Source organism: Aotus nancymaae, unplaced genomic scaffold (assembly GCF_030222135.1).
Source record: "Aotus nancymaae isolate 86718 unplaced genomic scaffold, 86718_ANA_hifiasm-v0.15.2.pri h1tg000051l, whole genome shotgun sequence".
Taxonomy (NCBI): domain Eukaryota; kingdom Metazoa; phylum Chordata; class Mammalia; order Primates; family Aotidae; genus Aotus; species Aotus nancymaae.
Genome location: NW_026988465.1, coordinates 2,420,283 through 3,551,190, shown reverse-complemented (window position 1 = coordinate 3,551,190; position 1,130,908 = coordinate 2,420,283). Strand labels below are relative to the sequence as shown.

At 42.2% G+C, this 1,130,908-nt stretch overlaps 6 protein-coding genes, 1 long non-coding RNA gene and 3 pseudogenes across 16 annotated transcripts; 5 read left to right on the top strand and 5 right to left on the bottom strand.

Annotated features, from left to right (window-relative positions):
* Window positions 1–107,013: 107,013 nt before the first annotated feature.
* Window positions 107,014–116,165, top strand: NRN1 (neuritin 1). Of its 3 annotated transcripts, none has more exons than XM_021672669.2 (3): window positions 107,014–107,512; window positions 111,721–111,865; window positions 114,963–116,165. In XM_021672669.2, the coding sequence occupies exons 1-3, from the start codon at window positions 107,458–107,460 to the stop codon at window positions 115,189–115,191; spliced, it is 429 nt and encodes a 142-aa protein (XP_021528344.1). In that variant the 5' UTR covers window positions 107,014–107,457; the 3' UTR covers window positions 115,192–116,165. The 3 variants fall into 3 exon arrangements, with proteins under 3 accessions (XP_021528344.1, XP_021528345.1, XP_021528343.1); XM_021672670.2 differs by lacking the exon at window positions 107,014–107,512 and adding an exon at window positions 111,087–111,397; XM_021672668.2 differs by lacking the exon at window positions 107,014–107,512 and adding an exon at window positions 111,089–111,540.
* A 23,368-nt stretch (window positions 116,166–139,533) lies between these two features.
* LOC135269213 (pyruvate kinase PKM-like) lies at window positions 139,534–141,554 on the bottom strand (annotated as a pseudogene).
* A 173,855-nt stretch (window positions 141,555–315,409) lies between these two features.
* LOC105708684 (large ribosomal subunit protein eL34-like) lies at window positions 315,410–315,763 on the top strand (annotated as a pseudogene).
* Window positions 315,764–331,573: 15,810 nt separating this feature from the next.
* On the bottom strand, window positions 331,574–843,819 carry FARS2 (phenylalanyl-tRNA synthetase 2, mitochondrial). Of its 6 annotated transcripts, none has more exons than XM_064362954.1 (9): window positions 843,596–843,819; window positions 799,781–799,871; window positions 792,380–792,459; window positions 730,907–731,539; window positions 695,260–695,419; window positions 672,509–672,640; window positions 556,869–557,029; window positions 485,245–485,396; window positions 331,574–331,871 (listed from the first exon to the last, which is right to left on the bottom strand). In XM_064362954.1, the coding sequence occupies exons 4-9, from the start codon at window positions 731,516–731,518 to the stop codon at window positions 331,733–331,735; spliced, it is 1,356 nt and encodes a 451-aa protein (XP_064219024.1). In that variant the 5' UTR covers window positions 731,519–731,539; window positions 792,380–792,459; window positions 799,781–799,871; window positions 843,596–843,819; the 3' UTR covers window positions 331,574–331,732. The 6 variants fall into 6 exon arrangements, with proteins under 6 accessions (XP_064219024.1, XP_064219025.1, XP_064219023.1 ...); XM_064362955.1 differs by having other exon boundaries at window positions 799,785–799,871; XM_064362953.1 differs by lacking the exon at window positions 792,380–792,459.
* On the top strand, window positions 488,390–489,342 carry LOC105708720 (heterogeneous nuclear ribonucleoprotein A1-like; annotated as a pseudogene).
* Window positions 793,016–793,556, bottom strand: LOC110568667 (peptidyl-prolyl cis-trans isomerase A-like). The gene has a single exon (XM_021672667.2). It carries the CDS (start codon window positions 793,539–793,541, stop codon window positions 793,071–793,073), a length of 471 nt encoding a protein of 156 aa, XP_021528342.2. The 5' UTR covers window positions 793,542–793,556; the 3' UTR covers window positions 793,016–793,070.
* Window positions 843,820–844,300: 481 nt separating the features above from the next.
* On the top strand, window positions 844,301–1,011,444 carry LYRM4 (LYR motif containing 4). 2 transcript variants are annotated; one of them, XM_064362950.1, is made up of 6 exons: window positions 844,301–844,601; window positions 887,422–887,542; window positions 994,091–995,023; window positions 995,534–995,729; window positions 1,005,081–1,005,422; window positions 1,010,558–1,011,444. In XM_064362950.1, the coding sequence occupies exons 1-3, from the start codon at window positions 844,516–844,518 to the stop codon at window positions 994,157–994,159; spliced, it is 276 nt and encodes a 91-aa protein (XP_064219020.1). In that variant the 5' UTR covers window positions 844,301–844,515; the 3' UTR covers window positions 994,160–995,023; window positions 995,534–995,729; window positions 1,005,081–1,005,422; window positions 1,010,558–1,011,444. The 2 variants fall into 2 exon arrangements, with proteins under 2 accessions (XP_064219020.1, XP_012295758.3); XM_012440335.3 differs by lacking the exons at window positions 994,091–995,023; window positions 995,534–995,729; window positions 1,005,081–1,005,422; window positions 1,010,558–1,011,444 and adding an exon at window positions 961,409–961,492.
* On the bottom strand, window positions 850,994–859,161 carry LOC105708728 (uncharacterized). The gene is made up of 3 exons (XR_001105376.2): window positions 858,924–859,161; window positions 858,722–858,780; window positions 850,994–852,091 (listed from the first exon to the last, which is right to left on the bottom strand). It is a non-coding gene; the product is annotated as an uncharacterized LOC105708728 (long non-coding RNA).
* A 4,768-nt stretch (window positions 1,011,445–1,016,212) lies between the features above and the next one.
* PPP1R3G (protein phosphatase 1 regulatory subunit 3G) lies at window positions 1,016,213–1,018,221 on the bottom strand. Its single transcript, XM_012440336.2, has one exon. The coding sequence runs from the start codon at window positions 1,018,074–1,018,076 to the stop codon at window positions 1,016,997–1,016,999; it is 1,080 nt and encodes a 359-aa protein (XP_012295759.2). The 5' UTR covers window positions 1,018,077–1,018,221; the 3' UTR covers window positions 1,016,213–1,016,996.
* A 91,282-nt stretch (window positions 1,018,222–1,109,503) lies between these two features.
* RPP40 (ribonuclease P/MRP subunit p40) lies at window positions 1,109,504–1,118,599 on the top strand. 2 transcript variants are annotated; one of them, XM_021672648.2, is made up of 8 exons: window positions 1,109,504–1,109,660; window positions 1,110,984–1,111,128; window positions 1,112,400–1,112,468; window positions 1,114,017–1,114,112; window positions 1,114,841–1,114,966; window positions 1,117,240–1,117,438; window positions 1,117,567–1,117,701; window positions 1,118,366–1,118,599. In XM_021672648.2, exons 1-8 carry the CDS (start codon window positions 1,109,538–1,109,540, stop codon window positions 1,118,562–1,118,564), a joined length of 1,092 nt encoding a protein of 363 aa, XP_021528323.2. In that variant the 5' UTR covers window positions 1,109,504–1,109,537; the 3' UTR covers window positions 1,118,565–1,118,599. The 2 variants fall into 2 exon arrangements, with proteins under 2 accessions (XP_021528323.2, XP_021528324.2); XM_021672649.2 differs by lacking the exon at window positions 1,109,504–1,109,660 and adding an exon at window positions 1,109,824–1,109,946.
* The last annotated feature ends 12,309 nt before the right edge of the window (window positions 1,118,600–1,130,908 follow it).

Genomic DNA, 1,130,908 nt, shown 5'->3' with positions numbered 1-1,130,908 from the left:
TAAGGTCATGCTCACATCTGTCTTTGAGGCAAAATTATCTGACCCAATACCTAAAAGAAGTGCTTCCGGAGACATTCCTTCTCACCTTAGGACAAGTGTTCTCACCACCCCAACACAATCCTTTCTACATAAGAATGAAGAAGAAAAACAAAAAGCTTTCTGGTGTGTCTGTAAGAAATCATTTTGTTGAAAGAAACAAATAAATGAGAAACAAAGTACCTCAGTTGCATCAGGAAAAGGGACAGGGAATTGTGTTCACCTCAGTTGCCAGGAATTATACTCAACGTTTCTAGCTCTAAAGACAATGGACATTTTTTAAAGATACTTGGTAAACTAGCTGCTGATACTGTTCATGAACTCCCAGTCATTTTCAGACTCATCATTGTTCTAGGACTTACATAATTATCTAAGTAATATTTCAACAGTCCCAAAACTAACATAAGGGGTCCTAATGAGTATTTCCTATTCGTAAACAGCATGCACCTATAAACGAAGAGGATTCTTTCCTCTTCTCTCTGATTTGAGCAAGTTTAGACAGTGGGAAGGTACAGTATGAAAAATACATTACCACCAGATTTAGAATTTGTTATGAAGGTGGCAGATTTTAAATGACCATAAAATGATTGTCACTCTTTCCATTGAGAGATGGGACCCACAATCCCTCTCCCACCCTTGATTTTAGGTGCGCTGTGACTGCTTTGATTGAAGGAATGTGTTAAAAACAATGCTGCCAGTTCTCAGCTCCAAGCCTTGGAAAACTGGCAGCTTCCACTTATTGTCTCTCGATATCCTCTTCATAGAAGGCCTCAGCTTATCCGTAAAGGCTCAACTACTCTGAGACTGCCGTGCTGGAGAAGCCACATGAATACACACTTCAACCCTCCTCTGAGCTCAGCCTTCCAGAGACCTCTGCCAAGGCACCAGACCTGATAACGAGGCTACTGGGGGAAGCAGCAAAGGGTAAAGAACTTACAGAGTCCCTACAAGTCTGGTTACGTCTTAGCACTACGAAGAGGTTTCACGTTCTTGAGCACAATGTTTATGGTAACGGAGCCTAGGTCACCCTGCACTGGAACATGAGGCATGAGGAAGTTTGCCTCTCCAGAGGCCTCCCACAGTTTGCAGGGGTTTGTTGTTCCCAGTTTATAGGTTACTCATAACCAATGTATGTAGGCACTCCGTAAGTCCTTTCTCATTTGCTGCTTCCCCTAACATCTTGGCCTCTCCAGATCAGCCCATCCACCAGCTGGGTATCACCAAGTGACCTGAATCAATGTCACTTAAGAATCACCCTGCTCAGCCTTGCCCAAATTCCTGTTCCACCAAATGATGAGATATGATTAAAAACAGTTGGTTTTAAATTTTTAATTGATACATAACATATGTACATATTTATGGGGTTACATGCATAGCATGTGTAATGATCAAGTCAGGACTTTTAGGATATCTACCACCATGAGCAGTTATCATTTTTATGTGTTGGGAATATTTCATGTACTCACTTCAAGCTATTTTGAAATGTGCAATTCGTAGTTGTTAACTGTTATTTTAAGCCAGTAGGTTTGAGGTCGTTGGTAATGCAGTAAAAAATTACCAGAACATGAAGCCTAACAGTCTCAGGAAAGAGAGCAATTTACTGGTTAACACTATTCTTTGCTTCAAGGAAATGCTTAGTGTTTTTGAACTTTATCTGTTCTTTCTGAAAACTATGTACAGGTATGCAGTTTGTGGTCTCTCAGAAGACTTCACATGTCAGGAGACCTGATGTGCACTCCCAAGCATCATAGTTTAAGCATTGCCATTTCCTTGAACTCTTCTTGCTAAACTGTGCTTTTTGTGGGCCTTTCACCATCCTTATCTCAATCAAGATTTGGTTAGACGCCATGAAGAATAACCTGAAAATGAGAGAGAAAGCACAGTGATGAAAGATGAAGTTCCTCTTTCACAAAAAACCTGGGAACTGAGGCCTTCCCGTGGAGAACCATGAGGAGATAGCAGATTCCCTGCCTGCCCCATGAACCCAGCCTGCCTGCGAGCTGAAGTGCTTAGGAATGCCCAGTCTGGTCATGAGCACCCATCCATCAAATGTCTTGATTTTCACACAGATTTATACTGACATAGCTCAAACTATTTGAAACAAAATAGAATAAAGTAATTTACTTTTATGTTAGTTATACCTAACCCCAAAATTTGCAGCCACTGGAATAAGTAAACCCAATAAAGGCCTGGAACCAAGTGTTTCTGGTTAAAGGTGAGTGAGAAACCCACTAAGAGTGCAGGAAGTCAGTTGCACTTTGCCATGGATGACAGCAGTGACCCAAGATCAGTCTTGCCTTCCAGCAATGTGTCCTCAGCCCTCACCGGTGGCCACAATGGCCAGCCATTCTCCTGCCCAGACTCTTTCTACAAGGACAATTTGTGCCACAGCTGGGACCCCACGTTTTTTGTGTAAACCCCTTCATCAGAGCACTGCCCAAGACCCACAGAAGGCCCATGTCTAGGTGGTCTCCCGAGGTCCCTTACAGAATGTACTGGGAGTGCTTCTCTCTGGCAAATCTTCATTGTTCATTGTTCTTTCCTGCTAATCAGCGTGACACAGCCCTCGGAAAGGGGAAGGGCATTTGATTTGCCATTCCATACCATTTTCCTCAGAAGAAAGATTCCTAAACTTCACACAGGATGTCCTTCTATTGTGAACCATAGCATTTAATGTGTTTTTTTAATGTTTTCCTATCACAATGACGTTTTTATTTTCCTACTTTTAATAACATTTTATTATTCACTGTTTCTTTACAGTTTCAGCCGCTAACCCCATATGGCTAATGTTACCCACATTCCAAATTTGAACATCTATATCTTCCAGGGACTTTCAGGTGACAAATATACACAACCACTAAAGATCTTCCTACCCAAACCAAGCCTATCGAGGCTGAAGCGCCCATGCATTGGCCTGCTACTTCCAAATTTGCTTTTATGTACATTACTTTTCTTATAGACACAAGGCTAAGCTCATATGTTTCTGTTGTCTTGGCTTATAGCCCCAGTAGAGGAATCTGCCTTTTATGCTGATATTAAAAAGAAATGCTGGGTATCTTCAATAATATTCCAATTAGCTTTATCAAGTACAGAATGCTAAAAACTCATATAGATGAACAAAATATTATTACTGACACAAAATTGAAGAATAGATATAATACAATAAAACCTCTCTCTATGATGAAAAACAATAGACTTCGGTGACATCTTCACTAGCAATAGTAACCAGAAAATGAAGGCTATTCACTGGGAAAGTTAAGCTTAAAAAAAGAGAAAAGCCCAAGCTCACTTAAATCACCTAAATATAAAAGCATTCTACTTCTACCATTTCTTTTCTTTAATCCTGATTTCTCCTAAAAGTCTAATTTAAGGATAACCATGGTATCCACACATTCTAAGTACAGATAAAATAATAAAATATAATGAAGTACTGACTGTGTCTTGCTTTTTACAAATTAACATAGCAGATAATTTTTTTATGAAAAAATAATTTGATTAAACATCAGCATGATAACAAATAGTAATGCCGAGCGGCACTTATTCAAAACATGTACACACAACTATAACGTGAATGGTATGCTACAGTTCTTACCGTAGAAGGAAAAACACTGCTATTTGACTTTACCAGATAATTAGATATCCAAAAGATTATGATCACTGTTATTCTTATTAGTAGTAGTATTATTGCCAATAAAGTATGCCATTAAAACACCATGGCATACTTCATCCTGTGCTAAATTGACAGGCAGCAAAGAATCCTGCTGAAATAGTGAAATAAAAGTTGGCCTTGGACACTGCTGGTAAAGTACAAATTGGTGCAACCCCCTTGGCAATCTATTTAGCATTATCTGCTAAATCTGAACAAAGGCTATGACCCAGTAATTCTACTCCCAGTTATATTTCCAACAGAAATATGCTGGAATAAAATGGACAAATAAACCGTGGCATATTTACAATTAAATAACATACAGCAATGAGAATCTTAAAAATATATAATAAGATAAATATCTCCGTAAAATACAGTACTACATAAAATATTATAATACAAAAAAACTGCAGCCTAACATTGAAAGAAAGAAACCAGACACTAAAAAGTACATGTCATAACATGATTCTATTTATTTAGAGTTCAAAAATAGGTAAAACTCATATATAAGGTCAGAAGTCAGGTGGAAGAGGGACTCAAGGGACCCAAGAAAAGCTCCTGGGAGACTGGAAGTATTCCATCTCTTGATCTGGGTGTTGTAAAACTTCATTGAAATAACATTCAGGCTGGGTGCAGTGGCTCACACTATAATCCCAGCACTTTGGGAGGCCAAGGCAGGGGTATTATTTGAGGTTAGCAGTTCAAGACCAGCCTGACGAACATGGTAAAAATTAGTCTCTACTAAAAATACAAAAATTAGCCATCCATGGTGGTGCATGCCTGTAATCCCAGCTGCTTGAGAGACTGAGGCAAGAGAATTGCATAAACCCAGGAGGTTGAGGTTGCAGTGAGCCATGATCATGCCTGAGCAATGAGAGACTCCATTTCAAGAAAAAAAAAAAAAATACACATTTATTATTATATTCATTATTTATTGCTGTTGGGACATATTACCCCAAAACTTAGCTGCTTGAAATAATAGCTATATCTCACAGTTTTGTAGGTCAGGAATCCAGGCATGACTTAGCTGGGTCCTCTGGCTCATGGTTGCTCACAAGACTGCCATCAGCTAGCCAGAGCTGTAATCTTATCTGAAGGATCAACTGTGACATGATCTGCTTTCAAGCTTGTTCACAGGTTCCACACAGACTGGTAGACTGAGGGCCTTGGTTCTTTGATAGCCATTGGTGAGCGGTCACTCTCAGGTTTTTGCCATGCAAGTCTTTCTGCAGGGTAGCTCACCTCGTGACATTTGGTTTTCATCATGGTGAGAAATCAAGACAGCAAGATAAGGCAGGCGAGAGAAGATAAAATCTTTTTGTAGCCTAATCTCAGAAGTAATAGCCCATCATTTCTGTTGTATTTCATCTACTAAAAGTGAGTCACTGAGTCCAGCCCACAGTCAAAAGCAGGGAACTGTATAAGGGCATGGATATTAGGAGGCAGGGATCGTTGGGGACCATCTTAGTTATGCTTCAATAACAGTGACAGAAGAAAATTATTCTTAGAATTCCCAAGATAAAGCCACAGGGCCTGGCTATACAAGCTTTTTTTTTTTTTTTTTTTTTGTTTCATATCGTTGTTCTTCCTTGGCTTAAGAAGCTGTCCATGAATATTTGTTGAGTCCTATTTCATTTTCTTGGGGCTTTTCCCTCTTTAACATCAAGCTTCAGGATTTACTTCTTGACAGACCACTGTCTGACCAGACCCAAATGAGCTGCTTTGGCCTGCTAGTCGAAAGCTTAAGTTCCCTAGCTCAAAAAGCAGTATCTGGATGCCAGAGAGGGAGGAGCTGCTGTTCTCACTTTAGTAGCATATTATAGATACAGCTTGGAAAATGACTTGGAAAACCAACATTCTTCATCATTGATATTTGCCCATCTCAATTGTCATTTGCTTCAGTGTACATAAAAATAAGTAAATAAAGCAGAGATCGTATGGCAGACCACATGTTAGCACACGGAAAATAACACCCTCTATGCCTAACGTCGATTATCCCTTTCACCTCTGTTGTGCCTTGGCATGGCTTCCCTGACAATTTCCACCAAATGTTGAAAGAAGCTGTAGTATCTGGCTGACCCATCACGATGATTTCCTTTGCCAGTAATGACTAACGGTCCCGAATGACAAAAATAGAGCCTATTTAGGCAAGCATCTACTTTTCGTAGGAGCTCCGCGGTTCTGGCGTACACATTGCTACCTGGTACAAAATAAGCATGTGTTGAATGAATGAATTATCCCAATGGCCACCTAATGGAGTAGGGGATAACGGTGACTCTCCCTGGTGCTCCATAGTTCAGGCTCTTGTTGGTTACTCCCATTCAGGAATTTTTTATGACATCAAAATCCCAAAGCCCTTTTTCTTCAGGTGGTTTGTTTCCTTTTACACCGCACTGGGGCCTTAGCATCCAATTCCAAACAATATCAAAGACAACAGATGTCAAGATAAAATGAGAAGCAGAACTTCACTATTGAGCATAGCTCATCTGAACATATCCCATTGTCTATCTGCTCCCCTCTGGACACAAATCGTTCTAACCTGAATGATTATCCTACCAAGTTTCCCAACAACCTACCTCCCATTTTCCCATGTGGAAGACAATAATCAGAAAACCAGAAACAGTTATTTTCTCTTTCCTGTAGTACCACCAAAGTAGCTTTAAACAACTCTGCAGGAAACATTCAATCACTCAGAGCGCCTTTCATTACTGGGATTGGAGTTCAGGATGAGGTTAGGTTTTAGAAAGTTAGAGATAAAGATACAGAAAAAGAGAGAAGTTGAACTTTGGTTTTCTATCTCAAAACCCAGCACCATGTGCTGACCTTCCCACAAATGCAGTTTCCAGCCACTCAAGGTAGCAATCCCCAACTCTGGCAATCCCCAAGCAGAAGTTAAGACCCAGCTTATCTGGCAGAAATGGTTTCGTGAGGGTTTCTAAACTAGACAAGAGAATGAAAAAGATGGTTACTAAAGTCACTTCCAAGTCTAAGAAGCTATTATTCTAAGAGTCTTTATTTGATATCACACCTAATATTTTTCCCATCAACAGTCTGAGCTGAAACATGCGTCGTGCCATTCAGACTTTCCTGTGACCAAGGTGGCTATTGTGGGTCTTGTTCACAGTGTGGGTCCACAAACAAGCATTTTGTTACCTTACCCAGGTGAGAACTTAACCCACAACTTGAGCCCCATCATTATGCCCTTGTAGCCAACGGTTTTTATCAGATAAAGACAATATGGTCTTGGAGTACCAATAATGAAATATGGCAAAAGTAGCAAAAAGAAAGAGAGACTTCTAATGTATTAGCTGGATTCCCAGACTTTTTCCCACAACACCTGATGACTAATTTTAAATAATAATTGCCTTTCGATTAACAGCCACGGGATGCCAGTAAAAGCAGGAAAAATAAAGGCCTGGAAGCAAACTGATGTTGAGGACTGGACGATTAACAATAATCCAGGCTCCAGAAATGACCGTTAATTATATCAACTGGTTGAGGGAGGTATTTTCAAGAAACACTGCATATGTATTGGAAGCACAAATTTATGGAAAATACATGGGGTACTCGGTGTTGCATAGACCCATTCCTGGCTAAGCACTACCTAGAATTTAACAAGCTTTGAGATAGCTGGAAATGAGAAGACAAGGCTGGGAGAAAATGCTGTCAGGAGCAAAACAGCTAAATGATGTGCCATGAGTCGGAGGCTCCCCTCTATCAAAGTTAGCTGAGACTGGAGCTCCTCTTGAAACATGGGAAGTGTTAGAATCCTCTAAGCAGGAAGGGTGGGCAGGAATGATTACCACAATTAAGTATTTAGGCTCAACAGGGGATGACACTATGTAATAGACAGTGCATTTGATTAAAGGAGGTACTAAAATGTTCCCTACTTTACAGCTCCACATTCAATTAATATTGCTACACCTTTTTTCTCCCCTCTGGAAAAAAAAATAGTACTTAACCAATGAACTGATTATCTGGCCTTGGTCCTAGGGGAACATGTTTCTTTTACTCTGTCCACCAGGAGGCGGTAAAGAGTCTCCTCTAGTGGAGGAGCTGAGCCTTCAGCCCACACAGTCTATAATCCTACTTAAGGTCATAGAAAATTAGGATTGTCTGTTCTGACATTATGCATTAGGCATAAAGAATAAGGCATTAAGGGCTGGTGATCTAATTACCACTTGCTGTGCCCTTCATCTTCACAGAGCCCAGGAAATATCAGCACTGCTCAGAAAGAGTACTTGTTCAGATTTCTTCTTGTATCTGTCTCTGTTTCCCTTGAAGTAGTTTTCTGGGAAAGAGAAAGCCTGTAATAAAACCAGATATACACATGTCTTAATTAGAATGGAAGATGGATGTTTATTATTTCCAAATACTTAGTACTTTACAGCATAAGAACTCTGGTCTCTGCAAAATCTGAATTAAAAGAAATAATGCTACTAACAAAAGAAATTTCTTATGTTTCAGAAGACTTGTACCAATACCCATATCTCATTATATTAAATGCATTGGCATGAAGTTCTAAGAAAGAGTGTGAGGGGCTGAAGGGACTGGGAACTGGTAAGGTGGCTCTCTGCAGACAAGCTGGCCTGGCACACCATCACTTGATGCTCTTTTCACAGACTTCTCAGATTTGCAGTAGCTCTCCCCTGCCTTCTACTGGCCCTCAGCGAGGGTTCTCAGCATCTTTGTCTTCCCTGCACATCTCCTCTTTACTTTGGATCATTTGCATGTGCATGTGAAAAATGTTAGATTCCATAATTCCAGGAAAAGACAATAAAAGCAGAGCAGTCTGGCTCTGGCTGATCCTTAAATGAACCCAAATTAAAATCTGGGTAGCCAAGTGTGGTGGCATTCACATGTAATCCCAGATACTTGGGAAGCTGAGTCAGGAGGATCACTTGAGCCAGGAGTTCAACACCAGCCTGGGCAACATAAAGAGATACCACCTCAAAAAAACAAAACAAAACAAAACAAAAAAACTGAACAGTGTTGAGAACAAAAGCAGTATCAAATATGGAGTTTACCGAAAGTATTCTAGATTTGGATGTTAAGAGGCTTAAGATACTCTCCAGAACATTGGAATGGGCAAAGACTTCTTGAGCAGTGTCCCATAGGCACAGGCAACCAAAGCAAAAAGGGGAAAATGGGATCACATCAAGTTAAAAAGCTTCTTCACAGCAAAAGAAACAATCAAAAAAGTGAAGAGACACACAGAGTGGGAGAAAACATTTGCAAACTACCCATCTGACATGGGACTAATAATAAGAATATATAAGGAGCTCAATCAACTCCATAAGAAAAAATACAATAATCTGATTTAAAAATTGGCAAAAGATCTGAATAGACATTTCTCAAAAGATGATCTACAAATGGCAGATATATGAAAAGATGCTCAACGTCAGTGATCATCAAAGAAACACAAACCGAAACTACAATGAGATATCATCTCACCCCAGTTAAAATGGCTTCTATCCACAAAACAGGCAATAACAAAATCTGACAAGGACATGGAGAAAAGGGAACCCGTAGTACAACCACTGTGGAGTACAGTTTAGAGGTTCCTCACAAAAACTAAAAACAGGGCTACCACATGATCCAGCAATTCCACTCCTAGGCATAGACCCCAAAGAAAGGAAATCGGTATATCAAAGAGATATCTGCACTCTCACGTTCATGGCAGCACTGTTTACAATAGCCAAGATTCAGAAGCAACCTAAGTGTCCATCGACTGACAAACAGATAAAGGAAATATAGTCCATATACACAATGGAGTACCATGTAGCCATAAAATAGAATGAGATTCAGTCACTTGTAACAACATAGATGGAACGAGAAGTCATTACGTTAAGTGAAATAAACCAGGCTCAGAAAGACAAGCATCACATGTTCTCACTTATCTGTGGATGCTAAAAGTTCAAATAATTGAACTGATGGAGATACAGAACAGAAGGTGGTTACCAGAGGTTGGGAAGCATAGTCAGGGAGAAGGGGCAGGAGAAAGAATGCTTAATGGGTACAAAAAAAAAAAACAGAATAAATAAGACCTAGTATCTGATAGAACAACAAGGCAACTAGAGTAAAAAATAATTTAATTGTACATTTTTAAATCAGTAAAAGAATATAGTTGGGTTGTTTGAAACACAAAGAATAAATGCTTGAGGTGATGGATACTCTATTTATCCTGGTATGATTATTATGCATTGCATGCCTTTATCAAAATACCTCATGTAGCCCATAAGTATATACTCCTACTATGTATCCACAAAAACAAAACAAATTAAAAGGAGACCTTAAGATAAACACAATACCCTCTCTCTCTCTCTTTCTCTCAACATGCACTTGTTTTTAGCTAGACCTATTTTCACTGACTTTTATGATAATTTCCCTTTAATTCTATCACATTTAAGTCTGTTTCTTATATTTGAAGAGAAAGGAAAGACATAGAAACTTAAAATATATAAATGTATATATAAACAATATAAACTTATAAACTATATAAACTTAAATAATAAAAATCTTCTTGATTATTTATGATCTTTTGATGGTCTAGGCAGTTTATAAACCCACACTGATTATTTCATTGCGTGTTAGTTGTTGAAACACAGAATCACTGTAGTCTTAAAATGCCAATTTATTACAGCTGCTCTTTGGTTAATATTCATCTCAAAAAGATAGATTGCCATTAGACACCAAGGGTTGCAAATTAAAAATTTACTTCCCGATTTGCAAAATAAATTATTTTTCTTATTTAATTACCTAAGCCAGGTTTAATGTACCATTTTATAAGTCCATTTAGATAAGATTAGCTAATCCATGATTCGTATAACTTCTGTGTTTTTCCATTTCACCCATATAATGCTTTACTTGTAGTAAGTTCTCAAGTAAATGTAAGTTGAATTTAATCTCATTTTCACTTACCGGAGAGATTCATAATCCACATTGAAAAGACTGCTTAAACTCTCCTTTACACTGAACTAAAAGAGTACCTCTAGTTTTTACTACTTCTTTGCATTTCTCCCAAAATCTATAAACTTATTGAGAATGAAAACTGTTTAAGGTCCAAGACTCAGGGCATCACAAAATCACAGGGCCCAGGACATATAAGTTGAGGGTCAAATGCACTCCAAGGCTCCAAAGATGTGTGTGTAACAGAGACCCCACTTCAGCCATTGCTCAGGAAGATGAGCCATGACACTACGAGCTCATGCACCAGGGCCCCTCACCTGCACTGTCCCCTTCTAAAGCCCTGAAGGAGGCCTGGCATTGTTCTGACATGGTCATAACTATTTTTAAATTCTTAAAAAGGAAGATAGTTTCACCATAGTCAGTTAAATTATTGGTTTTCCACCAAGCCCACTTCTCTTTGCATTCGATGGCATTAGATTACACACACATTCTGGGGATCCAGATAAGGGAAGGATATATTGGGGATAGATTCACTGTGTATTTAGTTGAATATACTTCTGTGGTTCATCACCTCTCTGGTGTATAGTGAAGTTACTGCTAGCTGCCTCAGCCTAAGGATGACTTCCAGGAATACTGCCATCTCATATTGACAAAAGTTCAGGGCCAAAGATCTACTATGGCACAGGTGAGTGTGACCTATGGTGTCCAGCACTGGATGTATGTGGAAGAAATAAGGTATAATATGCAGAGAGCTGAAAGCTAATCTGTGTAAGCTTGTAAACTAAGGATTCGGTTCTGATGAATACCAACTCAAAATGAAAGAACTCTTTTGGCACATGTATACTAAATAATACTGCATGTATAGTTTTAAACACATAATGTGACTATTTTATGAGAAAAGTGTAAAATACAGTTATGAAAAATCTTGCATTTAAGCGTACAAGCCATAGCATCAGCATGTGAGTTTGCATTTGCATCCTAGCGTATCAGACCACATCTTAGCAGTTTGTGGCACCTAATCCAAATGAAGTCTGGTAGTTCCAGATGAAATATCATGAAACTTCCCACTGATGCAGTGAAAACAAGCTAAAACAAAATGTTCCAGTGACAAACTCCTACACATATTCATCAATAAGTCAAATGTATGATGTAATAGTAATCTGATTATGCAATTACACAACATTAAGTATAACATGGCAGTAATTTTAAAATGCATTTAAATTGCTCTTGCTCGTGTCTTAATGTCAGAGAAATTTTGAGCTATATTCAAAATTCTACACTATACTACAATTCAAATGTGACTGAAAGGAAGATTCCTAATAGGAGCCAAAATGTAAACTAAAAGGAGACTTGCAGAAATTTCAAAATGTGAAAAGTGTTCTTCAAGCATTTCTTCCTGCCTTTCTGTTTGCTGTCTACTTCAACTTGTCTTTTCTTCTGGAATGGTTCAGGGAAAATATCATTAAGTGAGGCCAAATGGGGTGGCGAATTGGGGTGAACCAGGTACCTAGGGTGGCAGATGGTGACAGTACAACATGGGCTGTCAGAACCTGAACAGGAGGAGGAAGAGGTTCCTATGGGATGGCATGATGGACGCAGCCCTGGAAAACAGTATCAGCACCCAAGCAGGATGAGGAGGGATCTTTACAGGGAACTGGCATCAGCCCAACACAGATTGTTGGAGACAGAGCAAGGTGAAGAAGGTGTCCATGTAATGAGAGGGTGGTGAAATCTGAAGCCTGGCACAGGCCAGTGGAACCATGCTAGGTGGGGAGGGTGGCATGACGTGGCTGTGGAAGCACCAAGACAAGCAAGAAAGGCAGCCCCATTGCACGCTGGTGGTGGCCCAGGACAGGGTATTAGAGCCCAAGCTGGGAGCAGAAAGTATCTTTGCAGTGGGAGAAAGTGGGGGTCAGTACTGGTGACTGAGTAAGTATATTTAAGACAGTTACAAATAGGAAAAGGGAAAAAACAAGAATGATCTCTGTAGTATTGAACTAAAATTGGAAGTTCTGATGTGAATTCACAACTTTCCATATATAGATAGATATGAAAATAAATATAAACATGTGTATTTATGTATGTACCTATGTACCTAATTCCCCCACTAAGTCTACTGTTACTGACACCCAATCACTAAGAGCACACCTTAAACACACTGTGGATGCTAAATGCATTTCCCAGAAAAGATACCAACACTCCTTGAAGAAAAGGCCGATTTCAAGGCAGGGCAGGGAAAGTACAAGATGAGCCTGGATTATTTTATGGCAGAAAGTGATGAAGGGCTCAAAGAATAATAGGGACATGACAAAAGACCTGATACAGTTTCAGCATCTGATAACAATGATAGTGATAGATTGTAACTCATTGAGTAAGCTAGGAGTCCTTGGAATTACACATACACACATACACACATACATATATACACACACAAACAGATAGATAGAAGTGTTTGACTTACACCAAGTAATAAATATAGAAGAAAAAATTGAATTAGAAAATAACGATTTAGCAATCATCATAGTAATAATTAATTTAGTCAAGAAACACCAATGATACTAAAACTAGTGTGTGAAAGTTTTATGACAAAGGGGATATTTTTTAAAAGTCTTGAAAAATTTCCCCACAAAACATATATTAATTGGAAAAGAGAAAACGGTAACTTAGCAGTGCAGAAACCTGGCAGACATCACCTTGATCAAATGATCAAAGTTAACATCACCGATAATAGAACAAATCCAAATCATGTGTCACCTAATATAATGCAATGAGAAAAGAACAACAATGCTCCTGTGATGTTCCTGCCACAGAATCATAACCTGAACAGAGTCATAAAGAAACATCAGGAAAACCTAAATTAAGAAACACTTTACAGAAGCAGGGAAAGGTTCAAGATGGCTGACTAGACACAGCTTGTACACTCCTCCTCCACTGAGAGGAACTAAAATAGCAAGTAGGTATTCACACCTAAAATAGATTGTCTGGGAGAGACACTGGGATTCAACACAGAAGTGAAGGGAAGCACCGACCACTAATAAGGAGAGAGAAACAACAATTCCTGCTCGGCTAGGGTTGGCAAGGGGCAAGAGAAGCTCTCAGACATAGGATAGGGTAAGAGAGAGACTTCCAGGGCTTCCCATTACCGCCATGGACTTTTAAAATCTTAGCTACAGGAGAATTTCTCAATCCATGTGGACTCAAGACTAATATAGGGAGCTTCCTAGAGATTGCACAGAGGCATTGCTCAGAGAGAAAACTCACACAGAATCCCACAGGCATCCAAAACCTGAACAGCTACAGCTTGGTGCCATTCTAGGAGCCAAGCTCCCAAAGGAATATGTCCTGCCCTGGGGCAATGCCATTGTTTCTGCTGCTTCCACCAGGCCAAGAAGAAAGGAGGAAGCCAGGCACTATCATGCACCCCATGGCAAATCCTGCTGCTGCCACTGCTGTGGGCCACTGTGGGATGTATTGGTCCATTTTGCATTGCTATAAAGGAACACTTGACACTGGATAATTTATAAAGAAAAGAGGCTTGTCTCACAGTTCTGTAGGCCATATATAAGCACAGCACCAACATCTGCTTGGCTTCTGATGAGGCCTCAAAGAGCTTTTACTCATGACAGAAGGTGAAAGGGGAGCAGGTGTGTCACATGGTGAGAGAGGATGCAAGAGATAGAGAGAGGAGGAGGTTTCAGACTATTTTTCACAACCAGATCTCATGGTAACTGATGGAGTGAAAACTCACTCATTACTGCTTGGCTTCTGGTGAGGCCTTGAGGAGCTTTTACTCATGACAGATGGTGAAGGGTGAGCAGGTGTGTCACATGGTGAGACAGCATGCAAAAGATACAGAGACGATGAGGTTTCAGACTATTTTTCACAACCAGATCTCATGGAAACTCAGAGTGAAAATTCATTTATTAGTGCTGGGACAGCACCAAGTCATTCATGAGGGATCCACCCCCATGAACCAAAAATCTCTCACTAGGCCCCACCTCCAACACTGGGGATCACATTTCGACATGAGATTTAGAGGAGACAAATATCCAATCCACATTATTCTGCCCCTGCTTCCCCAACAAATTTCATGTCCTCCTCACAGAACAATACACAATTATCCCTTCCCAATAGTCCCCAAAACGCATAACTTGTTCCAGCATCAGCTCAAAAATTCAAAGTCCAAAGTGACATCTGAGACTCAAGGCAAGTTTCCTACAGCTGTGATGCATGAAATCAAATAGAAGTTATTTTCTTCCAAGATACAAAGTTGGTACAGGCATTGGGTAAACATTCTCATTACAAATGGGAGAAATTGGCAAAAAAGAAAGGGGTTACAGCCTCCATGCAAGTCTGAAACCCAGCAGAATGGACATTAAACTGTAAAGCTCCAAAATAATCTCCCTTGAGACTCCATGTCCTGCATCATAGACACACTAGTATGTTGAGTGGGCTTCCAAAACCTTGGGAAGATCTGCCCCTGTAGCTTTGTTGGGTGCAGTCCTCATGGCTGCTCTCACAGATTGGAGTCAAATGTCTTTGGCTTTTCCAGGCTCAGGGTGCAAACTGCCAGTGGCTATACCATTTAGGTGTCTTGAGTGCAGTGACCTCATTCCCACAGCTCCACCAGGCTGGGAATCACCCAGCCCAGTCTACAGACACCATTGGTACTTTAACACTCTTCCCAGGGACTGAGGTTGAGTTGACACAACCTACTAACACCACCATAGCTGGCCCCCACCTACACATGCCACCAGCAGGCCAGGGACTGGCCTACCAAACCTGTCACAGCCACTGCACATCAGCAGGGACCACTTGGTTTTCAGTGAGTTGCTGTACCACTGCTACTGCCACCACTCACATCATACCAGCTGCTCAGGGACCTGAGAAGCCACACTCACATCCAGCTCGCTGCTGCCACTTTCGGTATCCAAGCAAGCTATCTAGAGGCCCAAGATTCAGTCCTCTTGGACCCTCTAACACTGGGGATAGCATAAGCAGCCCTAGAGCCCAAGAACAAGCAAGTTTGTCCCACTACTGCCAAAACTGGAGCCTAAAGACTAGCCTAACTGGCATCCTATTCCCCAGAAAAATTTCACCACATCCTCCACTAGTAACCACACTCTAAACCACTGTGGAAAACACAGAAATCACTGACATTATTTATAGATGAATAAATCATACAGAGAACACACTAAAGCATGCACTCAAAATTAAAATAATCTTATTGAAACAACAACATACATACATCTTCAGGAAAAAGTCCTCCCCTACAAAAGCAATTTCAAAAAGTTCTAAGAAACTATGACTATAGTAGATGCGCAGATATCAACATATAAACACAGGAAACATAAAAAAGAAATACGACACCACCAAAGGAACACAATAATTCTCAAGCAATAGATCCCAACCAAAAAAAAATTTCATGAAATACCAGATCAATAATTCAAAATATTGATTTTAAAGAAACTCAGTGAGATACAAGGGAATTCTGAAAAGCAATACACAGAAATCAGAAAAACAATTTAGAAGATGAACAAGAAACTTATTTAAGAGATAGATATTTTTAAAAGACATGAAACAAATTCTGGGACTGAATAATTTTTTGAATGAAACACAAAATGCATTCAAAAGGTTTAACAACAGACCAGATCAAGGAGAAGAATCTCAGAACTTGAAGGCAGGTCTTTGAAATAATCCAGTCAGAGATAAAGAAAAAGAATTTACAAAATGAGCAAAGCCTTTGTGATACATGGAACAAGATAAAGTGACCAAATGTTCTAATTATTTGTATTCCCAATGGTGAAGAGAAAATGAAAGGATCAGAAAACCTATTAACAAAATAATTGATGAAAACTCCCAAATCTAAGATAAAGAGAAGATCCTAAAAACAGCAATTGAAAAATGTCTAGTCACCTATAAATGGAATGCTGTAAGACTAACAGCAAATTTCTCAGTAGAAACATTAGGGCCAGAAGAGAATGGAATGATATATTCAAAGTGCTTAAAGAGAATAATTGTTAGCCTAGAACACTACATCCTGCAGAATTATCCTTCACAAATGAAGGAGAAATAAAGTATTTTCCAAATAAGAAAATTCTAAGGAAATTTGTATCACTAGATCAACCCTACAAGAAGTGTTCATGGAAGTCCTAAACCTGGAAGTGAAAGAACATTTACCAGCATGAAAACACATAAAATTCAAAACTCACTGAAGAAGCAATTACACAAAGGAAAAAAAGAAAGAACTCAAAAAAAGACAGAAGTCAGAGAGAGATTCAAGATGGCTGATCACTAGCAGCTCGGGCTCGTAGTTCCCAGTGAAAGTGCAGAGAACGAGAGGACGCCACACTTTCAGACGAATATTTGTTGCTCACAGACCAGGAGATTCCCAGCAGAGGAGCCCCATGGGTCACCAGGGCGACTCTTGTGGCCGGCGCGGCAGTTTTGCTGGTGCCTTAGCACGCCAGTTTTTGGTGCAGAGTCCGGAGATTCCTGGGCAGAAAAGCACCATCAATCTTAACACCGCTATTTGGCCAGCGCAGTGGATTGCTCAGATGTTGGCGCTGGAAATCAACAAGTTGGACGTCTGCTCAGAGACCTAGTTAGAAAGTCGGTAATCACAAAGACAACAGACGGATAAATATATAATGAAGGGAAGAAATCAGCGTAAAAAGGCAGAGAATACTCAAAATCAGAATGCCTCTCCCTCTACAGGGGATTGCAATTCCTCATCAGTAACGGAACAAGGCTTAATAGATTACGAGTGTGTTCCAATAACAGAAGCAGGCTTCAAAACGTGGGTGATAAGAAACTTCTGTGAATTAAAAGAACTTGTTCTAACCCAATGCAAAGAAACTAAGAACCTTGAAAAAAGGTTTGACGAAATGTTAACGAGAATGGACAATTTAGAGAGGAATATAAGTGAATTGATGGAGTTGAAAAACACAACACGAGAACTTTGCGAAGTATGCACAAGTTTAAACAGTCGAATTGATCAAGTAGAAGAAAGGATATCAGAAGTCGAGAACCAGCTTAGTGAAATGAAACAAGAAGACAAGATTGGAGAAAAAAGGATGAAAAGGAATGAGCAAAGTCTCCAGGAAATATGGGACTATGTGAAAAGACCTAATTTACGTTTGATAGGTGTACCTGAATGTGATGAAGAGAATGAATCCAAGCTGGAAAATACTCTTCAGGATATCATTCAGGAAAACTTTCCCAACATGGCAAGGCAGGGTAATATTCAACTCCAGGTAATACAGAGAACACCACAAAGATATTCTTCAAGAAGACCAACCCCAAGGCACATAATTGCCAGATTTATTAGGGTTGAAATGAAGGAGAAAATACTAAGGGCAGCCAGAGAGAAAGGTCAGGTTACCCATAAAGGGAAACCTATCAGACTTACAGCAGATCTCTCAGCAGAAACCCTGCAAGCCAGAAAAGAGTGGGGACCAATATTTAACATCTTTAAAGAAAAGAACTTTCAACCCAGAATTTCCTATCCAGCCAAACTAAGCTTTATAATCGAAGGAAAAATTAAATCCTTTGCGAACAAACAAGTACTTAGAGACTTCACCACCACCAGGCCTGCTTTACAAGAGCTTCTGAAAGAAGCACTATACATATAAAGGAACAACCAATATCAGCCTTTCCAAAAATATATCAAAAAGAAAAGAACATTAACACAACAAAAAAATTACACTAACTAATGGGAAAAACAGCCAGCTAGCATCAAATGCCAGTATTAAAGTTACATATATTCTAATCAGATAAAAAGCCAAAATCCATTGGTATGCTGCATCCAGATCCACCTCACATGCAACGATACACAAAGACTCAAAACAAAGAGAAGGAGGAAGATTTATCAACCAATCAGAGAGTAAAAATAAACAAATAAATAAAAAGCAGGAGATGCAATTCTCGCCTCTGATAAAGTAGACTTTAAAGCAACAAAGAGCAAAAGAGGCAAAGAAGGACATTACATAATGGCAAAAGGCTCAATGTAACAAGAAGAGCTAACGATTTTATAGATCAATGAGACAGAAAATTAACAAGGACATCCAGGACTTGAACTCAGACCCGGAACAAGTAAACTTAATAAACATTTATAGAACTCTCCACTTCAAATACATAAAACATACATTACCACCTCACACCTATTCCATAAGTGACTACATAATTGGAAGTAAATCACTCCTCAGTAATCGCATAGTATTTCATAGGTTTAAATGAAATATTGGTTGGCTGCTCGTTTGTTATTTTCTTCCCTTATTCCTTCCTGTTTACATCAAGTATAATTATTGGTATAAAAGAGGTTTTCAATACCCATTACTAAACTGCATTCTAGCCTGGGCAAGAAAGCAATACTTCCATTCTCTCTCTCTCTTTCTCTTCCTTTTTCCTCCTCTTCTTTATTCTTTTTCTTTCTTTCTTTCTTTTAAAAAAAAAAAAGACAGAAGTCAATCAAACCACTATGGCAAACAATAAGAGAAAAATAAAAGAACAAAGATATATAAGACAACCAGAAAACAATTAATATGACAGGAACAAAGCTTCATATATTAATAATGACCTAGAAGATAAACAGATTACACTCTCCATTTAAACGATATAGAATGATTGAATGGATTTTAAAACAATTTAACTCATGCTGCTTACAAGAAACTCAACAGTAATGACATACATAGACTGAAAGTAAAGGGGTAGAAAAAGATATTTCATGCAAATAAAATCCAAAATTAGGTAGGAGTGGCTATACTTATATCAGATAAAACAGACTTTTAAATCAAAAACGTCAAAAAAGACAAAGAAAATCACTGTCTAATGATAAAGGGATCAGATCATCAAGATGATATAACAATTCTAGATTATATACACCCAACACTAGAGTGCCCAGATTCATAAAGTAAATGTTACTATGTCTTAAGAGAGACATAGCAACACAATAACAGTGGAGGACTTCAACACTCCCCTCTCATCATTAGACAGGTTATCTAGACAAAAAAATCAATGAAGAAACATTGGATTTAATCTAGATTTTAGAGCAAGTGGACCAAATAGACATTCACAGAACATTCTATCCAACAGCTGTGTAATATACATTCTTTTCATCAGAACATGGAACATTCTCCAATATCAACCATATGTTAGGCCACAAAACAGTCTCAACAAATTTTTAAAAACTGAAATCGTATTAAGTGAACTTCTCAGATTACAGTGAAATAAAACTACAAATCAATAACAAGAGAAACTTTGGAAACTATAGAAACACATGCAAATTAAACAACGTTCTTCTGAGTGACCGCTGGGTTAAGAAAAAAATTAAGATGAATATCAAAAAATTCTTAAAACATTTGGAAACAGAAACACCACATACCACAACACAAGACAGCAAAAGCAGTGTTAAGAGAGAAGTTTACAGGAATAAATGCTATATTAGTCCGTTTTTATGCTGCTGATAAAGATATACTGAGACTGGAAAGAAAAAGAGGTTTAAGTGGATTTACAGTTCTATATGGCTGGGGAGGCCTCAGCATCATGATGGGAGGCAAAAGGCACTTATTAAATGGCAGTAGCAAGAGAAAATAAGGAGGAAGCAAAAGTAGGAACCCCTGATAAACCCATCAGATCTCATGAAACTTATTTACTATCATGAGAATAACGTGGGAAAGACCAGCCCCCATGATGAAATTATGTCCCCCTGGGCCCCTCCCACAACACATGGACATTCTGAGAGATACAATTCAAGTGGAGACTTGGGTGTGGACACAGCCAAACCATATCAAATTCCTATATTAAAAAGTATAAAAATTACAAATTAACAATCTAATAATGTACCTCAAAAAATGGGAAAAGCAAGAATATACCAAACCTTAAATTAGTAGAAGAAAATAAATAAAGATCAGAGCATAGCTAAATGAAACAGAGACTTTAAAATAATATAAAGGATCAATAAAATGAAAAGTTGGTTATTCAAAAAGATAAATGAAATTGACAAACTACTAGCTGTACCAATTAAGAAAAGAAGACAGAAGACTCAAACAAACAAAATCAGAAATGAATAAGGAGACATCACACTGACACCACAGAAATTTCAAAAATCATCAGAGACTGTTACAAAAACTGTAGGCTGACAAACTGGAAAATCTATAGAAAATGGATCAATTTCTGGAAACACACAACAAACCATCAAATCAAGAAGAAACAGAAAACCTGAAGTAACCAATAATGAGTAGTGAGAGTGAATCAGCAATAAGAATTTTTTTAACAAATAAAAGCCCAGGACCAGATGAATTCACAGCTGAATTTTATCAAATGTACAACGAAGAACTAATACCAATCCTCCTGAAACTATTCAAAAAAATCAAAGAGGAAGGAATTCTCCCTAACTCATTCTATGATCCCAATATCAAACTCATATCAAAACCAGCCACATATACAACAACAACAAAAAACTACAGGCAAATTTTTTGATAAACATATATGCAAACATTCTCAATAAAATACTAGCAAACTGAATCTAACAGTACGTCGAAAAGATAATACACCACGACCAAGTAGGATTTATCCCAGGGATGCAAATACAGTTCAATATGAAAATCAATAAACGTGATACATCACATTAACAGAATGATTATCTCAGTACAGATAATCATATGGTTTTTGTCCTTCATTCTGTTGATAGGAGAAGGATTTGATGGAATTCAACATTCCCTCATAATAAAAACTCCCAACAAACAAGGCATAGAAGGAACATGACTCAAAACAAAAAAGACCATGTAAGACAGAGTCACTACTAACATCATACTGAATGAGGAAAAGTTGAAAGTCTTTCCTCTATGAACTAGAACAGAATAGGTTGAACTCCTATTCACCATGATACTAGAAGTCTTAGCCAGAGCAATCAAGCAAGAGAAAAAACTAAAAGGCATCCAAATTGGAAAAGAGGAGGCCAAATTGTTCCTTTCTGCTGATGATATAATCTTATATCTAGAAAAACCTACAGATTTCACCAAAAAGCTTTTAGATTTGATAAATGAATTTAGGAAAGTTACCAAACACAAAACCAAGATACAAAAATCAGTAGCATTTCTATACATCAATAATGATCTAGTCTGGAAAAAATAAAAACTGCAATCCCATTTATGATAACTATAATACAAAAAATTAAAAGCCTAGAAATAAATTTAACCAAGGAGGCGAAAGTTCTCTATAAGGAAAACCATAGAACACTGATAAAAGAAACTGAAGATGACACAAACAAATGAAATAAACATCCCATGTTCAACTATCAGAAGAGATAATATCATTAAAATGACCATATTGCTCAAAGCAATCTATGGATTTAATGCAATCTCTATCAAAATACCTTCATTCTTCACAGAATTAGAGAAAAACAATCCTAAAATTCATACAAAACCCAAATATCCAAAGCAATCCTGAGCGAAAAGAACAAAGATGGAGACATCACATTAACCAACTTACACATATATTACAAAGCTCTAGTAACCAAACGGTATGGTATTGGTATAAAAATAGACAAATAGACCAAAGAAACAAAATCAATAACTTAGGGAAAAAGCCACATATTTACAGTCAACTGATCTTCATCAAAGCTAACAAAAACTTACATTGGAGAAAGGATACCCTCTCCAATAAATGTTGCCAGAAAAATTGAATAACCACATGCAGAAAAATAAAAGTGAACCACATCTCTCACCACATCCTAAAATCAACTCAAAACAGATTAAAGACAAACATAAAACCAAAAACCATAAAAATACTAGAAGAAAACCTGGAAAAACTCTCCTGGACATTGGTCTAGACAAAAAATTTACGGTTAAGATCTCAAAAGCACAGGCAATGAAAACAAAAAGAGAGTTATGAAACTTAGTTAAATTAAAAAGCTTCTGCATAGCAAAACAAATAGCATGGAGAAGAGACAACCTGTTAGATGGGAAAAAACATTTGCAAACTATTCATTTGAGAGGGGACTAATATCCAGAATATGCAAGGAACTCAAACAACTAAACAGAAAAAAAAACACACAAGTAAACTTACTACATACAAATGGGAAACAGGTATTAGTCCTATTATTAAAAAGACAAAAAATAACACATGCTGGCAAGTATGTATGAGGGGAAAAGGGAACTTTTATAAACAGTTTGTGGTAATGTAAGCCATTATGGAAAAGAGTATGAAAATTCCTAAAGAAAAAAAAATACCATTAGATCCAGCAATCCCACTACTGAATATGTACTCAAAGAAAAGAAAATTAATATATCAAAGGGATACCTGCACATGTGTATATTGCAGCACTATTTACAAGAGCAAAATATAGAATTAGTACAAGTGTCCATCAATAAATTGGACAAATAAAATGTGCATAAATTGGATACATAAAATGTGGTATATATACAGCATGAAATACTATTTAACAATAAAAACAAATAAAATCATGTCATTTGCAGCAATACGGATGGAACTGACTGTATTTACCTTAAATAAAATAAGTTAGACATAAAAAGACAAATATTGCATGTTCTCGTTTATATGTGTGAGCTAAAAATATTTAATCACATGGAGATAGAGAGTGAAAAGATAGATAACAGAGACTGGTGAGGGTGAGGGGGGCTGGAGAGAGACTAAAAAGAAGTGGGTTAAAGAGTATAAACATATAGTTAAACAGCAGGAATACATTCAATGTTTGATAGCAGAGTAAGGTGACAATAGTTAACAAAAATGCATTGTACTCAGATAAAAAACGGTCTAAATACCCTGACTTGATCACTACAAATTATATACATGCAAAAAAATTCACATGTATCCTATAAATTTGTACAAACAAAAAAGGGGGGAAAAAGAAACACTTTACAAAATAGCTGTTTTGTAATCTTCAAAAGTGTCAAGATCATGGAAGCTAAGGAGAGACTGAGGAACTGTTTGAGGTTGAAGGACTCTGAAGACATGATTATTTCACCATAAAGAACATTGTTGGGACCTTGCTGAAATGTGAATGGAGTCTTAGGATTGGAAGTTAATGATATTAATAAATAAATTAATATGGAGAATTAATTTTCTGATGTTGATGATTCTGTTATAGGTATGTAGATGAATGCCATTGTTCAAAGGAAATGTACTCTAAAGTACACAGGCAGTGATGGAATATCTTGTCAGCAACTTACACTGAAATTGTTTAGAATGAAAGGTGTTTGTACGGGTACTTTCAACTTTTCTTTATGTTTGAAATGATGTCAAAATAAAAAGGCAAATATCAAAACTTGTTAATGTTATCACAACGGAAAATAAACCCTGTAATAGTCAACATCAGAAATACTTTTAAAAGACCAGGCATGGTGGCTCACGCTTGTAATACCAGCACTTTGGGAGGCCAAGGCAGGTGGATCACGAGGTCAAGAGATCAAGACCATCCTGGCAAACGTTGTTAAACCCCTATCTACTAAAAATACAAAAAATTAGCTGGGCGTGGTGGCATGCACCTGTACTCCCAGCTACTCAGGAGGCTAAGCCAGGAGAATTGCTTGATCCCAGGAGGTGGAGGTGGCAGTGAGCTGAGATCATGCCACTGCACTCCGGCCTGGCAACAGAGTGAGACTCCATCTTAAAAAAACAAAACAGGATAGTAAAAAATATGGATAATGAAAATGACAACAGAAAAAATAAAGACAATTATGAGAACTTGTACACTCTCAGCCAGGAAGCAACAATTTAAAAAATTAAGATACGTAAAAATCAGGAAAAAGGATGAAAGTAATAATTTACACAATTTTACAGTGCACAGAACATGCAAAAAAGTCAACCACAGCTTCATTTGATGAATTTGTTTTTAAATTTCTATTTGTACTCTGATTTTTCCTTATGACATGTATACTAAGACATAATTTTAATCAACTTTCTTTAGTAAAAGACAGTTTGGTTTTAAAAACTGTGACCCTAAAAATGTTTATGGAGAATCAATTATCATAGTCAATGAATTATTAAAAGTTCTTTCTCAGATATATATTTTAATGATAAAAGTTCAATTTTTAAACTATTATGAAATCTTGGCTACCCTATTACAAAACCCCAAAACACACAATCATCAGATATTCCAAGGTTCAAATGAAGGTAAAAATGTTAAGGGCAGCCAGAAAGAAAGGTCAGGTCACCTAAAAATGGAAGCCCATCACACCAACAGATCTCTCAGCAGAAACCCTAAAAGCCAGAAGAGAGTGAGAGCCAATATTTAACATTCTTAAAGAAAAGAATTTTCAACCCAGAATTTCATATCCAGCCAAACTAAGTTTCATAAGTGAAGGAGAAATAAAATCTTTTCCAGACAAATGAATGCTAAGGGATTTTATCACCACCAGGCCTACTTAGCAAGAGCTCCTTAAGGAAGTACTAAATATGGAAAAGAAAAACCAGTACCAGCCACTGCAAAAATGCACCAAAATATAAACACCAATACCACTATGAAGAAACTGCATCGACTAGTGTGCAAAATAACCAGCTAGCATCATGATGACAGGATCAAATACATACATAACAATATTAACTTTAAATGTAAATGGGCTAAATGCCTCAATTAAAAGATACAGACTAGCAAATTGGATAGAGTCAAGACCTATCAGTTTGCTGTATTCAGGAGATCCATCTCATGTGCAAAGACATAGATAGGCTCAAAATAAAGGGTTGGAGGAAGATTTACCAAGTAAATGGAAAGAAAAAAAAAAAGCAGAGATTGCAATCCTAGTCTCTGATAAAACAGACTTTAAATCAACAAAGATCAAAAAAAGGCAAAGAAGGGCATTAAATAATCATAAAGGGATCAATGCAACAGGAAGCACTAACTACCCTAAATATATATGCACTCAATATACAGGAGCACTCAGATTCATAAAACAAGTTCTTAGAGACCTATAAAGAGACTTAGACTCCCATACAATAATAGTGGGAGACTTTAATACCCCACTGTCAATATTAGACAGATCAATGAGACAGAAAATTAACAAAGATATTTACAACTTGAACTCACCTCTGGAACAAGTGAACCTCATAGACATCTACAGAACTCTTCACCCCAAATCAACAGAATATACATTTTTCTCAGTGCCACATGACACTTATTCTAAAATCAGCCACATAATTGAAAGTAAAACACTCCTCAGCAAATGCAAAAGAACTAAAATTATAACAAACAGTCTCTTAGACCACAGTGCAACAAAATTAGAACTCAGGATTAAGAAAGTCACTCAAAAATCATACAACTACATGGAAACTGAACAACCTGCTTCTGAATGAATCCTGGGTAAATAACAAAATTAAGGCAGAAATCTAGATGTTCTTTGAAACCAATGAGAACAAAGAGAAGACATAGCAGAATCTCTGGGACACAAGTAAAGCAGTGTTAAGAGGGAAATTTATGACACTAAATACCCACATCAGAAAACTGGAAAGATCTCAAATTGACACCTTAACATTACAATTAAAAGAACTAGAGAAGCAAAAGCAAACAAATTCAAAAGCTAGCAGAAAACAAAAAATAACTAAGATTAGAGCAGATCTGAAGGAGATACAGACACAAAAACCCCTTCAAAGAATTAATGAATCAGGAGCTGGTTTTTTGAAAAAATTAACAAAACAGATAGACTGCTGGTAGACTAATAAAGAAGGAAAGAGAAGAAGCAAATAGACACAATAAAAAAATGGTAAAAGGGATGTCACCACTGATCCCACAGAAATGCAGCTACCATCAGAGAATACTAAAAACACTTCTATGCAAATAAGCTAGAAAATCTAGAAGACATTGACAAATTACTGGACACATACACTCTCCCATGACTAAAGCAGAAAGAAGCTGAATTTCTGAATAGACAAATAACAAGTTCTGAAATTGAGGCAGTAATTAACAGCGTACCAAACAAAAAAATCTCAGAAGCAGATGGATTCACAGCTGAATTCTACCAGAAGTACAAAGAGCTGGTACCATTCTTTCTGAAACTATTCCAAACAATTGAAAAGAAGGTACTCTTCCCTAACTCACTTTATGAGGCCAGTATCATCCTGATACCAAAACCTGACAGAGACACACACACAAAAGAACCTTCAGGCCAATATCCCTGATGAACACTGATGTGAAAATCCTCAGCGAAATACTGATGAACTGAATCCAGCAGCACATTAAAAAGCTTATCCACCATGATCAAGTTGGCTTCATCCATGGGATGAAGACTGGTTCAATATACACAAATCAATAAATGTATTCCATCACATAAACAGAAACAATAACAAAAAACACACGATTATCTCAACAGAAGCAGAAAAGGCCTTTGACAAAATTCAATATCCCTTCATGTTAAAAACTCTAAATAAGCTAGGTACTGATGGAACTTATCTCAAAATAATAAGAGCTATTTATGACAAACTCATTGCCAATATAATACTGAATGGGCAAAAACTGGAAACATTGCCTTTGAAAACTGGCATAAGACAAAGATGCCCTCTCTCACCACTCATATTCACCACAGTATTGGAAGTTCTGGCTAGAGCAATCAGGCAAAAGAAAGAAATAAAGCATAATCAAACAGGAAGAGAGGAAGTCAAATTGTTTCTGTTTGCAGATGCCATGATTCTATATTTAGAAAACACTGCTGTCTCAGCCCAAAATCTCCTTAATCTGATAAGCGACTTCAGCAAAGTCTCAGGATACAAAATTAATGTGCAAAAATGACAAGCATTCCTATATGCCAATAACAGACAGAGAGCCAAATCATGAGCGAAGTCCCATTCAGAATTGCTACAAAAAGAATAAAATACCTAGGAATACAACTAACAAAGGACGTGAAGGACCTCTTCAAGGAGAACTACAAATCACTGCTCAAGGAAATAAGAGAGGACACAAACAGATGGAGAAACATTCCATGTGCATGGTTAGGAAGACTCTACATTGTGAAAATGGCCATACTGCCCACAATGCTATCCCCATCAAGCTACCATTGACCTTCTTCACAGAACTGGAAAAAATCAATTTAAACTTCATATGGAACCAAAAGAGAGCTGGCATAGCCACGACAATTCTAAGCAAAAAGAACAAAGCTGGAGGCACCAGGCTACCTGACTTTAAACTATACTATAAGGCTGCAGTATTCAAAACAACATGGTACTGGTACCAAAACAGAGATATAGACCAATGGAATAGAACAGAGGCCTCAGAAGTAATGCCACACACCTACAACCATCTGTTCTTTGACCAACCTGACAAAAACAAACAATGGGGAAAGGATTCCCTGTTTAATAAATGGTGTTGGGAAAACTGGCTAGCCGTGTGCTTCTGGACCCCTTCCTGACACCTTATACAAAAATTAACTCCAGATGGATTAAAGATTTAAACATAAGACCTAACACCATAAAAACCCTAGGAGAAAACCTAGGCAATACCATTCAGGACACGCATAGGCAAGGACTTCAACCATTGTGGAAGACAATGTGGCGATTCCTCAAGGATCTAGAACTAGAAATACCATTTGTTTTTTGAAAACATTAATAAAATAAATAGGCCATTAACTAAAGAAGAAAAGAGAGAAGATCCAAAGAACTGCAAGCAGAAATGATAAAGAGGCTGTTCCCACTCACCCCACACAAATACAAATAACCATCAGAGGCATCTATGAACACCTCTATGCACACAAACTAGAAAACCTAGAAAAGATGAATAAATTCCTGGACACATACACCCTTTCAAGACTGAACCAGGCAGAAATTGATTCCCTGAACATACCAATAACGAACTCTGAAGTTGAATCAGTAATAAATAGCCTACGAATCAAAAAAAAAAAAAAAAGTCTAGGACAAGATAAATTCACAGCTGAATTCTTCCAGACATACAAAGAAGAGCTGGCACCATTCCTGCTGAAATTATTTCCAAAAATTGAGGTGGAAGGACTCCTCCCCAACTCATTCTATGAGGCCACATCATCCTGATATCAAAACCTGGCAGAAACACAACAAAAAAAGAAAACTTTGGTCCAGTACCCTTGATGAACATTTAGGCATAAATCTTCACCAAAATATTTGCAAACCAAATCCAGCAACACATCAACAAGCTAATCCACCACGATCAAGTAGGGTTTATCCCTTAGATGCAAGGTTGGTTCAACATGAGCCAATCAATAAATGTGATTCATCACATAAACAGAACTAAAGACAAAAATCACATGATTATCTCAATAGATGCAGAAATGCTTTTGATACAATTCAACATCCTTTCATGTTAAAACCTCTCAATAAACTAGGTATTGAAGGAACATAATTCAAAATAATAAGAGCCATCTATTACACAGTCACCATGATACTAAATGGGCAAAAGCTAGAATAATTGCCATTGAAAACTGGCACAAGACATCTCTCATCTCTCTTACTTAACATAGTATTGGAAGTCCTAGCCAAGGCAATCAGGCAAGAGAAAGAAATAAAGGCAACTAAATACGAAGAGAGGAAGTCAAACTATTTCTCTTTGCAGGTGACATAATTTTGTATCTAGAAAACCCATAGTCTCAGTTGAAAATCTTCTTGAGCTAATAAATAATGTCAGCAAAGTTTCAGGATACAAAATCAATGTACAAAAATCACTAGCATTTCTATACACCAACAATAGCCAAGCCCAAGAGCCAAGTCAGGAATGCAGTCCCATTCACAATTGCCACAAAAAGAATAAGAACCTAGAGTACAGCTAATCAGGGAGGTGAAAGATCTCTACAATGAAAATTATAAAATTCTACTCAAAGAAATCAGAGATGACACAAACAAATAGAAAAGCATTCCATGCTCATGGATAGGAAGAATCAATATTGTTAAAATTGTTTAAATGGCCATACTTCCCAAACCAATTTATTGATTTAATGCTATTCTTATCAAACTACTGATGACTTTTTTTTTTTTAGGTGGAGTCTCACTCTGTCACCCAGGCTGGAGTGCAGTGGCAGGGTCTCAGGTTACCGCAACTTCCATCTCCCAGATTCAAGCAATTCTCCTGCCTCAGCCTCCCGAGTAGCTGGGATTACAGGTGCCTGCCATCACATCCAGCTATTTTTTGTATTTTCAGTAGAGATGAGTTTCACCATGTTGGCCAGGCTGGTCTCAAACGTCTGACCTCAGGTAATCTGCCCACCTTGGCCTCCCAAAGTACTGGGATTACAGGCGTGAGCCACTGCACTAGGCCCCAGTGATATTCTTCACAGATCTAGAAAAGCTATTTTAAAATTCATATGGAACCAAAAAGGAGCTCTAATAATTAAAGCAATCCTAAGCAAAAGGATTAAAACTGGAGGCATCACATTATTTGACTTCGAATTATGTTACTATATTCCTCTCTTCCTATTTGGGTGACTATTTGGGTAAAGTAACCAAATCCGTATGGTACTGGTACAAAAACAGACACACAGACCAATGGAACAGAATAGAAAGTCCAGAAATAAGGCTGCACTTCTATGACCATCTGGTCTTTCACAAAGCTGACAAAAACAAGCAATGGGTAAAGGACTTCCTATTTCATAAGTGGTTCTGGGAAAACTGGCTAGCCATATGCAGAAGATAGTAACTAGACCCCTTCCATACATCATATACAAACATCAACTAAAGATGGATTAAAGACAATATTTTAAAAATATGAAATTCCTGGAAGACAACCTAGGCTGTACCATCCTGGACATAGGAACTAGTAAAGATTTCATGACAAAAACACCAAAAGAAATTGAAACAAAAGCAAAAATTGACAAATGGAATCTAATTCAAATTAAGAGCTTCTGCACAGCAAAAAAAAAAAAAAACTATCAACAGAGTAAACAGACAGACTACAGAATGGGAGAAAATATTTGCAGACTATGTATTTGACAAAAGTCTGATATCCAGCATCTATAAGGAACTTAAATGAATTTACAAAAAAAATAAACCACTAAAACATGGGAAAAGGACATGAACACATGAACAGACACTTTTCAAAAGAAAACATACATATGGCCAATAAGCACATGAAAAAAAGCTCAATACCACTGATAATTAGAGAAATGCAAATCAAAACCACATTGAGATAACACTTTTACACTATTGGTGGGAGTGCAAATTAGTTTAACCGTTGTGGAAGACAATGTGGCTATTCCTGAAGGACCTAGAATTAGAAATTCCATTTGACCCAGCAATCCCATTACTGGGTATACATCCAAAGGATTATAAATCGCTCTATTATAAAAACACATGCACACGTATGTTCATTGCAGCACTGTTTACGATAGCAAAGACCTGGAACCAACCCAAATGCCCATCAATGATAGACTGGACATGGAAAATATGGCACATATACACCATGGAATATTATGCAGCCATAAAAAAGAATGAGTTCTTGTCCTTTGTAGGGACATGGATGAATCTGGAAACCATCATTCTCAGCAAACTGACATAAGAACAGAATGTCAAACACCACAAGTTCTCACTCATAGGTGGGTGTTGAACAATGAGAACACATGGACCCAGGGAGGGGAGCATCACACCCTGGGTTTTGTTGTGGGGTGAGGGGAGTAGGGATTCGACAGTGCAGGTTAGGGGAGTTGAAGAGGGCTAACATGGTGATAAATGCCGGATATAGGTGATGAGCAGGATGGAGGCAGCAAACCACATTGCCATGTATGTAGCTACGCAACAATCCTGCATGTTCTGCACATGTACCCAAGAACCTAAAGTGCAATAAAATACATATATTAAAAAAAAGAAGTCCTTCTGTGTACCAGACATTGTTCCAGACCCACTTAGGGATAAAGCAGGTAACTCAATGGGCAGAAAGCCCTGCCCTCATGTAGATTACTTGAATATATGCTTATTAAATGTCTGCCTCATAAAAAAAAAAAAGAGAGATGAAGCTTGATTTTTATCCTAGATTCTTTCACCCCATCACATTTGGATAACGGGGAAATACTGCATTAGTACCAGACTTTGTCTATCCTTATGGAACATCATGTTCATTTATTATTTTCATTTTCACCTTCTAACTTGTATAGAATATACGCAATACAAATTTGGAGGCTTATTTGTTTGTTTTTGGTGTGTTAATCCACAAAGTGGTCAACCAGCCATGCAACCTTGTCCTTTTCATCAGAGGACTGACTCATGCTTGCCTGTGGATAACTGCCTCATACTGAAGAAACTTCTTTCTGTATAACTTACACATTCATCAAGGTATGGAATAATAACCCAAGAACCATTGAAGTAAAAATTTTAAAAAATAAATGGAGTATTTCCTCACCTCAGAAAATCCTTATTTCCCTTCAAAGTGAACCCTTGCCTTTACCCATACTCATAGGAAGCAAAAATATTTCTGTTTTTTACCAACATAGATTAGTTTCACCTATCTTTGAATTTCACTTAAATGGAATCATACTATGTGTCTGATATTTTTTGCTCAGCAAAATGATTTTGAGATTCATTCATGTTGTTGCATATACATGTATTAATAGTTTGTTCCTTTTTATTGCTGAGAGTTATTCCTTGTATGAATGTAACCACAATTTGCTTATTTGTTCTCATCTTGAGAACATTCCCTCCCAACCACCCAGTTTTATTGCTGTTATGAAGAAAGTTGCTATTGACGTTTATGTACAACCCTTTTTACATACATATATTTTTTATTTCTCTTGGGTAAATACCTAGAAGTAGAATTGCTGGTTCATAGGATATATATATATATATATATATATATATATATATATATATATATATACTGAACACTAGGATTTATCTCCCTGTGGTCTTTGTGGTTGGTAACTTTAGGATGGGGTCTCTGAGATGATGTCCTTTTTGTTGATGATGAAGTTATTTCTTTGTTTTTTAGGTTTCCTCCTAACAGGCAGGCCCCTCTGCTGTAGGACTGCTGGAGGTCCACTCCAGACCCTGCTTGCCTGGGGATCACCTGCAGTGGCTGCAGAACGGTAAGGGTTGCTGCCAGTTTCTTCTTCTGTTATCTTTGTCCCAGAAGGATACCCTCCAGATGTCAGCCTGAGCTCTCCTTTATAAGGTGTCACTTTGGATATATGGGGGTTGGGAGTGCTTGAGGAGACAGTCTGTCCCTTATAGGAGCTGAAGTGCTGAGCTGTGAGTGCCATTGTTCCATTCAGAGCTGCTGGGCAGGTATGTTTATGTCTGCTGCAGCGGAACTCATAACTGCCTTTTTTCCCAGGTGCTCTGTCCTGGAAAGGTGGGGCTTTATTTATAAGTTCCTGATATGCTGCTGCCTTTTTTCAGAGCTGCCCTGCCCAGCAAGGAGGTAGCCTAGTCACAGTCTGCCAGCAGAGGCATTGCTGAGCTGCTGTGGGCTCTGCCCAGCTGCTGTGTGAACTTCCTTTCAGTTTTGTTTATAGATTTATAGTTAGAACTGCCTTGATAATGATGGTCTGGCTCAGTAATGGCAGATTGCCTCTGTAATAGCAGACTGCCTCGGTAATGGCGGACGCCCTTCCCCACACACAGCTGGACTGTCCCAGGTCCAGCTGTCCTTGCTGTGAGACTCTCAATCCAGAGCATTTCAGATTGCTGGTGTTTGTGGGGGTGGGATCCTCCAAGCCAGATCACCTGGCTCCGTGTTTCAGCCCCCTCTTTTTAAATTGAGTGGGTGGCTCTGTCTCCCAGGTATTCCAGGCACCAGTTGAAATGGCTACACAGATTTGTGTGAGTTTATGTGTGGAGACATGCTGCACTAGCTGAAACAGGCATGCTGGAAACTTGTGGTGCTTTTCAGCCAGGAATCTCCTGGTCTGTGGGCGGTAACTCGTTTGGAAATGCAGCGATCACTCACCCTCTGCCTTGTTCTCACTGGTGACTGCACTCCAGAGCTGTTCCTATTGGGCCATCTTGGATCCCTCCAGCTCAAGCTTCATCTCTTAACAGGCCCTGATCATGTACCAGATGGGAATATTTAAAATATACCCAGAAACACAACCTCTCAATGATAGTGGATTTTAGCACAGGAAGGCTGATGCTGACATTTCTATACTTTCATTTTCTGTGATTCAATGAGCTACTTTGACATTACTCCTGGTTAATAACAGTTATCCAGATGCTTTGATTCTCTTTCTCACTCTGTGTACCATTTAGCTGCCCATCAGTGACTTGCAATTCTATTAGTGACAAATCAATTTTATTCACAAACTATCAAGGTCAACTTTCACAAACACTGTAGTCACAGCCACAAAACAACTGTTAAGACAGAGCACAGTTGAGGGAGCAATTAATTTATTCCCATCTCATGGCTTGACTGGCCCCCAATAGGGTGATGTGATACACTTGCTCTTTCAATACATTACATCATTACCTCCTCTGTGCCAGAGCACCAGCCACAGGGCAGTGATCAAAGCAGACAAAATATCTGCCCTCATGATGCATAGATTCTGGTTGAGGGAGACAGGTAATAAACAATTTAGTTAAATAACAGTGTGGTAGGTATTGTAATTTTAGATGAACTTGGCAAGGAAGGTCTCAGCAAATAGGAGACAAGTGAGTAAATACCTGAAGAGGATGTGAGCCATGTACATCTCTTGGGTAAACATTTTCCAAACTAAGGAATAGCAAGAGCAACATTTGGAGGCAGAAGAGTATCTGCCACATTCAAAGAACAGCAGGAAAGCCAGGTGGCTGGAGCAGAGGTGACTAAGTGGGAAATTCTGGAAACTGAAGTCAAAAAGCTGTGTAGACTTTATCACATAGGGCTTTAGAGCTATTCCAAGTGGTCTTTACTGTGAAGTGGAAGCTACCAGAGGCTTTTGGGTATGTATGAGTCATGTGACCTGACTTTGATTTTAACATAATCACTCCAGCTGCTCTGTTGACAATGACCAAAGGAGGTCAAGGGCAGACATAGGAAGGCCAGTGAAGTCCACATTAAATGCAGTGAGGTTTGACTAGATATTTATTTCCCCCAGCCTCTGGTCCTCAAGTTTATACATCTAAGCTATTAGCAGAAAAGAAAGAGCAAAGCAACTCAAAACAAATTTATCTAATTTATCTCATTTTTGGGGCAACAAATCATGAAAATTTTTGAGGGGCAAGTAAAGAGAGAAAATATTAAGAAGTGTTCTCCTTCACCATTCTTTCTATCTCTTTTTAGCCGAGCTTTCCATGCTCACCTAAACTGGCGGTATTTTCGTCTTTGATATGACGTTTGAGGTGAAGGAATGAATCTGTGATTTGGTGGTACTCCTGCTGGCCTTCTATCAATCTGTGAATTCAAAAGGAAAGAAAAGTTTCCTAAGAAGGACCAAAGAGAGTTAGGAAAGGTGAGTTATAAAGTGGGAGAGATAATCCTAGAGGGATGTACAAGGGTGAAAGAAAATCCTATGACTTGATCTTGTTAGGAAGCTGACCTAGAAAGACCGGGCTTTGTAAGAAGCCTTGATCATGAGTTACAAAGAAGGGAACATACAAAAATCCTGGAAAGGTTTTCAACCTCAACATTATCACTGTGAGGGACCCTTCATAGTCAGATCTCGAATTTTGGGGAATTAAAGCACAGAAGGTACCATCATAGTTCCACCACTGTGAACTTGCTGAACAGCGTAAGCAGTTCATTTTTCACAGAGAGCTTTACACACACAGGAGAATTTCCTCCAACTAGAAAATAGTTGCGATAACTGTTTCTCTTTATTAGCTATGGAGGGCATGTCTATCACCGCTAGTGCATAAGCCAGGGCATGGTCACCAACAGCAGTTCAAAAACCTATCGTAAGTGGATTATAGGGGTTGGACAGAAATATAAAGTAGCATTGAGTGTGTTAGACGCTGGCATGAGGCTGTGAAGAAGGTGCAGAAAACACTCTCCTCTAGATTCATTGTTTCACTCAGCATAATCAGGGTTGAGGGAGGAAGCACTCAAACTGGAAGCGGTGAGGTTTTTCTCTTTTCCTGGATCACATTCAACTACAGGGGGTATTGGTCGTTTTCTGTGGTCCTCAAGAGCTGAACTGGGCAAAGTTGATGTCCATCATCTGAGCTCCTCACTCACACTGGGACAGTCATTTTGTGCTATGAACATTACACATTGTTGGTCATTGATTTGGGCATTTTTCAGGTGTAGAACAAAAGCCCCTTGGTTCACAAAATGGCTCCAAATGTTGTTATCAGACTTTCCAAATGTTTCCAGCACTTCAAATCCAAAGTTATTACTATTGATTTTGAAAGGCATTGATTACAATTTCTCCAGAACTCTAGGTTTGTTTCTTTGAGAAGAAAGCATTGTTTCATGGCAAAAGAAAAAAAAAAACTGATTGTGTTTTTAGATGCTTTCACTTGATGAGTCAACTTCTCCCCATTTTTCAAAGTATTCATTTGTCTGTTTGAGGGTAAGAAATTACTTATATATCCAAATGCAGCAAGGACTGGTGGTTTCTATCTAGCCATGGCCCCTCAGAAAGTGACTATTCACCCTCCTTTAGTGGAGATGAGTTCCTGTAATTTTTTCTTGCCTTGGTATCTACTTTGAATATAGGTTTAACTTTCTTACACCAGAAGACCTTAGTCACCATGGACACAGTTTCCAGTTCTCCACCTCCTCCAGTTCCTCAGTGATCAATTCAAATATCTGCCCCAAACAACCACCTCCTTGTGGCCACCTACCTATGGGTCAGCTAGATACAGCCCACTTGACTCACCCCACTGGCCCATACACCCCACGTGGACTGTGCAGAACTGCTGTGGTGATCACCCCTCAGTCGCAGTGTGACTCCATGGAACTCATGTCTGCTGGTTGTAAACCCACCGATTAGCACTCCCCATAGGGAATCTGCTTGGGTAGCACCCTGGAGCCCAATAAAGGCTTTGGCCCACAAGTCCCTTACTATCTCTTGATCCCCACCTGTTAGTTGAGTGTGTCCAGGATGGCTTCCCCCTTTCCTTGGTCCTGGGAGGCATGCTGCCCTGTGCTCTCTGGGGCCTGTAAGTAATATACTGCTCCTGGTATTTCATGTGTTTTATTGAGCTGCCTCCTCTGTGTCTCACCTGACTGACACACTCAAATCTAACTTCCTACCCAGTTAGGGCTCTCCTGAAGAGTGGTTATGTTGGTAAGAATAAGCTGGACACAGGTCAGACAAGGACACAAGGGTATCTGCCAATCTGACCAAGTTTCCTGTGAGAGAGACACCTGGTCACAGATCAGACACTTGGGCCAGGATAAAGAAGTACCCCATGAAAGACACACTGTAAACACCCATGATCAAATCCCATAGAGTCCCATCAGGGTGGGGCTAGAGTTTATAACCACTCTACAGAGAGAGCTCAAGACCAAATTAGAGGAAAAACAACACCCCCTTATTTTTCTCTTGCCAAGAAAGGGTGCTAAGGAATTAGGTCCCAATTTTACTCTGATTTCACTCGTGTTCTCTGCCATCCAGAGTCAACTCCAGGTTGATTTTTCCTCTTACGGATTTGCTAAAAGCAAAACAACTACCTCAGCCATCCAAACATGAAATTTACTACTCATTACCAAAAAGGCACTAGTTACAAAAAGGAAACTTATCACCAAAGGCCCATGGTGGTCTTGGTCTGCACTACCTTACTGTGATGGTTGCACTGCTGTTGAGAGAACTCCGAGACTCAGGTTTGAACGTTGAACAGACACACTAATTCATGCCCACTTCTTTCTAAAACTCTAACCATTCATTTGGTTGGGTCAGTTTTATAGTTTCTACAAATTTGCAAAGCTTTCATTTAAAAAAAAATCCCTGGTCATTTATTCATTTGACAATCAGGTATGGGACACAATTTCTATTCTTATTACCAGTAAGCTAGCAGGAGGTGCGAATGTAAACTATTTTCTGTTAGGGCAAACATTCCTATAGAGGTTGCTGTTCTTCCCACATTGACTAGTGTCAGAAGCATGCACTGGAGGCCCCTAAAGTAATCATCCAAAGGATGGGAGGGTCTAAAACAGCCTTGTCTAATAGAAACATAATGCAAGCCACACATGATTTGGGAGACTCTAGTATTCACATTAAAAACAAATAAAAAGAAACTGATAAAAATCATGCTATTAATATATCTTAAATTACCACACACTTAGTGAATTAAAACAGGACAAATGTATTATCTGGAGTCCAAAATGGTTCTCACTGGGCTAAAATCAAGGCATCGATAGGGCTGTGTTCTTTTCTGGAGATTCTAGAGGAGAACCTGTTTTCTCGCCTTTTCCAGCCTACAGAGGCTGCCCGCATTCCTTTGCTTGTATTCAAAGCCAGCAATGGCTGGTGGAGTCTTTCTTAGATCACATCACTTTGACGCTGACTCCTCTGGCTCTCTCTTCCACATTTAAGACCCTTTTGATGACATCGGGCCCACCAAGATAATCTAGGATGATTTTATTTAAAGTTAACTGATTAGCAACCTTAATTCCATCTGCAACCTGCATTCTCTTTTGCCATGTAACAAAATATACTCACAGGTTCTGGAGATTAGGACATGTACATTACAGGGAGAGGGGTCTCATTCTGCCTACCACAGTCAATATAAAACTTATTAATAGGGCTGGGTGTGGTGGCTCACGCCTGTAATCCCAGCACTTTGGGAAGCCGAGGCAGGTGGATCACGAGGTCAAGGGATTGAGACCATCTCGGTCAACATGGTGAAACCCCGTCTCTACTAAAAATACAGAAAATTAGCTGGGCATGGTGGCGCGTGCCTGTAATCCCAGCTACTCAGGAGGCTGAGGCAGGAGAATTGCCTGAACCCAGGAGGCGGAGGTTGCGGTGAGCCGAGATCGCGCCATTGCACTCCAGCCTGGGTAACAAGAGCGAAACTCCGTCTCAAAAAAAAAAAAAAAATTATTAATAAAATATTATTTGGGGTTCTTCTCACTTGTCTTCAAAGTCTTCAAAATTCTGTGTGTATTTTGCACTTAGAGCACATCTCAATTTCAATGACAGTCACATTTCAAGGACTCAATAGCCATACGTGGCTAGTAGCTACCGAAATGGATAGCAGAGGTTTACAGCAAGGGTTCTGACCTTGGGCTGCACATTGGAATCCTCTCTGGAGGAGCTTTTTAAAACCCTGATTCTCAACCCATATACTGTTCCAAAGAAGTCAGAACTTAGGCACCAGTAATTTTTTAAAGCTCCTCAAATGATTCCAATGTGTAGCCAATACTGAGACCCTTCAGGGTAGGGCAAGAATAAATCTCGTTCTTTCCATGCAGTTGGGACATTTCTTGCCCCCCCCCACCAACTTTCTCTTTCAAGATTCAGAGCCATTTCTCTGGTGTCAAAGGCTTAGTGGTTGTGCCATGCTAGGCATTTAAAATGGTAGGTGCTCTGTGTGTGTGTGTGTACAAAGGTATGGGCATTTAGCTTTCAGCATTCGAACACATAATACTCAATGTAAATTCTGAGCCTTCTGACTGGCTCTGAGAGCCATTCACTCATAACTTCTCATTCACCAGATATTTAGTAACTACCTGCTGTGTACCAGGAAATACACCAGAACATTCTGGCTTCTTCTGTCCATGGTTAATGGGAGAAGCTGCTATGGAAGAGCTGTAGGGTCAAAATTTTTATCCCATGCTGCCTGATGACTCTTCTGGGGACACAGACACACACACACACAAACACACAAATGCTTATTTTTAATAACACTGGATAGGCATTGCTGCAGTTAGATCTGAGCAAATCCATTCTATTCCAGAAAAACAACTCAGGATAAACTCATTTTCCAAGAGAAACTGTGACATCTTAACAGTGACTTTGCTGACAAGTCCTAATGATACGATGGTCCTTGAACCCTGAAACACCAAACTTCCTGGCAGCCTCCTGCAAACCTTTCCTGTCACCTGCTTACCTTTCCTTTCTGCCACATTTTTCTCTCTGCTTTGCATATTCCTGGGTCTCTCCTCTTTCTTGTGAAGATGGTCCCCCACAACCTGGTCTGCCTGCCTTCTACTCTCCTGCTTTCTTAGGTCACTAGATTATGTCTGTTACCCACATTCTCAGTTCCACTTCAACCGTCCCCTTCTGAAATTTAGTACAAATTCCACCAAATGCTCGCTACCAGAATGCTCCTCCTAAATAGAAAACCCTTCTCCCTCTCTTTCTTCTTTCCACACTTATTACACACAGAATAAAATCTAAGGTCTTTAACATCCTCCACAATGTGACCCAATTCCCTTTACACTTTCCTCTCCCACTTCCTATCCCCATGTAGAGTCCGTTGGCCAACTAGACTCTGTTATTCCTTGGAGAGAAGAGATTCTGCACTTTGCCCAGGTGGAGCTGACTTCCTTCACGTCATGAGTAGACATTTTACCCTCATTTCCTGGCTCCTCTCAACAACTCTCATAGGACCTTCCTACACTAATCCATCTGAGGATGCAATCTGATTGGTGTCTTTCAGTCTGTGTCTTGACCTCTGTATTAGTCAGTGTTTCCAGAGAAGCACAACCACTAGGATGTGTATGTGTATACGGAGAGAAAGAGAAATTTATTTTAAGGAATTGGTTCCCATGATTATGGAAGCTGGGAATTTTAAAATCTGCAGAGTAGGCAGGTGGGGTGAAGACCCAGGGAAGAGCCAATGCTGCCGTTCAAGTTTGAAGGCTATCTACTGACAGAATCCCCTCTTCTTCCTGGAAGGTCAGTCTTTTGTTCTATTCAGGCCTTCAACTGATTGGATGAGGCCCACCCACGATATAGAAGGCAATGTACTTTACTTAGTCTACTAATTTAAATGTTAATCTCATCCAAAAACACATTTTCACAGAAACATTAATAATGTTTAAGCAAATATCTGGGTACCATAGACAAGTTGACACATAAATTAACCATCACAACCTCTGAGTACCGGAGGGCAAAGACTATTACTTTTTCCCCACTGCACCCCCATCTAATTGCCCCACCACAGTGCCATGATGGCTTACTCATGGAAGGCCCTCAGTAAACATGGGATGAATCGAGTCCAATCAAAACATATGCAGAGGCCCTGACTGTGAAGGAAAGCCAGCATTCTGTCACCCAGACTAGATTCGTGAGGTGCTGTCCTTCTGCCAAACTTGCCTTGCCTTTGAGGTTTTCTCCTCTCTCCAGACTGCATTTGCCTATAAGTAATACAAAATAAATATTTTTTAATCTCAAATCAAAGTAACTACCCACATTCAAAATCTCCTTGATCCTAATGAAAATCTCAAATCACAACTTGGGCACCTCAGAATGTCCAAATATGCCCTTGGCTAAGCAAACTTAAGGATACAAGAGAGAAAGCCAGTAAAACTAGGGCTAGTTTGCTAAGCTGGCAACTTGTGCAGGGTTGAGATCCCCTCTTGACTTACCCATGGAGCAGATCAAGGCCCAGGACAGCACACAAATGTATATACAAAAGCTCAAAACACAGAGGTCTCAGTGAAAAAAATAAGGAAGTAGGGGACTCCCCCCAGCCCACCACATCCTGACACTTCTGCTCTGCAGGGAAGAGCTGAATAAGCAGTTGGCCTGCCGGCCAGAAAGCTCTGGGGGATTGCAGCCGAGGAGGGGAGGAGAGGCAGACACTGCCAGACTGCCCAGCTGAGGAGTGTCTTATGGGAAGTGATGGAGCTCAGAAAGGCTCATTTCCTTGTTTTCTCTTCCACTAAGACTCATACGGTTTCATAATGGCGTTTTAAGCTAGCTGTTAATGTTGGTAATGTAGTTTGGGAAAAAGCAAAAAGACCTAATTATAAGAATCAATACATTATGTGAAGAGAAAACAAAAGCCTCTATTAAATATGAAGCAGGGCTTCAGTTCCAACCAGGACAAGGCCAAACAAGGAAACTGAAACCACTGTGCAAGACTGAAGTGAGTGGGAGAGAAAGAAGTTGGTTTGAAGCTTGTTTATTCCTCCTTCCTGTTGCAAATGCTGCAGCTTCACTGGGCAAATTAGATCAGCTGAGTGGTTTCAGGCCCATCCAGCACAAAGCATATGATAAGTCCTTTGTAAATAATTGTTGAATTAGTTAATGAACAAGTGAATGAATAGATTAGTTGATGACAGCCCTGCCCTCCTTATTTCTTTTAGGCGGTAGTATCAGTGTGGTCCCCAGATCAGCAGCATCTGCATCACCAAGGAACTCTTCATAGGGAAAGGTCCCCCTCACCAAAACATTAGGGGTGAGGCTCAGCACTCTGTGTTTTACTAAGCCCTGCTAGTAACTCTGATGCATGCTGAAAGTTCAAGAACCTCTGCTTTAGGCAACACTCAGGTTTCAACAGAAAATCTACCATTCAAGAACAACACATTTTTAGCACTACAGGATGAATCTGGCACATTCCCTGCCCTCAAGGAGTCTTTTGCAACCATTTCTCTTTTTAAATATTTTTTTTATTTCAATAGCTTTTTGTGTGCAAGTGATTTTTGGTTACATGGATGAATTGGTGAAGTCTGAGATTTTAATGCACCTGTCCCCCAAGTGGAGTACGTCAAAACCAATATGTATTTTTTTATCCCTCATCCCCACTCACTCTCCCTGTTCTGAGTCTCCAGTGTCCATTTTATCACTCTGCATGCCTTTGTGTACCCACAGCTGAGCTCCCACGTTTAAGCAAGAACATATGGTATGTGGTTTTCCATCCCTGAGTTACTTCACTTAGAATAGTGGCCTCCAGCTCCATCCCAGTTGCTACAAAAGACTTTATTTTGTTCTTTTTTATGGCTCAGTGGTATTCCAAGGTGTATATATACCACATTTTCTTTAGCCACTCATTAGTCAATAGGCACAGAGACTGCTTCCGTATCTTTGCAATTGTGAATTAATTTGCAACCATTTCTTTGGTACTAGTGGCACTTACAAGGTTCAATCAGAAATCTTTCCTCCCACTGTCCCTTCAAAGATAGCTCAAACCCAACTGTGGTCTAGGGTTTTCCTGTTCCCTGGATGAGAGCTCCTGCAGAACTGATTCTTCCTCCAGACCCCCACAAAGATAATAATAAGGTTTGGGTCTATTTTAGTTTATCAAGTTGAGTGTCAAAATCACCCACGACCATATTCGTAATCTCTCCTTCCCTCCAGCTCTGTTTTGCTTCATAGAGAAAGTCAGTAAGGAAAGATGGGAACAGTCACCTTCTCCTTTGCCAGCCAAGTTCTCCTATATCCCTCTTTCTCCAATCACCAAGCTGTCTCTGGTTCTCCAGAGGTAGAGATGTGGGTAGGGATGTAAAGGGAAGAGTGAGAAAGATCTTACGAAGCAGGATAGATGTGATGGCTACCCTCACTGAATCCTCACTCTTCAACCCCTTCATATGGACTATGCCTGGAAACTTGTGATTTTTCACTCACCCCTAATACCTGCCAGGATACTTCCATTTTGAAGTCATCTCACTCCTACAGGCCATTTTCTTGTGTGGAATCACAGACTCTTTGGGGCCCACCTTCTCTGAAATGATGTTCACATCCACACTAGTCACCTCTGTTCATCCCAAAGCCTGGCAAGTGTCATCCAGCATAGTCTTTAACTTTCCAGAGATATAAACAGACATTAACCTCCGGGTCCTATGTACCCAGAAGACCAAAGTCAATTCCCCCTGATTCCTGCCACAGCCCTCCAACATCTCTCTTTGAAGGAACCCTCTTGGTGATTTCTAACCTCCTTCTCTGACTTCTTAGCTTTCAGTTATATGGCCTGCAAGGTAGGTGATGTGTGAACACTGACAAAACTTATTTCCAGAAATCACCTTGGTCAAACTCACACAAGTGTTGTATTAGTTAGCTCAGGCTGTCAAAACAAAATACCACAGACTGGGAGGCTTAAACAAATATTTATTGCTCAGAGTTCTAGAGGCTGTAAAGTCCAAGCTCAAGGTAGTAGCAGATTCAGTGTCTGGTAACAGCCCACTTCCTGGTTCATACACTGCTGTCTTCTTGATGTGTCTTCAAATAGAGGAGAGAGGAAGCAACCTGTCTTGGGACTCGTGTAAGGACACTCATCCCATTCATGAAAACTCTACCTTCAGGGCCTCATGTAATCCTAACCACCTCCCAAAGACTCCGCCTCCTAATACCATCACATTAGGAAGTAGAGTTTTCACATGTGAATCTGGGGAACACAAGCATTCAGTCCATAACAGATATTCTCATGCCTCACTTTTAAAAGTGTGGTTGATTGACATGTAGGCCTGTGGGATCTCAGAAATTGAGCCTGTTCGATCTTAACATCCTTATATACTACACCCATAAATAACTAATACTTATATGGTGCTTCCCTGTTAATAAAGTGCTTCCTGATGTGATAAGATACATAATGGCTTTAATGGAAATGGAGAGGATCCATATGAAACAAAGAGATGTTTAGAGTTTAGAATTTTTTAAAGTGAGAAAGAGCACTTTCATCTGGGGGTACTGAGTCACCATTAATAGATATTCATAGCAATTCAGAATTTGTTCAAATTCATTCAGAAAAGACTCTCTTCATGAAACTTCAATAACTAAGCCTTCAGGATAACTTAGCCACTCAGACGGGCCACTGGTCTTCCATGAACTCCCTGCCTCTCGCAATCTCTCTGAGATTCCTGATCCCACCCCTTCACCTCTCCTGTAATGCTTTTCAAAATCTAGAATTTACCAAGATCCTGTTTGAGACTTTCTTAAAATAGACACCAGTTGCCAAACCATCACTTTGGAGAATCTGTACTGAGACGGAAGTGAGGAAACCACATCATGCTTCCCAGCTGGGAGCTGGACACACATGGCCCATGGGCAACCTATAACATTCCGACTTTCATGTCCTGACCACACCTCAGACCCAGCCAGGTCTAAACTCCTGTGTAACAGAAAAACCATGGTGCTAAGGTTTAAATGTTTGTGTTCCTTCCAAAATTTATGTTGAAACTTAACGGCTAATCTAAAAGAATTAAGAGGTGGGGTCTTCAGGAGGTGATTAGGTCATGAGAGTAGAGCCCTAATGAATGGGATTAGGTACCCTTAAAAAGGCCTTGACAGAGGAAGCTTGTCCCTTTTGCCTTTCCACTTTCTGTCATGTGAGGACACAGCATTTCTCACCTTTGGAAATTGCAGCCTTCATGGCACCATCTTGAAAGCAGAGACTGGACTCTCACCAGACAAAAAACCTGTTGGCCCCTTAATCTTGGACTTCCCAGCCTCCAAAACTATGAGCAAAAAATTTCTGTTCTTTGTAAATTACCCGGTCTGTTATTTGTTATAACAGTACAAGGAGACTAAGACACCTGGGGATTTCATCTGTTCCCAAGATCTCACCTCTTTCCTGTACCATCCCAGAGAGCACAGCTAATGGCCTCATATTGATTGAGTTCAAATAAAATTTCTGACTTGACCAGAATTTAGAACCTGGTTCTGTGGACCCTGAGGAAGATCATCTGCACATCTTCACTTCAGGTGTCTTGCCTGTGAATCCATCTCTAATGTGCCATGATTCTGTGATCTAGCAGACAGCCACAGAAACTAATGCAGCCCTTGTATACTTAACCAGAGATTTCAAATACTGATAAAGCTTGCCCCTCACTGCCCAAGCCCTGGCCAAGAAAACATTAAGTATTCAGGAAAACGCATAAAGCTAATTGCTGAACAGCACTCCAGCATTGCACTCTCCTTAAGGGGCCAGTAAATGGAACATGTGAATAATTTTACAGCACAAATAAAATCGCCTCCAACTGTATAGTATGTATTCTCCACGATGCTCATAAACAGGTTGACTGTACCTCCCACATCTTCTTTACTACTCACTCACTACTTCCCTGTAACTGTTTTGAATGCCTGGAATGGCCGACAGTAACTTCTTAATTCCAAAAGTTTGACATTTTCCTGGGGCTTTATGGCTCTCTCTCCTGTACTCATTCACCCTACTTCACTCCATGGAGGTTCTCTTTTCTCTTGACTAACTTGTCTGATGCCCTTCTTTGCTCTCCAGCCACCTAAATACCATTTCCTGTACATTTCGTTCTCTGCTGTCTTCTTTCCCCATCATGCCCCAGACCCTCTACTTAGAGAACATCCTCTTCCAGAGCTGTGTCACCAGTGCCAGCCTCTCACCTGAGCTCCAGTCCAAATGTTGTAAGCTCCTGATAGGTACTTGCACTTGAATGATCTTTTGGCTGCCTGGCATATGATGCCTTTTCCTATTTTGAGAGACTAAAAGATCGAAGAAGCTTTGATGGGATACAAAGGTTGTGCCCCACTATAAATAAGCTGAAAAAGCCAGATACTCACTTTCCCAGCCACCCCTGCAGCTAGGCATGCCCATAGGGCCAATGCCCCTCTGGTGCACCTGTCTCTTGTGTCAGGAGCTCATAATCCAAGGAAGCAGGGACCCAGAAGCCTGACAGTAAAGGTGACCGCAGCATTGGCCATGGATGTCAGGAGGTCTGACCACGGTGTCCAGGGCTCAGAGGCAGCTTCCAGGGAAGAAGTCTTGATTTGGAGCATTATTTCAAGGTGGGAAGCTCTAAGTCCAGTTTGTGCATTTCCTGAAGACTCTGAAAATGACTCAATCTTCTTTTAAAATGTTCTTTTGCCTCTTAAATCAGAGTTGGTGTTGATTGCTTCCAACTAAGAATCCTAACTGATACAATTTCTTATCCATCATCTCAAATTCAACTTGACTAAAATTGAATTCTGTTTTTCCCCTAAAACCTGTTATTTATTGTAACTTTCCTTTTCTTTCCAATGACATCATCTTCCCAGTCACCAAGACTGTAACTTTAGAGTTATCTTTAACTTTCTCCACTCTCTTTCCCCCAAACATCCGTTCAAGCAGCAGATGCTGCCGGCTTTGCCGTGATAATGCCTTCCTCATTCATGTCTTCTTTTTTTGTTTGTCTGGCCACAACCCTATTCTTCTAATTTAATCTAACTTTAGCATTATACTAATGTGGAAAGCAGCATTCTCACTGGTCTCCCTCCCTTTGAGTTTTCCACCTTTCATTCTAAGTGAGTCACTTGAAATGTCCATATCACTATTTTTCACTGTATTAGTTCCTGCTCGAAATCTTATATATGGCTCCCTAATTCCACAGAGTAAATTCCAAACAGTTTGGCATCACCCAGAGGCCAACTGGCCCTTTATCCATGGGTTCTTCCTTCCACACTAGCTGTCTTTATTTTTATCCCACATCAAACTACATGAGCTTAGCTTCTCTTTGGGTTTCCCCAAACAAACCAAACATTGCAAAGTGTCAGTGACCAACTAAGACTTTGAATATTTCTCAGGAGATATGGAATAGTAGTTCACATTGCACACCCCTATGCAAAGGGGAAATTTGTACCCAATGCCATGGAGCCATCAGGTGTGTGTGTGTGTGTGTGTGTGTGTGTGTGTGTGTCTGTGTGTGTGTCTATGTACGTTTCCCTATCTGACCATTTCTCCACCTAATATCATCTTACCAGGCTTATATCCTGTCGGTGATTCTCTGTCTCCTGCTCAGTGTCCAAAGCGAGACAGCTCTACTAAGGCAGCAATGCACAGTGTCTATGAGCCTAGCTTCACGAGCCAGCTGGAAGGATTTAAACCTCACTTCAGCTATTTACTAACCAGGTGACCTCAGGCACGTTGCTTACCTCCTTGCTCTCTGTTTGCCTCTCTGTGTTGATTTGCTCATCAGCAAGATGAGAATAATGACAGAACCACCTTGTTAGGGTCGTTTTGAGGATTAAATGGGTAGATGGATGTAAAGTGCTTAGAATACAGCCTGGCACTGTACACGTTTATTGCCAATGCCCCTGAACTTCCCAGTTGCATGAGCCAAATGTCCTATCTTTGCTCAAGCAAATCTGAATTAGCTTCCTGTCCCCTTGCCATAAAAGACCCTACCATAAAAAAAAATAAAGATTATAAAAGACATAAAAGACACAACCACACGAAGAAGGTTTTGTTTTCCTCATTTTCACAGTGAGTTAGTGGAGCTAGGTAGTACTCTTTAGAGTTTAGTATTTTTAGGTTTTGGCCTCCAGTGCCATTTTAACCATAGGAAATCGGAAAACATGTATTTTATGATTAAAATAAATATTTTACCCCTTAGGTTTTCTGAACTACCCTTAAATAGTATAGTTCACTCAAATTTCTGGTCCATTTACTTTTTTCTTAAATAACAGTTTAGCTATAAAATATTTTTAACATGTAGAAAAGAACTAAAAATAACAGACATCTTGGGTTTATTTCTAAAAGTCTTACAGTTTGTTTTTCAGGGTAAGTCTTTAAGCCACTAAGAATTTGTTTTTTGTGTGTAGGAAGAGGTAGGAATCTAATTGCATCTTTTTCCGTGGAAGTAACCAATTATAGCTGTATTAAATAATCTATCATTCTCCTAATGATTTGAAATACCATCTTTATCATTTATTAAGTTCCCAGATATTTATGAGCCAGTTTCTAGATTCTTTATTCTGTCTCATTATTTGTCTATTCCTCTGCCGTTCCCTCCCACAATTGTACATGTTAATTATTACAGCTGTATTTATCTCTTATACCTCCCTTCTTCTTCAAATGATACTATTTCTGCTTTCACTTTGATCACTGCAGCTACCAATTTTTACTGGGTTTTGGCCCTTTACTGTTCTATATAAATTTTACTTTTATTTTTTTAATTTTTAATTTTTGTGAGTACATACTAGGTATATATATTTATGGAATACAGGAGATGTTTTGATACAGGTATGCAATGCATAATAACCGCATCATGGAAAATGGGATATTCATCCCCTTAAGCATTTATCCTTTCTGTTACAAACAATTGAATTCTATTCTTTCAGTTATTTTTAAATGTACAATTAAATTATTATTGGTTATAGTCACCCTATTATGCTATCAAACACTAGGCCTTATTCACTCACTCAATTTTCTGTACCCAGTAACCATCTCCACCTCCCCCCAGTCCCCAACTACCCTTTCTAGCTTCTGGAAACCATTCTTCTACTCTCTATATCCATGGGTTCAATTGTTTTCATTTTTAGATCCCACAAATAAGAAAGAACATGCCATTTTTGTCTTTTTGTGCCTGGCTCATTTCACTTAACATAATGATCTCCGGTTCCATCCATGCTGTTGCAAGTGACTGAATCTCATTCTTTTTATGGCTGAATACTACTCCATTGTGTATAAGTACCACATTTTCTCTTAGATCACTTCCAAATCTTGGATGTTGTGAACAGTGTTACAACAAACATGGGTGTGCAGTGTATCTCTTCAATATACTGATTTCCTTTCTCTTGAGTATACACCGAGGAGTGGAATTGCTGGATTTTATGATAACCCTATTTTTAGTTTCTTGAGCTCTAAACTGTTCTCCAAAGTGATTGTGCTAATTTACGTCCCCACTAACAGTGTACAAGGATTCCCTTTTCTCTACCTCCTCGCCAGCATTTGTTACTGCCTGTCTTTTGCATACGAGCTGTGCTAACTGGGGTGAGATGACATCTCACTGTAGTTTGGATTTCCATTTCTCTGATGATCAGTGATGTTGAGCACCTTTTCATAGGTCTTTTTGCCATTTGTATGTCTTTTTTTGAGAAAGGTTTATTCAAATTTTTTGCCTATTTTTAATTGGATTATTGAATTTTTTCCTGTAGAGTTGTTTGAACTCCTTATTTATTCTGATTACTAATCCCTTGTCAAATGAGTAGTTTGAAAATATTTTCTCCCATTCTGTGATTGTCTCCTGACTTTGTTGGTTGTATCCTTTTCTGTACAGAAGCTTTGTAACTTGATGTAATCCCATTTGTCTGTTTTTGCTTTGACTTCCTGTGCCTGTGGGGTATTACTCAATAAATCTTTGCCGAGACTAGTGTCTTGGAGATTTCTCCAATGTTTTCTTGCAGTAGTTTCATAGTTTGAGCTCTTAGAGTTAAGTATTTAATAGATTTTGATTTTACTTTAGGTCTTTGATTTTTACATTAGGTCTTTTCACATAATCCCATATTTCTTGGAGGCTTTGTTCATTTCTTTTCACTCTTTTTTCTCTAATCTTGCCTTCTCATTTTATTTCATTGAGTTGATCTTCAATTTCTGATATCCTTTCTTCTGCTTGGTCGATTTGGCTATTGAAACTTGTATATGCTTCATGGAGTTCTCATGCTGTGTTTTTCAGCTCCATCAAGTCATTTATGTTCTTCCCTAAGCTGGTCATTCTAGTTAGCGTTTTGTCTAACCTGTTTTCAAGGTTTTTAGTTTCTTTGCATTGGGTTAGAACATGTTCCTTTAGCTCAGAGAAGTTTGTTATTATCCACCTTCTGAAGCCTGCTTCTGTCAATTCATCAAACTCATTCTCCATCCAGTTTTGTTCCCTTGCTGGTGATGAGTTGTGATCCCTTGGAGGAGCAGAGGCATTCTGGTCTTTGAATTCATCCTTTTTGCACTGGCTTCTTCCCATCATCATGGATTTATCTACCTTTGATCTTTGAAGTTGGTGATTTCAGATGGGGACTCTGAGTGGATGTCCTTTCTGTTGATATTGAAGCTATTTCTTTTTGTCTTTTAGTTTTCCTTCTAACAGTCAGGTCCCTCTGCTGTAGGATTGCTGGAGGTCCACACCAGACCTTGCTTGCCTGGGAATCACCTGTGGGGGTTGCAGAACAGCAAGGAGTGCTGCCTGATTTTTCCTCTGGTAGCTTCATCCTGGAAGGGTACCCACCAGGTGTCAGCCAGAGCTTTCCTGTATGAGGCATCTTTTTGGTTATACAGAAGTCAGGGAGTTGTTTTAGGAGGCAGTCTGTCCTTTGTCTGCCTGTAGAGGCACTGCTGGGCTGTCACGGACTCAGTCCAGCTGCTGTGTAAGCTTCCTCTGGCTTTTGTTTACATAGATAGGTTTAAACCTGCCTCAGCAATGCAGACGCCCTTCCCCCCACCGAGCTCGACCATCCTGTGTCAAGCTCAAACTGATGTGCTGGCCATGAAACTCTCAAGCAAGATAGCTTAGTTTGCTAGTCTTTGTGGGGGTGGGACCCACCCAGCCATATCACCTGTCTCCCTGCTTTCAGCTCCCCCACTTTCTGGGGAGTGGATAGCTCCATCCTGCAGGCACTCTTGGTGCTAGTCAAAACGTCCGCCCAGATCTATGCCAACAACCTGTGGTGCCAGTGGGAGCTGTCACTCAGATCTGTGCTGGTAACTCGCAGTGCTTTTCAGCCCAGAAGAGAGCTCCTGGTCTGTGGATTGCAGAATCCATGGGAGAAGTGCAGTATCTGAACCGGAGTGCCAGGGGTGGTGGGGAAGTCCCTGATCCTCAGTTCAGTTGCACTTCCTGGGCTTCCTGGGTGAGGCAGTGTCCTGGCCTGCCTTGGTTTGCCCTGCTTGGGCTGCACCCACTGTCCAGTCCCATTGAAATGAACCTGGTACCTCCACTGGAAATGTGGAGATCACTCATCTTCTGTGTCTCTCTCACTGAGAACTGTGCTCTGGAGCTGTTCCTATTTGGCCATCTTGGCGGCATCCTTGGCTTATTTCCTTAATGTAATTTACTGAATACAGTACTGAAAAGTAAAAAACAGAATGATTGTATGGGTACTCGAAGTACAGTTTCTACTGAAAATGCCTCACTTTTACACCACCATGAAGTCAAAAAAACACTAAGTCAAACTATTGTAAGTTGATGATTGTACTCAACAGCATTATATGACTGACTACCAGGTTAGATAGTGTAGCTATATTAATCATGTTTTCTTATTTTCTGTATTCTTTTTCAATACATAATAATTGTACATATTTGGGGATAGCAGAATAATGGTTTCCAGAGGCTGGAAAGGGTAAGGGGAAGAGGGGAATAAAGAGAGGATCGTTAATGGGCACAAACCTACAGTCAGATAGAAACAATAAATCCTGGAGTTTGGTAACATTGTAGGGTAATTCTAATTAATACGACTTTCTGCATTGTTGATGTTTTGACATCTGAGACCTCAGTGACTCTGAAGACTAGCTAATCTCTAGAGAAAGTAAAGGACTTGCCTGCGAACACATCTATTAGATGCAAACAAACCAATTCAGAACCCATACTTCCACTTCTTTCTTTTGTGGCTATCAAGTTTGGGTCACTGATCCCTATGCCCTAATCACTCCAGAACCAGGCACCTGACAACTAGAAACAGCACCTACGGCCTAGAGCCCAGGGAAATTATTTAAGTTATTCCACCATAATCCTGCTTAGCCTGCTTACCTTGTCTTCTCCAACTCTTCCCATGAAAACCACAGTAGTAAAGAGTCACACTCACCCCCGCCAGCTCACACCACCTCAGTGCTTCCCCATGTGGCCTGCATAACTTATCGTGCCTCCTGTTTCTAGAGCACTCTAACCATAATAAAAACTTCTTCCTTCACAGCAAACATGTTCATGTCTGCATGTCTTTCATATCTGATTAAAACAAATCCCAGGTATCATTAAAATAGCAGCTCTAAACACCCATATGTAGATATTGTTATTTCTCAATTTCACTATTTCATTTAAAAAATTCCTGGAGGTGCAATTTCTGGACAAGGGACATACGAATTATTGCATTTTTTATTTATTGCCAAGTTGGGCTCCAGAAATTTGTGTTAATTTAAACTTCCACAGCAGTGACTGGTGGATCATCTCTCCATGATCATGCCCTTTAATTGGGAGACAGAACAGAAAGCAACTCAAGTACCATTGGAAAACAAAATTTCATAGCCAGGACATATGACTTAAGTTACATTTTATATTATATTTTCCCTAATTAAAAATTAATGCATTCACGATTCATTGAAAATATTAACAAAGAATAAATCAGTTATAGTCCAACAACCCAGAGATACCTGCTGTTAATGTTCGTGTTTCTGTCTTTCCAGATTTGTGTCCTATCCTTTACTTATATTTAAATAAAAATGCTGTTATGCCATTAAAAAACTCAAATTATGAACAAGTAAATGCACAACACAGGTATGAAAGAGATTAAAAATTTTAATAGAACACAATGTACAAATCTGTGAAAAATATTAAGATCACAACAAAATAGACCATTTTGTGCAAAAGTAGAAGCTGCCAAAATTGCTTGTGAAGAAGTTGCAACTGGCATGAATTTTAGTAACTTTGGGAAAATAGGAGAAAAAGAAGTATCTCCCCCAAAGGTCCCAGGTTTGGAATGTTTTACAAATTACTTTCTCAAACTTTTAGAATATATATTCTATATATATATATATATATATATATATATATATAGAATATATATATAGAATATATATATATATATATTTATATATATATATATATTTATATATATATATATTTATATATATATATATAAATATATATATATATATATTCTATATATTTATATATATATATATATAAATATATATATATTTTTATATATATATATTTATATATATATTTATATATATAAATATATATATAAATATATATATATTTATATATATATATATTTATATATATATTTATATATATATATTTATATATTTATATATAAATATATATATATTTATATATAAATATTTATATATTTATATATTTATATATAAATATATATATATTTATATATATATATTTATATATATAAAATATTTATATATTTATATATAAATATATATATATTTATATATATAAATATATATTATATATATATTTATATATATATATATTTATATATATATATTTATATATATATTTATATATTCTATATATATATATCTATATATATATATATATATATAGAATATATATATATAGAATATATAAAATTATATATATAATATATAAAATTCCCAACCTATGTAAACAGTTTTGAAACTCAGAAAATGAAGAAGATAAGTCAAAAGGTTTCAAAAGCAAAAGACTTAAGAAGCTATAAATAAACTTTGAATGTGGACTGTGTCACTATTATCCTCCTTATGTATGTGCTGTCACTGTTATTCTACACAATTTACTAATGAAGATGTCATAGATGGTTGAGCTTATTCTCTCAAAATCCCATTCTATCTGTTAGGTTGATAGTTTTTTTTTTTTTAACTCTTTCTAACAGCCTACCTCTCAGTCTTGAGGACTGAGTACTACTCAGATATAAACTTGGCTTTCAAAGGCAGTCTACTCTTTGCAGGCTATAATAGGTGTGTCACACAGCATACTGGCACATATGGCTTTTGTTGGAAGATAAATTGGGTCAAATTTATGTTCATTCCCAAAACCTTCTATGCTGTATCTCCCATCATAGTAAAACTTTAGTGACAATTTTTTTACTTGTTTTCAAAAGCTCAGGGTATATAGTTAAAATATTCAGTTTAATCTATTCAAGAATGACTAATCAAGATTATTGAGTATTTTTCTATTACTTCTCTTTTTAAGAAAAAGGAATTGTTTTATAAAATTTCCCATGCACTAATGATTTAGTTTACTTATATGACAATTGCCTGGAGAACGAGATTGCTTATCTCCTTTTCAATGTCATTTGTGTAACTCAAATATTATTTGCACCTAGTAGGTAAAATGTAGCATCAGTGCTTCACAGAACCAATTATCTTAAAATGTCTATCATAAGAAATAATTACATTCTACTGACTTAAAATCATTTATAAATGCCCATTGATGATGGCCCGGAGAAAGAAAATATGGTACATATACATCATGGAATGTTATCCTGCCACAAAAGGAATGAGATCATGTCCTTTGCAGGGACATGGATGGAGCTGGAAGCCATTATCCTTAGCAAACTAACACAGGAACAGAAAACCAAACACCACATGTTCTCATTTATAAGTGGGAACTGATTGATGAGAACACATGAACACACGGCAGGGAACAACACACACTGGGGCCTGTTGGTGGAATGGGTGGGAAGAAGGAGAGGATCAGGAAGAATTGCTAATGGATGCTGGGCTTAATACCCAGGTGATGGGTTGATCTGCACAGCAAGCCACCATGGCACATGTTTACCTATGTAATGAACCTGTACATCTTGCACATGCACCCCAAAACTTAGAATAAAAGTTAAGGGGAAAAAAATCATTCATTATGCTAGACAGAATTATAGTCTTTTCTGAAAGATACATTGTCTCTGAGTATTAGAAGGGAAAATATAATAATGGATGAAATTATTTACGTCTCCAAAAAATTCTAAAAGGTTAGATTGCTTTTATTTCAAAAGCTTTTTCATAAAGTTAATATCCTATCTTGAAATTTTTAAATAATCTTATCTTTTATGCATATAACAAATGCTTAGTCTATTAATGGTTTGATGTTATAACTTATGCTCTTTGAAATCAAGAGATGAAAGTCATTTAGCAGAGCAGATTTTTATTATATTTTATTATTTTTGCATATAATGCTGTAATGACCACTTCTGCTAAGAATTTTTTGAGACACCAAAAATGAAATATAAAAATAAGAAGGTATACTGAAGAGCTAAGCAGCATTCTTCTTTGTGTTTTTCTACCTAACAATAAATTTGGAGATCATCCTATGCCAGTACATATGCCTACTCGTTCTTTTTAATGACTACTCAGTATTACTTCATAGCATGGAGTGGTCATTAATGAACACTCATAGTTTTTCACTATTATAAATAATGCATCAGTGAACAAAAAGATATGCATATATTTTTACATGTGTGTATTTCTGCCAAATAAATTTCTAGAAGTAGAATCACTGATTCAAAGAACATATAGATTTCTGTTTTGATAGATACTGCCAAATGTTTTGTAATAAAGCCATATAAAGGTAAATAATATAAAAGCTCAGTAAAATATAAGAAACATCATATTAGGTTTGTTGCTAAACTAGCCAAAAAAGTAAGGAACTTCAAAGAAAAATATGTGAAAGTGAGAGCCATAGATGAAAAGGGCACCCAAACAGATTTTTGCTGTGGTAAAACTCTAGGGACCTTCAAACAACCTCTAGTGATCTTATAACTCTTTTTTTAGAGCTACATGGACCACAGGTAAAAGCCAGGGCCCAACCAAATAGAAAATCCCCCACATAAAGCTAGAACCCTCAAGGGCCTAGAAATTCACTATACAGGTGAACAAGAGATAAGCCCTCAGCTGGAAACTTTCTTCTCTTGATTCTTATACTTGATAGAAGGCAAAACAAATTACCCTGAGAATTTGTAACAAGTTTGTCCTCATATAGGTTTGGGTCCCAGGTTCACACTACCTGTACAACCCTAAAAACTGTCAAGTGGATTATTTAATTTACCATAGTTTAGGATAATGAGTGCCCCCAGAGAGCTAGCAGAAAGACATGAAAATCCTCTGTGAAAGACTGTAACCTCAAGGCAGGTCTCAAAGCATTTCCAAAGGTAAAATTTCAAGGAAATTAATTTGTGTTCAACATCATTCATCAGAAACACACTTGGAGAATAAGCACCATGAGTGACAGCCAGCAGAAAAAAAAAGACATCAAACTCAAAATCACAAATACCTCTGAGCATAAAATTAGTATGTTCAATATGTAACAAGAAATAAAATTGAGTCTTAAAATAGGAGCAAGAAATATAAAATCTTAATAACAACCAAAGACTTGAAAAATAGTGCAGTAGAACAACTAGAAATATAAAATTCAAGTATGACTAAAACAAAAGCATAGATATAGCTGAAAATAGAGCTACTGAACTGGAAGTGGTCCAAGGAACCACTTCCAGAGTGCACTCTGTGAAGACTAAGAGATAAAAAATAAATATAGATATTAAGAGATACAGAGGATAAAATTATAAGATCTATCTTACAACCAGTTGAAATTCTAGCAGAGATAAAAGATTGATACTTAGACCAATATTCACAGAAATTATAACTGAGAATTTTCCAGAATTGTTGAAAGACTCTAAGTTTCATATTTAAAATGATTAAATAATCTTAAGCTGGATAAATAAAAAGAAATGGACATCTAGGCACGTTGTTGTGAAACTACAGGACATCAAAGACAAAGAGAAGATTGTAGAAGCAGCTGAAGAAAAAAGGACAGTTTACTTACAAAGAAAGATAGCTGGACCCATGGATGGTAGAACACAGTGGAAAGACATTTTTGAGTCAACCTAAAATTCCATGTGCAAACTTATAATTATATACCCACTGAAACTGTCAAGAGTAAGAGTGATGGAACTTTTACTCTGGATATTAGTACATCCAGAATCTACAAAGAACTCAAACAAATCAGCAAGAAAAAAGAAACAAACAATTACACCAAAAAGTAGCCTAAGAACATCAGTAGATAATTCCCAAAAGAAGACAAAATAATGGCCAACAAGCATATGGAAAATGTTCACTAATTATCAGGGAACTGCAAATCAAAACTATAATGCGATACCACCTCACTCCTGCAAGAATGGCCATAATCAAGACATCAAAAAAGAATAGATGTTGGCATGGATGCAGTGAAAGGGGAACACTTTTACACTGTTTGTAGGAATGTAAACTAGTACAACCACTATAGAAAACAGTGTGGAGACCACCTAAAAAATTAAAAGTAGGCCGAGCACTGTGACTCACACCTGTAATCCCAACATTTTGGGAGGCCGAAGCAGGCAGATCACGAGGTCAAGAGATGGAGACCATCCTGGCCAACATGGTGAAACCCTGTCTCTAATAAAAATACAAAAATTAGTTGGGCACGGTGGCACGTGCCTGTAGTCCTTGCCACTTGGGAGGCTGAGGCAGGAGAATCACTTGAACCCAGAAGGCAGAGGTTGCAGTGAGCTGAGATCACACCACTGCACTCCAGCCTGGTGACAGAGTGATACTCTGTCTCAAATTTATATAAATAAATAAAATTAAAAGTAGATCTACCATTTGATTCAGCAATCCCACTACTAGGTATCTACCAAGAGGAAAATAAGTCATTCTACGAAAAAGATACTTGCACACACATATTTATAGCAGCACAATTTGTAATTGCAAAAATATGGAATCAGCCCAAAATCCCATAAATCAATAAGTGAATAAACAAAATGTGGTATACATGTACCATAGAATACTACTCGGCCATAAATAGGAATGAAATAATGGCATTTACAGCAACCTGGATGGAATGGAGACTATTATTCTAAGTGAAGTAACTCAGGAATGGAAAACCAAACATCGTATGTTCTCATTCACATGTGGTAGCTAAGAGGACGCAAAGGCATAAAAATGATACATTGAACTTTGGGGACTCGGGGGAAAGGGTGGAAGGTGGTGAGGGTTAAAAAACCAAAATCTCAGAAATCACCGCTAAATAACTTATTCATATAACCAAATACCACCTGCTTCCCAAAAACCTATGGAAATAAAAAAAAATTAAAACAAAAAACCAAACAACCTTTCAGCCCCAACAGCCAAATGTAATGGAAGGATCTTGTTTGGATTCTTACTATACTACTCCCATAAAAATTAAACTTTTATTAAAAGCGAAATGGTAAATGATACTAAGAAAACATTAATTTTTGTCTACAGTCATACCACCCTGAACACGCCCGATCTCGTCTGATCTCGGAAGCTAAGCAGGGTCGGGCCTGCTTGGTACTTGGATGGGAGAAAACATTAATTTTTTAGGTGTAAATAATGGCATTGCAGACATAAGAAAGTGTTAATCGTTTTTAAAGATGCTTACTGAAGTATGTAAAGATGAGATGCCAATGGGATTTGCTTTAAAATATTTCAGCAAAGAAACTGAAGGGTTAGAAACAAATGTTGCAAAATTGTGATACTTGTTAAATCTGGGTGACAGGAATATGAAAGGTTATTCTATTACTCTATTTTTGTGCGTGTTTAAAATTTTTCATAATAATTTTCTTTAATTTCAACCTCACTTGTCTTCCAAGAAGCATCTCAGTTTCCATGTAATTGCATGTAAACAGATGCCCAGGCAAGGCTTGCTTACCTAGATTGAGTTCCATTCACCTCCTTGTGTAGTCTAGCCAAGATCCAACACAAAAAATAACATTTCAACAAACACACTGATCCCTAAATCTTTGCTCACCTTATTATGATAAGTTTACTGAAGAGTAATTTATAAGGTACATTATTTTTCAGAAAAGTAAAGCCAGGTACATTCCATCCAGTGACAGACAAGATGCCCTTTTCACCACATCCTTGCCAACGTGGGGTTGTCATTTCTTTTTATAAAACCTCTTATAGGGGCAGTGCAGAAAGATAAACAGGATTTGGTCTGGCCCAGCCAAGGGGAAAGGATGTCCAAGGCAGCAGAACAGCCTTAGCAAAGGCACAGAGGTGGAAAACCAGCTCATTCATTTAATACATATTTATTTGCCCAGAGCCTCTATAATTAAATGAATATTAGTGATATTAGCAGTTAAAGATGTCGTAGTAGCTGATTGAGCCTTTCTTCTTGATAAAGAAGAACTGAAAGGGAACTGCTTTTAAGTTAACATGAAAGGAGGCATGAAAATTATTCTTCTGCAGACTTTCTGGACTAGCTGCAATCTTGTGGAGGCCAGCCTGCCTCTTCTCCCTCACTTCCAGGCCTTCTGCACGGCACCCTGATTAGAATCTAAAACTTTAGAACTATACGGAGACGGATGACATCCAACACGTTCCTTTATCTTGTTACCCTTTCAGAAAGTGTCACGGTTTAAAGTCCTTAGTGCAGCAGCAGATTCTCTAACAGGAATTAATAAGCTCTTCCAGAAGAATTAAAAAAGCAAGCTCCCTTTTAATAGAGGCAGAGAAGGACACATTCACTTTTCAAGTGGGCTGAAATTCCAAAAACTTCCATAATTAGATCCCATTCTCCAGAAGTCATCATGTTTACCATGAGGAAAGTAATGCCTGTTCCAGGTTAATTGGGCAAAAAGGATGTTTCCCTTCTGTAGTCACTGCAGGCAAATTAACCCTGCATTGCAAAGCCTCATTGCTCTGTGTTAGGTTTAAAGCCGGATTTCTCAGCTCTAACGAACTGTTTTGCTGTGTTTAATACTCAGTTGCTCCGACTTGCTTGTCTGCGGGGTGTATTTGAACATGAAGGATTGGGAAGGTGGAACAGCAGGCGACGATCCCCGACGCCAGGAGCGCGAGCCAGGGCGGGAAGGGTCTTCCCACAGCCACATCGCACCCGGAGGCTTTCTAGAGGGCCGTTTGAAATCGACGGACCGCGTGGGGACTGAAGCAGGACCACTGCCGCAGAAGCAGGTTTCCCCGCACTGCGCACCCAGGCGCCTGGGAGGTGCCCGGAGCCCTGGACGCCGAAACTCTCGCCTCACGCCGCAAGCTGACCTTCCCGGGCGACCCCAGCTGGGTGCTTGGGGCAGGCACAACAGAAAACAACTTCAAATCGGAATTCTGGATTCTGGGATTTGAGCTATCAAAGTCCTTTTCAAGAAATTCATATTCCTCTTGGAGAGGGAAAAATGCAGCAATACCTCGCCTGAAAAGCCACAGTCTTCAAAAGCAATGTTGCTTTTAAAAAAAAATAATCCCTGCTTTGCTTACTCCACACGTGTGTTGATACAGACTGATAAATATATAACAATGGGTAGGTAGTGGCATCACCTTTATATGCTCTATCACATGTAATCTCTCATCCTTTGAGATTATTACCATCTCTCGTCCTTTGGGGAAGATAAAAGGTAAATTTCCAAAGGAGTTTTAAATAGGCAAATAGACTATATTGCGTTATAGTAATATAATATAGGGCATATTTAATACTATGTAATATACAGATAAACGTATGCATAAGGACAGAGATACAGTGCCCTCTACTGGATCAAAGTGAATTTGATGAACCTCGCCTTTGAAATAGTTAATTTAACACCCTTTAAGTGGCTATCAACACCAGAATATAAGCCTTAACACCAGATGATCTTCACATCAGGTGATTCTTCTCTGGTTTGCACTAGTAGCAAGCAAAATGCCCTCCCAGTCGTCCGTGTTTAACAGGATTATTCAAATTCACTCCACAAATATACTGTCTGGGGTCTTAGGAGGACGGTGCACACACAAAGTAAAGGGACATTTGACTGATTAATTTGTTGGAAACATCTGAGTAATACAGACTCTGCAGTTCCCAAACTGAAAATAAACTTTCTGTATTGTGTGCTATCTGAGCAAATCAGAGGTAATTTTTAAAAACAGGAATTCAAGCACGGTATCCATACTCAAAAAGTTGAGCAATTCAAAACATCAGGCAAGTTGAGAAGTATTGGCTTAAAAGCAGCATTACAGAGATGACTTAAATAATACAGGAATTATCATCCTGAATAATTTGTTCTTAAGTAATACAAAACTTCCATAGGAAATACACATATGCTCCCAAATAAGCTGGTAATCAAAGCTCTTAGGTAGATTCCCAACATTTTGAAATCTAGTCCGTTACTAGGGATTCTGTGGAATAGAAAATGATTTTAAATGATAGGAAAAGGCAATTTAACAATATTAATAGTTTCCAAAATGCCACAGACTTCAGTGTAATGTGTATGTGACACTGAAGGACAGAGGGAAAATGGCTACCATTGCACTCTAAGAGTCTTCTCTGCTGTAGCACTGAAAATGTCAGTGCTTCATTTTCCTAAGGAGACTTTGCCTTTCCCTTGTGCTGATCTGCATCTCATCTCCTGGCCAGTAAGTACAAAGACCCACTATGTTGACCTTCCACAAATTTTTAGAAACTGCACAAAGTTTATTATAGAAGTTCCAACACAGCCAAAGTAAGCCAGCTGGGAAATCAGATGCCTGTCTCCTTGATGCACGAAATTCAAAAAGATGTCAGACTGATTGCAATCTCATCCCCACCTCTGCTGCAAAGAAACACGGAAGAGGAATCTTCTAGAGCCTCTCAGCCATCCCTGTTATTAACATGGAACCTTGTGGATCATCCCTGGCTAAAGAAACATGGCTGGAGGTGAGGCCCACCCCCTCTGCCCGAGTTTCCCAGTGGAGGCTCAGGCAGTAATATGGGGTATTTTAGCTCTACAATTCAACCATTGTGTGAAAATGTTGACTCTCCCCTGGAGTTCTCTCCCATCCAAGGTAGAATATAGTGAGGAAAAGCCACCAACCCCTCCCTGAGCAGTGGTTCTCATAGTGTAGTAAATACAGGAACCCCCTATGAGCTGTGGAAAACCTGGAGTCCACACCTGCTCCCTGAGATTCTGGTGCAGCAGGTCTGGAAAAGGGCCCAAGAATCTGCATTTTAACAAGCCACCAGCATCATCTGGTGCAGGTGATCCATGGACCACACTTTAGAAACTGCCTGAAGAAGTGATGAAGCATATTTGGCCAAATACACTGACATCTTAAGACCTTCTTTTTATAAGCATCCATCTTTTAATGAGATCCTCATGGAATAGAAACTCCTTTGTACTGATTTCTGTCCTTGCCTAAACAGTATTATAATAAATGTAGCTATTACTTTGAAATTCAACCAGATGACAGTATAGAGGATCTTCTGCCAGTGTAGACACCCCTGAGACACTTTGTGATCCCAGCCTAGCCCCTGCCATGCTTTTTATTTTCTCCATCGCTCCAGGATTGGATTTTCTGCTCCTGTCTTAAAAGGACCTTCACTGATTCTTTCCAACCAGACTCTTCTCCCTGCAGCATTGCAGAATATGCAGTCTCATTGCTTCCCCCTCCTAGCCTGTCTCAAGAAGTGCACAAGACATTTGAAGCCGTATTATAAACAGTGAGGAAAAGACAAGGGGAAAATAAATATGAACAGAGAATTAGAAAAATCCCACAGTCTTATGCAAAAGTTACTCCCAGTTTCCCTTTTAGCAACTATTGACTCTACAGTGATAATGCCTACTTTATTCCTTCTCTCCATGTTTCTTTTCTTTCTTCTTTCCTTCCTTACTTTTTCTTACCTCTCTCTCTTTCTCCCTTGCACAAACTTGCACTGGGCATAATGCATAGTGGGCCCAATGGTACAATCCACACACAGTCAGCAGTGAGTCAAAGCTCTACAAAGCACCAAACATGGAGGCTGCCAGGTGAGATTTTACTAAGGCTATTATGAGAAGAGTCTGGGAGAAGAGTTGGCTGAGAAGATTGTGGGGAAAATGAATTCCCAACAGTGGAGAGAACTGCCACATGCAAACCACAGAGAAATCAAACATGTCACATTCTGGAAACCCAGTAGTTCAACAGAGTTGGAACACAGAGTACATTGGAGAATGCTGGAAGTGACACTGGAATGGCAGGCAGGGTCAGCTCCTGAAGGGCCATGTGGGCCCCAGTCATGAGTGGGGATTTAGAAGATAAGCCATATGTAGATGATCATCTGATGGCTTTTCCTAGCCTACACAGTTGGCACTTTTGTAAATATAACAATTTAAGGTCCATGTCAAATGAGGGAGGAGGGAGTTAGTAATAATCATACCAGGATTAGAGGCAGAAACTTGGGCTGTCTTGGGGCAAACCCAGATGACCACTCTAGCCATAGGGTGTGGAGGCTTGGTGATCAGGTTCCTTGATTCATGTCTTCCTTCTCTTAGTGAGAAAGTCTTCGTGTTGAGGATTTCATCCACTTTAGCAGCTAATACCATAGGGAAAACTACTTCAGGGCAAAACCTTGAAGCGCTGTCTTCGAGTTCTTTTTTCCTCACAAGGAAAGGCTCTCCTAGGCATTTTCTTGATTTGAAAGATAGTAGTTTCTTGAATGGAAGGTTGGAATCTTCCAATAAATGATTGATGATACTGACCACTATGTGAATTCCTTAATCAGTCCTTATTTTTTTAATTCTTCAATACTGAACAAGAGAGCTTGAGTCCCTACAAGATTTTAAAGATGCAAGGTATGTGACTTCTTAAATACTAAGAATGCCTTATATGTTTTTGAAGATTGTCTGCATTTTATATTAAGACAGAGTTCTTCAATAGACTGCATTAACTTGGGAATCTAACAGTACTCTACTAATGTGATCAATATCATAATGACGGTCTGGCTCCTAAATTATTTTAAGGAGCCAGTGAGAGGAATGGGTTAGTTCTCAGATCTGCTTCCCTTGGCTGGTGGGGCTGCAGACGCTGTCTGCATCCTTCCTGGGCTGGAAGAGTGCATATGACCTTCCAGCTGCCACATGGACTCAGTCATTTTTCTGCTCACGAACAACAAGAAAAAAATCACAAACAAGTGTTTGGTATCGCTCTAGGGTTTAGAATGAAATATCTTTATCCAAGGACTAAAGAGTTTCAGTGGCAGACATATTGTGATGTTATTTCCCTTTCAAAGCTCTTAATCCTTTTTTCCCAGTGAGGCAGATGTGTACTAAATGAACATTAGCCGGGTCCCACGCAGGGCCACGTCAAGGAGGAGTTCAGCTCTGGTAATGAGAAAATACAACCTCCTCTGGGTTTCTCTACAAAGGTCACTTTGTCCTGCTCTGACAAATCATTTTCGTGCAGCCAATTATAAGAGGTGCTCTAGAACCACGATTCACAAACTGGAGATTGTGTTAGTTTGCTTTCGCTAGGCCTGTGGTGGAACCAGAGATTCAACATTTCTAACAAGCTTATGGATGATGCCAACGCCGCAGATCCACAAAACACACTTGTGAGTCCCAAGGGTCTCAAATATATTCAGAAACAAAAACAGCAGTGTTTCTGAGATTTTTTCAGTGGTGACAGACATCAATCCAGAAACATTAAGATGTTTAAGTGGTCGAGAATATCTGAGATGTGTGGTTCTTTCTCTGCATGCAGGGTCTGTTAGAACCAGATAAGGGTTACGAATCATCACAATTTCTTACACAATTGTTTGGGCAAACCGTACTTTGGATCCTCAGGTAACACAGGGCTCTACCTCTGGTGTTTCTGTTGCTCATATTCTGTAGGTCTCTCCCATTCTACGGTGCCCATTCTCCTTTCCCTTTTTTTTCCCCATCCCTCCCCTCAAGCTGACTTCCCACCTTCATGCACATCAAGTACTTCTCAATCTTATTCCTCAATTCCCTTTCCCCTAAAAAAATTCTTTCAGGAGAAAACTCTGACCAATTCATCTTCATATGCACAATCACAGCTTAATGAGGTGTCAACCTAAGCTAAAAGAATGGCTGTCTAGAGGCAGAACTCCAAATACTAGCCAGGGGTGAGAAAATAACACACAGAAGGATTACAGTCTTTCCAGCAATGGTCTGGATCCATCCCAGTGTACTTGAGTCTACATCCAGACCCCCCCATGGCCCTGTATCCCTCAGCCCCACCCTAGACAGAGCCTCTGTCCCCATAGTGGTCCTATACCCTGACGTAGGGCCACCACAGCCTACAAAGGCCCCTGGCCAACACCTCAAGGTTGGTTTTATGCAGGCATCTGATGCCTAGTGGGGTATTGCATTCTTGTTATTTAATTCAAATTATCTAAATGGGAATTTCTAATCTCAAATTTATTTATTCATATTAACAGAGGCAATGGATGGAACTAGAAAACCCCCAAGAGAAATCTTCTCACTGCTATAGAACATCAGATTCTGCTACAGCCGAAGGTAGGAGAGCCGTCTGTGTATTTCTCATTGTCAGGTGCGTTACTTCTGCCAAATGTCAGCAAGTGAGAAGCGGGAACAGATAGCAGACCTCGATTTCCTCACCTCTTCCCTCTCTCTGTGTCCTCGGGAGCACCCCTACCTCCTAGCCCGACAGAAACATACAATGGTTCTTGAATCATCCGGGCTGGATTTCTGGGGTTCAACCTGTGGGCCTGGGTCACCGGGGCCTCACCAGAAAAAGCAATTGCTATAGGTTGCTCAATCTACCCACCATGTCATTTATGAGATAAAGGAAATATTGAATTAAGATACCAGGACTATGAAGCCAGATGCCCAGCCGGTGAAAGACTAGTAATGAGAAAACAGAGCTGACCTCTTCCAGCAGAGCTAGGAAATGGCAGGGGAATGTAAGAAGCAGCCGCTCACTTTTGGCAGCTGCGGTGAAGGGCAATGTTATGGAATGTCAAAAAGTGGCATATTTCACTGCTGCTCCTCCACTGGCCTTTAATGATTCAGGAGCAGAACCATCTTTAACGACACTTGGTGTTCTGTCTGGTTTAAAGGCAAATAAAATGTCCTCATTTTAGCAGCCTTTCCAGAGAAGGCAAATTTGAAAAACTGGAGAGAAAAGGATCATGATCAGAATCTGCCTTTCTCATGCACCACTTGAATACCGGCGTTACCTGGGAGGATCATGGGCACGCTCCTCTCCTCCACCTTTGCCTATGAAGCGATATTCTACTTTGCTTTGAGAACCTCCACTGAAATATATTCAGATCCCATTTCTACCTTGGTATCTAAATACTCTAAATAATATGGATCATAATTTGAGGATATTATAGTAAGTCAAAACGGAGAGAATTTTTACAACCATCTAGGAACTTGTTCATTCAACCATGAACAAACCTCATTGTCATCATTGTGGCTTATTCACTTAAATAAGCTCTGTCCTTAAAAGTGTCTTCACCACAAAAGTCATTAAATGTGGTGTATGAAAACGTTTTCTCATAGTACGGCTCTATCTGTGTACATAGCATGACTAAACAGGAGGATGTGATGGTTATTGTATTTGATCAAACTCAAAGTAAATCAACTAATATTGTTAAATAAGTCAACACAAATATTGCAACTTGTAACTGTTACTGAAGGTTCGCCAGAGCTAGGTTCAACAGAAGAATCTCAAAGTTCCTTTAGTTGACAGCATTTCTGTTATTATAGCACTGCATATCATGTGTCATGCACAATGGATTATGTTATACAAAATCCATGATTTTCACCCAAGATGCTGAGATTTTGAGGCACTTGGCTTGTCGATATCAATTCTGAGGTGCATCACATAAAATTTATCACATTAGACTAATAAAGTACTTGAGCTTTTAAGTAATTCGCCTTTTATTTTGCCCACATGTATGTTAAAGCAAATTCAAAATTACTTCTAATATGTCACCACTGTCATTCACATTCCTTCCGAATTGTTGTCTTGAGAGAGAAAGAAGGAGAGAAAAGTGATCATGGAGAAATGACTATTGAGTCAATTCTGTGCATAATCAATGAGAAACAATTATAAACGCCATCAATTGCATTTAAATGGGCTCCTGTGACTACACAGGGGATCTCCTACAGTGTTCCAAGCCGATATATTCCAAAGGTAAGCCAGCTGTGGAGCTGTTTTTTTTTTTAAAGATGGAGTTTCACCATATTGGTCAGGCTGGTCTCGAACTCCTGACCTCAGGTGATCCACCCACCTCAGCCTCCCAAAGTGCTGGGATTACAGGCGTGAGTCACCGCGCCTGGCGGAGCTGTTCTTATAGGCATCCACTCTGAGGAAGAGTTAGACCACGGACCGCGGAAGACATCTACTCCAGCTGAGCAGAGGGAAGGGAGAGACACCCACCAGGAAGTCTGGCTATTATCCACATAATTGCTGGCTGAAACTACACAATCTTCCCAAACTAATCAATGTAGATTTTAACTGTAAGGATACACACACAAAATAAAATATTTGAGTAAGCTGAATAATTGGCTCCCACCAAAATGAAATTAAAGCCGAAAAGGACAGAACTTCTTAAATATTCCACTTTGAATCCTCAGTGAGATTCGAGAAGTTTGGGAAGGCAAAACCGAATCAGCAAAGGAACAATATGAGAACAAGAAAGAACTCTCAGGAATAAAAAATAAAATAAAAAACAGATGGTAGGATTTTTCCAGCTAGAAAAATTCATAGGAGTTAGCTGGAAAACTTTTAAAAACCATACATTTTGGTAAGTTGTTGAGTTAAGAGATAATTTTAGAGTTCTTTAATCTTCCTGAATCCTCCATAAAAACAAAAAATAGGATCCCAAAACCAAAAATCCACAGATAGCATCTACAACAAAATGAGAGGAGATGACATTCCCAAGATCTTCAAACAGGAACAGGTGGGGACAAATACAGACAGCCACAAGATCCACATGGTATTAGCAGTCCTGCAGAAGCAAGCAGAGGGAGATAATATGGTGTCTGTCAGCCTTGAGAATGGAAGAGCCTCACAATCACCAAGAACTTCACATTCAGGCAAACTGACCTTCAAACAGGAAGTCTGCAGAGAAGCTACTATGGACGTGCACGAACTCAGAGAATGTTTCCATGAGCCCTTCTTGGAAATCCACAGGAGAACAAGCTACAACCAACCAAAATGACTAGAGAGACCTTGATAATAGGACTGGAAGGAACACAGGGAACAGAAGAGCATGTTAAATGACACCACTGAATTCAAATAGAAAAAAATGGAATATGGGGAACTCTAGAGAAAAAAAGACCTGAGTTCTTCAACAATAACAATAAGCAAAAAAAGGGAGGATGAGCCTGTAGGTTAAAAAATGTTTATGAAACATCAAATAATTACAATGCATGGAATTTATTTATATTTTTATTTAAAGGAACTGCTAAAAAATAATTTAAAGATATTTGGGAAATGTGAACCCTGGATATTTAATGAAATGAAAGGATTGTTGTTAGTATTACTTAAAAGTGTTAGAATGGTATTATAGGTATGCTTTTTAAGAAAGAGTCCACGTCTTTTAGAAATCTATACTGAAATATATCTAGTTATTGCTTCAAAATAACTTGGAGTTGGTGGGAGACATGCACAGGACATAGATGGTGTGGGCCTGGCTTCAGGGTGATGGGTGCTGGACTGGGTGGTTGGAGCACGGAGATTTATCATATCTTCCCTTAGTTCTATGTATGTTTGGAATTTTCTACAATAAAAGCTAAAACAAAACAAAAATAGATAAATTTCTAAAATCAGTAGCAAACTTTATTCCAGAAAGAATCAATTAGATATACTGAGGAGAAAAAGAGGCAACAACAAAAAAAAAAAATACGTAAAATACCTAGAAATTAACTTTAAAAATGTAAAAGATGTAAAGAAAAAAAGGAAATTACAAAACTTGACAGAAAATCATAGACGAGTTTAATCACTAGAGACAGCATTTGATGCTCCAAATGGAAAGCCAATATTTGAAGATATTTATCCACAAGTTTATCTATACATGTAGTGCAATGTCAATCAACATTTTAACAAGTTTTTTTGAACTTGATTAATTAGTTATAAAGTTCACTCATAAAGTAAAAGATAAGAAGATGAAGAAATATTTGAAAATATAATAATAAAGAAATGTTTGAAAATAATTAAGAAGAAGGGTATTTGCCTCATCTGTTAACAAAATACACTAAAATACTACTGGTGAGATTTAAACAGTACAGTACTGTTCTGGCCCAGACAAATCAATCAATAGAACATAATAGAGATTTTTTTGGAAACTGCCATGGGTGTTTATAAAAATTTATTATAGGGTAAAATGGCATTTCAAATCAATGGGGAAAAGGTGGATTATCCAAGAAGCACCACAGAGACAACTGGATCGCTATTTTTTAAAAAATGAATGTTTGATTCAACCTTTGTGAAAACAGTTGCCAGACTGATTATATACATAAATGTAAAAATTGAAACTATCGAAATATAAGAAATATGAGTAGTTATTTTTTAACATTTAAAAAGTACAAAGCATTCTTATCAAGATATTCTACAGCTATAGAGAGTGATAAAGATCACAATGTTCTGAAATAGAAAGAACTCCAAAATATGCTATTAAACGAAAAACACCAAGGTATAGAATGTGTGTATAGTCTTTGACCTTTTATGTATATAAAAAGGGGAAAAATAGACATCAATATTTATATTGGTGTCTGTACACAAAAGTAAACTCTGGAAAGTGCATAAGCCACTAGCAATAGTGGTATCTGTCACCATTGACTGAGGGGGCACAGGAACTGAATGGATGGGCACAGGGGTAGGAACGAGATTTTCCATTCCAAAACTCTTGTGTTCGTTTTTCAATTTTTGAATTATATGAATGCAATGCTCACTTTAAAAGTTAGAAAAATAAATTTGAGTTTAAAAAACTAAAACGTTTTTCCTATAACAGATATCATAAACGAATTGAATGGAATAGACAAATGAGAGTACGGGGAACTATTTATCACCTGGATGACAGACTTAAACTTCTTACTATACATAAAGCTGTTTAAACTAAAGAAAGGAAAAAAATAAAACATCAGAATAGAAAAGCAAGAAATATATATAAATAAATAATTTACTCCTCATCCCCAAAAAAACAACCCCCAAAATGCTTAAGGCCTTAGAGAAATTCAAAGTCAAATAACACATATTTTTGCCTTTCAAATCAGCAAGATTGGTAATATCTAACATTGGTGAGGATGCAAGCAAAACGGCACTTCACACAAGTGGTGGTGGTGGGGATAGAGATTGGTGTTATCTGCTCCAATACCTTTGACCCCACCATCTCTGCTAAACTGCTTCTGCTAAAGTTGGTAATGACTCCCACATCACTAATTCAGGACCACTTCTCAGTATGTGTCCTGCTTGCCACACCTTTCTTGCTTTGGCTTACATGACCCCATAGTTCCATTCATTTATTAGTTAAAAATATATGTTCCTGACCAGGCGTGGTGGCTCACGCCTATAATCCCATCACTTGGGGAGGCCAAGGTGGGCAGATGACGAAGTCAACAGATCTAGACCATCCTGGACAACATGGTGAAACCTCGTCTCTAGTAAAAATGCAAAAATTAGCCGGGTATGGTGGCATGCACCTGTAGTCCCAGCTACTCGGGAGGCTGAGGCAAAAAATTGCTTGAACCCAGGAGGTGAAGATTGCAGTGACTGGAGATGGCACCACTGCACTCCAGCCTGGCAACTGAGTGAGACTCCATCTCAAAAATATACACATATATATACATACATTATGTGTACGTATATATGTGTGTGTGTGTGCGCATATATATATATATATATATATATATATATATATATATATAATTATTTTTTTTTTCCTGGAATTGTGCTAAGCCTTAGAGGTAAAATAGTGAGTAAAAACAAACCTGATCCCTAACCACAGGGAGCTTGCAAGTCTACAGTTTTCCCTCTCTCTGGCTTCTCTTTCTTAGCCTCCCTCATTTGCCTCCACCCAGCCTTTAAGTCCTGGAGTTCCTCCAAGGCCCAGGCCCATTCTCATTTAGTCTCTCTATGAGGGGGGATCACTGCCTTAGCCTGCACCACCAATTTGCATCTAATACACCACTGAGCTGTACTCCAGAGTGGAACGTATTCGCTTTGATATTCCACAGGCGCTGCCAATTCAAGAATCAAAGTGGATTATAGTGTCATTGCCTTTCCCAGCAAGATTCCCCATCATTTCCTCACTCAGCAAACAAATCCCTCTTTAGTCCACCATACCTTCCAGAACCTTCCAAGTCATTCTCCACACCTTTCTCTTCCCCACACTCATGACCAGCCAATAGTCAGGTGGTTTCTATTCCATCTTTTAAATATATCTTGAATCCATCCACTAGTCTCCACCTCCACTACCACCTCCCTGGTCTAAGCTTCCATCTGTTTTTGCAATGGAAATGGTGATGTCTTTGGGTTGTTCCTCAAACTTACTCTTGTCCCCTTTCCATCTATTCATCACACTGCAGCCATCATGGTCCTTTTGATACAAATATGGTCATATCACTTCTCGGATTAAAGTCTTCCCAGGATTTCCTATTGATCTTAGGATCAAGTCCACAGTAACCAGGCCCTGCACTAGGTGTCCCCTGACTGCCTTAATGGTTTCCTATGAAACTTTTCCACTTGGCAGTGAATAGACAGATGTGGTAGACCTGTGTGCATGGGAATGGAGGGATATCCATGCTGTATTATTATGTTGTAAAAGGTTACAGGGTGATCACATTTTAAGTATATAGATATGTTTTAAAATTTATCTATATATAATTTTTATATATAGATATATATCTATATATAATTTTTATATATAGATATATATCTATATAAAATTTATGTATAATTTTATATATAGATATCTGTATAAATATATAGATATATAGATAAATTTTAAGACATATCTATATACTTAAAAATGTGATCGCCTGGAGAGAAAGATGGCCGAATAGGAACAGCTCTGGATTGCAGTTCCCAGCAAAAAGGCAGAGGGTGAGTGATCACAGCATTTCCAAATGAATTTTTACTGCCCACAGACCAAGAGATTCCCGTGCAAAAAAGCACCACAAGCCTCTAGTGCAGCTGTTTCAGCAGGTGCAATGGGTCTCCACACAAAACCTCACACAAATCTGGGCACCATTTCAACTGGCAACTGGAACCCCTGGGAGACAGAGTTGCCCATTCAACTGAAAAAAATGGGGGCTAAAACAGGGAGCCAGGCAATCTGGCTCGGCTGGTCCCACCCCCACAAAGACCAGCAATCTGAAACACTCTGGACTGAGAGTTTCGCAGCAAGCACAGGTAGACCCGGGATGGTCGAGCTCTGTTGGGGGAAGGGCATCTGCCATTACTGAGGCAGTCTGCCATTACTGAGGCAGTCCACCATTAAGGCAGTCCGCCATTACTGAGGCAGTCCAACATTAAAGAGAGAGTCTGCCATTACTGAGGCAGACTGCCATTACTGAGGCAGTTCTAACTACACCCCTATAAACAAAACTTCAAGGAAGTTCACACAGCAGCTGGGCAGAGCCCAAGGCAGCTCAGTAACACCTCTGCTGGCAGACTGTGAATAGGCTACCTCCTCACTGGACAGGGCATCTCTGAAAAAAGGCAGAAGCACGACAGGAACTTATTAATGAAGTCCCACCTTCCCAGGACAGAGCACCTGCGGAAAAAAAGGTAGTTATGAGTTCCACTGCAGCAGACTTTAACATACCTGCCCAGCAACTCTGAAAGGAACAACAGAGCTCACAGCTCAGCACTTGAGCTCCTATAAGCGACACACTGTTTCCTCAAGCAGCTCCCCAACCCCTGTACATCCAGAGACACCTCATAAAGGAAAGCTCATGCTGACATCTTGTGGGTATCCTTCTGGGACAAAGATAACAAAAGAAGAAACTGGCAGCAACCCTTATTGTTCTGCAGCCACTGCAGGTGATCCCCAGGCAAGCAGCATCTGGAGTGGACCTCCAGCAGTCCTACAGCAGAGGGGCCTGACTGGTAGAAGGAAAACTAAGAAACAGAAAGAAATAACTTCATCATCAACAAAAAGGACGTCCAGAGACCCCATCTGAAAGTCACCAACTACAAAGGCCACAGGTATATAAATCCACAAAGATGGGAAGAAACCAGCACAAAAAGGATGCAAATACCCAAAACCAGAACACCTCTCCTCCTCCAAGGCATCACAACTCCTCAACAGCAAGGGAACAAGGCTGGATGGAGAATGAGTCTGAAGAATTGACAGAAACAGGCTCCAGAAGATGGGTAATAACAAACATCTCTGAGATAAAGGAACATATTCTAACACAATGCAAAGAAACTAAGAACCTTGAAAAAAGGTTTGACAAAATGCTAATGAGAATAAGCAGCTTAGAGAGGAATATAAATTAACTGATGCAACTGAAAAACACAACACAAGAACTTCAGGAAGCATACACAAGTTTCAATAGCTGAATCGACCAAGCAGAAGAAAGGATATCAGAGATTGAAGATCAACTCAATGAAATAAAACCAGAAGGCAAGATTAGAGAAAAAAGAGTAAAAAGAAATGAACAAAGCCTCCAAGAACTATGGGATTATGTGAAAAGACCCAATCTACGATTGATAGGTGTACCTGAATGTGATGGAGAGAATGAATCCAAGTTGGAAAACACTCTTCAGGATATTATCCAGCAGAACTTCCCCAACTTAGCAAAGCAGGCCAATATTCAAGTCCAGGAAATACAGAGAACACCACAAAGATATTCCTCAAGAAGAGCAACCCCAAGGCACATAATCATCAGATTCACTAGGGTTGAAATGAAGGGAAAAATACTAAGGGCAGCCAGAGAGAAAGGTCGGTTTACCCACAAAGGGAAGCCCACCAGACTCACAGTGGATCTCTCAGCAGAAACCCTACAAACCAGAAGAGAGTGGGGGCCAATATTCAACATCTTTAAAGAAAGGAACTTTCAACCTAGAATTTCATATCCAGCCAAACTAAGCTTCGTAAGTGGAGGAGAAATAAAATCCTTTATGAAAAAGCAATTGCTCAGAGATTTCATCACCACCAGGCCTGCTTTACAAGAACTCCTGAAAAAAGCACGAAACATAGAAAGGAACAACCAATAGCAGCCACTCCAAAAGCATACCAAATGGTAAAGAGCATTGACACAATGAAGAAACTGAGTCAACTAATGGGCAAAACAACCAGCTAGCATCAAAATGGCAGGATCAAATTCACACACAACAGTATTAACCTTAAATGTGAATGGGCTAAATGTCCCAATCAAAAGACACAGACTGGCTAATTGGTTAAAAAGTCAAAACCCATTGGTTTGCTGTATTCAGGAAACCCACCTCACATGCAGGATATGCATAAGCTCAAAATAAAGGGATGGAGGAAGATTTACCAAGCAAATGGAGAGCAAAACAAAAAGCAGCAGTTGCAATCCTAGTCTCTGATAAAATACAGTTTAAACCAAGAAAGATCAGAGACAAAGAAGGGCATTGCATAATGGTAAAAGGATCAATGCAACAAGAAGAGTTAACAATCCTAAATATATATGCACCCAATACAGGAGCACCCAGATACATAAAGCAAGTTCTTAATGACCTGCAAGAGACTTAGACTCCCACACAACTATAGTGGGAGACTTTAACACTCCACTGTCAATATTAGACAGATTAACGAGACAGAAAATTAACAAGGATATCCAGGACTTGAACTCAGACCTGGACCAAGCAAATCTAATAGACATTTACAAAACCCTCCACCTCAAATCCACAGAATATACTTTGATCTCAGCACCACATCACACCTACTCTAAAATTGACCACATAATTGGAAGTAAATCACTCCTCAGCAAATGCAACAGAATGGAAATCATAAGAAACGGTCTCTCAGACCACAGTGCAATCAAATTAGAATTCAGAATTCAAAAACTAACTCAGAACCACACAACTTCATGGAAACTGAACAAATGGCTCTTGAATGTTGACTGGATAAACAATGAAATAAAGGCAGAAATAAAGATGTTCTTCGAAACCAACGTGAACGAAGGCACATTGTACCAGAATCTCTGGGACACATTTAAAGCAATGTCTAGAGGAAAATTTACAGCAATAAATGCCCACATGAGAAGCAAGGAAAGATCTTAAATCAACACCCTATCATCAAAATTGAAATAGTTAGAGGAGCAAGATCAAAAATACTCAAAACCTAGCAGAAGACAAGAAAAAACTAAGATCAGAGCAGAACTGAAGGAGATAGAGACACAAAAAATCCTTCATAAAATGAATAAATCCAGGAGCTGGTTTTTTGAAAAGATCAACAAAATAGACCACTAGCAAAATTAATAAAAAAGAAGAGAGAGAATAATCAAATAGATGCAATAAAAAACAATAAAGGGGACATCACCACAGATTCCACAGAAATACAAACTACCATCAGAAATTACTACAAACAACTCTATGCACATAAACCAGTAAGCCTGGAAGAAATGTATAAATTCCTGGACACTTGCACCCTCTCAAGCCTAAACGAGGAAGAAGTCAAATCTCTGAATAGACCAATAGCAAGGACTGAAGTTGAGGCAGTAATTAATAGCCTACCAACCAAAAAAAGCCCAGGTCCAGATGGGTTCACAGCCAAATTCTACCAGACATACCAAGAGGAGCTGGTACCACTCCTTCTGAAACTATTCCAAACAATCCAAAAAGAGGAAATTCTTCCCAAATCATTTTATGAGACCAACATCATCCTGATACCAAAACCCAGCAGAGACTCAACAAAAAAAGAAAACTTCAGGCCAATATCCATGATGAACATAGATGCAAAAATCTTCAATAACTGGCAAACTGATTACAACAGCACATCAAAAAGTTTATCCATCACGATCAAGTAGGTTTCATCCCAGGGATGCAAGGCTGGTTCAACATACACAAGTCTATAAACATAATTCACCACATAAACAGAACCAAAGACAAAGATCACATGATTATCTCAATAGATGCAGAGAAGACCTTCAAAAAAATTCAACAGCCCTTTATGCTAAACACTCTGAATAAACTAGATATTGACAGAACATATCTCAAAATAACGAAAGCTATTTATGACAAACCCACAGCCAATATCATACTGAATGGGCAAAAACTGGTAACATTCCCTTTGAAATACGGCACTAGACAAGGATGCCCTCTCTCACCACTCCTATTTAATATAGAATTGGAAGTTCTAGCCAGAGCAATCAGGCAAGAAAAAGAAATAAAGGCTATTCAATTAGGAAAAGAGGAAGTCAAATTGTCTCTATTTGCAGACAACATGATTATATATCTAGAAGATCCCATCGTCTCAGCCCAAAATCTCCTGAAACAAATAAGCAACTTCAGCAAAGTCTCAGGATACAAAATCAATGTACAGAAATCACAAGCATTCCTATACACCAATAACAGAAAGAGAGCTAAATCAAGAATGAACTGTCATTCACAATTGCCACAAAGAGAATAAAATACCTAGGAATATAACTAACAAAGGATATAAAGGACCTCTTCAAGGAGAACTACAAACCACTGCTCAAGGTAATAAGAGAGGACACAAGCAGATGGAAAAACATTCCATGCTCATGGTTAGGAAGAATCAATATCATGAAAATGGCCATACTGCCCGAAGTAATTTATAGATTCAACACTATCCCCATGAAACTACCAATGACATTCTTCACAGACATGGAAAAAAACCACCTTAAACTTCATATGGAACCAAAAGAGAGCCCACATAGTCAAGTCAATTCTAAGCAAAAAGAACAAAGCTGGAGGCATCACGCTTCCTGACTTCAAACTATACTACAAGGCTACAGTAACCAAAACAGCATGTTACTGGTACCGAGACAGAGGTATAGACCAATGGAACAGAACAGAGGCCTCAGAGGAAATGCCACACATCTACGACCATCTAATCTTTGACAAACCTGACAAAAACAAGCAATGGGGAAAGCATTCCCTGTTTAATAAATGGTGTTGGGAAAACTGGCTAGCCATGTGCAGAAAGCAGAAACTGGACCCCTTCCTGACACCTTACACTAAAATTAACTCCAGATGGATTAAAGACTTAAACATAAGACCTAACACTATAAAAACCCTAGAAGAAAACCTAGGCAAAACCATTCAGGACATAGACATAGGCAAGGACTTCATGACTAAAACACAAAAAGCATTGGCAACAAAAGCCAAAATAGACAAATGGGATCTAATTAAACTCCAGAGCTTCTGCACAGCAAAAGAAACAATCGTTAGAGTGAACTGGCAACCAACAGAATGGGAAAAAATTTTTGCAATCTACCCATCTGTCAAAGGACTTATATCCAGAATCTACAAAGAACTAAAACAGATTTATAAGAAAAACACAAACAACCCCATTCAAAAGTGGGCGAAGAATATGAACAGACACTTTTCAAAAGAAGACATATATAGGGCCAACAAACATGAAAAAATGCTCATCATCACTGGTTATTAGAGAAATGCAAATCAAAACTACATTGAGATACCATCTCACCCCAGTTAGAAAGGCGATCATGAAAAAATCTGGAGACAGATGCTGGAGAGGATGTGGAGAAATAGGAACACTTCTACACTGTTGGTGGGAGTGTAAATTAGTTCAACCATTGTAGAAGACAGTGTGGCGATTCCTCAAGGACCTAGAAATAGAAATCCATTTGACCCAGCAATCCCATTACTGGGTATATATCCAAAGGATTATAAATCATTCTATTATAAAGACATATGCACATGCATGTTCACTGCAGCACTGTTTACAATAGCAAGACTTAAAAACAACCCAAATGCCCATCGATGATAGACTGGACAGGCAAAATATGGCACATATACACCATGGAATACTATGCAGCCATAAAAAACGATGGGTTTGTGTCCTTCGTAGGGACATGGATGAACCCAGAAACCATCATTCTCAGCAAACTGACACAAGAACAGAAAATCAAACACCACATGTTCTCACTCATAGATGGGTGTTGAACAATGAGAACACACGGACACAGGGAGGGGAGTATCATACACTGAGTTCTGTTGGGGGGAGACTAGGGGAGGGACAGTGAGGGGTAGGAAGTTGGGGAGGATAACATGGGGAGTAATGCCAGATATAGGTGATGGGGATGGAGGCAGCAAACCACATTGCCATGTATGTACCTATGCAACAATCCTGCATGTTCTTCACATGTACCCGAGAACCTAGAGTGCAATAAAAAAATATATACATATATTTTAAATAATGCAATCACCCTGTAATCTACTATATATGTATATATACCTACCATATGTATATATATAACCAGATAGATAGATAGCTGGAATGAGGGCCTCTAGTATTTATAGTGTTTTATTTGTAGAGTGTGATCATGTGTGGGAGAAGTCAACTTTTTCCATTTTATACTTTGCCTTTAGATTATACAATACACATGTATGACTTTATAATAAAAACATAAGGACATTTAATTCCATGTAAAATTTTCTCTGGGAATGATGCATTTTTATAGTGTTTCTGAGTTGTGATTTTATAGTTAATTCTGCTTTATTTCTTAGTTGACCTAAGTAAGGATGCACCAGTAGCTGAAGAAGTGTGATTGATAGGCACATCCAGGGCTTCAGTGCACACAGGTAAGAAGGATGCTACCAGCGTGCTGCTGAGCGCATCCCAACCGTCATTTCAAAGTCAAAGGTAGAAAAAATGATTATCAAATGAAATCAGCAATAATATTATTCATAGTAATAAGAGTATGTTGAAAACCAATAAATCTGGATGTTGTGATTTTTGTATGAGATAAGTTTTATTTGTGTTCATTATTTAACAGCACATGCTTTCTAGCTGGTTAATATTACTTATGGAGTGACAGTCTGGAAGCATCGTCTCTTTTTATAAGTTCAATCATTTTTTTGAAATTGGATAAGTCATATTTTCTTTGTAGAAGGACAAGTTTGGAGACCTCCAAAAGGGCTGATTCATTACTCACATGCTTATAAAATATATTTTATGAATACCATAAAAATTGTAATGTTATTTGCTCTACTTCTCTGCAACATTTTGTGGGGATTCATCAAAATTCAGAAATATGCATGACAATGTGTGGTGCATGAGAATACCAGCCCTCACGTGTACAGAAGCAGGACAGAAGAAAGGCTCAGAACCGCTGCTGGTCCCACAGAGGTGAGAGCTATACATTTGGCATCACACACAGCCTTAGTCCCCGCTCCATTGCTGGGTTCTCCAGCTCCCGTCCTCCATCAAAATATAGTTGTAATGCCAACATTGCTAGACCAAAGCTCTTACTTCAAAGGTCCTCAAATCAAACACATATGAGGTGACTACGGACATAGGGGGGTTGTGCCCTCCACTTAACCTCAATCAGGAATCGTGTTGGAGCAGCTCCCTATAGATACACTGGAAAACACTCCACGGCTGTTTCCTGTTCCAGTCTGATATCACTACTACTTGTCATCTGTCTGAGTATCTGCAGTGATGGCAATGACTCTCCTGATTGAAAATTACCACAAATACTAAGTAATATGACTCCTTTAGGAAGGGCACAGTGTCATTTTTAAAAGTCTCTGCCTGCCAGTATTAAAAAGAAGTTCATGAAATAAACTTAACGCATTAAGCACTGTGTTTTCTCACAGCTGTATCACTTCTCAGCTAGAATTCCATTCCCTCTGAAAATGTCACAGGCAATTGTTTTGCTACCAACACAATCTATTTTCCATCTCCTCCAGCTGCTTATGGCTCTTGAGAGAGAATTTCACGGGAGAAGATACTTGTGGGTTTTATTTCCATGTTTGTTATTTTTAAAAAATGAGGCCATTTCAAGTGGTAATGGTGGAGGGGGGTCTGTTTGTTTGTTTCAGGTTTACTTATTTATTGGTTGCTACTTTATTATTTCTGTTAGCTCCCCTTTGACACACAAGATTTGCGTGTATTGGAGTCAGCGCTCTGAGTCTGTGCCCACTCTGTGGGGTGCGGGGACCCCAATCAGCAGTACCCTGAACGCAATGCAAATGAGTGTCCTTCAGAGTTAGGATTCGATCTACACCAGAACCATTCGAGATTCCGTTTCTCTCTTCCTTAGTCTTCCCTCCCTTGCCTGGCTCCACTCTTTGGTGGTGGTCTCTAAATGCTCTCAAGTATTTTGGTCATTGACATAGGCTGCGAGAGAGCAGGTGGCTCCTGAAAGTCATTGTAGCATACACATAGTTGAGGGGCCACCATGCCATGTGTCACAGCCCCTGCCTCTGCACTGGATCCACCCATAGGGTTGTATGCACCCCAACCAACTTGACCACACACATCCCCCAGGTGGTCTTTGTTGGCAAAATATCCAGTCTCCTCAGGGATGGATGATTAAAAATCCCAATTCTGAACTTCTTCCACATTTCCTTACCTCTAAAATACATTAGTCTCTCCCAGGACTGAAATCTAAAATCAGCATCCTCGACTCCCAGAGGTGTTCATAACAGGGCCCAAAACACACACCACTCCTTCTACCCCAGGCTACTTCCAGCTTTGTGTTGGCAGTATGGACTCTTATCAGCATAGGGTTGCCATAAGTGATCCTAGAATACCCAGAACCAGCCCAGAGTATGGGAGTGTGGGTAAGGATATCAGTTGTCACTGTGCACTTCCCCTCTCGTATCTGGGGCTGTGGTAATACAGAACAGCCTGTTCCCTTACACTTAGAGGATAGGAGAAAACACAACCTTTACGTACCTCTGAGCTGTCCACCTGGCTCATTCAGATCCTGACCAGTGTAGACAGCTTAGCAACAGCCCCTCGGTCTTTCCATCTCAAGGGCACAGGGGAGGGGCTGTTACATGGTTTTAAAAATGTGTGGCCACTGCATTTCTCAGTCATCGGTTTCTCCACCTGGGAAGTAAAACAGGGAAATTAGAATGAATGGTCTTTAACATCATTCCAGCACCAACCTTATAGACAATATCTGGGTGGTGACGGTGGATGTGATGCAGATCCACTTCTGGAAACCTCCTGGGCATTGTGCAAACTGATCAAACCGGCTCTTTGCGTCTTGAATCCCAGCTCTCCGTTACAACGTGGTAACAAGTGAACAATCTCTATTATTAGAATTTTTTTTTTTTGCTGCGTATCTCTAATGCTAACTTAACAGATGTTCATACTTTCCGTCTTGAAGCATTGCAAAATCTTGATATTGTCAGAGGGAAAAATACATTTGGTTTCGTTTTTGACAAACTTGAACATAGTGTTTGGAAAATCGGTTCTATCATTTCCCTCCCTATCTTATGAAAACATTATATTCTAACCATCCTGGAAAACGATTTAACACAAATAAGTTAACCTGTACTTCTGTCAGTGATACAAAGAGAACATTCTGGCACTCTGGACTTAAGTTTTTAAGGCAACATTTTGTTAATGTTAATTATCTTAGCAAATGTCAAGAATTATTAAACATTCATTGGAAACGTATGTTGATCCTTTTCTAGAAACTGGTAAGTCTTGGTAAGTTTAATAATCTTCACATAGGAAATACTGAAATATGACCTGTCTTTTCCAAATGTGAACAAAGTACAAAAAAAAGGAGGAAACTGCCAGAGGTTATAGTGGGTCTGAAGACTCAGGTCTTCACTAAAAAAAAACTGTAGAAAGGCCTTCATGTTACCCCATATGTGTGCATTGATGGAAGGCTGAGACATGCAGCCCCCATATTGACAGCTCCACAGTCCTATCAAGCTGATCTGGCTTTAGTAAGCATGATTCCAGATGGGTCAGGCTTCTGCACTCCTGTATCAGTCAGTCATTGGCTACAGCAGACTACCTGACTGAGAGGGTGGGTCTAGCCTCCCAATGTCTGTGAACAGGAGGCTCCTGTTAATAGAGGGGAAATCTCCAAAAAGCTACAGCTGTGTGCTTCCTGTAGCCAACATTCACAGCAGCTGCGGGTTGGAGGAACCTGCCCAGCGAAGGTGATGTGGGCAGGGCACCAGCAGCATCTACTCCACAGCTGTAGCCTAAGACAATTTCTGGTGCTAGGGGAAGAGAGAGGCAGTCATCCCCAAAGCCAAATCACACATTATACTCAGGACGATGGGAGACCCTGAACACTTCCCGATTTGAAATTTTCAGAGGGCATTTTTTTAAGCCTAGACAAGGAAAGTAACGATAATTGACACCCTCCAAAACTGCCAAATTCATCCATCGGTTTATTGATTCAGAAAATACGTATTGAATGCCTCATATTTGCTAGGCTAGACTCTGGAGCTACATGGATAAAGAAGCAATGTGCCTGGCCTTAAGTTGCTCACTATGTAGTGATGAGGACAGGCATTTGGACAGATGATGGTTGAGTTAAGGGTAGAGACATGGGAACACCTACAGAGAATTGTTGCCTTATTTTGAGTTACTCTGTTCCAAGTGCTAGAGATGTAAACATACACACTATCTCGTTTAATTGCCGCAATGCCCCTTTCAGATAAGCTCTGTTAACCTCTAAAGCATATGAGACAACTGAGGTAACAAGTCCAAGATCACACAGCTGGTAAGTGATAGGTTCAGTTTTCCAATTCATGACTGACTCCCAAGCCCACGCTTCTGACTACACATCTGCTCTGACACATTAAGCTGTGAGGGCAGAGAGAAGAAATAGGAAAGGAACCTCCTAATTATTTAACCTATAAACCCCAAATTTGGGGATTTAATTGGGAGGAGAAAATGGGATGATTTCTGGGATTGATCGAATACCGAAAACCTCATGTTTATCTGCATTCTAAGCAATCGGCATGTTTTATGAGCAATCTGATGAACTGTTACACTATGGTCTTGAAAAAGAAAAATAAGGTCATGTGTCAATCTGGTATGTCTTGTCTGCTGAAGCAAGGTAAAACTCTTATGTACATTTTTTCCTAAAATAAGGGATATATATTATCACTGTGGCTATCAAAGTGTCTGTGAGTGCAGAATTGTTCATTATTTATATAGCAACATAAATGCATGCAGCAATTTACTATACATAGCACCTGCTGAACAAACAACTCCCTGACTCCCTGCCCCAAAGAGCTGAGAAGAGTATAACCGAGAACAGTACAATGAAGGAAAAACATAATCAAGACAAAGGGAAGGCAGTTTGTGGTCTTTATGGCCAGAAAGTTTCCTACAACAGATATCATTTTGTGTCTGAAGTATTCAATGAGGAGACTCTATACATTGTATTTGTGAAATATGGTTTCACCTAATCAGATCTATCATTTTTATGTGCTTCAGGAAACCAATGAAACTATGGCTTGAAATCATCTCTTTGGGAATCAAAGTTGAAAAAACGTCAGTGGTTTAGGAGAGAGTTGAGAGAGTTTAGCAAAGACAAAATAGGATGTACGAATTAATATAGAACTTGTCATGACTTAGCAGGAAGTTGCCTGAAAGGTTATTGGAGTGCTGTTTGTCTTATAGAAGTGCGTTTCTGAGTAAAGTAAAGTTGACATCCAAAGTCAATAAAGATATACAGAGAAAGGACCGTATGCAAATAATTTACTTCAATCTCTGGCCACAGATTTAATCCCCCTGGTATACACAAGTCACAAATGTGGCTTGTGATTTATGAGGGGAAATGGGTAAAAGTGTGATTTGAAGGACAGAAGTCATCACTATTTTGGAAAAGTTATACAGATTAGCTTTTATGATGATGGTGATGATGAATCAGATTAGCTAGTGTTGGTGAGTTGTTTTAAACCAACACCTCCTAGGTTATAGACATTCTTTAAAATGGTATGAATGTATCATCAAAATACTCATTGGCCAAGTAATAGAGTAGGTGGCCATATAACTTATTTTCTAAGCCAAGACACTACAAAGGCACTATTAATAATCACCCCACCCCACCATATGAGTAAACCATGATGATTTTAGGTAAACGTGGACATGCGGTTACCCTAAATATTTGTAAGCTGTGTACCAAGTGAGGAAATTGGTCAGGCTACCAAGAAAAAAATCTATGAAGGATGAATCCTGTTTGTCCATCTCCAGCCTTAAAAAAGTCAGTTACCCTCCAGGAAGGAGGATAAATACAAAACTGCACTCCACAGAGCTTACTGGACAGCAGCTGGAATTAGATTGCAGACAAGATTGAAGAGTGAGTTTGTCCTTATCACCTACTGCATTTCTTAACCAGTTGAACTGACTTCAGAGAAGCTTTGAAGAAAAAAATGAGGAATCTTTAAGATGTGTGTGAAAACTACAACATAAAGGGCATGTGTGGCAATATTTCTGGCTTATTGTTTAGGAAAATATGACCTAGTGAATGTGAGTCAGCATTTATCCACCCAGCAACTCTCTTCACTCTATAGAAGAAGATAATGGACTTATTAAAATGTAGACCAGGGGCCGGGCATGGTGGCTCATGCCTGTAATCCCAGCACTTTGGGAGGCCAAGGCAGGTGAATCACAAGGTCAGGAGTTCGAGACCAGCCTGGCTGGCATGGTGAAATCTTGTCTCTACTAAAAATACAAAAAATTAGCCCAGCATGGTGGCACTCACCTGTAGTCCCAGCTTCTTGGGAGGCTGACGCAAGAGAATTGATTGAACCCGGCAGGTAGAGGTTGCAGTGAGACGAGATCATGCCACTGCACTCCAGCCTGGGTGACAGAGTGAGACTCCATCTCAAAAAAAAAAAAAAAAAAAAAAGTAGACCAGGTTTTCTCAGCCTTGACACTGTTGACATTTTGCACTAAATAGTTCTTTACTATGGGTGGCGGGGGCTGTCCTGTGCATTGTAGGATGCTTAGCAGGTCATTGGCTTCTACCCACTACATGCCAGTAGCACCCTCCCCTCAGTTTTGACAACCAAAATGTTTCCAGACATTTCCAAGTATTCTCTGCAGGGCAAAATTATCCTTAGTTGAGAACCACTGGTACAGACCATGATCCTTTTTTGCCATTTCAACCACTACCAACTTAGTGTAGCCCCTGAAGGTCTACAAGTCCCTTGCCTTTTTCAGTTCAGAGGGATCTCAGAGGAAATAAATCTTCTCTTCCACATGTTTGTTAAAGCATGTGTAACATCCCTGGCAGGCAATCACCTAGATTCTGCTTGGCTCTTCCAACATCAGGCAGTTCACTTCCTCAGGAGAGAAGCTATCCCATAGTCCGGCATTTTGAACATGAGATAGTTCATTAATGCCGAACTGAAATCAGCTTCACTGATTCCCCCTCTCATACTAACTTTACAAAGAAAGTGCTATAGAAGGTCTCTCCTCCCTATTTCACCACACAGCCCTTCTAATATTTGGAATCTCCTTTCTTCCAGAGAAGCTTCTCTATTGTCTTCCACAATATCTCCCTTTAACAATCCTCCAGCTTTTTTTCTGTCTCAGAACTTTCCCAATAATGAAAACAATGATAGTGAAGAAGCTGATGATGGTGGTTGTGGTAACAATGGTGATGGAGGTGATGATGATGGTGATGGTAATGATTATTATGATTGTGGTGATGTTGGTGATAATGATAATGGTGATGATGATGATGGTGGTGGTAATGATGGTGATGATGAAGGTGATGATGATGATAATGGTGATGGTGGTGGTGGTGATAATGATGGTGGTGATGATAATGATGATGATGTTGATGGTGGTGATGATAGTGGTGGTGATGATGTTAGTCACCGTTTATTGAGTTTCTTCTATGTGCTATATGCTCTATATCCATCACAATGCAATCCAATGTACCAAGCATACAAACTACACCAAACAAAACCGGTGAATTAATCTATCTAATAAAGCACTGCCATCGAGTGACTGCCTCCTTCATGACTCTACCCTGGCTCTCTGCCATACAGTCTTTTTCCAGGGGTTTCAATCCCTTCTTGAGTGTCTCCACTTTTGAAAGCCAACAGATGACTTCCACTATTAAATCACTATTAAGTGAAAAATAGATTCCCATTTTTCCCCTTTGAGGGGTTCCAATGCTCTGCCAAGTCTCTTCACTGTCCCCCATCCTCATGAACATTCTGCCACAGAAAAATAAACCCATATTCCCTGATCCTTCTTTCCCTGGAATGCCCTCCAACTGCCTCTACACCCACTCAAATCTTCCTCCTTCTCAGCCAGGTCCAGGGTCTCCCTAATTTGCCTCCATTTACTCACATTTTCAAGTTCCTCTTTGTGCCAAGCACTGTGCTGTACACTGAGGCACAACCTTGTAGCTCCTCTCTCAGATAACTTGTGACAGAGATGAGATTTACTCATCAATGAGAGTTCCCAGCCTCCCTCCTCCCACTTCCATCCCACTCAGAACAACTTTGTCTGCCAGTTCGGATACTTCTCCTTCCTCACCTTCCAAAGAGCGTCTTTGCCAAGCTGGCTTCAGGGGCTTTGTAATGCAGAATTAAGAGAATGTATAGAGGAAAGAGAAGAGACAACAGAAGACACATGATTTTTAAAAAACATCATTAAGAGAGGCAAAAGAGACAAAGTAAGAGTTGTGGGTTGGGTGTCAGTGAAGTTAGGGTTGTTATATTTGAAAAGCTTCGGAGCAGCTACAGCTATCAGGGGTCCTTGGAGAAGAGAGAATAAACTTCTGAAGAGTGGTGTTGTAGGTTAAAAATTAGATCCCCTTTAATGATCTTGAGCCCCAAGAAACATTTCTAATTACTTTTGTTTATTAGATTTTGCTCTTTTGAATGCAACAGCATAAAAAAAAACCTGAGCTATGTGGTCTTCAGGTTATGTTTATGTTATAATTATATTTATCATCTAAACTGAGTTACTCTTGAGAATAAAAGGGGAAACTATTAAAGGTTTTTCTGGGATAACAGGCATAAACTGGGACTGTGCTGGGAAAACCAGGATAACCAGCCACCAGCTTATAATCATAATAAAATGTGGTAAGTAGAGGAGTGGACGTGCCCAGGACATCTCTGAGGCTCAGAGAATGAGCATCTCACTCAGCGGGTGGTAAGAGAGATGAGAAAAAGTTCTGAAGAAGAAAAATCTTTCCACCTCTATGGGCCTACAGTGTGCTTTCTCTTTTCTAAATTAAACAACCCATATCACCTGTTAAAAAACTACACTGTAATCTATCTCATGTTACCTGTTATTTTTTTCTAGAGTGTCGACAAAGGGTTAAGAAAAGGAAAACGACAGCCTTTTAAAGAATCAAAAAGGAAAGAACATCATTCTTTTATATCTCTCACAATGTTGGGCAGTGTGGGAGATACAAAAAAAAAAAAACAATAAATACATGTTGCTTGAGCAATTTTGTTTCCCTAAACCAACCAAAATACGCATCCATTTTCCAATTATTTTGTAATGGCCTTTGAGCAAGTGCTCAGTAGTGGGGCAATAGTATAATGTCAGTGCTTTCAGGCAAGCAGGAAAGCATTTCTGTTTTTGATTAATGGAGAGGAAAGTGAACTAGAGTCTCATTTACCAGGCTTTGCCAACATCCCAAATCGTCACTTAACCGTCCAACACATTTATACACCTACGTTGCCAAGTAGAGGTAAACACTATTTGTCTTCAGCTGTGAAAAAGAAAAATGCTCATTACACTCACCGTCACTTTCCTCCCTCACCCCCAATGTGCTGCTCCAATATTCGTTGAGTAAAGGATTTCCAACACTGTTCTGTAATCAGCAGGGAGGGTCCAAGAGAAAATCCACACTATCTCTTGTTCAGTTACATTCACTGTGATGTGGAAGCTCAGAAAGCAGGGATTCCATGCTTAGCAGCCCATCTGAGGCAGCAAATTTCTGGCTGGGGTAGGGAGAACCTTGCTGCAAAATGTTATCTTTGGATCCTCTAGAGTACAGAGGGAGTGGTGAATATTGGGAAAGACCAATGACATGCTGTAGTAAGTGCCTAGACTTCAGACAGGAATGCTGCAGGCAGGGAAGGGAACTAAACTATGGTGACCCAAAATGAGTCTTTTGATTTAGATATCAAGCCAATCCGGACTTCTTGCCAATCGGGACAAGAATGTTCTCCAGTTCTTCTGAATCTGAGATAGAACCTCTGCTGATTGGTCAGCTTTGCTATAACGTTGTTTATAACCTATTGCTTAAGACGTATTTCTAGGATGCAACCAGTTTTCCTGACAGCTGACATTTGTTTATTTACCTCTGCATATATATAATATGATAGAACTTTGACATTATATTAAAGGAGGGAAGAAAGAAAAGGTGTTTCATATGGTCAGGTTGAAAAGGCATTGTCAACAGTTCATTGTATTTCATAGAATGGCAGAAACCTGAGTAAACTACTGGTCAAATCATATCACCCTCACCTTCTCCCCATTTTATTCCTTGAGTTTCCTAAGGCACGTCAATAAGACAGATCCCACTTTCCAACACAAATATCATTGAGGAGTTCTACTTTAACGGACAATGAAATGTAGATATTAAAAAAACTACTACTTTTCCATCAAAATGCCGTCGTTACCACCACTGAAGGGGATTACAAATGGCACCTCGAGGTAAGGCTCAGTTCATGGCTCAGTCACTAGTTGTAACTAGTAACTATCTGCTGTAGGCTTTTGGTACATTTTATCCTGTTTTGTGGTTTAACGGCAAACAGTTGGGCCAAAGGATACAGGAAGTTAAAGCTCAATAAAGATCCGGGAGTCGAAACAGTCATCTGTCCTTTTATTTTGCTGCTAATTAATATTTCATTGTTGTTTAGGGAGCACGTCAGTGGAAATAGCCATTTCCTTCCTGTGATCGTCCTAGTAATGGTGGTTACTTCTTAAAGAACAGAAACAAGAATTCCCTTTTAGCTGCTCGCCTGTGAATAAAGCCTCACTTACACATCCAGCCAGTATGCTTCTAAAAGACTAGGTGTAAGATTTTCACTTTAGCTAAGTAATACATCTAAAGAAATAAACATTAGACTTTGAGCAAACTTTGCTAAGACATTTGTTCCCATAGCTAAAGTTTTCTGCAATTTATAGTTCCTCGTCATTTCATAATTTAGATATCAGTTTATGGGGAATATATCCAAATTAATTTTCTAGTGCACCTATAATTACTAAAATGCCTCATCTTTCCAAATCAAGGAAATACCCGCTTTCCTAGTATTTCCCATTTTTTCCAGCAATACTAGGAAATGCCTAGTTTCCTACAAAGCTTAAAATTCCCTAAACTAGAGTTGAATATGAGCTTTATTTCTTAGAATATCATCATGTTTGTGAGGATCCCCCAAAAATGTATTATATATTTTTCTGCTTTCTTAAACAGAATATAATGTGTATATAATACTCTCCTCGGTTATTGGAAAGGCTGCCAACACTTTACTACAGGTAGTTCTGGGGAGAAGGACTAAAATGAAGTGAGAGACCAACTGCATTCAAAACTTGAACCCTTCCGTGGAAATCACAGAGTCCACCTTTGGGATTTATTATACCCCTTCTCATTCAAGTTTATAAAGTCTCTGGAGAGAAAGACATTTATTGCAAATCAAAAACACCCATCCACTGCCACACAAGCTCACAAAAGGAGTATGTAGAGGAGTCACCAAGGAAAACCACTCCGCTTATTATAATTAGGCAGACGAGCAAGCCCAACCCCCCAGAGGAACCAGGCAGCTACAGTAAGATAAATAAGGGAAGTGCTTGTGTGTAGAGCAAGAGGGAGAGCTGAGGTACTGGAGAGCACGTTGTCCTTCTAAAGGGGGAAGCTGCTGCTCACCTCAGGCTCAGCCAAGCAAGATTGCAGGCCCCTTGCTGCCAACTTTTCTGGTTTTACAAGAGCAGCTAGGAGTCTAGATTTTTGTGTGACAAGTCCCTGTTATTTGAATACTAGACAGAATAAACAAAAGCTGTCTCAGCTCAAAGGTGAACTGGGGGCTGTCTTTTGTCAACACCTAGTGAAAGGCGTCGGACTCAAGCTCTTAGGTAAACACCATTGAGTTCTTGTGAGTGAAACTGATCAACTGAGTGAAGCCACGTGCAAGCCCCAAAACTTCCATTTGGTGCACCTGGACCAAAATTTACGTTAGAAATATGGATATCAATCCCAATCAGTCCAATCAGTCCTGTGGGTCCAGCCTCCTAATGTCTCAGCATCCATCCACTTCTTTCCATTTCCACAACTACCATCGTCCTTAGATGAGAGAAGACATTCATTCCAAATCGCAAATGCTCAAAGACCCATCCCCTACCACCCAAGCTCACAAAAAGAATATGCACCTGCCACCTCTACAGCTTCCTGCACGGTTGCCCCACGACCCACTCAGTCCATGCTCCCCAGAGCTATCCATTGCTGCAGACCTGTCTCTACCCTTGTGTGATACTGGCCTCCTTTGAAATCCTTACACTTTGAAACGCCATCACTCCTAGAATAAGCTTGAAACCTGTAAAGTGAGGTGCAAGGCCCTGCTTCTGTGCCACCTGGTCTTGTCCCTGTCTCCCCTTTGCTATCCGTCCTCTTCACTGGCTGGGCTCTTTCAGACTCTCACATGTGACAAGCTCCTTCCCACCACAATTCCCTGTCACAGGTTTTGTCTTTTCTTGGAATGTCCTTCTCTTGGCTCTTTGCCCATTTGTCACTTTTTTCCTTCATGTCTCAAGGTAAATATTATCTCCTTGGAGAAAACATCTACGATCTCCATAGTTCACCTCTGAGTCTACCTGGTTCCTCTGGCAGGGGTGGGGTTAAGTTTGTTCATCTGTCTAATTATTATAAGCAGAGTGGTTTTCCTTGGTGATGCCTCTGCCTACTCCTCTTGTGAGCTTGTGTGGCAGTGGATGGGTGTTTGAGTATTTGAGACTTGCAGTAAATTGTGTCCCTCAAAATGATACGTTAAAGTCCAAACCCCAGTACCTGTGAATGTGATTTTATTTGGAAATAGGGTCTTTGCAGATGATTAAGTTAAGATGACTTTATTAACGTGGGACCTATTCCAATGTGACATACAAAGTGGGAATTTGGACACACAGACACACACACAGGAGGAACACAATGTGAACATGAACGCAAAGATGGGGGTGATGCGAATATCAAAGACTGCCAGCAGTCACCAGAAGCCAGAGAGGGACATGGGACGGAGTGCTCCTCACAGCCCTCAGAAGGAAAGGACACTGCCGACATCTTGATTTTAGACTTCCAGCCTCCAGAACAGTAAGAGAATGTCTGTTGCTTAAGCCACCCAGTTAGTGGTACATTGTTAAGGCGAGTCTTACGAAACTGGCACAACCAGCCAATCTAAAGTAGGTTCCTCCTGTTAGTACTTCTTTCTCAGACTTTGAGAAGTCATGAGTACCTGTCACAGTTCGTATTACTCATTGGCTTGTTTACCTGTGTCAAATACTTTTCCCCTACCAGGCTGTAAGAGGCACAAGATCAGAAACCATGCTCATTTTGTTCACGTCCGTATTCCTGGACAGCACCAGTCCTGCAGGGATGCTCAGTAGCAGCTGGTTTTATTCTATCAATTGTGCTTTAATATTTCACACTCCTTTTGGCTTTTGAGATGTCTGGGCAAAACGACATAGTCCCAGGTTGCTGGCCTGATACTTACTAGTCCTTCTGCGCTCCCAGAATCATGGAACTGTAGTGCTAGAGAGACCACAGAAATCATTTAACTACCCACCACCGCCAGCCCCTACTGGTTTTTCAGATGAAAAATTGTGCCTTCTCCATGTGCCACCAGCTGTCACTTCTTCCAGCTGTCAGTCACTCCTGCTGCTGGACAGCAGCCCTGTATTGGTTCCGGCTGCTGAGCCTGAGGGTCTGGAGGTGGCTTCCCCTCACCTGCAGAAGAAAGCACATGGCTCTGTCACTATTAGCTGCTCAGTGGCATTTATGCTTTATTAGAATAATGGAATTTTATGCCCTGAGGAGTCCTTTGATATCATCTGAGAAACATCATCCCCTCATTTAATGGAGTAAGGAAAGTCTCAAGTCATATATACTTTAAAAGTAGTAAGACTGTGGCTGCACGCAGTGACTGATGTCTGTAACCCCAGAATTTTGGGAAGATGAGGCAGGAGGATCACTTGAGCCCAGGAGTTCGAGACCAACCTGGACAACATGGTGAAATCCCATCTCTACAAAAACTACAAAAATTAGCAGGGTGTGGTGGTGCATGCCTGTGGTCTCAGCTACTTAGGAAGGTGAGGCAGGAGGATTGTTTGAGCCCCAGAGGCAGAGGTTGCAAGGAGCCAAAATCACACCACTGTACTCAATCCTGGTTGATAGAGTAAGACCCTATCTCAAAATAAATAAGTAAAGTTTTTTTTTTTTAAAGTAACAAGATTGAGCCGGGCTTGATGGCTCATGCCTGTAATCCCAGTACTTTGGGAGGCCACAGTGGGAGAATTACTTGAGCCCAGAAGTTCAAGACCAGCCTAAGCAGCATAACAAGACACCATCTCTACAAAAAAATAAATGTTTTAAGTAGTCAGGCATGGTGGCACTCACCCATAATCCCAGCTACTTGGGAAGCTGAGGCAGGAGGGTCACTTATGAACTGTGATTGTGCCACTGTACTCCAGCTTGAGAGACAGAACAAGATCCTGCAAGAAAGAAAAGGAAAGAAAGAAAGAGAGAAAGCAAGAAAGAAAGAAAAGAAAGAAAGATTGCTGTAAATTACCCACTTCACTCCTCTCAAGTTCTCCAGATATTCCTGAGCATTTCTCAAAGGTCTGCCTCCAGTGGGCCAGGAACACACCCCTCAGACTCCTCAGTTCAAATGCCACCTGGGGCTGACTATGCTGGGTGGCCCTAGCACAGCTCTATTCTTGTGCCTCTTCTGTTTCCTTCTGTTGACCTCTCATCTACTTACCCCAAACGTGGAACCTCATTCTTCACAATACAGTTGGTGCTGGACTGTAAACTGGTAGTGAGACTTTCCCAAAGGTGCAGGAACAATAGAAAGGAAATACAACATAGCAAACAACATACAACTGCTACCCCCGTCCACAGCTGTTCAAGGTCCTGCCTGGCCACAGCCTGCCTTCCCGTGGTCAGAGAAGCTTACGGGTCTCTATCACCAGTGGGGGAACTTCAGGCATCCCCTGGCCTCAAAGTCTCAGCCCAGTGGACCTCTGGCCACAGAGAAGGCAGAAAGCCCTTCCTTTAGCTCAGCCTAAGGCCTACCTCACTTTCTGCTCCAAGATGAATGCCTCCAAAAACTTTCACTCCTTTTAAGGAAGCACCACCCCGACCCTCCATGGTGTCATCTGTATGCGGGTGCTCCAGCTGCCATAATAAAGTGCCACAAACAGAGTGACTTTAAAAATAGAAATGTATCATCTCACAATGCTGGAGGCTAGAAGTTCAAGGTCAAGGTGTTGTCAGGATTGGTTCCTTCTGAGGGTTGGAGGGAGAATCTATTCCTGGCATCTGTGCTAGATTCTGGAGGTTCGTCAGAAGTCTTTGGCATTTATTGGCATAGAATACATCACTCCAATCCCGACTCCATTGACATGTGGCTGTCTTCCATCTGTCTTCCATCTCTCTTCCCTCTGTGCATATCTGTGTCTGTGTCCAAACTTCCCCTTCTTAGAAGCACCAGTCTTATTGAATCAGGACCCACCTAATGACCTCATTTTAACTTTACATCCTCTGTAAAGACTCAATTTCCAAATAAGATCACATTCTGAGGTACTGGTGGTAAGGACTTCAGCATATCCTTTTGAGGAGACAATTCAACCCGTAATCCCCTCTAACCCCAGCAAGAGAATCACACCATAGTCTTATATCTATCTATTTCTCAAAGTTTGAGTTACTCATTTTGAAATAGTACCTCAGCAACCACCCAGCCCTGATTCCACTGCTTCAAGCTCATTCAAATTTCTTGTTCAGCGCTCCCTCAAAAAACTTTGAAGCCCAGGTTCACCCAGGGTTACATGTTTCACACACATACATACACATGAAATGCTTTGAACAGTGTGTGACTATGTGACATTGAACAGTGATGGTGTGTATCACGGTGTGGGGTGCTGATCGCCTTTTCCTTTGCCCACGTTTTTGAACAGCAGAGGACACATATGCACAATACACTGAACAGGAGACAAAGAAGAGCTTCATCAATCCAGACAAACACTCAGCACCTCATAGCAAACTGCTAATAAAACCTGGATTAGGGAGGCGGTGGCTTAAGCCTGAGGTCTAAGTGGGTCTCCCTCTTCCCACTCCAAATAAATCTTGGAATTAACATACCACAACCATCTGTCTCTAGAGAAAGACAGAGAGAGATGAGCAGGTTGCAGAGTGGATTCCAAGTTTATGTACACAGCAAGTTTTCCACAGGCGCAATATAGGCCAACCTCAGGAGGCACCTGGAAACACAAAGAAGACCATCACCCAGCCTAAGAACTCACCGGTAGCACAGTGAGTGACCTGACCCACTTGGGTGAAATGACTTGAAAATACCAAGCTTCGAGCAACCAGCAGGGAATTGAACAGCCGAGAGACCAAAAGTGTTGCACTAATGCTTCCCTGAGTGAGGAGACTACAGTGGTCTAAAAACTGAAGCCTGAGGATACAGAGAAGGTTTACTGTCATCTCAGTTCCACCTACAATACATGCCACCTACCATGAGCTCTTTCAACTCAACATCACACTTTCCCGACAACCCCCATTTGGTAACATCTTTAGTAAGGAACCTAACGCCTGGAGACAGCATATAATTGGACCGTGTTTCAGAACCAATACATTTAGGGAGGAAGCCAAAGCTGAATCCCACATTGGGCTGCCTGACTCCAAGCTGTGACCCACAGTGTGATCATTTCCATTTTGTGTTAATGAATGATTCATAATGATCAGGAATTCGTTGGTTGCGAACTGTGTGGTTGAATTTTCCGTTATTTTCAGGGCTAGACAGATTAACTTCCAAAAGTTTATTACCAGGAGACTCTGGAAAGAAAGGAAATTTATCCAAAAAGTTTTTGTAAAGATTGTACTGGAGCCCAGCCTCACACCAGGGACAGGGCTGGAGCCAGAACGCCCTTGTGGTGGCTGCCTCCACGCAAGCCAAGCTTTCTTTCCAGCTTCACAAAATAATTGTTGGCATTTGTGGCCAGGTTAACCTCAGAATAAGGGTTATCTCAGAGTTTCAGCAGCATAGGTTCCAAAAGATATAATGACAGTTTTCAGAATTATAGTTGGGAAATGTATATATATTTAAAAGGATTTAATTCAAAAGGATGAATCAGTTGAACTTATTTTTTAAAAAATCACAGAAAACCTTAAGAGCAGGAAAGATGACACCAAACCAGCTGTCAGAAGTGGTTCTCTTTCCTTTGTATGGCCACAGGGTCTTGATGGCAAGTGAAGCTTTCAGTCCCTAATGACAAATAGCCACTTTGTAAATGCCACTTTTAAATCTTCTAGGAGTAAAATAAAATGATAGAATCAAACTATCTTCCATTGAAGCAAAGAAAGAAGAGTTGCTGAATTTAATAAATTTCCTGAAAACTGATAATGTCATTCAGCAGGTAAAATAACTAGGAAAGATGAATGTGGAAACCTGTAGGCTCTCATCTCTGCAAGTGAGAGGGCTGCCTGCAAGGTAGAGGCTGAGCCACCTGCAATGAGATGGTGGGAAATGCTGAGCTGAGGGAGCCACGGTCATCTAAAGGTTGGGAATAAGCATCGTTGTGCAGTACACTTGCACTGGGTGAGGGTTTTTCAGGGTTTCAAATTTTTTTAAGGAACACTGTTCTCATCCTGCATGGGCAAGGGATATCCTGGGGAGTTCAGGGTAATTTCGTGGTAAATATTATTGGACTCAACCACCCAAATGCCTTTATCTCAGATGTTAGGGTACTACTCTTTCCCTACCAAAGTCCTAACTTGGACATAGGAGACTGATCAAGCCTATGCATCCATTCTGCTAGCTCTGGTTCCTTAAAATTAAATCCTGGGCCTCATTTTCAGCACAATCTAAAATAAAACCGGTGAATATAAGGGTATCTTTAAGTCTTAACCATCCAGTATGGTAGCCACTAGCCACCACGTGTCTAATGAAATCTTGAAATGTGGCTATTCAGAACTGCCATATGCCAGAAGTGTAAAGTACATGCTGGTCTTAAAAACTCAGTACCAAAAAGGTAACAGCACTTATTAATGAGTCTTTATATTTGCTACATATTGAAATAGTAATTTTGATATATTGGGTTAAATTAAATACATTATTGGAATTAATCTCACCTGTATCTTTTTTACTTTTCACTTTGTGGCTACTAGAAAATGTAAAATTACATATGTGGTTCATATTCTATTTCCATGGGGACAGCACTGCTTTAAATGCTTTGTGGGGCTTCCAGGCCTAGAGAAAACAGTTGGCTAGGCTGAGATTTTTTTCCTTTCTTACGGATTCTGAAGCTGTACAAAGTCAGTCAATTCTAATTTGCATCTGTCAAAACACATAGAACTTCATAGCACCAAGAATGAACCTTAATGTATGCAAATTTTTAAAAATCATTTAAGAGGTCAAAGAATCCCAAGACAGAATGCGGAATATGACAAAAGAGTCTAATTATCTTACAAATGTATGAAACAACCTCACTGAAGGGGGTGAGGGGAAAAGGTGCTGACCAGAGTGACTTTGAACTGAGTGGAGTTTGTAAGACTAAAGGCAAAAGGAACTGCACGGAAGCACTTTACTTACCCAAAAAGTTGTTTCCCATAGTGGGACAGGTTAACAATTCTGAAATCACTATACATGTGTACTGGAACTGAACAATTAAGTAAATGGGCGGCAGACAGCAGGAGCCAGGTTTCCCAGTGTTCAAGTCGGGGGTTATAGAGCAGCAAGGCAAGGGGAGGGGAATAGAATGATCCTCATGCGATGGGTCAGAGCTGGAGACATCAGTATGAACTCTCGTTCAACTTAATACAAATATAGATGGTTACATAGTGGACATTGATGAAACTGTGTAGATACACATGTATTTTTTAACATATTTCTTTGCTCAGTCAGCTGAGAGTGCCTAGAAGCAACAATACTTCAGCAGCAATGAGCACATTTGGTGCCCAGATTCTGGTTTCTAATACCATTTTCCAATAAAAGGAAAGACAGCTCCTTGGAGAAATAGCTGATTTTAGGCCTGGAGTAGAAAATGTATATGATAAATACAGAGAATTCTGTCATGACAGAAAGCAAACAAGTGCTGCAATAAAAGATAAAGGTTCATAATTATGGGGTATGTCAAAGGGATATGAAGGCCAACTGAAAGAGCTCCCAATGGCCAAAGCTGGAACAATTCGAGCAATAAAATAAATAAAACAGTATTGGATTATAACTCAAATCATAAAGTATCAGTGAGTCCATACCGATATAAATAAATGATTGAATGAATAAATGAATAAGGGATAAGAGACAAATATCCTATGCAGAAGAATTTCCCCAAAAATTATGTAGTTATTCTGAAGGATATGGAGCTTAACTCCCCTACTCCATAAGTGAGGGCTGTGCACAGTGACTTTCTTTCAAAGAATACAGGATGAGAAGGGGCCAGAAAGAGTAAGTTTACAGTGGAGAAACCTAGCAAACACTGCCTCAGGCAGATAATCAAGTTTCACATGAACAGTCATAAACCATTTCTTAGTCAACTCAGGCTGCAATAACCAAATACCGTAGAATGGGTAGCTTAAACAACAGAAATCTATTTCTCAGAATCCTCCAGATGCAAAGGCCAAGATTAAGCTAGCAGCAGGACAGGTTTGGTTTTGAGATGCAGCTGATGTCTCATTGTATACTCACATGACCTCTTCTTTCCGTGTGCACAGGGAGAGACAGCAAGCTCTCTGGTGTCTCTTCTTATCTGGGACCTTATAAGGGTACTAATTCCATCATAAAGGCCTCATTCCCCCTAGTTATCTGCCAAGGAATTATCTCCAAATATCATCACATTAGGGGTTGGGCTTCAATATATGAATTTTGGGAGGGACATAAACATTCAATTTATAACAGTCATGATGATAGCATCCCCTTGATATGTGATGAGAATGGCACTTAACCTCTACAATCTTCTTTCCAAAAATGCATAATCACAGTCTAGTTATGACAAAAACATAAGACAAATGTCCACTGAAGGACTTAGTATAAAATACCTGACTAATACTCCTCAAAACTCCAAGGTCATTAAACACAAAGTCTGAGAAACAGCCACAGCCAAAAGTATCCTCAAGAGACAAGTAAATATAATGTGGTATCTTGGGTGGGAATCTAGAACAGGAAAACACTGCCAGTAACAGCACAGGAAATCTGAGTAAGTATGAGATTTACTAATTCTAAAAATATACCGCTGGGCACAGTGGCTCACACCTGTAATCCCAGCACTTTGGGAGGCCAAGGTGGGCAGATCACCTGAGGTCAGGAGTTCGAGACCAGCCTGATCAACATGGAGAAACCCCATTTCTACTAAAAAGACAAGATTAGCCAAGTGTGGTGGTCCATGCCTGTAATCCCAGCTACTCAGGAGTCTGAGGCAGGAGAATTGATTGAAACTGGGAGGTGGAGGTTGCAGTAAGCCAAGGTCGTGCCATTGCACTCCAGCCTGGGCAACAAGAGTGGAACTCCATCTATATCTATCTATCTATCTATCTATCTATCTATCTATCTACCTATCTATCTATCTCTCTCTCTATATATATATATATCAGTCACAATAGCCAAAATACAGGACTTATTTAAGTGTCTATCAAGAGAAGAATGGATAATGAAAATATTGTGTGCGTGTATGTGTGCATATATAATGGAATATTATACCGCCTTAAAAAGGAAGAAAATCCTGCCGTTTGTGACAAGATGGTTATACCTGGAGACATTGCACTAAGTGAAACGAGTCAAATACTTCATGTTCTCATTTATATGTGACCTCTATGAGGTCAAACTCACAGAAGCAGAGAGTAGAATGATGGCTGGCAGGGGCTGCCGTGGAAGGGAATGGGGTGACCATGTTGGTCAAAATGTACAAAATTTCAGTTATGCAAAATGAGCAAGTTCTGGAGGCCTAATGTGCAGCATGGTGACTATACAGTTAATGATGTTATATTGTTTTCTTGGCATTTGCTAAGAGAGGAGATCTTAAATGCCCTCACCACAAAAAAAGATAACCAAGTGAAGTGGTGAATATGTTAACTAGTTTGATTGGGGTAAATAATTTTATAATGTGTACCTGCATTAAAACATTGCATCATACACAACAAATATCTATAGTTTTTGTCAATCATACCTCAATAAAGCTGGTGAAAAATAAAATAAAACTAGAACTGAAAACAAATACAATAAGAAAGTCTAGTATGTGTGTAATTGGAAAAGAAGCAATAATTGAAGCGCTAATGGCATTAAACCAGTGACTCAAAATGTCTTAAGGACCCCAAACAGATAAATTATTTTTAAAAATTCACACCAACCAGATGCAGTGGCTCCACCTGTAATCCCAGCTACTTGGGAGGCTGAGGCAGGTGGATTGCTTGAGCTCAGGGCTATGATCCAGTGCACAGCCTGGGTGACAGAGTAAGACCTCATTTCTAAAAAAAAATTTAAAAATAAAAATTAATTTTAAAAGTTCCTCATCAAGCACATCATGATAAAATAGCTGGAAACAGCAAATGGAAAAAATTGTGAATGTACCTACATAATAAAGACTAATTGTCTTCAAAAGAATAACAATTAGAAATGATAATTTCTCGACAGAAAAAAACAGACAACAGATACTGAGATATTTTTAAGTGCTGAAAGAAACTGACAACCTAGAATCATGTACTATGAAGGATATTTGAGGAAAATATCATTCAAGGATAACAGTAAAATAAAACCACATTTATACAAACAACAGAAATAATTTGTTATTTGAAAACCTTCAGTAGATTAAAATGGACCCAGATGGAAGCTCTGAGATGCAAGAAGGAATGAACAAAAATAAAAGGTAAATATGTAGGTAAATATGAATGAATACTAAACGTATAAAACAATAATAACAATGCCCTGTTAGGTCTTAAATGTACAAAGAAGTAAAATGCACAAAAATGATAGTATATAAACTAGAATAGACAGCAAATGAAGTTATAGTTTAAAAAATTCTTGCATTGTCCAACAACAGAGTAATACATACTAGTCTCTGATAAATTTAAAGTGCGTGCTGTAATTTATAGGGTACCTCAAACCTAGTAAAAGAGTACATAGCTTCCAGGATAATAGAGGGAGGAAACGAAATATGAAAAGATAATGAGCCCAAAAACAAGCAATGGAGAAGATGAAAAAGAAACAGAACAGATGAGACAAATAGAAAGTACATGATGAGATGATAGATTTAGATCTAAATATATTGGTAGTTAGATATAAACACTAAGTGCTACAATTCAAAGGCAAAGATTGTCTGACTGTTTTTTGTTTGTTTGTTTTCTGGTTTTTGCTTGTTTGTTTGTTTTTTAAGACAGAGTCTCACTCTGTCTTCCAGGCTGCAGTGCAGTAGCACAATCTCGCCTCACTGTAACTTTCACCGTCTGGCTTCAAGCAATTCTCATGTCTCAGCCTCCTGAGTAGCTGAGATTACAGGCCTGCACCACCACATTCAGCTAATTTTTGTATTTTTAGTAGAGATGAGTTTTTGCCATGTTGGCCACGCTGGTCTCAAACCCCTGACCTCAAGTGATCCACATGCCCCAGCCTCCCAAAGTGCTAGGATTACAGGCATGAGCCACTGCGTCTGGCCCTGACTGAATTTTTTTTGAAGGATGTGCTGTTTACAAGAAATATCTAAAATAAAAGGATACAGATAGTTTGTAAGTAAAAAGATGGAGAAAGATATATCACACAAACACTCTGCCCTCCCCCAAAAACTTGGATAGTTATATTATTAGAAAAAAGTAGACTTTAAGGCAAAAAGCAATCATAAAGATAGAAACTTAATAATAGAAGGTTAGATTCAAGAGGAAGTTATAGAATTCTAAATTTGTAGTCACCTAATATGAAGCAAAAGTTAACCAAACTAAAAGAAAAAATAGACAAATCCAAAATCATTATATTTTCGATAAAGCTCTCAGTAACTGATAAAGTGAATACATAAGAAGTCAGTATAGATATGGAATATTTGAAAATACAATCAGAAAACTTAGCATAATAATATTCAAAGAATACTAAAACCAAAAATTACAGAATATATATATATTTTAAAATACACCAAAAAATTTTCCCAAAAAATTGTTGAAACTATGCAACATATAGTTTCTAACTACATTTCAGCTTAGCTATAAATTAGTATCAAAAAGATAACCAGAATATTACAGTCCTGGAGAAGTGAGCTGCTGGCCCCAACCCCAAGGTCGATCCTGAAGAAACTAGAGAGAAAACTGTGAGAATCCTTGAGGTGACACGGGAGTGTTATAGTGTGTGGTCATTGGGTAGTGGCTTTGACCAATAGAAAAAAGTATCCATATAACCTCAGTTTTATAATATCTTTTGCAGATGTAGAAATAAAGAGGTATGTGGCGGGGATAGGAACATGTGTGTACATATACATGTTTGTATTCCTGCCTCTATCTTCTGAGAGGACTCAGAGCAATGACACTGGTAACAATGAGCACTTCCAGGGCCTAGACCTTGGTTTTGAAACTTTTGGAGAAATGACCCAGGGCTAAGTCAGGATAAAATGAGCCTAGAGTATCTTTTTGCTTCAAAAAGTGAGAATTCTCAATGAATGATCAGGATATACCAAAAGAACACAGAAAGCAGCTGAGAGGGCTCCTACTGGCTAAATAGGGAAAAATATAAGCATCAAAATAATAAGAATGAACCACAGCACATTTAATAAAATAGAAATCCATGATTTTATACTGATACAAAGAAAGAAAGAAAGAAATTAACAAAGAAAGCTCTTCCTTACAGTCAAATGCCAAATAACACATTTAAAAGAAATGAGGAACCACCATTTGGAAACCACTATAGATGTGATTGATTCACACAGGAGTGGTGAGTGGATGCCAAGGCTGTAGGGTGGGAAGTTGGTGAGGGCTAGGATATCTGCATAATCCCAGAACACTTCCAAATACAATTACAAAATGGGGAAACTGAATTTAAGGAAGAGAAACTTGGCAGACACCAAATCAAGTCAGCATCACCTGTGGTGGAACAGATCAACGTGTTGACATTATTCAACCCAATGAGATGCTTCGTCTCTGAGGCAATCCCCACACCCCTCCCCGCCTGATTTGCAGGGTCTGAGGATTTTTCCTCATGATCATGAGGAGAAATCAGATGGACCATGGTAATGTCATCCTAGAATGCCAGCCCTGCACTCCCTGAAAACATCCAGGACATGAAAGACTGGGATATATTGTGATTTTTGAATGTTAAACCAGTTTTGACCATACTCCTAGAATAAATCATATATGCTTTTTCTTCTGTTAAATTTATTTTAGGGAGGACGTGTGTGTGTGTGTGTGTGTGTGTGTGTGTGTGTTCTTTAAAACAAAATTGGTATGGGAACTTCTTAAGTTCCTGAGACCAATTTTTGTAAGTTTGTAATTTGCTCTTTCATTTTCTTTAATGTATTACTTTACAGACAAAACTTTTTCATTAATTCTGATCAAATTTATCGGCCTTTTTCAATTCACCCTTTTTAAAAGTTTTAAAAATATTCACCTAAGTGCTTCACTTCATATTTCAAAGCTTTATTTTGGATATTTAGGTCCTTAATCCACCTGGAGTTGACTTTTTTTTTTTCAAATGATTTATTTTGAAATGACTTTCAACCTAAAGAAAAAATGCTGGAAGGATACAAAGAAACTGCATACCCCTTTACCTATTCACCAGTTAGTAACATTTTGCTCATGTATTCCAATGCTGTTTATTTATTCCCATTAGCAATATTCCTTTTTCTGAATGTTTTGAGAGCAAGCAACAGGTATGATGTCTCATCACTCTAAAAATTCCAGTATGGGTAGCCCCCAAACAAAGACACTTTCTTCTGTAATCAGCATACAATTCTCCAATCAGGAAATCAACATTAGTGCAAAACTAATGCCTAACTCACAGACCTCATTCAAATTTTGCTAACAGTTGCAACAATATCTCTGTCCTTTCTTGTTTGGAATCTTATACAGGAATATAGGTTGCATTTAGTTGTTATGCCCCTTCCAGTTGTTTCAGTGTGAGTGGAGACCACATAGACTTAACCTTTGTCATAAATCAATGAATTGTGCATGCTTGCTTTGTGCATTTTTCTGTGTGTATATTTCATAATAAAAATATTGATTTTTTAAAAAATAAAGTGTTTATTTTTAAGACAAAATTTAATCACACCTCTACATTTCAAATATAGCATTTGCTGCTGGAATTCAAATCTCTGCATTAAAATCCAATTCAATTTTTTTTTTTTTTTTTTGAGACAGAGTCTTCCCTGTTGCTTAGGCTGGAGTGCAGTGGCATGATTCTCAGCTCACTGCAACCTCCACCTCCTGGGTTCAAGTGATTCCCCTGTCTCAGACTCCTGAGTAGCTGGGATTACAGGTGCCCACCACCACACCTGGCTAATTTTTGTATTTTTTGTAGAGATGGGGTTTTGTCATGTTGGCCAGGCTGGTCTTGCACTCCTGAGTTCAGGTGATCCTTGGCCTTGGCCTCCCAAAATGATGGGATTACAATCCTGACCACAGCACCCAGCCAGCAAAGCCTTGAAGTCTCAACTAATTTTGTAAACAGTCTCAAGACTAGAGTGAAAAAATCACCTTACCAAGTAGCAGATGCAAGGGTAGACCCAGGCCTCTCAAAGTGGATTTTTATTAGGACCCCTACCAATGTATATGTCTCCACAAAAATCTCCTTCCTCTCCTAATCCATATGATTGTTTAAATATGGTATAGTTCTATCATTTTAATGAAGAGTTATGTACATATAAATTCACATTTTGATTAAAGGTTTTAGTTGAAGATATTAAAATGGCTGACTAAATTTATGAGAGCTATGTATTGCTAGACCAATCTATTCTAATAGAGCAGCGGATTTTCTTTTATGGCGTTTTGCTCTTGTTGCCCAGGCTGGAGTACAATGGTGCAGCGATCTCGGCTCACTGCAACCTCCACCTCCCAGGTTCAAGCCATTCTCCTGCCTCAGCCTCCCGAGGAGCTGGGATTACAGGCGCCCACCACCACGCCCAGCTAATTTTTTGTATTTTTAGTAGAGATGGGGTTTCACCATGTTGGCCAGGCTGGTCTCGAACTCCACACCTCAGGTGATACCCACCTCGGCCTCCCAAAATGTTGGGATTATAGATGTGAGTCACTGCGCCAGGCCGCGGATTTTTTTTCCGATCTAGAAGGCAGAGATGGAATTTCCTAGTGGCCTCGACAACTGCTTTTGCAAATAATTTCAAAGGATTATTTGTCGAGAAGGCAGCTCTGGAAAGCCTACCTATGATGGATTCACAGCAGGAGCTGGAGATTGAGTTAGCATACTGCTCAGCCAGACTAGGGCTGTAGCGGCATGAACTGAGAAAGGAAGCTGGTGCCCACCAGGCTTAAAATTAGACATAGTCTCTTTCCGGCCGTTCTAAGGATAAGGAGTTCTGCATACTTATTGCCTTAATTACGCAGACTTACTTTTGGGGTTACTTTGGCTCAATTCAACATGCAGACCCAAACAGCACCAGTGACTTTTTCCCTCTCCCGAACTGTATTTGTTTCTTTAAACAAAATTGCTTATCAAAAGGAAATATGTTCTTTGCAAGAAGTTGGCTTATAACAAGCACTCTTGCACGGATTTCAGAGTTTGTGCATTTCCACTCCTAATCCCAATCACAGAATTCTAGAAAATCTCTAGTTTCCAAGATTTCAAAGGTGAAAACAGCCTTGGAAATTACTTCATAGTCCACTCTCCTTCATTTTCCAGAGAGGTGTGGGGGTCATTCTGTGAGCTGGGTTTCCCCTGCCCTTTTTCACTGCTGTTCCCACTGCATCTTCAACTTCAAATATGATGTGAGATGAGCTTTTCACATTAGTAAAAGAGGGAAAGTTCTCCAAAGCCACCTCCAACCATGGATGCTACCCTCAGTGTTCCCAGTCAGCGTGCGTTGACACACATGGATTGCAATATCCTTTAATTAAAGAACTAGGAAGAATCAACCCTGCATGGAGCCTTGACTGCAGAACGACCTGTAATTTAAAAGATAAGAAATGTTTTAAAAAGAAAATATCATGAGCATCTATCTACCCGGAAAATCATTTATGTAGAGTACTAAGCCTGCTCGCCTCTCTCTTCTTCACTTTAAAAAAGACTAATGCCCATGAGGGGAGGTTGGGACCCCTGGGGAGGAAAGTGAAGCGAGAAAAAAGTCAGCAGTGTTCCCTCCCCGGGTGGCGCGGTGCGGCGCAGCCGAGTCCCAGGGGCAAGACCTGGACTCGCCAGGGGCGCGGCGCGGGCGGCTGTGCGCACGCGCAGGGGTTCACCCGGCTTCATTGAGGCCCTCAGCCCTGCCTCCTCCTCCACATCCCCAGCCCCCACGCTCAGGGTTATAGGGGAGAGGTTGGAGAGGATCCCAGGGCACCCTTAGATAACGGTGTTGTGAGGATCCCGAGTGGGTAAGCAGGAGAAAGGCAAGGACGTTTAGGGCAAAAAACCTTAAGCCACCCCCAAGCCTGTGCTCAGCACGGGTCTGAGAGAGGAGGAGGGGACCCTCAGCTGGTGGCCATGTCCAGGAAAGCTGGGCCGGCCCCACGCGCAACCCCGAGGGGGAGCGGAGCCGTGGGCGGGGCCGCGTGGCAATCCCCCCGAGGCTCCGCCCCTTGGAAAGCCTCCCGCCCTGCCATTGGAAGATGTCGAGGGCGGGGCCAAGAAACGCCCCCCTCTCACCACCAGCCCCCGCCCCGCCCCCGTCCGCCCACGTTTTCGGCTCTTCCCGTAGCCTCCGAGCGCGGGTAAAGGAAACACCCGGGGCCGCCACCCTGTCCCTGGACGCCGGAAGGCGAGCCCCCCAACAGCCCCGCCCGCAAACCGGTGACATCACCAGGGGCGGGGCGACGTGGCTCCACCCCCAGAGCCAGTGCAGCTGCACTGGAGTCTGCGGCTCCCGTGGGACATGGGTAAGGGGCCGCACATTGCAGACACCTCACGTCACCTAGTGCTGCAGTAGGACCCCCGCGACTCCCCCTCAGCCCCTCAGTCTCCACAGCCTGTCCTACCCCCGTTATTTTGCACCTTTCTCCCCCTTTCTCTTTCTGTGCATCTCCAAATGTCTGAGTATGGGGACAGCAAGATTGGCCCAAGAGGGCACGCTGCCTAGAGAAGCAAAGTCAACGCTTCTCCTTAATCCGTCTGCATTTCTACAGTTTGACAGTTTGACGTCCTCTAGTGAAGTTTGGCAAAATTTGGGGGGTCGTTTTTATTTTTTTCTCTCCACAGGTTTAAGGATTAAAGGTGGCAATGCTTTCTTTAGCATTTTATTAAAGAGGCTACAATTTAGCCTTTTTAAATTTCTTCTAGGTGCAGAAGAAGGAAAAAAAAACACAGTTTAACGGCTTTTAGAAAGGAAATAGCCCTGTTAATTTTTCGGTTTTGACTTAAGCTGTAGTCGATAGCACCTTGCACCCAGCACAAACCCAGCTGCAGAAGCATTTTGTTGCAGCGTAGGCTACACTTACACAGTGTCTGTACCCGAGCATCAAACGACATTGCAGGTGTGTGTGAGTCCGGGTATGCGTGTGCGTACGTGATGTACGTATGTGCGTGTGGGTTCGTGTGTGTGTAGCCCAACAAATAACCCCAAGAGGCGCATCAAGATTAGAAAGAAGTCCGCACACTAGCGCTTGCCTTGGAAATTTCCTAAAGCGCTGAGAGTTGGTAAATCACTAGTATCCAAAAATGTCTTATCAGAGGCTCCTTCCCCGGTACCCTACTCGCCCCCCAAAACAGGTGTCGCTGTGTCCAGTGAAGCGGACTGTGGCCCGCTGGGGCGTCGGAGGTGGTGAAATTCACAGAGGGCCTGCGGTGTATATTTCTGGGGCCCCACGTGTGCAGACCAAACCCCCGGGGCCTGGGCGTGTGCGCACGCTCGCGTGCCTTATGTGAGGGCGGGTATGGGGGCGCTCGGCGCGGCTGGCGGGCGTGCGTGTGTGTGTGTGTGTGTGCGCGCGCGCTTGTGCGGGGGGCCGGGCTGTGTGCTCACGCGCTCCAGGCTGCGCCCAGAGCTCAGCTGCTGGGTTGGAGGAAAAGAGGGTAGGCAAGCGCAGGGGGCGGGCGGCCGAGGAGGGCTTTCGAATTAATCGAGTCAGCTTAGCTGTTTTTCCCTCTCTGGCTGCTTTAAGCGCCCCCCCGCGCCTGCATTGGAGAGAGAGGGCTGGATTCTTTGTGGTGCTGATGGAGGAGGGGGAGCAGGTTGAAACAATCGAGTGGGCGCGCCAGGACTCCCCAGCTCCTGGCGGGGAAAGGAGGGGGAGCCCCTTGCTCTGCGCAGGGAGGGGGCGGGGTTGGGGGGCCCCCGGAACGAGGAAGAGGCAGGGGTGACCGCGAGAGTGGGGAAGTGGTCACCCTCGAGAGGCAAGATTTCGTTCAGATCGCACATTAATTGGAGATATCTGATTAATTTCAGCTTCTGATGACTATAAATGGCGATTCTCTACCAAGGTGTCTTATATTAAAAAAAAAAATCATTCCGTGTCATCCCCCACGTCAGGCCTGCTCGTGGGCGTGAGGCTGTACTTCCTCCGCCCCCTCCTAATGGAGTGAACCATTCCCAGCTCTTCCCCCCACCCTCAGCCTCTCTCTCTCTCTCTCTCTTTCTCTCTCTCTCTCTTTCTGTCTCTTCCTCGCTCCCTCTCTTTCTCTCCTCCCTCTGCCTTCCCCGTGCATAAAGTCTCTGTCGCTCCCGGAACTTGTTGGCAATGCCTATTTTTCGGCTTTCCCCCGCGTTCTCTAAACTAACTATTTAAAGGTCTGCGGTCGCAAATGGTTTGACTAAACGTAGGATGGGACTTAAGTTGAACGGCAGATATATTTCACTGATCCTCGCGGTGCAAATAGGTAAGTGGCCGCTCAGCCTGGCTGGAGGCTGGAGGCGGGAGGCAATCTGCCCGGCCCGAGGCTCGGAGGGGGACCGGCGGGCCCGCGGCCGCCCCAGGGTGCGGAGAAGCCGGTAAACCCCTGAGGGTGGGGGCATCAGCTCCTGGGGACTTGGGCGTCCCAGTTCGTTTTTCCTAAAGCTATAGATTCCAAATGTTCACCAGGAAATGTGTGCAGCCGGACGTTTTCTGGACAGGGGTTTTCCCCCTTTTTTCCAAAGCACACATCCATTTTTGTTTCCCTTTCTAGGTTTAGACCAGGTTTGGTGCGCTCTGGGGCAATGTACTGGCCCCTGCCATACTGCAAGATACTATTTTGAAGGGTCGAAAGGTGAATGCAGGAACAAAATGGCTAGGCAGCCAGATCTGGAAAGTTTATGTGCAGAAAGCAAAGATATTCCAGGGCTCAGACTGCTGCATTTAGAACTTTGTCATTCTCCCGCCCCTCCTCCCTCACCCCCCTCCCCCCTTATCCTAGCTGCAGCGTTTGCACGGGCACCGCAGACCCGGCTGGTGGGCAAATCGAGAGTGATAGGAAACTCCAGACCATATATTTTAATATGCTTACCATTTAAGAGGATGAATTCAGCCAAATATACGTGGATATACTTTTCTAGACGCATTTGTCTGCTACTTTACACATTGATATCTGTATTTTATGTATAGGAAAGGGTTAAGAAGTGTTTGCAATATGTCATGTCGCTGTTCGTTATTTTTGTTTGTTTGAGGTTGGTTGTGGGAGGATTTATTTAGTCCCCATTTTATGTTAAGGAATGTTGAGTCGTTGTTACACTGTCAAGGGTCTTTTTAAAGTTCACATTTTTTCCACCCAGAATGAAGAAAAGATATAGGAGAGGGCACTAGAAAATCCCCCTTCTCTGACGCTGGGCCAGAACATTAATTAACGTGGCCTAAAAGTGAAAGTGAAGCAGGTTATTAATAGAATGGACAAGAGGAGGGAAAAAAAGAAACTCCTGAAACAGAATTGTTACCTCCTAGCAGTTCAGGTTGTGGCATTCTTTGCAGACAAATCCTTGCAGTACTCAGGGGAGGGGGTGCTTTAGGTAATTGGTTTGGGGCAAGAAAGGAGAATGCATAACATGTTTTTTCTGTAAGAAATGTGGAGAAAACAAGGTTTGGAGTTCTCAGGGCATTAAAATGGATTCTTTGCAGTGGGGTTTTATGCAACTGACATGATTTTGAGTATCTGATTTTCTTTTGCAGAAACATAATAAGGATTTTAGAGAGTGTGAATGCAGGATGTTGGTGTTTTCCTTTAATTCTAAAAAATGACAGTGCTTTAAATATGGTTATTTTGCATCTTTGACAATAGTGAAAAGAGCTTGCTATAAATAATATTTCTAATGGCAGCAAATTTCTTAAATGTTGGAAATAAGTGAATGTGGCATTTTGCAATAAACCTTTTAGTTTTTAGAGAGCAGGAGACAGAGTTGTTTTTGAGACAGAAATTTTAATCAGAGAAGATTTGGGACTCTGTTTTCCCTGTAGGAAATAACCTTACTTTGAGAGGTTTGGAGAAAAGAAAAAAAAAAAAAAAAAAAGACGGTGGTCTTGCCTGAGGACTGCGTTTTGAACACATTAACCTCGATTCGAAAATGACTATTTGCTGGCTGTGGAATTGAAATTGAGCGTATTTGTTCCCGAATGTCTGCCCTTTCCTGCACCAGAGCCTGGGTCTTTATTAATTCATGTCTGGGAGCTGTCCCAAATCATTGACATTTGGCAAGAAATGTGGGGGTTGGGGAGGGGCGGGGAGGTAGAAGAGTGTGATGAACGCGAAAGGAGATGCAGCCGGAGGAAGTTCGGAATGAATGAAAGGTCAAACGAATGAATGAACGGATGGAAACTGCATAGGAAGGGGACGGCAGAGAGGACAGGGAAGGAGCCAGGGTCACCGGCCAGAACCTCATCTAAGCGGGGTTTTGGAAGGACAGCGAGGGACACAGGACTGCGACCTACTGGCACGCGTGCGCCTGCAAAATCCGTCCCGCGCGCAGCCTCCCGGCCTCCCAGAGAAGGCTAGAATCCAAGGAGTCACAGTTGCAAAAGACAGAAATGTTCACGACTTCTTATTTTACACACGCACACACTCACACATGCGCGGTGTGCAGGGTCTTCTCCAGCAGCGCCTGGGAAGATAACGTGACGAGAGCGCTCCCGCCCCCGGCGAGCCCCAATGCCCCTTAAAAAAGTCAATGCATTGTAGGGGCTTCTTTCGCCACTGAGTTTTTGGGGTGTAGGTAAGGAGTGAGGAGAGACGTGGACAAGGAGATTGGACTTTATTTTATTTCGTTTCTTCGCATCAAAGCTGTATTTGTGACATGCGTTATAGAGGAAGATGTGTGGGGTGTATTTCCATTTCGAACGAGTTCTCTTATAACAAAGATTCGTTTATTCTTAAGATTTTACTTCAGTGTTTGATTTGTTAGTATTGTCGTCGCAAGGGTATTTAATTTTCGGTGTAAGGTGAACTGGGAGGTTTAAGAAGGGTTTACGTATCTGCCCCAGCGGAGGTCGAAGTTAACCTTGGTCCCTTCCCCAGCGCTTCCCGTTCCGGATTAAAAAGCGCAAGGCCCGCCTCGCTCTTCCTGCAGCAATCTGCAAACGGTACGCTCTCGCAGGCTGCTACGGGTTCGGTCACCTTCCTCTTCGGCGCCTGGCCCGGCGATCGGTGACAGGCGGCCGCGTGGGGGACCGGGGGAGTGAGGTGTCCGGTCCTCCCGGGACACATTCACACACAGGCGCAGCCGCCAGAACGCTGCGGAGGACCAGGCCGGCGCCCAGGGTCGTGGGCGCCAGTGCGGATTTCGATTCTGAGATGTACCCCTCTTTCCCCGCCCTAACGGGGTAGATCTGTGCTTCTCTGGCGCCCTCCCCGCGCCAGGGGTGCTTTGGGCCGCTAGGTACTCAGCCTCCAACCGGGTTCGTCGGCCTCAGGGTGGGAAGAGAAGGCCACCGCCGCGCGCCCACAGCCTGGAGCCAGTTTCTCCAGTCCGGCACCTCGGGGTTTGGCCGCCCTGAGGCCAAGGGCTGGGACCTTCGTGCGGCCAGCGTTTCCTCCTCCGCCGCCGCCCCCGCTCAGCTTTTATCCCTGCCCCCTCTCTGCCGGTAGCCCTGAGCTGGGGCCGGGAGCCCAGGCGGCGGCGAGCTTGCTCTCAGCAGCGAGGCTGGGACCTGGAAAAGAACAGCCTCTCCAGGCTGCTGTCCCGAGTGGAGACGGGCTTTTCGGCGGCAGGGTGGGTTATTAAGGGTGTGTGGGGAGCTGAGTGGCGGACAGAGGAGGAGGAGAGGAGCTCGAGACTCGTGGATTTGGCCTTTGCGGAGGTGACCCGGGCAGACTCCTCCGTGACCCCGCCCGGCCTCGGGCATTGTCCACTCCAGACCACTCGTCACCCGTGCCTAGTCTCAGGACGCCTAGACTGCCCTCTTTCCAGTGGGGCGGGAGAGGGTGCATCCGAGGGTCTCACTCGGAATACAGAGTCCACGGTAGGCAATCGGTTTTATAATGAATCCATTCCGGTGACTGCTGGTGGCTTCCTGGGACTCTATTCGTTCATTCATTCAGCAGTGTTTGCTGAGCGCCCACCAAGGACCCAGCGCCAAGCTTGAGGCTTATTCTGTTGATGTGGCGTTGGGTTCAGCTGCGTGACCCCACGCCCTGCCGTCTCCCCACCCCGTTCTCGCCCCCGCACGCTGCAGCCCAGACCCCTTCTGTCACCTCAAAATGGAAGATCGCTTTGCGAGAGCTGTGACAAGGGCTTGCTGGGGAAGTGTTGGGAGATGAAGGAGGGAGTGAGGAGAAAGAGAAATAAAAGAGATGAAGGAGGTGAGAAGAGGGGGCGATGGAAACAGAAAAAGATATGGAGCGAGATGCGGGAGCGAGCTGAAGGAAAGAAATGGACTCACCTACCTCCCACCCACCCACACCTGCTCACACACTGACAATCTGCACTAGACGCGGCGCTGCAGGTCGGGCATTCCTGGGTTAAGTCTTTTATTCACCTTTATCACTGGCGCGCCCGGAGGCTGGGCGTTGGGGGAGGCCGCCCTTAGTGAGGAGGCCGCGGGGAGCCTGGGTTGCCAAGGCGGGCAGTGGGGCGACAGGGCGGAGTCGTGGCGCTGCTGACCCGTGTTCCCTCCTCCCTGCAGCGTATCTGGTGCAGGCCGTGAGAGCAGCAGGCAAGTGCGATGCGGTCTTCAAGGGCTTTTCGGACTGTTTGCTCAAGCTGGGCGACAGCATGGCCAACTACCCGCAGGGCCTGGACGACAAGACGAACATCAAGACCGTGTGCACGTAAGTGTCCTCTCTGGCCGGCTGGCTTCGATTTAGGGGGCGCTGCTGAGGTCAGAGAGTGCCTAGCCTCCCCGCCTGCGCTCAGCGTTCAGCGCCAGAGCGAATCCGAATCCGAATCCGCTCCCTCTTGCCTTCTGGCTCCCTGCTCCAGGCCTAGGACTAGGCCCCCGGGTTAGAACCTGCACTTCCCAAGGGAGTCCCACAGCCCAATGTGTGATATAGAGGAGGATCCTTCAATATAGACTCACTCCCAGCTCTACACGGCCTCATGGGGGTGCACAGAGGTATGCAAGTCCAACTTGCTGGGACCCAGGGCAAGGGGCATGGAGAGTTGCCAGCAGTTCTTGGTGCTGCAAAATCTCTCTGCCTTGAAGTAATCTTTGTCATTCTTTCCTCTTGTGTGAAAGAGTGACCTGCCACGTACTTTATGAAGAACATTTGGCTTGGATTTGAGGAGTGTTTGGGGTAATACTATATTTGCCTGAAGGGAAAGTTACTCATCTCTTCTGTTCATTTCCCTTGATAAACCCCCCTCTAATACACATAAAGGAAATGATGGTACAGCAAGAAAACACAGGTCTCCCTTCCCTTTTCTAGGAGAGAAGCAGAAACAATATCTTATTGTGTGCCAGTGACTTTATCCAAAAAGAGTAAGTCCAGGTGATGGTCCAGTGACAGTCGCTGTTGAGTTTATAGCAGATTCCAAGGTTTGCGATAGCCACCCTCCTTGTTTCCCTTGCCCCTTTGCATATCTGCAAAGGCTCCCCAGACCTGGACAGTTTCAAAGGTAAAGAGAGATGGGTAGGAGTTCCTAGCCAGGCCCACTGGTGTTTTCTCAAAGCTTGGCTGGAAAGCACTGCTCCCACTGGCAGTAAGGTAACCAGCAGAGCCCTGGTGCAGTGGACCTGCAGCAATTTAGCTGCTGCAGACCTTAGAAATGGCCCCAGCCTCTGCAACACACATTCTTTTATTTTGCAGAAATCAGCTATGTTCCCCCAACCCCAACAAAAACTCTTCCAATAAAGGCAAGGCAAGTTGTGTCCTTTATTCCCTGAGGTTAGAGTGACCATTTTCTATGCCATCATTTGTATACTATGAAGTCTTTCCTCTCTCCCGAACTGGGGCAAAGGGGACTGGTGGAAGGAGGGATGTTTGTTTAGGCTTTGATAAATTAAATGGGTTCCAATTTGGCTACTCTCTTTCCTAAATGCCCCAGTGCCTACTAGTAGCCAAAACAGCTAAGTGCCTAGTCTTTCCTATCCTGAAAGTGACAAAGGCATTTAATTCTAAAAATCTGGTGATGGATAAGAATCTATCTATAAGGATAACAAAAGGTTGCTCATAGAGCAGCTCTCAAATCCTCTGTCAATTGCTGGAACTTGTTTATTCCAAGCTATTTTAATTTTTAAGCAGAACTTTGGTCTTGGAAAACAGGAAAGTGAGAACTCCTCCCTGAGGTCACAGGCCACAGCTAGGTCCTGGCTCTACTCAGTTGGGGGAGCTGCTTGCTGAACACCTAGCCGAAGCCCACCTATGCCCAACCCCAGGTGGAGTCTGTCCTTCTCTACCAGGTCCCTCAGCACCCTGTCCCCATCTGGGCATGCATAAAGAAAAGAGCAATTTAGGCATCCTTTGCCAGGTGCAATTCCACAGATGCTCTACAGGAGAGCTCTCCTCTCTGGGCCTCTTGATGTCCAAATTTTGCTGTTTCTTACAAGTTCAGAAACCTGGAAACCGTATGCCACAGCCCCTCCAGTCCTCATAAATCAACACAGTGCCTGCCTTCAACGTGCTTACAGTCCAGGCAGCCAGCAGAAGGAAGAGAGAGGAGAAAATACAACCTAACTCTGTGGAGGGCAGGGGCCAGCCCGGAGTTACAGAGAGGCACAGATCGACCCAGCTCTGAAAGGAGACAGCGCCCCAGTAATCGATCACGGGTTGGAATTATATTTAGTCTCAGGATCTATTTTGGTTTTCGGAAGAAAGGGGGACAATCAAAAGGGACAGGTTGGATGAAGGTTGTGGGGGCGGGTCTAGGAGCTGAGCCTGGGAGGAGGAAGTGGTTGAGTTAGGCGCCGGGCTCCGGGAACTGACAGCAAGAGGCGGACCGAGTGTGGTGGTGGGGGGAGGGGGGCCGGGTCCTCGAGGGTTAGCTGCGGTGGCACCAGGCCCTACCCGCAGTTCCAGCATTGGGGGCTGGCGCCCTAAAGGCTGTGGGGAGGAAGCCCCAGGGCGCCCAAGCTCACGAAAAAGATTGCTGAGGTTGAAAGAGGAGGGACCCAACTCTCAGGACTGGGGCACTGGGATTTGCAAGAGCAGATGAAGGCTACGAAGCAGGGCCCAGGTGCCCGGCCACTAACACTCACCGACCCCGGGGAGGAGGGAGGCAAGCAAGAATCTCCAGGCCGAAACAGAGCCGGGGGACTGTGGAGACCAGAGGAGGAGAAAGAGGAAGTGAGCAACACAAGAGAGGAAAGCAGACGGAATGGAAAAGGAAAGAAAGGGAAAATCAGGAGAACGGAAAACAAAAGGAAGAGGTAGTGGGTGGAAGGAGACAATGAGGGCGAAGGCGAGAGTACCGCGGCGTGGAGAAGGAGGGAGACAGAAGGGGCTAGGGGGAGGAGAATGTAAGAAGCCCCGAGGGGAGGGCGGTGCTCAGAGGTAGTAACCCGTATTGCAAGCTAAGAGGCATTAATGGGCGGCAGCTTGCGAGGCTTAGCACTGTTTTCCTAGCTTTCCCCTAGGAGGGCGAGCAATCTGTTTGCGGAGGCCGAGGTGCCAGCGCGCCGCAGCGGGTGCACGACCCGGCTCCCGGCTGCCGGGTCCTCTCCAGGCATCTGGAAGGGAAAACCAGGCAGGAGGGGGCGCCCCCCCACCAACACACAGCCCTGCTTTAGACAGCAGCTTCTGGGGTGGGCGGAGGTCCCGTGAGTCCAGACCTCTCGCAGCCCAGGGGCCGGGGCGGTGAAGAGGAGGTAGGGAGGGGACACCCCGGGAAGTTTGCCGGGCCGCGAGCGGGGAGGCGCTGGGGCGCAGGCCCGGGGTCCTCCAGGCTCCCCAAGTGAACCTACTTCTGTTTTGTTCTGTTCCTCACCAGATACTGGGAGGATTTCCATAGCTGCACGGTCACAGCCCTTACGGATTGCCAGGAAGGGGCGAAAGATATGTGGGATAAACTGAGAAAAGAATCCAAAAACCTCAACATCCAAGGCAGCTTATTCGAACTCTGCGGCAGCGGCAACGGGGCGGCGGGGTCCCTGCTCCCGGCGCTCCCCGTGCTCCTGGTGTCTCTCTCGGCAGCTTTAGCGACCTGGCTTTCCTTCTGAGCGCGGGGCCAGCTCCCCCTGCGCGCCCACCCACACTCACTCCATGATCCCGGAAATCGAGAGGAAGATCCATTCGTTCTTTGGGGACGTTGTGATTCTCTGTGATGCTGAAAACATTCATATAGGATTGTGGGAAATCCTGATTCTCTTTTTCATTTCGTTTGATTTCTTGTGTTTTATTTGCCAAATGTTCCCAATCAGTGAGCAAGCAAGCACAGTCAAAACCGGACCTCAGCTTTAGTCCGTCTTCACACACAGATAAGAAAACGGCAAACCCACCCCATGTTTTAATTTTATTATTATTAAATTTTTTTTGTTTGGCAAAAGAATCTCAGGAACGGCCCTGGGCCACCTACTATAATCATGCTAGTACCATGAAAAATGATGGGCTCCTCCTAACAGGAAGGTGAGGAGAGGAGAAGGCCAGGGGAATGAATTCAAGAGAGATGTCCACGGGCGAAGCATACGGTGAATAATTCACGCTCACGTCGTTCTTCCACAGTATCTTGTTTTGATCGTTTCCACTGCACATTTCTCCTCAAGAAAAGCGAAAGGACAGACTGTTGGCTTTGCGTTTGAAGGATAGGAGGGAGAGAGGGAAGGGGCTGAGGAAATCTCGGGGGTAAGAGTAAAGGCTTCCAGAAGACATGCTGCTATGGTCACTGAGGGGTTAGCTTTATCTGCTGTTATTGATGCATCCGTCCAAGTCCACTGCCTTTATTTTCCCTCCTCCCTCTTGTTTTAGCTGTTACACACACAGTAATACCTGAATATCCAACGGTATAGATCACAAGGGGGGGGGATGTTAAATGTTAATCTAAAATATAGCTAAAAAAGATTTTGACATAAAAGAGCCTTGATTTTAAAAAAAGAGAGAGATGTAATTTAAAAAGTTTATTATAAATTAAATTCAGCAAAAAACCAGATTTGCTACAAAGTATAGAGAAATATAAAATAAAAGTTATTGTTTGAAATGGGGGTGTCGTTTGTTTCCTACCCCAACCCTGCTTTCTTGGCCCAGTTCTCGGGGTACCTGAAGGGACATATGTTTCCAGGTGATAAGCTCACCTGTTCAGGAAGCCGCTGGACAACTGCCACCTTCAAGCAGACCCTCCTCACTTAACGCCACTTGACCACTTCTCCGAAATCCTACTTTCTTTAAAAAAAGAAAAGAAAAGAAAAGAAAGAAATGAAAGCTGTTTTCAAATTAATCAATTACAAAGCAGAGACTAATTGAGGTTTAGAGGAATTGGGCTTGCTCACACAGGCAGACAATGCCAGTGGCCGGCCGGCTGCCCCTGCCTCAGGCGGATCGGAGCCCTAACCACGATCCTAGCAGGCCTGGCCCTAACCACGATTCGCCTCTTCCTCTGCGGTGGCCAGAGGCAGCTTGCAAAGGAACCGCCATTAAGGGCTCCAGCAGAGGGGCCGAGAGGCTGTGTTCCCTGGCAGGGATCAGGCGAATCCTTTCATAATTAATAAGACAGCTCGGCTGAAACGGCGAGGAAACGGGCCCTATTGATCAGGCAGAAGGGCTGCTTCCACCTCTCCTATTTATAGGCCCCGCATGGCCTCACGGAGAAGTAAAGATTCCAGAGTAAACAGGGGCAGAGGCGACCCCGGTCCGGGGGCTGCAGGCCTGGAGTGTGCGTGTGGTGGTGGTGGCGGGGGGGTGCGGAGGGGAGAACTATGTGTAGGTCTCTGGGTTCAGAGAAATCGAAATCTGATTTCTTGGAGAAGGTGGCTGTCGGAGGAAGTTGCAGGACCTCCAGAGGTGTGTGGGGGAGGGAGGAGAATGGAGGGAGACCGAGGAGGCTGCAGCAGGTTCCCGCACGGAGAAGCCCGCAGCCCGCCGGGGGGAGGGTGCACCCGGGTTCTGAAATGCAATGTGTAAACAATCGCTAGTGTAACAGTTCATAAATCAAACACAGTGGGTCGCAGCCCAATCTGCATTCCCCCCACGGATTGAATTCCAGCAACACATGGGTCCCTGAGCCCGGAGCGCTGGAAGCTGCGCCGATTCTTAATGGCAGCATATATTACGACCGCGCGCTCACGCACGCGCCGCGCGGGCCACTCCGGGGAATCGTTTCGCCCGCTACCCTCCACCCAGTTCCCTCCTCCGTCGATCCCGGGTTCTCAGTCAAAACCAAAGCTGACCCGCGCTACCTGCGCGGGGTGGTCACCCACCAGCAAACGCTCGGGGTTTTGGAAAATAGCTGCATTTTGTTGGTTTCGTTTCAATGGTTATTTTCGGTCTGCATATAAATAGGATGATTCTAACCGGAGTTCAACCCCTGGAATTCAAATTAGAATGTCTGTGCCTATCTTAAATACGAATCTATTTAATGAGGAGGAGGAGAACCAGGATAAAGAGGGAGGATCTTCTCCATTTTTGCCTTCACAGCACTCCGCTCCTAACAGTATCTTTTCTTCTGCAAATTGGGGGCAAACGAGTGCTCACAACTAAGCCCATTGCTTATCAAAATAAAAGGCAAGAGCCCTTCTGCTCCGACTTTGGGGAGAAGGGAGACCCCGAAGACCCACAGACGACGCCTCTCCAGTAGCTGCGAGGGCCTCCTCAGAAATCAATCTCCTGCAAGATCTGGGAAGAGGCGAGGCTGAGGGAGGGACAGAAGGGACGAAGGGGCGGGGACTGGGAGCGCGGGCTCTTTTGCTCTCCTAACAGGGTTCTTCTCTAGGAACCCCGGGCTCCTACTGCGGTTCCAACTGCTTCCCAGGCGGGGCCGCCCTAGAGAAAGGGCGTCCTATCCCCTCCCCCAGCCGCTCCACGCCCTTCCAAGCACTCACGCCTCGGAGTCCCAGATCACCCTGGGATTCTCCAAAACTGGTCGTCCTGTCTGGGGCTCCCTCGCCTGTCCCAAGCCGAGGACCACGCTCACGTGCGCATGGAGACATCCCCGGGAACTCAAGGCCGCAGTCTTGGAAACGCAGGCTTCCGCAACTGGCGCGTTGTGATTCTTGTGGTGATTGTTTAGCTTATTATCGCGCCGTCTTCGACTATAATTTGCTGTTTAATCATGATGACATCTCCATATGTTCGTTGATGTTATCGTTTTTAAGCAGCAAAGCGGCTAGCCTTGTTGGCAGTTCGGGGAGGTGACATTAATTAACCAGGGCGAGCATGCCCCATTGATGAGGCGGTGGGAGTATTGGGAGTGGGACGGAGTGGGCTTCAGGCACGGAGGACATCGTCATACCTACCTCCTCCCCACGTGGAAGCAGCCTTTCCGTGTCTTCACACCTCCCGTGGCTCTCCAAGTGGCCCACTCAGGCTGGCTTCGAGACTTTGAGGAGCTGTTGGGATTAGAGAAGGACCTCTTCATCATATCCCCTGATCGAGTAGGTTCAAGGCAGGGTAGTTCACTTGAGTGTAATGTCTGACCGTCCTTATTGTGAACATGTCAGGCGAGTTCCAGAGCCCACCCTGGGCCCAAGGAACTCCAAGGCCAGTGGGAAGGGAAATAGGAGGGAGGGAGGAAACTGGCAAGAGAAAAAGGACTCTAGCGTGGAAAATGGGGGACACGGGGAGAAACGAGAGGGAAAAAAGATTCCGAAGTAGGGTTACAGGGGAAGAGAGGTGGGCGATCATCTGAAACACAGAAGGAGAAGATGGAGAAAGTTGGAGATGGAGATAGAGCCCTGGGCGAGCGCTAAGGGACAAAGATGATTTGGGGACTTATTTTCTTTCAGGCCCTCAGAGAAGCAAATGAGCACAAGAACCTCAACACAGATTCTCCTTCTGCGGATCCAGAGAGCTTTCCACTGTAATCGGAACCCCAGAGGGCCAGGACCGCAGGGAACCTGCTGCCTTGGTGCTGGACGGACCAAGCCAGAGCGCTGGCAGTAGCGCCAGGCCCCAGCCCTCTCTCGGAGCCCACCCCAGGAAATCTGATAAGCCAGGCAAAGATGGAGCCAGAGATTTCCCCCTTGCCTAATTCTCCCTCAAATACCAGGAAAGTACTCAACCATTCTCTCCCTGCCACCCCTACTTTTCCCTCCAATACACGAGCTCAAGCTCTGAAGCGCTGGCGGCCGGTCCTCCGGCACTGTCACCGCCCCGACCCAGGGAGGGGCACGCGAGGGAAGGATTCCTGGCCTCTCAGAACACCTACCAAGGGAAATCCAACCGGTGATCTCCTCCCCATCGAGCACCGCCACCCACGACCCCCATCCCCGCTCCAGACGTAAAAGCCAGGTGGTGGGCGGGGGTGGGAGGGGTGGGGGCGGGAATGGAAAGGAGCGGCTGAGGACGCCAGCTGCGGGGCTCCGAAGGCACCCCCACCACGCCCTCAAACCCCTAAGTCACTCACTGTACCTCCCTAGGCCAGGGAGTTTGGGAACTTTGTAATTCTGTAGCTTGTGGTTTCCGCCACCAACCCCTCCATCACCAGAGAGAACAGTAGAGAAAAAACCCACAGGGACCCCTTTTTTAGGTTAACGCCTGGGCAGCCTCTGCTCCCAAACCCGAAAGCCGGTGGGAGGAAAGTGAACCCAGCCCTGCCCAGCCCCGGGAGAGAGGAACCTCAGCTCGGCGCCCACCGAACTCTGGCAATCCCAGCAGGCGCACAGAGAAGGCGCTTTCACCTCGCTCCAGCCCTACGTGGTGAGGGGAGGAGAGTGTAATACTTCTGTCCAGATTTGTAATATTTCCGTCCAGATTTGCGCCCTGGAAGGACACAGCCTTTAGTGTGGCTTCCAAGAGCCAGGACTTCGGAGCTGGAAGACTCCTGTTCCCACCTGCATGACCATGGGCCGGTTACTGAACCCCGCTATACCTCAGTTTCCTCCTCTGTAAAATGGGGATAATCATACCTACCTCATAGGAGTGTACCTTGTATCAGTGAGACGGAACGGGTAAAGCTCTTTCGGACAACAGTGCCAGTTGCCTCCTGCTGGGTGTTATTAATTTAATTTCCTCAGGTGAATCTGACCGAATTCTTCAAAATAACCTTGAGAACTTCACTCCACTAATACTTTGGGGGCAGTTATTCTTTATGGTAAAATGTTTTAAATTCCTCTTGCTACAGGCTACTACCCAGCGCTCCACCATCCTCTCTGGCCTTCTCAAAGGATGCTCTAGATAAGCTCTTGGAGTTAAAATAGCCAGGTGGCTCAACAGTGACTGTGCCGCCCCCAGACTCTGCTCCACCCCACCCCGCTTCAGAGCCCAGACCAGACCCCTTGGCTTTTGCTTTCTGCAAACCCCCAGCTGGAGTCTTCAGGTTCTCCCTGCAAGTGATTCCTCCTATCTTCCTTGACAGTGTCTCTTCCTCACCACCGCCCAACCATTTATATTAAATTTCTCTCCCAACATTAAAAAAGATAATAAAGTTACAGTAAATAATGAAGCAATTCAAGGGAGAAAAAAAATTCTTCCCTCCACTAATAAATGGCAGCAGGTTGGTGTACGTTCTTCCGTGCTTTTTCCCATGCTGCTATAGACAATGTACACACATACACACACGGAGGGTGGCTTTGAGCTTTTGTTTTGTTTCATTTTTGCAAAATTGTAATATGTGCTTCTCTGCAACAAATTCCTCAAGAGGAATTGTTAAATACTTCCTTTTAAATGGTTATATAATTCCTTCTATTGATGGATATTTAAGTTTTTCAAGATTTTTTGGTACTGTACAAATATTGTGTTCATAAATATTTCTGTTCAAAGAACATTTTGTACTAGTATTTTAAATTCTTCAATATGATAGGTTTGCTCAAGTTGGATTGCTGGGCAGAAAGGTACATATGTGTGCTTTTAATCTGAGAAATGTTCGTTTACTTTCTCAAAGGATGCAGTTTCCCTGCATCCTCATCAACACTGTATGCTAACACTTTTTTGCTTTTCTTGTCAACCCAGTAAGTAAACCTTGCTGCCCTGGAAGGTCAGGCTTTCCCGCCATCTGCATTAGGTTCCTTGGGTCCCTCTCAGCCCCTGATCACCACCAGAGTGTCCTCCTGCACTGGCGTGGAAGGGCCCACTGGACTTTGGGCCCCCTCCGCAGGAGCAGCGACAAGGGCTGCACAGGGAGTGATTTTTGTGCAAAGTCAGGGATAATTAGTCCTGGAAAACCCTGGCTTCCGCTGGCTAATCTAATCAAAATGCCCTGGGGAGTTTAGGGCTTGGACCACACTGGGCTGGCTCAGTCAGTGATTGTGAACCGGCAGAAGTGGGGCTCAGCTACGTGTCTCCCCACTGCTCCTGCAGCTTCCGTTGGGACACTCAGCCTGAGCCAGCTATACCCCAAGGCTGCGATCCCCTGGCCTGTCTGCAGTGGAGGGCCAGCGGTGGAAGGAGGCAGCAAAGGAAAATAAAACAGCAGCCACAGAAGAGGGTGCAAAGATGACAGCTGAACTTCTCTTCTCCCACCCAGAGTGCCCGGGAGGCTTCTACCGGCAGGATTCAATGCAGGGAGAGCAACAAGGAAGGCTGAACCATCTGGGGGGATTCAGTGCACAGAGATCCAGATAGCACCGTCTCTTCTCTCTCACCACTCCCACCCCACCCCATTTCCTCTAACTTTTTAAAAACTTTAACTTTCATTGAGCACTTACTGCATGCTAGGTGTTATGGTAAAGCTTTGCAAACATCATCCCATCTCGTTTGCAATTTCTGTAAGAGGACTAAATTATCCCCATTTTACAGATGAGGAGCTGAGGTTTAGAGAGAGGTTAGTTAGTAACTTGCCCAAGACCAGCAAGTAGCGAGAGAGAGAGAGAGAGAGAGAGAGAGAGAGAGAGAGAGAGAGAGAGAGAGAGAGAGATATGACATTTGAATGCTAATCTGTTTTGGGAACCTGTTTTAAGAGATCACTTCGCTTTGCTTGTTCTATTACTATTTTGAGGCAAAAGAGAGAGTAACACAAAGAAAAACTCAACAACAAAGAAATTTAAGTCCTGTGGTAAGCAGAAAAAGAGCCTTGCAAAAATGTCTGTGACTCAGTCTCTGGAACCTGTTAATAAGTTAGTTAATGTGGTAAAAGAGAATTAAGGTTGCAGGTGGAATTTGACTGCAAAATCAGCTGACATTAAAATACAGAGATTATCCTGGATTGTCCCTAGTGACCAATGTAATCACAAAGGTCTTTAAAAGTAGAAGAGGAAGAAAGAAGAGATCAGAGTCCTGTGATAGGAAGACTCAACCCACCCTTGCTGGCTTTGAAGACAGAAGGAAGAGGCCGGAAACCAAGGAATTTGGTCAGCCTCTAGAAACCGACAAAAGCAGAAAACCTGATTCCTCCCTAGTGTCTTCAGAAGGAAATGTGATTTTAGCCCGGTGAAACCCATGTCAGACTTCTGACCTTCAGAAATAACTGCAAGATAATAAAATCATATTATTTAAGCCAGCAAATTTGTGGTAATTTGTTAAAACTGCAAATAGAAAACTAGTACAAGTCATTATATGCACTGTACCAATTTAGTTCAGGGAATACATCACATCCGGAGAGGCCTGGGAGTTCAGGATGTACATGTACTGGGGATTTCTCAGGGCCCTTCTTTATCCATGAGTGTATTCAGGGGAGGTGGCAGCTTCATTTCAGCCTGGGGCGATGGTGTTTGTCAGAAAAAGAAGACACTGCAGAATAAATTTCTAAGGACAAAAACAAACAGACAAAACACACACACACACACACACACACACACACCTTGTGTTGATTTTTCACGATGTCTCAGCATAGAATTATTTTGTTATTTTTCACATTTGTTGTGCCTCTTTTAGCTGCAAGAGCTTCCTATTTGCATTCTTTCTCTCCAGTAATTTAATAGACTTGCAGTTCTATTAAAGGAGTTCTTGGTTTCTGTAACCATCACAGGCCTGCCCAGATATGAAAAGTTCATTGTCACAGTGATCGATGACTTGAGATACATTCATGAAAAATCTATCACCAGGTAGTTATTCTCTTGATAAATCACAGCGACTAATATTAGCTACATACCTCATCACCTGGACAAATTGCATGTTGGATTGCTTTTAATGGGGGTGGCATTTCCAACCTTGTACATTTCCCAGGGCACAGAAGGAACGGGTCTAGCCTCTATGGAACGCCTGGAATGAATCCCTTGCTGTGGATGTGGTAAGAAGGGAGAAACACAGAAAGACACCAAGCCAGATAAACCTGAGGCAGCCACTGCCTTTCACATGGAGAGACACTCCTTAAAATAGTCCAAGTCCCTGGTAAAGAGGAGAAGGGAGAAAAGGACGGATTTGTCCATCCTTGATTTATTAATCAAGTCACAAATTGCTTTGTTTACATTAAGACACCACCATGGGAGTCTCTTCTTGATTAAGAAAGAAGCAACACCAAGCAAGCAAGCTCGAGGGGTTGCCAGGCTGGATAATTAAATTCAGCGCACCTTCCTGACCCGGTTGCCGCAGACTGCAGTGCCTGGGCCTGCTCAGCCTTTCCATTTCCTGGGAGGGTCAGCTGAGCTTTAGCAAGTGACTATAAAAAATGGCTCTCCTAGTCCTTAAAGTCCTCTACTTGCTTCCTCAGGCTGTCACCTGAAACAAGTTGGATTGTGCTCTCCCTGAGTCAGGGAGAGAAATCCCAAGCAAAGTGGGTCATTTAACTCTGGCCAGAGTTACAACAACAGAGCTTACAACAAGCAACTTTGAAGCGGGTAAAGAGCATCAGAGCCCATGGGAGGCACATCCATCAACTCCAGTCCAGAGGTATGATAGTCCAGCCATGCGGTGGCCAGGCCTCCGGGAGGCTTCTAAACTCTCAGCCGGCCGGGCAGTCATGTTGGTATCACCACACCCTTTGTGCAGAGTGTTTTCCTGTGTAACCATTTTTCTCCCATCCTCTTGTAATATTTTCTGCTCTTTGGAGCATAACATGGGGAAAATTGCATTTCCTCACTTGCTTTGTTTATAGGGATTGTTGTATATTGTTTCTTATTTCTGAATTGCCCTTGGACACTTTTATAGACAGCAGAAAAAATGCCTCCGACTCTGCTCAAATCTTTATCTTCAGTAGTCACTGTAAATTCAGACCCAAAATGTGCTCGTGTGTACCCACTTATACCGATATTCATAATTATATATTCTCTAATTGAGATATTTTCTGAGACACAAACACACACACACACACACACACACACACACACACACACACACTGCATTTGCAAACCTGATCTTATTCCTTCTGATTGGCTCTCGGACTTCATCTTTTATCTTTTCCAGGTTTTTGCCATTTTGTGTTTCATTCTCCACATGCTCCTACCCCTGAGCTTACAAACACACTCAAATCTCTCATAGACTAAAAGAAAACCCCCTTCCCTGTCCATCCTTTTCTGCACTCAGCCATTTTTCCAGCAAATTCCTAAAACAGTGCCCAGCCCAAGGCAGATACTCAGCAGATATTGGGGGGATACATGAATGAGATCCTCTCCTTCCCCTCTTTGCCAGCTTCCTCCTGGCTGGCCTCCAGCCTGTGGCCTCCAGAGCCAGGTTCTTCCCTACCAACAGCAGACACTCCGCTCTCATTGGCCTCCTCCTTTTCCCCTATGTGCATCTTACCCTTTAAAAGCTATTTTATGTATTCTATTTTAAAATTTCCACCACGTGTCCACACTCACTATGGGAAAATTAGAAACTGCAGGTGACTCAAAGAGGAAAAAATTTAAATAGTCATAATTTCTTCAACCAGAGACACACATTTTGGTCTCGGTGTCTCTGGTATTAATTCTCCCGTTTCTACATGGGTGTGAAAATGTCATTTCCCTCCTTTAAGAATCTTCATTTCCTTTTCATTGCTGAATCATTGCTGAGTGACTCTAATGCCCTGTGTGGCACCAAAGACTCACCAGGGTCTGGTTCCATCTCATCTTGCCAGCCTCCTCCCCATCCACAGTCCTCTGTGTTTCCCACCCATGCACTGCAGCCACACCGACTTCCTTGTTACTCCTTCGACTGAGATATCCCTTCCTCTGTTCCATGGCTTTGCTCATTTAATTCTTCCAGGCTAAAATAGATTGCACTTCCACCCCGGTGCCTCCCACTCACCTGTGCATGTCCTGTTCCTTCACGACCCTTCTCAGGCTCAACCTTGCGTGAACCCTTCTCTGATTCCCTGGTCAGAATTATTGGGATGCCCCTCAATAACTCCTTGTGGTTCTTAATTTTGTATCACAATTAGATGACTGCAGATCCATTTTGTCTTTAAACCATAAGTTCCTTGAGGTCAGGGACTATGTCTCACCCATCTTTGAACCTCCCACAGTATTTGCAACTGTGCCTGGCACAGATGATTATTGAGTAAAGAACATTTCCAGTCCTTACCTCCTCACACATATGTAGTTGCATGTTCTAACTTTAAAATAAATAAAGGTGTTGCTAATGCCAACGCTTCTCTGGGCTACCTCTTGCTAATGCCTTTTCTCCCTTAGAAACTCCTCCTCGGCAGCCTGGGTGTGTATTCCTGGTGAGTGGAGGCATAAAATTGTTGGCTGCATTTCATGGAGTACCTACCTACCAATGTAGGTACATCCAGAGTAATGCTGATAAGAGGGAATGAAAAAATGATGGCTAAAACAAAAGGGAAAGAGAAAAGAAGCAACTGAATACATCCTGTTCATGCCTTTCAGAACAACTGGCTCAGCACTTCATTAGCTTGTTATATTTTCTCATAGGCTACAGGGAAACATGAAAGACTCATGTTCCTCTCTTCATTCCTTCTCTCTCATTCAAGGAACTCTTGAAATCTATAACTTTCCTGCTCCCTTGTTGGAAAAGGAGAGTTTCCCATGTTTCATCTTCACCTGGACTATGTGCTCATCACCTAATGCATACACAGTGACTGTGCACGTGCGAGCCAGCCTCCAAAAGGGCTTCCAGTGAACTTGACTCCTGGTATATGTTCCTGCATGGAGTCACTTTGCACAATGAATCAGGGCTGGCCTTGTGTGACCAATAGAATATGAATAAAGTAATGACATTTGACTTCCAAGGATAAATCATAAAAGGTATTGCGGCTTCCTCCTTGGTCTCTTGGATTACTTTCTTTGGGAGAAGCCAGCTGCCATGTTATGAGGCATTCAAGCAGCCTTGTAGAGAAGCCCACATAGAAAGGAGCTGAGACCTCCTGCCAACAGCCAGCACTGACTTGCCAGCTTCAGGAGTGAGCCATTTTGAAAAGTAGGTCCTCCAAGTCCAGTCAAAACTTTAGACGACTGCAGCCCTAGCTGATATCGAACTGTAATTTCATGGAGACCCTGAGCCAAGACCATCCAACCAAGCTGTTCTGAAATTCTTTACCCACAGAAACCATGAGAAATAATAAATGATTGCTGTTTAAGCCACTGTCTAAGGATAATTTGTTGTGCAGCAACAGATAACTAATAAAGTGCATCTGGCATAGTCTTTCATTTTAATCTGTAATATTTGTTCACTTGTCCCTATGTGTTCATGTGAGTTTTGATAGGTTTTGTTTGTAAGTTTTTTGTTGTTGTTGTCATTTTTTGAGACAGAGCCATGCTCTGTCACCCAGGCTGCAGTGCAGACATGATCTCGGCTCACTGCAACCTCCACCTCCTGGGTTTAAGCGATTCTCCCACCTCAGCTTCCCGAGTGGCTGGAACTACAGATGTGCGCCACCACACTTAGCTATTTTTTTAAGTTTTTTGTAGAGACAGGGGTCTGCCTATGTTGCCCAGGCTGATCTCTAACCCCTGGTCTCAAGTGATTCTCCTGCCATGGCCTCCCAAAGCCGTGGGATTACAGTCTTGAGCCACACTGTACCCAGCCTTTAAGATTTTTTAAAACAAAGATTTTAGAGATTTCGGTCATTTTGTATAGCAAATAGCAAACTTCTTTGAGCATCTAAAGTCTTTAAACAATGATTCCTGTCAATCTGGAAGTGGTTTAGGAAAATAGCTGTAAATATACAAACAGGAGAAGAGTGATAAAGAGAAGTAATGCTACTCAAAGACCAGTAGGGAACCACAGCAGTGATTAAGTCTGAAAAGAGTAAATGGGAAAATGGCAACCACGACAGGGCCATTATGACACTATGCTGCCTTTGCACAGCTGGAGACACCCCCAGAAGCTGAAGGGAGAAACCTCTTTTCAACTTTCCTCCCACCTTTCAATTTCCTGCCAGAGCCTCCCATTGGCAGAAGTTAACAGGAAGCAGTAGGCAAAGGATTCTGGGAAGTGTAGTTTTCAGGCCTCCTGTCCCGGCAATAAAGAAAGGATATATTAATAGATAGGGTAACATGGAGCTGAGCTCAAAACACATTCTTTGTCACCGGAAAAAATAACAGACATAATGAAAATTAAAATGGATATGTTTGAAGGGGCTCTACTCAAAAATGAAGTAGACAACCTGAGTGATTAGAGAAAGAAGAACTCAGATGCTCCCACATTCATCTTCCAAGATATATCCCAGGAGCCGGCCAAAAGACTGGGAATCCTAAATTCCCAGTCTTTTATAGACCTCTAAATTCTTCAAGTGAGATCCCACAATAGAGTCCTTTTCAGTATTTGTAGTAGACCACCCCTATTAGGAAGAGCTAACACACTGGACACATGAGGGGTCAGGTGCTGTTCTAACTGCTTTTTACTTAAATAATTTAGCTCATCAACACCTCCATGATGTTGGTCCTATTGTGATCCATTTTTCAGGTGAGCAAGCTCAGTCCTAGTGAAGTTAAGTCACAGAGATGGTTTCAGAGTCAGGTCCCAATATGGTAGTCTGGCTTCAGAGGCCATGTGTTTAACCATTGCGTTATCCTGCCTCTCACTTATTGAACCTATGCCCAAAGGTTATTTAAAAAGATTAACAATACAAAAAGCAACGAAATAACAGGCACTATAGAAACCCAACCCCTGAGCTACAGGGCCAACCTAAGACTCAGCTTGTCCAAATGTTGACTGACAGACAACCCGTTAATTCTTTAGGAAAAACCACCATTTTATTAAACTATCTGGTGCTCTTTTTCTGAAATTCTGGAAGACCCTTCTGAATCTTGAAATACCCCTCTCCAACCAAGTGTGGAGGAGGGTTAGTAACCAGTACTCAAGAAGGACTCGTGCATGCGAGAGCCATGTGCATGGGCAGTGATGACGGTCCATGCAAAACACTAAAACTAGGGTGTAGTTTCCCACTACCCAGTACCCAGGCTGAACACATGAAAACGATCATTTCCATAAGCTTGCCTAGCTTTTCCTTTTGATGGTGAGACACAGTGGGAAAAGATTGGTTCTTTAAAAATTTCATTCCAGTGTCTTTGACAACTTTATTTTTTATGTTTGGGGGATTTATCTCGTTTTTTAAACAGCAGGTGATTTGCACCATTTTGAAAAAATCAGTGCCTTTCTCATTATAGCTTGAGAAAGACTAGGCTAAAGCGCTAAAGACAGGAGCCCGGGGGGCAGAATGTATCATGTAGTAGCACCGGACTCTTGTATCAGTTACCTTGTTTTCTGAAGGTGCTGTTTCATTCTTGGAAGTCTCCAAGTTGGGCCTGCCTATTAGGTTTCAAAAGGAGAAGGACAGTAGTGGCATGTATGGCTTTTCAAATATTTTTGATGGCAGATCTGCAGTATCCAGGTCTTGCTGAGCCAAATACCAGAAGCACTGATGCTTCTTGACCACCACCTTCCAGTGAAGTGGGGAAGGGCTGTGCTCCACTTGGTCCAGAGTAGTCAGCTGGGTGCTGGGTAGCACTGTACAAGGCTACCCAAAGTGAGTCAAATTCCTGTCCTCTTGGGGGTGCATCTGAAACAGAGAACACTGACATGGGAACATAAAGAATGACATAGCTGTAATTATTTAAGCTTAATATAAGACACTGGTTTCCATGTAGTTTATAGAAATAATGTTCATTGTTTTACAGTCATCCCACCTACAGACTTACATAATAACCCAATCAGCATTCCCTTTGCTACATTTTCCCTTGTTCATGGCCACAGGAGAAAAATTGGGATTCCCCTAAGTAAAAATAAAAAAAGACCTATTATTTTGATGACTATGGCCTCTGCATGGTTGTGCATGAAAGGGTGAAGAAAAAGAAATTATTACACAATAGCCTTTCTCAAAATGAATGGCTTATTTTAAATAATGCGTTTTCCTTGGCAAGTTCAGAGCTACTACAAAACAAGCATCACTACTGAAGCCTCACACGCCCAGCAGGAACGAGGCATCTTCTCTCGCTCAAGGGTCCTGCCCACTGTGAGCTCTTCCCTCCTCACCTCCAATGCAGAGAGATGGGTAATTCCAAAGCTCATATATACACCAGAGTCAGCTTTTTAGGTTTTCTCCCTCTCCCTTTGGGGTCTTTTTGTAACACAGCTGCCCACATGAAGAGAAGAAAGTCAGCACCAAGCTGATGGACTCCAAGAGATCACAGATACAGACAGTGGGTTCTGAGTAGGTACAACATTACAAAACAGGGTGAAAACTATCAAGCACAGGTGGGTGTCTGCTACTGAGAGGGGCTGCAAAGAGCTGAGAGAGCCCATCAGGGTAAAGATCATCATTTGCTCTTTCTGTCATGTGTCTCTCCCTACTGGATCCAAGGCCTGCCTTTTTCTCTTACCCCACTGTTTACCTGCCTTGTTTGCCCCACACTCATTCAACCTTCATGCTTTTGAACTCATATTTCCTCTGCCTCTCCCCAGAACCTTTGCATGGAAGGCTCCCTCCTGCCATTTTGTTTCAACCTCAATTATATCTCTTTGGAGATACCTTCTCTGACCTTTCACTGTAAAGTGATAGCCACTTTCTCTCGAAACCCTCTCAGCAAACAGGTACTATCACATTGCCTGATTTTGTTTCATTTACAGCATTTGACACTTGCACAACTAAAAAAAAAATCGCCGTTTAACATTGCTGCATACTCTAAGTTTTGATGTCCTAGGCAAAGCTTGGCCCTAGGCCTTGGACAGACAGACTCTTCCGTGCAGTTTTCTGTCTACTGAAGGTCTGAGTGGTCACCTCCAGCCTCTCCCCAGCGCCCCTCTGCATTTGCATCACTACAGTTCAACATCCAGATTTTGTCTCCACCATTCAGCTCACATCATGGTGTCTTTTGCTCTTAACAGTAAGCAGACCTCAATATAGGACCAAGAAGCAAGTGCTGAGCGCCTGCTGAGGACCTCATGTGGCTGACCTCCACCATCCAGAAGAGCAGAAAGTAAGCTGATACAAACCACCTTCTTCACAGCCTGCGGAGGGGCGCAGGAACCTGTGACTGCATGAGCAAATGTTGCCACAGGGCTCTGTGTGGAGTGTGACTGGGGGTGTGTGGATCCACAGCAAAAGGAATCAAGAGGCAAACTTTGCCTGTGATGGCAACACCATTCAGGTTTCCCACTTCTATCTTGGGGGTTGACTTGCTCCAGTTGGAAAGCAGCTTCCCTGAGTTCTTTTCCTGCCCTTTCTCCCCCAGGAAGCTGAGGAGAGGAGGAAAATGAAGTCTCTGATGCAGGGCTAAGGTTAGACAGAAAACATAAGAACAAGGAGGAAAAAAAGCCCTCTAAAACTCTTGGGCAAGGATATTAAAGGACAGAATATATATTTCTAGGGTCCCTAATTGCCATTCGGAACATTTTTCCCCATACACCAGTGTTTCTCAACAAGAGGTAATTGTGCTCCGCAGGAGACATTTGGTAATGTCGGGAGACAGTTTTCCCTGTTACATCTGAGGAGGGAGTGGCACTGGTATCCCTGAGTATAGGCCAAGTGTGCTGCCACACATCCTATAATGCACAGGACAGCTCCTGCCACAAAGAATTGTCTGTCCCAAAACGTCAATAGTGCAAAAGCTGATAAACTATGCCACAGACCAATGATGTATTTGGTAATTTTGTTTAGCAACTCAACCATAGTGGGTTAAACAGGTTTTGAAGATTTACTTTATTAATTAATTTATTTTGACAAGGTCCCCCTCTGTCACCCAGGTTAGGATGCAGTGGCACAACATGGCTCACTGCAGCCTCGAACTCCCAGGCTCAAGTGATCCTCCCACCTCAGCCTCCTGAGTAGCTTGGACTACAGGCATGTACCACCACACCTGGCTGATTTTAAAAAATTTTATAGAGATGATTTCTTGCTATGTTGCCCGGGCTGGTCTCAAACTCTTGTGCTCAAGCAATCCTCCCACCTCGGCCTCCCAAAACACGAGAATTATAGGCATAAGTCACGGCACCCTGCCAATATTGACTTTAATTTCTTGCTCATGTCTCCACTAGATAATGTCTTTTAAGCTTCACTTGGTCAAATAATAGCAATTACATGGCTCACACATAGCAGGTACATACATCACTTTGTTCATTTCTTTCACAGCACCAAGCACAAAGTGGAACAACCTTTTAAATTTGTTTAATTAAAAGCTTTCTGCCCCAAATATGATATAAGCTCCTATAATATTGCTTGATCTAGAGTAGACACTCAATAAATATTTCCTGAATGAATGAATTCCGACAGTTGGCTACTGCTTGTTTCTTCTTATAGGCAGAGACCATCTCTCATGTATGTGTCTATAGCTACAGCACCTAGCCCAGATTTTTGCGGATACAGGAAACTCAACAACTAATCTCTGAATCCATGAATCAAGGCATGTGAATGAATAAATGAATTAATTAATACATAAATGAATGGGCAAATAGTACTAATGTTTCTATAGCCACTGAAAAATTAATAAGCATGCATGCTACTATAGAGGATATTTCAGAACTGGTGAGTTTAAGGGCCTTGTTCTATGCTCCAGCTTCTCCTCTGTAGAACTTTCTTCCCGGGAGTCAGGTGAAGAGGACAGATTGAGTGCTAGAGACAGTGGTTTTCAGCAGAACTCTGAACCTAAGCCGAGGAAGTGATGACTCCTTTCCCTTCCTAACAACTTTCTAAGAATGTTTTGGCCTTCTGCCACCAAAGGATGAATGCTGCAAGTGTAAGTTAGTAATACGTTGAGTGTGATGATTCAAATGGCTCAAAGAAGGCAAAAAAAGTCTTTGTTCCACAGTTCTCTTTCATGTTCGTTCCTATAAATAGCATGTTGAGTTTTAAGAGCTGCTAGATTTTATAAACTTCTTTTCCAGAGTGATTTATTAGTGTCAGGCATTATTATCATCCTGTAATTCCAAACTCCTCTCCTGTGGGCAGTAATTTAGCTTTAGTTTTTTCTCTGTGATAAACCTTTGCATGATTAGCGAGTCTTTAATTAGGGATCATAGTTACCTCGGAAGTCTCCGCAAAGAAACAGCCAACAACTTCAGGTTAAGAGACTAAACACAAGAGGGAAGCCAATTTTGCAAAGTGTCCCAATAATGTCTCTCATAGAACTTTTTTTCCCTGAGCCAGGACCCAATACAGTATCATGCATTGCATGTAGCTGTCATGCCTCTTTAATCTCCTTTGATCTCCAACAGCTGATAAGGGAAACTTTGCAGCAAGTATCTACTAAAAAATATTTACACTCTTCAGATACATCAGCTTGGTTAATTGGAAAGCTGTTAATAATTGTTTTGGTACATAAAATTAAGAGTTTCCATAAAAATCAATAATACAGTATTTTATAATAATATTTGTATCAACTGACTACAGTATTTCAACATGCAAAGCACATAAAGAAACTTTTCACCCTGAATTACGTCTAGAATACTTGCCTATATTTGAAAGTGATGGAAAATCAGTGAGTAAATATTCCCCTATTCTCTTTCTTGAGTGGACAATTCTGAGACACGTTCTACACATTTTATAAGGAGGTCCTGGCAGCATTGAGATGCATTTGCTCATAAAGGTGTCAGTCTTAGTCTGTATGAGCTGTTATGACAAATACGCCACAGCCTGGGTGGCCAGCATAGTCAGGTTCTGGTGAATGCTCACTTTCCTAATTCTAAGACAACGTTCTTGTTATGTCCTCACATGGCAGAAGGCGAAGAAGTGAGAGAGAGACCTAGGGTCCCATTTATAAGGACACTAATCATTTTCATGAGGGCCCCACCCTCATAACCTAATCACCTTGCAAAGGCCCCACCTCCTAAGATTATCACTTTGGGGGTCAAGATTTCAACACATAAATTTAGGGGAGCACAAACATCCAGTCCATAACAGTGACCAAATTAAGAACTCATGCTTGCAAAGATCCAGGAAGGAAGAGTAAAAAAATCAGTTAAAAGAAAAATATGATAGGATAGTTGAAAGACATTGAAAATTGAAAGACATTCACTCATGGGAACTCCAGAAGGAGAGAACAAAGAAAATAGGGGAAGTAATTGAAGAAATAAAATAAAATTTCCCAACTGAAGAAAAGCATCAGTTGTCAGATTGAAAGAGCCTGCTGGGTGACATCTCCAGAGAGAAGAAAGCCAGTTACCTACAAATAAAAGAGAAAAAAAATGGCATTGCACTTCTCCTGGCAACACAGACGTTAGAAAACTCTGTGGGAACCATGGCAATGGTCCAATGTGTTGGTGGTGAAGCACTGTTGTTGCTATTGTTTTGTTCTGTTTTGTTTTTGAGATGGGGTTTTGCTATATCATCTAGGCTGGTCTTGAACTTCCTGCCTTAAATGATCCTCCCATCTCAGCCCTTTCGTGCATTTCCTTCTTGGACAGAGCTGTGTTTTCAATTTTCTCTCCCTGATTGTTGTAGCCAACTGGAATTATCTCAAGCTCTGCTTTTCTATTCCAGGCCCCTATACCAGGACGCCTCTGCAGGGAAGGAAGTTTGCTTGCTTTAGAGTGTAGTTCTGGAATCAAACACATGTGTTGTGTGTATAAACCAGGAGACAGAAGAGAGATGGTTTCTGGACTGTCTCAGCAGAAACTTTGCTCCACGGCCCCTTCTCTTCTTATTCCATTTGATCTCTCTGACTTTGGAATTTCCCGGACTGGCCTTTCACTTAAGGGTGTGTTGGGATGTAGTGTTCTGGGATGAGGAGCCTGTTTTCAGTCTCCTCCCATTCATTTTCTGTCTTCTTTCCAGGAATGTCTCGAATTTTCTGGTCTTTTAATGGTGGTTTCATTTCATGTTTTCCTCAAATGTTGTAAAGTTATTCTTTCTAAAATACAGCTTTTTTATTTTAATAGATTCAGGATTGGAGGGAAGGCGAAAGACTGCACTGTTTGTCAACTTGATCTAATATCATTCATGTATGTGTGTATCTGTTTTATATTATTTTATATTTTTACTTTATGTACTATAGAAAAATTACATTGTGAAATATATATTAATAAATTACATTGTATATGTTATTTTATAATCTCCTTTTCACTTGGCATTATACTTTTAACACTTCCCTATAGAAAGACTTCATTAAATTTTTCTCAAATGTAAAGGACAACACCATGGGTAAATTTAACACATAACCAGAAATAGGACACTAAATTTAGGAGATGTTAATTAACTAAATTGAAAAATGTGTGATATATTCTTTTTTTTCTTTAATGCCAGATCTTAAAACATTTGGCTCTTATTCAACCAAAAAATTGCTCAGATTATCAATGTATTTGTTAATTCAGTTGTTTTGAAGTCCAGTTGTCTTAGTTTAATGGCCAGATGTATGCAAAAATCCAGAGATATAAGAGCAACATTTATTCTGGTTGGGCATATTTTTTAAATTTGGCTATACTCATAACGTGAAGGGAAGATGCAAAGAAATTGCACAAACATCTCTGTTAGAAAATGTCTGTATGGAAAAATCAGAATACAAGGACTCTGTATAAATTTGAAAGCCCAGGGAAATGAAATAGAAGGCAAGTGAGAAAACTTTCTCCTTTCCTGGAGACTTTTTCCCCCCACTCTGAAAAAACAGAAAAAAATTATAATCTGGACCCTCTCCAAAAGACCCAGAACAAAAGGAAATAAACATATACAACAAGGCAAAGCAACTTACATTATGCTTGGTGACTCTCAGAAAATAAGAGAGTGCAAGGAATAAAATAATGACATTGAGACTGCATGTAAAACTCAGTGGGGAAGGATAATAACGTTCTTTGAGGGTTTACTAAAATATAAAGGAATTCTCTAAGAAATGGCAATCACTGAAGCTCTTAAATATCAGAAGCATAAGGCTAGAGACTTTACAAGAATATCTTTTTGATTCACAGAGGAGCTCACTCAAAGTTCTAAAGAAAATCTCTAGCACATCGCCCCACCTCAATCAATGAGTATCTTTGAGGTAGGCAGAATAATGGACCCACAGATATGTCTATTTTTTTTCTTTTTTTTTTTTAGACAGAGTCTCACTCTGTTGCCCAGTGTTGGAGTGCAGTGGTGTGATCTTGGCTCACTGCAACCTCTGCCTCCCAGGTTCAAGCGATTCTCCTGCCTCAGCCTTCCAAGTAGCTGGAATTACAGGTGCATGCCACCACACCCGGCTAATTTTTGTATTTTTAGTAGAGATGGGTTTTCACCATCTTGGTCAGGCTGGTCTTGAATTCCTGACCTCATGATCTGCCTGCCTCGGCCTCCCAAAGTGCTGGGATTACAGGCATGAGCCACCACGCCAGGCCAATATGTCTACTTTCTAACCCCCAGAATATGATACTTTCCATGGTAAAGGGACTTTGCAGATGTGATTAAGAGTTAAATATTTTAAAATAGGGAGTGTATCTGGATTATCCAGGTGGACTCAATATAATCACACAAGTCCTTAAAAGTGGAGAACCTTTCCCAGCTGCAAGTAAAGAGATGAGAGAGACTCACAGCACGAGAGGAACTCAACTCACCATTGCAGGCTTGGAAGATGGAGGGAGAGGCCATAAGCCAAGAAATGCAGGTGCCTTCAGAAGCTAGGAATGGCCCTCCACTGACAACTAGGAAGGAACCGAATTCTGCCAACAACCCAAATTAGCAGGAAATGGATTTTCCCCAGACCCTCCAGAAACATAGCCTATTGACACTTGGTTTTAGTCAAAGAAACCCATGTTGGTCTGCTGACTTACAGAACTGTGAGAGGATACATTGGTGTTGCTGAAGCCTCTAAGTTGTTAGCAATTTGTAATGGCAGCAAAAGAAGCCACTAAGTTGTTAGTAATTTGTAATGGCAGCAAAAGGAGTTCGACTTTGATCTGCTGTTCTCTGCCAAGTAGGCCCAGATTAAATGAAATATTTGAAACTTGGATTTCTACATATAACTAGAAATGTTTTAAAGTAAAAACATCATTTAAAACTGGAGAAGTTTAATCGTGAGCCAACTCATGCTGTTGCAGCTTTGTAAGAGTCAAGATCCAAAGGCGGAAGTGGAGGGTGAGGGTGGTGATCGCAGAGGAGGGCCTCTCTCTGCTCATGGGAATTTGCAGCAATCTTGTGTCTGAATGTTCCTCCTCCAGACGTGTCTGCAGCATGCCTTCTGCCCACACAGAGGCTATATTCCACTCCTCTTTTGTGGGAAGACTCAATTTTAAAATGGAAGCTCTTCCGAAAATAGAGTCCCATTGGATCTGCAGCTTGGATGTCATGACATTCCCTGAGTACTACTCACTGTGTAACTGTTTCACTTTTGTTGGATGAAACGAACCATATAAATTCCAAAAAGCTTCATTTCATTTTTCTTAGACTTTCAATCCTTTCCTGTGTTCTTCAGTGTTCTGCCTGGCCTAAAGTAGGAAATATTAAATTATCTAACTTCAGCAGTTGGAAGCTGCATTTGTAAATATTTTGATTAGCAAGTTTGTTAGACATTGGGTGGATAGCCTAACTTCTAAATTTAACGTTTCCATTTTTTAAAAAAAACAAAGCTGTGACTGAAAATTATACCCATGCTGTGTGTGCAGATCACATACAGCAGACACAGGTCTGTGCAGATTCAGCACAGTAGTTAGGTAGATAAAGAAGTTTTGGTAAAACAGAATACGTCCATGTCACACAGGGTTTGCCATAGTCACTGAGCTTGGCTGCGACTATTAGCTTCTTTCTTCCCACCTATCTTCCTTATTTCCTTTTCCCCTCTTTTGTTCATTAGATATTTATTGAGTCTCCTCCATCTCATGCACTATGTTAGTGCTAGAAATTCAGTGATTAGAAAAGCATGTAGGGTTCCTATACTAATGGGGCTTAGAATCTAAGCGGTCAATCAGACTTTAAATAATAGCACCAATGTATATAAATCCACTGAAATAAAAGTGCTTAAGGACAGTATGAAGCAGGGAGCCTAGAACTGCTCTGGAAGGTCAGAAAAGCTCCCTAAGGGAAGTAGCCCTAAGCTACACTGTGAAGGATAAGGGGGAGCCAACTAGGAACCAGCAGCTCATGCAAAGTCCTGAAGAGGGAGGACCATATCAAAGATGTCACTATCTAGGACCAGTGGTGTGGACGTGAGAAGAATTTACTAAGACAGTTGTGGGTAAAGAAAGGCAGATTTATTAGAGAAAGTATGAAAATGAGTTGTAAGGGGACAATGAGCTGTTAGGAAGAGAGGTGCTAACTGCAAAGAGACAAAGGCTTGCTGGGGACTTTAGTGAACAGTACTTGTGCTGTGTGCCGAAGAGGGCTTTGTGCGGTACTGATAATGCCAAGGTGGCAGGGAACTAACTTGCATTTTTCTATCAGGCAAGGGTCTGATGATAACTGGGTGCAGGAAGATAGTGAGTTATTTGCACAGGAAGGCTACGTGTCCTGGATCATGAAGAAAGTCAGGCACAACTTATCTGCTTTTTCTTTTCCATTTATTTATTTATTTATTTATTTATTTATTTATTTTGATGGAGTTTTGGTCTTGTTACCCAGGCTAGAGTGCAATGGCGCAATCTCAGCTCACTGCAACCTCCACCTCCCAGGTTCCAGTGATTCTCCTGCTTCAGCCTCCCAAGTACCTGGGATTACAGGTGCATGCCAGCACGCCCAGCCAATTTTTTTTTTTTTTTTTTTTTTAAGTAGAGACAGGGTTTCACCATGTTGGTCAGGCTGGTCTCGAACTCCTGACTGCAGGTGATCCACACACCTCAGCCTCTCAAAGTGCTGGAATTACATGTGTGAACTACCATGCCCAGTCCAATCTGCTTTTTCTTTTTTTTTCCCCTTAGTCTTGCCATCCCGACTCCTTTTCCCTAATTAGGATGCCACAAAAGATTTCCATCATTATCCAAAAAGAAAAGGGAAAACCTTGAAGAGTTTTAAATATAGAAAAGAGAGAGTCAGGTTTTTGAATTTTTAAAAAATCTTTGTGGAGGCAGAAAACAGGCGAGGGAGGGGTAGGGGAAGCAAGAGTGGATTGGGTGAGAAATAGTGGCCTGTGGCTGTAGGACAGAGTGAAGCGTGGGTGGGGAGCGTCCAGACTCCCTCCTACGTCTGGTCTGAACAATGGATGAATTCACCTGTGACATCATTAGGTCTAGGACTTTTTGTAGAGATTTTCTTTCTTTTTTAGAGATACAGTCTCTCTCACTATGTTGTCCAGGCTGACTTCAAACTCCTAGGCTCAAGTGATTCTCCCACCTCAGCCTCCTGACTAGCTGGGACTTCAGGTGTGCACCACAACTCCTGGCTGTCTGGAGATTTTTGATTATTGATTCAATCTCCTTACGAGTCATAGGTCTGTTCAGATTTTCCATGTCTTCATGGTTTAGTCTTGGTAGGTTTTACGTTTCTAGGAATTTTTCCATTTCATCTAACATATCCAATTCATTGGTGTACAGTTGCTCACAGTGCTCTCTTACGATCTTTTTTATTTCAGTAAATCTGTAGTCATTGTCTTTTCTCTCTCTCTCTTTCTTTCTTTCTCTTTCTTTCTTTCTTTCTTTCATTCTTCTTTTTCTTTGGCTGTTGTTTATTGACATACAGCTATGCTCTCTAGCCACGGGCCCAGAGATGACTGCAGTAGTAGGGGAGATGGAAGGTGGAGGGTCGAGTGTTTGCTGCAGGACAGCTGAGTGGAGGGTGGGGACAGGTGTCAGTGAAAAAGGCCCAGGGGGTTGGGAAAGCAAGTAAGGGCCAGGGCCAGAGTCTGCTTAAACTGGAACTACTGTCCCATGCCCTAAGTCCCCTAACTCTTGGTGGCTGTTTCCTGACCCCAGGCCAGGGTTGGGAGTCCTCTGGGCATCCATTTTCTACAGGAACTGAACAGAGTACACACAGGAAAGGAAGCTGTCACCCTCTTGCCATATGCTTCGGTGGCCTCCATTCTGCATTCCTCCTTCTTCCCTTGCTTGGGTGGGGCCACATGATGGGCAGCTAAACTCTGGGCTGTCACACCAGAGCAGGCTCTAAAAACAGCTATGTTTCAGTGAGGCATAAATCTTCCTCCCTGGTGTCCCAGCCTACCAGTGCCACATTACAACCCAGAGTGAGCTCTATAAGCATTGCTGGCCTAATGGAGGGGTTGGGGAAGGCAGTGGACAGGGGCTGGAGGAAGGGCTGTGGGGTCTATCACATTCTATCACAGCACAGGAACAACACGCATGGTGTTGGTGAAGCCAGAGCCAGGGTGTCACCAGGTCAGCACAATGACCACATCTTCCTTCTTGAAGAAGCCTCGGGCCTTACCAACATTCATGGCCAAGTTCACCCAGAGGTCCACATCCTCAGCCGGGGCCTCCTGGACCGGGTCCTTACACAGCACAGGGAAGATGCCATGGTACGGGTGGACCTGGTGAGCTGTCTGGAGATTCCATGTCACAGAAATCATGGGGGTGCATGGGCAGTATCTGGCTACCTGGTGGGCATACCTGCAGACTTGATAAGGAAGATTAGGGCCCCACTGCAGCACTTGAAGGAGGCCTCCATGGCACCCATGGCAGTGGCTTCTGTGGGGTCGCTGGTAATGGGTGCCAGATGGCAGAGCTCCTCAAATAATTGCAAGTGGTAGATGGTGGCCTCTGCCTCACAGGCAGTCAGGTGCTGCATGTGCACCACCTCCAGAGGATCGTCCCCATTGGCTGTCTCCAGATAGCATGATGCAGTCAGCTCCCTCCAGAACTGCACTGGCCACACCACTGCCCTCAGCCCGGGTGCGATGGAGCTGCTGCTGCTGCTGCTTTTTTTTTTTTTTTTTACGGCAGAGTTTTGCTCTTGTTACCCAGGCTGGAGTGCAATGGTGCAATCTCGGCTCCCAGGTTCAAGCAATTCTCCTGCCTCAGACTCCCAGGTAGCTGGGATTACAGGCATGTGACACCATGCCTGGCTAATTTTGTAACTTTATTAGAGACAGGGTTTCTCCATGTTGGTCAGGCTGGTCTCAAACTCCCAACCTCAGGTGATCCACCTGCCTCAGCCTCCCAAAGTGCTGGGATTACAGGTGTGAGCCACCGTGCCCAGCCAGGGTAGAGCTTCTTGATCATGTCCTCCAGCATCAGAGTGGCAAGATGACAGGCTTCTTAGCTTGGTTGTACCACGAAATCATCATTGTCTGAGCAAGGAAGACCTTCTCTGCTGGAATCTCATCTCAGGAATCCCATCACTGGCCATAATCCCATCACTGGCCATAATCCCATCACTGGCCTCCAGGATTTCATCAAACCTCCAACCTCCTTCATGATTCTCAATTTTGTTGATTATCTTGATGCTCCTTCCTTTCTCTCCCAGGACCTTCCTAATTCATGGACATCAGATGTCTTGCAGATGAATGACGTGAACGTCATATTGACATCTTGCTTGACCCCTAACTTCAGGTCCTGGATGTCCTTCTCTGACATGTCAGGCAGGTCTATGACAGCCCCGGGAAGGTCCACACCCTTCTTGCTGCCCAGGGAGCAACCATTTTCCACCTCCATCACCAGAAATTCAGCATCCATCATCCGTGTAGGTCTTGCTGCCCACCTCCACCACTTTGCAGATGTTCTTGTATTCCAGCCACAGGATGTTCTTGTTACACTTTTCCATGTAGGCGTTATCCAGTGTGAACTTGAGAGGGGCTCCCTTCTTCAGCTCCACCTCTGCAGTGCTGCTGCCCTTGAGAAGCCCAGTTGGGATCTCAGGTCCTTTAGTGTCCAGAACCACAGCAATGGGCTGGTAGAGGATGGAGGAGAAAGCACAGCTTTCCGTGACTGTGTGCACATTCTTGATGGCCTCCACATGATACTTGTGAGTTTCATGAGAGTTCAGATGAGCCACATTCATTCCAGACTTAATCGTCTTCTTCAGCATCTCTAATGATGGGGAAGCTGGGCCTATGGTCCAGATGATGCCAGTGCTCCAGGCTGTGATGGGTGGCAATTCAGTGGCCAGTCAGCACATGCGCTCCAGGAATGTGTCAGCCATGGCTGCATGCGGCTGCTAAGTCTGAATGAAGACCATCCCAGCTTCACTATGGGGCTTCAACATGACTCCTGAGGTCCTCCAGTGCTGACAGACTTGGGCTACGCTCCAAACCCAGAGAGAGGTCAGGAGCCCAGGATGCACAGCTGCTGTGCCTACTTTCATTTCTAATTTTAGAAATTTGAGTGGTCTCTCTTTTTTTCTTAATTCACCCAGCTAAAGGTTTGTCAATTATGTAAATCTTTTCAAATAACCAACTTTTGATTTTGTTGATATTTTTGTATTATTTTTCTATTTTCTAGTTCATTTATCTCTGCTCTAGTCTTTCTTAAGGAAAATGTATTTTTAAGACATAAATTAGCTTTCTTTATTGTTAGTTACTAACTTTGAAAGTTTTATTCTGCACATGGTAACATTGTACAAAATTATTTTTAAAAATTTCAGTCTCCACAAATGCTTGCATTCGAAAATCATCTTGTTCTTCATCTCTAAATCCTTATCCAATTGGAATCTATTTTATTATTTTTACTTTTTTAAACTCTTATTTCATTTTATTAGAGATTCAGGGTTTACATGTGCAGTTTTGTTACCTGGATATGTTGCATAATGCTGGGATTTGGAATTCTGGTGAACCCACCACCCAAAAAGTACATGGTACTCTACAGGCATTTGGAAATATATTTTTAATGAGAGAGATAATAACACATGTTATGCTAATGTCAGTGATCCCAAAGAGAAGAAAAATTAATAATGTAGCAAAAGGATTTCTGGAAGAATGTTTTTGGTTTGCCAGAGGAGGTGTCGTTTAGTGTGAAGTAGTAGGATGGCTTTGATAACAGCATCGATGGGAAATCTGAGGTCCTGGGTGGGAAGGCAGAGCAAATAGGTGAAGATAGGTGAGCCAATGTTGGGGCAACTACTGCTGCAAGAGAATCATCACTTCTCTGTGCCCTCATTATCTCTATAGCTATACTCTGGGGTGGGATAGAAAAGAAAGAGAATGGAAGACAGAGATTGGCTCTATTATTTCTCCAGCTGGAAAATCTGGGATGTGCCCAGCAGTCCATAATGGAGCATGGGCCAAGGTTGTGGGGTGGTGCACATTCATGAAGGACATGATTTCCAAATGGCGTCATGAGATGGTCATTGTGTGAGTGTGTGTGAAAGGTGCTAAGTGTCAAACCTAAACATTTGAAATACATGACAGTATGTGCTCTTTATTATTTAAAAAATATTATTTAGAGCTCTCAGACACAAGAACTAACTTAGATGTCTCATCCTCCGATAGGTCCTGCCTGTCTTACACGCTACCTTGATTGTCTTTCTCACATGAATTATACTGAACGATGACTAAAGTTTAGCTGGTTCTTTACTGGCTTGTCTTGTAAAGGTTCCAAAGCTGTGTAGGACTGTCACAGAATGGGGCTGCAGCATGTGCCTTCAGCCTACCTACCTCACTCCCCTACATCATGAAAGGAGAGGACTCACCACTGTTTAACACATTTCTCTACCCTCTGCATTTCTTGTGGGTAATACTCAGATCTGGTGGCTTGATTAGCTTCAAATTCCATCTAGATGGTGCTAGCCATGTGTATTTTGTGACATCTGGGATACATCATGTCTGCCAGTTCCACTGTTCTACTTCCAGTGGGCTAAGGTTGAACAGTGGGTTCATGGATACCTATCTATCAGCAAAGTCTCCATTAACCTTTGCTGCATGGTTTCAATAGCCATTGATGATCATTCCTGATGCTATTATTTTAATGAGTTGCAAACTGGTAATTTTCTAACATTCCTCCTCCATTATCGATTGTGATTTTTCCATAAATAAAAGCTTTTCCTCATCAGCTATTTGGTTGCCCTAAAAAAATGAATGCAGGAAAAACAGGATGGATGTTTTATTCTTTTCTGTCATTTATCAATCTTCAGAATAATGAGTTGGTGCCCAAGCAACTCCCAAAGGTAGTTAACCAATGAGTTATATGTTATGGTTTTTGTGAGAGGATGGAATGGTGTATTATTATAAACTCATGGATTTTTTTTTTTTTTTTTTGAGATGGAGTTTCGCTCTTGTTACCCAGGCTGGAGTGCAATGGCACGATCTCGGCTCACTGCAATCTCCACCTCCTGGGTTCAGGCAATTATCCTACCTCAACCTCCTGAGTAGCTGGGATTACAGGCACATGCCACCATGCCCAGCTAATTTTTTTTTGTATTAGTAGAGACAGGGTTTCACCATGTTGACCAAGATGGTCTCGATCTCTTGACCTTGTGATCCACCCACCTTGGCCTCCCAAAGTGCTGGGATTACAGGCTTGAGCCACCGCACCCGGCCAGATTTTTTATATGCTTGACATTTTCCAATTCATGTCAGCCATTTTTCTTTTTTTATCCAAATTGTCCATCTTTAGTCAGTGAGTATAATTTCAATTTGATGTGTGTGTCATTTCAACATAAGCCCAAAATCTGATCTTTGACTTCTTCTTTTCTTTCTCAATTTATGCATTTCTTGCCCTAGAACTGGAAATGGCTATGTTTCTAAGGAACCTAGTTCCTTTTCATGAAAGGTATATAAAATCCACAATCTGAGTGCCTGCAAAGTCTTCCAACTTGTTTTCTAGGTTCTGCTCAACCCTTCACAGATCTACCATAAGTAGCATTGCCAGACGAAACTTCCTGGACCCCTGGTGGGATAGATCATCCTGCCGTTAAATACCTTTCAGTGAACTTTGGGGACCAAGAGAATACAAGTCATTCACATCAGCCAAGACATTTCTGCACCCAGCCCTACTTTTGTCTCTCATGGCAGCTTTGCGGGAATGCTTGGATACAGCCAGGCAGCCCTGGCTCCTGGAGAAGTTCATGGCCACCCCATTCATGTCATTGTTGGGGCTAAGCCAGAGTCAAGGGAGTGAGTAGGGTGTGGGACACAAAGCACCAGGGTTAGTCCCATCTCTGTCATTTGCAAGCTGGGTGATTTGAGTTCATTATTTCCCCCTCAGTGCCTACAGGCTCCTTATTTACAGAAAAGGAGAGGAAAACACCAATCTCACAGGGTCATTGTGAAGATTAAGTGGGACCTACATACAGCACCCAACCCAGGACACTAAAAGACAATAAATAAGTTTCCTGCCCTTTCCCATATCACTTATCCTCAGTTATATAATCAGATGGTTCAGAATCTAAAAATTCTGAGTTCTTCCTAAAGTGCTGCAGCTATTTTTACCTGTCCTTTCACAAAAGGTTACAGTCCTGTCCTGTTGTCGGGGAGAGGGCAGCCCTGAGTCACTTCCTCCCTCCCTGTGCTGGTCCTTCTGTGCCGAGCTGGACCAAGGCCAGGCTGCTCACCGAGAGCTGCCCAGGCCACGAGGGCTTATGCTCGCTGACATTCAGGAAGGGTTTCTGTAAAACCACAGGCTTTGCAGGAGACTGGGCTGATCTCCCGAACTTCCTGAATTGGTCATGCACTTTTACTTCGGTGTCATCCTCTTTCTGAAATGGATCAACGTTTCTCCCAAAGTCAGCAATAACTAGCAGGTGGTTGATATTCAGATTTGAGGCTGATTGTCTTCGGACTTCAAACAAGTGATAAGACTCTTGCCTTTGAAAGATAAAAATGAATGTATAGCTGTGACCCACAGCTTGACAGCACATCGGGATGACCAGAAGAGCTTAAAAATACTGATACCTGCATCTCACTCCAGAGACTCTGACATGATTGGTCTGGGGTGTGGCCTGGGCATTGGGGTATTTTATAAACACCCCCAGGTGATTCTAATGAGCGCTGAAAGGTGAGAACAGAAAAAAGTAAGTGCAGTTACTTAGGTAAGTGCAGTTTCCCTGCCCCCAAGCAGGTGTTTTATTAGCTGGGGAACCACAAAGTTGGCCTTTCTCTGGCTTCCAGTACTCTCCCTGTGTCATGCCTACAGGTGAGTCAAGAGATGGAAGAAACTGCCAAGTTATGAAAGGTTTGTGAGCCATGCCAAAGGGTGATCCATTTCAGAAAGAGGATGTCAGGGAAGTGAAAGTGCATGACCAATTCAGGAAGTGGGAAGTCAGCCCAGTCTAGCTCTTGCTAAAACCCTTGTCAAAGAGTTTTCATCAGAATGGCAAGTTGGTCAGGTTTGCATTGTGGGAAACATTGCCTGGCAGCACTGAGGAGAATGAATCTGAGTGGGGATGGTCACAGGAGGCCAGGAGACCCCTGAGGTCCCAGCAGGAAGATAAGAACCTGAAAAAAGGCAGGCACCAGAGCAGAAGGCCAGGGCCTGTAGCACAAGAAAGAGGGGGCTTCTCCTCCCACTGTGCTGGCTCAGGACTCTCGGCCTGTCTGTGCTGAACCCATTCTCCCGGTTGCCTTGTGATTTGCTGGACTTTCATATAAAGGCCTCAGTGTCTCCACTGAGTTTTTCCTTCCTCATAATAATGACTCACATTAATTATGCTTTTGCTGTGGGCCAGCCACCCCCTCAGAACATCTCACTTTACCAATAAGAAAGCTGAAGCTTAGAGAGGTTAAGTGATTTGCCCAAGGTCACACAGCCAGTAGGAGGTGAAGCCGGATACAGAGGCTGGTTTCTGACTGATAAACTACCCATGTCCACTTCTACCTATGGCGCTTCTGTGCTCCTCCCCTGGCTGAAGCCAACTCCTTTTGAACCGAGCCTGAGAACCTGCTGCACCCACAGGCTCTATCTAACTTTCTATCCTGGGGCTTCCTGGTCAGCCTGCCCTTGGAGTCTTGGTGCCCACCAGGAGGAGAGGGTCCAGCTTGTGGTTCCATTGACTGGATTGACCCACCTTTTAAAATAGTTCTAATTTACATTATTTCAACTCCTATTTCCTCATAACTAAAAAGGCCCCTGTCCCTTAAGTTTCTCACATGCTAAAGTACTGAAACTCCATGAATTCATTTTTTTTTTAGAGAAAGTTTTTTAAAATAGTATTTGTAAAGAACTTAACCTTTGTGAATGGGTCAGAGTTACAGGTTTAGATGTGCATAGTTTAGAAGTTCCTGGGTTAAGACTTTGAGTTCAGGTTCCCAGTTCACCTAGAAAAATCCAGAAGGTATAGGGGGAAGTAGAGAAGGGTTACACTTTAAGAATTTCTGTGTCAACACTGTTGGAAATGCAGCCTGGAATTATACCCACAATAGTTAGAACCAACATCTTAAGAAGGCTCTGTCAGTTCCCAATGGTACCATTTACTTAATCCATATTATACTTTTGAGCTATGATTAACAGTGAGTGAGTGCACACTATATGGCAATGCTGTGTTAGTACCTTACATAGATTATCTCTCATTATGATATCCCCATTACATAGATGAGGAAACTGATGCTCCCAGAGGCTAAATAACTTGCCAAACTTTCCAAGTTAATATGTTATAGGGGCCTGGCACGGTGGCTAATGCCTATAATCTCAGCACTTTGGGAGGCTGAGGTGTGTGGATCACTTAAGGTCAGGAGTTCAAGACCAGCCTAGCCAATATGGTGAGACCCAGTATCTACTAAAAATACAAAACAGCCGGGGGTGGTGGCATGCGCCTGTGATCCTAGCTACTTGGGAGGCTGAGGCAGGAGAATCACTTGAACCCAGGAAGCAGAGGTTGCAGTGAGCGGAGATCATGCCATTGCACTCCAACCTGGGTGTCACAGCGAGACTCCATCTAAAAAAAAAAAAAAAACCCTCACATGTACCCCCAAACCTAAAATAAAAGTTAAAAAAATAGAAAAATCACAAAAAAAGAAAAATAAACTGTACTTGAAAGTAGACCTGTCTAACCCAAACACCATGCTCTTAACCATATCTATATTGTTAAGACTCTCAATAACAAATTATAGTCTAATTTGTATGTTAATGTCCACCACTTCACACATTGTTTTGTTTTTGTATATTTGACAGGTTTTCCCTATAGATAGCATTGTAATATTTCTGTTAACTTTATTTTTTGTAAAATGACATCACTGGTATGTTTCAAATAGGTTTTCAGTCAGTGACAGCTAATGAGCAAAGGAGCAACGATTAGAGAATCACTTCTTCTTGGGATCTTGAGAAGAAATGATTCTCTAATCATGCTATGGCTTTGTCATCACTATGTCCATGGCTATGTCTTTGCTTATTGTGTAGTGCAGCAGGGATGCTGGCCACCTGCACAACCCATGACCAACTGAGGGTTCATTCAGCCTTCAACTTGTTGTGGGGCATGAGAAAAGTTTTCTCTCCCGGCCTCGGTTTCTTGCTCTGAAATATAAGATGCTTTGCAGCACCAACCTATGGCTTTCTCTGGCCAGCTGCTGGCAGTACACTAGCAACTCTCTGAAGAGTCGTCCGGTTCCATGATTTTACAGCTTTGTTGCTGGTTACAGCAGTAGCCTCTTTTAAAACAGGAACCCATCTATATTATGCAGAACCTGTGTTTCCCAGTCTATGACAATCACTAGCATCAACCTCTTGTTAATAAAAATAAAGTAACACTCAATTCAATAAGGGGTTACTGACAAAACAAAATCAGCAGAACTCAGGCATTTCTGACCACTGGAGACTTTACTGATCACCCCAAAAAGCCAGGCAACTTTGAGGAGGCCCAAGCACATTCAGCCTTGGACTGCCAGCACCTGACTCTCCCATCCATCACAGGGCCTTGCAGGAGCCACCTGCTGGCAGTATTGTTCTCCATATGCAGTGGAGTGTATTTTTAATTTTAGAAATTCCAATCTCATGACCAGTTTGAAAGAGACTTTGGTGCCTCTTTTAGGAAAGCTAAGAATTATTTGGTGACACGGGTAGTTTCTTCAACTCAATTAGAGGAGGAGAATTTTTCTGTGCTAGTTGCGTGAGTATGGCAATTCCAAGCCTTTGGTAACAGAACTGTGAACTCCTCTGCTACACTGGGAGCTCCCCTGTGGGTAGGACCCATACGCAAATTTGCCAGGCACAGGGCAGGTACAAATCTGTGCTTGTTGAGTAAATGAGTAAATGGTGAATGGTTGAATTCCAGAACCCAAAAGACCTTTGGATTCAAATTTCTTAGCTTTATAAGAACCACTATATAAGAATCACTGAATTTACTTGGAGGCTATATGTATATACATACATATATATGTGTATATATTTCTCTTATTTATGTTACAAACACACTGTATACATTTTATAGATTCTTCTTATACTGAAGAGGGTGGGATGAGAATAATTGTTTAATATTTATTGATGTTTTCCAGTATGACTTATGATTAGAGAATATGGCTTTCTTTGGAATAAAATGGTATGTGAACAAAGGCAAGAAACCATATGGGAGGGAAATAAATGCCAGCACAATTTTCCTTCCTCATTTAGGTAGAACTGAAGAGTCTTTTCAGGTTCTACCATACAGAAGAGACTTGTAAAAACTTCAGCGGGGTATTCTGTTGGGTTCCGTTGACATAATAACCCCAGCAAATATTTTAAAAGATATAGTATTCTAGAAAAATAATCTCTTAACTATGAGCATGAGCCTTTACTTAGATAAATGAATATAAAATGGATCAACTGGTGCCAAGCAAGTCTTAAAATTCATGTAATTATCTGGATAATATCTTAAAAGTCACCCCCTGTCTTGGTCAGTATAGTGTGACCTGTGAGATTATGTGTCTCTCCCACTGGGTAGACAAAATTAGTATATTTTAACATAGTAAGTATCATGTTAGGCAGAGTGTGGCGTGGTGGTGGTGGCTGTTTGGAAGTTTAAATGTGGGAAAGGGGTGTGATGGATTTTCTGCATGGTCTGTGTAAACCCAGCATCCTCCCTGACCCCTGCCGCACCGTATTCTGCATTGCTGGAGCAAAGTCTGCAATTTCTTTTCCCAACGTGGTTCAGAGTTAGGGCTTCCCAATGAAAAGTGGAAGAAAATAAATCTGTCATGCAGATGAGATAATTTGCTGTTGTTTTTGGGGGATCTCCCCCCAAGAACCACATACTGCAGATAAGCAGCTGAAATTTTACGATTGTTTTCATCTTCCATTTTTCATCTCTAGTTAAATTTACACAGCATGGAGGTGTCTTTAAGAATGAACAAACTTTTTAAAAAGCCACAAACAAACTGAGAAATATACATGATCATTCATTTGGCACAATCTTCTAAAATTTCACACTTCAAGGAAAAGCAAAATTAGTATAATACACTTCTTAAATTGCTTGCTTGCTAACTGTAAGTGAGGCAGTGCAAGAGGAAGGAGATTGTAGCTTTCAACAGATGTGACAAGGCAACCCTCCCAAGGGTTTTAGTGAATGGAGTGATGCTGACAGATGCCAAACCTACTGACCCAGCCCTGATGGCTCCTCGGTGGGGGGCCTGAACTGTCTAACCCATGGTGTCCCCTTTGCATACTACACCCAGACTGTGGGTGGTCAAGGAAAATATTTCAGCCACTAAATTTTTCCACTGACTTTTTGCTGCCCAAGTGGAATGTCAGTGGTAAGCTATCCTGTTCAATACTTATTTGAGATAAATAGTTCTTTAACATAAAGCTCTCTTCTTTCTATGGGGGTAGAGATCGGGTTATAGCATTGTTGTTATGGTTACACACTCCTTCCTTGAGTTCAGATAGTGCCTCTTAGTAGCCAAGAGAACTCTATATATGTGAGCCTGATACTCCGCTCAATCTGAAGGAAGGGAGTGAGAAATGTCCCAGCCAGTTTCCTATTGTCCGGGTCAAGGGAGGAACATGAGGCCCCTGTGATGTGGCTCCCACAGGTGCCCTGGCATCGCTTGGCCCCATGCGACCCCACTTGTCCTTGCTCCCATTGTCTCCCCAGGTCTTGCATGATGCAGTACAGTGTGGCTAAGAGCATGGGACAGCTTGCGTCTGTGTCCCTGCCTCAACATCCATTAGTTGAGGAAACATGGGCACGTACTGAATTCATTTAGGCTGGATCCTCTCATTTTCAGAACAGAAGCAGTAATAGCACCTATTCTATAAGATTACAGTGATAATTAAATCAGGTAATCCTATAAAGAGTCAAGCACGGTTCCTGACACATATGTTCTTAGTTAATTTCAGCCACCGAAATATACTGGTAATTACTATTATGAAGGGAAGATGCCATAGAGTGTAGGTGTAGGGGGCTCCTTGGTGTAGGGGGCTTTGAGTAGAGTAAACTACAAAATAGACAGTTCCTCTTCCACCATGTCACCCTTACATCAGCCCCCAGAGGATTCAGATAAGACAGCGGGGTACTGGAGGATGTGGTGTCCTACATCCTGACCACCCCTCACAAGGCTCTGAGGGCCTTCTCACACCTGCCAGGCCTAGCAGAGTGCCCCGCCAGTGTGGTGGCATGGAGCTGGCTGAGAACTGACTCCTGGAGGAGTGGGACAGTGAGGCGATAAACATATCCAGCTTCCAGGGAATGATTTTGACATCTTATTTCAGATCTGATGAAGCTGCCCCAGGCTCCCCCAGGCTGCTGTCTTTCGTGGTTTGACACACACATCTGTCATTGGGTACATGCCATTTGGGGCGGCAGAGTGAGAGGCAGGGCCATGTCACCACGAGCCACACAGCAGCACCATCTCTGAAGCCACCACATGGAACAGCACATGCATGACATGCCTCTCGTTTCTGGGATGTGTCCAGTGCCTGCCCCCACCCCCATTGGGGTTTGGAAGAGATGCATCTGCTGCACTACTCTGCTCCAAAATGCACGTCTTCGAGGCTTCCTCGCTCCTTTAAAACAGCACTGGAAGGACTGAGGTCATGTGGCTTACGGGCAGGTTTCTTACAGTTCGGTTTGGAGAATCTCACCGTGGGAGCCCTACTCTACCTAAGGAAGAATGGCTCCTGCCTTCCCTGACCCTTAGCTTCACTTTCTCAAACTGATTGTAAGTTGTATTCACTCACCTTTTCATTCCAGGTGGAGGGACTAGGTGTTGTGATAAATGTCAGGTCACACAACCTGCCCTGAGGGAACTGATGGTGGGTCAGAGGGGCCCCCCGGGGGCAGCGAGCTGCAACGTCCTATAGTGCATATTATCATCCAGCGATGGAGTGGAAAGGGGCAGAAAGGATAGGGAAGGACCTAGATCTTCCTAATGGAACTAGGGGTGGGGGGCGGATTATCCAGGAACTGACATATAAGAAGGTTCTAGAAGGAATTCCCCAGGGGGACAAAAAGCATGCTAGGTGTGAATAGGAGAAAAGATGCTTCAACCTGAGAGAAGAGCACAAGAAAGCCAGGGACACGAGAAGCTGGGCAGGACACAGATCCCAGGAGATTCTTAGGTGTGGCTAGGATGTAGGGTGTGAAGAAGGGATGAAATGTACAAGACTGGCAGAGCCAAAATAGTGATGATCTTTAGATACTTCGAATAATGCATTTAGGGAACTTTGTGAAATAGTCCTCTGTATAGGATGGTATCCCCAGAATCTACCTGTAAAACCAGTCAGTTGCCCCAATTTCAGACAGCATCAGGGAGAACGAAGAACAGGAAAAAGTAATGGAAGTACCCCTTCCTTTAAGATTAACTTTTTGCTGCCTTGGATGAAAGTCAAAGGTAAATCAACCTAGAAATGCTTTTACTTAGATTAAAAACTCAACTGCTCATTTTAATGAAAGGAAAAAGTAAAGCCAGAAGAGCGAAGTGCCTTACTCAAGTTAGCAGGAAGGCGCAGACATAAACCCAAGTTATCTAGTTTCCAGTCCAATCCAACACATTCCTTCATAACATGTTAAAAATAGAAGATAAGCTGCCGTAGGGAGGTTCGTGTTATACCTGAGGAAACAGAGACATTTCTATGAGTCAAGTGAAGGCATGAAGACTTAAAGTTTCCAATGACAGAGGCACAACTTGAATTCAGAACTCGAAACCGCTAACCCTAAAGGATGTTGAAGCATTTCTTCTCCTATTTACACCGGCTTGTTTTTTGTTTTTTTCTTTTGTTTTTTTTTTTTTTGTGTGTGTTTTGTTTTCCTCCACCTGGGGAATTCCCTAGAACCTTCTCACATGTCAGTTCCCGGATCATCCTTTCTTGACACCCCACCTTCCCAGTTCCATTAGGAAGATCTAGGTCCTTCCTTATCCTTCCTCCCGCCTTCCACTCCATCGCTGGATCATGATTCAGAGCACATCTAATTGACTACACAAATTCCTTACTCCTGTCACAGCAGGGGAAGCAGCTCTCCTTGGAAGTGGTGACTGGCACCACCTTTGTTAGAGAAGGAGTGCATCATTCTATAGAAGCTTAGGGAGGTCATGGGAGGTGATTTGTCCTGCAAAACTTGCTACCCCAGGCTTAGAGGACCCTTTCTAAAGCATTTGCTGGAGACTAGGACCTGAGAATTGTGACTCTGTGGAACCCTTCCCAGCCTTCTTCCCAAAGCCCAGCAGTCTCCCATTTATTCAGTACCCAGGTACCACATTCTATGCTAGCCCAGTGTTAGGAACTCCTTGCAAGCAGACCACTCGTCCTGGGGAGTAAAACAAATGCAGAGAGTCACTTTCTGGATCCCAAGCTCTCTACCTGCAATGTGAGAGCAGTTTGGAGGAAAAAGCTGAATTCTTCCCAGCCAGGCACAGACAGACAGGTTGTCACCTGCCTCCGGTGACCCATACTTTCTTTTCCGGCAGCTGAGTTTAAAGCTCTTAGGCATCTTGTCCCTGTGTGGTTTTGGCTTTCTGCTTTGGTCTCTAAGCTGTCACAGTTTGGCTTTGGTAACTGAGGGGGACATCTCATATCTCAGAGACACAGCAGGGCTGTGTAGCCTGGCCAGCCTCACCACAAAGCCATTTCTCTTATGCAAGCTCCTCAAAGCCCCTTCGCAGTCCACGGTAGGGTCACTAGGAACCAATGAATGTGCTTGGCCAAGCTCTCGAAAAGAAAAAGCACACAAAAAGGAGGAAAGGATGGAGAATATGAAGGCAGAGAAAGTGGAGAGAGGTACATACAGAGAACAATAGCGTGTATCAGGTGTCACTAAAAAAAAAATCGATTCACATATTTGACTGTTCATGGCTTCAGCACACAGGTATTGATAGTGTGCCTGCAGTGTGCCCACAGACGTCCCCAATTGACCTAGGTTTGCTGCCCGGTTTAGAATCACGCAGACTCAAGTCCTGTCATTGAGGAGAAAGAGAATCTAGAAAGCCAAATCTTCCAAAATGCCAACACTGAGCAATTCTGGCTGGCTGTTCACATCAAGGAACTTCTCCTCTCTCCTCTCCACAGCGCAAGTCACTTTGCTTTGCCTGCGCATGTCTCAGGACGCCTCCCCCATCCCTGTGGAGCGTGTGTGAGGCATCTCGCTACACATTTACAAGGGGGAAGCAACTTCCAGAATTACCCTGTTATTTTCTAAATAAGTTTTTAATTTTGGAACAATTTTATATTTTCAGAAAAGTTGCAAAGATAGTACAGAGAGTTTCCGTGTATCTCTCACCCAGTTTCCCCAGTGGAACATCTTAAATTTCCATTACGCTGGTGCTTTACTATTATCGAAACTCCAGACTTTATTTGGATTTCCCTAGTTTTCCCCCTAAATAGTTATTTTTTTTCTGTTCCGGGATCTTATCCAGGATCCCACATTGCATTTAGCAGAATTTTGTTTTGAGGCTCACGTACGCTTAGAGAAAATTACTCGAAGTAAATGAGGGCATTTTTAAGTGTTCAGAACTTGGACTAATAGTAATTCCAAAGGATGAGTCACATTTCCCCTTTGTTTTGTGTCTGTACGCAAAATTTAAATAATTAACTCAGCAAACAATTATTTGTTAAAGAAAGCTTTAAATTAGTTTTTCTGTTTTTGGGGTTTTTTTTTTAAGTTGCAAAACCCATTTTTTACTCCTGTCTCCCCTTCATCCAGAAACGGCAGCAACTAACTCTTCTGACTGGATGCACAGAGATTTCCCCACAGGGCCAGAATTCCAGCTCTTTGGAGTTTGTGAGCCCCAGGGAGGATGACAGCAGAGTTCATTTTCCCTAAGGGTGTGATAGAAGGTTCTGCCCTCTAACAAATGAGCAACGCGGCCCCCTAGAAACTCACACGGAAGTTGTGAGGTTGAAGATGCGACAGATTCCTCATCAAGAGCTCAAGGCTATAGATCCACACAGTATTGTTAGCATTTGTGTGACATCTTTCCAAGAAGAAGTTCTAGCACGGGGTGGCCACAGTCCTGTTTAGAGTTGGGCCTGCCCGAGGACTCCCAGCTGGTGTGCCGAAGGGTCTCGAAGCAGGTTAGGGTGGAGAGGCTCACACACCTGTCACTTCTCTTCTAATGAACTCTGCTAATTCCTGTCAGATAGCATTCAGCTGACTCATTTTTGCTACAAATTCTGCTTTTGCCCTTGTGAACTAATATATCAGCTTATTTGTCTATTTAACAAGGGGGAGGTTTTTGTGTGTCTGTTTGTTGTTGTGTTGTTTTGTTTTGTTTTGTTTTTGAGACGGAGTCTCACTCTGTCACCTGGAGTGCAGTGGCACAATCTCGGCTCACTGCAACCTCCATCTCCCGGGTTCGAGCGATTCTCCTCCTGCCTCAGCCTCCCGAGTAGCTGGGACTACAGGCACGAGCCATCACACCTGGCTAATTTTTTGTATTTTTAGTAGAGACGGGTTTTCACCATGTTAGCCAGGATGGTCTCAATCGCCTGACCTCAGGTGATCTACCTGCCTCGGCCTCCCAAAGTGCTGGGATTACAGGCGTGAGCCACCGTGCCCAGCCAACAAGGGAGAGGTTTTTAAGGGTGATGGCAAAGAGTGTTGCCATTCATATTGTTATTCATATTATTGCTCAAGTATTGAGTGATTTGACACATAGCCCATGCTTAACAACACTTGCTCTTTGGTAAGTGTCTGAGATGAATGAAACCTTAGAAGAGCACCAAACTCAGAAGAACTACTTTGGAAAACACTTTGTGTTTTTTTGGCTGTGAGCAGGTGTGAGATAGGCAGACAACGGAGAGAAGGGGCAGAAAGGAGGCCATTCACTTCCCACGGATGTCGTCAGATGTTCAGAATCTGGGCATCTTTCTTGGATTCCTTTGGGAGGCACCTTTACCTGTGCACTTCTGTATCTGATTCACAAATTCCTTGAAGAGAAAAACATAATCTCAGGAAAATTATCTTTAGAAATTTTAACACCATTTTGTCATTTTTTCCATAGCATAATACAAAAAATGATTTTAAGCTATTAGTAAAAAATATTTTTGTAAATGCCCAGTGATTTTTACTACAATTTAAAAATTATTCTGTCTTTCCTCATTTAATAAGAAACTTTCTGCACTTCCTTCTTTAAATGAATTATGCAATTATGTGTTAACAAATAAACTATGAAATTATCTGCATTATGATTGTTTTTAGTCTGAATTGATATTAACATATATTGCAATTTGCATCTACAGCACGAAAGTAGACAAAATTGATTTATTTATATAATTTTATTGTTTTGTTTCCAAATGAAAAGAAAAGAGAAAGGATTATGGATTACCATTTATAAGTTCTTTGCCACAAATAATGCATTGCAGGGTGGATAGTAAACGTCTATACAAATAAGATTGTGTTTATTGGGTTGTCTGCTCTTGCATCACATGCAAATAACTGGATGGATTTTCAGCAAATATTGAGGGTGTGTTTGAGATAACATGACCTGAAATATAAGAACCACTAACAGAGGCAGATATTCTCCCAAGCAGCAGAGACAAGTCAAGTTAGAGGATGCCGTGACACCAGGCAGAAGTAACATGTTGTACACACTAGGGTGGACTGGACTGGAAAATAGAAAAGCAATGATTTTTAGATATAAGCCCCAAATTAAAAATCAATGGAACAAATGCACCCAGTTGCTAAAGTTAATTTGTGGTGGAGCTACTTCTCACCTGAGGAACTCAGTGCAGCTCTTGGGTAATCAGCAGCAGGGACTTATTTATTTCATGATTTAATACGCTGCTGTGCAGTGTGAGGAAGCCCAGCCAGACCCCAATAAGTGAAAAGCCAAACTGGATAAGATCATCACTTACACAGTGGTGGGTGGGGAGGGATAACATGGGGAGAAATGCCAGGTATACTATGCACCAAAAGTAAAATAAAAATAAAGAAAAGTAAAAGAGTAAAATAAATAAAAACAAAAAACATTATACATTTCAAAAAAAAAAAGATCATCACTTAGGTGTTTTCTGTTTCATTTTGGTATATTTCTCAATGTGTTGTAAAGAATTTTGATAAGATGAATACAACTTTAGACCTAATATAGATTCTCGTGAGGCACATTTGCAGAATGAATATAATTTTTTCTGTTCTTCATTAATTTGCTGTATTTCTTCATTAGTTTCTTATGCTTTTTGATTAACCCATGGCCACTGTGTGAATAACTGAACAATGTTTGGGTAAGATTACAAGCAAGTGATACCGCACAATGGTCAAAAATCTCAGGGCAACTGGACGTATTAGCCAAGCCATAAACCGACAGCTGGAGTTGTGAGCAAGTTTTCTGATCTTGACCAGTCACGCAAGTTCACTGGAGATGTCCTCAGGCTTTTGCATGGCTTCATTCACAATGGATTTACATATTTATTTGAATAAGAAATACATTTCATATGTTCAAACATTGGAAAATAAGAGGCATATTGTAAAATGTTTTCTTATCCTATAGCGCAGTTCCCCTCCCTAAAGACAACTGTTGCAATTGCTTGGTCTTCTGCCAGAGATATATTATGCAAATATAATAAATGTGTATATGTATAAATACGTATATTTATTACTTATTTATTTTTCTTAATGATACATCTTGAAAACAATCCATATCAGTACAAAATGAGATGCATCATTCTCTTTAATGCCTGCAATTCCATTCCAATATATGTATGCACCATAATGTATTACGTTCTTCCCTCTGGATGGACATTTAGGTTGTCTCCAATCTCTTGCTATTACAAGCAATACTCTAATAATAAATTGCTTTATACATGGTTAATTTCTCATATTTTTAAGTACATATATGAGATTAATTTCTAGTACTGGCAATACAAATCACACAATCATCTCAATAGATGCAGAAAAAGTATTTAACAAAATTTAACATCTTTTCATGATTTAAAAAAAAAAACCTCTCAACAAATCAGGTGTAGAAGGAATGTGTCTCAACAAATAAAGGCCATGTAAGACAAACCCACAGCTAATATCATCATATTCAATGGAAAAGAGATGAAAGCTTTTCCTCTAAAATCAGGAATAAGGCAAGGGTGCCCACTCTTGCCACTCCTATTCAGCATAGTACTGGAAGTCCTGGCCAGAGCAATTAGACAAGAAAAAGAAATAAAAGGACTCCAAATTAGAAATTGTTTCTGTTTACAGATGACGTGATACTAAATATAGAAAACTTTAAAGACTCTATCAAAATAACTTTTTTAAAAATGTAATTTTATTCTTTTAGAGACAGTGTCTTGCTCTGTAGCCTAGGTTGGAGTGCAGTGGTATGATCATAGCTTACTGCAGCCTCAAAATTCTGTGGTCAAGTGATCCTCCCACTTCAACCTCCCAAGTGGTTAGGATTACAGGTGCAAGTCACCATATAGAGCAAAAACAACAACAACAACAAAAAAAGCAACAAAACAAAAACCTTTAAACCTAGTAAACAAATTCAGTAAAGTTGCAGGATACAAAATCAACATACAAATATCAATTATAGTTCTATACACTAAGAAAAAATTATCCAAAAATTTAAGAAAATGATTATATTTACAATAACAGCAAAACGAATAAAATATTTAGGAATAAATTGAAACAAGGAGTTGAAAGATCTGCACCTTGAAAACTATAAAATATTGTAGAAGACACAAATAAATGAAAAGAAATTCTGTATTCATGAATTCAAAGAATTAAAGTTTTTAAATGTCCATACAACCCAAAGCAATTTACAGATTCAACACAATCTCTATCAAAATTCCAATGACATTTTTCACAGCAATAGAAAAAAAAACCCTAAAATTTGTATGGAACCACAGATAACCCTAAAAACAAAAGCAATTTTGAGATAGAACAGAGCTGAAAGTGTCATACTCCCTGATTTCAAACTATATTACAAAGCTATAGTAATCAAAACAATGTAGTACTGGCATAAAAACAGACATACAGACCAATGGAAAAAATAGAGGGCCCAGAAATAAAGTCACATGTATGTGGTCAACTAATCTTTGACAAGTATGCCAAGAATACACAATGGGGAAAGGCAAGACTTTTCAATAAATGTTGTTGGGAATACTGGACATCAACACTTAAGAAAATAAAATAAAATTAGATGCTTGTCTTACATTATATAAAAATTAACTCAAAATAAATTAAAGACTTAACTGCAAGATCTGAAATGGTAAAACTCTTGGAAGAAAACAGAAAAAAACGTTTTTGACATTGGTTATAGCAATGATTTTTTGGAAGTGACACCAAAAGCACAGGAAATGAAAGCAAAAATAAACAAGTAGGACTACATCAAACTAAAAGGCTTGTCAGCAGAGGAAGCCATCAACAAAATGAAAAGGCAGCCTACAGAATGGGAGAAAAATTTGCAAACCATGTGTTAATTCATTTAGTCTTCACGGTAACACTGAGGTAGGCACTAGTGTTATTTCTCCTTTGCAGATGAGGAAATTGAGGCTCAACAAGATTGCTCACGTAGTGAGCAACAGAGCTGGGATTTGACTTCAGATTCTACCACTCTGAGAGAATTAAAGGATAAAGACAAAATGTCCCGTGTCTGGGAAGCATGAGTTAGACAGGGGCCCATCTCAGTATGTGGGTAGCTGGGAGGTGGGTGCCCCCTGGCCAGATGAAAAGAGAGTGGATTGGCAGATAGATGGATTTGAATACACTTTTCCTTACAGGTTTAGTAGATCCTGATCTTCAACCTACAGGTGAAGCACCTGGCCTCGTGGTCTAGCAATTTGTACTGGTGTAATTCCAATTGTGCACAGAACAAAACACTCGAAAGTTGCTGTATTTTGTTTCATCTGCCAGCATCTAAGAGGCGAAGAGTCAGGCATTATTTCCCCAGCCAGGGATCTTATTACTTAGGTGGCTCCCCATTGTTGGGTGGCTTGAACATCCTGTCCTACTTTCCCAGGGCTTTAGAGATTAAAGAGACTGCTGGAATTAGAACTCACCTACTCCAGGTATTTTAAAGAATGTTTGATAACAAAACAAACTATCCATAATGCTCATTATCATTCATTTACATCAGGAAAACTTTTAAAATGTGGGCAGGGGTAGACATGAATGACCAAATTATCCTAGAATTGATTAAAAAATACAACTAGATCCAGTACCTTATCAGTGATTTGATCACTGCTGTTCCAGTTTACCAGCAAACGTTTTAAAAGCAGAATTTATTCTTCAAAAACAATTTGTAACAGTACTGTCCAGTTTGTTAAAATAACTTCAGAGTTCCTTAAATATTTGGCTAAAATTATGGGTGCCCCCATCCAGGAGAGCAGCTTGCTGGTAAGAAGAGCCCAGAAGCAATGGGTACTTCAGTGGTGGGAGTGGGGAGGGAAATGGGGCAGAGACCAAGGGAGTTAGAAGAAAGATAACTGGATGTGGACCATGTCAGGGAAATGTGTGGTAGGTATTTCCCCTAAAGGATCCTCCTATAGATCCACACTATGTACCACAAAAAATCAGTATTTGGATGTCTGCTACATGAAGACATTGGCTGTAATGCCATTTAAGTAAGATATACCCGTCCCTTTCCTTGTCTTTATCAGCCTCAGCCCAATATTCTGGAAAACCCAGAGTCCCAAAAGAGAAGGTCTTTGCAGGCAGTCAGACAATGCACTCCACCAACTCCACTCTAAGATCAGACCAATGGCTTTCCCAAACTCTGAAATCATTATGCCGAAGCATTGCTAGGTCTTAGGGAAAGGAAACTGGAATTTGGTTTAAGATTGGAGTTTTAACCTGAATGGGTTTCTGATAACATAATTTTATTAAATAGTAATGGATTCTGCCCACTTTGTCAATATAAGGAAGGAAAAGGATATTTAGCATAGTTTAGTTGGAGAAGCAATAAAAGAAAACCTCCATTCATGTTTCAGACCTCTTCATAAACACATTGTGAGTGTGAGAATTGCAATGACAGAAAGACAGAAGGGTGTCGTGAGAGCGGCGCCCTGCCTAGGAAGTAGTGTGAAGGCCCAGAGACAGGGCTGCAGCTGATAGAGCAGCATGTAAAGACTGGAGTAGGTTAGGGGAGACGTAGTGAGAGGTGTTAGCAGGGGATTCAGGGACTAGATCACAAAGGACCGTGTAAGCCTTGGTAGGGTAGCTGGACATTATTTTGAAGGAAACGGGAAGTTGTAGAAGTGTTATAAAGCTGGGGGGCAGGCGAGGGGAGAAGCAAGATGCAACATGGATTGGATGAGGCAGAGTGGAGGCTGTTGCACTAATCTAAGCAAGAGATGCTGATGAACTAGCCCAGGATGATTGGCAATAAAAACGAAGTGCATTGGAAGGATTGAGATCAATGTGAGAAGTAGATCAGCACAATGATTAGTGAATGGTTGGATGGATGGTGGAGCAGATGAAGTAGGGGATTATGGAGAGGATAACACCTAGATTCTACTTTTCTGATCTGGACTTGATGGTGCAGGTGAGCCCACAGTAGCCTGTCTGAAAGTAGACCAATTGCTTAACTTAGACCCTCTAAATGTTGTCTAGTTCTCCAAAGACTTTAAAATACCTTCCACCCACAATATTGACTGGAATGCTCAAACCCCAGCTAAGCAAGCCAATTAGGGACCAATTAAAGGGCCAAAAGCCTAATTTATTATGAGAAGGAGTATATAAATTAGCTGCTACTAGAATAATGCTGCATAATAGAGCCCTCCCAAACTCTAATGTGGATCAAACCAACTGGCCCACATTATCATAAATCAGGTAGCACTGCTCACATGGTGGCTGTAGAAATTTTGGACATAACGTCTGGAAAGAAATAATGAGTCCCTGTAGGGCAAGCCTTGCAACCTCTAACTTATACAATGATGGAAATTTTCAAATTTCCCAAACTTTTAAGAATGTTCTTAAAAGAACATTCATTTATTCTCCTTGATCTGTGTGTTGATTGGGGCAGATCACGTACACTGGGCTTCATGGGGCACATTGCTTCAACTGTGGGTCTGGCTGGGTTTGTCTGGGTGACTCTAGTCCATATAGCATTTATTCTGAGCTAAAGAAGTAGTAGTTCCTTATGGAAAGTAAGTCTCACAGAGATGGCAGAACCAGGAGAACACAGCCAATCACCCAAGTGCTTTTCAAGCCTTTGCTCACATCACATCATTAACATTATATTGGTTAAAGCAAATCCTAAGGCTAAGACCAAAGTTCAGGGGCAGGGAAGTATAAATGCGAAGGTGCAGTGGAAGTGAAGATTTCTGGGTAATATCTGATCTACTACAAGGACATAATAGAAGTGTTTTCTCCTCCTACATAACTCCACAGGGTGCATTATCATAGGTTGTGAAGTTAGACAGAAAGAATAAACCTCCTACAACAAGCACAATTGCTGTGAGATGAAGCAATATTCGAACTCAATCGAGTGTAGAAAGAAATTCCAACTCCACTGAAAATTTCCATCATTGTATAAGTTAAAGTTTGCAAGGCTTGCCCTACAAGGACTCATTATTTCTTTCCAAATGTTATGTCCAAAGTTTCTACAGCCGCCGTCAGGTGAACAGTGCTACCTGATTATGATAATGTGGTCCAGGTGGTTAAGCATGCAAATCACAGAGAGACCAGACACAAAACACATAATTCAGTCATTCATGAATTTTTCACCAGAGTATAACTTTTGATTCAAACAACAGCATACATATTTAACCTCTTGCTGTGTAGAAGTGATCTTGTATTTAGCTTCAACTGTTATCAATCACTAGGTAACGTAACTTTGGTTTTAACTTCCATACTCGAGGTTAGAAAGTTCAGGGATGCACACAAGACTGTGAGGGTTTGGCCCGGGCACGGAGGCTTTAGAGAAGTTTTATCATAAAAGCCTTTGCTAATGTCTTGCATTTGCAATTCCCTCCTGTCTTCAGTGGTAAGAACCCCGTTCCCTTCGTCCTATCGTATTCATGAAAATTTCCATGCCCTCAGGACAACATTTTTAAAAAGTTTTAGGTGTGTGGCTGACCTCTTAAAGTAGGTGAAATTTCAAATCAAAATCCAGTTTCCTGGCTTTTCTTGGACTGTCAGATCTGGCCATTCCAACCCTGTATTTGTAGGTTATGATGACTGGCTGGGGTCTTGCTGTGCTGCCCTCTGCAGGTTGGGCATGAATTTTCCAGTCCAGCCCCTGGGCCTCTGCTTACGTGGCTGGAGGCACTTAGTCACCATCCTGCCTTCCATCTTTGCACTACCTTTGCATGAATGATGGCCTCACTCTACGCTGTGTAATTGTTGTCTGTGCACAGCTTCCTCTCTGCCACGAGAAGTGAAATTGATGCGTCTCTCCCTTCCATCTCTGTAGCAGCTCATTCCATATATCCTCATAGGTGAGAAGACTGCGCTCTGTGTCAGCATAAAAGCCTATGGTGGCTGCTTTTCAACCAGAAAAATATCTCCCTGGCCACCATCCAGCCACCTTCCCATCCACTTTTCTTTGTGGCTTCTAATTCTCAGTTTATTTCAAATTATTTTGCATACCACACTCAAGCCTCTAAAGATTATTCTCTACCCTAGCTTCTCCAGTTTACATTAAATGATTTCTTAAAGTGGTATGTTTTCTTTAGAAGACATTTGGAAAACCACAATTTTTAAGCAAAATTATACAGTGATTTTTTTCACACCTACTTCACAAGTTTTTTTTTTTAATTCTCTCTCTCTGAAAATGTCTAGAGTTTCCTACTGAATATGGAAGGGCCTACAATCCCCATGGTGACCCTTCTTGGTTTCTTCAAGCTGTAAAAATTTTTAAGTCTTCTTTTAATTAATTTTCCAAAACATTCCAACTCTCTACCCAAGGATTTCAAGGTGGATTCAATAACAATCATAAATATAAGAGCAGCACATCTCAGCTGCTAACAAAATTCTCTCTTAATCACAAAGTGAAAGACCAAATCAATATAATTTCAAGGGAGAATAAAACAGATAGCAAAAGGTTAGCATTCTGCCTTGCCTAGAAATGGAGGTTTTTTTTTTTCTGAGTTGCTGTGAAAGAAAGTACATGTGTTTGTGGTCTCAGCTTGTCCATTGTTACATCATCAAGAGAGCTCATGAGTAAATCAAAGACGGTTCCAGAAGCCCACTGAGAATCCCACTGATACAGAAGCCCCGAGACTCCTCCTCGGCAGAGGCACAATTCAAGAAGAATAGACTTAATCTAGCTGCTTAGACACATCCCATACTCCTGAAGAATCTATTTCTGGCTCTAGGCTTCATTATAAATGTCAGGACACAGTGTAGTAATGGTTACAGAGGCATCTTCATTATAAGTCCCTCTTCCTAGACACTTGCAGTTTTTTGAATAAATTACCCTTTGGGAACAAAATTTCTCCTCAGCATAAAGGTAAATTTGTATGGAAAGCTTGACAAAATCCAGGTTATCTTTTCCATTTGGTGGGCAACGCTGACAACGTAAAGGCATTGAACGATGCTTTACACTAAAGGATGAGGCAACCTGTTTGGGTGGTCTCAGCATTTGCAGTCTCATTGTTTGATTTTATACTCACTACAAAAGAAGAGGTTCTGAGACAGTGGAGGGAAAAGAGAGAGGGTCTACCTCTGTTACTCTGATACATAGTCATTGTCCTTCCTTCTTTCTTGGGCTGGAGGCTGGGCCACTGCTGTAGTTTGGTTTTTTTGACCTGTCCAAATGTCATGCTGAAGTTTGATCCCCAGTGTTGGGGGTGGGACCTAGTGAGAGGGGTCATGATTCGATGAATGCCCTGCCTGGTGGAGGTGGAGTCTTACTTTGTTAGCACCCGAGAGAGAGAGACAGCTGGTTGTTGAAAAGAGCATGGTACTTCCTCTCTTCTCTTGCTTTCAATCTCTCCATGTGTCCTCTGCACACTCCAGTTCCCCTTCGCCTTCTGCCATGGGTGGAAACAGCCTGAGCCCTCACCAGAAGCTGTTATTATGGGGATCACTCCGCCAGTGTAGAGACCCCTCCGTGTCTCCACCATGACGGAGTTAGAGCCCGGACATATTCTCCCCACACTGAGGGCAGTCGAGCTGAGGAAAAAAGAAGGAAGTGATAGAGGCCTGAGTTTGCAGAAGCCTATTCTTGATCCACTGAGCTAATGGCATGTCTGGGTGAGGCCTGCATGGCTATTTACGAGACTATTGTCTCTTGAAGTTCCCATTCTGGGCTGGTTTTATGACTCTGTTTACCTGCATTCACTAAATCCCGTGTTCACTCACATGTTACTAGAAAAATGCTACCCCTCAAATTATTGCTCGCCTTGATGTTATTTACTGTAACTGTAGTCATTGATAAGAGGATAAGAATCTTAATAGGATTAGAATCGTTTGTTTGTTTTGGGTTCAGCAATCTTTAGATAAACCTGTATGCTACCCCCTCCCATACTTACTTTGTAATTTTCTGTTCCCTCCTGATAAAACTTTTGTAATGGGACCTACGTCAGTCACTGTATGAAAAAACGTATATAAGCATCTGTGCACAAAAAAATAAATTGCTGATCTGAGCATAGCTCTTATCAGACCTCCAGACCCATTTCTTTCTCTATCTCTCTTTTCCTCCACGCACTCTCTCTTCCAGGTATTAGGACCCTCTTGCTGGTCAAGAGATCCCTGGCAGACATGCCGATCTCACGGACCCCAATAAGTTTTTGGTGCCATGCTTCTTGTACAGCCTGCAGAACCATAAGCCAAATAAACTCCTTTTCTTTAGAAATTACCCAGTCTCAAGTATTGTTTCATAGCCACACAGATTAAAACAGCTGCTAAGATCAAAGGTCATTTTCTATAGGGCCAGAGTTAGAGAAGGAAATCTTCTGCTTTTACAGGTAGCAGGGGATGCTCAGGGCAGAAAGGTTAGCTAAGTGAAAGTGTGAGGGAAGAAAAGCTGAGTTCAAATACCAACTCCAGGAGAGTGACAAGTAAAGATCAACAGTCTGGAGTCAAGAGTTTGGTTTTATTGGAATGAAATTGGAACAAAACTGGTGAAGTGTTGATTGGGAAGGAGGGGCTGCCTTGAGCCATCATCTCAGCTTGTCAGTAGGTGGAGAGTTTAATGATGCTTCCCAAAAGGGTCCCCAGCAATGGGAAGGAGGTAGAAAACTAAGGTGATGATCTCATAGACCTGTTTCCATGACCCCACCATGTTAGCTGGAAATGCAAATGACTGGACATCAATGCTATCAATATAACCTTAACATCTTATCAGTCCCAAGAGTCAAAACTCAGAGTAGGTGTTTGGGTTTGGAGACCTGTGTAATTGAATGGTTATTCAATTACTTTGTAGTTTTTGGTTTTGAGTAGCAAACCCTGAATTCTCTGCAAAATCTAAACAATCAGTAACTGTGATTGCCCTATATAAATCATGCTGAATGCTTGGAATTAATAAATATTTTTAGTAAAAACTTGAATGTTTGAAAAATCCTGGGCTGTATCTTACTCCTCCCCACTGAGTGGGTGCAGAGAGATGGTCTGCAATAGCTCTCCCTTGACATCACCCACAGCTGCTGTATGTGAAGGGCCTCCTTACAGCCAAAAGATAAAAATTTCTCCTTTCACCCTGGAGGCTCTAATTTCTTCTGTATTCTGTCTCCTGCCTTCCCTGCATGTGTGGGTGAATGGTAAATGCCTCTGACATGTTTGAATAGACCTGTGTTAGGAATGAACCTCCAAGGCTTTTAAAAACCACCCACTGACCAAGTAAAAGTTGTCTTTCTCACCCTGATAGAGATTTTCCAACTTTTTAATAAGGTATCAAGGTGGAAAATGGGATGTACATTGAGCCACCACACTAGTAATGAACATCGAAGGATTTTTTTCCTGGCACATTTATAGCCCAAATAGACCCTTCAGATCCCCAAGCATTCTGTAAAAGTTGACTTATTGGATCTTTGCAATCCTTGCAGGATGTGGAGAAGGCAGCCCCCACTAAGGCTCTGCCTCTCCAGGGTCCAAGTACAGTTAGAAGAAAATTCCACAGCTGAACTAAACTCAAACAATGATAACTGAGCACCTTGCCAAAGAAGCAAAGAAAAGGATTAGTTGGGCAAATACTCCCATAATTACACTAGAAATCCTCTTTAAAACAGGGATCATTGGAACCATATTCTTGTGAGAAAAGGATAATAAGATTGATGGAAACATTTAGATTCTTCTTACATTAAAATTCTATCTAGAACAATCCAGGGTAGAAAATAATTTGATTATTTTCTCAAAGCAATAACATATATATTACTTTCTGCTTCAGTATCAAGTCACTGAAGATTTCTGTAGCTGTGATGGCCTGTGCCTGTATCCTGGGAGGATAGTGACATTACTGGGCTATATTAATAAGGGTGTGGATACTCACAGCTCTTTCCAGCTGTCAGTCAGTGCTCAAGCTGAAGAGTGAAGTTTTTTCAAGGACTGAGGCCCTCAGCACCCTAGAGCAACTCCTATCCAAATAGCACCAGCACTGTCATTCCACATCAGGAGACTACTATTTTTCTCTGATTCCTCCACAACAGAGCAGCTCCTCCTGTCACTCTGGTGTTCTTACCAGTCTGAACATTGAGTTCATTGGCCTATGAACTTTAGTCATGCTCCCGGAATACCTATGCTTTCTGCTACTCTGAGGCCAACTCTTAAGGACTGAGCTCAGTTATCTGTCCTCGAATCTTTCCTGCTCCAACTCTTGTTCCCCTTTTCTGCTAACTGTGGCTTCATCTTGCCTTATTGCCTTGTTTTTCTGTTATGGAGTGAAATTTGCTGAATATAAGCCAGCCCAGCTAGCCTTAGTCTTGCCAGGTGACTGAGCACACAGTCCAGGGAAGGAGAATATGAGCATCCTGTGTCTATGGCTATAATTCCAAGAGCTGGAGCCTAGGAGTTGGAAAGAATGGTCTGGCCAGAGACTTTCCCTGTCTCTCACCATGTGGAAGGGGTTCAGGACTCTACACAAGTCTCTCTTGGTTCCTGACTAGCACTTCTGTTCCCTTGCTGGAATGGCCATGACGCTCTGACTGGTTCTAAAAAACTCTTGGAGGACAGATGCTGCTTAAGTCAAACCCCAGAGAAAAAAGCCCCTGTGACTGCATCCAAATCAGTTTCATTTTTTACCTTACCTCACAGCACATAGGAACAGAAGAAGTCAAAGGTCCTTAGTCTTAATTGCATTCAATGAACTTTTGCTGAGCCTATCTATGTCACAAACAGTCAATAATTAGTACTTGGGCTAGGTGGTGTCTAAGGAGTGTTCAGGAAGAGAGGATTCAAACATGACTAACTCATGGTGGCTGCCTTTGTGAAGCTTACTGTGGGCTTGAGGTAACCTCATAAATAGCTAAGTGCAATATAAGTCAGATTATTACGGCTAGTACAACAAAAATGTCATGGGTCACAGGAATGGAAGAAATCTACCTTAATTGGGTGGACTACAAAGTGCTCCTTAGAGGAAACATCGTTTTAAGTGGATGCTGAAAAATGAAGGGAATATAATAGGTAGAGATGGAAGTGGAGGGAAACAGGTGAGTGACATTTAGGACCAAAAAGGCAAGTTATGTAGGCTCCAACGGGGTATTCTTACGGCTGAAATCACGGGCTGGTAAAGGAAGAGAAGTGGCAAGAAGTGAAGACAGGAGGCCGGGTGCGGTGGCTCATGCCTATAATCCCAGCACTTTGGGAGGCCGAGGCGGGCGAATCAACAGGTCAAGAGATCGAGACCATCCCGGTCAACATGGTGAAACCCCGTCTCTACTAAAAATACAAAAAAATTAGCTGGGCATGGTGGCGCGTGCCTGTAATCCCAGCTACTCAGGAGGCTGAGGCAGGAGAATTGCCTGAACCCAGGAGGCGGAGATTGCGGTGAGCTGAGATCGTGCCATTGCACTCCAGCCTGGGTAACAAGAGCGAAACTCCATCCCAAAAAAAAAAGAAGCGAAGACAGGAAGAAGGGCTGGAGTCTACAAGTGGACAATCTTGTTGAGAGAGGGTCCTCTGGCTGTAAACCAGACTACCTGTCCTCACACAAATGCTTATGACCCTCAGTTTCCCTCACTGTTTGAGACAAAATCTTGACCTGACAATTGTCCCATGTTTTGAGGCTGGTGTAAAAGTAATTGCAGTTTTTGCATTGTTGAAGTTTGCCATTTGATATTGGAATGTAGTCTTAAATAAATGTGGTTATGTCATATATCATTTTAATGTGCACTTCTCACTTCATGTTTTTTGCTAATGACTTATTTCTTGCTGTTTATTTTATATTTATTTTAGACTATGGAAATAATGTTAGACAAACAGCAAATTGGAGTGATTTTCTTATTTGAGTTCAAAATGGGTCATAAAGCAGCAAAGAGAACTCACAACATCAAATTGCATCAAATCGCAACAACAACAATGTATTTGGCCTAGGAACTGCTAATGGATGTACAGTGCAGTGATGGTTCAAGAAGTTTTGCAAAGGAGATGAGAGCCTTGAAGATGAGGAACATAGTGGTCAGTGCTCAGCAATCAGAAGTTGACAACAATTAAGAGCAGTCATCAAAGCTAATCTTCTTACAACTATGGGAGAAATTGCCAAAGAACTCAACATCAATCATTCTGTGGTCTTTTGGCATTTGAAGCAAATTGGAAAGGTGAAAAAGCTTCATAAGTGGGTGCCTCATGACCTGAGTGAAAATCAAAAAAGTTTTTTTTTTTTTTTTTGAGACAGAATCTCACTCTGTCACCCAGGCTGGAGTGCAGAGTCACGATCTTGGCTCACTGCAACCTCTGCCTCCCAGTTCAAGCAATTCACCTGCCTCAGCCTCCCGAGTACCTGGGACTACAGGCATGTGCCACCATGCCTGACTAATTTTTGTATTTTTTAGTAGAAACGGGGTTTCATCATATTGGACAGGCTGATCTCAAACTCCTGACCTCATGATCAGCCCACCTGAAAAAGTTGTTGTTTTAAAGTGTCATCTTCTCTTATTCTATACAACAACAGAGAACCATTTCTCAATTGGATTGCGATATGCGATGAAAAGTGGATTTTATATGACAACCAGTGATGACCAGCTCAGTGGTTGGACTGAGAAGAAGCTCCAAAGCACTTTGCGAAGCCAAACTTGCACCAAAAAAAGGTCATGGCCACTATTTGGTGGTCTGCTGCCAATCTGATCTGCTATTGCTTTCTGAATCCTGGCAAAACCATTACATCCGAGACATATGCTCAGCAAATCAATGAGATGCACTGAAAACTACAACACCTGCAGCCAACATTGGTCAACAGAAGGAGCCGATTCTTTTCCACAGCAACACCTGACAACACATCACACAACCAACACTTCAAAAGTTGAGCAAATTGGGCTATGAAGTTTTGCCTCATTCACCATATTCACCTGACCTCTTCTCCAGCAACTACCACTTCCTCAAGCACCTCAACAACTTCTTTCAGGAAAAACACTTTCAAAAACCAGCAGAATGTAGAAAATGCTTTCCAAGAGTTCACCAAATCCTGAAGGATGGATTTTTTATGCTACAGGAATAAAGAAACATTTCTCATTGGCAAAAATGTGTTGATTGTAATGGTTTCTATTTTTACTAATAAAGATGTGCTTGGGCCTAGTTATAATGATTTAAAATTCATGGTCCAAAACTACAATTACTTTTGCACCAACCCAATACTAATTCGCCTAATCTATTCTTGATCTCCCTTCCTTATCCGAAAGTGAGAGCTGCACACTTTTTCCCTTCTTCTCCTCAAACACTTGTACTTTATATTTTAAAGTAATTAAAAATAATAGGAAAATGAATTTCCTTTCCCTTATTTATTCCATTTAAAGCACTCCACATATCTTTGTGTGGATCAAAGCTTCTTTCTGTTATCATCTTCCTTCTGCCTTAAGAGCTTCCTTTAATATTTCTTGCATGGTAGGCCTTCTGGCAATGAATCTCAGTTTTGGTTTGTAGGAGAGAGTCTTTATTTTTCCTGCATTTTTGGAAGATATTTTCACTGGGCATGGAATTTTGATGTTGTTCCATTGCCTTTGGTTTTCATGATTTCTGTCAAGAAGTCTGCTGTGTTCCTCCATAGATAATGTCTCCGTTTCCCCCTCAAGATTTTCCCTTTGTATTTCATTTTCAGTAAGTTCAATTTGATATGCCTAAGTGTGTGGGTGTTTTCTGAGCTTCATGGATCTGGGGTTTGTTGTCTCTCATCAATATTGGAAAATTCTTGGCCTTGGCTTCTCTCCTTGTTTATTGTATTGAACTATCTTTGGTTCCAGATGCTCTAAGAAATTTGGTTCCTGACCCTCTTTTAGATCTCGGCAAATGGAGCCAGTTTTCAGTCTGCATTGACCTGAGCCCTCAAAAGGGTAGCAGATACATGTAAGCAGCTAGAACTTTATTTTGTTGAAAGTATGAAAGCCACGGAAGATTTTTGAGTAGGAGAGAAACTCACAACTGTATTTTGAGAGGACATAACTTTTAGCAAAGAAAAATGGACTTACATTGGTAGAGACCGAAAGCATGGAGAATAATTAAGATACTGGTGCATGTGTCTAGGTAAAAAGGGAATCATAAAAAAATGGGCAATAAGCACCTCTGGGAGAGATTTTGCAGGGGTATATTTCTAACAGAATTTTCCAAATTATGGTTACTACTAACCACAGTTATGCAGACTACTAACAGAAATGCTGGTAAGTTTGATATTTTTTTTGAAAATTCTGCAGTTGATGAAGTTAAACAGGTTTCTAAATTGCAGAACTTTTCAAAGCATTTAATATGATAATGTACTCTGAAAAATCTCAAAAAGAGAGATATAACTTGTAGTGTTTCCCAAACTTATTGTCCAAAGACTACTGTTCATGGAATGCCTCCAATAACATCTCCTGTGTTTCATGGAGCATCAGTTTGAAATACTGCTCAACAAAACTGCAAATGTTTGAATGCAGTATTAAAGAGTTAGAGATAAGGGTGAAGGAGAGAGAGGAAGGTGTTGACCACAACTCTGAGGTTTTCATCCTGAGTAATTAACTGGAAGGGGATGTCAAAACTGAGATAGGAACATGAGAGGAGTAGCAGGCTTGGAGCAAAAATGAGAAATTCACTTTGGGGCATGAAAACATAGATGCTGGAAAGGAGAATGGTTCTTTGATATTTCCTATAAGAGTATTTCATCTCTGCATAGGAAATTTCCAACTTAATAAAAAATAAACCTTATATCCTCTAAGGCCATTAACTAGAGAAAAAATCTGTCCACAGAGAGAAGACCGATTTCCAAACACTTGGTTATGATCTCCTAAAATTTATTTCCCATTGAACCTCTCCATATTACTGCAACCACCATCATGATGGCCTTTGAGAAGGAAGCTGCTCACTTTTGTAAGTAAACCCCAACCCAAATGAGAAAACACGACCTTCTCATCAATGCCCAATAGCATGGCTGAGACAAAGCTGGAATTTTACTAAAGACTTTGACTAGGAAAAGGCATGTAGTCACAAGAGATTAATATATGCCCTACAAATTATTACGTTCTCATCTTCCATTTGGGACCTAATCAGTTTTCCCTCCTTTCATCTCCTATGAAGGCCATCACTACTTCCCTCTCTGAGGGGCAACCTGAAAGGTAAGTCTCCAAGTCCAAAGTCTTGACTCTGATGGTGAGTATGTAACAGTATTTGCCGGACACATATCAGGTGCCTTATTGACACACTCACTAAATACTGTTGAGTCAACCAAATTTTGTTTAGAGAAAAGCAGGGGTCTTTTTTCCTGCTCCCAGAGTCTTGTTTTCTCCATTCTCGTTTTCTGAATAAGGACAAGACTTGTCTTCATGTGACTGGCAGTAGGAATAGCTACCACTCCCCATTTGGGAGAAAATATAAGCTTGTCCTTGTAAGCCTCAGTATGACAACCACATCAGGATACAAAGCTTGTCCTTGTAAGCCTCAGTATGACAACCACATCAGGATACAAAACACAACACAAATTACAAAATGCCAAACACAGTAACCTCAACCTGAATATATCCAGTCGTCCTGTGTAGGGAGAAGGTAGTTCTGTTGCATGAAAGGTATGCTACTGCAAGAGAATGAATTCAACCTTGAAGAGAATGAAGCGTGGTGAGGTAGAGGAGAAGGAAGAGTGATTTGAGTGCCGCTGGCCTTCTGCAGGTATTTGGGACCAAGTATGATGAGATCCAGGGACATTAATCACACTTGTCAGTTTCCTTCTTCACGGATATGTCCAATCAAGATTGGTACATATTAAAAAAGGAACCAGGTGACATGTGGCATCCCTGTTTAGAAGGAGGTTTAGGAGAATGAGGCCTCAAACAGTGCGTCCTTATGTGACTGTGTGTAAATCTAAAATCCTGGATGAGTAACTCCTTGGAAGCAGTTGGAAGCAGCCACCAAATTTATCTGGCTTCTTTTGAGTATTTCTTGGCCCTCTCCTTCACGTAGAGGTTGCTATCTGGCAGCCCATGTCTGAATCATGCCCTCCGAGAGCTCTTCTATGGTTGGAAAGGTGTTTTGTCTTTACTTCAATTAGTTTCCAAACTTTAATAAGCCAGAGTTCACACAAAAATTCAGATTTCTAACTTCTCATGAAAAACCAGAAGGTAGGGCAGCACTGGACCTGCAGTTCATTATCAACCAGATCGATGGAATGCCTGCCCCTTCGTCAGGCCACCAGAGCCCTTCCTGGCCTACTGCACTCTTACAACTCTAGTGTTCACACAAGGACTGGCTGGTTCAGACAAGGACTGGCTGAGGGTGCAGTCATCACTTCAGAAGTGGGCTACACATGTGAAATCCACCTGTAGCTTCAGGAGTTCATGAGGAATTCTGCAAGGAACAGACTACTTCTCGGAACTGCTCTCCTAGTATTTTTAGCAAAGTATGCCAGATAGATTCTTGGCTTTCTGCATTCAAAGAAAGCTGTTCTTTAGCTATGTGTTTCCTTTTGTTTACTTCTATTTACTATTTGGGTAAATTCTACATAAGGCAAAAATCATTTCCCTATGATGCCCTTTGAGACAGCACCAACGTTCCAAGGCATTTGGCTGACTGTGGCTGGCTCTAGTCTGGTCCCCAGTGAATTTAGGAATGTAATTTAATGACTCATTTTTCAATCTCACCAGCAGTGTGAAGGTGAGTTGGAGGGAAAATGAAGCCAGGCAGGACCACTGGGACCTTTAGGCTGGAGCTCAGCAGTTTACAGGGGAGGCCACTTCCTGTGGGCTTAAAAAGTCAGGGTCTACGGAGCTATAGAGAGGAACAGAATGAGTTGGCTCAAACATGGTGAGAAACATGGGAGGGAGCACGAAGTAGTAGGAAACTTCAAGGAGAAAAACACAGAACCAGTCAGGAGAGGGACTCTTTGGGGAAACATTCTGCAGTAAGATTTTCTTCCTCCACTTCTCCTCCTCCTCCTCCTCCTCCTTCTTCTTCTTCCTATTCTTTTTGAGATGGAGTCTCACCCTGTTGTCCAGGCTGGAGTGCAATGGCGCAATCTCTGCCTCCTGGATTCAAGCTCACTGCAACTTCCACTTCCTGGGTTCAAGCAGTTCTCCTGCCTCAGCCTCCCAAGTAGCTGGGATTATAGGCATGAGCCACTACACCCAGCCAGTAAGACTTTCTTATAGCAGAAGTTGCACATTGGCCATCCATGGATTGAACTTGGTTTACAGATGTGTCATAGTTGGCCTGTACAATGTTTGTTTTAATTTTGAGCAAATAAGGTTTTACAATATTTGAAAATTTATATTTCTAGTTTTTCTTAGGGAAAAAAATAAACAGGCCTATAACTCTAGCACTTTGGGAGATTGAGGCAATTGGATCGCTTGTGCCCAGGAATTCAAGACCAGCCTGGGCAACATGGCGAAACCCCATCTCTACAAAAAAAAAATTTTTTAATTAGCTGGGCATGGTGGCATGCACCTGTAGTCTCAGTTGCTAGGGAGGCTTAGGTGGAAGGATCATTTGAGCCCAGGAGGTTGAGATTGCAGTGAGCTGTGATCACACCATTGCATTCCAGTCTGGGTGACAGAGCAAGACCTTAACTCAAAAAGAGAAAAGAAAAAACAAGGAAGATGTTTGCAACACTAGGCAGGCATTCCCACATGGCAACCTGCTGCAGCTCAGCAAATCCTGACCCCTCGCAAGCTGATCTTCACACAGCCCCACTACACGTATGATGCCTGTGAACATGCTTGTGCCTGGTGCCCCTCATCAGGCATCACTGGCCTGCTCCAGGTAAGCATTTGGGTTGAGACCTACGCTTCATGACATAGAAAAGTTGAAAGTCAACTGAACCATGGCTAATCCTGGTTAAGCCATTTATTATCTTGTGGCCTTAGGCAAGGCACCTCCACACACCTGCATCATAGTTTTCATCTGCAAAATGGGAAGCTTGTGTAGAAGAACCCTAAGGTCCTTCCCAGCTCTAACAATTATGATTCACACATGCATAAAACCAGAAGGAAACAATATTATTTTAAGATTTTAATTATTGATTATTTTAAAATATTTAATACTATTAAAACATTACTAATGATTATTTTTAAAATATTTAAATATTATTAAAATGAATGTAGGCTGAATTTGCCTTCTAAGGTGAAGAAAGGGTATGGACATAATTGTATCAGAGGGTAATAACACTCTAAGCAGAGACTGGTGAAAGAGGGGTGGGGGTCCTGGAGCACTGATTGTGTAAAGGGAAGCTCAGAGCCCAGCTTGGGTATAGAATTTGGAGACAGCTGAGCTTTTTTAAGTTAAATAAATAAATAAAAATAAAACTAGGAGAAATTCAGTTTGCAGAACTGGCTGGGTATTTCAACAAAGGAAATGCCCAACATTCAATTCTCAGTTGTCTGTGTGTGGGGTTACATTCCATCCAGCTGCCTACCCTATGGGAGAGGCTTTATTTGATAGGAAGTTTGTGGGGAATCCAGGGAGGAGCTGTGGCTACCTGGGTCCTTGTAGTATCATATGGCACTGCCCACCCACATTGGGAGGCAAGCCACAAGTGGAGCTCCCCCAGAGGATGCGGAGCAGACCATGAGGTGAGGAAGGCAAGAGCCCACCCGACCCCACCAACCCCCACCCCTGTGGAGTCTGGGAAGAACTCAGGGCTCCCTCTGCAGGTGGGGTGGGATTGGAGCCTGTTCATTTGAATATTGAAGGATGGGCTCCTCTGCTAAAGCCTGGAATGTCTCCTGAGAGCAGATGGCCCTACTCCTTCCATGGACTGCCATTTCTGATGGAAACAGAACAAAACCGAACAGCCAGGGCACAGTGGCGAGTGACTGCTCATCCCCTTGGACACAGAGGTGGAAAGCAGACAGGCACTGCCTTGTTTGCTTGGGGGAATGATGAAGGGAAGACTCCCAGCAGCTTGGCTGTAAATGCATTGCTAACCTTCCTTCTCAGGTGGTCCCCTACTGGTGTAGCCCTCGAGGAGCTCTGAAGAGCACACAGAGGGGTGTGTGTCCCAGGGACACCAGGCAGGGCAGTGCCATCCCTCTCCTCCCTTTACAAAACACCAGCCTCACCCACACAAACACTGGCTGATAGGCCTTCTTAAGCATTTTTTAATTGTCCAAAGGGAAGAGGTTAGTTATGGGACATGTGTGTGTTCTGTTGCTACACCCTCATTTTCACACACTGACTCCTGCCAGTCTTAGGCCTTAATCCCCAGGGGCAGGACCAATGTCCTTTCCAGATAAATTGTGAATGTGCCCAGAGGTACAAGCAGAGCAGACCTGCGGGGCCAGGAGGGTGCAACAAGGCACCCTGCCATGAGGTGTGCAGTGGATGGGTGCTGCCTGCTAGCTGCCTGCAGGAGTTATAATTGCCTCTCGGGAAGCTAAGGTCCTCTCGTTGTGCAGCCTCACTCTTCCCCCACCCAGTTTCTTCCCAGCTCTGTGACCTGGGCAATGACCTAAAGCATTTTGGTGCAGCTGTCTATTTCCAGGCCACTCCCCAGAAAAGAGAGAATAGTTCTGATCAGACTTATTCATTCATTCAAACGAATATCTCTTGTAAGATGTGAACATGAACGATACAGTCTCTTTTCATATTAAACTTACAATCTTGCAGATATTAAATGACTAATTTACCATTTATTACAGCTATTATTAGTGATATAAGAAGCTACCAGAATGTGAGAGAACTTATAAAAAGATGGTCTGTCCTGATTTAAGACATCAGCAAAGCCTGCTCTTAATGATGATGCTTTTCATTAAGTCTCAGATGTCACCAAATGTAAGACACACAATTATTGTATGTAACACTAAGAAAAAAAACGCTTCCAATTAAATATGACAAGAGGCTGTCTTAGGACTTAGAACATTCATTTTTACCTTTAATTTGACATATTTTTATTAAATATCATTTCATGCATAATTAAGAGGGAAAATATAAGCAAAATTGGTTCTTAAGGAATTCCTAGAATTTCTTTACATTCAGAATCCATTTCGTCCTAATCACTTTTAATGCAGAATGGTTAATGTCTAGGCTTTTCCCCACAATATCATTCCCTGAGCCATTAAGAGCATTGATGATATGGTATTTCTTAAAAGAGTCTATAAAAGAACTAAAAGCTATTGGTACTTTGCTCTTAAGCCAAATTTGCAATTATGTAGAGCTAACCTATTTTTGACTCCTGCTTGGGGAATGTTACCACACAGATTGGATCCTACCCCACTCCCACCCCCCGCCACTCACACACCACAACCTTTTGTTTCCTAGGAGTTAAAAGACTGCTCCATGTGGTCTCCAGGACTTGCTGCCAAGCTGCTAACCCCATCCTGCAAGTTTTGACGCTGCTGCTGCTGCTGTGTGCACAGGTAGACGGCCGTGTCCCAGCAGCCAACAGTCCATGCCAACGTATGCACCCTAACTTCAGAGATAAAATGAGGAAAACACGCTTTAAAACCAATAAGACATAGTCATATCTTAGATAAGATCTAATGGATGAGCAAAAACTAGCCAAGCCAAGTATTCTGAACCGAGAAAGAGCACTTGTGATGGTTTCAAGGTGGGAGAAACGGTAGTGTGTCCAGGAGATTAAAAATGCCGGGTGGCTGGTCCTCAGAAATTGAGATGAGGCAACGAGGGATGAAGTTAGCTGGTCAGTAGGTCCTTATAAATGGTGTCAGGGATGTGGAATTTCATCCTGAAAGCAGTAAGAGTCCTTTGAAACGTTTTCCACAGGAAGTGGACATGAGAGGGTGAGTGATGGGTGCAACGAAGAGATATTTAAAAGATCTCTCCATTTAGAGTCTGGAGAATGCAGTGGGTGGGGTGAAACTGGATGGTGAAAGAGCCGGCACAGGCCATCACAACCTCCTGAGTGAGCCTGGCAGCTTTACAACTGGACTTTGTGGCTGGGTTTGTGATTGACTGGATGAAGGGTGGAGAGAGGAACAGAGGAGGTAAGGATGATTCTCAGGCTACTTCTTGGCTGCAGCCGCCATTCCCCAAGTCAGGAAGCACTACAGCAGGACCAGGTTTGGAGGTGTGAATAGCATTGGTTTATTTTGTCCAATTTCATCTGGTGTACCCCTGAGACATCCAATAGATGTCATGTAGTCAGAAGGATAGACAAGTCTAGAGCTCAGAGCATGCATCTGGGCAGAAGGAGTCAATCTGAGAGTCACCAGAGTATGCCTGGTAACCGAAGCCACGGGTGTGGATGTGATTGCTTAGGAAGAGGATGTAGAGTGAGGCACGAAAAGGGCCCAAGGCTGCATCTGAGGAACTGCAACATTTGAAGTTGTGTGGAGGAAGATGAGCTGTCAAAGGAGCAGAGAGAATCAGAAGGAGGAAGAAGTAAAACCAGGGGAGTTCACCATTGAGGCCAACGGGTGAGTGTTGGCTCTGATGTCTCCCCTAGTAGCTCCTTAGAACTTGGGCACCCCAGAGAACTGCCTCCAGAGTGTGGCTTCCTTTATATTTCTACAGTGCCTTTAGCGTTTGGCTCCTTTGGAAGGCGTTCTGCTTCTAATGAGCTCGATTTCATTTGCTTTGACGTGGAATATACACCTACTCATCACCTCTCCATTTGGGCAACTTTCACCCAGCTCTCAGCAAGCTCATTAATTAGGGTCCTGGTTATAAAACTACTGAATGCTCCTGAGGAGAGAGAAAGAAGAGAGATAGAAAGGTTAGGAGGGTAAAGAAAAAATAGAAAGGCCGGCGTTTATTGGGCACCTCCTCTGTACTATTTCTTATGCTTATCTATTCTATGCAAAACAGTGCAAGTGAGTGTCACTATGTTCACTTTATAGATGGCAACAGCCTCAGAGACGTTGAATAATTTGAACAAAGTCACATAGATAGCACACTGTTTATACAGAATCAGGGCTGCAACTTATATCCACGTACTTGAAAAACATTTTTCAAGAGGCAGTCCCTTGTAGGAGACCCACGTGTGCTTGGGAAATGCAAGCATGTCCGTGAAGCAAAATGGCTACAGAAGAGGAAGTTTTCAGTGTAAAACAGAGATGGTAATAGTTGATAACAGAAGTCTAAACATGAGCCTGATGAATGACCCCCATGAATAAATTTGCTCGCTTTTCCTTGTTTAATTATATTGGCGGGTTAAAACTATGTGTGGTGTGATAGATTTATCGGTGGCAATTACAAGTGAGAAGTGTCCTCCAATGGGCATATTTTAATGGGAACAGCATTTGGGAGAGTTAGCGGGGACAAGCCTATTTATTTCTCTGCCTCACTTGTTAGCTCCTCTCGGCTCAGTAGGAAACGGCCGCCTAGAGTGGCCCAGATTCCCTTCAGAATAACCATGGTCCTCATAATTCTCATTAAGGTGCCACTGGGGTAGAGTCTGGGGAAGGAGGAGGGGCTGTTTGAGGGCCCGACAAGCTGTAACCATCCCTCTCCGTTATTTGGCAGCAATTCTTCTTTGTGCTAAATAGCCTGGAGAATAACAAATGTTCCTTAAATCAGCCCAAGTGTGCTAATTCCTGTCTTTCTGGCCCACTAGACAGGGTGGCAAGGTGTGAATAGAGAAAGTGGTTGTGATCCATGAGGCTGCTTCTGGGCTTTGATCATGCCTGCAGGGCAGAGGGCAAGGACAGGGGGTGGAGCTTTGCCATGTTGCTTTTCATGCAGATAATCATTATTGGGAGCCTCCTCTTGACCCTCAAAGAGAGTATCTGTGACTTGGGAGCTTAGTTCTGCAGCAACATACAGGGCAAGGGTGCTGCCAATCCCCAAAACACCATTTTAGATTGTGGCACCTTGACACCACATAATTAAGGGGGCTGAAACTACAAACTGACATATTTGAAGACTCTCTTTTACTGTGTTAAATACAGACTCCTTTGGTGAAACTTTCCAGGCGGAAGTGAGGATATAGAATAAAACAGAGATGAGAATCACTTGAAATGTGTCTGATACCCACCTGGGACATTCCAGGGGGTGTTTCTACCCTTCTTACCCCTCTTTCTCCTTCCAACAGATATAGAGGTAAACACCAACAGGAGTTAATGAAGAGGAGAAGCTGCTCACCCCATAGATGGAGCTGTAGCCAAAAGATCATGATCGTGTTTCCTTTTTGCAAAACAACTTGGAAACTCGAGGAGGTTTCTTAGGTCATGAACCCTCTTAGAGTTAGATGGAGCCATATGATGTATTCTTGTATTCTTACCCATGGTAAGCCAGCAGATATAATATGTTCCTGCCAGACTAAGCCAGCTAAGAGTGGATGTGACTTTTTAGTCTCTCACTGCCTTAAACAGTGTCTTCATAGGGTCTTTGCTGGCTAGCTGACGTCAGGGTCTCCAAGAGGACACACAATGAAGATGGTAGTGCCTCATCATGAAAGGAGCTTGGATCCTTGAATGACTGCATGGAACAGAGCCCACTGACCAGACTGAACTGTGACAAAAGCAAGCAGTAAATTTTTGTTGCAACAAATCACTGAGATTTTGAGGTTAGTCTGTTTCTGCTGTCAGCATTACTTCTTCTAATATAGTTGCACACTAAAGTTATGATTTTTGCAGTAAACACCTTCTTTGTCATATCCTGAATCTAACAGTTTTACCAAAATCAGGGTTGGTTTTATTGTTGTTGGGATTTAGTTTTTAATGAATGTACCAAGGGCAAAGCATTTTGTATTATTATTAATGGACTATCAATAAAAAAGCTCATACTAATAACAACTTGGTAATTAATCATTCAAAAGAGAAAACCGGATATCCATGGACTGCTGTTTGTGTCATCCAAGTAAGATTGTAGAGGTTTGTTTCAAAAGGCTGCTAACATTTTAGGATAACAACAACAAATGCTCCTTGTTTTCTCTTGAGTCTCTCTGTTTTCAGTTCTTGAGTTATCTAACATTCTGTATCAACTCTTTGGAATGTGGCCCCATGTGTCCTTTTCTGCTAAAATGTCATGAGCTGCCTTTCAAGATTCAGCATTTCCCAAACTTGGCACCAAAAGACTATGACTGTATTCATGTAACACAATTGTCCTCTTTTCCCCAAAGTCAGATTTCTGATTCTCTTCCCTTGAGTCCAGAAAATGTCTTTCCATCACTACTTCTATCTTATTTTGAGTTTGTGGGCTTGAAAGTGATATCATGGAAACCAACAAGGAATTAGTAATCAGAGGAGGTGAAAACACAGACACCAGTCTCCAAGGCATCTCTGCCTCAGTGGCTTTATTCAGTACCCCTCCTGTCCCTGAAATGCCTTCCTCATTCTTCCAAACCTCTCTATCCTCCTAATGCTTCAAGGCTTGAATCACAAATTCCCTCTTAAGGCTTAAAGAATTTCCCACAAGGACTCTAATATGTTAAAATTTCAAGGAGCACAAGACCATGTTTGGTTTGTCCTGCATTATTTCCCATCATCTAGCATAGTGCCTGGCATTTGTCAGACACTTACAAAGTATTTAGTGCATGAGTTGATTACTTTGAGTGGATGCATTTTGGTCCCTTAGCTTATCTCAAGAAAATGTGAATGATCTTAAAGCATGGAAAGAAAGATAAATCCATTCACTTTCTTCTCAAAACACATATTGTCTATACCACATAATTCAGCAACTAATTACATTTAATGCTCATTTTGATGGTACACAGAAATCAGTAATTGTGGCCATGTAATCATGACATTTCTAACTCAACTGACTTATTAGGGCTGAGAAGAGGTAGGTTTATAATTGCAAATGACAGGACATACAACAGCCTCCCCGCAAACATGAAAAGTGGATAATTGTTTTTGCATTAATGAGCACTGAGATATAGAAACCTTCTCATTTTTTTTCTTGTTTTTATTTCAACGGCAATCTCCACTGATCTGATGACATTTGTTCCACAAGGCATTCTATGGAAAGCATACACATTTAGTATGACAGGAAGAATAATGGCCCCAGAGATGTCCACGTTCAAATCCTGATACCTAATCCATGTCCTAATCTCAGACCTCAGACCTAATAACCAGATCTGTGAATATGTTCTGTGACATGGTAGGTGGAAATGGAGGTTGCAGATTGAATTAAGTTTGCTCATCAGCTGGCCTTAAACAGGGAAATTATCCTGGATCATTCCACTGGGCTCAGTGTCATCACAAGGTCCTTAAACGTAGGAGAGGCAGGCAGGGAACTCAGTGTCAGAGTGATGTGATGTGAGAAAGACTCCACCAGCCGTTCCTGACTTCGAAGGTGAAAGAGGGACCACGAGCCAAGGAATGTGGGCAGCCTCTAGGAGCCAAAAACACAAGACACTAGATTCTCCCCTAGAGCTTCCAGAAGGAATGCAGTCCTCCTGACTCCTTGATTGTAGCCCATTGAGGCCCATTTTGGACCTCTGACCTCCAGAACTGTAAAATGATAAATCTGTGTTGTTTTAAGCCACTGAGTCTAGGGTAATTTGTTACAGCAGTCATAGGAAACTGACACACTGCAGAGACCAAGTGAAATAGAGAAAAAGGGATGTTGGTGCACTTTAAAAAAAAATTAAAATAAAAGCCTTTATTCCTTATTGTATCCACTTGGAGTTTTGTTTTCTTTTGTTCTGTCTAATCATTCCTCCCTAGCAGAGATTCAGACTTACGCCTTTTTAGTATTCCACACAAAGTGATACCATACAGTAGAAGATGGCCAGCAAACAAGGACAGGTTAAAAATATATGGTGGATAACAGTGAACATGTTCACATACTCAAGCTGCACTCAACTGGTGTTTTGCCAGCAATTTTTTGGTGGTAAATTGAAGGAAAAGCTCACAACATGGAATAAAATTGTCATATAAACAAGGCTCTCTTGTTTGCAGCTGGTCTGGGGGTCCCAGACCCCAGTGGCAGGAGAGACAAGGCTGGTATAGAAAGAGCCCCTGACAAGGCATCCCATTAGCTTTTAGCTCTTCGCCCCCTGGTCTTTAGCAGAGCTGGTAACAGCCAACAGCGTCTGACAGATTTGAGTTTCTGCTCATCTCCTTTTCTGTTTGCAAGGGACGTATCTATGAACAGAGGAACACCAGAAGATGGGCAGGAGAGGGAGAAGGGAAAGCGGCAATGAGCCTGGGCTATTTTAAGACTTTGGTAATTGGTCCTGGAATGGTCAAGAATAGGCATGTATTTTATATAATATTTACACTTAAAAGAGATTATTTTCCAAAGAGAGAAATAATTATTAGCAAATTCAGCATTTCATAGATATTGAAAAAGAATCACTTGTCTTTCCCAAGCATTAATTCACAAGCCCAAGCCTTTTTCTGAAATAAAAGCTGGATGCAAGTCAAACACATTTATAAACATTTGTCTGTTAATAACTTTAAATATCAGCTACCAAATAGAATCATTGTAGGAATTAACTGAATGGGTATTCGTAAAGTAAGTGGAATGATGCCAGGCACATGGTAACTAACATGAGCGTCACAGATCATCATGGTTAAATCAGAGTAAACCATCTTACATAGAACTCTCATACAAAAATAGAACACGGTTCTCTCCATCTACGCAATAACACGCCAGAGCTTAAAGAACAATCTGATGAGTCCAAGTTGAGTTTCTGCAGGTTCCCAGCCCAAGAGAAGGAAAAGCAGCTAAGTGGAGACCCTCATAGATGTGGGGCAGCACCAAGGACAGCAGCACTGAGTGGTCACCGGTCCAGACAGCTTCACTGAGCAGCCCAGCCTGGGCACTAGTGGTGTCACATCAGGAAGTTGCAAGGCTGTGGTGAGAACCCCCCATGCCTCTGTCAGCACATTCTGCATAGTCAAGGCCTGCTCCAACCCTGCTAAAAATCTGCTGGTTGAATGCGTGAACTATCTGGACAAGCCACACACACAGAGACACACACACAGAGACACACACACACACACACACACACAGCTCTGAGCCTCCATTTCCCATTCTATACAATAAAATGAATGGACTTCAACAATCTCTAGAGACCATCCCAGTGCCTTCCTGCTAATTTCTGTAATGAATGCTCTGAAAGATCATTGAAAAATAATAGGGGAATATGCATTTACAAAACAAAAGCAAGCTAAAACAAGGTCACCAGCATCTGTTCCTCTTTCATTGCCTTTCATTTAGACTTGCAGACTTTAGGGGACACCACTTGATAATAAGCTATGTATTAAGGAAAATAGTTATGATTATTTTAAGTCAGTTTCTCCAGGAACAGCTCTGAGGTAGAGATTTCCACACAGGAAGTATGTCATGGTGTGGTCTCAGGCTCCACACCAGAGGGGGAGTAAAGCAAGCAGTTAGAGAGGGAGGAGTTGAACGCCTTGAGGGGCAGCCTTGCAAAGGCCACAGTTAATTCCACAGAGAGTTCCAGCATAGTCCTTCAGAGCTGTCCCTGCCCCAGGCAAGCAGGCTGTGCCTTCACATTCCTCTACCCCTGCTCCCACTGGCCAATCATTGACCAATCATTTGATCTGGCTCCCACTGAAAAGGAGGAGAAGTGGCCCTGGGGGAGGTAGCTATCTGTGGTTGAGGACAGTTCCCAGAAAGGGATCCTGCCACCTAGCCACAGAAGCTGGATGAGTAAGAGCCACAGTCCTTGTGTTAGTTATCTGTGACTGAGAAACAAATTACCACGATCTTAGCAGCTTAAAATAACTCACATTTACTGTCTTACAGTGTTCAGGGGTCATGTCTTAGCTGGGTCCTCTGCTCAGTGTCCTACAACGCAGTGATCAAGGCGTCCCTAGGGATGCATTTTCATCTGGAGCTTGACTGGGGAAGAATCCACTTCCAAGATCATCTGGGTTGGTGGAAGAACTCATTTCATTGCAGCCACATGACTGATGGCTGTTGCCTGGAGGACACCCACAGTTCCTAGAGGTCACTCAGTGTTCCTTGCCATGTGGGCTTCTCTGACATGGCCACTTATTTCATCAAGGACAGTCTCTCACCTCAGGGAGAGCTAGTCCTTCTTTCAGAGATGTTCACTTGATTAACTCATTCTCACCCTTTTGATGAACTCAAAACCAATGGGTTTGAAACCTAAATTATATCTGCAAAACCCCTTTACCTTTGCTAATTCTACTTCATTTCTTGGGGTGCTCCCTGAAAACCAACAGAGGCAGTTTCAGGGCTGCTGCATGGGTAGGAGACAACAGTAACCAAATCTGTCACTATTGATAGAAAAGTCACAATTGGGTGGGAGGTAGCATAGCCCTCTGCACGTAGTGGGACTCCACAAATGCCTCTTAAATGAAATTTGTTGAGACTGAGAGCTGTGTTTTATGCTACATGGGAGATGCTGGTCTTTCCAATCTGAATCTTCGGCTGAGTGTCTAACTACACGTAAGTGACCAGACTGTCAGGGAAAATAATAGCCAAGTTTGACTGCCTATAAAATTCAGCAGGAAAGTGTTTCCTTTGTCAAGTGAAGATAGCAAGAGAACTCAGAAAAAAATCTTCCCTAGAGTATAAAAATTTACTTTTATAAAAAATTATTGGTATGTAGGTTACATTTACAAGCTTTTATTTTTTATAGAAACAGAGTAGAGGGAAATATAAAAATTGATCTGAAGATGTGAGACAGAAGCTACAGGAACCCCAAACTCCCAGTGAGAGTGATTGGTCCTGGCATGTAAATGTAGGGGCCAACTTCAGCCATCGAACCTGCATGGCTGATTGACAGACCAAAATAGAGAAAATTGTTTCGGGGGAGGAAGGGAACTATATGCTTAATTCTTTATGTATCTCATTGTCAGTTAATGCTTCAGGGTAGGTACAACATCTGCCTACTCATCCTCATTTTATAGACAAGGAAACAGTCTTTGCCTTCACATGGTTCAGAGCCTCCAGTGGGAGGCAGATGAGGGAGAGGCCATGGCTGCTTAGTGTGATCACTGCTTGGAGAGAGAGCACACAGGGGCGATGGGGGCAGAGGAGGGCACCTAAGTTAGGGCACCTGAGTTAGGGCACCTAACTCAGGTTCAGGGAAAGGCTTCCTAACAGAAGAGTCTGAGCTGACTCCCTGTCTTTGCCATCACGGGGCAGTGTGGAGAACAGGGAACGGAAGGGAAGCCTGAGCCTTCTCCTTTGTAGTTTTGCCTGGAACCTAGATCCACCAACTCTTGTTTCTCAAGAGCCTACAAACTGAAAATCACTTGTGTCTTATGTGGAAAAGGATTGCTTTTGGCTAGTTCGACTCAAATACAAACACATGGGAAGAGGCTGGACAGACAGACAGACAGATGGATGTATGTTACACAGCTGTTCAGAAGCCCTGCTGAGGAACGCAAGTTACATTCCTTCCCTTTGTTGGTGGTAGTTTATTCCAAATATGGTTTCTAACAACTCAGATTTCTTGGATGGGTTTTGGAAGATCAAGCCCAAGCTCTCTGAAGTGAAGGATGAATATGTCCTCTCTCCCTTTCCTTCCTAGCATATTTCTCCTCTCAGTTAGGTGTCTTTGTTCCCTCATCTGGAGACCTGACCCACTCTTAGAGTTAAGAAGCTACATAATTAGAGCAACCGTATCATTTATCATCCAACCTGGGGATAATTTTGAGAGTGAAAGGGAGCATGAATAATAATTACTCCAAGACAACAGGCATACGTTGGAGACACCCTGGGCAAACCAGGCCATGGGGTCATCCTACCCATATGGACGCAGCCCTGTTAATGCTAATGCAATGCAGAGCAGAAACCAGACTCTTCAGCATTATCAGCTGCTTCCATTGCTGGGGCATAAAGAGGGAGGTGATGCTGCTTTCTTCTTGCTTGAATTTCTTCTTGCTCATAATGTCACTATCCCTTGTCTGAAAATAACACTACTGAGTAGGACTTTAGATCCCTTGTGTATAAAGGAGAGAGGAGCAGATAATACAATTAAGTTTGTTGAATGCCAATATTTTAAGACATTTGGCAATATCTCTTTTTAGAATGTACACTTTTAGACTAGGCGCAGTGGCTCATGCCTGTAATTCCAGCACTCTGGGAGGCTGAAGCAGACAAATCTCTGGAGCCCAGGAGTTTGAGACCAGCCTGAGTAAGATGGTGAAATCCTGTCTCTACAAAAAAGGCAAAAAGTAGCTGGGCATGGTTGTGCGTGGGTGTAATCCAAGCTACCAGGGAGGCTGAGGTGGGAGGATCACCTGAGCCCAAAGAAGTCAAGTCTGCAAAGAGCCATGATTTCATCGGAGAGGAGAGGAGCAGAGAGGAGAGGAGAGGGGAGGCTCTCTCTTACCCTGTCTAAAAATCCTCCTGCTCTATCCTAGAAATGAGAAAAAAAGATTTTGTACAGTTTGACACAGTGGTTGCTGAAGTCACGGCACAGAGAATTAGACTGATGAGTTTTGCAGTGAAACTAGTAAAAACTGCCATGGAATGGATGAGAGTCATCCATCTGTAGAAGAAACACATCCAAAAATACGGCTGTAAAATGAGTGACCGAGGAGGCCTAGGACACGCAGAAATCTGACCCGAGGACCAGGGATACCTTCTGCCAAGAATGAAACCAATGAAAAAAAAGCAGTAAGCTTATCAATTCAATTATTATATCTGAAGACAGAATGTCTTAATCAAAGGAGGGCTGTTTACATAGAGTATACGCATGTGGTGGTGCTTATCCATCAAGGCCCAGAGAGGAGAGGACTGAATCTTTCAGCATGGAGTATCATGACTACAAAAGTGGTTTTCTTTATTAAGAGACAAGGAAGGCCCCTCAGAGTTTGGTATGGCTTGAGTGAAAGAAATTCCCTTCTCTACTTCACCCCCCAAAAAATCCCTCCTCAACAACCCCCTTCCCTGTGTTTTAATTCTACATTTTTCAAGAGAACTTCTGCATGTCCCCCACAAGACCGAGATTCTTTGATTTTCTAAATCCACTGATTATTAATTAACAGTATCTTGTTTGTAAACTTCACTACCAATGGTCATATTCTGCATCTGTAACTTTCCTAAAACATTCAGAAGATTAAAGATGGCAGTTTCAAAATCTGCTTATATATAAAGTATCGCAGAAAAATTCTCACATTAATTTAAATTGTTAGACTCTAAATATAGTATCCTATGTTCTGAGTGTTTGAATTCCCCCAAAATTCATATATTAAGACCTAATGGTTTTAGGAGCTGCGGCCCTTGGAAAGTGATTAGGTCATGAGGCTGGAGCCTTGTGAATGGGATTAGTGCCCTTATAAGAGGCACGAGAGAGACTCCTCACCTCTTCCACTACATGGGGGACACAGCTAGAAGGCACTGTCTGTGGGCCAGGAAGCGAGCCCTCACCAAACACAGAATCTGTCTTGATCCTGAACTTACTAGCCTCCAGAACTATGAGAAATAAATTTCTGTTATGCAAAACTACCCAGTTTACGGTATTTTGTTAAAGCAGCCTGAACAGACTGAGACACAGTAGAAAGAAAAATACTGGTAATATAATGTTATTGGATTTAAAATGTATGCCAGTTTAACCAAACTTTCTAGTCCTGGGAGAACCAGCTAGTAGGGTCTGGATAATATTTGACAAATGATATAAAGTTGTCAGCATCATTTTCTGATTACCAAGACAGGATTCATAAGGTATCAATAAATTGTAAGCTCTCTATGGTTCAAGAACTGACTCTCAACTCAACAGGACCATAATTTTAATCTGGTGACTGTATTTGAGTTGAATGGGATCAAGAAACCTAACATTAGCTGAACTTATGAAGGACCAATATAGAAACCAAAATGATTATTCATTCGGAAGGGATGGTCCTTCTTTCCAGTAACAGGAACCTATGTCTTATCCTGTCAGTCTTGTATGAAGCCTTTTTTTTTTTCTATTTTCAGACAACTTCCACACATTATTTCTTCTACTTGCCAGAGGGAAACAATCAGGGTGACCAATGCTTGTGTGCTCCCTAAGTTATTTCTTCTCCAGGCTAAATATTCACAACTCCTTCAATCCTTTCATTTTATATGATTTTCAGGTCTTTTCATTTGCTGGCAAGCCTTTTCTAGAGTTACTCCACTTCTCAATGTCTTTCTGAAAATGTGATTCTCAGAACTAAACATGATATTTACGTGTAGTCTGACCAGTAAAGAATAGAGAATGACCATATCTTCTTTTGACTTGTCCAATGAAAGTAGCTCAAGTCTGTATGACTAAGAACTCCACCTATTTTTGTATATGTGTGTGTTAATTCAACTTTATATTGTGAGATAATTATAGATTTGCATGCAGTTGTAGGAAATAATACAGAGAGATCCTGTGCAGCCATTATCTACTTTTCCCCAGTGGCTTGTCATCTTGCAAAACTATAGTATGATATCGCAGTTAGGCATTTTTGTAGTCAAGAAACAAGACATTTCTTCACCACAAGGATCCTTCATTGCTATGGCTCAAAATTTAATTGCTAATGTAATAATATTAATAAGTCAGACCTTTAAGAGGTGATTAGGCCACTAGAGCTCTGCCCTCATTAATGGATTAATGTTGTTTTTGCTGGAGTGCATTAATTATCACGGGAGTGGATTTGTGATAAAAAGGATGAGTTTGGCCTAATAACTTCTCTTTCTCACGTGCTTACTTCCATCTTACACTTTCTGTTATGAGATGACCCTTGCCAGATGCTGGCACCATGCTCTTGGACTTCCCAGCCTCTACAGCTATGAATCAAATAAATCTTTTTTCTTTGTAAATTACTCAGTCTGCGTTTTCTGTTATAACAGCAGAAAATGGACTAAGACACTCATGTTGCTCTTTTATAGCTATATCCATTTTCTTTCTACCCATACCCTCCCCCATTTAATCTCTGGTAATCAAAAAGTTGTTCTCTATTTTGTAATGTTATAATTTCAAGAATGTTGTATAAATGGAATCACATCATGGTAGCCTTTGTGATTGACTTTTTTCACTCAGTGTAATTCTCTAGAGATTCATTCAAGTTATGTTCATCAATAGTTACATTTCTTTTTATTGCTGAGTAGTACTCCACCTAATGGATATAGCACAGTTTGTTTAACCATTCAGCTATTGAATGACAACTGGGTTGTTTTCAGTTTTTGGCTTTGAGTAATAGAATTGCCATAAAAATCTGTGTTTGGGTGTCTGTGTGAACGTAAGTGTTCATTTTTCTAGAACAAATGCTCAGATGTGCAATTACTGGGTTATATGGCAGTTGCATGTTTAATTTTGAAAGACACTTCCAAACTGTTTCCTGGAATAATTTCCAACTACTTTTCATCAAGACCTGTAATCAAGTCTGATGTGCCTCAGTCTGAAACCATAAGGTGTTTGTTTCTGTGTGCTTATGCTTGTATATCTTTAAGTTTGGACTCAAATGCAAAATATAATATTTATCTCACTTAAATGCTAGTTTGTTAATTTCAACCCCATAGCCAGTCAAAGTCTTCTGATCCTTAATATCTAATTTCTCTCATCTAACATATTGACTAGCCTTTTTGACTTCATTTTATCTGTACATTTTGTAACTCTTTTTATTAAAACTCTCTTCATTCAAAGATTGAGAAAAAGTTTGTACAGGGCAAAACCTCAGAGCATACTGCTGGAGTCAAATTCACCAATTACAATATCAGCTACCATGCATTTTACTTCCTGTCCATAAAAATTAAGTCAGCAAAATTTGCAAAGGATTTGTACGATTCACATCTTCATTTACATAGATTTTCCATTTCTATCAGTTTAAGCACTTCATTTTAAAAAGAGAAAAATCTAAGTTCTTAGATCACACTATTTCACTGTGAGCATGGTTTACTTCTTGCCGATAGATATTTTTTCCTCTCAATCAATAGACTGAACACATTAGCAAAACACCTTTAGCATGGGGGCTTACTCTTTTAACCAAAAGCTGCAATACTCATTTAGGGCACAAAGATTTTGGAAACATTATGATGGTGGTGATGATGATGGTGTGGTAATGATGATAATGGTGATAGTGGTGGTGATGATGATGGTGTGGTGATGATGATAATGGTGGTGGTGGTGGTGGTGGTAATGGTGACGGTGGCATTGGTAATGGATCACAGCTAATATTAGCAGCATGCTTATTATGTGCCAGACACTGCTGAGAACAGTGAGGTTCTATTTCATTTGTATAGTTATATCTATTTTCTAATAATCATACTCATAGGGATTAGGAATATGGATGTTCTCTTCAGATTCAACGTATAGCTGCCATCCCATTGCCCCCAAAAGAACTTCAAGACACTAGTGAAAAAGACAATTGAATAAAATAAAATCAAAGTAAAAAACATTTTTGTTTAACTACCTAATACTTTTAGACACAAGGGGGCTTGAGAAGTAGTCTGATTACCTTAATTTCAATCATTATGTACTTAGATCATTTCATATCTGTGTACCTTTTAATTTTAGCTCACAAAAATCACAATTTTAAGTAAGTAAAATTAAAATCCAAATTTCAATAAGTAAATAAATGATTTTTATTTGACGAAAAGTTGTTTTAGTTTTCTTCTTATTTTCAAGAAAAACAGTAAGTTTGTGACATGTGATACAAGAAAAAATATGCAATTCAAACAAATAATTATAGAATTCAAAGAAAAAATAGGGCATAATGTGATTTACAGTGTTAAGAGGATGGGGGAAACAGGCTACATTACACTTCAAAGATTTATAATTACAATTTTTCCAACGTAATTGTTTTATTATTAAAGAGCAAAAAAAAAAGTTAATAAAAGCTTTAAAAATGTTGAAGATCACCCTGACTTAAGAATCACTTGGTGCCGATTTAAACAGCCGCGGAAGGTGCAACCCTGCACTGTGCTAGAGGAGAGATGCAGTAAAAAGGAAGCTATTCTGCTCACGTGGAGGCACACAACCTTAGTTATAAGCAAGAGCTCATTCTGCCTCACACTATAATGATATTCCAGAATCAGACAGAGGAGTCAGTCCCAAAATGGGATTTCTTAAAAAACAAATCAGATGTTGAAGGAAGTCTTGGTTGAAACATTCATTTACTTTGTTAAATCCAAAGAGTATTGAGTTGCAGCCATATAGACTAAACCAATTGTTACCCAGGAAGCATTGTGCTATTTGTTTAATATGTAACTTCAAAGCAATTGAAACCAGTAAGTCAGTTTGAGCACAAAACAGTTACTGAGAGATAAGGGGATTCTAATGGTCGAAAGCTTAAACGCTGGTAAGGTGGCAGGGCTTTCCTGGTTGATTTATTATCACACTGAAGAGTAGTTACTACTCATGTGACCTTGGCTGACTTTCAGATAGCATGTCTGAGACTAAGTTACCTGGAAAAAATGGTAGTTAAAATACCTGCCTCAGAGGGTATGGAAGAAAAGCTCCTATTCTAGTATCTTGTGTAGTAGGCAGAGAGTGTGCAAATTGTTGTTTCTTTTGGTTATTTTTTGTATTAGGATAATGACTATTATTTATTGAGCGTTTATGATGTACCAAGGATAAGTCCTATCTTACTATCCTATCAAATCCTCATAACTTCATGAGGAAAACACCTTTCTTTTTTTTTTTTTTTTTTTTTTTTTTTGACACAGAGTCTCACTCTGTCGCCAGGTTCCAGGCTGAAGTGCAGTGGCGCAATCTCGGCTCACTGCAATCTCTGCCTCCTGGGCTCAAGCAATTCTCCTGCCTCAGCCTCCTGAGTAGCTGAGACTACAGGCGCACGCCACCACGTCCAGCTAATTTTTGTATTTTTTAGTAGAGACGGGGTTTCACCATGTTGGTCAGGCTGGTCTAGATCTCTTGACCTCGTGATCCGCCCACCTCGACCTCCCAAAGTGCTGTGATTGCAGACGTGAGCCCCCGCGCCCAGCTGGAAAACACCTTTCTATTAATTCATTTTGCTGATGAGGAAACTAAGGCATGGAAGCTAAGTGTATGTGCCTAGATCACCAATTAAAGGGACGTTGAGCCCAGATGTGAAGTCAATCAGTGAGCTGGCAGAAATCAAGGACCTGCTCATCACACTGTATGGTGCTAATTAAACAACAAAATCCTGAAAATAAGAAAACTGGGATATTCTGACTTGGGCACTAGCTTCCCTGATTTCAGGCTGAATGAACTTGGGCTTCTCTAAACCCATATTTCCTTTATTTTAGTAAACAAATATTATAGTATATCATATTATATTATATTAACCCATAGTAGGTGTTTCAGGAAACACGTTTTTTTAAATTTTGACACAGACCCTATTCTAAACAGCAGTCATTCTACCCAGAATGACTCTGCCAGGCACTGGTCTGAGCACTGAGGATACATCAGATAATCTCTGCCTTTATGGATCTCCTGTTTTCCTAAAATAAAAATAAAGCCACACAGCTTTGTTGAGACATAATTTATATATCCTAAAATTTACCTAAGTGCATGATTCAGTGATTTTTAGTATATTTAGAGTTGTGCAAGCATCATCATAATCTAAGTTTAAAACAACCTCATCACCCCAAAAAGAAGCTTCATATTCATTAGCAGTTATTCCACATTTCTCCTTCCCCAGCCCTAAACAACCACTAATCTACTTTCTCTTTCTACAGATTTGTTATTGTGAAGACTCCGCATAATGGAACCATATAAACAGGGAGTGTTTTTTGTCTGGCTTTTTCACATTGCTTAACATTTTCAGTCATGTATCAATGATTTCTTCATCTTAAGCCCAAATTATATTCCATTGTATGAGCATACCACATTTTCTTTATCTTTCCATCGGTTGATAGAACTTCAGTTTATTTCCCATTTTGGGCTACTCCATATAATGTGGCTATACATTAAGTATATATTTGTGTATGAGTTTTTGTGTAGACATGTTTTTCTCTTTGAAGTAGAAATCCTAGGAGTAGAATTGGTGGGTCACATAGTAACTCTTTAACATTTTAAGGAACTTTCAAACTTTTAAAATGTGGCTGTACCATTTTACAATCTTACCAACAGTGCATGACGGTTTCAATTTTTCGACATCCTAATCAACACTTGCATTGTGTATCTTTTTGATGATGGCCAAAGCAATATTCCACTGTGGTTTTGATTTGCATTTCTCTAAGAACTCATGATGTGCCCCTTTTTCATGTGCTTATTGACCATTTATGTATGTTCTTTGGAGAAATATGTATTCAAATATTTTATCCTTTTTTTATTTGAATTATCTTCTTATTGAGGTGTGGGTGTTCTTTTTGTTTTTGTTTGTTTGTTGAGATGGACTTTTGCTCTTGTTTCCCTGGCTGGAGTACAACAGTGTGACCTTGGCTCACTGCAACCTCCACCTCTGGGATTCAAGCAATTCTCCTGCCTCAGCCTCCCGAGGAGCTGGAATTACAGGCATGCGCCACCACACCTGGCTAATTTTGTATTTTTAGTAGAGATGGGGTTTCACCATATTGGTCAAGCTGATCTCAAACTCCTGACCTCAGGTGATCTGCCCACCTTGGCCTACCAAAGTGCTGGGATTATAGGTATGAGCCACTGTGTCTGGCCATCTTTTTGTATTCTTGATAAAAGTCTTTTGTAAGATATATGATTTTTAAGTATTTTCTCCAGTTCCAGGGAGTATCTTTCCACTTTCTTGATGGTGGTGTTTGAAACACAAAAGTTGAAAATTTTATAATTGATGTATTTACTTATAAATTGTGACAAAATGTACACAATATGAAGTTTACTGTTCTAACCATTTTAAAGCATATAGTTCAATGGCATTACATACATTCTTGTTATGCAATCACCCATCTCCAGAACTTTCATCATCGTCCATAACTTAACTTCTTAATTTCCACTCTTGCCAGTCCCTGGAAACTACCATTCTACTTCTGTCTCTATGAATTTAACTACTCTAGGTACCTCATATGAGTAGAATCATACAGTACTTGTCCTTTTGTGACTGGACTGCTTCACATGGCATAATGTCCTCAAGGATCACCAATGTGGTGATATGTGTTCTCACAACTTTATTCCTTTCTAAGACTGAACAATACTATATAGAATGTATATACCAAGTTTGGTTTATTCATTCATCCACTGATGGGAAATTTTCTAGTTTTGATAAAGACTAATTTATCTATTTGTTTTCTTGCATTTTTCATGCTTTTGGTATAATATCTAAAAAATCATTGCCTAACCCCCAAATCATGAAGACTTACTCCTATGTTTTCTTCTAGGAGTTTTACAATTTTAACTCTTACATTTAGGTCTATAATCCACTTCAAGTTAATTTTTACATTTTTATACATTTTACCAGTTACCAGTTATCTATAATATAACAACTAGTTCGGAATTTTATGTATTAAATTCTCTCTTTTTGGACTTGCACTACATGAAAGAGCAATTTGTTTAAGAATTGCTTTTTGGACAACTAGCAGACAAGTAGCACTCTGTAATTGTCCCAGATTTCTGCCTGTAAGTAATTTTCACTTCATGCCACAGAGAGAGAAAGGACCCAGCAGAATTCAGTGCTCTCACTGAGTTGGGGAGACAGAGATAGATGCTTGGAGATCCTGAAGAAACTGGAGTTTGCAGAGCAGAGTACAAGCAGGAAGGAGCCACACAAAGAAAGAAGTCTACAAATATACATAAAAGTCTCCTTTAGTCTCTGGCTTTATATTATTCTGGGCATGCGTAGGGTGAAACTCCATGAGGCCAGGCAAAGAACAAGTGACAGGGAGCTATAAAATGAATAATTCTCTGGACTAAGAATTGTTCAAGTTCTAATCAGTCTAAGTGGAGAAAACTATTTGAATACCTGGGGCATTCAGGATCTACCCCAGAAATGTCAAACTTTAGTAGTAGGGCTACATTCCCCCTAGAGTAAATGCTTCTCTAGTTATACCCTAATAAAGTTTGAAAACAAGTCCTGAAAGGATCCAGCTCACCTGCAAGTAACTTAACTGCTTGCCAAAACAAACTTCAACACTCTCTAAAGAAGACAATATATACAGATTCAACACTATCCCCACCAAGCTACCAATGACCTTCTTCACAGAACTGGAAAAAACCACCTTAAACTTCATATGGAACCAAAAGAGAGCCCGCATAGCCAAATCAATTCTAAGCAAAAAGAACAAAGCGGGAAGCATCACACTACTGGACATCAAACTATACTACAAGGCAACAGTAATCAAAACAGCATGGTACTGGTACCAAAACAGAGATATAGACCAATGGAACAGAACAGAGGTCTCAGAGGCAACATGACATATCTACAACCATCCGATCTTTGACAAACCTGACATAAACAAGCAATGGGGAAAGGATTCCCTGTTTAATAAGTGGTGTTGGGAAAACTGGCTAGCCATATGCAGAAAGCAGAAACTGGACCCCTTCCTGACACTTTACACTAAAATTAACTCCACATGGATTAAATACTTGAACATAAGACCTAACACCATAAAAACCCTAGAAGAAAACCTAGGCAAAACCATTCAGGACATAGGCATAGGCAAGGACTTCATGACCAAAACACCAAAAGCATTGGCAACAAAAGCCAAAATAGACAAATGGGACCTAATCAAACTCCACAGCTTCTGCACGGCAAAAGAAACAGTCATTAGAGTGAATCAGCAACAACAGAATGGGAAAAAATTTTTGCAGCTCACCCATCTGACAAAGGGCTGATATCCAGAATTTACAATGAACTAAAACAGATGTACAAGAAAAAAACAAACAAGCCCATTCATAAGTAGATGAAGGATATGAACAGATACTTTACAAAAGAAGACATACATGAGGCCAACAAACATATAAAAAAATGTTCATCATCACTGGTCATTAGAGAAATGCAAATCAAAACTGCATTGAGATACCATCTCACACCAATTAGAATGGCGATCATTAAAAAATCTGGAGACAACAGATGCTGGAGAGGATGTGGAGAAATAGGAACACTTTTACACTGTTGGTGGGAGTGTAAATTAGTTCAACCATTGTGGAAGACAGTGTGGCGATTCCTCAAGGACCTAGAAATAGAAATTCCATTTGACCCAGCAATCCCATTACTGGGTATATATCCAAAGGATTATAAATCGTTCTACTATAAGGACACATGCACACGAATGTTCATTGCAGCACAGTTTACAATAGCAAAGACCTGGAACCAACCCAAATGCCCATCAATGATAGACTGGACAGGGAAAATGTGGCACATATACACCATGGAATATTATGCAGCCATCAAAAATGATGAGTTCGCGTCCTTTGTAGGGACATGGATGAACCTGGAAACCATCATTGTCAGTAAACTGACACAAGAACACAAAATCAAACACCGCATGTTCTCACTCACAGACGGGTGTTGAACAATGAGAACACATGGACACAGGGAGGGGAGCACTATACACTGGAGTCTGTTGGGGGGAAATAGGGGAGGGACAGCGGGGTGGGGAGGTGGGGAGAGATAGCATGGGGAGAAATGCCACATATAGGTGAAGGGGAGGAAGGCAGCAAATCACACTGCCACGTATGCACCTATGCAACAATCTTGCATGTTCTTCAAATGTACCCCAAAACCTAAAATGAAATTAAAAAAAAAAAAGAAGAAGACAATATATCAGGAGAAAAAATTAGTCAACAGAAACCATGTTACTCCAGATCCTTGAGAAACTGACACCAAAATGAGATTAAATGTGCAAAGAGTTTATTAGGAGAAACACCCGTGTGCAAGAAAATGCGGAAAGAGCCAGATAAGGGTGAGATTGCTGCTGAGAGAGAGAGAGAACAAAGCCTTCTTGACCATAAAATATCATATTGTCTAATGCATGTATAATTGGAGCCCCAAAGAGAGAGGGAGAGTCAGAACAAACATCTGAAAAATGAATGGCTGAAATTTATTCAAATTTGAGGAAAACTATAAATCCACAGAACCAAGAAGCACAACCCCCAATCAAGAAGTCATTTTTAAAACACTACACCAAACACATCAGAATCAAATATCTGAAAAACAATGAAAAAGAGACAAGTTTAAAAGGAGCCAAGTAAAGAAGATACATTATATACAAGAGAACAAAGATAAAAATTGAAACAGCAACAGGTATGGTAGGACAGGCATGTAGTCCCAGACACTCAGGAGGCCGAGGCAGGAGATTGCTTGAATCCAGGAGTTCTGGGCTGTTATGCACTATGCCCACCAGGTGTCTGCACTAAATTCAGCATTACTATGGTGATCTTCTGGCCATGGGAGACTACCAGGTTGCCCAAAGACAAATGAACTGGCCCAGGTTGAAAACGAGCAGGTCAAAACCCCATGCTGATCAGCAGTGGTATTGCACCTGTGAATGAATAGCCAACTGAATTTCAGCCTGGGCTACATAGCAAGACCTTCTTCTCTAAAATAAATAAATAGATATTTTATAATTAAAGCAGGCTTTTTGTCAGAGATTATACAGATCAGAAGACAAAGGAATGACATCTTCACAGTTCTGACAGAAAGAAAATCTATCAAACTACAATTCTAAATCTAGTGAAAATATTTTTCAAAAATACAAACAAAATAAAGATTTTTTTCAGACAAACAAAAAAACTGAGAGGCTGTCACCAGCAGACCTACGCTACAAAAATATTAAAGGAAATTTCATATCAAGAAAAGGAAGTTTCCAGAGCGAAGAAAAATTATTTCAGCGGAAACTTGCATCTACACAAAGAAGAGTGCCAAAAATGGAAAATGTGGGTAAAAGAAAAGACTTCTTTGTGTGTTGTTAGGTTTCTTTAAACTCTCTCTATTGATGTAATTGATGCAGTTTCTGTCTCCTTACTAAACTCAGACTGATACAGCAGCCTGTTTCTTTTTCTCTAACCTATCCCATCAGCTCAGAGGGATTTACAAACCACATCACATCAGTCATATCCCTCTCTTCTGATGGCTTCCAGTATTCTTTAAAAGAATGAAAAACCTACAAAAATAAACTACTTTGTATTGATTACCTATTATAACCCAAGCACTGCTGTTCTTCCAGCATTATCCTTAAGTCTTCAATCTCCTTACCTTTTCTGATCTGACCCATGCCAGCCTCTCTAGCTTCACTGCTACCCCTGTCTGCTTCCTGTCCTCTACCTCACACCAGCCTGTTAGGTGTCTCAAACACCTGAAGTTAGTTTCCACTCCAGGATCCTTTTATACTGGCTCATTCTTCCATGGAACATTCTTTCTCAATATATTTGACACTTCTTTTTATTGATGGGATCTCTGCTTGAATATCATTCTGGGAGAGTTTCTCAACCTTCCTATCAAAATTAGCCACCCCCTTGTTTCTCCCCACCCTTAACACCACCACCATTCCCCTTCCTTTCTATTTCCCTGCTCAATGGTTTTCAAAATGTCACTACTGGGAAGTAAATTATTCATTTACGTTCCCATTAGGTCTTTAGGTTCTCTGGTAGGCTGGATGATGGCTCCTCAAAGATGTCCACTTTCTAATCCCTCTAACCTGCAAATACACTGTCATACAGAACAAAAAGACATGACAGATTAAGTTAAAGATCTTGAGATGATGTGATTATCCTAGATTATTTAGATGAGCCCAATGTCATCACATGGGTCTTTATAAGAGGGAGGCAGCAGGGCCACATTCACAGAAAGTGACATGACAGTGAAAGCAGAGGGACGTAAAAAGCGATGTGGTGCTGGAAGCAGGGCTGGAGCAGGAAATGGAGAGATGCACTTTGAAGACAGAGGAAGAAGCCGTGTGCCAAGGACTGCAGGTGGCTTCTAGAAACTGGAAAAAGAAGAAAATTGATTCTCTCCTCAAACCTTCAAAAGAAACTAGCACAGCATACATACCTTGACTTCTGCTGAGTGAGACTAATTTTGGTCTTCTGGGCTTCAGAACTATAAGATAACAAATATGTGTTGTTTTAAGCCATTATGTTTGTGACAATTTGTTACAGCAACAATAGTAATCTCATACAAGTTTCTACTCAAGGACAGAAGGTCCTTAAAGGAGTCACATTATCTTTATTTGTTTGATATCCTGTATCTAATATCATCAAATCAATCATATTTACTCCTCCTTTGAAATATAGCCCAAATCCAATGATTTCTCAAGGTCTCGGACGCTAAGACCATAGTCCAAGCTACTGTTTTCTTTCACTGGGAGTACTGCAAGACCTCCTTCTCCTAATTGGTCCTCGTGCATCTACTCTTGATGCCTAAAGTCTGGGGTCCACAGAGAAACCAGAGGAATCTTCTTTAAATATAAGTCGTGAAATCAGAGATTCCTGCTGAAAACTATGGCTTTTCTTATCACTCCAAGAAGAATCCAGAGTCCCTACTGGGGCTTCCGGTCCTGGGATTCCTCTCTGACCTCATCCCCAGGCATTCCACCTTATGCTCTCACAGTAAGGCAGCTCATGAATATTTGATGGATACATGACAGATTGGGAGTTCCAAGGAGGCATTTCATGAATAACACATTTCATGAATATTTGGTGGATATTTAACAGAACGGGAGTTCCGAGGAGAGGGAGGCCCATGATGGTCAAAAGCAGTCAGGAAGGATCCATGGAGGAAGCAGGGTCTGAATAATTTTTAGTATGTGGATGAGAGAAGAAAAAGAGAAAGAGACATTCTAGGCAGTGAAAATGACCTGGATAAAGGCGTAATTTCACGGAAAACAACCACCTCCCTGTGTGTCCCATGTGCCAGGCCAGTGACGGCCTTTGACTCTTCTCAACTCTCTGAAAGTCACCTCTGTCCCCTTGTGCTGTGATAGTCAGGACTGGAACCAACATAAAGGTGTGACAAGAATTGTACATAGTAAGTGCTCCATGTCACAGCTTCCAAGTGTTAAACTTTTATGACATGTTTTTATGTGAATAAATATAAAAATTTTCACTAGAAACAGGCCTAAATTGTTCTTTCCTGTCAAGTCATATTAAAGCAGGATATGTGTGTCCCCTCTCCTAAGCCCCAAGATTGTTGTGTCATATTCATCTTGCTCTGCTCACAATACAGCATACTGTGACATATATTGGTGAACAATTTTTGGTTTAATGAATGAAGGCCCAGCTTTTGGTTCTTTAGAATTCCTAGATGTTTTACTGTTATGTCATAAAAATAAGTGTGATGGTTCCCAGAACTTTAAGAGACCGAGGAGGGCAGATCACCTGAGGTCGAGAGTTCGAGACCAGCCTGACTAACACAGAGAAACCCTATCTCTACTAAAAATACAAAATTAGCTGGGCCTGGTGGTGCATGCCTATAATCCCAGCTACTCCAGAGACTGAGACAGGAGAATCACTTGAACCTGGGAGGCGGAGGTTGTGATGAGCCGAGATCGCTCCATTGCACTCCAGCCTGGGCAACAAGAGTGAAACTCCATCTCAAAAAAAATAAAAATAAAAATGAACTGAACACACACACATAAACACAACTTCAAGATGTTCTGCTGTAGTATGTATTATGACAAAGTATTAAGGACTAAGAATATGAACCAGCTGTATCAGGACTCATGGAAGTGCGCCAATAACAAAATAGCAGCGGCAACGTTTGTTAGGAATTCTGCTAAATGCATTCCATGCAATTTCTCACTTAATCTATAAGGACTTTATCTTGAGGGAGATAGTATTGTTAATTCCATTCTATAGATAAGAAAATAGCAGCTAAAAGAAGGTACATGACTTATGTAAGATTGTAAGTGGCACAAGCAGGATTTGAATCTAGGACTGTGCTTCCAAGTGACCTCAGCTGATTAAAGTATGATTAGGCATTTTGACCAGATGCCCATGAAAGTGTCTCTGTTCCAGGGTTTCACGGGATGGAGTGGGACTCAGCAGACATGTTTGTTTAAATGCAGATCACTGGGCCACTCTCCCAAAGATTTTCATTCAGTAGTACTGTCATGAGACCCAGGAATCTGCCTTGAAGATTCACATGCATCCCTGTACTGCTCGGTGAATAGAGTAGGGAGTTCTTCTTTTTAATTCAACTATACAAATGGAAACAGCACCTTGTGGATGGACAAGAGTGAGATTGACTCAGAAAAACCCAAAACCAGAAAGATCAATTTGTGTCCCCACCAATGATCTCAGCTGAGCAGTTCTGCAGGAGGCCAGCTTAATTAAACTACAACACGATGGGAAAAGCTAAATGGCTGAAGAAAAATTACCATCATATCTTCTTTCTACCTAGTGTTTACTGTACGGTACTAAAAGAAATCATGGCTTTCTCAACCTCTTTAAAGCAGAGCCTGGAGCTGGGCATAACAGCAGGTGCTGTTGAGGTCAAGACAAGCACAGGGATGACATTAATTGGTGTGAACAATTTTCTTGGGTGATCTGGGCTAACCAGCCCAGTATTTGGGGATCAAACATGTAGGCTTTAGGGTTTGACCAACCCAAATTTCATTTCTGGCTTCCTGAACAATCAGCTGCACTGCCTTAAGCTGCTCAGCCTCCGTTTCTCCATACTTAGGATGAGGATTCTAATAGAACCCACTTCATGAAGTGAGTATTCAATTCGAGAATGTCTGCAATGCGCTAATTCCTGGTACGCAGGACGTGCTCAACAAGTGGTCAGTTTGATTATCATAGTTATCATCTTCAATTTCTTTTTTGCCTTAGTTACCCAAGTGATTTTGCTTATATAAAAAGAGTCATTATTAGGACTTCTTTTTTCTATTAACGTTTCCTGGAATGCATCCAGTGTTCCCCGCTATAATACATTCAGTGTTCCATTTATGAGAAGTGACCTTCAGATCTCAGCCCTGATGTGACAACTGAGCTCTTCAAGTGGTTCGTCTGTCCATACCACCACGTGCCTAATGCCACTTCACTTAAGGCCTATGGCTCGCTTTGGGTGGTGTTAGAGACTTTCCTTACCCTAGCTGTATGCTGAGTGTGCAAAGGATAGTATACACTCAAGAAAAATTTGTTGAGTGTGAATTCATACATAGAGCCCTATATTTCAGGACTTACATAGAGGCTCTGTGATCACCATAATAGGAGATACATACGCAAGTGGGAATTTTTTTTCTTCCCAACTCTTATTTTAGGTTCAAGGGTACATATGCAGGTTTGTTTCATGGGTAAATTGCGTGTTGCAAGGATTTGGTGTACAGATAATTTTGTCTCACAGGCAATCAGCATAATACCCAATAGGTAGTTTTTCTATCCTCATCCTCCTCCCACTCTTTACCCTCAAGTAGGCCCCAGTGTTTGTTGTTCCCTTCTTTATGTCCATGTGTTCTCAATGTTTAGCTCCCACTTGTAAATGAGAACATATGGCATTTGGTTTTCTGTCTCTACATTGGTTTCCTCAGCATCCGGGCCTCCAGCTCCATCCATGTTGCTTCAAAGGACATGATCGCATTCTTTTTCATGGCTGTATAGTATTCCATGGTGCAAGTGTACCACATTTTCTTTATCCAGTCCTCTGTTGATGGGCATCTTGGTTGATTTCATGTCTTTGCTACTATGAACAGTTGTGTGATGAACACATGCATGCATGTGTCTTAGCAAGTGGATTTCATTGGAACTTGATCGTCATAACTCTATAGAAATGATAGTAATGTTTATGCAGAATAAGAATAATTTGTGTCAAGATAAAGTCTGAACAAAATTGGGTCTTGGATAAAATTTTTCCAAAACTATTTAAAATGTATTCCCTGATGTCGGGTCACCTACTCAGATGTCAACAGGAGAAATGAGAGATTGGGCTTGTTGGTCTCTACCTACTGGCCTTGGCTGCTACTCTGGTGCAGTATTTTCCTAGAGCTTGAGATTCCTGATAATATATTATTACCTTCCAGATGTCTCATAAAAGTAAAAAATGATTTTATGAAGAAACTCGAGACTTCATCAGCCTTTTGAATTGGCACCAAAGTTCTTTTAGCCACTGCCATCTTTATAAGGGAAGGTCACATAAGATGCAACCTTCTGAGTGGCCCCAATGTGACAGTGTTAAGAGTATGGGCTCTGAAATCCGGCTGTAGTTTTCATCACCTGTGTGAGCCTGGGCAATTCACTTAATTTCCAGCACCTCAGTTTCCTCAGCTGCAAAATTTGATGAATGAATGTAACATACTTACATATTGCATAATGTTTGCTGTTATTCCCTGGCAGTGTGATACCTGTCTCCATCAGCCGTGGTCCAGTTCCAGGAAGAGGAAACCACGTCAGCTATTTTTAAGAAAAGAAAATATAATGCATTGGAAGGGCTGGAGGGAGAACTCCAGGAGACAGGCTTGGAACTGCTGAGCTCAAGAGCAAGAGGCCACAGCTGAGATGTAAAGATCAGGAAGTGAGTGTTGCCACCACCAGGAAGCCGAGGACCAGACAGAGCTGCGTTGGTCACCACAGCCACAAGAATGCCTTTCAGATCCATGAAGACAAGGCTGAACATGCTGCACAGGCCCCTCCCTAGCACCTATTTATTAGCAAGAGCTGCCATGTGAGCATAGACATGGCTCCCGCCTCATTTCTGCCTCTTGAGCCTCATGGGTATGTGTGGCATCCAGCATCTGTGATGGCCCCGATGGTCCCTGCCTCCGGGTGTCCACAGCTTTTTGTAGCCTCCTCCCACATGGTACCAGTGATGGTCTGTGTGAGTAACAGAATACAGCAGAAGTGATGGTGTGCCACTTATAAGACTGGGTTACAGAAGACGCTGTGACTTCTATCTTAGTTAGGCACTCATATTCTTTCTCTCTCATGTCTTTTGTTCTGGGGAAACCGGTTGCCTTGGTCTTGAGGACACTCAGGCGGCCCTGGGGAGAAGCCCACGTGGTGAGGAACTGAGGCCTCCTGCCAACAACCGTGTGAGCGAGCGTGGAGGCAGCTCCTCCAGCTGACAGCTGACTACAGCCTCGTGAGAGGCCCTGGGCCAGAACCACCCAGCTAAGCTGCTCCCAGACAGCTGATCTGCAGAACCAGGGGAGAGAAGAAATGTTTACTACAGTGAGCAGCTGAGTTCTGGAGCAATTTGTTACTCAGCAATAGATAAATAATACAGCATCTAACTGGGAAGACTTAATTCACCTCCCAATCCTAGCAGCAGGGAACGTGAGGCATAGATTTCAGCCTTCGAGCGCTGCAGTGCAGAGCAGCCCATGAGGAGGAGGGGCTGGCTGCTGAATGGCCTAATCCACAGAACGTGCCACACCATTTCCTACCAGGGAGGCTGACGTGGATAGTGTTTTTAAGAAGCAAGGGATCTGATAACCAACATATTCCAGAGAACTCCCTCTTGCCAGAATCTCGTCCGCCTTTATTCACCACTACGAATGAAGCCCTTCTTTTTTTATGATGATTGGCATTCCCCAACAGTTTGTATCTTTCCCTCGATGACACAGGGAGAACAGAATTCTTTCTGTATCACACAGAGCTTTGACAAAGAATGTCTCAGGATTTTCTGCTAAGCAGAACCCTTTCCCTTACAATGAAGTGTAAATACTGTGGCAACATAAAGAAACCTGAGCAAGACAGCAGCTTGGCACCCGAAGCCCTGCTTGGAGGCTAGTCACAGACCCATTGGACCCGACCCACTTTGGCTATTGTTGAACAATTATTGAGCAGTTTGAGCGACCCTCTGGGGTGAAGAGAAGTCTAAAGGGATCCAAATTACCCTCTTTAAAGGGGAAGTTGTTTTCCTTGGTGAGTCTCAAAAATATGCGAAGGAAAAAGTCTGTGCCTTATAAAAGCTAATGCATGGTCTTTGCAGGGTCCCACTCCAGGAAGTAAGTGAGGCAGGTGCTAGTTGCAGCAACAGAGACATTTATTTGAGCCTTTGTTTTCCAGAAGCCATGAGAGCCATTTAACAGAGAAAAGGTGTACGGGGACTGGTCCTCGGCTTGGGAGGCCAAGGCAGGGCTCTGTATGGAGGCAGGGAAGCAGATAATTCTCAGATGGTTAGTGGGGGCATCATCAGTAGCTTTTCTCTGAGAAATCAGCGGAAGGGGCAAGAGACTGTGAAAATGTCCCAGGGTAGATGCTGTCCATCAGTGAGGTCCTGAACAGTCAATGATTTATTAAGTGACCTTTAGAAGGGTTAAGCAGGGTGACAAGTGCATTTAATTTGCACTTAGGACTTGTGTTTCTTTAAACATGGAGTATTATTAGAAAAATCTTTTTTATATAAAAACTATATGGTTTGGGAAAAGTAACGTAAATATTATATAATTTTCTGACTCTTAGATTTTTTTTTTATAACTACAAAAAGCTTAACCCAAATCTACCCTGGACACAGTTATCAGTTTATCAGTTGGTTCTCCATCCCTAACTCCTGTGTGTTCTGACTTCATTTAATCCATGCCCACATACGTCAACACTCTAAATGGATGCTTGGACTCGGAGTTTTGAATTGCTGAGCATCAGCTAGTGAGCAAACACTCTGAGACGTTCTGTGCTGGGCTTCTGCCTGTTCCGTTTCTGCAGTGTCGCTATCCTTAGGTTTCACACAGGGCCATTTCATTGTACTTGAACCCCATTCTGTCTTAAAGCTGGTGGAAAGTGGAAAAGTTAGTTACTGGCCTCCTAAACTTAACATATTTATGACAAAGATGAAGATTATTAAGTGGCTCCAAAGTAGTGAATCCTGATCTTTAATAAGACACTTACTGTGCTTAATCAGATCGATCCTGTGTTCAATTTGAATTCAAATAACAATATTGGAGAAGATTATTCAAAGACAATATATAAAAAGCAGGCATGGTTGGAGAATTATAATTTTTTGATTTTTGAAAAAGAAACATGATTTATAAAGTATAACATTGTTCAACTCTCAGAACAACAGGAATACCTTATATATAAACACTAAGACCAACAGGCAGACAACAACTCTCCAGAGACAGTTTGTTCACTGCTGTGGCACAAATCGAACTCCTCTGATGCTTTTCAGAGTTGAGAACCATCACTGAGATTAAAAATTATAATTTAGAGCAGACCTCAATGCATGATCATCAAGATGTCAAGCAAACAACAAGCCTGAGCTCTGCTGACCTCCCTGTCTGTCTGTCTGTCTCTCTCTCTCTCTCTCTGCCTCTCTTTCTCTCTCTCTCCCCCTCTCCCCACCTTCCTCTCTCTCTCTCCCTTTTAAAAATGTCAAACATCAGGCCAGCGCTGTGGCTCAGGCCTATAATCCCAGCACTTTGGGAGGCCAAGGTGGGTGGATCATGAGGTCAAGAGATCAAGACCATCCTGGTCAACATGGTGAAACCCTGTCTCTACTAGAAATACAAAAATTAGCTGGACAAGGTGGCATGCCTGTAGTCCCAGCTACTCGGGAGGCTGAGGCAGGAGAATTGGTTGAACCCAGGAGATGGAGGTTGCAGTGAGCCGAGATCACACCACTGCACTCCAGCCTGGTGACAGAGAGAGACTCTATCTCAAAAAAAAAAAAAGTAAAACATCTACTTCTTCAATTACACATATACTCATAGATATGGACTAGCTGGAGATGGAGACATTCACATAGACATAGACATTGGTGTACATATAAACATACATGTATATACAGTAAAGTCTTCTGCTCACCTTCTTCCATTCCAATCAGGGAAGTTATTTAATTAATGAAATTTTGGAAGCTGTTTAATGATAGAACAATGGGCCAGGTGTGGTGGCTCATGTCCATAATCCTAGAACTTTGGGAAGCTGAGACGGGCCGATCACTTGAGGTCAGGAGTTCGAAACCACCTTGGTTAACATGGTGAAACCCCATCTCTACTAAATGTATTTTAAAAATTAGCTGGGCATGGCGGCAGGTGCCTGTAATCTCAGCTACTTGGGAGGCTGAGACAGGGAGAATCGCTTGAACCCAGGAGGCGGAAGTTGCAGTGAGCCGAGATTGCACCATTGCCCTGCAGCCTGGGCAACGAGAGCAAAACTCCATCTTGGGGGGAAAAAACCCACAAATGATAGACCAATGTAGCTTGTGGGTGGGAATAGGGAAATAATATTGCAAGCATGGTCTGGAGCAATGCTTTGTCTATGATAGACACAAGCATATGTCTCTTTCTTGGCTCTGTTGAAGACTGCATTGGCATGTCTAAGATCTGCACACAGCTGGAAGACAACCGAAGAACACAGGTCTTTTAGAAATTCGAGAGGCCTTAGAGACTGATACAGCCTGCCCTCTCCCTGTCTCCCATTAGCTCTTGTTTTAATAATAATGGAAACTCAGCGTTTTTGCCCTTTGATGTGGAATTCTTGCTATGGTAATCTTGATTAAGGCAAGGATGCTATGCACACATGGTTTAATGTACAAAGATGTTCCTCTTGGCCTCATTTATGATGGCAAACAAGGAAGATAAAAAGTAAACAACCCAAGAGTCTCCAGTAGATTCGTAGCTAAGAAAATTAGGATGCTCCTGAATCATTCATGTTATTTTAGGTGCTTCAGACCGGTGGGAATAGGGGGGTTATATTAAAATGTCCTTGGGGTTGTAGGTGTAACAACGAAGAACAGGAGCTGAACTTGGCCAGGCCCCAGGAGAACAGGAGCTGGTCCAAGGCAGTCCCAGGGGCTTTAGGGGCATGAAACGAAGGCTCATCGCCATACTGTTCTGTCATTAATGAGTACCAGCGACTCCTTCCCTGTCTGTTCTGATCCCAACTTCCTCAATAATGACTTCCTTATCTACCGCCTGCAATCTCCTCTCTCCATCTCACAGCTTCTGCTTTTCATGACAGTTTTAACTGATTTATGCTGTTCATCGTTTTTGGTTCCTTATGACTTTGACTCGCTGTGCCCAATCATGACGCCACCGATATTTCATTTAAACTTTAACTCTCATTGGTAAATATCAGGTTTCATGTCTCCATTTAATATTTCTAAGTTAACAGTCCAGTGAGTATTACCCCCCACTGTGAGGGCTGAGCCTCTAGGTGCCAGTACTTACCATAGCGTTCTGCTAAGCCTGTGGGTTGCCTGCCCTTCTGTGAAACATCCCTAGGGAGGGATGGTGTTTCTTATTAAAGAAACATCACTACATATCAAACGTCTTCAATATAAACTGTGGCTGAGAAGCTTCCTTTGTAAGGTACGCTAGGCATGTGCAGGCACCATAATTAACATCTCTAGTGTACAAACTAATACAGAAATACAAAGGCATGACAGTTGCCCACATGTACTTCTAGTAGTGAGTAAATTTATACAACTTTTCTAGGGGGTAATTTGGCAGTATATATCAAATGACTTGAATGTTCAAAAACTTTGCCCCATAATTCTGTTTCTAAGGTCTTATCCCAAGGAAAGAATCAGAGATGAACACAAAGTTCTAGATGTAAGGATCTTCATTAGAAAATTATTTATAGTAGAAAAGATATTTTAGAAGGAGATGAATTAAGCTATGTTTATATATACATTATATATACACACACATGCAATAGAGTTAAGATTTTTATTTTTATAGATTTAGGGGTGTGTGTCAAGCAGTTTTAATACATGGATACACTGCATAATGGTGAGGTCGGTGTTGTTAGTGTAAGCATTATTTTAATAGTGTACATTGCACCCATTGGGTAATTTCTCATCCTTCACCTCCCTCCCACCCTCCAACCCTTCTGAGTCTTCAATGTGTATTATCACTCTATAGGTCCATGTTTAGCTCCCACCTATAAGTGAGAACATGTGGTATTTGACTTTCTGTTTAATTATTTCACTTAAGGTAATGGCATCTAGTCCCATCCATGTTATAAAAGACAAAATTTCATTTTTTATGGCTGAGTAGTATTCCATGGTATGAATGTGTGTGTGTAGTATTCCATGGTATGTGTATGTGTATACACATATATGTGTGTTTGTGTATGCGTGTGTGTATATATATATATTTGTATATGTACATACATGTTTTCTTTATTCAATCATCCATTGATGAGCATTTAGGTTGATTCCATATCTTTATATGCAATAGAATATTATCCAGGTATTAAAGTGGTGGTATACGGTATAGACAAATATGTCAGAGGGATGTTCAAGCTATAAGGTGAAAAACTAGATTGAAACAATAACATTTAGGATATTAGAAAACATTCCCCAATTTTATTTATAAACACATACACAGTAAAACTGCAGAGCTATGCCACAAAATTTTAGTTGTGGTTATTTCTAAAGAGAGAGATAATGATTAATTTTATAAAATGTTCTGTTATGACTAGCCATTTTTTTAATCAGAAAGAATTTATCTTTAACATCAGTGTTTATTAGGAGTTTGTGATAATGCTGATTTCACAATGTAAAGTGAAAATGAGAACACACAATTAAACATTGTACATAGTTACCACTATATTAAGTGGGGCAAAAATGCAAGAAACACGTTTCAGGGTGGAGACATGTATCTCTGGGTGCTGAGACTGCAAAAGACTCTCTTTTTTCTACATTACCATATTTTCTATAATTCTCTGAAATGGGCATATGTTAATTTAAATTTTTTTTAATGTAAAGAAATTTGAGGATCAGACAGATTAAAGGCTTTATCCGAAGCCACAGCTATTAGTAGACAGGCTGGGATAAGAAAGCAGGTAATCTGATCAGATTGTAGTGGATACTGTAGTATGTTACCCAGAATTCCTCCAGGAATGAATGACTTATTCCTTCAGCTTTGAAAGTACTGCCAGATGACAGCCCCCAGATGTCAAAGCATCTAAGCTACAATGAGCCTCTTTGCTCAACAAAGTTACTCGCCGTTTTTAGGGTGGCTCACACCCAATGATGGAGGGTCACAAAGGACTCCAGCAGGGATGGCACCAATGGTCTTTCTAGCTCTAGAGCTCCCGGGGGTGGGAGGCAGTCAGCTGGGGCCTTAGTTGGAGCTGCATCATAACTTGACTTCTTTCTCTGCCCAATTCTGCCTCCTTCCTCCTGCTTCCCCAGGTATGACTCTCCAGAACGCTCCCTACTAAACATCTTGCATGATATTCTCCATCTCAGAGTCTGCCTCTCAGGGCACCCATGTGACAGTTGGTGCCAGACATCGTCCGAGAAAGCAGACCTAAGATAGGATACTGGAGCTGGCCTCCTACCAGCAGACTGATGATGAAAACCCCATTGCTAGTGGGTAGTGGAGGCCAGACAGCTCCTGGCCCAAGATGAAAGGACAATTGTTGGAACTTCCACTAGTGGTGAGACAGGATGGCACATCAGTGGTAGGGAATACATTAGCTGGTGCAATGCAGCAGGCATCTGAGAAATATGAGGGAAATTGTTGCTATTATATAAGGACAACAGAATTGGGTAGCTACTACTGAAATTGACTGACTTCTGGAAAAAGAAAACAAAAAGCTGAGTGTGATTAACCAGCATAAAAGATAGTTTTGAAAGTCAGAGGGCCTTCTTAGAAGCCTATAAAGAAGCTGACATCTTCTGTAAGTGGGAGGGCAGGGAAGGCTGTAAACCAGACAACTTAATCTGAAGAGCAGCCAAGTTTCAGAGAGGGTTACATTTTTAACAAGGTGAGCTTGCTGGGCCAGGGCTCTGCGTGGGACAGAACGGGACCCTGATACACACGATGACAGCATCCAGGTGGATGTTGCTGAAGACCCTGAAGGCCCAGATTAGGCTGACCCCTCTGAACTTACAGAAGTGGACCCTCCCTACCAACCCCTTCTTGAAGACGGTACAGATGCCTCTCCCAGAAAGCATGTGCCCCTGCCTCCGGATCCAACCCCCCTTGCTGACTGGACACAAGTCCTAGAACTAGGGGTGAGTCACAGCATAACCCAGCCAGGGCCATGCTGGGCCCGAAAAGGGGTAAAGAGACTGTGCCTTGAAGGAGCTGCAGTGCCCAGCCAGTTGGTGCAGCAGGACAGGAAGGGTATGGGTGGGCTGGGTCCTGAGGGTGCTGGATGGGAGGCAGAGCATGAGGCTTGGAACATGGTCCTTGGCTTATGGGGTAACAGCTACCGAGGAAATGCTATTGATTTGGAAATAATCAATAGTGGAAAATGCCAAGTAAATGTTATTGATTTGGGTGTACTCTTTCTGGATTCAGGATGGAACACCTAGGTAAGAACCCCAGGAGATGGCATAGACATGCTACGAGGATGTTCCCAAATATCAGGGAGATAGTGACAGCTGCCCTGGGTGAGGCAGATATGCCAGAAATCAGCAGCTTAGGGTGGAGGAAGGGAAGAAAGGCTCAGAGGAATGTGCACGCTCAAGTGTATGTGCTCCACAAGGCTGGGAAACCCAGCAGAGAGATGCATCCCATGGAGAAGCCCAGGGATGCAGTGTTCACCAAGGTCTAAGGGATGCACTGGGGGGAGGGCACCAGCTTCACTCAGGAGGCCGTTGGTGGCTCTGCAGGAGATGCTGCCCAGAGCTGGGCTCACTGATGGGTAGAGGGGCTCTGAAGCAACCAAGGATATGATGCCATCCGTGTGGGGCAATCATCACAGCGAGTGGCAAGAAGCTGGGGCCTGACCCACAGGGAGTGAGGGAAAGCATTTATAAGACACAGTGCCCCGAGGGGCAAAATAAATGGGCAGTCACTAAGGATAGCATCACATCTGTGCAATCAAAGAAATCAGGCGGGGGTGGACTGGAGGCCAAGAGCTGTGCCCGCAAAACCATCCTTTCTGATCGAGAGTTTGGATCCAGAACCCACTGACTGAAGGAGAGTCTGGGTTCCCAGAAGGAAGGGAGGGACGGCAGGAGCAGGCAGGGCAGTGCCTGCAGTACCATGGCAAGTAAACATGGTAATGATTCACCCAGTCTTCCTCAAAGGGACATTTACTTGGATAACTGTATACTGGGGAAAGGCAAGTGCCCAGACATTTTGAAGTCCGCTGGACACAGAGCCTAAGCTGACATCATGGAGACACAAAGCAATGCTGCCCCCACCCTAGATTCAGAACAAACAGGGACCATGTAATAAATGGAGCCTTGGCCCAGGTCCACTCATAGTGAATCCACTGGACCCACAGACCCCTTCCGGCAGTAATTTCCCTGGTCCCTGAATGTACACTTGGGATAGACAGAGTTCACAGGTGTCCAGCACCCACACTGGGTCCTTGGCCTGTGGGGTAAGAGCTACCATAGTGGAAAAGTCAACTGGAAGCCTCTGAACCTACTGCCCCTCTGCCAGCCCACAAGCACCTAGGGGCTGGCAAACATCTGTACAGGGTCAGATCGCAGTTATTTTAGGCTTTTCAAGCAAGAAGCAACATCTTCAACTCCTCGAGCAACCGCCCTTCTCCCCCAAAAGGCTAATCATCTTTTTTATATTTAAAAATGTAAAAATCTTTCTTAGTTCACAGACTGTAGACATTATGGTGTGGTCTCGGCAGAGTTCCTCATTCTTAGAGGAGGCCTGGAATGTCCAAGGGGACTGTGAGGTGTCTCAGGAAGCAGAAGTGGAATGTAATTTTCCTTTGGGTAAGGAAGTTCCTAAGGACTGTAGATTGTCGAATTCTGGGCACATATGAGGTTTATTGACTTTTTTTCAAAACTAAGAAACTAGTTCCAAACAGAATAAACTTCCATCAAACATTTTTAGCTTGAGAGTCTGGCTCCCCCACTACATTGCATGCAAAGTTCTGTGTGTGTGTGTGTGTGTGTGTGTGTGTGTGTGTGTGTGTGTGCATGCGCGCGTGCACATATTTCTCTGCAAAGGGGACCAAGCATCACTTTCTTCACACATTCAAAGATTCTGCAAGAACCACCAGTGTGGAGTGCCGTGCCTGACCACAGCCCAGGCTCCAGGCCTGCTGGCTGGAGGACTGATGCTGCCTGGCTTCCCTGGTGAGAACTCGCCATCAACAAAAGGCCCCTGGGCTGCCACCAGTTCCAGAGGGGCTTCGGGTGTCTGAGAAATGCAGGGGAAAAGCTGCCCTAATCGATAGGCTGAATGGTTCAATAACTCATTTTGCTGCTGAGGCAGTAAAATAAATAAATAAGAACCTAGCTGGAAGTTGAAACTGTCCGTGTTCAGTGCTTCTCAGAGGCCAAGTTGATGGGCTTTAATAGCTTCGGTCGGCGCAGAACACAGGCAGACTGTCCCAGCAGTGTGCCCTCGGTTTCCTAGGTAACTAAACTTGAAATAAGATGATGGCTCAAACTGGGTACCAAATCAATTTGTTGGAGGTACAAATGTGGGGAAGGCAAACTTCACATAAAACCACAGACTGCAGCATCCACACCGATGATCGTGTCAGCACGTGGGTATCCACCACTCATTTACCTTCCACCCTGCCTCACCAGCCCCTTCCTCCCAACCCCAGAGTCAAAAAAAAAATCCACAAGTTCCAATTGTGCTGTCATGATCAATAGGATGCTTCTTTCCAGGCTGCCTGTCAGGGGAGGATGGGATGAAAAGAGCCAGAGAAAGCTGTGTATGGGCAAAGCTCTTTTGTGTTACAAGACTTAGCAGTGGGGCTCTGCCTAAAGCAAGGATCTGAGAACTGCTGTGCAAATCTAGGGTGTGAAGAGATTGCTCCAGTGCTTTCTCCTTAGGGAAGAAAATCCCCAAGTACTGCAGTTGGCCGACCAGCAGTTCTCAGCCTTCACCTGGCTTCGGTATCAGGGAATTACACCACTGGCCACTTTGGCTCCATCAAGGATAGATCCTTCCCTGGTGTCTTGCACACTCCAATCCTAACACCCATCACACTATATTGTAATTGATTAACAATTCTCTGTGCCATCTATTCAGCTAACACTGTACGTAGCAAATGGCAACAGCTCACAGCATGTTTGGTGAATGAATGAACTTCGATGGAGACAGTGGTGAGAAATCCCTTGGCTCATGCAGAATCCTTAAGGTTTGAATCCTCTTGTCACATCCTCCTCCTCACCTCAAGTCCTTACTTCCCAAACTTACGAAGGACAGCAACACCCCCTTCCATCCCTATACCCATAGGACCCCAAGGGAAAATCATTCCCCCCAAGTCTGACACATAACTGGCACTTAATCAATGCTTGCCAATTAAGCTGCATTGATTATCATGCAAAGTGATCTCACATTATTTTAGCACCAGCTTTGGGCTTCCACCCTTTTATTGTCAATTTAATAATTCAAGACGCTGTTATTGAGTGTATCAGTCAGGATAGGCGGGCATCAGCAAACCTTCTCTCTACAGAGCCAAATAGTATAATTTTCTGCTTTCCAGACCATGCAACATCTGTCACAACTGTTCATTGCTGTTATTGCTGTATGAAAGCAGGTGTAGACAATATGTGAGTGAATGAGTGTGGCTGTGTCCCAATAAAACTTTATTTACAAAAACAAGTGAAGGACCATATTAGATCTATGGACCATAGTTTGCCAACCCATAAGCTAGGATAAGCTATAGCCACAAACACCACCAGCATCTCAGAGGCTGAACACAATGAGACGTTATTTCTCCCTCATGCGACATGCCCATCATGGGTTGGTGGTGGGGAGGGAGCTTTTCTCCACAAAGTTACCACAGCACCTTATGATAGAGACATCTCTACGTGAGGTTTCAGTGTCCCTCATGGCAGGAAAGGGGAGAGTCAATAAGGCAAGTTCTGGGAAACAAATGCCTTAGCCCAGAAGGGACACACATCACTTCCACGCTCAGGTCATGGTCTAGAACGCATCACCTGACCCTGCCTAAATTCAAGGAACCGTAATCTGAAATTGGAAGAGAACTGAACATTGGCAAATTAAGAATTAAGTCATGTCTACAATGTTGACCATCAGTCATGAGCAAAGCCCTGATCAGGAAAAGAAAGTAGCTAAGAGGAGACCCCTGTTTGATAGGCAGGTGTCCAGCCCAGTGGTCAAGACAGACACACCTGCAGAAAGAGCTGCTGCGAGGCAAGTGGGTTAGGAGGGTAAGGGTCTATACCCACCTTAGCCATAGACTCCATGACCGATCCTAAGCATGACAATAAGGATAAGCACACAACAAGGATATCAGGCAAGAAGCCCAATTCTTTGTGCATTCCATAGGAGTGAAAATTTGGATGACTCGTGATTGGGCACCCACACTTCCAAACTATTTCTAGATTGAGGGATATTGGGCCTATTGGGGATGGAGTGAGAAAGAGCAGAGAGAAAAAGCAAACACAGCCTTCCATGGGTAAAGTAACAATGTAAAATTTTAAAATAATTTCCTGGAAAATGGCAGAAGCCTATCAAGGACGGATGTTCCTTCCTCTCAAGCAACTTTTATGCCACATTAGCAGCAGACAGCAGCGGATCCTCATTTTTACCACACAACTGGGACTTTGGGAGGAAAATGCCGGTCAAATTCACTTACAAAGTAGGAAAAGCTTGGAATTTGAAAAGCCTGGAGAGAGCCTGGCAGTGAACAGTAAAGAAAAGAGACACATGCATGTGACCCATTGTGCCCTCGTCCAGCTCTGCCTGCAAGCTTGGCATGGCCTGAGAGCCCCTGGCCAGCCTGATACAAAGAGAACTCACAGGTCAGACGTTGGCGCAGGACTTAGGGGAATGGTTTACCTGCTTAATGAAACAATCCATTCTGTCAGTTCCCAAGAATACTTACCTTCACCCCAGAGACTTCCAAGAATTAATTAATACTAAATGGTTGTCAGGCCCTTTGCCAATATTAAGGATTTGTTTAATCTGAAAGGCCAGAGTGAGCACAAATAGAAGAGTTGGGCTTTATTTTATAAATACTCCATCTGACGACAAGCAAAGTGACCTTACCAAGTGGAAATACAAGGAAGAGAGGCCTTCCTACCAAAGAGTGCCACAGACGGCAGGCAGTATGTGAGAAAGTTCTATACCTTCTAACCAATTTTGCTGTAAACCTAAAACTGCTCTTAAAAATAGTCTATTACCAAAAAAAAAAAAAAAAAAAAAAGACTGCAAATTCTTTGACATTCTTCCCATCAAGAGTTTGGGTGGAGGGAGAGATCTGTATCCCCTCCTGTTAAATCTGGGTGAGCTTGAGACTGTGAGACTCCAGGGCTAGCTCCAGAAAGGCAATGCTGCTTCCTCTTTGTTTGCTGGGACACTTGCCTTCAGAGCCTTAAACCACAGTGTAAGAAGTCTGACTGCTCTGAGGCCACCATACTATGTAGAAGCCCAGGCCACCTGGAGAGGCCAAGTACGGGTGTTCCAGTTGCAGCCTCAGCTGAGGTCCCAGCTGACAGCCAGCATCATCTACTGGACACATGGATGCCTCCAGGTGATTCCAGCCATACTGTACATGCACCCAGTCGAGACCCCAGACATGGTGGAGCACAGCCAAGCTATCCCTGATGTGTTCTATTCAAATTCCTGATCCACAGAATTTGGGAGCATAATGAAACAGTTGCTTTATGCCAATAAGGTCATAGTGTTTTGCTGCACATTGATAGTAACTTAAACGTGAGGGCTGCATAGAGTCATGATAACAGGATATTCCAAAACCCATCTGCCTGACTCCCCATTTACCACCTCTGCAACCTGGTGCAAGGTATTTCAACTCTTGTGCCTCAGTTTTCTCACTGGTAAATTGTAGATACTATTAGTGCCTACCTCATTTGGGTTACTGTGACAAAAGTGATTCAGAAAGTGCTTAGAACACTGCCTGGTACCCAGTAAACTCTCCATAAAGATTCGCTATTTCTATTCCAAAGCCTCTCCTGACCACAGCAGCCCATGGTGGCATATTGTCTTATTCAATCCCTCATCGACCACCACTCATCTCTCCCCGGAGATGACTCCCGGGTTATCTAAGCGTATCTTTTCTCCCTGGCTTGACTGCTGGGTTCTTCAGGGCAGGGAACAGGATGCATCTGGTATCTCAACAGCTCTAGGCACAGAGCTTTGCACAGAAAGGATGGATGTTCTAAAGTATATGTTGAAGAAGAAAATCACAAGGCACAGACAGGCATGTGCTGTCTCTCATTGGTTCAGTGCCAACAACAGATTGGGAGGGCTAGTAACTCTCCATCCTCAGTGTGCTCGGCCCAAGACAATTCTCCTCCCTGGCACTTTTCTCTTACATTCTTCATCGGCTCTCTTATGTTCCAGTCTTTTGGGAAGATTTCGATTTAATGAGTTTCTTTCACCCTCAATGTCAAAAGTACCTTGTTGCATTTCCTGATAAACAGTTGTTTGGACATATGGAAGTTCCTGGCATGTCATATGGAAATTGACGTGGGTATGGGAAATAGTCAGTACCTTAACCTGCTGGCGTGAGAGTACCTGGATGCAGGCATTTTTTAAAGTAAATTGGCCTTTAAAAATGTATCCCCTACTCTGAGAATTTGTTCTAATGAAATAAGTTGTATGTGCAAGAAAGGTTTAGTGGATGGATGCATAGTTCACTAAAGCATTACCTAAAATAGTAAAGAAAAATTAAATACATCGATGCCCAACATCAGGGCTGGTTAAATATACCATGATTTATCCAAGTGTGGCATCCTATTCCTTCATTCGGAAAGTGTTTGTTAAGTGCTTACTCTGTACCATGCACCATTCTGGAAATGAGAGAAATGCAGTGGACACAACAGACAGGAATCCTTCCCTTGTGCAGCCTGCACGCTGGTGGGAAATAAAAGCCACAAATGCAACACACTTTTCATAGAAGTGCAATATGTGCTATGTAGGAGGGTGTTGTCGGGCTGTGGAGAAACATAAACCAGGGCAGGAGATGGAGAATGTGGTGGGGAGGGGTTGTGGGGGAGTAAGAAACTATTAAGTAGGGCAGTCAGGTAAGACCTCATTCAAAAGGTGACATTACGTAAAAATCTGAAGAAGGCAAGGGAGTGAGCTGTGCAGAAGAGAGCAAGCTGTGGGTGGAGGGTGTTTTAGAGTGTCGTAGAAAATAGCTAATGCACGGCCCTAAGACTGAAGCACATTCAAGAAGTAGCAATGAAGGCACCACAGCTGACGTGGAGCAAGGGGGAAAAGGCAGTAGGTAAGGGGCAGCCACATGGTACGGGCCTAGTGGACCCTACTGAGGGCTTCAGAGTTCCCTCTGAGCAAGGGGTACCGGCCGAGGGACAGAGAAGGCTGAGGAGGGACAAGATCTGACCAAGGTTTCAAAAGATCCATGGCTACCATGCTGAAGACAGACATCAAGTAACAGGGTCAGAAAGGAAGAGACCTGCCAGGAAGCTCTTGCAATATTCCAAGCATAAGTTAAAGGTGTTCTGGACTAGGGTTGAACCAGCGGCCAACTTCCAGCTGTATTCCAGAGGCAGCGCCAACAGGATTTGCTGCCATATTGGATACAGGATGTGACGAAAGAACAGAAAGAAGAATCGGCCATTCTGAAGGATGCGCAGGACAAAATTCAGTGACATGAGAAAATATTCAGAATATATTTCCAAATGGAAAAGCATGTTATAAAACAGTGTTTTCAAAATGATTCTATTTTTGGAAAGAAAATTACGTATGTAGGAAAATACATACAACTGAGAGGGACCTGAAGGATATCCACTGAAATGCAAATAGTCCTTTCTTCTGGAGTAGGATTGTCAGTGGTTTTTATTTTCTTCTCTTGCCTATATTTAATTTCTACTTTTCCCAACATGAATATGCATTGCTTTTTAACTAAGAAAAATAATTCGTTTAAATGCGATCTCCCTCCCCACCTTCCTAAACCTAGGTTTGTCAAAATGAGACTCTTTTGAGGTCACTTTATGATTTTCTCTGTTGGATATTCCTGAGAGGATTTCTCTGTTTTCCTGATAGTAATTATGGCTACTTATTACCTTAAAGCTCCAAATTATGAAGGCAGTTAACATTCAGAAATCTTCACTTTATTTCCCAAAAACAATCCCAGATAGAAGGGAGTTTGTCAGTCATGCACTAGAGGTAAACAGATGCATGGGAAAGTTTTAGGGTCATATTTAAGTTTTCAGTTCATACCAGATCATTAAACATAAGTGAAGTACCCATCCCAGTACCAAGGATGGCTGTGGATGCTGACTGGAGGCATGACTCCACCTTGCTGTTGAGAACCTGTCTCTTGCTTTGTTAGGAGAGGCAAGACGCATGTGTGTGAAACATGAGGAAGTATATCATGTAGCTCAGACCATCCACGTGACAGGTGGGAGGAGAAAAGATGAGAGCGTGTGCTGGGATATTCAGGTGCAGCTGCTGGGAGGTTTTGAGAGCTGACCCAATACTAAAGGAAAGAAGGGAAGGATGAGGACGGCCACAAAGAAGAGAGGAGGGCATTCCAAGTTACATAAAGGGGTTGTGGCTTTCTGCAGCTATTCAGTAAATACTGACAGCTTCTTTGGAGAAATCCTCTCAGGAACATCCAAGCTTCCTTTTTATATGAGGTCCATGGAGACTCTCACCAAGTTCTCTTTGTTCACGGAAATTTTCCTGTCTACCTAAAATAAAAATCTACTAATCTTTCTCTTCTCTTAAATGAACACTTAAAAATGAAACCTTTAAATTATGTGCATGGTATTCATGTGTTTAAGAAATGAATTTCTTTAGCATGATAATTTTAACATTGCCAATTTCACAGTTAATGACTAAATAAATGGCTCCTACTTTTGGGTTTGGTAAATATTTCTCTCTCCATTATCATTTATTCTCTTGTGGGAGCCATAGACTGCATCATAAACTCAGCACAGAGAATTGTTTTAAGTTTATTTTATGCAATATTTAGTAGAAACTCCCTATAACATCCATTTGGGGAGATAATGGATTTCTTTCCTCTTCTAGAAAGGCCGTACTTCTACTACAGTCATAAAATGAGTATCGTATACACTCCAGACCTGGGTCTACCCAAGTTCTCAAATTGCACAGATGTAGAAACAGGCACAAGGACAATGCTCTGCCATTGTGTAAACATCCAGCCCAATGCTCTGCCATTGTGTAAACATCCAGCCCAATGCTCTGCCACTGTGTAAACATCCAGTCTTTGTTATCACCTTCACCGTAGAATAGAGATACCTGCTGTATGAGACTGAATACCTGGTGCCCCCTGCAAGTCTGCATGGATGCATATGTTTGGGAATTAGCAGGGTAAACTGAGTCTGTGACCAGTAACCCAGCAGGCATGACACAGGCTCACAGAGGCATCAGGTTCAGATATTTCTCCTTTTGTGACAACAGTGGCAGCGACATCAGAAGATAACCCATGGAGTGCCAAGGTGTGCCTGCTGCATACCAGAGGCGTTACCGCATGCTCCGAGGCAGGCAAGGACTTGGTCACCAACGCTGAGTTGTACCTGGTGAGAATGTTGCGACTTCCCCCTTCCCCTACCACACACAGCCTCTCCAGCCAGTTTCCCCCTCCTTGGAATTTTTTTTTTTCAAAAATACCTATCACCATCTGTATTAGTCAGGGTTTTTCAGAGAAACAGAACCAATGGATATATATACATATACATATATATATACACACACACATATATATATACACACATATATCTCCTATTGGTTGTATATGTCCTATTGGTTGTATATGTATATATCCATGCATCTTTTGGCATTACCTATGTATCCTAAGTTTGCTTCTGCATATATATATATATATATAGAGAGAGAGAGAGAGAGAGACAGAGAGACAGAGAGAGAGAGAGAAAATAAGATTTATTATTGGAATTGGCTCACGTGATTATGGAGGCCAAGTAGTCCCATGATATGACATCTGTAAGCTTGAGACCCAGGAAAGCCAATTCAGTCTGAATCTGAAGTCCTCAGAACCAGAAAAGAGAGAAATAATTCACTTTTCCTCCACCTTTTTGGGCTCTCAATGAATTGGGTGATACCTGCCCACATTGGTGAAAGCAAATCTTCTACCAGTTCTACCAATTCAAATGCTAATCTCTTCCAGAAACACCCTCACAGACACACCCAAATATAATGTCTTATCAACTATCTGGGCACCCCTTAACCCAGTCAATTTTACCTGTGACGTTAACCATGACACCATCTAATTTATGTAATATTTACTTCTATTAGCTTGCTTAAAGTGTGGCTGTCTCCCTCTTTTAAATGCAAACTCCACGGGAACAGGGGCTCTTGACTTTTTCCCCAGTTGCTAGCACACTATCTATAACTCAACAAATAATGAAGAATGAATGGTCCCGCAGCACCCTACGAAAGCACCAAGAACACAGTACTCAGTAAATAATTGCTGAATGAATAAGGGTTAACACATTTTATCTCATTTAAGCCTACATGTAGACATCATTATCCCAATTTTATAGACAAGAAAACTGAGACTCAAAGGGATTCAGTAGTTTGCTCAGGGTCATGCGTGGTTAACAGTGGAGAGAGAAGGCACAGCTACTTCTATTTCATGCCAAAGCTCTTACACTAATGCTAGATTGCTTGAGATTGCTTAATGTAGCATTTGGAAACAGATCCACTGAGAATGCATAGATTTATTGATATCTACATGTATCTTTAAATACAACTTGTAAACACTGGCAGCCTGGAGGATAAAAAAGTAATCTGGTCCGGTTCTCTTTTGTCATTATCTATTTATCCTGTTTGCTTCTGCATCATCAAAGTGTATTAAGCAAATATTTATTAAGCATTTATTATGTGTCAAGCACAGGATATACTAGTGAACACAAACTGTGTTTTCTTCTGTTCCAGAATCTTGACTCCTTACATTTCATTTGCCTTGGCAGCCTTCAAACCCAATTTTCTTCTCTACAGTCCTGTGAAATTCTGGGGAATTTTGCTTGGTTTCTCTGTGCCTTCGTTGAGGTTCTCTGCTCTGTGGAGAGCCTCACCTGGCGCCATCTTAGGAATCACCAAATGCCTCAAGAGAAAAAGTACTGAAGAAAATCTGGCTCACATCGACATTTCCCCTTCTCTCTGAGATGTTGGTCCCACAAGTCTAACTGCCTTGGTATCTGTCTACGCCTCCTCCAAGGGCTTTTTTGTATTGTATTCAGCTGTTCTAGTTATTTTTGGTAAAAGGGCTTGTCTGTTTCTCTGATATGAGTTAGACCATAATAGTCAGAGGCAGATACCTTCTGTTTCTCTTTAATTTTCAATAACATGGTCATATTTGCCCTTGCACATTTGAGCATTTCGGTATACAGCTGAGGGGGCTCACGCTCGCATAGTCTTTTCCATAGTCATGCAACCTCGTATTCACCTTTCCTTCACTGTTCTTCATGGCTCTGGCTACACTGATTACCTTTCTCCCCCTGACCAGTACCCACCTAAACCATGATCCCTAATCTTTTTTTATGTGTGTGTGAGATGGAGTCTCACTCTGTTGTCCAGGCTGGAGTGCAGTGGAGTGATCTCAGTCTCCTGGGTTCAAGTGATTCTCCTGCCTCAGCCTCCTGAGTAGCTGGAATTACAGATGTGCACCATCACACCCAGCTGATTTTGTATTTTTAGTAGAGGTAGCATTTCACCATGTTGATCAGGCTGATCTCGAACTCCTGACCTCGTGATCTGCCCGCCTTGGCCTCCCTAAGTGCTTGGATTACAGGCATGAGCCACCGCGCCCAGCCTTATCCCCTAATCTTAACCATCAAATCCCCGCATCCCTCTTGGCTTTAAATGAATGGTTATGCTGAGCTTCTGCTGCTGCCAAAGGAAATTGACTCTTGCCACCAAAAGGTGTTGTCTTACCACCCACTTCTGACAAGCATGGCAGAGGACACTGTGGAAGAAACTTACATAATCTATAGATACCATAGACACCAAATGCTTCAGTTAGAGCTTAATATCATTGCCACTCCCACTGAGATGAGTCTGAGAACACTGAACCCTAGGATTTCCCTGATCTCTGGGGCAACGGAAGCAGCCCTCTCTCCCTTGATGGAAGAAAGCAGCCTCCCATTACCTGGGTACCACAGGAAGTCCTCACCTGAGAAGACTGCTTACAAGATGATTCTTGTCCCTCACAAGATGCATCCTTACATCCCCTCATTGCCTCCAGCCCACTAGTTAAGATCCATTATCTGCAAAACCCCAGAGATAGAAATGAAGTTTCATTGCAAAAGCAGTTGATGAAAACTATTCACCAAGTATTTGGTGACTGGTTTACTCATCAAGAATTGAAGGGCCTAATACTTGCCAGCAGAAGTCAGAGAAACACATATGGGGGTGGATCTTGAGAGTGTTGGGCCAGGAGGTATGACTATTACACATAAGAGTGACTAGGGAAGGTCTACTGACACTCTCCTGTAACTCACTGTTCTCAAAAGGACAATTGTGCCTATCCTAATAATGCAAGTCAGAGGTTTCTTGAAGCTGGGCACAATGACAGCCTACAGTCAACGAGGGAAAGATGCCATATTTGCCATAACATGGTATTGGGGAAGGATTCAGACGGTCCAGGGAGGGTTTATTATGCAAGACCAGGGGCCCTGATCTTGTTCCCTGTGAGGCCCAGAGGACATGCCCTTTATACAAAAATGAGAAACTCACTGGTGAGGGGCCACCAGCATTGTTGGGAATCTCACTGGTGATCATCTTCCATGGGTCTATAGTTCACAGTAGGAAATGCTGCCACAGAACTGACCTCTCTAATATTGCTGAAGATGAAGATATTTTGGAGTAGCGGAGGCCAGGCAGTAGCATTCAGCCATCAGAGTGAATAAGACCACCACAAAGTGAATATGGCTACCGTATGGCAGCAAGGCCAAGGTGGCAACCAGGGTCTTGTACCCACAGGGATCTGTAGCAATAGACCAGGGTATTTCTAGAGGAAAGATAGATGAGTACCCACTGAGAATATTTCTTAACTTGTGTAACCAGAAAAAAATATTAAGAGAAGATAAGCTGAAATCTGATGCATCCTGCCAAGAGGAAAAATGATAATCCCTCACCTAGCTCCCAGATTTGAGTCCATTCTCAGGCCCCTGGCCTAGTGATTGAAGGGGAGGCTGAGTCCCCTTGAGAAGAAAAAAACCCCTGCAATGCCACAAACCTTCCCCCAAAGGGACCTGTGTAACTTTACACTAAGAAAACAGAAATATACAGATTTTTCAGGGTACATAGGGTCTAATCTTACAATGACATCAGTAGAACATGAAATGCCATGATAACAGCCAGTTAGAATGGGAAATTATGGAGACAGGTAATAAATGGCATTCTTGTCAAGGCAGGCTCAACAGTGATGATGAGGGTCTTAGGACTCACCTGCTGTTGCTTCCTCAGTTCCAGTATGCTTAATTGAAAAGGACAGACTTAGCAGCTGGTAGAGCCCTCATTTTTTGTTTTCCTGACCTGTGAAATAAGAACCAGGAAGGAAAAAACAAATGGAAACCCAGAAAGTGGCCATTCCCATCTAAGATAGCAAATCAAAGCCATACCCTATTCCAGTGGAATGGCTGAGATTGATGCCACTCTCAAGAACTTAGCAAATGCAGAGGTGGTCATCCCCATCATATCCCAGTTCAATCCATCTACATGGTCTCTGCAAAAACCAGATGGATTTTCGTGAATAACAGCAGGATACCAAAACATTACCTAAGTTGTAGTCCCAATTGTATGTAGCTGCTGAATTGGATGTGGTATCTTTACTGGAACAGATCAGCACAGCCTTCGGTACCTGGGTTGTGGCTATTCATCTGGCAAACAAGTGATCTTCAAACCTCCTCAGGAAGGATGGTCAAGATCAGTTCTGTTTTACTAAGAAAGGATATGAGTACACATTCACTGTCTTTCTCCAAGGCTATATGTATTCTCTTGCTCTCTGTCACCTTGGCATATCATGCTGGTATACTATGTTGTTGGCATTATGCTAATTGGACTTGGTGAACAGGAAGTGGCCAGTACACTGGAGGTCATAGTAAAATACATGAAGGTAAAACCTAAGTCATTTGCAGTATCAAAGTCCTGCCATGTTGGTGAAGATTTTAGGAGTCTCATGGTTTGTAGCATCCTAAGGTAAACAATTAACCCTATGAAAAGGTACGTGGTTTGGTGGGCCACTTTGGATTTTTGGAGGCAGCCAATATTGCACTTGAGATTATTTCTTTGACTCGTTTCTTGGGTCATTAGAAATCTACCAGTTTTGAGTGGAACCCAAAGCATAAGAAAACTGCAGAAATTCTAGGCTTCAGTACAACATACTCTGCTGTTGAGGCCATATAATTCAACAGATCCAACAGTGCTAGGGGTATCCATGGTAGAAAAGGATGCTGTAGAAAATCTTGGACAAGCCCTAATAATAGATTTGTGGTGCAGAGCGAGTAGGGTTCTGGAGAAGGGCATGTCTACTCCATTCAAGAGACTATTTATTGTTTAATTATTCACCACTCAAAAAACCAGCTTCTGATGTGGTAATGGGTCAAGAGAGACCAAGCACCTGAAAGTGGGTCATCAAGTGATTATATGATAGGAGTTTCCTGTTACGAGCTGGATATTGTCAGATCCAACAAGTTGATAAGGTATGATGGAAATGGTATATTCAGAACCAGGTCTGAGCAAGTCCAGAGGGTATAGGGTGGCCCAGGGCCCCATGTCACCTGCTTTTGCTGTCCTGACACCTCTCTCAGCTCACAAATATGGGGGCAGGAGTGAGGGAACTCCATGATTCACTGATGAAGGAGGAACAGCACAGCTCATTCTTGGTTCATGGATGGATTGGTTCACATAATTAATGCTGGCTAACAGTGGATAGCTGTCAACACTACAATTCAACTCAATGGTGGCCCTAAAGCACAGTGATGAGGAGTAGAGCTGTGAGCAGTATGCTCGTTTGTCCACTTTGCATGGCAGGAGAAATGGTATGAGATAAAGATAGACGTGGACTTCCGTGTAGTGGCAAATAACTTGGCTGCTTGGTCTGGGGTTTAGAAGGGGCAAGTTCAGATGATCAGAGACAAAGTGGCCTGGGAAGAAGTATGTAGGTGAACTGTTGGAAGTGGCCACAAAATTTGCAGATCTTTGTGTCTCACATCAATGCCACCGGGAAGATTTGGCACAGATGGGACACTCACTAAGCAGGTAGATGGGAGGAACTGGCTAGCAGATGTCAGTCATCCTCTGTCTTCAGCCACCCCAATGCTTATACACTAGATCCTTGAATGGAGTGGCCATAGTGGCAGGGAAGGCCATTATTCAAGGCCTCATCAGCCCGGACTCCTTTTCACCAAGACAGTTGGTAAATTTATTACTTATTTATTACCAAATAAATAAATTTATTAGATCAAACCACTTCCACCTAGAGGGGCCAGAGTTCATCTTTGCCAGAGTTTAGCTCTATTCTGAATATGAGTTTGCCTTCCCTTCTCTGCTGCAGTGCCTCTGAGAGCACCACTATCCACAGATGTGCAGGGCACCTGGCATACTGACATGAAATCCTGCAGACATCACCACTGTCAGTGGAACCTGTTTCACTGTGAGGGAGGCATAAGAGCAAGTGCAGGACCATAGGATCTACCATCCTACCACATACCACACCCTTGAAAGAGGCTCCCTGACAGTTCCTTTTAAAGGCTTAGCTAAGCTACTTGAGGGACAACATCCTATAGGTTGGAGGTACTTCCTCTAAGATGCAAGGTGTGTATTGAACTGACCATTGCATGAAACTACGTCCTCAATGGCTGGAATACATGAGTCTGTGAACCAAGGGGTGGAAGTAGGATTAACCTCTCTCACCATACTCTGAGTGACCCACTTTGGGAATTTGAACTTCTCTTTCCTGCAGTTACTGACCCTGTGAGATTAGAAGTCTTGTCCTCCTAGAAAAGAAATGTTTCCAGTAGAGAATATAGCAATGGTTCCACTAAACCTAAAGCTGTGAAAGCCATCAGGTCACTTTGGGCTCATGTTTATAGACCAACAGGCAGAGAAGGGAGTTTCTGCCTTGGCAGGCCACTCAGCCATGCTGATCCACAGTGGGAGCTGCTGCTACGTAACGGAGGCAGGAGTGAGTATATGAGTAATGGGGTATTACTTGGTGCATCTCTTGGTTTTCCAAGGCCAGTAATAGTGGAGAGACTGCACAACCAGGAGCTAGCAATGGAAGCACACTAAAGGGCTTGACCTGCTCACCAAGTTACTGGGTTACTTTACCTGGTAAACAACCTAAATCACATAGGCACCACTAAGAGTAGGGGAAATCTAAAATGGGTAATAGAGAAGGGACACGAGGAATTAATTACAGCCTCAGAACTGGCTGTATCCACTGGTACTTTGGCATGGGACATGTACTTTATGTTGCCCAGGCTGGCCTCGAACTCCTGGGCTCAAGCGATCCTCCCACCTCAGCCTCTGGAGGAGCTGGGACTATAGGCACACGCCACCATACTCAGCAGGACATATACCTTTAAAAGTGTGGAATCTGCTGTCACCTTGAGAACATACTAACTGGGTTGACTTAATGTAGGGAGTGGGTAAATCTGGGCAGGGCAAGGTAGACTGCAGGAGATGCTTGGGATGCCTCACACCATGTCATGCCCTTTGCCCCTCTCTGATTTCAGCCATAGTAGCAGTGGGTAGTTCCATGCAAACTCACGCTCAAGCCAATTTTGCTTTCTGCTTCAGGGCCTTCTCAAAAGACCTCTCAGTTGGTCCAGGCTCAACACAGCAGGGGCAGTACTCTAGCAGTGGGAGATAGGAGCCTGCGGATAAATGCTCCCACCTCCCATCACTCAGATGAGCAACACCAAGAGGCTTCCTGTACCCTTCTCAGAGGCCACAGCAGGATGAACCCCCCATTGCACACAGCAGCCATCTCAACAATGCACCATTCTATTAGTGTCTCTTCTTCCCTGTCTCACCCTCCCTGCTCTCTCACTCCTGCCTCCTGGATTTGCCTCCCACTTAAAGTAACTGCTCCCAAGTCCTGCCTCATGTTCTACTTTCAGGAGTTCCCAAATTAAGGCAATAGCTGCACCTGCAAAAGAAGAGGCTACTTGTTAATATGTGACATAATCTAGAAAAGCAAGATTCCACCCAAAGTCAGAGAATAATTCAGAAGAGTAAGGTGGGTGTGGGTATATTACATGTATGGGGGGCATTTGATAACTTCAACCTGCCAAGTGCAATTCATTCATTAAGCCAGTAATGTAGGGCTTTAGAGCTGACAATGTGAGATATAATATACAAAAGCTTAGAAAGGCATAGGGAGACATCTGTCTTTTTCCTTTGTTTTGAGAGTATGTGCTTGCATCAGCTGTGTGTGTGTGTGTGTGTGTGTGTGTGTGTGTGTGTGTGTAGCACTCCATCCATACAGAAGAACCTGGCTATTTGAACCACCTCACTAGGGGAAGATAGCCTAGTTACAAGCCAAAGACTCAAGATGTAAAAAGCCTCTGGAGTGAATACATAGGCTGATAAACCTAAACATATGTGGTAACTGCAGAAATAGGTCCTTTTTCATTCATAGAAGGGGAGAAGTTGCATATATTAATCATGTCTGCTCCTGGCCACACTTTCAGGAACCACTTGCATGCCTATGAAACATCAATGTTCCGTGAAACACAGTTGGAAAGCCTGAGCTAATCTCTCCCCTTTCTTCTAGAATATCTCCACTCGTCATCTCTAACAGACGGGACCCCTCCACTTTGCTAGGATATCCCAGAGGATACCAGAGCAGAATTTTCTGTTAAGATATTGCAGTGCTGCACCACTTTGACACAGATGAATATTGCCTTAATGCTTTCTCATTGCAGCTCAATTCTCATTCCTCTTGTCCTAATCTCACTGGGAACAGTAAGAAGCTGCCATCATTTTATGTTACACTTTTACATACCTTAAGGTTATTAATGATTAATGAGAATTAAAGGTAGTTGAGAATATATAAAGCATTTCTTATTTGCAGTTTTTCACTCAGTTTGGTATGTAGACTGTGTATATCAAATAGATGTACAGACTGTGCTACAATATTTTTTCTCTTATTGGTAAGGACTAAATCAGTCTCCCCTTCCCCTGCAAGAAAGAGATGTTGAAATCTTAACTCTCAGTACCTCAGAGTTGACTTCATTAGGAAACAGGGTTGTTACAAATGTATACTTAAATTAAGATGATGTCATACTAGAGTAGGGTGGACCCTGGTCCAGCATGACTGATGTCCTTACAGAAAGGCACCCACGTGAAAACAGAGACACACACAGGGAGAATGCCATGTGAAACAGAGGCAGAGACTGAGGTTATGCAGCTGCAAGCCAAGAACTGCCAGAGATTGCCCACAAACCACCCGAAAAGCTAGCAAGGAATCCCCTACAGGTTTCAGAGGGAGTACGGCCATGCCAACACCTTGATTTTGCACTTCCAGCCTCCAGAACTGTGAGAAAGTAAATTTCTGTTGTTTTAAGCCACCCAATTTGAAGTACTTTCATTATGGCAACCCTAAGAAACTAATACATTTATAGAAACTATTTATCTTTGATCAAGTACCTAAGATGTATCGATCAGGATAAAAGTTTGTCTCCATGTTTCACCCATGTTCTCCCTTTTTGAGGGACTTCGATAGTTTCTGAATTAAGAGACTAGTATATGTCAATTTTGGATGGATTTAATTATAATTTGTAAATGAGCAGCACTACCTCCAAAAAAGATCTGTCCTATATCCGTGTGGGACTCAAAGAGGTACTGAACTGAAACTCACTACCTCTGCTGGCCTTGATAGATACACAATCCTAAGAATAGCAGACAATTATTCTAAAATTAAAATAATCACTAAAGCTGGGTGACAGAATGCCTTTATGTGGGGCCTCCACAGGCCTGGCTATGCCAGATTTAATTAAGGGGTTTTATTTGCATCAATAAATTATTATCCAAGGTAAAATAAAAGTTACTCCATTTGTTCACACTCAATTTCTTTTAGGTATACAATTAGTAGTTTAAGTCTATTGCAAAATAATTCAGCCAAGAAATCAATTTTAGCACCTACAAAAAAGCCCAACCAGGCTATAATTACAGTCTTCCAAATGCTAATTGCATACAGTTTTGGATGGGAAATATACATATATCTATATCTCATCTTACTGTTTACCACCAAAAAATTATACTTGCATAAAACATGGGGAAATTATCTACATTATTTATGATTCTCAAAAGGTTAGGATGCTCCTTTTAAAGCGCCTTTGGATTGGCTCGTATTAGTAATCAATTGTCTTCTTTGGCTGTATTTGTACCTCTTATTCTTCTTTTGCAGTCAAAAGCTAAAATGGGTTGGCAAAGAGCTCCAAGTCATCAGGGACCAGAAATAAAAGTAGGACCTGGGACCTCAGGAAGAGTCTGGGCAACACTGGGACTTCAGTTGTATGGAGTGTCAGTTTTCTTGGCTGGACAGCCAATTCTCAAGGATCTCATCCACAAGAAGAAAGGTCATGAGTTAGGGAATGCCCCCCACCCTCCCGCCCACCCAGTGGAGTAATTGGTGAAAACAAAGTTTGTTTCTAAATAGAAAGTTAGATACATGCTCCAGGTAGTCCATAGGGTGACATACTTGATGAAGAACAATGAGAAGTAAGATAACACTTAACAGGTTGTTCTGAGAATTTTAATGTTCTACAGATCATTCTGTGTCTAAAAATGATGGGTAAATCCTTTGGAGCAATTTAACACAAAAGCAGTGCACATTTGAGTTGGATTTTGTTATTTTGACAATATTATCTCACTCTCTGACAAAAACCACACTCACTATGACAATGATGTCTTGCATTTGTATGGCCAGTCACAGTTTATGAAGGTCCAACACATACTTCCTGGGAGGTATATTTGCAAGTGATTAGTACTGTCGTGCTATTTCATAGTCAAAGAGGAAAGTGGGTGCGTTGAAAAAGAACTGAAGATTGGAGAAATTGGGTCATTCAACCAAGGCCCCACAGCTACTCCAGTACCACATTCTGTCATTATGCATGTTTGACATTTGCCTTTCAAAAGCAATGATGAATATCACAACCAATATAAGTGCATTATTTTCTTTAATGTAAAGGGTTGTTTTGTATATTATTCACTGTACCATACAGTGCCTTCTTTCCTGGACTGCAGAGAGAAACTTCTTAATGTCTTAACACCATAAAGAACTGCTCTTCTGAGCACTGGAGCAGTTACCCATTCACGTAGCACATTATCTCTCTAGATAAATGGATATATTTCCTTCTGGATCACCTTTACTTGTAATGACACCTACATGTCTCTCCAGGGTGCCCCGGTTTGAAAGGAGAGAGTAGGGATTCATTCAGAGATGAATATGGGAAAGCTAGGTGGAATGGGTAATAATGAGGAGAAGAAGGTGTCAGCTTCCCCTGACACTAACCACTGATTGGCTCACTCATGGTGATTTCACGTGACTTTCACGCTAAATTTGAAGAGAGATGGTGATGAATGCAGTGTGCCCAGAATAGGAATGGTGAGTAGTTGGGAAAGAATTCTTATGAGAAACTGTTGAAGGAACTGGGAACTATTTACTCTGGATTGGAGAAGTCTCAGGAGACATGATACCTGCATTCTTTTATGTGGAGAGCCAACATATAGAGAGGCAGGGGAAAGTTTCTGGCAGAAGCATGGGGCCTAGTGAGATCGCTGGGAAAAGACCACAAGGAAGGAAAGTTCATCTCAATTTAAGAAAAGGTGTTCTAACAATTACAGTGACAAACAACGGTCAGAGTGTCTTGTGGAGCTTTCCATTCTTGACTGGAAGTACACAAGCAATGACTAGACATCTGTAAAAAGAGCACCATATGAGAGTTTTAGCCAAGTGGCCCCGAGGTCTCATCCAACCCTAAATGCTGATGATTCTAAGAATAAGTACTGCTTGGCTCCCTGGTTTCACTGTTCCTTGACGTTCGCTAGAGACCACTCTACAGGGCACCTACAGTGATCTCAGGACCACACTATAGCATCATTCCTTGAGTTTGTTCCTTTGACTCTTGCTCCTTGCCTCTGAAAAGTAATGCCAAACCCTGAATAAACATTTAAGGATCTATAGAATATATCACATTAAACAGTGAAATATTAAAAGCAACTCCTTTAAAATCAAATAAAGCAAAAATGTTTGCCAGTGCCATTTATAGTAAACATTCTACTGAAGGTTCCTACATTGTGCAACAAGACAAGAAAAAGAAATAAAAAGCATAAGAACTACAAATTTAAAAACAAAACTGGCATTATTTCCAGATAATATGATTGTCTATCCCAGAAAAAATTCCAATAAATCAGATTAGTAAAGTTTCTAGATATAAATTAAATATTCAAAAGTCAACTGCATATCTATATACCAGTAATTAATGGTTAAAAATAAAAATTAAAAAACACTACTCATAAACGCAACTAAAACACAAAATACTTAGCAATAAATATAACAAAATATTAAAGGACTTTTAGACAAATATTTAAATTCTCTCAATAATGCCTGGTGGAAGCATAAATTGTTTTAATCGCTAGAAAAATAGCATTATCTAATAAGGTTAAACATATGCATTTTCTATGATTTAGCAATTCTATTCTCAGGAATATATCACAGAAAAATACATTTTCATGTGTGCTAAAATATACATACAGAAATCCTCATATCAGAATTGTAATAGCAAAACTTGAAAGCAATGTCCATCAAATGGCCATCAATAAAATGGATAAATATATTACAGCATAAATAATATTAATAGTGATGATGATGACAAAGGGGGTGAGAGAAAACTTTGGGAGGTGATAGATGTGTCTATGACCTTGATGGTGGTGATGGTTTCCCAGGTGTATACGTATCCTCAAAATCCAGTTATATATATTAAATATGTACAACTTTGTAACATTTCAATACTATCTCAATAAAGTGGTTTTAAAATATAGAGACAGCAAATTTATTCAATGAAATACTACACAGTTATGAAAACAAATGAATCACAGCTACATGCTCTAGAATATATTAATCTCAGATGTAAAATATGGAATGAAAGAAGCAAAGAAATAAAGAACACATATGGTATTCAAAAAAGCAAGACTAGATGGTTATTTGAACATACATATGTATGTGATAAAACTACAATGAAAAGCATGAGTTGATTAAAGCAAAATTTAGGATAGTGGTGAATTTTTGTGGGGATACAGAGGAACTTCACTGGGAAAGAGCTTCAGGTACCTTCAAAGGTATTGATGATGCACTATTTATTAGGTTGGGAGGTGGGTACATAAGTGTTTGATTTATTATTATTATGTTTATATATATATATATTCTTGCATTTTAGGTTCTGGGGCACATGTAAAGAACATGCAGGATTGTTGTACAGGTACATACATGGCAATGTGTTTTGCTGCCTCCATCCCCATCACCTATATCTGGCATTTCTCCCCATGTTATCCCTCCCCAGCTCCCTACCCCTCACTGTCCCTCCCTTAGTCCCCCTACCACAGACCTCAGTGTGTGATGCTCCCCTCCTTGTGTCCTTGTGTTCTCATTGTTCAACACCCTCCTATGAGTGAGAACATGTGGTGCTTGCTTCTCTGTTCCTGTGTCAGTTTGCTGAGACTGATGGTTTCCAGGTTCATCCATGTCCTTACAAAGGGCACAAACTCATCGTTTTTTATGGCTGCATAGTATTCCATGGTATATATGTGCCACATTTTCCCTGTCCAGTCTATCGTCGATGGGCATTTGGGTTTGTTCCAAGTCTTTGCTATGTAAACAGTGCTGCAATAAATATACCTGTGCATGTGTCCTTAGAATGATTTATAATCCTTTGGATATATACTCAGTAATGGGATTGCTGAGTCAAATGGAATTTTTATTTCTAGATCCCTGAGGAGTCACCACACTGTCTTCCACAATGGTTGAACTAATTTACACTCCGACCAACAATGCAAAAGTGTTCCTATTTCTCCACATCCTCTCCAGCATCTGTTGTCTCCAGATTTTTTAATGATGGCCATTGTAATGGCATGAGATGGTATCTCAATGTAGTTTTGATTTGCATTTCTCTAATGACCAGTGATGATTAGCATTTTTTCATATGTTTGTTGGCCTCATATGTGTCTTCTTTTGAAAAGTATATGTTTATATCCTTTGCCCACTTTTGAATGGGTTTGTTTGGTTTTTTCTTGTAAATCTGTTTTAGTTCTTTGTAGATTTTGGATATAGGTCCTTTGTCAGATGGGTAGATTGCAAATATTTTTTCCCATTCTGTTGGTTGCTGGTTCACTCTAATGATTGTTTCTTTTGCAGTGCAGAAGCTCTGGAGTTTAATTAGATCTCATTTGTGTATTTTGGCTTTTGTTGCCAATGCTTTTGGTGTTTTAGTCATGAAGTCCTTGCCTATGCCTATGTCCTGAATGGTTTTGCCTAGGTTTTCTTCTAGGGTTTTTATAGTGTTAGGTCTTGTGTTTAAGTCTTTAATCCATCTGGAGTTAATTTTAGTGTAAGGTGTCAGGAAGGGGTCCAGTTTCTGCTTTCTGCACATGACTAGCCAGTTTTGCCAACACCATTTGTTAAACAGGGAATCCTTTCCCCATTGCTTGTTTATGTCAGGTTTGTCAAAGATCAGATGGTTGTAGATGTGTGGCATCGCCTCTGAGGCCTCTGTTCTGTTCCATTGGTCTATATCTCTGTTTTGGTACCAGTACCATGCTGTTTTGATTACTGTAGCCTTGTAGTAGAGTTTGAAGTCCGGTAGTGTGATGCCTCCCGCTTTGTTCTTTTTGCTTAGAATTGACTTGGCTATGCGGGCTCTCTTTTGGTTCCATATGAAGTTTAAGGTGGTTTTTTCCAGTTCTGTGAATAAGGTCATTGGTAGCTTGATGGGGATAGCAATGAATCTATAAATTACTTTGGGCAATATGACCATATTCACGATATTGATTCTTTCTAACCATGAGGATGAAATGTTTCTCCATCTGTTTGTGTCCTCTTATTTTGTTGAGCAGTGGTTTGTAGTTCTCCTTGAAGAAGTCCTTTACATTCTTTGTTGTATTCCTAGGTATTTTATTCTCTTTGTGGCAATTGTGAATGGCAGTTCGTTCTTGATTTGGCTCTCTTTAAGTCTGTTATTGGTGTATAGGAATGCTTGTGATTTTTGCTCATTGAGTTTGAATCCTGAGACTTTGCTGAAGTTGCTTATCAGTTTAAGGAGATCTTGGGCCAAGATGATAGGGTCTTCTAAATATACAAATGTGTCATCTGCAAATAGAGACAATTTGACTTCCTCCTTTCCTAATTGAATACCTTTATTTCTTTTTCTTGCCTGATTGCTCTGGCTAGAACTTCCAATACTATATTGAATAGGAGTGAGAGAGGGCATCCTTGTCTACTGCCAGATTTCAAAAGGAATGCTTCCAGTTTTTGCCCATTCAGTATGATATTGGTTGTGGGTTTGTCATAAATAGCTTTTATTATTTTGAGATATGTTCCATTGATACCTAGTTTATTGAGAGTTTTTAGCATAAAGGGCTGTTGAATTTTTTTGAAGGCCTTCTCTGCATCTATTGAGACAATCATGTGGTTTTTGTCTTTGGTTCTGTTTATGTGGTGAATTACATTTATAGACTTGCATATGTTGAACCAACCTTGCATCCCTGGGATGAAGCTTACTTGATCATGATGGATAAGCTTTTTGATGTGCTGTTGTAATCGGTTTGCCAGTATTTTATTGAGGATTTTTGCATCTATGTTCAACATGGATATTGTCCTGAAGTTTTCTTTTCTTGTTGAGTCTTTGCCGGGTTTTGGTATCAGGATGATGTTGGTCTCATAAAATGATTTGGGAAAGATTCCCTCTTTTTGGATTGTTTGGAATAGTTTCAGAAGAAGAAGTACCAGCTCCTCTTGGTATGTCTGGTAGAATTTGGCTGTGAACCCATCTGGACCTGGGCTTTTTTTGGTTGGTAAGCTATTAATTGCTGCCTCAACTTTAACCCTTGTTATTGGTCTATTGAGGGATTCGACTTCTTCCTGGTTTAGGCTTGGGAGGATGCAAGTGTTCCAGGTTTACTGGTTTATGTGCATAGAGTTATTTGTAGTGATCTCTGATGGTGGTTTGTATTTCTGTGGAATCTGTGGTGATGTCCCCTTTATCGTTTTTTATTGCATCTATTTGATTCTTCTCTCTCTTCTTTTTTATTGATCTGGCTAGTGGTCTGTCTATTTTGTTGATCTTTTCATAAAACCAGCTCCTGGATTTATTCATTTTTTGAAGAGTTTTTTGTGTCTCTACCTCCTTCAGTTCTGCTCTGATCTTAGTTATTTCTTGTCTTCTGCTAGCTTTTGAGTTTTTTTGATCTTGCTCCTCTAGCTCTTCCAATTTTGATGATAGGGTGTTGATTTTAGATCTTTCCTTGCTTCTCATGTGGGCATTTATTGCTATAAATTTTCCTCTAGATACTGCTTTAATTGTGTCTCAGAGATTCTGGTAAGTTGTGTCTTCATTCTCATTGGTTTCAAAGAACATCTTTATTTCTGCCTTCATTTCATTGTTTATCCAGTCAACATTCAAGAGCCAGTTATTCAGTTTCCATGAAGTTGTGCGGTTCTGAGTTAGTTTCTGAATTCTGAGTTCTAATTTGATTTCATTGTGGTCTGAGAGACTGTTTGTTATGGTTTCCGTTCTTTTGCATTTGCTGAGGAGTGATTTACTTCCAATTATGTGGTCAGTTTTAGAGTAGGTATGATGTGGTGCTGAGAAGAATGTATGTATTCTGTGGATTTGGGCTGGAGAGTTCTATAAATGTCTATTAGGTTTGCTTGGTCCAGGTCTGAGTTCATAAAGGAGAGCTCAGGCTGACATCAGGCGGGTGTCCTTGTGGGACAAAGATAACAGAAGAAGAAACTGGCAGCAACCCTTACTGTTCTGCAGCCGCTACAATCTATGTCTTATATTTAATAATACTGTATGGTCTAGAAAGGCCTCAGGTAGAATCTAGATAGTATTACCACAGTGATATCACTGGTTTTAGTTAATGGTCAAATCGAGGAATTATTTGCAAAACAGCAAAATAATTAGAATGTTCATAATATGTCATAAGCCAATACCTCAGCTTATGTGTGGGCTACATATAAACTTCTCAAGATTCTTGGTTGTAAACAACAGGAACCAAAGAGTTTCTCAGATATCTGTGAAGTAACTCATGTATCTGGGGGTAAGCTAAGCCTGGAGACCCAGGGTTGAAAACCAGGCTGATGGAAGCTTGTGACGGCCACGTCCCAGGAATCGATCAGTTGCCACCATAGCTGTGAACCCTGAGCTGCCCCTGTGTCCTCACACCCTTACTCTAGATAAAAGTCTCTTATGGGCTTAAGTCACATGTCTGTTTTTGCTGCCAGGATTCTGTATGAGCAAATATCTAATTTTTTAAATTTCTGGATTATATAAACTTAGGAAGAGAATTCAAGTGATAGGCACTGCAGATGGATGGGTGAAGAAATGAATGAATGAATGAATGAATGTGGAGAGGAAGGGAGGCATGAGAGAGCAAGGAGGAAGGAAGGCTAAAAATTATCTGCAGTGCTTGTTAACAATTCTGCCTTCTGAACTTACAAAACTACTGAATCTTAATTTCTGAAGTTGGCAGGAAGAGGAAGTTCAACAGAAACTGTCTGTGTTTTTAACCTGCACCCAGGTGATGTTTTAAAATTTGAGAATTACTGGCATAAATAATGCAGATCCACAAATCAGAAAGTGTTACTCTTTTTGTGCGTTTCAGTGACAGGGATTGACTTTGCTATTTGAAGGTTTGGGGCATGTCCTGAAAGAATTATAAATGTCTTTTCTTCCTAATCATCTCTTGACCAATTTATGGTCTCTAAGTGCATTTCTTAAAGTTTCATAGCAGCTATTTCAATTTAAGAATAAACAATGTTAGGATCTGAATACTTAGAGTCCCAAGAAAATATTACCTGTGTATCCAAATAAATAATATCTGTCACTTAAATAGCAATATCTATATGCCAGGCAATGTTCTAAGGATTTTACATCTCTTATCTGATTTAATCACCCAACAAACTCTATGAAGAGTTTCCAGATGATGAAACAGAAGCAGCAAGATATTAAATATTTCATCCCAGCTAATGACTGAAGTGGCTGATTTGAATGTAGATAATCTGTTCCAGGGTCTTGATCATGATTTAATAACCATCTCAGTAAATATGGTTTGATTGGACAAAAGTTTTAAAATTCTCCTATTGATCATAAATAATCAAAATAAAAATAGGAGAAAATTTAAAAATAAAGATGGATAACCACTAAAATGATCTCTTCTTAATTTGGTCTTGGTGAATCTGTTTTGACTGTCTCTGCTCTAAGTGACTAAACAGCATGTTAGCAAGTTTTCTAGACACTAAGTTCATATGAATTCACCAAGTTTATCTGGTTTGATTGTTTCTCTCTTTTTTTAAAAAAAAAAAAAAGCTTTTTGGCCAGGTGCAGATGCCTGTAATTCCAGCACTTTGCGAGGCTGAGGCAGGAGGATTACTTGAGATCAGGAGTTCAAGACCAACCTGGCCAACATGGTGAAACCTCATCTCTACTAAAAATACAAAAAAAATTAGCCTAGGCCTGGTGGCACATGCCTGTAATCCTAGCTACTCAGGAGGCTGAAGTGGGAGAATTGCTTGAGCCTGGGAGGTGGAGGTTACAGTGAGCCGAGATCACAACACTGCCTTCCAAACTGGGTGACAGAGTGAGATTCTATCTCAAAATAAACAATAAAAGTCGTATTGAGATACAAATTGTAATAAACTGCACATGTTTGATGTATACAATTTGGTGAGTTCGAACACATGCATATACCCATGAAATCATTACCATATATTCAAGGCAATGGACATATCCATCACCTCCAAAAGCTTCCTTGGGTCCCTTTGTTTTTTTGTTTTTTTGTTTTTTGTGGTAAGAACATTTAACACATGATCTACCTTCTTAAAAAAAAATTTAAGTGCAAATAATATATTCTTGTTGATTATAAGCACTATGCAACAACATATCTTTATAACTAATTCATCTTACATAACTAAAACTTTATACTTCAAATAATTCCCTATTTCTTTCTCCCCTATCTCCTAGGAACTATATTCTCTGCTTCTGTGAGTTTGACTATTTTAGGCACCTCATGTCAGTGGAATCATGAAATATTTGTCCTTCTGTGACTGGCTTATTTCACTAACATCATGCCCTCAAAAGTCATTCATGTTGTCACATATTTTAGAATTTCCTTCTTTTTAAAAACTGGGTAATATTCCATTGTACATATATACCACATTTTCTTTATCCATTCATCTATCAATGAACATTTAGGTTGTTTCCATGACTTGGCTATTGTGACTGGTATTTCAAAGAACATCGGACACAGATATCGTGTTGAGATCCTGATTTCAATGTTGGGAGGTTTATACACAGAAGTGGGATTGCTGAGTCATAAGGTAATTCTATGTGATTTTTTTTTTTTGAGGATACCATTTTCCACAGCAGCTACCCTATTTTGCATGCCCACTGACAGTGCAGAAGGGTTCCACTTCCTCCACATCCTCGCAAGTGATTGCTCGTTGTCTTACTGCACAGCCAGCCTCTACTCATCTTCAGTGAGCTCCAGCTCATCGTTAGTAAGCAGCTTCACCTTTTGGAGCTGCATCTTAGCTTACATCTTTATAGTGCAGCTCTCTCCTGGAGAAGCGTAAGGCAAACCTTTCTTAGCTGCTCTTCCTGATTTGTATCATTTCTATAATCCAACTGTTAAGGATTCATCCTAGGTTAAATGTAGTTGATTCTCTTAAAACAGGAATTTAAATCAAATTGAGTATTTTTTCACATATCCTACGTATAAGATAATTATAAACAGAAATGTGCTATGTCCTCAAGAGTCATTCGTGTTGTCACGTATTATGGAATTTCCTTCTTTAGATGTAAGTTTCCTTAAATGTATGCTAAGATGCAGGGTCAGAACAGGCACAAGTGAGAAAGCAGGCATCCTGATGGAATGATATGGCTGCAAGAGCTCATTCGAGAGCCCACTGAGCACTTCCTACATGCTCCACATAGAGGTCATCTGGGAAAAATAGGACATGGCTCCTGCCTGCAGTGGCACCTATCACAGTTAGGCAAACAACGCCAGCTATTGCAATGGAACTAAAGCAGATCGTATATGCTAAAGAGTGAAACTGAATATTCCCATAAACAGATGGGAAAAAACGTGGGCTGGATGACAGAAGTGCTGGGTGATTCACACATAACTGGTTGAACAAACATATCCAACGAGGCCTATTAATGAACAAATGTCAACAGACAGTGGGCTCTCTATTGGCTCTACCCTCACTGCAGAATTGTCAGACATTTTGATAAATGATTTGGAAAAGAAGAGTAACAGTATAATTGATCAAGTCTGTGATATCGTGAAACTGGAAGTGATAGTAAACACACCGAATGATAGAACCTGAATCTTAGAAGCCTGCAGTGTTGGTTTCATCTGCCAGCATGGTCCTGGGGGTGGTGTGTCTCAACAAAGGGAGCAGACACACCTCTTCTGACCAGCACTGCACTGACCACACCTATGGCGGGCCTTCTAGGGCAACTCACTCAAAGGGGGGATTTTAAATTAGATCAGATTCTGGGAAGACTGACCAGGAGAACGTGCCTTGAGACTAATGTAACCGAGGGGAGAATAGGCAATCTAGCATGGGGAGGACAGCCTATGGTCTCACAGATGTCATTTCCATATGTTTAAAAAAAATAGACGTGAAATAGGACTTCAACTTATTTGATGTCATTCCACAAGGCTGAACCTCACAGATTTTGATTTTATAGCATAAGCCTTCCAAGAGAAAGAAAAGGAATATTGATTTAGAACCTATCCACTGCCAGAAACTGTACTTAGCATTTTATATCCTACTTCTAGAATCAAATAAGATATAAATTACTATCCCATTTTATATACTATTCCATTTATCTATTGCTGAATAACAAACTACTACAAAACTTAGTAACTTAAGACAACAATTGATTATTCTTATACCTCACCATTTTGTGGGCCACGAATATGAACAGGATGGAGGAAGAACAGCTTATCTCTGTCCCATGGTATCTGGAGCCTCCTCTGGAATGTCTTGGCTATTTAAGTAACTCTCTCTCTTTCTCCACTCAACCTCTTCACCTGTGGGCTTCCTCACAACATGGTGGACTCAGGGTAGAACTTCTTAGTAGCTTAGGGCTCTAGAAGAGTGAAGCAGACGATGCCACTCCTCATAGGTCTAGGCCTGGAACCGGAGCAGCATCATTTCCTCTTTGCTCCACTGGTTGCGGTAGTCATAGGGCCAGCCCACATTCAAGAAGAGGGAATAAAAACAACATCAAAATGATTCGTGACCATTTTTAATTCATCACACAGATGAGAAAGTACAGGAAGGTGGGAAGTGGCAGAGCCAGGACTCAAACTACATCTGACTAATTGTTATTTCCTTTCCTCCTCTCATTATCCTCAGTAATGCATCCCTGTATGTGGGCTCTACGGTCACCTCTAAAATGACTTTAAACTGCGTGTGTTTATCCCCAGCCTTGCTGCTAAGCTCCAGGCCTCTATCTCCAATGGAAACTGTACATCTCCATTTGAATTTCCTGGAGCCCAGACTCAGCAGGATGAGACAAGAATTCAGAACTCATCACAGGTCCTATCTCCATCCCAGTCTAGGCAAACCAGCAGCTCACCAGTCACACTGCCTACATCCCCTCCAGCCACCTACCATGCTCCCCATACCCAGCCATACTGCCTGCCGCTCCTCCAAAGCCTCTCCACAGACACCATCTCCCTAGAAAGACCATTCAATCAAATATTGCTGATATTGCTGTATCTGTTTATTTGCTTATTTAATTATCTGTTTCTCCTACTAGAACAATGCTATTCAATAGAAATATAATTTGAGCCACATCTGTAATTTTGCATTTTATAGTAGCCACATTTAAAAGGGCAAAGGAAATAGGTGAAATTAATTTTAAGAATTTATTTCACTTAATCATGTGTATTGCTTCATTTTCACACTGCTATAAAGATAGTACCTAGACTGGGTAATTTATGAAGAAAAAAGATTTAATTGGCTCATAGTTAGGCATGGCTGGGGAGGCCTCAGGAAACTTGCAATCGTGGCAGAAGGGGAAGGGGAAGCAAGGCACGTCTTACATGGTGGTAGGCAATGGAGCGCAGGGGAAAATGCTGCTTCTAAACCGTCAGATCGCATGAGAACTCCCTCATTATCATGAGAACGGCATGGGGAAAACTGCCCCCCATGATCCAATCACCTCCCACCTGCTTCCTCCCTCAACATGTGAGGATTCCAATTCTAGATGAGATTTAGGTGCAGACAGAGCACCAAACCATGTCACTATGATATCCAGAATACTATTATTTCAACATGGAGTCACTATGAAAAATCGTGAATGAGATACTTTACATTTTTTGGTCTAAATTTTGAAATCTGATGTGTATTTTGCACTTGGTTTACCTCTCGTTCAGATGCCACATGTGCTAGTGGTTTCCATCTTGGACAGCACAGCTCTAAACTAGAAGCTCTCTGAGGATGTGGGCTTTGTTCTCTTAGTTCACCTCTCTCTTTGAGGCACCCTGAACAGTGCCTAACCCTTAGAAAATGTTTACTTACTGCATGCATGCAGGAATGCAATGAACGAAATGCATCCCTTGCTTTTGATTCTCCCTTCCTCCTGACCTCACAGTGGCAGGAGCCTCCTACCTCTCAAGCATCAATAGGTGTGGCAAGGAGCTGCTCCTTTCTGGCTTGAGGTGCTCCTCCCACACCACCGGTTTCTGTCTTGAGCCTGTTTCCACCGATGAGAGGCCTCAGAATAAGGCTTGTCTGGTGGCCCCAACCAATGGACATCTGCCTCTTCCCATCGCTTCCCACAGCATGAACATGTGTGACTCCAGTTCTCTCTCCTCACCCCCGTTCTGCCCTCCCACTGATCTCTACCCCTCACCCTTCATCCTGAGGTCCAGAGCAGAGTCCCTGAGAGCTTGCAGGTCTTTCATGTACTGAGGTTGAAGAATGCTGACCTCTGACCTCTCACTTTTTGAATGAGAAAACCTAGGGTCGGAGGCCTGCCTAGTTTGAATCTGTGCCTACCTTGATTCTGAGGCTCTTTGAGGGCCCCCAACCTGCGTGTCTGTCCACTGTTTCTGGGACAACCTGGTGCCAGCTTGCAGTCTGGCTCTTGGCCTTGAATGATAGTTCCAGTCTTTGCATCCCTAGATGTCATGTCTTGGGGTGGCACAGAGCACTCCACTGGCTTGGAGCTCCCCAACGAAACTTTTTGACAGCTTCACTGAGATATAGTTTATATACCATACAATTCACCCTGTTAAAGTGTACAATTCAGTGGATTTAACCATATTCACAGATATGTACAACCATCTTCACAGTCAATTTTCATATCACCCCAAAAAGAAATCTTTTAGCCACTCCTCTATCCTCTCCCGCAGGCCCTGGCAACCATGAACCCACTCTTCATTTCTATGGATTTGCCTATTCTGGATATTTCATATGAATAAAATCATATAATATGTGGTCTTTTGTGACTGGCTTCTATTACATAGTGTAATGTTATCAAGGTTCGTCCAGGTTGTAGCATGCGTCAACCTCGCTCCTTTGTGTGGATAATACCCCATTGTGTGGATAGACCAATTCACCCACTGATGGACATTTGGGTTTCTCCTGCCTTGTGGCTATTACGAATAACGTTGTTGAGAACATTCATGTAACCCCTCCACTGATTCTTCCTGCATCTTGCTGCCAAGTGACTCTTCAGCAAGCATTGAAAAGCAGTTCAGTCCACTGTTCCTAACGTCTGCCATATTGGTCCTGGCACTGGAGGCCCTTCATCACTGGGACCTTCTCCACTCCCCTATCTGGCTGCAGAGAGTCAGTGGAGGGTCATGGTCAAGGTTGGGGTCTGAAAGCCAGGGCCTCACCTCCCAGCTCAGCCAGACACAAGGCCAGCCCAGGATCAGGGCTGGGAAGAACGGCAAGTACTCACTTTGGTTTACTGTCAACATGGCAAGGACATGAGTGCTCCTTAGGGCTGCCCTCTGCTCCTCTCAGAGACATACCCCAGGCTCAGAGAGGCAGCCAGCCTGGCTGAGTGAGCCATTGCTGGGTGAAAGGAGCAGGGCCCACCACCCCCTCATACCATTTTAGACTGGGGAAGGGGCCACAGCAGCTCTCAGGGGTCCACTACCTTAGCACGGCAGTCACACCCTCTGTATTGTCTCTTACTACCTCACCAGGTACCACCATGGTGACTTTAGACAACTTATTTAACCTCTCTGTGCCTCTGTCTGCTCTCCTGAAAATGGGGATAGTAATAATACCAACCATATAGCATTCTTTTTTTTTTTTTTTTTTTTGACAGAGTTTTGCTCGTTACCCAGGCTGGAGTGCAATGGCGCGATCTCAGCTCACCGCAACCTCCGCCTCCTGGGTTCAGGCAATTCTCCTGCCTCAGCCTCCTGAGTAGCTGGGATTACAGGCACGCGCCACCATGCCCAGCTAATTTTTTGTATTTTTAGTAGACACGGGGTTTCACCATGTTGAGCAGGATGGTCTTGATCTCTTGACCTTGTGATCCACCCTCCTCGGCCTCCCAAAGTGCTGGGATTACAGGCGTGAGCCACCGCGCCCCACATAGCATTCTTGAAAATGCATGCCTGACTGCTTAAACCCAGCCAGAACAAGGAAAGCTACATGTATGTTAGCGATTCTTTCTTCCCAAATCAAACACTTTGTTGTAGTGAGATTTATCTCCTCCCCATGGTCCTCTCTTCACACCTGATATCTGGATTCTCTCTCTGCTGGTCTAAGGTCTGGCTATTTGTATTAGTTTCCTATTGTCACTGCAACCAATTGTAACAAACTCTGTGGCTTAAAACAACGTGTTTTGTCTCTTGGGATTCTGGAGGTCAGAAGTCCAAATGAGTCTCACTGGGTAAACTTCGGGTGCCGGCAAAGCCATGTTCCTTTCTAGGGGCTCTGGGAAAGAATTTGGCCTTTTCCAGCTTCTCCCCTCAACTCCACATTCTCCCTTCAACGCACCAGTTCACTATTTTACAAAGTTGAGTGCAGTTCACGACAGACTCCTCTTCCTGTTAAATCAGCAATCGTTTTTACTGATTTAAATCTGTCCCGATCACTAGAATCAGTTCAACTTTGTTTATCTTTGGCAGTACCCTTCGTCCATCCTCCAAGCCAGCAATGGCCTGCAGAATCCTTCTCCCATCACATCAGCCCACCTCTCTGAGTCTGTTTCAGTGTCCTCTCTGACCCTCCCTCCTGCTGCTTCTTCCATTTGTGAGGACCCTTGTGATGTCATTGGGTCCCCAGATAATCCAGGATTATCTCCCAATCTCAAAGTCAGCTGATTAGCAACCTCAAACCCATCTGCAACCTAATTCCTCCTTGCCAAATAATGTAAGATCTTCAGAGGTCTAGGAATCAGATGAGGACATATTTGGGGACTATTATTCTGCATGTCACACTATTCTCTTTTTCCCCAACATTATTGAGGTATCGTCAATAATTAAAAATTATATATATTTAAGATGTACAACTCAACTTTAATATATGTATACCCTGTGAACTGGTCACCACAATCAAGCTAATTAATGTGTTCCTCACCTCACATCATTATCATTTTTTTATGCAGTGAGAACACTTGCAATCTACCTTCTTAGCAAATTTCAGGTCTGCAGTATTGTTAACTGCAGTCTCATTGTTTTACGTAGGTCTCCAGACCTTATTCACCTTATATAACAGACCTCGCTCACACCCTTTGACCAACATCTTCCCATATCCCTCCCCATCAGCCTCCAGCAACCAGTATTCTACTTCCTGTTTCTATGAGTTTGACATTTTTGGATTTCAGGTTTATGTTGTCATAAATAGCAGAATTCCCTTCTTTTTAAAGTCAGAATATGTTTCATTGCATATGTATATACAACATCTTCTTTTTCAATTCAACCGACAATGGACATTTCAGTTATTTCTGTATCTTGGCTATTGTGATTAATACTGCAATGAACAGATATCTCTTTAAGATACTGATTTCATTTCCTTTGGATATAGACTTCACAATGGGATTGCTGATCACATGGTGCTTCTATTTTTCCCTTTTTTGAGAAACTGCCATATTGTTTTCCATGACGGCTGCACCAATTTACATTCCCATCGACCATGGACAGGGTTTTCTTTGTTCCACATCCTCACCAACATTTGTTATCGCTTGTCGTTCTAATAACAGCCATCCTAACAGATGTGAAGTGACATCTCATCGTGGTTTTGATGATCACTTCCCTGATGATTAGTGATGCTGAACATCTTTTCCTATACCTGTTAGTCATTTGTATGTCTTTTTGGGAAAAATGTCTACTCAACTCCTCTGTCTACCTTTTAATCAAGTTCTGTTTTTTCTGTTGAGTTGTATGAGTTACTCACATTGTGGACATTAACCCCCTATCAGATAGATGTATGGTTTGCAAACTATTTTCCCCCATTCCATAGGTTGCTTTTGTTGTTGTTGTTGACTATCTCTTTTGCAGAAACTTTTTGATGTAGTCTCACTTGTTCCTTTGTGCTTTTGGTTTCACATCTAAACCATCATTGCTAAGACCAATGTCATGAAGCTTTTCCCCTGTGTTTTCTGCTGGGAGTTTTACAGTTTCAAGGCTATTTTTTATTTTTTATTTTTTATTTTTGAGACGGAGTTTCGCTCTTGTTACTCAGGCTGGAGTGCAATAGCGCGATCTCGGCTCACTGCAACCTCTGCCTCCTGGGTTCAGGCAATTCTCCTGCCTCAGCCTCCTGAGTAGCTGGGATTACAGGCATGAGCCACCATGCCCAGGTAATATTTTGTATTTTTAGTAAAGACGGGGTTTCACCATGTTGACCAGGATGGTCTCAATCTCTTGACCTCGTGATCCACCCGTCTCAGCCTCCCAAAGTGCTGGGATTACAGGCGTGAGCCACCGCGCCTGGCCCTCAGGGCTATATTTAAGTCTCTTTGACTTGATCTTTGTGTGTGGTGTAAGATGAAGATACAGTTTCATTTTCTTGCATAGGGTTATCCAGTTTTTTCAACACCGCTTATTGAAGAGGCTCTCTTTTCCCCGTTGTGTATTCTTAGCACTTTTGTTGAAGATTTGTTGACCGTACATGTGTGAGTTTATTTCTGGGCTTTCCGTTCTTTCCATTGTTCCATGTGTCTGTTTTAATACCAGCACATGTTATTTTGGTTACTATAACTTTGTAATATATTTTGAAATCAGAGATGATCCCCCCAGCTTTGTTCTTCCTGCTCAAGATTGCTTTGGCTACTCTGGGTCTTTTGTAGTTCCATATGGTTTTTTTTTTTTTGAGACAGAGCCTTGCTCTCTCACCCAGGCTGGCATGCAGTGGTGCAATCTCAGCTCACTGCAACCTCTGCCTCCCAGGTTCAAGCTATTCTCCTGCCTGAGCCTCCCGAGTAGCGGAGATTACAGGTACCTCTCACCATGCCCAGCTAATTTTTCTATTTTTAGTAGAGGAGGGGTTTCACCATGTGGGCCAGGCTGATCTCGAACTCCTGACATCAAGTGATCTGCCCGCCTTAGCCTCCCAAAATGCTGGAATTAGAAGCAAGAACCACTGTGCACAGTCATATACGAATTTTAGGGTAGTTTTTTTTTTCTATTTCTGTAAAGGACATCATTGATAGGGATTGCTTTGCATCTGTAACTCAGGTTGCGTAGTTTAGACATTTTAACAATATTAATTATTTCAGTCAACATAGATATCTTTCCACTTATCTGTATCTTCTTTAACTTCCTTCATCATTGTTATAATTATCAGTATGCAAGCGTTTCATCTCTTTGGTTAAATTTATATTTAAGTACTCTCTTCTTTTTGTCGCTATTGTGAATGGGGTTATTTTATTGATTTCTTTGTCAGATAGTTAACCGTTTGTGCATAGAAATGCACCTGATTTGCATATATTGATTTTGTATCCTGCAACTTTACTGAATGTGTTTATTAGCTCTAATAGCTTTTTGGTTGAGTCTTTAGGGGTTTCTGTGTATATAATCATATCATCCTCAAATAGGGATAATTTTACTTTCTTTTTCTCGTCTCATTGTTCTGGCTATGACTTCTAACACTATGTTGAATAGAAGTGGTCATCGTGGACATCCTTGCCTTGTGCCTGATCTTAGTGGGAAAGCTTTCCATTTTTCCCCTTTGAGTTTGATGTTAGCTGCTATCACACTATCTGTTTTTTATTATACTTTAAGTCCTGGGGTACATGTGCAGAACGTGCCAGTTTGTTACACAGATATACATGTGCTGTGATGCTTTGCTGCACCCATCAACCCATCATCTACATTAGGTATTTCTCCTAATGCTATCCCTCCCCAATCCCCCCACCCTCTGACAGGCCCCAGTGTGTGATGTTCCTCTCCCTGTGTCCATGTGTTCTCATTGCTCAACTCCCACTTATGAGTGAGAACATTCGGTGTTTGGTTTTCTGTTCTTGTATTAGTTTGCTAAGAATGATGGTTTCCAGCTTCATCCATGTCCCCGAAACCGAAAAGGATACGAACTCATCTTTTTTTATGGCTGCATAGTATTCCTTGGTGTATATGTGCCACATTTTCTTTTTTTTTTTTTCTTTAGGCTTTAAACTATATGTATTAGGCATTTATACTGATGATATTTAGTGTATACTTGACATCTTTCTTTTATTATTATTATAATACTTTAAGTTCTAAGGTACATGTGCAGAGCATGCAGGTTTGTTACATAGGTTTACACATGCCATGGTGGTTTGCTGCATCCATCACCCTGTCGTCTATATTAGGTATTTCTCCTAATGCTATCCCTCCCCTATACCCCAACCCTCTGCTATCTCTTCCCAACCCCCGCCCCTGCTCTCTTGACAGGCCCTGGTGTGTGATGTTCCACTCCTTGTGTCCATGTGTTCTCATTATTCAACACCACTTATGAGGGAGAACATACAATGTTTGGTTTTCTGTTCTTGTGTCAGTTTGCTGAGAATGATGGTTTCCAGCTTTATCCATGTCTCTGCAAAGGACATGAACTCATCCTTTTTTATGGCTGCATAGTATTCTACAGTGTATATGTGCCACATTTTCTTTATCCAGTCTATCATTGATGGGCATTTGGGTTGGTTCCAAGTCTTTCCTATTGTGAACAGTGCCACAATAAACATACGTGTGCCTGTGTCTTTATAGTAGAATGATTCTAATCCTTTGGGTATATACCCAGTAATGGGATTGCTGAGTCAAATGGTATTTCTATTTCTAGATTCTTGAGGAATCACCATACTATTTTCCACAATGGTTGAACTAATTTACACTCCCACCAACAGTGTAAAAATGTTTCTATTTCTCCACATCCTCTCCAGCATCTGTTTATCACACTATCTTTTAATGTTCACCTCTGGTTCCCCTTTGTCATAGCATCTTCCCAAATGACCCAGACATCAGGCCCCTTTTTTAAATGTTCATAAAATTCATCATCTGTAAACTTCATTTGACACATCTTTTATGTCATCATGTATTGTTCCTAAGTGAAACGTGAAGTCTGAAAAGGTGTGGACCACATCTTGCCATCTGGGAGTAGACAGCATGAGCAGAGCAAAAAGCCAGGATCAGAAGCCAGAAGGCTGTGCTTCAGTCCCACCCAGATGGGGGAGGGACATCAGGCAAGTTCCTGAACTTCTATGACCTTCATTTTCTTCATAAAATGTGTTAAATCCACAACTCTAATCCTAGCCATTGTAAAAATAAAAATAAAACAACATAACAATAAAAAACAAACAATTACAAATGGGCAAAGAGGTTAAATAGACATCTCTCCAAAGTTGATATGCAAATAACCAATAAGAACATGAAAAGATGCCCGACATCACCAATCATAAGGGAAATACAAATGCAGACTACAATGAGATACCTATTCACACCCATTAGAATGACTATCATGAAAAAAGAAAGAAAGAAAGAAAGAACCAAAAAGAAAACCCGGAAAATAACAAGTGTGGACAAGGACGTGGAGAAATTGGAACATTTTCACATTGCTGGTGGGTATGTAAAATAGTAAAATGATGAAGCTACTGTGGGAAAAAATTACAGCAATTCCTCAAAAAAATTAAATGGAATTACCATACGATCCAGCAATCCTACTTCTGGAAATATACCTCCTGAAATTGAAAGCAGGATCTCAGGCAGATATTTGTACACTCATGTTCAAAGTTGCAGGATTCACAATAGCCAAAAGACGGAAGCAACCCAAATGTCCATCACTGGCTGAATAAACAAAATGTGGTCTAGCCGTAAAATGGAATATTAATCAGCCTTGAAAGGGAAGGCAATTCCAATGTATGCTACCACAGAGATGGCCCTTGAGAACATTATGCTCAGTGAAATAAGCCAGTCACAAAAGGACAAATACTCCATGATCTCACTTATAGGAGGCACCTGAAGTAGTGAAATTCATAGAGACAGAAAGTAGAATGTTGGTTGCCGGGAGCTGGCGGGAAGCGGGAATAGGAAGTTATTGTCTCATGAGGGCAGAGTTTCAGTCTGGGAAGAGGAAAAAACTCTGAAGATGGATGGTGGTGATGGCTGCACCATACTGTGAAAGTACTTAATGTCCTTGAACTGTGCACTTAACATGGTTAAATGGTAAATTTTATGTTATGTGTATTTTGCAACAAAAACCCACTTATACAATACAAGGTGACATTATTCCTGATGTTTTCTTTACCTCTCCCCCTCATACGCCCACCCCTACTGCTGCGCAGATTCCAGATCCCAACGAACACTTGCTAAACCAATGCTGTCTGGACAGAACACACCCACCCCTCCTCCTCCCCTGCCCATCTGCAGACGTGTGTCATTGGCCAACTTACCTGAATAGATCTTTTAAACCAAACCAGTCTAAATAGTTTTAATGTGACAAAACATAAAAAGGGATGCAGAAAGCAAGGGAGAGAGAGAGACGACTGTGCCTCGTGCATTCGTGGATTTGTATTTATACTCCAATGATCTTGTTATTTTTAAAGTCTGCTAAAGCTGGTTCCACCTGCTGGTTACTTTTGGTGCCCCAAATCTGTGTGTGCGTTCTCCATATGCTTGGAGTCAGCGTACACGAGCTGTTTGTCCCCCAGCTGGCTTTACACAGTGGAAGAGGCACACACAGAATCGGCAGCACGTAGGACGGAGAGCCCAAAATCCCACACCGAGCAGCACTCTGTGTGTGCAGGAGCTGAGGGAAGCAGTAAGACCTAATAACCTCACCCGTTTTCCTAATTGCTTTCTTCTCCTCACAAAAGAACCACACCAGCAGCTCTGGTGGCCCTCAGGGAAATCTCTGCTTGTTATGAGACTGGTGGGCAATCCTTTCATCACTGTGAAATGCTGGCAGTTTGTGTCAACAAATCCAATTTCAGTCAATCAATAGGCACCCTGCCTCACAGCTCTGTCCCAGTTGGGCAGAGCTGCACAGCTGGCCTCCCCCCTCCCAACCGCTGCCCATACCCTGGAGCCCTGGCAGCAAGAGCCACTGCTGCCCGTGGGGTGGGAGAATGCCCAGGCAGCCAGGTCAGACTGGATGTGGCAGACAGCAATTGACAAGGTCGGTTCCCTCACCAGAGAGTTGCAGGCCACTGGAAACACTGTGGTGTACAGGGTAGAAGAACCAGCTTTGTGCAGATGGACTTGGGTACAGGTCTGATTCTGCAACTTTGGACTGTATGGCTTTGAACTTCAAGGCAGGTTCTTCACCTCTTTGAACTCTAGCTTCCTTAGTTATAAAGCAGGGATGTTACTACTGCCTGCTACAGGAGTGTTAGGAAAAGTGTTATAATGCATCCAATGCATTTTGTCCACTCCCTGGCACACAGTAAAGAAAGAGAAAGAAAGACTGTGTGTGTGTGTGTGTGTGTGTGTGTCACTGTGATCTGCCAAGTCTTACAAGCCAAATAGGGCAATAAATGGGAACTACTGTGGATTCTACAATCATCATTAGCATCAGCATCAGTATTATTGTCAGGTTGAGGATTGCACAGAAAACAGCCTAGAACCAGCCTACGTGGTTCTACCAATACAGGATGAGAACGTTCGACCTCCGCTAAGCAGCGTTGTTCACCGGATGGTCACCAACATTTGCAAAAATAAATACTATAGTGTCTTCATCAGAGGGCTGCCACTGGCCACAAAGGGCATTTCCAGGTAGAAGTGCCTCAGGAGGTTTGCTATGTTGCTTGGCCCAGAATCCGATGGGGAAAGAGCCCAGTAGTGGCTCCTTGAGATTTCTGCATTCTCTGGAAGCCAGAAAAAGCAACAACCTCCCAGCAAAGGAGCTCTCTTACTTGTAGGGGAGATCACAGCTTTGTAGATAGACAGCTATTTCCCTTTGGGTGCCAGAGGTCCCTGCTGGACAACAAAGAGTTAAACCCAAATCTATTTCTTGCCAGTAACTGTCACACCTAATAGATTGGGATGAGATACCACTGCATTAGTGTGTGAATTTCCCCAGATGAAGGCAGCAGCAAAGCCCTTCAGAACAAGCCACAGAAGGACAGAAACAAACTCATCAGGAAATGCACAGCTTCACACAAGATCCAGGGGCTTCTGACATGGGAGGAACACAAAATTTTTAACTGACCAAGGATGCAAACATTCTCCCCAGCAAGAAATGTTTAGAAGTACCCTGGGGTGCATTTTGTGGTTGCTGTTACTGCTGCTGCTGTTTTGTATAATTGGGAAGGGAAAGAGAATAATTAGAGGTGAGGTTTTCAGACACAGAATGCCCTAGTATTTATTGACTTTCCACTCTGAGGCAGGCACTTTGAGAGGCCCTTCCACATTTATTATTTCATTGCATTTGTCATGATAACCCTGCATGGCAGGAATATTTACCCTTTTTGTCCGATGTGGATGTTGACGCCCAGATAGAACTAAAAAGCTCTGGGACCTGGCATACAGCAGGTGCTCAGTAAGGAGAGACTGGCAGATATTTGGCCAGGGTCACAAGTCAAGAGAAGAGATTCAAATGCAGATCCTAAAACTCCAGACCACCCCTCTTTGCTCTCTCCCTACCTGCTTGCTCAGTGCAGGAGACTAGGAGAACCCTAGGCAAGGATGCGTTTAGACTCATAATAGAAAGTTCCATGGGGGGAAAATGTTTTTTCCACGAGAATCTGCCCTCAAATAGTAGCCATACTTCTCCATACAGCCCAGAGACAGATCCTTCTGAACTTTCAAGCCAGTCTTAAGTCTTTAGGGGAGAGATTCAAAGATTCTAAATTTCTTTTTAAAATTAGAAAGACCTCCAGAGCAGCAGAATATGAATCATGTCTGTTATAAATTACAGTTGGGTCTTTATTGTGCAGCAGGGGGTCCTCAGTGGTACCCACATCCTTTCTGAAATTGATCTTATTGGGATAACAATGGTCAAAAAGGAAAAGAAAAGCAAATAGTCATGCATGTTTGGAAGACCTGGGACTGAGACATGCAAGTGTGGTGGGAAGTTTCACTGCTCTTGGAAATTTAATTGCTGGGTGGAAACAGACATAGAAATCTGGATTCCAACCAGACTTGCGCTCTATGCTAGCATATCAAACTGCCTGCTGGGATCCCTACACGCATGTCCGAAAGGCAGACAAAACTCAACATGCCTAAAAGCAAATGAATTGTTTGATGCTTCACCAGGCTCACCACCACAAAAGGGGAAATCATCTACATTCTCTGCTTTCATTGGTGACATCAGCATCCCCTTAAGTCTCTCAAACTAGACACTTGGGATTCTCCCTAGGTTTTCCCTCTTCCGTATTGCTCTGTTAATGTGCTATTCAATTCTCCTCTTCCCACCATCACTGTCCCTTTGTATCTTTCTTCTGCTGTTATATGCCAACCCTTAATCGGCCTCTGATTGCAGTCTCACTCTCCTCTACCCACTACTGGTTTCAGGAGATTTTTCTAAAATCCAAATTTGACCTTGGCACTCTCCTGCTTAGCATCTTCAATCACCCACCAGCACTGATGGTTTTAAAGCCCAAACTCTTTAGCATGGTGTGAAAACCACATAATCCTCAGAGATGAATGCATTGTGCCTGCCTCCAAAGTACATGCAGTCTTGTTAAATATGTCAACTTAGCAAGGTCATGTGTGTTCATTTGCTATGGCTGCTACATAAAATACCACAGACTTGGTGGCATAAACAACAGAATTTTATTTTCTCACAGTTCTGGAGGCTGGAAGCCCAAGATCAAGGTGCTGGCAGGGTTGGTGTCCCCAAAGGCCTCTCTCCTGGGCTTGCCACCTCTTGCTTCCCCTTCAATCACATGGTCTTTTTGTGCACATGTGCCCTAGTGCCCCTCTGTGTCTGAATCTCCTTTTCTTATAAGTAAGGACGCAAGTCAGCTTGGATTTGGGCCCACCCTGAAAGCCTCATTTTAACTTTATTATTATCATTATTATTATTATTATTATTATTATTATTATTATTATTTTGAGACGGAGTCTTGCTCTGTTTCCAGGCTGACATTCAGTAGAGCAATCTCAGCTCACTGCAACCTCCGCCTCCTGGGTCCAAGAGATTCTCCTGCCTCAGCCTCCCAAGTAGCTGGGACTACAGGTGTGCACCACCACGCCCAGCTAATTTTTGTATTTTTTAGAAATACAAAATCAGAAATGGGGTTTCACCATGTTGGTCAGGATGGTCTCGATCTCTCGACCTCATGATCCACCCACCTCGGCCTCCCAAAGTGTTGGGATTATGGGTGTGAGCCACTGCGCTGGGCCCACTTAATTCTTCTTCTACAACCCTATCTCCAAATGCAGTTATATTCTAAGTTATCGGGGGTTCGGGCTTCAACATGTGAATTTGGGGGAGACAAAAGTTAGTCCATAACAGCCAAGGCAACCAGATTTTGCTCAATCACTAATCTAGATGTTGCTGTGAAGATTTTTTTTTTAATGTGATTAACATTTAAATCAGTAAACTCTGAGTAAAGCAGATGACCCTTTATAATGCAGGTGGGTCTCATTCAATCAATAGAAGGCTTTAAGAGAAAATACTGAGGTCCCCTGAAGAAGTGGGAATTCTGCCTCCAAATTGCCTTCAGACTTGAGCTGCAACATCAGCTCTTCTCTGGGTCTGCAGATTTTGGACTTGCCAGTCCCACAATCACAATCACACGAGCTATTTTCTTAACTCTGTGTGTGTGTGTGTGTGTGTGTGTGTGTGTATGTAGCATATACATACCATATATGCATACATAAACATATGTATTTCCTGTTGTTGGTCCTGCTGCTTTGGAGAGCCTTGACTAACAAAACCATCAGACCCAGGCTACTCCATCCTGTGGCTCCACAATCCTTAATGTGTTACCTCTGGGTCAGAGCTGGCTGCTTGAGTGCCAGATATGGTGGCTCCATTCCAGACAGCTGGAGAGAGGAAGGGACCTAAAAAGACATATTCCCTCATTTAGAGACACTTCCTGGAAGTAGAACATGAACATCTCATTGGCCAAAACTTAGTCACATCTAGTTGCAAGGTAATTGGGAACACAGTCTTGATTCCAGAAGCCATGCGCCCAGCTAAAAATCAGGAGGCTTTATATCACGGTAGAAAGAGGGAATGGAGATGGCGCTGCACCACGAGACAGTATCTGTTACAAATACAAAATGATGGGAGAGCATCGCAATGAGCATTTTAGAAGTTAAGGGGACATTAATGAGGGCAGGGTACGGCAGAAAGGGCTGCACAGTGCAAGGGGACCCGGGCTGACTTTGAAGGCGGGGCTACTCCGCGCAAGCACGAGAACACGTGAGCACCCTTGCCCCGGAGTGAGCATCAACACCGTGATCACGGTTATCACCTGGGAGGTCTCCTGACCAGGATCCAGGCAGTGAGGCTGCCCTGGAGGCAGGCTCGCTCCGCCACAGGCGTGCGGGAAGCAGCGGCCGAGCCGAGGACAGCGGGGCCGGCAGGCGACCAGGCCTCGGGCCAAGGGCACGCGACCCCCTGCGCCTCGTGGCTGCTCCCCCAAGCCTGAGACGCGTGGGCACCGGCGGGGGCGGGGCCCGGGAGCCGCAGCCATCGCCTCAGGGCACGCCAGCCAATGGGCGGCCTCGCCGATGCCGTAATGCCCCAACGCGGCGTTTCATTGGCCAGCTCTCTTTCAGGCTCCAACTATTTATTAGATTTTTTTTTTTTTTTTAAGAAATTGCAAATAGGCCTAAACAAAATCCAGAGGACAGGGAAGGGACGCCTGAGCACAGATGGGTGGGAGAACACGCCCGAAGTGCAGCGTTGGCAGGAGAAGCCCGGTCTGTGAGCCCCGAGGCGGAGATGGCTCCCCAAGCCCGGGGCAGACACGAGAGCCCGCCCCTCCCTCTCCCGCACCTGCTGACCTTTGGGGTCAGCAGAGGAAGGTCCCCCGCTGTTCGTGTTTTGTTCTTACTGTTTTACAATACACATTTCGTACTGCAGGGTCGCTCAGAGCCTTTAACACACCGGAGTGTACTGTGTAGCTACAACAGGGACAGGCAGATTTGGAGGAAGCAGCAATTCCCAAAAGCCAACCTCTGAACCTTTCATTCCCAGAACGCACAGAGAGCAGCACAGGTCCAGCGTTCCGCAGAACACGCCCTAGAAAATGCCCGCCAGGATCCCCAGCTGGGCAGGATTGCTCTGAGAGCCTCCTCACTCGGGCTGTTCTCCCTCCCACACATTCACCTTGGGGGCCAGGCTCCGGTTAATTAGAGAATTGTGACACAGCAAGGCAAGAGCAGCTGTCCCTTGTCACCTTAGGCCCCAACTGAGGGTGGGAGATGGGGTTTGGGGATGGGAAACCTGTCTCTGCCTCCCTACCTCCCGTTTGCACCACAGAGCTGGATCCCAGGTGGCCAGATCCCCTCCAATCAACAATGATTGAGGACCTTCATAGCGCCGGCTCCTCAGGTACTGGAGACAGATTCTGCCCTGAAGGTGCTCCCTGGACTAAGAAACAGAGAAATAAGCAGGTCATTGCAATACAGTGTGCTGGGTACAAGAGTCAATGTAATGTCAGATATGGGAATGACTCAAAAGAAGGGAATGATCTTGTTTGGGGGAGGTGGACGAGCAGGAGGGGCTGTGGCAGAAGGGGCTCAGAGAGGATAAAGACAAAAGTCTGTGTTCGAGATTGTCAAATGAAAACCACACACAGTCTAGGGGCTTCAGAAATGTTCTCATCTCAGGGAATCGGGTGTGGGATCTGGGAATCAGGCTCTTGTTCTCACGGGACAAGAGCGATCCTGGAAGTGAAATTAATGCCCGGTGCTTCTGGAGAGGCTGAGGGATCCTGGGCTGGTGCAGCCTCTTCCTGGTATTAATACTGCAGCTCCCAGATTCTACTTGAAACCATACAGACAGCTTTACTCAGGGGCCAGCAAGTTCCTCAGCCCCAAGCAGTGGTAGGCAAAATGCATGGTGGTGGCACAGTGTCTTTGCAGTGGTGGCACAAGGCTGAAGTGGTAAGAGGCTGGGAGCAAGATGGAGCAGACAAGGTGAAAGGAGAGAAAAGGAGAGGGCAGTTTGCTGCAGTCGCAGTGCCCTGGGGATCAGTAACTTTGCATTCTGGCCCTAGCCCCACTTATTACTGCCTGTGTGACCTTGGGCCAGTCATCTGTGCTCTGGGCCAGCTCCCTTAGCTATAAAATGAGGTGCAGAGAAAAGCTGTGATCTCTACAGCCCCCTCCTCAAGTGGCATGATCACTCTCTTTTCTGGAAGGTCCCTTACCAACTGCAGCAGCTACCACTATGAAAAGCAGTGGGCAGGTGGGTGCAGATGGCATAGTGGTGCTGATAGGGCTGGGTGGGGGTGCCAGCACCCCAGGATGACTTAAAAGTGGTGCAGGTTGAAGCCCTCCCTCCCTCCTTCCTTCCACCTCCTGCCTGCTGAGCCCCCCAGGACCCAGCAGCTAATGTTATCTCCTCAAATGCCCCATAATGGCCCTGCAGATGCGTCTGCAGGCTCCGCCTCTCTCTGCTGGCAGAAGGCTGTGAGTTCAGAGGAAAACGAGCTCCCTGCTCTGGGGAAGGTGAAGTCAGGCTCCTGAGTCAGCCTAGGACAGTGGCAGGACTTCAGCTTCCTCTGGACAAGGGGCCTGTGCAGCAGACCCCACCCGGTACCTTTCCCCACGGAACCTACGCAGAAGCACAAGGTCCTTTGCTCCTCATTTGATACAGTGTCCTCTCTCGTGGTTGTTTTCAAACTGTGTTGAGCTAAGAAGCCTTTCTTTAAATGAAAGGTGATATGGAAGCCTAAACAACCCATTATCCAATAACGATTTCTTGAAATAAGTGTATGTCAAGTGCAGTGTTGAGAACCGGGTACATGTCAGTGGCCCAAACAGGCTTGATCTCTGCCTTCATAGAGCTTGGTTTAGTAGGCAAATCCAGTCATAAATGAGTAAATATTTACTGACTCTTCATTGTGATCAGTGTCATGAAGGAAAAAAAATGTGGGATGGCCTTTTGGTTGCATGATGAGGAATGATTTCCAGGTCAGAAAGGGATGTTTCTGCACACAGCAGTACTGTCAATGTGAAATCTGGGGCTGGGACCAGGTCAGAGTTTTGGATGACTGATGACAGCCAGGAGGACAAGACATCCTCCACACACAGGTGGGACAGTGAGCCCCTGCTTGGGGGCTTGTACTGGCCTTCCCCACAATGTAAGCCAAGGCATCAGCTCCCACCCACACCCCAAGAGACCTGCAGCAAACCAGGCTGCATTTCAACAACAAGCAGAAAGCACAGAGGTTTACACACAATCTAAATATATTGACCGTTTGAAGATGCTGAGCTCCATACAAGAACATCACCAAACTTAACAAAAGAAAAATCTTATAACTCAAGGAACCAACCTAATAGTCTAATCAGAACAGAAACTTAAAATCTGTATACTTAGTATCTTGGAGAGATGTGGGTGGGTATCTATATGTCAAATGAGAGAAGATCGTTACACATCAACAGCTGGCAATTATGAAAAGAAACAGTGAAATTCCTGGGAATGAAAAATATCAGTATTCAAAAATCTTTCAGGCTATAGTGAGGAGAATGAATTGCAAGGAGGTAAGACACATTTTAGCCAGGTAAGAGATGATCGTGGCTTTGGCCAGGGTGGAGGCAGATGAAAAGGAGAAGAGTAGATGGATTCAAAATACAGTTTGAAGAGTTGGCAGGACTTGCTGACCTCCTCAGCATCCGAGTGTGAGGATGCAGGGGAGGGAGCCCTCAGGGATGACGTCTGGAATGAACATGGACACACCCTGGTTAAAGATGCTCAGGGATTGTAATGCATGCATGGCCCCCTGAAGAGACTGCAAAGGCCTCTTTACTCCTCTCCCTGCATCAAAATGAGGTAACCCTACCATTACACAATCCTCAAACTGCACCCCTTGAGGCTTTCTTCTCTTCCTGTTCTTTACAGACACCCAGAGGACTTGAAAGCAAGAGGCAAGCTGCATCCAGCACTGAAGGACCACTCTATCCCTCTCTGATGTCTTCAGGGAGAGTCTGGCTGGTGAGGGAGGGAAATGTGACTATTGCAAGTTGGGTTCCCTTGAAAGCAGACCCTAAGATGGAGTTTTTTGTGCAGAATGCTGATTAAGGGGTCAATACCTGTGTAAGGAGGAGGAAGCAATATGCAGAAACAGAAATTGAGCCAAGGTCAAAGACAGCCTTGGTGAGCCCCACGGGAGCAAGGCTTGGGAGCTCAAAAGGCCCTTCAGAGTTGTTTTAAGTTGGTCTGAGATGGCCAGATCTTTATGCGTCCACATCAATCAGTTATTAGATTTGGGCTCCATGGGCAGGGGTGTGACATCAGCAAGGCTGCTCCCTGAAGCCCAGGCTCTGTGTGCTAGCAGCACTCTGCACTGCTGAGACTACAAGTCGTCATTGAGGGGGATCTGGGTGGCACTTTACAGTGTTCGCCATAGTGCCTGAGGCCAAGGTAGCCTCTCAAGTGACTTGAGGTACAGCCTTGTACATACCATGTTGTACCTTGTATGTGCCTGCTCCGAGGTCATTACTGAACATTCTCTCCAACCATTGGGGGAAATCAGAAGTTCAGAAGCAAGGACAGACCTAATTAAAACCAAAGAGGCCATATATTAAGGTAGAAGAGTAAGGAATGGCTTTATATTAATACATAGTCAGCAGAAAGCTGAAAACACCTCACCTGTGGCAGACTGCATCCTCTAAGAAGAATGTTTGGAAATTTATATTCTGCAGTTCAGATTCTACCAGTTCACAACATAAATATCCTGTTGAGAAAAGCAAGTCTCACTCAGTTGATAAATATAACCCTCTTGCTGCTTTCATTTCAGTTTTGAGATGACCTGGCTGGCAGTGGGCTGAGCCAGTCTCTCAGAATGCTTTGAAGCACTGGATGCAGGCTGATGAGCTGCCATAAATGTCTTTGAGTCCCCGCAGTGCCCAGGGACTGCCTATCATACCAAAGTCTGCCTGTGTGATCTTTTAATTTGTGAATGTAAAAACTGAGGTGAGAGGCAAGTGCTGATGTTCTCAAAGACCCGTCTCAGCTATTCGGTTCAAATAGGGCTCAGAATCTTCAAAATTCTGCTTCTTCAGCTAACCTCCTATCTCAGGCTGGTTCCCCAGAAGCATCCCAGAGAAAAGGATTTGTGAGAAAGTGATGTATTGGGCAGCGTCCCCTGCAGGGAAGTGAAGAAGCAAGACAGGGAGAAGAAAGCCAAGCAAGGGTGCAATGTCGGGCAAGTCCCCATGCTCACAGGGTGCCTGGTCCTCCCACAGAAAATGACTGGAGACCAAGAGCCCCTCCCTCCATTGGATAAGGGCCATCTCAGAGGGATGCATGTTTCTAGGTACCCCCCACTCTCTCTGTACGCAGGCAAAGTAGACTCCAGAAGCATGAGAGTAGCCCTCTCGCAAAGAAGCATGGGTTCTAGATGCCAGGAGTAAAAGCAAATTGGAGCCAAGGGGCATGAAAATGGGAAAGGGACGCAAGGAAGTGGAGTAGTGCATCCACCGTGAGTAAGTCCCACAGTCACTGGGTCAGCACCTGCTGTGTCCAACACCGTGCTAGGTATCGTGGAGAGGAGAGAAGTTACTAGACTTCCCCACTCGTGTCCTTAGTGGACTATCGTCTCTTCCCTGGACACCTCACACTGGCATTTAAGGTTCATAAGCTCTCAGAAATGGCTTCCTGGAATTATGGCCATGAACACAGTGAACTATTAGGGCCCATAGTTACATCCGGAAGATGACTGCCGTTTTAATACACAGTATTAGCAACAATAACAGCATAATGTAGCAGAGACTAGCTTGATGCTCATCACATCTCTACCTGGGCACATAGCAAAGTTTTCTATTTCAGCTCCCACCCCGAATCTCGGGCCCTGTATCTCAACAACGAAAGGCTTCCAAGCCAAGTCAAAGCAGCCACAACTTTCCAGCAAAGACTTAAAGATCCTGCGTTGAAGACGGTGGCACCTCAAAATGCAAGGGCAGTATCCTTGATTCCTCAGGTGACCAGAGAGACACTGATCAGGATCGCCAACACTACGCTCTGTGTTAGTGAGAAACAAACTTGTGTTAAGCCATCATGATTTTATAGTTGTCAGCAGTTAGCTTGCTCTAATAGGATGAACACTAATAAACAGAGTGGTAACAACCTGCTGGGTAGTGCCATTATTCTCACTTTGTTTGTGAGGAAATTGAGGCTCAAAATGGTCAGAAAGCTGCAGATGGCAGAGCTGGTATTTTCAGTGTATTTTTTAATCCCTGTCCTGTGCTCCTCTGTCATGTAAACCTTGTGTGAATATGTTTGATGCTTTAATGGAGCAAAGAGGAGAACATTAAAATACTGGGCTTCTTGAGTGGGATATGGAGTGAGGAGGAGGAACAGAGAAAGTGAAGCTCCACACGTCAGAAGCCAAGCTTGGGGCACTCCACAATTTTGCTAAAGACTTCCCTACCTGCTCATATCTGGTCTGTTCTCCAGTATCTTCACTGTGTTTAAGTTGTTTCTTTGTCACATTTTGCTCATTTTTCTTGTGTGATTCTATCAACTACTTGCTACCAAGGAGAAGAAATAAGATGATAAAAGGGGTATCCCCCAAATCCCCAAGACTGTGAGAGTATGCACATAACCCTCAAATTCAAGAAGAGAAAGCAGAGAACTTCTGTTTAACATGGACACGCTAGTTGCCTTCCCCTCTGCCATCCCCCTATTTCCTTGTTAATAGAACTCTGATTTTGTTCATCTTATTCCAAGTTACCAACTCCCTCAGGGAAGGCTGGGCTGCTCTCTTACCCAGGAATGAGAGTTCATGGTTGAAGTCGGATAGGATGGAATGATTTCCCCTGCCAAATGATTCATTCAGGCATGGGATGCAATTTTGGCCAAGGGAGATAAAAGTGAAATCTGCTGATGGGGCTTTTGGGAAGGTTTTTCTTGCTCAAAAAACAAACAAAAGCCACAAGATAAGAATGTTTGCTTTTCTGCCTTTGAACTTGGCCTCTATGTGTTATTCCTGAAACCAAAGCATCTTGGGTCCTTTAAGAGAGCAGCCTATGAGGATAAGCCAGACACTGGGGGCAGCAGAGTAGAAAAATGGAAATAACCTGGATCTTTAAGATGCTGGTGAGCTGGTGAATTAATCAACCCTGGAACCGCCATCCCCCCGGACCTCTTACTTTGTGAGATAACAAACCACCTAATTGTTCCAGTTAAGATGAATTAGGGTTTCTATTACTTGCAGCCAAATGCATTCCAAATGACTCAGCTAATATTTTGTTCCATGTTCTTTGAGAAGAGCAGAGAAAGAGTTTCTAACTACCACCACCCCTTTCTTAGTGGCCCAGTCCACTTTCTAGGTAGACTCTTAGCTTATACCACCTACTCTGATTTGTAATTAACTCTTTCTCAATTCTCTTACTCATAGATTCCCCTAATCTTTTTTTTTTCTTTTGAGACAGAGTTTCGCTCTTGTTACCCAGGCTGGAGTGCAATGGCGCAATCTCGGCTCACCGCAACCTCCACATCCTGGGTTCAAGCAATTCTTCTGCCTCAGCCTCCCAAGTAGCTGGGATTACAGGCACGCGCCACTGTGCCCGGCTAATTTTTTGTATATTTAGTAGAGACAGGGTTTCACCATGTTGACCAGGATGGTCTTGATCTCTTGACCTCATGATCCACCTTCCTCGGCCTCCCAAAGTGCTTGGATTATAGGCATGAGCCACCTTGCCCGGCTGATTCCACTAATCTTAATCCCCACAGGTTAGAGAGAGCTCTGCTGAATTCCAGCATAACAAATTCTTGCATTTACCCTCCTTCTTCCATTGGCCATCTGCCTATTCTTATGGTTGTAAGCAGGAGAAAGATGTTGAAAACCATGAGTCCTGACAGTGCTTAGTCAAGAGAGGGCAAATGTTTTCTTGGGTTTCCATATGTCAGTAATTGAAAAGAAAATGGGGAATAAAGCTCAGTTTTACTAACGTTAATTAATTCACACAAGGTCACATTTTACATCATTTTAATTAACTTTCATTGAATTCACGTTCAAAAGGAGAGGCAAAAAAAATGTTCATTAATATAAGAAATGAGGACCCTAGGAATAACAGCATTGGATAGAAAATTGGAAATTTTTCCCTTCTCCTCTGATGCATGGTGGAGTTTGTGAATTCCTAACTCTTCTCCCACATATCCGCTTCATGGATGATAGGAAGAAATAGACTTGAAGGCGTTAACTCTTTCTGGAAGCCTTTCCCAAGACTTCTCACCCCTGCCTGTCCTCTTCCTCAGCCACTGGTTAGGTCCCCCATCCCTGCTAACACCCTGAAAACTTCCACCTCACAGCCACTACATTATCTTGAAATTAACTATTTACTTCTTCATTTCCTCCACAATTCTGTGAGCTTCCTGAGGGGAAGACCTTGTGCTATTTATTTATCTTCTAGCATGATACTGGCATACTGTAGGTACTTAAGTTTATTGAATGAATGAAAGCCAAGAAAACTTTTCCTTGGTTTCATTTAAATTTCACGAAGGACAATTATGTTTATAATGCTATATTGCATTGTGTAAAATGGAAATTAAAGAGGAAATTCCTTTGATAGCAGCACCCAAGGGCTGCATATGGCAGGGTAGCTGGCAGAACATGCTGGTGGCTGGGCCATTCTCTGAAATGTGGACGTAGGATTTGAGTGCTAGTCCTTGTGCCTCACACCTAGAATAATGGAGGAGTCTTAAAGTGTGTCTGGTAGCACATCTACATTCTTCTGGGTGGCTTCTAGAGATACTTCTGTTCCATGTTTTGGCTTTTCAGATGTACGCAAATTAAGCAAAGGCATTCTCTTGGCTAAGCTAGCAATGATTCTCTAGATACTTGCTCATCTAACTTGTAAATCCCCACCACTTATTTGTTATTTGTCAGCAATCCCCTGTTAGATGAAATCTCATTTCACTAGTGCTTCTTGAGCACATTGATGTGTCCAGTTATGAAACAAGCCCAACTGCGGAACTGTAAGTCTTCCTTTGGTTAACTCATTTATCTCTTTCCTCATTGTCTATCAGCCACTTAATTCACTGTCCTCCTTGTTCCAACACACCATATGGAATGACCTTGCCCACCCCCATTTGCCGCACCAGCATGAAATAAACTGGAGGAAAAAGCAGTAGGCTTCTCATCTTTCAAGAGGGTGCTTTGTATCTGGGAACATTTGGGGCTGAATTTCCCCACTGTTGAAATTTGTAAGTATGTATACAGTGACCTGCTTCTAAGAAACCCAGTATTCAGATTTCTAAATGTAGACTCAAACATTATTCATAGGACAAAAAAGTTCTCCAATTTCAAAGGAGTTATCCTCCTAAAATTCCTACAAATCAACAGGAATAAGAATATCCATATAGAAAAATGTACAAAGCATTTGAATAGGCATTTTCTTTACAAGGTTAGGGGATCTAACCTTTAAATTCCAATAAACATAGAATATGCAACATTTCATTATTCATCAGGAAAATACAAGTTAAAGCCATAATCTAATGCCAGTAGACCTCCACCATAATAGTTAAAATGGAAAACAGAAAACAGTAAGTGTTGTCAGGAATGTGAAGCAACTGGAACTCCTACACACTGCTGTCAAGATGCTGAATTGTTACTGCTGTAGAAACCTATTTGACAATATCCATACAACTGAGTATGAATATAACCTCGACTCAAAGACTCCACTCTTAGGCATATGCCCAACAGAAACGTACATATACATTCACCAAAACACATGTACTAGGATATGCATAGCAGCACTGTTTGTTATAGAATAAAACTGGTAGTTCTACAAATGCTAATTAATGGTAGGCTGGATATCAAGAAATTGTGATATATTCACACAATGGAATATTTTACAGCAATGAACACAAATTTGCAACTACATACAATAACACGGATGAAATTTACAAACACAAAGTTAAGCAAAAGAAGACAGACACAAAAAAGCATAAACCATATAAATCCTCTTAAACCAAGTAAAACCTGGCAAAATTAATCCATGTTATTAGAAGCCATGATGGTGGTTATCCTGAGGGGGTGAATGACTGGAGGAAATGTAGCAGTTTAGATCATATTCTGTTTCTTGATCTAGACTGGTTACATAGGTAAGTTCAGTTTGTGCACTTTTGGGCATGTGCATTATAGATCAACAAAAAGAGCTTTTCAAAAAATATGTAATTCAATTTATAAAATGCCCATGCCATGTGGAACTTTCTAGAAACATATTTGCTGTCCAGAGTGAAATGTATCACCTAAGTCCCAATGGAGGGGGTATTGTCCCTCCCACTATTTTGACTCATTTATTAATTCTGGAAGGACAGGAACTTGAGTTAAGTGTTAGGGAATACTTTGTATACACATGGCATTGGATCCTGCATTTTGGGGTGTCATTTCTAATTGCTCCAAGTCCACGCACTCAAATTGAGAACCAGAGGACAGGGAACGTTTTATGTTTTCCAGTTTCTTCAAGCCACCCGTTTCTCAATGCCCAGCTGACCAAAGGATTCTTCAAAGGAACACAGCCCTGGGCTGGAGCAAAGGACTCCTTACTCCTCTAACTCAGTCATGGAAAAGGCTCTAAGGCAGGTTCCCTGTCCCTTGTAAAGAGAGCATTTATTACACCCTGGGAGCTCATGGGAAGCATCTCAGTTCACCCCCACACACTCTGTAACCTAAGCCCATTTTACTGAGGAAGAAATTGGAAGGCATTCCCCAAAGGGCCGCATCCCTGGGAAGTGACGAGTTGGCATCAGGAGCCAGCCAGCCTCCGCTGGCACAGATACTGCCCAGCATTTTCTGGAGAAGGCCTTCCTGCGATTTTAGTGTTCATAAGTGGCTGCCTTTCTCCTGCAAGTAACCACCTGGGCTTCTGCTGTCCTTGTCCAGCCACCAGTGGGTAGCTCTGATGTCCCCTCCTCCATCCCAGAGCCCAAGACAATGTATCAGGACTCACTTGCTGGTGGTGCTGGCTCTCCCTAGACCCCGGCAGAGCTCAAGACAGCCTCACCAGACTCTGAATCTGCCTGCTCTTTCTCTGCCAGGAAAGAAGGAAAGCCCCTGGAGCTTTGCTGGCTTTTCTGTGCCAGGTAGAGCCCAGAAGCTGCCCTGATCAGCATCTGCGAGGATCTGCTCAGGGCATGCAGCCCCTGCAGACACTCTCGGGGCTGCCCTGGTTAAAGACGATGGCTGGCCTTCTGAATTTTCCCCAGGCAGCCGGATTGCAGGCTCCACATCACAGCCCAGCTGGTCACAGCTCTCCATCTATTGATCACACCCGCTTAGCACTGCAGACATAATGCTGCTTGGTCGTATTCCGGGGAAGGCACAGTGCTATCAGGGGATGTGATTACATCTCAGCTTGGTGAAATGAGCGGCTGGCCCCGACCTCAGCCCAGCAGCCTTGTTTCTTCCAGGCCTGCTCAGCCCCACAGGTGGCATCTAAACTGGCATGTCGTAGGTGAGGGTGGGAAGAACATGAGTCACTGTGCCCAGGGTCCCAGTCCCCAGACCCCAGTGTTTAGCCAACCTCCAGTGACAGATTTCTGCACTACCTGCTTCCCTGGGCCTGGGGAAGAGAAACTGCTGCATGATCTCAGCAAGAATCGCAGGTTCAGTTTGGCCAGGACCTTCCAGGTCATCTGGTTGGTGTACATTTATCAATGAGGAAACAAGCCCAGAGAAGTTAAGTGACTTGTCCAAGGTCACACAGCCGTGTAGGTAGAAGTATGAGGAAATCCAGGCTTCGTAATTCAACAACCGCCCCCAACACATAACATTTCAGGTTTCTTTGAAATCACGGAATCCCTTTCAGCCCTGGATAGATGACTACAGGTTGTACTTTCAAGAGTGTCTGCTGATCTGTTTCCACGGGGAAGGCTGGAAAGATCTGTAAAAGGACCCTTCAAGGATGATGAATTTTAAAGGACAGAACATCCTAGTTGCTGGCAGAAGGTCGCTTGCAGAAAAACAGGAACTCAGCTTGTGTTTGGGCAACAGTGGCGGGGAGGCAAGGGAACCCTTTTCTAGTGGTGTCCTAAAGAGCTGCGCGGGTCGGTAGCTGACTACCGCTGGGTATCAGGACGCCCAAGGTCCTTCTAGGGGAGGGGCAGCAATTGCTGGCTTCTCCCGGCATCTCTGACAGCAGCACTGGCATTCAGCTCATCTTCCTGCTCTGCTCAGTGTTTCATTGGAACCTGAGAAAATCCATCGTCTCTCCTGGAAGCTCGGCACGTGAAATAACTGAGGCAGTGACAGCAGGCATCACCTATGTGAGGAGCCGCAGCGCAGCCTCTGCAGACACGTGCAGGACTGAAAGTGGTCAGAGCAGGGTCCCACGCTGGCTCATGTCCTTCTGGAGCTGGCATCCACACAGTTCCCTCCTGTCCTCCCATCAGCCCCAAGCAGGGCCCATGTACCTGATCCCTCAGCTGTCATCTTCACTCTGTTTTCTAGTTCCTTCACCGTGAAGATTCTCTTCAGGACAGGGCACAGGTTTCTCTTCAGCCACAGTGTCTGGCTGGGCCTGAAGCACATGGCCCCTCTGTGTCTGTGGAGATAAATTCGTGGGGGCGGGGTCACAGGAGGCCAGAGAGGGAGCTAGGAACTAGAAGAACTCTGGGGAAGGCATGCGGTTGGATGTCCTCGGGCTCAGCAAGTCTCCATTTGCTCTTCAGGGTTGTTCTCACCTTTCTGCATCTCCCACTAGAGCCCAGCCCGTTACCTGGCTTCATTTGACCTTGTCTGCCCTCACCTGCCCTCACTCAGTCTCACTTGACCTCATGTGCCTCACCTGTCCTCACCTGCTCTCACCTGGTCTCATCTGCCCTCACCTGCCCTCCCCTAGCCTCATCTGCCCTCACCTGCCCTCACCTAGTCTCATCTGCCCTCACCTGCCCTCACCTATCTTCATCTGCCCTCATCTGCCCTCCCCTAGCCTCATCTGCCCTCATCTGCCCTCACCTAGCCTCATCTGCCCTCACCTGCCCTCACCTAGTCTCATCTGCCCTCACCTAGCCTCATCTACCCTCACCTAGCCTCATCTGCCCTCATCTGCCCTCACCTAGCCTCATCTACCCTCACCTAGCCTCATCTGCCCTCATCTGCCCTCACCTAGCCTCATCTGCCCTCACCTGCCCTCACCTAGCCTCATCTACCCTCACCTAGCCTCATCTGCCCTCACCTGCCCTCACCTAGCCTCATCTGCCCTCACCTGCCCTCATCTAGCCTCATCTGCCCTCACCTGCCCTCACCTGCCCTCACCTAGCCTCATCTGCCCTCACCTGCCCTCACCTGCCCTCACCTAGCCTCATCTACCCTCACCTAGCCTCATCTGCCCTCACCTGCCCTCACCTAGCCTCATCTGCCCTCACCTGCCCTCATCTAGCCTCATCTGCCCTCACCTGCCCTCACCTGCCCTCACCTAGCCTCATCTACCCTCACCTAGCCTCATCTGCCCTCACCTGCCCTCACCTAGCCTCATCTGCCCTCACCTGCCCTCATCTAGCCTCATCTGCCCTCACCTGCCCTCACCTGCCCTCACCTAGCCTCATCTACCCTCACCTAGCCTCATCTGCCCTCACCTAGCCTCATCTGCCCTCACCTAGTCTCATCTGCCCTCACCTGCCCTCACCTAGCCTCATCTGCCCTCACCTGCCCTCACCTGCCCTCACCTAGCCTCATCTACCCTCACCTAGCCTCATCTGCCCTCACCTGCCCTCACCTAGCCTCATCTGCCCTCACCTGCCCTCATCTAGCCTCATCTGCCCTCACCTGCCCTCACCTGCCCTCACCTAGCCTCATCTGCCCTCACCTGCCCTCACCTGCCCTCACCTAGCCTCATCTACCCTCACCTAGCCTCATCTGCCCTCACCTGCCCTCATCTAGCCTCATCTGCCCTCACCTGCCCTCACCTGCCCTCACCTAGCCTCATCTACCCTCACCTAGCCTCATCTGCCCTCACCTAGCCTCATCTGCCCTCACCTAGCCTCATCTGCCCTCACCTGCCCTCATCTAGCCTCATCTGCCCTCACCTGCCCTCACCTGCCCTCACCTAGCCTCATCTGCCCTCACCTGCCCTCACCTGCCCTCACCTAGCCTCATCTGCCCTCACCTAGCCTCATCTGCCCTCACCTGCCCTCACCTAGTCTTATCTGCCCTCACCTAGCCTCATCTACCCTCACCTAGCCTCATCTGCCCTCACCTGCCCTCACCTAGCCTCATCTGCCCTCACCTGCCCTCACCTGCCCTCACCTAGCCTCATCTACCCTCACCTAGCCTCATCTGCCCTCACCTAGCCTCATCTGCCCTCACCTAGTCTCATCTGCCCTCACCTGTCCTCACCTAGCCTCATCTGCCCTCATCTAGTCTCACCTGCCTCACTTGCCCAGGGAGCTCCCAATCAATATCCAATCCCCCAAGTAGGACCCTGCATTATTCTCCAATTTTCTCTCCTCCCCCTCCCTTCCCTACCCCCATTCTCCCGGCATGTGCCCACTCTTGAGGACCTGTGAGGTAACTGACTAGGTATGTAGACCCAGTACTGAATACATGTACAGGTGACAGCAGTGGCCGGTGACTTTGACAACATGCACATTCCCAGCACCTTCCAAAAGTGTACATCTGTCCATGTTCCAACTCTGGCCAGCCTCCTTGCCCCTGTGGACCCATTTCCACATGAGAGTACTAGATCTCTTGTAACAAGAAAATCCATGCCTCCACCCCACTCCAAAGACAGTGCTATGACTTTTAGAAGAAAATACTCTATTGGTGACAGAGAGTCAGGGCTCTGAAGACAAAACAGATCTGAGCCCTGGCTCTGCCTACCCCTCACTGCCTGTCCTCTGACTCTCGGTTTTCTCATCTGTGTTATGAGGTGATCATGATGTCAACCTCACGGTTTGTGTGAAGGACTGAGTGAAATCATACCTAGGAAGCAGTGGCCCTGAGCTACATCAATAAATGGAACCAAATGTTTGCCTCTCTTCAACCTGTGAGCAGGTAGGGCATGTTCTATCATCAAAGAAATAAGACGTGCAAATGGAAGCCCCAGGAGTGGCCCGTCTGGAGGCAGAGGGAGCTCAAGCCGTACCAAGAAAGGAACGAGGATGCCTCCAGTCCCACCTCCTCAGCATCCCCATTTCTATTCTGTCAGCCTCGGTTCTTCTTTGGTAGGTTTAGAAGATTCAGAGAGGGAGGCGTTATCGTTATGGCTCACATAGACCTGGCTGCATGCACAAATTCCAAAATAAAGTCATTCCTCAGAGTTTGCCCTAACCATCATTTTCTAGGTGAAGAAGCCAGGCCCAGAGAGGTGAAGTGACTGCCTGGGGTCACACGGGTGCGTAACAGCCTGTTCCCTCCATGCCCAGCTCTGTGCCCCGGGGCGCTGTCCCTCTTTGGATTCAGAGACCTTTTCTCCAGCTTGTTCTTGTCTCATTCTTTTGCAGAATCCTGGAATCAGGGAAGCTCTGGGACCTTGTAGTCCAAGGCTCCTCTGGGGGCAAGAAACCTCTCTGGAGCCCCACCCGATACAAGCTTCTCCTGCCTTCTCTCAAGTTGATGGCTTCACCGGGCCAAGCCTTGTCCCAATTTCCCACAGCTCTGATTGTCCAGTGACTGTCCTTTTCCTCAAGCCTAAAAGGGTCCCCCTGTCAATTCTACCCAGTAGCACTGGGGCTTGGAAGAGGCCCCAGAGAGGGCAATGGTCAGAACAGGTGGGACCAGGGTTTAGCTCATCTTGGGTGCACACAGCCCAGCGAGGGAATATCCAGACCTTGTGGACGACGTATCCAAGAAGCTCCTACTGCAGCACAGCAAAGCCAACCTTCCCAAATGGCCCCAGTGGCGCAGAATCACAGCCAACCAATCCCTCTCCCCTTACAACTGTGTCAACTATGTTGAGTTCATCCCCAAACTCTAGCTCTAGAGTTTCCAAGGCGGGACAGAGTGTGCTAGCCTCCAGCTGGAGTTTATGTCGCAGGTATCCGATTGCGCCTCTATTAAATCCAGCCTGGAATAATCATCCTGTGTCTCAGCCCTAGAGGCGAGGACGGCACAGCTACAAATCCCTAGAGGATTTTCCTCACCAAAGCTTACAGGAGAATATGCATTCAAGGCTGCTCAAAGAGCAGGTGGCTGCTGCTGCTGTTGTTTCCTTTCTTTCTTTTCTTTCTTTTTCTTTTTTTTTTTTTTAGAGGCAGAGTCTTGCTCTGTCCAGGCTGGAGTGCAGTGGCACAATCTCAGCCCACTGCCACTTCCGTCTCCTGGGTTCAAGTGATTCTCCTGCCTCAGCCTCCTGAGTAGCTGGGATTGCAGGCGCCTGCCACCACACCCGACTAATTTTTGTATTTTACTGGAGCGGAGTTTCACCATGTTGGCCAGGCTGGTCTGGAACTCCTGATCTCCAGTGACCCGCCCGCCTCGGCCTCCCAAAGTGCTGGCATTACAGGCGTGAGCCACCGCGCCCGGCCGCCTGCTGTTGTTGGACAATGTTAAGTGTTCTCAGGGATCCAACTCTGGTTTTTAGGAAACAAACACAAATATTTATTTTTCACAGCAGCCAATATTTATTTCTTTTATAAGTTCACATTCACAACCATTTTCCCACTATAAAATTGGCACACATTTGAAAAGCATAGTACATAAAGCCGATGAGGATATTAGAAGATAAACACTCTCATTCACTAACGCTGTGAATGTAAACAAGAGCAAACTTTTTGGAAAGCAATGGCAAAATGTATTCAGAGTTTAAAGCATCTATTCAGAGTTTAAAGCATTTAATGTATTCAGAGTTTAAAGCTCGATTCTATAGGTGCACTAAAACAAAGGAAAAAAAAAAAAGAAAGAAAGTGCAACCCCTGCCCCCACCCAAATCAAAGAACCAACAGGAGCCTTTTCAGGCCTCAAGTGAAGCAAGGCACCCGTCTCAGTGCTGAGAAATCCCCGCTGATAAGAAAATGGGAAGCGGGTCACAGCATTCACGCTGCGCTCAAGGGGGTCCCCCAGCGCGAACTCAGGCTGCCCTCCCAGACTGGGCCTGACAGATAAGGAGCACTCATAAGTCATAGTGGTTATTATCACTTCAGGGGTCCCTAACATCTCAGTGAACCCCCAAGGTCGGGGAAACTGAGAAACAATGAATGTGGCCCCAAAGCCTGTGAGAGGCCACGTGTGGGCCCAGAGCCTCCCTGTCACCTCAGAAACCAGGGAGCCCACAGGTCGAGCAGGGACTTCGGCAGGGCCCCGTCTAGTGGACCGCAAGTCACCCTGTCACTCAGCAACCATACCCCAGCCCCAGGTGGCAGAGGAGGGCAGCCCCGGGTGGGGGGCAGCCAGGCCACCGAGGCTCCTCAGCGCTTAGCCCCTCACATGATCCCAAAGTCACTTCACCCACAAGCACTCCTTGGCCCCAAGTCCTCTGTCCTCAGCTTCTCTGCTGGGCTCATTTCAGGTGTTTTTTTTTCCTTCTCATTTTCTTGCTCCCTCTGAGAGGCTAATGTTCTAACAAAGATGTGCTGCTGGAACGAGGCATTAATTTCAATAGTCACTTAAAAGCAATTGCCTGGGAAATATCTCATTTTCCCATTAAACGCCACAGAGGAGAAGCCTCTGGTGACTCTTCTCTCCCGCTCCCAGGCCTCTCCTCCTCTGTTCTCTACGCCCTCCCTGATTCCAACAACTTATTACAACCTGGACACTATTTCCACTCCCTGCTCTAAAATGCTGCCCTGGGCAAATAGATGAGCCCACTTGGCCTCTGGCCAGCACATGCCCCACAGGTAACTTACTCTGTGGAAATCAAGCTGGGACGGACAGGGTGTCTTTTTGGGAGCAGAGGCAGGTGGCTCAGCTCGGTTCTCTGGGCTGGGGGCAGGGGTAGGCAGGAGGGGCAGGCGGGCCCCGAGGTCTCCTTTTGAGGGTGGAATGTAGCCTATGGAAGGGATGTGTCTCCAGGTCCTCCCTGGCCTTGCAAGACATCCCCACAGCCCCTCTCAGGGGAAGCTGGGATCAGGGGTCAGAGCCTGGCACACATGTCACTGTTGAATTGAAAAAGTTGATTGAGCAAGAGTAGGGGTCTCAGTCCTCCCCAGGCTCCCCTGCTTCTCCCTGGGGTGCCCAGGCCCTGACCACCCTCAAGCAAGGCAGGCTGTCCTCTTGCACTCTCTTACCTTGATGAGCTGTCATCTGACCTCCATCAAAAAAAATTCATGATAACCTTCTCCTAGGATTGTTAATAATAATAATTATTATATGTATAACAATTAATAATATAATTCATATATAATTATATATAATAATGCAATTATATATTAATACATAATAAAATTAATAATTATTAAAAATAAGAGCTGTTTGAAAGCCTTTTGACATGAGACAGACATCTCCAGCTCTGTTTCATCAATACTGGTCAGTCTCTGTATGCAGAGGTACCATTATCACCACCACAGTCCCCAGTTTACAGAGGAATGTGGCCCAGAAAGGCTCCATAATGTCCCCAAAGCCACACAGTTGAGCCCTAAGGACCTGACCCTAGATTTGCTCAGCCCAGGGGTCCGGATGCTTGATCTCACAGCTGGTCTGTCCATGTAGCTTGCAACACTCAGGAAGTCCCTCTCCAGGGAGAGAGCTCTGAGCCCTGGCAGTGAGGAGCTCTCTGTGAACAGAGGACCCACCCTGCAACCTCCACACCATTCCACAGCTGCTGGCACTGTGCCCACTTCTAAGCTTAACCCTGAATGATAAAAGAGACCAGAAGCCAACAGCTTTATGTATGTTACTTATGAGTCTCAGAACAAACTCACAGAAAAATCTTATTCCCACTTGACAAACAAGAAGTTGAGGATCAGAGAGGTTAACTCAAATGGCAAGGTCTCATTTGAGTTAAGCTCTCTGAAAAACAGGTTTGTAGGCCCCTGCTCTTGTCACCAGACTCCGGACTCTGCAGCTTTGATGTTTTTGTTCTCTTCCTCCCTGTTTTTATTGAGGGCTTTTGAGGTGCCCTCCTTCTCCATCTCCTCCTTTTTCATTCTTTTCTCCTTCTCCTTTTTTCTTCCTCCTTCTCCTCTTCTTCTCCTCCTCCTTCTTCTCCTCCTCCTTCTCCTCCTCCTTCTTCTCCTCCTCCTCCTCCTCCTTCTCCTCCTCCTTCTTCTCCTCCTCCTTCTCCTCCTCCTTCTTCTTCTCCTCCTCCTTCTCCTCCTCCTCCTTCTCCTCCTCCTCCTTCTCCTCCTCCTCCTCCTTCTCCTCCTCCTCCTTCTCCTCCTCCTTCTTCTCCTCCTCCTTCTCCTCCTCCTTCTCCTCCTCCTCCTCCTTCTCCTCCTCCTCCTTCTCCTCCTCCTTCTTCTCCTCCTTCTCCTCCTCCTCCTCCTTCTCCTCCTCCTCCTTCTTCTCCTCCTCCTTCTCCTCCTCCTCCTTCTCTTTCTTCTTCTCCTCCTCCTCCTCCTTCTCCTCCTCCTCCTTCTCCTCCTCCTCCTTCTCCTCCTCCTCCTTCTCCTCCTCCTCCTTCTTCTCCTCCTCCTTCTCCTCCTCCTCCTTCTTCTCCTCCTCCTCCTTCTTCTTCTCCTCCTCCTTCTCCTCCTCCTCCTTCTCCTCCTCCTCCTTCTCCTCCTCCTCCTTCTTCTCCTCCTCCTCCTTCTTCTCCTCCTCCTCCTCCTTCTCCTCCTCCTCCTTCTCCTCCTCCTCCTTCTCCTCCTCCTCCTTCTCCTCCTCCTCCTTCTTCTTCTCCTCCTCCTTCTCCTCCTCCTCCTTCTCCTCCTCCTCCTTCTCCTCCTCCTCCTTCTTCTCCTCCTCCTCCTTCTTCTCCTCCTCCTCCTCCTTCTCCTCCTCCTCCTTCTCCTCCTCCTCCTTCTCCTCCTCCTCCTTCTCCTCCTCCTCCTTCTTCTCCTCCTCCTCCTCCTTCTCCTCCTCCTCCTTCTCCTCCTCCTCCTTCTCCTCCTCCTCCTTCTTCTCCTCCTCCTCCTCCTTCTCCTCCTCCTCCTTCTCCTCCTCCTCCTTCTCCTTCTCCTCCTTCTTCTTCTCCTCCTCCTTCTCCTCCTCCTTCTCCTTCCTCTTCTTTTTCTAATTTAAGAGATGGGGTCCTGCTCTGTCACCCTAGCTGCAGTGCAATGGCTTGATCACATCTCACTGCAGCCTCAACCTCCCAGGCTTAAGCAATCCTCCCACCTCAGCCTCCAGAGTAGCTAGGAATACAGGCATACATCACCATAACTAGCTAATTTTTAATTTTTTTGTAGAGACAGGGTCTCTTTGTGTTACCCAAGCTGGTCTTGAACTCCAGGAATCAAGTGATCTGCTCCCCCTCAGCCTCCCAAAGTGTTAGGATTACAGGAGGGAGCCACTGTGCCCAGCCAAGTCACCCTTCTTGAACTTTGATTCACCAAGCTCTTTGGTCCAGTTTTACACAAGTGTGAACTTAGAGAGGCATGTGCTTGTGATTCCTTTGTTCACACACAACCAAGTTGGCACAAGGACGTGAAACAGAGAGAGGCCTCAGTGTCTTTGGCCAAGCCCACAGAAGGCCACCTAAGCAGGCTGGATGCTGCCCAGGGCTGGGCCACAGCGTGTCCTTTGCAAGTCGGCCAGCTCAGCTCCCAAACCGCATACACACACAAAGACATCTTTCACCCTAGGAGTAGCCCCACAGCGCAGAGGAGCCATGCAGTTGCTAATGGCTGCTCGGGTTTGTCTGATCTGTCTGGAGTCAGGCACAGCCTCTAGGGGCCTCTGGCCCAGGTTGCATCTTCCCTACAGAGCAGAACATCAAAGCGCAGTTAAGAAAACCCCAAGAAGGCAGTGAGTTTCCTCCCTTGAGTTTCTGGGGTGGACTTCCAGCAGAGTTTTTGGAGAATTGACTGTTGCAGTCAAACAATGTGTCTGGCAAGAAGCGAGACTTCCTCCCTTCCTGCTGCCTGGCTCAGGGTGCTGCGGCCTCACTTCCGGAGGTGGGAAGAAAGGACTGTAGAGTCCGCCATCTAAGGGATCCCTGGGAGCCCACGGCAGCCAGAGAACTACACTCACTGGAGAATTCCAGGTTCTCTACGGCCTCTTGTTGCTGCCAGTGCTTGTGTGGTTTGAGATGGGTAATGCAGCAGTCTCCTGCAGCCAGCCCAGGGCTGGGCAGCATGGGGCCAGGTAGTTAGTGTAGGAGAGAGAGCCCAGGCTTGCAACCTTTTTTTTCTTTTTTTCTTTTTTTTGAGACAGAGTCCTGCTCTATTGCCCAGGCTGGAGTGCAGTGGCATATTCAACCCCTGCTTCCCTGGTTCAAGTGATTCTCCTGCCTCAACCTCCTGAGTAGTTGGGACTACAGGCACGTGCCACCATGCCTGGCTAATTTTTGTATTTTTGGTAGAGATGGGGTTTTGTCATGTTGGCCAGGCTGTTCTCAAACTCCTGTCCTCAAGTAAATGTGCCCTCCTTGGCCTCCCAAAGTGCTGGGATTACAAGCATGAGCCACCGCACCCAGCCTAGGCAAACTTGAAGAAGTTACTTAGCTTCTCTGAGCCTCAATTTCCTCATCTGTATAATGGAAGCAATAGTGTCTGTTTTGCAGAGCTAGTATGACCAGTAAATGAGAATCCTCATGAGGGCCTGGAAAGACAGTGTCATAATGCAGGTGGTTCTGCTACTACCAGTGACCAATATTTGTTGAGCATGGACCACAGACTAAGTTCTGTGCTGAGTGTTTTATATTAATTGTCCCATTTAGTCCTCCTAAAAATCTAATGAGATATGACTATCCCCAGATTACAAATAAGAAAACTGAGACTCAAAAAGGCCAGTAAGTGAGCCCAGATAACTGCACAAGGATAGCAGAGAGCGAGCAACGGTAGCCGAAGCCGTGGGCTCACACCATGCTCTGCCTGCCTCTGAAGCCCATGGCACAGTTGGTGGGTGCTATCTGAACTCAATGGACGTGCCTGTTGTTTTGAAGTTGGGGTCTACGGCCATACCACCCTGAAAGTGCCTGATCTCGTCTGAAGTTGAGGATAGGCATCATCTTTCATTTCAAAATGAAGGCACTGAGGCATTGAGAGGTTAAGTCACACACAGCCAGCAAGTGGCAGAGAGTGAAAGGAACCAGCATTGATGAGCGTCTAATGTCTGCCAAACACTGTGCTTACTTCAAGATCGTGTGACCTGCTGGGTAGTTTTGGGAGATGTTGGAGTTTCATTTACTTCCCACACTGCCCTGTAAGAGAAGGTCTTATTAGTATTAGCCTCATTTTACAGAGAAGGGAACTGAAGCTCCATGCATATAATTAGACTCTGAAGGCTGTTGATGGATGGGGAAGGAGAGGGTCCCTCTCTGCCTTTAAGGAATGTGTGGACAGTTATGATTCTGGCCTGAAAGTGACACAGAGGGGGCTCTGTTCCTATCCCACATACCTGCCCCACCCCCAGAACCTCATGGACCTCACCAGGGGAGGCTCCCAGCTTCCCAACAGAGGAAGGCATCACTTCAGAAACAGCTGTCCCCTCAGGCCTTCTGTAGGTGGCCAGTGGGGTCTAAGCATCTGTGGCCTTCACTCACCCTTCTCCATTCCCCTCGTCCTCCCTGTGCCCCTGTAATGCCCACTGAACCACTGGAGAGCCCCCATAGAGAGCAATCAGCAGCAGGGCGCACAGCCAGCCTCCCGACGGTACTTTCCCGCACTCTCAGGTCTAGTCAAAGCTGGCTTCCTACAGAAATGCACAGGGGACTGAGATCACAGTAGAGTGGGTCTGGAAGCATCCTGGGGAACAAACAATGCTGCAAGGGACGACGGAGGCCACCCACGGCAAGCCGCCCCTTCCGGCCCCCGGGGAGCCCTGGGGTGGACCCTGGTCACTATCTTGAACATGAGACTCCAGTCTTTTTGCTCACTTCCAATATCAGCAAAATAAATTTGAGCATATATTTCACAATGTGAAGGTTTATTGATTTATAAATTCTAAAAATGTGCTGCTGAGCTAATAAATGCATCACAAAGCAAACATAAAAGTTTATATTTTACTCGGATGAGAGGAAATCTTAACTAGAATTTCTGATATCTTCTTCCTACACCCCCAGCATTTTGTGGTGTGCTCCCTTTGTGGTGCAGAGGCTGCAGGGCCTGGTACTGTGCTCGGGCCTGGCTGCAACGGAGCACTCCCCTTCCCTGCAAGAGGCCATCGAGCAAGGCGTTTGGCACAGGCTTTGGGGTCAGACAGAAGTGAGTTCTGATCTGAGCTCTGCCTCTGAGGAGCAGTGTGGCCTGGGGCATGACTTACCTCCTGGAACCTCCGTTTCCGCATCACCAAGCCGGGGAGATAATCTTCCTGTGCAGATGTGATGAGATGACCGCAGGGACACAGCACAGCGCGTGCCACAGAGGAGGTGGTGTTCAGTCCACAGTCCTAATACTCCTGCTTGCCAACAAGCTCTGCATTCCCACCCATGCCAGGGAGGTCGGTAGGCGGCCTGGGTGCCTGAAGGCCAGTCCTGAGGATGAAGCCTAATGAAGCCTAAATGGAGAAAATGGATGACTTGGGAGAAATGTCCCCACAGCTCCCCCTGGGCTCTGGGCATGGCCTTTCCCATGAGTGGGAAGTCATTTTCCTATGGCTCCAGGTAGAATTCCACACTTTTTTTCTGGTAAAAAGAAACATACATACACAATTTGGATTTCATCCCTTTTCTGTCATCCTCCCCGTTCTACTTACACATGCTTGTGAGTCCCTTTGGTAACCCAGAAAGCACAGTAGAGCCAGCATAATCATTCTGCAGCGGTAGAAACCTATTTTTGGCCTGGAATAGCCCCATGGACAGGAGACCTGTACTGTTCCCCATCAAGGGGACTCCCCATCCTATGCCACTGATCACGACTCACACGGCCCTCATGAGGCCACCAAAGAGACAGGATACCCCCCAAGCCACAGCTGCAGCCCTGAGAGGGAAACGCATGAGCTCCCCACCTGGAGGCAGCCTCCTGAACGAGTGATGTGTTGCTCCGCCATCAAGTTGTCAGAGTCATTCATCTGGAGCAGAATGGAGGAAGCCACTGTTGACCACTTCGCCCACGCCCAGAGTTTCTCTGAGGCACTTCTGTGGCCCGGGACAGAATGTTTCTGTGAACAGCAGTCCATGGCCAGGCAACCACAGAAACATCTCCCATGGAAGACCTGCATTAAAAGGGCCACCAAATTAAACTCCCACTTCACACTTTGGGGGAAGTGGTAAGTAATGGGGGATGCAGAGAGAATGGGCCTACAGGTGGAGGAGGACTGCAGTGCTTCTCTGGGAGGGGCAGCCTGCTCTCCTGAGAACCAAGCCACTGCTCCCTCCAACATCCCTACCCAGAGGACTCTGAGCTTTATGTGCAAGTATCAGCTTCCACTGCAGCAGCAGCAGCAGGCACGTTGTTGGAGAGCCCAGCTGGGTTCAAGGACTCTTGCCTGGTGCAAACCTGAATTGCAAAGACCATGGTTCTGGGGGCTGGGATCGATGATCCCACATTACCCATGCGCCCTAGTTATTCCCTCCCACACCTCTTGCCTGCCCTCCCCGCCTCTCCCCCTCAGCAGTAAAGGTGCTCATAGTGGTCATCAGTGTCCTTACAGAACATTTAGCTCAAAGTTGCATAATCTTTAACTTTCCCCTGGCCCCAGCCTGTCGGTCTCCACACCAGCCACTATGAGGCCAGGATGAATTCATTTGCAGAGGACAAGCACAAAACCTCCGGTAGAGAACAAATGCAATGTACCATAGTAAATGAGAGCAGCTTAAAAAAAAAAAAGCACAAAATCCATTGGGGACCCCGTTGCCATAGGAACTGGCATTACAGCTTGCTTCCGATAATTAATGGAGGGTTTTGCTATTACTGTATTCTTGAAACTTCGCTTTCCCCTGTGCTGCACTGCAGAATGCAGCATCCTCTCCCCATTCATAAATATTTCATGACCACCGGCTGCTGCGTTTCATCACCGCGGATAGCACTCGGCCTCATCCACCCCTTGCCAAATTCATGTTGTCTTGTCAGAGAGCAACTTCCATTTCTTCCTCTTTCTTCTGCAGTCTTCACGTATCTGGTTTGAAGTTCTTTACGTTCCCAAACCCAGAAGGGTAGCTTTCATTGTGGCTTTGTCTTCAGACGCTGGACATCTCCTTCCTGTGTCTGTCTTATTTTCCTAAAGGTCCCGTGGGCCTCCCCCAGGGGAGTTGGTTCTCCTCAGGCCCTGCTGCCCTCTGCACATCTGCTTTGATGGAGTCCTGAGAGGATACTGGGCTTTTGAATTCTGGTGCTGCAATGTGCTGGCTGAGCCTCTGTTCCCTCATGGTTAAAGAGTGATGCCACCTGCCCCGCAGGGTTGGAGAGAGAGAGCCAGATAAGATACAACACATGTAAAGTACCCGTCCCCTCATGGGTGGGCTCAAATGGCCACAGTGGCTGCTGGTGTTGGTTTGTTCTATTATATGTCTTGTTTTTGTCTAGATAAAATAAAATCTGTAACTTTTTTTTAACTGATAAAATTGTATATATTTGTGTGTGCAGCATGATATTTTGACATGTAGCTAATTAACCTGCGCATTACCTCGCATACTTTTTTTGTGATGAGAACACATAAAATCTACTCTTAGCGATTTTCAAGTATACAACATATTGTTAACTATAGTCACCACGTTGTGCAAAGATGTCTTGAACATCTCCCTCCTGTCTAAATGAAAATTTTAATTTTTGATCAATATCCCTCCAAGCCCCCCAACCCCCTGCTCCCTGGCAACCACCATCCTAGTCTATGTTTTTATGAGTTTGACATTTTTTAGATTCCCCATATAACTGGGATCATGCTGTATTTGGCTTTCAATGCCTGGCTTATTTCATTTACCTAATGTCATCCAGTTTCATTCACGTTGCAAAGGACAGGATTTCCTTCTTTTTAGATGCTGAATAGTATTACATTGTATCTATACATCATATTTTCTTTATCCATTCATCCACTGATAGATACTCCCTATCTTGGCTACTGTGAAGAATGCTGCAAAGAGCATGGGAGTGCAGGTATCTCTTTCATGCTGATTTCATTTCCTTTGGACACATACCCAGTAGTAGGATTGCTGGATCATATGGAAGCTCTATATTTAATTTTTTGCAGAACCTCCATATTGTTTCCCATAATGGCTGCACTAACTTATATTCCCACCAAACGTGCAAGGGTTTGCTTTTCTCCACATCCTCAGCCATCCTAACAGGTGTGAGGTGCTATCTTATTGTGGTTTTCATTTGCATTTCTATGATGATTGATGACGATTTTTTCATACACCTATTGGCCATTTGTACGTCTTCTCTTGAGAAACATCTATTCAGGTCCTGTGTCCATTTGTTAATTGATTTGCAGACGTTTCTTGACTTACGATGGGGTTATGTCCCAGTAAACTCACTGTTGGTTGATAATGCCATAAGTCAAAAGCGTTTTTAGGCCAGGCAAAGTTGGCTCATGCCTGTAATCCCAGCACTTTGGGAGGCCGAGGCAGGCAGATCACTTGAGCTCAGGAGTTAAAGACCAGCCTGGGCAATGTAGCGAAATCCCATCTCTACTAAAAATATAAAAATTAGCTGGGCATAGTGGAACATGCCTGTGGTCCCAGCTACTCAGGAGGCTGAGGTGGGAGGATCCCTAGAACCCAGGAGGTGGAGGTTGCAGTGAGCCAAGATGGAGCCACTGCACTTCAGCCAGGGTGACAGAGCAAGACCCTGTCTCAAAATAAATAAATATTAAAATTAAAAAGTATATTTAATGCACCTAATCTACCTACATCATAGCTTAGCCTAGCCTACCTTAAGTGTGCTCAGAACTTAGCCTACGGTTGGGCAAAGTCATCTAACACAAAGCCTATTTTATAATAATGTGTTGAATATCTCATGTAATTTATTGAATACTGTACTGAAAGTGAAAAACAGAATGGTTGCATGGGAATGGAAGTATGGTTTCTACTGAATGCATGTCACTTTCATATCATCATAAAGTTGAAAAGTCATAAATGGAAACTAAGTGGGGGACTGTCTGGATTTGTTTCCTTGCCATTCAGTTGCGTTGCTGTTGCTTTGACTTAAAAAAAGTTTCTTTCTCCTTGCTGCCCTAGTGGAGGGACAAGCCAGACACCACATTCAAGCTCTGTGCCCGCAATGATTCCTAGGAAGGCTCTTCACAGGAACATGGAGAGAGGCCTTGCCCTAGTCCTGAAGACACTGAGCTGTGGACAGTGCTATTTAAAGATGATAGGGATGACCGGGCATGGTGGCTCACCCCTGTAACCTCAGCACTTTGGGAGGCCGAGGTGGGTGGATCACCTGAGGTCAGGAGTTCGAGGTCAGCCTGGCCAACATGGTGAAAACCCATCTGTACTAAAAATACAAAAAATAGCCAGGTGTGGTGGTGGGCTCCTGTGATCCCAGCTACTCAGGAGGCTGAAGCAGGAGAATCACTTGAACTCAGGAGGCGGAGGTTGCAGTGAGCTGAGATTGTACCATGGCACTTGGGCAAAAAGAGTGAAACTCCATCTCAAAAAAAAAAAAAAAGGTGACAGGGACAAGTCCTGAGCCAGAGGGAACGGCAGGTTGATTCATGTGCATTTAGTGCAGAAACAGTGCTCAGCATCACCTTCTCCCCAGGACTCAGAGCCTGGCGCTCCCCTTTCGGGCTTCCCCTAAGGGTGCTTCAAGGCTCAGTTAGTGAAGATCAGTGAGCCTCGCTCTGAGAAGAGGCACTGATGGTGGGGGTGGAACCGAGCCTTCTGCTCTCCTGCTGAGGGAGCAGCATCTGATAGGACGTCTGGTGACTTGAAGCCCGGTGCTTCTGTGGGGTCTCGAGACCCGGCCTGTGGGTGATTCGGGGAAACTTCCCCCTGACTCTGGGCTTGTTTCCTTCCACCTCCCACAAGAACAGAAACAAGCCATGCTGTTGCTCACCACCAGACTCATCCAGCAAGGCTTGAGGGCTGTGATAACAGGGGAAGAGTCCTCCCACAGCACCTCCTCAGCAGCCCTGAACACCATTGGTCCATGGTCAGTTTCTCTCGCAGAGCACAGGGCCTAGGTAGATGCATACAGTGGGCCCAGGGGCCACAGCCAGGCAAGGTGGATTCAAGGATGAGATGAGCCAGAGGGGTCAAAACTAGAGAGACTGAATCCTGACATGAAGTCTCAGGAAGTTCAGAGCAGAAGACAGAAGACCTGCCAAGAGGGTTGGAAACTGAGATTTCCACTTGAAACGAGGAGCTGGAAGCAGAAAGCGAGGTGGGATTGAGCACAGAAAGTTCAGTCAATGGGCAGGGATGCAGGGATGCTTCATTGTCTCCGCTAAGGGGCTACAGAGGGTCAGGCTAGTTAAAGGCACGAATGTGGAGTGACCTCAACCACTGAGGCTGCATTTCTCTTACTGCCTTGAGCTCCTCCTTCAAATCCAGCCCTAGTCACACATGCTGACTTGGTAGTTGTCACTGAGCTCCAGAAACCTCCCACTCAGGTCCTCCCATCATAGCAGCGGTGGCCAATAGAGACGCTGTTCCCTGTCCCTAGACTCCCCAAGCTGCCTCCAGGAGTTCGGGACCCTCTTTGACAGCGCTTCCAGCTTTCTATGCAGACTGAGGAGGAAGCTGACCTGAGATTCACTGCTCGCTCCAGAAGCCCCAAGAGCACTAGTGCCATCTGACATTGACCAATGAGGCCAGGGACCTCAGTGCAGCCTCATCCGCCTGCCCCTGGGGACATTTGCTGGAATTCTCTGCTGCTCTGATTCTTCCAAACCCTGCCTGCGGGGGTGTTCATACCATTCTCAAGGAACCTGGGCTGCTGAGTACCTATGCACAGGCCCTGGGGGAAGGACCCTTTGCAGGGCCCGTGTGTGGGAGCCTCTCCTGTAGGTTCTCTCTCTCGGCCTCCTGCCCTGTTCTGATTTCTGGGACACAAATTCAAACCCCTGCTCACACTCATCACTACTTCCTTCCCTGTTCATCTTTTTAATATTATCTTGCAATAAAATATGCATGATATAAAATGTACCATCTTAGCCACTTTGAAGGATATAGCTCAGTGGTACATCCACGTTGTTATGCAGCTATCACCACCACTCAGCTCCAGGACTTTTTCACTCTCCCAAACTGAAACCCTGTACCCATTAAACACTAACGCCCCATTCCTCCCTTCTTCTCATCCCTGGCAACCACCATGTCACTCCTGTCTATGAATTTCAAAATGGTGGGTGCCTCACGTGAATGGAATCTGAGAATTTGTCTTTTTGTGCCTGGCATGTTTCACTGTGTGTAATGTTCTCATGGGTCATCCATGTGGCAGCATGTGGCAGAATTCCCTTCCTCTTTAAGGCTGCATCATCTTCCATTATCTGGAGAGAACACATTTTGTTTATTCATTCGTCCTTCAATGGACATGTGGGTTGCTTCCTTCTCTAGGCTATTGTGAGTAATGCTGGCAGGCACATAGGTGTACAAATATCTGTTTGGGCCCCTGCTTTCAATTCTTTTGGTTGCATACCCAGAGGTGGGATTGCTGGATCACATGATAATTCTATTTTTATTTTTTTGAGAAACCTCAGTACTGTTTTCCACGGTGGTTTTACCATTTTACATTCCCACTGACCACGCATGAGGGTTCCAGTTTCTCCATGTCTTCAATACTTGTTATTTCATGTTTATTTTTAGCTATGGCCATTCTAATGGGTGCAAGGTGGTATCTCATTATAATTTTGATTTGCATATTTGTAATGATTATCAAAGTTAAGCCCCTTTTCATGTGCTTAATGGCTATCTGTCTCCTTCGAAGAATGTCTGTTCAAGTCCTCTGTCTGCTTTTTAATTGGGACGTTTGTGTTTTCCTTGTTGACCTTTTGGAGTCGCTGCTTATTTTAAAGCTCTTTGTGGTAGGCATCCTCATGAATGAGCCCTAACAACCCTCGGCCACTCACCTTTGAGAGTCCCTTTGGAGTCTGACCTCTGCAGCCACGTCTCCTTAATCGTGCTCATCTCAACTGCTTTGTTGCAAACTTCTCTGGGTCTCTTCCTTTGCAGCAGGAGTAAGAAGCAAATCGTAGTTTCCGGTCTGGGCTCCCAGTGGTTCCCTTTGCACAGGACAAGTGAGGCGTTATTCCCCGGACCTCCCCTCCTGCTGGAGTCCCAGCAGGATCCTGGGTCAATGACCTCTGAAAACCTTCCATGGAGTTCCTCTTACGCCTCTTCCTGGGTCAGAGCAGAGAGCTCAGCGCCAAACATTTCATAATGACCGCTTCAAAGATTCTGCACCACACGCGCTTTGGGGATGTTCCAGGGGCAGAGAAAGGAAGCGTGCACTGGAAGTGTTATCTCGCTTCATTACCGCCTTCATAAAGATGGAGTACTTACCTGCCAGGTGGTACAGTGTTCAGTGCTAGAATGCATGTGAGTATCTACGACGCGCTGCCCACCGGGACAAATCCTGGTTCCCAAGGCCTTCCTTGAGTGACTTAGCTCATTTCTGGAATGCCACTTTCTAGCTCCAGGGAGACTCTCTGGACAGTCAAAGCAACAAAAGGCAGAGAAAACAGAAAGAAAGTAGACGGAGGGGAGGAAGAAATGGAAGAGCAACAGGCTCCTTTTTTACTCTCAGACTTCCTCCTCTCTCCCACTCAGAGCCCCACACTTGTTTGCTTAGAAGTCGCCTGCTCGGCTGCCCTGAGACTTGCTTTTCACTTGGGTCTGAATTCAGTGGCTCCAAGCTCCACTCGGGCAGAGGGAAGTCTGGGAGAGCCCAAATGCTTAGGGTCTGACGTTCAAGATGATTTTCCCCAACACTGGGACATCTGATATATCTGTAGGTTAGCTCCTCATCTGGGAGCAGCTGCCTCTCAAGGGAAGACATCTGCCCTTCAGAGCCAGCCTGGGGAGGGGGAGGAGAGAAGACAGAGGGAGGGGAGGAGAAGGAGAGAGCAGGGAGGGCAAGGACACAACACAGGTGGGAGGAACAAGGTGCAGGAGCGTAGGGAAACACTTGACGCCATTGGGAGAGCAGCTACAGTGCGTCGCACACAAGCCGCATCTGAAGACTGAAAGGCTGGCCCCAACCAATCTTGTGAAATAGGGATGCTGCTTCTAGAACTGCTGCCCCCCCACCCCCTGTCATCTGCAGAAAATAAGGCTCAACTTGTGGCCTTTAGGACTCTGCAAGTTTCTCAGAAGTGCCTGAGCCACCAGGTTGTCAAGCAGGGGATGTTGTATGGGGGGCCTGACCCTCCAGCCACTATCCAAGGAGAGCTGCTTAGTTTATATCTGTTCCTTGTATATTAAAAATATGTTCTGGGGCCGGGCGCGGTGGCTCACGCCTGTAATCCCAGCACTTTGGGAGGCCGAGGCGGGTGGATCACGAGGTCAAGAGATCGAGACCATCCTGGTCAACATGGTGAAACCCCATCTCTACTAAAAATACAAAACATTACCTGGGCATGGTGGCACGTGCCCGTAATCCCAGCTACTCAGGAGGCTGAGGCAGGAGAATTGTCTGAACCCAGGAGATGGAGGTTGCAGTGAGCCGAGATTGTGCCATTGTACTCTAGCCTGGGTAACAAGAGCGAAACTCCGTCTCAAAAAAAAAAAAAAACAAAAAAAATTGTTGCCCCTGGGAGCTGGGAGAAGTTGGAATTGATTGGAATGGCCAAGGTAGCCTGGCTGGGCCCAGGGATGCTGAAATTCATTAAAAGGAGATTTTCTGGGGCCTGCTGTTAGTCAAAGGGACTCAAAAAGGGCAGATGTTAACTTCATATAGAAACTCTCTAGAAAAATGAAATTTATTTTTCTAGGAATGGAAATAGAAATGTTTCATAGGCCAGGTGCAGTGGCTCACACCTGAAATCTCAGCACTCTAGGAGGCCAAGGTGGTAGGATCACTTGAGCCCAGGAGTTTGAGACCAGCCTTGGCAATATAGGGAAACCCCATCTCTACAAAAAAATTTAAAAATTAGCTGGGCATCTGTAATCCCAGCACTTTAGAAGGCCGAGGCAGGTAGATCACAAGGTCAGGAGTTTGAGACCATGACAGTGAGCTGAGATCCCATCACTGCACTCCAGCCTGGGCAACAGAGCAAGAATCCATCTCAAAAAATAAATAAATAAATAAATAAAAATAAAATAGTTAGTTGGGTGTGATGGCATGTGCCTGTATTTCCAGCTACTTGAGAGGCTGACTCAAGAGAATCACTTGGGCCCTTGGGTTCAGGGCTGCAGTGAGTCATGATCACACACCACTGCACTCCAGCCTGTGCAGCAGAGTGAGACTCTCTCTCTCTCTCTCTCTGTCTCTCTCTATGTGTGTGTGTGTGTATATATATATATATATATATATATATTTATTTATTTATATATACACACACATATATACATATATATAAATTTTTTAAAAGAAATGTTTTATAAAACATAACAAATACTTGGTCATTTAGCCATTTTCCTGGTCCTCTCAAAGTCTAAATGTCTCTTGGTAGAGAAGCTGACTAGAAATCTGCAGAAACTCGAATCTGGTGTCAGCCTCTGAATTGCTGATTCTCAACACCGGCTGCATTTTAGGACCTCCCAATGGGTTGGTTAACACTTTGTCCAAGCCCCACCCTCACCGGGTCTGGTTTAACTGGCCGGGGTGGGGCAGACACAGAAATTTGTTAAATGCTTACCAGATGGGTAAGCCTGGGTTGAGCGCCATCAAGGCAAAGTGAAAGTTGTATAACTTCTAGCAGCCACGCCCCTTATTTATGCAAAGGAGTTGAGAACTTACGGATGTTTAGAGCCACTTTATTCATATTTGCTAAAACTTGGAAACAACCAAGATATCCTTCAGTAGGTGAGGGGATAAACCGGGGTACATGCAGACGATGGCATATTACTTAGCGCCAAAGAGATTTGAGCTGCAAAGCCATGAAAAGGCATGGGGGAACCTTACATGCATATTACTTAGTGAAAGAAGCCAATCTGAAAAGGCTGCATGCTGTATGATTCCAATGGTATAACATTCTGGAAAAGGTGAAACCATGAAGAGAGTAACAAGATCAGTGGTTGCCCAGGGGAAAGCGGGAGAGAGGGATGAATTGGTAGAGTACAGAGGATTTGCAGGGCAGTGAGACTACTCTGATACTATAACGATGGATACATGTCATAATGCATTTGTCAGAACCCATAAAATGCACAACACAGAGAGTGAACTATAAGGCAAACCTTGGACTCTGGGTGATAGAGACGTGTCAATGTTGAATTGAAGCAAACACGCCACTCTGCTGGGGGATGTTGCGTGTGTAGGGTGGAGGTACATGGGATATCTCTGTACTCTGCTCAATTTTTCTGTGAACCTACAACTGCTCAGGAAATGAAGTCTGTTTTTAAAAGAAAAGAGCTTTGGCTCTCTTCTCCCCATCCGACAAACAGCCCCATCTGCTCATGCAGTGTCAGCCTCATCCAGGATACAATGGTGAAAGTCTGAGTAAATGGATTTGGCCATATTGGATACCTGCTCACCGGGGCAGCTTTTAACTCTGGCAAAATGGGCATTGTCATCATCAGTGATCTCTTCATTGGCCTCAACTCCATGTTCTACATGTTCCAGTATATTTCATGGCACGTCCAATGGCACAGTCAAGGAAAGAGAACAGGAAGCTTGTCATCAATGGGAAGCCAATCTCCACCCTCTAGGAGCAAGATCTCGCCAACATCAAATGAGGCAGCTCTGGTGCTGAATATGGTGCAGAGCCCAGTGGCATCTTCAGCACCACGGAGAAGACTGGGGCTCAGTTGAAGTATCTAGAACTCTTGTCATCCCTGCCCCTCATGCTCTTGTGCAGATTCCCCCATGTTTGTAATGGGTGTGAACCATGAGAAGCATGAATTCTCTTCTTGAGATTGTCAGCAATTCCTCCTGCACCATCAACTGTTTGGCACCCTCGGCTAAGGCCATCTATTTCTACAGCCCAGGTCACTACTGCTACCCAAAGACTGTGGACAGCCCCTTGGAGAAACTTCAGCGTGACTGTGGCAGAACACTATCCCTGTATCTACTGGTGTGGCCCAGGCTATGGGCAAGGTCATCCTTGAGCCAGATGAGAGGCTCACAGGTATGGCCATTCCCACCCATAATATGTTGGTCGTGGCTCTCATCTGCCATTTGCAGAAAGCTGGCAAATATGATGGCATGAGAAGATGGTGACAAAGTTATTGGAGGGCCCCCTCAAGGGCATCCTGAGCTACACTGAGGACAAAGTTTTTTCCTCTGACTTTAAGAGTGTCACCTGCGCTCTTCTACCTTCAATGCCAGGACTAGCATTACCTTCATGGCCACTTTGTCAGGCTCCATTCCTGGCATGGCAGTGAATTTGGCAGCAGCAACAGGGTGGTGAATCCTATGGTCCACATGGCCTCCAAGGAGTAAGACCCCCAGACCACCAGCCCCATCAAGAGAACGAGAGGAAGAGTGAACTCCCAGCTGCTGGGGAGTCATCTCCCCATTCAGACTCCCCCAAGTCAGTTTCCATTCCAGATTCCTGGAGGAAGGACAGGGGCTTAGGGAGCTCCATCGATGAAGTACACCATCCCCAGCCAAAAGGAAAAGGTCACATAACTTAACATGGGCAAGAGTCCTCTCACATGATGCATGGTATTGAGTGTTTGATTAGTGGAACAGAAGAGTGGTGCAGTTTCTAAAGTTTATAATCGTGTGTATATTGAGAAAAGTGAAATCATTACAGTTGCTCATTAGCTGTGATGCTATGGTGTCTTTTGATGGAAGTGCTGCCATAAGCTTTTCCCTCTGGCCAATCCCCAAGACCAGGCTGCTGCAGAAGGACTTTCGAGAAGAATAAGACTCCAAAGACATTGAGGATCCCCCAGTTCAAAGGAGCCCTCCCTAGCTCAAGGTTGCTTAGAATTCCAGCCCTCTTGTTCCAGGCTTTATGGGGCTGGTGTTCCTGGGAGTGTCCGTATCACAGTGTGAGTAGCTATACATCTAGTGGGATTGTGTTGCACCTGTTCCTAAGAGCAGGTGTGACAGGAAACAGCAGGACGAAGGACAGCATACAGGCACGTAGGGGTGAGAAGGCACTGGCACATCCCTCCCACCTGGGGGTGGGGCTCGCTGTAGGAGAGGCATGGTCTCCAGGGGACCCCTCCCTTCATCAGTGTGCAGGATGCTCAGTGGGTCCTGAATGTTACAGTCAAACCCTAGCCAGGGCCCCTGCCACCTGAGGCAGAGGCTGGGTGTGTGGGAATGGAGTTCCCATAGCCCACCGGCAAACTCTTTAGGATCACACACATCTTAAGGGCAAAGGAAAAGAATCCATGCCAAAATCCATGCTAGCCTGTGTCCCTCTCTTCTCAAAACTGCTTTGGGAGTTTTAGTTCTTGGAGAAATCACACTCTTCGAGTCCAATTTTAAGACTTTCTACATATTCCTTGTGAACGAGGATGTGCACTTCTCAAGCCTGAACAGTTTCTAAAAAAGCCACAGTTGGTCATTCCAGAAGCAGTGTCAGAAAAGTGAGTGGTCTTCCTGGAAGTCCAAGGGGTGACACACCCCTGCAGGGGTTCATTCTATGCATAGCACATTTAAGTCAAAGCTCCCCACACACCGAGTTCAAAGGAGCAAGCTCGGGGATATTTTGCAGATTAGCAGAGGGTTCCCATGATGTGGGCAACTCTCACTCACATCCTTGGAGACATCAGCAGGGCTGGCTGGGACACAGGCTGCAGCTTGTGCTGGAAGTGATATTCACTCTCCGAAGGAAACCTGGACTGCTTTTCACTTTGAGAATGTTGGAATGTGGTGGAAAGAGCTGCTGGTCCACAGTCTGGGTATAACCCTATGGTCGAATCTTCATCTCAGAGTGAATGCAAATGCCCTGTGGTGCCTACCATCCTGGAGAGTGTGAGGATCAGAGGAGGTGCTTTGGAAACACCTTGAAACTGTACAGAGCTTTCTGGATATAAGAGCTTGATACTGCCTGATCTTCCAGTGGCCCTTTGGGAAGAAATGAGATCAGTGTTGAACCCACTGCAACTCTCAGAGAAGTCAAGACACAGGGTAAATTGTAGAGGTCACTTGTGCCTGTCCCGCATATCATAGATACAATCATTCTTTTGGGTTGCATGATGCAGGTCTCCATGGCTTCCAAAACAATGAATCCTCCAAGGTCAAATATATTTTTAGATTTCTCATCAGAGTTCTTTGAGAAAGGGAAACTTTGTTTTCAGTGTCTCTTTTTTGCAGAGGACAATTAATACTACTGATAAAATTGCTGGTTCTGTGCGTAGACCAGTGATGCTAGGATCACATGACCTGCAGCCCTTTGAGTTGCTGGAAGCTGCTGCCTTCCTGAGGGAGCCTAGCACACCGGGGCTGTGCAGGAGGAAAGAGGGAGCCCATGGGTGCGGGGTCACATTGTGAAGGGCCAGCCAACCCCTTGGATGGTCCTGGCTCCCCTGAAGACACATGATAACAACGCCCCTTGTAAATAGGCTCCTCCAGCTCAGGCAGTTGACAGTTTCAAGAAATCCGCTAGAAGAAACAGGCAGAGTTGTGATGCTGGCAAAGTTCTAGGGCTTTTTTTTTCTTCCTCGTTTTAACTGTTAAAATTTATCTCCGACATTGCACAAACGAATGAAATCAACAGCCTCTTATCAGATCCCAAATCTGTCAGCCAATGTCTACCAGCCGCTTGGAGCCAAAAGCCTCTTAGCACATGTGTGACTTGAGCTGAGAAGGGACCGGGACAAGAGCGCAGGCAGCTTGGTTCTGGCACCCTCGTTCCCAAACATTTGCTCATTTAGAGCCCAGGAGGCAGCAGTGCCTCCACTGCCTCCGATCTCGGTTCTGTGGGCTTCCAGACAGGGTTCAAGTACCTCCCTGACAAGCCTTCATCTCTTTCTTCAGTCACCAACCACTACCCATGGCCGTAGGGGCCGGTGGCCAAATTCTAAGCTGTCCTCCTAGCCTTTCGTGCATGCCTAGGTCTCCATGGAGTGGAAAGAGTTAGAGGTACTGCTGTGAAGCCACAGTTGCCTTGAGTGGCTTAGGCTGAACCAGGTAGAGAAAGAAGCCCAGCCAAGAAAGAAAGAAAAGAAGCCCCAGGAGTTTCTGATCCTAGATAGGTCCCGGTGTGTGTCTCTCCAAGACATGTCTGTTCCCATGACATGTGAAGGAAAGAGAAATGACACTTACATTAAGTCTTAACGTTAAGACTTAACCTTAGAGTTCATTTGGGTTAATCTGTCTATATATTCCTGGGGTCGGCACATGAAAACTACCAATATTAATAAGTATCATGCATTGGGCATCTCCCATATGCTGGACACTTTTTAGACAGGCATAGCTGATTTTATTGCACTTCGCTTTATTGTGCTTTGCAGAGATTCAATTTCTTACAAATTGAAGGTTTATGGCAACATGGCATCCAGCAAGTCTACAGGGGCTCACTTCCTGTCTCTCTCTCTCCTTAAGCCTCCCTATTCCCTGAGACACAACAATATTGAAATTAGGCCAGTTAATAATCCTACAATGGCCTCTAAGTATTCAAGTGAAAGAAAAAGTGGTATGTCTCTCAACTTTAATCAAAAGCTAGAAGTGATTAAGCTTAGTGAGGAAGGCATGTTGAAAGTCAAGAGAGGCTGAAACCTAGCCCTCTTGTGCCAAACAGCCAGGTTGCAAATGCAAAGAAAAAGTTCTTGAAAAAAATTAAAAGTGCTTCTGCAGTGAACACACAAATGATAAGAAAGTAAAACAGCCTTATTGCTGATACGGAGAAAGTTCGAGTGATGTGGATGGAAGGTACAACCAACCACAACATTCCTTTAAGCCAAAGCCTAATCCAGAGCAAGGCCCTAATGCTTTAGTTCTATGGAGGCTGAGAGAGATAAGGAAGCTGCAGAAGAGAAGCTGGAACCTAGTAGAGGCTGGTTCATGAGGTTTAAGGAGAGAAGCCACCTCCATAACATCAAAGTACAAGGCAAGGCAGTGCTCCAGATCTTGCCAAGATCATTGATGAAGGTCAGTACACTAAACACCAGATTTTTCATGTAGATAAAAGAGCCTTCTATTGGAAGAAAATGCCACCTAAGACTTTCATAGCTAGAAAGGAGAAGTCAATGCCTGGCTTCAGAGTTTCAAAGGACAAGCTGACTCTCTTGTCAGGGGCCAATGCAGCTGGTGTCTTGAAGTTGGAGCCAGCGATCATGTAACATTTTAGAGCACTTAATAAACATGCTAAATCTAATCTGCCTGTGCTTTTAAATGGAATAACAAAGACTCGGTGTCAGGACATCTGTTTACAATATGATTTACTGAATATTTAAAATCCATTGTTGAGACCCTCTGCTCAGAAAAAGAAGATTCCTTCAAAATATGACTGCTCATTGAGCAATGGGTCATCTAGGAGCTCTGACATAGATGCACAAGGAGATGAATGTTTCCATGCCTGCTAACACAGCCTCCATCCTGTAGCCCAGGAATCAAGGAGTTATTTTGACTTTCAATTCTTATTATTTAAAAAATGAATTTGTAAGGACATAGCTTCCACAGATAGTGATTCCTCTGATGGATCTGGACAAAAGAAATTAAAACCTTCTGAGAAGAATTCACCATTCTAGGTGCCATTAAGGAATATTCATGATTTATGGGAGGAGGTCAAATACCATCATTAACAGGAGTTTGGAAGAAGTCAATTCCAGCCCTGGATGACTTCAAGAGGCTCAACTGAGATTTTAATCAATGTAGCAGAGGAAGTCACTGCAGATGTGGTGGAAATAGCAAGAGAACTATAAGTAAAGAGCCTTAAGATATGACTGAATTGCTGCAATCTCATGCTAAAGCTTGAATGGGTGAGGGGTTGCTTTATATGAATGAGTGAAGAAAGTGGTTTCTTGAGAATCTACTCCTGGTAAAGATGCCATGAACATTGTTGAAATGACAACAAAGGATGTAGAATGTTACATTGACTCAGTTGATACAGCAGTGGCAGGGTTTGAGAGAATTAACTCTAATTTTGAAAGAAGTTCTACTCTGGGTGAAATGCTATCAAACAGCATCTCCAGCTATAGAGAAATCTTTCGTGAAAGGAAGAGTCCATTGCTGAGGCAAACTTCACTGTTGTCTTATTTTAAGAGATTGCCACAGCCACCCCAACATTTGGCAACCACCACCCTGATCAGTTAGCAGCCATCTGCATTGAAGCAAGACCCTCCACCAGCAAAAAGATTATGACTCACTGAAGGTTCAGATGAAGTCTAAGACGTCACCAGCACCTGCTTGTCTTCACCCTTAGCAGACAAGGCTGCCTCTGAGGAAAACACAACACATTGGTGTGTCTGGGCCATTCAGACCCCACATCAGACAGACACACAGATGGCCCAATGAGAGGCACAGACCCAGTGGGGAGGCCTGGTGGACAGCACAGGAGAGCTCAGCCAGCCACGTTTATTGATCTCTTATTGCAACCCCATCTCCATGCTACACCCTGAAAAGGTTTGAGAAGAGACAGAGGCAGACGATCCGAACTTAGCTCCAGTTAGTGAGTGTAGCTCCAGCCCGAGGGCAAAAGAAGACCCGTGTCCCCGCTCAGAGGTCAGGCACAAGCAAGAGTTCCCTCTCACTTAGCCTCTTTGTTCTACTTAGGCTTTCAGTTAATTGCACCAGGCCCACCCACATTGGGGCGAGCCCTCTGCTTTCTTCAGTCTACTGATTCCAGTGTTAACCTCATCCGAAACTTCCCTCACAGACAGGCCAGAATAATGTTTGACCCAATAACTGGCACCCAGTAGCCCAGCCAAGTTGACATGTTAAATTAGCCATCACAGCTGGGCGCAGTGACTCACACCTGTAATCCCAGTACTTTGGGGCCAAGGAGGGTGGATTATGAGGTCAGGAGACCAAGACCATCCTAGCCAACATGGTGAAACCCTGTCTCTACTAAAAATACAAAAATTACCTGGGCATGGTGTTGCACTCCTGTAGTCCCAGCTACTCAGGAGGCTGAGGCAGGAGAATCACTTGAACCCAGGAGGTGGAGGTTGCAGTGAGCCAAGATCAAGCCACTGCACTCCAGCCTGTCAACAGAGTGAGACTCTGTCTCAAAAAAAACAAACAACAACAGAAAAGTAACCATCACACTATCTTAATGTTTCACAGTCTCCTGGAGCTTAAAATGTCAGATACTAACCACAGTACCTTCCCCCATTCTCAGCCACAGAACCCTGCAGACTCTGCCTTCTACAACACCTCTCAAACCCATGCCCACCTCCCAGCTCCACCATGCCTGGCTTGCTTTGGGTCCCAGGACATACCTGAGTTCCAGCCACTGCCTGTGTGACCTCAAGCCAGCAGCATTTACTCCCTGCACTTTTCCCCACATGACACCTTTCTGTCTCTCTGGTGTCAGGCTCTTGCCTAAAATGAAATTCCCACTCATGAGCCTGTCACAGAGGCCTGCCTGAGCCCTGGCCTGCCCCTCCAGTCCCGTTTTATCTGCCGGCCCAGGGGCCACCTGCAGTTCTGACCACCTCTGGCTTCTTTATATTTCTATACTGCACCTTCTTTCCCCTCTCTCTGCCTCCTCCCCTGACTAACCCCAGTCCTACCAAACACTCACAACCATCTGGACTGAACTCACCACACACATCCCACAGGTGTTCCTTCTCCTTCACCCCTTCATCCCTTTTCAAATATTACCACCCTTCATAGCATCAAATGGATCCCATCGCATGTACCTGCACACATCCAGAAATGCATTCACAGAGCACTGCATGAAGCTCCATGCACTGATGGCTCGGGAGGCCTCCCTACTGGTTTTGACCTATGATGTAGTTCATGCCCTTGGGTGGAGGACACTTTGCAAAAGACACAGCCTCCAACCCTGCATATCCAGTCACCATCACAAGGCTGGGAGTGTGCGGAACAGGGGGTCTTCATTCATTATTCATAGCCTCATGAACTTCAGGGAACACAGGAAGCATTATCCCCAGGAGGGTTGCTCTTTCTTTCCTTCATTCATTCAATAAACATATTTGGAAAGCATATTCCATGACTAACACTGTGCCAGACACTGGAGATAATAAAGAAAATAGCACTCGGCCTATAATTGGGAGTCTGGATACATGATACAGAAATGCAGCTGGCAATGCAGGGAATAAGAGGACTAGCACAGTGGCGCATGGCAGCTTCCTATCATTTTCTGGGCACAGAAACTGCTGATGGAAGGAAAGAAGGGGAAAGAGGAAGAATGAGAGGACAGAAGGAAGGAAAGAAGGAAGAGGAAAAAACAAAGGATAGGAGGAAGGGAGGAAGGCTTCTGCAAAAAAAATTGAAATCAAATTTTTGACATTCCTTTTATTTGCCTTTTTTGAAACAAAATGACATTTGCCAGACACCAGCTTCCTGGCCCATGTCCTGGCTCCTGGTATCCAGCTGACAGCAGTGTGAGCCTTCTGTGAGGTCCTTCCATGCCCTCTGATCTGAGTTCCTGAAAGCAGCGAGCCACTCAGGAATTGCTGTCCCTCAGGCCAGCTGGCTGGTGACGGGCTTTTGAAGACTCTGCTCTCTGTCTTGCTGGAAGAGCTCCCCAGGGGCCACCAGGAGCCAGGTGATCACCAGACCTTCCCACCAGAGATCACCCCTGGCAGGTGCAAGGCCTTTGCAGGGATGTTCTGTGGTCTCCAGTATGCTGGCGAGCATCAGCTTATCTGGGCTTAGTCTTCTTGCTCTATTGCTCCTGTCTCTGTTTTTCTTCTTTTTACTGATGCCCCATTTCCATCTTTGAAGAGGACCTTGTAAAATCTAAGCTCTGCACAAACCTCCAGGGGTTGTTAGGGATGTTGGAGAAGGGCTGTGTGTTGGCCACTTGGTTGGATTTTACATCTCTTGGACTTGAATACTTATAATTCAAATTTGAGTCTCTGTCAATGTAACTCTTATACATTTTCCTTTTAAAGATTTCTTTTCCCAAAGTCTAGGGTATATGTACTCAGCACCATGAATCTGTTCTGAAATTTGCCTTTCTGCCAAGATTCTTACACGATTTATCTTCATAGATCAACAATAAATCCAAATCGGAGTTCCCTTTATTACTTCATCTTTTTGCTTTTCAGTTCATAACTAATTCAATATTTATTTGGAAATATTGTGAAATATTTAAAATGTATACAATGCATATAGAATAATTCAATGAACTCCTGTGCATCCACCATCCAATGGAAGAAATAAAACATTACCAGTACATTAGAAGCTCTCTGGGTACCCAGTCCCAGGGTGCATATTGACCTCCCCACAAACAGATAAACACTACCATGAAATTAGAGTTTATAATCATCATGCTTTTCTTTATACCTTTAGTACATATGCTTGTGTCTCTACATAGTTTGTAGTGTATTAAGCTGTTCTTACATTGATATAAAGAAATACCTGAGACTGGATAATTTATAAGAAAAGCAGTTAATTGGTTCATAGTTCTCCAGGCTATACAGGAAGCACAGTGCCAACATCTGTTTCTGGGGAGGCTTCAGGAAGCTTGTAATCATAGCAGAAGACAAAGGGGGAGCAAGAGTGGCAGGGGAGATGCCACACTTTTTAAACAACCAGATCTCATGAGAGCTCAATCACTAGCACGAGAATAGCATCAAGCCATGAGGAATCTATCCCCATGACCGAAACACCACCCACCAGGCCCCACCTCCAGCACCAGTGATTACATTTCAACAAGAGATTCTGGTGGGGACAAATAGCCAAACTATGTCATTCAGCCTCTGGCCCCCCTACAAATCTCATGCCCTTCTTACATTGTAAAATACAATCAGGCCTTCTCAGTTGTCCCACAAAATCTTAACTCATTTTGTATTAACTCAAAAGTTCCAAGTCCAAAGTCCAAAGTCTCATCTAGAATGTGTTCCTTTCACCTCTGAGCCTACAAAATCAAAACAAGTTATTTACTTCCAAGATACAATGAGGGTACAGACATCAGGTAAATACTCCCATCTCAAAAGGGAGAAGTCAGCCAAAAGAAAGGAGTTGCAGGTTCCATGCAAATTCAGAACCTACGAGGGCAGTCACTAAGTCTTAAAGCTTCAAAATAATCTCTTTTGACTACATGTCCCACATTCTGGGCACATGGTATGTTGGGTGGTCTCCCAAGGCACTGAGGAGCTTTGCCCCTGTGGCTTTGCTGGGTTCAGCCCCTGAAGCTGCTCGCACAGTTTATTGAGTGCCTGCCACTTTTCCATGTGCAGGATGCAAACTGCCAGTGGATTCTGGGATCTGAAGGATGGTGGCTCCCTTTACCCACAGCTCCACTAGGCAGTGCCCCAGTGGGGACTCTGTGTGAGGGCTCTAATCCCACAATTCCCCTCTGCACTACCCTAGTAGAGTATCTCCATGAAGGCTCTGCTCCTGCAGCAGGCTTCTGCCTGAGCACTCATGCTTTTCCATACATCCTCTGAAATCTAGGTGGAATCTGCCAAGCCTCCTTCACTCTTGCACTCTGTGTGGCGGCAGGCACACATAGAAGCTGCCAAAGCTTATGACTTGCATTCTCTTGCACTCTGTGTGGCTGCAGGCACACATGGAAGCTGCCAAAGCTTATGACTTGCATTCTCCCAAGTGGCAGCTCAAGCTGTACCTGGGGTCCTCTGAGCTGAGGCTGAAGCTGGGGTGGCCTGAAGGTGAGAAGCAGTGTACTGAGGATGCTCAAGGAAGAGAGGCCCTGGACCTGGCCCACAAAACCATTCAGTCCTCTTGGGTCTCTGGGCCTGTGATGGGAGGAGCTGCCTCAGAGACTTCTGGAAAGCCCTGGAGGCCTTTTTCTTATTGTCTTGGATATTAGCACTTGACTCCCTTTTAGTTATGCAAATATCTCTAGCAAGTGATTTTTCCACAGCTTGCTTGAGTTCCTCCCCTGTAAACAGACTTTTCTTTGGTACCACATGGCCAGGTGGCACATTTTCCAAACTTGTATTCTTTGTTTCATTAAGTTCCAACTTTAGGGCATTTCTTTGCTCCCACATCTGAGCATAGGTCATTAGAAGCAACCAAGTCACATCTCAAATGCTTTGCTGCTTAGAAATTTCTTCTGCCACATACCTGAAATTATCACTCTTAAGTTCAAACTTCCACAGATCCCTGGGGCATGGACATAATGCAGCCTAGTTCTTTGTTAAGGCGTAACACTCATGTCCTTTGCTCCAGTTCCAAACAAGTTCCTCACTTCCATCTCAGACCTTGGCAGCCTGGACTTCACTGTCTTTATCACTATCAGCATTTTGCTCACAACCATTTACCCAGTCTCTAAGAAGCTGTGAATTTTCCCTCATCTTCCTGTCTTCCTCTGAGCCCTCCAAACTCTTCCAACCTCTGCATGTTACCCAGTTCCAAAGCTGCTTCCACATCATCAGGTATATTGATAGTAATGCCCCACTCCTTGGTACCAATTTTCTGTATTAGGCAATTCTTGCATTGCTATAAATAAATACCTGAGACTGTGTAATTTATTAGAAAAGAGGTTTAATTGGCTCATGGTTCTTCAGGTTATACAGGAAGTCTAGTGCCAACCTCTGCTTCTGGGGAGGCCTCAGGAAGCTTACGATCATGACAAAAGGCAAAGGAGGAGCAAGCGCGGCAGGGGAGGTGCCACACTTTTAAAAAGCCAGATCTCATGAGAATTCAGTGACTAAAATAAGAAGAGCATCAAGCCAGGAGAGATCCACCCCACTGACCCAAACATCTCTCAGCAGGCCTTACCTCCAGGATGGGGGATTGCATTTGCTATTAGTCTGTTTTCTTACTGCTGTAAAGAACTGTCTGAGACTGGTCAATTTATAAAGGAAAGAAGTTTAATTCACTCATAGTTCAGCATGGCTGGGAAGGCTTCAGGAAACTTACAATCATGGCAGAAGGCAAAGAGGAAGCAAGGTACCTTCATCACAAGGCAGCAGGAAGGAGAAGTGCAGAGCGAAGGGGGAAGAGCCCCTTATAAAAATATCAGATCCTGTGAGAACTCCCGCACTAGCACAAGAACAGGTGGGGGAAACTGTCCCCATGATTCAATTGCCTCCACCTGATCTCTCCCTTGACACGTGGGGATTATGGAGATTGAAATTCAAGATGAGATTTGGGTGGGGGAAAAAGCCTAACTATATTACATTTCAACGAGACATTTCAGTGGGTACAAAGATTTCAACTATATTCTATAGTATTGTCTTTTATGTTTTTACTTGTTAGAAATAAGTCTTGATATATGTATTCTTCTGCAACTTTTCGTACTCAACACCACATTTTTCAGATTTATGCATGTTAATATACATAACACTAGCTCATGCTTTCACTGCTGCAGACTACTCTCTCATATGACCGTATCATACTTCATGTATCTATTAATAATATTCTACAGATGAACATTTAAGATGTTTTCAGTTTGCTGTTGGGGTTTTCTTTTGTAATTCAAAGGATGTTGCTACAAACATTCTTTGATTGTCTTTGCATCTGAAAAAAGCTCAATGTGGTCATGATGTACTTTTATTTTTATAAGTTACTCTATTTGACCTGAAACTTTACATAGGGATTTGCAGTCATGGGTGGCAGGTAACCTTTTCCAAGAGTCAGGAACCTCCTTGAAAGGTCACATATAATTCAAGGGTGGGTGTCATGACCAGCCTGTCATGCCTGTTCCTAGTCCCCAACCCAATCCTCTCTGTGCTCCCATCCCACTCAAAGACAATCTCCACCCCTAGCCGTGGAGCCCTGCCTATGTTTGCTCACATCTGAAACAGCCCTCCCCTCCCCAGCTGGGTCACTGCCACGTTGCTGTGCCTGCCCCTCCTCCTGTGTCTGTGTCTCAGTCATCTGCTGCAAAGCCCATATCTACCCAGTGCCTATGTTCACATCTCCACCCTGAGGGTGGCTGGAGAACATGTTTCCTACACAGCCAGGTGCTGCTGCTCATGTGCTGTGGAGTCTGGCTGCCTGGGATGCCCCCTCCTTAAAGGCTCTGCAGAGATGCTTGCTAGCCACGGAGCCTCCTTGCAAGTTGTTCTTGAACACCTGAGCCCTTCCTGGTGTCCAGCGGGCACTATAGCTTCCTCTCTAGAATGCAGCTTTGCCTGGGCACAGAGAGAACCAGCTTGGGATGCTCTTGGGCAAGGGTATTGGGGGTTCTCTAGCCTTTTGCTTCTACTGTTCATGCTTCTAAAATAAACAGGACTTGATCATAAAGAGAGAGACAGAGAACGAGGGCGAGAGAGATCAATTTGGGAGAGAGAGGGGTCCCACCTTATTGAGAGATGCTGGAACACCTGGATGAGAAGTACACTTTCTTTAAGTGGACACAAGGATTTGCAAGAAGAATAAGCTGGCAGAGTACTATTTTAAGATATTAATATGAGAGAAAGAGAGAGAGAGAGAGAGAGAGAGAGAGAAGCTATGTGCTTAATGTTATAAATAGGGCCTGCAACCAATTAAACTCACTTGTGACTTCCTTATTTTGTAAGAAACCTGAAACACTTGGGGAAAGGGAATTCATGGAGCACCTTGATGAAACCTAAAGGAAGAAAGAAGCATGCAGTCTTAAAAAAAATGCTTCTGCCACACACACCCCCATCCAAGCCCAGGCATGCCCTCAGAGAGGTCAACAAACTCCAGGAAGGAAATGGCCACACAGGGGGTCCAGATGGATGGGGCCATAGACACATGCACAGGACTTCCTTGCCTCTGGTGTGATATGGAAACGACAGTCACCAGACATCCCAGCCTCATCCTGTGTGTACTGATGACCGCAGACCAAACGGATGCCCCCGGAGGCCAACAGTACTTTGCTAAACCTCATCATTGTAGCACAATGCTAAGGAAGCGGGGAACCCCCCAGGAACAACCATCATTATCTGCCTGAATAGAAGTCCAGAGTTAGAAAATGTAAAAGGTATATATTTTTGCACATCCAGTTTGTGGGTTACGTGTCAGGCACCATTAGATGGTAAACTCTACCATTCTGTCTTGTTAGCCCAAAGCTGTAAAGAGGCTGTTATTGCAAACTAGTGACAACACACTTGGTAGAAAGTGGCAACATCCTGAATCCTGGTCTTGCAAAGACATACCCAAGCAACAGCAGCGACCCACCTCGGGACCCAGTCCTCAGCCTCTGTGAGGCTGGCTTTTAAAGCTGAGAAAAGCCAGTGGGAATGTAGAAATTCAGTGGGAAGAAAACCATGAAGGCTTCTGAGCACTCTGTGAGTAGCTAGGAGCAACGTGTTCCCAGGTCCTCAAAGCTCCACAGTAATAAGTCTGGCAGCTGTGGAGTCATGCTGGGGATGGAGCATACAAGCTTGAGACTCCTTGTTCTTACTTTCTACAAGGCCATAATAATCATCCTATTAGGCCTCAGCGCATTTCCCACAGGGGCCCCGGTGGGCTTGTGTGGCAGCGACATTTGACACAACCATCATTATTTTTTGGATGCATATGGAAGACACTGGTTGTTCTGTTTCATTAAAGAAACATGGAAATAAATTCATCTCAGAGAAAAGATCAAACCCTGAAGTCACACAGAAAAAAAGAATGGACCAGAATGTTCTCTGTGTTGCGCTAGGTCCTGATTCCTGAGGTTAACAGTTAAATTGTCTTTTAAAGCCATTTTCTTTCTTCTCCCTATTTTGAACTAATTCTATCCAACCATCTAACTCAGATTCAGGACTGTTAACCTGGAAAAGAGGGAAAAGCAGAGGTCTCCTTGGTAACTATGTCTGTACGCGGGCTGGAGCTGCTGCCTCCGGTGGATCTGAGCAGAGTGCTTCTGAATCACTCTTGTTGCTCAGCGCTCAGCAGCTTTGCCTGGGGGCATCGAGAAAGGTTTAGAAACATGAGCACCAAACACCCCTGTGTTCAGAGGACCATCTATGCCTGAGTGACACAGCCTCTGCTTCTCCCTCTGGATTTTAGAATTTGCTCCTATCTGTTGCAAATCTCTTTCTTTCTACTTTATCCTCAAATCTCTACTTCGATCATCAGAAACATTTTTTAAAAATAAAATAGCACCCTTTGACTCAGAAATTCCCACCTGGGAATCTAGCCCAAACAAATTAATCCATAAGATAATAAAAGCTGCATGCATGAAGATGTTCATTGCAGCATTTTTTATACCTGTGACAAACAGAGACATCTGTTTGTAAATGTAAAAAGCAAAATGACGAGAAGATGATTATGTGAATTGTGAAACTTCCAGGCAGGATATTATGATGCAATCAACAAAAGTGTAACTAACACTATGTGGCAACAGAGAACAACACGTCTTACAATCTCAAGTTTTAAAAGAATACACGATTATAGTAAGTAAAAAGTATATACACAAAGCACCAGAAAGGAATGCACAAAATAACACCAGTAATGCTAGGTGAGTAGCTGTAAACATGAATCTCTTCTGATGTATAATTGATAAAATAAATAGCACCCTGAGCTTCCTCAAATATAAACCGAATGTCATAATTATTTAGAAAAATCTAGCTATTCTTACGATTCATTTTAACTAAGCCTGTTAGGTACTGGGCCAAGTGAATCAGAAAAGATTGAAAGTTGAGTCTTTTCAAATTTGAAGAAGGATTTCTTTTCACCAAAGCAGTAAAATTGCTCTTTTTTTCTACCCTCATTTTGTTTTAGTTTCTCTGAGTTAAGTGCTAATTTTTATTATTGATCTTTTTAAATGCTGCTTTCCATGCAAACTTTAGATCTTTAGGTAACTATTTTCCAATTAACCCTCTTATCCTGGATGCATCAAGCTGGTCCTTCTCTCTCACCACTGTAGGCTCAGAAAATCATTGCATGTTAGCTGGGCATGATGGCCTGAACCTGTAGTCTGAGCTACTGGGAAGGCTGAGGTGGGGAGGATCACTTGAGTCCAGGGTTTTCAGGCTATAGCGCAAGATGATTGTGCCTCTGAATAACCACTGAACTCCAGCCTGGGCAACATAGCAAGACCCTATCTCTTAAACGTTAACTGATTAATTAAAATTAAAAGAAAATTATTGCATGTCAGAACTGTAAAGGACACAGCCGGGCACTGTGGCCCATGCATGTAATCCCAGTACTTTGGGAGGCCAAGGTGGGTAGATCATCTGAGGTTAGGATTTTGAGACAAGCCTGGGCAACATGATGAAACTCTGTCTCTACTAAAAATACAAAAATTAGCCAGGCGTGGTGGTGGGTGCCTGTAATCCTAGCTACTCAGGAGGCTAAGGCAGGAAAATTGGAGAATCGCTTGAACCCGGGAGGTGAAGGTTGCAGTGAGCCAAGATCAGACCACTGCGCTCCAGCCTAGGTGGCAGAGTAAGACTCTGTCTCCATTAAAAAAGAAAAAAGAACTGTAAACTGTAAAAGATGCTGGAATTCTTCTGTTCAAGGTTTCTCAAACTAGGGTCAGTTGGAGGCAGGAAGGTATATAGCTTTGTTGTTACATAGCTCTTCAATTTACTTTGGATTGATACTTTTACAATAGCTATAAGCGTAAGGCATTTGCAATGGACTGAATGTTTGTGTACCCCCAAAATTCATGTGTTAAAATCCTAACCCCCAAGGTGATGGTATTAAGAGGTGGAACCTTTGGGAGGTGATTAAGTCATGATGGGAGAGCCCTCATAATAGGGTTAATGCTTGTGATGGCTGACTTTGGGTGTCACCTTGACTGAATTAAGGAATTCTCAGAAAGCTGATAAATAAAGCCTGATTTAGTCTGAGTGCTTCAGCAGGCACTGAGCTATTCCTCCTCTGCTGAAAGGGACACCCAGCTGCTTTTACTTTGGACTAGAGTGTTTCCTGAGGAGACTAGCTTGTGGGTCAATGGACTAAGTGTGGGGAAATCTGCCTTCAATGCAGGCAGGTACCAGCCAACCAGCTGGGGGCCTGGATGGAACAAAAAGGCAGAACGGCAAAGTTCTCTAGCTCTCTTTCCCAGAGCTGAGGTGCCTTCTTCTCCTGCCCTTGGACATCGGAAACTCCAGGTTCTCCAGCCTTTGGACTCTGGACCTCACACCAGCAAGCAGTGCCAGCTGGGGAAAGCCACAGGCACACAGCTCCAACCCCTGAGAGCGGCTGGGTGGGCTGAGCCATGGGGATGGGACTGCCCAGAACCCAGTCATGCTGGAACCCTGATCGCAGACTTCCAGCCTCTAGAATAGTAAGAAATAAAAATTTCTGTTGCTCGTCAGCCACCTGGTGTATGGTAATTGGTTTCAGTAGCTTGAACTGACTAAGACAGCATTTATACTTAATTGTGTAATTACATATATTTAAGTATCACTACAATAGAAATATTTTTATTCGGTTAACACTGGGGAGGGGCATGAGAATTTTTTTTCTTTATAAGAGGCCAGTCCTTGGTAAGTCTCCACCTGCCTTCACGTGATAAGGACTCTGAGTCTGAGGCAGAAGAATGACTGGGCTCTGCTCTCTCTGGGCTAGGAAGACTAAAACCTGTTCAGTATGTGTCTTAGGCTGTTTTGTGCTCTCATAACAGAACACCAGAGACTGAGTATTTTACAAAGAAAAGAAATTTATTTCTCACAGTTCTGGAGTCTGGGAAGTCCAATGTCAAGGTGCTGGTATCTAGGGAGGGCCTCCTTGCTGTGTCCTCCCATGGTTGAAAGCATCACATGGTAGGGGAAAGGGAGAGAGAGGGAGAGAGGGGAAGAGAGCCAGACTTATCCTCTTATCAGGAACACACTTTTTGAGATAATTAACCCACCCCCCTGAAAATGGCATTAATCCATCCACAAAGGCAGAGCCCTCATGACATAATCAGCTCTTAAAGGTCCCACCTTCAACACCATTGCCCTGGGGATTAAGTTCCCAACACATAAACTCTGGGGAACACATTCAAGCCATAGCTATGTACTTAACTATCCCATACAGGATTTAGAAGTTCCGGCTGGCATTGGCCTGTCAGACTCTTCATCACAGGTCTGCGAGCTCAATGGTGGTTTCAGCTTCCCCGAACCATCTTTATAGTCATGATAAAATGTGTATATCCCACCCAGAACTGTCCTCTGAGCTTCAGATTTGCATTTTGAGGCATGTACTCAACACCTACTCTTGAACATCTCAAACATAACACACACAAGAACCTAAGTCCTCCTCTTCCCACAGACAAGGACACCCTCTGAAATGGTTAGGCTGTGTCCCTACCCAAATCCCAACTTGAATTCTGTTTCACAGAATTCTCATGTTTTGTGAGAGGGACCCAGGGAGAAGTAATTGAATCATGGGGGCTGGTCTTTCCCATGCTATTCTTGTGATGGTGAATAATTCTCATGAGATCTGATGGGTTTATCAGGGGTTTCTGCTTTCGCTTCTTCCTCATTTTCTCTTGCCACTGCCGGTAAGAAGTACCTTTTGCCTTCCACCATGATTCTGAGGCCTCTCTAACCATGTAAAACTGTAAGCCCAATTAAACCTCTTTTTCTTCTTAGTCTCAGGTATGTCTTTATCAGCATGAAAATGGACTAATACAGTAAACTGGTACCAGTAGAGTGGGGCGTTGCTGAAAAGATAACCCTAAAATGTGGAAGCAACTTTGGATCTGGGTAATAGTCAGAGGGTTGGAACAATTTGGAGGGCTCAGAAGAAGACAGGAAAATCAAAGTTTGGAACCTCCTAGAGACTTGTTGAATGGCTTTGGCAAAAAAGCTGATAGTGATATGAACAATAAGGTCCAGGCTGAGGTGGTCTCAGATGGAGAGAGGAAGTTGTTGGGAACTGGAGCAAAAGCAACTTTTGTTGCGTTTAAGCAAAGAGGCTGGCAGCATTCTGCCCCTACCCTAGAGATTTGTGAAACTTTGAACTTGAGAGAGATGATTTAGGGGATCTGGCAGAGGAAATTTCAAAAGTATTTTGAAGCAAAGCATTCAAAAGGTGACTTGGGTGCTGTTAAAGGCATTCTGTGTTAAAACTAAAACAGAGGATAAAAGTTCAGAAAACTTGCAGCCTGATGATGCAATAGAAAAGAGTAACCCATTCTCTGAGGAGAAATTCAAGCCACCTGCAGAAATTTGCATAAATTAGCAAGGAGTCTAATGTTAATCCCCGAGACCATGGGGAAAATGTATCCAGGACATGTCAGAGACCTTCACAGCAGCCCCTCCGATCACAGGCCTGGAAGCCCAGGAGGAAAAAGTGGTTTCATGAGCTGGCCCCAGGGTGCCTGTGCTGTGTGCAGCCTAGGGACCTGGTGCCCTGTGTCCCAGCCTCTCCAGCTGTGCTGAAAGGGGCCAATGTAGAGCTTGAGTTGTGGCTTCAGAGGGTGGAAGCCCCAAGCCTTGGCAGCTTCCATGTGGTGTTGAGCCTTCAGGTGTACAGAATTCAAGAACTGAGGTTTGGGAACCTCTGCCTAGATTTCAGAAGATGCATGGCAATGCCTGGATGTCCAGGCAAAAATTTGCTGCAGGGATGGGGCCCTTATGGAGAACCTCCACTAGGGCAGTGTGGAAGGGAAATGTGGGGTTGGAGCCCTCACACAGAGTCCCTTCTGGGGAATGCCTAGTGGAGCTGTGAGAAGAGGGCCACCATCCTCCAGACCCCAGAATGACAGATCCACTGACAGCTTGCACCATTGGCCTGGAAAACCTGCAGACACTCAATGCCAGCCTGTGAAAGCAGCCAGGAGGGAGGCTGTACTTTGCAAAGCCACAGGGTTGGAGCTGCCCAAGACCATGGGAATCCACCTCTTGCATCAGCGTGACCTGGATGTGAAACCTGGCGACAAAGGAGGGCATTTTGGAGCTTTAAAATTTGACTGCCCTCCTGGATTTTGAACTTGCATAGGGCTGGTAACCACTTTGTTTTAGCCAATTTCTCCATTTGGAATGGCTGTATTTATCCAATACCTGTGCTCACATTGTATCTAGGAAGTAACTAACTTGCTTTTGATTTTACAGGCTCATAGGTGGAAGGGACTTGCCTTGTCTCAGATGAGATTTTGGACTGTGGATTTTTGGGTTAATGCTGAAATGAATTAAGACTTTGGAGGACTGTTGGGAAGGCATGACTGGTTTTGAAATGGGAAGACATGAGATTTGGAGGGGCCAGGGGTAAAATGATATGGTTTGGCTGTTTCCCCCCAAAATCCTGAACTTGAATTGTATCTTCCAGAATTCCCACGTGTTGTGGGAGGGACCCAAAAGGAGGTAATTGAATCATGGGGGCCTGTCCTTCCCATGCTATTCTCATGATGGTGACTAAGTCTCACAAGACCTGATAGGTTTACCTGGGGTTTCTGCTTTTGTGTCTTCCTAATTTTCTCTTGCTGCTCCCATCTTTCACCTACTGCCATCATTCTGAAGCCTCCCCAGCCATGTGGAACTGTAAGTCCAATTAAACCTCTTTTTCTTCCCAGTCTTAGGTATGTCTTTATCACAGCAGCATGAAACAGACTAATACACCCTCCTTGGCCAAACCTGAGTCAGACCCTGCTCAGCCCTCTTCTAGGATTAGGCCTTATCCTCAGCCTGCCAAGCCCAGGTTGGTAAGACTCTCCCCACTCTTGATGCCTTACCAAGTTCCTTTAGGTAATTTTCTGCCCAGTGCCCCTCACCCTGCCTATTGGCCATAAGTCCCTGGCTGCCCCTGTTGCATTTGGAGTTGAGTTCAGTCTCCTTCCCTATTGCAATAGTCTGGAATAAACTCTTCCTGGCCTGTTAAACTCTGCCCAGTATAATTTTTCTTTATAACATCACCTCCATACCTACCCCCAAAACTCATGCACCTCCAGCTTTTTCTGCCAAACACCCAGATGCATGGACCCTAAAACCCGGGTGCCATACTTGCTGCCACCCTCCCCTTTTCTTTGCATCCAATCAACCCATCTCAACTCTGTCCACTTCTCCCTCCCTAGTCCCAGTCACCCTTACCTCCCGCCCACACAACTACAGCCTCTTCCAGTTGGGTCTCCCACATCCACTTTTCTCCCCTTGAATCCATTCACACAAAGCTGCAAGAGTGAACTGCTTAGATGACAAATCAGACAATGGCTCGCTCTTCTTCAGACCTTCCAAGGGCTTCCCATTTCTCTGAGATTGAAATCCAGACTCCTCTCCTGACTGCAAGGCCATTCTCCCCAGCCTCATTGCGTTGCCTCTCCCTGGTCCCTCTGCTCCAGGGGCCACACTGATGGGTCTTCTGTTTCTTAATCACCCATTTCTGCCTCATCTTGGGCCTTTGTTCTGGCTCTGCCCTTGGTCAGGATGATGTCTTCCTCTCATGTGGCCTCTTCTGATCCTCTGGGTCTCAGCTTCAATGTCGACCTTCAGAGACACTCTCCTGACCAATACCTTTAAAGTTCAACCCCTGCCACTCTGGCTCAGGCCTATGCTCATTTTCTTCATAGTCCCCACTACAACTGTACATAGTTATTTGCTTTCGTGTTTTCCTCCCACTGGCATATAAGTATAAGCAACATGAAGGCAGGGCTGTGACATCCTTGTTGACAGTGACATCACCTTCACTTGTCTAGGACTGCACCCAACATGTGGTAAACTCTCAATCGAAATACCCTGAATGACCTAAGTTAACCTTGAGTTGGCATTGACCTTTCCCGTAAGCTCTTCATTCACAGAACAGTCCTCTGCAGACCAGGGGGTGGCTTTCCTGATGGGCCCCACAGTATTGCCTACTCCAGGCAAGCTCCTGCCCTCCACCTTGGCACAGCCAAATGCAGACTGGCTTGTGGTAGGGAAATACATATTATCCATGTTAGCCTCAAAGTAGCATTGAGTGTTTTTACATTTTAGGTCTCAAAGTGGCGGGGGTCCCATGATATAACATTGGACATTGTGTGGGCCATGGGCAGATGAGCTTGCACCAGAGCCCATGGCAACCATGAGTTCTGAGAAGCTGAAATGCACATGTGGGAAATTTGATGCTTCTTCAAAACAACAGAATTTCTGTATTTCCATCAAAGAAGGCCAGTAGAAGTAAAATTAGGCATAAAAAGGGAGGTTGGGGTTTTATTTGTATATTTGTTTTTTTCTTTTCAGCTTGTAATTAAGCCGTCAGGTAATGTTTTACTGAAAGTGGAAGTGGCTGCTGTATGGTTCTTCTGGTGCCTGGGGTTTCCTGCTCAGGCTTCCCTTCCAGACCCCACAGGAGACAGGAGGAAGCTGCTCAGGAAATTCTCATCTCATCAAAGCACAGCCTCACCCTCTTTAGGTCGAGCAGTTTCAAAGCATGGACATATCAGACCGATTAAAGCGGACAAGGGCCGAGTGAAGTCCTGGAATAGGTGAGAAGGGACACAGCTCTGGTAGACACCCAGTGACTTGTCTAGGAAGCAGCAGGTGAAGTACAGGAGCATGAAGACACTCTTTTCTGACGGCTTCCACATCCCAGGTAAGTTGGGAATGGAAGTCAGCTCCCCTCGAGTGAGAGCAGGAGGAAGGAGCATTGGAGGCTCCAGGACAGAGGAGTATGAGCTGGTACCTAGGAAAGGGAGGGGCCAGATGATTAATAAACTGCAGTGGGATCAACCGGCAATAATTAGGGGCCACTGAGGTTCAGTCACCGATGCAGAATGACACCCATTGGCATTGGTTGGGCATTTTCTCCACGCTGTTTGGGTTTACACGTGTGGATGGGTGGGGAGATGCAGACACCAGGGGAGGGATTTTTCCAGGCAAGCATGAGGGCGACAGGCAGGCAACTGAGTTGTAAATATTTGCCAGAAACTGATTAAAATGATGGAGTCTGGCTTTACAGTTTCAGGTTTTATGTTTAAGTTTTTAATCTATTTTGAGAAAACATAGGGAAAAAGCTTCTTGGTATTAGCCTTGGTAATGATTTTTTAGACATGACCCCAAAAGCACAGGCAACAAAAGCCAGCACAGAAACTAAAAACCTTCTGCACAGCAAAGGAGACAACAGAGTGGAGAGACAACCTGAGCGAGATAAGACATGTGAAAACCATACATCCTATATAGGATTAACGTTCAAAAATACATGGGGAGCTCAAACAAGTCAACAGCAAGAAGCAAATAACTTGATCAAAAAAGGACAAAAATCCTAAATGGACATTTCTTAAATGACCATACAAATGACCAACAGGTTTATGGAAAAATGCTCAGTATCACTAATCACTGGGGAACTACAAATTAAAATGAGATTTCACCTCACACCTTGAGAAAGGCTGTTATCCAAAAGAACAAAGGCAGGTGTTGGTGAGGATGTGTAGACAGAGGAATCCTTGTACTGTTGGGGGAATGTAAGTTAGAACAGCCATTATGGAAAATAATTTAGAGGTTCCTCAAAAAACGAAAGATAGAACTACCATGTGATCCAGCAATCAATCCCACTACTGGGAATATACCGAAAGGAATGAAATCAGTATCTCGAAGAAATATCTGCACTCCCACCTTTGTTGCATCAGTATTCACAGTAGTCAAGACATGCAGTCAACCTCTAAGTGTCCACTGATGGATAAATGGATAAAGAAAATATCGTATATGCACACTTGTAATATACTTCACATCCTCACTAACACAACAGAATACTATTCAGCTTAAAAAACAAAACAAAAACATGATCTTACTCATATGTGGAGTGTAAAAAGGTTGAACTTTTTAGAGGCAGAGAGGAGGATAGTGGTTACCAGGGCCCGCGGGTGAGAGGAATGGGGAAATGTTGGTCAAAGGGCGTAAAGTTTCAGTTACACGGGAGGAGTGAGCTCTGGAGACCTGTTGTACATCATGGTGGGTATAGTCAATAACAATGTGTTGTGTTCTTAAAAATCACTAAGAGAGCAGATCTCAAATGTTCCTCCCACAAAACATAACAGGTATGTGGGGTGATGGATGTGTTAATCGGCTTAATTGTGGTAATTATTTCGCAATGTATATGCGTATCAAAACATCATATTGTTCACCATAAATATATACATTGTTTGTCAATTACACTTCAATAAAGCTGAGGAAAAAGAGAGTTCATTCAAATTAATGCCACATTAAAATTCACCTCACTATGTAATTTTTAAATGATGAAATATAGGGTCTTTTCATTATAAGTTCTTTTGTGCCATTTGATTGGTTACCATGTCCATGATTGCTAATTTTTTTTTTTTTTTTTCACAGAGTCTCCCTCTGTCACCCAGGTTGGAATGCAATGGTGTGATATTGGCTCACTACAACTTCTGCTCCAGGATTCATGTGATTCTTCTGCCTCAGCCTCCCGAGTAGCTGGGATTACAAGTGCCCATCACCATGTACAGCTGATTTTTGTATTTTTAGTAGAGATGGGGTTTCTCCATGTTGGCCAGGCTGGTCTCGAACACCTGACCTCAAGTGATCCACCTGCCTCAGCCTCCAAAAGCGCTGGGATGATAGGCATGAGCCACCCCACCTGACCATGATTGCTAATATTTTTAAGTAGAAAAAAATCATAAAGCAGATGCTGGTCAGATTAAGAATGAACCTGTCCTAAGAAATAGTGCACGGAAGCATGTGAAAGTTTATCCTGCATGTTTGCCTCCTGGGGCAAGGGAGTCACCAGGACACAGGATGTGAGGAGCACCCCTATATCTCCAGCACCTCTGAATGGGCTTTCTTGTCAGAGTTTGGGACCAGGGCACAGCTTCCATTCTCCCTAAGATAGAGTCCCCTCTACTCTTTGTTAGGTGAATATGAGTTAATATACCAAGGACAGGCAGGAGTAGAGACTGTCCATCTGTTACGGGATGGGTTGTGTGCCCCCAAATTCACTGTTGAAGTTCTGATCTTCTGAAGTCTTTACAGGGGTGGTTAAATGAAAAAGAGGCCATTACGGTGTGTCCTAATCTAAAATCATTAGTGTGCATGCGTATGTTCATTGCAGCACTGTTCATAATAGGAAAGACATGTAGTCAACCTAAACGCTTGATGGTAGACCAGGTAAAGAAAATCTGGTACACATACACCATGGAATACTATGCAGCCATAAGAAAAACAACATCAGGTCCTTCGCAGGAACATGGATGGAGCTGTAAGCCATTATCCCCAGCAAACTAACACAGGAACAGAAAACCAAACACCACATGTTCTCACTTGTAAGTGGGAGCTAAATGACGAGAACACATGGACACACAGAGGGGAATAACACACTCTGGGGCCTAACAGAGAGTGGAGGGTGGAAGGGAGAGGATCAGCAAAAATGACTAATGGGTACTAGGCTTAATACCTGGGGGAGGAAATAATCTGTACAACAAACACCCATGACACAAGTTTACCTGTGTGACAAACCTGCATCTGTACCCCTGAACTTAAAAAAGAAGTTGAAAAAGGGGCAATGAGGACACAGACATGTAGAGAGGGAAGACTGCAAGCCAGGAAGAGAGGCTGCAGGAGAAACCAAACCTGACACTTGGATCCTGGACTTCCAGCCTCCAGAACTATGCGACAATAACCTTCTGCTGTGCATGCCCCAGTGCGTGCGACATCCTTACACCAACCCCGGCAAACGAATACATCATCCAGACTAGGTAGGCCATTTTCCTAAAATATTACTAAACTATGTCAAATATTTAAACACTGTTTTATAAAATACAAGCTGAAGTGTTTGAACCACGTTTCCTCATTTGCACATTTATGCGCCAGTGAATTGCTGGTTGACATATTCATAGGTTTAAGCATATGGCATCTGGTTCATTTCATATATGTTTGGTTTCATCACACTGAATCCTGTTGTCACTTATATTAAAGTCCCCAAAAGACCTCTTCATGAAATGTTAAGGAGAGATCATGAAATAATGAAATCAGATAAATAAATAACTGAATCCAATGAATCCAACCAAAATTAAAAGTTGTCCTATTAGGGTCGAGTTCGTACTATTTTGAGTAATAGTAACATATTATGGAATGAGGCACAAACAAGATGCATTCCTAATTATATGTGTCTGTGTGTGTGTGTGTGTGTGTGTGTGTGTGTGTGTGTGTGTTGATGCATAAACTCTGGACCAAAAAAAGTTCTTTAAGAAACGCTATTTCTTAAAGAACTATTTGAAGGCACTGGAAAGAGGATACGAGCAGGCAGAAACTGGAAGAGCGTCCATTCGTAAGAGATGAGCATTTGTGTGACTTTCCGCTGGGGCTGATGTAGAAAGTACAGTCTCTCTCACCACCTTGAGGGCTCAACGGATGGAAGAGGGCTTCCTAAATGGCTGGAAAATGAGGGGGGAAACACCAGATTGAAAGGAACAAGGGAACTCTTCCGGGGACGTTGTCTGCAGGTGCTCAGAATGGTCCAGCGTTTGATATACCAAAGTAGGCTTTCCTACAATACAACCTGTCACAAAACCAAGCTGTCCCAAACCCCTGGCAATAGAATTGTCTACATTTATACCAAGAAGTTTGGGAAAACACCAAAATCTGCCTGTGGTGTCTGTCCAGGCAGACTTCGAGGGGTTTGTGCTGTAAGACTTCAAGTTCTTACGAGATTGTCCAAAACAAAGAAACATGTCAGCTGGGCCTATGGTGGTTCCATGTGAGCTAAATGTGTTCGTGACATGATCAAGCGTGCTTTCCTTATCGAGGAGCAGAAAATCATTGTGAAAGTGCTGAAGGCACAAGCACAGAGTCAGAAAGCTAAATAAAAAATGAAACTTCTTTGAGTAATGAAAATGAAAAGACTTTAAAAAAATGGAGCAAAGGAGGGAGCCATAAAACCCGTGTATAATTTCCCCCAGGTCTTCCACTGATCTCTTAGCTGTGCCTGAGTGGGAGACAGTCCAGGGAAACTTCCAGAAGGAGCCAGTTGGAGTGCTGAGGAGACAAGGGAGGAACCAGAAAATAATATGTAGTAAATCTCAAAGGGCTGGCATTTTGGGGAGCATGTTCTCTCACCACAGTGAAATGAAACTAGAAATTGACATCTTGAAAATCTCCAAAAAACTATAATGGGCATTACTGAGCAATGGATGAGCTTTGATTATGGGCTGAGGATTAAGGTAATAATATTGTATCAGTGTTAAGTCTCCAGATTTTGATAATTACACTGTGGTCATGTACAAGATGGTCTTTGTTTCTGGGGAATACACACTGGAGTATTTGGAGGTCAAATGGCACAGTCTGTGAGGGGAGGGAGAGGGAGAGGGAGGGGAGGGGAAGGAAGAGAGAGGAGTGAAAAAGCAAATGGCATAAAATGTTAAACAATTGTTGAATCTGGGTAAATAGTATATGGGAGTTCCTTGAACTATATTTGCCACTTTTGTAAAATTTTTAAATTATATCAAAATTTACCCTTTTAAAAAAAAATAAACCCTAATTCGCATCCTATTTTGCTTCTATTTTCTTCTGGAATTGTCTGTATTGGAGATTAGAGGCAAGACGGTCCATAGCGCCTCACCCCAACCCCGGGCTGGGAGGGGCTGTGAATGGTACCGTGGGGACCGTGCCCAAACAGCAGACAGGGGCTTTGTCACTAGCGCAGAGGGCAGACCAGGTCCCCACGGCCCCTCAACCTACTCCTGAGCACCATCTCACCATTACTGGGTTTCTAAGTGGGTGACAGCAAGGTCCTTGTGCTAAACTGCAAAGCACATCACAGAAGCCAGAGGCAAGGATTAGTGTCCGCTAGACAAACAACCAGCTGCTATTATCATTTGTTCAAAGTTTAGAAACCGCTAGACAGGAAAGGTGAGACAGCAGTTGTCTCTGAATAGTGAGTTTTGGTGTGGTGGCGGTGGTGGGGGACGTTTGGAGGAGGTTGAGGAGGGGAGGGAGAGTTGCCGCCCACAAAGAACCCTTTAGAGAGCAATACTGACATCGTGATCTGGCCCTGTCTCAGCGTTTCCTGCGCATCCCCCATGAACCAGACTCCCCAGACAGATTCTCTTCTGTCTTTGAAACAGGCATTAACTCTGCACACGCTGGTGGTCCTGAAGCGCCTCTCTGCTGCCTTCCTGTGTTTGGGAGAATTCCCCCTCCTGTGTCTCGGTGGGAGAAGATAAGAATGCCAGGGACTTGCTTCCTCAGCCTTCCTCGCAGTGTAGGGTGGGATGTGAGGCAGCCAGTCAGATGCGTTTGCCCAGAGTCCCAGGGACCCCCAAGGCCCTCTCTCGGGCAGCTGACACAGCTGCAGGCCATGGAGACCCTGGGTTGGCAGTGCAGGTACAGCACCCAGCAACTGGGACCCTCAGCACCCTCGGCGGCTGCAGCAACAGCGTCCCTGAGGACCGGTCACAGGCGTGGTTCCCACGCACCCAGCCGCTCTGCTACTCACCGGACGTCACGTGTACAATCCAGTGACATTAAACACTTTCTCAGCGTTGTGCAGCCATCACCACTTTCTAGTTCTAGCACTTCATCACTCAAGTGGAAACCCCATGAAGCAGTCGCTCTCATTCCCCCCTTCCCCTCACCGTCCCTTGCGACCACTAGTGCATTCTGTCCCCATGAATTCGCCCTTTCTGGATGTTTGATGTGAACGGAATCTTACGTTATGTGGTCTGACTTCTCTCCTTGAATGTTTTCAAGGCTCATGCATGTTGTAGCATGTATCAGAGCTTCAGTCCTTTCTACAGCCAAACCATATCCCGTTGCATGGATATATTACACTTTGTTTACCCATTCATTTGTTGATGGACAGTGGGTTGTGTCCAGCTTTTGGCGATGGTGAATAGAGTGGCTATGAATATTCATGTACTAGCTTTTGTTTGGAGATCTATTTTCCATTCTTTCCAGTATGGACCTAGGAATGGAATTGCTAGGTCATGTATTGATTCTACGTTTGACTTGTGTAGGAACTGCCGAGCTATTTTTCCTAGTACTTTTTTTAATACATTATTTTCTGCTTAATATAAGCAGAGTTTATTTCTGTTGCTGGCAACCAGGAACCCGGACTGATATCTTATTCCCACCTTAGTGATGGGAAATCTGAGGCTCAGGGAAGGCTGAGTGGTTAGTCCAAAGCTCCTGGCTGGATCCAGGCCTCAGATCCCTTAACAGTTTGCTGATGAGACTCTAGGACAGTGAGAGTCCCTTTGCATCTCACCTCCTGCATAAATAATACGATGCGGTGGTTCCCAACAGGGGTCCCTGGAGGCCAAGGGCGCCATGAATTATTGACCAGGGTCTGGGAGCTATTTTGAATATTTCACTAAGTGTAATGGAAAGCCTCCACTTACGCACAATGAAGCTGTTCAGGCTATCTAAAATGTCAAGTTTCTTTGCTTTTGGCAGAAATTAAATCAACCCAGGGTAGTAATAAGGGTTACTACCTGCTGATCAGAGACTCTGGCTGGCAGTTATGTATATCTTTGATTAATTTTAAAAATGGGAAAATGAATAAATTATTACTTAATAAATGGAGTTGTTTGGTGAATTAAAATCTTTTAAAATATGGAGTCCATGGGGAGAGAAATCAGATATGAGTGTCTTGGTGATAAGAAGGCCATCAAAGAACTCATTGAGAATACGTCCTTGGCTGGCACCTGGGGCTCTGGGTCTGAGGGTCTTGATTCTGCCACTGACAGCTCAGACCTTGTGCCAGTGACCACGGGTGTCCCCTTCTCTGCCACGGAGGGGCTGATTTGCCGTTGCTAAGCTTCCTTCCAGCTGTGGTGTCCTGTGATTCTAACCCACCTATGAAGGGAGGCAGCAATGAAGAGGGGAGATAATTCATTTTTTTCTAGATGGCCGAGCTGCCTGCAGGACACAGCAGTGACCAGAGATGGGAGATCCTGCAAACACCTGGTCTCTCTCCAGACCTCTTCTCCTGCTGTATCCTCTGGCTTGCAGATGGCCACTTTCCTTCACCCCTTACCTCTGCCCTCACCCACGTCCCACCAGGCCGTTGCCAGGCCCTTTCTATCTCTGGAGGTCTGTCCTCTGGATCAATACCTCTCTGTCCCCAGGCTGTCTCCCACCCACACGGTCCCCAGCCGGGCTCTGAGCCTCAGGCTAGGCTCCTGACCATTCACCACCTGCTTTCCTGGCTGGCATCACAGAACCCCAATATCTTTGTTTCCTCTTTGCTAACAGTGGAGTGGTCACATCACACCTTACTTGGTGCAAGGTAAGGTGTCGGGAAGCAGCCATGTCACCTGCCTGCCTGGCACGCCTCTCACCATCCTTCCTAAAGCCTGTACCAGCCGCAGGGAGCCTCCCGGATGGCTGGGCTGTTCCCGGCCTCCAAGCCTTTGGGTCATCCCTAATTGCTTTCTTGACATTTAGCTTGAAAGAGTGACAAAGTGACATTTTAACTCCCGGTGACACATACTGGTCCTGATGACAAATACAGTCAGCCCCAGTGGACTTCTGTGTGATTTTGAACCTGCCCCTCCACCTCTCTGGGTGCTAAATATACTCATTACCTGAAGGAACATTTACCATCTACCTAACCATGAGTTACAGACATAAAGAAATTAACATTTGTAAAGAGCCTAAGAACATTCAAAGGAATGGCACCCCGTGGTGAGTAAACAGCTCCGTGAAGTGCAGCTCTGGAGGGCAATCTTGCCTGTCGTGAATATCAATGTCTTTGACCCATGAACCCACAAACAGGCATTCACCAGTCAAAAACAATGGTTTGGGAGCTCCTGCAGCTCATGCCCTGTGTGGGCATCAGACCTGAGATCACTGTGTAATGGGTCTACTCACTATCTACCTGGAGATACGGCCAGATCCCGCAGTGGGAGGGCTCAGTCTCGAAGAGTGCTCCTCAGCCCTCAGACACCAGTCGCAGGTCCAGGCCTCCAGCACTTCTGACCCATTGGCTTCAAGTTGGGGTTCGCACGACTCCCACTTTGTGTTTCATTAATTTGCTGAGCGACTCACAGAACTGAGGAAACACGTTCACCAGTTTACTTTAAAGTATATTGCAAAGGATACAGATAAAGGGAGGCGCAGGACGAGGTATGGGGGAAGGTGCCCAGAGCTTCTGTGCCCAGGCCACCCTCCAGGAGCCACTATGGGTTCAGGTATCCGGAAGCTCGCAGACACCGTCCTTGTGGGTTTTTATGGAGGCTCCAATGCACAGGTATGCTTGACCATGTGGAAATGTGACTGGACAGGAAGCACGTGACCTAAACCCAGCAAGGCCCACCTGCTCAGACTTTTCTTGGCCTCTCTAAGCAGCATTCCTTCCTCTAGAGTATGGGGCAGGATCTTCTGTGGAATGAGGGTTTTGTTTTTTGTTTTTTTTTTAACAGAGTCTTGCTCTGTTGCCCAGACTGGAGTGCAAAGGCATGATCTTTGCTCACTGCAAACTCCCGCCACCTCTGTTCAGGGGTTCTCCTGCCTCAGCCTCCTGAGTAGCTGGGACTACAGGCATGCACCACCACATCCTGCTATTTTTTTTTGTATTTTTAGTAGAAACGGGGTTTCACCATGTTGTTTGGGCTGGTCTCAAACTCCTGATCTCGTGATCCGCCTGCCTCGTCCTCCCAAAGTGCTGGGATTACAGGCATGAGCCACCGCGCCCGGCCTAATGAGGGTTGTTTGATCCACAAACAGAGTAGCATCCCATCATGAGCAGGTGAAAGAAAAACAGGAGAAGGTCAGAGAGAGAGATTCTGTTTCCCGAGTCCTAAAGCACCCCAGCATTCTAACAAGGAATGTGGGCGTTGGCAGCCAGGAACCTGGAGGAAAACCGATATGCATATCCTGTACCACAGGCCTTCTGCGATGCGACGTGTTTTCCAGACACTTCCCAGACCTCACAATCCCTTCAGCCTTCCTTTCATTGTCAACTTCTTGGGCCTGACGCTAGCAGCTTTTGCACACACTGTGCCGTTTAATTCTTACATCAGCCCAGTGTCCCAGCCTGCAGGTGTGGCTCAGGGAGCTTAGTGGGTGCTCAAAAACACTGTATTTGAACTTGAACTGCCTGACTCCAAAGTCCAAACTCTTCACTACTTTGCTAGTCTTCCTGTGTTCAACTTGAAAATGTGCTTGAGGCGACCCTATTAACCAGTGTTTCTCAGGTCTGTTGCCCACACAGGCACGCACTGCCAGAGCTCAGGGTCCCTCTCCTGGCCTGGAGTCAGTCCCCAACAAACCCCAGTGAGAGCCTGCTGGGGGTGCAGGCATGGAAAAGCCCAGGCCTCGGGGTGCTCTGTCCCAGGCTGGAACAGCACAGCTGAACCACGTCAGAGCCAGTCAGCCCCGAGGCTGGCTTGTTTAGCTTTCTCTCTCCCGGGGTGCCAGTCTGTAGGGGACAGAGAAGCTCTGTGAGCTCGTTGTCCCTGTGCTATTAAAAAGCCCTGCAGACGGTGCTGCCTGGGCGTGGGGGTGATTAAGGCACAGTGACAGCAGGTTGGCCTGCTGCCCTGGCCGGGAGCAGTGCTTTGCCAGGCATTGTTTCCCTCATCAAACGGGGAGGAACAGGTGGCTGGGCCCAAAGCGCTTCCCTCCGAAGTCTGAATTAATCCCAGAGCAGCCTTCTCCAGGTGGGCTGGTCAGGAGACAGGTGCATAGGGGACGGAGCGGGGAGGGAAGAAGTCAGACGGAGGATAAGAGGAAGGAAGGGAGAGAGGGAAGGAGGAAGTTCCCTTGTGCTTTGTAGGGTGGGGGATGAGAGAGGAAGGCATTGAAGATGTTACTCTTATCCAGGCTTCCTTGGGACCATCAGGATTTCCTTTGCCTGGGTCCTGACGACTTGTGACTGGCTAAGGGGGCACTGCGAAATCCCCTCTCAGAACCACATGCAGCTGCCTCATCAGAGCAGGGAATGTGGACCCGCTGGGCACAGGCGGCCAACGGTGGCCATATGCTTCCTCCTCCTCCCCATTGAATAGCAAATTCTTGGGGAATCCAGAAGACATTCTTACCTCCAAGTGCCTGGGAGCATTTGAGATCGGCTCCTCCTCTCGTCCCAGCTGTCACTGCCCTTCTGTCTCTTGTGCCCTCCAGTGCCAAGGTCATGGGCTGGCAGAACATGTCGTCTGGACCCTCTGTGCATGGACAGGCCCTCCGCAGCTGACTTGACCTGAATTCGGAGCCGACAGGCTGGGACACCCCTGAGTCTCGGCCAGCTCACAGGCTCTCAGCTCAGTGTGTCTCTCCAGCGGCTGCCAGAACACTCGGGGGCATCCTGGTCACATGAAGGCTGAGCATCTCCTGGGGACGCTGAACTTGAAGGCCCCCCTCAGCCTGAACACACCGTGAGCCCCCAGTTTACTACCTGTGGTCACTCTCACAGGTAGGCACAGGGGGAGCCATCTGGGAGGGGGGCATGGTCCCTCTCTCTTGGGCACTGCATTAGATTCCTAGAGCTGCCATAACAAAGCATCTTGAGCTGCGTGGCAAAACCATAGCAACAGTTCTGGAGTCACGAAGTCTGAAATCAAGGTGTCAGCAGGACCGGGTTTCCCTCTGAAACCTATAGGGAAGGAGCCTTCCTTCTTCCAGCTTCAGGGAGTTTGCTGGCAATATTTACGTTCCTTGGCTCATAGATGCTCCACTCCAATCTCTGCCTCCATTGTCACGTGGTGTTCTCCGGGTGTCTCTGTCTTCATATGGTCATCTTCTTATAAGGACACCAGCCACACTGGATCAGGGCCCAGCCTACTCCAGCATGGCCTCACCTTCACTAATGACATCTGCAAAGACCCTGTCTCCAAACAGTCACCCCCTGAGGTGCTAGGGGTCAGGACTTCAACGTTTCCCTTTTGGGAGACACACAATTCAACTCATAACTGGGGCTCTCAAGGATCCAAGGGTGAAAGTTCCTTCCTCATTTCTTGTGTAGTCTACTGGTTAAGCGTTAATGGTGAGCAGCTCAGTCTTGCATGCTCTGAAAGGAACACACTGCTGTTGCTCCCCTGAGCACATGGGTTGCCTGGGGCCTTGCTAAAGGCAGATTCAGACTCAGCTGGTCTGGGGAGGGGCCCAAGACTCTGCGTTTCTAATAAGCACCCAAGTGATGCCCACGCCGCTGGTCAGTGAACCACACTTAAATAGCAAGGAGCTAGCCCACGAAGCCTTCCCAAGAAGTCAGGCCCCCGCTGTCCCTGGGGAGAGGTGGAGGGCTGCAAGGTTCAAGTGCCAGAAGGAGGAAGCAGAGCGCTTCAGTTTAACAGTCAACAGAAAACGGTTTCCCTAGTACAAGAGCATGGTCAAATCTGCTCCAAGGCCCCAGGCTGGGAGCTGCCAGCTAAATTCTCCGTGGCCAAATCTTTGGAAGGGAGTGAAGGATGGCTGAGCTGCCAGGCTCAGGGGAGGCCCTCCACTTCTGCCTGCTTCCACCTTTGTCCCAATTCAATCAAATCCCACGCTTTTATTTCTCCTGGGAAATACTTTAGAAACGGGATTTTTCTGGGTCATGTGGTAAATGTATGCTTAACTTTTTAAAATAACTTTTTATTAGGTATAATTCACCTACCATAAAAGTCACCCTTTTCTAAAGTGTACGATTCAGTGGCATTTAGTAGATTCGCAGAGCTGGGCAACCGTCACCACTGTCTAATTCCAGGACACTTCCCCAACGTGGGCTTTTAAGAAAAATGCTAATTTACTTGTAACATTGTCTTGGGAGAAACGAAGAGCTCCCATGCCTTAGCTCCTTTTGGCCTCACTACAATCCCATGAGTATGATTAGTACCCTCATTTGCCGAGTGGGGAAACCAAGTCACAGAGCTCTGGGAACTGCTCAAAGTCTCCCAGCTGGTCAGTGGCAGAGCCGCAGGTCATGTCTGATGCCAAGGCATCTAACTCACAGCAGGGCTTTTGTTTCCTCCCAGGTGGGGGGTTAGGTGTGTTATCCAGGAGGTGAGGGGCGTTGTGGGGTAGAGTCAGGTCCTTGATTAAGGGCGGGTGCTGGTCTCACCCCATCTAAGTGGAATAAGGCAGACAGCGGGGCTGGCGGCCTGAGAGCAGCAGGGAGAGGCTCATGGAGACTGATTCCCCTGGGTGGGAGAGGGGTTTTCTGCTAGGACGCCATGGGCAGCTGCCTGGCTTTGCTGTGTGGTCACTGAATGGGAGGTGGACTCAGGAAGTGCTCATTCCCACCCTGCTGCTCTAGTCAAGGGACCCCACGCTCAGCACTGGGGTCTCACCCTTTCCCTTGCCCCTCTGTGCTGCTGAGTCCACCCTATCCGTTCCCAGGATGCTGCCCTCCTCCAAGGCAGCATCCAAGGAAACCACCAGCTGCTGGGGCCTCATAGCCCCATCCTTTGCAGGCCTGGCTTGCACCCTGGACACCTCCAGCTCCACCCTGCGGCTTCATCCCTGTGGCTGTCACTCTCCTGGAGAGAGCTCCATGCCCGGTGCTCCATCAACTCAAGGCTGACCTTGTCCCCAGAGCCCTTTCAGACCCACTTCTCTGCCCATCTCTTCTGGAAGCTCTGCTCCCTCGGCTGTAAGCTGCCATATCCACTTAGGAGCTGCGCTGTTCATTTGGTTGTGAGATGTAGCGAGTCATTTTCTTCTTCTATTGTGGCATAATTTGCATACAGCAAAAGGCATACATCTTGAAGTCTAGAGTTTGATGAGTTTGGACAAATGCATTCATCTGTGTAACCCACACTCCTATGAAGATGAGAATATTTTTGGTCGGGTGTGGAAGTTCATGCCTGTAATCCTAACACTTTGGGAGGCTGAGGGAGAATTGCTGGAAGCCAGGAGTTTGAGAGCAGTGTGGGCAACATAGTAAGACCCCCTGTTTCTAGGAAAAAAAAAAAAAATAGAAAGAATTGCTATTTGGGAATCTGGGCAGCTTAGGCAAAAAAAAAAAAAAAAGATAGAAAACATTTCCCATCACCTGAAAACTTCTCTTGTTCCCCTTTACAGTAAGTCTCTTTCCAGCCCCAGACAATCTCTGATGTGTTTTTTGTCACTAGAGATTAGTTTCGTCTCTTCTGTAACTTGGTAAGTGCATTTCCCTGATGACAAATAACGTGGAGCCTCTTTTTATTTTACTGGCCATCTGTAGACTTTTTTATTAAGTGTTTTTTCAAGTCTGCCTATTTTTTCAAAATGAATTTTAAAAACGTTATTATCAAGTTGTAGGAATTCTTTGTATATTCTGGATATAAGTCAAATATATGTGTTTCAAATATTTTTTCCCAATCTGTGCTTTGCCTATTCATTTTCTCAATAATGTATTTCAAAAAGCAGAAGTTTTAAATCTTGAAAAAGTTCAGTTATCTCTTTTTGGGTATTAGTGTTTTCTGTGTCCTTTCTAAAATGTCGTCGTCTATCAAAGGTCAAAAAGACGGTCCCGTGTCTTTTTCTTTAAGCCATGTAGTAAGTTTTTGGCTCCGACTCGAATTGATTTTCTCTCCTTATAGGAATAACTTGTGGCTCCAGCACCATTTGTTGAAACGGCCTTCCTTTCTCCATAGGACTGCTCTGGCATCCTGGTTACTTCTTATTAATAATAAAGTAGAGATGACTTCAAATGATTCACTCTTGGTACATTAACGGCTCTTTAAAAATAGATTTCAAAGTTTCCTTTATACTAATGTCAAGCTCATGTGTGTGCATTGTAAGATCTTTTCTTTCTTTTTTTTTTTTTTTGAGACAGAGTCTCCCTCTTGTTGCCAGGCTGGAGTGCAATGGTGTGATCTCGGTTTACCATAACCTCCTCCTCCCGAGTTCAAGCGATTCTCCTGCCTCAGCCTTCAGAGTAGTTGGGCTAACAGGCATGTGCCACCACACCTGGCTAATTTTGTATTTTTGGTAGAGATGGAGTTTCTCCATGTTGGTCAGGCTGGTCTTGAACTCCTGGCCTCAGATGATCCACCTGCCTCGGCCTCCCAAAGTGCTGGGATTACAGGTGTGAGCCACTGCACCCAGCCAAGTCCTTTCTTAATTGGGAGAGCAGGGGCAAGTCGTGCTCTCTACACAGCTGCGGGTGCACCTGTCTCCTGCACATGAGTTTCCAGTAGCCGAGGGTGCAGCAGGGACCACGGCCCGGGAAGTGTTCCTTGGGATAGTGTTAACACACTGATTTCCTTTTCAAATGGATCCTTGTGTTTAAGCAGTCTCAAGAGCCCACCTTGCTTTCTCCTGTTGAACTCAACATTCTCTCCGTTGTTTTGCATGTGAGAGCATGCCACGTCCTTCCTAGGGCTTAGATCCAGAATAGACAAAGACACACTTCACTTGCGGAGGGAAGGCTATGAAGGGCAACGCACTGTTCATATTCATAGCGTTCCCATCTGCCTTCCATGCTTGGCAGGCACATGGCATGGAGGAAAGGCTGTGGGCTTTAGTCTCATGGAGAAGGGGCCTTAAATTCCATCTCCAAAACCCACGAATTGAGGACTCAGGCCTGGTCCTCGGGCCTCATGTTCTCAACTCCCATATGTTCTCATATGTCCCAAGTAGACATATGGTGGCTACCTTTGGCAGAGTTTTTGTGAGGTTAAAACGAGATGCATGAAGTTTTACACACACGATTTCCCTACTCCTTGCTGAGCCATTCACACTAGGGTGAGAGATTATAACCTCCGTTTTAGGATTGAGGAAATGCAGGCTCAGGGATGTTCGTGACTCCTCGGTGGCGGAGCTGGGTTTAGATCCCCAGTGTGGCCTTGGGCTTGGTCCAGGGCTCCGAGGAGCATTCCTACCCCACTGTCCTCCTGAGTGCAGCCACTGAGCTCAGAAAGGGGCTAGAGAAAGGGCCAGGGCAGGATGGTCTCATCCACATTGCTGGAATCTCCTGTGGCCCCTGCCTTTGAATTCGGCACTGGCTGTGTCTTTTTTGTTTGTTCATTTGCTTTTTCGACTTTCTAAGCAATGAGGCATTCCTGGGTACAGGAGCCCCTTAGCCTGAGTCAGCATACTCTGGAGTGATTGCTGAGGTCAGAAATAAGCCCATTCCCTCCCTCCTACTGGCCCAGCTCCTGGGTGCTAAGATACATCCTCCTGGGGACACCATCACCTTGTAGGGTCCGAAGATTGTTCAGTTCAGAGTTTCCTCTGTCCCTCGGGACATTTGATTTACCTTCCTGAAGTCACTGTGGTTGCAAGTGTAAGGCTATTGACCACTTTGAATATCTGAGGATAAAGTGGGGCTTCTAATGGTTTTGATATAGAACTCACAGCTGGTCCCAAGGGCCCATGCCCCGGTAAACTAGCATCTTACAAAAGGGTCCCATGGCCTGTTTGTGGCTACCACTGTTGTCTTGGAAGTTGAAGCCCATGCAGTGGATGTCAGCACCACGGTGGTGGCCCACCTGCTTTCACCCTGGTCCGGAGTGAATCCCTAGCCCCGGCTGTAGGTGTGCCTGGGCAAGTGCACAGGGGAGTACGAGGCAAGGACACGACCGCAGACTTGGATGTGAGGCCTTCTTCAATTCTGACTTTGCAATGGTTCCTTGAACACGTGAACCTCTCACTTGGAGAACGGGGAGCATGGGGGCCTGCTGGAGGGGGTGGAATGAGACCATGCATGTGGACTCCACCAGGGCTGGGCCTTGTCTGCCCTGCTCATGGCTCTATCTCTCACACATAAGACAGCAGCTCCACTCTCTGGGGCTGAGACTGTGGGGTGCTGCACCTGCTCACCACAAATGTCAGCTGCTGTGATCCCTGTTAACATCCCTGTTAACGTGACGGTAGTGCCCCGCCTACCTGCAGACGGGGAGAGCACAGACAGCCCTGGCCAGGAGCCACTAAATGCTCCTCAAGTCATCACGGCCAGTGGGCAGTGTGGAGAGCTCCCGCCGCGAGAACCGAGAACACACATGTGCCCCCTGGGGAGTCTGGGTAAGCATTCGAAGGGGCATATGGGGCATTCGAAGGCCACCATACGAAGTTCACTCACCTGCTTTTCCTATATATGAAAAAATAGAACTTCCAGAGCTGAGGGGCTTCCTTTCCCATTGCTTGGCTGCCTGACCACCAGTCACCACTGGGAGCATCGGGCCCCTGTGGAGCTTTGCTGACTTGTTCAGGACCTGGACACAGCCAGGAGCAGAGCAACCTGGGGAGGGGACAAAGACACACATGGCTGTTGAGACTGCACGGCCCTCTGCTCTACGTGAGGCTCCGCTGGTCACAGAATTTATGATCACGACATTCCCAATTGCTAGTGCCTGCTGGCCCCAGTCTTGCCAGCGTCTTCAGAAGCCTATCATAGGGACAGCTAACACATGTGCTGGAAGGATCCTTGGTCCTCAGCTCCAGGACGTGGGCTTTTAGACCATCCTTACAAGGAGGGAAACTCTATGTAAGGTTGTCCTCTCATGTCACTGTGTCTCGAAGCACCAGACAACAGGACTGTAGGGAAACTTCTCCAAAAGGCCACAGAGTTGCAAGTCAAGCTCCAGGGCCCTTTAGAAAGGCCTCTCCAGCATTTTCCGAGGTGCTGCAGCCCCAGCCTGGCCCAGCCTGAGCCCCGTGGGCGCCTTCCACCTAAAGACACCCTCAGGATCTCTGCTTCAATGTGGTGTTTGGAAAAATGCTCTGGAAACCCCTGTTTGAGACCCAGCTCTACAGTACTTCACTGTTACTGTGCCCCTGGGAAAGTCGCTTTGTCCCTTTGTGCTTCAGTGTCCTCGAGTACAGACCGGGGGGACTAGATGCCCTGTGGGATCTGTTCTGGTTTGGATGGCTCCTGCTTCCATCTTTTTCTCCCCGAATAATGATCAGAGCAGCACCTCTTCTTGGTGGCTTGTCAGGTGCTGGGTTCTGCGGCGAGGGCAGTGCACGAAGTCTCACGCTGCCCTCACCACAGGCTCTGCAGCAGGCGCTATTATCATCCCCATCTGACAAAGGAGGAAACTGGGCCTCCCGGGGAGGGTCACAGCCATCATGCTGGCATTGGTCACCATGCTGCCCTTCCTATGGGAATCATGTGTTTCTTGAACTGCAAAGTGACTTCATCTAATGGATTAATTTACCTTTTTTCCCCTCTTTCATTATTTATTCTCCTGTGGGAGTCACATGAAAAAGTCAAGAGCTGGATGTCCCCTTGGCTCCCTGCTGGTAGGGAAGGCTCACTTCTGGCACAAGTGCTAGTCAGTCAGAGTGGACCCCGAGGGGGTCTGCACAAGCCCCCGTAGAAACAGAACGAAGGTCTAGGGAGCGGTAAAGAGACACAGGCCCTATGGTCAACCCACTAATGTTTACACAATTTTTTTTTTGAGACAGGGTCTTGCTTTGTTGCTCAGGCTGGAGTGCAATGGCATAATCATGGCTCACTGTAGCCTCAACCTCCTGGGCACAAGTAATCCTCCCACATCGGCCTCCCAAGTAGCTGGGACTACAGGGGCATGCCACCATGTCCAGCTGGTTTTTCAAATTTTTTTGTAAAGACGGGGTCTCACTATGTTGTCCAGGCTCTAGACAGACATTCTTAATGTGGAGGCCGTGGACGTCAGTGTGAGGTCTGCCACCTCCTGCATACGCACCCTAAGTCACAGACAAGGGAAGAGGCCTCAAGAAGTCACGGCTTAAGTCATGGCCAACTCCTGTGACTTCTCCAGGCCTCTGTTCCCTCACTTGTAAGATTTAAATAACAGTCGATCCCACCTCATGGAGTGTTGAGGGAAATGTTCAAGAAAGGCCTCTGTGAACCCTTTGGAATGTCAGCAATGTCAGCCCTACTCCAGGTCCTTAGTATAGGGTTTGGCACAAATATAGCGTCACATAACGATGTTTCAGTCAACAACGGATGGCATAGGGGATAGTAATAATACAGTATTTTTACTGTAACTTTTCAGTTTAGAGATACAAATAAAATTTGTTACAAGTGCCTACAATATTCCGCACAGTAACATGCTGTATTACTCCGTTCTTGCATTGCTATGAAGAAATACATGAGACTGGGTGATTTATAGAGAAAAGACTGGCTCACAGTTCAGGCTGTACAGGAAGCCTAGTGGCTTCTGCTTCTGGGGAGGTCTCAGGGAGCTTTTACTCATAGAGGAAGGCAAAGAGGGGGAAGGCGTCTTTCACATGGCAGGAGCAGAACCAAGAGGGTGGCAGGGAGGGAGGGACTACACATTTTTAAACAACTGGATCTCATGAGAACTCACTATCATGGGAACAGCACCGAGCATATGGTGCTAAACCATTCATGAGAAGTGGATCTCCGTGATCTAATCACCTCCCACGGGGCCCCTCCTCCAACACTGGGGCTTACATTTAATCATGAGATTTGGGTGGGGACACAGATCCAGACCATCCCACACGCTGTGCAGGTCTGCAGCCTCTGGCAGTAGGCTATGCCGTGTAGCCTAGGGGTGTAGTGTGCTATACTGTTTAGGTTTGTATCAGTAGACACCGTGATGTTTGTACAACGACGAAATCACCTATAATGCATTTCTCGGAATGTTTCACTGTTCTTAAGTGACATGTGACTGTATTTGACAAATACTGCTCAGATTCTGGGTCCCAGGACAGCATCATGGTTTTGCATTTTATACACCTAGCTTGCTTTCTTAAAGAACTTTAATAAGTGCCTAACCAGTCATGGGGATGAAGGGACATCTTGAAGTGCTGAATCAGAAATGGCCTGCCAGCAAATGCTACTGAAGAGGAAATCACCGATCACATTGTGCCTTCCCACTCAGATCCATCCACCTGAGGAATTGTACCCGTGGGCCCTAAAGCCCCAGACAGTGGTTTGGTTCCAGGATTGGGTGTGGGACCTGGGGTATGGCTTCCTTAATTCTCTTTCAAATCCAAGGGAAGAGTCCTAATTAATCACATGGTAAGACGACATTAAAGCTGTTCCTTCCCTTAGGAAAGCAGCTGCCCACCCCCATGCCGCTAGCTGATAATGGCCACTCCTCATCAAATATTTATCCCAGCACCTGCAGTCCTCCATCAGCCTCCAGCATCATGCCAGGGATGGAAGCTGATTATTAAAACTGGTCATGAATGAGGCAGGCAGACTACAAAGTGCCTGGGATGGAAAGGGGGGAACATCAAAGCCCCATATTCTTCCTTAAAGGTCGCCTTCTGGAAGGGGAGCCTTCCTGCTGGGAAAACTTGAAGGGAGTTTGAGGACCTGGCCCCTCTGTGTGCCTCCAAGACTCTGGGGCAGCTCTTGCCCCTTCCGTTCCTCTCCAGTGGGGCAGAAGGCAGCTAAGCCCAAGTCCTGGGGCCAGAGGCCTGACTCCAAGCCATAGGTTTATGAAAAGCAAATAGATATGCTGCCCTGGCTCAAAGATGCAACTCCCTTCACTTTCAGGGGGAGACCTGGCATTTCATTAGTGCCCTCTTTGAAGGCTGCCCTTTTCAAAACTGAAAAAGAAGAGAAGAGAGGAAGGAATGGAAGCTGATTCAAAAAGCTTCCTGTATTGTATCTGGAATTTCTGATGTCCCTCTGTGTGGCTTCATTCATTACATGGGTGGAGGAGCCTGTCAGGCAAGAAATCATGCCTGGTGCTTAATGGAACCCAGGGACCAATTAACCATACTGAGCACCAATGCCAGCGGGCAAAGCACTTCTAAAAGGAATAGGAAAAGACCTTCCCCCTTTCCCCAAATAAAAGACAAATGCTATGTCAACAGCTTTTCAAGAGTGATCTTTTATTTTCTGAAAGTCCTAAAACTGATCCATTTATCGAAAGATGATTGACGCCCCAGTTCAAAAACCGTATCTTTTTCTCTTTCAGCAAATCCTGGAGCCCCAAGAGGGCTTCAGCCTGGGTGAAGTGGCGACATCAGAACCTGCCCTCCACGCCCAACAGCTGGACTGCGGCCTCCTGCACAGCCTGATGGATGTGCCTGACCTCTTTCTGGGACAGAGTCCGTTCCATGTGGCGGTAGGTGATGCGGTAGCAGTGGCTGGTCCTGTGCGTCCTACAGAGTGGGGAAGAGAACACAGGGGAGTGAGGGATGAGGCTGGTCTTGTGCATCCCAGAGACAGGAAGAGAACACAGATGAGTGTGGGATGGACGAGGCTGTGCCTGCAGGAGCAGTGTGGCTCGCCCAGCCACATCTCCCCAGCTGCAGTGGAGAACCGAGGTTGGGATCCAGGTACCACTTACTGCTAACAATCTGCATCTTTCACAGGGGGAGGAGGTGATAGTCAGGGAGACATCAGCTTGACTAATGGAGACTGCTGGTTTCGCCTGGACTGGATGTATCAAAGTCCCCTGGGAGGGAAGCTGACAAATTTGATTTCCTAATACACCCTGGAGATCTGCATTCAGCAGGTGGGAGGTGGGGCCTGCGCTTTTGAGCCTGTCCCAGGTGCTCCACGTGATTCCAACAAGCAGACAGTGTCAGGGGTCAACCCAAGTGTGCCGCCTCCTTTTTCATGTCATGGAAGGTAATTGTGTTTGTGAAGCACACTGCAGTATCAGCAAGGCTCGAGGCAAGGCTGACGGACTTACTCCCTCAGCACCCCCTGTCGGCTGTCCAGGAAGCATACAGGCCATATATGCCGCGTATGTGCTGTGCAGACAATGACTTTAGTCTCTTCTTTACTACATTGGTGTTGACTTGGCTTGCATGGAACAGCTGAGTAATTCTGGAATACACGGAGACGACAGCAGTAGGTCCTTCTATTTGGATGGCGGATGATAAGACACACTGGTCAGTTGATCTCATCAGAAAGACCCCGAGGCCACAAACTGGCGGATTACCTGAGGTCAGGAGTTAGAGACCAGCCTGGCCAACACAGTGAAACCCTGTCTCTACTAAAAATACAAAAAAGTAGCCGGGCGTGGTGGCAGGCACCTGTAATCCCAGCTACTTGGGAGGCTGAGGCAGGAGAATCACTTGAATCTAGGAGACGGAGGTTACAGTGAGCCAAGATTGCGCCACTGCACTCCAGCCCAGGCGACAGTGAGAGACTCCAAAAAAAAAAAGTTAATTTTATGTTATGTAAAATTTTCCTCAATTAAGAAAACAAAAACTAGGAAATCTGGTTTCAGAGCCCAACTATTAACTGTCACCCTCTTCCTTTAATCCCATCATCCTCTAAGAAGTGACAAGATTTGCAAGCTATGGAGAAGGGTAATTTAATTGTTCTGTTAAAAAAAAAAAAAAGATGGAATGAGCCCATGCTCCTCTCTTGCTCTGCCCTTCCACCAACAGAGGGCACAGCTGGAGAGGAAGAATGATGTGAGTGGGGTGGGCTATGCCTGGGGCACAGATGCTTTAATGTCTTTCCTGCTTATAGCGGCAGGAAAGGTGGTCTGGGAAGCCAGACAGCTGGCTGGGGAAATGAGAGGGCTGCCAGGGGAAGGAAGGAAGGGTAAGGGTATGGGGCCGGGGTGGGCACCATGGCGTTGCCATCGCCCTCCCCCAACTCATCAGGCACATTCATCAGGACAAGAAACCTGCCCCAAAGGAGAGAACAGGCTGCACTGACTACCTGGAGTTTTAGAAGCAAATAAAAGTTCTCTTTTATGTACGTCACAGCTTCTACTCATAGGCAAAGTAAATGAGATTGCCCATTACTGAGTCTGAGAGGTCAAATTCCATTATAAGGAGTTTGAAGAGAGATTTTTAAAAAAAGTTTTTTGGTGCTGCAATTTCATTGCATTGGGGTATTGGCTTAAATGAGTTGGTCCCTGGATACAGCTTGAATTTTAAAAATATTTTGGTATAGGAATCTTAGAATGTTTGAACCTGCAGGGCTTCCACTGTCACCAGTTTATTCATAGATTCCTTTAGTCATTCGACAAGCAGCATGTTCCAGTCACTGGGCTGGACACAGATAAGCACATGAAGGGGAGCCAGGATCTGCCCTCAACCAGCTCACATCCCGGAGTTAGCAGCCTGCTGAGGTCCTGCAGCAATCCAGGAGCCGGCGGAGCAGAGGACCGTTCCCCAGTACGTCAATGACAGCAGGAGGGGCTGGTACTTGCGTGGCAGTAACGTCAGCCACGCCCCACATGGAACCTCATGTTCTCCCAAGATTTGCTCTTCAGCACATAATTTTTCCCACCTTGGTACCTCCCTAAGAACACTGACATGTGCTGTTTGTCTAGTACAGTGCAGCACTACAGGGCCCACCAGAAGCCTTCAGATTATCCTCCCTGCTAGGAGCTTACCTCCCGAGAGGGGCGAACAGAATATAACACAGCCCAGCAAACAGAATATAAGACAGTCATTGGCAGGTGATGAACGAAATCACGGTACATGCTGTGCCCAGGGCCCACCTCTTCCACTCTCCCACTGCTGCCCATCAGCTCCCCTTCTGAGAGATTCAGCCTGGCTCTTCAAACTGGAAACATGACTCGAACTTCTCCTGAAACTTACTTTCACTTGGATCCTGGTCCCTGCTCCAGGGTGACTGCCACCTAACTCGACCATCCTAGACAAGAGCAGCAGCTTGTGTGAAGCTGACAGCCAGGGCCAGAGGGGCAGCCCCACATGGGCCGACGGGAGAGCTGGGCTGGACGGCAGAATGCAACAGCAGGGAGGGCATGGCGTGCTTTGATGCCACCTCCTACCAGAGCCCTTAGACCAAAGACAAGGATGTATGGGTGCTGAGTATAGTCAAGTCTGGATCAGTCTCTCTTCTTCCTTTAAACCCAATGTTCTCTAAGAAGTGACAAGGTTTGCCAGCTAAGGAGAAGGGTAATTTCTTTTAATTGTTCTGTTTAAAAAAAGATGGAATGAGCCAATGTTCCTCTCTGGCTCTGCCCTTCCACCAACAGGTGAAGGATTCTCAAAATGATAAATTCTCACGACTATAAATGTTTAAAAGGGGTCCCTCGCCAGTGCTTTCTTGTTTTTGTATTTTTTTTTCCTGATCGACTTAAGTGATACAACTAATAAGTATCGAAAATACCGCCAAGAGTGTCACCGCTCCAGTTCAAAGTGCGCCAAGAGAAGATTTCCCAAAGAACTCGGCTCTCAAGCCTCGCTGGAAAGCTGGAACAAGGGGTCAGAGTGCTAGCGAGGGTTGGAGTTCCTCTATCATACAACCACTTGGTTTACTCTGGCAACCAAACAGGATCTGAACTCGAAATAAAACCTTTCCAGGGGATCCAGCCAAATCCCAGCTCCTGCAACATCCACAATAGTCTGCTTCTCCATCTGTGACAGAGCAGCGACTTCATGTTCTTGGATGGTGCGCTCGACACCTCCCAGAATAGCTCACATATGACCAGCAGTCACTGCAGCTGCCATCTATTCATGCAGGGATTACTCAACGGGAGAGAAGATGCTGTCACGGGGCAGCTTCCATTTTCAGAGTAACAAACACTGGGTTTCCCCGGCTCACTCCTCATCTGTCTCCTGCTTGTCTGATGCAGAAGCTCAGTCTGGAGTTGCCCACGTCAGAGGCACAGTGCTTGGTTGCGAGGGTCAATATACGCAAGGCTTCCACGGGCAGGGCTGGACTCAGGCAAGAGGCACAGCATGACAGGAGGAGGAGGAGGAGGAGGAGGAGGAGGAAGTGGGGATGAGTTCCATGGCCTCTCCTGAAAATAGAGAACTCAATGGGCATGGTAGAGTGGAGAACCAGACTTTGCAGCTAGAGAAACCAGGTTCTAATTCCTGCCCTGCTCTTTGCTATCTGTGCGACTCTGGGCAGTTTACATAACCCTCCTTGCCTCAGTGACCCCATCTGCAGACTGAGGTGAACAACACTTGGTTTCCAGGGTTAGAGAGGACTGAATGAGGGGGCACGTAGAGTGTTAGTACAGAGCCAGCCGCCCATCGTAGGCGCTCAGTACCTACTCATCGGCCCATATTCCTCCTTTACTCCTGTGGCTTATTGGCGAGTACAATCAAACTGCGGGGTTGAGGGACTTGTATTTCCTGTGTTTCTTTTACCCTTCTCTGAACTAGGACTATGACTTTGGACTGAGGATGGGAAGAGATTCTTTCCCATGGAGCACGGATGCATTAGTTAGCTTTGGCTGCAACAGTGAAGTGAGGTGTGGAAGTCAGGGAAGGTGATAAATTATTGCCCAGATGAAATAAGTGGTCTGGAAACTAAGTGAATCATTTTTCCCCTTTACCCCTTCTCTATGTTTAAAGAAAACCAAAAGAGAAGAGAAGAAGAAATTCAGACCATAAGACTTATGGCCTTCCTAATGAACTGCTCTGGGCTTAATGCAAGAAGAGGACACGGGCCTGGGAGGCAGGAGGCCGGGGTGCCAGCCTAAGCACCCGTGATGAATGACTGTGTGAGTCTGGGAGAGTCATTTAGCGTCCACTGGCCTCATTTTCGCCCCCAATGACAGGGCTGGAATAAATGGGCTCTGAGACTCCTTCTAGCTCTAGAATCCCAAGAGTCAGCTCAGAAGACAGAAGAGATCCTTTTATTTTTATTTATTTATTTTTTTGAGACATGGTCTCACTCTGCCACCCACGCTGGAGTGCAGTGGCACAGTGGCACAATCACGGCTCACTGCAGCCTTGACCTTCTGGACTTAAGCGATCCTTCCACCTCAGCTTCTCCCAATAGGGGGGAACCACAGGTGTGCACCACCATGCCTGGTTAAGTTTTTGATTTTTTTGTAGAGACAGGGTCTCGCTACATTGCCCAGGCCAATCTCAAACTCCTAGGCTTAAGCAATCCTCCAGGATTCCCAGAACCTGCACAGGAAGAAGGGGCAAGGCTAGGATGGGCCCGTGATCTGAGTGATGAGAGCCAGAGGGAAGCGTGCTGGCCTAATGAGGGCTGAGGGCAGCGTGGCAGGGCCCATTGAGAAAGCCACCGTGCAGATGAGGGGGCTCCAGCAGTAACAATGCTCTGGACACCTCTCTGCCCCCTCCATCTATTCCCTTTGTTATTTTGCAAATACCATACACGCACTCCCCACAGCTAAGAGGTTCTCCTCGTTCTCAGAACAGTCTGTCCTGGGCCCGATGCTCCTGTGGGGCCGTTCCGAACGGTGCCTCCCCCAGCTCCCAGCCAGCGAACACCAGTGTTGCTGCTCCGGGCTGCTGCTGCTGGGTCTGTGAGTTCTTCCCATAGGGGTTTCTGTTCCTCAGAGTCAGTCACAAGAAACCAGCCCAGATGGTTCCTCTGACAGTTACTGCCTTGGGAAAGACAACTCTAATCCAGGCCTTGACGGAGGCAAGGCCAGAGGCAGAGAGAGAGAGGGCCTCCCCCGCCGGGCCCAGCTCCTAGCCAGTGCACGTTGGCAATGTAAGAGTTCCTTAGAGACACGCGTTTTGCAGGCAAGAAATACTTTTTAACATCAAATACTCGCCAAGTCCTCAGGGATGTTTCAAAACACCCCCAGGTTTTTATTCTCATCACTCCCTGTGACTTCTCCAGGTACTTCCCAGTGAGTGTGTCCCGCCAAACACCGCCTGGGGGATGTGGCCGAGCTCCTTGGTCCTTGCACACCTGTATATATGAAAATAACTGCTCTGGGGAAACCTAATGGAATCTCTCATGGAGAGGCTTGGGATGCAGACTAGCCTAGCTCTATCACTTCTCAGTTACAGAGTCTTGGGCCAGTTCTTAATTTCTAGTCCAGGTTCTCCTTCTAAAATACAGATCACGAACTGACAGAGTTTTTGAAGGAATTGAATGAAAAAGATGTATAGGTAAAGTGTTTAGTGTTGTTCAGGCTAACGGTTAACACTGGTATTATTATCGCGCCTCTACTTTGGCCCACACAAAAAGACCTGAATGGCCTTAGACAGATTATCTGAGTTTCAACTTCTTCCTCTGCACTGATGGATCACTGATATGATGCATGCTACAACATACATGAGCCCTAAACACACGATGCTTAGTGTGATTATTACTAGAAACAGAAGTTGGCAACCCACATTATATTGAAAAACAAAACAAAACGGACTCACTGGTGTGCACACGGCAGGGTGGCTGCAGTGAGTCTCATGTGATTGGTTCCGGCCCTCCCCGGATGGAGCATCTCCATGATTTCATTAGCTTAGCAACGAACATAACTTGCACTGTATACAAATGATCTTTTTTCTTTCAGATCCTCCCCTCACAATGCTATGGCAGGATTTGGCCATATTTAACACATTCTTTTCAACTGTTTCATTATCTTCTAAGCCATCCTCTTACATTTTGAACATGAAGTAATGTCTCATTTTGCACAGATTTCCAAAGCCCTGTGCTTTTCGTTTGTGTGGAAAATTTGGAAGAGATTTTATTTTTCTCTCTGGCTTAGTCTGCAGATCCAAAGTCAACAGAGCTAACTTTAACTCTGTACTGTTACAAGGCAGCCTCCCAATCGTGTCGACACTTTGGTGGATGAGTCAGGTTACAGAACAGAAGATTTGTGGCAGGTGAAGTGCTCCATTTCCAACTCAAGCAACTGATTAGCTCTTACTTGTTCTGTACTGAAATGGACATTGCGGCTCACACAAACAGGTGGACAAACTGCTTGATCAATACATAAATATTCATGGAGTGGCTGTTCTGTGCATGACACAGTGCCAGGGTGGGGGGAAGACGTATCTCAAAAGTTACAGAAAGAAGGATTAGGCTATATTACAATCCACACGGGGTGAAGACATTCATACATGAAAAGACAGTCAATAGGATGAAGCCATTAATACTAAATGCTAAATTAATGACATGGACCATAGACAACTTGGAGGTCAGCAAAGACTGGCAGAGGAGATAGGATTTGGTCTGGATGTTAAAGCACAAGTTGAATTTTGACAGGTGGAGAGCAAGGAGTGCAGTCCAGCTGGCAAAACATCACCAGAGGTACTGGTGGCAAGGGGCATTCATTGTATTACTTCCCCTTCCATTTCAACAAAGATTTGCTGAGTGTATGTTCCAGGTACAAATGGCCCAATAGGGACCTCGTCAGAGGGCGCATGATCTACTGGGAGAGGACAGGCTGTGTACAATCAGAGTAGGAAGCTGGCTTTGGCCATGGCAATGTCCACAAAGTGGTTCACTCTGCCCAGGAGCGATCAGAGCGGTTTCACGGACTGGTGCCAAGTGAACTGGCAATGGAAGGATGGGACGTGACTTTGCCACATGGGTAGGTGTTACAGAGGAAAAGCTCTTTCTGCACAGGGAACAGACAGAATTGTGAGCATGCATAGACCAGTCCAAGGAGAAGCAAATAGTTCAGAGCAGCTGGTCTGTGTGTACAGAGAGTAGAAGACAGAAACGGGGTGGGATGCTGCAGGGCGGGGTGGGTTCACAGAGGAGGGTCTTATATTTCTGTTTGAGAAGAACCCATCAAAAATCCATCATTGAGCAAGCAACAGGAACAACTGGGTGCAGGATCAGGTCCTGAAAAGACTCCTCTGAAAGGCTGGGATGACCGAACTCTAAACGGCTTCACTGCATACAGAGGCTGGCCTCCTGTTCACTTCAAGTCTCATTCCTGGCAAATCAGAATGGACTACTGAGATGTTAAATAAAGGGCTTGGACCATAAACAAGTTGGAGGTCAGAAAAGACAGGCAGAGGATATGAGAGTACCATGTCACCCATATGGTATTAACAGCCGCCTATGGAAGGAGTGCACTGCAGCATCACCCTCAACCCCCATTATTCATGAGTAGAAGTCCCTATGACTGTGATATGTTGTAAAACTTTTATTTCTTTAGTGACTAATGGAAGAAATAGGTTAATTACTTTAAGACTCAGTGTCAGTTAATTATGAAAGAATTATACAAATTTATATACATTTCCAATGACACTGTTATTTCACAAATACCTTTGAGGAGAACTCTGGGTTTAATTAATTGCACCATCTCTTGACAAACAATGAGAGATTGAAGGGAAGACGGACAAAACAGGGATTTGGCTGGCAGGATGAGCCTCCTGCATCTATAATATTCTAGGCTGGAATACAGCAGTGATATTCTGATTAAATATTCATTATACAAGTAACATGTTCATGAAGTCACAGAGTCCAAGGTCAGGCACCTGAGGGGTCTTCTGGTCCTTGCTTGAGCTCTGCAAGGCCTTATGTTGGACCCTTCTGGGGCAGCTGATTCCATGCTCTGACAGCGCGGGCTGAGAGGGAGCTCTCCTTATACTGAGCTGACGAGTGAGTCCTGTGTTTCTCCTCACTGGCCCTGGATTCACTCCAGTCCTTCTCCTCCATGACAGCCCTTCAAAGTCCTCTACTCATTATTGGCAGCAAAACAGCATGACAGCCCTAGCTAGGAAACGCCAGGACCACTGGTGGTCAGAGTGGGAAGGGACCCTGGAGGCAGCACATAGGATGTTTGCCATCATCCACCCAATTAATTTATTCATTCAGCAAATGAATGCTGACCACCTGCCATATGCCATGTATTCTGCTAGGTACTGGGGACCTAATTGAGATGTGGGTCACCTTCTGCAGAAGTCTAACTTGAAGATCCTGACTCAACAACGGATGAATGAATGACTCTCACACCATTACAATGATTCAAGAGGCCTAGGGATGGCCATTGGCTGCTTTCAGAGGGCGAAACACAACCAATCGCCCAAAACCCTCTGTCTGTCCACGTATTTTCATAACAGAGGTTCTAAGTCAACACACTCCTGGAAAATTAACATGGTTAAAAGAGTGGCTTTACGAATGATAAAAGCTTTAGGCTTCAGGCCCAGAGTAAACACTATTAACAAATAATTTCCCTTTGATTTCCCCCTGAGAGGGCCACCGAGCACAAAATTCACAAGAATAAACAGAGTAGAGGCAAAAGGATGTGGGGTAAACAGACTTAACTGGGAAAGCCTTGTCCCTATTTTCTCCCCAACTTAATGGATTGGCCGGCCGCCTTCAGCCTGCCCCAATAAAACCACTCAGCCTTCAAAAGGTTTGAGACTACTATAACTTTCCCTAAATATTTTCTGTAATATTTGCCAACCACCTCAAGTGAATTCCAACACCTAATGGTGGAATAAAACAAAACAAAACAAATAAGACATGACTTGTAGAGGCGACAGAGTAGCATAGAAGACAGGCGTCAGTTAAAGAATTACAAGAAATGTAAATTACACAGTGCTAAAGCTTATGGAGGAAAGGTACATGGTGCCATGAGGCTACATGAAAGGGCTATTAAAGGTCAAGGAGTGTTCCCTGTGGAAGTACCAACAAGCTAAGGCCCAACACAGCGTAGAAACCGACAGGGTGAAAGGAAGTGAGAGTGGGTGGTGGACAGTCCCAGACACAGGGGATGGTGCATATAAAGGCTCTGTTATCTGAGTTCAAGTTCCTATTCTCCTCCTCTGAGCTATAGGATTAGGTAGATGGCTTACCTTCTCTACGTATGAGTTTTCTCATCTATAACATGGAGAAAACAGTCTGCCTGTCATGTCAGGCAGGGAAGCATGGTCAAGCTCAGCTTGGAGCACCACCATCTCAGGGTCTCCTAGCTTAGATCTTTTTTTATCTAACGAAACAGAACCCCGATCTCTCTGCCCTTCATATTTGTACCCCCTAAATTACACTGGATGCAGCATAGCTCAAAGCAGAGCTGCCCTAGCTGAAGGGGCAAGAGGATCTCACATACTGGCCTCTGTCCCACTCAATGCAGCCCTCCCCATCTGCTCCTCAGAACCCCTAAGGCTCAGGGGACAACTTTAAATCAACTCTGTCTTTTATAATAGGAGGAAGCAAAGCTTCCAGAGACAGTGATTTGCCCAAATTCATCTCAGAATTTACGAATCCAAGCGAAATTTGTTGAAGATATGATGGGAACTCATTTGGGGGAATACATTCTTCTAAGGAGAGAGAAATCCTTGCTCTGCAGAGCATAAAGGCAGCAAGATAAGCAGAAAACAGTTTGAGGAGGCCAGACACTGGATTCTCGGCGTAGAGCTCCTCTTTGTATGAGAAGTGACTTGGTGTGAGTCCCTTCACGGCTCTAAGCCTAGATATCCCTGTTTTATAGTAGGGATTCCAGCTGCCTCACAGTGTTATCCAAAGTGGATAGGTTTTTAAGGTACTTTATAATTATAAATGACTATTTCAATTTATCACCATAAAAGGGAGACTTCATTTTTGCAAATGGCCCAGCAACATTTAGAGCCAAAACTGGTGAGAAAAAGTAATCTGATTGATTAATATTCCATATGTCAAAAGAAGGCATAACTATAAAGTAGCAAGATATGATTCCTGATGTGGCTTATTATTGGGTCTATAAAAATTCTTAAAAAAAGAAAAAAGGGAGAATTGGCTACATTACAGGCCTTCAAGATGGACCACATGGAAGGTGTAGTGTTTGTCTGAAAGTTTTCTCCATGTTATAGATGAGAAAACTTCAGAAGTTGCTAGAATGTTTGTGCTTACTACTTTATAGCTGTATCACAGTTACGGCACAGGTCTCGTGGATTCATTTTTACCTTCTAGAGAGGAACGTGATTACCCTATGACACCTCTTCACCTGAAGAGCTAATATGACAAACTGATGGAAACGCATCCTAGAACCACGTACTTCTATACGAAAACAACTTTTAAATTCTAAATATGCATAAGACTAAAGAAAGCTCTGGGCCTTGCCATCACACAGGGTTTGTAAAATTGAAGACATTTTGTTAATAGTAACCGAAGCAACAGTAGGGGCAATGAACAACTATAAAATCACGCAGCTTCCAGAGCCACGTGATCTCACTGGCTGTGATCGGCACAGCCATCCTGAGAGGCGGACACTGTCACCTCCTTTTGCAGAGCAGGGAGCAGGCCCAGAGAGATAAAGTGACTTAGTGAAGGCCACAGCTAAGATATGGCCTGGCTGGGGCTGGGCTCACTTCCTTGTCCTTAAACTCTGCTCATCTTTCATCCAAGCACATTCTGTTCAGCTTATTAGTGTCCACACAGTCATCATCAACTGCCCTCAAACAGTTACTGTTCACTAATTAAATTCCAGGATGCTTCTGGAATAGGACTATGACTTTAATTAGAAAAAGAAAAAAAATGATTTCATTGGCAGAACAGTATAAGGAGTAAAAAGGAAGAAAAGGTGAGAGAAGAAAGAAAAATATTTTAAAGGGAAGAATGATCTATTTTGTATTAAATTCTAGGTATTTTAATGCATCGCATTTTATCCTCCTAATAGAAAAAAGATGAATAAATTAAAAAGTCAGAATGAGGAAACATACAAGGTGGATGGAGCCAGGAAGGCAGACCTGGAAAACACGGAACACAGATTTGCAGGTCATGAGTTGAACTAGTCGAGATATCAACTTGGTTTAGAACTTGCAACCAAAACAGAAGGAAAGCTCCATCCATTTCGTGGTTTGACTTGCCCCAGAGGAGATGACACCACAGTTCTTTAGGAAAGCAAAACGTATCCCACATAAAATTCTAAAATAATTTTTTAGGTGAGGCTTGATACAGAGAAGTTTATGATTAATCATAGCTGTGATTTACGGGTCACTTAGCATGTCACCGAGGCACTGAGTTGAATCTATATATATTATCTAATTTTTACTACAATCCTGTCATAATGGAAATTATTTCCACAACTTTGCAGGTGAGAAAATCATAATTCAGAGAAGTTAAAAGTGACTTGTCCAAGGTCACCCAAATATTAGGTGACAGAGGTGGGATTCCAATTTAGGCATGCAACTGCCTCCAAAGCTATGTTCTTAATCCTGGCTAGGAAACATCGTCTGATGTTTGTGGCCAGTGTCCCAGCTATATCCCACTTCAAAGCACCAGCAGGTTTCATAAGGCTGATCCCTTGATGAAACTTGAGGGAACAGCCTTAAAATGTACTTCCACGAAAAAGTAATTTTGCTTGGGGCAAGGGGGTTGGGTTGGGTTCAAGAGCACAGTTTTTTATTTTAGAGGTCTGGCTATCTTTGCTACTTGGATAAATCCATGGACTCTCCAGGTCTCAATAAAACAGAATTGATGCTATTTGTTCCTAACTACTCCATCAGTTAGGAAAAATTGAAGCCATGAGAGTGAAGCATTGTCAGCAACGTGGAACAAGTAAGTACTAATAAAGTAAAAGTCAGAGTCAATAAACACTTTCAAAATAATATTGAGTTGCAGTTGTCCATTTCCAAACTTTGTGAAAAGAAGTGTTCTATTCTTGGTATTTTCTTACTTCAAAAGAAAAAAAAAAAGATGTCAGGCTTACACTCCTGGTGCACTGGAGAGAAACAAAATAAACTTTCGCAAGTTGAAGTCTGTCTATTATGAATACTTAGGCAAAATTTACTAAGACTGTCTATGGGGGCCGGGTGCGGTGGCTCAAGCCTGTAATCCCAGCACTTTGGGAGGCCGAGGCGGGTGGATCACGAGGTCAAGAGATCGAGACCATCCTGGCCAACATGGTGAAACCCTGTCTCTACTAAAAATACAAAAATTAGCTTGGCATGGTGGTGTGTGTCTGTAGTTCCAGCTACTCGGGAGGCTGAGGCAGGAGAATTGCTTGAACCCAGGAGATGGAGGTTGCAGTAAGCCGAGATAGTGCCACTGCACTCCAGCCTGGCACCTGATGACACAGTGAGACTCTTGTCTCAAAAAAAAAAAAAAAAAAGACTGTCCATGGGTTAATTTCAAAGGCAAAATGTCAAGAGACTTCAATTACGGGCCTAGGGGGATTGTGAAATGCTATTATGCCTTGAAGAAGCTACTGGTGTTGCCCAACATTTTTAGGCCCCGTTGCTTCGTGCTGAGTTTTTTACTGGGCAAATAAATGAGTGCAGGTTGGGCAGAGTGTGTGTTTTGGACAGATTGCTGAAACCGATGATCAAAGAGTATGTCTGTCTCTTTCTTTACCACAATTTTTCCTATGTATGACAGTTTATAATAAGATAGTATGACTTAGAAGTTTCTAGAGCAATGCAGAATAAGATAAACTAAAGATTCTACTGCCACATATACCTAGACATGCTGAATAACATATGATATTTTTTGACTCTGTGTCCCTACTTAAATCTCATGTTGAATTGTAATGCCTCAGTGTTGGGAGAGGAATCTGGTGGGAGGTGATTGGATTATGGAACGAATTTCCTCCTTGCTGATCTTGTGCTAGTGAGTTCTCACGAGATTTGGTTGTTTGAAAGTGCATAGCACTTCCCCCTTTGCTCACTCTCTCTTCTGCTCTGCCATGGTAAGACGTGTTTGCTTACCCTTTCACCATGATTGTAAGTTTACTGATGCCTCCCAGCCATGCTTCCTGTGAAGCCTGCAGAACGGGGGGAGAAATGCCAGATATAGGTGAAGGGGAGGAAGGCAGCAAATCACACTGCCACGTGTGTACCTATGCAACAATCTTGCATGTTCTTCACATGTACCCTAAAACCTAAAATACAAAAAAAAAAGAACTGTGAATCAATTAAACCTCTTTTCTTCATAAATTACCCAATCTCAGGTAGTTCTTTACAGCAGTGTGAGAACGAACTAATACAACATGTAAGAGCAGTGACTTTCTAAAAAAGTAGGTAGCTGAGGAGATAATAAGAAAGCAAGGGAAAGAAATCTCCAGGCGCAAAAAGTAAATCACAGAAACCACAGCAGGAAGTGCCCAATGCTGCAGCTACCTGGAGCAGTGAAGGTATCCGTTATTGTAACCTAGAGTTTCGATTTTAACCTTCACCTGAGAATGAAGGCTTTGACCCACATGAACCAAGAAGTTGGAACTGAGACTCCTGCCCGACGTGGATACCCTAAAGAGTTGCCATCTTGATGTAACGACAGACTAAGGAAAACAAAACAAAACGAAAAACATCCTTGGCACAGATTGGCAAAAAGGAATCTTGTCTCTGTCTAGATTTGAAGAACACGGAGAAAAAGCCTACCTTGAAAATTAAAATTCCAGGTCTGTGTCTCATATGGATTGAGAGTTCAAAGTGTACAGTGACCCTCAAGCTGAGAAATTAACATAAAACTGGTCTTGGGAAGGTGCTGAGGAAAAGGCTGACCACAGGGGATTGCCTCAGGATATGCTCCAATGAACAGAGCCTCAAGGCCCCAAATTACAGAACACATGAAGAAATAACCCATTATGTGCTCAACATAAAAGACAGGAAGATTAGTATCCCACGGATTTCAGATACAAGAACAATCTAAAAAGTATTTAAATGACTGAAAATGAATTTAATGTTGTTTAAGAATGTTTAAAATGCTTAAAGACATAAAAGAACCACACGAAAGAGCATAATGAAAAAAGAATAGGAGGTCTGAAAAAGACTTACATAAAAATGTATGGCAATAAAAATATAATTTAAAAATGAGTCACAGAGTTAAATGACAAATTAGACACAGCTGAATGGAAAATGAGTAAATTGGAAGACAAATTTGAGGAACTGTTTGCAATACTGTACAGGGAAGGACAGAAATGGAAAATATAAAAAAGATTAAGAAACATATAGGATAGAATATGAGTATCAGAAGAATATAAAGAGAACAAAAAGAGTCAATATCTAAAGAGACAATGACTGAGAAGTTTCCAGAACTAATGAACTCTTCAGACTCAGGAAGCACAGTAAGTCCTAAATGGGATTCATTTTTAAAAATCTGTATGTCACATTGTAATAAAACTGCAGAACATCCAAGATGAAGAGATGACCCTGAAAATAACTAGAGAAGAAAAACAGAATTTACAGAGCAACAGCAAAGAAATAGCTTTCTCAGTAGTTACAAAGAGTTCAGGAGCTAATGGAATAATGCTAAGAAAGTGTCAACCTATAACAATTATACCCAGCTAAGCTGTTTTTCTAGAATAATGGCAAACTAAAAACATTTTCAGACAGAGTGAAACAAAATGAAAAGGGCTGAAATCTCACATACCTTTGATGAAAGACCTAAGAGGGGTATATTTCAGAAGGAAAAGAATTTTCAAAAAGAAAGTGTATGTGAGAAGCTAGCAACAACATGATGGTTCAGATCACAACCTATGGAAACTAGGTTTACCCTTTGACAAGACTGTTTTAAAGCTATGGTTTCGGATGTCCCAGTGTTCCAGAGATACTCTCAATGGTTTTGGCAGAGTTGCCGTAAATAGCTCAGGAGAAGTGATCTCCTGTCCTGGCCATCACAACCAGTCCCAGGCTTTCCAGAGAACCTGACTATTCCCTGGAACACGGTGTGAAGCAAAACAGCAGAAGGGCTGACAGCGCAGGCTCTGAAGGCACACAGACCGGCTCTCAGTGCATACCACGCTATTTCACTGGGGCAAGTTACTGAATCCCTCTAATCCTCAGTTTCAACACCTTTAAGTCAGACAGATATAAGTGTATGAGATTCTAACACAGTGCCTGGAACAAAATGAATACTCAATAAAAGATAGCAGTTACTATCATAATTATCAGTATTACAAGCTTTGTCCATTAGTTTAATGAGCAACACACATATTATTTAGATTAATCAAAAGTTATGTGTCCCTGGAGTTACTTAAAAAGAAAAAAGTAAGAGTATTGATGTTAACTAAAATTTCAGTGCCATGTATTAGACACTATACAGGCAATCTCATATTATCCCTGGCCTGTGAGCACTTCCAGCTGGATGTGACATGTAGGCATGTCCTCTGTCAATACCACCACAGTGCTGGACTGCCACTTTTCATTAAAACAATGACAAGTTTTAATGGCCGGCGAGTCTCTATTTGAAAGACTATGTTGACCATATTTGATTAGGAGGATATATCCCGCTTGGTTTTGTCTTTTAAAAACCACTCTCTGCAGCAACCTCTGGTCATTGGAAAAATCAAAACAGAGCAGAGAGAGAAGATAGATGTGCTGTTCCCTTTCAACAGATAGAACAAAGGCATGATATGTCTATGCATGTTACATGGGGAGGTGATGGGTGGCAAAAGAGAGGCTAGCTTACTGACAGCTCTGTGCCACAGCTGATCATTTCTACAATCCATTAAAAGACACTCATTCACGGTAGCCTCCAGGTACAGAAACTGGCCTATTCCAATGACAAAAGCAGCAACTCACAAATGCAGGCAAGTGTCCAAGGAGAAAGCTGCAGAGGGATCTGATATCTTGTTGGCAGGCATGGAGCAGCGCTCTATAGCTGGAACAGAGGTTTAAACATAAATTCTGAGTCCTAGAGCAAAAAGTGTCCAAGAGGGCACCCTTTTTCTTTATTACCTATCAAATAAATTGATGTTCAAAGTACAGCACCCCCTGGCCACCATCTTTCTTCAAAGTTTGCAGTAGTGGCTTTGATTCATAATGTTTTTACACAACACATGTTCTCACTCTCTCTGTCCTCTCTCACCTTCTCGCTGCCTCATTGCCCTCAAATCAAGAATGAAGGGACTTTTAGGTGCCTAAAACAAGAGTTTCCAGTGTTTTGGGCAATTTCATATGGCTAGCTCATATACTTCTCAGACTCTCTTATGGAGCATTACGCTTACAGTAACAACCAGGAAACTGACTGCTGGGAGGGTTGTGACTTGCTGCTTTGCCCTGCTGGATAAGGCAGAGTCAGCAGGGTCCTCTCTGGGAAGGACACCACACTATCCCTTCCTAAGACGCATCTGGGCAAGAGATCTAGGGGGGTCTTAGGGAGAGTAAGGCGTGGGGTGTCAGGAGGTTTGGGTTCCTGACGTGGGCCTTCTTACCACCCACCTGTGTAGTCCCAAGCCAAGTGTCTTCCATCCCTGGGCTCCAGCTCCTTCATCAGGGCTAGATGACCACTAAGATCTCTTTTTGGCTCCTCAGCTCTAAAAATCTCCAAGGGCTTCCTAGCACTTCTGTGTCAATCTCCGGTGAGGACAGAAAAAAAAGCTGGGATTCAGGGAAAAGCCACGTTTCTTACTCATCGTGGAACCCAATATCTGCCCTGTTCCACTCTGGCAGTGATCCTTGCTGTTAGCATAGAAGCGAATCAGGGGCTGGGAGATCTGGCTGTCTGTGGCGTTTGAAGTGAGACTTTGCTATAGCCATTCTGAGTAAGTAGATACAAAGCTGCTAATTGGATTCGGCAAGTTGCTGAGTCACTGTCGTGTAAGATCAAGTTGCTCTGTGCTGATGATGAGGCCCATCCTGTCAGCAGCTGAGAACATTTTCTTTGTGATTAAAAAGAACAGGAGTGTGCAAAGACACATCATGAATTAGGTTTCACAATTTACCATGAGTAATTAAAATCTAACAGACCGCAATTAGACAACATCCACCAGAACCTTATTTGCCATTAGTCTTTTAATTAAATACGTCCCATGACTTAGCTCTAATTCTGCACAGATTTCTGATGGGGGAGGGGGAGAAACAGAGCGCTGGGCCCCCTGATGTATTGGTTATGACAACTTCCTGGAGGAGGAGGGTAGGGAGGAAGCTCGAGCGTTTTGTATAAATCACTTACCTTTCCCTTCTCAGGATCTTTGCATAGCACAACAGAGATATAAAGTGAGCCTGGCCCTTCACTAAACCACCACCGGGCACATGACGCATCCCAGGACACCCCATGAAGAGGGGCCAGGGCAGAGCTGGTTGGGGACTTTGATTTTTTAATCTTCCAGCAGTGAGGAATTGAGAAGTGGGTGAAATGTGTCATTATGCCGTTAAAAAGAAATGTTTAACAGGGCACTCAGGCACAAACTGGGGGTGGAAAAATCATTTTTAAATGGAAGAAACTGAGAGTCCTTTTTTGTGATCTCATTGGCTTATCATGAGGGAGGAATGACAGTGCTTGGCATATCCACGGTCACTGTGTGGAATCAGAGCAATGGAACAAGGGCATGGAGGGAGTTGTCTTCCTGTGCACAGAGGGTCGGGGGGTGCTCCAGGCTAGCACAGGCTTCCACCAGGCCCACCTCTGGCACTAGAATTGGGCAGAAAAGTATTTACTCATCTGCCTCCTTTGGAGTTGGGCATGGAAAGGGAGGAGATACTCTACTCTAGAAGCTTGGAAAGGATCTATATTGCATTCAATTTACGGACTGTCTTTTAAAGGATTCCTCACCAGAATGAATGCAGGTGAGGACAGAGTTAAGGGCAGTTTACGTAATGGCTCATTTTTAAGCTCGCTTTCTGCCCAATAGAAAAATGTTGTCTATTGCTTGCTGAGAATTAATGCATTTGTATTATTTCAACAACCATCAAGTGCCTAGGACAATAGAACCCGAACCCAAGGCTAGAAGATGCCATTTGCTTGATAAAGTAAAAGTAGATGGAAAGACCAGACTTAGCCTGAATCCATTCATTGGCCACTCTTGGCTTTCCTCCCAAGACTGACAAACTGCAGAGGTTCAACTTAAATGATTTCCTACTGTAATTAAAAGCACTTGAGGGAAGAGTCCTTACAGAGAGTTATGTTCCAAAACATCATCTGTAAGACTGAGTTTGGGCCTAGAATGCGTCGTACAGCTCAGAAAAAGCATTGAACAGTATATGGTGTTAGGATTCCAGCCCAGCCCCCACCACAAAACCCACCAAACTTACTCTATTACGAAGTTCACCTTAGCATGGGAAAATGGAGCATCAAGTTCTAGGTTGAGTCAATTGGGTGTCTAGCAGAACAACATCAACAACGATGGTGGGGAAAGACTTAGAAATCCTAAAAGAATGGGTTGACTAGGAGAGATGATTAGAGATGAATGGGGAAGTTGAAAGAGAGCCTATTAATAGTCATCTTTAAAAATATTCTAGCCTTTCTTCCCAGGCAGAAATCAGAAGCCACCAAGAAACTCTTTCAAAGTCCTGCCACCAAAATTACAACTCCCCCGACCCCCTGCATTCACACCAATCCTGCTCTTTCTCTTCTGTCCTGAGTCTAACCCCGCCACGGCGATCTGCGTTCCACTGCCTTTGACTTCTCAGGGGCTTTGTCTACTTCCTCCTGCAGCTGCAACCCCTTTCACCTGGAACCCTTCTCTTCCCTCCGACCAGCCAAACTCCAGCCCATGTAAAAGAAATTCACTCCTGACTGGGCCTCCTCTCTGGTCATCTTTTTTATTTCTTGCTTCTCCTCAACCAAGCTTCCCGAAAATATCTCCATTGTCCAGCCCACTGCAATCTTGTCTGATCAAGCGTACAAGATGGAACTGAAGGCCAGTTTATGCGTCTGGTACAGGGCTGGGTCTGTGTCCCAGGAGAGAAGGGCGTGTGGTCATCACTCCCAGGAGGGCATGTTCTTCCCCTTCCTCTACATCCAACCCCACTCCAACCTTCCATGTCATGAATTCCCACTCATTCCTCAGGTTTCTGCTTGGAAGGTCCTCCCTGGAAAAGATGTCCCTGCCCCACTCTTTTAGGTAGTCCCCTGGCTTTGCTGTGCCATTGTGTCATGATGATCTGACACTTGTCTTTTCCCCTAGCACCAGCCCTACTAACTGAGAGGGCAGGGACTCTGCCTTTTCCACTTTCACTTGCATCTCCAGTGCCCAGCATGATGGTTGGCCCACGGGAGGGGCTCCACAGATACCTGGTGAATGGCAAATGAACACACTTCCTCACTGGGTGGAATGCCTGTAACTCCCCACAGGCCCAATATCCTCAGCCTCCCAAGGGCTGCTCCACTCGGCCAGCTGGAGCACCTTCATGGCGGCAGGGAGTGGAGGCAGTGCACAGATGTGGGCCTGGAGTGCTTTTGTTCTCTCATTAGCAACAAGCATGCCTTCCCCAGCAACAAGCCTTCCTCCCCAGGGGAGAAAATCGGCCTGGTAGCCTGCCAATGACTGCGCCTAGGTTATAGCTTTAGGAGGGGAGGATAAATCTCTTCATGGCCTTTTTACTTCATAAACTGTAAACATGCCAGAAGGAAGAATTTTTCATGCTGAGAATGATCCTTGAAGGGAAAACACCTTTCACAGGGGCCTTGAGCACAGAAGGCACCGGCCATGGCCTGAGCCCTGAGCACAGCATGGTTGGTCTTCTTAAGGACCCCCTGTATCTGCCCACCTGAGTCAGTGCCAGTACCAAGAGGAGCTGGCAGCAGGAGATGACACAGAAGCCCCTGGCTGGCCTCCACTGCCACTGGCACCTTCTGCCCAGGCCCCCAGCAGGGTCTGTTTCTGGTCCTCTCCACCCTGACTGCAGCCCTCCTCCAATCCCCACCACAGCTGGTGAGATCTTTTAAAAACATAAATCTGATCATGTCACACCCTGCTTAAAATGCTTAGCCGGGCTGCCTGGCTCCGGCCACTTCCTTACTCTGTTGCCCTGCCTCACTCCTGCAACTGGAGCCCCACAGACCTTTGGCATGCTCTTGGAGGCATTTTCACAGGCTCCTCCCACTCCCGGACATGGAACCTTCCCTTGGGGAGGGCCAGTATGAGGGGAGGGGAGGAGGAGACTGGCTCAGGCCCCTTTTGGACCAGCTCATCTTCTGGCTTGCAAGGCCATCCCTTCAGAGTTGCAATAGAGATGATTTCAGGGAAGGCAGGCTAGGGAGCCTGACTGTGGCTAATAAATCAAGCCATAGCCTCTCATTTCATCATATCAGTAATGAAGCTATATTTGATCTTCACCTGATTCCTGTCTGTACTCTTAATGACATCTGAACTCAGTGAAGGAAGACGGGTGCCATTTCTCGATCCCCCTCAAAACACCAACAAACCCAATCTTTTACAGTTGCAGGCTCACATATACAAATTAGAAAGCAAAGCGGCAAGCATCCACAGCGTTCGCCCACAGGCAGCACTTAATTTGTATTGGCCGAAAGAGTGAATGGAAAGTATTCAGAACTGGCTGGCAATAGCTGAACTAACTTATTTTTGGTTACTGCTCCAGGCTTTGTCAATGACTACTAGTGTGTCTTTGAAGGAGTTACTCAACCTCTCTTGGCCCCAGCCATGCTATTAGGACAAAATAATATACTGTATGTAATATACTAAGCAATTGTCTGGTATACACTGGTAATCAATGTTAATTCTTTATTTTATCAGTTTTTACCCTTATCCCTGACTTGCCTGTGGCCATGATGGCTGGCTATACTCATGCCTGGGCCTCACCATTCTTGGGAAGAAAAAATGGCCAAGCACATTAGCTTTGAGGCTCGAGAGTCCCAAAGCTTTTGAGGTTATTTTCCTTCCACATTTTCTGCATTGAAGTTGGCTGTGCCCTTTGTAGCAAACATGCCATCTTTTCCACTAGATATGAGTCCCCAAGACACACTTATTTCTAGTTTTTGCTCAGAATGAGAGGTGTCATTTTCTTCATTGGCCAACCACAAAAAAAGGGGGTCCAGGTACCAGTGGAAAAGGGTGAAGGGGAGAAGGCCCAAGCCCCAGGAGGCAGAGATTCCTGCTCCCACAGCAGGGATAGTGATGGGAAGCTGAGAGGAGAAGTGACAGTGGGAGGGAGGGGTGAGGGAAGGAGAGAGGGGTAGCAGTGGGAATTTTCTTGGGATGAGGTTTGAACTGGGTTTGGAGGCAGATTTTGAGCAATATTATTTGTTAAAGCTATTTCAGATGAACTGCTGATCTCAAGAAATGGTCCAGGATGAAACATGGAATGTTTCAGAAAGGAGTGAGCTTAGAATCAGAGAAAATGTAGGCTTTGGATATAGATTTTAAGATCAATTGATCTCTGAAATCAATAATTTTGAAAAAAGACATCTTGGGAATATAAAAATGGGTTGACAACTCAATATATATCAGCAACCAATAGGAAAAGATTATTTAGCAATGAAGTGAAGGCTTTCAGGTGACTGTATGCCACCTCTCTCCTTCCAACTCTCAAGACTGCATGTGCAATTTCAGCAAGTGACTGAAACCTCTGATCCTCACCGCAGGGGCTGCTGGGTGCCTCTCAGGCATCCATTCACTTCCACCCATTGTGGTGTCCAGCCTCCAAGACAGTGCCCAACAACTCCTGCCATCTGGCACTCATTCCTGGCATGAGCCCCTCCCACATCATACTGGGTTGGCCTGTGAGGCCAACAGCATATGGCAGACAGGACAGGGTGTCACTTACTTCACACCATGCATCTAACCCAGAAGCAAATCCTACAGGCTCTGTCTCCAAAACATATCCTGCATCTGAGCACCTCTTACCACCTCATCTACCATCCAATCGCCACCGTCTCTTGCCTAGATTTTTGCGATGGTCTAACTGGGCTCCCTGCCTCCACACTTGCCTCCTTACAGCAGCCAAAGTCATGCTGCTAAATCCACCTGAAAATCTTCTAGCACCTTCCCACTTCCTCCAGAGTACAGGCCATCCTTTCAATGCCTATAGGCCCATGTGATCTGGCTCCCGCCTGTTCTTCCTGACCCTATCTCCTACAATGCCCATCATGGACCCTGCTCTAACTGCTGTGGCCTCTCTTTGCTGGTATTCACGGTACCACTGCCTATTTCTCAAACTTGGGGCACGCTGCTGCCATAACCTTTGCAACCGCTGTTCCCTCTGTCTAGAATGCTCTTCCCAGTGTCCACCTGGCCCACTCCTGCATGTCTTTTTTCAGTTGTCACCATCTCTGCAAAGCCTTCCCTGTCCCATTTAGAAGTGCACAGGCTCCCCCATCACAATCTTAAGGTCCTACATATGTTCCCCATTTATTTTATGATCTGCCTTTCCCCACTTGTCAGCTGTACATGCACAGAGCTTTGTCCTTAGTTTTGTTCTGTTCTGTTGTCTTTGAGCCTGGCAAACAGCAAAGGTTTAATAAATATTAGCAGATATTAATACTGATCACTACTAGTGATGTGCACAGTTCCGAGGCAACAAGGATGAATAAGACCTGACTCTTGCCCTAAGGAAGCTCAGCCCCCACCCCCACCTCTGCCCACTCTCCACCCTGCTTCCTCCAGACAGAGCCCGCAGTCTCACCAGCCAAATCCTGCTGCCACCTGGAGGCTGGGACACTATTCACCAAAGCCCTCGGCCCAAGGAGATGCTGCTTGCAAAGAATTTTGGTTTGAAAAAACTAAGAGCACCCTGTCACCCTGCTTAGCTGGGGGACTCTGAGTGGCAGGACCTCAACGACAAGGGGGACAGAATGCTGCTGTCTGGATTGCACTCAAAGTGCAAATGAATGCATGGCAAGCAGACAAAAACCTGCCATTGTCAAACACATAAAGCAGATACAATCCAGACGGAAGAACAGCGCACACACACAGATACATGCTTTTTAAAATCCCCCCTTCCATGCACCTTCTAAGGACCACTTGGCCATCATGTCACTGTCTTTGTTCATGAGGGCAGGCTCTGACTGCTCCTAGTGGAAAGCCCGCCTGGCTTTGGGCTGGTCTCAGCAGTGTGAAAAGATAATTATCTGCTGGCTGCCTGGAAATGTAAGTTATCAAACAGATTACCTTAGTAATTAAAATAATGAAAAGAATCATCAGGACTAGAAGATATTTTTTATCTTTTTAATTGAAGACTCTAAAGAAGGGTTAAAATATGAACTGGAGAGGAACATCCTTATTAATCCTTATTAATCTATCTCATAATTACAGGCACACAGTTGGAGGCCTGTTGCTTCCTCACAGGCTTTTAGGGTTCCTTCCAATGGTGGCTTCCCCAGGGTTCTCTTCCTACTCTGTACCATACAGGGTCACAGAGGGCTCATTCTGATATAAAGATGGCTGTAAAGACCTATCGATTGGCTGGCTGTGGTGGCTTATGCCTGTAATCCTGGCACTTTGGGAGACTGAGGCGGGAGGATGACTTGAGCCCAGGAGTTTGAGACCAGCCTGGGCAACATAGTAAGACCCCATATCTACAAAAAATACAAAAATTAGCCACGCGTGGGGGTTTATGCCTTGTAGTCCCAGATACTTAGGAGGCTCAGGTGGGAGGATCACTTGAGCACAGGAGGCAGAGGCTGCAGTGAGCCAATATCGCACCACTGCACTCCAGCCTGGGTGACAGAGTGAGGCCCTGACTCAAAATAAAAAAATAAAAAGACCCATTGATTTATTTATTCTCTTATTTTGCAGCAAATGGACATTATGCAAACAGACCTTTTGATTACACTGTCTTTGAAAAGAGCTAATAAAGAATCAATTACAAGAGATGTACACAAACAGAAATTGGTATTTGTCTATGCAGGATATCTCCTGGAAAATAAAAAGATCATTAAAGCACAGACACACACAGTGAAGTGTGTCTGTTTAAGATGGCCCACCTCAAACGTTAGTGTGCTCTGGCTGGCACAAGGTCATGGGTGGCATGACAATCATCCCTTCTAATGGCCTTGGAAACCACTCTCTAACTTTGGACTTCCAGGAAATCACTTTAGGGGCCATTTTCCCTGAGACTTTGGCATCGTGAGAGTTAGAAAGTAGAACAGGGCTAATAATAGCTTCATTGCTGCTATAGCCCTAACTCAGTCAGTTTTATTCTGTTATTGGCTCTTTTCTAGGATAGCATTTTGTAGGCATATTTGTGGATGTTCGTTGTGGCATGAATGGTATAGTCTAGGGTATAAACACCATTACTTTTCCTAAAAAGTGCCAAATGCTACAGGTACAGGTAATGTTGTGACCAGGCCAGGATTATCGTCTCGATTTCCTTTGCCACCAACATTTAACTGCCGAATCTAAACAGCTCTTGACTAGGGCATTATTTTTATAACTGTCAATTACATTGTATTTATTTTTTATGCACTTTTATGCATGTGTGTTATATCTAGCCATAAAAAGGACGCAAAGATTTAATGTGCTGCCTCCTGTTATGTTTCTGAGGTTATGTGCCAATCACGGGATTGCCCTGAGCTTTGAGGAGTGTTGCAGAAGCCTCTAAACACTTGCCCTGTGCTCTGGCCTTTATCCATTATGGCTCAAGGGCAGAGCCATAGTGGGTTTCCTCCTGCTTCCCCGAAAGTGAGTGCCTTCCTGATGATAAGCTGGTGAGGACGTGGAAACACATGGAAACTGCTGGGCAGAAGAGGCAGACCTGGGAATCAGAGAGAACTGGGTTTACATCCCAGCTCTGCTACTTAGCCCTGTGATCTGGAAAGGTAAACTAACCCCACAAAGCCCCTGCTTCCTCACCTACAAAGGGAGACTTCATGGGACTTATCTCAGAGGATTGTAGTAATGGGTAATTTGCCCACATGCTGATTGTTACCAATATGAACATACTGTTGGTTGCGGGTAACAGAAGTTCCAATCCAAACAGCTCTAGAGAATGCAGAACTAGGTTGGACTGAATCTGATTCATTAGGAGGAGGACAGGGTTGTCCGACCACAGTGGTTCTGGCTTGGTCTCTCCACCCCTGTTCACCTTTGCTGTCTTATTTGCGGCAGCTTCATCCCTAGGTCTGTAACAGGTCCAGCTGCTCATCCTCCCCAAACTTCTCTCTCAAGAGTAAGGCAACACTCCCAGAGGTCCTCAGCTGTTGCACACCTTCCCTTCACAATTCACTGTTCTCAGTTGGGTTATCCCCTGTTCCTAAACCAATCGTGTCCCACAGGCAGAACCTGCACTGATTGGCTTAGACCTGGCGAGAAAGCCGGGGTCAATGCCCCAAAGGGCCGAGCTGCTATATAAGAGGTAAGAGGGGAAGGACGTTGAGGAGGAACGTACAGTGAGTGCGACACACACATATGTGATTAGCGCTCAATGAATGGAAACTATTACTGCATAAGAGCGTAAATAACAAGACAGTTATTAAATGCCTGTTGATAGAATACCTTTGTTTTTAACTTCCTCCAAGGAGAGTGAAACGACTGACTTTAAACTCAGCATGTTCTCAGTGAAAATGCTTTCCAAGCCTCCATTCATCTTCTCTCTCCTCCAGCTCCTCCAGACAGTGGTGTCTACCAACAATGTGCTCCCTTATGAGGCCACCCTAACATGAAAACAACTTCAGTGCCACTGTGAGCCTTCAACAACAGCATTTGAAGGAACATGGTTTTGTTCTAAGCCAGGCTTGTTACTGATCAAATGCTAGCATGAAACTTTCATAAGGTTATTATAGAGCATGGCTTTCACCTTCTAATATTCAAGCTGTTCTGTACAGTTGCAAAGGGATAACAAAACTAGGAAGCACTCCTGTAAATCAATACAAACACTGTGGCCTTTCAGCCGCTGTCAGAAAGGTGAGATAAGGTCTTGGCCTCATCTGTTGCCATCCAGAGCTCATAGCCAGTGCCCCCACAACAGGGTGGGCTGTGGATTCCAGTCTGGCTGGGGTGGATGAGAGGCGATTTCCAATGTGGTCATTTGAAGGATGTAAGTCACTAACTCAAGGCTGTTCCATCAAGAGAATTTTAGAGATGAGAAAAGTGAAAGGTTCAAAAGGGAGCTAAAGTTGCCATAATAAGAAATTGGCATCCCTAAATGTTCTCAAGAGAGCTTGAGATGACAGTTGTGAGAAATTTTCAAAATTCGAATATCTGGATATGGTCTACAAGGCAAAATTGATAATGTCATTGATTTTTTGGGCCCATACCTCCTGCCCCTGCCCTGTGAGCCTTGTATACACCCCACTCCACCCCCACACAAACACATGCACTCCTGGAGGTAGATTGCTGGCCATCAGGAAGCACAAACATTCTCTCAGGAGTACTGGGACCCCATTTCCTGGCAGGGCTGTGGACACTTGCTCCTTTCCGCCTAGATCCAATAATTCCTTCAATACTATGCTTTTTAAAAAAAAAAAAATTCCTATTTAAAGAAACTTCCATGGGACAGAAAGTTTACCAGTTCAGAACAATGTCACCTGATTTTTCCCTGTTTGCAATACCCTCAAACATACCTTCTTTTCTTCAGACACTCAAAAAGCAAGAGGCAAACAGAAGAGTGGAAGTGGTGGGGTCGTGGGAGGGTAGGAAAATGCAAACAACCAACCACACCAAGAAAACAAAATGACAAACTGCCAGATAAAAAAATAAGAGGAAACTTTGTACAAAAAAAAAAAAAAGTCTCCAATTCTTCTAAAAGCTTTCTACTAGCGAAATTCTCATTGAAGTCAGTGCTTAGAAGGTACTCCAGATAATGGGGAAAAAAATACTGTGTGCTTAGTAAAGAATACTAGAATTCTTCAGAATTGCCATCCCTTTCCCCGCCCTCATCCTGTAGACTGACTTTGTTCTTTTGTAGAAACTGTTTCGAATGAAAGGGATATGAAATATGGGAAGAGAAGCCATGTAGAGAAAAAGTTTCAAAATAAGAGATGGCAGGAAAGTGTGACGACTAAAAGGAAAATTGTGGGAACGTGAAACCTGCACCCCAAATTAGATGTGTGGGGCACGAGATGCCAGCTGCATGTGAGCATCTTGGTAACCAAATAATAGGAAAGAATGTGGGAGCAGGTAATCCTGGGGAAGGGTTGCAAGGAAACTCTGGAGAAAAAGCTGAGTCCAAGGTATCCATTCATCTTAGAATTGAGACTCTGGTCTCTTTCCCAAGGCCAGATCTACAGAGAAACTTTCTGTCTTGGGCAGAATAGATGGGGGAGACATCAGAGACGGAGACTGAGGAAACATCCCAGGAGTCTGCTGACACAGGGAGCCTGATAACTAAAGAGAAGTCCCTCAGCACAGCCAGGCCAGGAGGCTGTTGTGCAGGCCTGGCTGCTGGTGCATAGTCACAGGGGTTGTAGACCCCATGGGGGTGCCCTGTGGAAGCAAAGGTGCAGGAGTGAGCAGGGCTCACTGGCAACATCAGCTGAATCATACCCAGGAGAGGCTCCCCCGGCTGCTGGGCATTCCAGTCCTGTACATAATGTGGATGAATCAACAGGAGACCTGGAACCACTAACAGAACATAGAGAAGGGCAGGGAAAGACACGGCGTCATAGGCAAAGCTGCTACATGACAAACGCTCTCCATCCCCATAGCATCCACACACCCTGTGCCTTTCCCATGCAGTTAGCATTGGGTAACTCTGTTCAACTGTGGACCCAGTGCACAGAGTCAGCTGGAAGAACAAAAGCTAAAAATGTGAATCTTACTAGTACTTGGTTAAACCCATCCTCCTCAAACTTAAAGTGACTGTTGGTTTTAACAAGAATTAGTGCACCAACACTCGGGATGCTTTAAGATCTGGATGTGCACAACTATCTCGGGATGCAGAGGCTGGTGTGGGAGGAAGGGCAGGCATTTCCCGAGAGCTCCTGGGGGGGTCCTGTCATGGTCTGTGAGAGCATTGACTTGTTTGAACAGTGTGGCGGTCAGAAGTGAGTCCATTTTCTCTTTAGTAGATCCAGTAGGCTGTCGCGCATATTTTGCCTCATTGAGGCTCCTGGTAAGGAGAACAGGCCATGAAGGCAGAGTGTGCCAGCAGTTATCTTCTCAAAGGCCCTGGTCTACAAAAGACGGAGTCTGGGAACGAAGTGCAACACGGATCCTGGAGCGCCGAAGTCTCTAGCAGTGGTGCTATTCCCCACAGGTTACAGACTAACGAGCTGTGTCCCTGCCTTCAATTTCCTGGATGTGTGCTTGCTTACTGGGGATAAAAGGCAGGTATCCAGGAGGGTTTCTCTTTGCACAGGTGAAGCACAGTGAAGCTGCTCATTCTTACTGCAGGTAATCGGTGAGCAATCGGAAAACACAGCATCTGGAAATGGGGGCTTTTGCGGCTGCATGACAAGCCTGGGAGGGAGGTTTGTAAATATCCGCAGTGGGGTTGCTGAAACCAAGCTGATGGATTTTGCTTTTCATTTAAAAAAAAAACAAAAAAACAAAAAAACAAAACTCGCTTGGTACTTTATTTTGATTAGGAACAACCCTTGCACAGGCTGTGTATCCACAGGCTTAAGAAATCTTTACTATTTACTTAACTCATTTGGAAAAATTAAAATGGCCTCAAAGGTCACGGGTATTTCAAAAAACCATTAAGGCAGGATCCTCTACAATGAGGCTCCCAAAAAACTTATTTAGAGCAGTTTCCTTTTTAGTAACAGCTGAAACCTTCTTGTGTGTATTTTATCATGCCGTAGATGGAAAGGCTTTGAAGGGTCCTAACCCACTATAGGAGGGGACCCATCATAAGTCTGGAGGAGACGCTCTAGACTTCCAGGACACGTTCCCTACCAGCATACAGATGCCACTGTATGGAGGGGCTCTGACCTGTTCTTCCCTTTGGACTAAAACCATGCAGTGGTCAGAAGCATGGACTCTGGGGCCCTTTAAACCTTGGTTTGAGTCCTGCCTTTGCTAAATGACCTTGAGGTGTTAATTTTTCTAATCCATAATTGCTTTGCCTGTATAATTGGGTCAGCAACAGTATCTATCCAGTAGAGTTATTGATGGGATTAAATCAGATGATGCAAGCACTGTGTTTAGTGGGGTTGCAGGGACACGACAGGCTCCAAGAGGACAGGGGTGTGGATGTAGACCGAGCTCGCCTCCCCTGCCTTTGCTCACAAAGGCCGGGTGACCATGTGGTAGGACCAGGTGCCGTCCTGCCTGATCTACCGTTCTGGGTAGGGGAACCCCTCACCCACTGTCCTCCTGGATCCAAAGCAAGGACTACAGAAGGAGATTAAGGAAGATGATTTTCTAACACTCCAGAATTTTGCTGTAAGAAGCAAAGTGGTCACTGCTAGCCTAAGAAACATATATTTGTCTTGTAGACATTTCCCAGGGAGCTGGTCCCACCTCCTACACACAGGCCCTTGGGCACCTGAGGGCCCGGGCCACAATTCCTCCCCTTAAACCATTTTTAATTAATTTTAAACATAAGAAACAACCTGCTGCTTTCTTTTGTTTTTTATTATTGCTTCCCAGGGAATAACTGGTCAAACAACTTTGCCAAAGTTGGAAATGGCTGTGCTAGAAGTTAGGATTTTGGATTGTATTTTTATTTTTGAGACAGAGTCTCGCTCTGTCACCAGGCTGGAGTGCAGTGGCGCGATCTCGGCTCACTGCAACCTCCGCCTCCCGGGGTTCAAGGGATTCTCCTGCCTCAGCCCCCTGAGTAGCTGGGACCACAGGTGCACACCATCACACCAGCTAATTTTAGTATTTTTAGTAGAGACAGGGTTTCATCATGTTGGCCAGGATGGTCTCAATCTCTTGTGATCTTCCCGCTTTGGCCTCCCAAAGTGCTGAGATTACAGGCATGAGCCTGTAAAAAAAATTTTTAGAGAGGGGGTCTTATTACGTTGCACAGGCTGGTCTTGAACTCCTGGTCTTAAGCAGTCCTCCTACCTGGGATTACAGGCATGAGCCACTGCACCTGGCCAGGATTCTTGATTTTTGATACACGCAACAACTTGGATGAATCCCAAGGGCATACTATGTTGAGGGAGAAAGGCCCATCTCCAAAGGTCATATACAGTATGACTCCATGTACATAATATTCTTAAAGGGACAAAATTATAGAGATGGAAAACAGATTAGTGGTTGCCAGAGGGTAGTGATGGTGGGGGTCAGGAGAGCAGGTGTGACAAAGGTTAGCACAAGGGTGATCCTTTTCATGACAGAATGCTGCATGACTGATGCCTGTTCTCACAAGTCATTGCTCAGGCTGTGCAGGCTGTTAAATGTGATGAATGTAACCCCTAAGTGTTCCAAGATTTTGTCTTGAATTCTAGAAAATGAAAAAAACCAACAACAATACACACACAACTCTTTGATTAAAGTTTTATGCTTTCAGGAGTCTTGAAACTTGCATTTTTGTCCCCGTAAATGTAGGGTCTGTGTTAAGTTTTTTGATTTTAACTGTTGGAAAGAAATCTGTGACTAGCTTCGTGACTTGTAACCAACTCTTCTTGCTGTTACCATATGGTGTTTCCTTTAATAAAAACATTTTACAGAAATAATGATTAAAAAAATTACTTTAAGCTTTTATAAAAGTGAGATGTTTCTGGCAATAAAAACATCCCTTATAATTATGTGGATAGCTTTGTACCCAGAAAACAGGAAAAACTCTGTTCTCCTTGCTGTTTTACTTCTAAGAAATGATGATGCTTTCTGTGTGTCATTCATCTTTGAACATATTGTGAATCTCTTACTCATTGACCTCACTTTGGATTGTAGTAATGTACACTCAAAGAACCTGTTCTATTCATGTATCTTTTAGGGTTCTATTTCCTCTGACTGTTTGCAATAGAGCAACATATTCAATCTCTTCAGAGCTCTGGCGTACTGTGTCACTTCTGATGAGGGCAGCTGGATTTAACAGGAGAAAACTGACACATGTTAAAAATTCTAGAAGTGGCTGGGTTTGGTGCTCATCCCTGTAATCCCAACACTTTGGGAGGCCAAGGCAGGAGGATTGCCTGAGTCTGGAGTTTGAGACCAGGCCTGGGCAACATAGTGAGACCCTATCTCTATAAAAAAAATTAAAAATGAGCTGGGTGTGGAGGTGCACATCTCTAGTCCCAAGCACTCAGAAAGCTGAAGTGGGAGGATCACGTGAGCCCAAGAGTTCAAGATTACAGTGAGCCACGACTGCACCACTGCACTCCAGCCTGGGTGGCAGAGCAAGACACGGTCTCTAAACAACAACAACAAATAATTCTGGAGTTACGCAGGCCAGAGCAACTGCTAATGGTGCCATGAGGAATCTGGGCTCTTCTTTCTGTTCCACCATTCGTAGGAAGCAAGCCACTGTCTTCATGGGTTGCAAGATGGCTGCTCCCTCTCTGGTCCTCCTATCAGCAATGCGCAGAGAGATGGAAGATGGGATACATGGAAAAAGGCCAAAGGGGTATGCCAGACAAAAAGTCCTCAGAAAACCTCACCCAGAAACTTCTGTTTATTTTCACTGGCCAGAACTAGGTCACATGACCACCTCTAGGCCAGAAATGGGGAAGTTATGCATGTGGGCTAGGTCAGCCGACCAATACCACCTGTCACTCACACTATTCCAGAAAGCAGGGAGGGAGCTCACTTGCCTTCTCATAGGATCTTCTTTCTTTTTTTTGAGATGTAGTCTTGCTCTGTCACCCAGGCTGGAGTGCAGTGGCAAGATCTTGGCTCACTGCAACCTCTGCCTCCAGGGTTCAGGCAATTCTCCTGCCTCAGCCTCTTGAGTAGCTGGGATTACAGGTGCATGCCACCATGCCCAACTAATTTTTGCATTTTTAGTAGAGATGGGGTTTCACCGTGTTGGCCAGGCTGGTCTCAAACTCCTGACCTCGTGATCCACCCACCTCTGCTTCCCAAAGTGCTGGGATTACAGGCGTGAGCCACCATGATCTTATTCCTAAAGGCTATTCTATTTCTTGTTTCTCCCACTGCCTTTCAGAATCCCTTTTGAGTGGCTCTGAGTGTATTTCTGTGAGGTTTTGACGGCTCGATTTTACTTTTGATGGAAGTAACTGTGTGGTCTCCCTTCATGGAAGCTCATCTGTGTTGCTAATATATGGTACCTACGAAGTCTGATTTCATTTGCTTACATTAATTCACAGGACAAAGGGAAAGTAGAGTAAATTTAAATAAATGTTTTCATCCAAAATAATCTGGCTTAGTGTGGAGGGTGGGTGGAAGAGAGCAAACTCACATGCTCATGGGGATGGTGGGGACAGAAGAGAGATGAGTGAGATGTGATGCAAATCATTCCACATTACAGCAGCTGAGCAGTAAACTGACTTGCCATGTACTTAACCATCACTCTTAGATGACTGTCCCTTCTGGATTCGACAAAGGGGTATTCTAGCACCTATATGGTTTAAATTGATGCAAGAGTTGAATTCATGCTGGTCTATATTTAAAGATCTGCAGCCATTTCTATGATAAATAGCCAGGGGTACATGCAATTTTTTAAAAAATCCCTTTAAGTTAAACTGGGAAAAAAAAGTTTCTAGCTTATGTTTTTAAACTATTATCAGTTGGGCTTTTTGCAGTTGAATATAATCCAAAAAATAACCAGGTGATGTGTCTTAGAATAAATGTGGACTTAACCTTCTTCTGAAGGGCTGCCTGCCTATTGAGCTGGTCTTTTTAGAGGCAACAGTTGTGAGGAGGAGGAGGGTGAGAATTCTCTCAGCTCTCCAGAGATGAGAACGTGCCACCTGTGAGGGCAAGGCTCCAGACGTGGACCCCAGAGATCGCCACCTCCTGGTGTTCCTGTCTTGTGTGGTCCCTCATACACTGGATCAGGGTCGGTCTGTGTGTTCAAGAGAATATGGCAGAAGTGATGGTGTGTCACTTCCAAGGCCAGGCTACACAACACATGTGGCCTCTCCCTGCTCTTGGGCCACTCTCTGGGGAATCCAGCTGCAATGCTGCCCTGTGGAGGAACCTAGGTGGTGAGGAGCTGAGATCTCTGACCTACAGCCAGGGAGGAACTGAACCTTTCCTGGCACAGCCAACTGACTGAGCTTGGAAGGGGGTCCTCCAGCCCCCGCTGAGCCTTCAGATCCCTGCAGCACCAGCTGACGTCTTGGCTGCAACCCCGTGAGAAATCCACAGCCAGAATCAACCTGCCAAGCCCCTCTGTTTTGGGGGGTAATTCATTTTGCAGCAACAGATAACTCATCTAATATCCTTCCCACTTCCTAAATTGTTGAAGCCAGCTTTTCAATCTTCTTGAGAATAGTTTCCTAAAGGAAGGGCATCAGTGGCTAACAGGACACTCTTAACTTCCTTATGATTTTTGGTGAGTCAGCCATGGCACAGCAAGAAGCATGGTGCCACAGAGAGGTCCAGGTCCACAGGGGGTGCTTGATAGCCTGGGGATGAATGAATACAGCTCCCAGTGAATTTGAAGGGTTAGAACATTACCACTGTTGACCATGGTTATTAACAGTAAATATTCAGAGCTTCACAAAGGCCTTTCAGACTTCATAGTGTTCTATTAGTGGGTGAAAGATAAAGAATTCCTGGGAGAAAACAGCCAGGACTGTATGGTATACTATTAACTGTAACCTCAGTGACCACTTATGTGCTGACACTTCACATCTTTCTTTCATCTGATCCTCACAACAGCCCCAAGAGAAACGGAGGCCCTGAGAGGTCAAGTACCCAGGGAGCAAGGAGCGATGGAGTGGATGGAGTCGGGAGTGGGCCTGAAGTTGTCTTCCTCCAAAGCTCCAAGCCCTTAGTCACCAGGTATCCCGCATTTTCCTTGGTCCAGTCCACTAGTGTGACCTGGTGGGCGATACACACCAAGGGAAGGATCACAGGAAAATGATGTGGAAATAGCAGTTGACAGAATCAGAGAATCTGGAATCGAATTACAGTTCTGCTACTTATTAGCTCTGCGGCCTCGAGTAAGTTACTTAACCTCTCTGAGTCATTCATACATAGATTAGATTGCATAGATTTAAATTCTATTATAAATGTATAATAAATGTAGCCGGGGTACATAGAGTAAAAAAGCCCTTGCAGCTAAATTGAAAATTAAAGTTTCTAGCCTTTGTTTAAAAATTAATAACTAATAATTTTTTCTGCATTTTAATATAATCCACAAAATGATGAGGCGACACATCTTGCAATAAATATGGAGTGAATATCTTCTAGAAAACTGCTTAATTTATTGGGTTGGTCTTTTTACATGCAACAGTTATGGGGAGAAAAAGAATTAAATACCTATAGCTAGATATAGTATACTACACTAACAGTTTTTTTTTGTTTGTTTGTTTGTTTGTTTATTTTGAGACAGAGTCTTACTCTGTTGCCAGGCTGGAGTGCAATGGTGTGATCTTGGCTCACTGCAACCTCCGCCTCCCGGGTTCAAGCATTTCTCCTGCCTCAGCTTTCTGAGTAGCTCAGATTACAGGTGCTTGCCACCATGCCCAGCTAATTTTTTTGTATTTTTAGTAGAGACAGGGTTTCACTGTGTTGGCCAGGCTGGTCTTGAACTCTTGACCTCATGATCCGCCCACCTCAGCCTCCCAAAGTGTTGGGATTACAGGCGTGAGCCACCACGTCCAGCCTATACTAACAGTTTGTATCTGTGCGACAGACAGATATGGTTTCTATCTACATTATAGATAGATACAGATTCTATCTATAGTATAGTATACTATATCTAGTATTCTATCTATCCATCCATCCATCCATCCATCCATCCATCCATCAGCCACCTATCTTTCCCTCTTATTTACAGAGCTCTCCAGGCTCTAATGACCTATCCTCATTTTGTGTCAATTTCCTTATGTATAAGATGAGCATAATATAAATGCATATATCAAAGGGTTATGAAGAAGATTCCGTAAGAAAATTTATATAAGGCATTTAAACTATTATCTGGCCATATTAAGTGCTATGGAAGTGTTCCCTGTTGTCACCACCATCATCTCCTTGCTCCCCCTCTACAGAGAGGGATTCTGATCTGATGGGTAAGATTCTGGGTCCAGTTGGCTCTAAACTGGAGAGCACAAGCTTGCCATGTGTTGAAACGGTGCCCACAGATGCATGGCCCCTCCTGACACCCTCTTCTTGCTTTATCTCACAGTGGAAAGACTGGAGGCCCAAGACCTGCTTCTTTCTCCCATGTGCTTGAAGTCCTGAAGAGGACTAGCTCTTTTTCCCATGGGACAAGAGCTGTCCTCGGCTTCCTTTCTAGGATAATGGGGATTCCGGATCACAGGCTCTTGTGCTCCAGTGGTAAGACCCTGAGTGCTGGTCTGTGGGGGGCAGGAAGAGGTCTCTTTGGTCTTTAGGACGGGGCTTCTGCTCCGGTCTAGCTTTCTAGAAGTCTCTTAAGAACGATATGGGGCTCTATTTCCATCTGCCACTGGAACTTGCCAAGAAGTGATGGCCACTGTCCACAGCGGGTTTTGGCAATTCCAAGTCCCTTAGCTGTTACACCAATTTAGCACTCTTGAATCCCTTGATTACTTTTTACAACAGCAGTGGTGATTATTATAATAGCAGGTGTTTCCTGTGGACGCATCATGCACTAGACATTCACATATCCATTCATTTAATTCTAACAACAACTCCAATGGCAAGGCTATTCCAATCCCCACTCCATACATGTAGAAAATGAAGCCCAGAAAGGCTAGCGATTTCACAGGGTGACCCAGCAAAGAACTAGGCTGGGACCAAAACTCAGGTCTCTCTCACTTCAGAGCCAATGTCCCCCAAGGTCAGAGGGACCTATCAGTGTGTGGCAGATATGGGATCTCTGATCTGATTTCATGACACTGAGGAAAAACCGGATAGGCAGGTACAGCACGGACTCCACAGTGTTGCCAATACTCAGCTTCGGGCTACTAGTCTTTACATGTTCTTGAGGAAAGGCAGTTAAAGACTGGGGAGTCAGTGTGATTAAAATTAGGGCAAGGCAGTGGAGAGGAGAGGAAACAAACAAAACATAAACCCAGGTGGGTGGATCACAAGGTCAAGAGATCGAGACCATCCTGGTCAACATGGTGAAACCCCGTCTCTACTTAAAATACAAAAAATTAGCTAGGCATGGTGGCACGTGCCTGTAATCCCAGCTACTCAGGAGGCTGAGGCAGGAGAATTGCCTGAATCCAGGAGGCGGAGGTTGCGGTGAGCCGAGATCGCGACATTGCACTCCAGCCAGGGTAACAAGAGTGAAACTCCATCTCAAAAATAAAAAAAATAAAAAAAAATAAACCCACTTGGGGCCAGGAAATGTTTTTGGTAGTTTGGAAAGAGGGTCAGTAGTTAGGATGGGAAAAAGTCACATCTCTTTAGAGCAAAACTTCTTTTTCCTGATCCGTGGTACTGCATGGATTAAAGTAAATGGGCCACGTGACCTCCTGGTGTAATTTGAAGTGATTCAGGACACTCTCCACGCGTAACTGACAGAACTCCAATTTCCTGTTGAAAACCAAATCCCATTTTCACTTGTGGGTATTCCATTCATCTTTGCTTTTTTGGTTTTTTAATTACACAGTATAAAGTGCTACTGTGATTTCCTCCCGTGTCATGACGCCAGTATTCATCAAGAAGGTTTAAATTCTACACAGCAATTGCTTCTCTTCGAAAATCTGATTTCAATCCCCGCAGGGGCAGAAGGGTAGGATTTTTTGACCCTGAGGTTAATTATCTGCAAATAAGTTAAAATCATACAAAACCTTTCCTGGGAAAAGGGAATCCAAGCCCAACCCCTCACTTGACCCGTCTTGCCATTGGTGGCGGTGTGGAAGGTGAGGTCGGGTGGGCGCCCCCTAGCTGGGGGACGTGAGGGCAGGACTGTCTCCAATGGTTGCATTTTCAGAGCCTAGCACAGTCTGCGGCACGAAGGAAGAATTCGGTAACTGTGGAAGGGATGCGAAGTGAAGGCAGAGTGGATAGAAGAACAGGCTTTGAATCATTTCTGATTTTTTTGAAGGATATGAAAAGGTCCTATTTCTGGAGGAAAAAATTAAGAGGGAAGTGAACAGGAGACTCGCTCGGAGCTGCCCAGGGGCTGGTGGCTGGGGCTGAAGGAGCCCGACTGACCCATAGCAGGAAAGCTTGATGCGTCCGGGGATTCGGGCTCTTGCTCCCAGGCTCTGCCCCTCCGCACCGTGCTGCTTTCCTCTCTCCTCACTCAGAATGTCCACTCTTCTTTCCAGCTTCTCTAATTCTCTCTTGACGGGCCCTGCAATCATTTCATTCATGGTCATTTATTCATTTGCTAAATGCAATCTGTGTGGTCTGATATTGAAAGCTGGGGGAATGGGTTGGAAGGGAGAGGCGCTACAGAGATAAGAACCACGAGAGCTAATAGGTGTTGTGTGCTTGCTACGTGCCAGGCCCGACAGCGAGGCTTTCCCAAGCCTTCGCCTGTCTAATCCTCGCTGCCTCCCCAGGAGGCTGGACACACCGGGGTCCCAGCCCTCCACAGAGGGCTGGCGTGTGCACCGCCATATCACTGACACATACTTCTCTCATTCATGACACTCCTGTTTCCTGCTGCTAGCGCCATTTGTTGACACTGTCACTTCCAAGGACTGTTCACTCACTTTTGTGTCCCCAGCATCTAGCATAGTGGCTGGTACATGGTAAGTACTGAGCAATGTTTGCTGTGTTATTTAAGTGACTTTCAATCCAACCAGAAAGGACACTCACATAAAAAGAACACAAAACCATGCATGAGGAGCTTCGGGAACAGCTGTCTCAGTGTTGGGGGTGGCAGGACCTTGGGGGGAGCACAGGAGATAGGGAGGCAGAGAGTGTGGGGGCCAGGTGCGGCTCTACAGGGAGGCTCTCCTAGCTTGGGCTACATGAGGGTCTCATACAGCCAGGCCCATGCAGCCCAGATGAAACACGAGAGAATAAATCATATTAGGGCACTGAGATGGGAAAGGGTCCCAGCCATGGCTAGCAAATGTTGAGGACCCCAGAGGGACCAAGGGGTCCTATTTTTCTGATCTTCCTTTTAATGAGAAAGGATGTTGGAGAAGATAGACAGAGATCAAACAGTGTGCCCCAAAGTGAAAGAGACGTAGGTTTAGGTGGAATTTCATTGCAAAGGGACTTTGAGCTCCAAGTACATGATACACCCTGGCTTCTGCCCTGCCACGACATGATGTTACTCATAGAGGAGTATGTGGGAGATCAAAGGGTACAACAGAATAAAACTGTTCATTAAAAACCACACTCCTGTGTGTGACGAGTGCTCAAAGAATGGCGCCCATGGCTTCTAAGCCAAGGGGCAGGAGCCCAGGACATGAGTGCAGAAGCAGGAGGCATGGAGTGAATCTGGGGAGCGAGAGGGTTGGGGAGCGAGAGGGTTGAGGATCTGGGGTCACAGTCTCTGAGGGCGCCAAGGAGACAGCCCTGTAGAGGAGGAGAGTCTTGGGGGCTATATGGAGAGAGAGGACAGCTGAAAACAAAGAGGAGGAAGAAGGAAAAGAAGAAGGCGCAGGAAAGAGATGGGAGAGAGGAAAGAAGGAAAAACAGGAGGGAGGCTTGTCTTCCTCTGAGTGGTAGTCCCTGGGGTCTGTCCAGTACACTCAGTCTCATTTCCCCACTTTCTTTATGCCTCTTTTAAAAAGCCCAACTTCCAGTTTCTCTGAAATGACCAATGCGTGTCACTTGGTCCGATCTCACTCCTCAGATCAGCTGACTGTCCTGAGAATCATCAGGGCAGGCTGTATGGTGGGCATGCACACACATGCTCCAGGCCTCAGATCAGCTGACTGTCCTGAGAATCATCAGGGCAGGCTGTATGGTGGACACGCACACACATGCTCCAGGCCTCAGATCAGCTGACTGTCCTGAGAATCATCAGGGCAGGCTGTATGGTGGACACGCACACACATGCTCCAGGCCTCAGATCAGCTGACTGTCCTGAGAATCATCAGGGCAGGCTGTATGGTGGACATGCACACACATGCTCCAGGCCTCAGATCAGCTGACTGTCCTGAGAATCATCAGGGCAGGCTGTATGGTGGACATGCACACATATGCTCCAGGCCTCAGCGTTTTCTCCAGACAAACGAGCATGTCGTCATCAGGGCTGTTAATGCTTTCAGACCAGCAGCGTGGGTCTGTGTCCCAGCTCTACCGCTTGGTAGCTGTGTGACATTGGGCAAGTTACTCAACCTTGCTGTGTTCCAGTTGCCTCATCTCTAAAAGACCATCCAAGGCTGAAAGGATTAACTGAGTTAATCCATATAAAGCTCTCAGAACAGTGCTTGAAACATAAGCACACAGTAGAATTGGCAATTATCACTGCAGTGATTAGGGGGGATAAGATTACTACTACCAAAAGAACCATTTAATAAGAGTGAATAAGTGAAGACGTTGCTCATGACCTCTAAAAGATTGCCAACCCTTGTGTAATCTGTCCTTTGTGATTGATGAATATTTTGCTCCTCTTAGAAGGAGGCTTAATTCCTCTCTACTGGCCCTGTGCTCGGACATATTAACTGATGATGGTGAATTACTGCCTTGTGACATATCTTTGGAAAATAAATCTAAGAAAAGCAGTTCTAGTTGTAAAAAAAAAAAACTCTGTAATGTAAAAAATCCTTTTTCTACATAAACAGATCTAGGACTGGGTTAAATGATCTTCCTTACGACCAAAACATTTTCCTCTCTCTTTTCCATTCTTCCTTCCATCTGGTCTCAAAAAAGCAGCATCTATCTTCTTCCCAAGTATCTTCCCCCAACTATTTAGTGCCTCAGATCTTATCCTGCTTGCGTGGTAATTATCTCTTCTACCCTCAATTAATCAATCTCATGCTCTTTCTCTCTCTCTCTCTCTCCATGAAAAAGGCTCAGTTTGAGTATATTTACCTCCCAAGGCACTACTGTCCCAGAGTGGATATTGGGCAGCTCAGCTAGGTGGACAGATGGACAGATCAATGGGTAAACAGATAGGTGAATAAATGAACAATTATTAAACATTTAATAAACAGACTGGCACATGTGGGCTGCCTCGGTGTGATTCCTGTAGACCCGTGGTCCTTATCTGAAGGGAATTTTGGTCCCCAGAGGACACTGCACAATGACTGAAGATATTTGTGGTTGTCACAACTGGGGTCAGGGGGTTGCTCCTGGCATCCAGTCAGCAGAGGCCAGGGATGCTGTTAAACACCCTACAATGCCCAGGTCAGCCCCATGATAAAGAATCATCTGGTTTGAAACGTCCATACGGTTTCGAAAGGCTGCTCTTGGGAGGCAGGCAGGCGTTTTTAGGGTAAGTGAAGGAGCACAGGAGTCATTTTACACTTGAAAATATGTGCCTTGAAAGCAAACAAACAAAAAACAAAAACGAAGCAGAGAAGCCTGTGCTTAAAAAAATGAGGGCACAGGTACTTGTGGGTAACCCACACGTCCATCCTTGAAGGGGAAAGAAGGCGCTCGAGAAAGGCAGAAGCAGTCCTCTGAGTACAGAGGAGGACAAAGTATTGCAAAATAGCCTAAAAATTTTCCAAGAGAAAAATACAATGAGCATAAACCTCATCTTTGGAAAATACTTCTGGCCGGGTGCGGGCTGCTTTTTCTAGGCAGGCTCCCTAGCCTCTAAGGTGTGTGTCTACTCTGCTGCCTTTGCCCATTTTCCCCAGTGATCCCACTCCAGTGTCCTCAGCCCCTGCTCTCTGGGATGTCCATGCGCCCCGCCCCCCTCCCCTAGGGCAGGCTCCGAGCCTCGACTCTGCTCTACCCGTGGGAGGGTTGGGACAGTCACAGGGCCTAACTGGACATCTCTAGAGACTGATGATGCTCTGGGGACACCTCATTCATTAGCACAAGCTACTCATTGCCCTTACCTCGACAAGAAGGTGAGTCAATACACACTCAAGACCAACTCCAAACACCAGCTGCCCAGGGCCTGGATCTTTCCTGCAGCAGGGAGATTGATTCCGCCTGGGACGAAATGCCTGCTTTGCTTAAGTGCCCTTTTCAGTTAAGTTGTGAAAAATGGAAATAACAGCCATCTGCAGTATGAGTGAGCACTGCAGATGCTGAAAACCTTCGGAATCTCCCACCGGTTTCCCAGGGAGTGGGCGTCCTGGCAGACTTCAGCAAAGGCCACTGTCAAGAGCACACCAGCCAGTGCCGGGGACGAGGAATATCCCTCTCCTTCTACCACCTTCACAAGTCAGTGGAAGGTCAGCGGTGATCTCAGGCAGGGTTTCGGGGGCAGGCAGTCCCTGCAACGTAGGGTTGCCGGGGGAGGCCAGTGCAGTGGCTGAGAGTGGAGAGTTTCACCCAAACCCGCAGCACAAAGCCAGTGAGTACCTGGTTATTTTCTGAAGAAACCCAACCACGGGAGGCTCAAGCTGGGCCTTCTGGTACTCTAAACCTAGCCTCCATTTCTTTCCTCCAGCTAGGCTTTCTTGAAGTGGAGGGAGCTGGGTCTACTGAGCCTTGCTTTATGATTTAAACCAATTTGCTGCCAGTTATAGCTATCCACGGCACACAATGTGTTTTTCCTGTCACTTACTGCAGGCAGAGAATCATGTGAGTGTGTTCTCAGCTTTGCCAACAGCAAAAATCATTTTGAAGAAGGCATCCTTTTTCCATGAGTAGAATTATTCCCCATACCTCCTCACCCCCTCCCTGTCATGAATAAACAGTCATTTTAGCGTTAGCAAACCTCACTTCAGAAACAGGCACAACAAAACAAAAAACAAAAGCAATAAAGCTTTAATGCTCTAAAATCCATAACTCCCCTCCAAATGTCACTGAACGAAAGCGCTCGAGCCCCTTCTAAGCACATTAGCAAGCCAAACCAGTCCATTCCCAGCTATTAGACTATTTTGACACAAACCCCAATTATTGGGTGGAATTGCAGGACTGGCCTAATTCCTCCATTTAAGCTTCTCATGAAACTATCCCTGTGATGGGAAACCCTGGCTACCATTTGAGATGAACTAAGGATGCAGACACTGTTGATGAAACATTAATGACCAATTTGCAAATGTTCTTGGACCCCGTTAGTTTATCAAGGGGCCATCAAGGCGGCATCCACCCATCTCTCACTGTATTCTTTCAATTATTTAGCACCCATTAAGTTCCCACGGTGGTAAGCTAAGCTCCCAGGGACCTTTCACCCCAACACTGCCCCTCTAACAGCTTCATTCACCTGGTGGCCCTCCCAGCTGCACGGGCGAATCAACCTTTGCCTTCAGACAGGAAGCGCGTTTAGAAATCAGTCTGCTGGTATCCCTTGCATTACATTTCCAAGTGCTGGGGACACATGGCAATGAGCAGAATGTAACAGAAGCTCGAGGAAGTGTTTTGAGCTGCCCCAGTGCACTGGAAGAAAACGCACCTGAAAATGTCATCCTTGTGGCACTCCAGTCTATGAACTCCTCAGACCCACATTATCTGGACTTAACTAATTAATTGGGGCATGTATTAAATATGTATGGGTGCCACAATGGCCCAAGCACAGCTTCAGTGGGAGGACAGAGATACAGTATCAGCTGCAGGGAGGGCTGAGCAGCCTGCGGACTCACAGAGCCAAGTCCTGACCACACAGAGACTGCTGAATGCACTTTCTTCAGTTACTCGAAACCCACTACCGTAGCATTTTTGGTCTTTACTTAAACAGAAAGTCTCTAACCCAGCCTTTCCTCCATTCTGGCCACTCAGCACCCTGCCTCTGAAAAGCGTAACAAGTATAAATGACACCACTGCCACAGAGAAAGTAGCAGGTGCTGTGAGACAGGCACAAACATGTGTTCCAGGAGCCCAGGGGAGGAGGGAAAATTCTGTGCAGAAGAACGAGCTCCAACCTCATAGGGGAGGCTGCATTTGAACCACCTGAACCACTGAATAAAACTAGTGATGAGAGAACAACCCCCTCCCATGCCCACCCCTACAGCAGCCGCCGCCGTTACTGTTGACGGAGCAGCTCTCTGGGTGCCACGCACTGGCAGTCACACTTTTCCTACTAGGAACAGCCCAGTGAAGAAGGTAGGTACTGCAGTGGCATTGCTCCTTTACGGAGCATGAACGTGAAGCTTGAGGAAGCCAAGTATCTTACCCAAGGCCATACCATTTGCAGTTGACAGTGGTAAGGAGGGAATTTGAACTGTGCTTGTTTTAACCAAGACCATCACTGTGAAAGCCTAAGGACGCTACTTTCATCTCCTGTCCAGTTACCCAGGAAGGGCCCTGATCTGAGGAAGCACTGTCTGTGAGGAGGGGAAGGGCCCACTGTCTGTGGCGCAGGAGCCACTGGCTGGGAATTTCCATTCCTAGAGACAACGGTGCCTCCTGGGGCTTAGAGAGGGCAGAGGGGCTCTGCGGACCACAGGCAGCTCTTTAAGAACTGACATCCCCCACCCTCTGGAGCCTCCCATCTATGCTAAAACAAAAGCTGCTCTGCAGTTGTGGTCTCTGAGGCATAGGGATCCTGGGCATATGCTCCTTCTTTTATTTTTTCTACTTAAAAACATCGCTAAGACAACTGCAGAAACATTACATGAAAACAATCGACGCGCGCCTGCGCTGCCCATCTCAACACGAGCGCCATTGTTGGTCTGCGTTTCTTTATGGCCCTTGCTCATGTGCATCTGTGTTTTCATATCGTGAGGACCATCATGCATGTGCGGTTTCAGGCTTTATTTCATTTATCATCGTTGCCTAAATATTTGCCCATGCGGCTGTAGTCTTCATTCTTAGCATCATACTGGAGGGCTCCAGCCATCAGCTAGGAGCCCCCTGGCACTGGGCCTGCCGGTGAGGGAGTGAGGCACTGGAAATTCCTTCCCCAAGTCTACACGTGGGCAAGATGGCCTCAAACATGCATGTGTGCATTGTACTTCCGATGAGGGGCTTCTGGAGGTGATTAATCCCAAGTGAGGATTAAAAAAAAAGATTATAAAAAAAAAAAAAAGAGCCAGGTTTCTATTTATGTGAGTGAACACAGTGCAGGTGCCATTTGAGGAAGGTGGCAGCACACCTAGTCTTTTAAAGTCAGCCCCCTGGTGTGCCCTACTGTGAACGACACCCACTAACCCAAATTCACCCACCTCCTTCCAATGCATGTTCCGACGATGATGACGACAATGATGGTAATTATAATACCAGCTTACCCCTATTTATTTATTTAGAGGCAGAGTCTTGCTTTGTTGCCCAGGCTAGAGTGCAGTGGCACCATCTCAACTCACTGAAACCTCTGTATTATTTAGTGAAGACGGTGTTTCGCCATGTTGGCATGGCTGGTCTCAAACTCCTGAGCTCAACTGATACACCCACCTTGGCCTCTGAAAGTTCTGGGATGACAGGTTTGAGCCACCGCACCCAGCTCCAGCTCACCTTTTTAATGCATTTTTCTACAGCTAGGCATGGCTCCAAAAATGTTATATGCATCAACTCATTTGATCCTCTAAGTACACACCACTATTATTCCTGTTTTACAGATATGGAAACTGAGGCACAGAGAGGCCAGGTAATACTTCCCACTGCTAGTGGCTGCAGAGGCCATGCTTGGAACCATTTTATAATAACTGCCTCAAAACTCAGATCTAATTTCCCTCCCTCATCAAAGCTCTTCTCACCTGATGATCATCAAATTCAGTTCCATATTCTTAGCCTGGCACTTAACGCCTCGCACAACCTGCTTCCAAAGCTCCTTTCCAATTTTCTCCCCACGGATATCCTTCAGCTTCCTCCATGCACCACAGTGCCCATGTTTAGAGTCATCATGCCATCCCCCAAACAGGCTATGAATTTGGTAAACACTAACCCTCTGTTTCATCTAAAGACAGCTGCTCAGCACTGTGGTGTGTGCTCCGCATCATCCAGAGAAAATTTCATGGAAATCCCATGGCCTTTAAGTCGGCCATTGCAAAATACCGTCCCTTAGCCAAAACACATAGCTGACTGTTTTCCAAGTGTGGTAACACAGTAATAGCGAGAGAATTCATTTTATCTTTAGAATTTTGTGTGATTATTTGTCTAATGGCATCTGACCCCCTACATTTTAGTCTCCTGGAAGGAAAGATCTGTGTTTGTCCTGTCTGCTGCCTAGCATGGTACAGGGCACAGAGTAGACCTAATATAAATTTTGAAAAGGGGCAGATGTATTTCATGTTACTGTGGAGACCTGAATTAGGATTGATCTGTGGACATTATGGGGCAGATTATGGCTCAATGTAAAGAAGAGTTCCCTAATTATAAAGAGTTGTCCTGAAGTACAGTTGGCTGCTATGCACGAAGGTTGAGGGGAGGTGAATGGAGTCTGTGTCGGGGAGGACATAGAAGCCTCAAGATCCTTCCTCGAGGGAAATTCTGAGCCCTGGCTGGTCCCAGTAGAGCATCAGGCTCTGGCGCTGTCTCCTGCCAGGCATGGTCATGAGAGGAGTCCTCCTCCGCCCTTGTTCACTAGTTGTGGCCTCTTTTTGTGCCCTGGGGGCTCCATTCCTTGGCTGTGGGCCACCCTGGGGACTCAGAGCTGGCTCTGGCCACCTCATGGGCACAGGCAATAATGAGACTCAGGCCACAATGGCATCACTATGGTCATAGATATTTCCTGATGCCCACAAAGGGAAGGGATGGCTCCAGCAATGGAGTCCTCTGTCATTTCCTGCATGCAAACATTCTGCTTACTCCTTATCCCTGCTAGCTCCTCTCCATCCTGGAACCCAGAGTCATCCAGCTCCTCTTGAATCCAGCAGGGAGGGCAAGGGTGGCTGCCCTCCCAGGCCTCTAATGGCTGACAGCCCTGTGCCAACCCTTCTGTAGGAAAAGCATCTAACTGTGGAAGCTGCCTAATTGGTCAGATTCTAAGACCCATCAGAGAAGTGAAATTATGCAGTGTGGAGAAAAGTGCACTGAAATTTAAAACCCTTGCCTGGAGCGGCCTCCCGTGTAACCCACTGGGGCGGCCCTTCCTTTCCCACCGAGCCCACTCTTTCTCTGACAGCCCATACGCAGTGGCAGCCCAGCATGGCCACCGCTCCACAGGGCTCTGCAGGGCGTTTCCGCTGTCCTGGGGGAGTGTGCCTGTCACTAACAAGGCCCCTCACAACAGACACCGCCTGCTGTGGCCGCTTCAAAATTCATTTCAAGGCACACTTTGGCCCAAAGCCCTGAAGCCTCTTTTCAGGAAGAAACCACAGAGCCTCCCAATTTCATTTTGTTTTCTTACTGCTTGTTCAAAGAACAATCATATAAGATAAAAATACCATCCCCAGGCAAAGAGAATTTAATTCAAACATTCTTGAGAACAGATTCAACAACCTTTTCCTCACAAGCAAAACAAAAACAAACCTGCTTCATTCTTGGTTTTCCCTAGTTACATAAAGAAAGGAAAAATGGATAGAAGTAGGCAGTGTATACAGGAGAGAGAATTTCCACCTGCGCAGGAAACGTGACTGAGAGGCTTTAACAGCGGTTTTCAGCCATTGTCTTATTCAATGTTCTCAACAAGCCTATGAGCGGGTCCCACAACTGTTCCACATCACAGATGAAGAAGATGAAGACACTGTGGCCTGGAGGGGCTGCAGTGTGTCTAAAGGTGGGCAGTTGGTCCTGCGCAAAGCCGAGTTTTGAATCCAGCGATCTTTTCCCACGACCCACGATGCTACACTTGATATTTGCATAACTAGGGTTGAACAAGCTAGAAAGTGAATTTCTGGAGTATAAAGAAATGAAATATATAGATATTCACCTTGTTACTTTTCTACCCTTATTCTCTTTTTACATCAAACCCAGGGGAACGTACTTGGGTCTGTCACGATCTGTGGCTCCTGATACGCTCGTGAGTGGCCCATTTGTGGCCTGTCACCTTCACTCACTCACCAGTACTTAGTAAGATCACAAACACCCACAAAACACCACTCACACACAGAACCGGAACTCGGATGAGGACCTCTGTCCATCTGTGAAGGCTTCCCCAACTCGTCCTCCTTCCTGCCCTCTCTCAGGAAATCTCTGTTCTGAACCCTTGTTTATTGCTCCCTTGACTTTCTTTGTAGAGAGCTTTATCACAGTTCTGAGATTTTAATAAGTTGTTCTTTGTTTTATAAATAAATATCATGCTGTACGTATCCTTTTGAGATTTTCTTTTTCACTTGTATTTACAACTTTACAACTAGGGGTTAGAGTTTCAAACCCAGTTGTGGCCTCCCAGAGAAGGACGGAGGTGGAAGTGGGGTGAAGGGAGACCTCCTGAGGCTACAAGGTGGACACCACCCTTCACCTTGGTTCACACCCCTCCAAGGGCATCCTCATTGCACTTAGAGTAAAATCCAGCTCCCACCTTGGTGCCTCAGGCCTGATCAGTGTAGCCCTTGATGGCCTCGCTGACCTTTTCTCCCTGCCCCCACTTCCTCCTCCTAACTGTGCTCAGCACCGGGGTTCTCCTGCTGTCCCTGGAACATTCCTTGTGAGCTCTTGTGGACGAGCCTGGACTGGCTATCCCAGTTGACCTGCTCTTAAGTTTCAGCTTAAACGTCACTGCCTCTGCAGCCTTTCATGGCCCTCCAACGAGAAATAGCCCCTCAGTCACAGTGCACTGCTTTATTTTGGTTACAGCATCCCTGATGTATTTTATTATCTGTCCTCCTCCTTTATAAGAAAAAAGTCTAGTGGAGAGTTTTAAAAGAGTGTTCTGCAGACCTGGCGGCGGGGGTGGGTCTCCAAACCCCCTTCAGGGATTCGTAAGGTCAAAACATTTTCATACTATTAAGACTTTATTTTCCCTTTTCACTGTATGGACGCTTACACCTTTATCACAAAAGCAACAGTAGCTATAACTGTGGGTGCCTTAGCCAGGATCAAGGTAGTGGTACCAGCTTTTACTGGCAGTCACTGCGTTTTTTACCATCTCACACTTGTAGGGAAAAAAGCAATAATTTCCTTCATCCATTAAAGCTGGAAAAAAGGAGAATATTTAAAAAGCCCTTAAAAAGCACTAAAAATTATTATCTTTATTAAGTCTCAACTCTTGAGTATGCCTTTTTCATATTCTGTGTGACTCAGTGGAAAACACACACAGAGAACCCATGGTACACACTGAAGCACAAGGTTTCTCAAGAAAATGTGCATCTGAGATTCAACTGTGAGCTGAACCAGCAACTCTTTTTCATGGAACATTATTTTTACATGAAAGGAGTACTGACAGACCAATGATGGCAGAGACAATAAATACAGGGAGGCTGCCACTTCAAGAACTGACAGTATTTTGAGCCAATGATAAATTCAAGCAAATCTGGAAAATTCTCAATGTTGGAAAATGTGTCTCCATATTTCCCTGATAGGACTGGTGATGATATTAATGAATGTGGTTATTTTGATCTTAGATAATAAAATGTGTCAGCGCTTAAAGGAGTTACATAACTTAGTGAACCAATATTTCTAACTGAATGATGCATGATTTCACACAATCATGTACGAGTAAATGATCCATTCAAAATTGCAAGATGGACTAATGGATTTCACTGTAACAAGTGAAAAATTATTATCAATCATTGATATCATTTCGATTTCACAACGCAGCTAACTTTTACAAAACTACTACTTGTCCAGTTTTGGTAGAAAGTCAAAGAAGATTAGCCATGATATTTTCAAAAGGCTATTAACACACTTTTCCCCTTTCTAACAAAACATCTGTGGTAAGGTTGAATTTTCATCATATAGTTCAAACGAAACATCTTAGTGCATGAGACTGAATACAGAAGCTGATATAAGAAGGTAGCTGTCTTCTTAGACCAGACCCAAAAAAGATTTGCAAAAACATAAATAAATGCCATTCTTTTCATAACAACTTTTATAGTTATTTTTCATAAGATTATGTTAACATGCAATGTTTTTTATTATTGATATGTTTAAATAAATTAATAAAATCTTTAAAAATGTTTTACTTAAAACATTTAAACTTTTTTATAAAGAGACAGGTTTCACTATGTACCCCAGGCTGGAGTGTAGTGGCATGATCATAGCTCACTGCAGCCTCGACTTCCTAGGCTCAAGCAATCCTTCCACCTCAGCCTCCTGAGTGGCTGGGACTAAGGGCACGTGCTACCATGCTCAGCTAATTAAAAAAAATTTTTTTTTTTATAGAGATGGGGGTCTTGCTATGTTGACTAGGCTGGTCTTGAACTCCTAGCCTCAAACAATCCTTCTGCCTCCATCTCCCAAAGTGCTGGGGTTATAGGCATGAGATACTACGTCCAGCCAAAACATTTAAACATTGATATATAGTTTTAATTTTTAATATGGTCAATATCAGTAGATATAACCCCATATAAACTGAAGCTCTCTGGGGTCCTCAATAATTTTTAAGAATGTAAAGGGGATCTTGAGGCTATTTAAATTTCATAGTCTTGAGACTACTATGAACGTAAAGAGGATCTGGAAAACTAGTAGTCTGAGAATGCTGCTGTGGTGCCTAGTACATGCTAGGTACTCAGTAAATGCTGAATGAATACTGTAAAGACACAGTCTCTTTAATATTTGTCTGCCTTCTGAAGCTTCTCTTTCAAAACATCTCCAATTAGCACCTAGAAAACTGATTTGTTTGTTTTACTTTCTTGTGAGCCATAATGCTTTAACCATGGCTCATACCTGTTTGAGCAGTGCTACTTAGATGAAGACCCAATCATGAGGGTATGTAAGCCCCGGAACTCACAAGTTACCCTCAGAATCATTACAAACGTCTCTAGCTATTTTTTATCCTTTCCTTTTTCTTAAGTGCCGATATCAAGATAAAAATCTAAAACTAGTTTGCAATGTACTTAATGTAACTTTTTATTCTAACTATTGGTATTGCAGCAGTGTTTTTTTTTTACTGTTGAGCATTGTGAATGCAGGGTGATGTAGCTACACCGAATACTAAGCAGGAGCCTAGCTACCACTTAAACAGCAGTTTTTAATAGGAAAGCACATGCCAAGTTTAAAAAGTGACTCTCAAGTGTCCTTCTGGAAGACAACAGACATTGTGGTTACAACAGTTTCTGCGGTGTAATAGAGAGAGCCCACAACCGTTTGTCTCACACTAAACGGAAGCCACATTAGAAGCTGTCTCATGTTTAAGCAAACACTATGCTTTACAAGATTATTTTTGAATGGGCTACAATATATAAAATCAACTATAACATTTCAGATGAGCTGAATGATGCTACAGAACCTCAACTTGGAATTACCTTGTCTTGGTAAGATGTACATTCTCTCTGTTAGTGCCACATCAATGACAAACTAGTGACAGCCACAGCCCTTGGCTGCCACATCCCTTGAACTTCTACTAAAGTCCACATAAAGCTCATCTTTGTGTGAGGCCTGAGAGAACTAAGGCCTCATGAGGGGACTCAGTGTGCACTCGCCACTGCCTTGCTTGAGTTTTCTGAAAAAAGGTCTCCCACTTCCAAAATCCCATGTTAGCATCTAAGTGCTATATTTCTGCTACAGCAGGCAGCCCTCTCCTCTCCCTTCCCCTCCTTCCCTCCCTTCCCCTCCCTCCCTCTCTTCTCTTTTCCTCTCCCTCCCCTCCCTTCCTCTCCTCCCCTTCCTCCCCTCCTTCTCTCCCTCCCTCCCTCCCTTCCTTCCTTCCTCTTTCTTTCCTCCTTTTTTTCTTTCTTTTTTTTTTTTGAGACAGGGTCTTGCCTCACTCTGTCACCCAGGCTGCAGTGCAGTGGTGTGATCACAGCTCACTGCAGCCTTGAACATCCAGGCTCAAGCAATCCTCCCACCTCAGCCTCCTAAGTAGCTGAGAACATAGGTATGTGCCTCCAGGTTCAGCTAATTTTAAATTTTTTTATAGAGGGGGATCTCGCGTTGTTGCCAGACTGGTCTTGAACTCCTGGGCTCAAGCCGTCCTCTGTCTGAGCCTCCCAAAGTGCTGGGATTATAGGTATGAGCCACTGCACCCAGTCAGGCAGGCTTTACTTCAGATGAGCATAACTAAATCACTAGAAGAGGGAGTGAGGTGAGAGGCGAATCTCGGATCCTGACTATGATATGAATTATGATTTGTTTTGCGTAAGCTGCAAGCACTCAGGCTCAAAGTGAGATAAGAAACATTCCTGCCATCTTCCATAGGAAGACTGGGGCGACACAGTGACTCAGAAGAACCAAAGAATCAGTATTAATTCTAGATAACATTTCTCTAGAATATTCTAGATAACATTTCCCTGTTTTGCAACACGCCCAACCTGAATTTAATACACTAGGATTAAATAAAAGCATTTTATTTTCGAATTGAAAATACGAAGTCACACAGCCTTGGGCTGACAGTCAGATTTCACGGGCTGAGCAGGAACAGGCCCGATCTCCCATTAGCTACTCCGTTAGTCAAGAACTGGAGCTGCAAATTGGGAGGGAAAAGGGCCACATATTTTCTGGTTCAGTTAGGTAAAAGAGGCTTTGGTTTAAAAACTAATGAGCTTGCATTCTGAATTGCCAGCCTTGAGCTTGATATTTCAAATGTGTCTTGTATGTATCTGTAAGTAAACCTGTTTCACCTGGTTTACTGTTCAACATGGCATCGTCGGAAAACAGGGAAGTTGAAAAGCCATCCGCAAAAATGCTGCCAACACTTGTAACACAGGAAATCTTCAAAGAGGGTATACAGTAACAAGTACTTGACAGTCATTCACTTACTCGACAATTACTTAGCGAGATCCTAACATGGGTCCAGTTGGGGGTGGGGAGGCAACGAGAACTAGCAAGACAGACCTAGGGCCTGCCCTTGGGAAGTTTTCAGTCTAGCATGGAAGGGTAAGTAAATTATTACATAATTAATACAAAAATAAAATGGCCCTTTAATAGCTGATACCAGGGTGCAGTGGCTCACAACTGAAATCCTAGCACTTTGGGAGGCTGAGGCAGGAGGATCTCTTGAGGTCAGGAACTGAAGATCAGCCTGGCCAACATACAAAATACAAAATATAAAAATTAGCTGGGCATGGTAGCACACACCTGTAATTCCATTACTCGGGATGCTGAGGCACAAGAATCACTTAAACCTGGGAGATGGAGGTTGCAGTGAGAAGAGATTGTGCCACTGCACTCCAGTCTGGGCAAGAGAGTGAGACTCCCTAACAAAAGAAAAACAGCTGATTCCTTCTCATTTTCATGCCTTTGTAATATGAGGGAACTAGGGTATGGTAGAAAAAGCACTGTTGCATTCTTAGGAGGCATTTACTAGAGTTATGAGGAAAGCCAGCTCCCTGATGGATAATGGACTTACAGTGCTCATCAATGGCTGTGGAATGGATTAAGTAAAAAGCTGATGGGGGAATTTTATAAGTATATATACTCAGTCAACAACACCTGAATCTATTGACCAATCTCAATAGCATGAAAGGAGAGACAGAGGGAAGTAAGTATAGACACCACTCATGAAGTAGTGTTTCTAAAACCCGAACCAAATGAACTTAAATCTGATCAAGCCTGTAGATTCAGCTACTAGTTTTCAGGAAATACAGAGGATAGAAGAACATGTCAAATGACACCATGGGGTGGCAACTGGCAAAATTCCCAACATGGGAAACTGCACAGGGCCAACAACCCAGTTTCTTCAAAAACAACAGAATGACCACAGAGGGGGTTGTGAGATACACACACACACACACACACACACACACATATGTGTTTCTATGTATGGTTTTTGGCTCATAACTCCCATATCCTTTGTTACACTACTTTGTTACAGTGTTGGGATACTTTAGGCCTCAGAAACAGTCCTCTTTCTGACCTTCTCCTACCCTCTTTCCCCCTGCTCCTTTTTCTTCACAAGGCAGGACTCTAATCTTCCCCCACATTTCTCTGATCTACCTTGTCTGACTATAGGTCATAAGTCCCCCATTTCTTAAGCGGCCCTGCCTCATCCCAGGAGGATAGAATGCTGCACAGAGAGACCAAGAAGAATCTGAAGAGACAAGGCTTGCTGGGTTCCCCACTCAGTCTATTAGTATTAGATCATACTCATTTTGTCCAGTCATATATCTACATGGTTGTCCATGTAATCAAACATGCCTATCCAATGACGTCTCCATACAAGCTTTAGAAGAACTGTGTATAGAGAGCCTCCAGATAGCTGAGCATGTGGAGGCTCTTGGAGGGTCGTGCACCCAGGGAGGGCATGGAAGCTCCATTCCCCTTCTCCCATATTTTGCGCTCTGCACTTCTTCATCTGTATTCTTTGTAATATCCTTCATAATAAACCAGTAGATGTCAGTACATGTTTCTGAGTTTTGCTAGCTGCCCTAGCAAATTAATCAAACCCAAGGAGGGAGTCATGGGTTCCCTGAATTATAGCCAGCTGAGGCTTGTGAAGCCATCTTAAGTGGAAGTAGTCTGGTGAGACTAAGCCCTCAACCTGTGGGGTCTCCAGGTAGACAGTGTCAGAACTGAATTAGAGGACACCCACTGGTGTCTGCTGCAGAACTTGATTGCTTGCTTGCTGGCAGGGAGAAATCCCTGCACATTTGGCCACAGAAGTCTTCTGTGTTGGTTGTTGTGGAGCGAGAGCAGAGGAACAACATTTTGGGATTTTTCTTTTGTTTTTTCTAGCTTAGGGGAATGGGGAGGGAGGACCCCTCCCACTGAGCTAGAAAAAAACAAACAAGATCCCCAAGACAAATATTAACCAAATGTTAAGTGTGGGCCTTGTCTGGATCTAGATTCAACCAATTAATTTTCTAAGTATGAAACAAACATGGAAAACAAGAAAATCCAAGCACTCTGTATGTAATAATTAAAGACCTTTCTTCAGGTAGTGATAGCCATATTGCAGTTATGTTCTTTAAAAGTGTCTTTATCCTGTTATAGGTATAGTATACGAGTATTTATAAATGAAATGACATCCCGGATTAGCTTCAGAAGAATAGCTGGAAAAACAAACACAGGAAAAATGCTCAATATTACTGACCATAAGGGAAATGCAAGTCAAAATTAGAATGAGGTGACACTTTGTACCCACTAGGATGGCTACAATAAAATCAGAGATAATAACAAATGTTGGCAAGGATGTGGAGAAATTTGAACCCTCATACACTCTAGTGCGAATATGCAAAGGTGTGGCCACTTTGGAAACCAGTTTGGTAATTCCTTATATGGTTAAACACAGAGTTATCATGTGTAACTCAGGAATTGCACTCCTAGGTGTACAGCCAAGAGAAATTAAAATGAGTCTACAGAAAAACATACATAAATGTTCACAGCAGCATTATAAATAGCCAAAATGTGGAAGAGGGCCAAATGTCCATCACATGATGAATGGATAACTATGGCATATTCATGCAATAAACTACTATGCTGCAATAAAAAGAAATGACATATTGACACACGCTATAATATAAATGAATCTTGACATCATTATGCTGAGTAAAAGAAACTACTCACAGGAGACCACATATTATATTATTTCTTATAGATGAATGTCCAGAATAGGTAAATTATAGAAGCAGAAAGTTGATCAGGGGTTTCCCAGGGCTGTGGTATCAGGAACAAGGAGACTAGGGGCAGTGGCGGGGAGAGGGTGGTGATTGCTAAGGGGTCTTGGGTTTCTTTTGTGGGTAATGAAAACATGTAAAAGTCAACCGTGGTGATGAATGCACAACTCTGTGACTATACTAAAAGCCAGGGAATTGTATACTTTGAAAAAAGCATGCTGGGGAGGGTGTGGGTCAGGGTACAGGTAAAATATAACATGCCATGTGTTGAAAGTTTTTAAATGTGTAGCTCTATCATCAGACCCTTGGGTCAAATCCTCACTTTCAAAATTATGAGCTCTGTGACTCTGGGGAAGATATTTAAACAGTTTGAACCTTGGTTCCCTCAAATGTAACATGAGGATAATTACATAGGTGTGCAAAGTTAAATGAGGTTGATATATTTAAGGAACATAGAACAGTGTCCTGCACATGTAAAATGTTCACTGGACATCAAGTTGTATTTTTTCCTTATTTTTGAAACGAAGTCTCTCTCACCCAGGCTGGAGTGCAGTGGTGCAATCTCAGCTCACTGCAACCTCCGCCTCCCGGGTTCAAGCAATTCTCTCATCTCAGCCTCCCTGGCAGCTGGCATTACAGGTGCCCACCACTACACCCAGCTAATTTTTGTATTTTCAGTAGACACAGTGTTTCACTATGTTGGCCAGACTGGTCTCGAACTCCTGACTTCAGGTGATCCGCCCACCTCAGCCTCTCAAAATGCTGGGATGACAGGTGTGAGCCACTGTGTCGGGCCAGACAGGCCAGTTACTCTCATCTGCTTGTCCTTGGGTCAGCTCTTTCAGGAGTGCCCATTGCTTCAGCATCTCCCTCAGAAACCACAGTAGCTAGGGACACTTAGTAGGGGCTCACAAAGTCTTTCTTTGTTCGCTCTGACCTTCTTAGTTTTTATGATGCTCCTTACCAAGGCATTATCTTCAAAAGGTTATGTTTTTTGTGACTTAGTAAGTTTGTTTGCTCATTGATTTTGGGCTACGGATGAAAATGTAGGAGCAGCAACAAGAGACGGAAGAAGGAGGCCAACTGAGCCACAGTCATGGACTCTGTGCCAGAGAGCCTGACTTCCCCACCCCAGGGCCACATGTGGGGATGGCAAAGGATAATAAATCCCATGGATTGTCCTTCCAGACCTTTTCCATTGGTGATGCCGTAAGAAGATTGGCTCAACCTGGAGGCAGCTGCGTGCTGTTGCTGACATGACCAGACCTACCCACTCTCCTTTGGATCCTAACAACGCCGCCTGCCTGGGTCTTCGCTCTTGCAACCCAATGATGGCCTCCTAAATTAGCAAAGTGCTTTGTTTCCTTGTCAATAACAAAGGCTCTCTTTGAACCTCATCAGTGAAACGATGATAAATATTTTATAAATGGCACTCTGAAAGCGCAGCACGACACACGCACACTCACACGCAATGGCGTGTTTAGATGCTCACATGTGCTCTCTGCACAGGGCTGCAGCATTTTCTCCCCTTCAAGTTTGCTCCCAAACAGATTTTTTTGTTAAATTTTTATTTAGTTGTACCGTATATATCAACTGCACAAGGCAATCAGCCAAAGAGAGATTTAAACATATGGACTAAATTTCACGTCTTTGGAAAACATGGTACAGCAAGACAGCAATATGCTCTTCCACTCTGCTCTCTGGGGCTGCCATTTGGCTGGGGAGGGGCCATACTACACCTGGGCCAGATCATCCTCGGACTCCTGGTCAAAGCACCACCCTCAGGTCTGCGACGGCCTGTGCAGATATGCAAAGGCCCCTGTGAAAGCTGAGCGGTACTGCTTAGCGGTGTTCTTCGCACCTTGAACAACGCTCACTCACATGCAAGACCTGCCCGTGGACATACCAGCATTAGCAAAGCAATCCATAGTCCTCGATTTCTGTGGGTGTCGGCATTTGCTATGCTACAAGGGAAACGGATTGTCATTTACAGTGAAAAATAAAGGTGGTGTTAATTACATTTATTTTCCTAAGCGTCGACGTCTCTAGACCTCTATTCCTTTTGTAAGGTGAGCAAGTATGTTCTACAAACGAATGAGCTAGAAATAAACTTCATTTTACTGTTAGAATATCCAGAACTCACACATTTTTAAGCATTTGCCAAAACAAGTAGTGATTTTACAATTTACTTGCATAAGCTCTTTGTATTTCTCTGGTTTGGAAATTGAAACAGAACTGCGTACTATATTACTTTGCCCAAATACAACATCGACACTGATGTTTTACAACCAAAATGCTACCACCTCTGGGTGGTACATACACAGAGTGTAACCTCACATACACTGTGTATAACTTGGCTTCTTCCCTGTCAAATGTATCCATTTCCAGGTAAAGTTAAAGAGGATAAAAGTTTAAAGACAATCACAAATCAGCAGCTCAGCCATAACGCCAAATTGCCAGGATCATTAAAGGCTTGTGATTGCACACTGGAGGCAAAGGTCAGGATAAGCTAGGGCTCACACTGGACATTGTAATAGGGCTCTTTCTCTTACTTCCAGAAAGTTTATCAGATGGAAGGATCACAATGGTGACAGTGAGAGTTCTACAGGTACGCTTTTTGTAAACTCCCTCTTAGATACAGATAGGTACGTCTACTGCGTGAGCTTCAGGACTAAGCATTAGGAACAGGTTCCTCTGTGCACACCTGACTGTGTGTCTCTGTGACCGCAGCAGCTGCAGAGCAGTGATCTGGCAGAGTGAGTGCAGGAGCCCTCCCTAGGCTGATCCGTTCAGGATTACAAAGCAAGGAGGACAAGGACCAGGACAGGTGGGCAGGGAGCCGGAAGACGGGCAGGTGCTACAGCAGAAAGACTGCGGGCTTTCCAGTCAGACGTGCCTTCGTTGGAAGCTTGGCTCTGCCGCTTTCCAGCTTTACGAGTTGGGGAGTGAATTCAATTCTCCTAGCCCTACGTGTCTCACTTGAGAAACAGGAACAGTCTACATTTCAGAGTGGCTGAGGAGATGGAAAGTGAACAGCAGGTGCATGGTAGGGGGTAATGGTGATTGTAAAAGGTGGGGGCAGAGCCGTGGAGGTCCATGCCAGGAACCCAGCCCTACCTACTCCCTCATAGACACCTGCCTCTTGCAAGAGCCTGGGGAAACCAGAAGGGTCCTGGACGGGCTGACTGCTTATCTCAAGGGATAGCTCAAGCTGAAGGCATTGAGTGGCCTGATTTATTTTTGTAATGAAGTAACTCAGGATTTTACATCTAAATTCATTATATTCTTTGAACTCTATGGAGCCACTAACATCACTTGTGATGTCAGGAAGGGCTGTAATAGTGAGGACGGGAAGGAAAGGAGGGAAAGAAGAAGGGAGAGATAGCTACTTGTTGCCCAGCCTGGAGTGCAGTGACATGATCTTGGCTTACAGCAATCTATTCTCATGCCTCAGCCTCCCAGGTAGCTGGGATTATAGGCATGCGCCACCACGCCCAGCTAATTTTTGTATTTTTAGTAGAAACCGGAGTTTCTCCATGTTGGCCAGGCTGGTCTTGAACTCCTGACCTCAGGTGATCTGCCCACCTCAGCCTCCCAAAGTGCTGGGATTACAGGTGTGAGCCACTGCGCCCAGCCGGTCCCTTTTTAATACTTAAAATAATCCGGTAAAGTGAACACCTTAAAAAAATTTATTATCTTTGTTTTAGATATTTATTACCTTTGTTTTAAATATTATGTAATTAAGTTTATATAATTACTTTTTAATAAACTTTTTATTTTAGAAGCTTTAGATTTACTGAAAAATTGGAAAGATACTACAGAGTCCCCATATTCCCCCCACCCAGGTTCCCCTGATATTAACATCACACATTAGCCTGGTACAGGAGTACATTAGTCACAAGGAGTGAACCAACGTTGCTACATTACTTTCACCAACATCCATACTCAGATTTCCTTCCTTTCCCCTGCTGTCCTCTTCCTGTCCAGGATCCCACAATACATTTAGTTGTCATGCCTCCTCAGGCTCTCTTGGCTGTGACACTTTCTCAGACTTCTCTTGTTCTGAGTGGCATTGACTATTTTGAGGAGCATTGGTCAGGAATGTTGCACAATGTCCCTCAACTGAGATATGTCTGATTTTTTTCTTTCATGATCAGACCAGGGTTATCAGATTTTTTTTGGTGGAAGATCACAGAGGCTGAGTACCATTCTCATCACACCATATCAAGGGTACATACTATCAGTATGGCTTCACTCTTGATGTTGGCTTTGATCATGCGGTGGAAGTAGTGGTTGTCAGCTTCCTCCACTGTGAAGTTACTCTGTTTTCTCCCTTTCCAACCCATCCTCTCTGGAAGGAAGCTGCTATGTACAGCCCACACCCAAGAGTGGAGAGTTACATTACACCTCATTGAGGGAAGAGTACGAATTACTTAGAATTCCTCTGCATGGGGGATTTCTTCATTCATTCATTCAGCATTCATTTATATCAGTATGGATTTTTGTTTTGTACTTTGTGTTATAATCCAACACTCTATTTGTTTATTTTGTTTCTTACATGCTTCAGCTCTGGCTGTTGGGACTCTTTCAGTTGGCTCCTGTTCCCCTTTGACATTTCCCTATCCCCCAATATTGTGGCCTTTTTTCAGCACTTTCTTATTTTCTGCCATTATGAGATAATTGTATTATACGATATTACATTGATTAATGGCTCATATATTTCCTGGCCCGGTCCTAGAATCAATCACTTCTCCAAGACTTGCAGACTTGCTTTTAAGCTATTAGCAGCTTACAATCCAGGGTTGTTTGCTCGCTACCACTGCAGTAATACCCTTCTGAGTATCGTATCCAAAGTTCATCCTCCCATGGCTGCTGGGAGCACAAACTATTCCCTGCTGCACATAAGCTCAGAGATTTTTCTGGCTGTCCTTTCTGGAGTTCTTCCCACAGCTGCCATGTGAGCCTCTAAGCTCACACACATGTGTTGATCAGTGTCCATCTGAGGACTAGGGGATCCTCTCTGGAACTCCAGAGCTCTCTCTCTGGGCAGCTCTTATCTGTCTGGCACTCTTCCTTGAGAATTACAGCTGCTTCAGTGTCCCAGATTCCTATCTCTGTCTCATGAATTTAGAGACTTCTGGGCTTTGTGTGGGGTCCCCTCCCTGTGCTGTGGCCTAGGAAGCCCCCCGAGGCAGTGATCGGGGGAAGCTGCCGGGCTCACCTCCATTGCTCACCCTCTCAGGGACCACTGTCCTGTACTACTCTATGTTCAATGTCTGAAAACCCTTGTTGCATTTATTTTGCCTAGTTTTTAGTTGTTTAAGATGGGAAGGTAAGTCCAGTCCTTGTCCTTGTGACTCTATCTTAACCTGAGTAGAACTTCTTCTTTTTTTTTTTAGATGGAGTCTCACTCTGTCGCCCAGGCTGAAGTAAAGTGGTGCGATCTTGGCTCACTGCAACCTCTACCTCACAGGTTTAAGCAATTCTCCTGACTCAGTCTCCCGAGTAGCTGGAACTACAGGCATGTGCCACCATGCTTAGCTAATTTTTTGTATTTTTAGTAGAGATGGGGTTTCACCATGTTGGCCAGGATAGTCTTGATCTCTTGACTTTATGATCCACCCTTCTGGGCCTCCCAAAGTGCTAGGATTACAGGCGTGAGCTACTGTGCCTGGCCCTGAGTAGAACTTCTAATTGACTCCAACATTTAACACACAAAGGGTCCCATTTCGCCATGAGATTGACTTTCCTGGGATGCTAAATAGTCAATGACCTGCAGTGAATCACCTGACCAGGGGAGGGACACAGCCTGGACCCTGCAGCTTTGTACAGCGGCACTCATCTGTCTCTGTCACATATGAGGTTGCTGGTTGTGCAAAATGGGAATGGATTAGACTGAGAGGCTCTGAAAGCCAGAGGCCTTCCTACTTGCTCTACAGGACCATCAGAAGGTGGCTGCAGGGAGGGCTGCTGGGCAGGTCCAACCACTCTTCTCAGGAGACAAGGGCCTGTAGGCGAGCAGCCACCACAGGTTTTATATGAAAATGGCCCACAGAAGTGATATGTGGGGTGGCACAAGTAGTCTCAAGAGCCCAGGAGAATGATGGGTTTCACAGGAGTTCCCCTCATCCTGGGAGAGCTAAGAAGTGCTGGTTAATATGAGCACTCACCAAGAGCTTGAAAACCCACTTGGCTAACAAGGTTGGAAGGTGCAGGATAGGCCTGCGAATGCCCCCTGGGCCTCTGCACAGCATCTTTCCTTCAGCTCCACTACATCAGAATCACACACACACACCCCCCACAGGACTCCCCCCACATGCACACGCACACACATACCCACACACACACCCCCTCTTGGAACAACAGGGGACCATCGTTTTCTTCTTGGTCTCAATTTCATTGTCTTCAGATCTTAGAAACTTTCTGAAACAGTGAGGCAGGCTTTAAAGATCTGCAAACAAATCTTTTTTTTTTTTTTTTAAATCCAGAAACCTTATACCAAGGCAAAGAATGCTTTGCAAAGGAAATTTTCTTCAAGCAACTCACTGTGTACATCAGAGTTCCTACAATTGGGAGATTTATCTGTAGTTTGCAACAAGAACCACAAAGCCATCTTTAAGTGAGTTAATGAGACCATATTCTCCGTCCTCCTTCAACCAGCTGTGAGGGCAGGTGCAGCTGGAACGGAAAAGCTGCCAAGGAGTGGCACTGCCCTCCTCTGCTGAGGCCCACCTGCCAGCCCTCCACTGTCCTGAGGGCGAGGTCCACTCTCAGCATCTATGGCCTCACCCCCACTTTTGGTCTCATTTCACACCTCCTACCAACCACACCTTCTGGCCCACCCAAAGCAAGAAAGCCCTTAGAGAAATGAAAATGTTTCTTCTCATTAAAAAAGACTTCTAATTAGTGAAGCAACTATAAATGACCATGGAACTCCTTGTTTCAGACATTGAGATTTTTCAAGACCTGTTTACTGTCATTCACAAGGGAGGAAGTGCCCCATTAAGATAGATGAGGTTTTAGAGTTAACATATTCATCTTTAAGAAGGGAAAAGGTTTGAGTGATTTGGGAAGCTGAGGCAGGATGACCACTTGAGGCTAGGATTTCAAGACCAGCCTGGACAACATAGTGAGCTCCCATCTCTACAAAAAATAATTTAAAAATTAGCTGGGTGCGGTGGTGCGTGCCTGTAGTCCCAGCTACTCGCGAGGCTGAGGTGGGAGGATAGTTTGAGCCCAGGAGGTCATAGCTACAGTGAGCTATGATAGGGCCACTGTACTCCAGCCTGGGCAACAGAGCAAAACCCTGTCTCTAAAAACCATAAAGTGGGGGAAGGGTATAGAGAGTGTAAAAGGATGTGGGGGGATTGCCATGAGCTCAGCTTCAGCAGGAAGCCTGCTTTGAGTGGTCTGACCAGAGGTTTTACACTCCGCTGGCACTCACAGATCTCTGCTGGATGAAACTGAAGTGGTTTCCATGACTGAGCCCCCTTTTCAGCTCATTCCCTTCAGGACACCTGCCTGGGGCCATAGCTGTGGATTCTCACACCCTAGGGGACCACAGGACAAACTGGAGCTCACTGACCACATAGGACTTCCTGAGTAACGGTGTGAGCTGGCCAGTGACACGCCCCCTTGGGTCTCATATCCTGATAAGAAAGTCAAATGAGGCCAGAACAAAGAAAAAATAAAAAGTCACCCAATGCAAGATTTAGGCTCAACCCATTAAGGAAATCCCATCTCCTGGACAAATCTAAGGAATGAAAATTTCTCACAAAATTAAGCTGCTACTTCCTACAATGACTAGTCATTACCTCCAGGACAATGTTGGTACAAAGCTCTGCTACCCGGCCCTTCTACCACCCAGACAGTTCACTGTTCTGCAATCACACCATGATTCTGAGGCCCACACGTTTTCATTCTACCCACAGCAGCCCTCTGATCTGCTCCACCTGAGGAACTTCCTGCTTATTCTCCAAGGTTCAATTCCAATGCTCCCTTCCCTGCAAGGCAGTCCCTAAGATCCCACGATATTTGCCATGGCCATAAGGAATTAGTAGCCAAGCCGTTCTTCCCTGGGCTCCCACGGCTGAACCCCACTAAGTGTTCAACTCCTGCGTTCTGTTTTGGACTGTCAGGCCCCTGATGGCAGGGCCTGTGCTTCATCCTGTCAGGGCCCTGAGATGGGGCTCTGGGAGGTGTGTGCCGGGGGATGGGCACTTGGAGGGAAGGACATGGCTGTTCCATCTTGGCAGAGTAGAGTTTCAGGATTTTCAAATTAGACTGGCATGTGCACTCTGATTCGCCCTTTCCCTCCTGGGGAGGCAGAAAAAACATTATTCATGGTCCACTCACAAGGACTTGAGTATTGGAAAATGTGAAACGAGAGGGAGCCTGATGCTGCCCGGAGGCCTAAACTAGCCCCACAGAGAGCTGGGTTCTAGTCTGGGCTTTTCTCCAGAGTATTCTGGGTGACTGTGAGTGTCTGTGGGCCTGGGCTGCAAGGAATTATCTACATTCTCTCTGATCTAGTTGCAATCGTCTACGCCTCCCTTAGGCCATGTGTTCCTAAGTGGTGAAGCCTGAACTACCATCAAGGTTGTCAGATGCTTAGTGGCTTGTGAAAGATCTTGGTGCCATTTCATTCTTGGGTGAATTTGTTTGTCAAACACATAATACTGGAATAATGGCTGGTCCTCAACTCCTCATGAGAAGCTGTTTTTATGAGTGAAACCTACATTGCCAGGATGGCTTGGGGTAGGTCCATGCTGCTAATTGCAGGCAGGGATCAGTGGGAAACTGCACAGATGTATTCATGTCTTTCAGCAAATATGGCAACAAGATGATGATACCCAACAGGTCTCTAATAAAGAAATGCAGGAAAAGCACACACAGAAGAATAGAAGTGAGTGAGAACAAGCAAGTGCTGATGGGTTCTGTGCTGACTGTGCCGCTGTTAAAACAAAAACAAAATATTTTGGTTCATCAAGGCGTGCTGGAGAAAGCTGAGCTGCTTCTGCTGAGGCTCTGTCACAGCTCTGCTGACTGTGATGTGGAAACCACGGGAGCCCCATCAACGGATGGAAAGATGGCAATTTCTCAGACTGCATCAAAGTCTCACAAAGCCTTGTCTGAATGCCGTCCTGAGTGTTTCATTCAGCAACATTTGGTGTATCTCAAGGCTGAAGCTGTAGCAACAGGATTAATAGAAGGAGGAGTTGCTGAATGCATTTCTCAGTCCATACAGAAAGAGCAACAACACAGAAAGTTAAAACATGGCCAGTGATTTGCAGCTGGCTTGCTCGGGGTAGCAGCCAAAGGCTTCCTTCAAAAGCTAAATATAGTCTTCCTTGTAGGAAACCCAACAGTCTATGTAGTCACAAGTTTAAAAGAATCTTCCCTGGGCTACTGTCAGGACTTGCAGGCAGGGTAAGTAGCATGTGCCCGCCAGGCCCAGTGAGCCTCCAGTCTGTAAGAAGTCAGCAATGCTGCCACAGAACGGGGAGGGGCCATGGAGTAACAGAGGCAGCACCAGCCAACTTTAACTTTAGAACTACTGACTACCAGCATATATGTAGGAGGGGCATGGTGGTGATCAAGACACATCCCTGCCCCTCAGAGAGCTGACATCTAACACAGGAGTCCCCAAGCCCTGGGCTGTGGACCAGTATCTACCTGTGTCCTGTTAGGAACTGGCTGCACAGCAGGCGGTGAGCAGTGGGTGAGTGAGCATGACCACCTGAGCTCTGCCTCCTGTCAGATCAGTGGCAGCATTAGATTCTCACAGGAGCAAGAACCCTATTATGAACTGGGCAGGCAAGGAATCTAGGTTGTGTGCTCCTTATGAGAATCTGATGCCTGTTTCATCCTGAAGCCATCCCTACCCACTCTGTCCATGGAAAAATTGTCTTCCACGAAACTGGTCCCTCTGTGCTAAAATGGTTGGGGACTACTGCTCTAACAGAGGAAGCAAAACAAGTATGTCAGCCAGGTGCAGTGGCTCATGCCTGTAATCCCAGCACTTTGGGAGGCCAAGGTGGGCGGATCACGAGGTCAGAAGTTCAAGACCACCCTGGCCAACATGGTGAAACCCCATCTCTATTAAAAAATACAATTAACTGGGCACGATGGTGCATGCCAGCAATTCTAGCTACTCAGGAGGCTGAGGCAGGAGAATTGCTTGAACTGGGACCCGGGAGGTGGAGGTTGCAGTGAGCTGAGATCTCACCACTGCATTCCAGCCTGGGCTACAGAGCGAGTCTCTGTCTCAAAAAACAAAACAAACCAAAACAAATATGTCACTGCTGAACACAGAGGACTAAGATAACCTTCACCAATGAGGAGAAAACGGCAAAGTGAGATTGAGGTTCAGAGGAGGTACTGAGCACAGGCGACTGGGAAAGAAGGGGTGGCTTTGTGTGTGTGCGGTTGCATTGGAGATGGGCAAGGAAAGATGGGCATGAGCTGAAAAGTGGAGATGGGGAGACATGGGGGATGAGCTAAGGGATGGGTGCATAGAGGTGTTCAAGAAATGGGAACATTCCAAATGGCTCAAGCAGAGACTATGCATGTAGGTAAACAAAAGAAATAACATTGGAAATACGATGGGACCAAACGGGCGGTAAGCCACAGTCAGGCCCCTGGGTTCCAGTGGGTGCAATGGGGAAGCACTGTGCCCTCTTTAGCAGCCAGGCGTCAAGGCTGCCATCAAAGGGGCTGGCTGGACAGCAAGTTCAGGGTGAACTAAGATAAGGAGGCAGGCACAGGAAACCAGTTACCAGCAGTCATTGAGCGCCTCTTCAGACCCCCAACCCACCTGTGTAAAGAGCCACACTCTGTGGCTTGAGCAGAAAGCAGAGCAGGCCATCTGCCAAATTGCGCACCAGAACTGCTCTTCACGGTGCATGCAACTCACGTGGCACGGCCTCCATGCTGTCACTTAGCAGAGGAATTTTGCCAGCAGCTCACTCTGCTTTTCCTCTAAGCACGAAGTCAGGAAGAAAACATATGGATTTTCTAATATTTCACTACCTGGGACTATTAAAAGATGGCAATTTCATGGTTCGAACTATATTTTCGATTTACTTTATAGCTTATTGGGTCAGACGGTAACTCGGACCAACTTTTACAACTATTCATGGTACTGCCACAATTTTGGTCATTTCTCCACCTTTAATGACAAAATGTAGCATTTCCGTAACAAAGTACATTATTTTAATTTATTCTGGAAAAACATGATAGTTTTAGAGAGGTGGCAGTGTTTAACGTTAATAATTTCAATAACTGTGATAATGACAGCGCATGTCACGTGTGCACAGGCATGTCACATGTGTTACCTCATTTATGCCTCACAACGACTCTGAAGTAAGTTCTATTATCATCTCCATTTACAGAGGAGGAAACTATTTAACAGAATTTCATAACAGACAACTACCTAAGGCCAGAGTTCAGTGCGTCCCCAGTGCAAAGAAGCTCAAATTTTAGATGTTCCTTATTACACTTCCTATTTGTATTTTCCTTTTTTGGTGCTTTTATAAAATCATCACACTTGTAGATTCACAATCCACAGGCACAGTAGAAGCTTATTACCACTTATTATATGACTTGAGTTCTAGGATTTATGCATTATTTCCACTTTTTTTGGACGTCAGTGAACTACCTTGAACTGATCCAACCATTGTTGAAAAGGTAAATCTAGCCTATGCATATATTAACACATGAATGAGACAAAATACAGTTGCAGAGGATTACTCTCTTTTAATTAACTGTTAGCTGAAAAGTGACGGAGACAGTCCTTGTAGCATATGGGTAATATACTACATCATTACTCTCAGCTGGATGTTTATATTCCCCCCAAATTCACATTAAAATCCTAACCCCCAAGGTGACGGTATTAGGAGGTGGGGCCTTTGGGAAGTGATTAGGTCAGGAGAGCACGGCCCTCATGAAGGGATTAGTGCCCTTATAAAAGGGGCCCTGGAGAGCTCCCTTACCCCTGTGACATGTGAAAATGCAGCAAGAAGACAGACAACCATCTTTGAGCCAAGAGGTGGGCCCTCACAGACACCGAATCTGTTGGTGCCTTGACCTTGGCCTTCCCGGCCTCCAGAACTGTGAGGATTACGTTTCTGTTGTCCCAGTTTATGGTGCTTTATTACAGCAGCCAGCATAGACTAAGACGATCATCATGAGAAGTAAGCTGACCAGCGCCGGCGTCTCACCCCATCTCCACCCCCACAGGAAGGAGAACCCAGCATTCTGTTTCTAAAGCTCACTAAAGGGAGGAGGTGACACAGGAAGAAGGAAGAGGGAGGAAGGAGCTCAGAGAGGGAGAAGAAACAGCTGGATCAAGGGCAGTTTAGGAGGCACGAGCCGGGAAGGCAGCAGAGGTTGGAGGATCCTAAGAGAAGGGGAAGCCAGGAACCCAGGCCTGCGCAGCATTTTCCAAGGGTGTCAGGCCCTCTATGGGAGAGCTGGGATACAGGGTAGACTGAATATCAAGAGCTGGAGCTTCTGGGGCCCTAATGAAAAGCCCCTGTGTTCAGCTTTGCACAGAAGCAGAGACGCTGTCTGCCTTTAAGAGACTTTCAGGCCACGAAGGCAGGTTGAGAGCACCTTTTCCCAAATGTCTCCAAGGCCTTCCTCAAATCTGGTCTGTGTGTGGGTGGAGGGAGGAAGAGGTAGTGTGAAGTGGATGAAATTAAATTTAGACAAATAGAAGGTGGCAACATTTCTCACACCCAGAGTTGTGGGATAAAATGCATACTGCATATAAATCTGTTGCTAAGAATACAATGGGATAGCTACAAAAATCACAATTGATCTTATATTTCATATTTCCTCTAAAATTATTAAGCTGTCAGCAGACCCACTAGTTAGCCCACAGAGACCACTAGGGACCCACAAACCTTATTTTCTAAAATAATGTACTAGATATTAAGCAACACGTGGGCCGGGGCTTTTTAGCACCCAGTGGATAGCAAGCAGACAGTAAGAAGGCACTGAACAGGCGGACGGTGTTTGGTTCCAGTTGTTACGTTCGTGACTTTAGAATCACAACAGTGTGAAAATATCCCATCCCTGGGGCTACCAGAGGTTCATCATTCTTTGGAATGAAAACCTATCCCTCCACAAGGCTTGACAGCTGTATTTGCTTTGGACAAATGTCTGAATTTTACTTAATGAGGATTAAAAAGGATAATTTGTTTCTATGAAAAGTTTTGCCTATGGAAGTTTTTGAGCTTGAAAATTTCAGACCTAGTTTCACTTTGAAGCAGAAGGATCCCATAACATTGAAAAACCGATATCCATAAAACCAAAGCAGTGCCTGTGGGAGTTCTGCCAAAGTCCCTTCAGATGAAATTCCTGGTGTCCCCGAGGGTGAACACAGTGACATCCCAGGGGGTACAGGCAAGACAAGTCCCCCCAAGACCCTGTCCAGGAGCCCTCCAGCCTGGGCCTCCCCGCTCATTCTCTTAGCCCTAAACGTCTGAGGACATGTCAGAACATAAAAGGGAGAGGAAAAGCTAAATACAATTTTAGTTAGCTCTAAAACCCAAATAATCAGAATCTTTGGATGAGTTTTATTTTGCTGCCTTATTTCATTTTTAGAAGACATGAGATGAGTGTTTTTACAAAAATAAAACGAAAACTCCCTAAATACGACTTAGGGACAGTTCCGATCTAGCCCGGAGCTCTTATACCTTTTAAAGTTTTACAGTAAGAACTGATCTACACTAATCCATTAAATCAGTGAATTGACTTTCTACCAAATTCTGGAAACATTATGGATTACAGCCCATTAGAAAAACATTTTAATTATCCAAGAAAAATTAAAGCTATATTGTATATATTTTAAACAGGGCAAAAAGTACGCATATCACTTATAGAAGGTTAAGAAGAATAAAAAGTAGAAATTTAATTTACTTTTTTTAAACATTGAAGAAAAATGTTACTAGAAATCTGGTTGAGTATATATAGTTTGCTAAAGGAACACTTTGAAATACTTCGCTTTCTGGTATCCTAGTTAAAAAGCACAAAACAATTTCTAACAGTGAGAAAAATACTATAAGGTGTTTTTTTCCTTGCTGTTGCTCATTAGCTTACTCTGAATGAAACATTTAAAAAAGATACATGCCATTGGCTTTCAAAGTCCTAGCTTTTGGGATACCTTTTAGAAGCTACACTAAAATTTCAATTTGGTTGAGGGGAAACGTCAAGAACAGCAGTATAATAAAACAGAAGTCAGAAGGAGGCTTGACAAAGTGAAAACATTGCCAATATAAATTCGAAAATGGCAGGAGAACACATGTGTAAGTATGCTGCTGTATTCTGTATCTGGCAAGCCACTCATCTATTTCCTACCTATGCTATTACTCCCAAGATCTATTTTAATATTTACTGTATGTGTTAATAAAAATGAGAAATGAAAAGCATCAGACGTCAACCACATGCCACGAGCAGCCCATTAAAGCACAAACAACTTACTAATAAAAAGTTCTTATAAGAATACAGAGAATTCCAATTAGCCTTTTTATTTACTAACACTGTCTTAGAGTCAACATACAGTTAACCGCTTCCTGCTTTTAATTTAGTTCATCTTAATGACTGTTTCTCTGCATCACTACTGTTCGTTTAGGGATGAAGATGGGGATAATGAAAAACAAAAGTCCTGCCAGCACTAACATTGTCGGGCCTTGATATCAGCACTTAAAAACAACTGTTTGTGAGAGAGAACCTGGTATCTGGCTCCTGATGATTCAGTACAATCTTCTATTCTGCACCCAGAGTCACTGTTGTGTGTGAGTGCTTGGTCCCAATAAGAGCCCAGCACAGAGGTGCCAGAGCACCCTTTCCTATTCACGTTCATATGGACATAACGGGACGCCTGAGCTGTGTGCTCCCCTAGTGACACATGCCCTATGCCTCCAGGCTGTGCAGAGGCAGTGTGCAGTGGCAGCCCTGAGGGAGAGGTGATTTATGGTGGCTCAGGCAGACACCACTAATACCGGCTTTTCATGTATTTGACCAACAGCCTTTGCAGAGATGCGCACACAGGGCCCTAACTCTCCAGGGCTGCTGCGGGCAGAGCCCGGTAATCCCCGTGACTTAGTGGATCCTGTGCCTCCCAAGACTGGCGCCCACGGTGACGGCACACTTGTCACAGCCGGCAGGCCATTTGTCTGCTGCAGGTCACCAAATCCCACAGATCCTTCTGGACCCTTTGCAGCAGGCTTTTCATACCTTGAATCTTATTTAATGTTCACATGAAAAAGCAACCGCTGCTTGCTGCGCTCATAAAAGTCTTGTTGGAAATTAACACCTCGCGTGAATAAAAACATCAAATAAAGTATTTATCTGAGGTCGTTTGGGAAAACTAGTCCCGTGGATAAGGGTTTTACAACAACAGGCGCTGTCATGACAGAGGAGTGCTCCCCAAAACGACGGAGCTGCCGGTGCACAGCAGAGCACAGCCCACGTGTGTGACCTCATTCCATTAGGAAAGGTAATAAAGAGGCCAAGGATCCTGATTTCCGTCTCCAAAGCCAGGTGTCTCTCAAACGTGTGTCACTGATCACCAGTGGAGGTGAGGCAGTGAGAGTAACGGAAAGCTGTTGTCACTGCTACTGCAATATATAGAGTTTTAAAAGCTCCTCCGTTTATAACCCTCAAAGTTAACTCAATGAAACAAGCAAATTCTTCCAATTATCTATCGTATTTTTGATGTTCAAGAAGACTAGAACAAAAAAGATACATAGTACCACAGTAAGCTGTCATCTGGAGGAATCAAGTCTTACATTTTATTAATCAGGAAAACTAAATGTACAATTGAGTAAATGCATGTATTTGTGCCTCCGTGACTTGTAGTCATTTTCAATGAAAAATTTAGATGCAATCATTCTAGGCCCACTCCAGTCATGAGAAGGTGACTGGTGACTTCCGGTAATAGGCTAAAACACATTATATAAAAGCATAGAGTGTTTGGGGATTGGAGGTCAGTCTGATATAGTTAGAGTGAAAGATGACACAGGCAGGTTTGGGAGCCACACTACGGGTGGCGGGGAGTGTCACTCGAGTTCCCAAACACCAGTGGTTCTCGAATTCTCACCTACGATAGTCACCTGAGAGCTTTAAAAGATCTTGGTGCAAGGCCCCATTCCAGACCTGGGAACTGGTAATTGGCAGTTTTTAAAACTTTCTAGATAATTCAACTGTGCTGCCAAATTTAAGACCCAATACTATGCATAAGTGCTTTTCAAACTTTAATGTTTGAAATCTCGACCAGTCTGGCCAGGCTGGTGAAACCCTGTCTCTGCTAAAAATACAAAAACATTAGCTGGGCCTGGTGGCACATGCCCGTAATCCCAGTACTCGGGAGGCTGAGGCAGGGGCATTGCTTGAACCTGGCAGGCAGAGGTTGCAGTGAGCCGAGATCGTGCCACTGCACTCCAGCCTGGGCGACAGAGCGAGACTCCATCTCAAAAAAAAAAAAGAGAAACCTCCTGTGATCCTGTTAAGATGCAGACTCTGATTCTGCAGGTCTGGGGTGGGGCCTGAGAGGCTGTATTTTAGCAAGACCCCAGCTGATGTTGATACCACTGGTCTATGGACAAGTTTGAGTTGCAAAACTGTAGAGAATGGGAAACCTCCAAACATTTCTGTGTGTGGGAGTGATGTAACCAAAGTTGAACTCTGCAAAGAGGAATCAAGCATGCCTTAGCAGAAGTAAACTTAAAGGAGAAGGAATGAGGTAGGAGGCCATTAAAGAAGTTAATGAGGGAGAACAAAAGATGGGTTTGGAGAAGTCTGAATGATTCCTGGTAGCAGGCTCCCTGTGGAAAAGTAACCCTATCAAATTCAACGCCACTCTACAGGGGGTTGTGGCTATGGGGTGGGCTACCCTATAACCTGCAGTCTACTTTGATATAGGGTCCTTCCCAGCAGTCTGAGTTACCCGCACAGCACAGCGCCTCTGACTTCTGCTCCATGGGGAAAAGACTTAGGAACTTTCCCTCTGCTTCCAGGTACCTGGGGGAATCGCCTGTGCCCGCCCCTTAGCAGTTGGAGGGGCACGCATCTGCCCTTAGCAGCTGGCAGAGCACGCAGGTGGTGTGGCTTCATTCCCTGCAGCCCTGCAGCCCCAGGAACAGTCAACAGAGTAGATCCCCTACAGACCTGTGTGTGAGGTTGATGCAGACAGCACCCCACCCACACATGGTCAGAGTGAGAAACACACTTCTGTTGGGTGAATTCACAGAGATTCTCAAGTTATTTGTCACTGCAACACAAGCCTGGCCGACCCTGACTGATATACTAATCAGCTGGTCCCACACCCTGTGGGCCAGTTCCAGGAACCTGGCAGAGGTGACCTGAGGCCTGGCGAGCCTGCTGGAGAACTGCCCGGATTGCATATATGGGGAATATTGCTTGAGGATCTTGATCCTAATAGCTCACCTAACCTCCAGGACCACTGGCAAAACTTGGCAAGACCCCACTAGTAGAAGGATTACCTCAGCTCCCCAAGCTTTCCTTGTGATATATAGTTTGGATACTTGTCCCTGCCCAAATCTCAGGCTGAACTGTAATCCCCAGTGCTGAAGGTGGGGCCTGGTGGGAAGTGTTTGGATCATAGGGTGGATCCGTCATGGCTCAGCGCTGTCTTTGGGATAGTGAGTTCTCATGAGTTTTGATGTGTGTGGCACCTCCCTCCCCCTACTCTCTCTCACTTGCTCCTGTTTTGCCATGTGACATGACTGCTGCCCCTTGGTATTCCACCCATGATTGTAAGCTTCCTGTGGTCTCCCTAGAAGCCGAGCAGATGTCGGCATCAGGCTTCCTACACAGCCTGCAGAAATGAGAGCCAATTAAACCTCTTTCTCTATAAATTATCTAGTCTCAGGTATTTCTTTATAGCATGCCTGATTACAGCCTAATCAACTTGTAAGTAAGATATTTCCAAAATCAGTGCTCTTGGGCAAACTGGTGCTTTGCCTTTCTTCCCTCGCCTCCCATATCACAGTGAGTGAGAATCGGATGTCGTTATTTGGCTTTCACTTCTGCTGTCTACTTCAACCTATGCTCCATTTTCTACATTGAGTTCTAACTAAAGAGCATGACACAATCTGTTGTTAAGAAAATTCAAATAATATTGGATTTTTTAATTAAAAAAATAAGTGTTGCTTTTAAGTTGAGGATTTAGCTTGATATTCTTTTCAGACTTCTCACTTCATACCAAACCAAAGACAGTTCAGAGGGCTCTAATGTCACTTGGCTAAAATTCATCCTGAAATGAGATATTTGAAGTCTGCAAATGAATGTAAAACAGCTTCTGTGTGAACAAGGTATTAAAATGATGACCTGAAACTACTTCAAAGGTGAATCATCAATTTTAGTTCTATCTCATGATTTTGCCTTTGTTTGTTGAAAGCCATACATATTTCTCAAGTGAATAATGAGCAATGCACCAGAAAAATATGCTTCTTGCATCAGACAGGATCAGGAAGCGGAAAGAGTATTGTATTGGATACTTGTTTATTTATTCATTTATTTTTTGAGGCAGAGTTTTGCTCTTGTTGCCCATGCTGGAGTGCAGTGGCGCAATCTCGGCTTACTGCAACCTCCACATCCCGGGTTCAAGGGATTCTCCTGCCTCAGCCTCCTGAGTAGCTGGGATTACAGGTGCATGCCACCACACCCAGCTAATTTTTTGTATTTTTAGTAGAGATGGGGTTTCATCATGTTGGCCAGGCTGGTCTCGAACTTCTGACCTCAGGTGATCCACTCACCTCAGCCTCCAGAAGTGCAGGGATTATAGGCATGAGCCATTGCGCTCGGCTGGATACTTGTTATTTTTAAATTGAATTAATGAAAAAGTTGGACCCCATTTTTTTCTTTGTAAAATGAAGGAGTTTAGAAGTCCTTCATCTCCAAAGTTTTATGCAATGATGGTTTAAGATTCCCTTCAGTGGTGGTTGTGACTCCATCTTGTCTGGAAATCTGAGTATTTTTCAAAAGAATTCTCAGATTCTCTTATACGTTGTCAAATTCTCCAGCCGTTGTCTATTTCCTTTACTGCTTATATAACTCAATTTAAAAAAGTTAAAAGTCATTCTAATCAATCATCAGTTCGGCCATCAATTTGCTCTCTTTGCTTAGACATAATTTTTAAAAAAATATGTACTTTAAGTTCTGGGGTACATGTGCAGAACATGCAGGTTTGTTACATAGTTATACATGTACCATGGTGGTTTGCTGCACCCATCACCCTGTCATCTACATTAGGTATTTCTTCTAATGCTATCCCTCCCCTCACCCCCCACCCCTAGAAAGGCCCCAGTGTGTGATATTCCCCTCCCTGTGTTCATGTGTTCTCATCGTTCGACTCCCAATTATAAGTGAGAACATGCGATGTTTGGTTTTCTGTTCCTGTGTTAGTTTGCTGAGAATGATGGTTTCCAGCTTCATCCATGTCCCTGCAAAGGACATGAACTCATTCTTTTTTATGGCTGCATAGTATTCCATGGTGTTTATGTGCCACATTTTCTTTATCCAGTCTATCATTAATGGGTATTTGGGTTGGTTTCAAGTCTTTGCTGTTGTGAACAGTGCCGTAATAAACATATGTGTGCATGTGTCTTTATAATAGAATGATTTATAATCCTTTGGGTATATACCCAGTAATGGGATTGCTGGATCAAATGGAATTTCTATTTCTAGATCCTTGAGGAATCGCCACACTGTCTTCCACAATGATTGAACTAATTTACACTTCCACCAATAGTGTAAAAGTGTTCCTATTTCTCTGCATCCTCTCCAGCATCTGTTGTCTTCTGATCTTTTAATGATTGCCATGCTAACTGGTGTGAGATGGTATTTCAATGTGGTTTTGATTTGCATTTCTCTAATGACCAGTGATGATGAGCTTTTTTTCATATGTTTGTTGGCTGCATAAATGTCTCCTTCTGAGAAGTGTGCTTAGACATAATCTTGTAGTTGTTATCTGTATTTAAATTTGCATCCTGTTAAAAATAAAGTCCATGTGAGCTTACTGGTATTTTCTAAATGTTGACAATGAAAGCATCACTTTGGTAAATAGAAAAAAGAAGGTATTAACATATACATGAGATCGGACAAGATTTCAGAAAGTGTCTTTCCAAAAAAACAATTTTCTCCTATGTCTGCTAGGCTGAAAAACTAACCTAGCTAAAGAAACTCAGTCCCAAGAGGTTGTAGTTGGTTTTGCTCAAATTTTTTATTATCTTTACTGCTGATTAAGTCATTGATATCTGTTCTCTATGGTTGGGTAAATTCTATCTGTCAACATGAGATGATTTACTTTTGCTGCTTCCTGCAAACAGGGCCCTAATGAATGAATGTCTTCCACACTGTATTTTTAGAAATTAGCATTTTATTGTAAAAAATGATATATGTTCATAGTAAAAAATTTAAATTGTATGCATAGGAACTGGGAAATAGACAATATCGCCAATTTCAGTCCTCAGTTGCAGAGATAATAATTGTTAACGATTTCCTTTGTTTCTTTATAGATATTTGCTATGCACAAAAGTCTACATGTTTATACAAACAGAAAATGGAATAATGTATAGAATATGGTATACCTTAGTTCTTTCAATGTATCTTTATCTTCTTTACTTAATGGTGACTAGAACACTTCATAATGGCTACCTAGAGGGGGAATACCTATTGTGGAATATTTAATTTCATATCTCTACTTGCTGCACAGGAAATCCAGAGAAAAAAATAAAAGGAAACAAAATATATGTGCCATGCGCTATTAAAAAAATCTTAGCTGGGCAACACTTAATGAGACAAGCCGTATGAAGTGCTAAAATAAAAAACAAGATTCAAGTAAAAAAACAATAATAATAACGGCTACTAGTATTGGATACTATAAACATTCTACAATTTATTTAATCAGTCTTCTGTTGATGAAGTTTCTGCATTATATGCAACATTGCAATGAATACAGCAGCACCCAGATCTTTGAATACCTATAATAAAATATTTGTGGAATAAATAAATGTTGAGTCAAAGAGTATGTGCCTTTTCAGTTTTAATATAGAGTTGTACTGACTGGCGTGTCCACAGATAATGCAGATGGATAGTACCTGTTGTTCTGCACACTTGACAGCACTGAAAATTATGCACTTCTAAAATCTTTGTCAAACCTACAGGTGAAAATGTAATTTGCAGCAAGTAATTTGTATTTCTCTAATCATGAGTGAGGCTGAGCATCCTGTCCAATGTTCACAGAGGTCTGTACGTCTCATGCTCACTGACCGTTAAGGGTTCTTTGTTATATTTTAGAAATCGGCCTTTTATCCCAGCCTAGCAGTCTCCTTCCCCACCCCACTCGTTTGTTACACATCCCCAATCCAATTTTTTGGTATAGTTTGTTGAGCAGAAGCCTAAAATTTTTATGTGGCTAAATTAATCACTCTTTTCCTTTATGGCTTCTGAGTTTCCCATTAGATTTGCTTTTCCAAGAAAGGAAGACCTGCTTCTAATTTAATCTCTATAATCGGCTGAGAGAAGTTGGAGAGGCTGGGTCCATTACCTACATACGGTGTGACCTTCTACAAGTTACTCATCCTCCCAGAACTTCAATTTCCTCATCTGTAAAACTGGGATAATAATAGCTCCTTTAAAGGATTATTGTCAAGAGCAAATAAAATAATGTAGTTACAACTGAGTGCACAGCACATAGGAAGTGTTCAGTAAGTGGTGGCTTTACTTCCCTGAGATTTTAAACACCATCATGACGTAACAGCTCCAGCAAATGAGTCACAGACCTGTGGTAAATTCCTGTTTCTCTGGAAGGCAGAGAGAGCACTGGGAACGACAGTGTGCCACCCATGGGCCGGTTGCTGGCTTGCTGTGGCACTGCCGCAAACGCTGCTGTTGTGTAATTTCCTACGAAACAGGATTAATTCCTACCATGGCTCTTAAGTTCCTTTGGGATCAAAGAGATGTTTCGATCATTCTAGGATTTGAGCTTACTGAAGAGGCTCAGGACAAATGGCAGCGAAGGCTATGTGGATACAGTTTGTAGATAAGCACAACGTCATCACCTTAACTTCCATGAGAATGAAAAGAAGAAATTGCTCAAGAAAAAAACAGAATTGAGACAAGAAATAAAAGTATAAAAAGCTTACTTGGCATTTATATCTATCTGTCTTTTTCTTTTAGAGATGGGGTCTTGCTCTGTCATCCGGGTTGTAGTGCAATGGTGTGATCATAGCTCACTGCACCCTTGAACTCTTCCAGGGCTCAAACGATCCTCACACTTCAGCCTCCCCAGTGGCTAGGACTACAGTCGTGTGCCACCAAGTCTGGCTAATTTTCTTTTTCTTTCTTTTTTTTTTTTTTTTTGTAGAGGTCGGGGGGTCTCACTATGTTGCCAGGCTGCCTTGAACTCCTGGCCTGAAGCAATCCTCCTGCCTTGGCCTCCAAAGGGCTGGGATTATAGGCATGAGCCACTGTGCCTGGCCGTTACATGGCATTTCACTTAAGAGTCCCTCTCTGTCAAATGAGAACTTATAAGCACTATACATTGCCGAGTCCTTTAGAACATAGAGAGAAATACATACATACACCTGGTTGAAGGTCATGCTGAATATTCACACTTGGTCTCTGATCCGATTCTATTTATCATGGCTAAATAGGTAAAAAAATATAAAATATAAAAATTCCTTCAAAGAACTCAATTATTTAAAAAGCTTCTTACTTTAACAGAGAATAGAGTCAAACTTTAACCAATTTTTATAGGAAACAATCTACTTTCCCCCAAATTTTGAATCAATGTAACCTTCTATTATTCAGGAAAAAAGCCTAGATGGAAGGCATCATGATGTAATTGATCAGAGCGGCAATAGCTTTTTTGGTTGAATTTCAATTTCCAAATAGCTAGAAAACACTCCTGTTGGCTATCTGTTGTTAACTTAGCGTCAGGACTACTGCTCAGTTACCCTTAGCTACTAGAAGAAAAGCTAAGGATTAGCTATATTCCTATTAACAAGTTTTCAGAGGTGTTTTTGCCAGAGAACTTGACTTGTTTATTTCTTAGAGAAACCTCTACATAGAGCACAGCACAATCTCTCAAATACAGCAGCAACGCTATCTCCCATCTTCCATGATCTTCCAGGGTGGCTTTGACAATTGTCCCTTTGAGAGGCACAGGCTATGTCCTCTTGCCTTGAAAATGGCAATGGTGGGCTTTTCTGACTGTTCCCGCTAGTAGAGCAGTGGAAGTGATGCTATGTGACTTCTGAGGCTAGGTGACAAAGACAGCATAGCTGACGCACACACTGCTGACGCACACACTGGCTACCACATAAGGAAGCTAACAATTCGGGAGGCCACTGTGAGGAATACCAGGCCGCTTGGAGAGGTCAAATGTTCTCCAGCCAACACCCCAGCAAGTCCCAGCAGACAGCCAGTGTCCAATGCCACATGTGTAAGTAAAGATGCCTCATCCCAGCCCAGCCAAGCAGTCACTCCCAGTCTGTGAGTCTTCCTGGACAAGGCCCCGGCATCACAGAATGGAGACAAGGACACATGAGCGTAATAAAATCAGTGCTTTATGTCACAAAGTTTTGAGACGGTTTGGTACATGGCAATAGATAACTAGAGTTTCACTCTAGGTTTACTTGAAAACAGGCCACCTTGTAACTGCTAAGGATAAATGATTCCCCAAAGCACTGCAAAACTTCTGCAGAACAATGCAAATGCATTAGCCGCCTTGCCCATCAATATCCTGCTCAACAGCTACACTTTGGGAAGCGGTTGTTTCTCTCTCCCTCCCTACATCAAAGCTAAGCAATGGATTCCCCATAAGTCATCAGCCTGCTCCAGGATTAGCGGAGAGGGGGCAGATCTGGTGAGGGTTTTCTGAAAATAAAGTAAAATATTTAGATCATTTTGCAACTTGCTTTTCAGATGCCACATTTTTCTCTTTTATCTGTTCCAGCTGACAACGTGTGACAGTTGTCTCTCTGGTTGTTTAACCTTAAAACCATTTATCCTGAGATCATTAAAGATGAATGTCAGGCTGGATTTGCTATGTGTAAAGTAAACTAACAGGATGTTACTATGCCAGAAGAGAATAATAATAACTTATTGTTAATATTTGTTTTACGAAACAGATGAAATACAAATTCCCTAATACAGAGTCTAACACGAAACAATGGGATGGGGAAGGGGAAATATGATATTGACTAACCTGAATCTAAAAGGATTCCCGTTTCTAGTGGGGGAGAAAAAGGAGGAGGGTGGGATAAAGAGCCGGAGTACTACCTCTGAAGCTTGGAAGGGTTGGCAGCAACTTGGTGGGCTTGGTGACAGCACCCCTGATTTGGCTTTTGTGACATCTTTTAAACATCTGGACCAACATACAAGGATATGAATGCAAAACGGCGACACACACACATCATATCCCATGTGTTCACAGGCCACAAATTCAATACAGTACTTATTACAGACATTTTCAGGCCAGCATCTATTATAGATTTTTATGCATTATAGAAATAATTTTGTATTCCTCTGCTAACGTTGGTTAACATAAAAAGATTAAAATTTTTAACCATTAAGCAGTATATTTTTTTAAGCCCATTAGTTTTTGCATATTTTCCTTCAACCTAAAGTTTTTAAAATTCCTACGATCAAAGTCAGTTCTGAGTATGACTTTACATTGTCCAGCCCAGTGTGTGGTGCGGAGTGAGTACACCACAAAACATACTGACTAAATAGGTTTTGATGGACGGAAAAGGAAACCCAAGGCCAACGCAGTGAATTTATGGTTTGCCAAAGGATGCACCAAGGGCTAGTTATTACTTTGGCAGCTAAGGTTGAGATAAATTTTAAACAGCCTAAGAAGTTCATAGAAAGAAAGACTGTTATCAACCACAATATCAAACCTGCATGACTTCTGCAGACATTGATTGAGTACTCACTATGGCCCAGGCAGTGTGCTAAGAACTGCAGGGGAAACAGAGATGAAAGCCCATCGTCCAGCAGTCTTTCTCGGGTGTGCTTCTGGGTGCTGTAAATTCAACTCTGGCCTCATTTTCACCCTTCACAGGGGAATCCTGAGGCAGTAGGATCTGAATATCTTCCCGAGTGGTCTTGCGGGAAGACTATTCTAAAGTTATTCAATCTAAATAATGCCATTTAAAAATTACAGTCTTCATTCTTCTTGCTAATACAAGGAGAGTTTTCTCACCTTAAGCTTGGAGGAAATATTGTCAAGAAACTAGACTTGAACAGGAAGAGGCCCAACATGGGACTCTTCTACGAAGCCTTTGAGTGTGACCTCAGCTGTGGTCCCGGGTGAGGCCTATGGCAGCTGGTCCAAGAGAGGGTGTAGCAGGTTCCCCTTACCCCAGTGTCCAGCCCCCTAGGCCTAAAGCCAAAGCCTCGTACACTGTATTGACTCCAGGTAGAATTTAAAATGCCTTCTCCAGCCCAGAGTCACTCTGGATTAAACTGCTCCCTAACCCGAGTTCGGCCTACTCTGTGCAGGAGAGTCGGCCAGGTCCTGGGGATACCCCTCATTCACTGCAGTCACATAGTAGGGCAGTCACTTCAGGACTAAAGCCACCCTGGTGCAATAGTGACTTGCAGGGTGTCGCAAACAGGCCTAACTGCTCACCTCTGTTGCCATGACTTAGGATGGATTGGAAGGTTGGACAGGGCAGTTTTGAAGTCAGCCACTGGATCTCCAGACCCAAATTTCAACACTTCAGTGTGAAGAGACCCAGAGGAAAGCAAGGGGGAATCTCAGCTCCTGTACCTGGCTCAGCAATAATGAATCCTTTATGAAAAACCAACTATATGTACAAGGGGAAAATTTTTTCCTTAAAATGGCAGATGTGAAGAAACTATTGATTGGTTCTGTCCCCGCAAAACAGGAACCCTTCCCTTTTGCTCGCATTCTGCTGGCGACTGGTTCTGTCTCTTCCGGGGCTAGCCATGAAGAGCCTCCTGCCTCTAAGTGACCACCCCACACACTGACATCATGAGCCTCCATGGGTTCTATGGTGTTTAGGGTGAAGGATTCTGAGTTTCTTTACTTCAAGAAGCAAAATTATAAAGAAAATTGCTCTCTGGCTCCACTTAACCTTTTTCCCCTTGATTGCTAAAGGGGAAGGCATACACGTTCTTCCCTGGCTGGTGAATGGGTAATTTGAACGACTTCAGAAGTTTAAATAGAGTGCTGGGAGTCACCGAAAGCTGTCTTAATAGAGTCCTTTCACAGACAAAATAGAATTAGGCTCCTGTTAGCAAGAAAAACATCTGATGGCTGGGATTAGCTCCCTAAATTGTCCTTTCAAAATCCATTCCGCCTCACCATTCAGTGTGTAACAAGTCTCCTTTAGGTGACAGGTACTGGGAATTTTGAGATGGTAATTAGGAGAGGGAAAGAAGCTTCCTGATTGGAGGCACTAAGTGCTTGAAGGATGAAGCTGGCTCCTTGTTGCAGTTGTTCATTTCTATGGCTGGCTCACTCTAGGGTAAAGGTGATGGGAATATCCCTTGGAAACAAAGCGTAGCGTGTGCTAACGTAGGAGGGCAGTGATCATGAAAACAAACGAATCACCTTGGTTGGCAGGAATCCTCAGAGAATGACGTGCGAGTTGAATTTTCCGGATCCTCAGGGATTCATAAGGACATCCCTTGGTATCACTCTTGAAGGGACTCTTTCTCAGTGGTAGTTCCGCATACCAGTGCACAGGGCTGGGCAGGTGACGGGTGTGTGGCGGAACTAGGCAAGGGGCTGGGGACGTGTCCAAGGGCTTTATTATTAACACAGTAGGCCCATCAGGGATGGCATTCTGAGGACCCAGGCTGTGACTGTAAACACAGAGCTCATGCACAGGAATCCAGATAACAATGATGACACTGTTATGTGCCTGAATTTGGCTTTAAGTGGCTGACAAAGCTCTGAAAGGCAGGCTGGGCAAGTATATAAGAAACTACATTTTGAGAGGCAAAGTGATACTCTCTCTATAAAACTGCTATTTTGAGCAAAGACTTGGAACCAACCCAAATGCCCATCAATGATAGACTGGATAAAGAAAATGTGACACATATACACCATGGAATACTATGCAGCCATAAAAAAGAATGAATTCATGTCCTTTCTGGGGACATGGATGAAGCTAGAAACCATCATTCTCAGCAATCTAACAAAGGAACAGAAAACCCAACACTGCATGTTCTCACTCATAAGTGTGAGTTGAACAATGAGAACACATGGACACAGGGAGGGGAACATCACACACTGGGGCTTGTTGGGTGGTGGGGGGCAAGGTGAGGGAGAGCATTAGGACAAATACCTAATGCACGTGAGGCTTAAAACCTAGATGATGGGTTGATGGGTGCAGCAAACCACCATGGCACAGGTATACCTATACAAAAAACATGCAGTTCTGCACATGTATCACGGAACTTAAAACAACAACAACAAAAAAAAAAAAAAAAACTGCTCTTTTGCAGCAGAGGAGGACCAGACTCATGTTTCCCAGCTCCTAGGCTGATGGATTCTCCCATATCCCTAGAAATCCTTTTCCTGCCCTGAAGATATGGCCATGGAATTCTGGGAGTGAGCAGCAGTTCTCAGACTAACTTAGCACACTGGAATCAAAGCTAGGCAAATGTTCACTCAGGAATAATAAAACCTATTCCTTCTTCCTCCCAGAAAATGACATCACTATTCACCTGCCACTCAGTCCCAAACCCAGGACGTGTCCTTGTCTCCCGGCTTTTCCTAACACCCCACACAGCATGACCTATGCATTCAGTCTTCAGAGCAGAGACTGACTCCCATCATTTCCGTGCCCGCCCTCCCAGTCCAGGCCACCTGGACGGCTGAAAGCCTCTAACAGCACTCTGCTACCTGTTTCTTCGACAGTCTGTTCTCTCAAGAAGTCAGATCACATGCCAAATGAGTAAATCTGTCCCACCCCTTAAAGCTCTCCATCTCACTTAGAACAGAGCCTTTGTTGTGGCCCATACAAACCTACACTTCCCAGCCCCTGCTTCCCTCTCTAAATGCATTTCCTCTCACAGCCATGCCAAACTCAGCTCTGCCTCAGTGCCTTTGCATGTGCTGTTCCCGCCGCCTCCCCAGCCTTTTCATGGTTTGCTCCTTCACTTCCCTGCTTTCTCAGAGGAGTCTTCCCTGATTCTCCTTAAAATGAGTTACTGCTTTTCACTTATATAGTTTAGTGTCTGTCTTCCCCAATGCCTGGAAGCTCCATGAGGGCAGAGCCTTGTCATTCTGGTCCCTGTGTATCAGCCACAGCTGAACAGGACCTGGCTGACAGTAGGGCTCAGAATCTATTGAGTGCATGGATAAAAGAACGACATGCGAGGCAAGGAGGAAAACCCCATCTGCTCACTGAGGACTGAACAGACATAGTGGAGTCCAGCAATGTACATTTTACATAAATTAAGTGTGGAAAAGAATGACAGATTCAGTGTTCCCTTTGGATAGAGCCAGGCTGCCCATAGTAAGATCTTTGTAAATGAATTCCATTACCCCTACTTTATACTTCTTTACAACTTAACATGTTATTAAACTATGTTAAAAAATACACAGGTCTTGCATAGTGTCTGGCAGACGGTGAAAGTTCAATATTTATTGCCAAATTTACAAAATTTCTCATCTGCCATTAAATTTTCATTTTCCCCTGCTTCCTCTATTTCTTTTCAATACAAAAGTATAGTTTTACATTGTTGTAACTATATATAGATATTAATTTGTTTCCTGTATTTATTTGGTAACACCTTTGACGCTGCAACCTAGTTATTGTCATTTTTAACAGCTAAGTAATATTCCATCCAGTTGACGTACTATAATTTGCTTTTGCAGTCTTCTGCTTTGGGCATTCAGCTACTAAAAGCTCACTAAGAGTAGAAATGCTAAACAAATGGAGGTAGCGTTGGAAACGTCCTTTTAGCAGAACCAAAACCACATGCTGACCATGGCAGAGTAAAATAGCATGCTGGTCTATCGCCCAGCAGCCTGAATTCCCACTCTTTACCGCATTAGTTTATTAGAGCAAACTGTAGGTTGCTGATAGCAAGCTCTAAATCACTTCACAAATTATTGATGAAAGAATGACTTCAAGGCCGGGCGCGGTGGCTCAAGCCTGTAATCCCAGCACTTTGGGAGGCCGAGGCGGGTGGATCACGAGGTCAAGAGATCGAGACCTCCTGGTCAACATGGTGAAACCCCGTCTCTACTAATACAAAAAATTAGCTGGGCATGGTGGCGCGTGCCTGTAATCTCAGCTACTCAGGAGGCTGAGGCAGGAGAATTGCCTGAACCCAGGAGGCGGAGGTTGCGGTGAGCCAAGATCGCACCATTGCACTCCAGCCTGGGTAACAAGAGTGAAACTCCATCCCAAAAAAAAAAAAAAAAAAAAAAAAGAATGACTTCAAGCACCAAACAAATGTAGCCACCGGCCTCAGGAAAAGCACCAAAAGAGGGCGGGAGCCAGAGCAGGAAGGGAAGGGGGAGAAGCGACAGCTGTAAGGAAGCTGAGAAGACTTCAATAAAGGCCCCTGCTAGAGCCTGTTTTATTTCTTTGATCTCTCGAGAAAACAGTCAGCGTTTGTTAGCAGATGGATCAGTCAAAGTCAGAAAGGGAAGAAACGGCTTGTACATCTTGGGATTTCCCCATCTTTCGTTGTTAAAATGCTTCATAAGCTGCTGCAAAGGAGTGTTTTTCTTCTTTTTCCATTTTTTAAGTAATTTATTTCCCCCTGTACACAAATGAAATACTCATTGAAAATAATTGGGGAACTACGGGAAGGCATAAAGAAAGTAAAAATCACCCTGTAGTCCTGTGAGCCACGGATAACCATCGTGAAAAATGGATTTGCTCTCTCGCTCTCCCTCACGGACATAACATACATACTTACAAAATGTGAACCAGATCACATATTCTTTTCTTTACCTTTTAAGTCTATTGTTATATTGTGAACTTTTTTCAAAGGTGTGCAACTCTTCTTTAAAACATTTTAAATATCTGCAAAATAGTTCTTTGTCCAGATGAATAAAGTATATTGTATTTGTTTCTTAATAGGTAACATTCAGGTTGTTTCCAAGTTTTCAATCTAATAAAGAATAATGCAGACATCTTTGAACCTTTCTCAGATAAATCCTGTAGCACAGATTGTTAAAAAGCAGAATTACCAGATCAAGGGGATGGGCACTTCCAGGCTGATTTGTGTTGACAAAATACACTCTGGGAGATTGACACTCAACCCAGGCTTCTATGACAGCAATTATGTCACTATTTTCTCATCGGAGGCAGGTATTACAGTTTTTATATTTTTAACTGTAGATGAAAGATGGAATCATTATTTTAAATCACATTTCTTTGATCACAGGTGAGGTAAAACTTTTAAATTTTGTTTTCTGGCTGTAAGTGTAGATAAACTGTTTAGTAAACTGTTTTTATTGAGCTGCTGCTGCTCATTTTTCTATTAGAACAAAATTTTTGTCACTGACTGTTGGAGCTACTATAACATTACTTTATAGAAGTAAAAAAAAAAAAAAAGACAACGTATGTACTTTTTGCAGAACAACAAAAGATGTCCATGGAAACAAAATTAGAAGGAAATACACCAAAATGTTGGCCATGTGTTATGGATTAGGCGGTGGGACTGTGGATACTCGCTGAATCTTCTAGAAGCAGCCTAATCAAAAGGTAACAATATAGCATCTTCTATATACACCTCATGTGGTGCTGATGACAGGACAGATGGGGCAGCTGTATGGGAAATACAGGGAAGACTGATTTTCCTTTTAATTCTAATTGATCACTATTCTCCTTTAACATTTTCCCTATGTCCACGTGTGTTTTTTATAGAGATGCCTGCCAGAAATCCTTTTCTTGTTGACCCCGTGGATAAACAAGGGCAGGTGACAGCTGTCCAAGCTGGTGGTGTGGATGCTTATGCCTAACCCATGGGTATTCTGACCACCAGCTGCAGTTGTGTTTTCCTGGTTATGTGTCTCAGTGTTGGTTGGGAACCTCTACTGAAGTACAACCTTGCTCACATCCGCACAATGTCCAAGCACACCCAGGTGCTCTGAGCACAAACACTGTTTCTAATGCCTTCACCAACACCCTAACAGCATCAGAGCTACACTACGGTCTGTTGAAATCAAATAATCATTAAAATAACGTGATTATGTAGCAGGAAGGAAAGATTGCTATGAACACATACATGGCTATCACGGTTTCCATATTGGGTTGGAGGATGAAATTCAACTTTAGAGGGAGAACAACTCTTTAGGAAAACACTTTGATGAATTTTTTTATTATGAAAAGTAACGCCCTCAGGAACTGGGAAGTAAAATGGAAAGTAAAAGGATCTCCCTCTAGGGTGTTGTTATGAAGGAAATGTGTGTTTTGGGGGGTTCCTAAGTCAAGACAAAAAGGCAGGAGTTTTGGGAGGACCCAGCACTCAGGAGAAACCAGTAAAGGATAGAAGCTTTTCTAAAGAGATGGCTGCTTCCTGGTGTTAATCTATTCACAGGGCAAGGATGGAGAGTAAGAGATTCTTTATGGTGGTGAATCGCTGATAAACTGTCAAAACTGCAACATGGAAATTCAATTTTAATAGTTTCCTCTCCATTATTTCTTTTGAAAGTCATTGTACTGTTTAGGGGACCCTGGAAAAAGAGAGAGGTAAGACCATTAGTATTGTGGACATGGTAACAACCCAGGGAGTGTTGACAAGGGGATGATGGAGGAGGGTCTTTAAGCCAGAATTTAGAGCTGAAGGAGACAGGAGGACATAAATATCCCCAGGCAGTCTGCAAAAACACTCACCAGGGCAGGCCAGTGCAGTAGGGCTTAATGTTTTTACTTGGATTTTAAAGGGAAAGGTAGGAGGCTGGTGACCCCAGGGCACATTTTGGTCACAGTTATGTTCCAAAGGCTGGTATCACTCATTTTGAGGACCAAGTTTTAATGTCGTGCACAGCTAAGGTCTCTCGGGATATAGAGGGTATCGCCCCTAAAAAGCACAGCCTGAAGCAAGAAGCATTAGAAACTGAGAGGCTTGCTTTGTCACCTCTGTTTTCTGGCCTTCAACGGAAGGTCAATTGCAGCATGTCATCTCTTCCCCAGCAAAAAAATTTGTGAGACTATTTCCTAAGGACAAGCCTCTGGCAGATGTTCCTAGAGCTTAGCTTCCTATTCCGGCCACAAATCAATGTGTTTCAGTCATTCCTTCTGATCCAAGGGGCGCCACTTCTGGATCAAGGCAAGACTGCAGCCTAATTCACCAGGTTATAAAACAGACAGTGGGGAAAATCTCCATGAAGCATGCAGCAGGTATTTCCACACTTGGTCATGTTGTAGAACTTTCAGAGAAGTTCTTGGGAAATTTAGAGAGCTCGTTCCGAAACTTTGGAGAAAGAGGGGCTGAAAAGAGAAAATGAATTATTTATCATATTCTCTCTGTAACTCATAGACTTTAAAGAGCACATGCCAGGGTCTTGCCCTCCTAGCTTCCATACCACTCAGCCAGATAGGTCCCTTTTTGGCACTTCTGAAGAATGTGGGAATGACATAGGATTGAAGCTCCAGAGGCCAATGAGAGTACAAGCAGCCCTCATATTACAAAGGGTGGCTGTGTGTGGAAAGAGATGAATCTCTTCTCTGAGAGATTATTTACTTAGAAAGTAAGAGGGTATCTGCAGTAGCGGTTGAAGGCACAGCACTGACAAGACAGACTATAAGAGCATGTCCTCTCTGATGTGAACTTAGTGCCTCTGAAAGATGCCAAGGCCTGAGGGGCAAATCCCGGCTGACAAGTACACCCTTCCAGGAGACCAAAACGTCTCTTCAAGGCACCAGCTCAGATTTCCTATCTCCCTTCCATCCACCTTTCCTCCCAAGTCTACAAAGAATGGCAAGCTTCAAGCGTTGATGGGAAATATTCTTTAAAACATGGACATCTGCTAGTTCTACAAGTTTTGTCTGCTTATCAGATCTCCGGGAACTTGGGTGAGCTGTGGTAAGGGGAAGGGACATGAGAGGCTAGAAACGCAGGCACCTTTTAGAGGATGGTTCTTTGAGAAAGAGATTGTGACGAACTGTTTATCTGTTGGCTTCCCTCATGAGATTTCTCACTGAATTCCCCATTTCTATGACTGCCTCCCAGACTCTTCCTTTGGCTCAGCTCAAAGCCTTGGAGGCTTCGATGCCTTGATCTCTCCTGATTTTCTCTTAGTTTTATCTCTCTGTTTTCCATATCCATCCATTTCTTGCAATTTTCAAAGATGCCATTTAAATCCACACTTTCATTGCTGCCATCTGCATTAGCGGATTGCCTGACAGACTGACTCACTCAATCATTCATTCCTTACCCATTTCCTGCAGTCCTCCTTGGTGCTGGGTATAAGACATAATTCCTACCCTCAGGAATTTCACAATCAAGTCAGCAAACAGACAAGTGAACATTTCAAGTAGCTGCGCACACACACTGTTATACAAGCTCACAGGGAAGAACAGTGACTCTGGCGTTTGACTCTTTGACTACAGACCCTTGCTTGGCTCTGCGTGGGCTAGGCACTCACTCCTCTCTGTCCTACTCATTAAAGGCAGGATAATTTCCCAAAGCATCATCGCAAGGCCACTGTCACTAACAGGGACTTACCTGTGGCACTGGTTCCCGCACAGGTATCTTGGTTCTGATTGTTAGAAAGTATTTGGAGCAAACACCTAAATGCTCTACTGCCAGAGAAGTCTAACCAGAGGAATTTGATGATGCTGGCTCATTGCCGAGTTCTTTAACCAATATTACAGTGCGAGGGGCGAGGCAGAGGCAGGGGCCTTTGTACCTTGCCAGAGAGGACAGCCAGAAGAAGTAACTTAGAAGTGAGCTAGGAGGAGATAAAAGAAAGCAGAATACAAACCTTACCTACTTTACGGTTCCTTTTCAGACCAGGCCTTTTTAATTATGGCTGCTTTGATTCTCAGTATTTATACCATGTCCATATAAAAAGAAAGCGAGACACATGGTTTGATAAAGAATTTATTCTGATTCACCAATTTATATGAAAGTTAATCATCTTTGGTTATACAAAAATTAATCATCTTTGGTTTGTTTTAAATTAAAAAATAACATTTCATGAAATTAATTGGGAATAATTTCAGATGTGTGGGCACTTTAAATATACATATGCCTCTGAATTGAGATCGATTTTTAAAAACCATTGTTTCCAACGGTAATAACCATCTCCTGGTTGTTCCAGGAATGACTATACTCTGTGGTTTTCTCAAATGGAATTTTCTTTGTACTAGGTAAATATTGAGACAACATTTAAGTTGGCTCAAGTCTGTCTATATTGACTGCAGAAAGCAGCAAATATCGTGGGACAATAGCAGAATGAGAGAGGGAATCTGGCAGTCATAAGATGAGGCATACACTTCAGATTGACTAGCAAGATTTTCTCCTACTAACAGAATAAAAGCACACACTAAGTCCTAGTAAATTTGGGAGCATTTAATAGATAATTAAACAAAATGAAAGTCTTACATTCAGAAATATGACTTCAAATATAATTCTTTTAACTGCTGTGAAAACTTTCTATAAAAATCCTATTTGCGATCATTTAATATATTATCATAAGGCATGGGGCATACAGTCCACCTTCACGTGACATTGTGAATGTCCCTATGGCTAGCTCTGCTCTGTGCAATAGTTTTATTAGAATGTTATTGAGAATTAAAGCAGATCCCAAACTTGGACACCACAGGAATGTGCAATAAAATATATTGTTAGTTTTATAATTTAAAAATAGAAGATTACACAAATCTGAATTTCCAAATATGTATCCAGTCTAATATGTGTATTGTTTGTATTTAACGAATACAAAATCCAACTGAAGGCCAAGCCTAATCTGAGAATGTGGGAGGAAAAGAGAAGAATCAGATAAATGAAATCATCAATAAAAGACAAGAGCAGAATCCCTTCATTCATCTCATGCTTGGTTCAAGTGTGTTTCCTTTATGACTGGAGCTGACATCTTTAAGGGTCCTTAAGAAAAGCTTCTTGCATACATAAATGAGCTGTACTAAATTAAGCCTTTTTTTAAAGTGTATATTTGTTTATTTCTTTGTTTTTTCATGTATTTAGTATTTTCTTTTTTAAAACATTTTATTTTATTTATTTTTTTATTGTATTTGGGCTCTGGGGTACATGTGCACATCCTGCATCGTGCAGGATTGTTGCACAAGTACATACATGCCATGGTGTTTTGCAGTCTCCATCCTCCCCCACCAACCCCCCGTCACCTACATCAGGCATTTCTCTCCCGGTGTTATTATCCCTTCCCATCCTCCCCACTCCCCTGCTGTCCCTCCCCTCCCCTCCCCTCCACTTCCCCACCTAGCCCAGTGAGTGTTGTTCCCTTCCCTGTGCCCAAGTGTTCTCATTGTTCATCACCCGCCTATGAGTGAAAACATGTGGTGTTTGGTTTTCTGTTCTTGGGTCAGTTTGCTGAGAATGATGGTTTCTAGATTCATGCATGTCTCTACAAAGGACATGAACTCGTCGTTTTTTTATGGCTGCCTAGTATTCCATGGTGTATATGTGCCACATTTTCCTCGTCTAGTCTATCATTGATGGGAATTTGGGTTGGTTCCAGGTCTTTACTATCGTAAATAGTGCTGCAACGAACATATGTGTGCATGTGTCTTTAACAATTTACAATCCTTTGGGTATATACCCAGTAATGGGATTGCTGGGTCAAATGGAATTCCTATTTCTAGATCCTTGAGGAATCACCACACTGTCTTCCATAATGGTTGAATAAATTAAGCCTTTCTGTCACAAACTTAAGTCAGGTTGTTATGACTGCCATTTTACTATTTTTTTTTTTTAAATATGAGCCTAACCAAATTTAGTAGTAGTTATCTTTATTTGAATATATACTTTGAGTGCTTCCTTCATTCAGGAAAAAAGTGAAATTTCTCTCAGATGAGAAAAAAAAAAGGATTTTCACTTTAGGTTCAATGCAGCATATGCCATGATTATGACCAAGATATTGTTCAACAGGTAGGTAAGGTGAGTAGGAAAACAAATTCTGTGATATGCAAAAGATAAAGAAATATAACTTCCTACTGGATATGTTAGCCAATAGAAAACATAATGAAAACAATGTATCTTCTGTAGGTTATTATAAATTAGTCTGGGTTTATTTTTACTTATCTCTGAAATTTTTACTGAATTTGGCAAAGATCAGCTCTCCCAGGCACTTATGTGGAACTTCTCTTTATGTTTTCTAAGCTCCTCTTTCAAAATGAGATATTGAGAAACTTGGAGACACAAATCTCAAAGACATACTGTATAATTACTTGGTAATGTTCTTACTATACTTGTTCTGTGATTTATCCTAGCTGAATAGGATTCTTTTAACACTGTATTTGGTACATGTGGAATGGCAAATAATATATTTCATGACTAAATGAAGAGTGACTGCAGACAATATGCACTGATACCGAAGTGCACATATAGACGTATAAGGCTTTCTCACTTCAACAATTCTGATGAGTTTCCAGTGAAAAGAAGTCTATTTTCTCTGTCTCCTGAAATTCTCTGTCACTCCTCTCCAGGCTTCTTCTTTTGAACAGAGCACATAGACTAGGATACATGACAATCAAGTCCCTGTACTAACTGATAGCATGCATGTGGTTACCAGCTACACATCACCCTGTGTGTGTGTGCATGTGTGTCTGTGTATGTATGTCTTTGTGTGTGTCCATCTGCAAATATAATGCATTTTTATTGACTCATGAGGTAAATATATGCAACTTTATCAAACACCTTCTTCACCAAGTATTTATTGACCACCTATGTTGTGACAGACTGTATTTTTATCTCTTTCCCCCAAAAAAATGCAGATTAGAAAAGATTTTCTATTAGTTTCCCATAGTAATTGGGAAATCTTGGTAGAAAGTACAGAGTATGACCAGTAGTAAAAAGGAAACTGGGCTCTGGTCCCAGCCTGGTCACCACCAGCTTCTTGTGACTCTGAGAACTTCCGCTTGTGTTGGTCTCTATGGTTTCATTGGTATAATGAAGGAACTAGACCAGACAATCTCTTTAAAAAATCCCTCCAAGTACAAAATGCCACAGTTCCAAATATGGAAGTATTTTATAATGTTGGTAACGGGCAAAAATAGTACTTCCCCCAGAAGAACGAAATGATATTGATCTCATTTAGGTTATAGGCATTCCTATGTGAGAAGAAGGCAAATATCACACCTCCACCCACCCCCTCAAGAATCTGAGAGCCTAGGCAAAGAGAAATCAGGCATTCACAGAAGTGCTGTGAAAAAAAAACAAATTTGAATGACCACAAACATTTTGAAAATGTAACATGATATAAAATACAAACAGCAAATCATTGCTCCTTGTCTACACTTGCCGGGAAATAAGAATCCCCAAATTCCAGTCTACTGCCTCTGCGTGGGTCTACACTTGCCGGGAAATAAGAATCCCCAAATTCCAATCTACTGCCTCTGCGTGGGTCTGCCAAGGGTCCGACCCCCAGTGGCCTTTCCAGTGCGTTCAACTAGAACCAACATCTGACCAGCAAGTCTTTCTCTTAATATTCCTGTCAAAAATATCCTTAACAGGACGTTAACTTTAGAAGAATGTCGATAAATTAAGAAAGTTGGCAGTTTGGGCTGTTACCAATATTAGGCTTACAGGCAAAGAAAATAAATGGTGTGAATCTATCAAGATGCAACAATTTCTCTGATATGTGACATCTGCTTTCCTGTTTCTTTTTCTTTCCTTTTTTTTTTTTTTTTAACGAGAATGCACTAACTGAAAATCATTTTTAAACTGACAAAAAAGAGGACATATCCTCAGGGCAAATGGTTTCTAAGTCAGTGTTTGAATATAATGTACATAAACCTTTGGCTGGCTCAGCGAACACGGATAACTTTCGCGTTAATGTTCTGGCTAGTATTTGGTTGGGCTGAAAGAAGTCTTCCACACACACAATACATTCTTATAGATTCAGAAGTTTAAATAAGCAAATAAGTAAAATGATTAAAGGATGCCACAAACCTACCACCCAGAGAGGAACACATTTAACATATTGTGTAACTGTCTAGTCTCCTAAGATGTACCGATGTATTATATACATTATATATTTATATGTATATTCATATCTCAAATCCAGCTCACACTCCAGACACACCAAGGTGTCCCAAGAGCTATGGCGATCATTATGCTGGCACTCCTGTGTGTAAATCTGTGTACTAAGGCACCCTGTTTGGAAAGCTCAACTCTACACTTCCTTAAGTTTGAGTTTATCAGAAACAAGCATCATCGGCATGGCAGCAAAGAAGCTTCATTTCTTGGAAAGTCCCCATGTTTCTTATACCTGTCCCTCACTTCCACAGAGCTGGTATGAGTTCAACTTGCCTAAGTTTAGCTGAAGTCTGCACAAATGATGGGGAGCATAGAATTTTCTCATTGCCCAAGTCCGGTTAAAAAAATAAAACCATTGTAATTGTATCCTTGCTAACCCAGATCTCTTCCTGCTTCCTCAGACACTTGCACCAGAATGGACAGACCCAAATTTGTGGCCTTATTACTGTGGTGCCCTAGGAAGGGAATGAAAGAATGTTTTCCTGAATGAGTCTTTCTGATGGCAGAAGTCGGGAAGCAGGTGCTGGGGGCAGGGCCCGTTCACTTCAGCTCCATGAACACAGGCACCATGCACAGCAAAACCAGATGTGGCTTCTGCCCTCCAGGCGCAAACTGGTGTGGAAACTGACACATACATGCTTATAATCAACATGGGAAGCAGAGAGCGCTTCTTTAATTGGTTTGTACTTCCCCAAGTTCCTTCAGGATAGGGACTGCATATTCAATCATGCGCCTTTCCTCAATGGGAAGCACGGTTTGGGGCGCAGAGAAGGCGTTGGGGGTCTCTTGGTTGGGAGACTGACTTGAAGCTAAGCTGCAAAGGAAGAGGAGATAAATTCCCTCTACAGCCCCCAAGGTCTTTGGTTATGTTAATTACTCCTACCTTCCCCTAACAAATGGCTAGGGATCCTGCATGTCACAGCAAGAGGGCCCAGAGGGCGCATTAATTGCAGTGGCCCATCTCATCCTATTACTCTCACTGTGCAAAGGTGTTTCTAATCCAAAGGCAAAATACAGTGTCTCCAAACTCCAGGGAAAGAAGAGAGAGGAACACATGTTGTCAGTGGCAACCAAACTTAGCTTCATCATGAATCACTGTGGCCTCATTCTGACAGGTCCAGTTGCAGCCTAGCCCCAGATCGCACCAAGCAGTGACTCAGCTACAATGAAACTTCAGATGCTATTTTTAAGGGGGGCTTGCAAGTGGAAGGAGGGAGGTGTAGAAATGCTTTATTTATTTTTTTTTTTCTGAATTTTCATAGCCTCAACTAAATCTTTACTTTGAGACCAGAATTCTGAAAAAGTTAACCTGCCCCTGAAGTTATGTAACCCATAGTTTACTTTTTATATCACAGCTTGCCCATTAAAGTCACAAGCCATTTCCGTGGCCAAGATTTGTTTGAGTAAAATTGAGAAGGAGAGTTTTCAGAAGGGTCCGGGCCCACAGGAAGGGTCTAGTGCCGTGGGAGGAACACTGGCTTGAGAGGCAGATGGTTCTGCAGCCTGTAAGCTGTGTCACTGCAGGACTGAACAGCCAGAATGTGGCCAGAGGATACTGAAACTGAGGTGGCTGTCCCAGAAGGAGTCTCAGGGCAGGCCACCATGGGCACAGGTGGGTGTGCCTATCCTGCTGGCTCTGCGCTTTGGATTGGTGAAGACACCGCAGTGAAGCTGCTTTAGATTCCACAGACTTCAATGCTGTCTTCTTTTTCCTCTTGCCTTCCCACTGAAGGGGCTTTGCTGTTCCCACGGCTACCGACTGATTCCTGTGTTCATTTACTCATCCTTCTCGGGACTTTTTCCAACTGCTACCTTCTCTTGAGCAATTAGCACAGTGCACATATTTCCAGAGCAGAGATATGGTATTTTTGTGGAAAAGTAGGACAATGTCTTCCTCAAATGCACGTTCCTCACGATGATCGGAATTGTGTTTCCTCTCCTGGCATGGTCCCTGTCTTCTGGGGAACAGTCCACCTACAGTGATTCTTGGCTTTTGTGCTTAGACACAAGCGATGGCTCAGAAGCCTCACCTCCCAGTGCTGTTGTGATTTCTCCTGGAGGTGTCCCCATAATGTCTTTGGTAGAGCAAGCCATCCAGCTCAGAAGAGCTCTTGTGAGGCAAAATCTATTCTAATAACTCTTCAGTGGCAACATCTTTAAAGGTTAAACCATCCTCTGTAAATATGTGCTTGGTTCTTGGAATAAGTCCTTTCCTATTTTTCCCAGAGCTAAGTCTTCCGGGCTGGAAGGCTGAGGAAGAAATAATGCCCAAATTGGCCATACAGTGTTGAGTGGAAGTGGGGCATGAGAGCAGGGAGCCTCACCATCTGCTGATAAATTCATTCATATCACAGTGACCCTGAACACCTTAGTTCTTTCTGTAATACCAGGAAGTTCCAGCAGAATCAGAGAGAACTGAGCAGAGCCCAGCTCAGCGCTGAGACTTCCTCTTGCTACACCACATTAATCCTATGCCCGAAGAGCTCATTAGCCAATCACTTTCATGAACAAACCCATCCAGCTCTGGGGACAGGAAGAGCAGAGACAGAGTGGGAGTAACTCTTACGTCATGCTCTGAAAGCTCGGCTGTGAAGCCTCATTTTCCTGAGGTACTCATGGACACTGCAACTTCCTCCTCCTCAGCTGCTGGCCAGCAACAGGCCCTAAATTAGTTGAATTTAACTATAATAAACATGCTGCAAATGAATTATATTTAACTCTAACAGCCACCTCAGGGTTTGTCTGGAGATGAAATAATTTTAGCTTATGCTATCATAAGTCCCCCAACTAAGGCAGAAAGTAATTACCTAAGGATTTACTGCAATGAGTTCACTGACACTCATTATTCATTATAGTGTGTGAACATTCCAGTCTTTTACACAGTCAGGCATAGACTTCACACTGCTGAATACGTAGTCTTGAGTGAGCACAACAGGGATGCTAAAAATTCAAAGCTACCTGATTTCAGTCTTAAGAATTAGTAATAACTATGAAGAGCCCCAGTTGAAACTTTACACCATCAGTAGCACTGGGCGTGCTAAGAAATTGAGCTTTTGGAGCGACGACGCTGCATGGCAATACTTAAAAAGTATGCTGGTTTGGGGCCGGGCACGGTGGCTCACATCGGTAATCCTAGCACTTTGGGAGGCCTAGGCAGGCGTATTGCCTGAGCTCGGGAGTTCAAGACCAGCCTGGGTAACACGGTGAAACCGTGTCTCTACTAAAACACAAAAAATTAGCCAGGCATGGTGGCGTGCACCTGTATTTCCAGCTACTTGGAAGGCTGAGGCAGGAGAATTGCTTGAACCCAGGAGGTGGAGGTTGCAGTGAGCTGAGATTGTGCCACTGCACTCCATACTACAGCCTGGGCAATGGAGTGAGACTCCATCCCCAAAGGAAAAAAAAAGGGTGTGCTTATTTAAAAAAAAATGTAATTGGGCTTCAGTGCTGTGCATGCTAATGAGAACTCATGTTTCTCTATCCATTAAAGTAGGACCCTCCTCAGAAGTATTTGGCTGGGGAAGAGCTTGTGTTTCTAAAAGTGCGTACAAGTAATAACTTGCCCAAAATGCCATTCCTTATAAAATATTATGATATTCAGACAGAGGTGGGCAGATCACGAGGTCAGGAGTTCCAGACCAGCGTGGCCAACATAGTAAAACCCTGTCTCTACTAAAAATACAAAAAATTAGCTGGGCGTGGTGGTGGGTGCCTATAATCCCAGCTACTTGAGAGGTTGAGGCAGGAGAACTGCTTGAACCTGGGAGGCGGAGGTTGCAGTGAGCCGAGATCCCGACACATTACTCCAGCCCAGGTGACAGTGTGAGACTTGTCTCAAAAAAAAAAAAATTATGACATTCTACATTTCATTTACTCTGAATAATCTTGCCAATAAAAAATTCTCATTTATCTAGTCACCCCTCGTGAGCTACTGTGTGTCAGCTGTGGACCAAGTACTGTAAGAAGAAGAACAATAAGACATGGTCTCTACTCTCTAGAAGCTAAAAGTTCAGTAGGGGACATGTTAGGATTCACTCGGGGTGACTGGCAAAATATTAGGGAAAGTTATGGATTGGTCCCAAACGTTTTGGAAGGCCGCATGGTTTTATTGGACAGGCTGAAGGCAGCTGGTTCATTTACATTATGCTTAGGGAAATCCAAGTTTACCTTTTCATTGCTAAGAAAGGTATGAATTTGCCCTCTGAAAGCAGCCACGACCATCCCTAGCCCACTTGAATCACTGAAATAGGCGTGAGAGTGCATTTATTCATCCATTGTTGAGTCAGGGTTTGCAGGACAGACCTCCACAGGTGGTGACTGATATATCAGGTGGCGACCCTGATGTGATCAAGGTCTCAGGGGCACAGGCTTGGAAGTAAATAATTTCATGAAATGTGATATCCACAGTGATCAGAGGGTATACTGCCCATTGAATATGCATTATCTAGTCAGCATTCATGTAAGTTGTCTGGGTGGAGAAATCTAAATATGACTTGATCAAGGGCCAAAGCAACTCTAGCCAGCGTTGGCCACTGAATGTCCTCTGTATACGTGTGCATTTTGGGCATAAGCACCCATGCCTGGCTGCATATATCATTAATACACTGCTGTTAACTTCTATAGAACTGTTTATATCTTGCCTCATTCTATGAAAATTTTAAGGAGGCCTACCAAAGAAAATATATAATAATGTTTGAATATGAATAAAAATAAGAATCAATATAAGAAATGGGATGTTACTGACACTTTTCTCAAGTCAGACTCCATTCTGCCCCCTTCTTCCCCACTCCCATTCATAGGTCATGAGCCATGCACACAGCTAAAGGGATCTGAAGGTGTGGGGTGAGAGGGAGGCAGAAGGTGTGCTTCATCCAGCTCAGCCTCTTCTCCTCCTTCACCAGCTCCTCCACTAAGCCCAACTCCGGACAAGGCACTGGGTGCTCTCGCAGGTGAGAATGTGGTGCCAGCAGCCACTGTGCTTCACTCTCTGACTCTCAGGATCTCTGTTTGACATCAGGAGGCCAGGTGACTAGCAGAGCAGGATTCGCGAGCTCTTGACTTGGGCCTAGAATACCCCGAACAGCATCAAAGCCCTCTCCTGACACACTGCAGTACGATGCGGGAAAATATGAGCAAGTTCAGGAGGACCGAGATCGGCGAAAAGAACAACATGACAGCAAGCTCTGGGGGCTGCCGCATACGGCGGCTCTCCCCAGCACAGAGAAGGAAAATGGTCAGCTACAAAATGCTTAAGGTTACATTTACCCCTATCTTGAGGCATGCTAAGTCTTGGCGCTTAATTTTTAAATTAAATTTTTAAATTAATTCCCACAAAAGGTTTTATAGGCAGCGGGGGAGGGGGGTGCTGAGTGATAGGAATGGATAAAACCCTCAACAAGCTTACCATGGGACCTGCAGCAGCAACTTTCTCTGGCTGTTTCTTAGGATCTGTTGATGAAAGCCGAGGGCACAATGTTCAAGTGCTGAACACAGAAGGCAATGGCATAGGAGGCCAGGATAACACGTCTGCTTGGTGTCAAGGAATGGCTCCTATCTTCCCATTCCAGGAATACTTAGGAGAAAGGGAATCAACATCTGTTTGTTTTTTTCCAGGGACTGCACTAGGTACCTTATATTGATTATTAAAATATAACAATGGAAGCAACTGTGCATTATTATCATCATTACAAGTGGTTAAAGCCCTTGAGACCTAGAGAAGTTAAGAAACTTGCTCAAGTAGGACCAGGTGTGGTGGCTCACGCTTGTAATCCCAGTACTTTGGAAGGTTGAGGTGGGGAGATCACCTGAGGTCAGGAGTTCGAGACCAGCCTGGCCAACATGGTGAAACTCCATCTCTACTAAAATACAAAAAAATTAGCCAGGCATGGTGGTGGGCACCTGTAATCCCAGCTCCTTGGGAAGCTGAGGCAGGAGAATCACTTGAACCTGGGAGGTGGGGGTTGTAGTGAGCCGAAATGGCACCATTGCACTCCAGCTTGGGTGATAAGAACAAAACTCTGTCTCAAAGAAAGCAAGAAAGAAAGCAAGCAAGAAAGAAAGAAAGAAAAGTTAATTTGCTCAAGGTAACATAGCAATGAAGAGGTAAAACTTGGATTCAAACTTGGATATTCTTTTAAAGCCATCCATTTTTTGCCTCGGCTGTTTCTACATAAAGAATAATAAATGTTTTGTCTGAACCAAACAGTGAAAAACATCTAAACCTCCATTCATTTAATTGAATTAAGTTCAGGAATTCACTTTCCCTCTGGTTTCTCTGGCTATCTGACCAGTGGACCAGCCATTTCAGTATCACATGGGCATGCATGGGTAACTCTAACAGTGTGCCGGGTGTCCAGCACTCATTCCCAAGCTTGAATTGGTACAGTACCAGTCACATGAGCTGCTGCTGTCCAACAGTACGAGAATGACAGTAAATTAAATATTTGCTCATGTGGCTGCTTATAAAATACATATAAAACAGAAAATAAACCTCACATTATAAGCAAGTCATCACCATTTATAAGTAAAATTCAACGTAGCTGAAGCGGCTAAACCCCACATCATCCCTTGAGGGAAGGAAGCTTCTCATCTGTTTTCAAACTTAAAAACCTCTCATCTGTTTTCAGACCTACTGTTTATTGTCGGTATCCACAGACTTCTTACAGAGCCGAGCAGAGGAATGATAAAGAGAACCCCTCTGATGGCGGGCATTAAAGGAACGTGGGCTACAACACAGTAGAGCAGGAGATTGTGGAAAAGCTCGGCAGCTCAGGAAACCCACACACCACATACAAAATCCCACATCCATGTTAGAAAGCGTTTCTCTTGCTCTAAGAGTTGATCACCAGCAGCCAGAATATTTTTTGAGGAAATAGCACCTGTCTTTTTCAACCCACTAAAGTTAAGATGTAAATGCAGCCAGAAAGAAATGTAAATTAACTGTTGCTGATACCTTTGCCTGGCTGGGTCTCCATTTCCCGCTCTGTAAAGTAACAGATTTGGAAAGATTGTTCTAAGGGCTTATCCAGCTCCAATGTTCTAGAATTCTATAGGTTTAGCTGGCTGGTTCCATGTTTGGGACCAATAGTGGTTTTCTTAAGGGGTTATCTTTAATGTCAAGTGACATCATACTTTTCCCCCAAGTTTTCATTTTGATGAATATATATATATATATATATATATATATTTTTTTTTTTTTTTTTTTTTTTTTTTTGAGATGGAGTCTCACTGTGTCACCCAGGCTGGAGTGCAGTGGCACAATCTCAGCTCACTGAAACTTCTGTCTCCCAGGTTCAAACGATTATTCTGTCTCAGCCTCCCAAGTAGCTGGGATTACCCCTGGTTGAATATAATCTTTATTTTTACTTTTTAATTTAACTTTCATTTTAAGTTCAGGGGTACATAAGCAAGTTTGTCATATAGGTAAACTTGTGTCATGGGAGTCTGGTATTCAGATTATTTTGTCACCCAGGTATTAAGCCTAGTACCCATTAGTTATTTTTCCTGATCCTCTCCCTCTTTCCACCCTCCACTCTCCAGTAGACCCCAGTATGTGCTGTTCCCCGCTATGTGACCACGTGTTTGCAACACTTAGCTCCCACTTGTGAGAACATTCCATATTTGGTTTTCTCTTCCTGTATTAGTTTGCTAAGTATAATGTCCTCCAGCTCCACCTGTGTTTTTGCAAAGGACGTGATCACATTCTTTTGTATAGTTGCATAGTATTCCATGGTATATATGTACCACATTTTCTTTATCTAGTGTACCATTGATGGGCATTTAGATTGATTCCATGTCTTTGCTATGTTGAATAGCGCTGCAATGAATACACATGTGCATGGCATCTTTTTACTTATTTATTTGAGACAAAGTCTCACTCTGTCTTCCAGGCTGGAGTACAGTGGTGCAATCTCAGCTCACTGCAACCTCCACATCCTAGGTTCAAGCAATTCTCCTGCCTCAGTTTCCCATGTAGCTGGGCTTACAGGGACCCACCACCATGTCCGGCTAATTTTTTTTTGTATTTTTCGTAGAGACGAGGTTTCATCATGTTAGCCAGGCTAATTTCAAACTCCTGACCTGAGGTGATTCACCCACCTCGGCCTCCCAAAGTGCTGGGATTACAGGTGTGAGCCACCATGTCTGGTCGGTGTCTTTATAATAGAACAATTTATATTCCTTTGGGTATATACCCAGTAATGTGATTGCTGGGTCAAATGTTAGTTCTGTTTGTAGGTCTCTGAGGAATCGCCACACTGTGTTCCACAGTGATGGAACTAATTTACATTTGGATATGATCTTAATCACATTTTAATTATTTTGTCCGTCTTTGTCTCTAGGCCCGGTATACAGCAAAAGTATCATGTACTATTTATTAAAATAGCACTGCTGTCTCTCCTTGCAACTGGAAAGTCTCCTGGAACACCAGGCACTGTATAGTTCTTGTATAGTCAGGCTGGCTGCTCTCCTGATTTGAACTCCTGGTTTGGGGGGCAAGTAGGTGGCATTTCTTTCAACTCAAAGCAAATTCAGGGACCTGCAGTGGTCACTAACCAGCAAGTGTTTACTGAGCATATTTCTATGTCTTGCTCTGTATAAAAAGCAAAACAAACAATCAATACTGGTGACTCTTAGTTGTGTTCCTTTTAATTAGGAAATAAATATTCTAAGTTAGTCGAAGGAGTTACTGGATTCTTGTTTACACGGCCCATCATTCCTGGCACTAAGCACTGCACACAAGAAGTACCCAGTATTTTGGGTTGAGTTCAATGAACTGATAAATACCATAGTCTTTTCAAGTGCAGCACCCTAGACCTGTTATGGCTATGAATCTTCCCTTCCCCCTTCCAGATCCTACCATGGAGCCAGAGGTACTTCCCTTCCCTGAGTGTCTTCAATGCCAGTGCCTGTGCAATTAGAGCCATCTCTCCAAACCCTTGACATTCAGCCACATCGCTAACTCCTTCCACTCAAGGAAGGGCAAAATTGTCCTAAAAAGGAAGCAGAAAGCTCTCGCCTCCTGCCAAGAAGCTGCCCAATAGTTGACTAGTAACTGGCTTCTCACTTACCAATTTGAGTCCTTCCAGGGTCTGTTTTGTGAAAGAATTAAAAAGGGAATACTATACGGTTAAACCTCAAAGGAATTAGTTAAAAAAAATTTCCATTATCTTTTCAAATGGCTAAATGCATCCTATATTACCTTTTCAAATGGCTAAATGCAGTCCCCTATGTTTCCAGACATTGTTTAGATTGTACTTTTCTCGATCCCAGGTCACTAAAATGCCTGCTCTGGGATATGTGGTTCTGGCTCAGACAATCTGGTATGAGGGGGAAACAGATATGATGGAAACATAAAGCTTACTACTTTATCATCAAGCAGTTAGCAATCACCTCATCCACACACACCCAGGCCTCTGTGTCTCTTTAACAGTCTCCTCTCAAATTCCTCTGGAGTCTGTGAGACCACATTTTCGAGAAATGCTTCCTGTTTTGAAGATGGAGCTGCATGGTGACCCCCGCACGCCTGCCCGGTCAGCACTCCCCAGCATTCTTGCAGCTGTGCGTCATGTGCTTCACAACACTGAAGGCTGCCCGCCTCAGCCAGCTCTGGAGAGAGCCCACACAACCACGGCCCCTATTCACCCACCCATGGACCATGCTGCTTGTCGGCGGAGGCTCCGGATGTCAAGGCAGAGTAAGCCATCAGCCAACACCTTGACCGGATGTCAAGTCTCGAGTAAGCCATCAGTCAACAGCTCACCTGAGGTGAGCATCCTCAGGACAGTAGTCTCATGTGACCGCCCAGCTCTACTTAAACATATTCAGTCCCTTCACAGCCTGTCCTTAGAAAGCTCTTTGTGAGGAGCTGAAATCAACCTTTGATAACTTTCTTCCCACTGGTCTCTGTTTTGCCCTGAAGCAGCGAGTATACTCCCTTTTCTCTTTAAAACAACACATAAAACAAACAAAAAAACCCTCAGCATCATTATATATGGAAGGATACAGGAAACCAGATGAAAAGAACTGGCAGGACCAAAATCATAAAAATAAAGTATCTTTGTGAACAAGTTAAGGAGGAGTAACAAGACATCTAATCTCTTATCTGTCCAACTGCACTTGAGCTACTAAATGACAGAATCATAGGAGTCTTCAGAGATCACAGTCATATGCCTACACTGAGGAAGGGTCTATGTTGATGCTCTTAAGGCACAGAGAGGACCAGGATGAGATCCATCCTCAACATCTCATGTCCTACTAAGACAGACAGACCAGTCTAGAGGTAAGCATAACACAACGTCCACTCCTTATTCAAAGAACTTACAGTCATGGAATTATAGGATACTTTGTGCTTTTGAGATGATGCTTTTAATGGATTAATTATTCATTTGAAACAGAAGTGGAGGAAACCAAGGGAAGTCAGTATTGAGGTCTGCATATAACCTGCGAAATCACTGGTACAAGACCAAGCTGACTCTGGGCCAGAGATCCATGCCCAGGCCTGGAAGGCAGCTCCCTGGGTGACAGGCAAAGGCCTGGGCTCCCCCGGCAGGACCCTCGGTATAACACTGGCTGCCTTGAGAGCATTTTCTAAGTGGAGATGAGTCAAGGGGGTCCACTTGACTCTCAGTCACTTGGATAGTCTTTGACTTCCTAGCCCTTTCTCTTCTCTCCAGCACAGGGGAGTTCCTATTTTCAGCATAAAATTAGCATAGAGATGAAACCATTTCAGGGAGCATAGAATGAATTGACACAGGAGACATTAAGTTTTGCATTTCTAAAATGAAAAAGTTTTTCTTTTTCTTTAAAGCCCAAAGCTGCCACTTAATTTATGTTCAGATTGTACTTTCACTGCAGAGTTGCTAAGAGTGGGATGCTACTCAGGAGGGCTGAGGGGGCCAGGGGGCCACAGGTCTGAGCTGTGAACACAGCCATCTACTGTGGAGACATTTAAGCACCTGCAGGCCATGGCCCTGGTCAGCGTACATTCATCCTTCTGCCTGCAGTAAAGACACCTGTGCGGCTCAGGAGCGCATAGTAGTGGTGAGTACATCTTCCCCCGAGATCTACAGAGCAGGACCTGGTCCCGCTCACCTCCATGTCTGTCTCTGGCTCCCTCATATCATTTCAAAGACATCTTCCTTGTTCTTTTGGACAGGATTTCTCTTCATCTCTCTTCCCACTGGAAAAATGATTCTAAATAGCTGGACTGGGACGAATGACAAATCTGCCGTGGAGCCCGCGCCACCCCTTCTTCCACACCAACTTTTGTCTTTTTTTAGTTTTTCTCACATCTCTCCTCTCCGCTCTTTTAAGCTCTCAAGTCCTCTCCATTTTTTCTTTAGTGGATTGCTTCTGATCTCATCGAAAAGCATTCTCTGAGTCATTAACAATACGAGGCACTGAAGAAAGCTGTCTGCTGGTGGCCCCAAAGGCAGCCCCTGCCCAGTGTCAACGTCAGGGCTTTTCAATTAAGGGAGCAGAGAACAGCTTTGAATAATGCTGGATCTTTACGGCAAATGATTCCATCCAAACAGATTTTAGGAAGAATTTTTTTTGAAAGTTCAATTATCTGATCCCACTGCTAAATGTTTAAAACAGCTGAAAAGGAAAGTGGTTTTATTTGTGCCAAGCTGGATAAGATACTCCCTACATCGAGGAGCCATTCAGTACTCAGGGGGGGCTTGTTTTTTTAGTGCAAAGGGAATGGATATTGATTATTACATATATGGGAAATGAGATGTAAACATTCATCTGCTAATTAAAATCTTATTACCACGAACCATATTATTTTAGACAGTGTGAAAAACTGGACATAGAATCACCTACCTTTAGAGTTGTGTGTGACTAAAACAAAAAGAGTTTCCCAAATGAAACTGCAGCACGTGGAGGCAGCAGAAGGTAACAGGCTCCCAAAGCACCATCGCTGCATATGAGATGTTATCATAGAATTTATTAAGTACTTACTATACATCAGGCGCAAGAGCCTTATGCAAACTAATTTAATCCTTACAATAATCACATGAGCCGGGGAGTATTATGTCTGCTTTATAGTGAAGTAAACTGGGGCACAAAGAAATTATAACCTGCCAAGGTCATACATGGCCAGAAAATAGCTGGACCAGCATTCAAACCCAGGGGATCTGATCTGAGAATCTTCCCTCTTGACCACAGCACATACCAATTCTACATTGCTAGCTTCTCAATGAAGGGCCTAAAAATTGACTAATTGGCGTAACTTTCTAAGATAATTATAGTTTTGATAAATAACTGAAAGTAGAAGTACGTCTCTTTACACACATTTGGATGAATCTAGAGACAGCTGTCCCTGAGTTAGTTCAAATGGTAAAGCCAGCAAGAGGAGTGGCCTTGGTGGGTAATGCCTTCTTCTGGGGTTTCATCCAGAGAAGGATCAGGGAAGGCTCATTCCAAATGCAAGCGGCAATCTGACACTCTGGAAGCCAGCAGTGTGGGTGACTATTTCCACGATGCTGTTTAGGTGAGTTTAAATATAGCACAGAGGTGTTATGAGAATGATTGTCAGATTTCATGAATTACATTCTGCTATTCATGGGGAAGTCCCTGTAAAACTAAAGTAATAACATGCATGCAGAACTGTAATAATAATGTTGTCTGCAATGCACTGCAAGGATGGGAAAATACAACAAATGAATAAAGCAGTTTGTAATAAGGAAGCTGACAAAGAAAAAAAGAAGACTGAAAAAAACCTACTTTCTGAATTTAAAAATACGTTAGGTAGAAAACCCATGGTTAAAAAGGCCATAAACATTACAGTGGCCTAGATCCATGTCAAAGACAAGCCCAAGATGAAAATCTAAGCAAAACAACAGAAAACATTTTTCCTCTTCTTTTTCATTCAATGTCAAATATGCTTTTGTCCAGTCTAAGGTCAACCCTGCTCACCCTCCTCCAGCGTGGGGTCCCACGATCTCGTACCTTCTGAGGAACGCTGTGGCACGAGAATCTCTCCTCTGTCTGTCTCTCTCTCTCTCTCACATAGTTAGCTCTCCTACTCTACTGGATCCTTTTTACTGACTCTTAAACATTCTGAAGTTTATTATACCTTCACGAAACTTCCCTTACCACACACAACCTTTCCAAGCACAGCCCTGTCTCTCTCTTTTTTGAGCTGTCTACTTACTGTCTCCATTTCTTCCCCTCCCACTTTGTTTTCAACCCACTGTAATCTTGCTTCTGGCCCCCTGAGGGATCATTTCTCCCTCTAGTCACCAGTGACCCCTGTTGCTAAATACAATGGCTTTTTGTTGATCATGTCATTGGCTTTTCAGTGATGTTGGCTACTTACGCCATCTTGAAACCTACTACCCCTGGCTTCCAGAACTCACACACCCTTGCTCTTCCTCACTCCCTGGCTCCCTCATGTTCCAGGAAGAACTGCTGTCTACCCGGTCACTAAGGGCTCTAGTTCCTTAAGACTCATGCAAAGCCCCTTGCTCTTCTCACTCCGTGCTTCCTAGTCCACCTTCTCCATACCTTCCTTCAGTCACAAATATATTCTCAATGAAGATCACTCACACCTTTATATGCCCATCTCTGTTTCCTGTAAGCTCCAGACTGTTTCAGACTACCTGTGCAATGTGTTTGCTTCAGTGTCTCCAGTAAACCTCAAGATCAATGTGTTCAAACCTAAATCTCAACCAGTTGTGTCCTTAACAACAATGGCAGCATCACGCATCTGGTTCCATAATCAGCATCATCCCTCGTCCCTCGTGTTCAACCAAGTAGCAAGTTGTGGAAGTTTGGTTTTTATTTATTTTGGGATCTGATGACTTATCTCCATCCCCTTGCCATAACCTCAGTTAGAGCAATTTGTTGCTTGTGTAGCTGTGCATAAGCAGATTTGGTTTTGAATACCAAATCTGATCGCATGAGATTTCTCGCTTAAAACCTTCTAGGGGCTTCCTATTGCTCTTGGTAAAGTAAGAGATCCCTACATGGTCTTAAAGGCCCAGTGTGGTCTGGCCTTAGTCCCACTTCAGCCTCATCACCATGTCCCCCCACTTTTCTAGCCACACTGGCCTTCTTTCTGGGACTCTGATCCACAGATTTCTTCCTGCCAGGGAGCTTTGCTTAGGCAGCTCTTGGCTTTCAATGCTCTTCTCTCCCCGGCCTCACACTCAACCTTGACTCCACTGCTTACTGTTCCTTTTTTTTTTTTTCTTCTGAGACAGGGTCTCACTCTTTTGCCCAGGCTGGAGTACAGTGGTGCAATTATGCCTCACTGCAGCCCTTGATCTCCTGGGCTCAAGTAATCCTCCCACCTCAGCCTCCCCAGGCTGTGGGAGCAAAGTCTGCTCGCTGCTTTGAAAGCATCATGTTGCAGATGCTGATTTCAGCTGTCACTCATATCTACGTGTGTGATTGTTCCACAAAAGTTCATTTCCTCTCTAGTCTACACTATTGCTCTTTGAGAACATCAGCCGTGTCTGCCTTTGTTTTCCACAGTGACTGCAGGCTTAGAAAATAGTGAACATTCAACTGAATAAACACATGAACGAATAAATGAAGGGAGCAAGCAGATTGTGAGCCAGAGAGTGCAGGATTGGTGGACGGTATTCTCTTTGTACTCCATCATGGAGCACAAGGCTAGACCCACCTCCTCTAAGCAGTAACACAGGTGGGACACATTCTCCAACTTAAGAAAGAAAGTGAAAGAGGGAGGGGAAAGGAAGGTAGTAAAGCGGGCTTCCCAACCTACTTTAAAATGTAAATGCCCCAAATAAGGAGGTACATTGTAAAGTTTCTTCCAACAACTAACACATGAAATATCTGTGAAAACCTCTTTAGGCAGAATGAAACTGTGTCTTCCATGTACCTTGTCATGTTTATATTACAGTCCTTTAACACATGTTTGTACTTTGTTCTTTATATGCTTGTCTCCTTCAACTAGACTATAAATTACTCGAAGACAAGGACCATGATTTTTCTCCACTAGTATGTAGCATTTAAGTGACTCTGGCATCCAGCATGGCTCAGGAACTCCTAAGTGTTTTTTGATGAATGACTTATAGATAGAAAAATAAATGAATAAAAAAATGGAGAGACAGGCATCATAAACATAAGCTCCCCACTTTACAATCATGTGGATGGATAAGAAGCTGAAACTGTATCTACCAAAGGCATTCCAGTGCAGGGGAACAAGCAATGGACTGAGAATCAGAAGATAATTATCTGCTCACCTGAGTGTCACCTCACTGTACTGTGAGTTCTTCAAGGGACGGCAGGGCCTTTTTATTTGTCCTTGTGCAGAGTGAACGTGAGCTCTCTTCTCATCCCCCTTAATGTAGTTACCAAATGAATTAAAGTCTAGCCCAAGCCTCTGCACTAACGACCGGGGTTAGACTTGGCTGCCTTGTCTCTCTGGACTGAAAATGAGACAATAGCACTAGATGATCTCCAGGATCTTTCTCTCAGCTCTAACATTTGATGAATCCGCAATTAACCATGTGAACAAGCAGAGAAAAGCTGGGGACAGCCAGGGCTTAAGCAGTTGCACTAATCCCAGTGAGTCACATATAACTTTGAAAAACCTTCCATATTGTGAATCAGATGAGGTACTGCTAAGAAGGGTCATGGTAAAGGAAAAGCTGTAGTCCAGTACGGGCACTGGGCATAAAAGTCTCCCTATACATAACAAAACACTATCAGGAACAACTGTAAAACACAGGGGTGAACATTCGTGTTGGGAAACCTGGCAGCTAAGGAGATAGTAATTCAAATGAATATAAGCAGAATTTGAAATTGGATATGAGCATATATCAAATCTTTGTATTTCCAGGGTCTGTGGAAAGGATATTAAGGCACTTGACACAAATTTATAATTACTTAATAACTTGTGTTATTGGGGTGGGGAGGGGCGATGCTTAATTTCTCCTAGAATTTGTCTCCTTGAAAATTTATATGGCAGAAATCCAGTCATACATTTTGCTAACCATCTTTCTAATCCTAGAAAAGATTAGTTATTTGATGAAAAATTCTTGTAAACTTCCCTCTAGTTTATAAAACATAAATGCCGTCATAGCTGTGACAATAAAATGCTGTGCCATATACATTCGCTAAACAGACAACGTATGAGTAGTTATGTAGTTAGGGTACACATGTGTATGCCGGAGTGTACACTTGGGACTAGAAGGGTACATTTGAATACCCCAATGGTCACCCCCTTGAGGTAGCCACATTGTTGGAGTTTAGCTACTGGAGATAAAAAATCTTTGAAAGATGATTTGCTACTGCTTCCAATCTCTACTAAGTAATAACAATAATAACTTCATAATAGTAACAACCACCAATGTATATTGAGGAATTATTTTGTGCCAGACACTGTTCTAAGTGCTTTTAATATGTTATATTATTTCTAAACTTCACAACACATATGAGGAAGGCATTGTTTATGACTATTCTCCATTTCATAGAAGAGGAAATTGAAATTGAGTAACCTTCTAACCAACATGGCTGGTGAGTGGTAGAATCAAAATTTGAATCCAGGCAATCCGCTTTTAAGCCTCCACTCGTAACGATGACTCAGAACTGCTCCTTTATAAACCATTGACCATAATATAAATTTTTATTGAAAACTGAGAGTTAGAAAATTGAGAGTTAGAAAATTGAACATCAATTTTTGAAAATGACTCTGTCCTCCCTTTCATATTCTCTGCTTTTAAGAACCGTTAATGCAGCCCAGGTTTTGTGTAGCTAAATGCATATAAATCCCCCTGGAGCACTTATAAACCAAGGCCCCTGTGAAGCCAGAACCTCATTTAGCCAGGGCAGAGGATGCCAGAACAACAGACCCCCAGGACCAGTTTCATAGTCACTGCCTTCCCGCATCTTAAGAGTGGAAACCTCTGTGTTCCGTAATAAGTGGACTTCAGTGAGCTTGTAACGGGAGGGCAAATATTTAAATGATTTCCCACATCTGATCTTCCATGCCACTTCCTATTCTAAGCTTGATTGGTCAATCTAATCAGTGCAGCAAAGTAGGAGATGCCTTCATTGCAATGAGCAATCTTTCATCTGGGTTTGTCCAGAGGGATTTAAACTCATAGGTCCTTGTTTAGATAAAGGCTTCCATCTTGAAAGATACAGGGATCAGTCTTCTGAACTGAGGGGGCTGGAAGCTGAACAATAATAAAGGGCACTTTCCATTATGTTTTTTTAAAAAAATACACATCCCACAAAAAGAGGATAAAGAGATAATAATTGAAAAGAATTCTCAAGGGCTTTATACACATTTTCACATATTATGATATGCATTATATGTATACATACACAATATACATATATGCATTACCTAAGGATACATAAATTATACAATATTTTAGTATCTGTAAAATATCTGCATATTATTAAAGTATCTGTCAAATAAAGATCAAAAGCCAATCATGTCACACCCACTGGAACACCAAGTTATATACAGTATGGTTGGCTGTTGACAGGTTTTTCATTCTCATTGGGACACACACACGGATGCTTAAAACAGCTGTGTCAAAGAACAAGGTTGGCCAGGCACAGTGGTTCATGCCTGTAATCCCAGCACTTTGGGAGGCCGAGATGGGTGATCACTTGAGGTCAGGAGTTTAAGACCAGCCTGGCCAACATGGTGAAACCCCGTCTCTGCTATAAATATAAAAATTAGCTGGGCGTGGTGGCGGGTGCCTGTAGTTCCAGCTACTCAGGAGGCTGAGGCAGGAGAATCTCTTGAACCCGAGAGACGGAGGGTGCCGTGAGCCAAGATCGCGCCACTGCACTCCAGCCTGGGTGACAGAATGAGACTCCATCTCAAAAACCAGTCCCCCACAAAACAAACAAAAACAAATAAAAAACAAAGAACAGGGCTAAGTAGAAACATGATGGAGAATCGAGAGTTTGTTTAATGTCACTGCTCTGGGGGGTGGCAAGAGTCAGAGGGTAGGTAAAAGGGAAGTAGGCCCTGGACCTCAAGCACATTACTCACTCAGCTTATTTCTTCTCCTGTACAAGCACTTCCAATTCTAGGCTACCTGGCTGAGCCTGTGTGGCAGATGAGAGATCGGAGCCAGCTACAGCTGATGTGTGTGAGAGGGGGTCAACAGCAAAGCCAGTGACGTGTTGGGACAGACAGGAGCTCTGGAGTGGGGGATAAAGAAGGCAGGAAGCCACAACAAAGACGGCGGCAACAGCAACAACAGAGGGACCATCCTCTTCCTGGCCTTCTATTGTACTTGGAGATGAAAGGAGAGTTTCCAAGTAAAATGGAGATACTGGTAGAGTGTTACTGGTTTCCTAGGATGATATCCAACACACCTGGAGTTCAAGTCCAGTTTTCAGAGTGATAATCCACACTCACTGCAAAGACAACTTAATCATTTCCCAGCTGGTTTAAAGAACTGAGAGAAATTGTCTAACATTTATTACTTTACAACAAGGAAGTGAGGTATGTATCTTAAAAACCTGGTTCAGGCCTGGCGCAGTGGCTCATGCCTGTAATCCCAGCACTTTGGGAGGCCAAGGCAGGAGGATCATCAGGTCAAGAGATTGAGACCATCCTGGCCAACACGGTGAAACCCCATCTCTACTAAAAAATACACACATTAGCTGGGCGTGGTGGCGCGCACCTGTAGTCCCAGCTACTAGGGAGGCTGAGGCAGGAGAATTGCTTGAACTCAGGAGGCGGAGAATGCAGTGAGCCGAGATTGTGCCACTGTACTCCAGCCTGGCGCCTGGCGACAGAGCAAAACTCTGTGTCAAAACAAAAAAAACAAAACAAAAAAAACCTGGTTCATAAATACTCAGAGACAGAGAGAGGGAAAGGAAACAGCCAACTGATTTTTAAAAATGTTTAATTAGCTCCTGTGGTAGGCAAAAGAATGGTCCTCCAAAGACATCTGCCTCCAATTCCCTGGAACCTGAGAAAATATTACCTTGCATGGCAAAAAGGACTTTGCAACCATGCTTAAGTTAAGAATCGTAAGATGGGGAGATGTGTACTGTCTGGGTGGACACAATGTAATTACAGGAGTCCTTATAAGAGGAAGGCAGAAGGGCCAGAGTCAGGGGAGATGTGAGGAAGGGGCCACAGGCCAAAGGATGCAGGAGCCGCTAGATGCAGGAAATGGGGGTAAATCCATGGATCTTCCCCTAAAGACTCCAAAAGGTGCCAGGCCAGCCAACATGTCATTTCAGCCCAGTGAAAACTGATTTCAGGCATCTGATCTGCACCTATAAAATGATCAGTGTGTGGTGTTTTAAGCCACTATGTTTGTGGTAATTTGTTGGAGCAGTGATAGGAAACGTGCACAGCTATTCAGTGCAGTGAAGGGTGGGATTCTGGACAAAATGAATGAAAAAAAAAATCAATCAAGCTAAAAAGGATTATTGCTCAACACCAACGAAAGAGGTTTCTCTGACCACAAGCTGGAAGCTCAAGCTCTACAGGGTTTAAGGAAGATAAAATTTGGCTAGAAATTTTTTCTCAAGGAGAGAAAAGCATATATGGTAGACCCTTGAAAAGCATGGGAGCTGGGGACACTAACCCCTCACACAGTCAAAAATTCACATGTAACTTTTGACTCCCCTGAAACATAACTACTCATAGCCTACTTCCGGCCAGGAGCTTTGCCAACAGCGCAAATGGTTGATTAACGCATATTTTGTATGTTCTATGTATTCTATACTATACTCTCATAATCAAGTAAGCTAGAGAAAAGTAAATGCTACTAAGAAAATATACATTTACAATTAACTAAGTAGAAATGGATTATCATAAAGGTCCTCATCCTTGTCATCTTCACATTGAGATGGCTGAGGAGGAGGAGGAAGACGAGGGGTTGGTCTTGCTGTCTCAGGGGTGGCAGAGGCAGAAGAAAATCCACGTATAGGTGGGCCCATGAAGTTCAAACTTGTTCGAGGGTCAACCATAATTACAGGAGAACCACTTCCCAACAGGACAGATGTGGAAACCACACACTGACGGGTCTCAGGCACAGTGGTGCATGGGACTCCTGACATACACAGGGAATATGCAAATACCGCCAACACAGTCTTTGCAAGGCCTGGAATCCACCCTCGCAGAGTGATAGGGCTTTGGGACGTAAAGCTTTTCGGTGTTATGCTCATCCTTGTTGAACATTCAGTTAAGCCTAAGGGGAAGGGCAGTAGCCTAACAATAGAGGCAACTAATGCCGTCCAAGCTATTATTCACAAAGGATGCATCAGTCTGACAACATCTTTCTTTTGGAATAAATACTTTAAACATCAACTCCAGGAAAACATTTTTAAGTTCTGATTTAATCTCTCTAAGATGATTATCAGCTAATACCGTAACAGAGATATTGGGGAAGAGTCATCCAACCCCACAGTCTGCCAGGAGGAAATCCATGGATGTGGTAGGTAGGGTGGTCCAGAAAGGATGTTATGTTCCATCAAAGCAGACCCACCGTAACCTATGACCCAGCTGGGATGGGGCAGCCCTGCTTTCCACAGAAGGTCTCTGCTCCTGCTGCTCCCCTGTGGACTTAGAGCCCTAATGTGACTGGGATTCCATGGTCAAAAGATCAGAACAGAAGCTTCTGAGAAATAGTGCTCATTCCACTAGCGATGTCCTGATGCTGTCAGAAAACTCAGGGTGCCACCAAAACTATACTTACACACAGCACCCATGCCAATCAAACTCCAAGACCACCAAGGACTGCCCAGCCTTGCTGAAGGTTAATGTCACACGTGCATTACACAGGAAACCTCTGAATCTTCACAGAAACCAAGGTAGAGTCAGAGCAGGGAGAGGCAGCCTACCCTTTTCCACTATCCTTTTCTGTGTACTCCATGAAGGTGAGCTTTGTTCTGGTGCATCCCCAGGGTCCAGAGGAGCATCACAGGCACTCACAATTGTTGAATGGGTAAATAAATCAATGAATGAAGGTTGGGGATGTGTTATTATATAATTCCAATGGTGCAAATCCCTAAGGCTCAACTCACCTCTATCTCTTCCTGATCCCTGAAATGTCTTCCCTGAGATGTCTTCCCCTCCGATCCCCCAGGAGGGGCCTGCTTGTTCCTCTCCTATGCCACTCTTGTCAGACTTATGTTGTGGTCAGTTAGTTCTTAGGATTTTCCTTTCCAAAATAAAATGCAAAAAGCTAAGAACTGAGCCTGCTTTACTCGTTAGATCCACTGCAGCCAGCCCAATGCCTTCCATGTAGTAGGTGCACAATAAATACTTGTGGGTCTGAATTGGTAAAACATTTTTTCTTCAGTTCTTTTTGGAGCAATAGGGTTTGCAGAGAAAAGCTCACTTGTATTACTGAGCAGAAGATTACAGTAAATCAGTGTAGTGTTTTTGTTAAAATCAGGTTCATAACTACCTTGTAGTAAGAAGAACTGCTATAAAATAATAAGATGATACTTCAGTAAGAGGATCTAGGTTCATTAATGTCTGATGTTCTGCCAGAAATGAAAAGCATTTTTAAATCAATTTATCAATATATAAACACTTAATATTAATGTAGATATATATGCATATATGTATGACTAGATTTACTAATTAATAGGCTTTCCCTGTCTTTGAGGTAAGAAGAGATAAAAATAAAGTGGCATATTGTATTGAACAAATGGCATATGGCATGCTTTATAAATACACACACTTTGTCTCTCTCTCCTGCATACACACAAACCCCAAACTCTGCCTTTCAAGATACTGGCCTCTTGCCCTAGTTGGAGGTGGCTGAAAGGAAACCCTCACTGCCTTACAGACTGTCTGGGGCAGCTCCCCCATTACCCGCAGCCAGGAGGGCACCTTTGCTAGCACCTCGGACGCAGTCAGACACTGTCACTGCCCCTTTCCATGGCCACGGGAGGTGCTCTACCCACGTTAGTGACGCCCCACATCTGGCCATTTGCTGGGCCTCAATCCAGGCACCCAACAAGGCCATGGATGGTAACAAGCACTCATCAAAGTCTCTGTCAACAGAATCCTCTGCTTTTCTGTCCTTCCCTGGAAGTTAGCAAGTGAAAAATGAAGGCCTGAAGGGCAGCCGGGCCATTCTGAGAGAGGCGAGCCGTCAGCGGCTGCACTGCGCCAGGCTTTCATTTCTGCCTGGGATGGGAACTTGTCCTTTGAAAGAAAAAGGAAAGAGGAAAACTAACATTTACCGATTTCCTAGGAAGATAAAACAGATTGATTTTATAACAGTACTGCCAGGTATTTATTCCCCTCTAAAGTTTAGCTTTTATTTTTATCAAAGTTCTACTTGCACAGATTTGAAGGGTCAAATAATGCTCAGGACTTTTCCTGAAAGACAGCAGCCCCCATCCCCCATCCTGCCACAGTCTGCCCAGTCAGCCTACGGGGGACCTGTTTTCAGTTCTTCTAGTTGGTTCCTTTGGTGGGTCTCTGTATCTTTAAACAAGCTATTTTTCTTGCTACTTCTGGTTTGTTATTTGTTTTAGGCATTGCCTCTGCATTACAGAAGAAAAGCACTTAGCTGTTTCACGCCTCACACCTCACACCTCCTGCTCCGTGCCTGTGCCCAGATCCTCCTGATATGGGCATGCTGAGATTCCCATCACATCACCATTCACACTGTTACCTGTCTGGGTCACTACTGAGCCCCACAGTGGACTAAGATGACTTCTTTTCTGTGCAATGTTCTGTTTTCCCTAGCTTTCTCAGCTGTGTTCACTTGTCATCAGCTTGGTTTCTCCTGCTGTGATGGGGGCGTGAGGCGTGGTATGCTGGTTATGAGTATGGACTCTCTGGGTTCAAATCTCAGTTTTCCCACTTACCCACTATGTAATTTTGGACTAATGATTAAACTTTGATTCCCTCATTGAGAATAGGAGGGTAATGATTACTTATCTAATAGGGCTACTATTAGGATTTAGCCATTAATACAGATATTAATTTAGCCATTAATACAGATATGCTTAAAACTGTGCCTAACACACAATGAATACCCAGTCAATATAAGAGGGCATGGTTGTTATTAGGTTTGCAATTACTTAATCCTCTTGAAGCGTCCCTGGAGCCTTCAGATCTGCTCCAGTCTCAACAGATCCCCCTCTGATGACGACGGCACAGCTGAGGCTTTGGGATGGTTCTTGCCTGGCTTTTGTGTTGCAAATCTTATTTCGTGGATCTTATCTTAGCTTATTTCTCATTTTGGTGGAAACACCTTGCTTTTATCCCCTCCCAAGAATAAATCTCCAGACTTCTACCAAGATGAAGGCTTGCTGGTCATTGGCAGAGTGGTCCTCATGCTACACCTAAGTGAGGAGAAAACTGAGGGTTCTGCTCCTCGAACACATTTTCACTAGACAGTCCTGTGTCAGCCCCACTTCAAGAGGAAGCTGGTACTACTAATACCTGAATCTTCTGGGGGTTTGTAGTTCAAGTTGGATTACCTCTTGACTGTCCCCCTGCCAACTTGGATTTCAGCTTTCTTGGGTCTACTGAAACCTAACTACTCCCATTCTCCATCTGCTTTTCAGCTTCTAAAATTATGTTGCTGACGTCTCCTCTCACCTTCACTTAGTCCCTAATTACTTTATGCCCAAGGGGGAAAAAACCCTTTACTGTTACTGTATTGAGAGGCAACTGAGGTTAAAGCTTATGTTCAGTCTACCATCTTCAATTAAAAATCTATTAACCCTACATCTTACTGGCAGAGTAGCTGAGGTACCAGGAGAGGGTAAATACTTGGTGGAAGCTTGTAAAACCAGTAAGAAATACAGTCAGAAAGTGAACTCAGGATCAGGTCGGCTTCATCCTAAACTCCAACCCTTTCCCTTGGAGAACACTCTCTCCAGGGAAACACGGACCTCTTCCAGTAGGAACTGTTTACTAGAAATGTGTTCCACTCTGACATTAGTACCAGGATAACTACCATCAGACTTTGAAGATTCACGTGACATCTCTCAGCCTACTGCTGGTACCACACCGCATTCCATGCCCCTCTCCTGAAGCCCCTGCACTTTTGCTCCATGAATTCTTTCAAAACCCCAGGCTCAGTCCTCTGACCTCAGTTTGAAAGGGCTCCTAACAGGAAAGGGAATGGGTCCAGCACTGGAGCCCTTTCCCTTGCTTGCCCTATAATATGACTCCCAACTGTCACTGTTCCCCATGATCCAAGTACTTGTAGGAAATCTAAGAAGCCCATTCTCAGAAAAAGTCTGGGGTATTATTATCAAAAAGGCAATGAGAGGGATACTTTCAGGCCTTACTCACCAACAGTAACTGGTTTCAGCTCATGAGCAATCCTAGATCACATCTGCCACACTTGGCCTGTGGGTCTCCATCAGTCTAATGCACTACACAGCCCAGTAGATAAGATACAGAGTCTAGAATCACATGGGCAGGGGGTTCAATCCCAGCTTTGTCACTTATCTACTTGTATGGACTGAGGACAAGTCACTCAGTTCTCTAAGCCTTGGTTTTCTCATCTATAAAATGGTAATAGCTGCAGTATTCACTTTGTTGAGTTGCCATCAGTTTAAATGAGATATTGTATATTAAGCATTAAGCATAATATCTGATCTGGTGCCAGGTAGGGCGAACAACACACGTATCTTGCATGGTGGTCCTGGGAATGAAGCCTCCAGCAGCCTGCACCCTCAGCTCCTGGCCCTGCATGTAAACATTGAGGGTCACCAGAAGCTGGCCTCAAGGTTCCAGGGTTGCTCCCAACCACTCAAATCCTCCAAACAATGTGTACTGGGGACAGAAACTTTGGTTATGTAAAAGTTTAAAAGAGTGAAGTGATGCAAGCTACTTTAAGGATACCGGAGATAAATGATCTATTTATATTTTTATGGTGAAGACATAAATAGAAAAAAACACAGCACCCAAAGAAATGTTCCTTAAAATATACGTACAGCATGGAAGAGAGATATATGCACAGAACAAACAGATGCTAACTATATACCTTTTCACATCAGCCATAATTCTGCAAGACTCATTAATTCAAGGAGATTTACCATTATAATTTTCAGAATTAACCCCCTAACAAATTGCAGCACGGTGTGCTTTGGTGACTTTTTACAGAATAATCAGGAGCTCCTAAATCCCAACCTTAACTATTGACCCACAGACATTATAAACACACATGACAATGTTGTTTTATACTGCATTTATTCATTCAACAACTATTTACTGAGTGCCTACTAAGTGCCAGGCATTGTCTGGATCCTGGGGACGGAGCATGCGCAATGGAGACAAAATCCTTGTCTCCACAAAGGGTGTTTGCTAGATACGGGAGACAGGCACTACACATGCTAATACATAATGTTTTTATATAACTGGAAATTACTATAAAAATAATAGTGGAATTGAATGAAACACTTTAAATAAAGACAGTCGGGTAACCCAAAAATTTAGCCTTTGGATTTGAATCCTATGAAAGGTAGATGGAAAGAGAGTGAAGAAAAAAGAGATTAAAAAGAGGAAAAAACAAAGCATCAGAAAGGAAGAGAAGGAGCTCTGAGGCTCATAAAATAGGAATCCAGGAAGGACACTCACCTAGAGACCCTGGGTCCAAACACCCTGGTTTCCTCCCTCTGCCCTATAGGAAATGGATCCTGAGTGTGGGGAGAGGGAGGCCACCTTTGGGTCCCATTCAGGACACAGAAAACCCTGACAGGCAGCACCCCAGGTAGGGAGAGAAACAAGCTGACCAAGGGGAGTTGATGGGGTCACAGATGACATGGAGATATGAGGGGATCATATATTCTTTTTTTTTTTTTTTTTTTTTGAGGCTGAGTCTAGCTCTGTCGCCCAGGCTGGAGTGCAATGGCACAGTCTCGGTTCACTACAACCTCCGCCTTCCGGGTTCAAGTGATTTTCCTACCTCAGTCTCCTCAGTAGCTGGGATTACAGGCACCTGCCACCACACTCAGATAATTTTTGTAATTTCAGTAAAGACGGGGTTTCACCACATTGGTCAGGCTGGTCTCAAACTGCTGACTTTGAGATCCACCCGCTTCAGCATCCCAAAGTGCTGAGATTACAGGCGTGAGCCACCGTACCTGGCTGGGGACCCTGTATTCTTGCCAGCAAGTGACAGCAGGGAGTGAGGGCTCTATGCAAGAAGCCAGTTTGAAGAGGCATTGACGTTGGCAAATTGGCAAAGGAGGATGGCTGGCTGCTAAAGGACATGAGGTTATTGTGTTCAACGTGAAGAATTTACTCCTGTTTGGAGCAGGTGACTTCACTGAAGGGAAATTCTCTGGAATTATCTTAGGTCTTGCAGACTATGTACAAACCAAACAAAAGTATATTCAAAAGTGTATTTGTTTACAATGAGAAACATAACTGTCGTTGAGGTCAGAGGCAGTGTGCCTGGTGCTTCATGTATATTAATTTATGTAAGTTTCATGATAACCTGAATGTAGTAGACAATATTATTACCTCCATTCTACAGATCGGTAAAGTGAGGCACAGAGAAATTAAAATAATGGTGAGTGAATACAGAGGTGTGATTCAAACCATGGCAGTATGGCTCCAGATTCTACACTCTTAACCATTGGGTTACGTGCTAATTACAGGAGATGAAAAAAGGAGGAGGATTTAGAAAGTGGTTTGGGTCACTGGGTGTGTGGTATCACGCACTGATGGTTCTGTGGAAGTTAAAGCACACGTTACCATTTCACCTGCATTTGTTAGTCCTTTCCCCATCACCAGGTTTTATTTTGAACCCCATCAAAACCCCATCACCAGGTTTTATTTTTATTTTATTTTATTTTGTTCTCCTCTGTTGATTGCAAGGTGTGATGCTTGACATATAAAAGACAAGCTTCTCTTACCTTTTGAATGAAGAAGGCAGTGATTTGGGTGAGTTTGATAGAATCAGTCATATATTTTCCATTTTGATACAGAAATCATTAAGTGATCAATCAATTGCCAAAGCTTTTTAGATAACTCTAGTGAATATGTAGGCATGAAACCTACCTCCCAGGCCCGGGCTGGTAAAGGTGAACATGCTCTACCTTTCTTAGCTCATGTTAGTTTCTATTTTATTTCGAGGACATGGTTGATTATGTTAAATTCTAGTTTTAGTTCTATGTCTTCCTTTTCATCTTCTCAGCCCTAAACTTTGGACCAATGCATTCAACAAATATATTTTGATTATTCGGTATGTACCAAACTACACCAAGGGGACAGAGACGAATGAGACACCGGTTCCTCCAGGAAGAGAGGCGGGAAAGTGGGAGGAGGCAGGAAAAGGCAGATAGGCCTAGAGTCAGACTCATTACATGAGAGGGGATGAAGGTGAAGTCCTTCCCTGACAAAGGAGTAGCAAGCAACAGCAGACAATTCTACCTTTACCATTGGTGAGGAATACAACAAATCAACAAAACCAAAAATACATTTGGGCCATTGTTTTCATTCTCCTGTTCCTCAGTTTTAAACTAGGAGCTTGTCACAGCTGATAATAAGCAAAGGGGACATGGAGGGGTTCATCTCATCTCACTAGATATTCTGATGAAAATCTTTACAAGGAGCTAGGAAAAACAAAATATAGTTAGTCCTCCATATCCATGGGTTCCATATCCATGGATTCAACCAACTATGGATCAAAAATATTTGAAAAAAAAAAAAAGGATGGTTTGGTCCATACTAAACATGTACAGATTTTTTTCTTGCCATTATTCCCTAAACAATACAGTATAATAACTATTTACATAGAATTTCCATTGTATTAGGTATCATAAATAATCCAGAGATGATTTAAAGTATACAGGAGGATATGTGTAGGTTTTATGCCAATACTATGCCATTTTATATCAGGGACTTGAGCATCCCTGGATTTTGGTATCTGCTGAGGGTCCTGAAACCAATCCCCCATGGATACCAAGGTACTACTACAGTTATAGTAAACAGATTCATAATACACACCCTACTAGGCATTCTTTTAAAAATCTCTCCTCTTGGCCGAGTGCGGTGGCTTACGCCTGTAATCCCAGCACTTTGGGAGGCCACGGCGGGTGGATCACGAGGTCAAGAGATCGAGACCATCCTGGTCAACATGGTGAAACCCCGTCTCTACTAAAAATACAAAAAATTAGCTGGGCGTGGTGGCGCACACCTGTAGTCCCAGCTACTCGGGAGGCTGAGGCAGAATTGCCTGAACCCAGGAGGCGGAGGTTGCGGTGAGCCGAGATCGCGCCATTGCACTCCAGCCTGGGTAACAAGAGCGAAACTCCGTCTCAAAAAAAAAAAAAAAAAAAAAAATCTCTCCTCTTGTCAAAAGTCAAGGGGCTGTGAAATCCAAGGCCGTGGCACACAGACCACAGACTGGCAATGCTGGAGTGGACCATGAAACTGTGTGATCCCACTGCCCTCGCTGCACAGGTGGGAAGCAGGTTTGAAGAGGCTGAGTGACCTGTCCAAGGTCACATCACAGCTAGTTAGTCAGAACCACTACAGCCTGCATATATTCTTCTCTAATCTAATTCTCGGTACAATATTATAGCCTGGATGTGAGGGCAGCATTAGACATACTCGGAAAACACTGAGAGGCCACAGGAGTAAGAATGTCATTAAAGTCTTAATTAAGGACACACGGTGACCCCAAGCAAACCTCACCATTTTTACCTTGTATCTCCCTGCTGTTCCCGCTCTGTCGTCTTAGTTCTAGCTTCTTATTCTAAGAAAACTCAACCTTATCGCGATCCACCAAACGATGGGGGACTTACACTGAAAAATGCCCCTTCAGTCCTGAAAACAGGATGGCTTCCTGGCATCACTCTAGTCCCTACCTCCGTTAAACTAAATAAAATCATGTAAAAATGCCTCACTCTTTGAAGGGAGTGTGAGACAACCAATTGCCACATGGCACTAAAAATGGTAACACTGAAAAGGTTCTTTGTTGAAATGCATGGCTTATTTATCCTATAGCATCTAGAAACATATGAGGCCTGTGCAATTAATTTTAATATTTCACCCGTGCCAATTTGTCAAAGCACCAGGTCAACTGAATGCAGCCGGCTGTGCCAGACAATACATTTGCCAAGACAAAGGCAGGATTCGATTGGATCCAAGCCCCCCAGTTTTCAGGGCACGCCACCTTCTTAAACCTGACAGCCTTCACACCCACCAGCTTCATTTCTGCAGCAGTTCACGCACGCAGAGGAAGTTTCAGTGGATGGAGAAGCGAGAAATGGCTACGTGGCCCTAAACAAAAGGCACATCTGCTCTTCTGCATGTATTTTCGTCATTCCTAAATGAATCTGTGAAACCTGGCCTGACTGTGTGTGGGGACAGAGGAGGAGCTTGGCACTTGTCCCTTATCCCTTAGGGTTTGTTAATCTCTTTACACCCTCTTCCAAGGTAATATTCAAATCAACGACGCAGCTCAATTTACTCTGCTTGTGACTCTAATTGAATAAATCTAAAATAACAACAACTGGCCCAGAGCCGTGGCCAAATTTTTCCTTAGACACTTAAAGCACATTCTGGCTGTTTTAATCCTGCCTGCAAGCAGGTAAATGCACTCTTGTCCAGTGCCTAATTTTACACCAGAGGAGGAATGACTGACATTTTGTCTACTATTTCCAAGGTGGCTAATGTGTACTGATGGGTAGAAGCTTTGCAGGAGAAGTATTCTTTTTTTTTTTTTGCTAAGAAAAACCTGAACATTCTTGAAAGTGGGGAGAATATTCTCATCCAAGTTGGTTAGCTGGCCTTTCACACAAAGATGTTTCATAAGGCACTATTCTGTGCCTGAGTATCACTTCTTCAGAATCATAAGGGCTGAGTCGGCTCTGGGAGTTTGCTCAGTCTCTTTTCTAGGTTATGTTTAGGTGAGTCTTCAGAGATCCTGAGTGAGCAGCTATTCCCATTTGTAAACATATCCAGAGAACCACTGCTCTAATAAGCCTGCCACTCATTCTAGTTTCTCTCAATCATTTTGCAGAGGGTAAGAATTTTTTAAAAACGGGATCATTACCTACTAGGGGGTAGAAGTGCAGGCTGAGCCTTAGGAACATGGCAAGATAAGTAAGTAACCCATGATAGTTTAGAACAGGCAGGTCAAACTTCAGAACGTCCATGCTTTCCTCTGGGGCATATCACCTAACAAGAATGTTTTTGAGGTGGCTCATGCCTGTAATTCCAGCATGCTAGGAGACCAAGGTGGGCTAAAGGTGCTGAGTATGTTTTTAAGGTCATGTGAATAAATCTGCTGGCATTCTTTCAGCTGTCTGAAAAGAGTTACAAGGAAACAACAGGCTGGGCCCAGTGGCTCACGCCTGGAATCCCAGCACTTTGGGAGGCTAAGGTGGACAGATTGCTTGAGCTCAGGAGTTCAAGATCAGTCTGAACAACAGGGTGAAACTCCATCTCTACAAAATGCGAAAGCAATAAAACCCCAAAAAATTAGCCAGGCATGGTGGTGAGCACCTATAGTCTCAGTTATTTGGGAGGCTGACATGGGAGGATGACCTGAGCCCAGGGATGTCAAGGCTGCAGTGAGCTGTGATTGTACCACCCAGACTGGGTGACAGAGGGAGATACTGAGAAGAAAGAAAAGGAAAAAGAAAGAAAGAAAGAAAGACAGAGAGAGAGAAAGAAGGAAGGAAAGAAGGAAAGAAGGAAGGAAGAAGGGAGGGAGGGAGGGAAGGAAGGAAGGAAGAAAAAGAAAAAGAAAGGAAGAAGGAAGGAAGAGAAAGAAAGAAGGAAGGAAGGAAAGAAGGAAGGGACGAACAAACATGATTGGTACCTCTCCAAGACAGGAAGCAACGTGCCAAGGGTGGCCGTGCTATGGCTAGGTGGTGATGGTGCTGTGGCAGTATCTGCTGTCTTAATGACAAATGAAGACATTCCTGCTCTTGGGCGTGTCCCACAGGTGCAGGGCCATCACAATGAGCATGTCTGTTTGTCAGTGTGTAAGCGTGTTCATTACACCTGCATCCAACATTTGTCAGTTTGGAATCTTTTTCTCATTGGTATAGCAAATGCACCAACAAGCACTGTCAGGCCAAAGGCCTCTTCTGGCATCTCTAGAGACCATTGCCTTCTCAATAAGCCTGCCACACACTTGACTCCAGCCCCTCTTCAAGTTTTTCTTCCAGGTAGAAATTCCAAGTCTTTCTTTCCTTTTTCCAGGCCTTGGTGTCTCATGAAGACCAGGTACAATGACTGCTCAGGCTGGTAGACTATGGACCAAGCATTTTGTGCTTGGAAATTGGCTCCCAACCACTGGGAAGTCTGGTCAGAAGGTGTAGTCTCAGCAATCCAAATCCACCTCTGGTACAGAGCACCTCTGAAGTCAAGCTCACGCTTCAGCGAGAGGCAGCCAGTTGCCCTATCTTTGTATATAAGGGCAGCATGTGATCATTACCTTAACATGGCTGCTAATACCACCACCAACGCCTACCTAGCACAGAGAGGAAATCTTTACCTAGTGAATGAACGAATGTGGCCATCACTACCTGGAGCAGGCCTCTGTGCTGATTAAATATCCTACAGCCTGCACATTTGGGCTCCTATTTGAGGTTTTTCCTCTTTATATTCGTCTTCTGCCCTTCTGAGCCCGCATCTTGTTTCTAATCACAGCTCAGAGGGAAACACGTGTAAGGTAATTACTCCTCAGCGTGCTGTGGCAGCGCTCATTGATTAGAAATTGTTTTCACAGGGAACACTGTAACAAGGAGTTTTGATCAAAGGTGGATTATTATTTCAGTTCTCTGTCTCACCCATGTACATTTACTCCCTCCTTCTAAAAGAAAATTTGTGCATGTGAAGATAGATGCGAGGGGAGTTAGAAGTTTTTAGAACGAAGCTATTTATTCAAGTAATCTCAAGTACATATTTCTTTAAATTACTAATCGAGTTTTTTCCTGAAGCTCATGCTCTGAACCCTTAATGTCATTCTCTTCCATCTCATCTCTCTGGAAAGAGGCTGTGTTCACGTCCAGATGTCATGCATTGCAGGGCCGGACCCCACCACAGCGAGCGTGAACACACTTCATCAAGGCTCCAGGGGCTGGGGGATCAGAACCCAGTGGGCTCTTCGAAAACATCAAATGGTCTGTGGGGTTTTGATGAGTCCAGCGAGTTTACTCACAGGTCCTGTCTTTCTGTGCCTGCCCTAAAGGGAACTGTACTCTTAAAATGGTGAGCACCTATAGCACACAAGGCATTTCAAGTGTGCCCTTCTTTTAAGCTGTTTACAGCTGTATAAATTATTCTCTTATTGAATAATGGAAAGCAGGCATCTAAAGTCTGCAACAGAAGCTGAGGTGAGATGCACAGGAGGAAGTTCAATTTTTATTTTTGACATTTAAAAAATAATCTTCCATTCTTCTTCCTGAGATGCTGGGTTGGATTCCACATGCAATGGGGAAGACAGGGTATGCTCTGATGCCAAGTCTCAATTGCTGCTTTAGATGGAGAAAGAATAACTCAAGACATTTCCAAAAGGTTTTAAAATTACAATTTTTTTTTTAGTAACATTTTTACCTTGGCGTAAGGTATCATTAGTCCTTAATCCAAGCAATCAGAAAGCTTAAACAACAGACAAGAAACTTAACAAAAAAGTCATATCGGGAATTTACAGTACTCAGAAGAGCACTTCCCATGGATTGTCCTGGATCAATGTAGCTCAAGTTAAGTCCATCATTCTACATTTATAGTGCTCTAGGGGAATAAACCTATTCCTCCCAAAACGATAAGCTTCAGGCACCTAAAATATGTATTATGTATGTGTATACATATACATGTATGCATGTTATAATACAAACAGACATAAATATACACATACATAGATGTATGTATGCACCTATGTAATATTAGTGTGAGTCCTTGGCTAAGGAGATCTTATTCATTCAGCAAATATTCTAATTGTGCAATCATTATGGTAAGTACCATGGGTAACAGCAACAGATTTCCTACCCTCAAGGAGTTAACAGTCTAGCAAGAGGAACACAAAAGGAGCAAGTGTCAAACAGCAGTTTTCCGATGGACCTACATGTAGGTATGGTGACCATGAAGGACGACGACCTTGGAGGACAGGGGCACCACAAACGCTTTTCTAAGGAAGTAGCCTTGAGAAGCATCTTAGAGGTGTTTGCCCAGAGACCTCTGTGTATGAGATCTTTGATACGTGGTTATCTTCAATACCCTGCTCTTGGTATGGTAACTTATCAATAACCATTTGGGGCATGCAGATATCTTCTATATTAGCTCACAGGGCTGATGTCGATCCTGAGTATCATGACCTGCCCTTGGCATCCAGTTAATGCCACCTGGGTGCTTTCCTTTAGAACTGTGGACACGTGAGGCCAGGCATGGTGGCTCACGCCTATAATCCCAGCACTTTGGGAAGCCGAGGCGGGTGGATCACCTGAGGTCAGGAGTTTGAGACCAGCTTGGCCAACATGGCGAAACCCCATCTCTACTAAAAATACAAAAATTAGCTGGGCATAATGGTGGGCACCTGTAATGCCTGCTACATGGGAGGCTGAGGCAGGAGAATCACTTGAACCCAGGAGGTGGAGGTTGCAGTGACCCAAGATTGTGCCACTGCACTCCAGCCTGAGACTATGTCTCAAAAAACAAACAAACAAAAAACTGTGGACATGTGAAATGGACAGTGCAGCATAGGGTGGAGCTTCACCAGAAATGCCTGGCGAACTGGATCAATTGGTACCCTTGCCTCTCAGTGCCCTGTTATGGCATACCCCTGTGAGCAAGCACTCCCAGGGAAGTGAAGAGTGCTTTGAAAATAAAGACAATATTGTGGAAGAGCTCTTTGCTGTTCTCACAGTATTCCTCTTCCCCACAGGAGGACAAGCTGGCCTCTTCTCCAGCCTGCACTGGGAGCAGGACATGGGGGCTTTATCACGAAACCTTTGCCATTAGCATAGCCATGTCAACCTAAAGGGAGAAACCGAGGCAAAATCAATAGGAGGGGAGTTTATTGGGGCCAAGATAAGAACAGCTTCTTAGCATACTCACATCCAAGTAAACTCAGATATGAGTTCCATTTGACCTTTGCTACAAGCAGGATTTTAAATGCAAGAAAAGTGACAAGGAGTGGGGTGATGCAAAGGTATTTGTCAGGAATTCTCACTGGTTTGCAGAAATAGCATTGATTTGTGATTGGCTATATGGGGTTGAACTATACAGTATGGGTCAGGTGTCTGGTGTGCAGCATCGTTAGGTTAATTTTGGGCTACTTGTGTTCGTATAGCAGGTAGCTTCGAGAGATGATTAATTAGCTCAAGAGGGCAGTAGGATGTGGCCCCTGTCTCATTCCCATGCCTCTCTGGGCCTGATAATTTAGAAGTGGCTCACATTCCTCAGATAAAATGTTTCTTTTTCTTCATCAGTAACTATGTGAGCAAGCCAGGCCTCTCGTCTGTTATACTGACCTAGAAGGAGTAACACTCGGGTGCTCCAACTCAGAGGAAGCCAGGGGTGAGTGTGGGCAACTCGCAGATTTAGCTTGGTTGTTCGCCATGATATGAAGCCAATTCAGATCTGCTGCATCTCCTTTAGTCCTGCCATGATGGCTTAACGGCTATGAGACCTTAGACCTGTAAGTTAGACGCTCTGAGCCGTGGTCCTCCCACAGCACCAGTACATAATATGGTACCTCATACCGAACGGGTACTCAATGGCATGTGCAAGTAAATGTGTACACGTGAGCATCCAGGCATGCATGTGCATGTTTTCTCAGGTACACACACACACACACACACACACACACACACACACACACACCTGACAAAAGAGCCCTCAAATGATTAAAGGAAAAAAGGACCTGAAAGACACACACTTTCCCAAAACTTAAACATTATCTTGGGGATACAACCTTTAAAAACTCAGTGCAATAATGGAACAGATATGGCAAAATGGATACTGATGTTAAAAAAAACCTTATTCCAAAAACCACCAGATGAGCTGAGAATTGACAACTGAGGAAAAGCAGGGGACCCACTTGGGGCACTAACGCTCGGAATATAGCAGGTCAAAGACCTCTGGGTTCCAGCCCACGCCAGGACCTGATGGGCAGCAACATGGACCCCAGCTCAGAGGCACTGACCCCATCTTCCGTGGTAAATAGCCACTGCTCATCAATGAAGGATTGTAAGGACAGTACAACACCTTTCCAAGGGCTTACACTTCAAGAGCCTCACTTGGCACTGTTCTTAGCTGACTCATTTGCAAATAAAGAACAAATGTGGATTGAAGAAAACAGAAAGGTAGGTCTGATTCCCCAGTTAACAACAGAATCTGGCCTTTCCTAGGCACCAGAGTTTCCCGCAGGGCATTTTGCAAAGGGCCCCATGAGAAACACACCCCTCTACTTAAGCAAGAGAAATCTACTTCTCTTTCTTGAAAATCCCCAAAGGTATTCTGAAGATATCTGTCATAATTCCCAGATGAGTGCCTATCTTTAGGAGTTCTTTAAGTACAGGGTGTAAATATGGTAACATTTCCCCATATGCAAATTTCAAATAATCAATGAGAACAATATGGCTTCTGGTTAATGGTAACTCCCCCAATGGGACTTGAAATGCAAAGCAGAGTGACTGGGCACTGGCACTGGGAATAGGCTGGCCACTGAAAGGCTGAAGAAGCACATGTCAAAATGAAAAATCCAGTACCTTGCTTTGAAATATGTGGATGTACGTTTAGGCACTTCAACTCATTTTAGACTTATAATACTGCTTTTAAGGTAGGGTTATTACATCAGTGGTTCAGAGAGGCTAAGTAACTTGTCCAGATGAGAGAGAAGCTGGGGTTATAACACAGGTCTCTTTCTACTATATCAATCAATTTCACTGTACATGGATTTTAGAGAAATAACTTTAAAGACACAGATTTTATCTTGTAGTTGACAGGCTATACAAGTTGCCTGTCAGTTATGAGTGCTGTTATGGGCAATCTTAGAGTGCCTGCCACCTCCAAGGCCCCTGTATAAGTCTGAGCTTGGACCTCATCACCAGGGCTGGGTGCTGGTGATTCAGCTGTGACTGGCCTGAGCTCTGCCCAGCGGAGGTCCCTGTCCTGGTGGTGACTCTATGGACTGATCAGATTCTTTCTCCTGAGGAGACGTCACCAGAAGCAGGAGGTTCAAGTGAAGGAGGCCCCATCAAGAACCCAGACCCCATACTGGTTTAGCCAGAGAAGGGGGTATGGGAACAGGCTTCCTGGAATGCTAGCCAGGCACCCTCTCCAGAGAGTCCTCAGTTTTCAGTGAGACCTGCTCTAAGAAGAATGAGATTTTTTTTTTTTTTTTTTTGAGACAGAGTCTCACTCTGTCACCCATGCTGGAGGGCAGTGGCGTGATCTTAGCTCACTGTAGCCTCTGCCTCCCAGGTTCAAGTGATTCTCCTGCCTCAGCCTCCCGAGTAGCTGGGACTACAGTCACATGCCATCATACTCAGCTAATTTTTGTATTTTTAGTAGAGATGGGGTTTCACCATGGTGGCCAGGTTGGTCTCAAACTCCTGACCTCAGGTTATCTGCCTGCCTCGGCCTCCCAAGGTGGCGGGATTACAGGTGTGATCTACCACGCCCGGTCCAGGATGGTTTTAAGTCTCCCTTAACAGCTTATATATTCTCTCTGCAAACCCCCAATGCCTGTAGTAGCTCCTTTCATTGTAACTTAGGAAAGCAAAGCATATCATTGTTTTAAAGTACTGTATTAGAATACAGAATGAGAGTGACGGGATGGCACCATCTCGCAGTATAAGGCAGAAGTCATTGTTGCGAAAGGGCTCTCTTGGCTTTTGTCACCCACCTTGGACATCAGATGGACTGAAATTTAGAGCTATCCATAAAAATCCCTGGAGGGATCTGTCATGGGCTGAACTGCGTCCCCCCAAAATTCATATGTTGCAGTCATAATACCTTGTACCTTGTTCAAAGTCCCCAGTACCTTGAACGTGGCTGTATTGGAAGACAGATAGGGTCTCTAAAGAGATAAGAGGTCATTAGGGTGGCCTAATCCAATCTGACTGGTGTCCTTAGAAGAAGGGGAGGACACAGACGCATACAGAGGGGGGATCATGTGAGGATACAGTGAGAATATGCCACCTACCAGCCAACGAGGGAGGCCTCAGGAGAAATTAACTCTGCCCACACCTTGATCTTGGACTTCCAGCCTCTAGGACAGTAAGGAAATAAATTTCTGCTGTTTATACCACAGTCTGTGGTGTTTATTATGCAGCCCCAGCAAATTCATAAAGAAGCCTTCAAGTTGGGTTATTTTGAAAAGAAAAAAGAGGCTCACAAGTGATTAAATCAATATGCTGGAAGCAATATAGAAATTTGGTAAGAATATGGTCCTGGAATTTGACTGCTGAGGGCGATGCTGTCTCTGTCACTTACAGGCTGTGGCTCCCTAAGCGAGCTTCTTCACCCGTGGCCTCATAAATGAAGGCAGCCAGGAACACTGCATGCATCATGGGTGTGGTGAAGGTGTAGTGACGCCAGGCATGCAAAAGACTTGACATGGTGCTAGAGCCTGTGATCCTTGTCCTCAAGAAAACTTTGCTTTTATTTTTACCCAGTTAATCCAGATGCCATCAGATACAACTACCTAGATGTGATATATGGAGGACGAAGCTCTTGGTGTCTAAGGCCTCCTCACCAGGAATGGTTGGAGAGCCTCATCTGACTTGGCAATTGGAATGCTCCCCGTCAGCTCTGGATTCTTTCTCTCCAAGTCTGCCACGCGGGCAGGAGTGTCTCATGCGACTGAGGCCAGGAGGACTGTGTGCATCTATTAGGCTCCAGATCCCAGTCTTTTCCTGTGCAGTTGCTTGAAGATCCCTTTAACTGACAGTGTTTATGGAAAACAAAGAGCTTTGCTTCTTCCTGGAATATTCTATGGACTTCTTGCCATCTGGTGCCTGCAGTGGCTTTTCTCCCTGTGAGGCCCTGGGGCACGCTGTGCTCACTACCTGAGGTCCCTGTGCCATGCCAGCTGCTTCTGCCAGCAAAGTGGGTCAGGGAGAGTAACTCATTGATCGAGGTAGACACTTAGGGTAATGAAGAGGCTGTCAAGGGACAGAACCAGAATACCTCTGTGCTCCCAGGGTGCCTCTGCTGGACTACTGGGGGCAAGTAGTGGAAAGCTACTCCTGCTGGCTTGTCCAGGCAGGGAACTTGTTTCAGAAAGTAGCAGACCAAGGTGAGGCACAGAAATGGGGACTCGAATGCCCTCTGGACTCTCCCTTCTCTGCTTCCCTCTGGAGGCAAGCTTGCTTCTGCTCCCTGCAGACTGCCATTGTTTGCCTTGCTGCTGCTCAAGGTAAACAGACAATGTGGAAAGGACAAAGACGACTTCTGTCATCGCCAATTGTAAATTCTTTCATGAGTCAAGCATCTGTCTGGGCCCAATCGGCTGAGACTCGATGGTAAAAGGATGCCCAATTGCACAAAATGGCTGCCAGGGCCCACGGTTCTGGATTGGAGGGAGGAGCAGTTGCTAGCAAAGGGGGAGTCGCTGGGAGCTGGGTGGACATCCCAGACAGTCACCAGTACACTGTCAGGCCTTCGCTGCGGAAGCTCAGGTTCTGTAATCAAATTTTCTCAACCGTGCTATCACATGAAGGGCGCTTCACAGAGATTTCTCCTTTTAGTCTTCCTTGTAAGTGTTGCCCATTTTGTTAGCAATATCCGGTGTTATAATTTCATTTAGGACTTTACATTTTGGAATGCTCATTAGACATCTCCAAAGAGAAATGCTGATTTAAAAAAACAAACCCTATTACACTTTTTTAAAGTGCTACACCATGAGAAACACACAGCTTTTTGTGAATGAGTACAGCAGTGCTATTTTAAAACAGATGCCTAGAAGCTTATAGGTTATGGAAATTTTTTAAACATAACATTTTTAAAAATACCAATAGATAATGGCAAAATAGTGTCATATCCTTAGAATTATGCCTGATATCCCTTATTTCATGAACACAGACAGTGACTGCTTGGTATTCGCTTCCATCATCAAATCAGCAGCTCACTGAATCCCAAATCCGAATACGAAGTGCCACATGCCTTCTGCAGACTCCCTCTGCCATGTAGACTCCGTGGGGTGGGCTTCAGGCCTGAATCAAAACCTGGAGAAACAAAGACACGGGGCCTGGCCAGGCTGCACATCTCATCCAACACTGCCCTGCACACAGAGGGGCTGGGTGCACCTTCCGATTCTTCCATTTTCTGCATGGGGCATCCTTCCCGTTTCCTCTACGGTACTTCCCCACCAGCACATGTGTTACCTACATCCTATAACACTCACTGTGCATAAAAAAAGAAACAAAAGTATATTGCAACTTTTTCCTTAAGGTGTTAAAAAAACTTCTTTTTAAAATCTTAAAACCCCGCCATACTTTTATTCCCAGCTTGTCACATCCTCAGCCTGCTTTATTCGTTTTTTCTTCTTTTTTCTATCCAAAACAATTAGATCTTAAGAAAGTAATTGTATTGTTTGGAGTAAATTATCATCAGCAACTGAGTGCCTATTTTGAGTATGGCCTTAAAACACAAAGTTTGCTAAGTAGAAACTTGGCTGTTCTTGGTTTGTATTTAATGCTTGTACTTAATTACAGTAAGTTTCTCCCAGAAGAAACCCACCATTAGCATATAACCAGCACCATCAACAATAGTAGTTAACACTTCCTGGACACTTGTTATGCGCCAGGCACTGCAAAATAACCTTCAAAGGCAGGTTCACTGTTAAACCTCAAGATAAGAAGTTGAGGCTTAGAGAGGTGAGTAACTTGCTCGAAGTTCCACAGCCAACAAGGGACAAAGCCAGGACTTGCACTCAGGGTGGCCTTAAAGCCCACACTGTAGCCACTACCCTACAAAGGCTTCATATTCTGTTCCTTCCAGGACATATTGAGAAATAAGAGAGAATATGACAAAACCGACTTTGTATAGTGACTGCAGGACAACTGAACTCCAGAAATCATGACGAAAGCTCAGGAAACTGGTCAATCCAACTGTGGAATGATTTAGCTGGGTCAAAGGGCACACAGAGGCTTTGCATTCTAGTTACTTATGGCTTCAATGTGGCCTCCAAAAAGGGACTAGGGGATTGCCACATGGGCTACTCTGGTCTGAAATGAGAGTAAGCCTATCTTTTTGTAAGAACAGGAGTGCAAGCAAACCAAACCACAAATGAACTGCTTCATAAACAGCTGGTACCTAAAGTACTGTTTTAAAAACTGAGGAAGTCCTGCCATTGCGGCTCACATCTTTGGAAGGTGAAGGTGGGAGGGTAGCTTGAGCCCAGGAGTTTGAGACCAGCCTGGGCTCTCAAGCCTGGGCAACATCGCAATACCTCATCTCTACAAAAAAATAAAAATAAATAAAAATTAGCTGGGCATGGTGGAACACACCTGTGGTCCCAGCTACTCAGGAGGCTAAGACAGGAGGCTTGCTTGAGCCCAGAAGATCGAGGCTGCAGTGAACTGTGATCCAGCCTGGATGACAGAGTGAGACCCTGTCTCAAAAATAAAATTTAAAAAATTGAGCAAAATCATTGGTTGTGTGTCTTTTGTAAAAGAGTCACTTACTGTAAATTATCCTATAAATGGTATCAGGAAACCTGGTTAACTGTTTAGAAAAATAAAAGTTTGAGCCTGTCATCTCATAATACCAGATGGAACTAGAAAAAAAAATGTTTAATAATAAACAACTTAAGAGAAAATTTAAGTAAATATATATATGATCTTTTGATGGATAACTTTTTACATGTAAAAGCAATTGACAAAAATTAATGAAAAAAGTTGGATATGACAAAACAAAAATATAAAATAACTTTATGCCCCACATATGATGAAGGACAGGCAGATAACAACCTAAAAAGTTTGTAACAAATATTAGATAATCTGGACTAGTATTCTGGGTATATAATTAGCTAGTCATTGATATGAGATATTTTATTGTTTATAAAATTGCAACAGAAAAAGAAGGCAAAAGAAACCAGTTGAACAATGAAGAAAGGAATATAAATGATTACCAAATATATGAAACTGTTTTGTTTTGCCAGTCATAGCAAATGCTCTGATAGATGCAAATAACTGTAATTTTGCCATGTAAAAAAGGACTAAAATATTAAAATAGTATGTGACAATGGCAGAATTTTCTTAGTATATATGTATGCAAGTTAACTATACATTTTTTAAAAAGACTAGAAAAAGGTTATAAAAATTATCACTGGTGAGCTAGGCATGGTGGCATGTGCCTGCAGTCCGGGTAGGAGAATTGCTTGAGCCCAGGAGTTCAAGTCCAGCCTGGGCGACACAGCAAGATCTTGTCTCTAAAACAAAACAAACAAAACAAACTGTCTGGGTGGTAGAATTACAAGGAATTTAACTTTTATTCCTTATACCTTTCTTTTCTAAAATAAAACCCCATTACTTCTAATAACAAAATCCAATACTTTCAGTATATAAAAAGCAAAGAAAGGAAAGAAAAAAGAAGGAAAGATGGAAGGAAAAAAAGGAAGGAAGGAAGGACAAAGGAAGGAAAGAATTCTTCACCTTCAATAGGTTAAGAGGTAAAAACTTTAGAGTGATAAGGGTCTAGTGTTCAGAATATATTAAGAAGTCCTACAGCTGAAAACAACAACAAAAAACAGAACTCAGTTGAAAAGTGGGCAAAGGACTTAAATAGATGTTTCTCCAAAGGGGTACATAAATGGCCAAAAAGCACATGAAAAGATGTTCAACATCAGTTAGTCATCAGAGAAAGGCAAACAAACCACAGTGAGACAACCGCTTCACACCCATCAGGATGGTAAGAAAGAAAAAGAAGGGGGAAGAAGGAAAGGAGGAAGGGCAGAAGGAAAGGAAGGCTAAATCGATATGGGGCTTCTTCGGGGCAATTAAATATTTTTTCTTTTTTTTTTTTTGAGACAGAGTCTCTCTGTGTTGCCCAGGAGTGCAGGGGGCAACCTTGGCTCACTGCAACCTCCTCCTCCCCTGCCTCAGCCTCCCGAGTAACTGGGATTACAGGTGCCTGCCACCACGCCCAGCTAAGTTTTTGTATCTTTAGTAGAGATGGGGTTTCTCCATGTTGGCCAGGCTGGTCTCAAACTCCTGACCTTGTAATCCGCCCACCTCAGCTTCCCAAACTGCTGGGATTACAGGAGTGAGCCACCGCGCCCGCCCTGAAAATTTTTTGTAATTAGATAGTGGTGGTAGTTACACTAAGTACCACTGAATTGCTCTCTTGAAAATGGCTAACTTTATGTCATACGAATTTCACCTCATTTTAAAAAAAGAAAAAAGAACATCCTTCCCACCTCACCAGAAAAAGTTTGGAATGGCCCTTCTAGAGTGACAGCAGCTGAATGGAGAACAATTTTAAATCCATTTGTAGCACACCCTTGAATCTGACACCCTGGATTCAGAGGTGAAACGCAAACAGAGCAAGTCCCGCCTGTGAAGAGATTCTCCTCCTGACATCGGCTATGAATTTTTTGGATATATTTTTCCACAGAATATACCTGTGGGATATTTTAACAGGTACAGTTTCTGTATTTTTATTGTGGTATACGGTGAAAAAGTGATTTTTAAAACATAATTCAAAAGCCCAACTGATAAACCAATACAAAGTTTGAAATTATGGCTTGCTTTATCTAACTTTAATTTTCATATTTACTGATAAAAAAGAACTAAATCGTCATCTAACAAAATTATTAGCTATTCAAGGAAGCATACTAACTGATCATAACAGCCATTTTTCACAGTTGCTTAAAAATGTATCAGAACAGTTGAACATCATTTTAATTAAACAAATTTGCAATTATGAGTATAATAACTGCCTTGACATTTTTACATTATAGCTTGAGCTAGAAGGAAAAAAATTCTCCTTTTATTGCATGGAGCATGTAACTTAAACAAAAATAGTATTTCAAATAGTTAAACAGTGTAATTACAGTATGTAAAATGCATAAATCTGGTCACACGATACAGGGTTCAATTTTAGATTTCCACTTGGTCTAGCCACTAGCCGAGTGAAGCTGACTGTAGGGCAGGGTGGTATCCAAGATCTTGGACAATTCCAGTCGTGGAAGAAGGACTCCACACAGAAAGGATGCAGGAGCACACCCTGCCTTAGAGGGCCCTGGCTAAAATCTCTAAGAGACATTTGTTTCTTGAGAAGCACTTGAAACAGCTCTGCTTTGAAGGTTAGAAGAACCTTGAATTTTGGTTTTCTATTAACTACCAGGATTTTTCCATCTTGAATATCTATATTGATCTCCTTTACTTAAACTTTGCTAAGAATAGCTTCCATTCAGACTAGTCTTCTTGAGAATTTGATCTGTTTAATATTGCTAGATTTATTTCTGTATCAGACATGATAGAAATTTATTTGGGATTCGGATTTAAATAGATTCTCCTGCAGTAGGAATCCCAAAACCACGACGTTCAATGCATAGGTATTCATTGATTCAATCTGGGTTAAAAAAAAATTCTAAATATAATCAACTCTTATCTGTTTTCACAGCAATATGTTCCTCACACCTTCCTTTCCCAGCTTTCTTTCTCTTACTTTGGGGAGCCTGTTTTTAGTTTGCGAGGTGAGTGGAGGTCAGGTCTAATCTCAAAATACATACTTGCATTGTATTGTACTTCGGTTCCCAAAGAGTGGGTTTCTCCTTTGGAGGAGGCAACTCTGTGTAGCAGGTGAACAGATACCCCTGCCATAAAAAAGTGAAGGGAAGTAAATGCAACTTTAAGAAGTCTTCTTCCCCCATATGCCATATTAAGAAATGCTGATCAAAGCATCGCTCAGATTCCATTCATATTTTCAAGTCTTAATTTGTATGCTATATCCTTTCTTAAGTTAGACACATTGGCTCTACTTGATGAAGTGAATTTAATATGGTTTGTCTTAAGTGGGCCACCCCAGTGCTGGGGAACTCTGACAGCCAATCATCACATCTGTGTAATTTTTCCTTCTCAGAGAGGGCCGACAGGAGAGCTTTCAGCCATCTCATTCCAACCTTCAAGTGAGCTATAGGAGGATGGAAAATCAGAACGCGTAAATGACAGCAACGTGAAACTTCCCTGCAGTATTATTCCAAATAACTATTACCAGATGCTTAACTATGAAAAGGCCGGTCTGGTTTCCAGAGTCAGGATGTTTTGCTTGCTCCATGAGATACCAACCCTTTACATAAATCCATCAAATCAAGTATTCTCTAATTATGAACATTTGTGGAATAAACATAATTAAAGGCACAACAGGGGGGATATTTAAAGAAACATGATCAGCCAAAGTATTTTCTATCATTGAACTAACTACTAGAATACTACTCACTGTCAAATCCATGTGGGTCTGTGCCTGTTTTCTGATGATATATTCTCACTCCTGCAAGAGACTGTACCTTCCGATGGCTTTCATTCCCAGCCTCTGCTCTTTGACTTCCACCTCTCGGTTCCCCCTTCTTAGTTCCTCACTCACTCTCTCCACTATCCTTTAAACCTTGGCGCCCCCTGGGGTCATTTCTTACCTTACTCTTCACCTGTTCTAGACATTCACCAGACATTTAGGTCATGTCTGGAGCTCCAGTGATCAAGAGCAGTACACATTCCAATCCTGGCCTCTCTCTCCTGAGCTCTTGGGGTAACATTCCCCTGTGTCCCGCCTCAAACTCAGGAAGTCCAAAAGTCACCAAATCATCTTCTCCCCCAAAGCACTGCTGCCCCTACTTAATCCTCATCTCAATTCCATTCACCAACCTCTTGGCCACAAAGGTCAAGGACTCTGGGAGCTATGTGGTTTCTTCATCCCCACGGGGTCTCTCCTTTGAATTGGTCCCCTTCCCATAGATTTTAGTGCCTGTCTTTTTATTATTATTATTATTATTATCAGGTTCTCCCCACATAGCCCCTGCTACTTTCTCAGCCCACACTCTTATCTCCTCTCACTCAGACTATTTATTAAGATTTTCCTTGGCCTGTTTTCCAACCGCCAACCTTACCCTTAGCCAACATAGGTAAGATAGATAATCATTTAAAAACTGCACATAGAAGAATTATTTAATGAGTCTCCACATTGTCTACCAGGAAAGCCCACATTTTTATAAGGGAATACAGGTCTTTAGGATCTAGCCCCTCATCTCTGCAGCCTCATTTCCCCAACTCTGCCATCCTCCCTATTATGCTGCTCACACTAATCCACTCTCACATTTATACACGGGCGGCATGTATAAAGACAGCCATATGTATTCTGTCTGAAATTTCTTGGCCCCTTCCATATCACATTCCTATTTGCTTTCAAGATTCAGCTGAACCACAATCTGAAACATTTCTTGAGTATTAAAGACAAAGTAAGGTGCTACCCCTGTTTGAAATCATGGTGACGTGTTTCTCATTGAAGACATTTTTTCACAATGAATCACATGTGTCTGTGTGATACTTCCTATCAAACTGTGAGCTCTTTGAGGACAAGCACTCATTTTTTAAAAGTTATTTTTATATCTCAGACCATAAATATCACAGATGGCATAGTGCCTTACCCCTGGTAAGTGTTTAACCCATTTATGGGTCATCTCATGTTCCCTGGAACCGGTGGATGTGTGACAATCTGACATGGCGGTGATTTTTAGCTGTTCTAGCTATAGGGAAAAGAACCAGTTTCAATTCATACCGAAATGGCCACCTCAGCCTCAACCCTGTGGTGCTCCAGAGTTCTCTCACAAGGAAGTTGATCACTTCACCCTCTTACCTTTTCCTTCTTGCCCTCTTCCGGTGCCCGAAGTCTGCAATTGCATGTGTTTGAGAACTCACTTGATCTCAGGTGATGGCAATGCACATCAAACCAGCTTAAACAACAGAAGAATTACCACTGGCTCAGGGTATCTAAGAAAGGACTGGATAACCAAGCTGTGGGAAGGACAGCATGCAGCTGGGCGCCAGGACACCAGGGAACCAGAGACTCAGGCACACCAGCACTTTCCCTCCATCTCTCATCTCTGTTCGCCACATTCTCCCCTTGATGGGAAACGTGGCCAGGGATGGTTCCTAGGTACTCACAGCTTCAGCTGCTGGAGGAGTAACCCAAGCTCCCGTTGCTTTTCTGTCCAAATATTATAAAGAAGAGGCCTCGCCTGCCCAGCTTTGCTGGGTGCCCATCCTCAGATGTGTCCACAGGCGTGGAGTCCCACTCTGCCAACACGGAGGCTCCCTTACTGATCGTGCATTTGGGGGAGGAAGCTGCTTCTTGAAAGGGGTTCTGACAGCCCGGGCCAGAGGTCCACTATTGCTAGCACTCTAAATAGGAATGGCCTAGGGACACATGGTTTGGAAATTACACCTTCAAGAGACCTAAAGTTTCTCGGCCTTCCCTGTACAGACAAGCTTTATTCTTCCTTTCATGTTACTTTCCTTCAGAAATTTTCCCTACTCCTCATCTGTGGCAAACAAACAAGCAAACTTACACACAAACACATTACAATTTGACTCCCTGAATTTCTATCCAACCCTGTGATTTCCCCCCTTCCCACCAGAAAGGGCTTCCCAGGTAACCTGAATAATTTACATATTTCCTACGGTTTTCTGATCCTGGAAGCTAAAGAGTTTTAAACTATATTTTGTATAGGATATGATCAACATTGTCAAAAGCACATTTGTTTTTTGCTTTCCTTCTTTTCCCTATCTGAATATTTGGCCTGAACCAAATTATTTTTAAACTGGCGGTTTACTTAGAACCCTACTTACTGTATACCCAAGTTCTGTTTCTCAGGAGTATTCTCCAGCCCAGTCAGTTTCTCCCTTTTAAGAAATCATCATAATGGACAGTAAAGAGTTCTGGTCACCTAGCTGGAAAACACTATCAACTGAAGTTAAGTTGTGGCCTGTACAGCAAGTAAGGTCAGTTACATCCAAAGAAAAAATAATACAACGTATGTTGTTGCTGGAATTTCTTTCTATTTATCATTAATTCATCAAAAATATGTGTTGAGTACTTACTGTATTCTATATATCAAATATAGTGGAAAGCTAAAGACCCAGTACTTCACAATAACCCAGTGCAATGATGAAAAGACATATAAATACCATGCAATGTGGCAATTGCTATAGCAGAGAAATGGGTTAGAAATGCTTATTCCATCATCACTGCAGAACTTCAAAAATTGCATGCCATGTGCATTGCTGGACAGGCAATCTGCTAGGAGAAGTTAGCATATTTAATGAATTCTGAGATAAGCAATTACTCTAGTAAAATTCCGTGTAAAATGTCTAGACCACAGCTGTCACGCCTTATATAAATATTTCACCTGTTTAACTTTCATTACTAGTTTCTTCTTTCTTCATCTTACTACTGTTATTTCCTTTAGGGGGAAGTGGCAGCAAAGAAAAGCTGACATATCTGTCAAACACAGAATCCAAAAACTACTGTAGGGTACGCCTTCATTCCCGAGAAGTATAACACAAATTAGGCTCATCTTATAAAATACAGCCATGCACTGCATAATGGCATTTCAGTCAAGGAAAGCCTGCATATGTAATGAGGGTCCCATAAGATTACAATGGAGCTGAAAGCTACCTATCACCTGGTGACATTATAGTCAATGTAAAGTTACAGAGCAACACGTTACTCATGCAGTTGTGGTGATACGGTGTAAACAAACCTACTATGCTGCCGCTTGTATGAAGCATCTTTAGATATGTCAGATACACATATACTTAACATCGTGTTACAACTGCCTACATTATTCAATACAGTAACATGCTGTGCAGGTTTGTAGCCTAGAAGCAACAGGTTACACCATACCCCATAACAGCCTATACGCGTAGTAGGCTGCACCTTCTAGGTTTGTACTGTACACTGTATAATACTTGCCTAACAGAATGACAAATTTCTCAGAGTGTATCCCCATCATTAAGCGATGCATGACTATAGTTATGTTCACAAAAAATTATTAGGCAACTAGAATTTTGTTTTGTCCTCATTTCTGAATTGTGCTCCCATGGAAAAGAATTTAGCCGAAACCAAGATCTAATCAGGTCTGAAGTGAGATCTCCAAACCTTTATTTACATGGGTTTACCTGGAGGGGAAAGCCTAAGGAGGATTTGGGAGCAGGGCTTTGCAAGGCTGGTAGAAAGGTGGGGCTCAAAGCTGAGTTGCTTAAGTCTCAGGTGACAAGTTGACAGTGGGAAAAGGCACAGTTCTGAAATATGATAGGACACCACGATGGCCCCAAAGCCTCCATGGTGTCCTCTGGGGGCCCAGTGGGAGTCACGGTCATGTCCAGTGGAAGTTAGCTTGCTGTGGACACCCCCTGGGAACTCCAAAAATACTTTTAGGGGCCTCTGTGGGATACTGGGGTCCATGACAGCAGGTAGGTAGTGATGCACTTGAGATATCTGAGTATGAACATTATTGCGACCCCTCATCTAGACCCGCAGGCTGGGGATGTCTGCGTTTGAGAACTCATTTCCTAAGTGTCTGACTAGTGCCTTTTCCTTGAGGCGGTTCCCACTAGAAAATAGGGATTCCCTTATTTGTACTAGGTTTCCTTCAGGCGCTCTCTCCTTCCTGTAAATTTCATGAACATCCTACCTGCTTTTTCCTTACTAGACACCCAATTAAATTCCAATCATGGTGACACCTTCCCTGGCTCTAAACTACAAATGAATATGTAGATCACTATGAAGCTGTATACTCTTGAACAAAACAGAAAGAAAAAAACAGCTGACACCCCTGTAAACTGGTTTTCTAACTGCTGGAAGCCTGGATGTTCTAACTTAACCGTCCCCATCACCTGCACATTTGAGGTTTAGCCTCGTTGTGACTCCAAGCCCAGTCCCACCTCTCAGGAGAGACCATTCTGAGCCTGGCCAGTTGCTCACCTTCAGGGCATGCAGGCAGCCCTGCTGATGATTCTGCTGTAACAGCAGGGTCCCACATCCCAGGAAGTGGCCTCCACATTCCTCTATAACTGTGCCTTACCTTGGACTCCATTCTACCAGTGACTGGATTGCTGCCCCACTAAGCCTTATTTCTCTGTGACACTCATCTGCCCCACCACACATGTCCACAGTATCCATGGTCACTTATCTTTCTACCAAACGTCCCTTCTAAGACAGACACCAGGATCATGGGTGCCATTAAGACCACTGGCAGCCATCTGGGCACGTCATCAGTCCCTCCCCCAGGAGCTGACCTCATCCCCATCTGTGTTGGCCCCTTGCCTTCTTTGATTCGCCCTCCTGGCTGCTACTTGAGCCTCAGTTATGAGCAAGTTAAAGAAAGAATTAGCATAAGAGACATGGGAGATGCCCCAGCCTGCACCCCCATGTGAGTCATGGCCCTTGCTTGTGTGATCCTGGAGCCCCGCTTGCTCTGGAGAAGACCAACAACGTGAGGCCCAAGTCTGCCAGAGGTGTCTGTGATGCTCAGAAATGTGAATTGGTGAAGGGTGACTCCAATAGGTGTCACTTGCATATCATTGAGACTTTCTCACAAATCACGGGCCTATCTTTAGAGACCTAACTCCAAGATCTACAATTAAGGTAATTGTCCCTCTGAAGTTGTAAGGGCCAGGCTGTATCCAAATTCATAAATCTCTTCGTTACCAAGACAATATCATTAATTGTGGGAGCTATGGTACATTCAAGGCCAAGCCACGTGTGGGATGGGATAAACTTGGGAACAGACACAGGTGGATGGGCGGTGGGTTGGCGGGAGGGACGAGGGGCAGACTCCCATGCTGGCTCTGGATATCGAATTTGGGTGGTAGCCAGAAGGAAGGGATCCTGTGAATGGAGGCAACAAGTTTAAAGACCTCACACATTTCAGAGTCTCACTCATAACTACCTAAAATGAGGGGGTGGGGCCGCTTTGCTCTACCCAATTTCTGACAGCAATTCTGTGGCTTATATCACATTGCAAGTTGCCCTTGATGTGCTTTTAACTTGCTTCAATCTGATCACTACCTTCAGGGCGTGGAACAGGGAACATCAAAGGATGTGAGTTACTCTCATCCCTCATCTTGGAAAGCAGCATTCCATCTCCACACTACAAAAAGGTGCCCGGAATACCAAGGGAAGACAATGGCCAAAGACTCGCTGAAAACTGCGAAGTGAAAGTTAAAAAGGATTTCACAAAGGTGTGCATTACCACAGCAGATGACTGAAGATACAGCTCCTTAAGTGCCTGGCCTCTCTCCCTGCCTAGCTGCTGTCGAGCAGTCTCTCTGCTTCTGCCCTGCTCTCTGCACAGATACTACTCCTAGGACCCTGCCAGGCAGCGCTGAAGGGAATCCCAACGAATCTTTAGGCAAATGTCATGTGCAGGGCGACAAGGAGGAACGAGGTATTTGGGATTGAACTAACTGTGACTTAATTCGGCTAAGGCTGGTGTCAAACAGGGCTGCTATGTGACGGGGATGAGATGCACCCATCGTAAGCTGTAAAAAGAAAGCTTGGGGAAGGAGGAAAGAGAAAGGAAGAAGGGGAAAAATGGATATCCAGGCTAAAAATAGTTCTGAGAATTGCTTTCTCGGCTGTCTGAACCACCACAATGAAAGTTCTTATACGCACGTCACCAGCATTACAATACAAATGGAAAAGAAAAGAGAGCAGCCAAGAGCGTTCTAAAGAGGCCTGGCAGCCTTTGGCCATCTCCTTGGTACTGCTGCTGTCAATTTCAAGGGGACGCAACTTCTGACAAGCTCCCTGCACCCATGGCTCTCTCAAGATTAGCTGGCGTTGGCTTTTCAGTGTTGGGCAATCTTTAAGTTCAGATAACTGCACTTACTCAGCTCTGTCCAGAGAAATAAGACCAGGATGTGATTTGCAAACCAGAAATGTCATCTCATCTGCCATTGTCCCAGCATTTTCCCAACACAGGACCCAGAGAACATCCACACTGGCTATATAACTCTGCTGACCAGCACTGATGCCACTTTACAAAGTAGTTTTAATTAAAAATTTACTCCTTAAATTGCAGGAATAACATGCACCATTTCAGAATGACAGTTTCACACCAAGTCTCATTCTGTTTCCCTTCATTAGCAGAACATCCCAGTTGTAGGTATATGGCTGCCAAGTCCAAGGCTCCCAGTTGTACTGAAGTTATTCTTTATTTTAAAGAACAAGTTAGACTGACTATGACACTTACTTGTTTTTCACTCTAATAGCTAACTCGTTGTTTCAAACTCTCTGTGATTTTCAAAGCATTTCATATATAGTGTCATCTACTTTTCATAGCTGCCATTAGCAGATGATATTACTCCTGGTGGTAGATGAGGAAAATAAGGCTCAGAAAGTCCCAACATCACACATCTAAGACGTGAAAAGTCAGGACTCACCCATGTCTTCCAATTCTAAATTCTGAGCTCTTCCACTAAACAACATTGACTTGACTTCTCATGACATAAACTATTTCCAGTCATTTAATTACAGTTCCTCTAAGGAGGGAAGAAGGACTAGTTAACCATCCCCCAAGCATCGTGTAGTAAGTCTCCCTCTACTGATATAAACATGGCAGGAAGGTGAAAATGAGCTATTGTCTTAGTCTGTTCCTGCTGCTATAACAAAATACCTTAGATTGAGTAATTGATACACAATAGAAGTTCATTTCTCACAGTTCTGGGGGCTGGGAAGTCCCAGATCAAAGTGCCAGCAGACTTGGTGTCTGGTGGAGGCTGTCTCGTTCAACTTTACAGATGGCTCCTCTTATTCGTCCTCACATGGCGGAGGGAAAAAGGACAAAAGGGACAAACACTGTGTCCTCCCCATGGTGGAAGAGATGGAAGGAGCAGGCAGCTCTCTGAAGCCTCTTCTATAAGGGCACTAATCCCATTCATGAGGGCAGAGCCCTCATAACATAATCATTTCCCAAGGGCCTCTTCTCTTAATACCACCACAGTGGAGATTACATTTCGACATGAATTCTGGAGGAACACAAACATTCAAACCATAGCAGCTACTATGCCACAGGCCTCTAAGGAGTTTCCTTCATGTGGAATAGCCTAGAAAAGTTTAAATGCAAATAGAGAATAAAAGCTAAGAATGAGCCAACAATAAGGCGCAGTTACACGGAGTTCTATACATGGAGCTGACTGGTGGCGGATGGGGGAAAGAGGAAGGCAGTGTAAATAATCTGGTGAGCCCTCCAGGTTAAAATTGCTCTGCCAATGGCTTCCTGCTCTGGTGAGTAGGGCTGGGCTATTTTATAAGTGGCCTCTAATGAGACTGACAACAGATTCTTAACCCAATGGTGGTCCATGTGCAGGTGGCCCAGCACCTCAGGAGGCAGCCTAATGCAAGGGGATCTGCCTGAAAGGCGTGATGGTGTTTAGCTCAGTCATCAGGCTATTTCCCTCCAGAATTTGCACTGGATAATGAAGCAGACTGGCTAGAAAAGACTGCAGGTAACGTAGAGAGATGAGATGTTAATGTGTGTATGGAGGGGAAGTAGAGGATACAGACTGGCTAGCAGAAGGAAGGACAGAAACAGAGCCAGAGGCACCCAGAGGCTGAGGGTCTTTGGCCATTAGACCTCCCTCAGTTCCTAGGAGCTTTCCAGTTTTGATTCAGGTAGATCCTCAAATAAACTCCCTTTGTCTTAAAGCACCCACCATGAGTGGATCTATCCTGGCAACAGTTTATGGAAGCTGAAGGTTTCTATGACAGGTAGTTTACATACATTAACTAGAGTCAGGACTGTGTACATCTCATTCATAAGGGATTAGAAGGAAGACAGGCATACACAGTCTGCTATTCTGTCTCATTGGTAAGCCTTCCCAGACTGAAGGCCTCTTTCCTGTGAATCTACAGTCCTGGATGACGGGTACCTTCCATTTCAAGTCAATCAAAGTTTCCTGAGTGTAGATTATGTGCAAGAAACTGGGAAGTCCACACATTAGGCTTAATCAGCCTTGTCACCTCATGCTCTTTATTGCTATTTCACTTTTCACATGTTATTTAGCTCCACAAAAACTGGGATCTTGGTTAGGTGTAGTGGTTCACACCTGTAATCCTAAAATTTTGCAAGGTCAAGGAGAGAGGATCACTTAAGGCCAGGAGTTCAAGACCAGCCTGGGCAACAAAGCAAGACCTCAATCTCTACAAAAAATAAAAAACAAAAAGCAGCCAAGTGTGGTGGAGTGCACCTGTAGTCCTAGCTACTTGGGAGACTGAGGTGTGAGGACCACTTGAGTCCAGGAGTTGCACTCCAGCCTGAGTAACAGAGCAAAGCCCTGTTTCAAAAACAAAAACACCAGTATCTTGCCTCCACACTCTTATGACCCCACAGCAATTAGCCCAGTGTTTCCATTTTTTTCCAAAAATCAATTGGAAATTTATTTATGGCATGTCTCTTTCCATGAAGTTTAAGGAAGTCTAGAAGTGATAGTGTCTAAATCAGAAGCTACTTAGCTCACTTGAAAGAGAAAGTAAAGAAGGACACTGATGTGTAAGAGAAGGCTGGAGGCCTGTCTACCTGACCCACATGGCTACTAGACCCTGGGCAGGCATGTCACTCAAGTGGAGTCCATCCACCACTGCCTCTGATCCGGCATGAAAAGGTGAGTTAGGCTAATCAGGTCCCTTTGTTGAGACCATCAGAATCAGGCAAGGGACCTGGAGTTGGTGCTGATTGCTGGAAAGTGAAGGTCACGTGGACTCAAGGCCTGGGGAGGGTATTCTGAACTCTGTATAAGACAAAAAAACAGAGCAGAATCTACACAGTGGGAAGGTGGGGAGAGACAGAGTGAGTGTGAGAAAATCAAACAACAGAATAGGGAAGTGGTAATATCATCATGCAAAGAGCGAAGGTCAGACCCTTACACTGCCTCAGTTCCTGCTCTTTCCAAAGCTTGGTTAGTTAGTCCAGCTTGTCTTATGTTTGAGCAAGTGGGTCTCTCTGTTCCTTGGGACCACAAGAGCCCCCATCAGAACACCTCCTTCTGCGATGTGTTCTATCCCTTCTCCCCACTGCTCATGACATAAAATGAAGCACAATTTTTAAAAACAATTTTTATAAGAAGCATAAGACACTCTCCACTAAAGAAAAATCCTAGTGGTTCTCAAACTGGGGGCGATTTTGCTTACCAAGGAGGCACTGGAGACATTTTTGATTGTCATAAGTGTGTGTGTGTAAATGTGTGTGTGTACATGCATGCGGTAGGAAGGCTGTTACTGGTATCTAGTGAGTAAAGGCCAGGAGTTCTGCTAAACATCTTATAATGCACAGGACAAAGAGTTACTGGGCCCAAAATATCAGTAGTGCAGAGGTTAAAAAACTCTCCCCAAGACCAAGGGATGACAATGCAAAGCACATACCAACTTCTTTGCATTAGGGTAAAAAACTCGTCTGATGCACATTACTGGAAAATAGTCATGATTGGGAAAATATAAAAGAGTGAGAGTTGTTGTGTTAGGGTGTTGAGATGATGGGTGAATCCCATCTTTTCCATTTCAAATTTTTATGCATTGGCATTTTTATTGGTTGTAATTTGACAAAGTAAAAATGAACACATGGAAAAAAGAACAAAGAGAGGGAAACTGAAAGGAGAATGCACTTGAACTGCCTCATCGAATGCTGCTCCAGCACTGCAGGAAGAAGAGCTCTGACCAGGTCAACGTCCACAACTCATGCACGCTGGGAAGCCGGGCCAGCCACACTGAGAAGGTGCCTCTCATGGTGAAGACCCTCTTGAGAATTCCGTCAGATACGGTCACAAATGTTCTAGCTCTCCCCACTTACGCCAAATTATGAAAAATGGCAAGCGACAGATCACAAAAGGGAATATAACCATGAGGAAGTTCAAATAGCGAAGAAGAGAACTGAGAGGCCCCTTTAGTGACCTGGGGCTGAGGGAGGAGACCACCTCTAGCTTCCCAGCTCTGACTGACAGTGCACAGATGCAGGAAGCCCTGCCTACGACTGTGCGCAGGAAGTGGCAAGCCAGTAGCAGCCTCAGGAACAAGGAGTGAGTCTATGAGCAGAACCCGGTTAGGGGCCTCAGTGAATCCACCCTTTCAAGCCAGCCCTTGCTGCAGGCACCTGGGGCATTTTTCACCACCAATCCCCTCTTTGCAGTCAAAGAGAGGGATGGTAGTGAAAAAAATATTTTACATCCTAATTCTAACTCTCAAAAAGGTCTGCCTTAAACTCAAACCAAATCTGACTTATTAAGGTCTACTTTATTTCACAGTCCATCTCAACAGTTCATAAATAATCAGCTGGCATCTCCAAATGAGGTGTTGGCAGCTAAAGGCAATGGCTAAGTTCCCCTGGGCTACTCTTCCCTCTTCTTCATACCCCATTTCACTAAGAAATATTCTGAGCAACTGTGTTACAGAATAAAACCAAAAACGACACTGTAATTCCTTAAGGCGCATGAACTTGGAGCCTAAAGATGATCGATGTATTCGTATTATAAATGTGTTGGAGGGATATCAAGTTCATATGCTGACACACATGACTGCCTTCGAAAGTTTCCCGTTTAGTCAACACGTAGTATAGTACAATATTCCAAAGTTATCACAGGACATGACAACCTGGTTCCCCTCCCTAGAGGTAATTACCATTCTATTTTTTGTTACACTAAATTTTAGAACTACAAGAACTCTTCTGCCAATAAGTGGTCCATGGATTAAGAGGCAAAGATCCTCTAGGAGAAGGTTCTAAATGACCGGCTGGGACAAAGCACCATTTTATTCTAACCTGAACATCTGTTCTCCTTCAGGGTACAGGCTGTTATTTATCATCAAGAAAAAATTTCTCCATTTCTCTAATATTATGAAATCAGGCTCTTCTTCGGCAGTTTATGTCTCCAGAAACATCCTGGGATCTGTTTTTAATTCAGAAAATAACGTGCAACATGTTCAACTACCTTGTCTTTCACTCAGTCCTGTCACGTCTCACACTTAGGCATGCTTTGATGTTAGGCAAAGAAAGGGTCAGAGCTCTTTGCACTATCTGGCTATATTTCATTTATGTGTTTAGGGAATAAAATAAATCTTGGGGTCAAGGCTCAAGGTCAGGAGACCATTTACTTCTTATCACCTAAGTAGTGAGGGACTTGGTGGGGAGATGGGGAGGGTGGGCACAGAGTGCTCAAAAAAGGATGATCTCCTAGTAGAGGGTTTTGGAATTTGGGAGTCAGAGTCTTTAAAAAAAAAAAACTCCATGTATCTCCCCCGCTTAAATCAAGGGTTAGCAACCTATAGTCCATGGACCAAATTCACATTCCACTGTCTGATATTGTAATCAAAGCTTCACTGGAACACAACTAGACTTATTTGTTTATATTTTAATCTGTGACTGCTTTTGCAATTGCAGACTTCAGTAGTTATGAGAGAGATCTTATGATCCATAATGTCAAAAATATTCACAATCTGGTCAACCTCTGCCCTAGACAGTAACTGAGGATCATGGCACAGTAAGCCACCATTACTAAATGATGTATCCTTTTCCTCAGGTATTTTTCCCAGTACTATCACAGCTAGGTTTCGCTTTGGCTGTCAATAACTAGATCTAAAAAATAAGTGGCCTAAACAAGGTATTTCTCTCTCATCTAAGAGTCCAGGGCTGAAGTGACACAGAGTCAAGCCCTGGCCTATTTCTTTTACGTTGTTGCTCCACTCCAGACAGTCTCCATCGCCCAGGCCGCACCATGGCCCAAAATGGCTGCCAGAATACTGGCCATCGGATACAACTAAGTATCAGGAAGAAAAAAGAATATCTTCAATTCAACTTTTAAAGAAACTTCTGGAAATACCATGAAACACTTTTACTTAAAAATCATTGACCAAACTTAGAAACATAGACTTCTGGTTGGGTGGAAAGTTGCTGAGCTAAAAAGTCAAGGTTATGTTATTACAAAAATGGCAGCGGGCGGAGGGAATTGAATATTGAGAGATAACTTGCAATCTCTGCCACAGGAACCTTACTCTAATCACCAAGCCCCTTATTAAGAGGGGCACATAACTGTGGCAGTCATGCCCTTTGGCATAGCTCCAAAAAATGGCCTTTAAATATCTGTACAACATCTATTTAAGACATTGTCATATTAGTGCCAGTGAGAAATGTTTTCAAATTTCTAGTCAAAAGTACTTGTCTCCTTCAGAAGGAACTGGATACGTTCACTTTTTAGCAGTCCGTATGGGGTTGTGCGTGTGTATCTGCATTAATAGAGTATTTCTAATACAGTCCAGTGATTTTTTTTTAATGGACTGCCTGCCTGCCCGAGCTGTCCCTGGGTCCACAGGACCCTGACGCTACCCCACTCCCACTGCAATCTCTCCAGTTAGCATGCCCATTCAGCATCCCCTTGATCACTACCAAATTATCAGAAAGATTCAATGTTTACCCCTCCTCAAGCGACATCTACCCCCCACATCCAGCATAACAGGAATTTATCTCAGTCTCCTAGGTTTTTGGCATCTCTCTGTAACCTTGTAGGTTCTTAAAATCTCCAATGAGGTTACTCATCTCACTTTTGACACTGGCAAGGGTGAAGCTACGACCATATCAGAAAGGAAAAGACTATGAGGTCAAAAATTAAGAATGAATTCCAAATCCCTGATTCCAGAGTTTTCTGTAGCTTGAGCACCTCTAATCTGAAGATCCAAAATCCAAACTGCTCCAAAATCTGAAGCTTTCTGATTATTCAATACACATAAACTTTATTTCATGCACAAAATGATTAAAAATATTGTATGAAATTACATAAAATGACCTTCAGGATACGTGTGTAGGTATATATGAAACAAATTTTGTGTTTAGACTTGGGTCCCATCCCCAAGATATCTCATTACATATATGCAAATATTCTAACACCTGAGAAGATCCAAACTCTGAAACACTCTGGCCCCAAGCATTTTTTGGATAAGGGATACCTGACTCAACTTGTACGAAAAAAGAATGGGAAAAAATTACAAGTCACATGCTTTTGGCATATCAATTGGTAGTTAGCAATCGGTCTTGTTCCAATATTTTTTCTTCTCTTCAGATGTAAATAACTAGACTTCCAGTATCAACATGGAAACTCCTGGAAATTTCTTTCTCACATAAAAGTCCAGGGCTGAATTGGCACTCTGTAGCATCAGGGATCCAGACTACCCCATACATTCTATTTTCTGTAAAGTTAGGAGACAGCTATCATCTGCAAGCTCCAAAATAAATTTAAAGGCTGCCAACAGCAGCTGAAATCAAAAGAAGCCAAATGAGAGGAAGTGAGGAGAAGAAATACACAGAGCGGCACATCTCAGAAAACTCCAGCAAAAACATTTTTTTTTTTTTAAGAGCTAAGGGTTACAATCTGAAGTGTAAAGTCTCTATCTCCAGGTATTGATAATGGGGTAAGCAAAGGTAATTCTTCTATTTCTAACAAGTGTAGATTTAGGGTGGGAGGAAGACCTATACAAAAAATCAGAGATGAGTCATGTTTAAAGAAAGAGTTGGCAGTGGAGAAAAAGAAAGCCTTAAGGGTGTGAAAACAAGCTAGGCTAAATGTCTACCCCAGCCCCTTCCCGCTATGCCAAGACCCAGCCTCCCCATAATCTTGTGCAAAGAGCTGGTCCAGAAAACCCAGTGTATTAAGATACGAGTGGCAAAAAGGCAATCATATGTATACCACTGACAGACAATTAAAAAAGAATTGAGGGAAAAAAAGAGGAAAATGGCAGAGAAACAGAAAAGTCATAAAAAATGTTGCCATTGGAGCATATGAAATTTCTGGCTAAGTATTTTACAACGAATTTTTAAAATGTAGTGAAGCAATTTCTCTATGAAGGAAGACCAGAAAGTAGAAATTACTCAGAGAAGAGATGGTGAGAAAACAGGAGCTGAAATGTGAGCTTGCAAAACTCAGAACAGGGAGGAAAGCAAAGTAACTGCAGATGGAAGGTGCACAAGGGAGAAGAGACAGCAGAAAACACAGTAAGGGACAGAGAAGATAACAATGGGAAAAGCATACCAAATGGAGTGGAAGAAAGGATTTTAAAACACTAGAAAGAAAATAATAGGTACAGAATTCAGATAAAGGAGAGCCGACGTATGTGTAACTGGATCCCTGAAGAATGAAATAGAACAGTACAATGGATCGGAACAAATCCCTAAAGCTAAAATTCAAGAAAACTTCCCTAAAATAAATAAGAGTCCAATCCAATCTGTGAAGCACAGTGATATATACTAGGGAGAAAAGATCAATACTGAGGTGGAGCCTGATAAAGGTATTCAACTTGAAAGATCTAAAGAAGGAATCTTTTAAAGGATTCCTTTTTTGCTTTTTAGCAAAAAGATCAAGTATGGTATCAGATTTCTTTATACGAAATTAAACTTGAGAAAACAATTGAGCAGCACTTACAAGATCCTCCCTAAAAGAAAGACCAAGCCAAGGTTTTACTCCCAACCAAACTGTCATTCAAGTATAAACAGATAAACAGTTTTGAACATGCAAGAACTCAGGGACTATTGCTTCCACAAGTTGTTGAGCAAAATTCTAGATAATGAACTTTAGTTATCCAGATGACTGGGGAAAGTGAAGCAAAAGAACTAGCAGTGAACACTGAACACGTTTATCTAGAGAATGAACGCTTTAAAAGACAAAGAAGGAAACAGGTGGGAGTTTGAATGACAGGATGGAACGTGGGAGTCACGAGCCCTGACAATGTAGGTATGACATACCTAAAACAATTAGGACGGGAATGGAAAATGGAGGTGTGAGTTAGACACGATTTGGTGACTGTTTCTTCTCTAACAGTTAGGAGCCAAAGGGAACCATTTAAAGGTGACCAATCAGAAATACAAATCAAATCACATCACTTAATCTCTCTGCTCCTATACTTCTATGGTTTTTCACTACAATTAGGGTAAAATTCAAAGTCTCAGACCTTGCAGGTTTTGGCCCCACCTGGCCCTGGAAACACACCACTACCCAACAATGATCACTTTACACCGCCTCCCCCTAGTTCCTTGAGCTGCTGTGTTCTTGGCTGCTTTCTGCATCTCACGTGCCCTCCTCCCCTCAGGACTCTAATGTGTTAACTGGAATGCTCCTTCTTCTTTCTTCACTGCACATCATCCTTCTACTCTCAGCTTCATATCTCAAAGAGGCCTGCCCTGACTCCCCACATGAAATTAGTTTTTGATGACACCCAATGCATGTTTCCCTCATAATAGCGCACTGTCATAATTATGTATTTAATGTTTGCCACTCTCACAAGACTGTAAGCTCCAAGAAGGCAAAGGTAAGACTGTCGGGAACACATTTAATTCCTAGGACGTAATATAGATCTTGGTGTGTGGTAACTGCTTAATAAATATTTGCTAAGACCCTATCAAAACAGCTTCTACTACACAAACTGTTCTTTCTGACTCATTTCCTCTGTACCTGGAACATGTTAAGGTAAAAAGTCACTTCCAAAAACAATACTGAAAAGGTGCAGGACTTAAAACATTCTGTTTCACATATTTTCTTTACTAAGGTAGGAAAGATGGAGAATGCATCTTAGAAAGATTTTCAGAGTGGACCGATATCAAAGAGTTTTCTGATAAGCTATACACATTCACTACAAATTCAGAAGACATTTTGTCTCAGATACATTGGGTTTCAGCAAAATTTTATGATATGCTTCCATATGACATTTATCACATAGAGACATTAAAGGGCAAAATCAGAAAGCTTTTCACTTACTTTGGATGTTCAAACTTGTCTATGAGATCAACCTTTTCCACCAGGTCTCCTCCAATCGTTCGGACTAAGTCATAGAAATCATTCTCTGCGTAAGTCTCAGAGGGCAACCAGAATGAAATATCATTTATCAGAGCAGGATATTTGCTAAGAGGCTAATAAAACAAGAGGAGAAAAGATATACAAACTTGTTAGTTGAATGAGAATATTTAAATTTTTCATTAAAAGTTTCACTTGGCTAATTAGGAAATGCTGGTCAAACATTATTTCAGCATTTAAATTTGCAGAACAAAATGAACTTAAAAGAGAAATCAATATTCAAAATGAGCAAATTCCACTATGAATATTGCAGATTCTCATCACATTCATGTGTAACGTTACCATATATTATATTTATATTGCCATTAATGTTCAACTTAGTACAAAGCAATTTGAATATATCATATTTCAGTTTTTCCCATTTGAATATTAGAGGAGAAAAGTTCAACTTTAATTAACATGCAATTCATTAACTTCTTGTGATACTTTCAGAAAGCCATTTTAGTAGAGATATAAGAGCTTATCAAAATTGATATTTCAATTAGTAATGTCATTATTTGTTAGTATTCCTAATTATTAAAATAAAGGATTGGGTTGATAAGTAGTCACTTGGGGAATCACTTTTCAGATTATGCCTTTAAGGATGTGATAAACATAAATGTAGCCATTTCCCCGACTTTATTCCATTTTTTCCAGCTTATTAGCTCAGCAGTTCACCATTATATAAGACAGACATTTAAAATTAGATAAGTTTAGAATTTACCATGTTTATTGCTTTCACACACAAACACACATACATACATATCATAATTACATATATAATTCTCACATACATACATCACAATTATACATAGATATATGTGTGTGTGTATGTATGTTTTGGTCTAAAAGTTACTGCTGCAATAAAAAAAAGTTTCATTACGTAACTGTGAAATCCTAAAGGAATTCACAAAGCCAAACCTTTTCTTTAAAAGGGCAAATTTACAAACTGATGTATGCCAAGCCTGACATCACTATAAACCCTTTGGTGAATCATTGATCAGAGAAAGTATAAAACTTTTAAATAGCAAAATCTCTGAAGAACTAAATGCTCAAACATGAATGATTATTCAACTTGAAATAACAATAAAGTTTTCAAAACAAATGCATCAGTTTGGAACACACATTTCATACAAACACAATAAAGTTACCATCTAGGTACTATTGACAAACTATGTTGGCTCCTGAGAAGCATTCTGTTTTCTCTCCTAAAGTCACGATGCTGTGATAAATGACCCAGGGCTTAATGTAACAATAGATGACAGGAGTTTGGTGGTTACACAGGTTGCTTTTCCTTTTGACAATACCCTTTTGTCCTTTATGGAAAATGGAATTTTAGGGAGAGAAGAGACTGAGATTGCCAAGAATTAGCAAGAAATCTCCTCTTCAATTAATGCAAGCTGAGTTAACATACTTATTGAGTTCTGATGCAAGGCATGGTGACAGAGAAATGGGAGAAGGTGCCCCAATAAAACATGTGTCAGCAATTCATGGACAACAGTCCATATGATAGTAATGCCGTCAGCCAGAACACATCCCCCAAGACATTATTAAAATATACATTATGGTAAAGACAGCTTAAAATCCATTCAGTTTAAAAGAAAAACCCAGACAGCTTATTGTAGTATGAGCTTATTTCAAACTAAAACATATAATAAGTTTAATGATTTAACTAAAAAGAAAGGATTTAATCCACTAATAGGTAGGTATCAGGCATGGGATATCTACTCTGGCCTTTGCTTTTTTGAACAGAGAAATATAATTTTGTTTGGGGAATAAGAGGCTAACTACAGATCATGGTTACTGAGATGCAGAGTTTCTATCAAGTTTTTAACTAGCAGTGGTGGTAAAAACCATCTGGTGGCTCCCCAGTGCCCCAAGAGAAAGCCTCCAATTCCTAAAAGCGTTTCCCTCTTTCTCATGTTCTCTAGGCTCAGGCCAGCCCAGCTTACTGGGTTTCTTAAACACACTAAGCAGCTTCCTCCACATACAACTTCCCACCCTCCCTACCCCACTTCTGGCCCTCAGCCACTCTGTTCACTTGGGATCCTCACAGACTCTGTCTATCCCGTTACTGCACCCTATCCTTCTCTTGCACAACACTTTTCATCCTCACTGTCTGCGTAATTACTTACGTCATGGCTGTCTTCCTGAGAGGCTGCCATTTTTGAGGGTGGGGTGTGCGTCTCTGTTTCCTCCTCTGAATCTTTTTATTGTGCACAGTCCCTGTTACATTGTAGATGTTTTAGCGGCTCGAGGAGCGCATTACAGAGCTGCCTGGTGTGTGCAATGACTACATTACATCAGTGCATTCAGCGGTGCTTTCTCCTCTAACTGCCTGAGCTAATGGACACACCAGGTGAGGGAGACGCAGAGCCTTGCCTCCATCCCTGGATTGTCCTGCGGTTTAGCAACCACGTGGAATGGTAAAGAGGCTGAAGCTGGACAGGCAAAGCCCCCCGGTAGGAACTTGATAACCCACAATCACAGAATCATGGAATTTTAGAATCCAAAGGGACCTTCAATTACATACAATATTTGTGTTTTCTTCTTTCTTTTCTTAACAGAAGGATGACTATTTTACTAGTTTTATCAGATAACTGCATATAGTTGTACCTCATTATCTGAAGGGGGTTGGTTCCAGCATCCCCAAAGCTACCAAAATCCTCAGTGCCTTAAATAAAATGGTGTAGTACTTGCATATGACCTATGCACATCCTCTTGTATACTGTAAATTATCTTTAGATTACTCATAATACCTAATAAATGTAAACGTTATATTTTAAATTTTTTACTATTTTTTATTGTTGTATTTTTAAATTATTTTCCCTCAAACATTTTTTATCTATGATTGGCAGAATCCACAGATGTGAAACCTCCATACACAGAGAGCTGACTGCATTGATGTATTCTTTTGTTAATCTTCTTTATAATTCTTTTTCTTTTTATTTTTTTAAGAATTGAAAGGGCATCAAAACTACAGATACAAGATACATTCATCAGCTTGCTTGTTTCTGCCCATGGATGCCACCGAAAAAGCATCGTTAAAGTCTCTCATCTGGCTGCCCTCATGTCTAAGTCAGAGTCTCCTGAAGAACCCAAACAGCTGAGGAAGAGCTTCATTGGAGAGCTGAGCTTTCAAACAACCGATGAGAGCCTGAGGAGCCATTTTGAGCAATGGGGAATGCTCCCAGACTGTGTGGTCACGAGAGATCCAAACACCAAGCGCTCCAGGGGCTTTGGGTTTGTCGCTATGCTGCTGTGGAGGAGGTGGATGCAGCCATGGATTCAAGGCCTCACAAGATGAGTGGAAGAGTTATGGAACCAAGGAGCTGTCTCAAGAGAAGATTCTCAAAGATCAGGTACCCATTTAACTATGAAAAAGATATTTGTTGGTGGCATTAAAGAAGACACTGAAGAACAACACCTAAGAGATCATTTTGAACAGTATGGAAATACTGAAGCGATTGAAATCTTATCAGATGGAGGCAGTGGGAAGAAAAGGGGCTTTGCCTTTGTAACCTTTGACGACCATGACTCTGTGGTTCTGGAAACTTTGGTGGTGGTCGTGGAGGTGATTTCAGAGGGAATGACTACTTTGGTCATGAAGGAAATGTTAGTGGTCATGGTGGCTTTAGTGGCAGCCGTGGTAGTGGATATGGTGGCCGTGGGGATGGCTATAATGGATTTGGTAATGATGGAAGCAATTTTGGAGATAGTAGAAGCTACAGTGATTTTGGCAATTACAATAATCAGTCTTCAAATTCTGGACCCATGAAGGCAGGAAACTTTGGAGGCAGAAGCTCTGGCCCCTGCGGTGGTGGAGGCCAGTACTTTGCCAAGCCATGAAACCAAGGTGGCTAGAGCAGTCAGTCCCAGTAGCAGCAGTAACTATGGCAGAGGCAGAAGATTTTAATTAGGAAACAAAGCTTAGCAGGAGAGGAGAGCCAGAGAAGTGACAGGGAAGCTACAGGTTACAAGAGATTTGTGAACGCAGCCAAGCACAGTGGCGGCAGGGCCTAGTGCTACAAAGAAGACATGTTTTAGACAAATACTCATGTGTATGGGCAAAAAAACTCAAGGATCGTATTTGTGACTAACTGTATAACAGGTTATTTTAGTTTCTGTTCTGTGGAAAGTGTAAAGCATTCCAACAAAGAGTTTTAATGTACATTTTTTTTTTGCACTCATGCTATTGATTGCTAAATGTAATTGTCTGATCATAATGCTGAATAAAGGTTTTATTCTTTAAATGTGTTGTGTAAAGTTAGTCTACTCTGAAGCCATCTTGGTAAATCTCCCCCAACAGTGTGAAGTTAGAATTCCTTCAGGGTGATGCCAGGTTCTATTTGGAGTTTAGATACAACCTGCTTGGGTGGAGAAGCCATTGTCTTCAGAAACCTTGGTGTAGTTGAACTGATAGTTACTCTTGTGACCTGAAGTTCGCCACTAAAAATTACCTAAGCAAAATCATGGAATTACTGGTTATAAAAATGATTGTTGGCACATCCTATGCAATATATCTAAATTGAATAAAAGTATCAGATAAAATTATAGATGGGAATGAAGCTTGTGTATCATCCATTATCATGTGTAATCAAGAAACGATTTAATTCTAAAAAAAAAACCCACTACAGATACAGTAGAGACTTTAAAAGTCATAGGTGAATATTTTAAGCCATTTATTAACAAGGAACTTGGAAACTTTGATCAAATGGATATTTCACTCAAAACAGAGAACCTAATCTGATGACTAGGTACCAACTATTTCAAACTGAAGTATCAGGCAAATCTCCCTTCAACAGAAACTTAGACTACTGGCTCACAGTACAATTTATCACATGTTTTTGGTAAAGGTAGTTCCTTTTGTATGTAAACTGTTTCATGAAGGAAGGAAGCCTCGTACTCTTACGAGGCTACTCTAAACTTAAAGTTAAAATTGGACAAGTAGAGAACAATTCACAAATTTTTTGACTGATTTCACTTATAACCTACATTTAAAAACCTAAATGTAACTTTAGCAAAAATTACAGAATTAGGAGAAGGATCTGAAACCAAAAATAATCTAATAATCAACATATTAAGAAAAAAATCCCTGTGATTATTTCACAGGGAGAGAGTATTTAACAAATGTATTATTTATTTGTTATAAGAAAAAAAAATCTTGGCAAACTAGAAATAGAGGGGAACTTTCTTATCCTAACTAGAAATTTTTCAAATATAGAAACATCCTATTAAATGCTAAAATTTTTGGAGCATTCTAATTAAAGTTAAGCGTAAGATAAGGATACCTACTATCAGTAGTGCTCTGTCTCATCACAGGTCTAACCAAGGCAGAAAACAAGAAATAGCTATGAACCTAATGAGTAGAAATGGCATAGGCAAAAATGTGTGATCCCAAATTTGAAGCTTTGGACATGCGCAGACTGATGCTAAACACTCCTGTGACACTCTCTTCTCACCTTTACATTTATTGCACTGCAGCTACTTCCAATGGTCTTGAAACAATATCCTTATTTCATTAGGTTGGACTACTCCTAGAGGTCTGAATACTTATTTGCCCCTTTGTAAACTTTTTATCTGTGCCAATTACCTGTTCTGACACTTCTAACCCTTGAGAACTGTTTTCTTTCCTTCTTGGTCAGTGTAGGGGGCTTGGGATCACAGATTTATGTGCTTTCCTGAACACAGGCCCACCCCAAGTCCTTCTGACTGTACTCGGGGCCCCTCTGGGGTTCATGTCCCTATCCTTCTGTCCTCCGAGACAGGCACCATGTCTGGCTCAGCTGTGAGGCCCAGCAGGAACACAGTGCCTGGCTAATAAACGTCCGCTGAACTCTTGTTGAATGACTAAACTATGGGATCTGTGTCCGTACTTTCCAGGATATTTCAGGTTTTTAAAATAATAATTCTTATAATTCCAAAAAGGACAATACTCCATGTCACTGGGTTCCACAAATCTGGTTTTTGAAGATGGTATTATTGTCCCCTTTTTCCTTTCTTTGAAATAGCAAAGCATCTCTAAAAATTGTTTTGCTGCCTAAGTTTTGCTCCGGCATCTCTTTATCCACCTGCCCCCACCTTTTCCCTCCTTCTCTTTAAAAGGCAAGCCCTCAGATTTCCAAGTGGGAAAGGTTAAAGTGCCAGAGTCCAGTCACTTGAGACAGGTAAACTAGGAATATTTTTTTTCTCCCCAACTATTTTCTGTTCTTATCTTCATTGTCTTCATTATTTCTTCTTATGTAACTGGTCTTATTCTCACTGGCTTATTTAGGTGAAAGATTAACTCCTGTATTTTGTGGCTTTCTTGCTTTTAAATAAAGGTATTTAAGGCTATAAATGTCTCTCTAAATACCTCTTTATATATATATCCCACAGTTTTAAATATCTATTTTCTATTGCTACTTTTTACTTGGGAATATACATATATATATATATATACACACACACACACACACACACACACACATTTTAGTTTCCAAAGATATGAATTTTGTGACTTTTAACGAGTATCTTTTTATTGTGAACTTCAAATTTAATAGCACTGATGTCAGAAAACTTAGTATTATTCATTATTGGAACTTTGTTTTAACTTGCTTTTTAACCTCAAATATAATTAATGTTCTTGGGGTACTTGAAAAGTATATTACCTCTCATTCTGGTGGAGTCACACTTCTTTACTGTATTATTCAAATATTCTATATCCTTTCTTTTATTTTATCTGCTTGGTTTTCTTGATCTATCAGTTTCTAATAAAAATATAATAAATTCTCCCACTATTATTGGGATCATATAAATTTCTCCCAGCAGTTCTATCAGTTTTGCTTCATGTATTTTGAAACTATAGTGTTAGATAGAGAGACATTTATTATATTTACCTGGTGGATTCTTCCTCTTAGCAGTATTTATGTCCTTGCTAATCTCTACTAAGGTTTTTTGACTAAAATTAGAACTTGCTACACTAGCTTTTTTGTAGTTAGCATTAGCTTGGTGAACATTTTTTTAATCTCTTTTATTTCAAGCTTTCTATTTTTTTTTTTGAAGTTTTTTTTAAAGCAGAATTTCATTTAAAATCCAACAGCTTCATTTTTTTGTTGCTAGCATTTCATAGTGCAACAAATGTGTTTATTTAACTATATTTCAAATAGACCCCCTTCTCCTAAAGTACTAACAATCATACATTTCAAAAAATTCTGAACTGTTCCAAAGAAGTCCAACCACATGTCAGTTCATATTTTAAAATAAATTCTGAAAAGCTCAAAGGGTGGGCAAATTAATACCCCCAGAGATAAGATTATTAGTCAGTCCTAGTCAAATGCTTTTGAAAGGAATTATGTAATCTGTTTCAGGAATTATTTGAAAAAAAGGAGTGAGTCCTGTACTCTTCTAGATTCGAGCTATGTGGACTGGATACCTTTAGAGACACCAGCTGTCTACTATTCCACCTCTTTTCAATGTGACAGGGGATCGAATATTGAGGCAGAATTTGGTCCTTCCCCTGTGCACACATCCTCTTTGCAAAAAGGACTCCAGGTTTTGTTCAGGTAGCAATTGGAGTCCCTTGATCTCTGGAAAAGATCCCTCCTCAGCCCTGGGGATGAAAGTCATGACTTGTTAATGAAGACCAGTATAAAGGAGTCACGGTCATTTACACCTGTTGGCCAGGCAAGGAGTGGGCATGACCTCAGTTTCACCAATGAGATGTTATGGCAGTTCTGCAGAGACTAAAACATCAGACTTCAGTGAGGATAGCTTTTCGACCCTTCCTTCCAGCTTGAGATGTTGGAACAAGGTCATGATGACTGAGTGGCTTCAGATTTTTAACAGGTCATTTTAATCTAATTATATGCACAGTGATTATGAATTTTTTTATTTCTACCATCTTCATTTGTGTTTCCTGCTAACCAGTCTTCCTCTTTTCATAAATTATCTCCTTTTCTGCTTCTACTGGATTGCTTGATTTTCAAAATATTCTAATATTTTTCCCTCTGGTATAAGGAGTAAATTGTATTTCTCTTCTTTAAGAAATATATATATGTATGTATTATCCTTTAACAAATTGTTTCAAGCATAAAGTTATTTAGTGTCTCTATTCAGCTCCTAAAAAAGACACGAAGCTTTATTTTCCCTAGCAGCCCCTCTTCCCAGCTACCCTTCTTCCTCATTATTCTTGTCTAGAGTTTCATCTTCTAAACAAAATCACAGGTAAAACAATAAATTAAGTAAATGGCTAAATTAAGTTAAAAATATTTTTAAATTCTATATTTGTTTCTTGTATTCCACCTCTTTGTTGGGGGACAGTTCTCTATGGAGTTTTCATAAAACTTGTGGTGGCTCGTACACCAAATAGCACTGGAAGATGGTTAGTCCCTCCCTTTGGAGCAGAAAGCAGATGTGTTCCCTCACTGGAATGATAAACATAATGTCTTCCGCAGGGAGAAAGACTGGGCAGGTTTACTAACAGCCCCTTTAAAAGACTGGGATAAAAACAAACACACGCAAATGGACAAATGAAATACTGGAGGGTGCCCAAGCTTGAGAGTTTTCAGCCGTGCTCCGGCCCAGTGTGCGTACAGCATCCGGAGCTGCTCCGCCTCCTGGCTATTGAACTGGGGGACTAGAAGAGACACTGCTAAGAGAACTCATGCTGCCTCTGTGCTGAGTAACAAAGTCGTTGGTCTTTGAGGCAGGAGTCTCTCGTCCTTCTGCCTTCACCCATGAAAGTGCGCGGTATCCTTGTTAACCTGCAAGTAAGGTAAAATCTTAGGCCTTTCCTAGTCCTAACACCCTTCCTTCTTTTTCACTTCTGCCTCAGATAAGTCTCCTTCAACAGTTTTTTTTTGGCAGTGAAAGTCCATAGGAGGCAAACTCTCTCAGTATTTACATGTCTGAAACCCTTCACACTTTAATAATTTGGTAGGACACAAAATCCTAGGTTCATGTTTGTCTTCCCTAAGCACTCCCGACAATTTCCCTGCCGCCTATTAGTAATGGTGCCGAGTCTGCTGTCAGTCAGTGCTATTTTTTCACAGGTAATCTGTCTTTTCTTCCAGGCGGTTTGGAAGCGGTATATCTTTATCCCCGAGGCTCTGCAATTTGACTCTGATGAGGCTGGGTCTGCATTTATCTTTATTTATTCTGCTCAGTACTCCGAGAGTGCTCTCAATCAGACAGTTCACGTCTTGTTCCAATTCTGAAAAATTCCAGCACTACTTCTCTGCCATTCCTTTCATTCTCTTCTGGAACTGCAATAATACATACAGTGAAGCTTCTGAATCTATCTTCCTTTCCTCTTAACTGACCTATTTTAGGTTTTATTCTTTGTGAGTCTATGCTGCATTCTGGGTGAATTCTTCAGTAACAGCTTCTTAGTACTACTAATTCTCCTGTCAACTGAGTCTAGTAGATTCATCTGCTTTTTATTCTTTATTTTAATGAATCTATCACTCATTTCTGAGATTCTAATTTTTTCCCACATCTACTTACCCTTCATTTCTGCCAGTTTTTGCCTCTTACTCAGAATTTCCCTTTTTTAAAAAATGGTTATTATTTCTCCAATGATCTCTTTGAGGGCATCAGGCATTCTTTTTTTTCAAGATAGCTTTTGTAAAATTTTACTTTACTCTTCAGTGAATTCACATTCTGCTTGTTGATTTGGATGGCTGACACTCCAAGGTCAGAATTCTTCATGTGGCGTGGAATTTGGGTGTGCAAGATTGCCCTGTATGGGAGATAATGGTGAATGTCCTCTTGCTGATCACCTCTCCTTGCTCAGAGGTTTATAAGGTTCCTCTGCTTGAACCCCTCACACAGAATGGAGTTGACATAGTGGTCTGGGTTCCTGCCCAGTGGTGATATGGCTGATGATGAGACGGGGTACTTAGCTCAGTTCCTAAGAAAAAGGCCTTGTCTCTGTCCTGAGCTCTTTCCAGGATCAAAGCTTTTTACACGCTAGAGGTTATGGCAGGCAGTGATTCTGGGCCTCCCTTCTAAATCAGAGGACAGGACCACTACCCTGCCGGCTTTCAAGTGGAGCACGTGCTCTGGCCTGGTACACTTAGTCTTACTGCCACCAGAGCTAAGCCTCTGGTTCCCCTTCCTGGCTTGCGATCCTGCAGCCCAGTGTCTGGTTTCGCACTCTGCTTTGGGTTTGTCTCTTGTCTCTAGTGATTTATCTTTTTTAGGGGAGTAGGGGGCATGATTACGACTTTTTCATTTTTCCTTTTTAGATTTCGATCTATCACTGTTGTGTGTTTGGAGCAGGCAAAGCACAGCCTATAAAGCAGCCACAACTTGACTCTGTTTCTTTACACAATGGTTCTAAACTTTGTCAGGGAGGAGGACACAGGTCTCCCTGGAAATATGATAACAGTTTCTAACTCTCGCTCCAGAAATGTATATATCTTTTTAAATACAGATTTTCACATAGAACTATTACAAACTCAACAAAAGTCATTCAGTGACCAGAAAAAGGATCTGGTGTATGACCCAGACTCAAAATTGTGTCATGCAGTTCAAATATAGACAGCTGAGATGACTGTCTTAAGGGAGTTAAAAAATACCAACATCACACTTTACTAACATGATATATACATGTACGTACATATACTGTGTATACCTCGATAGGGTTAAGAATATATACTTTATGATAAAATCATACATGGAGGCAATCATTGTTTATCTTGGGGTAACTACTTGCAATGCAGCATATCTATTTATATAAAAGAAGTCTGCCTTTTATGGGCTAGAAAAGAAAATGCTCCCTGCAGCTTAGACAATTCTGCAGTTTCAGAGCTGCCTGGGGTCAGCTGAGGGCCTGGTAGTGAGTGCACAGCAGCCCACCTCCTCCCCTGCCCATTCCTGCTGTCGCCCCTAACTTTCCACAGGTGTTGATCCTGCGAACACCTGCTAATGAGCTTCTCGCATGTTCATCTCTGCCTCAGAGTTTGCTTTCTGGGAGAAACTGACCTGTGACTCCGAGACATCAACAAAACGTCAGCAACCAGTCGACTTAAGAATTGGTGTGCAGGGAAACAGCAAGCCTCAATGAGCATAGATGGGAGTGTGGCAGACCTGGCTTAGAATCTGCCCCTGTCCTATGAGTGATGACAGAGGAACGGCTCTGTCCAGGTCCCCTGGCAACCTTGCAGGTATTCACATAAGCCACCAGGCAAAGACTTGAACCGCAGCTTATCTGTGTCTTGACTGCCTTGTGATACTCTGGTGTTCGAGGCCTTTAAGGAACTGCTAGGAGTCATCTACCCACTTCCCTGCTTCCCTGGGAGGCTGTCAAGAGGCAGTTTCTCCTCATCTCCCAGGTTTTGAAGGGGTAGGAGGCTTCCTGGATATCCCTACTTGGAATAGAACCATAGAATATAAAACCTCTTAGCTGCAGCCTTTAACTGGCTTCTCTGCAATGGGCTATGTCACAGCTGGCATTGTAACTACCTGCTCTGTTATAGATTGACTTGTGTTGTTCTCCCCAAAAGAGATATGTTGGAGTCCTAAACCCCGGCACCTCAAAATATGGCCTTACATGGAGACAGGATCTTTACAGAGGAAATAAATTTAAAATGAAATCATTGGAATGGACCCTAATGCAATATGACTGATGTCGCTACCAAACTGGGGAGATCTGCAAACAGGCATGCACACAGGGAGCACCCCACGTGCAGATGAAGCCAGAAGCTGGGATAACGCTCCTGCAGGCCCAGGAAAGCCAAAGCTTGCCAGCAAATCACCGGACATGAAAGGGGCACAAAACAGATCCTCAGAAGGAATCAAGTCTGCCGACACCTTCATCTTAGACTTCCAGCCTCCAGAATAGTGAGTCAGTAAGTTTCTGTTGCTTAAGCCACCCTGGCTATGGTGCCTGTTTATGACCTGCCGACTACACTAACAGACCCTCCCTGTGTTTCAGGATCCTCCTTTTGCGATGCGTGGGAGCTGGCACCTTTGGCTGCTCTTCCTTCTGTGTCTATGTTAGTAATAGGCTGTCTAAATCTACAGAGGCTCCTAGCCTGGCCAACATGGTGAAAAACATTTTTTACAAAAAAATACAAAGATTAGCTGGGCATGGTGGTGCATGCCTGTAGTTCCAGCTTCTTGGGAGGCTGAGGCTAAAGGACTGCTTGAGCCCAGGAAGCAGAGATTGCAGTGAGCCAAGATTGTGCCACTGCACTGCAGCCGGGGAAACAGAGCGAGACCCTGTGTCAAAAAATAAAACAATAAAAAATAGAGTGGCTCCTTATATCTTTACCAGCCAAAAGCAGTCAGGCCTTAGCCTTGGCCCTGACTGGTGTGCTGTGGGCCTGACACATGGCTGAGGCCAACATGCCTCAGTTTCTTCATCTATAAAGTGGAGACAGCACCTGTGTCAGCATACTGTGGTAAAGACTACATGAAAAAACATTCACAAAGCACAGATGTCATAGTGTTCTAGACAAAACACTGACTTGGAGAGTTCAACAGATATACAGGTTTGATGATTGTCTATGACCTTGCTATAAATTATAAGCTTGCCAAAAGGGACTGAGGAGGGGAGGTCTAAAAAGTAGGATTCCAGTTTAACAATGCTATTCCATCCTAACTGGCCCCTGCTCCAGGCCTACCCTCCATATCTGAAATACAAATGTCTCCATGCACCTTCCAAGCTTAACATCTGAGAAGGTTCCCCCACAACCGCTTTTTTTTTTTTGAGACAGAGTCTTGCTCTGTCACCAGGCTGAGATCTTGGCTCACTGCAACCCCCACTTCCCGGGTTCAAACGATTCTCCTGCCTCAGCCTCCCAAGTAGCTGGGATTACAGGTGTGTGCCACCACGTCCAGCTAATTTTTCTATTTTTAGTAGAGATGGGGTTTCACCATGTTGGCCAGGATGGTCTTGAACTCTTGACCTTGTGATCTGCCCCCCTCGGCCTCCCAAAGTACTGGGATGATAGGCATGAGCCACTGCGCCCGGCCAGAGGTTCCCTTTTATCATTCTGTGATTAAATAAAAATTGTTTAGCTTCCAAGAATCTGTTCATAAACATTCTCAAGAAAGCTAATCTCACATTGTCAGCTGTTAATAAATACAACCCAGTACTGCAGCACCTTTATTTCAATAAAGTTTCTTTCTGCATCAACATCTTCCCCTTACCTTAAAACTCTTCTCTTTTTTAACATTACTGAAACAGGATAACATTATCATTCTCCATTTGCAAATTTTTCTATGCTAGTCAATCATTATTAAGTCATTCTCTAGTTCCCTTCCCTTTAGGCTAAATCACTATGTTTTTTGGTTTTCCTTCTCAGCTCAGAAATTAAGAGTGTCAAATAGGGGAGGGTCTCTCTTTTCTCCACAAGTTCTCCACAGAGCTACGACATTGCCGAGGTGACTTTCAGTCAGCTTCTAACCATGGCCACATTTAGTTAAAGGAACACTTTGCAGCTTCTATGACACTGTTCTCTTTCTAGACCAGAACACACGTCCCTTGATTTTGATTGTGATTATATGATTAACAATGGTCACCGTTTGTGAAGCGCTGTTTGCCACAGACTGTCAGCCACTCATGTACATCATCTCATCAACACAACACATCACAGCACAACCCCACGAGGTAGCCACTATTACGACTCCATGTGTCCATGAGAACACTGAGGCTTGAAGACCTTAACTAAACTGTCTAAGGTACAACAGCCAGCAAGTGGCAGAGCCAAGGTCAAATGCAGGTCTACCAAGGCCAGGCTGTGCTGTTAACCCCTGTACTTTAAGGCCTCCCATTTAAAACTAAGGTCTCTGTTGTAGCTTGGGCTGCTGTAACGAAAATACCACAGACACGGTGGCTTGAACATCAAACATTTAATTCTCACGGTTCTGGACACCACAGGGTACCAGCATGGTTGGGTGCTTGAAGGCCCTCTTCCTGGTTTAGCGAGAAAGCCGTATCTTCACATGATGGGGGGTGGGGGGAAAGAAGAGAGAGCTGCAAGTTCTGCTGTCCTTTCCTCTAACGTTTCTAATCCCATTCCGGAGAGATCCATCCTCATGACCTAATCACCTCTTTAAAGCCCCACTTCCTAATACTCTGGTGGTTGGATCTCAAAGTATGAATTTGGGGTGGGGACATACAAACATTTAGCCCAAGTTTCTACTACTGTTTCCAGAAGTAGTCTATTCAGCCTAACTAATAATTATGTAAATAAGACCAAATCCAACATTTATTCCTATGGTGCCTTTCATGACATTTCCTTTTCAAATGATTAATATAGCTTTTAGATGAATCATCACTTCCAGTCTGTTTATAGCTCATGCGATTGTGTTTTTATCTAAATTAACTTAAAAATCAGCTTTACCTATAAAAAATAGCATGCACTATCAGTTACTTTGTTTTACATCTAAATGTTGGATGGCCCTTACTTTTAATTCCACCTATTTATTTTATAATAAAAACTGCTTATCAAATTTGGCTGGTGAATTTGGTACTTGATGAATTCAGGTTGTTTTATGATTTCATGCTGCTTTGATATTTACAGATTTTCTCACTTTGTTCCAATATTTTGTTTTTATTCTTACTCAATTTCACTGAGTACCAGGAGCATACTGTGTTGGTCAGAGTTAGGCAGAGTTCCTGCTCAGGCAACTTTTGTTCTGTTACTTCATTAAGAAACCACATGAGACTCATTAAGTTCTAAATATCCCTCTAAATTTTAATGTTTCCCATATTTGTACTTAACTTTTGATAATATTTCCCTATTTCTATAATGAAATCATATGGAACAATCGTTTTGGTAACCTTCCATTCAATTAACTTTTGATGTTTCAATATCATGGTCCCCAACTATTTAGTGAACTCCTTGAGGACAGAAACAGATTTTCAAATCTTTTTGAATCCTTTCAAATTTGCTTTAAAGCTCTAGAAGGCTTTGTTTGAACAAATCATGCATTTGGAAACTGTAGCTACAGTGTGCTACTCTAGTTAGACAGGGGAGTAAGAGCCTATTTGCACTGCATGTAGTCCCAAACTCTTCATGGGAACTTAAGGTCTGGAGCAAGGTTTCGAGGCCCCTGCCTGAACTTAATGGATTTTAACTTAAAAAAATAAAAATAAAAAGCAAGACTCAGAAATCTTTGTTAATAAAATATTGCATGTGCCTCTGGTTAAAGAAGGACTTGCAGAGGAGGTGGAGGCCTCAGCCCAGAGTTCATAATATTTCACTGCCTTTGAACATCTGGCCAGGTATTTTACACAGAATAAAAATGCCAAAAATACAGTATCTTGTGGGGTGATGAAAATATTCTAAAATTGATTGTGGAGATCACTTATCTGTGAATATACTAAAAAACACCATTGAATTACAGACCTTAAATGGGTGAATTGTACAGTATGTAGATTACACCTTGAAAAAGTTTTTATGAAAACAAAAAATGAATAAATATATTGATAGAAGAAATATAGGGAACTTCTCTTCTCTATTGTGTCTCTCTATCTCTCTCATCTTCAGAACCTACCAAACACTTCAACTTTTACATTCTTTTTTTTTCAGTTAAATAACTGGAGGCGGCATTACTGCCACCCTCTATTTTTCCTCTCAGAGGTAAAATATTTGCAGGAGGTTTGCTCATCTGTATAGACCTTCCCTTGCATTTCTTTCCTCTATCCTCATGGCCTTGTACCATCATATACTTCAAGAGAACTTACATATGGCTTTGATTATGATTTCTCCTAGTTAATCATGCTTATATGAGCCTTCCGTTTGCCTCATTTAAAATGAGTGGAGATGCTAGGTGAAAACTTACATAATGGGAGGCTAGGTCTGTGAACCCCCCAACCTTCTTGAATTTAACCTTAAATATACTTAGAGGATGAACTCTCAGAGCTGGCTCACCATTTCTTGTTCATTTTACATAGTCTCTGCAAGGCCTCCATTCTGATAGGGACTGTATATGCTGCGAGGTAAAACGGACGCCCAGCTAGCAAAGTCACTTTAATTTGCCTGAATCCACACAGAGCTGGCCTTCTGACTGTTCCAGTGTGCAGAGAAAAATGAACAAATTGAAATGAACCCAAAGAACTTAAGGCGTGATTTCCAATGGCTTGTTGAAAATTGGAGTAAATATCAAACTTCCAAATCTCACAGAAGGAAGGCCTTTTATATACTGGACCCCCTTGAATCCGACCTTCTTCCTTTCTTCCTCACCCTACCCCTGGCCCCATATCCTGGTCTAGTGGTCTTATAGGGACAGATGCTTTGATACTACATGTTTTAGATTTCTTTAGTGCCAAAGAATTAACATTGTTTCTGTTGTTTCTCTACAGTGACTCCACTCCCCTCTATGCCTGTGTTGGAAGCACTGTTCTCTATCTCTTTCGGTGACAAAAACACTCAGGAAAAGTGGTTATGCTAAGCTGATTACTTCTGAAAACATTTATTGATTGATACTTCCAGAAAACAGTCTAACATCAACTCTCAATTATAGGGTAGAAATGGAGAGAAAACAAAAAAGCTAAACATGACCACTTATTAATTCATTTATTCATTTATTTATGTGCTTATTTATTTTGGATACAAGGTCTCACTCTGTCGCCCAGGCTGGAGTGCAGTGGTGTAGTCACAGCTCACTGCAGCCTTGACCTGCTAGGCTCAAGTGATCCTACAGCCTCAGCCTTCAGAGTAGCTGGGACTACAGGCAGGTAGGACTACACCTGACTAATTTTTTGCAAAGACAGGTTCTCACTATGCTGCCTAGGATCTTCTTGAACTTTTGGCCTCAAGCAATCCTCCCACCGTGGCCTCCTGAAGTGCTAGGATTACAGGTGTGAGCCTCCTTGCACAGTCTTTCACCTAAATTTTAAAGAAAATATCCATAGCTGCTCTGGGCAAGGAAAGGGGAGGTAGGGAGACAGGATGGGGAAGAAACTCATGCAGACCCAAGGGACTGGTGAGATTTATCCCAGGTCAAGTGGTGGCTTCATGGATAGCTACTGTATTATTATGGCATATAATTTAAACATAGTTTATATTTTCTAAATATCAAGTATTAGATAAAAAAGAAACTTAAAAGACAAAGAATATCAACGTTAGTCGATACCTAGAGAAATTATGTAATGGAGGGAAATATTGGCTACAGTTTATACATTTGCATGTTTTAAAAAATTGATTTTTCTATATTTAAAATAAAATTCCACCTGTTAATATTAGAGTCTACTTCAACAAAAAAGACAATGAGTTCAACTTCTCCACATTAGAGAGAAATGTGAAATGTTATTTTCTTTTGTACCAAATTCAAATGAGTCCAACGAAGTCTGGACCAAAGTTCACAGAGGGCCACTGTGATGCCTTGGTTAGCAGAGTGATGTGAATACGGAGTGCTAATGGAGACATGCCAGCCCCTGAGCTCGGGCAGTGACCTGCAGAGGACTCACACATCAGACCAGAGAAAAGAACATCAGGTGCCTGCTATGTGCCTGGCCTGCGATGCCTGCTTCCTGCTCCCTGCTTCCCAAGAGCTCATAGGTCAGAGGGGAAAGGGACTTTTAGATGCAGCAAGTGCAAAACGTGGCACTGTGCACCAGGAGTGGAAGCAGACCCAGCTGTCCTGGCAAATATGGCTCGAAGCCCTCAAGGGTCAAGTCAGTATCCCCTTCACAGAGACAGCCACAACTTCCATCTAGCAAGTAAAAGTCTCAGAAAGATCAGTCCCTTCAAATAATAAAACATGGGTGGATATTTACATGTTTTTGGCCATCTGTTGGGTCAAATGCCAAACCTAGCAGGGAGAAGAAGGTACTGAGTGCTCTCTGGAGCAGGTGCTTACCGCCCAGGACCAGGCACAAACTGCCAGCTTTCTGCATCCAGGTTTTCTCATCTGCTTTTGGGAGCTCAGCACCTCACACACCTCCCACAGGGTGTCACAAGGGGGATCATGGAAACCCTGGGCCATTGTCAGGTACCTCTGAGAAATGCTGGGTTTAACCAAGTTAAGCAGGGGAAACCTGACAAAGATTATAAGTGAGTTTGTCCTTCCTACATTTGAAACTGAAAAGACCAAGTGCAACTCAAATTTTGGATTCCACTTGTTACCAGATGCCAGCAGAGAACCTGGCAGGGGCATTTGCATCTGACTTCCAGGGCACCTCATATCTCACCTGCACTCAAATCACTATTCCTGTTTCTCAAAATGACCCTGGGCTTCTTGCTGGTTTAAGAATATTAACTATTTGGAATCTGGAAAAGTAGCTTTTTAGTGTTCCATCAGATAAACCCTATGCAATGTCGCTGAGGCTATGAACAAGCAAAGTCATCAATCAAGAGCTAACAGTTTAAGCCTTTCAATGATTAATTTCATTTGCCAGGAAACCAAATTTGGGGATGTCTTCCTTCCTCCAAAAACTATCATATATGGTGGTACCTACATATGACAAAAAGGTTTTCAACTTTTCCTTGCCCATTCTCACAGTGGAGCAAGGCAGATGGTGTTGTCCAGACTTTGTGGATGGGGAAAGGGAGTGCAGAAGCTATCGCACTCAGGGGTGCACCGTTAATGAGCGAGAGGAGAGCAGGGATTGAAGCACAGGTGCATGTGACTCCCAAATCATGCATATGTTCATCCATATATCACAGCACACCCAGCAAAGTGTCACCTCTTCCTGATGGCCTCCCTGAATATGCTGAACCCATAATGGTAGTGGCACCTCTTCTGTCTCTTAGGGACTATCTCTATTCCCACTTTACCTTCAGTAGAATCCTACAAAATAAGACTAATATCCTTAACTTATTGAATTATTATGAAAAGTAAATGGGATAATATATTTAAAACCCTTATAAATTACAAAACTCCATACAAGGCAAGGTATAATTAACTACCCTCTTTCTCTTGCCAGGTGCTGTTACTTTATTTCATCTTCAAATGAAGTCTAAGGGGGAGGTCACTCAGCCACTACCACTCAGCTCTGCCAATTGCTAGTTTTTGTGACCTTGGGCATTTCCTTAATCAACCAATCTCCCATCAACAAAAAGGGGGATCATTCCAGCAGTCTGTCATGGGGTAGCCAGTGAGGATTCAAGGTGTCAGTGTTGGTAAAGCATATAGCAAATATACACATGTTTACTATTTTACTGCTCTTCCATTCATGGCCAACCACAATTTAGTTTAGACCAATCTATTTCTCCCACCTCCTCAAGCTGTGGTAATCACCATCCCAGTCTGTAACCTGGGGAAGAGTTTACATATCTGTTTGTGTCATTTGATGGCAAGTGATAAGGGCAGGGATCACATTTTCTCCCTCGTTCTATTAACCATAGTGCCTCGCATATACTGGAAATAAACAATGTTTGTGGACTTGAATTAGAAAGCCTGTGGCTCTCTTTCAAGATTTCTGGTTTCACCGGCTTTGATCTGGCTGTGGTACCAGGTGTTAGATGTAGTGAACCCCAAGTTTCTCTTCAAAGAATCAGTATGTCAGTACGTTCAGCTTGTTCTTTAATTCTCTATTTTAAAGTTTAACGTCCTTTTAGTTTCAGTAAACAACCTTTTCCACCAGTTCTAATCAGCAGTTCACATCTGTTCCCCTGGTCTCCTGCCCCATCCTGACTCATCCTGGTCACCTGCTCCAGTCACCTGCTCTGGTTACCTGCTTTGACCCGCCTGTAACCATCCTTCCCACCAAACTACCCACCCCACCACTGTGGCTCATACCCCTGCTCCCCTTAAAATAGCCAATCGGAATTAGACTAGACTGTGTGGTCTAACCCTAGCCAATAGGGGAAAGACACAGCAGTAGGGGCAACTTCCATCAGGCATAAGTGCCTCTTCCCCTCCTTGTCCAGGTGTGCACTCGCCATTGTTCCATCTGAGAGCCACACCCATCTGTAGAAGTAAACTGCCTTGTTGAGGAAATTTCTATTCAAGTACTACTACTTCTGCAGCATTGAAAATTCTACTTATAACACAGGGAAGCAGGAAATGGGGAGAAGGGCCCTCAGAGCAATGCTGACAGAAAGGAAAACTTATCAGAAAGAGCATGCGATTGGCAGTTCAGCAGAGACGTCATTTCTCCTTAGGTACACATCAAAGGATTAAGGGGTGGACCTTCGGGATTATAAAATGGACACCTGGAAATGGTGAGAGTCTTTTAGACTTTTTCTCTGGAGGGCTAAAGGGATAAACTCAGAGCTAGGGAGGAAGAAACAAGAAGAGAAAGCACAGGGCTCAAAGCTACAAGACAGACCTTCAGCTTTGCTCTTGGGCTAACAAACCAGTAATTAAGCTGTGGCCTCTCAGCTCCAAATCCCCTTCCTGCACTCTGCTGTGAGAGGCTGGGCTGGGCTCTGCAAACTGCATGTCAGCTTGGCCATCTGCTCCCTCTTAGGTGCCTCCAATTGGCCCTGGAGGGAGACTGTTGGCCGGACAGAGGAGAAGGGGCTGGCTCCATTCTGCTGGCGTCTTGTTCCTGTCAGGGCTCAGCAACACAGCTCCTACCCACCGGCAACCAGGAGCAGAGGCTGCATTCACATCACCATTTCCCAACATCTGCAGCATCAGCCTCATCAAGCCCCTCCACAGAGATGCCAACACAGCCACCAGCACCCTCTTCTAGGAGGTGGGTTCCAGCCCCACGGGTCCCTCCTGAGCTCAGAGACAACTTCTCTGCTTGTCCTCTTCTTCAGAAGTCTGGGCCTTAGCTATGAAGAACCCTCCACTGAGGTTTTAAGTTTCATGAATTCCAGCCTCTTTGTTTGTTCCCTCAGCCCCAGGGTGGGGAGCTGCTCTCTGCAGTCTACCTCCATAATTCCTCCATGTTCTCCTCTTGACTTCTTAATTACCTCCCTCAAAGGCGAACGTCTCTTTAGTTTAAATTCTCTGTATTAAAAACCAAACAACTGCCTGGACTTCGTTGACACACCAAGGAAGGAAGGGAGAAACAAATTTATCAAGACATCTGTGGTCTCCATCCCTGTTGTCACTCAGATTCTAATAAAGTGCAGAAAGAAAACACAGAAAAACCAATTCACAACATAAACTTAGACAAAGAACTGAAGGAACAAGGGTGTTGATAAGTTGCTCAGGGAATAACAAAGGTGCTTCAGGCACAAATCCTCTGCTCATTGAGGGAAACTTCAAAAGTGCCACCTCTCTTTCCTCTTGTAATACTCAACAAGGAAACACTCTCCAAGTGCTATGCCCTATACTGAAGGATCCCTTTCCCTCCAAAGAAAAGATCATAGACCTACGTGCCCTCAAGTTCCTTTCCCTTCTGTTCTCAAAAAATACTCAGCGATGTCAGAAGAGACTGCAGCCAGGTGAGGGACCTGGGAATGAGTGTCAGGAAGGGTGAAGGAGTATGGAACAGGACTGGAGGGGCCTGTCCTCATGCCTGCCACATGGAAACACTCATTGATATGCCAAGGAAGGAAGGGAGAGACAAATTTATCAAGAAGTCTGTAGTCTCCCTCCCTGTTACAGAACCAGATCATTAGCCAGGGATTTAGATGCTGTGTGTCCAGCCACCTGCTACCCTGTGGGGCCATCATTAATTGTGTTTGATCAATAGCACTGAGCCAGAAAACACAGCCCTGCACTCTGATCAGCACCGGATTCTCCCACTGTTCTCCTGTTCCCCTGGCTCTCCACTGCCCTGAAACACCATAAGAAATTTAGCCTGAGCCCAAATAAAATGGAATTGAATATTTTCCTACAGGCTATTTTTTCAATAACTTCCTCCCCAAATAACCCAAGGATTCAAAATGATTTGCAGAGCCTCACCATTGTCCTCACTTGACAGGTAATAATATGTAGACAGCCTTTGTTCCCATGGAAAGTGTGAAGAACCTGAATGTGACAAGCCACACAGGAGGTAATTTCCTCTTGGCAGAGTTTTTCACAGGTGCTGAATTTCTTTAATTTATTTATTTTTGTGGAGAGGGAGGTGGAAGAGGATGGGCATAAAAAGACAGCTACTGGCTCATCGTTTCAGTTGGAGGGGTTTCTCTGCTGCACCTTCTCTTATGGGTATCACTTTGTCCCTGCACTGTGAAGATAACGAGGCTGGGGTCAGGAGGTGCAGTTCCTTCATGGAGAAGCCAGAGGTAACCTTCCACGAGACGTGGTTTTGCGTGAGTTGGAAACCTTGAACTTGCCTGGCGTGGATACGGCTGTTACTCACTCACCGTCGGCAGGATTCTGTCTGTTCTGTCCGCCTCTCCTCGTTTGTTCTGTGTGCTGCTAATGAACCAGAACCATAGCAGTGCTCAGGATGGCTTTGGTCGGCTCACTCTTTCTAGTACCGTGACAAGGAGATAAGGCAGAAAGTAGAGATGGGAGGAGAGTGAGGGCCAGAGGGAAGATTTCTGAGATGAGGCAGAGTGAGAAGAAGAGCCGATAGCCTTAAGAGGCCGGGCCGCAAGCAGGCTGTGACCAGGCATGGTGTGGCCCACTGTGATGGATGGTTGGTCCTTCATGCAGCCAGCTGTGACTTCAGGAGGCCTGAGTACCTGCTAGGTCCTCCTTTCGGGGCTTCGCTCACTCTAGGCCTGGTGGCAAGCAAGGAGTACAGACTGTGTTGTGAATATGAAACATTGCTTTGCTAAAGGAAAGCGAGGGAGACAAAGCAGGATGTGTCAACATCAGAGACAGTGTCTGCTGTCTTCCCCATTCTTATTGGCTATCGGTTGTTTTTAAATTTGAGATCTCTCCAGGTGACTAGCATATGTTCTCTCAGCTCTAAAGCAAAGGCACTAGATAAATCCAATAAACAAAGAAAGAGTCTGGGGTAGAGGCTTAGTCTATTTCAGGATTGGCAGGTTGATGAATTTTCCACTGTAAGATCACACTGCTGTTTTCAAGGGATTTAAAATATTACAAGTGATAGTAGAGTCTGTGTCTCTGAAAGATTTGAACCAATCAAAGTAAATATGGCAAGTTTGTTTTTTCCTGTTGTTTTGCTTTTGAAGACAAGGTCTTGCTCTATCACACAGGCTGGAGTTGGAGTACAGTGATGTGATCACAGCTCACTGCAGCCTCAACCTCCTGGGCTCAAGTGATCCCCTGACCTCAGCCTCCCAAGTAGCAGGGACTACAGGCATACACTATTATGCCTGGCTAATTTTTGTATTTTTTTTGTAGAGATGGAGTTTTTCCATATTGCCTAGGCTGGTCTCAAACTCCTGAGCTCAAGCATCTTCCCACCTTGGCCTCCCAAAGTGCTGGGATTACAAGTGTGAGCCACCATGCCCAGCCAAATATGTCATATTTTAAAAGGCTAGAGCAGTGATATAAAAATACGAGCATCTACAAAATGTATTGTCTACAGACACTTTGGCATCAGTTGACCCATCTTAGATAGTCTTCCTTTTCTCTTCGCTCATTCATTCAACAAATATTTGTAGAACACTATGCACTAAGAAACATGAAAGGCACATCAGATTAGTAAGATACTCTTTTTCCACAAAAAATTTACAAAGTGATGGGGAAGTAAGTATGGGTTAAATTAATTTAAATATGTAAGTTAAACATCAGTTACACTAATTTAAGGAATGAAGCACAAACACAATACTATGGGAATCCAAAGAGCAACCATGATCTGTTGGGAGGATCGCAGAGCGAGGGGCTATGTGAACAGATGATTGTATAGTGGCAGAAGTGGAAAGGAAAAGGATCCTCAGGGCAAGAAGAAATGGATCCAGCAACAGTGTTCCATCAGCAAACCCTGGGAGGTGAAGCTGAAGCTCCTTCAAGCTCCACGTGCCATGGCATAGATGAACGAGGTTTAGTATGTTGAAGGTGAAGCACAACAGGTCATCTGAGTGGACACGCCAGCAGGCACCTGGATTGCCCATCTTGAGGAGGGATTTAGGCCAGAGGCAAATCTCATGAGAGCAGAAGTCATGTCCTGCGTTTCTGTGATCTTCCCCACAGAATCCAACAGAGTGGTCCCAGGTGTGCCCAGAGAAGCTGATGTAAGTTGCAGAGGGAACATAAGATTTCTTCTCATATTCAGTCAACTCTCAGATACAGAAAACTGACCATCTCATCTAGAACCACTTGGTTCTAGTGTTTTCCCTTGTTCCTGCTGTTACCAGGCCTTAGTGTAACCTTCAGCTATCTAACCTTCATTTAAGTATGGTATTCACTTTGTCAAAAAAAAATGAAAAGGTAGGCTTTTCTTATCCAAGATTCAGTGGCATTAACACCAAAAGTTCCAACAAACAGAAGTCTGGGTTTGTTGTGAAAGTGTAACATTGCACTCACACTTGTTTTCTTAGACCTATGTGTTTTTGTATGTGATTGATATGGATAATTTAATGACACCAGAATACATTTTCACAGCTCATCTCCATGACTGCTTAGTAGTTTCTCATGGTTAATCCATTTCCCAGGTATTTCACTCTAAGCCTACAATGCGCAAAGCAATGAGCTGTTAGGAAATTTAAAATAAGTAAGACATAGGTATTCTTCAAGAGGAGCTTAAAATTTAGAGAAAGACAAAGGCCTAGAAATGTTTATAACATAAGACATGATAGACCAAATGCAAAAATGGAGCAAACTATCTCTTCCCTCAAAAAATTAAAGTGCTGGCCAGTCCAGCACAATTTACAAAGCTGTACTTCAATTGACTAATAGAAAGTCTACTGGGATGAGGACTGCATGTATGGGATTGAGAGGTAAAAGATGAATGTGAATAGTGCATGAGGCCCATCTCCTACTCAAATCCATATCAATAGATGCTATGTTGGGAATCTTTTTCTCAGAGATGAGGATGGATCTGAACGAATGCTCACATTCCCAGCCTGTCCCCCCTCAAATAACGAGCACCTCTGGGCTAGACGACACCAGTGTACTGCTCATAGCTATGACCTCAGTAACTGTGGAGCACTGTGCTGGGGCTGAGGGGCTCTCAACTGGGCTGGCTGGGTGCCTGACACTCTATTAAAGTAAATCTACATCTCCAGGAATAGTGCTGGGCATCAGTCTCCTCTGAAAGCTCCACAGAGAACTTGGACACATACAGAGCATGGGGAAGCACTGCTCCAGCCTCATGCAATGTGTTTATCTCACTCTATAAAAGGCCACTGGTCATCTATGCATTGTTCTTCACGATCACATTTGCCTGCACTGCGATCAAGTCCAGTAGCACCATCAACTTTAAATATATTATCTAATATTACTGAGCACTTACAGTATGCCAGGTACTGAACTGAGGGCCTTACATATATTTTGATATTTAATCTCCAAAAACCACCTTAGGAGTTAAGTACTACATTGGTTTCCCAATTTGTAGATGGAGAAACTGTAACTTGCAGCTAAGTGACTGTGCAGTCACATAGCTATGCCTGGTGGAGCTGGGGATGGAAACACTCTCTGCTTGGCATCCAAGTTTATGCTTCTAATCACTAGGATATAGCAGCTCATTTATATGTATGGAATATTCAATTTTTTTAATGTGCTCTGCAACTATGCACAAAAAGCTAGTTGACACATATTTATCCATAAAATAGAGGAAAATAAATGACTACTTGGAAATGATTTACCAAAAGGTTATATATACACCATTTATTTTCATAAAACACCTTGCTTCTTATCTGTGTCCAATCTTAGCATCCAGACTCTTAGCAGGATACCACTGGCGTTCCCAGATACGGCAGGTTGCAATGTGCTTCATCTAACACTTAAGGAATCACTGCAGTGAGCCTGCTGCATTACAGCGCATCTGCACAGGTAGCCGCACTCAGTGTACAAATCAGGCAGGCTCCGAAAAACACGGCACTGCCAACGCAAAGCTATGGGGTTCTTGCTGTCTTCCAAATAAAAGATGATTCTTATATTGTTCAAGAGAAGATTACTGCCAAAGACAAACTAGTTTTCTGAGCTCTGTCCTCTGATAAGCATGTACTGCAATCCTGCCATATGAATACCAATTTTACCACTAAGGGTCAATATTTATGCAGCTCTAGCTACCTGCCAAGTGTTGTCTTGGGGCTTTCTGTTTATCCTCACACCAACCCCTCATCAGAGCTGAGGAGATGGAGGCACAGTAAGGCTAAGAAACTCGCTGAGGGTTACAGTTAAGAAGCAGCAGAACTGAGGGTGGAGGACCTGGGCAGGGGAGCTGGCTCTAGCTCCTAGGCTTTTTATTGCCCCCTCCCTACAGACCAGGCTGTGTGACAGCCCTCGGGATTATAAAGGTATCTGAGATGCAGTTCCTTGGGAAGTGGAGAAACACACCCATCACTGTGGAGATGGGACATGGAGGGCCAGTTGTCTGTTTAAGTCTAAAGGAGTAACATAGTAAAGACTAACCTAAAACTCTCAGGAAAGACTATTAAGAAAGGTTCCCTCTGATAGAGTATTAACACCTGGAAGAACTGATCATCTATGGGGATGATGTGAATATAGAGAAAGGCATAGACAAACAGGCAGGCACGACCTTAGGATGAAAACAGAACTGAAGGCTGTAATGCCAGGTTGCCTTGGGATCACAGATGAGGCAGTTGGATCCCCACAAAGAACTGCATGCGAAAGAACCTAGCAAGTCTGGACCCTGGTGGACAATCAAATAAACGGTGATTGCTGGGTAGGAAGCACTTGGAGGAAAGAGTCCTATGATGGACGCAGAGGCCCAGTAGGCAGAACCAGTGAAACCCACTGGTTGAACAGAAGACATGGATTTTCTTTCTTCTTAGGAAGGGAAAAAGGCAGATGTCAGAGCAAAGCTAAAAGGTGAGGAAGCTGGCAGGGGAGGGAGAGGGGAGCTCCCGAGAGCTCATTAGCAGAGGTCCCTAGGACTTCACTTTTACATGCAGACACTGCAAACTGACAGCTCATGGGCCAAACAGTGTGCTGCTCTGTGTTTTAATCTGAACAAGTTGTCTATAGGAAAATCAGGAAATTTAACATCTTCCAGATTTCTAACTTCTTTTAAAAAATAAAAGCTAAGGCACATTGGCTTCCTGGAGGCCACAGCATGGTCCTGTTGAGAAAAGGCTGGCAATGCCTTGCTGCCCATGACCCATACTACTTCCCAATGCCCTTCACCCCGGGCCCCTTAACATGTTTGCATCCCCTGCCTGGTCCACATACACATTTGAATAGGTGACCTTAAGTTCAGATGCTAACAACAGGAGGAAATATGGCCTTGAGGAAGAATAAGGGCCCATGCTTCACAGTAAGGGGAAACTCGACTATGAAGAGGCCCAGCTGTCACCTTCATTGGAGAGTTAAAAACCAGATAGGACCACTGGCCCATGAGTGCTTTCAGCCTGCTCCCATTCACAACAAAATCAGGGTTTTACCTATCTTAAAATACGTTATTTCATAATTTACATACCCTGTCCCATTAAACAACATGTATTAAAAGATACATTACCTTATTTAACAACCTTATGAGATAAATATCATTGTCCCCCTTTTACACATGAGAATATTGAGGTTTAAAGAGTTAGGTATTAGGCCAAGGCACCACAATGTAGATTTGAACAAGGGTGGTCCACCTCAGAGCTCATGAGCTTGAGGTAATATGGGATATTAGACCCAAAGAATGTTAGTATATGCTCTCTTTAAAAGGATTTTTCATGGTCAAGTAAGTTAGGAAAATATTCATTTCAGGTTTCTTAAGATTCTCAGAATCTTTAAAATACTAATGGGCTTTGTGAATTGTCAAGCAAGAAAATCTATGTCTCCAAATTGAGTCATGAAATCTTTGCCAGAAACACAGCATAGAATATGCTGTGGTGGAAAAGATGGCTTCTAAAGCAAGATGAATGAAAACTTATAATTATGGGTTGAGCAATGTGGATTTTCTAAGCTAAATCAATTATTGGCAAACCTTATATTTTTGAAAACAGTACTTCACGTATAGAAGTCTATTAGCTTATGATCCCACGTTTTCGTCACCAACCTAAAATCTCAATTAAAATAAAATCTGTTGTTACGATTCTATTAATCTGAAATTCTATTAACTGTGACTCTAACACTTTAACCATAGCAAGATAATAAAAAATAATCTCACATATGTATAGAATATTTTGACATTTATTGTTTTACATATTCCTTAATACAACCTTTGTATACTAGAAATGACTTTGTTTCCACTTTATAGGTGAAGAAAATTAGGCCCAAGAAGGTTAAATGATTGACAAAGGTCAAAGAGCAACCACGTAAGTGATAGTACAGCTTTAGGTGTCGCCAGATATTAATGTATTGACTAAAGACTGATACAGTTTTTATAATAAAAGCATTCAGTTATCTTACTTATCAGGAGATTATTCATATTATTAAGTCATATAGCTTCCATTAGCCACATATTTTGATAATCCCATAGCCACATATTTGATAATCCCATTAGCCACATATTTGATAATCCCTCAGCCTCGGTAGTTTATAGAGAATATATTATGAGTCTTCTAAGTAATGTGGCTTAGCATATCAGGATTACTTTAATACACTAAAAAGCCAATCCAAAGTGCCAGTAGTCTTTAAAACAGAAATATGGCTACTAAGAATTTAAGGAAGAATTAACAACGACCCTTCTCAAACGATCCCAAAAAATTAAAGACAAAGGAGCACTTCTAAACTCATTAGATAAGGGGAAAGGAAGGAAGAAAGGAAGGAAGGAAGAAGGAAGGAAGGAAGGAGAGAAGGAAGGAAGGAGGAAGGAAGGAAGGAAGGGAAGGAAGAAAGGAAGGGAAGGAAGAAAGGAAGAAGGAAGGAAAGAAATTAGAGACCAATATTTCTAATGAACATGGATGCAAAAATCCTCAACAAATATTAGCAAAATGAATTTAATTGTGCATTAAAAAAAACCACATACCATGATCAAGTGGAATTTCTCCCTGGATGCAAGGATGGTTTAAAATACACAAAGCAATCAATGTGATTCACCGCATTAACAGAATAAAGAATAAAAATCATACGATCATCTCAAAAGATGCAGAAAAGGATTTGACAAAATGCAATACCCTTTCATGATAAAAACAATAAATTAGACACAATAAAATCCATATATGACAAGCCCACAGTAAACATCACATTCTAAGTTGAAAAGCTGAAAGCTTTTCCTCTAAGATTAAGGAAAAAATAAAGATGCCTACTCTTGCCACTTCCATTGAACATAGTACTAGAGGTGCTAGCCAGAGCAGTTAAGCAGGAAAAAGAAGTAAAAGGCATCCAAATATCGCAGGAAGATGAATTGTCTGTTTGAGGATAATATGATCTTACATATAGATAACTCTAAAGATCCCACTAAAAATCTGTTAGAGCTAATACACAAATTCAGTACAGTTGCAGGATACAAAAATCAACAAACATCAGTTGTATTTCTTTCTGTACACTAAAAATAAACTCCCCGAAAAAAAGTCAAGAAAACAATTCAGTTTACAATAGCATCAAAAAGAGGCAAATACTTAGGAATAAAGTTAACCAAAGAGGTGAAAGATCTGTACAGTGAAAACTATAAAACACTGATGAAAGAAACTGAAGAAGATAAAAATAAACAGAAAGCTATCCTGTGTTCATAGATTGGAAAAATCAATATCATTAAAATGTCCATATTACCCAAAGTGATTTACAGATTAAATGTTATCCCTAACAAAATTTCAATGGCATTTTTTACATAAATAGAAAAAATCTCTAAATTTCATATGGAACCACAAAAGTCACAAAAACAAAAGCATCTTTGAGCAAAAAGAACAAAGCTAGAGGCATCACACTATCTAATCTCAAACTATTACAAAGCTATAATAATCAAAACAGTGTGGCATTGGCACATAAACATACACATAGACTACCAGAACAGAATATAAAGTCCAAAAATAAGTCCAAGTATATATGGTCAACTAATGTTTGACAAGGGTGCCAAAAATACACAATGGGGAAAAAACACTCTCTTCAATAAGTGGTGTTAGGGACAACTAAATATCCACATGTGAATGAATGAACTTGGATTCTTGTCTTATACCATATACAAAAATAGACTAAAATGGATTCAAGACTTAAATGTAAGATCTGAAATCATAACCCCCCTAGAAGAACATAGGGGAAAAGCTCCTTGACATAGGTCTTGGCAATGATTATTTGGATATAACACTAAAAGCACAGGTAACAAATACAAATACAGGAACAAACAAGTGGGACTACATATGCACAGTAAAGGGAACAATCAGTAAAATGAAAAGGCAACCTATAGAATGGGAGAAAACATTTGCAACCATATAGCTGATAAGGAGTTAATAGTCAAAATATATAAGGAACTCATACAATACTAAATAACATAAAAACAAACAAACTCAATTAAAAACCAGGCAAAGGAACCCAAACAGACATTTTTCCAAAAAAAGGCATACAAATGGCCAACAGGTATATGAAAAGGTACTGACAATGACTAAACATCAGGGAAGTGTAAGTCAAAATAAGATGTAACTTCACATCTGTTAGTATGGATATTATCAAAAAGACTAGAGATAACGAGTGTTGGCCAGGGTATGGAGAAAAGTGAACACTTGTACACTGTTGGTGGGCATGTACATTAGTACAGCCATTATGGAAAATAGTATGGTGGTTCCTCCATAAATCCATAAATTGAAAACAGAACTACCATATGATACGGCAATCTAACTTCTAGTTATATATTCAAAAGAAATGAAACCAGTATTTAGAGGAGAGATCCGTACCCCATGCTTACTGCAGGATTAGTTATACTACCTAATTTATGGAAACAGCCTAAGTGTCATTGATGAGTGAATACAGAAATTGACATATATATGTATGTGTATGTAAGTGTGTATGTGTGTGTATATTACTATATATGGAATTATATATAATGGAATATTATATATTATATATAATGTTATATATAATATACATAATGATATATATATCATTAAATGTCCATACTACCCAAAGTGTTTTATTTATATATAATATATATAATCAAATATTATATATTATTATATAATGGAATATTATTTATATATATATATATATATATATATATATATATATATATAGGAGTATTATTCAGCCACAAAAAAGAAAGGAAATCCTACCATTTATGAACACATAAATGAACTTGGAAGACATTATGCTAAGTGAAATAAGCCAGACATATAAAGACAAATACTATATGATCTCATTTATATGTAAAATCTTTAAAAAGTTGAACTAACCGAAGCAAAGAGTAGAAAGGTGGTTGCCAGGGGCTGGGGGTGGGGTGGTGGGGAGGTGTTGGTCAAAGGGCACAAACTTCTACTTATAAGATTAACAAGTTCTGGGGATCTAATATACAGTATGGTGACTACAGCTAATAATACTGTATTGTTTACTTGAAATTTGATGAGAGACTTTGACTGTCCTTATACACACACTCACACACAGTAAAAAATGATAATTGAGTGTTGATGGATATACTAATTTTATTTTCCCCACATAGTTCTGCTTTCGTTTTATGTATAGCTTATATATATAAATCTTAAAGATCGTTAGCACCATGTGTTGGTATTAAAAAGAATATGGGAAGAAGGATATTACAATAAGAAAAATAATGCATTTTTCTTCTCTATGCTGCCTCTTGTCATTTAGTTTCTGTGTAACCTAATTCTTATTCTGATCAGAGAAGAAGGAACTGAAAATCAGGATTTTATTAACACCATCGATATCTCCCCACTCTCCGGCAAATACACAAACATAGTCCTCTGGTTTCTAATTATGCATTTCATAGATGAGCTTCCCTGGCTGCTCTCCATGCAGATGAATAAACTAGCTTTTGTTTTCAGAGATTTATTTCGAAGACCTCTTCATTAAGCGCTATTTGGGGGCAGATGCGTATCCATGGAAGGTTAAGAAAAACATGCTGATAAAATAGCCATCAAGGAAATGTGCCATTGACAAAATCTAACATGGTCTCTCTTCAAAGAATAGACTTAAAATACATAAACACACACATATGCACAGGCACACATGGGAAGGAGAGAGGGAAGAGGGAAGAGAAAAAGAGAGAGAATGGCTGGAAGGAGAAATTAATTTTCAAAAGACCTTTGAAACCACATTTAAAATATATGAAATTCCTAACCCGAGTAATCATCACTTGCAAATCTGGCTGAGTGTTGAACAGTCGAACAAAGAGGCCTGCTTGTTTGTTCTCATGGAGGATGCTGGGGTGGAGAAAAGATGATCAATTCTTTAAGGGAGTCTAGTAATTCTGCTTTTTTCTATCTTACAGCTTGGATGAATGGGTTTATAAAACTAACAGGAGGAGAGAAAGTAGAATTCTGACAGGCAGTGGGAAGGGACTGACTCTACGCCAACATCTTACGTTGTCAGGCAGAAACTCAGGGCCCGCAGGGTCCTCATCTGAACACTCAAGGCGCGCGTGTGTGTGTGTGTGTATTTGAGAGAGACAGAGAGAGAATGCTGGGGGGAGCTAGCTAAGGGGAGAAACTAGAACTAATGGCTATTCCATTACAGAAACAGAGATATTCCCTAGAGAAATTCTTCCTTCTGTTTTTGAATTCCATCACAAATTGGATAAAAAAGCCATTGAACCTTTAAGCAACAGCAGTAGTTTCCTCAGGAAATAAGTGGAAAATACATCACATTTAGGGACACAAAAGAGGACCCTTCCATACAGACTTCCCTGGTTAGAATAGCCACTTGCCTGTGCCCAGGATGGAACAGACTGCAGGGTTATCACATTCAGGAAGGGTATGAACTAAACTGTCTGGGTTTAACCTGGCTTTCTCACTTACTTTCAGAGTCCTGTGGTCTTGGGCCTGTTATCTAACCTTTCTGGGTCTCAGGTTCCTCATCTGTAAAATGGGGACAGTAACAATATCTATGTAATAGGTTTTATAAAAAAAATATGTAAAATGCTTAGAACAGTACCTGAAGGTTTAAGGATCTGTTAAACAAACCACTCTAACTGTAAATATAGACAGACTGAGTGACCTTGTTTCTGTTGCTGAACAATTTGATTTATTAATAACGTAAATGGTAGCCATGTTCCTCTAGAAGATTTTAAGCTGCCATACAAATGAAATCTCTTAGAAGGAGAGCCATGTTTATTCATTTTATAAATAGGGAGACTGAGGCACAGTAGGGAACACTTAGGCATGTGTGATTCTTCCCCAAATTCTGCAGAATGCCTCTCACCTACCTGCAGGTGCTCAATAAACACTGGTGGACAGAGCTGAATTTCCAGAGTTCCCAAGACCTATTTGCTCATGCAACCAAGATAGAAAGGTTCTTCTTTATTCTAATCTCACTCATGTTACAGATCCTAATGCTAAGGCAGAACAGTGCTGTATTAGACATACTGACCATTCTGTTTTTACAATTGCTTTATAATTTTAAGCATGAGAATTATATACTGGACACAGGGAGCACTCATGCACTGACCATTAAGATGTTTGTTTAAGGAGTGTCACTGGTCTAACAATGAATGAATGACAGCTGGAAATCACCAGACAGACCGCCACAGCAATTTATTTCTTACAGCCCATTAGGCCTTGGCTAAGCACCCATTTTAATTCAACTCAAATGTCTCTGTGTGAGCTTCACAGCTCTCCCTGAAGACAGGGCAACACACTCAAGCAGTCAAAAATCAGCCATCACGAAATCTGCAAGTTGAACACTGTTGCAACCACAATGATATAATAAACTTTAGTATTGCATGTCTCAGAGTTTAACATAAAGAGCTATTTTGCTGAAAGTGCAAACATATTTTTTTTAACTTTGTAGAAGGTCATTTTTTTTTCATTTAGTGAAATCTGACTAAAAGCCCAGCCATGGAGAGTATTACAACAGTATATACACACAAACTTAGAATTATCTGGTAGCAATGGCTCTGCCAGAAATTGTCAGCATAAACTACATGAAATTCTAATAAGTGACTGGTTTTTGACACCTAAAAAAGCAAATTCATATGGCCCACCTGATAGTTGTGTAATGTAGAACAGATTTCTAAATTCTCTAAATTTTCCTCATTGCAAAATGGGATACTTAGTGCTTTCTTTATGGTGTTATTGTAAAGATTCTAATGCATGACAAGTATTTAGCATAGTCACTCCGGGTCCATAAGTACTTAACATAGGCAAGTCATTATCTGTAGTCATAATATTAGCATCTGGTTCTGAGACTAAATTGAAAGTATGTTGTTACTATGACCATTTTTAAAAGTGCATTAGGAATTAAGGACCTGGCTCCTCAGAAAGAACCACCCCATGCCACAACGTGCAGAGGTAGGACACCTCACGACGCCCTTCTTCTTTTCGCTCCCTCTTCAGCATTAACAGCAGTTTCAACAAAGCAGCTGCCAGCTGTAGGCAGGTGCCAGGGCTCAGAGCAAACAAGCATACCCGGCAACTGGCACACACCTGGCTGGAAACTGCCTGTGAGATGCCGAGAGCTCTGCTGCCTCTGGGACAATGTTCAGCTTCTTCAGCAGCAGCACTAGCTGGCTAGACACGTGACAGATTTTGTTTTTGTAAGAAAAAGCAAAATATAACTTATCTAAAGGCTTTCTGAAATCCCCTCTCTGCCCACTATGGCCAACCCTCATTTCTCTATGTGTGCCTGTGGGTTTTGTTTTTAACTTCCTTTTGCATTGCTAGTCAAGAGAGCACTAAATGTTATGAAACTGTTTCTTGGGCATTGCTTTTCTCTCTTCAGCTGCACTCGGTGCTAAGGCAGGAGCCATTCCCGGTGCTGGGCACATACCAGGCTCTCAGTAAACAGATGGCGAATAATTGATGCTGCAAATCCAGTTGTGAAAATGGCTTCTTGTCCTCTGTAATTGTGCATACCTTTAAGGCTGCAAGCCTTCAAAACAACAATCATGGTTTGGCTTCTTGTAAACTCTGGCATGCTGCTGTGAATTCCAAATTCTTAATTTTATACACACAGGGAAAACTTTCCAGAACCAATGAAGACACAACTTTCCCAAAGGTTCTGTTTATCTTTCATACTAAACAAATGCGGTTTTTGGCAACCTACATCTTCCACTAATTGTGCATATTGACAGATAGCTATTTATATCCACAGATGGTAACAGAGGCTAGGAACCAGTGTCCAATGTAGATGTGAAGAGGGCTGCCTGGAATGGGAAGGATGAGGCCTCCCCTGAGAATGGATTCCTGACTCATCTCATGAATGGCAGTGTCCAGAGCATGACGATCAATCACATTTTCCTAGCACTGTCTAGCACTATCCCTGCACACAAAGCGATCGTTCAGGCAAGGTCTCACTCTTGTAATATGAGTAAAGGAGGTATTATACCCGCTTCACAGAGAAACTGAGGCAAATGTGGCTGCAGAAACACATGAGGGCTGCTGCTGATGGCCATGTGGGTATCTGGGCTTTAGGTGGGTGAAGCTGTGAGGACAGGGGCACCTTGTTTCTGTGTGATTGTTTTTCTGGTTGACCAGACTGCAGTACAATAAATATGCCTCAGAGCGCCTCCATTTCTTCAAATGAAAAATGGGAGTAACACAATGTAGAGATTCAAACTGTCTTAAATCCCACCCTTTCTTTCTACAGGCCCTACGTTCTGACAAAGCAAAAGCAGAGAAAACTAAAGGCAGAAAAAAAAATAACAAACAAACAAAACACAAGACAGGGTGAGCAACTGATCCAAATGTTAGGGCAATATTTTTTAAAGCTATTTTATTTTTAAGTAGATTTGCAGAGATGTGTAAAGTCTTATTTGCATCATTAATAAGTGACAACATTGCCATGGTGATTACTTATTTACAGAAAAGAAATAATCATAGAGAAGTCAATAATAACGCAACAAGATACAAGGTGCTGGTCAGGGACTGTGAGCCACGCACGTCCCTCCACATGCAGTATAAAGCACGTTCTAATGGACAAAGAAAAATATTGGTTTGGGGTGAAAAATAACTGAGTCCTTCTGTTAAACCTGGAGAATAGGCATTAAAATCTCGTAATAGTCCGGGCACGGTGGCTCATGCCTGTAATCCCAGCACTTTGGGAGGCCGAGGCAGGCGGATCACCTGAGGTCAGGAGTTCTAGACCAGCCTGGCCAACATGGTGAAATCCCACCTCTACTAAAAATATAAAAATTAGCTGGGTGTGGTGGCAGGCACCTGTAATCCCAGCTACTCAGGAGGCTGAGGCAGGAGAATCACTTGAACCCAGGAGGCAGAGGTTGCAGTGAGCTGAGATCACACCACTGCACTCCAGCCTGAGTGACAGAGCAAGACTCTGTCTAAGAAAAAAAAAAAAAAAAAACCCTCATAATAAAATGGGCAAAGTCATTGGTGAGATGGTAAAATGTAAGAGAAGTGAAAAACATGTTTTGAGATACTTACTCGCACTTCTAAGGACATATAGCAACTCCTAGCAGGGTAAGAAGAAGTTTACACACAAGCCCTAATATACTCATTTAAATACATGTAAAGCATTTATTTAATACACTAACATGGACATTTATAGCTATAATAGCTAAGGCAATGCTTTCTATATGTCATGTACTGTGCTAAGAATTTTACGTGTATTGAAAGTCAGTAATCCCCACAAAACCTTATCCTCCACATACGGGTTAATATTATTCCCTTTTTACAAATGAGAAAACAGGCCAGAGAAATGTCATAAGGCGGTAGAGTTGGGAAGTTAATTCAGGCAGTCTGGCTCTAGAGCTCATGTCTTGCCACTATTTTCTTTTTGCTTACTTATCTTTTCATTTAAAAATAACTTTCTTTTTTAAATTGAAAATGTACTAATTCCACCTTCCAGCCCCCACCCCATGAATCTGGGCTTTTTTGTGGCCATTCACACATGGAATAAGACACAAGCTGGGTACGGCAACGAGGTGTTTGGTTGAACATAACCTCAGTGCAGCCCAGAGTTCCCTCCCTGTCCAGTGAGAAGGGGCCACTTCAGAGCTGCTACGGATGGGTCAGGGAGCAGCGGCCAGGGGCCTTGGCTGAGAACTTGCTCTTGGACACCAGCACTAAACAGGTGCTGAGGAAGAAGGTATTGGGGCAGACACAAGAGGACTTAACTATTCATTCTTATCCAAATGAAATGGAAATGTTATAAATATTACCATATATCTGGAAACATTAAGATTAATATTTGCAAGAGAAGACAATAAAAGATAAATGGCAATCCAATTATTTTTTGATCCAAAGCTACTGCTAGATATTGGTATACCCTATTTTCCAGATTTATGCTTATCAGAGACTCCACAGTCTTGCTTTCTATAGTTTTAGTAAGCAGTTTAAAGAAGAAAATAAATGTAATTAAATCCTCCAGAAAGGACTGTGAAGAGAGAAATAAAAAAAATATTAAAATCACATCAAGTTCCACAAGCTATTCCAGGTTAATCTTCTATTTTCCCTGCCCTGGCCATGAGTTCAGTCTTTTCTACAATGAGCTCTGCCTCCTTTTAATGGAGGGTGGCATTTAGAAACCAAGATCTGGGTACTAAGGCAGCTCAGTGCTATTGTTAATGCTTCTAGGCCCTCAAAGCTGGCAGAGCTAGGAATGGGGAGACACACACACACACACACACACACACACACTCTCTCTCTCTTTCTCGCACTCCTATATTTTCTATGTAAAAAACCATGAGTTTATATCAATACCTTGGATTCTAATATAACAATCAGGGTTTATTATTTCTTCTCTGTTTTCCATATCTGTAATTATATCTATAATTCCCTTCTCAAGCAGTGAGAAATCTGACTCCCATTATTTTCAATATATTTACTCTTCTGTTCAAGCTAGAATCACTAGAAGACAATTTCAGAATTGCTCACACACACACCATTATTTAAAAAGTACCCTTCTGACTAGAATTCACTATGTTTTACAGTCTCTGGTAAAATTAATATACATCAAATGTCCAAATCATAATGTACATTGCCATGGGTTTTTATACATGTGTGTACTCTTATAACCTGCCCCCCCCCCATTAAGATATAGAGCATTTCCAATGTCCTCAGGAAATACAAAAGTTATCTAAGAATCATGGAGACATCAAAAGGACAAAGGAGGCAGCTGGAAAGGGCTCTCAGTGGCCAAATCTGGGAAAATAAGAGGTTAAAAAAACAAAAAAAAAAGATAGTAATGAATTGCAACTCATTGAATAAAATTCTATTTATTTAGATATTTACTATCTATTTAACCAAAAGTCTTTTTTGATATTAAAACAAATTACTGAATGAATATATAAACTTGGGAGAGGAAAAGCTCTTCCTTATAAAAGAATGTCAATTACTGTATTAGGTTCTCCAGAGGGACAAAACTAATAGGACATATATATATCATATAGGACACATATATATATATATCATCTATATATATTCATATATATATCATCTATATATATATATGAATGATCTATATATATGAATGATATATATATATAAAGGGGGCTTTATTAAGTAGTATTTTCACTACTTAATAAATAATAAAGTAGTTATATATATATGTATATATAAAGGGGACTTTATTAAGTAGTATTAACTCACAAGGTCCCACAATAGGCCATCTGGAAGCTGAGGATCAAGGAAGCCAGTCCGAGTTCCCAAGCTGAAGCACTGAGAGTCTGTTTGAGAGCAGGAAGCATCCAGCATGGGAGATAGATGTAGGCTGGGAGGCTAAGCCAGTCTAGTCATTTTACATTTTTCTGCCTGCTTTATATTCTAGCCATGTTGGCAGCTGATTAGATGGTACCTGCCCAGATTAAAGGTGGGTCTGCCTTTCCAGCACACTGACTCAAATGTTAATCTCCTTTGGCAGCAGCCTCACAGGCACACCCAGGATCTATACTTTGCATCCTTCAATCCAATCAAGTTGACACTCAGTATTAACCATCACAATGACAAATATCTCACAGATAACATTAATGGATGCTAAAACCAGTGAAAGAATGTGATGAGACTTGATTGTTTTGAAGTACCACTCCATAAATAACTTACTTATTATGTGTAAAGGGGAAAAGGGTAAGATTGTGGTAGAGAAACATGGTGTCCATCACCTTAACCTAATGGTCAAAGCTCTCACCACCAATATGGGGGCAAACTGACATAATGCGCCTCCTGACAAAATGCATTGAAAGGACAAAGCAGCACTTCTGTGGTATTCCACTAAAAATGCACAATCTGAAGCCTTCAAAAATATCATGATTAACTAACACAAAGAAAGGCTGAGAAACTACTTTAGATTCAAGGAGACCGAAGAGCTATGACAACAAAATACAATGTATAAAATTGTATTGAATCCTGGACCAGGAAGAAAATAGCAACAAAGGACACTATTGGGAGAGCTGACAAAATTTGAATATGAGCTTTGGACTAGACATTGAATCAACAAGAAATTTCCTGACATATATTGACTTTACTGTGATTATGTAAGAAAAAGTTATTGGTCTTAGAAAATACATGATCCATTTAGGAGAAAAGGGATGTGTCTCCTATTTGCTCTCAAATATTATTGAGTCAGAGGGGAGGTACAGATACACGGCCGACCCTCATGATGCCCAAATTCTGTGTTTACTAATTCATCTACTTGTGAACATTTATTTGTAACCCCCAAATCATTATTTGCCATGCTCCATGGAGGAGTGAAAATTTTGAGAAACAGAACACACATGTTCCCAGCTGATACCGAACAAGGTGATGGTCTGTGGTCTGCATTCTTATTTTATTTCGATTAAGTGCCACATTGTTTGGAATTTTGTGCTTTATGTTGGTGGTTTCACTGTTTAAAATGACCTCCAAGTATAGTGCTGAAGTACTCTCTGGTGTCCCTTCTTATGGAGAAAATACTTGTGTCTGAGTTATGGTGCTGTTGGTCAAGAGTTCAATGTTAATGAACCAACAACATACAGCTGACCCGTCAACAACATGGGTTTGAACTTCACTGGTCCACTTATACGTGGATGTTTTTCAATCAAACGTAAATGGAAAATGTAGTATTCTCTCGATCCTAGAATACAGAAGCTGAATTTTTTTGTATATGCAGGTTGCACAGGGTCAACTATGGGACTTGAGTATGTGCAGGTTTCAGCATCTGCAGGGGGTCTTGGAACCAATCCTCTGAGCATACTGAGGAACAAGTGTAATTTAAATAAAGTGCCACTAAACGGAAACACACATACAACAAGGTTAATCATTAACTGATTTGATGAAAAGGTGATCAGAAGCTCCCAGGAACCAATCCTGCATTTCCTCTAAGAATCATAGCTCAGTATTCAGTGTTCAGGGCAAGTTTAAGAACATATTTACTGCAAATAATGAGAATCTAGTGTACACACGCACACACAAAATCTGAGTAAAGGGTATTTTTTCATTGCAATGAAGTATTTCTTTTACACATTCTGCATAATTATTTAACCACTCTCTTCCTGAGGGAGGCGTAGGGTGTTTTCAACCTTCTACTATAATAAATATGACTGCTCCATACATTAGATCTGTTTTTCCTAAAAGACTCTCCTAGTGATTTTAATTAAGTAGCACATTAACTACTTAAATACAAATGCTGCTGTTGAAGTATTCCTTGGAAAAAGTTTGCCAGCCTTTACCGTATAGCAGGCTAAACATTTCACCTATTTTCACCATTATTTTGGTGAGCAAATGATTTAAGTCACAGACTATAGATAATTAAGTCATAGACGAGAGTACCATGATTTAAGTCATGGACCATAGAAAATACACTTTAACTGAAAATGTTCTACTTCACTTAGATTGTTCACTAAATATTACTAAATAGTTATAAGACCCAGACACTGTGCATGTGATAGAGAGAAAACCAGTGCTGGGCCCTGAATATACAAGGAATGCAATGTGATTCACTATCCTTAAGGATCTCCCATGCCCAGAAGCCGAGAGAGAACTCCCATGCCTGGAAAGTGCTGTAACTAAGCCCGACATAAAGAAGGCACTTAAATGTTGTTGGATGTTTGTTGAATAAACAAAGGCAATGGAAACAATAAGGTAAAAGGGTGTAGGGATGAGGGGATGAAAGATGGATAGAATATCTGAATGTGGCCTAAGGGAGAAGCAGTGGCGCACAGGAGTCAGAAGACCAGGGTTGCAGATCCAGTTCACCCGCACCAGCTCTAGACTCTGAATTCCCATTGCTTTCACTATAATATGGGGATAATAATAATACCTACACCATTCAGCTGGGATTAAATAAAATTATACACACACGTATGTGTATATACGCGTGTGCGTGTGTGTCAATAAAAGAAAGGAGCAAGGGAAAGAGAGGGCTGGCTGGCTAAAGTCCATTTCTTGCCCCATGGTAAGCACTCAATAAAAGTAGCCTATTGTTTTCAATGAGAGAAATAGAGTGAGGAGGGTGTTTTCTAAGAGGAGTAATTGAACAGAGCCATGGCTGTAATCTCAGTGAGGGAAGGGACTATGTCTTGGTCATAAACCCAGTGGCTGCGCACAGAGTCTGGATCACAATAGAGACTCAACAAAGAGCTATTGAATCAATGAATCAATAAATAAATTTCTACTGACTTCCAAAAATAGAAGTCCTATATGACTGTCAAAAAGAGGGTATAAGGGAGCAGGGGCGGGACAGACTAGACAGGAAGAAACATTTTGTGAACAAATAGTTTCAATATTGTGCTAAGAAACTCAAGATGTATTCCTTAAGTAATGAGGAACTATTGAAACAGGACAGTATTAAATGATTAACAAAAGACAGCACCATGATATGTGGATGATGGCCAGAAATAGGAAGAATCAAGTTAGAGGAAGCAGTATTTTGGTTATTACTATAGTGCTGGTTAGAAGTACTCAAACTTTAAGGTACAGAAGAATCACTGGGAGCATTTTAAGAGATTTCTGGATTCCAATCCCAAAGATTTTGATTGAGTGGATCTAGGATGGATAGAGACACCATGAAAAAACTCAAAAGTGGAGAAGAAGAAAGATGAGGGATTTCATATCAGATGGCCTAAGTTTTCTTCCTGGGATAAAATGAGCCTACTTGTTGAGAGACTGGTGTGGGGAGGTGGGCAAGGAGGCTGTGGCACAAACCAAGAACTCCCAAGAGGAGATGGTACATTTGCATGGGAGGCAATCATCTAACTCTTTCTTACTTTTTTTTTTAGGTATTGATATAGTTTAGATATTTGTCCCTGCCCAAATCTCATGCTGAATTGCAATCCCCAGTGTTGGAGGTGGGTCCTGGTGGGAGGTGTTTGGATCATGGGGGTGGATCCTTCATGGCTTGGTGCTGTCTTGTAAAAGTGAGTGTACTCTTGTGAGATCTGGTCATATAAAAGTGCATGGTAGCCAGCTCTTTCTCTCACTTGCTCCTGCTTTCACCATAGGACATGTCTGCTGCCCCTTCACCTTCCACCATGGTTGTAAGCTTCCTGAGCCTCCTCCTGAGAAGCCAAGCAGATGCCAGCACCATGCTTCCTGTATACCCAGCAGAACCGTGAGCCAATTAAACCCCTTTTCTCTATAAAATTACCCAGTCTCAGATATTTCTTTATAGCAATGCAAGAATAACTAATACAGGCATGTTCAACATGAAAACAACATGTCCAAACAGGGAAAAGAGAAGTTTGGAGGCTGATATAAGATAGGGGCCTGACTAAACAGGCTGGCCGAAATGAAAGGATGAGGGAGCTGAGGGTGCAGGTAAGAGGACAGTGCACACAGGTGACTGTGGGCTCAGTCTGGGCTTGATGGCACAGGAAGTGAGGCTTGAGGTTTGCCTAACAGCAGACTGGCAAGCAAGAGATGGGGGTAAAGAGGGAGCCCAAGAGAGGGACTGGTGGAAATAGGGGGAAGGGAGAGAAGAGAAGATTGTGGGATGAGAGGGAATTTCTGATAAAAGAACGGTGGCTAGGGATCCAGGTGTCACTGTGAAGGCCTGTGAAGTCAGGAGGAAATGCTTTATTACTAGTTTACAGAAGGTTGAGTTATTGGGGCACTTGGGCATTGCCTCTAGGATGGTGGGGAGAACCCTAGGCATGTGCTAGAGCCACTAGATGACACAGAAGGATGATCAGGAGGCAACAGATCATAGTGAGAAGCACAGGGCTTGTGATTCAGAAAGTCATCTCTGAAAGGCCAACTTGAAGAATCCTGATGAAAGTCGTAGCTGTGCCTTCTTTTCAACCGCGGATGCTTCAGTAAGTAGGATTCTCCATGGTGAGACTTTCTTTTTTATATGATTTAATAATCTTTTCCACTAAATTGCCTATTATTATTTAATAGCTAAGTAAGCATCTAAATCAATTTAAAATGAAGGTTTTACACCCATATGTCACAGAAGAGGCATGAATTAAGTTAGACCAAAATGAAATTGACATCTGCTTATATTCATGGAGGCCCACCGTGCATAGTTTTACACATTTCTATAGGCTCTCCTCTGATTACAATACTACTAATTAGTCAATAAATAACGTTTGAAGCTCTACCTCATTTGTTCAGCATACAAGTTCAATTTACATACTAATGGCTGCATATTTGCCTTTAATAGATGCAGCATGTAGAAGTAAGTATAATAAATGAATAACCATTTGAGTGAAAAGTTACCATGTCTTCATGAAAAATTTGAAAATGAAACAGTCAGTGAATCTATTTATTTCTTCTATACTAGGAAATAAAGCTAATCCCAGGATGAGATGATAAATGGAAATTATTTCAGAGTGGCACACTAATGGAAGTGGCTCGGTGATTCTTCCATAAAGAAATGTGCAGAACCTGACCGATCAGGCTTGGCCTCTGTGGTTTGAAGCTGGAAACGTGTACACAGCTGTGGTGACAGTGCAGATGTACGCCCCTGTTTCCAGGGGTCTGCCAAAAGCTCTTCTTGTTCCAGTTCTAGAATCTATTAAACAATCAGGTTCTCCCTGTCGGCAATCATGTTGCGGTTCTGCACCCAGAGGCATCTCTTTTTGAGATTGAAATAACCTATTAACAGAGTGTTTTCTATTCTCTCTTTTTTCTTTAAAAAGGTTAAATGGCATAATACAATTTTCTGTGCAGCAGGTGTGTAGTTAACAAGGTGCTAATTGGGAAACTGGGTGAGAATAATAAGAAACTCACACAAAACTGGAAATCTGAATCATGTGGGAAGAGGGCAAGTGAATTACCTTACAAGATGCAAAAATTATGGTAATACAATATTAAAGATGCAAATTTAAGCCCAGAAGAGGGAAATAAAGAGAAGATGTTGTGGTTTTTATCATTGCACCAGAATGCAAAGGGCCACCATAATATTCAAGATTGTCAAAACTTTAAACAAATAATGCAAGTCAACTTTCAATATCATCCTCTCTTCTCATTTCCTCATATTTCCACCAAAATAAACATATTAAGATGTTCCAACTATTCAAATCTGGACAGCACTTTCTAGACAGAACATTTTATTCTATTTTTTTCTTTCACTTTTCAGTCCTTGGTCAAGGAAGAAGTATTTTCTGCTTAACCTACAGAAACATTTGGGAGAAGAGCCCTCCAAAAGCTTAATACGGCTGTGATTAAAAAAATAATAATGTGAGTTTGGCTTTCACTGATGACTAGCATTTCCATAACCTGTCCTTAAGCAAGGTTTAAGAATTGAAGAATCTTTAAAGGGCCCGGCAAGCTGCGCAGGCAGGGAAGAAAAACTGTATGCCTGACCCTGCTATCTTTCTTCTGCCTCTCTCCCTGACCCCTGTTAATGCAGTCCTCTTTTCTGGAGGAGGCTTTCCTTTATCTTACCTGTTGCCCTTTGCACTCTGTCCTCTTGACAGCCGTTCCCAAGCACCAACCCATGCCAGTGCTTGTTCGGCAACTACCTCTCCCCCATAACAATCTGCCCTGACTTCACCTCCCCTGGACCATCCTCTCTTAAAGGACTCAGCTCTGACTCATCCTCCACAATAAACACCCCTGTCCCAATTTCTCACTTCTGCCTTGACCTGAGTTGTCACTTGGGCCAGCCATACCTAAGATCATATGCTCAACTGAAGATCTGACTATGCCAATTAAAACAAACAAAACAAAGACAATTGACCACTACCACCACCACAACGAAGTTGTTTAAATTTACGTTTTTATATTCCCTGCCAAATACAGTGGCTCATTTCTGTAATCTCAGCACTTTGTGAAGACGAGGAGGGTTGATTGCTTGAGCTCAGCATGGGCAATTTGGCAAAACCCTATCTCCGCAAAAATTACAAAAATTAGCCAGGCATGGGGGCATATGCCTATAGTCCCAGCTATTCCGGAGGCTGAGGTGGAAGGATTGACCTAGCCCAGCTGGTCAAGGATGCAGTCATGATTGCACCACTGGACTCTGCCTGGGAAACAGAGTGAGATCCTGTCTCAAAAAAAAAAAAAAAAAAAAATTATATTCCTGTATCTGTTTGGCCAAAATTGAACTCATCATGTTCTTCTCCAGACCTGCTTTTTCTCCCATTTCTCATCCACCTAGCTCCCAAGGCAGAAACCTGGGAACCATTTTGTTTCTGGCTCATGTTTACCTACTGTGATTAAACACCCACTTTGCCCAGGTCAATGCCAACTTGCACCTGGATATGCAGCACAGTTATTAACAGTGCCCCTGTAAGTCTCAAAGGCTGCCAGACCCCAATTTAGGTGGTAAGCCATATGGTCACTGTGCCTCTGCCCCATATCAGGAGCCAAGATCTTTCAATGTTGTCTCCTTAGATTTCCTGAGCCCAACCCTATCTTCTAGTCTCTCTGCTACTGCCCTACACGATATCATATCATTTCTTCTGTGCTGGGCCTTGAGTGGATTCCTAGCCTCATGGCCCCAGTCTATCCTCCATCTTATCAGCACTGGGATCTGTCTAAAATAGAAATCTCATCATGAAATTGGGTGTCTTGCTAATTGCCTCACAGAAACAATTCAAAGCCTACGCTTTGCAAGCTAAGTTTGCTGTTGCCCACATTCCCCCCCCACCTCAGCACACTCTGCTATAAACATCCTACACTGAACCACTGACTAGGCTGTGTCATGCTTCCAGGCCTTTGCTCACACTTCTGTTTCCTTCCCATTATTGGATTGAACGCCTGCTCCTCAGTGCAGACTCCTCAGGCCTCACTACCTTTGTCATGTCCCTGCCTCTCCAGTGTGCGAGCTATCTGAGGGCAGGAAACTATACTCCCTGTGTTCCCAGGGTCAAGCACAGTGCCTGGCATGAGAGCAGATGCTCAGAAATGTTTTATGAATAATTAATAATGCTCTTGTGTTTGGGATAAATCCTTTTAAATGTCACATACGTCAACAATAGTCTCAATAAACAGCAGAGAAATCACTCCCATTGTGGATTTTATGCAGCCTGGGACCACTTACTATGCTGACAGTCGAATGTGAAGCAGAGCCTCATATTAACAGAGTGACAAGAGATAGAGTGAAAGAACACACCACATAGAAAAAGACAATAAGAGAAACAGACAAAAATGGGGAAGGACAGAGGCAGACAGACCGGACAGAAGCAGAGAGAGAGGCTTGCACTCTGCACTGTTCGCATAATCACAAGTCAACAGACAAACAGTCATCTTCTCTTTTCACAATTTTTTTTAAGCTGGCAAGATTAAGTCAAGATGAATGTCAGGAGTAACAATGCAATCTGAGGTACACAGCAGAAGAGATAGGGAAATCCTACTCACTTTCATAGCATCATAGGATAAGGAGTGGCCTTTGAGAGTATCTGAACTTATCTTACCAGTGAGAAAATGTAGTGACAGAATGGTTAGGTGAGTGACCGAGGGAAAAATAGCAACTAGCTAAACAATTCTAAGGCTTCTAAATCTCAGATCTCTTCTTTCTCATCATACACTCAAAGATGATGTTGGGGGTGGATCTGATTGTATGTTTTATATATATGCATAAACACGGGCAAAATTTAAAAGACTCTTAGAATCAACTTTTTATCCTCCGTCTATTGCCTGAACACTGGGAACCTTATCATGTAGGACCTAGGGTGATGACACTAGGCTATACTCAACAAATAGATATGTATCTAGAAGAGTAACAGTCAAAGTGTCAAACACAAGAAGAAGTTCCTCTTCAAAGGGTTTGGTTTGTTTGGTTCCCTTGTTCTTTGTTCCCTGCTTTCAAGGCCAGACATCCTTGTTCTTTGTGCCTCCCTGCCCTGGTTTCAGTAAACAACTTTCCCGCTGGTCCTAATCTACAGAGCCCACATCTGCTACTCACTCTGTAGGTTACCCCTCCGGCCGAAACAGCTCTTCCGACCAAAACTGCCCTTCCTGCCAGTGTAACTCACACCTCTGCACTCTTCAAGTTAGCCAATCAGGTTCAGCTTAGGTTGTGCAGTCCAATTCCAGCCAATAGAGGCAGGACACAGCAGGAAGGACAGACTGCATTAGGAATAAAAACTCCTTCCTTTCCTTGTTCACTGTGCTCTTGTGGCAACCAGCCCCGTGAGCAGGACCCTTCTGCAGAAGTAAATTTGCCTTGCTGAGAAATCCTTTGCTTGAGTGCTCATTTTCTTTGTGACTCCAAGCTTTTATTCCCAACAATTTGGGGGCTTGTCTGGGATTCCCAATCTCCTTTGGGAGGGGCCAGTGCTCACCTCTTGGGAGGAGACACATCCTGCCACTTCGTTGCAGTGGCCTCACAAACAGATCAGGTCCCACCTTGAGTGATGAATAAACCCAGACTCTCAGCAATGCAGGCGGAAAGAATCCTTACATACCACGGTGACCAGGTAACTCTGTACACAGACCAAGGTAAGAAATGTCACAAGGGCAAAAAAAGTATTTCCTTGGTGGTCAGGATGTCTTGGAGGTTGACAGTGTGCAAGTGAGACACAGGATTGAAGGCAAGAAATCTCTAACACAAGGGATTGAGCCTCATTCCAAACCTTCAAGATAGGAAAGGCAAGAAATCTCCAGAAAGGGGGCATTGAACCTTTAGGAAAGGGGAAGGCAACAAAATCTCTAATACAAGGGGTTGAGCCTGGCCAGCACTCAGGATGGGAAAAGCCCCAAGTAAGGCAAGAAATGGGAAGGATAAAGCTAATATCAATAATATTCCCCTTAATAGTCCCTAGGTCTCATGATAAAATATTGGAAGGGTAATGAGAGAACTAAATACAAAAACAAACAAATGGTAAAATATTATTGTTTCATTTGGATCCAAGAACCAATCCTCAAACACTCAGTTTTTCTTTTGTGGTTTAAAATGGCTTCTATCTCTTTCAAAATGTTCTTCCAACCTGGGAAAAGTTAATTTTCCAACTCTTAAAATATTTGGCATAGAGTTGAGCTGGGGGAAGGGAAGCCAGAAGCCTGATATGCCAGCAAAAGGGTAAATATTTCTTACCAGTTGGGCTTTTGGCTTCTCTCTCCCTGCGCAAATCGGTAAAAGGGATAATAAGCATCACTGTTTATGTTCTCTGTAAATGTATAACTAATGAAAAAGGATTGGTAAGGCTGGTGTTAAGCTGTAGAAATTCTGGTGTGCTTTGCATGTCTTTCTATATGGTTCTGTCAAAGAACGGGTATCTTAGGTCAGGATGCAGGCCCAGGACCCCATAAACCTGCTGTTCAAGCCAGCCTAGCAAAGAGGTTGGTGACAAACTTAGCTACAGGCCTCTATCTTGTTTCATGTGTTTGGGAACATAATTTGTAATGGCATGGCAATAGTTTCAGTCTCTGCCATTTTGCAATGATGGTTGTCTTCTTGTGCCAAATCAAATAAGCCAGTTTGTCAATCTGGGCGGTGCCAGCTGATCCATCAAGGGCAGGGTTTACAAAATATCTGAAGCACTGATCCTGAGAGCAGTTTAGGGAGTGTCAAAATCTTGTAGTCTCCAGCTGCATGGCTCCTGGGCTATGGTTTCTAATCCTGTGGCTAGTTTCTTGGTCTGGTCCCCAGGCAAGAGGGAAGTATATCTTTGGAAGTCTTGTTATCCTGTTATTATCTTTGTTTTAGACTATAGACTGTAAATGCAGCTCATTCCAAAGTTGGTTCAGCCTACGCCCAGTGATGGGCAAGGACAGCTTGGGGGCTGGTAACAAAATGGAGTTGTTTGGGTCAAATCTCTTTCACTATCTCAGTGACAGTTTCAAAAGCTACCTATCACTCCCTTTAAAAATGCCTCGTACACTCATGGTTAAGTCATAATCTAAGTAGGTCTCATTGCCTTCACATGTAAGGGTACTTTTTTTGGTGGTGGGGGGCTCTTGTAAGGGTACTTTTTGTAAAGTTCAAAAGCCGAAAATCTCAACTGCTTGGTGTGGCTAAAGTCAAGAAACAAGGAATTTAAAAGGATTTTCTTAAAGAGTGCTCAGCTTAATTTAAAGTAGATATTCAAGTTATAGATACATTTTAAAAGCCTCCATGTTTTTCTCTTCTTCAATCTTTTCTGGAAAATGGCTCTTTTCTTCTTTGACGGAATTATTTTTCTCCATTTCTTGTCTTACCACTCTTAATGTATGCATAAAAGGCTCTAAATAAACTTCTGGTAGTATGAGACTCCTGGGGAAAAAACAGAGGAGGTGCCACAAACCCTGTTTTAGGTAAAGACCTCTATTTTACTCATGAAACCCCAGGAATTAAAAGGAGATAGATCTCTCTCAAAATCAAAGGCTCTGTTCTGTTTTGCATCGTGTTATCTGACGGTTTTGAGTTTCCAGGGTATCAGAAATTACTTCGCACTATGAGAGAGCTTTGGTATGTAATAATTAGGTAGAAAATACACTGTAAGGGATGACTAATAGTAGTTATAAATCAAAGAAGCATGCTCTTGGCCACCTAGAAGACAAGGAAACATCCCCACCTTCCACTGGGAGATGAGACTCCCATCAGGGATGGGCTGATTACAAAATAAGCCAATTGGCTTTGGGTTGCCTTGCAAGGAAACGCATGGTAGAAGCACTGCTATTAGCATCTATACAGTCTTTCCATAAAGTCTTCTCCCATAGCATCTATATGGTCTTTTCATAAACTAAGCATTAAAATAAAAGCATAGCAAGGAGGTCTTAAGACGCTAACCTGCCCTTTAGTAAAAGGGTTATAAAAGGTTTGTAAAGATTTCACCTCATGGTCAAATTGGTTAGGATTAAATGGAATAATCTATAAGGCTTCATGTAAACAAATTGGGGTTAACATTAATAAACTAATGCAAGGGTAAAATTTTGCTTTGAACAGGATTTTCATGTCCTAATGAAAGCTAACGAAAGGTTTTTGCCTTTGAATCATCATTTTGGCAAAATAATTTATGGCAATCTGGAAATTGTCCTTCCTGATGCCTGACATTTTAGATGGATCAGAGGGCCCCTGAAAGATCATTTGACATGTTTAGTCACATGAGATTGCCAAAATGATGTTCAATCTTCTTTAAGTTATATTTTGATGAATAATACTAATATATGTTCCAAAATTGTATGGGATTTCTAAAATTCTAATGGCTAAGTATATGCTATCAATCATAATTAAGGATAAAGTTATTGTAAACCACAAAGATAAATAAACTTGTCAGTCATATTTTTAAGCGTAACTATCCTGGAAATTTGTCATTTGCAGACAATTGTTGTCTTGCTTTGTTTATAATCAAGCTATATTAAGAACTTTAACAGGTGTTCTCAAATGTAGATTTTTAATAGCTCTAAAGATTGTAACATCAATATAAAGAACTTATGGGACTCATAAAGAACTGACATGGTGACCAATATCAAGCAAAAAAAGTTAACTAAGTGGACTACACTCAGAAAGTTAAGGCAACCTTTTAAACTTTTGCTTTGAATATTGGTGATCCTTGTTTTGCTTTTCAGAGTCAAGGAAAGTTATTTTAAACTATTTGCAGCCTTTAATAATTGAGTAAGGTATGCTCCCATGCACAAAATTTGGAGCATGTTTATTTTTCTCTGCCTGGTTCCTCTAGAAATTGGAAACTGTCTATGAGTATTCTTAACTTACAGTAATATAGTTGTTTGCATCAGTGAAATAAGAATCCATTTTTCTTTGTCAACAGGACACAACTGGAAAAACTGGTTATTTTACCAAGGCTTTGACTGAAAGGGTGTGTTTCCCTTTAAGTAATCAAGTTTGATATGCAGAGCCAATAAAATCCCCTGGGGGAGAACTGGTCTCATACCTTGTCTGCACAGTCCCCACACAGGGCTCCTAACCTGTGGTCAGTAAAGAATGTCACTTTCTAACAGGCCCGGAAGCTCCGAGTTTATCTTGGGACCTCAAGAGGAGAGGATCATCCAACTCACAGGTATTAGAGGATACAAACCCCTGGCTGCGCTCGGCTTTAAAAGTCTTATCTGAGATTCCTTGTGGAACAGTTTCATCAAAGACAATCCAAAAGGCCTATGTAAAAATAACCATTCTTGCTGCACTTTATGCAAATAATCAGGCCAAGTATAACACTAAAGTTTATTTATAATTAGTTTTTACCAAAAATGAGGACTGGTGAGAAAAATTTTACTCCAAAGATTATCATACGTTTGTCATTAAATCCTAGTCTCATTAATTGTTTTTAAGCTTTTTGCCTACATTTTAGACTAACCCTGCTAATTCCTGTGAATCAAGTGGTGATCTTCTGCAGCTTGGAAAAAAAAAAAGGGATGGGTAATGTAAAAATGTGAATCGATATGCTAGTTCTGGGCAACTATCTTGCAAATTCTGCCTGGTAATGAAAGTGAATAAGATGTCCATAACCCAGGTGTCCTTGTTTGGGAAAATAAAACCAACAAGCTCCATAGACCCCCAAAGGGAAATTCTATATCTAGGCAAATAAAATTTTAGATGGAAACCACCTACCACACCACGCTTGTGGGAACTGCTGTCCTCACTCTACTATTTGCAATAGGGTTATACATGGTTGCACCTTCTAACTGAAATATTGGACAGAGTTTCCACTGCTGTAGCATTTTGCTTAATTATTATCCTAGTAGAGATAATAGTTGACAAAAAGGAAGCAAGAAAGTTTTACTATCAGTGAGTCTGCTGGGACTTTTTATTGGGTTTAGTAATGCAGTTTTAAATGAAACATGCTGCTTTTGGATTAACGCCTTTAGTAAAGTAGAGGAAAATCTACAGTTACTTAAAAATCAAACCAAAATTATTGACAGATTCAGGGAAAATGCTGGCTTCAGCTCCGAGTGGCTACAATCCCTCTTTATTAATATAAATTCCAGTCTTCTTTATGGAATTGGTCAAACCTTTTATTAAGCACTCTCTTGCTTATACGTCTTGTATTGATATTTGGACCCTGTATACTCTTTTTTTTTTTGGAGATGGAGTCTTGCTCTGTCACCAGGCTGGAGTGCAGTGGCACAATCTCAGCTCACTGCAACCTCCGCCTCCTGGGTTCAAGTGATTCTTCCGCCTCAGCCTCCCGAGTAGCTGGGACCACAGGAGCGTGCCACCATGCCCGGCTAAATTTTCATATTTTTAGTAGAGATGGGGTTTCACCGTGTTGGCCAGGATGGTCTCGATCTCTTGACCTCGTGATCCGCCCGACTTGGACTCCCAAAGTGCTGGGATTACAGGCGAGAGAGACCCTGTATACTCAATACTAAACTTGAATTGTTTCTTCTTGCCTAGAAGCAATCAAACTTCAAATGGTGGTATAAACTGAACCACAAATAGACATGCCATTCTTCTGGGGACCCTTAGATCAACCCTAGGAGGAGCCCTATCTGCTGTTCTCCATTTGAACCCCATTTTAAGCAGGAAGTGGCCAGAAAGATTCACTGCCCAAAACCTCCTACTACCAGCAGTTAATGTAGCATCTCCACATGGGAGGAATGTTGTAGGGAAAGGTGTCCTTGGGAAGTTTTTGTTTTTTAAAGCATCTCCGGAAAAGCATCTTGTAAAGCCCTGGCTCTTAGAGCCAGGCCAGCAACCTTGACTTACAAATGCTGGCCATTAGAAACTGGGTCCACCCAAACATGGAGATTCCTACCATCTTCTTCTCGCCCTTGCCCCAACATGTGCCTGACAACATGGCCACCCCCACATATTCCCACATGTGTAGAACATCAGGGTGCCCTGCATTTGCATATTAAAAGGCAAGGGTGGGAGGGCCAGCGTTTTTGTGGGCTATGTGAATGGCATGCCTAGTCAAACCAATCCCCTGAGCCTTATGCAAATCAAACACTCCCTCCTTCAGCCTCTGGATATATACCTGGCTGGTATCTGCAGCAAGTGGGGACTTCCTGATTTGATTTTGGAGCCCCCCGCTCCCTCTGTCTCTGTAGAGGGTAGCTTCTTCCTTCTGTCTTCTCCCTTCCTTCTTGCCTATTAAACTCTCTGCTCCACACACACATACACACACACACACACACACACCCCAAAAATTAGCTGGGAGTGGTGGCAGGTGCCTGTATTCCCAGTTACTTGGGAGGCTGAGGCAGGAGAATTGCTTGAACCTGGGAGATGGAGGTTGCAGTGAGCCCAGATAGTGCCATTGCACTCCAGCTTGGGCAGTAAGAGCAAAACTCCATCTTAAAAATATGGTTAAATCGTTTTTTAATTTTTTTTTTTAGGCACAGTCTGGCTCTGTCACCCAGGCTGGAGTATAATGGCTTGATCTTAATCTTGGGTCACTGTAACCTCCGCCTCCTGGGTTCAAGCAATTATCCCTGCCTCCGCCTCCTGAGTAGGTGGAATTACAGGCACCTGCCACCACGCTGGGCTAATTTTTGCATTTTTAGTAGAGACGGGGTTTTACCATGTCGGCCAGGCTTGTCTCAAACTCCTGACCTCAGGTGATCTGCCTCCCTTAGCTTCCCAAAGTGCTGGGATTATGGGTGTGAGCCACTGCGCCCGGTTAGTTAATTTCATATTACATAGATTTAACACAATGAAAAACAGAGAGAGAGAGAGTGTGTGTGTGTGTCTCTCTCTCTGTGTGTGTGTGTGTGTGTGTGTAAATTAGAGTGGAGTCAAGAATTTTAAGAATATCCGTTGACTGACTTACATAAAATACACATCTGTGGGAATGGGCTGTGCCAGTAAATGTAAGCGCAGGGAAAAGGCTGACTGTAACAAACACAGACACATGCTATATAACTTGGTTTCTGATGAACACTCATTCAAAAATCTAAATGTTAAGGAAATTATTTCCTTGGGGTCTTATTTCAACATACTGTCATGATGCTGCTATGAATCACCTACTGCTTTACAGGAAGCCACAGGAAAAAGAGATACTGAATACTCCTGATCAGGTATTGAGCCAAAACCCCTACTAACTTGGTAACAGTATAATCAGAAGGCAAGCACTTTACAATGCCATTAAAAGACCAGTTCTTAACTGGGCACCCTAGGAGCAACAGGATGTCATAAAAAGCTAGTAGACAAGATGGACAAGTGGTGATAATCAAAAAGGGGGGGAAATGAGCATATATTCAAAATGAGCTTGTAAAGTCAGACTTTGAAACATAGAAAAATGATAATATGAAGAAACATGACCAATTAAATCAACAACAAGAATATGAACTCATTTTAGATAAAAAGTACACAGAATAGCTAAAGGCTTTAAAATAAGCATGCTGAAGATATTCAAATTGCTAAACAAAGTAATAACAATTTTTAAAAGCAAGAAATTAAGAAACAAAATCAGGCAGAAATTAAACAAGAAAATGCAGAAGAAAAGGAGCTCATTTTAGAAATAAAAAGTAAACATTATTAAGTTAAAAAGTTACAGAGGAAATTATTAAATTGGTAGAAAGTACTGACAAATTCACCAATACAAGACAAAGAAATAAGAAATACCAAAATAAAGTTAAGATAACTGAGAACTACGAAGTTTCAATACACAATAGGAAACCCAGAGAAGGTAACAGAGAGAATCGAGGACAGTCACTATTCAAGGAGAGTAAGAACAGAGACATTTCTAGAGTTGAGTAAAGATATGAATCCCAGAACAAAAATACCCTTCAAACACTAAGTGGGATAAACAAAAACAAATCCAAATCAAAATGCATCATATTAAAATTGGGAAAGGTCAAATTTAAACAGAAATTCTTAAACATCACCCAAAACAAAAGGCATTATTATCTAGAAAGAAACAACAATTTGATTAATATTAGACTTTTCCATAAGGCAGAAGTAGTATTTTCAAAGTGCTAAGGGAGAATGACTACCTTTCCAGAATGTTATGGCCTGCTAAACTGCCATTCAAGAATGAGAGTAACAGGAAGACATTTTCAGATAGACAAAGACCAAAAGAATATACCACTCGTCCGGGCGCGGTGGCTCACGCCTGTAATCCCAGCACTTTGGGAGGCCGAGGCGGGCAGATCACGAGGTCAAGAGATGGAGACCATCCTGGCCAACATGGTGAAATCCCGTCTCTACTAAAAATACAAAAAAATTAGCTGGGCATGGTGGCGCCTGTCATCCCAGCTACTCGGGAGGCTGAGGCAGGAGAATTGCTTGAAACCAGGAGGCAGAGGTTGCAGTGAGCTGAGGTCACGCCACTGCACTCCAGTCTGGCGCCTGGTGACGGAGTCAGACTCTGTCTCAAAAAAAAAAATAAAAAGAATACACCACTCATAGTCCCTGACAGAAAAAAAATACTCAAACAACATACTTCATTAAGAAGAAAAGCAAACTCTAACAGATAGGTTGGTATGCAAAAAAAAAAGGTGTATGCAAAATTTGACAAAATATTCACAATTTTGCTCAACTGTTGACTAATTTAAAATAAATTGTATTTTTTTAAAAAAAACAAGACATTAAGAGAATATTACCAATATGGGGGGCCCCCCCCCATATATATATATACATTTTTTTAGATGGAATCTTTTTCTGTCACTCAGGCTGGAGTGCAGTGGCACGATCTCAGCTCACTGCAAACCTCCACCACATGGGTTCAAGCGATTATTGTGCCTCGGCTTTCCCAGTAGCTGGGATTACAGGCATGAGTCACTGCACCCAGTTATTTTTTTTCTTGTATGTTTAATACAGACAGGGTTTCACCATGTTGGCCAGGCTGATCTCAAACTCCCAGCCTCGAGCGATCCGCCTGCCTCAGCCTCTCAAAGTGCTGAGATTACAGGCGTGAGTCACTGCGCCGGGCTGTGCCAATACATTTGAAAATGTAGAAATATACCAATCCCTAGGAAAAAAAAAAAGGAATTTATCAAAACTGATAACTATTTAAAAATTTAACTGTAATTTTAAAACTTTCCACAAAAGAAACTCTAGCCCCAGGTGACCTCACTAGTAAATTTGATCAAACACTTAAGAAAAAAATAACATAAACCTTCAAAATACTATTCCAGAGGCTAGAAAATGAAAATACTTCCAAACTAGTTTTATGAGGATATCATAATCTTAACATCAAAACCTGAGATCATAACAAACATACAAAATTAAAGGCCTAGTTCATCAATGAATTGAACACAAATGTAGAAATCCTAAAGAAATATTAACAAATAAAATCCACAAGTATGTAAAATGGTAATATTTCGCAACCATGTATATTTCAGGAATAAAATATTGGTTTAACATCCAAAAAAAATCTCTAAATGTAACAAGATTAACAGAATAAAGCCAGAAATCACGACGAGATCACCTCAAAATATACAGAAAGGCTTAATACATTTTAGCATTCACTTATAACAAAAACTTTAAGCAAACTCTAAGTAGAAGGAAATACCCCTAATCTGATAAAATGCTTTACAAAAAACTTACAGGAAGCACTTTAAGTAAATACTCATTTCAAAACTTTAAAGAGCAGACATTTAATTAGGTTTTAATTTTACATTACCATAGTTCATTTAGTTCAATCTCCTCAATTCAATTCACTCCAATAAGAATGAAAGAACCACTCACGGTAAAATGGCTTTTTCAAAGGTGGTAAGCTAATAAATTACTTTTCACATTTAGATCTACAACTCCCCAGGAATTCATTTTTGAACAATTATAAATATGGGGTCAAGTTTCATTTTTTTCCAAGTGAATACCCAATTATCCCTGCTCCTTTTACGAAGAAGCCTTGTCCTCTTGCCTCTGTTCCACAGTGCTAGTACTGCCATAAGTCTAGTATAACGTGCAGGTGTGTTTCAGGCTCCTCACTGCATTCCATGGGCCTCTGTGTTGATCCCTGCATCAGTTCTACATTCTCACGATTACTATGGCTTCTCAAAAAGACAACATCAGATTAATCAAATCTTCCAACTTTGTTATTTGGCTATTCTTGGCCCTCTACATTTCCATATACATTTTAGAATTTCCTCATCAAATATCCACAAAACTTCTCTGGATTTCTATATTTTAGCTACTTTGACCATATAATATGTATTTTGAAGCAAACCTACAAAATGTTTTTGGACACATACAAATGGCCTAAGAACATGAGAATGGTAAATATCAAACTGCAGCTAGTGGTGACCTCTGGGGAGATGGGGAAGCAGAATGAAATCAGGGAGACAAAAGGGTTTCAACTGCATTTCTAATGCTTTTACTGTTTTTTTGTTTGTTTTGAGATAGGGTCTTCCTCTGTTGCCAAGGCTGGAGTGCAGTGGCATGATCACAGCTCATTGCAGCCTCGACCCACCCCCGGCTCAAGCAATCCTCCTTCCCAGCCAATCAAGTAGCTGTCAACCCAGGTGAACCACCATGTCCAGCTAATTTATTTTTATTTTTTCTGTAAAAACGGGGTCTCTTTATGCTGCCCAGGCTGGTCTCAAATGCTTGGGCTCAAGCGATCTTACCCTCTCAACCTCCCAAAGTGCTGGGATTATAGGCATGAGCCCCTGTGCCTAACCACTTTTACCCTTTAAAAAAATCTGGGCTGGGTGCGGTGAATCACCTAAGGTCAGTAGTTCGAGACCAGCCCGGCCAACGTGGTGAAACCCTGTCTCTACTACAAACACAAAAAAATATTAGCTGGGTGTGGTGGTGTGTGCCTATAATCCCAGCTACTTGAGAGGCTGAGGCAGGAGAATCGCTTGAACCCAGGAGGTGGAGGTTGCAGTGAACCGAGATCATGCCATTGCACTCCAGCTTGGGCAACAAGAGCAAAACTCCGTCTTTAAAAAAAAATTCTGTAGTAAAATCCTAGGATTTAACAGAGGTAAATAGCTGGCTGGCAGGCACACAGTTCTACATTGCTAGCAAGTTAAATCCAGAAATCCATGTTTAGAACATATCATCATTTTAAAAATGAATCAAAACAGATGCAAAATTGCTTCTCAAATCACAGTTACCCAAGTTCAAAGTCTGCCATATGGACTCTTACAAGGGTCTTCCATTTATAATTCACTATCAAGGACAGTGAATTATAACTTGTAATTTATAAATCTCACAGGGAGATTTAGAAAATAAATTCTTCTCTCACATTGAAAGAAAACATTTAATTCAGTATTTGGCCAAATGATAGAAAGAATAATTAAACTATCCACTGTGTAAAGTACTGCTTCCTTTAACCACATTCTTCATCTTCAAGGTTACAAGATTACACTAGAAAATGCCAGTATAAATGCATGAAGTTTGAAAAGCCATGTGACACTCTACCTACAAAGTAACTCATTTCTGTGTCTAAACACAGGCAGCCTTCAATGCCTCACACATCAGGTGAGCCCATGTGCTCCTCTTACCCTTTGAGTAAAGAAGCAGAATGAGCCTCTGATTGAAATAGTGAAGAAATGTGTTTTTTCTTTTGTACAGGATGAGGTAAGTTAACGACACAGAACAACTATGCTTACCTTCCTTAAGTAATTATGCTTACTCGGTAAATTACTTTGACTTAATTTAGTCCCTAGAACGCTGATATGAACCTTCACTTTTCCATTTGAATTGTTTGATCAACATTTGACAGTTCTGTGGTAACTCTGAGGATCTAACTTCTATGTTGTGTAAAGTTAGTATCTCAGCCCTTTTTCCTTTTGACCAACACAGTTAAGTTAGTTGAATGCACCACAATGGCCTGATTTCTAAACTCAATTTCAAACAGAAAAAAGTGTTTCATAGCTACACGCTCCCCACTAATACCATCCAGTTGACCTAGGAAAGGTTGGCACAGCCAGTTCTAGGCAAAAGGAACATGTTATGCATAACTAGGATTAAAGTATTAAACTAAAGGAAGCAAGCTCTGATGGGAGATTTCAAGCATTAGTCAGCAGAAGATAGATTGTAGGTTGTAACAGTTTTTCCAGTAGTCCCTATCATCCATTTTGTAAGTGACTATCTGTTCATAAAAATATCTATAGTAACAAGAGATATCTTTCTTGATAGACCATAATTGTACACATGTGGCATTGTTTGTTGTGATATAATACAAAAGCACAAGCCTTATTGACAAGAGCTTGGTACGAAGAGCAGAAAATAACAGGCTAACCTCACAGACCACTCCAACTACCTTGAAAATGAGATGTGAGGGAAGTCTGCTGAGGTCTCCCAGAACACTCTTCCTCACACTTAGGAAAAGGAAGCAAATGTGTTCAATTTTCTGCCTCCAGACTTTGTTGTAAGAGGTAATGCTTGATGGTCCTGTCACCATCTTTCAATCTGGAGGGGACAAATCGAGATTAAAACGTTCAGTGTTTTAGAGCCCTGGCATCATTGAGGGTTTGCTGCTGTTGTTCTTAGTTAAGCCATTCTTGGCTGGGTCTCCTCTTGGCTGAAACCAAAGGCAACCCTACAGCCACCCTGTAACAATTACTTCCCATACGCACACCCAGGAAAAAGAAGACGTTAACTTGTCCACCATCACTTAATTGACATGACCTTTCTTTCCATGTCAGTTCCTTCAAACTGGTATTTGTTTCTCGTCCCTATTTGGATGACCTCTTTCTACAAGTATAACTTTTTAACTCTATAATCTACCAACTATTAAATATACAGTTTAGGTGATTCTGTGTAGTATAAAAGTATCCCTCTGATTCCAGGGACAGAAATACCAAAAATTCTTTAGTCAGGAAGATGATTCCTAAAATATATTGAACATAATTTGTCAAATTTTATAGATTGTTGGCAAGTTTTAAGGCTTAATATGTTATCTATAAATAGAAAATTATTATTTATTTATTTCCATAGGTTAATGGCCAAGAAAATGCAACAAGGCTATTGAATATGTGTGACATTTTTCCAATCTACACTACAAGAAAACTGTAAGAAAATGTTGAGGACCTAGTTTTTTTTTCTTTTTTTTTAAAAAATAAATTTAATAAATGAGAAAGAAATGTGTAGTTACAATAATCTAAATATGTAAAACATACCACAAGATCTCCTTTTTCACAAAACAATCAGCCCATAGACCTCTGATGGAGCAGGTTTCAACACAAGCAGAGGGCCACAACCCATAGGACTCCACAGACTATAGGGCAATTAAATGTCCTAATGTCATAACGCTGGGGTCATACAACATCCATGTTGGCAAAGCAAGCTGAAGATGATAACCGAGGGTAGAAGGGACTGAGAATCATGAGGACTGTGGCTGCTGCTTCAGAACAGTGTATGTTTCCTTTTGACCAATATACTTAAGTTAGTTGAATGCACCACAGTGACCCTGATTTCTATACTCAATTTCAAACAGAAAAAAGTGTTCCACAGCTACACACTCCCCACTAATTCTATCCAGTTGTCCTATGAAATGTAGGCACAGTCAGTTCTAGGCAAAAGGAACATGTTATGTTCAACTAGGTTTAAAGTATTAAACTAAAGGAAGCAAGCTCTAAGGGGAGATTTCAAGCATTAGTCAGCAGAAGATAGATTGTAGGTTGTAATAGTTTTTCCAGTAGCCCCTATCATCCATTTTATAAGTGACTATCTGAAGCGGTGAGGGTGGTGGTGACAACAGAATAGTAGCAGTGGCAGTAAAAATGTAAATAACAGTTAATATGGATTAAATGCTTACAATGTGACAGGCTCTGTTATAAATGCTTTACATATAAGCACTATAATGATACTCAATACAAACTTGTCTATAATCTTAATCATTGTACCTCTCCTTATTTTAAAGTCAACAATGCTTTCTGAATACATATAAAATATTCTATGATTGGTCATCTTTTACCTTTCTGCCTGTATCCCTTTCTATTAGCATCTTCTGAGATAAACACCTCTTTTCCAACAAAAGAAAATACTTAATATACTTTTGGGAGAAGTAAAATGAGAAAAATACACGTGGAAATAATGACAAAGTTTGAGATCTATTAATTTCATGGCAACACAATGAAGCTGATGTGATTCTCACAGCCAGATATATTTGGGAATAGAAAGAGGAAACACTGCAAAATCCCACATTAAGTCTCTATTAGACAACATTTATAATAATGACAGCAAAACCAGATCTAGAAGCTATTCCAAGCCAAGGAGATTAGCAAGTAATCACAGGCTCAAGGCCTAATACAATTCTGGAGAGACATGGAAGGATTTAGAGAATTAACCAGCAAAAAAGGATTAAAGAAACGAAGAATGAAATTTTGACCGCCACATTCATTGGTCAGTATCAGTGATATTCTACATTTACCTATGCATAGTTCCACCACTGTTACATATTGTATTAGTCCATTTTCACACTGCTGATAAAGACTTACCTGAGTCTGGGAAGAAAAAGAGGTTTAATAATTGAACTTACAGTTCCACATGGCTGTGGAGGTCTCAGAATTATGGCAGGAGGCGAGAGGCACTCTTATGTGGTGGCAACAAGAGAAAATGAGGAGGATGCAAAAGCAAAAACCCCTTATAAACCCATCGGACGTTGTGAGGCTTATTCACTATCACGAGAACAGGATGGAGGAGACTGCCCCCATGATTCAAATTATCTCCCACTGGTCCTTCCCACAAGGACCACAAGGTCCTTCCCGCGTGAGAATTATGGGAGTACAATTCAAGGTAAGATTTGGGTGGAGACACAGAGCCAAAGCAGATCACATATTATTTTATAAGTGTCTCTTAATAAATCGTCTCATCCTCTAGATTAGACATAACTTGAAGTCAGGGACTGTCAAGTTTACTTTACTGACTCCAGCATCTAGCACAGCAGCGTGGTATAGGCAACAGTAACAGCTTACTAGTTCAGTATTAGGAGCTCTCTGGAGTCAGTTTTGGTTAAAATCCTGGCTCTGTTACTTACTACTACAGTTATTATGCTGGTGCTCAATTTCATCATTTATAAAATGGATTTGTAGTACTCACCTCATCCACTGTGGTGCCTAAACGCTGTAACATAGGCAAAGTATTTAGCTCAACGGCTTACACACAGCATTCAACAAATGGCAAGTATTATAAGGTCCTCAACAAATTAATGTACAGGTGAATAGTGTATTGAACTGTGATTGCTACAAGGTTTAAATAAATAAAAGAGCCAAACCTGGCCTTAAGAACATCCCCAGGCCTCGCATCATGCCGCACTCATGGCTGATGCTTGCTATCACAGAAAGAGCAAGGATGAACTCTGACCCAGAGTTTTCCCTGGGACTCTAGGCATGACTGGCCTCAGGTATGACCTAGTTGATACAAGACTCTCTCACAGTCACTGTCCTGCTCATGCTTCCAAATTCTTCGCTCTTTCTGACTTTCATCGTCTTTAGCTTCATTTTTTCTGACGTAAATACTAACACTTTTCCTTCACAAATCAAAGTGCACAAGCAAATCTCTGACTTAAGCATAATTTTTTAAAATGTGTATTTAAACTAAATGAGTTATTCGCATAGTTCCCTCACCTTGAAAAATACAAAGAAGGGAGGGAGGGAGGGAAAAAGGAAGGACGGAGTTTCAGCAGTTAATCCAAAAAACAAGTATAATAGTTTTGCAACTGTTGGAAATTCATGGAAACAAAATTTAGGGCAAAAAGAAAGAAAAGAGTTTCAAGATTAAGTGCAAAAGGTATCAAATTACAGATCTGCTTATTATAATAGTTATACTCAATATGAGAGTGCAACAGAGAAGGAAGTGAGTTTCACCACCTAGTCAGACCATCTCCTTTTACCATCTAATTGAACAACAATATGGCTGAGACCCTGACAAGTTAAATAATTTTGCCCATCATTACTTTGATTCAAAGTGTGGCTCGTGGACCAGCAGTATCAGCTTCACCTGGGAGACTGTTAGAAATCCAGAATCCCAGGCCTTATCCCCGACCTACTAAATTAGAATCTGCATTTTATCAAGATCCACCACAGATTCACCTGCACATTGACGTTTGAGAAAGCATTAATACTTGTAGCCTACAAACCAGGAAGTTCATAAATTAGATCACTTAAACTTCATGCTGTATTTTTCTGTAAACTGTCGACCGATTTTCAGATTTGTTAAATATAATTTTGATCCTTTGGCTCTGAATAATCCACCTATGAGTTTTACACTCAAGTTAAACTTTAGGAAATGGCTTCTGGAAGCCCTGATTGAACTACATACCGTGGTAACATAACGATGCTATTGAGATGACGGCTCCGCTACAACTTTCTCATGTGAAACACTGGGAGAATAACAGTACCTAAACTCAGAGGGTTACTGAGAAACTTTAATGAAGACATAGAAAGTCTTTATAGTAGTGCTTGACACAGAGTAAGGCTGAAGTAAGTATTGACTACTAACTACAAGTATTATCATCTTGGATATAGTATGATAGGTTTGCAGCCACTACCCATCCACTCTCATATACTTCTGTTGCAGTGTTAAGTATTTGACACTCCATCCAGGATTAGAAATATTATATAGTCTGTGGCCTCAGGAGAGAGGCCTAAAAACCCTAAAAACCCTTCAACTGGGAAAAAAGATAACAGCCAACACTGCCTAATTATTTCATCAAATGAGAACTGACCTTGTAAGTCACTATAGATAGACACAGAATTAGTAAGTTCTAAATAAAATCTGTAAGTAAAATGTACAACGTTGAGTAATTTCCAATAACCAAGTATTGCTCTGTGTAGGACTAAATGTTGCATTCATAATTTTGAACTGTTTAAAAAACATTTAAAGCACAAATTAAAGTTTCATTATTGAATATTCAGTTCAATGCACTGCAACAGCAAATTTTGCTTCAGCAAAGTTGGCAGGTGTATATGCCACAAAGACCCAAATACCCAAAATGAATACAGCATGGGAAGCTGTAGTGGTGGACAAATACCTCTTGTACAGAACAAGATATCACTTGCATAACAGAACAACTGTATTTCCATATTGTTCATGAACTTATCTCAAGCACAGATCCAGGTTGGTTAAAGAAAGCCATGGTAGGCAAAGCACTTAATTCAAAATATGTAAAATGGAAACCAAAAATTAAAATCACATTTTAACTTGAGTTTCTTACTTGACTAGATTTAAACAACAGGGTCCCATCAATCAGAGACTGTTGCTGGCACCCAGGAGAGCGCTCCACAGCTGGACAGAAATATGTACAGGACAGGACATGGAGGCCACACAGAGGAAGACACCACAGAAGCCAACACAGCCTCGAGCATAACTTAGGAGGGGCTAAAGGGAGACCAAGAAAGAGAAATTTCTGCTTCTTGCACAATAGGATTCCCAAATGGCTCCCAGAGTTTCCTGGCCAAAGGAACCACAAGTTCATAGCTGCCAGTAGGCCTTTTCCCCGTTTCCTCTCCCCACCTCTGGGATTGCACAGGATTACAATCATTTTATTTTCGGGGTCAAACATAGTGATAAAACAAGTTTTCTGTCAACACAGTCCCCTCTTATATATGTAAATATGACTACTCTACATAGTTAAAAATAGCTAACACATTAATACTATCTGTATTACTTATCCCTAAAAACAAACCAGTCTATTAGATCTGAAGGCAAGAATTTGTCATGATGAAATAGAATATAAAATGGCACAAGTGATAGGCTAAATAATAGCCCCCTTCCAAAGATGTCCATGTCTTAATCCCTGGAAACTGTGATTTTCTTAATATGTTATCCTATATTAAGAAAGATCTTTATAAATACAATTAAGGAACGATGTTGAGGTGAGGTGATTATTCTGAATTATCCTGGTGGGTTCCATGTAATCAGAAGACTCCTTTGAAGAGGGAGGCAAAAATTCAGAGAGAGGGTGAGGTGTTTACAGAGGGAATTGGCAGTGCTTGGGAAAAGGCAATGTGATGCAGGCATGAGCTAAGAACTGAGGATTGTCTCTAGACTGGCAAAGGAAAGGGAACAGATTCTCCCCCAGGGCCTCCAGAAGGAACCAGCCCTGCTGACATCTTCACTTTAGGCCAATCAGACTGATTCTGAATTTCTGTCCTCCCAAACTATAAGATAAGTTCACATTGTTTTAAGCTACTAAGTTTGTGGTAATTTGTTACAGCAGCAACAAGAAACTAATACATATTTTTGTATTCCGGAAGTGAGGTACTGCTTGTAACAAATACATCAAAATGTGGAATTAGCCTTGGAATTGGTGAATGGGTAGTAGAGAACTTTGAGCACCATGACATTAAATGGCTAGTTTACCTTAAAGAGACTTGTAGAAATATGGATGTTACAGACCCTGATGGGCAAGGAAAAAGTGAGGAGCATGGTAGAGAAAACCTATACTGTTTGAGAATATTCAAATAATCATAAACATAGTGGTGGTAGAAATATAGATGTCAAAAGCCCTGTTGGCGAGGGCTCACAAGGAAATGAGGAACACGTTAGTGGAACGTGGAGGAAAGGGGATCCTTGTTATGTAGCGGCAGAATTGGATGAATTGGATGTGGAAAGCAGAACATGTAAGCAATGAACTTGAACACTTAGCTAAGGAAATTTCCAAGCAAACAATGAAAATGCAGCCTGGTTTATTCTTGTAGGAGAAAACAGACGAATTCAGAGAACTGATACTCAAAGAGAACCAAGATTAGATAATTTCGGAAATGTTTAGCCTATCTAGATTGCAAAAGACACAAAAGTTAGGGGATTCACTGAAAGAAAAGTGCTCTGGAGAGAAAGACAAGAGTGCAGCTATATAACCCTTTGTTAGTGCCTCAGAAGGTTCAAAGGATCAGTGTGTTTAGTGACACAAAGGGCTCTTTGAAGAAAGTAAGCATATGATTCAAGGATCCCCTCAGGCATCTCAGCAGAAGCCAAAAATAGCAATGAATTATTCAAGAAAGATCTGCAGAGGGACCTCTTGTGTAATGGAATGAATCCCTATGACATACATGGGAGACCCACAAGGTTTTTTAGAATGATTTACCATCAGGAATACTGTCAGGTTGGATTGAGAGGGACAAAAGAAAAGAACAAAAAGAAAATGAAAGAAAGAAGGTTCTTTGACTCCCTAAATTCTCCAGGCAAAAGCCAGGGTAATAAAACAACTCACCTGCAGATACATGCCACCCTTAATAAAAAAAGATTAGGCACAGTGGCTCATGCCTATAATCCCAACACTGCGGGAGGCTGAGGCAGGGGGACTGCTTGAGCCCAGGAGTTTAAGACCAGCCTCGGCAACATGGCAAAACACTCTTTCTACTAAAAATACAAAAAATTGGCTGGGTGTGGTAGCATGTGCCTGTAGTCCCAGCTTCTCGGGAGGCTGAGATGTTAGCTTGGGAGGTAGAGGTTTCAGTGAGTCATGATTGCACCACTGCACTCCAGCCTAATGACGGAGCAAGAGCTGGTCTCATAAATAAATAAATAAATTTTAAAAAGGAAGGATATTTTAGAGGGTAGAACTGTGCATGTCAAAAGGGTGAAGCCAAGGGCCTCAGAAAATTATCCCCAGACCTTGAAACCTAATGGCTGAATTTTGAAATTGCTTGGAACCAGTGATTTTTTTTTTCTTTCATTTTCTCTGTTTGAATGGAAATGTCTATGACTATTCTCCAATGTCTATCCTACTTATTGTATTTTGGGAGTAGGTACCTTGTTTCAGGTGCAAAGGTGGAGAGGAATTTTGCCCCAGGATGAATCATACCCAGAGTGTCACATAAACCTGCTTTAGATAATTAAATGATGAAATGGAACTTAGGGGCTGAAGATATTTAGATGACATTTTCGATTTTGAGTTTATCTTGCAATGGCTTCAGACTTTGAAGGACCTTGGGATAGGCTGAATGCATTTACACAAGACAGATGTGAATCTTTGGGGGTTAAAGGGAAGACTACAGTAGACTTAAAAATACCCCCAACTCCACCCAAAGATATTCATGTCCTAATCCCTATAACCTATAAATATATTACTTTATATTCAAAAGGAATTGTACTTTTCCTTTTGTACTAGAGAATTAATTCGTATTAAAGGATTACTTTAAAAGTATTTTGAGATGGAAAGATTATCCAGAATTACCCAGCAAGGCTTGGTATAATCATAAAGGTCCTTATAAGAAAAAAGCAAAGGTCAAAAAGAAGGCAATGTGACAAAAGACGGAAGGAGAGAGAAAGGCAACATGATGCACGGCTATGATCCAAAGACTGAGGATGGCCTTTAGAAGCCAGAAAAGGCAAGAAAATGGATTCTCCCCAGAGCCTACAGAAGGAGCCAGTCCTGCTGACACCTTAACTTTAGCCCAGTCAGGTGGATTTTGGTTTTCTCACCTCTAGAACTGTAAAAATCATAAATACATTTTATCAAGCTACTAGATTTGTGGTAAATGGTTATCTAAGCAACAGGAAACTAACAAGAATAGATACTAATTAGTAGTGAATACTTAGGTAATAGTATGATCTGTAATCTATAATTTACAATGTATTTTACATACTAAATATGAATATACAAATCCTAACTTCCCCATTAGAAGTTCTGAAGTTTGTTACACAAAGGCAACTATACAAATTAGATATTATTGCAGGTATCATAGATTGGCTTTCAAATCTGGAGGCAGAAAAGAGAAAAAAATGACATTCAGTACAAGAGATCAAGAGTCTACTTCTGACTACATCTGTGTATTATAAAAAAAGACTGTCGTAGGTACACTTAAAATTGAATTTAAGCTACTTAATTATGGTGGCAACAGTGTTTTTCATTTTTATTTGCCATACCACAGTGTTAAGCACGCCATTCTGAACAATGTTGGTGTTCTATAAATGTTTGCTGATTAAATAAATGACAATATATTTAAAAAGTGAATGAGAAAAAGGTACAGCCTTAGCCAGATTTTATTTTGATTTAGAGACAGCTTTATTTCAAATTAGTCTAGAAGGAATCAATGCTAAAATAAAACAGATAATTATTTAAGTAGAAGTTTTTAAAAGTCCTAAGGTAAAAATCAAAAATATATACATATATACATACATACATACATACATACATACATACATGGGAAGGTTTCAGATGCAGATGGGCACACACACAAAATCAGTGTGTTTCACTGTATCAATAAAAAAAATACATTTTAAAAAACCATACCTGTCCTTAAAGTTGATGATATACAAATCTCGACTTAAATTGTATCTCTCAGAATTCCCACATGTTGTGAGAGCGACCCAGGGGGAGGAAATTGAATCATGGGGGCCAGTCTTTGCCATGCTTTCTTGTGATAGTGAATAAGTCTCACAAGATCTGATGAGTTTATCAGGGGTTTCTGCTTTTGCTTCTTCCTCATTTTCTCTTGCCACCGCCATATAAGAAGTGCCTTTCACACCCTGCCATGATTCTGAGGCCTCCCCAGCTATGTGGAACTGTAAGTACAATTAAACCTCTTTTTCTTCCCAGTTTCAGATATGTCTTTATCAGCAGCATGAAACCAGACTAATACAGTTGAAGAGGTCTGGACACAAATATAAATAAATGTAACTCCAGAGAGAGATGAGCCCTTCTAGGGTAGACAGACATTGATGGCAGCTTTTACCACTGGGGCATGAGTAGGTGGAAGAGCTAGCCTGCTACCAGCAAAGACATTTTTTTGTAATAAGAAGAAATCAGCCAACTTTTATCAGCCAAGCATGGGCTGGCACGGCAGATTGGAAAATGGAGAAACAGAGCTAACCCTCACTGCCAGCCAATTCTCCTTCATAATATTTCTGCTTACAAAGGCTGGTGGTGGAAGAAGCTGGTAAGTGGATGGAAAGCAGAAAGATCCTGTGATCTCACATGGTTAGATCCCAAACTCTGCTGCAGGGCTAGATCTCATCATGAAGAGGAAATCAGATGTGAAATCCAACTCAACTTCTGATAGAACAAAAAGATCTTGCCTAGTCACCTTAGCAGCCAGATAGTAGAAAGCATAAGGCTTTCTAGGGATAAATTTTATCTACCTCAGTCTTGGTGTCCATTCAAACACAATAAACAAAAAAAAAAGTAAGACAAGTGAAGAAGCAGGAAAAATGTAAGCCATGATTAGGAAGAAAAAACAACAAAAGAACACTAGATAACTAAATGGTTGGAATTAACAGAGAAATACTTAAATATAACCACTACAAGGCCGAGCGTGGTGGCTCATGCCTGTAATCCCAGAACTTCGGGAGGCTGCAACAGAAGGATCACCTGAGGTCAGGAGTTCAAGACCAGCCTGGCCAACATGGCGAAACCCCGTCTCTACTAAAAATACAAAAATTAGCCAGGCATGGTGGCACATGCCTGTAATCCCAGCTACTCGGGAGTCTGAGGTGGGAGAATCAGTTGAACCCAGGAGGCAGAGGTTGCAGTGAGCTGAGATCGAGCCGTTGCATTCCACTCCAGCCTGGGCAATACAGCAAGACTCCATTTCAAAAAAAAAAAGTAAATAAAATAAAATAACTATTATGAATATGTGAAAGAATTTAAGGAAGAATGGATGAAATCGATGAAAAGATCAAGAATTTCAGTAGATAAATGAAAACTCTAAAAAGGAAGCAAATGCAAATTCTAGAATTGATAAATACAATATCTGGGCAATGGTTAATCCACTGGATGGGCTTAATGGTTAGTTGGACAAAACAGAAAAAAAAAAAAAAAAAGAAAAAGATTAGCAACCCAAAGAGAAGACAATAAAAAATATCAAAAATAAAGCACACAGGGAAAAAAAAATCATTAATTAAAACACCTTTCATCAGAGTTCTATGGCACAGGATCAAATGGTCTAACATATATGCAGCTATACTCTGAAAAATGAATGGAATAGAATTGCTGGAAAAGATACTAGATGAGAATTTTCCAAAATGCTTGAAAGATATTAACCTAACACAGTAAATCCTGAAGCAGAAAAACAGAGAAAATCATACATAGGTCAAATTGCTGAAAACCAGAGATAAAGGCAATAACGTGACCTCTTTAAAGTCCAAGGACAAAAAAGAAAAAAAAAAAAACTTGACAATCTAGACAGGAGGGATGATAAAATTACACTATTATAAAGTGGCAAAATGTTTCACAAAGTTGTATAATATTTCTTCGTGATAAAACATGAAGAATGAATTATGCATATTATAATGTAACCATTTAAAATCACATAAAATGATGAAAACTAAGTACAAATGGATGAAATAAAATGTAATATGCACACAAAATGAAAACAAACTTTTATTTTCAAGCAAAATAAATAAAAAACTGATGAGGAAAATGGGAAAGAAGTTTAAAAATGATAGAATTAGGCCCAGGAATATAAGTTATTATTTAATATATTAAATGTAAGTATATTCAACACTCCAATTAAGAAGATGAAGACTAGATCTGGGTCTTAAAAAGCAGACCCAACTTTATGCTGTTTATAAGAGATGTACAATTAAGATGAAGACATAGAATGAAAGTAAAATGATCTTCATCGCAAATATCAATCATAAGAAATTCAGTATCTATATTAATATTATAAAAGTAAACTTTAAGAGACAAATATCAGTGATAAAGTTGGATATTTCATAATGATAAAATGTTCATTAAAAAAGTACAAAATTGGTTCTCTGCCTAGACTAATAAGATTGACAAATATCTTTTCTCTTGCATAAAATTTCTAAAGGTTTATGAACCCCTTCTTTTTTTTTGCGACAGAGTTTCTCTCTTTTTGCCCAGGCTGGAGTCCAATGGCACAATCTCGGCTCACTGCAACCTCTGCGTCCTGGGTTCAAGTGATTCTCCTACCTCAGCCTCCCAAGCAGCTGGGACTACAGGCACACACCACCATGCCCAGCTAATTTTTCTACTTTTAGTAGAGATAGAGTTTCACTATGTTGGCCAGGCTGGTCTCAAATTCTTGACCTCAGGTGATCCACTTGCCTTGGCCCCCCAAAGTGCTGGGATTACAGACGTGAGCCGCCGTGCCTGGCCAGGAATTTCTTTACAAATTCACATTGTTTAAAATTCATGCAGCCATAGAAAAGAATGAGTTCATGTCCTTTGCAGGGACATAGATGAAGCTGGAAACCATCATTCTCAGCAAACTGACACAGAAACAGAAAACCAAACACCCAAACTAACACAGAAACAGAAAACCAAACACCACGTGTTCTCACTTATAAGTGGGAGCTGAACAATGAGAACACATGGACACAGGGAGGGTAACCTCAAATACTGGAGTCTATTGGGGGATGGGGCACAAGGGGAGGGAGAGCATTTGAACAATATCTAATGCATGTGGGTCTTAAAACTTAGATAATGGGCTGACAGGTGCAGCAAACCACCACGGCGCATGTATACTTATGTAACAAACCTGCACATTCTGCACATGTATCCCAGAACTTAAAGCAAAATAAAAAATAAATAAAATTCAATGGCTTTCAAGTACATGATCCTGTCAATCCTTGACAGCCATTATTATTATTATTTATTCAGTTCTTGCAAGCCATCTTACCTGAAACTTCACCTTCTGATTAATGTTAGCTACACGGAACTGCTTCAGGAAACGCTCGTCCTCACTCCAGAAGAGACGGATATCAGGGATGTCGTAGAGAATCATGGCTAGCCTTTCTAATCCTAGGCCAAAAGCCCAGCCGATTCGGTCTTGAGCACCAGCTATTAGGAAAACAACAACAACAACAAAAAAAAAAAAACAGTTGTTTTTAAAAAGCCTTGAGACTAAACAGGTACACACCACTCCCTGACAGTTATCAGTAACACTAATAACTGATAACTGGTGATTACAGTGGGCCAGGTACTGGGTGGCCGCTACAAAGACATCCGAGACGGTGCCCAATCTTCCATGTTTTTCCCTCTCCATATTCCTGCCATCTGAAGTCAGACTGTCTGAAGTACTCTCTTTCATTTCTGATTAAATTCTAGGCTTTCTTAAGCAGTGGTTCCTGAACTGAGTTATGATTTTTCTGTAATCTTTGTTTGCCCTGATTCAAACATTTAGCCCACTGTATACAGGTTACAGAGGAGAAAGAAAAGACAGTCTCTGTCCCTAAGTATCGTAGATAAACACTGCATGTTCTCACTTATAAGTGGTAGCTGAACAATGAGAACACATGGACAATGATACATGTAGATAATGAGATATATTCAAAACATGCCATACTGGCCGTAGCATGTTTAGAATGAACTCACATTCAGAAAGCATATATGTCAGGCCTTTAGGAACCTCAGCTTTATTAAAACACCATAATGCTTACTCTTAGCAAGAGCTACCTCAGCGTCGCAGAGAATACAAGGAAGCCAAGACGAAGGGCATATCTAGCATCACCTACTCCAAGGGTATAGTGTCCTGCTCAGACCGTGTCAACGCCATGAACTATAAGGGTTTACTTCGCAAACTGAGGCAGTGTAAAGGAGAAGATAGAAACTGCAGAATGAAGGCAGGCAAGGGAGCAATTCACACTGCTGGAAAGCTTATGAAATGAGCTCACGAAAGGAACATAATTCCACCTGGACGCTAACAGATAAGCAGGATCCGGGGGTAGCCTGAGATGGCCTCTGAGACTCCCATCCCGCACGCAAACGCCTTGTGTAAACTCTTCCCATTGAGTTGAGTGTGGGTGGGATCTAGGAACATGACAGGAATTTAAGACTGTAACTGGTTTACTTTATCTAACAATACTCCATCCTGGAGGACTGGAGAGAGATCCCCCACTCTTGGCTGTGAAGAGGCTATGTGGCTCAGCCCTTGAGAAATCCTAAAGGAGCTCAGAGAGGTACCAGTAGCCAGGGAGAAAATGGGAATTTCACTTCTACAGTTAGACGGAACAAATTCTCCCAGCAGCCGGAGTGAGCCGATGAGAGGACTGCAGCTTCAGAGGAGAACACAGCCCTGCCTCTGCCTTGATTTCAACCTGGTAAGATACTAAGCAGTGGACCCTACCAATCCATAACCAGACTCCTCATGCAGGGACATTGTGATATAATGTATTTGTGCTATTTTAGGCCACTAAGTTTAAAGTAATTTGTTACCAAAAAAAAAAAAAGGCAAACAAACAAAAATAACTAATCCAGATTCAAAATGTAAGGAAAGGTGATAGGAAATTCCAGACTGAAGGAGTTTCTTTAATAGCAAAGGGAAGGGACGCAGCTCGGGAAGGCTAAGGAGTGGATTCCTTGCATTTAATGTTTTCCTAAAACATAAAAAAGTTGGCTTGGCATGGTGGCTCATGCCTGTAATCCCAGCACTTTGGGAGGTCAGGAGTTTGAGACCAGCCTGACCAACAGTGAAACCTTGTCTTTACTAAAAATATAAAAATTAGCTGGGCATGGTGGTGCATGCCAGTAATCCTAGCTACTCAGGAGGTTGAGGCAAGAGAATTGCTTGAACCTGGGAGGTGGAGGTTGCAGTGAGCTGAAATTGAGCCACTGCACTCTAGCCTGGGCCACAGAGCAAGACTGCATCTCAAAAAAAAAGAAAAGAAAAGAAAAGAAAAAACCTTACAATTGTTTGACAAATCCCCATTTGCTCTAGTTGTACCTGAACATTCATGGAGCCTCACGATTAGATGTGCAAAGTCCAGGAGGGAAAAGGCTTCATTGCAAGTGAAACACCAGCACCTGTGGTTATCACTTGGCATCGAGGCAATCATCAAGACAAATGGGAACACAGGCTATAAGCTACAGATAGATTGAGATGCACTGGCCATTAGCAAAGAACTTTGTAAAAATTCCCAACATATCACAGGCTGATAATTTTGTCACATATAAAATTATGCACATGACATTCCACTCAACAACAACACAATTGACATTCTTTTCAAGTGCACATCAATATTTCACCACAGAACATACTCTGGAACACAAAATAAATTCCAAATATTTAAAAGGATTGAAATTGTACAAAAAATGTTCTATGTCCAAAATGCAAATAAATCAGAAATCAACAGTAGAAAAATATCTGAAAAATCTCCCAAATATTGGGAAATTAAACAACATACTTATAAGTAATACGTGAGCCAAAGAAGTCATCAGAGGAAAATTAGAAAATATATTTAAATGAATAAAAAGTTAATATATGACACATTAAAACTGGAACTCATAAACTATCGGGTGAGAATGACAAAGCCATTTTGGTAGTTTCAAAAACAGTTTGGTAGTTTTTTACAATAAACCAATATTTCTCAACTGGGGGCAATTTTAGCTACCAGGGGACATTCAGCAAGGTCTGAAGACATTTTTGGTGGTCAAAACTGAAAGTGGGGAGCATCCTGACATCTAGTGGGCGGAGGCCAAAGTTGTTACTAAAGATCCCATGATGTACAGAATGGTTTCTCACAACAAATAATTATCCAACGCAAAATATGAATGACAAAACCCTGAATTAAACAGATACTTAGCATAAGACACAGCAATTCCATTTCTAAGTATTCACTTAAATTTCTAAGTATTTACCAAAATATGAATGGAGAAACCTTGAATTAAACAGATACTTAGCATAAGACACAGCAATTCCATTTCTAAGTATTCACTTAAATTTCTAAGTATTTACCAAAATATGAATGGAGGAACCTTGAATTAAACAGATACTTAGCATAAGACACAGCAATTCCATTTCTAAGTGTTTAAAAAACGTGAGCTTTGAATGAAGAGACCTTCCAAACAGGCTTTGTGTGAGCAACATGGCTGCTTATTCACCTGGGTGCAGGTGGGCTAAGGCCAAAAAGGGCATTAGCAAAGGGCGGTGGGATTGGAGTTGGTTTTATAGGTTTGGGTAGTGTTTTGGGGGGTAGGGGGGTTGCAGAGTAAATTCAGTTACAGTAGTGGGGTTGGGTGAGAGGTATTTACATTATCATAAGAACAGTTAAGATGGCAGGGTTGGGTGAGGGGCTTGTCCGGGGAAGCTCCGCTGGGCGATCAGGGACAATGGCGAACCCAGGCAGTGGTTGGGAGACTTCAGCTGAGGCAGGCAGGACTTCAGACTTTCAGGCTCCAGGCTTGCATATGGAGACCTGACACTAAGTATTTACCTAAAATACGGAAACATATGTGCACTGGAAGTCCAACAAATCAATGCTCATAACAGCTTCCTTCAGAATGGCCCAACCCCAAAACAACCAAAATATACATCAACTAGTGAATGGAGAAACTGTGGTATATTCATATAGCAGAACTGCTGTCAGAGGCATCTGAACCACAGTGACTCCATCTTGAGTAGGGGCCAGGTAAAATGAGGGTGATACCTGCTGGGCTGTATTCCTAGGAGGTCAGGCATTCTGAGTCACAGAATGAGATAGGAGGCCAGCAGTGGTGGTATCACAAGATATAGGTCATAAAAACCCTGCTGAGAAAACAGGAAAGGGTAAAGCACCAGGCCAAAACCCACCAAATCCAAGATGGTGACAAAAGTGGCCTCTGGTCCTCTTCATTGCTCTTTATATGTTAATTTTAATGCATTAGCATGTTAAAAGACATTCCCACCAGCACAATGACAGTTTACAAATGCCCTGGCAATGTCTGCAAATTACCTTATATACTCTAAAAGAGAGAGGAACCCTCACTTCTGGGAATTGCCTGCTTCTCTCCTGGAAAACTCATGAATAATCCACCCCTTGTTTAGCATATAATCAAGAAATAATCATAAGTATACTCAGTGGAGTAGCCCATGCCACTGTTCTGTCTATGGAGTAGCCATTCTTTTGTTTCTTTACTTTCTTAATAAACTTGCTTTCACTTTACACTGTGGACTTGCCCCAAATTCTTTTTTACATGAAATTCAAAAATACTCTCTTGGGGTCTGGATCAGGACCTCTTTCTGGTAGCAGAATATTACATAGTAACAAAAATAAATTATACAGAACAAAATAACAGAATCTCAAAAGAATTATGTTTAACAAAAGGAGATTAGTCACTAAAGACTATCTACAATATGAATTTAATCCATATGACATTCTAGAAAAGGTGAAACTATAGAGATGGATAATAGATGGGTAGGACATGAGAGAACATTTTCTCTATCTTGATTGTGGGGTGTTTACATGACTGTATATATCCTTCCAAACTCATCTAGCTATGTTTTAAAAGCATTAATTCTGTTGTGTATAATACTACCTCAACAAACTGGCATTTAAAACTTCCTACATTTGAATGACACGGCAGTACCAAGTCAAATTGCTGTAAGTTTCTAACTGCTTACTCTCAGCGTCTATGGTTATCTCCTTGTGAACTGGAAACTGAGAGTCTGTGGATGAGCACCATTCTGAGCACCACACTTTGAGGTGCACTAATTTGAATGACACAGAATACGCTTATATATATGTATATATGTATGTGTGTGTGTGTGTGTATATATATCCACAAAGTTAAGACGTTCCATAGCAAACTCTTACATATTCTAAGCACTGATCCATAGACCCCTAGGAATCTGCAGGCTGCAAGCTGAGAATCATGACTAGGAAACAAAATACAACCTCTAACAACAGCACCAAAGGCCCCTCCCACCCGCTGCTGGGCTAGCACCCCAGATTATCCACAGTTTGCTAAACATCACATGTCCTTGTCATAATACAGTTTATCTTCCTAACACTTGCCCCTCTCCTAAAGTAAGCTCTCATTGTCCTCTAAAGCTTCATGGAAGGATTCTGACTATGAGATTCTTCCTCTGACCCTGAAGCACTGAATTTACCTTTGTCTCCTCGTCACAAACATGCTGTACATATTTCTATCAGCAACTATCACATCTATAAGTCTCTCTCCCCATCTAAACCTGAGAGATCTGAGAAAACAGTCCCTACACAATGTCATACACAGTACTAACTCCTGCATAAATGATTTTTAGACATGTATCTACGCTAATGAGAAGAACATGCACTTCCCATGTAGTGGATTGAGTCATTCTCACAGCACAAAGCTGAAGATCCAACAGTGAGAATGACGGATGTCTCAGAGAAAAACAAAAAGAGCTGCAGTCCTGAAAAGCACAGTTTAGACAATGCTCACAATTAAGGGTTGGGAAGACAAAGGCGTAGGGAAGAAGAAGAAAAGCACTAAATGCTTCGTTCGTTGCTTGCTAACACTGAATACCATTTTTACAGATGGGAAATGTAAGCAATCATAAAACGCTCAGAAGTAACAGCATTGAAGGGAATGAATACCTTCTAAAAGGTGAATCTGCATTCTATGATGTCTGTCAAAATAGAAATATCAGAAACAATAAGAAATAAAGGTATGAATCCAACATTGATTTATCATAAAGTTATGGAAAAACAGATAAATCTCCCATTTACTATCTTCCTCTGAGCTGAGCCAGGGAGCTGCCGAGCACGGCAGTCCTGAAGAGGCCAGACCCATGCATGGGGTATAGGTGAGAAACGTGGCTCAGGAAAAGGGTGAACCAGCTTCATATAAAAGGGAGCCCCATGCTTGCCACTATGATGGCAGTCAAGGCTCTACTGAGTCAAGGAGGACTTGCTTTACCATCCTGATGTGGCCCGGCTTCTGAATGGAGCAGAGTAAGAGTGAGCAGAGGGAGCACCACCAGCTGGAAATCACATCTGCAGAACATAGCGAAGGGAGGCTGCGCTGTCCTGCGTGAGGAGGTAAGCTGCAAACTAGGAGAAAGTCTGATGATGAGAGTTCATTTCGCATTCGAAATGGCCACAATAGATAGTGGGTCCTGCCATTCAGTTGTTGCCACACAGAGTGGCTTAAATCAATGAGTCTTAAAATTAAAGTCATTACTCAGATTGGCCAATATCCAAGAATTCCACTGAAAAGATAAAAATAGTTACTTTCATCAATACAACTTCTAATTAATTTTCTTAGAAGGCTCACTGGAAAGCTACACTGCTAAAAGTTAGATGTTCTAGAGCTGGTTTATTAGAAATGTTCACTGGCCTAAGTGGATGATTGGCAGGACTACACTAACAGGTTGATGGGGGAAAAGAAGGTTGATGGTTGTGCTAGGGATATGCATGACTCTGGAGCCTCAGTCCCGTGTGGCTGTCAGTAGGGACAAATGGACACCCTCTTCCGGCTCTACCTGAGAAGACCCAATGCTAAGGTGAGTGAGGGGGTCATTCCAGCAGGCACCTAAAATCCCACCACCTGTGTGTCAAAGCTTATGGACCAGACCTTCATCGGGAACAGAGAGCAACTGGACTCCAGCTGCCTACCACTGCCTACAACCTTTCATTCTCATAATCATCCTGATAGAAAGTTTGCCTGTGACAATCAATTTTCATGGAGAGTTGCAAGAAAGGACAGGGTGTTCATTTGCTGAGCTGTGTCAAATTTTACCTTTAAAACATTTTGTTTCTTCTGAATCGCACCCTTGCATTGTGTCACTGGCCTTAGACAACCCTGGAGACTCCTGTGAAGGACGTGACCACTCCATCACATAATCTTTGTAGAAGGCTTCAAGGAAATAAATTGATCTTAGATTTAATAAAATGCCTTTGGATCTTGGGAACAGAAAAGACTTCTTTCTCCTGAATAACTAGATTGTTTTTAATTTTAAGGATGCCATGTGCTACATAATTGGTCAAAATTCATTTTCTAGTTTGGCCCCATAGGAGCTTAGAGGCAAACTTGCAGGTCACCTCTACAACTGCGCAAGTGTTCAGGGTACATTTCACTTTGTGACTCTTGCCCCAGTTTTATTTTCTTATCCGCATTTCCTCTTTGCCCTGATTATCTCAACTATTTATTTTATCCTTGGGTATGTACTTTTATAAGGCACTTCAAATTCTTTATGGAAGAAAGTGAGCCATAAATATATAGACACTTAAAGGTATTGTCAGCCAAGGTAGGTATAATTTTCAGGTTTTTGGCACTCCTCAGCTGTAATTTGTTGCCAAGTACTCAGGCCTGACAGGGTTTTAAGGCAGGTTTTTTTTTTCCCTCATTCCAAAACTAGAGAGTTCCAGTAAACCAGAATCACCAGAGTGTAAAATTCACTGTGGAGAAACATTCCCAATTAGACAGAATATGCAGGATTGGAAGCAGTTAGACATTTCAAGTAATGTAAGTCTGTACAGCACTGAGCATCCTATGCAGGAAAACTTTTTGTATTTATTATTGTTGAAAATCTTCCTAAGAGGGTGAGCCTACATACAGAAGCAAAAGAATGTAAGAGAAGAATCCAGAGATGGGGAAGTTTAAAAAAAAGGAGAGGGCCGGGTACGGTGGCTCATGCCTGTAATCCCCGCACTTTGGGAGGATAAGCAGGTGGATCACAAGGTCAGGAGTTTGAGACCAGCCTGGCCAACATGGTGGAATCTCATCTCTACTAAAAATATAAAAATTAGCTGGGCGTGGTGGCACATGCCTGTAGTACCAGCTACTAGGGAGGCTGAGGCAGAAGAATTGCTTGAACCCAGGAGGTGAAGGTTGCAGTGAGCCGAGATTGCAGCACTGCACTCCAACCTGGGTGACAGAGTGAGACTCTGTCTCAAAAAAAAAAAAAAAAAAAGTAGAGGAGAAAGTGGAAGAGGAGGTGAATGGCAATAGAAAAGACAGTGAGAAGTTATCAGTGTGAAAAGAGAGAAAGAAAATTTATCTTAAAACTTAAAATATTCTAATCCCACAGGGCGACCCTTCTAAGCAGCAGCTGGCTTTACAGGTTCTGCCTCTGCAGCTGCAGAGAGGGAAGCATTTGCAAAGGAGAGCCCAAATCACAGAGGTTCTGCAGGCGGCCTCTTGTCTGCATCTCTAACGCGAGAGGAGGCCTGGACATCTCCAACAGGAGCACAGCTCTGTGTAGGGACTGGGGTGGGGAAGGAGCAAAGACACCGCAGAAAGACTAATAATAAATGTCATTGCTCAGTGCCATCCCATCGAAGGCACAGGACATCGGTGCTGTCTGTGGAAGGCACTGGGGACGGGGTAGGGATACTTCTCAAACCTCCACCCCAATGTCCTTTGTCTTGTTCAGCATCATGCAGGGAAAGTATACTTCAACAACTGGAGAAAGGGCTGAGAATGGCCAGGTGTGGAATATGAAACTGGGGTCTATATGCAAGCAGCAGTGTACTTGAGTTGTACCAAGGCAAGTGCAGCCTCTGTGCCTTCAGCTCAGGGTGTGTGATGATCTTGAGCCGCAGAAAAAAGGGTACCTTTATACCATTATACCTTCATCAGTCAATGCTAGAAGGTGAGTAGTTTCGGGGGGAAAATTAAGTTTCAAACAGTATCTTACATTTACATGATTCTCTCTCAACTTCCAACAAAATTAGCTTTTCAGATTAATCCTTTCTGAAGATTTATAACAAGTTGGAAGGCAAGTGGTGTTTACATGAAGTCAGATGTAACTTCCGGTGCCTATTCAAAGAAGCTACTACTGTGAGAAGCCCTTTCTCATTCTCTCCTGAGAAACCTGGAAAGACATGTATTCTTTTATCTATAATTCTTATCAATGACCTATTGAACCTTTTGGAGACTAAGTAAAATCCTTACTTCCGAAAACAATTTACACCATGCTACATGGTCACCAGGCTACACTGGTCAGGTCCAAACATGTCAATCTTTCAAAGATGATATATGACATTTAATTTGGTTTTCATTGTACTTGATGCTATGAATGGGAATATAAAGGGATTAGAGTTGCAGCATATTAATATTCTGCATTCTTGACCTTATATGGGTCTGCCTTTTTATCCTCACCATACTAATAAGTGGCAGAGTTTATTTTTGACTTATTTATGAAAAAGGAAGGACATTCCAGGCAGAGACTCCTATTATTTCAGAAGTTCTAACATGAGAATTAAGAAATAGAAATTAAAACTAAAGATAATAGAGGTTTAAAGTGATAGTTTCAGAGGGGCTCACTACAAGAAAGCCACATACTAATATCCCTTATAAACACAGATGTAAACTCCTCAACAAGTTACTGGCAAACCAAATTTAGCAGCATATGAAAAGGATCGTACACCATGATCAAATGGATTTATCCCAGGAATGCAAGCAAGAACGGTTCAAAACATAAAAATCAATCAATGTAATAAACCATAATAACAGAATAAAGGAAATAAAACTCACACAACCATCTCAATTGATACAGTGAATGCATCTGACAAAATCCAACACCCTTTCACGATAAAAATATTCAGTAAACCAGGGAAACAAGGCAATGCCCTCAACAAAATAAAGACTATGTATGAAAAACCCATAGGCAACATCATACTCAGTGGAGAAAGGTGAAAGCTTTTCACTCATTCCACTTAGATAAATTTCACTTAGATCGGGAACAAGACAAAGATGCTCACAGTCACCACTACTAGTCAAGTAGTACTAAAAGTTTTAACCAGAGAAATTAGGCAAGAAAAAGAAGAGTATGAGGGCAGCATCTTCGCTGGTTTTCGTCACTGATAATCTCGAGTGGCTGGAACACTGTCATACAACAGGTGCTCAGTAAATATTTGCAAAGAAATGACAGAATGGTATGGTAAGAAAGATTTCAAGATTTTTCCACTTTTTAGTTTACTGACAATTTGAATGGATAATATTATGAAGAATTTCATACTATAAGTTTCCAATACAAGTGATGACTTTAATTTTATGTCTCTGAGAGATTGTATCTATCATTTTATAAAGTGATATTTAACAGTAGAAGATATCAGAGATGCCATTTCTGAAAAGACATCCCAGAAAGGACAGAATTGGAACAAACAAAGTAACGATAGAAAAAAAAATAATATTCTACTCACTGACCCCTGCCTTCATCACCATTCACTGAGCTCTGCTGTACACAGGGCGCCAGCAGGCACAGGGTTGCAAGTCCCCTGAGGCCCAGGATCTTATTGCCACTTCTGCTTCACCATTCTGTCTATTTTATTTTCTTCCCCAATGACTGAGCTCTGGAAATGCAAACAGTCCCTGCATCCTCAGGTTTCTCCTCATAGACTGTTTTGTTACAAAGCCAAGAAACAAGTGAAATGCTTAAACAAATACACATTGGAAAAAAAGGTTTTGTATTATTTTAAATATATATTTTCCTTCCATGTCAAAAGGGTTGACTTCTAGGAATTCTTCAACTTAATGAACTCACGTGTTTCCCAAATAAATGCTACAAGGAACACTAAAACAACACAGCAATTAACATTCATATTTTATAGAACTTCACCCATGACAAAGAACTTCACCTATATTATCTTGAGTTTCATCCTCACACTGCTCCTATGAGAAATGTCAAACTGCTGACAGCTATGTTGAAAAGATAAACACCATTTAAGCAAGATCATGTAGACACTGGGACCTGAATCTATCTTTTGACTTTAAGTCTACACCCAGTGAATGTTTCCCTAGATTCACACTAAAGCATTGACTAAGAAGGGCTATGTTCAAGGTATTTCAAAACATCAGAAAGTGCTACTGATCTCTGTGCACTCTCTATGTTGTCACTGCTGATTTCCTGGTTGACCATGATTATTCAATAAAGCCAGTAAAATGGTTTGTGTAAGTGGGTGCTCACATATACCAGCAGATTTCTCTTCTGAATGTTGGGTTTTATCACTCCAAAACGCCTTTCACACTGGATTTGACTGTAATATACACACAGACCTACTGAGCGAACTGACGGGGCTAGTATTTAGCAGTGGCACTGAACAAAGGCTTCCACATCCCTTGATTGTTAGCTACAGTGATGGACACACAGGAATAAAAGCACTGTTGTAACCCGGCGAGACACTGCACATCTGGAGGCAGGCCCAGAAAGACCAGCACAGCTAGTAAATTCTGATTTCTTCTCTTCCAACCGTGGATGTAGTCCTTCACCCCTGCTTTCCAGTCACAATACTTGAAGGGCTTCCTCAGAGACTCGCCACCGGATGACTGACTTTCCAAGCTGTGCCCAAAGATCGATCTCCTGCCTGAAAAATTTCTCCAGTTGTATATATCCTTGGCCCCAAACACTCTGTCAAAAAGTGCTTCACCTAATCCAAAGGCAGACCTCTCTTTTAAAAGACAGCTTTCCATGGCATGGAACAGATCGTGGATGAGAGTCTCTGGGTCTTAAAAGCAGTGTTCTTTAATACGGTCTGAGCTGGATAGCACTCTAATCAACTTACTGTGAAAAACTTTCACACCCATCTGAAAAAACTCACTTTAGACCATCCCCTTTCCTTCCTGAGTCCTAGATTTTGGTTCTCTGGAGTTTAACAAAGAAAACTGCAGTGTCTGAAGCACATATTAATGAGCAGTGCATCAAGCAATTCCCAGTGGTCCTGCACAGTGAGAATCCTCCTGACATGGAATGTGTAGAAAGTGTTGGTCCCACCAGGACCTGCAATCCCAGCACTTTGGGAGGCCGAGGCAGGTGGATCATGAGGTCAGAAGTTCAAGACCAGCATGGCCAAGATGTTGAAACCCCGTCTCTACCAAAAATACAAAACTTAGCTGGGCGTGGTGGCAGGCACCCGTAATTCCAGCTACTCGGGAGGCTGGGGCAAGAGAATCACTTGAACTAGGGGGACAGAGGTTGCAGTGAGCCGCCATCACACCACTGCACTCCAGCCTGGGTGACAGAGTGAGACTCCATCTCAAAAAAAAAAAGAAAGTGTTGGTCTCTCTTTCCCTGCAGTTTGAACAGTGATACACTACACCCCAACCATTTTCCAGTGACTGCTCAAGGGGAGAATGTGGCCAATGAGATCTGAGTGATATAAAACATAAGATATAAGTGAAAATCTGCTAGGATGTTCACAGGCAAGAGTTTCTTTTCAGATAATAGGCCCTTCTGAATGACTTCCTTCTTTCTTCCCACATTAGATGCTATCACTCAAGAATATACTGCCTTGAGTTGCAGTAGCCAACATGTGACCAGGAGCAAAAAGCTGGAGGTCAGTAGCCCTGTATTTATATGGACATTTATCAATATTTATAATCTATGTATAAATTACATGTTTATATAATTATATATGTATTCATTATATAGTTACATATAGATTATAAATATATATCTACCGATATATTTATATAAGTATAAATATATATCTGTTGATATATTTGTAAATATATCTCAATTTATATATTAATATATTTACATCAATATTGATAGAATTATTGAAAAATATATATATATTTGATAGTAATACAAATATATATTGATATATAGTTATTGTTACGTATATTTTATAAGTATGTCAATAAATGTATTTTTTATATAATAATTTATCAAGCCATCTGAGAGCAGGTTGCATACATCATTCTCCTTTACCACTGAATACTTCTGTGTATACCTCCCAAGAACAAAGACAGTCTCTTATACACATTCATAGTACAGTTATCAAATTCACGATAATTCACATGGATGCAATAACCCCACCTTATCTGCAATCCATATTCAAAGTTTGCCAATTTTGCCAATCATGTCCTTGTAGCACTTTTTCCCTCCCATTCAAGATCTAGTCGAGGATCACATATTGTACTCACCTATCATGTCTCTTTAGTCTTTATTAGTCTTGGACCGTTCCCTAGCTTTCCTTTGTCAGGTTGTTTTATAGAAATGTTCCTCAAGTTGGCTGGGCGCAGTGGCTCACACCTGTAATCCCAGCACTTTGAGAGGCCGAGGCGGGTGGATCACAAGGTCAAGAGGTCGAGACGATCCTGGCCAACAAAGTGAAACCCCGTCTCTACTAAAATACAAAAATTAGCTGGGTATGGTGGCATGCGCCTGTAGTCCCAGCTACTCAGGAGGCTGAGGCAGGAGAATTGCTTGAACCTGGGAGGCAGAGGTTGCAGTGAGCTGAGATCGCACCACTGCACTCCAGCCTGGCACCCGGCAACAGAATGAGACGGTCTCAAAGAAAAAAAAAAAAGTTCCTCAATTTGAGGTTGCCTAATATTTCTTCATGATTGGATTCAGGTTCTGGACCCCAGCTGGAACACTACTTTCAACTTAATGTGGGTTCTTCATATATCAATTTTTATAATGTGAGTCATATCCATAAGAGGAGTTTGAGGAAACACTGTTGAAACATTGTACAGAGTTGTGAGTGTTGGGAAATGTTTTCATTTACTTCAAATGTATTATTAAATTCCTTATTAACAAGAGTTATCAAAACTAGGCCACAAGCAGAAAGTTAACTAGAGTTTAGTGAGTTCACTACAGTAAAAATAAGACTTTGGGGAAGAATGAGCGGAAAGGAAAGGAAACTGAGTAAATCCTCTGAGCCAAAATTATGGAGACACTGTGACTCTAGGAGATATGCCATTGGATAGCAGGGTCTGACAAATATCATAAGGCTTTATTGTTCTGATTCCACTCACAAAATAGATTTATAGGGTCATTTCCAGTTTGGGAGAGGCACTGGCCCAGCACATTACTCACTGGTGAGAATAAAACCCGAGAGTTGACAGAAGGAAAAATACAGTGGCTATCGCACTTGAATAACACACACACACACACACACACACACACACACACACATATAATGCTGTACATATTAAGAAGAGTGCCTGATTCCACCCTGAGTGTGGAGAATATGAAAACCCACTGATAAACCTTTTAAACACTTTCACCCCCATTACTGAAATTTTTGAAGTATTATGTTAGATACACTTATCTGTTTCTTTCTGTTAAGAAACCAGGCATAATAGTGGCTTTCATAGCTCCACTAGAAAAATTGCTTTCCAAAATAAAAGTTAATAGTGCTCTATTTCTTGTCACACTATTATAATTTTTTAACCAGGAAAGGAACTTAATTTAGAGTAAGTGATGCCACTGTCACTTAAATATATGAATGATAAAAGGGATGTCAGCTGCTCTAATTCCATAATTCCCAAGTAATGACAATTAATGAAATACTCTTTACTAGAGGGAGTTGTTTTAAGCAGTAGATAAAGGAGTCATTGAGCCTTTTAAGATTTATTCTCATAACCAAATTGCATCTCTCTTCATCATTATCCAAAATATAATTAAAAGATGACATTAAAAAGCAAACTAGAAAATCAAACTGCATCCCACTCCCAAAGGAAAAGCAAGTGAGAGACAACTCTTTCCTTCCACTTGAGCACTGAGAGGAATTTGGGAGAAGTTTCCATCTCTAACTTCTAACTTTTGTGCTTCAGCTGTCACCCTGGAGCATCAGTCTCACTTATCAATACAGGAAATGCTGGATAATATTATCACTGAATCTTATTGGATAAATACTAATTGAGTGGTTTCACTGCTGCAGAAATATTCTTCAACCTTTCCAAAAAGCAAACAAATCAATAGGGTTGCCTTGTAAAGACTTCTGTTTTCTCCCTCAGTTTGCTCCAGTAGCGTAAAATTTATTGAGTTACACATTTGTGGTCTTCCTGTTAGAGCATCTATTCGACCAGCTACCTACACCAGGAGAAAAGGCATCCTTTAATATTTGCCCCAACACAAAATTCAGTGGCCTCTATAACTCCTTGGCTGTAGTCAAGTTGATTATCAATACACAAAATTTCTCAGTGAAAGTTAAACCTCTTGATCCAATCTATTCTTAAATATCTTAAAGGCAAGTAACTAAAACCTAGGCAAGCTCTTTGAACTGCTTTTTCCTCCTTATTTTTAAATCTTAACCTAGTAGTTTCTGTTCCCCTCACTGATACTCACACTGCTTTATTTGTAAGACTTAACTCTAACACAGTGTTTGCTCCTGGAGGGCACATCCCTTATGAAGCCACAGTAATCAGAGGTTGATTAGAGGCTTGTGGTCAATGCCACTCTGGAATTCTCCAGGGCCTGAGCCTCTCAGTTGTATGCAACTACTTACAATAAAACCTGAAAATGCATGGATCGTGTCCCAACACAGTCCTGAAGGGACACTGTTCATTCACTGTGTTATGAAATATGTAACAGCCGGCAATGTTACAAAATGCCAGCTACTGAGTTCCCACAGCAGGGAAGCCGGGGATGGAATAAAAATCTAACCATAACAATAAGTCACTAATAATATTAAAAACAAACCAAACGGATTTTTTTCCATCAATGTAGAAAATAAGAGTTTTCTTGTGGGGGCTCTGCTTGCTGGGAAGAATGCAGAAGCCAAGCAGACATGAGTTTCCTGAGAAGCGGAGGCTGTACATGCAGCCATTGCTTTTCCAGGAATTCCAGAGGAAAGCCAATGCCCAAGGGAAGAAGGACCACCAGCCCTTCTGCATTCTACAAAGGCCTACTTATTAGCCATTTCCTGCTCAGAGTTTCCCCAAGAAGCAATGCCTGCTCTTTAGTAGAAAGTAGAGCACAGTGGTCTCAGGCCAGTGGCAAAAAGCTACCGTACAGTCACCAGGGTTTGCTTTCCTTCTCAGAGGACAACTGGGCTCTAGGTAAGCTGCAGTCTCTTCCTGTCCTACAGGCATAGCTATACAGTTAGCTTAATCACACTATTCACCTATCGGAAGAGTAGACAGGTTAAAAACCCAGACCCTGAAGCCAGACTAATCCCGGCTGCACCATTTACTAGCTGGTGATTTGGACGAGTTATTGAATCTCTCTCTGATTCAACTTCACCATTTGTAAAATAAGGATAATTGGCAGTACTTACCTCCTAGAGCTACTTACTGTAAGGCCTAAATCAGTTATTACAGAGAAAGGGCTCAGAAGAAGGTCTGGTGCAAAGGAAGGATTATAGAGGTACTGGTCAGTATTATCATTATACAGTTCTGTGTAGATACAAACATATAAAGTAGCAATGAACATCCTCTGCTTTTAACTTGGGATTTGTCACTGAATCTTCACTGTGAACAAACTGTTCATATCCTATACTAATACGTCTTCTCTAAATCTTCTCATGTTCACACAGTAGCTTTTATTCTGCTTGAGGGATTCTAGGATTCCCCGTAGCTTCCTCTGCCCATGAAACCAAGGGCCTCTTCACGACCAGCTCACTCTGTAGTCAGGCACTCAGTGCCCTCGCAATTCCTCTTTCCCACATATGCCCTTTATCCTTGAAATCCAGCACACATCCTCTTCCAAGTTCCCTCTCTCATATGGGTCTCACTGCGTGTCTTATGGAATGCTCACTTTAATGTTTCCTTCCCATAGTTATCAATGTTATCTCAAAAGATGTGAATATGAGTAGAATGTTAAGTGGTACATTATCTATTGTCAGTAGAGGTTCCAAAGGCTAAAAAGAATAGATTCTGTGAAACAGTGAGGCCAGTCTTTTCATCACTCCCCTTTATGCTGTATTGGTAAAAATTAAGAATTCATCATCTTATTGGAAAAATGACCCCTTTGAAGAATTATCATTAGCTAACTCCCTTTCCGTCACTCCTAGGGAAAAGAGACAGTGGCTCTCCTATCAAAGAAGTAGGGGGATTTGGGAAGCCACAAGGAGAACTTGGCATATGTCTCCCTGGATTCGAGGGACCTAGAGACTGACCATGATCCATACCTGACAACCCTAAAGGGTAAAGATTATAGTTGTGCGGCTGGAAAACACACACATAGAGAAAATGTGCTAGGTAACAGTAGAAGAATTGTGAGTTTGCTGTAGCCTACATTGGCACCCGAGCACACAGCAGCAGCCTGTGAGCCTCCAAGAAAAGCGCCCTATGCACGATGTCGGATGCAGTGGCTGAGCCGACCGCAGCAGAAAGAGCCCACAGGTGTACCATTGAATATAGAGACCCTGAGTGGGGACCCAACCACAAGCCAGATGTGATATCACCCATGCCTGGGCCTCTAATCAAAAGTCACTAGTGGGGACTCTCCAAGAAATCCACCAAAGCACTCCCATGAGGAAAAAGAAAGTTAGCATCTGTATACTGGTCACACCTAAAAGTCACCCATGCTGGCGGATTCCAGCTCTACCAGTCAAAGAAGCCCTTTGTTGTCCTTGCCCTACTTCTCTCCTCCCCACCTGACCCTTTCTTCCCCTTGCTCCCAGCTCCACCACCACCACACCTGGAGCTTCTACACCTGTGCAGGTCTTCTGAGCTGAGGGAGGGAAAGAAGCTTTAAATTAGATGGAAGATGGAAGCCTTGCCATTAGACTAGACCGGACATGAAAATGACCAAGAAAGTTATAAGATCCCTTGAAATTTCACTCTGAATTTGAAAGACTGAAGCAGAACTCCATGAAGGCAAGTGATGTGAAAAATAAAACTATTCTAGAAGTTTACTTCCACTGAGTCCAGCTCATTGAATGCAATGGTTATCAATGTTTTCCGTCAGCATTCCTTCTCCCCTCCCTTATCCCAAATGGCTGCACTTAGTTCTCTTTTCCTTTCTGTTTTGTTCTATACCATACCTGGCCTTGTCTCCTTATGCCTCTAGCTAACAAAGAAACACCTGAAATATTTAAATACTTTATTCCCAACTCAAATTAGAATAGCACATTATGTTAAAAAAGAGTAGAAATGATGAAGAAAGAAAAAGGAAATAGCTAAATGTCGGATAAATAGGTCCAATTTCTCTATTCTTATTCCTTTCTTTCCAATGTTAAATCTTGCCAAAAAATGTAACCATTTAGTCAAGAAAATGGCGCACTCTTCCCAAGCAAATCCAATGCATCTTTCAGCCATGGCTGTGGAATATAAGAAAGAAAACAGATGGAGGAGGAACTTAAAAGGACATTGGAATAGCGATGGATAAAAATAAGATATTGGTTGGCAAAACCAAAAAAACATACTTCCGCTGGTCTGAGCACACAAAACTTCTATAACAAAATGTGTTAATGAGACAAACCAAATTGGTATAGTTTATCCGTGGAACAATGATGCAGACTGTCCCTTTCATCAACAAACTTTGTCAAGTCACACCTGGGCCAGTAAGGATGATCTACATAGAGAAGATGCTGTAGGAAAACCCACATTCTCTTCTCCTGGGTCACACAGGAAGCTATATGTCCTAACCCCCTTGCAGACAGACTGTGGCCACATGACCTTGCTCTTGCAGTGGCATCTAAGCAGGCAGACAGATTATGAGCCCCATCAAGGTCTGGGCTTGGGAGACCCTCCAGCTCTCTCTTCCCTCGCTATGAAGACCTTGGTGGCCATGTGCTCCAGATCTGATGACTGTGCATGGTGGACGCCATACTGGTCTCTCTCTGACTGAGAAATAAAGTGTCAATGAATTAAGCCACTTAAATTTCAAGGAGCTTATCTGTTAGCACAGCAGCAGCCTAGACTATCCTGACTATTAATCAGCCCTAACATTCTGTTACACAAGATAAATCTGGAGTCACCGAAGAGTTATGTAACCTCCGAATGGTACCAAACTCTTAAGGTCAATGGCATTTTATCCTTGTCCTTTAAAAATAATTTTGCTCACTAATTACGTACTTTTCACTTAAGCTCTAGAGGAGGAGATTTGTACAGACTCAACCACTTATAAACAGTTACTAAGAAGATAATATTCCTTAACAGTGCAAAGGTTCGATAAACAAGACTTTGGCTAAAATATGAGAAAAGAAAATCCTTGAGTGCCTAAGGACCTACACACTGAAACGGGTTACACAGGGAGCCTGTATAGCCGTGAGTTCTGCAGGTCCCTATGATTAAGACTGACAATCATATATAGTCTTGCCTGTATCCAAATTTTAGTTGGTTCCTTGCCTAGCTTGAGCCTCAGGGTCTTGGTCAGAAGAGCTTTTCCAGCTGTATGATTCTTTGTTCAAGCAATGGCTTTCTATTACAGGAAGAAAACAGAGGTAACTCTGGTGTGCATTCATCTGACAGCTATTTGGTGAGTGCCATCTATGTATGCATCAACACTGCACCAGTGTGGGGACACAATAGGAAATAAAGAGTGCCTGCCTTTCCCGTCATACATTCATATTCAAGCAGCTTTAGGGGATACCCTCACCTTTTTTTTTCCTTGTAGAACAAGACCAATACCATATATTGAACACAGCTTCTGAATGTGAATGTCAACTGCTAACTGGTACTCTAAATACTGAATGTTATCAAATGTCAATACATAATATCCCACTACCTGTCAGCACCAAAACCCAAATCTTATATAAAGGCTCAAAAGAAATCATCAGGATCTTCTTCAAGCCTCTAGGATTCAACTGTTTCAAAAGTTTGTTGTTTAAAAGTTAAAGAAGAGAAACAAACAAAATACAAATACAAAAATAATTTAAAAGGGAAAGGAAGGATTTCTAAGAACTCCTACAAGTATGCAAAAAAGCTTCTAAGAACCAGAGCTCATCTGTCGTGTGATTTCATCAGGAAAGAGGCAGGAACAAGACTGTCACTCTTGTTGTTAAATAACACCTGTCAAAAGCAGCCTACCCTGATTCTTTTGGGGGTAGCATCCAAATCCATCATTCAGCAACCAATCAAAATCCAACAGGACATTAAAAATATTCTGATTCACTAACACACATACATGTCGATATTCTCTGATTTTCAATTTTAATAAATTTACCATGAATTTTTAATCAATATTTTACTTCCTTTTGGGGCTATATTTCTCTGAGAGTGTGTCCTTCATGTGTTATTTTTCTCAGGAACTCCAAGGATAATTTGAAAAATATGGCTTCATCATTTTTCACTCATCAGATTGGCAAATGTGTCAGTCTGACAATGAAAAATGTTGGCAAAAAGGTAGACAAACAAGACTTCCATACGCTGATGCCAGGGGTAAGCAGGGTAGACAACGGGCTTCATTTATATCTGTATGTCATCTTTCTTAAGCTGGTGATGTGAACAGAGTATTATTCTATATATTTTTTGGAATGTTTGAAGTTTTTTTTAATAATAATTTTTAGAGTATATCCTGTAACAGGACAGGTCACTTTCTTCACAAACTGCCAAATATAAAGAACTAACTATGCAAGTCTAAGAAAGCAAGACACAAGCACTTTCCTAACTGGGCAGCTCTGAACTACATGTGGCTATTCCCAGCAAGAGCCAGACTCCAATGGGAAGTTGTGAATAGCTGGCCACCACCTGTAATTACAGCCTTTTTAAAAATGCCCACATGGAGGCCTCAGGAACCTAGAAATAATAACATTATTAATTTTTAAAAAATCAACCCAACATGAGCCCAAATTCAGTTCAAACCCAATCTTTGAACTAAACTTACGATCTTCCGGTTTTGTACACCCTAGGGGGCAGCAGGGTCCTCCTTAGTTTCAGGCCAAGAGAGGGTACTATTGTCTACCTCCCTTGAGTGCTAAAAGCACAGTATTGTAGGGAACCAGCCAGAACAGGGAGACCTCAATCTATTTGACACAAAGCAAAGTCAAATTTTAAGGAAGTCAACAAAGGTCACTGCTAAAACTTCTGAGCTTGAATTCTCTCTTCTAATTTGCTTATTCAAAGCAATACAATAATATTATGAAGAGAAGCATCATCCACTTTCTCAGTATAGCTCATTATTAAGATCACACCTCAAGCAATCCAGTGAGGCACAATGGAACCAACATTGTGTAGGTGGTATCTACAACCAGACAAATAAATTTGATGATATAAGGGGATACTTGTTTTATTTTATTATTATTATTTTAATCACATAGGGAACTGGACTCAGAGTCATACTGCCTTTAGGAGTGTAGTTTAAGAAAATGCATACTTGCGGGGCTGGGTGCAGTGGCTCATGCCTGTAATCCCAGCACTTGGGAGGCCAAGGCGGGTGGATCACTTGAGGTCAGAAGTTCAAGACCAGCCTGGCCAACCTGGTGAAATCTCATCTCTACTAAAAATACAAAAATTAGCCAGATGTGGTGGCATGTGTCTGTAATCCGCGCTACTTGAGAGGCTGAGGCAGGAGAATTGCTTGAACCTGGGAGGTGGAGGTTGCAGTGAGCCAAGACTGTACCACTGCACTCCAGCCTGGGTGACAGAGCAAGACTCTGTCTAAAAAAAAAAAAAATAAATAATAATAATAATAATAATAAAGAAAATGCATACTTAGAATACAGAACTGCTCTTTTACAACTTCTTATTGGGAGTACAGAAATTAATAGCCTTATTTTTGTTCTAGCTCAGTACTCACTCAGCAGTCTGTCTAAAATCATGACCTCTTTCTTCAACCAATCTACATGTTTATAATTCTCCCATCACAACAAAACCGGCCTTGACCGGTACCCCTTCTAGCATACTTTACCTCCTGGTTTCTGGACAAGCTTCTTGAAAGAGTAATCTATACTCATGGTTTCCACTCCCTCAATTCTCATTTACTCTTCAATGCAATTAAATGCAGCTGCAATCTGGCTTCTACCACACCATTCTATTAAATTACTTTCACTGACATTGATAAGAGCCCCTAGCCTCCGATTCCAAAGCTGCTTTCTAAAGTCAATCTATCTTACTGCAAGTTTCTGCTCTGACACTGGAACCAACACCCTTCCTTTGGGTTTGCACAGACAAACCATAGCTCATATACTCAAGGCTAGAGCCTGGTCACCATCCTGTCAGAGCTTTTGGGAAAATTTTCCAACCACAATTTTGCATTCGATCTAGAATTCTGCATGTTATACACCATATCAAGTATTATATCGATATTTTAGAGTTAAAATTTTTATGACAAAATTATCACTCTTACTTTGTGCAAAATGTCTCCTTAAAACCCTCATATTATATCAGTTCACATTAATTTGAAAATCTTCTAAACATCCAACAAAATTGCAGGTGCTGCTACTGTAACCAGTACAAAGCTTCTATTTGCTTCAGAAATTCTCAGATTTCATACGGAATTAGTTTTAATGCTAATATTAACAAAAGTAGAAATAAATTGCATTAGAAATTATTAGTTACAAATGTTATACAATTATTTAAAATATAAATTATCAAAAAATATTTCTTGCTTGATGCCAACACTCACATTACTAATAATAGAAACATTATACCTTTAACATTAATTACAATAAAAATTAATGATCCTTGATGGAATCAATGATGGGTTTTTAAATATATGGAATCAATGATGGGTTTTTAAATATATGTAATCAATTACAGTGATATACATTCCTATATTTTCCTCTGGTCCTTTCTTAAAAGTTGATGTTCTTCCAGCAACTATTTCTGTTTCCTGTACTTCTCACTCTATATTCTCATAGAATTTCACTGTTTTAGCCACCACCTGATCACTTCCAGATATATTTCTCTAGCTCTGACATCCTTCCAAAACTTCACTCATCCACCGTAACCTCTTTTGAATATGCCACATCCAAGTTATATCAACATTTCCAAAACGGAACTCACTGTTTATTCTTCCCAATACATAGTCTACTTCTCTGAAATGCAAAATCTCAGTTTTGTGACACAACTGCCCACCTGTCACCCAAAACAGAAATCCAAGACTCACATTTGACTACTTGTTCCAAACTTCAAATCCTGATCATCATAGTTATAGCCACTGCCCTCATGCAACTCCTCAAATTTGCTCCCTGGATACAGCAGCAGCCTTCTGACTAGTATCCCAGCCTCTGTTATAGAGCCTGGTGCACCATCACCCACACAGCCTAGAGCTAACTAAAGTCCAAACATGACCTCATGTCTCTCATATTTAAAATTCACCACTTTAAACACCTTATTCTGAATCTGCTTGTAGAACAGCATCCAAGACTCCCCACACCTTGATTTCTGCCACCTCTGCACCATCGACTCCTACCATATCTTCCTGTACGAGTTATGCTCTAGCACAGCCCATCCCAAGGTGGGGACTAACATTCTATTTCTATTGGGCTGGGCTATGCTATAATGCAACTTGTATAGGAAAATTTTAAAATTTTCTAGTTACATTTAAAAAGTGAAAAGAAACAAGTGAAGTTGATTTTATTAATATATGTTATTTTGCCTAATATAAAATACTCATTTTACCATGTATTTAATTTGGAAAATTATGAGATATTTTACATTCCTTTTTTTAAATGAAGCCTTTGAAATCCAGTGTGTGTGTATATACATTCTTTTTTTTCTTTAAGACGGAGTCTCACTCTGTCTCCCAGGCTGGAGTGCAGTGGTGCAATCTTGGCTCACTGGAACCTCTGCTTCCCAGGTTCAAGTGATTCTCCTGCCTCAGCCTCCCAAGGAGCTGGGATTACAAGTATGCACCACCATGCCAGGCTAGTTTTTGCATTTTTAGTAGAGACAGGGTTTCACCGTACTGCCCAGGCTGGTTGCAAACTCCTGAACTCAAGTGATCCACCCACCTCAGCCTCCCAAAGTGCTGGGATTACCATGACTGGCCCTCAGTATATATTTTATACGTAAAGCAAATATCAGTTTGAACAAGCCATATTTCAAGTGTTCACTAGCCACATGTGGCCAGTGGCTATGGATAGTGTAGTTCTAGCACTAATGAAATGCTTGATGTTCTTCCTCATAGACTGTGCTTTTTCACGCCTTTGTTCTTTTTTCCAAACTTACTCACATCATTCTTTGAAATTCAGCTCAGACAGCCCTTCCCATCTCCCAAACAGTGCCAAGAACAGACACTCTTATTCCATTCATGCTCATATTCCATCCCATTGCAGTACCTCCCAAAGCACAATGAATGCTTCTATCTAAACTTTTGTCTCTAAGGCTAGAATATCGGTTTCTCCAGAACAACATGCTACCAGGTCTACTCATTTTTATACCCCAAGCATCTTGCAAAATGCTTGTACACAGCAGCAGACAGATACATGTTCATTGAATTCACAGGATTCAGAGTAGCAGGCCCACCACTGAAGCTGGAATGGAAAATGTAAATTGGGGAGTTCACAGTAAATATATTATATCCTTGGTTAATTAAAAAATGCAAAGTTATGGTATTGATCCAAGATGGCCAAATAGGAACAGCCCTGGAGTGCAGTTTCCAGTGAGAACAACGCAGAGGGTGAGTGATCACCGCATTTCCAAAGTTTTTACTGCCCACAGACCAGGAGATTCCCAGGCTAAAAAGCCCCACGAGTTTCTAGCACAGTGGTTTCAGCCAGAACAGCAGGTCCCCCAACAAAAACTCACACAAATCTGGGTGGCCATTTCAACTGGCGCCTGGAACGCCTGGGAGACAGAGCCACCCATTCAACTGAAAAAAAGGGGGCTGAAACAAGGAGCCAGGGGATCTGGCTCAGTGGGTCCCACCCCCACAAAGACCAGCAATCTGAAACGCTCTGGACTGAGAGTTTTGCAGCAAGTGCAGCTGGAACCAGAATGGTCCAGCTCTGTGGGGGGAAGGGTGTCTGCCATTACTGAGGCAGACTACCATTACCGAGGCAGTTCTAACTGTACCTCTATAAACAAAACCACAAGAAAGTTCACACAGCAGCTGGCAGAGCCCATGGCAGCTCAGCAATGCCTCTGCTAGCAGACTGTGACTAGGCTACCTCCTTGCTGGGCAGAGCACCTCTGAAAAAAGGCAGCAACATGTCAGGAACTTATAAATAAAGCCCCACCTTCCCAGGACAGAGCACCTGGGGAAAAAGGTGGTTATGAGTTCCGCTGCAGCAGACATAAACATACCTGCCCAATAGCTCTGAATGAAACAATGGAGCTGCCAGCTCAGCACCTGAGCTCCAACAAGGGACAGACTGTCTCCTCAAGCAGCTCCCAAAACCCCGTATATCCAAAGAGACACCTCATAAAGGAAAGCTCAGGCTGACATCTGGTGGGTACCCTTCTGGGACAAAGATAACAGAAGAAGAAACTGGCAGCAACCCTTACTGTTCTGTAGCCATTGCAGGTGATACCCAGGCAAGCAGGGTCTGGAGTGGACCTCCAGCAGTCCTGCAGCTGACTGTTAGAAGAGAAACTAAAAAACAAAAAGAAATAACGTCAACATCAACAAAAAGGATGTCCACTAAGAGACTCCATCTGAAAGCCACCAACTACAAAGATCACAGGTAGATAAATCCACAAAGATGGGAAGAAATCAATGCAAAAAGAATGAAAACACCAAAAACCAGAACATCTCTCCTCCTCCAAGGGATCACAACTCCTCACCAGCAAGGCAACAAAGCAGATGCAGAATGAGTCTAACGAATTGACAGAAACAGGCTTCAGAAGGTGAGTAATAACAAACTTCTCTGAGCTAAAAGAACATGTTGTAACCGAATGCAAAGAAACTAAGAACCCTAAAAAAGGTTTGACGAAATGCTAATGAGAATAAACAGCTTAGAGAAGAATACAAATGACTCAATGGACCTGAAAAACACAACACAAGAACTTCATGAAGCATACACAAGTTTCAATAGACGAATTGACCAAGCAGAAGGAAGGATATCAGAGATTGAAGAGCAACTCAATGAAATAAAATGAGAAAGCAAAATTAGAGAAAAAAGAGTGAAAAGAAATGAAAAAAGCCTGCAAGAAATATGGGATTATGTGAAAAGATCTAATGTACGTTTGATAGGTGTAACTGAATGTGATGGAGAGCATGAATCCAAGCTGGAAAACACTCTTCAGGATATTATCTAGGAGAACTTCCCCAACATAGCAAGGCAGGCCACCATTCAAGTACAGGAAATACAGAGAACACCACAAAGATATTCCTCAAGAAGAGCAACCCCCAGGCACATAATTGTCACATTCACCAGGACTGAAATGAAGGAAAAAATGCTAAGAGCAGCCAGAGAGAAAGGTTGGGTTACCCACAAAGGGAAGCCCATCAGACTCACAGCAGATCTCTTGGCAGACACCCTACAAGCCAGATGAGAGTGGGGCCAATATTCAACATCCTGAAAGAAAAGAACTTTCAACCTAGAATTTCATATCCAGCCAAACTAAGCTTCATAACCAAAGGAGAAATAAAACACTTTATGAACAAGCAATTGCTGAGAGATTTCATCACCACTAGGCCTGCCTTACAAAAGCTCCTGAAAGAAGCACTAAACATGGAAAGGAACAACCAGTACCAGTCACTCCAAAAATGGACCAAATGGTAAAGACCATCAACACAATGAAGAAACTATGTCAACTAAAGGGCAAAACCACCAGCTAGCATCAAAATGGCAGGATCAACTTCACACATAACAATATTAACCTTAAATGTAAATGGGCTAAATGCCCCAATCAAAAGACACAGACTGGCAAACTGGATAAAAAGTCAAAACCCATCGGTGTGCTGTATCCAGGAAACCCATCTCACCTGCAAGGACAAACACAGGCTCAAAATAAAGGGATGGAAGAAGATTTACCAAGCAAATGGAGAGCAAAAAAAAAGGAGTTGCAATCCTAGTCTCTGATAAAATAGACTTTAAACCAACAAAGATCAAAAGAGACAAAGAAGGGCATTGCATAATGGTAAAAGGATCAACGCAACAAGAAGAGCTAACAATCCTAAATATATATGCACCCAATACAGGAGCACCCAGATACATAAAGCAAGTTCTTAATGACCTGCAAAGAGACTTAGACTCCCATACAATAAGAGTGGGAGACTTTAACACTCCACTGTCAATGTTAGACAGATCAATGAGACAGAAAATTAACAAGGATATCCAGGACTTGAACTCAGATCTCAACCAAGCAAACCTAATAGACATCTGCAGAACTCTCTACCCAAAATCCACAGAATATACATTCTTCTCAGCACCACATTGCACCTACTCTAAAATTGACCACATAATTGGAAGTAAATCACTCCTTAGCAAATGCAAAAGAATGGGAATCATAACAAATAGTCTCTCAGACCACAGGGCAATTAAATTAGAACTCAGGATTAGGAAGCTCACTCAGAACTGCACAACTTCATGGTAACTGAACAATTGCCTCTTGAATGTTGACTGTATAAACAATGAAATGAAGGTAGAAATAAAGATGTTCTTCGCAACCAACGAGAATGAACACAGAATGTACCAGAATCTCTGAGACACATTTAAAGCAGTATCTAGAGGGAAATTTATAGGAATAAATGCCCACATGAGAAATGAGGAAACATCTAAATTGACACCCTATCATCAAAATTGAAAGAGCTAAAGAAGCAAGATCAAAAAAACTCAAAACCTAGCAGAAGACAAGAAATAACTAAGATCAGAGCAGAATTGAAGGAGATAGAGACACAAAAAACCCTTGAAAAAATCAATAAATCCAGGAGCTGATTTTTTGAAAAGATCAACAAAATAGACAGATGGCCAGACAGATTAATAAAAAAGAAAAGAGAGACAAATCAAATAGATTCAATAAAAAACGATAAAGGGGAGATGACCACAGATTCCACAGAAATACAAACTACCATCAGAGATTACTATAAAAACTCTATGCACATAAACCAGTAAACCCGGAAAAAAATGGATAAATTCCTGGACACTTGAACCCTCCCAAGCCTAAACCAGGAAGAAGTGGAAACAATGAATAGACCAATAAAAAGGGCTGAATTTGAGGCAGCAATTAATAGCCTACCAACTAAAAAAAGCCCAGGTCCAGATGGGTTCACAGCTAAATTCTACCAGACATATAAAGAGGAGCTGGTACCATTCCTTCTGAAACTATTCCAAACAATCCAAAAAGAGGGAATCCTTCCCAAATCATTTCATGAAACCAACATCATCCTGATACCAAAACCTGACAGAGACTCAATAAAAAGTGAAAACTTCAGGCCAATATCTATGATGAACATAGACACAAAAATCTTCAATAAAATACTGGCAAACCGATTGCAACAGCACATCAAAATGTTTACCCATCACATTCAAGCAGGCTTCATCCTGGGGATGCAAGGCTGGTTCAACATACGCAAGTCTATAAATGTAATCCACCACATAAACAGAACCAAAGACAAAAACCACATGATTATCTCAAGATGTAGAGATGGCCTTTGACAAAACTCAACAGCCCTTTATGCTAAAAACTCTCAATAAACTAGGTATCAATGGAATGTATCTCAAAATAATAAAAGCTACTTATGACAAACCCACAGCCAATATCATACTGAATGGGCAAAAACTGGAAGCATTCCCTTTGTAATCTAGCACTAGACAAGGATGCCCTCTCTCACCACTCCTATTCAATATAGTATTGGAAATTCTAGCCAGAGCAATCAGGCAAGAAAAAGAAATAAAGGTATTCAATTAGGAAAGGAGGAAGTCAAATTGTCTCTATTTGCAGATGACATGATGGTATATTTAGAAGACCCCATCATCTCAGCCCAAAATCTCCTGAAACTGATAAGCAACTTCAGCAAAGTCTCAGGATACAAAATCAATGTGCAAAAATCACAAGCATTCCTATAAACCAGTAACAGACTTAAAGAGAGCAAAATCAAGAATGAACTGCCATTCACAGCCACCACAAACTAGAAATACAACTAACAAAGGACGTAAAGGACCTCTTCAAGGAGAACTACAAACCACTTCTCAAGGAAATAAGAGAGGACACAAACAGATGGAAAAACATTCCATGCTCATGGTTAGGAAGAATCAATATTGTGAAAATGGCCATATTGCCCAAAGTAATTTATAGATTCAATGCTATACCCATCAAGCTACCTACGACCCTCTTCACAGAACTGGAAAAAAACACCTTAAACTTCATATGGAACCAAGAAAGAGCCCATATAGCCAAGACAATCCTAAGCCAAAAGAACAAAGCTGGAGGCATCATGCTACCTGACTTCAAAGTATATTACAGGACTACAGTAATCAAAACAGCATGGTACTGGTACCAAAACAGAGAGATTAAAAAATGGAACAGAGGCCTTGGAGGCAATGTCACACATCTACAATCATTGGATCTTTGACAAACCTGACAGAAACAAGCAATGGGGAAAAGATTCCCTGTTTAATAAATGGTGTTGGGAAAACTGGCTATGTGCAGAAAGCAGAAACTGGACCCCTTCCTGACACCTTACACTAAAATTAACTCCACATGGATTAAAGATTTAAACATAAAACCTAACACCATAAAAACTCTAGAAGAAAACCTAGGCAAAACCATTCAGGACATAGGCACAGGCAAGAACTTCATGACTCAAACACCAAAAGCATTGGCAACAAAAGTCAAAGTAGACAAATGGGATCTAATTAAACTCCAGAGCTTCTGTACAGCAAAAGAAACAGTCATTAGAGTGAACTGGGAACCAACAGAATGCAAAAAAATTTTTGCAATCTACCCATTTGACAAAGGGCTAATATCCAGAATCTACAAAGAACTAAAATGATTTACAAGGAAAAAAGCATACAAACCCATTCAAAAGTGGGCAAAGGACATGAACAGACACTTTTCAAAAGAAGACATATATGAGGTCAACAAACATATGAAAAAATGCTCATCATCACTGGTCATTAGAGAAATGTAAATCAAAACCACATTGAGATACCATCTCATGCCAGTTAGAATGGTGATCATTAAAAAATTTGGAGACAACAGATGCTGGAGAGGATGTGGAGAAATAAGAACACTTTTACACTGTTGGTGGGAGTGTAAATTAGTTCAACCATTGTGGAAGACAGTGTGGCAATTCCTCAAGGACCTAGAAATAGAAATGCCCCCAGCAATCCCATTACTGGGTATACATCCAAAGGATTATAAATTGTTGTATTACAAGGACACATGCACACATATGTTCATTGCAGCACTGTTTACAACAGCCAAGAACCAACCCAAATGCCCATCGATGATAAACTGGACAAGGAAAATGTGGCACAGATACACCATGGAATACCATGCAGCCATAAAAAATGATGAGTTCGTGTCCTTTGTAGGGACATGGATAAATCTGGAAACCATCATTCTCTGACACAAGAACAGAAAATCAAACACTGCATGTTCTCACTCATAGGCGGGTGTTGAACAATGAGAACACATGGACCCAGGGAAGGGAGCATCACACACTGGGGTCTGTTGAGGGGGAATAAGGGAGGGATGGGTTGGGGTAGGGAGGTTGGGGAAGGATAACATGAGGAGAAATGCCAGATATATGTGACAGGGGGATGGAGGCAGCAAACCACATCGCCGTGTATGTACCTATGCAACAATCCTGCATGATCTGCACATGTACCCCAGAACCTAAAGTGCAATAAAATAACCTATAAAAGAGCTGTGTATATTTGCAATATAACTTTGCATTATATATATAAAATGCATTATTTATATATATAATAATTATATATATATATAATGCAAAGTTATATTGCAAATATACACAGCTCTTTTACAGGTTCTCTTTCAGTATAGAGCCTCCTTATAACATTATACCTATGGTTAGAGCTTGAGTTGAATAAAGAAATTTTCAAACTTTGGAGTTATAAGGGATCTTAGGCATGATCTACTTATTTTACAAATGAGCAGAAAATAGGTGAAAGAGTTTAAGTGACAAACACAAATTTGCAAAATTAGCTAATACAGAATAGCACCGTAATTATAAAGGTGTCCAGGTCCCTAGGTCCCTAGAGCTTTTGTTACACCACTCTGCTTCTGTGGCTGTGTCAACTATGCACATTAATCAAATAACAATTATAATTAAAAGCCATTTACAAATTAGAGAACACCTATACTATTGCAAACCCTTTTGGTCGTTGTTGCTGTTACTGTTGCTGTCAGTTCCTTCCAAGATGGCATGGCAGAGGACATACTGTTCAACAAAAGTTCCTTGTGCTACGCTTTCTGGTCCCTCTATAGTCTAATGGGGCCACGTGACTCGGTCTACCCCCAATAAAGCATCTGTGAAAGTGACACATGTCCCTTCTGGGCAGAGGCATTCAAGAGCTGGTGTGACGATTCCACGCTTCTGTTCCCTGACCCCAGAACTAGCAATGGGCTGGCACTGCCACAGTCTGGAAGGAGTCTGGCTGGCTATCCTGAGCTACCACATGGGGGGTCAACCGCTGCAGACTCAGAGCATTTGCAAGAACAAGACATGACCTTGTTATGCTAAGTAACTGACATTTTGAGATGTCTTTTCTGTTGCAGCAGCTCATGCTTAATTACCCTGACACAGACCGCAGGCTAAATTACATACATACGGCTGTGCATCTTGAAGTTGAGTACTGTAACAAATGTAATTAATATGACCCTAAATTACTAAACATAAACCCACTGAAAATCTTTTTCTGCTATTTTTCATTTTAAAGTGATATGCTAAATCATACATTAAATTTGAGATGTATCAGGTATAAAATCTGATTAAAGTCCTATAAAATTATCAATGTATAAAACACACAGTCAAAATCAAATGCTAGGCCGGGCACAGTGACTCACGCCTGTAATCCCAGCACTTTGGGAGGCCAAGGCAAGTGGATCACTTGAAGCCAGGAGTTCAAGACCAGCCTGGTCAACATGGCAAAACCCCCTCTCTACTAAAAATACAAAAATTAGTTGGGCATGGTGGTGGACATCTATAATCCCAGCTACTTGGGAGGCTAAGGCACAAGAAATGCGTGAACCCAGGAGATGGAAGTGGTAGTGAGCTGAGATCATGTCACTGCACTCCAGCCTGGGTGACAGAGGGAGACTCTGTCTCAAAAAATAAAAATAAAAAAATGCTGAATCAGGTTTCAAGCACTAATAACTTTTTCTAAAACAGGCAATATCCCCATGAAATGACTATACCATAGTCACTGCCTCAGTCTAGGACCTAGAGGTTTTTTTCTACATGGTAATCATACTCCATGAGAAATTCCTGTTGGCAATAGTTTCCTGGAACTTCAAGTAAGCTTCATTTTCATCCCTGAGTAGCAAGTGTCACCTTATTTCCAAAACTACAAAAAAGTTTTTATTAGTACTGTCGGATGTACCTCTTTCAATTTTACTATTTGCTATTATTTCCCTATCTCCACACATATTACAAATGTCCATCTTTAGTTAAAAGACACAGACGGAATTTCGCTTAAAGGCTCGTCTCTGTAATCCCAGTTACTCAGGAGGCTGAAGCAGGAGGACCACTTGAGGCCAGGAGTTCAAGAGCAGTCTCAGCAACAGTAAGACCCCGTTTCTTGAAAAAAAAAACAAAAAAACAAAAAAAAACCACATACTTAGCCAGGCGTGGCATGCACCTGTACTCCCAGCTTCTTGGAAGGCTGAGGCAAGATGATCACTTGAGGCCAGAAGGTTGAGGCTGCAGTGAGTCATGTTCATGCCACTGCACTCCAGCCTAGGCAACAGAGTGAGACTCCATCGATTAAAAAAAAGGAAGAAAGAAGAAAAAAGCCACAGATGTCATTTTGGGGGAAGATTAAGAATGTACAATTTGAATCTCTTAAAAATATCCTCAAATCTCATGACTGTACCCATAGTGATGTCAGTATAAGACTGTAGCAGAACATTTGGAAAGGGAGTTGTTAATTTCAGAGAAGATACTTTTCACCAGGTAGAGCTACTCACAGCAATAGCTACTTTACAAACTATAAGCATGATTACTTTGTGTTTCAGCAAGAACAGTTCAGCCAATTGTGGGGTGAATTCCCTGAGCCCAGAATGTCCTAACTTTAAATTCATACCGAAAACTTTCAGACATTTGGAACAGATTTTCATGGATGTTTAGACTTTTAAATGCAGCCAAGCCTCTCTAAATAATAAATGAAATTAGGCAAGTTCCAATTACTATTACAGAATGACTATGCAAGACGAGGCTACCCACATTTCTGAGACGATCAAGAATTTTGTCTTTTAAATGTTCCTCTAAAGTACATTTCCTTCCATTAGAAATGTGTGCTTGGAAAGAATTTCATTATAATTCACAAAACTTGTTTTAACTAGGTGGTTGGCAGATTACTTATGCTTCATTTAAGGGTTTGGCTGCATATTTGTGAATCTGTAATACCCAGAATTTGTTTTTTAACTACAACACATCTGGCACATTCCTAGATTCACTTTATCATATATATATGCGCTGATTTTTAGGTTAATTTTCAATTTTTTTCCTACTTTACTGCACTGTATATTTTCCTTAAGTATCCTCAAACCTTCTGTATACCATGGGAGAACACAAATCCCCAATGAAGAGATAAAACAGTGCATTTGGCTGGATCAATCGTTTAAAAAAAAAAACAAAAACAACCTCATGAAGTCATTTTTTCTTGAACTCTTGTGATTTATAATGGTCTAGAAAGCCTTCCCCACCCTGGCAACCTGGCAGGACACTGACTAGGGCCTAAGGGCATACTTAGACAGCAATAAAACTCTCTGCACTCATTTTCTGTGACTGAGGGCTGCTGAACGAGAGCGGGAAACTACACGCTTCATAAACAGCAGTTACTATGACGTTATCATCCTTATCACCATGGCCAACCTGCTGCCGCCCTGCACACACAGAAGAGGCTCAGGAACAGAAGGCCACGGGGCAATGCCAGGAGTGGAAGAAGGTGGAAGCAGCACCCAGAATGAAAAGACAGATGTGCCCTGGATGGGATTTCAGAGTCGAACACAAACAACGCAAACTTCTCTATCTTCCCTGATTGCCTCCAAATCATTTTCAACCTTCGACTAAATATCATTTCTTCAGGATGCCTCCCATGGCCTTGTGAATTAGGATGACTTCCCTTGCCAGTACTTCCTGGTATGGTCTTTTTTGTAATATTCAGGTAATCACTCAAAAATATTTACCGCGCCCCCCTTATGTGTCAGGCACTGCTCTTGGTAATGTGGATACAACACAAACACAACTCTGCTCCTTTCCCCAGAGTTCCAGTCTCAGGTAATGACTTCACTGTTCACCAACGTTCCTGACTGTCTGAACTCCATTCCCTCCCTCACCTGTCTCATTAAATAAGTTACTAGGACTTGCTGATTTTGACCTCTGTATTCTCTCTTGAATCAAGCTTCTCTCCATCCCAATCGCCGCCACCTCGTGCCATCTACCCTCTCCCCCAGGAAATATTCCCACAGCCTCCATCAGGCTTTCCAGCCTGCAGTCCACCCTTCTCTAACCCAACCCACACACCTGCAACTGGAGTGCCTAGAATGAAAATCGGACCATGACACTTTCTTGCATCAAACCTATCCAGGGTCCTCAATGTGTCTGACGACTGGACCTCAGCTGACTTTTCTCCCTCACTCCCATATCCTCCCATATGTGCCCTGTGCTTCTGCTATCACTACCACTATTTGCAGTTCCCCACCTATGTTCTACTTTTTTTATGCCTACTAATGACACCTACCATACACAGTTCCTGTCACCCACTTTGTGCTTAATACATATTTTTGGCTGAAAATAATGAACACATGAAAGTGTTTGTATGTTGACACTTACTAGGCCTTCTGCTTGAATTGTCCTTTATCTCCAAATGGTCAATGTCTTCATTACATTTGCATCTGGAGTACCTAGCACAGCATCTGTAACCTAGGAAATGCTGAATAATGTTTTCAGAATACATGGATGGACAAATGATTGACAGGCAAATCACCTACCTTAGCTTAGGACATAACGTGGAATACAAGTAGGTAGAAAGCAATGATTTGCTTCTTGATGAAGACACCCAAAAGCCTTTGCTAATTTCCTTCAGGAACATGAACAATGTAAGTCTTGAGAGGTAAAATCAGAATAAATTATTAGTGAGCCCAAGGAGAAGGCATGCCCTTCTTGTTCCATTTTGTTTTTAATTCAGCTGCTATTGATTGAGGTAGCATAAAGGTAACACTAGGTAATGGAAACAGAATTGCCCTGGGAGTCAGAGGACCTGAAGGAAATTCCAGTACTGGGTCTCCCTCTAATTAACTGTGTGGCCTGAATTCAGTTGTATCAGAAGCAAGCGCACCCCCTGGAACTCCTATTATGTGAGAAATTGAAATCCTTTTCTTTTTGCTTTAGTTGGGTTTCTGACTCTTGGAAGTAAAATAGTGCTAACATTCCATTCTTATCATCTCTTGTGGTTGCATTTATTGGGAGGGTTAGCCAAAAAATGCCATAGATAAAGCACGTTCTGACTATAGCAAAGCACTTGGCTGAAGTTCCTATAATTCACTTGCAAAAGAGAAAAGAGGGCTCAACTGTTTATTGAGATGGATCTAAAACTTGTTGAACCTTTATATGCAAAAAGTTCTGATTAATGAATGTGTACACATGGAAATAGGTATCTTGTATCATCTTACCAACCCCCGCACCTGTCCCTATTCTATTTACAGTTCTTAGCAGCCACTCAGAAATAAGAGGGGTGCTTATGAGACTTCTAGATTGCTCAAAGTTAGAAGAAATCATTAATATAAGAGAGGCATGAGTCAAGATTCACCAGATTAATAAGGAAAACAGAGAAAAGGCATGGTTAGGGCCGGAGGTCTCTGAAATGACCCTTTTCCTCTGTTATCCTCCCAAATACATTTAGAGGCATTACCTGGCTTAGGAAATAAGACTCTTCTGTTTTTCTCTTTGGTTTTTATGCCTTGTAATGAAGTTTCTTGTCTGCTTGTGTATTTTTATTCTACTTTGTGCACAGTTTCTTAACTGTAACTATCCTAAAATTATTTGGGAAACTTGCTCATTTGTGATTAATTAGCTTTTTGATTATTGTGTGTTTAAGACCCTTGTGCCTTTAGGCATGTGCACCTGAAAATTAAAATGTATTAATATGAACATAATGAAATCAAAATGATTTTATGTAACTGCATGATTTATACTTATTCAGGAAGTTATTTAAGTATAATTTATAGGCTAGTTCTCACAGCACAAATGCTTTCCTTCTCCTCATTTTCTCTTTTTCTCCTGTAGGAATATTTCAAGATCTCTTAAATACCTTCTCATGTACAAAATCTTGTCTTGGCATCTATCATGTTCTTGCTTCTGTCCCTCTACTGTTCCTCTCACATGCTGGTTTGACTAAAAGTTGGACCAATCTGGGTGAGAGTGTGGGACACTTGTACTATCTGGCCTCTCATTCTCCTTCCTGTGTCTTGAGAGAGAAGGGAAGCTCGGTCCCCTCTGAGCTCAGGAGAGAACAGGGGAGACAACTCCGGCTTCGATCCTCAGGCCCTCCCACACCCTGTTGGAGGGAGGGAGGGAGAGGAGGAGATCCCACATCAGGCCCACTGGTGGGTTCCACCTCTGCATACCAGCAAAGCCCAGCACAGATGGGCACTCCTAGGCATCTGCCCCGCCATTAATAAATATCAGCTCATCTCCCATTGGCTCATTACCTTCCCGAGTTCAGCTCCTCTGACATTGAATCGCAGAAAGGACAAGAGGACCAGATAGGGGTGGGTGAGGACCAGATGGGGGTGGGTGGGGCTCAGAAACAAGGCTGGGAACCCAGTCTGCTACATGTGGGGTCAAGCTCATCACTATCTCATCACTCACCTACTCGCTTCTCACTTGGCCAACACTGGTTAGTGTGCTAGCTCTCTAGGCACAGGGGCTGCAAAGATGAGTGAGACATGGGCTCTAACTCAAACAGCTCACAACCCTCTCAAGTGCTCAATAGGCACCTTGTGCCCACCATGTGCAAGGCCGTGGGGAGCTTAAACACTATAGGGCAAGACAGGCCAGGCTGGGGCAGAAGAAAGGGTCAGAGAAATGCTCCCTGAGGTCTGAAGGGGGAGGCTGCTTCAGCTCCACAGCTCTGACAAGGTTCCCTGGAAGGAGGCAGGCCAGGGTGGCGCCCTGCAGGGAGCGGGCAAAGGGACCAGGCAGAGTCTCCCCTAAGGAGTCCACTAACTCATCTGCCACCCCCGAGGAAAAATGACGTTTCACTCTACAGATAGCCACAGAATCACTGAACTAAAAAAAAATTTTTTTTAATGAGGCAAAATCTTTAAGCAGAAAAGGGAGCAAAAAGCAGACAAACAAACCAAAAAACCCTCCACGCCCTGGCCTTTGGTTGTCCTATAAAAATCTGGCAGTACTGCCTTCTTGCCATCTATCCAGATGACACTCTCCTTCATCCCCAGCCCAACACTGGTGGGCCTCACAAAATGTAAAGCTAAAATTACAGTTAACACCACCATAAAGAGCTCCACATTAAATGAGAAAACAAAATTGGGCGACATAATGTATTTTGAGTAAGAGGAAAATAAACCAGAAACGATGTGTATATATAAACATGTAGAGGAGTGTGCATATGCTATGTGTTGGTATATATAGATGTTGTGTTGTGGATAACGTTCTTCCCAGTAACCTGTTTTTTAAAAAACAGCACACTCCAGCAGGTATCCACATAAAGAAACCACCCACTTTCTGCAGAGACCACAGTCCTGACGCTCAGCCTGCCTGCTGAGTTTCCACGGCTCTCCTGTGCTGGTGCCAAGCTAGATGGACGGCCCTCTGGACATCCTTTTCTCCCTCATTATCCACTCCTTGGAAAAGCAAGCCACTCACAAGTGGCTGGGACCTCTCGTCTTACCCTTAAGAACCCATTTCCCTGCACTGCGCCCATCAAGTCTGCCTCTCATCTGCTGGGCTGCACTGGAATTGTAAAAACAGGGGCCAACTCTGTCCTACCAGGAACAGCTCACTTTCCCAGTGTGCTCACTGAGATTTCTGTGTGACAATTTCATCAGCTAGGTGATGTAAGCTAGGAGCCATTCACCAGACAGAGGGCCGCTTTCTCATAACTTGTTCCATTTCTCTATCTGCATACACAAGCCTACTATCACCCTGGAGCTCCACGTCAAGGAATGCTGGGGCAGGAGAACCTGGGAAAAGCTGGAAGTTTAGCATCTCAGGAAGAAAGTGTTCTCAGCAATTCTGAGTGGGTGAATGAAATCCCGATTATGAGGTTAACAGCCTTTACCTAATGTCTATTTTGATTCTCTAAGGTTAAAAAAGTGTTTTCATCCCTCCTATCAGGGGTTGGCAAACTATGGCCCTTGGGGAAAACACAGCCACATGCAAGCAGGGATGTATTGTTGCTGGTTGCTTTCACACTATCATGGCAGAGCCGAATAGTGACAAGTATCAACTGGAGGCCAGCCCACAAAACTCTAAGTGTTTACTATCTGGCCCTTTACAGAAAATGTTTGCTGACTCCTGCCTTTATATTTGTCACTAAATACTGTCATTTCTTCCTCTGAAAGTCTTCACGATTTCTCAGTGCCCCCTCTTTTCCAACGACAGTACTATGATTCAAACTCTCCCCCTCTCAGTGCGGGATAGCTTCCCAATCCAGTCCGCCCTGCGTGCGGCTGCCTGGCTGTCCTCCTGTCACGTGCTGAATCTCCTCAAACCCATGCCCAAGCACATACATGCTCTTAGTGACCACCAGAACCAGTCTCCTAATGTTACCTTTCAAGGCCTCCAATTCAGACTTGGGTCTCATTTCTGCCATGTCCCCATTGGGCCATTGCCCTCCCCATGGGCACACCCACGCTTTCCTCTGCTGCTGGGTGGCCTTCAGCGGCTCCTCCACCCCACCTGCCAGCCCTGCTCCCCTTCCCCAAGGAGATCTCCTGCTGATCCACAGACTCCCTCCTGGTCTCTCCGCATCCTGCCCTCTGCTTCAGTCCCCGCTCCCATGTGTTCACTTACTCGTGGCTCGCTTCTTGCTGAATTATCTGCTCATCTTATAGATTCCAATGGTAACAAAAAATAAATAAGGACAAAGACTTCAAGAAAGATTCTGATGAGAGGAATCCATGTTGGGGGATGATCCCCTCGGAGACGTGGTATTCAAAACTATATTAGATCTCAACATGGGGATCACCTACACGCCAGGCGAAAATTCCCATCTTGGCACACACTGCTTTTATGGCTTATATCACTGACTTAATTGCTTTCCAAGACATTTCACATTTTTGCCTTTTATCTCCTCAAAGACTTCAAAACTCCCCATTAGAATATGCATATATATTGCAGTGCTAGACAGTAAGTAGAGGAACTTAATAACTTATTGTGAGACATAAAAGTATACTTTACTTTAACAAAACTTCATACCTTGTTCCCTTTCTCTACGTGCATATGAAAACCCAGAACTCTCAATCTCTTGCTTATCGGACATTCTGAAATTGGGAAGAAAAAGAAACTTTCTCCTCCCTCGAGGCATATGCTCTGGCCACACATCCCATTTGCATGGTCAGGTTTTAACAGGCTACACGTTTATAAATACATTCTTATACACCTCTAAGTTTTTCTCCCCTGCTCTCTGCTTCTCCTTTGTCTGTCTACGCCCTCTGGTCTTCTCCTGCGTGCCACTATGGCATGTCAGCAGTCTGACCCACTAGCCAGGAGGCCACTGAAAGGTGGGCTGGGACACTGGAAAATGAGCCTCATTTAGAAATTAAGCTCAAATTACAATTCCCGCCTCTCTTGAAAGCTTTTACCATTGACAATGCACAGCTTGGCCTCCCCTTCGCATTCTCTTAAAACTATTGTGAGCCCCTGCCTTCCACCCCAGCCTGCCAATTACACACTCTTACCTGGAGACTTTCACTTTTAACTGCTTTTTGCAGACATAAATGAAAGTACTAAAAATTAATAGCAGAAAGGAGATGAAAAGCAACATGCTTCAAACTCCTTTTCAGCCATTACAAATCAACAGGAGCTAAACATCAGCCTTTTGCTTTAAAAAAAAAAAGCTTCCTCTTTATGAACAGATAAAACATATGTAGGAGAGAATACCTCAAACCCCAAATAGGTTGTGAGCATAAAATTTTAAGTTATGTGCCCAGTCCCTAAATAAATGTCACCAGTGTGACCACACTTAATGATGGAAAGTTAGGCATGGCAGAGTTTTAAGCAACTGCTATCGTTAACCACACTGTTAATGTGTTAGAAGCCATCACTTTTTTTGCTGCCAAATTCTGAAGCCTCTGTCTTTGAAAGGCTGCAAGCACTGTATTCACAAAGAAGGTAGGTGGCAGAAAGGAGTTAAAGAGGTTAGCTGTCTGTGTGAATCAGTTTTTAGAAAGATCTGAAACTCCAAACAGCAGTGTGCATGCACTCAAATGTGCAAAACTGGAAAAAGTCATCCTATGTTGAAAAATCAAAGCCATTTACAGTAGACACGTATCCAGGAAAGGGGGCCAGTCTTTAAATATATAGTTAGCCTTTTAGCCTCTCTCTGTGAAAAACTCTGGATTGCCAAGAGCAACAATGAAGATTTATTGTTATACTCAGATTTCCCCTGCTATTCTATTGTTCACTAACTTTCAGAACGATTCTCCATCTAGCTGTTTTCATGAATGCCACAATGAGCAAGCACTGAGACAGGTGACTTTTCTCACCGGTTGCCATGTCTATTAGCTAAATCTGCTCTGTCCCCTCAAAGCGATCCTTCCCAGGCTCAAGCATCTTAATGTAACGTTATTAAGGTTTGTACATGCTAGGTGTTCACAGAGAAACACCCATCTGCAATCTTAGGCACTGGTGGGAGGTGCTAGTGACAAACCAAGGAAGCTTCTGCACTGATCCCAGCCAAAACATGGGGAGGGAGCCTGCAGATGTGTAAACAGAAAACAGTTTGCTGGTTAAGAGGCTGTGCTCAGCCCCACTCTCGCTAGCTGCCCATTTGAATGTTGGACCAACAGTGAGTAGGGCATTCAGGAATCTTGAGAGTCGAGGTTCAGGTTTCATTTTCCACTCGCAGTGGGATGCCTCCATTCTGCTGGCCTTGTATTTTCATCTCTTAAAAGACTTCCATTAGAGTGACTCTCCTGACCGTGCACCCTGCCCTTTACGGAGTCTCCTAGGAGCTCAGTACTCCCTAGGAGGAGCAAGGACTTGCTGGTCCATATTTCTGGATGAGGCAGAACTGATCTACTAAAAGACCCTAAAGTTGGGAATGGCTTTCTTGCCATGTTCTCCACTGGGACAGCCGAGAGTCTACGTTTGTTATGTAGATCCCGCCGTTCCCCAGGTTGGACTGGAGGGGAGGGAGGGAGAGCAGGCCCTCTGGGTATAGATGTAAAGTCATGTGATCCAATCAGCTGAGGAAACATAAAGCCGACATTCTCTTTCCTGCACCTGTTTCAATGTCTTAATTTGCTTAAAATTCAGATGAGGAAGAAAAGACTCTTTCGGTTGCCAACACCAAGTAAACTTCAATTTACAATAGCAAAAGGTTAATTTATTATAAAAAAGTTTATAATATCATAATGGCTTGGTGGAACTGAAGGGGAGCCTTGGAAAAAAAACACTCAGGATATCAAACAAATGCCATTTTCATTCTGCATCTGCTGTCTTCCTTTTCTGTTTGCAGACTGGCCAGCTCTGCTTCTCAAGTGCAAAGCTGAGAAACATGGTCGTTCAATGTGCTCAGGCATCGCATCCTACAGCTTTAGCCACTGAAGAGAGACAGTACTCTTTCTTGTCTTAAATCCAAAATTCCCTGGCAAAAATTGTGATTGCCTTCACCGTCAGGGGACCAGTCCTGAACAGAACAGACAACTGTCCACGTTGGAGTGGAGCTACTCAATTAAGAAAGCAGGACATGGTAGCTCAAAATCACTAACACACAACAGGAACTAAAGTATCAAGCTGGAGGAGCGAAGGAAGCTCCCAGGGGCTAAACTGCTGGGCTTCCAAGCCTTTTCCACGTCATCTCAACATCTGGAATTCTACCATGTTTCAAACCTAAAGATTCACAAAAGCTATTAATAAATAAAATAGCCATATAATTTATCATTCACACCAAGACACTTCAGAGAGTGAAAGTGGGTACTACAAATAATTAAAATTGTATTATTTTGAAATGTCTATTTATTGACTAACAAACTGGTTTTCTCATAATGATGGATCTAGAGAATCACTCTTAATTCAGAAACTATTTTCAAAACTAAAATTCTTTCTTTAAAAAATGTCCAAGCCAGGAGTGTGGCTTGAACCTGTGGTCCCAGCTACTTGGGAGACTGAGGTGGTGATAGCTGCAGTGAGCCGAGATTGTGCCACTGCCCTCCAGCCTGGGTAACGGAGAGAGACCCTACCTCAAAAAAGAAGAAATAAAAGTCCATAAACATTAAGGCAAAATACAAAAACTTTATATTTTTTATATTAATTTTATAGACATTTAAAAGTCGTATAAATGTAATTGATCGGCAGGGCGAGGTGGCTCACGCCTGTAATCCCAGTACTTTGGGAGGCCGAGGTGGGTAGATCACAAGGTCAGGAGTTCAAGACCAGCCTGGTGAAGACAGTGAAACCCTGTCTCTACTAAAAATACAAAAATTAGCCAGGTGTAGTGGCAGGCACCTGTGATCCCAGCTACTCAGGAGGCTAAAACAGGAGAACTGCTTGAACTCGGGAGGCAGAGTTTGCAGTGAGCCGAGATCATGACATTGTGCTCTAGCCTGGGTGACAGAGTAAGACTCCGTCTCAAAAAAAGGAAAAAAAAAAAAAAAAAGTAAGTGGACTTGGCTCTTGGCATATATTTACATACCTTGATGAGTTTTATAGCTGTATGTTTTGAATTCTGTCCTGGTATTTCTCTAAAAGTATTTGTTTTCGATATGAACTTGGTTTGGTAATTTTTGTCAGTCTTCCTTAATGTTGCGTTTTGTGCAACTTGAAGTTGTTGACATCTTCAATGGACTCTTCTGTGACGACCACACTATTTTAATTTTTGAAAACACCTAAGGGTAAGTGATAAGCTCAGAGCAAATCCTACCAAAGGAAAACATTTTCAATTCTTGTCTTTTTTTTTTTTTTTAACTGGAAAGCATAAATATTTCATTCCCGATATTTTTAAAGTAACTGCCTTTTTGCTTCCACTCAGAGTACAGGTCTTTAATGAAAACTTTAACAAGATCAAGCTCTTCATATTAATTGTCTCTCTTTACGATTTTTTTGAATGTCTGACCAAATGTGGATGATGCAATATTACAAGCCTTTTCAATTTCATTCCATTGTGCTACAGAATAAAAATTTATCCAGTAAAATACAGAAATCTCATTAAAAAATTATTTCCATGATATAGCTGTTCTAAGTAAAGATTATACAATTTTGAAATTAAATTTTGTGTACCTACTATTGGGCCTTCATCATATAATTTGTTCACTCCCTACTCTGCTTTTGTGAGGACCTATGGCAATATCTTCTAGTTTGTAGGCCGTGGTTTTAATAATGGCAAATATCTAAAAGCTGCCTATGCTGAAGTTCCTGATGCTCCATTAATTGAATACTTGAAGATTTCCACTTGATTTGAGGGAAAAAAAATGCAGACAGGATTTAAAGGATTCATACACTCAGTAACAGTGTAGGATAGTTACAGTGAGATACAAAGAAGCTTTTCAAAGGCTGACATATTTCTAAAATGTGACCAATGACGGGGCAAAGAGAGCAAGTGTGTTCTTGCCATAGTGAGGTGTATTTTTGTATTTAACTTCAGCCTTGTTGAAAAAAACTTCTGTAGTTCAATAACTCTGTGTAAATATATAAATATCTGTAAATTTTTATAACTGTAGCTTCTAATTCTAAGGGTACAATATCACAACTTGTTTGGATACAATTATCAATTATAGGTACATTCTGTATTTAATGATTTTACAAAATACATTTCATATTATATACTTATGCAATTTATTTAAATATCTTAATTAATTTCTTTTAAAAATCATATGTACTAGGCCAGGCATGGTGGCTCACGCCTGTAATCCCAGCACTTTGGGAGGCCGAGGCAGGCAGATCTCCTGAAGTCAGGAGCTCGAGACCAGCCTGACCAACATGGAGAAACCCTGTCTCTACTAAAAATACAATAAAAATTAGCTGCGCGTAGTGGTGCATGCCCGTAATCCCAGCTATTCGGGAAGCTGAGGCAGGAGAATCACTTGAACCCAGGAGGCAGAGGTTGCGGTGAGCCGAGATGGCGCCATCGCACTTCAGCCTGGGCAAAAAGAGTGAAACTCCATCTCAAAAAAAAAATCATATGTACTTACAGTATACAATAAGATGTGTGTGTGTGTATATATATATATATATATATATATATATATATATATATATAGAAGTGATTACTACAGCCAGGCAAATTAACATAGCCATTATCTCACAGTTACCTTTCTCTGCGTGTGCGTGCGTGTGTGTATGTGTGTGTGTTAAGAAGACTTAAAATCTAATCTCTTAGCAATTTCTAGTATACAATATAGTATTATTGATCACAGTTCTTGTGGTCCTTGTGCTGTACATTTCTAGACTTGTACTTTGTAATTGCAACTTCTTCTCTTTTGACCTATACTTTCCATTTTTAATATTTTATTTACTATTAAAATGTTTTATTTTCTATATTTTAATTTTTAAAATTATGAATTATATATACATATATCTCACCATCAATCCAGGTATATTTCTGCTACAAATTTCATATTTTAGTGAGGATGTTGTTTTTATTAAAACATTGTTCTCCAAGATATGTTCATATATCATTATAAAAATAAATAATTCAATCATAAACATTGAACTTTTTGAATGAATTTATAATCACAATCACTATTAGGTGTGTTACCTTTGACAAAATGAACTTCCAAAAGCATTCCTCTGATCCCATGAATCATTAAAAAAAACAAAAAAAACTGGAATTAGTTTAACTAATTTTCTATTTGAAGTATCTGATGAGATGGCTGTGATATAAAATTGAAAGGATAACTTAGCTGTTTGCAAAGTTCTTTTGCTAACTGAGCTAAGGTATTAAAAGCTATATCTACATTTTTACATGTCTGCAAGAAAACCTGAACTCCAGAAAGAATGAAATTATCTTAAAATGAGAGTTACTTGGCCTAAACGAAAAGTCATTCATTGAAAACAATATGCAAAACAGCTGCATGTGTTTGTTACACCCTTATCTTTGAAATTTTAAAAATTAATAAATTGTAAAGCTTTCTTCAATAGATTTCTTTCTTTTAGAAATCTGGTCAGTGATATTGTTATAACTTTTATGTGACTGGTAAATACTGATAGGTTACATATTCAACATCAACTTTCTTGACAAATCTAGTAAGCCATTTCTCCTTAAAAAGGTGCTTTTGGGGAGAGCAATTGCTACCAAAAGGGTTTATTGAAAAATTTAAAAAAAAATTACCAAAAAGTAAAATAAATGAATTGCTTCAGATGTATACCCTATACAATGTGACAAATCCTTGCAGTAAGGGCATGTCAACTATTCTCTTGATCTACAGGTTCTAACACAGAATGGCTCAGCCTCTCTCTAACACATATTTTAAAGTATAATTTGCTATAATTCTCACTGTTTCATCTGACTAAAGGCCAGTGGCCCCTGCACTTTGCAAACTATGGAGTGGTCCACGGCACAGCTGGCTGACAGACCACAAGGCTGGCTGGGGTAGCAGTATCAAATACTCCTCCCACACCATGCTGGACTGGGAGGAGTTAACTGCCCCAGCCACTGGTGCCTCAGCACACTGTTTTATCAAGAGCACCTGCATACTTCATTCAAGGAGGTATTGGCTCGGCTGCACAGTGAAAGGCTTGAGAGAAGAGAAGACGGTCATTGCTAGACAGATTTAGATTGCACTGGGATCTCTGTTCACTGCACAAGCATCTCACATGTAACTGGAGGGGCACCTGGCAAGTTCAAAGTGAAAAGCACAGGTCTATCAAGCCCATTCTGTCATACTTTTAGGCAACCCATAATGATGATACTTTATTTTAAAAAATGAGAAACCAGTTGAGTGTGGTGGTTCACACCTGTAATCCCAGCGCTTTGGAGGCCGAGGCAGGTGGATCATTTGAGGTCAGGAATTCAAGACCAGGAATTTGGCCACCATGGCAAAACCCCATCTCTGCTAAAAATACAAAAATTAGCTTGTCATGGTGGTGCATGCCTGTAGTCCCAGCTACTTAGGAGGCTGAGGCATGAGGATCACTGGACTGGGAGGTGGAGGTTGCAGTGAGCTGACATTGAGCCACTGCATGCCAGTCTGGATGACAGAGTGAGACTCCATCTCAAAAATAATAATAATAATAATAATTAAAATTAAATTAAATAAAAAATGAGAAACTCAAGACAATGCTAATTAGGAAGGTTAAAGGCATTAACTGGGACTGTCCTGGGCAAACGGAGATGTGTAGTCAGCTGCCAGTTAATGACTGTGCTCAGAAAATGTAATTAACATAGCTAAAAGTTGAGCACTTACCACGAGGCACATGCTAACAGCTTGACAGGAATATCTTTTTCAATATGCCCACAATGAGCGTATCTCTGAAATAAGTGTTATTTTCTTCATTAGACTTATGTCCTTTGTTTATCTTGAGTTCAAGTCTGAGGTAATGCAGGTACTACCTAAAGTCTTCGAGGTTTAGATACTAGATGGTGAGTAGCAATATTCATTCATATCATATTTACATCTGCTGACTGGCCTGTCTAGCAACACTAACCCCTTCTTTTGATAAGCACAGTCCAGTTTTCTCTGGGCGAATGAATACCGTGTTTGTTAATCACTGCATTCCCCCTTATAGCTGCATCTCCCAAAATAAGAACAAGACCAGACCTGGCATCTCTCTCCAGGTATTTGAAGCTTGACTGGAATGTCACCAGCACAGAAAATGTTTTGTTCCAAGTCATTCCAGTGGCACCACCTTGAAGTGGCTGTCCTAGATACCAGAACTACCCTGCTCTTATCCTTTATCCTTTCAACTCTTCTACCAGTTCTGTGAATTACCCAGTGTCCTCTGAATGCATCCCCTCTTTTTTTTTTTTAATGTAAGGTAGCAAAAATTGGTTTCTACAGCTTACAACCAAAGCACCCTGACTCCCTTAGCAATTAAATCTGGGTCTGTCTAACTCTAGAGTCTGTGCCTTAACCATGGTACCCTGGTATGTTCCTTAGCCACCACCTGGTACCAGACAGGCCTGCACTTTGCCATGCTCTGATGAAATACACTGGAAGGAAACCGCACAAGCCTCTCCTCCACAAGCTGCATCTGAGGCGCCTGGCATTGCCCCACCCTCTGCTGGTTTGGCTGGCCTTGATTTCCCTTCAGTCATCCAGGAGAGATGCTTACTAATGTGGTGTCTTTCTCCTCATGGTCTGCATTCTGCTTCGACAGAACCTGATGGGCAGCTCTCTGCAGCCTGCAGAAAAGCTGCATTTCTGTGAGTACTTTCCCAGCCTCCACACCAGTCTTTTCTCAAGAAGTTGGAGAAAACACAGTACCCAACCAGAATTTCTCACTGTACCACATACATTTTCCCAAGGCTAGAGAAAATAAGGTTTTCTGGGGAGGGAGGAAGGGAGGAAGACAGCAGAATGAAATAATAGAAAACAGGATCAGATACCAAATAAATAGACTTCTTAAATGATGGCAAGTGGCAAAACTGCTAACACGAAGAATCATGTAAAAATTATGTCTTCATAAAACACCACATTTGCAAAGGACACTGCCCCTGGAATTACTACCTCAGCTTGGTACAATTGGCATTTGCTTCTGCCAAAATTTCAGATGCCCCTTGTATTAATGTAGGCAGAGGGAAGACAGAAAGCAGTTAAAAGGCAGCAATTGTACAGGGACAGTTGAAAACCAACACAAAAGAAACAGGAAATGTAGGCCATTGCCATAGCCAAAGTTTAAGTAGTTAGTGACTACTATTTGAGTCACTTAGTTTTTAAAAGTAAAAGAACAACTTATGATCTCATCAAAGATATTCTGGCACACAGAATTAGATAAATGGCTTTGCACCAGTTTTCTATTTCTGCAGGCAATGATATCACCAAGCCAAAGGGAAGCAAATTGGGAGACAATGATGCTAAAGTTCAAACTACAGCAAACAGTAAGAACTCTATGGGGAACTTGAGGGAAGTTTGAATTTTCTAAATGCATAGAATTTAAGAGCAGCAATCATTAGCTGTCAATCCATTTAACTCACTCATGGGTGAGCATGTTAGGACCCAGAGAGATTAAATGGCTTGCTCCAAGGTCTCAGACCCAAGCAGTGTTCAATCTGAGAACAGAAATCAAACCTTCTGACCTTATTCTGCACTAATTCACTCATGTCCTGCACTAAAGGGCACCAAAGTATAGTCTGTGTCTCATGAAGGAAACATGTGACTGGACCTTCCTCATAAAACCACTAGGGGAGCACCACACTGTCTGACTTGCTTCCCTTCTTTCTACTCTCAAGAGGTTTCATCCAAAAAAAAAAGATCTTTGCTCCAATCTCCCAGGTTCCTTAGGGTAGGTACCTTTTGGCCAGAACCAAGTAAGACAACTGCCAGTGAAAGGTCAGATGCAGCCTTCATCAATACGCACCTCACCCAAGATTCTTTCAACAAGAAAAGGGCACACTACTTTGTGACCAGCCTGGCCAACATGGCGAAACTCTGTCTCTGCTAAAAATACAAAAATTAGCTATGCCTGGTGGTGCATGCCTGTAATCCCAGTTACTTGGGAGGCTGAGGCAGGAGAATCACTTGAACCCAGGAGGTGGAGGTTGCAGTGAGTCGAGATTACGCCACTGCACTCCAGCCTGGGCAAGGAAAGGAAGGGAAGAAGGGAGGGAGGGAGGGAGGGAGGGAGGGAGGGAGGGAGGAAGGACTACTGGCTTCAGTGGAAATGCAACTGCCTTGTTTCAATTTCTAGCATCCCGTTTAATTTATGCTGTGGGTTCTCCCAATTCGATTGAGGAGTCCCTTGTCTTAACTCAGGTATCTTAGCCTTCTCTTCATGCTGCTATCCTGCTGTAAAGAAATGGGAGTTAGAAAGTGACTAAATGCTGGTGTAAGTGAAAGCTGCTTTGAGGAGGTCTAGAGGAGTCAGTCATAGGTAACTTAAAAGCCAACTCTATTTTTTGAGTAAACTAAAAACAAAAAAAATACATGGATCATGAATCTAATTCAACAATTGAACTTAGCCAGCATCTACTGAGTACCTGATGTGTGCGGTCACTCTGCTGGTGTTAGAGACACGGTGATGAACACATTCCTCCCTCAAGCAACTTGATATCTAGAGGAGTCAGACCTTACACTTTGTGATCGTAAAATAAGCTCCATCAGACTTCTTGTAGTCAAATGGTTAACTTGGCTGATCTGATTCACCTTGGCATTTCCTTTCCCCTGCTGGTGCCCTTGAACGATAACTCTTAAAAATGCAACAACCAAAAGCCTAGTGGCATGGATAAAAGGAAAAAATAAGGAGTCTGAAAACTTAACAACTCGAATAATCTTATCTTCTGAGATAATCTAGAACTATTTTATCATCAGAGGAAGTTGTGTTTCCAATTTAGAACACCAAAAGATGAAAAAAAAAATTTAATCATTTTTTATCCTTTAAGATCTGTCCTAGATTCCATTCAGTGAAACTACAAGTAGCATCAAATTGCCTAACTCAACAAATATGTAAGTCCTGAACACCCCTAGAGAGTCCCTTCCACTCCCCAGGGCCCCCAGCACAGTCAGTGAAAGCAGATGTGATCAGAGAAGATGTCTATCCCTCTCAAAACTGGCTCTGGAGTTGTATAATTAGCTACACAACCCCTAAATTATAGCAGTCTGGGGAAAGAGGGTGAAACTATTTGTTTATTCACAATGAATGATAATGTAAAACAGTTAATTGCCTTCAGATGCTCATGCTCCTATTATAATGAGAGGTTAACGAATTACTTATTTAGGCTACCCTAAATAAATGAAAGGATTACATTTTAAAAATAAACATTCCCTAAAATTCTATTTAAAATGAAACTAAGAATAATAAAATTACCCATATCTATTGCTGTCAATCAGAACAGCATTGAGGAAAATATTTTAAATATATTTAGAGAACTGTAAGAAATTTGAATACCATTGGCATTTATTTTCCATGTTAATATCTTATTTACCATGGTAACAGTTAACACAGGCTTTTAACTGAAGGTGTGAAATGATGTTTGTTGAAACTTTTTTATTTCTATTATTAATAAAATCAACATCCAATGTTCCTTTCACTTATTTTTCTTACATTTAATCCATGACAGCCAATCATTTTAGATGCTGTTCAATTTGTCCCTTCTCCCACATTAAGATTTTCATTTGTGTCGGGCCTGGCAAAAAGATTCACTATTTTAGAACTGCTCCAAACTCCACAGAGTTGCAATGATGCTGGCCCCTGGCCTGCTCCTAACATCTTGGCTTCCTTGTCCTCATGGACTAGTTTCTCTGGGAGCAATATCAAATTCGAACTCACTCCTTCCTCATGTGGACTCGCTCATTTCAAACATGATCAGTTTTATATTATAATGATCATTATATGTACTGTTGCATTTTATATAATGATGATAATGATGCTACCATTCTTCTAAGTAGGGATTTGGAGTTTTCAAAATCATCATACACAAGGTTTCATTTAAGTCTCAGTACCATCCTATAAGGGAATTAGTCTTACTTTTATTGAATGTTGTTCACAGTCACAGGATTAGAGCTTATTCACCCCATTTGGGGCTGAATCATGCCTTCTCAAAACATATATTATGTGCATGTGTTACATGCACATAAGCCCAGCCACTCAGGAGGCTGAGGTGGGAGGATTGCTTGAGGCCAGGAGTTTGAATCCAGTCTAGGCAATATAGCAAGACCCTCATCTCTTAAACAAAAATTAAATTAAATAAAAAGAAACAGCAACAACAAAAACTTCATGTATTAAAGTCTTAACCCCCAGGACCTCAGGTTGTGATACAGCCTTTAAAGAGGTAATTAATAGGTAATTAGTTGAAATGAAGTCATAAGATGGTCCCTAATCCAATTTGACTTGGATGTCCTTACAAGACAAAGAGATTACGACACAGGTACACACAGAGGGAAAGACCATGTGAGGACACAGGGAGAAAGTGACACTACAAGCCAAGGAAAGAGGCCTCAGGAAACACTCTGATGTCAGATTTGCAGCCTCCAGAACTATGAGAAAATAAATTTCTGACATTTAAGCACTCCAATCTGTAGTATTTGTTATGGCACCCCTAGCAAGCTAACGCACACACACACCCATCTCTTGTATGCTCTACACAGATGTCCAGCTTTTAGGTAGAGCAAATTCACTAATCCTCCCTCTCTTGATGACAAAATATTCTGAATGCTGAACATCTCATAAGGCTTCATTTTAAATAATCTTATACTGATTCCTATAGTACCAACACCAGAGTCGTCAACTAAAAAACAGAAGTGACAAATGGTCCTCTTAAGCAATGTGCTCTGTTACAGAGCAACTAGAGAAACATGCAATATACTCAAAAGCTGAGTACCAAATAGAGTATTAACCTTCCTCCACCCACCACCAAAAAAAAAGATAAGAAGAAAAGGACATATATTGTTTTATATGGCAAAGTAATTGGGAAGAAAATAGAATTAGCTGGGGATGGGCAGTGGGGGACAGTTGGGCATGGATCCTAGTGGGAAAGCAGGTCATAGTAATTTGGGATGATTTTAACGAGACAAGGTTTCTTCCATATGGAGACAGTGAACAGCTGGTTAGCTTCTCAGGCAGGGCCTTACTGAATATTTTACAGGATTGCAGTCCAACAGCACTGCACTTGGGACTGATTAGGCCTGATACACAAATTGTCATCTATTTACTGTTCCTGCTTAAATCACGAGAATTTAAATACAACTCTCTCAGAGTCCACATTGTTCTATTATGGTCACTGCCCTTGATTACTTCAACTGAGAAGATAATTAGCGTGGATCAAGCCAATTGCAAGCTGCATGAGCTACTGCCTCAGTATTACTGGTTTAATTTTTGGATAAAACTTTCTAATGATCTTCTGAGCCAAAGAAAGGAGCAAATTTAGAACAGATAACCTGAAGGCTTAAGGGTTGCTGTTCCATTAGGAACCCTTTAGCCTGAATCACAGGCTTCCATTTTCCCTTCCTAGTTCCAGATTCGTTTTTTGTACCTTTCCGTGTTTCTATTAGACTAGACCCTAGAAGCATCAGTGGAACAGAGGAAGTGTTCCCATTTCCAATTCACTTTTAATTATAGAAAACAGTTGGCAAAATATCAAAGCCCCATGTACAATTTCTTCTGGCTCCTCTGGGAGCACAGGGGCTTGCCAAGGGGAGAGAATGACAGAGCAAAACAATAAAGTTTGAGAATTATGACAATGTGGAAAAGGAAAGAAAAGATGAAACAAAGGCAGAAAATGATGACAAATTTACATCTTCCAGCTGGCACACTACCTTGGCTCAAAAGGAAAATGTGCGTTATAATTTAAGGCGGCTACAATTTTCACGGGGTTCAACCTGAGTCACATTTTGACCTCTACAGTTTCTATAACTGGAAAAGGATTTTATTATCTGAGAGGGAAGAAAATGAAGGCAGTGAGAGGGAAGAAGGGAAAACAACAAATTTCTCAGCTCTGGCAGACCTCTGTCACCCAGGACGCTCGACCTCACACAGCAGTCATCTTAGGAGGTGTATTCTGAAGAGAAGAGCAATTACCCCCTGAAATAGGCCAACATGTTCATTTGTTTAAAGGGGTCAAAAAGAAAGGGATGAATCTGAACTATAAGGAAGCTTATAATAGAGTTATTTTCAACTGCTTTTTCCTCATCTAGTTTTCTTTTGACGTTTTAGACCATTAGGACACCTTGAACTAGCTCTAGGGGAAAAGGGGGAGGGGGAAAAGGAAAATAATAAAGCTCCTCGGGTCAGACTATGTTTGAAGTTTCGTTCCCCAAACGTGAACTTGTACAGGCAATATGGCAAGGGAGACACGGAAATGATAAAGGAGGATAAGATGTGAAAGATACAACAGAAGAGAATACTCCAAGTGGAAAGGATGGGTAGTGGGAAGAGACAGAAGAGAATTAGTGGGCATGAACCTGATAATGGAGCTTGCCCTTCCACAGGAGGACCACCTTCCCAAAACGTAGGAAATAAGCCTCTACAGGGCGAACTGAAAATCTGCTCTTAATAGAAACAGAAACATACAAAAAGAACAAGAACCTATCAAGGACACCTAAACACGCAGAGTTTCAAAGCCGGCTGAGAAGGGAGGCAGTGTGAAGCCGCAGCCAATATAGACCAGGATTGATTCCAGTCCGGCGGCTGCACAACATTGGCAGGCTTCCTGAGCTTTCTCGGCCTTGTCTGTGAACTAAAGGATGGGTGGGCTATATGATCACCAAGGCTGCTTCTTTCTTTGAAGGTGTTATGGTTTTAAACCTAGAACTTTACTTTGTAAAACCAAACCTGACTCAAACAAGTAGTCACTGACTACTTAAACTCTGAGTATATACCCTAAATTTGAAACCATCCCCCCAAAGCCTACTTAACACCACAGAAAAAGAAAAAACAGGGTAAACAGAAAACAAGAGCTAGAGAAAAACAAGCAACATAAGGAGTATTGGAACGCCCCCAACAGTGGCTCAGGAGGAACTTTTTGTCAGGAATTCCAATAGCTCTCACTGCAGAAGCAGTCCCAGCACTCACTGTCATTGTATCAGATGACACTGTCCCCTGTGTCTGTAAACTAAAATGGTATTTTCATAATATACAGAGGTATGCCATTAATGCAAGAGACAAAATAAAAGCAAATGACAGTAAAATATTTATGCAGCCATTTGTACTTTATAAAGTAATTGAATTCTCATTACATCTCTAATGCTCTTCTGACAAAATGTTATAAATAATTTGTTAAATGTTTGTGAGCACCTACTATGTAAGAGATATTCATTCATTCTGTGTGCTTTCTGTGCAGTATTTCTTTTAAACCTCAAAACAACTCTATGAATGACAAGTGTTACTGGCTCCATTTTATAAACGAGGAAACTGAGTCTAAGAGCCATCAAGTAACCTGTCCAAGGTCACAGAGCTAGTTAGCAATACAGTTAGAAGTTAGACCTCAAGTCCTAGCTGGCTGGTCTGGTGCAGACATAAGGTCCCCTACGGAGACTGTAAGTCTGACTATCCATTCCCCTTGGAGGTCAATACACTACAGTCTGCATCTAGCCACACAACAAAAGACATTTGTTCTATCAATGTTTTGTCAGACCCTTCTTTCATTTAAAGCAGTATTTCTTAAATGCTGTTCTGAACTGACCACTCTACTAAGACATATGTGATCCCTACCTTCTAGAATATTAAATTCTACCTGGAGAAAAGAGGAATAAATGAGAAAGAAAAGAAACTATCCAATAGGACAATATGTGGCTTGTTTCTTTCTTTCTTTTTTTTTTCTGAGACAGAGTCTCCCACTTGTCACCCAGGCTACAGTGCAGTGATGCAATCTCGGCTCACTGTAACTTCTGCCTTCCGAGTTCAAGCAATTCTCCTGCCTCAGCCTCCCAAGCAGCTGGGATTACAGGTGTCCGCCAATATGTGGCTCATTTCTAAATAAGAAGTACACAGAATACAGGGCCACAGGAGAAAAAATCCAAAGGAAAACAATGTGTAGGTGCCTTTGTGAGCCATTGAGACCATATTACAAAAAGAGCAGAGGCAAACATCAGTTCATTCCCATGAGGGCATGCGTATAAGGTTGGAAACCTTGAAGTGGTGGATGGCAGGGGAGGAGCAAGGTCTGCAGAGTGTAAGGCAGCACAACCCGACTACAGCCACCATGCAAACTCCATAAACAAAAGGTTACAGGGAAAGCCAGGCACGATGGCACATCTCCATGTCAGCCTCTCCAACCAGGACCCCCTGGACTATGAGATCCTCGGCTGATTCATTTTCATATATTCACTCTCAATACTAGGCCCAGAATATGGTGGGGGCTCAACAAATACTTGTTGAATAGAAAATAAAGTTCACAGAAAATATGCCAACTGCCAACATTGGCATTTACAGACCTAGTACAATGCTTAACACAGAGCAGATACTCAATAAATATTTGGTGACATGATTATATTGCTGGTAGAATTTTAAATCTGTACTTAAAATAAAGCTGTGAAGAGATGCCCATTTAAACAAAACCAGCAGTGAATACTAATACTGCATCGATGTTTACATTATATATTTTACTTTTTCAGTTTATCCTTTAACTCATTTCTTGAGTTAGGAAAGTCAAATATATACCATCTTAATAAATCAGTCCTGTAGTGAGTTATCTGAAGTACTGTAGAAAGATCTCACTTCTTCTTTTAAGGCTGTTTTATAATATATATATTAGAATTATGTTTTTAAAGAAAAGCATTCAAATATGACAATATACTATCTGTGTTTTCACCACTCAAAGTGCTGTTTGGTAGTTGAAACTTAAACTACTACTTTATGAAATACCATTTTATAAAGTGACCAAAATGTGTTGTGCTTTTTATTGCATTTTCACAGCTTTGAAAATCTATGCACATACTGTTTCATAGAAAATAAGGAGTTCTTATTGACCTAGATAATGGTAGTTCTTTTACACATTTAATGATTTAATATTGGGAGGTCAAGAAGTTTTGCTATTGAATCTGCTATGTACTAAATCCTGTAAAAGGAGATCTCTAGCCTCAAAAAGAATTTATATACTAGGAAAAAAAATCTTTACAATAACACCGTGAGGTGGGTGTTATGAAGATTCTGCTAATTTGACTGGATATCATTTTAATAGAATTCATTGGGCTTCGTACTTACGTGAGGTGTTACAAGACTAGCATTACCTATGACATCTGGTGAGTACAAAAGCAATGGGTGTTAGATGAACTAGTGAGAAAGAGGGTGAGATTACAATGGAAACAAAAATTAGGGATGACTATAAAATATGAACAGGTAAGAAAATGACAAATCTGCCATAAAGCAGATGTAGAAGAAAAAATTCTCATCTTTTTTCAGAGAAGGCCTCCTGCAACATGGGGAAGTACCGTGTTTGTATCTGGCAAGAGGCAGGGAAGGAATTAATGACATGGAAAACATTTTGAGTGCAGGCTGGAGGATTAGCAGCAGTGATGCACGATGACTGACTTGACGTCACTTCAGGAAAATGCAGGAGATGGAGAACTGAAGGCTAAGTATTATCAAAATGCTGCTAAAAACGGTATTACAAGGCTTACTTAATTCTGCACAGCAACAATTACGGCGGCCGTGTCTGGTAAGGATTCCCTCCTTTTAAGGGAGATGGCACAACTAATTTTCAGGGAAGAAAACATAAAATGAAAACATAAAAATGACTCAATTTTTAAAATGGGGAAAAGATTTGAACAATCCCTTCACAAAAGAAGATATACAAATAGCCATCAAAAACATGAATATAGGCTCAATATCATGAGTCAACTGAGAAATGCAAAATAAAAACACAATGAAACACCACTACATAACTACTGGAATCGCTAAAGAGAACTGACAATAGGAAATGTTGCTGAGGGTGTGGAGAAGATGGAACTCTCCTTGTATTCATTGTCTACTGATGTGTAAACAAATTACCCCCCAAATTTTGCAGCTTAAAACAACAAATATTAATTGTCCCACACAGTTTCTGATGGTCAGGAATCTAGGGGCAGCTTAGTTGAGTAGTTTTCTGGGTCTCTCCTGAGGTTGCAATTAAGAGGTCCCCTAAGGCTGCGGGCATCCAGAGGTATAACTGGTTGGATATCTGCTTCCAAGTTCACTCATACAGCTATGAGTAGGCAGTATCAAGTTCTCACTGGCTGTTGGCCAGAGGCCTCAGTTCCTCACTATGTGGGTCTCTGCACAGGGCTGCTCACAATACAGCACCCGGCTTCCCCCACAAAGCAAATAATTCAAGAGAGCATAAGTAACCAACCAAGATGAAAGCCGAAGTGTGTTTTACAATCTAAGCTCAGAAGTGATGTACCACCTGTTTTGCTATATTCTATTGATCACACAAACCCATGCTGACACAATATGGGAAGAGATTGTATTACCGGCATGAGCCCAGGTAAGCAGGGATCACTGGGGGCCATCTTGCAGGCTGGTGGGAATACAAAATGGTACAGTCACTTTAAAAAATACTGTAACAATATTTTATAAAAGTAAACACACAGCCCTCTATATGAAACTTCACTCCCAGATCTAAGTAATGAAATAAGAGAAATGAACACATTAACCATACAAAGATGTGTACATGAATGCTCACAGCAGCGTTAACACACAATATCCCCAAACTGGAAGCAATCCAAATGTCCTCAACTGATTAATGGATAAACAAATTGTGATATATCTACACCATGGAATGCTACTTAGCAATGAGAAAGAACAAAGTATTAATACATACAACATAGATGAACCACAAAAATACTTTGTAAAGTTAAAGAAAGCAAGCACAAACATCTAAGGATTACCCAAGTCCATTTATAGAAAATGCAAACCATGATAACAGAAGAAAATCAGTGATTGTATGGGTTTGGGGATGAAGAGAGAGGTCAACTGGAAGGGCCACAAGGAAGCTTTTTAGGGTGAAAGATTTTCTGTATCTTGATATTGTGGCTATGCAACTCTATATACCTTCTGAAGTTCATCAAACTGCACATGAAATGGATGGGTTTCATTTTATGTAAATAATACTTTAATAAAAAATATTATCATTATGTGCATGGCATTATCATATGCTTTTCAACTCCAAAGAAAACTATGGCAATCTATTAAAATTTTCATAACCTATTTATTCTAATGTAAGTTACCTATACATAAAATGCAAAAACATTCTATAATAATAGCCAGCAATGAATAATCAAAAATCAAATTTAAAAAAGACTAGTGACTGGTAGGCCTATCTGAAGACTAGTACACCTGTACAGGAAAGAGTGATAAAGCCCAGAACTATAAGTAATGGTGTCGTGAATAGAGGGAAGGAAATGGATGGAGGCATGTTACACGGGTTGAACTGACTGAATTTGTCAACTGACTGGAGATGAAAGAGAATCAAAGGAGAAATTCAAATGTCATGATAACATTGAAATATCAAATGTCACCTTCACAGTGGGGCATCTGCTGATTGTCTTATTTTATTTTTAATTTTTTGAGATGGAGGTTCATTCTGTCACCCAGGCTGGAGTGCAGTGGCGCAATCTCAGCTCACTACAACCTCTGCCTCCTGGGTTCAAGTGATTCCGCTGCCTCAGCCTCCCGAGTACCCAGGCCTACAGGCGTGCACCATCATGCCCAGCTTATTTTTGTATTTTTTCATAGAGATAGGGTTTCACTATGTTGGCCATGCTAGTCTCAAACTCCTGACCTCAAGTGATCTGTCTACCTTGGCCTCCCAAAGTGCTCAGACACAGGCGTGAGCCACCACACCGAGCCTGACTGTCTTATTTTAAACTGAAATACCCCTACTCCCACTCCTACACTCAGAATTTCTTATCCTTCCCTGATTCATTTTTCACTCTATCATTTATGATCTGATGACACTAGACAATGTAATTTACTCATTTTCCTTGCTGATTGCCTACCCCACCATACTGTAAGCTCCAGAGAGGTAGAATTTTGGCCTTTTTTATTCACTGCTATACACCCAGTGCCTAGAAATGTACCTGGAACATAGTAAAAGCACAACAAATATTTACTTCATGAACTGACTGAAAACATTAAAAGAAATCAGGACACCAGGAAAATAAACAGGCGTGTATGTGTCTGTGTGTTTGAGGAAAGCAGGAAGAAATGATGGATTCAGATTTAAATACACAGAGTATGAAGTATTTAACAGCCAAATTAAAAGCCAGAGACTGCAAGAGAAGTTAGGTTGGTGATTTTCCCAAAGATAATGGCTGAAGCTCTGCAGAGACCTAAGATTTCCAAGAGGCACCTCAGATTCAACAAGTCCACAACTAAACTCTTAACTTCTATTAAACCTGCTCTCTTTCACGAAAGGGATCTACAGCGAATAAACAAAAATCTACAATATTTTCTTCAGTACTGTACTGTAAAATTATTCATTTGACCGTGAACAGGTGAATATGAACACACTGTAATGATGACTTCATATATTGTCAAATATTAGTACAGAGCAAATAATTCTATCCATGGAATCAAATATAAGTACATTAGATTAGAAATATTTAGGCAGTGCAATAGTAGATATTGACCCTACTAAATCCTTCAGCTCTGATAGAACTGGTGGAAGCCTGAGTACTTAATATATATAGAATCAGTAAAAAAGTTCTTCACAAGGAACAGAATTACAATCTAGTAAAGATAGCCTTTTAAACACTAACGCTAATGTATATCTGCACTTTTTTCCTTAAAGTTTGAGCATTTCAGTTACTGCTGTTTAGGGGAAAGTTGGGATTAAGGTAGGGAAGATTCAGAAAGACAGAGGTAAAGAAAGGGTCTAGGCTTAATACAAAAGCAAAAGGTGAACTCCAGGGCACAGAAGAAAACACATTTGTCCAAGGACACAGGTGATCATAACATCTACTTTTTGATGAAGAGTAAAATCCAAAAGAAATAATCTTTAAGCAAAGAACACTGCTTTAAGGAAAGAATATTCTCCGGAATAAGTCCCAGAGTTCAGCTCCCATGCCCCTACAACATGGGGTAATACAGAAGTCAGTCTGCTCATCAATGCTTACTGAGCCTTTCCACATGCCACACACATGGAGCATGTGTCCTCGTAGAGTCCAGGTAATGTAAGCAACTGAAGCCACTGAGGGGTCTGACGATTGTGGTATCTAAAAAAATCACGGCATGTCAATTACCAAAGGGTCTTTAGAGCAGTCTGGTTAAACCACTCATTTTCCAGAGGATGCCCTGAGTATTAAAGCCATGTATCTACATCAGATGTCAGTGAGTGGCAGAGACAAAATGAGAACCCACGCATGTTGGGGAGACCACAGGATCTGCCCTCAGACCAGCGAGGGTTAAATCTGGCTCTGCCAGTGACTGAAACGTGTGACTTCAGGCAAGTTATCTTCTCTATGCCTCCACTCTGTAATGGGTGACATGGGAACAGCAACAACAGTGCCAAATACACAGGGCTATTGTAGGTATTAAAGGAGATCACTGAGGTATGTTTTTTACCTTGGCACATGGCTGCTGAGCGCTCACTATATGTTAGGAATTGTAGCGCGGGTTGGTTCTATGATCACTTTGATTCTGTTTTTGTCAGTGGTCACTGGAGACTGGTTCTCACTAAGTCTGCTTCAGGATGTACGGTCATGGGGTTACTGAGTTTAGCTCGCCTCCACAAGCCTGTCAGTGCAGACGGCTTGTTCCTACAACGTCGGCACCCATGTAGGTGCACCAGAGGCTGTGTGATGATCCCAGAGGTCTGGGGAAACAGCAAAGCACCTGGATGTGGAAACTGAAAGACAAACAAATGAAAAACCTTCTCTGTCCAAGCAATGTTATTTCAGCTGAGTATTATCTTTTTATGTACACCTTACTTTGTGATTTATTTGAAAGAATCATCAATACCCCTGGACATGAGCAGCCAATATCCATCACCTTTTCTGTTGGTGATGAGGTCCGTCTAGGATTCTGTGTGATGCACATGGCATGAAAAAACTGATGAATGAGTAGGTAAATCATACAATTCAATTGATCAAAGATTAATTTGAGATTGCTAATAACACTGCCATTATCAGCTGATCATATTAGCATTTAAAGACCATGATCCCTTTTCAGAGAAGACAGAGGTAGATGATTTTCCTTGGAAAGACAGAAAGATTAACTCCTCATGGCCTGTTCATGCATTACCATGATGGAAACATGGCTGACAGCTCACCACGGGAAATGAAGGTAAGCAATGCGAAGCTTAAGCCCACACCCCAACATGCTGACCTCCTGATATCACATTTGGCTCATTATAATGTATTTTTAAAGTCCTGTTGCTCAGCAACAAAATATGCTAGTATTGAAAGAGAAGCTAATCAATACAGCACTGGCTATCCCTCCGCACAAGCAAAGGGAAAGCAATCATTTACTTGGAAGTTCCAATGGAGAAGCCTTCTCCCTTGTGAGATAACCTTTATCTCTACCCCCACCACTAAGCTGAACAAAGACTTACCACAAATTCTTCGTGAAATTACCACAGAGTGAGACCTTACCTGAATAGAAGGTTAAAATAAAACAGCCCTAGAAATGACAGACAACAAGAACAGACCTGTTCTTTGTGGAAACAGAGTTTGGGGCTTAGGGAAACATTTCTTTCTCTGGTCAAGTACTAAGACTAAAAGAAAACCTAATCTCTAACTTCTCAGGTGTCCTGTAGAAAGGAAATTATCCCTTCTTCCAAATATGAAAATACATAATATATAAAAAGTTAAACTTTACTAAAATGAGTAGTAACAGAAATGTATCTGTTTCTATATTAATAGCTAACATTTACTGAGTGTAAATGGCCCTGTGCTAAGCACTTTATATTCATTAAATCCTTACCACATCCTTGAGAGAGGTAATGCTATAATTTCCATTTTATAGTTGAGGGAAAAGAAGTTCAGAAATAACGAATAACTAGTCTAAGTCCCCAAGGCTGGCAGTGGCAAAGTTAGGATTCCACCTAACTCTGGAGCAGGACTGCCTGACGGAACTTCCTAAGTGTGAAAATGTTCTGTGTCTGTGCGGCCCAGTTCAGTAGGCACCAGCCACGTGTGGCTAGTGGGCACCTGCAATGTGGCTGAGACTGAGGAACTGAAATCTCAATGGCACCTAACGCTAATTCATTTGGATGTACACAGCTGTGTGTGGCTTGAGGCTACCCTGCAGGACGGGGCACTCTAGAGCAGGGATTGACAAACCAAAGCTGCAGCTCAAATCTGACCAGTGGCTTGTTTTGGATGGTCTCGAGCAAAAAATGTTTTTTATATTTGTTAAAAGATATAAAAAAAGACAAAGATGCAACAGAGACAGTACAAAGCCTACAAAGCCTAAAGTGTTTACTATCAGGCTTTTTACAGAGAAAGTCTGTGGCCCCGGGCCTGAGAGCTATACTGTTAGCCCCACAGTCACTGTCCCCCAGGAAAAGGGACTTCAAACCCAGTCCTCCCCAATTTAAATCTTAACAGTCTGAAGATAACATAAAGAACCGTATCATATGAGAATTTTCCTATTTCCCATTAGAGAATTTAAGGGATCCAACCCTGAGCAAAGGCAAAAAATACTGATCAAGGTATGCCCTCATTAAGTTTTGTACAGTCAGCCTCTAAAATAACACTTAACATTTACAAAGTGCTTTTGCATTCATTATCTCATGTTTTATTTAAAACAATCTCATGAGCAAAGTATGCCCATTGCACAAAGGAGAAAAGTGAGACATGATGCTCAGTGCTATATCAAAGGAGAGGCAGCTCCAAGTCCACTGACTTAGCCATGAAACAATATTTCTGTAGAAGCTAAAAAAAATGGTGCATGTACCAGGGTCACAGGAGTAGCCAATAAGTTCGACTGATTCAAGCAGAATAGCTAAGGCCATGGGCTTTCTCTCTCTTTGGGAGGAAGAGCCTCTCCTCTCCACCAACTGAGTGCAGAGGAAGAACTCCCTCCAGGGCCACTTCTGGTTTCCAGAACACCTGCAGTGTCTAAGGTGACTTTTTCACAGGGGTTCCTGAGAACCAGCACAAACACAGCCCCAGGAGTTCAGGCCCCTTTAAGGTGAACAGCTGTGCCCCCATCTACCTGGCTTTCAGGTGCATGCACTAAGGACACCATTCTCTCAGCAACAACAGAGTCACTTTGGAAACTCACTGTGCCCTTCAACCCAGCTAGGAAGTTTCTCTCTGAAACACCCTCCAGGCCACTCCTGTGATTCCTGGGATGTGAGGGCCCTCTGGGGTTTACAGAAGAAAGCAAACTATCCTTTTCTTTTTTACCCTGGGACCACTGACTGTCCCCAGGTTTCCCAGAGGTTACATGTGAGATTTCAGTATTTTGTATCCTTTCCTTATGCTCAAAACATCACTGCCCAATAAAACAGCCAATGGCTATTTACGTTTATACTAATTAAAACTAAATAATATTGAAAACAAGTCCCTCAGTTACATGCACTTGCAACTCAACTTCAACAGTCACATGTGGTTAGTGGCTACCATACTGGACAGCACAGATATCGAACATTTCCATCGTCACTGCAAGCCCCACTGGACTGTGTTGCCACCTAACACCTAATATTCACACAAGTCCGATTAGATGCAAATGCATGATGAGAGAGAGCATGATTTCCTTCTAACTTCTGATTGGTAATGCACCAGTGCCACATAATCATTACCAGATAATTCCTTCACAGCATAGTGAATTCAATTCACCATTATGATAATTTTTTGAACACTGCCTTCTACATGTCTCCCTTTGCCCATCCAGCAATAATGGAATCACTTATCTATGTGTTTGCCTGAAAGTTTTTTCCTAATTTTTTTGTTTATTTTCAAAGACAGGGTCTCACTCACTCTGTTGCCCAGGCTGGAGTGCAGTGACATGATTCTAGCTCACTGCAGCCTCGAACTCCTGGGCTCAAGCAATCCTCTAGCCTCAGCCACCTCAGTAGCTACTGCCTGAAAGTTTTACTGGACAGTTCAAATTTCCAAGTCTTTTTCCCCTGGAGTATTCTGGTGTTGGTGGCATGCATTGAATCTGATTCTATGAACCACTACAGACTTAGAAATGCATGTGCAGCTATATCTGCTATTCATAAACTCTGATTGTCTTAATGCCCTCTCCATCTGCTCATCCTCATCTTCATTTCCATCTCTTGGGCTACCTTTGTTGAGCCAGTTTTATAGCATATTCTAAATCTCCTCAACACAACCTTTACTAATTTATTTTTAATTTTTTTGAGACGGAGTCTTACTCTGTCGCCCAGGCTGGAGTGCAGTGGCATGATCTCGATTCACTGCAACCTCTGCCTCCCGGGTTCAAGCAATTCTCCTGCCTCAGCCTCCCGAGTAGCTGGGTCTACAGGCGCGTGCCACTACACCCAGCTAATTTTTGTATTTTTAGTAAGACAAGGTTTGGCCATGTTGGCCAGGCTCAAACTCCTGACCTCAGGTGATCCGCCGACCTCAGCCTCCCAAAGTGCTGGGATTATAGGCATGAGCCACCATTCCTGGCCTAATACAAGCTTTAAGCTAGTACTATGAAAAAAATTCAGTAGCGAATTACTTTGGGTTGCTCCAAAAGCAGAGCCAAAGACAAGGACTTTGTTGCAGGTGGGTCTTTTGAGAATTGATTCCATAAAGATAGAGTGAAGGAGCAGGAGAGTGATAAAAGGAGAAAAGCTACAATAAAGATGTGTTTTGAAATTGCTACTGTGAGCAATAGTATCCACTGAACAGAATATTTCTAGAAATTGTCAGCTTAAAAGAAAACCCAGGAGTTTGGGGTATCTATCCACCAGCTCCTATCTCTCCTTATTTGACGGCTGCCATTCAAGAATGCTCTTGTACATGGACCCAGGGAGTGCCCACAGAGCTGGAGAATAGACAGATAGACGTATGGCTCCCTGTAGGCCCTGGCAGCAATGGTCAGTCTGAGCTCCAGCAATTCCTTCTATGGCAGCTGTGGCAGAAACCAGAGCTGGGTCAAGAGGAAGAAACACAGGTACCTAAGGCAGGCTTCTTCACAAATGAGAACAAGCACGATTTTCCCAGCTATAATTTCTGGAAAGTGCCAACTCTGAACTTTCCTAGCTAACCCATCACTGTCCTTTAGGACTCAGCCCAGTGGCTCCTTCCCTGAAGCTTTTACCCCTACACGACGCCACCTCAACTGAGCTGGGGTTTTTTTCTCTGTGCTTCCCCAGCACCTTGCAGTGCTCATCACAGTGATTTATAAATGGGTGCCACTCTGTCTCTCTACTGGACTCTGAACTCCCTGGGGATAAGGGTGTCCTTCACTTCCAGGAACCTTGCACCTGGCACATGAGTCTTCAATACCTGGAGGAAGCAAAGAAGGACAAGAGCATCCCTAGAAATCCACTAAGAAGTCAGGATTCCAAGTCTTTCTCCATGTTCATGCTCTCCGTTAATGAACCACAGGAAAAAAAGGACCAGTCTCAAAAAAATTAAGTGGGCATTTGTAGAGCTCCACATGCCTCATCTAACTTCATTTAATCTAGCAACAGCCATGGTCAATTAAACCATATTTCATCAAATCAGAGATTACAAGATGCTGCATTATTTTATTTCCCATTAGAAAAAATAATTCTGCCAAAATAAGTGCAAGATGATATGGATTGTACTGATATCAAATACTGATACCAGAAATAGAAAAATGTGAGGAGGGAGTTGCTTCCTAGACTTTTGAAATGCGGCATTTATTCCAACTGATTTCGGAAAAAAAAAAAAGATTTAAGGTGGCATCCCTATGAGACAGATATTACTATTCACTTTACCAATAAAAACCTGAGGTTTCTAAGAAAGAGAATGCATGTTTCCTCGGCTTCCTTCCTCTCCATTCCATGAGACTCGGTCCCCACTCTCTTAAGACCCTCCTTCAAGAAAGCCTCTGATGAACCGATTCATGCTGAGAAGGAACTTACAAGGACAGTCTTCAAGCATATCCACGATACTTAGGGAGGAGCAAGAAGCCATCCTAAGGGCTGCGTCTCCACGTGTGAAAATGCAGCATCACGGAGGAGACCACGAGAGTGGATTTGGAAGCAATGGGGGTCTTTTTAACAGCCTGCCATTCCAAAGTATTCCTGTCAGAATGCGTACTGACACCCCAAATTCCAAGGGAAAAATGGCTGGATAAGCTCTAATGACCAGTGAGAAATTTAAAAGGAAATTCTCTTAACGCTGTGCATGACAAATGCAAGCAATAAATAAATAAGACTGTAATTCTAAAAGACAAGGGCCTTGGGATAGAAAATGACACCAAATTTTTGTTTTCTTTCAAAGGGTCAACTTAATGGGCACAAATCCTAGACTACTGGTAACAAATGGTGGGAGACAGCTTCTCCCCTTCCCAAGTCTAAGAGCAATTAACTGAGGGTGACCCAAAAAAAATGACAAAGGAAAAGAAAACGTGGTGGTAATTACAATTTGCCCTGTGTCCAACTGACAGCTTGCAATGTGCCCCATGTCTTCATTCTCCCTTCACAACACCACGGGCAGCCTTAACTAGCTAATAAGTAGGTGGCTGTGGCTAAAAGCTTTGCACATCCCCTCCCCCTTCTCTGCCTATTAGCACGTCCGCTTGGCACTGTGTCCACATTTCCATGTGGTGTGCCTGAGCAGGAACACACGGAGGGCTCCCTGGAGCTCTGGAGGCAGGTGGTACCCGTTCTGAACTGAGACGAGAAGATGCTGGTGCCAGAATATTTCTCTTTCCAGCAGGGAGAGATAGGGAATTGAAAGAGAGGTATAAGACGTGCATAAAGGACTGGCTGCCTTTTCCTGCTGCCAGTGAACACTGTGCTGCAGGCTAACTGCAAAGATTGTTTTAAAAGAGTGATTTCATTTTTAATTTTGCAAAATGGCTTCGACCAACAGACTAGCACATGCACAAATGCACACACGTATGCACACACACACACTCAATGTTGTTTTCATTTTTAAAGTCTTCTGTAGATCCTGTAGAATCCTGCTTTATAGAGACATCCATTATGACACTATAAATTCACCGTGCAGTTAAACCTAGGAGGAAGGGGGAAAGATAAAATATTTCAGGCAACTTAGTCAGAAAAGAAGCCACCTATTTGGTAGCTTTGCTTTAAGTGAGAGAGATAGCACAAGTTTTCATGTGAGGGAAGGGGACAGAGTTGCAGAGAGGCAAGAAGGAGATAGCAAAGGGCAGGGCTTACTGTAGATCTTTGACAATTTCCTAAAATGTGTTTGAAACCATCATTCTCACCTCAAAGAGTTTATCCAAAAGTCACATGTCTCAACCTATCTCAACGTGCAGTTAGAATATCTGCACTTAACTTACTAAAACAGGCATGCCATTTGGTAATCTCTGAATTTTAGTATATCTCAGGTCAGGAAGAGAAAAGAAACACTTGATATAATAAACCAGATGCATTCTGCTCCATGTTCCTACTTTTTTTGAGCTGCATATGTACTTCTATAATATCGCCTGCATTTTTCAACAGCCCTATTATAAGTTAACTCATACTGAATCTGTGACAAATTATATCCTCCACTTCTCTCCACTCTGGAGTTGTGCAATTAATTTTTTAAACCTAATTTGAAGGCTTTATATTTAACTTTCCTATTTTTCACTGTGTTATTTCTGGCACATCCTTTTAGACGATCAAGATTTTCTTGACTCAAGATCAAGTCACTAATCACATTAGCTATCCCTCCCAGCCTTGTGTCAGCTGCCAGTTTGATGAACATGTCTTCATCAAAGTCATTGATAAAAATTGTGAGCCAGACAGTTCTGAGGACAGGGCTCTGCATCACTCCACTAGAAATATTCCTCCAGGTTAACATTAAGCCAATAATCTACACTTTGGAAAGATCTGCTCAAATAAATACAAATGTAACTTAATGCATTATTCCTCTACTCGGCCAACATCTTTCTAGGTACTCAGAAGGGCCTCTAGGGAGATTTTATCAGCTGCCTCATGGATATACAGATATGCAATATACTATGTGATATTAACCTGTTGTTAGATAAATGAAGGTCCGGAGCTCAGTTGGATAGGAAGAGAAGGAGAAGGGAGGAGAGGGGAGGGCAGGGAGGAGCTTTCAGCCACATCTTGGCAGTACAATGGCCATGACTACCAGTCACAGCTGCCATGGCATCCCCCAGTCCTAAGGATGTGGTTCATAACCATTCCTCCTCCTTCTCACCCAGGACTTCATCCCCTTGCATTGGCTTATATACTCCCTTTACTAGTATATATTGGTGGGTTAGAAACCCAAGATATTTCATCTTCAGGGATAAAGTAAATCAAACTCAAAACCTGAAAACAACATTTTAAAAACCAGCCTCAAGCAGTGAAAGCATAAACTACAGGCCCCTGGGTGGTGGTGTTCCCCCATGTGCTTGTGTCCCTCTCCTGGAAGGAAGAGGCACAGAATAGGGGCTCAGAAGACACATGTCCCAGAGCTGCCAGGAAATGCTGTATGTCCTTGATCATGCCAGCTGTCTTCTAGGCGTTTCAATCATTTTATCTATCAAAGAAGGAAGCTTCCCAGGGAGGGCCCAGCTAGAAGCCCTCCTCAATTCTGCACAAACCATTACTTGTCCTTATTCAGCCTGACCCCTTTTTTAGTTTGGGAACTGAGGCTTATCCTGCAAAGACAAGGAAACGAGAGAGGTGGGGGCAGGGGGGAGAGAGAGAGAGAGAGAGAGAGTGAGTGTGTGTGTGTGTGTGTGTGTGTGTGTGTCTGACCCGAGTCAGTGTATGTGTGCTTATTCCAGTGGGTAAGTGGAGGACTTGCAGACACAGGCATGAGAGAGGAGGCCGCAGGTCCCTAACTCTTCCAATTGTCCTGCCCTTTTCCTTCTATTGAGGAGCAGAGGGCTGTGCTAGAACTGGGTGCATCAGTATAGCTGGCTGATATTTCCCTGAGACTGGTATATTCAGGTGTGGCTGTGCAGGTTTTGGCTTCACTGCTTCAAAGTTGTTACCTAACTGTACAATTAAGTTGTAACGTGGAGTTAATATAATAATTCATGCCAGAGTGATTTTTTTAAACCACTATGGAATTTTATATATATGATACCACCTGAACTGGGTTGCTGCACAGGGCTTTGACAATTGTTTTATTATGCAGAGATTTGAGCTGTAACAGCATTTGTTATAAGAAGTTATAACTTCTATGGCTATATTATGTAAAAGTAGGAGTTATGGATCAGAAAGATGATAAAATTTAAAAGATAAACAACTGTGTATTAGAAATGGTTTTATCCTGCTGGGAGTTAAAACGAGATGACTATCTGGTGACTTTGCTGTCCTGGGTTCTCAAGAAAATACCGTCCCCTGGTCAAATGCAAGAACACTAAAGCAAAGCAGAACTCAACTCCTGCTTCAGCTCTTTAAATGCATTCTATGTCATGTTGCCTCTCCCATTGTGGCATTCCTGGAATAGAATATAACATTTTGAATACAATGCGTAGAATCTAACAATGCAAACAGGAAAGAGGACACGCACTCAACACATTTTGTAGGCAACATGCTAAATGCTGTAACCCCAAGGAGGATTTCCGAAAAAAAGGGATTACAAGCGAAAAGACCATATACAGAGAACCAAATGTGCTTCAGATGACCAGACCTATAACCTGAGCAAAAGTGACTATAGGCTGATACTCAATGCAAGTATGTCCAGCACATGGATTCACAGGTTCAGCCCAATGGAATTCCCAAAAGCCATAATTTTACTACATAACAAGTAACTATAAGTGCTTTCATATATTAAAACAAACGTGAATATATGATGGTGTCTATAATTTGTATATTTTATAGTCAAGAAAAGATAGGGAGCTTCTAAAAATATTGGCACTTTCAGCAAGTATTTGGGGCTCTGTCTCACTCCCCTGCAGGCCTGAGCACTGTCTCCTTGGCTCAGAGGGAGAATGGGGGCAATCCTGGGAAGCCCTGCTTTGTGGTCGCTGCAAGAGAATGAACAAACCACAACCATCTGGCCACTCATGGCAGCTCAAACTAGGTATACAGCAGCCCAAAAAGCACTAATTTGGGGGGAAGCCAGGGAGCACCCTGGATGAACCATCATTTTAATGGTGGTGTTGGTTGTTCTGTACTTGCAAGATGGGGGCACTGAGTCGATGTGAGAGAATCATGGTTTGAACACTTTCATCTCGCCTGGGCTTCTGGACATTTATTCTATGTTCACTGGGAGCATAGATTGGGGTGAACAGATGGGCAGTTCCAGCCAGGGTCTGGGGAACAGGAGGCTCATGCTCTACTCATGCCTCTGCCATGAGTTATTAAGGACACTTAAGCTCCCTGTGCCTAAGCTTCCTGCTTCATAAAACGGAAATGATATTCCTCTCTATTCCCAAGATTAGCTGTCAGGATGAGATCAGATAGTAAGAAAATAATCTGTAAAAGCATCATACAAGCGAAAGATATATTATCACCATCTATCTGTCTGTAACATATTAGAATTTTATCTAGATTGGAAAAAGCTACCAATAGATAGCCAGGTTAAACAGTAACTGGTCATGGGTTAGGCTAATGAGATTATCTGGAGCCTCTGTTGCAGGCACATCAATCTGTGCTCTTTCAATTGGATTCCACACATATTGAGTGAGGGTCTTCATGAGCCTGGTTAATACTAACATCGCATTTTATATATGCCAAATACTATAAGTACTAAGTGTTTTATTGTGTGTGTGTGTGGGGGGGTCATTGCTATTGTTTGTTTTTTGAGACAGGGTCTTGCTCTGTCACCCAGGTTGGAGTTCAGTAGTGTAATCATGGCTCACTGCAGCCTCAACATGCTGGGCTCAAGTGATCCTCCCACCTCAGCCACTCGAGTAGCTGGGACTACAGGTATGCACCACCACGCCCAGCTAATTTTTTTATTTTTTGTTGTGACCAGGTCTCACTATGTTGCCCAGTCTCATCTTCACCTCCTGGTCTTAAGCCATCCTCCCATCTTGGCCTCCCAAACTGCTGGGGTTAAAGGCATGAGCCACCACACCCAGCATTACCTAAGTATTTTATATGGATTTATTTGCTTACTCCTCAAAAGATATCAGTTAATTATATATACAAAATTAATTAATTTACAATAATTTATAAACTGAGGCTCAGAGACGTTAAGTAATTTGCCAAGGTCACCCAACTAGTTAAACTGGACACAAACACAGGCAGTCTGACTTCAGAGCCCATGTTCCTAATCACTGTGTTATATGTCCTGAAGATGCCACAGTGACAAAAGACAAGTGAGAACATTGCAGCATTCTCTACCTCAAGTCAACTAGGCCTTATAATAGTCACAATTGGCATTAATCAAAGCTGTTCTCATGGGTCAAACAAATAAAAGTGATATTTCGGGAAAGCAGGAAGAAAATAAGATAGGGTAATGAGATAGAGAATACCTGAAGGAGGTCTGTTGTGAGCTGAGACACTGCTGAGAAACTAGTTCCTGGCTAAGCTCTGACCATCTAAGTAGTCTTAGAACTAGCTGTGTTTAGCCCTGTTATATCCAAGGACAGTCAAGGTCTTTACCTGGCTTTGGTTTTGTTCTAATAAAGAACTCATACACAAATTATTATGATAGGCACATAAAACAGGGGCTCTAGCCACATAAAATTGAATTGTACATGGAGTCTGCTTTTGAGTCATGCATAATAACTATGAAAAAGAAGTACCAATTGCCAGGCCTGATTATAAAGAAAGAGAGGGATATTTTCTTCTGATTATAAAAGTAGTCTGTCTTCATGTCTACATTTTCAGCCACCAGCTAGAGCTCCACACTGATGCCTAACTGGCACTTAATATTCTACCCTTCCAAAGTTCACTTCCCTGTTTTCCATATTGCAATTGCTCTTCTTCCTACATCCTATTCCTCCCAATAACCCCCTGGTACGGCCTCAGGAGTAAAGCCTACCTCTCCCTGTTTCCCCTCTGGCTGCAGTTCCAAGTCCTGTTAGGTTTGTCACATCCCTTTTGTCTGGCCCTTCCCCACTGCACTGCAACAACCAAGGGGCAGGCTCTCAACGCCTAGCTATAAACTCCTCTGCGCAGCAACAGCCTTCCATAAGCCCTCTCCAACCCCTCCCCATGATATTTTATAGAAGGCCAACATTAATCTCCCTCCCTCACTCCATTCTTTCATTTGTTCATCTCTCCCTAACTCAGTTCATGCATTCATTCATTCATCCAATAAATATTTATTGGTCACCTACTGATACTCCTCACACTGTTCTAGGAGTTGTGAATTCAGTCAACAAGACAGATACTTACCTGTCCAAATGAAGCTTAACTGATAGTAAAAAAGAGAGGTAATAAACATGAGAATAAATAAACAGGATAATTCACCAACTGACAAATGCCATGAAGAAAATAAAGCAGAGTGATACAAAAGAAAACATCAATTAGAATGCTTCCCATTCAGGTAATAGAGAACCCGACTCAAAGGGACTTGAGAAGGAGACAACATCTCACAAAACAAGAAGTCTAGATGTGAGCATGTTCTATCCAGACCCTGGCTCTCTGCCGTTCTCTGGGGACTGCCTTCCTGAGTGCCAACTTTGTCCTGACTCAGCAGAACCAGACCTCACCTTCTGATCTTCAACTTGGAGATTGTTGCCTCAGGAAGAGGCAACATCTCTTCAGTGAAATTTCTCAGAAGGGAAGACACTTTTCCCCCATCATGTCCCATTGGTCCCTCACTGGTCACATGCCATGAATGAAGCAATCGCTGATAATAAGAGAATTAATGTGATCAGATTAGTCCCTGGCCAAGGGATAGGCACACCTTCCCTTGAGTTACCAAGGGTCAGAATGGCTAGAGGAGCAAAATCATGGGAGAAAACAACATCAGGGGAGCAACGACCAGTGTCCATGACAACAAGCCACCTGGGACTGGGGCACAGAGGGGGGAACTGGAGGTTGGGAGATAGGCAAGGAGAGGAAGAGGGACTCTCTGAGCTGCACCTGACTAATGAGAAAGAGGCATCCAAGCAAAGCCCTGGGGTAGGAGTATTTCAGCTACGAAGACCAGTAAGAGCAGAGACTCAGCTCAAAACAAGGTCAGCCTACTCAGGAAACAGTAAATAGTGTGACTACAGGAGTGAGGGAGGTAGATTGGTGATCAATGCTGTCCAAATAGGAGGCAAGTGTCCATGATGCAGAGCCTTGTAGGCCATGAGCTAAAGCCGAGATTCTACCTGAAGCTGCATGGGAAGTTTTTGGAGGACTGTGGTCAGGGGAGAGTCCCAGTCTAAAACGCACATGCTTCATGCAATGTCTTCTCATCTGTCCTCTTTTATTATCCCTCAATTCACTAGTATAAAAGGAAACCTAAACTCCTTGGCTGAGCATTTAAGGTCCTCCGTAATCTGGCTCCAAAAGACTCTTTCTACATCATACATTCAAATCAAGTTCTGTTTCTTTGTTATGTCCAAAGTAGTACTACACCCACATTTTTGCACGTGCCTAAAATATACTTCTCTTCAAGCCTGCATATCCAACTCTTTTCGAGAGCCGTCCAAGAAACCTAGTCTTTCAACCATTGGCTATGAGTGAATTAGGAACCTCTTCAAAGACTAAGTCAGATGCCACAAAACTTTCCCCAGTCCCCATAGAGAAGTCATTTCTCCTATCTGCAAACAATCACATCCTTTCATTTAGTTTTCCTCTTGTGGTACTTGTCGATTTCCACCCTGCATATGGTTCTTTCTGTATACTGTCATGTACCACGTAACAATGTTTTGGTAAATGGCAGACTACATATATATGACAGTGGTCCTGTAAGATGACAGTACCATATTTTTACTATACATTTCTATGTTTAGATATGCTCAGATATACAAAACTTTACGATTGCGTTACAATTGTCTACAGTATTCAGTAAACTGCTGTACATGTTCGTAGCCTAGAAGCAACAGACCATATCATACAGCCTAGGTGTGTAGTAGGCTACACAATCTAGGTTTGTGTAAATAAATTCTATGATGTTCACACAACACCACAATTGCCTAACAACATGTTTCTCAGAATGCATCCCTATTGTTAAGTGATGCATGACTGTATATCTCATCTCTACAACACATCTGCAGCACAAAATTTGTGACTGTGAGTCTCCCTATCTCCCACCTTCATCTCCATTTCAAGTACCCAGTACAATGCCCAACACATGTCAATAATAAATAAAAGAAATAATGCATTAATGAACAAACAAATGAACAAACCATGCTGGCTGGTCCTGGTTACTGAAGCCCCAGCAGAAATTAAGACATGTAGACAGTGGTGTGTGCCATTGGAGATTACAGAAATGTGATGATGGCTGAAGAAGGATGTAGTCTTTTAGTTTGATGGGTGTGAAGGATATTCATGAATGATGTGTTTTCCTGCCTTCACAGAACTGAAGGGCTGGTTATTGGGAGGCTGACGTGGAGAGCATGAATTTCGTAAGAGGAGGGATCCTGAGGTTCCTAAATCATTCACGGATAGACTGGGTTTCTAGATTAGTGTTCTAAAAACAGTGATATCAGCAGTTAGGGATGCAAGTTTCTAAAGGTATCTAATAGGGTAGCATCCATTCTGTGCGGCCTGTGCAGTAAGATCTTTGCTTATGCTAATTATTTTTCTACTATGTGGAAAGACACTGTTGCCCACATCACAAACAAATCTATCCTTATATGCCTGGGTAGATCAGGCTAAAATGCAAGTAACAAAGATAATCCAATTTAGCCTGCAAATAAAAAACTGAGTTTTCTACGAAATTCGCTTAGACAAGAGCAATGGAATAACCCTGAGGAATGCTGAAAAAAGAAAAACAATGTATGTATATATAATTAAATGTTTTCTAAAGCTTTAGATGCCCTCTCATGAATCAGGAGCAGGGTATTCTTAATACACAGTGTATCCAACATGCATGAGTTACAGAGCATGAGGCTTTGCTTGTGCCGATTCATGTCACAACCTCCTTGGCATTATTTAAATGTAGTGTTTTGTATGCAAATATAGATAACACCAAAAGTAACATCTAAACCAGAACAAAATAAGTACAGTACAGACTGGTTAAAAATAAGTCCACACATGAACATATCTATGGACTACAAACATTATTACCCTTTTAGGCTATGATTATATATTTGCAGACACTTCATCCAAATGTTAACACACTTTTTTCTTATGCACAAATTTGTGTGTGTGACATATACTGAACGTGTGCTCCCTGTATTTAACAAAATTGGGGGCGTGTATTCTTACTTCTTCCACCCAAATAAACAAGCAGATTGACATCACAAGGCTTCTTTTTGCTTAGGCAGAATATTGAGCAAACAAATATTTATTCTGGGTTACTCAGCTGTGATACATAAGGGGATTCATGACATGCTATGTCTGGTGCCTGCTAAGCTTTTACGAGATAATTGCACCTTGGACCACCTAGGACATCACATTAAATGGAGAGACCTGATTTTAAAATTTAAAAAACATGGAATGGGCAGAATTTAATCAGTCATGCTTCCATAAAATTACGGAAGATATAAATAAATGGGCAACAGAAAGGTGCAATAAAACCAGGATTAATCAAACCGTGATTAATTTAGGATCAGATTAAAGCCAGTAGTGCCAGCTGTATCTGATCCACTCTGCAGCATTATTCTCTCCTGCTCCTTTTTGTTTTCCCATTTTTCCTCCTTCTCATTCCCCTTTGCTCTCACCCCTAGGGCACCCTCTTTGGTGGATAAACCTGCAGGCGAGTTAATTGTCACATACATGGATTTAATCACATTGTCCATCACATTTGGGGGCCCTGCCTTCAGCGATCCATGACTAATTGTTGTGGTAATTTTTCAATCATTAACAGCAGCGCATATGCTGCAGACAAATCCCAGCGTGCCTGCTAAACCCCAGTGACATGCGGCCCACAGACTCCAGAAGCGCCACTACACCAGCCCCCAGCCCCAATCCTATTAGCCATGCGTTGTCATTAATATACATCTATTCCAGGGATATGTCAGGCTGTGATGAGGTTGGAGGGGGGTGAGCATGCTTTATAACGCAGCCTTGTTTTCAATTTATTCTTTGAAAAAGGAAGAGGAAGAGGAGGAAAAAAGGAAATTAAAACTCCATGTGGGATAAGGAGCTGGGGGACTATTCTAAATTCCACTTGTTTCTCATTCATTTTCAGGCAGGCTCCTGAGCTGTGGCAAATGCCCTTTCTTTGAGTTTCAGCAGTATTAGTGATCTCCATGGCAACCACCAGTACGCATCTGCTGCACCACACTGCAGCTTCCCTGGGCTCAATTCTCAAGTTGCCCTGGTGTCAGACGGGGCACACCATGTGCACTGGTGGGACAAGACCCTGCCTTGGGGAATCATCCAGCTGATTGAAGCCCTGCTCTAATCACCACATAATATGAGCCAACAAGATCACACAGAATATGATCTGCCTGCACTAGGCAATAGGATTCCAGGACTGCTATTTATTTTTTATTTTCCTTAAAAAAGGGCCTTTGTTGGTTAAAAGCAAAGAGTCACTGGAATAGCTGTCTAACAAAAGGGATTAATTTTAAAATGGGTGGTACAGTACTGTGGGTAATATTTATTTAAAGCCAAAATCTCATATGTCCTTCATTAAAGGAATTATTTAAGAGGAAATTAAAACTCCTGGAGTTTGTCTTTGGTTCTTCCTAAATGAAAGGCTACTGGGGATATTAACCAGAGTATGAAAAGGTAAGAGAAGGATTCCTGGGTTTTTGCTGAAATTCTGACTCTTCCTGTGGAGTCTCAGGAAACTCCCTCTTATACCCAGTTTCCCCAATATCAAAATAAGAACTACTTATTTTAGGCACTTAGCACTGGATCACTGAACAAGGCCTCGGCAAGACTTAATTAATACGTGCAATTCATTTTTAGCTCCTCAAATGAAAGAGGTTTGGTGCAGGCTCCATTATTATGAAATGAGGGGCCGAGCGCCCTCTACTGCTGCTTCTGGGTCAGTCTCTCCGTGGCTGAAATCCATCAATGGGGTTCACTTAGTGTTAAGACGTAACTCTCACATTCTAGCTTAGAAAACCTTTTCTGATCAGTAAGAGCAGGAAGAAAGGAACACAGGAAGAGCAAGTGAGCAAGATAATAGACTGGTTGTTATAAATAGATATACCTGTACCAAGACTATCCAAAAGTACCTGAGGTTAATACAGTAAAGGGAGAGGGGTCTGGGAAAATTCAGAGTGCTCAATTTTGCATCATGAACACATATGAAAAAGTGGTAAAAAACTGAGTCTCTTACTTTCCCCTCACATTCTTCCAGGACAATGATACTTATAGGACCTCATTGATTTGTCTGTTTTCTAGAAAAGTCAGATGAAAAAGAACGCTTTGTTTTTCTTGCAATTTTTAATAATCACAGGACCTAGTTTCCAACTTTGTTTTTTAGTTTAGTTGCAACAAACCCAGAACCATGAGCTATACAGAACTACACAAACTATACAGAACAAATCCACTTTCGAGCCTTACAGGTACTCATTAGTTATTATAATAAAAAATTACAGAGGAGAAAATAAAATGATCTGAATATTACTCTTACCCCCTGTCCATTATGTAATGATATGTAACATTTATTGTATTCATTCACTGTATAACATTCATTGTACTCATTGTAAATATGAGTTCAGTGTAGAGCTGAAATTGGGCAGTATACAGTCATCCCTCCATGTTTGCAGGGGACTGTTTCCAGGATACGCTGCAAATACCAAAATCTGAGGATGCTCAAGTCCCTGATATAAAATGGCATAGTAGTTGCATATAACCTATGCGCATTCTCCCATACACTTTAAATAATCTCTAGGCTACTTATAAAACCTAATACTATGTAAATAGTTGCTATACTGTATTTTTTTTAACTTGGATTTTTTTCCTAATTTTTTTTTTTTTTTTTGAGATGGAGTTTTGCTCTTGTTACCCAGGCTGGAGTGCAATGGCACTATCTCTGCTCACCGCAACCTCCGCTTCCTGGGTTCAAGCAATTCTCCTGTCTCAGCCTCCTGAGTAGCTAGGACTACAGGCTGCGCCACCAGGCCCAGCTAATTTTTGTATTTTTAGTAGAGACAGGGTTTCACCATGCTGACCAGGATGGTCTCGATCTCTTGACCTCATGAGCCACCCACCTCAGCCTCCCAAAGTGCTGGGATTTCCTGAATATTTTTAAGCCACACTTGGTTTAGGCTATGAATGCAGAACCTGCAGGTATGGAGGGCCAACTGTATTAAAGAAATTCTGCTTCTTTACCAAAAATTAATTCCTTTTGGAAAGTTGCTGTGAATAATAATAGTAATAATAACAATATACTAGATAATAATAAAGTCTACTACTCACTGAAGTGTTATTCTGCGTCAGAAACTGTTCTAAGTGCTCTCCATCTGTCACTTTTTAATTTTTACAACTCTTCAAGGTCAGTACCAGTATTATTCCTACTTTTGAGATGAGAAGAATGAGACTCAGAAAAGTAAGTATCTTGTGTAAGGTCACACAATTGACAAATGACAAAACCACAATTCAGATGCAGGACCTAGAAATCCCAAACCCACAAAGTTAGCCATTAAGCCATACTGAAAAACACTGATTAGAAATCTAGTTGCCTTAAAAGAAAAATTGTGAAAGCTCTGGTCATCTTATATATTTCCTCCTCCAAACCCAAATCTTATCTTTTTAGAAACAATGACCACAGATTTTTCCATCGACTTTAATTTTTTCGTGGGACATTATCAATTGACACTTGAACTGAGTCATCATCACTGACTGACAGAAACCCAGTTCCTGTAAGAGATGCCAAGGCCAGTGCAAAGAACATTCGACACGACTAAATTCCAGAGGCCGGCAGAGGGTTTGAGACTTGCTGGAGTGGCAACTAGCAGCAAGGCGCTGGATTCTGACATGCTGGAGCGAGAGAAGGGGTTTTCTTAGCTCTCTGCAGTTGTTTAGGGAGAAGATCAAGAAGGTATCCAGAGGAGGGATTAGCTACTGTCACCCACCAAGGGACAAAGAGCAGGGATATGAAGTGTGGGGCGGGGCTCCACACAATGGGAGACAGGGCGGTTCTGCTGTGAGGTAGTGAGAAAGAGTGTGATCAGGGCGGTGCTGCTCTGCGCAGGAGAAGAACCTCGGCGGACCAAGCAAGTGGTGATAGCCACATGTGGGAAAACATAGAAAAGTGGGAGCTGGGCAGCTGACTGAGGGCCTGCCACCAAGTGGTCCCAACAAACAGTCATTGTAAGTGGCAATGGCTAAAGACAGGTTTCTGTGAAGACGTCTGTGTGAGGGATTCATGTCAGTCTCAAGCCATTTTCAAGAACTCAAATCTTATCAGGCTTGAAATGACCAGAATCCAGTAAACTGGGATTGGCAGGAAGATACATTTTCAAATTTTACCTGTCACATATGCGAAGTCATATGCACATCTGTATTATATGGATACAAATTCCAGACACAGAAACCCTTAAATTTCATCATTCCAAAAGGATAAGACTATACAGAAACATCTCCCATACATTACCCTACAAAGACACATGAAATCATCTTTTTACTCTTATCTCACCATCATTTCCTGTGTAACATCAGAAACGAACTACAGCATGCTAGGCATTGCCTTCTTGTGAAAGTGTGAATAACTGGCAAACTGATAGAAAATGAAACGGATTGCTGATTACGCAAGGAATCTGTAATCCATTCTGCTGACACAGGAAAAAGATGAACGATCAAACACTAGTATTAGAATAGTGTCATTACCTTTTATGAATGAAATGGCCCTCTTTGAAAGAGATTTAAAGATTTCTGGTGGAATTATATTTTAGAAAATAGTGTTCTTTCTATAATATTGTGGATTCTCCTTAATAATTCTCTCCTTAAATATGAAGAACTTGATGAAAATATTAAAGGAAATTTGATTATTTTAATAAGATATAACATTACCATCACACAAATTCTCCTTTTCTTTCATTAAATGGCTTTTTTTTTTCTACTTTCACCAGTCAAAGGAATAAATATCTACTTGGCATGCTCTGAAATCTTGAGCTAACACTGGTACTACAGATGTGTAATCTTTCATAGCTTAGGAATATTATTTTGCAGTGCATTGCAGAATGAGAAATACCACTTAGAAAATCATGGGCTTTGATGTTGCTGACACAAAGGGTTTCCATGACACTGAAGCCCTTAGAGTCTATCTTGATGTATATAACATGTCACCATTACTCTTGGGTTGAGAACATCACCACTTTCTAAAAGCAGGGGACATACAAGATGCTCTCTCAGGTCCCTTCCAACTCTGATATTTGGTGGTTGTAAGTTTTTACTATTGGCCTCAGTCTCTCAGTTAGGAAAATGAGTAATAAACATTGCACAATATATATTCTACCTAATGACATTTTGAAGTTAGCCATATTATTAAGAAAATCAATATTTTGAAACTCAGTTCATCATTCCCTTCTGATAACTTTCTTAAGGAAATGAGCATCTATAATTATCAAAGTGTGTATCTAGAATCATAGAACCACAAAATGGTAAGGCATAAGTCACCTTAGAAATCATCTTTTGGTCTGGCCAATTTATTTTACTGATAAGGAAACACAGAGGTCCGGAGAATAATAATAAGAACAATAACAATGATAAGAAAACGTATGACTATCATTATCATTATCAAACTAACACTTATCCACAGAGGAGAGTGGAAGCTACTGGGAAAAACTAGATTGTTCACCTATAACAGGTAGCATGGTGGGGGCACTATCAGTATGGAAGACCCACGTTTTGAGTTGACACAGGAAGAGGATATAGCAAAGATGACTAAGAAAGGAGATAACTGAAGAATACTTTATTAACATCTCAGACCTATTTCAGTTAGAAGCCAATGAGCTCAATAGCAAATAAACTATCTTACTTCAGCATCTAAAACTTCATGGGCAAATGTTACGAGCTCATAAGCATGTAGGACTCTAGATACTACAATGAGAAATTACTTGACATTGATCATGAACCTTCTCGGAAATGAAATGGTCCCTAGATTAGGGCTTCTGAAGCTTCAAAAGTCAATCTTCAACAGCAGTAAAATGTTGTTACTTAAACCTTAAAATGCCTATTTAAGGATTGGTAAGAATGTGTGACCTCCTGTGGCAAAAAAAAAAAAAAAATCTATTAAATTCATACAGTCAAAATGTAAACCACAGATAGAAAAATTTCATTTAATTTAAACAAACTAATTATTTAAAACGGAGGTCTTAACAACCAATAAATCAGGGAGTGACTATTCAACTTATAAAAGAATTTGCTGCTGGTATCCCACTGTCCGTTTATAAAACTTTAATTTGTATTCAATGTCTCAGGAACAAATCTGTTGCATAAACTGAAGAATATTGCCTCTTATCATTCCTGCCAAGAAGATCATAGGCTGTGCTAGTAACGAGAGAAGTCACTGCAGCATAAGGCTGAGGTGGCCACGTGCTCACGGGTTCAAAATCCATAGAAGAGCCAGCATGGGCTGCTGACTCCAAATGGGCTCCGTTCCCAACCCAGTGCTTCTCAGAGGTGGATAACAACTTCCTGCACAAGAATCACCAGGGGTGCTGCTTCAGTCTACAGATCCCAGGCACCACACACAGTCTTGCATTTGACTCTCTGGAAGGAAATAGGCGTTTTTATCAAGCTCCCCAGGTTTGAAAATCACTGAGTCATTTTGCCAGCATGCCTGAGAATGAGCTCTCAGTGGATGGGTGGGTGCCATCAGGACCATTATGAAGTCTCACATCCTCTGGGTTGATGTGAAACTGAAACAAGCCTAGGAAATGACAAACAAACAAAACCTCCAATGAGGTATGTGACATATTTCCTTATCTTCTTCCACCAAACATTTATTAATTATGTTTTCAGAGCTAAGCCTGGGAATATAGAGTTGACTAAGACATGGTTCTTGCCTTTAAGGAGCTCAACATCTAGTGGGGGACACAGGAAAGAGACTCAGAAATCACACAGGCAATGACAGTGGCACTGGAGAGACGTACACAGAGCATTTCAGAAATACAAACAAAGGTCTCATGTTGGGCTGGAGTGGGGATAGGAATGGAAAAGAAGAGGCAGAGGCAGGATCTGTGAAGACTTTGCAGATGAGAAACAAATTAAATCTTTCAGAATGAGTAGAAATTAAGGGACTGGGGGAGGGACTAAAGCCAGAAGGAATGCCATGTGTAAAGTACAGAGGCAGAGAGAAGGAGTATTCAGAGAGCTGCACATTACTCATCACTGTTGAAAAAAAGAGCTATACAGGTGTTGTGTGTGAGAAATGAGCTTCAGAAGTCTGCAAGGAACAGAAAAAAGAGGCAGGTCTGTCCTGCTAAGGGCCACTCGCCACAGAGTTATTGAGGTAAGTTAAAAACAAGGATAAAATTGATTCTCCTACAGTGGAAGCATTATAGACATGAGAAGAATCCAGACAGGGGCTGATAAAAAAAAAAAAATTCTTTTCTTTCAAAAAGAATATGGCTATGAAGAAGTCTTTATGTTACATAAGTTAAAATTGAAAAAATAAAAAGCTAATGATGTTTACTTTAAAAAACTTCCAATAAATGGACTTTTAATGCCTCTATTTATTGGAAGAAAAAAAGATATTTCCTAGTACTTATCAAATAATTTCTGACAAATACGAAAGGCTACAGGACTAGTTTTCACAAGAGTACTTAGACAGACATGGCTACAGAAGGTAACACTGGTTTGAGAATTAGAGGTATGTCCATCAGTGCAGAGTTAACGGGGATGAAACAGATAAATGGAAAGACCAGGGGTCTTTAAAAAGTCGGAACAGAAAATCAACTGGAGATGTAGTCTGAAGCAAGGTGCTGAGCTGGTCTAGTTTTAGTTAGAAGCCAATGAGCTAAATAGCAAATAAACTATAATATACAGATAAGACTACATCGTGCCCAGACTAAGTTAACTTTAAATGAGTATTAACACAAGAGGAAGAAACAAACAAACAAAACGTACACACAACATCACCAACCAACCACCTTGCTAACCGTGCTCTCCAAATTCTCATTGTTTTTACTTTTTCAAATGATGTAGGCTTCACAGACAGTTGTTGAAGATGAGGAGCACAAGTTGAGTTTGTACCCTAATACAACTACAGAAAAATTAACGATTAAAAGCGATTTTTTCTCTTTTTTGCTTATAAATAGAGTTGACAAGTACTTGCGATTAAAATTGACTTTTCCAAGGATGTTCCATGTATCTATTCTTTTCAAGAGGGCTGTATTTAAAATGTCTCCAATAAATAAAAATCTACTCAGTAAATTTTAAAAGTCTAACATGATCTTCATAACTCAGTTCAAGCTTCCCCACTCTCTACCAGCTGGAGGGTTTTCCTTGAATCTCACCTAAAGCCCCCATGCTGCAGTCTGCATGGCAGACTTGTTGTTCTCATCAAGGACACTTGAAAAGATAATTTGTCCTCTTTGTAGAAAGATGTTCATTTTGTTATTTTTGTGTTAAGATGTGATTTCATGATCAAGTTGTTGACTTCTTTCTTTCTTTCTTTCCTTCTTTCTTTCTTTCTTTCTCTCCATGGAGGCCAATGTTTTTCTTTCTCTCTTTTGTTCTCTCTCTTTCTCTCTCTCTCTTTTTCTTTCTTTCTTTTCTTTCCTCTATAAGAGATACTTTGGTTTGTGGTTTGAAAATTTTCAGATATTATAAAAAGGTAAGAAATGCTGCTCTGCGGCTGGTTTCACAGTTACAGGAAGATGCTGCACGTGGTCCCAGTACTGTAATAGCTTATAAATGAAAGAGGAAAATAGATAACTAATAGGTTGAGGAAAAACTGAACACCACTAAGGAATGTTCTCATCTCTGGCAATTGAGTAAAGGTAAACAGAGTGAAACAGAGAAGGGGAAAAGTGACAGAGCAAGCCTGCAGGTTCAGCAAGGCCTGACTCGGGCAGCAGCTCTTCTCCCCCAACATATCCCCATTAGTGAGGAAGACCTGGGATAAACTAGAAGACAGCCCAAGATTCCCAATGACTCCACCCAGACTGCTTGATGGACTTGGAGGACACTGGCCTGAGGGCCAGTCAAGGTCAGGACTGTCCATTGTGGGAGTGTGAGGCCTGCACATACGGCGGAACCAGCTGCTGACCAAGCCAGCTGCTCTGCTGAGTCACAGCCTGTTCCTCAAGCTGAGCTGAGTGGCAACAGAAGAAACTATTTCTGTCTGTCGCAAATGTAATGCTGGCCCCTTAACAGGGGCTAACTCTCCTTCACATTTCTAGGAAACAACACACAGCAGGTGTTCAATAAATGCTGCTTAGAAATGAATAAACTGGTTAATAAAATAATAAGATGGAGAAGTGCAACCAAATGTATATACTTAAGGTCAGAGACTGAATTGCGATCTACTGCACAATACCTGCCATGAATCCCCGACACTAGAACAACCCCTTATGAAACCTCCTGTGCCTGAAGTTACGACTACATTACCTTAGTAAAGACTTTTCCATTCCTTCGCTTTAACAAGGTCTTTTCCAATTGGCTATTAGTAGGGGAAGGGAAGAGAAGAAATCCATAATGTAAACCAAAAGAAAAATGAAAGAAATGTAGAGTTGAAACAAGCTGTTAAGGGACTCAACTACGTAGAATCCACAAAGCAGTTTTCACACACAGAGCAACAGAAAAATGGCATGTGCTGTGTGCTTTAATCCCACTTTTTTTTTTTAAGAAAACAAATCTGCTCATAATGCTGTTGATGTATTTATGCCACAGGCATAAGAAATGAAATCTGTAGATTTCATTTGTCTTAGGAAAAATTTTCAATTATCTACAGATAATTTGTATTATTAAAGTTTTAACACATCTATTATTGTTGAAAATTTCTTCCTATGATAGTTTCACTACAAGCATAACATAATCATGTTATTTCTCTTTCCTTACAAAGACAAAGCCACAAAACAAATGCCCTAAACTCGAGAAAGGAATTTCGCTGTTAGTTTTTTACAGATGACAAGAAAGTTGGCCCATGCAATGGAGGAAAGTAGACTCATGCCAAGGTACACAATGTGAGGTTTCAGAACCCACAAGGACACAGAAAAGATTCCTAAAAAGTCCTGAGAATCCATAAAACCTTCTAGAACTAATAAACAACTTTAGCAAGGTCACAGGATAAAAGATCGCTATATGAAAATCAATCATATTTGTATGTACTAGGAATGAACAATCTGAAAATGAATTTTAAAAAGCAATCCTATTCACAATATCATTAAGAAGAATAAAATACTCACAAATAAATTTTATTAAATAAGTGCAAGACTTGTACTCTGAAAACTACAAAACACTGCTGAGAGGAATTAAAGATGATCAAATGAAAGGCCTAGGGTCCGGCCCCCAGCTTTCATAAATAGTGACTGGAACACACTCATTGACCACGCTACTTTCCCACCACAACAGCAGAGTTGAGTAGCTGTGTCTGAGACTGCAGGGCTTATGAAAATAATTCTTCACTAGTCAGCCCTTTCAGATCAAAGTTTGCCAAGCTCTGATATAAATACAAATTCCATGCTAACTTAATACTGTTGAGATGGCAATTTTCCTCTAAATGATCTACAGATCTGATGAAATTTCTATCAAAATTCCAACAGACTTTTTTGTGTATGAGACTGACAAAATTGGTATTCTAATACAAAGGAAGTAGAATAGCCAAAATAATTTTGAAAAAAAGAACAGTTTGAGAACTTAACACTACTCAGTATTACATACATTCTGAAGCTTCAATAATCAAGATTACATGGTACTATATACAGATTTTCAACAAAGATACCAAGACAATTCATTGGGGAAGGACTAGTTTTCTCAACAAATGGTTCTAAACAAATGGATATATACACTCAAAAAGATGAATCTGGAACCTTTCTTTATATCACACACAATACTTAAATCAAAATGGAAAATATATCATAATGCAGGAGGTAAAATAGTAAACTTCTAGAAGAAAACAGACGGGAGAATCTATGTGACTTGGGTTAGTCAAATAGTTCTTAGGTACAACACAAAAATCATAATCCATTAAAAAAAAACTGATGAATTAGATTTCTTTAAAATTTCAAAACATATCACTAAGAAAATAAAAAGACAAGCCACAGACTAGGAGAAAATATAAGCAATCATACATATAATAAAGATCTTATATCTAGAACATATAAAGAACTCTTACACCTGAATATGACAAAAATCCAATTAAAAATGGGCACTATTTTTGAATAAGCATTTCATCAGAAAATATATACAAATGGCTACTAAGCATATGAAAAGATGCTTCACATGATTATTCATGAGGAAAATGTAAAGTATAACTAACAAGATACATACTTACTGGGACGCCTATTTTCAAGAAGTCAGATAATACAAAATGTTGGTGAAGATGTAGAGAAACTAGAACCCTCACATATTGCTCACGTACAGTCCCTTTAGAAAAAGTTCGGCAGTTTATAAAAAGTCAATCATAAGCTTACCATACAACCCAGCAATTCTACTCCTGGGTGCCTACCCCAAAGAAATGAAATCATATGCCACATAAAGACCTGTATGTGACTGTTCATAGCAGCTTTATTCATTATAGACAAAAACTATAAAGGATCTAAATGCCCACTGACTGGCAAATGGATAAATAAAATGTGTACAATACTATTCAACAATAGTAAAGAACCAACTACTGAGACATGCTAATAGGATGAACCACAAAACACTGCACTGAGTGAAAAAAGCCACATGCCAAAGACTACATATTGTATGATTCCATTTACCTAAAATGTCAAGAAAAGACAAATCTATAGAGACAGAAAGTAGAACAGTGGATTGTGCCACTGCACTCTCGTCTGTGCAACAGTAGTGAGACCCTGTGTCAAAGGAAGTAGAGCAGGTGGCTGCCTGGGGCTGGGAGAGAGTAATGATTGGCTACATATGGACATGAGGAAAGTTTTTGGGGTTGATTGTGGTGGTGGCTACAAAACTCTATAAATTTACTAAATAATCCTTGAATAATTACCTAAATTTTTCCTCAATAAGTTATTAAAGAAAATTTAAGTCCCAGGGAGAAAAAATGGCTACAAATAAATGATCAGAAATTCAAATGTCTGGGCCAGGCGCAGTGGCTCACACCTGTAATTCCTGCACTTTGGGAGGCCAAGGTGGGTAGATCACCTGAGCTCAGGTGTTCAAGACCAGCCTGGGCAACGTAGTGAAACCCTGTGTTTACTAAAAATACAAAAAATTAGTCAGGCGTGGTGCTGAATGCCGGTAGTCCCAGCTACTCAAGAGGCTGAGGTGGGAGGATCGCTTGGGCCTGGAAGGCGAAGGTTCAAGTGAGCTGAGGTCATGCCATTGCCCTCCAACTTGAGTGAAAGAGTGAGATTTTGACTCGGAAAAAAAAAAAAGACATTAAAATATCTGCAGTCCATCAAAACAAGACCATAAACACATACACACACACACACACACACACACACACACACACACACACACACAGCACTGGTGTGGTATGCACTCAGCATTCACTTTCACTCCCATCTGCCTTTCTGCACTACAGAACTTAGAAAGCTGAACACCACATTTCCTTCCTGACAACTGAGTTTCTTGAGTAGATTAGGTTTCTCCAATTAGATGTACTCAAGTAAGACTTGAGAAGTGAAAGTGGAGGCCATTGTTTTGTGGCTTGGCTTTTTCTCCTGGTCAGCATGTGGAGGACTACTAGATTGTTCTGTAAGGACTCCAGTGGTCAGTCACCAGCTTCATGGGTATCACGAGGCAGTAGCTGCAATGTAAGGTTCTGATCCTTGGACTGCAGCTAGAGCAGAATGTTCTTGAAGTGAACAGTCACAGAGGCGGCCTCCTGACTCCCTCGCATCCTAATGTGGCAGATAAAGCAACACCCCTGGCAGGCCAGGGCAGCTGTGTGGTTCTGGGGCATGGCTGGAAACCTGGTCTCAAGCCCACTCCTCCTGCCACTCCAATAATTTAGAAAGCATCTAATCTCTGTTTTAAGTCTCTTTCTGTTTAAAATAGCTAGTGTGGTTTCTGGCCCTCCAAATGAACCCCTGAAAAATATAATACACAGGAAGACACAGGAAGCAGCATACCTATATGATAAAAGAACAGCCTGCCTAGCCAGGGGCAGGTCAGACGCTCATGGACACACATCTCCAAAAGATCAAACAAAAAGAGCAGTGTATTGAGAGTCAGTTCAGGCAATTTGCAGAGAGTGTACATTTGCATTCCTGAAAACCATATAGAAAACTAAGCAGATAAAAAAAGACTGAAGAAAAAGTTATGTGAAAAAGAAAAGGTAATCACAGTTTACTAAATATTTTACCTGTGGATAGCATCAGTCAAAATAACCCAATGCAGAGTACCAATCTATCCCAACATACGCCCTAACTGCAGAGAAGTTAGAAGAACGAAAAGGCGGCCTTTGGTTTGGTTTGGTGTTAGGGTAGGGAAGTCATGGCTAAGTCCTCATATTTCATGTTGCATGGTCAAAGGAGAATACTTAAAACCGGAAAGAAATCAAGAAGCAGCAATATGAACATGTTACTTAGAGATGGAGAGAATGATTCCAAAGACTCAGATGTCAAAGAGTTGAAACGCAGCCTCTAGGGAGAAAGACATAGGAAGGTGGAGGGGGTGGAGGAAGGGGAAAAAGGCATATGAGAGACTGCTGGGGCTTAGTACTAAACCTTGCAGAACTATTGGACTCCTTAAGCTAGAATGTGAATAAACTTTAATAGAAAGAAGTGTTTTTAAAAAAGAGTTTAAAAAAAGAAAGAAAGAAAAGGCAGTGACATGGATTCTCTGCATCATTCTAAGGCCAAAGTGCTGTGGTCAAAATGACGGCCCTCCAGCTCTGTGCACGCCAACATGGGCAGCAGGCAACCAGAGCACGTTCCACTGCTGTCCACAGAGGTGGCTGGGTCACTGTGAGCCAAGAGCACAAAAGAGGAAAGGAAAGAAGTTCCCGTAAAAGTGGAGCCAGAGCAATACGAGAAATCACGTCACAAAGACATCCCAGTATACTAGGGTCAAAAAAAAATCATAAATTGCTTTTTAGAGATAAAAGATGTGAAAAAAAGTTTGAAGCAACCACTAACAACTAATGCTGTCCAAAAGAGTTGTGAAAATACCAACATTTTGAGCTAAAGGTTAATTAGATTGCCTAAATTCAAATTTGTTTCTGATGTATCCAAGAGTTTCCGTTTCTAGAAATAAATTAAACTAATTTGTTTTTCTTGGAAGTAATGCAGGCCCAAGAAACAGATGATTAGACTGCTCTCAGAGGAATCATATTTTCCTCCATGCCACCCACATGGACCAGTGTCAGCAGTTCTGTTGAGCATTATGGGTGATAAGACAATGCTCAAGTTTTACAAAGCAACACATCAAGTGGAAACAAATCCATTTCCTCAGATTAACGTATTTCATGCTTTAATTTTAATGTAATGCATCTGAGAGAACAAAAGAATAAAAACTACTACCACCATCCTTGTTAAAATGTATCTTCAGGGTAAAATGGCACCATTTATACAGGCATGGATGGCCCTCCTCATCACAACAGACAAATTTGCACTTGCCTGAGCAAAATTTCATTCTTCCTGCAATCAAATTGCTACCAGCATGTTTGTGAACACTATCAATCTGCCCATGTTGATTCTTGAAATGAAAAATATCAAGGGAAATAAATAATCCTTTACTCCCTGCCATTCTTAGGAATAAGAAACAGACATTTTGATGAGGTTGAAGAAACAATAAACATGTCCTTATTTAGCAGTCTTCTGCTTGGAAGTGCTGGTCTCAATATTATCCACCTGTATGAGGGGGGACATATAATTGCTCAGGGCTAATAGGTCTGATCTCTATGTAAGAAACAAGATCCTGATTTTATGCTCTTAATAATTCACTATTATTAGCAGTTATGGGGGAGGTGGATCTGAGTCACCTCCTGTTCTTTCCATGTGTGAATTCATGTTTGACTACACAGGCCCTTGTTCTGGCTGCCAAAGGGGCTGAAGAGCACTCCCCTTTTAGGGCTCCAGTGCTCCTCAGCCCCAGCAGGAAGACCAGCTTTGCCAACCCAGGCTTCTTGCATCCCTAGCCCTGGGAGGGCCTCGGGTTGTTTCAGACACAGGTACAGCCACCTCTTTCCCAAACCCCTTTCCTGCCAAGCCAGGGCGGCATTTCCAGGCATGGGCAGTCTTTGCTGTAAATGATTACATAGGACTAAACCTAGACAGACCTGAGGAGCAGAAGGCAGAGTCAGGACAAACTAGAGCCAAGGGGAAGGGAGCCAAAGGGACTTGGCCGTAGGAGCAGACGCACAAGCTGCGCCCTGGAGCTGATCGCAGAGGAACCACGACGGCCATGCGGAAGCCACACAAGAGCAATCCAACGTCTCATTTCCACCCTCAATCATGGCCTCCACTGATGCCAAAGTAAACCCGTTCAGCGTCAGGAGGCTTTCCAGCAAACAAAGCATAATTTGTATGACAGATCTGTATGTAACAGGTAGGAAACACTCCTGAATGGAAAGATCTGGAAGCTTTCTAATATTACGATGCTCTTTTACTGCTGAATTTCTCTCTGGATTTTTACCCTTGGTTGACACATCAGCTTGTGAGTTATTTAATTTTTCTTTGACTCAGTTTCCACAGAGAGAAACAGAAATAAAAAACATACGTTTATTTCCACCTCTGCAATTCAACTATCCAGGAATTAAATTCTGTTTATTTCAGGCTATTAAATATTCATGGAGTCCAGCAACCAGGTGCTTCAGGAGATTAAAAAATAAATAAAATACAGGCCCTGCTATCAGAGAGCTGAGACCTAGAAAGTTTTAAAAATATTCTCAAATAACCATGCCAAAAGGTAAAATGTGGTAAATATCACAGGAGATTATGATAACAGTCTGCTCAACAAACAATTTCAGTGGATCTGGTATGTGCCAGGCATTGTGATAGGCAGGGAAAACAAGATCAAAAAAGTTGGTCAGCCCTTCCCCCCAGCTGTGAATGGTGCAGCAGGGACTGAGAGATTCAGGGAGGAAGAAACAATCTCTCATCCTAGTAGCAGAGAATTGGGTAAGAGGGTGCCAGCAGGCTCTGATGGCACTGCCATTCAATACACATGCACCCTGACAATAGGGGTGGGAGGTGGGGGTGGTGGAGGATGCTGGCAGGTGGAGATAGTGAGTCAGCTTCTGAACTGTGAACACACACACAACGGCCTGAAGTCGACAGCATGCACCCCGTGTGCTGCAGACACTGCACTGCCAGCTTGCCCACTGACTTGGACGTGTGTAGCGGAAAGGGAGGAGGGTGGCTCGAGGCCTCGCTGGAAAAGCAAGTGTTCATACTTTTGTCTCGCAGACAGTAGAGGATCATGCACATTTGAAATGTCACAACTGGAAGCTAAATCCAACAGCAGGGGAGACCCTTACCAAGGCAAGGTAAATGGGCTACCCTCGGTCTCCCTTTCTCTGCTGTTGTTCTGATAGCTGAACAGGGCTAAAGACCAGAATGATGAATACCCTTCCCTCCTTTGGGGGGCCATAAGCAGAGCCATTCTCACTAGCCAAGGTTAGATGGAGCCTTACTTTTCAATCCTGCCTGCTAGTGACCCTGGCCATCTCTCTTTTTTTTTTTTTTTTCTGAGACAGAGTCTCGCTCTGTCACCCAGGTTGGAGCACAATGGCATCATCTCGGCTAACTGCAACCTCCACCTCCCGGGTTCAAGAGATTCTCCTGCCTCAGCCTCCTGAGTAGCTGGGATTACAGGTGCGTGCCACAATGCCCAGCTAATTTTTTGCTTTTGGTAGAGACAAGATTTCACTATGTTGGCCACACTGGTCTCGAACTCCTGACCTTGTGATCTGCCCACCTCAGCTTCCCAAAATGCTGAGATTACAAGCGTGAGCCACTGCACCCCGCCGAACCTGCCCATCTCTTTACTCAACATATTCTCCAGCCACAGCCTTTAATCACACAGAACCTTTAATAAACTGGGATGAAATAGTAACCCCTTAAATGCTACATGAATGCAAGCTGTACAAGGACAAGAACATTGCTTTGTTTGCATTTTGCTGTATCTCAAGCACCTGAGAAAGTACCTGGCACACAGTAGGCATACAATAAATATCTGGAGGTTTTTTTTGCTTTTCGGTTTTTTTCTGAGATAGGGTCTTGCTCTGTCACCCAGGCTGGAATGCAGTGGTGCAATCAGAGCTCAATGCAGCCTCGAGCTCCGAACTCAAGCAATCCTCCTGCCTCAGCCATCCAAGTAGCTGGGCTACAGATGCACGCTACCATGTCTGATTAATTTTTGTAGAGATAGGGGTTTCACCATGTTGCCCTGGCTGATCTTGTACTCCTGGGAGCAAGTAATTCACCTGCCTTGGCCTCCCAAAGTGCTGGGATCACAGGCATAAGCCACCGTGCCTGGCTTTGTTTGGTAAGTGAAAAAATGAAGTTTGATGCATGCAGGGAGTATAAACTGAAATAATAAATAATCTTAAATACCATTTCTAATAGCTTCCTTTTATAGATGAGAAACTGAGGCTCAGAGATGACGAAGGATTCCTCTAGGGCAGTCAGCCAGCCAGGCGGTAATCAGTTAGTTATAAACTATTGTCCAGGCCTCCCAATGCTGAGTATAAAGCTCTTTCTACTATCCTACATTACCTCTGCTTTTTGCATTTTCAATGACCTATAATTAAGAGCAATGAAATTAGAAAGCAACAGTTTATAGATCTCCAAAGAATTTTATTCTAAAGATGTTTAGAACTTCTATGACACAGAATATTAAGGTAATAAAAACAAATTAGAAGTAGGATGGGGGAAATGAGTGGATTTCAGGTCAATGAAATGAAAGCAACACTCTCTCTGTGCATTTACAACGCTGCTGCTTAGAATTTCTGAGATTACCTCCATTACTCTGCTTTGAAATTGCTCAGTAAACTACAGCAGACATTACTTCACTAACACTCTCACAATCTGGCCTTGCCTGCTGGTTCCCTGGAGACTAACACATACCCAAGCTTCAGAAATTTTCCCTTGGCAATAAAAGTGTATATATTTTGAAATGCAATAAATAGAGGCTCGTGTCATCTTTGGAGGTGCTTTTTGGAATCTTCCGCAAAGATTTAAAAATCAAAAAGCTGCTTGGTTACCATCTGCAGGGTAAGAAACAAATAACAAATAAGCAATAACCAAGACAGTTTTGAATGGAAACTGGAAAAGGAAATCTCCTCACAATGACATGAAAAACAAGTATACATGACTACCAGCTCTGTGCCAGGTATCGTGCTAGATGCTAGGGGTCAGCAGTCAATGACCAACAAGGTCCCTGTCCTCATGGCACTTGCAGTCTTGGGAAGGGGAAAGCTAGAATCAGTGACATTAGATAAAGACATAATCACATTGGTTTATCACATTTGTGATGCATGCTATGAAGGCGATACACAGGTGCTGCTGGAGTGGGCCACGGAGTCATCAGATGTGCCTGGGCAGTCCCAGCATAGGAAGGGAGAATCAGAAGGCCTGCTCAGCAGGAATGATGGTGAAGGCTGGTCAGAGGAGAGAAGAGCAGGCACTGCCTCCAAGGGCACATTCGCTATGGATTTGGACCTTTAACCTCAGAGCAAAGAGAATCCAAAAATTATACAGAGATTATTGGGACTGCAAGCTGACTGTTAAAAGGTTATTCCTTAAAAAACAAGGCCAGGCATGGTGGCTCATGGTTGTAATCCCAGCACTTTGGGAGGCCGAAGCGGGTGGATCACGAAAGAGATCCAGACCATCCTGGCTAACACGGTCAAACCCTGTCTCTACTAAAAATACAAAAACTAGCTAGGCATGGTGGCATGTGCCTGTAACCCCAACTACTTGGGAGGCTGAGGCAGGAGAACTGCTTGAACCCAGGAGGTGGAGGTTGCAGTGAGCTGAGATCGCGCCACCGCACTGCAGCCTGGGCGACAGAGTGAGACTCCGTCTCAATCAATCAATCACTTTGGGAGTCTGAGGCAGGCAGATCACAAGGTCAGGAGATCAGGACCATCCTGGCCAACATGGTGAAACCCCATCTCTAGTAAAAATAGAAAAAAATTAGCTGGGCATGGTAGTGCACGCCTTAGTCCCAACACAGGAGGCTGAGGCAGGATAATTGCTTGAACCCAGGAGGCGGAGACTGCAGTGAGCCGAAATCTCACCACTGCCCTACAGCCTGGGCGACAGTGTGAGACGCCATCTCAAAAAAAATAAAAAATAAAAATAAAATAAATAGATAAATGTGTTGACATTTTTCAGAACAGTACAGAAGTTTGAAATAAGCAAATGTAAGTTAGGATATAAGGATTATTTTATAGCTTAGCATTCACGAGTGACAGCAGAAACGCATGTCCATGGGTCTAAAAACAAAATGGAGGGAGGATTTAGTATCCCCAAATGGTACTGATAAAACTACTAGGCATACTGCTTTGGGAAAAAAAAAAGCCAGAAACATGATGTTTCTGAAGATTGTACTAAAATTCAAGATTTGTCGAAAGAATCAACTTAATTTAGTATATAAGCTAAATAATAATAATAATAATAATAATATTGATGCTGTTATTAAAAGTAAAAAGCATCCCTCCTTGCCAAACCTCCCTCGGCTCCTCCAGCCCACACTGGTCTTGCCATCTTTTGAAATCACAGACCCCACCTGACGTCTAAGCTGGTACATAGCAGTAAGTCAGGCATGGCTTCATGGGCTCTCCTGTATGGTTTCGCATTATTCAACTCTTGCATTTAACATACTCTCTATGTGTTTGTGCCTAGACTACCCACAGGAACTGTGACCTCCTTCAAAAATTCCTACATACGTTGGTACCATCTGGGGCACCTGGCAACCTGCCACACACACAGGAGCTGTTAAGTATTGACTCACCAATAGAACAATTGATGTAAAAGAGAAAAAATAGGGTTTTGGAAATAATTTACAGATTTGGATTATAGAGATCTTTCACAATTAACTTCATCATATGTTAAACAGAGCAAATCAAATCCTATTACACTAGTAAGAAGAGACTAAGGCATGTCAGAAAGCTCATTTTGAAATTTAATTGTTTGGAACACACTCTCCCTTATAGATGAGGGGGAATTTTTTCTCAGCTATCTTTGTCAAGAATATTGTGCTTTCTCTGAAAAAGAATGAGCATGTTTTTATCTTGCAGACACTGTAGATAGTATTAATTAATTATGTTTCTCTCCTTCCTTTTACCACTAGGCAGCTGAAATCCAAATCTATGTCATTTTGCTGCAACTGAGAGAAATGTATATTTCTTGGTTGTAAACTTACCCCAGATTTGTTATTTTCGCATTTTTATTTTTCCTTTACTGTTTGCTCCTCAGTTTTTGTTTTCTCCAGATATATCTATAACTACAGATGTCACTGTCTCATAGCCTTTTAGAACTGTGTTGCAGTTATATTTGTAAATAAATTGAATAATTAAGCAAAGGATGCTTTAGTGCTCTGCAATTTACTATGCTGTGCAACCTTTGGTAGTAGAGTTTTTCAAACCAAGGCAATTAATCCTCAGTTAAGCTGATTCTAAAACAGACCAACATTGAATGGTTTCCACTCCCATCCCGTACCCCAACTTTCCGTCCACCGCACATCCTGAGAAACATCAGTCACATGATTAACAGAGCTTCAGGCGTCTGTCTAACTTTCCCACTTCCCTTAGCCCGTCATAGCATCCATTTTATCCGCTGATCACTGGGTCCTGTCAGTTCTACTTGCCTAGGTCTACAGAATCTATTTCCCACCTTGAATTTCTACTGCTACAGCCGTAATTCAAACGTTCAATGTTTCTCTCCGAGGTGCCGATGCTCCTGCTCGGTCTCACTGCCTCCCATCTCTGCTCCATCCAATCTATCTTCCAGTCCTGAAGTGAAGGTTTTGTGCCAAAATGCATTCACCCATCCAAACATCCTATAAATATCTACTAAGTACCCACTAAAGGTTAGGTGTGCATGAAGCCCTGGTGACAAAGAAATAAAGAAATGTGGCCTCTTCCCTTAAACAGCTAGTGAACAGCGCGAAGGGAGAGTGATAAACAAACCATGGCAGGATTTGAAAAATGAGCATGAGGACTGCCTAGGGTCCCTTCGGGAAATGCTGAGCAGAGTGTGCACTGCACATTCAAGAGCTCCTTGGAGCATGGAGTACCTGCAGGAAGAGCAGGAGAGAAAACCAGGAGGTAGGCAAAGGCCAGGGCAGGAAGGCCCTGATAGGCCATGTGGACCTCACCACATGATTTCTGTTTAAAGACTTGCAATGGGGCCCCATTCCAAACCCTTAAGCATAGCTCCGTGCCTCCTGGTGTAGCCCCCAAGCTATCTTTCTGATTCGTTCTCAACTCCTAGTACTGTGCTATACCCACCTACAACTCACTCCTCAAAGACTCAAAGTAAATTCATGCTCCTGGCCTGACTCAAATCATTCCCTTAGGCCACTATGCACCCCAAGCCATCTCCCCCACTTCTCGTCCTGCTGAAACCAACTTAGCATTTCTTCAGGATAATATTGCAGCCACTAACCAACAGGAAATTAAGCATGGCCCTATCTTCAAGGAGGTTAGACTCTTGTGTAAGAAAAGGATAAGTTTAGTAACTATCGGGTAACTATAAAAGATATAGTGATGATATGTGACAGTTGTTTCCATAAAATAATCTCTTCATTGCAATAACAATACAGTGGGAGATGAGTTGTTGGACCTTTCAAGAAATGTTTCAAGAATAAAACAGCATTTAAACTGATCCTTGCCAGTTAAATAGGGTCCAACCAATCACAACAGACACTAATACCAGCTGATTGTTACCCTTTCCATCTCTTGCTGTACCTCGTTAACAATGGAATCTCAAAAAATGCCTGCTGAATAGACCATATATATAAGCATAATAAATTCCAAAAGAAAATATTAATTATGTAGAGTATTATCCTTAACGTTACTTCTCTTAATTCTAAGAAAAATCTAGAGAGGATTTTATATTAGCCCTATGCCACTGAGACTGATGTCCCCAATGTCCCCTGTAACCTCAGACATGGGTTACATGAGGACCATAGTGATAAAAAGTCTCCACTGGCCATTTCTCCATTGATTATGGAAATGAGCAGTGAGCCCCAAATCCCCAATTCTTACAGCAGTTCAAGAACCATCACCTTGACATACTTGAGAGTTAAATACTAAGCAGAACATGTTTCCTGGAGACAGGAATAATTGAATTTTCATGAAACGTAATGCAATGTTTGTTCATTCTATGTAAACACATACAGATTGCAAGTAAGGCTAGATTAATTCCTTCAAAGCACACTAGATTTCCACAAACATAATGAAGCTGTCTGAGGTAATAAAGCCTTAGAAGTCAACATTTGAAGACTTTTTCATTTATTTCCCTATACCTGAAGTGGCAGGATAAAAATAAGATGAAAATATAGGACTTTTATATGTAAATTAATCCAAAAGTAACTTTTCCAGGAAATATACAAAAAGTTCACAATGAAAGCAAACTATGTGTGCATACATAGGAATGAGCAGTAGCCTGGAAAGCCTGGAAATTTACAGCACCTCCAATCACATCTAAAATACTAGATTCCTGCCAGTGAAGCAAGACTTTTCCCAAATCTTCACGAACGGAAGTTGAGGCAAATGAAGCAGAAAATGAGGGGAGGACCCTGAATACCTTCATGGAGAATCACTGAAGATTTTCCTGACAGGCATAGCAATAATGAGAAAGGTAGCCTAAGGCTATGTATCCGGGGATTTCACATAGGGCAGATTGGACGAGGGAGACCCTGGAGGAGAGGAGACCCCTAAGAACAGGCTCTCAGAGAAGCTCCTGTGTGCTTCTCTCTTGCCTCAACCTTTGAACAGGCCGTTCCTCATGCCTGGACTAAGAGGCAGCATGCTGCATCCTGCACACCAAGCCTGGCTCCCTAACCCTCTGGTTTTTGCATGGCCTATAAGCTAAGAATGAATTTTACTTTTTTAAATGGTTGAAAAACAACCAAAAGAAGAATACTATTCATGAGGCAAGGAAATGAGAGGAAATTTTCAGTATCCATAAATAAGGAGTTACTGGAACCCAGCCACACTTCACCGATGGCCACTATGACCCTCATACTACAAGGGCACTGGAGTGCTGGAGCAAGAGACCAGACCGGCCCAAACCCAAATGCCTACCACCTGGCCCCTTACCAAACGAGTTTGCCCCTGCAGCCCACATCACGCTCCCCCTTCCCCACTCCTTGTAATCACGAACCCTTACTCATTCTTCACATCTCAGAGTAGGAGGCCTTTCTGAAAACTTCCCCAAGTCCCACTAGATGCCACCTCCTACGATTCCCACAGTGCAATGTACTGCCCTCCTCACAGCAGGTGTCAGTACATACTGACATTGCACATTTACCTGGCCTTATTTCCTGCCTGGCTGTGAGGTGCAGGAGGGCAGAGGCCATCTGTAGCCTCATATAGTTGAACCTTGAACAACAGAGGTTGGAACTGCACAGGTCCACTTCTACATGGATTGTTTTCAACCAAATGTGGGTCAAAAATACAGTATTTGCAGTATGCAAAACCCATGCACACAGGGGACCAACTTTTCATATGCGCAGGGTCCTCAGGGAACTGCAGGACTTGAGTATGTGCAGATTTTGGTATACTCAGGGGTCCTGGAATCAATTCCACATGTATACCAAGGGATGATCGTATTTTCATCATTAATTGGTACAGGTTGTGCATCTCTAATCTGAAAAACCTGAAATCTTAAATGCTCTAAAATTCAAAACTTTTTGAGGGCCAACATGATGCTCAAAGGAAATCCTCATTGGAACATTTCTAATTTTGAATTTTCAGATTAACAATGCTAAATCAGTAAGTATAATGCAAATATTACAAAATGCAAAAAAAAAAAATCAAAAATCAAAAATATTTCTTGTCCCAAGCATTTAATACAAGAGATATGCAACCTGTACTACCAGGTATTCAGCAAATATTGAATGAATGAATGCATGAATGATGAATGAATTAATCAAATAAAGACCCGAATCACATGAGAACTCTCGCCTTATGCCAATGAATTCTAGTGAATTTAATAGATAAAGGAACCCAGGAGAATGTTTATTTTTCTGAAACTTTATACTCTTTAGCCTTTCTCTTCTTTCTTTAGGATGATTTTCCTATAAATATATATAATATATATATATGAAATCACATACATATATCATATATAAAATATATATGTGATTACATATATTTATATATATATAAGATAGATATATAAAACCATACATATATCTGTCTCCCAAGTTCAAGTGATTCTCCTAAATCAGCCTTCCGAGTAGCTGGGATTACAGGCACCCACCACCACACCTGGCTAATTTTTGTATTTTTAGTAGAGACAGGGTTTCACTATGTTGGCCAGGCTGGTCTCAAACGCCTATCCTCAAGTGATCTACCCACCTCGGCCTCCCAAAGTGCTGGGATTACAGGTAGAGCCAAGGCACACGGTCAATGACTTTTAACTTCACTGATGAATTCAAAATCTCTTACAGAGTTCTCTCACACTCTCCAATCTTTCCTGTACAACTATCTCCTAGATATTTCTAACAAAATGTCTTATAGACATTTCAGGCTTAAGAGGTCCAAAGCTTGGGTACAACCTACTTAGTTCCTCTGTCTCCATCTTGTGAAATGGCATCATGAGTCCCCAAGGCTAACTTAGGACCATCCTCCATTTTGCTCAGCACTTACCCCCATTCAGTCCACAAATCAGATATGACTGCTTCACCCCAGGTCTACTTAATAGGCATGATGTCTATAAGAAACATAAATGATATACTGTGTGACTTAGCAAAACCACTTCCAGAAATAAATCCTATAGATATACTTGCACCCAAAATGTGACACATGTCCATAGTTATTCACTGAAACATTATTTTCAATAGCAAAAGAAGGAAACCCACAACATGCCTCTCAAGGGAGCGCTGATTAAAGACATGACGGTTCATACCTACAAGGAAACACCATGCAGCTGTGAATAGAAATGGGAAGGCTTTCTAACATTCAAACATCTCTAAAATACACTGTAAGTAAAAAAACAAAAAAAAAGTAAAAAATATTATATGCTCCTTTTGTTTTTAACAAGAAAGAAAAAGCATATATATTTGTATTTGCATTAAAAAACTTGAAGGATACGATAAAACAGACATGAAAGCAGTGGAAGGAAGTGTGTACACACTCACAGGCACACCTGTACCCCAAATAAATGCAGGGCCTATAAAATAATTGTATACAATAAATGAAGAAGCAGACTCCCTTCTTCCACTCTCTCATTCCCTTACCTTCCCAAATAAGTCTCTACTGGCTGCAATAATAACAGCACCGAGCCCACTCTCCTTTAGCTTTGCAGACAAAACCTCACACTCTAGGCTTCTCCGGATCTACCTCCCATCACCACTCTCATTGTTCCCTATGCTACCGCAACCACACTGCAGTCCTCTGTCCTCAGACATTCTGGATCTTTTGAAACTCTATGTCTTTGAATGTACTATCCCCTCTGCCTAGAAGGCCCTGCCTTCCTATTGTCCTGGCAAAGTCCTATGTGTTCTTCAAGATCAAGGTAAAAGAACATCTCTTCAACATCAATTCTTCTGGGATAACCTCCCTGATTCTGCAGGCTACTTGCCTCCAAGCATGATAACATATCTGCTTATGGGGCTATTTGTGAGACTGTGTCCCTCATCAGACCATTCGCTCCTTGAGGGCAGTTCTGCCTTGTTCATCTTCACTTGACAAGCATCTACCTTCCTTACAAATGCTACTCATTCTCCCTAACTTTTCCTCGATAAATGCTTATTAAAATGTTCTTTAAAAATGCCTCCATGATGAGGAAGAGTTTATACTAGTTATTACGATTAGGCAGCTTAACATAGAGAATGGGGGAAAAAAGTGTGCCGTGGAATTCACCTATAATTCTCTGGAGGGTGTACCAGTGGCAGAGTATTGCTCAAACGTTCTGTGTGTCAATTATACTTTAGAAAGCTGCAATCAGAACTAATCTGCTCCTTCAATCCAGGACCTTTTCCTCATGCCAAGAAAGTGGTCCCCTTGCACACAAAGCCTGGTGGTAACTCTTAAAAGGCACGCAATCTGGCATCCTCTCTGCCCACTGCTACTGCTGCTTCAGCTCCTGCCCTCTGCATTCAGTGCCTAGACAATTCACCTGTTCTCCTTGTCTTTGAACTTGCATTTCTTCCACTCACACTCTACAGTAATGCCAGTTTCCCAAATATTAATCTGATCACATTATTTTCCTACTTTAAATCTTTCAATGGCTCACTGCTACCAAAAGGATGAGATGTAAGGTCTTTGATTTTGCATTCAAAGCCCATCCGGAACTGACCCTTTCTAGGTTCCAACCTTCTCCCCATAACTAACATGTTTCATGGTGTAATCCAGTGATCCATGAGTCAGTCTTCTCAGAAACATAGTGCTGCCTCTCACTGCCTGCATCTCTGCACAAGCAAATGAATAGCCAACAGCTGCTCATGACACAGCGGGGGAAATGGGTGACTAAGTGAGATGACGGCTATGTTAATTTGTTCCCCTAGAGTAACCATATTACTATATATATGTATCTTATAACATCATGGTATATACCTTAAATATGTACAATATAATGTACTTTAAAATCCTCCTCTTCCGTCAGCCCCTCTTGTCTAACCTACTCAAGACTTCATCTGTCAGTTTAAGCATCACATCCAAGTATGAAGCTTTGCACAAGCTCTCAGGGAACCATTTCCTCCTTCAACTGTTACCATAGCACCTTGGACAGAGCAGCTTACCCATCAGTCTCTACCACTGGACCAGAAGTCCCCCAGAGGCAGAAACCACCTCTACATCCATAACATGTCAATATGGTTCCCACCAAGCAGATACTTAAAGGTTTGTTTCAGGGATGGAAGAAGAGAGGGAAGGCTGATTCTACTAAATGAAGTATCAAATACACATAATGGATTTTGAGAGCTTTTTCTTCCTAATGCCTTTGAAGCCCATGAGCCCTCAACTTCCACAGACAAAGAGTCTAAAATGCATCTTGGATGTTCTGAATTACTTATGTTAGTATCAGCTACTTCCCCTTGTATTGAAGGCACACCTCAAAGTAAAATTTTTAAAGAGTATCTTACTGTAGTTTGTCATTGCTTCCCCAGAAAACATTTCTATCAACCTCCTAGTTTACTATCAATCCTAGCAGCCAGTGGAAGGGCATGTCCCCAAGTGTCCTTCTTGGGACAGGCTCCATAGAAGAAAGCTATTCATGAAGGGATTCTGTGGTCAAAGAATTCTGGGAAGTACCGCATGCTTACTCCCTCGAACAGAGCTAGTTCTTCCTAGCTTGGAGTCACTCTCTAGTAAAGAAAATGCAAACTTTTTCAGATCATCATTTGCCATACTTAGGTGACTATCAAGCCTTTATTTCACCCAGTAATATCTAACTGTTGAATTATACCAGTTAAGAATCACAAGTTTAAAACCTGGCATAAATTTTGCCTAGTGACATTACCTCATTATACCCATAGACATAACAACATGGTCATTTCATGAAGACATTGCTTCCAGCCTAAAATGCAGGAATGAACCTTGAAAAAAAATGAAACAAGAAAAATAACTTAGCAGATTGTGTTTATCCCCACAGTACCATAAATAATTCCTAAACTTCTAAATTGCCTTTTTGCAAGAGAGAAAATAAAATTGAGCCATTGAGAGCACATCACTACCTGCCTGCAAAGCTGCAGTGATCCCATGAAGCAAGAGTTTCATAAATAGTTTAAATAAGATCCAATTATATGAGCATCCTCTTTCTTTCTTTCTCTCTCTCTTTTCTCTCTTTCTCTCTCTCTCTTTCTCTCTTCCCTTTCTCTCTCTCTCTTTCTCTCTTTCTTTCTTTCTTTCCTCTAAGAATTTCTTTAAGGAAGGGAGAAACCCTGATTAACCAACCATATATACCCAAGTAATGCTGCAATGCAATTCTATGTGGGCTATACAACACACAATCCTCTATGGGTTTTATTAATATTAAGAATTAAGAATTTCTAGGCTGTTTAAGATTTGAGAGCTAAAAGGAAATCTGAAAATTATATAATTTAGGCCCCTCAGATGAAGAAACTGAGACCCACAGGAATTGCCCAAGATCCTCAGCCCAGATGGCAACCAGGCCTGACTGGAGCCAGGTCTTCACTCTGAGGCCCATGTGCTTCCCACTGCACCATCCTTGGAAACTGGGAACTGTACTGAGCAGCAGAGGGCAGAAAGAGCCATGAGCAAGTATCAACAATTAGGTCAATTTTACCCCATGCTCTACTGTTTCCAAGAGCCTGAAGAAAGAATAACAAACACTGGGATGATGAGTGGGGTGTCCACCCACCCACACACCCATCCATTCAATTTATATGTGAATACTGAGTGTCTCCTGTGTGCATTGTTCTAGGATCTGGGAATACCACAGTAATCAAAACCAAAAAATTCCCTGCCCTTATGAAGCTTACATTCTACTAATTCCAGAGTCTTCTACCTGACACTGATTAAATCCAGACACCTGGCACTAAAATTTTAAAAAGGTTATATTGCAAACACACGCACATGCATACATGCACACAAACACACACACACACTTACACAAAGATCTTCCATATATCAGTAGCTTTTCAAAAACCTCTCATGTAGAGGACATTCCAGATAAATCCCGCCCCCAATCCTGGTCTGGTTTTCAGAACCACCACCACAACCCACTAAAATACTAACAAACGATTTCAGTGGCTTCTCTGCAGAGGGAGGGAAGCAGAAAAAGTCAGGTTCTTTCCAAATATCTTTCCTGCCGAGTTAGAAAGGGAGGTGGAGAGGAAATACTTAAGAAATAAGTGAGCTGAATTTTCTGTGAAATGATATTGGAAGAGAATATCTTAAGCATTCTATGAGCCATTGGTAAGCTGAAAAAGAATATGACAACTACAATGTATGTTTTATCAGCCAGCTGCAGCTGATCAACAAACCACTACAAAATCTCAGTGGCATGCAACAACCACCACCCGCCTGCAGGGTTGGGGCTCAGCTGGTCCAGACTGGCTGGGCTTCAAGCCCTGAGGTTGGTTCAGGTCCACTCCACATGCTTCTTACTGATCTGGAACCAGCAATCTACATAGGGCATGTTCACCTCATAAGGGCAGAAGCTAAAAAGGGCAAAAGCAGCTGCCAAGTACATTTCAAGCCTCTTTTCCTGTCACATCTGCTAATTTCCCTTTAGCCAAAGTAGTCACAGGGCCAAGCTCCAAATCAACAGGGCAGAGAAGTATACTCTCCCCATAGCAGACAGTGCTTCAAAGTCACAGGACCAAGTGCACAGATACACAGAGGGGTGAAGAGCTGGGAACGATACTGCAGTCTGATAAAAGAATGGACCTCTTGCATCAATACCAACTCGCCAAATTCCATTTCTTTTCAATCCACACCTTTTATTTGCTCACTCGCAAACTGCCCCACCAGCTTCTATGTGTAAAAAGCTAATGGTTAGATTGTGTTATTGGTGTTACTGTTTCAGGAATGGAAGAAGACAACAGGACAAAGGATAACAGTTGATAATGGAAAATTAAGTCCAGATTGATGGGGGAAGGACTGGAGAGTTAAATGGCAATTGCTTTATCTATCTGCCAGGCATACAAGACCTTAGACATTGAAATGAACATACAGGACAGAATCTCGGCTTCCCAGATGTTTCTTATGTCTAGAAATCATGCCACAGACAGTACACAATATGTATCCCAATGGTTGCAAAAACATCAGAAATGTAGACACATACTACAGCTTGAGACAAGTTGCCAAAGCCTTTATTTTTATTACAGTGATGGAAATATTGGTGGGGTGGAGTGGATGAGACACAGGATTAAGGAAACATAGGAGGAAATGAATTAAAAAACATAGGAGGAAATGAATCTAATTCAGTGAAAATGGCATCACTGGGCTCCCAGGCAAGCTCTGAGCTACATTTCCTAGTCAAACAAGCACATCCTAGAGTACAACTTCCCAGTCAAGGGAAACTGTCACCAAGGGTGGGACTAAATCTGACAGAACACTAGCAGAGACAGGGTAGATGCTTGAAAGCTATTAAATATTTAGAATTCCAATGCTGAAAAGATGAATGAAAAGGCAATAACATGAGAGACTTAAACTACCAGAATCAAGCATGACAAGCAAAAGGGTTATCTTCATGAAACTTGCCAACTTGCACCCACGCACAATCCCTGGCAAAGTGACTTTTTTGGAGAATGATGTTATATAAAGAAACCTAAAGCTACTCAAAAAAAGAAATGTGTGTGTGTGTGTATGTGTGTGTATCCCATTTATGAAACTTAAAAAAAGAACAGAAAAGGAAAGCCACCAATCTGAAGAATATAATTGCAATACACAGAAATGACAAATGATTAGTAGCCAATATAAATGTAGAATTCTTGTCAATCAGTTTTAGAAGACAGAAATGAGCCTCATCCAAAAATGAACAAAAGAAAAACTGTGTCAAATAAATATAAAAAAATGTGTTCAAACTTAACAGTAACCAGGTAAATTCAAATAAAAAACACAATATATCATTTTATTTTATTTTTTATTAACTTAATTTTTGAGAGAGGGTCTCACCTTATCACCCAGGCTGGAGTAGAGTGGCGTGTTCATGGCTCACTCCAGCCTCGATCTCCTGAGCTCAAGTGATCCACATGCTTCATCCTTTTGAATAGCTAGGACTACAGGCACAACCATGCTCAGCTAGAGATACTATTTTAAACTTATCAGACTGCCAAAATAAGCTGAACAAGGTCAAGTGTTAAAGAGGATGTAAAGCACCAGGGAACTTTAGAAAGGCTCAAGGCAATGTAAATTGGGCCAACCATTTTGGGAAACAATTTGGTGATATCCAAAGATGTTCGTTAAGTACTGACTTAGCAATTCTACTGCTACATAAAATATAGCTCAGTGAAACTCTTACACCTATACATTCGGATGTACAAGAATGTTCAGCAGTAGCATTTGTAATAGCAAAAAGAAAACTGTAAACAATCAAATATTCACTAAAGAATGGATGAATGAACTATAGAACATTCATCTGATAGAATTTAAGCTGTGAAAAAGAAACAAACTAAACTCTACACATGACAACACAGATGAACTTCACACTACTGCATGAAAACCTAAAGTCATGAAAGGATTTATATTGTGATTTCATTTGTTAAAATATAAAAGCGCATCAAAGTTAACTTGTACAATATAAATAGTAAAACTGTAATGAAAATCAAGGTAATAACACAAAATTCAGAATGTGTTAGCTCATAGAAGAAAGAAAGAGAGGAAAGGAGTGAAGATGCTGACAGGGCCAGTCACTTGAGGCCAGGAGCACAAGTCCAGCCTGGGCAACACAGAGGACTTCAACAAAAATGAGAATACGGTTATAATTTGGAAAGAGAGAATAAAAAGAAAACTTGCAGAATATATCCTTGCATCCTTTCTAGTCTCATTAGAAAATGGACTGAGTGGCTGAGTGCAGTGGCTCACGCCTACAATCCCAGCAGTTTGGGAAGCTGAGGCAGGCAGATCACTTGAGGTCAGGAGTTCAAGACCAGCCTGGCCAACATGGTGAAACCCCATCTCTACTAAAAATACAAAAATTAGCGGTGCGTGGTGGCGCACACCTGTAGTCCCAGCTACTTGGAAGGCTGAGGCAGAAGAATCGCTCAAACCCAGAAGATGGAGGTTGCAGTGAGCCGAGATTGTGCCACTGCACTCTAGCCTGGGCAACAGAGCAAAACGCCATCTCAAAAAAGAAAAAAAAAAAAAGAATGAAAGAAAATGGACTGAGCCAATAGCTTCTGGAAACATGTTCAATGACACTAGTGACCATAAAAAAAAGTGAATTAAAACACCACTAGTATAAGCTGGGTACTGTGGCACATGCCTGTAGTCTCAGTTACTTGGGAGGTTGAGGTGGGACAATCACTTGAGGCCAGGAGCTTAAGACCAGCCTGGCCAACACAGTGAGAACCCCACCTCTAAAAAACAACAACAACAAAACACCAGTATATATTTTTTTCCTGTTAAATGTACAGAATAAAGAGATTGATAATGTTCAGAATTGGTAAGGGTGTGGAAAACCAACATTTTCAAACACTGCAAGTACTTTTTTCCAGTGTGCCTATGAATACGCATCATAAACCTTGGGAGGAAAAAAACAGCAATTCCACTTTTATACACTTATCCCAGGGAAATATTAAGGCAAGTGCGCAGGACACATGGATATAAGTTTTATTGTCAAAAACCCATCAACATGGGAGTGGCCAGAAAGATCCACCCACAGTGGCGATGCAGCCACTGACAATGATGATGTAGATAAATGTTTGGTAACATCAAAGGACACTTGTGTCACATTTCTTGTGGAAAAAACCTAAGTCAAAAAATATTCAAAGAATGATTCCATTTTTTTACAAAATATATGTAACTTCTACATACAGGTATATCTGACAATTATAAATATGTATAAAGATTTAAAGTTCAATAAAGGAATTAAATTTTACAAAGAATCCTATTTTATACAGGATCATGGAATTACTTTCATTTTCTTTTTTATATTTTATTTTCTTAATTTTTCAATGATCATAGATTACTTTTATATCAGAAAAAAAGTCTCACCATCTTAGCTGTTTTAAAAAGGGGAAAAGGCTAAGTAAATATTTGAACAGATATCTCCATTCTGGCAGCTTGAAAATATATCACTAGGAGGAACTCAAAGCAAAACCTACATATGGGGCTAACATGTATTTGTTTGCTTTCCTGAACGGACACAAAAGGGGCCAAGAAGAAAGCTGGGAAGGTGGAAGGAAGGAACCAAGAAGGAAGGGAGGGTGGGAGGAAGGAAAGGAGTCAGAGTTTGACAGATCTCAGACAGTCTCAACTAATTGGCTTCAAAAATGTACCAGGCATAATTCTGATTAAGAAAGTTGATGGAGTAAATAGATAAGTGGAGCCGATACCACCACATTTCCAGTACCACATATGTGTGTCACGCAATTATCCTTTCACCTGGAGTACATTCACAACCCGAACTACAGTCCAGGTCCACTACGGGGGCATGAGCCCACGGCAGTCTATCCCTCTCTCTGATTACAACCAAAATCTCTAAACAACTAACAGAGGACTCTGAGACGTAATATCAAACAGAAGTTATAAAGGAGAGTCAACTCTTGGAAAGGCCACCCACACAGGGTGAAGTTTCTGGTTTGTTTTCTTCTCACATGATTGAACCCCAGTTGCAGAGCTGCACAACAACAACGCAAGCAACTAAACTCGAAGAGAAACCTGTCTGTCTGTCCACAGATAAAGGGCTTCTGCAAGAGGAAGAGTCTGCGGGTATGATCCTGGGGCACAGAAAGTCCAAGAAAGGATGTCCAAATTCTATGTGCAAACCTGCACAGATATCAGCCTGACCCTAGAGTGACACCCACACAGCAAAGACTCAAACCAGCACAGAAAAAGCTGAGAACACGGAACTGAGATCTGAACCACTCACACAAGTTGCAGACTAACCCCTTATGTATGTGTTTACAGGATAGACAAAAATAAGCACAGAAACAACTTACACTGAGATCTGAATCACTGCCCACAGGAAGCAGGTCCCACTCAAAGCCTAGAGCTCACAGGTTGATCACCTTACTAAAACATCAACAGTCGCCACAGATAACAGGAGGCCATTCAGAATGTGCAATACACAATCCAAAATTTGTTTACAAGTAACCAGAAAAATGTGACCAATTCTTAACAGAAGTCCATCACAAGACGATTCAGACATTAGAACTATCAGACAGGTACAGGTTCAGTATCCCTAATCCAAAAACCCCAAATCCAAAATGCTCCAAAATATAAAACTTTTTGAGCATGGACATGATACCCATAAAGAAATGCACATTCGAGCATTTTGAATTTTGGATTTTTGGGTTGGATGTTGAAACAGTAAGTATAATGTGAATATTCCAGAATCCAAAAATCTGAAACACTTCTGGTTCCAAGCATTTTGGATAATAGATATATAATGTATACCTAAAGCAACCACTGTCACTTTGCTCTGTGAGGTAAAGAAAAACAAACTTGATAGAAATGAAAATACAGGAATTCTCAGAGGAAAAATAGGAACTATAAAACAAACTAAATGCAAAATTCAAAACAAAAGAAAGCGCTAAAATAAAACCATATTTGGTGATCAAGACAGTAGAATGGAGACAACAGAGGACAGAGTCAAGATGGATGGATCCATGGAAATTATCCAATCTGAAAAACAGAAAGAAAAAGATTTTTTAAAAAAAGTGAGCAGAGTTTCAGGGGCTCCCAGGACAAAATCCAAAAGATCTATCATAAGTATGAGATAAACTTAAAAGAAAACCAAACCTAGACATATCAAAATCACACCAATGAAAAACAGAGGGGGGAAAAAGTCTTGAAAGTAACTAAAGACAGCACAGTAAAAAATTATAATAAATAAATAAATATTTTTTTAAAAAAGAAAGATAACAGCATTTACAGGTGAAGAATGACTGAAAAGATTATGGATCTCTCTAGAAACTATAGAGGCAGAAGACAATGGATCAACATCTTTAAGTTGCTGAGAAAAAAAATAAAAATCCATCAATCCAGAATTCTATATTCAATAAAAAATCCTTCAAAATAAAAGGGAAATAAAGAAATTCTTACATAAAATAACACTAACAAATTATCACCAGTTGATGTGGTCTATAAAAAATGCTAAGGAAAGTTTTTTTTACTGAAGGGAAAAAGAATTACCAGAAGAAAACATGTATTTTCAGGAATAAAGGAACAGCAAGAGAAATGGTAAACAGCTAAGTAAATATGAAAGAAAACTATTTTTTCTTAGGTTTTTCTTTTTAACTGCATATGACTGTTTAAAGGAAAAAGTGTAACACTGAATGGTGAGGTTTTTAATGTGTGTAGATGTAATATATGTAACTATAACAACATAAAGGTAACTGGGGAGGAAGGAAAACAAGGCAGGAATGGATATTGTAATGTAAATAAAACAGAGTCCAAGGAAAATTACCAGAGATAAAGAAAGACACTTCACAATGATAAAAGGAACAATTCCTCAGGAAAACATAACTACTATGAAAATATATGCACCTAATAATATGGCTTCAAAAAACATAAAGAAAAATTGACAGATAAAAGGGTAAAACAGACAAGTCCATAACCATAGTAGAAAATCTTACTCTTTTCTGAGCAGTACTTTATCTTTCCTGATAAAGTACTAAGACCCAAAAAATCAGTAAACAGAGAAAGAAGAGCTGAACAACACTCTTCAGTTACCTTGATGTAACTGACATTTATAGAACACTCCACTCATAGGCTTTTTCCCTCTAGAAGTTGGAAATGTATGTCCACACAAAGAATTTTACAATGAAACACAACTCCAAATAAAAAGGAATAAATTGATACACAGATACTGATACACACAACATGGCTAAATCTCAAAATCATTATATGCTGAGTGAAAGAAGCCAAGTATAATGAGTATATACTGTATAATTCCATTTATATAAAATAGTAGAAAATCCAAACTAACCTATAATGACAGCAGATAGAGCAGTGGTTGCCTGAAGACAGGGATCAGGGGAGGAACAGATTACAAAAAGGGCATGAGAAACGGTTGGGAATGAAAACATTTATCATCTTGACTGTGGTGATGGTTTCACTAGTGTAAACATACGTTAACAACTGATCAAACTGTATACTTCAAATATGTGCAGTTCATTACACTTTAATTATATCCCTCTAAATGGGAAAGATATTCAACTTATGCTATACACAGGGTTTCTGAAGTACAGTCTGAATATGGGTCATTCATAAAAATTATTTAGGGTATTTTTTTAAAATGCATATCTTGGTCTCCATTCCAGACCTACAGACTGAGGCTCTATGAAGAGACATTTTAAATTACCTCTCCAAGTAATTACTAGTCACACATCTGAAAATGACTACTTAAGGCCCAATTCAAAAACTACCTCCTTTTTGAAGCCTCTGCTGATCCAACTGATAGACATAGTTCCCTTTTCCCATCTCACAAAGCTCACTCTCACAAAACGCATTTATATGCATGACTGTGTTCTAATGATATCATCTTATCTGCTCTACTACACAGAACTACAAGTTTTCACAGGGAGAAGATATGTTACGTCCATTTTCCTAACTTTCTCTGTCCAGCACAGTGCCTTGCACACAAAAGGCACTATTACGTTAATGGCATGTTTATTACTAGTACGGCCTTGGTCCATGCTATTACAAATTCACCAACTTAGATCAACAACACTGAACCATGTTAAGCATGTGTAGAGGCTATAGCCCAGAGAGAGGGACAGACTGGAAACTGATTCATGCTAATATAGGAAAAACAAAGAAAAAGTATATCCCTCCTTGCAAACAAGAACCTAACAAACTCTGGGATGCACATTTCGAATACCTATCACATCCATATTCTATCCTGAATGCAACCAGGGAAAGGCCTGGCACCACCTTCTCTAATCCTTTTCTTCCCCACACATTCTGCCCACGGTACCCCTGTTATGAATACTTACCACGTGGTACTGTAATCATTTGTTTATATGTTTGTGTGCACTGTGATATTTTCAAAAGCAGGAGCAATGCTTATTCACTTCGCTACAGCCTTAGAAGGACTTCAAGAAATATTTGATAAGCAAGCAAATAATGATCCTTTAAAACCAGAAACTGTTTGTGTACCTATTTATGAGGTTTTCCAAAAAGAGCCACTTTTTAAATTTTGACAAAAAGGTAAGAAAGGAAATTTCATTTTTAAAAAGATATTTTCTACTATCAAGTTTCTTCTCTCTCTTGGCCCACATAAAATCTTCTAAACCTCACAGGGGCAAGGAATGGTAAATCCCTTCCTGGCGTGATCACGGTCCATAGTTGCCTCAGTGATGGTTCTGGATGCTGGCGCTCCATTTACTATGTGAAAAGACACAGCAGCCTGAGTCAACCCAGTGGGAGGCAAGTGTGTAGTATTTAGGGATGTGACTCAGTACTGTCCTCAAAATACCTCCCTGAGGAAAAACAATCAAGTCAGCCTGAAAATGGTCACCACTCACATCACAATCACTCAGACTAAGGAGTCTGAAAGCAAAGGTGAAGACACTATGACTTAAGGAAGAAGAAATAAAGAAAAATGCTATAAGCCATTTCAAAGAGCTGTATTCCACACATAAAAACACATATATGCCACAGTCGCTTAAATGTGTAATAAAATGTTTTCACTGACTGTTTAAATTAGCAATCTAATGTCGTGCTTTAATTAAATTCCCTCTGTCACAGGGAAAGAACATGCATGGTGGCACGGTCCTTCCTTAGCGGTAACTGCAGAACAAATAAAGTTTCGTTTGCTGTGTATTTGTTTCATTTTGTTTCAGTTCTTTTATTTCTATGTTAGGCAGAATGATTTATTTGAAATGAATTTTTAGCAACTTCAAAGTCATGCAATTTACTATTTGGGGAGCATAGCTTATTAGTCAACTGTTGTTAGAAACACTTGGGCAAGTTTCACTAGCACTGTCCTGCTATTTGATCTGAATTACCTTCCTCTGGCTCTGTAAAATACAGGTTATAATAGCATCTACCTTGGAGCCTTGTTATCATGGTTAAACGAAAGAAAGCATATAAAGCGGCCGGGCGCGGTGGCTCACGCCTATAATCCCAGAACTTTGGGAGGCCGAGGCGGGTGGATCATGAGGTCAAGAGATCGAGACCATCCTGGTCAACATGGTGAAACCCCGTCTCTACTAAAAATACAAAAAAATTAGCTGGGCGTGGTGGCACACACCTGTAATCCCAGCTACTTGGGAGGCTGAGGCAGGAGAATTGCCTGAACCCAGGAGGCGGAGGTTGCAGTGAGCCGAGATCGCGCCATTGCACTCCAGCCTGGGTAACAAGAGCGAAACTCCGTCTAAAAAAAAAAAAAAAGAAAGCATATAAAGCATGCTTTATGGGATGCTGGCATATAGGAAGGGTTCAAGTGATGTCTGCCACTATCATTGCTCCATCAGCTTCTTCATTTTCTGGTTATTTTAGCACTCACCTGATTCTTTGTAAGAACCTTAAAGGGGAGTCATCAATTATATGGTTTCTTGGAAGTTCTCTTTTAAAAGAGAAGGAAATGAAGAAAAGTAAAGAGAGGGGAAAGGAGGGGCAGGGAGGAAAAAGGAAGGGAGAGCAGGGAAGCAAATGTCAAAGAAGAGATAGAAAGAATAGCAAAACTGAAGGAGCGGGATAAAGTACACATAGCCAGTCTTTCTCCACACCATAAGAACTCAGAAAACAGAAAATCAGCTGCACTTGCAAATGTCTGTAGTTAGTGACTGCCAGGCAGTTTAAAAATTTTAACCACAGACATCCAAACACCTTCGAATTTGAAAGCACAGAGCAGAACGTTGTCATAATAACTTCAAATTCAAATAGCAAAGTCTAGGCAGGATCTCATCTATAAAATGGTTTCTTCTTCTATTTCTTTAGTTTCCCTCTCTTGTGAAATATTTAATTTAAATTTTATGACTCGGTGTGGTGACTCATGCCTGTAATCCTAGCACTTTGGGAAGCCAAGGTGGGTAGATCACCTGAGGTCAGCAGTTTGAGACCAGCATGGCCAACATGGCAAAAACCCATCTCTACCAAAAATACAAAAATTAGCAGGGTGTGGTGGTAGGCACCTATAATCCCAGCTACTCAGGAGGCTGAGGCAGGAGAATCACTTGAACCTGGGGGGCGGGGGTTGCTATGGGCTGAGATGGCACCACCTCACTCCAGCCTGGGTGACAGAGCGAGACTCTGTCTCAAAAATAAGTAAGTAAATAAAATTTTATGTGTACAGTTTCCCCAAAAGTCAAATCACATCCTACCATCACTGTGAATCTCTGAAACATATTTATAACGTAAATGTCTTTTTCACTTTGCCATTCTATTCAAGAATACCTAACATGGTTAATCTAATTGTAGAACAGCACCCTCATTAATGTGCAATAATGACTTGGAAACCTGTTTCAGATAACGATATTGAGCCAATTACTGTGTGAATAAACCTCATAAAAACCCATCAAGGATATTGGAAACCGTGCAAGGAAGCATTATCAATTCCAAATGACAACTGATGTGTAAGCTGATCATCCCTGGTTTGCTTTCTGAGCTCCAGCCCCCTGATACCAGGCAATCCTGGGAGGAAGCCTAGGATTCATTCAAATCTTTTTCTAAAAAGCAAAACTATAAAAACACCACAGAGATATCTGAAGTCAGCTCCTACTCGGGGAGGGATTAAGTCTTTCATATTCGTGCTCAGTAGTTTGTGTTTTCTGTCGAGATGCTATTATTTGCCTGATTTTCCTTTTCTTCCTGTTTCTTATTACTTTTACTTTTCTTTTTCCCAGTAAAATCACTCACTCGATATGAAATCACGGACACAGACATGTCTACAGGTCAAAGAAGTAACAAATTCCACTTGGTTAGAAATTGTTTCTATGACAGGCAGGAACAGCCTCTGTTTAAATATTTCCTACTAAGGGGACCCTCTGTCGATAAATAGCTCTAACCATTAGAAAAATTTTAAATGTAACAACATCAGCAATTTTTATTGAATGTTCACTGTGTGGCAGATCCTTTGCTAAGCACTTTAGAGGAATCCTCTCAATCAGTCCCCATGATGGAACTCTAAGGGTGTATCCTTGCACCCATCTTAACCATGAGAAAGCCAAGGCTCACGGGGTGATGAACCTTGCCTGAAGATACATAGCTGTTAGTTAACAGAGTTGTGACAAAACCCTGGGTTTCCAGAACCCAAGCCCAGGCCTTACAACTTCTCCTCCCAGGTCCTAATGTATTTAGATACATATAATTTTTGTTTTGTTTTGTTTTAGACAGGGTGTTGCTCTTTTGCCAGGCTGGCTGGAGTATAGCCATACTGACTCACTGCAACCTCTGCCTCCCAGGTTCAAGTGATTCTTATGCTTCAGCCTCCCCAGTAGCTGGCATTACAGGCGTGCCACCATGCCCAGCTGATGTTTATATTTTTAGTAAAGACAGGGTTTTGCCATGTTGGCCAGACTGGTCTGGAACTCCTGACCTGAGGTGATCCACCCGCCTCAGCCTCCTAAAGTACTGGGATTACGGGTGCGAGCCACGACACCTGACCCTCAAAAATATTTTTTAATTAAATTCTGATAGTGACTTTGAAAAAATACTAAATTCAGATAGTGACTTAAAAAATTAAATTCAAATAGTGACTTAAAAAAAAACCTCACAGCTCTGAAATTATGTTTAGGAGCAATCATTTTTATTAATCAACAGTCTTACAGAAAAGAGACAGGCAGATCTTTCTGAAATACCTATAGATATGGGTAGAATTCATCAGCAACCTTGTCTTTCCAATTTCTCGCAGTCAGGTGGCACTGCCTATGCAGACGGAGGTGATGGATTAAGCATTTATAAAATACTTGCTGAATTTCAGGCACTATACTAAGTGCAATAAGAACAAAAATAGATTATGCATTGTCTTTGTTCTTAAACAGTCTGAAAGACAAACTACACCCCTGTGACAAGCACCAAATGCCTTTGGGGCAATTACAAAGCAACATATCAACACTTACGAAATCACAAAGTACAAATCCAGCAGCCAAGTGCTGACAAGGAGGATCTCCAAAGACAAAGAGTCTTTGCAAATAGAGATGTGAGAAATAGTTTTTCCAGGGCTTAGTATCAAAGACAAATCTAGAGGGGAATCTCAAGAAAGAACAATGTTGCTGCTACCCCATAGAAGGATGTAAATACGTGCAAGTGTGCAGTGGGGCTGCCTGAGAAGAGAGGATTCCTTTAGCGCAAGTGTAAATAAAATGTGGGATTCTTTTCTACCTGAATTGACCAGTTGTTGCTCCATCACCCCGCAGCCAAGAACTTCCAGCCATTCTCCATGGAAGTTGATCTCCATCTCAAAGGAAGGATGTGTAAACGGAAAGTAGCAGTCTACCCATCTTATCTCCAGTCCTGCAAAGTTGGCAAAGAAACAAATAAATAGTGTTAAATAGCTGTCTGCCCTTTCTTCTGATCAAATTTACCCTTACACTAATGACACCAATTACTACATTCTGAGTAAAATAAATAGCAAACAAACTAATTTACAACATGTTAGGGTGAGGCAATAAATCTTAAAACTTGTGAAAAACTAGGCATGTCTTTTCCAATATCAAAAACAATTTGTGTAATTCCAGGACCCTCTGAAACGAAATCAATCACTTGTCAAATCCCTGCCACCAGTTGGCAGAAGAAAAAACTAGGCAAAGATCATGGGAAGCCAAGTAATTCTGTTAGTTTCTATACAAGAAAACGACATTATTTCAGAGTTAAAGAAACTATATTTTCCTCCAAACTTATAAATCAACAATATGACCAATTTAAGATAAACTTTACTTCCATAAATATATATATATTATTTTTAAGTTTATAAAGCTAATAAAAAATCCAATTAAACCAAATCTATCAGTCAATTTTAAGTAAAACATTTTAAAAGTCCAACATCTTTCCTAGAGATGAATGACAAAAAATACATGCTAAATGCCAGAACGAATTTCTAAATAAGCAAACATAAATACAGCACTTTTGAGAAAAAGTGCAATATTTTAAGCAATGGCATTATTATTTAACAAGAGAAAAGACTAATGAATTCATAACAATTAAAACCTGCAAAGGGCAGAGGTCACTAAAAGCAGAGAAACTATACGAGAGGGTCACCTAGGAGCTCAAGGCCCACTGAGAAGAACACAGAAAACAGTGGGTATTTTGACAAATCCGATGTTCCTCTCCCTGTGTTCCTTTCCCTTCCTGTGCTGACCTCTTGTTTTTTTAGGCAACACTGCTAAAGGACTTGATTCTTCTTGGTAACATGAACAGCCCCCTTGCGAATTTAAAATACTATATTTTCTCACCCCAAACGACCTGCATTTTAAATCTTGTGGGAATCACAATGTGAAATAAATAAAAATAACAAAAATGGCTTGCATCTATTGAGGACCTACTATGCTTCTACCAACTCATTTCACAGATTTGAGGGAAAAAAAGGGCAATGTCTTGCCCAAAGTCCCACAGCTAGCAGATGACTGGGCCACTGGGCCAAACCCAAGTCTGCCAAACTCCAAAACCCCTGCTCTTGTTGGTTTTTTTGTTTTGTTTTGTTGGTAGGATCTCATTCTGTCACCTAGGCTGGAGTGCAGTGGCACCACAATAATAGTTCATTGTAACTGCAAACTTCTGGGCTCAAGCAATCCTCTTGGCTCAGCCACTGAGTAGCTGGGACTACAAACAAGTGTCACCATGTCTGGTTAATTTCTCTAATTTCTTTACTTTAGAGACAAGGTCTTGCTGTGTTGACCAGGCTGGTCTTGAACTTCCAGCCTCAAGCAATTCTCCTGATTTGAACTCCCAAAGTGCTGGGATTACAGGCACCCAGCCCCCAAACCCAGTTCTTGACAATTAAAACATAATTGCCTGCCCATCAAAAAAGATATTTTGAGAGTCAAACATCAGATAAGAGTGCAATTATCAAACACAGGGGGCTTTCCTATGCCCTAGATTCCACAGGAGAAGGCAGAATTTTCTTCAATTGTTCTATTTTAATTGCATTTATTTTCCTTCTTACCTGCTGTCTATGACAAGTGCCAACTGATTTCTGTTTACAACAGTAATACAATATTTCCCCCTCTTATTTTCTATGTGGTATAACAGACAACATTAAAGTGCACACATACAAGGTATGCAATGTGATAAATGTTGACATAAGTATGCACCCATGATACTGTCATGATAATCAAGATAATGAACACAATCATCACCTCCCAGACTTTTCTCATCCCTCTTTGTAATCCTACCCACCTGCCCACTGCCCCACTCTTCTCCTGACCTCCCACATCCTCAGGCAACCACTGATTTCTTCTGTCACTACAGATGAGTTTGTGTTTCCTAGAATTTTATAAAAATGAAATCGTATAGGATGTACTCCTTTTTTTCTGGCTTCTTTCACCATGGTTATTTTTTTTTTTCTTGTTTTTTTTTTTTTTGAGACGGAATTTCGCTCTTGTTACCCAGGCTGGAGTGCAATGGCGCGATCTCGGCTCACGACAACCTCCGCCTCCTGGGTTCAGGCAATTCTCCTGCCTCAGCCTCCTGAGTAGCTGGGATTACAGGCACGCGCCACCACGCCCAGCTAATTTTTTTTGTATTTTTAGTAGAGACGGGGTTTCACCATGTTGACCAGGATGGTCTCGATCTCTTGACCTCGTGATCCACCCGCCTCGGCCTCCCAAAGTTCTGGGATTACAGGCGTAAGCCACCGCACCTGGCCTCACCATGGTTATTTTAAGATTCACCTGTGTTGTTGTACCTACCAATAGTTCATTCATTTTTATTACTGAGATCTCATCAACACTTTTTCTAACTGGGAAAAAAAAAGCTGGCCTTGTTGCAGGCCATCGGAGAAATGTCCCCAAGTCCCAGGTCATTGACTTTTCTGTCTAGAAGCTCAGACATGCAGAGCCACTGCTTATTTGGGACTCATTCTGAGAAGAAGGTATTCATATACCTGTGTGCTTGCCCATCTTTGGGACCAGCAATTCCCTGTCAATATTTTCATAAAAAGCACCAGAGACAATCTTGCTAACAAACAGAAATGTGTGACGCCTTGGGACATATAAGTGAGTGCAGAAGGAATGGCAGACAAAACAATTTTTATCTTTCTTTTTTTATAACTCTTGGCAGGTAAGCAGAAAACATTTTATGAGAACAGTTTGGAACAATATTTTTTATGTACATGGCTTTTGATATTTGGCTTCAATTTTACCAAAAGCAGGAACAGGACTCAGGGTTAACATCATGATTTCATATCATTAAATAGAATTAATTTTATATAATTAAACATTACCTAAATGCTTGGAACATAGCGGCAAAGTAAGTTCTACGCAAGTTAACTTTCTAGGTATGCCCTTAGGTTCTTTTAAAACAAATCATTTTTGATAGGCTAAATAAATATGGAAGACTTCAGTTATACAACTTCATCTCTCGTAACTGTAGTATCTTAGGTTCGCACTAGTCCAAGAGGAAGACATTTCAAGACATTAATAAGCACTCAAAATACTTACAAGTGTTGATTCAAGTCATTCCATAATCAATGTTTATTAAGCCCTAACTAAATGTCTACTGCATATGGTCTCATGGGAAGCCAGGTCTCTGCGGAGACAGGTCCCTGTTTACACACACCCATTACAGCTGCTGGTGCTGATGGTGTCGGCACAACATAAGAATAGAATTGAGAAGTGATGTGATGGCTCTCTCCTCTCCAGGAACCTTCCTTCACTGAAGGGCTTTTGCTTACCACTTCTATAAGGACAAAAAAATACTATAGCTTTGGACTGAAAATTTCTGTAATGTTGACAAGTTCTTAAGATAAAATATGTTTTATCAACCCTTGCTCTTTTTTGGTTTAAGATCTCAGCCACCACAGCCCTCAGTTTCTTCTTGCTCAATCATCCTGCAGGTATCTTTTTTGGTAACAACGAAAGTAATTGCTCCACAGTGAAAACTACACATAGCAAAGCAAGAAAAGCAGAGAAGTTAGCCAGTGTTTTTCAGAATCCATCGAGATGATAAACACAAACAATTTAATAGAGCAGAACCTATTGACAATATCACAGAAACTAAAACAGAATACAGATTGGTAAAAGTTACGTCTAATGAGACCAGGAAGTTTCTAATCCTTTTTAATCCCTTTAGATGCTCTGCTCAGTTTCCTTTTAACATCTATATAACCCTACAAAGAATGCCAAATCTATATGCCATTCATTTCCTTTGTTCTGCTACTTTAAAAAGATTTGCCTCTTTCACATAAATAGACAAAAGTCAAAAATCTGCACTTTTGAAGTCTTACCCATAAAACCTTTGCCTAGACCAATGTCCCGAAGTAATTCCCCCATGTTTTCCTCTAGTAGTTTTATGGTTTCAGGTCTTTCATCCATTTTGAGCTGGGTTTGTATATGGTGAGAAAGAGAGGACTAGCCCAGAATCATTTATTGAAGAAGGTATCATGATGGATTTGCTAAGTTCCCTGATTTGATCATCACATATTGTACACATGTATTAAAATGTCATTCTGTGCTCCATAAATATGTACAATTATGTGTCAACTAAAAATAAAAAAGGCCAAAATTGGCAAACCACCATTTTTGAGTTAACTATGGCTCTATTTCAAACATAAATAGTAATTGTTTAAAAGTAAATTATATTAATGTGCACTTTTTGCCAATATATTATATTCTCTTACACATTTTAACAATTTAAATTTGTTACATTGAGGGCTGGTCACAGTGGCTCATGCCTGTAATCCCAGTACTTTGGGAGGCTGAGGCAGACAGATTACTTGAGGTAAGGAGTTCAAGACCAACCTGGCCAACATGGGGAAACACCATCTCTACTAAAACTACAAAAATTAGCCAAGCATGGTGGCACACTCCTGTAGTCCCAGCTACTCAAAAGGCTAAGGCAGGAGAACTGCTTGAACCTGGAAGGTAGAAGTTGCGATGAGGCAAGATTGTGCCACTGCACTCCAGCCTGGGCAACAGAGAAAGCTTCAGTCTCAAATAAATTCATCATCTAATTGTTACACTGATACATTAACAGTTATTTTGTTGTTCATTATCACTGGTCATTACAGAAATGCAAATCAAAACCACATTGAGATACCATCTCACACCAGTTGGAATGGCGATCATTAAAAAATCTGGAGACAACAGATGCTGGAGAGGATGTAGAGAAAGGAACGCTTTTACACTGTTGGTGGGAGTGTAAATTAGTTCAACCATTGTGGAAGACAGTGTGGCAATTCCTCAAGGATCTAGAAATAGAAATTCCATTTGACCCAGCAATCCCATTACTGGATACATACCCAAAGGATTATAAATCGTTCTGTTATAAAGACACAAGCACATGTATGTTCACTGTGGCACTGTTTACAATAGCAAAGACTTGGAACCAACCCAAATGCCCATCAATGATAGACTGGATAAAGAAAATGTGCCACATGTACAGCATGGAATACTATGCAGCCATAAAAAAGGATGAGTTCATGTCCTTTGCAGGGACATGGATGAAGCTGGAAACCATCATTCTCAACAAACTGACTCAAGAACAGAAAACCAAACACTTCATGTTCTGACTCATAAGTGAGTGTTGAACAATGAGAATATATGGACACAGGGAGGGGAACATCACACACTGGGGCCTGTTGGGGGATGGAGGGGCTAGGAGAGGGATACCGGGGGTGAGGGGATTGGGGAGCGATAACATTAGGAGAAATACCTAAAGTAGGTGACGGGGGGATGGATGCAGCAAACCACCACGGCATTTGTATAGCTATGTAACAATCCTGCACGATCTGCACATGTACCCCAGAACTTAAAGTATAATAATAATAATTTTAAAAAATAGTGATTTAAAAAAAATCATTGGTAGTGAAATTATTTCTTCAATACTTTGATATTACCCCCCAAATATACTTTCTTCTGGTTTTTCACCCCATAATCTCAAAATTACTGTAGGTATTATTATATCTAGTGGAAAAAGCATCTTGACATGCTTCTTGTATGAAAAGATACAATGTCAAATAATTAGCTCAAAACTATGTTAAGTGTGACTTATTTCACATGTCAGGTTTAGAAGTCAGTTAGAATATTTACTAAATATTATGTATTTCATGTTATCTATTAATAGAGGAGAATTTTTAGCAAGCATGTCCAAACCATATGGATTCATTATGTATCACACTAACCTCTTATTGGGCTATAGAGGAAAACTAAGTGCATATATGAACTATATATCTAGTGGAAAATTATGCCAAGGGTTTTTTTGTTTCTATTTCCCTCTTTCTTTTTATGAGGGGGGAGGAGAACTTAATAATTTCCTAAACCACACAGATGAAACTCAGAGCTTTTTAAAATGGCTTCAGAACTCTGAGATTACAGCAACTGTCAAATATTATACACCTCAATTTTCAGCCTAGAGCCACATAAAAGAAAGTACACTTTAGGAAAAAAACACATCTGGGTTCAAGCCTCAGCCTTCTATCTTTGTTCCTGTGAAACCGTGGGAAGCTTACTTATCTTTGAGCCCCACCTGTGTCTTCTTTACACCACGGATAATGATTGCTGTCTCACCCAGTGGTTTCAAAAAAAGAACCCGCAGGAGCCCAGGTTTTCTCAAGAGGCAGCAATCCTCTTTGTAGATCTGGACACGGACTCTAATTTCTCCTCTGAATGAGGATACTAAGTTTGTTCAAGAGTGAGGAAAGCCCAAAGTCCAGAAGCAATCCCTCCAGTGGGACTTCAGAAACAAGTAGAAATTCCTTCAGGACAGTGGTGTGTGCCCAAATGGAAGAGGTATAGCAAGATTTCTAAGCCTTTGTCAACACTGGCAGGACACTACCTGACACAGGGGTGGGAAAGGCAGCACTGTACCTTACCTGCTCTGTGTACCAGTCTCCCGACTTCTACACTCTTGGCAAGACCAACCAGGGACACAGCGCAGGGCGGTGTGTGTGTGTGCGTGCGTGTGTGTGTGTGTGTGTGGTCTCTTCCCACCAATCCCTGAAGGGCCTGAGCACTCTGCCTGACATACTATAAACATAAGTAGATGTCATTCCATCCCATCCCACCTTCGTTACAAATCTCATTCTAAATAAACATAACGTTCCATTTCCCTGATTTATCGACTCACTAAAGAGATTCTTCTGCTATTTTTTATACCATTTATATTTAAAGATGGGACTTTGCTATCAGAACTGCCTTCCACAGGTGGTAGAATTTAAATTTCGCAAGATCAGGGCCCAAACTAGAGCATATACCAGTGATTTTCTATGCCCTACCAAGGGTACTCACCATGAAAGCAAATAATTTTTAAAATGAACTAAACAAATATGCAATTAATCACTGGTGTTTGGCATTATTTTTTAAACAGATTTTCCCTCAGTTGACACCAGAAAAATAGTAGAATACAGTGGTCTGATATCAGGGTTGCTACTCACGCTTTCTGAACAGCTCTACAGTGTCTACCCAAGGAAGGAATAGAATTTGGAAAGAAAAAGGAAGGAGGGAACTCTCTGGCTGGAAATAAATTCTTAAAAAGCTGGGATCGTCCTCAATAACCACAATCTAACCAAGGGAAATCGTGCAGCCACCACTGTCAAAGACACCTGACAATTCCATCTCTTCTGCTTCTGTTGAAGACCCATCGTCTTTTGATAGAACCCATTTTTTTCCTGATTTTTCAATAGTGCTCTAACAGCATTGTTTTATATACTGTTTGAATAAGTAATATGTTCATATGGTTCAAAGTCAAAATACTGTAACAGGATCCATCTCATTATGTAATAGGGCAAGACGAAGAAGTCTCACCTACCTCCCTTTCCCATCTTACCCCACTCTCTTGGATCCTTACAGTAAACCGTCAGGGTTTCCTTTGTATTGCCAGATGTAAGCCAATACAAATAACTGTTTCTATTTTCCCTGCTTTCTTATATAACAAGCAGCAAAATGTGCATATTATTCGGCACCATGCTTTTTTAACTAATATGTCTGGAGGCCTCTCCACATGAATACATAGAGCACGCCCTCAGTCCTTTTCTTATTCCTGCCAAAGATTCCAGCATGTGGCCCACATTCATATAAGAAGTCTTACTGATATACACTTGGAGTATATTCAGTATTTTGCTACTGAAAGCAATGCTGTGACTAAATACCCTGTTGAGACGAAGAGTAAATGCTTTTATGATTTTAATAAATATTGTCAAAATGCCCACGATAGGTGTTGTATAACATTTTGCACTAACATTAGCTCAATACTTTTCAAAGGAGCCAAGGCCATAAAAGTAACTGATGGAAAAGTACAATGACAGTGTAGGTCCCAGACAAAGATCCAGGGGCTTTGCTGATAAAAGACCACTAGCTCAACCCTCTTACACAGCTCCCATTTAGATAAAGCAACAGCTGAGCACCCACAGATAAGATTCCCAGGGCTGCCTTTCTCACCCTTGCTGCTTGCATTTCGTCTCTCCCCTAACAGAGGAAAAGAGTGTCTTCTGGCAGTTATAGGGAAGAAGAGGCACTTTTAAGGCCTGAAGCATCCATGTGGGAATACAAACACTGATTCTATTTCAAAAGCCCACCTCATATGCAGCATGAAGTCATCCATGACTTACACTTCATCCCTACCTAGGGCCTTACAAACCTGGCAATGCCACCACTGTGACTCTTTAAGAGCAGCGTATAAATCCTATGTGTCCACACAACCATGTACCCTGGAGTCCAGTGCTGCAGAGTGCCAAGTGGAATAAAACCATTCCTACTACAAAGTTAATGGTAAATACCACCTCTTCCCTCTCACAGAGGGTAATAAAATCCTCCAGTTTGGGACCTGCCAAGCACACAGCAGAAGATATTAACACTGCTTCAGCCACAATGATTCCTGCTTAGATATACACAAAGCAATAGGGGAAAAATAAAAGGCAGGCGATTTCCTCCACCATTGGCAATGGTGTAACTGGTCCCACAGCTATTATTCTTCTGCTTGGCAGAAAGACCAGTGTGTCCAAGTGCAGTTTCAGGCTGTTCCCCTGGGATTCCTCTACACAGGGATCCTTTTGACTAGGGCTTGGATTGTAAGATGATGTGATCGTTTCTCTACCTCACAAGGAGATGAGAAATGTAGTGTGGCACAATTTAATGGGCCCCTCCTTCTGAAATCTGGGTATGGGGTCAGAGGCACTGGGGTTGGTGACCACTCCCCTGCTCTGTATCAAGCAGCAGCAGGGACAGTACAATAGCATCTGGCCTCAGGGAGAGTCACAGCACAGCCCTTTGGTCCTGATCCTCCTTGTGAACCCATTCTCAAAGGAAGTTATCTTCAGATTCCTGCAGGCTACACAGAGAGGCACTGTAGAGAGAAGGTTCACACACCAGCCTCCACAAAGCTGGTGGCAGAGCTTTGGGTCAGGGCATCCTGGATCTAAGAGCCAGCACAGATCTAGAAGCAAATCCCAGCTTTATCATTCGCAGCTGAGTGACCTCAGGCTAGTTACTTAACCTCTCACTGCTTCAATTTTGTCTAAAATAAGAATAACTCAGAGTTTCTGTGACAATTCAGCACATAAACATGTTAAAAAAAAAAAAAAAAACTAACACAGTACCTGGCACCTCATAAATACTCAGTGGGTATTTTTTTTTTAATTGAATGTCAGGAAATTTAGCTCATAATCTGAAACATCTCACCTTTTAATAAAATGTGAAAAAATAAACATTTCTAAATTGTGTAACTGACATTTGCTGTTCATTTACTATGTGCTGGGCACTGTGCTTGCTAAACACTTCCCATGCCTCCTCTCACTTCGTGCTTACACTGATGTGAGGCTGGCATATACACTGCACAATCAGTCCTCTCATTCCCACTTTGCAGATGAGGGAAACGTGACTGCAACAGCTTACATATCTAATCTCGGTTTACAGTAGATAGTAAATGCCAGAACGAGAACCAGGTGTGTGGGACAGCACAGCCCCATGCTGCCCTCCACTGGAGCTGATAGTGCAACACCACATTAACTCAGCTTCCAACACAAAACACACTCACTGAGACCAAGAAGACATGGTCCGTGTCCTTGTTTTCCTAACACACAACAGTGACATTTATGATTTTAAAAAATAAAATGAGAGAGAGAGAGATAACCAAACAGGCATAGTCTAAGTTGAAAGATAAAAGGTGATATGGTTTGGCTGTGTCCCCACTCAAATCTCATCTTGAATTCTCACGTGTGTGGGAGGGACCCAGTGGGAGGTAACTGAATCATGGGGGCGTGTTTTCCCATGCTGTTCCCGTGATAGTAAATAACCTTCACGAGATCTGATGGGTTTAAAAAGAGGAGTTTCCAGCCAGGTGTGGTGGCTTATGCCTGTAATTCTAGAAGTTTGGGAGGCCAAGGCAGTTGGATCACTTGAGGTCAGGAGCTCGAGACCAAGCCAGCCTGGCCAACACGGTGAAACCCCATCTCTACTAAAAATACAAAAATTAGCCAGGTATGGTGGCATGTGCCTGTAATCCTAGCTACCCAGGAGGCTGAGGGAGGAGAATCGCTTAAACTAAGAAGGCGGAGGTTGCAGTGAGCCAAGATGGTACCAGCATACTCCAGCCTGAGCAACGAGAGAAACTCCAGCTTTAAAAAAACAGAAGCAAAAACAACAGGAGTTTCCCTGCACAAGCTCTCTTCTCTTGTCTGCTATCATGTGAGACATGCCTTTCATCTTCCTCCATGACTGTGAGGCCTCCCCAGCCACGTGGAATTGTAAGTCCATTAAGCCTATTTTTCTTCCCAGTCTCAGGTATGTTTTTATCAGCCATATGAAAACAGACTAATACGCTAAATTGGTGCCAGCAGAGTGGGGCACTTGATGAAAAGATACCCAAAAATGTGGAAGCAACTTTGGAACTGGGTAACAGATAGAGGTTGGAACAGTTTCAAGGGAGCAGAAGAAAACAGGAAAATGTGGGAAAGTTTGAAACTCCCTCGAGACTTGTTGAATGACTTTGACCAAAAGCTGATAGTGATATGGACAATGAAGTCCAAGCTCAAGTGGTCTCAGATGGAGATGAAGAACTCGTTGGGAACTGCAGCAAAGTTAACTCTTGTTATGTTTTAGCAAAGAGGCTGGCAGCATTTTGCCCCTGCTCTAGAGATCTGTGGAACTTTGAACTTGAGAGAGATGATTTAAGGTATCCGGCAGAAGAAATTTCTAAGCAGCAAAGCATTCAAGAGGTGACTTGAGCGCCGTTAAAGGCATTCGGCTTTATAAGGAAAGCAGAGCATAAAAGTTTGGAAAATCTGCAGCCTGACAATGTGATAGAAAAGAAAATCTCATATTCTGAGGCGAAATTCAAGCTGGCTGCAGAAACTTGCATAAGTAATAAGGAGGCGAATGTTAATTCCCAAGACAATAGGGAAAATGTCTCTGGGACATGTCAGAGGTCTTTATTGCAGCCCTTCCTATCACAGGCCTGGAGGCCTAGAAGGAAAAAGTTGTTTCATGAGCTGATCCCAAGATTCCCATGCTGTTTGCATCCTTGGAACTTGGTGCCCTGCGTCCCAGTCACTATGTGGCTGAAAGGGGCCTACGTAGAGCTCGGGCCATGGTTTCAGAGGGTGCAGGCCTCAAGACTTGGCAGCTTCCATGTAGTGTTGAGTCTGCAAGTACAAAGAAGTCAAAAATTGAGGTTTGGGAACCTCCACCTAGATTTCAGAAGATGCATGGAAATGCCTGGATGCCCAAGCAAAAGTTTGCCACAGGGGCAGGGCCCTCATGGAGAGCCTCTACTATGGCAGTGCAGAAGGGAACTGTGGGGTGGGAGCCCCCACACAGAGTCCCTATTGGGGCACAACCTAGTGGAGCTGTGAGAAGAGGGACACCATCTTCCAGAGCCCAGAATCCACCAACAGCTTGCACCCTGCACCTGGAAAAGCCGCAGACACTCACTGCCAGCCCATGGAAGCAGCTGGGAAGGAAGCTGTACCCTGCAAAGCCACAGGGACACAGCTGCCCAAAACCATGGAAACTCACTTCTTGCATCAGTGTGACCTGGATGTGAGACGTGGAGTCAAGGAGATCATTTTGGAGCTTTAAGATTTGACTACCCCACTGGATTTCACACCTGCATGGTGCCTGTAACCCCTTTGTTTTCGCCAATTTCTCTCATTTGGAATGGGTGTATTTACCCAATGCCAGTACTGCCATCATATCCAGGAAGTATCTAACTTGCTTTTGATTTTATAGGGTCATAGACAAAAGGAACTTGCCTTGTCTCAGATGAGATTTGGGACTGTGAACTTTTGAGTTTAATGCTGAAATGAGGGGGACTGTTGAGAAGGCATCATTGGTTTTCAAATGTGAGGACATGAGATTTGGGAGGGGCCAGGGGCAGAATGATATGGGTTTGGCTGTGTCCTCACCCAAATCTCATCTTGAATTCCCATGTGTTATAGGAGGGGCCCAGTGGGAGGTAACTGAATCATGGGGGTGAGTCTTTCCCATTCTGTTCTCGTGATAATGAATAAGTATCATGAGAATTGATGGTTTTAAAAATGGGGGTTTCCCTGAACAAGCTCTCTTCTCTTGTCTGCCACCACATGAGATGTGTCTTTCACCTTCTGCCATGATTATAAGGCCTCCTCAGTCATGTGGAACTGTAAGTCCATTAAAGCTGTTTTTCTTTCCAGTCTTGGGTATGTCTTTATCAGCAGTGTGAAAACAGACTAATATAAAAGGTAAACCTCCACATGCCAGAAACAAAATAGGGAGAGAGGATAAAGCGAGCCTGCTGGGTTTGGGTTCCACAACCAACAAGAACCAGAAGCCTGCCTTCTGCAGGATGGCACACTGGAGGCTTGGAGGCAAAAAGCTTCAAGTCAGAGGCTGGGATGGGATAAGCTCCATGATGGTGCAAGAAAGAAGTCAAATACTGACACCCAAATGTACCATGGGGCTGTAGCTCTAAGGAGTTGTAAGACTAGGAGCCAAGCCATGGGTGTGGGATCAGCTCTATCCCCTCCTTGTACGGGTGCCGGATATCTGATAGATCCCTGTGAAATCTCATTCTGTATTTCAAGCCTAAAGAACTGGGTGGAATCACCTGCAAAACCACTTATAGGGTAAAAAGCAACAGGCAAGAGATAGGGGGAGAAGGATAGGAGGGAAGAAAACAGAAAAAGGGTAAAGAACAAAAACTGTCCACTGAATATGACCCTGCAACCCAAAATTCTAAAACACATGGATAAATCTAATGCTAAGTAATACAGCTGGCAAAACCAACAATCAAATATTAACTTATCTCAGATGAGATTATTTTTATGAAACAATCTGAGACTTTAAAATAAGTGTGCCTTAGACCTATCCTAAGAGATACAGGTAAGCACAACTCACTGGTGTATTCTAGAAAAAGAAAATCACAAAAATTCTGGTTTTTTAAACCAGATCTAAAAATGCATCTTCAAGATTATATCCATCTCCCAGTCAAATTCTTCTCTGAGAAGGAAGACACCAGCCACCCTTTCAAAGAGTTCCTGCCACAAACATTAAGCTGAATCAGAAAAAAAGACCAAAAAAAGGCAGAGAGTAAGTAACGAGAGAGGCATAAGAAAATAATGAAGGAGGAGAAGGAGATGCAAGAGAAAAATGTGAGAAGAAATATCTAGAAGGAGTAGACAAAAGATTCAAATGAAAAAGAGAAACTTCCACATCTGGACAGGATGGCAGAATAAACCAGTTTTACCCCCTCCAATATGAAAAACTAAAAAAAAAACAGACAAATATATAAAATAACAGCACTCAAAATATGGGACACCAGGTGACCAAGGACACAGACCCCTGAGGGGTGAGACCTAACATTGCCCCAGGAAGGAAGGAGCACATAGGAGAGCCCAACAATCTCCCTGATTTGAGGAGACAAGGCCAGGAGTCTGGACAAGTCAGGATAGCTAGAATTCTCAGGGCAAAGTAAAGGAGAGAAGAAAGTTGCACAGAAAATTCTGGAGATCTGCAGAAAAACCCCTACAGTATTGAGCTGAACACTGATCATGTGTGTTGAAAATCTACTTGAGGTCAGCGAACAAACCATACAAAAGGATTAGAGGGAATAAAATTGGAGCTCACACAGGACCCGGAATAGGGTCAGTTCCCAATAGCCAGTAGAAAAGCTCTTAATTTACAGGTTATCAGTTACAGAACTATGACAGGTCTTGCATAGGTAGTGGGAAAAACTAGCCCCAGACTAAACATTATACTAGTCCTGCCTAACAAGGCTTAAAAAGAAGACCTAAAAGAATCAGAATGTTTCTAAGTAAATCCCAGAACAAAGCTCATGAATATTATTAGGAAGGTAAAAATACCCAATGCATCAGAAGGTAAAATAAAGAACGTTTGGCAATATCCTATAATAAATTACCAGGCATGCAAAACAGAAAAAAAAAGCATAAAGTACAGAAAAATAAAAAGATGTCCAGGCACAGTAGTTCACACCTGTAATCCCAGTACTTTGGGAGGCTGAGAAGGGTAGATCACAAGGTCTGGAGTTCAAGACCAGCCTGGCTAAGATGGTGAAACCCTGTCTCTACTAAAAATACAAAAATTAGCCAGGCATAGTGGCAGGCACCTGTAATCCCAGTTTCTCAGGAGGCTGAGGCAAACAATTGCTTGAACCCAGGAGGCGGAGGTTGGCAGTGAGCCAAGATCGCACCAATGCACTCCAGCCTGGGTGACAGAGAGAGACTCCATCTCAAAAAACAAATAAATAAATAAATAAATAAAAATAAAAAGCAATTCACCAAGGAATGACAGATGACAGAATTAGTAGGAAAAAATACATTAAAATATCTATTATAATAATATTTGTTACATTCAAATAGCTAGAAGAAAGAGTAAACATTTTAAGTAGAAACAGGGACAATACTAAACAGATCCAAACTGAAGCAAATGAATGAGATAAAAAATACACAGGATGGGGTTAACAGAAAATTAGACACTGTAGGAGAAATATTGGTGAACTTGAAGATAAAGCAATAGAAATTATCCAAACTGCAATACAGAAGGGAAAAAAAACACTGAAAGAAAAATGAACAGAGCACCAGGTTGGAGTGCAATGGTGCAATCTCAGCTCACTGCAACCTCCGCCTCCCGGGTTCAAGAATTCTCCTGTCTCAGCCTCCCGAGTAGCTGGGATCACAGGCATGCGCCACCACACCTGGCTAATTTTGTATTTCTAGTAGAGACGGGGTTTCTCCATGTTGGTCGGGCTGTTCTTGAACTCCTGAACTCAGGTGATTTGCCTGCCTCAGCCTCCCAAAGTGCTGGGATTACAGGCTTGAGCCACCGCGCCCAGCCTGGCCCATTTTTACTGGAAAGAGCAACCTGCTCTAGACTACATCTAAGCTACAGCGAAGCGAGCACAGACAAGTCAAAACTGCTTAAATGCAACGATTGCCTTGACTACTTCACTGTCTAGGAGTACTCTGAGAAGAATAACACTCTCTAAGTCAAGAAACACCAGCCAGCCCAAAAGAGCCAATTTAAAAATTATTAAAGTGATTACACACTTGAAATTTTTAATGTGATTCCATTTAGGAAGAACATAGGACTAACAATTAATTATAAACCTAATTCTGAATCTCAATCCCTTTTACTTCATTTATTCTAACAGAAGCTCACGGATTAAAAAAATACAAAAAGATACAGAAGACATGATTCCTCATTACCACGATCAAGTGATTTCCCTCCTGACCAGGACATCACTCACGACACAGGGCCCTAGAATGTTTCTGCTGGTTGGGACCATACATAGGTCCCTATGCAAGTTTGGCTGGCAAGCAAGTTATCTGAGGGGAATCAACAACTGTGGATGGAAGACAGTGGCAGCAAATTAGGGCAGAGGAAGAAGTCAACCAACTACAATCAGGCCAAGGAAAACTTTACCTTGCCAGAGGTCTGGGGCAGCTAGCCTATCAGAATGGCCCATGGAAGGCCTTTGTATTCCTGCCACCTTCAGTCTTTGGACATGGGCAGCCCTGGGAAGGACATGCCCTTGGGCAAGGAGGTTCCCTGCAGCTGAAGCAATCTCCCAAGAAGCTGACAGCTGGAGGCGATCTGCAATCCCATCAGCCTGGACCCTTGGAGGGGATGCTGGGAGGTGCATTTCAATGACCACCATAGGCCTTTTAACAAGCAAAGACAAGACATGACTCCCCCATGGCGATATACCTAGTCAACAACAGAGGGTCCCAATCCATCTCTCCTTCAGACTAATTAATCTAAACTGTGCTATGAGGTCAATCCTTTAGAAAGGGAAATGCTAATGTTTAGCAAAGAAACTGTGCCAAAGAAAGGCTGTAAAGACCGAAGGACAGAAAGAGAAATTTAAAAGTTAGAAATCCTAAATCCCCACCTTAGTTACTCTGAAAGAAATGCTCTACCAAGCATAGTAAAAAATACACAGAAAACACTTGAGAAATATTAAAAATGACAACAAAATCCATAAGCATAAAAATAGTCTAAAGGGTTATTTTATTTCTTTCTAATTCTAAAATGATAACCTCTCTTATAATAGCCTTAGGATGCTGGTACAATTGAAATGTCAGCAGAAAATAATAAACCACATTTGGACGGGAAAAAAACCTGAAACTAAAGCAGCTGTAATAACATACAGCCACAAGGAAATACTGTGTTCTAATTTTTAATTTTGCTTTTCAAGAACAAAGGAGTCCAATAATAATAATAAAAGGTGAAAAGCCTAGACCATAAAAACAAATATAAAAAGAATCATGGAATAGTTCCGAGGCCTGTAGAGGCAGTTCCCATTCAGCATTACTTAAAGAAAGAGTGAACCTTAAGTTTTTAAATGGTCTTTGCTACCCAGAATGTAACTGGATATGATGTAAATGGAGGCTTTACCACAAGCTAGCTATCAGGAGGCACAGAATGGGGAGAGAAGGTAAAGGAAAGAGTCAGAGGTAACACTTAGGGAGAGGCCGATATTTTTTTATTTTTTTAAGAAACAGGATCTCAGTCTGTCACCCAGACTGGAATGCAGTGGCACGATCATGGCTCACCGCAGCCTTGAACTCCTGGGCTTAAGCAATCCTCTTGCCTCAGCCTCCCAGGTAGCTGGGACCACAGGATTGAGCCATTGTGCCTGACCCTGATTATTTTTTGTTTTTGGCGGGGGCAGGGAGGTGGTACATTGTGGCTTTTGTAGGCCTCACATTCTCTGAAATATTATTAATAAGATTTCTTTGTATCCTATCAAAAAGCTAACCTCTGGTATGGCCTTGGACATCAGACTGTGGGCTCAAACCGCCTCAAATACTTACCAGCCCTGTGATTTTTATGCGTTACTTCCTCTGTGTCTAGGTTCCCTCATCTGAAAAATGGAAATTGTAACACCCATGTCATAGATGCAGGTCAAAAGAAAAAAACTCGGCCAAGTGCAGTGGCTCACACCTGTAATCCCAACACTGTGGGAGGCCGAGGCAGGTAGATCATGAGGTCAGGACTTCAAGACCAGCCTGACCAACATGGTGAAACCCCGTCTCTACGAAAAATACAAAAATTAGCCAGGCATGATGGTCCACACCGGTAATTCCAGCTACTCAGGAAGCTGAAGCAGGAGAATTGGAAAAAGGGAAAAAGGAGAAAGGGCAATGGGGAAACGGGAAAGGAAAGGAAAGGAAAGGAAAAAGACAAGACAAGATTCTTTGTCAACGTCGTTAGTATAAGGTTTCACATTGTTAACTATTGTATCTCTATCGTTACCATTATCACCATTATTATTGTTATTATTAATCTAAATGACATCCAGGTTGATGGTACCTAGATAGGTTTACCAAGACATTTTTGAGAAGCTAGCAAAATTAATTAATAAACCAATCAACAACAACCCACAACTAAATAGTGCTTCTGAAATGCCCAAAATAAAACAAGGCAGTCATGCACGGTGGCTCACACCTGTAATCTCAGCACTTTGGGTGTCCAAACTGGGTGAATCACCTGAGGTCAGGAGTTCGAGACCAACTTGGTCAACATGGTGAAACCTTGTCTCTACTAAAAATACAAAATTAAAAAAAGTAGCCAGGTGTGGTGGCACACACCTGTAATCCCAGCTACACAGGAGGCTAAGGCATGAAAATTGCTTGAACCCGGGAGGTGGAGGTTACAGTGAGCCGAGATTGAGCCACTGCACTTCAGATACACTGATGACAGAGTGAGACTCCATCTCAAAAAAAAAAAAAGGCAAAAGAACGAAGCACTTTTCTTCAGAGTTCAGACAGAACAGCTGAGAATCCTGAAAGAGCTGTTAACATTCAGTGTGAGCATGAAGGAAGCACACAGCACGGTCTGTGTTCTGTGATACAGGCCCACTCACCCTTCTAGTTCATCAGATGGGCCCGGGTTCCAGTCACCTTCCCACTTCACTTCACTTCACATCTCCCTGAGAGGCAACACAGCAGACGTCACAAACATGGCAAACACAGCCAGGGACAAGCTGACACACCTCTTCAACAACAGCTCACGGCAACACACCTGGCAGAAACACACCAAGGCATGGCAAGGGTGTGTGAATGAGGTGCCTTTCAGCAGTTTCAGGATTCCTGAGCACTGTGTGGATGGAGCTAAAAATGACCATGGCTCCGAGGAATGAAGAAGAAGAAAAGGCTTTATTCCTAGATAGTTTCTAATGCATGTGAACCAACATGTATTTTCCAAGCAGGTGGATTTTTTTAACTTCAATTCATTCCATGATTCTGCCAACTCAGTCTTACAGATAAAAAGTGAATTTGAAAATTTATAAAATAGCAACATCGATCTGTAATAAAAGCTGACTACCAAAAGTCTAGGCTGACAATATTTTTAAAACAATAAAGCAAACATATGCCTAAATGAAAGAAGCTACAACATCACTGTTATTCTTAAGATTAATTCTTGGCCAGGATCGTGCCTACCATGTCAGAACAGGCATCATAGTCAGAAAAGTCACATATTGCATAAATGGTTTATTATAAGGGAACCATCTGGTTTTAAAAGCTACACAAATGCAAATATAAACAATAACTGAAAGGAAAGTCTAGGACCATATTTTCAGAGAGATGTATACACTGAAACACCTTGGAAAGCTTACATAATCTATACAGAGGCTAGTACATTGCTTACTTTTTAAAATATCTGCTGGTGCTCAGTGAGGATGTGAAAGCCACTATCAACACCAACAAGACTGCGATGCCACAGTCTGGTACGCAGCTCCTTCTCGCTCCCTTAGACACGATAAAGGCAAATCAACCATGACTGTTGTTCTCTGAACGTATGACTCTTTCCTCATGTGCTCCCTACTTTTATTGCCTTGTCTTTACTTTTCCTTCCCTTCCTTCCTCCTTCCCGTTGTTCATATTTACACATTTATTTGATATTTTCTACTCACAAGGCAACTTTCACATGTTATATCTTGTTTTATTCTCGAGTGAAGCAATTATCATCGCAATTTTTAAAAGTTAGAAATCAGACCTGAAATGCTAAGTGACCTGTTCAGGACTTCAAAGTAAGGGAATGAACACAAGCTTCGTTTTAAATTTTCTGATTCTACACTATGGTTTCTCCATGCTCATGAGAGTTTGCTGTCGGTCATTTTTCTTCCTCTCACATCTTCTTTCCTTCTTTCCGTAGGTGGTGCTGCATCATGCATGCTCTCCACGAGTATTTGTGTCACCTACTTTGTCCTTTTTCTCCCCACTCTTCAGCAACTCCCCTTGCTTATCCCTTCTCTTGGCTAATTGCCACTTATCCTCTAGCTGCCAGCATGCATATGCCTCACCAGGAGACTTCCAGAAACACAGGCTCGGTTCAGAAGGAGGCACCTTGCCTGTGTGCTCGCAGAACATCCTATCTTTCCCAAGGAGAGAGCTCAAGATCCAAGACTTCATGGCTCCTTGAAGACAGGGAGTATGGCTAGGTTACTCAATACTGTGATGCCTGCAACAGATGCAAATCCAGTTTCACCAACAGCAAATCATTTGATTATAGAAATGGGTAGGACAACATAAATAAGGAGGGTGCTAAAAAAAATTATCTCCATAGTTTGACAATGGAAAAATTCAGATGAGCCTGAATCTGGAAAGACAGAATGCTATTTCCTTAAAATACTGGAATCCCTTCTACCTCACCCTGCCTCTAAAATGGCCTGAACAGCACAATCCATCTCCCTGCATTTGTGTTAAATAGATGATATAACTGTTTAAATATCACAATTCCTTTCTTTTACCATGAAGGCTAAGAGATGCTGGCTATCATAGGTTTTTCACATCAACAATTTCTACGTGAAACCTATTTCATTATTACATTACGCCATTTTAATGAAATATATCAAACCTAAAGACAGGAATAGAAAATAGCAACCACCCATATACCCATTAATCAGTTTTATCAAACCATAACATTTTGTCATATTTAACTTTTTTTAAATAAAACGTTATAAATACATTTGAAATGTGGTTTACACCCTTCCCTAATACCATTTCCCACTTCCTAGAAAAACATTATCCTGAAGTTGATGTATATTTTTTGAAAATGTATTTATATTAAAAATATACAGGATTAGTTAGTTGGTTTCTTACATATTACATGAACCATGCATCTGGCAATATGACAGTCAAGATATTCTAACAAACTTTGCTACAACAGAGCAGGAAAGGCTTAATAAATTACAACAAGAGTCCCTTTAAATACATATTTGAGTTCATGCATAAGTAGGGGAAATCTGGAGGTATGAAAAAATAGAGGTGAATCAAGATAGTGAGTACTAAAGTCCCAGCTGGAAGAATGGTAATCGTGAATCCTGCATAAGGCCAGAACTTTGTGCTATACTCTATTTCTCTATATCTTTGTCAACAATTTAAAATGTTAGATTTTAAAAATTATTTCCCATTTGAAAAAGCTCCCGGTGGTTTTCTTTTGTTTTTCCCTGATCACTAATAAAGATAAGCATCTTTTCGTGTATTTATTGGTCATTCTATATATATCATTTGCCACCTTCATGTTCACCCATTTTTCTCTGAAGCTGCAATTTCTGTTTGCTTATTTGGAGGAGTTCTTTATAAATGCCAAATGTGTATTTGACATACCACTGGACTCCTGTTAGAATGGCTACAATTAAAATGACTAACCCTATCGAGTGTTGCTGAAGATGTAGAGCAACTGGAATTTTCATAGACTACTGGTGGGAATCAAGATGGTGCAACCACATCAGAAAATAGTTTAGCAGTTTTTTTTGCTTTGTTTTGTTTTTTAAGTTAAACATACCCCTACTATTTGATCTAGTCATTTAGGTATTTACTCAAGAGGATTGAAAACTTAGGACCCAGAAAGACTCATACATGCATGTTCATATACACTTTACTGGTAATAGCAAAAAACTGGAAACTATCCAGATATCTATCAATGAGTATATGGATAAACAAATCATGGAATGGAATACTGATTAACAATAAAAAATAATCAACTACTGATACACACTATGACACAGATGAATTTCAACATAATTATTTTAAGTAAAACAAGCCAGATAAAAAAGAGCACATATTATAAGATTCCATTTATACAAACAAAAAAAATGCAAACTAATCAGAAAGCAGATCACATGTTGCCTGGGGTGATATGTGGTAAGGGCAGAAGAAAAGGACCGCCAATGAGCAGGAGGAAACTCCTGGGGACAATGAAGGTGTCATGTATTGATTCTGCTGGTAGCTTCATGGCATGAACTTCTAAGATGTCAAAACTTGTATGATTGTGCAAGTATGTTCAGTTCATTGTACGGGAACTTATCAAACAAAATGTACACTTTAGATATGCATAGCTTACTTTATGTTAATTACACCTCAACAAAACTGATTTTAAAAAAAAATCACAAGAATAAGAGAATAAAGAAGAATCCCATCCACAGCAGGTATCTGTCTTCTCAGTATTCTTTAAAGATAGGTCACAATTAGGAAAATCCACTACCCTTCTCTTTATATCATGATTTACAAAAACAAAATATATCTCAATTAAGTTAAAAATAGTTGGGAGTAAAGGTGGCATTACTGACAACAAATATTTTTTGAAAAATAAAGGCAAGTAACTAAGTGAGGTCTGGATCTTAACAATTTGTTCCTCCTGCAGGAAATTTAATGTTAATATTTTTGCTGTTGATAGTGGTAATCAGTATGGCAATATGTAAAGTTTTCCACTGGGTCATTCACATGGTAAAGAACCTTGTGCCACTGATTACGTCCTCATTTAATGATAACATAATAATATACTCCTATCAGCCTCTATATTTTCGCTCCATTGATGACATTGATCCTAATCCATTATCATTCTTAGCAAAGGTTATAATCATTTTTCTTTCTCTAGCTAAAAGTTTCTGAATGCCAATCTGAAGCCACAGGTGAAAAACTTCATACATGACCTCATTACATTTTTCAGTCAAATTGCAGTCAAAACTTGGTTTCATGCACAAAATTATTTAAAATATTGTATCAAATTACCTTCAGGCTACATGCATAAAGTATATACAAAATACAAATAAATTTCGTGTTTAGACTTGGCTCCCATCCCCATGATATCTCATTATGTACATGTAAGAATTTCAGGCCAGGCACGGTAGCTCACTCTTGTAATCCCAGCATTTTCAAAGGCCAACGTGGGTGGATTATGAGTTCAGGAGTTTGAGACCAGCCTGGCCAACATGGTGAAACCCTGTCTCTACTAAAATATAAGGTGGCAGGCACCTGTAATCCCAGCTACTCAGGAGGCTGAGGCAGGAGAACTGCTTGAACCCAGGAGGTGGAGGTTGCAGTGAGCGCCACTGCACTACAGCCTGGGTGACAGAGCAAGACTCCGTCTCAGAAAAAAAAAAAAAAATTAAAAATCTGAAAAAAAAGAAAAAAAAATCCCAAACACATCTGATACAAATATTTCAGATAAGAGATACTCAACCTGTGTTTGAGTACTTACCATCTCCAAAAAGATGTGTCATGAGCCTGGTAAGCGTTTGCTTAAGATCAAACTCTACAAGCTTCATGGCCTCCATGGTGTGAGTCTCTTGTTTATGTGTAGAGCGAGAACTTTGTTCAAAGAGCTGCAGGCTTTCTCCATCCTCTATACCAGCAAATAACTGTAAACCAACAGGAAAACATAAATGAAGAAAATATCCTGGCCCATCTATATCAAATAACTTTAAAATTCTGCTAAAAATCTTTTGACTTCAAAAAGTTATAACATGGGAATAAGACTCATAATGTCTTGTCAATAAACGTAATGAAATTAACATTCACTTAGTACTAACTCTGAAGAAAGCACTACACTACATGCTATGGAGGGTCTTTAGAGAATTAAAAGACACTCTTTTGATCTTTGCTAATCTGTTTTTCATTTGCATGAACTTACAGTCATTTCCTAAGAAGAGACATTATCTTTAGTTCTAGTAGAAATACTAGTGAACCACTTTCAGACTCTAAAATTATATCCCTGACCATCCCACAGTGTCGCGTAATTAAATCCTGTAAGTTCCATGAAGGTAGGAAACAAGCTGAAATTTGCTAACCCCATATCTGCAAAGCCCAAGGCAGAGACTGAGACATGTTTCTGCCACTTACTATCCATGTAAACTTAGGCAGGTGATATGGTAGCTAAGCCTCAGGGCATCATCTGTAAAGTGGAAATAATAATAGCAAATTAGTAGATTTTATTAAAAACAAAATAATATATGAAAAATACAGAGTATCTGGTACATTCCAATGGCTAAGTAAGTTTTCCTCATTATTGTTATCATGAGTATTAACCACAGCCATCACCAGTCATAAGCTGTTTTACCACTGAAATAAAATAACCTTCTGGTCAGTGACATAGCAGGTCTTTACTTGGTACAAGATTGACTCAAAATGGATAACTGAGCAAATGAATCTATCATTCTTCCCACCCCAAGTCCCATAATCAAACATAAAAAATGTTTTAATAAAAGAATGAATCAGCTGCCATTTCTAGTAATAATGGTTTGGGTAATTAGAACCAAACTTCCTGATACATGCTACTGAAAAAGTACAGAAATTCTTAAAAATACAAAATGATACAGAGGAATGACTAAACTCTACAGGAAGCATGAAGCTAGGGGTAAAAAGTAAATACAATAAAATAAGTAAGCACAAAGCCAGAGAGAAGCATTGAGAATATAGGCCTATATAACCTATCAACTGAAACCTGAACATGGGCTGTGAAAACTTGCCATGGCAAGTGAGACAAAAGGGAAAGCTTTGCTATGGAACCAAGCTGGGGTGTCTGAGTCCCTAAAAGACTCATCCCCCTCATGAGGAAGAGGACAAAAGTAAACTAGTCCTTGTATAGACTTGCAGCCAGGCGCCATATTTTCTGGACAATAGAGAGAGCCTCAGGCTACTAAGATGAACTAAGACAATCCCAGACATACTTCCTTTAACTGACCAGCAATATAAGACAAAAACGTTTTCAGAAAAAGATTCTAATATCCTAGGCCTCAAATTATTCTTACGAGGACTAAAGACAATGACAGCTGTCAAGGCTTCCTCCAAAAATAATTTAGAGCAACAAGAAGAACTATTGAACACAATGGCTTTGGCATGCAGGCAGGCAGGCAGGCAGGCAGGCCAACCAAAACACAGGGACAGAACTCTTACACTCCTACCACACTGATAAGGCTTTGAAGTGACAAGAGTAAGCTGGAAAAAAAAAAATGAGAGAAAGAGAGGAGAATCAGTGAGGTGCTAAGGTGGACCTTAAAAACCCAGAAAGTGTAAGTTACACTAAGTGTGAAAATCCTTTAAAAAGTGTACTAGTAGGCCTGAGCAGAGACTACAGAAAATTGATGTAAAAGCATGCTCAATTTGGAGTGACAGGCTTCCAAAAGCACGGTTACACTGAAAAAGAAAACAGTTAATAAAAAGTGAAAGACAACCGTTTCAATTAGGTAGGAAGAGAAAAAAGATGCAAACAAGAAAATTCACAGTTGTCAAAGATAAAGCACAACTAAAAAATCAGAGGATTTACAAAACCATTCTCTAACCCACACCAAAAAGAAAGAAATAAATAACCACTAAAGTGTGCATTGCTACACTAACAGAAGAGGGTACCAGAGAACTAGAAAGTCTTTTACACACCCAAATAAAGAACAAAAATATTTAATAAAAATGTAGAAAATTGTTACTCAAAAATCAGAAAGTCAATTCAAAAGAGCTAAACTAATGAAAATCCAACTCTTCTGCCCTACCAGAAAAAAAAAAAGAAGCACTAAAAAAAAAAAAAAAAAAAAAAAAAAAAAACTAACACTTGAAAACTAAACTACATATATTCAATGAAGCATTTAAGAATATAAATTGCTTTAGTTAGAAACTCAAAAATTAAGAACAGAAATAAAGAAAAAATGAAAAGAGAATTGATTTAACTCAGAAAAAAATAGAAGAAATAAAATCATCTCACAAACAAAGTCTAAATTCCAAAGCATGCAAGGGACAATGGTCTCAATCAAGATTAAATACGGAGGCACTGAAAAAATGGAGGGAAAAAAAACTCAAAGAAGGATGACAAAATAAAGAAAGAAGAATCAGAGAGAAAGTGGTAGAAATGGAACACAGGCAAAGAAGGAATTACATTTATATAATTGGAGTCCTTAAACAGGAGAAAAAAAACCAATGGAACAAAACTAAATTAATACCAGATAAAATGGGTACCTGTGAATAAAAAATCTGAAAGGATCAAATATACGACAGATTCTTGTAAAACAGACTTCAAAAATAATGGGGAAAACAGTCAAGTCCTCTAGGCAAGAAGATCAAATAACATAGAGAGAAGTAAAGAATCAGACTGGCATCAGATTCTTCAAAAGCAACACAGAAAACAAGACCACAATGAAACCACATTTTCAAACAACTCAATTTTTAAAAGTGTGGACCAAGAAGTTTATATCCATCAATGCTATCATTTAAGCACCAATTCTGCAGAAAAACCTTCAAACACACAAGAGCACAGGGAATGTCACATTAATCAGCTCTTTCTGAAGAATTTACCAAAGCATGAACCTTGTTCAAGTAATAAATAACTAGGAAAATTTCAGCAAAAAACAAATGGAGGATATGTCAATACATAAAATATGTAGATTTCAGACTAAAAGCTGGGGATCACATTGAAAGAGTAATATGTAATTGTTATACGTTCTGACAAAGTAGAAATAACGTAACTAAACAATGGAAGAAAGACGCAAAGAGGAAAGCAGAATATATTGATTATTGTATAGGCAATAGTTAAAGAATACCTTTAAGACAAACTAAATAGAACAGAGTTAAATATGAGGGATAAGGGAATTTAAGTTTTAAGTATAAGAGCAACCATTAAAACAAAAATATAACCTTTCTAAATAGCAACAAAAATTTTCATTCAAAAGCATAATAAACATATTATAGAGAAATAAAATATAACATGTTATGACATATACAATACCACACTATATTTATCATGATAGAGTTGAGCTAAAATATATCAGTAACTCAATAAATGTGAAAGTCATATCAATAAATGTGAAAAGGCTTAATTCACCTCTTAAAAAAAATAAATCTGGCCACAAAGTATGACACAACTATATAAAAAATACACTTAAAACAATGTTATAAACAAATAAATAGACAGGCTATAACAGGCAAACAGACACAATAAAAAACCAAGCAGCATAGCATTCTTTTTTTTTTTTTTTTTTTTTTTTTTTTGAGACAGACGGAGTCTCACTCTGTCGCCCAGGCTGGAGTGTAGTGGCACGCTGCAACCTCCGCGTGCCGGGTTCAAGCAATTCCCTGCCTCAGCCTCCCAAGTAGCTGGGATTACAGGCATCTGCCACCATGCCTGGCTAAATTTTTTGTGTTTTCAGTAGAGACGGGGTTTTACCATCTTGGCCATGCTGGTCTTGAACTCCTGACCTCGTGATCCACCCGCCTCAGCCCTCCCAAAGTGCTGTGATTACAGGCGTGAGCCACCATGGCCGGCCAGCATAGCATTCTTAAAATCAGACAAAGTATAATTCAAGCAAAAAAACTACTGAGCAAGACAAAGAAGATCTTGTATTAATGCTAAAAGTTTTAAATCACAATGAAGGTATAATATTTATGAATATCTATACATCAGTAAGGCAATAATTACCTTTGTGTAGAAAGAACCATAGGAGATGCAAAAGACACACATAAAAACACATTAATATTAGTAACAGGAAACTTTAATACATCATTCTTAGTATAAGATCAAATGTGCAAAATTAACACTATAAAAGACCTAAAAACACAATTACAAGAGGAAATCGTGTATATATACATACATATGTATACACATATTTTACATACACATACACACATACATTAAACTTACTCCCTTTATAATAAAAAATACATTTTATTCTCAAGGACCCAGAGAACATTAAAAAAAATTGATCACATGATAAGTTACACACAAGTAGGTATATTCCATGAAGACGAAATAATAAGCTATATTCTCTGATTAAAATACAATTAAACTAAAAAGCATTAACAACATACACATCACAAACATACATACAAAGGTCTTTCCACCTGAAAAATGACAAAAAAGAAGGTAAAAAATGTCACAAACATACACACACACACACACACACACACACACACACACACATACACACAAAGGTCTTTTCACCTGAAAAATGACAAAAAAAGAAGAGAAAAAATGTCAGGAAGCACACACCACAAAGAGATAATACCACTAACATATAAGAAACTTTTAAAAGTTGACAAAGGGCCAAATGCTCAATAGAAAAATGGAAAAAGAACAGAAAAATTCACCAAAAAAAATACATATATATGAAAATCACCTCTAAACATACGAAAAATGATTCAAACTTAGAGAAGAACAAATTAAGCAAATTAAAACAACCCTGACATAATATTTCTAACCTATCACAACAGCAAAAATTTAAAAGCTAGGTAATATACTCTTGAATATGTTGAAGCTTTGGAAAACAGGTACAGTCATACTTTGCTGGCGAAAATGGAAACTGGTAGAACCCTTTTGGAGATGAATTTGAAAATATCCAACAAAACTAAATATTTGTTCATCTCTTGACTCAGTCCTTCAATTTCTAGCTATTTGTCCTGAAAACATACTTCCAACATTAATACATACGCACAAAGTTTTCACTGTAGCATTGTTTGTAACTGCAACATATTTTTTAAAAAGTCTTACATTGGAAAGATGTTAAATAAACTATGGTCTAGCTTTACAATAGAGTACTTTTGCAGGTGTAATAAAAAATGAGGAAAATGTCTCTGAACTGATATGGAAGGACTTTCAAGATATACCAGTAAGTGACAAAGGCAAAGTACAAGAGAGCATATATTACTTGCTATCTTTCATGTAAGAAATAATAAAATATACATGAATCTTCTCATTTGTGAAAAAAGGAAGGATAAGCTAGAAATAACAGAAATAAATCACCTACAGATAGGTGGGTAGAAACAGGATGGAAACAATGGTTGAATGGGAATGGAGTATAAGGAATGGCAGCGTGGGGGTTATGACCTCTAAGTAAACCTTTTTTTTTTGTACAATTCTGATTTTTAGAAGGACATTAACATTTTATCTATGCAAACATTAAAAATAAAATCCTGGCTCATGCCTGTAATCCCAGCACTTTGGGAGGCCAAGACAGGAAGATCACTTAAGGTCAAGAGCTCAAGACCAGCCTGATCAACATGGTGAAACCCCATCTCTACCAAAAAATAGAAAAATTAGCCAGGAGTGATGGCGCCCACCTGTAGTCCCAGCTACTCGGGAGGCTGAGGCAGGAGAATCACTTGAACCCAAGAGGCAGAGGTTGCAGTGAGCCGAGATCACGCCACTGCACTGCAGCCTGGGCGACAAAAGGAGACTCTGTCTCAATAATAATAATAATAAAATAATAAGAAATAAATAAAAGAAAATCCACCCAGAGGTGGGAAGAACCCATATGGAATACAAACAGTAATGATGCACAGAAGTTTATTCTAAATAAATGACACCACTTGAAGAGGTTGGAGAAGAAAAGAATTAACCAAAACAACTTTCAAAAACAGTATTTTAACTAAATATTCTAAGATTAAAGACAAAATAACCATAGTAAATATTGTACACTAGTTATTAATTTTTTTCTACAGAAGTGGGTGTTAACAATTCTGAAACTACCTTATGTTCCTTCCAGGACTGAACAAGCAAGTAAACATATCATGAGTAAGAAGAACCAGGTTTCTCACTGTCACTGTCAAAGGCAATGTGGAGGGCTAGAATGAGCCATGTGGTGTTGGCTTAGATGGGTGGTACCCATATGAATTCGTATTTTCTAACACATATGCAGATTCATCAATGCAGAAATAGAAGTAGGTATATATATTTCCTAGCTCTGTCCCTTGAGGGGCCCTACAAGTAATGATACCCCTAGGGCAATAAGTATACTGAGGTCTAGGCTTCTAGATACTGTTCTTTAATAAAAAAGGAGCGGAGTTTCTTAAAGAAATGACTGATTCCAGGGCTGGGGCGGAGAAAGTAAAAGATAAATCTGGGATATCTCATGGGGACAAAAAATGATGACATCATGTCAGAGGACACAGGAGACTACTTGAGGGGGCTCCCAAAGACCAAATCCAGGTAAATTTCAGCAATAAAATAAACCATTTTAGTAACAGATTATAACCCATACAATAAAGCCATACTGATATAAATAATTAAATATATTTATGGGAGATAAGGTAAAGGTCTTCCTTGAGTAAAATTCTAATTAATAGCTTTAGAATAAATTAGAAAGAAAATAACCATTTGACAAACACCACAATGATTTCAGGCAAAAATTATCAATGGAATCCAAAGTTAATAGGGACAAAATATTATGAGAACTATTTGTACAGTCTCAAAGTATCTTCCTACAAACACTTATTAACTACAAAGGGGAAACTAATAATGGCAGAGAATCATAGTAGACGTCACATTTACCAAGTGATCAAAGTTTACTTGGTAAATATCAACACCACATCCCTCATGATATAACACATTAATAAGGGCACAACAAAATTTCCATGACATTTTTGTCAAAAATGTAGAATATAAATTTCCTCATCAGAAAATGCCAAATTATGTCAAGGTGAGAAACATTCCACAAAATATATGGCTAGTACCCTTCAAACGTATCAAAGTCATGACAAAGAAAGAAAGACTGAGTAACTATCCCAATTTAATAAAGGAGATGAACACATGAAAAATATAACATGCAATCCTAGATTGAATTTTAGTCCAGAAAAAGGACATGTTTATTTACACAAACACATTTTTCAATTTACATGTTCTATTTAGTTCTTTCTCAAATCAGCAAGCAAAGTCTTTTTTTTAAATGAAGACTTTTTTTTAAAGCAGTTTTACATTCACAGCAAAACTGAGAGGAAGGTACAGAGATATCCCCCTCCACACATGTGCAGCCTCCTCCACTATCAACATCCTCCTGCGGAGTGGTACACTTCTTATACTAGATGGACCTACACATTATAATCACCCAACGTCCATAGTTTACCTTAGGGCTCTGGAGTTGCATATTCTGTGGATTTTACATTTACATTCTGTGGAGTTGTACATTCTGTGGATTTTAACAAATATGGAACATTTATCCACAATTATAGTATCATACAGTGTTTTCAGTGCCCTAAAAATCTTCTATGCTCGGCCAATTCATCACTCCTTCTGTACTGGCCCCTGATAATCACTGACTGATCTTTTCACTGTCTCCTTGGCTTTGTTGTTCCAGAATATCATATAGTTGGAAAGAGAGTATGGAGCCTTTTCAGATTGTCTTCTTTTATTAGTAATATGCATGTACGTTTCCTCCATATCTTCTCATTGCTTGATAACTCCTATATGATCTTTTGTTAAAACCATTTTTATTATTTATACATATTTGAGATAGTATTTTTCACTTCTTTTAAGATATCATACAGTTATTTTATACTTTGCGCCAAGGAATTCAAATAGCTAAAGCAATTGGGCGTGACTTGACTGCCAATTTTCACACAGGATAGTTTGTGTTTGGTGATCTTAGGCTGGATGATATCACTCAGGGGGAAGTGAGGGCCTAGGCTCGGGATGCTTGCCTTCAAAGACAGTGTGTTGTCAGGGCACCAACAGCCCTGGGACCAATTTGGCTCTCTTGAAGAGGCAAAGGTGAGAGGCCCAGATTTGACTTCTCTATCTTGCCGCTACCACGAGGCCTGATCTCCCAGCTGCCCTGTTGCTGATAGCAGGTGCAGCACCTCCACACACTTCATATGAGCTCACTGCTCCTGGCACTCAGTTCCTTTTTAGCCAGCATATCTAGTCTGTGATAGAAGTGGAAGTTTCCAGAACTTGATTTCATAAACTGCTTTCAGAATTAGATTATAAATTTCCCAGGGGGTAAAAAATCCTTTATACTTTTATACTTCATTCTTCATCAAAAAAAAATTATTACTCCACTTGACAACCTGAAATTCCAGCCTTGTATCCAAATGATTTTTTGCTGTGTGCAAAAAACAAATCTCTCAAGTGATGAAGCCTGATCAATGACAATATATGAAGCTAAAATTAAAGACAGCTCTAACAATATTTGAGCAACTTTAGCATCACTGGAATTTATGCCCCCTGAGGAAATTAACTGAAAGATAAAAATAGCCTTTAATTACTAGAATCTGTTTTTAAAAATCTCTCAGTACCTTTTAAACATAATATACATGTAACATGGAGCTCCTGGGAAACAGCTTATATGAATTCCAGGTTTCATGAACATTATTCTTCTTTAAGAACAATGAATTTAGCAAATACAACAGATTAAATTAGCAAGCAATAACAATTTTCTTTATAGAACAGTTATATATGAAAGTTATTCTAATGGAATACTAGAATATCAGCAGGCTATTGCATTAACATTAAAATTCAAGATTTAAAATAAAACCATAACATTAAAAACATTTATCATCTCTAGGTGGTCAGATTACACGTAATTTTTTTCTTCTCGGTGCTTTTATATATTTTATACATTTCCTCAATAAGCAAGATTACATTTGAAGTTGCAGAGAAAACAATAAATGTTACTAGAAAGATAAAAAGGGGACTAGGAAAGGATTCAAATGTCAGTGTCTCCTAATGCTAGAAATATAGTGGCCAACTCCAAAATTATTATAAGAATACAGTGTTTCGACATTCCTACAAATGAAGATAAAGCTGTTTTTTCCTGAGATGGAAACTACTCCCAGAACACGTTAATTAGTGAGGAATAAGGAAAGGAGAACTAATAAGATGAAATGGAGGGGAACATTTCGCTACTAATGGTACAGAGAAAAATGAGGTGTTATTGGTCAAAATGTGGCTCCAGGTAGAGAATGTCATCCTTACTAAACAAAAATATAAATAGCTGATCAGGGCCAAAAATGCCCCAGGTTCCAAAAAATATCTTTTATAATCCAGAAAAAGTGAAAATTCTGTTGCCTGACCTAGTTTGGTAATAAAAGGAAGTATTTACTTGCAATTACACATTAAAAACCAGCGGCCAGGCTCAGTGGCTCACATCTGTAGTCCCAGCACTTTCAGAGGCCAAGGTGGGCGGATCCCTTGAGATCAGGAGCTCAAGACCAGCCTCGCCAACACAGTGAGACACAGACTCTACTAAAAGTACAAAAATTAGCCAGCTGTGGTGGTGCATGCCTGTGGTGCATGCCTGTAATCCCAGCTACATGGACAACTGAGGCAGTAAAATCATTTGAACCCATGAGGCGGAGGTTGAAGCCAGCCAAGATCACACCACTGCACTCCAGCGTGTGCTACAGAGCAAGACTCTGTCTCAAAACTAATCAGCGCAGTGTTGACGGTCATTCAACAAGAAAAGGGAACTAGGGCAGGGCCTTGCAGAATAAGCCTGGCTTAAATAAGAAAAGGCCAAAAAAAAAAAAAAAAAAGGAGGCCCTCAAGGTGATAGTCCTGCTCTCTTTCAAAACATGCAGATCACCCTTTTATAGACAATGGGATATGGTTTCTGTACCACTTCGAAAGGCAAAATGAGTGTGATGTGAAAAATTAATGAGCATCAAGAAAAACAATATTTTTATACTGTTCTTAAGGACACCAAATGTTAAAAAAATTAAAAATAAAAAAACACTGTTCTTTACTAACAACACAGATGTTTCAAAGTGACACTGGGAACAGGAAACAAACAGCCCCTACTCTATGTCACTTACACAAGGTACAAGAAAAACAGCAGAGTTTCCATGAGATACTGCCCAGTTAGACATTTTCTAATTAGGTACTTAGATTCTAAAACCTGAGTAATAAACCTTCACAGTTTTACTGTAGTCTTTATATATACACATATATGTACACACACAAGCATGCGTCACTTAAGGAAGAGGATACAATCTGAAAAATTGCTTTCTTAGGTAATTTTGTAATTGTGTGAACACCGTAGACTGTACTCACACAAACCTAGATGGTACAGCCCACTACCCACACCTAGGCTGTGAAGTACAGCCTGTTGTGCCGAGTCTACAAATCTATACAGCATGTACCATACTGAATACTGCAGGTAACTGTAACATAAATCACTAGGTGACAGGAATTTTTCAGCTCCATCATAATCTTGTGGAACCACTGTCATATATGTGGTCTGCCATTAACTGAAATGTTTTACGGTCCTGCTCACCTCTGCAGCACACGTACTAAAATGGAAATGTTTTGCAGTGCAGGACTGTGTGCATATATGTATAAATACACACATACATATATATCAGCTTTATGCTCCTCCTCATTCTGAAGCTTAAATAGTCCCCTTTTTGACACTAATGTCACTATGTAGTTACCAGAGAAAAATAAACTCTTCTCTCAAATTTCCACTCAAGCCAAGGAGAAATACTTGATCATTTAGCAAGTCAGAGCCTTAAGCTTCAGTCCAATGTGGCCATGACCACTCCTCCACTCCTGGCAATAAAAACTAAAACCAACACATTTTCAATCTAAATGCATAATTGAACACTCAAGATATCTCATTCATTCTGCCCCTTCCATACACACACTAAACAAATATCACAGAGGAGACAACCAATGAGCATCTCAGCAGTTCTCCATCCTCATACAAGTAGTAAAGCTCTAATACCCACAGTCAAAGAAGAAAAAGGTGCCTTTCTCCAAACAACACGTTTGCCTGATAATACTAATTATATCTCACACTGATAAAGTGTATTATAATTTTAAAAGCACTTGTCATCTTCTACATGAGCCACTCCATCGTCACCTCCAGATCCTCCACTGCTGCCACTGACACCACAACCACCACCCCTTTACACACATGGAATCCAAATCTTTTGAAGTATGTATCTTTTCCAGTATTCCATGGTTAGCATATAATAATCCTGGGAATCCACCTGTGCACAACAGTATTCAATAACTTATTGCAGCCAAGCTAGTTTCAATAGATCAATCAGAAATACTGGTATATCCACATAGGTATATATGAAAAATATTAAGGGCAGATGGGAATGGTTGAAGCAATAAATCCAAAACCCACTGATAATTCCCAAAATGCAGCACACATTCCATGTGAAAATTTATTTTATGTAAATTTTAATAAATTTTAAAAATATTTGTAAATTATTTTTAAAATATATATGTAATATATTTAGAGATAGGGTTTTGCTATGTTGCTCAGGCTGGTCTTGAAGCTTAAGCTTCAGTCCAATGTGGTCATTCTGGTCATCCTAGGCTCAAACAATCCTCCCACTTAAGCCTCCCGAGTAGCTGAGATAGCAGGCAAGCTAAGTACTTCATTTTAATAGCTACTTAATACTTTCAATGTGTACTAGAAAAATATATAACTCTCCTCTCAAACCCATGATTTCACAGGTACTATAGCTTAGAATAGTGCTAAGCAAAAGAAGTCAGTCACTTTAAGGCTATTTTCAGAAAATTATTAAGATGTAATCATACATGCACTATATGAGTATGACCAGAATATAACTGTAACACTCACTAAAGTTTTGAAACTCTGAAATAAGGAAAAGCAGCAGTTCATAAGACCACGTGCACAACACAACACGGAAGAAGGAGGCTATCCAACCAAAGCCAGAGATTATTTCTAATGGAAATATAACACTAGAGCTAGAAAAGACTGTAGTCCACTAACCAAGGCCATACAAGGAAAGGAAACTCAGAAAGGTAAAGATCCAGAGAGGATAAAATCACTCAGCCAATCAGACATCAAGCCAGGACCAATCTCACCCCTGATTCCAGGGGCCTTTAAGTGTCTGCCGAGTCTCACTTAGCTTTATGTTTGAGAGACACCACAGTGTTGAAATTAAATTAATTTCCATTAACTGCACACGACAGTCTGCATAATTTATTTTTCCACTAGGACTGCTTCTATTTCTCTGGCATTTTCCTAACTGTCCTTGTGCAAATCCAAACGACCCAGAACACAAATTCATCCACAACCACAACTGCTTACAAAAGCCACAGAAAGTAGTTCAGAACTACTGAGGAATTACTGAGCAAGGAATTACCTCTAATCAGATTTAAGAATAAAAGTGGACTGCAAAACCCAATTAAATTTAAAATTTAGAAAGCCAAAATGCTTTTTCCAAAAGGTCTAAATTTTAAATACACATTTAAAGAGCATATAAGAAAGAAAAGGGTCAGAAGAGGAATTTGCAGCTCTGCAAAATCCTAGAAATGGCAAAGTGAAAATGGGGCTTGGATAATAACAGATTTTCAAGGAGATATTGAAGACTGGTCTGTGGCTCCCAAAGTAGTTATTTTTCTATCAGCCATTAAAAAAATAACCATGGACCACCAGTTTCATCTATACAATCTACCTTACAAATTAATGCTAAACACTTATCTGTCCTGACTCTAAGTTCCCGTGACTGATAACATGATCCTATAACACACTTCGCTGCTGCTTGCAGTACCATTGGTTAATAGTTACATACCATTTAGTACATTTGCTACCTTGCTGCTTGCCTATCTTACATACTGTATGGTTTCATTTGATCTTCACAGTCATTATTTCCCCATTTCTCAACTAAGAACTCTGAGGCTTAGCAAGGTTAAATAACATGTACCGTGGCATAGTGAGTGCTGGAGCCTGAATTCAACGCAAAATCTCCGAGTCATGACCCTATCTTCCAGGCTCCATGGTTATTTCCATGATGAAATATATATTATCACTCTCTTCAGCTTCAGTCCTAAAAGGATCAATAGGGTCAGAGGGACAGGATTTAGAACTGGACATAAAACACTCAGGAACAGAGCTGAGCTGCAGTGGCTCCACACACTTCCACCGCTTTAGGCACCCTGCATAAAATAACGACAGTTTCCCGTAGTGAAATCATTCTCATTGAACAAGGACTAACACATTTCTCAAAAAGTGATAAATTCAGGTCTGCCTTTAAAATGCACTTAGCATATATGCAACTGCATCAATATGAACAGTTTCTTGGGTTATTTTAGGAGGACTGCTTTGAAAAAAACTGTGAGTTATGATAATGTTCCACATTATTCACAAGAAGGCATTGTGTGGTTAGAGGCCATATGAACTCCCAAAGGCAATATGGAGAATAGGAAGGGGGCCATACCTGGGGCAGCTATTATGATACCAGGGCTTGACACTGGTTATCCCAGTCCCTTTCCTCTTAAACTAAAGGAATAGAAGAGAACCAAAGGAAAACAGCAGAAGAAATGTAGGCAAAATATGTTTGAGAATTGACCAAATAAATATTCCTCATATAGATGCTAAGGGAAAGAAATATTGCTCAAACCCAGGAGTTGTTCACAAGAAAGCCTTCACAAGGAAAGAGACTGGTTTTTGATACTGTTGTTCAGTTTATAAAATTCTGAAAGATGATGTATCATAGAAAATAATCAAAATAATATTTGAAGCAACAGTAGGATTTGAGCAGTCCCTGTGGTTGGCTGAGGACTCATAAAAGGCAGGATCCCTCACGGGTACTCAGTAAGGATATTTTTAGCATGGGGCATGCAAAAGAATACATACTCATTGCTTTCTAACTTAATCCTAATGCTGATGAAATAATTCCACCTACCATTGCTATCTGACATGTCTAGGGCTAAGCACGGGTTTGGAAACTGGCCTAACCTCACAGGGAAAAAAAGGCAAGAGTACTCACTTTCTGAATAACCTAAACAAGCAAGGTAAGTACTGGAACAAAAAACTGTAGTAGAGGCCGGGTGTGGTGGCTCATGCCTGTAATCCCAGCACTTCAGGAGGCTGAGGTAGGTAATCACTTGAGGCCAGGAGTTCAAAACCAGCTGGCCCACATAGCAAAACCCCATCTCTTCTAAAAATATAAAATTAGCCTGGTGTGGTGGCACATGCCTGTAATCCCAGCTACTCAGGAGGCTGAGGCAAGAGAATTGCTTGAACCCAGGAGGCGGAGGTTACGGTAAGCCGAAATCACACCACTGCACTCCAGCCTGGGTAACAGAGAGACACCTGTCTCCAGAAACAAACAAACAAACAAACAAAAACAAAACAAAAAAAAATCTGTAGTAGGAGTAGAATTCAGAAAGCTTTGTTTCAGAAAGAAAATTCAGAAACAGATGTAACATTTTCAAATGACTACAAGTCATTTTTGCATTGCAACATGAAGACAAATATAATAAAGTCACCTCAACTGCATTTGAAATTTTCAAGCAGGTGGTAAGTCAGTCAGCCACTACCATATCACCAATTTCATTAATTCTAGCTTCATAAGTCAATGTTTGCCTGAGGTAATAGACCAAAAAGCTGAAGTCTGATAAGATGCACCACAGAGCATTCTTGCTCTGCACAATACCAAATCCAAGTACAAGTGACATGAGCAGTGAAGAGACGATCCAAGGTAACGCTAATAGAAAAATCCTGCTGGATAATGCAGCCAAACAAAATAGTTTAAGTAGACAGATTGAGTACATGAAAGAAAGGCGGTCATAACTAAGTCCTCCAGGTTGTATCAACCAGTATTTTAATAAAAAGGAGAGAGGAAGGACAGGAGAGAGAAGAGGGGGAGGTAAGGGAGGAGGAACAGTAGCAGCTTAGAGTATTGTACTCAACAATAGTACTCAAATAACATTGTGGTCAGCTGATGTGCTTTGTCCAAGAATGAAGCTATGTCCGAAGTCATAAAATATTTCTGCAAGCTGATATTTTTTAACGGTTTAATTTAGCTGTATGATTCTATTAGAAAGGACCTGACAGAAAATATTGACAGCAGCTTGCTTAGAAAGGAAAAATGTTACTCTCTGAGTTAAAAGTAAAGAGAATCTTTGACGTTTGGGGATGTGGACAGAGGGCAACAACAAACAGATATGATGGAGACGTGAAAACTCAAAGGGGCCCATGGAATACAAGATACCTGTTAAACTACTCCATATGACAAGTATAACAAAAGGGATTTTTTTTTAAAGGATTTTGATATATCCTGGCTCTGAGAAGCCGGTACCAGAGAGCAAAGTTCCACCTGGAGGAATGGCTCAGAACAGTTGCCCACCGACAACAGGAAAAGGAACTTGGAGAAAATACAGATCCATTAAATATTTTTCAGAATGATTTCATTATGGGTTACATGATACAAATGCTCTCTTCCTTACAAATTCATCAGCAAATTCTAGATCACTTATGAATGATTTTGTAATGGCTGGACTCTGACAGGAACTAAAACAGGTTCCTAATTGTGTTTTGTTGAGAGAGAAGTAAAAACAGAGTGCACAAGTGAACACAGACACAATGTTAGCCAGAAAAGAACAGGCTTTTTTATTCCAAATTGAATAGCTTAAAAATCATAGGTAAATATCAAATCAGTGCCATCTAGAGGCAAAGACATAGGGAACTATTTTATCGCTGGCAATGGTGCACAATCTTGTCACCAAAAAACATTTTTCATTATTAATCCCCCGTGAACCCCATTTTTAAAAAGACTTATGTCAAACAGCATTTAATAAATAATAATACTTTTTAAATTAAATACACATGTAACTAACAGTAGGGTCATATGATTTTGATAAAATCCCAGTTGATATTTACTTTTTCTCTGCAACCATTTTTCCTCCCTCAAGTGTATGATTTTTGAAATAAGAAGACGTAGGTTTTAGGATAAGATAATCCCAAAGAGAGATTATCCCAAACAAGAGAGGGGATGCTTCAAATTACTGGTTCATCTCAGGTTTCTGAAGTATTAGGTAAGTACTTAGTATTAGAAATCTGAAGTATTAGATAAGTATTAGATAGTAGATAAGTGCTTCTCCCACTGCCAAAGATAACTGAAAAAAGGTCACAGCAAGAAAGTTTATAAACAAAAGAACAAAAATGAATATAGGTAATAATGTAAAAAAAATTGGTTCACCAATTGAGACAAATGTACCATGCTAATGTAAGATAGGAGAAACTGAATACGGATTATACAGCAACTTTCTGTATTGTCTTTGCAATTTTTCTGGAAACCTAGAACTATTCTGAAATTCAAAGTTTATTACAAAATTTAACATATAGACTATATATCCTCTGAATGAGTTCAGCATGCTGTAGACAGGCCACAGCCCCAGAAACAACACTTCAGTCTCTTATTGTGAGAGAAGACAGGCAACCATGGTTTGTAACCAACATAAAAGCATGAGGAAAGGACTCTAGAGGGGAAACATAATGATCTCTGGAGAAGAGACCCCCCATCATGGTGCCCTGAACATAGCAGATGCTTCACGCTATTCTTCCTAATGACTTGATGGATTTAGACTGCCTCGATAAGCACCTGCCGAGTCAAGAATCAAATTTTGGAGAAGAAAGTATTAGCTGTTCTCTCCAATAAACCTCAGAGACTATGCTAATTATGTATCTCACTTGTTAAAATGTCTATCCCACCCTCACTGCTTTCAATCGGGGGGGAAAAAAACTGGCTTTGTCCTCTTCTTTACTGAAAACAGAGAAGCCAACAGAGAAGCAGCTCTCTAATGTCTAGCCCTGTATTCCCATTCATAAACATCTCTGTCTTTTCTGCAGCCGTGCTTCAATCCGTCATTCCCACCTTAGTAACAAAAGGAAAAGTGTGTCTTCCCCTGATCAGGCTCCAGGTATTACCAATCCATCTCTTCACGTCTTGGATATACCCTATGCCATCCACCCTGTCTCCTCAAAGATCTCACTTAGAAATCATGCCACCTCTCTTGTACCATAATCTCTCCAACGGCTCTTTCTCATCAATGAACATATTCTGTTCTTCCTTGAAACACACCATCCAGCAAGCCAACAAAACTCCCTCCAGCCCCAGATCATGCTGCGACTGTCCCCTCTCACAACCACGATGAGGCTGATAGTTCTCTTCTGGTCTTCTTCACAGCTTCCCTTCCTTCCACTGTCAGTAAATATTTGTACTCCATGGGCCTCATTTTCAGCCCTCTACAGTCCTTACCCTGTGTATCTTCCCCTAGATGAATGCAGCTAAACTGATAGCTTCAACTATAACCATATGCCCATGGATCATATATCTCCACCTCCACACCAGGCAACTGTGCCAGGCCCAGATACATGAATGTACCTGCCTAGTGGGCATTTCTACTTGCAAACCCTAAATCTAAACATATCTCAGACTCAAGTCTCTCTCCTGCCCCTACCCCAAAACACATTTTTCTTCCTGAGACCCCCAAATCTGTGAATGGCACCAAAAAAGCAACCCAGGAGTTAGTTTTAATCGTTTTTTCCTTTCCCTCACTTCCCCATGAACAGGGATAAAATCCAATAAATTCCACCTCTTTAACATCCCTTCTTATCTGTCATCCCTGCCATTTCCTTGGCTTAGCCTGCACTGGTTCTCTCGGATGATTATAATAATCTCCTAACTACTCTTTCCATCACCAGGCTTGCCTGACCCTGCTCCATTCCACTGGTCACTTTGCAGGATTATTTTTGTAAAATGCCAACCTGATTGATTGTCTCACTCTGGCTGCTTAAAAAACTTATTCAAGACTCCTCATTCTTTTTAAACTAAAGTCCAAATTACAAAAGTTCCATAGCAGGCCCTTCATGAAGCAGTTCGTGCCTCCCTCTCTGATTCCATCACCTGTCACTTCCCAGTGTGCCACAATACACATTCCAGGGACCTGTCACCCTCATACATCTTCATTCCTTCAATCTGCTATTCCCACCACCTGAAACATAGTAGCCCTCCTTCTCTGCTTGTATAACTATAATGTTTTGCCTGAGATCCTTTGCAACACCTTCTATTATTACCCCCAGGAACAGAGTTCTCCCTCTTCTGGGCCTTGGCTGTATCTCTCACTAGCTGACTGTGGGGAGTAGAGTTTATACTTTATCTATCTCTCTCTATAGGAACAGCACTTAGTCAAGATCTTATTTTATACCAGTCTGGTTTAGGATGAGGTTCCCAAAAATGTGTGGCATCCAAACACAAAAGCAATCTATATCCAGCTTGGCTCAACCGAAACCAGTCGCTAAGCAGGTGACCCCTGAGCCCCAGGGATAAGCCACTCATCTGGAGAGTGACAGTCACAGACTGTAACTGTGATGAATACAGCCTCATATATTTGGCAGGCCCACTGCTTCTTAATTCTTGGTTCACAGATGGAGAAATAAGAATCACTTCTAAACATGAGCACACTCACATTTCTTACCACAGAAACTCCCAAGCCTTCATTTCCCCTAAATGCAGCAAGCAAATTCAATTACATTATTCAAATCCAACTAAAGCATTTCAGCAAATATTAAGTATTCAAATCACTTTGGAGGAAGGATTGGTATGTCTTAGTAAGATGAATAGACAGACATATTAAAAGGATAGCAGACTCATCCAAGTGGATTTCAGCTGCTAATTTCTACCGTTTTCTATTTCTTTAAACAACTGGGCCCTAAGTGGCATCTTCTTCGCTCATCATTTGGGAAGACTTGTGTTTGAAAGGGCCCAGTTAAACATAAATCTGTCCTAAGTTCTCTAAGAGAAGTCCATTCCTGTTTTAGCTAATTGATACTGAACCAGCTTTGGCATTCCCTGGATTTTCTGTAACACACCACATGCCAATTAATCAAGTTACAAAGCTTAGCACAGGGGAAGGAATGCATTAAAGCTCTGTATTGCAAAAAGCAGACTTTATTTTCCCCCTGCTGCTTGTCTCATTTCCTCTCCTTGCAATGAGACTCTGTGCCAGTGGAGTAATGGGAAGAGATGTGAAACAGTATTCTGTGGTGAAAGATGCTACAAAAGTACATTGGTGGCTGAGAAACAACTTCTGCCAGGCAGCTGAACAAAATACTGGCTGTCAGGGTGCAGTACTAGATTAGAAACTCAAGCTTCAAAGAGACAGGTTCCTCCTGTTTCAGTCTAAGCTTTCTCAGGGAAAGCCCTATGACAGACCTTTATTCAAACTCAAACAAGTCCTCACTGGCCAACATGGCCTATCTCTATCTCCTCTTACTTAAGCCTCCATGAAAGAAAATTCCAGTTGAACATATCACAGAGGCTACTCAGTTCCTTGCTTCATGACTGAAACACATGCTCTCCAGAGGCCAAGGACAGCAGAAATCCTGAGGGCAGCAAGTTCCATCCCATGAGACTCCACATGGCCACATGGCCGGCACGAGGCAAGGCTGCCCTCCACAGTGCTGTCAATGAGGTAGCATCAGGAAGTTGCCTGAACTCGGTCTCCCAAAAAATACTGCCAAATGCTGCTGGGTATTTTGGAAATTTGGCCATTTGCTTTGCCTGCTTTTATTAACCCTGACATTTCATGATGAGTGTACTTTTCAGTAGTTTTCTTCTTTTGAGGCTCTCCAAGGGGTACCAATGGGAAAAGGAAGCAGATTAATATTTCTGCCAAGCTCTGGCCTCTACAGAGAATCAGAAATTTCAATCTGTCAAAGCAAGGAAGCTGCACAAAATTACATTAAATATCTGAATGTGTTGAGGCAAAAAGCACAATGACAACAAAAGATACCCCATCCTGGTGTGGACTGGTTCTCATGACAACCACCATTTAAAGTAGGAGTAAACTTCACCCATTCTGCTGTCAGCTTTAAAATTATGATCTCTCAGCATCTTCTTTCTGGGCCATGATGACAGATAAAACAGAGAGAAAGAGATTGCATTTTCTTCTTCAGGTGGCTAAACAGCTCATTCATGATGCCAGTGGGGAAAATATAACAGGACAAAGGTCTCACATAAATTCCATCACCTATTCTACAGGAAGGTGACAGAAGACACATTACTAATCAGTCAACCATGGGAAGGAACAGAAAGGACAGCAGTGGCTTTAAAAAAAAAAAGAAAACTAGATAAGAACTAAAAAGGACAACCCACAATATATATGACATTAACAATGCTCAGCTAGATCTACACTTAACACAAAAAAAGGAGACATCTTTTTTTTTTTTTTTTTTTTTTGAGACGGAGTTTCGCTCTCGTTACCCAGGCTGGAGTGCAATGGCGCGATCTTGGCTCGCTGCAACCTCCGCCTCCTGGGTTCATGCAATTCTCCTCCCTCAGCCTCCTGAGTAGCTGGGATTACAGGCATGTGCCACCATGCCCAGTTAATTTTTTTAAATTTTTAGTAGAGGCAGGGTTTCACCATGTTGACCAGGATGGTCTCGATCTCTTGACCTCGTGATCCACCCGCCTCGGCCTCCCAAAGTGCTGGGATTACAAGCGTGAGCCACCGCGCCAGGCGGAGACATCTATTTTTAAGATACACAGAAGGGGATGGGCGGGGCAGCTACCATTAGCTGAACACCTCCTAACGTCAGGGAGTACGGCAGGTTCGTTCACCACCACTCAGGAATTGTCTTCATTTCAGTTAGAAACACTGAGGCTCAGAGTGTAATGTTAAATAACTTATCGAAGGTCACCAGAGGCTAAGTTGCAGAGCCAGGATTTGCCTCTCCTTTCACCAGCTCAAAAGCTGGTGTTACTATGGAGAATAACAAGCAATACTATAAAAACAAACATTTTCAAGATACAATGCCAAGCCCCATAGAGGGGTTCTGAAAGCCAGTCCCTTATTCAGTCCCTTATTCAGTCCTAAAGGGCAAAAAAAAAAAAAAAGGCATAATTCCTTATTCTTATGCTTTTATATACAAATAAAGGTTATTTATTAGTTATTGACTGAGTGGTATACTAGGAGTTATGAATAAAAATGTGGCATCCATAGCACAAATAAATTAGTACTGACTGAGGACTCTCAGTGTTTCACCACGAAGTCTAGATGCCCAAGAATGGTGTGATGGTTAATTTTAGGTGCTCACTTGATGAGGTCAGAGGGTGCCCAGATATTTCATTAGACATCATTTCTGGGTGTGTCTGTGAAGCTGTTTCTGGATGAGACTAATACTTGAATAGGTGGAGTAAGTAAAGCATGTGGCCCTCCCAGTGTGGCGGGCCTCAGCCAATCCATCAAGCTCCTAAATAGAATAAAATGCTGAGGAAGAAAGAATTCTCTCTGCTCGACTGTCTCTGCGCGGGGACATCAGTCTTCTCCTGTCTTCAGACTTGGACTCTACACCATCAGCACTTCTGCTTCTCTGGCCTTCAGATTCAGACTAACTATAACACTCTTCCTCCCGAGGCTGAACTGCCCAGCCTCCATAATCTCCTGAGCCATTTCATTATAATAAATCTGTGCTATATCCTATTGGTTCTATCGCTCTGGAGAACTCTGGAGACTAATATAAACAGACAATACCAAAGAAGTTTCTAATCCCTGCAGCAGTCTTCAAAAGGTGGAGTCACCACAATTGTCAAGAAGGAAACTATCAGTAGATCTTCACTGGTAGCCTGAGTTGGTTGTAGACTTCACATGCTATTAGGGCCTTTTAATAATAAATCGCTGGTACTCTAGCTACATCATTATGGATGACTTTACTGTACATATACTGACACATGACAGAATCAATATCTAACAACTAGATATTAAAATTATATTTGAGGCACTAAAGTTCAAGTGAAAATCATTTATACCACTATTACCAAAGTAAATGGATAGATATTCTACATAGTCCAACCACCAAATGCCCCATGACACCTCACTGCTATCGCTGAGTTTCTTTCGCATTAGAAAGATGAAAGAGTTGGGGCAACTGATCTGAAGGGCCTTTTACCTTATCTGGGAATCCATAGCATAAAAATATTGAGAAGCATCACCCTGAAGAAGGTTAACCCAAGTTCCCTTGAAACTCATTGTCTCACTGAGAATCTATGGTGAGAAAGTATTTCTTGTCATTTGTCAAATGTAAATCTCTCTTTGCTTGATTTAAGCATAGCTCATAAACCTTAAAGAATACAACAAATTATCTAAGTTCCAACACATAACAAGATTCCAAGGGCCAGTGTTTACCAGATGCATGATAAGATCTGCTCCCAACAGGACCCATGCTGCCCACTGTCCCTGAGTCTGCTCTCTGGCTATCTCTCCACCTTACCAGCTTTCTAAACAGAAACCAACTCTTTGTATTTCCTGGTTCAGAAACGCCCACAACTTAGGAATGTTCCCTGCCCTCAGAGGGAGACTTTCAACTTTTCCCTTGGCTTCTCCCAATACATCCAACCCAGCCTCCTGTTCCTACACTGCCTCTGACTCTGAACTCCTGACTTGGTTCTCAATCTCAAATCATTCTAATAACTGACGTCTGGTCATACCCAAGTTAGGCAGCATTCTCTGCCTTCCTGTAGCTAACTTAACCCTAACTTCTGTGGCTTTTACATAATCAACCACCAAACATAACCTCAGCATGGCAATGTGACCCAAAAGAAGTGTTATAGAAAAGCAGTGGATGTGGAAAGAGAGAGGATTCCTGAAAGAATCCAGAACAGCTTTTCCAATTTACTACAGGGAATTACCTATTAAAAGCAAAAACTATCTCCTTGACCTTGACTTCAAATTTCATAATCTAATCCAGGAGCCTATAAAACCCTTTAAACTATATAAAAAATTCTGTGTGTGTATGTGTGTATGTGTGTGTGTGTGTGTTTCTGGGGAGTATGCAAATCTCTCATCAGACTCTCAAATGGGAAAAGGAAAAAACATTAGAAATCATTGCTATAATAAAATGCTATTGATAAAAACTAAAAAATACAGCTAAAGAATAACATTGTATTTAGATGATGTATCTAGTTTAAGAAAATTATTTTACCTTTTTTTTTTTTGAGACAGAGTCCTGTTCTTGTCGCCAAGACTGGAGTGCAACGGCACAATCTTGGCTCACTGCAACCTCCGTGTCCCTGGTTCAAGCGATTCTCCTGCCTCAGCCTCCCGAGTAGCTGGGATTATAGGTGTGCGCCACCACACCTGGCTAATTTTTGTATTTTTAGTAGAGACAGGGTTTCACCATGTAGGCCAGGCTGGTCTCGAACTCCTGACCTTGTGATCCACCTGCCTCGATCTCTCAAAGTGCTGGGATTACAGGTGTGAGCCAGCGTGCCCAGCCTATTTTACCTTTCAAATTCATTTAAATTAACAAAAGTTTACAATTTTGCAGAGACCTTATTCCAGGATGAGGCAGGGAGATGACACTGGGAAGCAGATTTCAGGACAAAACCTCGGAGACGGGACAATGAAATACCTAGTACAGGGAGCATTCTTGGTCAGACAGCAGGAGTTCAGTCTTTTACATTTGTGAGTAGACTCGGGTATGTAGGCATATAATTCAATACGATGTGAGTGACATAGGCTGCTAGCCAATTTTGAGGCTGGCTGAGAGAACTCCCTTTCACCTACAGCCCACCTGCACCTCCCAAGCTCGAAATGTGAAATTATACCACTCATAACTACAAGTAGCATTTGATAATATGCACCAGGCATAATACACACTTGCAGTTCCCAGAAAGGTGTGAAGTTTACTGTTAAAGAGCATAATTTTTCTGTGAAAATATTTTTGCTGTTTTCATATATCCCTTCAGCTAGTAGAAAAAAAACACTGTTACTGTAATTATATGGATTTGGCAAACCTAATGAGGCCCTCTTAGGCTTCAACAACAAATGGAGAATGTAAATGGCAATAATTTTCCTGAGATCTTAGAGGAATGAGATGTAAAGATTATTAATCTGTTTTTCTTTGTATGCTATTATTGGTTCAGGAGCACAGGCTTTTACCCTTCAGAACATCCTCTATTCTCTATGTATCCCATCCACTAAGAACAAATAACTAGAGCACGTTCCCCCTACCTAATTATATTCAAAAATGTCAAATTCAAATTAAGAACAAATATTTTTGCCTCCATAAATGTGACTTTCCCTAGCAACTCATGTATTGCATAAATGATATCTTATCCCCCTAACGGCTTCTAGACATTCAGGAAAGGGAGGAAGCTGACTCTGTCACTTATCACCTACACAAAACAATCAGTCCTTCATTGCCTGCTCTGTGAAAACTGAGTTGATTCCTTGAACTATTTTTCTTTTGCCAGCTGTCACAATGCTAACCTCTGTCAGTAGAGGTCGCTGGAGGGACACTGCAAAGGAAGGTATTCTTACTGGGCCCCCTGCGCTCCTTTTGCCCAGATCTGCAGTGCAGGTGGCAACACAGCTCCTCCAGTGGCCAGCTGCTTCCCTCAGTACCCCATTTGATTATTTTCATAGCATAGTGGTTCCTGCAAGACAAGTCTCCCAAATTAGTTTTCCCCACACCCAAGAAAGCAGATTTCAGTCAATTCCAGAGTGTCACTATCAAGCAATTTCACCAGCATGGTACCACCACCACTTCTGAGCCACTCAGTGAACCACAGCTGGGGTAAGGAGGAAGGGGCTCTTCTTTGGGTCACGCATCTTAGTTCTAGGGGTAGCAGCTGCTACTTATATGTGCTACTTCTGGACTCTCTCATTACCACTTACTAGTCAATCCCTACTTACTCAAGTTCTGTACTGCAGTTAGTAATTATTTACATTATGCTCTCCTTGACCAAGTTACTGTGTGGTTTCTGTATCAGAATTGGACCCTAACTGACACATGTCCTCTTCTAGAAGGCTGAAGTGTGAGAAATAGCTCTGAGAATGCCCAACTAGAAAAGCAGATAGGTGAGCTGCCATGCAGTTAACAGTGCTAGCTGTCATCTTTTGCAGTAAAAGTTGGCAGTCCAGAATGAGGGAGACACTGCTGTTCTGTGCAGAATCCTGGGTTAGAAAGATGAGGCACAAAATAGAGTGGCACCCTTAAGGAGGTGACTAACCGGCTGGAGACACCAGGGACACACAAACTAACATTTCAAGGCAGTGAGTTGCTGAAAGCCCAGTAAGGGTCATGGGACAGACTGCTACAGGGCAGTGATGGGTCTCAGGCTAACAGCCCAATAGTTTCTATCTTGTCATAGCCAAGGACTAATTATCTGCAAAAGCCCTGTGCCACAAAAAAAGGGGTCTCTCTCCAAATGGTCCTCCACATCGTGCTTTGTCCTCCAATAATGGGGTATTCCCCAAACGCAACAGACCATGGACTCCTTGCTGTAACCCGTTGCCTTTCACTTCACTGTCAAGAGAGAGAACTAAGTAAACATTTGGGCAGAGAAAAAGAATTTTAAAAAGGAAAAGCTGCTTCAATTTAAGGGTGTCTTTGACAGGGGCAATGCTTCCTAAAAGACTTTAAAGAAGAGATTAGGGAAACAAGGGGGCGACGGGGGGAACTATAATCTGTCAAAGCCGAATAAAAATGCCTTCAACAAAGCCCCTCCACACGAGGCTATTAAGGAAACCCAATAACCACAAGGTGGAGAATAAAACCCTGTCACTCACTGAAAGACAGAAAAGTGATACGGAGCAGAAAGCAGGAATAAAGAGACTACCATGGGCTCCCCACAAGAGTATCCACGGGGAAGCTTGGAAAGAGAAGCCCAAGAACAGGAGGGTTCCAATGAACCATCTGGAAAGTGGGAGAGAATATCAAAGGCAGCAGAAGTGAGATTTTCTAATGACAAATGACAGTGTTTTTTTCTGACAAGGATGAACCACAAAGAATGCCAAAGGGGTGTTCTAAATGAAGGCTCCTCACTACCGTGGGAAGGAATCGTGAGAGCAAGAGTACCACCCGTGGAAGGAGTCCCTCACCCACACCCTTCCATGAGGAAATGGCGAACGAGCATTATTATGTTTAAAGCGGTAGGTGGTACAAGAACTGAACACACACCTCTTGATGAAGAGCCATTCCAGTAATGGGTTGTGGTCAAAATTATATAAAAAGCTTACTCCTCTGTACACCTTCACTCATTACTTTTACAAGAAGATTGCACTTTGTTTCTGTGCAAATATTTATAAATTATATGTTAAGTATATATTTATAATTTCTCCACAAATATGCCTTCATTTGCTAAGGTGTAAGGTTTTACATTTCATGAAGTGGTAAAATTTTCAAAAAATTATAGGGACTAAGATAAGGTAGGCAATGCTTTATTTTGCCAAGTACAGGCATATGCTTAAAATAATATCACCATCATTTCATAAGAGAAATTACATTTTAACACGCAAGAAAATCATCCTAGAACAGAGGAGAGCTCTTTAAAATAAATAGATATACCTTTATAAAAATTGGTACATTGCTCTCCTATTTTTGATTTTCCTGTAAAATCAACAAAACCTGGTCATGGACCAGGAGCGGTTAATACACTCAAGTTTGAGAACTACTAACCAGAGGCCAAGAAACTGATAAACACGTTCTTTTATAAAATTTAAGAAAACAAGAGGCATTTAGAATTTAAAACAAAATAATAATAACAAAGACAGAATCAGGAAGGAATCATCTTAAATTCAGGAGGAAGTATTATTGCCTGCATATATATGTACAGGACAGAAAAATCCTGGAAGAAACTGACCCAGAGGACGTTATCAAAGGGGAATGAGGAGAAAATAAGGAGGCAAAGACTCCACAGCCACGACCAGAGAACAACCTGCAGAACGCCTGTCTCTCACACAACTCCTCCATCCATCCTCAGAGCCCACACACAAGTGCGCATCTGGTCAAACAGGACAAGGCGCCGCCAGGGACAGTGGGAAAACAGAACTTCTCTGAGCACTGGTACATACATGCATGTTTCAATTGATATTTTTAATCGATTAGACACAGGATTTGTATGAGTTTCTTCTGGTGGACCTGTCAAATACTTGAAATCCACCATTCTTTGCAAACTAAATGTCTCCAATGTTTTGTAAAAATGTCGTTTTGAAGCTATAGAACAGTGGTTCTCAAACATTTAACTCTCAAAATCCTTCTACACTCCTAAAAACTATAACATATTGCATTGTTTGCAAAGAATGATATGATGCCTGATTTTATTCACCCTCCTTCCACATCATAAATAATCACTACCTTGATTTTGGTATTTATTATTCCTATGTATTTTTTCACATCTACTTATGTTTATCTAACTTGAAAAAAATAGTGTTTCTGCGTCTAGACAGAGAAATAGAGACAGAGAAAGAATATAAGCAAGTACATGAAAACACACATTGTCGGGCATGTTTTTGTTGTTGGGTGTATTCTGAATATCTGTTTAAAAAAGATATGATAGGTTAGTACCACTCACCGTGTACTTGTTTCCCTCAAGATTGCATTAAAACCTCATCCACGTCGACACAAGTACCTCTAGATCGTTTACATTAATTGCTATAAAGTATTCAATATATAAACAGAGCCCATTTTATTTATCGCTGCTTTTCTTGATGGGCATTATGAGTCTTTTTAACACATAAAGAAAAAATGCCAAATCACACAGCATACAATTTTTATTTTCATCAGAAACTACCAAATTACCCTCCAAAGTGGTGGTAACTATATATACACTCCTAAAAGAAGGGAGTAAGATGGGCAGTTCCTCTAGGCCTTTAGTGTTATAAGGATTATTAAATTTTGCTAATATGTTGAGTTTGAAATAATATTTGGTTGTTTTAATTTGCATTTTCTTGTTTATTGATGAAACTGGTTCTTGTTTATCAGCCAGTCATGTGCCTTTTTCCATCAATAGGCTATGTTTGCCCAATTTTTCTATCTTAAAAAAATATATACAATAAATCATATGCATAAAAGTGTACGAGTATGGCAGGCATGTCTAAAGAACAGAAAAAGCGCACACATGTGTGCTCGCCACCTATGTGCATTTTCAGAAAAGAGAACAGTATCACAAACCTGGAAGCCTCCTCCATGCCCCTACCTGATATCCTTTCTCATTCCTCACAGAGAGGGCAAAAAAAATTCTTTTTAATTACTCTCTTACTTTCTTTTACGATTTGTCTACATATACATGAAAGCCTAAATAACGCATTGGCTAATGTTGTTTATTTTTTCAACCTTCCACTGTAAGCCTCTAGGGCTTTCTTTTTTGATTAACACTGTTTTTCCACTCATTCATATTAATGCATGTAGTTGTGATTTATTCACTTTCACAGATATATGACACTCACACACCATTGTGTAAAAACACCACAATTTATTTCTCTGTTCTACTCTTGGTAGAAATTTGGGTTGTTCCAGTATTTGGCTAATACTAACAGTGCTATGAACATTCTCACCCATCTCCTGATAAATGGAATGCACTCAAGAATGCTCTGAAATCTGTGTTTGAGAGTAAAACTTTAGGAGTGGGTTTTGATACCTCCTAGAGCATCCCATGGTTCCACGTCTTGGTGTTGCCAGACATTTTCCTACTGGATTCTTTTTTTTCATCCTGAGACTTTCTTTTACATAATCACTACCAATCTCCTGTCAGCTATACAAATAGCAAACATCTCCACCTAGCACATAAAAATGTCTCATAGCTTTGATTTTTTTATTAGGAGACTTTCGTTACGCAGATATTTTAATACAATGTAGCCAACTGTAGCATTTTTTTCCTTTATGGCTTTTTCTTAAGAATTCTCATGTTTAAGATATTATATTCTATCAAAGTAAAAATGATAATCTCCTATATTTTCTTCTGAAAGCTTTAAAGATTTCTTTCTCATAAATAAATTATTAATCTATCCATTTGATGGATTTAGTGTGAGGCAGACATCCATTGTTTTCCTATAGAGATGATTGTCTCAGAACAATTAATGTAGAATCCATCACCTCCCCACTTATATGATATCACTTAGATTTTATAAGTTCTCAAATATGAAGTGGAGCTGTTTCATCATTCTCTATCCAATTAACCTTGTGCCATTGCTAAACTATCTTTGCAACTACAGAAGTATAAGTCTTAATACCTGGGGGTCTTCCCATAAATTTTTTAATTAGTCCCTCAATTTTTCCAAAATACTCAGTGGAAATTTTGGTTGGATTCGTGCTGAATTTGTAGATTAATTCTGGATGAATTTTCATCTTCATGATACTGTTTTCCTAACTATGAATCTACAAACATGGTAAATCTCTCCTTCTTATGTTCTTCTATGTCTTTTAATAATATTTAATAGGCCGGACATGGTGGCTCATGCCTGTAATCCCAGCATTTTGGGAGACCGAGGCAGGTGGATCACGAGGTCAGGAATTCGAGACCAGCCTGACCAACATGGTGAAACCCCATCTCTAAAAATAAAAAATAAAAATAAAATAATATTTAATAATTTTATCAATAAATATCTTAAACATTTGATACAAGATTTATACCCAGGTACTAAAATATTTTATTTAGTACTACAAATAAAATGTGTCACTACACTTTCTAATTGGTTCTTACTTATATATAAAAACATTAATTTTTCTATATTGTCCTTGAATCCAACAACTTTGTTGAATTGTCTTATTAGATCTATTAGTTGATCTGTATGTTCTATTTATTTTCTAGGTAGACCATCAAATCGTCTACAAATAAAGCAGTTTTATCTATGTTTTCCAATGCTTATTATGCCTCCTATTTCTCTTACTGGCTTACTGTATAAGCTAGAATTTACCACATAATGATGAAGAGTGATAGCAGGGAATCAGAACTGTGGTAATTTGGATAGAAATGTTTAGAATGATTCATCATGAATTATGTTTACTGTAAGCACTTCATAGATTTCATTTGTAAAGTCAAGAAAGTTTCCTTCTATTCCTAATTTGCTAAAAGTATTTATCACGAGTCATTAACATCATCAAATGCTTTTTTAATGTCATGAGACATTAAATGCAATCAAAGTATTTTTCTACATCTACTGAGATGATCACATGCTTTTTCTCCTTCATCAGTTAATACAGTATAATGTAACGTATGTACAGTAATAATGAGCAGGACACAATAAATCAATGCATTGAATTTTTAAATATTTCACTTAATTCTATATCTGTTCATTAAAAAAGAATGATCTACCTTCATAAAGATGAAATTTTTAAAGTTTTCTTCTTATCTAGTTTGGATATTAACATGTCTAACCTCATAAAATGAGCTTGATAGGTCTCTCTGTTTCTGTGCTCTGAAACAAACTGTATAAGTAATTCATGATTTGGTAAAAACTCGTGTAAAATCATCTGAGGTTGATGGATGAAAGGCTATAATTTTAGAGTTAATTGCTTTCAGTTTTCTACTGCATGTAATGTATGCTTTTATCTTTAATTTATCCTGCATTCTTTTTTTATATTAATAGTTATCTTCCTCATGAAAGCAGGGACAATCTCGTGACTGTCTGATATCTTCTTACAGTCCTGAATCCCAGTACATGCTCAGTCAACGTTTTCGACTGACTGACTGATTCCAATGTTTTCCTTCAGTCTTTTTCTTTAGCCTTTTACTAGGAAACCTTCAAACATATACACAAATAGAAAGGATGATGATTTCTCTGCATCCAACACCGAGTTTCAATAATTAACAATTATTAATCCTCTTGCATCCATCTCCAAATACCTAATCCACCTCCCCACATTGTTTTGAAGAACATCACAGATATCAGATCATGAAAAGGACTTTACAAAAATACAGTACCATTTATCACACATATAAAATGAAAATAAAAAAAGAACTCAATTTCAAATATTCAATTAGTGTCCAAATTTTCAATGGTCTCAAATATCATGTTTTTTTTTCTTTAAAAATAGATAGGATCTATACATGGTGATCAATTGATCTGTCTTTATTTTAATCTACAGGTATCATTTGCATCCTTCTTATTTTTCTTGAAATTATTTGAAGAAATTAGGTCATTTATCCCATAGAGCAGTGCTTCTCAAACCATAGTAAAGGAATAGTTTTAGATTTCCAGTGGATCACAAACTGATATATGGGCCTACTGCTACTACTTAGCCTGGGCACACACAACTCACCAAGAGTATTTAAGGACACTTGAACCCATCCACACACTGTTCAACAAAATAAGTTCACTAATAACATGCTTCAATATAACGGCATAAACATTTCTAAACACTTAGCATTGGTTAAACGTTTCTAAATACTTACTTTTGAGTTCTCTATTTATTTCATTCTGCAGATCACATCTCCAGTAGACCTGCTACACAATTTCCCACAGCCTAAATATGTCCTGGAAATACGGTAGTTGGGTCTAGAGAATTAATCAGACTCAAGTCCAACATTTTAGGGAAGACTCTATAGTGGGCATTGTATCCTTTCTTCAGGAGACACGTTAGTGTGGTTGCCCCTCTGTGATGTTAGTAGTCACTAATGAACAGTGATACTGGTACTTCAAGTCCAAGCCTCTCCAGAAATCTGATTGTGGGAAGCCTGTGCTCTGAGAGACCACTAAGGAAGCTCTCCTTTTCTCAGACACCACTGTGCCCCTGTACTACCTGTTTCTGATACAGTGCAGAACTCCTAGCTATTCATTGTGACTTCCTATGCATTTGTAAGGATTTAGGGAGAACTTGTCACCTACTTGTGTTGTAGATGTTGTCTGTGGTTTTTGTTTTTGCTATTCTAGTTGCTCTATCAATTTGGTAAGACTTGGAGACACTCAACAACTATACACCCACCTCCATTCCACATTTTTGGTAATAAAGTCATTTTTAGCATCATAAATTGGACACTTAATTTGATGATTTCCATTTTCAATTTTTAAAATAAATGGATCTAAAGCAAAAGGTACCACAAGTACCCTTTTAGCTACACACTATCTTTTTTTTTTTTTTTTTTTTAATGTTAACTGTGATCCTACCGCTTAGGTGGGGAGTACCAAGTTTCTCCATAATGAAGTGACCATGGTTCCCCACATTTGAGCAGTTCAAAGTATTTTCATTGCTGGTCAGTGATAAGTAATTTGCAATTTATTGCTAATATTTCTTTTTAACCCATGAATCTATACTTGTATATTTTTAAATTTCTGAGACTATGGAACATACTAATTACCGTTTCTTATTGCTCTCCACATAAACTATGTTGAAGCCAGGCAGGCAAAGCTCTATTTTTGTTGCTGATTCTTTGACATTTGTTTGCCTTCGACTGTCAATTAGTAATGTATAAGTAATTTTTAGAAATCCATATGACTATATAGTTCTGACATTTGCATATAAAACTCCATGTGTGTGCATGGGTCTGCATGTGTGTTTACACACATATACATATATAATTGTGCGTATGTGTGTATATGTATCTGGCTTCCAAATTTTAAAAATAAATATAAATCAAGCTTGTTAACTATCTGTTCAGATTGTCCATACCTTTACTCATTTTATCTTCTAAGCCCATTGGTTTCTGACTGACTTCACTTAAAATCTTCTAACATGGTTATAAATTGGTCAAACTTAACTTTTAATTCTTCAGTTTTGCTTTATGTACCTTTATGTTAAATACATAAAAATTATTAATTCATAAAGTTTTCTGATTGATGTATTATCCCTCTTTGTTACAGCACACTTTTTTCATAAATTCTATTTTATAAAATATTAATATTGCTGTACCAACTTTCCTTTGGGAACCATTTGCTTGATATATCTTTTTCCTGCCCCTTATTTTCACCCTCTGGTTTGGTTTTGTTTCAGGTTTCTCTAACTGAAAAATATCCAATCTGATAATGTGTGTTAAACTTTAATTAGTAAGTTTAACCTATTTAAACTCATGAATACTGATGTATGTGGACTTATATCTACACCCTTAATTTGGGGTTTCTATTTACCATACTTTTTTTCAGTCCTTTTTCCTAACATCTGTTAAATTGAGTCATGCTCTACCTTCCTCCTTTTCTATTCAAATCCATTTGGAATGTATAGATTGTATTGCAATCTAAGTTTTTCTGCAACAGTCTGAAGTCACTCAGTAATTTTATCCTATTCCTAAATATGACAAGAGCCTTAGCAGACTTTCAATACCTATTGATTCCTCCCTCCTTCTGATTATTACTGTTAACTAGAGTTTTCATTTTTGATTTTTCAAAATGCAAAAGGTTTTTCCCACAATTAATAGCTAGGTGTTTATTACTGTGATTCATCCATTTCTATATTTATCATTGTTTCTTTTACCCTGTACCTCTGTATTTACTTTTCTTCTTCCTGAAATACACCTTATAGGGATGAAAGTAACAATTACAAAGATTAAACAACAAAAATACTTTAAAAGATAACAAAGTTATGAAATTGTCTCTGTAACATTATTACAACTCTAAAAATCCTATTCATAGTGAAATAAACTGAAAGAAGAAAAAACATTTTGTTTAGAATTAAGATTAGGTCAGAGTCTTACCAACACTTTAGTTGAGGTCAGGAATTCAGAAAGCACCATCCCCTTCTGACTACACTTTCCATACCATTCTTGGAACCGAAACTCCCCTTTGGGTCATAAGCGGGTCCCACACACAAAGGAGTTTCATAAAAAAAAAAAAAAAAAAAATAGGCAATGAATTCAGAAGACCTGAGTTCCAGTTTTAGCCATGTTACCAACTGCATCAGCAACTTTGGATGAGTCACTAAATCTTGCAGGACCTCATTCCTCAAAGTCAAAATTATCTACCTTATGAGGTTTTTAGTAAGAGGAATAAATAAAGCAATGAACATGGATGTACCTTATATCAGAAGATCAGATACACACATACACATGCACATAAATTTTTAACTATAAGCAGAATATACAATAGCATTATCAGTTTAGATTAGTAATTTGTGCTAACTACTAAACTGGACTGCACTCAAAACAAATAGGAAATAAGGTGAAGGCTAATTTCCTATCCACTTCCTACTTCCCATCCTCCGTGGCAGCCTTGATTTTCCCCCCATTAAAATGCCAGAAGTGCCTGGCAGTTTTCATTGCCTCTTTCGTGGCATGCAGTCTTACAAATCAGTGCACACAGTCCTTTCTTATTCCTTTAATGAGGTAAGCTAGGCTGAGCACCTGTCTGCTACTGTGACCCGGACGTCATATTACTGGCATCACAGCTCCTCTTGCACATTAATTTTAAATAGCATTCTATCACTTGGTTATATTTCCCAGATTCTGACCTATCTTTGTTCATCTCATTTTAGTTCCCTACTAAATCTATATCCTTATTAATCATTATTATTCCTAACTTTGAAAACAGTCAGCTACTCCAAGTAGTGAGAATGCTCATTTAAGACACACAGAGATCCAGCATGGATGACCTTTTTGTGTAAGGCTAACCTATTACTGTATTATCAGAGTCACAAAATAACAGCACATCCAGAGGTAAACAGAAAGAAAAAGGAGAGAAGGGGAGGTCAGCCCTGTTCAGTTGTCTCCTGCTATATGACTTACTGAATACAACAAAACAATGGTTACTTATTAGCCTAAGGATGGTACACTATTTGTTTTCATATTAATAACTCATTTAGCTTATGTTGGCAGGAGAGATTTTTGTGACAATAATAATTCCTCCTATTCCAATGAACGTGTCTGGAAGGAATACTGCTAAAGAAGTAAAATGAAATACACCCTGTGCTTAGTTTAACGAATTTGTTTCTTATATAAAAATAGAGATGGTTTTTAAAACATGAGTGAGGGACAAGTAGCATGGCAAGTTTTTGGGAAATGGAATCAAGCTTTTAGGGATTTTCATAATTTGTAAAAAAAAAAAAATGTACACAACATATTAGGATAACATCTAACAGATGCAAGGAGCTGGAGAAAAGGCTCCATGCATCCAAACATATACTTCAAGAATAGCAGCAATTAAGACATCCCACAGCAACATGCAAAGTTGGGGAGAGTCAGGAAAGAGCCTGGAGACAAGACACAGTTGACAGCCCAAGCCAATAAATCTCCAGACCCCTAAGGTACCTAAGAAATTCATTTCTCTCTAACAGCATGAAAACATAATTTACTTCTCTTAACAGAACTAAGAATGACCTGACCACAGGCTTCCGTGTTGCATCTTCAGCCATCCTGGATTAAAGGTGAATTTGAGCCACAGACTATTCACCATTCATAAGATGTAACCCAGAGAAAGGCAGGTCAGTATTGAGAGAAAGGATAAGGACAGACAACTGAAAACTAAGGCTTATCAATTTCTGTAGTTACTAACACAACAAATCAGTCAAAAAATACTGAGGCACATCTATACACGAGATGTCATTAAGCATGGATGACTTATGAAGGCAAAATAAGGCAAGCAAGGATGACTACACTGCTCTCATTGAGCTAATTGCTAGTGACCTCAACAGAAAACATCAATGACATCCTTCAACGATGAGAAACATCTCAAGACTCACCTCATGCTTGGAGAAGAGCCGCACAGCCTCCAGCTGGTGGAAAACAGGGTAGTGCTGGGCGTCAATCTGGTCACGCCTGTAGACATCACCCACCACCAGGAAGGCATCCAGCCCTGCGTGCAGCAAGTCCCACTGGTGTGCAGATGTGTGCGCTCTCAGCATGTGAGTCTGATTCAGGTAATAGTTGTCCCCCTTCTTCCTGCTGGGGTGCTCAGCTGGGATGAGTAGGCTGTCAAAGTTCTGCCAGGTCGTGACCACTGGAGAAAGGTTGTCGTGGACAGAGAACAACGGGGTCCCGGAGCGGCCCACATACTGTTTGTAGAAGTGGTCCTTCACCCGCTCCTTGATCAGCCACAGAGGGTGATGCTGCTGGTTGTGCAGGTTCCTGCCAACCTTGGCGAGGACCTTCTGGGTGAGGTTGCTGTGGTCGTCCTGAGGGTAGGATTTGCCCAGCAGCTCCACCACACTGCCTGGGGCTCTTCGGGCAACACGCTCTACTGCAGCAGGCCTCCAGCCCCAGGCCTGATGCTGATGGCCTCTGGAGATGTGACTGGCCTTACTCACCAGGTAGATATATGCATGAGAACCTCTCCTGAGAGCTGAGCCCACCATTGTAGAAACTTCTCACGGGTTCTGGAAAGAGCACACAGGCCAAACACAAGTCAGGTGTCACTTTGTGGAAAGCGAGTGTGTTCTGTGTGTCTCCCACCAGCAATCTCTTAAACTACTGCCATATCTCCCCAACTACGACCACCAAACAGCTGAAAGAGCCAATTAAAGATACCTGCTGATGGACCTGTGATACTTAATGCACTAAATCAAAAAATTTAGATCTAAAAGATTTAGATCACTTTTAGATCTAAATCTTTTCAGATCCCTAATCTCCAGTTGTCCTTCCTTTGTCATTCAGATTCTTGGCTTTGTAGAAAATCTCCTTGATTATGTTATCATGTCCTGAACTCATGAAGTGGAAAAAAACTTTAAATGTGACAACCTGTACATTGGAAAACCAAAAACTTTAGAGGGATCACCTAAAATACAGTACTTAATTGGACCCTAGTAAGGGTCCCATAACACAGGAAGCAAATGATTGGCTAGAGGCCTCTGAAGGAGAGAGGAAGACTGTAAGAAGAGAAGAGATTACAAGAGCCATCCTTCACATTTCTGCCATTCATTCTTATAACTACAGAGTTCTCCTTAAATTTGACATAGCATAACTTCTGGATTACTTCACTAGATCACAAAGTGACATTACTAATTTTTTTAAAAAGGTTTAAACAAAATACATCACTTTAGATTGTGATTAACTTTAATATTTTAAAAATAAAATAGAAACCCTAAGAAAATATTATACAAAGTCATAGGCTATACCAATGGACAGTTGAAACTATTTTTCTAAATGCAAACCTTCTCACATCTGTCCATGTCGTTTGAACGTAACATCTTTGTGGCATCCTCTCAATTACACCTTTTCTTGGTAAAAGGGCAAATTTCTACTACACATCCACGATTAACCAGAAACAAGACTAAACTTGTTGGGAAAGAGTGACAGAACAGCCAGAAGACAGAGCACTGACCTAGATTTTTAAGTAAATAAAATGCCTAGAATTTAATAAAATCACCAAACTTTACAGTTGAAAGTCACCTCAGATGTCATCTAGTACAGGCAGTTCAAGTCACAGATGGGGTGAGAAGGACCTAAGTATAACTGACGAAATGCTAACACAGGGGAAGAGTTCAATAAGACAACACAAAGGGCTGTGGTCACTCACACAGTGTTTTCTCCCCACTCCCACAGAAGCCAGTTTTAAACCCACTCAGGGATCCCAATGAGAGTCTTGAGATGTCACATCCCAATGTTCATAAATAATTTACATACATAAACTTACATTATAAAAATCAGTCTTCTAAAATGTGGACTTCTTATCTATTGGGCTACTTTAAAGCATGTAACTATGTGGTTGTGTTACTTCAAGGGCCATGCAATCATACCAAGATAATATACAACTTCGTGATATGAAGCTGCATTAGGAGAGAATTATATTGTTCCAAGTCCCTATCAAAGCACAGTCTGTCCCTGGGCAACACAATCCACCTGACTCGAAATTGGAACTGAGGATATCTAGCTGCAAGTTGAAATGCTGTGCTTGTGTGTGATGGCTTATTAGAAGTTGTGCACAGCACCTTTGTCTGAGACTGTCATCATGTGAGATATTTTCAAAGATACCCAGAAACTCTCTGGTTTTATTCATTTATGGTGTAATTTTGTCAGAGTTGTTTCAAAAGGGCTTTTGGCTGAGCTTCCACTGAAATGTCTTCCCATCTACAGTGTTCAGTGACTTGTCACTGCAGTGGATATGAATTTTAAATATGCAAATGTAGCCTTACACATCTTACCACAAAGTCAAACTGTTAGGCTATTAGCTACCTAACTCAGCACCCTTGCCAAAACACAAGAAAGCCTCTCTTCCCTCCAAAGGCATATGCCGTTAGACAAAGTTCAGAATTGTTCTGGGAAAGGTGCTTCTGATGCAGTTATTTGTGGGCTTCTGTCAATGTTTTTCCATTCCAGTTTCACATCCAAACCCATACTTAGGTTCCCTTCCCAGGTATGCACCCCAGCCTCGTGTCCCTTCCTTGCTCTCTTGACGCATCCCCAGCTTGCCAATGAAAGTCTGATGTTCTTGTCCTCGTTTTCAGGCCTTCTATCTATCTGCTCAGCTCTGCTTACGTTCTCCACTGTCATTCGCCCCACCCAGAAAAGTGGTGTCCTTTCTATTATCATCGCTAACAGAGAGAGATGGATGACTAAGGGAGCTTTCCCACTTCTATTTGAGAAGTGACTTCCTTTCCTTCCACCTTTATCAAATTTCTCTGTAAGAAATATATCATCTGGAAATACATAAGAGACTCAGGAGGATAACATCATCGACATTCATACTTCTACAAATACACTGTTCTTCTACTTCATCCCTTCAACAGTTCTGTGATGTAGGCTTTGTTCTTAACCATTTTACCAACAAGGTACATCAAGCTCATAAAGATCACGTAACTAGCATAAATTCATATGCCTAGCTAGCCATGAGACAAAGTTCAGAATTCTGAGCAATTCAAATATAGCTGACCCTCGACAACACGGATTGAACTGTGTGGATCCATGTATATGCAGATTCTTTCCAATAACAGTTACACTGAGTGTGCCTGCCTCTCCTGCCTCCCATTCCACCTCCTCTACCTCGTCTACCTCTGCTACCCCTGAGAAGGCAAGACCAACCCCTCCTCTTCCTCCTCACCCTACTCAACGTGAAGATGATAAGAATGAAGAGCTTTAGGATGATCTATTTCCACTTAATAAATAGTAAACATATTTCCTTTCCTTGTGATTTTAATAATTTTTTCTTTTCTCTAGTTTATTGTAAGAATACAGTATATAATGCCTATAACATATAATCAGGCCGGGTGTGGTGGCTCACGTCTGTAATCCCAGCACTTTGGGAGGCCGAAACAGGCAGATGACAAGGTCAGGAGTTCAAGACCAGCCTGGCCAAAATAGTGAAACCCTCTCTCTACTAAAAAAAAAATACAAAAAAAATTAGCCAGGCATGGTGGCAAGTGCCTGTAGTCCCAGCTCCTAGGGAGACTAAGGTAGGAGAATCACTTGAACCCGGGAGGTGGAGGTTGCAGTGAGCTGAGATCGCACCACTGCACTCCAGCTTGGGCAACAGAGTGAGACTTTGTCTCAAAAAAAAAAAAGTGTTAATCATTTATGTTATCAGTAAAACCTCCAGTTAACAACAGGCTATTAGTAGTTAAGTTCTGGGGAAGTCAAAAGGTATAAGGGAATTTTCAACTGACTGGGGGAGGGAAATCAGTGCCTAGTCAAGTGCATTTCTTGGTAGGGTGTGGTGGCTCATGCCTAGGATCCTAACACTTTGGAAGGCCGAGGTAGAAGGATCACTTAGATCCAGAAGTTCTAGAGCAGCCTGGGCAACATGGCAAGGCCCTGTCTACACACACACACACACACACACACACACACACACACACACACCCCCTTTAATATATTAGCCGGGTATGGTGGCACACACCTATAGTCCCAGTTACTGGGGAGCTAAGGCAGGAGGATTGCAGGAACCCATGAGTTCAAGGCTGCAATAAGCCATAATCACACCACTGCACTCCAGCCTGGGTGATAGAGTGAGACCCTACCTCATTTAAAAAAAAAAAAAAAGTATACTTCTCAATCAAAAGGTCCAAGAATGTTAAATTCAAATGGTATCTCTGCAATGACCTCTCTTAACTGCTATTTTATCTAATTGAAATTATGCTTTAAGGCATTTTAAATACATAAATAAATGCATGAATAAGTAAATCCAATAAAACACATTAGCTTAGATGGTAAAAATGACATAACTACAGATCTAAGGGCCAAATCTGCCCACAGTTGTCTGTTTGAGTGGTTTTTTGTTTTGTTTTGGCTATTTTTGTTTTTGAGACAGGGTGTCACTCTGTCACCTAGGCTGGAGTGCACACTGCAGCATCGACCTCCCAGACTCAAGTGATCCTCCTGTCTCAGGCTCCAGTGCCCTCCAGCCCAAGAGATAGCTGGGATTACAGGTGCAAGCCACCACACCCAGTGAATTTTTGTATTTTTTGTAGAGATGGGGTTTCGCTGCGTTGCCCAGGCTGGTCTCAAATGTCTGGGCTCAAGTTATCTGCCAACCTCAGCCTCCCAAAGTGCTAGGATTATAGGCATGAGCCACCGTGCCTTGCCCATAGTCTGTTTTTACAAATAAAGTCTGTTGAACATGGCCACAGCCATTTGTTGATTTATCATCTGCAGCAGCTTTCTTGCTACCAAGGTAAGATTGAGTAGCTGCTATAGAGACTGTATGGCCCACAAAGCCTAAATACTTACTATTAGGTCTGTTATGGAAAGAGTTTCCTGAGTCCTGTTTTCACTTAAGCTACTGAAAAATTTTTCTACACTATTAATAAAGTCTTCCTAGTCACAAATATATGTAAATTATAAAGTCACAAAAAAGGAACATGAATACAAATGTGGGCATGAAGTATGTTAGCCCTGGTACAAAAGTAACAATCAGACCAACTATAAGAAGAGAAAATACAATATAATTGGGCAATAGGCCAGACTTTGCAGAGATAGCAATGTGGGTTTGATCTTAAGTGGACCTCTTAGGTACCATGTATCATCCTCAGAAACATTATTTGATCTTTCTGGCCCTCAAGGTCCTCATCTGTAAAACAGAGAAAAGTAATGCCTATCTCATAACCAAAAGATTACACTAGATTCTGTTCATCAGCTAATTAACTCATTACCACTGTGTAAGAGAGAGAAGATGAGCTGAATTCAGAGTTAAAAGTGAGCCAGAGATTTCTAGAGATCAGGTAACAGAGAAACTAGTAGAGTCATTCACTGAGACAGAGAACTCAGAATCCATTTTTGTTATTTGTCTGTTCAGATCATCTTTTGTAGAAGGAAACAGATTTGGACATATATGGAAGTTCAGTATGAATGAGAGAGCCACATTACAATTTCTGTAAGGCAATTCAAGTTATACTATAGTTTTAAAATGAGGTAAGATATTAGTCCTAGAAAATGTAGACCTTGAAGGTAATTTGCATAGATGTAAGAGTTAAGATCACAAGGGTATATAAGAATCCATGGGAGGGTAAGAGTTAAGTAGAAATGGGCAAAAGATAGAAGAGCACTGAAACTTATCATATTTAAAGGAAGGAGATGTAAGGAATAAGATAGAGGGGACCTGAGGGTGCCACAGCACAGAAGTCAGGGGGAAAAACATCTAGAAGGAAACAGAGGCCTTTTCTGAAACCCAAATACCTCTCAATGTACAATCCTTGGCATGCCATATTATTACTACCTGCTATTGTCTGTATTCCTACTAGACTGTGTGGTTCTTGAGTAGAACACACAAACACATATACATACACACACTCTCTGCTCCCCTCTCTCCTCTCCTCCCCTCTCCCCTCTCCCATCCCCCTCCCCTCTCCCTTCTCCCCTCTCCCTTCTCCCCTCCCCCTTTTCCCCTCTCCCCTCTCCCCTCTCCCCTCTCTCTCTCTCTCTCTCTCAACCTAGCACTACATCTGATGCTGGATGAAAGAGGAGGGAAGAAGAGAAGTAGGAGGAAAGAGAAAAGAATGGAAATAAATTGGTCAGTAAGGTCAAACTAAACAAAGAGGGCTGTCTCTTTGGTAGTGGCAGTGAAGAACTATTAAAACACTCAACAGAGTGAAGAGACAATCACAAAATGGGAAAAAGTATCTACAAGCCATACCTCTAGGAAGGAGTTAATGTCCAAAATGCATAAGGAACTCATGCAACTCAATAGCAAGAAAGCAAATAACTTAAAAATGGGCAAAGGATCTGAATAAACATTTCTCAAAAGAAGACATATAAATGTCCAACAGGTATGTGAAAAAATCCTCAAAATCACTAGTCATCAGAGAAATGCACATCAAAACCACAGTCAGAACTCACTTTACACCTGTTAGAATGGCTATTATCAAAAAGAGAAAAGATAAGTGTTGGTGAGGATGTAGAGAAAAGGGAACTCTTGTACACTGCTGGTGGGAATTTAGATGAGGATAACCATTAGTGGAAACAGTATGGAGGTTCAAAAAAATAAAAAAAATAACTATTAATATATGATCCAGCAATCCCACTTCTGAGTATATATCCGTAGGAAATGAAATCTCCATGTCAAAGAAACATCTGCACTCTCTTGTTCACTGCGGTATTATTCACAATGGCTAAGATGTGGGATCAACCTAAATGTCCATCAACAGATGAGTGCATAAAGAAAATGTGATATATGTATACAATAGAATATTATTCAGCCTTTAGACAGAAGGAAATCCTGTGATTTGTAACAAAAAGGATGAACTTGGAGAACTCTGGCTCTCTCTCTCTTGCTCCCTCTCTCTGAATCTTACGTTCTCTCTATTTCTCAACATGAAAATAACATATACCTTGCATTGGTAATAGGAAGGTAAAAAGCATAATACAGTATCTTGAAGGAACATAATAGGCACTCAACAAATGGCAGCTATTATCATTACTATTACTATTTCTATCATTACTATTGGGATACAGCTGCCTGGAATGTCCACACAGTGGGCATGGTGGTCAAGTCCACTTCTCCGCAAGACTGCTCTAAGAAGTAACATTTCAAAAGGTATCTGAAGCACCTGTTACATGGCCATGGATCACATTTGGATTATTTTGCTTGTTTTTCATTTTGGACACATTCAGAATGCTGTAAGCTTTCTTTATTACTATAAAGCAGCACAGTAACAACAACTAGTCAAACACTGAATAAACGTCTATTGTTAGAATGAATTGAGTTTTATAATGGTTTCAACAGTCCTTTCAACCTCCCTCATTCTTGTGTGTAAAGAAAACACTAAGTAGAACACAAACTCTACTGGACTGATTATTTCTCTACAGCATAATTAGCTTAAGGAAAATAGCCAATGGTGAGCAAGCATAACCCATACATGGTCACCCCTATACAAAAGTGTTCAAGCAAAATGTATAACCACCAGATGAAATACTCACAGAATTTCTATCAAGAAAAAAATGAAGCTTGGGTTCAGTCAACACAATTACACAGTTTACTCTACTAATAACGGTGGGAAAATGGCCAGCTTCCATTAACTTTTACTGATACAAAGGCAAGTCAATAGAATGCTTTTGTTCCTGCTGACTAGTATGAACAAAAAGAGAAGGGCTATAAGCAGGCAGTTTCCTGTATTACTCGGGAGAGTGTTAACAGTGCAGCCTTTCTAGAAAGAAATTCAGCACTATCAAGAGACTCAAAACTGTTCATATTTTTGGACAGGGTAATTACCCTTCTAGGAATTTATCACAAGGAAATAATGTAAATGAAGACAGAAGTTAAACACAAAGAAGTTTCATTACAGTATTATTTATAATACAAAAAATATATAAACCACATAAATGTCCCACAACAAGGGAATGATTAAGCAAATTATAGGAGAACCGTACAATAAAATATTATGCAGTCATTAAATATAATGGTTGCAAAGACTTTTAATGATATGACTATATAAAGTGATAAATAGGAGATAAAATCGTATGTATGATATCATCTTAACTCTATAAATATATATCTACCTATAAACACACGCATATGGTATTTAGAAACCATGAGAAGAACTCGCCAAAAGATTTCATAGCGATTACCCCGGGACTTATTTTCTATTTTATGTATTTATATTTCCAAATATTCTAAATAGACATTCATTATATTTTAAATTAAAATTTAAAACCATTGCCCTATTTGACCAAGTTTCAGCTGTGCTCTTGGTTTCTGAGTCTCCTTTGGTTCAGGTAATATAAGCATTCTATAGCCTGATCTTGTCTGTTTTGCTAAAAATGTCTTGAATACTGGCATCAATTTTTCTAAATTCAGAACATCCTCCTGCTACTAACATAACATGATAAATTTTAAACTGCACAAGCTCAGCTCCCTATCCTGGTTACCCTATCCAGACCTTCTTTCTGAGTGGAAGGTTAAAATTTTTCAAAGTTCACATGCAAATGAAATCAATTATCAGGATCAGGGTCACACATTATCTAGATCTCTACCTGGGAGAATACTTAGGGGTTATTCTTAGAGGGACTTTGTTTAATACTCAAAGAATAAGATCACCAGGAGGCCAGCTCCGATGTGTAGAGGAACAGAAAATGCTGGGTCTACAAATTCTGGAACTAACTGGGCACCAGGAAAACCTACCTCCCACTGGCTCTGTTGAAATAAATACAAATAAGATGTTTAAAATGGAAATACTCATATTTTTCATGCCAAATGACCCAGGCAGTAATTACCTGGAGACATGTGTACCTTTCCCACTAGAACACAACCCTTTGAGGGCAGGAGCCATTCATTTTATTGTTTCTATAAGATGGTCAGGCACAGGAAGTAAGTGCCAGAAGAAAGCACTTCTTCCATGAATGAATTAATGAAAAAAATGAATGAATGGCTCTCACACCACAGTGCTACAATTGTTTCTAGTGAGCTTAAGAAAAACAAGTTGCATAGTACCATTCAAACAATACAGGGCCAAATGAACAGTGCACTTTGAAATCATTAATTTGAAGAAACAGGAAATGCCTGAAAGAAAATTTTAACATATAGTTGTACCAAGAGCACCTCACACTCTTTTCTTGAGTTTTATCCATTTAGACTCAATTATTAATTTTCAGAGAATCTGGTGTACCTAATTTCTAGAAATCATTGCAGGCCCTCATACAACGACCTTGCTTCTAGATTGGGCACTTTAACAGCCTTGAAGAAGTGAATAACCTCTTTTCTGTGATGGCTTATCAGGGTATGTTCTTCTGATTGATTCTGGAGCAAGTAGGTGACAAAGGGGGAGCCCTCAAGGCAGGAAGCTGCCGCTCCTGCACATGAGAGTGACCACAGCTGAGAACTCCAGCAGCCCCTTACCATTCACAAATGCTCTTGGCTTGCATGGATAAATATAATTTTTTTAGGTCCAATGACTATTTACTTATCTATCATTGGTCTCAACAATGTATTTAAGGCATGGTTTATAATTATCAGCAAGAACTTGGCACTGGACTTCACTGCCCAGGGCACATGGCTTCCATGGGTTGGCAAAGGCTCAATACAATATTAATGAGTATGCCACTTGTCAAGACAATTATGCAAGGACTTGGCAGATGCACAAAGCGGGCAAGCCTTACGAGAGACAGTTCCAGGGCATATGGATCAGAGAGCCCAAGAAATCCTTTGCCACGTTGGTCTCCTTTTGTAATAGTTACCTTTCATGCAGACGATGTCTTTTTAAAAAATTAAGTCTAATGGGGAAAAAAGTAGTGCGGGAAGCAATTCTAAAATAATTATTATCTCAATATACAATGCCATTTTCCTCATTAAGAAGAGATATCTTGGCTGAGTGCGGTGGCTCATGCCTGTAATCCCAGCACTTTGGGAGGCCGGGGTGGGCAGATCACCTAAGGTCAGGAGTTCAAGACTAGCCTGGCCAACATGGCAAAATCCTGCCTGTACTAAAAATACAAAAATTAGCCGGGTACAGTGGTGTGCACCTGTAATCTCAGATACTCAGGAGGCTGGGTTAAAAAAAAACAAACAGACAGCTTTTCATCACTATAATTCAGTTGAGAAATGACTATCAATACTATTCTCTGCTAATAAATGCCATATGTTCAAGAATGAGAGATTTGAAGGTGTTCTGTCACACTGGAAACGTCTATACTCACGAGAAACATATCTTGTGACAAGCACAACAACAAATGGAAAAATACAACTTTTAAAAGTTTCTTTTTTAGACCCAAATCATAGTACTTAGTTCCAAAAGAAATTCGTTTTGCTGTCATAAGTCAAAAGGTTAAAACCTGTAATTAAATGAATACATAAAAGAATGACTAGAGACCAAAGATGCTACAAAATTAATTTGAGAATAAGTATCTAAAGATATCACCATATTTGGAATTGTATCATTCTTTTGCTATTTTTTTTTTTTTTTACTTTTAAAAAATATCATCAGTTAAAAATTCAGTTCATGTTACCAATATCCATTAGTACAAATGCTTTCTGAAACGTTTCAGGGAAAAAAATTCCTCTCAATAAATGGAAAAAGCACAATATACTCCTCTCTCTCTCTCTCTCTCTCTCTCTCTCTCTCTCTCTCTCTCTCACACACACACACACACACACACACACACACACACAAATATCAAAATCACCCTTCATGCTTTTTAACATCTCAACAAAATCATTTATTTTTGTTTTTAACAAATGGTATTTACTGAACTATATTTCTACATATTCCATATTTGGGGAATGTTGGCACAATTATTTATCCACGATATTCAGCATTTAAAAGAATTTCGTAATAATCTTACTATGTACATTTGTATAACAGTTTTAAAATTAAAAATATTCAGCTAATGAAAAAGAATGAATTTTTCACCCACAAACAATTTAGCAAGCAGAATAGTTATGGCAAGTAAAATTAAAATTTTTTAAAAATCAACTCTCTAAACCGCATATTAAAAACTACTTTAAGCAATTAAAAACATTACTGTGCTACAGAAGAAATAGCCTCCAGATTAAAAAATTCTTTTCTCCTAAATATTCTAAATAAACTGATTATTTATAAGATTCTCTAAATGAAGTCACTGCATGTAAACTCCTGGCTCATGACTATAGTACAGCAATTACACAAAGGTTTTGTCAGTCTTTACACTCACAGTTAGCAAGTTAGAGTCTAACAGCCCGAAATATTTCTCTACTACAAATGGTAAAGCAGCAGCATCTTCTCTATGAAGTCTTTTCTTTCTTAGTTCTTTAATCCTCACAACACCACTATGAAAGACATCCATTAATCTGTGAAAATCCCGCCAACTGACCCAAAGTACTTAAGTGGCAGCACACCAGGATTTAAACCAAGTTCACCTGACTCCTACCTGGTTCTGTTCCATCCCTGCTATCGCCATTGCCTCCCCTCTCCTAATGAATATTAATCTACCTTGCATTTTTCAATAGAGGTAGTCCTAGTAAGTTTTTTCTAAAATTTCTTTTTAAATCAAAACATATCTTCCCATTGACATAATTTATAATTCCAGAAACGTTTTGTCTCTATACAAACCATAACTTTCTGTATATGCTCTCCTCAGGGAAAACTGAGCCATCTCTCCTCTCTTCCCAATTGTCTTCTGTACCAAACCTCACTCATGGCACGTGAAACACTCACTAAACTTACCTAGTGGCAATGCTAGTCCATCTGTCAGATCTTAAGCAATTTGAGGACAGGGACGATATGTCCTCAAGTTGCTTCAGACAATGTTTTGAACAATATGTTTGTCCTTAAAAGGAACGTTTTTCCAAATCAAAAGGAATAAACCCATTATGAAAATTTATGTTACAAATTTCCAAATCACTGTTTAGCTAAGAAAAGATACTATTTATTAACTCACAATGACATTTCCAAAGCCCCATCTTCTTCCCATAGTGGATCTAGTGATGAAGTAGTTGAAAAACAAAGCACAGCATTGAAAGAAGTTCATTTAGCAAAGTCCTTCGAAAAGATGGCAATCAAACAACTTTTTCTCTCATAATTCAGAGAAGGTTGTTCTACTCATGGTAAGTCATATCCTGAACATAGTGTCAAGATTGCTAGAAGAGTGGAATTCAGGCCTACATATCAGAGTTCCATTAACCCCAAACAGCCCCACCATACTGTGCTCTCTTCTAAAATTCTCCTGGTTAAAAAAAAAAAAAAAAAAAAAAAAGCTCTCCACTTCTCTATGATCTGTGTAGGTCTGTTGTAAGGATTAGCAATACATGAAATAATTTAGTTGAAATTTCAAAGTATATAAGAAATAATATACATAAGCAGTCCATTCTTCTCATCTGCAATAGTATAGTCTATCAAGTTGCTATGACCACTGAATCAGGAAATAGTGAAGCACTGCTCCAAGGGGAAATATACAGTTGGTTTCGTGTGAGCCTCTGGTCACATTTTTGTCGACTAATCAATAAATAACCTTGTCTTACTGTGCTTCTGTTTAAAAATATTTAATACGTATTATTGACTCATTAACATTGCACTCACAGCCAATAGCACTATAACGCATACCGAAATGAAGCTCTTAACATACATGTTTTCTCTGTAAGACACATCACAGCCTTCTTGCACTTAGAGACACTAGACAGCACTTTGCTCAGGTCTATCTGTCTAATCTACCTAATCTGTCTGTCTATCATTTGACAGAGTCTCGCTCTATCACCCAGGCTGAAGGGCAGTGGCGCGATCTTGGCTCACTACAATCTCTGCCTCCCAGGTTCAAGCGATTCTTGTGCCTCAGCTTCCCGAGTATCTGGGATTACAGGTGTGCACCACCACACTCGGCCAATTTTTTGTATTCTTAGTAGAGATGAGGTTTCACCATGGTGGCCAGGCTGGTCTTAAACTCCTGGCCTCAGGTAATCCACCCACCTTGGCCTCCTAAATTGTTGCGATTACAGGTGTGAGCCACAGCACCTGGCCCAGTCTGGTCATTTTTTTTTTTTTTTTTTTTTTTTTTTTTTTTGAGATGGAGTCTGGCTCTGTCACCCAGGCTGGAGTGCAGCAGCACAATCTCGGCTCACTGCAACCTCCACCTCCCGGGTTCAAGAAATTCACTGCCTCAGTCTCCCAAGTAGCTGGGATTACAGGCGCCTGCCACCACACCTGGCTAATTTTTGTATTTTTAGTAGAGATGGGGTCTCACCATCTTGGCCAGGCTGAGTCTTGAACTCCTGACCTATGATCCACCTGCTTTGGCCTCTCAAAGTGCTGGGATTACAGGCATGAGCCACTGCGCCTGGCCCAGTCTGATGATTTTGAAACAGCAAAATCACCAACAAAAAGCACAGAAAGGCATGAAATGTGACACTAAATAGACCATGAGAAGGGCACTAGTTTATGGTTTGAGAGCTGAACATGCCAGGACATCACTGTGTTCAACCTCAGCTGGAAGCGTGTGAATTGGGCAACTCAGATTTATTCCCCTCGTTGTGCACATCTCTGCAAATGCCCATGAAAGCACATCAAGTGCTGATTTTGAGGTTTTAAGCAGATTTTAGAGAGCAGGCAAATTTACAAATACAGAATCCATGAGTAATACTGAATTGAGTATATATCAAGAAACTGATAGTTGTAGGTGTTTCCAAGGAAGAGAATGATGTGGCTAGGAGGCAGCAGGGAAAGAAATTTCTGTTTTACCATACGACTTTCTAACCTTTTGCATGTTATACTGTGTGTGTGCATGTGTGTCCATGTGTGTTTGAATATTATGACCACTGCTCAAAGAAAACAGCATTAAAAATCTAAAAACAGTAAAATTATCCTTTGGGTTCAAACAATAAAAAGGAAGCAAACTAAAATTTAAAATGAGGAAATATGAAAATAGAAGAAAATTTGAAAATGGAAAAATCATAGATATTTACAGTCTCTCTACATTGAGGAAACTCAGAGCAGACTCCCATAGTGGAGAAACGACACAGAGAATTATTTAAAAGCAAAGAATCCCATGACTATAAGCTCTCACGTAATACCAGAGGAGGTGGGGGGGCCACAAGAAATATGATACAAAATGAAAATACTTTAAAAATAATTACGTAGGACTACGTTTTACATACAAGTTATTTATCCCAGGAAATTTCAACTTATTATTTGAAATAATACTTCAAATAATTTTATATACAACAGTAGTTCTCAAAGTACAGTCCCAAGACCAGTGACACCAGTATCACCAGAGATGTTAGATTCTCAAGCCCTACCCTAGACCCAAAAAATAGGAACTTTGGGGCAGGGCCCATCAGTCTGTACCCTAACAACTCTTCAGGGTGATTCTCATGCCAGCTACGGTTTGGGAACCACTAGCACAGAAATCCACTGAAATGTTACTGTACTATTAAAAAGAGGATATAAACATATTTTAAGCTTTTTTCAATGACTATGGCAATCCTTTAGAAAAATCTGCTGCATTCTGTGCAGTCATCGTTGTTTAGTGTTTTTCATTTTTGCCCCTTTGTTTTTGGTTGGTCAGCAGATCCTCTACTGATATTATTATAATAGTACTCACAGCTCCTCCATCCTCTCTTGAGTCTAGACTTTCATGCCAGTGTAAGCTATCTGGGAAGCAAAATAATTAAGCTCATGGGAACTGAATATTAAGTAGTTTCAATGAAGTTGGGTAAAGACTAGGGAATAACTAGGGAATATGGTGTCTGGTTTTAGTGTAAGAGGACTGAAATGGCCATTTTTTATCCTGAGAGGCTTTGAATTCTCAGACCTGGGCTGTGCTCCAGAGGATGACATAGGGAAAAAAACTAATCTCTAGATGAGATGGAGATGTTAACATAGCAACATCTGGGGCGAGGGGGAGATTTTATCACTTAGACCAGAATCTACGTCTATGACCACTGTTACAAGAAATCACTTTTTAAAAATAATAGGGAGGCAAACAGGAGGAGATGAAAAGCCTGCTTTGCCTTTCTGCCTTGGGCTTTGCTTCTGTCACAGCCACTGTCATACCTAATAAAGGACAGCTTTCTGGAATACCTACGGAATGACAAAAAATATCTGCAAATTGTACACCTGACAAGGAGTTAATATTCAGAATATCTAAAAAGCTCAAACAAGTCAATAGCAAAAAACCACAAATATTACAATTTAAAAACAGGTAAAAAGTCTGAATAGACATACAAATGGCCAACTGATACGTGAAAACTGTTCAGCATCACAAATCATCAGTGGAATGCAAATCAAAACCACAATGAAACATTACCTCGCCCTGGTTAGAATGGCTACTACAAAAAAAATAAATCCTGGCAAGGATGCAGAGGAAGAATGTTTATACACTGTTGGTGGGAATGCAAATTAGTACAGCCACTATGGAAAACAGTCTGCAGCTTCCTCAAAAAACTAAAAATCGGACTATATGATCCAGCAGTCCCAGTACAGAGTATGCACCCAAAAGAAATGAAAGCAGTATGTCAAAGATATATCTGCACTCCCATATTTATTGCAGCACGACTCACAATAGCCAAGATACAGAATCGACCCAAGTATCTATCAACAGATAAGTAAATAAGGAAAACGTAGTATAAATACACAATGGAATACTATTCAGCCAGAGAAAAGAATGAAATTGTCATTTACAGCAACATGGATGAATCTATAAAACATTATAAACAAAGTGAGCCAGGCACAGAAAGACAAAAATCACATGATCTCACTCATGTAGGAGCCAAAGAAAGTGATCTCACAGACGTAAAGAGTAGAATGTGGACAGCAGAGGCTGCAAAAGGGAAGTGTGGTAGGGAGAGATTGGTTAACAGGTACAGGGCCATAGACAGGAAAAACAAGTTCTGGCGTGCTACTATGCAGAAGGGTGATTATAGTTAACAATACTGCATGGTATAATTTCAAAATATCTAGAAGAAAGGATTTTGAATGTTTTCACTACAAAGAACAGATGAATGTATGAGATGACAGAAATGCTAGCTACCCTGATTTGATCATTACACAATATATATGTACAAAGACATCTCACTGTACCCTATACATATGTATGATTATGTGTCAATTAAAATAAAAACAGAAATTAATGAAGGAAGGAAGGAAGGGAGGGAAGGAGGAAGGGAAGACAGAAAGATGGAAAACTCTCAGGGCTAATCAAACAATTATTCATATTTCAAAAGAAACGTAAAATTTACACTTAGAGGAAGCTGAGAGATGAGTTAGATCAGAGGGCATTTACTAGAAGAGGAAACCAAGGCCCAGAGCTTGTCTTCTCTGCAGAGGCCGTGCTGACTGGAAGCAACTGAGGACAAAGCCTCAGGCCTTCCTTTCTCCCTTCCTGCTCACCTAGTGCTCTCTCATGACCAACCACTGCATCTTCCTTCACACAAAGAAAGCACCAGCATGAAACTGACACAGTGGCAAGAAAACACCTGAGCAGAGCAGAGTGGGCATCACGTACTTCAAGTTAGAGTTTAAGAATTCAGAAATCAATGCTCATTTTCCGGTTGGGAAGCTTTTTTTTTTTTTAATTGTACTTTAGGTTCTGGGGTACATGTGCAGATCATGCAGGGTTGTTGCATAGGTACATAAATGTCAAGGTGGTTTGCTGTCTCCACCCCCACTTCATCTATAACTGGTATTTCTCCCCATGTTATCCCTCCACACCTTCCCCAGCCCCCACTGTCCTCCCCTAATCCCCCCCACAGCTGACCCCAGTGTGTGACGCTCCCCTCCCTGTGCCAAGTATTCTCATTGTTCAACACACACCTATGAGTGAGAACATGCAGTGTTTGACTTTCTGAGACTTCTAGGCAACTGCACAACCCTGGTAGTCAAGGTGAGTTGGACAGGACGCCCCGGCCAGTGAGCACTGCTGATCCAGGCCTGCTCTTCCACACTGCCATGTCCTGCCACCATCCCAGTACTCCTCAAGAGTCTTTTAATGAGAATTGATCATAGTTTCTGGTGACAAGGCATTTGAAAAATAAGGTCTGTGCTTCATATAACAAAATGCTTCAGAAACAAAAGGTCCATTCTCTTCATAACTGGCTGTGAAAGATTATAGGCCTATTTTCTGATTTTGACATTTATTTGAAATTCAAATTCTACTGTATAACCTAATAGGAGTTGTGGAGATAATTAATACAAATGGAAAATCTCAGGGTAAAGTGGGAGAACGGAGGAAAGGGAACATTCTGAAAGTTCAAGTCATTTTCCTGTGCCACTTCATAGCATTTAATAGTGTGCTATTCTCAAACACAAAATTCAAACACTAACCTGAAATTACTCTGCTCTCTAAATCTCTTACCATTCATCTCTATTCTAATCTGAATAGAGAGCACATGGACTTCGTTTCACACACACATGCCTGAGAAGCTGTGGGTAAACTGCTATGTAAAGGAGACCTAGAACTGATCTTTTGCTGTTATCAAGATGCTGCTCTTAATATGATGTACCTAGGGGTGAAGTGACACTCCTGACAAACGTACTCTGCTTAAATACCAGTTCTACAATCTGTGCAGTCCTAGGTCTTTCTGAGATTTTTCAAAATCAAAATAGCAGCTTGCCTTTAAGGTTTTGTACCTCTGTAGCAGATCAAAGAGGAACATCTCTAAAAGCTGGTTGCCTTCCTACTAACACCTCCAGCAAAACATCTGGTGGAAGAACAGACACATAATAAAATAATCATAATGGCGTTTTATTATTATTATTATTATTATATTTCTTTAGTCACCAACCAGGCACTTCACATACATTGTCTCATCTACTAACCATCATAATTTAAGATCAATATTACATTATAGAAAGAGAACACATTGATCAGGCGTGCTGGCTCATGCCTGTAATCCCAGCACCTTGGGAGGCCAAGGTGGGCAAATCAGTGAGATCAAGTGTTCAAGACCAGCCTGGCCAACATGGTAAAATCCCATCTCTACTAAAAATACCAAAAAAAAACCTTAGTTGGGTGTCATGGTGTGCACCTGTAGTCCCAGCTACTTGGGAGGCTGAGGCAGGGGAACTGCTTGAACTTGGGAGGTGGAAGTTGCAGTGAGCTGAGATCACACCACTGCATTCTGGTCTGGGCAACAGAACAAGACTCCATCTCAGAAAAAAAAAAAAAAAAGAAAGAGAGAGAGAGAAAAAAAAAACAAGGCACTGTGGTTACATAGCAAAGAAGCGGGACTGGCAAGCATCGGAAATCCAGATCTAACTCCAGTGCCCATACTTTTTCCACTGAATTTGGTTGATGGATAAATGTCAGTATCTAAGCCAACCATGCTCACTCTCACTTCACTGCCTCTGGTTAGTGGAGCAGATTTTTATCAGTCAGTTCAATGTGTCCTTTCATACAGACAAAGGCTTTAAGGAGATGATTCCATAATACACTGCTTCCTCCCTAAACCACTGAAAGTGAGCATAGGTTCAGTTGCCTGCACTTGGCCTTTGAGCCCAGCAGATTAGGGAGGTACCGTATACTCAAGAGGACATGGATTATCCAAGACATAACGAGAAGTATGTATGTACGTCAGGGCCTTCCTTCAGGTCAGTGTGATCTGTTACAAATCCCTGTCATTTCTTCTCTGGGCCTGTGTGCTACCATCTCCAGGAACCCATTCCTGTGCAGCAATGGTATTAGCAAGCAGATACTCCCACAGGGAACAAGGTCCTTGCCTCCGCCAGCCTCTCTACAGGAAACAGTTGCAGTGGCCTTCCTGAATCACAGTTTCTGACTTAGATAAACTAGACCTGGAGGCCACTTTTTCTGAGGTCACCACATCAAATGCAGTGACTTCTGTGTCATTTGGTAAACGAAAATCTAAGCATCCACTGAGGTGAACAAATACCCAGAAACAAGCCTCTGAAGAGAAGCATGGAAAGGCACAGCTGCCACGCAGCTCACAGCAAAGATAGAGGACACCTCAGAAGCAAGCAGTGCCCATTCTTAGCCATTGCCATGTACAAGGACCACTTATGCCAATGGTTAGAATTTGAGCTAATTTAAGTTATTTTTACTCTTTTAAAGGGACTAGGGAGGGAAGTAAAATTTTTTAATTCTCAAGTGGTAAAACTGACACCACAGACTTGAGCAGAGAGGCATGAATATCAGCACACTAGACAGCTACCAAGGCAAAGGCCCTCTCCCTCCCACAGGAGAATCCCCAGACAGGATCCATGTCATACCAGCTCATCCTCCACTTTCATTCATGACACATTCCTGGAAAAGATGATTAAAAATTTAATGTACAGAAGTTCAACACTGGGTTTACATGTTCCACAGAACTAAAAATGTGTAAAATTTCTAGTTATAAAATGTATATTTTTATGTCCAATGGTTATGGAATGCACATGCCTAAAACAACATCAAAAATACTGAAATGTACAGTTTTGTCAGCAGTAGTACCATCTCTAATCGGTAAAATAAATTATTACTACCATTATTAACTGTAAGGAGCTATCAATGGCCATTTTGTACAGGGTAGGGCAGAAATGAGTGACGTAGATTTTAATGAGGTCTTTTTTCTTGTGAGGCACTAGCTACCTTCTGTTGATGATGAGTCTTTAGTAAGCTGTATACCTAGCGAATGGACCCATGAATTCGTTCCCTGTATTTGAGTTCCCAGAATATTCTGATAATAATCTTCATTTCATATTTTAGTGATCTTTTCTCAATTCTCTCTCACTTCCCCCCATCACTTGGACATTATAGTCTTGGAATTTGGGCTGTATTTCAATTTTACCCCTTTGTGCACTGAGTGGATCAGGTTATATTCTGTAACTGTCTAGTTGACCATGAGTCACTTGTCTAGTTGACCATGACTGTGTCCATCATTGTCTCAGTTGTCTGGCTGTTAGTATCAGCACTTACATTTTACCATTTCTGTTCATTTTTAGAAACTGATATAAATAAACGCACCACAGTATTCAAATAATTGTGCAAATAAACACTGCTTGGCAAAGTGAAACTGTTGATTATTGTGCTTGACTGTAATGAAGTAGTAGAATGTTTGTTCATCAGCTGATGCATGGGAGTACCAATTAGGCCTAGGAAAGGTGGTTTTAGGATATCTAATTTTTAATATTTGAAAGTGCTGTTGCATGAAAGTCACACTGTCAGGCTGTGGAAAACCCATCAATAGCTAGTATTACAAACTTCAAGTTGAATCTTCTAGGTCTCAGTTTCCTCTTCTATAAGATGACCAAATTAGTCTTTATTTTCTTTAAGATGCTTTCCAATGTGATAACGTGATTCTACTTGAGCTTTTCAGATCCTCACAAAGAAACTGAGTTTTCTTACTTGCAATGTAATTTGACCTGGTTTATTTTATTACCTATCTCATTTTTCTCAGCTAAGGTAAGAACTAGAAATTATTTTTTTTACCTTCCTCTTAACTTGAATAATTAAAATCAGCTTACAGCAGAATATAAAGTTATGATAAAAAAAAAAATTAGCCAGACACAGTGGCTCATACCTATAATCCTAGCACTTTAAGAGGCCAAGGCAGGTGGATCACCTGAGGTCAGGAGTTCAAGACCAGCCTGGCCAACATGGTAAAACCCCATCTCTACTAAAAATACAAAAATCAGCAGAGTGTGGTGGTGGGCACTTTTAATCCCAGCTACTCGGGAGGCTGAGGCAGGAGAATCGCTTGAACCTAAGAGGTGGAGGTTGTCATGAGCCGAGATCACGCCACTGCACTCCAGCCTGGGCAAAACAGCAAGACTCTGTCATTCATAAATAAATAAAGTTATGATAAAAAAATAAAAACAAAGAGTCCCAAGTAGGGAAACATAAATAAGAGTAGAAGAGTAGAAAATCAGGGTCCGGTGCGGTGGCTCATGCCTGTAATCCCAGCACTTTGGGAGGCTGAGGCGGGCAGATCACAAGATCAAGAGATGGAGACCATCCTGGCCTGTTAACATGTTGAAACCCCGTCTCTACTGAAAAATACAAAAATTAGCTGGGCGTGGCAGTGCGTACCTGTAGTCCCAGTTTCTTGGGAGGCTGAGGCAGGAGAATTGCTTGAACCAGGAGGCAGAGGTTGCAGTGAGCCAAGATCGCGCCACTGCACTCCAGCCTGGCGCCTGGCAACAGAACAAGACACTGTCTCAAAAAAAAGAAGAAAATCAGAACCACATGAAAGTATCACAAATATGTAGACGATTAGGGGCCTATTGATGTTTTGCACTGTAGGCAGGTCAAGACCAGCTGGGACACTGATGAGGGAGAGAGGGAGCTGTCAAACCCACCCACTGTCTCCCAGGAAAAGCTTCTCACGGATTCCTCAAAACAACTGCTCTCATAGGAAAAAAAAATCTCTCCCCATGACCACATAGCAGGCAAATGAAAGTGAAACAATGCGTGCATAGAAAACTGAGTCAATAAAAATATTTCCTCATCCATTTTGTGTTTTCTGTTCTCTGTCAAACCCCCAGGCAGATGGCTCCTCCTCCCTGCAACAGCCAACTCATTTACAACTACAGCAGCACCCAGGCAGGAGGGCAGAAGATGGCTTAGCCTTGATGGGAAACAACAGGGAGCTTCCAGGGTTTCTATTGAAAGAACAGGGGAGCTTAATGTAGCCATTTCCTGAGACCTACTTCCATCTTTGCATTTATTCTGTATCATCAATAGCACTGTTGATGCTCTAATCATTCCTAATACTAGGAAAATGTAGGCCAAAAATGTTTTTTAAAAAACCCAGACAACGCTGATTCATTTTTAAGAAAAACCATTTCAAATTTTATGGGCTCATGTATTTACATGAAAACCATGAAGATCAGAGAAAAAAAGTGATCTTTCTTGTAAAAGCATTCTGAGACCTTAGGAATAAAAACACAGTAGGATTAACCTTTCACCAAGAGTTAGAATTTTCTATCTTACCTAATAAATAATCAATATACTTGAGCTATTTCTAGGGTATAAACACTCATCCTTCTGAACACATGCTGACATTCCAGGTCATGTAACAAAGCCTGCTTCCTGGACATGTGGGGGATTTGACAGAAGCAAGGCCATGAGGAAAACATCTCACAGGTAACTAGTTGCTACCTTATCACAAAGTATGGCCCATCATTGCATAGCAAATGCATAGCAAAGCAGACTCAACGTCAATTCTGGGTCACTGTGATAAACACATATGAAAGGCACCTAATAAGAACTCAGTATTTGGTTGATATTAATATTGTTTTTATCATTAAAGAAAAATCAAATGGAGGTCACAGTGTGGGCATAACCCTAGGCCAACCACCCATAGCCACATAAGAGAAACTTAAGCTATCCCGACTTCTCCTAAATGCTGGCCATAAACAAAACTTAAGCTCTCTGTCCTTACAACCACGATGAAATTGAACAAATCATCTGCAAGCAAATAAGGTTTTACAGCTCTACTTGTCCTAAAAGGAATGTAAGATTACAATAACAGCAACAGAGATTAATGTACTTCTTCATTTATGCTTTATAAGTTGCTGTGAGCCGAGTTTCTTACCACTATCTGTTTGAAGACATCTGGTTTGGCCAGGTGCCATGGTTCATGCCTATAATCCCACCACTGTGGGAGGCTGAGGTGGGTGGATTGCTTAAGTTCAGGAGTTTGAGACCAGCTTGGACGAGAAAGCAACACGCCATCTCTATAAAAAATATAAAAATATAAAAATTAGCCAGACATGGTGGCATGTACCTGTGGTCCCAGCTACTGTCAGCTGAGGTGGGAGGATCACTTGAGCCCGGGAGGTCAAGGCTGCAGTGAACCGTGTTTCCACCACTGCACTCCAGCCTGGCTGATAAGGCGAGACCCTGCCTCAAAAAAAAAAGAAGAAAGAAAAAAAAGAAGTCTCCTGGTTTGTGAATTAATCTTTGGTATGCACAATAAACAAAAAATGTGCTAATTTGCCCTGATTTCCTTTTCGACATTATCATTATTAAACATGATTTTAAAATATAGTTATCTTTGAGCCAATTAGGAATATTTGCTAGGTAAAACTGATTGTTACTGAGATAAAACTTTCCCAGTTACATAACAGCTTCCAAAACATTACACATTGGCACTAGGGTGCAATATTTTTCGTAAGAGGATATAAAATACTGACAGAGCAGTATAGCCATGCCACTGGACACAAAGTCCTGGCTTTGGCCACAGTTGTATTTTTATCATCTTGCATTTTTTCTGATCAGTATATTTTTAGAGCAATTTTTTAAAATGTTTGAAATGAAAAAGCCATATAAAAATATAAACTGCTTCAACTCATTTTTACCAATAGCAACATATGACACTAATAAAAATGAAAAGCATACAATACTGTACATATCTTGAGTCACTAATACAACATTTTTGAAAATAACAGTATATTGAGGGAAGGCTAGTAAATCTGGGGACTGTATAAGAAAATCTCAAGAAAACTGCATGTTCCAAGACACTGAGCACCAAAGTACAACATCCCTGCACTCACTTATTCTACAAACAAGGGTGATACTAAGCACTGAGGATTCATGGAGAAAGTGATGTAGCCATGAAAACACTGTGCCAATCTATAAACATGTCTCAAATACACAGAATGCAAGCTACAGAGTACTAAATATCATAGAGAATGCCATAAAGTGCCCTGCAAATCCAAAAACTCATACTTGAGATAATCAGAGAGTTCTTTCAAAGAGGCCAACTTTTGTGCAGGTGGCCTGGGTGGGTGGGGAAAAGGGAGGGCATTTTAGAGCAGGGGAAAGAGCGTGAGGAAACTCACTGCCATTGGGCGACCTGGACAAGGCCATGTTCCATATGGATTATGCTCAGGACTGCAGGACATCTGAAAGGCTATGCAAAAGATTGCTGAGGAGAAAAAAAGACAACACATCTGCATCCAAGAAAATGTCCAGAAAGGGAGACGAAAACATACCAGAGAGCACACAGATGTTTTTCAGCTTTAGTAAAAACAAAAGTGCAGTACACAATTCAGGAAGTTAAAAACAGCACATCATGAGAGCAATTTAGTTAACAGGAAAGTCACAGGAATAATTTTTTAAAAAGATAACTCTGCCTGAATCTAGTGAAAAAACCCAAACTATTTTATTCTATATACTCTATAGGTCTATTAAAACAATCATCCATAAAAGTTGGGTTTTGAATCAGTGAACTCATTATGTTTGAATTCTAAGTTTCTCTTTCTCAACATCACCAAGTTTCCATCCAGAAACAGAAAAAGGATAAAAATGGACAATTATCGATTTTTAAATCTGCTTTAAGTTCTCAAAGCTACTATTTTGATTAAGTTTTCCCTAAAATTCTCATTGTTCTACCAAAAATATGAAAAGATATCATTGATTGTTACCACCTAAACTTGATGCTTTCCCAGCACCCTTTCTTCACAGTAATCTGTGGTCTCTGGATGAGTTACAGAATCATTCCTAACAGTGAATAGGCACTTTACAGCCAATCATTTCTAAAATGTATAGGACTTTAGCCAACGTGAAAATATTAGACAGGCAGTAATGGAATGTGACTACTAGAAGGAAGAAACCAAGATACATTTTTGGCCACAACACAATGTTATATCCAGAACGCTCAAGTGAATCAACTCATGAACTATTAGAAAAAATAATAGCCTGGTGTAGGGAATTAACTTACAATTTTGAAAAATCAACAGCTTAAATCCCAGCTATTACCAACAATAAATAAAGCTATAATGAAAAACATCCTTTACAATAACAAATACATAAAAGGGCCTGTGTGAAACAAGTCAGAAAACTTTATAAGAAACCATGAAAGAAAATCAGAATTTAAAAAGGGGATATTTGTTGTATGTGAAGATGGAGTAGTATAAAACGCCAGCTCCACCCAAATTATTTTAATGGAATTCACAGTGAAAAGGTCTGCAGAAGAAAGAGGAAAATAAGGAGAAAGACTTGTGAAAATGATTCCTAAGTTTGTTTAAAGATTAAACAATTGACAGGAGCCAGGAATTTTTTTAAAAAAGAATAACAAGAGCAACAATAATGAAAACTAACACAAGAGTTGACACAGCAAACAAACTCTGATAGATTAATTCTGTCTCCATATATACATTATATTTACACACACATACACACATATAATCTCATAAACCTATATAGAAGAAATAAATTACATACAAAATGGTGTTGAAAAACTATTTGGATTTTTTAAAAAGTGACATTTACTTCCTGACATGTGCCAAAATAGAAAGTACAGAGTTCTACTACTTGTTTAAAAAGAAAAACAAACAAAAAATATGGGTAATTCTTTAAACAGATTTTTGTGTTAACAATAACTATTTTACAAAGGAAATTCAAAAAAAAGTACAGAGTTCTACCACTTGTTTAAAAAGAAAAACAAACAAAAAATACTGGTAATTCTTTAACTCATTTTGTGTTAGAAATAACTATTTTACAAAAGAAATTCAAAAGAAGTAAACAAAATCAAATGAAAGACACATAAATTTGACCACATGAAAATTTAAAACTTCTGATATTTATAAACATCAAAAATTTGAAAGGATAAAAAAAAATTGGGGGAAACATCTGCAGTGAATGAGGAAGCACATGCATATTTTCTTTCAAAAACAAATCTAGAAAAACACAAAGAATGAAGAAGACCTACTATTTGATAGCACAAGAGGGTCACTATAGTCAGTACCAACTATACATTTTAAAATAAAGAGTATAATTGGATTGTTCATAACTCAAGGGTAAATATTTGAGGGGATGGATACCCCATTCCCCATGATGTGCTTATTTCACATTGCGTGCCCGTATCAAAACATCTCATGTACCCATAAATATAAATACCTACTATGTACCCACAATAATTTTTAAAATTAAAAAAATTTAAAAATAAAAAAATGAAAAGTAAATTTTAAAAATTCTGGACTTTTGATAATGTTATTTGACCACAGGTTTATGAGATCCACATATTTAAAGACTAGTCTTCGTTTTAGAAACACTTTGAAAAGACTCACAGCTTCTAGTTACATGGGTATAAAATAAAGTCACTGAAACTTTTAAAATCCATCAGACTGCCATGTCTCTGTTCTTCCAGAAAAAAAGGCTGTCTTATTTTATAACCCTGAAGTGATATATTTAGAACTAAGGTTGTTTTTTTCCTCCTCTCTGAGTGTTTTTACCCAAAACCAATCTTACCTTTCGGTTTGTTTATTTGTCAGATACTAAAAGTATCTGACAAATAAAAATAAAACACAATAGGAAAAAAGCCACCTGAGAATTAATGGTTCAACTACACTTATACCTCTGCAAATTTTCCTATCAAGTCTTAAGAGAGCTCTGTACTCAAGAAACAGGTCCACTGCTCCTCTGAGTCTGCACTAGAAAGACAGTGGGCTACTTGCCCTCCCTACTTGGGAGGCACCTCAGGCAGACTCAGCACAGTCTTAACAATAAAATCTATTCCTCTCTCTTCTCCTCTATACAAAGCAAAATATCTATCTCAGAAGTATAAAAAGAATGGAATTAAAGGCACAGGTACCACTATCTACTACACATATTGTGCTGCTGACAATATAACTAAATTAAAATGAGGCCTATATTTACATATCAAATGTTAACAACTTTTCACTTTCCACTTGGTTAAATGTTTTATACCTTTTGATTACCGTTCACACAATTTCTCCAAAACCTTAAATCTCCAGTAATAGTGAAAAGCTCATTTATGACACTCTTATACACTGAATCACCCAATAAAACTTGATGTCATCAAACAGCAGTGATAAAGTATTACAGAAAACTGACTTACATTACAACTAATTGCTAATTGCTCAATAACATGTTAATATTCACCTAAGAATATTTGTTCCAAAAAAAAAGAGCTTGAAACAGTTTCTATCTGAATGGTAAGTCTGTATAATTAATCAAATCAATTCTACATTTCAATATTGGTAAAAATATATATACAACATCAATATGTAAGTGCAAGATACAAAGATGAAAAAAAGTCCATCAATCTAGTAAGCTTTCAACACTGAAGAAGAAACATCGACATAAAGCGCCTGTATAGTTAACTCTGGGTCCCTGCCTGGCACTTATTCATTTCTTATTCTCATTTCCCCTCTTTGTTTCTCTTTCAGGCCTGGGCTGTTAAACAGATCACAAAGGATCAGATGGAAGCAGAACTGAAATGGATATGGGCTTTGCAAATACATGAGTCACTTAAAGCAATGAAAATCCTGAAGTGTGGACACTGATTTGGAAGTAGGAATTCAGACACCGCCTTCCTAAAGTACAGTCATAAGCGCGTCAGAGAACTAATGCTCTCACAGGTCAAATGTCAACAGATGGTGACATGCCTTAGAAGCCAAATTCAGTTTCATCAACTTAAAAGAAATCATCAACCATCATAGAAACCATCAAAAAGCAAAATCATATCCCAACCTTAATTTATAGATAGAAAGCTTTGCTTCTCAAAATAGGGCTTGCCTACACATGGAGCTGGGAAGCAGTTGTTCCACACTGCCCCAAGATAAATATGGCTCATATGCCAAGACTACACATTTTGACAGAATATTTTTATTCCTGCAGAGATAATATTTTTGGATTGTTTTCCTGATATTAAGTGATTTGTAATTATTTTATGTTAAAGACAAATGCGGAAATATTACAGAGGAGAATAAAATCATAAATTTTAAACTAAAGCCCCAAAACTATCAAATATTTCACACTTTTCATCATCTTGTATGTATAAGTATACATCCCCATCTTCCACCAGACTTGATTTTCAAACAAATGTTAGCAAGCTGCTCTGCACCTGTTCTTGTCTGGTAAGAATTAACAACGGTGACTTTCCACAGCAGTATAGTAGTGCATAGCAATCTATGTCATTCTTTTCAATGGTGCCAAGTATTCCATATATGAAAGCCCATGTTAACTTAGCCATTTCCTTACTGATGAACATTTGTGTCCAATATTTTGCTAAAATTGGTAACTCTATAAAGGACATACTTGTATCTTTTCATACACATGCAAGTATTTTTAGAATAAATTCCTGAAAGCTGAATTGCTAGTCAAATGGTTTGTGTGTTTTACATTTTAACAGATAGGGCCAAAGAGATCTTCTAAGAAGGAGTGCACCAGTTAGGACTCCCATCAACAATGTACAAGTGCCAAACTCCCTGCGTCCTTTGTACCACCACTGTGATTAAACGATTTTACCACTAAACTGCCAAGTAGTTTTACTACAACAGTTACTGTACACTAAGTGCTAATGTGAGAGGACTTTAAAAAATAAGTCCTACTTTGCAAAATACCGTTGTTTACATCGTCATCCCTGACCGCAAATATTTTAAAATGTATGAAGCCAGAGGGCCACCGTATTCACGGGGAAACATAAATACATTTCAAAAAGAGCATATTACTAACAAGAGGACAGGCATCAAGTCCCTTGGAGGTTTAGGAGGTAGAACAGCAATGTAGAGGATGCCAGGGAAGACATTCCTGGAAGAGGTGAGGTTCCAAGTGGATATTTAATGATGAGTCACACTAAAAGAGCCTGAAACAAACAGGGATGATGCAGCAGATGGTAGATGATGACATACAAAGTCCACAACAGCAGAGCTCCAGTCAATAAAGAATTACATGGTAAGGTATAGGTCTAACACCTGGCTAGGGACTGCACAAAATACATACAGCCTAGTCAAAGAAGAGAATCGAAACAGTGGCTAGAGTAGAGTTTTAAAAGTATAGTTGCCAAAAAGAACATCTGGAAACTCAACTATACTCAGCCACCAGCAATTCAGAAAGACATCTGCCTCTGCTCAAGGTGAATACATCCTCATTGCCCAGCAAGGTAGGACATTCCTCAGACATGTCTAGAAACTATAAAATATCTACTTAATATGATACCATTGCTCAAAATAAGTCAGAAAATAACCACAGCTTTCCCACTTCATGTTTTATAATCTTTCTGGTCATTACAGTTCAGTCATTTCAAACTGGAGGAAGCAGCACACTCCAGCAAAAGAAAGGGTTTTGAAAGAAATAGTCCTGGGCTCAAATTCTGACAGCATCTTAACAAGCAAATTCATTCAACCTCTTAAAAAATCACAATGTCCTCATCTACAAAATGGTCATCAAGCCTATGAAGATGAAATGGGATAGGTATGAAGCTAGAGACACAAGTCTCCTTCTGCTCCCTTCCCATCTATTTCAAGTAAGACTAAAATATACAGTATCACTTAATTACTGACTGCTCCCCAAATCTTTTAGTTTTCTAGTTTCACTGCCATAACTCCATTAAAACAGTAAAAAAAGTACTTGGTGATGAAAACGTCAAGACAATTCAGAAAGCAGAACGGTACACTTTAGAAGTTACCGATGCCAAAAAAAAAGTGTTATGTTAATCCATTCAAAGATCATATAAGAAAATCAATATTAGTATAACATTCTTGATTTGGTCTATAAACCTAAGAGCTGGTAAACTAAGCATAATTCCTTTTGGTCAATAAAAACAAATGTTCGGTATTCACTCTTCTATACTCAATACTGGAGCCATTACCTTTTTAATGCAGTTCATCCCTTGATTCTAATCATCCCTCCACGAAAGCATTTGCCCTACGTGTCGTGCACATATCATCACTAACCCCCTGGGCACAATATGTGCAATATTCAGACAAGTGGTGTTGAAACCACATAACACTGCCCTTGTTTTATTTGTTTCCTTTGACTCTGTGACATCTTACATCCAACGTAAATAGGTGTATACCTTCAAGGGTATTAAAAGTAAGGTTCTCTGAGTTAACATGTTTTAAATAAAGAAACTGATGTTAATCTGAGTAACTCAGCTACTTTAGGTATAACCTCAATCATCAAAATCAGCCAAAAACTGCTAGAGCAGCATCTTCCAAACTTCACATAAAATAAATCTGCTAGTTTCCTAACATTCCCTGCTTTCCATTAGCCTTTCTATGGCTCTGCTCGTTTCTTTTTTATAACCATATATTTCTTTCTATTGATTCTTAGCACTTCATATATTGGCAGGAAACTATTGCCAGCCTAATGTCATGCATTTATGCAGTGCTTTCAATTAAGTCATTTTGGAACCTCCTTAGCATTCTGCTGAAGATGATGTGCTATGCCCCTGCAAAGTGGGTGGCTTCACTCTTCCTTATATTTCCAGCACACAACCCTGCTTGCTATATACTGGGTGCTCAGTGACTATCACTGGAGCAAGATGAGAGCCTGTCTCTAAAGTCACAAGGTCCTGGGTCTGAATCTCAGCACTGATACTCGCCAAATTTAACCTGAGGCCTGGGCAAATCATGTGACCTCTCAGGGATTTAGTTTCCTGTCTGAAACTAAAGGAGATCAGGAATATCTGTTTCACTGAGTTTCTGTGAAAACTCAATGAAATAATGTATTTACAGTGAGTACCAGAGCAGCTGTGCCGTGGCATATTAGGGCTCAAGAAACTAGAGCCAATTCACTAAACCATGCACATACCCTCACTCAAGTTCTCTTTGAGATCAAAAAGGACCTCAGCAATGTCAGGAAATAGGTTCACAGTAGGATTCAAAAGGTAAAGCCCTCTTTAAAACCAATGACTATAGAGGTATGAGCCCAGGCCCCAAGAAGCAGCTGATGCTCTCCAAAATTCACTTGGATAATGCTAAATTATTTCCCACACATTGTTTTTAGTCCAATTCTGTCAATGTTGACCTCGCTCTGCCTTTTAGACTCAACCCCACTCTGATCCAGTAACAATACCAGCTGAGGTGAAACTGGCTGGCTAATCCCCAGCTGTCCCTTACACCTGTCCAACTTCATATCTAACCTTTGCTATTTCACTACTGGCCCTAATACCACCAGGGGAACTAGAAACGAATGTGAACAAGACACCAGGTAAGTTAACTTACGTGGTCGGAGAGGAGAAAATCTCCACCACCAGAACACTATTATTGAAGCCCTTCCCTGTGGCCAGGGAATTCTAAGGGGTATAATTTGGCAGGCTGGACATAGGCACACAGGGACATGTGAATGCTCCCAGAGATGTGATCCACGGCTCAGTTTAGTCTCTTGCCATGAATATCTAAATACATAGCACTTTAAAACTACAACTCATCAGTCAGGCAAAAACTCTTCGAATGAGGCAACATTAAAATGAAGAAGGCCATGATTAAGACAGCCAAGCAAAATAAAAGAGAAAATTAAATCTCTTAAAGCCCATCTGAGTAAAATCTGAAAACATCGTAGAAATAAGGCTCAAAAAAATACGTAGAATAAAACCATTGATCATTTTTTTTTCTGAGACAGAATTTCACTCTGTCACCCAGGTTGGAGTGCAGTGGCGTGATCTCGGCTCACTGTGCCATCAACCTCCCAGGCTCAAGCGATTCGCCAGTTTCAGCCCCCTACATAGCTGGGACTACAGACTGCACCACCACACCTGGCTAATTTTTGGTACTCTTTGGAAACAGGGTTTTACCATGTTGCCCAGGCTGCTATAAACTCCTGAGTTCAAGCAATCCTCCTGCCTCGGCCTTCCAAACTACTAGGATTATAGGCGTGACCCACATAGCCCAGCCAAGAATTACTGAATTAATGTCTACTATAGTAACATTTACTCCCATAGAATTTACAAACTACACACTCAAATATATGCATATTCTGACTTCTCAAATTTAACTACCCCATTAGAGAAGAGTAAATGAATATACCTCTGGGGAAACATGCGTAATCCAAAGGTATCTGTCAATGAACATAAAATGTCATTGATACCACCCGTTTGTGAATCATTTGCTACTACATAATATTCCTGTATTTGTTTTCATTTCCTCCAAAGCTTTGAGTAAGATTACAACTCCATGAAGATGTGCTAGTTATCCTCCTGGCCTATATCATACTGTATAGGAGGCAAGACTCCACACATTACCCTCAATGTTCCTGGGGTACCCATGGAGCCAGCAAAAGAAACGTAGGTTCCTCTTGGGATACATAACACAGAGCCGAAGGGAGCCACCAGCGCAGAAGCAGCATAAGCTACATCTCCTTTCTCGTGGGACCTAAAACCTACTTCGGGATGTAAAATTGAAAAAGCAAAAATCTACATGGCAAAGTAGGTCTCAGAGCTGTTCGAAGAAATAGAAATCACAAAAGAAGAAAGTGAGGATAGATAAGATTTAGAAGACAACACTATACTCTGATGTAATAATATCTACATATATATTTGGTCACTGTCCCAGATTCTCATCAAGGGGCTCCTAAAATCTTTATAGTATCTTGATTGATAGGAATAGGAGCAGCCTGTGTTCTAAAATTTGGTGTTTGTCCCCAGTTCCTGACTGAGAACTAAATCCCATGAAATGTCTAGGAAGCTAAGAGTATGTTTTATTCACATAAGGCCACTCTTGGTGGCCCATGATACAGCTTCAGGATGGACACTGGTCTCAAGAAATAGCAAAGCAAGAACTGAAAGGGAAAGGGGCTGGAGATTAACACAATGACCAAGAGCCAATGATGTAATCTATCATGTCTATATAATTAAACCTCGACCAAAACCCCTGACCCACAGAGTTGAGAAAGCTTCCCGGCTGGTGAAAACATCAAAGTGCTGGGAGAGTGGTGTGCCATGGAATGGCATGGAGGCATCATACCCAGACCTCGTCACCCTGTGGGTCTCCTCCTGGGTTGGTAGCCACAGTTTTTTGTATAGAAACAAGTTGTCACAAGTTTAATTAAAAGGTGGTACACTGTAAACCTAAGGGCAATGCATTCGTCTGTTCTCACAGTGCTAATAAAGACATAACCAAGACTGGGTAATTTATAAAGAAAAAGAGGTTTAATGAACTCACAATTTCACACGGCTGGCGAGGCCTCACAATCATGGCGGAAGGCAAAAGAGAAGCAAAGGTGTATCTTACATGGCAGCAGGCAAGAGAGTGTGTGCAGGGGAGCTTTCCTTTTATAAAACCATCAGATTTCATCCTTTATAATTAACTGTTAGTAGTAGGTACAGTGCTTTCCTGAGTTCTGGAAAATCTTCTAGCAAACGATCAAGGAAACCCCCAATTTATAGCTGGTCGGTCAAAACTGCAGGTGATAACACGGGACTTGCAACTGGAGACTCTACTCCGCGTAATCTTGTGAGACAGTTTTTAACCTGTGGTGTCTGGCCTAACCCCAGACAGTGTCAGAACTGAACTGTAGGACACTCAGTTGGTGTCCAGAGACTTGGATGATTGGTTGGCATAAAAAAATTTTAAAAACTCATACATTTGTTGTCACAAGTTTAATTAAAAACAAAAACAAAACTACAGGTTGGAAGCACATCAACCATGCCAGGGCAACAAGCAGACAGTTGAAAAATACTAGGGAATTTATTCCAGATCTCAATCATCACTTATGACTTTAAAGCATCACTCTGACACTGGAAGAAACTGAATAAGGCATATGGCTTGTTTTACAAATTGATATGCTACACTAACTTTAAAATATTTTATCATATGGTTTACCTCACATTACAAAAGGATTGCCTCCAATCAACTTGTTTATAAGTTGGTTGGTAGCCACAGTTTTTTGTATAGAAACAACATTAAGCAGAGACTTTAGAAATCGATCAGGCTACAGTATCACTGAAACACAGCACTCTAATCACAGAACCTAACCACCACACAGGAGAGGACCATTTTGGAAAGTTATAGAGACAAGACACTCCCTCAAACTGCTCAACCACACTAATCCCACTTCACCTCTGGCAAAAATTTATAGTCATGTCGGGAGAAGGAGTGCGAAAAATGAGCTCTTTGGCACAAAACTGGGTAAATTGCAATAAGAAATATCTCCATTATTAACAATCAGGTTAAAAGCAGAAAGTTCCAGGACATGGAGCTGCAGAGAAAAAAGTCTACATGTTAGGTTTTTTTCTTTTATTTTTAAGGATGTCTAACTCAATTTCCCATAAAATCTTAAAAGTCAATGGGGATAAGGTAGGAGGCACCAAGATACCATGAATACACTGCCATCAGTTATAGTTCAAACTATACAGTAAAACTAATGAAAAGATATAGCCTTAGTGGATGTCAGAGACATGATGGACCAGAGGGATCAGCTTAGGAAATGGAGGCAGAGATTGGCCCCTGTCATATGGGAGCTCATGGGCACAGAGCTCAGCCAGAACCTGGGTCCCCTGAATCTCAAGCTGTTCATCTTTCATAACATGACACTGCTAAAGAACAGTCCGTTTCAAGGTCTCATTGTTAAAAACAAAAGACAAAACCCCCATCTTTATATCATTCATGCTTAAAACTCATGGGAGAGCATAACTGTAAAATTATGAAGAATAAAAAATTATTCCCTAGACCAACATTCTCAACCAACATGGGCAACAGTGCTTTGGGGTGAAGGGTAAACAAGGAGGGAGACTGAGCATTCTCTTGCTAAAGTTATTTTCCTAACTCTTTAAAAATAAACCAAAGCTAACATGTAGACTCTAAATGAATAAGTGACTAAATAGAAACAAAAACAAAACGAATACATTTAGTTATCAAAAATCTATGAAGATCAGTATCTTAAGGTGAATGCAAAGAATGACATGAATTACAAGTAGTCTTTTACTGTTTGACAACCGATCTTCCTATTCTCTGCACAACCTCTAAAGGGGTAAAATTTCCGCAAGGGGTATTGAAAGTCATCTGTACACAGAAGTAGTCAGCATGTCATTTCAGTAATGTGCAAGACAATATCAATGTCCAGTAGAATCCATCAAGTGGAAGTCAACACAGGATCAGTGGCAGAGCAGGCTGAGCTGTTCTCAAGTGAGGCAGGTGAAGACTACATACTCCAGGATAAAGGGTAAGAAAGGTGAAAAGGAGAGAAAGATAAACTCAGCTGCAGTGATACACTGTAAACCTAAGGGCAATGCATTTGTCTGTTCTCACAGTGCTAATAAAGACATACGCAAGACTGGGTAATCTATAAAGAAAAAGAGGTTTAATGAACTCACAGTTTCACATGGCTGGCGAGGTCTCACAATCATGGCGGAGGGCAAAGGAGAAGCAAAGGCGTATCTTACATGGTTGCAGGCAAGAGAGTGTGTGCAGGGGAGCTTTCCTTTTATAAAACCATCAGATTTCATGAGACATACTCACTATCACAAGAACAGCATCGAAAAACCTGCCTTCATTATTCAATTACCTCCCACCAGGTCCCTCCCATAACACATGGGGATTATGCAAGCAACAATCCAAGATGAGATTTGGGTGGAAACACAGCCAAATCGTATCAGGCAAGTTTCACATAATCTACAAAATCTATAGTACAGCCTTTCCTAGATGTTTCAACTCTTCTTAAACCAATTTGACAAACAATGTAGATTTTGTATCAAATAACAGAATTAAAGTAGAATAACAACTGTTAGCATTAGCACAGGCCTATAAAATGAAAGTTAATGAATGTTAATTGTTTTTCCTTTTTTATTGGAAGGCTAATTCAGCCAAAAGTCATGAAGGTACAATTTCCCTAGAATTTGTTAATTGAGATATCACTCCAGCATAAGGAATCACGGCTAAGGAGCAGCTATTGCCAGCTGCATTTGTGAGTAGCCTAAGCTGATTTACCATTACCATGATTATGGTTTTACAAATCTACTCAGTAATTCACATATGTAATGCCCTTAATGCTGGGTTGGGCTACAACACTGGTTAGCTGCACTAATTAGCTGAATAGAAGAGTATTTGAAGTTATTAGAGGATTATATGTAAATTAATGCTAAGTGTATGTAAATAGTTTTCTAATTCCAAATATTGCCTCTAGAAAAAAAATCCACAGCACAACTGCCCTATGCTCCTCACACTCCCACTCTGACCATCTGATGACACTGGCACATGGAGATGCCATTCATGATAATAGAGCAAACCCTGCTGCTGTGAGGGCACTCGGGTGACCCAAATGGCTACCTGGTTCCAGTAGTATTCCTGGGTGGAGGGAGAAGGCTGCTGTTCTGGAACTCTTTGCTCCTGAAACTCTTTGCTTCTGGAACTCCTGGAGGCTTTAAGGAAGGTGACACAGGAGGGAGGAAAGGAGGAGCCCAGCTGTTTCTCTGAGCCCCAGGCCACTCAGTCTCTAGTCCTGGCTGGTGCCAGTCAGGGCAAGAGACCAGACCTGCCCTGGCTAAGGACCTGCAGGTGAATCTCAGAGCAGATGCGCTGAGCTCTGGGGACAGCAGCCACACGGGCCAGGCTCTGTCTACAGAGCTGACACAACTACCCTGTGCTGGACGTTAATGATTTGCTTCAGGGAAAGGCAAAGTGGATGCTCCTCACCAAGTGTCAGGGCCCCTGCTCTAGAATCTATGACTGTTCTACCCGGAACAGCAGAAATGTCCTTTCAGTCACCAGTTGGTTACCCTGAGCTTGCTCTGGGGCTACGCATAAGCTCTGAACCCAGTGAGTTGCACATCAGCAGAACGGGAGGTTGAGCAGGCCCTCCACTGATGGCTTGGGAAATAAATAACGCTGCACTCAGCCATCCTGGGCCAGTCTCCTTCGGGGTTTGTCGGCTTATTAGGATGAGTTAAGAAGTAAGAAATTCTCATGTCAGAAAATAAAGGTGCATATTCCAAACTGTCATCACACATTGCCAAACACTGTTATAAACATTGTCCCTATAAATGCCCCCATCAGTAACACATGAGAAGGCACTTTTCCCAGTTACTTCCTGACATGGTGTATTGTGAGTTTTTTCCATTTCTGCCAAACTGATGCTTAAAAATGTATGCTTTCATATTTATTTATAATATTAGTGATTCTTAAAATTTTTTTATTCAACTTTGGTACTTACTTTTTGTTAACAGCCTATCCTTGATATTTTACTACTACTGTATTGTTTTCTTAACAATTTATCCATCATATGTATTGCAAATATTTGGTAATTTCTCCTTCATGCTTCTTTATGGAACTTAATAATAGAGAAAAACAATCATTTAAAATTTTCATCAAAAAGGATAAATTGAGGCACGTTCATAAACAAGTAAACCATTTTTTTCATGGCTGGCTTGATAATGTATGCAAGTAGTTCTACCTGACACCTGTTTAGGAGCCTGTTGCTTGAGCTGTAGGAAGATTACTGGGCCCCGCAATAAATTACCAGAAGTGCTTGTGGCTCCTGCTTTTCAGCAACTGAGTGATCCTTTGTGCTTGAAGTCTGGAGGCTGCACACAGCTGAAACCAGCCCGTGCACAAACAGGCAGCCAAGGCAGCCAAGCAGTGGGGACCATGCCAGTCCCTGCCGCCACTGGATGGCAGGAGGGGGCAGTACTCAGCATGCCTGCTAGGTGCACTTAGCACCAGGGAGCAAAATTAGTGATGCATCACTCTGGCAATTTCCTTACATGCACTATTCAAGCTAGGAATAGATTTGCTTCAGATGCTCCGGCTTACAGGATGTCAGCAGTTCCTCTCCCCTTTGACTCAGGAAAGAAAGTCGATTTGAGACGCACCCACCAGAGCTCCCAGCTTACAAGGGGGTGAGGAATCCAGAAGGAGCTGCTCTGCCGTGCATCTGTGCAATAGCCAAGCAATGATCAGCCATTCTTTTCTAACTAAAAAGATTAAACAAAACGAAAAAAGAACGTTTTTAACACTGAAAGCCATTTTTGATAAATGGCGAAATTTTTCAAAATCTGCCACCGTGAGGTATATAGGAAGTTCAAGGAACCAGATGTTTGCCAGAGCTTGCTAACAAACTCCTTCCTGCAGCAGGGACGTCACGTCTTTCAACATAATGCTCTCAGGAGGCAGAGATAAGACAGAAGAGGGATGGGATCTGCTCTTGGTGGGGCCACGTGACCCTCCCTGCACACGTTGGCCTTGGTGCACTTTTCCTAAAAAGGGATTGAGACTCGGGGGCTGCCAGCCAAGCCCAGAAAGACTCAAGTCCCTTGTTCATTTCATCAAGTTGTGGAAGTAAACAGCTGGGCTTCCTCAAACACTGTCTATACAGAGTTTATCATATATTTATGCTTGGAGTATGTGTACTGTTCATACATTGATAAATGGAAATTTATCTCACGAAAGGGCTCAACTGTTTCTTCACTGACATGTTCCAAAAACTTTCAAGAAGCAGAGCAAGAACTGAGAAAAGAAAGAGATGATGGTTGAAAGGTGGGAGGATCCACATTTTCCCAGATTAGTAAGATGAAATTGTAACCAACACCTTGGTTAAAAATAATAATAGTAATAGCCCTACAACAATACCATAATCCCTAAAAAGGCCAGTGACTGACAGGTAAGGAAAGACAAAGGCGAAACAGGTTATAAATTAATTTATAAAGCAAAACAAACAAAAAATCCCAGAAGTAAATTCCTAATCAGTTTCAAGCGGGTGAAATGCATATGCATGATCCTCTCTCTTCTAAATAATCTTACAGCCACATATAATAGGGTTTGCCACTACTGTAAGAGTTAAAACTAAGAGGAAAGAAACAACTGCAGCATGACAATTAAAGTTAAAGACAGTTAAAGGTTTTACTTTAAATCAAACATGAGAGGGGCTTCTGGACAATTCTGGTCAGGAGTACTTTCTCTTACATACTAAGAGTATGCATTGGTTTTAGAGTGAGGGGGCTTATCACAAACTTGGAATGTTTCTGTGTGAGGGAGAAGTTTTATGGCAAGGTTGGAATGCCTCTGGGAGGAGGGGAGGTTATCTTGGGGCTGACATCTTTCCGGCAGGAGGAGGTTATCTTGGGGCTGACATCTTTCCGGCAGGAGGAGGTTATCTTGGGGCTGACATCTTTCCGGCAGGAGGAGGTTATCTTGGGGCTGACATCTTTCCAGCAGGAGGAGGTTATCTTGGGGCTGACATCTTCCTGGCAGGAGGGAGTTATCTTGAGGCTGGCATCTTCTTGGCTGGAAGGGGGTTACCTTCGGGCTAGAATGTCTCTGGTTGGGGAGAAGTTTGGAATGTTTCTAGTCAAAGACGCTATTTGTGGTTTATGGTCATAGTGACCTTAGCCATTAGGCTGATGCCCTTCGGATTCAGGTAGTTTTTGATTGAGGTGAATTTTAAAATGACAGTGCTTGTCCAAGATGGCAATACTCCTGCTCTGTCAACTACAGAGTCAGGATAAGCTCCAGAAAGTCCTTGAGGAAGCCAGCTTCCCTCCTGCTCTTCCCTCAGGCCCAGCAGGGATAAATCCTTCCCCCACCAGGTCATTCTATTCTGTCCTTTCAATTGGTGGCAAAAATCTTGGTAAGATTCTGGATAGCAGCTCCTTTACACCCTAATTGTCATATTTTAACAGAAACTCATAATTAAAAGTCAAGACTTAAAAGCCTAGGTCTCTAATTGTATAATCTGAGGTACAAGGAAAGCAGTAGGAGGTTTTTTCAGCATCTCTCGAATCATAACACAGAAACAACCCAGGCTTCCTAAGGCCAACCCTCGGTGTCTCTGTTGTGCAAAGAATGGTAAGTCCAAGATGTCAAAAAGACCAGTTTATGCACTATTATCCTCAGTGCAACAAAGTTCTCTCACTTTAAATGACCCAGTGGGTCTTTAAAATAAATAAGTTATGGAGCATAAACAAAGACAAATTTTTTGAGAGGGAAAATTGCACAGATCAAAGAAAAACTTAGAATCTTTGCATCTTACAAAAATAAATTATATGCCCTATAATATCCAATATCTGTATCTATGAGTATATGATGAGTACTTCCGAAACAATTATTTTTAATTTTCCCCCTCAAAATATATAGATGATTAATAAAAAACAACTAAAACCTGGAAACACAGATTTAATTTTTATTAAATTGATAAAAGTAATAATGCACTAGTTGCTTCCAAAAGAAAGCTTTCAAATAAAACATCGTTTTTGGTAAGGACTGAAGATGGAGCTATCACTATGAAATGACGAAACTCATCAGAACAACCCACATACTGATCAATAACAAAGAGGGTAATCAGATGTCCAGGAATACTCACTTATCAAACTCTCATCGTCACTGGAAGCATTTCTAAAACTTTCTCTCTGAACACAAGTTTTTGTCTTTCAAAACAGCAGACAAAAGCAAAACCAAAATAAACAGCATACAGAGGAAGGTGAATCCTGCTTAGACAGGCAATGGAAGGGAATTAGTGCCCAAAGAGCACATCTCTGCAAGCCCCACTGCCCCTCTGTGTGAGGGCTTTCACCAGAACAACAAGGGTCCCACTCAAGAAGATGAGCCCTCCAGAACCCTCACCTTACTTCTTACCCTATCATAGCCATAAGGAAACAAATCAAAGAAAGAAAAAGAATGCATGCTAAAGTTTTAGTTCCTCGCTTAAAGTAGGCAATGCATGTAATTGTAAATTCAGTCAAAGGAAACAATCTACCTACATTCTGGTTTAAAAAAACTACTCCTTAACAAGAACATACTCTATGCTTCCTCTTCATGTCACCAGAGAGAAACACTGTTCACTGTGGTTCATAACAACACAGGTTCTGGACAACTCAGTAAAGTAGGTGAAGCATGTTTTCTGCCTTTGTTGGTTTCCAATATCCCGGAACTTATCTCCTCTGCTCTTTCTGGGTGAAAACGGCACTGTTTTCACCACCTACAGGGCCCCATGCTCACTCTTAAAATGCACATTCTGCTGTTTTTCTCAGTGCCAGGCTTCTGAAGGTCTCCCTGCCATCTACCTTCCTTAGCCAGCTAACTTCCACCATCTACCCGCTCAGTCATCACTTCCTGTAGGAACTTTTTTATACATAGGCAAACATCAATTTGTTTTTATAAAAGAGGGATTATACTCTATACTTTTATAACCAAACTTTTTAACTATCCAGTGTTATTAAAATCATCTTACAATTCTTGGAAATAATTTCAGTGGCTACCTAACATTAAACCAAAACAAAATGTCAGTTTATCATTTCCCTATTGGACATTTACATTGCTTCCCATATAAATTTATATTTATATGACTATCTGATGAAACCTTGCCTGCCTCATCAGATTGTAAACACATGTGTTTGGTTTTGGTCACCATTATTGCTCATTCTCTAGCAATACCTAAAATATAACAGGTACCAATAGCATGTGGTGAATAAATGAACCTGTCCTTCAATTCTGGTCTCAAACCAGCCTCATCTACAAAAGGTTTTAGCACCAAGAGCTAGTTGAAAATAATGTAAGACATAATTTATGTCTCACCACACCACACATTTTGAATAGCTCTACTCTGTGTGTGTCATAACACACATGTGAAAGCAGGTGATCAAGTGTCCAGTTAATCTTTACTAAAGATTCTGAGAAAAGGCTACTTGACTCCCTAAAAGCAATCAATATATGAGGCAGACCTAGTGGGTGAGGGAGGAAAGGGTAGCATCTAGAGGTTCTCACATTTGACCAGATTTCATTGTAGAGACAATCTTTTAAGAACTTTGATAAATTTCTATAGGGATTGAAAAATTACACTAGGGCATGAGTTAAACATAGAAGGCACCTACCTAATGGGGATGAAGTAGATATAACAAAGCTTAGTGTAAATGTCCCTGTCTGAACACCCACACCTCTTCACCCCTGCACAGTCCTAACCCTGTCTCCTACAAGGCACAGAGACCACACTTAATTATCACAAGAAGGAAAGATAAACAGAAAAGCTTCCCACAACACATTCCACAGGCCACCCTCCCCCCTCTGCTCACACTGTTTCCTCCCCTCTTCATGCCGAAGTCCCATCCATCTTTCTAGATCCACTTTAAAGGCTTCTTCTACAAACAGTGCAAGAACACATCAAGCCCAATGCACCATCTGCCATCATCTGTAAAGACCTTTTCACTTATAGGATTTTAGAAGTCTATGAGCATCATGAAAAACACAAATCAAATATTTACTGAAATTAACACCTGGAAGGCACATAGTGACATCAGGAGAGTAACTGGGAGAATGATCACTTTGTACAAGTGACCCCAGAATAAACGCTTTATGGAATCAGGAGAAATCTAAAACTTTTTTATTGCTTTGATGTCCAAGAGAATGTCAGATCCCTTCTAAATGACCTGCCCTCATTGGTAAACCTGACATTTCCAATATAGTTGAGAGATGAATCTTATGTAACTTTCTCATAAAAAATTCAGCCAGCTTTCTGCTATGGTCTAAATGGCAGAGCCCTCATGAATGAGATTAATGCTCTTATAACAGAGGACCCAGGGAGTTGCCTTGGCCCTCATCACCACCACGTGAGGTCACAGCTAGAAGGTGCCATCTATGAGAAATGAGTTTCACCAGACACCTAATATTCTGGTGCCTTGGTGTTGGACTTCTCAGCCTCTGGAACTGTGAGAAATAAATTTCTGCTGTTCAAAAGCCACTCATGTTATGCTTCCGCTGTTATAGCAGCTTAAGTGAACTAACGAACCGCCTTTGACACTGAAAACTAAAATCTTAGAAAGCACCATTTTCTCAAGGCTTGAGGTACCAAAAGATATTATTTTCTAACATCTCTTTCTATCAAGAATTCCTACTTTTTCCCACCAATATTCCAGCTATAAATAGTTGGAAATAAATGTTGATGTTAAAATTCATGCAAGTCACAGTACCACCTTAAGAGGTGCAAAGAATGCAGAGGAGGAAAGAAAGAAGCAGACTGTTTTCAGCCACAACAGAAAGCTGGTACTTAGGGAACCAAAGGGCTTGGTCCCCAGCACAGAACGAACGGATGGGCAGTTGGCAGAGTGAACCTCAGTCAACTGCACAGCTTCCCTCACTCTCTTTTTGGCATCCCATCGTTAACACTTCTGCAGCCCCTCCCTCCAGCTGCCTCTAGCTTGTGTTGATCTCTCTGGAGAGCAGCACATCTTCAGGGAGACCCAGACCTGTTAGACCATCCAGGGAGCATCCATGCCACTGGAACACTGGAAAGGTGTTTCCCAAGGTGAGCCCAGTTTCTCCAGATGCTCAAGTGAAAAGTCGCCCAAACCTTCTGGAAACCCATGGACTCTTCTCCTTTTTAGATTCACAATGGACATTTGCATTTTCTACACCAACTTGATCTTGGGATCTATTTATCAAGTGGCATTATCCCAAGCATTGTGTGTTCTTTTTTTTTTTTTGTAAGTGATAATATGCAGTATTTAGTTTTCAGTTTCTGTATTAATTCACTTAGAATAATGGCCTCTAGCTACATCCATATTGCTCCAAATGACCTTAATATTTTTTTTAATTTTACTTTAGGTTCTGGGGTACATGTGCAGATCATGCAGGATTGTTGCATAGGTACATACATGGCAAGGTGGTTTGCTGCCTCCATCCCTCCATCACCTATATCTGGCATTTCTCCCCATGTTACCTCCCCCCAGCCTCCCCACCCCCCACTGTCCCTCCCCTAGACCCCCTAAACAGACCCCAGTGTCCATGTGTTCTCACTGTTCAACGCCCGTCTTTGAGTGAGAACATGCGGTATTTGATTTTCTGTTCTTATGTCAGTTTGCTGAGAATGATGGTTTCCAGATTCATCCATATCCCTACAAAGGACACAAACTCATTGTTTTTTACGGCTGCATAGTATTCCATGGTGTATATGTGGCATATTTTCCTTGTCCTGTCTATCATCGATGGGCATTTGGGTTGGTTATTTGCTATTGTAAACAGTGCCACAGCCAAGCACTATGTGTTCTAAAGAACATCTTCTGGAAAGCACTTGCTTTGTGCACCTGAAATCTTAATTAGGGTCTCTATTCTGGACAACTTAGTAAAGTAGGTGAAGCATGTTTTCTGCCTTTGTTGGTTTCCAATATCCTAGAACTTATCTCCTCTGCTCTTTCTGGGTGAAAAGAGTGCTGTTTTCACCACCCATAGGGCCCAATCCTCACTCCTAAAATGCATATTCTGCAGGTCACAGTACCACCTTAAAGAGGTCTTTGGGAAACACTTTTCCAGTGTTACAGTGGCATAGATGTTCCCTGGCTGCTCTCCAGAGAGACCAACACAAGCTAGAGGTAGCTGGAGGGAGGGGCTGCAGAAGTGTTAATGATGGTCTTTCTCAGTACCAGGCCTCTGAAGTCTCCCTGCCATCTACCTTCCTTAGCCAGCTAACTTCCACTACCCACTCGTTCAGTCATCTCTATCATAGAAACTCTCACATTCTCTTCACTTCTCACCAACCTAACCTCCCTCTACCCCAGACTAGACTGGGTGTCCCTCCACCATCCAACAAAAAAAGGAACAACTGTTAAGTCCTTACTTAGAGTCTTTGAAAAGTTCCTGGAAACTGGGTATAACTCTAAGAAACATGACATATAACGAATCCAATTTTACCACAGGCTAATTGATGTAAGCAAGAGTTCAGTTCTGAGTTAGTGTGTTCACGTTGCTATTGAAACTGCCTTTTTATAATAGTGAGAAAATTATGGCAGGGAAGGAGATATGATCTGGCCAATCCACCATCTTGCCTTTAGCCTTCAGGCTGCCCTAATTATTCCTGAGCTTAGGCCAGGATAACTTTGGGAGACATTTAGTTTATAGTTTAGATGAGAATAGCCCTTCCTGAAAACTCAACCATCTTTGTAAAGCTCATGAGAGACCACCAGGCTAGGAGGATAGCAGAACCTGAATTCTGATAAAGTATAGACATAAATGATTGCCAGCCATTATTCTGGAGCACACAAAATATGCAACTTCCTGAATTACTCCTGCAGATAACATTACTATTGTAGAACCTATGATTCACTTTCTGAGATGTCCTTTCAGGTTTTTTGCTTGTCTGATACTGATGGCTCCACTGGGACCTGCAAACCACTCCTGTGGCCCCAACCAGAAGTGACTCAGCATGCAGGAGAACCATTTCTTAAAACTCAATGATTGCAGCCTTAACCAATCAGCAGCAAGCACCCAGTGCCTAGCCAGCCCCAGCTCTTCTCCCAGACTACCTTTGAAAAACCCGAGTCCCCGAATTCTCTGGGAGACTGATGTGAATAATAATAAACTGCTGGTTTCTTGTTCAGCTGGTTCTGCATCAATTAAACTTTTTCTCTATTACAATTTCCCTGCCTTAATAAATCGGCCCATCCGGGCAGTAGGCAAGACAAACCCATTGAGTGCTTATACTATAATGAAATACCTCAGGCTGGGTAAATTATAAAGAAAAGAGGTTTCATTAGCTCATGGTTATGCAGGCTATACAGGCATGGCACCAACATCTGCTTCTAGTGAGAGCCTCAGGAAGCTTCCAATCACATCAGAAGGTGAGGAAGAGCAGCGGCATCACATGCCAAGAGCAGGAGCAAGAGAAGAGAGGGCAGTGCCACACACTTTTAAATAACCAGGTCTCGTGAGAACTCACTAGTGCAAGGATGTACCAAGTAATTTATGAGAGATCTGCCCCCATGACCCAGACACCTCTCACCAGGCCACACCTCCAACACTGGGGTTTATGTATCAGTGTGAGATGTGGAGGGCTCAAACATCCAAACTATATCATTCCACCCCTGGTCCCTCAAATCTTATGTCCTTCTCACATTGCAAAACACAATCATCCCCTGCCTATAGTCCCCTAGAAGTCTCAACCCATTTCAGCATCACTCAAAAGTCCAAAGTCTCATCAGAGACAAGGCAAGTCCCTTCCACCTATGAGCCTGTAAAATGAAAAACAAGTTATTTACCCCCAAGATACAATGGTGATAAAGGCACTGGGTAAACATAACCATTCCAAAAAGGAGAAATAGGCCCAAAGAAAGGGGCAATAGGCTCCACACAAGTCTGAAACCAAACAGGGCAGTCATTAAATACTAAAGCTCCAAAATAACCTCCTTTAACTCCATGTCACATATTCAGGGCACACTGTTGCAAGGGGTGGGCTCCTAAGGCCATGGGCACCTCTGTCCCTGTGGATTTGCAGGTGTGGGCCCCACAGCTGCTCTCACAGGTTTGAGTGCCTCTGGCTTTTCCAGGTATAAGGTGCAAGCTGCTGGTGCATCTATTATTCTGGGCTGTGGAAGGCAGTGGCCCTCCTTCCACAGCTCCACTAGGCAGTGACCCACATTTCCCCTTGGCATTGCCCTGGTAGAAGTTCTTTATAAGGGCTCTGCCCCTGCTGCAGGTTTCCACCTGGACACCTAGACTTTATAATACTTCTTCAGAAATTGAGGGGGAAGCCGCCAAGCCTTCTTCACTCTTGCACACTGTGCACCTGCAGGCTTAATACCATGTGGAAGCCACCAAGGCTTACATCTTGTGGCCTCTGGAACAGCAGCCTGAGCTGCAGCTAGGCCCCTTTGAGCTGAGGCTAGAGCCAGAGTGGGATGAGGGAGGCAATGTCCCAAGGCTCCTCAGGATGGCAGGGGCCCTGGCCCTGGCCCCCAAAACCATTCAGTATTAGTCTGTTTCATACTGCTATAAAGAACTCCCTGAGACTGAGTAATTTATAAAGGAAAGAGGTTTAATTGACTGACAGTTCAGCATGGCTGGGGAGGCCTCAAGAAACTTACAACATGGTGAAAGGCAAAGGGGCAAAGGCGAAGCAAGGTACCTTCTTCACAAGGCATCAGGAAATAGAAGTGCTGAGTGAAGGGGAAAGAGCCCCTTATAAAACCATCAGATCTCATGAGAACTCACTCACTATCAAGAGAACAACATGGGGGAAACCATCCCCATGATTCAATTACCTCCACCTGGTCTCTCCTTTGACATGTGGGGATTATGGGAATTATAATTCAAGATGATATTTGGGTGAGGATACAAAGCCTAACCATATCAGCCTGTAATGGGAGGGCTTCTAGAATATTCTGAAATGCCTTCCAGGCCTTCTTCCCTTTGTCTTGCATATTAGCACCTGCTTCTTTTCTTTTCTTTTTCTTTAAATTATTTTTTATTTGCAAAAAAAAAATAAGAAAAAATAGAGACAGGGTCTTACTATGTTGCCCAGGCTGGTCTTGAACTCCTGGACTCAGACAATCCTTCCACCTCAGCCTCTCAAAGTGCTGGGATTACAGGCATGAGCCACTGTGCCTGGCCTGGCTTTTAAAGACATGCTAATATTGCTTAGCAAGTGATTGCTCTATTGCCCACCTGAATTCCTCTGATAATGCTTTTTCTTTCTTTCACACCTGGGCAGAGTGCAAATTTTCCAAACTTTTACACTCTGCTTCCCTTCTAAGTATAAATCTCAACTTTCAGTCATTTATTTATTCCTACATCTAAGTATAGGTTGTTAGAAGCAGTCTGGCCACATTTTGAATGCTTTTCTGCTTAGAAATTTCCCACCCCTACTTTCTTGCCTCGCTTTAAGCTGATCCAAGTCAGGTAGCAGAAAGCTTCCCCTGTTACCAACAACTAATCCATACAGATCTGCAGCAACTCGATTCTTTCCTCCTCGGAAGAAAGAATTCCACCAAGGGGCATAAGGCAGAGTGAGAGAATAGACCTTTTAGAGCAGGCATGAGAGTTTATTAAGTTTTAGAGCAGGAACAGAAGGAAGTAAAGGACACCTGGAAGAGGGTCAAGTAGGCAACTTGAGAGATCCATGAGCACTGTCTGACTTTTGACTTGGGGTTTTATACACTGGCATGGTCCAAAGTTTGCATTTCTCCTCCCTTAAGTTTCCTTGGGGTGGACACTTGTGAGGGGCCACATGCATAACGTGTTTACTGAAGTTGTGCACATGCTCCTTTGAGGCACTTTTCCCTTACCAGTCGAGAGTTCCCAGAGAAAGGGTTTATACCAGTCAAACTCTGTCATTTTACCTCTTAGTGTGCATGCTGGAGCCCACTTGCCCAACTCCTAAGATCTTACCAGGAAGCTGCTCATCAACAGCTTCAGATGTCCTCTATCTATTGGCAGACTGCCTTTCCCTGGCGATAGTAGTGACCAATTATTATTATTATTATTATTATTATTATTATTATTATTATTATTTTGAGGCAGAGTCTCGCTCTGTTGCCAGGTGCCAGGCTGGAGTGCAGTGGCGCAATCTTGGCTCACTGCAACCTCCACCTCCCGGGTTCAAGCAATTCTCCTGCCTCAGCCTCCTGAGTAGTTGGGACTACAGGTGTGCACCACCACACCCAGGTAATTTTTGTATTTTTAGTAGAAACAGGGTTTCACTATGTTGGCCAGAATGGTCTCGATCTCTTGGCCTCGTGATCTGCCCACCTTGGCCTCCCAAAGTGTTGGGATTACAGGCGTGAGCCACCGCACCCAGTCGACCAATTATTATTTTAGAGAGACAGTTTAACAACTTCCTATCACCTGATGGTCACCTGACATTCCTAGGGGGGTTCAAAGGGCCTCTCCACCTGCTCACATCTGGTTAGCTACCTATTCTAACAACCCCTCTACTCTAACAGCGGGCCATTACTTCAATTGCATAGAGTGAGCCAATGGGAAAGCTCTAGAGGGCATTTAAACCCAAGAAAATTCTGTAACAAAGGCTGAGCTGGTGCTGGAGCCTGTTCCCATGCTGTGTGGTGTACTTTTGTTTAAAATAAATCTCAGCTTTCACTGCCTTGCTGTTTGTGCTTATTGTCCAACTCTGTCTTTGTTTTTATTTTTTGTTGTTGTTGTTGTTGAGACGTAGTCTCGCTCTGTTGCCCAGGCTGGAGTGCAGTAGCATCTCGGCTCACTGCAACCTCCGCCTCCCAGGCTCAAGCGATTCTCCTGCCTCAGACTCCCGAGTAGCTGGGATTACAGGCACCCACCACCATGCCCGGCTAATTTTTGTATTTTTGTAGAGATGGGGATTTGCCATGTTGCCCAAGCTGGTCTCAAACTCCTAGGCACAGACGATCCTCCTGCCTCACCCTCCCAAAGTGCTGGGATTACAGGCATGAACCACCACACCCAGCCTGGCCTGATATTAATTTCTATTTAAAAGAAAGCCAAGAACTCAGAGTCTGAGCTGCAATAACACTTGTATGCTTCCACTTTGTCCATTAGCACCCCTAGCATATTAATATTAGTTACTTTATACTACTGATCTGATAATTCAAAAACCTCTGCCTGAGTCTAGGCCTGTGGGCTGCTCTGTCTCTTCCGACTGTTTTCTGCCTTTTAGCATGGCTTGTAATTTTTTGTCGAATACTGGACAGAACACATTATGTAAAAGAACTGAGGCATATAGGCTTCTGGCCTGAGGTTTTATGTTTAACTGGGTAGGAGAGTTAGCTGTTTTTACTGTTTGCTGCAACTGTAGGTGCCAGAGGCTAAAATTCCCTACGGTATCCTTGTTTGGTCTCCTTTAACCCTTGCATTACTTTTCACTGTAATCCCTTGTTACCACGCAAGAGCCTAACTGATGTGGAGGTGAGTGTAAGAGGAGATGAGTGGGATTAGCTCCTGGGCTGTGCGCTTCACTAGTGGGTCTCAGCTTGATTTTTCCCCCTTTGGGGAGACAGGAAGGCTAGAAGGGGACAAGAGTTGACATTTCCCACCCCTTGGGTCAATTAGACTCTGATAAAAGCTAAGTCTGTTGGGCTTTGGTAAATAGTTTGAGAGCAGGCTTTTGTTAAAGAGAACAGACTGTTCTAGATATATTTCAAAATGGTTACTTTCCCCCTCCCTCTGCTGGAAACAAGTAGGATTTCTGTGAGAGACTGGTGAGACTCCTGGAAGTAAAATTCATGAAAGTGTAGAGGCTACCTAACACTGGGCCCCACAGTCTTTAACTCTCAAAGTCAGTGCATGCTGGACCTCCAGCAATTCATCAATTACAGATTATCTGTTCCTACTAGTATAGGGGTGCAGATGGGGTTCTGCTACTGGACTTCTGTTTCTGGTCAACTGTCATTCCAGGTTCCAGGTATCCTCTCTCCATTTCTCAGGGCAGTGGTTTACTCTGTCACCTCAGTTCTCCCAAGGGTCTAAGAAGAGTCATTGATTTTCAGTTTGCTCAGCCTTTTCTCTTATTTCAAGGACAGGAGTACAGACTTTTAAGCTCTTCACATGTTGTCTCATTAATTTTTTTGGCTTATTAATGTGTTGTTTGGGTAGTTTTATAGCCCTCCACATTTACAATGTTCATAACTTCAAAAACATATGTTTGTTTCAAACACCTTGTTATAACATGCTGTCTTAAAGTACTACTTACACACAGGAGAAAAACACTCCACACATACAAGCATTTAGAGAAACTGTTAATCCTTCCTACAGTGACAGTCACCCTAAGTGAATCTTTCCCAGTACATCTGACATTTAAAATCTCTCTGGCTGTTTTGATTACAACGATCCTTTCTTTATAAATAACTTCTAAAACCAGATGTCAGCCAACATGCAGATGGCTCCATTAGTCAGTTCAGGCTGCCAGTCAGGTGTCTGGATTGCCATCGGCATCCCTCTCCATAATGAAGCCCATGCAAGATGACACAGGGAGCATCAGCACTATGTGCTTCTCCCTTCCTCAAGCACAACTCATTTGTTGATGCCCTCTAAGGTAGCAGGAGGGAAATGACTTGATTTAAATAAAGCAGTTTCCTAGATGGTAGTTTATCATGGTCATTTGGCTCTGAATATGCATTTATAACCAGCCATCGTAAATGTGTTAGAAATTCTGCCATCCTCTATTGCTTCCTTTCTTCTCCCCTACCCACCCAAAAAAAAAGAAAGAAAAAAGAAATCAACATACCCTTTAGAAATAAAGCAAACATTATTCTCAAACTAATATGTTGGCAAGAGTAGATTTTGGTGTTTTGGGAAAAACCTGCTGTTTTTCAGATTGTAGGTGGTTTCATTTGTTTTTTTTAGACTGTGATGTGATCATTTCTCCTTGTTTTTTATCAACATCAAACGAATTTCCTATTTACTTCTGTGGTTTTTGGCTTCAAAACTTACTTACCTAGGTAAACCTATAGTGAATTTCATTACAGTTTATGACTTTAGAATTACATTTATGTCAACAGATCAAAATGTCACACACAGGGATTCGATTTCACTAAGGAGTTATTTAGGCGCTGCATACAAGGAAGGAGATGGGAAAATTTCATACCAAAGCCACGTTAATGGGAAAAGGCTAGACAGTGTACACATGAAGGAAGAAGACTCTCTTTTTCTGACATTTCCAGCACTACATGGGGCAAAGGGGTCTTAATCCTTCTTAATCCTTGCCCAAGATTTTTATAACAGTACATAGTAGATTACATATATTATCATACCAGATAGGTTGTTACTTATTCCAAAAATTTATTCCTAAAATCCAAGTCACTTAAAGAACATAGAAAACTTACTTTACAAAAGATTCTCAAAGAACAGCTTTTCATAAAGACAAGAATTCATTATCAAAATCATCAACCACAAATTACCTCTACCCAGAATGTGCCTGCTTTGTAAATTCAGATTTCTGTATATTGGATTTTCCTAAAAAGAGAACACAACTGAACTTTCGCTACAGAGGTTGTTTTTTTCCTCAAAGAACACCAGATTGCTACATAAAATCTGCCTCACATTTCTCCAAAAACTTTCAGATAAAAGTGAGATAAATTTCCAATTCAATTACATGAAAGAGTAATGAAATCTGTTATTTCCCCAACTACCTCTCATTCTTTGCACAAGAGAACTGAAGTTCTCTGGAGGTCACTGGGCCAGTGGTAATCCCATATCGATCAAGACCTGTGTGGGCCACAAGTGTAAGGAGAATCCCCCTTAATCAAGGTCACAGATGTCTCATGCAAATGAACTACAAGATGATCAACTATGAGAGAAAAAACATCTGCTCAAACTAAGGAGAAACAAGACGTCACCTCTGCCTGGAAGAAAACAGACTATAGGCAGTTAATCATACAAGGTTAAGTGCTCAGCAAACAACTGATGGATTTTCTCAGCTAGCTCTTGAAAGGAGAAACTAGTATAACTTGGTCACCCTGATTCAGCAGGGCTGGTAGAGAGACCCCTGCTGAAACAAGCAAACAATCACCCCGGATGGTCCCTTTTCTCCCTGCTCCCACCCACCTAAGCTTAACTCATTACTCTCCTCCACCCCCACACACCTGTCCCATCCATCACACCCATACCATCTATAAACAGTTCTGCTGAACCCACCACTTCAATAACCCAGGAATCCATCTGCCTCTTTCCAACTCTACTGCCACTCCTTCCTCCATCAGGCGACCTTAACCTTCAGGGACCCTCAGCTGGTTTCGCTGCCTGCAGTACTAGACTCCTCGGTCCATTTTCACCAAAGCAATCGGAATGATCTTTCTAATTTACAGACCTGCTGGTTAAAGACTTTCAGTGGTTCCTCAATGCCATAAATCCCTCTCTGAATACAATCCAAATGCTTTAGCATAATTCATAAGACCCGTATCAGCTGGCTCAGAGGTGCCCAAATTTTGCTATACATTGTAATCTGAGAAGATTTTATAATTCCCAATGCCCAGGCACACTACCTACCAATTAGGTCACAATGTCTGGGGCATAGAAGGTGGGAGGAGCCAGGGATTGGGAGTTTTTTCTTTCTTAATTTAAATTTCCTCTAAATTCCCAGGTGACTCCATTGTGCAGCAAAGTTTAGGAACCACTAAACCAATGACTTTATCTCTCTAGGCTCACCTGTTACCACTCCCCCAGCACATATATAAATCATTTCCCTGTTTTCAATACTTTCTTAGGCTTTCTTACATCTAAGGCCCCACCTAGGCTGTTCCCTCCCTCTGAACACTTCTCCCCTATCAAGGCTTGTGCAAATCTCCTTCCAAAAATACCTCAACTCAATTTACAGTAGAGTTCCAAAGTATTCCCTAACAAAAATTGCCTACTGGAGAAATCCATATGAAGTTACCAACCAGGAAAAGATATATTAGATGGCAATAAATGCAGATCTGTGTTGTAAAAGTTGTGATATGTAATTAGGGAATACAGCCAGGAATCAGCTAAAATGATGAGGTATGACCCTACATCAATTGGCCTTTATGTAATAAGTACCACAGATGTGCTAAAGAGTAAAACATAAAGCCAGTAGTAAATTAGCACTAACTGGGAAACTAGAACTAACTGGTGGTAGTCTGTCTGAGTATGGGCCGCCCTCAGCAGACAGACAACCTGGGATCTGCATAGATAACTAGGTAGCACATCCCAGCCTGATGACAAGGGGCAGGTGATTTTCTAACATCAAATTCAGATGATCCTTTAATAAGTCATTTTCTGTAGATCTTTCAATGAACCACTATATGTATAAACAACACTGCTTTGTGTTAGGGGGTTTTGGTTGGTTGTACTTTGCTGATTAGTTTGCTCTGCAGTACCACCACACATTTTCTCTCTCTCCCTCTCTCTCTCTCCACCCCCATCCCAGAGTCCTCAATTTGGATTAGATGCCATGCCTATGTGCTCTCCAGCAATTCATGTATCTCCTATTATATCCCCGAACACAAAGTATTGGGACTGCCCATTGAACTGACCGTATCCCCCAGGTTCTTTGGGAGCAGGAACATGTACACTGCAGTGACCATAAGTCACCAACAGGAAGCCCCTGATGTAAGCTGCTAAAAAAAGACTGTGTCTTTGCAACATTGTGCCTTTGGCACTTACTACAGCGCTTGCACACACTGGGCACTCAAATTGTTATTCGAGTCCAGGTTGGACTCCTTAAAATTGATACTTAGCACTATGGTCTTGAAAATCTGAGAGGCTCTCTAGGGAACAAGAGCCCAGAACAGAAGGCAAGAAGAGAGAGTCCGACACTTTCTAACACACATTGGGAATAACCCTACTTTTCAAAACCCTCCTTAATAAGCACATTCCCAGTGGCTAGAAATGAGGTGAATTTTTGAAGTTTTGATATTGAAGTCTAAGTTGGCAATATTGTCCTCAAATATCAAACAATAAATAAGTCCTCAGATAATAAAGAAAATTCCCAGTCTACTTCTCAGGGTTGTTATGAAGCTTAAATGAGCATGTATTAAAAAAAAAAAGGCCTTCTGAAACACAAAAAATACTACAGACATAAGCTATGAGACATTATAGATTAATAGTAAGCAAAACCGAAAAGAAATTCTTATTAAAATTTTTATACTTCAATTTCTGAGGATAAATGAATGCTATGAATTAAACTGCCATCCTTTTGAGTTAAAGGCACATTCAAAAGGATTCAAAAGGATTACAGCTTAACTCATAATCTGAATCACTTTCAGAAGATGGTCCCAAGTTATTTGCTTGTTCCTAAATTATTTACAAGTCTCAGACATTCTACACATGTAAAAAGTTCATTAGAAGTCACGGGGCTTTATGTACCTAAATATGGTTTGTGGATGAATATGTTTATATTACATAAAACACTTAAACACACCAAAGATTCTATGATGCACAGAAAGTTATTTAAACTAACTTAGACTCCCCCAGACAAACACCTACAATGGGCAAATTCACTTGAGGCCACAATTAATATTATATTAATGTGAATCAGAAATACATTACAGTTGTGGAACAAAGGAATCTGTAAGTGGCTTTTTATCTCATATTTTTGACAGCTAGATCCAAACATGAGCTGCTTCTTCCCAACACGTACATACCATTATGTTCTCACTTACTTTCCATACCAAAAAGAGGCACATGGTCCTATTCTTAGCTAAATAAGACACCCAGGTCAAAAACTGAGAAAAATCCCAATTTTAAGATGGCTTTTTTTTTTTTTTTTTTTTTTTTTTTGAGACGGAGTTTCGCTCTTGATACCCAGGCTGGAGCGCAATGGCGCGATCTCGGCTCACCGCAACCTCCGCCTCCTGGGTTCAGGCAATTCTCCTGCCTCAGCCTCCTGAGTAGCTGGGATTACAGGCACGCGCCACCGTGCCCAGCTAATTTTTTTTTGTATTAGTAGAGACGGGGTTTCACCATGTTGACCAGGATGGTCTCGATCTCTTGACCTCGTGATCCACCCGCCTCGGCCTCCCAAAGTGCTGGGATTACAGGCTTGAGCCACCGCGCCCGGCCGGCTTTTTTTTTTCCTTTTTTAATTTTATTTTTTTTAAAGATGAGGTTTCACCATGTTAGTCAGGCTGGTCTTGAACTCCCGACCTCAGGAGATCTGCCTGCCTTGGCCTCCAAAGTGCTTCGATTACAGGCGTAAGCCACCACGCCCAGCCAAGATGGCTTCATATATCTATAAAAAATAGGATAAATAATTTGATCTGAGGCCAATACCACAGTCAACAAATAAAGAACATTTTGTAGAAATTTTTTTCTAAGGAACATTTATTAGGGTTGTGTAGGTGTATGTATGTTTTAATACACAGAAGTAAAACGAAGGAAAAGTTCTGTAACCTCATACTCAGATAACTGTTGAGTTAAAAATAATGAGAATGAAACATCAAATGTACACACACACACACGTGTGACTAAAATAGGACCCCTTCTGTATCTCCAATGCAGTTGCTCTTCTACTTTTCCTAAAAGTTTCCTGTGATCCCTTTTGAAGGGGCTGAGGGAACCCCTGCAGCATCCATTTAATCTATCAGTAAAACATACTCTTTTTGATTCTCAACACAAACAGGGTCATGCACCACATCCTACTTTTTACTTAATAATTACAACATGCACTGGAATTCACTCTCTGACTTTACTCACAACAACTACAAACCATACCATCATCTGGATGTGCCATGATTTAATGCCTCACTGATGTGTTCTGACTGTTCTCAGGCTTTTGCTATGACAACCAGTGCTGAAATAAGCATCCTTGCCCACCTATTTTAGCAAACCTTTGTAAGTACAGAAGAAGAGTAACTTTTTAATGGTGGGACTGCTAGAGAAAACGGCACATGAGTTTTATTTTGATATTGCTAAACTGCACTCCACTCAAGTGAGATTACTCAACTTATTCTACCAAGAACAGTATTTTCATGCATTCATTCATTCAACACATGTTCATTGATCCCTTACATTTCTCTATTTTCAGGATATAGCAGTGAAATCGATTTTTTGTTAAAAAGGGCCTCTGGCTATGGACCTTATGTTTTGGTGGGGAGTTTCTGTTTGCCCAAACCCTCATGAGTGCTTAGATTTCTTTTTGTTTGATTATTCGCCAAATGGGTCAAAAATGATGTCTCACTGACATGCCTTCCACTAATTATCAGTGAAGCTGCATATTTTCATTTGCTTTTTTTAGCATTTGTATTTCTTTTTCTTAAACTTTCACACACACACGCACACACACACATATTTGATAACTTTTTCATTACTTATTTTTATAACTTTTTTTAAATTAAGATTGTTACTGGCAACTCTTTCTCGGTCATATGTGTTACAAATAATTGCCTGTTTGGGCTGATCTTTTGACTGCCTTTGTAGGTTTTTTTTTTTTCCTTAAAGTTAAAACTTATATAAGCAAATCTAACAATTATTATTTTATGACCTTTGAGGTTTTTGCCTTGCTTAGAGAAAGGCCTTCACCACTCCAAAATCATTAATAAATCTACTCATGTTTTCTTATAGAAATTATACTTTATGGTTTTATGTTTAAATCTTTTCTTTCTGGAATTGACTTGGGTATAAAGAATAAAATAACGACATTGCATTTTGTTTACTTTTGTTTCCCTAAACATTTAAAATCATTGGAAAATCTATTTTCCCTGGTGATTTGAAAACCATCATTATCATAATCTAATTTCAGGTCCATTTCGGGTTTATTTTTGAACAATGTTATAGTGAACCCCGTTTCTTTTCAAAGAATCAGTATTTCAGTATCTTCAGCTCTCTTATTCTTTCTCTATTTTAAACTTCCTTGCAATTCCAGTAAACAACCTTCTCTACTGGTTCTAATCAGTAGTTCACATCTGTTCTCCCACGCCCGGCTCCACCCTGACTCATCCCGGTCACCTGCTCCGGTCACCTGCTCCAATCACCTGCTCTGGTCACCTTCCTTGACCTAGGTCACCCCTGGCTACCTGCTCTGGCCCACATGTAACTGTCCTTCTTGCCAAAACACCCACCCTGCCACTCCAGCTCAGACCCCTGCTCTTTTTAAAATAGTGAATCAGGATTAGTCTAGCTTGTATAGTCTAACCCTAGCCAATAGGGGAATGACACGGCAGTAGGGATGACCCCCGTCAGGCTTAAGTACCCCTTTCCCCACTTGTCCAAGTGTGTGGCTGCCATTGCTCCATCTGCCACACCCTTCTAGAGAAGTAAACTGTCTTGCTGAGAAGATTTATCTTCAAGTGCTATTTCTTTTGCGGCATCAAAATTTTACTTATAACAACAATTATTTTGTTCCATTGATATGTGTGTCTTTTTCTTCTTCTGCGGTCAAAATTTTACTTATAACAACAATTATTTTGTTCCATTGATCTGTGTGCCTTTTTCTTCTTCTGTAGCAAGATCTTCAATTATTCAGTTCTAATGTTTAAATTATAGCTTCACAATGTATCTAACATCCAATAAGTCAAGTTGCCTTATATTACTTATCTTTTGGAGAATTTTCCAAGTTATTCTCACAATTCTATTTTTTCAGATGGATTGTATCACTGTGCCAAATTCCTCTGCACAACGAGAGCAACGAAAACCCTGTTGCTCCTTCAATTAGGAGATTTCATTGATTATTGGATTAATTTAAAAATAATTGATATCTCTCAATATTGTCTTCCTTTCTAACCTGTTCCTTTCTCCATTTAACTCTAATAGCAAATCTCTTTGTATTTTAAAGTTTTCATCATATATATCTTCCACATTTCTTATTTCAAATTTACCCACAGATATTCTGTTATTTTGGAAGTCATAAGAAACCTATTTTGAAACACATTTTATTGAATAGGTGCATAGGCACAGTACAAAATTCTAAACACCCCCCACCTCTATCCTTAGCCAACCATATTTCTTCCTAGAGGCAGCATCTCATCAGGAAAATTCATTTCAAATCTGCATTAGGATGTAAATTATTTTGCTTTTATGAAATTAGTATATTATCTCTCTAAAACATAAAAGTTCAAGACTAACAAGAATCTCACACAATCCAGTCAAGTCTAAATAAAGTGTCTCTCTCTCCTCTGTAAACAGTACTCCATCACTGCCTCTCAACCTTGAATTCTCTTTCTCCTTAAATCTTCCACATCCAATCCATTAGTAAGTCCTAGAGAGTAGGCCAGGCACGGTGGCTCATACCTCAGCACTTTGGGAGGCCGAGGTGGGCAGATCACAAGGTCAGGAGATCAAGACCGTCCTAGGTAACACAGTGAAACCCCATCTCTACTAAAAATAAATATTTAAAATGTAGCCGAGTGTGGTGGCACGTGCCTGCAGTTCCAGCTCTTCAGGAGGCTGAAGCAGAAGAATTGCTTGAACATGGGAAGCAGAGGTTGCAGTGAGCCAAGATTGTGCCACTGCACTCCAGTCTGGGCAACAAAGCAAGATTCCATTCTCCAAAAAAAAGAAAGAAAGTTCTAGAGAGTCTTTCTGCTATATATGCCTCATATTCATCTACTTCTCTCTCAATTCAACCTATCAAATGTGAAAGGCAAAGACAACCTTTATTTCATATCCCACTGTTTATCTTGTACACAGCACACCGTAGTATAAATAGTTGCCATAAATTGAACGTTTGTGTGCCCCCAAAATTCATATCTTGAAATTCTCACCTCCAAGGTGATGGTATTTGGAGATGGGGCCAGTGGGAGGTGGTTAGATAACAGGGGCAAAGCTCTCATGAATGAAATTAGTGCCCTATTACAAAGGCCTGAAAGAGATCCCTTGCCTCTTCTATAGTAATACAATGAGACGGTGCCGTCTATGAATCAGAAAGCCCTACCAGACATCAAATCTGTCCCTTGATCTTGGATTCCACAGCATTCAGTTCTATGAGAAATAAATTTCTACTGTTTATAAATCATCCAGTTTATGTTATTTTGTTATAGCAGCCCAAATTAACTAACACAGTTGCTAGCCATGTACCATGGCTTGATCTACAGAAAATATGCAACACATTGTTAGATGTTGAAGCTGTATTGTCAGCCAAGGCTATCAAAGTGTGGTCCACCTAATACCAGCCCATGATAAGGTAAGGACACAAGGCAAGAGTAAGTACACAGAAACTTTTTTTTTGTTGTTTTTTTTGTTTGTTTGTTTTCTGTTTTGTTTTTTTAGCAACCTTGGTTCTAATCCTACTCCTGTCTACGTCTGGCAGTACATAGAAACTTCTGTAGCAATTTGACATTACTGTCACATTCAAGCTTATGGTCATTCTCCTGGTAATCTATGTTTCTTGTATTCTGTAACAGTATCAGTGTACAACAGATTAGAAAAAACTTATGGCCCTTCACCACAGATGGTTTAGGAAGCACAAGCACCCAGGCTACCATCATCTCTTGCCTTGGTTTCCCCAGGAGGCATCCATCAGAAGTCGCTGCTTCCTGTCTTGCCTTTCCAGGGTGATGCTTCTGTGAATCTCATGCCTGCAACTCAAACCCTTTGGTGATTTGCCATAGCATTTACCCTGACCTACTAATCTCTGCATCGCTTGGCTCCTTCCCACTTCTGTGACTTCACCCAGGTCTTCCTCGTAAACATCCAGGCACCCTGGCTTCATTGTTCACCGGACATATCACTGCCTTTCTGCCCTGAGGCCTTTGCATGTGGTGTTCTCTCAGCCCAGAATTCCTGGCCAAGAGGAGACACTCAATAAATGGGAGAAAATTAGAAGAAAAACAAAGGAAAAAGAATTTTGTAGCAGGTTGCTTTTAAAAAGTGAAAAAATTCTCACATCCATGACTCATTTTATTTGATAAACATAAAATCTCACACCTTCCCTACAGTCCTTAAAAAATCTCCATATAAATTGCAAATAGTTGCCAATTCAAATTGAAGTAGTTAGTAAGGTCAAACACAAACAAGCATTTACTTTAGTGTTGAGAGATCCTGATTTTCTAAAACAATGCAGGCAGTGTAAGTGCTTTTCTGCCAACTCAGGTCATAAGCCTTGAGGCTGAGCCCTGAGCTGCACAGCGGCTAGTGTCCTAACCCCATGTGGCCCACCAAGATTGACAGGTGCCACTCCTTCCTAACCACCACAACTTCAAGGCCAAGATGAATTAGTTCATAAAACAGGGAATCAAGTAGCTAATCAATGTGTGCTGACGTGCTCACACTCACTACTAAGCCAAGAAATTTAAAACTTGATGCTATTTTTGCCTGTCAAGTTAAAACAGCAATAATACCCAATGTTACATGTAATATATAGTTTTATACATTTGAGATTACTCGTGGCAACTTGCAGAAAACAATATATTCAACATGATAAAATGTATACTGTGCACACGCATGAGTGTAAAATATCAAAATGTCTCATAAACCTTATCAAAATGTCCCTTTTATGACAGCAATTCTACTCTGAAAAAATATCCTAAAGAACTAATGCACAAAAAGCTCACAAGAGGATAATTTATAATTGGAAAAATATATAAGCCGTTCAAATAAATGACTTTCAGATGAAAGTGGAGGCCTGGCCACTACTGACTGAAGAGACAGCCAACTTGTCAGTGATAATTACTGATGGGCAGTGCTATTACCCACGGACATCCCATGGATAAGAAAAGGACTGACCCACTGGATAACATGCAGAAAGAACAAGTAAAGATTTTAATAACTGCCCCTCAATGGAAAATGAAGCTTCTGTAGGAAAAAATATATAATAACAAAGAAAAACATATGTATTAATTTTTAAGACACCAAATTTTCATAAACAGATTATAACCACATAAAAATTACGCATTAAAAAAAGAAAGCAAATTTAAAATGTCATACGTGGTTTACATCCCATTGGAAAGTCTTAGATAAGTTTTCTCTCAATTTTTCCATACTTTTTAAGTTTTTCCAAACAAGTTCATTTTTATCATTTAAAAAATGTTAATCCCTTCGAAACCAAGCAAAGTCAAAATGTGTCCACCTCAGCACGCTGTAAAAAATATTTATCAATGGCAGGTCAGTAAGACTTTCTAACTTCTTTTTACCATGTGACTTGTTACTGTACAGAAGACAGTATGGAGGTTGTTTAGTAGAGAGAAAAATCATCCTGTCCACTAATTCAAAAGCAGGATTAAGTAGATCATCTTTTTGGTTCCCGGAAAGAAAGTGGCTTACGCACTGGAACACACTGGGAATGCTAAGGGCCTTAAACACTCTAGCACCATGCATAAGAAACAGTCACATCAAGGACAAGCATTTCTAATCTGAAATTACAGAAACATAGTAAAGGCCCTCTGAAATGTAAATACCCATAAATTCCAAACCTGATTACCCACTAGCTTTAACTGCTGACAGCTTACTAGGTTCACATCAATTTCAAGGGGCCTCAAGTCACCACGGAATGAGCAGGTTCCAGTTATCTACAAATCATTCAACTCCCAGGACAGCCATCACATGGTTGTTAAAAGAACCAGTAGATTGTTAATTCTCTTCCCTGCTTTGTCTCCTCAGTCATTTCATTTGACATTCACTATGAATACTTACTTCCCTCACTATTAATGCATTTGGCTTCAGAATCTCAACGACACAACCAAATGTGCTCATCAGATTGGAGGTGAGAGGTTCTGGAAAGAAAAGAGGAAAAAAAAAACCACAGAGTTGATGCAACATTGAGGTTTAGATTTCAGTCACACAAGATAAATCAAGAAGCTCAAAGTAATGCTCCCTTAACAACCTTAAATCTCTACGCTAGGCATATAGATCAGAATGGCAGTTTTATTAGGATCACAATTGTAGCAAATACACACTCAAATTATGTACCACATCTACCATTATACATTCTCCCTTTAATATAAAAAAAATAAAGTTTATATTCTAAACTGGAGATAATGCAAAGCCGTAAGTTTGAATAGAATTGAATTTTGATCTGGCACTGTCTCGTATAAATCTTCAGACCCCCAACTGACTACTGCATCAAGGCCACAATCTCTAAACTCATTTCTTTCTTTCTTTTTTTTTTTTTTTTGTTATTTAGTCTTTATTTCATAATCATAAACTTAACTCAACTCTGCAATCCAGCTAGGCATGGAAGGGAACAAGGAAAACATGGAACCCACAGGGAACTGCAGCAAGAGCACAGATTTTAGGATACTGCAAGCAAATGGGGTGGAGGGGTACTCTCCTGAGCTACAGAAGGAATGGTCTGATGGTGAAGACAAAACACAAGTCACACTTATTAAAGTTGTCCACAGTCAGCAATGGTGATCTTCTTGCTGGTCTTGCCATTCCTGGACCCAAAGCGCTCCATGGCCTCCACAATATTCATGCCTTCTTTCACCTTGCCAAAGACCACATGCTTGCCATCCAACCACTCAGTCTTGACAGTGCAGATGAAAAACTGGGAACCGTTTGTGTTGGGTCCAGCATTTGCCATGGACAAGATACCGGGACCTGTATGCTTTAGGATGAAGTTCTCATCATCAAATTTCTCCCCGTAGATGGACTTGCCACCAGTGCCATTATGGCGTGTGAAGTCACCACCCTGACACGTAAACCCTGGAATAATTCTGTGAAAGCAGGAACCCTTATAACCAAATCCTTTCTCTCCAGTGCTCAGAGCATGAAAGTTTTCTGCTGTCTTTGGAACCTTGTCTGCAAACAGCTCGCCATCGACGGCAATGTCGAAGAACACGGTAGGATTGACCATGGCTGATGCTACAAGGTCCCAGGCGGCGGCGGCGTCTGTAAAGCTCTAAACTCATTTCTAATTCAGTTACAAAGGAGGACAAGCATGGTCATACAGCAAAGAAAACTCCATATATACACCTGTAGGGCTGTGGTGGGAGAGGGGCAAGCAAAACAAGCACCCCAAGTTCTCCTAACAAGGTATAGAGGAACGGACATTTGACCAGGAATCAAGACCTAGCTTGGCGTCCCCAGTCACCCACCATCTGTGTGATCCTGAGAAAGCCATTTGCTCTTATTTGGCTCACTTTACTCCTCTATAAAACAAAAAGGTCTCATTAAATGATTTGGGTGGTGATATAAATGAGTCAAAGGACTTTGCTGGCATTACATTTCTGAAGTTTCTCAATTGATATTTCCTTTCCTTTACCCCTGTAGGTTTGCTGAAGGTTTCACACGTGAGCAGGCAAACTGTGGGATCCCAATACTTAAACACAGGGCTTTGGTAAAATGCCTGGGACTGTGAAGATAAAGTACTATTTTCTCTCATTCATGTAATCAGGAGACACAAAACTACCATACACATACATCGTATACAAATGATGTGCTAGACACTTTAAATGGGTAGAAAATTATACTTTTAAAAGGCACAATTCCTACATGAAAGCATGCCATGTCTATAATCCACTTGGATAGATAACACATTGAATAACATTGCACTGATAAAGATCTAGAACAAATTGCTAATTAATCACAGTCTCTTTCCCATTGAGTCTAGGTGTTACCTCAAAATCCTTCTCAACACAAGCACTCCATTCAGCACCCAAAAGACTGCCCTTACCAGGTGAGGTGAGGTGCTTTGTGCAGTCCACATAGGTACTCTCCTGAGCACATGCGCAGCTACTTCCAGTGCCCTCCATTACTGCTCCTACCCAACCCCTTTAACTTCCAAACCTTCACCTCCAAATCACTAGGTATTCCCAAAAAGAAGGGAGACACTAAGAACCTAGTCACAATGGCTAAATGCTCTTGTCAACTCACCTTTGTCCATTTTTTTAACAGTCCCAATTTTGGAAAACAGTAAACACCTATACCTTGGTTTAATCCATATAAAGCACACGTCTCTTTTAAACACTGAACTGGAAGACCATTATGTTGTCACTAGACATATAGCACATTCCTATTAACAAAGGCAATGCATGGTATCACTGGGCTTAAATCAATACACAAATGCACCAACGAGTTTTATACACACACACAAACACAAACACAGCTTCTCATCTACTGTGAGAGGCTGCATCCCTAACCAAGTTGGCCATCTGGGAAATGAATGTCTTTGTGGTAGAATTGTAAATTGCCTCCACTCTTCTGGAAAGCAATCTGGCAATATATTTTAGAAGCCATAAAAATGTTCATACTGTTTGACCCAGTAATGTCACATCTGATACCCTATCATAAGAAACTAACTCAAAATATGAAAATAGCTACATGCACAGATGTATACTTTGAACTATTATTAGTAACTGTAAAAAGCTGGAAGTAATCCATATGTCAACAACAGAGTTAAATAATTAACAATGTGGCATCACAACAGAATATTATACAACCATTCAAATGGTAACTGTGAAGATTATATGGCAATAAGGGAAAATGCACACACAAAACAACTGATACAACTATGAAAAGCCACTGAAAAATTGTTTATAGATTGATTACCATGTTCTGGGATGGTAAATGTGGGTGTTTTCCTTTCTCTATTTCTAAGCTTTTTGTAATACTGCTATAATGCCTCTATAATTAAAAGATAATCTTTTATTTAAAGATGATATGCATGTCTTTGATCTCAAGGATAAAGAGCCACACCAGACCACGCAGCCTGCTATGTTACTCAGGGAGGAAGAGAGACCATTAGCATTCTATGGACGCACAGGCATCATGGGCTGAGCCACACAGAGCAGTCCATGGAGAGCCACCTGGAGGTGTTGCGTACTTGTCAATGATTGCCAAAAAATGAGCAGTGTCCATCTGCTAACCCTAGTCAATTCCCTTCATTATGAGCATCCCGAGGCAGAGAATTCCCTGGGCATACTTCACGTGCTGTCAGCTTAGTTATCCATTTAAAAAATTTACTTGGGGTCACATGGGGCTGTACAGTCATATGGTTAAAGCAACAAGCCCAGATTTTCATATTGGAAGCAATGAGAAATGTCTGTGGCAAGAAATGCAATAATCACAAAGATGGAGGAAGGCAAGCAGAAGCAACTTTTCACTTCCAGAGAAGCAAGGGGTCCAGGGAGCAGCCAATGTTGCCACACACTTATTTGTCTAAGAAACAGAGTCATGGGGAGGGAAGGGTCAAAGGGAGGGCAGGAGTGGCTCTTCTGAGCTAACACTACGATGAAGACACAGGAGGTAAATACGCATGCTCAGCCCTAACAGGCGTTAACCATCAGATGGTAACCGACTTCACCTCGGGGCCATTTAACCCCACATGCAGTTTCAGCCCTGTGCCAATCCAGGCACCCTACTTAGGAAGATCTCAGGGATCTCCAGTCCAGTTTTAACCAGTCAGTCCCAGGTACTGCGCTTGCATTCTCACCCCTCATCCCTGTGTCCAGGCACCTCTTTATATCCTCGTGTCAATGCTCAAGTTCTTATCTCTCCTCTTTACCTTCACTTCCCCTCTAAGTCCCTGCCAGGGAAGCAGCAGGGCAAAGAAGCTTCAGACACAGGTTGTGCAAACAGCACTGACTTAAAATTCAAGTTAAGCTACTCTTCTCCCTATGTACCTTGGGAATATTAGTCTCTGGAACTTCAGTTCCCTTCTCTATAAGATTTGTACCTGCATCACAGAATCATTATAAGGGTCAGATGAAATAACAAATTTAAACCCCAGCATCTGACACTTATGAATGCTTAATAAAAGTATGCTATTTACTCTTGTTCCTCAGCAGCTGGCAGCCTGCGTGTCTTCTTCCTCCACTAGCCCTGTCCATTGAACATGAACCTCACAGTCCCGCTCTCTGTTGCTCAGCCCTCCTTATGCTGACCTCAGTCCTGAATTCAGCATGCCTTCTGGAACCACTCCACTGCCCAAACCAAGATACTCTCATTTCTACACCGTGATCCAACTCTACCTGCCAACAGCTGTAGCCCCGCACACACTCAGGAAGTGCACAGCAATAATCTCAAAGCTTGCTGCCGAAGCCACACTGCCTGGTTCAGAGCCCTGCTCTTTCACTGGTTACTTCATGTGACTTTGTTCAAGCTGCTTAACTTCTATGCCTCATCTCCCCATCTGTAAAGAATAGTGTTTACCTCCTAAGACTGAGGAGAGGATTCAGTGTACAAGCAAAACTCTGAGAACTGTGTAACCAGGCACTCTTTTCTTAACTTCAACTCCCCAAGGACAGAGGTACTTGGTTAGCCTATGTCATCCCATGTCATCAGATAACCCAAGCAGCTCTGCTACTCTCTGACACAAGGGAGATATAGGCTCTCTTGACAGCAAAGCCTTGCTATCTACCACGTAGTGCATAGACCGACATGGGCACTGCCTGGGAACCCATTAGAATCTCAGGTCCCACCAAGCTCTACTGAAACAAAATCTGAATCTTAACACATTTTGCAGACAGAAGTCACCTGGAGGTCTTGTTAAACAACACAACAACACAGGTTTGGATGGGGCCTGAGACTCTGCTGTTCCTAGGACCAAACTTAGGGGAGCAGAGCTCTAGAGGAAAGTTCTGAAGTAGAAGTGTACCAACGTGTGGGAAGACTGTCACCTGGAGTCTGTAAGTGACAAGGAGGGTAGATGGATGTGACTGGTATCCGGAAAAGTACCTGGCTAAGAAGATAAATGACCAACAGCATAAGGAGCTCCTGGTTCTTAAGAGGGTAGGGACCAAGTCTTTTTAATCTGTTTGCTTGAGTGAATGCCCAACATGAAGGAGATGGTTCACTGAAATCATCTCACATAATCCTTACTTGTGTGGGGTCCACCAATTTATCCCCATTTTCTGTCCTCCTGTGTGTGTGTGTGTGTGTGTGTGTGTGTGTGTGTGTGTTAGAATGTTAGTTTTACAAAAAACACAATTGCTTTATATTAGTTACTCTTCCCGAACCCACCGTAACATATTTAACTCCACACTTTGATGAACTTTCAACCAAATAAGCTTACACCCACAGTCCGAGACAGACATTGCTGTCATAGAAGAGAAGACTATACCAATACAGCTCTGTAGTTTTAAACGAATCCCAGGGGCCCAGAAGGGGCTTAGACAAAGCACTCCTTCAAACCAAAGAACCTTCAGGTTTACTGTATGGTTTACTCAAAGATACACCTAGATTTCCAAATTTAATAATAAGGTTAAGTGTTTAAATACACAGGAGTGTAGAAAGCATTATAACTATGTTTGCCAGAGGAGATGACAGTCTAAATGAAAAACCTTCAGGAACTATCAGAAATATCAGCACAGATGTCTACATAGTATAGTCTTTAGTTTATAAAATGAAACTGCCATCAAAATCCAAAGTGAGTTAAAGCTTGCATTGAAATCTAGGCAAGCAAACAGTCGCTCTTTATCTTCCAAAATGCAAGACTCTGAAGAGTAAATTAGATCTATCTTTTATCAACCCGTACTATATCATGTTAATATAAAAACATACTCTATAGACATAAAAATGATCTTCCACCACAAATTAACAAAATAGATGAAATTCCCTTCATATGTGAGGAACAAATTTCAGCAATCGCAGCTAATAAGGACACCTAATAAAAGACATTTTGTATCTTTTTTTTTTTCTTGAGATGGAGTCTCACTCTGTAGCCCAGGCAGGAGTGCAGTGGTGCAATCTCAGCTCAATGCAACCTCCACCTCCTGACATTTTTGTATCTTTTGATGATAAAAATATTATTTAAAGCCCAAAGAACAAGGTATTAAAAAGAAATTACAGCAGTGGTCCTACACCTTGATGGTACATTAGAATCATCGCAGAAGCTTTTTTAAAATCCCAGTGACCAAGGCACACATCAGATCTGTTACACTGGAATCACCGGACATGAGATTCTAGCATCATTGTTTTCCTAAGCTCCCCAGGTGGACTGCAGTGTACAGCCATAGCTGGGAACCCCCAAATTAGAGATTATTCTATAGATATCTTCCAGATCAGAGTTCCTCTTAGCAAGATCATGGGCCCTTCATATGCTGGGACAAGAAGCATTTGTCTAAAGCCAAGTGTTTGTCTAAAACCACCAGTTAAGATGGTGTACTGTACAAGCCACCCACCCCCAACCCTGGGAGTAGGGCTGAGGACCATGTACAGCCAGGCTTCCCAGCCTTAAAATGCAACCCTGATGAGGCAGGGTTCAGGAAGCCACTCAGTCTGTATTTGCAGGGGGCATCTCCCTGACAACAATACAAGAAGCACTGGAGACAGTCAGTGACATGAACTGACACACAGGAGGTCTTGTTAATGCCTCCTTGTTAATGCCCAGCAGAGCAGCATCACCCAGGGTCAGTGCTATTTTCAGAATGGATGCAGCCCCACTGTGACTCTGAGGGAAAACACAGATCCTCTGTAACAAAAATAATACAGAGAAATGTGTAAGTTTCTTAGCTGTTGCTCCTCTGTTGATAAAGCTGCAAAATTCACCTTATCTAAATGTTAAAAGTCCTCCATGTTTACCATTGATGCCCTCCAGGCTTTCCCTAACCTAAATCCAGCTTTAGATACTGTTGCTTGGTTTTATTTAAAAGTAAACTTCTGATGGGAATGGATAGAGTGGAGATGTTTTCAAAAACTCCACAGGAACCAATGAATATTTGCTTTAAATGATTTAAAGGCAAAATTTTACTCAAAAATCTTAAAGGGAAATCAAAGATACTACAGAGTTTTTAAAGATAATATTTTAAATAACAAGAACATCTTAAAGCATAAATTTGGAAAGGCAGGAAAATGTCATATAAAAATATGCAAAGATTACTTTTGTTAAAGAGAATTTTTATTAAAAAAGAGCGAACTCTACAAGTCCTTGACAACATGAACTCTGACGGCAGGCTCTGAATCACTGATGCTATTAGGCAGGGGCCCTCAGTCATGCCCTGGAGACTCTCTGTGCCTCACCTTACCTGTATGTCACAGGAGTTAAGGTTCTGGAGTCAAATTCAGATTCAAGTCTGCACATGTTAGCTATGTGAGCTCACTTAACCTCTCCGTGCTTCCCTCCCTCCCTTGCAACACTGAAAGACAAATAGTTACCTACTTCCTGTGTGAGGAAACTGGAACCCCTGTGCTCTGCTGGTGGGAATGTGAAATGGTACAACCACTGTGGAAAACAGTATGGAGGTTCCTGAAAAATTAAACATAGAATTATCACATGATTAACGATTCTACTTTTGGGTCTGTACCCAGAATAACTAAAAGCAGGATTTTGAAAAGATATTTGTGCACCCATGATCATAGCAGTATTATTCATAATAGCCAAAAGGTAGAAGCAACCCAAGTGTCCATTGGTGAAAAAAAAGTGGAGAAACACAAATGTGCTCTATCCAGACAATGGAATACTACTTGGCCTTAAAAAGGAAGGAAATTCTGGCACAAGCTACAACATGGACAAACCATGACAATGTTATGCTCACTGAAATAAACTAGACACAAAGGACAAACACTGTATGATTCCATTCATACGAGGTTCGTAGAGTGATTAAATTCAGAGACAGAAATTAGAATGGTGGTTGCCAGGGGCTCAGTGGGGAGGGGATAGGGAGTTCCTGTTTAATGGGTACGGAGATTCAATTTGGGAAGATGAGAAAGTTTTAGAGATGTGTGGTGATAGTTACCCAAGACTATTAATGTACTTAATGCTAGTGAACTCTATGCTTAAAAATGGCCAAAATTATAATTTTTATGTTTGTACATTTTACCACAATAAAAAATAAAAATTTTTAAAAATGAGAAAGAATAGTACCTATGTCCTAGAGTTGCAGTAAGGATTAAACATACGGGAAGTGTTGAGCGTGTCCCCGGAACGGAGTAAGCCTTCCGTGGATATCACTGCTATCTTATCTTCCTGCCTTTGTAGCTCCCCACAGTCCGTGCCACAGTGTTTTACATGAAAAGATGCTCACTGTCTAGACTCTGATTCGCTCCCTTGGAGCTATACACCTTCTGCGACAAAACGTTTCTAGCCCTGAGCCTCTTTCCAGCATGAACACTCCTTCATTTAGAGAAAATTCCCACTGCCACAGGATGAAGATGAAGAAGCCACCTATTTCTAAACTGAGTCTTCATCTTAAATAAAGCTGAGGTGACCCATTGAAAACAACTGACTCTACTGTTTTTATTTCTTAAATGGTTTGTTAATAATTTTGGCTCAAAATGGTTTCAAAGGCTATGGTTATCATACAAATCTGGTAGAAGAGAGAAGAAAGTCCCCTTGCTATTCATAAATATACTCTCATTTTTATCTTTACCAAGACTATTTTATTTCTTTGCCTGTTCCTTTTTAAAATGTTTTATTATTAAATTTCCAAGCACACATAAAAGGAGAGTTTAGCTAGCATCAGGTTACCAGCTTCAAAGACAATTTTAACCCTTTTGATTCAAACACCTAAGACTAAAAAAAATTAGAATAACACCATCAATTACAATTGAAAGAATTTCTAACTCTAACAATAATCATCATCATCACTACTTCTCTTTACTTTTAAAAGATCTTTTAAAAATACCTCTTCACCTCCTTTCATTTCTTCCTTTGAAACTTCAAATAATTTCAGTGCCCACCTTGCTAGGTTATTGTGAGGATATAAAGTATATGAAGGCACAGAGCTTGGTGTCTAGCATGTGTTAGTCCCTGAGAAATACTAGTTCTCCACAGACTGCTGCCTCATGCCACTCACCAAGACTGAGACCCACACCCCCATCTGTGGTGTTAAGAGGTATATTGGTTTTCGCCCACAGTTACTGGCTCATAACTCCCACAGCCCTTGTTGTGAGCGTGTTAGGCCATGTTGGGTGTGTTAGGCCTCAGGGGCAGGCCCCTGACCTCCTGCCCTCTTTTCACTTTATGTTCCCCCAGCTTTCTGATTGTGGGTCTTAAGACCCTTCCATGAGAGAGTCCTACCCTATAATTTGGGGGAAGGAATGCTGATGTTACGAAGCTTCCTTCCATAAAAAACCCAAGGGTCAGGGAGCTTCCTGATAGCTGAAGACATGAAGGTTCCTGGAGGATGGCACACCCAGAGAGGGCATGGAAGCTCCACGCCCCTTCCCCCATACCTTGCCCTGCACATCTCTTCATCTATATTCTTTGCAATATCTTTTATAATAAGCCAGTAATAATAAGTTTATTATTACTAAGTCCTGTGAGCCTCTCCAGCAAATTAATCACACCCAAAGAGGAAGTCATCAGTCAGAAGTTCAGGAGGCCAGGACTTGTGACTGTCCCGGGAGGGAGACGGGGGGATGAAAGAAGGGGAGGCACTCATGGGGACTGAGCCCTCAACCTGTGGGATCTGACACTATCTCTGGGTAGAGCGTGTCAGAACTGAATTAGAGGACACCCAACTGGTGCCTCTACTTGGTGTATGGGGAACAACTTCATGCATTTGTTCACAGAAGCCTTCTTCTGTGTTGATGATTACTGTAGTGTGAGAGTAGAGGAAAAATACCGAGAGTTTTTCCTACACACCACCATATACAAATAATTCTCCATTCTTTGTCCTCTACTCCTCGTTTCCCTTCCTAAACGCTGGTCCTGGCTTCCTTCCTGCTCCTCCACCTCCTTCTACCCCACGGATCCCAAACTCAAATGCCTAGTCACAAATTCAATCATCAAGAAGACCCCAAATATAGTAAGTGGCTAAACTGAACTGATAAATTATTTGCAATTAGAGCACCTGTTCCTGAATTAAAACTATAAAACACACCTCTTTATTATTTATAACTATACAGAAAGTCAGGCTAGATGCTAGGTTGTATAATAATCACAAACAGAATTCATATGCATGGGGTGTGTGTGTGTGTGTGTGAGTGTGTGTGTTTTAAACATTAAACTTCTTTTTTGATGATCTAAGAAGTTTTACCTGATAATGAGATTCATTTCTTTGCAGTACTTCTCACCTGTGGCAGACCTGCCACCTCTAATTTGCTTTAAAAGGAATTCTAATCACCCAATCAATCATGCTCCTGACCTTCAGCCTTCACAGCCACTTCACTGTGGTCAAAACTGGCTCTAAAAATTCCTGTTGTAACAGTTCTGTTGTTCTCAAGTTCCAAAATACCAACAACAGAGATATAATTTGAACAAACCTTCTGATCGATGAACAAAAAAAAAAAATGGTATATGGAGTTTCTATTTCATCTTCCAACAAGGTTATTTAAATAAAAGTGAATATCTATGATATTATTAAGTAATAACGTTTCTCCCATTGGGGTTTAGAGATTTATAAATTGTCCAAGTTTCCCGTAGCAAATCTAGACTCTTCACCACAAAAATTACATGGCCCAATTGTGGTTTTAAATACCATCTTTTATAATGTAGACATACAGAATGGCCAAGTAATAATCCTTCCATCCCCACCTCCTCCCCTCCTAGCATACATGCAACCTTAAATGCATCAGCATCCATCTTTCCTGCTTATGTCCTATGTGGATGCAAGCAGAAGCTTTCTTGCCTAGGCCAAAGCCACATGGCTCATTCACTTCAGCACATAATTTCTCCTACTAAAACAAAAAGCATCCCCTCTCTTGAAAATCCTTTCTTGATAGTTACAACTCCCTCTTTCATGGCCTTGTATCTTTCTTTCCCAAGAAGGCACTGAGACATAAACATGAAACACTTCTTGTTTGCAATTCCTCAACCATTCACTTCTCAACCCAGTGAATTCCGAGTTCTGCTCCACCACTGCACTGGAGCTATTTCCAACAGTGCCACCACTGGCCTCCTATTTACTCAATCCAGTAGCCATTTGTCAGTGCTTTTCTTATCTGAAATCTGTACAGCACTGGCTGCCACTGATTGCACATTGGTTGCACCCTCTTCAGAAGTGCACCTTCCCTCAGTTTCTATGGCCTCTCTTCTGGTCTTCTCACCTCCCTGAACACTCCTACTCATCTTCTTCAAGGATCTTCATTGTTCCTATCACTCAATAACCCCAGAGTCCCATCTTTGGCCCTCTTCTCCCTCTACTACATACCTTTCTATCGTCTCATTTACCTACAAATGTAATAGACTTCAATTGCCAATTATACACCAAGGTCTCTTAAATATTTATATTTCCAACACCAGTCTCCCTAAAAAGCTCCAGGCCACACGTGCACCTGTCTAAGCAAGACTTCTCCACTTGGGTGTCCCTCAGGCACCTCAAACTCAACACAATCAAATATACTACCACTTTGTGCATTTACTACCTGGGTGAATGCTACCAACTACCACCTGACTACTCAATCCGGAAAACTGAGAGGCATCCTTTAGTCCTTCTTCTCTTCAACTTCTCATATTCAATCAGGGGCCAGGCCTGATTGCTTCCAAATCCCAAATCACTCTGAGATTTGTCCATCTCTCCATTGTGCCTATTGCTGGCAGTTCAAGATTTCATCATCTCTCACTGAGATTACCAAAAATATACCACAAATGTAGTTATCTGCCACCAATCCACACATTTGCCTCTGGTCTGCTCTCCAGGATGCTGTCAAAATGATTCAAAACACAAGTCACTTTTCTGCTTAAAACTCTTTAGGAAAATCTAAAGTATTTTGCCTTCATAATTTATTTCCTGAATACCTGACCAATCTCATGTCTTGTCATCAATTACCTCTCTGGAAACATGGGCCATACAGATACGTGTGTCATACAAACATAGCTCCCTAAGCCAAGGAAAGCTCTCCCAGCCCCTTCACCTGCTTACCTCCCATTCGTCCTGAAAATCCCCCTGAGAAAACCTTCTCTGATTTGATCTGTCTGGGTTAGGTAACCAACCCTCCTTTCTGATCTCAAAGCATATATCTGTCTATCTATCTAGCAATGATCACCCATATTACAGATTTTTACTGTAGTTGTTTACTTATTCGTCTCCTCTACCAGACTATGCACTCTCTGGAAGAGGAAAACAGTATATCTTATTAGACTTTGTATATACAACAATTAGCACATTTGTAAAATTAACAAACGAATACTCATAAAGAAACCTGATTCTTCATCAAATATATTCAATATTTAATTTTTTTTAAGAGATGGGATCTCGGTATTGTCCATACTGGAGTGCAGTGGCTCAATCACAGCTTACTTTAGCCTCAAACTCCTGGGCTCCCTCCCATCTTAGCCTCCCTAGTAGCCGTGACTACAGGCATACGCCACCACACTCGGCTATTCAATATTTAACTCTAAGGGCAAAAAGAACTGATCTCTCACTAAATATCAATTACAGAAAGACTAAATAATTATTTTTCACAAGAAAGATCTTGGACTTCATTTTCTTAAAAATTATAAAAGTCAAAGAGGACTATTTTCCCCAAATTGGAAAGTTTAGGGAGTTGGGATCACCATTGGCCTCTTAAGCCTCTTCACCTACCTCCCACCTAATGCTCCAGGACCTCACCTTCAGAGAAATGTTTTCAGCAGCACTGGATTTTGGGAAAAAAATTAGAAGATGTTCAACTTATTCAAAATCAGCATCCTACTAAAATTCCAATGATAAATGAAAGGATCAAGGTTAAGCAGCAGCTTCTTGTGCTTAGATCTTATAGTAGATCATGTCAACAAGACTGAATTAAAAAAAATGGCTAAGTATTTTTTAGGTAAATGCTAATGAAGCCTGTTCTTCTTGGCAAATGCACATCACACCATAAAGTTTCTACAACCATTTCTGAAGTGTATGAAAGTGATAAAGATACAGGTAGATTCTTATATACAATATATGCTTCAAGAAGACACCTGGAAAGAAATTTTCCTGCTAAGATTAGCACAGGCTAGGCATTGGCTCACACCTATAATCCCAGAATTATGGGGAGGCTCAGGTGGGAAGATCACTTGAGTCCAGGAGTTCAAGACCAGACAGGGCAACATAGTGAAACCCTGTCTCTACAAAAAAGTTAAGAAGTAGCTGGGCATAGTGGTGTGTGCCTGTAATCCTAGTTACTCGAGAAGCTGAGGTGAGAGGTAGGAGGCTGGGCTTGTGTCCAGGAGGTAGAGGCTACAGTGAACCATGACTGTACCACTGCACTCCAGCCTAGGGGACAGAGTGAGATCCTGTCTCAAAACAAACAAACCAAAGATTAGCATAGTGCTGCCATTCTAGAATTATTTAAAGCCACAGCCAGGGGGAATAAAAGGAAAATACTACCAACTAAGGTTGAGCTCATCAACCAATCATAGGTCATCAAAACAGGAGTATGACAACTTAGGGTTTTTGTCCTTCAAGTAGAAAAACTGAGCTACCTTCTACACTGAACATATCCTGCTTTAAAAACTCCTATATTATTGTTTTCTTTGTTTTCAATAACTTGTTTTCTAACTTTGAAAATTTAGAAATAAACATATTGTGCATTTTAAGTTGTCAATAAAACCGATAACCAAATTGCTCTGATTTTTTCTCCCAGAGTTTGCAATGGAGTTTGCAATCCCACAGGTAACTTAAATGCAATCTGTGAGATACCATGGTTTCTTTCCACAGAACCTGCCAGCTTTGTACAGAAAGTGAACAACCTACTGAGAGAAACCTCTGTATCAGGAAGCACGAGCTGTCAAGTATTTCTGTTTCCCTCACACACAGTCACTTGCCATAACAGTCAGTACAAAACAGATAAATAGGGGTAAAATATCATTGACTTATGACTGTTATTGAAGATTTTAGATACCAAAATGTACAAAAAATCAACTTTCCTGTAGTTTCAGGAAACATAATATGCAGCAAGCTATTTCTTATTTCTGTTCAAAGCTATTTTACACTGAAAAACACCATTATCTAATAATCAGTCTTGAAAATTTTATACTCTCTGACTAGCTTTCAAAAAAAACGCTGAACACAAAGGAGTGGCATTCCTTCTGTTTTGGATTTTCTCTGGTGCAAGAATTCAAACTGAGGCAAGAGAACAGGGTTTGGAGGCAGGGAACCTAAGGCTGATTCATGATTCACACTGACTTCCTACAACTAAATCAAAAGGAAAACCCCAACTTCCCAAGCCCAAGAAACAAAAGAACCAGAGGCTACTTCTCCCTGCTTTTCTCCATGCAGCAGATGAAAAATTGAAAGTACCTCTGATTGGTCCCCTCCTGCAACCAATCAGACTGGTCACAGGCCAAGTCTTCATTTGCATAGGAATGTAACTTTGTAACTTCACTTCAGCCTCTCAGTAGTCCCTTTCTGCAATCAATCAGACTGGTCATGGGCCACTACTTCATTTACATAGAACGTACACCAAGTAACCAACAGGAAACCTCTAGAGGGTATTTAAACCCCAGAAAATTCTGTAACTGGGCTCTTGAGCTGCTTGCTCAAGGCTGTTCCAATTCAGTGGAGTGTACTTTCAAAATCTGTGCTTTCTTTCATCACTTTGTTTGTGCATTTTGTCCAATTCTTTGCTGAAAACACCAAGAACCTGGACACCGTCCTCCAGTAACAAAACCAGTGCCTAATTTGGCAAATAAACAAGCAATTCTATTATGTCCAATCTTTGGAACACTGGTAGAAAGCATAGAATACTCAAACTTTTAAGCATTAAAACTCAAATGTAATTCCTTGAGTTTGGGCTTAAATCTGGAATGTGATTCACATTACACATTAAATGTGTCATCAAAATATTTTATTAACATTTTCTTACATTTTAAAAAGTATTTCAGTTATCACTGTTAAAATCAGTCATCAAAATTCTCCCACTCTAAGGGCAGGCTGATTGTGAGGAAAATGTAGCAAATGTAGGAGTAATATTCTTAATGATTCTAACGTTGAGAGTTAAATATCTTAGAAATTCAACCTAGAATATTGAGAGTTAAATATCTTAGAAATTCAACCTAGAATAAATAACTTCATCTACGCCTATATATGTTTACAACAGCCCTAAAATTAGCAACATTTTGATGATGGAATCAATATTCTTAGTGATTCTAATGTTGAGAGTTGAATATCTTAGAAATTCAACCTAGAATGATTTGATCTAGGCCTACATATGTTTACAACAGCCCTAAAATTAGCAACATTTTGATGATGGAGTCAATGAAGTAATAACAAAGATTGAACAGTAGCTGTTTTCTCTCACCTATGTCTTACAAAGCCAGTGGAGAGGCATTTTTTTTTCTAATTCTCTGTCTTTTAAGAGCATGTTCTCGAGCTCCTTGAGAAGAATGGAAGCTGCATAAGAGCAGGGACTTTGTCCCCAGCCCCCATCTCCACATAATGCCAGCACCTGCAACAGTGCCCAGCATGCACGTGTACTTGTTGAATGAATGGGAGAATCCACCCACGTATGTTCAAAACCACAGGTCACAGCTATGTCCTAGAACAACTCTCATCAAACTTAGTAGCATTAGAAAGCATATTTGGTGATTCATACAGCGCACAAGTGAGAACAACCACCTTGTCTTCATAATAAGGTATCAAATGAAGGTGCTCCACAAAGAAGTGATGATCCTAAGTGTTCTGAAAGTGATTCCTTCTTGGAAAGCAGGAGGGATTGGTGTTTGGGAGAGGATCAGTGGTATAGGTAATGTTCTTTTTTGACTAGAAAGATCAGTGTATTTGCTTTGTAATAAATCGTTGAGGTTTTAAAAAAGAAGTCGCTCTAAGCTATTGACTAGAAACATCAAAAGAAGCAGACAGCAAGATCTCAGGACAGATGGTTGGACAAAACACGACAGACGATCACTGGACTCAGCACAGAGGGAAAGCAAGATCCAGAGGAGAAGATCTTTGTCACCCAGTCCTGACTGTGACGTTGCCAATGAGCAACATGGGAACAAACCTGTTGGACGCAGTGACACTCCCTGGATAAATATGAGGAGGGTTCTGGGAACAAGGCAAGTGAGAGGAAGGAAGATGACAGAAGGGAGAGGAACAGAGAAAATATTACAGGAGAACATGACAGATACCTGCACTACCTTAATAATAATCAGAGGCCTCTGTGACTGCTTTCCTCATCCCCAGCCTCTGCCTTCAGCTGAATGAACAGCTTTAAATTTCCCAAGTGTGGCCATGAAGATGAATCATCTCTTAAAAAAACCAACTGGAGCCACATGGGGCTGGGATAACTTGAAGAGCTCCACATCTTAAAGAATTCTCCATGTGTACTAACAGTGTTTTTCTGGAAGAGACTGACATCCAACCATTCAAATAAACAGAGCTATTTCTGATACAGAATTTGTGGCCTTCTACAAGGTCCTCCAAGGAAGCAGCATCGACAGAAAGTAGGCCAACTCTCTAAGACTCTGTCCGTGGACTAGGGAAGGGCTACGAGGTGGGAGAAAGTGTGAAGGAAAGGAACAACAGCCCGAGCGTCACCTCACTGGGCTTGCACAAGGCCAGGGGCAGGCTGATTTCAGGGACAAGGGAGAGCAAGAAGAAATAGGCAATGGAAAAATGGCCACTCTCAGTGCCAAAAAGACAATCAGGATAGAAAGAAGAAACAATGCAGCCGGGAAGGAACAGGTCATGGGGTGGGTTGAGGCCACCTCCGTGAGCAGTTCTGAGCACTAGAACAGGATGACAATGAGGATCACTCCACCATTTCTCTTCTCTCTTCCCCACTAGCACCACTGCCACCTCTGACACAAGGTCCACAGCAAATGACTACAGCCCAGTTCCCCACAAACAGAGCTAAGAAGCCAAGTCAGACAAAGGAAAGTCTCGGGTTCAACATGCAAAATCAAATCTGAAAACGTATCACACCCGGGAAACTTGCTTGGCTTTGGAAAGAATCAACACCAAAACCAAACTGAGCTTGTCTGGCTCTTTACCTAAAGAGCTAACCAGGCTAACAGTAAAGCTGGAGCTAACAGGCAGCCCTCAACAGAGCCAAGCTACGGGGCAATGACCGTGCTCTGTGCTCCACGGACGACCAGATCTGGGGGCCACAGGCGCAGCCAGTCTTCCCGTGTTAGGTCTGATGAGGTCAGGCTTTCTGCATTCACAGTTCAGAGGAAAACAGGACCTAGGAGGAGTTTATCACTCTGAAAGATTCTGCAGTGGCACTAAAATTAATGTGGAAATTATTTAACATATAGAAACTATTCTCTCACACACACATACACACATGTCAACACATATGTTACATACATAATAATAAAGTATATATTGTGCATGTTCTACATTATATATATAATTATATGCTATTAATGTATTTTGTACCCATATCATACATGTATTTTATAAATACATTACATATAATTATGTATGTAATACACACACACTCATACACATACACATAATTCATTTCTATATACAGAGTGATACAGCTTGGGTAGGAAAAAGCACTTTTTATCCTGAATAGAAGTACAAACTTGTCAGGCACAGTGGCTCACACCTATAATCCTAGCATTTTGGGAGGCCGAGGCAGGCAAATTGCCAGGAGTTCGAGACCAGCTTGGCAACATGACGAAACCCCGTCTCTATAAATAATACAAAAATGATCCAGGCATGGTGACATGCAATTGTATTCCCAGTTACTTGGGAGGTTGAGGTGGGAGGATCACTTGTGCCCAGATGGTCAAGGCTGCAGTGAACCAAGATCACAACCCTGCATTCCAGCCTGGGTGACAAAGTGAGACCCTGTGTTCAAAAAAAAAAGTATTAACTTAGTACCCTTATGATAAGCACCATAAGACACTGTAAGTAAACATGGACAGTCAGATTGTAATTCTATCTAGGAGCAAGGGGTTACAGTTGACCCTACTGACAATAATCAATCCAATGTTCACTTTAAAGTGTACTAAAAGCAAGCCTACAAATTACAGTGTATGGAAATCAAGTATTTAAAGGAGGATGAGCAAATAAAATTACCTTTATCCTGGAGAAAGAGACATAAGAAGGGCACAGCTATCCTATTTGAAATGTTATGATGCAAAAAAAAAGAAGAGCTGTGTTCTAGGCAGATGTATAAGACCATGGGTGGAAAGGAGCGAGGAAAGTGGAAGAACCATATTCTCCACAGGTATGAACTTTCTTAACAACTGGGGCAAACAACCGGAGTGAAGAAGACCCATGCAAAGAAGCAGCACCCAAGACCGAGGAATTCCAGAGAATGCCACTGAGGAAAGAGGCCCCAGCCTCTAAGATCACCTCCCCCTTGACTTCCATACTGCATTTCAATAGAAGAAAAGGCTGGCCAACCGGAGCCTCCTTAATCACCTTCCAATAGATAGCAGGCATAGTATGGGGGAATCTTTCCGGAAGGCATTGTTTTTACTTAAACAAAATCAAACCCCCACCCCATGCCTACTCCATGGACCAAGACCCTTTCACATGTAATTTCTAAAACTGTAAACCCAAGACCCTTTCACGTGTAATTCCTAAGCCTGTAAACCCAAGACCCTTTCACGTGTAATTCCTAAGCCTGCAAACCCAAGACCCTTTTGCATGTAATATCTAGAGTTGTAAGCCTATATAAAAGCAGAGCTTCTCTGTTAGAGGAGCTTGGCTGTTAGACAACTATGTCACCTTGCTCCTGGCTGAATAAAGCAACCCTTCCTTCCTAGTTAGACGTCCAAGAGATCTGTTTCTCACAGCCGCTCCTGCTTCACCTCAAGGGCAACTGCTAGCTGGGCTGCATGGCTCCTTTAACACCCACAGAGATAGCATCACCGAGAAAGACACTGAAACATGACCTAAATGGTGTGACTGACATTTCAAGAGATATGAATTCCTTCTCTACCTGCCCTAAAGCTGCTGATAGGGAACTGCTAATGGAGAGATTTAAAAAGCAGTCTTCCCTGAAGAGAGAATGCAGTTGCTGATGCAGCCTTCCATTCAAGGAGTTATTGTGAGCACCCACCATGTGTGAAGATGAGCCCTCCGTGGTCCTCTGTGTCCTCCTACACATTTCAGTTTCTTAAAAGTAGCTGAGAACAGGATTTTGCTTATACAGGTACAGTACACATTAAGAAAAATGTTCAGAGGACTTAAAGTGTCTATTCTCCTCAAGAACCAAACCCCACACTTCTCTTCAGCACAGGCCTCATCCTCCAGTGCCTGGTGGTCCCCCATCAATCTCTCCAGATCCCGCCTTCCTTCTCTTCTCCCTCTGGACTCCTCCTCTGGCTTACTGCTCCCCTCAGTTGCCTCCTGGACATTGCTCCCTTGGCCTGTTTGGTCCCTGCATCTGATACTTCTCACCCTGACTGCTTCTGCATCTCAGACAGATCAGACTCCTGTCAGCCTCACCAACCTGCGGCCTTTTCTCTCTCTCTTCAAGTCTCCTGAAATATGTATTTGCTGCCTGCCCCCTCTGCCGTCACTTTTTCTCCTTGCTACCTGGCTTCTCAGAGTCAGGCGCACAGCAGGCACTCTACACATGCTGGAGCTAGGATTGCTAACAAAACGTTAGAGGTTGAGTGAGAAGCTGACTTGGGGTGGGTGTGAAGACTGAGTTTGTTTCAGACACGCTGAGCTCGAGGCGATGGCAGGCCATGTAGAAGAACACGTGAAGCAATGCCTGAGACAGGCCCGCACTAGTGATCATGGGAGTCAAAAGGCCAGGGAGGGAGGCTCTGGAGAGAAGACAGAGGTGCTGCAAGGAGGAAGACCCACCAAGGACCACAGTGCTCAGCTCTTCACACCACAGAAGACAAAGAGGGAGAACATTTCAAGAAGGCTGAAATGAGAACACTGGTCAGGGTGTGAAATGCCACAGATGAGTGGAAGGGGATAGGGGACTATAAACAAGGTGAGGGAGTGTTAATGTAGTCACCAGGAGGTGATCAGTGATCTTTGAAAAATAGTTCCAGTGATAAATAAGATGTAAAACATAAGCACTATTTATGATCTATATGCAGAAATCCCAAATAAAATGTTAACAAACAGAACCCAGAAGCCATGGAGGGAACACTGCACCATAGCAGGCAGACACACCATAAGTCAAGACAGGAAATGTATTTCTCTACTTTATCCTATGATCAAAAGAGAAACAGCATACCATCAGCTCCCCAGACATTTGACCAAAGTTAACATTCCTTCTTGATAAAGACAAATAAACTTTTAATAAAATAGGAAGACTGCTGCCTTAATATATCCACCAAAACTCCAGAATAGTGATTTATGAGAAACCACGACCAGCATTCCATAAAAGTCCAACCCCTGAATAGCAAAATGAGAATCAGCTAATGACAGAAAGTTCCCCCGAAATGAATTACAAATCCCTCTGAGAGCTATAAAAAGGTGTTCAATATCATTTATTAGAGAAATGCAAGTTGAAATGACAATTAGACACTATTTTTAATGTGCAGATTGGGAAAGATCAAATTGTTTGATAACATTATCAGTAAGGGTCTAAGAAAGAGGTATTGCTGGTAAAACCTTTGTAGAAGACAATTTGGCAATATCTATCAACATTTTAAATGCATATATCCTTTAATTCAGCAAGCAGTAATTTAACCCTACATATATAACCATTTGTTTGTGTGCACAATGGTTCCTGAACAAGGATATTATATTCACTAAACAATCTGTAAATGCCAAAGACAGGAAAGAAATTTTATTGATTGGGGACTGGCTAAGTAAATTAATAAAGCAGCTCTACATGTATTGATATAGGATATCTGTGGGATATACTGTTAAAGGATAAAAACAAGATGCCAGTGGTAGCTGACACTTTCTAGAAATGCAATATAAATGTAATTTATGCATATACATGCACATATAAGAAAATGTCTAAGAACTGGTCAGAGGTAAGAGCTGAAGGACAGAGACAAGAGAGAAGCTGATTTTTCATCCTGTATGCTTTTATGCCTTTTGAATTTTTTTTTTTTTTTTTGAGACAGTCTCATTCTGTTGCCCAGGCTGGAGTGTAGTGGCATGATCTTGGCTCACTGCAACCTCCATCTTCTGAGTTCAAGTGATTCTCCTGCCTCAGCCTCCCAAGTAGCTGGGACAACAGGTGCCCATCACAAGGCCTGGCTAATTTTTTTTTTGAATTTTTAGTCAAGACAGGGTTTCACCGTGTCAGCCAGGCTGGTCTTGAATTCCTGACCTCAAATGATCCACCCACCGCAGCCTCCCAAAGTGCTGGGATTATAGGCGGGAGCCACCATGCCTGGCCCTTGAATGTTATACTACATACATTGCAAGCTAGTGGCTTTATGGCCCCTCTCCTTTATCCCCACTGTTCAGCTGGCCTCTTTCTTGACAGTATCTCTGCTATTTGGCCCTCCTTTCCACCCTCGCCACAATGGACATAATGAAGAGACCCTCAGTATGTTCCTCCTGGAGAAATACAACAGCTTTTAACCACTTTCCCTTTGAAATAATTTAGCTTCTCTGATTGACCTTAGGCACCATTCCCGGATCCATCTTTCTAAAGCACAGTTTATTAAGTTTCATAAAACCAGGGTTCTACTTGGCCTATCAAAGTGTCCCACATGAGCCCCAAGCCCCTTTCTCTTCCAGGGACTACATCGCACACTCCAGCTGATCAAAACTCGAACAGCTGCTCTTTTTTGCCCTACCACTAACCCTCAACTCCAGTGGCCTCATTTATCAGGAATGTCCATGTCATGTGTGTCTCCCTTCCCCATGTGCACAAGCTGAAATAGCACGTGGCCTCCAGCACCTACTGAAACCACCACCCACCTCAGGAGCTTCCCCTGGTGTCCACCTAGGAAGTGAATGTTCCCTCTTCTAAGCACCATGGACTGTGTGTTTCTTTTGCAGGCCCTGCAAGAGGCTGCCTTTCATGCCTGATTGCTGCTGCTTCTTTCTAAGCAGCCATGGCAATGGTAGGCCTCTCCCCTCAGAGGCTGCATACCCTGCTCTGTTCCTCAGTCTCCTGAGCAGTGATATTCCCCTAGCGATACAGAGCAAGTCCTCTGGAAAGGTAACACTTTCCTTCAAAGTCCAAAATTCCTAATGCTCATTAAATGACTAAAGAGCCATCTGAATCCCTAAGTTTAAATGTACTTACTTTGCATGGTTGCACAGCATTTACAATATTATTCTGACAAGCTAGGAAGTATTAAAAAATATTACATAACAATTACTGATTCTTTTTGCCTTTCTCAGTGGAGCCTGGTAAAAAGTTTGGAATATCAAGCACATACTCAAGACAGTCCATTTTACCACCTGTCACTTGAAAGTCATTTTCTAGAATTATTGTTTTCTTAAATGAGAGAAATGATCTGACTCAGGGTGAACAGGTAAGGTTAGTGATGGCTAAGAGCACTGACTAAATTGAATGGTTTCAGTTCCTTACGAAGTGTCTACCATTTCCCAATATAAGGCAATTATGCATTTAGTTAGGCTACTGTCATTTTAAAGGAGGTGATCCCGGTAGACCCACAGAGAGATATCATTACTATATATTGGTTTGGACAGTCACTGTGGACAATTTTAAAATATCATCAAATTCACAGAATAGTGGTTACCAGGGGCAGGGGGTTGGGAGAATGCAGAGTTGTTGTTTAAGGAGTACAGAGTTTCAGCGTGGGGTGATGGTGTTCTGAAAACTGGATGGTGGTGTTTTACTCAACCATGTGAATGTACTTAATGCCACTGAATTGTACACTTAACAATGGCTAAAATGGTAAATTTCATGTTATATATATTTTACTACAATTTTAAAAATCCATCATGAAACACGGAAGTATTTTGTGACACAGTAAAAACAAAACAACTACAAGTTCTTTTCATTTCTAATTTAAAGACTGGAGTAAGACAAAATAAATGAAGAGTAGCCGTTTATTTTAAACCTGATGCCTCTAATACATGAATTATTTAAGTTTATTCTATTAAATCTTTTTAAGTCTTACCTTCATTTGGAAAGTATTAATATATTATTAAAGTTTAATCTGCTAATTCTTCTTTTTTAAATCCCATGCTTTGTTTAAGAAGCTTTTAGACTCCAGGACCAATCCATGCTATGTAGTCATAAGGCAACAGTTGCATAAATACTTGCTGATAATGGTTAGCCCTACAAAGGAAATTGTGGAAGGCCTGAGTGCAAAGTAAACCCAATCTTTACTCCCCAAAGTGTCATCCCTCAAACTAAAGTCCAGGATAGCTCCTGCCAATCTGACAGAATACAGTTAAAATAATATAAATAAAAAATAAAAAATGAAAAGAAAATACAATGACAATAATAGATCTTAAAATGTCACTAAAAACATAAGATCTTCTACCCTACATACTTAACTAAACCATAAAATATACCTACTATATATTGAAAAATGAATTATAGCCGGTGCATAATTCACTGTAAACCCAGGTACTTTCTGAAGCTGTGAAGGCCTAACAATTCAAGTAGGAATCAGTAGAAACCTAAAAATAGGAGTAGAGACCTTATTTTTTGATTTAAAAAAAGAATGGCTGGGGAAGGCCTATCTGAGGAAGTAAACTTTAAATCAAGTATAAAAAGATAAGCCATTCAAAAAGACGGTTTCCAGATAAGGAAACTGAAGTACCAAGGTTCTCAGAAGGGAAGGCTTAGCATGTTTCAGAAAATGATTTTAGTTTATTCTACAGCCATCTCATTAAACTTGAAACACCAAGCAAAGCATTTAATTGACACCCAAATCTATTCCAGTGGGGAAGTTAGACAAAGTCTATATATTATCCAAGGCAGTTCTCCTTCTCCCTGTAAATCACCTGCCTGTCATTTCATTTCCTGAAGCACCAACGTCTGAGTGGGCAGGTACAGAAAGAGTAATTAATTTTGTTACTTCATAGAAGAGAAAAAATAGGCGTAAATGAGTTTCTGAATTACTGTAAATTTTAACTAGCTGTGTTCTTCCATGCCACTATTCACATGGGTAATCAAGATCTTTTCATCATAGGTTGAACAGTTTCCATTTAAGGGCAAGTTATAATTATTTTTGCCAAGGGTAAAAAATGCACACAGACTTCAAGAGCAGTATCCAGGAAATGTAGCTGGCGGCCACACAGCCACAGCACTGTTACTGTTCCACAGACAGCTCACAGATAAGGAACCAAAAACATTCCTAGCCTTCAAAAGACAGGACTAAGGGGAAGCTAGATGTTTTCAATGCCTTTGCCCGGTGTAATGGTTAGTCTTATGTCAACATGACTGGGCCTTGGGGTACCCAGATATTTAGTTAAATATTATCTGGTGTGTCTATGAGCATGTTTCCGGATGAGATTAACACTTGAATCAGCAGACTTAAGTATAAAGGATTGCCCTCTCCAATGTGATGGTCCTCATCTAATTCATTGAGGTCCTGAATAGAAAAAAGGCTAAGAAAGACTTCTCTCTCTGCTTGTCTTTCAAGCTTTGACATTGGCCTTCTCTTGTCTTTGAATGGACCTAGACTAGAACTTACACCATCGGCTCTCCTGGTTCTCAGGCCTTCAGTCTTGAATTGAAATTTATGCCATGTACTCTCCTGGGTCTCCAGGTTGCCAACTACAGATCTTGTTATCCTTATCCTTATTTTATATATCTTATTTCTCTATATTTCTTTATAGAAAGATATAGAACCAAACTAATACATTCTGCAACTAACTCAACTCTATTTATATACACTTGTCATTCTATTACCTTTCAATCTTCTCACTGCCTTTTCAACTCAAGATTGCTTTCTAGTATCACATCCCTGGCTGTGTTCATCACAGCACACCATCCTCAGTTCAAGTTCTCTTTCAAAGATCTACACAAAGCCTCTGCAGGACACATCAACAAGACCCCTGAACAGTGTGGTCAGTCGGGCCACAAGCAAGCGCTGAAGCCACCTATCTTCTTGTGCACACAAGGCCTCCTAAGGATGCCCGGAAGACTCTACCCTCCTCTCTACTTAGTAAAAGCCAAACCATCTAGGCATTTCCTTTCCTTCTGTATTTCTTTGAGAGAGAGAAAATAGAACCTCTTTTGCTGGAAAGAGCTATAGTGTATGATACTGGGGGGCAGGGGGAGGCTGCATCTCATACCAAATTAATTCAGACTCAAATGTGGAAATCATGCTACTCATGTCAAGTTTTGATGGTTTTTTTTTTTTAGCCTAATAAAGGAAAGACTGTTGCTAAATAACCAGGAAAACTGAGTGAAGTTTAATAGTTATGGAGGACAATGTTAAGGAACATATTTTAAATCCACACAGGTTATAACATCCATCGAGTATTTCGGTAAGAAAAATAAGGCTTCTTTCAAATAAAGTATGCCATTAACATTATCATTTTTAGTAAAAAAAAAAAAATAAAAATTGTAAAAACCACTTCATTTTACCATATCTTGAAGAAACCATTATCTTCTACTATTAAAACACCATGCAAGTTAAAAAACAAACAACCTCAAACCTGTGTTCTTATCGGACCCCAGCACTCATGGCAACAATACCAAGCCCTGCTTACACACCCTCCTTATTTCAGAAAACCAAAGCACAGTTATGAGAGTATGTTATTAATCTTTACAATGTTCCTAGGGGTAAGGAGAGAATAGATTATTTCAGTTCTGCTACTGAAGAAAGTAAAGGAGGAAAAGGTCATTTATTCACAGATCACACAAGCTAGTGTACAGCCAGAGCCAAACTCTGATCTTTTAGGGCTATGCTCAGTCCTTCCCCACTTCAGGATCACACTGTAATAACTGAAAATGTCAAAAGTCAACTGCTTTATTTGAGATTATAATTTATATTAATTACAGATGAAGTATACTTTAAGAAGAAAACATTGAAAAGATTAAGGTTCTAGTCCAAACAGCAGGATATGAGATATTAAACTGCTAAGTATCTATTCTGCTAACACTTCCCTCATTTATGAAGTCAGGATATCCAAAAGGACTACGTACAGTGTTATTTCTTAAAACAAGGGGTCGGAGGGTAATACCGTGTTAAAATTTTATTGCAAAAAATTTGCATGGACAACATGATGTTAGGATTTTACTGCAAAAAAAATTGGAATAATGCTGAGCAAGAAAAAAAGCCAACATTCTTGTATATTATCAACTATGAAATATAAAGATTTAAATAAAAAACAACTGGGAGGCTGAGGTGGGCAGACCATGAGGTCAGGAGATTGAGCCCATCCTGGCCAACATGGTGAAACCTCATCGCTACTAAAAATAAAAAACTTGGCTGGGCATGGTGGCGGATGCCTATAATTCCAGCTACTTGGGAGGCTGAGGCAGGAAAATCACTTGAACCTGGGAGGTAGAGGTTGCAGTGAGCCGAGATCACACCACTGCAGTCCAGCCTGGTGACAGAGCGAGACATCGTCTCAAAAATAAAGCAAAACAAAACAAAAAGAAACTGAAAGTTCCAAAAATATCTTTCAAAATATATTCACTCTAAATCTGGTGTTGCTGATAATAGGCTATTACACAGAAACAGATTTTAGTTTTGAAACTGCCAGCACCCTTTATGGCCTAACAGAGATTATATGATATATAATCTCTTTACAAACAAACGTATAAAGTATTCAGAAAGTGGCATTCCTTAACTTTAATGAGTTTTACTGCATTTTCTTTGTGGCTGAACTTGTAGTTTTCTGGTAAATAAAAAAATGTGTATTAATAGAACTATTTATAAAATGTATCTGCAACCACTCATTTGTAATTGATATCCATTTTCTTTTCCTCAAAAATGTAACTAAAAATACGGTCATTCCAAAATCTCTTGGGTTGGGTGGATCACGAGGTCAAGAGATCGAGACCATCGTGATCAACATGGTGAAACCCCGTCTCTATTAAAAATACAAAAAAAATTAGCTGGGCGTGGTGGCATGTGCCTGTAATCCCAGCTACTCAGGAGGCTGAGGCAGGAGAATTGCCTGAACCCACGAGGCGGAGGTTGCGGTGAGCCGAGATCGCACCATTGCATTCCAGCCTGGGTAACAAGAGTGAAACTCCGTCTCAAAAAAAAAAAAAAACCAACTATTTTGTCATTCTAACCTGCTACTTTATTTCATTTTTGGTTTCTTTTAAGTTTTTCAAAAAAGTCAAACAAATACCTAAATGTGACAAGTAACAATTAATCTGAAAAAAAAAAGAAATACTGTGAACCAGACCCTGCCTACAAATCCAAAAGCTTTGAGTGGCATGACACTGCACTCATTATCTGTGCCTTTATCCTGCTTCTTCTTCAGTCACCATTTGATCAATGAATGACAGAAAGGTGAAGTTAATTACAGAACACTTCTATTTGAATTAGGCTTAAAGACCACAGGGAGGAAAAACTATTTCTCCTTACACCACAGTGTTCTGAGGCTGGCTCAGGAAATACTGAGCCTGCACTGAGGAGGAACAGGTGGATTTCAAATCAAGGCATAACAGTAACACGTGTTTGCTCCTCCTGTGCTGCCTGATTTATAGAGATGAGAACAGACAGGCAGAGAGAAATCCTTCCGGGTCAGCCAAGTCCTCAGGCATGTCTGGACAGCCCGACATGCCCTCCTCCTGGATGCCCGGCTACCTGAGGGACCACTCCCATCACACCAAGCCACTCGCTCTCCTCACCATTTCCTACAAATAGCCTGGTTTGGTTTTTGTGTTGTTGTTTGTTGCAATAATTATGCACATAAGCCTGTGCTTATCTAGGGAGATAAAATCAGTTTCAGCTGGGAAGGAGCTTGAATTCTGTAATATTTTAAAAACACATCACACCTGTGTTGAAAAGAAATAGCGGGACACATTGCATGGGGGCAACAGGCACAGATGGGTGCCCTCTGCCATTCTACTCGGCTGTCTGACTCGGGCTTGATGACTGTGGTCCTCCATCCTGGTGGCACGTTAGAAGGTTCTGGAGCTTTTTAAAGACCTTATGGCTGCACCCCATCCCTAGAGTTTCTGTATCTTTGGTACAGGTAGAACCCTGATATCAGTGTTTATTCTAAGGTTCTTGGCAGTCTAAAGTGAGGCCAAGGATAGCTAACCAGTGGGCTAATGAAACTAGAAGGTTACCCATCTGCCAACTCATATGGCTGGAAATAACTCAAGAGACAAAGGATTAGATGAAGACAGGTCTGACCTCTAGGTTTGGTTAGATAATTCAAACCTTGGTCTCTGATCTAGACAGAAGTGCAAGGAGAAGGCATGTGACAGCAAAGAGCTTGAGCTCACAGTCATCCAGACAAGAGTTCAAATCCCAGCTTCACCAATAACTAGCTGTGTAACCTTGGTAAATTTGTGAGAGTTCTTTCAGCCTTGATTTTCCCAGATGTAAAATGAGACTCAATTATATTAGATCTGTGTTTTGCCAAGATTAAAATGAATAAGATGGAAAATTAGTGCAACAGGTATTCAAAAGTAAGAGCTGTGTCAATGTCTGAGCAATCCAAATGAGGTATGGCAATAAAGAGAAGCAACCCTTAGTTCATCCCTTCACATGTAAGAAGCATTCAATAAATCACTTCTCAAACTTTCACAACTGTAGGACAATCTCCAAATTTTTCTTAAGTGAGTTACAAAAATCTCTCATGGCTAACACATGGAGAGAGGATAGCTTACTTATTAAACAAAATTGCCAGTAATGCCAAACTTTGAAAAAGACAGAAGTAATTAACTTGAATGTCAGAGCAAAGGAAAAACACTTAAGAGCCTCAGCTCCACATCTAGAGAAAAATGGATTACTTAACCAAGGGGCAGAGAAGGAATCCAAATTCCAGAACAATCATATCCCTGTGGCTTTAGAGTCCCATGGCCTTGGGTTCAAACTCCAGCTTCAACACTTCAATACATCATACACCCTTGAAGCTTCATTGTATTCATCTACTAAACAGAGATTCTGCCATCTATCTCAGAGTTCTCATAAAAAGTAAAAGTGAAATGTCGAGAAAGTGCTCAGCACAAGGTGATGTTCGGCCAATCTGGTTTTATTTCCCTTGCCCCAGCTATACTTTGATCTCTGGTCAAGAAGTTTCTGATTAATAATGCCTCTGAAATATTTCTTCTTCATGAATCAAACAACTGTCAAACCTAGTGAGCAAAAATTCACAGACAATCCTATTAAAAGTCACTAGAAAGGTATCTTTGGGAAAGTGGTTTACCTTTTGGAAGTGGACAATTAGAAAGGTAACAAGAGGGTAAGATACAAATTGAGATACAGATGATTTAATTCCATTGAATAGTGACTTCAAATCCTACATCACATTTCCAATGTCTGAACTTCAACACCATTGCAAAAAAAAAAATTGATTAAAAAGAGTAAGAATGATAATATCATAGGTTTATTTCTTGTTCTTTCATGTACAATAGACTGTAATATCCTTCCAAATCTTGAAGTTGTCATCAACTGACCGGATCCCACAGGGGCACTCTGTGGTGGTACAGACTGATTACTAAGCAGCAAAAAAATCACATTAAATTATGAGATTCATATAGGAAATCTGTATCAAATTCTACAACTAAATGACACAAAAGTTGAGATATGTGATCAACTGACAGACAATTGCCACTGGTTGACAGAAAAAAAAAACCCAACCAGTTTTCTACTAGATTTATAAACCTGTGAAATCTAGCAAATCACAGATTATGTTATATAATTATTATTATGGTTAGAATGAGACAGATGAGAAGTAGAGGTATATAATTATATAAACATGAAAATGACTTATTTTTTTCCAGTAGTCTACAAAAATCCATCAGCATGCACTCTTCTGAAATATCACAACCAATATCACTGTTACACAGGTTTAGCCGTTTAAGGGCAATCTGAGTATCTGGCACTGTAACTAACAATTGGTCATACCTCTCAAGTAGCTCTCAGACTACCAGGGAACCAGGAGTGAGAAACACATAGGTTTTCAACTAAAACACAGGAAGTGACTACCCAATATGGGGAAAGAGAAAAAGCAACTAAGAGCAAAGCTTTCACAAAAGTGACTCTTGAGTGGTTGACTGCTCACAACATTAGACACTGTGTACACCACTTCCCAATTCTTTGGTGGCTTCATGTTGGCATCCTGAAATTGAGTGTAAATGCACCCACCATGGCCAAACACTGCAAATCAGCCTCCCTCCCTAAAAACCAGTTACTGAACATCTATCAGCACACCAGTGATCTTAATGGCAAAGTTCTACTCAGCAAAGACCACAGGTGCAAAGGACTAGAGGAAAGAAAGTGTGAAGACTACCAAAGAGCAAGTAGTTCAAGATAAAAGAAGTGTAGACAACAAATGGGGTGGTAAAGAATAGGAAAAGAGGCCGGGCGCGGTGGCTCACGCCTGTAATCCCAGCACTTTGGGAGGCCGAGGCGGGTGGATCACGAGGTCAAGAGATCGAGACCATCCTGGTCAACATGGTGAAACCCCGTCTCTACTAAAAATACAAAAAATTATCTGAGCATGGTGGCGTGTGCCTGTAATCCCAGCTACTCAGGAGGCTGAGGCAGGAGAATTGCCTGAACCGAGGAGGCGGAGGTTGTGGTGAGCCGAGATCGAGCCATTGCACTCCAGCCTGGGTAACAAGAGCGAAACTCCGTCTCAAAAAAAAAAAAAAAAAGAATAGGAAAAGAAAGGGATTTGGGGGCCACATACTGAGGAGCTAAGAACACTTATTTTTGTCCTAAAGAAAAAGTAAGGTCAATATCATTAGAAGAGCAATAATAATGACATATGTGTTATAAATATCACCCTGGAACTCACAGGGGAGGTGGAGCTGAAGTTAAGAAACAGCAAAGACACACCACCTTTAACATCTATAACCTATCTGTGAGTGACTGCCACAGTGAGGTAAGATTGAGGAACAAAACAAAAAAGCAGCAGTCATTACATCACAATATACACAGCTTTTAACATAAGCCATACTGACCTGAACCTCAAAAACTCAGGAGCCCCCAGACTATGAGAAATAACCAAACCAAAAAGAAGCTGCACAGTGATTATTTTTTGACAGAAAGAAACTGCCAATCCAGAGATGAGGAATTACCAGAAAAGAACCAAATCACAGACACTAGTGGATGCAAACAAAATTTAAAATATAAGCAGAAAAGACAAAGAGCACATTCCTCAGAACAGAAATTACCCTGGGAGGCTAAGTCTTTAGACAAATTGCCATCCATAATCTAAAGATAAAGGTAAAAAATAAAAAGGCCAGGTGCAGTGGCTCATGCCTGTAAATCCAGCACTTTGGGAGGCCAAGGTAGAAGGATTACTTGAGTCCTGAAGTTTCACGGCAGCCTGGGCAACATGGCAAAACCCTGTTTAGAAAAAAATACAAAAATACCGGGAGTGTTGATGCATGCCTGTAGTCCTAGCTACCCAGGAGGCTGAGGTGGGAGGAATGCTTGAACCCAGGAGATTGAGGCTGCAGTGAGCCATTAGTATGCCACAGCACTCCAACCTAGGCAACAGACAGAGACCCAGTCTCAATAGAGAGATGGATAGATGGACAGGCAGGCAGGCAGACAGGCAGGCAGACAGACAGACAGACAGACAGACGGACGGACAGACAGAGTAGTCGTAGAAGGGGCAAATCAAACAAGATATACCAGAGATTTAAGAAAAAGTAGACACTTCAAGACAACAGATAAGAAATATGTTGATACAGCTCAAAAAATAGAAGAGAAAATTGAAACTAGTATAAAATGATTGTGATATTAGAAGTTAACAAGATGGTAAGCAAGCATAAACAAAAATCCAGTCAGAAGAAGGGAAGACAAGCCTGAGAAGCCTCACCAAAAGAGATGAAAAAGAATAAAAATACAGTGTAACCAGAAGGAAGAAGCTGGGTATGAAAGACAAAAGAGATGTAGCTTCACATTACGTGATTACATACTCCTAAAGAACAACAACAAAAAAAAAATTAGAAAAATATTCAAAGACATTACAGAAAAGAGACCTCTCCTAAATTAAAATAGCAGACCAGGCTCCAAGAAAAATTAATATGTAATGATCAACACTAATAGCTTGGTAAAGGTACTGAACTTCAGAGAAAAATAATTCATCACACGGGCTCAGAAAGACAGTGGAGTCATTTAAAATATGGACTGGAACCAGATTCTGTATTATTAGGCAGAAAAAGCTGGCTATCTAGAAAACAGAAAAGTCAGTCTGGCAGCATTTTTAAGGCTGGCCAGTGTTTCTTGAGTACAAAGGTAACACGAATTCTCAAAACATCCAATAACTCAAGGACATAATACTGATTAACCCTTCCTTGAAAAAAAAAAAAGTTGGTCAAAATACACATCCAAGAAATGGGAAACTCTTTGAAAAGAACTGGTTGGCAAGAACTGATGCCACTTAAGAGTATAGCTAAACAATCACTGGAGTTACTGAGTAACAGCAGAGTGTTCAAGTTAAAAACCAAACAACATAAAAATAAAACAAATCAAAGAGTGGAGCAGGGAGGGAAGGTGGGAGGAAGTGCAATTACACCCCTTTTTTCATCTTTCAAAGCAACCATATACACCAGCTAAAATCAAAATGTTCTGTCGAAAAAGATCACAAGCCAAACATCAGTGTTCCATGATTGGTTTGAAGTTCAGCAATCCCTTCATTTTCATAATTTCTCTCTCTTGTGTTACATTTAAGCAAAAATAAATATATTTCTTAAAATTAAAAACACCATACATGGTATAATCCTATCTTTGTAAAAGACTTTCTAGTCATCCATGCTTCCATTCATCTACATAAAAATTCAGAGAGGTGGCTGGGCCTGGTGGCTCATGCCTGTAATTCCAGCACTTTGGGAGGCCAAGGCATGCAGATCACATGAGCCCAGGAATTTGAGACCAGCCTGGGTAACACAGTAAAACCCCATCTGTTAAAAAAAATATATATATATACACACACACACACACACACACACACACACAAGAATTAGCTGGCTATGGTGATGCACACCTATAGTCCCAGCTACTCAGGAGGCTGAGGTGGATGAATCCCTTGAGTCTGGAAGGCAAAGGTTTGCAGTGATCGAAGATCATGCCACTGAACTACAGCCTTGGCAATAGAGCAAGACTTTGTCTCAAAAAGGGGTGATAATATGGTTTCACTGTATCCCCACCCAAATCTCACCTTGAATTGTAGTTCCCATAATCCTAGGGGTCATGAGAGGGACCCCGTAGGAGGTAACTGAATCATGAGGGCGGTTTCCCCTATGCTATTCTCATGATAGTAAGTTCTCATGAGATCTGATGGTTTTATAAGAGGCTTCCTGCTGGGTGCAGTGGCTCACGCTTATAATTCCAACTCTTAGGGAAGCAGAGGCAGGAGGATGGCTTGAGCCCAGGAGTTCAAGAGACCTGCCTGGGCAATATAGCGAGACCCTATTCTCCACAAAAAGGAAAAAAAAAGGGCTTCCCCCTTCGCTTGGCTCTCATTTTTCTCTCTCCTGCTGCCTTGTGAAGAAGGATGTGTTTGTTTCCCCTTCTGCCATGATTGTAAGTTTGCTGAAGCCTCCCCAGGAACTAGGAGTCTATTAAACCTCTTTCCTTTATAAATTATCCAGTCTCGGGTATGTCCTTATACCAGTGCAAAAACAAACTAACACGGGTGATTAGAATGATGCTTATCAAATATTAACCACCATTATTTCCAGACTATAAGACTTGTGGCTTGTCTCCCACTTCTTTTCCAATGTGTTTGGATTTTAAATAAAGAGTAGGTATCATTTTCAGAAAACCTGTATGTCAGGATGTTAAATTGAAGTTTTGAATGAGATAAAAATGAATAAATGCCAAATGTACAATTTACAAAGGGAACGGATGAAAATCATTTCTGCAACTCTAGGACTATAGTCAGTCCAAAGAAAAGACAAAAAGCAGTCAGAGTGCTGAAAAGAGAGGGATTTTCAAAGGATTCCTTCAGAGGAGCTTGATGGAGCCCTTGGCCTCAAGTCAAGGGAAGGAGAGAAAGTATCTGCCTCCTAAGCTCAAGAAGTTTCAACCGACCCTCTAGGGAAGGGGTTGATGTGTGCTCCATGCAGTGGGGTAGACCATGAACATGCACCCAACAGGCACTAGAAACTTGAGGATGGCTAAGAGTGAGCACAAAGGACTGCATTGGTGAGGTCACTGCACCAACCAGCAGTGGGCTGTCTCATGGGCCAGACAAGGGCAGTACAGGAGAGAGCCAGCACTAAGCCACTGTAAGTCTTGCCCGAGAAAGCACCTGGGCAGGCTGGAGAACATCAACAGTAACATTTCTTCTGTGGAAAGGACCTCTGAAGAGCCAGGGGCAAAGGGAGATATAGCAAGCCAAGAAGAATCACCTAATTCAAGGAAGATGAAATTGGAAGGATCCAGTAGGGGTCTTCTGAAGAACCCAAGAAAAAGCCTAGAGTACCAAGTCACCCAGCTAACACAAAATTGCTGTGGTCCTTTACTCTCTTTTCCCATTCTTCCACCCTGGCAGTGGCCTAAGTGGTTAAGAGCCAGCTCACAGGAATGGGATAAGTAGAGAAAGAGAAAAAAAGCCAGCCATACATCCCCACCCTTTCCCATCACCAAATCCTTTACGGGGGAGTGGGTAATGGAAGAAGTTTTTATCCAGAGGCAGGAAATTACCCCTGAATGACCACATTTCTTTTTTAGTTGAAAGATCTCAACTGGCTTTATTATGATTCTAGAATTGCACAACACTTCATGCCATAAAATAAGTGTTACTGAACACAATTTTAAAGGCATGCTAGAGAGAAAAAAAAAAAACTGTGTTTGATTTACATCTCATGGCTCGCACTAGGTCCACATACTGGTTACATATGCAATGTCACCAAATCATAAGCAGAAATGCAGATAGCTAGAGAGATGGGTATATACCTACAAGGTTTCTTCTTCACACTATAAATCAGTCTACAAGTAAAAGCACATCAACAAAGCAGAGTAGGGAAATAAGTAGAACTGAGAACTATATAGCGGAACAATTAGAACGATATCACAAAGCAGTGAACACAAAATCTAGACTAAGTAAGAAGGGAAGTAAAGATATGAGAGGGATATGGCACAATGAAAAGGCGGGAAGGCCAATGGATTGTAAATCCTAGAGGTTTCAAAGAATTGCAGAGTAGTGGGAGCAAAAGGAGTCAACTAAAATCTAAGAATATCAGAGTAAGAGAAATGCTTAAAATTGAGGTTATGGAGGAAGTTCAGTCAATAAACCATGTTTGACTCCAAATCCCAGCCGACCCACTTACTGTTTGTTTCCTTCTTTTACAGGATTGTTATGAGTGTTAAACAAGGTAACACCTGAAGCAGCTACCCAACACCTGACACATAATAAGCACTCAAAGAGTGGTCCCACTACTGCAGATGGGAGCTAAGGAGAGCATAAACCAGGAACATCAGAGTGGCGAGGAGCAAAGACAACTGAGCTATCAGAATAGAACCACGCTCATTTTAAAATTCACATTACTTAGCTTCAAATACAAGAATCCTGCAACATGAAAGAAATCCAATTTTCAGAAAAATAAGTAAGAAAATCAAGAGCCATTAGTAAACAATGAAACTACAGACAGTAGCAAGATAAGGATAGTTCAGTGAATTATTAATCAGTCAATTATCAAATACTTGTCGAATTCTAGCAAATATTTATTGAATCCTATGCAAGGTGCAATCTCAGAATTTATCTCAGCATCTATCTGCTAATAATATATTGTTCAGCACATAAACAAAATGAGAGCTGGATTAGAAGCAAAATAGAGAGTTTTATTGATTGCTCAGTCAAAAAGGGGTGGGAGCCAAGAATGAAGTGCCCCAGGCGCTGCTAATAGAATGATGAGAGGACATGCTTTTGCCATATGAGGGTAGAAGAGAGTATACCATGGAGCCATGGACAAGACAGAAGCCATATGGTTAAAATGGGAGAAATATCCTGACCTGATTATGACCACACCAGGGATTCCCAGGCTATGCTAGCCTGAGCATAAGTTTTAACTCTGAAAAAGTATCCAACCCCCAACAAGATCAGATATATACTTTCAATATCCATTGAGTAATTAGAAATTACTTGAAAGCATTAATGAATCACAGTAGCTTTTAATCACTGCATATTTTTACAATCACTACACTGCCTGCATATGTTTGAAAATGGGGAGGACATATGTATGTTTGAAACTTCAAAACTGCGTTAAATCAACAGATGATGTCGGGGACACTCAGGATTCATAAGCCCTTGTTTCTGTGGCTCCCATGGTTGCCTAGCACACAAGTTAAGAGACCAAAGTTGTAACTGATTGAGCTGACAGAACCACAAATCTTTTAAAATTCATATTCCCCATTCTAGAATTGCAAAACCTGCAATATAGTAAAGAAAAAAAATCTGGCTTTTTGAGTTTTAAGCAAAAAATAAAAATTAAATTAAAAAATTTAAAAAAAAATTTTTTTAAAGCTATTATTGAAGTTGAAAGAATGCTTGCAAGGGATTCAAACAAAATATAAAACCAAAGCTCAGTTTCATCAAATGACTAAACAGCAAATATTCATTGAATACTTAGTGTATGCTTACTAATGATCACTTTCTATCATCATATTTAAAAATCTACACATCAATTGTCCTTTTCAAGCATAGAGCCAAAGAGAATAACCCAATTCCTGGACAATTAGGGCTTGAAAACAAACACTTAGTGGTAAAAACACTTAACCAATGCAGAAGGATGCTAATTACAGACAGTAAGAATTAAACATAATTTTAGTTTTTCAAGGCTGCTTTTAATTTGTACTACCAAATCAAATATGGCATGCCATAGTCTGGTAAATGCACACATTTTAGAATCAAACAGTCCTCAGTTCAAATATCAAATCTGTCATGTGAACTTGGGCCACTTATTTAAACTCTAAGCTTTGGTGGTGGTGGAGTGGGGAGAAGGGTGTTTTTGTCTTTCTTGATAAAATATGAATAACAATGTCTACTTTGCTAAATTAGTATAAGAACCAACCAAGTAAGAATGTATGTCAAATGTCTTTTGCAATGTTGGGCAATCAATTAAAAACTGTTTGAGAAAAAAGAGAATTCAATATTGTCTGTGACTCTCAGGAAAATCTCCTACATGAGGCTCAAGACCACATCACACTAACATGTTATCATTTTTCTGTTTAATAGAAGACAGACTCAGTTAACAGAAAATCACTATCTTAACCAAGGAAAGGCAGGGGTAGAGGCCCCTTCCAAAGCACAGATGGCAGAGCTGCAGCAAGGGAAAAGACCTGAAGAGTCTGCAAATCCTTTGTTAAAAGCTCCGGTACTGAAAGGCCCAACTACTTTTTTTATGTTCCTGTTAATATTCAGAAGCTTTCTTTTACAAGCCCAAACAATACAAAGTAAGATCATGATTAAATCACCATGTGCCCACAATTTCTGTATTAAGTGAACATTTCCATTCCTCTTGCACCTTAGTACAGCCAGCTAATCATGCACAAAGATATTCATCCCTAAAGCAGAGAACAAGCTCTTATTGTGCCCGACACCCCCAATCTCCTACTGGCCATGGAGCCACATCAGTTTGGGAACCCAGAGTGATCCACACAACTGAAGAATCACACCTCTGGGCAGAAGGTGTTGAAGATGCAGGCATTCTGTAGAGAATAAAGGGAAAGTGAAGCTCTTTGATGAGCCTCCAATTCTTAGTTCTTGCAATTCACAAGGGTATACAGAGTAACAAAGTCATCACAGATTACTGTTATCAAGTAGAATGACCATATGTGTCAGTATCACCAAGACAGTTCATGTTTATGCCTGTCATGACAGCATAATTATTTAATAGCACCCACTTTCACTGATCTCAAGTATCCTGATATAGGAAATAAATTATGTGATTATCCAAATGTTAAGTAATTTACCTAAAATGATGTGGAAAAATCTGATACAGCTGTGAAATGCTACCAAATTGACAATATCTCAGTCAAGTTTTCTCCCTTACTATCACATACATACAGCATTTACACTCATTGCAAAAATGCACAATAAATCTCCCTAGACACAGTAAAACTAATACCAACAATGTAGAATTACAGCATGATGAAACTAAAAAAATTATTTTAATGTATCTGCATTTTAAGTCAATAACTTGTGTCAACAATTTATACAAACCCGTCCCCACCGCCCCCCCACCACTGAGCCTACTTTTTCTGAAAGAAGAGATTCCAAATGCAATTTTAAATGATTGTGACAAACAACAGAGCTAAAATGATAGTCATTTCCATGCTTCCAGAGCTATCCAAAAGCATAAAATATAAACATTCACTACCAGGGGCTTTTAACTTCAATTTATAAAAATAGTGCCAGCAAAGCTTAAGATAATGTAAAATTCTGTTAGAAGAAATCATAACGCAAGAGAAAAAGTATCCAAAATATGTATCACTCTTCTGAAGGAACTGACAAGATGTTTACTCAGTTAGTATGCTAAGTGACTATGCTACTCCCATTATATTTTCTTATAAGGCAAACAAAATTAAAGTCTCGAAATCTAAAATCTAACCCTAAATCCTGACCAGTAGGGAGCAATGTAATCCAAACAAATGCAACAGAATCTGTGCTGTGGCTGAACACTTCATGTTACCTAATATTCTTGGTGGTGACAGGGCAGGAGGATCAAAGATGCAGAAATCTAAAAATTTCAGGCTTATGTTCCTTCATTTACTCATTTAACAAAGGTTTACTGAGCACTTACTAGGCACTATGCCTCTAGTGATGAACAAAACAGAGATGGTCCCAGCCCTCACGGAGTTCTTGTGCGAGAACTCAACATTAAGCCAAGAACCTACCATTATGCAGATATACTTTGTACAATTTTAAATTATAAAAAGTTAAGGTAAAGAATAAGCTGTCATAAGAAATAATAATAAAATCAGAAGGGTGTAATTTAAACTGAAGTTGGGAACATTGCCTGAAGAAGCAACATTTAAGCTGAGTAGTCATGAATGGAGTGAAGAGTATAAGAGAATATTGATTATTCAAAAGAAGGACCCTCATACACAAATGTCCTTCAGTGCAAAAAAGCTTGGCCTATGTGTACATGTAACAAACATATTCTTTTTAAAAAAAAAAAAAACAAAATATCCTAGTGCTTCACAAGCAGCAAAGACAAATAACCTTAAATTGACAAATATAATAAATTACAAAGAAAGACTTTTGGCAAGGCTGAGGCAGGGAAGCTCTATTTTATTTTTGGCACTATATTGAGACATGTTGGCCCAGGCTCACACCTGTAATTCCAACACTTTGGGAGGCCAAGGCAGGAGAATTGCTTTAAGCCAGAAGTTCAAAAGCCTGGGCAACAAAGCAAAGCCTCACCTCTACCAAAAACAAATTTGTTTTAATTAGCTGGGTAAGGTGGCAAGCACTTGCAGTCCCAGCTACTCAGGAGGTTGAGAGGGGAAGAATGCTTAAGCCCAGGAGTTGGAGGCTGCAGTGAGCCATGACTGTGTGACTGCACTCCAGCCTGGGTGACAGAACAAGACCCTATCTCTAAAATAAATACATAAATAGACATGTTGAGCTGCATAAAACAGAAAGTCCAAATAATCATGGCTTAAAATAGAAAGACATTAGTTGCTAACACAATATGAAGTCTAGAGGCATCTAGTTCCAGGGTTCACTCCTGGAAAAGCTCAGAAAAGTTCACTCATAGCTCAGAAAAGCCAGTGTTTAGGCTGGAATCGCATATTCTCTTGGCCTTTCCCTCATGCACTTCTAGTTGCAAGATGTCTGCTGAGCTTCAAGCATTAGTCTTAGTTGCATTCCAAGCAGGGGAGAAGATGACCTAAGTAAGCCCTATTGTGTGAATTCTTATCTTTTAATAAAAAACAAAATCTTTCCTAGAAACCTTCCAGTCAACTTCCTGTTGTTTCATTAACCAGATCTGTATCTTGTGGCTATGCCTGGCTATGATAAACAAGTATCTGGTAAAAAGGGAATGGAATCACCATGAATGCCTAAGACCACATTACAATTCATTTCCAGGAACTAGGCACGTGGCCACCCAAACAAAATCAGGGTTGTAATGGTCGGGAAGAAGTATAGTTGATATGGTTGATGGGTAGCCAACTAATGCTATCTACAAAGTCACTCAATAATTTTTACAGGTAAGTTACAGTAGCTCCTCTCTGCCTGCGGAGGTTCCAAGACCCACAGTTGATGCCTGAAACCATGGAGCGTACGAAACCCTAAGTACTGTTTACTATGTTTCTTCCTGTATGTGAATACCTACGATAAAGTTTAATTTATAAATTAGGTACAGTAAGAGATTGAACGATAACTAATAATAAAATAGTGAACAAGATATAAATCCACACATTTACAGTCAATTCATTTTTGACAAAGGTGTTAAGAACGTACAGTGGGAAAAAGACACTCTTCCATAAACGATGCTGAGTTCCTATTTCTTACCATATACAAAAATTAAAGATTTAAATCTAAGACCTGAAACTATGAAACTACTACAAGAATACATTGGGGAAACAAACCAGGATATTGATCTGGGCAAAGATTTTTTTGTGAAGACCTCAAAAGCACAGACCACCAAAGCAAAAACAGAAAAATGAGATTACATCAAGGAAAAAGGCTTCTGTAAGCAAAGGAAACAATCAACAAAATGAAAACACAATCTAGAATCTCCCACAGTATAGGAGACAGAATTTGCAAACCATCCACCTGGCAAGGGATTAATAACCAGCATATATAACGAGCACAAACAATTCAATAAGAAAAAAACACAAATAATCTGATTAAAAATTGGGTAAAAGATCTGAATAGACATTTCTCAAATGAAGACATATAAATGGCCCATAGTTTTTTAAAAAATGCTCTACATGACTAATTAACAGAGAAATGCAAATCCAAACCACTATGAGATATCATCTAACCCCAGTTAAAATGGCTTTTATCAAAAAAGGAATAAAAGATGCTGGCACAGATGTGGAGAAAGGGGAACTCTTGTGAACTGTTGGTGAAAATTTAAGTTAGTATAGCCAATATGGAAAACTGTATGGAGGTTCCTCAAAAAACTAAAAATAGAACTACCATATGTCCAGCAATTCCACTGCTGGGAACATATCCAAAAGAAAGGAAATCAGTATTATCATCAAAAAGATGTGCATTGTAATTGGCACTCCCATGTTTACTGCAGCACTATTCACAAAAAAAAAAGCCAAAATATGGAACCAACTTAAGTGTCTATCAACGGATGCCAGGATAAAGACAATGTGGCATAAATACACAATAGAGTATTATTCAGCTATAGAAAAAATGAAATCCTGTCATTTGCAGCAACATGGATGGAACTGGAGGTCATTATGTTAAGTGAAATACGCCAAGCACAGAAAGACAAATATCATATGTTCCTACTCATATGTCGTAACTAAAAAAGTGAATCTCATGAAAATAGAGAATAGACTTGTGGTTACCAGAGGTCAAGAGGGTACAGGGCAGGAGAGATGCAGAGAGGTTGACTAATAAGTAAAAATATAGCTTGATATAAGAGATAAGACTTAGTGTTTGATAGATCACTGAGTGACTATAGTTTATAGTTCAAAACAGCAAGAAGAAAACAATTTGAATGTTTCTAGAATAAAAACAAATATTTAAGGTGCTAGATATCACAATTACACTAATTTCATCTTTACAAATTATAATAATGTATTAAATTATCACATGTATCCCAAAAATATGTACATCTATTATATATCAATAAAAATAAATAGAAACAATCTGAGATAAGAAAAATACAAACCAAGGCCTGGCATGGTGGCTGACGCCTGTATTCCCAGCACTTTGGGAGGCCAAGGTGGGAGGATCACAAGGTCAGGAGTTCAAGACCAGCCTGACCAACATGGTGAAAGCCTGTCTCTACTAAAAATACAAAAATTAGCCGAGTGTGGTGGTGTGTGCCTGTAATCTCAGCTACTCTGAAGGCTGAGGCAGGAGAATCACTTGAACCCAGGAGATAGAGGAGCAGAGATTGCGCCACTGCACTCTAGCCTGGGCAACAGTGCAAGACTCTGTCTCAAAAAAAAAGAAAGAAAGAAAGAAAAGAAAAACACAAACCATTATAATAATAATTTTTTGCCTGTTCTCTGATTGTGTTTCTCCTTGATTTAATAATGCAACTGCTCATGATATCATTTCTGCATAAGATAGTGGTTATTATTGTTTTTTGGAAAGAAAAAAATAAAAACCCATCATTAATTCAACAAGAAAAACTAATAACAAAGTAGAACAATTATAACAATATACCTACTGTAATAAATGTTATGAAAAAGACAAAGAATATGGACTCTTTCTCTCTCTCAAAATATTTCATCCCACTGCACTCACTCTGTTAATTCTTGTGATCTGTCCATAACCAAATTGTGATCTTGGGATAACTGAGAAGGCAACAAAGTGACTAACGGGCAGGTGGCGTGTATACACCATGGAGACACTGGACAAAGGGAGGATTCATGCCCTGGGCAGGTTTCAACACAAAACTCAGAACGCACTCATTTAAAACATGCACTGTTTATTTCTGGAATTCTCCATTATATATTTTCAGAACATAGCTGACTCTGGGTAACTAAGAAAGCAAAACCATGGGTAAGGGTGGGGAGCAGGGCCTTACTGTATTTGGATCTTATGTGATAGACTGAGTCATTACACTATTCATATTTATTGATCATTTACTATGTGCAAAGCTAGATGTAAAGTGTTTAAGAAACAATGGTAATCAAAAACATAATCTCTGTTCTCATACACAGCCTAATATCACAAAAAATATTAATCAAATAAAGTAACATATAACTCTGGCAAGACTGCTCTAGTGAACTTTGTTACCTTTTACAAAAAATAATTTCCCTTTCTCTTGGTAACTACCTCAATTTCATTGTGTGTTCCCCCATGCCTACATCTCCATCCTTCAGCTTTCACAGCCTACATACTTTGGGGACACCTTTCCGACCCCTGCCTCTAGGAGTTAGGCAATTGTTTCCATCCTAAAATCATATCTTCTCCCTGGCCAGTTATTGGTTCAGAAATGGATGAGTACATGACGCAGGAGGGCCAGTGACACGAACAGAGAGGACTGCTTGGCACTCTTGGTCCAGAAGCTCTCTAACTCCTCTAAGGTTCTGGAAACAAGTACCCCCAAACTGTTGATGGTCTCCCACAACCAAGAGAGGATTCTGGCCAGACAATAAAATTGACATTGGAGAAGACAAAGTGGAGAAAAGCACAAAATTGAATCTTTAGCAACATCACTCAAACCAATCAACCCTAAAGCCCATCTGGCTTCTGAACGCTCAAGACACAGGAGACAATAAAGCCACTATGATTGTTTAAATCAATTTGACTTCAGTTTCCTGTGACTTGCAACTTTTGTCACTCTAAACTGAAGAGCAATTCACAATACTAAGGGAGCTTAAAAGAGGAAGATTTATTCAAGTTAGAGAAGGTAGCTTTGAGTAACCATCTGTTAAACTGAGATCCGAAGAATAATTAGGAAGGGAAGGAAGGGCACTCCAGGCAACTGGATTAGCATTTGCAAAGGCCCCCAGGGTGGAGGGGAAAGAGGGAAGTACTAAAGAATGAGAAACAGCAAGTGAAAAAGAAAAAGGTGTGACATAGGGCTGGAGAAGTGGGTAAGCACCATACTCGTCAGGGTCTCATAGGCTGTGTTAAGGAATTAGACTTCATCCTAAAAGTGCTGCAGGTTTTTGGGGAGAAGATGGCATAAAAATTACTGTCTGTGGTGTGGTGACATTAATTCATAAATATCTAAGGAACATACCTGACCACCAGTACTATAATGAACATTTAATTTTCAAATAGCTTTCAAGACAACACAAAAAAGTTTAGGAAACACTATAACTTGACACATGTGAAATCTCCTCTACAAAGTTAACAGAAGGGCATCCAGTTTGACAGTTCTGGTGAAGCACACTTACATCCTGAAATGTATTTATCTGGGATAGTTTACTTGGAAATTCTTTGAAGACCTGGGCTCTACAAATGAAAGCTGACTGTAATTATCATCCAGCCCAGCTCTCAGTACGCAGAAGCCAAGGGTGTCATAAATGCCCAGGCACATGTGCTTGTCTCAAAGTGCTCCAAGACTTGAAATAAATAACAAGGTGCTTATCTCAAAATGTCAAGAAACAGGGAAGAAAGTATGCTGCCTGGTAAGCTTTTTCTATTTCATGACTGCTCCATTTTACTTTCTCCTGCAAGGCAGAATTCCAGGAATTGTTAAAAAAGATATATCTCCCAAAAAACTCATCTTCATTAACTGAAGCTAACTCTGTTTTACTGTCTGCCAATATTACTATAATCCATTTCACACAAGCCAGGCTTTTATTAATCTTAAATATTGTTAGTTAATTCAAACTCACAATCACACATACAGGTTACAGGTTTGCCAGGCTGAGGTGCTTCAATTGTGCTCAGAAAATAATGCTTACATTAAAAAGTTATAAAATATTAAATTATGTAAGAGTATTCACTATAACAGCAAATAAATCCTGACTTCTCTGTATATCTTCTGCTGTTAGTAAGTCTCCAGTATACTATCAAAGTTATGTATCATCCTGAGAGATCAGTTAACATCACAGAACTCAGTATTGCATATCTGAAGACACTGACCTAGTATTTTCCCAGTGATCAGAAAAATGTAGGCTGCTTTTTGTAAACAGAGTCAACACTGCAAATCCTAAATGTTTTCTGTAAACAATCTATTGACCTGAACAAACAAGAGATGGCAGCTAATACTCTCACTCAAAGAAGTCAATCAGAACTTCAAATATGTCCCTAGAAAAATTACTAAAATGAGATATTGCTAAAGGGCATAGAGAGGACTCTTCATGACAAAGCTCCTAGAAGAGAGAAAACAAACTCTAAATAAATAACAGCTATCGTTACAATCAGCTGTAGCTAGTTTGATTAACAAATCATTCTAAAATATCCAGACAGTATGAAAATATTATTCCTAAAATACTGGTCCCCCATAAGCAGCAAGAAAAAAAGAATGAAGGTGATCCATAACAGAATATTACAACAAATCCCACTGTAAAAGAATTCCCATGTTGGTAGGGGTTTGTAGTATGAAAAGATGGTTTCTTCCCTTTACAATGAAAATAATGTGTTAAAAAAAAAAATCTCTAGAAATAACTGACATTTGATATACTTTACACAAAATAAATTGTCAATTTTATTGTTACTGCCTACAAGTAAGGGAACCCTTAGACTCCAGTCAATGAAGCTAGAGGGTCTAGTTGCAATGTATCATAGCTTTCAAGGTTTCTCAAAACAGAGAACAGATTTTCCATAAGTATATTTGAAAAGAGCTTCTACAGAAATGGGAGTCTCAGAGAATCCCCCAAGAGGAAATGTCTCACATACACACATAAATAGACAATCTAAAAAAGGCACTAAGTCTTTTCAAAGAGATGGTAATAGAATAAAATGTAAATTTATCTTAAATAACTAAAAAGCTGGTATAAAAATCAACATTTGAGATTCCCTGAATATTTATAATATTTCCTATACAAATCGGTTAGCTTTACAAATAAGTGAGACTCCAACTAAATTAAAATTCAAATATGACTAAAATTTACCCATGTTATCCAAGAAAAATCAATAAACTTCAAATTCCTGAAGCTGGTATTTTATCTGTGAAGCAGTGCTGCACCATAGCTAGACAGATCACATCTCAGGCCAATGCCCACCCTAGCTACTTTCTAGCAGTATGATCCTGGCTAAATAAACTCTCAGCTTCATTTTTTTGTTGTTGTTTCTTTTCTTTTTTATTATATTGAGATGGCGTCTTGCTGTGTTACCCAGGCTGGTCTCAAATTCCTGAGCTCAAGTGATCCTCCCGCCTCAGCCTCCCAAAGTGCTGGGATTACAGATGTTAGCCACCACACCGGGCCAGCCAGCTTCACTTTTCTTAAATGTAGATAACAGCTCTTCCATTGAGTCATGGAAAGATTAACTCAAATCATTTGGGACTCAGCTCATCTCGTGCCTAACACATATGAAAGTCGACATATCACGTTTCCACAGGATCTCCCTGTTCTCACCCTCATGCACTCTACAGCTGTAGCCAAAGCCCCTCCCAGGTCATGAGTGTTTTTCTTAGACCTCAATCAGGGTTTCTCTTTCACCCTTTCAAGGCAAAGGGTAAATCATCTTCCACCTACAGTAGCCATCTTACCACCACACACCCATTCAAATCCTTCAATTCCTTTCAAGGCCCAGGAGAAACAAATCTTCTCAAGCCCAACACAAACACTACCTCCTCCATGAAGCCTCCTGACTCCTTTAGATCAATGTTTCTCAGCCCCGGCTATACCCAATCATGGAGGGAACTTTAAAAAAAAATTAAACAGGCCGGGCGCGGTGGCTCAAGCCTGTAATCCCAGCACTTTGGGAGGCCGAGGCGGGTGGATCACGAGGTCAAGAGATCGAGACCATCCTGGTCAACATGGTGAAACCCCGTCTCTACTAAAAATACAAAAAATTAGCTGGGCATGGTGGCGCGTGCCTGTAATCCCAGCTACTCAGGAGGCTGAGGCAGGAGAATTGCCTGAACCCAGGAGGCGGAGGTTGCGGTGAGCCGAGATCGTGCCATTGCACTCCAGCCTGGGTAACAAGAGCAAAACTCTGTCCCAAAAAAAAAAAAAAATTAAACAAAAATCTCTGAAGCCTGGGCCTCAGCCCTGCTGTTGGTCTGAGGTGTGGCCGAAGCATAAGGAATGGAAGTGACTTCTTACACTGAGACCCAACAACGCTTCACCAGCCCTTTCCCTGAAGCACTTTGTATAGGTTGGTGCAAAAGTAACTGCAGTTTTGATCACTTTTAATGGTCAAATCCAGTTACTTTTGCACCAACCTAATATCTCCTACTCCTTATTTTAATTATATACAAATGTATTTAAAGTATAAACTTCTGGAAAACGGGATCCATGTTTGATTTATATATCGTCCTCAAGTTATCATCACGAGAACAGTAACTTTGGAACTACCAGGCTGCCGGCTATCTCTCGAATGCACAAATAAAATTTCAGTGCCTCTGAAATATGGGATTCAAATTCATGATTTGAAACAAAAGGCTATCGGTACCTGAGTAAATAATCTCCATTTCAACAGCTCAGCTGTTAAGCTCTACTTATATGACTCAGCCAATGCATAAGGGAAGAAATGATTTATCCAGAAATAGGGAAAACATCACTAAAATAAAGTTAGTGCAGGGCTAACCACTTCTGTGGTCCCTCCCTTCCCACCTCCTACCATCCTAAAACACTTAGAGTTCTCTAAATAGATCAAGCACCCTTCTGCCTCCATGCTTGGAATATACAATCCAATCTTTAACCACATTCCTCATCTGGGTCTTACTATTCATTCTAGAAACACCTATGACGGAAAGCCTTCCATTAGGTGAAAGTCCTGGTTCAATATTCCTCTTCTGTATTCCTTTTGTATTTGGTAAATTATTGCTTTTATCATAGCAACTGTCAAAAAGAAATTATTAGCTAAGTGCCACGGCTCACACCTATAAGCTGAGCTCTTTGGGAGGCCAAGGCAGGAGATGCACTGAGGAGTTTGAGAGCACACTGGACATCATAGTGAAATCTCATCTCTACACACAAAAAAATGTTTTTTAATCTGCCAGACATGGTAGCATGAGCCTATAGACCTAGCTACTTGGGAGGCTGAGGCAGGAAAATCACTTCAGGAGTTTGAAGTTAAAATGAGCTATGATCACACCACTGCACTCCAGCTTAGGAAGCAGAGTGAGAACCTATCTCTATAAATTATTGTTTGGTTTATCTAGTTACCTACAGGTTTCTTAGTGGTGGGGAGGCTCTCATCACTGTAACTATGTCATCTTATATAACATATGGTTATATACCTTATGGGCCGGGCACCATTGCTCACACCTGTAATCCCTGCACTTTGGGAGGCCAAAGCAGGTGGATCCCCTGAAGTCAGGAGTTTGAATCCAGCCTGGCCAACATGGTGAAACCCCATCTCTACTAAAAATACAAAAAATTAGCCAGGCGTGGTGGTGTACACCTGTGATCCCAGCCACTTGGGAGGCTGAGGGAGAAGAATCACTTGAACCTGGGAGATAGAGATTGCAGTGAGCTGAGATTGCACCATTGCACTCCAGCCTGGGCAACAAGAGTGAAACTCCGTCTCAAAAGAAAAACAAAAAACAAATCATAAAGTATGGTACTCATGAAGTCTTCAATAAATGCTGAAGGAATAAATGAATGAGGAAAAAGGCTTGAGTTTGTTCATCTGTACAAATGAATGAGTTGATATATAATGTCTTCCCCCTTCATATTCTATTAAAATGAAGGATCAATGTATAATACTTGTGTGGTGCAGGACAGAATAATTTTTTTTCTTTTGGTTTTTTTTTTTTTGGAGAGGGTCTCACTCTGCTGCCCAGGCTATAGTGCAGTACCGTGATCATGGCTCAACACAGCCTTGACCTCCAGGGCTCAAGCAATCCTCCCACCTCAGTCTCCTGAGTAGCTGGGACTACAGGCACATGCCACCACTCCCAGCTAATTTTTGTACTTTTTGTGTAGAGATGAGGTTTGCTATGATGTATTTTTTGTATAGATCGGGTTTTGCCATGTTGCCCAAGCTGGTCTCAAACTCCTGGGCTCAAGTAATCCACCTGCTTCAGACTCCCAAAGTGCTGGGATTACAGGTGTGAAGCACCATGCCCACCTGAATAATTTCTAAATAATATCATAAGTTACTACTTCTATACAAATTCTACTTTATACATTATTTTGATATTTAAGCTGCAGGACAGTAAATTGTTATTATGCTGTTTATTATGATTTGAGAAATTTCTCTTCACACAGCATTAGGTGGTCATGGACAACCCTAATTTTAATAGAAGATAATACAAGATTTTACATAAAGAACTATAGGTAGTTGATAACTTTGGATAAACAAAAAATGAATACTAAAGAAATTTTTATGTTTTGATTCCTAAATGGTACCTCCTAATTTATTTTATTTATTTATTTATTTATTTATTTATTTATTTATTTATTTATTTTTAGACAGAGTCTCACTCCGTCACTAGGCGTCAGGCTGGAGTGCAGTGGCGCAACCTCGGCTCACTGCAACCTCCACCTCCCGGGTTCAAGAAATTCTCCTGCCTCAGCCTCCCGAGTAGCTGGAACTACAGGCACGTGCCACCATGCCCAGCTAATTTTTTTGTATTTTTAGTAGAGACGGGGTTTCACCATGTTGGCCAGGATGGTCTCAATCTCTTGACCTCGTGATTCGCCCGCCTAGGCCTCCCAAAGTGCTGGGATTACAGGCGTGAGCCACCGCGCCCGGCCGGTACCGTACCTATTTTAGATATTCCCTGAGAAAAATTTCAACCCAGAATAGAATGCATGTTAAGGAACATATGTGTATGGTCCATTCTTCAGCTTCTGGCCCATTCTACTTATAATCTCAAATGGAGTTACTTTCTTCTTTTAAAAAAACAAAAAAGGCATCTCCATAATTAAGATATGCAAAAGTGTGATGGAGCTTTCGAATTAATATTTTCTATTAGCTCTCAAGGCACTGATGTCCAAAAAACTGGTAAACCATTTTAAATAAAATAATGAGGTATTTTTGTGAAGACTTGGCTCAGAATTAACTGGGAAGCTATCACTTTCCTAACTGCAACCATTGCTTGTACTAACAGAGGACAAGGCTACCCAAACTATTTAAACTACACATATTTATTTGGAAAAGTTTTATTTGATTACCAGAAAGTTGAGTCATTTAGATACATTAATTATATACATTAATGATTAAATTCCTTGATAGGGAGAAACAATTGTAACTGGCTTACTGCAACCTCCGCCTCCCAGGTCCCTGATTCTCCTACATCAGCCTCCCAAGTAGCTAGGATTACAGGAACGAGCCACCATGCCCAGCTAATTTTTTTATTTTTCAGTAGCGTGTTGTACTGGCCCGAGCATAGAAAGTTAACACCAAGATAAAAGTATGCCAAATTGCAGGGTCTTTATTGCCGGCGGACACGGAGGACTCACGTCTCTCCAACCCGTGGCCCCGAAAGGAGGGTGTCAAGACCTTCTATGCCTGTAAATCACCTTGGGGGTGAGGGTGAGGGGCGGGGGTGAGGGTGAGGGGCTTTAGACATTCCGAGGGCCAGTGGATTCCGTAAACCACCTCCTGGGCGGAGATGAGGGTGAGGGGCTCCGGACATTCGGGGGCTTTGGATATTCCGATTGTTATTTAAGTGGTTTACAGAAGTCAAGATAAGCGTTAGTTTACACATTGTCTGGATATGAGTGGAAATTACAGACCTTAGTTAACTTATTACAAGTAGAAGGGGCCAAGATGGCGTGGGTTTGGACTGCTTGCCTGTCACATCAGGGTTACAGAGAGCAGTTTCAACACAAAGCCTAGGTATGGTTGAGGTATGTAGTTTTATGGGGCTTTTACCATGTCACAGCGACGGGGTTTCACCATGTTGGCCAGTCTGGTCTTGAACTCTTAACCTCATGATCCACCCGCCTTGGCCTCCCAAAGTGCTGGGATTACAGGCGTGAGCCACCGCGTCCGGCCGTTTTGTTTTTACACATAAAGGTACTCCTCACTGTGCTTGAGTGCAGAAAGGTGTGGTTCTTCCTAAGGTTGATTATGTAAAGCAAGATTCCAAAAACAAGAAAATTGCTTTGCGAACACAGTACTAGAATTGGCTGCGGCTTCCCTGCGTCCAGTCCCATGCTCAAAGATCAGAACAAGCAACTTTATCCACCATTTTAATAAGGTAATTCAAAAATGTTTAGGTCAAGCCATGGGAGAAAACTTGCTCCGCTTCTTGGAGAATACCTAAACCCCTAAAGGTCTCTAATTATTCTCCGAAGTCTACAGCCAGGCTGCATTTTACGCATTTATTAGTTTACAAAACCACGGGGACACTTCACTCAAAAGCAAATCCACATCCGGAAAGAGGGAAAAATCCACGGCCAATGTAAATCCCCTACCACACCAACTGCCCACGTCGCACCCCAGGCTGCAAGAGGCTGGCACTCACCCACCGCTCTCCCGGGAAACCCAGACCCAAGTGTTTCAAAATCAGAAGCGTGGCAGGCTAGTTCGCTCTCACGGGCAAGAATCTTAAACCCCAACTGAAGAGATACCCATGTACGCTGGGCGCCGCCATTTTGACAGAAAGCGGGCCTGTCCCGCAGGCCCCTACGCAGGTCGCCCTGAGCAGCGCCGTAATGCCACAGAACCCTTGGCTCATCACCTCCACACCCAGACATCGCGCCTCCCGACCTAGCGAAGGCCAGGAAACCCCCACCCAGCCGAGCAGGATAGGGCGAAGTCAAGTCACCCTTGAAATCCCGCAAGGCCTCTCAGGCAGCACTGAGGGCGGCCGCAGCCAGTGGGGGCGGGGCATCGGCGGTCAAGGGCGGGGCTTCGGCGCGGCGGCCTTCGGTAACCCGGGCAACGCAGCTTCCTGGAGGTACTGGGGCCGCTGCGCCCTGAAACACAAACGTCCCCTCCAAGACCCCGAACGGTTCGCAAAGGCTCTCCGTGGTGCAACTGCAGTTCCCTCGAATGCTCGCGCCTCCAATCTTCGTCCCCCAGGGGCTCGGCTGGATGCACCGACAGCCAGGCCTCCAGTTTCCCCGCCTTTCAGCCGCGTGGAGTGGCTGCTGGGTCCAGAGCCTCCAGGCGGGGGCGGGGCGGAGCGGAGGCACCTCCCTCCAGGCACCGCCCCCTTAGCTGCCCCGAGGCCTGCCTGTGCCCGCCTCGGAAGAGGCCCGCGACGCCGGGTGTCGTCCGCAGTCCTCAGGAGTGCCCGCCTAGGTCTAGGTCCGGCCTGCTGGCAAGGCCGAGCTTTCGCACTTTATTTCGTTCGTAGTTTCTGTACAGACTGAAGTTCCGTGGGTTGGGCTGTACTTGGGACCTCTCCGAAGAGGACCCGTTTGTTTTTTTCTTTCCAAAATGGCAGCCTCCAGCCGCGCACAAGTGTTAGATCTGTACCGGGCTATGCTGAGAGAAAGCAAGCGTTTCAGCGCCTACAATTACAGGTGACGCGGCGGTCGCCGGGGACCGGGGGCCGGGGGCCGGGGGCCAGGGGCGCGGGCTGCCACGGAATGTCCTTGGCGACTAGGAACCACCGTCCTGCGCCGGCGGCCGCGAGACAGGGACCGGGCTCCGCCATCGAAAAGCGTGCTCCTGCCTGCAGGTGTGGCCTCTCAGACCTTGGGGAGGAGCAGAGGGCTTGCCCTCCTTTCTACCAGGGAAGACGTTCACGTCTTACAACGTTTTTCCCCTAAAGGCTACCTTGGTCGGTGCTCTCGGAGCATGATTAGTGTTATGTTTCTGCAGAAGAGAATAAAAGGATGGAAATCAGCCATTGGTGAAGTTAAGGCCAGTATGTTGCATACATAAAACTTCCCTAGAGCACTGGAAAAGTTGAGCGTGGAAATGGCCAGTGAGTAGCACACAGCTAAAAAGCTTAAGGCACACGCTAGCACCTCCCTAAAATTTCCTAGGTGTCGTAAAGAGTTCTTTTGGTTGCCAGAATCAAATCCGTTCTATTTAGGGTACGATGGAAATGCCTAGCGGTAAAGGAAAAAGGGTCTCACAAGCTTTGGAGCTGAAACCTCAGTTTATCCTGGCTCACCAGACAGATCCCGCTTATTGACCTTGACAGCGGGACACTGAGGGTCTAAACTCTTACATCTTTAATATAACACATTCACTTTTTTCCATGCCTCACCACTCCCCTATTTGCCTATGATTATTTTTCTGTTGTTGCTGCCCAGGCTGGAGTGCAGTGGCGTGATCTCAGCTCACTGCAACCTCCGCCCCACAGGGTTCAAGTGATTCTCCTGCCTCAGTCTCCCGAGTAGTTGGGATTACAGGCGCCCGCCACCACGCCTGGCTAATTTTTTGCATTTTTAGTAGAGACGAGATTTCGCCATGTTGGCCAAGCTGGTCTCAAACTCCCAACTCAAGCAATTCACCTGCCTCTGCCTCCCAAAGGGCTGGGATTACAGGCGTGAGCCACCGTGCCTGGCCTGTATGGGTTTTTCTAATTCAGAACCTCTACTTTCACTTTGTTGCTGCTTCTGACCCATCATTTTCTTATGGATTCTCTCTGCATTTTTTTCAGATGTGTTGTTTGGTTTGGTTTGGTTTTGACTAACTGCTACTCTCTGATTTTAAGCCATATTCCCCTGAGAAAAAATCTGACTGGATCAACTCATCTCTTTACCCCAAGCCTCACTTAGGTGACTGGCCAGCCTATGGATTGGATGTTATAGGAGCAGAGCCTGTCCTTGGAACACACCTGGTTAGGTAGGCTCCCCTCTACCAGGTGTGTGAGCTGGCAAACCGACCTGTACAACCTCTGTCAGAAGACAGGAACACTAAGCCTCTTAAGCAATGACTCTCAAATGTTTAGAAACCTACCTAGAAAACATGTTCATTCTGCAAATTTGAGAACAGCATCTAGGTCATACCACTGAAGTCGTATCTAACCAGTTAAGTGGTTAAATTTAATGGGAGAGCATGATTTTACTTAATGACTTTGACTTTGGAGAGTAAGGAGTGTAATAATAGGCATACTGGTGCAATTTCTAGCAAGATTAACCAAACACCTAGCACCAAGTACTTAACCAAGTCTGTTGAGGGAACACATGAAATATGCAAGTTAAATACATAGAAACCATTTGATTTCACCATAGTCTGGAGGAAGATACTTTGTCATTTAAACTGAGGATACATAAGGACGTGGAACCAGCAGGGAGTTCACACGCTAAAGAAAGTGGCAGGGAGAGGGTCTATGTGAGAGCATGTAGGAAAGTCAAGGTGGAACCCTCAAAGACTATAACTTGGACTAGTTACTCAATCTCTGTATTTCAGTGTTCTTCTTTGTGAAATAGACTGTTGGACTAGACAGTCTCTAAGGACCCTTCTATTTCTGAAATTCTCTTTGGAAATGATTTATGAGCAAATGAGTCCCAATTGTTTTCAAATGAGTGATTGCCAACTGAACAGGAAAATCATTCAAGAAACTCAACAGGAAAATTATTCAGACTGCAGGAAAATCATTCAAGGCTGTACCTGAAAGGCAGAAAATTGAAAATGGCTTTCAGTATGGGCAACTGTAAGATGATATACATTCAGAAAATAATTGGTGAAATTATACTTCAAACATATAATTTTAAGCTAAACTTATTACCCAAATATAAATGTATTATTCAAAGGAGTCTGGTAATCGTTTTATACTGTTGCCTGAGATCGTGGACCTAAAAACTTAGGTTTCTGCTACTATCATCTCCCAAGATAAACTTACTTGTTATAAAATATGTCCTTCTTTTACATTAAGGCTGTGTCTTGTGGATTTCAAGAACAGTCCCTTCCCTCCACTCTAATCTCAGCAGCTATTTGTCACTGATGGCAAATCAATAGCAACACAGCATCCACTGATCAATTCTGTGTGTGACTGCTACCTTATAATCTTTACATCTATTAACATGTCTATTTTTGACAGTAATCTTGTGAGGTAGGTACTATTTTTATGACCCTGTAGGGCAACTGAGGCACAGGGAGGTTAAGTTACCTATCAAAAGTAATACAGGTAGTGCTGGATAAGCAATCAAAAGTAGACTAGTAAAAATTTTTTAATGACCTGCAAATTGTTGTGCCTAAAGTAATTGGAATAGTGAAATAAATACTTCGGAACGCTCTTGCAAGACCTAAAATATAGGCCATGTTTTGATAGCATGAGCCCTGTCTGTTCCTCCAGTCTCAGCCAAAGTCCCACCTGTGCATCCTGTCCTCTGTCATCATCAGTTGTAGTTTCCTAAATGTGCCATGTCCTCTTGGGCCTCCAGGCCCTTGCAAGTACTGTTCTATCCTGCAGGTCCTTTATCACTCCTGTCTAGAGTGCCTCCTCTTCCTTCAAGACTCAGCTCAATTGTGACCTTCTTTGAACAAAAGTTTGCCCTACTGTCTTCATCTCACATCCCTCCCTCCCTCCCTCCCTCCACCCAAACAGGTCTCATTGCTGTATGTCATTCTTTTCCCTCAGTGCTTCTACAAAACTTCTCTGAAGCATACTTTGCCCAGTGCTGTACCACAGCAGTCCCCAACCTTTTTGGCACCAAGAACCAATTTCCTGAAAGATAGCTTTTCCAGGGACTGGGTCAAGGGAGGGGATAGTTTGGGATGAAACTGTTCCACCTCAGATCATCAGGTATTAGATTCTCCTAAGGAGCTCACTTGCATGCACAGTTAACAATAGGTGTTCCTATGAGAATCTAACGCCACTGCTAATCTGACAGGAGATGGAACTCGGGCCGTAATGCTCACTCACCCACTGCTCACCTGTTGTGTGGCCCTGTTCCTAACAGGCCATGGACCAGTACCAACCAGTCTGTGGCCCCGAGTTAGGGACCACTGCTATACCAGACCCTGAAGAGAGGAAGATGAGTTTTGAACCAAACTAGACACCTGCCATCAGTGGCTTTACAAGCCTATGTGGGACACAGGTATAGAGATAGTTGTCACAGACTGGTTTAAGTGCTGTGACAGAAGGATGCACAGGGTGTAGAATCTAAAAGACCTCTCAGGGGGTGACGTTGGATCAAAGGTATGAAGCAGCATGTGTGCTCAGGCAGGCAAACAGCAGAGCACTGCCAGGGAGGTAAGTATGATGCAAGGGGTGACAGGAAGGCACTGACGTTGGAGAGGGCCACTGATTTGAGGGCCTGGGGGCCATGCTGAGGACCCTGGACTTTACCCTTAGCTCACAGGCAGCCACTAACATGACATGATCAGATTTGCATTTTTGATAGATCACTCTGGCAGCAAAGTAGAAGATGATTTTGAGGGACCAAGGACATCAAATGGGAGTTGATTGCAGCAGTGCAGGGTAGAGATTAGGATGCTAGTAAGGACAGAAATAGTGGAAGATAGAAATAAATGTTGTATTTGATAAATCATTAGAAGGGAAATTGTTAGAACTCGAATGACGGGACTGAGGACTAAGGAAGAAGAGAATCTAAGCAGAGTCTAGAATGGCATCCAGGTTTCTGGTTACGCTAAGACAAGGAGAGAGTGAATTTAAACTTGCGCCATTAACTAACTTCAGTAATACAGAAATAGCTGGACGTGTGGAGAGAGGGTTTTTTAGCTTATTTTCAGGGTATCTTGAGTGCAGATGTCCCCTGGGATGCCCAGCAGAGATAATCACAGGGCTCTGAAGCTCAGAAGAGTAATCAGAACTGCAATAGTCAGCACCACTGACTCTATGTGACCCTGAGCAAGTCACACCACTCTTTGTTCTGCAGTTTCTTTGTAAGAATCGTAACTGATCATCTCACACAGTGTAAAAGGGTCCCAAGACAAATACATTTAAGAACCACGTTCTTTTTTGTTTTTTTTTTTTTAGTTGGAGTCTCGCTCTTGTTGCCCAAGATGGAATGCAATGGTGCGATCTCGGCTCACTACAACCTTCACCTCCCGGGTTCAAATGATTCTCCTGCCTCAGCCTCCTCAGTAGCTGAGGTTACAGGCACCCGCCACTACGCTCAGCTAATTTTTATATTTTTAGTAGTGACAGGGTTTCACCATGTTGGCCAGGCTGGTCTCAGGTGATCTGCCCAGCTCGGCCTCCCAAAGTGCTGGGATTATAGGCATGAGCCACCGCACCCAACCAGGAACCACATTCTTAAACTTTGTCTTCTTGGCTCTTATTCTTCCACCTCCTTCAATATTGATGTTCCCTAGAATGGCATTCGTAGCCCACTAATTTTTCTCACCCTAAACTAAGATTTCTTAATCTTGGCATGACCAACCTTTTGGGCCAGCTAATTCTTTATTAATGGGGACTGTAGTCAGTGCCACTGCTTAAGTGAGTTAATACACGTCAAGTACTTAGGAAAGTCCCTGGTGCTAAATGGGTACTTGATAAGTAGAATTATCATCGTAAGTCAAATTAAAACCTAGATATTAGGTGAATTATCTAGGAATACTATTTATGTTAGTAGTTCTCATCCTGGGGTGATTTTATTTGACAATATCTGGAGATTTTTGGTTGCCACAACTCGGAAAGGGGGTGCTAGGCGTCTGAGGCCAGGGCTGCACGGGGGACAGCCCCCATTAACAAAGAATTAGTTGGCCCAAAAGGTTGGTCACGCTAAGACTGAGAAATCCTAATTTAAAGTGAGAAAATTAGTGGGCTATGAATGCTATTCTAGGGAACATCAAAATTGAAGGAGTTGGCTGAAGAAGAGCCAAGAAGACAAAGTTTAAGAATGCGGTTCTTCAACTTAACTGATCTTAGGCCTTTTACATTCTTAAATATTGCTGAGGACCCCAAAAAGCTTTTCTTTATGTGGGACACATCATATTAGAAATCAAAACTAAAAGTTTTTAAAAACACCTGTTTTTAAGTGACTAAATCGATTATGTTAAATAACACTTTTATGAAAAATAACCATTTTTCCTCCCCAAAAATTAGCAGATTGATAGTTTGACACTTGTGCAAGTGTCTTTCATGTTTGGCTTACTAGAAGACAACTGGGTGCTTATATTTGTTGCTACCTACAATTTGTTGCTACCTATAATTTGTTACTACCTACTCTTTGTTGCTATATCACATGTTGCTTCGTGTCTGGCAATTTCCCCTGTATACTCCTAAGAGAATGCAGATGTCTTCCCGATAACTATGAAAACAGTTTTACTGGTGGATCCCCTGAAAGGTCTCAGAGACCTCTGCCCTGGTCCCTTGAATAAACCCTACTGTAGGGTTTAAGAAATGGGAGAAGACCAAGTAAAGAGTAGTGTTGCGGAAGCCAAGATAGTCGTATGTTTGGGAAGGTAGCTGTGGTCAGCAGGGTGGCTTGCCTTAGCAAGGTCCAGTTAATAAAGAGGGGAATATGGTCCGTGGCTTTGGCAATGTAGAGACCTCTGGTACCATTACCAGAATGTTAATGAAGTGGTTATGGCAGAACCCAGATTGTGGGGGTTGAGACATGAATCAGAAGTGAGTAAATTGCTACTGTTGAGTATAGACACCCCCTCCACCTCCCACCGGAATCTTGGTTCACAAAACATGAGAGTAGATAACCGCTAGAGCAGGACCCCATGAGAGGTGAAAAGTGGTACATGAGAGCACAGCTGGTGGGGTTGGTCTTGGACAGAAGGAACAGCATTTCGTTTTACGTGAGTGGAAAGAAGGAGAAGAGGGTAAGTTGGAATATGGGAGGGTGGAAATTTGACTTGATTTGTGCCAAGCCTGTCAGCCAGTTTCTGGGTAAAGTGGAAGATAAGCAGATTTTGAGGAAGCACCTGTTCTTGCCTTTATTAGGGCTCATATTACATATACAGTTATCATTCTTGACTTCCTTGTTTCTGCCATACATTCCTGAAGGCAGAAATTCTGTCTTATCTCTATTCCTAGTGCTTAGCATAGTACCTATGTATCAAGTTGGCACAAAAGTAATTGCAGTTTTGGACCATGAATTTTAAATCATTATAACTAGGCTCAAACACATCTTTATTAATCAAAATAGGAACTGTTACAATCAACACATTTTTGCCATCGAGAAATAAATTTATTCCTGTGGCGTAAAAATGCCTGCTTCAGGATTCCACAAACTCTTGGAAAGCATTTTCTTCATGCAGCTAGTCATGGAAGTGTTTTCCCTGCAAGACATTGTCAAGATGCTTGAAAAAGTGAAAGTCAGTTGGTGAGAAATCAGTTGAATATGGTGGATGGGGCAAAAACTTCGTAGCCCAATTTGTTCAACTTGTGAAGCATTGGTTGTGCAACATGCAGTTGAGCATCGTTATGGAGACAAGTGGACCATTTCTTTTGACCAGTGCAGGCTGCAAGCATTGCAGTTTTCTGTGCCTCTCATGGATTTGCTGAGCATACTTCTCAGATGGAACAGTTTGGCCAGGATTCAAAAAGCTGTAGTGGAGCAGACCACCAAACAGTGAGCATGTCCATTTTTTTGGTGCAAGTTTGGCTTTGGGAAGTGCTTTGGAGCTTCTTCTAAATCCAGCCAGTAAGCTGGTCATCACCAGTTGTCATATAAAATCTACTTTTCATCACACGTTGCAATCTGATCAAGGAATGGTTCATTGTTGTTGCGTGGGATAAGAGAAGATGACACTTCAAAATGACAATTTTTTGCTCGGCTCATGAGGCACCCATTCATCAAGCTTTTTCACCTTTGCAGTTTGCTTCAAATTGAACGACCATCAAATGGTCAACATTGAGTTCTTTGGCAACTTCTCGGGTAGTTGTAAGAGGATCAGTTTCCGTGATTGCTCTCAACTGGTCATTGACAACTTCCGATGTCCCGCCACTATGCTCCTCATCTTCAAGGCTTTTGTCTGCTTTGCAAAACTTCTTGAACCACCACAGCACTGTATGTTCATTAGCAGCTCCTGGGCCAAATGAGTTGTGACTTGTCTCCACTGCTTTTCGATCCATTTTGAGCTCAAATAAGAAAATTGCTCAAATCTGCTTTTTGTCTAACATCATTTCCATAGTCTAAAATAAACATAAACAGCAAGTCATTAGCAAAAAAAAATCAAGCAAGAATTGCCCATTAAAATGATGTATAATATAACTACATTTATTTAAGAATGTATTCTGATATCAAATGGAAAATTTCAACAATGAAAAAAGCCTCAGTTCCTTTTGCACCAACCTAATAAATATTCATTGTTGAAATGCAAGAGAAAATTGTATTCAGAGGTAATTTTTATCAGCCATTCCTTTTTATAGATTAAGAAATATGTTATTGTGAAACTTGAGAAGAGGCTGAAGTGATGTCCAAATGCATACCAAATGTAGTATAAGAACTCCCTAATTCTTTATCAGATATTTGAGTTTTTATTAATGTGTTATACACTAAGCATTGTGCAAGGAGCTGCAGATCAAAATGAGCCTCCCATTGAGGATAAAAAATTACAAGCTCCCAAAGAAGTTTATCAATGAAGTACAGAGGAAAAGCCATAGAAAAGAGCTGGTATCCTAAGTGCCACCTTAAAATTAGGAATGCTTTTGACCAGAAGTCATAGGAAGCCCTTACATAGGGCTTAAGTAAACAGGGGGCTTATTCTTCTCACATAGGAAAAGTCTAGAGGTGTGTAGCTGCCAGAGTTTATAGCAGCTCGAAAATGTCAAGGTGTGTGTGAGTCTCAGTGTTCCTCTCATGCTTATGCCTGATGGTTGCAAATAGCTATTGAAGCTCCAAACATATCCTTATGTTTGGAAGAAGAAGGGCAGACCCAGCCAGGAAAGGGTAAAGCTTTCCAGCAGGACTCTGCTTTTGTCTCATTGACCAGAACTTCATTACATTTATATCACTAGGTAAACAGCAGGCCAGATAATTAGGATATAGCTATTTCAGTGTAGTGAAAAGACAGCAGAGAGAAAACGGTTGGGTAGAACTATTGGTCAGGCAACAATCTGTGTCAGCCACAGCTGTGGAAATGCGATGGAGGAGCGTTCCAGGCAAAGGCAGTAAGGCATGTGAAAAGTAAAATGCAAGGCGTATATTAGAACCAGATATAGATAACTGTGGCTGAAATGTTGGACTGAACCAGATGGCATGATGTTAAATGGTAAATAAAATCCCAGTAAGTAACAAAATAGCTCTCAAAACAGAGTAAGGCATAGAAAGGAGAAGCAGCTTGACTGATCTCATAACTGATCAAGGGGAGAATGAGATTAGAAGGCCGCCTCACTCCCTGTGGGCTGCTGCTTCCACAACCCTACCCTTTTCAGAAGCAAACTTCCTGCAACCCATGCATCCTCTGACTAAGCCTGCAAAATCTGTAGAAACATCACCCCAAGGAAATTTATTTTCACAGTTCCTCCTTATAGGTGAAATGGTTAAACATGCTCCCTAGTTTTATGAATGGTAAAATTCTTAAGTGCTGATCAATGTCAGGTCTTAGTTACTATTTACTACACAACTGAATGAAACATTATTGGTATCTGTGATTGCAGTCTTAATGAAGGAACTAAATAATGACTCATGTTTAGAAGTCTGTTTCCTTTTCAAGCCACTGGAACTCTTTAATAAATTACCAGTTGCAATCCAGACTCATTGGCAAACTGAGGAATTAGAACATGAGCTCCTGGAATGGGAACCAGGCAGCCCTCTCAGTCATTAAAGGATTTCTTTCGCATGTATTCCTTGTTGCAGATCTTTTAACAGTGAATGCCTCTTCTACCCTATGTGTCACTGATTGATCAAGAAAGCTAGCATGAATAGTAATTATGTAGTTTGGATGTTGTCTACACCCAAATCTCATGCCGAAATGTAATCCCTAGTGTTCGAGGTGGGGCCCAGTGGGAAGTAATTGGACCACGGGGGCAGATTTCTCGTGAAGAGTTTAGCACCATTCCCCTTGCTACTGTTCTCACAATAATGAGTGAGTTCTCCTGAGATCTCATTGTTTTAAAGTGTGTGACATCTCCTTCCTCACTTGCTTGCTCCTGCTCTTGCTTGTGATGTGCCTGCTCCCCCTTTGTCTTCTGTCATGATTGTAAGTTTCCTGAGGCCTCCCCAAAGGCTGAGCAGATGCCAGCATCACAGTTCTTGTACTAAGCCTGCAGAACCCTGAGCCAATTAAACTTATTTCTTTATACATTACCCAGTCAATGGCAGAACAGACTAATTCAAAAACCAACCCTAATATGAATAGTATTAACAACAAGCACCTTTCACTTTCTAAAACGGCAGCTACAGTGAAAGCGTAATGCCAAATGTTCTTCCTCTTTGAGACAAAGGAACAAATCCATTTCTTCCTAATATTTATTGAAAATTCATTGGGTGGTGGGTGGGTGGATGTGGGTATGTGTGGGTGTGTCTGTGTCTGTGTGTTACCACACTAGAACCTAGAAGTAGGTACAATACAAACATACGATGACCCTGCTGTTACAAGATTGTAGTATGGTTGGGCCTGTGAAATGTAAATACAAGCACAGCTCAAGAAACTGTGCATACAAGCATGCAAATTGAAATAGTACCCCAACAGTGGAGATTTGCAGAATGTAGTGGGGCTGGGGAGACACGTTGCAAAATGATGTTTTGGCTCTCACATATTACAGAAATATTGTTTGAATAACGTTGTGTTGTATTTTAAGGAGCCAAATACGAAATGTTGAACACATTCATGTCTGTAAAAATTGCTTTAGCTCTTTTATTATACGATATGTAAGAACATAGTAAAGGACGGAAAAACTAAAAGAGAAGAAGACTGCTTTGTAAAAGTTTCTAAGTTGTTTTCAAATCAATTCTTAACATTTGTTCTGAATTTATGTTACTGGGTTTCGTATAGAGCCTGTGGCACTGTATTAGAAAGGTTACCTGACCCCTTCAACAATGCCCCACAGGCAGCTAAAGGTAATTCATGTGTGCCTAAAAACAGTTTCTTAGACTTTTGAAGGATTATTCATTATTGTTAAATAAGCTGGAGTTTCAAAAAAAATGTTTTTCTCTTATGTTGCTAAGTTCTGCCAGGTTTAATTATAATGGTTTCAAAAAATAAAAATAGTACAGTTAACTTAGAGTTGAAAATATTTAAGATATTTAGATTGAGAAAATCATATTCAGCAGCCTAAGTTTGGGGTACATTCTTTTTTACTCTAGATATTAAAGCATAGTGTTAAAAAGTTATTAGAGCTGTATGTCATTGCTGATTTATTGACTAGTTTACAAGAGTTTCTAAATTGCACTTATTCTATTTATACTTTGCCTTGGCCTTTAAAGCATTTTTAAAACTCATAAAAATACATATAGTAAAATAAAATAAAATAAAATAAAATAATTGTTATAATTAAAAAATAAGGAATCAAAGCAAAGAGAAAGTAAAGATAGAGAATACAAGAAAATGAGGAGTAAAGTTAGGCCACAAAGTACAATTATAATAGAATTTTCTTAAAGTGTCTCTAAATTATTCTTTGTTGCAATAGGATGATACCCTTTTGTATGCAAAATGTAGTTATAAAACGTTGTTTGAAAATGGCTATAATGAGCCTAATAGAAAAGTACCTCGTAATGATTCATGTCAGTAGTCATAGCAGACTTTGCTGAGGATGAAAGGTACTTCATATCATATTACTTCTCCTGTATACCCTTTTCTTCACACTGAATCCTGCCTCATCAGATCATAGATTGCATTTGTCTTAGTATTTATTTCCCCAATCAGCTGGTACCTAGACAATTTAGATAAGTTCTGACCGTCAGAAACCAAATAAAGTAATAAAAATAGGCAAGTTACATGAACCAAACTGAGAGTTTCTAGATTTAGCAAAGTTCGGCTAAGTTAAGGTGGGTCCGCCTGGCTGTTGTCTGGACCTGTGATAGGAATGCAAGTTGCCAAGGTTATGACATAATATATCACTGTGACATCTTAATCGTCTGTGTGGTTTCATAGGTTCTCATTGGAATTCTGTTTGACTGTATTAATAGTTCTCTTAATTCAGACATTTTGAGGTTAAAAAACAGCTCGCAGAAATGATCTTTCATGATTTAAAAAAAAAAAAGAAAAATCGCAAGTGACTTCCTTCTAGAATTTCCGTCCTATTTTCTTTTTACCCCATCTTTCCCCAAAATTGTGACTCCTGACTTTGCCTTACATGTTGTTTTCAGTGTAATGGATGAGTGTCATGAATGAGACAGTCTTGATTTAGAAAGATTTCTGGCCTTTAAGAAACCTTGGCTCAAATTTTAGGCCAACTAGTGGTTTTCATTCTGTGACCTTGATATAAATCATGTACTCCCTGTGTGTCATCTGTAAATTGAGACTACTACAGTTTCCAAACTTTCTAGCAGAATATTTGATATTCTAGTAGGTGCTCCAAAATCATTTCTGTATTTCAGCAGATATGAATGAATTGGTTATGAATTAGTAACTAAATGAATTAGTTACTACATAGTTGTCTCTTACACTGGTAGTCCAACTGCCAAGTCTTTGAAATTTCTCGTAACTAGCAGTCGTTTTGCTGACTCAGTTAAACTTGTTGAACCATATTCTGGACCAGATATTTATTAGTCATCCAAGAAACTCTATCACTGTAATATGTAGTTTTTATATGATGCTTTTTTGATCTTTCATTCAGCAAACATTTATTGGGTACCTGCCTTATGCCATACTCGTTACTCCTTGCTGAGGCTACAGAGATAAGCAAAATATAACCTTTGCCCAGGAGATGCTTGTAGTTCAGGGCATAGACTCATAGATTCCCTGAAATTTTTACAACAGCATGGAACCAATATACCAATAGTGAAATGAACAGAATATTGTGGGAGCAGACAAGAGAGACAACAGCCTAACCCGAAAGAGGGCTGGAGCTGAAGAAGGCAGTGGTGGCTGACCTGGTCTATAAAGGGCTAGTAGGGACTAGCTGGGGAAGGGAGGCAGGAGCAGAGGATAAGACGTGAAACACAGTTTAGTTGATGTTGGTGAGGAACTGTTAGCACTCTGCTGTCGCTGGTGGCACATAGTGGGAGATGAGTGTGGAGACAGGTGGGACTACTAATCACAGAGAGCTTCGTATGCTGTGCTGAGATAAGATGCTGGAACGGGGCCCTTGGCATCGAAAAGCCATTTGGGTGTTTTCAGCAGATTGCAGACACACCTTTAGCTAGCTCACCCTATTTAGAAAAGACACTGAAGACATGGAGGCCATTTGGGAGGCCATTGCCCTAGTTGAGTATACTCAGATGATGGCAAAGGCCTGGCTGGAACAATGGTGACAGCACAGGGAGAAGGGAACTGGCTTTGAGGTATGTTGATAAGCAAAATGAGCTGGCCCTAGTGTTTGGTTGAATATGTTGGATTAGAGGGAACAAATCAAACTAAGGTTATGAGAATATCGTTAGAAGAAGAAAAGTCATTCCAAATGAAGCATCAAACATAGAGGACAGTGCATTCTTGGCATGAGGAAGACGTTTTCTTTGAGTACTTTTGTGTACAGTATTACTTTGTGAGAGCATTTGAACGTTGCAGACATGATCTTAAAGCAGGTACCTGGATCTGGATGTTAACTTAATGTGTGGCCTTCTATAGCTGCTTATTTCTCTCTTCTTTATCTAATTATTCTATATATTTTCTATATTTATGTTAATAATTTGCCTATTAATATTCATCGGTGCTCAATTAGTTGATTATGTCTGCTCTCAGAGTTAATGGATGGCTGTTACCCTCATTAGACATCACTGATGCATCTATTAGCCTTAGGCATTTATTATTTTGTTCCGGGGGTAATGTTCTGGAAGGGTTTACCACCCCCTCTCTTTGGCCTAGTTTTTTCCAAGTTAACTTATGTGATCAATTGGTTGTAATTATGAATATTATTCTGTAGCATAATTACTGACTTAAGGATTTTCTACATTTCTTTCTGCATGTTCACTCAGATATTTTCCCTATAACATCTGATTCCTAAGAGTGGTATTGTTTTAACCAGATATCACTTCTATAGGCAGAAGTGTCTCTTAACTAAAATCCCCTTTGCCCTTGACTAAAGAGAAGCTAAATTAAATGAGAAAATAGTTTCTTGCAGATAGATTGGAGCCAGAAAGGATCACTGATCTCCTATCCTAGCCCAGTTGTCTTTTATTCATCCAACAAATGTCGATTGAGCACTCACTGTGTACTAAAGACCAGTGTTCTGTTTCCCTCCTCCTAAGACTAAGAATAAAAAGCTTCCAGCACTGTGGGGGCCTCTGGACTTATGGGGACATTGATATAGTGAGCATAGCATGTTTTTACCTCACACTTGAAACTTGAAGGAACTTCCCAGCTGGGAGTATAACCAAACCAGAGCAGACCCTGATCAGGCAGCCTTCTAGAAGGGGCATTGCTCACAAGCTCTGCCCGTTGTGGACTGCAGAATCCTGACAGTGACCATCAGTCTCAGCACCTGGGTTAGGCAGGTCTCTTTTCCCATATAGAAGGACCGTTTTCACTTGAGGCTCTGATGTACTAAAAGGTATGTCCGTACACCTCAGGTCACTGTGGTTGGTCCTTCACCCCTTTCCCTCTTGGTACTTTCTCTGTAATTTTAACACATTCCATGGTTTCAATTGCCACCTCTATGTTTATTCCCAAGTCTCTGTTTCCAGCCCCGGGCCCTCTCCCAAGTACCAGACACATTACTCACCTGCCTCCTGTGAGGGCCCTTCAGAGGTGCATAGGCCACTGCTCCACATCCACCCAGACCTGCCACAACAAAGCTGGAACTGGGCATTCATCCAGGACTCCTTCCTCACCCCAGCTTCCCCACATTCTGCCTGGCTACCTCCCAGGCCCATTCCCTCCACTTCACCCTCACTACTTTTGCCCATCCCATGCTGACATCTCACCTGGATGGCTGCATTCGTATACCACTGTCAGTCCCCTGCACGCGGTGGGGTTTCTCAAGTGCAGCGGCAACTAACTGAGCTGTGTGCTGGGCACTAGGATAATTGTGGTAGTTGGGGGATTCCTAAGAGGAGGAAGTTCGATGGTTTCTCCAAATTAATGACCTTGCAAGGATAACAGAGAACTGAACCCAGTCTTTGACTCCAGAACCTGCACACTCTCACCCAGCTACTCCACCCACTTTCTTCAAATGTGCCAGTGGCACCATGTGGTTTGTGGAATGGAATTTATTCTTAGCTTCACATGGCACTCTTGTTCTTCCCCCTCATTTCCTGTCTACTCTTCATGTCAGCAAATCCAACTTCTTGCATTTTCTTAATAGTGCCATACGGCTATAGACCTTCATGTGATTCCATATTACTTCCTGTGTTTGGAACACACTTTCCTCCCTTCTTAACAAATTTCTATTCGTCCTTCAGAATTCAACTAATAGGTCAATTCTGGGTAAGCATTCTGAAACCGCCCAACACCACCCTGCTCCCTTTTTTAAATTTTTTAAAAGAAGAAGAAAAAGGAAAAAACTATGGATGTTTCTTATTGTTCTTGGAATAGAGTCCAGAATCCTTACCATGGCCTGTGTTTGCTTGCTTTTCTCGCATTCCATCCTGTCAGCTTCCCATCTGGGGATGGTGTTGTCACACTGGCGTTTTCTCAGCCTCTTAAATGCTATGCTCCCTGGTCCCCATGCTGTCCCTCTGTCTTAAGGCCTTCCACATTCACTTGCCTGGACCCCAGCAAAACACTCCCCAGTCCTCTAAGCTCACAGCCCCATACACGTTTCAGTAGTGACACTTACACCAGTTGTAATTGTACTTTTATTTTGTTCTGATCTGAGTCATGGTTCTCTGACCACAGTCTCTAGGAAGTCAAGGACAAGGACTAGATGTGCTTTTGGTCAGCACTGTCACCCCAGCATCAATGCCAGGCAGCTGTGGGGTACACAAGTCTGTACATATGAGTCATGTTTATGGCAGCCCCTCTCTTGTCTTCCAGACACTGTATGCAAAGTCCTGGCTGTAGCATGTCCTCATCACTCTTGCCACATTTTCACTAGACTGCCATCCTCCATGGGTGTAAGAACTGTGTTTGAGTCAACTCTTTCCACAGTGACAGCACACTGCAAAGCATAAGAACCGTTGGCTGAGTGGACGCTGCATGTGTGCATGCTGCTTATTAACAAGTAGGGGTAAAGGGATTTGGGTGAACTACTGGGGCGGCCATGTTCAGACTCGGCAACTCACTTCCTTGTCCTTCCTCCCTCATTACATATGAATGTGAAAGATTCCCATAGAATTTTTAGATCAGGCACCGTTTCCCCAAACTAAATTTGTATCGATTCTTTTTTCCCAGAAATTCACCTATTACATATGTATTTTTCAAAAGGTCTTCCTGTAAATGAAGTCCGCGTGATTTCTTTGTCATTGGGATCAGTGCCACGTATGTGTAGGCAAGCAAAGAGCTAATGATAGCCATACAGGAACAGGATAATTTGGAGAAGACCATTAGCAGGGGATGAGCCTCAGCAGGAACCAGGAGAACAGCCCTCACCCTGCCCCACCCCACCTCAGATGCCATCACTTCTCAGAACTACACTCTCAGCTTACCCCAGTCAGTGCCATGAAAGCTCCATGCTCATCCTGACGCCTCTTGTCCCACAGCCCACAGTCAGCACAGATGGGCCCTTTGTGCCTCATGATTTGAATGTCCAAGTATGCATGCTGTCTCTTGTGACCCATCAGCCCACATCGTCACTGTTGCTATGGCCCTCTTGGTGCCTCGTGCTAGGGGGCCATGCAGACAGCAGGTCCTATCCCTCTATCCCAAGCTAGGTCAGAATTGCTTCTCATCACAAAGTAAGGGACTCAGGTTTGGGGCTCTTTCTTCCTGTGTTCTGGCTTAACTCACAAACTAGCCCAGATAGGAGTCTCTCTTCTCCTTTCCAGCACTCTTGCCCTTCTGCTTTTGGCTCCTCATCCCCAGAGATCTTCAGATGATCCATCCCCTAATAAGCAGGGATTGGGGAAGGGATGTATTACAGAGATGTCATATCAATAACGTTTTTAAGAAGGACAGATGCGGCCGGGCACGGTAGCTCATGCCTGTAATCCCAGCACTTTGGGAGGTTGAGGTGGGCAGATCACAAGGTCAGGAGATCGACCTGGCTAACAAGGTGAAACACTGTCTCTACTAAAAATGCAAAAATTAGCTGGGTGTGGTGGTGTGCGCCTGTAGTCCCAGCTACTCAGGAGGCTGAGGCAAGAGAATCTCTTGAACCTGGGAGGTAGGGGTTCCAGTGAGCCGAGGTCACACCACTGCACTCCAGCCTGGGTAACAGAGCAAGACTGTCTCAAAAAAAAAAAAAAAAGGACAGATGCCCCTTGGCTTAGGACAGGGTTACATTCCCATAAAACCATCATAAGTTGAAAATATATTTAATACAGTATACCCAACCTACAGAACATCACAGCTTAGCCAGCCAACTTTAAATGTGCTTGGGACACTACCCTTATAATATAGTTGGGCCAAATCATCTAACACAAATTCTATTTTATAATAAAGTATTGGATATTTCATCTAACTTATTGAACCCTGTACTGAAAGTGGAAAACACAGTGATTGCATGAGTCCTCAAAGTATGGTTTATACGGAACGCCTGTTGCTCTCATGCCGTGATAAAGTCGAGAAATCCTAAGTTGAACCATCGTAAGTCTGGGACCATCTTTAGACTAAATTCAGGAAACAGTATGTGTTAGAAATATAGTTTCTTCAAAGTCATTTCCTTTCCCTTTTAAAAAATAAGAACATAGGGAAAAATTACCCCAGATGTTAAGACATCTCAGATGATGAGCAAAAGTTGGTGTAGGAATAAGAAAGGTTCCTATCATTGGAAATGTCTGCCACCATATGATTGTGGAAATGTTGTTTTATTAAGATGCCACCATCTGTTTCACCAATAATTTTCAAAGGCCAAAAGAACCAATTTGTAAGATAATGTATGGAAAAATAAGTCTTTGTTTTAATTAATTAAAAATAACTGATAAATTAAAAACCCTTCTTGTTTCATAACTTCTATTACCATATACAGTCTTCTGGCAATATTATTTTCATAGTAATTAACTTTAACCCACTGTCCCTCAGAAAGCTTCATATACTTCAGGCATGTAATGATTATCACAGGGAATTACTTCCCTGAATTCTTCTAACCCTAGGGAATAAGAGGGAATCCAGTATTTATTTTTATTGTGTCCTCCATGTTTTCTTTTTCTTCTTTAAGAATGGAGGAGAGAGTTGCCTTTCAGCACAACCTGTTTTCATTTTGCAGTTCTTCTATATTTTCATTTGCCAACCAGGAGAAAAATGTGTTCAGAATATTGGTACCTAAAAAAAGAGACTATGGTTGATTTATTTCCTATTCGCAGAGTCCTTGCATTGTGCACAAGAGTGGGAGCTGTGGACAGCAGCATCAGAAGCCAGCATGCCGTGTGCCCCAGGCGTGAGCTTCACTGCAGTCCTGACTGTCTGGCTCGGTGATGGGCCAGTGCAAATAAAAGAAAGCGCAGGGTGCGGGCAAAACAAATGGGACAAGTGTGGGTGGAGCAGATAGACAAACTGAGCATTCGCCCTTCACATTTGCCCTTGAAGAATTCTCTCAGCCCTGCTATATTTCCAGCTCTTTAAGAGCAGAAAACCATGTCACATCTATGGGGTTTTTTTTTTTAGATGGAGTTTTGCTCTTGTTGCCCAGGCTGGAGTGAAATGACATGATCTTGGCTCACTGCAACCTCTGCCTTCCAGGTTCAAGCAGTTCTCCTGCCTCAGCCTCCCCAGTAGCTGGGACTACAGGCACACACCACCACACCCTGCTAATTTTGTATTTTTAGTAGAGACAGGGTTTTAGCATGTTGGTCAGGCTGGTCTCAAACTCCTGACCTCAGTTAATCCACCTGCCTTGGCATCCCAACGTGCTGGGATTACAGGTGTGAGCCACAGCACCCAGGATCATGTTATTTTTAAATCTCCCACTGGCTTTGGCTAGAGTAGGAACTATAGTAAAAGGTGCAAGTAAGCCAAGAAATTATAAAAGAGAGAATTTGTGTGTGAAAGCTTTGTAATCTGTAAAGCACTTACAAATTAAGGTAGTAGTAATGTGGTTGGAAGTGTTTGGGAGTTTCTTATTTAGGTTGGAGGATCTTACGGCCTTGCTAAAGAAGATGAAGTCCTCTATTAGAATCTCCAGTAATTCCCGAGTCAGATCAATGGCATATATCATATTTTTACTACCAGTTATCTCCACTGCCTATTTTCCTGTCTCTCATCTCTGTGGACAGTAACTTTAACATTGCTATATAACATAGGCCTGTGAGCCATATTCATTCAATTAACAAGTATTTACTGAGTTTTTACTGTAACAGGCACTGTTCTAGGCACTGGAGATTCATCCGGGAAATAGAACTTAGCAAGTTTCAGCTTTCATGGAGCTTATGTTACAACAGAGACTTACTATACTTCTGATCACTGAAGACACTGGAGGCAGTAGTCTCATAAATGCCTTTGCTATACAAAATTCTATACCGAGGCTAAGTTACAGTTTGATTCCAGTGATCAAAAGCATTGGAAGAATTGGTTTCGTTCAGTTTCTGATGAAAACCATTATAATGCTAATAAAGTCAGTACTTACCTATGAGACTATTTACTGCCTTAGGGATCTCTCTTCCATACTCACACAAATCCCTTATTATTTGGTACACCCAGAAGAAAGGGTAGCTCCAGAGTGAATTAACATTGATTGAATACATGCTTTCACGCACTTTATGTTATGGACTTGAATATGCATTGTCTTATATAGTATAGAATCACTATGAAATGGGTATTCTTACTTCATTTTACAAATACAATCTAATAGCTCTTTTTTTATTGACCATCTCCCATAGGCCAAACACATGCTAGGCCTTTCCTTGTATTATCTTATTTAACTGTCATAAAAACTCTAGGAAGCAGGCACTTTTAATTACCCCCACTTTGCAAACAAGAAAGCTGCAGTTCATAGAATAAAAGTACAAACCTAAAACCACAAAGTTGTCGTGGAGGCAGCTTTACACCCAATTCTCCAAAGCCAACGCTTTTCTCCATATTCCACATTTGTTCGGCAGGTACATGGTCTGCCTCCTCCTCCTTCCGCATCTTTGGATGTGCTGCTTTATGTAAGTGATAAGACGGGCGAGTTCCAGTGTCCCGCCAAGCGGGCCGTCACCGTTGAGCCACTGCTGGTATTGCAGTGAAGCTTTTTCTGTGCTTGCCTCCCCTTGACTTCAAAATACAGGTCAGAATGTGGACTCTTGAGTTGTTACTCCCTAAATAATTCTCATTTTCTTGGCAGTACTTTCTTTCCCTGGCCATGCTTACAAAACTAGGACCCACATTGGCTACTACTACTGTTGGTTTACAATCCTCAATTGATCTGTCTGTGGGGAGATGGAAGCCCCTGAGTACTTTGCCCAAGATGTCTTGTCTTTGGAACTCCAGTCCTCCCCTAGCTTGGCAAAGCCCTTTGTGTGCTCTTCTTTTAAGACAGAGGGTGAAACAGATACTTAACAACTGTGATTTCACAGTTGGTATTTTAATAGATATTTCTCCCAGCTGCTTTTGTTTTAGATTTCTTAAGTAAATATTTGTGTATTGTGTTTGAATACCCTAAGGTGATATTATCACAAAGGGTACAGTTTTATATGCTGAAAATAAATTAATTTGGGTACATGCCATATTCCAAAATGTAAGCAGAGGGGCAGGAGTAGTGTTAATGTAAAATAATATTTCTGCAAAGTAGTAATAATGGATGGCAGAAGAAAAATGAAGAGAAAGGAAAGACAGGAGACAAGATTTTACCAGAGGGAGTCAGGGAACAAGCAGAGATGCAGAAGGCCTGGACAGATGGGATGTGCCGTAAGGAGAGTTTTCAGCAATAGAATACGGCTGAGGTTAGGTTTGGCAAAGCTGAGTGAAGTACTGAAAGGTGATCTTTCTGAAGCCTGTGGTGTCTTGAGTCTTATTTTGCCCTGTTTACCTTAATGGAAGGAAAGGCCCTAGACCACAAGCCCCGGTTTCTACCTGATTGGCTGCAGCCGGCAGCATGAGCATCCCTGCTGGAGGCATCAGCTTCCCTCCCCTCTCTCCTGCACTTATTGTGCCCCATGGCCAGGCACTGTTCCCTATGGGGGTGATGAGAATGTTGCGAACAGCCTGTGCTCAGGGACCCTCATAGAACAGAAACCCAGGTTCTGCAGGTCCGCATCATGACCTGGAAGAGCCTGTACCGTCTTGGGAAAAGACCAGTGTGGTCTGTGCCAATTAGGAAGTCAGTGATGCCCTGACCACCTGCTGCTGGTGGGAACAGTCTGTGCACTCTCCCTGCTGTCAGCCGCTCTCACTCCTCACTCTGCTGCAGTCTGGCTTGCCACCTTCCTTCTTCCCACTTTGCTTCATTTTATCTTTGGCCCGTTTGACTTGTCTCCAGCTTCTTTCTTCCTTGCCTAGTGTGTAGGACACTACCTTCTTGTCCCCTCCTCTTTTGCTTCCCCTTGACATTGGAGGCCCCTTGTCCTCCATCTTGACCTTCTCATACCCTCCCTAGATGCCTACACAAGTCATGGCTCCAACTTTGTGTGCTCTGTTGATTCCCCTCCATTTGTCCTTTCCAGGGGCCTCCTGGGGATTTTTCTGGGTATACTACCAACAGTTCAAATTTATCATATCTAAAATAAAACTCCACATCATTCCTAACCTACCCTGGCCCTCCAGGCAAACTCAACACTCCTGCGTTCCCTCTCATCATCCCAGCATTCACTTGCACAAGTTGGAAGTCACTTCACTTTCTCCTCTTACTTTACTGTAGTTGGTAGGTCCCTATGCCCAGCAGGTTCTCTCTCACTTATTTCCCTTGCCGAACTTTCTTTATGTCTCAATAGTGATTGCTTTTTGTTAGTTCATCAGTTTCTGTCTGCATTTTGTAGCAGCCCCCTCAGGATCTGTCTACCTCCTGTTCTTTGCTCTGTCAGGTATCCTTCCTATTACCACCAGAAAGAATGTCTTTCTAAATTCCAAATCTGATTGTGCTGCTCACTCAATACCTGCGTGCAAAAGTAGCATAATAGGTTGTCAGAAGCTGAATTCTTCCTTTAGAGGCTAAAATTTTGTCAAGAAAATTTGATTAGGTAGATTTCAAATGCATAAATGCTGAACAAAAGCCCAGTTAATAGTCTAGGACTATGAATAACTGTGTCCAAGACTTTATTATGTTTATATGAAGTAGGTTGAATTTGCTTACAGAATTCAGGTGGTCTAGTAGATTCATTTTCTGCTGCTGGAAATAGTAAGGACTGACCCTGGGTCAAAATTTGCATTTGTTTCCTGTCATGTAGAAACTTCAGCAAAATGAACAGGATCGTAAAATTAACATTTTATTGTTCTTCACAGATCTGTATTCACTTCACCACTCTCACTGAATTAAATCACCCTGTTATTTGTTTGTATAAGGAGAAAAGAGCAAGTCAACTGATTGAATAAAATATGGATTGCTTATAAGGCCCTTGGACTCACTCCTATTTAAATGCTCATGATTTATTAGTTGACTTATATATCCAGTGCCTATACAAATTAGGATAATCAATGATGTCTCTTTAAACACAAGTCCTCTAATAAGAATTTCTTTTTTAACATGAATATAGAATTACCCTGGCAGTGACTTCTCTTAACACTGTCATTTTGCTGTATCATGGTTAAATTAAATTTCCCTGGACTGCCCAAGAAGCTTCCTGTCTCTTAACGTTGTTGTTCCAAATTCTCAGAAAGAAATTTTAGAACCCTATCGTGTCTCATAGTTTATAGTTTATACTGTTATAGTTTATTTGAAAACAAGTGGCATTTCATTTTATTAAAATTTAAATATATTTTTAACCACAGATCAGAATTCTTTATGGGTGCTTTAAGAAAGAAAATCAGGAAAACAAGAATAGGAAAACCAAAATAAGTTCTGGGAAGAGGTTTGCAAGCAAAAGGGTAGTTAGAAGGCAGGAGAGTAAACAGCCAGGAGCATGGCCTCAGGTCTGGTTCTGAGCTTCCCAGCAGCCTCTGCAAGGGAGAGTACCATGATTAGTAAGCAGCCAGTTTCTTAGACGAATTCTAACTCATTCTGGTACTAAAGTGTAAGACATTTTCTTATGCTCTTTGGATGAAGGGCAGCATCCTTAGCATAAATACAACAGTTTCAAAGGGCCGGTGCTTCTGGTATCCTGTCATGTTTGCTGGTAGCACAAGGCCACAGTAAGAAAGCATTTTGCAGGTAACCAAGATTGCAGGTCCTTGGCACATCCACAGCCACAGCTTAGCATATCTAGAAGAGTAGATACAGGGCTTGCCTTTTAGGCAATCCTTCATAAATAGTGCTCAGTTCAGCCCAACTTTTGATACATTTTAAACCAGTGGTCCCCAACCTTTTTGGCATCAGGGACCAGTTTCATGGGAGACAATTTTTCCATGGACTGGAATGGGAGGGGATGGTTTCAGGATGATTCAAGCACATTACATTTATTGTGCACTTTATTTATTATTACATTGTAATATATAATGAAATAATTATAAAACTCACCATAATGTAGAATCAGTGGAAGCCCTGAGCTTGTTTTCCTGCAACTAGATGATTCTATCTGGGGATGATGGGAGCTAATGACAGATCATCAGGCATTAGATTCTCATACGGAGTGCACAACCTAGATCCCTTGCTTGCGCAGTTCACAATAGGGTTTGTGCTCCTATGAGAATCTAATGCCGCCACTGGTCTGACTGGACATGGAGCTCAGGCCGTAATGGGAGTGATGGGGAGTGGCTGTAAATACAAATGAAACTTCACTCACCTCCTGCTGTGCAGCCCAGTTCCTAACAGGCCACAGAGCCGGGATTTGGGGATCCTTGTTTTAAACAAAAGTGGATGTGAAGTTATACTCCCATACAAGCTCTAGACTGAGTAGAGAGCCAATTCTTTACCTTGAGGGATTTCCCATGGACAGAGTGAAAGACCCCTAAGAACTTTGAACCAAAGTTCAAAGCAATTCAAAGCCCTCCTGTTCTGTTCCTTAGAGATTGTTTTTTTAAGAGATAGGGTCTCACTGTCACTCTGGCTGAAATACAGTGGTGCAATCACAGCCCACTGCAACCTCAGCCTCCTGGGCTCAAGTGATCTACCCATCTCAGTCTCCCAAATAGCTGGGACTACAGGCATGCAGCACCACACCCAGCTAATTTTTAATTTTTCTGTTTGTTTTTTAGAGACAGGGTCTCACCGTGTTGCTCAGGCTGGTCTTGAACTCCTGGGCTCAAGCAATCCTCCTGCCTCGGTCTCCCAAAATGCTGGGATTACAGGTATGAGCCACTGTGCTTGCCCCCTTTCTAGATTTTTCAAAAGGGATTATTATAACAGACCATCTCTTTTAAACAAAATAATGTTCAGATGAGACCTTCACATAATTTATAAACTGTAAGTCTATAGGGTTAATTTGAACTAGGAGCCAGTCAACATGTACCAAAAACTAAAACTTTGGTTTCAGAAAATTGTATCTAACACTTTTTTTCTTCTTCTTGTTGTTTTTGATGGAATCTCACTCTGTCGCCCAGGCTGGAGTGCAGTGGTGCTATCTCAGGTCACTGCAACCTCCGCCTCCTAGGTTGAAGCAGTTCTCTTGCTTCAGCCTCCCGAGTAGCTGAATTACAGGCGCCCACCACCATGCCTGGCTAATTTTTGTATTTTTAATAGAGATGGGGTTTCACCATGTTGGCCAGAACTACCGAATATTAGCAGTTTGCTATAATGGCTATTAAATGAATAACGAAGAAAAGATAAGCATGTGATTACTCAGCAAAACATAAAACTATTACCCAAAATTGCTTGTGAAGTTACAAAAAAAATAATGAGTACTGTATTAGTTTAGTCTGTTGATATATATCATTCTTGTGACTAAATGTAACTCAATTTTTATTCCTTTTAGAATAGAAGTCGGGTCACAGGTATTTTTGATCATTTTTATTTGTTTTTTGTTTGTTTGTTTGTTTTTGTTTTTGAGACGGAGTCTCACTATTGTTACCCAGGCTAGAGTGCAGTGGTGCAATCTCAGCTCACTGCAACCTCCACCTTCCCAAGTTCAAGCTATTCTCCTGTCTCAGCCTCCCAAGCAGCTGGGATTACAGGCACCCACCACCATGCCTAGCTATTTTTTTTTTTTTTTTTTTTTTTTGTATTTTTAGTAGAGACGGGTTTTCACCATGTTGGCTAGGCTGGTCTCAAACTCCTGACCTCGTGATCCGCCCGCCTCAGCCTCCCAAAGCGTTGGGATTACAGGCCTGAGCCACCGCACCCAGCTTTTTTTAAAAATTAAATAAAAAATTACAGTTCATCAGGCGTGGTGGCTCACGCCTGTAATCCAAGCTCTTTGGGAGGCCGAGGTGGGCGGATCATGAGATCAGGAGTTTGAGTCCAGTCTGACCAACATAGTCAAACCGGGTCTCTACTAAAAATACAAAAAATTAGCTCAGCGTGGTGATGTGCACCTATAATCCCAGCTACTGTGGAGGCTGAGGCAGGAGAATCGCATGAACCCGGGAGGCTGAGTTTGCAGTGAGCCGAGATTGCGCCACTGCACTCCAGCCTGGGCGACAGAACAAGACTCCTTGTTAAAAAAAAAAAAAAAAAAAAAAAAGTTACAGTTCAACAGTGATTTTAGCACCACTATGTGCAAAGCATAGCAGGTCCTGTTGGGGAAGTAACTATGCAAAGGGCCAAGCACCTTTCTTAAAGAGACCAGGAACCTAGTGGGAGGAGAGACCTGCAGTGATTCCCCGGGTACAGGCCAAGAATGGTGGGTAAGCAGCTGCCAGATACAAAGCACTGCAGGAGTCCAGGCCAGCGTATGGCCTGGGAGCAGGGCTGGCAGTGAACCTGGGCTCAGGGGGCTTGGGGTAGGGGGACAGGAGTTGGGGAATCTCATTTGCTTGCTATCTGTAATTCTGAAACTACAACTTCAATAGTAATTTTCCTTCTCCCTCAATCTAGTAATATTACCAGAGAATTCCATCCCATATTCAGTTCCACATATTCCTTTTTAAAGTCACCTTTCTTTTTTTCTTAATAACTCCTCTCTCCTTTTCCCAAAACTTTGTATTCCTTTTTCCATATTTTTATCTTTTCTGTGTTTTCCTACTCATAGAATGTGGCATTTTGAATTCTATATTGATTATTAGCCTGCCTTTGCAGAATGGCTTTCCCTCTGGTGAAATTTTCTTCGTCCTTCAAAGACATTACCTTCCCTGGAAAGACTTCTCAAAGCCCCTGGCTGAGTTACTCCCTCCTTCTGTGTTCTCAGAGCACTGAGCATATACTCCTGTTATAAGATAGAGTAATTTGTAATATGTCCCCAATACAAGGAGCTTTGTAGAGCTTCTCCTGTTTTCATTTGAATCCTTACCACCTAAGGCACCTGGCCCCTCCACAGAGGAACGCAGGAGTGAAGGGACCTGTATGGTTGAAGGTGACTTGCCATTGGGCAATAAGCACACAAGGGACTCATCTCACAGAAGTTCCCTGTTTTGTCTACATCTCAGGGATGCTGGACACAAACAGAATACATAATTTAAATAATAGTGCATTTTCCCAAAAACTAATATAAAGCAGTGCTAAATTTAGTCTTCTTAAACAAGAACGAGAGTTTTTTACTTTATTCTTTTTTGTTTTACATCATGATAGAAAATATATTTGTATAGACTGTTTTCAGAAGTATAACTTGAAATTAGAGCCAATTTTGGTCACCCCTTTTAAACCAAGTGAAATGATTATCGTGGTTAGGGAGAAGGAGGTGAAAGGGCAGGCTATAGAACTGCCTTGTGACAAAGAATTTTCAGATCAGCCCAGGTTTCACTTGCCTGGGTCGGCATCTCAGCCAGTTCCATGCGTGACCATGACCCAGCACTGGGATCTATATGGTCTGAGACCTTTTGGGAGAGGGACCAAGAATATATTGAAGCTCTCTGTTGTAACTAATGGAACTCACACACCTAAGATGATCAGATGCAAGCTAAGCTTGGAGGCACAGGCCTGTAGTTTCAGCTACAAGGGAGGCTGGGGCAGGAGGATTGGTTGCACCCAGAAGTTGGAGTCCAACCTGGGCAACATAGAGCAACCCTGTCTTCTTTAAAAAGAGAGAGAGAGATTATCTGAGGCACTTCTTAAGATATATATGGCTAGAGGGTTATATGAGATTCAAGTAAGGTACTTTGAATCAGCCTCCAGCCTCTTAATGTTGAAGATACTGGCTGGGTAGAAGTTTTGTGCAGATCAGCATTTCCCACAATGTAATGGGTGTTACTGGGGGTGGGTAAGGTTCTGCAAATGAATCCAGGTTCTTAACTTTTCTTCTCCCATTTTGTAATATTCAAGTATTGTTTGTGATTGTTTGTGGGTAAAGGGAATAAGATACTGTGTTTTTCTTCCTCACTTAGGACTAGTATTTTCCCATAGCACATGCTAGGAAATGCTGGTTCACATGTCAAATCTGATTGTCACCTGCTTTCAGCTTGCAGCACAACTAGGCAGTCAGAAGGCCCTCCACAAATTTTCCAAGTCACCCTTTTTTTTTTTTTTTTTTTTTTGCCTGCCATTGATCATGTGGATGAGACCCTCTCCCAGGAAAGGGGAGGCAAAGAATCTTCAGAGAGAAGAAGGTAGTGAGGGCATCTTCCAGTTGAGCCTTTGCATACTGAATGCTGGGGGTGGGGCTTTGCTTCCTGTGCTAATCCGTGGATTAGAGTTCTCCTAAGTATTGTGATAAATGCAGTGTATCACACTACTGTGGCCTTTAATGCAAGGTGCACAGTTTTAAATTTTTATAGGTAGTTAAGATGAAACTTAGTTAAGTTGGTTTACCCTACATTAACATGGTTGCTGAATACCCATGGGGAAGCTGCTGTTTGTCGATTCTGAACAGGGCTTATTGAATCATGGAATTACAAACAATACTGAGGCCAAATTCCTTCTTGCTCTGAGCATTTATGTATATTGAAAACTCAGCCTTGGATTTAGACCAAGTAATAAAAATTTCATGCAACTGAAAATGAAAATGTGCTGCAGATTTCTGATCCCTGAGGTTTTTAGTGCTAAAATACAAGTGGTGGGGCATAAACTCCTTGTTTCCCCATTTACAACCTGGTATCTACATACTTAAGGACAACTTGCAGACAGCACCAGTGCTAAGACCCTGGGCTAAAGCAATTAGAAGGTACCAAATTTAAAAAGAAAAGAATCCAGTGAGATATGTGAAGGGTTTTATTGCCAATGCAGCAAATTCTTATCTTGCACTTCTTTGCACTACCATGAAGTATATTGGCTCCTTTGATGTAATGACCCTCAGTTGCCTATCTGTTCCATGCCTTCTAAGCCAGGCATGCTCCCTGTAAGTGTCCAGAAATTGGCACCACCTTTGAGTAGCATCTGTATTTACAGAGAATTTCCAGAGCTGGGCTGCCCAGCCAAGCAGGCAGTTTTCCTTGGAGCTTTGCGGAGTGACTGTAGGTTACAGGGATGATCAGGTTCTTTCAGCCTCAGTGTGCCCCGAAGGGAGAGATGTGATATTCCTACAGGTGAAGACTCCTTTTGCCAATCCTATGGCAAGAAGGAGAAAAGTCCAGTTTATATTATTCAACAGTTTATTTTGAGACTGCATTTTTTGGTTTGACCTTTCATGTCTATTCTTCTTGTGTTTTGACAGATCCAAATTCCATTCTGATATTGTTTAATCAGTATTAAAATGAAAAAAGTGGCATGGTAACCAGTAACAATTTGTAAATGCAAATGTTTGTTCAATTTTATTCAGTCTCAAAGTCCTCAAGTTCTTTAAAGTAAAAATAAATCCTAACACACAAACACCTACTGGATGATTCACAGGGATGTTATGGAAATAAATTATGTAATGCATGGAAATATTTTGACCTACTTGGAAGAAAGATGCTGTAACAAGTTATTTGTATTATAAATAGCCAAGCAAACAAACTTTGTTTCAAGACAATGTGGCACTCAGATCAAAATAACTGTCCCTAGTTATGTTACAATGCGTGGTATTATATTCCAGGTCTCATGTTGCTTACGGCATCCCAGCAGATAAAAGAGGCTAACTGTATTTTCAAATTTGTGGAATTCTAGACTGGACAAACCTTTAGAAATGCCCCTTTCCTGCAGAGCTCTGAAGAAAATTTCTCCAAAGGGAGAAAGGGCTACCAGATTTTTTTAGTAAATACAGGGATGTGATTCACATGCTCATTTGCATAAAAATATACGTACAGCATTCAGAGCCCTTTAACTTCAAGAAGTGAAGTAAAGTTAGCTGATGGGCTTTCTAATAGATTCAATCCAGTATTCAGGGATTGAGGGAACAGAGGCCCAGCTTGTTCCCTTGCTGTCCTTTCAAAACCAGGAAGCTCAGCAAACTTTTAACTATGCTCTGTGGCCTCCCTGAATTTGGCCCTGCAGTCTTTTTTTTTTTTTTTTTGGTAACTGCCTGGTTTCTAGCTTTCTTATGAATGGATGAGGTTACTGTACACCTGAAATTGGTTTGTTTTGTTTTTTTGTTTGTTTGTTTTTTGAGACATAGTCTCACTCTGTCACCCAGACTGGAGTGCAGTATCTGGGATTATAAGTGCCCACCACCACACCCAGCTAGTTTTTGTGTTTTTAGCAGATTCACAGTTTCACCATATTGGCCAGACTGGTCTCTAACTACTGACCTTAGGTGATCCATTCACCTCAGCCTCCTAAAGTGCTGGGATTACAGGCGTGAGCCACCGCACCTGGCCTTGAAATGTGTTTATATAGACATTTTCTTCCTTCTGAATAGCCTAGTAAACATTCTGCCATTTCACACATTTTAGGAAGGGGGAGGGAGAAGTGTTCTCCATTTTTGTGCTGAGTTCATCATCCTTAATAACTTGTCCAGAGGAAGATAGATGACTGATACATGTCCCCTTTTCCCCTTCCTTCCTTGCTCATGTATTGTTGCCAGTGACTAACAGCAGATGGAAAGTATGAAGTGAAAGTCATTGTATTTGACTCCTATTTAGAAGTGCCCACAGGAAATTTTAATGAAGACATCTAATGACCAAGAGGAATTTTCATCGTTCGTACTTTATATTCCCCCTTAAAGTAGAAAATCTAGAATGAATTAATCTACCGTAGGTAGTTATTGTCCATAAATTTTAAATAATTTAAAGGTCATGTCTTACATTATTGGCTGGTTCACACTATAATTTTAAAATAAAATTTAGAAAAATGTGTTCTGTAGCCTAATGTTTAACCCCTAATGCATGATGGACGCTTGAGCTGATTTTTCTGGTACTAGGTCAAGTTCATTCCGATAGGTGAGGCAAAAAAAGAAACCAGAAAATCTTTTCCGTATACATGGATGTATATTATGTCACAGTGATGCTTTTAGAAAAAATATGACCAGTTTCATAAGAGGATATGTAGATTGAGGATAGTGTATTTTTCCCCTCACAAAAGTAATTTATAGGACTCCACAAATGAAGCACATGGTCATCTTTGAGTCTAGGAGCATATGAGGAGGAAACTGTGGATCTTAGCCACAGCCATCAGTTCTCAGCCTTCAGCCTTCAGGGAACTGCACTGTCTAAATAGGCACGTCTAAACCCAAACCAAAAAGGAGCCAAGGACCTCACCGCTGTTTGATCTGTATGCCTAACTGCAGACAAGCTAAACACGTTTCATTTTTATAGGTGGCCTTTACTTTGATAAATTGGTTTGCATTTTGGAAAAATCTTGTTTTCAACAAAATGTCAGTGGCTCTGAGAATAGATCCAAGTGATAGAGTTTAATTTTGATAAATTATAGGTTAAAGATCTTAAATGTTATTAAGCACCAAAAAGGACGCCTGGGCAGAAATACCCCTAAACTCTTCCTCTAGGGAATGAGAAAAGCATCTGCTATAGAATGGTGATATTTCTTTTTTCCATTCTTTAAATTTTTTAAGACAACGTTACTTTCAACAGACCCCATAGAACCTTTCTTAAAACCTGCAGTTATATGAAACTATGTCATACTGTTTTGAATATACTTTTTTTGCACTTAAATTTTATATTTACCTCAACAGATATCTTTCACTGATTTACCATAATTTCTCTGACTTTTCTTTATTAGACATTTAGATTAGGACTTGAGTCCTACTTAGGGGGCTGAGTCAGAGGATAGCCAAAGTCACAGGAGCTGAGGCTTTGGGAATTTTGTAACTGTGGAGGAAAAAATTTCTAGCGCCACCCACTCTGAGCCCTGGAAAGAGTTCTTCTCTCCCTATTTGCCCTTGTTACACCCATCTGTCAAAACTGTACCTGTGAATGTAATCAGACATCTGCCTTTTCTATTACACCTGGGTGTCAACCACAGCTGGAAGAAAATCACCCAGTTTGGCAAATTGGTAACACCACATTGGACATTTCCAACCACAACAGCCCTTTTTCATTTGCTTGGCAAGTTCTAGAGTCTTCTCACACTGTTTCCAAAATGATTGTCCAAAACGAGGCTCTTCTCAAACTTCCAAACCTCTTTACTTTTTTTCTTATAATTATTTTTTTTTCTGGTATGTAACCCAAGAGCCATAATATAAAAAAGAACATTGTCTTAGCTGTGTCCACTGACTTTTTTTTTCCACTTTTAACTTGTTTAGGCCGGGCGCGGTGGCTCACGCCTGTAATCTAAGCACTTTGGAGGCCAAGGCGGGCAGATCACCTGAGGTCGGGAGTTCAAGACCAGCCTGACCAACATGGTGAAACCCCGTCTTTAAAAAAAATAATAAAATAAAATATTAATTAATTAATTAATTAACTTGTTTAACATATATTTTTAAAACCTTGTTTTCTATTTTCTCATGGGGACTGTACTATTTTGTTTTTCTGGACTATTGGGAAATATTCTTAATTTGTTATACTTTGCTAGTATTTTATTATTAACAAAGATATTTAAACCATTAAGTTTAATCTAAGTATGGCTTTGACTATTTTCCAAAGAGTTTATGCATTGTCTTTTTCACTATTTTAAAGACACTTTCTTGGCCAGGTGCAGTGGCTCACACCTGTAATCCCAGCATTGTGGGAGGCCAAGGTGGGCAGATTACCTGAGGTCAGGAGTTCAAGACCAGCCTGGCCAGCACGGGGAAACCTAGCCTCTACTAAAATATACAAAAATTAGCCAGGCATGGTGGCATGCACTTGTACTCCCAGCTACTCAGAGGCTGAGTCATGAGAATCGCTTGTACCAGGGAGGTGGAGGTTGCAGTGAGGCGAGACACGTCACTGCACTGCAGCCTGGGCGACACAGTGAGACTCTGTCTCAACAACAACAACAACAAAAAGACACTTTCTTACTGTGTAGTGAATTTCCTTCAAGGCCCAATTATTATTCATAAATGTATTTCCATGAATTTAGGGGTTTTTCTGCCATACTTACTACATTGTGTTCAGTAAGTATATGCTGGTGTTTTTTTGTTTTGTTTTACTTTAAGTTCTGGGATACATGTGCAGGTTTGTTGCATAGGTATACATGTGCCATGGTGGTTTGCTGCACCTGTCAACCCGTCATCTGTGTTTTAAGTCCCACATTCATTAGGTATTTGTCCTAATGCTCTCCCTCACCTTACCCCCCACCCCCCAACAGGCCTGGGTGTGTGTTGTTCCCCTCCCTCTATCCATGTGTTCTCACTGTTCAACTCCCACTTATGAGTGACAACTTGCAGTGTTTGGTTTTCTATTCCTATTTCAGTTTGCTGACGATGATGGTTTCTAGCTTCATCCATGTCCCTGGAAAGGACATGAACTCATTCTTTTTTATGACTGCATAGTATTCCATGATGTATATGTGCCACATTTTCTTTATTTAGTCTATCATTGTGGACATTTGGGTTGGTTCCAAGTCTTTACTGTTGTAAATAGTGCAGCAATATACATACATGAGCGTGTGTCTTTATAGTAGAATGATTTGTAATCTTTTGGGTATATACCAAGTAGATTGTTGGATCAAATGGTATTTCTGGTTCTAGATCCTTGAGGAATCACCACACTGTCTTTCACAATGGTTGACCTAATTTACACTCCCACCAACAATGTAAAAGTGTTCCTATTTCTGGTGTTCTTATGCTGGTGTTTTTTTTGTTTTTTGGGTTTTTGTTTTGTTTTGTTTTGTTTTTCCCAAAACTCACTGACATCCTGACAGTCTTATCTACTCTCTGTAAAGTTTGCCTTCTTGTCTCCTGTGAGTTATGCTGGCTTTCCTGCCTCTACATTAACCCTTCTTGCTCCCTCTCATTTCATAGATCTTTCTCTGCCTGCTCTTAAATATTGGTACAATTTATCCAGGGGTCTTTCCAAGGCTAACACCTCTTCCCATTCTATGGCTTTCGTCAGAACAAGCTCTTCTACCCCATGGTGTTGCCTTACACTTCCTTGTCCCTGATTTTCAGGTTTACTGCCAGTCTGAACCTTCTCACCTGAGCTCTAAAACCTTACTTCTGGCAGCCTAATGGACATGTCTACCTTGTCCCATTGTTGCCTCAAAATAAACTGTCTAAAAATATACTCATAGAGCCTATTGCTTTTCTCAACTAAATACTTCTTCATCCATCCCTTCCTCTTTTCACCAGGGTTTAATTCCTCATCATATATCTCACTTGCTTATATGTGTTGATTTAATTATATATACCATTCCCGATTCTCTTCTCACACAATTTGAACCCTCTCTACTATTGATTTTTCCTTATTGTGTATATTACTGGTTTTTATTATATCAATAGTAACTTTAAAATCATTAAGAAATAACGGCTATTGAAGTAATTTAGGAGGCATGAATTTTAATAACCAAAAGTAATTATGGTTAACATGCTGTTGTATTTCCTTCTAATTTTTCCTACACATATATTTTCCGTAACTGAGACCATTCTGAATATCAAATTATATCTTTCACTTTTAAAAATTTAACAATGGATGGTGAAGTTAGATTCATATTCAACAACTTCCGCCAAAACAAATTCCAGAAAAATCAGAGTTAAGCATGAAAATTTAAGCCATAAAAGTTCTCAAGAACACATGGATGAATGTTTTTTAAAATCTCAAAATAGGGAAGGCTTTTATATGTATGATGCGTAACGTGGAAGCCATAACATAAAATTTGGTATACCTGACGACACAAAAAGTGAACATTTCTACATGAGAAAAATAAAAAGCACCATGAACAGAGACAAATGGCAACAAACCAGAGTGAATATTATAACTGTACACAAAAGGCCAGCTTCTTAAAGACCTCCTTACAAATCCATTCAAAAGACAAGTCACTCAACTAAGGAAAGGCAAAGGATATAAACAGAAGTACAAATAGACTTGTGAAAATGTGGTCGCCGTCATTCATAATAAGAAAAATGCAATTAGAAGTAAAATGAAATACTGTTTTTCACCTATTGATTAGCAAAAATCAAAAAGTTTGTTGATGCACTGTGTTGGCAGAGATGTTGGGGATATAAACTTGTACTTCCTATAAGGAAAGTAGCCTAATAGTGGATAATTTTTGTAATATTTTACCCAGTGAAATATTTATCTATCTTTGACTTATCAGTTCCACTTTAAAGAATCCATCCCACAAAGAGACATGCCCATGATGCTACTGTAAGCAAGGATGCTGACTACAGCATTGTTTCTAGTAGTGCAATTGGAGACAACAAAAACGTCCATTAAAAAGCCCTACCTAAATGAATTCTGGTTCATCTGTACAATGAATAGTATACAACCGTTTTTAAAACTGAGTCACCTTTATTTGTATTATTATCAAATGATCACTAAGATAGATTTTAATTTAAAAATTAAAGGTCTGCAGTATGTTCAGAATGCTACCGTTTGTGAAGGAAAAAAAAAGTACACATAGATTTTCACATGACTCTGATGCCTCCAGAAAGCTGTATAAGAAACTGCCAACTATAGCATCTAGAGAGAACTGGTTGTTTAAGAGACAGAAATAAGAGGGAGACTGATTTTTTTTTTTTTTTTGAGACAAGAGTTTCACTCTTGCTGCCCAGGCTGGAGTGCAGTTGTATGATCTCAGCTCACTGCAACCTCTGCCTCCCGGGTTCAAGTGATTCTCCTGCCTCAACCTTCCAAGTAGCTGGGATTACAGGCATGTGCTACCATGCCCAGCTAATTTTGTATGTTTTTATTAGAGATGGAGTTTCTCCATGTTGGTCAGGCTGGTCTCTAACTCCCAACCTCAGGTGATCCGCTTGCCTCAGCCTCCCAAAGTGCTGGAATTACAGGCATGAGCCACCATGCCCAGCCTCTACTCAATTTATATGCATTATTTATATGCTAAGGATATTAATATTGTCATATTTGTTTCTGATTGGCTTAGGTCTTTAAAGATGAATAGGAGTTAGCCAAGAATTCCGCTGGAGAAGGACACTCCATGTGTGGAGAAATAGCAGACCTACAGAAGAGAAAACCAGGGAGACTGCAAGTCTTTTAGGATGGCTGGAGTTGGTGGTCCTTTCTGGAAGCTGATAGATGGAGTGGGAGAGATGAGCAGGAATCTGGGGAGTCCTGTAGGCCATCCACGCCAATGCAGGTGACTGTTATCTCAAGATAATGGAAAACCACTAGGGAATTTTAAACAGGGAAGTGTGCGATAGGTTTTATTTACAACTGTCCAAAAATCCAGAAGCTTTGATCTCAAAAATGGGCTTTTTCATGGTAATTTCACTTCCTACTCCATAAGCCTCCATTGGTTGCTCTTGTTTTTAAAACAATTAAACTTATTATTTCACTTACTGTTAGTGCTTTTATTAATAGCTCATTCCCTTGAAATGCTCTCATCACTTGTCTTTTCTTAAGATGCTGAACTATTTGTAGGAACACTTGAAGCAGAGTTTAAAGGTAAAATGATCTTTTTAAGCTTTGTGATGCCAGAGACAATTTTTTTAATGCCTCTTCAAATGGAAACCACTGGGCTTTATATCAAGTACTTAACAAAGATTGGATAGGGCTTATTGGCCTGTGGAGGAGGAATAGCCTAGGGTTCAAAATCACAGGCTCTAGAGTCAGCTCTGCCACTTACGAGACATGTGGTCTTGGCCTACATTTTTTAAATCTGAGTTGTAGTTTGTAAGGATTAAATGAGATAAATATGTATCAGGTACTTAGTACACTATTCTGTGCATGGTATGTGTATCATAAATTTGTAGGGAACCAGCCCTACATCACCTATGGGTACCCCGTGTTTGGTGGCAACAAAGGAATGAGAAAAAGACAGATAGAGATAGCGGGACGAGGGGGCCATCTCTCATTACTTTGGAGGAGACAGTGAAGGCCCCGAACTCTGATCATCCACACCATTGGTTACAATCACTTTGATCTACAAGGTAGGGATGGGGAGAGGGTGATGGTGGAGTGAATCAGTGAACCGGAACTGATGTGTCATCCTAAGGATTGATAACAGTGGTGGTTTGGCAGTTCCACAAAACAAGAACATATGGTTATCTTTAGCTGATTATCTATGTACAGCTGATGGAACATGGACCTTACAAGGAGCCTACAAGTCTGATTGCATCATAGTACTACGAAGGGGTTTTACGTCCTTGAGCACAACATTTATGGTAACAGAGCCAAGGTCACCCTGCGCCAGAACATGAGGCATGGAGAGGCCTTCCTTCTCAGAGGCCTCCTGCAGCCTTCCACAGTTTGTTTTTCCTTGTTTATATGTTACTCATAACCAATTTATGTAGGCACTCTGTAAGTCCTTTCTCCTTTGCTACTTTTCCCAACAAAATTGAGGATAATAATTTTGTTATCCTATTGTACCGTCGAAACAGCAATGCAAATTACTGTGGAAAGCAGCCCTTTCTTTCTTTTTGTTTTTTAATTGTACTTTAGGTTCTGGGGTACATGTGCAGATCATGCAGGATTGTTGCATAGGTACACACATAGCAATGTGGTTTGCTGCCTCCATCCCCCTGTCACCTACATCTGGCATTTCTCCCCATGTTATCCCTCCCCAACCTCCTCACCCCCCCCACTGTCCCTCTCTTGGCACCCCCCAAAAGACCCCAGTGTGTGATGCTCCCCTCCCTGTGTCCATGTGTTCTCATTCTTCAACACCCGCCTATGAGTGAGAAACATGGGGTGTTTGATATTCTGTTCTTGTGTCAGTTTGCTGAGAATGATGGTTTCCAGATTCATCCATGTCCCTACAAAGGACACGAACTCATCATTTTTTATGGAAAGCAGCCGTTTTCTTTGAGGATTTGAAAATAGGTATGGTATCTGAGGATGTACTTACCTATATTCCATTCAATGTTACCTGCTTAAAGTTCTTTCTTTGCCCTTAGAATATTCTTTCTCTAACCTTGGAGTCCAGGGTTTTATAAGTAAATATCTTGGCATTGTCCTCTGGTTGTTAAATCTCAATGATGAGTCTTCTCAATTTTTCATAATCACTTCTGGGACATTTTCTTCCATTATAAATTTAATTACCTAGGCAGTTCAGTTTGTTCACACTTATTATTCATAGGTTATACACCTTTGCTCTATTCTGAAGGTTAATTTTTTATACATATTTCTCACCACCATATTTAATTTTTCTGTGCTTTAGATTTGAATTTCTAGTTTGTCTTCTGTTTTCTTTAATTCAGTATTATTGCTTCTTTCTAGCAATTTATTCTCTAGCATTCTAATCTTTCTTTTGTGTTTTCTTCTTTTGCTTTTCTTAAAAGTGGGCAAATGAAATACAACTTATATATATTTTTAAAATTTAATAGTCAACTTACTGAGGAATAATTCACATGCAATAAAGTGCATCTATTTTCACTGTACAGTTCAATGACTTGACAAACATAAGGCCTTTGAAAACACCACCCCATTCAAGAGAAGGACCACTCCATTACCTCCAGCCAGTCCCCGTGGGCCCTTTGTGTTCACTTTGAATGGCTTCTCTTCCTTAATTCATCTCTTTATGTACAGATCTCATCACCCACCGAACCTGAGACCATTACCCTTGTTATTCTCCACTGTATTCCCAGCTCCTGGCATAGTGCTTGCATAGTAGGCATTTAGTATATATTCCTTGAATGAATTCTAATTGGGAATTTTGTAATCATTGCCTTCCAGAAGTTGTTTTCATCTTTTTGCTGCAAACCCTTTTATCATTGTTTCATTTGTTTTATTTATTGATTATTGGTATTTTTCTTGAGGGTATTTTTGGTATTGCTGATGATATTTTGATAAGCTCATTTTTTCATTAAACATTTATTCCCTGTGCCAGACACATACAGTGATGAGCAAGAAAGATTAAAGTTCCTATTATGTGGGGTTTACATTGTACTAGGAGCTCATATTATCAGAAAGAAGCTTTCTGCTCTTCTTCACTCTTTATCTACCCGAGTGCATGTGACCTTCAAATGATCCTTGAGCTTCCTCTCCATAGGCGTCGTGATCCATTTTATTCTACACCACACACATACACACACCATAACCCTAAGGCTGTGAAATTGCTTTGAGAGAGAAGAGCCTGAACCAAGATTGGGGCTGAGGAGTTGGAGAAGTAGAAGGTGATTCAGAAGGGATGTGAAAAGTTGAAATTGGAGGATTTGTGATTGATTGCATATAGAGAGTTCTGGGAAAGGAAAGAATTTAGGACGAGTCTTGAAAGTATTTGACTTGGGCAGTTGGCTGCATGAAGATTCTCCTACGTGAGGAAGGATAGGTCCTCATGGGCACTCTAGTTTTGAATGTGTTCACTGGAAGCATCTGTATTTTAGTTGACAAGTCCAAAAGGCAATTGGGTATGTGGATTTGGACCTCAGAAGGAAGGTCTAGACTAGAGAAATACTGGTAGCCGAAACCTTTGACAGATGCAATTACTGGCAGAGATCTTATGAATAAGAAAAGAGGTTCACATACGTGCCCTAGAGAATGCAGAATGAGATGAGCCCACAAGGGAGCCTAGGGAAGAGTGGCTAGGCCAGACATAGTGGCTCACACCTATAATCCCAGCACTTTGAGAGGCCAAGGCAAGAGGAGTACTGGAAGTCAGGAGTTTGAGGCCAGTCTGGGCAGCATAGTGACACCCTGTTTCTACAAAATAAAAATTAGCATGGCGTGGTGGCATGCCCCTGTATTCCCAGCTACTTGGGAGGGCGAGGTAGAAGGATCGCTTGAGCCCAGGAATTTGAGGCTACAGAGAGCTATAATAGCACCATTGCACTTCAGCCTGAATGAGAGTGAAACCCTGTCTCTAAAATAATAAACCTAAAACTGGTGGTCTGTGTATTACACTGACTCCTCTTTAGACATTAAGACTTGAATGTGAAGACTTGACCTCCAGAAATTAACAAATAACAGTGTCATGGAGGCATGCAACACAGTATTGTCAGATGGCATGGCCTCAAAGATGCATAAGGGTGAATCAGAGATCTCGAAGCAGCAGCAGGCTCCCAGAATACACCAGCATCCTCCTCTGGGCCCTGTGGAATATGGGGACATCCTAGAATTTAGCAACTTTCTCTTGCACATTTCAGTTAAGGTAAGTAGGTGGAGGATGTGTCCTTCCAAGTCGTTGGAAGTAAATGAGAGTTTGCCCCACAGAGGCCAGTAGAAAGTATTGAGCTTTTAGTGTTCTTAGGATACTTGAGTTAAGGTTGGAGAAGAGCAAGAAAAGGCACAGATGTGTTTATAGGGTGGGTAGACAGAGAAACCAGCACTTAAGATGCTGATGAAGATGACAGAAATGAAAGGCATTACATTAGCTGGTTTCCATATCCCACGTTGGATGCTAAAGCTGATATGAGCCTGTAAGTGCTCAGAGGCTGTGATTATGGCTGCATTTGGTGTTTCTGGGAGCGGATAGAGTAAACCAGAACCTCAGGTACTAAAGAGCTTTCGTTACAGCCTGCTGTGTTGCTGTGCAGCTGGGAAATTGGAATGAGTGGAGGAATCTTAGAAAGGAGTATAATCCTTGGAATGTTAAAAAGAACCTGTGATCACTTGAGATCTGATGACAGAATGAAGAACAAAGGCTGGGGTGGAGGAGGAAAGCCAAATGGGAATCTCCTGCACAAAGAAGCACCAAGAAACTGCCAGGCTTCAGGAGGGTGGAGAGAGCAGTGTGTGTGAGAGCATCATCACGTCGCTGTTTCTGTGGATGCAGGCTGCTTCCTTGTATTTGGTTCTGTTGCCCTTTCTGTGTTAGTTTTTCATGTCTTATTTCAGACAGCATCAGACTCATTAGGATCATTCTAATGCAAGGCATTATATAGCAGCTGGCTGCCATTTTTACTGCAGCATCTGCAAATTTTTCTTTGAAATGTTCTTGCTCAGTGGTATGGTTAAGAAGCTGATAGCCAGAATGTGCAAAAAAAGTTAAAAAAAAAAAAAAAAAAAAAGCAAATGGTAAAAACCAGGGCAGGGCCAGAATTGAAATAATTGGTGGTTAACCCTCTCCCACCAGATTTGAAGATTCACCCAGATTTGTGATGACTTTCACAGAACTGTGATCATTTGAAATAAGAATTCTTACTAAGAAATAAAATGTTCATGCAGTGGTAGTTTTGTGATGCTGAGCCAGTGAAATGTTTTCCCTTAGGGCAAAGAATAACACTTGGTGCTTTAAGTGGGGCAGAGAGAGCAAGAAAGCATTCATCTCAAAAGTGCATCAGAAATTTGAACTGCGACTCTTGATTGCTTTAGACACATTTAATTCCAAGATCCAGAGTATCTTTTCTTTAGGTAAGGACTTTGGAGAGCTGGGAAGACAAACAAGAATACATAGCAGAATATTCTGACGCTGGACCTTGAACTCAGTTGATATAAACTGTTGAGTGATTTAAGCTATTTTCTTGTTTCCTTAAACTTTGGAAGACCTTAGGTCTTTACATTGCAAGCAGTACTCCATTTTTTCTAGCTGTTCTAAGCTAGTTACTAACTTTTAGAAAAATGAGTTTAGTGATGACTGTTATTGCCCGTTTGGTTTTTCCAAAAAGCCTTTGCAGCATCCCAAATGAAAAATTAATAGATGATTCCCGGAGGTAAATTCATGTTATAAACCAATTTTGCATATGGAACAAATATTAGAATTAAATTATTTTGTCCTCTCTTTGCTGCCATCACTGCCAAAAAAGAAATTGCTTTGGAGGAATGTGTGGGTGTCAAGAACAGTGATACTGTGTTATATAAATAGCCATTAGGCTGTGCAAGAAAGTGTGCCAGAAATTGCTGTTAATTTACCTAGCTGCTATCTAAAATCTTGTTAGATTAGCAGCTGCACCTGAGGAGAGTCTGTATCTGATGTATTCTATTTGTAAAATCCTCCCATATCCCTCTAGAAGTGAATGAGCCCCAGTTATCTAGCAGCTGCTAGTATATGGATTCCATGCCTAATCACTATAGCCCTTTAAGATTGATACTGAGCACTCAGCAGTTCCTCTGAAATAACTCCAGCTGGTTCACAGAGGGCTAAGATCAAAGTCTCAGCAATGTCTTACATTCTGAAAGTACCGGTTTCTAAACTCTTTCTTTTTCCTTTATGATTCCTAATATTATAAGATTTAGTTTTACTCTTGCTTTTTAAATGCAAATAGACCTGACATTTGAATTTTTTAATGTAAAATGCCTTTTGACTTTGGAAAACTTTATCTAAAACAAAATGTGTCCTTTCTAAAATAAGGTTTCCCAATAAGTTATACAATCTCCCAATACCCCCTCCCCACTACTCCCAAGGAAATTGATATTCCCCTCCTCTCATTTCTTTGCCTGTATTTCCATTCTTCTATTGCTAAGCATCACATGGATTCTTTAACTGGTGTTCAAAGTTAAAAGCAGAGCAGTTTGTGATCACTAAGAAGACTAGAGAGCCAGGCACTGTGGCTTGTGCTTGTAATCCTAGCTACTTGAGAGGCTGAGGCAGGAGGATAGCTTGAGCCCAGGAGTTTAAGACCAACCTTAACACAGCAAGTCCCCATCTCCTCCAAAAATTTCTTTTTATTAGCCAGGCATGGTGGTGGGTGCCTGTAATCCTAGCCACTGTGGAGGCTGAGGTGGGAGGAACACTTGAGCCAGGAGTTTGAGATTGCAGTGAGCTATGATCATGCCACTGTTTTTCAGCCTGGGCGATGGAGGGACACCCCATCTCTAAAAAGGAAAAAACAAAAAAAATAGAGAAAATGGTGTCTCACGTGTGTGGCTCAGTCTGCTTCTCCTTAGTCTTGTGCCTTTCAAGTTGGAGTAGTTGGGGTAGACATAGAGTTAGGCCATAGCCATCTGAGTGTGGGAGTATGTCTAAGGACTGCTGAGTTCTCTATTGTGGCTAATTATCCAGACCACTCTACCTTCTGTAAACACACTATGGTGTCACTGTAAGGGTGCAGGACGAAGGCAAAGCTATGGCATGAGGAGAGGGAATACTAATTGCATTAAGGCATAACAAGTGTTAAGAATAGCTTTCATTTATTGAGTCTTTCCATATAACAGGCTTTGGGCCAAATTCCAGACACACATTATAAAGCCTAATCCTCCCAGTGGCACTTAGCAGTATTATGCCTTTTTGAAAGATGAGGAGACATGGCCTTATGTTAAGAAGCTTGCCCAAGTTCACACAGGTAGTAGGAGCTGGAGCAAGGCTACAAACCCAAGCCTGTCTGATCTGCAAACCCTGCGCTGGAACTGCTGTCCTGTACTGCAGGTGATCTGTCTGGTTTGGGGTGGGTGGTAGGTGTATGCACTTTCAAGATGGTGGGAAAAAAAGCTTGTTGGCCTCATTTCACAGTTTCAGCTGTGGTGGGATCCTAACGTGGACCACAGAAAGGGAAGTGAGAGCCAGAAGATGGAACAGGAATTGGAAAGCATAGGTCACTATCTTGGTACATGCAAATGTGATCATCATTTAACCTCTGAATTCTTTTCTTTTCTTTTCTTTTCTTTTTCTTTTTCTTTTTTTTTTTGAGACAGGGTCTTTCATTGCAGCTAACCTCTGAATTCTTGATTTGTCTCTGTACATTGAAGGTTCAATTATCCATGTTAATGGAGTCAAGCCAGATGTGCATAATGCTAAAGAACCAGTAATCTAAGGAATATTTCAGTAGCAGTTTGCCATTTGCATGTGACTTGTTGAGAGTAGATTTATTTTCCTAAATCTGTTTGCTTAGTCATCCCAGAATGTTAATGGGTTGGCCTGCCCCACGAGCAAAGATCAAAGTGGATTATCCATAGGGGAAGATTAGACAGTTAATTCTGAAGAACAAGCTTTTAAATTCATTTAAAAGCATAGCCTCAGACACACTGACACCTTTTCTTGTTTTTTTTTTTTCCTCTGAATTCATTTAGAACGTATGCTGTCAGGAGGATAAGAGATGCCTTCAGAGAAAATAAAAATGTAAAGGATCCTGTAGAAATTCAAACCCTGGTGAATAAAGCCAAGAGAGACCTTGGAATAATTCGTCGACAGGTAAGATGGTTCAGTGATGTACTGTTTTTCATTAAGAGCTTTAAACTTCGACATATCCCCCTTGATTAGACAGCAGCGCTTTCAGTGTTGGCGATTTACAGCGTAGGATCATGAAACTTCCTTGTACTAATACAGACATGGAAAGGTGAACTCTCATGTTTTCAAATACAAGTTGAACTTAAAATATCAGCTTTCCAGAATTTCCAGGGAGTATATCCTTCTGGAAAGCTGATGCTTTAAGTATGAGAAACTTCTGCATTACTTTTTTTGAAAGCTAAGTTTTTGTAAGATGTATTACACATGTATACTTGGATATATTTCAGAGTATAAATATATTCTCTTTTTCCTAGTATTTTTAATCATAATTTGGAATAAACAGAATGTTGCCCTTTTCTTGAAGACACCATCGTGGGTGGTGAACCTGAATTACGTTGCCACGTGGGAGGTGCATCTGCAGGTGCAGATGGTGTAAAGTACAGCTGCTTGGGTGCTGACCGCAATAAAGGACCCTGGAGGGTGTTTTAGTTTTCATTTTGTGGAAGTGCCAGGGATCACCTTGACTTGTGCTTGCTTTTCTCATTCTCATGAGGGGTGGAGCATGTGCTGGGGCAGGGTCTCCCGGATGGTCTGATACATCCACAAGAGTAATTAGAACATCAGAGGTTAAAGTCACCTTCCACTGGGTTTTCTCGCTCTCTAAAAAAGACCCTTTTCACTGTTTGTCTTTGACTTAGCAGCAATCACACAATAAACTCCATTTCTGCTTCTATTCACGTTTCTTTTACTTGCAGGAAATGTGTTTATAAAGTGTGGAGGGGGTAACCCTTTACCATTTTTGTAAGTTATGCTGTACTTTTTTGAAAGGGCTTCTTTAGCATCATCGGGAAATGGCAACTTGGCTGACATTAAATCAGACAAAAATCTTTCCCTGACCCTTCTTCATGCTTGCCTATAAACAGAATTCAAAAGAGAAGCAATATTTGAAACTATAATTGGCAGTTTATGTCAAGATTAAAGATCCTGTTACATTGCCTACATAATGTAACAGTTCTTTCTAGAATAGCATTTTGGATTCTCATAACCATCCTTGAGTTCTACAGCTATCTAGTAATAGAATAACTGCCACACTCAGGCCTCAGAAATGATCTCTGACTAAAGCCATGAGGATAGTAGGGTACGCAGAAAAGAAACCAATCTGCACATTTGCGTATACTTTGAGAGTGGCATTTATGTGAGTCAACATTTTGAAAACTCAAGAACAATGACATTTCCAGTCACCACTAGTGGAATTTTATAAGATCTTTTAGTAGTGGAGCATAGAAGCAGCAGCAGCCCGAGTTCTTATTTTGCATAAACTCAGAAAGATTTTGTTCTTTGGCACTTTATCTGTGTAGAGGTTGGCAAAACAAGTTTTATCTTTAGCGTAAAATTTTACAGAGTACAAACTGCTTAGAAAAGGGGGACTGTAAATAATCTGTGCCATCATTTCTTCTGCTGTATCTAATTGTCTATGTCACTTCTTGGTTTGAAATGCCCAAACTACCCTTTCAAAATAAAAAATAAAAACAAAAAGACTAAACCAGCCCTCTGACTTCCCAGTGAGTCTACCCCCAGGACACTCTTGGAGCATGGTATGTACAGGACAAGGGCGCCCTCTCCAGGGCAGCCTGGCCACTGCACCTTCCTGATGGAGGAAACACACTGTGGGGCCAGGGCTTCCACAGCGACCTTGCAGCACAGCATGCTGTCACCACCTCCGATATGAAAGCATTGGCATCCCTTCAGAGGACTGGTTAGACATCAGCAGCTGGGAAGTTTCTGCTCACCTCCCTTTCATGTCAAGACTCTTTCTGAATCCACATGCAGCCTTTACCATAGTTAAGGTATAAGGCATAGTGGCCCCCCAAGCCATCTGACTGCAAGCTGGCGTAAGTTGCCTTTGGACTAACAGCCTACAGCTTGGTGGACAGTATGTATTCTTGCACACCGTCCTCTGTTCCGGCTCCTGTGGTAGCCTTCTAACCTGTCCTCCAGGTGCCCCCAGCCCCACTCCATCCCACACATGGCCTGTTTTCCACACACCACCACCACAGTGATCTTTTTCAAAAGAAAGATGGAGCTGCTGCCCTGCTCAACCCATTCCAGGCTCTTGCTTCATGGCACCCTAACATAAAACCTGAAGCCGATCTGAAGTCCCAAGAGGCCCTCCATTGCTCTCCTCTCCCTCACTCTCACCATTTCCATGAACTTCTTGCTCCCATCTTAGTGCCTGTGCACACTGTGCCTGGAGGAGTCCCCAAACGTTCCTGTAGCTCCCTTCCCCTTCCACCCAGGCCTGTGCTCAGATTTCACCTTCCCATAGGGGACGTCCTGGGACCACACTATCTAAAACAGACTCTCTCCCCTGCCCTGCCTTAGTTTTCCTGACATCACTTAGCAGTACCTACTATGACATTACTTGTGGCCTTGTCTATTTTTTCCCTCTTTTGCAAGACAACAGGGACCATGAGGACAGGGATCTCTCCTGTCGCATTCATCATCTCCACTGGGTGGGGAGAGCATGGACTCTGAGGCCAGCCTGCCTTTGTTTATGTCCTGACTCAGCTGGCTAGCTATGTGACCCTGAGCAAGACAGTTAACCTCTCAGTGCCTAATGCAAACTCAGATGAAAGTAAGTTCTACTTCTTTGGTTGTAGTGAGGATCAAGTACGTTAACATATGCAAAGCCCCTGGATTAATGCTAGCATACAGTAAATGTTGTGCAAATGCTTGCTGTTCCTATCCACAGGATCTAGAGTATCCCTCATAGAACTGGCTCTTAGTAAGTTTTCACTGACCAGATAAATGCCTGAAGTACATTCCCTGAGATTACACACCTCAGTCCCAGAGTCTACACCACCAAAATCAGGGTGTCTTATTGGCCACCCACTTCTCCCTCCTGAAGGAATGAACCATGAAAGGAATATGGAAATCTGGTGGAGATCATGACATATTACCCTCATTGAGTTGTGATACTCTTCAATCAAGTCTCTCTTCCACATAATGATTTGGACTCCAAGTCCCACCCACCCAGGTACACGTGGATCCCAGCTTCACCTTTCCGCCAATGAGGAAGCACACAGCCACTTTTCCAGCTGCCAGACGTGCACACTGTAAAGGCAGTGCTCACACTGAAATCCTCCACCCACAACACTAACCTGCTTTCCTGCTTTCCACTCATTCTTCAGAGGGCAGCTTCTTCAGTCACATGAGTCTGGTTATGATACCCTCCTCCCCACCTCCCATAACTCTGGTAAGTTATGCAGTTTTTAAAAGAAATCTCTGGACCAAAATGATCTGTTTTTCTGGATAGAGAAACCGAGGTGCAGGAAAGCTGAAAACCTTGTCTAAGGCCACATGGCCAGGAGATCTTCTGGCTCCTTAGAGCGAACTCAGAAGTTCAAGGACATGGGCTCCTGAGTCAGTAGAAGCTGAAAGATAAACATACTCTTAAGTCATCCTCCCATTTTGTTCACGTGATATTTAAGGACCACTTCAACTCTCCTCAGATGTCATTTATTCTTCCTTTATATCCTTAATGTGCAAGATATTTAGTCGTCATTGTGACAACCCTGAGGAATTCTAGATACATCAGCATTTCTTATTAGCCTTCACACAGCTCTTAAGGATTACTCTCATTTCAAGAAGTGGCAGGTTGGTTTTCTTTCGCGATAAGCAAGTCAGCTTTCTTTTGCGCTTTTTCCCTGATTATGGCCCACTCAATAGAAGCCAGACATACACTTGTTCTTTCCTTAACATTCTTGGACCACGTCTCCCCTGGAAAATTACCATCCATTCTGTCAGTTTTGAATCTCTTTCCAACTTCATGTATCATCTCATATCCCAAAATTAGCAGAGACGTTCTTCTACCTTTTGATAAACTGCCATTATTTCCATATAAGATGATTCTGTGAAGCCAGCTAACCCTTAAAGCTCTTCTGGGTTCTCCCTCTCTGCTGAAAGCAAGTTCTGGGCTACCCCCACTCAACCTAACTTCCTATCTGCCTCCCAGGTGAGATCAGAAAGGTTTGGGAGGCCTTTTATATCCAGACAAGCTGGAGCAGGAAAGAATGGAGAAACCTGGGTGGTTTGTAGGATCGGGCAAATAGCTCTCAAATACTCTGGGCAGCAAAGAAGCACCAAAGGATTTCTACCCTAGACAATTAACAAGGATTCTTAGGTGTTTCACATCAGAAACATGATCAAAAAAGTCAGCCAGATGTTGCACTTGTCTTTGTACTTTGCTCCATTTTGCTATTCTAAATAAAGATAGTCCTTCTGGATCCTATTTGTAAGGCATTAGTTAGAATGACTATCAGTAAACTTCCCTGGCTTATTGTATCTCTGCAGTTTGCTGCTGCACCCCTTTGGTTTTTAAACAACTGTAGTGTATATTGTTTTCTGTCACTATTTCCTGTCTGTTAGCACCTGCTCTTCGAGCATCTTCTAGAGACCTGCAGCATCAGCATCACTGGGGCACCTTCCTTCCCTGTATAGTTCATAGAAATTTAGTGTTCGTCAAAGAGAAAGTATTTTCTAAGCATTTTGAAAGAGTTGTAATCTTTGTTATAGAGCTAGCTTCATAGCCGCATGTCTACAGAGGACAAAGTGAAAGAGTGTTGGGAATGGAAAACAGGAATGGGAATGCAGCATCAGAGAAGTTGCCAGAACTGGATTTCTGGATTCTAATGAGATTCCCTTGAACACGTGAATTAAAATAATGACTTCAGGAATATTCAGCAAAATCCTAAATGTGTGTCAGCTCTTCCTTGAAACCTGATTTGAGCTAATGTAACTGCAAAGTTTGGTTACTTTTACAGCTATATGATGCAATCAGCATTAATTAGAGCAAAGCAACCTTTCAGTTCTTGTAGGTTCTCATATAACAGCAAAGTTGAGTAACAGGAGTTGTTTACAAGGTGAGGGGTGGTTTGAGAGTGAATGTTTTGCATAGTGTGGTTAACCAGGTGAATCCATGATCTCTAGGAAAGGAAGAGCTATTCTGTATTGAGAGGTTCCCAGCCACTATCTTAGGTAGGCTAGTGGGGTTAGCACTAAATTTGCATCCAAATAATGTTTAGTTAACCTACCAAAGACAAGAGGTTCCTGAGATACGCATCTATAGAAGTCAGGACTGCATCCAGCAAAGCAAGGTGTATCTGTAACCGAAGTACGTAGATGAAAAAATATATTGTCACTATAGTACATAATTGTGCAGTACAAAGATAAACTGGATGTGTTTTAATTCTAGGTAATTGTAGGGTTTTGGGGTCGTACCCATCTTCCCATCAGCTCTTCAGGGCTCACTCTTTTCTACCACAGCAGCTGTTCTTAAGCTAGTGCTTTTTTAGTTAAACAACTCAAATAGTAGATGTATTACACTCAGATTTAGGAACCTGCATTTGTAAGAGATTAAGAGCAGATACTATGTACAGCCATTAAAGATCATTGGAAGGGGTTAATATTACATGTAGCCTGCATTTTTGTTAATATGTGTGAGATGAAGCATTTTTATGTTTCTTAGCTTACACTTTATTTTTCCTTTTGTAGATCACTAAGCCAAGTAATTTGCTGAATTTATTGCTGTTGGGGTAGTGGTAGTTGAGTCTCTGAAACCGTACTTATTTTTACTTTTATTTGCTATTTTATGGTTCAGTCTGAATGTGCTGTTGTGAAATTAGAAGCTAGTGAATCATGGCCAGGCCCTCTCTCATTGTCAGTCACTGCAATATCTGCTCCAATGCCCTAGATAGCGGTTAAAACTTGAATGAAAGTGATATCTTATCCATGGTCCTCATCCTTTTACAGCAGCCTGAGAAAAAGTAGGTATGTTTGAGCCTTTACGGGAAAAGAGATGGTGCACTCTGTATCTCTCCACTTGTATGCATTTAACTTATGTACTATTAATATTTGATAGTTTGGGAGAATTTCTAAAATTTACGTGGCTACTGTTTTAGTGGAATAAAGGGAAGTCAATCTCTATCGTTAGGGGGCATTTAAAATACATGAAAATAATTATATGCTATTCACAATAGCCAAAGGTAGAAGCAATCCAAATGTCCATCAACAATGAATGGATAAACAAGATATGGTATATACATACAATATAATAGTATTCAGCCATAAAAAGGAACAAAATCCTGTTACATGTTACAATATGGATGAACCTTGAGGACATAACACTAAATGAAATAAGCCATACACAAAAAGATACTGTATGATTTCACTTATATGAGGTATCTAAACTAGTCAAATTCATAGAAATTGAAAGTAGAATGAGGAATAATGGGTTGAAGGAGGAGAAAAAGGGAAATTGTTTAATGGGTACAGAGTTTCAGTTTGGGAAGATGAAAAAGTTCTGGTTATGTTTCACAATGTAAATATGCTTAACACTGCTGAACTAAATGCTTAAAAATGGGTAAGATGATAAATTGTATGGTTTGTGTTTTTCCCACAATAAAAACAAAACTCTTCTTCTTCAAAATGAATTATAGCCAGTCATTGATTTTTTTTTAATTGGGAAGAATAAAATTAAATGCTTCAGACACTGGTATTTAGGGATAGGAAGCTTAAGTCATTTGAAGCTTGAACTAGTGAATTTATATCTGTGAGCCTCTGTTTTCTCATATGTGAAACCAAAGGATTATTCTGTAATTTCTAAGGCTGCTGCTAGTTCCAAAATCCCATGGTTCAACATTCACTTAAATATCTGTCCCCTTCTTCTCTCTTTACAGAAACTACTGATATGTGTTAGACTGAATTACTGTATGCCCAGTTTTCCTTAGCCATTTTTCACCAAGAACTTAACTCTACAGAGTTTAGGCTGCAGATGAACAAAGTTATATGCCAGCTATTTATTTATATCATTATAGATTCCAAGGACTTCTCTTGGTCTAGCCTTTCTGTCATAAGGAAACCCAGAAAATTGAATTATTTCATTCATGTTGTTAGCACCTCTGCTGTTAGCCTTCTTTCTTCATGGTAGAAGATGGGTTACCAGTACTAGAATGTATCTCTGATCCGACCATTGTCTTCCAAAGAAAATGATTATAATAGTTGAAGAACAATAATGTGATAACTGATGGGCAAGAGAAAGATTTAAATGCTTTTCCCAAGCCCCATCTTAATGTTTATACTAGTGTCTTGGTTTGACTTCTCATTGTTCTCTGGTTGGCTTCTCAGCCATGTTCAACATCCTCTGCTGGATAAGTAACACACACTGTATGGCTTACAATTCCATTGCCCATGGTTTCTTTTCCTAGATATTTATTGAGCACCCACTCTATGCCATATAGTTATGAATTGGGGAGTTGCCACGGAATTATGAGGCCCTTCGGACCTTGTAGAAGTTCTTTCTCATTTTGACTCTTCAGGGACATAGCACTCTTCTCACTTCTAAATATCCCTTCTGTTTGCTCATTTAATAGAACAGGGATAAAGTTTGAAGGCATATCCCAGCAGCACTTTCCCCTGTACCTTTATAGATCAACTACAATTAAATCAAAGGATCAGTCTACTTATTTAAAAAGTAGTAATAGGCTAGGTAAAATAAAAAAGATAATAATAGGCTAGGTGTAATAAAAATGTACTAATAGGCTCAGGCCTGTAATCCCAGCACTTTGAGAGGCTATGGTTGGCAGATGACTTGAGATCAGGAGTTCCAGACCAGCCTGGCCAACGTGGTGAAACCCTATCTCTACTAAAAATAGAAAAAAATATTAGCCAGGTGTGGTGGTAGGTGCCTGTAATCCCAGCTACTCAGGTGACTGAGGCAGGAGAATTGTTTGAACCTGGGAGACAGGTTGCAGTGAGCCAAGATCACGCCACTGCACTCCAGCCTGGGTGACAAAGCGAGACTCCATCTCAAAAATAATAATAAAATAAAATAAAATGATAAACCCATCAGAGGCAAAGAAGACTTAAATACTCTGGCTTGAACTTCAGTAAAAATCCTCAGGAAAGCAATATGAATTTATATACAATGACCAGAACTGCCCGCTAAGTGAACCCTTTATCTTTTGGGTATAAGAAGTTTTTCCAGATGAGTGGAAAATTCTCCAGCCCCCGTCAAAGTTTAAGAAAGCAAGGCAATGAGATGCGTTGTTAGTTTTTTACTTTGGCCCCTATATGACATTCATTTTTTCAATATAGAATTCCTCTGCAGCTATAAAAAGATGTCTTCATATAGGAATTTAAACCATTTCCTCCCTTCCTGCTTTTTCTAGAAATTCTAGTAAATCCTCAAGTCTGGGAGAGTAGCATTCCCATAGTTGGTGTTCCTGTGGAAGGAATGCCTCTCATTTGGTTGGAGATTGCCTGTTAGTTTTGCTTGATTCCTCTGAGGATGATGTGCATAAAATAAGATTCCATTTCCTTTCTAAAAGAAGCCTGTCTCCCCTGTGCGTCTTTCATATACAGCAGTTGTCCTTCAGTGTATTTCCATGTGCAGGAGAGCTCCCGAAGAAGGCAGCAGTGGTGCTGTGTATAGAAAACTTTTGCAAGAGTTTCATTTGGGAATTTTTATTATGACATCCATCCTTCTCCCATTTAGTCCCCGTATCATTCACTGTGGAATTCCTTGAAGAACTGTTTTGATGCTGAAGCACCTAAAGCGGAAGCAGATATTATTAACTCTGGCACAGAAAGCACATTGGTTTCATAGGCAAGAAGCGGAAGTTCTCAGCTCAGATGGAATTTTACCTCATGATCTTGGCAAGTTGCCTATTTGCCTAATTTACCAGATCTGTAAAGAGTCAATTGTATGGTGGTGGTGGTGGTGGTGGTGGTGGCAGCAGTGGTGATGTGTGCTTTCAGTGCTGCTTCCTTGCACACACACTGTGCATCACACACTGTACTCAACGTTTTGAGCACGTTGTCTCAGTGCCTCCTAGGAGAAACAAACTCTTATCCTCAGTTTTTAGGCCAGGAAATTCCGACCTGGCATGCTGGAGTAATTCTCCCAAGGACACACAATTGGGAGAATGATGGGCTCACATGCACTCTCACTTGGTAGCCAGCTCTCAGAAGAGGGATCAGATTGTGGGTGGCCTTATCTTGACAGAAGGCAGACAAGACGTTGAAGATGAAAGAAGGTGGCAAGATGCCTGTTTCCTTTTTCTAATTGTTCATTTAGAGCTCTTATTAGAAGGTAACAGCTTACCCTTGTAGACTTATGAGTAGCTTGATCCCTAGAGGCCAAGCTCCTTTATCACTTACCAGAAAACACTCTCTGCCTTCAAAAGAAAAAAAAATAAAAAAACTACACTGAAAATGTTAAAGTTCAACCACCTTATTTAAGAAGTATTTGCTTAGAATTTCCCCATAGATCTGAAGGCTGCAGCTCCAATTGTGCTTTTCCTGACAAGCTATCACTGAAGTATCCTTAAGTGGAAACTTTTTGATGCCTCACGGCTTGTCTTGTCCTTTCAAGTAATCAAAGTTGACTCTAGCCCTGCTTATGCAGAAGACCTTCTCCCAAGATGACAAAGGAACAGTGTCACATCTTTTAGGAAGGACTGTCCAAGGGGCTCCCCCTTGTTTGTGTTAATTTGTATTTCGGTACTGCACCCTCTGAGGCAGCAGGGAGGTGATGACCCCTTGCCTGCTGTGTATATGAGGGCATGCACTCATTTCCTGAGCCCTTGAGAGCTACAGCTGAATTTTCTTTTCAGACTGCATGGATTTCACCTGTGTATGTATGAAGGCTAGTTTCATCAGTGCTGTTGGGAGGATCTCTCCTAATTATACATCCATCAGTCTAAAAACCTGTGTGGCTTTTCCTCCCTGAGACTGTAATAGGAGTGGTGAGTAAGAGAAGCAGTTTTGAGCAAGATACACCTAAATTTAAGTCCTCATAACGCTTATTCAGTAGCTCTCTATCCTCAGTCATGCTATTGACTCCTTCTAAAGTCATGCCATCGTTCAGTGTTTCTGCTAAAGGAAAGGGAGTACCATTCTTAAGTTAGTGTTAGTTTTATACTCAGTGTGTTTTTGAAATACCAGAGCCAAGTGATGTGTCAGAAATTTAAATCTTCCCCTGTCTGGTAATTAAAGCTGTGATTTCATGGATTGGTCAGTTATGAATACTAAAAAGGCTCTAAGAATTCTCTAAAATGTGGTACCAGAATGACCTTAGTTTTATTAAATAACACTGTGCAAAATTAAATCCGTATTTTACATGTCTTTCTTTTCCCCAAACATTTCCACTTCATCCAGCCCAAGAAGCACTTCTCTTCTCCCCACTCTTCCCGCCTCCTCAATGGAGTAAAAATAGCACCAACCCAGAAATCATAAGGATTCCCCTTCAAAGTCTGTCACAAGTGCATCACCAGGAAGTCCTCACCCCTCTAGGCCTCACCTGTAAAAACTAAGGAGTTGAGCATATGGGTTTCCAAGATCCCTTATAGCACAAGAATTTCTTCATGAATTGACTCCATTGTTACAACCTAAATTTAACTGCCTTGTTGAGATCCTTGGGGTTTCTTTCAATAGGCTATTCCATTTCACTGATGAGTGTGTTTTGGAATTACACACAGAGATAGCCATGCCTTGGGAGCCCAATAAATACTCCCTGATTGCTGGCCCAGGGAACCAGGAGACCTAGGTTCTGCCCCCACCCCGCACTGGCTAGCAGCCAGCCCTCGTAGGCCAGCTTCCTCCTGTGGGTAAAGAGAGGGTTGCTCAGTGGATCTCTAAGGTCCCTTTCATGCCTGACATTTTCTGGTTCTGAAAATAAATGCTAATGATTGCTAAGTCCCAGAAACACTCTGGCGAATGCTGGATTTTGACCAAGGGTGAGGTATGTCACTGACCCTCTCCATTGACTAAACTGACTATAAAAGGAAAGCCCGACTGCCCAAGTCTCCCAACCAGTGTGTTTTCTTGCACATGGGGGAATAACTGGATGATGTAATGCTGAGTTATGTAATGCTGGTTCTTCACAGTCAGCCCAGCAGCAGGGCCTATTTGAGAAAAGCCTGGAGCTGCACTTCGTGAAAGCTTTTGACACCCAGCAATGGCAGGAATGTTGCATGGATCATGGTGACTTCTGGGGGACTGTGACCTGGAAAACAGAACCTGCCCCTTTCCTAACAGGTGGTAGGTTGTAGATACCTCATTTACGAATGAGGTTTCCCTCCCTGGAACTCATCAGAACTTCTGAGGAGTGAGGTGGAGAAGGGAGGGGCTGGAAAAATAGCAAAAATAAATTTTTCTCTTACTTTGAACCAGCTTCTATTTTAGCAGAGCCAAACTTAGTTTTGTTTTCTGTAAGTCTCAGCTGTTATTTAAAGCTCACCACTGTCTGTAGAGCTGTTCATGTTTTTCGTAATATTGAAGTATTTTTCTTTCTGGAAATAATTTTTGAAACTCAGCCTGTTTTTTCTACAAGACATTGACCATACTTTTTTCTCTCCCAGGCAATTCAGGGAACCACTCAGAAAATGGCTTACTCCTGTCTGTTTCTGTACCTTGTTCAGCCTGTCCCGTGACAATTGTACTTTATGGCTAGCCTCTGCAGTATTCCAGTTGCTTCATAACCCTGAGTCTCTCTCCAGCCAGATTGCAGGATGCTAGAGGGCCAGGCTTTCTGTGTCCTTGGGACCTAGCACAGCACGAGGCACACAGCACACCAGTGCACTCCATTCTGCATTCATGCCCTCCCCTAGGGAAGGCCTTCAGTGACCTTCCTGCCCCTTCCTGATGAAATCTCATTGTCTTCATTGCCAACAACACACTTTATTGTGACTCCGCTTAGTAGCATGATCACATTGTTTTAGAATGGCATTTTAGTAAGTCACCCTGTCACCCTGTCCCTACCCTCTGAGCTTCCAGAGAGACAGGGTTGTTTTCTATTTCACTGTGATACCCCCAGTGTCTTGTTGATGTAGAAAGCACTCCATGAATGCCTAACAAAGTCAAGCTGGCTTTGTAGGAAAGCACAGGAAGTTCCACTGAAACTCAGAAGGATGGTTCTAGTCCAGGCTCTTACTTGCTTTCTGGCTAGGAGTCTTCACCTATCCTATGCACCACTTAGTATCTTTGCAAATAGACAAAGTGAGATCATACATACTAGCATCCTCTGAAAACAGCAAAGCTTCTGACCAGTGTAAACCAAAAAGTGACTGAGGCAGATCTCAATCGATAGAGGTCTATTTGGCCAAGGTTGAGGACGCACCCGGGAAAAAGCAACACAAGTCATATGAGGATCTGTCATCTGTGCTTTTTCCAAAGAGGGTTTTGGGAACTTCCGTATTTAAAGGAGAAAGAGCATACCAGAGAGGTAGGGGAAAAAAGGAGAGAGGGTTGGCAGTGAGGCAAGTGGTTCCATCCTTGTGAGGCTCTGATTAGCGCTCAGTGAGTCTGCATTTCACATGTGAAGATGGAGAGGGGAAGTCAATAGCAAAAGGAAGGCAGTTTTTGTGTGACTCACTTCCCAAGCTTCACTTTCCCTTTGGCATCATGAGTTTGGGGTCCTTTGAGTCTGCTTTTCTTTCACACAGGTGAGTCCTGTTATCCTTAACTAACCAACACTCAAACTAAATCTCCTCCTTTAATTGAGGAAGTGACCATATCCCTTTCCGGAAAGGAAGCCAAGGAAACTAGAGTATTCCCCTGTCCCCCAGCCCACCCCCAGAGTCAGTTGGAGAGGTGATCCATCAGGTAAGTTCTAACAGGATGAAAGAACACTGTGGAACACTTTATATTTTCCCTGATGCCCCACTGGGGGGCATGAAGGCACAGGGCCGAGAATCCAGCAGGAGTGGTTTCAAATGCTGGCTGTCACTCCCAAGCTTTATGAGTTTAGGCAAATGACTTTCTGTGGGACTCTTTCTCTTCTGTAAAATAGACGTAATAGTCTGCCCTTCCTAGGGGTGTGAAGGAGACTGAATGACAGTGTTTGTGAGCCACATAGCACAGCACTGGGCCCGCGATAAGTGTTTAATAAGCAAGAGACAGCTGCAGCTTCATCTATAGTTCAAGTTGCTTTTTCCATACTACTTTTAAAAACTCAAGTGCTAAAACAAATCCCGATGGAGACGTTCCCAGTTTAGTTTCAGCCCCATAAGTGTGCGGAAAGGGAGCAGCTGTCCATTCTTCTTTCATGCGCTTCTGCTCTCCAGCCGCTTAGATGTGGCATGAGGGGCCCTGCCCAGCTGCAGGCTCTCTGCACGCCGTTCTTGTTGTAATACACGTCTGACTTTCCCAGACGCTCTTTAGTGCATTAGGTGGAGCTGTGAAGACTAAATTCCAAGTGACAGTTTCAGTATGAAATATTTATTGCATGCTGATACAAGTATATCCACCAAATAGAATCTGGAGGGCCGAGGGAAAATTTTAGTCCACGTTATCTTCCATATTTTAAACGTTCCCATCACATTGCAGATTGGTAGGCAATGAAGTGAAAGAAAGGCTCCAGGAAAATAAAAATCTCATGTAGGGCTAGTTGGTGTTTGGAAGTAAAAAATGGGAGTGCCTTAATTTGAATAAAGGTGTTCTCAAATTCAGAAGATGGGGAGACAGGACCTGGAACCATTAGGAGGCCTAGCAAGCAGCTATCCCAGACAGCAGACTACTGTATACAGACAGAAAGGCCTGATTTCACACTTGTCTTTCCTCCATATCCATGTATATAGAACGGTGCCTGATCAACAAGATATGCCTAATCAGAGCTTCAGTGAAATTTTCCCTTTATTTCTGTAATACCCATCTCAGCCTGTATTTCCGAGCATCATGGAATGTCCCCTGGAACAAGTACCAAAGTCCAGAGGGCATGGGTAGCTGATGGTCTGTATTTGAGGAACCTGTTTTCTAATGACAGATGGAGGACAGACTTCATGTGTGCATGTTCAAACACATGCCTATGTAGGGGTGGACAAGTACTCAGAGTTGCTTATGTGACTTTCTGGTTTATTAGTGTCGTATGTGCTTCTCTTCGTGAGGACTAGGACTGTCCTCTCTGCCCCACACTTACCACAGTGCCCTACACACTGATAATGCTTAGAAAATGCTGCCAAATGAATTGCACGCTGTAATTATAAAGGACTAGGTTCCACATATTTGAATTCCTTCATAGTAGCTCCATGTCATTCACTATATTTATGGAATAATCCTTATGAAAAAAGCAAAAAGTCTAAGCTAACAACATTTTAGCCATATCATGGAACAGTAATTAGAGCTGTAACTATTTATAACAGCTCTGTCTTTGGAGGCAATTGGCAGCCCTGGCATAGATAAAAACTTATGGCAGGCTATTCATCTTTTCTTGGGAGAACTAGGGAGAAATAAGGTGGGTGGGGTGGCCAAAAACCGCTTCGGAAAGGCCTGTTGGAACGAGTAATTCTTGCCGAAACACCTGAACAAAAGGCCCTTTGCTGAGTTAGGCCACATGGTCCTTCCAGTGCCCACATCATCCTTTCGCAGCCTCTTGGAATGGCAAAGAAAGTTCATATTCCTCCTGTTTGTATGTAAGGATGTTGGAAGGTGGGAAGTCAGGCTGCCCAGGGGAGTTGGAGCACCAAAGGCAAGTTCAGGAACCACACACTGCACCATGAGCCAGGCCCCACTGGCCTCTCAGCACGTGTCTCTGTATTCCATGGAATACAGGTATTCTAGACATATAGATTCTTCACACAATGTAATTTACTCACTTTGACCTATGGGAGAATTCTATTTATGTGAATTCAGACATGCTGAAAATACGGGAAGATCACATACAGTTATGTTCTTGTCAGGACATTTTGTTTACACAAATTCATTATAAAAACTTAGATTTACCAACAAAATGTAATTGCACCTGTGAAAACAAGTTTCGGTTATGGTTATTCACTTATTATGGAGGCTGAAGCAGTTAACTTTTCTTTTTTTCTTTTTTTTTTTTTTTTTTTGAGACGGAGTTTCGCTCTTGTTACCCAGGCTGGAGTGCAATGGCGCGATCTCGGCTCACCGCAACCTCCGCCTCCTGGGTTCAGGCAATTCCCCTACCTCAGCTTCCTGAGTAGCTAGGATTACAAGCACGTGCCACCATGCCCAGCTAATTTTTTTTTTTGTATTAGTAGAGACGGGGTTTCACCATGTTGACCAGGATGGTCTCGATCTCTCGACCTCGTGATCCACCCACCTCGGCATCTCAAAGTGCTGGGATTACAGGCTTGAGCCACCGCGCCTGGCCAGCAATTAACTTTTCATTTATGTTTTACATAGCAGGTGCTGCAGGCATGGATCATTTCATGAAAGAAGATGACCCTGCAGGGCCTTCTTATTTTACAGATGAGGAAACAGCCTCAGAGAAGTTAAGAAATGAGAGCTGAAGTCTCCATCACCATATCATGCGACCTCCCAGTAGGATCCTTTAATCGTATTTTAATAGAATAAATTTTATTAAAATTTCACGTAGATACACTTTTGTAGCCTGGGCTAACCCCTTTCAACTGAGAGCCAATGACTTGCTCAAAGTCAAAGAGTACATCTCTGGGAAAGGCACCCACAGCCCCGTGATTCCTGACTGCCCTGTCTCGGTGCCCTGGATCTTCAGGAGCCCACAGAGAGAAATGAGGTGCAGCTGCCCCCTAGTCCTCAGATCTGTGAGAGGGTCACTGCCAACAGGTTTGGAAAGATAGATTGTTTTCTCTGGAGCAACAGATTAGCTAAGGAGGGAGTCAGCAGGCCGGCCCCAGAGCTGAACACGGAAAGCTGAAAAGAGGATTTAGTCAGCTCAGTGAACTGATTCACTCAAAGAAAAGTAAGACAGTTTGTGGCATGAGCTTGTCAACCCCCTTACCCCTTGCCAGTTGATGACGATTTGAGGCGTTGGTATGTTTCCAGGCCACTGTCAGAGATCTGAAGTTCTTGGCTAGACTGGGAAGAGCATGTGAGTCTGCACATGCACTCCCAGGACTGGCAAGCAGTGCCAAGGTTTGCCTGATCACCTGTTCCCGTCCTTGATGGCAAAAGGAAACTAAATGAAGATGGGCGCATTCCATATCAAATACCCATGTTGCACTCTAAATTGCTCTCCTCAGATACTTTAAACCCTACGCAACTGGAGTTTTCCATTATCTGAGCACTTTGTAATATTTGGAAAGAAAATCCATAACCAATCTCAAAACAACCGTGATTCACTCCCACCAAGAAAAGAAATGAAAAATTAATCTTAATTTTAAAATATTTTATTTCTATACATTATGGTACACTTGGAATTTAATTCAACTTTCTTTTTTACATGGTGTTACTGGGTGAATGAAAGGCTATCTGGCCTCTAAGGGTGTCTTCAAAGATGGGGCTTTTATCTTATGCCAGTGATTGTCAGTCCTGACTGTATATCAGAACCACCTACAGTGCTTATACAAATCTCAATGACCAGGCTACTCCAGACCAATTGAATTTGAATCTCGGAGTGTAGGACTCAGGCGTCAGTATCCCTGAAGCGATGACAGTGTGCAGCCACAGTTGAGAACCAGCAGCTTACAATGAACTAGAGCAGGGCCTCGGCCTGGTCCACTCCACCTGCGAGCCCTGCAGAGTGCATGTTCTGCAGAAGGCCAGTCTCTGGGCAAGCTGTCTTTGGTCTCTGTGATGACTTTCCCTGATTTCTGGATCTCTCTAAATTCAATCTTTCTTTTGGTGATTATTTTTATTCTGTTGCACTTTTACCGAGTTTCAGACTCTTTATAAGTTTTATTTTAAATTAAACAATGAAAATCCTTACTGCAACTGCATATTTCATGTGCTCCCACCCAGTAGAATAGAGTGCATTCTGCTGAGCCTCTTTGGGGTTCAGGCTGATATCACAAGACACTATCCTTAACAACCAAGCAGAATAACATGGCTTAGTGTCAAAAGAATACTTGAGTCACGTCCTCAAGAATGGAGTCCTCATCTGAGGGAGATGTTATTTAACGCTCTTTTAGAGGCATTTTTGTCATGCAGCTGAAGCTTTGCTACCCATACCAATTGTGGCTCATGATCCTGCACTTCTGGATACAGGCTTATCATGTAAACCCTGGCAATAAGAATACGTACAGTGTCCTATATATTTATAGCAAGCATTTTCCCAAGCAGGATTCCAAGTACATGTACAGTTACTAAGAAAGTCACACACCTTCTCTTCAGGGGGAGTTTGTGGGAAGAAGAGAAGATTGATACACTTATAAACCAAGAAAGATACTTGTAAAATTTGTTCAGCCCTTCAAGATTGTTTTTATGAATATACTCTAGACCAGTCTGTTTTGAAACTATGTGCACCCCTCAGCTGCACAACTTGTTCTCAGTATCAACTCTGATAGCACCTTGGGAACAGCAAGGAGACCTGTAGAAGCAAAACGGGGCAGTGGCTTTTGGGATCTGCCCTAGTGACAAATGCTAATACCTAGTAACAAATGCTGCCCCAGTGACAGATACCAAATGTCCTATCATCCAAAGGAGCTGGATGGTACAGCTTAAATTGGGATGGGTTGGCCAGACGAGAACGCCAAACTTTTCTAAGGCAATTGCCTGGCAATTCCCTAGTCTGATTTTTCTTAATTTCAGGGCCATTCAAGGTCCAGCCTATTGATGAAAATCTCTGTGACAGTTTCATTCTGGTAGTGACTGTTCTTCCCTACAATACTGTGTAGATTTCATAAAAGCATGTATGCGTTAACTTGCCGTAATATTTCTTTAAATAACAGCTTTATTAAGATATGATTCACATACCACAAAATTCACCCACTTAAAGTATACAAGTCAGTGGTTTTTAGTATATTCAAAGTTGCGCAGCCATCACCATGATCAATTTTAGAACATTTTCATCACCCTAGAAAGAAACCTCATACCTATAGCAGTGACTCCCCTTTTCCCCCAACCCAGTCTTCCCTACCCCTAGCCAATCATCAGTCTACTTTCTATCTCTGTGGATGAAATTTGTGTTCATGTCTGGCTTCTTTTACTTAGTGTAATATTCGCCAGGTTCATCCATGTTGTAGCATAAGGGAGTACTTCCTTTTTAATGCCAAATGATCTTCATTATATGGATATACTATATTTCATTTATCCATTCATCTGTAGATGAACATTTGGGTCATTCCCACTTTTTTGCTCTTATGAATGATGTTGTTATGAACATTCATATGCCAGTTTTTGTGTGACCATATGTTTTCATTCCTCTTGGATATATACTTAGGAGTGGAATGGCTGGGTCATATGGTAACTCTGTTTTAACTTTGAGAAATTACCAAGCCTTGTTCCAAAATGACTGCACCATTGTATGTTATTACCACCAGCAGAGTATAGTAGTTCTAATTTTGCCACATTCTTGTAAATGCTTGTTATTTTCTGTCAATTTGATTATAGCCATCCTAGTGGGTATGGTTGGTGTAAGGTATACCTTTTAGACATAAAAACAACCGGATTTAGATTAGAAGGCGAACTTTGATCTAGTTACCCTTTAAGGAAGGTTAAGATGGGAACCTTAGGCCAGTCCTTCTCTGTGTCTAAACTCCATTCTCTGTGGATTGAGAACCAGTTTAGCCCTTTCCTGACTTTACAGTGCTTGTAAGAGTTGGGTATCACTGGTCAATGAGGTTTGGACAGCCAGGGGCTAATTCAGAACATCTGCAGTTCTGGATAAGAATCCTGTCTCTCACTGCTCCATGTGGCCCTGGGCTCTGATGAAAGAGAATGACCTCCAGATGGACAATGGGAATGTGCCTTGCCTTTCATGATACCTCATAGAGTCCTTTAACACAGTAGGTGTAGGTTGATTTTTTTTTACATCAAGAACACAGACCTTCTTAGTGTTAAGCTAGCCAGACTTTTGTTAGCATGATTCTTTTTGACAAACCCGATGCTGTTTATCATACCTCCTCATTGAAACTTCACCTTTCGTCTTCTCTTTTCATGCAAAATGCAGGCCTTTGTGACAAGTAGATATTTGTACTTGGGTGTTTTATGAGTACTTCAAACCCGTGATGTCCAAAACTGAATTAGTTGCCCTCCCTTTCTCTTAAACTAATTTACCTTCCTAATTCTTCCATTTCTCAGTAACCCAAGCTCAAATCCTCCCTCTTCCTTACACATAGGAAACGGGACCTTGATTAGGTTATCTATTTAAAATAAATTCCAGACTTTGGCTCAGGGTCTCCAAAATAGAAGATGCTTGTGAATATTAAAATCTCTTCTAAGATATTACCCTTTTTCTTGAGGATCTGGCTTGGTATATGCTCTACACTTATATAATCAGGCACAGACAACTCAGGCACTTGCCCCCTTTCCCCTTAAGCAACTCGATGTGTCAAAGTCTTGAATGCTTTTGAAGACTTTCCTTGCCTACCTTATCATGAATCACCAGTAAGTACGTATGTTTTTTCAGAAGGACTTGGCTTGAGGTTCTGTTATCTGTTCCTGTTGACTAGATGCTCATCTTTTTCAGTAATCTCACTTGAATGTGGAGGCACCCTTTGTTTCCTGGCAGCCTAATTTCTCTGCACAGTTACCGTGGTTAGATGTGTATTGATGGGCATTACTCTCTAACTGCTTGTGTCAAGGCACTTGGGGAGGCTCATCAATCTTGTGCTTTTTTAATTGACATCAATAATGTGTTTGCATTTATCAATATTTCCTAATTGCCAAGTTATCACAGTGGAACTTCTATAATAAATCATGCCCACAGATAACTTCAGACGTTACAGCTTAACATTCCTGTCAATATTTTGATGTATTATAAATTGTTTTTATGAGGATTTTTCCTGTGAGAAAGGAGGAACCGTACAGCAGGTGACAAAGAATTGAGTCATTGTCACCATATACAATTACGTTAAAGAACCAAATCATTCCGATGGAAATAGAAAAAAGCTATTTCCCAAGCCGGCACAGTTTGTCCCCATAAAGTCTGGCGTCACCATCTAGATTAATGCAAATATGTTTCCCCTGAGAGTGGTGTGCTGTACCCAGCTCCTCTGAGGAAAGGCATCTGCACGGTCGGACAGTGAGCACTCATAGGAGGAAGGCACTGTCCCAACCTGCTTTTCAGAAGAGGAAACGCTCTGAGGAAGCTTTGTGAGCAGAAGTTACCGGCCCAAAGTCAAACAGTGATTTTGCAGAGCTGGAACTCGAACTTAGGGCTGTCTGAGCCCATGTTTGGACTCTTGACCTTTTAGGGACAAGCTTAAACCCAAAGAAAGATGAGGCCTAGGTGTCAGAAGGTGTGAATCTCCCGTCATCTGTTGAACCAGGTAGAGGCAGTAGGGTGTTGGGGTTGGAAAAGCAATGATTGTGAAGGCTCCAGTACCTGCCCTCCCGTACCTGCAAGACAGTCACCTGAGGGAGAGTTAGACATAGGATGTGTGCCGGATGATGGGGACTGGGAGGGTAGAGGGAGTCCACTGCCCTGAGGAGAGGCAGTGCTGCGGCGTCAGAGCCACACTGCCCCAGCATCCTTGGGTGACTCTTAGCCACTCTCTGTCCCACTTCCCTCAGCTCTGAGATGGGATATGGGAGCACCTTACTTACGAGGTCGTTAGGAGGATTCAACAAACTAATACACGACAAGTGCTTATGAGGAGGCTTGGTGCATACTAAGTGCAATATAAAGGTTTGCTGTTGCTCTGTTACAAAGCCAGATTTTCAATTGGTGTGAGGAAGTTTTTTTCTAAGAAATCATTCAATACTTATTCATTAATTTTGGGGATACAGTGATAGATAAGGCAGATGTAGCATCTGCTCCTGCCTTCAGAGAGAGGGAGTTGCTATGTGCATCAGGAGAATAGCTGTTCAGTACCTGAACGAGCCATTTCTGAGACCCTGACCCCACCTTTTCCCTGTCATTGAAGATGCCCAAGCAGACACTGACTGAGGTCCTTGTGAGAAGGGCTTCATCCTGTGGGGTGCTTTGTTTTGTTTTGTTTCTTTTGCTGAGACAGGGTCTTACTTTGTCACCCAGGCTGGAGTGCAGTGGTGCTATCTCAGCTCACTGCAACCTCTGCCTTTCAGGTTCAAGAGATACTCCTACCTCAGCCTCCCGAGTAGCTGGGACTACAGGCATGTGCCACCACGGCCAGCTAATTTTTTGTGTTTTTGTTTGTTTGTTTGTTTGTTTGGTAGAGATGGAGTTTCACCATATTGGCCAGGCTGATCTCAAACTCCTGACTTCCAGTGATGCACCTGCCTCAGCCTCCCAAAGTACTAAAATTATAAGCATGAGCCTCCGGCCCGTCCTGTCGCTGTGGGATTTTATAATGCCCCTAACATCCCTCTGCAAGGGAAGGTTAATTAAATGCAACCAATAATAAAAACATCAGTATGTACATTGCTTTACTTTAAAACTACCTGGCACCTTCCAAGTCTCCAGGGTAAGGTGAGTAAACTTCAGGATTATGCAGGGCCATCTTGTGAGCTGCAAGAATGAAAAGTAGGACTTCTACTTAGAATTTTCATCTCATCTTTTGAAAGTTATCTATTGTATGTATTTTAATAACCGTAATTTAGTGACACAGGAACACGTGCATAATTTTTAAATAAACATATGTACATTAAGCCTTTATATGAACAGTTTCTTGCTAATGACATAAACAGTTTTAAAAGTTTAAAGTCTACCACTGTAGCTGACTTTGGTATATTTTGGTATATTACCAAAATACCTGAGCTTTGTAAAGCTAGAAGCTATTGCAGTAATGAAACAGTGTTTCTGTAGCCGGGTGCAGTGGCACACACCTGGAGTCCCAGCTACCCAGGAAGCTGAGATGGGAGGATCACTTAAGCCCAGGAGTTTGAGGCTGTACTGAGCTATGATCATGCCACTGCACTCCAGCCTGGACAACAACAGAGTGAGACCCTACCCATAAAATAAAATTAACAGTGTTTCTATAGTTCCCTAATTTTTTGATTTAGTCATTTATTGATAATTTTCAAAGGCAGTATTTTTCCAAAGACATGCTTTTACTGCTACTGGAGAGTTTAAAAAAGAATCATGAGGCCGGGCACAGTGGCTCACGCCTGTAATCCCAGCACTTTGGGAGGCCGAGGCGGGTGGATCACGGGGTCAGGAGTTTGTGACCATCCTGTCCAACTTGGTGAAACCCTGTCTCTACTAAAAATACAAAAAAAGTAGTCGGGTGTGGTGGCAAGCTCCTGTGACCTCCCAGCTACTTGGGAGCCTGAGGCAGAAGCATCGCTTGAATCCGGGAGGTGGAGGTTGCAGTGAGCCGAGATCGCACCATTGCACTCCAGCCTGACGACAAAGCAAGACTCTGTCTCAAAAAAAAAAAAGAATCATGCAATACTTGATGTTTTTATAGGACTTAGCAATGCTATTGCATTTAGCCCTCCTAGGAGCCCGTGAGGTAGGTCTTATGTCCCAACTTGAGGAAGAGGGAACTAAGCATTTTAGAAGATATGCCCAGTTCACCTCATCATTTTGCCGGAGAAGAGAAATTACAGTCTTAAAATATGAAGCTGGTGCTTGTTACCAGCCGCACACCAGGGTGTGCCTGTTCACACAGTCATGGGGCATGCTGGCCAGCCTCCCATGCTGTGAGAAGAGGGAGTGTGGCCATTTTTTCTTACTAGTGCCACCCTCTGCTTTTACCTAAAAACAGAATCCTTCAAATATATAGCCTTCAACAAGATTTATTAGAAACCTACAGTGGGCCAAACCTTTAGGAGCTTTCAGTTTAGAAGAAGAAGTAACATATCTTTCCTAATCCCCAAATGGAGAGTATGAAGTTGACTGTTAATTAGTGGCAAACTTTAATCTGGAGGATAGTCTCCATGTTTGTCCTCTCTCTCTCTCCTTCTCTCCCCCCTGCCACCGCCACACACACATAGGTGGGTACACACAAACACACGCTGTTGGTTCTGTTTCTCCAGAGAATCCTGCCTAATATAAGATCTAAACCTTTGAAGTCAGACATGGCCTACATAACATGCTTTTTTAACAATCATAGATTTCTTTTAAAGCAGCTGAAATTAAGCATGAAGCATTAATTTTTATCATCCTTGTTATTAAAATTTGGGAAATTTTGAGTACCTAGGTGGTATATGTCCCTTTTCTCCGTTTCTCTTAATTCCTAACCAAATCATATCCATAGGAGGCTCCTTTTAAGTCACCGTCACTCCTGGCCGTGTCATACTTTCCAAGGGTTCTACTGATGGTCTCTCAGTTTCAGCCCAGGAAGGTGTCAGGATCTCTGGCTTTCTTTCCTTGGCTGTTCCATCTATCTCAGCCATCAACATGGTCTCTTGATAACTTAAATTGTTGGTTAATTAGAGGACAGCTTTAGTTTGCCCTTTTAGCACCTCTGATTCACTAGGAAAATCGGCTTTACTCTCCCTCTGACTTCTCTGAGATTCCCTGCTGCCTCATTTTTAAGGCACTGCTGCCAGTCCCCGGCCGATGGTGCCCCTCACAGGCATTCTGTCCTATGCTAATGAGCACAGTGGGAGACTCAAAGGCCTAACTCTCTCTGTTTTAAAGACCAAAACAGGAAGACAGAAGAAACAACAAACAGAATCTCTCTGCTGAGTAGGAAATTTCTGGCCATCCTTCACGGCTCTCTCTGAGGATTATTAGATGCTTTGAGAAGAGTCAGAACCCTGCCCTCTATTACATGTTTCTTCAACTGAATGGCTAGCAAGCTACAACTTGAAATGATCTTTAGAAATACTGCTCTTAACAAAGCTACGGTGTTTTTCTAAAAAATTATCCCATATTATACATAGAGGTGCTAAAAATAGAGCCTACAGTTATTTCCGTTTCTTCACTCATAGGAGAAGAAAGTCCTATAACCCCAAGGGTTGTGTTCTTGTTGTTATTTTTGTTGCTGTTGTCATGTCAGCTCTTTCATCTTCTTATTTAAGGAATCTTGCATTTTGAGGCCTTCTCCTGCAGGACTATTACCTATTACCTATGCCTACTGAACCACAATCCAGGAGTAAGCTCTTAGGTCCAGCACGCTTTGTTTTTTGTTTTCAAGACAGAGCCTTGCTCTGTCACCCAGGCAGGAGTGCAGTGGCATGATCTCAGCTCACTGCAATCTCTGCCTCTTGGGGTCAAGCGATTCTCCTGCCTCAGCCTCCAGAGTAGCTGGTATTACAGGCACCTGTCATCATGACTGGCTAATTTTTGTATCTTTAGTAGAGACAGGGTTTTGCCATGTTGACCAGGCTGGTCTCAAACTCCTGACCTCAGGTGATCCACCTGCCTCAGCCTCCTAAAGTGCTGGGATTACAGATGTGAGCCACTGCACCCAGCCCTAAATGCACTTTGGATGCAATGGAATACACAGCCTGTTGTGGATGTGATGCCTTTCAACCATGCACAGATTCGAAGGTTAGATCTCATCATCAACGAGGACAGCAGCAACAGCCCCATAGAGATGCAGTCCCTGGCGGATGGTGCTCCTCACAGGCATTCTGTCCTATGCTAATGAGCACAGTGGGAGACTCAAAGGCCTAACTCTCTCCCAGTGCTATGGTAATGATTAGGACCTCAGAATGAGGTTTTCCTTAAATTTAAAAAGTCAACTTTTCCTGACAGATCCTTAGTACCTGTCGCTTTTGGGGGATGAGTAAGGGGAGGGGTGCTTCCTCCAAGCACATTCAAGAAGTGTATTAACACACCTCCTGCTGTATGCACTGTCCTCTTCCTGCTCTCCAGGCGAGGACATTATGTACTGGCCTCCTGCCTTGCCCCCGCCATTCTCCACCCACACGGGACCCCTTCACCACTCTTCTCCAGGCCATCTTCAGTTAGAAGATGGCTTTCTTTCCTTGGCAAACTCTCAATGTCTTTCACAAAGTCCTGCGGGGAGCAGGCCCAGGATGCTCAGTGGAGGAAACAACACACTTTATATTGCTGAAAAGGTGGATTATAAGCCCATTGCCTTTTCTAATATACTCTTCATTTTCAAATTTTCCTCAATTGTCCTATAGTATCTTTTATAATTTTCTTTTCTTTTTATCCAGAATCCATGCAAGCATCAAGCATTGCATGTATTAGTTCCCCTGCATTTTTTTTAACTTTTATGACATTGATGTATTCAGTCCAGAATGTTGTCCAATCTGAATTTGTCAGATTGTTTCTCTAAGATTACACTCAGAGTAAGCACTTTTGGCAGGAGAACTACATAAGTAATATGGCATTCTTCCCAGTGCACCACATCAGGAGGCCCATAATGTCAGCTGTACCATTATTGATTTGTGCTGAGTTTGATCATTTGTTAGAGTAGAATTGACCAGATATTTACACTGTAAACATACTGTTTCTCTTTGTAATTAATAAATCTGTTCCCCAACAATCTTTCATCCAGTGGTTTTAAGACCCATTAATATCCCTTGCCTGAATCAATTGTTACATTAGTGTTTGCAATATGGTGATTTTTCTGATTCTCTGATCACCAAGTTGTCTTCTTAATAACACAGGAGGGCCCACTTTTAATGAGAATAAGTCCTAAATACAATCAGGTAAACTTCTCACGAATCTATCTCAGTTCTCATTCCTAGTTTAACAAACTCATGACCTTACCTCAAGACAGTGAAAATACTCTCTCACAGCACATTTTCAGGTCTTATCTTTTCGTTATATACTTCCCAGAATGACACATAGCTCTTATTTCCACTCAGAGACATGGGGTCAGTCTGGCATCAAAAGGATTTCAGATTGCTTCCCTGAGCTGTCTGTGACAGTCATCCAGCCTGCCTGGACCACTGACATGGACAAAAATGGAGACCTAGGTTCACTTTCTAGTCTTCTGGGGATCATAACCTCTTTTTACCAAATGCATGGTGAACTTTCTCATGTGACCCAATTCTCTCTTAACTCATGTTGTTTTAGTAGCTTCTAGTATTTCAGTTTATAGCTTATTTGTTTATTGTTTTCCCTAAATGTCCCTAATTTAGGGAAAACAATAATTTACTTGGTCCCTAATTTTGTTTTTCTATTACAGTATTGCCATAAGTATCTTTATGTACATCCTGACTTTTTCTTAGGAAAAAGTCATATCATTAAAATAACTAGATTAAATAATATGTATGCTCTTAAGGCATATGAGGCAAGTTTTTAATACAATGTGTTTATCTGATAAAAAAAAAAAAAGCTCTTTACCCTTTCCCCAGAAATAAGAATGTATATACACAGAGACAAAGTTTTGCATAACATATCTAGAAGTTCCTGAAGCCATGGGCTCAGGTTCAGAAACTTTAGTTTGCAAAATTTAAATCGGAAAATTCTCAAAACTGCATTACTTAAGAAACTCTCTCAGGCTTTCTCTAATCACATCATTCTGCAGTTCCAGACACTAGATTTAGCATCAGCCTTATGACAACACGTGAGTAATGGCATTGCACAATGGTTTTAAAATGGCAGAGTTACTAGATGATAGGAATTTTTCAGCTCCATTGAAATTTTATGGGACTGCTGTCATGTGGAGTCTGTTATGTGGCATATGACTGGTTTTTGGAATTCAGTGTCTTGAGTCACATGAGAGATGGTCAAGTTATCATGCTCTGCATGCATGCATGTGTATGTCCCCCATGTGTATATTGGGGGGGATGATTTTAATTAAATAGATGTCATTTAATTGAATAATTAATGTCAGAGCCTATTAGAACAGATATGGTGTTACTACAGAATACCAAGTGAAGTTTTTTATAAATGGGTTTTCCTAAGCAGAGTTGCATTGTGCTAAAATCCATCCATCCATCTATCTATTAGGAGAGCATTTAGAAGTACTACTACTTAAAAATGTTGAGCATTCTCAGTTTGAGCCAAATTGGTTTAAAGAAAAAAAAAATCCTCAAGGAAATCAATTGCTTTGAGGTCTATTAAGGAATTTACTGAGACTCCAGTACTATCTACTCTGTACTTACTATAATACTTTGTTATTCTAAAATCAACTCAGAACTGATTCCAAGAAAATCCTAGGAAAAAATTAAAGTGAGGAGAAAATAATTCCTTTGCGCGGTGTTTGGGGCAAATTAGAAACCAGGAGTCTCTGAACTCAAATCTGGTTCTGTCATTAAATCACTAAAGGACTTGGGGAATTTACCTAAATTCTTTTTGTTCTATCTATTAAATAGAGACACCAATATCAGTCTACTTTTCTAGACCAGGAAAAGAATTGTTTGAGTCCGATAAACTTTTGTTATATAAAGATTTACTGAACACACTAGTACTACAGTGAAAATGTTTAGATTTGGGGAGAACAGTGATTAGATTCATAGATAGGTGAAGTATGTAATGATTTTTTAGATGGGTGATTTAGCCACCTTTGTGTGTTTTACTTTTTTGCTTTTGAACTCTTCTCACTCTCATCACTAGCATTGTAGACAAACTTAAAAGCTCTTAAAATCATACTCATCAACAAATGGGGTTATAAGCAGCTCTGAATTTTCCTGTCCTAGGCACCATGTGGAATAATGTGGAGCTTCATGGTGCCTGGTGGCTGGAATTTCAGTCACCCTAAATGCATATCAGAGCACCAGGACTTGTGGCTTACTAGCCTTCAGACAGCTGTGCTGGAGTGGCATGAACTCTTGAAGTCACAGATCTGCTTTCAAATCCTAGGCTAACCACTAACCTTAGGCTAACTACTTAATTTCTCCAAAACACGTAAAACTGAGGCTGTTGTGAAATTGAGATGTGATAATAGTGTTTCGTAATCTAAAAACAATATATTAGCAAGAGGCAAATATTAATAACAATTGTATATAATACAGCTTGGAAAACAGCAAGACATGGGGTTCTATTTGTAATGATAGTTGGGCCAGGCACCGTGGGAGCCTCATGCAGTGGCTCACACCTGTAGTCACAGCACTTTGGGAGGATGAGACAGGCAGATCACTTGAGCCCAAGAGTTTGAGACCAGCCTGGGCAAAATGGCAAAACCTCGTCTCTACAAAAAATATAAAAATTAGCCAGCATGGTGGCATGCACCTGTGGTCCCAGCTCCTCAGGAAGCTGAGTTAAGAGGATTCCTTGATCCCAGGAGGTCAAGGCTGCAATGAGCTATGATTATGCCACTGCACTCCAGCCTGGGTGACATGTCAAGACCCTGTCTCAGAAAATATATCATAATAATAGTAGGTCATGTTTATTAAGTTCTTACTGTGTACCAAGCTCTACACAAAATGATTTACATGCATTGTCTCACTTAATCCTCCAACCAGTACTATAAGATGAGGCAACAAGTTTAGAGAGGTTAATTAACTTACCCATTGTCACTCACTAGTAAGTAAATGAGCCAGTTTTCACAACCAGACTGCTCAGACTAAGATCCAAAGCTCTAAATCAGTATTTGATATGATTATTATGATCACTGTTAATTATTTGTTGAAAATAAAACAAAAAACACAACCAATAATCCCCTTCATTTATCCTCCTGTGATTTACAGCCTGAATTAACTTAATCTTTCTGAAATTTGTATTTATTTACTTACAATTTTTTAATCAAAATAATGCATTCTCTCTTTTTTTTTTTTTAAGAGAGAGTCTTATTCTGTCACCCAGGCAAATCTCAGGGCGCCTCCAGTGCTCAGGCAGTCCTCCCACCTCCGCCTCCTGAGTCGCTGGGACCACAGACACATGCTACTACTCCCAGCTAGTTTTTTGTTGTTGTTGTTAAGAGATGGGGTTTCAGCATGTTTCCAGGCTGATCTGGGCCTCAGGTAGTCCTCCCACCTCAGCCTCCCAAGGTGCTGGGATTATACGGGTGAGTCACCATGCTTGGCCAATGCATTCTAAAGATTAGAAATTTAAACAAAAAACTTCAAAGGCAACAGGAAAGTTTTCTCCTCTCCCTTTCTCCTGACTACAAAATCTCACTTCCCACATAAAGATTCTTATGTAGCCTTCCAGAAATTTCCTGTGAATTTAGAGAGATTGTGTGTGTACTCTTTTGTTTGTTTGTTTAACACAAATGAGATTACCCTAAGAATACTCCCTTACAGCTTCTTTCTTTTCCCACTAACACAATATATATATTGTATATTATTCCATAGTGGAACATGTAAACCTGCCTTTTATTTTTAATGGTCAAATACTCCACAGTGTGGACATGCTGTAATCTATCTAGCCACTTAGTGATAGATGTTTACAATGATTTCAGCTTTTTTGCCATTATGAACAGTGCTGTAGTGAACAAGCTGATATGTGTGTCTTTGTGAAGGACGAAGGCCTTGAGCTAGGAGGGCTGAGTCACTGGGTATGGGCATTTAAAACGTATACTGAATGACTTACTGTCCCAGGCACCCTGTCTTCACCCTGATTCTTCAGCCCTGAGAAGATCACATATTTTCACTCTTATCAACATAGTACGCGAAAGATAGTATCTCTTCTGTTAGGGGTCATGCTAAGAATATTTTGTGCTGTTAGCATGTGCTCTTTTCTGTATCATTCATTCACCGTTGTATTGTTTCTTATATTTGTTACAGTTCCTTGATTGTCATTTATTTTGGGGCCACATTTACTATTCTTTTATAGACTTTTTTTTTTTTTTTTTTGAGGTGGAATCTCTCTCTGTCGCCCAGGCTGGAGTGCATCGGTGCAATCTCGGCTCATTGCAACCTCTGCCTCCCAGTTCAAATGATTCTCCTGCCTCAGCCTCCCAGGTAGCTGGTATTACAGGTGCATGCCACTACACCCCTGGCTAAATTTTGTATTTTTTTTCAGAGACTGGGTTTCACTATGTTGGTCAGGCTGGCCTCAAACTCCTGACCTCAAGTGATCCACCTGCCTCAGCCTCCCAAAGTGCTAGGATTACAGGTGCAAGCTACCGTACCCAGCCAACAATTCTAATTTTTATGTATTACATTTCACTTTATTGCCTTTGAATTTTGTGTCAGCTTAATTCCCACTCCAAGATTATGAAAATTCTCTTGCATTTTCTTCTGATGCTTTTGTAGGTTTTTTAAATGTTTAATTTTTGATATATTTTGAAGTTATTTTGGTATAAGAAAGGAGATAGGAGTTCAGCTTAACCTTCTCCAAAATGATAACTTTCTCCTGTCCTAGTATCATTTATGGAATAAGGAGACATTTTTGTCTTAGTCTAACATACCAGAATGCAAGGCCAGAACACCCTCAATTCCCTGCATTTTGCTTCCAAAGGAAGCATTTGTCCTTTTGCTGAAATAACTGGTCTGCTTTGCTCCGAGTTAGCACATTTTCCTCCGTGATGCTGCTAAGCCTGCTCCTTCAGCTGTCTGCTCTCCTAAACCGCCCCTTCTTCCTCTCCACATTCCAGTCTCCCCAGTTCAGAAAGAAGCCTTTAGCTTCCTGGCTTCCAAGTCACCCTTCTGCCCAGCTCTTTTCCCCTTCTCTTTCTGCAGGGTAATTTGCACTCACAAGCTTCACTCCCTCCCCTTAACACCTCAACCCCCTGGAATCCAAGCAGTAACCACCATGCTGTGCTGGACCAGCTCCTGCACAGATACCCAGGGTTCCGATAGCCAAAAACATGTGCATGCCTTTGCATGCCATCGTTCAGTTTGACCTGTTCATGGCGTCTGACCATTTTGGCTGGTCACTCCAGGAGATTCTCCAGCCCTCCTCACTCCTGCCTCCCCTTCTGCTGGCCCTGGCCCAGTCTCCTCTGCCGGCCCTTCCCCTCTGTCCATCTAAAACTCAGGCACCCCCCGATCTTTCATTATTGGTCCCTTTCCTTCCCTGTGATCACATCCACCACCATGACACACCTGTCTCCTGCAAGGATGACTGAAGTTTATCTCCTGTCGTGACATCGCACTTGAGTATGGTGGTTCAGAGCACAGGTGTTGAAACTCGACAAGCCTGAGTTCAGATCTCCACCACTAACTAGCTGTGTGACCCTGAGGAAACCACTTAGTATTTCTCAGACTCCTTGCGGTGTCCCTCCTCCTGGACTGTGGGGTTGCTGTGGGCAGAGACTAGATTTAGATTAGATTTTACTATGTTGAATGTCCTCTTGGTGTCAGGTATTACACTGTGCACTTTATGCAGCTCATCTCAGATGAAGTAGGTGTGTGTTTGTATTCTCTTTATATCTCAATTCAGAGCTATTTGAATTCAAAACCCATTTCTTCCCAGTATTTGTTGGTATATCTGCAGAAGCTTATGTTCTAGCAGAAGGCAAGCCATATTCATTTGGGAAAATCTCCATTCCAGCAGTCTTAACTGCCTATGCTCTTTCCACTGGCTTAGCAGGGGAGATGCTTGGTCATTGTTTTGTCACTGAGGGACACAGCATCCTCATTCATTCATTCACCCGTTCATTCATTGGACAAATATTTATCCTTGTCTTTATGCCAGACTTTCACCCAGATATTGGGATTCATGTAGCAAGGGGCAGACTTGACCCTCGAGGAACCAGGTGGGAGAGTGTTGTGATGCAGCGAAGTACAGGGGCCAGGGAAGACCCAGGGCAGGGACAAAGGGACTCCAGAGCACAAGTGACAAGAGGCAGGGCTTGCGAGGTGAGCCTTGGAGAAATTGAGGCAGCAACCTCGTGAGACCTCGACCATGTGCTTGGACCTGTGCTGGGGGAGGAGCCCTTCCAAGTGTAATCAGAGGTGTGATGAGGATTTGTTTTTCCACAGCTCCTTCTTTTTCTGTATTGATATCTGCAAGGACCATTGGCTCATTTGCCACCGTCTCAGAGTGTCTGGAGATCAGGGACTGTTTTTTCTTAACTCCAGAAACTGGAACAGTGCCTGTTCCACAGTAGGTGCTTAGCCAGAGTTTGCTGGGTGAATGAGTGGGTGTTACGATGCAGGGCATATGAGTAAAAGGGTCTACTTGTTCTTAAAACAAAAGCATGAACTCATGAGCTACTTATATCTTGTCCATTTGTTTTCTTTGAAGAACAAGATCCATTTTCTTTTTTTTTTGAGACGGAGTTTCGCTCTTGTTATCCAGGCTGGAGTGCAATGGCGCAATCTCGGCTCACCACAACCTCCGCCTCCTGGGTTCAGGCAATTCTCCTGCCTTAGCCTCCTGAGTAGCTGGGATTACAGGCACGCGCCACCATGCCCAGCTAATTTTTTGTATTTTTAGTAGAGACGGTGTTTCACCATGTTGACCAGGATGGTCTCAATCTCTTGACCTCACGATCCACCCGCCTTGGCCTCCCAAAGTGCTGGGATTACAGGCGTGAGCCACTGCTCCCGGCCCACAAGATCCATTTTCTAAATACCAGATGGCTTAAATTAATTTACTGAAATGTTAATAAGGTTGCTCTTTATAAAATATAAGCAAGACTTTTTGTTTTTCCATAGTTCGAACGGCATCTCCACAAAGCAAAATCAATCCTTATGGCTATGTGCCTATTAATATAGGTCCCTTTTGGACACTAGGATGTTTAATATCTACTGCCTTCAAATGGGGAAAAAGAAAAATGTAACTTCTGTTCTCTTAAAGGAACAACTCTTTTAGAGAAGGAAGAGAGATGATCCAGTTTTAATTTTGAACCCCTTTATTGTGAAGTTCCATGCCACTCACCATTTATATCCTGCTTTAGATTGTTGGGGTTTATTTATTTGAATACCTGAAGAGTAGACACCTCGGGATCATTACCTTTAAGAATATATATGAAATATGTCTTCAATGCAGGCAAGTTGGAAGATAAGAAAATGGACTAGATTACCACTTAGTTCCTTCTATAAAAGCTTTGATGCACAAGGAAAAAAGTATGACTTTTCGTTCTTATTCTTTTTTAAAAATTGACAATTAAAAATTATATATATTTATGGTGTGCAACATGATATTGTGATAGATGTGTAACTTGTGAATGATTTAATTAATTCAGTTACCACATCTATTAATTCACATGCTTACCATTTTTTTATCATGAGAACATTTGAGGTCTACTTTCTTAGCAATTTTCAAGTATGCAATACATTATTATTAACAATAGCCCCCATGTTATACAATAAATCTCCAGTGGTTCTTATTATTCTTAACAGCTCAAGTGGAGCATTAAATAAGATCCAGGCTTGCTTTCTTATTTAGTTGTCAGACTGTTTTTCTCCCATTTTGTTTATTTCTAGACACAAAATTGCATGGCCAAAAGATGAGGAATGATCACTTCTGTGCCATACACTTGATTTTTTGGATCTAAAGGGGAAGATGAGGGGTGTGGGAATAGAGAGAAAACTGAGGTTTGTTGTAAAATTCAAAATTAGACATTGCAGAGGCATAGCAGAATTACTCAGCAGTAAGCTTTTTCTCTAGAAATTTTTTTACCAATTTTATTGCATTGGTGCAATTCCTTTTGAATAGGAAACCTTTGCTTTACTGTATATTATTATGGATATAATAATAATAGCAGTTGCCATTTAATGAATTGCTTATATGCTACATACTATATAACCTGTTTTCACTAAATTTAAACAAAAAAATACATGCCACTGAAAGCTGCAGAATTCTACATTTAAGTATTTAAGATTATTTTTCCAGCAGCAGACAGAGGCTGCTGTGCAGGGATAGAGCACAGGGAACCTTTCATTTTTGCATCATAAATGCTGGAATTACAACACAGCACATTTTATTTTCTCTTTCTTTCCTCCAACCATGTCCCCATAAGCTCTGGATTAGCCAGCTAGAGGCTTGATCCCTGAACAACTTTCTAAATAAATGCACATTAGCTGTAGGTTAGTTTTGGTAGCGAATGGAGCCTAAACTCTGGAGAGTAAAGGGAGATGAAGGGAAGAAAAAGCTTTAGCAATGAAGTAATATAAATCTGCCAGGTACTTTCACTTAAAATCTAAGATTTATGCTTTCATTATAGTCTCTACAACTGTATGTAGCAAATGCTAGATTATAAAAATAAAGCATGCATGCAGATTAACTCTTTAACAATAAAAATTTCTCTATAACATAAAATATTCCCCACTCTCAGGCTGTGGCCTCTTTCAAAACTGATGCATTTCAGCTAAAGAATATAGAAGGTCCATGAATGTCAAGCAAAATGAGATTTAACTAGTGATTTAGGTGTTTTATAGGCCACACTGATTACTGTCCTCTCTCATGGCTGATTAAAGGATGAGTCTAAACAGTGGTTCTCAAACAGGGTCACCATTTTAAAATACACATATTCAAGCTCAAGTTCTGAGCCCCTGGGGTCTCCTAAAGTCATGGCTCTAAACCACCTTAGGATGAAAAGAGATATGTGTATAATATGCATCTAAAGTATTGATGGATTTTCAATATCTAGAGGGCTTATGACCATTTACAAGTTTATTCTCAGTTTAATGATCAATTTATTAATTTTACATATCTAATAAATGAAACTTTAAAATGGATTTTTGTTAAACATTTAAGCATTGATTAAAAGCTAAATTATATTTCCATAACCAATTTAAAAATCAGTTACTAATCTAATATAGCTGCTTCTTTTAAAGTCTTCAAACACCTTCAAGGGTAACTAAAACAACAAAAAAATGGTCACTACAAAACCAGTTACTACATTTACAACTCAACCGATTTAAAAATATTAACATCATTGGCTTAATTCAAATCTTCATTCTTTCTGCATAACATCATAGGGGTTCAGAAATGTCACATTAATTAATTCCTGTCTCAGCTTAATAACAAGAAAAAAAAATATCTGCAATTACAGGACCTGGAGGAGATACCACCTGATTCCCAGGCAGGGCACTGGTCACCAGTCTGGGCTGCCTCATTATAGGCAAAGTTCATTTGTTATAAAGTTTACTTATTACAAAGTACGTTTGGGGATAGTGGGGAGTATTTGTTGCTTGGTTCAGCAGGAATGCTATTAACAGCAATAAGGAACAAAGGGGATCCATGTGAAGGAAGGAGTTCTCTTGGAGCCAGACTGAGTCTAAGATGCCAGCATTGTGTCTTCTGGGTACATTCAGCAGGCAGGTGAAAATGCAGACCTAGAGCTCAGAGGCCACTGGGCAGGAGACCCGAGTTTGGAAGTCATCTGATAAGAGGTGAAACTGGACTATATTGCCTAAAGGGAGTGACTAGAGAGACAAGAGGCTGAGAAGAGCAGTAGAAAGAAGAGAGTTGCAAGGTGTGGTATTGGCCACATCTCTTACAGAGAGTTCACAGGGAGGCCAGTTGAGCTGTGCCCACGGGAAAGAATGGAATTAGCTCACAGGAGCCTGAAGCCAGGGCGTGATCAGGAGGCAGGGGCACCAGACCTAGAGGAGCTGTGTGGTGGTGAAGAGGAGAGGACAGAACGACCGTTTGAAAATCTAGGGAATGGGCAGATGGGTCCATGTGGGGTCGTGTTTTGTTTTCTTTGGATTTTAGGTTGTGGTTTTTATAAGGATGTAAAGATTGTATTGTGTGTGTTGACTAAGTGGGAAAAGCCAATGCAAAATAAATCATTGGCGACACCATACAGGGTAGAAAACCATTCACGGAGCCTGGTCTTAGGGCAACAAGGGGAAATTAGAATTTCCTCCATGAGTCCTCAATACATCAGGGAAGAAAAGAGGGAGAGAACAAATGAGAGATGCGTAGGACAATTCTAAGGCAAAGAAGTTGAAGAAGCTCACAGTTTCTTTTCCTACCTTGTCATTCCTCTTTCAACCTGATTTTTTAAACTTGTAATTGTATAATCAATTATTTCAATTATTTCTCTCATGTTTTTGTTTATTTGGCATGAAAATTCATCTTAACTGGGCCTGATCCTTTCAAAAAATTAAATGAAGAGAGCAAAACTCTGTGCATAAAATCTGTGTTGTAGGATTAAGATGTGTTGCTTGAGAAAAGTGAAAGGGTTCAGTAGTGGTGGATGTAGGGAGGTTGAGGGGCATTCCATTAAGAATGGGTTCAAGGATAGCTGTACAGTAATGATAACAAAGGTGAGTGACACACTTCACTAGCAAGACCAATCAGTCCTGTTTTACAGTGTTCTGGCACAGATGGGAGAGAGAGAGGTTGGTGCCATCTTCTCCAGGCTAGGATTGGCAAGGAGAATGCAGCAATAGAAGTCAGGTGAAGCAAGGGTATTCACAAGAGAATCACTGCAGTGATGGGTCACCAGTTCCAAGCTGGCAGAGCAGCTGGGAAGCTAGAGGGGACTCTGGGCTAGGAGAATAGGAGGAACCAGTGAACCAGAGGTTATACTGAGGAAGAGCAAGCTCAGGGATGACAGACTGAGAAAAGTGGGAGGACAGAGACTGAGTCAAAGTCTAGGGCTCAAATATGTTCTAAATGGTGGTGAGATCCAAGTTGCAACCTACCTAAGGTTAGGTAACATTAGGAATGCAATGAGGATCTACATTGAGGATGCTGGGGCCTATGTAGAGCCAGGCTATTTGGAAGATCTTTAGCATAGATGCTGACTGTAAAACTGCAGGCTGAATATTGACAGGAAAACTGAGCTAGATATGGACATTGTCACAAGAAGGAAATCATGAGATAACAGTTACACACTTAAGAAGAAAGTCAATACTGCCACAGTGTACACCTGTACCACCATACATGATAGCCCTGGAGAACAGCTACTGTCTGTGGAGCAGCAGGAGGTGTAAACTGCAGGAGAATCCACAGGTTCTGCAGAGACCTCTAGGGTTAGCACCCCTTCAGATTTCATTGGTAATCAGCTCCTGTAAGATGCTGGCATTGTCAGATTAGCTCAATAAACAAATCTCCTTATTTAGCTGAGTCATAATTTGTGGTTCTGTGTTGGGATTTAGCCTTGTTTGTTTCTGCCTAAGAAACTGTTATGTGTCCAGAAGTAAAGGAAATTGATTATTCTGAGTGACTGGCATAGTAAGATTCTATCCGCCGTACACATCTCCTATGATTAGGCACAGTAAGAAATTATTGATAAACAGACCCATAGTCTAAAGTGTGTTGTAAGCATGATGGGGCAAAATATTATAAAACCAACTTAGTCATGCTGTTTCTCCAAAAATGAAACGTAACATTACCATAGGATGCAACAATTACACTTCTGGCTATATACTCAAAGGAAATGAAAGCAGGGTCTTGACTAGGTCTTTGTACCCCTATGTGGGTAGCTACATTTCTCACAATAGCAAACAGGTGCAACCCAAATGTCCATGGATGGATGAATGGATAAACAAAATGTGGTCTATACATACAACGGAATACTATGCAGCCTTAAAAAGGAAGGGAATTCTGATACGTGCTACAGCATGGAGGAATCTGGAGGACATTAATGCTAGGTGAAATAAGCCAGGCACAAAAGAAGAAATCCTGTGCTATTCCAATTATATGAGCTAGTAAAGTCAAATTCATAGAGATAGAAAGTAGAATGGTGGTTGCCAGGGACTGGGTGATGAGGGGTCGGGGGATGCCGAGCAGGGAGGATGGGGAGTTGGTGTTTGATGGGTATTGTGTTTCAGTTTTGGAAGATGAAAAAGTTTTAGAGATGGATAGTGGTGTTAGTAGAAAAACAATGTAAATTTACTTCATGCCACTAAAATGTACACATAATTACAGTTTAAATGGTAAATTTTGTTATGAATAATTAAACACTTTTTTTAAAATACATGAATAGGTTTCTGGACTAGGGCTTTAAATGGCAAATTATGTGTTACATATATTTTATCATAATAAGGGTGAAATAAAACTTAGCTCTAACTTTGAGTTATTGAGGGGTGTTTCCGCTTTTCTTTCTTTTTCTTTTTTTTTTTATTTTGCAATCATGCATTTACTTCTCAGTGAGAAGAAAAGCAGCAAGCTCATGACCTGTAGATCATTTTCTAATCTAACAAGGGCATGTAAAAATACATGCTTTATTCAGCTTTTGAAACAGCAGATTTGAACTGCCAGTAAACTTTTCTTAAAAGGAACTCACTGTATTTCAACCCTGTGTAGCAGTGAGGTACAATCAGAGGAAACTTTTTTTTTGAGACAGAGTCTCACTCTGTCGCCCAGGCTAGAGTGTAGTGGCATAATCCCGGCTCACTGCAACCTCCACTTCCCAGGTTCAAGGGATTCTTCTCCTGCCTCAGCCTCCCAAGTAGCTGGAACTACAGGTCTGTGCCACTACACCTGGCTAATTTTTTGTATTTTTAGTAGAAATGGGGTTTCACCGTGTTTTAGCCAGGATGGTCTTGATCTCCTGACCTCATGATCCACCCACCTTGGCCTCCCAAAGTGCTGGGATTACAGGCGTGAGCCACCATGCTCAGCCAGAGGAAACTTTTGATCCCACTTATTTTGTGCATTTCTTCTATCTCTGTCTGGGTCAGAAAAGGTAATATATGTAAAACTATGAAGCTCTCGGTCAGCTAAGGCACCCCAATGGTGGTAGTAGGTTCTGCAGCCTCCTTCCAGTGGGCTGGTCAAGACCTGACATCCTTCAGAGGTAACAGAGCACCCTGAAGCAGAGGCAGCTTCCTCATCCTTGCTCCTGTTCAGAAGAAAACTCTGAAAAGAAAATTTTCACTGGAAATACCACTGCTTAATCACATTTGTAATTTTTTTTCTTTTTCCTACTCTGTAACTTCAAGTTCCCCTGAGCCTGGGTCAGAGCTGCATCCTGAGGTGGAAAACCTGCGAGGCCCCTGTCTGCCCCCCAGAGACTTAGTGCAGGCCAGCCCTGGAAACTAGGCCCAGGCATCCTTGACCTCGAGGCTGAGATGGCAGCTTCCCTCCCTAGCTTCTCCTCAGCTTTACTGCAGCCTCATGGTGCTGTTTGAGAAAAGCCATTTCCTCTTTGGGCTGTAAAATTAATGTGCTGAGAATGCTGATATAGGACTCCTTTTTATCGCCAAAAATGGCCTGATTCCCCACCCTGGCCTGGGCTCTACTCCTATCTCCTGTGTGACCTGTGTGGTCTTCTCTCGGGGTTTTGCCCACATTGCCTGGATGATAACAGCAAGTGTTTTCATTTTCTGTTTCATTCAGTGTTCCAAGGGAAGACGAGGAGTAAAGGGAAGTCACTATTGATCCACATTTCAGCTAAATTCTCACTTGGTTGCAATTTTATCTCAGTAAGCCATGCCTTGCAACCAGACTCCTGGCAGTTCATAGGGGTTGCCTGCAGACCTCGTTAGACTCTTCTTTTGGGATGTTTTGAATACGTGTTAGAAAGTGTGTGTGTCATGAGCAAGTGAGAGAATCACTTGACGGTCCCTGCTTTCAGAAGCACTGTGCCCATGTGGGCACAGTCTGTCCAGGACACATCCTTATGTGTGTGGAGAATGTCCTGAGTATGTGTTGGTTCCTCCAGGTTTTCAAGGGGACTCTGAAAGCATCAGCAACAGAAGCCTGCAAAACAGAATAGAGAGATACAGGTGTTTATTAGGCAGTGTTAGATGGGAAGATATGTGAAACGTAAAATGGTGGAAAGGAGACGGACAGGAAGTTCACATAGACCTGGGTGAGCGTAGATAAGAATGTAGCAGCTTCAGTGCTACACTGAAGCACTGGTATTCACTGAGTAACTGTGCTGTTTACTAGAGTGGATTCCTCACCAGCTGTCTTTGTGGTGGTTAAAAAAGGTTCTCTGTTCCCATGACAGTTAAGGGGCAGTGACAGACTAGGTAGCAAAGCAATTTCTAAAGTTCACTTTGAGGATCACTTCTATTAAATGTAGAATGCAACTTGATTTGAGGTGTGCAGAATTGATTCTTCTGTCTCTGCCATTTCACATGAACTATGTAAAGTCAACCCTCATCTTTTTGTGCTTTATCTTCTTTATTTATTTTTTTTATTTTTGGCTTGTAACTTTTTTGGACTTTACTGAAAATAATTTGAGGGAAGAAATTTGTTTAGGTTTTTCTTCTCATTCTTGAGGTATTTGATATCAATGCTAAAAGTGAATTCATTTGCTTTTATTTTTCCCTTTTGAACATTACAAGAGAAGGGAATTGCTTGCTTTTACCTATTAAAAAGATAGTTTGGTTCACTAATGATGTGCATCCTTTAATATGTAGAAATTATACCTTAGTTTAAAAAGAAAAAGAAGCTCTAGATAGGTCAGCTTTGCACATATATTCATTTGGTTTAAGAGGTAGCACTAAATACATTAAATATAACATCCTCACTACAGATTGGTGAATGTAGGAGGCCAGGTTTGAGCCTGAATGGGTTACTTTTGTCAGATGGGGCCCAGGCTGTCTGCTTCTGGTCATGCTCAGTGATTCTCAGCATATCTTACTTCCAGCCTTACATTAGCAGCACTTACTCTTAGTTGGTCCAGGTTGTCTTCTGATACTGTTCCCAGTATTGCATCTCCCCAGAGTCCTACGTTCTGTATCCTCACTGGGGAAAAGATCATTTGTACCAGTATATATAATGACTGCCATAAGAACTTTCTAATTCTACCTAGTCTGGTGCCTTGCTTGAGGATGGGATGTAGAGAAATGGGAAGGATATGGAACAAGAAGCAGGATGGAAAACCTAAGTGTTTCCCAGTCCCTGTTACAGGATCACAATTGCTAGACTATGAAGTCCATTTTTATTTAAATACCCATTTTAAAAACTTTCTGTTATGAATTATCTCTAGGGTTTTTTGTCTTTCTTTCTCTCTCTTTCTTTCTTTTCTTTCTTTCCTTTCTTTCCTTCTTTCTTTCCTTTCTTTCTTTTCTTTCCTTTCTTTTCTTTTCTTTCCTTCTTTCCTTCTTTCTTTCTTTCTTTCTTTTCTTTCGACAGAGTTTCCCTCTTGTTGCCCAGGCTTTGGAGTGCAATGGCATGATCTTGGCTCACTGCAACTCCATCTCCCAGGTTCATGCGATTCTGCAGCCTCAGCCTCCCAAGTAGCTGGGATTACAGGTGCGGGCCACCATGCCTGGCTATTTTTTTGTATTTGTAGTAGAAACAGGATTTCACCATTTTGGTCAGGCTGGTCTTGAACTTCTGACCTCAGCTTCCTGCCTTGGCTTCCCAAGTGCTCGGATTACAGGCATGAGCCACCATGCCCGGCCTATTTCTGTATTTTTCATTCTTCCCTCTACCCACTAATGCTGAAAATAAAGAGTTTACTTTTAGAAGCTTTAAGAGTTATGATTAGGAATCCCTGAATAATTTTATTAAGAACCATATGAGAATTCTACACCCAGGTGTTACCTTTCAAATTATTTGCCTCAGAGGGTCTGTCTGTTTACTCCAATAAACTTCCTTTTCAGAATGGCCTTCAGTTTGAGTTTATGATACACATACAAAAATTTAGTAGTATAGTGACCTCTTTCTTCATACTTGACTGTGAATAACTTTTGACTGTTACTAAAAGGTAAATCTACCCTCAAAGGATGAAACTGCCAACACAGACAATACACAAAAAAAAGTATGTGTGTTTCATTCAATAAATATTGAGTGCCTACTGTGTTGCCAAGTGTTGTGCCAGACACCAGGGATATAAGATGAAAAGACAATTTTAGTCACTGCTCTTAAGCTGCTGACACTCTTAGGGGAAGACAGACATCCCCACAAATAATTAAATACTTAGTTAAAAAAAAAAAAGTAGTGACATGTATTGGCACTACTCCAGGGTGAGGAGTGGCTTTCAGAAATGTTTTAAACAAAGACATCATCTCCGGAATGCATTATTCCCCAAGTTGGCAGTCTTGAGGAGCGTGTGAGGCCTAGTATCTTCCTTGAAAGAAATCTTTCTTCATTTCCTGATAATCACTTCTCATCCCTATATGAATGCATCTGACCTGTTTGTAAGAGTATGACACAGACACTGCTATGTGTGATAACTTGTCCTCTAGCTGTTCAGAGAAGACAACAAGTCACAGCATCTTGTGACTCTAGTGGGATTTTTTATTTTTATTAGTCACCGAAATAACCTGGTGCCAGAAGGATATATTTGACAGCTGTAGCTAAAAGGATTAAAGAAAATACTTAAATGAAAGATTCCTCAAAACAGAGCAGCAGGACAGAAACAGCATGTCCTAACAAGACAACATGGGAGACTGGATCTAGAAGTCAGTCAAACATCCTTCCCCCAAATTATCATTGTGTTAGCACCGAGAGCTTGTGTCTCACTGAACGGTGCCCTGCAGAGACAGGCAGTACCTAGGAAGAGATCATCCTGGAGAGCTGGGTAGGTTTTCCCCAGACATCTGAGTTACAAGCAGTTAAGATGTTAGGATTCAGGACTCCTCCAAGGACATGATTATCCCTACCTGTCACTGCATTACTGGGAAAACTTCTTTCTTCAGTCCTTAAGAGGACTGTGTCATTTGAGGACAGCCTTAAGAAGATACTAAGTAACAGAGAAACTTGTAAGCTCATCTGTGATTTCAGCAATGGTCACACCTGTTAAGAGCAGAGTTCTTTTAAACACACAGGGGTCCTCTGGCAGTTGTTGATGGTGCAACTGTATTTGCACTTTTCTGTGTTTTCCCTTCATATTGCCATTCTCAAGTTTTGTGCACATCTGTGACATTTACACAGTAGGGGATCTATTGAGATATTTCCAAAGAGCCAACAATCCTAATCAAAATGTGTGCTACTGAAATAAGTTATTTGGAGAACTAAAACAAGTATCTTCCTGTGGACAATGCTAGTCATTTGTAATTATGTGAAGAGAACCTTAGGGAAACATACAGGAGCTTTTAGAAGTAATACCTCGGCCTCCATGCCATTGTAGATAAAATTATATTATCACACTTTTAGAAATCCAAGATACACATTCACCAAAACTTTTAACCACTGTGAAAGAAACAGATAATCAGTTGTCATTATCCTTGTGTTTAAGATGAAGACCAAAACTTCATTCTCAAAGGCAAATCTGTCAGGTCATAACATAAGCACACTTCCTTTCATGCTTCAGGCCTCAGTAACAGCCAAGACTTATTTCTAAACCACACTGCTCATCAGGGTGCAGTCTATGAAAACTGCTCAGGCAACCTCCTTCCCACTGGTTCCTGAGGACGGGAGGAATAGACTGCAGACAGGTGAGTACTCAATTTGATTATCTCAGATGAAGCCTAGAACCCAGCAAAGGTTAACAGACAATGACACTGGTAGCACAAAAGAAGCCATTTCAGATAATTTCTTAGTATTCCATACCAACAATCCGTTTCTACCACCTTAAGACTTAATAGTTTAAAACAGCCACCATATTTGTTATAACTCACAGATTATCTGGGCTGGGAATGCTGACGGTGCACATGCGATCAGCCTTAGTTGGGAAGACTGGAACACTGGGTGTACTCAGATGGCTGGGGTTTGGAATCATCTGGAGATGAGTCTGGTGCCTAGGCCAGGATCAGCAGCAGCTCTAGAGCAGAACATCTATATGTGGCCAGTGCTTCCTCACATCGTGGTAGCCTCAGAGAAGTTTGACTTTTTATTTGGTGGGCAGAACTGCAGAGGAGAGCGTTCTGGAAGACAAAACAGAGTTGTGTGGCCTCTTGTGAAATAGCTTTGGACATATGTAGTTTCATTTCTGCCATCATTTATTGGTCAAAGCAGTCACAAGCTCAGATTCAAGGAGCCGGAACATAGACCCCCAATTCTTAATGGCAGGGGTGTCACAAAATGTGTGGCCCTGTTTTAAAACCACCACAGGCCCCCCTCCCCGCTTAGTATTCCACCAGCCCTTTATCCCGGAAACCTCAGGAAATGGTTTTTCCTAGTTATCTTCTTTAATTCTCCTCTCCCATCTCTTCCCCAATCCAGTTCAAGGATAAGGGCCCTAGAACTCCACCTGTGTCCTGTTCCCTCTTGAATCTGCAGGTCCGGCAGGAAAGCAAAGGATGAGGTTGGCATGTGTGGAAGTGCCAGTGGAGGGCGCTGTGACTGACTAGAAAGCCTCTGTACATTTTAAAGGACAGCTGATCCAAACGGAGGTGGGATTGAAGTCCTCATGTTTCCAGATTTCCCATTTTAATGTGAAATTGGATATTTAAATGTAGCTTCACAGTGTTTTAAAAGCATAGCATGAGCTCTGGGTTTATGCTGTTGTCTATGCACTGGCTCTGAGCCCCTCTTTGAAAGACCCAGAACTCATAAAACAGGCAGTATTTAACATCACACATTTATATTTATCCCCAGAAATTTCCACATTGGGGTCTGGAATGCCCTTCCTTGTTTAAATACTGCTTACTTTAGATCATATTTGCAAAGAATGCTTGTAACTGAGAATCTAGGCTCTCAATAAATAGACCGTATTCTTCCTTCATCTGCACATGAATGACAGCATTCTGTGCATTAATTATGTGTATGATGTCTCTAAGCTGAATTGGCTGAGGAGCAGAACTTTAATGATTAGCTGTATAAAACTGAAAGAGAGCTTCAATTTTGATGCTAAGGCTTGCTTGTCTTTTAGATTCTCAGCCCTTCTCAATGATTGTTAGAATTTAAACCTGTCCTAAGCATGACAACATCTGTTCAAAAGAGAGGGGGGTAATGCATATTTATATATACACACCTTAATTTAGTATTGGGGACCTTTCAGTTACCCAATACTAGTCTTTAGTTAAGTGTAAAGACTAAAGAAAAGTTACAGAAAAATAGACCAAATGAATAGTGAACAAGAGAAGATTTAAGAAATCTGAAGCTAAAAATTTATTTTTCTGCCTGCCCTCCTTGAAGTAATCATTAACTAAGTTTATAAATAGCCTCCTTCCTCTGAGAAGAAATGTCCTAGTGACACCAAATTCGGTGCAGCTCACCGAATGCTCTTCCCTTTCATATTGAAACTCAAGCTTTTGTGAAGACTGTCATTGTGCATCCCTCTGTCTCATTACCACTCTGGGTGGAGCTGGAAGCGGGACAGATGCATATCGTCCTCATTTTAGCCACAGGAATTGATTTTAAAGGTGGCACTGTCCTTAGTAACATGGCTGATGCCCTGTAGTGGTAAAATTAGTTGTGTTTTCTCTGTGCAGGTGAAATTTTAATGATTTTTTTGATATTCTGTAGAGCTCTCACTGCAAATGCATTATAAGATCTAAACACCAGCAGCTGATTGTGGAAGACTCAATTTTTTTTTACTCCAACTTAAAAAACAAAACAGAGAATGTTTCCAGAGAATCTACTAAGGAAAACATCAGATCTGACAATAAGAGGGAACTGAGAGAGCGAAGAGGAGGCAGCTTTCTGCAGTTTGCACACTAGATCGCAGTTCTCACAGAATCCTGGAGCTCAGGACAAGATGAGAGCTTCCTCCTTGACCTGCATTTACCCCAGGACTCGAAACAAAGCCCCCCGATCTATAGCTTCCAGTGTCACTTCACAGATCTTTTCATGGCACAGCAACCCATACTGCCAGGAGTCTACCAGTTGCCTTCAGGACACCTTCCTATTGAAAGCAACTCTATGTCTAACCTGCCTTAGAGCAGCTATATTATATATTATATATAGTTACAGCTATATTTTGAAAGCCACTGCATTAATTCAGGATATATGTTTTTATCAAATGGGTTTCTCTTTTACATACGTATTCAAACATAAGCCGTACACTCAGAACAATGGACTATTTTATAGAAGGTGATTAGCACATAGTACTCACTCATAGAATTTGTAAATGAAAAAACAAGCTGAAAATAAGAAATATTATTGATCACTGGTACTCATTAACTGTTCAAAAGCATAATTTAGTTGAATTTCAAACATGTTAATGTAGGATATTCATTGAAAAAAGGATTGTAATTTTACACATCATATTTAACTCTTGTAAGTGTGGCATCTTTAATGCAAGTATTTTTCTTAGAATTCTTACTGTATGACTGATTAAAACTTTATAATTCATTAGCCCTACACGTCTTTAGAACATGGATGAATGTGCTCATACAGAGGTTAGAACCTTGGACTAGCTCAAGGGTAGCCTAAGAGAATATTGCAGACAGAAGGTTCTAGTTCCTTGAGCAGTGCCCAGAGCATATCTCCATATATAGCAAGCATAACAGCGTTGATGTGTCTAATTGGTGTGTTGGTATTAACAAACGTGTAATGGCACAGAGTACAGGAAATGTCATTACATCTCTGGCAAATTCATATTGAAAGAAAGAAGGACAGATGGTTGAAAACAGCCATAAAATATTCTATTACATGTCTGCAGAAATCATTAGACAGCAGTTAAAGAGATGTTATTAATGGATCAGATTCACTTGGGGAGTCATGTTTGTATAATGCACATTAAAGCAATGATACTTCTGGTATTTTTAATGTAGGCAGGGCCAAAGACAAACATGTCTTTCTGAGTAATTAGAAAATGGATTTATAGGCAGTGAAGAAGCTGCTCTCCAGCTTGACTCCAGATCATTTGGGGAGGTTGTTTTTATCATCTAATGTCAGAGTAGAACATAACTGGCTGCTAGCCCTATATAGGTCACTGAAATAATACCATATTGCTTTATTAGTATTTTGGGGGAGATGAGAAGGAATAAAATTAGTGTTTCTGAAAATCACGAAGGAATAATTTTAATCTCTCAAGCGCCTTAACGTGTCTCTTTAGAATTAATACAAACTTCAGAGTTTTGATTTTGTGAGCATGAGAATGAATTTTGGTGCATGTTTCTTTCAGCTTGATGAACAGCATAGTGTCTGTGAGATGCTGGGGAGCCCTTTGGACCAAGTGCGGTAACTTGGTGTGGTTCTCCCTTCACAGAGAGGAACTTTCAGCCCCGCAGGTCCAGGATGTGAGAAACACGAGGTGCTCAGTTTCTGGGAGGAGAGGCTTTCCTTAGGACGTCTCACATTTCAAAGCAAGATAGTGTGGGGCAACTTAGTAACGCTAGCATCAAAGCAAAAGGAAGGGCAGGCAGTGCTCATGGAACTGTGGTCATTGTTTTTGGGCAGTCCAGAACTCCCTCTCTCTTGAAAGTGTTTGGAAATGCACCAACACATCCTTCTTCCTCACCTCCTTTTTGTGTGCTTTCTGATAATTGTTGCTGCTGGAGTGATGCTCTTCTGTGCTGTGCAGCCCATGTTTCAGCGTGCTTTCCCAGCATGTTGGAATGCATGGGCGTGCAGCACATCTCCTCACTTGCTTCCTTTTATATCAGCTGCCACCCTAGGATTTCCAGGTACGCCTGTCGTCAGATGGTTAGTGTGTCTCCAGAGCACCTTTTGGGGATGGTGAAGGGTTCCTGTACACAGTCTGTGAGGCTTGTGGGTGTGTTGACCCTTTGCATTCTGTAGCCAGGAGAGCTTTCCCTAAGGGACACGACCCAGAGCTCCACATACAGACCGCAGTCCACAACATGACTCCGTGTTGCCAGTGTGGATGTCACTGTTGTGTTTTTGGACTCTCTTCCAATGGAGTGGTGATTTACAGAATTGTGTCCTAGAAAGTGATGAGCTCTGAGTAGGTTTTCCCCCATTCATAATTCTTCCCATATCCCTTCAACCTAAAAGTCATGATACAAAACAATTTAAAGATACTGTATAAATCTGCCATGTTTGATAAAACAGGGGAAATCTCATCACCTACAATGACAGTGGTGTAAAAGCCCTGCATTTTGCATAATTTTGCTTAATGAGACCTTTCACCACAGAAAGGTGCTTTGTCATCACTTTGGACTCTTAAAATGTTTATACGGTTGGTTAACAAGCATCAGCAAAATGGTAACAACTGCTTATCGATTTTTATATCAAGTTTGGGACAAGTTTAAACTCCTGATTTATTTCTGCTTATAAAAATATCTCCTGGCTCTCTTTTAGCCTTCACTGTTTCTCCCCCCACCACCTCTCCACACACACACCAGGAATCATTTATTTTTGTTTGACGTTGGTGTGTCTTTCTCAACTGGGGACCAGAATAGGTCTTTGAAATACTAGATGCTGAATGGGTTTAGTGATTCACAGCTGTAAACATAGGAGCTGGAGGGATGGAGGACTTTCCTGAAACTATTTTAGTGTTGTGCCTGACAGGAAAGGAGAGTTAGGATAGGAGCTAGAGAGGGATGTAACGCTGATGGATGATTAGGGGTCTGGTTGGCATTAGGAGGGATGGCTTAAGGGAAGTATTGCTTTTTTATTACACAGATAACCCATGGTTATTGTAATAATATTTGAGGGTAGAAGGAAAAATTGTTCATAATCTGTTTATCATGTAATAATATAATTTTCATGTATATCCTTTCAAAATGTTACTTCTGCAGATAGAGCATATGAATGTATAGTTTTCCTTAGATGGAATCCTACTAATCATTTATAACTTACTTTTATGATTTCCTAATTTCAAGTTAACATCTTTCATTGGTAAAAAATATGCCTGCATCATCATTTTTTAAATGGACACATGGGTACCGCTCAGCACAGTAACCATGATATACTGAGCCAACCCTAATGATGGACGGTTAGGTCACTTCAGCTTTAGCTTCTTTAAGCAATGCTATGATGAACACCTTTGTGAATACTGTATCTTTGTTCACTTATCTTACTGCTTAGGATAGATTGCTGGAAATAGAATTGATAGGTCAAAATGTATATCCAGTATAAAGAGATTTTATACATGCCCGATTTGGGAGAAAAGGGTGTCTGTTTTTAACATTCTACTACTGTGTTACTCTTGTGGGATGAGACTGGATGAAATCCTGTTACTCATGTGGCCCTATTTAAAAGAAATAAAGTCAGGTGGCTGAGACACAAGAATGGCTTGAACCCAGGAGGCAGAGGTTGCAGTGAGCCAAGATCATGCCACTGTATTCCAGCCTGGGTGACAGAGCAAGACTCTATCTCAAAAAAATTAAAAAAATTATCTTCGTACCAGTTAAGAATGAAGTTAATTCATTGTTTCTGTGTTAATCTAGTAAATATAGCTTCTTTTTTAGTCTATTTTATATTGGACTATCAAAAAATTGAGAATGAAATGATTTTCCAAAGACATAGAATGCCCCTACTACTCTAGGCTTCAATTTGGCGGTGATTCACCAAAGATTCATCAGAATCCTCATTTTAGTGAGACTATTGCAAATATATAGGATGTGATGTTCTTATACTTCACCTTATTACATCTGTTTATGTATTTTCCCTGATTGTGGAATTTACCCAATTAAATACAGTCCCCGTTGGCGTGACCAAAGCCAAAGTCATTGTTTTTCTCTCAAAACATACTCCATCCTTGCCAGCCACAGTGACTCATGCCTGTAATCCAAGTACTTTGGGAGGCCAACACAGGCAGATTGCTTGTTTGAGACCAGCCTGGGCAACATGGTGAAAGCCTGTCTCTACCAAAAATACAAAAAATTAGGCAGGTGTGCTGGCACCTGTCTGAGGTAGGAGGATGGTTTGAACTTGGGAGGCGGAGGTTGCAGTGAGCCAAGTTTGTGCCACTGCACTCCAGCCTGGCAACAGAGCAAGACTCCTCAAAAAATAAAAAATCCTCCATCCATCTCCTTGCATCCAAATACTCGTTCATTGTACCCCACTTTTCCCAGTCACTTCTGGTTGAAACTTTAGATTTACCTTGAGTCCTTTCTTGCCCAATGTATTAGTCAGAATTCTCCAGAGAAACAGAACTAATAGGAGAAATGTGTGCGCATGTGTTTAAATATAGATACAGACACAGATACAGATGTAGATAGATTGATCGATTATAAGGAATTGGCTCATGCCATTATGGAGCTGTTAAGTCCTAAGATCTGCAGGATAATGTGGCAAGCTGGAGACCCAGGAGAACTAATAGAATTCCCAGCCTGAGTCCAATGACCAGAGCATGGGGACAGTTAATTGTATAATTCTATGTCAAAGGCCAGCAGACTTAAGACCAAGAAAGAGGCTATGTTTCATTTCAAGTGTGAAGGCAGAAAAAATGCCAGTGTTCCAGTTTGAAGGCCATGAGGCAGGGAGAATTCTCTTATTCTGGGGAGATCAGCCTTTTTGCTCTATTCAGGCCTTCAACTGATTGGATTAGGTCCACCCACATTAGGGAGGGCAATCTGCTTAACTTCATATGCTGATTCAAATGTTAATATCATGCAAAAACACCCTCACGACACACCCAGAGTAATGTTTGACCAAATATTTGAGCACTTAATGGCCCGGTCAACACATGAAATTGAGCATCACCCTCAACATTTCCTCTTATTAATGGACCCCCAAATTGTGTTAATTCCTCCTGCCTGGAGTCTCTTTATCTCTCGCTTATTCTTTCCATCTCCAGTTCTGCCTGCTTAGTTCGGACTCTTGTCTTAACCCAGGTTTTACTGCAGTAGCCTCCCAAATGATATTTTTTGTCTTTATCAAGTGATTCTCAAGGTTTTTACCACCAGTACCCTTTTTACTATTTTTCCCTATGAATCCGAGCTTCTGAGAGAGTTTTGTCTACCAAACCAGCTGTTTTGCCATTTTTATTAATGGAAAACATTTATAGTTGTCAATAAGTAGCATGTATTATTTACCATATGCAAGGCACTATTCTATCCTCTGTATAAATCAGATTATTTAAATGTAATGTATTCATGTAAATTACCTGTCTATAAAGCAGACACTGTTCCCCTCCCACTGTATGATGAGGAAACGTAAGCCTAGGAGGCTACATAAATAGCCCAGTATTGCACAGCTAGTAAATGGTAATGGTGGGATTCAAATCTGGAACTGTGAACCCAGAGTAAGGTCTTTTAGGCTGACTGACGGCACCATAGGCCATACCCTAGGTTGAGCCATGGCAACCCCTATGACCCACACGTACACCTCTGGATAGCCTTTCAGAACTAGAAAGTCTGAAGTAACTGGAAAACCACAAAAGGAGAAGAAATGATCAACCCCTGTGGCGCCTAATTAACTTGAGACATTCTTCTGTTGTTCCTTATTCCCGCCTCAACTGACAAGGCAACTGGACTTTGTAACCAACCTTGGTCAACCTCGTGACTCCAGACCCTATGATCCCCTCCCAGCTTGTAAACCACCCTAAACTGTAACTTCTGTAACTTTCCACTGCCCACTGCAAACCTATAAAACCAACTCCTATCCCACCGCCCTCCACTGACTCTCTTTTTGGACTCAGCCCTTCCACACCTGGTGAATAAACAGCCATGTTGCTCACACAAAGCCTGTTTGAGGGGTCTCTTCATTCAGGGCACGCGTTTTAACAGTCTCCACCTCACAACTACACTGCTTCCTATTCAGCTGTTCTGAGACCATCTGTGTGTTACCACAGCATTTTGGTAGATTCCAACCAAAAGCCAAAAGGTTGATGGTTGGATTCACTTGTGCCGTGTTATTATAGGTCAGTATGCTAATTCCATTAGGTTTTCTGGAAAAACAAAATGAAAACACTTGCTTTCAAAGATTTGATGTTGATGTTTGCCTTGCTTCCTTTCTCAGATCCAAAACCCTTGGACATCCAAAGATGCCAGGTGGGAATCCCATAACCTCTTCTCCCTTCATCCCCCACTGTATACCATAGCCACCTTAGCCTTTTCTCCTACAATTCTGCTTTCACAACCATTACCAAATCCCTGAAACCTCATCTCCTTCAGCCTGCCCAGTTGTTGTCTGTGTGACCCTGGCCTGTAGCCGTGTTTGTACCTTGTCCCTAAACGTATCCCTCCCCCAGCACCTTTGCTGGCCATTTCTTTTTAAATGCTCGTCTCTCTGAAAGATTTTCTCAAGTTATCCTATCCTTGGAGCATTCCCTCCCACATTGGTCATGGGTCCCTCCTCCAATCTCAATAGAAGGGCCACGGCAGACACAGAATGCAAGGTGATCTGCGGAGCTTACAAAATAGAAGAATCATTGTAAATAGGCAAGCAAATACATCAGCGTGTAATTGTAAATTGTGAATTGTAACCTAAGACAGGAATCACTTGCAAGGTTGGAAAAGAAGTTTTAATTAACAGGAAAATGTGTATGGTGTATACAAATGAAAATAGGTATGTATTTCACACACATATCGTCTGTTCTCATTCTCATTATTCATGTTTATAAATTCACGTACTCACTGAATTTATTTGTAACCTTAGAATCCATGCTCCCTGCATGGTTGTTTGCCTGTATAGTAATCTGCTCAGTTCCACTTATTTAACTATACTCTTGGCTGTCATTAAAAGTCCCATTGTAATTCCTTATCTTAAAAGGGATTCCTGCTTGAAGATGCTCCTGTGTGCCCAGATGCATTTTGTGCACACATTTTGTTTGTGCCAGTTTTTTTCGAATTCTGGCCAGTTTTATCTCCCTCGTTGAATTTCAAAATGATCAGATCTGACTCCTGTCAGATAAGTGATAAGGTTTTGTGTTCAAGCAAGGCAAGCCAGTGCCGGGTGCAGTGACACACACCTGTAATCGCAGCTACTCCAGAGGCTGAGGCAGGAGAGTTGCTTGAGCCAGGAGTTCCTGGCTGGCCTAAGCAACATAGTGAGAACTTGTTTCTAAAATAAATTAAAAACAAAAAGAAGAACAAGCCAAATGCATATAGGTCTTTTTTCTCCCCTAATTTTTTATGTTGCAAATTTTCAAGAATAAAAATAATAATGAAATAAAAACCCATATACCTTCCCTGATTCACCAGCTGTTACCATTTGCCACATTTGCCATGTCTCGCTCAGTTGCACATGCCCTGGCCCTCCTCCCTCTCCTTTATTACCATCACTCTCACAGTATATTCTTTCTTGAGTCATTTGAAAGTAAACTGCACATGTAATGACATTTAACCCCTAAATTCTTCAATATATGTCTCCTAAGAAGAAGCGTGTTCTACTACATTACCAGTACTAATGTCACACCCAAGACATGTAGCAATGATGCAATAATACTATTCATTGCCATAAAATGCAATCCAATACAAATTTCTCCAAATTCCCCACCAAGCGCGCACCTGCACCTGCCCCTGCCCCATCCAGGATCAGTAAAGGGTCAGGCCATTGGGTGTCCTTGACTGTCATGTTTGTTTTATCTCCTATAATCTGGACACCCCCACTTTCTTCTTTTTTTGTCTTTCGTGACATTTGGGTTTTGAAGAATCCAAGCCAGATGTCCTGCAGTCTGGACTTGTCTCATTGTCCTCATGCTTGAGTTCAGGTTAAACATTCTGGCAAGAATACTGCATGCATGATGTGTGCCTCCCATTCTGTCACATCAAGAGGCATGTATTGAGAGTTCCATTGTTGGTGATGCCAAGTTTCAGCATTTGCTTGAGTTCTCTCTTTCTCCTTGTCATTAGCAAGTAATATTTGAAACCTAGTGAATATCCTGTTCTGCAGTAATGTTTCACCCACGTGCTGCATCCATTGATGATGACCTTTGCCTGATTTAATTATTACATGAGTGGTTGCAGGAGATGAGTTCCTAAGTAGCTGGCATTATTTTATCAAAAAGAGCTTTTTCTTTCCTCCTTCCTCTCTTCTCTCCTCTGTTTTTTTTTTTTTAGTATCTTTCCTTCTTCCTCTCTCTTCTCTCTTTTTTTTTTTTAAGTATCTTTCCTATTTCTCCTCTCTTTTTTTTTTAAGCATCATGATAGACTCATGGATTCTCTTTTATTCAGCACATTGTAATCCATGACCATCCTTATTCTTTTTGATGTCCACATTGTCCCCCATCTGCCAGTGGGAACCCTTGTAACCCAGTTCCTGTGTCCCATTGACGCGGCCCCATTAGTCTTATAGCACTTCTTTGTTTTATGACAGTTTTTTGTTTCTTTGTCTTTTCCCGATAATATGATACAAGATACAATTGTTATTTTCTGTCCATAGTTATATCAGAAGAGCTGAGTATTTTAAATTAGCAAGCAAAAAAAAAAAGGTATACCCCATTCATAGCTAAAAATAAAATACAGTGTATTTCTCTAGAAATGGATCTCTGGATCAGAGCCCAGCTACTAATAACCCAAATAAGCAGGGACTTCCTCTCCATGAAGAGCAGGCCATTAAGAAATATAGAGCTCAGTATTGTTTGTGTGTGAAATGTCTCCTTCTTGACAGGAGAAAAAGGAAAGTGAATTCTACTTGTGATTCAGAATGTAAGAACATTCATCGGATGGGGGTTTTATTTATATTGTGTGCCTAGCACCACATTAAGTGCTATTATAGATATGAAAGGAGGCACTGTGAAAAAGGCAAAATAAGATGAAACTAATTGAAAAATAGAAGGTTTTTTTAAAAAAGTAGATACATTATGGTGTACTTATTAGTGTTACAGGAATTAATAGTGGAAGAGGTCAAGGCAGTGCAGAGTGTGGAAGAATTAGTCTGTTTCTGTGTTTGTGTAGGCGTAGAACAAGACATTTTCTGATATAAGACTGTTAACAGTGATTATCTTTGGGGAGGGGGGCCAGAGAGATAAGAGAGAAAGAAGATTAAACTTTTAACTTTATGCCTTTCTGTGCTTTTAAATATTTTACCCCTTGCATATATTACTCTGACAACAAAAAGACTAAGATTTTTTTTTTTAATTAAAAATGTTTGCACTTACAGGAAAAAGGTATCTATACCAACTGAACAAAATGCCTCAAGCCTCATAATGGGTTGGCTCGGGTGATGAGAGTAGAGCTGACCGTTCAGGCAACAGGAGCTGCTGGAAGCCAGTGATAAAAACAGGCATTGGGCTGGGCCAGAGTCTCACTCCTGTAAAACCAGCATCTTGGGAGGCTGAGGCAGGAGGATGGTTTGAACCCAGGAGTTCGAGACTGGTTTGGTTTGGGTGGCTTTTTGTTTTTGACAGGTTTCAGGTGTGTATATGTGTTTTTTGTTTGTTTTCCTCTCTTGAATATAACAACTTAAATAGAAGGAAGATGAACACTCTGAATAATTCAACTTTCATTCCCTCACCTACAAATGGTCCCAGTTCATCCAAGCGAGCTTTTGAAAAAGAATATTTCATTCCTCCTGTCTCCAAAAGAAAGCATGTGAAACTTAGACTAATATTTTGTTTCATCTGTGCTTATGTCTTACCTGATTATGGTGATGATAATGTACAGCCCAACATAGGTTATTTTGGGGGTAAAATGACTTTTTTTTCTTTTTCCCTCTCATCTACTCTCAGACAGATATCCTAGAACAAGTAGGACAAGTAGGAACAGGCTTAATGTTGTCTACTCTCTGTCTAACCTGCCCCCAAGATCAACAGGCAGTAGAATACCTTGAAAAGAAATGAAGAACAACTGCGGGATATATTCAGCTTAAAAAGTGAGCCAGAATATCACGTGACAGGGCTTTCTAAAACGACCGTCAAGCACTTAGCTCTCCACTGTTTATGTCATGATACGACCATGTCAGGTAGCTTCTGAGCTTTCTTAAATGAAACCTTAAATATTTAATGTGGTTTTTAAAAGTTTTTCTATGAATGGCTTTCAAAACTACCACAAATCTATTTGTAGTGATAGTTATTATAATGTGTTTCTTAAAAATTTTATTTTTTAATGCATTACCAAAGCTGAGATAAATGCAAACACAGAACAGCATATTCTTCAGGTAGCTCGTTCACAGCACTTGCTATTCTCGTGTGTATGAATTTATTTGCATCGAAACATGAGTTATAATTACAGTTTTATATAAGTTGATAATTTTTAAAAACACTAAAATTATCCATCTAGCCATTCAGTATACTCATTTGGCTAAATAATGTCAACTTCTTCCATAATTCGTAGTTTCATTCGACAATTTTTTAGTGAATTACAAATATGTGAAGCTCACAGTACCATATTTTCTAGAAAGAAACTAAAAGGATATAAACATGCATTTGTGGCCGGGCACGACGTCTCATGCCTGTGATTCCAGCACTTTGGGAGGCCAAGGTGGGTGGATCACCTGAGATCAAGAGTTCAAGACCACCCTGACCAACATGATGAAACCCCGTCTCTACTATAATTACAAATATTAGCTGGGTGTGGTGGCATGTACCTGTAGTCCCAGCTACTCGAGAGGCTGAGGCAGGAGAATCCCTTGAACCTGGGAGGTAGAGGATGCAGTGAGCTGAGATTGCACCACTGCACTCCAGCCTGGGCAACAGAGTGAGACTCTGTCTCGGAAAAATATTTTTTTGATAAAAATAGAAAAAAAATAAATTTGAATTTGTTACAAGTTTCTTGGGAAATTGGGTTGTATCATATTTAAAAATGAATCTCCTGGAATTCTGTAATTATATCTACTGATTAGTTTAGTATTGACACAAAACTAGAGAAAAGCAAATTAGAACAAGGATGTTTGCATAACTAATCTGCAAAAACTGAAAGAACACTTAAAGATGCTGTGCCTTTTTTATGATACTGTATTACATTTCTTTAAAAATAAACACAGATATACATGTGTGTCCATGCTACAGTGATTGATAAAGCGCTGTAACAGGTAGGAGTAATAAGTGATAATTTGTTTTGTTTTTTGGGGGTTTTTTTGGTTTGTTTTTTTGTTTTGGTTTTGAGAAGGAGTCTTGCTCTGTCGCCCAGGCTGGAATGCAATGGTGCAATCTCAGCTCACTGCAACCTCCACCTCCCGGGTTCAAGTGATTCTCCTGCCTCAGCCTCCTGAGTAGCTGGGATTTCAGGCACCCGCCACCGCACCTGGCTAATTTTTGTATTCTTAGTAGAAACGGGATTTCACCGTCTTGGCCAGGCTTGTCTGGAACCTCTGACCTTGTGATCTGCCTGCCTTGTGATCCACCCGCCTCGGCCTCCCAAAGTGCTGAGATTACAGGCATGAGCCACCTTGCTCTGTCACCCAGACTGGAGGGCAATGGCGTGATCTCAGCACACTGCAACCTCCACCTCCTGAGTTCAAGTGATTCTCCTGCCTCAGCCTCCTGAGTCGCTAGGATTATAGGCATGTGCCACTATGCCCGGGTAACTTTATGTATTTTTAGTAGAGACAGGGTTTCACCATGTAGTCAAGCTGGTCTTGAACTCCTTACTTCATGATCCTCCTGCCTCGGCCTCACAAAATGCTGGGATTACAGGTATGTGCCACCACGCCTAGCCAAGATGGATTTTTCTATACTGAAGATACCATCTCCCCAGAATCCACATCAACAAAGGGAACATTACTAACACTCCAGAAACACATCGAATTTTTTTGCAGTCACTGTACTCCACCAGCAATAACCACTATCCTATTGGTTTTTCTTTTCTGTAAAAGGAATCTCATACAGTGATGCTGTCTTTATACATTATCTAGATGGAGTCTAGTTACTCTTGCTCATGATTATTTGTGAGATTCATCCATATTGCTGCATGGAGATGTGGACAGTTCTTCCTCAGAGCTGTATGTTTTCATTGTGTGAATAAAGCACAATTCATTGTTTTTACTCTTGCTGGGCATTTGGGTGTTTCCAATTTTGAGCTAGTGTGAACAGTGCCAGTATGAACTTTCAGGTACTTATCTTTAGTGAGCTATCATTCTAGGAGTGGAATTGCTAGATCACAGGTTTTGCATATGTGTCCTGCTTTAGAAAATACTACCAAGCAGTTGTCCAAAGTGGTTATACGAAAATGCATCCCCATCAGCAACATGTATTCTAGCATTTCCACATCCTTTCTAAACTTGGTATTTCCTATATTTTTTTTAACCATTCTAGTGGATATGGTGGTTTTAGTTTGAATTTCTCTAATGAGATGATCGACTTTTCATGTATTTATAGATGACAGCATATTCCATGTTGATAGATTAGAATACTCAGTATTATAAATTTGTTAATGTTTTGTTCCCCAAATGCATAAATTTAATGCAGTCCTATGCCAGTCACATTGGCTCATGCTGTAATCCCAGCACTTTGGGAGGCCAAGGTGGGCGGATCACTTGAGGTCAGAAGTTTGAGACCAGCCTGGCCAACATGGTGAAACCTAGTCTCTACTAAAAATACAAAAATTAATTGGGCATGGTGTCCCATGCCTATAATCTCAGCTACTCCTGAGGCTGAGGCAGGAGAACAGATTGAACCCGAGAGGCAGAGGTTGCAGTGAGCCAAGATCGCACCACTACACTCCAGCCTGGGTGACAGAGCGAGACTCCATCTCAAAAAAAAAGAAAAAAAATTAATGCACTCCTGGGACTAGCAAATTTTCTTTTGCAGAAACTGAGATGCTCATTCAAAAATGCACAGGAAAATTCAAATGGCCAAGAACAGCCAAGGAATTCTTAAAGAAAAAGAGTTGGAATGTTTCCGCCACCAGATGCCAAGCCTATTCTAAAGCTCTGGTTATGAAGTTAGTGTGGCACTGGCACAAGTCAAGGCAAACTGATCATTGAAACAGAATAGCCTGCAGAAAGAAACCCACTTTTATACAGTCACCTGATTATGTCATAGGTGTTGTGCAGTGCAGTGGGAATGGCATGGCCTTGTCAATGGATTTAGCCAATTGGATTGCTATTTGGAGGGAAAAATGTCTTGATCCCTTCCTCATACCATACATGAAATGGATTGTAGATTTAAATGGGAACAGTGAAATAAAGTGTTGGAAGAAACAAAAAATACCTTTGGAAACTTGGAGCAGGCAAAGACTTCTTAAACAGGCTACAAAAGAGAGAACCATAAAAGGGAAAAATTAATACATTGGAACATATTAAAATGATGGTGTCAGAGGCACTATTATTTAGAGAATGGAAAAGTAGAATGAAAAGGAAGAAAACATATGAAAAAATTTATATCCTCAATATATAGAGAATCCTACAAATCAATTTTTTTTAAGACTAAAAGCCAACTTTTAAAAATAGGTAAAGACTTGAATGTTTACTTTACAAAAGGCCATATCCAGATGGCCAATTAACATACAAGGATTCTGTCTTTTTTTTTTTTATCAGTTTACCTTTTCTTCTAATGAGAGAATATATATGTAATTCAACTATTCAAATACTTCTATACTAATGATGTTCTTAAATAGTATGTTTATAAAGCATTGGCACTACATATGATTGCATTAAAATACAACCTCCTTTAAATATTACTGTTTAGGCTCATGATGTTTTGATGCCACAGGCATATAAACATACAGAATCTAAAGGATGCAACAGCAGGAAACACCAGATGGTTTCACAAACACTTATAACCCTTTGAAAAAAGTAGTTTCTCCATTACGATGAAATGTGAGCAGACAGATCTCCCCTGCCAGCTGCCTTCCCCCACCTCTCTGTTTCTCACTCACTCCAGTCTCTGAGCTGTAGACATCACATCCCTGACCCAGGGCCACATCAAGCTCACTGTCGAAGGTCACTAGTGTCATCCTTTGGGAAACATGGAAGGGACACATAAGGAGCAGGAATGAGGTAAGAAGGCCTCTTGTGTGCTCTGCCTGGAAATTCTAGAAACCTGGGAGACTTAGTGGGATTTTTAAAACTAAGGTAAATGAAATAGGTGTACAATTGACATAAAGACCAAGTTAAAACATTTAGCTCTGATACATACTGATTGATTGGAATCATCTAGCGAGCTTTAGAAACTAGCGATGCTTGAAGCCGAGAGTGTAGCCAGGTGATTCTGCAGTGCAGGCAGGGTTGAGAGCCTTGGTGACGCTCAGTCCTCTCAGAGTTAAAGCTGAAATGCCATAATCACCCTCCTGAGCAACCCTGTTAGGCTACATGACTTGTGTTGTGGCTGGGTTGGGGAGGAGTTCTTGTTCTTTTTACAGTTTTTTTCTGGGAGTTCTTATAAATCCTGGGAATGAGTAACAGGAAGTGGTAAGAGTGTCTTTTCATGAATATTCTTACAGGTTTTCTAAAGAGAAAGATTTCCCTTCCTTCTTAATCACTCCTTGAGAACCTCGCTGAAGATAATGGGCACTCAGTGCTTTCTCAGCAAAGAGAACGCTTGCAAACAAGAAAGGCCTAGATTGTTCCTGTGTCCCTTTTTCTTTCCTTCTCCTCAGCCTTACTACACTGATTAGGAGTTGATGAGCATAATGCAAGTATGTCAATACTGTGAAAGCACAGAGTTCTGACAGCCTCCTCCCATGAGAAATGCTATTGTAAATACAGATACACTGTAATGAAAATACATCTCTGAAATATTTACATATTTCATACAGCCCTTTGCAACTGCTTTCTTGTTAAAATCTTGTTTACTGTCCTCTTCAGTGACAAAAAAATAATAGATATATCTTAATACTTTGTACTATGCTGCTTTGATTTCTTAAGTTATTCCAAATGCTAACCGGTAAGGCCATACTCATCTAATACTCTATTTAAGGTTGCGATATGTTCAAGAAAAAAGGTTATATAGAAGAATTTGAAGACAATGTAATAGAAAAGTCTAAATAAATAAAAACTTTTAAAGATAGATCCTACTAATTTCTCATTTAGCTAATAGGTTTTTGCACTTCTTATATTTTTCTGTTTCTTTACCTATGTTTTCTGCCAACCAAAGAGCAAACAGTAAATACAATTTTCATCTACAACCTTAACCTGGTTCTAATTCTTAACATATTTTTTCATTCACTAGTTCAGAATATTGTTATTTAATTTAAAAAATCTAAATTTATGTATCATTAATATAATGAGAAATATTTTCATAATTCTATAACTTAGCAATTTCTTCTTCTAGTTTTAGATATTTCACATATGTAGTATTATCAGTGTAGGTTCTCAGCATTTTCCATAGTTTGGGACAGGACCATATTCTTCATTTGTCTAGTGGGAAAAGGAAAGCTGAAGTCCAGAGCAGTTACACTGTGACTTTCTATATTGTTTACATAAGGTGTAGAAAATGGAATTCCTTTTTTCTGGTCTATATTGTTTGCTTCCCATCACATATTTGAAGATTTCCATGTCTATAAATGGCCAGTTGACTTGGAGGCAGAGAGAAGGAGAGCATCTTATAGTCAGTGAAGACCCGCAGATCTATGCACCAAATAGGTGCCTTTCCACCTCACCTGGTTCATTTTCATTATATTAGTTCATTTTCATAATAAAGACATGCCTGAGACTGAGTAATTTATAAAGAAAAAGAGGCTTAATTCACTCACAGTTCCACATAGCTGGGGAAGCCTCACAATCATGGCAGGAGGCAAAGGAGTATCGAAGGCACGTCTTACATGGTGGCAGGCAAGAGAGCATATGCAGGGGAACTCCCCTTTATAAAAATAAAAGATTTCGTGAGACTTACTATCATGAGAACAACATGGAAAAGACCTGCCCCCATGATTCAGTTACCTCCCACCACACACGGAAATTATGGGAGCTACAATTCAAGATGAGATTTGGGTGAGGAAACAGCCAAACCGTGTCTCCTGGGTTGAGACCCACACCTGATGCATCAGCCTTCTGCCCTCCACTTCTCAGCTAAGCACGTGGAGGGTCCGAGAGGCTAGTAACTAATCCAAGGGAGTTCAACCCAGGCTTACCAAAATCTGAAATTACACTAGCTTTCTACTTCTCCAGGAGTTTAGCATCCATTGGGAAGAAGAGAATGATACACACACATATAGACACAGCTGAAGAAAAGGGCCATTTACTGTTATCAGTTGCAAAGATAGCAGTCAGCAAGCTAATGGAGTCCGGAGAAATAAGACCTCACTTCCGGATGGTGGTCCTGGAACTGCGTCTGCATTAAAAAGATCAGCCATAAGCTGAAGTTTTTAAAAGAGAAGGGATTTCAGGAAGCAAAAAAACAAAAACATCCCAGGAAAAAGTGATGGCTTCAAATGAGAAAGGCATAGACGAGGGGAGATGAGGATGTGGGAAATTAAAGCAGATTTCAAACCAGTGCATGTGTGTCAAGAGGACAGCGCTGTGTTTGATATAAGCCAGAGTCGATGTTCATATGCTTTTTGAGGTTAAAGGAAGTGTCAAGAACTGTGAACTTGGGAAATCCCATAAAACTTCACAAAATGTGAATCAAAGTAGATTTTAAAAGATAGGTATGAATTGTAAGGAGAAGTCTTGAATTAAATGTCAAGATGGGAAGACCCAAGACCTAAGGTGTGCTCGCCCGGTGCGAGGCTAGAGGACAGGTTTTCTCTGAAGAGAGCTTGAGATGGGCTTGGATAGTAGCCCTGTAGGGGGTAAAGGACCACCAAAAATACTTTTGTTCAAAAGCTACTCTCACCAGGGTCACCAGTAGCCTCTTTGTTGTAAATACAATGAATGAATTATAATAAAATAAGTCCTTTCCATTCGTTATCCTGCACGATCATGCTCAGCTTCTGACAGTGCATTGACGGCTTTATCTGGAAAATGCTGCTGCAGTGGTTTTTGAAACACCCTTCTCTCCTGGCTTCCCTCTCACGATGACTCATTCCCCTCCATGGCCCCTTCTGGACTTGTCCCCTTGTCCCAGCATTGCATAGTATGATCGCTGCTGTCAGTCTGGCACTCTCCAGCCCAGACACAGATCTGGTCATGCCTTTCCCTGAAATATGACTGTAGCATACAGTGACATTAGAACTTCCCTGCTCCCACCTCCCCCATGTGGCCCAACCGAGGTCCACATTCAGAACCTGCCTGCATGATGGGGCCAGGGTTGCCTTCTCACCCACATTTTAGTAAAATTATGAACCTTTAAAATACTCCCTCTCAAACTGCTCGGCATATTGCCCCTGGAAATCTTTGTTTCTTCCAGATTTGTGCAGCCTGGCAAAGGCAGTGCCTGCCACTCTAGATTTCTGCTTGACAGACATGACCTCAAGACCTGCAGACTTGGCCAAGCATAGTGACTCACTTCTGCTCTCAACACTTTGGGAGGCCAAGATGGAAGGATTGCTTGAGGCCATGAGTTTGAGACCAGCCTGGGCAATATCGTGAGACCCTCTACCAAAAAAATTTAAAAATTAGGTGTGGTGATGCATGCCTGTAGTCCCAGCTACTTGGGAAGCTGAAGTGGGAGGATCGCTTGAGCCCAAGAGTTTGAGGCTGCAGTAAGCCATTATTGTACCACTGCACTCCAGCCTGTGTGACAAAGGAAGACCCTGTCTTAAAAAAAAAAAAAAAAAAAAAAGCGGGGCCGGGCACGGTGGCTCAAGCCTGTAATCCCAGCACTTTGGGAGGCTGAGGCGGGTGGATCATGAGGTCAAGAGATCGAGACCATCCTGGTCAACGTGGTGAAACCCCGTTTCTAGTGATACAAAAAAAAATTAGCTGGGCATGGTGGCGCGTGCCTGTAATCCCAGCTACTCAGGAGGCTAAGGCAGGAGAATTGCCTGAACCCAGGAGGCAGAGGTTGCAGTGAGCCGAGATCACGCCATTGCACTCCAGCCTGGGTAACGAGCGAAACTCCGTCTCAAAAAAAAAAAAAAAGCTGCAGACCAGAGAAATATACCTGCCATAGCCAATTTATTGTGGCAAGGGCTCTGGAAAAGAACATTGTCGTTAATGCTGGCTTGTGACAATACGTTCAGTGTAAATTTTTATTGCCAAGAATACTTACCCAAAGTTTTTCTGTTCCTGTTTGTTTATGCTTCTTGAAGTAGTTTGAAACACTTCTTACTCTTATATTGGTAATGATATTGGTATCAATACATATGTACATACATGAAGACACATGTACATGTGCATATGCATGCATTGTGAACATATATGCGTGTGTAAATATATACACACGCATACATACACATTATAAATTTTGGTGGCGGGGCTATTTTTCTTCCTTTTTTTATTTGTTCTTTTTTTCCTTCTCTCTGATCCTGTCCCCATAGCAGAGTGTGTGCTTTGTGGTGGTGTTGCCTTGGAGTTTCGGGCCAGCCCCCCTCTCAAAGGCCTGCATCCTCTTTTCATCAGACCTCCTGGATGACAGCAGGGCCTGCCGACAGTACAGAGGCGGCTGCTGACCGGCTGGGGTGTTCTCACCGCAGTCTGCGCCTACAGGCTTGCTTTAAATCCAATTCATGTTACCCTACTCTGGCTCAAGCACTGTTAAAATGGAGAAATATATTCAATTTTGAGCAAGAACAAACTAAATCTATCTTCTAAAGAAAAGTAAGAACAGCCTGTTGTGGCATTTCTTTAAATGGACTAATATGTTGATCTTGGAGAAACTGGGAGCCATCTTTCGTGTTTTCATTATTTAGCCAGGTAAAATGAAAACCAAATCTCACTCCCAAATGCCACCTCTGAGAATTCTGTGTTGTTGTTTCTATTTTAAAGGGTAACCTACATGATTCCTTCTGTAGTTAAGGCACACTGTTGAAAGTAAAAGATTTCAGTCTTCCTTTTTTTTCTTTTTTTTAGTTTTAGTTTTAGATACTGTTCAGGTACTTCCTGTTTGCAGGACTCATGCAAAGAACATTTCCTAATGTTTACTGATTGTGAATATCTAATTGTATGAGAAATAATTGCTGTGGATCTTCCTTCACAAATTAAATAAACTGCAATCTGAACCTAGCAATAAACTACCAATTATCAGAGTACTGCATCATAGTCCGTCGCAGATCCCTAAGTCCTATTTATTTACATGTTTGTTTTTAAGTGAAATTATCCATCATAAAATAAAATGTGGCATTAAATGGTAACTTTTGCCACACTGGGTTATTCCTGATGATCTAGGGAAAATACTGTTTCACATTGAGTGCTTTCACTCAGTAGCTCTTTATAAAGGAGCGAATATTCATACAATGATAAGAGAACAGAAGAATGCTTTCTTCTTTCTTTTGCAAGGGTCACAAACTCACTGACCTTGTAGCTCAGTACTGTTGATCTGACTTGAAGGGGGAAATTCTGGAAAGTGGGCTTAGCATTGCTTTATTCTTATTTGCCAGGAAAAACTGAAAAGGCCAGAGGGGCATGTGTGTATTTTTCTCTTTAAAAAAAGATGAAATTGGGCTAGAGCAAGAGCTTGGGGGGAAGATCTTGTGACATTCCCATAATGTCTGTTGTGATTTGAAACCCTTGCAGGTTCATGAGCAGCTGCAGAGCTGCCTCTGGGAAGTCAGGACTCTGCCTTGAAGCAGTCAGGATTCCCGCCTGCACTCTGCTCTCCGTCTTTCCTGCCACCACCCCTCCCTGAGGAAGAGCTGGGTTTTTCTGATTCTGTTTCTTGTTTTAGCACAAAACAGATTATAGGAGGTCCGGATTTGGGTTGCATAAAAGCAATCTGAGACAGGGCATTATTCTAATGACACCTAGAGCATGAGGCAGCTCAGCAAGGAGCCTCGGCAGGCCACCCACCCATACTGGAAGTCCTCCGAGATACACAGGCAGCTCCAGCCATTCCCCACAGGCACCAATGCTTTGCTTTTTACTTCTTTGCCCCTCTATCCTGGCTTCTGCCCCTAGCTTATTCTTTCTGCTACCAGTGGACTGACTGTCACTGTGTTCTGAAATGCTGTGATGAGTTCCGTATGGCAAATGGAGAGGCACACTTGTGCACACATACATACCATGGGTTCCTGCCCCAGCCACTCCAAAGGCCTGGACCATTAGCAGGGGCCTGTGGCCCCAGCTCCTCTCCTAGGACCCAGGGTCTCTCCATCTAAGGCGCAGTGCCTTGCTAGAAGGAGCTGCCTCTTGGCCACTCTGCAGAGAAAGGGGCTGTGAGCCTCAGCTTTATGAATGGCTGCCTTGCATCTTGAGCTCCAGCTGTATCTTTGGAAAGTTTAAGACATTAAGCAAAGCAAAGGGAAAAACAAAGGTGTTTGGTATGTTACATCTCTTGGAATTGTGTTCCACAGCAGCTACCAGTGGATTGGCTGCCGCTGTGTTCTGGAATGCTGTGATGAGTTCAGTTTGGCAGATGCACAGGCACACTCATGCACACATACATACCATGTACATCTGAGGACTTCGGAGCTAACTTTGTTTCATCATCTTGGATTTGATAAGGGTTATTCATTCTATCTCTTTGCCTCCTGTTTTGGCAAACATTCCAGAAGACAGATGATACCGTCCTATTGAAAAATTCACTGTTGAATAACAGATTATAAATCTGTGTGCTTCCTCTGGAGAACTGTGTGTAAAATGAGAACATTGGGTTTGTCCAGCCTGTCTCCAAACATATCTCAAGATGTTTCTCTCTGCCCATTTTCCTTAGCCATAGGAATCAACTAATGTGTATTTCACAGGGATCTTGTATAATACTCTGGAACACACACAATTCCAAGAGATGTAACATACCAGACACCTTTGTTTTTTCCTTTGCTTTGCTTAATGCCTTAAACTTTCCTAAGTGCACCTCCGTATATTGGCATGTTAAACTTCAAAGTAGCTAGGAGAGGCTATCCATACATTTTGCTGCCGAGAAAAACAGGCCTAACACTTTATGACAGAATTGTGGCAGGACCAGTATGAGAATCCTGGTTTTCTGGTAGGTTGGTTCCCTGCCATCCTGATACAGCAACGTATCATCCTTAAAAGATATATAAATGTTGACATGACTACCCAGGCCTCCCAACATTCACAGCCAGTGAAACCCAGCTACTAAAACGATGGGATTTACCAGCATCAAGAATTTCTTTCTGTGTACATGATCTTGGTGGCTGAGGAATTACCTAGTAGCCTAGTAAAGATGGATTCTGAAAACTGTCCTATGTTTCTGTAGTACTATTAGTAATCCATCTCAGCAGGGCTTGGCAGCTCACACCTATAATCCCAACACACTGGGAGGCCAAGGCAGGCAGATCACTTGAGGCCAGGAGTTCAAGACCAGCCTGGCCAACATGGTAAAACCCCATCTGTACTAAAAATACAAAAATTAGCCAGGTGTGGTGGTGCACACCTGTAATCCCAGCTACTCAGGAGGCCGAACCAATAGAATTGCTCGAACCTGGGAGGCAGAGGTTGCAGTGAGCCGAGATTGCATGCCTGCACTCCAGCCTGGGTGACAGAGCAAGATTCCATCTCAAAAAAAAAAAAAAGTCTCAAAGTAAGCAGGGTAGGGGACTCAGTGATTCTGAACAGAAAAGAAGTATTGGTTCTGTGTCACTCTTGCTCCATCTATCCATCCCATCCACCATCCTGTTAGAATGGCATTGTTTATAAAATGTCCCAGGCCTGGGTGAGGTGACCTGAACTCTGACACCCAACTCTGACACTTTGTAATTTGGGTTAAGTTACTGCTCCTTTGTGAGTCCGCCTTTCTTTTTAATCTGTATGAGGTGTTGGGTTGTCTTCTGATGTTTCCGTCTGTGTCTTGTGTGATTGTAGATTCTGCATGCCACTCTCTGCCCAGCATGTGATTCTCCTTTGTGACCTCCTTTCTCACCCACCCTGGGTCTTGGGAACTGGAGACAGAGGAAAGGGGGTGGTCAGTGAAATATTAAAAATCTACCTCCTATAGACCCAGTTTACAGGTGTTATATGGACTTGCTTCTGCTGTTTCATTCCACTAAATTACATTTTATGTTAACTTAATAGGCTAATATTTTATGAACTTGTAAGACTGAATATATGGAATGAAATCAATGTTTCTGATAATTACTTGATGGGGTAAGGAGGTTCAGGGGAAAGTCATTTAAAACTTCCAGACTGATATTGATTAAAATTAGTGGCTTAAAGATTTAGAATATCTAATTTATAAGATTTTTTTCTTGGTTGACTCTATAGCTTAGGTAAAAAAATGTTTCCCTAGCATTTATGATAACATTTAGCAGGTAATTTTCTTTACTAGATTTAGGGAAGAGCCAGTAATTTACAATCAGAGCATTCGTTGTATCCCTATATAGTGTGTTTTCAGGCTTTATTGCTGCCATTTAGCATTTTTATCTGGGATGTTCAACTTCTAAGAGACAGTCTCTCTTTTTGTTATTTTAGAATTATTAGAGTCTTTCATCGTATCTGTCTGTATTCACAGCATATATGGAATTGTGTGTGTGAGACAGGGTCTTGTTTCATTTCATTTGAGTGTTTATGAACAGCCCTCAATATATCAATAATTCCTTACCTTTGTTGAGTACCATACAAAAGTGGTTGCCAGTTCTGGCTACACACCAGGATGTGTTTTTGAAGACTTACAGAGATGATTTTGATGAGCACCACTGTTGAAAACCACAGGTTTCCAAGAGTGTCCATGTATATTTCACATGGCTTTACTTGTCAGGAGGAAGGTATTGCACATGGTACTGGTGATGACCTCTTTTATAAAAGAGGAAACTGAGGCTCTGGAATGTTCTGTGATTTGCCCTATTGCACATGGTACTGGTGATGGCCTGCTTTACAAAAGAAGAAACCGAGGCTCTGGAATGTTCTGTGATTTGCCCAAGGTCACACCGAACAGCAGCACTTCATCAAGTTGGTTTCCAGATGTCCAGCTTCTCTCCACCCAGCTGGGCAGGCACAAGACACTTGCTGCGGTGTGACCTGGTGTCTTAGCTGGGGTTTAAGATTACCAAGGGGGCCAGGTGTGGTGGCTCACACGTGTAATCCCAGCACTTTGGGAGGCTGAGGTGGACAGATCACTTGAGGTCAGGAGTTTGAGAGCAGCCTGGCCAACATGACGAAGCACCACCTCTATTAAAATACAAAAATTAGCCGGGTGTGGTGGTGCACACCTTTAATCCCAGCTACTCAGGAGGCTGAGGCACAAAAATTGCTTGAACCCAGGAGGTGGAGGCAGAGCTGAGATCACACCACTGCACTCCAGCCTGAGCGATAGAACAAGACCCCGTCTCTCACACACACACACAAAAAAATAAGATTACCAACAGTTCAACAGAAACAAAACTGAAAGTGTAGTGTATTGTGACAGTCACGGGACACACAGGCAGAATGAGGTACGCATTGCCTTCATTTAAGGAACCTGCAAGCCCACCACCCTAAAGTATGCTACTAAGGATATAGTACTACTTGTCACATAAATACAATTCTAAATCCTATCATTATATAAGCTACTCTTTATGCCTTTCTCATCAGGCAGCAAGTTTGTCAGCACAGGGCAGTGGGTAAAGCGTTGCTGTCTGCTACTTGTTTCCATGTGCCCCTGACCTAACCTGGAACTCCTGCCAGCCATCACAGAGGAGTCCCAGTAGGAACGAAGGCCCTCCCCAGAAACATGCAGTCCCATCACCTGGGAGCAGTTCCCATGAGCATGTTAGCTTAGCTGGTTATGAGATAGTTTTGAGACTAGCTAGCATCAGCTCAGGCAGTGAGGAAAGCAGACATTTGTCAGCGGACTGTGGAAGGAAGGGTGTAGACCGGAGGGGAACAACCAGGCCAGAGACAGACACACAGATGGAGCTGCCTCACTTCTCCATTTTCACCAAAGAAGATACAGTGGAGTATACTTTTAAAAAAAATTAGAAAGATGGCAGATTATTAAAAGCCAGCTCTTGTTCCCTATTTATTCTAGTATGTCATGCCGGCACTGGAGATAGTACAGGTGTGTGGTTTATTGTCTGTGGGTGTTTCCCTGAGTGGCACAGTTGTAAGGGAGGTTAACACTTTCCTAAGAAATGCTTTTGGCATCACACACCTGCCAGCAGCTGATCAGGGAAGCAGCTTGGCAGGGCAGGAGAAGCACAGAGCTGAGTCTGCCGCTGCTCACAGGCATGCTAGCCATGGGCAAGCCGCTTAGCTTCCAGCGTCATGTTGTTCCTCATCTATAGAATGAAATTGGGTCAGTGGTTTATTGCAGAGGTCCTTTCCAGTTCCCATACTTAGTGGTTCCAGTGATACATATTGACAACAATATGGTAATCATTCTTTTATTCATTCATTAGATATGTATGAATTACCCATGTCCAGGGGGCTTGCTAGATGCTGTGAGCAATGCAGCAGTGAATTCCACAAAGATCCTGCTTTCTTTCCTGGAGCCTGTCATCCAGCCAGGGAGGGGAAATGCGGCACACATGATTCTCTCAGAAAGCAAAACGTGAAAAATACCAGTTGAAAAGGACACAGAAAAATTATCTTCTATTTGCTAAGCCTCCCTCTGTGCCTAAGGACTCTATTTGATGATTTATGGACTTTTAATTTAATTATGACAGTAATCTGAGGTAGATTATTATTATCCCACTTTATAGATAAGAAATCGAAGAATAAATAATTCAGAGAATAAATAATCTTCCCCTAGTCATGTAGCTAGTAAATTGAGCCAGGATTTAGGAACAAGCCTTCCTGATTTCAAAGCCCATTCCTTCTCCATTAGAATATGCTGCCTCCTGATAAAATGCTCAGAGAATTGATACAGGAGATAGCATATGCCATTTAGGGTAGGGTAAGCATTTTCTGGTAGAGAAGCCATTTGTTCAAGGCTTCTCAGATGCTTTTCAAGATGGCCAAAGGAGAGACCACAAAGAAAGAATAATTATGCTAATAACTAACAATTAGTGAGTGCCTACTGTATACCAGGCACTGTGCTTAGGATTTTACATACCTCAGACCTCACCTCTCTATGAGGTATCATTATATCCCATTTACGTAGAAAGGACCTGAAACGAGGGTATCCATGGTCACAGAACTAATAAATGGCAGAGCTGGGACTTGAACCCAGGGCTGATGGCTAAGGTCCCCAGCCTTGGTTAAACAGAGAAGAAAATGAGGTGCAGCAGTAAGGGAAAATCAAACTCCAAAAGAAGAAAAAATTGCAAGGTGGGCAGATATGGTTGGTTTCTCTATTCGTTTGCCATTAGAAACTTTGAGAATAAAGGTCAAGAATGAAGTTGCTTTAAATAACATACACCTAGTTCACCACCGTTAATGATCACCTGCCTTCTACAAAGCTTACATATTGAGCTTTTATCGGACAGATGGGCTGTGGTTCATTACTGCCTCTTAATACCCTGCATTACTTTAGCCTGAAACAAGGGTGAATGTCTGAATGTCAGCGAGGACTTGGGGATGCCAGAGGCATGCTGCTGTGTGCATCTGCTTCTGTGCATAAAGATTTAACATTTGGCATTTGCCCTTTTTTACATTTATCCTGGAGTTTCTCAACATTATTTTAAAGCGATGGATGTTTTACTTGTAGGAAATCATTCAGAGGAGTAACAAACTTAGTACCATGATGAAATAGTAACATAACATGTTCTGGGAATGACTTTCACCTGCCTGTTATGTATATATGTATCTGTGTGTGGACAGGCGGGCTTTTAAGTGGAATTGTGTATCTGATGTTTATGTATCCAAATAATGTATATATAATTTGGTCCAGATTTTCTATTACCTCATAGTTTTATTATTCCAATCAGAACTTTAAGATGTAAGAAGCCAGATGACATCCTGATCTCCACAGTAATCAGGGACTTCAGGGTTTCTCCTTTTTCCCGCCAGAAGACATACCAAGGTTTTTAGAGTAACTTCTTTCCCCAGTCCTAGAGTATTTTGGAGAATGTCTCTTTGGCGAAGCAGTAAGGATCAGTGGTTTGAGCTGCGACTTTGAAAGCAGACATGTAAAAGGGTTTGAATCGCAGCTTTACGACATGCTGTCTGACCTTGGTTAACCACTGAAAGTTTCTCTAGCCTCAATTTCAGTGTCTGAGATAATGAGCCAGACACCATCCTTGATATCTGTGTCCTGGGGACCTGGAGGAATTAATGAGCTGATGCCATAAAATACTGATCCTGGGTTGAAGAGCCTCTCCTATGAAGTCTTTCTGTTGCAATGCGTCTTTGTTAGCAGGCTTTTCCCACATACCACGACTTCTTTCAGGTCCTCATTTTAGTGTCATCACCACATTAGTGCCTATTTCACTTATTTTTGAAACCCTGAAAATACCACACATACTAATGGAAATTTCATTGAATATTAATGAACACTCAGAACTGTACCTCCAACAGAAAGTAAAATTAGTTAAATATTACTCATCCAATCATTTATCTGAAATATGGTGTCATTTTGCAATCCTAAAAATATAATAATTAATGTGAAATTTCAGGTTTAAAGTACAGTTTTAAAATATCAAACAAGCATCATGTTAAAAAATGAAATGTTGTTAAAGGAGCTATTCTAGATGATTAAGAAATGAAAAACTAACTGAGTTCTGGGGGAAAAAATTCAGAACCACATTTAATACTTGGAAGTGCACTACAAATGACCAGGTAATTTTTATATGTATTTGTACAGATTCAATTAGCAGTTATTTAAATGGAAAATGATTTCAAACAAGAGGCTGTCATCTTCAAGAACTGTTGTTAGTAAAGTTATGGGAGAGCTGATTTCCTTGATCACTGTAAACAGAAAGTGTGAGTGAGGTTGTGTGTGTGTGTGTGTGTGTGTGTGTGTGTGTGTGTAAAGGTTATTACTTATCACCTAATACGAATTCTTTCTTTCATTAAAAAAAAGATTTTCTATAACTTTTCTCATTTTCTCATCCATATGTTTTGCATGTGAGAATATTTAGAAGGCACCATGACTTGTTCAAGGCCAGCTCAAGCATATACGCAGCCCAGCTCAGGAATAAGATCCAGAGTTCTGACTCTGCCCCACACAGCACAGGGAAATCCTGCTTACCCTGTTGACCTGTGGATGTCAGATAGTCTTGGGGCTCGTAAAGGTCTTTTGCTTCTCCTTCCTGTTTTCGCATTTCAGTAAAGATTGAGGTACCCGTGGGTACCGAGTCTGCATCATCCACTACTCAGTGCCACAGTCGGTCTGGGAGCCAGTGTTTGGCAAACGAGCATGTGGGTGAATAAACCACAACTGGCTGTAAGAAGTGCTGTTCAAGAAGGTCAGCTGGGAGGATGGTGGGGACACCAGTTACAGATGTCTTCTGTGAGCCAGTGCTCTTTAGTCTGGGACCTGGCAGTGAGTAAGGTGAGGTGAAGGGAGAGTGGGGGAGGGCAGGTGGCCTGGGGAGGGACAGACTGTCAGAGACCTTGAGTGCTAAAGAGCTTGATGTGTTCTGAAAGTAAAAGAAGACAGAGATTGTTTTCCTGCTCCATGTGGAGAGAATCAGTTGCCGACTAATTTACAAAAGAAAAGTTGGACAGTAATCTCTCATCAGTGCAGCTTTTAATGAGACCCAGAGCTTCCAGGAAAATTTAGCTTAATAAGTACCACACTGTTACTTCCTCGGGAAAATGAAAAAGGAAGGAGCAGTGAGACAGAAGGGCCTAATTCACCCCCCAGTTGACCACATCTGACTTGGCGGGCTAACAAAGCAACTTTAGGCAGCGGGGAGAGAGGTGGGGAAAGATGGATCTCTCTACATGGAAATATTTTATGACTGTGAATTTTAGTATCTCTGTTTCCTGTCTGCCTTCAATGATTAAAAGGAATCCATGGATAAAACAGGTAGTATTATGATCATATAAAAAATTTGGTTAAGCAAATTCAAGGACTTTTCCTACTTAGGATCAGTATGTTCTATGGACATTGATAACCCATGGTTTCAACTGTAACCTCACATTGATCCCCAATTCTCAGGGAAAGAGGACACTCATCCACTTCTGGTCACTGACATTTTAGGTGAAATCCTGATGTGACTATTTATTGGCAGCCTAATTAGGTACTTTAATTGTCCATTATGTAACCCCAGATCCAGGTTAAGATATTATGACATCCATGACATCAGCTAGACCATGACTACACCTGTTTACTTCCTGGAGTAATTAACTTGGTTAAAGCAAAGAAAATCCCAGCACGTTCTTGTTTTGTTAAGGTAACAAAATGAGCTCACATCAAACAAATATATGTTTAAATTACTTTTAAAATGTTTTGTGGGCTCAAACACAAACATCATAGCAAAGCTTACCTGTGACCCAATCATAAAAATGTAAATCCCAGATCTACTCAGGTAATACCAGTGGTATTACCTGGATAGGACCTGCCTTTCCACCTCTCAAATATGTTTCCAGGGAAGGGTGTTTCCTTCTCTGGGCGCCACCCCATGGAGCTGAATCTCATGTTAGGCTCATTGCTAGAAACTCTGTGGCCTGCACCTGCTTCCCACAACACATCAAAGCGTCTCAGCACACAGACCTAAAGGAGACCTCTGAGGTCAACCAGCGTGGCCTCGCAGAAACACCAGCGGGAAAGGATTACAGAGCTTTGCAGGAAAGGCCAGGCAGCCTAGAAGAGCACCACACTGCAGCTCCCAGACACACGATGGCTCCTGCTCGCAGGCAGCCCTAGCTCAGCGCTGTTAGGAATGAAGCGATTTCCCAGCTCTTAGGGCCATAGGTAGCTGACAGACTAAATATCCTGTTTGGGAAATTCACCTGACATATTTCTTACACATAAGCCACTTCTTTTTCATGTCCAAGCTGAGACCAGCCCCGCCTCTCCCAAGACTTGTATCTCAGTGCAGGTAGCTGAGCAAGGCACAGCTGCCGGGAGGAAGTCAGGAAGCAGAAGCCAGAGCCTGGGGAAGCCCTGCACAACTTGGCCTTGAGGAAAGCAACTGACAGACATTTGCTTTTCCTCACACAGAGTTGGTGAGCATTCGGACTGTGTGGTCACATCAGGTCGCTCCCACCTCTCTAAGCATTTCTTTTTCTGGAGTATGAAGCAGCTATTCAGGGAGGAAAGCAATTTGATGTCAGGGGCTCCTTTGAGCCTTGGGAATTAGACCTCAGAAGCTTAGAATTGGAGCTCAGCTGCTGGTGGAAAATACACTGTGAATGGTTTATCCAGTAATGCATATATAACATTGAGCAGAATCCAAATACATAAATCACTTATACAATAGCTGTAAAGAGCCACCTTCCAGCACTTCAGAACCAGGCTGCCACTGGCTCACAAAGGCCTCTGTTGCCATCTGCTGGCCGCCTGCTTTCTTATGCTGTTCACTCTTGCTCTCTGGTATATTTTGTTCCTCAGCCTTTGGTACTCAGGTTCTTCTGCTGTAAAATTGGCCTCCATCAGAGCTGTACTGCCTTGTGTTTTTGAGGCTTGCAGAAAAGACCCTTAGCACTCTTTAAAATTCTGGCAGGACAGAGAAAACAAGATGGAGAGAGATGACAAAGCCGATTTCTTCCCCCCAGAATGTTTTAACCAGTTCTGTGCACTGTCAGGGCCCTCTGAGCTTAGGCCTATGCCAGCCGCAGTACTCAGTTGGTCTTCATAACGGATCCTGTTACTGTGTCTGTCAATCTCGCGATGTCTGTGTATCACAGCCACCAATATATTAAACTGAAGAAACAGGAATTATTAACGTTGCCAGTAAAACCTGCCCATGCATAAGCACAGATTCACACAGTTATAGGCCTGAAGACCATCCCCAGTAGCAAAACTGTGCCCTAGAGGTTGCTATAAGTCACTGGAGCCAGGAGGCAAATTTGGTCCCCTGTGCAAAGTTGGCCGCCATACCTGAATGACAGTGGTGTGCTGACACAGCATCAGACTCCACTTACATGGAAGATCCACTCGTGATGCTGGGCTTGGCCTCCTCAGTGTGGCCACAGGCCTAGAGTGCTAACAGATACCACTTTTCAGGATCACCCCTGAGCCATTGTGAACAGGAAGTGGCATCACTGATCTCTCAGCAGCTCTGAACCGATACATGTGGCATCCCAACTCCTTGAGAGGCTGGACAGAGCATATCCAGAATGCAGCCACATGGGAGAATAGGGTAGGGCCAGGATACAGGAGGACTGATGAAAACCGAAAACACAGGGGACCAGCTCGCCATGCGGCCTTCTGGGAGACATCTGTACAAGGCCAGCAGGCCAAGGGGCCATGGCTGGGGATGGCTGTGCTCTCCTTAGGGAAAGGCATTCCAGAAACTGAAGTTACAAGGCAGTGTAGCTAAAGCATCCTGGACCCTTCAAATCTGGGCGTGGCTGTGAGCCCCAAAGAGTTGTTGTCAGTATGCATCATCTCCTAACACAAAGGCTAAGTCATTATGGAAAAAATCATGTTTCAAGTTTTAAGGGGAAAAAATGAAAAGGTGCATGGCCTTTTACTTTAACTGTAAACAGTAGAAGAGGGTGGGGAATGGCAGAAATGAAAATCAAGAAATCTAGCAATGGTGGTAACCTAAGGACCTTATGTATCAGTTATCACTGCACAATAAATCATCCCCCAAAACTTAGTGACTTCAAAGAACAATCGTCATTTATTGTCACACCCCGCTTGTATAGGTCAAGAATTCAGACAGGGCATGGAGAGGGGATTGTGTTGCCCCACAGTGACTGAACCTCACAGACTGGAAAGCTGAGGCAGGAATCATCTTTTACTTAGCTGTCTGGAGGCTGATGCTGGCTGTAAGCCAGGAGTCTGGCCATGGTGTCAGCCAGAACAGCACAGATGGCCTCACTGTAACCTGGGCTTCCTCACAACATGGCAGCTGGGTTCCAAGGACAAGAGTCCCAGCAGAGAGAGCCAGGCAGAAGCCATATTGTCTCTACGGCATAGCCTCAGGAGTTGTACAGCATCACCTCCACTGTCAAGGTTATAGAACCTGTCCAGGTCCAAGTAGAGAGATGCTAAACCCCTTCTCTCAGTAGAAGAGGGTCAAGTCATTGTAAAACGAGCATGTATCTTTGGAAAAAAGCATCTGACACACCTGTCTCCTTTATCACCTTTACCCTCATCCCCACACGTGCACAGCAACAGGTCAGACTGTCACAGACCCTCAGCGATCATGGCATGGGTTTATGCTGGGTGAATAGGTGTGTTTGTGGGTCAGCTCTACTTCTGGTTTGTAGTTTGACCTGCTCTTAACCTCTCTATATCTCAGTTTCCTCTGGGAAACAAAAAAGCTGAGCTCTAAACCAAGTCATTGGAAACTGTAACCTTTTCTCTCAACCTTTTTTATACCCTGATGCATATGCCTCAGTGGTAGTGAGGGTCACAGTTCAGCTGGGGGTGGGGGGTAAAAATCTGGAAAAGCCTCGGTCAAAAACTCTAGAATTCCTTCCAGCTCTGACCTCTGTGAGCGCTGAGACGTTGGTCATGCTCTTTGTTGTGGTTTCACTTTCCTGCTCTGTAAAATGAAGGGTCTACTAAACTATCAGTTAAACTTTTTCCAGCTGTCACATTTGATGTTAGTATTCATTTTGACATAATGAGGTTCCTTCATCCACGCCAGTAGTGTTTTGCTACTATGGACATAAAAGTCTGCAGAAGAAGTCCTGTATTTATAAATTCCTGCCCAGGCTATTGAAGAGGACTTCCATTCGGTGGAATGATAGAAGCATGAGTGGCTTTTGCAGCAGGGACCTGGGAAATCAGCATACTCTCCACTTTACGGAAGAGAAAACTGATGCACAGAGAAGCCAAGTGATTGCCAAGGACAGAGGGCAAGTTATTGGTACTTCAGGCTAAAATCCCATGACCTACGGCAGTGTGCTTTACTGTGGTGACATCATCCCCTTTAATAGAAAATATGTGAACATGAGGACCGAGTCATACCACCCCCATCTGGCCCATCTCCATTATTCCAATGAAGGGCCAGTACCCTCAACAGTCCCATCTTCTTTCTACTTCCACAAATGTGATAAACGCTCAACTTTTATAAAAGTATAGTTTTTCAAACATGAAAACTAGATTAAAAAGCTGAACGTCCAAAATAATTACAACTAAAGATAGTGGTAGTCATGATCACACATAGAGGCTCTTGGTTTGATTTCTACCGAGAGAAACAATGGCTGAATACTTGGAGAACTAGACATCTGAAAAACAAGTTGGAAGGCTTTTAAATCTATTCGGTTGGTCATTTAGGGGTGGAAGTGGCATAAAGAAGGTAGTGCTGCTCACAGTCTAGGAAAAAGGAAAGGGTCTACATTTTGGTTTCAATTTGTGTCATCTTTTTTATTTTTCGTAGTGGCAAAATATATGTAACATAAAATTTACCTTCTTAGCCATTTTTAAGCATGTATGCTACATTTTTAACATGTTTTTGTTCAATGGTTAAGAATCTAGGAAATGATCAGCCTCACATATTCCCAAGTACAAATCAAGTTGAAGCACAAATTGACTTTCCCAAGCCCGACTCCATGTTCCAGAAGTGGGATCCTTAGCCTCACCCTGTGAACACCTTAAAGCACTTAAATGCTTTTGACCTTGTAAAGTACAGAGAGCATATCGTAGTTTGTCTAAACCTTTGTGTTGGTGTCCTTCAATGCCACAGCCCTATGTATTTGGAAATACTCATCATATAGGTTTAAATTCTCCTTCCTCCAAACATATTTGTTCAATCTTGTCAAATTTTAGTTAAGCTTTTTTTTTAAGTATTGTAAAAAGAAAAACCTCAGACAAATTAAATTCAACAGAGTTTAACTGAGCAAATAACAATTTGCAAATCAGGCAGCCTGTGAACCAGAATAGGTTCAGAGAGGCTCCAGCACAGTCATGTGGTGGAAGATTTTTTTGTTCTGTTTTTTTTAAGACAGGGTCTCACTCTGTTGCCCAGGCTGGGAGGCAATGATCAGTCATGGCTCACTGCAGCCTTGGACTCCCAGGCTTAAGCGATCCTCTCACCTAAGCCTCCCAAATGGCTGGGACAGGCACACTGCCATGCCCCACTAATTTTTGTATTTTTTGTAGACACAGGGTCTCGCCATGTTTTCCAGGCTGGTCTCGAACTCCTGGGTACGAGTGATCTACCTGCCTGGGAATTCAGCCTGGGAATTGGTGGTGTGCCTGTCCCAGCTGCTTGGGAGCCTTAGGTGGGAGAATCACTTGCGCCTGCGAGGCCAAAGCTACAGTGAGCCGTGAATACACCCATGCCCCTCAGCCTGGGCAACAGAAGAACACCCTGTCTCAAAAAAAAAAAAAAAAGTGTTGTGATCACAGGCATGAGCCACCATACCCGCAGCCTGGAAGAAAATCTATAGGCAAAAAAAGGAAAGTAATATACAGAAAACGGGAGTGAGGTACTAAAGCAGCCAGACTGGCTACAGTTTGGTTGTTTGCCATATTTGAACTCTGTTTGAACAGTTGGCTGCCTGTAGCCAAAGCTCAATGATCAGCACAGAGTAGATTATAGTCTGTGTACACATCCCGTTAGGTTACAGTTCACTGTGTACACAGAAACCTTTAAAATATGTGAAGAAGTGGCTTTAAGCTAAACTTAATTTCACAGTATCTTGTTAATATTAAACACACTTATAACAAAAGTGTCGAAAACCAGTCAAGTGCTACTGTTTTAAATTGTGCCAAACATTAACTTTTACCCAATATTTCTCAGTCTCCCACTCCAGTTTGTATTTGTAAATACAGGGTGTGCTATGTCATGAATGAACCTTGATATTCAGTTGCCTAACTTTGAATGAAGCCTGTGCCTTCGTTGGTCAGAGTTCTGATATGATATGCTCACCATGTTTCTGGAGTTGCTGGTATTTCTCCAGTTGGTGAGGTGGAAATGCGGCATGGTGCCTGGGAAGCTCAGAGGCACTGGGCCGGCAGGCCTACTTTCCTCCACCTCTCACCAGCTATTGTCATTCAGAACAAGTTACTTATGCTCTTCAGGTCTTTTTGTCCCTACCAGAGATTTCAAAACCTATTTCATGAGAACGTTAACAAGGATGACATTCAGTTATATCTACAAAGTACCTGGCATAAGTGCCTAGAACATAGTAGGTACTCAATGAACATTAGTATTATTATTCTTTTGGTATCAAATTCTCTTAGGCTTATGTGTAACAATTACTTTGAAGTCCTCTGATTGCTCAAAAGACTTTCTTTAAGACTTCAAAGTATTAACCTGATTGTGGAGAGCAAAATGTCTATGTCTAAAGGATTAGTCTCATTTCTAGCTTTCAGCCTGTCTTAAACATCTCTAGCACTTACTTCTCTTTGAAATCCCAAAGAACTCTTTCTTTCTGTTAACTCTTACTCTTAACTTTCTTTTATTTTTTTCCTCTTTTTACCCCCAGGCATAAAGTCCATAGCCATGTCTGCCACTAGGTTTATTTTCTCTTGCATCTTGATATTTTCTTGTGTTTTCACAAGAAAAGGAAATGTTAGAATTCCTTAAGTAACATACGAATGTTAGAGTTCCTTAAGAATTCCTTAAGTAACATACAAATTCTAACATACAATGTTAGAATGTCTTAAGTAACATACAAATTCTAACATACAATGATAGAATTCCTTAAGTAACATACAAATGTCACAGTATATAAGGTTTTCTTGTGACTTAGTCTGGAAATCATTCATAAAAAACAGTCGTTATTCTTACTGGCCACTGATATAAAATTCTTCAATAAGGAAAACCATCGAATATCTTTTTTCTTTTTTCTTGGGGACAGGGTCTCACTCCGTTGCCTAGGCTGAAGTGCGGTTGGCATGATTACAGCTCACTGCAGCCTCAACCTCCCCAGCTTCACGTGATCCTCCTACCTCAGCCTCCCGAGTAGCTGGGACTACAGGCATGTGCCACCGTCCCCGGTTAATTTTTGTATTATTTATAGAGACAGGATTTTGCCATGTTGCCTAGGCTGGTCTCAAACTCCTAGACTCAAGCAATCTGTCCACCTTGGCTTCCCAAAGTGCTGGGATTACAGGTGTACCCTACTGCCTCCAGCCTTTGAATATCTTTTCTTCTCTATATAAAATCTTGGCAGAAATTTCTTCTTTTGTCATCATGAAATTTACTTTCACAAAACATTCTCAGAGCCCCTTATCTACCGTTGGTCTTTTGGAATCCTTTTTGACTTGCTGAAAGACAGTACCACTGTATTTTTCTTTGCAACTTGTGGAGCCACTATCATACCCAGTACGTGGGTATGTCTATGGCTATACCACATGTTGCTCTTCCACTTATTATCTGATGGGCACTTGAGTTGTTTCCACTTTTTGCCTATTGCTAATAAAGTTTCAATAAATATTTGCATATAAGTCTTTGTTTGGATGCGTTTTCATTTCTCTTGAGTATACATCTAGGGGTGGGATTTCTGGATCATACTACCTCTTCTTTTTAAGTCCCAACATAGACTTCTTGCTTCTAGGATCTGTCAAGAGATTCCCAGACAAGCAAAAACCAAACTCCTGGAGCTGGCCCCACTCGTCCACTTGGTAAGAAGCTTATGAAGGTGTTCAGATTCGTACTTTGTAATCTCGCTGTATCGATACTGAGCATCTTCTTTGAGCATCTTTCTTGACCAAAGGCAGAGTTAAATCTGCACCACCTCAGGTCTGTGAGTAACACAGCGAGAAGGAGTCAGAAGACTTAGCTGTTGCGGTTTGCAAAAACAGCAGAACAAATGCTCCATGTCCTCCCTCAAAAATACATTCAGATGAGGATAATTTGGATGTTGGGCCACAGGCAGCTTGCAAGGACAAAGCCTGTCAACTCTTACTTCAGTATGTGACCTGAGTGGAGGTGTCTACAAAAGAGTAGGAATCCTCTCTTCTTTGAGAATAGGTCAACAATCCAGTGGGTGGTTTTAGTTATTCAGATAGAGTCACAGGATATTAGATGCAGAATAGTAAAATCTCCATCATCCAGGGAAAATGATTTTAAATGCAGGTAGACATATAGAGGTCTAGCACCACCTGGGTAGCAGAGTCATCATTTAAAGGACCATAGAGTTCCTTTGTGAGGAGGAACTGAGCTCAAAGAAGATGCTCAGTATCAGTACAGCGAGATTACAGAGAATGAACCTGAACACCTTTGTAAGCTTCTCACTAAGTGGAAGAGTGGGGCCAGCTCCAGGAGTTTGGTTTTTGCTTGTCTGGGAATCTCTTGACAGATCCTAGAAGCAACAATTCTATGTTAGGGCTTAAAAAGAAGAGGTAGTGTGATCCAGCAATCCCACCCCTAGATATATACTCAAGAGAAATGAAAATGCATCCACACAAAGACTTATATGCAAATATTTATTGAAACTTTATTAGCAATAGGCAAAAAGTGGAAACAACTCAAGTGCCCATCAGATAATAAATGGAAGAGGAAGATGTGGTATAGCCATACAATAAAAGTATTATTGGTGGTAAAATGGAATAAAGCACTGACACGCGTTGGAAGATGGATGGCCCTTGAGAACATTATGCTATGGGAAAGAAGCCAGACACAAAAGGTCACGTATTGTATGATTTAGTTTTTATGAAATGGCCAAAACAGGCGAATGCTTAGAGACAGAAAGTGAATTAGTGGTTGCCAGGGGCTAGGGAGGATGAGACATTTGAAAGGTGACTAGTAAGTAGCATTTCTTTGGGGGTAATGAAAATGCTCTAAAATTTGTGGTAATGGCTGCACAACTGTGAATATATTAAAAACCATTGAATTGCACACTTTAATTGGATAGATTTGATGGTATGTGAATCCTATCTCCATAAAGCTGTTAGGAGACATCAGGAAGAGATCAGAGTTCCTCCTGTGCCGCAGGAGATGAAGGAAGTCTACCCAGTCTTCCTACAGGTGGTTTAGCATGCCATTACCGCAGACTGTGGCTAGGACCTTTGGGACTCATTTGTAAATGCCACCTTCTTTGACAGCACCTGGGATTGTTGAAATGGAAGTAATCAATTACTAGAAGCCATTAATTGAATTCTGTGTGCCAGGCCATTGTACATTATAAACACCATCTAATTTATGTAAGATTGATATTATCCCATTCTGTAGGTAGGAAACCGAGGCTACAGGGTTAGGTGAAACCCAAGATTTCTGAGCCAGTGATTGACAGAGCAGGTGTGTAAACCAGGTTTGTTTTGGGACAAAGCCCAGGCTCTTAAGTACTATATTATTCTGCCTTCCCCCTTCTCTACCCTCAATCCAGCCCCAGTCAAAAAGGCATCAAGAAATGGGACAAGTTATCACTTAGAAGAATATTGATTTGGTTTAAAAAATACTGAATAGAATGACCAAATGTTCTAGTAATTCCATTTCTCAGTATATACCCCAGAGAACTGAAGGCAGGACTCAAAATACTTGCACACCAATGTTCAAAGCAGTATTATTCACATCAGCAACCCACTGTCCCTCAACAGACGAATGGATGAACAAAATGTGGTATAGCCATACAATGGAATGTTATTCTGCCACATCCCACAACAAGAATGAACCTTGGGGACATTGTCCTAAGTGAAGTAAGCCATAACAAAACAAAGAAACAAATGCTTTATGATTCCACTTATATGAGGTCCCTAGAGTAGTTGAATTGATAAACAGAAAATAGAATTGGGGTTGCCAACAACTGAAGGGGAGGGGGAATGGTGAGTTAGTGTTTAGTGGGTACAGGGTTTCAACGGAGGAAAATGCAAAGATTCTGGAGAAGGATGCTGTTGACGGTTGTACAACAGTGTGGATGTACTTAATGTCACTGAACTGTACGCTTAAAATGGATAGAATGGTAAATGTGTTTTGTGTATTTTAACAAACACACATACACACACATCAGTATTGTGTTTGTTTGAAAATCTAGAGCTAGAAAGCTTTTTTGAGTGTATTTAGCAGGAAAACTTAAAAGAAAGCTCTTGTCTTTGGAGGAGACAGGCCTGGGGCATCCAGAGGGAATGAAAGCCACCTAGGGAGCCAATTCCATTCCTATGAAAATCACACCTGGAGTGAATTGCACTCTGTTCACAGTTCTAGGAGTGCCGTTACCAAGGGAGAGGAAGGAGAAGGAATAGAGGTGAGGTTTCTTAAAGAGATATTTGATGACATTTTCCCAAATTTGTTAGTTTGCAGTGACTAAGACTTTTTGCTTTTTAACCTGTTATTATGGAAAAATTCTACAAAAGTATGTAGAATTGTAAAATTAGTCCTGTGTGTCCATCACCCATCTTTAACAGTTAGATACTCTGTAATATCAATAGATGGCATTTTTCATCCTTACGCCTACCCATTCTCACTCCTATTGTTTTGAGAAAATGTGTATTCATTTCATATTAAACTATTTTGGTACATATCTGAAAGATGAAGCTTCTTTTGAAAACATCGCTATGGTACCATTATTATAATTAACAAAATAATACTAATTCCTTAATATCATCAACTACAAGGTGTTTAAATTTTGTCTCACAAATAGTATAAATTTTCAAACTGGTTGATCTGTCTGTAGTAGTCTTTTAAAGAAATCTTTAGTCCCCATCTGTATCTTTTTTCTTCCTTGCTCTTCTTTTTCCTCAGACTTCTTTGCTGAAGAAGTCAATTCTTCTGTCTGGATTTTGCTGATGTTATCTTTGTTTTCTTGCTTATCTTGTATAAAAACCGATAGTTGCATCTTAACCAGCTAGGTTCTTAGCCTTGGCCAGAGGTTACACTCACCTGGGAAGCTTTTAAAATCCCAACATGTGTGGAAAGCAGCTTGTCACTTCCTCGATAAGTTAAACATAGAGTTACCATATGACCCATCAATTTCACTCCTAAACAATTGAAACAGGTTCAAACACAGTTTTGTATTCATATGTTCACAGCAGCACTATTTTCAATACCCAAAAGATGGAAACAACCCAAATGTCCTTCAGCTAAGGAAAGGGTCAACAAAATGTGGTGCAATTGGATGTTATGCATCCTTAGAAGTCATGAGGTACTCACGCATGTTTACAACCCGGATGAACCTTGAAAACACTGTGGTAAATGCAAGAAGCCTGACACAAAGGCCACATATTATATGATGTCATTTGTATGGAATGTCTAGAATACGAGCACCCGTAGAAACAGAACATAGATCAGTGAGTGGTTGTCAAAGGCTGGGAAAAGAAGAAAATGGGCAGTGGCTGCTTAAAGAGTATGGGGATTCCTTTTGGGATGATGAAAATTTCCAGAACTAAACAGTGTTGATGATTGTATAATTGTGAATGTACTTAACACTACAAAATTATTGCACTTTGAAGTGGTTTAAATGGTTTTAAGTTATGTGTATTTTACCACAATTTTTTTATAATTCTGATATATAAAAACACATCAGACCAAGTAATTCATAATCTCTTAAGTGTGACCCAACCATTAGAATATTCTGAAGCCCTCCAAGGGATGCCAGTATACAGCCAAGGTTTGGAATCACTGACAGAGGCTGGACGGGTCAGGATCATGTCTTTCAAGCCTTCCTCACAGGTGGTGGTGGCATGCTGTATTTAAATGCACGCAAGTGTGCATCTGTATTCTAAAGGATAGCCATGTCGCTTGCCCTCCTGGCCAACAGCAGTTGCCATCAGGCATCTGCTTCCTGCAGTCACACACAAAAAAAAATTCTCTCTTTTTTTAGAAAATAAAATTTTGGGAAACCTAAGAAAACGATCAATCATCTTGATTTTTTCTTTTTTTATGTGAGAGGAAAGGTCCCTCTGTTTCTAGCTACCATCTAGATATGTAAAACAGTGCCACCCATAGCCTCGCCCGTGAGATGGCAGCACCCAGACAAGTGGCCCCCAGGCCGCCCCGCCCATGCGCACACACCCTGCCCAACACGCACTCCAGTTCTGCCCCTGCTTCTTCTCAAAAAAAAAAAAAAAAAAAGGAGGCAAGAGGCAAAGAAACCATTCCTGACTCCTTGGGGAGGCAGGCGAGCCGCCCCCCGCAGTCATCTTTCTCCTGCGCTAGCCGGTGCTGCCGTCACACCCGTAGAATCTCAGCAGTGCGTGCTTCCCTACCCTGCGAAGGAAATGTCATTTCCTTGCAAGACTCACTTCCCATGAGCACTGATAGGCCACAGCTGCTGCTGGCTCTGTAGCCTTGGCAGAGTTGCAAATAGGTTAAATGGAAATGGGAGTTCTCGTTCTCCTCTGCTTCAGCCAGCTTCCTTTTCTGGCCAAATCTGAATAAACTCAAAGAAACTGGGCAAGTGGTTTGCGGCTCCCCATGGAGCTTCACAAAGATAAGGTTCTACTTATGTGATCCAAGAGATGGTTGGCTTGTGATTTTCTTTGCTCAGCATTACTCGTTAATATCCTGAACTCACATTTCTGAAAACAACTGTAGCTGAGATGTGCTCCTGGAGCAGACTACAAGTTAAACTTGGAAATGAAACCTCCCACTTTCACTCTCAGCCTTTTGTAGCACAGGCTAAGTACTCTTCTCTTTGAACAGCATGGGATTTTCATTTAAAATGTTAATTACAAAGAATCAAAGACACTCAGAGGAAGTGTGTTGTATTTTTTGGGGGGAAGAGGGGTTTAAGTGCTAGATTTTGAAGTCAGAAGACCTCAAAGGGAATATCTCAGCTCCATAATTCATTTACCAATTGTGAAAATGTAGACAGGTTACTCAGTTTCTCTGATTCCATAAACTCATTCCTAAGGTATATATGAATATTATGTATTGCATAGGACAAGGGTAAAAACTGTGAGAAACTAAGTAAAGCAAGTAAGCTGAGCACGTATCCAATAAATGTCACTTTCCTAAATATGTATTGCTTATGTGATCCTCAGACTTAATCCCTGAGAGGTAGGGAGGTTAAGAGATGGGATGCAAAAATGCCTTTTTTCTTTCTGTGGGCATGTCGTGAAAGCTACAAAGAACTGGGTACCATCATGAAAATTTGCATTGGGGTAAACCAAGTTAGAATTTAGGATCTGCTGATAATATCTTGATCTGTCAACTGGGGATCCACGACTGCTTAAAGATAGAGGAGTAAGTCAGGGACAAAATGATGGAGCCAAGGCATACAGTGATTGCCTCTCAATTATGAGTTGCATCCTGCTGCTGCTTTTCACAAAACGTATTTCCCAAGTTTTGAAATATTCTTCTATGATGTCATTCTTAATGAATGCATAATGAGGATGTGGTGTAGAAAAAAGATGGGCAGCTCTGTGGCAGCTAGTTTGAAAATCAAATAAAAAAATAAATTAACCTGAGGAATGGAAAACTTGAATAGACCAATTACCATAGAAGAGATTAAAATATCTTGGTTTGAACCTTTTCAGACTTTCTTTTGGCCAAGTCCTTGATGAATTTTTGTGAATGGCTTACTACGTTTTCTTTGTTGTTTTTGAGGGGAGCTTTTTTGCAGGCACAGTTTTCTTTTTTTCTCTTGTAAGAGATGAGGTGTTGCTGTGTTGGCCAAGTTGGTCTCAAACTCCTGGCCTCAGATGATCCTCCTGCCTTTGCTTCCCAAATTGCTGGGATTACAGGCGTGAACCATTGTACCCTGCCAGACACAAGTATTTAAAATTTATTCTCTGAGATGCATGTGTGTGTATTTAGTTTGTTCATTGTAGTATTCAAATTCTGTCATTACCTTTTTTAATGTACTGTTTCTATCCAGTTTTGAAAGAGGAATGTCAAAGTTCCCCACTACAACTTTGCCTTTGTCAGTTTCTCCTTTTATTTCTTTTTTATTTTGAGACAGAGTCTCACTCACTCACTCCGTCACCAGGCGCCAGGCTGGAGTGCAGTGACGCGACCTCGGCTCACTGCAACCTCCGCCTCCCGGGTTCAAGCAATTCTCCTGCCTCAGCCTCCCGAGTAGCAGGGACTACAGGCACACACCACCATGCCCAGCTAATTTTTTGTATTTTTAGTAGAGACAGGATTTCACCACGTTGGCCAGGATGGTTTCTATCTCTTGACCTCGTGATCTACCCGTCTCGGCCTCCTAAAGTGCTGGGATTACAGGCGTGAGCCACTGCGCCCAGCCTCTCCTTTTATTTCTAATAATTTATGTTTTATATACTTAACTAGTCTTATTGAGTGCCTACAGGTTCATGACTGCTGCATCCTTTCTGTAAATGTTGCTCATTATTTAGTTTGAGGTTTTAGACTCAATTCTTCCTTGTCAAATATTAATATAGACTGGAATTTTCCCCCACAAATGTACCCGGCATATCTTAACTCATCCCTTGATTTTCAGCTTCCTTTACCACTTTTGTTTTAGGGGTTTTCATCTTGTTTTGTTCCCTATCCCAGTTAGTCCATTCACATTTCGTATTACGGCTGATGTAGTTCATTTTATTCCATCTTAACCTATTATGTATTTTAGTCGGTTCTCTCTTTTCCCTTCCTTATTTTTGATGGTTTTATCAAGTAACTATTCGTTCCCTTTTGCTCTCTCTTTTCTTTGATCAGTTTGGAAATTACGTTCTACTTTTCTGTGCCCTTAATGACTGTCTTCTGTAGCCCAGTGCTTATATTCGAAGCATATATTTTTTACTGTTATGTATAAGAGGATACCGATTTTTCCCACCAAGACCTGTCTCCCTAGACAGAAATTTCATAAATAAGTTTATTGCTTACTAGTTGTTTTCCCGAGTCTCTCTGAGTGCTCTTAATGTGTACCACTTATTATGTTCCTCTCCCAGCAGTTTTAGAAGAGGCCATTTGTTTCAGGTTTTTTTCTCTCTGGCTCCTAGATTCCCTTAGGCATATTGTTATTTTTCTTTGTCATCTCACTGGGCCCAGGTCTGCTTGTTAGAGCGTGCCATGTGGCTGCAGTTCTATAGGGGATAAAAGTGAAGGGCTCCCTACTCCCAAGGACCAGTGGGGCAGCAGCGGCGGCAGCTGCCAGCCTCCCTGTTCCCAGGTCCCCTGTGCAATCCCAGCCTGGGGAGCAGGGAGCAACTGCCTTGTTCTCCAGCCCCTGCTTGGCAGATAAAGCTCACTTGGGAGACCAGTGTCAGCCAGATCCCCAGGGCCCACACATCTCCAGCCCCACTAATCCCAGAATCCCCACTGCTGGCCTTCAGGCCCTGCATGGTCCACCAGGAAAAAATATCTCATTAACTCCCCTGCAGCCCACTCCCAGGCCCAAGACCTCACTCACACCAGCATCTCCCCTAACCCTGAGATGGGTACAGGGGAAGCATAGTCTATTCAGGGCCCCACAGTCCCAGAATCTCTCTCTCCAGTACTTCTTAATAAAAATATTTCAGATTTAATTAGTTTTTATAGTCAGAGCTAAGAACCTAATTCATATTTAGAACATAATCTGTAAGAAAAGCATATTCCAGGTTCTTAACCAACTTTGAAATGAAGCCTTCCGCAGCATAGCTCCCTTCCCACCCCCTTCCACACCCCTGCTTCACCTTGGCACAAATCTCTCTGACTTGGCCTGTTGGGCTGTTTTGCACTCTCTTCTCTGTCCCTTCAGTGTGGCTGGTAGAGTAAGAATGGTCCAGAGCTATATTTTCACATTTTCTACAATAAGACACATTAAATTTTTAAAAATAATTGTTTTCAACAAAACTATAAAGTAAGATATGGTAGGCTGAATACTGGCTCCCAAAGACGTCCACATCCTAATCCCTGAGACATTTTATGGCAAAAGGGACTTCACAGGTATGATCAAATGAGGATCTTAAGATGGAGATCAGCCTGGGTTTATCCACATTGGCCCTACTGTAATCACAGCTATTCTTCTGAGAGGAGGGCAGAGGGAGGTTTGACTGCAGAGGGAGAGAATGTGACAGAAGCAGAGATTGGAGCGACTGCTTTGAGGGTGGAGGCAGGCACCAGATGCTAGGCAATGCAGGAGGCCATACAGGCTGGAAAAGACAAGGAAACAGATTCTCCCCAGAGCCTCGGGAAGAAGCCAGCCCCACCAACACCTTGACTTTCACCCAGTGAAACTGATTTTTAACTTCTGGCCTCCAGAACTATAAGACAATAAATTTGTGTTATTGTAAGCCACCTGTTTGGGGGTAATTTTTTTACTGCAGCATCAGGAAGCTAACACAGAGGGTAATCCTCACGAGTCCAATGCCACTATTTCCTGTGTCCCCAGTCCTGAGTGTGGGAGCGGGTAGACGCAGTCCTAGTATCACACCGTCAAGTGCAGTGGCCCTTGATGGCCTGGAAGCGTGGCTTGCAGGCAGGGTTGTGGCTGCTGACAGCCTCTAAGCCTTCAGGGACAGTGCACACGTGGAGAGAACTGCACTTTTTTGAGCAAGCCCACATGTAAGGAGCGCATCAGAAGCTCTGAAGAGGCAAAGTCAAGCCTTTGAAGGGCATGGGCCCCAACATGAGCTGCCCAAGAGAAGCTCCAGACCCTTCTCTGGCTGGTAGCATCTGCTCCCTCCAGGTGCTGGCAGTGTCACCTAGTCGTGCAGGTGACATGGGACCTCACACAAAAGATGTAAGTAAAAGCAAGATTGATGAGCTTGGTCATCAATAGCTATCTGAACCCATGTAGTAGTTCAGATCCAGAGTCGTGTGAGAACATCAGAAGTATGGACAAAGGAAACCAAAAGAACAGTCAGAGGGTTCAAGAGACATGTTCACAAAATGGTCGTGAGGAGGGAAAAGAGGAGGGAGGCATCCTCTCCAAATGCATGTACTTGTGACGGTCAGTTCCTCACAAAGAGCCCTGAAATCTCCAGATATGATTTCGTGAAGAGGAGACAGTTAAAGGTGGCTCCTGTTTATCTGCCGTGTGTCAGCCAGGCAGCCTTATCACTTTGACTTTCCTGAAAGAGATGTGCTCCACCACTATCAAGCCCAACGGTTCCATTTAGTCCCGAGTGAGGGGTGAGCTAAGGATGTGGCCTGTATCTACGAGGCCACAGGGCGTCCTTATTTTGCAACTCCATGGCACCCCTACCTACAGCCAGTACCAGGGTGTGAGCGGTGATGGATGCCCTGCTTCCAGGATGTAAATGTCATCACTGCAGTCCTCTTCACTATTGGCAGCTTCTATGAAATAGTTCTCTGCAGACAGTAAGAAATCTAAATTTGGATTTTCACTTAATTTTTATTATTCCAAGCGGAGCCATGTTTACTTTATAGAGAAATCAACAACTATAAGACACCATCTCCCATTGCCTGCCCAGACTGTTCCTCATCCAAGCGCCGATTGTCCACCACCAAAAAAATTGTAAAGGGTGGTGTAAATGTCAATTTCCAGGTTTAATACTGTCCTGTAATTCGGCAGGATGTCTACATTGGAGGAAATAGGGTGAAAGGTACATGGGCCCTCTCTCTACTACATTTTTCAACTTCTTGTGAATATATATTTATTTCAGAATTAAAAACAAAGGTTAAAAATGATAAACTGTAATGTAACAATGTGGTTTGTATCACAGGTTTTTGAAAACCCACTAAAAATTAAAAATGAAAAAAAGATGATACAGATTACACTGTCCATTAGAAAAATAACATAAGCTATAAATTCAAGCTATGTGTGTAATTGTCTAGTTGCCACATTTTAAAAAGCAAAAAAGAACAGACAAAATTATTCCAATAACATTTCTTAAGCCAGTATATTTAAAATATTGTCATTTCAACAATACGAAAAATATTAAGATACTTTGCTTTTTTTCTTACTAAGTCTTTGAAACCCAGCCAGTATTTTATACTTATAGAACTTCTCTGTTTGGACCAGCCATATTTCAAGTGCTAAATACCCACATGTCCAATAGAATAGCAAAAGTCTGGACAGTATCAGGGCTATAATTGCAAAATTTTTAATGACTTCTTAACCTGTATTTTTTAACATCTTTATTGAGATTCACATACCATAAAATTCACCCATTTAAAGTATATTATTCAGCTGGGGATGGTGGCTCATGCCTGTAATTGCAGCACTTTGGGAAGCCAAGGCGGGTGGATCACTTGAATCCAGGAGTTCAAAACCATCCTGGGCAATGTGGCCAAACCCTGTCTCGACAAAAAATACAAAAAGAGGCCTGGTGCAGTGGCTCATGCCTGTAATTCCAACACTTTGGGAAACCGAGGTAGACAGATCACTCAAGATCAGGAGTTCAAGACCAGCCTGTCTAACATGGTGAAACCCTGTCTCTACTAAAAATACAAAAATTAGCTGGATGTGGTGGTGCACGCCTGTAGTCCCAGCTACTTGGGAGGCTGAGGCAGAAGAATCGCTTGAATCCAGGAGACAGAGGTTGCAGTGAGCCAAGATTGTGCCACTGCACTCCAGCCTGGGCAACAGAGCAAGACTCTACCTCAAAAAAAAAAAAAATAAATTAAGTATATTATTCAGTGGTTTTTAGTATATTCAGAGTTGTGCCAGCATCACTGCAATCAATTTTAAGACATTTTCAGCACCCCAGAAAGAAACCCCATGCCCATTCACAGTCACTCCACATTCCCTCCCACTTGCCCACCCATCCCCAGCCACTAACCTGCTCTCTGTCTCTACCTGTTGGCCTATTCTGGATATTTCATATAAATTGAATCATACAATATGTGGCCTTTTGTGTTTGGCTTTTATCACTTAGCATACTATTTTCAAGGTTCATCCTTGTAGCATGTATCTGAATGTCATTCCTTTTTATGGCTAAATATTCCATTGTGTGAATGTACCACATTTTATATGTTCATCAGTTAATATGCATTTGGGCCGTTGTCACTTCTTGGCTATTGTGAATTGTGTTGCTGTGAACACCCTTGTACACCTTTCGGAGGCACGTGTTTTCATTCCCTTGGGTGTAGTTGCTGTACACAATCATTCTTGAACTGTACTGCAGTTGTTTTTTCATGCATTTCTCTTGGCCATTACCAGCCTGCTGTCTGCATTCTTCAAATACCTGAGCATTTCCAGCAGCTACACTGCCAATCTCCCCATGGTCTTGAAGGGTTTGCTTCCATTCCCCTGAGCATTACGCTCAGTTGGCGCTGGTGGCCTGGCTCTGGCCGGGTCACTAGCAAAGGGCCGAGGATGGGAAGGGCTTTCATCACTGTCTTCCAAGGGAAAGGAAGCCTTGCATTTGCACAGCTCCAGAGGAGCCACTGTTTTGCATCAGAAGAGTTTAGGATACTTTTATCAAAAAATAAAGGAAATAATCTTAGTATCTAAAGGGCTCAACTTTGTAGTAAACTCTGCAGCTTTCTGTAATAAGAGTCCCAAAGGTAAGCGACAGGAACATATTACTCTAGTTCAGAAAGAAACCATGTGACTGGTGAAAGGTGATGTCTTTGCAAACTGCCCAGAAGGAAGATCTTGTCCCACCAATGGGCAGTGTCCTCAGGGTTGGACCCAGCGTCAGTGTCCCTTTGTCTTGATGCTGAGAGAAATGATCAGCCACCTTGTTTGAACCAAAAAGCACATCAGTAATGGGTCCAAAAGAAAGCCACAAACTGCAGGCTGTTTGTGGGATTCAGGGGTCAGAATGAAAACCCAGAGCTTTTATCACTGAGCTTATCATCAAAGCCTTTAAGTCTTGCTTTGCCTAAAAACAGCTGAGTCCCTCAGATGTCACAGTTTCCTAGTTCATATGAGTACATTAGAACATCTTGTTCCTAAACAGCATGAAAAATGTTCCTGGGAGGGGTGCCTTCCCCTGCCGAGCTCAGCTGCAGGCTTGTGGCAACTCCATGTGTGGTGACCACTCTGGGAATCTTGTTCCTCCTCTGCCAGGGCTTGCCCTGAGACCTTACGTAGGTGCCTCCTTCTCTTTGAATTCGTTCCTTCATTCAGCACAGTGGCTGAGGCACCATGTGAGGAACTGGGAACAGGCCAGGGTCGCTATGTTCAAGGAGCTGACAGGTGCATGGGGGTGTTTGCTCACAGCCTGGGTCATGGGCTCCACCCCAGTTGCCTAGACCCAAGGTTCCATGTCGAGGTAGCAGAAGCGAGTGATAGGCCAAGCCTAGTTGCTTGGAAGAGGGAGGCGAGCTGGGGGAGGGCCTGGCACCCAGCCCGGGAGTGACGATTCCATAGGAGTGAGCCATCCTGGAAACCATTGGAGGTTTCTGGGCCATGGGTTGATGTGATGAGCATGTCTCTCTAGAGGGTGACTTCAGCGGCTGTGCAGGTGCAGCAAGGTGGGGCACAAGCCCTTTCTTCTTACCGAGGCTGCACCAGCAACGTCAGCAAGGCCAGGAAGATGCCCACAGGTCTCATGTGAGGATGACCAGCTTCCCAGACTCCTGGGAATAGTTTCATTAGGAGATGAGAGGAAAGCTCTGCACTGCTGGGTGCTGGGGACATGAAATGGGCTCATCCCCTGACTTCAGGGAGTTCACAGTCTCATGTCGGAGACAAACACAGAAACCACACAAAAGTATATTGACAGCCCAGTGTGGGTGGTGCTGGAATGGTGACAGAGCATATTTATGAATACCCAGGGGAGGGACACGGGAGGAGGGCGGTTTATTAAGGAGGGGCCCTGGGAACAGCTGGAAGTGGTTCGACTTCTGACCACAAGGCCAGGACCTGCTGGCTGAATGTCAGTTTTGTCCTGTCCCCTGGCCAAGGGTCCCCTTCCCCCAGAAGTGCTTACACATGTACTCAGACATCTCCTAAAGCCTGTGATGTGGGGGTTCTGCAGAAGAGCTTAGGAGCAGCATCTTCAGGGATGAGTCATGCTAACCAGGGCACTGCCTGTTCCCGGCTCACTGCCCCTTGCCCAACACTGCTGACTCCCCAAGTCCCACCCTCTGTTCTGTCTCTCACCTCCACTCTCCATGACCACCTCTTCCCGAGGACTTCTGGGAACAGAGGTGCTGCCTTCCCGAGGCTGGGGTTGGGATGAGGATGTGTTTGCTGGGCGGGGATCAAGTGTCCTCAGAGCACCGGGACCCCTGCTCCGGCTGAGGCTCTGCCAGGCCCTGTGGCTCAGGGTGATGTTTTTCCCTCTCACCATTTTGGTGCTCCCTTCAGCCTGACTTCTTGGGGAGGGGGGCAGAGACAAAGGGAGCCCAGGTAGTTGGGTATGTTGGTATACGTATGACCCCAATATTGTTAGCCTGTGACCTCATTCCCGGAAGGCTCCCAAGCCCTAGGTGATTGCTGGCCATGTGTTTTCAAGTCCGTGGATGTCACATAGCAGCTCCCTGTGGGAGGTGAGCAGAGGAACACAATGCATCCATTGAGAAGAGAGAGTTCAGCCTGTGCGTGCTGACGTGGAAAGATGCCCGGATGCTGAGCATGCAGAACGTGTGGTGGGAAACCGTGTGGACAGTGCCATCTGACTCGTTTGTCTCTGTTTGTATTCACCACCGTTTCTTGCATGAGCCAGATGTCAGGACATGAGGGCAGAGGTAGGAAAGCTGCCACCAGCCATGGCATGCAGTCAGGAACAGGTGGCTGAGGGACTCTCCAAGAGAAACTTCTGGAAAGCCCTGGGTCAGCAAGAGGAGGAAGCCCAGGAGGAAGGGGCACTCATTGCCTCTCATCAAAGGATGTTGTTCCTTCCTGATTTGACACCAAAAAGCATCAAACTCCCCTGGACCACTTATTTAAAGAGGCCAGTAATCAGCACATTGTACAAGCCTGAATTTAAAGAAAAAAAAAGTGTGACTTCTGGTTCCTACTCTGGAAGCTCTTTCCAGTGCTGAGTGCCATATTTCTGGTGCAGGACCCTTGACTTAGATTCTGCTGTGTTCGTTGCTCTGTAAATTGTGAAACTCTCGGAGTGGTGACATCTCAATGCTACCCCCCATCTGGAAGCCCATAAAATCAGGAACTTCTCGAATCAAACAGATTAGTGTGGGGATTCTCTGTACTGTCCAACCGAGCAGGGTGCTATCAGTCATCACTGGATGAAGGTGACAGGCAAAACCAAAGAGGCAGTGAATCCTCAAGTCTCCGCAAACAAGTCATCTGAGGGTGGGCGAGCGGACTCGGAATGTGCCTTTTTCCCGCAGCTTTCTGCTGAGCTTGCCTGCTAAATTATATTTGATTAAAGCAAATATTAAAACCAGAACTGGTTCAAGCCGACTTTGAAAAAAGGTGTCCCTGAAGGAGCAGCATAGCAAGAGGCAGCCTGATTATCTCCCCCGAAGCAGGTGGTCAACATACCATCAAGCACTTGCTCATTCCCCAGCACGTGTCCCAGGAAGGATCAGCCTCAGCATTTTGCATCACCTCGTAGCTAATTGTAGAGGAGCCAGGATTCTGGCCTTGTCACTGTGGTTTTGGTGGCGTGAAACAGAGTTCAGGGACAGACAGGCAGCAGAGCTTTGATCTCTCCCCAAATCAAGGATTTGTGACCTCTGACGGGACATTAACTCTGGCAGTTTGCCTGAGCTCTGTTGTCGCCATCCCAGGGAAATGCCAGGTTTTCCTCTGACGTGATGTTTGGGCCCGGAGTTCTGCCCAGTTCCCAGAAGGGCCTGGTGACAGTTGTGGCGGTGCTGACATGTAGCATGGTGTGCTTAACTGTTTGGATGCTTTTGTCTCGGGAGCCTCTGTTGTGCAATGCTGCAATGCCAGCTCCAGGGGACTCCTGACTAGTGGCTGGCACTGTTTGTGGCCACTGTCCCCATGTGGCCTTCTCTGCACTTGACCATCAGAGGTCGGGGGAGAGTGGATGAGTAAGTGTGATGGGAGACAACTATCTGTCTCCTGTTTCATAAATGTCTCCCTACCCTGAGCAGTGGTCCAGACCAGCAGGTAGAAATCACCCATAAAACCCAGCTCCTCTAAAGTACAGGTGTAGGTATAGAAGACAGGAAGCTATTCCCTGCCTTCAGTTAGAAGCGTAGCGGATGATAGCATCCTGTAGGAACACTGTAGGGTGCAAAGACACTTCTGTCCCCTGGTTTTGTGGTCCATGGCCCTACCTTCTAGAAGAACTATACCCAAGGTGTGCCTGGCAGGAAAATAGCTACCTGGTTTTGGGTTTATTTTTTGGAAAAGTATGTACTCCAGTGCAGGGTAGGGGTGGGGGGAAGGAAAGCCTGGTAATACTCAAAAAAATAAGTGCTCAGCCTGATTCCTCTTAAATGAGCACTGTTTCTCATTCAGGGATGCTAGTCAGAAGCAAGGGAGCAATGACACGTGTGTCCCTACCCCCCAACTACCTCCCTAAGAAATGCCACAGGTAGGGCTGGGCCACCAGGTCCTGCAAAGCAGACCCCGTGGCTCTGGTGCACAGACCTCAACAGGAACCTCTGCCTTAACATATGTGTCCATTCAAAAAGGACTCATTCCTACAGAGGGAACAGAAGGCTTGTGAGATGGGAACCACTGCCAGCTGCCCAAGACTTAGGGCTCTTTGAGATCCCTACGAAATAGTTTCATTCCCAGCTGGGCACTGTGGCTCACACCTGTAATCCCAGCACTTTTGGTGGCTGATCACAAGGTCAGGAGTTAGCCTTGCCAATATGGTGAAACCCCATCTCTAAAAAAATATAAAAAATTAGCCAAGCATGGTGGCACATGCCTGTGGTCCCAGCTACTTAGGAGGCTGAGGCAGAAGAATTGCTTGAAACTGGGAGGCAGAAGTTGCAGTGAGTCAAGATCACGCCACTGCACTCCAGCTTGGGCAATAGAGCAAGACTCCATCTCAAAATATAAATAATAAAATAGTTTCATTCCCTTTCCTATAATGATATGGAATGCCAAAGAAAGAGACCATCGCATAGTGGGCTTTTGTTTCTTTTTTTTTTCTTTTCTTTTTTTTTTTTTTGGAGACAAGAGTCTCATTTTGTTGCCCAGGCTGTAGTGCAATGTCACAATCTCAGCTCACTGCAAGCAGTTCTCCTGCCTCGGCCTTCCAGTAGCTGGAATTACAGGCACGCACCACCACGCCCAGCTAATTTCTCTGTATTTTTACTAGAGACGGGGTCTTGTCACGTTGGTCAAGCTGATCTCAAACTCCTGGTCTCAAGTGATCCACCCACCTAGCCTCCCAAAGTGCTATGATTACAGGCGTGCGTCACCAAGCCCGGCCTTTTTTAACAGAACATGAGACATTCAGAAAAACAACAGGCTGGTGCGGCATGCTGACAAAACTGGGTAAGAGTGAGGGCAACTTTGTGTTCATAATTCAGGCAGAGACACTTGAGAGCGAACAAGGGCTCTATCTCCAGTCGCCCTGGGACAGTGGGTGCGGACTGGACGTGTGGTCGTGCTGATGAAGGGTGTGCACTGTTGCACCTTGTTTCTCCCTTGTCCCAACAAGCAAAGATGAAACATTAAGTATTAACTGTGACATAGGATAGAGGGCAGGGATATGAATTTGCTCATCACTCTGCCAGCAATAACACAGAGGAAATAAGAGGCCAACTCCCCACCACCTCCCTCCATATTAAGAATATCTCATATCGGAAATTCAAGGCTTATAGGAAGAATGGAGGTGGAGTGTGGACCGGGAGAGGGGAAGTAAAAAGGCACTCCTGGCTTCTTTGAAATGGCCTCTTTCTCAGCTACCACACTTCAGTTTGGATGGTCCCTTTAGGCACTCTTCTGCTGCCTAAAATGGTGGCAGAATTAAAAGTAGCAATGTTATGCTGTTAAATGTAAGCATTTTGAAAAACAAACCTACTGGATTCTAAAAATAAAAAAAAAAAAGGTTTTGAGGACTGAGGACTATTTTTAGAGGAACACCATGTGGTTGATATTCATAAGTTTGGGTTTCACAATACCTCTTGTTGCTATACAGAAAAGACTGAAAAAATGTAGACATAAATGTATGTGTCCCTATTTCAGTGTGCTTTTTTTAAAAAATTGGGAAATATAAAGAGCATGATAAAAATGGTCTATTCGAGGAATAAGCTTTTATCACTGGTGACTGACTATGACAAGGCTGTGACAGTGACTCTCCATGCTGGGATCTTACCAGGGACAATTGCTGCATGAATTGCAGGCAGCATGGAAGGATGTCCAGACTTGTCATAAGCCAGAGGAGGGGCACAGATGTCATGCTCACCTTCCTCAGTGCAGGTGAACAGGAGCAGGCAGTTTAGCGTGTGCCATCTGAGACCATATGCTGAAATTCTACCAAAAATTTATTGGCCGGGCATGGTGGCTCATGCCTGTAATCCCAGCACTTTAGGAGGCCGAGTCAGGAAGATCACTGAGGTTAGGAGATTGAGACTAGCCCGGGCAACATGGTGAAAGCCCATCTCTACTAAAAATACAAAAATTAGCTGAGTGTGGTGGCACGGGCCTGCAGTCCCAGCTACTTAAGAAGCTGAGCCATAAGAATCACTGGAATACAGGAGGTGGCAGTTGCAGTGAGCTGAGATCACATCACTGCACTCCAGCCTACACGACAGAGTGAGACTCTGCCTCAAAAAAATAAAAAAGAATTTTTTGGTGGCTCAAGGTTTTGTTTGGTTTTGTTGTTGTTTTTGGCCTTCCAAAGCCCCCATCAAAGTGTAACTATCTTAGGAAAGTGGAGTATCTTAAAAATATGCTTCTGAAACTGGGTGTATCAGAAGGTACTCAAAGGCCACACAGTGCATCTTCTTGGAGGGTCAGGGTTACTTGTCAACTTGGAGGAAAACAAAATCATGTTAAGAGACCAGGTCTTGCTATGTTGCCCAGACTAGAATGCAGTTACTTGTTCACAGGCGAGATCATAAAACACTACGGCCTCAAACTCCTGGGCTCAAGCAGTCTTCCCACCTCAGCCTCCTGAGAAGCTGGGACTATAGATGTGCACCAAGGTGGTTTCTTACCACATTTGGCAGGGAAAACATTTTTATACGAAAATAAGCGTAAATATGCTGTAGAGCAGAATACATCATTTACATGAAGATCAACAGGAACTTCCAAGAAATGTTCTGGCTACCACAGCCCCTTTAAGCTAAGTCCCGAATCTCCAGGAGTGTGATTTTATGTGTTAGCTACCACTACTTAACAGGATCTGGTTTGTAACTCTCTCTTCTGTTAATTTCTCTCTCCTTGGCCCAATGCCATTCTGTTTTAATTATATCTCGAAAATGCTTTAAGATTTTCCTATTCAAAGTTTTTCATATTCTTGACTTTTAATTCACATAAACCTTAAAGTCATTTTGTCAAGTATTTTTTCAAATATTGTCAGGATTTGTATTATCATTGTATTAAATGTAAATTCATTTGCAAAAATTGGCATTTTTATATGACTCAGTCTTTTCGTGAACATGGTATATCTCTCACTAAATTTGTATATTTCTTAGATTTTTGCTTCTTTCTGAAGATCACAAGTGTCTTATTGAGTTTACATCTAGGAGTATCTTTTATCACTGTGACTGTTGTTACTATCCTTTCCCGTTATGCTCTCAGTGTGATTCACTGGGGTGTCAGCTTCTGACATGTGAAATGGAAGAGCATGCCTAGCAGAGCAAGTACACACCCTTCAAAAATAGAAATTAAAGGAAAACATGACAGATAAAGTTTGCCTGTAAAAGCCTACAAATTGATGATAATAATGGTACCTTCCTCATAAAGTCATTGTGAAGCTAAAAGAAATACTTTCATTTAGTTATTAATAATTAATTAAGCAGTTAGAGCAGTGCCTGGTACATAGTAAATGCTCATTAATCATCACTATTAATTTCATTATCATCATTATTTTTTACTACTTATAGCATTATCATCATTAAAAGTATTATCATCATGATGCCAGAGGCAAGATGTAGCACTGTGCCCTGCGGCCCCCAACCTCTGAGGGGGAAGAGAGCAGAACAGTTTACCCCTTGGCTTCACCAGCAAAGCTAGACATCCATGTCTCTCCTGTAACTTTCCAGGGTGCAGCCACCTCCTTGTACCAGACTGCTCTGACCAGCTGGCAGTGTCATGGGCCCTGCCTGGGCAGGAAGCCGTGTCCCCAGAGTAGAGATGAGGAAAGAACAGCTCAGCAGTCCACCCTTGAGTCCAATCCAGAGAGCTCACATTCACACCAAGGAGGTGAGCTCGGCTGTCATTGCCACCATCTCCTGAAGGGTGAGGGGCCTTGAGATCCTTAAGGTGAGGGTCCAGAACCCCATGATATGCATCTTGACGGAGACAGGCCATGCACAAACCTGTGCATGTAAATAACACTTAGGCCCTTGCCAGGTGCCGAGCACTGTGCTTATTTAATCTTCCCAGTAGCATTAGGACATTTCATATATTTGGGCCCTGGGAAGGAATGGGAAAATGGTAGATTTTCTTCATGTCTAGTGATTTGTTTGATTCCCATAGCAACTCTGCAAAATAGGCAGGAAGTGGCAAAGGCAGGAGTAGGATCCCAGCCCAGGGCTGTGTCCATTCCCCACTCCAGCCTCCCCAGCACCCACTCCCCTGGCGACTGAGCCCAGCTCCTGGGACCCCAGTCAGACAGAGATGTGTTGCAGGGGTGGCTGTGCATTGCTTCAGAAAAGTAATCAGTGAAGACCTGAAGCATTGTAGCCAATTGTCTTTTCTTATATCCTGCTCCTTCCTTCCCTGCAGGTTGTCTAATGAGTCTCAGGGCTCATAAGTATTTCTGGGCCATCTAGTCATCTCAGCTACTGGCAGTTATCTGTGTACTTCTCCAATGGACTCCGGTGCCAACTCCCTCAACTTTATGGAATAACAGTGTGATCAGCTTTAATGACCAATTTATGCACAGTAATAGTCTGATATGGCTGTATAAGTCAATTTGGGATTCTGGAGGGACTGTAACGTGAAACTCTTAATTGCACTACCTCTCTTCCATTGACCAGAGCCTCTCACCTGCAGTTCGGAGCAGCTTGGAGCAGTGTTCTTTGTCATTTAGCACCACAGCATCAATCCCGGCTGGCCTTCTGTTGTGTGCCGACACATTTTACAACCCAAATAAATGCAACAGAACTGTTACACAGACATTTATTTTCTCAGCTCCTTAGCCCTCATTGAGATAAGTTTTTAATATTTTCTCCCTGCGTGAACTGAATATTTCCCCTACTTGTTTTGTAACGGCTCTGGGTGAATCTGCTGGGCCAAATTTAAATCATTTGATTTTACTTAACAGTCAGTGAACATTCTTGTTGCAGTAAATGGTCCTATCGCTGTTTTTATTCGCTTGTCTTCATCAGTTCTATATTTTCACTTGTGACTCACCATCAAAGGACTCTGTAATCACTTAGGATTTTAGAGTCAGTAGGCACAGGCCGTTAGAACCATAGAGTATGGGACTGATATTTTTAGTTTTGAGGTACTTTCTGAGCACTTTCTATGTGTCTGTCACTGTCCTAAACTGTGCTTTGAATGCACCTGAGTCAAGTAGCATGGTCCCTTCTCCCTCCTCCCCACGGTCACTGATGCTCACGTAGGGAATGAGACAGGCCCACTTACCGTTACAGTACAGGGACCGGTGGGCGGCCCCGATACATGCAGTATATACATCAGACAGATAGAAAGACATGCATCTCTGTATCCTCTTAACACCACTCACATTGTAAGATCTGATATCATTAGTTTTGTTCCCCCTAAGGGCCATAAAATTGTCATACTGGAATGGGATTTTTGGTTTTTTTTAATCAAACTTCTGTCAAAGCCTATAAATTAGGTTTGTTTTGATTTCAAGTTTCCTAAAACTTGGCTCCTCAGATTGCGCTCTCCGCCCCGCCGCCGGCTCTTCATTCTGTGGGTTTCCTTTGGGGTCTTTTCCATGGGGTCGAGCCCACCTCACAGCTATATGCCTTGCAACAGAGCACCCTTCCCCCAGAAGTTTAATCCTCTAGATTAGTGGACTTTGAGAAACAAATTTGATGGTAAGTATTGTAATGGGGACTTTTGTAAGGAACACAGCAGAGGGCCACACAACAGAATTCTGTGCTCTTCTAACCAATTCATAGAGAATACGGCCTTTAGCACACAGTGGGGAGAAGCTTGTTTGTTCTGTGGCATGATAAATGTGCTGCCAGAGCCTTGAAAGGGACCACCAGAGGGAGTGTCAGCCGGACAAGCAGGCCTTCTAGAAAGTAGTTTTGCAAGATCCATCAGTAACCATAAAAATATTCATATCTGTTCACCCAACAATTCTGCCTCCAGAAACCTTTTATAAGGAAAAAAAACAGATTTGATAAATGGTTTATATATAAGAATGATAATCCTAGCGTTAAGTGGAAACAATCTAAATGTTCATCATATGGGAGTGGTTAGATTATGATGTGTCTTTACAATGGAGTATTATACAGTTACTGAGAATATTCCTTAAAAGGATAGTTAATGACATAAGGATCATAATATGAAGTTAAAAGGCAAGTTATGCTATGATTCCACATCTAAATATTGTGTATATATACACACACATTTTAAATCTACATGTAATTTAACAGACTAGACAAAAATACCAAAATATTAATAGCCACATATCCTAATGCAACTAAATATGTAGGTCAAGCTTGTCCAACCCATGGCCCGCAGGCCACATGCAGCCCAGGATGGCTTTGAATGTGGCCCAACACAGATTTGTAAGCTAAAACATGAGATTTTTTTGTGTGTGATTTTTTCTTTCTTTAGCTCATCAGCTTTCATTACTGTTCATGTATTTTATGTGTGGCCCAAGACAAGACTTCCAGTGTAGCCCAGGGAAGCCAAAAGATTGGCCACCCCGGATTTAGAGAGAAAAAGAGCAGGATCTTTATCATTTCCTTCATACTTTTTTTAAACTTTGGAAACAGCTACAGTAGGTACCTGTTCATTGCACCTCCCCAGATGACAGGGACATTGCTTCCACTTGCCTCAGGACACAGATCACCCCCTTCTCTGCACCGGCCTTTGTTTCATTAGTCATCTGATCTCACGTTAAAATTCTCATTGTACATTCAAGTCAGTAAGGATTGGTTTAGCTGAATGTAGCAAGAAACCCCAGTAACAGGAGCTTTAAAAAGATGAAGGTTTCTTTTTCTCGCATGCAAAAGAAAGCTAGCAATAAGGCGTCTGGAGCTGGCACAGTGGCTCCTGGGTCATCAAGCACCCAGGCACCTCCTTTCTGCCCCCCAGCCTTAGCGTGTAGCTCCCATATCAAACTTACCTCACAGTGCTAGATGTCTGCTGGTGTTCCAGCTATCAAGTTGATATTCCAGGCAGAACGGAGACAAAGGAGGGGGGGCAGGCAGACAGTGGAATGCCCCCAGTCTGAGGCAGCCCAATTTAAAGGACTTTCCTAGATGCTCCAGCCATGATGACAGCTGACACCTCATTGGCCACCTCTAGCTGCACAGGAGTCTGGAGAGTGTAAACTTCTAGATGTACACTGGCCCCATAAGGAAAAAGGAGAGATGGATGCCAGGCAGGCCACAGTTATCTCATGTGGTTATCTCGCATTTTCATAACGTAGGCTCATAGTTATGTGTAATTCACATTATGAAGAAATCAGCACTGATTAACCAGGCATGGCGGCACATGCCTGTAATCCCAGCTACTCGGGAGGCTGAGGCAGGAGGATCACTTAAGCCCAAGAGTTTAAGATCAGCCTGGGCAACACAGTGAGAACCTGTCTCTAAAAAAAAAAAAAATAAAGACAGAAAGAGAGAAAAGGAGAAAAGAAACCAAGAAATGGTTGGGATGTAGTAGAGGAGCAGCATTTTGGAGAAAGCGCTGGACAGAGGTCAGAAGATTTGGGGTTCATGTCTTTGCTTCTATATGGATTGACTTTTCTGGGCCTTCATTGCTCACCAAAAATGAGGGACAGTGATTCTTACAGCGTCCACACACACACCAGTCTCAAACTTGCAAGGGTGGTGTCCCCTTCAGCGCAGCACCCACGTATTCCTCTGGCTGCCCCTCTAGACGTTCTGCCACTCCTGCGTCCAAGCTGGAATCACCTCTCACCTGCACTCTTGCTGGTCCCTTAACTAGGTCTCCTTGCCACAGTGCTCCACCTCTTGTTTGCCTTGACCCTAAGTCAAGGTGATCTTTTTTAACCACGCTGCTGAATGGGTTGGTCCTCCATTTTTAACATTTTAACAGCTTTCCCTCCCCTCCAAGTAGAGTTTGACATCTGTGTTCTGGCCCTATCCCACTTCTCTTTTATTCTCTCTTCTCTGCCTTCCCCACCCGCATCCTCACCCTCACCCTTCTGCATCCACACTCACAACCCATTTCTGTCTCTGACCATCTCCACGTCCAATCATGTCATGGGCTTCTCACCCCTGCCCCAGCTCCAGCCTCTGAGTCTCTGAGCTCCTCCTCCCCAGAGGCTATCTCCTCTGAGAAGTTTTCCCTGACTCCCTCAGGCTGAGTCACATCTTCTAGATCCCTCTAGACCTGTGTGCCCTCCTCTGGGCTAGCACATTCCAGATGCTAGGTCACTTATCTCAATTCTCGCCTGTTTTCCCTTCCTGGACTCAGAACTTTCTGCAGGCAGGAATCACATCTGCAAGTCTCACCTGCACAAGTTGCCTGGAACAGAAGGCGCTCACTGCTTATCTTCAGAGTGACTCAGGGTTGGGGCTGCTCTTCCAGGGCTCCTCCAGGTTTTCTGTGTGGTAATTGGAGATAACCACATGAGATAACTGTGGCCTGCCCAGCATCCATCTTGCCTTTTTCCTTACAGGATCAGTGCACATTGTGTGCGGTACGTGCCTTTCACTTGTAAGAAAGAGCCCTGCCTGTGTATCAGTCTTCACTACAGAGCCGTTTGCTCTCAGGGCATTGGGCTCAGATTCCTTCTCTCGCTCACTCATCAGAGATCTGCTGAGCAGAGTTGTCTATCAGGACTGTGCGGGGCCCAGCGGCACAGACAGCAGTGTTTACCAGCCCTGCCTTTGAGGGGCTCTCAGTTAGGGGGCTGGAAAAGGGAAGACAGACATGAACTGGAGCACATGACTTCATAGGGATCACATGCACAGACCACACAGATGGTCCAGGTGGCAGCAGAGGAGGGCAGGCTTCATGAGCGTGCCACCAGGCTGCAGGCAGTGAATGGGTGGACAGGAGAGAGCCATCCCTTCAGGAGGGGGCAGAAAGCCAGTCACCCCTCCTGCTGCTGCAACACATTTCTCCTCTTTGTCTGCCATGACTGTCTGTTGGCCAGATTCCCACCAGCTGCCCTAGGGACGCTCATGGCATGTAGGTGCTGCACTGGTTGGAGATCTCACACATCTTTCTATTGACACTAGTCAACTTTGTTGAGGGCCTAAAGATTGCTGGAGCTGCAAAGGACTATAAAGATCACCTAGAAGTTTCCAGACCTCATCATACAGGCGAGGAACTGAGACCAGAGGAAGTGGAGAGTCTCACATGGCAAGTAGCAGAGCCACCCAGGCTGCAGCTCACCTGTCCTGACCCCGCCCTATCCCAAGGCCTTTCCAGGATGCCACCTTTTCTTCCTGAGTGCCAGAAGTAGAACATGTGGACCAACACTGGGTCATTCAGAGACCACGCGGCTGTTATTAGAAGCGTCCCAGTTGGATCCTGGAGCCGTGGACAGTGCCTGTAATCACAGAAGCTGAGAGTCAGAAGGAATCCAGTTGGTTCAACCCTGGTCTAGCATGCACCTTCCTTCTCCATCCTCGCTTTCTGCTCCTCATGGGGACAGAGAACTCACAGCTTCCCAAGGCAGCCCGTTGCATTTTTGAACGGGTTTCTCCTTACGCCATGCCATAACTCCTACATGCCACTAAAGCCTTAGGAAGATGATGGTAAACTCTGTCAAGTACTGCTGGAGTGTCTGATTGTGGACACTTCTAGGACTGGTTCCTGATGAATCCCCTGAGATCAATTAAATATAGAGCAAGCTCCCAGGTAACCGAATCATCCAAGCTGTTATACAGAATTATTTGTATTAGCCTCATTTTAATTATCCAAAACAAAATGTTTCCCTTTTTTTTTAAGGCTCATTGGTATTCTAGACTTTTGTTTCTGAATATCGTTTGATAGTGGGTTCATGTATCTGTTGAGGTTAATATATGAAAACAAAACCATGAACTGATCAGGGTGGAGGACAGTGCCAATCCTCCTCTGTAGTAGGATCTAGATGTCTTCGCTCACACAGCAGCTATTTCAGTGGAAACGTTGGGCACCAAGATGCTTAATAAAAAGAACACTTTAAAAAGTGGGCAGGAAAGATGGAAGGCAGGAGGTGCAGGCACTCAGACAGCTGTCCTCAACCCACCCGGGATGGGCTGCGGAATAGTGTTTGCATTACCCTGAATGCAATGATTTTTCTACCCCAGCAAAGATAGCACCCCGTCTCCACATTGTTCTAAAACACTTTCCCTATGCAAGAATCGGTTTAAGGGAAGGAAACCCTCTTAGGAGAGGAGGTGCTGGGAACACACCTGATAGCTCTGCCACCAGCAGGCAGTCCTCACCCAGCTCATCACAGCCCCAGAATCCCAGGCTACAACCTCATGCTGTTTCAGAGAGAAGACATGGGTGTGTGGATCCCTCTAACTTCTCACTGTGAGGGAAGTGGGTGTTGGATGGTGCATGGAGCTAGCCAAGGCAGTGCTGGCGACCAGCTTTGCCCCACAGTGCAGTGACAAGAGGGATCAGTCCAGGGATGGCTAACACTGGTATCATAAAGGTTAGGAAATGTTCCTTCTGATCTTTCCCAGGGGCTAGAGGGCTGCAGTTCCTGACCTATGTCCTTTCTTTGCCTTCAGGTCCACATTGGCCAACTGTATTCAACTGACAAGCTGATTATTGAGAATCGAGACATGCCCAGGACCTAGCGAGCCGGGACCAGCCACCAGCAGCGGCCAGGGACCACCTTCAGCATCCACTCTGTGTTTGAGATGGGAGCTCCCAAAGCCAACTTACAATAGCCTCTTGCGCTGCCTGCCCTGTGGGAGCTGATAAACTGAGTCACATTTGCATTCTGCTGCAGCCTTACTGAAAAAGGACAGCTGTCTGTCCTTGGTTCAAGTGTTAGAATGAAGAGCTGGAGCTCGTTCAGAATAATGCCGTGTGTTACCGCGTCTCCCCTCCATCCCACTCCTGTCTTGTAGCTCATGACCACTGTGTATAGTATTTCTACACTTTGTTTCCTGGTCCTTGACAATAAAAAGAATTGTCTCCCTGAGCCTTTCACACCAGATAAACCCCTCCCGATTAATGCATTTTCATTTCCTACTGATACAGGGCCTGAAGAGGGCTGTGGGGACCCACACGGAGGGTTCAGCCCTGAGCTGAGAACTGCCTTGGTGAAAGTGAGTCCAAATACCACGTGAGACTGGGGACAGTGTGGAGTAGGGCAGGGCTACGGGGTACAAGGTGCTCCCTGCAGCTCATACCTGGCCCTAGTACAACAAAGGTGATGCGTGTATAGGTACACACCCAGAGATGGAGCACTGTGGATCAGCAGCCTCAGCCCCACCCGGGAGCTTACTGGAAATGCAGGCTCAAGCCCCTCCCCACACCTGGTGAATGAGAGCCTGAGCCTGACCCAAGCCCATGGTGACCCCCACACCCTGGAGCCTGGGACATGCTGGGCAGCACTGGTGCCCAAATCTGACTGGTGGACTGAAGCACCTGGAGAGCTGGAGAGCTTTTTCAAAAGACATCTCAGCACATCCCTCTCTGCAGATTCTGACTCAGTAAGTGATGGGTGAGGCATGATCATTTTTCTCTATTTCTAAAGCTCTCCCAGTGTTTTTTAATGTTTAGCCAGTTGGGGACCCCTGCTCTTTAAGTATATTACAAATAATAAAGGTATTGTTGGTATGCTTTTACTCTTGAAAACACACGCATTCCAAACATAGAAAGAACGTATTAAATAACTAGCTTGTCATCTGGGGAGTTTAGGAGGGACCAGACCCCGTTAGAGCGGTCTCTTGTTTCCTTTGCATACAGTGCTGAGTGAATTCCGTATCTGTGTGTTAAGGTTTGGAACAGGCTCATATAAATAGCACAGGTCCCAGAATAGCTGCAGCACTGTCACCCCCTCATTTAACTCTCACAGTCATGGGAGTGATCACGTGCAGGCTGAGCCCACATTCTTCTCACCCTCATGTTTGAACTCATGTCTTCTGGTCTCTTCTAGAGAACATAGATTTGCTGCAATGATGCATTCAAATAGATGTAACGTGTAGCCATTCTATTTGCAGTACAACTGTCACAGGGCAGAGCTGTCCAGCCCAGCCCTGCGTGGGTCTCTGGCTCAGGTTTTCCATCCTGCATCAGTGGAGTTCGTGGTCACTTAGCAGCGAATGCATCCAACCTTCAGTACTAACGGACGCCACTGCCAATTTCTACTTAAGCTACTTGGAAACCAAAGTCCAGATTTGAACCTCCGTACTAAAGGTAACAAATTGCTAGCAAGATAACAGATCCATAGGAGACTTCTCCCACTCCACTAGTTTTTTTTTTTTTTTGAGACGGAGTTTCGCTCTTGTTACCCAGGCTGGAGTGCAATGGCGCGATCTCGGCTCCCCGCAACCTCCGCCTCCTGGGTTCAGGCAATTCTCCTGCCTCAGCCTCCGGAGTAGCTGGGATTACAGGCACGTGCCACCGTGCCCAGCTAATTTTTTGTATTTTTAGTAGAGACGGGGTTTCACCATGTTGACTAGGATGGTCTCGATCTCTTGACCTCGTGATCCACCCACCTTGGCCTCCCAGAGTGCTGGGATTACAGGCTTGAGCCACCGCGCCCGGCCACTCTCCCAGTTTTTAGGCGATGAGGCAGTCCACCCAAACTTAATGTGGCCTGCAGGCTGTAACAGCAGGTTGCTTTTGTGTTCGTTAAACCGGATGAATGGGTTTGAACATGCCCAAAGCCTTGCAAAACTAATTTTTGTAACTCAGATAAAATTATGCATTTGGAATCTGCAGAAAGATATAAATCCAAATTCTGTGGCAGGAAATGCCACAAACAGAAGCCTTGGTCCTCCACACTTCAGGTGTGTATCTGGCAGGCAGAGCCTGGCACTGGGTACTCCCCAACTCAGATGACCCAAGATTGACCCCAACTCAGATGACCCAAGCTAGAGCTTTGAATGAAGTGGCATTCCCATGGGGATGATCCCTGGTGTTCCTCTAGGAAAGCATTTTGCCTCTCTGACTATGCCCCAGCTGAGGGGACTATGGGGAACACCAGCCATCGTGGCCAGCCTCACAGAACTCTCTAGAACTTCTGCCTGCTTTGAAGATAGGATCCAGGCTGGGGTCTGGAGATCACTTTGCAGTGCCAACATTTAGCAAGTGAGAAATACTATCATTAGTTAACTTCCCAGGCAAAACTCATTGGCTGAGCAAGGCTATCCCCTAGACGTTCAGAGATGGCTCTGGGCTGGGCTGGCTGTCATGACATAATAGCTGGGAAATCTTGCATGGCCAAGCGCAGGGCTGTGGTGTTCTGATGGCTGCTGGAATCTGGATTGTGGAACTGAAAGAATTGGTTAGATTGCTTTAGGTGTACTCCATCCTGCTACTAAGTACTGCTACCTTCAACTCCCTTCATCTACAGCCTCACCCATTATTATCTCAAGCCCCGCCATACAACCCACCGTCCAATCCACCATCCAGGAACAAAAGGGACAGAGCTCACCTAGTCCAACCCTCAAATCTCCAGATGTTAAAACTAAAAGGCTGAATATCCACAGATGATGTACAGAGCCAGGGCCTTTCCCCTAAGCCCCTTTCACTCATTCATTTGTTCACTCAGTATTGACCAAGGTTAACTAGGACCAGGTGCCAGGGAGCAACCAGTGAACAAGACAGATCTATCTACACAGAGCCTGTGGCTAGCAGGGAAATCCAAGAAGAAAATGACAAGTCTTATGAATGTTACAAAGGGGAAAATATGAGTGTTGCCTGAGACGATGGGAAGGGCTCCCTGGGGAGGGGATACTTCCGCTTGTGAATTAATGATGAGGATTGGCTGTGTGAAGGTGGAGAGATGGGCTCTCTAGGCAGGAGGAACAGCACATGCCCTTAATGGGGGTAGAGGGTAGTGCCGTGCAAAGAACTAAAGGGAGTCCAGGATGGCAGCAGGCAAAGAAGAGGGACCTTTCCACATCGTGGAGAGCCTTGGAGCCTCAGCCTAAGGATGGTATATATGTCTGTGTGTGTGTATGTGTGTGTATATATATATATATATACACACACACACATTTATATAAGGGGTGTGTGTGTGTGTCACACACACCATCCTTAGGCTGAGGCTCCATGGCCCTCCATGATGTGTGTGTGTGTGTGTATATATACATATATATATGTGTATATATATATGTATTTTTCTTTTGAGACGGAGTCTTGCTCTGTTGCTCAGGCTAGAGTGCAGTGGTGTGATCTTGGCTCACCGCCACCTCTGCCTCCTGGGTTCAAGCGATTCTCCTGCCTCAGCCTCCCAAGTAGATCGGACTACAGGTGCATGCCACCGTGCCCAGCTAATTTTTATATTTTTTAGTAGAGACAGGGTTTTGCCATGTTGGCCAGGCTGGTCTTGAACCCCTGACCTCAGGTGATCTGCCTGCCTCGGCCTCCTGAAGTGTTCTGATTACAGGCGTGAGCCACCATGCCCAGCAAATTTTGTATTCTTTAAAAGGTCACATTTTTTGCTTTTGAGGGGATACACTAGGGGAGATGCAGGGAGACCAGCTTTTGGGAGGAGTGGGGCATTGGATGTGGCTTCCAGGCAAGTGATGATGGTGATTTCACCAAGACACAACAGCTGAACAGAAGCAGAGTCAGCATCACCCGGAGAACTGGCTGGGCTGGGCCTTCTTTAAGGAGGACAGGAAACCTGGAGCAGAGCTGCCCCAGCTGAGCACAGCCCAAGCTCCCAGTCCACCCGCGGATACACAAGGAAGTCCACAGAGTCCCCTAGCCTGGTCTCGCTTAGGTCAGTCAACTTCAGCCACCCCTCAGGCGTGTGCTAAATAATTAACTGTTGCATTAGTCACAAGTTTGGAGGTAGATTATTATGCAGTAACAGCAAACTAATACAGAGAGCATCTCATGTAATACCTTAATGTATTACCTTCTCAGGGCCACATAGCAAACAGAAGGTAGGTAAAAAAAACGAGCAAAACTGCAATCTCCCGTATGGGGACATTTCCACAAATACCTTCAGAATACAGGTCACTCCCTTTAGAGAACAAGTCCTGGAGGAGCAGTCATCACGTATCCTACAGATAGAAGGGCTGGCCAACCAGAAAGAAAAGGAAAGTTGAGTCGCCAGGACTTGATGATTGATTGAATGAGGAGACCAGGGCTGTTATAGTTTAAAAATTCACTGGAGCCGGGTGCAGTGGCTCATGCCTGGTAACCTCAGCACTTTGAGAGGTCGGGGTGGGCAGATCACTTGAGCTCAGGAGTTCGAGACCAGCCTGGGCAGCATACTGAAACCCTGTCTATACAAAACATACAAAACTTAGCTGCGTGTGGTGGCATGCAACTATTGTCCTAGCTACTCTGGAGCCTGAGGTGGGAGGATCACTGGAGCCTGGGAGGCGGAGGTTGCAATAAGCTATGATCACACCACTGTACTCCAGCCTGTGTGACAGAGTGAGACCCTGTCTCAAAAAAAAAAAAAGAAAAGAAAAGAAAAGAAATTCACTGGAATAAAACAACTTGAAAGACCCTTTAAGAATTTTGCCGATAGCTCTCTGTAGAGCAAATAACTTCCTTCTTTAGACAAAGCCCTCTGTATGTACCTTCGATTGGAAGAGGAGGGCTAGTAGGCGGAAAATTTTCTACTTTGGTCATCAGATTAACTTTAAAAGTTTGAGGAAGGTTGCTCTATGAATTGGCTGCTTATTTCTAAGAATGAACACGAGATCAACACGAGAGGCAATTTTCATCCATGGTTGGATGGCTGTGTGTCAGTAGCCTAGGGCATGATTCGGAAGCCGCATGAAGCAGCCGCCTTGCCTTGATCTCTGGGATGGACACATTTGCTGAGATCACAGAGATGAAGCTGGCAGAGCCCATTTGGATATTCATTATTACGAACAAAACAACAGCCAACAGGAACCGTGCCACATGCATACCCCGAGTTGACAGATGCTTCCCTGCTTAATCTAGTGTTTGCCAGTTGTTACAAAATGATCTAGAGAAAAACTGGAACTTGATGGAGAAAGCAATGACTTATGATTCAGCAAGCTTTCTTTGAGAGTTTACCTAAAATCTATATGGACGGTGCCTCAGCTCACCTCTGAGAAAAATAGGATCTTCACTTTTCAATCTTTCTGCAGCCCTTATTAGTGCCACAGGGAACCATGGATGAAACTTGCCTCTCGTGTTGATATCCATTTGGGGAATAGGATGGATGCAGTTGCTTTTGCTCAAGGGCAGAGTTTTAACTCCGAAGACCCTGAAGAGAGAACCCAGAAGGAAAACTCTCAGAGATTAATGGACTGTATTCTTTACCTGGGGGATCATTGACACCACAGCAGTAACAGCAGAGTCCGAGTCATGCTGTCTTGAAATTAGATCACAAGAATTACTGACACCAAAAGAGCTGGAACTGCACTTGGAGTCTGTCTCAGTAGCCAGTCTCAGGCTAACCACATCTGTGCTGATCACAGCATGGCCCATGTTAATCATGAGGCATTCTGGCTGCACCTCCGCAGGGACTCAAGACTTCGAGTGAGATGCTGGCTCTGCAGGAAAACAGCTGCCTGGAAATGATCCGCATTTTCTTCCTAGTAAAGGGCTAAGCTTTCTTAGTCAAATGGTACTAAATAGAAGCCTTTTTCTTCCATCAGCCAGAAAGGTACTTTATTTACTCTGTTTGGGAGTGTCAGTTAAATATTGTTGAAACATTTCACTCGAACTTCCTATCAATTACCTAGTGAATTCATGTGACTTCATCAGTCTTGAATACAGAGACCATTTAATAACAATACAATTGGTTCTAGTCTTAAAGGAACATTTCATTTACATGTACATATGTGATACGCACAGCATACATAGGATGTATGATCAAGGACTGCAATGCTGAGGCTAAGAGTCTTGTCGAGAGTTGCCAAATACACTCTTTCATTCATATTTCAAGCATGTAATGTATTTAAAATCATTAATTTGCCAAATTTTAGTATATATTAAGATATTTAAAACATAGCCAACATTTCCTTATAGTTCTATAAAAATAGAAGCTTGTCCAAAATAGAGAAGGGGTTAGTAACTCAAACTACTAAAAATATAAAACATTTTTTTAAAGAAAAAAAATCAGGCCAGGTGCAATGGCTCATGCCTGTAATCCCAACACTTTGGGAAGCTGAAGCAGGAGGACAGCTTGGGGCCAGGACTTCAAGACCAGCCTAGGCAACATAGCAAGACCCCAACTCTGAAAAACAAAAACAAAAAACATGAGTTGGGTGTAGTGTCTCGCCTGTAGTCCCAGCTATTTGGGAGGCTAAGGCAGGAGGACCACTTGAGCCCAGGAGGTCAAGCAAGCCATGATCGCATCGCTGCACTCCAGGCTAGGGGACAGAGTGAAAAAAGACAGAGAGAGAGAAAGGGAAAATGGTGTGGTGGTAGTTTTGAGGATGGCAGAAAGAAACTAGTCACTGGGATGGGACAGTCTGAACTGGTGAATGTCTTCTTGTATGAGGGACTCTAACTCCAGCCCGACCACTAGCTGGCTTTGTCATGTTTCCTGAATCCTAGTTCATAGAGGCTTCTTGTTGAGAAAATAAGAGCAGGTCAACTATGCAGCCCCCAGGTATGGACAGCCTGGAAAGTCATTCAATCCTTCATCTTCCAGCTCTGCCACTTCAGTGAGATCCTGGGCAAGTAGCTTCACCAAATTTCTGTTTCCTCATCCATGAAAAGGAGTTAATCACATACCTACTTTGCAGGGTTGCTATAAGGATTTTAAATGCATAACACAAAGTTCTTTCACCAGGTTTAATATACAGTAAGCAATAACTGTTAGCTCCTGTATCATTCCTTCTAGAAACTATGCCAGATACCTTAGGGGATGAAGAAATGGACCAAACATGGATTCATCCCTTAATTGCAGAACATTTTGGATTGCCCTTAAGATGTGTATGTAAATAGCTTTACGAGTTCTATAAATTCCCTAGGAAAGGCACAGATGAAATAAGGCTGGAAGAGGGAGGGAATAATATTCAGAAGAAGGAGGAGCTACTTCTGCCTGAGCCATAAATGCTAGGATAAGGAGTGTGGGAGTTATTTGGTGGGAAAGGGAGCTGCTGTGCAAGGGAACAGTGATGTATTGCAGCGGTGTGTGATGGAGCAGCTGGGGAGAGAGTCACAGAGTGGTCACTCAGGAAGAGGGGGACCAGCCAAGGCCCTGCGGCAGACACGGAGATGTGAGGGGACTAGGGGCTGGCAGAGGGCAGTGTCTGTGTGGATCAAATGCAGAAGAAAGAATGAATCCAAAAGGCATTTCCAAACAATGGACTTGATGAGCGATGGAGACACAGAATAAAGGATGAGGGTGAAGCAAATATAACACCAGCACTTTGATCCTGAAAGACTGGCAGGGGAGTGCCCCTCACTGAAGTAAGAGGAAGGCAACAGTGCATCCGCCTTAACGGAAACACATGTCCACGGGAACACACCTCGCTCATCGCTGTATGCCTATGTTCTGTGGTGTCCTGTTTGCAGTACGGCATTGGAGGCATCAGCCAAGTTCACAGGAACCCCTTTTGATCCCTCACAACAGGAGCTGGGGGCTCTTGACCACCCATAACCCCACCCCCACCTCTAACCACACCTGATGGAACTGGGATGACACCTGTCCCCAAGTAGGTCAAGCATTTTCTTTTAGAACTAGGAGTGAGAGCTGCGGTTTCTGTCTGGGCTTCTTGCTGGAGCTCAGGTGACACAGGCCTGGGAGATCCGGAGCGACCATCTTCCATCCATCATGTAGACAGAGGAGAAGAGAAATCCAGTCTCGAGGGAGAGAAGAATGCAGCTGCAGAGAGCAGAGATGAGGCAGGGAGCGTTCCCACTCATTCCAGGGCTCCATATGTCTTGGCTTCCAGGGCCTGGAGAGGCCCCACAGCCCTTAGATTGTATGTAAGAATCCAGCATCCATGAGCCAACTCCCCTTCTTGCTCAAGCTGGCTTGTTTCAGTTTCTGTAACTTGCAATTTGGTACATGCTGGGTTTTATTGAAATATGGGGCCATGTTGAGGCCTGCAAGAGGTAAGTTCCCATTTTTCAGTAGGTAAATTCCCTACTGAGAAGGGGATCTGATCCTGCTCAGTCCTGCAGAAGAGCCGTGACAGGACCAAGGTGGTAGAGAGAGGGAGGCTGGCCTCTGAGCCAGACATTAACAGGTCTAAATGTCTAGGGCTGTATCCTGAGGAGACCAAGGAGGAGAACAGGCACCCAAGCAAAATGTCCTTCCTATGGATCAAGTGCAGATATGCTGTCTTCTCTGTGTATGTATTTGTTTTATCAGTAGATGGCTAAGAGCAGTGGATCTGGGTCAGATTGACCTGGGTTCAAATCCAAGCTCAGGCTCTTATTTCCTGGCACATTACTCATCCTCTCTGATAGTCAATTTCTTCATCTAAAAACTAGGAGTAATGTGCCAGGTGCAGTGACTCACACCTGTAATCCCAGCAACTCAGGAAGCCAAGGTGGGAGGATTGCTTGAGGCCAGGAGTTCAAGGCAGCCTGGGCAACATAGCAAAACCCCATCTCAAAACAAAAGAAATTAAAAATATGAAGATCATAGAGACAGAATGTCATCTTGATAATTGACGTAGGTGACAATGAACAACATGAGAGTCCAAATTGGTTCTATCCCAGCACTTTGGTGAGCCCAGTAATTCAAGATCAGCTTGGGGAATTCAGTGAGGCCTCATCTCTACAAAAAAAAAAAAAAAAAAAAAAAAATTAATTAGCTGAGTGTGGTGGCGCATGCTAGTGGTCCCAGCTACTTGGGAGGCTGAGCTAGGAAGATCGCTTGACCCCAGGAGGTGGAAGTTGCAGTGAGCCTAGATCATGCCTCTGCACTCCAGCCTGTGTAACAAAGTGAAACCCCGTCTTAAAAAAAAAAAAAAATGTTCTATAAGTCTGTATCTTCAACTAGCCCCATCAAATTCAAGGGAAACATGAGTCTGCAAAGCACATGTGCTGCCCAGATTGTAGCCCCCACTGGTACAAGAAGAGAGAGAAGAAAGCTGTGACCTGCCCTCAGAACCTCTGATAGACAAGCTTATGCCACAGTCAGTATGGACAATGGCTGTCATCCACCAAGCAGGTGACTGTGAGCAGCAGTGAGGCGGGAGGAGACCACAAATATGGGAAAAAGCCCTCGGCAACCAGGTGTGAAGAAGGGTGTTCCTCCAGCCCGCCCCCGAGCTGAGAGTCAGGATTGAGTGAAGTCATCCAGGAAAGTGGCATCATATCCTATGAGTACCTAACCAAGTTGAAAGCAGCCGTTCCCCTCAGCAAGGGAGAGACACAGTTGACAAGTGAGGACACCAGGGGTTCTGCCCACCATGGCACTGATGGGTGCGTGCCTCGGGTGATGTGAGATAAGGTGTGTGGACGTGTGTACCTCCCTCACCCTGTTCCAGCCACCCTGGCTCAGATGGGCCATTCGCAGCATGCATTGTTTCCAGCTTTTGACTATGACAGAGAATGCCACTGTCAATATTCTCGTACGTGTCTCCTGGTGCTCATGTGTACACACTCCTGTACCTAGGTGGAATTTCTGATCATGGGGTTATTCTGGTTCAGGAGATGCTGCCAAACAGGTTTGCATAGTGACAGGCCCATTCAGAGGGTGTAGGTAGATGGGTTTGCATATGGGAACAGCATTGATGTGAAGCAGGGATCTCTGGGCCAAGCTCAGGCTGAGAAGCACCTCTCGGCTGTGGGCGGTCTGCATCCAAAGGCCGGCTGGCCCTACACCACTCCTGAGCAGAGCAGAGCCACATGGCCTGCTGGCCCTGCCCTACCAGAGACTCACAGTGCCAATCCTGGGGAGGCTGAGGGTCCATCTGAATGAAGAAAATGCCATTTCCTTTCATGCGTGGAGCTGGCTAAGTTTGGAACAAAGCAGGATGTGTAAGTGCAGAGAATGTATCTATAGATGTAGGCGTGGAATTGTCCATGTAAATTAAAGTCCAAGCTGGGTGTGGTGGTGCACCCCTGCCTGTAGTCCTAGCCACTCAGGAGGTCAAGGCAGGAGGATCCCCTGGCCTCGGAGTTCAAAGTCAGCCTGGGCAACATAGCAAGACCCTGTCTCTAAAAAAAATTTTTTTTTTAAAAAACACACACAAAAGCAAAAAGAACAGACACCAGACAGGAGGACCCTCAAGAGTACCTGCTTCAGATAGACTGGATAATTTCGGAAGAGGCTGTTGTAAGGGAAGGCGGCGTATGTAAGTGAGATTAGTGTGTGCATACCGTGTATATGATGTCATAACCATGTGCATGCTTAATACACATCTGTGCTGGTTTGAATATTTGTCTCCTTCAAAGCTCATGTTGAAACTGAATCCTAAAGTGGCAGTATTGACAGAAGGGGCCTTGAAGAGGTGATTGGGTCATACAGGCTCTGCCATCATGAATGGATTAATCCATTAATATATTAATTTATTGGCTGGGTGCAGTGGCTCACGCCTGTAATCCCAGCACTTTAGGAGGCGGAGGCGGGAGGATTCCTTGAGCTCAGGTGTTAGAGACCAGCCTGGGCAAACTGAGATGCCATCTCTACAGAAAATCAACAAAAATGATCGAGATGTGGTGGCTTATGCCTGTAGCCCCAGCTACTCAGGAGGCGGAGGCTGGAGGATCACTGGAGCCCAGGAGATCGAGGCTGCCATGAGCCATGATAGTGCCCCTGCACTCCAGCCTGAGTGACGGAACAAGACCCTGTCTCAAATATATAGATATATTAGACTGGTGGCTTTGTAAGAAGAGGAAGAGAGACCTGAACAAGCCTGCTCAGCCCTCTCGTCCTGCAATGCCCTGCGTCACCTCAGAGCTCTTCAGAGAGTCCCCACCAGAAAGAAGGCCCTCACCACATGCAGCTCCTTCACCTTGGACTCCTCAGCCTCCGTAAGTATAAGACATGAATTCCTTTCCTTTATAAATTATCCAGTTCTAGGTATTCTATTATAAGCAACAGAAAACAAACTAAGACAGCATCCCACCACGTGGACAAGAAGCAAATGGATGCTTTCTGCCCAGGGAACAGAAACAGTTTATCTGGGTAGCACACTCAGGGCTACTATTATCTGTTCTCCCAACTGGAAGATTCACTTATGCTTCCTGCATTCAGCTGGAGCCAGACAGTGTTCATCCTCAGAATAAAATCAGCAAAAACCAGACTGGCAGAGGCCAGAAGGAAAAGAGAAAGATGTTGAGACTAACTGCATGCTTGGCATTTCACAAGCAATTTCCCTCAGTGCTCACAACAATCTACATTAGGCAGGAATTACCGCCCCTATTTTGCAAGCGTGAAAACTCACTCTCACTATTTTAAGGGACCGGTCTGAAAGCACATGGCTAGCCAGGGGTGAGCTGGTGGCAACTGCAGGCCTGGCTGTCCTAGAGCCAGTGCCTCATCCCCACACAGGCCACCTCCCCTGTAGCTAAGGGTACTTCTTCACCAATGCTTTCTACACCTCTCAGTGGTAGGGTTGGATTTTTGTGTTTGTTTTTTTTGAAACAGTCTTGCTCTGTCACCAGGCTGGAGTGAATGGCACGGTCATGACTCACTGAAGCCTCTACCTCCCAGGCTCAAGCAATCCTCCTACCTCAGCCTCCCAAGTAGCTGGGACTACAGGTGTGTGCCACCACACCCAGCTAATTTTTAAATTTTTTGTAGATATAGGGGTTCACTATGTTGCCCCCGCTGGTCTCGAACTTCTGGCCTCACGCAATCCTCCCACCTCAGTTTCTCAAAGTGCTGGGATTACAGGCGTGAGCTACTGCACCCACCTAGTGGTAGTTTTTTCTTTAAAAAGGTGTTGCTTAATTTAATTTTCATTATTATAACTTTTATTGTGAAATGGTTTAAAACTCACAGGAAATTGCAGAAATAGCACACAGAGGTCCCATATACCCTTCACAAGCTTTCCACGATGAAAATGTCTTCCGTAATCATAGTACATTGTCAAAACCAGGAAATCTACTTTGGCATAATAGATTTTTTTTTTTTTTGGCAAAAAACTCTGGGTTTTCTTTTTGTTTTGTTTTTTGTTTTTTTGTTTGTTTCAGATGAAGTCTCACTCTGTCGCCCAGGCTGTAGTGCAGTTGCACGATCTCGGCTCACTGCAACCTTCACCTCCTGGGCTTAAGCGATTCTCCTGCCTCAGCCTCCTGAGTAGCTAGGACGACAGGTGTGAGCCTCCACGCCTGGCTAATTTTTGTATTTTTAATAGAGATGAGGTTTCACCACGTTGGCCAGGCTGGCTTCAAACTCCTGACCTCAAATGACCCACCTGCCTTCCAAAGTGCTGGGATTACAGGAGTGAGCCACCACACCCAGCCAATACTCAGGGTTTTTAACCTCAGCAATCAGGTTTGTTAAATTAAGTTTATCCTAAAGCTGCCTCCTTAAATATTTTAAGTTTGGCCTAAAGGTTTTTCTATACATAGTGAACTGTAATTTAACTGGATATGTAAACAGACTGTAACCTACATTTGTGCCAACCACTGAGTTTCAGCCAATCACAGGCAACCAACTGTTGAAATCAGCTTCAAATAAGGCAATCAGCTGTAACCAATCCGGCTGTTTCTGTGCCTCACTTCCATTTTCTGTATGTCACTTGCCTTTTTCTGTTCATTCATCTTCTTCCACCACGTGGTAGCACTGGAAGCCTCTCTGAATCTATTCTAATTCACAGGCTGCCCGACTCATGAATAGTTCTTTGCTTGGTTAAACTCTGTTAAATTTAATTTGTCTAAGGTTTTTCCTTTAACAGGTTATAGGCCAAAGAATTCTTTATTATGAGGAGCTGGTTAGCAGCACCCAGGGGCTCTACCCACTAGAAGCCAGAATCATACCCTCTCCCCGATTGTGAGCACCAAAAATGTTTGCAGACACAATGATCACTTTTATTTTTAATCTTTAATTGATATATAATGGTGGTACATATTTGGGGATACATGTGCTATTTTGTATAATATGTGTGATGATCATAGCAGGATAACTGGGCTATCGATCGTCTCAAGCAACTATCTTGGTGTTGAAAACATTACAGATCTTCTCTTCTGGCTGTTTTTAAATGCACAGTAAATTACAGTGAACTATACTTTCCCTCCAGTGCTATCGAATATTACAACATATCCCTTCTACCTGTGTGTTTGTACCCATTAACCAACTCCTCTTCATCCCCCTCCCCCTTCAGTGATTCCTTTTAAAGTGCCACATCGCTTACATTCTGTATTCAAATCAGGGCTTTGGTTCCACGGTTTTTAGGTGTGATACATACAGAAACGTAACCATACAGTCGTGCAGCAAACAAAAAGTACAAGAAAACCCTCAGAATTGAACAGACATTTTCAAGCCACAAAGATAGAATTACCCTGTTTAAAAACCAAGGAGACACCTGAAGGCTGGGCTTGGACTGCAGTCGTTCTCGGTTTAAATAAACACTGTCAAAACCACGTTCACAGAAATCTGTTATCATCCCTAATATTCCACCAGGCACATTGCTCAAGCAAAGTTTTTTTCTAATTTTTGGTTTTGTTTTAAGAGACAGGCTCCCACTTTGTCATCCAGGCTGGACTCCAGTGGTGCCATCATAGCTCACTGCAGTCTCACTGAGACTCAGCTCAAGCGATCCGCCCACCTAAGCCTCCTGAGTAGCTTGGACTACAGGTGTGTGCCATCATGCCTGGCTAATTTTTAATTTTTTTTTTTTGAGACGGGGTCTTGCTCTGTTGCCCAGGTTGGAGTACAGTGGTGCAATGTCAGCTCACTGGAACCTCCGCCTTCCAAGTTCAGGCAATTCTCCTGCCTCAGCCTCCTGAGTAGCTGGGATTACAGGCGTGCACCACCACACCTGGCTAATTTTTGTACTTTTGGTAGAGACGGGGTTACACTATGTTGGTCAGGCTGGTCTTGAACTCCTGACCTCGTGATCCGCCCGCCTTGGCCTCCCAAAATGCTGGGATTACAGGCGTGAGCCACCGTGCCCAGCCATTTTAAAAAATTTTTATAGAGATGGGGTCTTGCTTTGTTGTCCAGGATTGTCTTGCACTCCTGGCCTCAAATGAACCTCCTGCATCAGCCTCCCAAAATGCTGGGGTTATAGGCATCAGCTACTGCGCCTGACCTCAAGCAAATCTTAAGACAGAGGTAAATGAGGTTATTTTCTTTTATGTTATTAGAGGGAACTGTATAAAATTCCACGTAATCACATTAAAATACACTGTCCACAATAGTGGCTCATTCTTGCCATTGCTTCGTACCTGATAAAGGAACACTCAGCCCCAGCCAGTTTCAGTTAAGTCAGACATTTCACCAACAGAAGTGGATGGCCGTCTCTGCCCCAGTCCGGAGAACCACCCCAGTCGGGGTTGGGGGTCTCATCAGGCCCACTGGCAAGTCAGGACCCTTCACAGGCAGCATCCCTAGAAAGCTCAGGAACTCCAGACACATACCTGGTTAGGCTACATTGCATTTTCAGACCCTGAAGAAATGACCTGGACATCTCAGTGATATTACAATGGTGGTCGATGGACTATTACTCACAAGGAAGCCATTGCACATCAAATTGGGTCTCCCTTGCCCTACAGTCCCAAACCTCTGCTATCACATAATCGTTAACGGGCCACAGGCATCCACCGTTGCCTCTCACGCATGTGCCTGCAGAAAATGGGGCTGAATTGTTGTAAAAACCCTTGGATCTAACCAACCTACCCAGATAGCACAGACTCCTTTTAAAAAGTTTTTCGTAAAGTGACTGATTATAGCTGGATATATCAGACTCATTTTGTAAGATTTTCTGAACCAACTGGACATGGCAGAGTCTAAAGTGAAGGCTCAGAAAGCTCTGCCTTTGACTTTGAAGCAGCCATCAGGGCACTTCTGCCCAGGCCAGAGTCTGCAGGGGCCAGGGAGGACAAGCCACATCCTGGACTTGGAGCCCCAAGGTAGGAGTTCCAACCCCCTCCACTGTCACATGCTCTCGATAGTGGTGGGTCATGCCAGGCAGGGACAACCCCTGGCCTCAGAACTCAACATTTTTGCAATCCATCTCAAAGGCATCATTTCCTCTGCCAGAAACAAAACAAAACAAAACAAACAGTCTTCCAGGGCTCATTGCACCAACACATAAATTCATCTTTAATTACTCTGGTAAATAGCACAATCCAAAATAACTCAGGATTCTGGTTACAAAAGCAACATCTAGTTCAGGGGGGGTTTTTTTGGGGGGTGGAGGTGGGGGACCCACAGACCTTTCTAAATGTGTACTAAGTTATTTTTATTTCCAAAGAACATATTGTATGTTTCATTGTTAACACTTGTCTGCAACTTCATATCCAAGTATATTCACAGATATCTTGGGGACTTTCTACGCTTTTACAATCCTAATGCAGCAAACAGAAACTCACTAATCTTAGGTTCTGCACCTAATGGTGATCTGAGTGTCACAGGGGCTCTGGTTTTGCTGGCTGAAAAGTGCAGTTTTAAGAACTGCCTGAAATCTGTGCACATAAACACGACTGCTGCTTAACCAGACTGAAAGGAACGCAATGGACTGCTTCGGCCGACTTACAGTGGTTATGAACAGAAACTCGCCACGTTTTTATTTTTATTTTTTAAATAATGTAATGCCTACAGGGGGTGGGGTGGGAAACTTTCTGGGAAATAGTGAGCTCTTCCACCTATTAAGGGTTGAAAAAGATGCTGCCTCATCTGCACCAGAACAGTCTCCTGATGACAAGAGTTCTTTACCCAAAGCCATCAAGGGAGGAGCTGAAACCACAGGTCCTGAGAGAGCACAGCAAGGTGGCCCCTTTAAGCGTTGTTAGCGTCCCATGAACAGAAAAGTCTCATCTGCCAGAGAGGATGCCTCCTCAACCTGACCCCAGAGTAGCTACTTGTAGAAAAACCATCTGCAGGATGTGTTCACGAAATTTTCAACTTTAAGATGAAATGTTTCAAACTTAGTTCCTGAAATCTGTCTGCCCCGCTCCTAATTCCATCCAGATTTTCAGACCAAATTTCCTATTTCCAGATATGTTAAGATGCTGTTAACTCTGTGGGAAAGGACCTCAGGTAACAAGTTTCAAAGAACAGGACCTGACCAGACCAATGACAACGATGGGAATGGGAGGAGTAATGACAGTCGGAGAAATTATACCAGCCCAGTTTCCTTAAATGTCTTATAAGTCACTTGAAAATGGCTTTGCCTTACCAGAAAAGTTTGCAAAAGTGTATGTGTGGTTTGTATAAATGTAGAGTTTCTGGTTGAACTTGCTCTGAACTCATGACTTACTTAAACAGACTTTTACCGCTCCATCGATCTCACCTATTTGATTCTCCTAGTACCCAACTTACCAGGAAATTCTCTCACCAGCGAATCTTAAAAGGAAGCCCTTGATCTTTGCCATCTCAAAATTCTTCATTTAGCTGACATGTGCCTCTGTTCTTTCCAAAATTTTCCTGTTCACAGTCAACCAAAGTCAAAGAACTAAACTTCACAAAAAGCAAATGCAATGTCTACCAAGAAGAATCAAAAGAGTTTAAATCTGAATGCACCTGAAGTTACAGTATTTAGCACTCTGACAACCAGACCTTGGAGGATTTAAAGATCAGTGTGGGCCAGGCACGGTGGCTCACGCCTATAATCCCAGCACTTTGGGAGGCCGAGTTGGGTGGATCACAAGGTCAAGAGATCGAGACCATCCTGGTCAACATGGTGAAACCCCGTCTCTACTAAAAATACAAAAATTAGCTGGGCATGGTGGCGCATGCCTGTAATCCCAGCTACTCAGGAGGCTGAGGCAGGAGAATTGCCTGAACCCAGGAGGCGGAGGTTGCAGTGAGCTGAGATCGCACCATTGCACTCCAGCCTGGGTAACAAGAGCGAAACTCCGTCTCAAAAAAAAAAAAAAAAAAAAAAAGAAGATCAGTGTGAGCTGCGTTCTGATGGCACCTCCCTGATCAGCTAAAGGGAGTCCAAGGAAGAACACAATAGATCACAAGGTAGAATGTGTCTATTTTGTGGTCTGGAAGCAAAAAACAGTGTTTCCAGCTGGGCACGGTGGCTCACGCCTGTAATCCTAGCACTTTGGGAGGCCGAGGCGGGGGGATCATGAGGTCAAGAGATCAAGATCATCCTGGCCAACATGGTGAAACCCTGTCTCTACTAAAAATACAAAAATTAGCTGGGTGTGGTGGCACGCACCTGTAGGCCCAGCTGCTTGGGAAGCTGAAGCAGGAGAATCGCTTGAACCCTGAACCCGGGAGGCGGAGGTTGCAGGGAGCTGAGATCACGCCACTGCATTCCAGCCTGGCAACAGAGCAAGATTCTGTCTCAAAAACAACAACAATAACAACAGAACAGTGTTACCCAGGTTTCCAGCCACCTGCCTGCTTACTCACAAGACAACCAGGACCACTCTGTAGGAGGGGAGGCCAGGACACTGCAATGAGCCCCAGTTGTCAGCTGTTCGAAGCCCCTTGCCTTAGTGACTTCAGGCAGCACATCCTCAATTCCAGGAGCTCATCAGGTCCCAGCATCTTGGGGACTGGCTGAACAAAGGCTGGACTGCAAATAGCTCACGATCCGTGTTGCCAGTTAAGTTTCCACATGTCACGGCATTTTCTTTAAATCTACAAACCTGGGTCCCATTGTGTGAACCAAAAATGCAAGTTTGATTCAGTTCCACGATGCCACAAAAAAAAAAACAAAAAACAAAAGAACAAAAGATCATTTCCTCCCTAGGGCTGTTTCTTACACTCCTGACAAAGAACACGTGGCACCAATCACGCTGCCCCGCGGGGCTCCAAGACACAACGCTCCAAACAGACACACAACTGAGTCAGGGGATGAAAAATCTTGGCCTGCTAAAACAGAAACCGTCGTGCTAGAAAGCTGAAATATGGAAACCTGTGAAATTATGTATGAAGAGTCCAATGCTAACACTCCTAAAATGAACTGAGCAGGAAGGTGTGGTTCGCTGTGGGCAGACTCCTTGCGGACAGGCTTAAGAGCCACAGTGTTCCAGGGAAGCCCTCACCCCGGGTCAAGGCAGAAGAAAGGACACTGCGGTGAGGGGATGGTCAGAATGGAAAGCCCACGCACACTCAGAAGAGAAAATCCGCTGCCCCTATAGTCGAGGTTTGTGGATAACAGCAACTACCCCCATTCCCACTTGCTCCTGAAAGGTTGCCTGAGCCACGGCCCTTGCTGCCCTGGACAGAGACTCCTGGTGTCCCCAGAGCTCAGTGGGCATCCACAGTAGAGAGCACACTTCCTGGAGCAGGATCCTGACCTCCCTAGTTAAATCTTGGAATTGGCTGACCACGTTGCTCCATAAACCAGAAGGTTCCCAGGGAGAAATGTGGTTTCATACAGTTTGCCATATTCCCAGCCCGTGCTTCTGAAGCTCTAGATAGGAACACATTTCACCCAACATCCCCTCATCCAGTGATCCATGGACACGCTTGCCAGTGAAGAAGAAACTAGACTCCCTCTCTGGTGGAGGACAGGGTCATTAACTCAGCTGAGAACTTCATTTTTATCACTAGAGCTAGGTAACGTTTTTAAGTTATTACATATTTAAGGAGAATGATCTTCACTTACTCAAGTTGAAGCAAACATTGCTGCAAAAAAGCACTGACTACGCTGTAGGAATTTTGTTTGCGGTGGTGGGGTGTGTGTATGTGTGTTCCTTTCAGGAAATATACTCTGAAATACTTCCTGACTCTGATCATATTGCCCCTTCCTTTGAAATAACTTTTCAAAAATCAAAGAAAACCTATTTGTATTACCTTTACATTTCATTGCAGAATGTTTCTATTAGTCTACAATGAGAAGTTGGCACTTTTATAAAATAAAATTGACATTCAAAAGATTGCCAGTGCTAATGCTTTGGAAAAACTACATGCATTGGTGAAATACTGGGCTGCTTAAAATATCTTACCAAATTATGAACTTTTTTTTAAATTTGAGATGTAGTCTTGCTCTGTCTCCAGACTGGAGTGCAGTGGTGTGATCTTGGCTCACTGCAATCTCTGCCTCCCGGTTTCAAGTGATTCCCCTGCCTCAGCTTCCCGAGTAGCTGGGACTACAGGTGTGCACTACCACGCCCTGTTAATTTTTCGTATTTTAGTGGAGACGGGGTTTCACCATGTTAGCCAGGGTGGTCTCTATCTCCTGACCTCGTGATCTGCCCACCTCGACCTCCCAAAGTGCTGGGATCACAAGTGTGAGCCACTGCACCCGGCCCAAATTCTGAACTTTTGAAGTGTGTGTGACCACCGCTCGCAAATCACAGCCAAGGCCTGCCGGAGTCTTTGAGACTGGAAGGAGAGCAACACAAGGTTTTCTTTCCTAGCAGCCATACTGGATGCTCATTATATTATGAAATAAATGGTTTTAAAATGAATCATTTGAACTTTAAAATATAGTTTTGAAAATCAGTGATGGTGTTATGACAGAACAGAAAGTCTTCTGTACACACCACTAGAAATCTATTTCTCTCTGATTCTAGATTTAATGGGTTACCATTTTAAAGGATACTAGACAAAAAGATCTCTGTTTGGATCATTATATTGGGCTCCTCATTTAATTTTAAGTAATTCAAAACAATCTAAAATGTTGCATTATTGCCACATAAACCAGCATTTTCAAACAATGTTATAGAATATGTATACTGTCAATATCTTAAAAATCAGTGTATTTATAAATACATAGGAAAAATATGGTTATGCAATAATGAACTTTTAAAAAATGGTATACCAGATCAAGATTACCTAATGATACGTGAGAAGGCTTGACTGCTTTTATATTTAGCAACAGAAAAATTGTGTTATCATTTGTCATTTTTAGTCATAAAGTTGTTATAAGCATATGTGATTAAGTATTCATTATTTCATCTATGTGACCATTTATAAAAGTCTAAATTATAATTTGTTAACTCCTCATGGCTTTCTGCCAATAAATTATTTAAAAAATTTCCTGTGATCAGTTTACTCTGGGAGACATTGCCATAGTCAAAGGAATATCTCCAACCCAAAGTTCAAACTAAATACTTCTGTTGTGTAAGACACCACATTTTGAAGCACAGAAATATCTGGCAGTTTTGTAGTTTTCAGATGGGCTACATTTCAGTTGCACTGATGTGTTATTATTTTTTAGGTGAAAGAAGGCAACGGGTAGATTCCCCTCCCCAATATAACAATAACCGCACTTTTGACATTTTTGTGCTTATTCTAAACAAGATTACTGAGAGTAAAAGAAAGTCTTACCTTTACACAAAGGAGGTTTATTTCAAGTGTCCAAAACTCACTAAAAGTTTAAATGCTTTATTAACTGTAATTTTCAGCATACAGTGTTTAAAAACTACTACTTCTCTAGAGCAGGGGTTGGTAAGTCTTCTGGAAGAGGGCTAGACAGGAAATATTTCACACTTTGCCAGCTGGTCTCTGCTGTGTCTATTCCACTCTGCTGCATAGCATGGAAGCAGCAGAGAGAATACAGAAACGAGTGTGCACAGCTGTGTTCCAGTAGAACCTGATTTATGAACACTGAAATATGAATTTTATATAATTCTCATGTACCACCAAATAGCATTCTTTTGAATTTTTTCAATAATTAAAAAATGTAAGGCCGGGTGCAGTGGCTCACACCTGTAATCCTAGCACTTTGGGAGGCCGAGGTGGGTGGATCACCTGAGGTCAGGAGTTCGAGACCAGCCTAGCCAACATGGTGAAACGCCATCTCTACTAAAAATACAAAAATTAGCCAAGTGTGGTGGCCGACGCCTATAATCCCAGCTACTCTGGAGGCTGAGGCAGGAGAATTGATTGAATGGGAGGCAGAGGTTGCAGTGAGCCAAGATCGCACCATTGAACCCAGCTTGGACAACAAGAATGAAACTCCATCTTAAAAAATATTAATAAAATAAAAAATAAAAATGTAAAAACCATTCTTAGGTCACAGGCCCTACAAGAACAGGCTGTGTGCCAAATTTGGCCCATGGGCTATAGTATGTATGCCCAGCCCTGTTCTATCAAGCAACAGTGAAACTGTCCCTCCTTAGAGACTACCATCCCCTAAACCACTGATTATACTCTCCATGTGCTGTAAAACGGGAAGACTTTCAAAAAAAAAAAGGCAATTACTGAGGCAGAGTCAAGGGGTGACAGACTCATGACCTCACTCAGGATGGCCCCCTGCCTGCTCATGCACAGAGGGCTACATCATCTTGGCATCCACAGCCAGCACAGCGGCCAAGGCCGTCCATACCCCACCCCACACCCCACGGGCCTGCCAAGGTGCCCATCTGCGTCTGTGTAGCATTGACTCGCTGGGCCTGCTTCCTCGTCGATCAAGTCACCACTCTGCACTGGGGCTCTGAGAGGAATAGAAAGCCACCTTTCCATCCTCCATCCCCTGCGCTCGCAGTTCCGCGACTAAAAGGGCCCAGTTTCTCTGACTGCTAATGGCCGGACGGGTCTCAAAACAGCGTGCTCTGTCTACACAAAGGGCGCTGGGGCGTGTGTGGCCGGTTCTCGCAGATCACAGCCAAGGCCTGCCCAAGGACTCTGGCATTTCAATTCACCAAACGTCCTTACGGCAGGGGACAGAACACTTTCTACAGAACATTTTAAAGCACGTGGGAAATTGGGGCCCTTTTGCAGCAGAGCGGAAGGACTGGAGGAGAGGAATTTGTAGACTGTTGTTTAACGATTGTTAAAAGTGCGCACATCATCAGCTGACAAAGATTGGCCGACTGCCAATGCCTCCCCAACCGCACGGGAGTTAAAATACAGCGTAAAAGGGGAGGGGGGCGAGTGGCCTTTACTTTTTTAAAGGACATTTGTACAATCGCACAAGTAAACAACGCCAAGTCTGGGCAAACATTTCCCACATCCCAGTCAAAAGAAAAGGGTGGCTTGGCCCAGCCCCGCCCAGGTTTTCTCTGAGAAACAGGCTGGGGTGTAAAAGTCCCACGCACCGTGCACCCACAGTCCGTGGCATTTTCCTTTGGTGCACGGTGGCAGGACGCTTTGTCCTTTCCGTAGGGGTTTCCAGCAAGCTGCAAGGGCTAAAATATGGTATTTAGAGTTAAAAACCAATCCCAAGGTCTTAGAACCACGCCCGGGAGTCGAGAGCCTTTTTCTTTGGAGGCAGCCGCTCCGGGCCTTGGGAGTCTCTTTCTATTCTGCGCGGGCTGGGAATTCTAGAGGCCATGTAGGAAGGTCCAAAGGACAAGAAGACTGAGGCCGGAGGCTCTAGGAGCTTGCCTGGGCTCTCTAAGCTTGCTCACGTGTCTGCTGGGATGTGAGTCGACAGCTCGACGTCTCCCCACTTTCCCTCCACGCGCCCCATCCCTTCAGATCCGCCATGCTCAGCAAAGCAGCCCAGCAAGTCCCTTGGGACCGCGGCCCGAGCTCCACGTGCTGATTAGCCCCGCCCCACGGCTCTTCGAAGCGCTCCAGGCTCAGAGCGCGTCCGCAGGGCGAGCGTAGCGCAGCGTGTAGTTAGCACCTGCGTTGTTGTCCCAGTACTCGCCCTGCGCGCAGCGGTAGCAGACCGCGAAGTGGACTGCGACGCCGTGCGCGTCGGCTTCCTCTCCGTCCTCAGGCTGCAGGCCCGGAGGCAGGCACAGTGAGAAGCGGAAGCACTCGGCGCCTGGCTGTTTCTCGGCATCCCCGGACCGGGGCTCGGAAGCCTCCGACGGCGCCTCTGGTGGCTGTGGCTCCTGCGGCTCGGGCTGCAGCTCAGCCGGCACGTCCAGGAAGGAGCGCCACTCGGTAAAGGTGTAGCGCACGGTCACAGCCCTGGGCCCAGGGCAGCTGAGCACCCGGCCGGAGCCCTTCACCTCCGCGCCCGGGGCCACCGAGCACTGCACGCTCTCCAGGCACACGCGCTGCCGCTGCAGGCGCTCGGCCGCGGCGCTCGGCCCCGGGAGCTGGAATAGCGGCCGGAGCCGGGAAGGCGGCGCTGAGAGGGGCGCGGCCACCGCTGCCGCGGCCAGCAGGCCCCCGAGCTGCTCCAGATCCTCCGCGCGCATGGGGAAGCTTCGGAGACGCGAGAGCACGGCGGGCGGCACCTGCGGCTCCTCCGCCTCGCTGAAGTGCTTCACGCTGGCCAGGCTCAGCCCCAGCGTGTCCGCGAACTGCACCCGCTTCTTGCACTTGGCGCAGCAGCCGCCCGGGCCGAGCTGCGCGTCTTCCGCCCCCTCGCCGCCCAGCGCCATAGCCTGTTGCTGCTGCTGCTGTTGCAGGAACTTGGCCGCCTGCAGGATGGGGTCCGCGGGCAAGGAAAAGGAGCGCGCGCGGCAGCGGCGGGGACATTCCAGCAGCTCCTCCTGCTCCTGGAGGGCGGCCTCTTCCTTCGGGCATAGGGGCCTATCGCCTAGCTGAGCGTCGGGACTCGGGGTCTCCGAAGTGCCCTCGCCGTCGCCGCTACCCTCCACGCATAGGACCCCCGGGGCGGGCAGCTCCTCGGCCGGCGGGGGCCCTCCAAAGGGCGCTGGTCCCCGCGCCTCCAAACTTAGTCGCGCCCCTGTGGGCTCCATGACGCCGTTCGTCCCTGGAATTGCCCGGGCGGAACTGGACCCCTCTGGAGACTTAACTAACTTCTCGGGCGGTGGAAGGAGCGCAGGGCTCCAGCTCAGGCTCGCCCTCCCCGAGGCGAGTCGGCCCAGGCTCGACAAGAGAACGCAGTCCCACTTTGGAGCCTCCGGCTTTTAGCTGCGGCTGCCCAGGGCGAAGTGGGAGGAGGATGCGGGCTTGGGGCCGGCTCCGGGGCCACACCGCCTCCGGGCTGAACCTGCCCAGGCCAGGGGGAGGGCCGAGGGCGGGGAGGCGCGGCCGCTGGGACACCTGGAAGCGAGTTCTGAGTGCTCGGGTGGAATGTGGGGGGCGACTTTCTGTCGTTTGCAGCTTCCCTGCGTCCCCTACCCTCACCCCGGCGGGGCTCGCGTCTGTCCCGCCTCTGGAGCGCCTCGAAGTGGGGTGCAGAGCTTGCACTCAACCGTCAGAGACCCCCACGTGCAGAGACTTCCTGCCCATGAACTTGGCCTGACGGGTCTGCCCCCCAGAGGGTCACCGAGCTCTCCCCTCTCGGCTGTCTCCCGGGCCTGGGGAGTCCCCTGTGCAGCACGCAACTGGAGAAAACTTGCTTACGCGGAGGCTGGAAGGAGGCCTGTCCCGCGCCGCCGGAGAGCGGGGAGCGTCTCTTCCCTTCTGCTCCTGCCTTCCCCAAACTTCAGGGCGCCCTGGGCTCCAGTCCCACTCGGAAGCCTGACTAGGTCAGGCGCGCTCGGCTCTGTGCTTCCGAAAGCCGGGAAGCAGGAGCCGCCGCCCGCATCTGCCCAGTGGCGGCGCGGGTGGGCTGTGGCCAGACTGGGGCAGGGACCGTGCGGGGACGCTCGGGGGAGAGGCCATGGCCCTCAGCAGAGAGCAGCCGGAGGCCATTCTTGCCGGGGCCTGGAGCACGTCCCGCCCCTCCCCCCGGCCCGCCCGCCGCGCCCGCGAGTCCGCGCCCCGGGTCTCGCAGGGAGAGAGAAGAGTGGCCCTGCGGGGCCAGCGCCCACGCCGCGCGCACCGCCTCCCACCGCTACTGGACGCCAGCGCCCCACGCCCCTTCCCCGCCCGCCTGGAGTGGGGGCCTGGCCCGGGCCCAGACTGCGTAGCTGCCGCCCTGCCGCTCCGGCCTTGCAAGGGGCCCGGGAGGGGCGGGGGAGTGCGCGTGGTACCTGGGGATTGGGGGAACTTCTAAAAGTGGTGTTTTTCTTGGTTTTGTTTTAAGGCCGCCTTGACCGTCTAAGTCAGTGATTTTCACTTCAGCATGTACAGACCTCACCCGGGGGCTTGTTGGCGCGTCACAGGGCCCCACTCCCAGAGTTTCTTTCTAATCTTTTCGAGATGGGGGTCTTGCTGTACTGCCCAGGTTGATCTCAGATTCCCGGCCTCAAGCAGTCCTCCTTCTCAGCCTCTGAGGTAGCTGGGATTACAGGGGCGCCCCACTGCTCTCAGCTCCCTAGCGTTTCTGACTCCGTGGGCCTGGGCTGGGTCCTGGAAGTATCTCTAACAAGGGGATGGTGATGCTGGGCTCTGGGGACCGTATCTGGGAACTGCTGATGAATCTATGAGGATGTGTATACAGTTATTTATATAAAAAGTTGGGGATTCTAGAAACAGAACCACTAACTTAGAAACGTAATTAATTAAGGCTTAATAACTAAAACACGTCATGATTTGGCAGAATTGAAAGGGGCCAGGGCCTTAGCCATGTTGGCGGGGAGAGAGGGTTGGGGGTGGGGGGAGGTTAAAAGATGGTGAGTGGAGGATGAGGAGCGTGTTAAGAGCTAACATTAGGCCCGGCGCTGTGGCTCACGCCTGTAATCCCAGCACTTTGGGAGACCGAGGCAGGCGGATCACCTGAGGTCGGGAGTTTGAGACCAGCCTGACCATCATGGTGAAACCCCATCTCTACTAAAAATACAAAAAATTAGCCGGGCATGGTGGTGCATGTCTGTAATCCCAGCTACCCGGGAGGCTGAGGCAGGAGAATCGCTTGAACCCAGGAGGCGGTGGTTGCAGTGAGCCGAGGCCCCACCACCATTGCACTCCAGCCAGGGCGACAAGAGTGAAACTCTGTCTAAAAAAAAAAAAAAAAAGCTAACATTAATTGATTGAGCAGCTACGGGATGTCCTATCCACGAAATAGGAATCACATCATTCCTGCCTGCATATAGGACAAAACACTCCAGAAAGATTTCTCATCACCAAGGCCCCACAGGTTGACAGTCATGGGATCTGAGTCCAGGCAACTTAGAGGAAACATTTCTCCCACTACTACCAAGCCTGGGCTGGATGTGGTGTCCTGTACCCAGACCCTGCTGGTCCCCTTGCTGGACTCTTGCTGGTTATGTTATTCCCAGTGTGGAATTCCATGATTGTGTCTCGACTTGGGCATGGCACCTCCAAGAGGCCCCAGGCACACCTGGCCCATCGTCCTGCAGCAACTCTGATTTGGGAAAGAAGACATTGCTTTTACATTTAAATAAACATTGCCGCATTATGGAGTTGCATACAAAATTCACAAGCTATTTTAAAGATAAAATAAGACTTCAAAGAGATTTTGAGGTGGTGGTGAATCTTTCGGCTATATCCCTTGTTGGGGCACGTGCTCACTCCAGGACAGGAACCAGAAGGAGGTGAAGGAGGTGCTGGGGCATGGAATTGGAGGAGGCATCACTCTCAGGGTCACGCCTGGTCCCAGGCCCAGCCCACCCTCCTCTGTATGGTGGAAATGCTAGAGGTCCCACCTCCATGGAGCTCTCAGTGCATTGGAAGGGCCAGCACTGTACAAACTCAACCCCTCTGGCCGATGCTGAGCTGGTCAGGAGGCCTGTGAGGAAGGTGAGGTGGAAGGAACGGCTCAGACTGCAGGGAAGAACATGCCGAGCCACGCAGGGGCTCTGTGTTGGAGGAAGTGTTGGGGGGCCCGGACTGGAAGAAGACCACAGTTTCTCTTCTCTATTTGCAGTGGTTTGAAGGCTGGGGCTGGAAGGAGCTGGCAGAGCTGAGGATGGGAGGGGACAGCCACTCAACCTTGAGCAGTGAGAGGCCATCGAAAGGTTTTGAGTCATGAATGTGACTAACCAGGTTTAAATTTTGAAAAGATCATTCTGGATCCAGGACAAAGAGCAAATTACTGGGGACAGAAACAATGTGAGTGGGCCCCACAGAAGGCTATTGCCATTGTTGTAGTGAAGGGTCATCATACTTAAGAGATGATGGTGGTGGGGTGGACAAGTCTGAGAACTACTTAGGAGTGAAAACCAATGTGGCACACTTATGGCCCCAAGTAGGGGGAGGTGGGGGGAGGTAGGAGGGGGGAGGTAGGAGGAGGGAGGTGCCTTAGGATTTGGACTTGAGCTGTTGGGTAGAGACAGTAGCAGTCACTGGGGCAAGGACCCCCAGAAGAGGCAGAAGACGACTAGAGGGAGGGCAAGATCATGAATTCTGTTCTGAGCCGGTTCAGCTTCTCTGGTTCTTTTCAACACCAAGCGGTGTCTAACACCAGTTCTCCAACAGGGTGTCCAACAATTCAATGCTGACATTATCTACCTGGAGCTAGTGTCTGTCTCCACAGTTTAGAGGCTCAGTCCCATAAGTCTGCCCCCACTTCAGAAGCCACTTGCAAATGGGGTGCCCAGGCTGCCCGCATTTCTGCCCCACCAGCTACAAATTCAGTGTTCCCACGAGCCACCCCACTTCCATATGACTCACAGAACTCAGAAAAAACTTTGCTTGAGTTCACCAGTTTATTATAAAGGAGAAAACTCAGGAACCAGCAAAGGGAAGAGATAGAAGACAGAGTATGGGATGGGCATGGGACTCCCAGGGGCTCTCTGGGTGCACCAGCCTCCAGGGTCTCCACATGCTCCCCAACCAGGAGCTCCACCAGCCTTGCTGTTCAAGACCTCAGGAGCTCAGTCTCCAGCCCCGGCCCCTTTCTGGAGGTCAGTGGGTGGAGTTAAAAGTTCCAGTCCTCTGATCACTTGCTGTTTCTGGTACCCAGCCCATCTTGAGGCTCTCTAGGGAGCGCATTCTAAGTCATCTTATTATTATAAATTCAGGTGTGATCAAAAGGGACTCTTTATAAATAACAAACAATTTTATTACAACAAACACTAACGACATGAGTAATAACAAATGTCCTATCAGAAAAGTCCAAGAGTTTCAGGCTTTCTATTCCAGGAACCAAGGACAAAGACCAAATGTCTATTTTTATTATACCACGGTAGGTCTATAGCTGAGAAGAAGGGGTGAGGGCCCAGAACTGAGTTTTGGGCAACCCTGATGTTCCCAGGTCAGGAGGAGGAGGATGAGCCTGCAAAGGGGATAGAGAATGAACAGCCAGAAGGGTTGGAGGGAATGGGAGATAGTTGTTCTCAGAAGCCAAGGAAGGACTTCAGAAGCAGAAACACTGTGCACCCCCTCAGGGCCCATGGGGACTTTGGGATCCTCCCCCTTGCCTCCTGAAAGTTCCAGAAACGATAAGTGATCTGTGGTTCCCTCAGCACCCCTCCGCTCTGGCACAGTGGGTGGTGGGGATGGACTGCTCTCCCAAGCTTGCTGTCCCCTGAGCTCTCCCCCGGAGACAGGGCCCAGGTCTTCTGTACTCTGAGATCCAAAGCCCTGAAGTTAATCGTTAAATTATGTAACAGGCAAAATAACTTTTTGAAATTTAGACTGTGCAGCCTACCCTGCTGAAGTGTGTTCAGTCCTACATCATGTGCCTCCGCTGCTAAAATATTTACTCTAGACATTCAGAGGCTCCAGGCTTTACCATTTGTTCTGGTTACCTATTGCTGCATAACAAGTTACCCAAAACAGAGCTGTTTTAAAAAATAACAACAGTATTTATTTTCTTTATTAATCTTTAGATTGGGCAGGGCTCTCTCAGGAACATCTTGTCTTTTCTCTATTTGCAGTGGTGTGAAGGCTGGGGCTGGGATCATCTGATCACCAGATCTGGGGTCTGGGCTGGGAAATGTCAAATAATTCAGGTGAAGTCATTGGAAAGGATTTTTCCCCTTTGCATTGAAAACAGAAATGGTCCTGAACCCTTCCTAGGTGATATACCAAGGTAATGTTATGCTCAAACCCTGTGGTGAGATTCTATAGATAAGCATTCTCAAACCCCTCATGGAAGTCGTGAGTGGTTCCAGCACTGACTTTTAGGTACAGACATTTGCTAAATTACTGAATGTTTCAGCTGTTTCACAGGGCACACTTGCACAATCTGAGATAATTCAGCTGCTTCATGGTTAGCATGCCCGACACCAAAAATTACAAATGAGTAGACCAAAAGCCTGGGATAACTTGGCCAAGTAACAGAGCCAGGCCTTAGAGCGTCCCAAGCCAGACTGCAGGCCTCCTCTATCAGATATTTGGTAATGAGTTCTGCTCTTCCAGGAGCACATGGAGGTGTGCAGATGTTGGTATGACCAATGACAAGGGTCATGAAACACATTAGATCTGGAGAATTGCAGGTTCCACTCTGACTTTGACCATGAACAACACTGGTCTTACTCTTTTTTTATTTTATGTGGCAACAAGGCATGTAAAAGGGTTTTCACCCAAAAGGTCAGGACAGTGTGCACTCAGATATCTGGGTCCTTCCATCACCGTGTACTCCACGTTGAATACTAGCCAAATTACAAACTTGGGCTCCTTCATTCATATAGTAGTGCCAGATAAACATACCAGATGAGATGGCATAGAATACCCACTATATCCTCACTCCAAGTTCTTGTCAATGTCGTCGAGGACCTTATTTCCAAGTTTTAGAATTTGTGGTTGAGAAGAGGTGATCCTAAATCTTCCCTTGGTAATAGAGCCAGAGTTCAGTACCACTATGCAAACACTGGAAGTATTCCAGTCAGAAATTAATAGTTTAGCGACTATTGTACTTCAAAATGTTGTGCCCTGGATACACTGCCCAACAAAGAGGAGCTTGCACAATCATTGGTGAAAAATTCTGCTTCTGTGTGAATCAGATAGGACAAATGAGGTCTAATTTATACTTTTAAAAACAGGAAGTTAACACTCCATCAGATCAGTGAGGGTCAACCATTTGATTGGACTGGCTTATTCCCAGGATTGGGAGACTGATTTATGGGATAAGGAGAAGTACGTTTAGGTTTATTGTTGCTGTTGTTCTGTTTGTTTATTCTTGTTTTAATTCATGTTCTCTCCTTTTGCAAATCTCTTATCACTCAGCTACTGATCCAATTTTTCTCTTCACATCCACCAAGTCAGCTTTTAATATGTGAAAATTCCTGTGAAATTACAGATAGGGAATTGAAGGGGATCAGAACATGCCACCCCAAAATATGCCATTTTGGCATGTTGGTTATTTTGAGCTGGAAGCAATTGAGAAGATGCTGGGAGACTCTCAAACTTCCCCCTTCTACCTAAAAGCAGGGCATAAATATTCTATAAGAAAGATGCCTTCCGTGTGCCAGGAAGAGGAGAATATGCTTATCATTAGAGATGGGAAGTCAATGCAGAGATGAATTCATTCAAACAAACCTACTAAATTAACGTTTATCTTTCATTAGTTTCCTCCCTGTTTCCTGATACCTTTCTGACAGTTTACTGACCCTAGCCCAAACCCCTTTTCCCTTTGTTTTATCACATCTTCGCAATTTGTCATTCTTTGTTAAAAGGGTATGTAACCTCTCAAACCTATCCACTTGTTTGGGTCTCTATTTCTTATATAGGAAGGCCTTTGTATACACATGGAAATATTCACATTAAGTAAAACTGGTATACTTTTCTCCTGCTTAGCTGCCTTTGTGAGTTTAATTCTCAGGCCCCGCCATAGAACCTAAGATAGTAGAAGAAAAGCCTTTCCTCTCCTACACCATATAAAATATGGCAAAGTATTTTTTAAGTATTTAAAATTTTAAGTATTTTAAAAGAGAAAAAGCATTTTACAAATAATTTTCCTAACTCTTCTTTGGCTTGTTGAAAGAGATTAGTTTGCTTAAGCTACAGCCACAGTGATTTTTCAGGGGCTTAACTGCAGCGGTGGAAACTTTAAAAAAAAAAGCCTTATAACATGAAGGGATCAAGTTCTGTAGCACCTTAGGCCCCATTTATCAACACAAACTGAAATATGGCAAGGGAATGAACTTGCAATGAATTTGAAAAAAACATGACTCTGCTTGCCTGGATCATTTTTTTTTTTCCTCGTATGTGTGGCTTCTAATAGAATTGAGAAACTTTAAGGGCTCAGAATATAAAGCCAGGGAGATTTAAATAATGTGTTTAATCAAAGCCATTTAGCCAGTCCAGAAGAGCCAGGGCTAGAATGGTATCTAGTACAGCTGACACCTACTGGTCACCGTGTACTAAACACTGCTTACATCATTTGTCGTCCTCACACAGCCCTATGGGATGAGGATGGTGATTATACTCAACAACGGATCTTGGAGACTGAGAGAGGTTAAATGAATAGCTCTTGTTACCCAGGTAGCAAACTGCTGAGCCAGGATTTGAGCTGAAGCACGCTGGCACAGTCCACTCTCTGGGCCCCATTGCAGCCTTCTCTGGAATTCCACTTGAGACAGTCATGTTGCTTTCAATTAAAAAAAAAAAAAAAAAGTCACCCAGTTAAAAGGGGCCATCTCACCTTCTTACAACCAAGAGGTTGAGGAGTAAATAAGAATGATTTAAGACTTTTTATATATTTTTTTAAATTCTTAATCTCTTTGGCTTCTCCATTTTACTATGCTTTACTTATGTTCACTTGATTAAGACTTTAACATGATTTGAAATAATTGTGTCTCAGTGTAACTTGTAAGTCAGAGCTGACTGGCCTGAGGATCAAACAGAAAAATGTTTCTGAAAGTAACAGTTATGCATACTTTAAATTCCGCAGTTATTCTTAACATACAAGTGATAAAAATTTGTTAAGATTACTAAGTTGTAGAATCCTTCGTATTTTAGAAGAAGAACCCTAAATGGATTCTGCCTCTAAATAATCAGTTTTAACTCAATTTTGCTTCTATTTTTATTATTCTGTTAGTTGTGTAATCATTCATTTTACATGCTTTTTTTGGTAATAAAATTCTTAGACTATTTCCACCAAATAAAAATTAAAGATAAAAAACTCTGTAAATTCTAAAGGATCCACTAGACTACAGTTGAATTTCTATTAATTCTTCAAGTTTCAGTGTCAAGTTTTTATTCTCATATAGATCTTACAGCCCTTTAACTCATTTCACTTATACTTCATAGTTTTTTTTAAATTTAACTTTGGATGACTATCAATAGTCATCATGATAAACACAAACATGTGACATGATTCTAACTGATGAACAGAAAAAACGTTGGGAGTCCAGGACTGATGGTGACCTCCCACTTCCACATCACCAGGAGCAGGTGCTGTCCCCAGCCTCTTTCAGCTTCTGGAAGGAACGCCCTTCATTCGCCTTCTCAACTTCCCTGTCCACAGAGCCTGCCCACTTTTTCTATGTGAAGCAGAACTCAAAGGTTAGGGGAATGACCACGTTTGACAGTTTTCTTTGAGGGAAGAGCTTTGTGTTCTCACTGTATGACAGAGACCATGTGTTCTGTAATCCTTATAGGAACCTAGTGAGGTGGCGGGGCAGGCAGCGTGGCTGACCTGTCCTAACGGGTGTCCCCACCGTCCCACACAAAACCCCTGGCTCAGGGGAAGCTGACCCCATTCTGCTCCAGAATGGCATCTGTGTGACTTAAGAGCAGCACCTCGGCCTAGGATGGGTTCAGGAAGGAGCAAATAAGACGTCGTAGGGGGAGCCTTCGAGGAAGCTCCTTGTTTCCCGAGGTAAGTTTCCTTTTTCTCCAAGAGAAAGTAAAAGATATGGCCTCTCAGCATGGTGACTAACACCTGTAATCCTAGCACTTTAGGAGGCTGAGTTGGGCATCACGAGGTCAGGAGTTCAAGATCAGTCTGACCAACATGGTGAAAGAATCCAGGAGATGGAGGTTGCAGTGAGCAGAGATCAGGCCACTGCACTCTAGCCTGGGCGACAGAGCAAGACTCTGTCTCAAAAATAAATAAATAAAATAAAAATTAAAAAAAATATATATATATATGGCCTTTCTTGTTTCCTGGATATTATTGTATCACCCTGAATGGTCGCAGCCACCCTGCTACCATCAGAGGTGAGGCAATGAGCATGAGAAATGGAAGAGAGAAGAACGGAGGTCCTTGACATGATCATGTGATCAAATGGCTAGGTCGATGCTTCTCAATGAGCCGGCTATCGGCATTTTCAGCAGAACAGTTCCTTGATGTGGTGAGCTGCTGCCGACACTCTAAGATTGCCAACACCCATGAGCCCCACCCTAAGAATGCTGCTAGCAGCCCTTGGAATTGTGACAACTGAAAGTTCTACACCCTTGTTCCCAAGCCCCGCTCCTTGGGTGGTGATACCATCCCAGCCCCATTGGGAGCAAATGTGCACTGTGGCTGGACCTCCTATTGTGTGGGATGAAAAATACAGCCTTAGGTTTCAGCCAGCTGGAATTGAGTTCACTGCCGCTTGCAGCCCAGAGTGTCCTAACAGGAAGACGTTATTAGAATAATTTTGAAAGAAAATACACTGAACCTCCAAGAGCTCAAGAAATGTGCCCAAGGCTATCAATGAATTGGTGACAGAGCCAGGATTTGGCTCAAGGTCTAACTCTACAGCCTGGCTATTTTCTCCCTAACTTCCCTTCAGTCACATGCCAGTTTCTCTGAACTTGACTATTCTGAGTTTTCTCTCTTCTATCAACTTCCTCCGAAAGAACAAACTCGGCTGGTTTGTTCAAAGGGAAACAAACAAAAAACCAGAAAGTACAGAATAGTTAAGAGGAAAAAAAGTAGCTGGGCGCGGTGGCTCACACCTGCAATCTCAACACTTTGGGAGGCCAAGATGGGTGGATCGCTTGAGCCCCGGAGTCTGAGACCAGCCTGGGCAACGTGGTGAAACTCTGTCTCTACGAAAAAATAGAAAAATTAGCTAGGCGTGGTGGTGGATGCCTATAGTTGCAGCTACTAAGGAGGCTGAGGTGAGAGGATTGCCTGAGTCCAGGAGGAGGAGGCTGCAGTGAGCCATGATTGCACCACTGCACTCCAGCCTGGGTGACAGGCTTTTCCTGAGAATGCTGTCAAAATAAAAAAAAAAAAGGTACATAAACCCAGTCAGCAGGGGGTGCCTCTGAGAGCTAAGGGATATGAAGTGGGAGGGAAACTTACTTTTCATTGCAGATCCCTTTATCTGTTTGAATTATTTATTTAGTGCAAATATCTTTCAATTTTATAAAACAGCAGAATTTAAAAAGCAATTGTAAACATATTTTGTTTTGTATATTTTGCCACAATTTAAACAATAATTTTTTTTTTTTTTTTTTGAGACGGAGTTTTTTGCTCTTCTTACCCAGGCTGGAGTGCAATGGCGCAATCTCGGCTCACTGCAACCTCCACCTCCTGGGTTCAGGCAATTCTCCTGCCTCAGCCTCCTGAGTAGCTGGGATTACAGGCACGCGCCACCATGCCCAGCTAATTTTTTGTATTTTTAGTAGAGACGGGGTTTCACCATGTTGACCAGGATGGTCTCGATCTCTTGACCTCGTGATCCACCCGCCTCGGCCTCCCAAAGTGCTGGGATTACAGGCATGAGCCACCGCGCCCGGCCCAATAAAAAATTTTTAAAGCAATGTAGCACTCAACATTATTCTAACTGGATTCATTACAGCACTTGACTTCTCTCCTCTCATTGGCTACCTTTGGCCACTTGGTCCAATTTCTGCCCATTCTTCCTTTCATTATAACGTCTTCTTGTCGACTCCTTCCTTTTCCAGATCGCTGCCTCCTGCCTAGTGTGACTCACCTCCAGCCCTCTGGTGCAGCTCTGATAGAGAAATCTTTGATGTCAATCATAGCCGCCTACCAAATATGGTCCAAACTCCTCACCCCAACATAATCTGACACCGACCATGTGTCCATCCTCCTCTCCCTTATCCCCCTTAAGATGTTGTTTTCTGCAGAGTTGCCCTAGGAACCCCCGGGCTAATGTGAGCTCCAGGCCCTCTGTTCCAAACTTAGCTGAGAAACCATACTTTCACCTGTTTTGCACATTAAGATTCCCTAAGATTTTGTTTGAGCAAAGTGCTTGTGTTAGGCTGTTCTTGCATTGCTATAAATCTCTGAGACTGGATAATTTATAAAGAAAAGAGGTTTAATTGGGTAATGGTTCTGCAGGCTGTACACTGGTATCTGCTTGGCTTCTGCGGAGCCCTCAGGTAGCCTACCATCATGGTGGAAGGTGAAGGGAGAGCCAGCAGGTCACATGGCAAGAGAGAGAGTGGGAGGAGGCGCCATACACTTTTAAACAATTGATCTTGCGAGAACTCACTATTGTGAGGACAGCGCCAAGGAAGAGTGCTAAGCCAGTCATGAGAAATCCACCCCCATAATCCAATCACCTCTCACCAAGCCCACCTCCAACATTAGGGGTCACAGTTCAACATGAGATTTAGCAAGGACAACATCCAAACTGTATCAGATGCTTTTTGGAGGGGCTCACATAGAGTCACATTTTATTTTACGGTGATCACACAAAGTAGAATGTATCAGATTTCTGCGTTTGTTGGCACAATCCATATATATATATATATATTTAACAGTCTTGCTTTGTCACCCAGGCTGGACGCAGTAGCACTATCTCAGATCACTGTAACTTCCGCTTCCTGGGTTCAAATGATTCTTGTGCCACAGCCTCCCGAGTAGCTGAGATTACAGGCATGTGCCATCATGCCTGACTAATTTTTTTGTATTTTGAAAGAGATGTTGGCTAGGCTGGTTTCGAACTCTGGCCTCGTGTGATCGGCCCACTGCCCGCCTCGGCCTCCCAAAGTGCTGAGATTACAGGTGTAAGCCACCATGCCCGGCCCCTCTACTACGTTTTTCATCAACTGCATTCAAAAGAAACTTCATAAAGGTCTTCCAAGACTTTCCTACAAAAATAGAGAGGAAAGTATATTATAGAGACGTGTCATGAAATTAATTTAAAAATTATGTTTAATACATTTTGTAATATTTGTGGTATATGTCAGTCTTTAAATGTTTAAGCTTTACTATTTTCTTATTCTGAATACTTATTAAATCTAATTTTTAATGGAACTTTTTAAACTTTTTCTAAAGAAGGCTTCATCCCCTGCATCTCCGTGAGCACCTAGAGTTAGAAAAGCTTCAGGCTCTATAGCGTCTGGATCTGCTTCTACAAACAAACACACAAACAAAAACCTGGTCTTATCTTTGTTTAAAACTGTGATGTGGGCTGGGCACGGTGGGTCATGCCTGTAATCCCAGCATTTTGGGAGGCTGAAGCAGGCGGATCACCTGAGGTTAGGAGTTCAAAACCAATTTTGTATTTCTAAAATACAAAATTAGCTGGGTGTCGTGGCGTGCACCTGTAATCCCAACTACTCTGGAGGCTGAGGCAGGAGAATCACTTGAACCGGGGAGGCAGAGATTGCAGTGAGCCAAGATCACACCACTGTACTCCAGCCTGGGCAACAAGGACGAAACTCCATCTCAAAAAAAAAAAAAAATTTGATGTGAGAAATGCAAATCAAAACCACAATGAGATACCATCTCACACCAGTCAGAATGTCTATTATTAAAAAGTCAAAAAACAACAGAGGCTGACTAGGTTGTGGAGAAAAATGTGGCCTTTTACACTGTTGGTGGCAGTGTAAATTAGTTTAACCATTGTGGAAGACAGTGTGGCAATTCCTCACAGACCTAGAGACAGAAATACCATTCAACCCAGTAATCTCATTACTGCATATATACCCAAAGGAATATAAAACATTCTATTATAAAGACACGTGTACATATATGGTCATTGCAACACTATTCACAATAGCAAAGACATGGAATCAACCTAAATGCCCATCAATGACAGACTGGATAAAGAAAATGTGGTACATATACACCATGGAATACTATGCAGCCATGAAAAGAAACAAGATTATGTCCTTTGCAGGGACACAGATGAAGCTGGAGGCCATTATTCTTAGCAGACTCACTCAGGAACAGAAAACCAAATACCACGTGTTCTCACTTATAGGTGGGAGCTAAGTGATGAGAACACATGGACACATGATGGGGAAAAACACATGCTGGGGCCTGTCAGAGGGTCGGGGGTGGGAGAAGGGAGAGGATCAGGAAGAACAGCTAATGAGCTGGGCGTGGTGGCTCACACTTGTAATCCCAGCACTTTGGGAGACCGAGGTGGGTGGATCACTTGAGGTCAGGAGTTCGAGACCAGCCTGGCCAAAATGGCAAAACCCCGTCTCTACTAAACACACACACACACACACACACACAAATTAGCCAGGCATGGGAGGGCACTCCTGTAATCCCAGCTACGCAGGAGGCTGAGGCAGGAGACTCGTGTGAGCCTGGGAGGCAGAGGTTGCAATGAGTGAGATCGTGCCACTGCACTCCAGCTTGGGTGACAGAGCGAAACTCTGTCTCATATATGTATGAGAGACAGAATATATATACACATACTATTTATTATGAGTGCTGAGTTTTCTGGCACCCCCTTAAATTTGATGTCAAAGCCAGGTGGCTTGCTTGCCTCACTGGAGTCCTAGCCCTGCTTGCCGGAGGTGGCTGCAAGTAACCTGAGATACATTTTCTCCTCAGCAGCCAGCCCTTGGGTTAAAGTTTAATTTAGTGTGGTTTTAAAAAACTTTTTGGCCGGGCACAGTGGCTCATGCCTGTAATCCCAGCACTTTGGGAGGCCGAGGTGGGCGGATCACCTGAGGTTGGAAGTTGGAGACCAGCCCGACCAACATGAGAAACCCTGTCTTTACTAAAACATAAAGTTAGCCGGACATAGTGGCACATCCCTGTAATCCCAGCTACTCAGGAGGCCGAGGCAGGAGAATCGCTTGAACCCGGGAGGTGGAGGTTGCAGTGAGCTGAGATCACACCATTGCATGCATTCCAGCCTGGGCGGAGTAGCTGGGACTACAGGCACACGCCACCATCCCTGGCTAATTTTTTTTTTTTTTTTTTTGTATTTTAGTAGAGATGGGGTTTCATCATCTTGCCCAGTCTGGTCTTGAACTCCTGAGCTCAGGCAATCGCCAGCCTCGGCCTCCTGAAGTGCTAGGATTACAGGCGTGAGCCACTGCACCTGCCCCATAATTTCTTTTTCCTTTGGTATAGATGGTGTGCTGACCGGGTTCGTTTTTTTTTTTTTTTTTTTGAGACGGAGTTTCTCTCTTGTTACCCGGGCTGGAGTGCAATGGCGCGATCTCGGCTCACTGCAACCTCCGCCTCCTGGGTTCAGGCAATTCTCCTGCCTCAGCCTCCTGTGTATCTGGGATTACAGGCACGCACCACTATGCCCAGCTAATTTTTTGTATTTTTAGTAGAGACGGGGTTTCACCATGTTGACCAGGATGGTCTCGATCTCTTGACCTCGTGATCCACCCGCCTCGGCCTCCCAAAGTGCTGGGATTACAGGCGTGAGCCACCGCGCCCGGCCCCGGGTTCGTTTTTTAACTGCTGGCCTCAAGCAATCCTCCCCTCTCAGCCTGTCAAAGTGCCGGGATTACAGGTGTAAGCCACTGCACTCAGCCTGTTTTTAAATTTTTAAGAGAAAATTTCTCAACATAAGTATTTTTTCTTATGACAGTACTTGTAATAATTACAATACTTATTACAACCAATCAATATGTGTTTACTATGGAAAAATTAGAAAATGTAGATAAAGTAGGAAATAGGAACATTAAAACATTTAGAGTCTCACCATCTAGAAATAATACTATTAGTAGTCATCTTGCTGTTTATCTTTTTCTGCCCACCCATTTTCACTTCTGCACCCCCATCACACTTCATACCATTACTGCCCTGGTTGGTTCTGACTTAGTTCCAGATTTTTTTTTTTTTTTTTTTTTTTTTGAGACAGAGTCTCTTTCTGTCGCCAGGCTGGAGTGCAGTGGCGCAATCTCAGCTCACTGCAACCTCTGCCTTCCGGGTTCAAGCGATTCTCCTACCTCAGTCTCCCGAGTAGCTAGGACTACAGGCACACACCACTATGCCTAGCTAATATTTGTATTTTTAGTAGAGACAGGGTTTCACCATATTGGCCAGGATGGTCTTGATCTCTTGACCTTGTGATCCGCCCACTTCAGCCTCCCAAAGCGCTGAGATTACAGGCTTGAGCCACCATGCCTGGCCTTATTTCTAGATTTTTATCTCCAACTAGCGTATTCTGCTTGCGGAAGAGAGACTGCGTCTAATTGGTCTTTGTAACTTTCCCAGAGTGAGGCTTTGGAAGCTTGGTCTAAACTAAAGACTTAAGAGACAGAACACCTGAGATGAAACCCCAGTGCCACTGTTTCTGCAAGTTATATGGCCTTTCTGAGCTGCAGTTTCCTCATCTGTAAAATGGGATAATGTTAGAGCCTGCTTTGTGAACATTAAAACAGAAAAAATCATGCAAATTGCTAAGCCTAGCATGTGTTGGTGCACAGTAAGTATTTGCTGTGATTACGTATTAGCATGGTGCTTCCATTCACTAACTCAGCTCGTAGTTACTGCATGCTGGCTATGTGACACGCTTCTAGGTGCTGGGGACACAGCAGTCAATAGAACAGACACAAATCCTTGCCTTTGGGGAGTTCATATTCTATTGTCTGGAAAAGGGAGACAACAATATACAAATAAATACATAAAATATATGGAGTAGCTGATGATGATATATATTGTGGAAAATATAAAGCTTTGCACACAGTAAGTACTCATTAGATGTGCGTTGATTGGCTAGTTTTCTCCCCAGACTCCCTGCCTTTACTTTCTGTCTGTTCCAGTGTCCCTTTTCCAACGGGATTAAGTAACGAGCACAGGGTCTGCAGCAGAGACAGCACGCAGTGGCCCCCGGATGTGCTGTTTGGAAGGGCTGTGGCATGGAAGAGCCAAGCCCCGAGGTCATGGGACATTTGAAGCTATGACGTCGGAAGACACCAACAGGTGTTTTGATGTGAGTTTTCTTCCAGCCCATCGCACTGTTGTACTCTTATGTTTGCACTCCTCCGTGATCAATAGTCATGGCACTGTGAGGTCAGGACAGTAAACAATGGCCCATGGCTCTGTGTGTGGGTGAGGGGCCGGCATGCTGGCAGGAGGGCGTTTTTATGATCCCAGGCGAGTCCTGACTGTGTCTGGCTGGCTGCTGCTGCAGGACCTTTCACCGTGTTTACCTCTGCTCTACTCCCCAGCGGACGATGTTTGACGTCGCATTTCCAAACAGACTTCTACTTTGACCTCATGCAGTGTGATGGTGAGTAGACAACAGAATTGTAAGACAAACACCTGTTTGTGAATAAGGAGAAGCCCAATCACTGAGGTCAAAATGAATGAGCCCAAGCCTAAGATAAATCAGAGTGTGGGCAAGTGGGCTGCCTTTTTAAAGGAAAACTAAAACTTAGAGCCTGTTTTCAGTAAGCATGTGCTTTCCATAGCACATTCAGCGCTGTGATAAATGTAGGGTTTTCTTGTAAGGAGACTTTAAATATGTGAAAGTTAATTTATTCTTGCAATCTTCCCATATCCAAGCCTTAACAGATTCATTCTCACAAAGTTTAAATCGTCACACTATATGTTGATATTTAATCATTTTTTCACTACTATGATGGCTAAAATTCCTCAACACAGATTGTTTGCTACAAACTGGCATGGGATTTGTTTTAATACTGCTTACTTTGTGTGTATCAGTAAAGCTTAAAAATGATTAAGATTTGTAACTTTCCTTTTCCCAAATGTAAAGTTTTCCACAAAAACTATATATATATATATCTCCATGAGGAGGTTCTGCACATGGTAACCAGTCTTTATAAAACAGTCCCCAGTAAGCCTTGCCTCCTGCTGTTCACATCCCTCTCATAGCCCATGTAACCAACAGGAGGCTGTAGAAGTGGTAATGTATAACTTCCAAGGCTGAGTCACAGAAGATACTGAGCACTCCCCCTGCTCTCCCTGGCTTTGAGGAAGCTGGCTGCCATGTTGTGAGAACACCCAAGCAGCCCTTCAGAGCAACCAGCATCCATTTGCCGGCCATGTGAGTTAACCTCTTTGGAAGCGGATTTAAGCCTTCGATGACTGTAGCCCTGGCTGATAGATTCACTGCAACCTTGTGAGAAACTGAGCCAGAACTCCCCTAATAAAACCCAAATTCTTAACCCTCAGAAGCTGTACAATTGTAAATGTTCACTGTTGCTTAAAGACACATTAAGTTTGAGGTAATTTGTTACAGAGCAATAGATAACTAATGTACTCTGTGTACGTAAATATCTACAAATGCTTAGGAAGGATCTAGAAAGATACACATGGGGAATGTAATGAACTTGGAAGAGGTGGAGTAGTGGCAAAGAAATTAGTATTTCTGTCTGTATTACTTTACTTTTTCCTCCAAGTGCATATATGTATGTTTCAATGATATAATTAAAAATAAATTTAAAGCCAAAGCTTGGAAGCAACAAAGATGTCCTTCAGTAGGTGAATGCATAAATAAACTGTGGTATATCTAGACAATGGAATATTATTCAGCAGTAAAAAGAAACACACTGTCAAGCCACAGAAAAAATGGGGAAAAAAAGGAAGCACGTATTACTAAGTGAAAGAAGCTTTAAAAGACTATGTGCTGTATGATTCTAACTATGACATTCTGGAAAAGGCAAAACTTGGAGAGAGGAAGAGCAGTGGTTGCCATGGGTTAGGGGAGAGAGGGATGAGGAGGCATCTCCGCTAAAACAGAGGTTTTAGGGCAGTGAAACTATTCTGTATGACACTAATGGTGGATACATGAGATTATTAAAACCCATAGAATGTGCAACACCAAGACTAAGCCTTAAAGTAAACTATGCACTTTAGTTTAAAATAACATGTCAAACTAGAAGAGCACATTTGAATGCTCCCAACACAAAGAAATGATGAATGTTTTAGGCAGTAGATAATGCTTAATTACCCTGATTTGATTACTACAAATTACATAGATGAATTGAAAATCACACTGTACCCCATACATATGTACAATTATATTTCAGCTAAAAATAATAAGGCTGGCCACAGTGGCTCATACATGTAGTTCTAGTGCTTTGGGAGGCTGAGATGAGAGGACTGCCTTGAGGCCAGGAGTTCAAGATCAATCTGGCCAATAGAGTGAGACCCTTGTCTCTATAAAAAAATTTTTTAAGCAAAAAGTTAATTAAATTTTAAAAATATGTGATACAAAATAATGTATCAATGTTTCATCAGTTGTAACAAATACATTACATGCATGGTAAATGTTAATGAAGCAAACTGAGCTTGGGTTGTCGAGGGGTGTGTGGGAACACTGTACCTTCCACTCAATTTTTCTGTAAACCTAAAACTGCTATAAAAATAAAATTAATTAATTATTATTTATTGTTATCATTATTTTTTTGAGATGGAGTCTTGCTCTGTTGCCCAGGCTGGAGTGGAGTGGCGTGGTCTCTGCTCACTGCAACTTCCGCCTCCCGGGTTCAAGCGATTCTCCTGCCTCAGCCTCCCAAGTAGTTGGGACTACAGGCATGCGTCACCACACCCAGCTAGTTTTTATATTTTCAGTAGAGACAGGGTTTCACCAAGTTGGCCAGGCTGGTCTCGAACCTGACCTCGTGATCTGCCTGCCTTGGCCTCCCAAAGGGCTGGGATTACAGGCGTGAGTCACCATGCCCCGCCAATTATTTTTAAAATAAAATAAAATCTAAAAGATGAATAAAGACAAATAGACAAACATAGATATCACATGGAACTTGCCATTCAGGGCTTGCGGAAACAGCAACCTTTCTGAGCAAGGTGGGAAGGCTGATTCATTTGTCACCCTTACTTCTGTCCCCACCTTTTTTTTTTCAGCCAGCAGATGGGATAAAATTTCAAAAACCTTGTCTTTGGAATAAAGAATATTCCAAAGAACCTGGGTCCCTTACAAGCATGTATTGTTAGAAACATTGGCCCCCAAAAGCCAAACACAGGTTGAGAATGGGCTCTCATGATGTGCTAAGAGGCTCTGGAGACCCAACAGATCTGGAATAACTCAGCCATGAACCTCACTGCATGGCTCCAGGCCACAAGAGAGGCAGCTCCCACTGGAGCCATTGCCCCTGGCCCAGCAAGTCAACTCCTTTGCCCAGAGGCCAAGTGTGACCAGGCAGTTCCGAGGCTCAGTGCATGCCCACTTTCTGGGTCAGGTTCCCAACATGCTGGGGTGAACAGTGATATGAAGAGGACTGTCCAGGGTCTGGGGAAGGAGAGAAGACTGAAGAGGGGCTAGGTGGGACCAGGCTGGGCAGTGACGAAGGCTGAGTCTGGTCCCAGGAGACGGCTCCCGCACCATGGTCCACAGTGGCACCCACATGTGATCTGCTGCGGGAGGAAGCCACACACGCCAGGAGCCGTGCTGCTCACTCACTGAACAAACATTGCTCCAGGCCAAGCTCAGTGCTGGGGAGACAGAGGTGAATGAGCCTGGGTTCCAGGGATTGTGGAGCTTTTCTTCCAGTGGGGTTCAGATTGTGTCAGAATAAACATCCACAAGAGGGTGTAAGTAGCATCCCATGGTGATAACTGCTATGAATAAACAAAGCAAGGGAAGGAGACCAGGAGGATAGGGCCAGGGGAGGGAGTGCTTAGGACAAGGGTCAGGAAAGGCTTGGGGGGCTAGAAATGGGAGGTGGCTAACATGCCTTCCAGGGACTCCAATCTCCCGAGAAAAGTACCAGGTCCTCCCTGAGGGATACGGTGCATCCGAAAAACCCAGGGTCAGCCAGGTCTCAGTGCACAGAATGCTTCAAGGGGACCAAGGCTTTAGTCGGTGGATGAAATGGCTTTCCCATCTGTGCCATTCTCAGTGGCTTCCTAAAAAAGAAAAATCTAAGCTTGCTGCCCAGCTTGTCCCATTAAAAAAAAAAATCCTATTCAGGAAGACTTTGTATTGAGGGAAAATGTCCACAGGTGACTCCTCTTGTGCCTGTTGAGAAGGAGGTGCAGAGATGGAAATGACTCATGGGAAGCTGCTTTGTGAACGAGCAGACCCAGTGGTGTGATGATGGATGCCCACGCCGGCCTCCACCACAGTCCACTTGACCACGGGACAGTCAGCAGCACATGGGTCCTTCCAAGGGCCCTTGCCAGTGTGACTTCCTCCTTCCTTTCCACTCCTGGCTTTTAGCAGACTTTGATTTGCTCCAAATCCAATGATTGCATTCATCAGAGATCACAGATTCTAAAGTGTGCAGCCTCTCCCATGAGGGTATAATTCCAGAAGTTACCTGACAGAGCCAGAAATGCACGTGCCATTTCCACAGAGAAATGAGTTATGTCCTGAGAGTTGCCTGGATCCTAGGGAGGTGAAAACCATCCTCAAATAGGACATGCTTTCAGTAGAAGAGCCAGCTGGCAGCTCACCCACAGCTCTGAGCATGGGAGGCTTCTCATTCTTTCTGCCATGGGGCTTCATTGATGCCATCCCTTTGGCCACACCAGTCTTGGGCCTTTATTAAAAGGGAAGGGTGAATTAAATAAAACAATGATGTGGAAGAAAAATGCAGACAGGTCATGAAATTCAGGGGAAACGATATCATTAAGAAATGAAAATAAGTCCAGATATGGTGGCTCCCAGCACTTTGGGAGGCTGAGGTGGGAGAATCACTTGATGCAGGGGTTCAAGACCAGCCTGAGCAACATAGCGAGACTCTGTCTCTAAACTATATATATATATAAATCAATATATATTATAAATATATTAATAAATTATAAATATAATCTATAAATATATAATTAACATATATTAATTAGCTGGGGGTGTTGGTGTACATGTGCACTCCTAGCTACTTGGGAGACTGAAGTGGGAGGATCACTTGAGCCCAGGAGCTTGAGGCTGCTGTGAGCTATTACTGCACCACTGCACATTAGCCTGGGCAAGAGAGCGAGACCCTATCCCCCCAAAAAAGAAGAAAGAAGAGAAAAAGAAATAAAGTAATGAAAATAATAGTATTTTTAAAAATTTTTTTTAAACATTTTTAATTTTTTTTTATTTTTACCCATACAAGAACTACATCCATATAGGAGAAAATAATAGTATTTTAAGCCAGGCAAATAGAAGGAAGAAAAGGGCAAAATATCAGTGCTAGACACCCTGCTGTTGTGGAGGTGGTGCAAAAGTACCAGAGTTGATTATAAAAAAGTTGAGCAATGCACACATAAAAAAGACCTCTATTTCCAGAGAATTACAAAGGTGATAACATTCTCAATTATGGCATAAATATTCCATCTCTGGGTCTTGCATCTTATTCGTGGTGTCCATTTCTTCCAGTGCTTTGTCATTCTTTGTGTGCGAACTAATTTTTGTGAGTTTTCTAGGGGAGTCCTGAGACCTCTAGGTGGTAAAAACATGGCTATGGAATAGAACAGCACAAGACTTCCTGTTGCCAGAGTCTCTGGAGGTCTCAGTGGTCACGAGTCCGGTTTTGTGCTAATTATTCAGATTTTAGTTCTTGGACCATGCAGGTAGTTAGATTCAGATCCCAAACCCCTATCCCCTAGCCACCTTCAGCTTTTGCTATTGAACTCACATTTGACCTGCGTAAGCCTGGTAAGTGAAAAGTTTGGGAGGCAACTAATATTTCTACATTTCTCCCATTATTTGTGATATAAATAGAAATAACCGTTTTTCTTTTAGAATTGCTCACTCTTTTGTATAAAATAAGGGCAAAGTGCAATAAGAGATTCAAAGAATTGTGAAATCATCATTTTACTGTTGTGAAACAGAGGTGGCACTTCAGCCAAAACTGAACTGTGACTGACAGGCAGGCCTCTGCACTGGGCGTGACTGTGCATGAAAACTGACAACTGCTAGTAAATCATGTTTGGGATAAAAGAGACAAAAAGCTAAAGCTGATAAATAAAATTACAAAAATAGAAGAAATGAAAGATTAAAAATTAATGAAACACTAAGAAGTTAAAAGTAAAATAATCCCTCACCAAAAAACACAATTAAGTGTTTTTAATTAATTAAGTGTCCTTTTAATTAATTAAGTGAACTGCATGGCTGGCCTCCTGTCTCCTGGACCTGTGAGGACTATAAACGGTTTCTGAGCCTCTCCTGTGTCTTCTCTCGAGGCTGCAACTGACTGGCCAACACCTCAAAGGACACAGAACATTATGGGATAAAGGTGGCATTCAAAATTGGTCCAGAAAATATGAATCGTTTAATAAATACCACTGGTATAACTCATTGGCTATAGGGTGGGGAGAATCTCTCTGAATTCTAATTCTCAAAATAAATTCCAGATAGATTGAAAAATGTAATGCAGCTGGACACGGTGGCTCACACCTGGAATCCCAGCATTTTGGGGGGCTGAGGCAGGTGGATCGTCTGAGGTCAGGAGTTCAAGACCAGCCTGAGTAACACAGTGAAAACCCCTCTCTACTAAAAACTAGCCAGGCACGATGGCACGCGCCTGTAATCCCAGCTACTCAGGAGGCTGAGACAAAGAATAACTTGAACTGGAGAGGCAGAGGTTACAGTGAGTGGAGACCACACCACTGCACTCTAGCCTGGACGACGGAGTGAGACTCTGCCTCAAAAAAAAAAGAAAAGAAACCCAAGGAGACTACAAGAAATTGTTAGAGAGAAAACAAATCTTCACTGGCCAAGATCTGACTTAGGCAAGAAACAAAACCCAAAGCCCTACATGAATGTACCTGCAAAGCATAAACATTAATTTACCCGCATAAAAATCCAACATTTCTTCATGGCAAAAATTATAATAAACAATTAGCCAAAAGACAATCAGCACACAGGGATCAAAATTCCCACCATCTTTGACAAAAGGCTCACTCTTTGGTGGTCAATATAATAATATCTATCAATGTTTTCAAAGCAAATAATTTTGATCTAACAACTCTGCTTCTAGAACTTGATCCCATACTTTCGTGTGTACATACGTATTTCACTGAAGCACTGTTAGTAACAGGAAAAGACCAGAAACAATGTACATGCTCTATAAAGAGGGGACAGGTTCAATGTATTATGGGGTACCCATACCGTTTGTCCTCTGAAGGCTGGCTGAAAATCAACTGACAAAAGATAGATTAAAGCCAGGTGCCATGTCTCATGCCTGTAGTCCCAGCTACTCAAAAGACTGAGGTGGGAGGATCACTTGAGCCCAGGAGTTCAAGGCTGCAGTGAGCTATGCTTGCACCACTGTACTCTAGCCTAGGCAACAGAGCAAGACCCTGTCTCTTTAAAAAAAAAAAAAAAAAGGCAGATTAACAGGAGAAGAGGCATACAAATTTATTAGCATGTGATTCTCCCACCATGCCATGTGGTACAGATGGTTAATTACGCTTCTTTTTAGGGAAAGGGAAATGGGGAGGCATGGATGATGTTAGGGGTGTAGTAAAGGATTTTTAGGATAATTCCATGAACCTGAAGAACATACAGTAGCCTGGGACAAAGTCTGATGGGCCCGCAGAGCAGGCATGTCCAGGGGTGTTGACAGACCTCAGTCCTTCTTGGGGCATTGCATTCAGTTAATGGAAACTCAGGAGCAGCTGTTCGTGTGCAGATGTGAAACAATCCGCAAGATGCAGAGTTAAGAAAAAATCAGAAAGGCCCAGAACTGTGTTAATAGCAAACTTCTGTTAGTGCAGTAAAAGGAGAGGAGTGCGGCCAGGCGCGGTGGCTCACACCTCTAATCCCAGCACTTTGGGAGGCCAAGGAGGTCAGATCACAAGGTCAGGAGTTTGAGACCAGCCTGACCTACATAGTGAAACACCGTCTCTGCTAAAAATACAAAAATTGGCTGGGCGTGGTAGCACACACCTGTAATCCCAGTTACTTGGGAGGCTGAGGCAGGAGAATTGCTTGAACCTGGGAGGCAGAGGTTGCAGTGAGCCTAGATGGCATGCCACTGCACTCCAGCCTGGGCAACAGAGTGAGACTCCATCTCAGAAAAAAAAAAAAAAAAAAAAAGTTGAAGAGGAGTGTGCTGGTTATGTACACAGAGGATTTTTTTCTTTGAGGCAGGTTTTCACTCTGTTGCCCAGGCTGGAATGCTATGGCACCGTTATAACTCACTGCGGCCTTGAACTCCTGGCCTCAAGGGATCCTCCCACCTCAGCTTCCTGAGTAGCTAGGATTATATGTGTGCACCACCACGCCTAGTTAGTTTCTTTTTATTTTCTGTGCAGACTGGGTCTCTCTATGTTGCCCAGACTAGTCTTGAACTCGTGGGCTCAAGGGATCCTCCAGCCTCAGTTTCCCAAAGTGCTACGATTACAACATGAACCACCGAGCCTGGCCACATAGAGGACTTCTAAAACGAAGCAGAAGATATCAGTAGCAGTGTTGCCCTGGAGACAGAGATTAGGAGAGCAGAAGTCCTGCTCGCTTTTCATTGTATATGTATATTTTACCTCTTTCAATTTTCATCATGTGCTTTTATTACTTTTTCAATTGAAAGCAGTTAATAATAAATCAGGGAAACAAGTTGGAAGCAAGACATGTTTACCTTAAAGGAATATAAAAAACATTAAACTAAAAAGAGAAAATGGAAAACAAAACAGCAAGCATTCAAGCATTTGACATCTATATGTCACAATGCAAATATATCTATATATATTTGAAGTATATATATACTTCAATATATATATGAATGTTGAGCATTGTTATGAAAATTGAGCATTGTGAGTTTCAACCTCACAATGCTTTCTGAAATATATATATATATATATACAAAGTATACTTTGAATATATATATATATAATTGAATAGTGTGGAGATACAGGGCTGTAAAACCGAATCAAGCATGGCTAAAACAGGAAAAATAACAGGGAAAAAGGAAGGGAGAAGGCAAGACATAGCAGGGGGAGGCAGACAGAGCCAAGAGTCCTCTGAGGAGGGCATAGATTGGACAGCAGGTGCCCATGTGTCCCCCCGAGGGATGCCTGAAGCTGAGTCACATGGAACCGGCAGAGGCTCAGAGCTAGAAAAGGAGGACAGAGAGAATCCAGGCAGAAGCGGGGAACCACTGTGTGGCGAGTGCAGAAGCTCCCCCAGGCCAACTCTCCGTGGCCCTGTGGCTGTGGTTTGGAGAACGATGGCTGAGTGGATGTTAAGCCCTGTCCTTAGGGCACCTGTTCCCACCCACATGAGCGAGCAGGCTTGGGACAGGCCGTTGAGAGAGTGAGCCCAGGCAGAGAGCAGGCAGCACTCAGGGAAGCCAGCAGCTCTGAACAGACGTCTGCTGCCACACTATGCAGGACCTGGTTTCAGTAGTGACCCCATGTGGCAAAGCGAAACAGTGGCTCCTATGGTTTCATGGAAATCAGGTCCTCTCCTCTCTCCAGGCAGAGAGAGCCAGCCCAGTGTGGACTCTTCGTGGGGTGGAATCCTAAGAAGGAGACACTGGGCCTCGGGTAAATGGAAGAGTAAAGGAGATGTCGTTGTATTTGGAACCTAATGTGGAGGAACGGGCCATATAAATAACTGAATAGAGGCCGACCGTGGTGGCTCATGCCTGTAATTCCAGCACTTTGGGAGGCTGAGGCAGGAGGATTGCTTGAGGCCGGAATTTCGAGACCCGCCTGGGCAGCATAAAGCGATCCCATCTCTACAAAAAATAAGAATTAGCTGGGCATGCAGTGGTGCACACCTGTAGCTTCAGCTACTCAGGAGGCTGAAGTGAGAGGATTGCTTGAGTCCAGGAGTTCGAGGCTGCAGTGAGTTATGATTGCACCACTGCACTCAGCCTGTTGATAGAGCAAGACCCTGTCTCTTTAAAGGAAAAAAACAGTGACGGTTTCACCAGGAATGAGGGAAGTTTTTTTGTTTTTCTTTTTTGAGAGAGAGTCTCGTTCTGTCACCCAGGCTGGAGTGCTGTGGCATGATCTCGGCTCACTGCAACCTCCACTTCCCAGGTTCAAGCAGTTCTCCTGCCTCAGTCTCCTGAGTAGCTGGGACTACAGGCACCACCACTCCCTGCTGATTTTTTGAATTTTTAGTAGTGATTGAGTTTCACTATCTTGGCCAGCCTGGTCTAGAACTTCTGACTTCAAGCAATCCACCCACCTCGACCTCCCAAAGTGCTGGGATTACAGACGTGAGCTCCCATGCCTGGCTGGAATGAGGGAAGTTTGAACTCCAGAGCTGGAGTTCCTTTGGTCTTCCATCCCGGTCTATTTTGTCCTAAAGTTGAGGAAGAGGGTGGGCAGGGAGGCGGGGAAAGAACGAGATTGGAAACGCCTTGAGCTCCCCCTTTGGGTCAGAGCCTGTGCAGTCTTTAGCGATAACAGCAGGCTAGGACAGCAATTCTCAATGTGTGGCCCGTGGGCCCCCAGGTCTCCTAGAGTGTTTGGGGAAAGTGGGGTTGTGAGATTGAAACTATTTTCATAACAATGCTGAGGCATTATTTGCTTTTTTTTTTTTTACTTTGTGGACACTTGCACTAATACTGCAAAAGCAATGATGGGTAAAACCATGCCAGTATCACTTAAAAATACCCTACATAAACCAATAAAAATAAAGAATCTTATTAACTCTCAACTCTTGAGTATGTGTCCTTTTAATATTCCATGAAAAATAGGAAGTGTTTTGTCACTTTTACTACCAATGTATGACAGTTGCCTTGAGGAAAACTCTTGGATGATTGAATTGTGAGTTGAACTGGCTGCTTATATAGTGAAATGCTATTTTTTACTTAAAAGAACAATGGATAAACTATAAATATTCCACCTTGGGCATCTGGTAGACATTTTCTTGAAAATAACCCATGTGAACTTCTGACTTCAATGAAGCACAGTGAAAACAACTGAAATAATGTACTACTAATGTTAAAATCTGAACCTTGATGGCAAAATGATAATTTTGAAATACTTGTATGCACCGTGAGCTTGACAGCTACCTGGTATTTAAAGACTTTTATGATGAGATCAGCATTGAAACAAGTGTGATTGTTGCTATTGGATAAGGAAAGCTGCCAACATTTGGAAGACCTGCATTTTGCAGTGAACCATATTTTACAAATGATCAATGCATAATGTTACATAACCATGCATAAGTCAAAGATCCACGTAAAGTGCAAGGTAAACTGACTGTAATGTAGCATAGTGTGAACAGTTTGATGATAAGGTTTCAGATTTCACACTGCAACTACTTTAAAGAAACGACATCCAGTTTAGTCTTGATGTCATATCAAAGACGAATGTCTACAGTTTTCTGAAAAGACCGTTAAAGACACTCCTTTCTTTTTTCTTTTTTTTTTTTTTTTTGAGACGGAGTTTCGCTCTTGTTACCCAGGCTGGAGTGCAATGGCGCGATCTTGGCTCACTGCAACCTCCGCCTCCTGGGTTCAGGCAATTCTCCTGCCTCAGCCTCCTGAGTAGTTGGGATTACAGGCACGCGCCACCACGCCCAGTTAATTTTTTGTATTTTTAGTAGAGACGGGGTTTCACCATGTTGACCAGGATGGTCTCGATCTCTTGACCTTGTGATCCACCTGCCTCAGCCTCCCAAAGTCCTGGGATTACAGGCGTGAGCCATCGCGCCCGGCCGACACTCCTTTCTTTTCCAACTATATATCTATCCGAGGCTGCATTTTCTTCACATCCTTCAAGCAGAACACATACCACAACTGCTTGAATGCAGAAGTAGATATGAGAATCCAGCTGTTTTTTAAAAAGCCAATCCTTAAAAAGATTTGCAAAAAAGCCAGCTGGGCTTTTGGGGAGGGCGCACGCAGTTTTTAACTGTTTCAAGGTTACTTTGGTGGGTCCCTTTGGCCCTGTCTCTCAAGTCCCACTGAAGGGAAGCCGCAAACTGACCCTCTGAGTAGCTTCTGGCATGGGGACCAGAGATCTCTTAGCTCAGGATCCTTTTCTCCCACTTAGAAACTATCTCTGGACCTGAGTGGTTTAAGGGCGGAGGGTAGAGTGAAGGTATATTCAGTTTGGACATGGCAGTAAAAAACGTGAAATGCTTTTAACTGAGCCATGAAATGCTTTTAACCGAGCCAAGAGGATTCCAGGGTGGGAAGTATGAAGTGGGACAGATAACAGGTGGCATTTGAGCCTAATCTTGAGGAACGTGTCCTGTGTGGCCAGGCAGTGTAATAAATCACAGGTCTGAGATATTACCAGGCACACTGACTTCATTGGGGTGAAACCATGTCCATTCTTCTCTTTGGACTACTCTTACTCCCATTTCTTCTGTAAACCAGAAAGTATTTGAGACAGTCTCAATCAACTTAGAGGTTTATTTTGTGAAGATTAAGGACCAAGGCCTGTGACACAGCCTCAGGAGGTCCTGAGAACATGTGCCCAAGGTGGCTGGGTTACAGCTTGGTTTTATACATTTTAGGGAAACAGAAGTTATAGACAAATACATAAATTCATACATGTAAGGTATGCATTGGTTCGGCCCAGAAAGATGGGACATCTCGAAGCAGGGGCTTCCAGGTCATAGGTGGATTCAAAGATTTCCTGACTGGCAATTGGTTGAGTTAGGCTGGAGCTTAAGCCAAAATTCTTGCTATGTACATGAAACCTCCAGATAGCAGGCTTCAGAGGGAATGGATGGTAAATGTCTCTTGTCTGATCTTAAAAGGTGTCAGACTCTCCAGAAAAGGCCGAGTAAGGGAAGGAGATTCTCTACAGAATGCAAATTTCCCCCACAAGAGACAGGTTTTCGGGGCCATTTCAAAATATGTTCAGGAAATATATTTTGGGATAAAATACTCCCATTTCTTTCTTTTCTTTTCTTTTTTTTTTTTTTGAGACAGTGTTTTGCTCTTGCTGCCCAGACTGGAGTGCAATGGCATGATCTTGGCTCACTGCAGTCGCTGCCTCGGGTTCAAGCAATTCTCCTGCCTCAACCTCCTAAGTAGCTGGGATTACAGGCATACACCACCACACTGGTTATTTTTAGTAGAGACAGGGTTTCTCCATGTTGGTCAGGCTGGTCTCGAACTCTCGACCTCAGGTGATCCACTCGTCTCAGCCTCCCAAAGTGCTGGGATTACAGGAATGAACCACCACGCCTGGTAAAATACTCCCATTTCTCTGAGGGCCTGCTATCTGTCTTGTGATTCCACACCAGAGTCAGGTTGGAACGTGCTTTCTTATTGCTACAAAGTCTGTTTTGTCAGTCTTAAGGTCTCTGAGTCAATGTTAATGCTGATCAGTCGTGTCTAAACTCCAAAGGTTAGACGGTAGAATGAAGCAAGCCCGACTCCCCCTCCCATCATGGCCTGATCTCATTTTTCAGGTGTATTTTGGAATCCCTCTTGGTCAAGAGAGGGATCCATTCAGTTGGTTGGGGGTGCTTAGTTTTATTTTTGGTTTGTACTTCTCAGAACCAAGTATGACTCCCAAGACTCCCGGGGCATGCTGTAGAATAACGCTGTTACCAGGAGTTTGTCAGGAAATACTCTGCATGATTGGAGGCTGAAAATAAAGGCACAAACCTCCCATGAAAAGACCATGCAGGACAAAAATCAGTTGCCATTTTTGCCTTTCCTCTCTCCTGACTCTGGGATCTTGAGTAAATCACTCCGAGTCCTTAAGCCTCTGTTTCCACATCTCGAAACTGAACATAGTAACACCAACCTCTCAGAGTTGCTGGGACAATGAATCAGAAACATGTGGAAGCACAGTGCCAGGGACAAGGCATTCAGGTGATAAATAGTGATGTCTTTCCTTCCTTTCCCACCCCTTTTCTTCCTCCCTGCAGAGACACTCAAACTGGGATTCTGGTCATGGCCAGGTGACTGTCATGAGGACAGAGCCATCTGGCGTTAGTTCCTGGATAAAGGCAGGAGGCTAATTAAGCTAGAAAACAGTGCATACCCTGTAAATAGCCATCTTAATCATTTTCTGTTAGTGGTGAGTCAGCAAGAGCACAGGTGTTACTCTCAGTATTTGTAGAATAACCAGGCTATCTTAAGTCTGATTAAAGTATATTCTGGGAGCCTGTTTACCTGTTTTGGGGCACATTGAGTTCTAGCTGTTTTTAGTGCAATAGGCAGAAGGCACCCAATAAATGTATGTATGCTTGATAGGTTACTTACCTTGGGACTTTATGAAGGCAACAAAGAAAGTCATTGAAACTGGCTGAGATTCCTCCAAACAGACCAACTACTTATAATTGTCTGTACAGTTAACTTGGAAACAATACAAAAATACTAGAAATAATTTCCTAGGGATTCTGGTTTCAATATCTAATTTCTTAATTTATTTTCTTTCTTTCTTTTTTTTTTTTTTTTTCCAAGAGACAGGATTTCATTCTATCACACAGGCTGGAGTGTAATGGCAGGATTATAGCTCACTGCAGCCTCAAACTTCTGGGGCTCAAGTGATCTTCCTGCCTCAACCTCCCAAGTAGCTGGGACTCCAGGTACAAGTCACCTCATCAGTTTTCTTTCTCTTTCCATCTCTCCCTCTTCTTCTCCCATGTTCCTCCCTCTCCTTCTCTATCCCTATCTACTCTCCTTGCTCCCCAGCCCCATATTCTTGTCCCTGAGGCAGAGTCAGAGACTTTACCCTATACCCAGCTATTTCCATTTTCTGGATTCTGTGCTCTGTGGAACTGTTAGTGGGGTGGAGTAGAGGAAAGGGTTTATCTATCTCACTTTCTGGCAGGAAAAAGAGCTTCCTGATTTGGAGTAAGAGCTGAATATAAAAACCCATTCTGTTGAAACAGGTCATCATGGCATTTCCTGCTTAAAATCATCTAAAAAAAATCCCCCATCCCCACTTTCTGCAGAGCTTCCAAGGGGATGACTGCTTAACCATTTCATATCCAAAGCAGTGAGTACTACATAGCATCAAAGGAAGTGGAAATATCTTGCCTTTCTTTCTATTATACATAATTATAATATGGCTTTTAGTTTGCATGGCTTCATAATATGAGACAGTAGCTGGTATTCACTAGTAATAAGCAAAAGTGAGAGAAAGAAAAGCGTTACTCTTTAGAAAGAAGAATTCGTTCATGAGAGCAAGTTCAAAAATGAGTGTACATTCTCCCAGAAGCGAAGTGAGAAGGCGTGAAGCATAGAGAGTGTAGGTAGAAAAAGGGGCTCCTTAGACAGCATGAGCTGACTCTTCTTTAATTATTTAAAAATTATTTTTCAAGATTGTAAATATGCATAACATAAAATTAACTATTATAACCATTTTCAGTGTACAGTTCAATGGCATTATGTATATTCACGTTATTATGTAACTGTCACCACCATCCATCTCTAGAATCTTTTCTATCTTTAAAACTGCACTTTCGGCTGGGCGCGGTGGCTCATGCCTGTAATGCCAGCACTTTGAGAGGCCGAGGCGGGTGGATCATGAGGTCAAGAGATCGAGACCATCCTGGTCAACATGGTGAAACCCCGTCTCTACTTAAAATACAAAAAATTAACTGGGCATGGTGGTGTGTGCCTGTAATCCCAGCTACTCAGGAGGCTGAGGCAGGAGAATTGCCTGAACCCAGGAGGCGGAGGTTGCGGTGAGCCGAGATCGCGCCATTGCACTCCAGCCTGGGTAACAAGAGCGAAACTCTGTCTCAAAAAAAAAACACAAAAAAAACCCCTGCACTTTCTGAAGTTATACCCTGGGCCAGACATGATGGCTCAACCTGCCCGTAGCACTTTGGGAGGCCAAGGCAGGATGATCACTTGAGAGCCTGGGAGTTTGCGAACAGCCTGGACAACATAGTGAGATGCTGTCTCTCCAAATTAAAAAAAAAAGGTTATACACCGTAGTTTAAATTTTATACCAGCTTAACTTCAATAGCATACAAATATTCTGCTCCTATGCAGCTCTGTTTCTATCCCCTTTCAATTACTGATATCACAAAATTACGTCTTTGTGCATTGTGTGACTGGAAGTATAAACTAATAAGTTTTTAAATACATTACCCTTTTGAATCATGTAGAAAATAAAAAGTGGAAGTAGAAACCAAAGTTGCAATAATACTATTTTATAATTGTTCATGTATTTACTTTCTCCAGAGATCTTTATTTTTCATATAGCTTGGATCTACTGTTTAGTGTCCTTTCATTTCAACCTGAAGAACTAGAACTCCCTTCTTGCAGGGCAGGTGCTACGGTTTGGACGTCTGACTCCTCCAAACCTCTTGCTGAAATTTGATCCCTGGTGTGGTAGTGCCAGCAAGTGAGGCCTAATGGGAAGTGTTGGGTTATGGAGGCAGATACTTATGAATAGATTAATACCCACACAATCACAGAGAGGATGAGTTCTCACTCTATTAGCTCCCATGAGAGCTGGTTGTTAAAAAGAGCCTGGCATCTCCCTGCTACCTCTCTTGCTCCCTCTCACCATGTGATCTCTGGACATGCCGGCTCCCCTTCACCTTCTGCCATGAGTGGAAGCAGCCTGATCTCTCCATTAAATGCCCGATCTTGAACTCTTCCAGACATGAGAATCCTAAGCCAAATAAACTTATTTTTTCATTAAAAAAAATTACCAAGCCTCAGGCATTCTTTATAGCAACACACAACAGACTAAAACAGCAGGTCTAGTGGTAACAAACTCCCCCAGCTTTTGTTTATCTGGGAATGTCTTAATTTCTTCCTCATTTTTAAAGGCCAATTTTGCTGGATACAACATTCTTGTTCAATAGTTTTGTTTTGTTTATTCTTTCCCACTTCAGCACTCTGACTGTATCAACTCACTGCCTTTTGGCCTCTCCAAGGTTCTGATGAGAAATCTGCTTACCTTATTGGGGATTCATTGTATGTGATGAGTCACTTCTTTCTCGTTGCTTTCAGGATTCTTTCTTTGTCTAGACAGTTTGATTATAATGTGTCTTAGTGTGGGTCTTTTAAGATCATTGAGCCTCTTGAATGTTTATCTTCATGTCTTTTATCATATTTTGGAAGTTTTCAACCAACCATTATTTATTCAAATAATCTCTTTGCCCCTTTTTCTTTATTTTCTTCTTCTGGAACCTCAACAATGTGTATGTTCATTTACTTCATGATGTGCCACAGGTTCCTAAGGCTTTGTTCACTTTTCTGTAATCTTGTTTGCCTTCTATTCCTCAGAGTCAAGAATTTCAATTGTTCTATTTTCATGTTCACTTATTCTTTCTTCTGCCTTTTCAAATCTGCTTTTCAGTCTTCTAGTGAAAGTTTCATTTCAGTTATGGTACTTTTCAGCTCTTTAGTTCCTTTTCATGATTTCTGTCTCTTTATTGATATTTCCATTTCTTTCATACATTTTCCTAATTTTCGTCTACATCTTCTTTAAGCTCTTTGAGCATATTTAAGACAATTGTTTTAAACTCTTTGTATAGTATGTCTACCATCTAGTGTTTTTCACAGATGGTTTCTATTGATTTTTTTAAAATGTGTTATACTTTTCTGCTTGTATGCTTTGTGATTTTTTTTGCTGAAATCTGGACATTTGAATCTTATAATACGTAACTCTGTAACTCTCTGCCTTGGTAGGGTGCCTGTCTGCCAAAGTTCATTCAGCCTTAGGTGTAAACTTAAGGTCTTCTCAGGTCTTTTTCTGAGCCTGCACCTCTCCCTGGGAATGTGTGATGACTTTCCAAATGCCTTTGTATGTGTCGTTGTTGTTGATGTCCTAGTTCTTAAATATTTTATTCCAAAAGGAGACAAAAGGAAAAATAAAGAGGAGAAAAAGAGCAGGCTCCCAAAACAGGTGTTGGCACTTTAATTCCCCTGGAAGTTGCTTCAGCCAGAGAGATGAGGTTTGTAAAAGTGTAAGTGATGGTTGCGATAATGCTGCACCGCTCTGTGTCTACACCTCCACAACCAGAAGCAGCAATTAGTGATCACAGCAAAGATCCCCATTATTTGGAGGATAGGGTCCTTACACCCACCTTGGCTCCTGCAACCTGTGTACAAGCTGCTTCAGGCACACATGCATAGCTGTTTGCCATAGGGCTGGTGGGTGACAGCTGCTACTGTGCTAAGAGCTAAAATTAACCAAAATCAATGATGATTTACCACCCAAGTCTTCTCCTGGATGTTGCAAGCCTTCAGGAAAAACCAAAGTTCCAAAATAGTTACATTGGAGAGATCCTGCCAGTGCAATTATTTTCTAGATGAGGAGATGGATTCCTGGTGCTTCTACCCTGCCATCTTCTTGGATGTCCAACATCAGAGTGCTTCTTAGTGCACGGTTTGGATGTCCATGGCTGAAAAGCCAATGCCTTCACATTCTAGAACAATGACACTACCCAGGCTGGATGTGGTGGTTCATGCCTGTAATCCCAGCACTTTGAGAGGCTGAGGCGGGTGGATCACGAGGTCAGGAGTATATGACCAGCCTGGCTAACATGGTGAAACCCTGTCTCTACTGAAAGTACAAAAATAAGCTGGGTGTGGTGGCAGGCACCTGTAATCCCAGCTACTGGGGAGGCTGAGTCAGGAGAATCACTTTGAACCCAGGAGGCAGAGGTTTCAGTGAGCTGAGATTGCGCCACTGCACTCCAGCCTGGGAGACAGAGCAAGACTCCATCTAAAAAGAAAAGAAAAGAAAAAGACAATAACACTGCCCAATTTAGGTTCTCAATTAAGGAGGCTATGTACTGTTATAACGAGCTGTTATTATGTTACAGATGAGGAAACTGAGGGTTAGAACAGTTAATAACCTACCTATTAAAGGCTCCTTAACCGCCAAATGTCAGGTCCTACTAATTCTAAAACTTATGATCTCAACTAGTGCTCTGCTCTTTTGTCATAGGATGGTTTCCTGGGGGTGGCAGGATGCAGGGAAGACTCGAGGACAGTATATCATGTTTGCTAGTTGACCTAGGTAAGAAGATTGTGCTCCCAGCAGTTGGGTCCTCTGAGGATAGGATATTAATTTGGCAGGACTTTCAGCGTCAAGTAAAGAGCCCATCCTCAGAATCTCAATTTGAATGGTGGTAGGGGGCTCTATGTTATCTCTGGAGAAGAGGATGCAGCTTCTCACTCCAGTAACATATCTGCCCTTGGGACCGGGGATGGAGGTGAAGGTGGTCCTGATGAATTCCAGGTCTGTCTCACAGCAGTCATGCCCATGAGACCTTTACTACCTCACTCTACTCGTCCTTCCACTGCCATCCCCCTTTCCAATCTCACTCTGCAGTGACTCCTTTCAAATATTTCTTACACTGTAATTAAACCCCTCTTTGTCCTCAAGGTTTATCCCAACTTCCTTTGTGAAAGTCTACTCCACCTTCCTGCTCTCCCTGAGTGCATTGATTCCCTTGCAGATCTCTGGAGCAAGTCCTGCTAATTCTTCCACATTTATTTCCAAGTCCCACACACTCAGAGGAACGATTGGCTTTCTTTCCCTTCCCATTGCCCCATTCAAACCATTGTTTAGCTTCCTTTATGCAATTGCTCTCCTCACTTTAGGTACATACCACTTGGCTACACTTACCCTCCTGTGAGCTGCTATATGCCTCCATGAATCATTGTACACATGGGGAACTGAAGCAAAAAATGATGAGGTGAAGTAGGAGTCTGTGATGGACAGCACAGAATGCATTAACGGAAACATGAGGGCTGGCAGGGCCTTCAGCGTCAAGTAAAGGGCATGTTAGCTCATACCTATAATCCCAGCACTTTGGGAGGCTAAGGCGATAGGATCACTTGAGACCAGGAGTTCAAGACCAGCCTGGGCAACATAGTTCAAGACCAGTCTGAGCAACATAGTTCAAGAGCAGCCTGGGAAACCCTGTTTCTACAAAAAATAATAAAATGATCTGGGCATGGTGCCGTGTGTCTGTAGTCCCAACTACTTGGGAGGCTGAGGTGGGAGGATCACTTGAACCCAGGAATTCGAGGCTTCGGTGACCTATGATCACATCACTGCAGTACAGCCTGGACAACAGAGAGGGAGCCTCAGAACACACACACACACACACACACACACACACACACACACACACACACCCCAAAGTGTCAAAGTCTGTCTTTAAATGTAATGTTGCCATTCTGCTGAGGCCAAGACAGCATGAAAAGATTTATCACATGGAAATGTTCCTACAGAATCATCAAGATTTGTCACTAAAATTTCATCTATCATCTATATTCAATGCAAATCTTAGAATATGGGTACTCATAACTTTAACAGCATATGTACTATGTTAGTAGACATTGAGGCTAAGAGAGATTGAGCTTATCCAAGACCGTTCAATAACCCAGAATTTACTGAACACACACGCTGTAGACAACTATTGAAGGAGATTGATGCTGTCTGATTTTTAAGTTGTCTTCCAACTTTAATGGTAAACTCAGGGTGGAGGAAGCCGACCTGGGAACCCTTCATCATAACCCGCACCAGGGCACAGAGCTACTCAGCAGGACTCCTATCTATCCAGAACTCTCTACTTTGTGATATTTTATGCTATTGCAACAAGGTAACAAGCATGTATGTATTAATACTATACAGGGTATTAGTGTTCACAGTCCATACAGCTTGAATTGCTTTTTTATTATATTTTTTGTCAAATTGTTGGTTTTTTGAATATGTCACTCCCACCAAGACAGGGTCATATGAACTCCCAGATTTGTATTGGTTACATTTTTTTTTTTTGAGACAAAGTCTCAGTCTGTCACCCATGCTGGAGTGCAGTGGCTCAATCTCGGCTCACTGCAACCTCCATCTCCCAGGTTCAAGTGATTCTCCTGCCTCAGTCTCCCAAGTAGCTGAGATTACAGCCATGTGCCACCATGCTTGGCTAATTTTTTGTATATTTAGTAGAGATGAGGTTTCACCATGTTTGCCAGGATGGTCTTGATCTCCTGACCTTGTGATCTGCCCACCTTGCTCTCCCAAAGTGCTGGGATTACAGGCATGAACCCGCCCCACCCAACCTACATTTTAAGACTTATTGTATGAGGTTTTAGTTTTTAGTTTTTTGGGTTTTTTTGAGACTTCAAGAGAAGTTTTGCTCTTGTTGCCCAGGAGAGTGTAATGGCATGATCTTAGCTCACCGCAACCTCTGCCTCACGGGTTCAAGCGATTCTCCTACCTTAGCCTCCCGAGTAGCTGGGACTACAGGCATGCACCACCAAACCCAGGTAAATATTTATATTTTTAGTAGAGACAGGGTTTCTCCATGTTGGTCAGGCTGCTCTCGAACTCCTGACCTCAAGTGATCCGCCCGCATCAGCCTTCCAAAGTACTGGGATTACAGACTTGAGCCACCGTGCCTGGCCTATTGTATGTGACTTTAGAGCTAAGATATGGTGTTCAGCTGTATCTTGGATTAAAATAATAACTGTGGGACAATAAAAGACTGTATCATCACTGTCACGTTATTGAATTTATACGGCTCTGAAGTCAAGTGGATCCTATACAAACCATTAGGGTCTGGAACAACCACCAGAACGACAGAGGAATGTGAGGAGACTTCATCAGGACAGAAATGACAATTTTAAGGCAGATACATGTTTTTGGAAAATCAATCGTATGCAACATTGAGTTCATGAAATTGAGGAGGTCTAAAAGTAGGGTGACCAACCATCCTGGCTTGACAAGGACTGACAGATATTTTCTAGGGTGCAGGACCTTCAGTGCTAAGTCTGGGGAAGTTTCAGAAAATGCACTGACAATGGAAATATAAAGTATACTCAGAAATATGCTGATCATCTTATCTAAAAGACGGTGACAGATTGTGGAGGTCATCTCCAAAGATGGCTCCCCAATAAATTATACTTTCCTGAATCTGTGACTCTGTGTAATCCCATCCCCTTGAATCTGGACTGACCTGTGTCTTTTACTTTTTCAAGACAGGGTCTCAACTCTATTACCCAAACTGGAGTGCAGTGGCATGATCATGGCTCACTGAAACCTCAACTTCATTGGGCTCAGGTGATTCTCCCACTGCAGCCTCCCAAGTAGCTGAGACCATAGAGGTATGCCACCATGCCTGGCTAATTTTTGTATATTTTTTCTTTTTTTAGAGATCGGGTCTCATCATATTGCCCAGGCTGGTCTTGAACTCCTGGGTTCAAGCAACCCACCAGCCTCAGCCTGCCAAAGTGTTGGCATTTCAGGTGTGTGCTACCATGTGCCACCGTGTGGCTTATTTTTGACTACCAGAATGTGACGGAAGCCATCTTGGTGTTAAATCCAAGACTAGGTCATTAGAAACCTTGCAGCTTCCACCTGGGTCTCTCGCATATTTATTCTGCGGGAAGGCAGCTGCTATCTAAGGTCAACTACTTTAAAATCACCACACTCAAACTAACCTCATGGGGAGGCTGTGTAGAAAGAGCGAGATGCCTGAGCAGCTGCCAACTGTTCCGGCTCTCCCAGCTGAGGCACCAGATGTATTGGTGGAGAAGCCATGTGGGACATCCAGCCTTCAGAAGACAGCAGCCATGTGAGAGACTATAAGTGCAAACCACCAGCTGAACCCAGTCAGTCCACACAAATATGATGAAAAACAGTGGAATATTCTTTTAAGCCACTCATTTTTTCTTTAAAACAAAACTGTGGTAAGCTCATGCTGAAGGCCTAACCTATTTCCTAACCTATGCACTGGAGACTTCTTCCTTACTCCTCTGCCTAGCGGAATGTACCCAGGCTCTGGGCAGAGTGCCCTGGGCACTGCTTCCCACGGCAAAGCCCACTCAGAAGCATATGTCCTGCTCTTTTAGTTATGCAGACACCAAAAGCTCAAAGGGGCAGCAGAAAAATACAAGAGAAGGTAAGGCTGTTCTGGGTAATTCAGTTCATGAAGCTACCTTTGGAGGATTTCATTTTTCCATGTTAAATGCACTATTTTTTCCTTTTGAGATACCTCTTTTCTGCAGGAAAATCCTACCATCATCATTTCCTATTTGAGTTCCATGAGCTTCTACCTAGAGGCAAAATGGAAATGGGAATTTTATAATGAAGGAAGCAGACGTGGAGAAGAATCTGCCGTCTTCCTAACAAGCCAGTAAGAAGCACCAGAAATCTCAGAAAGTTGCTCATAACAAGCATGCTCATTCTCAGCACAGCTGCTCTTTTACAAATTGTGGTAACATAAACAATGTAAAATTTACCATGGTAACCATTTTAAAGTGCACCATTCCGTGGCGTAAAGTACATTCACATTGTTGTGCAACCATCATCACCATCTGTTTTCATAACATTTTCATCTTCCCAAACTGAAACTCTGTACCTTTCAAACATTAACTGCCCTTTCCTCCTTCCCGAGTCCCTGGCCACCACAGTCTACTTTCAATCTGAGAGTTTGACTCTCTTAGGTACCCTATAAAGTGGAATCACACATTATTTGTCCTATTGTGCCTGGCTTACTTCACTTAGCATAGTGTCCTCAAGGTCCATCCATGTCGTAGCATGTGATGGGATGTCCTTCCTTGTTAAGGCTGAATCATATTTCATTGTATGGATGGACCACACTTTGGTTATCCACTCGTCTGTTGTTGGGCACTGGGTTGCTTCCACCTGGTGGCTATTGTGAATAATGCTGCTATGAGCATGAAATGTGCAAATATCCCTTCAAGATCTTGCTTTCAATTCAAGCCCCTGAATGTTGAGGTGGTTTGTTACATAGCAATAGACAACCAGATGTTGAATCATGACTAGAGCATGCCACCGACATGGTACAAGGATGATCATCACTGAAGGAGAGACGTGTGTGGTCCATGTGAGTGCATGGGGTTCAGCTGGAGAGATTATTAGTTGACTTAGTGTCACTAGGACCTCTGCTTTGAAGTGGAAGCTCTCACTTCCCTGGGTCCCCAGGAGACAGGATAAGGCAGGCAGGCTGCAGAGTAGCAGCAGTTTAAAAATTGCACTTATAACTGTGTATCGACAAAAGAAAAGATTATTCTGGATTTTTACTCAGATTGGGCAGAATGCTAGCGTCTCCTCCACCAGGATGGTCCAAGAGCCAAGCCTGGAAAATCAAAAGTGATTGGATCAGCCAGTGCAGGATAGTTTAGCACCATGAATGGCTAATCAAGCTTGGATATCCTCACAAGCTGGAGGGGATAAATTTTCTTCTGTTGAAATTAATCAGGACTGAGGAAGAAAAAAATAAACTATCACTGACTTTTTGAAACAAGTCCAACAAATAGGTCAGAGAGAGGCTCCAGGCTGCATGTGAGGATCTGGAAGTAAAGCAGGTGAGCCCTGCCCTCCTGAAATTGGACCCTGGCACTGGTGATGAGGATAAGAGGTTTCCCAGCTGTTTTAAAAAAACAGTGTATCGGCCGGGTGTGGTGGCTCGTGCCTGTAATCCCAGCACTTTGGGAGGCCGAGGCCGGCAGATCACCTGAGATCAGGAGTTCAAGACCAGTCTGGTTAACATGGTGAAACCCCATCTCTACTAAAAATACAAAAATTAGCTGGCTGTGGTGGTGTGCACCTGTAATCCCAGCTACTCGGGAGGCTGAGGCAGGAAAATCACTTGAACTCAGGAGGCAGAGGTTGCAGTGAACTGAGGTCATGCCACTTCACTCCAGCCTGGAAGACAAGAGTGAAACTCAGTCTCAAAAAAAAAAATACCAACAAACAAACAAACAAACAAACAAACCACAGTGTATCAATAAAAATATTTGAGGTATACTAATACTAAGGCCAATGGAGAGGACTGCTATCAAAGAGATAGTTCCACACAGTTCCCAAGAGGAAGGTATGCACCACACCACAGGGGCCCCACAGGGAAGCAGGAGGCAGAGCAAGGCAAGGACTGTCAAGAAGAGCCTGTGTGTGTGTGTGTGTGTGTGCGTGGTTTCCATGGGAAAGAACAGGAAGGCAAAGTAAACAGGCTCAGGATTGGCCAGTTTGCTAATTTCAGCAGGCTCTGGAGTACAGGGGCTGTCCCTAGTTGTCTGGTACCTGCCCTTGGTTGACCAGGGGAGGTGGATAGTGAGAGACCAATAAAGGAGGTGGTTGAACTGGCTCTCCATGTGCAGAAAGCTGAAACTGGACCCCTTCCTTACACCTTATACAAAAATTGACTCCAGATGGATTAAACATTTAAACATAAGACCTAACACCATGAAAACCTTAGAAGAAAACCTAGACAATACCATTCAGGACATAGGCATAGGCAAGGACTTCATAAGTAAAACACCAAAAGCAATGGCAACAAAAGCCACAATAGACAAATGGGATCTAATTAAACTTAAGAGCTTCTGCACAGCAAAAGAAACAATCATTAGAGTGAACCAGCAACCAACAGAGTGGGAAAAAATTTTTGCAGTCTAACCATCTGACAAAGGGCTAACATCCAGAATCTACAAAGAACTAAAACAAATTAACAAGATAAACACAAACAACCCCATCAAAAAGTGAGTGAAGGATATAAACAGATACTTTTCAAAAGAAGACATTTATGTGGCCAACAAACATATGAAAAAATGCTCATCATCCTTGGTCATTAGAAAAATGCAAATCAAAACCACATTGAGATACCATCTCATGCCAGTTAGAATGGTGATCATTTAAAAATCTGTAGGCAACAGATGCTGGAGAGGATGTGGAGAAATAGGATTGCTTTTACACTGTTGGTGGGAGTGTAAATTTGTTCAACCATTGTGGAAGACAGTGTGGCGATTCCTCAAGGATCTAGAACTAGGAATGCCATTTGACCCAGCAATCCCATTAGTGGGTATATACCCAAAGGATTATAAATCATTCTGTTATAAAGACACATGCACATGTATGTGGCACTGTGTCACTGTTTACAGTGGCAAAGACTTGGAACCAATCGAAATGCCCCTCAATGATAGACTGGATAAAGAAAATGTGGCACATGTACACCATGGAATACTATGCAGCCCTAAAAATGATGAGTTCATGTCCTTTGTAGGGACATGGATGAATCTGGAAGCCATCATTCTCAGCAAACTGACAGAAGAACAGAAAACCAAACACTGCATGTTCTCACTCATAGGTGGATGTTGAGCAATGAGAACACATGGACACAGGGAGGCGGACATCACACACTGGGGTCTGTTGGGGGGTGGGGGTCTAGGGGAGGGATAGCAGGGGGTGGGGAGATTGGGGAGGGATAATATTAGGAGAAATACCTAATGTAGGTGACAGGGGGATGGAGGCAGCAAACCACCATGGCGTGTGTATACCTATGTAACAATCCTGCAAGATGTGCACACGTACCCCAGAACTTAAGTATAATAATAATTTTTAGAAAAGGAGGTAGTTGGGGTGTGGGCTCTGGATTGGTTGGTTTGTATTTGAAAAGTGCACCCCTCGGAGGAGGAGGGCTCCTGAGGAATGGGGGTTGGCAGAGAGGAGGCGACAAGGGAGGCCTGAGGGCGAAGCAAATCATATTGTTGGGTTTTCCAGATCAAGGAGTGTCTGGTATATGCATGTAGGACAGGTGTTAAAACATCGACTTTATAGATGCTAGAAACATAGTCAATACATTTGGCCCTGTGATATTTTAACATCAAACTAAGGCACCTTTGCAGTGATGATAGATGAGACTTAGAAAGAAGGCCATCATTTGCCCTAAATAGTATAGAAAACATTTTTTATGAGAGTTGAAAGGAGGAACGCAAGTCAAAGTTTAAGGAGCCCTTGTAGGCCAGCCTGTATCTAAGTTTCCCGTTCATATGGCATTAGCAGGGGAATCTCCGAAATTTCCGGGGTCTCTACCAATATCTTGGATTGCAAAGTATGTTAAAAGTATGAGATATGCATATATCTCAAGAACAATTGAGACAGTAATATCTTGGCGTATTTCTCAGGTCACGGTGTCAAGTTCTGCAGCTATGGTGTTGGAGGGTATGATCTGGTAAGTCGGTAAAGTACATGTAAAGATTGGTGGTATTTGTATGTAACTAAGGGGATGGGGTGGTGATGGTGGTCACAGTTGGGGACAGGGCAGGAGGTCCTGGTGGAAAGCTGGAGGGTGGAGTGGAAGTTACTAGGGAGTGTGTGACCCTCTCCCCAGGGTGCGAAGGATTCACTGACCTACTGCAGCTGCTCTTGGAGGAAGCAATACTCTTCATTAATTTTAGAATGGCATCGAGAGTAGTAACTTCAACCAGATTTTCCTTTAGGCGTGCAGGGGAGGGTGCATGTTTTGGCAGAGAGCAAGGAACATACCAGGATCATGGGCCAAGCAGAGAGTAAATTCAGGAAACACAATAGAATTCCTAATTCAAAGGAAGAAAAGCAATAAATGTCCCATGTCCATTTTGTCAGCACCTTGGGAGAGGCATTCCATGGGTGTCACTGGGGTGGAGGCTTTAGTGCCCAGGTGATATATCTTTAATAGCGATGTCCTGGGCTAGAGTGATGTTATTTAAGGTGATGTCATCTTCAGTTGCAAGCTTCTGAGCAACATCATCTGGGATGTGGGTTTGGGGTACCCTGTGCAACTGCAGAAAGGTGGATGTGATTAAGATCTTATCTGCAAAGATAGTGTGCAATGGCAAAGCTGTGGAGGTTCCCATGGGTAGCCTAGAAAAGGTAAATTGTGACCTGTTAGAGGTGAAGGCAAACTGCGCTGAAAGGTTGTTGAAGGAGGCAATGAACAGAACACAGTAGCCAAATCTGTAATAATAAAATACCAGTCATTGACTGGGTGGTGGCAATTACTTCAATACTACTGAACATGGCATATGGGGCCCTTAATGCATGGAACCACAGCATCAAGGTTGCAGTAACCCACCATCAGGGCCCATTTATTTTTTCCTGCTTCCCAAAATTTTGATAAACCTGGACTGTCAAATGGACAAGCAGTAAGGATAATCCTTTTATTAATTAGGTTTTATATAATCAGGTTTTTGTTGATACATAATAGTGTGTACATATTTTGGGGGTAATGTGATATTTTGATACACTCATATGGTGTGTAATAATCAAATCAGGGTAATTGGGGTATCACCACCTTAAACATTTATCTTTTCTTTATGCAGAAAACATTCAAATTATTGTCAAAGTTGAAGATGTTTTGAATTATACAATAGATTATTGTTTACTACAGTCACTCAACTCATTTACGGAACACTAAATCTTATTTCTTCTTTCTTTTTTCTTTTTAGAGATGAGGTCTTACTATGTTGCCCAGGCTGGTCTTGAACTCCTGAGCCCAAGCAATCTTCCCACCTTAACCTCCCAAAATGCTGACATTATAGGCATAAGCCACTATGCCCAGCATTCCTTCTTTAAAAGAAATTTATGTATGTATGTATGTATGTATGTATGTATGTATGTATGTATGTATCTATCTATCTACCTACCTATCTATCTATCTATCTATCTATCTATCTATCTATCTATCTATCTATCTATCTTTTAGAGGCAGTGCCTCACTCTGTCACACAGGCTGAAGTACATTGGCATGATCATAGCTCACCTCAGCCTCAACCTCTTGAGCTCAAGTGGTCCTCCCACCTCAGTCTGCCAAGTAGCTGGGACTACAGGCGTGTGCCATCATGCTCAGCAAATTTTTTTGTATTTTTTGTAGAGATGAGGTCTTGGTATGTTGCCCAGACTCCTTAAAGCTACATTCCTTCTGAAATTGATTTTTGTGGGTAGTTTAGGTACGGCTACCTGATCTATCAGCATTCATTTCTTAAATATATTATTAATCACTAATCTACAGTATTTCCTTTGTCACAGATTTGTGTTCACATATGTATGAGTCTGTTTTTAGGCTCTGTCCTTTTCCATGGGTCTATTTTCTATTCTTGTTTCAACATTACTGCCTTAATTCCTGTAGCTTATATTAACTCTTTATATCTGTAAGTTAATTTCTTTTATTTAGTTATTTTTCCTTAAGAATATCTTGGCTTTTCTTGGTCCTTTGCACCTCATATAAATTTTAGATCAGATTTTCAATTTTCCTGTCTAAAACCCTGTGGGGAGTTTGACTTATTTGGTGTCAATTTTTAACTGGATGTCAGACTGCTTCCTTTTTCTGTTTCTGACTTTTATTATTATAATTATGATGTTTCATAGAGGATGATAGCAGGATTACAAAATATCAGAAAGCAGGGACAGTAATTTATATATATATATTTAAATGTTAAACATATCCTCAAGAAGAAAGCCCTTTTAGTTAAAGTTTATAACTGGTTTTCACAGTAGATTTGTTCGAATAGCCATGCAATCAAGATTGGTGGAACACTCTAGCATTTTATGGGAAGCTCCATATCCTGGGAGGAGTAGGAGGAATTGATGGAGCTCTTAATTGTTTCTGCAGAAACAAACTATGTGAGGGTTCACAAAACTCTCAGGGATCTATAGACATATTCTCAATGAGTCCAGATTTCTCCATGTTGGTCAGGCTGGTCTTGAACTCCTGACCTCAGGTGATCTGCCCGCCTCGGCCTCCCAAAGTGCTGAGATTATAGGTGTGAGCCACTGTACCCAGCCCAATAATTGATACGATTACTTTAAAACAGAACTACCATTCAACCCAGCAATCTCATTACTCGAAGGGAAATAAACCATTTTACCAAAAAGACACATACACCTGCATGTTCCTCGTAGCACTATTCACAGTAGCAAAGACATGGAATCAACCTAGGTGCCCATCAGTGGTGGACTGGATAAAGAAGATGTAGTACATATATACAATGGAATACTACACAGCCAAAGAAAAGAACGAAATCATCTTTGCAACACCATGCATGCAGCTGCCGGCCATTGTCCTAAGTGAGTTAATGCAGGAACAGAAAACCAAATACCACATATTCTTACTTCAAGTGGAAGCTAAACATTGGGTACTCATGGACATAAAGACTGGAAGAGTGGACACTGGGGACTCCTAGATGGGAGAAAGAGGGAAGGGGCAAGGGTTTAAAAACTACCTATTGGGTATTGTGCCTGCTACCTGGGTGATGGGCTCAGATGTATGCCAAACCTCAGCCTCATGCAATATACCCTTGTAACAAATCTGCACATGTACCCTCTGAATCTAAAATAAAAGTTGAAAATAAATAAAGTGAGACTAATATTGTTCAGGCACAGGCTTGGTTTTGACTTTTGGACTCAGTATCCTTTGGGTTTGGGGAATGATGTGGGCATCATCTCTTGTCCTGACCTGAGCAGCAATGCTCTGGAAGAAAGGTCTTCCCCCAGGAATCTAGGCCATTGATGGTTCCAGGCAGTGAGCAGGGAGATGTCAAGTTATATTTGCCATGCTTTCCAGAAATCTGCTACTGAGCTCCACTCCTGCAGCGTGCCCTCTCTGGTGCTGAGAGTAACCGCTGGGAGGAGAGCCCCATTCAGGGTCTGTACTTTGTGGATTTTAATGGGACTCTTGTTTGTTTGTTTTGTTTTTTATTTTTTGAGACATGGTCTTGCTGTGTCACCCTGGCTGGAGTGCAGTGACCCTATAGCTTACTGCAACCTCAAACTCCTGGGCTCAAGGGATCCTTCTATGCCAGCCTCCCAAGTAGCTGGGACTGCAGGTGCACATCACTATGCCTAGCTAATTTTTTTTCAAGACTTTTATTATTATTATTATACTTTAAGTTCTAGGGTACATGTGCAGAACATGCAGGTTTGTTACATAGGTATACACGTGCCATGGTGGTTTGCTGCATCCATCCCCCCGTCATCTGCATTAGGTATTTCTCCTAATGTTAGCTCTCCCCAATTCCCCCACCCTCTGCTGTTCCTCCCCTAACCCCCTGCTCCAACTCCCCTGACAGACCCTGGTATGTGATGTTCCCCTCCCTGTGTCCATGTGTTCTCATTGTTCAACACTCACTTATGAGTGAGAACATGTGGTGCTTGGTTTTCTGTTCTTGTGTCAGTTTGCTGAGAATGATGGTTTCCAGCTTCATCCATGTCCCTGCAAAGGACATGAACGCATCCTTTTTTATGGCTGCGTAGTATTCCATGGTGTACACGTGCCACATTTTCTTTATCCAGTCTATCTTTGATGGTCATTTGGGTTGGTTCCAAGTCTTTGCTATTGTAAACAGTGCCACAATAAATATGCGTGTGCATGTGTCTTTATAGTTGAGTGTTTTATAATCCTTTGGGTTTGCTGGGTCAAATGGAATTTCTAGTTTCAGATCCTTGAGGAATCACCACACTGTCTTCCACAATGGTTGAACTAATTTACACTCCCACCAATAGTGTAAAAGCATTCCTATTTCTCCACATCCTCTCCAGCATCTGTTGTCTCTAGATTTTTTTTAATGATTGCCATTCTAACTGGCTTGAGATGGTATCTCAATGTGGTTTTGATTTGCATTTTTCTAATGACCAGTGATGATGAGCTTTTTTTCATATGTTTTTTGGCTGGATAAATGTCTTCTTTTGAGAAGTGTTTGTTCATATCTTTCACGCACTTTTTGATGGGGTTGTTTTTTTTCTTGTAAATTTGTTTAAGTTCTTCGTAGATTCTGGTCATTAGCCCTTTGTCAGATTGGTAGATTGCAAAATTTTTTCCCCATTCTGTTGGTTGCTGGTTCACTCTAATGATAGTTTCTTTTGCTGTACAGAAGCTCTTAAGTTTAATTAGATCCCATTTGTCTATTTTGTTTTTTGTTGCCATTGCTTCTGGTGTTTAAGCCATGAAGTCCCTGCCTATGCCTATGTCCTAATTTTTAATGTTTTTGTAGAAATGGGGCCTCACTTTGCTGCCAAAGCTGGTCTTGAACTCCTGAGCTCAGGCAATCCTCCTGCCTTGGCCTCCCGAAGTGCTGTGATTACAGGCATGAGCCACTGCACCCGGCCTAATGAAACCGCGTTAAATGAACTGCTTTGTGAGCAGTGATGAATCTGCAGCAGAAAAAGTAAATCAGAGCTGGAAGTAGGTCAGGATCTTCATGCCCTTCAGGGGCCAGATGGACACTGGCTGAGGCAGTGATGAGCTTCTGTGATGGAAACTGGGTTGTAGAGCTGAGATTTCATCACACAGCACTGGTTTATGAGAGCTTACAGTCTATCCAGTAAGGAAGATACCAACTGTCACCTGCCAGTTACTTGCTGAGAGTTTTGGGTTTGGGGTTTTCTTTTCTTTATAGTCAGAGAAAATGAAAGTGAGAGAGAAGGAAAAGAAAGAAACCAATCAGTGACTGTAAGATCATTAATTATCACACATATTAGGCATGATTCTGACTCACCTCTTGCTTAAAGTTAGATTAAATTGCCATTTTCAACGTTCAAATTGTTAATTTAGTGGCATAAGGTCATTCCTTCGTACTGTAATTGGAAAACTTTGGGGCAGGACTCTAGGACTTTGACCCTTATTCCACCCCTTGCCCTGCTCTTCATTGTTCTAAAAAATGGTGAAACAAGTGGATTGAATGCATACTATTTAAGTTCCCTGAAAGCAGGAATATGTTTGTCTTGTTCATGATTGCATTCCCAGCACTTAGAACAGTGCCTGGAATATAGCTGGTTCTCAATAAATATCAGTTGAGTAAATGCTCTGTTACACATTGCCTTGCTTTGAACTTCTAAGGCAAAACAATACTAATAGCTTTTAAATAATGCTGGCTTCTGGTAAGCGTCGTACCAGTTTTCCTTGTAATGTTGCATATTTATTTTAAAAGCAACAACTTGTTTATGTAGATTAAGTAAAAACAAATGAAAATAAATACTATATTGTGGGCCCAATTCTTCGTGTTCTGGTGATATTAGGCAACCTTAAATTTTAACCATAAATAATTTGGACAAAAGAAAATATGTGTAAACATTTCACAAACCAGGTGTGGCTGTTCATCCAGATTTTGCAGGCTTTATCCAAACATCTGAAGCAGTTTAAAAGAAATACAAGCCAAAGAGACAAGGCTTCTCAATACTGGGGCAATCATGTGCTTCAGAGACCTAGATAATAGGGGACTTTGAAGGGCACCCTCCTAGGAATGAGCCTCTAACTTTTCAGGCATCGGTTTCTGCCTCTGTTGACTCGGAAAGGAGCTCCCGGTGGTGTGACTTGAGTGTGTCCCGTGCCCACAGGTCTCCTGAGAAATTGGACTCTGTCTTCTCACTGTCCGGGCCCAAGGAGAAGGTGCTGGGCCAAGGGCAGCTCATTTAGAGGGAGGCCCCATCTCGGGAGAGAAACTGATGCAAGATCTCAGTCCAGGAGGAAGGAGAGTGACTCTGAAGCAATCGGATGCTTTCTTTGCAGGGATTTGAACTGGAAACGGTAGAGACCGTCAGCATTCGCTAGTCTGGACAGAAGCAGATAGTAGGCAGAGAAAGCAGTGGTATAAAGTCAGAACAAACCGTGCCCGAGCAGGGGCTGAGGTGGCCAGGGCTCTGTGACAGCAGCGCCGGCTCGCGGAGCAGCACATGCCAGCTCCGAGGAGACAGCTGGCGTTGCATGTCAGAGCTGCTGTTGAAACGGCCCCGGGCTGTCTGTGAATGACCTTCCTTTCAGGCCCCAACAGCCTGCTGAGGCTCCCTCTGTTCTTTCCCTCCTATCTCCTTGGCTAACCTGGAAGAGCCTAATTAACACACGTGTAAATTAAGATCTCTGACTCCATATTCTAGAATTACACTGAGCAAACTCATTAATTCAGACCACTTCTTCCAAATGTTTAATTATTCAATTTGGACTAAGCTGGAGTTTATTTTGCTCAACAAAATTTTATTAAAGATAGCTCAAATTAAAAAGAGGGGTGCAAAGGAATTACTTAAAATATATAAGGGAACATGCTCTTAACATGGTAATTTAAAACGATTTATTAGAAATTCATGACACAAGGAACTTCACTTAGGTGAAATGAATAGAATAGTTAAGCTTTTTGCTTTTTCTCATCTCAGCCAATATTTAGTGTCCTTTGTTTGGGCCAGGCTGTGTGCTAAGTTCCGGAACACAACATTGAATCAATTAAATAGGCATGATACTGTAGGTTAATTTAAAAATAAAAGTGCAACATAAGAAATATCTTGAAGTATTATTTTACACCACCTCCCCAAACACATCTATATGTATACACATATACAAATATACATACATACATATGTATGTGGGGGAGGGAGGGAGGGAGGGAGGAAGGAAGGACGGACAAAGAGGCTTGCTTTGAAGTAGCTGGTGGAGGAGGTGGATGAGTGTGTGAGCAATCTTGCTGCCGTGATGCACGCTGAGCCAGTGGTGTGTGCAGGATGTGTCACCTGGTGCTGAAGAGGAGATTCTCAGCCATCCTAGGGGAGGGTCCAGAGAGACGGCCTGGGCTCTCACTGGGTCTGAGGCTTAAAGGATGGATCTTGGTGACCAGATGGAGAGGAGAGGGCACTCCAGGAAAAGCATCCTCAGGCAACTAAAGAGAGTTCAAAGGGACTGGAGCTCCCGGGGTAGGGATAGTGGGAAGCACAGCTGATTCTTGTTATTCGAGGTAATTATGTTCTGTGAACGTGCCTCAAACCCTGAACTAGCGAATACTGAGCAATTTCTCCCAGAGAAAGCGCAAGTTAGGTTCTATGAGCCTCTGGTCACATTTTCATCGGCTGAAACACCACCTGTGTTACATAGGTTTGTTTATCAACATCCTAGTAGAACACACAGGTCTCAACAGCATTGCGAACCTGCCCTTCCACATAACCCTTTCCCTACATGGCTCTCAGGGGGTGTTTTTACAATTCTTCCACAGCCCCCTGATCTGCAGACCCTGCCTCGCCTGCAGCTTTAAGCTTTTTCATGTTGTATCACCATCTGGAACATGCAGGCCAGTCAGCACTAGCTGAGAGGGGCTTAACGTTTTTCTGACTGTAAACTTCTTTGGATTTCAGACTCAGAACAATGTTGCTACCACACTTGTTTGGAAAAAATCACTTACTGTCAGTCTTGGCTTTGCTATAAAGGAATACCTAGGCTGAGTAATTTATAAAGAAAAGAGGTTTATTTAGCTCTTGTTTCTGCAGGCTGTACAGGAAGCACGGTGCCAGCATCTGCTTCTGCTGAGGGGTTCAGGCTGCTTCTGCTCACGGCAGAAGGCGCTGGGGAGCCAGTGAGTCACACGGCGAGAGAGGAAGCAAGAGAGAGGTGCCAGGCTTGTTTTAACAATCAGTTCTCATGGGAACTCAAAGAAGCGAAAACTCATTCATTACTGCAAGGATGACTCCAAGCCTTTCTTAAGGGACCAGACTCCATGACCCAAACACCGCCCACCAGGCCCCACCTCCCACACTGGAGATCACATTTCAACATGAGATTTGGATGGGACAAACATCCAAACTGTATCAGACATCATCTCACAAATCCAGAAATTGAGCTGCTTTTCCTTCTTTTCTGTAGTTTCACCACCTACTATAGAAGCACTTTCTCTCTCTCTCTCTCTCTCTCTTTTTTTCTTAAGATGGAGTCTCGCTCTGTTGCCAGGCTGGAGTGCAGTAGTGTGATCTCGGCTCACTGCAACCTCCACCTCCCGGACTCAAGCGATTCTCCTGCCTCAGCCTCCCAAGTAGCTAAAACTACAGGCACATGACACCACACCCAGCTAATTTTTGTATTTTTAGTAGAGACGGGGTCTCACCATGTTGGCCAGGACAGTCTCAATCTCCTGATCTCATGATCCACCCTCCTCGGCCTCCCAAAGTGCTGGGATTACAGGTGTGAGCCACCGCACCTGGCCCAGAAGCACTTTCTAGAGGGGCCCGCAAAAGTGAATTTCCTCTTCCATTGCCTCGATGTACCTGGTTGTTGATTCACTAACACTGAACTTACTGCCAGCAGCACTGCCACTCACGCTGAAGGCAGCTCATTCAGCACAGGGACTGTCTCCACAGGCACACCGCAGCCTCCTGCACTCAGAGACAGTAAACAGTACTTCATGCACCATGCCTGGGGGCGTTTTGCACAGCAAAATCACCAACAAAAGCACAAAAATGCAAACGGATGGCTTCGGATAGACAGCAGGAAGGACCACTTGTTTACAGTATGAGAGCTGGGACAAGAAGGCAGAGGGGTCACCTTGCTTCACCTCAGCTGGGAACAGGTGCCTTGCACTGCTCAGATTCTCCCCTTCTCTGTACAAGTCTGTGACTGACTGCGAAGCCACAAGTATTGACTTGGTTTACAAACACATTTTAGTGAAGAGGTGAATTCGCAGGTATGGAATCCACAAATAATGAGATCGGACTGTAGGACTGGAGACCAAGATAGAGGCTGCTGCCAAGTGAAAGGCTGGCTCTTGTCCCAGAAGCTGTGGACTGCCACCGGAGAGTTTTAAGCAAGGGAGTGGCTTGATCAGTGTTGTAGGAACAGCACCTTCCCTCAACATAAAGTGTGGCTTGAAGAGAGGAAGATGAAAGGTTAAGAGAAGGATGTATCGGGGAGGATGAGGGATGAACGGAGCCAGGGGTAGAGGTCCTTCGAGGAGCTGACCTGAGTGCTCTGTCAGTCTCGGGTCCTGGCGATGGGGTGGCCGTGAGTGGCGAGGGGGCGGCATTGAGGACAGCACCATGGTCTCCCACTGGGGCACATCCTGGGGCGTAGGGCAGTGATCAAGGACCCTAGCTTGGAGTCAGACACCGCTGATTTTAATTCCAGTTTCCACCACTGGCGGGCTGTGTGGCTTAGACATGCTCCTCCCCTTCCCTAAACCTCAGTTGTTTCATCTCTAGTATAAAGATCCCATGTGCCAGGAAGAACACACCCCCTGGAGTTATTCTGAGATTGAAATGAATGCTGGTGCTTTTCACCTAAACAGGGAAATGGGGAAGAAGCAGTATATGGGGTGGGAGGGAGAAGGAGAGGAGTCTGTCCAGGCATGGGGAGTTGGACATGCCTGTGGAGGCCCACGGACAAATATCCTGAGGCCGCCTGATATTTCCTGGGGCCAGGGGCGGAGAAGCTGGGGTGGAGGCACAGACTTGGGCATTACCAGCAGGCAGGAGGCAGCTGCCGCCATGAAGAGTGGGCAGTGCCAGGATCAGAGGGCCGGGGTGAAGCCTGCACTATTCCCACGTTTCAGAAGAGGCTGGGAAGGAGGTCAAGGAAGAGCACAGGAGGAGGAGATGGAAAAGCAGGAGGGTGTGGACGGACGGGAGGCTGGAGGAGGAATCCCAGGAGGGTGTGGCCGGGGTGACTGTTCTGAAAGCAGGGTCTGGAAGCAGCAGCGCATCTGGGCTGCAAGGAACCCGAGAGGTCTTTTAGTCTCGTTCTCTTTTAGTCTCCATCCCCGTCCGGATGAAGACATTGAAATTCAAAAGTAAAGTCGGTTGTTAATAAAACTACATTTCTTTTTTTTTTTTTTTTTTTTTGAGATGGAGTTTTGCTCTGTTGCCCAGGCTGGAATGCAGTGGCATGATCTCAACTCACTGCAACCTCCACCTCCTGGGTTCAAGCGATTTTCCTGCCTCAGCCTCCTGAATATCTGGGGCTACAGGCACCTGCCACCACACCTGGCTCATTTTTTGTATTTTTAGTAGAGATAGGGTTTCACCGTGTTAGCCAGGATGGTCTTGATCTCCTGATCTCGTGATCAGCCTGCCCCGACCTCCCAAAGTGCTGAGATTACAGGCGTGAGCCACCGCGCCCAGTCAAAACTACATTTCTTTAACAGACTTTCTAAATTCAAAATTCTTCCTATTCAGTCACACTGGACTTTCTCTCAACGTGACAAAACTATTGAGATTTTATTGACTTACTGAATAACCGTTAACTTTGCCATGTGCTAAGATGCTGTGTAGTCAAACCGCGCCTCTGAAATCTATTTTTATGTTACATGTAACAAATTTTGCTGTAAACAATAAGCTTAAAAACAATAGTCATAACTCATTAAAATGTATATTTTAATTTTTAATATACGTTATTACGCCTCAGTGAAACTTAGTTTTAAAAAACAGAGTGAATAAAAAGTTGAGCTATTAAAACTAAAAAGTAATGATTTGCTAATTTGTAGCAGAGACCCAAGAAATAGGAATAATATTTGGAACTTGATCCTTCTTACACCCTTGAGGAAATCACTTATCCCTTATTATGCCTGGTTTTCCCTCAGTGAAACCAGAAAATATCATCTTGCAAGAATGCTCATAATTAATATGTATGAAGTTCTTGAATATAAATATTAAATATTTGATGATATTGTCTAATAAATATTATCTAACTGCATTTATAAATAGTAGCATTTTTACAGCAAGTTATAATTACAAAATATAGCCCATTTAAAATATATACAAATATATGCATATATATTTTTTCCTATGCACGTAGGAAAAGAAAGTCAAAATTATGCAAAAAGAAGGTGGGAAAATATGCCTTTCATGTAAGATTGAGTGTTTCCATTGATAATATAATTTTTTAAATTCTGTGATGATTCTGTTTTTCGTTTAATTGGTTATCTCATTTGTACCCTTCCTAACTGAGATATTAATAAAATTGCATATGCTGTAAATAGCAGGAAACTATAAGAACTGCTGGCTTTATTCATAGCTAATAAAGAAAATCAGATGATGAAATTGTCTGAAAATAAGCCATTTTGTTTATTTAGAAGTTATGTCTGCTCCAAGGATCCAAGTAATAGAGCTCTGAATTTTTAGAGGAAACGTTGCTATAAATCCGGGTATCGCAACCTCAGCACTACTGAGGTTTGGGGCGGCTGGATAACTCTGTTGTGGGGGCTGTCTGGTGGGCTCTGGGAGGTTTAGCAGCCTCCCTGGCCTCTGCCCACTCGACACCAGTAGCACCCCCTGCCTCATTTGTGACAACCAAATGTCCCCGGGGGCAAAATTGCCCCCAGTTGAGAAACACTCCTATAAATAGCATGTTCATGCGGGGGTGGGTGTACGTTTACGTGTGCTGGGGACGGGCCCATAGGTTTAGCGGAAAGTCCTGGGGTTCCAAATTGGTATTTCCCAACAGCTGGGCTGATGCGGCAGCTTTCAGTCGCTAGGACCTCCAGGCAGAAAGTGGAGGTGCAATAGGGACTGTTTGCATGCTGCCCTGGCAGAGTTGGGGTGACAGGCACATCTCATCTGTTCACGGACACTGCCAGGCCCTCTCAGAGCTCCTGCAGCTAGGGAGCCTTTTGTTTTGCCCTCAATTCTCCAAAATAACGATCTAAAGGATTTCCTTTATCTTAACTGTGTTACAAACACGTTTCATGTCCTTTGCAGGGCCATGGATGAATCTGGAAACCGTCATTTTCAGCAAACTGACTCAAGAACAGAAAATCAAACACTGCATGTTCTCACTTATAGGTAGGTATTGAACAATGAGGACACATGGACACAGGGAGGGGAATGTCACACACTGGGGTCTGTTGGGTGGTGGGGGGCTAAAGGAGGGATCACAGGGGGTGGGAGATTGGGGAGGGATAACATTGGGAGAAATACCTAATGTAGGTGACTGGGGGATGGAGGCAGCAAACCACCATGGCACATGTATACCTATGTAACAATCCTGCACGTGTACCCCAGAACTTAAAATATAATAATGTATATATATAAAACATGTTGACACTTCGCCAAACAAAAACCTGATGAAATATATTCTGAGCTTTCTAGTTTCGTTCATAAAAACTTAAAAACAACAGGCTGGAAGAAGACTGTGTAGAGAAGATACAGGAAGTGGTGTTATAAAGCTGGAGGGGACCTTCGAGCTGAGCTTCCCCCGACCCCACCCCCAGCTGCAAGTCCAAGATGAAGGTAGCCGCAGATTCAGTGTGTGGTGAGGGCTGTTTCCCTGTCCATGATGGCACCTTCTCACTATGTCCTTACATGGCAGAAAGGGCCAACGAACTCTGGGGCCTCTTCTATAAGGCAGTAATCCCATTCACGAGAGCTCCACCCTTAAGACACAATCACCTCGCAAAGGCCCTGCCTTCGAATACCATCACTTTGGGGATGAGCATTTCAACATAGGAATTCGGGGGTGACACACACGTTTACCCTACAGCAATTCTTGCTCAGGTGTTTGTGTGGACCTATGATTTCACTTCGCTTGGGTAGGCCTTCATCTCTTGATAAGATTGGTGAATATATTCCTCTGTTTTTCCTGCCTCCAGACTTCTTATTCTCTCAACCCGCTCGCCAACATTTTAGTCAAGTTTATTTATTCATTTGTTTTATTTTTTGAGACAGAATCTCACTGTGTCTCCCAGGCTGGAGTGCAGTGGTGTGATCTTGGCTCACTGCAACCCCCACCTCCTGGGTTTGAGATATTCTCCTGTCTCAGCCTCCTGAGTATCTGGGACTATAGGCTCGCACCATCACACTTGGTTAAATTTTGTATTTTTAGTAGAGACAGGATTTGCCTATGTTGGCCAGGCTGGTCTCGAACTCCTGAACTCAAGCGATTCACCTGCCTCGACCTCCCAAAGTGCTGGGATTACAGACATGAGCCACTGCGACTGACCTAGTTTAGTTTTTTTAACATGTAAATCTTTTAAATATGTAAATTGTATCATGCTGAGCCCTGTATGTAAAACTTTCCATACCTTTCCATTGCACTGAGAAGAAAAATGCCGAAGCTTCATCTGGCCTTCCTCTTCAACCGCATCTCTAGGGGATGTGGCAGGGGAGTGGGAGATGGGACTGGGAACACCGCTCTGTTTCCCCCAGCTCACTTTGGGGTACAGTGCGGTTACAGTCCTTGGCAGCATGAACACTGTTACCACTTGCCTCTCTCCTGTGCCCAGCCCTCCATCCCCCAGGGCACTTCGGCTACCTGAAAGGGAAAGGCCGTGGTACTGCAGGTCCTCCTCTCCCAGGGCCCCTCCTGAAGACTCCAAGGCACAAAACCCCTGAAGGTTAGAGCTGAGAGGGCCTTGGGGAGCACCCGGCCTGGCTGGCTTTCCAGCTGTGCCCTAGGCAGCTCCAGCGGTGCTGGGAACCTGTCAGAGCTGAGAACCAGCGAGTGACGCTGAGTCCCAGGGCTCTGTGGGTGCGTTTTCTGGCAGTTTTGTTTGAACAGAATTTTTATCAGCGGAAAGAAAAAGGAATCTGAGCCTGTGTGGTGGCTCACGCCTGTAATTTCAGCACTTTGGGAGGCTGAGTCAGCAGATCGCCTGAGGTCAGGAGTTTGAGACCAGCTTGGTCAACATGGGGAAACCCCGTCTCTACTAAAAATACAAAAAGCCAAATGTAGTGGCTCACCCCTGCAATCCCAGCACTCTGGGAGGCCAAGGCAGGCAGATCACTTGAGGTCAGGAGTTCGAGACCAACCTGGACAACATGGTGAAACCCTGCTCTGCAAAAAACTATTAAAAAATTAGCCAGGTGTAGTGGCGAGCACCTGTAATCCCAGCTACTTGGGAGGCTGAGGCAGGAGAATCCCTTGAACCCAGGAGAGGTAGGTTACAATGAGCGGAGATGGCGTCACTGCACTCCAGCCTGGGCTACACAGAAAGACTCCGTCTCAAAATAAATAAATAAATAAATTTTAAAAAAGAAAAGAGGATCTGAGAACAGATGAATTTAATCCAGCCTTCTTCATTTATAGAGGAGGAAACCGAGGCGAAGCCAAGCGCAGCTCCTTCTTCTCCAGGCCAGAAGCCAGGAGTTGCTGTCCACTGCCTCTCCCGGCGACTCACGGACACTTGGCAGTCAGTGGGCCTGCCTTCCCCAGGAAGCCTACGGAGTCCCCAGAGCGGGGTCAGCGCCCCGGGACACCAGGGCACAGAGCGTACGCTGGAGAGAAACAGGACAGGGCGCTTCCAACCAAAGCTACAAACAGCAGCGGCTGCCTGCTCGGGCGGGGCAGAGACCCGGAAAGTGACTCTCCACCGACTCGGGAAGTGCCGCCTCCAGAAATGCCATCCGAGACCGCGGAGAGCACGACCTCAGAGGAGACCTCACGTGACCAGGCTTTAAGGAAAGTTTGGGGGAGGCGTCCCAGAAATAAACGAAGGAAAGAAAGGCGCTGGGTGCGAGCCGCCGGAGAGGCTCTGGGAGGCGGGAGGCTCAGCTGTCCCCCTCTCTCCTCGCTCGCTCCCTCCGGACCCAGCCCGGGGGCCGCAGCTGTCGGGATCCAGCCGCAATTTTTCAAACCAATTAAGGAGGAGTGCTTCGGTCCCAGGAGGGAGCGCTGTGGGCCTCTCCTGAGTCAGCAGGCACAGACCGGGACCCTGGGGGACGCGATCTGAGGGCTCTAACTGATCCCCTTTAAGGAAATCAAAAGTAGCCGCAGCTACCCTTTAGATTTTAAACAACTGAAGGGGCTGTCTCTCTTTCACCAGAGGTTTTCCACGGAGCGCGCGGCTTCCCGGCTGCCTGAACTCTCTGCAGGCCGCCTGGCAGGTTTTCCTCGCCATTCCCACTGTCTCCAGCACAGGCCTGTCCTGCTTTCAGTAATGAGCCTCCTCGAAATTGCTTTCGGTGTGACGCTGCCACGCGTCTCTGTGGCTGAGAAAACGCACAAAGACTTTGCGCACGGTCTGAAACCTCCAATCCTCCCTCAGTTGCAATTGAGTGAAAACAAACGGGTGGAGTGAAGACAGACCGAGAGCCAGACCTCTTGGGTTATTCTGCAACCCTTGTAGACCAAACCGGTCAATTCCAGTTTGTTTGGCATGTTTGGATGTTTCTTCAGAAAAAAAAGCCCGATGTACCTAATTTACCTCCGAGCCTGAGATCAGAAGAGGAAGATCTGGGCTTCCGACCTCGCCCTTGGGGAAGAGGTGAAGTCAGGGCATTGCTGTCCTTAGGTCGCACACCCACCTCTGTCTTCCAGAACACGGAAGCAGGAGTGCTTGTGCTCTCTATAAAAATGGGGCGGCAGCAGAATCCTCACCAACTGTTGTCAGTGCAATGTTATGTATGTAGACATGGAACCCCAGCATGGCCCATCCTTGCCTGGTGTCACCTTCCAAAAAATAACAGCCTGACAAAAAGTAGGGCTGAAAGCAGCCCAAATCTTTATGCAGTCCTTTGAGGGAACTCAAAGAAGGAACATTTGCTCTTAAGACACAGCAAAACATCTGTTAAAAATTATGCCTCTTGATCTCCCCTGCCATCCGCACTCCCCTGCCCCCACTATAGCAGCCTCCTGAAGATTTTCCTCTGACACCCTCAAATGTCTAAGACCCAGCCTGCAGGGCCCCTCTCTCTCCTCCATCTCCTTCTTTCCCCATTCTCTCTCTCTCTCTCTCTCTCTCTCTCTCTCTCTCTCTCTCCCCCCCCCCCTCGGCAGGGTCTCACTCTGCCACCCAGACTGGAGTGCAGTGGCACAATCATAACTCACTGCATTCTCAAACTCCTGGACTCAAGTGATCCTCCCACCTCAGCCTCCTGAGTAGCTGGGACTGCAGGCATGCACCAGCCACCTGGCTAATCTTTTTATTTTTTTTGTAGATACAGGAGTCTCACTGTGTTGCCCAGGCTGGTCTCAAACTCCTGAGCTCAAGCAGTCCTCCCACCTCGGCCTCCCAGAGTGCTGGGATTGCAGGGGTGAGCCAACACACCTGGCCTCTGCCTATCTCTTTATTCTATTATCCATTTAACCTTTCTGGATGCTATAATTTTCTTTTTAAAAATTTTTTCCTAGCACCTGAGTTCTGCACAAAGTACATCCCAGAAACCAGGAAGTAATCTAGCAAGAAAGTTGGAAGTAGCCAGAGGAGTGGGGAGGAGGAAAACTGTTCAAAAGTAAATATATGAAGTTTTTTGTCCCTCCTTTGTTTGATCTTTGTGGGGCTCTGCTCAAGGGAAGCTTGTCTGTTCCACCTCCCTGGGAGGCTTGGCCTCAGCACCATGCCCACCTCTGCCTATTCTCCTTCTGGCAGATCAGGAACCCCAGAATCTGGGAGCAAAGACCCTGGCTTAAGGACTTCCTCCCTCCCTCCTCCAGAGCCTCTGTGTGTAGCAGGCCGAGGGCGGTCATTGTGTTGTGCCTTTGGCCACTAAATGGCCTGTGCTGCCAGTCAGAGCCAGCATGAGACAGCCCAGCCCTGAGTCTGAGAAGGCTGGAGGTGTCTCTGGATCAGTACCACCCATACTGGGGCTCGTGAGAAGTCAAGAGAAAATGGCTAAAGGATTGAAGCAATCCCGTTTGTCACCCACCCAACCACACTGAGAGTGAATCAGGGCATGGAGTCGACATGCTGCAGCACAGCCTGGCTCCAGGTGCAGAGGGAGCAACCCGGGCTGGGGTGTGTGGACCTCATTGGTCATGTCTGTGAACTTGATGATTTCCCATGCACCTGCCAGCACATCCTCGACATGCCTTGCTCTGGACATTTCAGGTCACCATGTTGAGTAGAGGGAGGATGTGTTTGGGAGCCATCCACACGTTTCCAGCCCTACATGGAGTCAGTGTGAGGCATCCACCTTGGGCCGTAGTCCCCGCAAAGGTGCTGTTTCTGGACCTAGTCTCATGTTGTTGCTGTCTGTATTCAGCCTTGACCATGATATGAGATCCCATCATTGGAGAGCCAAAGCACGATGTCTATGGAAAAAGGGAAAAGCGCAAACAGCATTTCCTTCTGGCTCCTCCTAAAACCCCCGAGCGGGTCATGCAGTTCATTTAGGAGTACAGAACCCCCAGCAGTGTCACAGACTTTATTGATCACTACTGCCTATGAACTCAACAAGGGCCTGCAGCCTAGAAGATTCGGGCAGGGCCACAGTAGCCCTCTTAGATGCTGACCCCACCCTAGCAAGATCTCTTGGGACACTCTAGAAAGGAAGGCCACTGCCTATAGGCAGGGCCATTCCACTCAGAACCACCAGAGTTTATCCAGTAAACATTGAAGGGTAAAAAGGGTGGGAGACAGGCGACAGAACAATTTTTTGTCTCCCACCTGGAGATACAAGGCATTCTGAATGATTTTGCTGCACTGCACGTGGCAGCTCTGTAATCCCAACACTTTGTTTCCTTTTTTCTTTATTATTTTTGCTTTTCTCATTTTCTTTATGTTCTTCTTTCTTTTTTCTTGATTCTTTCATTTCTATTTTCTCATTTTTCTTTTCCTGTGTTTTTCAGTCTTTTAAGAAAATTCTTTGGTTTTGGTTTTTCAGCTTCTCCTTTATTCTTTGTTGTATTTTTTTTCTTCTTTTCCCATTTTAAAATTTATGTCTATCATATTTTCATTTAGTTCGCTAGTACTATTAACAGTAGTTAATGTTTAGTATTTTAGTTGTCAGTATTTTTGATTAGTATAGTTGGCAGACCATATGCCATAGGGCGTCATGGCCATCTCTGCTAAGGACACCCTTATTGACAGCAAATGGCATCTCCAGACCATTGGCCAGAGCAGCTTTCTCAAGGTGAGGTTGGCTTAGCACAGTTCTAACTGGGACTGAGGTGGCTGTGAAGGTCATTAACAAGAGTCAGCAAAGCTCTTCCAGCTTCCAGAGATGAAACTTTCAAATACAGAGCATGAAGGAAGGTGTTCAATTACTTACTGGGCCATGACCACATGAAGAGAGAGAAGCTAGAGACAAACTTTGCCTGACAGCATCCACTGGGAAGTGCTGCCACCAGAACAGGACTGTTCACATACACTAAAAGCCAGGGAACCTACTTTTGGATGCTGACCTGAACATCAAGGTTGCAGATGTTAGCTTCAACAATGAGCTCACCTTTGGAAACAGGCTAGATACCTTCTGTGGCAGTTCCCCTTATGCCGCCCTGGAACTCTTCTAGGACCAAAAGTAGCATAGCTCCTTGGTGGAAGGGGGCAGCCTGAAACTTATTCTTTACACCATGGTTACCTGCCTTTTAATGGAATGAACTTTAGGGAGCTGCAGGAGCAGGCACTGAGCAGAACATATGGTGTTTCTTTTTTCACGTCCATGGAATGTGAGAACTTGCTTTGTAACACTGTAAACATTGTTACATGTATTAAAACATTGTAAACTATATCAAAATAGCACATTGTATCCCATAATGTATACTATTATTATTTGTCAGTTAAAATGAAAAATTTTAAAGACACTATCAACAAAGTAAAAAGGCAACTCACGGGGCTGGGCGCAGTGGCTCGGGCACAGTGGCTCACGCCTGTAATCCCAGCACTTTGGGAGGCCAAGGCAGGTGGATCACAAGGTCAAGAGATCGAGACCATCCTGGTCAACATGGTGAAACCTCGTCTCTACTAAAAATACAAAAAAATTAGCTGGGCATGGTGGCGCGTGCCTGTAATCCCAGCTACTCAGGAGGCTGAGGCAGGAGAATTGCCTGAACCCAGGAGGCGGAGGTTGCAGTGAGCCGAGATCGCGCCATTGCACTCCAGCCTGGGTAACAAGAGCGAAACTCCATCTCAAAAAAAAAAAAAAAAGGCAACTCACAGAATGGGAGAAAATATTTGAAAATGGCATATCTGATAAGGGATAAGGGAGTTTGTTGTTAACATCCTAGATATTAATCCCTTCATAATAAGCTTCCCAAGGCTATGGGAGCCCTCTTGCAAAAGAAAAACCCAACAAAATCTCATAATCCCTTCTTAATAAGGGATTAATATCCAGAATGTACAGAGAGTTCCTAACATTCAACAACAACAAAAATATTTGAAAATGGGTGAGAACGTTTCTCTAAAGAAGATTTACAAATGGCCAATAAGTATGTTGAAAGATATTCAGCATCACTAACATTAGGAAATGCAAATCAAAACTACAATCAGATACCATTTCATATCCATTAGGATGGCAACTATCAAAAACCAGATGTTGGTAAGGATATGGAGAAGTTGGAACCCTTGAGCACTGTTGGTGGGTATGTAAAATGGTACAGTCACTATGGAAAACAGCATAAAAGATTGGCTCTTCAAAGAATTAAAAATAGAATTACCATACGCTCCTGCAATTCTACCTCTGGATATATACTTAATATGGTTTGGCCATGTCCCCACCCAAATTTCATCTTGAATTGTAGTTCCATAATCCCCACATGTCATGGGAGGGACCTGGTGGGAAGTAATTGAATCCTGGGGGCAGTTTCCCCCATGCTATTCTCATGATAGTAAGTTTTCATAAGATCTGATAGTTTTATGAGGGGCTTCCCCTTCGCTTGGCTCTCATTCTTTTCCTTCCTGCTGCCATGTGACGAAAGATGTGTTTGTTTCCCCTTCTGTCACGACTGTAAGTTTTCTGAGGCCTCCCTAGCCATGCTGAACTATCAGTCGATTAAACTTCTTTTCTTTATAAATTACCCAGTCTCAGGTATGTCTTTATTAGCAGCATGAGAATAGACTAATACAGTAAATTGTTATTGGGTAGTGAGGTGCTGCTGTAAAGATACTTGAAATGTGGAAGTAACTTTGGAATTGGGTAACAGGCAGAGGTTGGAACAGTTTGGAAGGCTCAGGAGTCAGGAAGATGTGAGAAGGTTTAGAACCTCCTAGAGACTCATTGAATAGCTTTGACCAACATGCTGATAGTGATAGGGACAATGAAGTCCATGCTAAGGTGGTTTCAGATGGAGATGAGGAACTTGTTGGAAACTGGGGTAAAGATCATGCTTAGTGTGCTTTAGCAAAGAGACTGGCAACATTTTGCCCTGCCCTAGAGATCTATGGAACTTTGAACTTGAGAGAAATGATTTGGGGTATTTGGCAGAAGAAATTTCTAAATGGCAAAGCATTCAAGAAGAAGCAGAGCATAAAAGTTTGGAAAATTTGCAGCCTGACAATGTGATAGAAAATAAACCCCCCATTTTCTGGGAAGAAATTCAAGCCAGCTGTAAAATTTGCATAAGTAAAATGGAGCCAAATGTTAACTGCCAAGACAATGGGGAAATGTCTCCAAGGCATGTCAGACATCTTCACAGCAGCCCCTCCTATCACAGCCCTGGAGACCTAGGAGGGATAAATGGTTTCCTGGGCCAGGTCTAACCCCCCACCCCCACTGTGTGAAGCCTCAGGACTTGGTGACCTGTGTCCCAACTGCCTCAGCCTGACTAAAAGGGACCAAGATACAGCTCAGGTCATTGCTTCAGAGGTGGCTCCAATGGCCTTGGGCAGCTCCAGCTCTGTGGCTTTGCAGGGTGCAGGCCCCAAGCCTTGGCAGCTTCCACGTGGTGTTGGTCCTGCAGGTGCACAGAAGACAAGAATTGAAGTTTGGGAACCTCCACCTAGATTTCAGAGGATGTACGGAAACACCTGGATGTCCAGGCAGAAGTCTGCTGCAGGGGTGGAGCCCTTATGGAGAACCTCTGTTAGGGCAGTGTGGATGGGAAATATGAGGTCAGAGCCCCTACCACAGAGTCCTCACTGGGTCACTGTCTAGTAGAGCTGTGAGAAGAGGGCCACCATCCTCCAGACCCCAGAATTGTAGATCCATGAACAGCTTGCTCCATGTGCCTGGAAAAGCCGCAGACACTCAACACTAGCCCGTGAAAGCAGCTGGGAGGGGGGCTGTACCTTGCAAAGTCACAGGGGCAGAGCTGCCCAAGGCCATGGGAGTTCACCTCTTGCATCAGCATGATATGGAGTCAAAGGAGATCATTGTGGAACTTTAGGGTCTAATGACTGCCCTATTGGATTTTGGAATTCCATGGGGCCTATAGCCCCTTTGTTTTGGCCAATTTCTCCCATTTGGAAGGGGTGAATTTACCCAATGCCTATATCCCAATTGTGTCTAGGAAGTAACTAACTTGCTTTTGAGTTTACAGGCTGATAGGCAGAAGGGACTTGCCTTGTCTCAGATGAGACTTTGGACTTGGACTTTTGAGTTTATGCTGAAAAGAGTTAAGACTTTGGAGGACTGTTGGAAGGGCATGATTGTGTTTTGAAATGTGAGGATGTGAGATTTGGGAGGGGCCAGCAGTAGAATTATATGGTTTGGCTGTGTTCTCACCCAAATCTCACCTTGAATTGTAGTTCCTATAATCCCCAGGTGTCATGGAAGGGACCCAGTGAGAGGTAATTGAATCATGGGAGTGGTTTTCCCCATGCTATTCTTGTGATAGTAAGTTTCCACTAGATCTGATGGTTTTATAAGAGGCTTCCTCCCTTTGCTTAGCTCTCATTCTTCTCCTTCCTGCTGCCATGTGAAGAAGGACATGTTTCCTTCCCCTTCTGCCATGATTGTATGTTTCCTGAGGCCTCCCCAGCCATGCTAAACTGTGAGTCAATTAAACCTCTTTCATTTATAAATTACCCAGTCTCTGGTATGCCTTTAATTAGCAGCATGAGAATGTACTAAATACAGTACTGAAGGCAGGGGCTTGAAGAGATATTCGCACACCCATATGTATAGCAGTATTACTCACAATAGCCAAAATGTGGAAGCAACCCACGTGTCCATTGATGAGTGAATGGATAAACAAAATATGGTACATCTATACAATGGAATATTAGCCTTAAAGAGCAAGAAAATTTGCAATGTGCTATAACATGTATGAACCTTGAGGACATAAAATCAGCCAGTCATAAAAAGAGATATGCTGTGCAACTCTACATATGAGGTACCTAGAGTTGTCATATTCATAGAGACAGAAAGGAGAATGATGGTTACCAGGGGCTGGGAGGAGAGGGGATGAGAGTTATTGCTTAATGGATAGAGTTCCAGTATGAAAAGATGAAAAGCATTCTAGAGATGGATGGTGGGGATGATTGTACAACATTATGAATGCATTTGATTCTACTGAGCTGTACACTCAAAAATGGCTAAGATGGTAAATTTTGTTATGTGTATTTTACCATATTTTAAAAATTTGAAAAAAAAACCCACCAAAACCAAAAACCTCATCCTCATCCCTAGTGAGATAAGGTACTTTAGAGGAAATCATGAGGGACTCATGGATGAACATGGACGATGAAGAGCAACTGAAACCTTCCATTCAGCCACTTCCTGACTACAAGGACTTCCCCCTCACCCGCTGGGCAGAATTAGTGACAGAGCATATGCTCTGAGCTTGTGCTATCCACTGCCCTTGGCTCAGGCCTCTGGGCAGCTACTGTGTGCTTGCATGGTGTTAGAGCTAGATGAGTAAAATGGAATACTTGTCCTTGTAGAGCAAACACACCTGTGCACTTGGAAATTCATTCACAAGTATTTATTCAGCACCTTTCCGTGCCTAGCAACAAGCAAGTAATAAGGCAGCATTTCTCTGCTTTTCTTTGTTGAATAATGGAGATAAGTAGAGAGGGGGGCATTTAATTTAGCCTGAGGAGGGAAGTTAGGTTCCTATAGGGAGTGATGACTGAATAGCTGGATGGTGGAAGTTAGCTGACCAGGGAAGGAAGAGGGCGGGCTTTCAGAGACCTAGCACCAAGAAAGACAGTAGAAAGTGCATTTCAGCAGTGAGCACAGGGCTAAGTGGTAAAAACAGCACTTCTTTCACCTGGAAAAACAGGGCAGAGGAAATTATTTTTAGGCTGTTGGGGATCAACAGAGGCAAAAGACATGCTTTATTCACCTTACTGGGTTGCCCGAAATGCAGACTGTGATTAAGAAGATTTCAGATGCATAAACATGATGCTTTCCAGAAGACATTCTGTGTGACGCAAGATAAATTTTTGCCACAAGATAAATGTTTGCCACTTGACAAATAGGTCCCACAGTAAAATTGGTTCAAAAATGCAAATGTCAACTGGGAATCTGAAAAGGGGAAATTCCATGGCTTTCCAGAATGCTTGGACAGCTTTTTACCTGTACGCCTGGAGAAACTGAGCACTCCTTGGGAAATGCCTTACCAGTGCTCGAGTGGCAAGGATGCTCCCTGGCTGGTCTGATTGGTCTGGATCTCCATAAAGACCTACTGCCCTTCTGAGGAATGAACACAAGCTAGAAGCGGCTGGAGGGAGGGACTGCAGATGTGTTAATGATGGGAGGCCAAAAACAGAATGAGAGAAGTCATCATTGACTGAGTTTCACCTCTACCAACTGCTCATCTGTTCTGTGCTGGGGACTGAGCCCTTCAGTTTCCCAAGTGCTGGCTTTCTGCTGTGGCTAAAACACATCTGCTCCTTTCTTCTCTCAACTTCTTTGCATTCCTCTGACCTCTTAAGGTGGAACAGAGACTCACATGAACAGTGGATTAATAGCTATTTTTACAGCTGGAATATTGGTTGGGAGAAAGAAATTCCTGATAGGGATAGGAGAAGTTGATGGGGAAATAATTTCATCTGTTTGGGTTCTTTGACACTTGAGAAAATTGTGCTTTCTGATAAATGTGGTTTTAAGAGTCAACACAAGACAAGTTTCCTTTTTTTTAGTGAAAAGTACTTCAGAGCTCTCTCTCATCTATACTAGAAATGTCAGCGTTATCAGTGAAGGCTGGTCTTTCAGAGAGGATCTGACCTACTCTCAGACATGGTAGGAAAAAAGGCAATGGATTTCTCTGGATTCTGAAGAGCCTCTGCTCCCAGGTCACCTGTAAAAGGTTATCATTGCCCCAGTTACTCTTCCTGATGTCACAATGTGCCTTCTAGGTTTTAATTTCAGTGAGTATTTCGTTTGTGTCTTTCGTGATGCTCATAGACTTCTAAAATTCTATGGGTAAAAAAAAGTCTTTACGGAGGTTGGCAGATGGTGCATTGGGTTTGATGTGTTCTTGCACTGTTAGTAGAAATAGCTTTTAGGGTGGGTCTAGAAAGATGGGTAAGGCTTGGGCATGAGCAGAAGGGAGGAAACAGTGTGAGTAGAGGGTGGAGGGTGGTCTGTGGGATGTGTTGGGGGGTGTTCCTGTGTTTATTTATCTTTCTCTCTTGTCATAATTGAACGTGGCCTCTGTGCCTTGTAGGAAACAGGGTTAGAACTGTGCAGGGGTGAAGAAGTGAGGGTGTTCAGACCCGGACATGTAGAGAGCAAGATTTTGCACTGAGCTTTGTTGTGTCTACTTCATCCCCATTTGGTTGTGGTCTTCTGTGTTTAGCTCACACCCTGGAGTCATTTTTCATCCACATAGGAATCTATCATATAACTGCTTAACTTTTGAAAGGTTATGTTGTCTCTAAAATAAAATCTGGTTAAATGTGGGACCCTTCAGCTACCAACCCCTTCTCCCTCCCTCCCTACATACCTCTCATACATTGACTGTCCTTAGGAAATGAAGTAGCTTTTCCCAGAATCCTTAGTCAAGATGAACTCGATGCCTGCTCAGCTGCTTTCACACGTGTGCTATGACACACACAAAAATGAAGCTACAAACGTTTATGTGTGGAGGAACGTAAATGTCTTGTATCATTTTCAATTAGCTCTTGGTGCTGAAGTCTTGTGGGCGTTTTTGTCTCCAATATGTGAGATGGGAAAAAATGTAGGAAATTCGTTAGTTTAAAAAGTGTCATTTAAAGGAGGAAGAAAAGAGAGACCTCTGTGCACTTGAGCAAGTGAAACTTCACACGACTATTTTTGGCTTGCAGTTTGAAGCGGGAGAGGAATCATCTTTACTTTGGGCAGGAACCTCTGAGTGGAAGTATCATGTGTTAACAAGGCAAGAAAGTCTCAAAATAACTGCTTTCTTCTCTCTTTCTCCAGAGTGGGCTAATGACCTCCCATCCAGGCTTTCTCCTTTACTTTCCCCTTCTCTTTGCAGATGATGTCACAAGGTTCTGCTGACACCCTCTGTGATCTTCAGAGCTGTGCAGAACTCACTCGAGTGCCCACATTCTTCTACTATGAGGGAAGATACCCGAAGCTTCTGTCCTCTCAGACTGTCCCCACACAGGGGGGACAGAGACCTCATTAAGGGTGGGACTCTGGAGCTTTTTCCAGAGCCAGACTAGTTGATAGAGCCACTGGAAAGTTCTAGAAAGGTCCTTAATTGAACATTTCATGGCAGTTTTTTTGGCCTGTCCTCAAGGCTAAGGTGCAACCTTTTTTGGTACTTTTTCCTTTAATATGACTAGCACAGTGCCTGACACATAATAGTACTCAATTAATAGCATTTTACCTCTTTTCCTTTCAAGGGTATAAAAAGAACTTTAGATAGAGACAATTATGTGTGGCTGAAGTGAGGATCAGAAATGTTTTGTAGATGAGGCTGATTTGAGCCAAGAATTGAAGGACAGGTGCATTCACCAGATACTATAACCACCTGGTATATTTCAGGTTCTGCTATGGAATGAGAAATAATGATGACCAAAACCAAATACAAAGGTTTACAATCTGGTGAGGCAGATGAACACTCACCAAAAAATCACAAAATAAATATAAATGTACACGGGAAGTAGCCTAAATGTCCAATGGTAAAATGGTGAAATAAACTGACATGTTCTTTTATTTTAATGCTATGTTGACATTGAAATTGTTTCAAAGAATCATAAAATTATTACAGTAACACTGGTATATTAAAAATTGGATATCAAAATACAGAATATAATCTCCATTTTATAAAAATAAATGCATGTTTGCCTATGATAGGGAAACTGGTTATAGACACAATGAACAGTGGTTTTCCCTGGTGATGGATCAGGAAGCATAGAGCATGTTCTGATTAAGGATGGATGTTTTGCCAAGAGGCAAGTGGATTTGTTTTTCCATTGTTTGAATTTACAATTAGATGCTTCACATGCTTTAAATGAGGATTTAAAGCTTTAGCATGGATTCTTTCTCCAGTTGTTTTCCATTTGGCTCTGATGAGCAGGAGTAAGGTGAGGGTCACCAAGCACTTGTTGAGCTGGGTTGTGTGGTTCTGGCAATAGTTTGTCTGGTTATGGGTTTTGTCTGCTTTTTTTTTTTTTTTTTGGAGACAGAGTTTCATTCTGTCATCCATGCTGGAATGTAGTGGCATGATCACAGTTCACTGCAACCTCAACCTCCCAGGTTTAAGTGGTCCTCCTGCCTCATCTCTCAAGTAGCTGGGATAACAGGTGTGCACCCCCATGCCTGGCTAATTATTTTTTTTGTATTTTTTTAGTAGAGATGGAGTTTTGCCATGTTGCCCAGGCTGGTCTTGAACTCCTGGGCTCAAGTGGTCTGCTCACCTGGACCTCCCAAAGTGCTGGGATTATAAGCATGAGCCACCATGCCCAGCCTTGTCTGCTATTTTTGAAGGCAAAAACTTGTGTCCAAGGAGAAAGTTCTAAGAAATCCTTCCAGTGATGATGAGAGTTTGATTTTCAAGTGAGTGTTCCTAAGCATCTGATTAAACTCCTATGTAATTAATAAATATCTGCATTGTTCTGGATTAGTTTCATCATTTCACAGTGATAGCTCCCATCTTCCACATTTCCTTTGGAAGTCCCTGGCATATTAAAAACCAATTTTAACAGCTGTTTAAGTCTATTTCTGTGCCTTTTTTTTTTTTAAGTAGCTGGGCATTTTTGAGTCTAAAGTCAAAAGTATGTATCATGAAGGTACTGATGATATACCCACAAGAATAGAAAAGGGCATATAATTCATTATACAATATGAAAATTCTAAAAGGTTTTTTTCTCTGATCTGCAAAATTCTCTTTCAAGATAGTTTGTCATTCTATGCTCTATGATGTGCTTATTTTAAAGACCCACTGTATTGTTTAAGGTGAGAGATCCCTGTTAGACTGAAGAAAGTGGTGCACACAGGCTGTCTTTTATTCCACCTTGGACTGAGCCTCCTTTGCACAATAGGTAAGCCTTTCAAAAATGGGGATGTTTTTGCACTATGATCTGACAGTTGCTGAAAAACCTCTTACTGCTTTCATTACACCAAAAATGAGTAAAATGCAGCTGCCATACCCAGGGTTTGGCCAGGGTTCCTGCCACCACCTGAGAGGACAGAGTGGACTGACCCAGTAGGGGAAGGACTCATCCATGCTGGGCCTGAGGGAAGAGCTGGAAGGAAGCTGGCTTCACTGAGGACTTTCCCCAGCTCACTCTGGTTCTGCGGTGACAGCAGCTCCTATAGCACACGGCTGTGCAATTATTCAGAAGAGTGGGGATAATTGCAGTTACCTTTTATATGCTTGAAACTGGCTGACAATTTACTTTAGGGATTTATTCTTTTTACCAATTGCTTTATAACCTATCCCATCTTTCTCTTTCTTTACCTGCCAACCACTGATCTTTTTAGGGATTGTTGTGGGGAAGAGGCTGTAATTTTCTACCAAGGTGTTGGTTACAACTCCATCCTATTATTTTGGGAAAATGTGGATCCTCCCATCTCTCAACCCTCATCCCTTCCCTTTCTCAGTTCTTGCTCTGCTTCTTGCAAGTCTTTTGCAGATGTCGGTGAAGAAGCAGTTGAGCCATTTTGTGAGATGAGTTTCCACTGCCCGACATAGGAAGAGAACACATTCTGCAGGTATGGGTAGACTGTGAACTGTGGACAGTGTTTGAGGAAACCTGGCTGTTTCCTACCACGATCTGATGAAATGAATGGTGGACTTGAGCCCTTCCGGGCTTTGCTGGCAGCCCCTGACTCTCAGTCCCCTTCTAGGAAGAAGTGCACCAAGGTCACCCTGTATGGGGAGGGAGAGTCACATGGCTGTCCACCAAGAACAGATCCCCTCCCTCCCCTGCCTCATCCCGGTCTCCCCAGATTGTCATTCCATCCCTGCCACAGGATGAAGTTTGTTAGCAAGCACTGGCAAACATCTGGTTCCTTGTACTTCCTATAGACCCCACAGCTGCAGATCTCAAGGAACTTGAGCATTTATCAAAGATGGCTGTCAGTGGTAAATTGTTCCTTTTTGGTTTTGTTCAGTTTTTAGTTAAGAAGAATGGGTGATCGTTTCTTGGCTACTCCACAGATGCACGGCAGAGCAGCTCCTTCTGGATTCCTCACCCCCTTGTAAGCTGGGAGCTCTGGTGGGTGCGTCTCAAATCTACTTTCTTTCCTGAGTCAAAGGGGAGAGGAACTGCTGACATCCTGTAAGCCGGAGCATCTGAAGCAAATCTATTCCTAGCTTGAATAGTGCATGTAAGGAAATTGCCAGAGTGATGCATCACTAATTTTGCTCCCTGGTGCTAAGTGCACCTAGCAGGCATGCTGAGTACTGCCCCCTCCTGCCATCCAGTGGCGGCAGGGACTGGCATGGTCCCCACTGCTTGGCTGCCTCGGCTGCCTGTCTGTGCAGAGGCTGGTTTCAGCTGTGTGCAGCCTCCAAACTTCAAGCACAAAGGATCACTCAGTTGCTGAAAAGCAGGAGCCACAAGCACTTCTGGTAATTTATTGTGGGGCCCAGTAATCTTCCTACAGCTCAAGCAACAGGCTCCTAAACAGGTGTCAGGTAGAACTACTTGCATACATTATCAAGCCAGCCATGAAAAAATGTAAATCATTTGTTTAAAAAGATGCCTTAATTTATGCTTTTTGGTGATGTTAAATGACTAATCTTCTTAATTATTAAGTAACATAAGGAAGGATGAAACATAAATGATCAAATATTTGCAATATATGCAATATATATAATGGACAAATTATACTGTAATTAATTAAATTACTATAATAAAACAGTCAACATGGTGATAGTAAAAAGTCATGAATAGACAGTTAACAAAGACGAAGTACCAAAGTTTAACGAAAAGATTTTAAGCATCACTAATATTACAAATAATTATGAAAGCATACTTTTTTTAGCATCATATTGGCAAAGATGGAAAAAACTCACAACACACTGTATCAGGAATGAACTGGGAAATGTCCTTTCTCACATATTATTGGCGGGAGCACTCCCAGGGACGTTTTTGTAAAGCTGTTTCGCAACAGGTGATGATAGTTTGGAATATGCACACTCATTTTTTGACATGAGAATTTCTTACTTCTTAACTGATCCTAAGATAAGTGGACAAACCCCAAGGGAGACTGGCCCAGGATGGCTAAGTGCAGCGTTATTTATTTCCTGTGCTGTCAGTGGAGAGCCTGCTTTGCCTCCTGGTCCCTCTGATGTGCAACTCACTAGATTTAGGGCTTATTCACAGCCCCAGAGCAAGCTCAAGGTACCCGGCTAGTGACTGTAAGGACATTTCTTCTGTTCCGGGTAGAACAGTCACAGAATCTAGAGCAGGGGTCGTGACACTTGGTGAGGAGCATCCACTTTGCCTTTCCCTGAAGCAAATCATTAACGTCCAGCACAGGGCAGTTGTGTCAGCTCTGTAGACAGAGCCTGGCCCGTGTGGCTGCTCTCCCTAGGACTCAGCGCATCTGCTCTGAGATTCACCTGCAGGTCCTTAGCCAGGGCAGGTCTGGTCTCCTGCCCTGACTGGCACCAGCCAGGACTAGAGACTGAGTGGCCTGGGGCTCAGAGAAACAGCCAGGCTCTTCCTTTCCTCCCTCCTGTGTCACCTTTGTTAAAGCCTCGAGTTTCAGGAGCAGCAGCCTTCTCCCTCCACCCCCCTCGAAACACGTTCTGGAGTCAGTCTGCTCTGTCATGCTGAATGGCTTCCCCATGTGCACTTCCCCAAGTGTCATCACATGGACAGAGTGGGGAATGGGGGTCACAGGACAGTTGTGCTGTGGATTTTTTTCTGTAGAGGTAACTTTTGTAATTAGAAACCTATTTACATAACTTAGTATCAAATTACAAATCAACCTCTAATAACTAACTCCAAATACTCTTCTATGAATTCATAGTATTTTTTGAGGATTTTTGCATCTATGCTCATCAAGGATATTGGTCTGTCATTTTCTTGTTCTGTTATGTCCTTCTCTGGTTTGGGCATTAGGATGACACTGGCTTCATGGAATGATTTAGGGAGGATTCCGTCTTTCTTTGTGTTTTGGAATAGTCTCAATAGGATTGATACCAATTCTTTGAATTTATAGAAGAGTATTTTCATAGAAAAGTATTTGGAGTTAGTTATTAGAGCTAACTACTATTGTAGCCCAATCCAGCATTGAGGGCATTAGATACATAAAATACTGAGTAGATTTGTGAAGTCATCATCATGATAATGGTAACAGCTTAGGCCGCTCACAAATGCAGCTGGCAATAGCTACTCCTAGCCCTGATTCCTTATGCTGGAGTGATAGCTTGATCAACAAATTCCAGGGAAATTGTACCTTTATAACAGTTGACTGAGTTAACCCCTACTCGCCACCTCCCCTAAAAACTCAAAGAAGGAAAAGAAACTGATGTTAACTAAACTGATGTTACTATCTTTCATTCAATAGGCACTGCGCTAAGGCGAGCACAGTTACTACTTCACATTTATTCTATCATCCAATCAGAAATCTACACAGTTGTTAGTTGACGAAGAGAAGAACACACAGAAAATGCCTAGGAAAAGTTCTAGGAGCTTTTTGGAGGCGTCTTTAGGGTTTTCTATGTATACAATCATATAATCAGTAAACAGCGACAACCCGACTTCCTCTTTAATGATTTGGATGCCCCTTTTTTCTTTCTCTTGTCTGATTGCTCTGGCTAAGACTTCCAGTACTATGTTGGATAGGAGAGGTGAAAGTGGACATCCTTCTCTTGTTCCAGTTCTTAGAGGGAATGCTTTCAACTTTCCCGCATTCAGAATAATGTTGGCTGTGGGTTTGCCATAGATGGCTTTTATTACCTGAAAGTACGTTCCTTGTATGCCAGTTTTGCTGAGGGTTTTATTCATAAAACGATGCTGGATTTTGTCAAATGCTTTTTCTGCATTTATTGAGATGATCATGTGATTTTTTTTGTTTTTAATTCTGTTTATGTGGTGTATCACATTTATTGACTTTTCTATGTTAAACCACCCCTGCATCCCTGGTTTGAAACTCACTTGGTCATGGTGGATTACCTTTTTGATATGCTGTTGAATTCAGTTCGCTAGTATTTTTTTTTTTTTTTTGGAGACGGAGTTTCGCTGGAGTGCAATGGCGCGATCTCGGCTCACTGCAACCTCTGCCTCCTGGGTTCAGGCAATTCTCCTGCCTCAGCCTCCTGAGTAGCTGGGATTACAAGCACGCGCCACCATGCCCAGCTAATTTTTTGTATTTTTAGTAGAGATGGGGTTTCACCATGTTGACCAGGATGGTCTCGATCTCTTGACCTCGTGATCCACCTGCCTTGGCCTCCCAAAGTACTGGGATTACAGGCGTGAGCCACCGCGCCCGGCCAAGTTCGCTACTATTTTTTTGAGGATTTTTGCGTCTATGTTCATCAAGGATATTAGTCTGTCATTTTCTTGTTTTGTTATGTCCTTCTCTGGTTTGGGCATTAGAATGACACTGGCTTCATGGAATGATTTAGGGAGGATTCCCTCTTTCTCTGTGTTTTGGAATAGTGTCAATAGGATTGGTACCAATTCTTTGAACTGAATGTCTGATAGAGTTCAGCTGTGATTCTGTCTGGCCCTGGATTTTTTTGTTGTTGTTGTTGGCAATTTTTTTATTACCATTTCAATCTTGCTGCTTGTTATTGGTCTTTTCAGAGTTTCTGTATGTTCCTGGTTTAATCTAGGATGGTTGCCTATTTCCAGGAATGTATCCATCTCCTCTAGGTTTTCTAGTTTTGTGTGTAAATGTGTTCATAGTGGCTCATCTTTGGTATTTCTGTGGTTTCAGTTGTGATATCTCCTGTTTTCATTCTCATTGAGCTTACTTAGATCTTCCCTCTTCTCTTCTTGGTTAATCTTGCCAATCATCTATCAATTTTACTTATCTTTTTAAAGAACCAGCTTTTTGTTTTATTTATCATTTTTTATATTTTTTGTTTCAATTTCATTTAGATCTGCTCTGATTTTATTTCTTTGCTTCTGCTGGATTTAGGTTTTGATTGTTCTCGTTTCCGTGAAGTGTGATCATAGATTGTCTGTGCTCTTTCAGACTTTTCAATGCAGGCATTTAAGGCTGTGAACTTTCCTCTTAGCACTGCTTTTGCTGTATCTCAAAAGTTTTGATAGGTTGTGGCATTATTATCATTCAGTTCAAAGAATTTTTAAATCTCTATCTAGATTTCACTGCTGACCCAGCGATCATTCAGGAACAGGTTGTTTAAATTCCATGTATTTGCATAGCTTTGAGGGTTTCTTTTGGAGTTCATTTCCCACTTTATTTCACTGTGGTCTGAGAGAGTAGTTGACATAATTTTGATTTTCATAAATTTACTCAGACTGTTTTGTGGCCTATCATGTGGTTTCTCTTAAAGAAAGTTCCATGTGCTGATGAATAGAATGTATATTCTGTAGTTGTTGGGTAGAATGTTCTGCATATATCTGTTAAGTCCATTTGTTGTAGGGTATAGTTTAAATTCATTGTTTCTTTGTTGACTTTCTGTCCTGATGACCTGTCTAGTGCTGTCAGTGGAGTATTAAAGTCCCCCAATATTATTGTGTTGCCATCTATCTCATTTCTTAGGTCTACTAGTAATTGCTTTATAAATTTATAGTGTTGGCTTGTAAAATTCATACGGAACCACAAAGGACCCCAAACAGCAAGGCAATCTAGTGAAAGAACAGAAAGACAACTCAATGGAATAGAATCGAGAGCTCTGAAATAGGCCTACACAAATGCAGTCAACTGGTCTTTGACAAAGAAGTGAAGGCAATCCAATGGAGAAAGGATAGTTTTTCCAACAAACAGTGCTGGCCCAACCGAGCAGCCCTATGCCAAAAACAAACAACAACAACAACAAAAAGAACAACAACAAAATGCAGGGAAAAAAAATGAATCTAGACAGAGAGCTTTCAGAAAAGTTAACTCAAAATGAATCACAGATCTAAGTGAAAAATGCAAAACTATAAAACTCCTAAATAATAACATAGGAAATAATATATATGACCTTAGGTTTGGCAATGGCTTCTTAGTAGAACACCAAAAGTATGATCCATGAAAGAAAGAAATTGATAAGCTTGACTGCATTAAAAGTTCTCCTTTGTGAAAGACACTGTTAAGAGAATGAACAGATAAGCCACAGAGTGGGAGAAAAATGACATTTTGATATGGCATTTGCAAATGACACATCACCAAAGAAAAGATACAGATAAAAGATAAGCAAATTAAAAAGTGTCCAACATAATATGGTATTAGGGAATTGGAAATTAAAACAATGAGATACCACTACACACCTAGTTAGAATGGCTAAAATGTAAAACACTAAAAAGACCAAATACTGGTGAGGATGTGAAGCCACAAGAACTCTCCTTTCTTACTGGTGGAAATACAAAATGGCATTGCCACTTTCAAAGATACTTTGGCGGTTTTTTACAAAGTTAAATATATGCTTATCGATTCAGCAATCACATTCCTTGGTATTTACCCAAATGAATTGAAAACTTACCGCTAACAAAAACCTGTACGTGAATGTTTGCAGCAGTTTTACTCACGACTGCCAAAACTTGGAAGCAACCAAGAGGTCCTTCAATAGGTGAATGGATAAACTATGATATATGCATATAATGGAATATTATTTGGTGATACAAAGAAATTAGCTATCAAGCCATGAAAAGGCTTGGAGAAATCTTAACTGCATAATGCTAAATAAAAGAAGCTACGCTAAAAAGTTCATACGTATTATTCCGACTATATGATATTCTGGCAAAGGGCAAAACTATGAAGATAAGAAAAAGATCAATGGTTGCCAAGGGTTCAGAGAAGAGAAAAGAATAAATACGTAAAGCACCAAGTACCTTAAGAGAATAAAACTGTGATGGTGAATACATGTCATGTAATTATCTATTTGTCAAAACCCATAGAATGTGTAACGCAAAGAAGAAGCCCTAACATAAACTATGAACTTCAGTTAATAATAATGTTTTCAAATTGGTTCAGCACCCGTAACAGATGTATCACACTGTCATAAGATGTTAATAGTAAGGGAAACTGGGGGGGGTAGGGGTTGCATGGGAATTCTGTGTACGTTCTACTCAATATTTCTGTAAACCTAAAATTGCCCTAAAAAAATAAAGTCTATTAAAAAACAAATCAAAATGGATAACCATCAAGACTAGAATGGACAAACTGCAGTATATTCCTATAATTAAATACTATGCAATAATTAAACGAAAAGACTTGAATGTTAAATGTGATCCCCTTGGTGGTAATCCCTCCCAAAAAAAAGATAACTATAGACACCAAAAATAAAAGAGAAGGAAATTAAAATTTTCACTACAAAATAGTCAGCTAAATACAATAGAAGACAGGAATGCAGAAAATGTGGGACACAATGCTCTCAGTGATATACTAAAAGTAATGGTGAAAGGCCAGGCGCCGTGGCTCATGCCTGTAGTCCCAGCACTTTGGGAGGCTGAGGCAGGTGGATCACCTGAGGTCAGGAGTTCGAGACCAGCCTGGCCAACATGGGAAAACCCTGTCTCTATTAAAAATACAAAAATTAGCTGGGCATTGTGGCAGGCGCCTGTAATCCCAGCTAGTCAGGAGGCTGAGGCAGGAGAACTGGTTGAACCCAGGAGGGGAGGTTGCAGTGAGCTGAGATTGCACCACTGCACTCCAGTCTGGGTGACAGAGGGTGACAGAGGGAGACTCCATGTCAAAATAAATAAATAAAATAAAATAATAAAAGTAATGGCGAAAACTGCAACTATTTTTAAACCAACATAATAGAAAACAAATAGCAAAATGACAGACGTCCCTCCAATCAAATAGGTTGAAAGTGAAAGGATAGAAAAAGACATTCCATGCAAATGTATTTAAAAAAAGAAATCATGGATAACTATACTATATCAGACAAAATAGACTTTAAATTTTAAAAATTAAAAGAAGTATATTACCTAACAAAAGGTTCAATACAGGAAGAAGATATAACAATTATAAACATGTATATACCTGATTATATACCATCAAAATATACGAAATAAAAATCGACAGATTGAAGGGAGAAGCAGATCTACAATTGTAGACTTCAGTATCCCACCCAAGAATAGATAGAATAGTCAGGCAGAAATAAGTAAGGAAATAGAGGACATGAACAACACTATAAAACAACCAGATCTAACAAACATACAGAAAACTCTGCCCAACAACAACAATAACAAAATAAGCCGTTTTCTCAAGTGCACATGGAACATTCTTCAGGATAGAGCATATACTGGACCACAGATTAAGTCTCAATAGACTTAAAAAGATAGAGATCAGGCCAGGCACAGTGGCTCATGCCTGAAATCCCAGCTCTTTGGGAGGCTGAGGTGGGTGGATCACAAGGTCAGGAGTTCGAGACCAGCCTGGACAACATGGTGAAAAACTGTCTCTACTAAAAATACAAAAATTAGCCAGGTGTGCTGGCACACGCCTGTAATCCCAGCTACTCGGGAGGCTGAGGCAGGAGAATTGCTTGGACCCGGGAGTCGGAAGTTGCAGTGAGCTGAGATTGCGCCATTGCACCCCAGCCTGGGTAACAGAGTGAGACCCTGTCTCAGGAAAAAAAAAAAAAAGATAGATACCATACACAGTATCTTCCCTCACCACAACATGATAAAGTTATAAATCAATAATAGAAGGAAAACTAAAAAATTAAGCAATACATTCTTAAGCAACCACAGGTCAAAGAAGAAATCAAGGAAAATTAGAAAATACTAGAGACCAGTAAAAATGGAAACAGCACACTGAAACTTATAAGACACTTCAAAAGCAATGATAATGGGGAAATTTATAGCTATATTACACTAAAAAGGGAGAAAGATTTCAAACCAACAACGTGACTTTACAACTTAAGAAACGAGGAAAAGAACTAAATCCAAAGTTAGTAGAAGGAGGAAATAGTAAAGATTAGAGCAGAGACAAATAATGGAGAATAGAAACACAAGAAAATCAACAAACCCAAAAGTCAGTTCTTCAAAAAGATTAACAAAATTGACAAACCTTTAGTCTGACTAAGGAAAAGGGACAGAAGAAACAAGTTACTAAAATGAAAATTAAAGTGGGGACATGACTACTATTAATTCTAGAGAAATAAAAAGGATTATAAGAGCACACTATGAACGACTGCATGCTAACAAACTGGCCAACCTAGATAAAATGGGCAAATTCCCAGAGACAAAAAATACTGCATTGCAAAGAAATACAAAATCTGAATAGATTCATAATTAAGGGGACTAAATCAGTCATCAGAAACCTCCTCACCAAAAACAAACAGCCCTGAACCTGTTGGCTTCACTGGTGAATTCCACCAAACCTTTAATGGGGAACACCAATCTTCTTCAAACTCTCCCCAAAAATTGAAGAGAACACTTCTAAACCCAAGTTATGAGGCCAGCCAGCATCATGCTGACACAAAAATCCTCACTCCATATCTGAGAATAATGGCAGCATTTTTTCAAAGTGGAATACATTTATTTATGGTGTCATCAGATGGATTTTAAAATTCCAAGGCATCTATTCATGTTCTCTCAGTTGACCACCCGGGTATTTGTATTTTTGCCTCAGTTTGGTAAATGGCATGGTTTTGAGTTTTTATAGTACAATTTGTTTTTCCCAGCAAAGTCCTCCCCCAACCATGATGCTCACCAAGGCCGTGGCACCTAGCACACTGTCCTGCACCTAAAATGCCCTCAGTATCCATGGAACTGGGTTGAACCAGGAACAAAACAAGTAGCAGAGATCGGTTTGTGCAAAGATATTAGGTACTGCATATAAGACTGAAAGCCTACAACTCAGCAGCAAACATTTTACATTTGTTTGAGAAATAATTTGCAAGGAGTTCATCAAAAGATACTGGTTTAAAGCAGTGGGTTTTCAGCCTTGACCACGCACTATAATCATGTAGAGAGCTTTTAAACAACACTGCTGCCTGGGTCCCACTCCCGGGAATCCAATTTAATAGGTCTGTTGTAACTTGGGTTTGGGGAATTTTAAAAGCTCCCCAGGTGATTTTAATGTGCAGCCATGGATACGGACCACTGGTTCAGGGTGAGGGATGCATTAGCTGTGTGTGATTTCCATGTGTGCCCTCATGGCAGTTCCTCAGTTTGGGGTCTTGGAAACAGCTTTGCCATTTTAAAATCAAAGGACTGCTTCAATACACAGTCAGCTGTTTGGCTAAATTGCAACAGGAGGAAATGTCTTCTCAGCAGATCTATCTTTATGTTGCTTGCTTTTCAGAGTAAGAGGTTGTTTCAGGCACAGTTTTATTTAGTTTGCTTTGAAAATCATAAATAGCCTACAAATACCAAAAATGGACGAAAAGAATTTGCAAACATATGGAGCACATTATATGTGTTTTCAAATTTCCCCTATAATTAGAAATAAAAAATATATTGCTAGAGCCTTGATTCCTAAACTCAGCCCTCAGCTGTTTCCCTAAGTTATTTTAAGTTCTTCCAAGACAGTTCAGCATTCTCTAGAGGGAATTATATCCAATGGGTATAAATGAAGAGTCCTGGATGGGCATTAACAGAAGCAGCACACGCCAGAACCAAGAAGGCCTAAGGAAGCTGCATGAGTACTGTAGTCTATAAAGGTGTCTGGGCTTTGGAGTCAAGTATAATTCATACTACTGAGTTATAGCCCAGCCACTTAGTAACTTCAAGATTTTGAATTTGATCTGGAACAATCAGGTAAACCTCATCTGCAAGAAAAGGCATGATACTGATAGAAAAAATTATAGCAATTCTTCATACTTCCTTATCTATACCCTTTACAATGAGATTTTATAGCTGCTCCCATAGACAGACAGAATTTGTTTCCCCAAATCGTCTTATATCTGGGCTGGCCTTATTTACTCTGGCCAACAGAATGCAGAGAGTATGACGGGTTAGGCTCAAAAGAGCTTATATGCTTCTGCTTTTTCTTTCAGAACCCTGCCATCTCCATGAGAACAAGTCCATGTTAGCCTGCTGGAGAAAGAGATACCATAAGTAGGAGAACCAAGGTACCCCAGTTGACAGCCAGCTTACCCCCAGAAGCAGAGCTAAACACACCACACACATACCACACACAGAGCTGAGCTGAGACCAGAAGAATGGCCCAGCTGAGCCCAGCCTAAATTGCTAACCGGCTCAATTATGAGCTAATTAAGTTTTGGGATGGTTTATTATGCAGCAATAGCTAACTCATATACACATCCGTTGTAGATGGGACTCAATGACATGTTGATTGCAAGTTACCTGGTAAAGAGCAGGCCCCCTCTATGTTCTGATTTCCTTTTCCCCTTATTTAAAGTTGGACGTCTTGGGTTGTACAGAAATCTATATAGACATGTGTGTATGTGATTGGTGCTTCAACTCACACATTTCCCCACTCCAAAGAGGAAACAGACAATCACAGCCTGGCCACTCTGGTCCCAAGGCCAAATTGCAAAATATCCTGCTTTGCCAGGTGCAGTGGCTAACACCTGGAATCCCAGCATTCTGGGAGGCTGAGGTGGGAATCACTTGAGTCCAAGAGTTCAAGACCAGCCTGGGAAACATAGCAAGACCCAGTCTCTACAAAAAATACAAAATTTACCCGGGTGTGGTGGCACACACCTGTAGTCCCAGCTACTCAGGAGGCTGAAGTGGGAGGATCACTTGAACCTGGGAGGCAGAGGTTGCAGTGATCTGAGATTGAGCTACTGCACTCCAGCCTGAATGATAGAGTGAGATCTTGTCTCCAAAACAATAACAACAATGACAAAGTTTATTTTTAGTCTATTCCTCCCATATCTAAAGTCTGCAGGTCAAATGTGTGAATAGAACTGAAAGGCATGAGATTCCCTTTTCCTGGGACCCCATCGTTCTTTGACCACTTCCATTTTTCACAGATTCTCTTCTTCTGATGTGATTAGGGGATGAGGCCAAGATTAAATTTGAAGCTCACAGAGACCACAGGATTTTTCTTTCCAAGGCTTACCAGCACTTTTAGTTTCTAACATCAGAAATGTTAATTGTGGCCCAGTGTGGTGGCTCACACCTATAATCCCAGGACTCTGGGAGGCCAAAGTGGATGGATTGTTCGAGCCCAGGAGTTTGAGACCAGCCTGGGCAACATGGTGAAACCTCATCTCTACAAAAGATACAAAAATTAACTGGATGTAGTGGCATGTGCCTTAGTCCCATATACTTGAGAGGCTGAGATGGCAGGATCACCTGAGCCTGGGAATCAAGGTTGCAGTGAGTTGTGATCGTGCCACTGCACTCCAGCCTGGGCAACAGAGTGAGTGAGACCCTGTCTCAAAAAAACAAAGAAATACTAATTGGAGGACACAACGGGGACAAAGAACATGATGAACTGAGCCTTAAGTCTCATTCACCTAATATTCATAGGGACGCATGTTACTAAACAGTGACATGTCTTCCAACAATTCCAATAAGTTCCCAAGACTCATCATCCACACCAGGTATTAGACTGAGAAGGTGCCCCTCTACTTGTTACTGGGATTAAAATGGGACTGGTTTGATGAATTCAGGAAGACAGAGGCAACAGTATTATGAAGGGAGCAAAGCTTAATAGACACATTAAATAAAAACAGCTCTAGTGAAAGCAGTGCAATGGCGAAGGTTAGCTGACTCAAGGCAACTTCCTTTTTCTTTTCCAATAAAAAACATTTTCAGGAAGAGAAGCCCAGGCTGGATGAAGAATGCTTTGATGACTGCTCAGGAACATGACTGAATTCAAGATTAATAAAGGAGATAAATTCCACATTTTAATTGTAAACAAATGTGTCCCTGGAAAAAACCTCAGATCCAAAAGTCTATGTATGTGTTAATCATCATAGTAGTTTGAAATGCAAGAAAATTTTACAATATGTGTCACTTATTATGTATTTTTTTTTCTCAACCCCTCCCATTTTTCAAACATCTAAAGTATGTAATTATTTTCCATGGAGGGAAAAAGCCCCAAAATAGAATACCTCCCGTTAACATCAATGTGAACATTAATACGGGAAAATTAGATTCTTTTTCATTTTCTATTTTGTCTATATTGTTATCTTTTAAAAAGCCAAAGATGTACAATTTTATATCTGAGATATTACATTGTTTTTTTATTTTTAATTGTGGTAAACTACACATAAAATTTACCATCTTAACAATTTTTTTTGAGACAGGGTCTCAGTGTCACCTAGGCTGGAGTGCACAGACACGATCACAACTCACTTGACTTCCCTCACTTGGGAGGCTGAGATGGGAGGATCACTGGAGCCTTAACTTCCCAGGCTCCAGCGATCCTCCCATCTCAGCCTCCCAAGTAGCTGGGATCACAGGTGCACGCCACCACACCCAGCTAATTTTTGTATTTTTTGTAGAGACGGGGTTTCGCCATGTTGCCCAGGCTGGTCTTGAACTCCTGAGCTCAAGCAATCTACCACACTCAGCCTTGCAAAGTGCTGGGATTACAGGTGTGAGCCTCCACACCCGGCCTCCATCGTAACCGTTTTTAAGTGTACAGTTCATCAGTGTCAAGGGTATTCACATTGTTGCACAACCTATCTCCAGAGCTTTTTCATCTTGAAAAGCTGAAACTCTCGATCCATTCAGAAACTGCATTTTTGGTTTCAAAAAAACCCTGAATGTAAAAAGCTTCATTTCTTCACTTATTAATCAATAATTGCAATGTTCCCATTCTATGCAGAATACACTTCCAGCAACTAGGAATTGTGACGAGATGGAAAAGAGATGACAAATGCGCCTATGAGATGGAAAGTCCCTGGAAGACAGGAACGGGGTGACATTGTATCTCTGGTTCTCCCTCAAGTCACACACCTAGTGCTGTGGATTTCCATGTGCATATCCATGCCCACTGTGTCCCGACTCCCTGCCTGAGCCTGAGTGGCCCCTAGCCGCATCTCCCACCTGTGAGGGGATCACCAGGCCCCTGGGGCCCACAACTCCAGCTGCTGGAATTTGGGGATTTATGGCCTGATGTTCCTCCCACATTCCCTTCACCCTTCCCCTCAGTGCCTGCACTGGCCAGTACCAGCCTTTCCTTGCCCACAGCTCTGCTCATTCCGCTCCAAGCAGCTCCCCTCCCTCCCTCCTCCCTCCTGCTGTGTCTCTTTCTTTCAATATGTTTGTTTCCTTCCCTCAGTAAAATAACTCTTCTTCCACTCCCTGTCTCATTCATTGGAAACCAAATATCCACCCCATGGCATGGCATTCCCAGTTTTGAAAAAGTCACCTGGCTGACAGAGCGAGACTCTGTCTCAAAAAAAAAAAAAAAAAAGAAAAAAAGAAAAGAAAAAGAAAAGAAAGAAAAAGGAAAAAAGTCACACACACTCTGGAACAAAAACCAGTGTCAACCACCTCCAGAGATATTGGAAGTAACTGAAAGTCCTTTAGAATCTCAAAAAAAACCTTTCATTCGAATTTCCTTTTAATTAAACTATTTTCCCTCAAGCACTAGTATTCAAAATAAAAAACTTTTTAAAATTATGATGGTTATAAAAGGAATAACGTACTGACACAATGCTGCAACTTGAATGAACCTTGAAGATATTGTGCTATGTGAAAGAAGCCAGTCACAAAAGTCCACATAGTATATGATTCCTTTTACATGAAATGTCCAGAAAAGACCAATTTACAGAAAGCATATTAGTGGTTCCTTAGGACTGGAGGAACAGGAGGTGGCAGCTAAAGCATACTGGTTTCTTTTTGAGTTGATGAAAATGTTCTAGGCCAGGCGTCATGATTCACACCTGTAATCCCAGGACTTCAGGAGGCTGTGGCGGGCGGGTCCCTTGAGCTCAGGAGCTCAAAACCAGCGTGGGCAATATGGCAAAACCCTATCTCTACAAAAAAAAAAAAAAAAAAAAAAATACAAAAATTAGCCGGGCTGAGTAGTGTGTACCTTTAGTTCCAGCCACTCAGGAGGCTGAGGCAGGATTGCTTGAGCCCGAGAGTTCCAAGGCTGCAGTGAGCCAAGACTGCGCCACTGCACTCCAGCCTGGGTGACAGAGTGAGACTCTATCTCAAAAATAAAAAAAAAAAGTTATAAAACTGACAGGGGCTGGTTGCACATATCTGTGAATACATTAAATACTATTGAGCTGTACAGTTTAAATAAGCAAAGTATAAGGTCTGTTAACTATATATCTCAAGACAGCTGTTTAAATTTTAATTATGAACTATATCATAAAGACAAAATTGTATATATGTATGTATGTATACATATATGATATAAAGAAAAATAAAATAAATACTCTGCAACTATCACTTGCCTAATAAATACAATCTCACCACAATCCACAAAGCCTTCTGCATGGCCTTCCCAAATATAACCCTTTGCCTCCCCATCTAGGAAAACCATTCATCTAAAGTTTAAAAAATTATTCCTGACCAGGCTGGTGGTGCACACCTGTAGTCCCAGCTACTATGGGTGGAGGCGCTGAGATGGGAAGGTCGCTTGAGACAGAAGGTGGAGGTTAGAGTGAGCTGAAATTGTGCCACTGCACTCCAGCCTGGGTGACAGAATGACACTGTGTCAAAAAAAAAAAAATTTATTTCTTTGACTATCATTACAGTTTTACTATATATGTACATGTGTCTAAGTAATATAGTTTAACTTTTAAGTTTTTTAACTTTTCTATAAATGTATCTGCTATACTGGCAAAATGCATTTTTCAGTCAACACTGCATTTTTAAGAGCCTTCTGTGTTTTATTCAACTTTGTGTATTGTTTTTGAAAAACAACACTCTAAATTGAAGATACTGAAACCTACCTGACAGAGGATTCATGTGAGATAATGAATATAACATGCTTATAGCAGTGCCTGATTCATTAGCGGTATTACATATGCAAAATATTACATAATTGTTAAAATTGCATGTATTATAGCAATTGCTCCTTTCTCTGTGAATGTGTATTAATATTATTTCATCAACCTCATTAGCCCTTAACAGTTTTCAAAATGTAGTAAAATCCAAGTTAACAGGCCTTTGGGAAATGCCTCATTCTAGATACTGAAAGTTTCTGTATAGTTAAGATTTGAGTTTTTCATGTACCAATTCATTTATGTACCAATGTATGTTTTTAAACAAATTAAAAGAATAACTTGTAAAAAAAAAAAAAGTCAGCCATTTCTAAATTCTCTTCCAAATTTGTTTATGAACATGTGTGACAAAGCTTTAATCAGATCACAAACTGTTTTATGTTCTGCTTTTTTTTTTTTTTTTTTTAAGACAAGGTCTTATTGCAGCCACCCAGGCTGGAGTGCAGCGGCATGATCACAGCTCACTGCAGCCTTGAATTTCCAGGCTCAAGTGATCCTGCCACCTCAGTGCCCTGAGTAGCTGGGAGTACATGCATGCACCATCAGGCCCAGAGAATTTATTTTTATAGAGACGAGGTCCCACCATGTTGTCCAGGCTGGTCTCAAACTCCTGGGCTCAAGCAATCCTCCCACCTCAGCCTCCAAAGTGTCAGGATTACAAGCATGAGCCACCATGCCCAGCCATGTTCTGCTTCTAAAGTATGACTTCATTTGTACACCTCCACATAGTGATATGGCCTATGTAGCTGCCATGATTAATATTTGTGTCCTTCACAGATCTCCATACCAGTCCAGAGAGAGCAGCCCAGGAGACAAATGAAGCTGTCTCGTTCTTAGGTGGGTCATACATTCTTCTTGAGGGCTATCTTAGTCCATTTGTGCTGCTATAAGAGATACCATAAACTGGGTAACTTATAAACAACAGACATTCCTTTCTCACAGTTGTGGAGGCTGGGAAGTCCAAGATCAAGGCACTGGCAGATTCAGTGTCTGGGGAAGGGCGGCTTTCTTTCTCATTAGATGGCATCTTCTCCCTCTGTCCTCATATAGCAGGAGAGGGAAGGAAGCTCTCTGGGGCTTCCTTTGTAAGTGCATGAATTCCATTCCTAACCTCCCAAATGCCCTACCTCCTAATACCATCACACTGGTGACTGGGTTTCAACACATGAGTTTTGGGGGGATACAAACATTCAGACCATAGCAGGAGCCATTATTATTACTCCAGGCCAGGCTGGAGTGCAGTGGCGCCATCTTGGCTCACTGCAACTGCCGCCTCCCGGGTTCAAAGGATTCTCCCACTTCAGCCTCCTAAGTAGCTGGGATTACAGGCGTGTGCCACCATGCCTGGTTAACTTTTCTATTTTTTGTAGATACAGGGTTTCACCATGTTGGCCAGAATGGTCTCGAACTCCTGACATCAAGTGAGCCACCTGCCTCGGCCTCCCAAACTGCTGGGATTTCAGGCGTGAGCCACCGTGCCCAGCTCACGGGCCATTACTTTTCTCCATTGGAGCTGTTGGTGCCAGTTTCCACTCTGCTGTTTGAGGGCAGTTTCCATCTGTAAACAAACACCAACTGATCTGTAGCAGCTGCCTGGAACCCTGTGCGGATAAGAACTGTGAGGTCAAGTTCAGGTTCAGCAGGAGGACACCCTGATTTAGCACAGGTGTCAGCAATAGTTACCACTCCCTGCAGTGCTGCTCTTAACTGTAAAGAAATGACGTTAAATGACTCCAGGGCAGTGCTAGGATCCTAATGAACATAACCTGATCACTCCCTGTGTTTCTGAGTCAGACGGCTCTCTCCTTTCACCAATACTGCATGTATATGGTTATGGTATATTTACCAGCACATATGTTTATGGGCACGGTCATTGCGTTTTGGATTTGCACCCTCACCCAGGCATTCATTTATTTAATATTTTAACAATGCCAAAGAGTTGAGCACCTTTATTGCATTATGGCCCAGAAATGGAAGGTGTAAAATTTTTGTCCTTTTATATTTACTAAGTCTATATTTTTTTGTTTTCAGAATATGATCAAAGATATTTCCATTTCTTTGCAAGTCTATTAGCTCAGTTTTTAAAAAATTATGTTACTATTTTGGGTAAACATATAGCTCAGTTGTGTTTTCAGTTTCATGTGCTTTTTTTTTTTTTTTTTTTTTAACCATTTCTGGCCTTTCCTTCTTACACTTTTCCTTCCATACCCTGTGCTCTAGATTCTGTGATCTAATGTTCGTCAGTTAAGACTGCTTTCAGCGCTAGAGACCAGAAAGTGTAGCAGACAAGAGTACGATCAAGCAAGGGAAGAAGATGAGGCTGAAGAGGCAGGCACGGGCCAGCGTGTAAGCTCTCATTCCATCGTAGCGAGAAGTCAGTGGTAGGGTCTAAACAGGGATGCAGGCGTATACCATGTTTTTCATGTTTTTAGAGATCACTCTGGATGCCGAGTGGAGTATGGACTGTGGGAGGGCAAGAGAGGCAGGAGGGAGAAGGCCTGCAGGCAGACTTGGGCAGCAGGCCAGCGAGTGATGAAGGTGACTGAAACTGTAGAAATGCAGACAGCATGAAGAGGCTGCAATCAGGGTGCCCGCTGCAGGCCGAGCCACATAGGACTTGGTGGGTGAGAAGGGAAGAAGAGAGTCAGGGGTGTGTCCTTGTGCTGGAGTCATCTGGGTGCTCCACTCAGGGAAGAGGCTCCACACCTAGGGGTTATCAGCAGGCAGACAGGAGGACTTAGAGCTGAGAGACTCTGTGGGGTCGCTCTGAGAAGAGTGCGGCTTGTATCTCTAACACATTTTTCAGCTGATATTTATATAGATAAAATTTATTTTGCATCTTCAAAACATGCAACATTTTAAACTCAATGGTTTGCTGGAAAAGCTTCATGATGCTTCCAAATACAATTGATAGACCATCAGGATTATGCCAGTCACTTTGCGGAGTTCTGGAATGTGGACAAAGGAGAGGTACATGTGTGATGTTTCAGTCTTGGGACACCGCTACCACACACAAAGCAACTGTCTGGTGACAGCCACATTAAATGTGAGATGACCAAGAAGCAATGCTTTAAGCCTTTCACATCTTAACATGTTATTCATAGCTGTTACTCATAAAATATCTAACTGCCATATTGTGATCTTGGAAATTGGTAAGGTTTTTTCCGATTAACTTGCCATGCCTTATAATTCTGTTTAAAATAATGGGAAACAGGTTCTTGTTAGGTTTTCTTCTTGGAAAAAAAATGTGACATTTCATAGATTACTTTTTTGTTTGTTTGTTTGAGACACAGTCTCACTCTGTCTCCCAGTCTGGAAGTACAGTGGCACATCTCGGCTCACTGCAACCTCTGCCTCCCAGGTTCAAGTGATTCTTCTGCCTCAGCCTCCTGAGTAGCTGAGATTACAGGCGTGCATCACCATGTCTGGCTAATTTTTGTATTTTTAGTGGAGATGGGGTTTCTCCAGGTTGGTCAGGCTGGTCTTGAACTCCTGACCTCAGGTGATCCCCATACCTTGGCTTCCCAAAGTGCTGAGACTACAGGCGTGAGCCATGGGCACTTGGCCAGATTACTGTTTTTTGTTTTTGTTTTTTTTGTGTGTTTGAGATGGAGTCTCACTCTTGTTGCCAGGTGGAGTGCAGTGGCGCTATCTCGGCTCACTCCAACCTCTGCCTCCCGGGTTCAAGTGATTCTCCTGCCTCAGCCTCCTGAGCTGGGACTATAAGCGTACACCACCAAGCCCAGCTAATCTTTGTATTTTTAGTAGAGACAGGGTTTCACCATGTTGGCCAGGATGGTCTCGATCTCTTGACCTTGTGATCCGCCTGTCTCAGCCTCCCAAAGTGCTGGGATCACAGACATGATCCACCGCGCCAGGCCAGATTACTGATGTTTTTAATGACAGATGACTTTCCAGCCTTGTCTTAGTTTTTTATTTTTATTTTTATTTTTTGAGATGGGGTCTCATTATATTGCCCAGGCTGGTCTTGAACTCCTAAGCTCAAGTGATTCTCCCATCTCAGTCTCCCAAAGTTCTGGGATTACAGGCATGAGCCACTGTGACCGGCTTAGTTTTAAATTCTTACTTACCTTGTAAACAACTTAATTCCATTTCTTCCACCTCACACAAAAAAATTGATGCTCCAGGAAGATGTATCACCAATATTCTGCTGTTTTGTATCCAGCGCGCAGAAATGGGGCTGTGCCTTCTCTAGTTTGAGAAGCATGTAGTAACATACTTGATTTTGCCTGAATCAGTAATGTACGGCATACTGGGAGCTGCAGTCTCTTAACCACTCCAAGCCTGTGGCAGTAAAACTAAATGGGAAAATGACTTAAGAGAATTATCACCATAACCCCCAGAAGCAACACATTATTAAAAGTGGATCTGAAGGGCTACTAAAAAGGGATATCAATACTAGTTTCGAAGGAGGCAAAATTGTGCTTTACCTTTCCGTACAAACTTCCTTAATGTTTTGGAAAGGATCGATGAAAACTTTTAGTCCTGCTGGCCTGTGTTAAGGATGGCCAAGAGGTCCCCAACGGGTAACAGAGTCCTGTGAACCAAACAGTGTGAGGAGTCAGAAAAGCAGCTGGGTGTGACCCCCTAAGTCAGCTTAGGCGGTTACTTAACTGTGCAGCTACATTTCTTGACCATATAATAAAGGAACTGGGCCTTTCCATGTGATGTTTTCCTTTTATAACGGTGGCAGGAAGCGATCCCTCTGGGGGGCCTGACCGAGGTAAGCGCCAGCGCCAGGCCAGGGTCCCAGGGGCGCTCCAAGGCGGGGCCCATAGAAAGGGTTTAGCAACTCGGAAGGATGGCGGAGACGCAGGAAAGATGGCGTTGAAAAGGCAAGAGTCAAGTTCCCAGCGATGGATATTTCCACTTGAGGCAGTGAATCTGCAGTTTCAGACATCCACTAGGGAGCTGCTGCTTGGGTTCCTAAGAAGTGTAAGAACTGTTTAGAAATCCGGCGCCGACAGCCCCACTCCGCCGCCACCAGGGGCGCACAGTAGCAGGTACGCGGCCGGAGGGAAAGAGCGGGGCTGGACGGGGCGGGGCGGGGGAAGGGGCGGGGCGTGCCCCCACCCGCGGAGGCCGGGAGGACCAGGAACCCGGGAGAGCATGGCCACGCTGCGCCGGCTTCGGGAGGTTCCGCGGCACTTACTGGTTTGCGAGAAATCCAACTTCGGCAACTGCAAGTCGCGCCACCGGCATATCATTCAGACGCACTATTATAACTACAGGGTGAGTCCGATTGTCCTCGGCTTTTCGGGCTGTGCTCGGTCCCCGCGTGCGAGAGAGGTTTTGGGAGAGTGCTAGGCTTCGCGGGGCGGAGAGTGCGCGGAGGGGGCGGGGCCCCGCCAGGCATGCTGGGAGTTGTAGTTTCTTAACTCTCCAGGCCAGTGGCTTGAAGGGCTGCAGGACTACAACGCCGAGGATGCGCAGGGCGTGGGGGCGGCACCCCGTCCCGGAGGGAGCTGTTGGCAGGAGTGTCCAGGCTGCTCACTTGTGTCTTCGCGCGAAACGGGGAGTGAGTCCAGGGAGGGATTGGAGGTTCAGGGCCGAGACTAGGTTGTTAGGGCGGTGTGACGACTGCGATGTGCAGCTGCGGGCAGGCACGTGCACCTCGCTTTTTCCCCATATCAGGGCGGGTCTCGCGCTTCCTCCCCACCACTGCTTCTCTCCCTGGCTTCGATCCCTCTCCCACCTGTTTACCTGTGGATCTCTCCAGAGCATCCTGCCTAGGCCTGGCCCAGGAATTGACCTGCTTTTCTAAATTGATTGTGGAAACTAACTTGATATCAGAAAAAAAAGAAACCAACCTTACAATGGGGGATTAAACATTTTACACTTTAAATTGTTCGGCTTAATAACTCAGGCTTGACTGAGCAGTGTCTCAGATATTAAGAGATGACCTGATCAGTCAGAACAGGCTGGTGTTTGAGTCTTGGGACAGTATGACATTTACAATGTGGCAACATTTGAAGCCTGTCCTGTTTTTAACACTTGTTTTGGATGGCAATCTTATCACAGCTGTCAGGGATGTATACCTTAACTCTCCTGTTGCATTTTTCTGTCTCGAAAGTGGAAACATACAGGAGCACCATTGCTTGCGCATAGACTCTTAGTAATTGGATGTTCATAAATTCCTTATCCCCCGACAGATAGTTCCTTTCATTCCAGGGTAGCACCAGGGTAAACAAATCAAGGGATATTCAATTATACTGTATTTCCTTGAAAGTAAAATAGTGCAAAGAACAGGACATAAAATATACAGCATTGCTAATTTGCAAAAGATAAAATGCAAGCAAGAGTTTTCCATTAAAAGTTTTCTCTTCAATCCCTTTCCTGTACTGTACATTTGAATGCAGAGATTAAAAACTTGAGTAGTCAGATTTCTCTTTGCCTGAGATAGATGTTAGCATTAAGAGTTTTGTTGCCTGTATTTATATGTTTCAGTGAAACTGGTGGAGAAATAAGAACTTTCATGATCTTATTTCATTCCTAAAAACCTGGGTGTTCATCTTCATAGAAGTAAGACCTTGTTTGTATTACACATTCCGATAGGTTTCATTTCTCATTCCGGAATGTGGGATACTATCAGAAGAACTGAAAAACCTGGTCATGCAAACTGGACCCTATTACTTTGTGAAGAATTTACCTCTTCATGAATTTATTACACACGAATTCATCAGTACCTTTATAAAGAAAGGTAAGAAAAACCTGAAATGTCTGTGAACAAGTCAAGATGAGGAAGTATAGGGAGACCACATCACAATGCTAGGGCTGTTCAAGTTTTGAACAGGGCCTGTGGGATAGTCTTTGTGGTCAGCTGCACACACGCACTCCCCTCCACCATTCTTATCCTGTTCTGTCTTATGCCCTCTTTAGGTGGTGGTTTCTGATTGCAATTGCCCACACGTGTTGGATGGGGATGTTGTAACAGGAGGGTATCTGTCCCCTTAAAATGAGGATTAATGGAGAGGAGAGACTTGTAATCTGTGTTTGATGCACTGCTGTTGATGTGGCAGCAAAGACACTATGCTATCAGCAGTCCCACAGCCGCTGTCTCAGGGGGTGGGTCTCCAGATGCAGCCACACCTGCTGTTCACAGAGCCAAGTAGTGGTTGGGGTCCAGTGTCTTCTGCTTAGATTTTGTAGCCATAACCCCCTTCTGCTCACCCCATTTCTGCCCATAATCTGCTGGGTTGGACTGGTTTGTTTCAGTTGTTTCCTGGGAGCCGTTTGTTTGAAACTACTTTAGAGGATCTTTAGGGATTCCACCCACACTACATAAGGTGACAACCTGTACAGTGGCCACAGGCTGATCTTGTGGTGGCCCCCACGTGTGTCCTCTCCAGGGAAGACATAAAGAAGTCTATTTACCAGTAGCTCCTCTCATTCTGACATTGCTGGGGCTGCTTATGAGCTGGGCATCTTGTCTGCTCTCATCAGCGTTATTCCTTTCATCTATTTTGATACCACTCTGTGAATAACATGGAAACTGGCGGTAGCAGGCACTGTTAAATATCTTACCGAACTTAACCCTTGCAACAACTTTATGAAGCAGGCCTATGATCCTCACTTAACGGGTGAGGAAGCTGAGGCTTGGAGAGGTTGAGTAGCTTTTGAATCTTAACCTGGAACTCTGCCTCTAAGATGTGTATGTTTATCTAGAATTCTACTTTGTACCTCTCTCCCTGCATCCCCAAGGGTCATGCTCTATTCTGAGTCAATTTTCTGCTTGACGATAGTAAACTTACACAAATAGGCCCTTGGTCGGTGAGTAAACTCGCAGGAGCCTGGTCTTCTATGTGCTTCAGCTTACCTTTAGCAGGTGTTGGGTTTATTGAGTGAGCTGGAGCTGCGGTAGAAACTGACCTTTAATTACCTGGAATACTCGTTATCTTGTGAAAAAAGCCACTAACATCTTGCAGGTGTAATTTCTTCTTTTAAATTTTTCCTCTGGATTTTCTCTTACAGGTTCTTGCTGTGCACTAACATACAATACAAATATTGATGAAGATAATACTGTTGCCCTGCTACCAAATGGTAACACTTATTTTTTCATCTTTAATTATTAAAAAAATGAACACTGTGGAAAAAAAAATAGTTGGCCAGTCATGATGGTTCATTCCTGTAATACATGCAGTTTGGGAGGCCGAGGCAGGCTGATTACCTGAGGTCAGGAGTTCGAGACCAGCCTGGCCAACATGATGAAACCCCATCTCTACTAAAAATACAAAAAGTTAGCTGGGCGTGGTGGTAATCCTGTAATCCCAGCTACTTGGGAGGCTGAGGCAGGAGAATCGCTTGAACCTGGGAAGCAGAGGTTGCAGTGAGCCAAAATTGTGCCATTGTACTCCAGCCTGGGCAACAAGAGCAAAATTCCATCACACACACACACACACACAAATAGTCAAATCATACAGATCTATAGAGAATAAAGCAAAGGTCTGTGCTTTTATTTTCTTCCCTCCAAACTCACTCCCGTTCTTAGAAGGACCCTTTGTTAACAGTTTGGTGTTTATTCTTCCAGACACTTTATGTGAGTTTATAAACACACATACAAGTTCTTTTTTTTCCTTTTGAGATGGAGTATTGCTCTGTCGTCAGGCTGGAGTGCAGTGGTGCGATCTCGGCTCACTGCAGCCTCCACCCCCTGGGTTCAAGCGATTCTCCTACCTCAGCCTCCTGAGTAGCTGGGATCACAGGCATGTACCACCACGCCCAGCTAATTTTTAGTATAGAGGGGGTTTCACCATGTTGGCCAGGATGGTCTCGATCTCTTGACCTCGTGATCTACCCACCTTGGCCTCCCAAAGTGCTGAGATTATAGGCGTGAGCCACTGCACCCAGCCAAGGTCTTTTTTTTTCTTTTTTTTAACCTAAATTGTATCATGCTGTATTGTGTCTCAATGTGCTTTTTTCCCCACATAAGCGTCATATGATAGACATCATTCCCTATTAGTCCATATAGTTCCAACTTCCTGTTTTTAATGGCTTAAGATCTTCAAGCCGGGCACAGTGGCTCACACCTGTAATCCCAGCAGTTTGGGAGGCTGAAGTGGGTGGATCATTTGAGGTCAGGAGTTCGAGACCAGCCTGGCCAACATGGTGAAACCCTGCCTCTACTAAAAATACAAAAATTAGCCAGATGTGGTGACAGGTGCCTGTAGTCTCAGCTCCTCGGGAGGCTGAGGCAGGAGAAAAGCTTGAACCCGGGAGGCGGAGGTTGCAGTGAGCCGAGATCATGCTACTGCACTCGAGCTTGGGTGACAGAGTGAGACTCTGTCTAAAAAAAAAAGATATTTCAAAGAATGAGTATGCCATGACTTGTTTATTTCACCTTCAGTAGAAATTCAGATTATTTCTGATTTCGCTATTATAAATAATATCCTTGGATATATAATGTGTAAATAGTATCTGTGTTATAAGACATGTATATATGTAAACAATATTCTTGTGATATAAATAAGATCCTTGCATGCAGTTTGGTACACTGATATCTAACTGCTCAACTTGCCTTGGTTTCTTTTAGTCAGACAACAGAAGTCATATCTTTGTTATATCTTATGGGAGTTAATATTTGATTTATAGGGACATTAATTTTGTCATTGGACAAAGACACTTACGAAGAAACTGGACTTCAGGGTCGTCCATCTCAGTTTTCTGGCAGAAAAATTATGAAATTTAGTAAGTATCATGTGTGCTTCATCCGTTTCTAAAAAGTCCGTAATCCTCCTGTGGCAATTTCAATTTAAATGTTTGAATTGCCTCTAATCTCTTTGTCCAGAAAAATGTGGCTTTTTAAAAATATCTGTCAAACTTCTGACTCGAGGTTCACACAGGATAGGATGATGATGCTTTTAAGTCCATTTCTTATCAGCTGTAAGCTGTAGACTCGTTTGGTAAAGATTGTAGACTTGGACTGGTCAATTAAATAGATATGTTTTGGGTTAAAAATTCAAAGTAGTGAATCCAAGATAGGAATCTACAAGTCCACAACTTGTTCTTAATAAGGAATTTCCTTTGGTTTCCCTAGGTCTTTATGATTACTGGTAGAAAGTCACCCATGAGTGAAGAGATGTTTTACTGCCAGTGTCTGTCTTGAACATCAGTAGTTAAGGCTGCCACATCCATAAGTAGATTAAACTTGACCTCTCAAGATTCTCTGGCCTTGGTCTTTGACCTAGGAAATACATAAATTTAAAATGTCTGTTTTTATTAGCTCTCAAGGTTAGAAGTCCCCACTGAAGAGATCTTTCTTATTTGGTAAACCAAAGGGGGTACAAGAAACAGAAAATCGTTCTTACTATCCATAAAACTTCCCAAGATTCTAATTTTTTAAAATGTACACTTTTTCCATAGTACAAGCTGTATGCATATGAATGAAATATATATTCCTTTTTTCATTTTTCAAGTTGTTTCCATTGATTTGATGGAATTATCTTTAAACTTGGATTCTAAGAAGTATGAAAGAGTATCTTGGTCCTTCAAAGAAAAGAAGCCATTGAAATTTGATTTCCTTTTGGCTTGGCATAATACAGGTATGAAAAATAAGTTATGTAATGATACAGTGATTTTGAAATAATTGTTAACTAAAGAGGAGTAATGGAGGATTAAATGGTGACTCTTATAGTCAAGGAATATTGTATACGTATATATAAAAATATTATTAAGGAAACTACTTTAGCCCTTCTGACATCTCTGCAAACCGTAGTTCAGGATAATCTAGGCAAGCAAGCCTTCTGCTTCAGTCTCTTTGAATTATATGCAGATCTAGAGGTCTTGAGAGTGGCTTCAGAGCAGCTAAGTTTTGTCTGTTTCTTCCCTTACTTCTCTCCAGCTTACCTCAAACAGGCTTGGCTATATTTTTTTTAAAGTAACACCAATTATAGTTATATATACAATCTGCTTATTCATTATCACAGGGTGCTAACTCAGACCTACCATTAAATGTCTGACTAATTTGTTATAACTTTTAATTGATTAGGACACTAAATTTAGTTCAAAGTTTGCTATTCATCAAGCAGGGTAATCTGCCTAAAACTTGCATGTATGTTGTTCCTTTTAGAAGTGTATCTTTGGCCCAGATAATAATGGATCAAGTAATTAGGAATTATGATGGGGTAGTACTCTCTTTTGGAGGAAAGGAGGCATTGTGGTTTGTTGAGAAATAGACCCATCTGTCTGCTCCTCGTGGAAAGTGTCTGGTCACTGGGTGCTCCAAGTTGCTTCCATGAGTCCTCAGTCTGGCCTTTGGTGCCTTCTATATATGGTAGATAGAAAAGAGGGCAGAAAGTCTTATTGAAGTTTCAGATGCATGAAGTCTTTTTTTTTTTTTGAGGTGGAGTTTCGCTCTTGTTAAGCTGGAGTGCAATGGCGCGATCTCAGCTCACCGCAACCTCCACTTCCTGGGTCCAAGCAATTCTCCTGCCTCAGCCTCCTGAGTGGCTGGGATTGCAGGCATGCGCCACCGTGCCCAGCTAATTTTTTTGTATTTTTAGTAGAGATGGGGTTTCACCATGTTGACCAGGATGGTCTCGATCTCTTGACCTCGTGATCCACCCATCTCGGCCTCCCAAAGTGCTGGGATTACAGGCGTGAGGCACCGCGCCCGGCCGCGTTAAGTCTTTTATGTGCATCATCTAGACATTGGGTTCTGGATAGCTCCCTGTTCCTAAAGCTCCTAACTATGGATTTGTCAAAAACTGTAAAAGGTCTGAGATTTCTTCATACTTGCCGGCTAACAAGGTAGCCTGCCACACTCTCAGGGATGCTGGCAGAAGACACACAAGCCCTGGGTTAGAGACACAGGACTTAATTCCTCAGAGGAATGGCAGTAGCCAGAATATATTAGTCAGGGTTCTCTAGAAAGGACAGGAGGGAAGGGAGAGGGAGAGGGTCAGAGGGACGGGAGGGAGGAGAGGGAGAGGGAGGGGAGGGGGAGTTGGTTTATTAGGGGAATTGATCATGCAATTATGGAGGCTGAGAAGTCTCATGATGGGCTGTCTGCAAGTAGAAATAATGCTTTACCAGCCATCTAGATGACCCTTTGTCCAGTCAAGTTGACACCTAAAATTAACCGTCACACCGAATATCACCATTTGTACCAGCTCACCAAGATCCATTTGCCGTAGAGTGACACCAAGTGATGCTGGCACATGCAGTAGGTTGCATTACAGGAGAGGAAGCTGGAGTTTACAGAACTCAAATCCTTATAAGGGGCAATAAGCCAGCTGATCTCTGCCAGGAGAGAGGGAGGGAGACAGTATTTCTATTACACTGGAAAGTAAGCAAACCTGCCCTTTGCTGTGGAGGGAGTACTATCTCTCTCTTCCAAGGCCATTGGCTACACAAACATCCCTGAAAAGATAGGCTGGATTTTACTGGGTTTTCAAAGTCAGGCTTGAATGAGATTCCATCACCATTGAGTTCCTCTTCTTTTCCGTTAATAGAGATTGTGCAGATATGCTCCTTCTCTCTAGAGTTCACTAATATTCATACATCAGGAATGCTTTTGGTCTTAAGTGTGAAGTTGAAATTTTTTATTAGCACCAACAGTGAAACGAGTTTGGATTTGATTAGAAACTATTGTGCTTTTCCAGGAAAAGTGTGAAAAAAGATGAACATTTACAGAACTTGGGCAAAAGGAGCTGAAAGCAGCTTTAAATGATTTTAATTTGAATGCAGCTCGACACAGCTTCCATCTTACTTAATCTTGCCACTCTCAAATGGGAATGGGTGGGTTCAGGGAGTCACTAAACTTGCTTATGATATTCAGATGGATTCAAATGGCCTTGTGTGGTGTGTTTTTAAGGGTCAGAAGAGTCACCAATGATGTCATACTTTTCCAAGTACCAAATTCAGGAGCATCAGCCAAAAGTGGCTCTGAGCACATTGAGAGATCTCCAGTGCCCAGTGCTGCAGAGCAGCGAGCTCGAGGGAACGCCGGACGTGTCCTGCCGGGCGCTGGAGCTCTTCGACTGGCTCGGCGCCATCTTCAGTAATGTCGACCTGTGGGTATCTGAACTCCCTGCATCTTCTAGGGCTCTGGCCTGCAGCTTGTTTTTAATACAAGTTGAATACTTTGGAAGTGATCATGTGATGGATATAAATGTGTTCTCTCTCTTTTTTTTGGTGACAGAAATAATGAGCCTAATAATTTCATATCAACCTATTGCTGCCCTCAACCAAGCACAGTGGTGGCAAAAGCTTATTTGTGTACAATCACTGGCTTCATACTTCCAGAGAAGATCTGTCTCCTACTGGAACATCTCTGGTGAGAACTCTTTGCATTTTATATTGCTCATCAGTTCTCTATAGAACAGTATGTAGAATAGTACTGATTTTTTCATTTTGGGAGGTAACATATAAATAAAATGTACATTGAAAGGAAACTCAAATCCCTTATTGCAAAGACTGTACATTGAGTATAATCCTATTTAGTAAGCATGTCTCCTCAATCTCCCCTTTTAAAATGCCAGATTTAAGTCTTGAAGGTTTTCCTTTTTAAGCCCAACATCCTTTTCCACATTTATTGGTTTAGTACTTTGATTTTCTTCGATAAGAAGGCTGGATTTTAAATATCTGGTGAATTATCCTGCAATGTTTCAGTTAACTGAGACTCTGAGAACAGTACTCTTATAGGAGGGAAACCGTCCTTAAACCCTGGTGGGCTTTTTCGTTTTGGGTTCTTTTCGTCTTAAAGACCTCCCAGAATGAGGTGGGAAAAGCCGAGATTTGTTTTGGGTGTTGTATATCAGTTGGTCTTTATGAAATTCACTATGCGGGATCAGGAATTTATCACACACCTCTTGATTTTTATAAGTTAAAGCTGAGATCTAAGCTTTATTAGAATATCAGAAAGACTACTTGTCCTGAATAAATGTTTTAAAAATGCAGACATTCCTAACTCTTCCTAACAATTACCTGTTTTTTTCCAGTCACTACTATGATGAACCAAAATTAGCTCCATGGGTTACATTGTCCGTTCAAGGCTTTGCAGACAGCCCTGTTTCTTGGGGAAAAAATGAACATGGTTTTCGAAAAGGAGGAGAACATTTATACAACTTCGTGATTTTTAATAATCAGGACTATTGGCTTCAGATGGCTGTTGGGGCAAATGATCACTGTCCACCCTAAAAAATACAAAATTAAAAATCGTGTACTTTTGTTTATGCATGTTTTCAGATTTCTTAGTGGTAAAAGGTCTGTGTGTTCACTCAGGCTTGTGTGATGGTGGCATTTCTCAGGTCAGCATTTGCTAGCAGTCTGCACTGGGCTTGGGACCCATGTGTGATGGCAGCAGGGCCTGCTGTCCAATGAATAGCTCATAATTGATTTCTCTCTGTCAACATAATCACAGGGTTGTGGGTTACTACGTGATAGACTGGGCCAGGATGTCCAGGGACCAGGGGGTATTAGACCATTGGGTGAGATGTATTTTGTTCATTACAACTTTTTCAGATAAGAGAAAGAAATCTCATCCTTACTAGGGCCAGTTCCTGTTGTAAGTGCTGTTTATATATTATCACATTAGATTCTTAAACCAACCCTTTAAGGAAACTGAGACAGTGTGTAAATATGCTACCGAGGTTACAGTGCTAGTGAACCTGAGACTTGATCTCAGGCCAGCCTAAGTGTGTTCTCATTCTAATGCCTCTGGATCAGAGGGATCAATGGATACTGTGAATTGTCACAGAACAGGTTGAAAGAATTTTATTTCCAGCAGTAAGGCTGATAAGGACCAGTTGAAAACAACTAAAACTTAGAATACATATGAAGAACCATTTTTTAATGTAAAAAATAAGAACTGCAAAGTAAGAGTTCTTAAAGGCAAAAAAAAAAAAAAATTTTTTTTTAGATGGAAGCAGAGACCCAAAGAAGTAATTGGAGTACTGATGCCACTTGTCACCCTTACTGCATCTGCCAAATGTCAAATTGAATTTTTCTTCTCATAGCCTGAGGTGGGAAGGGGCAATAGAACAGCTCACAAAGCTCAGGCCTGCCCAAGACAGGAAAACTAAGAAGAGACCTCATAAAGTGAGACCCCAAAAGGATAGATGTAGTGTACGGGTGAACTAGGAATAAATCCACCTGCTTCACCCATCCCCCCAACCCCTGTGAACAGCAAGGAAGATTTCTGTCTTGGGGGAAAGCATCTTACTTGAGAGCCTATATATAACCACCGGCAGTTTTTAGGGTGGTTTGTTTGCACAGCCCGGGTAGTCTTAAAAAATCTCAAGCTGGAAATTTCAAGTGATAACAGGATTTTAGTGCCTTACAGGTAATTGGCAGAAGCAAAACAGATTGTCTTTGGAGGAAGTTGGAGAGGTTCAAGGAATATGTTAATAGAAAAAAAATCACAAATGTAAAATACACAAGAACCGGCAGAAACAAGGGGCAGAAGCAGACCCTGAAGTCAGAGAAAGATTTAAGGTGTTAAAGTTAGCAAGCACATTCATAAAGTTTGCTTTATACTGACAGAAATAAGGGGGGTTAAGTGGCGTGAGCATAAAAATAATGAAGCAGGGACACAGGGAGGGGAGCACTACACACTGGGGTCTGTTGCGGGGAAATAGGGGAGGGACAGCGGGGGTTGGGGAGTTGGGGAGAGATAGCATGGGGAGAAATGCCAGATATAGGTGATGGGGAAGAAGGCAGCAAATCACACTGCCACGTATGCACCTATGCAACAATTTTGCATGTTCTTCACATGTACCCCAGAACCTAAAATGCAATTAAAAATAAAAATAAATAAAAAATAATGAAGCAGATTGTGAAAAGTACCAAACAAAGGTAGGAATGAAAAATATAATTGAAATTGCAAGTTCAACTGGTTGGTTTCACAGCAGGCTAGATGCCACTGAAAATAGGGTAATGGATATGAAGAAATTAAGATGTTTTCAAATCTGCAAAAGCTGAAAGACTGTCACCCACAGGTCTGCACTGCAAGAAAAGTTAAAGGATGTCCTTTGGGCAGAAGGAAAATGTCTACCTTCTGAAGGAAATGAAGGGCACTGGAAATAGTAGCAACGTGGGTAAATGTAGGATTTATTATTTAAACCTCATCAAAAGACAGTTGTTTAAATAAAAGTAATAGTGTGGGATTTATAATATATGTAAAAGTAAAATGGATGACCACAATAGCTTAAAGACTAGGAAAGGACAGTTGTGCTGTTTGTAAAGAAGTTCTTATACACAAAGGGATATGCTACCACTTGAAGATAGACTGGTAAGTTATAGATGTGTGCTATAAACCCTAAAGCAGCTGCTACAATGACATACCAAAAAATCATAGCTATTATCAAAAGATAAAATGGAATTATTTTAAAAACCTGATTAATCAAAAAGAAGACAGAGGTAAAAGAGAATAAAGAATAGATAGGATGAATAGAAGACAAATAGCAAGATGAGAGACTCAAGCATATCAGTAATCACATTAAATGTGAATAGTATAAACACCCCAATTAAAAGGCATAGATTTTCAGACTGGATTGAAAAAATATGACCCAAGTATATTCTGCCTACAAGAAAAGTAAATAGAAATATACAAATAGTTAAAGAATGGAAAAAAGACAGTGCTAACACTAGTCAAATGAAAATTGGAGTGGCTATATTAATCAAAATAGAGCAAAAAATATTTCCCAGCATATTAGTCCATTCTCACACTACTGTAAAGAAATACCTGAGACTGGGTAGCTTATAACAAAAAGTTTAATTGGCTCACATTTCTGCAGGTCATGCAGGAAGCATGATACTTGGTGCTTGTAAGATGGCATCTGCTTGGTTTCTGGGGAGGCCTCAGGAAAACTCAGTCGTGGTGGAAGGTGAAAGAGAAGCATGGCCAGAACAGGAGGAAGGCATAGTGATAACATCAAATTCTGACAAGTATGCTGAAAACTTTATCTCCCGTGTATTCCTGGTAGTAATGTATAATTTCACAGCTATAAAATGTTTTCCAGTTTACTTATAAAAGTAAACATGAAATCACCATATGATCCAGTAATTTCACTCTTGGGCATTTATCCCAGGGAAAAGAATTTGTGTTCACACAAGCACCCATACTCAATATTCATAGAAACTTTATTTGTAATGTTCAAAACCTGGGGAAAAAAAGAGTCCTTCAGTGTGTGAATGGTTAAGCAAATCGTGATCCATGAAATACAGCTTAATGATAAAAAGGAGCAAGTTATTAACACACCCAATAACTTGGAAAGATCTCAAGGAAATTATGCAGAGTGAAAAAAAAGCCCAGACCAAAAAGTTACTATTGTATGATTCCATTTATGTAACATTCTTGAAATAAAAAATTATAGAAATGGAGATCAGATTAGTGGTTGCCTGAGATTAGGGATGTTGGGGGTGAGGAGGGGACCATGTGGCTCTAACAGGGCAATAAGGATCATCATGGTGATGGAACTCTTCTATATCTTGACTGTGGTTGTCAGTACATGGACCTACATATGAAATAAAACTGCCCAGAACACCCACCCCTCCACCACCACTACCACCACACACACACACACACACACACACACACACACACACACACAAAGTAAAACTAAGGAAATCTGAATCAGGTCTGTGGATTGTACCAAGTCAATTTCCTAGTTTTGACAGTGTGCTAGTTATATGAGATGTTACCAATGGAGTATAAAAATGTTACATGGGACTTTTCTGTATTATATCCGCCATTTCCTCTGAATCTATAATTGTTTCAAAATAAAAATAAAGCAAAAAATTAAAATTTAAAATATGTGCTTTTTAGAAATGCCTGAAGATAAGACAAAACTGTGCAAAAAAGAAACAAGGAAAAGGTAAACACAAATTTGGGAAAGAGAAAGGGGATGAGAGGAGTTCTCTTTCCCAAACTATTGTTCTGTCTCAAACTTCCTTGTAGAATGAATGATTCCTAGGGATTTATTACAGTATTCAAATAAATAAGTGGCTATGCACGGGACCAATGATGAAACTGGGTCAAAATCAATGCTTGTGGTCACGCCAACCCTGTGCACTGAGCCTGGAGGAAGTCTACAGGGGGTGGAAGGGAATGGGGGTGGAGTGGATGTCTTCAGTAGAAGGAGTTAGTCCTGGATTTCCCAAGGATGAGAAGCAACTGGGAGCATAGCAACAAGCAAAACAGAAAGAAGGCAGGCAGCGCTCAGAACGTGCCAAAGAAGGCCGCCGCATGGACTGCCTTTTGCACCTTACCTCAGGCTGGTCTCACCCTGAAAAAGGCAGGCAGCCAGGGGCTGGCCCGGAGGATGGCAGGGCAGGGTGCAGGGCTGGGCTCTGAGGCAGCCAGCTCTAGCACCCTCCCTCTGCTGGGAAGGAGTTGTGGGCCAGCCCGTGGGAAGGAATGCCTAGACTGGTTGAAGAGGGCTGTGGTGGGGCAGGATGTGGAGGGCACGCGTGGTGGGCTTCCAAAAACCTAGGATCGGTCCCCAGGACTCTAACTCTGTGTCTCCTTTATGTCCCAACCCCAGCCATTGGCCATCCGCCCGTTCTAGCTGGGGCAACCCCCTTCAGTAATGTTGATGGCAAAATTTTGTATTGTATTCTTATTTTTAGCAAAGCTACTTGGTATATGACTTGTTTAGCATCACACTACCTGCCAAATGGGTATCTCCTCTGGGCCAAGGTGCTCTCTTTGCCCATCTGTTATGTACTGAGTGTCTCTGTCCCCTGAAAATTCATATGCTGAAGCCCTAATCCCAATTTGAAGGTCTTAGCAGGTGGGGCCTTTGGGAGGTGGTTGGGCTTAGATGAGGTCATGAGGGTGGAGCCCCCACGGTGGGATTAGCGTCCTCACAAGAAGAGGATGAGACCACAGCTCTCTTGGGCATGTGAGGATACAGCAAGGACATAGCCACAGAGAAGCCAGGAAGGGGCCTCACTAGGACCCCAGTCATGCTGGCGCCCAGTTTTAGGGACTTCCCAGCCTCCAGAACTGTGAGAAATCGGTTTCTGTTGTTTAAGCCATGCAGTCTACGTTATTTGGTTGCGGCAGGCTGAGCTAAGCCCCATCTCTAGCAGTCACATTCAGAGGGAACATGATATTCCTCCAGGGGCATCTACAGCCTTCCCTCTCCACTAACAACTCAGCCACACCCATCCTTACTGCCAAGAGGTTTTTTCCCCCTTTCTTCATTAAGACTTTTTTAGAAGCCAGGCATGGTGGCTCACCCCTGTAATCCTAGCACTTTGGGAGGCTGAGGCGGGTGGATTGCTCGAGCTCAGGAGTTCAAGACCAGCCTGGACAACATGGCAAAACCCTGTTTCTACAAAAAATACACAAATTAACTGGATGTGGTGGTGCGTGCCTGTAGTCCTGGCTACTTGGGAGGCTGAGGTGAGAGGATCACCTGAGCCTGGGAGATCGAGGCTGCAGTGAGCTGAGATCACACCATTGCACTCCAGCCTGGGTGACAGAGCAAGACCCTATCTCAAAAAAAAAAAAAAAAAAAAGACTTTTTTAAAATAACAGTTTTAGATTTATGGGAAGAAAGCAGTACAGAGAGTTCCTATGTACTTCCCCCCAAACACACACACACACACACACACACACACACACACACACAATTTCTCCTATTATTAACATCTTACATTAGGATGGTACATTTGTTACAATTAATGAACCAATATAGATACATTATTACCGAGGGTCCAGACTATATTCAGACACCCTTAGTTTTCCACTGAGTCCTTTTCCTTCGCAGATCCCTCCGGGACCCCACATTCCATTGAGTCCTCATGGCTCATGGCTGTGTCTGTCTCAGGCTCTCCTGGTTTTGAGTGGTCTTGACAGTTCTTCAGGGTGCTACTCAGGGGAATTGTGGAATGCCCCTTTGTTGCAATCTATCTAATATTGTTTCCTGAGATTAGACTGGAGCTTCGGATTTAGGGGAGGAAGACCACAGAGGTAAAATGCCATTGTCATCACATCACATCATTTCAAGAGCACATAGTCTCAATGTGATTTAGGGCTGTTGATGTTGACCTTGATTAGCTGGCTGAGGTGGTGGTGGTCAGGTGTCTCCACTGTGAAGTTACTCTCCTCCAGCCCCCTTTCCATTCTGTCCTTTCTGGAGGGAAGTCACTATATGCAGCCCACCCTTAAGGAGTAGAGAGTTCTGCTCCCCTTCTTTAGTTAGAATAGATAAATAATGTATTTCAAATTCTGCAGGGAAAATCTCTTTTCCTCCACTTATTAATGTATTCAATCATTTCTTTATATCAGTGCGGACCCATGGATATTTCTACTTTGTTATAATCCAATTCTGATACTGCTTGCCTTATCAAACTGTTCCAGCTCTGGCCATTGGGAGGTCTCGCATTTGGCTCCCATGCCCCTTCAACATAAACCCATCAATGGGGTGTGTGTGGTTTTGCTGTTATGCTGAGCACTTCCTTACTTCCTGGCACCACAAGATGCTCCAGGCTCATCTCACATTTCCTGCCTCAGTCCTAGAATCAACCATTCCTCTCAGGAAGCTTGGTTCCTTTTTTTGGAGAATGGCATTAGACACCAAGATCTAGGGCTGGGTGTGCTCACTGATCCTGAGGTCAGCCAGGTGTTTCTAATACACTGTTGTCAGGTTATGTTCTGACATACACTCTCGACTCCAAGCAACCTACTCCTGCATTTTGTGATTCTCAACTTGGCATTCCCATATCTATGTCTTCCTCACCTCCAACCCCAGCCCGTCACATCCCCAGTGGGTTGTTACCTCCTGCAGGTTTCCCCAGCAGAAAGTGCCTTTCTCTTCTCTGGAGCACTCTGCACACTGAGGACACAGCCTGCTGGTTTTGTCTTGGAGCTTCTCCGCCCTGTCTTAAGGCTCCTCCTTGGCTCTAAGTATTGAGGGCAGGTCAATGTCTCTAGCCATTGACTCTCCTGAAGTTTCTAGCTCAGTGATTCATGCATCCAAGGCTGCTTGGACCTTGACAATTTATCACCATCCTGAGGAGTCCTGTCACAAAGGACTGAGAAAGCTTCCATCTGCTCAGTTCTTCCTCCCTCAACATGATGGAACCAGCCCAGCAGGAAGTCAGGAAGGGTGTGTTGTTTTAGTGTGTTACTCTTATAATCTGTAAGAATGCAGTCGGGTATGGTGGTGTGCGCCTGTAATCCCAGCACTTTGGGAGGCTGAAGCAGGCAGATCACCTGATGTCAGGAGTTCGAGACCAGCCTGGCCAACAATGTGAAACTGAGTCTCTACTAAAAGTACAAAAATTCACTGGGTGTGGTGGCACACACTTGTAATCCCAGCTACTTGGGAGGCTGAGGAAAGAGAATCACCTGAACCCCGGAGGTGAAGGTTGCAGCAGTAAGCCCAGATCACACCATTGCATTCCAGCCTGGGCAACAAGAGCAAGACTCTGTCTGAAAAAAAAAGAATTCACACCAATGGAGAGGAAGTGATATAACAACAAACTTCGGAGGTGTCAGTTGAAGTTGGAAATAAGATTAACTGCTGTTAATTCTCTTTAATAATCCCACGTTGACTCATGTTTTTAAACTATCTATATCTGCCAATTAATATCATGTTAGACTATCTTCCATTTTAAAGCAAAGTTGATATAAAAGTGGGGTTTTAAAAGACTGAGTTGAGGAATTTATATAAATAGGAAGAAAAACTTATAAATCTTCAAGGAAGGCGTGTCAAGAGGTTTCTCTGGGGAAAAAGACTTTACCAGTTTCCAAGGCAGTTCTCTTAGGTTTGGAGCAAGGGAGCAGTAACACAGCAACTGACCAAAAAAGCTACACCAGAAACCCTCCTTCTAAGGAGCTAAGACTGTGCTGAGTTCTCAGTGTAACCCGCTGGATCACGGGGAGTAGAGTGTCCATGCAAGCATATTCCTCAGAATACAGGTTACAGAAAATAGTTTCTCCTCTGGGGGCAAAGTTATTCAATACTCACTTTCGTGAAAAGGTCAAATTAAACTGGTTAGTTGGCAGCCAGCGAGACCCACCCAATTCTGAGGAAATGACTGGAGGCCAAAGAGGATGCTTTTCATCTCTTATAATTGGAGAAATAATGTCTTCATTTTCCTGTAGTCAACGTCGGGGTTGGCCCCAACGGCGTGTAGTCCCTAAGCCCAGGTGACATTTTCATCACAGGGCTCCTTTATGAGTTACTTGGGTCTATTGTAACATGCACTGAGCACCTGGCTTACACTCCATCCAGTTCCTGTGAGGGCTTTGAGGACAGAGGGAAGGGATGAGCCCACTCCTCCCTTTGGGGGGAACACTTTTAGGGGGACTGCCATCCCTACCTTGACCTCATCAGTTCTTGGCTCAAGCTGATGTGGTAGACGATTATCCCCAAGGAGCTGCATGAACCTGCAGGAAGAGATGGAGTCTTGGGTCAGCTGGAACCCTTCCCCAGGGCAGGAAAGCCACCCAGGAACTTCCTGGTCTTGGAGCTTTTCCTCCATCACCTTTCTTCCATACCTGGGCCCCAATGTACCTGTTTAGTAAGACATTGCTGAACAGCATGCTGGCTAGAGCTTCACAAACACTGTTTTCCTCCAGTGGCGAATGGAAACTCTTCTCAGAATAATGATTGACTTTATAGAAGTAACAGTTTTTCTTAGATAAAACTCCATGCCCAGTGATGGATTAGCAGCTCACACATTGTGTCTATGGTGACTTCCCTTGTTTTAGGACATGGAGAGTCATGGAAAGGTCGCTGGACTTGCGGTATGGCTCTTTTTTCTTTCTCTTTTAATATCCATGGAAAGGGGTTGGAGGAGGGGCGTCAGGGGCAAGCTGGGTGGGAAGGAACTGCAGGAGCCCACCGTAGTCACCTGAGCACCACTGGCAGGGAAAGCTCCATGAGAAAGGTGGGAGTGTCAGGTGGTTGAGTGCAGTGGCACAATCACAGCTCACTGGAGCCTCAACTTCCTGAGCTTAAGCTCAAGGCTGGAGTGCAATTGTGTGATCATAGTTCACTGTAACCTCAAACTCCTAGCCTCGAACAATCCTCCTGCCCCAGCTTTCTGAGAAGCTGGGACTCCAGGCACCCACCACCACGCCCAGCTAATTTTATAGTTATTTTTGTAGTGATGAGGTCTTGCTATGTTACCCAGGGTGGAATACATGTATTTCTTAAAAAAAAAAAAAAGAAAATTCTGAAACCACCTTTGCAAAAATGGAACAGCAGGCATAGAAGTGCTTGTGTCCCCTGACTCCCAGACATTGCTCTAAGGAGTCTGACCCAGCATCTAATGTGTGCTTGGCTGTGCCAAGACAGAAATCTTTAACTGTGGACATAACAGAGACTGGTCTCTAGCCTGGACACTATGCAGGTGACACTCAAATGACAGAGTAAATAAAGGGGATTCTGGGGATATGTATTCCTGGCAATAAATGACACAGAATGAGTCACAGTAAGAAAACATGACTCCTGCCAGACTGCACAAAGGGTAGAAAGAAGGAAGGAGAAAGGTGTGTGTTTGATTCTTTCTGAGAATAGGAACAACACAAAGATACCCACTTTCACCACTTCTACTCAACTTAGTACTGGAAGTCCTACCCAGAGCAATCAGACAAGAGAAAGAAATGAAGGTCATCCAAATTGGAAAAGAGGAAGTCAAACTGTCACTGTTCCCTGAAGATATGATCATATACCTAGAACACCCTAAAGGTTCTTCCAAAAAGCTCCTAGATATGATAAATTAATTCAGTAAAGTTTCAGGATACAAAATTAATGTACACCAATCAGTAGCTCTGCTATACACCACCAACAACCAAGCTGAGAATCAATCAAGAACTCAATCCCTTTTACAACAGCTGCAAAAATAATAATAATAATAATAATAATAAAATACCTAAGAAGCTGCTTAACCAAGGAGGTGAAAGATCTCTACTAGGAAAACTACAAGGCATTGCTGAAAGAAATCATAGATGACACAACCAAATGGAAATGCATCCCATGCTCATGGATGGGCAAAATCAATACTGTGAAAATGACCATACTGCCCAAAACAATCTATAGATTCAATTCAATTCCCACCAAACTGTCATCATCATTCTTCAGAGAACTAGAAAAAACAATCCTGAAATTCACATGGAACCAAAAAAAGCCCAATAGCCAAAGCAATACTAAGCAAAAAGTAGAAAGCCAGAGGCATCACATTACCTGACTTCAAATTATACTACAAGACTATAGTCAACAAAACAACATGGTACTGGAATAAAAATAAGTACATAGACCAATGGAACAGAATAGAGAACCCAGAAATAAAGCCAAATACAGCCAACTGATCTTTGACAAAGCAAACAAAAACATAAAATGGAGAAAAGATACCCTATTCAATAAATGGTGCTGAGAAAACTGTCAAGCCACATGTAGAAGAATGAGACAGAATCCCCATCTCTCAGCTTATACAAAAATCAACTCAATATGGATCAAACACTTAAATCTAAGACTTGAAGACAAAAATTCTAGAAGATTACATTGGAAAAACTTCTAGATATTGGCTTAGGCGAAGAATTCATGACAAAAAACCCCAAAACAAATGCAACAAAAACAAAAAGAAATAAATGGGACCTAATTAAACTAAAATGCTTCTGCACAGCAAAAGAAATAATCAGCAGAGTAAACAGACAACCCACAGAGTGGGGAGAAAATATTCACAAATTATGCATCTGTCAAAGGACTAACATCCAGAATCATAAGGAACTCAAACAAATCAGCAAAAGAAAAACAAATAATTTCATCAAAAAGTGGGCAGAGAACATGAATAGACAATTTTCAAAAGAAGATATACAAATAGCCAACAAATATATGAAAAAATGCTCAACATCACTGATTATCAGGGAAATACAAATTAAAACCACAATGACATATCACCTTACTCCTGCAAGAATGGCCATAATTTTAAAAATTTTTAAAAAGAGGGAGATCCAAGATGGCCATATAGGAACAGCTCTGGAGTGCAGTTCCTAGAGAGAACAATGCAGAGGGTGAGTGATCACCGCACTTCCAAATGAGTTTTTACCTCCCACAGACCAGAAGATTGCTGGGCTGAAAAGCTCCACGAAATTCCAGCATGGCTGTTTCAGTCGATGCCACGAGTGTCTGCACAAAAACTCACACAAATCTGGGTGGCCATTTCAACTGGCGCCTGGAACACCTGGGATACAGAGCTGCCCATTCAACTAAATAAAAGGGGGCTGAAATAGGGAACCAGGATATCTGGCTCAGCAGGTCCCACCTTCACAAAGACCAGCAATCTGAAATGCTCTGGATTGAGAGTTTTGCAGCAAGCACAGCTGGACCCGGGATGGTCCAGCTCAGTGGGGGAAAGGGTATCAGCCACTACCGAGGCAGTCTACCACTACCGAGGAAGTCCACCATTACTGAGGCAATCTGCTTTTACTGAGGCAGTCTGCCATTACTGAGGCAGACCACCATTACCGAGGCAGTTCTAACTGTACCTCTGTAAACAAAACCACAAGGAAGTTCACACAGTGGCTGGGCAGAGCCCACAGCAGCTCAGCAATGCCTCTGCTGGCAGACTGTGACTAGGCTACCTCCTTGCTGGGCAGGGCATCTCTGAAAAAAGGCAGCAGTACATCAGGAACTTATAAATAAAGCCCCACTTTCCCAGGACAGAGCACCTCGGAAAAAAAGGCAGTTATGAGTTCCACTGCAGCAGACTTAAATGTACCTGCCCAGCAGCTCTGAATGGAACAATGGAGCTCACTGCTCAGCATTTGAGCTCCTATAAGGGATACACTGTCTCCTTAAGCACCTCCCTGACCCCCATATATCCAAAGAGACACCTCATAAAGCAGAGCTTAGGTTGACATCTGGTGGGTATCCTTCTGTGATGAAGATAACAGAAAAAGAAACTGGCAGCAACTCTTACTGTTCTGCAGCCACTGCAGGTGATCCCCAGGCAAGTAGAGTCTGGAGTAGACCTTCAGCAGTCCTACAGCAGAGGGGCCTGACTGTTAGAAGGAAAACTAAAAAACAAAAAGAAATAACTTCAACATCAACAAAAAGGACTTCTACTCAGAGACCTTATCCAAAAGTCACCAACTATAAAGACCACAAGTAGATAAATCCACAAAGACGGGAAGAAACCAGCACGAAAAGCGTGAAAACACCAAAAACCAGAACGCCTCTCCTCCTCCAAGGGATCACAACTCCTCACCAGCAAGGAAACAAAGCAGATGGAGAATGAGTCTGATGAACTGATAGAAGCAGGCTTCAGAAGGTGGGTAATGACAAACTTTCCTGCACTAAAAGAACATGTTCTAACCCAAAGCAAAGAAACTAAGAACCTTGAAAAATGGTTAGACAAAATGCTAATGAGAATAAACAGCTTAGAGAAGAATATAAATGATTTGATGGAGCCAAAAAGCACAACAGGAGAAACTCATGAAGCATACACAAGTTTCAATAGCTGAATCAACCAAGGAGAAGAAAGGATATCAGAGATTGAAGATCAACTCAATGAAATAAAAT

Excerpts from the sequence above, each read along its gene's own strand:
- NRN1 (XM_021672668.2), top strand. The coding sequence starts at position 111,468 with ATGGACTCACCTACCTCCCACCCACCCACACCTGCTCACACACTGACA. Across the intron at positions 111,541-111,720 it reads CACTAGACGCGGCGCTGCAG|CGTATCTGGTGCAGGCCGTG; the intron begins GTCGGGCATTCC and ends TCCTCCCTGCAG. Across the intron at positions 111,866-114,962 it reads AACATCAAGACCGTGTGCAC|ATACTGGGAGGATTTCCATA; the intron begins GTAAGTGTCCTC and ends GTTCCTCACCAG.
- FARS2 (XM_064362954.1), bottom strand. The coding sequence starts at position 731,518 with ATGGTGGGCTCAGCTCTCAGGAGAGGTTCTCATGCATATATCTACCTG. Across the intron at positions 695,420-730,906 it reads GGCTCTTCTCCAAGCATGAG|TTATTTGCTGGTATAGAGGA; the intron begins GTGAGTCTTGAG and ends GTTGGTTTACAG. Across the intron at positions 557,030-672,508 it reads GCAACAACTGGTCAATTCAG|CTGGTGCTCAAGACCGAATC; the intron begins GTAGAAAAGAAT and ends TTTTCCTAATAG.
- LOC110568667 (XM_021672667.2), bottom strand. The coding sequence starts at position 793,541 with ATGGTCAATCCTACCGTGTTCTTCGACATTGCCGTCGATGGCGAGCTG.
- LYRM4 (XM_012440335.3), top strand. The coding sequence starts at position 844,516 with ATGGCAGCCTCCAGCCGCGCACAAGTGTTAGATCTGTACCGGGCTATG. Across the intron at positions 844,602-887,421 it reads TTCAGCGCCTACAATTACAG|AACGTATGCTGTCAGGAGGA; the intron begins GTGACGCGGCGG and ends GAATTCATTTAG. Across the intron at positions 887,543-961,408 it reads TTGGAATAATTCGTCGACAG|GTAGCTGAGCAAGGCACAGC; the intron begins GTAAGATGGTTC and ends ATCTCAGTGCAG.
- PPP1R3G (XM_012440336.2), bottom strand. The coding sequence starts at position 1,018,076 with ATGGAGCCCACAGGGGCGCGACTAAGTTTGGAGGCGCGGGGACCAGCG.
- RPP40 (XM_021672648.2), top strand. The coding sequence starts at position 1,109,538 with ATGGCCACGCTGCGCCGGCTTCGGGAGGTTCCGCGGCACTTACTGGTT. Across the intron at positions 1,114,113-1,114,840 it reads CAGAAAAATTATGAAATTTA|TTGTTTCCATTGATTTGATG; the intron begins GTAAGTATCATG and ends TCATTTTTCAAG. Across the intron at positions 1,117,439-1,117,566 it reads ATCTTCAGTAATGTCGACCT|AAATAATGAGCCTAATAATT; the intron begins GTGGGTATCTGA and ends TTTTGGTGACAG.